Here is a 1,060,900-nt window from a genome sequence, read left to right on the forward strand (position 1 = left end):
GCTCCGCAGGGCCCCTTCCCGGCCAGGGCGCTGGGCTCTCCCTGACACCCCAGATTTACAGCTTTGATTTCCCAGGGTTTAAAAGACATAAAAGGCGCAGGCTTGGCCCCGCGCGCGCTGCCTCCCCGCTGCCCTGCCCATTAGCCTTATTTATGGCAGCACCCCAAAGCGGGCCCAGGGGGAGGAGGAGGAGGAGGTGGAGAAGAAGGAGGAGGAGGGCTGGGGGCTTCGCTAACCTCCAGCCCTAATGGGGAACACATGGCAGGACCCCGGCACAGGGAAGGGGGGGTCTCCCAGTCTCAGCTCAGGGTTGAGGGGTGCTCCACGCCCTGGGGCAGGGGGAGAGGGGTGGGGGCGGCCGGATCCCCCGGGGATGGCCGGGGGAGCGCAGCCCCGTGCCCCCCCGGGAGCAGGGAGTGGGGCCTCTCCTCGCCCCGCTGCGCTCCACCAGCTTATTCATCTTGTTAATCAAACCAGGGCCGGGAGAAAATGTGCTCCGGCCGGGCTGGCGGGGCTGCCAGGTCGGCTCCGCTCCCCCCTTCCCCCTCCTGGAGCCCGTCCAGCCCCTCGGCCTCGTGTCCGGCACCAGTGACTAATGGCCAAGTAAATGGGATAGATTGGGGGCCGTCACCGTAAATCACAGCGCCGCGCCGCAGGTGAGGTTTCCATCAGCCGGGAGGGACAGAGCCGGAGCCCCAACCCCCAAAGGGACCAAAACCCACCAGATCGAGTGCCGGGAGCCGGGGTCGAGTGCTGGCAGAGCGGCCGGTGGGCAACGCTCCTGCCGCACCTGCCCGCACTACGCTGGCGCCGTCCCACGCTCCATCCACTCACCTTTTAATAGACAAAAACCCTTCCCAGGCAATAATATTGGCAAATATTTACTGCCGGGTAATTCCCGGCCCTCCCTCCACTTCCCACCCCTCTCCAGAAACACTCGATGCCTTTTGCATTTATCACTACTGACCCACATTTTTTTTCCGGAGCCTTTCGTGAAGCCGCTGGCTCCCCCCACGCTGGCCAGGGCGTCCCCACGGTCCCCCCGTGGGCAGGGGACCTGTCACCCCGTGTCCCGACCCCGCAGAGCCCATCCCTCCTCTCAAGCACCCCCTCGCCATCAACCGCATTTTTTTTCTCCCCTCTAGAGATCAGTAAACTCGGTCGCGGGACTTTTTGTCCTTCCCAAAGCAAACAGAGGCGGGAAGGTGCGGCCGCCCGCTGCGAGGATGCTCTTGAGCGAAAGGGTTGTGTTGGGGGGTGGCAGGGAAGGGGTTAAGCGGGTTATAAATTACCCATGGATGTGGAAATGTGACTGAGAGGAATATAAAGAAAACTCTGACTGCTGGATTCTTTGCATTTCTAGCCTCTTTATTTTTCCCCCAGGTCACTTTAAAAGGATGCAGGCAGTCAGAGGCAGCTCCGCTGCGCCTCTCCTCCCGCTTTTTCTGGGTTTTGGGGGTTTTTTGTTGTTTGGTTTTTACACCCTAGCCCTTGAGCCAGATGCTGTCTCTGTCCAAGGACTTTATGGAGCGAGCTTTGGCTGGGAAATCGAGTAATTAGATTAATTCAGGGTAGATGTGCTGGGCCCGGCCCCGGTGACACACGACGGAGGGCTGGCAGGAAGGTGATGGCTGGTGGGAAGCCGGACCGAGGATGCTCAGCCCGGGTTTGGGGACGTCACCAGGGCCACCCCAGGGTCCTGGATCCGTCCGGGGGGAGTCACATCCCACCGGGCTCGTGGCTGGGGAGCTGGGCCCCGTGGCCAGATCCTGCACCGCAACAGGGCAAAGAGGCCCTGGGAACGGAGCCACGCCGGGGGGGGCAGCCGGACGGCGCCAGCCCCAGGGGACCACCGCGCTGACGCCGGCAGCCCGGTCCGGGGGTCAGAGGGGGCTGCCGGGCCGGATCCTGCCTCCCGGCCGCCTGCGGGAGCCCGGCCGGTGCCTGCGAGCGCGGCGGCTCGTGGGCAGGAGGGAGCAGCGCTTTAAAGGTCACTGTCAAAGGGCAGCGCTGACCACATCTGCCTGCTGACCACATCTGCCTGCTGACCGACGCGCTGACTCAGAGAGCGGGAGCGCGGCTCTGTCATCTCCGGCTGCTCCCCAGCGCTGCTGCTGCCCGGATCCTGACACCGCCCCGGCACCGCCCGGGTTCGGGGACCGTGGGCACGATGGGGCTCGCTCAGGGCTGGCTCTGTCCCCCCACCCTGTCCCCATCCCACAGCGTTGGGTCCAGATGCTGCCGCGGGTCGGGGAGGGCGAACGTCCCCGAGCCACCCGGGGTGACACCGTGGGCACGTCCCAGGTGACACCAGCAGGGCCTGACACTCCCCTCTCCTCCCGACGCCACTGTCCCCCCACCTGCCCCCTGACCCCCCAGCAAAGCCTCAAGCCACCTTCTGGTGATGCCTTTGTCGGAGCCGGCCACGTCCCCTCTGCTGTCACCCCCCCGGGAGCCCACCCATCCCTGCTTCCCGAAACAGCCGTGCTGAATCCCGCTGTATCGTTGGCTCCGGGTGGAAGCCGAGGGGCTTGGCCGGAGGAAGGAGAAGGCGGATGGGGAAGCGGTGCGGGCAGGCAGCCGGGCAGGCAGCGCAGGTGGGAGCTGGGGCGGCTGCTGGTCCCGACTCCGGCTCCAAGGGGGGGGATTTCTCCTTCCCCCCCCACCCCAGCACCCACGGCTGGCTCCCGCCCCAGGGTGGCTTCCCCGGGGGGGATCCGGGCGGTGGGTCGGGATCGCGGGCGGCCGCCAGCCCCCGGGGCGGCCGTGATTCACTCGGCCAGACTGCGGACGCTGGGGCTGAAGTTTCTCAGGCTGGGTGGCTCCCGGAGCCTGACATTTTTGGGAAATTTCAACAAAAACAGTTCAGAAGCTTCCAAAAAACAGGACGATGGGAAAAGGCATTGTTCTGTCTCCCTCCCGCGCTCTTTTTTTATTTTATTTTCTAATCCGTGCAGTCCCTTCGGCCGGTGCCCAACACCTCGGAGCCCCGCAGCGACTCCCACGCAGCGTCACCCCCCCGTCCCCGCATGGCTGCAGGGCTCAGCCCCCCCCGGTGCTATGGGGCAGGGGCTGGCTCATGGTGTCACCCCTTTGGGAGGGGCACCCTGGGCCATGCCGATGTTCCCTGCCACCCCCGGCTCTGTCCCCCCACGCTCCATCCCCTGCAGGGAGCGATTGATGTCCCTGTCCTCGCAGCCGAGGGGATGCAGGGTGCAGAGCTGGGACAGGGAGCAAAGGGACAGGGAAAGCCACCAGACAATGTCCCCATGGGCTGGAAATGGCCCCCCCCAGCTCTGAACCCCCAGAGTCATCTGCAAACCCCGGCCATGGCAGCAGTCCCCAGGCCTCGGGGCTCCCAGCCCCATCCCAACCTTAGGGTCAGGGCCACTGGGTCCTTCTGTGTCCCTTCTGCTGGGGAGGAACAGGACCCAGGCACCCCCCGGCGTGGGGTGCTCTCGCGGCACCCTGCTGCACCCCATCCGCACCCCAAGGCTCAGGCAGACCTAAAGGACACGCAGCTGGGGACAACCCATGCTCGGGGACGGTGGCCTTGCCACAGCCAGGACCTGCTGTCCCAGGGCTCTGCCACCCACCCCGGGGTCTGCAAGGCTCTCGGTGCCACCGAGTCCCAGGCGGGGGGACAGGAGGAGGCACCGGGATGGGGGTGTGATGCCCAAGCTGGTGGCTTTGCCACGGTGCCGGTGGCACAACCGGACATGCCACCACCACCCGGCTGCACGGGACCCCCGGGGACAAATGCAGCCCCAACCCGGCGGGGGCCTGAAGCCACTTGGGGAGTTTTTCCCACCTTTTTTGGGGGAAAAGCCAGAGATGATGGGCTCAGTAGAAAACATCGGGATTTAGGGGAAGATATTCCTGTTTTCACCCAAAAAAAAAGTAATAACGGGATCTTGGTCTCCTAAAGACCACTTTTGATGGGGGGGGACGACCCGCCCCGGCCGCGCGTGCAGCACCGGGAGCGGCCCCGCGGGCACGGGAGGGTCCGTGGAGGCCGCGCATGAGTCACCCGTGGGAAGGCGGCCCCGGGGCGGCTCTTACTCACCTACCGCGGGGCTGGGGGGGAGCGGGACACCGGCCCCGGGCCGGGGGGGGTGCAGCATCCCGCGGCACCACCGGGCGCTGCCGGGCGGGCATCGCCTACCGGGGGTGGGTACCGGGGCCGGTACCGGCGCGGGGCGGTGGGGCCCCGGGGCCGGTGCCTTTCTGCCCCCCCGGGGGCGGGCCCGGGCCGGGCGGGGCGGGGCCAGGGCGGCATTTAGGGCTTTGGTAACCGGGGGTTGCTCAGACTTGCTCGGGACTTCCCCGGACGTGCCGGTGCGCTCCGCCGCCCCGGGCACCGACGGGCACCGGAGCCGGCCATGCCGCCGTTGCCGTTGCTCCCCTCCCTGCTCCTGCTCTGCCTGCGCCTCCTTCGTGCCGAGCCGCTCGCCTGTGAGTACCGGGAGCACCGGGCGGCTCCCGCAAGGTGGGCGCGGGGGGCGATGCGGGGGGTCCCGTCGGGGCCGGGGCGGGCGCTGCGCGGAGCCCCCCAGGGCTCCCCCGTTCGTTGCGGGCCGGGCGGTGCCGGTCCGTGTGGCGTCCGTGTTCCCCCCGCCGGGATGCGGAGCGGCCCCGGGAGCGGCGGGGGCATCGCCGGGCGCACCTCGGGGCTGCGCGTCGTAGGGTAGCGGGGAGTCCCCTGCGGAGGGCAGCCGGGACCCCCCATCTCCCCCCGGCAGGCAGCCGGGACCCCCCCTCTCTCCCCGTCCCCGCAGCGCAGCCGGGACCCCCCCCCCTCTCCCCGCAGAGAACAATAGAGGAACCTTTTTCTGTTCCCCCATCCCCGGGAGCAGCAGGGACCCCCCCTCCTCCCCCGGGAGCAGCGAGGGACCCCTTTCCCCATGGAGAAGAGGGACCCCTCTCCCCGAGGAGAGTCCCCCCTTGTCGTCCGTGTCCCCCCCCGCCATGCAGACCCCCCTCCCGGAGAACAATGCGGCTCCATTCCCCACCCAGGACAATGGAAACCCCCGTCCTCCGTCCGGAGAACAATAGCGAACCCCTTCCCCACGCGACCCCCTCCCACCCTCGGGAGTGATGACCCCCTTTTCCCCCCCTCAGAGCCTCTGGGACCCCCCCTCCTCCTGCTGAGAACAACGGGGACCCCCCCTTCCCCCCGGAGAGCCGTGCCCCCCCCGTCCCAGAGAACAATGAATCCCCTTTCCCCACCCAGAACAATAGGGAGCTCCCTCCCCCACGGAGAACAATGAATCCCCCCCCCAAAAAATACCCCTGGGGGGCTCCGCAATGATGCCCATTTGGGGGTCCCACCCGGCGGTGGCAGGTCCGGGAGGTGCCACCTGTGGGCTGAGCTGTGGGCGGCCTCAGCCCCGCGGGGATCGGGGTCCCCCCTCGCCATGGGGGGGGGGGGGGGACACGGGAGGGCTCCCCACTCCCTGCAGAGCCCTAAATCCAAATTAGCCTCCGTCCCACCCGTCGCCTCGTTGTTTCCCCTCCGGCCCGAGCAAAGGGGAGGCGAGATCCCGTTCCCCACAGCAGGAAGTTTGGCTTCCTCCCTATGATGGGAATTTCTCAAGGCGATGGATGTTCGCTCCGACGCACAAACGGGTCCCGCCAAGAAAAGCCACCGCTCCCGCGTCCCCGGCACCGGCGATGCCGCGGGGTCCCGGCCACCCGGGTCGCATACCCCTTGACCCATATGTGTCGTTAATGGGGAGGTCTCAAAGAGCAATAATTAGGGCAGGAATTACAGCAGCAGTGGGAGGAAAAATGCTCCAAAAATCCCTTTAGGAGCCGTTAACGAGAGCCTCCGGAATCGAGGTGGGTTTCGGCATGGAGCGGTGCCCTTCCCGGGGGCCGGAGGGGTTAATCCCACTGGGGACAACGTGGGGCCGTGGCCGGACCCCTTTGGGGCTGACCCCGCACCTCTCGGCTCACCCCAGTATGGGCATGCCCGGTGCCGCTCGCAGCTGGTTCCACACCCCTGGGACCCCCATTTTCCGTCCCCCATCGGGGTCCGGCGCAGCCGTCCGGGGCGAGCGCTCGCCCCGCGGCCCCTCGACGTGCGGCGCTGGGGAAAGGCGAAGCCAAATCTCCTTTTAGAGAGCGAATGTTTCCCCTCGGTTCAGCTCGGTCGCGCTCGCTGGAATGCCTGGGCTTTTTATAAATCCCTCCTCGAGCTGAGGGATGGGCACCAGAAATGCCAGTTGGAGAGGAGAAGGGGAAAAAGATAGTGGAAAGGAGGGATAAAGCATTTTCGGGTGCCGTATCCGCCTGCAAACCTCGTTGCTTGAGCTTTAGAAGAGCTCTAAATATATATATATATATTTTTAAATTTATTTTTCTTGCAGAATTCAGGGCTGCCCAAATTTCCTTTTGTTCTTCAGGACAATTATTTATATTTTTCTTTAACCCCCTGCATGTCTTAATAAATCTTTTTTAACTGCGTGATTTCTGACACTTACCGGAGGGTTTTTTCTTTTCTTTCCCAACTCCTTAAAACACTGATATAAAAATAAAATGAAATCCAGCCCTTCGGAAGAAAAGCATAAACGTTCCCGACACCTTGGAAATGTGGTTTTACTTTATAGCATTACTTAGCACCTGATCAGCATTTTTTTTTTTTTAATAGGAAAGCCATAAAACCCCCGAGCAGGTATTTTTGTTGTGACTTACACATTCCAGAGGCTGCCTGCGCCTCTCCGGCCCTTTCCTCTCCGATCTGAAAACTTCACACTTTTCCCTTTTAAAACACATGTTCGGCGCGGTGTCCGCACAGAGCGGGGGGGGGAAAAATTGCAGGGGGAAAAAGAAAATATACATCTATCCCTCCAGAGGGTCCCGTTCGGAGGACGGGAAACGTGTCTGTTTTACGGCGCTCGTGTTGTTTCCGTGCTGTTTAGACGAAGACTTAGGAGAATTAGGGCCCGGAGCGCCGGGGCGGTGATCGGCGGAGCTGGAGCAGCGCCGGCGCGGCTGACGGAGGAGCGGGTGCTGGGGGGGTCGTCGGCAGAGCTGGGGATGCTTTTGGTTTTTTTGGAGGCCCCGCTGGAGGATGGGGCGAGTCGGGGGCTGAACCCCCCGGGGAAGGGTTTGCTTCGGGATGGACCCGTGCCATTGCCCGCGGATGCTCGGGGTACCCGGCACCAGGGTGTCCCGGGTGCTTTTACGCCCGGATGCTTTTACACCCACCTCAACAGCATCCCCTGCGCAACGGCAGGAACCGCTAATTAAGATCTCGCCAGGGTAACGAGGATTTTGGAGCATTAATTGGCGCCGGGGTGGGAGCCGGCGCGGCCGGCGGGCGCTGAAAGCCGATAGGGGCCGGGGAGGTCGGAGGGGAGAGGAGGTCGCGGCACTTTCCGGGAGGTAATTTGGGATATTAGCCTGGCGCGTGCGGATGGAGCCGATAAGGCTGATGGACACGGAGAAACCCCGGAGCGGGGTCGGGGGAGCCTTTTCTTTGAAGCCTCACGGCAGAGGGGTCTCAAAATAAAGCAGCGTGGGGGGGCTTTGCCATGCCGGAGGGGCTCCCCGGTGTGGACCACCCTCGGGGGGGCCCTGGGCCGGCTCCCTCGGGGTGTCCTGGCGCAGGGACCGCGTGCCGAGGTGCGAGCGATGGGTTTTGGCAGAGCCCGGCGGCACATGGTTGGGATTAGGCGGGTGGTCAGTGCCGGCCTCTGCCGGGAAGGGCTGCCCGGCCCTCGGCGGCGTGCTCCGGGGGGGCTGCCGGCCAGCGTCCTTGGAAAAGGGGGGCAAAAAAAAAAAATACCCCAAAAACTTTCCATAGTTGCTTTAGAAATCCTTTTGTCGTGCAAAATTCCCAAAGCCACAGCCCAGCCACAGCCCAGCCCCCGCCCAGCCCTGGAAAAACCACCGCGTCGCCCAGACCCCCCAGCCTCGCGCGGCAAAGCTCCCCAAAGGCTGTCGGCGCTTCCCGGCTTGAACCCCCCCGCCCCGCCGAGGAGCCCCCGAGCTCGCGGGGAGAGCGCGGCCGAGCCCGGCGCCTCGTGTGCTCCCGCCTCGGCTTCGGAGCAGGGCGAGCACTGCTGCAAGGGGCTGTGCTGTGACAATTATATATATATGTAAAAATATACTTAAAGATATATAAAATGTATTTATCTGTAAAAATAGATATAAAATAGATATAAAATATATTTAAATATATAAAATATATTTGAATATATATAAATAGATATAAAATGTATTTAAATATAAAAAATATCTTTAAATATATATAAAGTAGATATAAAATACATTTAAATATACATAAAATAGATATATATATAAATTGTTTTCCCCCCCTCATTTCTCCGGCTGCAGACCCCGCAGTGATTTCCCCCCAAGACCCCACCCTGCTGATCGGCTCCTCGCTGGTCGCCACGTGCACGGTCAGCCCGGACTTTCACCTGAAAGCCGAGGACCTGTACTGGACCCTGAACGGCCGGCGCCTGCCCGCCGCCTCCTACGCCGCCCTGGGCCCCACCACGCTCAGCGTGGCCCTCGCCCGCCTCAACGGCTCCAAGCAGCAGTCGGGGGACAACCTGGTGTGTCACAGCAGAGACGGCGGCATCTTGGCCGGCTCCTGCCTTTACGTTGGACGTACGTCGGCGGCGCCGGCGCGGTTGCACGTGCCGGGTTTCACCCGGCTCCGGCGCTGCTTTGCCGTTTCGGGGGGGGGGAAGCTGCGGGTCCCGACGGAGCCGTGGGAGGATTTGGGGATCCCCAGGGGATTAACACCCCGGTTCTTGCCAAAACGCGCTGTGGGCTTGCAACGCTTGCGCGCGGTCGCTTGCGGCGGCTCGTTTTTAGCTCCTCTCCACGCTTTGTGCCCCGACCCGCCGCCGCAGCCTCCGGCTCGCAGGAGCGCGCAGCAGAAAGGCCGTTTTGGCAAACCCTCGGTAAAATTACACTTGTCCGAATCAATAATCGTAAGATTTTATCTCGGGCTATTTTAAGGACGATGCTACGTCCTAGGAATACAGAGGCTTAACTGGGAACACAGCTTGGATTTGTTTTTCGGGTTGCTGTTGCTGAAAGAAAACAGCTCCGGAGGCGGGTGCGGGCAGGGGCCGGGTGCAGGCAGGAGCGGGCAGGAGCCTAAACCCCTCCAGCGAACGCGTTTGCAGCCACAGGGCCGGCGGTCGCCTTTTCATCCCCCTCTGCCTCTTTTTTTTTTTTTTTTTTTTTTTTTTTCCTCTCCTCTCCTCTCCTCTCCCAGTACCCCCAGAAAAACCAGTCAACATCACCTGCTGGTCCAAAAACATGAAGGACCTCACCTGCAAATGGGCGCCGGGGACAGAAGGGGAGACCTTCCTGCACACCAACTACACCCTCAAGTACAAGCTCAGGTGGGGCCACCCCCCCAGTCCCTATTATTCTTAAAAACAAAACCACCAGTGTGGGATTTGAAGGCTTACGGGGCGGCGGGGAACGGGGAGCCCGACGCCTCCTGGCCGGCCCCCGTTTGGGGATGCGATGAGTTTCCTCGGGTCTCAGCCGCCGCGAGCGCTGGCGGGCAGCCACGCTCCGTACGTGCCGGGGAGGAGGAGGGTGAGGAGAAACGGCGCGGCCCCGGTTGAGCTGGGAACCGCCGGATGAGCCGCGAGCGGCCGCCGCGGGGCCGGTAACCCAACACCTCGGCAGCGCGATGCCGGCGGTGCTGAGTGGCAGATAAATGAGCCGCGGTCCCCGCCGGGAGCCGCCATTTCCTCCGGGGATGGGCGAGCATCCTCGGCTCGACCGCGGCACCCGGCGGTGCCGGCACCGGCACTCAGCGCCCGCCCGCAGGTGGTACGGCCGAGACAACACGTGCCAGGAGTACCACACGGCCGGGCCCTACTCCTGCCACATCCCCAAGGACCTGGCCCTCTTCACGCCCTACGAGATCTGGGTGGAGGCGTCCAACCGGCTGGGGGTGGCCGTCTCTGACGTCGTCATGTTGGACATCCTCGACGTGGGTGAGCGACGGCATCGTGACGTCACCGCCGTGCGGTGACCTCACGGGGGGGGGCAGGCGGCGGGTTCACGCGGTGGGATGTCGGGGGGGCCGCAGGAAATGGGCGATATGTGAGCAGAATTGCTCCTAATCGAATTAGGCTGTTTTCTCCGAGTTTTGGGGTTGTGTTTTTTTTTTTCTTTTCCGCATCTGCGGCTCCTTAACCCCCGCGGCGCTGCCTGCGCCGGCCCCTGCCGTGTCCCCGCAGTCACCACCGACCCGCCGTCGGACGTGCACGTCAGCCGGGTGGGGGACCTGGAGGACCAGCTGAGCGTGCGCTGGAGCTCCCCGCCGGCGCTCAAGGATTTCCTCTTCCAAGCCAAGTACCAGATCCAGTACCGGGTGGAGGACAGCTCGGAGTGGAAGGTGGGTCGGCATCAGCCGCCGACGGCGGGCTACGGCGCGGGATGCACAAGCGTGCCGGCGCTGCCCGCCCCTCCCTCCCCAGGTGGTGGATGACGTGGGCAACCAGACCTCCTGCCGCCTGGCCGGCCTCCGCCCCGGCACCGTCTACTTCGTCCAGGTGCGCTGCAATCCCTTCGGCATCTACGGTTCCAAAAAAGCCGGCATCTGGAGCGACTGGAGCAACCCCACCGCCGCCTCCACCCCGCGCAGCGGTGAGCGCCGCCGGCACCGTTTGGCGGGCAGGGAGGGGATGCCGGCGGCGCTGTGCTCCCCCTCCCCTGCGCACGCGGGATGTGCCGGGGGGGCCCTTCCCCGCTCCGTGCCCGGCACCTGGATTTCTTGCAAAGGAGCCAATTCGGAGCTCGGCTTTCCCAGCAGGAAGCCAAAAAGCCGCTCGTTTTCCTCTCGCCCACCATTATTTACGGCACGGTGGCGACGGGGGGGTTGAGCCACGTCCCCCCACGGCGGCGCTGACCCCCTTGTCCCCGCAGAGCGAGCGGCGGGGGGCTGCGACCCCAAAGGGGGGGAGCAAAACACGACGCTGCGGCGGGAGCTGAAGCAGTTTTTCGGGTGGGTGAAGAAACACGCCTACGGCTGCTCCAACCTCGGCATCAAGCTCTACGACCAGTGGCGCGTGTGGCTGCAGAAATCGCACAAAACACGCAACCAGGTAGGTAAGGAGCCTTTCGCACTTCTTTTCCCCGGCCGGGTGGGGATGGGGGGGATGCGGGGTGACCCCCCACCCCTGGGATGCTGAGGGAGGGGACGTGGGGTGACACCAACCCCGGGGCACACGGCCGACGGCGACGCGGGGCTCTGCTCCTCTCCGCAGGTTCTTCCCAGCGATAAGTTGTAGCCCCCGGGGGACCGAGCGCCGGCAGGACGACACGGGGCGCCCGGCGCCCACCCGGGACCACCCGCGCCCACTCCGGCCCCGCCGGGGGGGAGCAGGAAGGCGCCCGGGGCGAAGTGCAGCCCCGCAGCCCCGGGGGACGGGCTGGGGTGAGGCGGGGGGGGCCAGGAGCCCCTCGCGTGCCGCTGGCCCTGTGGGACCGCGGCCCCCCGCTGCGCCGCTCACACCCCGCGGCAGCAAGGGGACCCCCCAGTCTCGCCTGGCCGGGGGGGGTGCGGAGGCTTTGCTCCTTAACCGCCAGCCGGAGCAGCCTCTGGGATGAAAGGGGCACCGGGGGCTTCCCCGGTGTCCCCCCACCCTCAGCGCAGCCCCCCCAGGAAGCGATTTTGGCTGTTTTTCTCCCCGGGGACCCACGTGCGAGCGCACGGGGGGGGGTCCATCCCCGGGGAGCCACGCGGGCTGGTTTGAGGCTGCTGGGGTTTGCCCAGTGCCTGCTCCAATTTTGATTCAAACCAGCCTTATTTTGGTTCCATTTCAGTCAATTAGGAACAGATTTAAGCTTAATGCCAATAAACCTCTGAAACCCCACCGGGGTCTGCGTCAGCGGAGCGGCAGCAGTGCGCGGGGACGGGGACGCAGCGGGCAGCCAAACGGGACCCGTGTCCCTCCTCGCCCTGTCCCAGGGGGGCACTGGGTGGGGGACAAGCCCGTTAGAGCACACGACTCAGGCCAGCTCCGTGGGGACAGGTTTATTGTGGGATGACCGTAGAAAGGGCACTTGTGGGGCACCGGAGCTGCTGTGGGGCTGGGGCCACAGCTGATCTCCGAGAGGTGGTTTTGGGGGGGCTGCTGCCCCCAGGGCTCCAGCAATGGGGGTCAAAGCAAGGCGGCCCCTCGGCACTGCGGGTTGTGGTTTTCCTTGGGGAAAGCCCCCGTGCGGCCAGCAGAGCTAGGGAGGGGAACCAGCCCCACGCCGGACCCCTCCACCGAGGGATGCTCAGGATTTGGGGGGATCCCACTGCTCCCAGGGGGGGTCCTCTACCCCTTCCAACCCATGCCCAAGAAAAGGGGTCGGGGGGAAGGTGCCCACCTCGCTGAGGTGGCGTGGTGGGGGCTAGGGGGACGAGTGGGGCCCCCGTTCCACTGGCCGGCCCCTTCAGCCATTCCCACGGGGACACCCATCACTCGACTTCTTCCGAATCGTACTTGAGGTCCTGGAGAATTTCGCTGATTGCCTCAATGGTTTTAATTAGCCTACGAGAGCGGATGGAAACTATAAATAAAGCCCATATGGAGCGTATTATCTGGGCCGCCTCGCCTTCCCCGCGCTGTTTATGAAACACTCAGCCCAGGGAGGCCGAGGGGACCGCGGCCGCGCGGCATCGCCAAACCCTCCCCGGGGCTGCGGCCGAGGGCGCTTTTGAAGGCACCATCTGGGCCCCCCCCGGGGCTGGAGGGGGGGAGAAACGCGGGGAAGGGGCTCCCGCCCCCCCGCCCAGTTCCCAGCCCGGACCGGGGGGATGCCGCCGTCCCCAAATGGGGGGAGAGGGGAGACGGCAGTGGGGCCACCACCTACTTGTGCTTGAGCTCCCGCACCTCCTGCTGATGGGCGTCCACCTCGGGCTGGTCCTGCGCCTGCTGCCGGGCCAGCTGGAGCTGCGCCGTCTGCGGTGGGGACACGGCGGGAGCTGAGACCCCCCCCCCAAAGCAGCCCCAACCCTGCCTCGGGCAGCGGCGGGACCCCCCCCCAGCCCGGCACTCACCAGCTGCAGCTTCTCCTGCTCCCGCTCCTGGAGGCGGGCGAGGTGCTGGGCCAGGTCGGGGCGGGCGAGCTCATCCCGCAGGCGCCCGGCGATGCGCAGCACCTCCCGGGAGATGCCGCTGAAGGCCAGCGTGATCTCGTGCACCAGCTGCCGGTAGCGCGGGAAGTCATAGTGGGGCGCGCTGCTCAGGTACGCCCGGTGGCCCCTGGGGACGGGTTTGGGGGGAGAAGCCACCGTCACCGCACATGGGGGGCACCAGGATGGTGACACCCTGCCATGCCGGTGCTCAGCCCACTGCAGGCAGCACCGGGATGTTTTCCTGCCCAGATTTGGCAGCGCTCGGTCCCCGTGACCAGGCAGCTTCACCCCTTGCAAGGGATGGGCTTGGCAGCTGCTTTTTTGGGGGAGTTTGGTTTTTTTTTTTCCTTTCACTCGCAAGCCTGCGTCCCGGGAAGTCCATCATCTCCTGTCGGATGCTAAAATAGGATACAGGTGTCCGGCGCGGACGTCCCCCTGCCAGCTGGAGCTCATCAGCCGCCCCAACGACTGCTGCTCTGCCCTGGCAGCCTCTTCCCATCAGGATGCAAAAAAAATCGGGATGGGGGATTCAGGCCTCGCTGGGGATCCCCCACCCTGGGAGATGCTGCGTGCCCCTGCCCGCCCCAGCTGGGTCCCGTCCCCATGGGTGCCCGTCCCCACGGTGCAGCGGCGGTGCCGGTACTCACTCCTCGAAGAGCCGGTACGCCTCGGCCCGCTCGCCCTGCAGCGCCTGGAGCCGCCGTAGCAGCGCCTTCACGGCCTCGCCCGTCTGCGGAGGGAAGGGCACGGTGGCGGTGTGGGATGACGGTGCCACCGGCACGGTGCCCGCCGCCACCCAGGGTGGGTCTGCTCCCGCTAACGGGCTCCGGGCAGAGCCGGCATTGCCCGGGGGTCTCACCCGGGTGCTGGGGCCTCGAGCCCCCTCGTCGGTGCCGGCCCTGGGGAACCCAGGCTGAGCCCAGCCACAGCGCTTGAGCTCAGTCCGGCACCGGGACCCCCCCCGCCACGCGTGCACGGACCGGCCCGGGACCCCTCCATTCCCCTGCCCACGCACCGGGACCCCCTCGGCCCCGTGCCCACAAAACAGACGGGCACCGGGACCCCCACCCGTGCACGGAACAGACCCGGGACCCCCCCACTTTTCTGCCCACGACCCGGGACCCCCCCGGCCCCGTGCACACAAAACAGACGGGCACCGGGACCGCCTCCCCCCCCCCCCCCCGCCCGTGCACGGACCGCACCGGCCGTTGCATCCCGCTGGCCACGCGTGCACGAACCGGACCGGCTCCAGGGCCCCCCCACTCCCCGGGACTCCCCAGCCACGCGTGCACGAAGCGGACCGGCTCCGTAGCCCCCCCTGCCCACGCCCCGGGGCCCCCTCCCCACCCCGGCCCCGCTCCCGGTGCCCCGGTCCCGCTCACCATGGCCCGGCCCCGGCCCCGGCCCCGGTCGCACGGCGCAGGCCCGGAGGCGGAGCGCGGCGGCGGAGCGCGGCGGCGGAGCGCGGTTCCTCCGCCACCTGCAGGCACCACCCGGCATCGCCTCCGCTCTCCTCCTCGCTCCCCACCAGCCCTACAGCACACCCACGCGAGTCTTTTATTGAAAAACACGCCAATTCGGGGCAAAAAAAAAACCAAGACAAAACGGGAGCGATTTGAGCGCTGTGATGCTTTATTGGCGGGGCGCGGGCAGGGCGCGGGCAGGGCGCAGGCAGGGCCGCCGCTGCCTGCTCTACTTGACCTTCTTCTTGGGGCGCAGGTTGTTGGTGTGCCCGCACTTCTTCTTGCGGCAGTTGACGGCGCGGGGGTGCAGGCGGGCGTAGCATCTAAAGGTGGGGGGAAAAAACGTCACCAAAGCCCCGTTTTCCCCGGGGAAGGGGATTCGGAGCAGGGTCCCCACCCCGCGGGGACGTACTTGCGGCAGATCATTTTGTCGCAGTTGTACTTCTGGGCGAGCTGGCGGAGGGAGGGCTCGATGATGCCGCCCCGCAGGCGCAGAACCAGGTGCAGGGTGGACTCTGAAATGAGAAAGAAGCGTCACGGTGGGGCCGGGCGCTGCTGGGGAGCAGCTGGCACCCCCCAAAACCAGCCCGGGATCCAGCTGGCGGCCCGGGGTACCCTTCTGGATGTTGTAGTCTGCGAGGGTGCGGCCGTCCTCCAGCTGCTTGCCCGCGAAGATCAGGCGCTGCTGGTCAGGGGGGATCCCTGCGAGAGAGAAAGCACGGCGGTGGAGGGCGGCAGGGGTGCGGGGGCGGGCGGCGGCCCCGCGGTTCCCCCGTCCCAGCGGTACCTTCCTTATCCTGGATCTTGGCCTTGACGTTCTCGATCGTATCGTTGGGCTCCACCTCCAAGGTGATGGTTTTGCCCGTCAGCGTCTTCACGAAGATCTGCATCTTGGCACCGTCTGCGGAGAGCGGCGGCCGCGTCAGCCCCGGCCCTCAGGACAGGCCCCGGTGTGTCCCCCCCGCCACACACACAGGGCCCCGCCGCCGCCATGCCCGCCCCCCGCTGGGACGCAGTCCCCCGACCCCCCGTTCCCGCTTCCAGGACCGAGCCCCCGACACCCCGCCCCGGGATTCCCGCCCCGGGATCCCCATCCCGATCCCGATCCCGGCCCCGGCCCCGGCCCCGCACCGCGCGCACCCGCCGCCTCGCTGCTGAGGAAAGGGGAGGCCGGAACCGGAAGCCGCCCGCCACTGCGTCACAACCGGCGCGTCATCGCCCCGCCCCTTTCTCCATCGAGTCGCAGTGCGCAGGCGCCAGCAGCTCCCAGCGCGCCACCGGTACCACGGGGCGGGCCCCGTCAGCGCCTCGCACGGCACCGGGACCGGGCCCAAACCGGCCCCACGGCACCGGGACCGGCCCCCAGGCCTCAAGACCGGGCCCCAAACCGGCCCCAAGCCCACAGCCCGGGCCTCCAGCCCCACACTCTCCCCCCAGCCCCCTCAGCCCACGAAGAGCCCAGGCCCGTCCCCCGGACACCGTGAGGAGCCAGGCAGGGAACAGGCCGACCGCGCGGCCACAGGAACCCCGTGCGAGGGGCTGAGGTGCGAGTGCAGGCGAGAAGCAGAGGGAAACCCGGCTCGGGCTCTTCCCACAGGCGGGAAACGCAGCAGCCGCGGGGAGGCAGCCGGCACGAGTCCGTTAGCAGCACGGGCAGACGCGCGGGAAAGCCGGAGCGCTGGTGGGCACGCCCGTGAGCCTCAGAGACAGCGTGCCTTAAGAAAAAACCACCCGTGCCCCAAACGGGCTCTTCTGCACCAAAGTCTACGTCCAAGGTGGGGTTTTGCCACTCTCCTGACCGCACAAATGAGAAAGGCACAAGAGGCATTTCAAACCCACGTTTTACTTATTTACCCCGAAGCAAGTCGCGGGGTTTACACTACGGTGGCAGTTTAGAGGCAGAAGGGCACCCTTCCTTCTTCACTCGGCTTCTCTCAGCCTTCGCTTCCCTCTTCCCGAAAAAAGCAACACACAAATATAAATACAAGGTAGAAAGTTCCGTGGGGGCGGGCGGCGGCGCAGGACCCGCACACCTAGTCCAGGTCGTTGGCCGTGTCTTCATCTGTGAGACTCTGTCCGTTCACGGCCGGTAAATCGTACTGGCCTTGGGATAAATCCTCAAAATCCTGACTTGTGGTGGGAGAGATGATGTCAGGGCTGGTGTCGCAGGACTCCGTGCTCTGCTCAGAGGTAGCGATGGTGGTTGTCGTGCTTTTCGGGACAGGGTCGAAGTCGTCATCGTCTTCTAGGATGGGAGATTCGTGGATGTCTGGAAGGGAAGACGCAAACGTTAGTTTCGCTGCTGCGGCCACACGAGACGAGGCGCTGTCAGCGCAACGCCAGAGATGCCCCAGCAGAAGAATTTCCTAATTTCTAATTCTAAATTTTGGCTGCTCATAACAGTAATCAATAAAAAAACGGCGCCACTTATATTAGCGGCCATTTGTGACTTCTTGCAACTGCATGTAATATAATCAAGAAGCTTTCCAGGCTTTTAGCGCAGCAGCCATGCGCCTGGACGTCTCATCAGCTTCTCCCGACTCCCGAGAGCCGCCTCACGCGTTCTTAGGGAAAGGGACTCTTCGCACGGGAAGAAAACCGACGGAATACCCACGCGTCGGAAGGAATCACTCACTGCTGAAAGCCTCCGGGTACTGCTTCGCCAGCTTTCCTTTCAGCGTCCTAAGGGAGGAGAGAGCGAGCCACGTTGACGGGGAAGCTGACAGATCCGCAGCTGAGCTGCCCGGCCGGCTCCCTCCGCTCTCCGGTGGTTACGGACAACGTAAACAAATCCCAGGGGGTTCCTGGGGGTCCGTCCCCGGCCCCCCGAGCGCTCCCGTCACCCCCTCTCAGCACATCAGGTGTTTCTTTGAGTCCCGCATTTCGTAACGATCCCAAGGGAGCGCGGACCATCCCGGCTGGAGCAGAATCACGGAATCCTAAAGCTCCGGCCTCGGTGGCTCCTCTCCCGCTGCCTTGGCCGCGCGTTTTCCCCTCTCCAATTATTTTTACTTCCAAAACCCCCCCAGGCTCCTACTCGTGTCCTGTTTTAACACCCCCACGGCCCACCTAGACCTTGACGAGCCACCCTGCGCTCTCCGCGCCGTCTCCCTCCCCGCTGGCAGCGACGTTCCCGTCCCCGTTCCCGTTGCCCACCGGATCCTCCGGAAGATGCTGTCCAGATCCTTCTTCATTTCCACCAGCGTCTTGGTGTGGTGGAGGAAACGCTCGTTCATCTGCTGCATGCGGACGCTGGAGAGGTTGTTGAAGTTGAGCAGCATCTCGTTGGTCTTCTCGAATCGATCCAACCTGCGCGGGGGAAGCAGACGGAGCTCGGCAAAGACCCCGGGAGGCTCCCGGTGCCGGTACCGGGCTCCCCGCAGGTCGGTTCCCCCGGGACTCACATGTTTTTCTGGGCCAGGATGATGGCGTTGACGTCCTCGGCGTTGACCATGCCCAGCACCCGCCCGCAGAACACTTGCGAGGCCGTGGGCTCCATCGCGGCCTGCGGGACCGCGAGGGGCGGCTCAGCCGGGGGGGCGGGAGCCTCCCGCTCCCCCAGGGCCGGTAACGGAGACCCTCTCCCCCCCGTCCCCGGTAACGGGGCCCCCTCCGCCCTGCCACGCTGCCGGTACCGGAGCTACCCCCCCGTTCCCGCCGCCGTGCCCGGTCCCAAGGCGGCCCCACACGCACCCGGCTCCGATGACTGTGTCCCCTGCCCGCCTCCCGGCCCCGGTAGCGTGCCCCCTCCCCGGTACCGGGCTCCCTCGGGGGGGATGCGGGCCTGGGCCCCTCCCGGTGACCCCGGGGCCTCCCGCCGGCAGCACCCGCGCACCTGGGGGAGCCCGTCCCGCCGCTTCACATGACGGGAGCGGGAGCGGCACCGGGGGCGGCACCGGCAGCCGCGCCTCGCTTCCGGGTGCGGGGGTCACGCTGAGCGCGACCCCGCGACGTCAGCGCGCCCTTGCGTCACGGCACCGAGCCGGAAGTAGTGGCGGCTGGTGGAGGGAGAGGGCCCGGAGCCCCCGGGCGTCACGGGGCCACCCCAGTACCAGTGCCAGTGGCGAGACCACCGCACCCCGGGCACACACGGGCCCTCGAGCCATGGCCCAGCGGCGGGCGCCCCCCGCTCCGGCTCCTCCCCGCCCCGCGGGGCGGGTGCTGCGCGGCCGCCCCTTTAAGGCAGCGCTTGAGCGCCCTCCGCCGCCTCGCTGACGAGCGTCCTCACCACCCAATGGCGTCAGCGCGGTGGGCGGTGCCGGGCCAATAGGAGCGGCGGGGCGGGGCCGGCGGCCGCGGGTTCGCGGGCCAGGTGGGAGCGGCGGGGGGCGCGCGGCGGCCGTTGCTAGGGGGAGTCCCGGCGCGTGACGGTTGACGTGGAGCCCCGCGGGCGGGGGGGGGGAGGCACATGGCGGCGGGGGGCGCGCGGGGCGGCCCCTTCCACTACCGGCACCGGCCCGGGGCCGCGTCTCTCCCCCGCGGGGCCCGTTCCCTCCCCGGGGCCGGCGGGGTCTCCCCTGCCGGAGCCGCGCATCCCCCCCCCGGAGGGCCCCGGCGCTGTCCAGGCTGGCGGCCGCGTCCCCCCGCCGTAAGCGCAGGCCCGACCCCCGTCCTCTCTCCCTTCTCCAGGTTGCTCCGCCGCGATGGCCTCCAGCGGGGAGGAACCGAGGAGCGGCTCCCCGGGCCGGGCAGGCACCGGCACCGAGCCGTCGTCGACGCTTGACGGCGCTCAGCTGGACATGGCGGAGGATTTCGAGGTCCTGGAAGAGGAGGAGGAGGAGGAGGACCTGAGCGAGCTGCCACCGCTGGAGGACGTGGGCAGGCCGCTGGCCCCACCGCGGGAGGACACCCAGCCCTCGGAGCAGGACCCCCAGGAGTGGCTCGATGTTTTGGGTGAGAGCCTGGGGAAGGAGGGCGCTCGGCTTGTGGGGCCACTCGGGCTTCCCCACGGCTCCACCAGTGCTCCCCGCGCCATGAAGGCCGGCTGGGACTCAGAGCGGGGCGGTGGGAGTGAGGATTTTCCTGCCCGGCCGTGGGCTGATGTGCCTCCTGCTTCTCCTTGCCCAGGGAGCGGCTTGCTCAAGAAGAAGACTCTGGTGCCAGGCCAGGGGGTGGACACCCGTCCCCGCAAGGGTCAGGACGTGACCGTCCGCCTGAAGGCCACGCTGGAGGACGGCAGCGTGGTGGAGGACAACCCTGCCCTCACTTTCACGCTGGGGGACTGCGACGTCTTGCAGGTCAGGGCTGGGAGGAAGCTTGTCCGGCTTCATCGCTGCCTTGCTTTTGCCCTGTGGGGCAGGACCTCGCCTCAGGGGGCGCAGGGAGGGTTTGGGGTCGGTGACGTCCCCGTTTGCGGGTCAGAAGCGGCCCCTCTGCCCTTGCTTGTGCTCCTTCCCCACGATGTTGTTCCCTGTAGGCTCTGGACCTGTGCGTGCAGCTCCTGGAAATGGGAGAGACGGCTTTGATCATGTCAGATGCAAAGTACTGCTACGGCGCTCAGGGCAGGTGAGTGGGGAGGGCGCGGGGTGGAGCAGGATGGCCCCAAACAGGGCTGTGAAAGCTGTCCCCTGCGCTCCCGGTGACAGCCCAACCAACAAGCCCAATGTCCGTGGGCAGGGAGACCTGGCTCGCTTGCCACGTGCAGGGGATGGCAATGTATCCTGCCTGGGGAGGGGACGATCTGCATCGTGCCCTGTCCCAGGGAGCTTCTGTGGCTCTGATTTCTGGGCCACGGTACTAAATCTATGTGGCCCAGTGGCTCGTGGAACTGGCAGAGGTGGCAACGGTGACATGGCTTTGTGCCCCTCTTTGCACAGGAGCCCTGATGTCCCACCCAACGCGGCCATCACCCTGGAGGTGGAGCTGCTGGCGGCTCGGGACGCGCCGGACCTGGAGCTGCTGAGCGGGAAGGAGAAGATAGAGCTGGCCAACCGCAAGCGGGAGCGTGGCAACTTCTTCTACCAGCAGGCAGATTACGTGCTGGCCATCAACTCGTACGATATCGCGCTCAAGGTCATAGGCTCCAGCTCGAAAGGTACCTGCTCCTGCCCCGGGCGAGGGTCGTCTGGGCTCCCTTCCCCCTGTAACCCGGCTCTGGGGTCTTTGCAGTCCACTTCAGCCCGGATGAGGAGGCTGAGCTGCTGGACGTGAAGGTGAAATGTCTCAACAACCTGGCAGCGTCTCAGCTTAAATTGGACCATTACGAGGCAGCCCTCAAGTCCTGTAACCTCGTCCTGGAGCATCAGCCGGGGAACATCAAGGCTCTCTTCCGAAAGGGCAAGGTGAGGCCGGGCGTGCGGCAGGCGTTGCCGTTTCTTCTCCACGGCGTGGCCAGGCCCAGCCACGGCAGACGGAGGGCAGGACCGAGGCACAGGCCCGAGTCCTCCTGCTCAATCTGTATCTCGCTTTCCAGGTCCTGGCTCAGCAGGGCGAATACAGAGAGGCCATCCCCATCTTAAAGGCGGCGTTGAAGCTGGAGCCTTCAAACAAGGTAGGCTGCTGCTGTGTGCTGCTGGTGATCCTGCTGAGCTGGGTGTCAGCAGGACGCCCTCCTCTTGTCCGTGTCCCTGCAAACCTCAGTGTCCCCCGTGGAAGGCTGAAGCCCCCTGTAGCTGTTCCCAGCTTCCTCCATGAAGAGAGGCTGGAAATAGCCCCCAGGGCGTAGGCAGCCATGGGGTGATGCACCCCATGGTGCAACGTCTGAGCTTGGCTGGGCTGGTGGGTCCCTTATCTCCGTGTTGCGAGACTCCCTTTTTGCCCTTTGGTCCTTGCGGTGGCAGGACTGGCTGCCAACCCATCCCTGCTTCAGCGATCCTGCGTGTACGGTCCTGGCTGCTCCGGCTTCCCCGGCTGGCTCCAGCGGCTCGTGCCACAGCTGCGGGAAATGGAGCAGAGCCGAGTCCCCGCGGACTCGCTCAGCAGCCCGAAGCGTGATTCACTGGGCGGCGGGAGCGGCCCCAGAAAGACCAGACCTCGGTCCAGCGCCCGGGCCAGGGCGAGCTCTGGGTCAGGAATTTCCTGTTGGTTAATGATCAGCTGCAGGGCCGGAGCCTCGGGAGAAATCAAAAGCCTGCGCTAGGAAATGGCCCCAGCAGCAGCGAGCTGGGGGAGAGGCAGGGGAGGTGCTGCCTGCGCAGAGTCCAGGCGGGGGGCTTGGTTCTACAGGTGGGCTTTAGTCCTCGACTGGGTCTGTCGTTTCATCCGCCTCTTTCCTGCGTGTTTCACCAGACCGTTGCGATTGATGTCGTGTTCCTGGTGCCTGAAGGTCACGGGGAGGATGGGGCACTGTGAAAGCAGGTGCTCGGTAGCCCCAGAGCTCGTGGTCTGAGATCACCCGCGGGGAGGGATGAGCAGGATCTCAAACCCTTCGCTTGCTGACAAGGTTAGGGTGGGCAGCCATGGCGGAGGTGCGTGAGCAGCACAAGCGACGCAGGCAGCACCGGGAGCAGCCCCCCCCGGGTGTCTCCAGCACGTCACTGCTGCTCGCCAGCCCATTCAGATGAAGGTTTTAATTGGAGAGGGGTGAAAAATCAAAATGCCTGGCAGTGACGTTACCAGTGAAACCACAAGTACAGCAAATTACTGGCCTCTCCGGCTGGCTGCCGGGACTCCTGGGGAAGTGGCGGTGCCACTCCAGACAGCAGCGTTAAACACGCGTCAGTGAGTCACGGGCTACAGCTACCGGTGGTGAAAACAGTCGAGAAATGCTCAGCTTCACCTGCTCCGGATGAGGAAACCTGGTTCTCTGGGGCTGTTGGCACCTTTCAGCTGTTACAGACCATCAGCCGCTGGGCTCCCTTCTCCTAACCCCTTGGAAACGCACGTTCTGGGAGCAGGGGGAGATGCCGACGTTTGTCCTACACCACCGCGCCAGCCCCGCTGAGCTCGGGGATGCCTGCAGGTGCTTTGCTGCTTTGCATCCTCCAGACGTCCAAAGATTCATGTTCAAGGCTGCGGTGCCAAGCGTGGCACGGTCTGGTGAAGTCCCGGCCGGTCTCTGGGTGAGCCGACGTGGGCTGGAGCCGGTGCGGGTGGCCGGTGGCGATGCCGGTGATTCGAGAAGGCGGCGGAGCCGCCCGGAGCGTGGCGTCCCCAGCAGAGGGCACAGCACGGCCGCGGCACCCTTCCTGCCACCGCGGGCTGGGGGAATGGCTGGCGGTGCCGGCCTTGGTTCGCCGGCACTTTTCGCTGCTTTTTGGGAGCCTGTGAGCGTCCGCGCAGGACGCAGAGCTTTCTCCCGCAGCTCTGCCTCCAGCCCCAGCCATCGCCGCCGCTCAGCACAGCCGGGCAGGTGCCGACACGCTCCCGGGTCTTGCTGCAATCCCGCTTCAGACCAGGCTGAGTTTAAGCCCGCTTTCCCAGCCTGCTTCCAGACAGAAAAGTGGGAGAGCTCAGGCACGTCTGTCCCCGAGGCAGAAACTTTTCCGTCTCGATTAAAGGATAAAATCCTTTTCCTGATGTCAGGCATCAGCCCTGGGCTCTGCTCCCTGCTGCCAAGCAGGGAACAGCTTGGGTGGCCAGAAAGGATAGAGGGGCACTCAGCCCCAGCCTGGGTGTCTGACGCCAGCCTGGTGCAGCCCCTCAGTGCAGGGGAGTGGGGCAGGGTCAGGCCATCAGCCCCCCCTGGCTGCTTCTGAGCTGTTCCATGAAGCTTTTGTACAGCCCCAGGGTGATCGGACCTGCTGGTGGTGGCACTGCGGTCCCCGTCCCCTGCCCTGCACCGCAGGGATGGTGCAGGGCCGATAACTGCAGCGCTGCGCTCTCCTCCCCAGACCATCCACGCTGAGCTCTCCAAGCTGGTGAAGAAGCATGCGGACCAGAAGAACGTGGAGACGGAGATGTACAGGAAGATGCTCGGGAATCCCACCGCCGCCGGGACCCCGGGGAAGTGCAAAGACAAGCTGCCCTGGGTAAGGGCTGGCGCTGACCTTCCCGGGGGGGTGGCAGAGCGGGTGGGGGTCACCCCTGGGGTGGGGAGCGCTGGGTTGGGCACAGGGGATGTGTTAGTGTCCCCCAGGTCCAGGGGGTCGATGCGGTCCTGCTCCCAGGCGCAGGGATGCTGATGTGACCCACGGGGTGGGCTGCGTCAGGGCAGCAAGCCTGCCGGGAGCTGGGGGCCCGTGCTGCGGCAGCCTTGCCAGGAAAACGCCAATAGCTGCGGCTGTGCTCCTGGCTCTGTCCGCTGGGACCTGGCGATGCCAGCTGGAGGGTCCGGACTTTGCTCCCAGCTGCTGTGCTCGGGAGCCCGCTGGCTGCACGGGTGGAAAGCGCGGTCAGCTGGGCAGAGCCGACGCAGCACTTGCCTTTTTGGGCTGCGTTATCTCGGATGCGTGTTGGGAGCTCGGTGCTGCCCCGCGGCCCCATGCCAGCGCAGGCAGGGCTGCGCGTCCGCGCTGCTGGCGGGGCTCGCAGCACACCGCACGCATCCCATCACCTCACTCGTCTCTCCTCCTTAGTCCATCCCCTGGAAGTGGCTCTTCGGTGCAACAGCCATCGCGCTCGGCGGCGTGGCCTTGTCCGTGGTCATTGCAGCGAGGAACTAAGAATGGTGGCGGGGCGGCCCCGCGGCACAGGACCTGCGCCGGGATGTGCCTGTCTTCCGCCAAGGGGCTTCCCTGGGGCTCCGCCGACCCCTCCCCATGGACTTGCTGTTGCAGAAATACGGATGCTTTCTCTGCTGGAGGTGCCGGATCCCCCTCCTGACATCCCCCCGTATCCCTCCCGGCGCAGGCGGGGCACAGATGTGGGGACAGAGCCGCGGGCAGAGCAGAGACCCCCGAGCAGCCTCCTGGGCGGCGGGGGCTCAGCCCCCAGCCCTGAGTGTGTCAGGGGGAGCGGGAGCTCCGCACACTGGTACGCTGTGACTGTCCCCAGCCCGGTGAGCCCCAGCGGGCGCCGTGGTCCTGCCGACATGGCGGGACAGGCAGGAGGAGGCACGTGGAAGGAAGCCGCGTGGGTACGAACGGGCACGGGGGTTTCTGCGGCTGGCCCAGCTGCGGGAAGGGAAGCGGTGCGGATGTGCCCGGGGGCATGTGCAGCGAGATTCCCAATGTCCTGGGGGGCTGCCAGCGGCTCAGCCCTCCCGCAGGCGCCCGCTCCCCTCCTCAGCACTTCCCCAGAGCGTGCAATGTCCAAAGGAAGCCAAAGAAACGCGGCGGGAGGGGAGCACCGGAGACCTCCTCTCCGGGCTGTCTCTTGTAGGTCCAAGCTCTCGGGGGTCCCTCTTTGCTCTGCAGCTCTCTCCATCCCGGGGCCATCCCCAGGGCCCGCCGCTGCCCCGGCCTCAGCTCTGCTCACGGGGGGGTTGTAGCACTGTCCTCCCACCCCAAACCGACTGTGAACTTCCCAAATAAATAAAGGACAATTCCTTCACGCTCGGGCCTCTTCATTGCCAGCGAGGGCCGGGGGCGAGGGGCGATGCTTTTCCCGGCTGTCCCCCCTCTTGCCACACGCCCGTGGCTGCAGCGGCGGCCGGGAGTGGCTGTTTAATTTGGGGGGCAAAGGGGGAATTTTGACGGACCGCGCACAGCTCTGCTGCAGCTGTGGCAGGAGGGAGCAACCTCCGCGGCAGGGGATGCTCCACGGCTGGGGTTGCTTGGCCCTGGAGAGCACCGGAGCTGCGCCCTGGGGTGCCCCAGGCCCTGCCGGGGGGGGGAGCCTGGGGCCTGCGAGCCCTGCCTGGGGCGGGGGGGAGGACTGGGCGTACGAACCCTGCCTGGGGGGGAACCCGCAGCCTGTAGGCCCTGCCGGGGGGGGCGCCCGGGCCCCCAGGCCGTGCCCGGGGGGTGATGCCCGGGGGCTGGGGGATGCCCGCCCGCCGCCCCCTCCTCCGGGCTCCTCCAGCGCTGGAGGGCTGCACCAAACCACCCTCCCCGCCATGCCCCGCGGCTCTCGTTTGCATATCCCCGCCTTCTTTTCCTATCACCCAATCCGGCTTGGCGGCCGGCGGGGTCTGGCCAATGGGAGCGCGCGCTGCCCACCTCCTCGCCCCAGCAACAGGCGCCCCGGGTGGGCGGGGCTGGTGGAGAGGCGGCCGGACGGCTCATGCATAATGCATAAGGGGGCGTGGCGGCAGCGGGAGGCCCCGGCGGCCCAGGCGCGGAGGGGGAGACGGTCCCAAGATGGCGGCGCTGCAGGCGGAGCGCGGGTACGGGCTGTCCTGCGGCCGCCTCGGCCGCGGCACCCGCGTCTCCGTCTTCCACGTCAAGCTCACGGAGAGCGCCCTGCGCGCCTTCGAGAGCTACCAGGCCTGTAAGGTAGGGGCGGCGGGCGTGGGGCGGCGGGCACGGCCCCGCGGCGGGCGGGCGGCCGCCACGAGGCCCTGGCCGGAGCCCCGCGGGCGGCACCGGCGGGGTTGGCACCGGCGTCGTTATAGGGGGGGAGGCCCCCTCACGGGATGGGGCGGGGGGGGCCCGGTCCTGCCGCTGCCGGGTGTGTGACGGGCGGACCCCGGCGGATGACCGGGGAAATGGGGGGGGGGGGGGGTGTCGCTCGGTGTGAGGCCGAGGCCCTCCCCGGTGAGAGGCTGAGGAGATGCGAGGGGCTCCTGGCCCCCCCTTCTGCGTGAGTGACCGGGAAAACCGGGGGCGGGAGGGCGATGCCACTGTCGGGTACCTGAGGGCGACCGGAGGGGTCTTGCTGTGCCCCCCGGTAACGCCCCAGGGGTTCCCCGGCCCCCCGCCCCCCCCGTTGGTGTTTGAGGGCCCCCTCGGTGGGTGACCGGGGAGGGATCATGATCCTTCGGTAAGTGCCTGAGGGGGACTGGGAGGTGTCGTTGTACCCCCCCGGTAACTGTTGGGGGGACCGCAATGTGCCCCCCCGCCCCCCGCTGGGTGACTGGTCTCGGTGCCCCCCCCCGGTAGGTGCCGGGGGAGGTGGGTGGGTTCTCCGTGTCCCTCCCGGTGGGTGACTGGAAGCCGCCGTCAGTCCCCGGTAAGTGGCTGGGGAGGCGGGGGGGCGAGGGACGCCGGTGCCCCCCCCCGGTGAGCGTGTGAGTGGGTGCGGCCCCCCCGGTGAACGTGATGTGGGTTCTCAGAGCCCGGGGGGGCCGGTCTCACCCCGGGGACGTGTCCCGGGGGCGTGGGGTGGGTCCACCCCCGGTGCTGGCATCCTGAATGGGGGGGGTCCCTTCCCCGCTGCCACCCTCCGCGGGGCACCCGGTTGTGTGTGTCCCCCCCATCCCCGGCCCGGTGCTCTGCTCCCCGGAGGGGGGTGGGTTCAGGCTGGGGCTGTATTTTGAAATTTCCAGATTGTCTTTTCCAAGATATTTCCTTGAAATGCATCCAGAGAGCTTATTAGTCACGTAAATAAAGAATGATGGCAAGACTCGGCGTCTGTCGTTAGGATGGACCGGAGAGGGATTAAAAGCTGTCCTTTTTATTGTAATTTTATTTTTTTTCTTTCTGCCTCTGATCCTGCGAAGAGCGTATCTGTCTCCTCACCTTGCCAGGGAGCTGGGGGAAGCTGGGAACCTAACCCGTTTGTCATTAGGAGCGTCCTGCCTGCCAGCTTCTGTAGGATAAACCATATGTTGTCACAACACTATTTTTAATTTAGGGTGTTGGTTACATCACATCACTGAATTGGGCAATCTCTGTATGAGGACGAAGGTAATGACTGTACCAGGGTTTATCAACTTATATTTTAATGAGTGTTTATCAGCATTATGAGAAGTCAGTAGCAGTAAGTGCCTTGGATAGACTGAGTTATTAGCTTTTTCTCTGAAAAAGAAAAAAAAAATCAGAAGAAATGCTTTCCTATATATTAGGAAAGCCTTTTCTTTTGGGGGAGGGAGAGTAGGAAGACTACAGGCAGCTGTGTTAAATATTTTGGGAAGCTATTCTGAGTCCGTGTCACCCATGAATAGTGGTGTTTATTTTCTAAATGAAGTCTGGTCTCTAGATTGTTTGGTGGCCAACGGCCACTAATGAACTTTGCTTCCTTCACCGCCACCCAAAAGAGAAATAGTCAAAGGCTACTGGTGATTAAATGGGCAGGAAAGGATAAGGGCAGAAGAGCTCACTTGTTTGTATAGTGAATAACGCAACAATTAGTGGGCTATTAAACACATATGCTCATTCTGCATTTGTTCTATAAACAGTTTCTCCAGCTTGTTGAACGTCTCTGCTTCCTCTGAAATGCTCGGCTATGGCGATGCCAAGAAGCGATTTTATAACACACCTTCGGAGCGTGTGTTTGTCCAGTCTAGGCTCTGATTTAATTTTGGTCCGCAGTAGGTAAATGGAAAAAATTTGCTAAGGCTTCTTCTGCTCGGTTTGGTTTTAAATGTGGTATAACTGACGACAGCGTTGTGTAATATGTATAATGGCCTGGAATCCAATACTGTTGTTTGTGTTACCTGAAGTCCAACATGTGTGCAGTCTGACCTGTTTTATGCACCGGGATAGCACGTCGATGCGATTTCTGCGACAAGTCTCTGTCTCTTTGCCAGAACAGGCAGGGTAATGTCTTCAGTTGCTTGCTTGAGTTTGTTCTTGGTCTAATAATAATGTATTGGGATTACATAATCCAAAAATGATCACCCAGCCGGGCGAGCTGCCATTTGTTTTTAGTGTCCCTTGTGCCAGAGCAGTTGCGTTCTTGGTGTGGAGCTGTACCATGTGTGCATCAGGCAGCAGGACTGTGGAGAAACGATATTTTGTCTTCTTGAGTCTCTCCCGCTTGGGCCTCTGCTAAATTGTCTGTGTCCTGGTGAAGAAAACGGCCGCGGGTCCACACATTGATGCCCAACTCCGTGCTTCAGCAAGCTGTTGCTGTATCATATACGGAGAACGTGGAGCTGCTGCCCAAGAGGTCCAGATCACAGGGCTGCTGGCTCCTTGCGGTCCTTAAAAGGATTTCATTCTCCAGTGGCAGGGGGGTACGCTCACCTAAAAGAAATACAAGTCTTAAAAGTAACACCGGCTGCATAGGGGACACTTTAAGATGTCGCCCGTCTGCTCCTTGTGAAACTTGCTGCCCCTGAAACTGCTTCCACAGAGTTGTGAAACCGTGAGCGCTGACTGCTGAGCTCCACAGCTGAGCGGTGGAAAATGTGTCCCAAGTCAATTTATCCACTGATGAAATGGAGCCGGTCTGGTGTGCTAGCCTAAAACAACTCTTGGTTCTCCAAGGAGTCTAATTCTATATCAGCTTGCAGTTTTCTGCGTTCCCCTTGGGTGTGTGTGCCGGCTCTCTTCAGGCCTTCCCACCCCCCCCAAAAAAGCAGGGCATGACTTTTCCCCATCTCTTCTGGTCTGCCTCCAGCTTTCTTGCTGCCCGTGTCGAGGTACAAGGGAACTCCTCATGCCCTTGCCTTATTTTCCTCTTCCATTCTTCTGGATGCTGTCTTTCACACTTGATGGTGGGATGTGGTATCTATCCTCGCCTAATGCACCTAGGTATGTCTCTGTCCATGGCATTCATCCCTTGCTTTTCACACCCATTTTTTTAGCAACATCGTGGGGGTTTCTGCACGATTTGAAATGCTGCATGGCAGACCCGAATGTCACTTGGCAGTAGGTAAATCTCCTCACGCTATTGTGGTGTAGGTGCCGATGGCACGTACACAGAGTTAGAGCTGTTCCTGGAACCCTTACCTGGGAATTTCCTGACTTTCACATATTCATATAAAAACTCTCTTTGTGGCTTGAGGAGCGGGACTAGTGAGTCTGAATGATGGATCGTCTTTTGATAACAAACGACGTGACTGCAGTTACACACCTTTCTCTATTATTTGTAGCTTTTGTGTTGACCTAACCCTAGCTGATGGAGGCCAGGCTCAACTCGGCTGCCAGCCCTAGTCCAGGCTTGCACGGTAGCCTCGAGATTTTCAGAGGATGTAAAGAGGATCGTGGCATCCCCGCTTCAGTCAGCGCGTGGTGCAGCAGCTGAAGAGTGTCTGCTCGCGTTGTACCTCTCTGCCCCTGCTGCACCGAGTATTTTGAACTGAAGCCACCGGTTGATTCACTGGTGAACTTTGGCAGATGCACAAATATTTATTGGGGGCTAAGCTGAGATAACCAAAGCACATTGCCCCTGTGCTCTACGAGCTGAACTGAATTTTGGAACTGTGGTCCGATAGACGTGGCTTCCCAAGTCATCTTCCCTGTGCTTTCCGTGCTCTTCTTAAACTGACGGTGACAGAAGTTATTTCTCAAAGGTTAGGGTTAAACCGACCCCTTGTAGTCACCGTGTATTGCAAGAACTTTTTCAGGCTTTGCTTTTAGAGCAGGTTGTTATAGATGCCTTCATCTTGCTGTGTTTAAAGCGCAAAATACAAAATGAAGGCTTCTGCTGTCATTACAGGGTCTTTAGGGTAATGCGTATTCATGCTGACTTGGGAACTGAAAGCTGCTTGCAGGTGTCAGGAGAAGAACAATCCGGCTTTCGAATCAAAACTCATTGAATTATCTTACAGCTTTTTGCATCATTCCTCCTTTCCCGTAACCTGTTTTTTCCTGTCCTATTAATTCACTGATGCTGTAGTCCGTCAAAATTGAAGCTATTACGACATCGGGAACATGAGTCGGTGACATGACTAAATGAATCAGAGGAGGCTGGCTGGAGAGGAAGCTCATTGTACACGTACATCTCCTCGCAATCAGCAAAAATGGGACAGGATATGCAGAACATACTGAACTGCTAAACTCCTGCTAAATGTTCTTAATGTTGACCTGAATGTGGCACCTCCCATTTGAAGGAAGGGGACAAAGAGACATTTAACATTGTGCATGAGGAATGTTTTGGCCTGTGGCAGTTTCCTTTCAATTATTTAGGGTAGCTTTTTCTCTCAACCATATACCATTTGGATCTGCTCAAATTATAGATTCATCTCTATAGTTTTCAAATTGCATGGGAAAGAATTGTCTGTAATTTACATCTAAAGTGACGTACAGTTGCTATGGGATTCGGTGGCAAATTATAAACCTATTATGCTTTTTTTTTTTATACTGGTGGTAGCAGACTAAAGAAGTAGGTCTAATTGGTGACGTGCCAAGGGAAAATAGAAAGTTTGTGACAGAATCCTTGTGACTGACGGTGCTTTTGCTTTTTTTTTCCCCCCCAAACGTGATCTGCTTTTTATCAGCAAATCATATGACACCATTAATTGGAGAAGTTGAATTTGGGCATTAATAAGTTTTTGCTCTCTAGCAATACTGGGGGAGGCAAGCTTGAAGATTAACCCTTAGATTATTTTTATGAGGCTGGGTTATTTTTTTTTAAGATACGTAAGTGGAGTGTTTTGGCACTCGTATCAGTGGCTCTAGCAGCTGGATCCTGGCGATTGTATTCATTACCCAGCAAGACTAAACCCTCGCTCCTTTTCAGCATATTCTGTAGTTGGTTTCTTATTCCACTTAAACAGCAGCAAAGGGAGAAAAGAAGGCTATTACAAATTTTTTTTACTTCTGTCTGAAGCGTATCCGATCAAACATGGTGTGCCCAGTCTCTTCAGAGCGGTCTGTCTCCCAGCGACCTCTTACCTGGCCAGCGTGTGCTGCAGCAGGTCCTGCCTCGAGTGGCTTCTGCGCTCGCCGTGAGCAGTCAGCTCGCAGAGCGTGGAGTCTACGGGTGATCCTCCAACAGCAGGTTTTTTTCTGAACCAGTCTGAAGTGCTCTGTCCTGTTTAGTTAGTTTTTGTCATAGTGCTGCTTGGCAGAGGGATGGTGACTGTTGAAATAGTTCACTTGCATAGTGCCGACTCTGTTGGGGTAGCAGAAGAGCCTTTATTACTGGCGAGGGAGGGGAAATTTTGTTTGAAAAAGCATTTGAGGTCTCCTTAGTAAATGAACATGTTATCTCCTAAACAATTTGCGCATTTCAAACAATTTAAACTCAGTTCTGCCTGTAAGTTGTAAGCATAAACTTGCAAAGTGTCTCCAAATCCCTGGTGTTTGTGCATGTTGAAAAATGGGAAGGGACAGACTGCATGCGTCACTCTTATACTAACTTGTGCCAGCTAATCCATGGGAGAAGAATACATTTTGGCTGACTTAGTGGTTTTGCTGCTAATGCACAGGAGAATGCATTTGAATGGATGGAGTGGCCGCACGGGTTTAGGTAGACTTTGAAGAGATACCATATGTCTGGGATCCTGTACTGAGTACCCTAATTTGTGAACATGGTCGTGTAATATACTGGTTTTATTTTGGTTTTGGGAAATGAGAAGTTGAAGAGGGAACAGTGGTCATCAGCTCAGCGTCCTAACGTCAGGAAGGTTGAGATCAAGTTACCTCTGAATAATTAAGGTTAATGCTGTTTCTGGAGAAACCATTATCTGGAGTGAACTTAATGCTAATGAAAAAAAAAAGCCTGATAACCTGAACTATGCTAATATTTTATACAGGGTGGATACAGAGGAGACGTTACCAAAACTAGGCTTCTACATTCAACGTGCCTTAGCTTGACCTAGATGCATTATCCAGGAAAGGAGCTTGGATTTGCTGATAAGAGGAGTTTTCTATAGTAGCTCATGTGTTGCTTAGAAACATCCCATGTACATAAGGCAACTTTTGCACACCATAGTAACCTAGTATTGCCTTTTGACTGGTTCTTTTTTTTGTTGTTTTTTTTTTCCCAAAGAATTTATGTAATAAAAAGCATGATAAACCCCTCAGCAGTTGGTTTGCAAAGTGATGGTGTGTATCACTGCTGCAGGGGGAAAGCAGACTTGCAAAATCCAATCCTTTTTGCATTGCTCCATTGAAAAGGCAGTCTAGAGAAAACACCCCTCCATGCACTTGGTCTCTCCTTTCTTTACATTGGACTAGTGCCTTTTTTAATTTAAAGAAACCAGCATTTGTTTAACTCGGAGGTCACTGCTTGTAAGCATGACTTGACTTAGCTGCCCACCTCCACCCACCTTGAGTCTTCCCTGGTCTGGTACAGTCTGATTGCTGTTAACCCTCTGTGCAGCAGGGCTTTTCTTGGCTTTTGTTATGCAGGAGAGAATACTTTAGCCCGAGGCGTTCATGGAAAACCAAGATGTTTTACTTTTCTTCAGAGTCTCTTCAGGCCAGCCACTACGACCAGTTACTCTTTCTTCTTACGTTCAGAACCTGCAACCACCCAGGGAGGCTCTGGGCACGGTCCTGGGGCATACCGCTCTGCAGGGAGGCAGGCCGTCGCGGGGAGAAGGCTGGATCCAGCGCCTTGAAGGACAGTCTGTGCCTAGCACTGCGAGCGAAGGCTTGAGTTGTGCTGCCAGCTTCGGCCCCCGTTCAGATCACACCGCTGGTAGACACGTTTAATGGTAGACGCAGACTTTCTGCTTTAGGTTCGTGTCCGCACGTGATGGGGTTTAGCAAGTGCTGTGAAACTTCCGAAAAATAGCTAGTTGCTTAAACCTTTGTAGTATTTAGATTTCATCAGTACAAACATCCTCTTGACTACTTGGCTCAAATATTTTGAGACCCGCATAGTTTAGCTGATAGGCCATCCTTTGATAAGAGCAGCCACCTGACACCTGTGGCAGTTTCGTTCATACAGGATCAGTGCTGCAGGGATAGCTTAAGCTAATTGTCATTATTTAGCAAGAGCAGACGTGTTACTTAAAAGCCTAGCAAAAAGCCCAGCAGGATGGAAGAAATGCTAGCTCAATCCATATCGCTGTGCCCAAAGGATCCATATTTTCTAAAACCAAAGTGGAAGACGCTAATTTAATCTTTCTTCTATATTCTTACCCACTGAGGGCCTGTTCTGTGATGGGCTGCAATCAATACATTATGTGCCAGTTGTGGTTATTTGAATCATATTTCCACATTTCAGTGTCTAGACTTTATGTTTGTGTGAGTTTTGTTGTACCTTTCCAGCTCCGGCGCTGATTTCAGTTGTTTTTGGCTCCTGGTTTCTATAAGAAAATCAAATGGGCTGTGTTTCTGTCTTTCCCAGTCCCCAAAAAGAAGGGAACAAGGCAATGGGCAGAACTTAGTTTTTTAAGCTCCTCTGCCACCATTTTTCTCTCTTCTGAGAGATCCGTGTGTGGATGAGCCGGGTTCTGCCATTTAGTGACTAGCAGATGAAAGCAAAGACAAACCACTGATGGCTGGAGATAAATCTCCCCTTAGTTCTCGCACTGAGAAAAATCTGCTGTGAAAAAAGGTATGATCTTGTTATAGGCAATCAAGGCTAGGAAAAGTGAATACGCATGCATTTTTAGAAATAAAAAAACTTGATAATCCACAAAGGAGGAATGTTTGAGAGTGAAGCAGCCTTTTAATTGACTGGATCTACTGTGCTTCATTTTTAGCCAGCGGCTTTCTTGCACTTGCAGATATTCAGGGCTATGGACGTGACTGTATTTACATTCAGCGAGCAGGAGGGTTGCTCTGAGTTGGGTAAGTCTTAGAGGTTCTCCGTGATGCCCAGAGAAGTTGAGAATGGCACGGACCTAGATTACATTAACCCTACTGTGACCAGAAGGGAGGACAGGCTTCAGTAACGTTAACAGGAACTGCCAGGGGAAGTACTGACTTGTGCAGAAAACTGTGTGTAAACCTGAGCCGAGTCTGTATTCATTTGATTCTGAAAACAAAACTCCTGGTATATAGGAAAGTGTATTATGGATAAATCGGTGAAAGGAAATAATGTTCCCAACTCATAATTAACTTGTAAAGCTTGCTGCCATGAGATTTAAAAGGCTTAAGTGCATCTGAATAGCAAGAAAAATTGGTCGTATGGTATGCAAAGAATAAAAGCTGCGGTTACAACGTCTCTATGGATCTCTGCCTGCGTATCGGCCCTTACGGCTCCCATTTCTCCCCTGGTTTGAGGTGATCCAGCTTGTTGCCAAAGCTGTGGCTTTACCACTTCCAGGGAGCTGAGCTCCACGCAAACTTCAGTGTAAATTCTTCCATTCCTTTCAGATCCAGGATTCAGTGGATGCTGTTCAGAGCCTGGGATGGGCGGAGTAGCAAGGAAGCAAATTTTTCCACCCTGCCTGAGCTTGGGCAAGCGGAAATTGTGCCTTGGAAGCCATATAAGGCAAGTCAGTCAGCTCTTGCTGGGCTCACCTTTCCACCGGGAGGCTGGAGAAGGGAGCAGCCCTTGCTCACAGGGAGAGCGTAAGGTCTGCTGGTCCTTTGAAGTTGTTCCCTGAGCGTCTGACACTTGCCGGAGGTGTGGTGTGGCAGGCCTGATTAGGTCGCACAACTCATTAACTCCCTGACTTGTGGGGCTTTAGCACGCTGTCCCAAAACGAAGGCGTAAACTCGTGATTCAGAATGAAACTGCTATAAAATGACTGGAGCTGGGAAGAAGTTGACGCAGGTCAGAGAGTGGAGCAGCCTTCTGCCACGGGGTTTCTTCATTTCCTTCAGCAGCGTCTGATGCGGGTGCTGCTGACGACAGACTGAGCCGAGCAGGACTTTGCTCTGAAACGATAGTTCCTATGTCATTAAAATAGATTTTTGAAAATACCGATGGCACCTGTTCACACTTCCAGGGGTGTTCAGCTGTCAGAGCCGGTGAAGCCCGAATCGTGACCTCTGCTGCTCGCAGAATTAAGAACAACTTCTGCTCCCATAAATAGTCTCTTAAGAAGCGCGTAGGAGCTCTGCTGACCAATTTCTTTTGAAAAGCGCTTTCAGTGACACCTGTGGCAGCGACCTTGCTCGCTGTTTCCCCTCTGCGTGCTTGCCAGGGCAGCCGTGTTTTGATGGGAGTGTGGTGGTCCTGCCCACAAGCTCTGCTTCCTTCTCTCCCAATAGATATCCAATAATAAAAAGAATCTTTAGTTATCTGTGTATTTACGTGCTTTTCATGCTCAGGATTTTTTGGTAGGGAGGTTGCTGGTACTTCTGTGTGCTTTTCCTGCTGTGAGATCTGAAATGCTTCCTGCCTTAGTGGGGTCCGTGTTCCCTAATGCCGTTGAAGAGGTGAGGACGGCTACCGCGCAGTTTCTGAAAGCTCCTGGGTCCTATGCACCTCAGAGATGGTCTGACACATATAATGGATGGCTACCAATCCTCGTCTTTATTCCAGAAATGAAGTGTGGTTTTCTAAAGCAGAACGATGCAGCCAAGCAAGTGTATTGTAATAAACCAGTTCTCCCAGCCTGGAGTCTAGGAGCAGACCCGTGCTGACGGAGAGTCCTGAAACACGCAGCTTTGCTAAGGAAGCGGCTTTTTGTTTAATCTTTAGAAATGTGGAAATGGGAAGGGGGAGGTAGTAATGGGTAAAGGATAAAGTAAAACATACTTAACCTTTATGAACATAAATGGGATATCTTAGATCTGTTTGAAATATGCACTTTAGTTGATGTGGAACGTAGTGGTGATTAAAACCAATTGCAAACATTTTTCCAGAGGCGTGATTCTGAAATTGCTTACGAATCGTTTAAGGACTTTGTTCTTAATGCATTAAAATGGTACAGTGGTGATTACTGCATTAAAATCTAGAACACTTTCTTTTTTGGTTTCTTAACACGAAGCGAAAAAAATAGATTTATTACCTAGAAGGTTTGATATTACACTGACAGGCATGTTTCCATGACCTTCCTACTGAATCTCTGCAGCCATTTGCACTGGAGATATATCTAATGTAGGTGCTGCCTGCATCTTGCTGCAAGTTTTAGCGCTCTCATACAATTAAGGCCATTTAACTCAATATAAAGGCCTTTTACTTGTCATTAAGACTAAATTTACGGACGCTGACAGCAGGAAGAAACACACTTTTATTCTAACCTCAGATGGGCTCAGTTAAGAAAGCAGAATGTTTCAGCTAACTAGAACTTGGGCAGATTGTTATATTTAGACCAAGAATTCTGGTCAGACAATTAAGTGCCAGCTCAGTGGCCATACCACTTCTTTTGCATGTATGAATTAGATTAACTGCCTCGACTCACTCTGTCAGGCGAGAGAGATTCTCTATCTTAATGTATGAAATCTCTTGGGGCTTTTGGGCTTGGACTCAGGGAGTCTTTTTGCAGCTCTGTGGTCAATCTCTATTTAGTCAGCAGAGGTGGTATGTTTTTACTGTTCTTATCTGAAAATTTTTCATGTTCATTTTTGGAATTTGTTGTAACCTGAACTTTCACAGGTGTCCTTGCGGGGAGCAAAGAAACATCTGACTTTTTTTTTTTGAGGTAGATTTTTGCCAGTTTAGAAGAGTATGTTCTTTCTTTTACTGTTTGTCGCTTTATTTTTGGAGCAGGTTTGTTACCAGCCAGCCTAGCAGTGCAAATAAAGACGTAGCTGAAACAGTACGGGTTCTGTGCTTCTTGCCGAAGGAAAGGGAGTACCTCGTTTAACTCGGTAGTGGCTTCTTCAGGCAGCTGCCTTCACTTTTCTGTCAGAGAAAGCAAGCACCCCTGGAAGATGGTGTTTGCGAGGAGGCTGTTGGCAGCGCTGTGTTAGCAGAGGGTATGTAACACGCAGAGGTTATAACATGGTAGAAAATCTAGTGGGGTTGTCTTGTTCAATACTTTCAGCTGGACTTTTTGTGGGCAGCATCCCTTGGTGATGGAAAAAACCCTGGTGTTTGTGATTACTTTATCACTAACTGCCCCATGAAGATAGTGAGGTGGTGGGAAATTTCAGTGATCTCGGTGGCATCCCTGTTGAATACTGAGTTTCTGTTGGGTTGTGTTCCCAGAGTCCCATTCAGTGTTGGAGCACCTCTGTTTGCCTGAAAGCCAAAAGAAGCTGTGTCGGAGCATCTTGCTTCAGCTCTTGAGGTTGATTTGGCTCGAGGGGTGTTGGTGGGATTTCTCTGGGTTTCCTTTAGGATCCAGGCTCTGCTGACTTTGGGTTATTGTAGCCTCTTCCAGCAGGGCTGGCTCGGACTCCGTGAGGAACGTCTGAAGATTGTCTTAAGTAGAACTTTGGCAGACTAGTAATTACGCTTCCCTTTAAGTGTCAATAGGATATAGTTGGGCACAAGGAGAAAACTGGTCCAGGCTTGTTTTCCTAGGCTCAGCAGTGTGTGTGTTAGGTGAGATTTGTTCTGGGATGGTTGAACGAGTTAGTCAATCTGATCTCTAAATTGCCTTTCTATATTTTTCTCTTGCAAGAAACGTAGTAGAGCTGTGTGGAAGATAAGGATCATACTGATGTTTCAGCAGCTCGTTTAAGCCATCTTATGAGCACATAGGCGAGTGAATCAGCCCTGGTGTCTTAATATGTCCTAAAATAAATTAGACTTTCGTAAGCAAATTCGGTGAGTTAGAATTGCTGTATTTTCATTAAAAGATTGCAGTGGAGAAAACACTCTTTAAAATTCAGCCCTAGGGTTTTGTTGTTCATTAACTGATAGTCCCTCCTGTTTACCTTGTGTGATAAGTACAACGTTAAGAATGGCTAACAGTGCTGATGCCGTCACAGCTGCCCTTCAGAGAGAATTGCTCGCTTTTTTTATGGCTTGGTTTACTGACAGGTGGGTTTTTTTGAACTAAAATAAATGCAAACAGCCAGAACGTACCTCTCTTAATCATGGAAACCAACTTTTTTTTTCTGTTCTTAGCAGCTTGGTAACGCTGTTCTCAGTACAAAGGTCGTTTAAAAATCTGACATGTCAGGCCAGCAACATACTGCTTCTTAATGAGGCTTAAAACCAGCATGTAGCTGCCAGGTGGAAATATATTCGACTCTGGAGCGGCAGAATAGAGGAGCAGGAGGAGACATGTGGCCAGCTTACTGGGATGGGGTCACTCTTCTGTCCTGCACCAACCCCCCTGTATCTCTAGGCAGCCCTCGGTACCCAAGTACTTGCAGTTCACTTGCGTAATGGGGTTTTAATTTTTCTCTCGTTATGCAAATGAGCACAGGTGTTTGACAGCACATTCTGAGAAGAAAAGCAACTAAAATATCTTCAAAAAAACACACACGTGCTGTTTTAAAAGGATTTCTTCCTGTATTTCAGAACCTGAGATTATCTCCTCCTTGGCTTCTCGTTGCCCCGTAGCCACCATTCAGCAAGGCGAGGAGGAGGTTCTGCGGCGCCTCTGTTACTTCATCGCCGTCTTGCTTAAACCCTCCCGTCCCTCCTCCCCAGGATGTCACTTGACATTGAACTAAAGCTCTTGAACCTTAAGTTCCTTGTTCTCTATGAAGCTTGGTAGTTTGAATGTCTGAGGGCTTTTGCGCTAATCCTGTTCCCCAGCACTTCAAGCTCCAGTACTGGAATTTCAGCACCTTCAGCCTCGCCTCAGTCTTTTCGGCTCTTTGACTGTTCTCCAGTTAAAACTAGGTCAGAAACCACTGTCAGCTTCTGATATTTCACTATTCCTGTTTTATAAGTTGTAACCCCGTGTTGCTCTGTGTTTAATCGCTTGCTTTAGTTTTAACATATTAAATGTCTCATCTTGCTCTGCACGAGGAGCCTGATACAGGAGAGCTGGTAAAACTGCTCGAAATAACATCTTGGCTATAAAAGCAACGTTACCTTGATTGGGTCTGAAAAGGTGAATTATTTGTTTGTTGCATATAATGCCTAAGATGCCAAACTGACAGATTTTTTTCCACAAGCTCTCTCTAACTGTACGTTGCTGGCAGTTTGTGTACAGCCAGTTTTCTAGCTGTAATTAACCAGCTTATCTTTCTGTCTGAGTGGCTTTTTAACCTGATGGGTGAAAGAAAAATAGCTTAAAAAAAAAACCCCAAATCAAGTAATTGGAAACCCACAGATTGGCGAGGAACACAGTAAAGCGTGTATGTTGGAAGTCATTTAAAATATTTATTTTTAACTGAGAGTTCTAGCTGACTGTACCCGTTCAGCGTTTTTATAAGACTATTATTGGAACTGTGCTTGAAGTCTGAGCCGGAGTACCTCAGTATTCAGTGAAATCCACCTGGTGTAATTTAAGAGTATCCTTACTCCTTTCTTTTAGACAGACTTTGAGCTAGCTAGCAATATTGGAATTCTTATGCATTCTTGCATGAGTGGTATTTAAATGAATTCTTACTTTTCAGAATAGCTTAAAGGTTGTGGTTTTTAAATGCTGCCTGAGCTGTCGTCTCTAAAAAGTTTTCCAGGATGGCAAGTTGTCTTATTAAGCTGTTCTTAATACACTCTGTTTTCTTCTTTCATGTATCTCCTGCTGCTCTGTGAACCTCGTCTAGGGTTTAAGCATCCCTGGGTTGGAAACCCTCGTTGTGGAGGTACCAGTGCAATCCAGCTCTTGCTTGCAGACCTGAATAGTCTCCAGTAAATAGTGCATGAAGTAGTGGTGTCTCCGTATACCACCTGGGAAGTATTAGCTGTGTTTCACAGCTGGAGGAGTTTCAACCCAGAGGTGAAGTACTTTTATATAAGGTCACAGAAGGAAAGCTTCTGACGGAGGGCAAATGGAACAAGTCTCGACTCTAAATCTGGTTCTCTAGTCACTTTACATCACTTCCACAGCATGGCCTTCAGCCTCGGGTGGAAGAGCCGGGGTGTTTTAATCAGTTATGGAAACTTTATTTATGATGGGGATGAGGGGGAGTTGTTTAAGATGTGCTATGGTGACACACTTCTCTGTATTAATTTGGGAAACATTTTCTTCTGATAGTTGAGGATTTTGTACAGTGCAAAAGCTAAACCCAAAATATTTGTAGTACGTATACTTGATGCAGCCAGTTATGGCAAAGCTTCCTTTTAACTATTTAACTTCTCTCAGTTCAAAGCGTGAGGGTGACCTTTTCATCCATGTCTTAGGTCTGGCCAACGCAGTGGGAACGTGTGTGCTTTACAGTCATTAGCGTTAGAGACCAGCCACATACAGAATTGTCTGTAAGCAGCTTTTGTAGGGTGGCAGTTCAGAAAAAAACCATTAACTCTTGCCTTGGGCTAAGAATGATGATTTTTATGGCTGTCTTGGAGGTTGCTTGGCTGGAAAACCTTTGTATTATATTTATGTAGCAATATGAGAACTAAAGGTGAGTTGCTTCAGTTACCTCTGCAGTGGTACAAGCCCTCTCCAACTTCAGTTGCTGACCCCCGTAGCAGTTCAGGAGAGGAATTTGGCAGGATAACGTGTGAAGTTTGAAGTAAGAGGAGCATTTAAACAGAATGTAACTGGTCAGAAGAGTGGGTGAGTATGCATGGTGGTGGTTGTGCTCTGAGCAGCAGAAACAGGGAAGTCTCATCCTGGGGAGCTGGGTCCCTTGCTGGCCCTCTCCGTGATCTGCATGTCTGGATGCATCCGTGCTGAATGGCCAGCTTGCTGCCGCTGCCCGGCCAGTGCGTATCAGCCGACTTCTGCTTCCCGTTCCCCAGCGAGGGGAAACAAATCGTGGTCTTCCCTATATTTAATAGCTAATTCTAAATCTTTTCAGTGAAGCTTCTTGAAATCATCATTTTTCAGTTGTATCCACATTTCAAATTTGCACCCATTGAGGGTAGGAAGGGTCAGGAATAGAAATGCTGGGTGGTTGCTGTGATCCTTTTTGGACAATCAGACCAAAAATGCCTCCATCTTCACATTTCACAGGCCTGATTTCATTGTCAAAACAGACCAAAAGCAGTATTGCTTGTATTGCTTCAGAAAGGCTAATCGGTGAAAAGTACCATTTCTAAGATAGACGATAGCGAGCCAAGTGATTTCCATGATTGAAATTGTTTTCCTCAGCATTTTCACAAGCTTTCTGGTTTTATTTGAGAGGTGGCCACATCTTCAGCATCTAGTAAACAGCAAACCTCCCTCTTCTTTCAGAGGAAGCACAGAAGCCTTCATTCAAGGTATCTTCTACTAGAGGAATGGCTTTTAAAATATTAATCTGAGAAAATCTAAAACCCCTTAATGATTCTTGGCTCATAAAACTGTTTAAGTAAAGCCTTTAGGGAAAACCAGAACTGCTGTTCACCTTTAGCAGAGTTGGGAATTTTTGGATGATTCAGTTTCCTTTTGCCAGTTTGTTTTTTTTCTTCAGTCCTTTCCCAATTTAACAAGATCATCTGATAGCTACAATAAAATTCTGCTGCAAAAACAAGCAGCGTTGCATGCAAGAGATGATTACCCAGGGAATTTTGAGCATGGATGTCTTAATGGGATTCTTGCCAGGCTAAGGTCTCTCTAAATTGTCTTGTAATGCAAATGTGTACAGATGCTGAAGCCATACTGCTGAACTTTTTTTAAGAGAAGATTTAATAATTATTACACTTATTAGTATTTCCAATGTATGGAGGCAGAACTGGAAATTTCTTTGTGGAAGAGTGTTTCTTGTTGAAAACGGTGTTTCAAAGCAAATCCACATGTTCAAAAAACAAATCTAAGAGGGTTTGCTTTCCTTTGCCTGCACTTTAGAAATACCAATATTTACCTTCCTTTTTTCTACCCTATCTTTAACTTACAGTATCTGCTAATAGATTTAGCCGTGCTGAAAGGTATGCAGTGCTGCTCTGTAAGAAAGGGATAGATTCAGGCCATATGAGCAGACTGAAATTCTGACTTTTTTTATTTAAAACATTTTTTTTCCTCCTGTATAAGCAAGTGACTACGGGGTTGCTATTTTTAAAAAGAGGTGGGCTTTGGGATGCGTTAATTTAACTTTTCCCCAAACTCCATGCAGTTGCTTGCAAGTAACAAAACAATTGAACTTATTTCTAGGTTTGTGCTTAAATTTTTTGTGATGAATTTGCCAGCACAGCATTGTCTTTGTATGAGTGCTTTGGGAAATGTTGTTTCAACTTGTTTTATGCTTTCCCGGTTTTACCTTCTATTGCTTTTAGTCTGAGTTACAGAAGAAAAATCCCTTCAGGAAAGATGGTAATAAAAATAACCATTTGTGCAGAATTCTGTTGATTTCTAGTGTGCTTGTGGAAAAGGGGAGGGGGTATTGAACCTCTGTCTTGGGGACTGGTGTGGGGAGAACAGGACGAGACCCGAGAGAAAAGTAAGGGCGTTTAAATGGACAATTTTGATTCAAGAATGTAGTAAAACTAAAATAGCTTTGAGGGCTGCTGGTTCTCAGTTTCAGTGAGGGTCTGGAACACCCTTTTGTAATGAGTAACGGATGCAGAAAACCCAATAACAAAAAAAAATGGAACTTCCTTTTCAGAGAGATGCAGTAATTGTATCAAAAATACTCAGGCTTTTACTTGGAGTGGAGGAGGCCTCCTGCGTTACTGCACTAAAAATGGGCATGATGTTTTGATAATTCTTTCATTATAGACATATTTTTAATTGATTACCAGACTGGTTTGAACAGTTGTACTAGACACTGAAAGCTGCACGGGGATGCAAAGGATCTGTTTTTTCCCCAGAAAGCCTTTCTTCCACAAGCCTTTGGAAATCGTGCGAGTTGGCTGTTGGTCTTCTGACAGTAAAACCTCACTAAGTAGCCCCGTCTTGTTATTAGTGAAACTGGTGGGAGTTTGTAATGATTAAACTGCAGATTATCGTCCCTTAAGCTCTTGTGGCAGTCTGGTGTCAGGCATAAAGAGTTGAGACTTCATGATTATTGCTTCTCTTGCTAGACTTAATGAGTAGGTCTCCCTTACCTCCCCAGAAAAGCAAAGATACAAAACACAAAATAAAAAAAAAGGAGTGCTGTACCATTGGGAAATGTGCCGTAGTCTCCGAACTTGGATTCCCAAATGAGGCTGACTTCTGCATCAGTGCTGAAGATACATAGCTGTGTCTGAGTTAATTGGGAGCTGGGGGCTCTTGATGCCACAAACCCACCTTTGACCTTTTCCTGTTTCTTACAATACACGTTCCCTTTGACCTCAGACTACAGGTCACCTCCCATTTTGGTGGGGATTTGCACGGCTTTCCAGCCGTGGCCTGGTGGAGAGCTGCAGCCGCTTGATCCCGATTACATCGAGCAGTGAAGTTGGGCCTCTTGGAAGCAGCAGCGATGGGATCCAGTGACCGACTGGCCATTCGAAAAGAAAGTGGTATTCAGAACAAAAGTGTGGTGGCTCTTAAAATGAACTAGACTGTGCCTACATCTGTCCCTAGATATTCTCCTCCTTCTTCCTTATTCTCCTCTTGCAGTGTCTCTCTCTGCAGTAACCTGTCCCCTAACAGGTGAGCCCTTCTCCGGAGACAGGTAGGTTTGACTCTTCAGCGTCCCAGGTCCGTTGTCTGCAAAAACAAAGCTTGCGTTTGCTTTGGAGACAGACCATTGCATCCTTGCTGCATCTCTTGCAGCCATTTCAGATCATGAATTTGTTTGTATTTGTTATAGAACACTTCTGTATCCATCTCGGTGTTCACGAAAAAGAGTTACTCGGTTACTGTATTTGCATTGCTGTAGAAATTTAGGAATAGGGATTGCAAGACGTCATTTGTTGGTTCCTGCCCTTGGGAAGGAATCGGTCCGTTCGGTATGCTGGCCTGTTTGCTGTATCCGGGTTCTCCTATGGCCAAACAAGGTTGCCTGCTCTACGGTGATCAGAGTAAACTTGATACCAAGTGACAATACTTTAATTATTTCTCTAAGGAATTGGGCCTCCTTTTAATTTTCTTCCTGAAAGGCATTGCCTAAATTGCATATATGTGTAGCTTTCCTTTCTAGTGGAAAACTACTGTACCTTGCGCTAGCCAAACATCTTGGCTTAATGATCGCGAGCGATGTGTGGTTTGTCCCAGGGTTTTTCAGTGTATGCGGCAAGTTGGAGCTTCCTTACCAAAGCTACCTTTCACAAGATTTGCAGTCTGGTGTTAAAGATGATCAAAGTATCAGATTTTGTGTCAGAGGCATCTGTTCTTTTGGAATCTAAAGGTTTATTTTTGCAAATTCAGGATCAGGAAAAACAGAGTTTGGTTCTGTACTAGGAGCAGACTCTTCTGAAGCACGTCTGGAAAGTTTTACTTGAAGTTACCAAGGTGAAACACAAAAATTTCACTGGGCTTGAGCATAAAACTTCAACTACCCTGTATGTAAAATGTCACTGGAGTGAGTTTTGTTGGAATTGTTTGCTCGTGCTGGGCAGGGTTACAAAGATGAGACCCACCAAGGAGCTTCACACTCGGGACTAATGAAGAAGAAAGATGGGTTGGAAAAGCTGGGTGACCGCTCTCATAGCGGCATAGTAAAAAATACTGGCAAAGCGCTGTGTGCTGCAGCCTGTCACTGCGGGGCTGGCAAGCGTCAGCCTCCACCCGCTGGCCTGAGTTTTGAGGGTGCAGGATGGCTGTTTGGGTAGCCAGTTTGGCTCCATATGTACTGTTTCTGACTCAGTCTCTCCCTTTCCCTAGTTCCTCTTTAAAGAAAGCTTTCTGGCATCTGCTCGTACACTGCCGTGCAGCGGGGAGGTGTACGCAGGGTTTTTGCCTTGCCTGTGCCTGGGGAAGCGGTGTTCACTTGTTTCGGTTTAAGGTTCCAAATGAATTCTGCAAAGAAGCATATCAACAAATACATTGCGTTTTATTCAGGAGGATCTTTTTAACCTGGATTAGACAAGATGAGAAGATCCGGGCATGCGTGAGAGAACAGGCTCTATGGCTAGCTCAGCTCCCGTGCCTGTGGGGTGACATCTTGATGACAGTGGAGTTTAATTGCTTTCTGGTTTGCTGATACAAGCTATTGTCCATTTAGGGACTGAGTTTCTGCTTTACGTTGCAGGCATAAAGCATTTCGATTAGGCTACACTTTTTTTTTAAGTTCATCATGTGTCTTACCCTGTAAAGGTAGTGGGTTTTCTGTATTTCAAATGGGACGGTGTCTTTGATGCTCAGATTGTGTAGTCATGTAAAATTTTGTATGCTTACGATGCTTCCTTAATAAGGAGCTGTGAATGTCGATATTCGGTAACTCAGGCACAGTTTCAGTAATGTCAAGGTTTTTTTGAGCTGACATTTTTAATAAAACTTGTTTTCTATCTTATAGGGGCACTCTTGGTTTTTGACCCTGGAAATTTAAACTACTGAGGAAGTGATGTTTGTGCTGTAATAGCCCACTTAAAATTATGCAATTATAAACAAGGAAGCCAGTATGTATTTTGCAGTTTAGCAATTAAAACTTTAAAATGTACAGCTTAGCATTTTGGCTGACATAAAAGCTCTTTATCATTTTATCACTGCTTGCACTGTGTTATGGCTAGAATTTGTAGGTGCTTTAATATTACAGTGATAATATGCACCCATTAATGCATTTAGGAAGATCATAGTTCATAATAAACACAGAATGTAGTTTAGAGTAATTGGTAAGTCTCCAGCTCCTAAACCTTCATCAAAAGCACCTTTTTAAAAATTATTTCTATTAAAAGCTCGAGTACTCACTTCTGCCCCAAACAAATATTTCTTTTAAATGTTGGGGAGAGGAAAATGGGGTAGAAGAGTGGGGAACTGGTCCCAGCAGGCAGATGTGGTTTTGTTCTTTGACAACACTTGGCTCATCAAAGTAATAAATGGGGTGATCTCAGAGAGGAGGAGCGAACGAACGTGTACATCGGTTAATTCGGGGACGGCAGCCCGAGGGGCGCCCGTCACACCCCGCGGTGCCGCGCTGCTCCTGCGCGGAGGCTGCTGGTGCACGGCGGGGTTTGCAGGTGCCGATCTCTGGAAGGATGCAGGGGGACCCGAGTCCTCCAGAAGCATCCCCATGGCTGCGTTTCCCACCTCGGCAGCTGACCGTTGTCTCATGGCTGCTGGCACCCTTCTTGAGTAGAAAGCTAAACTCTTGTTTCATTAGTTGTGGATTTACGTGGGATTTCCAAGACACTTTCCCTTAAAACACTTTCCCTATTTGAATAGCAAAACTAGTAGCTTGTCTCCAAGGCTTATGTAGTATAAAAAGGTCTGGAAGGCTTTGTAGTTTAGGTCAACAAAAATTATATAGGATCTATAATTTTCAAGGCTCAGCAGACTCGATCCCATCTGCAGTCTGTTAGTGTCCTCAACTTCAAATGAGATTGTTGGGAGGCCTTAAATTGCAGATGGAAATTGTGTTGCAGGGAGACGGTATTTTAATTCCATAAGTAATAGATGTGACATAAAAAAGAATATTCAGGAGGCTTTTTACTGCTGTGTTTCTGGTAGGAGGTAAATATAAGCCTTGAAAAAGTAGAATGTCTTGGGAGAAGTCTTTTGTCTCTACCTAATACGCAGTGGTTCTCTCTTGGGCCAGCTTTGGCTAATTGACTGCCAGTAAACTTCACACAGAGTCACTTGAAGTTGTTGTGGGTATATTCAAAGGTATTTATTTCCCCTGGGATTTATATATCTTGCTACTAATGAACTTTGGGACTCTGAGGTGTCTCTTGTGAGTCTGTCACAGCGAGACACTGGATATATTTGCTTTGGTTTTGGTCTCTGTTTTACTTTGCAAAGTCTGCCTGGTGTATTTAAAACGAAAATGTAAGTGGAAATCTAAATCAACATTAAGTTGGGTTCAGGTCTGCAGGACACCTTTTCTCAAGCATCCAGGTCAGCTCGAACTGAGTATCCTCCGGGATTGGAATCTGACCCTTTTTTTTTTTTTTCATCCTTTGCCCAGTTGTGCTGAGAAGCTGGAGGAAGTAGAGGTGGAAGTGTGCCTATATTTGGACCGTGCTGTGTGGGCAAAAGAAACATAAACTAGTCATAACCAAAGAATTAAAGAGGAACTTCGAGGAGTTTGGGGTGTTAGCCAGTCTGAAATTTATGAATTTTAGATGGTTTCTGTTTCCTCTCATTTTTGTAAGTGACTTCTGAGGCGCAGCGGCTTTACCTGGCTGGAACTGCACGTGACAGTTCAAAATATCCCGTGAATGCCAGCCTTGGGGTTAGCGTGATTTTATAGTTTCTCTGTGTATTTATTGGAATTCTTGCTACTAATTTTAAATGTTTGCAAGAAGCTTTAAATTCTGAAAATAATTCCCTTGTTCCAACATAAATAAGGGTAAGCTTTCATTTGCTCTGTTTGCTCGGCATTTGTGACTCTTAACATTCAAGAAAACAGACAAATACACCGATACTAAGTATAGGCAAATATTTTCCGTATAACACTGCCTCCAGTATAAATTCCAGTAAATGCATAACAGAACTTCTCGAAACAACGTATTCTTTAATTATCTGTATTTCCCTGAAGAGACGGGGAGGTTTCCAACTGGTTACTTGACCTGAGGATTTCAAATGTCCTTTCTGGTCCTGTGTAGGAATATCCAGCTTTTCCACTAAACGTTTCTAAAACCTCATGCCAGCTTTGATCATACCCGATAAAGTATTTTATTAGTTTTACATCCAGTTTTTGTCTGTCTTATTGACTCTTTCTTGGTCCTCCTACTCTTTACTCAAGCTTCCACATGCCAGATCTGGAGTATTTAAGCGTGAGGAACTGTTTGTGCATTGCCACCGCTTCTGTGAGCTTTCGGAGTATGCATTAAGGGTTACGAGCTCTCCTCTAGCCCGGGGAAGCTGGAGGATGAAGATGAGCATAATACCATGCTAATAAAAGACAAATGTTTTGTGGGAGCTTTGGGGATGAGTTTTTGGGTTTTTGGTTTAATCTCATGACTTCTGAAATAATCTTGCAGTATCTGGAGGCCGTCTGACAAAAAGCATTTGGGTCTGTGGGGTTTGATTCATGTTGGTGTCCCAGAGCAGAGCTTTAGTGTTTGAAAGCTTGCTGCTTTATTTCTCCACCGTGCCTGCAGAATACAGCAGGAGCTATGGAAGGCAGTGAACTGGGCACGGAAGCATGGAAATGCTCTTTCCAGATAGTAAATAAGTGAATTTTTACGGAGTAAAATTCTGGGTTGTCACCCAGCATAACTGGGGTCTGTTCAGGCTCCTTCGGAGAGTCTGTTTGCAAGTCGGGTAGGCACGGAGCTGGCTCCAGAGCTTCCAGCTCATGTACTTACTCTGCAGGCTCATTGCAGCAGCACCGGGGTTTGCGTGAGCAAGCTTCCCTGCCAGTGGAGTTCACTCTGCTGCTCAGCAAGTTTTATGCTTTCTGCTGAGTACTCCTGCTGCTATCTACATTTATAACAATAATTAACATTTGGGTAGATCGCAGCGAAGTACAGCCACGCATTTGCGGTTTGGATGTTCCTTTGGAAGTTATTCCTATAGAGCTTAGGGGCATTGGTGAGTTCGACTGCAGGAAGGACTCTCCAGTTTGTTAAAACAGTTCATTTTCTCTTACGGTAAGATGGGAGGAAGCTTGACGCATTTTCTTAAAGATCCATTGTAGGAACTAGCAAACAGTGAAGACGTGGTAATGATTTGCTAACCTTTCAGTTCTGCGTCAGGAAGCCTTTTGTTGAAACAATGGTGAGCAGGGAGCAGACATGTAATTCATGCGTCTTAGGTGTGTTTAAAGGGGCTTTGCTTGCTGTGGGTCTGTGCATAGTTTAGAAATCCGTTATTCTTGCGTGGCAGTCGCTTGTTCTCTGGTCCCACAGGTCCCAGCAATCATGCTTAGTCACTCTTGGACCTCTTCAACAGCGCTGTCACCGTTATGGATGAGTGTGTTAACTGCAGAGCTGAACATCTTGTACCTGGCAGCAGAAAATCTGTTGAACTGACAGGTGGCTGGTTTAAAATACTTGAACTGTGTTGTTTTCTTGCTTAGGTTTTTGTTGCTTAGATTTGATTATCCTAATCAGCTTCCAGTAGCTATTCCTAAATATATTGAGTCTCATGGAGGAATAAAGCTAGAATTTGATAGCTGGAGGATGCTTAGGCTGTGCAGGTGGCCCAGTTGCTCGGACAGATCTGTCTTGTTTTGCCTCTTAATTGAACACAAAGGTGAGGTTTCATCAGCATCCTTGATTTACCAAAGATTTACTGAACCCTGTAAGTTGGTGTACTCTGGAGAAGGCAGACTTGCACCCACAGCAGTGCCACGGTCCTGTCCTAGGGCTGAGGAGATGGCTTGTTTTTATTAGAAGGAAAGACAGAAGGAGGGAAAGACCTTGTTCCCTCTAAAGGTGGATGGGACGGCATTTCTAGGAAGCTGTAGCGAAGGAAGTTCACTGTCTTGGCATCACTAAGGAATAAGAATTAGATGGGATTTTGGAGACGGTAGCAAGAACTCTTTAAAATTGGGGTTTGTCCATACAAGAACGTTCAGGAAAATTAATCCAAATGAACTGAAGATATAAATTGAAATATGGTTTTAATTTGGTTTAGCTTAATTCATCTGTTTGCTTTTATTCTGAATGAAGGTGTCCATGCAGGAATTTAATTTCATCTAATAGAAGTACTTAAATTCATATCCTTAATTAGGTTAGGTGTGCGTGTGTTTTCTTCTTCCATGAGCGTTCTCAAACGACCCATAGCCAAGGGCATCAGCAGAAGGGAAGCGATGCCCGTGTAGGTAAGGGGTGGTGTGGCTGAGAAGCCACTTCTCTCCCTGAAAGGGGAACTCGGAGGGTGCGATGACCCTCCAATATCCAGCTCGTCCCTGCGGTCCCTTCTGTGGAGCGCGGCAAGGAGCTATAACACCGGTATTCCTACACGGCAGATCACAAAACCCAGCAGCCCCTGGGCACAGACAACTTGGGAGCGTAGAAATACGGGGTGTTTCAGGGGTTCAAGGAAATAAAGCTAAGGTTTGCCATTTAACTCGCATGAACACTCATTTTTAAGTTTGAGATCACACATTTAACTTCAAACCATTTTGTATGTAGATTAGGGAATTTATAAGTTCTGTAATTAAAGCTTGTCCTGATTTGTGTAACAGTACTCTTGTATTGTTACTGCCTCGTTATTCTACTTACGTGCTTCATACTACCTTTTTATTCCACTTAAGTAATTTTCCAGAATTAATTGCAGAACTTCACAAATCCGTAATTAGCTGTACAAGATCCCCATTGAGTTTTTTTTTAATCCAGATTTTTTTAATGTTTCAAATGCTTGTTTGCTCAAGTATGTTCATATGAATTTCTGGACACATTGCACAGTACATGCTGACACCGTGAACAAAAAGCTGGCCAGCCTGTCTATGAACAGTGTGCTGTGGTATGCAATGTCGTGGCACTCAAGGAATTCAGTGATCTGTATGAAGAGCAAGATGTTGTTTATTGTTTCTTTATAAAGGTTGTTTCGGGTCTATAAAACTCGCTATACAACACAGAGTGAGTGCTGTCAGCCTCAAGTATATTCTTGCTTTACTCACCGTCATAAATATCTCGTAACAATTTAGGGTGTGATGCAGATCTGTTAAATCGTATTGGATGGGCTCTTAAAAGGCTCTGAAGGCTGTCTTGGTATGAGCTTATTCATCTGTGCTAGAAGGATATTTTCTTGCTAGTGAAATTTTTTTTGTTAATGTCAGCGTATTGTGGCTTAGATTCTTCACTCCTGGGCTGAAAGCATTTGGAAAGGTTTTATGAGAGATGATAAACTTAATGGGCTTTCAAGCTATTAACTCTTTTGCTGCTAAATGTAAATGTTTCTGTAATCTGTGGAAGTCGATGTGATCTTTCTAATGCTGGGAGGTGCGAGAACAGTGATACAAAAAGGACGATACAAATGCACCGTTTTGACTTTGTCTCCTGAACTCTTCTTGGCATTTTTCCCATTGAAATGTGTCTCCTGTATATGTGGCAACGTGTTCGCTCCTAAAGGACATTTCAGCCTATTTGTAGATTATTCTGTCCCTTTGGAAGGCTTCACAATGGGATCCCACAGGCAGCCTGTTTTTCCACCCTGGGGAGCACAACTCCTGTGCTGCAGGAGGGTGTCTTGTAGTGTTTTGTTTGATGTAGGAAATAAAAACCGTTACAGCCACAATTCTCCTGACATTTAAGAAATAAAAACTTAGTGTGGCTTGGACTGCATATGTTATTTCTTTCCCTGTAGTTGAAGCCTCAGGTAAGAGTTTGAATTCCAAAGCCTTCGTGATCTTTGTAAAATCACAGCAAAGCGAAAAGTGCCATCACAGTGCAAAAAGGCTGAAACTCAGTGCTCAGTGGTGTTTCTGTTTTGAGCAGATTTAAGGGGTTTAGAGCTAGCAGGAGCATGACTTCTGGAAATGTAAGCAAATTAGCATGGTGGAAGAGGCCGATGGTTGAAATGAGCAACGTAACAACAGTATTTTGCAATGAAGTTGCAGTTTGCTTTTCCAATGAATTGCCAGCTTTCTATTGGAAAAAATTTGCTTAGCGTGTTCTCAGACCTAGAACTGTAATAAATTTTCCCCTCAAATATCCACTGTTTAACTCAAAACTTACGTAAGCACCAAAGATACACAGCTAAGCTAGTCTGTGCCTAAAATGTGGTTTAGGGGTCAGGAAGGAACTAAGCGTAGCCCATCTGGGTATCATCTCAGAGCTGTTCTTTTTCCGAAGTAAGGGTACCGCTGGTGACGTTACAGTTTTACCCCTTTTCTAGGCACAAATCACTGTTTCAGGATTTGTATTTTCTTGCTTGGAATTCTGTATACTTCCCTGAACATTTTTCCTTTTTTTTTTTAAAAAAAGAAGTTAAAAGTGTAGGTGAAAAATCAAGCTGAGTATTTTTTGGCAGTGAATGTTGGAGCTTTAAATTTCTCGAAGGTAATTTTTTTTTCCACTTGTTTTTGTAGGATGCTGTGACATCAAAACCAGTAATCCAGTTTCAAGGAAGCCAAGGGGTAAGTTTGTGTGGGTTGCCTTGGAAAGTTCTTTACTGGCTTATACAATTAATCTGAGTAAGGTATTTGTTCTGTACGTCTGTCCTATTCCAGTTCAAAGAATGATGCTCTGATTTCTGAAAGTGAGAGATGTGAAGTTCGGACGTGGTCCGGGAAAGAGTGTTTGCTCATTGATCGCATGGATTATCTCTCTATAAAAACTTTTCCCCCTCTTTATTTTCTAACCTTGCTAAATCCATAGCACCAGCACCACCAGTGTTGCTGGTGGTGAAATTTAATTTTATAAGGCCATGCTGTTGGCTAGAACAAGGAAACGGCAAGTTCACTGATGGCAGTACTGTGGTGGGTGCAGCAATCCATGGAAACCTCGCCTGTGTCCCGAGGAAACGCCGTGCCAAGCCTGGTAAGCTTGGTGCAAGACTTCATGGGTACCAGTTATTTACAGTAGCAGTGCTTGGAGGCTGCTGCGAATGTACTGAAGCTTTATTTAATATACATTGTCTAAACAACTGTGCAGTTTCTGTGAGTACCCAAGTTTTCTATATTTAGGAGTTTTATTTCCCCAACTTCTGTTCCGATGACTGAACTCTTCTGAGATATTTATAGACGCTTGAAACTGTCTGTCATTCCAGTTACTGACAACGTTGAGATTTAATTGCTAGTGTTTCTGGTAAAGTAATGCAACTCTTCAGTGAACTTTAAAAATTTCATTTATATACCTTTTAGGTACAAAAAGGTGTGTGTTTAACTTTGGTGCTCTGCATAAAGAAGGGGAATTTCATCTCTTTTTCTTAAGAATCTGAACTCAGCTGTAAATAACTTCTTAATTTTTTGTGGTGGCACAATAAAACTTTCAAAAAGGCTTGAATTAAGCAGGCATTAAAGCCTAGCACACTTCTCCTTGCCCATATTTTACCTTGTGATATTAGTCTCGCTAATAGTACATAGTAGTCTAACAAAACATAGCAGGAAAGACATGATTGTTATCGTAAGTTAAGAAGAAAAATACAAACCTTTTTGTCCTGGGAAATAAAGAAAGGAGCAATTTCCAGGTTTTTTGCTTTGTTTACAATTAAACTTCCCAGAAAGCTCAGCATAAAAGCTTAGATAAAAATCTGCAACTGAAGTTTGGCGAAATTAGGAGCGAGTGAGAAGGAAGAATTTAAGGGTGCATGATTTGTTGCTATTAGATGAGCAAACAGCTTTTTATGTAATAAAGAAGCTAAAAAGACTGCAGATGCTTTCCTTTCCCTTTGTAGAGCACCTTGTGAGGATCTACACCTAACTTTTCCTGTAAAGCTGCTTAAGTTCTAGGAATGCCTCTTCTCTTATTTAATCTTCCTCCTTGAAGGAAATGTAGCAAAATGAATCAGAACAGCTTAAAACGCTCCACTGCCCTCAGCCGCTGTGCTCTCCTTGTAGTGGGTTTCACGTGGATCTGATATGGACCGGGCATTTTCAGGTTAACCAAAAGAAAACCTACTTTAAATGATGCAGTTCCTTATAATAATTAAAAATATTTTCAAATGACTCAGTTCCTTATAAAAATTAAAAATAAATATTTAATGCATTTAATTGTATTTGAGCCCGTAACTTCCAGAGAAGAGGTTTTGGTGAAAGAGCGGCCAGTCGCCTGTGGTTACGGTCCGGGTTGAATGGAGAAGGAGCGAAGCGGCACAGTCGCGTCTGATGTTGCCATTTAAAGAGCGAAGGTTGAGCCCTGCAGAGTGAGCCGCGCCGGGGCGTTGCGGGTGGAAGGAGGATGTTGGCAGCACAGAGCTGACTTCTGCTTGCCTCGTTTTCAGCTGTTTAATTAATTGCACTGTCGAGTAAAGGCCAAAGGTAGAGCTTTGAAGAAAGCGAGATCCAGTTCAGTTGGGGCAGATAGAAAGAGCTCTTTGTCCTTTTATTATTATTTTTACTGGGTTCGACAAGAAGCTGGCAGCTGTGTAACCATCTGTTTTTAAGTGTAGTACTCATATATGTCACGATTGTGCCCTGCTTTAAGGAATTGACGGCAGGGCTTTAAATACTTTCTGGTGAGCCTCCTATCAATTGGACTGAAAAGATAATTTAACAAGTTCTCAAATTCAGATGATGACATTAAAACATACTTGTTTAGCTATTTATTTTTGGAATATGCTTTCTTCCCCTATACCTTAATTCCCCAATTTGTTGCTTCCTATTTTGCTTCCTAATAAATGTTGCTATGGAGAAGAAGATTTCCAATTAACTTTTGAGGGTGGTAGGTTTTGTATGTAGCACAAATGTCAGAATGTGATTTAAAGCAGTGATACAAGATTTTAATAGTGTGACTTTTCTGTGTAAATATCCCTCTCGCAAGAAGGAAAAACTTAAAAATATTTGATGATTGGGGGAAGCAGGACATAATATAAGAGTTTAAAACAAAATGCTGCTTCCTTATTTTAATTTAGTTCTCTAGAAGCCTCCTGACCTGTTGAATCTCATTATTTGTGGGGCTTTTAAATTACTGTGTCCATGTCTTTTTTACCTATTCCCAGTGTTAGTCTAATGAATACTCTCAGCTTCTAAAACACAGAAAACAACTTTCATGTTTAATACTCTAATTAAACAGAGAAGAGAATTGGCCAGGAATAAAACACAGGGTCAGCAAGGTGGCAGCTCTGTCGGCTGGTGCTGAAAGGAAGGTGTCGGTGCTTCTAGCCCAAAATAAAACAGCTATTTCAGTGACAGGGGACGAAACCTCCTGCACGGATCCTGGTCTGGATCGAATCTCACGGGAGTTTTTATAAACTGTAGACTGTAAATGATCTTTGCCTTGGGATGCATTTCTTTATAGCAATGCGAGTCTTGTTAATTACTTTTTCAGTGCAATAATCTGTGCCATAATCAGAATTTCGATAGTAGTAACTAGGTTGTAATTAGCAGAGCGTTACTACTAGCTTTGAGATGCTGAAGTGGGACTATCGGGGTATTCCTTAAGAGCAGCATCTGTTCATTACTTTTTCATCATGAACTGGATTTTCTTGGATAGTTTTGTAAGTTTATATGGAGTACGGAGCATTTTGCTTGTTTCAACGTGCATGTAAATGAGAACTTAAGAGCTTGAGTACCAGAGCATTACAAACGGTGGTGGTTGATGGAGTGCATAACTTTACAAGAAAGGCAGAAGATGCTTCTATTTCGGTAAAAGCATGTGCAGAATTAGAGATTAGGTTGGGTCAAATTTGCAGGTGCTTACTGGGGAGGGACCTGAGATGAGGGGAATAGGGAAAGAACTGAACTGGGGCGGGAGGGGAAACGTTCAGGTGCCAAATACATGTATGTTTATGCAGCTTTCTTAAATATGACTGGTAGGAACAAAATGTCTTAACTTTACGTGATTGGAAAATATGACGTTTTTCCCTGTTTCTTGGGATGAACTTGTGCTGGTATTAATAGAGAAAGGTGAAATTGCCATTCAGAATGAGCTGTACGCAGATGAGTATTACTTGAAAGAAAAAAAAAACAGAAGTAACATCTGTACTGAGCTATTTTTAAGTGTCTATGGTTACTGGTGTAATACTCGGCACCAAAATTAGGGCTCCCTCAAAGCAGTTACCATGCTGATTTGGTGGCTTGAGAAACCTTCTGTTTCAGCTAAAAATAATTCCTAGATAACGGCCAGTTTGCATATGCTACACTTTTCAGTACTGGAACGAGCAACATTAATGCTGAAGTGACTCTCTCGCTTCTGTCTCATTTTACGTCCTTTGAAGAAGCTGCAGAAACTCTACAAAAATGCCAAAGTCGGGGCTCTTAGAGCAGCCGTTTCTTACAATGGTAAATCGGGAGCTAGAGGCAAGTTATTTTAGTGTGTGAATACATGATTTGGTTACATCCTCCAGGTTTTATTTTACAAACCCATCACGTGCAGCACAACTCGCTCCCCCAACGAACAGCGCTAGAAGCTGAACAGACCCGTGGCGTTTACCTTCTTGCCCCGTTCCCAGCAAATTAACTGGCGGGTGAACGGTGCCAACTGTAAAATACCCACGATCTGCTGTTTACATAACTTTGACTTTGTGCATATTCTCAGCTTGCTTGTAAAGCAGAAGAGAATTTTATTCGTTCTGGATGGGTGGGGGCAGAGGGTGCCGGGGCAGATTAAGGGCTCAAGGCTGCGGCGCACATTTGGCAGGAGAGATAACAGGGCTCACCTGCTGCCGTCGGAGGGTCAGCGCTGCCCGGCAGTGCCCGGATCGCCACCAGATCTGCTCCGAGTATTTTTAGATCCGGATCCTGGGACTGCGCGGGGGATAACTTGTCCTTCTGTATCGCTCAAGTCTGGGTTTCTCGGCTTGCCGTTTCGACAGAAGGGAAGTCTGTTTTGAGGGCTGGCGGGAGGATCGCTGGTCTTTCCGGAGAGTAAATGGAAAACGCTGCGCTGGCTCAGCTCAGTGCCGGTCACGCAAGCGCTTCTTGCCGGTTCTGAGAACATCCCTGTGGTTTAGCAAAGTGGCACAGATGCACTGGGTTTCCAGGCTGCTGTAGACGTCTGAGGTCAAAGGGAAACCACCTAGAAACCCTCCTGTACCAGCAGTAATCTTTCATGGAGCAGAGTCATACGTGGATGCCACAAGTTGGTTTGCTAGGCGTATATATTTTGTGCATATATGTGGCAATCTGGGTAAATATAAATCTGTGTGGTAGAGTGTAGCCTAAAATAGGTTGAAGCTGATGTTCCTTCTGTCTCGTTTTCTGGAAGCCATCTTAATTATCAAATATTGATGTGATAGTAGAGCTCAGATGCTGAGATTTATGTTGGATCTTGAACGCAGAGGGGAAACGGTTTCCCTTTTGAAAAATGAATGGCTGGGGGGGAAAAACAATGCAGATCGCTGTAGAGTTGTCTGCGGAGTACACTTAATGCTTGATTAAATATTTAATTTAGCAGCAGCATCACACTCTACTGTGAGCCATGAAATCTCGTTATGGAATTATAATCTCTTAAAAAAGAATAAGCATGCTACCTAGTGACCTGGCTTGTACTATGTTTAGTGCTGGATCACTAATTCTAAAGAAACAAGTCTCAAGTGCTTTAAATTTAGTATAAACAGTGGTAGCAAGTCTGTTTTGCTCCTGAATCAATAGAATTGGGTCAGATTCCTCGAACAAATTATTGTGGGCTCTGCTTTGAAAGGCAGCAAGCTGCCAACTCAGATCTCTGTTCTGTTACCGACATAGCTGTCTTTTTAGCTGTTCTTTACATCTATCTACCTCTGTTACCTTATCTTTTCAGTGTATGTAGTTTTGCTAACTTGAACCCTTCTTGTAGCTTCTTGCTCTTCATAGTCTCCTATGCAGTAATCCTTATGCTTTACTTGTAGTGGGTTGCAGAATGGCTAAAAGCATAGTGACTGCCGAAAAATTGAATTTTGTGTTAGTGAGGGCTGCCCAAGTGACCAATATTTTTCTCCTTCCAAACAGCACATCGCAATTCCAAGGCCTGATCGACCCACGGAAGTGCGGACTTTCACATTTTATCTTTCAAATATTGGCAAGGACAGCCCCCAAGGGAGTTTTGACTGTATCCAGCAGTATGTATCTAGGTGAGTGGTACAGCAAAAGAAAACCTAACCTTTTTTTTATATCTATCTTATCTTCTGTAAAATCTTTTCCCTAACAAACGTGAAGAAAACTTAATACCTGTTCCTTCTTTTTAGAGTCTTTCCAATCTGCGTGTGTATACTTGGGTAAGGAGGCGCTCACAAAAGAATCTGTTTACCTCTCAGCTTCTTTCTGTCCCCTCCTATTGTTTAGATAATGCAACCTCAGTTATTCAGCAGGGACAGAGATGTGCCCGTTTGCAGTGTTGGGAGTATCTTTTCCGTTGCATTTCTTTTGCAGCAATGGCAACATCCATCTGGATTGCCTTGGAAGCATACAGGATAAAATCACCGTGTGTGCTACTGATGATTCCTACCAGAAGGCAAGGCAAAGCATGGCACAGGCAGAGGAGGAGACGCGCAGCCGGAGCGCGATAGTCATTAAACCTGGGGGGAGATACGTAGGTAAGCAGCAGCTTGATTTGGGGGTGTCTTCACTAGCTTCTGAAGTCAAATGCTGACGTTTGTTTTGCTTGCCCATGAAAGTCTTTAACAAGTATCTGGTAGTTCCTTATGGGTATCTGATTAATTAGGGTGCTACTCTCCTTGTATGGTGACTTCTTCATGGCTTCCATCTTCATCCTAGAACATGTGTGGTTGTGTTTGCGTGGCCTCTGAGGGTTGTCTGTGTGCAGTCACTCGCTCTCTGGCATTATTTCATATTTGTCATGTGATGATGCTGACAGCCTACTGCTGATCCGTCAGAAGTGTCTGTGCTCCTTGCGAAGTCAGCTAAAACGCACCACCGCTGTTGTCACACATCTGGTGTGTGCCTGCACTTGAGGCCACAACATGCACATCTAGGATGCAGATAGCAGAGCGTTTGTGTCAATAAACAAAGAGGCTAAAGCAGTGCTGCTGACTGCAGCCTTAAACAAACCATCTTATTGTGACAAAGAAAGGAGAATCTTAGGGGGGGAAATAAAACTGTGGCAAATATCAGTGGGGTCCAGAAGGAGCCGGCAGAGACCTCGCTTTGGGCTCAGGTCCCTGCTTAACCTCAGTCTGGTCACAAACTTAGGGCGCAAATATTAACCAGAAAGCAGAGTTGTGGGTTTGGGGGTTTTTTTGAGCCAGCTGTTTTTTCTGCAGCCCATGTGATCTGTAGCCAGTCTCTTCTCGGGGGATGTCTGGGATGAGAATGGTGAGTTGCAAAATGTAGAACTGACCCTGACTCATTGTTTTATCAGCCAAGCGCTCAAAGCTGAGAAATAAGATAGTAATCAGGAAGGAAATGCATTGATTTCCTGTAGACTAGAAGATTATTTTGTTTAGCTTGTATTTGAGAACATTACAGTAAGTGGATGAAGGTGTTAGGCTTATGGGGGAGAAGATTCTCAAGGCAAATTGCTTCCCGGAAAGATAGACCAAAACTTTTTTTATTTAAAAATACTCCTCCTAAAACGTTTACCGCTCTGAAATGGAGGTGCAACCATGCAAAAAGCAGTGGAGTGGAGCGCATGCTGCACGTACAAGATGTCAGTGTTTCAGACAGGAGGAAAGCACTGGTCCGAGAAGGAAGAGCCTGGGCAAGGGCAGTCCTCTTGTGGGATGTATTTGGTGTGCCAGCACCATCCGCTGATTCACTTGCAGGCTAGTCTGGAGGGAGAAGGCTGGCTCTCACATTTCCATGAGAATATGGAGCTCAGCACTTAAACGTCAGTGGAGTCATTCCAGACAGCTCAGATGTGGAAGAATTTATATGAAATGTTGAAACTGGAGATCTGCAGAACGATATAGATGTGAACTAACACTTGAACAAATACATATGTAAATAAATAGATGATATGTCTGTAGGGGGGGATATGTGTGCTTATATATACACTAAATATATATGTGTGTATACATATCTATGTATGCACATGTATAAATATTTTAAAAGACTTCATGTTCTGGCTTAACTTAGTTTTTTCTTTTCCTATCATTGCGCATTTTGGCTCCAGCCTTAAGTGGAAATGTCCCAGTGTGTTTTTGCTGTTCATGACCTGGCAAAAGTTAAGGGAGTTCTAAAAAGCTGACGAATCTTCTCTTGTCCCATTTCTGGAAATGAAGTCCAGTTGACCTCTGAATTTTGGGATGTTTAACATGTGAATTGTTGTTTTTCTCCCTCTCCTCTTAACTCAGCCCTGCCGATGATGGGTCGTACTTACTTGCATCAGCGTGGTGCATAATAAAAAGCCAGGAAATGGGGACTAAGTTATGCAATCTACATTTCAGTAAAATAAACACTGCAGACAATCACCAGTATCTTCAGATGACTCAGTTAAAAACATTGCTTCCTAGCAGTGGAGAATTGCCATGCTGAAATAAATCTCCAAATTCTTGCAGTAAATGCTGGATGTTGTTTGTCCTAGTGAAGGTCACTTTCTTGAACTGAAGTGATTATTGATTGCATCTCCATGTTTTAGACCTTGGAACCTACAAATTTTCTTTTTAGATTTCCTGGTTTCACCTTTGGTAGCAGGAACCTGGCTTTGTGACCCGTTTCAAAATAGTAAAATTATTTGATTTGCGCTTTAGTAAGTGATGTGGGACTTGTGTGAGAATTCTACTTAAAGCTGTTTTTCAATAGGAATGGGAAAATGAATTCTTGTATAATGCTGTCAGAAACCAAGAACCACATTTGGGACGGAGTTGAGGGAGCTGCCTCTGAGGGCTCGAGATGAACTTTTGAGACAGCTTTATGTTCTCACGTATACACAAATGTAGTTGGAGGGTGAAGCAGTCATTACTACAATGTAGAAGATTCTAATGTTATTCTATTAGAATAGACAGCACGCTGATGAATAGGCTAATGTATCGGTGTTAGACCCCATTCATGTGGCTGCGTTTGGCGGGGAGGAAGGGAGGTGGACCCAGCCCCATAAAGTTCCTATTGTTCTAAAAGCAGAAACATCTGCTGGAGGAGCGTTTTTGCTGAGATCAGCAGCAGGGAGCCGCTCGTTGACCAGTTCTGGTCTTTCCACTCCATATTTCTACTCTTCTACATAATAATGCAGAATTTTCTTCTCATAGGGAGGGAAAAAATGGTTAGATTAACCGTGGGGATACATGCACTTGGGATAAATGAAAAGCTGGCAAACAAAGAGAGCTTTATGTAAGCTTGTGGCCAATAATGCTCAGGTTTCCAGAGCTTGGTGTTGCTGTTTACTTGTTACAAGCTTGTCATGAATCGTAAAACTCACGGGATACTCGTTCCGGCTGCGTATCGGAACGGATGGGGTGTGCTGCTTGTGTTTGTCCTTCATTGTCATCTTCTGGCACTTGAGATGGTGTAATGAACTCCATATACGTGTTGACAGACCACTGGCGTTTGCAAGGTGACTGCTGCAGTTCACTATTCTCATCTCATTTTAGGCAAAAAGGTTCAGGTGCGTAAACCTGCACCAGGAGCTTCCGATGCTGTTCCCTCCAGGAAGCGCCCAACGCCAGTCAACCTTGCCAGTGCAATAAAGAGAGGCAATAGTGCGATTTCTCAGAGACCCTTCAAAGATAGGGTTGTGCACTTACTGGCACTAAAGCCTTATAAGAAACCTGAACTTATTCTCAGATTGCAGAAGGATGGACTTTCTCAGCAGGACAAGGATTTGCTGGACAACCTTCTGCAACAGGTTTGTACTCTGATGAAGGCAACAATTTAGGTAAAGGGAAACGTCTTCTCAGAACGGTAGTACCTTCTGTATTAGTCTGAACATAACCTGTTTATCTCAAAGCTGCAGCTGAATGTTTCTGTAAAGGCCGTGTCCGACAGAAGTTCGCAATTCGTATCACTATTCTGCTAGAGACAGCAGAAGCCTCTTGTGTATACGCCTTGGTTTAGGTGTATGCAACTAAGCTGTATGATTTCGGTTCACCAGATCGGCCACCTAAGAGGAGCATCTTTGGTTGGTCGTGGGGAGAATTATCTAACAGAGGATCTACGAGTTGTTTGATTTGTTATAACGTATAAATCTATTCTATATATTTTTATTAACGTGGACATAAAGGAACATGTTCTGTACTGATACATGTAATGTTTCCTATGTGCAGGAGAAAATGTGTCTCTCTCCACTAAGCTTTACATCTTCTTTGTATTGTTCAGACCCATGCCTTTCCTTGCTTAGAAGTGCAACTGGTTAGGTGTGAAGATCATGCAGCTTCTTGCAAAGCATATTATTTGCATGTCAAGTGTGAAAACTGTCTCCAAGCTGAATCAGTTCTTAACACTTTGAGTCATGTTGAAGGTGCCATTTTAGGAATTGCAGTAAATACCTTCACTGCTCTCACAGTGCAAAACACATCATGGATATTTATTTAAATGCTGCAGCTGCCCTCTTCTGTATTGGATTTTTTTTTCCCCACTCCTTTCCGTAGCTGAAAAGAATGAGACAGTGAGGAGTTAGTTTGCCCAAGGGCACAGGGCAGGTCATATTGAAAATGGAGTTATTGCTGGCACAACTTGCTCCTTCCTTAGATTTTAATCCTGTAGCCCTTAATTTTCCAGCAGTGCTAGAATTCTTTTGAGCACCCTTTTGAATGCTATAAATGGGTTTAATACTAGAAATACGGTTTCTGGTAATCACCTTTTATTGATGCTCTCACAAACCCCTAGCAGGCAAGTGGTGTGTTTGGCAGTGTCCACAGTGTCAGCCTGATTGGGCTAAATGCTGATTTGGCTGTAAATACATTGCTCGTAAACTTAATCTCCTTTCAGTGCTACCAGGGCTCCCATCCACAAGCAGACACGATAAGCTAAAAATTACAGGCTGCGTTAAAGCTACATGTCTAAATACGTCTAGGTGTGGGTTTCATTGTGCTCTTGCATCTCTTGTAGGACTCTGTGTTCCTGCTGGCCTTTTTGCCTCATTTTGCAAGGTTTCTATTTTTGGGAGGCCTGGGGTGGAGCTTGCGGAGTCCCACACCAGCAAAACAAGGAGGTAGCAGCTCTCAGCCTCTGTGCAGAGAAAATCTGAGTTGTTCTTCTGCCTGGGCTGCAAGCCTTGCCGAGCAGCATGTCTCCCGCTGTAGAAAGAGGCGGTAAACGGAGAGATTCTCGGAGAGTTTTTGAAAAAGAACCTGGCTTTGCTTTCGTCTCTTGGGCATGTTTATTGGGATATCTAAATGTAAAACACAGCTCAAATTCTTCTTGTATTTTGGCTCAGGATTTTGGAACGCTGACAGAACTGAAAGGAAAAACAAAGTGTTCATCATGTAAACTGATAACTGTGCTTTTTATTTTTTGCTTATCAGGAGAGCTTTGCTGTGTTAGTTCCACAGCTTTTTGCTTTTAAATTCATAGATTTTTAATATTAGGTCATAGCGTCCCTAAAGCAAAAGCAGAGGAATTAACAGCATCTTCAGTTAATTCAAGACCTTCCACTCCTTCACTTGCTTTTCTGAGGCTGTCTTACTGCTGCGTGGATAATAGAAGATCGTAAGCACAACCGTCTCCTGAATGGAGCAAGCAATGGGGAACACTAATCCTTAAACAGATGCACAATACCTCCACTGACTGAATAAAAGCATCTTCCAGTTTCAAGCATAATACAGTCGTCAAACGGAGTGGCTAAAGCAGTGGATTTGGAAGTGGTGCTGGCTTTGCCAGTTGATCAGCCTGGCTGTGGGCATAGCATTTGGCACCTCTGCCTCCATATCCCTTTTATAAAAACAAATTTAAGGCTTTGTTTTCTTTCTAAACTTGCAGTGCTCTACAGTCACCTAAGAAGGGTTCACTAGGACAGTACAGTATCTGTGAAAACTTAATTGGGGCTTTTTGGTTTGTCCTAACATTGTATTTTTCAGATGTGTAACCAGCAGCAAGAAGTTAAATTTTCAGTCAAGCTGTGGAAAGACTGATTAAAGTGGGAAAACTCTTAACAAGTTGTTTCCATTCTAATACAATTCTGCCGGTTCCAGCAGTGTTTCCTATCCGTGTAGGCACCATGCAGAGTTTTGTGGGGAAACTACACACGATAGAACTGGATAAAATGTCACAAAGCTGCTCATGCAAGTGTACTGAGCTAACTGCAGCACATGATTTAGGTGCAATGCTTTATTGTAAAACCCTGGGTTATAAGCTGGTAATCACAGGTTTTGTTGGTGCCCTGAAGTAGTCCTCGGAAAAGGTCTCCTCCATGAAACCCAGCAGATGATCCTAATGCACTGAACTGCACAGTGTAATCTGCAAGCTCCCTAATGCATTATATCTGCAAGGCATTCTCTTCGCTGCTTCTTGAGAAAGTAGCTTTGTCGCCTGTTTTGCTGGCTTGTCAGGGAGAAATTATCTTCTGGCAATTGTTAACTACGCTATCGTCGCAAGAGTTCCTGTAGCAGCTAATAAACTGCACCATTTTAGCTATCGGACAGGTGTGGTAAGTGAACTGCCTGTTCCCACCAGGGTTTATTTCCAGGTATTTCCATAAACTGATGTTGTACCGTTCCAGACTATCCAAGCTGAATAATCTGTTTAGATATCACTTGTTTCCCAGTACACTGGATATGCTTTGGAAACTCATAATAAACTATTGCAATGGCAAGGCAAAAGGAAAGGCACAATTTGATTAAATAATCTAAATAATTAAGAAATGAAGTATAAAGTCTCTACTTGTTCTCTGGCGCTGCTTGTTCTCTGACACTACTCACTGCTGCTAAGCCTGCTGAGATTTTGCCTACATATTAGATCTCTTGTGTTGGAACAAGTGAGGAAATTAAACCCTAACATTTTTTTGCAAATTACTTTTGTTTCAGGTGGCAAATTTGAGTGCCAAGGACAGCACTTTCACACTGAAAGATTGTGTATACAAAGAAGTGCAGAAGGACTGGCCTGGCTACTCTGAGGGAGATCAGCAGTTGCTGAAGAGGATACTTGTTCGGTAATTATTCCATCTTCTCTGTAATATCATCTGGAGCTTGAAAATACTGGGCCAGGTCAGTTGCTATAAATCAGGGTGACTGAAGTCAGTAGAATGATGGTAAGTTAGTGTTTGACTTATTTTAACATAAAGTAAATCTCTTTATTGTCCAGGCAGCTGTAGAAGTTGACTAAACTTGAATATCAAAGTGGAGGCACTCTTCAGATCGTCCTAGGTTGCCTTTAAATCATTATACTAAAAGCTACGGGAAAAACCTGGCTGGGGAGCAAAAGCTGTAACAGTTAAAAGTTAATGTTCGTTTAAAATCCTGGGAGATGAATGGATTAAGGCAAATGTGTCCAGCTCAACTCTCCATTGAAACTCTCCTTTCCTTTTTCCATATCTTCTTGTACATGGCTTCCTGTGCAGACTGCCGCGTTTGTTCCAGGCAGGGAGGGAGACGTTACCGAGCAGCCACGTCCCCTAGCTGCCTTGCTCGCCTGCTTCTGTGTTGTGTTCCTGTGGGTGTCCCTGTTCCTCTTGAGGTGTTTGCTTTGGAGACTTTGCCGCTTAATTTCTGTAGAGTTATTTGGATGTTTGTTTACTTGGGTGTTTTTCTTGCGTTGCAAATTGTGCTAGTATTGCAGTCGCCCTGCAAGGTTAAGATTTGACTGAAGTAAGGGACGCATGAAAAAGCACGAGGCAGTTCCGTAGAGATAAGTCCCCTAAAACACGTGCTGGTTGTCCTGCTGGCCGTACAGTGCGATCCCCGCTGTCCAAGGGATACCTGTCCTCACGTTCCTTCCTGAAAATAGCCCTTAACAGAGTTAGTTGAGACGATAGCTGTGTCTCGCTGGTTGCTAAAGATTTTTTTCCTCCACAGATATTTCTCCTTAGGTGAAGCCTCCAAGCTTGGAAGCTCTTGGCTGGCAGGCAGCAGGGAAAGAGAACGTATCTCCCAGGTTTCTAACGGAGAATTTTGCTCCGAGTGCTTATATTTCCCCCGCTGGGTTTTCAGTGTGTTTGTACTGACTTGGTACAGATTTTGTAATACCGATAGAGATTTTACTTGACTTGTTTTTGAGACTTATTTTAGTGCATTTTTGGTTAAGATTAAGTAGAGCATGCTCTGTTTGAACAGTTTCCATGATTTGAAAGCACAATTGGCTTGGAGATGAGAGTTTGTTAAACCAACAGAAACTTGCATTTAAAGTGCTTTGGCATGCTAAAGAAAAATCAAACTCATTTAAATGGCCTTGATGTTGAATTATAATTAAATGGAAAAATACAACTGCCATGCAATCTTTATGCTTTCAAAAAAGTTCATTTCTCCCTGTAGAAAGCGATGTTTACTGCTTCTTCTAGAATTGTGGCATTCAGTTATGCGAAGGTCTAAAAATAGGCCTTGGAAAGGATGTATTCAACTGTACAAACAAAGACCCGCTCAGCCAATGCAGGTAATGAGGCTACAAAATGGAAAAAACATGTAGGGTTGAAGACAGTAGAAAAACATTCACAAAAAGGGCACAGGCAACAGACGTAGGACTTTACGTAGCTGGCTGTGGTAGTCTGCGTGGTTGCCTAGATCCAGCCAATTGTTAAATGTCCTCTTGGTTTTCAGGTCCGGTTGCTACTCGATGGTTCATCGGCTGCAATAATTAGCACATCTGCAAATATTAAAACTATATCTAACAGTTCCCATGTTAGACTAACTCATTTTTCCTCATGTTGTTTGTGTTTTCCCTCCTTCTTTCGCCATTGTAGTCTAATGTTATTCTGCCGTTACAAGAGCTGCTGAATTGAAAGTAGTCTTTCACTTTTTTTAAATCCATAATTAACACGTTAGGAGATGTGACAAGGTTGCTCAGTCTAGTCAAACGGCATCCAAAAAGCCACTTTCACTGCGGTGTTTATGGAATATCACTGTTCCCCTTCCTGTTTTCACAGTCTGAGTACTTTTCTTGAGTTGATCTGTGGCTGTTGAGATTGTTCTAAATGAAATTAAACAAAGCAGCAACTGAAGCCAGAACGGCGAAACTGCAGACATCTAAATGCTGCTGCAATACGGCCGAAGGTTCAAGCTCAGGTTAAAAGAAAATCTTGTAAAGTCGTGGGCTCTATCTCTGAAATAATCTTCCCAGTGTTTGAAAAAGATGTGTGCGCTTTAAAGCTGATTATAGCCTCTTGTGGAAGAATTTAGACGTTGGTTATTTAGGCTGTACAGCTGGTGACAAAATGACTGCAGAGCTAGTTTATTAAAACCTTTAACCCTGAATTTTTTTTCAGCTTGACAGCTGCAACTTGATGCAACAGTAGTTTTTCCTGGTTGATTAATATACGGGCAATCTGGCTGGTGTCAGAAGAGTAGGGCAAAGCTGGCGCGCTATGAAACTTTACTGAGAGATCTGGAGCCCCTTGGGCAGCGGGGAGTGGAGATACCCAGCGTGAATGTGAATTAACGCACTTACGTGATTAGAATGACTTGCATTGTACTTTTTTGCTACAAGAGGTTTCTATTGTTTGTCGAATACCGCAGATAAAGACCAAAGTCGTGCTATTTGGCATGATGCAACTTAAAAGTATTATTATGAAGCCCTAAATGTAAATCCTAGTGGACCAATAACACCACCACAGTTCCTGTTACAATCCTGCTTTTCCTGGACCCAGAGGAGCTTGCTTCTGAAAGAGGACTGCTGTTCCTGTACAGTGTTGATTTAATGGTGCTAATGAGTGGGAGAGCTTACTCCTCAACATCTGACCTTGAGTTTCGGCCCCTTTTCAGTGTGCTTGCTTTCTGAATTTTCTCATGAAGTCAATTTTAACCGGGTGAGGCAAACTCAGCAGAAATTAGTTTAAATAATGTCTTGCTTATTGAGCTGTATTTCAGTCAGTAACAAGAACATCTATATCCTATACACTTCAAAGTTCAATGCCAGTTTTTACTAATCTGCATATGGATTATTTTTCTAAGGTTCTAATTCATTTGTTATAATACTTATGTCACCAGTTCAAGAGAAAAGAGGTAAAACTCTCGGAAAATAAGTTCCATCCTCGGTAGGGAATCCTCTCGCGTGTCTGATAGCTCAGCCTGCCTCCTCCCTCCCTCCCTGCCGCAACAGCGGCAGGGTCAGTCCAAGGTGTTACCTCCATTCATAGAGAATTACAAAAGTCATGGAAAGGCAAGAAAGAAATAAGCAATTACCATATGTTGTTGATTGATATTTTCCTGTAGTAGTTCCTTCTTCCTAGATTTTGTCCGAGATCGAGACTGTAAGTGCCTGGACGAGCTACTTTCCCGGCACCTTCAAGCAGGCAGAATTTGGGCCCGCAGAAAGGCTCTTTGCTCTGCGGGAAGGTTTGAAATACCATCTCCTGGCTTGTCAAGCACGGGATTTTGAACAGCCCTAAATTCTGTTTTTCAGGAAACTCTGTCAGCCACAGAACAGTAGCGGTTTTCAAGGAGAAGCGCCTTCCCTGAGTCCACCGAAAGACAACGTGAACTCCAGCTCTCCTCCCCAGGTAGGTGATCCCTCTCCGGGGGCGTCGGGTCTGGTCAGCCCGGAGCCAGCAACTGGCCCCATCTGCCTTGGGTGGGGTTGGTTGCTGGACGCAGGTCCAGGCTGAGCCGTTCAGCCTGTCTGCACACCGTAATCACCTGCTGCTGGAGGCTGTTCGGTCAATAGGTTGTTGGGGTTTTTCTTCTGTTTTATTAAGTTAGTCTAATTCTGTGTTTCCTCAGCATCTGTTTCTCCTCTGGATGCGGTTCAGTGATGGCCTATGGGGAGGATCTCTGACAGTGTGTCTTAGGCTTAGTTTTAAGGGCTAAATTTTTTTCACAGGGCCTGCATCCCTCTTGGAGTTCCTGGGAGAATGAGCTTGTGTTTTACTCATTACTAATAATTGACTGGAACGAAGCAGTAATAAGTAGCTCCCAAACACGGTTGAGTTATTAAAAACCTTGACCTTTTGCAACCTAATTGCCGTGACAGATCAGGGGCAGGTTGGTCTGCTCTTTGATTTGTTGAGATGCCAGTGCATGGAGCTGTGAAAAGCACGTTTTAGCTGTTTTTCCATGATGATGAACTGCGAAGGAGCTGCATTGGCTTGTGTGTTAAGCAGTCTGTCCCCGCTCCCCTTAGTATCTCTTAGCACAGGTGTTTCTTGCCACATTGTGAAATGCCGGCTTCCTTTCTCTGCTGCGGGTCAGCCCAGACAAGTTGAGTATTTATTCTCCTCCTGCCAATGGAATGTGTAATGCCTACTTGTCTGGACAGACGCACTGAGGATTAGTGGCAAAGAATATTAGCAGGTAAAGAAATTATGTGCTTTCTGGCAGTGAGAGGGAGGCAATTCTCAATTAAGAACAAGAACTGTGCAACTTGTTTGCCAGGTAGCTAATTCCAAATCCTCTCCTGCTCTGCTGTGGGCATGTTCCTGCCCAATAAAGAATGATCCCCTTCGTTCGAGTTAGCTTGGAAAGACACAGCGCTATTAAGAGGCTGGTCTTGTGTTTTTCTTAACCTGATTCTGAAAAAACGTCGGTTGAAAAATCATCTCCTTTCTGGCTGTACGTATTTTGAGAGACGCAAAGGTCTGTAGGGGATGTTTCTGGTCTCTTGAGATGACCCAGTTGAAACTTTGGGTGGTTGATGGGTTTGCATCTAGAAGAGGCTAGTGAAACAGGGGCAACCAAACATGGAATATAAACGTTTCCAGCAGTGCTTCTAACAAGGCTTGTGTCAGACAGCAAACCACAGACAGCTTTCATTTTCATAAGCAGTCATTTTTTTTATATTCTATAGCTGTAGTTTCTATTTAGAGAAGGGATGCCTGCTTAATGGTTGCAGTCGCAGCAGAGGACTGGGATTTGGTAGTCTGGAATGCAAAATATTTTGGGAAAGCTCAGTTGTGGAATGAAGGCAAAGAAAAAGATTGGTCTGGTAATTCTAAGGAAGCATGGCAGAGCAGGTATTGCATGCATATACCACCCCGTAACTAAAGAGGTGAAGCTGGTACTTGTCGGCTCTAGAGAAGGAATAGTAGAAGATGGCAGTTCTTAGACCTGTCGCCTGTTCTGAGACCTGTCGTCAAAGTGAATGGCCCCTCCTTTTGGCAGATGGACATTACTTGTGTGCGGCTGGGAAGGCAGTGATGTTGCGAAGCCGGTTCGACGTGCTGTCCTTGCCCCTTGAGCTCTGTGGCAGTATGAGCAGCTCCCCTTTGTAATTACCTTGACAGGTGGAAGGGATTCCTGCCACTGAGCAGTGTCCTTGAGACCCCTGGGGTTAGCAAAGAGGAATAATAACTGGGGGGAAAAGGAGCGAACTGGTGGCTCCCTGACAAAGCAGCCGTGCATCCAGCTGCACTTCTGTGATGGAACAAAATTTCCATTTGCAAACACATCGCAGTCCTGCCTGAGACATAAAGGAAACAATAAAATATCCAAAAGAAATAACCAGAACTATCGGTTGTTTTCCTCCGGGCGCTAAATAATCTGTCCTCAGAGTTTCTGCAGCCCTGTGCTGCCAGGCAGGCACACACCGCTGCACTGATGGCTGTCCAAGGTAATTTTGGCTGGCTCAGGCTGGACTGAGCCCGACCGCCGTAGTTCTGGCTCTGCGTTCAGCTCTTCTTTCTGCTGACCAATTCTGCGGATTGGTTCTTCCACGATGCAGCTTCCCCGGGCTAACCCGCAGTCCGTAGGCAACGGCTTACTGGGAGGTATGGGCACACAGAGCTGCTCCAAGCCTGTGACTGTCCAGGTGGGGCTGATGGGGACAGCTGGGAGCCACTTCTCTATCTACACTTATTTAAAAAGGGATACTCAGGTCATGTTGGCCTGTGTGATGTGGCTTTTAAAACTACTGCAATGTCCTCTTTTGCCTTAAATTCTGAGAAGTTAACAGTTGACGATTTCTCACCTCTTCCGGGAAATGCCTCTTTCTTGAAAAGAGGAAGGAGTGGTATTGCAAGGGTAGAGTTGTTGACCACAGAGTTGGTAAAATCAGTTGGGAATGAAATGCAGAACTTGTGAATCCCTCCCTGCTCCAGAGGTCTGAGCACATCTTTCCTTCGCAGAGACTTTGAGGTGCTCTAAATGTCATGCCACAACCAGAAGGACAGATGTTTTTATGGTTGTTTCTATTCTCTGCTGAGTGGCTGGGACAAGGGGCGGGTGAAGGACAGGGTTTTATTTATAAAGGGCTAGATTTGAAATAAGATGCAACGAGAGCAGGCTGGGTTGCATGGCCTGTGTATGAATAGTGCAGGAGATCAATAACTGCTGATGTGATGGTGGGTTTCTGTAAGCTCTCCCACCGAGCCACGGGCTCTAGAGCGGCTGTCGGGATTGTCAGGAAGTGGCTTGGGATGGATCAGCTTTTGGAGGACCTGGTGGTCCTGGAGCTTGTGTCCAGGACCAGCCCTGAGCTGGGACACTTGCTGGCAGCTCTCATTGATAGCAGAGCTCTTTTTCTGGGGATGCTCCCTTGTTCTCTGGTATTGCACCACCACCTAGTGGTAACAGCATCCAAAATTCTGGCCTCAGGACTTCAAGATTCTTTTTTTTTTCCTTTTTCCTCTCCAGAAACGATCCCAGCCTCTGGAGTTTATCGATCCCCTGGCCAACAAAAAGCCCAGGATCTCGCATTTGGCTCACAGAACTCAGCCCACTTTCAACGGGAAACTGAATTCCTCCAACGGGAAGGACGCCCCTGCCCCTGTCCTGCCGCCGGCTCTCCCGGAATCGGTGAGCTCCAGCTCCAGCCTCCCGGTGCTGGAGCTGCCGAGGCCTCACGATCCCCTTTCGGATGTCAGCAATGACCTGACTCACAACGGCAGAGACTGTGAGAACCCAGAGACGGCTGACAGACTGACTCATCCTTTGTCAACAGACTGTCCCCAAACGAGCAAGCACAATTGCAGCTCGTATGTAAAAACCAAGAAAAAATCCAAAAAGCACAAAGACAAGGAAAAGGAGAGAAAGGAGAAGAAAAATGAAGAGAAATGCAAAGAGGAGAAGCAGGACTGTGAAGTAATAAAAAATGCTGACTTAGTTAGTGTTCCCCAGGAACAGGTCACAGGTATGTACGGTCCGAGAGGTCCTGTAGGCTTGTGCTAAGATAATACTGGTATCGGCTGTCTATGATTTCTGCTCTAAATCTGTTTGAGGAAAGAGGTTGCGTGTCCACTTGCGGAGACTGTGTGGTTAACGAAATAATATCGCTGTCCCTACCTACAAATCAACAAATGCGCTTCCTCTCAAAAGAGGATATCAGGTTTTTCCTGTTTAACCTTTCATGCTGTTTGGAACTGCCTCAGACCGTGTCATGTTTCTCCTTGTTAAATTAAAAGCTGTATTAATATATGGGGATGAAAGGCAGACATCAAGATCTGTTGGAAAAAGCAGTGCTGCTTGATTACTTACAGCTCTTCTGCTTGTGTTTGGTATTGTGATGACTGTTGTATTGATTTTTAACTCGGTAATGAAAAGTTAGTCACAAAAGCTTTTAATATTGGATACAAAAGAAATGATAGGTAAGTCTTGTGATAAATGCTGTTAGAGCAGTATACAACCAGCTCTTTCAGGCTGAAAGAGCTTCCCTGTTGTATCCCACCATTACTCTAAATGTATTTTTTCAGGGACTAACACAACCGTGAATCTGTGACCCATTGAGATGCAATGAAAATGTTTTCCATCAAACCAGTATATTTCTAACTCTTAGAGCGGAGAATATATGTTGGCTGACCCAATCCGTTCCCTTGCCAGTGCCTGCAGCTTTCCTGTTTTCTGCTGTTTCATTAGGCTTTCTTACGACTCCCCGGAGTGGTGGGACTTCCCCTGCAGCCCCTAGGAATATTGCAGCCCCAATCAGTTGTTAAATTTCTTGCTGGATCCATCTTGTTTTCTTTTGCCCCATTACTACTTTCTGACACTAAGTTCCTCTTCATGCTTGGTGCATGAAAATCATCCAGTTTGGGCTCAAAAGGGACAGTAACTTGAAAAACTAATTTGTTGAATTCCTGGAAAGGGAGAGCTTCATAGGGCGTTCGGATTAATACGATATTAGCTCTCACCTTCCCCGCAGTCTTTGTAGCACCTACAAAATGCATTTTGATTGCTCACCGGTGATTTTTTTGATGACAGTCTGTAGTCCTGATCATGGTGTGGCACTGCAGAACCACGCTCTTCAGATACTTCTACTTTGATCTTAACTTTTGTTTCCATCCTAGTTTTTTCTGTGAATGTTGTTGTTCTTCCCCATGTACCTTCTGTCATGAATGGTGGTGGATAGATACACACACGTTCTCTCTCTAGATGTACGTTTTTGTCAGTGCTTCTTATAAATACCAAATACCCTGAATTCTTTCTTCATGAAGTTGCTGACCCTTTATCACCTTTTCTGCTGTGCTTTAAAAACAGCTTAATGACTGGCTCTTTGTTAATTAGTAGGAGTCGGGTTTTGTTCCTGCTGCACCGCTGATGTATGCGAGGTAACAAATCCGAGCTGGACTTGGGAGTAATCATAAACAGGATGTGGTCAGTGGCTGCTTGGATTTCGTACAGCCAGCTCGCATCTGAATTGGGATCTTTTCCTCTGTGCCTTACTTCATGCGGATAGCATGGGCCTAATCCTGCTTCTTTTGTCTGCAGCAAATGGCTGGCAGCCTTCCCTAAGCCCCCTTGGGCCAGGGGCGGCCCAAGAAGCAGAGTTTCTCCTGGGAGGTTTGTTCAAGAGGCGGTGGAGGGACCTTTGGGGTCCTTTCAGCAGACAGTAGGTGGCACTCATAGGCAAAATAAACCTTCTTTTCTCCCTTTCTCCTCCATGATCTTCCTTCCCCACGTTCTGCATCTCTCACGCTGGTGGTCAGGTAAGGAGGAAAGCAGAATTGTCTGCAAACGTCTGCAGCAGGAATCGAGACGGGGGTGTTCATAATGACACGAGTCTTCTGCCGTTCTTCCATTCTGCTTGGGAAAGCCTTTCTGTGGAAATCCAGAGAAAAACAGATTTTTAAAAAGATACAATTAGGTTAATGCTTTTACATGCCTGTGTTTACTACTTGAGCATTTCGTGCTCCCTACAGTGTGCCTGGGGTAATAACCATAAAGTAGTGTAGGTGAGCGTAGGGGTGGGGGAGGCCTAGGGCTCACGCGCGCCTTCCCTGAGCATCTGGGGAAATTGCGCAGTCAGGGTACTGCTTGCTCTGAGTAACAGACTTGGAAAGAAGAAATACATTTTTGCAAAGCGGTTGAATTAAATCCTTCGCAGCCTTCTCCATTTGCCTCTTGTTTTGGTGCTTTCTCATGGATGCATTTGACTTTCCGATTAGGGCTTTCAGGGTAATACACAGTTTGAGAAATACCCCTTTTCAAACCTGCTTTCTTCCTCCAAATTAGCAATGCAGTGTTCGGTTTAGGCTGAGGATGGGGTCTGTTTCGGGCCCAGAATCCCGGTCCTCCTGAGGTCTTGGGGCCCTTTGCTTAAATTCCTAAACATTCTTAGTTGAGCCATGCTCGATTCATGTTTCTTCAGCTTCACAGAGCGGAGAGCACTTTGTCTGCAGGGCAGTAGGGCTATGTGAGGAAAAAGCTGCATGCCTTATAAACCTCTTTGCGCCCTGTAGGAGTCCAGAGTATCGACAGTAGGAATCTATACAGTGTAAAATCGGGAGAAAAGATGTGCGCCTTGCTCAGTTCTCTCTTCTGCTCATCTGGACTCATCAGTTTGTTTTGCAGTGTAGCAGTGGTGATATCAGTGTTATCCCTCCCTGCAGACAGTGTTTATAAACCAATTAAATTAAGTTTTTTTGCTGCCCAGTGCATTGGCTAATGTTGATACTGTTTTGCTGACAGACAAATATTAGAGAAGCCTTGAGGTTTCACCCACCTTATTGTGGATCTTCTGTCTTCGCCAGTTCAAAGCAAAACAGAAATACTTTAGAATTCGATAAACTATATATTGCAAATAAGTTTATGAATTTGAAGTTTAATTGCATAGAGCTTTAAAGTTTAAGGATGTCTATAAACAAGTCTTTATTTTTTCAGGTTTAAATGGAACATGCAATAATTCTAGTGTACGAACATCAACTTCAGAAATGCCAGATTATTTATTGTAAGTACATTTATCAGTTGCTTCATCACTTTGGGATCGTGTTTCAAGCTAAAAATCACAATGTAGTGGGGATTTTTGTCATACTTTATTGTTACTCGATAAAACTTTGTAAGGTGGGTTTAAAAAAAAGAAAGAGTAAATCCAACTTTGCAGATAGTTCCTGAGACTAAACTTGGTGTCAGATCTGTTCTTTACCTCCTCGTGGAGTTCAAGGTTATCTTCCTATAAACCATTCTCAGAGTACTTCAAGAAACATCATACCTTGAAGGGGTTTGAGAGGATTAAACATCTCCATGTTACATTTGGAAACTTTGAGAGGAAATGATCTGCTTTAATGTTATGGAAGACAGGGCAAGAAAGGATTTTGAGAGGTTAGTTAATTCTTCCCCTGTTCAGAGCCAAAATCATCTACATAAACCAGTGAAATATTCTTCATGGCAAGGTTATAACCCGTGGGTTAGGATGTGAGTTGTTTCACCTCTTGACTTTTTAATCAGATCCCCTTGAGGTTAATTAAACAATATACTTGTCTGCTGAAGCACAAAAATCCCTGTGCATAAAGCCAAAAATTTGCATAAAACCAAACCTGTTACAAACAAAGCTCTATGATAGCGAAGAAGTGTAGCTGTGGGTGATGTTCCCTGTGCACGTCTCAGCCTGGATTGTTTAATGCCATCGGATCTGGCTTGGCTGTGCTGTGATCACTCGGAGGGAAGAGATGGAGGAGGAGGAGGCATCCACTCTTGGCACTGCAGGAGCAGTCCCTGGAGTTGACTGGAGGATATATAGGGTTCTTCTATGGTTACAAAACTGTGGTCTGCTGGGCTGTGTGAACGATACAAACAACCGCTTCGAGTTGACTTTTCTGGTACCATTCAGAAGAATGTGGATGGCGGGGGTTTTTTTCTTGCAACAGATGTGCTGATCCCTCCTATAGAGGGGTATTACAGGTCCTCGGTCTGTCTCCAAAGAAATAGTGTAAGGTTTATGAACTCCTGTAAGGTCTGTTGTCTCACCTTTTGGTACGATCTGACTGTTTTGGTGGTCAGCTCCTTAAATTATAAGAGCTGTCACTGCTGTTTTGATCATGGAGGCCTATGTTTCATACCGGTGAGGACAACTGCCCTTATCTCGTGGTAGCATATCCTGTGTAGATGCTTATTTGTACCAACCCCTAGCAAGGAGTCAGTTCTTGAAGGCTAGAGCGCGTTAGGTTAACAGAGTGAAAGTTTTTCCCTTAATTTGATACCTAAGTTAGCTTATACGTGTTCATGCACTGAGCTGGCACTGCTGCAGACAAGTAAGGTGGCAAATTAGAGTCCTCACCTACAAAGAGATGAGTTTTACCATCAGAGAGGACTGGCTGCTAGGCTTTCTGCAGAATGTCAGGTTTAATTGCTTTTTGTTGAGCTGAATAGCTTTCAAAGGGCCTCAAAGGCGCAAATGTTAAACATGAGCGCTTGTGTTCAATGCACATTGGGTGTCTTCAGAAGGTAGTGGAGATGTATTCCGTCTATTCAACGTGGTTCCTTGTGGTGCGCTTGACACAGTCGTACTGTGAGCATTTTGCAACGATAGCTGAATGCTTTTTGTGTTCCTTTAAAGACTCTTAACACTGGAAGCATCGTATTCCTGCTGTTCCAAGGTCTGGCACAGATGCAGAACTCCATGTTCTGCAGGACAGCAGGAGTTAGAAAAACTGTAGCAGTGCTATCTGAACGTCCTCCTACACCCTCAGCTGCTCCCAGGCTTTGCTGTACCTGCTTATTCCACCCTATCTGGCATAGATAGGAAATTTTGGGAGTAAACGCTGTCTTGTTTTACGCAGAGGTCAAGGCAGTAATCCTGACAGTTACCTCCAAATCGTGAGATTTGTTTTCAAATGCAGTCGCCTGGTAGACTTGTCATCCTGGTTTTAGCCTTGCAGTGTTCGTGCTGTTTGGAGAGAAGACTTACTAAACCGATTAACTAAACTATTGTCCCTCCAGAAAATACGCGGCCATTTCCTCTTCGGAGCAGCGTCAGAGTTACAAAAATGACTTCAATGCAGAATACAACGAGTACAGAGACTTGCACGCTCGGATAGAGAGGATAACTCGACGGTTTACACAGTTAGATGCCAAGCTGAAGCAACTTTTGCAGGGCTCTGAAGAATATAAGGTAGAAACAGAAACACATCTTCCCAAAAGCGGTTTCTGCAAGTGGCAATGCTACAGCTCGTTTTAGTTGCTCTGTATGTGGGGCTGTTTGGGATGGGTTGGTGTCTGAAACGTACTGCCCAGAGCCCCGAACTGGTGGATGCAGAACGTGCACACAGCTGACGGCTTTGTAGACTGTTCTTAAAACAGCTCTGTGTTCTTTCGGTTTCAAGCTGGAGCACACATCATGGTACTTGTTGACAAGGAAAGGCCTCAGTGAGACAATTGGCGTCTTCAGCCAAAAGCTGCTGGAAGCTATTAGTGTATCCCAGCCAGAAAACTCATATTCGCACATATGGTAGTGTATCGGGGCTCGAAGGGGAGTTAGAACGGGGTCATCTGTTTCTTTGGAATCTTTGATCTTAATAATGTAGCATTATTCGACTTGTCGAATAGTTGAAAGAGCTTTAACTATTCATTATCTTGAGAAAGTCAGTCTCATTGAATATAATAAACAGATTTTTACAGAGCACCTATTGTTTCCTCCCTCAAACATCCTTCCCCCCTCTGAGAAATTCAGTAATTCCTCACTGAATTATTTTTATATCTCGTGGAAAAATTAGTCCGAGCTGTGGAGGAAATGTCAATTATCCCTCCAACCCAAGTGCCTGTTACAGGTAGTTGTCATGGCTGGGGAATGGGGCCTGATCCTTCCAGTGCTTCTGGTGTCAGCACCAGTATAGTCAGCCAGTGAGGCTGGTTGTAGCCATCAGATCTCACGGGGGAAGTCGTGGAGGGAGTAGATTTTGGTCAGTATTTGGAGGAAGTGTGTACGTTGAGCCATCAGTAGATGCTTGCCTACTGCAGTAGGTTGCGGGACTGTTGGCTCTTCTGAAAATAATACGCTATCTTTTCCTTTTTAGACCATCCATGATCAAATTTTACAGGAATACCGGAAAATTAAAAAGGTAAGTAAAAATAGCTGGCCACAAAAAAGGCTTTTGGGTGGTGCCCCTAGTGACTGAAAGGGATGGGTACTTGCCAAGTGAAAAACCCAGTCTGAAGCTTCCTAGCAGATCTTTGTTCGGCTCGAGCTTGTCCAAAAAGTGGTCCCTTCCTGGATCAGAAAGGGTTTGCGGGGAGTCGAGACTGCTCCTGGATCCTGGGGAGCATTCAGCTGCGTTAGTGGCATGCTAGCACAAGAGCAAAATGTGTTAAATTAGTGCCTTTACCCCATCAAGTGAAAGAACAGTTTGCATTTCAGATGCGCGGCCTGAGTGGTAACAGGATCCTCCAGGTCGTGGTATACGGGGTGCGATTTGAGCGCAGCCTCTAGTGTGGATCTCTTGGGTACATAGTCCCCTGCGGGGCTCAGCGGGGCTTTTTGGAGCGTGGGGCACGCAGGATACTTCGCATCTCTGTATGTATACGTAAAGCAGCAGTTGTTGGCTGGAGGGATTTGTGATTTAGCTGGGTGAGGTAGAAATGCCGAGGCAGGCTGGGGCATCCATACGCCAGGGGTGGGGTTTGGTTTTTTAAAATCTACGAATATGGCCCTGAGCTTTGCTGTCCCTGAGGGATTTTTGAAGACATTCTCTGTGTGTTGCAAGTTCATCTTTGTTCTAAAGCTCCCAGACTTGCACAATTCAGTGCTAACGTGGGGCAAAGGGCAGGTGATGCTTGCTGGAAGCTAAGGTGTGTGGCCCAGCTGCTCTGAGTTAGGCTGAGCCTCGCTCAAGCTGCAGTCGTTTCCCTGTCATGAGGCTCCTGGAGCTGGGTACTGATGAAAAGGGATTTTGTTCTTTGCCTTGTTTGACCAGAGTGGGCCCATTTTAAATGGGTATCTGCTCCTCCAGCTAGAAGGGCTTCATTCCTTGGTCATATATTTATGCTCGAGGTCCGGTAGCCTCATCTGGGTTCAGCATAGGTGTCACCAAGTTCTGAGGAATTGCCTTCCGTCACTGCATTTTCATTTTTCTTTACAGACTAACCCCAATTACAGCCAAGAGAAGAACCGCTGCGAATACCTCCACAACAAACTGGCTCATATTAAAAAACTGATAGCAGAGTATGACCAACAGCAGTTTTAGCTGGCACTAATCTGGACTGGGTAGGGCAAAAAAAAGTCACCTGGACGTTACGTTCCCTTTTATACAACTAGATTCCTTTCAGAGACGAGCATTAATTCCTCGTGGTTGAAGAAGTTGGGGATTACTTACGATGCCGAATCTGTCATGTCCGCGTCTGAGCCGGGTCACAAGCCCAGCGCCCGGCACGGTCCTCTCGAGTTTTAGCCTCTCTGAATGTCGGAATGTAACAAATGAAAAAATCTGCTTATTTGAAGCCAGCGTTTGACACTTAAGGGAAAACTTGCCTAAAGTGAACGAAGCTCCCAAAGGTTAAGAATCAGTAGTTTTCATGGATTAAAGTTTGGCATGAAGTGTAATTACCCCTGGCCCAGGTCCACTGGGTTACAAATTGTCCTTCAAATGGTGAGGAACTGGAATGCTGCTAGGTTACCTCCTTCTCTGGCACCTGCGACTGTTCATATGCAAGCTGTCTGCTCTACATGGCACCGCGTTAAATACACCAAGTACCCAGAGCTCTCCTTGTTTGTTCCTGCTTTTGTCATCTCCGGTGTGTGCTCTCTTGAGGTGGTTGTGTCAGTAGGAGGGGATCAGCCCGGGGATCTGCACTGAGTGCCTTGCGCAGTGCAGAAGTGGATCCTTCATGTAAAAAAAGAAAAAGAAAAAAAAAAAACCAACAATTTTTTTTTATCCGCTTGTGCGTTTGGAAGCAGCGGGCGTAAACGTTTTGCAGTGGCCTCTCCAGCATGCGCGGTCCAGTCTGCCTGCATTAACCTTCACGTACTAATGCTGGGAAGTTTGAGACCTGTCTGTCTTTGACTTTTATAATTTTATACCAAGGCAGCCAATTTTATTAATTGCTAATGAGACTATGGTCTATTTTTGTATAAAAAAAAAAGCATCTTTTTCTAAAACTGTGCCTCCCTTTTCCTTTTAGGCCAAGCGTTTCAGAACCTTTCCTGTCTTATAACTGCAGTATTACTAAAGCTTATCGGATAGTTACCCAGAGAAGTTATTTTATTACCTGTACTGACCCATGAGAGAGGAGGGGGGGGGGAACGGGGGGTGCGATGCTTTCTTCTTCTGTTTTTTGTGTCTTTCCAAAGAAGCAGCAGCAGAAAATCATTCTCAGAACAGGCGCCCGAGCGTGAGAGAAGTAAGGTAGTGTTTTCCCATGCGGGTCACTTCCACTGTTTGCTTTATCTAGCCAGCTTCTCGGTGCAGGCTTTCTTCTTGATTATTTTTTTTTTTGGACTTGAAGGGAACATTTTTAGAGTATGGCCAGGGTGTGAGAAACACGCCAAAAAGCACAAAGGTGTCCTTTAACTCTGCTATTTCTTTTTCTCCCCTCTCCCCTTTTAATCCTGCCAGCCTGTGTGATTTGACTTCTTCCCGCTTCCGTTTATCTCAAAGTAAAGGATTACTTTCCTGTGGCGTCTCCTTCCCTTGGAGGTTGCACTGAAGAGTCTTTCACCCTTTGAAGGAGCGGAATGGCAGAGTTAAGGAGGGAAACAGTTCTTACACAAGGAGTATTTTTTTTTCCGCCTCCCCCAAAAAGTGGGTCCATCTGCTGTGTAAAAAAAAAAAAAAAAAAAAAAAGAAGAAAAAAAAAATTAATAATTCCATTCTGGCTAGATTGGTTTTGCTGCGTCGTCCGGCCAGGACCACCGCTTTGCTTTGTCACTTGCAATGTTCTGAGTTTCTCTCCCTGCCGCCTTGCATCCAGCGCTCACCAGGACTTTGCCATCCCGTTCTTCAAACGAAAGTCTACGGCTGAAGGGACGCGGCTGAGCTGCGCGTTACTGGCCCGGCGACCCTCCGGCCGTGGTCCACGGACTGCCACTGGACAGCCACCTTTTTCTGCTGGTCTGCAAAACCAAACCTGTTCAGAAGCGGAGCGGTGAAGGAGAGGGGGGGAAGAGATGTGATGTCCCAGGAGCGCGGTGGTCCATAGGGTGAGCACCCCAGAGACCCCCCTAGGGAAGTCCCGACGAGCATCTCGGGGCTTGGGGAACACTTTGGTCCCATCTCTTCCTCTCCGAATAAAGACGACTGGAGGTTAGGGAGCCGTTTCTCTTGCGGGCGTACCTGTTCGTGTAACGTTGCCTGCCTCCAGTGCTTCTGCTCGTCAGGGAAAGCTGGAAAATATGCGTGAGTTAAAGGCGAGGAGCTTTTGTCCAGAAAACTTTGTCCTCCTGCTCAGTGGGGTCTTGCACCGACTGGTGCAGGAGTTTCTTAAGCGGTGGCTGGTGGCGATGTCCGAGCTCAAGCCTCGCTTAGGTTAAGATTCCAACAAACCTCCCGTGGCTGTGAATTTGTGCACCGAGGCGGATTTCACCGGAGCCGCAGGGGTCTGGGAGGGGGCATTAGGCTGCGTGGAGGAACCGGGATGCCGTGCTTTCTCGGACCCGCTGTGAGATTTGTCGCCGCAAAACCCGGTGGGCGCCAGACCTGCGAGCGGCACCGCCAGCCGGCCGTTACGCAAATTTCGGTGTTCTCGGTGGCAAGGCTGAATTTCCCAGCGCCCACCCATCGCGTCCACCCGGCAGCGCGCCGAGCCGCGGGGCTTGGTGGGACTTCATCTCCGACTGCGGTGCGTGAGGAGCCCGAAACTCGGATGGCAGAAGAGGCAGCAGCTACAAACCCAGGATGAGTAAATTCTTCCATGGAAACACTTCTCCTTCTGATCCTTAATATTTTGAATGGGGTGGTTTTTGTTGCTTTGGGGGGGGGAGGGGGATAGAGATGGATCTCAATCTTTATACATCTGCTATAAGATATTTTTGCAAACAGAGTTGTATACAAAGATGTATTGTGTACATTTACATGTATATTCTGGAACTTCTAAAATTTGAATATAAAAACTGAAAATATTTAATGAATATCCAAACTGTGAGACCCAATTAGCATTCAACAACTTTCTGCTTCACTTTTCTTTTGGACTGTGTTAAAGAATTGTAGTCGAATCTGCCTTTTTTTTTTTCTTTAGAGATTATGAAGCTAGGCAAATTTTGTGCTTTTTGGGTTAATAGAAACCAGTCCTAGGTGATTAAGTATGATCTTAACTTATTGATACTGTGTTTTACTTTGTAATATTGTACTGTGGATAAAACTATATTGAGCCATGGAGTTGGAGTTTACAAAAGAGCTTTTCACTTTGCCAAAATGTTACAATTTAAAGGCAGCATAGTCTTCAGCTTTCCTAATCTTTTCTTAAGAGCTAGTGTCTTTTTTGTACACTAAAAAGCTGAATGCTGATTTTGCAACATATAATAAATTCACTGTATTGGAAAACAAGCAAACAATAAGGTTGTCTATTTCTTTTCAGTGCTTCTTACTGCAAGGAAACTCAAAAGGGAAAGGTGATAAATGGCTGGCGTGGAGTTTGAAAGCAGGAAGCTTAAAGGAACCAAGTCAGTTGAGTGAGTTTAAGTACTGGAGCAGTAGGTAAGAAACACGAGAAGGAAAAGCTGCTCGCTCTGGGCCGTCCATTTTCCAGCCGCTTGCTGCGTACGGGGAGAGCTCTCGCCCAGAAGTGCTGCCACGGAGCAGCCGTGCTCTTTGGGGAAGCCTTTCGCGTGCTCGGGTGGGATCGGCATCTCCGAGCGGCAGCAGGAGCTGGGGGTCTTCCCACTCCAGTGGCGTTAGCGCCCAGGTTTTTTGGGGGGAAAAGCTGCTTTGAAAGAGGCACCCATCGCTGGTGTCGGCGTGGAGGTTGAGAGGGGTCCTGCGAGCACAGGGCTCGGCAGGAGCAGCGGGAGGGCTTGGAGGTGCTGTGGGCGAGGGCCTCGCTGCTTCCCTGGGATCGACGATGCTGGAGCTTCCTAGGTTATGGTGGCCCTTTCTGCCCTGGTTGGGGGCTGCTGGGGAGGGTCCAGACCTGGTTCAGGTGCCTCCCGTCGGCTGCTCTGCATCTGGGGAAGGGGCTGCTGCGTTTCCCTCCCCGGGAGCTGAGCTGGGTTTGACGTCTGGGCTCGCTCGCGTGGGGGGTGAGTCACATCCGTCGGGAGCTGGAGCAGGGACGGCGATGCTGCCAGAGCAGCGAGGTGGGGATGAGCCCGGCATAGACGCTGCCGCTGTGCTGGCTGTCCACGCTGCTGGAGCTTCCCACCTCCACCCGCGGGTCTGAATCATCCGGCTAAAGCTCAGGATACAAATAGCATCTCGGTTGTGTCGAGACTTCGTCCCTTTTTTCTGCTGTCACGACGGCTGCTCTGGTCCTGGCTTCTGCAGCATCCCTGGGTCTGCTGCTCACTGCGGCTGCAGCAGGCAAAATAAAAGAGAGTATAAAAACCCTCCAGTAACTGCTCGGTACCATAATATGCTCTGAAGAGCTGCTGTTTTCCTTCAGTGGTTGCTGTGCTGCTGCTTTGGGATGCCCTCCTCTAAGAGGGATGGCATCCCAGGCTCACTGGTCTCGAGACCCGAGGAGCTGGCAGTAGGTCTCGCTTGATCCACCCGTGTACGTAACGAGCCCATGGTCAGCTCACTTGCTTTAGCGCAGGATTCTGGATTCTAGCTCCAAAATAGCAAAATACAGAGAAAGAGAAAATAATCCAGCAATCAAGTAACACCTTACAAATGCCTTGGCTTTTTTTTAAAGGTGGGGGGGAACAGGGAGGGCTCTGCTCGGTCCTGTCTAGGCAGCCTTGACCTTGGAGCTGACACAAGAGCAGGAGCACCTGCGCAGGGAGGCGATGCTCCCACGGCCGGCGAGGGTTTGCTCGCACGGGGCACTCGGTTGCGGAGCAAGAGCAGAGCCGCGTTGGGCGAGCTGATGCTCTCGCAAATCCCCGAATCATCACGTTTTTAGTTTCAAATGTCACCTCTGAGACAAGCTCACACCCCGGGCCCCCGTTACCGTCTTTAAGTCCTCGCTTATGTGAGCTTCACCCCTGGGGGCTGCCCCGGGGTGTTCATCTGATCAAAGGCTGGGTCCTGTCCCCTGGGACCTGCGTGGGGACGTGCACGGGGACGCTCCCGCAGGAAGGGTCCCTGTCCCCTCCCGTCCCAGCTTTCCTGGGGAATTCCTCTCAACCGCTGGCAGCTCTTGCTCTGGCCGGGGTCACGCACTGAGCTCATTAACTCAGAGCTGCCCCAGTGGAAATTTACTGGCTGAGTTTGCTGTGCCAGAGCCAGCCCGGCTCCTGCCGCTGCCTCCTTATCTGCGCCCGCCTGGGAGCCCGGCTGCCAGCCTCCCCCGGGACCGCGGCGTGGGGACAAGGAGCAGCATCTATTTCAGGCTGCGCCCGTGTGCCCCTCCCGCGCGCCGAAGCTGAGCCCGCTGTGCGGGTTCAGGAGGAGCCCTGGGCTCCGATAGTTCAGGTCACACCTGGGAAAAGTGTCATTTTGCACCGTATCGACACAAGCTGCCCTTAAATTAGGGTCACGCACGTGTGGGAAGGCAGAGATGACCCCGCAGCGTCCTGGCTGGCCCGGTCGGCTTTGAGGGACAGCAAAAGCACCGTGGGTTTTTCCTGTGCACCTTTTGCTCACGGCTCGTTTACAGGAGGAAACTCATTAGAATAATTTGTCCTTGACACGCTCCGATGGTGCTGGTCCCTCTTGCAGAGCGGCTGCTGCACCTCCACCGCCGAGCACGACCACCCCGAATCACCCCTTCCTCCGTCCCTTTCCGTGCGTGGGTCCGTCCTTGGGCACGCAGCACCCGGAGGGTGACGGCATAGGGACAGGGAGGAGAGGACGAGGAGCTGCGAGCAGCTGGCGCAGGCAAAGATAACGACGGGTCACAGCCTGGGGATTGTTTTACAGGAGGGGAAAAAACCCAAAACGTGAATGGAAGAAAACATGGCCAGGGAGCGCCAGGGCTGTTTGTGTCTGTAACACATAAATCTGGGGCTGCTTGGGTTGGCCTTGACGTGCTGGGGGGGCGAGGGGGGCTCCCGCCTGCATCCCCCCGCGGCCGAGCCCTTCCCAGCGCACGGAGCATCTCGGCTCGCGCAGAATCAGGCCCTGAACCTGCTTATAATGAACCACCGGGGAGTTCGTGCCGCCCCAGCTCCCGCAACGGGGGCTCCCCGGGGCTCGGTGGCCTGGATGCCCGTCCCCGGGGATGGGAGGGGGGTGTCTGCTGGAACAGGGGGGTGGGCACCATTGCTGGGGGAGCGGGGCCGGTCGCTATGGCTCCGCGGCTCGCCTGGCCCCCTGCCAGCCCCCCGGCAGCTGGGGAGCGAAGGCGCTGGGCGGCCGGCCCGGGCTCCCGGCCCATGAACGCGTTGGGCAAGCAGGAACAAGGGAGCCCCGCTCATGCGGTGCCGAGCGTGGGAGGAGTGGGAAGGGAGTGGGGGAAGGAACAATGGTGGGAGTTATGGGAGGGGGGCGAAGAAAAAAAAAAAAAAAAAAGGAAAGCAGTGGAAAAATACCAGTTCTGGGCCCCTGGCAGCGCTGCCCGGACCCTCCCCGCCCCAGGATTATTGTACAAAGAAATGTTATTTTTGTTTCAATAATTTGCTGAGGCACTGGCATTCCAGCGCGGGGCTCGTTTTGTCCTCCAGCCCGGCACCAAGGGACCATTGTTCCTCCGTGGCCAAGGGGCCGGACGCGGCCCCCCGGCACCGCCGTGCCCGCCGCCGCCTCTCCCCGCGGCCGCCCCGCTCCCGGCCGGCGGCAGGTGCCCCCGGGGCCGGCCCCGGTGGGTCCCGTCCCGCTCCGTGCCAGGAGCGCGGGTGGCGATGCCAGCGTCACCCCACGGAGCCAGGGCCCCGGGCGGGCGGTGGGTGGCGGCGGCGGGGAGCAGAGCTGTCCTCGCCACGTCTGCGGGGAGCGAGGGTGGGGAAGGGGCCGGGGCCCGCCCGGGCGTTGCTCCTGCTCCGGGGGCTCCTTTGAAGCGGGGCCTGCCCATTGAAAGGCAGCCGGGCCCCCGGGGGCCGTGGAGCGGGGTGCCAGCCGCGGCCCCTCGCTGCCGCGCTGCCCTTTCTCCGCGGCGGCCGGGAGCGGCCCCCGGGCACCCCCCGCGCTCCCATGGCCGACATGTGGGGTGCGGCCTCACACGGGGCCCGGCCGCCCCCCGGCATCGCCCCCGGCGGCTGCCCGGGGTGGGGGCTGCGGGGCAGGGGGTGCTGGGGGGGCGGCGGTGGAGGGGGCTGTGCCAGGGGATGTGGGGTGCACCGGGGGGGCTGCAGGGCACCACCGCCGTGGCCTTTGGGGTGCCCACGCTGGGGGCTGCAGGGTGCCAGGATGCCATGGTCTTTTGGGTGCCCATACTGGGGGCTGCAGGATGTGGGGTGCCGGTGCCAGGGGCTCTGGGGTGCCCCTGTGAGGGGCTGCAGGGTGCTGGTGCCATGACCTTTGGGGTGCCCGTGCCGGGAGCGGCAGGGTGCTGGTGCTGAGATGCCCGTGCCGGCAGCAGCAGGGTGCCAGGGGCTCTGGGGTGCCCATGCTGGGCGCAGCGGGGTGCCGGGGGCTCTGGGATGCCCATGTGAGGGGCTGCAGGGTGCCAGGGGCTCTGGGGTGCCCATGTGAGGGGCAGCGGGGTGCCGGGGGCTCTGGGGTGCCCATGTGAGGGGCGGCGGGGTGCCGGGGGCTCTGGGGTGCCCATGCTGGGCGCAGCGGGGTGCCGGGGGCTCTGGGGTGCCCATGTGAGGGGCTGCAGGGTGCCGGGGGCTCTGGGGTGCCCGTGCCGGGGGCAGCGGGGTGCCGGGGGCTCTGGGGTGCCCGTGCCGGGGGCAGCGGGGTGCTGGGGTGCCGGTGCCGGGGGCTGCAGGACACCGGGTGCCGGGATGCCGGTGCCGGGGCAGCACCGTGGGAGCGGCACCGTGGGACGGAGCCCGTGGGAAGGCGCAGGGCCCCGGCAGCGCAGGAAGCCGCCGGCCCGGGGCAGTCAATAGCCGGAAGGCGGCGGCGGGACCCCCGGCCCCGGCCCGGGCCCCGGCCCCGGCGCCACTTCCCCTTCCCGGGTCAGCGGCCGCTCCCCTCCGCCTTCGCCTTCGCCTCCCGCTCCCGCGGCCGCCGCCCCCCCCCGGTAAGAGCCGCCGGCGGAGCCCGGGGCCGCCCCGCACCTGCCGCGGGGCCGGGCCCGGGGGGGCCGGGGGGGCCCAAGGGGGGGTCCGGGGGCGCCGGTGCCGGCGGGGCACGTGCGGGGGGGGCGCGGGGGCCGGTTGGGGGGGGCGGGGCCGGCGGGGGGGGGCGGGTCCTGGGAGCCGATTAAGCGGCGGGAGCCGGGGCGGCCGCAGCCGCGATCGCATCATCCCCCGCGGGGCAGCACCGCCACCGCCACCGGCTCCGCCGCCTCCAGCGCGCCCGGCGCGGCCCGGCCCGGCCCGGTGAGTGCCCGCGGGGAGGGCGGGGGCGCCCCGGGAAGGGGTTTGGTCCTTCGGTCCCGGGGAGCGGGGGCGGCCCCGGGCCCGTGTCCCCCCGTGCCCCCGGACACGCCGGGGTGGCAAGGTCAGCCCTTGTCCCCGTGTCCCCTGGCACCCCAGGGTGCGGGGACAGCCCTTGTCCCCACGTCCCCTGTGGCACCCCAGGGTCCATGGGGGTGGTCATGGTCCAGTCCCACGTCCCCTGCACCCCCTGGCATCCCAGGGTGGGGGGACAGCCCCCATACCCACGTCCCCTGCAGCTTCTGCCACCCCAGGGTGCTGGGACACCCCCTGTCCCCACGTCCCCTGCACCTTCTGCCACCCCAGGGTGCTGGGACAGCCCCCGTCCCCTGCACCCTCTGTCACCCCAGGGTGCAGGGACACCCCCTGTCCCCATGTCCCCTGCATCCCAAGGAGTGGGGACAGCCCTGTCCCCATGTCCCCTGGGAGCATCCCTAGTCCCCCATGCCCTCCTGTGCCCCCTGCCACCCCCAGGGAGGGGACAGCCTCCTGCCTGCCCCGAGCAGGATGAGGACCCGGCACCCTCCCGGCTTGCTGGGGACTCAGTGAGGTCCTGGGGCCGGGGGGGTGGGGGTGGGGGGGGGTGGGGTCACCCCCCTGCTCCCCCCCTGTCCCAGGGGCAGCGGCCGGTGCCGGTGCGTGCATGGGAAGTGGCCGCGGTGGCAGCCCCAGTGCCGCCACCGCGCTGGGAGGCCGCGGGGCAGGGAGCCAACGGTCCCCACCGACGGCACAGCCTGGCAGGGAGCGGTGCCGGAGCCGCGTCCCGGCAGGGCGGGGGGCCCGGGGGGGCCCGGTGGGGGCCCGGCGTGCCAGGCCTGCGGGGCTGACACCCATTTCCTCCTATTCCAGCTCCGGGAACAATGGCAGAGACATTCCTTGTGGAGAGCCCCGACGTCACGTACAGCAAGGACTTCATCGAGGCCAAGTACACGTACAGCACCGTGCACGTCTGCAAGGAGAACGGCGTCACCAAGGTACGGGCAGGGCGGGCAGGGGGCTGGCAGGGGGCTCGGAGGTGGCTCTGCTGGTCCCCATGTGTCCCCCATCTCTGTCCCGCAGGTGCGGCCGTGCTCGACCCGCTTCACCTTCCGGACGGGGCGGCATGTCCCCCGCCTGGGGGTGATGCTGGTGGGCTGGGGGGGCAACAACGGCACGACGGTGACAGCGGCCGTGCTGGCCAACAAGCTGGGGCTGTCCTGGATGACCAAGACGGGGCGCAAGGTGGGTGTCCCCGGCGGGACCCCAGCAAGGTCCCAGGACCCGGGTGTTCCGCAGGGATGGGGACCTGGAGTCAGCTGCTCCCGTCTGCACCTGGGTCCTGCACCCCGATCTCCTCCCTGCCCCTGCGGAGGTGGTCTGCAGCGCCGGCCCCCCGGTTTGGGGGTGCTGGGGACCCCCCTGTGTTGGTGGCTCATCCTCGTGGTCTCCATCCCAGAAAGCCAACTACTACGGCTCCCTGCTCCAAGCCTCCACCGTCTGCCTGGGCACCGGCCCCGCCGGCGACGTCTACGTGCCTTTCCGCGACCTGCTGCCCATGGTGCACCCCAACGACATCGTCTTCGACGGTAGGTGGGGCGCGGGGGGGGACCCCGCGATGGGGTGGGGGACCCTGAGTGGTTGGTGACTCCCGGTCCCCCAGGCTGGGACATCTCCTCGCTGAACCTGGCGGAGGCCATGCGGCGGGCGGAGGTGCTGGACTGGCCGCTGCAGGAGCAGCTCTGGCCCCACCTGGAGAAGATGAAGCCCCGACCCTCCATCTACATCCCCGAGTTCATCGCCGCCAACCAGGAGGAGCGGGCGGACAACGTCCTCCGCGGGTCCATGGCTGAGCAGGTCCTGGTGGGGCGGTGGTGGGACACAGGTGACGGAGGGGATGCCACCGCGCTGATGTGTCCCTCTTGGTGGCATCCAGGTGGAGCAGATCCGCAGGGACATCCAGGACTTCAAGGAGACCAGCGGCGTGGACAAAGTCATCGTCCTCTGGACGGCCAACACGGAGCGCTTCTGTGACGTCGTGCCGGGGCTCAACGACACCGCCGCCAACCTGCTGCAGGCCATCGAGGTCAGGGGACAGGGGAGGGGGCCGGGGGGGGTGACAACACCGCCCTGCTAGTGCTGAGCCGCCCCGTGTCCCCGCAGCGAGGCCTGGAGGTGTCCCCGTCCACGCTCTTCGCCGTGGCCAGCATCCTGGAGGGCTGCGCCTACATCAACGGCTCCCCCCAGAACACCTTCGTGCCGGGGGCGGTGGAGCTGGCCGCCCAGTGCGACGTCTTCATCTGCGGCGACGATTTCAAGTCGGGTCAGACCAAACTCAAGTCGGTGCTGGTGGACTTCTTGGTGGGCGCCGGCCTCAAGGTACGTGGGGAGGGGGCAGGCCGGGGGGGGCCGGGGGGTGCCGGGGGGTGACCTGCCTGCACCCCCTGCCCAGACCAAGTCCATCGTGAGCTACAACCACCTGGGGAACAACGACGGGAAGAACCTCTCGGCCCCGCAGCAGTTTCGCTCCAAGGAGATCTCCAAGAGCAACGTGGTGGACGACACGGTCCAGGCCAACCCCGTCCTCTATGGCCCCCAGGACAAGCCCGACCACTGCGTGAGTTGGGGACCTGGGGGGGGGACACATGATGACGTTGGGGGGTGTCGGGGAGGTGACGGGACGTCGCTTCGCAGGTGGTGATCAAGTACGTGCCCTACGTGGGGGACAGCAAGCGCGCGCTGGACGAGTACACGTCGGAGATCATGATGGGCGGCACCAACACCATCGTCATCCACAACACGTGCGAGGTGCGTGGGGCCACCGGGGTGTCCCCGGGGGGGGCGTGTCCCTGGGGGGTGACTCACCCCCCGCCCCTCGGCGCCCGCAGGACTCGCTGCTGGCCAGCCCCATCATCCTGGACCTGGCCATCCTCACGGAGCTGTGCCAGCGCGTCACCTTCTGCACCGAGGCCGACCCCGAGTTCCAGGGCTTCCACAGCGTCCTCTCCATCGTCGCCTTCCTCTGCAAGGCCCCGCTGGTGCCCGAGGGCACCCCCGTCGTCAACGCCCTCTTCCGCCAGCGCAGCTGCATCGAGAACATCCTGAGGTACCCCGGGGTCCCCGTGCTCGGGGCTGCCAGGTCCCACCCACCCCGGTGCCCGTGGTGGCACCCAGGGCTTGCAGAGGTGTCCCGGTGCTCGATACCCAGGGTGCCAACCAGTGGGTCCCAGTGCCCATGGGTGCCCATGCATGAGGTGTCCAAATCCAGTAGGTCCTGGTGCCCGAGGCCTGGGGTGCCCAACATTGGTGGGTGCTGGTGCTCGGTGCTGGTGCCACCAGTGGGTCCCTGGGTCCAGCACCGGTAGGTCCCAGTGCCCAATGCTGATGCGTGCTGGTGCACGGTGCCCAAAGGTTGCTGGTCCCAGCGTCCACTGGGTTCACTGCTGGTGGGTCCTGGTGATGCCCAGCACCAGCAGGCCCTAGTGTGGATGGGTCCCCAGTTCCCAATGCAAGTGGGTCCCAATGCCCAGGGTGTCCAACACCCACAGACCCCGGGACCTAATGCCTGGGGTGCCCAATGCCCGGGGGTCCTACACCAGTGGGTCCCAGTGCCCAGTGCTTGGGGTTCCCAGTGCCAGGGGGTTTCGGTGCCTGATGCCCGTGAGTCCCAGCACCCGTGGGTCCCAATGCCAATGGGTCCCAGTGCCGAACGCCCAGGTCGCCCAACACCAACAGGTCCCAGTGCCCAACATGATGGGTCCCAATGCTCGTGGGTCCCAGCACCAGTGGGTCCCAGTGCCCAATGCCTGGGGCGCCCAGTGCTAGTGGGTCCCAATGCCAATGGGTCCCAGTGCCCAGCACCAGCGGGTCCCAGTGGCCAACGCCCAGGTCGCTCAACACCCGGTGTCCCCAACACTGCCGGCTCCTGGTGCGCGGGCTGCCCGGTGCCATCACGTCCCCCTTCCCCAGTACTGGGGTGCCCATCCCTGAGCCCCCCCTTTCCCCCCCCAGGGCCTGCCTGGGGCTGCCCCCCCAGAACCACATGCTGCTGGAGCACAAGATGCAGCGGCCGGTGCCCAGCCCGAAGCGTGCCTGCCCCGGGGGGGCCGCCTGCCCCCTCGCACCCAAGAAGGCGCCGGCAGCCACCCAGCTCAACGGGCACCCCTGCCCCGGCGCCCCTCGACCGGGACCCCCCCGCACCCCCCTCCACGTCGACGGGGCCGACTAACGGCGGGCGCCTGTTTGTATTTCAGATCAGCTTTTTAGGGGGGGTGGGGGGGTGGATTTGGGGTCTGGGGGTGGGAGGGGGAGGTGGTCCATGACCCGTCCCCCCCCCCGTCCCCCTCCCCAAGTGCTCGGTGCTGCCCGGCTCCGACGCCAACTTGAAACTGTGAAGCTTTGTACCCGCCAATAAACCCGGAGCACATCGTGTCCCCCCGTCTCGCCTGGTTCCTGGGGCCCCCCCGGCCCCCCCAGCCTGGGCGAAGCGAGAGCCGAACGCCGGCGCCTTCTGAAAAAAAATCAAATTACATTTATTGATGCGGGGGGGGGAGGGGGGGACGGGAGGGGGAGGGTTTTTTTTTTTTCATTGTTTTGGGTTTTTTTGTATTTTTTTTGTATTTTTTTTGTTGTTGGGGTTTTTTTTCGGGGGGTCCCCCCCGTTTTGTTTTGATAAGCAATGGGGGCTCTAAAGGCTCTGGGGACTAGAAATCGGGGGGGGTCCCTACACAGAACGACTACGCCTATGGCGGGCGCTACCCCTACGGGGGCCGGGCGCTGCCCCCCACCTCGGCGGGGGCATGAGGGGGCCCCCCCGGCACGGGGCTGTACAGGGGAGGGGCCGGGGTGCGCAGCGGCAGTTTTGGGGGGGGGGGGTGTTGAGGTCCTTTCTGTTATAAAAGAGGAAAAAAAATCAGGAAAAAAAAAAAACACACACAAAAAAAAAAATTCCTTCATATTAAAGTTTTACAAGTGGTCCCTGGGGGGGGTGGGGGGGGGCCCCGGTCTGGCGCTCGGGGGGGGCCGGGGATCACAGTGCTGGCTGAGCACGCAGACGGGGCTGGGGGGCCGGGGACCCCCCCCGGGGCCGGCTCGCTGCCGGGGGGGCTGCTCTCTGCACTGGGGCCTGCCCTATAGAGCGCTTGGGGGGGGTGGTCCATGGGGGGGGTATGGCTTGGCCCCCCCCCAAAGCACAGCCTGGGGTGCCCCCGGCTTGGAGGGGGGGGCTGCACCCACATCGGGGGGGCTGTGCTGGTGGTATGGCCCCCCCCCGGGGCTTTGGCAGGGCTGGGGGTTGGCTATGGGCTCCCCCCGCTTCGTGGGATGGGGGGGGTTGCCCAGCAGGGAGGGTACTGGGAGAACTGGGAGGGGGGGGTCACACCCTCCCAGACAGTGGTGGGGGGGCATTGCTCGTTAGCATTGCAGCTAATTGCAATTAAGTGCATGTGCCCCAGCCGGGCAGCATGCCATTGGAGGGGGGCACAGTGCTGTGAACCCCCCCAAAAATCCCCCTCCCATGCTTGGGGGTCTGGCACCACCCCAGGGGGACAAAACACCCCCCCGCCAGCCCCCCCCCCCCCGCCAGTGCCAGACCCCCAAGCCAGTGCCTGCCCCCACCCCAGGGGGGGTCTGCGGTGCAGGGGGGGGTCCCAGCGCTGGGGTGGTCCCTGCCCCGGGGCGTGGGGCGTGGGGGGGGGGTGGTGGGTGGGCAGTAAATAAGTCGCATGACTTATTTCTAATTATTATTTTTTTCCACTTTTTTTGTTTTGTTTTGTTTTGTTTAGTGTTTTGGGGGGGGCGGGGGTTGGTAATTATTATTAATTATTTTTTTCTCTGGTGGGTGTGGGCGTCTGGCTGTCGGCGGCCTCGGCGCTGGGCTCACACGCTCATTGTCATGCTGGGCGAGTACTAGAGAGAGCGGAGACACCAGAGGGTTAGCGGGGGGGGGGGGCCGGGGGGGGCACACAGACCGCTGCCCCCCCACACCGCCCACCTCACGCCTCCCGGCCGCTCGGCCAAGGCGAGCCCCCCGCTGCCACGGGGGGGGTCCGCCACGGGGACTTTGTTGTTGTCCCCCCCGGTCCCCGGCTGCCGCGCCCCCCCCGGGCCCCCCGCCCTCGTCGCCTGCCCCCCCGGGGGTCCCCGGGGGTCCCCGCCGGGTCCCTTACGCTGTCGCTTTGGAAGGGGTTTAAGAAATTGCTGCTCAGCTCGGCGTCGTCCCGCGGGGTGCCGGGGGGGTTGCTCAGGGCCCCCAGGTTACTGGGGGAGCTCTGGGGGGGTGGGGAGAAAAATGTTAGTGGGGAGGGGGGAAATGGTGCAGGGTCCCGGTACATGGGGGTTCCCAGTGAATGGAGGGGGCCCAATAAATGGGGTCCCAGTGTATGGGGGGGGGGGTGCCAGTGCATGGCGTCCCAGTGCATAGGGGAGCCCAATAAATGGGGTCCCAGTACATGGGGGGGGTCCCAGTGCATGAGAGGGCCCAGTGCATGGAGGGGGGGGGCCAATAAATGGAGTCCCAGTACGTGGGGGGGGGGTGTCCCAGTACATGATGCCCTGGTGCATGGGGTCCCAGCACCATGGGGTCTGCCCAGGCGGGGGGGTCCCAGTGCACAGGGGAGGGTCCCAGGGCACGGGGGGGTGTCCCAGGGCACGGGGGGGTCGCAGCACACGGGGTTTCAGGTCCCCACCCTCACCTTTGGCAGCCCGTCCATGTCCCCGGAGCCTGCAAGGACGACGGCAGCGCGTTAGCGACCCCCCCACTCCGCGTCCCCCCCCAGCCGCGGCGGGGGCTGCACGGAGCCCGGCCGCCCGCAGGTGGAGCTCACGGACCGCAGGATGCGGCCGCAGGGCTGGGGACCACCGCCAGGGCCCGGGGGTGCTGGGCGGGGGGACGACACCCCCGGCCGGGGCGGGGGTGGGGTGGGGGCACCCACCTAAGGATCCGTTCATGTGGTGCGGCTCCATGGTGCTCATGCCACCCATGGGCCCCTCGGGTCCGGGCCCCATCGGGAACTGGAAGGGAAGGGGGGGTGAGCGATGCGGGACCCCCGGCCCCGGCCCCCCCATCCCCGTCACTCACGTTCGGCCGGTTCCCCGCGGGCCCGATGGGGTTCATCATGGTGTACATGTTCTCACTGGAGTTGGTGGAGTCTGGGGGGACACACACACCCCGGGGGGGTGAGCATGGCACCCCAAATTCTGCTCCCCCCCCCCCCACGACGTCCCCCTCCCCTGCGCCTTGTCCCGTCCCGCTCCCTGCGGACACTCACCTCCGGGGCTGGGCAGGATGGGGGTGCCGGGGGGGCCAACGGCCCCGGGAGGGCCCTGGGGGGAGAGGAGGGAGGCGGGTTGGGGGGGGCCACAGTGGGTTTACCTGCAGCAAGGCCCCCCCCCCCCGAGCGCACCCCGATACTCACCACATAGTTCCCGGGGGACGAGGAGGAGTAGGCGATCTGGGGGGGACAAGAGGGGGGTCAGGATGGCGGGACATGGGGTCAGCACTGGGGGCACGCAGCCAGCCCCCCTCCCATGGCCCCAGCCCCCCCTCCCCAAGGTATTCACCCCCCTCCCCAACTTACGGAGTTGGCGTTGGGGTTCGGCCAGGGCCCGCGGCCGCCGGGGCCCCTGGAAGGCAACGGGGAGAGGTGAGGGGGGGTCCTGCTGGTCCCTGGGCCCCCCCCACCCTGTGCAGCCGCCCAGCTCCCCCTGCCCAGCTCCGGGGTGGGGGGACATGGTGGGGGGGTGCCTTACATGTTCATGGCGGGCATGCCAGGGCCGGCCAGCGAGCTGGGGGGGGGCCGCATCCCGCTGCCGTAGGTCTGCGGGGAGAGCAGGGGGTCAGCGGGGACCGGGATGCTCCGTCCCTGTCCCCAACCCCAACCCTGTCTCCATCCATGTCTCCCTGTCCCCAACTCCACTGCCATCCCTGCATCCCTGTCCCCAAATCCATCCCTATCCCCCTCTCCATCCATGTCTCCCTGTCCCCAACTCCACTGCCATCCCTGCATCCCTGTCCCCAAATCCATCCCTATCCCCCTCTCCATCCATGTCTCCCTGTCCCCAAGCCCACTGCCATCCCTGTATCCCTGTCCCCAAATCCATCCCTATCCCCAGCCCCATCTCCAGATCTCCCTGTCCCCAACCCCATCCTCCTCCCCATTCCCATCCCCATCCCTGTCTCCAGCCCCATCCCTATCCCAGTCCCTGTCCCCATCCCCACCTCCCTGTCACCATCCTGGTCCCCAACCCCATCCCCATTCATATCTCCGTGTCCCCAACCCCATCCCCATCCCCATCCCCATATCCCTGTCCCCATTCACATCCCCAACCCCACCCGTGTCCCCATCCCTGTATCCCTGTCCCCGTCCCCATCCCTGACCCCACCCCTGTATCCCAGTCCCCATCCCTGTCCCCATATTTCCCCATCCCCGGCCCCATCCCGGTCCCGGCCCCCGTGCCCCCTCACCTGGGGGGCCATGCCGGCCATGCCTCGCGGGGGGTTCATGCGCGGCATCGGCCCCCCCATGCCGGGATGCCCTGCGCAAAGTGAGGGGGGAGGCGTGAGACCCCGCAGCGCCCCCCCACCGACCTGGGGGGGGACACACATGGGGACGGGGACCCCCCAACTCACCCTGCGACCGTGCGGCTGGATCCATGGCGTTGGGCAGCAGCGGCTGGGAGCCGGGGACACCCACGGGAGGCTGCGGAGCCGGGGGGGGACAGCGGGTCAGGGTGCTGCAGGACCCCCACCCAGAGGGGTCTGCACCCACTCTGACGTGGGGGGGTCTGGGGGGGTCCCGTCCGCGACCACCTCACCTGGTTCGGCATCCGGAGCGGGGGCCGGGGGCCGCCGGGGTAGCGGGGGGACATGAAGGGCTGCAAGAGAGGGAGCGGGGGGGTTGAGCCGGGGTTGGGGGGGCTGCGGCATCACCCTGGGGGGGCCGGGGGGGGCCGGGGCACTCCTGCGGGCGCTGGGGGGGGCGGCCGGGGGCTGCCGGGCTGTGCCCAGCCTTACCTGGCTGTGCGGCCCCAGCATGGGGGCACCGGGGTTGTGGGGCGGAGGTTGGGCGTGGGGTGATGGCTGAGAGCCCGCAGGTCCCTTCAAGAGAAATAAAACACGGTTATGGGCGGGGGGGCCTGGCGAGGGGGGGGCAGCGGCCCCCGGGGGGGGCACCCCGGTGGGGGGTGTGGGGGGGACACGGGGCTGGCCCCAGCCCGGGGCGGTGCGGGGAGGGGGCAGCACCGGGCTCGGGGGGGGGGGGGGGGGACCCTGGCTCGTGTGACCCCCCCCGGCTGCACGCACACGCTAAGGTCATGCACACGCCTGCGCACAGCGTGGGGAGCACAACCGGGTTCCCCAGCACTGTGTGCGCGGGCCGTGGCATGCACACGGGCTGACACGCGTGTGCTCACACGTGTGTTTGCACACCTGCGCGCACACGAGCCTTCTGTGCACACACCTGCACCATGCGCACACACGCAGTGCTCAGATGCACGCGTGGAGCTCTGCAAGGACACGCGTGCACGCTCACATGCGCTCACGCACGTGCATGCTCACACACACACGCATGCACACATACATGTGCACATATGTATACTCACACATGCATGCTCACGCACAAGCAAGCCCACACGCATGCACGCACACACATGCATGCTATCTCACACATGCACACTCGCATGCATGCAATCTCACACACGCACACTCACACGCGTGCTCACACACACGCACATACATGCATGCTCACACAGGCACGCTCACGCGTGCGCGAGCACACGCAGCAGGATGACACCCCAGGACCAGGGACCCCCCCCAGCCCTGCCCGCCCCCCCGCAGGCAGCGTGGGGGGGGCACAGCCCCCCAGCACGGCGCAGGCAGGCTGGTACCTGAAAGAAGGCGGGGGGCATGGGCCCCCCCGGCATGCCCTCGCCGGGGGGCAGGTTCCCCATCACCGGGCTGGGAGCCGCCGCCGCGCTCTGCGGGGAAAGGAGAGCTCAGCACCGCGGGGGCCCCCCCGGCAGCGTCCCCCGCCTCCCCGGCAGCCCCCCGCCGCCACCCCGGCACCCCGCGGGGGAGCAGCAGGGCCGGCCCCGGCCTCCGCAGCTGCACCCCATCCCCGGTAGTCCGTGCCGCGGCACCGGGGGGCCCTGGGGCCGGCCGACCCTCGCGGCCTGGGGCCACCGGCGCGTCCCACCCGCGCCCCGCCGCGCTGTCCCCACGTGCCCCGCTGGCCCCCGGCACCCGGGCCAGCGCGGCGACGCCGAGCGAGCCCTGCGCGAGCGAGAGGGCAGCGCGGGGAGAACCCGGCACGCTCCCCGTCCCAGCCAAACTGGGGGGGCCGGGGGGCTGCGGCCGGCCCTGGGGGGACCCCGGGGGGGCTGGCTGGGCCGGGGGCGCGGGCAGGGGGCCCTGGCCCCACTCGCCTGCCGGCCCCGTCCGAGGGGAGCTGTTAAGGGAAGGAATGTGCCGGCTTTCCGGCTCGGCCCCTCCGCCACAACTGGTTTCAATTTGTAGGAGAGGAGGAGAAGGGGGGGGACCCCGCGCTGCCCCCTCCACCCGGGGGGCCCCGCGCCGCCCCACGGCCCCACGGCCCGCTGCCAGGAGAGGGGGGCCCGGCTGCACTTGGAGGGGGGCATCACCCACCGCTGGGTGACGGGGTCGGGGCACCCATGGGTGCTACCGGCGTGGAAAGGGGGATGGGGACGCTGGTTGGGGAGGGGGAGACCCCGGGGGCTCCCGTGGCGGGCACACGGGTGACGCCAGCACACGGGTCATGCCTGGGAGACGGGTGACGCCAGGCCCACGGGTGACAGTGGGTGCCCAGGGGCGCCCCGCCAGGGGTCCCTGCCCCACGCTGGGGCCCGGCGCCTGCTGGGGTCCGGGGGGTGGAGGGGGGGTCCCCGGCCCTCAGCCTCATTTACCAGCTGCAGGATGCGTCCCCAGCCCCAGGGATCATTTGCAAGACAATGGGAGTCTGTGCAGGCAGCCAAAACCAACAGCGCCTGGGGGGGGGACTGGGAGGGACTGGGGGGGCTGGGCGCAGGAGGTGTGGCCCCCCCCCATCCCAAAACCGCCCCCAGCGCCCTGCACCCCCCAGCATCCCTCCTTGTTAACCCCTTGGCCCCCATTGCAGTAGGGGACAGTGGCCCCCGGGCTGGGCCCTGGGGTTTTGGGGAGCCCCTGAGGGGTGGGGACGCCTCGGGGATGTTTGGGGTGATGGGGGTGGCACTGGGCTTGTGTCCCCAGCATGGCGCCCATCAGGGGCCACCACAGTCCCACCACGGTCCCACCATGGAGCTCATCAGGGAGCCATCACAGAGCCCATGGTGGTCCCACCACGGAGCCCACCGCGGTGCCCATCCTGAAGCCATCACAGAGCCGCCATGGAGCTCACCACGGTCCCACCATGGTCCCACCACAGCGCCCACCATGGTGCCCACCACAGAGCCACCATGGAGCTCACCACGGTCCCACCATGGTCCCACCACAGCGCCCACCATGGTGCCCACCACAGAGCCACCATGGTGCCCACCACAGAGCCACCATGGAGCTCACCACGGTCCCACCACAGCACCCACCATGGTGCCCACCACAGAGCCACCATGGAGCTCACCACAGTCCCACCACAGCGCCCACCATGGTGCCCACCACAGAGTCACCATGGAGCTCACCACGGTCCCACCACAGCGCCCACCATGGTGCCCACCACAGAGCCACCATGGAGCTCACCACGGTCCCACCACAGTGCCCATCATGGTGCCCATCACAGAGCCACCATGGAGCTCACCACGGTCCCACCATGGTCCCACCACAGCACCCACCATGGTGCCCAAGACAGAGCCACCATGGAGCTCACCACGGTCCCACCACGGTCCCACCTCAGCGCCCATCATGGTGCCCACCACAGAGCCACCATGGAACTCACCACAGTCCCACCACAGCACCCATCATGGTGCCCATCACAGAGCCACCATGGAGCTCACTACGGTCCCATGGAGCTCACCATGGTCCCACCATGGTCCCACCACAGCACCCACCATGGTGCCCAAGACAGAGCCACCATGGAGCTCACCACGGTCCCACCACAGCACCCACCATGGTGCCCATCACAGAGCCACCATGGAACTCACCACGGTCCCACCAGAGCACCCACCATGGTGCCCATCACAGAGCCACCATGGAGCTCACCACGGTCCCACCACAGCGCCCATCATGGTGCCCAACACAGAGCCACCATGGAGCTCACCACGGTCCCATGGAGCTCACCATGGTCCCACCATGGTCCCACCACAGCACCCACCATGGTGCCCATCACAGAGCCACCATGGAGCTCACCACGGTCCCACCACAGCGCCCATCATGGTGCCCACCACAGGGCCACCATGGAGCTCACCACGGTCCCACCACGGTCCCACCACGGTGCCCATCACAGAGCCACCATGGAGCTCACCACGGTCCCACCACGGTCCCACCACGCAGCCCGTCGTGGTGCTGATCACGGAGTCATCACGCAGCCACCATGGTGCCCACCCACCCTTGCCCACCCCAGCACGGCACGGTGGGGGGGTCCGTCCCCATCACCCGGGGGGGGTGAAGGGTGCGATGGCAGCAGCGTCACCCCATGGCCGTGGGGCCAATACAGCCCCCACAGAGCCACCAAAGGATGGCAGGGCGGCCTTTGCCTGGGGGGGCAGGCCCGGTCCCCTCTTGGGGACCCCCCACCCTCCTGCCCCACAGCAGACGGTGCTTGACCCCCCCAGCCCGGAGCGGGGCCAGTGCTGCCCCCCCCGCTCCAGCCCCACAAGGGGGTCGGTGCTGCCCCCCCCATGGCGGGGACTGAATTGGGCCCCCCCGGCCCCCCCCCGTCACTCAGTGATGCAAAGCAGAGTTGCCATGGCAACAGGTTGGGGAGTTTCGGCTCCTCCTGCAGGCTCAAGGTCAGGAGGGAGAAAAGGGGGGGGGACACGGCAGGGGGGGCGCAGGCTGGGGGCTCCCCACACCGCTGCACCCCGAGGGGAGACCCCAAACCCCGCTGCGGGGCCGGCTGCTGCCGCCGCTCCTCCCGCTGCCGCACGCAGTCGGACCCCGCCGGACCCCCGGTGCTGCGGGGTCACCGTCCCCACGACGCTCGCGGGGGGGGGCCCCGATGCGCCCCGGGGTGGCCGGCCCAGCGACACCCATGGGAGGGCGAGGGGCACCCGCTCCATGCCGGGGAGCCCCAGTTCACCCCCTGGGTACCGGTTCGGTCGACGGGCACCGGGATGGGGACGCGGCTGCGCCGGGCATCCCGTGGGGTGCAGTGTGGGGGCTGCGGGGGCTCCCCCCCAGCGGTCCCCAGCGCCCCGGCTCTGCCTGCCAGGCAGCACTGCCATGGCAACGCGGCCTGACCCGCGCCGCGTCCCCGGCGTCACCGCACCGGCAGCCTCATTAATTCCAGCATGGAAATCAGCTCTGCGCCGCGCCGGGGGCCGGGGGCGGCGAGGAGGGGGGGCCCTGCTGCAGCCCCGGCCCCGGCAGCCCCCGCGGTGCTGGCGCAGGCACACGCGTGCCCACGCGCACCCGCGGGGACCCGCTGTCCCCGCAGCGGTGAGGGGTGTCCCAAAGAGCAGTGTGGTCACCCCCCGCCCCCGCCAAGCTGGGTGCTGCTGTGGGGTGCTGAGCACCCAGCGAGGATGGGGGGGGCAGGGGGAGCGGCTCCGGCCCTGCTCCAGCGGGATGGGGAGAGGGTCGGGGGGCAACGCGTGCCCCGTGGCCTCCTGCATCCCACGGCAGCCTGAACGCCAGGGCACGTGTACCCCCAGCATCCCGCATCTCCCAGCACCCCGCGGCATCCTGCGTCCCCCAGCACCGCACACCCCCGAGCAGCCCCCGTTGCCCAGCACCACGTATCCCACAGCCCCCCGCACAGCACCCTGTGTCCCCCAGCACCCTGCACCCCACGGCCTCCCGCATCCCGTGGCATCCTGCGCGCGCCACAGCATCGCGCATCCCGCAGCACCCCGCGGCACCACGGACCCCGCAGCACCCCGCATCCCGCCCCCCTGGGCCCACGCGCCACACCCCAGCCCAGGGCACGGTGCCCTCCGCAGCCCCCCCAGCGGGTCCCCACCGCCCCAGGACCCGGCTCCCCTCCTGCCACCTCCCGTCCCCCCCGCCTGCCTGCAGCCCTGCCTGCGGCCCTGCCTGCGGCCCTGGCAGGAGCGGGCACACGCGGGCAGCCGGGCTGTTGACTCTGTGCCAATGATTAACTCGCCCAAGGCTGGCGCCGATAAGGAGCAGAGCTGCCGGTGGTGGCGGGGGGGTCCCACCGGTGATGGGGCGGGGGGTCCCACCGAGCCCCAGGACGGCCATGGCCCCCCCAGGGCACCGGGTAAGGTGGGGGGACCCCAACCCCGTCGGGGTGCCCCCCGGTTGGGAAGCGAGAGCCCGTTACTTCGCCCACGCCGCGGGATGGGGTCGGACCCCGGGGGTCCCTGTCGCCCCTGGGGTTGGCAGTGGGGGATGGGCACGCTGGGGTCCCTGGGGGGGCTGGGGGGGGCTGAGCCAGGCCCCCAGGGATTACCCCCCCCGCCGCACCACCCTGCAAAATAGGTCACCCACGCTGGCGAGGCCGGGGCTGGCAGAGCCGACGTTAACCCCCGGACCGCCGGCGTCCTCGGCACGGGGGTCTGGCCGGTGAGGGGGGGCAGCGTGGGGGGAGGGAGCGGGGCACAGGGCCCCCCCAGCCCCCCAGCCCCGCGGTACTCACGTAGTCGTGGAAGGCTTTGGCCTCGCTGGAGTGCTCACAGGTTTCCCGGCGGTCGGGAGCGGCACAGTACAGGTCCCAGAAGACGCTGGAGGGGGGGGACAGCGGGTCAGGACCCCCCCCGAGATGTGTCCTTGTCCCCCCACACTGCCCTCACCCGCCGTGCCCCGCGGCACGTCCCCCGCCGCTGGCTGAGCCCAGCCACACTCGTGTCACCGATGGCCGGCGCGGTGGGGGGGCCGGTGCTGTGTCCCCCCCCCTCCCCGGCATGGCGGGGGCCTCCCGGCTCCGGCGCTGCCGCCTGTTTTCCCTGGAAACGGTCGCTACGGCCGGAGCCCAAATTCCTGGGACTTTACATCAGGCTGCAGCATCCCGGGACGGGATGGGGGGGTCCCGCCGCCCGCACCCCCCGCCCTGGGGCCCGCGGTGGGTATGGGACGGCGGAGGGGCCGGTGGTGCGTGTCCCCCCCCCAGCGCTGTTTCCAGGTGCCCCCCCAAATTTGGGGTGTGGTGGCTGGGTGCCGGCAGCAGGAGGGTTAAGGGCCTGGCAGGCGCCGTGCCCCCCCTCCTAGCTGTCCCCCCCCCCATAAATCACCAACTAATCGTTTATTGGAAATGGCTAAATGCGGTGGTGCCACCGCGGCGCCCGGCACGGCCGCATCCTGTGCCCTGCTGAGCCCCCCCCTCCCCGGCACGGCCACGCCAGGGTGAGACCCCCCAGCATAACCCCCCCCAGCATCACCATCCCCCCCCCGGGGTGCTCTGCCGGGGCCCCCCCGGGTGCGGGGGGTCCGGCCCCGGGCTGGGACCCCCCCCTGCCCCACGCTTGGTGCCAAATTGGATCCATCTGGAGGGGCCGGGCGGGGGGGCCGGGGCGTAGCCGGGATGTCGGGGGGGGCCCCCCTGAAATCGCTGATGGGAAAAGCAGAGCGGCAGGTTTATGGGGTACGAGGTGATGTGGCGGTGGCGCAGGAGGGGGGGGCAGCCCCCGGCCCCCATCCCAGCCCCACCGCCGTGGGGAGGGGGGGTCCAGCCCCGCTCCCGGCCCCCCCCCGACTCACCACCACCAGGAGTGCAGGAAGCCGGGGGGCTCGCCCAGCGTGATGTTCTTCTCCCATCGGATCTGCGGAGAGGGGCACGGGGGAGGTCAGCCATCGCCTGCCCGGGCCCGACACCCCGGGGATGGGCTCAGGGAGCCGCGGGGGGTGCAGGGCCCCCCCCAAGCCTGCAAGATGGGGGGGCTGGGAGGTGCGGCCCCCCCCTTACCTCCGACAGGAAGGTCTGGGCCGATTTCTGGGCCCCCACGTGCAGCAGGTACTCGTAGACGTACAGCGCCAGCCTGCGGGGACGGGGACAGGGACGGGGTGTCAGGGCACCCCCACCAGGGACCCACCGCCCCCGGGGTGCCCCCGCTGCGGGGACAGCGTCACCGCCGGAGCGGGACGGTGACAGCCGCGTCCCACGGACCCCGAGTGACGCGGGGGACGGGCAGGATGGAGCCCCCGTTAAATAAGTGCAGAATTAAGGGGGGGATTCGATGTCACCTCCCTGCGAGGGACCCCCACGGGCATCACGGTGACACCGGGTCCCACTGGTGACACCGGGCGCCTCTCCACGGCAACCGGCCCTATCACCGGGGTGGCCGCCCCGGTTCCCGGCTGCCGTCGGTGGGATGAGGTGGGTGACACGTCCCACGCGGGATGTGGCCGAGGGGCGAGTGCCACCACGGGTGTCCCCTGGCTGGGGGACGCCGGGGAGCCGGCCCCACTGCTCCATCACCCCCCGGCAGCGGGCAACGGGACCCGCGGGGACCCCGCGGGGGTGGCCGGGCTCAGGGGCCGTGGCGGGGTGCAGCCCCCCGGCTCCGGCAGGTGCCCCGGGGCCGGATGAAGCCCCGGCCGGGGACAGCGGTGGCCCCGAGCACCGGGGCACGGCGGGGACGGGCCCAGCCGGGGATGCCGGGTCCCGCTGCCGGTGCCCCGGGGGACGGCAACGCCGGGGGGGGGGGCATCGCGGCTCCCGGTGGCCCCGGTGGCCGGCCGAGCCCCGACGGCTCCCGCTGCCCCGCGGCGGCTGCCGGTGCGCCCCGGCGGGGCGGGGCCGCGGGGGTCCGCCCGCCCCCCGATCCCCCCCTCCCGCTCCGTCCCCGCTCCCCCGGCGGCCGCCCCGGCAAACTTCCGCGCCCCCGGCCCGCGCCCGCCCCCGCCGCACTCACTTCTCGCGGGCCTGGCCGTCCGAGGGCACGCCGGAGCCCTTGCCCTTGGCGTACATGCTGGGGCGGCGGCGCGGCACCGGCTGTCAGCGGCCCCGGCCCCGGCCCCGGTCCCCCGCCGCCATCCCGGCCCCGGCCCCGGCCCCGGCGGCTCCGGCCGCGCGCCCGCGGGGGAGCTTGAAACCGCCGCGCCGGGCCGGGGGTCCCCGCGCCGCCGCCGCCTCCCCCCGCGCGGCTGTTCCAGCAACGCCGTCCCCCCCCCCGCCCGCGCCCGCCGCTCTTAAAAGGGCGATGGCAGCGCGGAGGAGGTGGTGGGGACGCGGGGGGCTGGAGAGGGGGGTGGTGGGAAGGGAGGGGCAGGGAGGCGGGCGCGGAGGTGGTGGACACGGGGGGTCGCGGGCGCGAGGGGGTGGGCACGGAGGGGCAGTGACACGAGGGGATGGACACGGGCACAGAGGGACACGGAGATGAGAGGGTGGGGACAGAGGCGAGGGGGTGGACACGGAGGGACACGGACACGGGGGGGTGGACACAGACACAGTGGTCACAGAGGGACACGGACGTGAGAGGGTGGACACGGAGGGACACGGACACGAGGGGTTGGACACATGCAAGAGGCTGGGCATATAGGGACTCGTACATGAGGGGGGACACGGACACGAGGGGGGGACACGAAGGGACATGGATGCGAGGGGTGGACGTGCACGGACACTAACACGAGGGGATGGACACAGACACGGTGGACACACGGACATGTATGTGAGACGGAGGGACTCGGACACCAGGGGGCGGACACGGATACGGTGGACACGGAGGGACACGGAGGCGAGGGGGTGGGCACGGAGGGACACGGACATGGGGGGGACTCGGACACGGGGGGATGGACACAAACGTGGTGGAGTCGGGGGACACAGGACACTGACATGAGTGGCAGACACGGACACACGGGGAGGACGCAGACACGGGGGGATGCGGACATGGGGAACACCGGGATGGGGACACCAACCCTGCCCGGGGACACGGACACACACCCACGCAGGAGCCCTCCCACCCCAGCCCTGGGGTCCCCCCGCAAGCAGGTCCCACCCCGAGCAGAGACCCCGCGGCTGCCGAGACCCCAGGGAGGGCCCGATCCTGCCCGCACGCCCTCCCCGGGCCGCCGCGTTAATTGCACCGAGACATCATTAAGAGCCTGACCCCCCCCCCGCTCCAACCCGCTTCACTGGGCACCGCCATTGTGCACGCGTGTGCGTGGCAGTGCACGCGTGTCCTTGCGTGTGCACACACGTGCCTGCGAGCGTATGTGGGGGTGCGTGTGTGAGCGCCCAGCACATGTGCACCTACATGCATGTGCAAGCGTGCAGCAGCGCGTGCATGCGCATGTCCGCCTGTGCCCACGCGTGTGCCCGGGGGCCGTTGGAGCCGCCCTCTCGGGTGCCGGTGCCAACACTCGAGGCCGTGGGGATGCTCAGCACCCAACTGGGCCCCCCCCAGCCCCGGGACCCCCCCCAGCCCCCCCCCAGGCCCCTCGGGCAGGGAGCAGCACCCGGGGTCAGACCCCTGCAGCACCCAGGGAAGGGCTGAGGGGTGCTGAGGCAGGGGGTGCTGCCCCCCTGCCCCCCCCGGGGCCGGCTACGCCCCGGCAGGGTGACATGGGACGGTGGGACCCGCCTGTTCCTCTTCCCAGGCAGGCAGAGAGGCGGCCGGAGCGCAGGCGAGTCGGGGTGCTGGGGCGGGGGGGGGGCCGGAAAACCACCCAGGGGACCCCTGGGTGCTGCCCTGCCTGGGGAGAGGGGGAGCGGGGTGGGTGCCAGACTGGGCTGCACTGGTTTGCACTGGGAGGAGGAAACCGGCACGCTCAGCGGGAATGAGGGTCCGCTCAGGCGGGTCTGGCTGACCCCCCGATTCCCACCCAGGCGCCCAGTGGGGTGAAGGGGCCATGGGGCACCCTGCGGCCCCCCTAATGCTGCTGCTGCTGCTGCCGCTGCGCCCCGCGGCCCCCTCGGCCCCCTGCTTCACCGTGCCGCCGGACGCCCCCGCCGAGCTGGATCTGACCAACAGCAGCCGTCAATGCGCCGAGCTGGACTGGGGCCCCTTCCAGCGGCAGAGCCGGCTGAGGCTGAGCCGTAACGGCATCGGCGCCCTGAGCCCCTCGTCCCGCGTCGGGCCGGGGCTGGAGGAGCTGGACCTGTCGTACAACCGGCTGCGGGAGCTGCCGGCCGCCTTCCTGAGCCGCGCGCAGGGGCTGCGGCACCTCCAGCTGCAGCACAACCGGCTGCAGGAGCTGCCCGCCGGTTTCTTCGCCAACGCCACGGCTCTGCAGAGGCTACGGCTGGAGGGCAACCCCCTGCCCGCCGTGCCCCCCACCGCCTTCCAGGCCAGCCTGCGCCTCCTGACCGTGCCGTGCCGCTGCGACGTGGTGGGCAGCGTCCTGGCACCCTGCGCCTGCTCCCGGCCCAACGGCACGGTGCTGCTGCAGTGCCACTGCCTCACGTCCCACCACGACCCCTTCAACGCCACCGATTTCCACGCCCGGGAATGCCGGGGCGGCGTGGGGCTGGTGGCCGGCTTGGCCGGGGCCGCCGGCGGGGTGGCCGTGCTGCTGGTGGTCGCCACTGTGGTTTGCTACCGGCGGAGGAAAGCGGCCGCCGCTGCTGCCGACGCGGGGTGGGGAAAGTGGGAGCCTGGCGCGGCCCACGGGCAGCCCCGCTACATCAGCCGGGCCGCTGAGATCGGCACCACCGATGCCGCCGCCGCGCCGGACTATGAAAACGTCTTCGTCAGCCCCTGCACCGCCCCGGCCGCCGCGCGGGGCTGGACGCCGGGATGGCAGGAGGAGCGGCACAGGTGAGGCTCCGGCGTGGGGACCTGCTGCTCGGGGCACGTCCCATCCCCTCCCCTGCTGTGCTGTACCGTGCCACGTCGTCCCATGCCATGCCGTGCTGTGCCGTGCTGTGCCATGCCATGCCAACCTATCCCGTGCCGTGCTGTGCCATGCCATGTCATTTCATCCCATCCTATCCCATCCTATCCCATCCCATCCCATGCCGTGCCATGCCGTGCCGCCCCATCCCATCCCGTGCTGTGCCATCCACACTGTACCATGCTGCCTGGTGCCATGCTGTCCAGTCCCACCCTACCCCACCCCACCTCACCCCATGCCACCCCATCCCGTGCCACCCCACGCAGTGCCACCCGTGCCACCCCGCGCTGTCCCATCCCTCCACCCCCAAGGCCCAGGCACTTGCCGGGGCTGAGCCCTTTCCCCCCCAGAGCCGCCCCGGGGCGTTCGCTCCCCCGTTGGGAACCAGCCACCCCCACCCCACCCCACCTCCCGGGCACGGCGCGGCGGGTGCCACCCCTCTGTCCCCCCCAGCCCCCAGGTCCCGGTGGACGAGGACTATTTTCTGGAGAGCGAGGCCGTGCCCGGGGAGCAGCCTATCTACGCCAACACGCAGAGCCACGAGGACAACGTCTACATCATCCCCAACCCGTGAGGGGCCGGGGGGGCCGGGGGGCTGTGGGGGTGAAGCTCTGGCTCCCACCCACGCTTCTCCCCGGGGCTTTCCCTGGTGGCCCCCCAGCCCAGAGGGGGCGGGGATGGGCGCTCCCCATGGACGGGGGCTCCGTGGGGCTCCCCACGGCTGGGAGAGGGACACGTGTGGTCCCCCCGCACGCATCCTGCCAGGGACGTGTTTCTCAGGGGGGGTATTTTTAACCCCCCCCCGGCCCCCTCCTTCGCCCCAGTTCCCACCGCGGGGCGAGGGCTGAGGGCTGGCGCTTCCTCCCGGGGCCGGTGGCCACCGACCGCGGGGACACCTCAGCACGGCATCTGCCGGCAGCCGGCACGCCGGAGCCTTCCCGGCAGGGGACACGCGTGGGGCCCCCCCGGGGCAGAGCGGGGGGCCGTGGGGTGACCGTGGCGCACGGTTCCTCTTCCCTTTTCGGCTGCCGATGAAGAGCGTCAGGGTGCACGTGCGCTCGGGGACGTGCCGCTGGTTGGGGACATCTGGGCACCGGGACCAACCCCGCTGTCGCCTGCACCCCCCCTTTTCCTGCTAAACCTGCCCGTTTGGGGAACAGCGCAAAAGCCCCTTTTTTTAATGCTCCTGGCAAGATCCCCGAGCCCGGCGCCGCCGGGTTGTGCACCCCGGGGGGACCGGCAGCCTGGGGACATGGGGACCCCACGGCTTGTCTGGATGTCCCCCCCGGCTCTCCGTGGGTCCCCTGAGCTCCGGCCCTTGTGACGCTCCACCGTGCCCCATTAAATGGTTTAATTATCCTAAATCACCTGTGCAGCTCGTGGTCTGCTGGGAGCCCCGGGCGGGACACGGGGTGCCTGCCCCAGGGCTGAGCCTCTGCCGGGTGACGTTCCCGGGCCGGATCCGTCCCTCTGGCAGCAGCGGGGTGGCACCGGCTGAGCAGAGCCGCGGTTCGTTATCCGGTAACGGCACTGACGGCCCCGGTGAGGGGTGTCGGTAGCACAGGGGCGGCTGTAAACATTAACCCGAAGGAGCTGCCTGGTGCTGGAGGCGAAAGTCCCTGGGGAAAGTCCCTGGAGCCCCTGGAGCCCCCAGAGCCCCTGTCCCCAGAGCAGGGGTCCCAAGGGACCAGCACCCTCAAGGACAGGTCCCCAGAGCCCCTGTCCCCAGAGCAGGGGTCCCAAGGGACCAGCACCCTCAAGGACAGGTCCCCAGAGCCCCTGTCCCCAGAGCAGGGGTCCCAAGGGACCAGCACCCTCAAGGACAGGTCCCCAGAGCCCCTGTCCCCAGAGCAGGGGTCCCAAGGGACCAGCACCCTCAAGGACAGGTCCCCAGAGCCCCTGTCCCCAGAGCGGGGGTCCCAAGGGACCAGCACCCTCAAGGACAGGTCCCCAGAGCCCATGTCCCCAGAGCAGGGGTCCCAAGGGACCAGCACCCTCAAGGACAGGTCCCCAGAGCCCATGTCACTTTGGGCTACGTCCCCAGAGTGGAGCTCGATGAAGCCCCAGTCCCTCAAGTCCACGTCCCCGGAGTGGAGGTCCCCATAGTTCGTGTCCTTCAAGTCCCAGCCCCCAAAGACTCCATCCCCAAAGTGCAGGTCCCCATATCCCACGTCCCTCGAACCCTGGTCCCCAAAGACCCTGTCCCCAGAGTGCAGGTCCCCATATCCCACGTCCCTCGAACCCTGGTCCCCAAAGACCCTGTCCCCAGAGTGCAGGTCCCCATATCCCACGTCCCTCGAACCCTGGTCCCCAAAGACCCTGTCCCCAGAGTGCAGGTCCCCATATCCCACGTCCCTCGAACCCTGGTCCCCAAAGACCCTGTCCCCAGAGTGCAGGTCCCCATATCCCACGTCCCTCAAGCCTCCACCGGGAGCTGCCGAGGGTCCGGGCAGCCCAGGACACCCCCGGGACGTGCTGGAAGAGGGGACAGAGCAGAGAGGAGCTGTGACAGCAGCCATCCCATCCAGCTGTGGCGAATCCCTCGGGGACACGGTGTGTACCACTGACCTCCACGGTGGCACAGCCCGCGGGAGCCGCGGTTTCCCCCGCCCCTCGGTGTCTGCGGGGTCCCATGGCCGGAGGTACCTGGAAATTGGGCAGCGTCCATGTCCCGGCTGGGCGTCCTGCCCAGTGGGTCAAGGCTGCGCCCAGCACCCATCTCAAGGACACAAACAACTCAAAGGTCCCTGGGAGCATCGCCCAGGCATTACTCACCTGCCACGGCAGCCGCTGGCGGGGCAGGGATGAGGCCGGCCCGGCCGCGGAAAGCCAGAAGGATTTACCAGCAAATCCATATGGAGCCAGCTCCCGGCCGGCCGCCTGCGGAGGGGGCCGAGCTGCGGGACCCCCCGGTTGAAGGTGACGCGCTGGGGGGCTTCGGTCCCTGCTCACCCCGCGCCGTCGGAGACCCCCACCTAATTGTGCGGGAGGAGCAGCCAGCACCCCTGTTCCCATCACTTTATTCATTTACATTATTACATTATTTCTGTTTTCTAGAAATATATAAAATACAAATACCCACCACGAAAACGTTCCCAAAAAGGTATTTTACTATAAAATACAATAAGTTAGCAATAAATAAGAGGGTTGTATAAATAAGTCTCTAAGCAGAGAATAGTTGATGCTCAGACTGGGGTGGGCTGTGGCCACCCGGGGACAGACCCACCCCGGCCCGTTTGGGCTCTCTCGGGTGGGAAGGATCCACCTGCCAAATAAAATATGGTTTTAAATAAGGGAAGAGAGGGGAGAATAAGTTATTGTGGCCTGTGGAGGGGGCTTCACAACCGGAGACCCCGGGGCTGAGCCGGACGGCGGAGCCGGGGCCGGTGCGGAGGCATTTCGCGCCACGGCGTCTGGTTTTTGGGGTGCCGAGCTGCCGGGAGGCGGGCAGGCTCTGCCCCATCCGCGCGGTGACGGGTCCCGGTCCGAGCCGGAGGCGATGCCGTCAGGCACAGTGGCACCTGGTGACCAGCATGTCCTCGAAGAGGGTGGAGACCAGCCTGCCCTCGCCGTCGTAGTGCATCAGCACCATGGGGTCGTAGCCGGCGGGGACGCAGCAGGGCGGCGGGGTGGCTTTGGAGAGGGAGTGCATGCGGGCTTTGATCTGGGCGTGCATGCTGGCCGGCTTGTAGTTGTGGGGACAAGAACCTTCGCAGAACTTCATGTAGTAGCTGTTGGGGGCGATGACCCAGTCCGACCAGCCGATGTCCTGGAAGGAGACCTTGAGCGACTTGAGGCAACACTTCCCGTCGCTCTTCCCGCACTCCTCCTCCAGCCCCCGGGCTCTCCTGGCCGCCCGTCCCGCGGTCTCATGGGTTTCCACCTCCAGCACCAAGGTCTCACCCCCCGAGGTGGCCAGCAAGGCTGAGACGTCGGCTGTGAAGGCCAGCTCCAGGCGCAGCGTGTCCGCGGGACCGGCAGCCCAGGGCTGGATGGCCGCTGTGAGGTCCAGGCTCGGGGCGTCGCGGTCCAGCTCTTGGCTGCGCAGGAGCCGGGGGGTCCCGGGAGCCCCCCCCAGCGTGTAGATGCTGACGTGGGGGGGCACCGAGGCGTTGAGCGGGGACATGCCGGGGGATGCCAGCGATTGCTTGAAGAGCTTCAGCTCCGCCTGCACCACCCGGAGCTGCCGGTGGAAAGCCTGGGTGCGGGAGAGGATGAGATGGTAGCGGTAGGGGCCATGGGGGTCCCGCTCTCCCCGGGGGTCCTGGTCTCCCCGGGGGACGTCCGGCCGGCGCAGCACTGCGGGGACAGGGAGGACAGCTGATGTAAGAGCCGGCAATCCATCCGCGAGCCAGGGCTCGTGACCAGCTCCTGTCGGGCAGCCAAAGCGCCGCCTCCGGGGAATCATCCAAATCCCAAGGGATGCCGAGGCCGGCGAGACCCGGCTCCATCCTCAACCCTGGATCACCTGGGACCCACCGTCCCCGGGGACCCCGGCCTGAGGGTCTCGCCGAGGGGCGGCAGCTGGTGCCGCAGCAGGTGCCCCAGGACCCGGCGGGGTGACCCCCCCACCCTGCGCCCCGGCTGTCCCCCCAGCCCAAGCAGCAGGAGCTGAATCACCCCAGATCCAGCTAAACCCCTAAATCACCCCAGATCCAGCTAAACCCCTAAATCACCCCAGATCCAGCTAAACCCCCAAGCGCAGGGAGCAGCCAGCGGGGGCTCGAGGGACGGCCCCTCCCCTCCGCTCGCCCCCAAGCTGGCTCAAGCCCTGCTCCGAGCACCCGCAGCCGCCACCGCGCTGGTCAGCGCTTTCATCCCAAATTTACTGGTTTTTGCATTTTTAAGCAAACCAGCTGGAAACGGTGGCTCCTCCCCCTGCCGGGGCAAGGGAAGCGGCTGGGGCGAGGATGACCGCGGCCACCGCGATTCATGCCCGGTCATGTCCCGACACACACCGAGGCAGCCGCGCTGACGTGCCCGAGCGGGGACGCGTTGAGGGACACACGCGTGTCCGGGGGGGACGAGGGTCGTGGGATGTGCGTGGAGCCACGGCCACTTACGCGTGGGGCTCAGGCGATGCAGGCGCCTGGTCCCGGGCACGGCTCCCTCCCCCTCCCGGCTCCGGTTCCCCGTCAGCTCGGCCACGTTCTGCTGGTACTGCCGCCGCGCCCTCCGGATGCTCTCCTGGTCCAGCCGGTGCCGGACCGCGGGGGGAGCGGGCATCCCCAGCCGCTCCAGGATCCCCTTTTTGATGGCTTCCAGCTGGAGCCCGTCCTCGTCCCACGCGTGGGGCCTCAGCTCCACGCCGGCGAGAAGCAGCAGGAGCTGGAGGCAGGTGAGGGCAGCCCCCACGTCCCGCAGCACCCTCGGCATCGCGCAGGCAGCCGGCGGTCCCGGGGGGGATTTATTCGCAAAACCTCTCGCGCAAAGGCTGGACGTGCAGCTCCCGGCGATGCTGCCCAGGGGATGAATGAAGTGGACCAGATCTGACTTTATAGGAGCCGAACTTTGCCCGCCCTCCGTCCCCCCTCCCCGTCCCAGCTGCCGGCGGGTGACGCCGGAGTAAACACCCAGCAGGAATCTCTCCTCTCCGCCTGGGATTTCATACGGGAGCTCTGATGGGGCTGGAGTTGGGCAATTTGCAAGCTGGTTTGCAGCTGTGGAGATGAAAACTATGTAATACTTTTTCCCCAACGCAAACATTTCCCTTCCACCCCCCGTTTTCCCCGTGCCAGCTCACGGCCCGGGGGATCCCCCTCACCTCCCCTGCCCCGCCGGCGAGCAGCAAGCGGCCGCGGGCAACGTCCGATGGCCTCGGAGGTGGCAGAGTGGGTGGCGGGGGGTGATGGAGAGGATGATGTGCAGGCAGGCGAGCGCTGCGGGCATCATGGCACGGCTTGTCCATCCCTGCATCCTCGGCTGCCTTCATCCTTCGCCTCGTGCGGGTCCCCGTTGGTAGATGGGTCCCCGCTATCGCCCAGGGCTGAGCCAGGCACGCTGCCCGCTCCCTAAAACCCCTCCAAAGCAGAAGCGGAGCAGGGAAGCGGCGGCTGGGCAGCTTGGCTCGTGCCGGCATATGGATGGAGGAGGGAGCGGATCAGCGTTGGACCTTGTCCCGCCAAACCGGCTGACGACACCGCAGCCCGGCTTGCAGCAGCGGCTCCTCCATGCAGCCGGTGGCAGGTGTGGCCGGGGGACGGCTCTGCCCCGGGTCCGGTCCCTCCTGAAGCAACCGCGGCCGGGGTTACGTTACCCCTGGGCAGCCCGAAGGCAGTCGGGATGGAGCCAGGCACGCCGGTGGCACGGGGCCAGCGGGGCCACATGCGGTGGGAAGCGCCGTGCCAGAGCGGGGCTGCTCGCACGCCGGGGAAGAGAAAACCCACGGTGGGAACAAGCCACCAAGGCCGGCACAGGACCACCCGTCTCTCGCCTTCTCCTAAGGGGTGTTTTGACCAAAAAACCATGAGCAGAGGGATGAGAAACCCCCGGTCGGACGAGGCAACGGGCAGGTCCCCCCCGGCGCCGGCTGGGGCAGGCGAGGCCGTTCCCAAATGTCCTGAGGTTGAGCCAAGCGCCTGGTCTTTAACTGCGCTTCCACCACGGGATGAACGTGCTCACAGTAATCCCGCGATTTACGGCTGTTTACCCTCCGTTCCTCCTCGGGAGCCGGCTCCGGCGTTACTCCTGCCTTTCTCACCCAGTTTCTCGAGGAATTGCCCGAGGCAAAACCGAGACCAAATGTTTCACCCTAAAACGTGGGAAAGGAGAAGTTTGTCAGCACGAGCAGCATCACGTGGAGGGGATCGCCCCGGCTCCGGCTCCTCTGCCCTGCTCTGGATCCATCCGTGCAAGGGATGGATGAAGAGGGGCAGGAGGAGCCCACCCGGAGACCTCGCACCCTTTCACGCTGCCTTTCTCCGCCCGGAGCCTCCAGCTGGGAAAGAAACCCCACGCGTCACTCAGAGGGAAACCTCCGGGCCGGGTTTATCTCGAGCGCTTCACCGTCCCGCTGCTGCCGTGGGTGGCACGTCACCCGTCCCTCCGGCAGCCGGGCAGGGGACGCGCTCGGATGAGCCCCCCCGCAGAACATCTCCCGCGGGGAGCTGGTCCGGGCGCTGGCTCCTGAGCTGGGGCTTTTGCTCCCGCTGGAGCTGTGGGATCCTTCAGGAATTCCCGAGAGCACTCGGATCCCCCCTCCTGGGGATTTTATCAGGTGGGGTGGTTGTAACCCTTCAGCCCCCCAATTCAAGGAAGAAGGCAGAGAAGCATCGCCCCAGGAGGACCACAAACCGCCGGGGAACACCCCAGGGCACAACCGCCACGCCACCCCGCTCCACCCCGAGCGTCTCCGGGTCCCCGGCAGGCGCCAGCCCGGCCGCCAGCATCTCCACCATCTGCAAGGTGCCAAACGCCCTTGTCTAAAGCCAAATCAGAGCCGCGCAGCGTGTCCAGATACAGGATGAGGCCCTGACCCACCAGCAATCACATTGCCCGGCCCTTGAGCAAGACCCGGCAAAACCCTAAATCCTGCAGTTCTGCTTTTGCAATGAATTTTCTAACCGTAGGCACGTTGCGTGGTACGAGCCCCATCCACGAGTGACGCACGGTGGCCCACGCTTGGAGAGCATCAAAGTCTGCCGAAGCCGGATGTTTTCCCCCAAAAGGCGCCAGCCGTGGAAGTCGGAGATTTACAGTCCAGCAACAGCCATAAAACTTGGGTTTTAAGAGCAGCGGTTGTGAATGCCGAGCGACCTGTTATGAAATGTCCCAGCGTGTCCTCACCAGCCTGCAAGATGCGATTGCACAGCCCCAGCCCCGTGCGTAAACAGCATCCCACGTTTCCTCCGGTCCTTGCTGGGCCGTTAGCGCATTATCTTTTGCATCAGAAGGTCAGATTTATGCAACGCCTCTTCCCAGCGGGATGCAGGTTCCTCTCCGGTTAATGCATCCCGCCCGCATCCCTCGGCAAGGTGCAACCGCGGCGCAGCCCTCACCTACCTGGCACGGATCTAGAGCCACGATTTATAGGAGCTCTTGGCCATGGGGTTGCAGGTGGCCGGGGACTCGTGGACCTCGGAGGGGCCGAGACAGGGGCTGAGGGCGAGGAGGAGCTGATGTCCTCATGCCGTGGCTCCTCCGCACGCAGCGAGCAGGAGAGAAACTGGGGATTTTGGTGATTAAAGCATCGCGTGGGGACCAGCAGCTGGAAAGGCTGCTAGAAAGTCTAGCGAAAGCTCAGAGTGTGCACTGCTGAGCCCGGAAAGATGTGAATCATCTTTTCACCTTCTCTCCCCCTCCAGACATGAGGTGGTCGGCAGGAGCACGGTGGGGGACACAGCAGATGCTCGCTGCCATCCCGAGCGTCTCCCAGAGCCACCCACAGCTCCCAGCTGAGCCAGCGCCAGGGAAAGAAGCCAGGTTGCAAATGCTGAGATTAAACACCAAAAGAAACGAGAAGGGAAACATGAACATTAGTCACTTCCCCATGAAACGCAAGCCGGCCGCAGCCTTGAACTTAAACCAACTCGAGCAGGGCTCAGAGCGGGACCGGAGAAGCTCCCGGCGCCGTGCAGGACTGCGGGAGAAGCCCCAAACCGGCCCCACACAACCGGGGCTTCGTAGCTCCTCGGATGCAATTGCCTCCCCAGCTTGATGCGGTCGTGCCCGAGGGGACGGCCCCGCTCCGCTCCCCCGCAGCTCCCCCAGTCAAGGTGAGGGGAGGCCGACGGGGGCGAGCGCGGGCGAGGGGGCTCCGGAGGGTTTCCATTCCCCGAAAAGCGCAAAACTTCCCCGCAGCCGCTCGCCCACGCGCGCTTGCAGAAACCCCGGTTATTTTTGTAGCGTTCGTTATCGCAAGCGGCACGAGGGGAAGTGCTGCCCTCCAGATCTTCGCTCTACCAGTTCCTTGCGGCTGTTGGGCAAGCGGCTCCCGAAAAGGTGCCGAGAGCCTCCGATGAAAGCCAGAGCCCCCCGGGAACGGGTGCGCAGCAGCCCCGGGATCGACAGAGCGAGGTTACAGCACCCCATCATCCAGAGCACCCCTCTGCAAGGCAAACTGGGTGCTCCCCATGACCTACGGGACCTCAGGCGCTCCCCGAAACCACTGGGGCTGAGCAAGTCGGACGCTGGAGGGGGGATATCTCTGCAGACTACCACAAGCCAGGCACATAACACTTTCCCATGGTGTATTTTTCAGGCAAGGGCTAAGAAGGGAAGAGCAGCACGGCTTCCCCAATCTGCTGCCACCACGTGAAGCTCCAAGCAGCCCTTAGGGCTTGGTCTCTAGGGAAGTTGGTGGTCGGAGGCAGCTTCAGCACTTCCAGGAGTAATTTGGGGTGAGAAAACCCTCGGTGGAGGGGAGGAACCCAGCCGGCCTCCGAGGTGCTCCATCGGTCCCGTCATGGAGAAGGTTTGTCCCATCCCGTCTCATTCCAGGTCTGGAAATGGGCACAGCGGGATGGGAGAGGAGGGCTCTCGCTCTGCTGCCAGCGTGGCATGTTTGGGAAGCCGCATCCCGTGTTTTGCCTGCGCTGTCATGATGAAGTGGAAGCTGTCTTGACCTTTAGACATTTCTAAATAAAAGATAAGCAGGATGGGTCAGGTGAGCAAAAAGCAGCTTTTGCCCCGTTGTGGCAGGAATCACATTTTTCTTCCTTTGCTGCAAGTTTACAGCATCTGCCAAAAATGAGACTTCTGCTCCACTTGGACAGAGATGTTTCTGCCTCGACTGCACCCGGGGTCAACGATTAACCTAAATTCCCAGCCGCCTCGGCCCAGGCAGAGCAGGAAATTACTCCAATCCAACTGCCGAAAATGGAAATCTCGCTTGAGAGATCCCCACTCGCTGCCCCGAACACCTTCCCTACAGCACTGCTTTCGGCACGAGGAAGTTCTCCGCTTGCAACGAGCATCTTTCCTGGTCCCTTTCGGGACTCACCCGACAGACGGGTTGACAGCAGGGTCTGTCCTCCGGCTAGGGTGCTTTACAGCTTGCAATGGTATTTCCCCTTCGGCAGACATAAATATGGCATAATGCCTTGAGAGCATCATCTGCACGGGCAGCAGGCAACAAGCTCAGTCCGGGCAGGATGGAAGCGATGGTTGTTGAGAAGCAGCTTTAAAAAGAAGCTTTTCCATGGTGTGAGCCTCTTTCTGCTCAAAGGCGGATGCATCTCGCCACGCCGACGTGCTGAAACAGCCCTCTGCCTCCGTTTTTAGTGTAGCTCCAGCAGGTACCCCCAGGCCGAGGCTTTCGGGAGCATCGTGATCCCTCGGGATGGCGGCGCTGAGCCCAGAAGCGAAGCACAAGGCAGCGGCAAAGCGAAAGCTGCAGCTCAAACCGGGGACCTGTCTTCATGCAGGCTCCAAGCCGCGCTCAGGAGGGACCCAGATGAACTCTAAATCTGTCCTCCAAAAAGCTTTCCAATCCAGAGCAGGGGGGGAAAATAGATGAATGAGATCAAATCCAACCTAGGCACATCCCAGAGCAGCATCTCTTTTACCAAGTAAAGCCTCAGGAGATGCTACAAGGGAAAGACAACCCAGAAAGCTCCTTAAAACCGTAGGATTTCAAAAATCTGGATGGTTTTTTAAGCGCAAGGCACAATTTTGGATGAGGCGTGAGAAGGAAAGCTGCTGAAGGATTAGGCGAGGTTGCTGTTAGCCTAACCTCCAAGAGAAATAAATTCCTTTATTTGTGAACCCGGGCATGGAGCGGGCTTCATGTGCCCGTCAAGAGGGAATTAGTCACCGGAGCGTGACGTGGGGAAGGGCTGTGTACACAGGGCACGGCTGCTCCCGCACCGGAGCATCCACCGCAGCGGGAAGCAGCCGGCGAGGAACAGCAAAAGAGACTTTCCCCCAGGCCTGAGCCGTGATGCTGGTTGGGAACCGGCCAAGAAAACCCCAACCTGTAGCAGAGGTAGGTGTTAACATCCATTTATACCTCCTGGAAGGCTGGAGCCAGACGATGAGGCACCTCCCAGCAGCAGGGAAAGAAAAGCGTGGTTGAAATGCCACGGCGAGGAGCTCCGCCGTGGGGAAATACTTGGCCAGAGCATCATCCCTGGCGCGGGATGCGCATACCGGGAATTCTCCGCTGCTCCGGGAGCCTGTCCATCCCCAGCCACCCAGCCCAGGGTGCAAGAGGCAGCAAACCCTGACCTGGGACCTGCCCGCACATGCCTCCACCGAAGGCAGCAAGGGCTGCTCCGAGCGGGCAGGAAATTCCAGCCATTCCCCTGCACCAGATCCGCAGCTGCGAGTTTCTGATTGAAGCTCTGGGGAGCCCTTCAGCAGCGGCTGTAAGAGAGGGTGGGCTCTCCAGCACCTTTGCTTGAGGTCAGCTTTGATTTGCAAGCCGGGAAAACGCGGAGGGCGAGCAGCCTGCCAGATGGACGCTGCCCAAAAATCCCACCTCATTTACGAAGGGTTTGGAGGGCTTGAGGAGTAGGGGAGGAAGAAGAGGGGGAACAGACCAGGCTGTTACTAGAAAGAATTCAGATTAAGATCTATGAGGAGCCAGTCCACCAAAGAGATCTCCCCAGCTCTCTGGATCTGCATCCAAGAAACCCAAGCGGGATGCTCTGCGATGAGCTTCCTCGCCGCCGACCAGCGAAACCTTCAATCTCTCCCTCCAGAGAGTTCCGGTTGCAAAAACGACCTCATTGACACAGGGCTTACCCAACAGCATGACATCACTCTGGAAACATCGCCTTGCAGGAAAAGCTTATCACCTTATAAAGCAAATTAAAATGAGAGTGATTTCATCAGGGGGTGGCTCACGGGAGAGCCTGTGGCCTCTCTGGGGAGCACACGTCCTGGCTCACCTTTGAGGAAGATCTCAAACCTCCCCGGTGCCCATCGCACGCTGGGTATCAGCGAGTGTCACAAAAGCAGAACACCACAGTGCTCCAAGAAAAGGCTGGAGAACTCAACGAGATCACCACGGCAGCTTGGGGCAGAAACATTCCCAGAGCTAGGACACGAAAAAGAAGACAGAAAAAGCAGAGATTCAAAAAGAACCATGAAGTTTTCCTTTCTGATCCCCCCCTCCAGTCACAAACCACCCTTAACTCTCCGGACCAGGGGCACGGCAAGTCCTCACAGCACAGCTTTTGGGCTGGGACCACTGCGTGACCTCCCCGAGCCCTCGGTACGCTGGGCTGGCTCTGGGCTTTACCAGCGTCTTAGCAAAACCGGGCCTCACGGTGATGAATATCCAACCTGCTCCGCGGAGCAGCTGGCGAGGGGTCAACGCTGAATCACAACATCCTCAGCGCAAGCTCCACACGTGTTGCAGGGACCCGATGCTGTTCCTTCACTGGTGACGCCTCGTTTCTCCCACCGCTGTAACACCAGAGGTGGTGAAAGGCAGGACCACAAGAAGCCCTCAGGACCAAGCTGAAGCTGTTGAAGCGTTGTACCTTCAGGCTGTCCCAGTCCAGGGCTCTGGGGTGAAGCTGTGCACGGTCCGGCTGTATGGCAGCACCATCTGGTGGCACCAGTCCTCCCCGCCACCCCAGTTTGCTCCCAGTCAGGACCAGTGGCAGCAGGAATAGGGTAGCAGCCTGAAAGCAGCCAACACAGGGCTTCTGCCTGTCCTCGGCCGAAGCCAGGTTGCATCACATCCCAACCGGAGCAGCCGCCGTGGCAGCCAGCCTCCGGCAGCACTCAACCGAGAGCGATGAAGCAGCCCGGCGAGGCAAGAAGATGCTCTTGGGGAAGACGGGGAGAGCTCCGGGGTTGCTCTCAAGGAAAGCAGCACGCAGTGGTGCTGAGTTCGGTGCACCCCAGCAGCTTCCAGACATGCTGCTCATCTTCCCACGATCCTCGAGGAAGCTCTTCCTCCAGAAGAGAAGCGTGGCAGAAGAAATCTGGCTAGAAAATGCCTTACAGCGGGTTCCCAAGTGGCTTAGGAAACCTGCGACGGATTTGCAGCCTGTGGATCAAAGCCAGCTTCAGAATCGCAGCAACTTCTGCTGCCAGGGGTCGCCTGCTGCATCCCACAAGGCGGGGATGAAATCCCCTTTGGTCAAGACTAAGTCTATGGAGAGGGGGAGAACTGCTGCTGCCGTTTAAACCCATGTGAGAACAGTAAAGGGTGCGTAAAGCAGAAATACTTCATTAACTGACAGATCTGGAAAAGACTGAAAGGATTTAGGGTCAACCGGGCAACGCAGACTTTGCATGACATGGCTACGAAACTCAAGCTAAAAAGGAAACCGAAGAAGTCAATCGGACGAGCTGTGATCGCCAGCTCCTCATGCATCTGACACTGGCACGCCCCAAAGTTTTACCAGACTTTACCACCTTTCCCCAGGAAAGCAACCATGTCTGGCCCCGCAGCACACTAACACCTCCAAAGAAGCTTTGGGAAGCTCTTTGAACCCTGCCAGAGCATGCGATTACCCTTCTGGTCTTCGGAAGAGATGGCTGCAGCCAGACCTGCTCGCAGGCGAGTCTCACACCCGTTCAGCGTTCTCTTTACCGACGTGCAGAAATACTCTTGACACTCGTGCTCCAGCCGCTGCGGATCCCAGAGGCACCAACAAGCGCAGGCTGGCCCGTAGAGATGGTACCTCATCTAAGAACAGAGAAGGAAGAGCTATTTTTCGTTTGTTTGAAGTAATGCCATGGGTGGGACAAAACCAGAGTTAGTCTTGTCCCGATTCCAGCTTGGGATGCACAGAGGCAACTCCAATCACTGGAGGACCGTGGCTCCAAACTCCACTCTCCAAGACCCAGGGAGAGCTTTTATCAAGCCTTTCCTCGTGAATAATGACAATTGAAAAAAAAAAAATCTGAGTAGAACTGGTGTTTTTGGTGTGAGAAACGTACAAGGGGAGTTACTAATCAGATCCTTTCACCACTGCCTCCTGGAATTACCCAGCTTGGAGTGAAATGGGTAACTCTCAAACCTTGCAAAGAAAAACGGTTATGTAGCTTTTTTTCCCCAAAGCTTTCAGGATTACAGGCTCTCGAGAACTAACCGTGCTGCTGCACGCTTCAGAGTCTTCATCGAACCAGGGGAAGGACACACTCCCCACTCCTCTGTACCCTAATACCAGTAATGCTGAACAATTTTTGCATAAATATTTCAGTGCAGCACTCTCTTTAGAAGGGTGTCTGTTGCTCCGTAAGGCTACGTGGTCTAAGCGAGGGCTGGAAAAATTTACCTCAAAGTACAAAGAAAGAACATAAAGATAAAGGAAACACACATACGTAACAGATGATGGCAAGATAAAACTTCCAAATACTCTTCCGAATAAAATGACACAAACATCCAAGACATGCAGCTGAGGTCTAAGAGAATGAGCCTAGAGAGCATCTGTTCCCATTCCGAAAAACAGCCACGTGGGACAGGGCAGGGGATCCATGCGGCCTCATCTCCAACAGCAGCAGGTGCTTAGGGAACGGCATAAAACCAAATACGCTGTTACCTGGTCAGCCTGTGATCGCTGATATGTAACCACCACCCCACAAAAGGCGTCTTTAAAAATGACTTCTTCCGACGACTGTGAAAGAACACCAGGAGTCAGAGTTAAACTCTTTATTTACTTTGAAACATCAGTTTAAATTTTCAGTTACAAAGTCCAGTCTAGCAATAGCAAGCTGAAAGTATGTTAACGGTTCTTTATTACACAGCCCTTTTGTGACACACTAGATTGTTTGGTTTTACAAGGCACTGCAAGAACACACTGAGAAAAACAGAAGCCCCAACAGATTTAGAATTGTAGCTCCAGGAGTCCTGATAAGCACGAGATCGGCAACACCTGAGATACCCAGACAGACAACTGTTTATGTCACCACAATGAACGAACGGAGGACCCGAGGGGCTGAGTGATGCTGTAACATGCATAACCGAGTCCGAACAAAACACGTCACCTTAAAGAAGAGACAGAATAACCCTCACAGATTTGGCTAACCTAACCAAGAGTGACAACGAAGTAGCAAATACTCTCTTTTTTCCTTTGTCAGGTCCAAGTGTGTGTCAGAAAACCTCGAGAACTCAATTCAGTGCAGTTTCTGAAGAGCATCCTTGGATAAAGGGGATACCGAACAAGTTCAGTTTCTCCCAGTGCCGAAAGCCCAGTCTTTCCACCCACCTTATGTGCAAATGGCTCATCTGTCCCCATCACCACCGCTCTGCTTTCCAAAAGTGAGCCCAGCACAGGACAAGGCACTCCCTGTTTAATCAAAGTAAACATTTGCGATTTAAGAAGCTGGTGCAATAGAAAACCTGAACGTGTATTTAAGTAGCACAGAGTTTTATTTAAGGGCAGTGTAAAGTTTCATTTCCTATATTTAATTCCTATCTATGGGGAGGCATTTTCTTCTCTACTTTGTCTTAAAATAGACTGAGCAGAAGCGGATCTCAGGTTTCAATTAATACGATGAAGAATTAACAATATCCTCAGCTTTGGAGGTTTGGCAGAATATCACTTTCATCACATAAGACACTAATCAGACATGAATACAAGTTTTTTAAGAAAAAGTGCACTTTATACTGCAAAACGTTAGGGTTTCTGGTGCAAAAATAACAAATCCATCTACGTCAAGATGTGTACTTATGGTATCGACTAGGGGTATTTTATCCAAGCCAACAGATACAGTTTGAAAGAAAGCCTTCGCAACTCTGAAATTTCTCTCATTAAAATATCAGCGGATAGCGTATTGAAGTAAGTAAAGGAGACAAGAGGAAGGAAGTTACTTTGTGAAAGTATGTACAAATTAATTGCTGACAATTTTATCATCTGCACTGCAGGATGAAATCTGAAAATCATAATTAAAAAAAAAAAAAACAAAACACACAAGTGTACTTTCTACATCTAAACGTACTGGTTTCCAGTCAGCTTTCAAACACTACCACTCACTCTTAAAGTAGCTTAGTGTCTGAGCATCAGCTGCGTGGTTAGAGAGTTAGAAACACACTATAAGTTAAAAAAGATGCACGAGTCACAACAAGTTAAACCATGAAATAACATGGTCAGACCATAATCGCTGCTTTAGGCTAGCGCTAGCTCTTGTGTTAGTGGGGAATTACCAATTCAACTCATTTACATGGTTTTCCCATTTTTGGTTTTAAGAAGTTCCTCCTACTGCAACTCCTTTTATACATTTCATAAGAAAGCCCGCATCGTTGACCGCGAGGTCAACGAATCACGCACTCAATCAAATGAAGATTATTTGAGTATTAGAAGAAACTTCAGCAGATTATAACTTTTTTAGCCTTTTCATTAACAAAAATAACAACACTGGGAGTCTGTGCTGTCCATTTGTGAGTCTGCAGGCCTGGAAGCTCTCGGGCTTTTATTCCAGGCACGGCACTGCGCGACAGTGGCCCGGAATAATCCCCTTTGCCAGCTGACTGAGGCACTAAAAGGTTCAATATTGCCTGCACAACCAGCAGAGCAGTGAGAGACACAGCAGAGTTTGAATGCTACATCTAAGCGTGACCATCTAGGTAAGTAAATACAAACGGTACAGTCTCCTACCTGACTTACCACGGTACGTGCAGTACAAACCCTACGGAGATAAAGACAAGTTGACATGTTAGATCAGAGCCCTGGTTCGATGAGTCTGTCTTCCTGCTGCGGGCAGCAGGCAGTACCCAACACATCAGGCTACGCTTCACAAGGCGATGCTGCATGCAAACGCCTTCTCGATTTCTGCAAGGAGTCAGCCAGGAAGCATTTATCTCAAATTTACTCTGGACACCTTGCCTTTGAATTTCCCTCCTCTTCAGGGTGAAAGCAGAGCAACCGGTTAGCTTTCATGAAGTCTTAAACTTTTGAACACCCTCAGGTCCCTCCTAGAAGGACTCTTGAAGCTCAGCAGTTCTTGGCTGCAGTCTCATGTCACAACCACACTCAACACCTCTAACCATCTTCATGACCTTTTCATCCTTTCCCACTACTGCCACGTTTAGGAGGAAGCAATCAGGTTGGGAAATACTCCAGATAAGCGTGAACTGCTCTATATGATCTTACAGATCTTGATATCCTTTCCAAAAGCTGCCAAAAAAATTACAAATAGCTTCTGTACAGTGGGTGTTTACCTTCAACCATATCATAAAATCATAGAATATCTCAAGTTGGAAGGGACCCATAAGGACCATCAAGTCCCCCACGAGTCTTTAAGGTAAAGAAACTTTCAAGCTCACAGTTTCTTTTTGCTGTGTTTTATAAAGTAGATTACCATGTTTAATTCAAAGGAAATATCTCCCAACATCAGTGCCACCAAATTATGAAGGAGTTCACGAGTATCTGGAGTTCCTCAAAATCCTCCGCAGCATTTAATAACTGAAACAATTAAATTGTCATCACCAAACTTCACCAACCCGCTAGCCAGTTCCTACTCCAAGCTGCTGGCAAGTAGATAAAATGACATCAGACCCGATACAGTGGAACCTCCCAAATTCTCTCTTCCACACAAAATATTCTCAGCCCCGTTTCTCCGTGAAGCGTATCCCCAGAGACAATTTTGCAGGCATAGGATTGTAAAACTTTACCAGCTTCTACATGTTACAAATTGCAGGCACAGTCATTAACACTAAACCTGAACTTCCTACACTTACTCACTAGCACGAAATTTTTTGTGGTTGGCAACAGGTCTCCCAGTCAGTGCAAATTAGCAAATTCTATTTATTGATGATCTGGAAGAGAAAGCAGATAGTAAGCATTACACAAAACATCAGCTTTTTGAAGCTCTGCATCAGTTTGACGTCGTATTTCCAAAGAAAATATGCACCTATAGGAAAGGCATTATGAATTAATGAATTTAACAAAAAACTTTCATAAAAACAAAAGTATTTAATTTAGGTCAGATTAAATAAAATTAGTTTAATGCCATTTTTAAAAGTTTCACTATACAAAATTTCTCTACCACCAAGACACCCTTTACAAATACAATCTCTGAGGACTAATTCTCAAAAACCCAAAAAGATTATAAAATAAATTATGTTTTCTAAGAAACTGGTCACATGGAAGCTTCACAAAAACAGATTACGAGGAAACGCACAGCTTGAAGTGACGCCCAAAGCGAAGTATTTCCAAAAATGAGATTTTTAACACTGACACGTAGAAGGTCAACCACTGCAGTCCTTAGACAAACAGCAGTCACAGAAATTGGCTCAAGATTTTCCCCTTGGACAGCAGAGAGCACCCAAGAAAGAATATCTATCGGTGTCGAACGGGACGTACTCCACAGAGCTAACTGGCGTGGAAAGCCGTTCTCCCCACGCAGCCACTGCTGTCTACCTTCCCTGCCCCTGAATTTGGAGCCACTCCTCCTCAGCCACATCCAGGGGGATCTCCAAGGCTGCCGGCTCGTACGCTCGAAGGAAGCATAAACGTTCGACAGACACGGACAGACAGGGCACATCTCGCTTGGAGACATTTAGCGCCAACAGAGCCTGACCAGCGACCCGCCTCCAAACCTTCCCCCGGCTCTCCGCGCACGGCCTCCACGGGCATCGCTGGTCCAACCAGCCCTTCCTGCGGCCGCTTCGATTCCACGGTCGTTTTTTTGTTACCGCCTCACTAAACTGTTGATCTTCCACTCCCGTTTTATTCACAACTACATTACACGTAAATTAAATAGCATTACTGAAAATTACTTAAATCAATTGCCGAACTTAGCAGAATACGTGAATCACTCTTTTAAAAGTTTAGCAGCTAAGATACACTGATGACAAAAACTTCTTACCAAATAAAGGAATAAACCTACAAGATAAGTAGCTCAACTATTTGCAAAAATGTGTCAAACCACGAATATTAAACAAAATATTAAATATAATAAATTACTAATCAGAAAGTCTGCCTGCCTGCTGACAATCTGACAAGTGCTACTTCGTATTTGAATGCAAAAGAGAACGTTTACTTCGAAGGCAAACTCTTTTGATCAGGAAAGCCTGTATAGCAAATACAGCGGTAATTTCCTTGATAAACCAGAGGTCTATCCAAAAATCTTCATACACAGGTCCCCTTAGCAAAGTTATTACAACTGCAGAAGTCTTCGTCCTCTCTCAAGGGTTACAAGGAGAAGTGGTATTTCCTCTGTCACTAGACTTCTACTGGAAAACAGCAAGTTAATGGCAGCTCTCACTGAGAGATACTATAGCAGAATCATTCATAATTAGAAAAATTAAAATAATGGTATTTTAAAATGGTTCAAAATGTTGGTTTTTATATATATATATATATTTGTAAAAGTATTAGAATCAAATCACAGACCTCTTCATTTAAATGGCCCCTCAATGAGACCTACCGCTCATCAATTACCAATTTTCTGTCTGTTCCCACCGTAACGTCATCTGTCTTTCGCTGGAGTCTTGTCATTTGGAAGCAAACCCACACGCACGACCAGCGTCAACCACTTCTAAAGTCCTGCTTAGAACCTGCATGTACACTTCCCCAAATTAATTACTGGGAGAGTTCACACAAGAAGCAGCACTTTGTACCCTCCCATTGGGAGGGGGACACTAATAAGCAGCCCGGAATACTCATTCTAAGCAGAATTCCTGGTTTTCAGATAATTGCCTCTGGATAACAGACAGTGGGAATAGGTTTAAGATTTTAGATTTGATTTGGCAGAATGTCTTCGAATCTGCATGTTTGCATATTTATGCCTATAATAAATCAAGGTGGCAACTTCAAATTTAAGTTAAACATTACTCTTTTAACCTTTAACAAGAATGAAAATTTATAACTAAGGAAGTTATAAATTACTCAACCTTCACCTTAAAATAACAGCTAGCACCAAGAGTCTAGGATAAAGATCTCCTGCGGAGAAAGTGGCCTTTAGCAAAGCTATTTAACCGCTAATGATTTGTTTTATACACATAAGAAACAATGTGTTTTGTACAGGAGGTATATGGTTGACTTGAGTGAGGAAGGTGGCATCGAGAGCATAATAAAAAAAGACATTTGGAAATATTTGGCGCAAGTTAGGCTCATACTGTGAACAAAAAAAAAAAAAAAAAAAAGAGCTATCTCCTGCTCCGCAACAAAAGGAACCCAAAACACATCCCTTCTATCTGCAGCTACCAGTTAACCAGCACATTACAGAGACCCTACAAATATTTGGATAATGTGGGGTGAGAAATCAGTGCCTATTTTTCCATTTCAGCAAAGCAATTTCGAAGACTCCTCGTCTCCACCAAGCGCTGTTTTACAACAGACAAACCCACACCATTCCAGGTCTTTGCAGTTATACTTTTACATTATAACCTATAATTCGGGCCAAAGAGGAAAAAACCAAAACAAAGCGAAAGCAAACCTTTCAACTTAAGAACTAGTCATTAGAAGACTGGGTTATCAATTCCCTGCACCTGAACGCCACGTCCAGATGCGGAACTTTCCATCTGCGCTGTATGAGACTGGTCAGTAGCTGTCACGTGGCTGACAGATAAGCTCTGGATAAAGCACAGCACGCACACTTCAGTCGCTTCAGAAATGAGTAGTTGCAGGTGTTTTAACGAAGAGATTTTGAATCCTTTGTTGCCTAGGCTGAAATGCACACATTTCACAAAAAACGTCAACTTCTAGAAGTGGAATTTTCCTTTTTGAAGTCTCCAATTCTGGGTCTGTACGTTTCAGACCGTATTCCCCAGTACTTCAGTAGCAGGGAAAATTTTGGAAGTGCAATACTAGGACAGCTTCTGCCCACTTTCAGTGTTCATGCTGACAATTGATTTTGTCTTCGGAATGCTCCAACACATCAAGCATTTCTTCTATTATAGCCTGTAGTGCCCGACCCAGCTGTTCTGCGGTATATGGTTTTCCCAGCGGAGGCACGTGAACAAAAGCTGACCTCCCGCGGCTCTGGTATAAGGAAGTGTAGTAAGTGAAGTCACAGAGGTACCTGAAACGTAAGAATAGAGCTTATTGAGCAACAAGTGACAAATACAGCGTGCAAACTGCAGGACAGGAGGAACTGTATATTCTTATCATTCAGCATTGCAGCAACCTCCTGCAATAAAGAGTGGAATACAGGCCAGGTATTGTGAGTCTGTGTGATTGCTTTAATCAGATCTAGGACAAAGAAACGTAAAGATCTCTCTTTTTCCCCTGATGATTGGGTGACCACTAAAAAATAGGTGGTATTGCCAGCCCCATGAGAAGTGAAAAGCGTATGAATTGTACGGGCCTCATGAGTTGAGCACGAAGGGAATGTACATTGCAGTATGAGCCTATTTTCCCCATCGATCACTGGCATCCCATACCTGCCGGCATCCTTAGATATAGTGACCGTGACATCCAGCCCCAGTGCTGAGACTCTCTTGCAAACCGTGTCCATGTCAATAATGGAATCGATGCATTCTGGGCCACCTTCTATGCAACACTGAGAGCCTGGGCAGAAACGGCAGTTGTCTAAGCCTTTATAACCTACATTATGGCCACACTTCTCCAGAGTTACAGTCGTAGCCATACCCGAAACACCTACATGAACCACCAACTATAAGAGAAAAGAAACAAGTTAGATCGACCAAAATACAAACGGTGGAGAATCAACAGCCCGCTATTCCCAGTTAAAGACTGATGGAGTTGTTACAGGAGTTCTTGCATGAATATCACAGTAACAAGTCATTTTATCAATGAACTCGTGAGTCCAGTACAGAACAATTCTTCTTGTTTCACCCTCTCCTGGCCTAAATTGTAATTTAATCAGGGTGAAAATGAACGTTGGCACATTCACAGCCCAGGTGGCACAGACTAACCGCGAGCTGTCTAGACAGCCCTTTGCAGTGGCCTCTTCACACCAACTGCTCCCATTAACTGGAGCTCTCTATTCTGAGCTATAAAATTCTACAAATTCAGGTGTTCTCACGACAACAGAGGAAAAGATCTAGTGAGGGACTACCCGTCTGAACGTACATTAAAAATGGGACTTCACATTATGTTCACTGCTGTAACCATGACAGATTTCAACCATTTGCCCTGTCTTTTCTCCTCCTCCCTTTACTCACTCACTTGTGGGCTGTGCTTTTTCCATAATGCAGGAATGAGCCTTTGCACTGTCTGGTATTCAACTGGGACTTCATAGACGTGCAGATCCACATCATCTCGCAGTCCTAGCTTCTCCAACTCCTAAGAACATAGGGAAATAAACAAAACCGAGATGGTCAGACACAAGCTCAGCAGAGGATATACTTCTGGAAAGTTTATTAGCAGAGTGGGTCTGCTGCGAGGGACTAACATCAGCTTACACTACAGGCTGTATGACCTTGTAAACAGCACTGCAAAAAAAAAAAAGACACCATAATGGGGAACAACAAAGGCATCTCCCCACCTGCGTTAACAGTCTTCACCCACAGGGCCGTTTGTTTTGCTCTGATGTGTGTATAACAAAGAAATCAACATTTAACTGACAATAGTTACCAGCAACACCCACACTCAAAAGAAAGGTTGGCTACATTACTTAGAGAGGTATATAGTCATATTCACTTCTTGAAAGAACTAGATATTACGTAGAGAAAGTAGAATTGGGAGGATTATAGTCATTGTCTAATCTGTGCTCTCTCAGGACTGCTGGCCTGGAGAGCAAATCCACATTTGTTTCCAGATAAAGAGCTCTCAGGGTTAGGTGACAGTACTACCAGGCGGTGATTCTGTGCCTGTGAGTCTCCACAAATATTAGCAAACACTCCTCATATGAGAAACTGAAGCAACGCTGGCACACCCTCCTCGACATATTTGTCTTACTTTTATTTTGGCAGAATCTGGAATACAATACAGCCTGTTTCCAAAATGTAAAACAGGTTTCCATCGCTAGCTTTACCTATACCTAATATATTGTACTTAATTTTGCAACATGAGCTGTTACCATTGTAGATTCAACTAACGCAGTAAATTATTTCTCCCTCTATAACGTTAACTAAAGCCATGCCTTGAAAACATCCCAAATATCCAGGCAATAAACTTAGCCAATTTCCTTTAAACCTTTTAAAACACAAAGTGTCAGTTAAACACCTTGCACAGACTTCTTTAAAGCCAGAGGGAAGAGGAAAGATCTTTTTTTTTCCCCAGTATACCTGACTGGAGAGCACACTGTTTCATCCCAACACTGTGAGTCCCCTCTACATACACCCCATGGTCCTGGACACCTCTCCCTCGCTCTTCTTTGGCCTCCGCTTCAACACACTCCAGTCTCGCCAGTAAGGCTTCAGTTCGAGGCTCATTTGGTACTTCAGACTTTACCAGTTTAGCCCAGAACAGGACTTCAGAAGTGAAACCTTTCAGGGCCCTCAAACTTTCAAGAACTCAAGGGAAGGATACACCCACACGGTCTGAAGCCTCTGAAAAACAAACCTAGGAGCCTTGTGCAAGTCTACACCGGGAGGCACTTTTCCAGCAGCTAAAGCGACTTCAGCCATCGTGTTTAATGAGTTCCAACAGCATCTAACTCAGATCAAGTTGCCCTCTGATGAAGACAATGTTTTTTGGCACTCTGAAAAACTTTACAGCTGCTTTTCAAGACTGGTAAGTGACTGTACATGCCATAAAGCTAACAGCTTTTGTCAGAGTCCTCCCACAGCTTTGTCTCCTCTGGAAAGAAGCTGCAAGTGCATCCTTCTCTCTGAAGACAGAAGGAGCCGTGCGCTCTTGCATCTCTACCGCCAGGCCTGTGTTTCAGTTAGAAGAACCAACTCCAGCTTTTCGCAAGTTAATAGACAGCAGAAGCTTGTTGTCTGGTGCTGCTCTTCTCCTCTGAGACATATGTCGGCTGAAAAATGCAAGCTTACTCGTGCCAAAACCTCGAAACGATTACTTGCGCTAACGTCAAAGGGGCTGCATGCACAGCAAGAAAATAACCTGCAACTCTCACATCCATGAACCGCTGTAGCTGTTCTCATGGATCTGAGGTAGAAACAGCAATGTCAGAAGCCACCAAACTATCAAAGGACATTTCAAAATATTCTTGAATGATTAAGTTATCTCTATTTCAGGTTCAGATTCGCTGATCAGAGCCAAGAGCTGCTCTTTCATGCAATTCTTAGGCTTTATTTTCCTGCGCACAGAGATTGTACTTGCAAACTTCAGGCTAAGGAGTGCAGATTAGCTATTTTCAACGAAGCTTACTCAATTTCAAATCTTGTATTTCCCTAGGTTTAAAATTCTTTCAAATTAAAGACAGTTGGAAGGAGGGGACAAGTTGAGGTTTCTGGACTCCCCCATCACAACCCTACCTCCTCTATATAAACATGAGCAGTACCTTAGTGTCCTTTTTTTCTGTAGTTATCAGCATGAGTCGTTTCTTTACTGAGAAAACAAAAACCTTTCACACTTGTACAGACAGACCACGGACAGTGTAACAAGATTGAAGATTACTAAAACACGCAGCAAAGGCAAGAGTAAGACTTTCATGGACCAGCAGATATGAGCAACAACAATGATAAATCACTTGCTCTGGCTCTGAGGGCAAGTCTGATATTAAAGGCTTGCTGTATTGATTAGTGTCTGGCACACACAGACATTCATTACCAGAGATGGATGCTAAGTGATGTTTCATCACATCTTCTTTACACAAATCTGCCTTCAAAACGTTAGCTGGTTTATGTGGTGCGTTAATAAAGTAAGTAGTTTACAAATGAAAGTATTCAAATACAAGTCAGTCTCTTTAGGAAGATCTCCAGCGCGTTAATTGGTAGGAATTCATCACCGCTTCTCTAAAGAGCGTGAAACAGCTCCTCAAGATGAATTTGATCGCGGAAAGTTTTACCGGCTGCGCGGAACAAGCATCTTCAGCGAGCAAGAAACCTCGGGCCTTATGAGCCACACCGTCTCAGTGACAGCTACCTTCTCTGAACGCAGGCGCATTAAACCTTAGCTTTACAAATTCACAACTTTCTTTTAACCAAACACAGCGTTTGCGCGCTTCCATTCAATAATAAAGATGTACGCAGGCCCCCAGACAACTTATTACCCACAGCCTTGTATACCTGACAAATATAGAAAAACGAACATGTTTGACCGATTCCCTGACCCCTCAACAATGGTCGTCTTTGTGAGCCTTTAATATCCTTATCAGGTCTGTCTAGACACCCTGACAGCAATTGTCCTTAGTAATGTCAAAACGCACTCTGACCTCTCTCCTCCTCCTCCTCCTCCTCCGGCTCAGCCAGAAGCACTTCAGGGGGATGAAGGCAGGAGCCCATTAGCTTCACAGTCCACGGGGCACACCTGTGTCTGCACCCAAGTCACACCGGGAAGGCCAGAAAACGCACGGAGCAGAAAGCCCGTTTCAGTAACTTCTTCTTGAAAGGAAGGTCCCTCCCAAGCAAAAATGGCAGCTGAAAAAAATCCTCAAATGAAATACTAAAACGATGAAAACACGGAACAGCAAATCCACATTAACACAGAATACTTTTACTGTAAGCCTTAAAAAAGAAAGCAGAAAGACGCTATTCTTCACTCTGAATTTAGAGGAAATCTCTCCCCCGTGCGTAAAAGCCTCCAAACATTTAATCTTCACATTATTAGAATGCTACTGCCACTATTTAAAGTACCCACGTGTAAAAATCGTTTAGCTTTCAAAAACAAACAGCTCTTCTAGAAATTCACTGCAGTCAGAGGGAAGACACCCCGTATCCGTGTTCTATGTGAGAGGCCAAATAAAACCAAAAAGAGGACTGGAAAGAAAAGCAGAGAATTTTGTCCTCGGGATGCAGGATAATAAAAGATGTAATAAACCAGAACTAGCTTAGCCCTAAAGCTAGGAAGGATTTACAAAGATTGTTTAATTGATTTTTCTTCTATTAAAATGCAGATCACACCGTCTGGGATTCAGAAACTCAGACACGCCTTTGTGTCCACTCAGCTCCATGAAGTCCCCTGTCTGAAACTTGCACAATGCCCAACTCGCATGTGCTCAAAGACATGCTGTTCCTTTTTGTCTGGGCCTCTCAGGGCTGAGACGGGCTAAGGAAAGGCAAATCCTCCCCGCTGCCTGGAAGTTTATGTTTTTAGTTACAACCTAGCGCGAGCTATTAAACAGGACTCGGAGGAAGATGGGCTCCAACGCGGCAGATCGCACACCAGCAACTCCAGTTTTATACTCTCAAAACACCCCCAAGCCCATAAAATGAATTTAAAATGCACGTGATTACTTCATCTATCAGCCGCACAGCTGAGCAGCCATCAGTGCCTCGAGCTGCCGGGCTGAAGGAATGACACGCCATTTCTCTTTATAGGAATTACACATTAGGTTTGTTTTTGTAAGCAACATCAGAACACCCACCACTCTTCCTGTCCTAGATGCACAATACCCTTTTGTCTGTCTCCTCTAGAATAAAAGTAGCTTGTTTACAATAACTGACACACACGAGTAAGAACAAACCAAATCAATTAGCCGCACTACTGTATTTCAGTAATGTGCAATTTTTTTCCACATACACAGCTTGCATTTTTCCCCAAACTTAAGCTGCGCAAACCCTAACTCAAATATATTCACGTCCAAAAGGCTCTCGGAGGCAAAGGTTTCGTCTTTTCATACCAGCCAACACATTAGACAGCTGGACATTAGTTGACTGTAATTGATTAGAGTTTGTGATTTAATTTAAAAGCATTCTAAAGAAGATATTAATCTCAGAGCTCTGAAGGGAAGAGAGATGTGTTGGGGAGAAAAATAGATTTAATTCCCTGGGCAACTGTACTAAAAGGTACCCTTGAATTCCCAGTAGCTTTGTCATAAACCACATCCAGAAGTGACAAACAAGGAAGAAGCGGGATAATGTGGCAGCCCTCCTAGCTAATGTTTTTACAGCAAGTAACCTTAATTTCTTCGTTTAGCCGGGCATCTAGCAAAAGTTTGATTTCTTCTTCTCGCCTCATTTGTGAATATATCAGTGTTACCCAGAGGAACACGTTCATGCAGATATGCAGCTACAAGTGGCACAAACTTGATTTGTTCGAGCGCGTACGATCTGCTCGAGCAACGATCCTCCACGAGCACTCCTGTCTCCAGCAAGGTCCAACTCCGTCAGTCAAGGACCACTTGCTGCTGCTTCTCGGCAGAGAGGAGGCTGGCTCCGGAGTAAACACTGCCTGATCCCCCCACGCCTCCCACTTCACCCGCCGCAGCCGAAAGCAGGCGGCCGCAAAAAGAACCGAGGGGAAAGGAGGCAGCGGCGGCTGCTTTGCTTTGGAGTCAGAGTCCTGACGTTGAGACCCACGTTGGACGAGTCTGCAGTACGCTTGACTCCACAAGACTACCAGGTGGAGGACTTGGCTTAAAGGTTAACCAACTTGCCCAGATTCAAGCTAGAACTGAGAGAAAAACACAAAAATTCTTCTGGGTTTGTTTATTTATTTTGAATTCTCTACAGCAGAGGAAGATTCCAGGCTCCCTGCCCCGTTTAACATCGTGCAAACCTATGGAGCCTATGAATTCCTTACTTGCCGCAGCTACATTAACTCAATCTCATTAAATTCTACTAGCTAAGGGATTGTTTTCTGAGAAGTGAATAAAACATTACCCAGCCGACCATCTGGAGCGAACTGGTCTCAGTTAATAAACGGGGAAGACAAGTTATAAAAGAGCTGCAAACTAAAATTTGTACGGGTATGTTATCAGCACGGCTCTGTTTTAACTTGCTAAGAACGAAGTTACGTGTTACCTGAACTGCAATCCAACTGGCGTTAACAGCGTGCTCTCCAAACGGACCAAACCCTGGAAGAGAAGTAAAAATCCACAGTGATGAAGTCATCCTTACAGGTTTCATTAAACTAAGTTGCAAAGCGGTCTGCACTCTCCTGGTTTATATATCCTGAAAGAAAACCCACTTCTTCTAATACCCAATCCTTATTTACTTTACATCCAAGTACTAAATAAAAGACCTTCACAGAAATGTCTGAACTATACACCTTTTACTGTGAAGGAAAACAATAGCTTGCCTCAAAAGAAACTCTTTTTTCCCAACAGACGCTGGGAAAGCATATTTTTTCCTTCCTGACCAGGTCAGAAAAGCTTGTTATTAACAGATAAGTTGACCGATGTCACAGAATGAGAATCATTATTGGATTTTCTATTCCTGATTGTTTTAGCCCACAGCAGATGCTTCCACAAATGCAGACAAGCCTGCCTTGAATATTTCTTCTCTGCTCAGGTCTTCACCAAGATCTCCGTTAGGATTAGTTATGCTTTACGAGGAAATAAACAAAACGCTGCTGACAACCCACCTACACCAAGCAGCAAAGGTTATGATAGCGTTATCAAAAATACTTACTCACCACGTCTAAATTTCCTAATGAATAACTTAGAGTTAACTAGTAATCCATAACATCTTTTCCTGAGCAAGCACACAAAGGTTAGGCAATTTATCTGGGTGCAATGTCAATATGCTTTAATTTAAAATGTCAGAGTTACCCTATGAGCCTAATGCAATTAGGAGACATAAATTCTGTCTAACTCGTGAAAGGATTTGAGAGGGACTACAAATATTATATGACACGTTAATGGAAACATTCTATTTGCTATCAACAGCAAGTCTGAGGTTATACTGCACAGGACGACGTAAGGAATTTGCACAGCATGGGCTCCTCCACGCTGATGGATCTCTTACAATCTAACCAATGTCGATTATCTCCCCAAAATAAATCTTCCGAAGGTTTCCACAAAATCAAAATGTAGGCGTGTTTTCCTGTGAGCAAACCTCCAATGTTACTAAGACAATCTACAACTGCAGCACGGGCGAACAAGTCAAATAATCGAATGCCTCTTCAGTTGTTTCTGCAAGTCAGGGATGTCCTACACGACTCTCTGGAAACAAACAGTCGCGACCTGTTAGGTTTCATTCCTAAAGAAATCAAAATAGTCTTACAAAAGAAATAAAATACACCTATTTCTTTAACAATTCAGCCACTGGAAGGCTGAAATTCTACAGGTGCCTGGGCAAACGTAGCCCTCTCAGTCTGAAGCCAAATGTGAACTGGCACAGATACAACTGGGCTATTGCTCCTCTGACTCATCTCCTATACAGATCCCTCGTGTTCTCTCTTTCGCAGAAGACAAGCAACTCTGTCGGCAACACCAAACTCCACCGAGCATGCCCAGGAGTTCCTCTGCACCCACAATAGGGCCCTCCAAGGCTCATTAGCAGTAAACCAGCTGCAGAGATCTTTACAGGATTATCTCCTTAAAGAGTTCTAAAAAAGAAATTGCACACAAATAATACTTATCCTCAGCGAGCACGTGCTCGTAACTGAACGGGAACACAACGCCATTGCTAGTTTTAAAAAGGAATTTAACGCGACATCGATGACAGGTTATCAAATACAGGTAGACCTGACAAGATAACCACTGCATTTTAGAAACAAACTTCCCTGAAAACAGGGAGAAAAGAGAGAGGAGAAGTACTGCAAGCAGCAGAGTATTTACTGACACAAGTTTTCTGTTTAGTCACGGCCAAGTGCGGCCGCTCAGCGATAGAAACGGGTTTGGGAAAGCCAGAATTTGCCACCTGCTTCTTCGCTCTCCACAACTGTTCTCTGCAAAGACACTCGCCTCCAATTAAAACCGCTCCAGCGCGTCGACGACAACGAACCCCTCGCCCCCGCGCTCGCTATTCAAACGGCCTCAACTTCAGCTGCTGGGGGGAGACCTGAATAGTTTCACCGAGTTCCCCATTTGTCACAGAACTGCCTTCCCCACAAATCAAGCCTTCGTCCTTTGTACCCCGGGGAAAGGAGCCTGACAAGCTCTCGCCTGCGACGCCGGGGCCTCTCATTCCCTCGCTTATTCTTCCCCAAGGCGCTTCTGCCGTGCTGCGTGGGTTATTTTGATAACAGCTTCGACACCTTGATGGCTCCGGATGGGGTGGTCAGCGAGCAAATGCCCCCCCCGCGCTCTGATTGCTTTTCCTGCCCCTTGGGAGATTCAGTCCCCTTCTTTCCCCAGCCAGCAAACCCTTGCGGAGGATCAGGGGTGGAAGAGGGGGATCCCAAAGCCCCCCTGCCCGGCCAAGTGTTAGGAAAGCTGCTGTAAAGCCCCTCACCAAAACATGTACCCCCCAGCTCCTGAAACCCCCCCCACAGCAGGCTCCCTGCCTCCCCGTTCCCCAAAGCCCCTCAGACCCTGTCCTCCACCCCCAGGGCTCCCGCTTATCACCCCACCCAGGGGACAGCCCCCCTCAAACAGCCCCCCAAGGTACAGCCCCCCCCATTCCCTCTTTAGTCACTCCCTGATGGGACAGCCCCCCTCCCCAGCTCCTGGCTATCTACACCCCCCCACTCACCTCAGGGAAAGGGCCCCCCATCTGCCCCCCCCAGCCCCCATTTACCCCCTCACTGCCCCCCTCTCAGGACAGCCCCCCCTTATCTCCCCTCCCCTCAGGATCCCCCCCAGGACAGCCCCCCTCAGAATCCCCCCCTCAGGATCCGATTCCCCCCCCCCAGGACAGCCCCCCTCGTCTGTCCCCCTCAGAATCGCCCCCCTCCCCAGGATCCCCCTCAGGACAGCCCCCCCTCAGGATCCCCCTCAGGACAGCCCCCCCTCATCTGCCCCCCCCCCCGCCCCCGGACAGCTCCCCCGGCCGCCCCCGCCGCCCCGTACCCGTCACCACCACCGCCCGCCGCGGCTTCTCCATCGCGGCTCCGTCCCGTCCCGTCCCGCCGCCGCCGCCCCGCACTGAGCGCGCGGCCCCGCCCCGCCACCGAGCGCGCTCCGCCCCGCCGCCTAGAGCGGCCCCCCCGCGACCACCGAGCGCGCTCCGCCCCGCCGCCTAGAGCGGCCCCCCCGCGACCACCGAGCGCGCTCCGCCCAGCCGCCTAGAGCGGCCCATGCGAGCCGCTTCCGCCGCCGGGGCGGAAGTCGCTCAGCGGGAGGGGCCGGGCGGCAGGGCTGCCTCGGGGCGACCCGGGAGGGGCTGGGCCCGGAGCCGCTTTACCGTTGAACGGCGCCCTCCGGGCCTGGCGGGAGGCTGTAAAGGGCTCCTGGCCGCCTCAGCGCGGGCCCCGGTGGGAGTTGGTTAAACCGTTACAAAACGCTCAGCCTGATCCACGCGCGGGGCTCTCCTCCCCCCGGGGAGGCTGCGGGGGGGCCTGGGGGGGAGCACAAACCGGGGCCTGGATCCGCGGGTACCGGGAGGGGCCGCAGAGGACGCCGGGAAGCCGGCGCGTGCGTCGCGGGGCACTGTGGGTGTGCCACCGCTTCCCGCCCCGCTCTTCAATTTGCGGCGCTGTCGTAAAGGCGCGGACCGGGCGCCGCGGCGCTGCTTTACGGCCGAGGCCGGGTTCCGCTCTCTGATTGGCTCCGCCGGGACCGCGCCGCGCTCTGATTGGCCCCGCGCGGGGCCGGGGGCGGTTTGAGCGGCAGCGCCCGGCGCGGCGGCGGCTCCGCGGCTCCGGCACGATGGTGAGTGGCGGCCGGGCCGGCCCGGGGGCTGCGGGGCCGGGACCTGGGGTTCCGGTCCCGTTGGGCGGCGGGGTCCCCGTCCCGGTCCCCGTCGGTGCCTGAGGCCTCTCTCCTCTCTTCCTCTCGCAGCTGCCCCTGTCCCTGCTGAAGACGGCGCAGAACCACCCCATGGTGAGTACCGGCAGCGCGACCCAGCCCCGATCCCGTAGCCCACCCCGGCCTCAGGCTCACCGGTGCCGTGGGGGTGACAGCGGGACAGGTCCCTGTACCGGGGCTGGGCCGGCGCCTCGTGACTCCCGTCTCTTGCAGCTGGTGGAGCTGAAAAACGGGGAGACGTACAACGGGCACCTGGTGAGCTGCGACAACTGGATGAACATCAACCTGCGGGAGGTCATCTGCACGTCCCGGGTAAGGCCGGAGCCCCCCGCCCCGGGCAGCCGGTCGGGGTCACCCACCCTCCGTGCCCCCGGGGAGCGTCCCCCACCACCGGCCCTGCGGCCGGGCCGGCTCTGCTGTAGCTCAGAGGCCATCGCTCCTTTGGGAGTGTGACTTCTGCCTGAAATGCAAATTTAATACAGTTATTGATAATAACCGTAATGAAGGAGCGCTCGCAGGCGCACGCTCGCGCGGGGTGGCTTTCTGCACCGCACAGAAACGCCGTGCGAGCGTTTCCCCCGCGAGAGGGTTCTCGGTGCGGGGCTGGGGGCCGCGGGACGGGGCGCGATAGCCCGTGCCGCGATGCCGAGCTGGGTTTCCCGAGAACGGAGCCTTCATCTGTCACGTGCTGTCCGAGAAGCGAGGTCTGCTTCAAACGCCGCGCTAACTTTTATTAACTTTCTTGTCTCTCACCCTCTAACTCTCCACATCAAAACGGAGGAGCCTGTTGTTTACTCGCGCCGGGGCTCTGCGCCGTCTGGTACTTTTGCCCTTGGCCAAAGGTGCTCCAGAAGATTGTGATCTGTGTTTTGGGCTTTGACCTCAGTCAGAAATGTCTGGTCTTGTCCCTGCCAGCCGCGCGCTGTGGGAAGCAGCAGCCGATGGATGTCGGCTGTCGCTGCTCTTTCCCTGCTCCGAAACATCAGAGCTCCGTGGGAGAGACTGGCAGAGATCCTCGTTCTTCCAAAAATCTCTCTGCAAACCCCCATACCTGTTGTCTCCACAACAGGAAACTTTTGAGCGATATTGCTGGGGCTCGGAGGCGCGTTTTCACGTCAGTTTGACAGAGTAAACACCTTGAGTGAGGTTTAAGAGGGACCTTGGGGGCAGAGCAGTGGGGCTTAGAACTTTGTGGGCGCACCTTGGCTTTTGGTGGGACAAACAGGGAGGAACTGCTGTCAAATTTAGCAGGAGGGGGACTAAGAGGAGGTAATGGACAGCAAAGCCTTATCTGTGCCCGCGACACGGGTGATATTGTCCTTCTCCTTGGGAAGTCGCTTCCTACGGCTCAGTGCTCTGCTGTGGAAGAGCAGTAGCTCAGGTTTTATTCCCTCTGGGTGATCTAGAGGGATGCTGTCGCACAGCAAAGCAGCCGGGCTCATCAGCCGTGCCTCCGCCCGCCTTAAAACACCAAAACGCCTCCAAAACCCGGGTGAAAGCAGAGCTAGAGCCGCTGCTGGGGTTGTACTGGTGGTACTGGTGGGGACTGGCCGCTAGATGGCACGGAGCGGCGGCGGACGGGCGGCCCCGGCCCGGGAGGCGGTTGTTTACTCCGGGGAGGCCGGAACGAGGAAGCCAGGGAGCCTGGCTCCGTCCCTTCCCGCATCCCGAGCCAAGGAGCAGCCAGGCGGATCCAAGGCAGGGTGGGGTTTGCTGGGTGTCTTTTGGAAGAGGACTGTTTCTGCCTTGTCTTGTGCGCGAAGGACTTGCCTGTACAGGCAGAGTTGCCCCAAATAACTCCTGGCGTGGGGGGGGAGAACCGAGTATTTTATCCCAGGAGAGGAGGAACGAGGCGTTCTTGTTTAACCCACTCTTCTGGGATGTTACGGACGTCTCGTCCACCCGCTGCCGCTTGAGAATCGCTGGGCTCGAGCGATTCCATCTGCAGCCAAACGCTGACGGAGCCGTGGCCGAGCCGGGGCTGCGGTGGCAGAGCGGGGCGAGGCGGGTCCCCGTCCCTCCTCCCAGTTACATCATGGGCAGCCGAGTTGTTGTTCAGCTTCGACGCTCGATTCCTATTCCCGCAGCCGCCCTCGGTACACGGGAGGTGAAGCCCTGATAGGTTGCGTCCTAGAAAAGCCCTAAAACTGCATTAAACACTAACGAACAAACTATAGAGACAGCTGCTCCGTCACTGGCCACCTGAGGACTTTCTTTTTTTATATATATATAATCTGTAAGCTCCTTATTTTCCACAGCTGCAGTTACCGTGCTCTGGTGGCACACACCCCGCAGCCAGCTGGCTCCGGCCCTGCCTCGCTGCTCCATCCACACCCCGGAGGAGGGAAGGAGTGAGGTGACTCCCAGCTGAGGCTGCTGGGGAAGCAACCCGGCCGTGCATACGCCTTTCTGCAGCTGCGTTTTTCTTCCCGAGTTCGTTATTTGTAGCCATTGTGTGTAACTTAACCACTCTTGCCTCTCTAGTCCCGCTTTCGATTCCCTTCTTATAGGAGAAGGGAAGGTGCTTGTTTCATCAGCCTCTTCTTCTTCATTTTCTGCGAGGGTTAGAGGCAGTTGTGGAACAAACTGAAACTACAGTTGTTCGTGGCTGAGTGCCCTCCCACCCCCCAGGTTGTAGGGCTACGTGTTTTGGAGGAAAAGAACCCACCCTTTTTTGCAGCTAGTTACAGATCATGCTTTCAGAAAAGATTGGCGGAGCTGTCTCACTCTCCAGAAGTGATGGAAATATTCAAATGCCCCAAAAGTGGTACAAAAGCACCAGGCTTTCTTTGTGGCCTAACGTGTTGTTCCCCAATAGGATGGAGACAAGTTCTGGAGAATGCCAGAGTGCTACATTCGTGGCAGCACGATTAAATACCTGCGTATCCCCGATGAAATAATTGACATGGTGAAAGAAGAGGTGGTGTCCAAGGGCAGAGGCCGTGGTGGGATGCAACAGCAGAAGCAACAGAAGGGCCGTGGTGTTGGAGGTGCTGGACGAGGTAATGATCCTGTTTGTTTTTCAGCTCGATAGGGGTGAGCGGGATCCCTGCCTTTAAATTTCACCTCTTGTGCAAGGAATGGCTCTTGCTGCTCAGCTTTCAACCCGGGAGTGCGTGTCTGGGAGAAGCTGGAGCCGCTCCTGTGCAAGATCTAGCCGAGCGAGCGTGTTGCCTCGCTTGTAAGGCAGCCTCTGCCAAAGAATAGAAAGGATTCGTGCCAGGGATGTGCCTCCCTCGTTACTGGGGTTGGGCAGGAGCTTAAGAGAGTCTGAACTTGACTGTTTCTACCCCTCCTGGCTAGCTCGGGAGCGTGGCCCTACAAAACTGGTGTCTGTTAGCTTAGCAAGTCCGGGAGGGAAACAAATGGCTATTCTGTTTGAAAATAGACTGGGCTGTGACCACGGCAGTGATAGAAAAACATCATCTTTTCTCCCATTATAATGGGGCTTTTGATCTCCTGACTTGTTCGTTTATTTATTCTTTTAAAAATATCTGAGGGTTTGTGTTCCTCCTGCTCGACATGAATAATTCATGTTTCTGATAAAAGGGGATGTTGCCACTTAGGAAGAAATAGGTCACCAAAACAACTCTTCCTTCCCTGTCCCACTTCGCGTGGTTAGGTGACCTCGGAGCACTTCAGCTTGGGGATATATTTGCTCTTTTCTCCCCAAGCTGTCCTGCTGGAAGCCCGAGAGCCGTTTCTCTCCTCTCCTGCTCACCCCTCCTGCCACGTATTTGCGATTCGCTTTGTGGTCACCCCGCTCGGCCCCAGGGTTGCTCTCAGTACAGGCTTAGCCTCCAGTAGGAGCTTAAAATCCTGAGTGCGCTCACTTGCTACCAGAAAATTGGATTTGGCCCGGGAAATCTTAGGTTTTAAAAGGAGCCCCGGGGACGGAGACACCAACGGGCGAAGTCTCTCTGCGGAGCACCCTTAACGAGCTGCCTGCTTTTTGACTATGCAAGGAGTCCTGGTAGGACGGCTGGGATCTACCCGGGGCCGTCACGCCATTCCGGGACGCGCGGCGTGCAGCATCTCCGACTCCCCGGGACTTCTGGAGGAAAATCCCCTGCGATTTCTGCTGCCCATGCTACCGCCTGCAAGCTCCGAGCATGCAAAAGTGACCTTTACAAATCTGAAGGCGCCTTTATTTTTCCTCCTTCCCTTTTCAGTGTCCAAAGCACTTGGCATAACAGCTTTTTTGGATATGGTTATTTGGACAAACATTTTAGCTGAAATATTTTCTCTGCTGTGGAAATATCCACCTTGTGGAGAGCAGAGCAGAGCTGAACTCTGTTTGAGGTGGAGTTCCCTGCTGTTTTGATGTGCAGCTTAAATTCGCTGATGGAATATTTTAAAGGGAAGCTTCGGCATTTGCTAATTAGCTAAAAGGTTTGGCTCTCATTACTGAGACATGAAGGGAGGAGAGAGAAGAGAAAAAAAAAAGGCAGGACAATTTTGTTGAGAGGCCAGCAGGCAGAAGTAAAGCTGTAATTGTGCTCGCAGTTGAAAGGATTATTGTTTCTGACACTGGTAATCCTTCGTCTTTTACTTCTCGGCTTGCCAAATTCAGAATTACGGCAGTCTTTGCTCAGCTTCGCTGGGAGCAGCCGGAGCCCTGCGAGCATCCCAAGGACTGCGGGGTTAGGAGCAATTTTCTTTTGCCTCTGGTTTAGGCACGTCTCCTTGGCGAAACAACCAGAGCAGAGGGCTCGAGAGAAGCTCTTCTGCCTGGTGCCCGGACCGGGCCTCTTTGGGTTCTGCCTTGTGCGCGCAGGCGGCTGGCAGGGTAGATCCACACTCCCTTTATCACTTGCACGCCAAGATAAAAATTACTGCCTGGAATTGCTTTCTGTTTGTTTGGGGTGAGTCTGAGCAGGGAGGGAAGGACGAGGGTGGGCTCAGCAGCTCCCACGACAAAGACGGTCGCAGCTCTCGGGTACGAGGATGCTCGTGTGTCTGCGGCCGGGTCTCATCGCGGCCTCCTGGTTCCTGCTGCCTTCTGGCAGCGTGCGGTGCCCAGTGCCCTCTCTGGAGCGGTGGATCGCTCTGCCCAGCAGCGAGGCGGTGACGGAGGGATGCGTTTTCTCTGTTTTGTGGCTGAGCAGTCTTCAAAACAAGTCACTGCTTTTGGTTTGCCCTTACAGCTTTCAGGGGACACAGTACAACCTGCTCATCCCACTGGATCTAAAATGTGGTACCTCTTCCTTGGTTCCGTTTTTCACAAGTTAATTTACGATGATAGCACAGCTAGCTAGAGGGCACGTTAACACACCGGGGAGGTACCGCTGAACTTGCTGGCGAGGGGGGATAAGTTTATGCACCTCGTAAACACAGGGTCTGGAATTGGCAAGGAGAAATCTAAAAGTCCCATTTCTGCAATGACTAGAAAATAGGCGTGTGTTTGGGTAAAACATAAATAACTGTAAAGCTCTGAGCGGCTGGGAGACCTTTCTGGCGTACACCGATGCTGTTACACCCGTGCTCTTTCCTTCTGCCCCGTAGGTGTGTTTGGTGGCCGTGGCCGAGGAATACCAGGCAGTGGAAGAGGCCAGCAGGAAAAAAAGCCAGGCAGACAATCAGCAAAGCAGTGAGAGGCTGTCTGCTCCCTGGCCGGGGACAGTGCTGCGATGCCGTTTGGTTTTTATCACCTCAGGATTGCCGTGTGTTCAAAAGCGTTACCTTTCTACTCTTCCGTCAGTTGATCAGTGCCCGAACCACGTAGATTGGAAGCCCCTCGCAATTTAATCTGGTAAAGTGGAGTTGTTCGCTCCTTGTAGTCAGCAAGTCATTGGAAATGTTTAAAAAATCATTCACGATTAAGGACCTAATTTCTGCCTTCTCCTGAGAGTGAAAGCACTATTTAATTTTTCAGGGTCACCAGGTTTAATTTAAAAGATTAACCATGTACAGTGGTATAAGAATGAAGGCAAACACTTTCTGGATTGTTTGGATTTTTTTTTTATACTTGAAACTTGGGCAACTTGTTGCATTTGTAACAGATGTGAGTGTTTTGGTTTAAAAACACTGAACTTGAGGATATTGTATCTTTACATGAGTAGTCTTAAGGGTTTGGGGTTTTTGAAAAACAACAAACTTTTAAGCTATTGCTTATCTTCTATTTCTGGCCGGTCAGTTCTGTCTCTCTCCTATGGCTTAAAGGAGAACTTGGCATGAGCATTGCATCGGCCTTCAAGGGTTGTTTCCAAGAGAGCTTTGTGATAAATGAGCGTTTCCCAATTAGCGTATTACTAATTTGACTTCAGATTAGAAGTTTCCTTTAAAGGAAAGGGTTTTCTGTGTTTTCTTGTGGAAGGCTGGTGTGCCCCTTACTCTTTATGTTTGTTTGTGTTTTGGTTTTTTTTTTTTTTCCTGAAAAGCAACCGAGCTCTTAAGTCGATTTATTTTTCCCCCACTTTGAAAATTCTCTCCCTTGTGCCTGTGACACAAAGTCCTGAAGTCTGACAATATTTCTCAAGCTTATTTCTCTGGTACCTAGTGATTAACTTCACTATAAGTACTTGTCATTTCCTTTTCTAGTCACCGATTATCTTTCCTTGGGGACATAGACCAGCGTGTGAGCGTGTCCCTCCTGCAGGTTAAGAAAGCTCCTGTGAATTCCCAGGTCGGGTTGCTCCAGTCTTCCATCCCACGGGGTGCAGGGTCCCATGAGCAACATGCACCCGCAAAATATCCTGGCTGATCTGAATTGAATGTCTGCATGGGGGCACGTGGGGAAGAAAGAGGCTCTGGCTGTGCCTCAACCCCCTGAATGGATGAAATAGCTCAATTTGAGGGGAAAAGCTGATATTGTGACTGATATTTTGGGTTTGTTTTGGTTTTTTTTACAACTGATTCCCATATTGAAGCCTACTCTCTGCCATCACCACTGTATTGAAAAAGAGTGAAGAACGTGCTTTTATATATACTTATTTTTTTAATGTTTATAGAACTTGTGCGCAGTGGTGAGTAGGAATAAATCGCCAACCTGTACAAAACGACTCCCTCTCTCTGTCTGCAACGGCGCTGAGCCCTGCCCGACCCCGCGCGCGCTCCCGCAGCCACCCGGCTTTGCCTAAACCCTTGCTCGAGCTCTGGTATAAGTAATAAATCCCCAAGCAGACGGGCTAAACCTTTGGTTTCTAACAGCAGCCACGTGTTCCCCACGGCCGCCTTTCCTCGGCGAGGCATTAACCGGCAGCGCCAGCACTCGATCCCCATCCTGGGCGAGCCGGCTCCTGCCACGGAGCCAATTCCAGGCAATGGGAACGGGGCACATGTGTCCTCCCTCCTGGAAACTCGGTCTCAACGTAAACACCCGAGTGGCATTTTAACAAAGCCCGGGCTGAGCCCTGTGTCAGACTTTCCCTTCCCAACCTGCTCCCTCCCTTTTGAGTCCCTCCAGCCACAGAAACTCCATGTGTTACAGCTGCCCTGGTGAAAAAGGAAACGACTGCAGCGCTGTCTGGATTTGAGGTCTGTTCTGGCCAGATAAATCTTCACCGCAACAATGGGACCTTTGGCTTCGGCTCAGGGTAGAGTCCTCCAAGTACGCCTTATCTCCTGGCGAAGCTCTGGGGTCAGGCGTTGGAGCTCGTTAAGTTCTGCTTTCGTTTAATTACAACCACGGGCTTTAGCAGCCATCCCTGCTTGCCTCCCCCTTTCCTTTTTCCACCTCTGTAGGAATATTTTTGTCCCGAGCCGCGGCGCAGCCCCTGCAAGGGCAATTGGCCCCACGCGGCAGCAGGTTGGGTGGAAGGTGGCTCCGTGCAAGAGCGGCATCGAGCCTGGGCATCGACGCGATGCTCACCTGTGGCTTCGGGCCTTTCTGCCCCAAAAACGGGTGTCTGGGGCTGTAGTGTGCTCCAGCCCTGCCCCATGGCAGCGCGGGGAGGGGTGCGGGGAGGCGAGCCACGGCTGAACAAAAAAAAAAAACAAAAAAAAACAAACCCAAAACAGGGAGGAGCGAGATAAAAGCAACAACCAGAGAGGAGGAAAAAGGTCTGAGCCTCGCTGCCGGCGTGGGTGGGTGTGCGCAGCCTGGCAGGGCGAACGCGTCTTGGCCGGAAAGACGGGCTGGGTCGGGGGGGGACGCAGCAAAGGCCACCGTGGAAACCCTCCAAACCCTCCCTGCTCCCTTCCCGTGACATTTTCGTGGCGACCGGGGCCCATGGCAGCTCCGGCAGCCGCGGGGCCGTGGCGCTGGCGCTGCGGCACGGCGCTGCTGGCCGCCCCGCGGTGACTCATAACTTCTGTGCCTCGCCGGGGAGGCAGCACAGGAATAGTTACACACCAGCCGCCTGCGACGCGGAGGGAGTGGCTGCCGAAATATTTCAGGGCTGCGCTAAGCAACTAAAAATACACGTCAAACCCTCCTCCTCCTTTTTCCTTTTTAAATGTGTTTTCTTTCTTTTTTTTTTTTTTTGTTTTTTTTTTTAATTCTTGGTTTTGGTTGTTGGAGGCCCCCGCGCCTGGGGGCAGCGCAGCCCCTCGGGGCTTCCTCGGGGACTGGCGCGGGTTTGGGGGCAGGCGCTGGCGGCCGGTGACTTCTTGTTTTCCCGGCTTGGTTCCTCTCTCCCTCCTTGCGGCGATGACTAAGAGGCGGCTTCCCCTGTGCGCCCGGTGCCCGCGGTGCAAATCCCGGGGCAGCAAACGCTCTCCTGCTTATTCCCTTTTTGGGGGGCGGCTCGCCGTGCCGGGAGGGCAGGGGGATGCGGGTGCATCCGCGGTAGCTCGTGGGCATCTCGGCGTCTTGCTTTGGGTCCAGCCCGTGTCCTCGGTCGGAGCCGTGGTGCGGCACCTTGTCTCGGCTCCTGGCCGGAGCGGGCTCAGGTACCGCCGGTGTAATGGAGCTGGTCGCACGCCGGGCATGGTCCTGTTGGGGCCGAGGAAATGGGGAGAGCAGGAGCCGCGCGGGCACCCGCCGCGCTCGGAGGTGCGAGGATGCTCTGGTGAACGTGGCCCCGCTCGAGGCCGAGGTCTGGCGGCAGCATGGGTTCATCCGAAATCCTCACCGCCTGCTCCGGGGTAAATATAGCCCGGCTGGCAGGTGGCAAGGCGCAGCGTGACTCAATGGGTGCTTGCGGGGCCGAGCCGGGCTCCGACGCCTCCGGGAATAGCAGCTTCGTCCACCAGCCCCAAGCCGAGGTGACGGTGGCACTGCCACCGGCTCTGTGGATGGGGACCGCCCCGCTCGTGCTCCCCACGGGTCTGCCCTCCCGGGAGGCGGAAGGGGCCACTGAATCATGACCCTCATTAAACGCTCATTAGGAAAATGAAGCTGCCGGCTTGCCGCAGGCATTGGGCTGCCACCGGCGAGACAACCTGCGGTGTCTCCGGTTTGGGGACAAGGGACAGGCGGGACGAGCACCAGTGGTGGCGGGGTGGGAGCATGCGGGGGGGGACAGCAGGACGGGCCCCGGGGTGCTGCAACCCTCGGGGAGGGACACCGGGGGGTGGCGGGGTTTTGCCGGTGGGTGCCGGCGGCTGGGCCCGGCCGGAGCGCGGCTCGTGGCTCGCATCCCTGGCCGCCGGCCAGCCGCTCTTCCAGGGAGGCCCCGGGGCCGGTTCGTTCCTCCCTGCAACTGATTAAAGCACCTACAGCCAAAGCTGGTTCTCATTTCGTCCCGCTGCAGCCCGGATTGCGATGGGGGGGGCGCGGGGGTGCAGGCAGGAGCACAGATGTGGGTGCCCACAGGGCGTACGCCGATGCCCGTGGGGTGCAGGCAGCCATGCCCACGGGTGCGTCCCCGGCCGGGGGATCCCCGTGCGGTGCCGCGGCACGGGGGGAGCCGCCCCCCCACCCCAGTCCCTGTCCCCCCACCCCGGTCCCTGTCCCTCGTCGGCCGGGTTTCGTCAGGACGGAAAGTCTGAACCTGCCGGTCCGGCCGCCGGCCGCACCCCTAATGACGGGTTTGCAGCGGAAACGCGGACGGCGGCTTCACCTGGGAGCTCCGCGCCGGCCCAGCCCGCCGAGCCCTGGGGACACCGGCACTGGCACCGGCACCGCCGCCCTCCCTGGGTCAGGACACCGGGGACGGCGGGGGCCACGGGCTAGCGGAGATGTGGGACCCCAGGCACGGGGCTCAGTCACGCTCTGGTTTATTTGACGTTTAATCAACTGGGTTTATTTGGGGTTTAATTAACTGCAGCTGCGGGGGGAGGGTAGGTCCCCGTCGGTCCCAGCCCCCTCGTGCCTCGGTTTCCCCAGTGCCGGCACCACGTGTCCCGGCCCCGGGGGCTGCCCCAGCCCTGTCCTGGTTGTCACCCGTGTCCCCTGCGGCCTCCCTGCAGCCAGGGCTGAGCCGTACCGTGCGCCGTGCTGTGCCCCACGCTGTGCCATGCTGTCCCCACGCCCGCTGCCGTGCCGTGCCGTGCCCCACGCTGTGCCATGCTGTCCCCACGCCCCGCGCCATGCCGTGCCGTGCCCCACGCTGTGCCATGCTGTCCCCATGCCCCGCGCCATGCCATGCCGTGCCAGTCGGCTGCGGTCGGGCAGGCGGGACGGGCACGCCGGGGCAGGGGCTCCTCGCTGCCCTTGCCCGTACCGGGAAGGCAGAGGGCATGGGGCTGGCGCAGCACCGGCACAGCCGTCACCTCCGGGCCCGGCACCGCTGGCGCAGGGTCCCACTCCCGGGGCCGACACTGCTTGATTTATCGCCCTCGTTAGCGCAGGCCCGGGACCATCTGGCTGCAATTAGGGGCGGCTCAGCGTCACCACAGCCCCCGGTGTCCGCACGGCCCCGCCATGCCGCGGGCGAGCGGTGCCGGGATCCCTCGGCCTGCGCCACGGGGGCCGCATCCTGCCGGCGCGGGGGTTATCGTCGGCCATCGGCGCTGCCTCCCCCCGCGCGGCGGCTCCACGCGGGGACGGGTGACGTCAGCCGCTGACGCCGTTCCACCCCCTCAGCCGCCCGCAGGCTTGGCCGGCCGTGACGTGCGCCGCCACCGCCGCCGCCGCCGCTTAACTCCTTCGCCGCTGCCGGTTGGCGGGGGGCCGGGCCCGGTTGACCCCCCGTGCCGCGGCGCTGGCCAGAGCAGGCCGGAGCCGGGATGGCGCGACCCCTCGGCGCACCGTGGTTGGCCGCCCGCCACGCGGCGGTGCTCCCTGGGCAAACCCCACCGTCCCCGGTGCCGCCGGGACACGCCGGCGGCAAACATCGGGGCTGCGGCGCCGGGGGGGGCCTCACGGGGACAAGCTGGGACAAGAGAGGTGCCGGGGGCACGCACGCCATGGCGGCCCCGTCCCCCCGGGGCAGGTCCCGGTGTGCCCCGGCACCGTCCAGCCCGGTGCAGCCACCGGCCCGGCCCGGTTCAACCCACACAGGTGACGGCCCGGCCGCCCCCGCACGGTCCCGCCGCGGCCCAGCGGCCCGGCCCGTTTATTTGTCTATCGTGCCCTTTCGCAGCCGGTGCCGGTGCCGGTGCCGGTGCCCGCTCCGCCCCGCCCCTCCCTTTGTGCCCATCAGCCCCGGCGGGGCGCGCGGCGCGGGGCCACACGTGACCGCCCCTCCCCCGCCCTGACGTCAGCCCAGGGGCCCTCGCGCTGTTGTCCCGTTTACCCGCCGGTCGCCCCGGCGACGGCGGGGCCAGGAGTGGGCGTGGCACCGCCTCCCGGGGAGGAGGCCCCGCCCCTATGCAAACGAGGGCGGGCGAGGACGTCATCTGCAGCCAATGGGAGCTCGGCGCGGTGAGGTCACCGCGGCGGCGCCGCGTATTTAAGGCGGCGCGGGGGCCGCGGCGGCGGCAGACGTGTGTGTGCGCGCGCGCAAGAGCGGGGCCGCGGCCGGTGGCACCGGCGCCTCCCCCGCCCTCCCCTCCCCCCCGGCGCAGCGCTCGCCCCGTTCCTTCCCACCCCCCCCGCCCCGGCCCCGTTCCCCCGCAGCCGGGCGGGGGAGGAGGATGGAAACACCCTTCTACCATGATGATGTGTTGAGCGGCCTCGGCAGCGGCTTCGCCCCGTCCTCCGGCAGCAGCGGGCTCCTCCTGCCCTTCCCCGGCGGCAGCATGATGAAGAAGGACGCGCTCGGGATGGCGTTACCGGAGCAGGTGGCGGCGGCGTTGAAAGCACCGGGTGCGGCGAGCGGTGAAGCGGCGGGGTTGCTGGGCTCGGCCGAGCTGGGTCTGCTGAAGCTGGCGTCCCCCGAGCTGGAGCGGCTCATCATCCAGTCCAACGGGCTGGTGACCACCACCCCGACCAGCGGGCAGTTCCTCTACCCCAAAGCGGCCGCCTCCGAGGAGCAGGAGTTCGCCGAGGGTTTCGTGAAAGCGCTGGAGGACTTGCACAAGCAGAACCAGCTGGGCGGCGGCGCGGCGGGGAGCGGCGGCGGAGGAGGGGGAGGAGGCGGCGGTGGAGGAGCGGGCGGCGGAGGCGCGGGCGAGCTGCCCGCCGCCGGCCTGGCCCCGGAGCCGCCGGTGTACGCCAACCTCAGCAGCTACCCGGCGGTGAGCTACGCCGCCGACCCCGGCCCCTTCGCGGCGCCGCCTCCGCGGCTCCCGCCGCCGCCGCCGCCGTTAAAGGACGAACCTCAGATCGTCCCGGAGGTGCCGAGCTTCGGGGAGAGCCCGCCGCTCTCCCCCATCGACATGGACACGCAGGAGCGTATCAAAGCGGAACGAAAGCGGCTGAGGAACCGCATCGCCGCCTCCAAGTGCCGCAAGAGGAAGCTGGAGCGGATCTCCCGCCTGGAGGAGAAGGTGAAGAGCCTCAAGAGCCAGAACACGGAGCTGGCCTCCACCGCCAGCCTGCTCCGCGAGCAGGTCGCCCAGCTCAAGCAGAAGGTCCTCAGCCACGTCAACAGCGGCTGCCAGCTCCTGCCCCAGCACCAGCACCAGGTGCCGGCTTACTGACCCACGGGAGACCGAGGGGGTCCACGCTTCTCCCCGGGCACGGACTGAGCGGGGCCCGGGCACGGACTGAGGGGGCCCCGCGGGACTCGAGGGTGTGAGGGGAGGGAGAGGACGGTGTTCCCGAGGAGGGGGGGGTGCTGCGGGGGCCGCCTTCCCGCCCCGCCGACGGACTGAGGGGGAGCCCGGGCCGCCCCCGCCGGGACTCGCGGGCCCCCGCACCCGAGACATTCCAGTCAGGCCCCAGTAAAACCCCGCGACACGGAGACCCGCCTCTCGCTGTCTGCTGCGCCGGGGGAGAGCGGGGGGGCCGGGCGGGGACGGACGACGGATGGGCCCGGCGGGGCCTGGCGCGGCGGCGCGGGCAGGAAGCGGCGCGGCCGGCTGCCATCTTGGGGCGGAGGGTGGGGGGGGAGCGGGGACGGGGGGGTGAGGGCCTCCGCGGGGGTCTGGGGGGGGTGATGGGGGTCGGAGGGGAGGGATGTGGGGTTACCCGCCGGGAGGGGGGGGTGCGAGGGGTGTTGGGGGGCTCTGTGGGTGCTGGAGGGTGTTGGGGGGGGGGGGATCTCGTCGGGCAATAAGTGGAGGGTTTGGATGTTGGGGGGGGCTCCCTTGGGCTGAGGGGGGTGTTCTGGGCTTACTGGGGGGGTCCCCGCGGGTGGGGAGGTGGGGGGGAGCCCGGCTGCATGCGGGGCTGCTGGTCCCGGCTGTGGCTCTGTCCTGGCCGTTGTCCTGCCAGACCCCTGGGGCGGCTGGTGCCTCCATTGGGGGGGTCCCCCACGGCGCTGGCACCCCGGGGTCACCCCCCAGCACCTGGCTGGGCCCCGCCAGGGCGGACAGCAAGGCTGGGCCTCCACGGCTCCTCCCCGGGCAGCTGGCCGCCTCTTCCTGGCACCACCATCGCTCCTCCTCCGCGTTCCCCCACCTGCGAGGCCTGGTCCCAGCTCCGTCCCGCGGAGCAGCGCCCCAGGGACGGGCCCTCTTTCCCGGGAGCGTTTGGGGACAGTGGCACCGATGGCGGGAAGGTCGGCCCGGCTGCCGTTGGGCTGCGCTGGCCTGTTCCAACGGCGGCGTGCCGAGCCGTGCCAGACGGTGCCAACACCGAGGATCGCCCCGCTCCCGGGGGCTGGCAGGGAGCCCGGCACGCTGGGGCCCTGCCGCGGGCGGCGGTGGGGGGAGCGCAGCCGCCCTGGGGACCCGGCGCGGTGCCGGGCCAGCTGCGGTTTGCCGGGAGGAAGCGCCCTTCCCCGCCGCGCGGAAGCGGCCCCGTCCGTCCTGGCGCGGCCGCGCTGCGCCCCGGATGTGCTGCTCCGGCAGCGAGACGGACGGGGCGTCCCCGGGTCCCCACAACTGCCACCAGCAGTGGGTCCAGTGTCACTGTGTCCCCACACCCCTGTGTGCCCAGATCCCTGTGTCCCCGTGTCTCCATGTCCCCAAGTCCCCACATCCCCATGTCCCCAAGTCCCCACATCCCCAAGTCCCCACATCCCCATGTCCCCAGATCCCTTTGTCCCCAAGTCCCCACATCCCCATGTCCCCAGATCCCTGTGTCCCCAAGTCCCCACATCCCCACATCCCCAGATCCCTTTGTCCCCAAGTCCCCACATCCCCACATCCCCAGATCCCTTTGTCCCCAAGTCCTCCCACCCCAGTGTCCTCCCCACCCGCACCCTTATCCTCCCCGGGGTGATGCAGGCAGTGGCGGCTCCCGGTACCGGGGGTGGTCCGAGGGGGCCTCAGGGGAAACTGAGGCACGGGGTGGGTAGGGGGGATCCTCGCGGGGTCCCGGGGATGCGGCGCGGCCCGGTGCCGGCAGGGGGCGCCGCGGGCGGGGTCGCCCCCGCCTCCCCCGGGGCGGGTAAAGGCGACGGCGGAGCCCGGGGCGGCGGCGGGGCCCAGGGCGGCACGGCCCGGGGAGGCGGCATGGCCCGGGGCTCGCTCCGCCTGCTGCTCTGCTGCGCCTCGGCCCTGCTCGCTGCAGGTACCGGGGGGGGGGGAGACCGGCGGATGGGGGGCGGCGGGAAGGGTCCGTGCGCCCCGGGGGTCCTGGGGGCACTTGGGGTCTGTGCACCCCGCAGCACCGGGGGGTGGGTCTGTGGCCTCCCCCCGCCCAGCCCTGGCAGCACCGGGAAAGGAGGGGTGGATCTGGGTGCTCCGGGCCACCGGGGGATACGGGGGGGGTGTCCGAGTGCTCCCCCGTGATCTGCACTGATGGGCTCAGTGTGCTCCGGGGCCACCGGCTGCTGGGGGGGGGCCCATGTGCCCCCCCCCCCGGGGCTGGGGAGCACCGGGGGGGCCCTTCCCACTGAGCCCAGCCCCGGGGGTTGCAGCAGGGCCGGATCCAGCCCTGCCCGGGGCAGCTGGGGACCCGTGGCACGGGGGTGGGCTGCACCCACTCCCCGGGGGTCCCAGCAAGCTGTTGGGGATGGTCCCCCCGGGGGCTTGCCGGGCTGGAGGCGAGCACCCTGCCCCTCCTGCAGCTGGCAGCACCGTGGGGCAGGATGCGGCCCCATGGTGCTGCCAAACCGGCTGGGCCGGCTGGCGCTCGCGGTGGCGTGGGTGCTCCGGCACCACCTTGGCACTCCAGGGCAAAGGGTCCTGGTACCCTGTGCCGCTGTGGCCCCCCCGTTTCCAGCCTGGGCCCCCAGCAGCCCCCCCTGCACCCCGGGGTGCCTCAGCTCACCCTCTCGGCACGGAAGCTGGCACCCAACGCTGGGTGCTTGGCCCTGGGCTCACCGCCATCCCAGCATAGGGTGGCAGCTGGGTGGGAATGGCCCGTCCTGGTGGGCCCAGTGGCTATGGGGACCCCAGCACCCAGCCACGCCGGCCCTCCTGGGTGCTGGCACTGGGTCCCGGCTCTGCTGTGGGGCATTTTGCTCCGGTGTCCCCCGTGGGGCTGGGCTGGACCTGCTCCTCCTCTTGTGCAAACAGGACTTTGGCGGGTAAGGGCACTGCCGGTGCTGCCTGGCAAACGCCACCGTGTCCCACGTGACCATGGCGGAGCCCCCATCACGGGCCGGCCCGGGGGTGTCCGGTGGGTGCCACCATGGCCGGGCTGGCACGTGTCCCTGTGCCGTGGCATATGCCTGCCACCACCGTGCTGCTCTGCTCGTCCCCGCAGCACTGTGCCCGTGCCGTGACGGCTTGGGAGGCGCTTCCCAACCCTGGATTTCCGGGATCCAATATTGGCTAAATCCTGGTTTTCTGGTCTTCTGTGCATGGTGAAACCACCTGGAAAATGAGCACCGCGAGGGCCCTGCCAGGGCCCTGCCGCGTCCTCGGTGACCAGCTCTCTCCTCCACACTTCAGGTGTCAGCAGCAGGTCTCCACACAGCTCAGGGACAACCGTGTCACTGTCTCCATCCAGCACACCCCCAGCCACCGGCGTGGGGACACCCAATGTGTCTCCATCCAGCTCCGACTTGGAGGTGGCCAAGTTTGTCTCCCTGTCCGCCCCTGCCACAGCATCGTCTCCATCCAGCAACGCAAGCACAGCAGCACCTACACGTCCCTCCGACCCAGCCACGGCAGCCTCTCTGCCCAGCACACGGGGCACAGTGGTGCCTACGACACCTTCATCCAACACAGCTGCAACGTCGGCTCCAGCAGCACCTACGTCTTCATCCGACCCAGCCACGGCATCACCTCCCTCCGGGATAACAGGCTCAGCAGCACGTACGACCTCTCTGACATCTCCATCCAACACGACCACGGCACCGTCTCCATCCAGGACAGCGGGCTCGGCAGCAGCGACATCTCCATCCAACAGGACCACGGCACCATCTCCATCCCACCCAGCCGTGCCCAGCTCCCCGGCCACGGGGCATCCATCCAGCTCGACAGCAGCACCAGCCCCATCCTCGCCCGGGCCCCCCAGGCCCACTCCTGTTCCCAGCTCTCCTGTGCCCACTGTGAGCCCAGGTCCCAGCAGCACCTTGACCGCCAGCTCCAGAACGACACCGGCCATCAGCACCGGCACCGCAGCCGGCAGCTTGGGTGAGGGCCAGGCTGGGGGGGAACTGTGCAGGCAGGGAGCCCCCAGACCTGCCCGCAGCCATGGGCATGGCAGCAGCCCCGGTTCCCCCCTAGACCCCCCACTCAGGGGCTGCACTTCCAGGATAGGGCAGGGGGGCTCCGGGGTGTGGGTCCCTGGGTGCACCCAGAGCCCCCCTGGGCTGCCCCATCCACCTCGGGGGGGGGTTGAGAGCTCCCCCTCTCTCCTCCAGCCTTTGTGTCGCGGGACCCCGGCCAGGGAGGGTGGGAGGGCCCTGGGCTGGTCCCTGGTGGGTGGAGGTGACATGGGAGCTGGGTGCTGGGTCTGTGAGGGGTGGGACGGCAGCGGGGGGGGAGCTGGAGCCAGTCTCGAGCCCCCTCTCACCAAGAGCCACCGTGGTGCTCGGAGGCTGGGCACGAGGCTCGGCAGTGCCGCGGGGGGTAACGGGGTGTCTGTCTCGCCCCCACAGCGCAGCCCCCCGCCAAACTCAACCCTGTCCTGGTCGTCATCATCTGCCTCTTCGTCTGCGTGCTGGTGGGGGGAGCAGCGGTGCTGCTGGTGCGGCTGTGCCAGCGCGGGACCCCCCGCTTCCACCACCTGGATGAGGTGCCCATGGTGCGTGGGGGGCCGGGGGGCCATGGGGGGCGGCGAGGCTGGGCTGCAGGCACTCACCCCGCTCTCTCTTCCCTAGAGCAAGGTGATGGAGGGGTCCCCCATCACCCACCACCCACCCAGGTGACCCCCCCGCTGTGGGCCCCCGGGCTGCCAACGCTGCTGAATAAAGAAGCTGCTGCCTCGGCTCTGGTTTCCCGTCTGCCGTGCGCTCTGCACCCCGCCTGGGGAAAACCCCCAGTCCTGGGGGAGGCCCCGGCCGCTTTTGGGGTCCCCCATACCGGGCTGGAGGCCCCGGGGTGGGCAGGGTGGGCGCGGGTGCGGTGGTGCGCAGGATGGAGGGGCCGTGCGGCCCTCCCGGCGGGGTGTGATGGGAGGGAGCGCGCGGCCAGGCACGCACGTCGCCTTCCTTCTGCTCCGCTGCACTCGGCCGGGGCCGCGGCACGCTGCGAGGACCGCGGCACACCGCGAGGACCGGGTGCCGGTAAGGGCCTGCGGACGAGGTGGGGGGCTGGCAGCAGCATGGACCCCCGTGCCGAGGCTCGGCATCCCCTGGGCTCGGGCTGAGGCTGCTCCCGGTACCGGCTGGGGCGTTGGGGGGCTCAGCCCCCGGGGACGGGGGGGCTCCGCGGGCGCAACGGGCTGAACCGCCCCCGGTGTGCCCCGGTTCCCCGGGGATGGTGGGCAACGGGTGCTCGTGGTTGATCATTAACGTTGAAGGGCTCGTGGCTTGGCGGGTGCTGCGGGCCGGGGGGCCATCCCCGTGGCCTCAGGCCCACCTCCCCCGGGGTGGCCCGTCCTCGTCCAGCCCTCGGGGGCACCGGGGAGAGGGGGGCTGTGCCGAGGGGGCCGGTGCGGGGCCCTGAAACCCGAGGCGGGGGCTGAGCCTGGGCAGCTGCCACGGCCGAGGTCCGGCGCCCATAAATCACGGGCAGGAGGAACCCCCGTGTCCCGGGCCGTGGGCGGCCGTCCGGGGGGGGTGGGTCCCGGAGCCCCCACCGGCCGCGACTCCCGGAGCTCCCCCCCGCAGGGACGGCGATGAGACGGAGCCGGACGGCGCTGCCTTTCCTCGGCGCGGAGGTGAGACCGGCACCGGTACCGGTACCGGTACCGGGGGGGGCGAGGTGGTGTCCCCGGCGGGGGGGTGTCCCCGGTACAAGCGTCCCAGCGCCGGGCCCCCGGGCAGCAATAACCGGGATGGCGACGCTCAGCGGGAGTTAATTATCCCCTTAATGGGCGGTTAATTATTATTCACCTCTGCGTAATTGCGCGCCGGCTCCGGGGGTTTTTCCGGCGGGGTCCCGGGGGAGAGGGGGGTCCCCACCGGTGGCGGCGGGGGGGGGGATGTCCCAGCGGCTCCGTGCGCTGCGGGCCGAGCCGCTCCCGGTGCACCGGCTGTGCCCTTGGCCCCGTGCCTCCCCCCCGGTGTCCCCGGCGTGCAGCGCCGCACCGTGCCCGGCAGGGGGCGCCCGCGCGCTACCGGCGCCCGGTAATGGGGGGGCTGCCCCGGGGGAGGGACCCCCGTACGGCGCGGGGGGACACACATAGGGACACCGTGCAGCGCCCCGGGAGCAGCGCCCTGCAGAGCTCCCCGGTACCGCTACCCGCGCCCCTCATGGCCGCCCCGTTTCCCCGCAGCGTTGCCGCGACGCCGCGGAAGCCGCCCCGTCGGGACCGGGACCGGGACCGGGAGCGGCGGTGGGCGCCGTTCGCCGGCGTTTCTCCGGGAGTCCGTTGCTGCCGCCGTTGGGCTGCCGGTTGGCGGAGGCGGCCCGCGGCCCCGAGCCCGAGGGCGCCCGGGTGGTCTTCACCATCGAGGAGAGCGGCCCCAGCAGCGGCGACGAGTCCGAGCCCCCCCGGTAAGAGCGGAACGGGGGCGGGGAGGTGTTTGCTCGCCCCGCTGGCACCGGGAGGGGGTTACCGGACAGGGCGCTGCCGGTTTCAGCACCGGCGGGCGGACAGCGGCCCCGGGGGGCGGCCCCGGGGCACCGGCCCCGGCACCGGCAGAGCACCCGGTGCCAGCGGCCTTTGCGGCACCGCTGAGCTCGGGGCAAACCCCTCGGTCACCGTCCCCGCTGCTCCGGCCCCGGGATGTCTGTCCCGACCACCGTCTCTCCCTGTCCCCCCCATCCCCACCACCCTGTCCCTGTCCCCGTCCCCTCTGTCCCCATCACCCCCCTCCCCATCACCCGTCACCCCATCCCCATCCCTGTCCCCATTCCCCTGTCCTCATCCTCCTCACCCCTTCCTTGTCCCCATCCCCTGTCCCAACCGGGTGCCACCGCAGGGCTGGCCTGGCCCTGCCCGGAGGTGACCCTGGTCCCTCCCGCTGGGGCTCGGCCCCGGCTGCGCTGCCGCAGGGTTATTTTTGGGCCATTCCCCCCCCCGTGCCTGTCCCAGCCCAGCTTGTGGGGACAGCGTGGGGCTGGCACGGCCGAGGGACCTGGCTCCGGTGTCACCCGCCATCCACACCCTGCACAGACACGTGTCCGGCGGGGACAGCCGCAGCCCAGGAGGGGACAGGGACTGGCTGTCCTGGGGACGGGGACTGGCTGTCCTGCGGCCGGTCCTGCCCAGCTCTGGCTGTCCCAGGGGCTGCTGGCTGCCAGGCAGCCCGGGGGGGCGGCTCTGCCCCTGTCCCAATGTCCCCTGGTGTCCCTCTGTCCCAGCATCCCTCTGCCCTGATGTCCCCATGATCGTGCTCGCAGGCTCTTGGAAGTGAGGGGGGACCCTCCACCAAGACCCCCCTCTGGTGGGTTTTGGGGTCCCTGCGGGCGCTGCTGGGTGGGTGCCATCTCCCATGGCTGGGCCAGCAGCTCCCCCACGGGTGCCACTGTCACCAGCCGGGCCTCATCCTGCTCCTCCCTGTCCCCTCTGGGCACGGCCCCACGCTGGGCAGCGAGGAGGGGCTGGGGGCACGATGTGAGCCCCGGGGTGGGTTTGGCTCTCGCAGGTCTCTTGGTGGCACCGTGGCACGGCCACACCGTGTGTCCGGGACGCTCCAGGTTTGGCTGTGTCCCTTGGTGGCACCATGGCATGTCCACACCATGTCTCCAGGATGTTCCAGGCTCAGCCATGTCCCTCGGTGGCACCGCGGCACGGCCACTCCGTATGTTGTGGCCGCTCGGGGCTCCGCGTGGCATTTTGCCGTGTGTCTGGGCAGAGCACCCCTGCCCTTGCGGGAACAGCTGCTGCCTCGGGGACAGCAGCGTGGCCGGTGGCATGGGGCCAGCGAGGGGCCACATGCCCGGGCAGCCGGGTGCACACCGGGCCGGCGCAGCCGGGAGGGACCCGCTCCATGTGCCGGCTGCCGGAGCCAGACAGTTGTTTAATTTCCCAGGCGCGGGCGGGAGGGGGATGGAAAGTTTCCCGGGGCCGGGGCTGGGACGGCTGCGCGCTTCCTACTCCGCATCGGCGGGCAGCGTGGCCTTGCCGTCACCGCCGCCACCGTGCCAGGGGTCCCTGAGCCCTGCCATGCTGCCCACCGCGCACTGCTCGCCGGGGGCTTCTCCGGCGGCGTCCCCTCCCAATTCCCCCCGCAATTCCCCCCGCAATTCCCCCGTCCTCTTCAGGAAGCTCCTGATGAACCAGAGCATCCGCCTGCAGCGGCGTTTCACCGTGGCGCATCCCCTCTGGTAAGGGGGGGACGCTGGCGGGTCCCCGGCGAGGGGCCGCGCTCGGCCCCGGGCGGGCGGGAGGAGGCACCGGGCTGCGCTGCCGGGACGGGGTCAACGTGGACCCCCCCAATGCTGTGGCACGTCCCCAGGGCTGTGGGCCCACGGGGACGTGGGGGACGAGCAGGGGACAGCGGGGGGTCACCACACAGCCGGGGGCTGAGCCGGGCAGGGGGGAGCTGCCGGCCGAGCATGGCTGAGCACGGACGCACTCATTGCAGCGATGGCCAGGCAGGGACCCAGCAGGTGCAAAGGGTGCCTGTCCCACGGCGGGGGGGCCGTGGCAGGGAGGGGAGAGGGGCTTTCCCCAGCACGGCAAGGCACCAAACCGCCCACCGTGGCACAGCCGGGCACCTCACTGCCCCCCCCCCCCACTGGAGCCATATAGGGGTTTGTTTTGGGGTGCCCCCCTTGCCCGCGCCCCGGGGTGCCGGTGGGTGCCGGCCCCACCTGCGTGGGCGCCGTGGGGATCAGCAGATCCCTCCTCAGCAGCAACAGCATCTATTTATAGCGGCCCCCGGCCCCCCCGCCATCCGGCACCGCTCGGCAGTTATTAATGCCGACAGCCCGTCACCGGAACGAGAGGGTTTAATTCGGCACCAGCCCCTCGGCGGGGGCTCGTGTCCCCCCTGCCCACCCCGGGGGCTCGGGGCTGTCCCCTGGGGTGGCAGCGGGGTCAGAGCTGGTGGCACGGGGCCGGGAACAGCCGCGGGCATCACCCGTGGGGCCGGCGGAGCCACAATGCGGCTTTGTGTCCCCGGTACCATTGGGGACACGAAGCAGAGGCAGGAAAACAAGGGGCTGCGGGGTGGCATGACGCGGTGCCTGGCCGGCGCTGCCGCTGCCGGGGACGGCCACGCCGCAGGGACCGGGGCGGCCGGCGGTGCTGCCGGAGCGGGGAGATGCTGCCGGGCAGCCGGTGCCCGTCCCGGAGGCACTCCTGCATCGGGTAGGTGCCGAGCTCCCAGCGGCGCGATGGGGACGGGGTGGCCCCAGTGGCACCCGTGCTTTTCCCAGTTCACCCAGTGCTCTGGGGTGGCTCGTCCCTGTCCCCGCGGCAGTGGCGGCTGCAGGAGGGGACAGGCGCCGGGTGGCCCTCGCCGCGTGCTGGCACGCAGCCTTTCCCATGACCCCGGGCCAGTGGAGCAGGAGCGGGGTGAGCCGGCCATGGCCATCACGGGGACACTGCAGGGTCACCGTCCCTGTCCCCATGTCCCCTGTCCCGCCATGGACCCACATGGCTGCCAGGTGGCTCTGGTTGTCCCCAGACCACCACCAGCATGTGCCCGAGGGCCAGGGCTTGGTTTCCCCGGTGGTTTCTGTCCTTCGGTGTCCCCTGGCTCCGAGCCATGGCCGGGACGTTGTCCCCCCCATGGGACACGGTGCCCCGAGCCGGGGCTGATGGGGGCTTTGGGGCTTTCGAGGACTTGGGGCAATCGGGGGCCCTGGTGCTGGAGACAGGGAGGGGATGGGACGGGCAGGAGCCGGCCCCTCCCAGTCTGGAGCCGGGGGCTTCAGGGCAGGGGGTCCTGTCCCACCTGAGTGGCATGGGACAACCCTCCTTCGCTAGCCGGTGTCCCCAGTCCCAGACCCCACTGTGCTGGCAGGGTGCTGAGGGGGTCCCCGTGCACTGAGTTGTGCCTGTTCTCAGCACCGGGGTGAAGGAGCCGGTGGGGCCAGGCTGGGCGATGGCCGGTGTCACCGCAGGGGCCACTGAGCCGGGGCGTGCTGGGCTGAGCAGGACCGTGGCACGGAGAGCCCAGCCAACCTTGTGGCATCCCCTGGGCTGTGCCCCCGCACCACTGAGGTCCCCGGGCCACCCGCCCCGTGCCAGCCTTGTCCCCTCTCCCCTTGCAGCTTCGACCTGGAGAATGGCCCCCCGAGCCGGGGCGCGCTGGACCCCCAGGCCAGCCCGGGCGCGGGGCTGGTCCTGCAAGGCACCTTCCCCCACAGCCAGCGCCGCGAGTCCTTCCTCTACCGCTCCGACAGCGACTACGACCTGTCCCCAAAAGCCATGTCCCGCAACTCCTCCATCGCCAGCGACCTGTGAGTGTCCCCCCCCCCCCGAGTCCCCTGGGACCCCCGGTCCCCTCCCTGAGGCTCACGCTCCCTTTGCTCCCGCAGGCATGGAGAAGACATGATCGTCACGCCCTTCGCCCAGGTAAGTGCTGTCCCCGCGCCCCGGCGAGGAGGGGACACGGCCCTGCACCCAGCGCCGGGGTGGGTGTCCCGGGGGGGTCCGCCCGGCCCCAGCCCCTTCTTGCCCCCAGGTCCTGGCCAGCCTCCGCACCGTCCGGAGCAACCTGACCCACCTCCAGGACCGCGCCGGCATCAAGTGAGTCCACAGCAGGACGGGGAGGGCGAGGGTCTCGCCCGGGTGGGGGGCTCTGACCCACGGCAAGGGGGGGCACTGCCGTGGGGGTCCCGCCGCTCAGCCCCCCGCGTTTCACAGGCGGGCGTCGAGCAGCAGCCTGCCCTCCGGGAGCAAGGCCAGCCTCGCCGGTGAGTGCCGGGGGGGAAAATGCGCTGGGATGCTTTCGGGGCGAGCTGGCTGTCCCTGTATCCCTGGGGATGGGTCCCGCTGGGCCCCGGGGGGTGCAGCAAGGTCCCCCCGGCCGGGGCAGAGCTGCAGCTTTGCCCTTTGGGATCCATGTCTGGTTTTCGGCAGCTCCTCCCGCCTGGCTGCCCTTCGCGCCGCGGCGGCGGTGGAAAGGCTCCCGTTGACGTCAAACCTTCCATTAATAAAACCCCGGCGGCAAGCGGGGCCCCGCGGGAGCCCGGCTGCCCCAGGGCTGGCTGTCACCCCGCGGGGACGGCGTGGCACGCTGCGTGCCGGGGCTGCCATGCGACGGGGACAGTGTGACGGGGCTGAGCCCCGCGGCCCGGGGATGCTCGACCCCGGCCCCAGCCGGTCCCCCACATCCCCCCGTGCCCCCGGCCACCCCGCTCGGGGGGGGACGTTCACCCCATGCTCGCCGCCGGGGCGAATGTGAGCAGCCGAGCCGGTGAGCCCCCGGGCTCGGTGCGGCACAGCCACCCGCCGGGGCTCGGGGTGCCGTGGCCGGGACCCTGCGTACGCCGCTGTGCCGGGTCGCCGCGCCGTCGGCAGGTCCCTTGCCAAGCCGGCGGGTGCCCCTGGCAGAGGATGCCCACCAGAAGCTCTCGCGGGAGACCCTGGAGGAGCTGGACTGGTGCCTGGACCAGCTGGAGACGCTGCAGACCAGGCACTCGGTCAGCGAGATGGCCTCCAACAAGGTAAGGGTCCCCGGCACGGAGCCCCCCCATCACCCTGGGGGGCACGGAGACCCCTGCACCGCAGAGCCCCCCGGGACGGGCGGGCAGGGGTCCTGCCCGCGCCCCGCACCGCTGAGCCCTGCCCGCTGCCCGCAGTTCAAAAGGATGCTGAACCGGGAGCTGACGCACCTCTCGGAGACCAGCCGCTCGGGGAACCAGGTCTCCGAGTACATCTCCAGCACCTTCCTGGGTGAGGACCCCCCGGGGACACCGCCCCAGGGTCACCGCTCTGCCGGCAGCAGGTGGCCCGCAGGGACCCAGGCACGAATCCTGTGGCACCTCGTGGCACCGGGTGCCCGCGGGGACGGTGCCAGCGGCTGGCTCCGCCTGCTTCTTGCAAAGAAATTAAATGGGGGGAGCAATGGGGGGGCTTTCCCAGGTGTCCCCGTGGGATTTGCTGCCTTGGGGGTGTCACAGCCTTTGCCCTGGCTGGGAGCGCTGGTGCCTACTGGTGCCCGCTGGTGCATACTGGTGCATACTGGTGCACTGGGGCCGTTGGGGCCGTCCTTGTGGCCCTGGGGGGGTGCCCAGGGCAGGGTCTGGGTCCCACGGCAGGCGGGTGGCCCTGTGCAGGGGGGTGAGGGAAAGCGCTGGGCATCCCCCATGCAGCCCCCCCCGTTGCCATGGCATTGCGGTGTCATCCGCGCCAGCTGACGTCATCGGGGGGGGGATCGGGCTCCCGCCCTGCTCACGGCCCCCCGTGCCGGCCCAGACAAGCAGCATGAGGTGGAGATCCCCTCGGCGCTGGCCAAGGACAAGGAGAAGGAGCGGAGGAAGCGCCCCATGTCCCAGATCAGCGGCGTCAGGAAGCTCACGCACGGCTCCAGCCTCGCCGCTGCCGGTATCCCCCGCTTCGGGGTGCGGACGGACCAGGAGGGGCTGCTGGCCAAGGTGGGCCCCAGCTGGGTGACCCGGCTGGCCGTGGGGTCCCTGGCACGGGCCCCGCATGGACCTCTGTCCCTCTGGTCCCCAGGAGCTGGAGGACACCAACAAATGGGGGCTCAACGTGTTTAAAGTCGCCGAGTACTCGGGCAACCGCCCGCTGACGGTCATCATGTACAGCATCTTCCAGGTGAGCATCCCAACGGGATGTCCCCGTCCCCATGCCCCGATGGGGACGAGCCACCTCCCGCCTCCCCGCAGGAGCGCGACCTGATGAAGACCTTCCGCATCCCCGTCAACACCTTCATCACCTACATGCTGACGCTGGAGGACCACTACCACGCCGACGTGGCCTACCACAACAACATCCATGCCGCCGACGTGGCTCAGTCCACCCATGTCCTCCTCTCCACACCCGCGCTGGAGGTAAGCCCTGGTGATGCAAGGCCACCGAGGCCACCAAGTGTGTCTGGTGGGACCATAACACATCTGCAATGCCTTTTTCCACCATTCCTAGGCTGTCTTCACGGACCTGGAGATCATGGCTGCCATCTTTGCCAGCGCCATCCATGATGTTGACCACCCCGGTGTCTCCAACCAGTTCCTCATCAACACCAGTGAGCCGGGGTGCAGGGATGGAGCTGGGGGGTGTGAGGGACCCCGGCATCCAGCAGCCACCCTGGGGTGACCGGTGCTGTCTCGCAGACTCGGAGCTGGCGCTGATGTACAATGACGCCTCGGTGCTGGAGAACCACCACCTGGCTGTGGGCTTTAAGCTTCTCCAGGAGGAGAACTGCGACATCTTCCAAAACCTGAGCAAGAAGCAGAGGCAGTCACTCCGCAAAATGGCCATCGACATGGTACAGGGGGGCCCAGACCACCCCAGGGTGGGGGGTCCGGGCTGGGGGGCTTTGTGGTGGGGTCAGGCTGAGCCCCGTTCTCGGCTTGCCCTGCCCAGGTGCTGGCCACGGACATGTCCAAGCACATGAATCTGCTGGCGGATTTGAAAACCATGGTGGAGACCAAGAAGGTGACCAGCCTGGGGGTGCTGCTGCTGGACAACTACTCCGACCGGATCCAGGTGGGCACGGGGATGCGGATGGGAAACCCTTCCTGGCATTGCAGGCGTTGGTCCTGGCTCCGGCCAGGGCTGCCGGGATGTCCTGTTTGGTGCCACCACCGCTCCCAACCCCAGCTGGCCATGGCCAAGGGGGTTGCTGGCACAGGGGTGGTGGCCCTGGGGGACAAAGGACTTTGGGTAAGCGACGCCGTGGCTGTGTCCGCAGGTCCTGCAGAACATGGTGCACTGCGCCGACCTCAGCAACCCCACCAAGCCGCTGGAGCTGTACCGGCAATGGACCGACCGCATCATGGTGGAGTTCTTCCGCCAAGGCGACCGGGAGCGGGAGAAGGGGATGGAGATCAGCCCCATGTGTGACAAGCACACCGCCTCCGTGGAGAAGTCCCAGGTGGGGCAGCGGCGTGGGGCCGGGGTGGGGGCCACAGGGCCGGGCTGGGGGCTGAGCTCTGCCTTCCCCCAGGTGGGCTTCATTGACTTCATCGCCCACCCACTGTGGGAGACGTGGGCCGACCTGGTGCACCCCGATGCCCAGGAGATCCTGGACACGCTGGAAGACAACCGGGAATGGTACCAGAGCATGATCCCGCGCAGCCCGTCCCCACCGCCCGAGGGACCCGGAGCGTCCCCCGCCACCACCGACAAGTTCCAGTTCGAGCTGACGCTGGAGGAGGAGGAGGAGGGTGAGTCGGACACGGAGCTGGAGGGGGCCGAGAGCCCCTTGGACGAGGACAACAGCGGCTCCAAGACGCCACCCACAGATGATTCGGAGCTGGCCGACACCGAGCACCTGTCACCCGGCCCCGGGGACCAGGACTCGCCTGGCACCCGCCCCAGGGACGTGGACAACCGGCGGGCGCTGGAGGGGACGCTGCCGAAGGACGGCGGTGGGCGCTCAGTGCCGGGGCCGGAGGGTAGCCAGGGGCTGTGCCTGGACACGGAGGGCAACGTCACATTCCTCCCCCTGGGCACGTAGCGGCACCGGCTGGTGGGTCCCCTCGCTGCCGCGGGGACGTGGGACTGGGCTGCCCCGGCGAGTGCTCCCTGCCCGTGGGCTGGCAGCAGGGAGCACCGGCAGCTCAGGGAGCGGGACGGCCGCCAGGACGCGGAGGGACCCAAAGCGCGTCCCGGCGTAGGAGCTGGGCAGGTCCTGATGGGCACGAGGATGCTGCTCGCCCTCTCCCGGCGACCGTCCCCTGCTCCCACCCGTGTACGGCTGCTGGGAGAGGTCCCTGTCCCCTTCAGACAGGGCTTGGGGACACGGTGCTCCTGCCCCGTCCCAGCCCTGGGGACATCACGCCCCACAGGGCTCCAGGAAGAGGTCCCCCACGGGGCCAGGCCGAGCCAAAAGCATTTCAGGGCCCCTCGCAGAACAGCAGCCCCACGGCGGGACGGTGAGGTGGGCGAAGGGTGCTGGCGTCCCCCAGCACGAGGGACCTCAGCGTGGCCAGGCACCGGGGCACGAGTCAGTGGTTTATTTATTTGGGGACAGGTTCACTTTTTCAAGCCTTTTGTAGCTCACTTTTTAATACAAGCCTCACCCAGGCGCACTCACACGCGTTCCTGTGGCAGAAAGCCGCGTTTCTGCTCTGTGATCAGCACTCGAAATGCTGCCTTTGTACTTTGCACTTCGGGCCCTGGCGGGTGCCATGAACCCCCCCCGTCTCCGTCGGGGCCAGGGCAGCCCCCGGGGTCCTTTCGGTTTCTTCCTTCACCTTCCAGAGATTAAACCTGGTTTGTTCCTCCCAAATGTGAGCCTTGTAAGCGCCTCTTTGCCGCGGCAGCCATGGTCATGCCGGCTGGGACAACGTCCCCAGGGACCGGCGTGGTTGGTGGCCCTTCCCCTGCCGGGCACCGGGGAGGGCCCTGCTCCGTGTTTGAACAAAAGCGAGCTCCTGCCTGGGAACGTCGATCCATCACTGGCAAACACAACTGGCTAAGGTAAATATTTAATCGCCGGCTTGGCGCAGCGCAGAGCCCGTTCCCCCCCTCTTCCGCATTGCTCCCAACAGTGATTTATATCTGCAAACACGTCCCCACCCGTGGCACTGCCCTGGCACGCGGGGCCCCGCCAGCTCTCACCCACTGCCCGCCCCGTGCTCCCCCATCGGCAGCGGGGCCATGGGAGCCAGATGCTCCCTTCCCAGCCCAGCCGGTTTCCAGGGCTTGGCCGGGAGTGCCGGGTGCCACACGGGCTGCCGGGTGGCTCTGTGCCACCCCCACCTCACGGGTGGGCGCTGGGCGTCCCCCCGTCTCTCCCAACGGAGAGGGGCTGGCAGGTTGACAGGGACCGGAGGAGGCTCCGTGCTCCCAGAGCTCCCTGAATGGCCTCATCCTGCACTGAGATCTGGCCCCAGGCTCTCCGCCGGGGCTGGGAGCGGGGCAGGAGCTGGTTGAAAAAGCCCTTTCACCCTTTGCTTGGCTGAGGGGCTGCAGCATCCATGCACCAAGGAGGGTGGTGGAGCCCATGCCCAGAGCAGCCCTTGCCTCCCGGTCGCCTTGACCGGCTGCCTGTGCATTCCCGCTGCCTCTGGGAGCTCCGGGACGTGCCCCTGCTGTGGGTGCTGCTGCCGGGCGGCTCCAGTGCCCACCCGGACGGTGCCCACCGAGAGAGCCCCAGAGAGCCAGGGGTGTCCGGCTCCATCCCCCCATGGGCTGTGCCATCCTCGGCGAGTCCCCGCGGTGACGAGGAGCTGCACCAGGACAGAGGCCCTCGAGCCCCCTGACCACGGGCGGGGCAGGGCCGGGCCGGCCCAGGAGGCTCCCGGGGCCTGCCGGGCTTCGGGCAGGGCAGAGGCAGGCCCGGGCCTGCGGGCAGGGGAGCGCCGCTACCCCGGGGCCTGCGGAGCCCCCGGCCGGGCCCCCGCCGCCCTCCCGCGGGGCCGCCATATGCTGCCTCCCCCTAATCCCCGCTGATTGCCTCAGGGCGAGGGAGGACGCAGGGGCCCGGGCAGGACATGGCCGCCCGCCTGCGCCCCCCGCCCCGGCTGGGCCGGGCACTGGGAGCACCGGGCCTCACCTCAGGGCCAGTGCCCCTGTCAGGGGATGGGGTCAGGCTCCGTGGCTGCAGGCCTGAGAGGGGCCGCGCTGGCCGTCGCGATAGGGGGTCATGTCGTGACAGGGGAGGCTGTGAGGGCTCGACCCCCCCGAGCGGGAATGGTCCGCCCCGCGCCCCCCGCCCGGGGAGGGGATGGTTCAGCCCCCGGCCCCCGGGGCGCCACCGGACCGCACCACTGCGCGCTGCGAGGGGGGGGGCGGCGCCCACCACGGCGCCGGCAGGGGGGTCTCCTCCCCCCTCCCCGCCCCGCCCGGCGTGGCACCCGCCGGTTGTCCATCACAGCCCGCTGTCGGCCAATCAGCTCCCCCCTCCCGGGGCCCGTCCGCTGACGTCAGCGCTCATTTACATGCCGCGCCCCGCCTCCTCCCCCCTCCCTTCCCCCGCGGCGACGTCATCCGGGCTCTGCAACCGCCGGGGCGGCGCGCGCCGCTGCTGCAGTTGCTGCAGGAGGAGGCGGCGGCGCGAGCGCGGGCTGGAGGTGAGCGCGCGCCCCCGCGCCCCCCCCCGCGCCCCCCGGGCACCCCCCGGCACCGGGGGCGGCGGCAGCGGCAGCACCGCGCGGGGGGCAGGGAGGGGCGGGCGGGCGCCGCGCGGGGAGGGGGTGCACGCCGCACGCGAGGATGGCGGCTGCAGCGGGGGGGGGAGATGCGGGGGGGGGGTCGCGCTCGCCGCTGCGGGGAGAGGGGGTTCTCTCGGTGCACCGGGGTGCGGCGGGGACCGGCCGGGTGCACCGGGCCTGCGGGGAGGGGCAGGGGCTGAGCCCCCTCCCTGCAGCACCCTGCACCCCCTCCCTGCAGCACCCTGCACTGCCCTCCCCCCCCCCGCAGCACCCTGCAGCACCCTGCGCACCCCCCCAGCAGCACCCTGCACTCCGCAGCGCCCGCTGCGCTGCATCCCCGCGCTCCGCCCTGCAGCACCCTGCACCTGCAGCAGGATGCACCGCCCTGCAGCCCCGGGGCGAGCACCCACCTTTGTGCACCCCTGCCCGGCATCACCCACCCAGCGCTGAGCACCCTCCCCCCAGCACCCCGTCGTGCTGCCGAAGCGGTGGCCGGGCTGGGCACGGTGTGCGGGGGCACCGCTGCAGGTGCCATTTTGCGGAGGAGATGCAGGAGAGGCTGCAGCACCCCTGGCTGCCAGCTGCACCCTGCCAGGGTCCCCGTGATGGCAAACGCCGGGCTCCGCGCCCCCCGCATTTGTGGGGGCACCTTCTCGGGGTCCCTGCATTGGGGGGGTGACAGGAGCCGGCCTGGCAAAGCCCTTTGGGGACGGTCCCGGGGCCGAGCCACCCCGCTGACGGCAGCACGCCTCGCCCTCGGCGATGCTCACCCATCGCGAATCAAAATATGACTTGACCGTGCCCGCGCCGGTGGGAAATGGCTCCGGATTGCGGCGCCGGTGCCAGCCGGGGCCCGGCATCGCATGAGTTTGCAACCGCCGCCGCGGCCGTTGCCGCGCCGTCCCCGTCACGGCCTCTCCTCCGCCTTGCAGATGGCGTCCGCTACCGACTCCCGCTATGGGCAGAAGGAATCCTCGGACCAGAACTTCGACTACATGTTCAAGATCCTGATCATCGGCAACAGCAGCGTGGGGAAAACCTCCTTCCTCTTCCGGTACGCCGACGACTCCTTCACGCCCGCCTTCGTCAGCACCGTCGGCATCGACTTCAAGGTCAAGACCATCTACCGGAACGACAAGCGCATCAAGCTGCAGATCTGGGTGAGACCCCGGGGTCCCTGCCGGTCCCCCCGCCGGCACGGGGGTGCGTGGCGTGGGGGGGATGGTTGGCGTGGGGCTGCTCCGGGGGCGACGCTGGGAGCGATGCCGCGGGCGCCCCGGCCCCGGCTGAGCTGCGTTGCTGGTGGGGAGGGCCGTGTCCCTGGGGACCCCGCTGTCCCCTGGGGCGCCCCGAGGGGTGGCTGGACCCCGCAAGCCACCGTTGTCCCCACGTCCCCGAGGGGTGACGTGCGGCTCTCCCCCCACCCCAGGACACGGCCGGCCAGGAGCGGTACCGCACCATCACCACCGCCTACTACCGCGGTGCCATGGGCTTCATCCTGATGTACGACATCACCAACGAGGAGTCCTTCAACGCCGTGCAGGACTGGTGAGCGCCCGGGCGGGGCTGCGGGGACACCCCCCTCCCCAGCCGTATCCCCCCCTTCACGGGCATCCCCCCGGCGCCGTGCTCTGCCCCCCGGCGTGATTTCCCTCCTTGCCTTCCCCGAAGGTCCACCCAGATCAAGACCTACTCCTGGGACAACGCCCAGGTCCTGCTGGTGGGGAACAAGTGTGACATGGAGGACGAGCGCGTCGTCTCCTCGGAGAAGGGCCGCCAGCTCGCCGAGCACCTGGGTGAGTGGGGGGGGCACCCCGGCGCAGCCACCTTCCCCCAGATAATTTAATTAGGGGCTTGATTCCCTCGCTGGAATTCTTCTGCTTCGATAGCAGCGGTGACTTGTCACCTAACAAAAAAAAAAGGTGTAATTAAGGCGTGAGCTCCGGGGTGCGATGCCGGTTACAGCCGAGAGGAGCTGGGTGGGGAAAATCGGGCGGGCGGGTGCAGGGGCCGGCTGCAGCCGGGGGGTCCGGGCGGGCGGCACGCGCCGCCCTTCGGTATTTAACGGAGGGAGGAGGAGCTGGAAGAGGTTTCTGATGTTGGGCGGCTGGATGCAGGGCTGCAGCGGGGTGGGGGTTTGCAGCCCTGATGTGCATGTCCCCCCCCCCAGGTTTTGAGTTTTTCGAGGCCAGCGCCAAGGACAACATCAACGTCAAGCAGACCTTCGAGCGGCTGGTGGACATCATCTGCGAGAAGATGTCGGAGTCGCTGGACACGGCCGACCCGGCGGTCACCGGCGCCAAGCAGGGCCCCCAGCTCACGGACCAGCAGGCCCCCCCGCACCAGGACTGCGCCTGCTAGGGCCAGCCCCCCCCGACATCCCCCAAAAATCGGTCAGTGCACCCCCCCCACCCCCCCCGAGCCCCTCTTCTTGGGGGTCCCGCGGGGGCTTTTGCTGCTGATACCTCTGGAAGGGCTGTGGCCCCTCTAGGAGCCCCCCCATTCAGTTAGGCTGTGCCCCCCCTCCCCTTAATTTATTTTTAAGCCTGGGCTGGTAGAACCCCCCCCCCGATTCTGCTTTTAATCGCTCCATGAGCCCCGCTCTCCGAGAAACGTTATTTTCTCTGTCTGCTCACCACCGCCAGCTCCCATCGCCCCCAGGTCTGTCCCTCCCCGGGAGCAGGGACCGGGCCCCCTGCCCAGGGTGGGGTGGGGGCTGCGATGGGACCCCAAAACCTCATGTCCTGCTTGGGACTCCCCGTGTCCCCCTCCCCAGCCCGGCGGGGGTCCCGCCTGCCCAAAGAGCTCCTGGGGGCTCTTCGCAGCTGGCTCTCCTCCCCCCCCGATGGATGGATATTTCCTAACTCTTGTTTATTTGTATAAATAGATGCTAATTTATGCTCCCGCCGTCTTCCTCCTTGTACATAAGAAAAATTCCGTGTAAATAGGCGTAGGAAGTGACGCTGTGCGCGTGACCTGCTGTGCTGTGGCCGTGTTGGTGCATTTCTTTTTCTTTTTTTTTTTTTTTGTCAGTGTGGTAACCTTGCTTGTGAATATCCCTTTTAAAAAATCTCTTATTTAAAGGTTTAAAAAAAAAATAATAATACATGAGCGAGGCCAGCCAAGCAAGCTGTAGCAAATTAGCCCCGGTTCGGGGACGGGGGCCTTTGCAGAGCCCCCCGGTTTTGGCTCGTGGAGGGGTGCGCGGGGCTCGGAGGAGCGTCGCTAATTTGCTGCAGGGCCTTCGGCTCCTCGTGTGTTCTGTACCGTGCTTCTGTGGAGACTGTGAATAAGTGGATGTTCCCGTAGCCATGACGGACCCGGAGGTCTTGCTGCCCTCTATTTATTTTTCTTGGAGCGCTGTGTCTTTATTTTACAGATTTTTTCCCCCTCCCTGATGACGACACCATCTTCCTCCCCTTCCCCTTTCCTATTTTTTGTGAAGTTTACTTATGGAAGAGTTACACTGTACTGTACAAATGTCAAAAGTGTCAAAAGAGTACAATTTCCTAAAAATCACTGTATTAAAGAAATGTTGTGAAGAAATAAATCAATGCTGATCACTGGTTCCTCGGGGTCATTGCAGGTGGAGAGGGGGCAGCGGTGGCGATAACCTCGGCCCTCCTCGGCCCCGCGCCCTCGAGCTCGTTGCCAGAGAGGAGCAGAAATGATCTGGTTTCTTAATTAGCATTCGCCAAATGGCTCCTGCTGCAGCTCGGCAGCTTGGCTTGCTGCGGTGGGAGGGCTGGTGTCCCCCCGAGGGCGTGTGGCACCAGGGACGAGGACAGAGCTGTGAGCAAGGCACAGCTTTAAGCTTTAGGGAAAAAAAAAAGCCATTTAGGCAATTTTCATCGATGCTGGAAATAAGTAGGTTCCCAGGTTATGGAGTGAGAGTCCAGCTTGTCCGGGGAGCTGCGGGGCTGGGACGAGAGGGGAGCTGAGGTTCAAATCCTGCAAAAACTTTGCCTTAAAAACCCCCAACCGCCTCCGTGGCGACTCTGCTGCTGTCAAACCCGGCGGCGAGCGGGCGGCAGCGATCACACCGCTATTTTTATAAAAACGGGGTGGCTGCAGCCCAGCCCAGCAGAGCCCACGCGCAGCGCCGGGGAGGTGGGTGCAAGGTGGAGTGAAAAGGAGCCGAGGCAGCGGGTGCGGGGGGAGCCGAGTGACTTCTCCCTTCAGCTGGAAGACAAAAAGCAGCAGGGAAAGGGCTGAGGAGCTGCGCTGAGCGCAGAGGGGCAGCATCCCTCCGCCCAGCCGCCGAAGCGGGAGCAAGGGACCAGAGGAGCAGAGGAGGGGGCTGGAGGGGAGCAAGGGGCCAGCCTTGCCCTGGAGAAGGGAAAAAAAACCCGGCTGCAGCAGAGGGGAGAGCGCTGGGGACCTTCCCCGGGGCGCTGAAGGCAAAGCGCAGCTGCAGCAGCCCTCCCCGCCCCGGCAGCGCGGGCTCTGTGGAAGAATACAAAAAGGAATCGCTTTACAGGCTAGCCTGTGACCCGAGATGCGTTAAAAATACCCAAACCCATCATTGCAATCAGTAGATGAGTTACTCGGCAAGATCCCCACAGGCTGCAGCGAGCTGCAGACAGCGGTGGCGGCGGTCTCCGGCCATCACGTTTGTTGGGTGGATTGAGCCGCGTCCGCTGCGATGCCCAGAAAACCGCTCGCGGCGGGCAGGAGCCTCCGAAAACGTCGCAGTGGCCGAGGGCAGCTCCCTCTCTACACCCCGACACCGCGCCGGTTCTCACGCGGCGAGTCGTGCTCGGCGCTCGGGGGGCTGCCAGGCTAGGAAAAGGGAGAGACGGCGCGTGTTCGGCGCGAGCCCGGCTGCCGCGGCGGCGAGGCGCGGCGGCGTGGCAGCGTGGTGCCGGCGCTCACCCTGTGCTTGAGGTAGGAGAGGTAGGTGTCCCAGCCCAGCGTGATCACGTTGATGTAAATCACCCGGTACTTGGGCGGGACGAAGAGGAAATTCATGAGCTGCGCCGCCGGCCAGACGCACCAGTCAGCCTGCCGAGAGCGACCAGCAGCCAGGCTCCCCGCCGGAGCCCGGTCCACGCCGGGGGCGGGAGGGGGAGCTCGGGGGGGGGGTGTTTTACCTTGTAAAACTCCCAAAATTTCTCCCTCAGCTCCTCCCAGCTCTCCTCTAGAGACTGGCCCTCCAGCGTGCCCATGCCTGCGGGGACAGACGGACGTCAGTGGGGGTGGCAGTGCCCACGAGGCTGCGCGCTGGGCAGCGTGGATGGGAATTGCCGTCTCAGCTGTGCCGGACACCGAAAAATGCCAAACCCAAACCCCAGCGTGGGAGGGAAGGGCAGCGCCGGCACCAGCCGGAGGGAGGGAGCCCAGGGAAACCCACATCCGCCCCACCACGCGCCGTAACACGTCACCGGCAGCGCGGGCCACGCTCAGTTCTCGGTGACGTTGACACGAGGCGGGTGCCGCCGCGTACCGAGGAAGTACCAGGCGCCCAGGGCGGGCGATGCCACCAGCTGGTCGATGAGGACTTTCTTCAGGACGGTTTTCAGCCCCCGCACGCCCCGCGCCGGGAAGGCAGCGTCCAGCCAGAGGTACCAGTAGTGCATCAGCGGGCCCATGCTGCAGCCGATGGCGAACATGCGTCCTGCAACACAACACCGCCCCGGCGACCGATGAATTATTTATGTGACACCCCCCGCTCCCCTGAGCCCCCCCCCCCGCCCCGAAAGCGGATCCGGCGCCGGGGAAGGCACAAAGGGAGCGTGGCTTCGCGTGGTGCCAGGGAACGCCACCCCAATTCCACCCCCCGTGATAACGAGCAGGGATCAAACGATGCGTGAGGCCGCCCTGCCTCACCCCCCCCACCCCGGCTCCTGTGTGTCCCCCCTCCCCGGGTTGTCACCTGTGCGGGCCACCTGGGGCTCGGTGTCCGGGTGCCGGCGGCGGTGCCAGGCCTGCTGCAGCGTGTCGCCGGTGGCCAGCAGCGCGCCGCAGCTCGCCGTGTTGGTCAGCAGCAGCAGGCGGCCGGTGAAGAGCGGCTTCCAACAGCGCAGGAGCCGCCGGCCCCGCGCCAGCATCCTGCGGGCAGAGACCCCCCCGGCCCCCTGCCATGGGGGTCAGTGGGACAGAGACCCCCATATCCAGCCCCCCCCGTTACCTTTGATGTAAGACCCCTCCCCATCACCCCGTGCCCCCCAGTCACCCCAGTTATCCATGCTGTGTTCCCCAGTTAGCATTGCTGTACCCTCCCAGTCTCCCCAGTTCCCCCTGTGCCCCTGTTACTCCTGCTGTGCCCCCCAGGCCCCCCTGCTGGACCCTCCCCCCATCACCCCAGTGCCCCCAGTGTCCCCCCAGTTATCCGTGCTGTGCTCCCCAGTCCCCCCAGTTAGCCCTGCTGCACCCTCCCAGTCACCCCAGTTCCCCCTGCTGCACCCTCCCAGTCACCCCAGTTCCCCCGTTACTCCTGCTGTGGCCCCCAGGCCCCCCTGCTGCACCCTCCCCCCATCACCCCAGTGCCCCCCAGTCACCCCAGTGTCCTCCCAGTCACCCCAGTGTCCCTCCAGTTATCCATGCTGTGCTCCCCAGTTCCCCCAGTTAGCCCTGCTGCACCCTCCCAGTCACCCCAGTTCCCCCGTTACTCCTGCTGTGGCCCCCAGGTCCCCCTGCTGGACCCTCCCCCATCACCCCAGTGCCCCCAGTGTCCTCCCAGTCACCCCAGTGTCCCTCCAGTTATCCATGCTGTGCTCCCCAGTCCCCCCAGTTAGCACTGCTGCACCCTCCCAGCCTCCCCAGTTCCCCCGTTACTCCTGCTGTGACCCCCAGGCCCCCCTGCTGGACCCTCCCCCCATCACCCCAGTGCCCCCAGTGTCCTCCCAGTCACCCCAGTGTCCCTCCAGTTATCCATGCTGTGCTCCCCAGTTCCCCCAGTTAGCACTGCTGTACCCTCCCAGCCTCCCCAGTTCCCCCGTTACTCCTACTGTGGCCCCCAGGCCCCCCTGCTGCACCCTCCCCCCATCACCCCAGTGCACCCCAGTGACCCCAGTGTCCTCCCAGTCACCCCGGTGTCCCTCCAGTTATCCATGCTGTGCTCCCCAGTTCCCCCAGTTAGCACTGCTGTACCCTCTCAGCCTCCCCAGTTCCCCCGTTACTCCTACTGTGGCCCCCAGGCCCTCCTGCTGGACCCTCCCCCGTCACCCCAGTGCACCCCAGTCACCCCAGTGTCCTCCCAGTCACCCCAGTGCCCCCCAGTCACCCCAGTGCCCCCCAGTCACCCCAGTGTCCCCCTAGTTATCCATGTTGTGCTCCCCAGTTCCCCCAGTTCGCACTGCTGTACCTTCCCAGTCACCCCAGTTCCCCGTTACTCCTGCTGTGCCCCCCAGGCAGGGCCCTCCCCCCGTCACCCCAGTGCCCCCCAGTCACCCCAGTGTCTCTCCAGTCACCCCAGTTCCCCCCAGTCACCCCCCCACACCCCCGTTACCCTTCCCGCACCCCCCAGCCCCTCCCGTTACCGCCGCTGGACGCCCTGCACTCCTCCAGTTATTCCCATCTACTCCCCTGTGCCTCCAGTTCCCCCTCCTGTGCCCCCAGTCCTCCCAGTCCCCCCCCGCCCCTTCCCCACATCAATTGCCCCCCCCGCACCCCCCCGCTCACCGCCGCGCGCTTCCGCCACCGGTACGCGGAAGAGAGAGCGCCTTCCGCTTCCGGTGTCCGCCATGACACCTACCGCGGTATAGGTGGCCGCCATGACACCTACCGCGGTATAGGTGGCCGCCATGATACCTACCGAGGTATAGGCGGCCGCCATGATAACTACCGAGGTATAGGCGGCCGCCATGATAACTACCGAGGTATAGGTGGCCGCCATGACACCTACCGAGGTATAGGCGGCCGCCATGACACCTACCGAGGTATAGGCGGCCGCCATGACACCTACCGAGGCAGCAGCGTTTCCGCGGGGCCGGGAGGAGGCCGGGCCCGGCGCCCCGGCGCCCAGCTCCCGCTCCGCCCCCCGCACCGCGGCGGGGCATGGCCGCCCCCTCCCCGCTCCTCCCCACACCACTCCGGAGCCTCTCGTTTTTCCACAAAACCATCCTTTTTATTCGCCGCTCGCTCGCGCGCTGCTCCCGCGCCGTCCCTCAGCGCCTGCAGCCACCCCGGGCCTTCGGGGCCCCCGAGCCCCCACAGGCTTCGGGCTTCTCCCCCTGCCAGAGAGCGGCCGGTAGAGCCCCGGTGGGGACGGGGACGTGTCCCCCAGCCCCCCCCCGGGCCCCCATCCCACCTGGTAGAGGCGGCAGATCAGCCCCAGCAGCGAGGCCTCCGCCTGCGCCTGCAGCTCGTCCGTGTGCTTCTGCGGGGGGGAGATGGGGCTGGTCAGGGGGTCCCCGCGGTGCCCCGGCCCTGCCCGGTGCCCCGGTTCCCCCCCCGCCGTCGTACCCCGTCGATGACGATCCAGGGCACGAATTGGTGCGGGGGGTCCAGCGCCTCCGTCAGCTGGGCGTTGCGGTGCATCAGGGCGACCCCCGTCTCCCCCTGCACGCAGGCGGCGATGCGGCCCCCGTCCAGCTGCGGGGCGTAGACCTGCAGGCACTGCAGGGCAGGGGGGGACACGGGGACGTCAGGGGGACGGGGGCGTCCCCACGGCGGGGCGCAGGGGACGGGGGGGGGGGACGTACGGCCTCCAGGTTCTTGGTGACGGAGCTGCCCGACTCCAGGCAGAAGATGACGGGGAAGTAGGTGCTGAAGTTCTTGGCCTCGTGCATCAGGCAGGCCTATGGGGACGGGGCAGGCGGTGAGGGGCCGCCGGACCCCCCCCACGCCGGCACCACGGGGACAGGGACTGTCACCGTCACCTCAATCATGTTGCCCAAACATTCCTCCGGGCCGTGCTGGCACTGGAAGTGCCACTTCCCGCTGACGTTCCTCTCCTGCGGGACCAACCGGTCTGAGCGGGGCCGGCGGTGCCAGGGCGAGCGCCCACGGCACCGGGTCAGGCCAGCTCCTACCTTGGCGTTGCCGTAGGGCACCAGGGTGATGTTCAGGGCCTCGGCCGGCAGCAGCAGCCAGGTGGTGAAGAGCTCCTGGACCAGGAACCCGCGGCACGCCGGGCACAGGCTCTCGTAGTACAGGCTCAGCTCCACGGGGGCGGCCGCCGGGCGTGAGAGGTTGGCGCAGCGGCTCTCTGCCTGCGTGCGGGAAGGTTTCGGGGTGCGCGGGGAGGGGTACGGCTGCAGCCCCCCCCCTCCATATTTGCAGGGTTGGGGCAAAGCTCCTGGGATGTGGGGCAGGAGGGGGACGAGGGCGTGCAGGGCTGGGAGGGAAGTGAAAGCAGCTGGGGGCCTCCTGCAGCCTCGGGATCCCGTGCGCTGCCAGCACGCAGCGCCGGGGCTTTCCACGGGAACTTCCCCAAAATATTTTGGGGGAAAACATATCCAGCGGGGCCAGGACGTGCCTGGGTGGGGGTACAGCCCAGCACCCACCGCCGGGTGGTGGCTGCAGCCCCGCGGGGCTCACTGGGCACTGCCGGACCCGCCGTGGCAGCAGTGTCACCGTCCGGGGATGTTCAAGGCGGAATAAGCTGAAAAGCTGTTTTATGCTGAAAAAGCAGAAGTGCCAGCAGCGCATGGGGAAGGGTTGGGGTTGGGGTCCGGCTGTAGCACAGCGCTGCCCTGGGGATGCCGGCGAGTGCCGTGGTGCCAGCGCGGCACGGGGAGTCTCAGCATCCCTGCGGCGTGCCAGCCTGTGCCGCAGGGATGCTCGGAGCCGGCACTTGCACCAGGTACCGCGAACGGGCGATGCCCCGACACCGTCCCGGCGCCCCCCAGCCCCGCTCGCTGGGCAGGCGCCCAGACCCCTGTGTGCCGTTTCGGTGGGACGCGTCCCCCGCGTGCCGGGCAGCCGTGCCCTGCGTCGGCTGCCAGCGCGGGCGGGCGGCCGGGGCAGCCCTGGCACCGGCGGCTCTGACCTGGCAGGCGACGGCGATCTCCCGCGAGCTGCACCAGAGGTGGGCTGGGTAGTCACAGCCGGGGAAGGCCACCCCGAGCCCCGGGGCCAGCAGGGCCACCAGCGCCAGGAGAGCCAGCGGCACCGCGGGGGCCATGGGGACGGTGGGGTGGCGTGTAGGCGAACCCGTCCCCGCGAGGACTTTTAAAGCACGGCTGCGCCCGCCTCCGCGCGCCCTTCCTGCCCGGCTCAACCGGCCTCCCCGTGTGACGCCGACGCTGCTGACTCACGCGGGGCCGCCCGGCTCCGGCCACCCCGTCCCCGCTGTCCCGCTGGGGGCCGCAGCCCCAAACTGGGGCCCCTCGCCCCAGCCCCGCCGGCGGCTGCCGCTTCCCCGCAGGTTGCGACAGGTCGGGGACAGAAACCCAACCCCGAGCAGCCCGCGCTCAGCGTCTCCCACACAGGCACGGGTGGCTCCGCGTCGGACCCCCACAGTGGTCGGGCGAGCCCCCGCGGAGCCCCCCTGGGCTGGGTGCAGGTGCTGAAGCACCCCCAGGCTGGCAGCTCCGGGTGCGGGCAGGGGGTGCTGCCCAGAACGTCCCCTGGGCTCATGTCGGGGAGGAACCTCGTACTTCCCCCCCTGGTTAGAGCTGCTGTTTCCGGCCACTTCTCGCCCCTTGGGGCTCGGCTGCCACCTCCTCGCCCGGCCGGCGAGCCCGGGGCTGGCCCCCGCACGCCCCAGCCCTGCGAGACCCCGGGGAGCAGAGCCCTGGCACAGCCCAGCGCCAGCCAGGCGATGGGTCACATCCTGCACCCAGCCCCGGAGATGGGGCACAGCCCCAATGCCCTCCCGCCTCCGCTCCCCCGGCGTAACACCCTCCCACAGAAATCCCCGCAGCCGTTTCATTAATTCTGTTTATTTCTTTCTTTTTTTTTTTTTTTTGTTTTTTTGTGGGTTTTTTTGAAGTACCGTACAAAAAATCCTTACAGTAACAAATACTGGGTTTACATTAGTAAACATCAACAGAAAGAGCATAGAGAACTACTGCTGGTAACAAACAGCTGAAGTGGCAAGTTATTCGTTATTGCATATACCTAGGAACTACAATCTCAGGAGCGCTCACGCAGCCGCCACGTCCTCTCCGAGCACAAAGCCGCCGGTGACATGAGAGCCCTCGGGGGGGCTGCAGGGGGGAGCACAGAGCATCCCGAGCTGGGACACGGAGGGACAAGACGCGAGCTGTGCCCCGGGGAGCAGGAAGGGCCACGTTGCACCCACGGGACGCGGGTACGTGGCTGGGTTGGGGGACACAGGGGGGGGTCACAAGCAGCAAAGCACAGCCCGGGGCCTCGAAACACATCGCTACTGGGTTCATCCGGCGGCGCGAACAGCACGAGCAAAAGCATCAAAGGACAAATCACAACTAGCTTATTCTGGGGGAGCTGCGCTGCGGGGAGCTCAGGGCTTGGCCTTCCAGCCCCGGGGGGAGACGAGGGAAAAGCTGCGTTTCAGGGAGCCAAGTCAAGCACCGTCAGGGAAAGGCAGCCCTGGGGAAGGACATTTTCCTCCTCGTTGCACACAGGACTTGCGAGCAGAGCCCCGTCGGGGACGGGCCACGGTGATGGGTGCCGGCAGGCAGGAACGGCCGTGCTGGCAGATGCAGAGGGGTGACCGTGATCCCCGTGCTCACACTGAGCTGCCCACGCTCCTGGGGAGGAAGAGGCTCTGGCTGGGCGGCAGGAAGGGACAGCACGGGGAGAACAGCAGAAATTCAGCCGAAAGGATAAAAAAACGCCATCAAGAGAAGCTGGAATTTCCCCGGCCGGCAGAGCCGAGGCGAGCACCAAGCAAAGTGTCGACAGGCAACGGCTTGAAGCTGAGGCTCTCCCAGGTGCTCGGCAGGCCCTGGCAAGAGCCGGGAGCAAAGCCCCCGGCAGGACTGGCCCTGAGCTCACGGTGGTGGGGGGACATGGCCCCTGTGGGGCGAGCGGCTGGAGGATCCCATGCGCCTGCAGCCTGCCCCGTGGCGCAGGGATGAGCGCAGGACCAGCACAGAGTCCCCAGGCTGAAAATGTGCCGCTGCGACCGGTGCGGGAGCCTGGCAGAAAGTTTTGGGGTGCTGGCACAGCCCCCCCCCGGCCACCCCACAGACCGTGGGAGGCCTCTGCAGAGAAGGCCAGGAGCACCGGGCCTCCCTGCCCCATTCCCACGTGCTCTCATCTCTCACGTGTCTGAGCCCGAACTATTCCCTTAATTATCCCTGACAGCTTTTCCCAAGTGATCCCCAAAGCCAAACGCAGCCTCTCCTGGGCTGTGCGCCCCGCAGCTCCCCCGACACATCGCCTGTCCCGTCTGTGGCACTTCGGCACCCGAGCGCACGCCCGAGCTGCGACGGGTCGGGGACAGCACTGCTGCCCCGCGTCCTCCGAGCGCCCAACACCGACAAACCAGAACCAAAACACACGGCCCCGGGCCCGGAGAGGGCTGCAGGGCAGGGAATGGGGTCTGTACAGTCGAGCACAGGAGAGCTGCCACAAGCAACGGGAATGGGACATTTGCTCCAGCAATCCCAGATCCAAAAGGATCTGGGGACCAGCCTGGAGCAAGGAGAGCAGCAGAGCTGACCGGGGGAGGAGGGACAGCGCAGTCCCTGACGCAGACGGCATTTTGGGGACAGAATGCAGGCAAAGCACGAGCACGCAGCACCCCGCAGATCCGGCACAGCCCAAGTCGCGACACAAAGCAGAAGCAGCAAAGCCTACGGCATCCACCAGCCCGTCCTGAGGACGCGGCCTCCAAAAGGGAAAGGAACCTCTCCAGCAAATCAAGAGGACAATTAATGCTTTCTTCAAGCCAGGCAGACAGGATAACCCAGTAAAGCAAATGCCACCATGGCCTCAACTTTTAAAGCTCTTCCAGGGCCACCTCCGTTGCCCTCGAGCCCTCAGCATTATCCAAAAAGACGCAACAAGCCCTGCCCGCGCCCGCCAGCCGCGATGGGCAGCACTACAGCAACCCCCAGCTCTTTCACCCCAAGTCCCCATACAGTACTCATGATTATAAGTGCTTTGCATACATAGTTTGACATCATGCATATACATTTCTATGTGCTAAGGCCCTGGGCCCAGCGGAGATACCCTCCTCCTGCAGCAGAGAGGTCCTTCATTTTGTGTAGGGCTCGTAGTGTGCGTCGGACTCCGGCCCCCTCCTGCTTCAGCTGGCAGGACCCGAGTCTGCAACAGCCTGGCCAGCTGCTGCCCAGCGCTTGCATATCGTAGTGGGAGTTCAGCGCACACCAGTACTAGGTAAGCAGCCGATTACGAAAAGAACCGTATTTACAGAGCTACAGTTAGCTTCAATGGGTTACGTCTGCAGAGAGTCACCGAAGACAGCTGGAAAGAACGAGCTGGGCGTCCCACAGTCTGCCGGGAAAAACATAGGTACCAACACGGATTTCACAGCTTAGTTGGCACAACTAAGGTGAGAGATTCATCGCTAACCGGATCCTCCCTCCCCAGACAGCAACACTCAAGAGGTGGTTATGACACTAGGGAACAAGACGGTGAGGTGGGGCACGGCACGGAGCGGAGACCTCAGCCGAGAAGCCCCACGGATGGTGGGGTTTCTCCTTTTTAAATGAGTCTCTGAACGGAAGAGCAGCACCCCTCGTACCAGCCACCACGGCAGCCTGCAAGATCACCGAGGGAAGTGAGAGTGGAGGATGCACATGCTCAACCGCTCAGCAGAGCCTCCTCCTCCGCCTCCTCCGGCATCCAGGCAGGGACCCCTCGCTCAGAGCAGTGCTTGCGGCTGCTCGGCGGGGGCGGTGACCGACGCCGTAGCGCACTGAGGAATTGGGAACCTAGCTCTACAGTGATGCGTAGCGGGGCAACCTGCCAGCAAGAAGGGGATCTGGCCTGCTTATCGGGGAAGGGGAGGGGGCTGTGCTCGCCCACGGCAATTCAATCACAACTGGATCCCACCTCCTAGAGACTGGGGCCCACTGGGAGTCAACAGCCCAGCCTTTTTGTCCCATCAGCCAAGATGGGTTTCAGCTACTGACCAAAAGGGACACCAGGAACGGTCACAGACATCTCAGAGGCTCTGGAGGGGCAGGAGCACAGAGACTCAACTATACAGGGTGCAAGAGTCCAGAGCCAGAAAGCAGCGCCCTGGGGAGAAGCTGAAGGCAGCTGTTGTGTGGTGCCCGGGCTGCTCATCTGGCTGGTGGCTGGGAAAGGACCGGGTGAGCCAGCGTGACATTCAGGGAGTCATTGTGCTGCACCAGGGACGTGTGCTTGTAGTGCAAGACCAGGTCCTTGAGGGAGGCGTAGAGGTTGTAGGGTTCAGCGAACCCGTAGCCGGTCGCCGTTTTGTAGATCACGCAGTGCTTGGTGTCACCGTCCACCCTGCCAGGGAGACAAGGGAGCACAGGTCAGCGGCGCGCTGGAGCCCCGCAGCGCGAGGGAGCCCCGCTGGGACAGGGACAGGGACAGGGACAGCAGAGCACAAGCGGGCGTCACCGAAGCAGCCCAAAGATACATCTGGCCCCGGCAGGAGGAGCCGGGGCAGACAGGAGACCGCGGGGAAGCCCAGCCTGCCAGCTGACGCCTCCGCCAGCCTCCAGCATCTGGCGAGAGAAGGGCAGAGCGATGCGGGAGCACAGCCCGCGCCAGCTCCATCCCGCCACGTCTGCTCGGGGGTACTCACACCACGGAGCAGGCGTAGCATCCCTTCTGGCTGCTCTCGCGGATCAGGAAGGTGCCGTCCCGCTTGCCGCACAGCATCTCTTCTGCCTGCAAGCGGTTGATCTTCCCCACGTACCACGTCCGCTCCTCGTGGTGGGGCAGCTCCTCCTCGTCATCCATCATGGAGTACTGGCTGCAGTCGAGCACAGGCAGGGTCAGACCCCCTCGGTTTGGGCATGTGGCCCCCACACCTCCCCTCCACTGCCAGCTGCCGTCACCCCTTCCAGCAGGGAAGGCGTCCTCAGCTCCCAGGCAGGGAGATGGGACTTGCCCGCGGCCCCAGGGCAGGCAGACCCAGCTGCGCAGCCTGCGCTCCCACGCGAGCCCGGACACTCACTCCTCCGTCTCGTTCTTGATGCCCAGCCACTCGTTGATTTTCTTCTGCCGGGCACCCTTCTGCGTCAGCCACCTGGGGAAGGAGAGGCAGAGCTCAGCGCAGGCAGCGTGCCCGGCCTGCGGCGCCCGGGCCAGACACCGCTCGCGCAGCCATCGCCAGAGGGCAGCAGCCGTCCCCTTTGAGGGACCGCCGTGCCCCGAGGCTGCACGCTGCAGGGCTCGCTCCTGCACCGAGCACCCGCAAGCCCGGTCCGACAAGCCCCGAAGCCCTCAAGGAGCCAGCTGGATCGCTCCCAGGCCGGGCCGGAGGGGCAGCAGGGCCCCGCGCCCAGCCCTCGGCGTGGGCAGGCACTACGTACACCAAATACTGATCCCGCAGTTTGCGCAGCTGCATGAGGTCTGGCTTGAGGCTGTTCATGCGCTTGTCGATCTCCCGGTTCTCCGAGGCTTGTTTCTTCAGGTCCTGCTCCAGCTTCATCTTGCTGTCGTGGATCTCCGTGATGCGAGACTTGAGCTTCTCCGAGTTCATGAGGATCCTGGGAGAAGGAGGGGGGTTTAGGCTGTGAGCCAGAGTGGGGGAGGCAGAGGAGGCAGCCTGCCAGCTCCAGCCCTCAGCACGCTGCTGGAGACACGGCTGCGCATGCCTCGGCCCTGCGCTGGGCCAGGATGATCCTTCCAGCCCCCAGAGCCCCTCCCCAGGCAGGGCAGCACCCCCCGTCCTCACCGTTGCACCTCCTTCTCGTTGCCCTCCCGGCGGAAGCGCTCGATGTACTCCTTGCTGCATTTCTCCTGCGTCTGACACTGCTCCTCAAAGATCTTGATCGTCTCGTTGAAGGCCTCGATTGCCGTCCTCTTCATCTGCAGCTCCTGAAAAGGGAGGGGAGAGCTGAGGAAGGGGGAGCATTTGCGCAGGTTTCTGCCCATTCGCATCCCCTCTTTCCCCCTCCCCAAAGCAGCACTGTCCTTGCTGCAGCCAAAATATCCCCCTCTTCAAAGCTCGGGGAGTCCCCTCCAGTCCAGGAGCAGACAAAGGGGGCAGCGGGTGCCCGAGCTCTGCTCTCTGTGCACCGCAGTGCGGCTGCCAGCGATCAGGGGAGGTCAGGGCAGCCCCGGGGGGAGGCAGCGCCCGCGTACCTGGGAAGTGCGCGTGTACTCCTCGTACAGCAGGTCGTACTCCCAGCTCTTGTCCTGGTACTGCTGGTGATAGACCTTCAGCTGCTCCCCGACGGCTTCCACACTGTCCTCTTTCACCACTTGGTCCTGCCATACGCACAGCCTCAGTCAGGATTTGCTCCTGCCCTACAGCAGCCCCCCATTACCCCCAGCAAGGCAGCTGGTCCCACAAAAGCCCCCAGCCCCCCATTACCCCACAAAGCACCCCGGTGTCCCAGCACCGGGGAAGGGGTCATCTACCAAAGGGCCAGGGATGGACGAGCAAATGCCCCTGGTTCAGGCTGTGCTGGCGTCCCTGTGGCACAGGCCTCACCTGCTGGTACTTGGAGATGGGGTAGAGCAGCCTGGTGTCCAGCTTGGCGTTGTACTGGGCAAGCGACTCGTGCCGGTAATGGGTGATGAGCTCCACCACCGAGCCGAAAGTCAGCGGCTCCGAGAAGCCATACTTCCCTTCCCGGTGAAAGATCTTGATCAGCTTGTTATTGCCTCCCTTCCTGCAGCGGGGAGGGAAGAGAGGGCACTTGTCACCACCCCAGCGCGCCACACCAGCCTGGCGTCTGGGCTCCAGGCAGCCGTAAGCACCGGGACGCGTGCCGACAGCTCCACCCCCGAGCAGCGGAGGCTCTCGGGGGACCCCAGTGCTCTACCTGAGCGTGAGCGTGTACTCCCCCTGGATCTTGCTGGAGGCATCGCGCACCAAGAAGGTACCATCTGGCGTATCCCGTAGCTTCTCGTTCACCTCCTCCCTGTGAGGAACACGATTGTCATGGCCCGTGAGGTGCAACCAGAGCTCCCCTAGATAACTCGAAGGACAGGGCATCCAGGACGTGAGCTGCCAGCCACCCCCTTACCGGGAAATGTCACCCCAGTACCACTCGGCATCCTGCAAGGGCACGCTGTTCCCGTTGGCCAGGCTGGCTGCACTGGGCTTCGGTTTAGGCGGTTTTGGAGGCAAGGCTGTAACAGAAGGAGGGTGAAAGCAGGATAAGCGCAAGTCCCGGCTCCCCACGGGTAATCCCTCGGAGCACTGAGTCCCCCTCCCTGCAGTGACCGCCCTGGGAAGCCCCGCTTGGCCGCCACGCTGCCAGGAGCTGCTCCAGGCACATCTACAGCAGCCGACGAGCACCTCGAGCCGGCCTCCGGGCACAGCTGGGCTACAGAAACGCCCTCGGCAACCCGCTCACGCGGGCAGAGGCTCCACACCCACGGAGCACAAACGCCAGCACCTCAGGCCCCAAGGAAGGGGCATCTCAGTACCTGGAGGCAACTGTTCCGGCTCCAACTCCTTCGTCTGCAGAAGTATCTCCAGAAACAGCACGGAGAAGTCAGGGCTCAGCTCTGGGCTGCAGGGAGAGAGGAGCCAAGATCAGCGGTTGTGGGGGAGAACTTGGCACTGCTCCCGTGCCCCCCGGGCAAAAGGGCAGCCGGGGTCGGCTGGTTCATCCCGGCGCGCAGCCCAGCTGCCAGATCCCAGGCTGAGACAGAAGCACGGGCTCTGCCCTGGCTTTGAGTCCCACCCCTGTGTGCTGCCAGCAGTTTAATCCCACGCGCAGCGAGGCCGGGGCTGCGGGCAGACCTGCTGTTACAGGCTGGACGCCTCACGCTGGCAGGCACAGCGGTTGACGCTTGGTACACGGCTGGAACCCGAGAGCCTCACGTACCTGGCGCCAGGCAGCCGCAGGAGAAGGGGGCCGAAGATCTCTCCCAGGGCCCGAGGGTGGAGGCTGTTGCTCTCAGCCTGCTGCGATACCTTCCCCAGATGCCGGAGCAGGAACTGCAGGGTAAGCGTGTTCTGGAGCGGGACCGCAGGTGACTCCAGGGCCAGCAGCAGCTGCTTCCGGCAATTCTCCGGCTGGGGGATCTCTGGAGAGAGAAGAAGACACGATGGAAGGGCTGGGACAGCCGACACCGCTCTCCACGCTCTGGCTGCGTCACAGCGTGGGAGCGCTGTCAGCAGCAGGGGCCGTGTGCCAGGCCCGTAGGGACAGGACTTATTTTAATACCCCCAAACGTGTCCGTCCTGCCCAGCCACCCGTTCCCAAGCGCGGCCAGGGGAAGCCCTTACCCTGCAGGACGCGAAGGACGTCTCCGTGCGCCGACACCGGCACCACGGGGGAGGGCAGGTCCTGCAGGTAGCCCCGCAGCGCCTCGCCCAGGGAGTGCACGTCGAAGGGCTCCAGGTCGCCCAGGGTCCAATCTGCCAGGGCACAGATTTCCCGTGGGTGGCAGGCACAGCACCGCGCACCCAGCGGCAGCTCCGGTGCTGCCAGCACCCGTCCCAGAGACCGTCGCACACCACCTGGCCAGCTAGGACGGGACACGGCAGCCCGGCACCACGAGGGAGCTCAGGCAGGATGCCTGGACGTGCCCCCTGCACTCCAGAAATAAGCTGGCTCTGGGAACGCAGGCAGGTCCCCCCTGGGAGGGGGCAGAGGTCATTTCGGGTGCCCACACCCTTTGCCCTGAGCCCTGCCACAGGAATCCTGGGCACGCACGACTCGTGCGACAATTTTGTTCCCTGCTGCTGGTAGAGACAAGCGCAGACTGACCAGCCACACACTGAACCCAACGGGGAAAATGTCTCCCTCGAGCCGTGTTGTCCCAGAAAAGCAAGTCGCAGGCTGTCAGGACGGCACATAAAGCCTGTCCCGAAAGCAGCATGGCCGGAGCTGACAGCACCGCGTAGTTGGGGTTTGCAAGGACGTCTGCGGAAGGGGACAAGCCAGCACGGTGCTGGATGAGGCCCAAGCCCAGCCGAGAGGCAGACAGCTCCGAAGGCTCCCCGGCAGGGACATCAGCCGCCGGCACAGCGGAGCCAAGGCTCCAGCCACCAAGCTGAGCTGAAAGATCCTCCCCTACTTATTAGTGGCGTGACAGAGCCAGAGGAGCCTCCGCCAGCCCATCAGCACAGCACCCCGAGAGCGGGGCACCCCGAAGTGACAATGGGAGAGAAGGGCAGGGGTTCACTTGTCGGCCTGCAAGTCTCCGAGCCGGCGCCACGTCCCTTTGCTCCAGCCACGGACGGTGGCAGGAATCCCTGCCTCTCGCGTCCCTTCCACGCGAGAGGGGGACGTGTCGGGATGGGGACGGCCCAGCCCCACAGGCAGTGTGCCGGGAGTCAGGAACTGCCGGGGACAGGCGAGCCTGGCCTGGATTGCATTACTGCTGGCGCTGTCACATCCCCTAATCTCCTCCATCTGAGCCGATTCGCCTCCTCACCACGCGGAGCTGGTTCTTACCGGTTCTCAGCGCTTGCCTCAGTTCGGAGCCAGATGTCCTGTACAACATCTCGCTGTCTAACCCTGCGGAAGCGGGGACGCTGCTGTTAGCTGCAAGCTGCGCAGCTCCCAGCGCACGCACCGTTTCGGTGCCAGCCTGGCAGCCGCGCGCCGGCCGGGCAACGGCTGCGGCACGGCTAACCAGGCCTGGATGGTGTCCAAGCCAACCTCCTGCAGATGCTGCTGCAGCCCCCTTGGCCCCCAGGACAGCCGGTTCAGTGGCCCCCTTTCTCCCCCACGGCACAGATCCGGGCTGGAAGCGCTTCCCAAACCCCAGCACCCATCCGGGGTGCGTAGGCATCCTGCGCGCAGACCCAGCACTCTCACCCCAGGCCTCGGCGCAGGACGGCGCAGCAGGGTCAAGCCCGGCTCTGGGGAACAGCGACTCAAGCCAGGGAGGAGCAGGAGGCCCCCCCTTCTGCAGGCAGCTGCGTCCTGCATGTCCCACGGAGCTCGGTCCAACGCAAACAGCTTTTAAAGACAGCTGCCTCCCCCTCTGCCCTCACTGGGGGGTTTCGGGGGGTATCAGCCCCTCGGTTCTCAGCATCCCCCCTTACCTTTCTTCTCAATAGCTTCCACCAGCTTCACCAGCAGCGGTGGCGCAATCTCGGGAGGGCTGAACTGCTCCTGCAAGTCCGGGAGAGGAGACCCTGGGGGAGAGGGAGGGAGAGAAGGGATCAGACCCAGCCCAGCCCCCAGCAGATGCTCTGCAGTGGAGCCGCATCGGGGCACAACCAATGCTGCTCCCAACGGCAGCGTTGCAGAGCGAGGAAAGCCGTGGCCCCTGCCACGAGGCCACAGCGCACGCGAACACCGCATGGAAGCCGCAGGGAACCTGTGAGCTGGCCCAGAAACCGGCACAGCACTTGTTGAGCCCAGCCTTGCTCCGAGCCCCCGACGGGGTGTGCATAGGGGGATCCCTACCGCTCCCTGCAGAGGCTAGGAGGCAGAGCGTATCTCCCTGGGGACCCCGGCACCCCGGGCAGGCACCGCAGGAGTTACCAGGGCTCCTGGAGCTCGGGCCGGGTTCGGTCCCTGCGCAGCACAGGGGCTGTGCAGGGCTGGTGGGGGAACGCGGCCAGGGAGCTCGCTCGTGGTGGTGAGCTGTGATTAATCCAGCGATTCAGACAGAACGCCATGTCAGCAAATTCCTGCCCTTGATTGCTCGTTTAACATGGAAACCAGCCCTCTGCCTCCCCCTCCCTGCGAGCCCACAGCCTCCGTGCAAGCTGTTACAGGGTGCGGACAGCCCGCGGCACGGGACCGGGGTCCCCCCTTCCCGGGGGATATACAGCCCCGCATCGGGTGGCATTTCACTGACACCTCCAGAAGTTCTTGAGGTCCCAGCTCCGGGCACCCCCCTTCCCTGTGCTGGAGGGGTGACGCATGCCGGGGCAGGAGCACACAGGCCTGGCTGGGCAGCTGCCAGCGGGAGGTTTGCCGAAGGATGAGCGGTGCCAGGCCCCGTCTCGCTTCCAGCTGAGCAGCAGCCGGTGCAGGAGGCTCCTCCGGGCCGGTCCGCAGCACCGGGCAGACCCTGGGGAGCCCACGGTCGGTGAGGACACCCAGCACGCTCCACTCTGGGGAGGCAGAGCCAAAAGGCTGCTCCCCATTGCAAAACACGGCTCTGTTGTCATGGATCTGACCCGAACTCGCCCGGTGTGGTCTCGCCACAAGGCGCAGCAAGCTGAAATTCCGCACCCAGCTGAGCCTCCTGCACCCACGGCCTCACGGGGAGACGAAGCAGCTCGTGTTGGTGCTTCGACTCAGCAACGACGGAGCAGGGGGGGCAGGCACCCAGCAGTTCTGCAAGGGCCTGTGCTGCTGGGGGGCAATCCCCCACCAGAGGGGCACGGGAAGGGGCCCAGCGCGGTGCTGGTTGGGGTGGGGAAACTGCAGGCAAGCTGCCAGGCTGGCAGCTCCGAGCCTGACCCTTGGGAAGGGCTGAAGGGAGAGTAAATACTGGCGCTGCCCACGTGGCCCTGCCGGGAATGTGCTGCTTCAGCAGGCAGCAGCTTGCCTTTTTTTATCAGGCAGCCTGTGCCCGAGCCAGCAGCGGCTCCCAAGCCTGCCGGGCCTCCGGGCTGGGCCGCCGCGAACAAGGCCGCTCACAGCACGGCCAGGGCAGCTGCGGAAATATTTCCGAGCTGCATTTTCCGCTCGCTTTCTCTGCGGAAGGCAAACACCAGCAGCTCATAAATTCACCGACGGAAAGCGCTGGGTCTCGCTGCTCTGCGGGGCCAGCCCTGCTCCCGGGCTGCGTGACAGCCGTGGCGCTGGCCCTGCTCCACGTGTGACACTGGGGGGCTAAGGGATCCCTGCCAGCCAGGGCAGGACCCGGGAAACAGGGCAGAAATGCCGCCAGCTGTGAGCTTCGTGGGGCAGCCAGGAGACATCTCTGCACCTCCCAGATTGCAGACCACGAAGAAATAACACGGGCTTGGCTTAAACACAGTTTCTCAGTTGCAAAAATGTGTCTCCCCACCAGCACCCCGGCCCGCTGCAGGCCCTGGGCGTTTGAATTGCCACCCTGCAGGCCCCGCTGTGCCCACGGTGGAGGCTGGCTGTGGGTATGCACCCGGAGGGGACAGGGACAGGGCTGGCACCCATCTCACGTGCCCTGGTACCCGACCCTCTCTCTGCTCCATCCCCGGGCAGGACGCAGACAGGCTGGCTTTTGGTTTCTTTCCCAACCGCGTCTTTTGTGTGTGTCAGGAGCTTTGGCACGTATCTTCTTCCACATCCCAAAGATCCCCACCCCTGTGCAGGGCAGCGGCTTTGACCACCCAGACACACCTCTACCAAGCCCTGCTTGAGAAGAAGAGGAGCAGAGAGCCCACGAAGGCATAAATACAGCCCCCGAGGGAGCGCAGGGCTGGATGCAGGCAAGGCCGACGCATCCACCGCAGAGCATGCCCCAGGCTCCCAAGAGGAGCTGCTTTCTTGGAAAGGCAGGTTGCGAGTGGGATGACTCAGGTCAGCGGCTCTCGCTGCCAACCCAAATGCACGGCCCGCCTGCATTCCCACCCTGCGGGAGACGTTTCCTGGGGCCGCCCCTCCGGCTCCGGGAGCAGGAGCACGGGAGGCAGCTGCGGGGAGCCGCGCACCCAGCCCCACCACCCTGGTTTCTGAGACAGGGGCTCCCCTCCATTCCTTAAGACCCCAGAGATGTTTCACACAGCTGGAAGCATCTGATGGGATAGCCGTGGGCAGAGAGGGACGGGGAGGACGCAGGGCTGCCAGCCAGGAGCGTGCTCCGATGCCCACCAGCTCCTGCTGCTGACCGTACTCCTCCCGCGTGCTCCAGCAGGTCTTCTGCAAGGCACGAGAAAGCAAAGTGTGGCTGTCACCCCTGTTTGCCGTCTCAGAGCGCCCAGGGCCTGCTGAGCCCCTGCCACAGGGCTTATGTGCCTGGGAGCACAAAAAAATAGGCACAGAGAAGGCAGCTGCCACAGCTCCACGGGCAGCGTTGAGGCACAGCGGCTCTCCCAGCTCCTGGACTGGGTCCGTGCCAAGCCCAGCGCCGGCTGGGAGGCAGCCGCAGGTGCAGGGCGGCCCATGCTCTGCCCGAGGGCGGCTGCCCAGCCCCAGCGAGAGCTCTGCGATCCGTGGGGAGGGACGGGTGCCAGGCAGACAAGCAATTAGCTCCAGTTCTCGGAAGTACTCTTTTAGACCCTGACTTTTCTCCTCTTGCCCAGAGACAAGCAATTGTGTGTCTCAGCGGGGCTGAGCGGCTCTTGGCAGGGAGCAATGCCCCGGGCGCTCCAGAGGCAGAGGCAGGGAGGTGGTTGGGAGAGGTCAGGACTTATTCCTAAAAGGAGGGAGCGGGGCAAAACCCTCAGCGGAGCAGGGAGAGGGACCAAGGACCACGGGGATCCTGGCTGGTCATGGGCCAGGGAAGGAGAAGGATCTTGCAGAGGTAAGAGCGGGACAAGGCTCACCCCACGAAGCTCTGCTAAGCAGATCGATAAGCTGGAGGAACAACGCGCTTTTCTCTTGGCCAGATGGAGCGTGAGCCCACAACTCCCAGGCAACTCAACTGTGCTGCTGCCGGCACGGCAATCCAGTGCTGCCAAGCCAAGGGCTTCACCGCTGTCCTGCAAAGCCACTCGCACACCCTCGTCCGCCGCACGCCAGGAGCGGCGGTGTCTCGGAGCAACACGGCAGGCAGCAGGGCTTACCTTGCTCCAGAGCCTCCTGCAGCCGGCAGCCGCTGGCCCCCGGCGTTGCGGGCAGCGGTCTCTGCACTCGGGGCCGGTGAGAAGGGACGGAGATCTTCACAGGTCCCACGTACTCCACATACGTGCCGGGAAAGTCGCCCTTCTGCTTGGTCCGCTCGTTGACGCCCAGGATCCACCCGATCTGATTGGGGGTCTGCTCATCCCCATCTTTGAAGCCCAAGGCTTGCAGGGCCCCCTTGCTCACCACCAGGATGTCCCCAGGCAGCAGATCAATGTCCTCCTCGCGCTCCTTGCGGTAGGGGTAGAGCGCGCGGTACTGGAACCCATCGGTGCTGCCCATTCTCTCTGCTGCGGGGAGAACGGCTCTGAACGGCGAGGCAGCACGGATCGGGCGGGAGAGGGGGGATCTCAGAGGCAGCTCTCCCCCATCAGCACTCTGAACGTCTCTGCGTGAACCAGCACCCCAGGAGCCTGGTCCGGGTGCCCCAGCGCACTTAGGTGCAGCCCCTTTTCCTTAGCTTGAAACCACGATTCAGCCAAATTATGGAGCAAAGGGAGAAGGAGACAAACATAATCCAGCACTGGTGAGCGGGCATGCAGCAAAGAAACAGGAAATCAGGGTCCGCTTCACCAAAAAAGCAGCAGGTTTCTTGGAGTCCAGGGGGCAAAAGCACGGCGCACCTCCAGCCCAGAACGGCGTGGCATGCTACGTCTCCCTTTCCAGTGCCTGCAAAGAGAAGAAGTTTTGTCACTGCACAGCCAGGCACCCTGCACCCTCCCGAGACGCCGACATTCAGACTAGGGGCTCATCTGAGCAGCTGAGAGAGGCAGGACTCGTTTCTCTCCTACCTACCAGCTGATGCTGAGCCCTGGATCCAACCAGGACATGCTAATACCAATTTACACTCCCAAAAGCAAGAGAGGAGCCAGCGGCTGCAGGCAGGAATGCCACCTCCTCTCTGCTACAGTCAGGCACCAGCTCTGCATCTTAAAGAGGTTCACTCCCGCTTCTTCAGCTTACCCTCCTCGCAGCACTTATGCAAACAAGAAGACAACAAGTGGGACAAAACAGCCTTTATGCAGGAACTTTTGCATACAGAAAAGGGTGACCCTGCAACCACCAGCTGGAGGCCCTGAATAGGAGCAAAACAAACAGATTTAACCTTTTCTTGTTAAATCGATTAAATTTCACAGTTCACCTTTACATCGCCCCATGCAATCCCCCCCAAAGTCATTTTCTGAAGGTAGCTGCCCACAAATGTAGGTTAACCAAGCTTTCAGTGAAAGGCTTTCGAGCTGCTTTTGCCATTCCCACAGAGCAGCACTTCAAAGCTTTGCTCTGAGCAAAGTAAATTTTTGAACTTTTCAAAAGCAGCAACAGCATCAAGTGCGGGCATGGGTTCTTTTTGCAGAGATGGAGGTGAGATGAGTTAAAATAATCTTCAGAAGCCTTCAAGTCTACTTAGGGCTGCTAACTGCCTTTCAGCTATTCAGCGAGAAATTGAAGAATATGCTGCCTGCCCTGCCCAGAAATCCACCAAGAAGAACAAACCTGGTTATAACATGTTGTTGAAGGGATGTATGAGCTGGGGCATTCCCACCAGCCGAGCACGTCCTCTTTTCCCATCCCCTCCCGGCTGCACGGGCCAGTTTTCCACCTCCCCCAGGCAAATCTCAGCGTTCCAGTTCCCGCAGCCACGGCATGCAACCAAGGACCAGACCTACAAGGCACCGGGGCAGCCAGAAACCAGCCTTCCCAGGGACACCCAGGCCCGCTGAAACGCTGCAGGTCCTATTAATGCTTGAGCTGTTTTGGCCCAGAAACCACCAAACCCAGCTCAAACTCTTGAGTCTCATCTGAAAACTATTAGTGAGCAGGAAAGCGCTTCTCAGGGCTGCGGGAGCCTCTGCAGAGGGAAGCGAGGAGGCAAAGGGAGCCAGGGCACCCTTCCCAGCGGGGTCAATGCACAACCAAGCACGGCACGAAGCCAAGGCTGCTCCGACCGCTGGTTGGACTCTGCGAGAGGCACTAACGTTGGTGATCTGCAGTATTTCAAAATAACCCTTTCGGGCCAGCAACACGTTACAGTTCGCATCAGCTACAAGTCCCCCTTTCCTCCTGCATGTGCTACCACCCCTGCACGCTACCAGAACGTTTGGGATCGGTGTGAGTCCCCCGTGAGGAGCCGGCTTCCCATCTCCGCAGCCAGGCTCTCCAGCCCAGCACCACGCTGCGGGCTCCTTCCCTTGACAAAGAAAAAAGGCACAAAGAAGCCGTGGCACATGAAACCTGTGCAGCAGCCAGGGCCCGCGCTAGTTGCCTGAGCTCGGGCAAGCGTCCCAGCTGGGCTGTCTTTGCCATGAATGAGCAGGCGCTGCCCTCGGGGAGGTAGGACACTTGCAGCCAGGCTCCGGCGGGCGGGGAACAGGACTGAGCCTGATCCGGGTCACTGGAGAGCTTCTCCAGAGCTCCAGGAGCAACACCAGGCCGCAGGACTCATGGAGAGAGCCCGAGGACGGGGGGTGTTTGTGGGAGAAGCAGCGCATCCCAGCACAGCCGCCGTGCAAGCTCCCACTGTGCTGGGACAGCAGCCGCAGGGAACTCGCAGCAGAGCCCGCATTTCCCCAATCCAAGCAGCCCCAGCCAGGAAAATATTACTTCATAATCCAGAATATAAAGAGAGATTTATGACCAGGCTCACTGCCTGCCCCTCGCCCCTCTGAACGCTGCCTGTCAGGGTCCGACGGAGCTGGGTCGGCAGTGCCGGGGGCACTGCCTGACTGCCGGGGCCCGGGCGGCCGCTGCCTGCCGGGAAAGGCGCCGGCAGCTCCCACTCCTCCCAGAGAGGACGGACCCCGTAACGCACCCCAAGGCAGCAGAGCCCAAGCCCAGCGGGGTTGATGCTCCCCCGCAAGCACCTCCCCAGCTTCCACCCGCAGATCCCAGCCCCGACTCCAGGTGCCTCAGACAAGCCGGTGCAGCCGAAGAGGCTGGAAGGACAAAATGCTCAGCCCTGGCAAACTTGTTCAGTAGCTTTTAAAAGGAGACCTGTGTGGAGGGGTGGGAAGAGGAGAGAGTCGCTCTGGAGCACCGAGTCTCTCCAAAGAGCAGGTCCCGCAGCTCCTGCTCCATCGACTCCTTCAGCCTCCTTCCTTGCAGTGGGAACACAGAGATGCAGCTCTGCTCCACCCTGCTCTCCACATCCCACCGGCACATGAAAAAATACAGATAACTTAGAGCAGCCTGGTCCTGGAGCAGCCTCACCTGCCTTCCCCGTGCTCAGCCCACGTGGGGATCGAGTGCCTGGGAACGCGGGTGAGGAGCCCCCCGGGAAACCCAAATCCGCATGGCTAATGCCGGCACCGTCCTCTCCAGGGAAAACACTTGTCCTCTGTCCTGCCACGGATCCAGCGAGCAGCTTTCCAGGCTGAGCTGCGTGTGCGGGACGGCAGCCGCCGGTCAGGAAAGCTCTGCACCCCACGGAGAGCAGCTGACCGCATCGGCGTGTCTTTGGGGAGAGGGAACGCGCACTTCCCAAAGCCCTGCAACAGCTCCTTGGAGGGAAGGCGAGTTGGGGAAGGCAGCGCCGGGAGCCCGGGACATGCACGAGCCTGTCGGCTGGAAGCACACCTCCGAGCCGGGGCTCTGCGTGCGCAGGAGAGGAGGAGCAGCTTGCCAAAAGATTTCAGCTGGGCCCGGCTCCAGGTTTACTCAGCTCTCGGAGAGGAACCTCGTGTGTCCGCGCTGGCGAGCACTTGCTTAGGCTGCTCTGAAAATCCCATGCATCAGACATCTAAATACCTTTGGTAAATCTATCTCAGCGCCCAGAAACAATCCCTCGATTCATTAACTGCTGTCAATACTTCCTTTGTTTAATACATCGGTTTGAAACAAAAAACACATTACAAGTCTTTTTGTGTGTGCCCAGCACATAAATAAAAGCATCTTAACGTTTTAAATGTGGTTCCTGTGCTTTTTAACCCAGTTCCAAATGCAGTTCAAAATGCAGCTTGACTCGAAGTGAGACTGAGCATTACTTTCCCTCCAGTGAGGCGAAAGGACGCATAAAAATACTTAAAAGAAAAATATGCTTACAACAATCTACATAGCTCAAATCCTTCCAAGTTACATTAGATCCTTAGTGAGCAAAAAAACACCAAATCAAGTTTTGAGCTGCAAAACGCGACATGTTAGTGGGTTACAAACAATGAAAACAAACCCTTCCTTCAATAAAAAGAGAAAATAGGACAATGCAACTAGGGACGGAAATAAAAATGGACACGGAACCGCCTGCCACATCGTGCTCTATCGTGTCAACTGCTGCTGCGTCGAGTCTTTCTGACCTACGCAGCCAGGGCAGCTCTGCTGGCCTTGGACCCTGCCAGAGTGGCAGAAGCCGGCGGTGCCAAGCACACCATGGGTCACGCTGCACCCACAAGCACCCGAACCACCGAGCAGCACCGGGGTGGAGCGGGCAAGAGTCTGGCAACCCCTGGTTCATAATTCGGGACAGACAGCACACAGCAATCCCCTGCACTCCCCGGCAGCTTCCCGGGCCAGCTCCCCCCTGGCCCGCCAAAGAGCCTGAATGAGGACTCGCAAGGCTTAAGCCACAAGCGAGGCCGTGGCGGAGGCGGCAATGCCACGACGAGCCGCGGGGGAAGGAGCGGGGCGAGCCCGCAGGGAGCTGGCGCGGGCGGGAAGCGCAGCTGGACACGCTCCACCAGCTGCCCCCGGGGAAGCGGCCAGAGGAGGGGGGAGAGCCAGAGCCGCACCGGGGGCTCGCACTCCCGGGCTGGCAACGGCCACGGCGCTGCCAAGCCAGCTGGTATTTCCCTCCAGACAGGGGAAAGCAGCATGGGAGCCGAGTTACGCTGTGAGCCGTGCCCAAGCCAGGCCTGCTGTCCTGAGAGCAACCACATCGCAGCAGAGGCGTGGGGCAGCTGGGGCCGTTTTCACCCCTTTTCTCACCAAGAAATGCCTCCCATGCAGCCGGCAACAGAGCCCAAGGAGTAGCAGCATCCTGCCCACGGCCACCAGCTGCCCTTTGCCGGGGATACAGAACATCTGCTGCTCAGACTTACATTTCATTAAGTATTTTGCTTTATTCTCTGAAGTCCAAGGAAACAAAGGAATATCTCAAACATTTCACTGAAAAAGTAAATGTTATGGTTAGCAGGGACCTGAGAAGCCTAATAAACCCCTGCCTTAGGACGACCGATACCTACCTCATTTTTGAGAGACAACTGGAGGTCTCAGCGACCTCCTCCTCAAAGGCTGGACAATCCAAGAGCGCCTCAGGCAATCTGCAGACCTACTCCAGGACTTCTCTTACTGTCCAGAGGTTTCTCCTGACATTGGACTTTCTTGCTTCAGCTGAAGCCCGTCCTGTCTCACCCACCTCAGGGGCTTTCTCCTCCTCATCGCAAGAGCCTTTTACTTGGCCAGAGACTTTCACACACTGGCACCGAGCGGAGAACGATCAAGCACCCTACACCAGCACCGTCCCTTTGCTCCAGGCTCCCTTTACACCAGCCCCCAAGCAGCAACAACACACTACTTCCATTTTAGGAGCATTCATGGGGCAGGGTTTAGGGTTTGTTTTTTTCGCGCACGCCCCCCCGTCCCCCGAAATAAACCCAGGAGCTGTATTTTGGCTACTTCCCTCAAAAATTACAGTTCTAAAAAAACTAAGTACATAAAAAAAAAAAATCCAACTGCTCTCGCTAACTCATCTGCTTAAAATCACATTCCCCGGGGGATTTGGAATTTATATGATGATTTATTAGCAGCTCTGCACAGCGCAGCAATCACATGAAGTAGCCTACAAGGTGAGCAGTAACCGTGTTAGCAGGCCAACATTATTCAGGTATTGGTTGAGAGAGGCAAGACCTTCCAACTTGAGAAATCCACTGTCCCTTCCTCTGTTTGCTTTTTATCTTCCATTACTCGGTTACTTTAGCTCCAAGCTGTGGCTCCAGATATTCCCAGAGGAATTAAAAGAGCCCTCGATATTATAAATACTCTTTTTCACTGTAAACACACCCCAGCACTCGGAGCGAAGCGCCGGCTCTCTGACACGGCTCCAAACTGGCTCCGCAAACCACTCTGCTCCTCGCCGCATTCCAGCTGAGTCGCGGTTTCTCTTCCAAGCCAGAGCTTTTGTCCAGCGAGACCCAACGCGGGCAGAAAGGATTTTCCTGTGTGCTTAAAACCTTGTTCTAGCGACTTAAAAACCGAGGGTTTGGGGCAGTGATCACCTTTAGGAGGACCGAAGCCTCGCCGTGAACCGCACGGGCAGATCAAAGCACGAACAGCCCACGTCAGAGAAGAGAGTCACCAAAGAAACCAAACCATCGCTTGGACTTTCCCACATCATGGAAGAGTCGATGACTAGAGCAGAGGCCAACCCAGCCTCGGGGACACACCAGCCCTTCGCATGTTAGGGAAGGGTGGGGGAATGGCCAGGAAAGCAGTGATTTAGGCTATATTTACTCAGCTGTCTCCATTCTCTGCTCTCACAGAGAAAGTCACAGGGCCAGTTCCCCAGTGGCTCTAAAAGCTGCTCGGGAAATAAAAGCCGCGCATTAATGGGGAGGAGAGGCGGCCATTCCTCTGCCACGCCGGGCAGGGGTGCCGAAAGGCGCAATGCTGGTGCCACTCCAGCCCTCTGCAGCTCTCGCAGACCTCATTTTGGACAGGTTTTCCCCCCAGCTTTTATTTCCCGTTGAACATGGACTCTCAGTTTGGGAGGTCTGTGACCACAGGAAGCTTCCTCTTCAAGGGGCTGAGAAATGTCCCCAGCGTTAGAAAAGACGCAGGGCACAGACCTCCCTGGTAAGAGGTGGGCTGGCCACCGTCCCAGAGCCAGGGTTTGGGGGCAACTGCGTCTAGAGCCAGCAAAGCCACAGCCACCCCGGGCCGGACGCCGGCACGTGCAGAGGGACAGGCGCATCCCTGGGCCATCCGGCCCCAGCGTGGGGTCTGCTGGGGCAGAACCACGGTGGGGCCAAGCCCTCAGCCCAGGCTGGAGCCGTGCAGCCCTAACAGGCTGCTTTTCCCCGGCTCTGCCACCCAAAGAGGATGCCCAGGACCCCTGGCAATGGGCGCCGCACCCTGCCAAGGGGGGGTCCCTGCACTGGCACCACTGCAGGGGGAATGGCACAGAAGTCCCCGTGCTGGCACTGCTGGGGACGGAGAAAGCCTGGGGGGATCGGGGGGCACAGCCCCTGCGCAGGGAGGGGACAGGGACAGCCCTGGCACCACGGCGGGGGACACACAGCCCTGGCACCGGGGACCTGCCCTGGCACCTCGGGGCGGGGGGACAGGGCCAGCTCGGGGGTGGCACGGCCCAGGGGGGTGACACTGCCCTGGCAGCGGGGCACCCTGCGCTGGCACCACCGGGAGGGTGACGGGGACAACCCCCGGTGCTGCCCCCGGGGAGGGGGCAGAGCCTCGGCCCGGGGGGCCCGGCGAGGCGCTCCCACCCAGGGCCCCCGGGCTGCCTCACGCTGAGGGGCCGCGCTCACCGCGGGTCCCGGCGCCGGCCCGCCCGCCAGGCCCTGGGTCTGGTTCCGATCGCGGCCCCCCTCTCCCCCGGTCCCGGCCCCCTCACCCCCGGCCCCGTCCCACCTCTCCGCCGGCCCCATCCGCCGCCGCTCGGCTCCAGCCCGCTCCTGCCTCCCAGCCCGGCGGCAGCCTGGGAAAGGGCCCGAGCGCCGCCGGAACGGCCCGAACCCACCCCGGAAAGACCCGACAGATGCCGGAGAGGAACGAACCTCCCCGAAGCCTCGGCGGCCCCGCCCCTTCCCCCGGCTGCCGGCCGCGATCGGGACCACGCCCCTCGCCCGAGCCGCCTCGCGAGGAGCCGAGGCCTCGCCGGCGCCAACCGCCTCTCGGCGCTGCGGGAGAGCGCGGCGGCGCCCCCTAGCGGCGGGTCGGGGCCGCGGATCGGGCACTGCACCGGGCACGGGGCGCAGCACCGGGACTGCACCGGGCACCGGGACTGCACCGGGACTGCACCGGGCACGGGGCGCAGCACCGGGACTGCACCGGGCACCGGGTCTGCACCGGGACTGCACCGGGCACGGGGCACTGCACCGAGCACAGGGCACAGCATCGGGACTGCACCGGGACTGCACCGGGCATGGGGCACAGCATGGGGCATGGGGCACAGCACCGGGACTGCACCGGGCACGGGGCACTGCACCGGGACTGCACCGGGCATGGAGCACAGCACCAGGCACGGGGCACTGCACCGGACATAGGGCACTGCACCGGGACTCCACCGGGCACGGGGCACTGCACCGGGCATGGGGCACCGCACTGGGCAGTGGGCATTGCACTGGGCATTGGGTGCTGTGGACATGGGGTACTGCATTGGGCACCAGGTGCTGCACCGGGCACTGCATGGGGCACTGGGCACTGCAGACACTGGGTGCTGCACTGGATACTGCATTGGGCACCGCGCACTGCACCGGGCACCCACAATCCAGGCCCGGGAGCCAGGCTCGGTGCCAGGCGCGCTGCTGGCGGGGCCACGTTCCCCCAGCCCTCCCGGGTGAGCAGAGCCCCGGGTGTCCCGGGGCAGCTCCAGCACCCACCAGCCCCTGTTTACCCCTCGCCATCACCCCGTGCAGCGGGTGCTCCCTGCCCAGCCCCGCTCCAGCGCCGGCGGTGCCGAATCCAGCCCCCCCGGCTGCAGACACCACGCCATGGGTCTTCGCAAAGAACAATTTTAATATGACATAAAACTTCCCAAAGGTAAGAACAGAGCCGGACACTGGGCAGGAAGACACGGTCCCCTTGGCTTTTAAGACATTTTCCATTTAAAAAATCCTTTTCCCGCTATATCCACGCTGCCGGGGTGCAGCCGAGCCCCCCTTCCCACGGCGCTGGTGGGCAGGGGGTGCCCGGTGTCTCCCCCAAACCCCGCTGCCTTCCTGAGACCTTAACACAGACAGCGGAAGAAGCAGCAAAGGAAACGCCGAGCAGCTCCGGCTGCTCGTTTTGGCGGCATAAACAGCGCCGGTTTAACGGGAGAAGCAGGATACGGAGCCTGGCACAAACCGCACGTGCACAAAATAATCCAACACACAGCCGAAAAATCCGCTGGCTGCTTCGGGGTAGGAGATGCACTCACCGGCGGTGGCACGGCAATGCCCGACGGCAGAGGGGTCGGCAAACTGGGGATGGTCCCCCCATCGCCGGCACGGTGCTCAAAGCACCAGGGTGGCAAACCGCGGCGGGGGGAAAAGCCGGTACATGCAGTATAAATGGAGATGGTTATATCACAGAGAAGTAGAACTGGGGGGGAAATGCTGGGTTGAGCCATAGGCTGTTGGATAAAAAGCGAGGAGGGGAAAGAGGGGGGTGAAATTTCCAAATAACAAATGAAGCAGCAGCACAGGCGCTCGCTGTTTGTTTTTTTTTAAAAAAAAAAAAAAGAAATATTGTCTTTTTGGATGTCCGTATGCACCGACCGACGAACACTGTGGGATGTGGAGGCAGAAGAAATGCAAACAGCAAAAACCAACCCTAAAAATCCCGTTTATATTCGTATCCGATTGCTGACCCCGCAGGGAGGTCTCTGCTTTTCCCACCTGGAAGGGCCGATGGAGCTGGGCTCCAAAAGGCTTCGAATAAAAAAATTAAAACTTTTACATCCACTATACACTTATATAATGAACCATATGCACATAAAACCACCCATACGCATCCCAGCTCAGACCGCCAGCATTTGGGGGATGTTGCTATGGGTTTGGGTTTTTTTTTATTTTAAATATTACAATTACCCCCATGGTTTCTTAGGAGATTTAGGGTATTTCCAGCTAAAACTGAAGTTAAAAAGTAGGGAAAAGCAAGTGAGTCTTTGCAAGGTTAGAAAACATCGTGTCATCCAGCTGGGAGCTGGGAGCCGCACGGAAAAGCCTGGGACCCCCCGGAGCTGGGTGGGACCCTGCGACGGTCCCGCACTGCCCGTTTAGCTTATAAAAGTAATAAATTAATTAATGAATATTTGCATCGAGTCCTCTCTATACACAAAGGTTGGGGCCCTGCCGGGGAAACGCCGCTGCCGGGAAAGCTCCCGCGTCTCTATAAAAATATGAGCATCTTTCGGGGAGTACAAAAAGCCTTCGGGGGAGGCGAAGCGCCGGGGCGCAGCCAGCCCGGCCAGCGCTGACGTCCAGACTGGCTCCGGGGATGTTTCTCTCATGGCTATGCCGCGCAGGACGGGTTTTTCGGGGAGGCGGTGGGATGCTGCGGGGAGCCTGAACCATCCGCGGGTGCCGGCGTGGGGCTCAGATGTGCTTGGCCCTGCTCCATGCGCTGCCCCGGGCTGCCGGGAGTTGAGCACCCGCTGGCTCCTGGCCCCGTGTCGGCAGCGCCGGCGGCAGCCGCGGCGGTTGCCGGTGGCCAGTTGCTCTCTCCCCGCAGTTCCGATGCTGCCGGGAGCCGCGGTCCCGATGCTCGCATCCATCCCGCCGCAGCGAGGAGATGCTGCCGTCCGGCTGCTCGGCGTTGCCGATGGGGTAGGAGCCCTGGCATTCCCACTCGGCTGCCGCCGGCTCCTGCTCATCGCTCTCGGAGCCCTGCACCGCGATCTGCGGGACCGGGCTGGGCTTCGGCTTCGGCTCTGTGCCAGCCGTGCCGCCGCACCACAGAGCTGCGCCCTGCCCGGCTTCGCTCTTGCCGCCGTCTTCGCTTGCCGGCACCGCCTCCGGCTCATCGAAACTCACTTCTTGAACCGCTTCTTGCTTCTTGAAGGAGTCCCGACGCTCGGAGAGGTTCAAGCGCCGCATGACCACCACCTCCTGGTCCCGGTCGTGCCTGTCCCCCAGCCGGGAGCTGGCGGGGTGATAAGCGTGCTCCCCGGGGTACGCCGGTGCTTCGCCCTCCCCGATGGCCTCCCCATCCATCGCCGGCATCTCCAGCCCCAGCTTGCGGCCGCCGCCGGTTTTTTTCTCCGCCAGGATGGTGACGATCTTCTCGGCCGACTGGACACGTTTGAGGAGGGGGGAGCGGGGGCAGTCGGCGCTGCGGGGTCGTGAGCTCTGTCGGACGATGGTGGGGGGGGAGAGGGTCTTGCCCTGGAAGGAATGAGGGGTTTTGGGGTACCCTGGGAGCGGGGATGGGGAGCGTTGGGGAGAAGGCGGGCGCTGGGCAGAGGAAGGGGTGCAGGCGAGAGGCGAGGGGGGGATGCTGCTGGTGGATTTGCGACGTCCCACTTTGTAGCGTTGCCCACCCAGTTTGGGTGCCAACCCGTGCAGGGAGCTGGGGCGCACGTGGCCGGCGGGTGACGTTGGGGTGCTGGAGGAGGGAGAGGTGCTCTGCGGGGACACAGCATCTGTCGTGCAAAGAGAAACAGGTCACCGCGAGGGATGGAGGGACACATGGCATCCCCGCCATGCCCGGAGCGGGTGGGGTTACCTGGGGGCAGGTCGGGAGCGGGGCTGCGGCAGGGCGTCGCGGGGCCCGGGGACAGGCTGTGCGTGGGGGACTCCGGGAGGCTCTCGCTGGAGGACAGCGAGTGATGGAGACCGGAGGAGAAGCTGCGGCTGGTGTGCAGGACCGACGACTGCTTGGAGATCTTCTTGAAAAGGGATTTTCTCCTGGAAGGGGGAGGACAAAGGTGGTGGGAAAAGGAAGAGCCTCAAAGCTGGTGGCCGCGAGTCTGCCAAGCTGGTGCTGGCAGGACCAGACCCTGCTGGACCCCCCGGTATGGCAGAGCCGGAGCATCCCCCCCAGCTCCAAGGACACCCCGGACAAACGCCGTTTTATCCCGCCCCGGTTCTGCCCACCTGTCCTGGCCGTCCCTTTTCCTGCTCTTCTTACTCCTCCGCGCCATCCTCGTCTTGGAGCTGTTTTTCCGAGCGGGGCCGATTTTAATGGAGGTGTTCTCAAGGGCAGTGGTCCGCAGGGCCACTTTATTCCCGCTCTGAGGGGTGGGAAAGGAATTGCTGCAGTCCAAGCACCGGATCCGAACCGGCTCCTGCCTCGGCTGTCGGCAGAGGCGATGCCGGGAGCTGCAGGACCGATGCAGCGGTGCCGGGAGCCAGCGGGGCGAGCAGCGTGGCGCCGGTCCCCTACCTTCAGCAGCAGCTCCACGACGTCCCGGTGAACTAAACCCAGCACCGATTCACCGTTCACATGTGTGATGAGATCGCCCGCTCTCAGCCCCGCTTCCTGCGCAGGGCTCCCCTCTTCCACGCTCTGCAATCGAAAGACCAAGATTTTATTCGGGTGCAAGCCTAAGTTTCCTCCTGGGGTTTTCCCATCGGGAAACGCGGTGCCCGGCACCGCCGGTCCCTCCCCACGCGGAGCCCAGGCTACACACCCAGACCATGTGGTGGACGGTATAGACGTCGCTGTCCCCCATGTAGACGCGGATGGCTCGCAGGGTGAAGCCGTACTTCTTGCCCGAGCTGTGGATGATGATGGGGGGCCGCAGGCTGGCGATGGCGAGGGATGAGTCTCGGCTTGGGGAGGAGTCGCGGGAAGAAGGGTTGGACGAGAGGGAGTGGGGGGAGATGGGGCTCATCAGGGCGCCGCTGCCGAAGTCGTCTGCAAGGGGGAGAAGCCGGCTCAGCCGGGGAAAACCACGTGGCAGCCGCCATCCGGCAGGATAAACCGCGCGGCACACGGACCTGGTGTGATGATGAGGGACAGGGCTGAGACGGAGGCGGATTTGGGGACGCGGCTGCCCGGCGAGGCTCTCTGCCTGTCCGGCACGTCCTTCTGGCTGTTCAGCCGACGGCTCCCGCCCGGCTCCAGGCCCCGGGGAGTTGAGTTTTTGGTGCCGGTGCTGTTGCTCCGGAGGCGGATGCGGTTCAGGCTGACGAGATCGGCTGTGCAGAGGGGAGGAGGAAGAGTTTGGGGATGTGGAGAAGCCACCCCACGCCATGCGGGACCCCGGCTGCCCCCGGAGCATCCCGAACCGGCGCCCGCAGCCTACACACCGGATAACGCCGACGGCTTCACTGCACCACTGGTCCCCGCGTCGGGGTCTCCCAGCACAAACTTGGGTCTCTCGGGCTTGGAGGACGCCACACAAGGGCTTTCGTCCTCGGAGGAGAAGGCAAACTTGGGCATGGTGTCCAGGCTGTAGGTGCTGGGCAGTGCGGCAGGGCTGCGGCTTCGCTCGTGCCGGGAGGTGTATGGCGTGGAGCTGCAGGACGTCCAGGAGCGGAGCCTGTGCGAGGAGAGCGGAAGGGCTCGGGAAAAGCAAAGATGGGAGAGGGGGGACGGCACCGAGCCGTTGCAGCACCCCAGGACACGTCCCACCGACACCTCTGCAAACCCTCGGCATCGGCACAAACCTCTTGGTGCCGGCACAAACCCTCGGCATCGGCCCAAACCCACATCAGCGCTGCATCCCCCGTCTCAGCACGCACCGGGGCTCTGTGCCCGCCAGCCGGCTCCTGTCCTCGTCTCCCGAGTGCCTGTCCCATCGCTCCTCTTTGTCCTCGCTGTGACTCCGATCGGAGGACGAGAGGCTGAGGTTGGAGTGAGCCGCCAGGAATTCGGAGCTGCTGTACACCTGAGAAGGAGATGAGCCGTCAGCAAGGAGCAGAAATTTGGGAATCCAGGTGCTCCGGCATCAGACGCTCGGCACAACCGTGCCAGCCGTGGTGCCCATCATTTTGAATGCCGGAGGAGGAACTGGAGCACCTTGCTGAAGCGATGGGAGCAGGAGGAGAACTGCCCGATCTCCACGGACGATTCCTCGTCGTTGGTTTCCTCATCCTCCGAATCCAAGTGGCGGTACCTCTCGGAGCGAGCTGGAAGCAAGAGCCAGAGCAGGCAGGGCTGTCACCCTGCCGGCAGCGCGCCGCGTCCTGCCTGCCCGCACGGCCCCGGCTGACAGAGCTGTGGCTGACAGCCCGGTTCCAAATCCCAGGGAAGTTTTGGGGTGAGAAAGTAAGGGTTTTGGTAAGGCTGAGCAGCCTGGAAACAGGATTACATCTGTTTCGCGACTTTGGTTGTAAAGCGACCGACTTCACCCAGGAGATTTCCATCTCCCGCGGGAGCATCCGGGATAACGGATTGGCAGAGGCAGGGGAAAAGGGGACGGATTTGGGCTCACTGTCGAAGTAGCTGGTGTCGTCCTCTGACTCCAGCTGGGGGATGAACTCGGCCTTCTGCCGCAGCAGCCCGTTCCAGTCCAGGTGGAGGAAGAAGGAATGGTGCTTCACCTCGTGCGCACCCCCTGCCAGGCAGAGAAACCCGCGTCAGGGGGACGGGGCAGGAGCCGGGATGCTCCCGCTTCCATCCCAAACGGCACGGTCTCTCCTCCATGCAGAGCAAACGGCTTAAAATAGGATGGGTCAGATCCCTGTGCTGCCGCCCCGGGGTGGACCCCGAGCAGGGGACCTCCTCCGAGCATCCTCGACGCGGCGGGACACGCTTTGGTTTCAGAAAATGGCTTGACATGAATTGGGGTGCCAGGTCACCCCCCGAGCGCGGCGCGGGGGCTGCCACACATACCGGTGCCCAGGCGCTCGAGGGGACACTGTCTCAGCAATCGCGTGATCAGGTCCTGGGCGTCCGCGGGAAGAGCCTCGTCCCCTTCCGGCCACATAATTTCATCTGCAAGGAAAAAGGAAAAGGAGTTTGGAGTGGCTGGAAGAGTTTGGACACGACGGGGGCTGTGACGATGCGAGGTCGCAGGAGAAGTCACTTCTGGGCAAGAGGCGAGTCCCCCAGGAGCCGCAGCAGATGAAAGCATCCTCCCAAACTGGGAAGTCAAAGCTTGAGGAGCCTCCTCGCCATTCAACCGAGCATGAAATGAAGGAACGAAGCTCTCCTCGTGCTAAGGACGAGCCATGGCTGCTGGGAAGAGCGAACCAAGGAGCAAAGCTGCCACCGACACTCACCGCTGATGACCTGCCCGAAGAGCTCCTCGGGGGTGTCTCCGAAGAAGGGGACGCAGCCCACCAGGAACTCGTAGAGGATGATGCCCATGGCCCACCAGTCGACGGGCTTCCCGTAGCCCTGGATGAGGATGACTTCTGGGGCGATGTACTCCGGAGTGCCACACACCTGCGTGGGAAGCAGCGGCTGACACCTCTGCAATGACCTTTGCAACAAGTCCCGAGGCTCTCCCCGTCCCCGGAGACAGCAGATCGGCCAAGCGGAGCAGGACCTCGTACCTGCTTGTCCATGAACTCCCGAGTGTCCTTCTCCATATGCCCTTCGTAGAGGTTCGTGGTCATGTTCATCAAGCCGATCTTCGACAGACCAAAGTCTGTCAGCTTTATGTGGCCCATGGAGGTGATGAGCAAACTGCAAGAGAAGAGAGATGCCCCGCAAGGATGTCGTTTGCTTCTGGGGAGACCTGGGCAGGACCAGCCGGACCCCAAGACTTCTGGTCCTGGTGCAACAGCGCAGAACCAGGTCTTTGGGCACCAAACCCATGACCTCATTTTGCCTTACCCTCTTGACTTGGATCAGTCCCTCTCCCATCCCCACCCAGACCCCATCCCGTCCTTGTTTAGACCTGACCCACGTCCTTACTTGTCGGGTTTGAGGTCCCGGTGGACGATGCCGTAGTTGTGGAGATACTCCAGCGCGAGAACGGTCTCGGCGAAGTACATCTTCGCCATGTCGACGGGCAGTGGGCCCATGTTCTTCAGCAACGTGGCACAATCCCCCCCTGCGGGGACACGGGTCCTCCTGAGCATGGGGGGCTCAGAGAAGGCAGGGAGGTCAGCGGGCAGGGCAGTTCCCAGCCAGACCCCCCGTCCCTCCTTGGAGCAGCGTTGATCCCTGGCCATGGGGCACAAACACTCTCCTCGGTGAGCATGGCCACCACCTTCATCAAGGTGAGACTCAGGATCACCAAAGCATCTCCTCATGCTTCCCTCCACTCCCTGGAGCAAAGCAGGGCAGGAGATGTCCGGATGATGTCCTCAGTGCTCAGACATTGCTATTGTCCCCATCCCTCCAGCCCCGAATCCCTTTCTCACCTTCCACGTACTCCATCACCATGCAGAGGTGTCGCTTCGTCTCGAAGGAGCAGAACATGCTGACCACGAAGGGGTTCTCTGCGAAGGTGAGGATGTCCCTTTCCACGAACACCTGCTGGATCTGGTTCCTCAGGATGAGGTTCTGCTTGTTGATTTTCTTCAAGGCGAAGCGCTGCCGCGTCTCCCTGTGCCTCACCAGGTACACGGCCCTAGGAGAGAGTGAAATGGCTGGACCTCAAAACATGTCCTCCAACCACCGGACCGACCACGCAGCACCACAGGGCTTGGACAGGGAGGACTTCGAAGACGTTTAGAGATGGAGACAAGCGTTGGGAACTTCCTAACTCACCCGTAGGCCCCGTTGCTGATCAGCTTGATGGTCTCAAAGTCCCCCTCGCAGGGCTTCCTCCGAGGAGCGGTGGCTGAAGGCTGGCTCTGAAGAAGGCACGGAAGGTTTTTAATGTTTCCCAGCGTGCCGGTGCTCTGAGTGCAGGCAGGAATTCACCGAGCACCACCACGTTTCACCTCCGAGTGCTGCCAGAGGACATCCCTCCCTGAGCCCTCTCCAGCCACAAACCCCAAACCAGAAGACCAAGGTGCTCTGCAGATGAAGCGCCCACTCTGAGCTCTGTCCACTCAAGAAGCCAATTGAGGGACTGTGAGAGATTACACCTGAATACAGGGGTCACCCTTGGGGACAACCTGAATTAACATCTCCCAGCCTAAGGTAGCAGAGGAGCTGCTGCAAGGAGCTTTGGTGTGGGGTGAGGGAGGACGAAGCTGGAAGCAGCAGGTGGGACACGCAGGTAGGACCACACTCACCTCACAGGCGTCATCATTCTCCGGTGTGATGGTGTTCCCGCTGTCGAAGTGATCCAGCTGGACCATTTCTGCAGAAGACAGGGATGGTTTTTACCTTCTTCATGCTCAGCCCCCACCAAAATACCCCCCCACCAACGGCTTTCCCTCCAAACTCGGAGATCCCGCAGGGATTTAGCCACACGCTTTGCTTGAGCTATTGTATGGAGAAATTCAGGTCATGGCGTTAAGAGGTTCAACACGAGGTAAAACATTTATATAATTCTCTTTCTTCCATAGTCATTCCCGTGTTCTTCAGGGATTATGGTTCCCCCCCCCAAGGCCGTGGCTTCCTATGGATTAAGTGTTCTTGAGCTTAATCTGCTTTGCTGAACCTGTTGGGAGCAATGAGGAGGGATGTGGGACTGGCCGGGAGACTTGGACACTGTCCTGGTCCTGCTGTGACCCACCCCACGACACCAGCTCAGCCCTGCCGGTCCCCCTGCCACCTCCCAGTGCTCGTTCACGCTTGCCAGTGGCCAAACTGGGAGTCCACATCCCGCTGCAGACCTCGGGGCCGCCAACCCAAGTGGTTCCCTACCCTCCAGCGGGTCCTTGACGAGCCCCAGTTGGCTGATGATGTATCGGGGAATATCGGTCTTTATTCCCTGGCCGACTTTGGCGTGTCCTTCTGCAGCTTCCAGGAGATGGTAGAACTCCTCCGGGTCAAACTCCTGGACGGGGAAAACCAAGAACAGTTGAGGAGTGAGACTTTGCAAAGTTAAGCCTTTCCTCTAAGCCTTGCAGGTGACATCTGTAATTGGGGATGGGCTCTGGATGCTTGCAGGAGAAAGCTAAATGCTCTGCTCCTGCTTCTACCATCGTTCCCGATGTAAAGGGTTAATGGAAAAAAATGGAGCCCCATGAGCTCCTTTTCCAGCTGCAGGAACCACGGCACAAAGGCGAGTGCTTTAGAAATTCAGCGCAACAGCTAAAAAAAAAAAACTGGAAAATGGATGAGAAAGCTTGCAAGAAGTTCCCATCTCCCTACTCCGCTAGGAAAAAACAGCTTCTCCCCTCCGAGAAATGGCTTTCGTGCGAGGAATGGTCTTAGCTCCTTGCTACAGCCTGGCCAGGACGGTGAGGAGCAGCGGTTCCCATGGTGGACCAGACAAGGGGGTGAGAAGATGTCTTGTCTTTCACGGTTCGCGCCCGCCCGGAGAGGAGGCTTTTCAGAGGCGCGGACCGTGAAAGACAAGACACATCAGGGGCTGCTATGTCTTACCAGGCACTCCAGCAGGCGAGCAGGACGGGAGATAATGATCAGCAGCTTCCTCACCAGTTGGTCGATGAACTTCACCTCCTCACTTTCCGAACGCTCCTGAGCCTGCCGGAGAGGAGACCGAAGCCAGGCATCTATCGGTGGCCTCAGCAGATGACATCAGGCAGGGAACTGCCCCATACTCACATCTCGGAGCATCTTCTCAAGTTTTTCCTGCAGCTCCATGAAGTAGCGGGAGGTGATGAGAGCTCCCTGGGACTTTGCCAGGCAGTCGCGGGCCAGCTCGATGATCTGGTGGTGGATGAAGCCCAGCACCCCGTCTGCCAGCGGCAGAGTGCTGCTTGGAGAGAAGTTTGTGATGGTGTCCTGCAGACGCTCTTCCATTTGGGCCGTGGCCTGCAAGGCAGAATGGATGGTGATGCCGGGAACATGTGCCCCCATACCATGCACTGGGTTTGGCCAGCCAGGATCTCTTGTTACCACCTCCCACAGCTCCAATATCTACGTGCACATCCTGGCCCCACCTGGGACCCGGCTTCCAGCAGGCTGGAAAAGCTCCACCAAACTCTCCAGAGACCTCTGCCTGCATGTATGATGGTGCAGACCCACAGGTCCCTGCCTCCCCGGTTCATGACCACGTCTCCAGTGCCCTCCAACACCCCCTGGTATATCTACCCATGCATTCTATATTCCAGCATGGAGAAGAAGTTCTGGAGAAGATGCTGTCAGGATGCCACGGAGGCACTAACGTGCTTGTCCTCCCCAGTCCCAGCAGTTACCTTGGGGAACCGCTCCTTGTAGACATGGTTCATCATCACAACCTCGTTATCAAACGTTCCACTCGTCCGTCCAGGGCTGCGGAGGGAGGAAACCAGTTGCGTTACAAGGTCCAAGTCATTTACATCTATGCAAATAGCTGCTACCCCTGGACAGCAATTTGTTCCCTGCTCCCAACTCCCGATCCCAAGCAGTTAAAGCTCATCCGAGCGGAGCCAGCACTTGGGGCAGCATCCCTCCCACCATGCATGGGTCTGGGGGTCCCTGGGACCTGGTCCAGGGAAGGTTAACCACCCGCAGATCCAGGTCTCCAAACGCAAGTCACTTGAAACTCCAGAGCTGGGAGGCTGGTGCATCAGTCACTTGGCTTTGAAGAGCGAGCTCATCCTTTCCTTGCTCTGAATCCCACAATTTTTCACCATCGTTGCCCTTTTTGCAGGTCACCAGCAAAAAAAAATAATCCCCAACCAAACCCTGTGGTGGATGCAGGGACCTTCATTAAAGAAGGCTTCTCTCTTACCCTCACCCAACATTGCCTCTCTCAGGCCCCTGCGTGGTGATCCCGTTATGCAAAGCAATTCGCAGGAGCAGCCAGCAGCTCATTAACCGCTGCATAATAAATGCGGTGACTAAAACCAGACCCAAGCCGCTCGCTGCCAGCCCCAGCCCAGCGCCAGCCCAGCCTTTGCTGTGCCGTGCTGACCGCAGAGCTGGCATCTCCTCGGTGAAAACCTCACCACCTACAAAACCCCGTCAGGTAATTAATCTGATTTTAATGAAATTTCAGCCGGCAACACGCAGCGCTATGGCTCTGCCTCCGGTGCAAAGAGGGTCGGGAGCTTTTTCAGTGGGAAAAGAGGATTTAACTGAAACACCCCCTGTAAAAAGCACAAGCCCCTGGTGCTGGACAAGCGGAAACGTGACCGGCTCCTTGCACGGGACACGGTCTTGGAGCAGCAGTGCGGTGCTCGGCAGGTCCGTAGGGTCAGCTCGCACGATGCTACGGCCACCGGCTTGATGCTTTCTCCAAATATTCCTGTCTCCAGCCCGCAAATGCCCGTCCACCTGCGCTCCTTGTTTTTTGCAGAGGCAAAGGCCGGCTGATGCTCAGCCCCAGCAAACACAGGTGATGTTTCCCAACCCAAGCCCAAAACCAGGATTTTTAACCTTTTAACGGCAGGTCAGGCCGGTGGCCTCCCAGCCGTGCCCTGCAAGGACGGCCACCGCTCGGACTTCTGCTCGGCGGTCCCCTTCTCTCCCCTGAAACCTTTGAGATAATTGAGCAAGAAGCTGCAAACCAACTAGTTTGGAACAAATCCCACTTTCTCCAGCTTCAGCCCCAGGAAACCTCACTCTCAGGTGTCGTCTGCTGCCAGGAGAGCAATGCCATATCCCGCAGCCGAGAAGATGCTGAGAACCAGACCCTAATGCCCAAAATCACGGAGCTTAGGATCATAGAATCATAGACTCATGGAATGGTTTGGGTTGGAAGGGACCTTTAAAGGTCACCTAGCCCAACGCCCCTGCAATAAGACATCTCCAACCAGATCAGGTTGCTCAGAGCCCCGTCCAACCTGACCTTGAATGTTCCCAGGGATGGGGCATCTACAGCCTCAAGCCATAGCTTCTCCACTCCCCTGCAGGGGGAAAACCCGTACGGGGGTCAACACCTTGGGATGGGCTTAGCAGGACCAGGACATCCCAGGAACGGCCCACGAGAAGGCAGAGGATGCGCTGGATGTTCCGGCACCCTGGGTACTCCCCACAGTGGGTGCCGTACCTGAGGCTCCGGGATCGTGGGCGCAGGCAGGGCGAGTGCCGCCCCTCCTCGTCCATGACGCTCTCCGTGCTGCGGAAATGCTTGGAAAGGAAATGCAGCTCGTCCGGGGTGGGCTGGTACGGCAGCTGGTGCAGGCGCTCCTGGGAGGACGAAGACGACTGGAAGGAAGGACAGACATGGGGGATCAGGAGATGGATCCGTGTTTCCCGGCAGCAGGGCGGAAACCAGCAAGCCCACGAGGAAAATATTCCTCGGAGCCACTTAGGAGGCTGGAAACACTGACGGGCAGCTGACGCTGTGCTCGGTAACGTGAAACACGGATGGCAAGGTCAGCCCGGGGAGGTCTGTGCTGCCCACTCCCACCCCAAACCTCCCACTCTCCCGCTCAATCCAGCTCTGCTGACCCCCCATCCCTTGTACCCGGCATCCTGGGCAGCTCCTGCCCGGCCATTCCCCTGCACGGTTGGGATGCGACTCGTGCACGCTCGACCCCTGACACGCAGGGACGCTGTAACGCCCAGGGATGCTGTAACGCAACGCCCGGGGATGCTGTAACGCCCAGGGATGCTGTAACGCAACGCCCGGGGATGCTGTAACGGCCAGGGATGCTGTAACGGCCAGGGATGCTGTAACGGCCAGGGATGCTGTAAGCCGTTAGCCGAGCTCTATGGCTTTCTTAAAAGCACTCTTGGAAAGCAGGATGCAGCTAACGCACACGGTCCTCTAGGAACCGAGGGGCTGCCCAGGAGCCAACGCCGCGGGGCTCGGGCGGCATTTCACCAAAAATCAAGCGTTTTGGGTTCTTCTCGCCTGCTGCCATGAGAAAGCCAATGTTACCGAGACAGTGGAGCTGGGGGTGTTGGTCCCATAGCCAGAGGAGGGTAACGAAGCCAGTGACCACCTTCTGCCATCAGCCCTGCGAGTGCAAACGTGCCGGTCACATATAGGAAAAAAACCAACATCTAAATGCAAATCAATAACGTCAGAGCAGTAAGGATGGGGAAGAGGACGCAGGTTTGGCTTGAGTAACAAAGCCCTGAAACCTCTTTTCAGAATGGACTGAAATTGGGTGAAGTAAGAGGGGTTTGCAGGGGAGGGGGGCTGTTCCGCAACCCCGGCATCCATGGGGACAGTGACAGCGAGCAGGGTCCCCGCGAAGGGACAGCGCTGGGGCTCGCTCGGGTGGCGAAACCATTTCAGATGGAAAAAAAAAAAACCCACGAGAATCTGAGTCTTAATTAGAGCAAAATTCAGCCTTCTGGGGCTTTCTATGAGAAATCGGGATTCCTAAAGACCGTCCTGAGACAAGAGGCGCCGCGGAGCAGAGCCGGTTATAAACAGGAAGGCAACCGCTCATACGTAGGCGAATGCTTCCTCTTGGAGGGGATTCTAATGGACGCGGCAACGTCCAGGTCAAGATGAGGACCTTCACCTCCCGCTGCCGTTTCCCGCGCGGGGCCAAGGACGGCAGGAGCTGGCAGGGTGCCGGATCCGGCACCGGCACCACCGCGTGCCCTCGCCGCCGGCAGGCTCGCAAACCCCCGGCCCCGCGGTTTGGCTTTTCACTCTGTTACAAGCGTGAAAATCATCCGTAAGCCTCCAGCTTTTTTCCATGTGATGATCGATGGGTTAAAATCAGCCATCCGCCCATGTGTGCAATTAATTAATTAGTTAAACAGGATTTTGGTGCCTGCATCTCGAGCAGCGCGCACTGGGAAGGGGATGCAGCAAGATCTGCCTCCGCGGGGACCCAGCCGAGCATCCGTCCCCGGGCATCTGCCGAGCATCCGTCGGGAGCGCTCAGAGTGGGTCTGAGCTGGGGCTGAGCTCATGGCCGGGGATGGTGCGATGGGAACAGGGATATTTCTGCTCCCGGAGCTGCAGGGAGCCCAGCCCCAGAGCAAAATCTCCCACCCAGGGATGCACACGAAGAAGGACCGTGCCGATGTGGAGGAGACACCTCCCCGGAACGCAGCCCCAGCCCGTGCCCCGTACTCGCCTGTCAGTCCGAGGAGCATGGCTGGGGTGGTGGGAGGCACCGGTCACGGCAGAGCAAACACCACCAGACCAAAAATCAAGGAGAAAAAAAGCAAAAAAAAATCAAAACAAATCACTTGAGATCAACAGAACAGTCCCAGCTGGTGAACTGTAATGATTAGTGAATATTGATGGTCTGGGGGGGGGCGGGAGCTCACCTGCGAGCGAAGGGGAAGTTGATGGAGGTGCTGGTGGAGAAGTTGCGTGGGCTGTCCAAGGGGCTGCTCCCGGCTGCGGGGAGAAAGGGGAAAAGTCACCCCGACACCCGCCCCGGTGCGATGCCCGGGGTGCCGCGGGCTGCTCCTTCAGGGGAAAAAGGGGGTAAATTGCTTCCCAGGCTGTTCCCTCCTGGAAAAGGTACCCGTGGCCAGGAGCCAGCCCACCGCTGCTAACAAGGTGCTGCAGAAGCAGAGGGGTTACCGTCCAAAATATTCGGGTAATTTTGGGAGATGCTCAACCCATCCCTTGGGACATCCCTTACCTGTCGGTACGGAGAGGGGGGAGAGAGGCCGCGAGAGGGTCGGGGAGGGGGTGCCCACCACTAAGCTCTTCCTATTGCTGCTTCGGCAACTAGGGAAGAAAAAAGAGGGAATTAATTTGGGGAAGCAAAGGACAGACAGGGCTGGACCGGTTCGGGCACGTACGGGTCCGCTTGTACGTGATGCCCTGTGGTAGGGGACACGGCTGCCGTCACCCATCGATTACGGAACTCCTGCTGCGGGGAAGATCCGTCCCCGGTTCAACACTGCCAGAGACGGGCCGACAGGGTTATTTTTAACGACGAACCGTCTCGTTGAGGTCCCACTTCTGGTTTTGGCTCGCTGGGGAGGGCAGAGGCAGGCGGCCCCTTGGGCAACGGGCCGAGGGCAGGAATAGAAAAAGGGATGTAAAAGGGGGAAGCGATGGAAATGCCAAGCGGCCACAACCCGACCCGCTCCATCGCGTGGAAAATGCCCCCAGTTCCTATAAACCTCCCTACGCCTGGTGGTCCCCATGTCACAGCTGGTCCCCGACCCCCCGAGACTTTGCGGTGTCGCTGGACACTTGCGATGCCCCGGCAGAGGTCCGGCTCGGCCGCGCTCCGGCAGGCAGCAGGAGAAAGCCACGTGCGCTGGCGGCAGGTGAAAAGCCGCACCACACGCGGGTCCACGCTGACGGCACCTCGACACCCCAAACACCCCAAAACTCCCAGTGCCGCACTCCAGCATCCCCCAGAGCTCCTCTGGAACAACCGCAAAGCCATGTCCGCAAGCGCCGGGTCCCCATATCACCGTCCCCATTCCCACCCGCCCAACTCACAAGATTTCAATCCTTCTTGCAGGAATTCCCTCTTTCCTTTCCTTTCGGCCCTTCTCCAAGCCCCGAGCCCCAGGCTGCCTTGCAAGCCTCGAAAAGCCCACCTACCCGCAGGGATGCTGCAGCCCCACTCCCGCCGCGTGCAGCCCATTTCAACCCCATTTAAAACACGATGGGCTCATTTAAGTTCTCTTTCACTCTGCAGAGAGGGGACTGCAGATATCCACAGCGCGGAGCAGAACCTGGTGCTTGCTGGCGTGCAAGCACGGGGATGACCTCCCCTTTCCTCTATCTGCGCTTCCTCGGGCTGCAAATTCTGCAAAAGCGACACTGAATTTCCTCGCCAGGCTGGGAACAGGAACCCACACAGGTGCCACTAATTAAAGGACGTCATTTAATATCATGCCGCGGCCAGATACACCCACAAAATCAAGAGCATGAACCCAGGGCGAAGGGATTCTCCCCGGATCCCAAAACCAGAAGCGAACGACAGATGCGGTACGCGGGGTGCAAAGGACAGCGTTTCGCAACACGCCGTCCCTCCAGACGGACGTACACGGCACCGATGCACGACCAACGCCGGCGACACGTGGTCAGAGCTCCGCATGCGTGGTCAGAGCTCCGCAGGTGACACCCAGCACCCCGTCACCTCCCGTTGGCATCTCCCCCCCCCAAGGGCTGCTCCTGCTCCCACCCTAAAACCGGGAGCCCCAACTCTTCTGCTCAAGACTGAAGATCTCGGCCAAGGTAGTGACTGAGGAGGCTGCTTGGGGTCCCCCCAAAACCCTCCTCTGTGAGGGGGCTGCACCCCCTGCACCCAGGATGAGGGGTCCCTGGGTGCCCTTCTGGGACACGCACCCCCCGACCGCCCTGAGCTCACTGGAGCTGCAGCGGCTTCGCAGGGCTCGGAGCCTCCTGCTCAGCGCCAGAGCTGAGCCATGATGCCAGAGGGGAGACAGAAACCTTCCCCCCCAAACCATTCACCCCTTCCCGCCCCTGCCGGGCCCCTCCGTCCGCTTTTCTTGCTTAAACACAGGCTTGAACACCAATTGCAGCACCTACAGCTGCAAACTCACAGCCCAGCACCCACCCCCGGAGCAAGAGCAAACCACAGCCTCTGGCCGCCGCCAGCTCCGCGTGCCGGATGGGAAACCGAGGCACTGCAAGCAAACCCGCTCCGCCGCCGAAGCGGCACAAGCAGAGGTTTATCAACCAGGAGGGCTGCAGAAAGCAGCCAGCTTTGGCGTTGCTTCACTATTGGGTCCTGCCGCGGGGACCGGGGTGCACGTGCGTCTGTGTCGTGCAGGGAGGGGACATCCCAGGGGACGAGGGGCTCGCTCCTGCTTGCTCGGTTTCATTTTGGAAGTGAAAACAAACCTTTAACGAAGCAAGTTCCAGTAATGGTGACACAGAGGGAGGCCGACGTTTCCTGTTTCCGCGCGCTCCACCCTCGGCTCTGCAACCATCTTGCGCCACTTTAACCCCCCTTCGCCTGATGCATCATCTACAGCTGGTTCCCATCCTTCACGGCACGGAAACCTCGGGCTAGAAACAAGCCTCGGGGTAGAGACGAGCTGCCGAGCCCCGAAGGCAGGAGCCAGAGCTGCTGCCCTCTCTGCCCCCATCACCTAATTGCACATTTGGTACCAAAAATGGAGTGGAAAATCGCCATCAGCATCTCCTGCGCTGCTCGGGCTGAGGCTGCCTCGGCGCTGCCGTTGCCATCCAGCACTTATTTCAAAGGATGCGGAAAGCGTGTGACTGCCGGTGTGACCCCGAAGCCTGGAGCAAAATAATGTGTCACCTGCCCCGAGGCTGCCTGCAAGAGGAACCAGCACCTCCCGCTGCCTGCCAGCACCCGCACCAGCGCCCAGCCTCGGCGCGGCACGGCCCGGATGTCCACAGGCAGGAGACAGAGCAAAATCCGGCAGATTCCCACAGGTTGCTTCCTCGGAGCTGTAGGAAAGGCAGGATCCGGCTGCGCAGCACAACACTGATATTTTTAACCCGCAAATGGCTCCGCCAGGATCCAGGCGAGCGGCGTTGGGTGGCAAGGAGTCCGCACCGTGCAATGCCGAGGGTCACGCTAAACACCCGGCCGTAAGCAGGGCCATCACCGGGAAATGCACGGAGGGACTGCAGCATCCCGCTCCTCTCCCGCAGGATCCGATCCCTAAAACTTCCCAGGACGGTAGAGCATCGTGTGTCAGCGGCCAGCCCGGCGCTGGGCACCGCCGGCGGGTGAATACCAGGCAGAAAGCCGGCGGTTTGGGGCCAAGTGGGTGCAGGGTGGTGGGAGCAGCGCGGCTGCGAGGGCAGGGTCAGCCCGATAAGGCAGCGGGCGCAGTCTCAAAGTACAAGCGGGCGGCCCCGCTCCCGGCTGCGTGAGTGAGAGCACGAGGCGGTGCTCCCGGCTCCCTTCTTCGCGTGGCTGCAGACAGCGTTTTTCCTCCATATCCCCCAAAACGGGCGCACGGCGAGATTTGGGGAAGTGCCTTGGATCACCACGTCCTGGAAAAATCGCTTTCCAGTGGGATAAGTTTGTGTTTAACATCAAAACCTGCCGAACCAAGCAGCTGCATCCCAAGTCTCTCCATGACATTTCTTGTCCGTGACTTCTGACGGCACTGAACTCGGCTGCCTCTGGGGATGGAGGCTGGGATGGGGGAGGCGGGGATGGGGGAGGCTGGGCACTGGGGTCTGGATGGTAAAATGCACCACGCTGCCTGGCACGGGCCACGCACAACCCCACCACATCTTCACAACCCCACCAGGCACCCAGCATCGCTCCACAGAGCCGTCCTGGCCCCTCTTCCCACCCCAGCCAAAAGCCTGGCGCTGCGGATGCTCTTATTAACCTGCTCTGGAGCACCGAGCAACACGCCGGGCACCTCCCAAGAACAAAATCCCCCATCCTCGCAGGGAATCGCGGGGTACCAAGTCGTGTCGAGACTTATTTATTTCTTTGCACTGCAAGAAAACAGCCTAAAGAAACTGCCTTGCTCCTTGGGACGCATCCCTGCACATCCCCGTGCCGCAGTTTCCCATTAGTGGGTAGGAAACGGTACCTGTTACGTCTGCTGGCACGTTTTCCTGCGCTGTGCGAGGTGTGAACAGCCACGGGCAGCATCCACGGAGGAGAAGAGCCCCGTCAGCCACCGAACCACCAGCCATCCTGCCCCGCGCCGGCCACCTCAGCATCCCCCCACGGGAAATTAGGATCTCTCAGACTTCTTAATCCCCCTAAATAACACCATATGCTTTCTGCCCGCTGTAAAATAGGCCAGACCGGTTCTCGCCGTGGATTCTAGGAATACCGATGAAAGGAGAGCAAATCCTCTGCCCTTCATGAGAATTACAGCCTCATCATGCTCAGCTGGAGACAGATGACTGCCTAGATCATCTCTCCAATTACACATCTCTCCCAGGGGCCCCCCGGCTCGGCCACCCCGGGTTGGAAAACCCCATCCCACGCCTTTTCTCATTTATTAAGGGTCCTGCTTGCCCGTCCTCGCGTGACGGCAGCTGTAATTCCCGCACCGTGGGCAAAGCAGGCACCTTCCCGGGGCTGGGATCGGCGCTGGATGGATTCTTTTGCTAAGCAACCGTGTCGCTTCGTGCCAGCCCACAGTAATATTAAAAGCCACTCACAATGGGAATATCTCCCCTCTGCCTCCGCACTGTCTTAAACACCTTTTTTATATAATGCCATGGAAGGGTTTTATGCCTGGGCTGGGTACAGCACCCCAAATCTGCTGGATGGAGGTGCCAGCCTCCACCGCCCACACCCGGGGGGCTCAGCAGTGCTCATTGCATCTCTCCCAGGGCCGGCAGTGCTGCCCGTCCCCCTCTTCGGGGACATGTCCCACCTACCTGCGCCAAGCCTGGCATTGCAGCTGGAGAGTTGGGGTAGCCCCCCCAGCACCCCCCGACACTGCCCCCCCGTAGTCCTGCCCATGGCTGGCTGCAAGGGACTGGCCCCTTCCCACCCCCCGAGCACCCTGGGGACCCTCACCCTGGCTCGGGACACGTCACCGCATGGGACACGGTGCGGTGCCCGCCTTGGCACAGGGGCTAACAGGGGTATTTCCCCCTTGGGCATGCAAGACACCCCCCCCTGCTGCAAAGAGCCCCAGCTCACACCCCCCCCAGGATTGGTGCACGGCACCCCAAAACGTGCATCCCCTAATGCCCTGGGACCCTAAGCTCTGCACCCCCCATGGCACTGGGCTCCCAACCAACGCATCCCCATGCCCGTGCACAACCCCCCCCCCCCAGGCAACCTCGGGGCTCTGAGGATGCACCCTCAGTGCATGGCAGCCCCAAAAAGATGCACCCACAGTGCACAGCCCCGCCCCCCCCAAGCACACACCCCAGGGTGCACTCCTGCTGCAAAGACACCCCAACCCATGCACCCCAGTGTGCACCTCCCCCGTGCACGACCCCCCACCCCCCACGCATCCCGGGGTGCCCCCCCGCTGCACAGCTGCCCCCAAACCAGCCACCCCGGTGCCCCCTCCGGTGCAAAACCCCCCCCAACCCATGCACGCCGGTGCCCCCCCCGGTGCAAAGACCCTCCAAAGCACGCACCCCGGTGCCCCCCCCGGTGCAAAGCCCCCCCCAAACAACGCACCCCAGTGCCCCCCCCGGTGCAAAGCCCCCCCCAAACCACGCACCCCGGTGTACAGCACCCCCCCACGCCCGCCGGGGTGCCCCCCCCGGTGCAGGGCCCCCGCCGCCCGGTACCTCTTGGAGCGCTGGAGCAGGACGCCGGCAGCCCGCTGGCCCCGGTAACCGGGCGGGGCGGCTCCCCAGCAGCTCGGGTCCGACATCGCGGGCGGCTCGGCCCCGCCGGGGCCCGGCACCATCCACCGGCACGGCCGAACGGCGCCGCCGGGGGCGCGCGGGGCCGGGACCGCGCCGGGGGCTGGGACCGGGGCCGGGCCGGGCTCCCGCCGCCGCCGCCTCCCGCCGCCGCCCGCCCCTTCCCGCCCGGCGGCGGCGGGGTTACCATGGAAACGGGCAGCGCCCCGAAACGGGGTCGGGGTTTCCATGGAGACGGAGGGAGCACCCCCAAAAGGAGCGGGGGGAGTGGGGGGTTACCACAGAAACGAGGCAGCGCCCCGATATGGGGCCGGGGTAGAGATGGGGCTGCGCCCCAAAATGGGGGCTTGGGGTTAGCATAGAGTTGGGGCAGCACCCCAAAATGGGGTCAGGGTTACCGCAGAAATGGGGCAGCACCCCAAAATGGGGGCTTGGGGTTACCATAGAGACGGGGCAGCACCCCAAAATGGGATCAGGGTTACCATGGAGATGGGGCAGCCCCCCAAAATGGAGCCAAGGTTACTATAGATATAGGGCATCACCCCAAAATTGGGGCTTCGGGTTACCATAAGGATGGGGCAGCACCCCAAAAGGGCTTTGGGTTGCCTTAGAGATGGGGCAGCAGCCCAAAATGAGGTCAGGGTTACTATAGAAATGGGACATCACCCCAAAACGGAGGCTTGGGGTTACCATAGAGATGAAGCAGCACCCCACAATGGGGTCAGGGTTACCATGGAGATGCAGCATCCACTGCTCGGCATTTGAGGGGCACAGATTTCCCCCCCAAGTCAACAGGGGTGGCCAAAAAGCCTGGGTCTCCCTCAGGGGGAGCGCTCCCCTAATGGCACCCTGTTGCCCACGGGACGCCGTGCTCAGAGGGCAACTGCCCGGCAGCACCCCGGCGAGCGCCCCACCGCCCCGCAACCTCCCTCCCGTGCCGGCTTTCACGTTTAATCGGGGAGATCCCGAGCAAAGATCCAGTGACATCCATCCTCCTTAGTGCCGGTGACAAACCCCGCGCGGTGGCACGCCAGGGCCGGCGGAGCCTCCTGAGCCGCGTGGCATGGCATCACCGGCAAGTGCCATGGCCAGAAATCCCGACGCCAGTGGGTTTGGGCAGGGTTTCAGCACGGTGAAAGGGCAGCACCGAGCCCGGCAGCACCGCGCTTCCCCTCGCCTCCTGCCCGGCAGCCATGAGACGCCAGCACGTGGAGGCACCTTCGGGCGCTGCCAGACTGCCCGTCCTCGGCCCTGCCCTCGACTCCATCCCAACCCCACGACAACCACCCCAAAAACGCCGTCCCCGAGGCCTCGTTGAGCAACGTGTGGCTGCACTTGTTTTCCCATGTGCCGTGGCCATTGGGGCGAGGGGTAGCCAGCCAGGGCTCACGGAGGGGGCACAGCAGGCAGGGACCCCCGTGTGCGGGCAGAGCGCAGGCAGCACCCTGGCTCCTGCCTGCCTGCCCGCAACGAATGGCTCTGCCGGCTGCTGAGCAGTGGCAGAGCTCCCCGCTGGTTCCCTCTCGCCCAGTGCCAGCCACTCTCCCCAGCAGATGGATGGAGGCACCCGGTGTCACCCGTGGGTGCCAGGCAGGCCACAGCTCTGCCCTGTGGCCACCACGGGGCACAGGGCATGGGCGTGACCGCCGGGTGCCAGCACACCCGCTGCACCTTGTCCCCAGGGCAGAGCACAGCCGGTACGCGCCACAGGGTCCGGCCACCCGCCTGCGTGACGGCAGCACCCGGCGGGGCACCGCAAGGGGCTTGTGGCATTTTGGGTGGGGCGCACCCATCCCCCAGAGCAGCCCCCCCTCCCCTTCCCCTACGGCGGAGCAGAAAAGGCGGTGAGGGAGGTTTCACAGGTGGGATGAAGGCACCATCCCCGCTCCCACCCCGCTCCCATCACGATGCCCTGCCCTGGTCCGATTTCAAGGCGATCCCCCTGCAAAAACAAGGATGCTCGGAGCTGAGCTCGAGCTACCGTGATGGCGTTCCCATCGGGGCTCCCCAAAACAGACTGGCCGGTAGCAGGGATGCAGCCCACTGGCACGGCCGGGCTGCTTTCGGGGTGCGCAGGGCTGGGGACAGACGATGGATGTTGCCCCACGTGTCCCGCAGAAGACAGCGCCGCTTTCGGGACCCCCTTGAGGCATCCCTGATGGGGGGAACGCATCTTGCTGCCCCCTTCTCCACCTCTGTCCCCCCTTCCCTGGAGCTGGTGGCCATGGTGCCTGGGGAAGGTTTTGGGGGGGGTCTTACCTCCAGGGGTGCAGGGTTAGTAAGGGGCTGCAGGGGCTGCAGGGGCTGCAGGGGCTCAGCACCGTCAGGCTCTGGCTGCTTGGAGACAAGCTGCAAGGCAAGACGTACCGGCGTGGCATCAGTGGGTGCCGGTGGGCACCCTGGTGGCACAGCCCCCCAGCCGGGCTGGGGGTCCGGAGGGGGCCAGGGGCCAAGAGCAGAGGGGGCAAGGCCTGGGGGAGTCACCAGGGCTGGGGGGGCCAGGCAGGGTGGGGAGGGGGGAGTGGAGCAGAGCTGGAGGGGGAGCACAGGGGACAGCAGGGACACTGCGGGGTCTAAGGTTGCCGAGGGGAAGACACTGGGTGGTCTGGTGCTGCTGGGGGGGGTCACTGGGGGGACCGGGGCTGTGGGTGTGGGAGGAAGGGCTGGGACCTGTGGCCCAGGGATCGGTGGGGATGGACCGGGATGGGGATGCGCTGAGATAGGGATGGATCGGGATGAGGATGCAGGTGGATGGGGAAGGACCGGGACGAGGATGCAGCGGGATGGAGATGCAGCAGGACGGGGAAGGACCGGGATGGGGATGGACCGGCTTGGGGATGCTGTGGGATGGGGATGGACCGGGACGAGGATGCAGCGGGATGGGGACGCAGCAGGACGGGGAAAGACCGGGATGGGGATGCAGCAGGAGGGGGATGCTCCGGGATGGGGATGCTCCGGGACGGGGATGCCACGGGGCGCCACCGCCCACCCCGGGGCGGGTACCGGCGTGCCCCGGTCCCGACTCACTCCAAGGTCAGCGAGGGGATCTTCAGCCTGCCCCGCCGCGACTTCATGCCGCCGCCGCCGCCCCGCTCCGCTCCCCGCGCCGCCGCCGCACCGGCTGCCCCCGCGCTGGGCGGCTCCCGCGGGCGGGCGGCGGCGGCGGCCCCGCCGGGGCTCCCTGCTCGGCCCGCCGGGCCCGGGCCCGCCCCTGCGGCACCGCTCGGCTCGGCACGGCTCGGCTCGGCTCGGCACGGCTCGGCTCGGCTCGGCTCGGCTCGGCTCGGCTCGGCTCGGCTCGGCACGGCTCGGCTCGGCTCGGCACGGCTCGGCTCGGCTCGGCAGCCCCCGGCGCACCCGACCCTGCCCGGCCCGGTCCAGCGGCAGCCCCGATCCGTATCCGCTCCCGGGATGTGCCGGGGCGCTGGCGGTGCTGACACTGCAGCCCAGCACAGCTCCAGTACAGGCCCAGTAGAGCCCCAATGCATCTCGAACACAGCCCCAGTATAGCCCCAGTGCCCCTCCAATGCATGCCTAACACAGTCCCAGTACGGCCCCAGTGTTCCTCCAGTGCATGCCTAACACAGCCCCAGTATGGCCCCAGCACAGCCCCAGCACCCCTCTGGTGCCCCCCCGGCACAGCCCCTATGTCCCCCAGCCCCGTGACCCCCTGACAGCCCCAGCCCAGCACCTGCATTACCTCTGCAACACCCCAAAACACCCCGGAACAGCCCCACTACACTCCGACACACCCCAACACACAACCCCAGCACAACTTTGCAACAGCGTCCTACCACACCCCAGCACACCCCAGTACACCCCAATACCACTTAGAACACCCCAGAACACCCCAATACATCCTAATACACCTGCAGCAGATCACAGCACACCCCAGTATATCCCAGTACACACCAGTACACCCCAATACCACTTAGAACACCCCAGAACACCCCAATACACCTGCAGCAGAGCACAGCACATCCCAGTACACCCCAGTACACCATAGCACATGCAGATAAGGTTCCTCCAGTATCGAAGAACACGGCGATGCCATCCCAGATTTGGGCACAAGTCCCGGCGCCATCCGCCGCCCGTCCCCACTGCCCCCGCGGTGCCGGTGCCGTGTCCCCGAGTGTGTCCCTCCCGGTGACACCCCGTCCCGCGCCCTGGGTGACCCAGCTTGGGGACTTGGGGACTTACGCTCTTCCTCGGCGCGGCAGGCTCAGCTCCTTCTGCAATGAGAAAAGTGAGAAGCAGGGTCAGAGCGTGGCCCCAGGCATTGCGGGGTGCCCACACGTGGGACCCCCACCTCCCACCAGCCACGGCCTCTGCCTGCAGCTGGCCCCTGCCACCAGGCTGTCACCGCAGGGTTGGTCCCCGCTCACCGGGGTGCCGCGGCTCTGCCGTGCCAGGTGAGGGTGACAAATCACCCGCCCGGGGTCAGCACAAGGGGACATCTCTTTCCAAGGTCCCCAGGGCTGGTGGCCCCGCGGCCAGGCCCCGGCAGCGAGAGCACGAGGGTGGCGGAGCGGGAGCAGCACCCAGCCGCCTGGCTGGAGTGTGGCCCGGGGGTGGTGGCCGCGCCCTGTCCCCCACCCCGTCCCCTCGACCCCAGGTGTGGGGAGCAGCCGGCAGCCCCTGCGCTGTTTATTTTTCCAGCCGCTGGGAATATTTCTTGCGAGAGCTGTTTGCTCGCAGGTGGTGCAACAGGGCAAAGGGCAGCTCTGCGGGCAGGAACCCTGGCCCACGCCATCCTCCCGGTGCGGTGGGCACCGGCCAGCTCCGGCACAGACCCAGTGCCCACCCGTGTGCCACCGGGCACGCCAGAGAGTGGCACAGATCCCACCGGCACGCTACGAGAGGCACGGTGTGAATGGGCCGGTGTGTGCCGTGGCACGCTGCCGGGTCCTGGCACACGTGGCGGGTGCACGTGCTGGGTAACGCCCTGTCATGGTCCTGATCCTGTGCCCACCGCTGGTGCCCGCCGGCCCCGTACCCCTAAGCAGCTTAGACACATTCCCCACGCGGGCAGGGAGCTCCCCGCAGGCAGGGGCTGCTGCCACCCATGTGGGGGTACGCAGCAGCACCCATGCACCCCACACCCCCCGGGGTGCCTGCACCCCATCCCCCTGCCCACGCCATGCAGCCCCTGCGGAAATCCCTGGGTTTGGGGCGCGCTGCAACGCAGTGATGCAGCAGCATCGCCATGGCAACGGGTGACATCATGCCTGGGCGCACAGGGACTCGGCAGCCCTGGGGCCCACGGGTGTGCGTCTGCCCCGGGGTGGCGTGGGTGCTGGGGGCGGGTGCCTGGGGTGGGTGTGGGGGTCCCAGTGCACCCAGCATCACTGGGTGACCCCAGGCCCGGGCTGGGGAAGGGGGTGCAGGGTCCCTGTGTGGAGGGACCCTCACCCAGCCCTGCTGTCGCCCAGCCTGGACCTTCACCCACACCCGGGGCCATGCCGCCGGCCACCGACCCCCGAGCGGAGGAAGAGGCAGAGAAGGGTCACGCCGGCGGTTTTACTTGCTCAGCCATGTGCAGATGAGACAGTGGGACAGAGGACAGACACCCCTGGCCCCCACGCTCACCCCCACCCCACGGCACAGCCTCCCCACCCGTCTATGGGTGCAAGGGTGCAGAGTGGTCTTGTGGCACCCAACACCCATCGCTGCCAGGGACTCTCCGGCCACGCTGCATCCCCGGGGAGAGCCAGAGCATCCCCCGAGGGCCCTGGGGACCCACGTGGGGCAGCACCACAGGGCCAGCACCCACAGGGTGCCTGATGCACCCATCCAGCACAGTGCATCTCCTATCAGCAGGTGCTGGTGGGAGCCAGGATTAACCATCAGCTGATCCCTGTGGGGACGGCATCGCTGCTCAGCGCTTTGGGATTAGCTCCCTGGCAGGAGCCCCTTCCCACCCCTCCTGCCATGGGGTGCGGGCACGCAGCCAGGGCCCCATGGCTCTGCTCTCCCAGGGACTGCCAGGAACAACACCCACAGCCAAGAGCCCCGAAGCCCACGGCCGTGGCTCTGTCCGCCCGCAGCCGTGGGGAAGCAGCTCCTGCGCAGGGCTCTTTCCCCGGCTGAGCGTGCTGCGGAGCGCAGCTGCCCCGCGGAGCTGCCAGCTTGGATGAAGGCAGCGCTGTGCCATCCTCCAACCGCCCAGACAGCTCGGGCCGGGCCCCCCGGTTACTGCGGCTCCGTTCTGCAGATGGGGATGGAAAATGCAGATGGACCTGGAAAATCAGGCTCAACGCTCAGCCCTGCGAGCCGGGGGGCCGGGGTCTCTGCGGGGAGCAGGTGCGGGATGGGCAGGGAGGGTGGGTGCCCCTCGGCCCGCCAGGAGCAGGAACACAGGGTGATGGAGGGGGCGGCTGCTCGGAGCGGGAAAATTGGCGCTGGCACAGCGGTTCAGCACAGGGCAGCAACGTGCGCTGGGCTGGAGGGACCATGGCAGCGCTCCCATGGGAGCCCCCAGCCCCTGCGCAGGTGGGTGCCCCCCCCAGCTCCCCGTGGCGTGGCTGGGGCTTGTACCCTGCCCTGCTCCCGGTGCTGGGTGCCTGGCTCCTGTCCCACCCGTCACACGCTGCTCACGCGCAGCCCCCACCTCTAGCACACAGCACCCACCTCTCGCGCACAGCACCCACCTCACAGGCACACATGCACCCAGAGCGCCCACCTCTCACACACACGCACCCAGAGCACCCAACTCCCACTCACAGCACCCGCTTCTTGCACACACACACCCAGAGCACCCACCTCTCACCCGCAGCACCCACCTCTTGCACACACAGCACCCATCTCGCGTGCACCCAGAGCACCCACCTCTCACCCACAGCACCCACCTCTTGCACACGCCCACCCAGAGCACCCAACTCCTACACGCAGCACCCACTTCTTGCACACGCACACACACCCAGAGCACCCACTTCTCACCCGCAGCACCCACCTCTTGCACACACAGCACCCATCTCATGTGCACCCAGAACACCCACCTCTCACCCAGAGCACCCACCCCACACCCCCGCAGCACCCACCCCACACCCCCTCACCCCCGCAGCACCCACCCCTTGCAGACCCGCACCCAGAGCACCCACCTCACCCCAGGCTCACCGGGGCTGGGCTCCCCCCGGCTCCCTCCCGCCCCCGCCCCGCCGGGCTCCGGGCCGCCGCCGGTGCCCCGCTCCCCGTGCCCGGTCCCCGGTGCTCACCTGGAGGCCCCGGCGCCGCAGGATGCTGGGCTCGTCCATCCCGCCGCGCCCGCCGCCTCCCGCTGCGCCCGCTCCGCCCGGTGCGCCCGGTCCGCCCCGCCGCCGCCGCCCGGTGCGCCCGGTCCGCCCCGCCGCCGCCGCCCGGTGCGCCCGGGGCGCCGCCCAGCGGCCCCGCCGCGTCACCGGACGCGCATCAGCACCGAGCCCGGGGCTGGCACGGCGCGGCGTGGCACGGCACGGCACAGTCCGAGGCTGGCACGATCTGCCTGGCTCGGTACAGCCCAGCACGGCAGGGTCTGGCACGGCACGGCACGGGGCTGGCACAGCCCTGGCACGGCACGGCACGGGCCTGGCACAGTCTGCTTGGCTCAGTACAGCCCAGCATGGCAGGGTCTGGCACAGCACGTCATGGGACTGGCATGGCACGGCACAGCATGGGGCTGGCACAGTCTGCTTGGCTCAGTACAGCCCAGCATGGTAGGATCTGGCATGGCATGGCACGGCACAGCACGGGGCTGGCACAGTCTGCCTGACTCAGTACAGCCCAGCATGGCAGGGTCTGGCACAGCACAGCATGGCACAGAGCTGGCACAGCCCTGGCACGGCACAGCACAGGGCTGGCACAATCTGCTTGGCTCAGTACAGCCCAGCACAGCAGGATCGGCACGGTATGGCATGGCATGGCACAGAGCTGGCACAGCATGGCCTGGCGGAGCACAGGGCTGGCACAGCAGAGCATGGCATAGCACGGGGCCAGCATGGGGCTGGCACAGTCTGCCTGGCTCAGTACAGCCCAGCATGGCAGGCCTGGGGCTGGCGCAGCAGGCACAGGGTGGGAACAGCCGCGCTGGCTCGGTGTGGTCCAGCCCAGGTCTGTCCCACAGCCGGCATGGCACAGCACGGTCCTTATGGCCTGGCACAGCCCAGCACTGCCCAGTACAGTCCCAGCATGGTATGGCACAGCCCAGTCTGGCACGGTCCAGCATGGCACATCCTGGCATGGTGCGGTACAGCGTGGCCTGGCCCAGTTTAGCGTGGCATGGCACAGCCCGGCCAGGTACAGCACGGTCCTGCTGTATGTTGTGGCATGGCAAAGCCCGGCACGGCTCAGTTTGGCAGGGCACGGCACAGCATGGTGTGTGCCCCTAGCTGGGAGGGCAGGAAGGGGCACACGGCGAGGCGGGAGGGCAGGAGGTGCCAGGGGACCCTCTGTGCCATGGCAGTGGGACAGAGGGATCCCGGCAGCGCCGTCTCGGCGCAGGGACGCTCCCGCCACCGCCACCCTCCAGCCCCAAGCAAAAGCCACACAAGGGGACACTTTCTGTGGGAACAAGGGGACTTTGTGCGCGGCCCTCGGTGCCACCCGGCTCCGCCGTCCCGGGGTCACCCGCCCCGTCACGCGGCTGCCGGCGTCCCAGTGCCATCGCGCTCTCCTGCCTCACTGGGGCTTTGTTCGTGCTGGGGATGGTCACAGGAGCCCGGTTTTGGGGACAGCCACGCTCACACGCGCCAGTTACCGGCAGGGGATCAAAACCACGCAGTGAAGTTTGCAAAAAAAAAAGCCAAAACCCCCCAAAACCCCAAGACATTTCTTTTGCTTACCTTGCGCTTCTCGCCGGGCCGGGGCACGTGGCACAACCGGGGCAGGGTTTGGCCGAGTCCCGGCAAGCGTGCGGCAGAAAAGGGGGATATTTTAGTTGCTTTCTCTTCTGCTTTCGGTAAAAGCAAGGCATGCAATCACACCTCGCACGCCGCCCCGCCTGGGAAGAGCCGCCTTTCGGCAAGCTTTCAGCAGCAGAGGAAATGCCGGGTGTGGGGAGCTGCGCCGAGCGCCGGGGCTGCCGCCGAGCCGGGGGGGGGCACCCACTGGGTGCTGGGGGACCGGGCAGCCGGGAAGGGCAGCGGAGCCCCGGATCCGGCGTGGGACTCCCCGGGTGGCTGATGCTGGGCTGGCTGCTGGCGGCGCTGGCGGCGCTGGCGCGGGGCGGTAAGTGCTCCTGCGGCGCCGGGAGATGAGAGATAACTTCAGAAAACTTTCAATGAACGATTCGGGGGCGATAAGGCCCGGGGAGCTGTTGCTGCGATGGAGACGCTCACCCAAAACCACAGGGACAGGGTAAAGCCGGGTGGATCCCCGCGGCGGCGGGCAGGAGCCGGGGCGAGCGGCACCGGCCAGCACCGCATCCCCGGGGCGGGGGGACAATGGTGTTTGGTGGGTGAGAATCACCAGCGCGGCTGCTCCGATCCCCGGGCGAGCAACACGGTGTTCGGGCAACGGCTACACCGCTGCTCCATCCCGGGCTTGCCGGACCCGCCAGGGTTTGGGGTGCGGGAGCCCCCAGCCGTTGCCCTCTCCCGCAGGCACCGCTGCGGCCCCCGGCTTCTCCTGCTGGAAGCCATGCGGCTTCCGCTCCTTCCACTGCTCCTGGCCGCCCCGCGGCCCCGCCGGCGGCACCTCCTACCTCCTGACGCTCTGGTGAGTCGGGCACAGCGGCCTGGCATGTGTCCTGACTGGGACACGTGGGGACACGTGGGGACACGTGCCCTCCGCACGCCAAGCCCACCCAGAGGGCAAGCGCTGCCCCGTCCACATCCGACCTTGCGCCCGCTCCCCCCGCCAGCTACGCGATGCCCAGGCCGTGCCAGTCCTTCGAGGCGGGCGCGAGGACGACGTACACCCTGAAGCATCACAACGTTTACGTCCTCACCAACGCCACGGCCTGGGTGGAGGCGCGCTGGGGGGGCCACGTCCACAGGACCCCCAACCTCACGCTGTACCTCAACGAGGCCGGTAAGCGCCCGCGGGGCCGGGCTGGGCGCCAGCACCGGCGCCGATAACGGTGAGACCATCTCGTCTTTACAGTCAAGCCAGATCCGCCCCTCGCCGGGATGCCTTTCACCAAGACCGGTGGCCGGCTGCGGCTGCGAGTGCCGTGGCCACCGTGCCACCGTGGGGGCCGGCCGCCGCAGCGGGAGGCTCGCTTCCGGAGGACGGGCGACCGCAGCTGGACACAGGTAAAAACGCCATTTGCCGGAGCCGGCGGTGACCGACGGGACGGTCAGCAGCATCGTGGCAGCCCAGGCAGCCTGGGGAGTGCGGGGCCTCGGTGCCACCACCGTCCCCCCCAAACCCCTCCACACCCCATCTGCTTCGCGGCGTTATCGGCTCTGTCCCGTCCTCCCGGCCACGGGATCCCGCTGCCGCGCGTAACAGGATCAGGCCGCGATTCGTGGGGATTACACAGGCAAAGCCCCAGATTAGACTAATGACGATGACGGATGAAATCCAGCCGCTCATCCCCAGCAAAACCCCCCGCAGCCGGGGACCCCCCACCCCTCTCGACTGCTGCCAGGAGGGTCCTGGGGCCAAAGCCGTGGTACCCCGGCCACGGGGACCCCCCTGGCCACCATGTCCCCTGCACCCCGTTTGGCTCTCCCAGCCCCTGGGATGTTCAGGGGACAGAGGGCAGCACCTGCTTTCGTGTCCCAGTAACATACTGGTTTTACTGGGTGGGTGCCTCCGTCCCCGGTTCTCTCCGCAGGTGATGTGCGAGACGGTGACGGACGAGGATGACTCAGGTCAGTTTAGCCTGCAGGGATGCGGGGGACGAGCATCTCCTGGGGATGCTCCCAGGTCCTGATGGGGGGGCTCTGCCCCATGCTCCCCGTCGGCTCCCCAGCACCCCGCGATGGCCAAAAGCTGAAGAAAAGGGGGGGTCACCCCCCCACCTGACCCTGCCACCCCGCTCTAGTGACCTGCGCCCTGGGGGGGGACGGCGCCTTCGAGGTCCAGCTCCGGCACAAGCCCCCCCACTGGAGCAGCTACTGGAGTGACTGGAGCAACTCCATCTTCGTTCCCGAGGGTGAGGAAGAAGAGAGGAAGGGGGGTGGGACCCCAACGGCTCCCGAAAATGCCGACAGCCCAGCCGGGCTCATTCCTCTTGCAGAAATCCTGGCGAGCCCGGCGCTGAGCTACCAGCTGGGAAAACTGGGGAGAGATGGGCAGCGGGTGCTGAGGCTGGGCTGGCAGGTACGGCGGCATCTCCCGGGGACCCTCCCGGGTGTCCCCCCGCCATTCCACCCTCTCCCTCCCCCAGCGAGCCCCCAAGGAACAAGGGAACGTCACCTACACGCTGCGCGCCCGCATGCCGGCGTGCCGCTGCGCCGAGCCGGCCGAGGAGGATGCCGTGGTGCTGGGGAGGGAGGCGACGGCGCACAACCTCACCCTCTCTGGGGCCGAGTACGAAATCCTGCTGACGGCGGCCAACGCTGCCGGGACAGGGCCGGCGCGGCAGCTCCGTGTGCCGGCAGAGCAGCGCGCAGGTACCCTGCCCCGCGGCAGCACCGAGCTCCCCGGCAGCCTCCAGGGAGTTATCTTCCCAGCCATCCCTCGCACCCCCCGTTTCATCCCAGGTCTCGGCTTCAAGGACGTCAGCGTGGCCGGCGGCACCGTGACGGCGCGGTGGGAAGCACCGAGCCCTGGCTTCGTCTACTGCTTCGAGCAGCAGCCACTGCCGGGACCCCCGAAACAGGGCGTTTGCATCCGACGGGATTTCCCTGCCAGGAGCGTCCATGTGGAGAAAGGCAAGGGAGCACCCTGAGCCCCCCGCCCGTCCCCCCCGCCTGGGGCCAGATCCTGGCTGGAGTTTAACCGGCATCCCCGGCTCCTGCCCCAGGAGCACTGGAAGCGCCAGCGTGTTACCGCCTCGCCGTGCACGGCTGGGCCCCGGCACGCGGCTGGTCCACCTTCTCCCTGCGGCACCACTACGCCAGCAACGGTGCGTATGGAAACACGCAGCGTCCGCGCCTGGTTTAACTGCAAAAAGAGGGGGTTCCCCAAATGCTCCCCCATTTTTTTTTGCACCCCCTCACCATCACGTGCAGCCTCGCTGGCCGTGCCCATCCGCATCAACGCCAGCGCCGAGGATGCCGCCGTCGTTCTCCAGTGGAGCCCGTCCCCCCGTGCCGCCTGTCCCGGGGCGCTGGCCAAGTACCTGATCTGTCACACGGCCGAGGGGGACAACGTGACCTGTGAGCGGGACCCCCCGGCCCCGGGGGGCAGGAGGAGGGTGCTGCCTGCAACCTGCCGGACTGCCGCCTGCTCGTTATCGTTTGCCCAGACGGCGAAGCGGATGCCGCGGCCTCGCACTACGTCCTCCGAAACCTTCGGCCTGGCACAGCCTACAGGGTGGGCGTTTGGGAGGTGACGGCGGAGAGCGAGGGGACCTGCAGCGCTTGGTGGCACTTCCAGACCAAGGCGCTGGGTAATGGCTGGAGACCCCGTCCCCTCCCCGGTCCCCGTGGGGTGCTCGCCCTCACCCCGAAACAGCTCCCGTGTCCCACGCGGGGTGCGGGGGACAGAAATGCCACCACCAGCCGTGCCCGTCCCCAGGTCCCCAGGGAGCAGCGTGGAAATCCAACCTGAGGTACCTGGGCATCTCGCTCGGTCTCCCCGCCATGGCTGCCGTCTACCAGCTGAGCAAAAAGAGGTGACGGCAGCACCCGCGCCCCTACCCTGCTCCGGCCACCCCCCGTCTCCCATCTCCCCCATCACCCACCCCCTCACCAACCACCCCCTCCCCAGGGCTCGCCGCCTCCTCTTCCCACCCCTGCCCAAGCCCGTGGGCAGCAAAGCCGTCCAGTTCTCCGCCGGAGAAATGAGCCAGGTGAGATGCAAAGTGCAGGAGGGGCCGGATCCTGCACCCCAGCCAGCACCCGTGCACGGTGCTGGCACGGAACGCTCCCACCCCGAACACACCCGACCCTTAGGGCCAGCCCCGGCCAGGCTTCGTCGAGCCCTCGGAGAAGTTCAGCCCGGCCGAGCTGCTGGTAACGGAGCCGAATCCCGGCAAGGAGATGACCGACGCCGGCACACGGCCCGGCACGCCGCAGCCTGGCCCCGCGGCCGAAGAGCCGGCGGTGGTGTGCCCGCCGGGCTGCGAGAGGGAGCTGCCGTTCGCCTACCAGAGGCAGGAGGTGCTGAGCCCGGCCAGATTGCCACTGCCTGGCAGCACCGGCTGCTCCGGCCACCCGGCGGAGGAGGAGGAGGAGGAGGAGGAGGAGGAGGAGGAGGAGGAGGAGGAGGAGGAGGGCAGGCAGGGGCTGCGCCAGCTGCTGGTCCCCATCGCCCTGCTCATCTCCAACAAACCCGTCATCATCAGGGACGAAGAAGGATGGGACCCATCACCGGAGAAGTCGGTGCCGTAGCCATCACCAGCTGGGGCAGCGGGGAAGGATGGCAGGAGGGGATCCCATGGGATGCTGAGCACCCACGGGGGATGCTGAGCACCCACGGGGGATGCTGGGCGCACCAGCACTTTCAGGGAGTTTTCTGGTTTCCAGGACATGGAAGGTGATGCCTCCAGACGCTGCGCTGCGTGGGGCCAGGGTTGGCCATGCGGGTCCCAGCCTCAGCCTTTCCCTGGCGATAAGGAGGGGAGGCGGCTGCGGGGCCGGCCGGGGCTGCGGGCGTTTCCTCGGCCGGATCGGGAGGAGAGGCAGAGCTGCATCCCGGCCGGCTGCCTCCTGCCACAGCCGGGGCCAGCGTCGCCCCGGCCCCTGCGGGGGGGGCACAAACAGCCCCAGCACCAAACACCGGCTACTTCCAAACATTAAAAAATATGCAAAAAAAAAAAAAAAGGGCAAAAATTTATGCGGGAATTATGAATATGCAAAATTAAAATTATGCAAAAGTAGAAATATTCAAAAATATGCAAAATTAAATGAAAAAAAAAAAAAAACACTAAGTGCCCGAAGCAGCAGGGCTGAGATGGCTTCCCTTGCCTGACCAGGCAGATTACAGCAAGGATTTGGAGTCGAGGGCAATCCACTGCGCTGCGGAGCACGCAGCAGGCAGCGGGGCCGGGGGGGACGCGGGGCAGGCAGGGTCCCCCCAACACCCCCATGTGTTGGGGCTCGGGCCTTATCTGGGGCAGAACTGGAGATGCTGCTGAAGATGAAGAGCAGTTTGCGGTTTCGTCTGCTCCGCGCGCGTCAGCGTTTACTTGCTGAGAGTGCAAAAAATAAAAAGGAAAAAAAAAAACCCCACTAAATGGGGTTAGTGGCACGGGGAAGTCCGGGGAAAGGCAGCGCCGCGGTGCCTCTGCCGCAGCTGCCGGCGGGCGGCTGGGCCTCCTCGCTGCCGCTTTTACCCCCGCTGGTGTTTTGCGAGGGTTTTCACCAAAATTACACTCGCAGCACCAGCACGCGTGGGCGGAAACCACGCTGATGCCGACCGGAGATAACGCACCGGGGAGCGCAGCCAGGGCGGCACATGGCTGCGTTTCAGCACGTTCCCCGCGCCGCCTCCGCCGGCCGTGGGTCGGTTGGGATTTACGGCTTTTCCCGGCGCTCCCGGGACGGGGATGCCTGCGGTGGCATCATTCCCACAGCTGGGGGTCCCGGCCGGCTGTGTGTGTGCAGGGCCCCCCACCTCATTCCCACCGGTGTCCGGCACCGCACGTCCAGGGCGTCTCAGCTACCGGCGGAGCCACGAGGTGGCACCAGCCCCGCGTCCCCACGGTGCTCCCCCACCTCCGGGCAGAGCGAATCCACCTTTCCCTCCCCGCCACGCATCACCCCCCGCGGCCCCCCGGCAGCCTCCGCCCTTGCTCTCCAGCACCCCAAATCCCTGGGGATCAGCTGGAGGCCAGGGATCCAGCATCCTCTCGGCTCCAGAAACCCAGCTGGAGAGATCAGATTTAGGGATTTTATTGGGATTTGGGCGATGCCGGGCTCGCCGTGGGAGCACACCAGGCCAGCCACGTGCGGAGGAAGCATTGGGTTACCAGCTCAGCGCGAGCGCGCACTCGGATTTCAGCCCCGGCCCCTGTTTACAGCCCGTTTTTGGGGCCGGAGCAGCCAAGGAAGTGGCACCCGGGGTCACGGCTCGGTACGGTTGGGCGGCAGCGGTAAACATATTGCCCGGCTCGGGGCCAGCGCCGCCACCGGTTAATCATTGCTGCTCACGGAACAAGTTCATGCCAGTACAGCCAGTCCCCACTGCTGCATTAAAAACACTCCAGGAAGAGGGGGGGACGGGGGACCTCCCCATCGCCCCCAGAGGGTGACCCATGCCACCCGCGGCGCCGCTCACGGCCCCCCCGACACCCCCGGGGACAGCCCCATGCATCCTGTCCCACACGTGTCCCGAGCTGGCCAGTGCTCTGCCAGGAACACGGCGCCGCGCAGAGCCCACGGGCAACGTGCCGGGGAAAACTAATTAAGCCGGCCTTGCCAATTAGTGCGAGCAAGCGGCTCAGGACTTTCTGACTAGTTTAAATTTCACAGGACTGTTTTCCAAATGAGTCTCCGGGAGCCGCTCTTAGCCTAGTGACCCACGGACGGCCGCCGGGCCAGCTTTTGCAGCCAGGACGTGACCTTCCCCGCTCCTCCACGCGGCTCCGACACCGCGCAGGACCCAGACGTGCTGCGGGGCATTGGTTACGCCTGGTGAGAGCCGCCGCCAGCCCCAGGAGCTCCTTCCAGGACAGCTCCGGGGTAAGCAGCAAAAACCCACTGCAACGGGGAAAAAATCTCAGCCCGGCAGGGGTGGATGGTGGGAGCGCGGCCGGACCGGCATCGATCCCAAGGGCACCCTGAGCCGTGGGGTCCCCCCGGCTTTGGGGTCTTCCCGGGCGAGCAGAGCGGAGCAGCCCCAGCCGCCCGCAGACACGTACCCCGACACCTTCACAAGCAGCTGATTTCAGACCCGCTGCCTTTTCTTTTTAAAGGACACCCGGTTATGTCCTGCAATGCCTTTTTATATTGCCTGATACGCTGACTATTTCTGGACGGCTGTTTACACCCGCCGGTGCCAGGGTGAAGGTGCCGTTTGCCGGGGCCAGTGCTGAGCATCCCTGCCCTAAAGGACTCCCGTGGTTTAACCCCCGCCGGCAACCGAGCCCCCCCAGCCGCTCGCTCGCTCCCCCCCGATGGGGGAGAGAATCAGAAGGGTAAAAGTGAGAAAACGCGTGGGTCGAGATAAAGACAGTTTAACAGGTAAAGCAAAAGCTGCGCCCGCAAGCAAAGCAAACCAAGGACTTCATCCCCTGCTTCCCCTCGGCGGGCGGGCGTGCAGCCATTCCAGGAGCAGGGCTCCACCACGCCTAACGGCGACTTGGGAGGACAAACGCCGTAAGGCCGAGCGTCCCTCTCTTCCTTCTTCTTCCCCCAGCTTTATACGCTGAGCGTGACGCCGTACGGTGTGGGACATCCCTTTGGGCAGTTGGGGTCAGCTGTCCCGGCCGTGTCCCCTCCCAGCTCCTTGTGTCCCCCCAGCCCGCTCGCTGGTGGGGTGAGAAGCAGAAAAGGCCTTGACTCTGTGTAAGCACTGCTCAGCAATAACTAAAATTATTGTAAAAACAATAAATTAATTATTATTTTTATAGAAATAATTTAAAATTATTTATTAACTAAATACCTCCTGTGTTATCAACACTGTTGCCAGCACAAATCCAAACCACAGCCCTGTACTTGCTACTATGAAGAAAATTAACTCTACCCCAGCCAACACCAGCACAAAGGGAAAAACCTCCCCCTGTTCCCTCCCTGTTCCCACAGGGTCCCAGGGACGTGTCCCCAAACGCAAACGGCACCGGGGACATCCACAGGTGGATTTACCCCGCGCCGCCTCCGCTTGCTCTTGCTAAGTGGAAAATTCAGCGCTGCACCCCGATAAAGCACGCGGCACAGCCGCCGGAGCTGCGGGAAGGTGCTCGGAGCCTGGGGGTTTGCTTTGGGCTCCCTGATTTTGGGGGATGCAAGCTCAGGCCGGCACCGGAGGAAAACCATAAAGCAGCCGCAGGGGTTTGCTCCGGCCCCAGGAACATCAGCTCTTGGGGGGTCTGAGCCCCCGGGGAAGGCGAGGTCCAGCCCTGCGGGTCCGGGCTGGGATTTTGCCCCAGATGGAGGAGTTTAACCGGTTTCCCAGCCTGGGGGAAACAGCCCCGCAGAGCAAAGCCGGGTTTTAGCACGGGCAGCGGAGAAGGTTGCAACCCTGCACCCCCTTCCCTCGTCCGCCCTTCTTGCAGCCCTTCCCTCGTCCATCCGTCCCTCTCGCAGCCCCTTCCCCGCACCCATTCTCCCCCGAGAGCGGCCGGTGCCAGCGAGGTGTTTGAGCCCAGCCCGACCACGAGCCCTGGCAGGGGAGGAGGATTATTTGCCGGGCAAAAAGCCACCGCTGCCACCACGTACACAATGCCACCCGCTGCCGGGGCATCAGGAGCTGCTTTGACTTAATCTCTAAGCAAACAAACCGATCCCTAGGCTGGTTTATTTATTTATTTATTTTTAATTCTTTAAGCAGAATTCAAGGGCTGCATCTCACCCAGGGGCGGGCAGCTCATCCCCCTCCCCGGCACTGCAAACGCCCGCGGCCGGGATGGCCGGCAGATCCTCCTCTCCCTTGCAGCTGGGGAATTCTTTGCTTTTCCTCCCTGAGCAAAGCTTTCGGGGTTCTTCCCCCCCAAGGATCCCCCCAAGCATCGCTGGCACAGGCACCCCGGCTGTGCCCGTGTGCTGGGAAGGGGCTGCAGGGACCGCAGCTGGACAGACGGCCGCAGCTGGACAGACGGCCGCCGGCCACAGCTGGACTCGGCTTGTTTTGAAAGTCACGGGTGTTTCAGCGCCCGGCGTTTCGCAACCGTAGGGGTGTCACAACAACAACAACAACTCCGGTCTTACTTCGCAAACGGCCCGCGGCCGCCCAGCACCCCCGGCTCTTTCCTGCTGGCGTCAGGCGGAGCTCGCCTGCTGCAACAGCTTCACCCTGGCGAGCGCTATTTCCAAACCCAGGAATGGAAAATGACTTGAAGCAACATCAAAATGGAATATTTAATGGTTTTTTCTCCACCCAGAGGGGCTCGGAGCTGCCTCATCCCGGTGCTCAGACCACTGCAAAATCCCACCGGGATGCTGCGTGCCCCAGCGCGTGAGCCGGGAGATGTGGTCAGAAACCATTTTCTCCTTCTGCCACGCAAGAAACACGCCGGCGATGGCAGGAAATATTTCCTTTCTGCAGTTTTAATGTTTTCGGATGGCTGCTCCGGGGGCAGCTCAGCCTCTGGCACGGCCGAAGCTTTCCAGGCTTTGGCAGCAGCCTGGCGTGGCAAAGTCATAGCTATTGAATTTTTTTTTCCAGCCAAAACCTTATAATAATAATAAAAGAAATCATAAAACAAGGGCGTTGTGAGCCGGGCGGCCGCCTCCCTGCACTTCCCCGGCTATCGAGTGATCTGGAAGGAAAGGACGCGGCGCCCTTATCAGCACACGCGTTCCCCTGCCCACTTGGCAGCGGAGCCGTCCAGAGGTTTGCGGCATAAACATATTTTGCTCGAGCAGGCGGCTGAGGTTGAACTGAGGATAGCTGGCTCGGCAGGAACCAGAGACCCGTTTCCCCCCACAAAAAAATCTCGTTTTTGCAGAAAACCCCCATCCGTGCATGCAGGGAAAGGGCTGATCCCACAGCAAGCAGCCAGCCGAGCTTTGCAGCAATAAATACAGGACCAAGAGCAAACCCCCCCACCCCGATCCGCTCTCCCGGTGTTTACCAGCTCTTTGCAAGCAGATTGACTCTCCCTCATTTTTTCACACACAAAACTGCCTGGGAAGCGGAGCAAACCAGCTCAGGACCCCCCGGGACCGTCCGGCAGAGCCGTGGCCGCCCTCCCCGCCGGCGCTGCCCGCCACGGCCACCTCCAACCGGCTGGGACCCCCCGGGCTATCGCTGCCTCCATCGCCTGCCGGGATACGGTGGCATTTCCGCAGCTGCTTAGCAAGAACATCCCTCTCCCTGCTCCGCATAAACCCTTGCATTTAAAAGTAATTGGGTGCAGGCTTGCTAATGAGGTTGGTAAATGGGGAGGGGGTTTAATTGCAAGCTCCTGGTGATGCGTGGGCATCCCTGCAAGCTGGCTCAGAGCCTTCCTCGCCTCCAAACTGGGCTTGGCTCAAGGGTTTTTTTCTGGAACCAGCTCAAAATTGCTGCTGGTTTGGGGGGAAAAGGGGAAGGAGAAAGGAGCACGACCCCGTTTCTGGAGACTTTGAGATTGGGGAGCAGATGGGGGGATTGGAGCTGTGGGGTTTGCCAGGGTTGCCCCATCGCAGGAGCTGCCCTGGGAGTGGGGCTGAGACGGCGGGGGACGGGGAGCAGCAGGGGTGACGGCCCCCCCCTCCTCGCCTCTCAGCTGGGGGCGGCTGCGTCCCCACCGGCACCCGGAGCCCCCCACCGGCGAGGGCGGCGGTGCCGCTCGCATCCTCCCTGGTGCCAAATGCCCCGCGCAAGTGAGATTTTAGCTGTGGGGAGATGTGGTGGTCAGGGCATGGGATGCCACCACGCCGCGTCCCCCGAGACATGGCAGGGGACGGGCACCCCGCGCCGGACGGGGGTTTCCACACGACTTGCGGAGCAGCGCCGGGGAGTGACGGCAAACGTGGCTGGGGTGGGGAGCAGCGCCGGGAGCAAAGTCCCATCGCACCACGTCCCTGGCACGGGGCACGGCCGTGTCACCCGCGGACCCCAGCCTGTCCTCGCGTGGCGTGGGAGCCGTGCCGCGTCCCCGGCCGGGCCAGCGCCATCCCCACGCGCCCTGTTTGTGTGCCAACACATCACGCGCTGCCGTCGGATGACTCGGGAGGGGGCATTTTTTTAGTGTTGTTGTTTTTTTGAACAAAGCCAAAATATTTGCGTCCTCACGGGGACAGCTCTGGGTTGCCGAGCCCGGGACAGCCGTGCCGGGGTCCCACTGGGAGAGGGGACACCCGCCTCGGTGGGGTTGGTCCCCGCTGGCGCCCGGTGCCGGCAGCTCCAGCCCCCCGCACGGTCCCCACTGTTTATACATAGACATGTTTGTGCGCGGCGCCCGGCTCCTTCCTCGCTCCCAAACAACTGGATAAAAGTCAAAAAGTCATAAAAATTTTCCATTGCCCGAGGGAGGGAGCGGTGACCACGCGAGGGGCCGGGCAGCCCCATGGCAAGGGACCCCAACCAAGGGGGTCGGCCCCAGAAGAACAAGGGGTTGGGTTTGATGCAGTGAATAAGACAGCGGTTTGCTCCCGGCAGCCCACGGCATCAGCCGTGGGGGCTTGTGGGGGTCTCGGTGAGCGCCGTGATGCCCGCGCGCACCGGCACGATGCTCCCTGGGGATGGGACACGTGGCACAGGCAACACGTCCATCCGGCTGCTCTGGACCCCGTTTCTCGGCACAAAGCGACCCCGGTTTCTCCGCAGTCTTCCCCTGCACCCGGAGGGGCTCGCTGCCTGCACCGGCTCGGCTGTCGCTCTGGGAAAAAGCTGCGATTCCTGTCGAGCCGGCGGGGAAAGCCCCGGCGCAGGGATGCGGGGACTTTGCCTGCGGTTTCCGTGGGTGGGAGCGGCTCCTGCAAACAGGCGGCTGAGTCAGCGGGCGGGGGATGGCCACGATGCCGCCCCGGCATGTCGGGGTGCACGGCTGCTTCCCGGCGCCCCGGCAGAGCTCTGCCACTGCCGCCTGAAGGGGGACCCCAAAGATGCTGCCAGGGCCGAGCTGTGCCGTTCGCAGCCCCGGTGCTTTTGCAGCACCAGAGGTTGGAGCAAAACCAAAGCAAGGCCCGGTGCTGCCGGGGACTGCGCGCGTGTCCCCGAGGGGCTCAGGGACCCGCTGGCACAGCATGGGTCCCGTAACCTGGGGATGAGCAGGTCCCCGTGCTCCTGAGCACCCATCAGCGCCCACTCGCTGCTCCCCGGGGTGCGAGCGGGGCGAGCCCAGCGTCCCACCGGCTCCAAAGATGCTGAAATTTGGGCAACACATCGACCCCGTCCCCAGCACAGGGACAGAGCGGGGCATCCCCATACGGGCAAAATCCAGATTTAACATCACCAGCTGCCCCCCCCCCCCCCGCGCAAACAGACCAGCCCCCCCGTGCCCCCATGGCAGGTTTTGGGGCGAGCTGCACCCCGCAGGGCTCAGCCCAGCTGGGATGGGGAAGGCGGCGCTTGTTTCGGGAGCTGGATGGGTGCCCGGGCTGGGAGGCAGCAGCCGCGCAGCTAATCCCCGGCCCTCGCAAGGCTGCGCCGGCACCGGCACATTCTGTCCCTGCCAGCTCCGGGATGGCCGCGAGCTTCGCGTGTCACCCTCCCCGCGGCACGGCTGCGCTGGCTCCCGCCGCTGACCCTCCGCCGAAGGACAACAGCCTCAAGCGAAGACCACGGCCACCGTGCTGGGAGCGAGCATCCTCTGGGGACGGGGAGAGCTGGGGGGAAGGAGCAGCCCCCCGACTTGCTGCAGAAAGGGGCTGCAGGGCTGTGAGCTGCAGGGGGGGGTCCCAGCACCCTGCAGGGCCCTGAGCTGCAGCGGGGGGTCCCGGCACCCTGCAGGGCTGTGAGCTGCAGGGGGGGGTCCCAGCACCCTGCAGGGCCCTGAGCTGCAGCGGGGGGTCCCGGCACCCCAGTGCCTGGGGCAGAGGGGTCCCACACATTTTTGGGACTGTAGGGCAAAAAGGAAATGAGAGAGGAGCTGGGGGGGCGGCATTTCCATGCCCTTCGCAAGGAGCAGATTTTGCCGGGTGGTCTGGGAAGCATTTTCCGACACGCGAGGCCAAGAGCTATAAATACTCCCGGCACTGTAATTGCGTAACGCACCTCCTGCCCGGCATCTGGTCTCTGTGCCGCGGCCGGCACATGGCACGGGGCTGTCCTGGCTCAGCAGACCCCCAGGGAGCCCCCGCGTGCCCCAAACCCTCCCATGCCAATAAACGGGAGAGCAGCCGGTGCTGCTCAACAAGGACTTTGGAGCCGGGGAAGATAAACAGCAGGAGGTTGGAGGGAGCACCGGTGGCACAGCCAGCCGTTGTGAAAGCGCTGCCGGGGGGGTCCGTGCCTCGCTCCGCTCCGGGGCAGCTCTGAATATCCCGACGGGGTATTTTTAGCCCCTCCAGGATTCAGGAGCACAGCCCTTTGCTGGCAAGAGACCCAGTCGGGCTGTGCTCCCCCTCCCTTGCTGCGCTACTGTCCGGCTTTACAAGAAAAATCTGGAGGCGTTTGCAAGAATTCCTGCTGGAAAGATCCCTCCCACGTGGGAAGCGGGAGCGGTGCCCACCGGCGTTGGGTTCCCCGGCCTGGCATCGCCCATCCCCGTGGCTGTCACCGTCTCGGCGTGACGTGCTTTCCCAGAAAGGCACGGCGGGACGGACGGGGTGCTCAGCGGCTCTCCTCCCCCTCCGGCCCTGGGAATAAACATCCCCTTGTGCGGCCGGGGCAGATGATCGGGGTCTGACCGGCAGCCCCCGGCCGTCTCTGCTGCTGGGCGTTTGCCGGCATAGAATGGCTCCCTTGTGCCGTGCCGCGGCGTGGCGGAGATTGGCTGCACGCAGGCCCCGGGGGGGCTGATCACAGGGTTTTTCCTTCGGAGGCATCTTTAACCAGGGGGGTTGCAGCGGTTTGTGCCCTTTGATGTCACCAAAATGCCCCAGCGCGGCTGAGCCGCGAGGCCACACAGCACCAGCCACCGCTACCGTGAGCGGCAGATCCGGGCACGCATCTCCCCAAACGAGGATGCAAACTGCGGGGCCGGTTAATCCTCTTCCAAGGAAGATTACTTGGTGCGGCCGGGGATGCCAAATAAGAGCCAGATTTGAATAAAGGTTGCACGAGCACCAGGCTCTCGCAGGCAAACGGGGATGAGTTCTCTCACCGGGCTGCGGCCGAGCGCCTGGCCCACTGCGGGAGCACGTGCTCCCACGCAGCCGCGGCGCCGAGCAGCTCAGCAAACAACAGGGAAAAAAAAAAGGGGGTGGGAGGGGGCGGAAATCGCATTCCAGTGGCAATATTTTTAAACAGCACGCTCTGTGGAAGACATAACCAAGCCCGCCCCGAGCCCTGCTTTGCCCGCGCCCAGATGTGCTGTGCTCAGCAGAGATGTGGGGCACAGAAATGCTGTTAAAAACCAAATCTCAACCCAAGGAAGCGGGTGAAGGAGACCCTCTGCTCTTCCTGCACGGCAGCAGCCATTCCCAGCCGGCACAGCCTGGGGACGATCCCAACCCTCCTCGGGAACGGCCGAGCCACCGCGGGAGTGTCCCGGCTCCTCTGTGCCAGTTGGACCTGCCGGGTCCCCGCCGGACTTTCGGGATGGAGGAGAGCGTGTCTGTCCTCCGGCAGCCCGGACACAAATAGGAAGCAAGTGTGGAAAAATACAACAGGATCGCTCGCAGCCCTGCTAAACCAGTGACGGGAAAAAGGCCAAACCTGCACGGAGGTGGAGGAGCCGGAGGCACGGCACGGAGCATCGCTGAGTGCTCGCCGTGGGAGCCCGACATCTGGGCAGGGGGGCTCCGAGCGCGGGGGACCAGTCCTGCTGGGGAGCAATGCTGGCCGAGTGACCCAGTTAATCCCAGTGCGGAGTGGGACTGGGTGCAGGGTGGGGCTGGGTGCCCGCAGGGTGATGAAGCGAGGGGAGGGAGCATTCCCGCTCCGACATCCCAACAGCCACGTGAGCGCACAGCTCCGGGCAATGGGAAGCGTGGGCAGAGCCGGTGAGCAGATCCAGCAGAAAGAGAGCAACAGAAAAATATCCAGGCGACATCTGGATTTAAAGAATTTATTTCAAACAAAAATTTCCCAAGAAAAAGTTGTACAAAAAGAGTAATCAGAGACAAGAGTGGTCGTTATAAAAGTGTTCACAGATACAAAAATCACCTGAACAATCCCCAGCGAGCAGAGCGCGGCCCCGGCACGGAGGCTAAGGCACGCTTGGCTTTGGTTGTGCGCGGGGAGGCGAGCAGCCCCGCGGGCGGGATTGTCTCAGCGAGGGAATGCAAAGGTCCCCAGCACCCAAACTCTGCCCAGGTCATGCCGGAGCGAGCGGGGTCACCCCCGGCACACATGCTCGCGCGGTCCTCGCTACAACACCCGGCTCACCGGTTCCCGCACTGGTGAGCGCATGTTGCTGCTGTCTCCTCACCGCACCGGGGCCACCGACCCCTCTATGGGTGCAGGACCAAGCCCGCCCTGAGCAGAACTCCTGGCCCTGAAGGACTCATTTCAACTCCACATCAGCATTTGTGGCTGCCACCAGCCTTGGACCGGGCTTCCTTCTCTTTTCTTTGGCTACCAGGGAGATGCTGGAGCCACAGCTCCAACACCCCCGTGGTGGTACCGCAGTTTGGGGTTGGTTTTCAGCCCCATCACGGGGGAGGCATCAGCACGTTGTGCAGGTTTGGTGCTGACACACAGGAACCAGCTCTCCTGTTCTTGGTAAAGGGCACCAAAATGCTCCGCAGATCATGAATTTGTCCCCCATGTCCTCTGCCCTGGTAGCAGCCCATGGAAGCCTTTACAGTTTCGATAGACTAGCTCAAGCCATTCCCCCTGCAGGCATCACCAGGCTCGTGGCAAAGATTATCAGCAGCAGAGGAGGTCTCTGCTTCATCTGGCCAGAAAAAGGCCTGTTACTTCCTCAGGGAACAGCAATCCTGGTGAGCTGCTGCAGGAGAAGGGCTGCACCTGCATCACCACGGGACTCAAACCCCAGCAAGATTAAAATACGCTCTAGTAATCCTAAGAAATACCTCCAAGCTCCTGTCTTCCATGACAGGAGTTGCCAGAGCACGGCCACTGCAGGCAAGGGGAGAGCAAACATCCCCCCTTTGAACCCCCAAATCCCGGGGCAGTTATTAACCCTCCGCGTCCTGCCCAACCACGCACGGAGCCGCTCCACACCGCGGAGTCTCACGTGTTCTCCTACCATGCACGAGTCCACCGCACCACGCTTGGTGTCGGTCCGTAGGACAGTCACGACAAGAGTAGTTGAGGGCAGTGAGCGGAGCCGGGGTCTCGGCGCTGCAGGAGCTCTGGTCTCACGGCCGCCGCGTCCCCGTTTCCAGACCGAAGCGCTGCAAGGGTGCAAGCTTTCATCCCAAGGGATCGCCATGCTGTCAACTGCATCCGATGCGCTTCTCTCAACAGGTCATGCAGCGCGGACGGATGTTGTCTGAAGGGGGGTTTGGATCAATCTGCAAAGCCGAGGTTAGAGTCAAAAACCTTGGCAGCGGGCACATCCCAGCCGTCTCCACCAGCCCTCCCAGCCCAGGGGGATTTGTTACCTCCGAATACAGCGGAGGTGGTCGGAAGCGAAACTCCTGGATGTAGGCGAAGAAGGGACCTTCCAGGATGCCGCCGAGTTCACTGCGGCACGGCGGAGCCAGGCTCTGCTCGGCCTCCGGGCTGGACACCACTGCCGAGTATTCAGGGGGAGCTGAAGAGAGAAGGGAACCATCAGGGAACAGGAAACACTCTCCATTAATGGGAGACGTGCAGGTAAGAAGGGCTTCAAATCCACTATTTCCCAAACCTTCCCAGTTCCCTGGGGAGGGAACGCAGGATCACAGCCAAAAAATTAAGTAAAAAAGCAAAAGCTGGTCCTGGAGCAAGAGACAAGATTGAGAACTTGCTCTGACCCTCGCTATCCACAGCGGGTTGACCAGGGGGGTTTGCAGCACCCAAAGAGATCCCAGGGAGAGACACTCACCCTCCGGCTGCTCCGGGATGGTGCTCAGCCAGTCCAGGTTGACGCTGTACTGGCTGCTGACGCTGGACGTGCGGCTCCCGAACGGATGCAGCGGGATGGTTCCGATGACAAGCGGCAGTTCAAGCAGCAGCTTGGATGTCCCAGGAATATCCACACAAACCTTCAGAGACAGGAGACAGCAGGGAAGCTGTTGGTGTTTTCCCAGTCTGGAGGTGCAGATATCTCCCAGAGCACTGGCTCGAGCTGGCCAAGAGGGAATTCTTGCAGCGGGATGCAAAGGGAGATGCAAACGCTCCTGCAGGAGCCCTTGTGCTGCGCACGAGGGGCAATGGGGCGACGGGGAGAGCAGCCACAGCTGCACAGGGGAAACCCGAGACCTTATACAAATCACCAGCCCCAAAATCTCTGCACCAGCCCAAAGCGGGCACAGTGAGCACGGCTCTGGTGAGAAGGGGAACGCTCAACACCGAGCTGAGCCGCCCGCAGTGCTCCCCGCGGGATCCCTCACCTTCAAGGAGTATTCCACCTGGATGATGCGGCACTGGAGGATGGACGGACCCACCGGCGGGATCTTCAGCGCCCGCCCGTGCCACACTTCCCGCTTCCCCGCTGCAATGGAGTCACCAACGATGCTGGTCACCACCGACTTCTTCTGCTTCTTGGTGCCCCGAGCGATGAAGGTCTGAGTCTGGATGATGGCCGCCTTGGGCACCACCGCTCGGCTCGTGCAGTTGTCGATCTCAGCGAAGATAGGGATGACCTCACCTACCAAAACAGACGCACGTGTTGGAGGAGGGGAGACGGAGCCTGGACCTGCCTCAAGGAATTCCTGCGTAGGCTCACCGAGGTTGGTCACTGCCGGCACAAGGTTTAACCTAGCAGGAGCCCACATCAGGTGCATGCACTCAAGCTCTTTGACTGATTTCGTGCCAGCAGTCAAGAGTCCAGCTCAGTGACCCCAAATCCCCTCCCGCTGGGGTCTACCCCAGGGCCCGCAGAGGTTCAAGGGCACCAGCACGTCGTCTCACCTGGGGTGTAGCCTTTTCGGTCAATCTTGGCAGTCACAGAAACCTGGCCACGATTGCAGTACCAGGCGCGAGCAAGTTTCTCCTTAGCACCTGCCTGGGGAGCCTGGAGAAAGGGAAATATTTAAGCTATTTAGTAAGAAAGGATGAAACTCAAAGCAAGCACCTCCCTGGCACCGAGAACCTGCCGGGGAGCATCAGCAACTTCTTAAGTATCTGATGCAAGATGCTGTCGCAATGCATTAAAGTTTCCAAAAACTAAGAGACACGGGTGACCTCTGCCCACTCCAGGTAACACTGGAGGGCACAAGTTGCAGGGGAGCAAATATTCCCCGAGGAAATCGGGCCTGCATTGTAATGCCGGAGGGGAGGCAGACACCTTCCCCGTGGGCTTCCCGGGGAAGTTCTGGATGCCGCTGCCCCGAGGCGGAGCGGTGGGAGCTCACCAGCAGCGCAGGCGTGTTGATGTCGATGGGTTCAATCACGGTGAACTCCTTCTTCACCTTCTTCACTGTCGACCAGGGTCTGTGCAGTTTGGCTTTCACCCAGTAGCGCACGCTGCCGTGCTTTCCCTCGAAGGAGGTAGCCAGGGTCCTGCGTATAAGCAATGAGCAATTTAGAAGGGTTTTGCTGAAAGAATCTCATTTTCGAGGTGCCCTGGGCCCCCGCAGGACGTGTGTCACAGACCAAGCGGCTCCCCTGCCCCTTTGCATTAAGGCAACAAAAAATATCAACTTACTCAGGGAGCTGGAAGGTGAAGGGGAACTCGTGCCTTCCGGCCTGCAGGACAGTGACTTCACCATTGTCTGTGGGCAAAACAGATTTAAGACGATTATCTCCCTCCTGCAGAACTTCCTCCCTGGGCAAATCGGTGGCAGAGATGTACAGTACACCGCAAAAGAGCAGCACGATGGCACAGGAATACTCCTGCAGCAGCAGTCACACAGCTGCAACACGAGAGCTGGGCATGTCCCGCAGGTGCCGGGCACTGTCTGCCTTCCACACGTCTCCAGGCACGCACGACCCAGGGGCACCTCCCCGGGTGGGCTCTGCTTCACCCTGCAGCCACCCTGCACTGCGGCTCGGGAGCGAGAGCCCAGAGATGCCCTCTGGGAGGGTGGCCAGCCCATTCCCGGGGGCAGCCAAGCCCCCCGTATTCCCCAGGGTTTGCACCCCCATCCTGCCTGCATTGCACAGAGCGGCTGGCGTTGGAAAGGACCTCGGGGATCATCCAATCCAAGCCCCCTGCTCAAAGCAAGCTCCTGAACCTCCGCAGGAGTTTTCCAGTGCTGCTTCCCTGCCAGGGAGCACCCACAGCAAAGGGGGAGTCTTGTGTGGGGGCAGTCCCTAACCGGGGTGCCCTGCAGAGCAGCAGGGTCTGGCTGTGCACCCCAGGACCCCAGGGTGCACTCAGCATTTGAGGTGTCTGGAGGGGACCTATGCACCAGAGTGCCCAGCCCATAACGCTTTGCCATGCACCCAGATTTCAGCTGGTTGGGGTGTCGTGCACCCAGCAGCCAGGGTGTCCCAGGCACCCAGATTTCAGTGGGTTGGGGTGTCTGGAGCACCCAGCAGCCAGGGTGCCCCAGGCACCCAGATTTCAGCTGGCTGGGGTGTCTGGAGCACCCAGCAGCCGGGGTGCCCCAGGCACCCAGATTTCAGCTGGCTGGGGTGTCTGGAGCACCCAGCAGCTGGGGTGTCCCAGGCTGCCCCATGCACCCATTATTTCAGCCCCTGGGTCTCCGGTGCACCCACACCCCCGCTCTCGGAGCCGACGGGCGCATCGGAGCACCCCGGGGGTGCCACCCCCGTGGATGCCGCCCCGGGGGGTGCCGTACCTGGGGGTGCCAGCAGCGTGTCGCGGTGGTTAAGAAACTCCACCTGGTCGCTGTAGCTCTGCGTGTAGGCGGTGCTGGAGCCGGCGCTGCGGGATTCGGTCCAGTGAACGCGGGCAGCGCCCATCGCCCGCAGCCTCAGGGCTCCGAGCCGCGCCGCCGCCGCCAGCTCCAGCACCACGCGGCCCGACACCGCCTGCCCGGGGCTGAAGGCGGCCGGGGAGTCCCGCTCCGCACCCTCCAGCACGATCAAGAAGCGTTTGAGGCGATCGAAGATCATGGCGAGAGCCCGGCCCGTGGCGCAGCCCGGCCCCGCCGCCGCCCGCCCGCGCTTTAAGCGCCCGGCGCGCCCGGGGGCGGCCCCGGCGGGGCGGGACGGGACGGGACGGGGCGGCCCCGCCGGGCCCTGCAAAACAAGGCAGCGAGCATGTGCGGGCCGCCCTCCCGATTTCCCGGCTCTGTGGGCTGCGTGGGCCTCCCAGGGGGGCGTGGGGGGGATGTTGGCCCGTGGGGGTGCGTGTCCCATCCCGGCGTGGCTTCCCAGCTCCTCTGGCTGCCCCACGGACATCCCGTCTGGACCGCCACAGCCCACGGGAACGTGTCTGGGAGCAGGACGGTTCACGGGGCTGAGCACTGCCAGCCCTGCCGTGGATAACCCCGTCTGCTGTGGTGTTGCTCAGTGCCCCCCCAAAACCCCCTCCAGCTCCCGTCTTGCGGTCCCATCCCATCTACGTCCTTGACTCGGCACCGGCCAGAATCCGTGTTCCCGGGGTCACAGCCAGCGGCTGTGCCGGGGGGATTTCTCCCTTGGAGCAGCAGCCCCTTTCGTTCCAGTTCCTGCAGGCGAGAGCCGAGGGCTGCGCCGCACACGGATCCACGTCCTTCCTTTCCCAAGAGCCGTTCCCAGGGGTCGGAACAGGCTGCAACTGGATCTGGGCTCTTCGCACGGCATGGCCGGGCCAACTGGTGACGAAGGGAAAACTGGTCTGGGACATCGCTTCACTTATTTCTAAGAAATCAAGAACTGGCTCCCGTTCAGCTTGTGCAATTACAGAGTGAGCAATACATCTTCCCTGCGCTTTTTAACCAGGCGAGCGCTGGTTTTCTACCAGCTCGTACTGGAGTTTGTGTGGTGCCGCTCCAAAACCCAGCGACAAATTACACCTGCGTGGGCAGGCACGGCGTGGGGACTCGCTCTGGCAGCAGCATCTGCTGCTGCCGGTGCTCAGCTGGGGCAAAAGCATGAAAACTGGGAACCGGTGATTCTCAGTGCGGGCATCACCATCAGCAGCACCCCGCGATGTTGTAAAAGGGAGGAGAAAGGGGTCTACGCCCCCCCAAAAGGGTTAATGGAGCTTTAGAAACTTCCATTTTAATCATGATTGTCACATTTGCAGAGCACCAGCGCTCTCCACCCCGGGCACGGGCTGGGGATAAGACAAAACAGGCATTAAAAATGTTAGTCAGCATTTGGCCGCCAAAGTTTTGCGGATTTTCGAGTTGCTCCCAGCCATTCTGGGCAGGACCTGCTGTGCTGAACTGAGTTGATCTCAGCCACCGAAAATGAGCTGGGCTGAAGCCTTGCAAAGCTTTAGCTGTCTCCAAAGGCTAACTGGAATTGTCTGTCTCCCTCCCCAAGGGAAGGGGACCGTGTTTTATTTTATGTGCACGACCATTTGCTGCCACAAGCAACCATGAATCATAGCAAATGCTGTAAAGGGAGCCCGACAGCAACGCGAGAGGGAAAGAAGGAAGGAAGGCATGTCGCAGCATGAGCTAACGGGTGACGCCGGCTCTGGGAAGGTGCCTGGTGTCCCCGCTGCGATGCACGGTGACATTAGAGGTGGTGGGGCTCTCGAGAGGGGCTGGCGCCTCGGCCGGGCCGAGGCAGCTCCATCCTGTGCTTGGCATCTTCCTCCTCCTGCCTGTCAGCACACACCCCTCAGCCTGTGATTCAGCCTTCGCCCACGGGATGAGAATCTCTGCAAACCTCCCTCCCGCGTCAGCTGCGCGAGATGTCCACAGCAACCCCTCGTTGGGTGGAAAGCCCCTCTCTGACCTCTTTGGGACCCCAGGGCCGGGAGAGGATCTCTGCTCCCTCCCGGGATCTCCAGGTGCAGGAGCTGTGGGACCACAGCCAAGGGCTTTCCATTCAAGAATGCTCCTGGGTGCCCAAACCCAACTAAAACCCAGGCCAGGCTGGGTGCAGGAAAGATCTCCAACTCTTCAGCCCCACCTAGAGTCTGGCCAGGCTTAATCCGGTCCCAACAGGAGCTGACAGCCAGCCCAGCTCAGAAGGGGCTTCTCCTTCCCTGACCCACTGCTGGGACCTGGTGGCTTCTCCCCACTGACCCTGGAGTCACACAAGGGTCCCTGGAAAGCCAGAGAGAGGGAGATGCAGCTGGTAAAAAGGCAAGTCAGCAGCTCTACCCTGACCCAATACGGGGACAAGACGGGGCAATGCGGAGCCTTGCACAAGCGCATGCTCCCGGCTTTAGGAATAAGCTCCGTCCCTGCCGGATTTGTGAGTATTGCGTATGTACGAGGATTAAGGTGCTGACCGAGGGCCACCCCACAATGGAACAGGAGCCCTGACGTGCTCTTAGCCCACATGCCATAACTCTCCTGGACGTCTCCATGAAAATAAAATGGCTTCTAGATGTTTGCCTCTCACCAGAGCAGGACCTACACCTCTGGGAATCGGACGGATCCTCGGACGGAAAAGATCACTGCACAAAAAGCATTTATGTTTCCTAGGGCTCTCTCACATCACCTCATGCAGCGGAGTCCAGGGCCTTCCTTGCCTTACCTTTGCCCATTAAAGCCCTATGTTTTCCTCTCTTCCTGCTCCCTATCTAAGATGATTACACAGTACACAGTTAATGGCCCTGCCATGCAGTCTGAACATCCTTCTTCCACCCTTTTTCTTGTCTCACAGCGCAGCACCCCGGTACCAGCGCTCACCACCCTGCCAGGAAACTGCAGATAAACTCACAGCTCAGGGGAGAGCAGAAGGGAGGGCTCTTATCTCTGCCTAGCTTCCCTCCTCTGCACTGCCTTGTTACCATGACAAAACCTGCATTTTTTAAACACCATGCAGACACAGTTGATCTCATCGAGAAGCAACAAGAAGGGAGCAGTCACAGACACCTCTGGATGATGGCACGTTTTCAGCAGCCTCTCGCTAGCTGACAACAGGAAGGTCCTCACGCTGCCCTTGGGGACAGTGGGACAGAGCAGGACCCAGCGGGATCCGAAGGAAGAGATATTGGCTGCAGAACAGCACTTCTCTGCAGCCCACAGCCTTCGCTCCCTTAAAACACTCCTGCGATCACGCGCCCGTGTCCCTCTCACAAAGCAGAAAAGGAATCCGCCTGTGGACAGAGACAATAAAATCCCAGCCCACAGAAGTTCTGGCAGGGCTCTCTGCTCCCCGAGGAGCCCAGTTCAACTCTCCCCGTGCGGTTAGGCGAGGGCCAGAAACCACCAGCTCCAAGCTACAGGAGCGCAGGGTGCTGGCAAGGCCGAGCAGCTCATGCAATTCCTCCAGCCCCTGGCCAAGCACCTTCTCCAGATGGCTCCAGGGGCTTCTATCGTACACAATCCCAGCAGCAAAATCCAAACATGCTCGCAGCAGCTTGTGGCTTCCCTCCAGATATTCACTGCAGGGATAATGGGGAATAAAACTCACCCCGTAACCTTATGGCTAATGCGGCCACCATCCAAACACTGGAGTGACCAAGTGCTCAGGACCTTCTCTGCTGGAGTTCAGGGCGAGGGCTTCTCCCATGTCCTTAATTGTAATCGGGACTCTTAGCAGAGTTGTGGCTGCAAAGGGGCCATCCTTAGGCACAGCACGGAAGAACCACTGCCAAAAGACAGAAACTCCAGAGTAATGCAGGTGTTTGGAGCAGATGGCAAGATACAGTCATCCAGAAATAGAATATGACCTCCAGTGCAGTCCAGAGACAAGACCACCTCCAGGAAGGCAGCTCATGTCCTCGTTCCATCACTCCAGTTTCCTCCTGCAACCTCTACATTTGCCAGCTAGGGCTGGCACGACTTTCTGGGTTGCACTTGGCCACTGACACAATTAAATGCCCTCAGCATGAGTGAAGTCCTACGGCCATCTCCGGGGCTGGGCAGCACATAGCACTGGGTCACAGGCAATAACAAGGCCATCAGAAGCAGGGAAAGAGTGAGAAAAAGCCACAAAGCCACGACTGAAACGCTGTCGTTGGGGGGGAGGATAAAAGACATGCACTTTCATAAGAAAAGACAGAGTTAATGAGCGGATGGACAGCTGAGATGTCCCATATCCCTCAGCTCTGGATCATTTCATCCCAACCACACAAAGAATTCAAGTGGCTTGTACTCATGCAGTAGATCTAAGCAACGTGCCAGCTGGGCATGCAGTCCCAGCATCGGGAAACTGAAAACAAATATTTACTGAACTACTAAGTGCTCTTTCCACACTTGCGAACAGACACTTCTATTTGCACTTCCCTGTGCAAACAGAACAAAAGCCACAACCCTTTCGTGCTCACGGGCCCCGAGTTTGCAGGCAGCCTCCTAGAAACCAGCAGCAGAGACACCCTCGGCAAAGAGGGACAACCTTGCTTGGGTTGGTAAGCACCTCCAGGGCAGAGGTCCCCCCGGAGGGGATGCCTGCAGCCCAAGGGGGTCCCAACCCAACGCCCTGGAGCAGAGAACCACCCCCATGCGCCAGCCTTACCGGGGATGAGCTGGCAGCGGCGGTACAGGAAGGTCTGGTAGGCTGTGTAGTCACGGTAGATGGTGTTGAGCCCCATGCTGCGGCTCTCCAGCCAATGCACGGTGGCGCGCCCGCGAGCGTACACCTCCAGTGCCCGTAGCCGCAGCGCGCTGCGTAGCTCCAGCTGCACCCGGCCATGCAGCAGCTCCCCGCTGCCGTAGGCGCCCCACGCTCGCCCATCCTCCAGCTCCACCGCCAAGCTCCGCACACGCCCCGGGGGCTGCATCGCTGCTGGCCCTGCTTATCCCGCAGCTCCAGGAGGCTGGTCCCCGCCTGGGCTGAGGCGAGCGGGGCAGGCAGCTGTGCAGCCTCCAGGGAAGGGAGGAAAGAGCAAAGGCTACACCAAGATCCCCTAATTTATCCCAACCCTGCAGGCCTAATTAGACCAAGACCCTGTTTTGCAGTGATGCTTTAGCGTTGACCTCATGTGCGTGGGGCTGATGCCGTGCCGAGGATGGGGCTGCGGAGACAAGTGACGCGTTTTTAAACCGATCGAGAAATAACGTGACTTCATCTTATCTCTGAGTCACAGACACTGTCGACGTGCAACTGGTACGTGCTGGTGGCTCCGTCGGCAGGGAGGGGTGTCAACCACCAACCGTGCTGGCAGATTTCACGTAGCTGAGGGAATCAAAGAAAGGCTCTTTGGCCTTCCTGGTTCAGGCATTCCTGGGGCATTGCTGGAAGGGGTGGGAGAGGAGTTTAGAAAGCAAAGACCCCTGCCCCAAAAGCCAGTTTTTCTTTCTGTGTCTGAAGTTGCATCAAAATCCACATGAAAAAGAAAGTGAATAACCACAGAATCCTCCCCAGCCACCTGGTTCCACCAAAAGGGTGACGTTCACCATTTATCCCCAGTGAACCGTGGCCGTTCCTGTGGTAGCACAGGTGGCAATGTCACCTCAGGGTCACATCAAAGTAACGGGGCAGACTGGTAGCAGATCCAAGCCCCTGTTACTACACCAAATGATGCAATCTAGGTGTTTGAATCGATGTGTTTGCAACGTACCAGCATAAGATACTGATGTGAGGTGCCTGCGTGCATTTGCAAGACTTGAGTATGTGGCTTCTTTGAAGTATGTGTGGCGCAAAAGACTGTCCCTTTCCCTAGGGATGTAGAGTCAAATCCCACGAGGAAAGCACAGGGGGCCCAGCCACTGCTCACACACAGACTGCAGCAATTGGAAATGGTTTAGTAACCCGTGCTCAAATGCTTTGGTGCTGGCTCACGGCACATGTGAATCAAGCCCATCTGCATCAAAAGGCTGAGAAGAGCTCGTGAAGTGGCAGCTGTGACAAGGCAGCAGCTGACCCTGCTCACTCGGCCTCCCAAGGGAGGGGGCTGACCGGCCCACACTGATCCCTCTTTAAAATACCTATATCCAAACAGAGTTAGTGCAAGCTCAGCATTCAGCAAACCCACATGAGTTATCAACTCAACAAAAATAGACGGCTCACCTCTAGGAAAACAGATCACTCATCATAAGCTGGGGAGTGCTATCTCTCTGCCCTACTGTTCACTGACCTGTGGTTTCAGGCCTTGAATCCAAAATCCAAACACAAAATAAGGAGTATTCCAGCCCACACACAGTCCTGACAGTGCCTCTCACTTTGCTTCTGATCTCTTGCCCTTTCTCTGAGCCTCCCCCTACCCCACCTGCCCCAGCACCTGCCTAGAGGCACTCAGCGGGTCTTGCAATCCAGAGGGGTGTCACCCACGCCTTTGAGCTAATCTCCCAGAGTTTATTCTTGCTGTCACACCACCTTCTTGTGTCCTCATTCAATCTGAGAAATAAATGTTCCCTGTAATAACAGACAGACGGGCCAAGAGCAGGGCACCGGGATGGCTAACAGGTAACACAACGTGTAGGCAGTCCACAGTGCAGCAAGTTCTGGGCGGTCACCAAAGAAGGGAGAACATCATGGTGCAAAGAGCACCTTCCTCTGGGGACAGTATCCTTTCAGGGTCCCCAGGGGGACGCAGCTCACTTGGGAGTTTGCCTTTTGGATTTCTGCTGGGCCTCTGGACTTGGGTGTGAACTCATCCTTCTGCTCAGTCCTGAAGAGGTCCTGCGCCCTCCAGGGTAGCCCCAGGTGTGAGTATTTGATCTGAGGAGAGAAAATAGCTTTCAGCACATGGGGACGGGGCTGGGGAAGAGGCAGGTGGTAACGTGGCACCTGGTAGCCCCTACATCTGAGCCCCCTGTTGCTGCCTGAAGGGTCCCCACCCCGGGCAGCTGCAGTCTGCGCCTGCCTGCATCCTCTCTCTCTGGCAGATGCACAGCCTTCTCTGCTGGTGATGCAAAGAGACGTTTACCCTGGCTGGATGCCTCTAGCCATGCCAATTTTCCTCTGATCCTCTGTGGGGGACCAGAATCACCTTCCCCCTCCCTCCACCGTTCTTCGGCTTAGGGACTTGATTGCCTGTCCTTCCTCTCCCTTCAAAGATTTTTCTCAGCGATGACTCCGCTCCCCACAGAGCATTTACTTGGGACTGGAGGCAGACAGGCTTGATGCATGGCTGTCCCACCTCAACTGGCTCAAGAGCACACACCAAATCTGATGATGTTAATGGGGAGGCTACAGCTTCGCTTGGTATAATCCTGCTTCCCCAAGCCGCCCCGTGGAAAATCCAAGCCTATTAAGGCTGTACCTGCTGCAGCACGTCTTCGGAGAGTCGTTGTTTCTCCTGTCTGTGTGGGACCAGCATGGCCTGCATGGTTGTGACAGAACTTTCATCTGCTGACAGATGGAATTGAAATAAAAAGTAAATTCAAGCCAGTATATTAGGAGGCAACATCAGAAAAGCTTTGCAGTTTGACTTGCAGTCACAGATCTGTGTGCATTTCCATTACGAGAGGAAAAGACAGGCTTTGCCATCAGCCCCTTGCTGAAAACCTTTGCCCAGACAGAAAACAGTTTTCACGGTGAGGAGGTAAATGAAGAAATTCACATGGCAGTTACAGGAATATCACTCCGTATGCTAGTTATGGAGCTGCTCCATAGTTTGGGGCCAAGGAAAAGATCAATTCAACTGTAATCTGTTCCACATTTAGTAAAACAAATGGCTTAAAAACAGATACATGGCATGAGGGGACCTCTCTCTTAGCTGTGGAGTACTGGCCATCAGAAACAGGAGGCAACGTCAGAGGAGGATTTTCTTAATGCCTTCCATGATCAGCTCTAACCGCATCTCTTCCCGAGGTTGCATAAGCACAGCTTTTGGTTGAAATCCTCTCCTTCCTCCCAAATACAAATGCAAAACAACTTCTAAAAAAAAACGTAGCAAGGGAGAAAGATCAAGCCACTGGTTCATGTCCCAGAAATCATTCACGTCACCTGCACATGCAAAACATTGCTGTATGACGGCCATGAATGCCTATGGCTGGCACAGGCATCGAAGTGGCTGGTAAGCGAGATGTCGCTTGGGGAGGTGAAAGAGCCTGAGATTAGCAGTCGCTGTGAGAACCAGCAGCAGCAGGCATGGGGCTGAGCATGGCTGTCCTGCCTGGTTTTGGGGTGACAGTCTCATTTTATTAAAGACACTGATGCTGCACCAGTGCCTTCCTGCCGTCTCCAACCCGAGATGCCTGGGCTGCCTCTTTTCCCAGAGCACCAGGCATTGCTGTCCCTTGCACAGAGCTAGGAGAACCTCAGCAAGCTTCATCTGGCACCACGACAGTCTGAGCAACGTGGTCTTACTGTGGTAGTTGAAGGGGATGTGGCTCTCACGGTGGCTCTTGCTGTCTGCCGTCACCCTCTGGCTCTGGCGGGGCGGCCGGTAGTCTGACTGCTGCGTTGTGCTGAAGAAACGGGAGCCTGAACAGTCATCTCCCAAGTGGACATTGCTTCGATGCTTCTGCAGTAGCAAGTCAGGCTTCGGTGCGAGGCTCCACCTGTCAGTCTGGAAAACACAAGAGCTGCTTTAACAGAAACAGGCTGTAGCTGGAAAGGCACCCTATTGCACATTACACCCTGCAGAGCCCAGAGTGGGGAGAGGAGAAGGGACAACAACATCGGCTTTATGCGCCAGAGTAGCGTACATAAAAAAAGAGAGGGTCTTCACCAGAGAAACACCCGCACAGCAAAGCTGGGAACAGACCTCTGGGTAGGAGAGCTGTGTAGTAGTAGTTCTTGCCAACGCTTGATTTCTCTCAGGGTCTTCATCGCCTCTGGGGAGGGATGAGGCATATTTGTTTGGATGGGCAGTAGTTACAGGCTCTGGCAAAAGCAAGAGTGAAGAATGTCGGAGCACTCCAGTCTTTGAACAATTTCTAGCTACAGCAGCTTCTCCTCATGCAATAAAGCACAGGAATGAATACAGCTATTTAACCTGCCAGGGAAGTGGAGTGAGGATGAAACTGAGCCTCAAAGTGATGACACTGATGCTGAGTACATAAAAACTAGAAAACATTAAAAGTACAAAATTATATACATATTATATGAATGCATTATATCTTTAGCTATATCATTAAAACCAAGTGGTAAAACCTACTGTTCAGCTTGTTATAAACCTCAGTAGTGGTCTGTACATGTTGCCTCTGTGTCACAGACTTACTCTACCTAGATTGTGCACTGGGAAGAGCTCTGACGTCGAGGTGGAGAATCTGGTGCAACCATCCCCCAGCTGCAGGTTCGTGCGGTGGATCTGGGAGGCAGCACATTCCTTGTCGTAGACTCTGCAAGATACCAGATATGAGCTGCTTCACTAGCAATGCTCACCAGAAAGAGCAGTTCCTGGGGATGCCCATCGGGATCTCCTGCGGATACCTGTGTGTCCTCTTGTCTGGGGCACTGTAGGCATGTTTCTGCTCACTTACAGATCCGCTGCTTCTGGGATCCCCGAATTTAATAGGAGACATGTGCTGAAGGGAAGCCGAGAGAACCACAGAACAGCCACTTAAAGCATAATCCCTTTGTTTCCCCTCTCTGTCTTTCCATCCACCTGGTTTTCACTTGCACGGATCCCACCCCTTTCAGGACAGAATTCAACGTGGGAACGTGCTGCCCTTTAGCTGTGTCTTGGTCCTCCCCAGAATCATGCTGTTACCTTTTCACTTGGCTTTGCAGGTGGACTCCATTCACCCTTAAACTGTGCTTGATAAGAAGTGTTGTAATAGGACTGTCCATCCCCTTTAATAGTGGGAACACATCCTGCCAAACAGCCAGAAGGGGAAATGAACACGGTTGTTTCTAAAAATGCTCTATTTACCCTTGTAAGGAAATATTAACGATAATGAAGCTGCAATCTCGAGGCAGCTGTTCTTTTAGCATTTTAGTACTCCTGAATCTATTTCGTACAGTGAAATGGCAAAGGAATTAATGCCAGATCGCAATAAGGTGAGCTGCAACACTGCAGAACGTAGATGCGGTGCATCAGAAGCGATGCAGCTCTGGTGCGAAAACTGCAGCATCTGAGGATACAGCAAGCGAAGAAGACAGCTGGAAAGGCCGCGCAGCAAAAGCTTGGCTGGTGAGTGGCTCTAGTTAGTGTAATTAACCTGTTTTATGAGCATCAGATTGGTCTACTCAGCTATAAAAAGAGAAAGCAAAATATCCAGATAGTTCTAACAGCTTTAATTGCTCGCAGCATGACTCTGAGCCAAGACACCGAACCCCCCGTGCCCAGGAAGCCTGCGCAGCACCGAGGACTGTGGGGAAGGTCTGTTGGGGACAGACTGGACTGTAAAACAGCTCACCCCTGTGCGAGTGCCATGGCCTGGCAGCGGGCTGGATCTCACGTGCTGGGTACGAGAAGGTGTAGACCGACGGAGGGAGCTTTATTTTCTCTCTGTCTCCACAAGGAATATTATCCTTCCTTTTCTCGGCCGTGGGCAGGGGGGGTCTCTGGAGAGGGCTGTGGGGACAGGGGAAGCTCTCCCTCGTCGCTGAGGCGAGGACGCGGACGCGGGGGTCAGCGTGCATGCGGACGTGCGACGCCGGGGGAGCGACCGGGGCCACCGGCTGCAGGGGCCTCTCTGGAAACGCCAGGCGAGTTTCCGAGCAGGTTTCCCCGCCATCACCCCCCGCCGGGCTCAGCACCAGCCCGCTGCGGGCCGACGGGGCCGGCGCCGGCCTGTAAACCCCCCAGAAAGGGGGGAACTGGGTGTGAGAAAATGGCTGACAGGCGGTTCCCGCCGCCCAGCGCTCAGCCCCCAGCTGAACGTGGGACGCCTTCAGGAAGGGAAGGCCCGTGAGGGGGGCTGGGATCGCCGGCACCGCGCTGGCCGCCATCGCCGAGGAGGCAGGCGGCCGCGGCCGGGCTTCGGCAGCCACCGGGCTGCGTCGCCATGGCGACGGCTCCGCCACCTTCCCGGCGAGCCCCGCGCCAGCTCCAGGCGGGCCGCAAGGCGAGCCCCGCCCCGTGGCGCCACACCCCGGAAGCGTTGCTATGGCGGCGGGAGCGCTCAGCGGCCTGGTCGCCGTGCTGGAGACCTACCGCGGCCGCGACCGGGTGGTGAGTGGCGGGAGCGGCCCGGCGGGGCCCTGTCCTGCCGGTACGGCCGGGCTCTCACCGGGCTGTGCCTCCGCAGGTCCGTGCTTTCTGCTATGGCTGTCAGCTGGCGGGCGGAGCGCTGTCCGGGCCGCAGGCCCAACCGTCCGGGCTGCCCGGGAGCCTCCTGGCCGTGTCGGCCCAGCTGAGCGCCTGCCGCACGGCCCTGCGCCTCTTCGACGACTTCGCCATGCTCAGCTACAGCTGTGGCTATGGGCTGGGCCCCAAGGTGAGCGCGGGGCACGGGGTGCACCCACAGCCTCCCCGGCCATGCCGCAGGGGCCAAGGCGTGTCCCCCATGCTCCCCGCAGGACGAGGACCGCCTGGTGCGGGGGCTGTCGGTGCTCTGCAACCTGGCCAACCAGCTCTACTACCCCTGCGAGCACGTCGCGTGGGCAGCTGACGCCGGCATCATCCGCGTCGGCTCTCAGAAGTGGTGGACTCTGAGCACAGCGCTCTGGGCCTTCTCCCTGCTCCTGGGCATCCTGCGGTAAGGCTGGGGAGCCGCAGTCTGCGGTGGGAAGGAGACAGACAAGGAATGAACCGTGTTCCCTGTAATCAGGCTAAAATGAAGGACCCTCTCAGCTGCAGAAGGGTGCTCTTCCTCACAGGTGCAGTTAATGCTAGAGAAAAAACCTTCCCCTTTGCTGTAGGAGAAATAACTCTGCCGTCTTGTTTTCAGATCCCTGAGAATCTTGTTCCAGTTAAGAAGAAAGCTGAGGCAGCACAACTGGTATGATTTCCCTCCTTGGCTATGCAGCTAATTTAACCCAAATATATCTGTTCTCATAATCACTAATTATTATTACATTATGGGCTATCACTAACGTTACTTTTGCTTTCACCAGTACATCTTCGCCTCCGAGTCGAAAGAAAATGAAAGCCCAAGTGAAAGCTGAAGTTTTGAGCATCCTCATGGACACGGCAGATCTCTCCAACGCAATCCATTGGCTGCCTCCGGGATTTCTTTGGGCTGGACGCTTTCCTCCATGGTTAGTAGGTCTCCTGGGGACCATATCTTCCCTGATTGGTATCTACCAAGCATCTAGAGGAGGAAGTTCTGAAGCTGTATAAACTATAATTAAGCTTCAGGAGCCCAATTTTTACATGGTAAAAACGCCTTTAGTGAGGCAGGGCGTATTTTAACTTTTCTGGGTGTCAATGATTGTAATTCCACGCATCCTGTAATTGGGACTGTGGTCAAGATGTCTATTACAGAGAGGATTGTTTGCGGTTAACAATTTTTATCACTCTTCATCAGAGAAATCTTTCAGGTGAATCCTCTGAAAGGTCAAGAAATCTCCTAGGATTGATAAAATAGAGGGGAAAAAAGTCACTTCCATCCTTCATAGGATATGTCCCAAAAGACAGATGCAACCCTCCAGTCTTTGCTGTCACTTAAAAGAGCACAAAGTCAGCGTTAGGGGGAGAAACGGCCAGGGTTCTGTCAGACAAAACTGCTAAGGGATGGATCCTGCGAGTTCGAGCTCCAGGCTCAGCGCTCGGTGCCCCCTCTGAACCAGGGAGGCGACCGATATCGTGGAAGTTTCCCCGTCAGATGTTTTGGTGTTTGAGCCCAGAGCAGATGCCACAGGCGGCCGAGGGAGGTTGTTGGGTTATTTTGTTTGTGACGGTTGCGTTTCTTTCGAAAGAAATAACAACTGTAAGCAGTGCCTTGCGAAGCTTTCTTCTAGTCTGTATTACTCATTTAAGGAGAAATACTGGAAGTTGAGACTTCCCAGTTAAACCAGAAGCAGCGCTGAGCCGCCAGCTGTGCCTTTACGAAATGCCACCGGGTGGAGCTCTTCCACCAGGCTCTGGCAGCAGCCAACGGACTGTTTTTTTTAAAAAAAAAAAGGCTGCAAATTTATTAATCACCTTTCAAAGGACCAATGAAGCCCATGCCAAGATGAGTTTTACAGTTATATTTGTAGGCGGTGCCAATAATAAACGAGACGAATGCTTCAAAGGTGGCCTTGAGTGATCATTCCTTCTGATAACTGGGCAAATGTTCTTTATCTGGTTCTAGAAAGCTCCAAACAGTGCCTAGGCGACAGAAAACATTTGTGCTGCGTTGCCTGCAGCTCCCCATCTGTTACCAGAAATAATTCAGAGCACCTGACTGTCATTGAAATGCATCTTTTGAAAACAGTTCTGCTCAGTCCGTGCGGTCCTCGTGCTCTCTGCAACGCGGTACGGCACAGACCGCGTTCCCAGGAGGTTTGACCTCTTTTTTTTATTGTTTTTGGCACGGACATGGGACACTATCTCCTCCCTGTGTTCAAAGAGCAGAGCGAGGTCTTGATACTCTTTATCCTTTGCCCTGTCCTTGCTGTTTATCTGGACCTTCACCCCGCGAAGTGCCAGGTCTGCCACAGAGGACACCTCCCTGACTCTGCTTGGACTTTGGTGTCAGATTTACAGGTTTTGGTACAATTTGGAGTGCGGGCAAATGTTATCGGGAAGAGACTCTCATTTTTTCTCTAGTCACGCTGCAGGTCTTGTGTCCGAACAGGCAGAGCACCCGGGTCCTGCTGCGTAGGGACAGTTGTTGCTACTGCCCAGGCTGTCACCAGCTGCGGTGGCTCCTGCTGCGGTTTAGTGGTTTTTAATAAGAAATCAGATTCTATCTCTTTATATTCTTAACCTCGTTAAACCATTCCTTCAGAACGCGCTCTCCTGCTTAGCACGGGACAAGGTGTAGCTATAGCGATTTAAAAAACCCCAAATATGCACACCTCCAATGCCAAATTAGTAAAACTCTAAACCACGCTTTTAATTTTAACGTAGAGAAAGGACGCTGTAAGCTGGTCTAAGTGCATTTGCTTTGTCCACTTCCTCCTCGAGCCATTTTAAGAGCAGGACAAACTGAAACGTGCAAAGATAAAGTGAAATCTGGTAATTTGCAATTACTGAAATTCTATCTTCTGTGGAGTGGTTTTGGTCCTCAATGTCACATGGGGTTTAAGCACCTGTGGCGGCTGCTGCCGACTGTCCAGGGCAGCACTCCCTCTTTTTTAACACCAGACCTTGCGCGGGCAGACCCCATCCTCCCAAAACCTGCACTTTTTTTTCTTCTCTTTTTCTGCTGCGGCCGTCAGCCCAGCTCAGCTCCTGCTTTGCCCCGTGCAGGAAAACATTTGCTGAGCAGGGATGCTTCGTTCCGGCCGTGACCCCGGCCGTGAGCAGGGGAGCTGCCGATTCCAGCTCAGAACCCTGCCCCCGGCTCCGAGGGCCCCTTGTTGGCGGGCAGCCGGGCTTTGTGAGCGCCAGGGCGGCCGCACCGTCCCCCGCGCGGCTGCTGACTGCTGCCTAAGCCTCGCTGCGGGAGGGAGCGGTGCTCCTGCCCCGGGAGAGCGGCTCCCGGTCGGGGGGAGCGGCGCTGCGAGGCGGGGGGGACGCACGGACACGCCGCGGCCGGGCAGGACGGGGTTAAGGGGCGGCACATGCGCACGCCCGGCCCCGGCTCCCATTCACAAAGAGCGAGCGCAGGGCGCGCTGCGGCCGCTGATTGGCTGTTCCGCCGCGCCGGTCGGGGGAGGGGGCGGGGCCGGCGGCGGGGAGGCCACGCGGCGGCGGCGGGGCGCGGCGGCAGAGCGGGCGGCGAGCGGTGAGTGCGGCGGCCCCGCAGCGAGGTGCGGGAGCGCGGGGCGGGGTGGGCAGCACCGGGAGCGCGCATCGCCCGCCCCGGTACTACGCGGGGCCCGGCGGGGCCGTGCCCTGCACCGGCGTTTGGTCCGGACCGCCCGGTGCCCCGCTTCGGTCTGCGCTGGGCGAGCCCCGCCGCTGCGGAACGCACCCTCCAGGCTCCCCTTACCGGCCGGGCACCGTGCTCCCGCCGCAGCCCTCCGGGGCGGCCCCAGCTGCACCCCCGCCGGTCCCCGGCCCCGGTGACCGCGCTGCCGGGCTTTCCGTGCTGACTCTCCGGTTTTCCCTTGCAGAGCAGCCTCACCACCATGTCCGTCAGCAGCCACGAGAACCGGAAATCCCGCTCGAGCTCCGGCTCCATGAACATCCACCTCTTCCACAAACCGGGCCACGCCGACAGCCTCCTCACCCACCTCAACCTGCTCCGCAAGCGGCACCTCTTCACCGACGTGGTGCTGCGGGCGGGGAACCAGGCCTTCCACTGCCACCGGGCCGTCCTGGCCTCCTGCAGCCGCTACTTCGACGCTATGTTCAGCGGGGGCCTGAAGGAGAGCAGAGACGCCGAAGTCAACTTCCACGACTCCCTGCACCCCGAGGTGCTGGAGCTGCTGCTGGACTACGCCTACTCGGCCCGGGTGCTGATTAACGAGGAGAACGCGGAGTCCCTGCTGGAGGCTGGGGACATGTTGCAGTTTCAGGATATTCGGGATGCTTCGGCTGACTTTCTGGAGAAGAATCTCTACCCTGGGAATTGCTTGAACATGCTGCTGCTGTCCGATGCCCACTGCTGCGAGCGGCTGCTGGAGCTGTCCTGGAGGATGGCGTTGGCCAACTTCACCTCGCTCTGCAAGACCGAAGACTTCCTCCGACTGCCCAAAGACAAGCTGCTGGAGCTGGTGGAGAGCGAAGAGCTGGAGGTAGAGGATGAGACGCTGGTCTACGAAGCTGTTATAGGTTGGATCCGGTACGATTTGCCCCGACGGCATGAAGTTCTGCCAGAGCTGCTGCGCTCCGTCCGCCTGGCCCTTCTGCCTGAGTCCTACCTGCGGAAGCAAGTGGCCTGCGAGAAGCTGGTGACCAGCCACAAGCTGGGGGAGGAGATCGTGGCCGACGCCGTACGATGCAAAATGAAGATTCTGCAAAACGACGGCCTTGTGACAGGGTGCTGTGCCCGACCCCGCAAGGTCAGCCAGGCCCTGCTGCTGCTCGGTGGCCAGACCTTCATGTGTGACAAGATTTACATGCTGGATCATAAAACCAGCGAGATCATTCCTCGTGCCGACATCCCAAGCCCTCGTAAAGAGTGCAGTGCCTGCGCTATTGGGTGCAAAGTGTACATCACTGGCGGCAAAGGCTCCGAGAACGGCGCTTCCAAAGACGTCTGGGTTTACGATACCCTCCACGACGAGTGGGCAAAAGCTGCTCCCATGCTAGTGGCGCGGTTTGGCCACGGCTCCGCTGAGCTGGACCACTGTCTGTACGTGGTGGGAGGTCACACAGCAGTGAGCGGTGCCTTCCCGGCCTCTCCCTCCGTCTCTCTCAAGCAAGTCGAACACTACGACCCGCAGCTGGACAAATGGTCCTTGGTGGCCCCTCTGCGAGAAGGCGTAAGCAACGCCGCCGTGGTGGGAGCCAAAATGAAGCTGTTTGTTTTCGGTGGCACCAGCGCCAACCAGGAGAAGCTACCCAAGGTGCAGTGCTTCGACCCCTGCCAGAACCGCTGGACGGTGCCCGCCAGCTGCCCCCAGCCCTGGCGGTACACGGCCGCCGCTGTGGTGGGCAGCCACATCATTGTCATCGGCGGGGACACAGAGTTCTCCGCCAGCTCCGCTTACCGCTTCCACAGTGACACCTACCAGTGGTCCAAATTTGGGGACGTCACCGCTAAGCGCATCAGCTGCCGCGCTGTTACGTCGGGTAACAGACTGTACGTGGTGGGGGGCTACTGCGGGGCTCAGCGCTGCAAAACGCTGGACTGTTACGACCCCTCATCCGACACCTGGAGCAGCGTCACGACAGTGCCTTATTCCCTCATCCCCACCGCCTTCGTCAGCACCTGGAAGTACCTGTCTGCCTGAGTCACGGTGTGGCGAAGAACCTGGAAGGTAAATAGTTGCGGATCAACCCAGAGCTCCTCTATGTAACTTTGCGCTGTGCAAGGGTTAAACCCCGAGGGGCCAATGCACGTGGATCTGGACTGGCGTTGTCTGAGAGAACAGCCTTGTGGGAGCATCAGCTCCAGAAACGTGCTTCCAGGCTGGCAGTTTGGGATCTAAAACCCTGCAGGAGAGAGAACATCTCTTTAGGTGTTGAAGTGCTGCGGGGAGAAGATTAGTATAAATAACAAGACACTTAACCTGGCATCCTAGCCCTTCCACTGAGTCTTGCCTATGCAAAGATTTTGGGGAATGCTCTCTGCGAGGAGGATTGGGTGTCGTCCCTGGTACAAAAAGCTCCTCGAGTCGATCATTATGTTAACCGGCAGCCTGTCTGCAGGAGCTGGGATAGACCGCGTGGTGCCATGGGGGCCTGGCTGCTGCTTTTAGCACAGCCTCCTCCTCCTCCTGGTGCCACGGTTAATCTGCTAGTGGCACCCAAATGTCTTGTGGGACGTGAGGGCTGTGAGCTGGTGCCAGAACAAGATTATAGCTGGGATTTAGTCCCAGAATGGTTGGTAATTGCATTTGTAAGACAAGCCCTGTCTACATATAAACACAGGGTTTCTCCGCTTCTGATTATTCTCTGGTGTCCCTTTCGTGCCATTGCTTTCCTGCTACATGGTGATTAACTTTTTAAAAATTTGCAACTGGAATTAAACCTTTCTAAAGGCATTTGGCAGAAAGGATGCCAGTGAATCACAGATCCTTGCAGGTTTTTTTTCTTTTCCCCTTGCAAGAGATGTACTACCCAAATGAACTTGTAAAAAAATATCCTGCTATACCTATAGAAAATTCCTGGATGTAGAGGGAAATAAGCAGCCGTCACTCCACGATAGCAGCGTTTGAGGTTTTGAGGCCTGGGGAGTGTTCTTGGCTTTGCTGCACACTGGTCTCACAATACTTTCTCTGCACTACAGGCTTCACACCTGATTTTGCCAGTGTCTCACTTCACCGAGGATCCAGACAGAAGACATGGGCAGTGGGAGCGCCTCCTCCTACCTAGCAAGCCTGTGAACTGTCCTGCATGCCAGCCCTTGCGAGGATCTCATTAGCGTCAGCAGGACGCAGGGCAACACAGCTTTGGCTTTGAACTGCTTCTGTAAATCCCTGTCCTTCAGGCCAGGGCGGGGACAAGCACAGAGGGACCTCCTTGGACTGGCAGCTTGTGCTGTCCTTTGAGATGGCAAAAGGTTTCCAAGTTTTCTCCTAACTCGTGTGATCTCAGAGCAGGAACCAGAGGAATATTTTTTACTTCTTTCATTTAATATTTCGCTTTAAGTGATATTTACTAGAAAGGACAAAAGAAGCTCCTAAGTAACTGGCAGCAGGCTCTGGACTGCGCTGCTGTCTGCTGTGACTTGGAACGCAGGCAGCACCAGAGGCAGTTGCCTGAAATGTCTTAACACGTGACAGTACTTTGCCCATGGGCTGGTTCTGTACATTTTTTTTTTTTTATACAGCAGTTGTGTGTGTTTATTACTCAGCCTGGAGCTGCTTCAATAAATCTGAATAAAATCCACTGTGTCCCTTGCCTGTTCTGTATGCTTAAGCTGTAAGTTTTCCCAGCCCACGCTTGAGATCATGTTTAGCAAAATAGCGAAGAGCATTCGCTGCTTGAAAGTCCAAACCTTCATCAGCTGGAGAGGGCTCAGATCTTCCCGTATCTTTGTAATGCAGGACTTCTTAGGAAAGCTCAGGTTCTGTACTGCCTTCCAGCTTTGAAGGCCATGTAAATCTGTTTAAAGCTCCAAAGATTAAGATACTCTCTGCCCTTACGTGGTCATCCTCTGCAGCGCTGGGTTTCTTCACTGCCAAAAGGAATGGAGGAAAGCACTTCTCCCCCCGAGGGCTGTGTGCTCCGGGCCCTGCTGCAGGTGACGGCGGGGGCAGTGGTTGGGAAGGAAAAGCTCTGTTAAGGGTGGGAGGCACGAGACAGGAATCAGCATGGTCAGAGGAAACAGGCACCAAAGGTGCAACCAACTGTCTCACCACAGAAGCATGGTTTGGGTGTGATCCATTATTCAATTTCAGAGTTAAATAAATCAATGTCACAACCCTTCCTAGCTGCTAGTATAGGCAAGAACTGGCAAGACTGGAAGGAAGAAAGCTGCCCTGCTGCTGGTGGCTGAAGCAGATAAACTGACTTCATTTCCATCCTGTTTTCTGATGCCGCTGCTATTTTCAGCCCCCAGGCTGGGCCTTTTTTCATTTATCCTTGCTGTGCTGCCCCTCCATCACTTGCCGAGCCCAAGGGGAGGCTTGTGCACCAGGCTGCAGGGAGACGAGCCCACAGCCTGCCCTGCAAATCCAGCCTGGAGCACCACAGGCAGCAGCATGGAATCATAGAATCATTTAGGCTGGAAAAGACCTTTAAACTCATCAAGTCCAAGCATCCAGCAGCAGGAGCGTGGGGCAGCTCCCAGCTTGGCCGTGCCTCGCTCAGGTGAGTGCAGGCAGGCAAGCGAGCTTGCAGCCCGGGGGAAAGTCACAGCACAGGACACGGCTGGGACTAGGAGCCAGCAGGAAGCATCTCCATCCCTGTTAGCGAGCAGGGAGCTGCTTCACCTTTATTATATCTACATCTATTCCCGGGGGTCAGACAAAGTCCGACTTTGCTCAGCAAGTCGGGGGAGCAGAGGTTTCATTCACAGCCATTTGAGCAGCAGCTGTTTTATTTACGCTGCCAAGCAATGAACGTTGGCTCCCAGCCATATCCGGCTTTTGCACCAGGGACAAAGTTGCTTCTAGCAACACGGGTCTCTGTCTGCCTCCTGCTCCTGGCGCTGGGATGTTATCTGAGCCTCGCTCACGGCATTTTCAGCTAGAGGAGCGAGTGGCCCTGCTGCTGAAGCCTTTGCAAGCGTCTGGGAATTGTTTCCTCATTTCAAACTATACTTAGAGCTAACTACCTCTTAGGGAAAACCGGCACTTCAAGCACACCTGGGCTTGGCTGCTCCGCAGTGGCTCCACGCTGCTGGCAACAAAGCAAGCCAGAGCTGCATTTCATTGCCTTCATCCTCCTTCATCTGGCAGAAAGCCCTGCGCTGTCCCTCCAGCTCCACCTCCTCCTGGCAGCAACCAGCTCCCAGCACAGCGGGGAGCACCCCTGGGGAAAACTAGACACCTTTTTCTCTTGCATGCTTGCCATCGTCCCAGCAGACCTGTTTTCCCAGTTTGACATTTCCATGCATTGATCCAATCACTACTTCAGTGCCGGGGCCAGAAGATTTAGGCTGACTGGGCAGCAAGTGAATTTGGTTTAGTGGTTAATTTGGTGACTGGGACAGAAATCCTCCTGAATTAATAAAATTCATTTAGAATCTCAACATAGCTCAAACCTAGGCCTCTCCTCCTAGCCCAGAACCCCGCTTCATGGCTGCACCCCTCCAGCTGCAGGAGCTAGACCCCAGCCCACAACCACATCTGGAAGAGGCAACACATATGGGCATCACTAGGCTCAAAGCCAAAACAATCTAAATGCGACATCGCTCTCCCATGGGATGTTCCTCTTCTCACACAAAGCCTACAGCCACCATAGCCAAAGAAACACAGCATCAGACTGACCCACCTGCCTCCTGGCCACAAGATATACAGCCAGCTTTGATTTTAAGTGAAATACACTGCTTTTTGTGTTCATAGCTGCATTCTGCTCAGCAGCCCCTGCTGCCAGAGTGCCAAGGCAGCACACAGCCTTTCTCCCTTCTCCACTGTAGGTGGCCGGTACTGTTGACTGCAGAAAAATCAGCACAGCAGTAACTGAGAAACTCCCTTTTTTCTGGCTAAGATCGGATATGGATCATTCAGGTGTTCTGCAGTACATCCACCACACATCTAGCAAGGAACTGGAGTACATGCTGCTGTTACAATGACAATCCGTGGCAGCCCAGGAAAAACAAAGCACTAACTACACACAGTGTGGTTTTGTCCATGACTTCAAATGTTCTAGAAGGGAAAAAGGCCATTACACATCTACCTGTCTGAAATAGCCTGAGAACTTGCATTTCACACGCGGTCATCTGGGACAACTTCAGGTCTAGCAACACGCTGTGCCCCATACAGTGAAATGGCACCAGCTGCTGCTCTGACATGGGAAAGGCACGTCTACATTGTGCTGCTCAACGGGGATTCTTCATGCCCCTGTGTACATGGAGTCCTGTAACAAAGTGACCCCTGCTGTGTTTGAGCCTCCTGTGCGTGCGACACTGTCCCAGAGCCAGGGACCACGCGTCTCATGCTCCAACACTGCCAGCTCTAAGAGGGTTTGGCTTTTATCCGCTGCCAGATCCCATGGGCCCAGAAGAAGCAAACAATGTCGGCACCACACAAGGACAGGCCCCGCATCCCTTGTCTGTTGAGCCTTGGGCTGGCCCCATCGCTGGGATGAGAAATTAAACCGGATTTGAGTCACAGGGGTGAGGAAAGGGAAAGGCAGAAAACAGCACATTCCCACTGTCGGAGCACACTACGGAGCCAATATCCTTTGTGCGTGTTTGTCCTCAAGCATCTGGCTTGCCAATGAATCTCAGATGCATGTATGGGAACCATCAGCTGTGTCTCACCCACATGAAAGAGGAAGGTTTAGCATAAAGCTGGTCATTGCCTATGGCCTCAGAATGATTCATCCAAATAGAAAGAATGTGGTTTGGGTTTCGGGTTAATTAGCTACAGATTTTAAAGGGAGACAAGGCAGGGCGGAGCTCCTGGAATACTCGTATGAGCAAGTTAACAGCTCTGAAGGCACCGCCATCCATCCTGAAATCACACCCTCTCCTGAAATCACACCCTCCTTGTGAAAAACGGAGAAGGTGTCTCATAGACGAGTGACAGCGTTATCAATGATACTGTCAGTCAAGGTGTTTGCAATCACCAAAGGAATGTCTACCCTGCTGTTGCGGCAAGAACTGAAACATAACACAGAAACACCCACACTCGTTTGAACACCGATGGCTGCAGCAGCACCAAACTTCTAACAGATGCAAATTCTGCCCGAGATTTAAACTTGCCCCTGCGGAGCTCCAGGCTGCTGCAGCTGGGCAGTTCCCAGTGGGAATCAGTGCTGCAGGGATCCCTTTTGGCCACGTTATCCCTGGATCTCTCTGATCCAGGCTCTTCTGTCTTTCTAGAAACAATTCCTACTGGTCTGATACGTGATTATGGCTGCAGGAAAGTACAGTGCAATTAGAAAATAAAAATTAAACCCACTGCTCTGGAAGCAGCTCCTCGTAACTTCTGTCCTAGACTGTCCCTCTCAGCTGTCCCTCGTGAAATCACTTTGATTCCGTTTCTTGCTGCTGAACAATATTTAGAAATGGACATGAAGTTACTCCCCTTGCTCTAGCGACACAGACGCGAGCTGTGAAAGCGTACAGAGGCAGTGACCTCCAGCGGCCACTGCGGCTCAGCTCCCTGGAAGCTGAACAGAGCAGAAGCAGATGTAAGGAATATTCTCTTAAAGGAAGTGCAAATTTATACACACACGCACTTTAAGACTTCATTCGCTAACACATCAGCCTGTAACTTCCCATAAAGATCAAGTCATATTTTAAACACTGGTGTGTCTAGAAGTTTTTGATTATTTACATACGTTGGAAAAGTAGAAAAACTTGTGTTTTTCCAATTGAGTTCCAGTTTGTGCCACAACCCAGATGTCAACTGCACTTCAGAGACTGAAAAACGCAGACTGTATTCTACTGATGCCTGTACACAAAGAACCTGGGTCCTCCAAAGATGCTTTGATATACACAAAGACTTATTGCTGCACAAAGTGATTCCCAGACTGCACCACTGGCACTGTCACATCCACAACTGGCTGAGGGTTTTCCTCAACGCTGGCTACAGTGCAGGACTTTGATGATAAAAATCATACCTCTTCCTTTGAGAGCACCGATCCAAGTCCCAGTTCTCCCACTCTCTCCCCAGTTTTGCGTCTGTTCTGATCTCCAGAAATTATATGAGGTTACAGCGTTTGGGCTAGCTTGCCAGTATGCCACAAGTGGGGATTTTACCAGGAAACGCAACTTGCTGACTCTGGAGCTGGGAAGCACTGCACCAGCCAGAGGCTATGGGATGGTGTTGGGAGCGAGGGCTGCCAAATTGGCACAAGCACCAGGGAGAAAGTTTCTATTTTTGTTATACTTGTTCCAAATGGGAACCGATACTGTCTGGGACGGAGCCAGGCATGTCTCAGACTGGCACCATGCAAAGTACCTACATGCTAATATAAGCAACTTCAAGTTCACTCTCTCACTCGTATGCTGAGTTCAGGCATTTTGAGACCAGCTGATTTTTTCCTAGGGTGCTCACCTCACTGGCGAGGTCTGCAGCTATTAGTATCCTCCACTTAATGCCTCCTATGCTCCGTCCTCTCCTTTGGAAAACCATCGGAGTTCTGTTCATATGGCACATTATTTCTGTCCAGGGTAGAAAATGAGAAGCATGTGAGAAGCAGCTGCTGCTTTGATCTTTGGTTCAAATAGAAAATAATAAATAATTTTTTTTAAAAAAAAAAAATATATATATAAAGGCAGTCAGTTTTTAAATGCTTTTTTTTTATTGCTAGAAGTTGGTTTCAGTCCTATTGCAGCTCTGAAATCCTTCAGTGGAGAAACATTGCAATCATTGTAAAAATCATCATTTGGTGTGCTAAGATCAAGTTTACAATTAATCAAGAGTGCACAATTCAACAGAATATTAACATTTAACCATCAACTTTACAAATAAAATAAGGACTACAAAGATGTTGCTACTGCAGTATCAACAGTAAAGGAATTATTTACAATGTTTACACCCTAACAAAAAACAAAACCAAACACTTCCCCAACAAAATGGTCAATTTAACCATGGACCATGACTATTTATTCAATCTTTACAGTGCAAGGTGGGCCTAGAAACCAGACCTAAGACTAAAGAGCATCAAGAGAGTTCACAGCTCTGAGTGAGATGCACGCAGTTATGCCAACAGGATCTACTTTCATGAGAGATTTCCTTCCAGGTACAAACAGAAATGGAATTTGAAATAAACTTTTCTAAAGTGCTCCAATTTCTTTCAGTACAAAAATATAAAAAACTGATTTATAAACATGGCACAAATGGTATGAACCAGAGCTCACACAAATGGTATTTGATGAATAACATGCTGATGGTAAATGATAAAGAGCTGCCAGTGGTTACAAAGATGTTGGGTCTGGCCTCGAAAGAGAGAGCAGGGGAAAAGGCTTTTCTTTTACCTATTTAGCATGAAGGTCAGGCAAGGATAGCACATGCGTAACCTGGCGCCAAGAAGATCTTTTTCTTCTAAATGCAAGAACTGCTGGGGAAGACAGCAAAAGGCTCCAAATTCCCTTGCACAGGGGCACAACACACAGGGACTCCACTGAGCAGCACCGGGGAGCCTCAGCTCCTATTCTGCAGAGTTGAAAGTAGCAGTGAAACGAAATATGTATTTTTAACCCCTTCCTAGTTTAAGTTTCAACTTCCATTGTAAATGCAAATGACAAACACCAAGTTCCATGTATACAGGATCATCTGACTATTACTCAGAAAGACAAAACTGTCTGCAAATTATTTAGAATTACTCCTACCTTTGCAGGAATGCTATTACCTTGATGAGCAAGCATCTCTAGAAATACCAATTCTTCTGCCTCACATTGGGAAATGATTAGCGATCTCAATTTGTGGGACATGCCACAACTACAATCCACAGATAGCACAGGTAAAACCTGGGAAAGCATTTACAACACACACAGGGCAGATGTGCTCGGTACTAGGGAACATGGAGGGATCTTCAGTCTGAAATACAAAATGACCGTAGTCCAAATGGGAAGGGGAAGAGGAAGCATCCTTTACACCAGAGTTAAAACTGAAAATCAGAACCATAGAAACAGCCTCTACATTGCAACAGCACAATATTAAAGGACAAACATGACAATAATTTTAAGGCTGTGACACAAAGCAAAGAAGGCGGCAGTTCAAAGCTTGTGCTGCAATTTCCTCCACACCCCCAGCTCAGAAAGAAGCCAAAAGGCACCTGGGAGGCACAGAGTTTTGAACTGCCTAATCATCAGATATCACTTAAAAGGAAACTTTTATCTGAAGTAATAAAAAAGTCAAATGGAAAGGGTATTACTCAGAATCAATAGCAGGTTACTTAGCCCAGGACACAGCAGTATTTTGCAATCTCATTTGCCTAGAAGCATTATTTTTCTAGGAACAAGATTTGAGTAAAGACTCCAAAACTAGTTCACTCAACTGGAGTGATAACAATTTCACAGATAGTTTTGCAGAAGTGACGAGATGACGCGTTATTAATTTAAAGAAAATCTTTCACTTGCTTCCCTCAGCCTTCTACAAATAATGTTACCATACTCTGGTATGGTAAACTCTGCACAGCATTTGCTAATTCTAAAACCTTCTCCCCACTGGGTATGGTACTGAACAGGAAGCCACGTGAATACCTAGTATGGCACTTAAGTGATTTTGACCCAAGTGAAAGAAGATGCAGTCTCTCTTCAAGGTGAAAACAATTTTCATAAAGCTAGCTGCAGCTAGCCATGTGTATTGAGGACAGATAATGACTTTTAAGATAATTTCTCAGTTACAGATTGAAGACCCATATTCCAAGGAGCTTCTGGGGTGTTGAACCAACAGCCTAGCCTGTAATGGTCCTCTGTCCATTTGCTAACAGCCAGAACTTATTCGAAGCACTGCTGGCAACGGGTACTAAACCAGTTATGTTTAAGTTAAAACATTAAATAAAAGAGACCTCACTGCAGACTTTATTTTCCAGATGTCACTGTTCTATATCTGAGTTCATTCATTGCACAGAAGAAGAAGAAAGCCAAATAAACCCCTTCAGTCCATAAAATACTCTCTCCCATACTTTAGGAGACCAAATAAATGTTTCCAAAAATTGTTTTCAAATACCCAAACAGAGACATCCCTCTTTGGTTGAGGTGGTTTATTCCACTGATGCAACTTCACTTTAGGCTAAAACTCCTAAAAACCTGGTAATTTAAGGCAATGGGGGCATAGAGTTTTCACTAGGAGTGCCCCAAACCACAGCACGAAAGAGAGAACGTACTGTGCATTTTTGCTGCTTCACTGCATGTTTACAGGAGAAATTACATAGGTATCAGAGATGACTGGAGTCTCCACATCAGCCGACTGAAAAATCAGTCCTATAGAGCTGCTGGATCTCACGTGCTGGCTTGATCAGAAGTTAGGTTAATTTTAAGATGAATTCCCCTCCATTCCAACCTAGCTTTTAGGAATACAAAAAATGAACATAGGCTAGAACTATGTTCTAACCGTCATCAACATCATATCACAACAATGCAAAAATCACTATGTTCCCCATATCGTTTCCTGCAAATCTAGCCACTGATAATCTGTGTAAATTCTGCAATGCCGATGATTTACCAAGCAGTCCTTTGGTATTAGTGAAGTGTGTCTAATTTCATAGTGATAATTTGTTGGGGGGTGGGGGAGTATCACCAGCCTGGTAAAAAGCCAGATGGTTTGGAGTTTCCTCTCACTGAACTCGGTGCCACTGCTTCAGGTTTATACCAGTATCACTTAGCAAAGAAAAAGACCCTTAAATCCAAGAAGTGTTACAGCAAGGAGTGCTTGCTCCCTAAGACCAATTCAGTATTTTGTAGCTTATCTTTCCCCTCTCACACTGACCAGTAAATTTGTCTGAAGACAATAACCCAAATCATCACCACTTGAAAATAAACTCTGTATTTTCTACTGAAAATTTATAATGTTTCTTGCACTGTAACTACTGAAATAATTTTAAAACTTTCAAGCAAAGTGAAGTTACGGCTTTAAAGAACATTACTAATATCACATGGGGCCTAACCACTGAGACAGCATCAATGATTTGAAGAGACTGACAAATTGCCATTCAATGCCATTGCCATGCGACTGGATGGAAAACTGACCAGGCATTCCATCCATCAGTGCTAAAAATCACTTTAAACCAGGGTTAAAGATATGAAAAAAACTATTACCAACCATGTTCTGAAAGGTATCAACCCAAGTTTTTAAGCTCCGAGATACTGATTTCTTTAATTCTGTAATAATACCCTCTAAACAATCTCTCCTGTGCACAATATATCTGACCGGTCACATTCAACATATATTGGAATACACATCCTTAGGTGATGTGTGTAATGAAGAACTGAGATACAGAGTGAAGTAATAGAATACAACGAAATGACTGTGCAAATTACTACAAAGGGAAATAATGCCTTTTGAGCAGAACACAATGTCATCACCATTCCATGATTAAGTACTGACCCATTTAACAAGAGGTATCAAAGCTGGTTTAGCTGTAAGCAGCTAAACCAACACAGGTTTAGCCAAGAGGTTTTTTGTTTTGTTGTGGGTTTTTTTTGTTTTTGGTTTTTTTTTTTTTTTTTTTTTAAATTTTAAAACCAAACAGTTCTTATTCCCTTCATTCCTAACACAGTGCTGCAGAGAAGTCTCTGCAGTAACAGCAGCTTTGATATCTTCTGGTACTTGGAGTAATGTCCCAACAAGTTAACAGACAAACAAGAGATGCAGAAAACTTAGGACTAGACAAGACAATAAATTACTGCATTCTAATGCTCCTTATACATGCCTTCAACAAAGAACAAAATCCAAGTCGCTAAGTTCATTCTGAACCAATTCATGAGTTTTGCTTGGGAACCTGTACCGCTCTCACTAACGTGGAGAGCTACCCAATGTCTCCAAGGAGAGAGGTATCCCAGTGCAAGCTGATGGCCAATGAAATGTGCGTTTAGTCCAACTCTTCATTACCGTTGTGTATTCTCACACGTCCAACCCTTGTCTTCCACAAGCAGGTGGAGCTCCTGACCCTTGAAGACTCTGTTGAGAAGCTTCCTTCTCTCTTCCACTGTACCTGGCCACTGAGCATGCGCTCCACTGAATTCACTAAAGAAACAGAGATGCTAGTCTGGCTCCTCTGAGCGGGTATCACAATGTCTGTCATGCCTGGCTGTAAGGAGACTGCCTTGCTAGTCAACTAGTTATCAACACACCATTAGCATAATCCATTACACCGACCTGTGAAAACGGATTTAAAAATTCGCAGCCATTTTGGGGCCCACTACTAAAATTTTTTACATAAAAATCTGGGCGGTTCAACATCAACTACAACAACTTACAAGGTGGTGCCCACAAAGAGCGTACATTCTCCGAAAAGAGCACATTACAATAAATGGCAGCATTTTAATATGCTCTGAATTTATATACCCATGCCATGTGCCAATACATTTCCATGTTTGGAGAATTTAAAAGCAAAATGTTACTACTGTGCCCTCATTCTGAGCTGCTGGCAGAGAAGCCAACAAAGTAGAACAGTAATCCTGGTCTGGTCCTTGCTAGCAGTAACAGGGCAGGGATGAAAAGACACCCATGTCAGACCTCTGTCACGTTGAACACTGGGGCCTGAGTTCTTGAAACAGTATGTCAGAAGATTAATCTTTAAATGGAAACAATTAGAAGAAAATTACATCTTCTTTGCTGGTATCATCTTGTACATTTAACAGACTCGGCTGAGAGGTCACCAGGGTCTGAACGTGGACATTATTGGGCTTGAATAGGTTCGCTGAGGCAGATGAAAGTGCTTCTGGCTGAGCATCTGTAGGGCCATACAATTCTATAGAAAAATATGGAAGACAACAGATTCATGACACTGCACAGAGAGCCCGATGCATTTCCATGGACATGCAAGTTGGTCAGGATGTACCTGGCTGGAATGCAGTGGTCTGGCTGCTTGGGAGGACGGGACTTGCTGATCGTCTGCCCCTCAGGACACCCTCCTCTCGTCCAACAAGCCTGGGGGGAAGCAGCTGCTTCTGATCAACAGATGCTAAAGAAAATATTTCACAAATTAGTATTTGCCACTAGCAGTACTTCACAAATTTCACTATTTCATGCTGGAGCCCACTGTACTGACACCTTTACATATCCAGGGAGGCTGCTATACCACAAAGAGCTGGTGCTTCTGTTGCAAGTTACTTATATTTTCTCTTCAGCTGTTTAGACCATGAATACTTTCTCTCTCCTCTTCCTTGAGCACTTCTAATTCAGTTACTAGCAGCCCCTGACAACCACAGATTTAAAACCTAGTATTACAAAGCACAGCAGAGAAAAAAAAAAAATCTTTGTCCCTAGCATTCAAATAGCAATGGCTATTTGCGCTACTTTTAACACACAGAACTGTGATGAACTTTTGTCTCTGCTCTCCATCTGTCTCACAGCTGCTCAGCAGCAGCGTACATTGATTCTGGTGTTATGGCCTGCCAGTTTCTTGATTTCAACAATAAAAGCAATTCATGAAATGGTTACTCTGGATCCAAAGAGCTCCTCTCAGTGCGCATTCCTTACACATCACAAAAACCAAATTCAATACACAGTATTTTGCCTCTGGTACAGAAAGTCTTGTTCCATTTTATTCTAAGATCTACATATGGGGATAACAAGCATGCATCCCACTAATGCTCATGAGAGAATAGACCAATATATTTGTGTTTTATACCTTTCATATAAATTCCAGAAAAACACCATTAAGTACATTTCCACTGCACAGATGTAAGAGCTATTAAAAAAATAAAGTTGAGGAGATGTGGTATTAGAGCTTTATTTTCCCATTTACCAGCATTTCGTATTCAGGGTAAGAGGATATTAGGCTTCATTTACGTGCAAAAACATAAGCAAGTTTGTAATTGTACTAAACTTTAGGCACGACAGAGACAGATGTTTCTACAATGTGCAAAAGACCTTCCCCCTCCCCTCCCTGACAGCTTTGGCCCTGAGTCCGCTATAGTCGTGTAGCCCAAGGGACGGGTAAGCTTGCCAAGTCTGAATCCTATACAAAGTTAAAAGGATAATTTTGTAACTTAAAATTATAGGCCATTCTCCTAAGCTGGCAGTAAGGCTATTTTAAGCGGTAAAGTGGCTTTTACTGCATCTGTCATTGGCAAAGATCACTACTTTAGTACCTAGCAGTTAGCAGCAGAAATTACACCGTGAGAGGGTGACTGTATTTTTACTTGCTTCTATTTCTGACAAAATTAGCCCCTTTCAACTCTCCAACACACTCAGCATCTCAATCCTGGCCTGGAAATCTTTATTTAATGACTGATTGGTGCTAAGAAAGGCATTGCATTCAATGTCATTACAACTCTGGACAGATAGTGAGAAAAGGTTAAGCCAGCCTCAAAACATTTCATTCATGCAGAACAAGCAAAACATTTGCTATTTTCCTTTAACACTACGGTTAGGCAAGAAGATTTTACATCCAGGTTTACAAACTCTCACCATTGTTCTGTACTGTTGGATTACAGAACTCCATTTTCAACATTATCCCTTTGGGCTATATTTCCAATTGAAATAGTATACACATGTAACTCCTAACTTAAGGATTTTAAGAGCCTACTAACTGCAGTAAGCACATTAACAATTTGTAGCACATTGATTTCTGGGTTCCACACGGACAACCAGAGATTTAAACTACAGTGTTCTGTTTCCCTGTGATGCTGGCAGAGATCAGAAATGCATTTAAATACGCTTACCTGAACTGTCTGTCCTATGAGATGCTTTGTTCTTCCCACTTTTCTCTTTGCTTCCTTTTGTAAAAGTGGCCAGCTTAGTAGGAATCTGCTGCTGGACTGCAGCTGGTTTCTGTATCTGATTAGTTGCACTCAGGAGATGTATCGGCACTTCGTTCTTCAATGCAAGAACCGGACGGTTCTCCAGGCTGGTACTGTCCCTGCGAACCAAGTCTGGCCGTTCCAGGTAATCCATCCCGGAGACGCTCACTCTCACAGAGTTTTTCAAGATGGGCAGAGATGGTTCCACCCCTTCTCCATTGAAGCTAACGGAATGACTTAGCATCTGGTTCTACATGAGGAAAAAGGCATTCTAAGTCCAACGGGTATTTTCACCCTCTCAGATACAATGAGGAGAGACCACCCTCAGCCCTGAGAACATAAAGCACTTTCTAGTGAAAAATACAACAGGACAGATGAAGCCTAAAGCATGCCAGCAAACAGAAGGAAGAGAAAGATTATAAGTCCTTGAACACTGAAAAGAACCTCAGCAGCTCCAGACTGCTTAATATTGCACCTAGCAAAGGAATGCAAGAGCAGACTGTGCTAGGTGATGATAGGATGGAGAGAAAGCAGGACTTTCAGACAGTTACAAATCAGCCAATTTAATCAGACCCCAAAATTCACATTTTGAAACATAAGAAATATTTTTAGAAATCAACTCTACAAAATGCTACCAACGTAGCACACCTTCTGCAATCACCTGCCCGCAATAGGGCAGTTCCTGTATTAAAAAAAAATCCTCAGTCAGCCATGTTCAAAAATCACTTATTCTCCATTTCTATCTTTTTAAAAAATATTCTCATTACCAAATGTCTGGGTGGAATTTCGCAGACACTGGGGAACTGCCAAGCTCTGATCTCTCCGACAGTAGCCATCACCAGCTATTTCAGATGATGGTTCAAGGAGCCCGGTAAAAAGCGAACATGGGTTAGTGCTGCAAAAAGGGCAACCTTCATTCAGAGGCAAGCAGGTTAACAGAAATAAAACTCCAAGAAAACAAATTCCTCACCTGTCCCATTTCTGGGGAGAACGTGCCTGACACTGTGTTCTGCTTCTTCAGCCTCTTTAGCTGATCTAGACGCTCCTTCTCTTTCTCGACAGCTCTCTGAGCTTCCCGCAGCCTCTCTAGGTCATGCTGATAGGCCTCTCGCTGCCTCTCGAGTTCTTCCCTCTCCTGATTCAACTTCTCCTTCAGCTGCCGAGTCCCCTCTTCACGCTCCTGCAGCCGGGCTTCTGTGCTTTCAAATTCCCTCTGCTGCCGACTCCTCTCCCGTTCCAGGCGTTGCTGCTCCAGCTTCAGCTGGCTCTGAAGTTTCTGTACATTCATCAGTTCTTCTCTCTGTTTTTCAAAGTTCCGCTGTTTCTCCTGCTCTAGCAGCAGATTGCCTCGTGTAGACTGCAGCCGGTATTGCTTCTCCCGGTCTACCATGGTGGCTCGTTGCATCTCAATGTAGCTGTCCTGCTGAGATATGACTGCCTGGACGGGAAATAAGAAGTTCAGCATAAGGCACATGGCTTCAAAAAACATGTGCAGCTAAACAAAAGACAACAGCATCTACCAGATTAGATCACAAAGACTTTTGTCTTCAAGAGCAGATCTAACTCCCAGCTTGTACAGCCCATCATGACTGACATGATACTAAAGATGGCTAAGCAAATAAGTTATGATTACGTATGTCAAAATTAACATTTCTTGCACTTAGAATTAGTACTCTGAGTCAATCAGTCAGAATATTGCTGATTACAAGGGTACAGTAAAAAAACCTAATACATACACACACGTGTATATCAACAATAATTTTAAGAAGAAAGGAGCAGGGAGAGTAGACGGAGCTCAAAGAAGCTAAAGAACTGCATTTAAGTGAGCAGGAAAAAGGAAACAATTACTTAAGAGAACAGATCTAACACTTCCTTCAAAATACCAGACACAGTGTTTGTATCCTTGAGTCTCAGGTCCTAAATTCTGCACTTCACTCTAGCTTTAGGGGATATTTTCAAGGTAACTCCTCTCCACGCCTGCATAAATTTTATTACATTTAATGCCTAACAAACCTCTTGGATAGGTTTACCTGAAGACTGAAGAGCAACTGTAACAGCGTTTGTATCCTTTGGACAAGCTGAAGAGGAGGGGAGGCAGGGGGAGGAAAAAAGACATTAGACACTTGAACAGAGCATTATTGATGCATTAGACTTTTTCTTTTTTAAAACAGTGAACACAATCAACGGTATCTGTACAAGAACACACTCAATGGAAGCCTGGCTACCAGAGTACTCTAACACAGTAACAGCCAATAGAGCAATATGCAAGCACGAATTTCAGTGTATTAGTCCTTGCAATGATGTAAATCAAAGCCTAGCAAATCTCACTGGGATTCCAGGGAGCAATTTTCATCATCAGTTTTCTTCACATGAGCTATTTAATGATCACTTCCTCCCATGCTCCAGCACGGAATCACTACTCCGGTACAGCACTCACGGGAGATTCAGAGGCAAGTTTTGTCAGTGAGCTGAGAACATGCAATCCCTCCAAAGATGCGGGTAATGTAGTTAGCCGGCTCTTTGAAACGCGTGTCTACATACCTAGAACCCATCTTTGTTTTCTAACGGGACTTTTATCTCTGCATTCAGAATGAGTTGGAGTCATAAGGTACAGGCTGTTAATGTGCTTGTGGTTCCACAGACATCAAAAATACTCAGTTTTTTTGCGTTTTTTTTGTGTGGTTGGTTGGTTGATTTTGCATGCTATTATTGTAATATGGCTCTTTGCCATTAGATTTCCTAATAGCAGAAGTAACATACCTGAGACTCTATGGTGGGCTGAAAACCACTGCTGTCATCCAGCCTTGTCACATCACTCTGTAAAAAAGACAAAACCAACATCTGTGCTAGAGACACTTGTTGGGCATTGCTAGTGCTGCCAGAACAGGTTGGAAGGGTTCATCTCATTAGGGAACAGCATTTACTGCTGGAGCAGAGATTGCTCCCATACACTGAAGGACACACATCAAAAATACTTAAATCAGAGGCCAGGCCAAAACAGATGCACGGTAATTAAAGCTAGCGTTAATGGTACAGCACCAAATGAACAAATACAAAACCATGTATTTGATCATGCCTCTCAAGTTAATGCTAAGCTATCAACTCACCCCACAAAACATCCTTAACAGAGTCTAGTAATTCGACAGACAGAACTCTGTTACAGTCTAGCCCTACCAGCTATTACGACTTTTAACTTTGCGCGATTTGTTCTGCACCACTATTATGAGGAGGAACATGAGGAAATGTGTTTAAATCATGCATAAGCCCAACATACGGTTTGAGATCCTTCTTCTGCATCAGAAGGGAGGTCATGGAGTTGCACATCTGAACTTACTGCAGGGCCTCTCCAGTCCCACTGTCTCTGGTCACCACCACCGTTCTTCCTAAAACTACCACCTGAAAGAAGAGTGGAGCATGAGTAGCTCACTCCAGCACAGGGCCTGTGAAAACTCACTGCATAACAGAGCAAGCAGAAAAAAATTGTGACTTTGAAGTTAGAACCAATATGCAACTGCATGGCTTGTCCATGCTGATTCAAAGTGGAAGAGCAGACAACAGTGACAAGTAGGACTGCTCATAAAAGTATAAAAACTTGAGGAGAGTGGGTTAAGATAAATAGGGAGAGTAAGTTCAAATTACATTATACTATTTTAAGTGAAGTGACCACAATGTATGCATGAAAATGATCGTCTGTAGCTACCAGAATTGCAACTCATAACATGGAATACTTGTTAGTAGGAAAATTCTGTTCAAAGCAGCACCACTGTAAGCATGGAAGGAGGTACAGGGAGATGGAAACCATACTGTATAAAGTACCTATAGCATGACAGACATATAGAGCCTTTCTGAGACAACAGAAAAAATTCTAGAGATTAACAACCAGTGAAATAAACACCACTTTATTTTTCAATAAATGCATGAAGCAAAAATGGAGATAAAATAGTATCTAGTATTTCCACTTATTTCATTAGTTAACTGATAAAGCATCTGTGCCCAAAGGACAATTTATACTACCTAAGGATTCAGCAACCATTTGGTGACTGTGCAATACAAAAGAAAGTGGCAAAAAGTTTGTATGATTCAATAATAAAAGCAGGCAGCTGAATTCAAATTTCCTAGGTTTTCAGGTCAAGCTTATTTTTTTTTCAACAAAATTAAAATTCTGTGTGGAATTGTGGTAATTAAAAAGTATGGGTTAAGGTAATGCCCTTAGCATAACACCAACTGAGAGCTCTACTCTGCTCTCTAGTGTTGGTATCAGAAGCAAAAGATACAACATGATAATACCACATGCTAGAAATTTGCTCTTATCCTCCTCTTAGAGCCTGGTGAAGCTTCCTTGTATCAGAACCTTACTTAATTCATTGTTCTTATCTCATTATCTGTCCAGAGAAAGACAGTAAAGAGTTAAGAAGCTCAGAAGAATGCTGAACGGTCCCCTTCTTACTTTTATTTGAAACTGAGGGACTACTGTCATATCCTCCAAAGGTCTCTGCTCTCCTGGGGAGTCCCGACCCAGAGCCATCTTCAGGCTGACAGGATCCATTGCCTAAGTGAGTGAAGATAAGGTTCTGGAGATTTTCAGCTAGGAAAGAGGAGAACATGTCACGTAAACAGCCACGTTTATGCAGCGAGACAAGTGCGTCATGCTAACAAGTTTAAAAAAAAGAAGTCACCATCAAGTACATTAAAAGATCGGGCAGTTTGAGAGGTTTCCTGCAGTACAGATGAATATTCCTTTGTGACTAGCTCTTTAGGACAGGCTCTTCGTATTGCACATATAAAGATGATCTCTTCCTTGATTGCAAGTTAGATTATCAAGCCTTGAGTGGTTTTCTTTGTCTGTTTGGTGTTTTTTTTTTCCCAAAATAAAAATTATGTTTATGCTTATTTTCTTTCTAAATATACTGTCTAGGCTATTTTAATCTATAATCCTCACATAATATTATATTTCAGGATTGGTGTATTATTAGAGCACGTAGTTACCCATCTGAATAGACTCATCCTAATACTCCACTGGTTGAACGTTAAAAATAAAAGAAATCCAAGCTGTGGAGATGGTTCCTCTACCTAAAACCACAGGAGCACTTTACCTATCTTGCAGATTGGTTCTGAGAATAAGGAAGTCTGAACAGTGTTACATAAAAGCATTATGTTATTACAGGATGATTTTCAGCATCTGTACTTAGATCCTATGTGCTTATCCCCACACATTCCCACATTGCATTTACCTTCTGTCACCGCAGACTTCAAAATAGCCTCTCCTTGCAGATTTTCTGAGATATCCCCCCGAAGAAGTAGCCTAGATCGGGATCCTTGGGAATGGTCTTCAAACCCATTCATTTCAGACATTTCTAGATAAATCTGCTGCTTCTCAGTTAGACTTTGCATGATCAGGTCATCTTTCATGTTCAAACGCTCTAAAGGAAGAAACAAACTCAGTTCTGCCTTCCTAGTCACTGTCAGAGTACAATGTTCAGTTTGGAAGATTATTATTCATTTTATGGTCAAAGCATCAAATGCAGAGACATAATAAACAGTTAAGGGGAAAACTCATGGAGCATACAAAGCTTCTTAGACTTATTTAACTTAACTATTTCTATATAATCTTTCAATACCTTGAAAGACTTATGAAGGAGAAACTTCATCACATCATGTGATAATAAGACAGTAAAAAATCACAAATGGTGCTGAGAAGCAGTTCGTGGAATATATAACTAAGTCATTACCCTGAAAATCTTTTAACTTAGCAGCTCTTGCTTCAGCCAGCCTCCTCTCTGCTTCAGGTTCATTAAATGTCCCTCCTTCTTCATCAGGACAGCTGTACAAAGGGGGAAACAGATATATGTTTGATTTGCACGTTAGATAACTTAAAACCATCTCGGGATTTTGCCTAGGATGTGGTTTATCTTGTGTGTCAATCTTCCTCCCTTAGCCAAAGCATTTGACATCAGTGAACCAAATTTTTTTTTTATTTTTAAAAAAAGCAGAATAAAGTCTTTGGCTCGTTTTTATTGCATCTTTATAAGTGGCTTCTACCCAATGAACATAAACAGAATTGCATGCTTCAAAGAAAGTTTAGGGATAGTCAAATGTATTTTTATAATAAATTTACACCTATGAGTCCTGCGAAGAGAAGACTGATGAGCAAGAAATCAAGCCCTCTGGCTCTCACTCATAATTTACCTTTCTACAGCTCTGCGGATATGTGCCATCCAGGAATTCCTCTCCTCTTTCGAGCTTGTGTGAATTTCATACATTTCTGGTCCTTTTAAGGAAGCACTAATTAAGAACATTGCCTTTTCCTCATTAGCTACCTCTCTTACAATCAACTTTTGCAATGAGATAACTGGTGGTTTAGAATCCTGTAAAACAAAATATAATTTATTGCACTACATCATACACGTTCTTTAGGGTTTGTGCTTCCTAGCTCCCCGTCTTGCTACTTATACAGGGCCACCATGAGCCACAACATCACAACACTATAACTTTATTGCTATGGCCTCTTCACATGACGCTTCTGACATTGTCATTTTTCAATCAGAAATTTTTGACCATAGATCAAAACATGGAATGAAGAATGTACATTTCAAAAACAAGAGGTCTTGGTACCTGATTGAATATTAAAGCATGTATCAATTTAAACACCTGAGGATTCCCACTGGGTCCCAGAAGTCAAAAACAGGCTCAAAAATTTTGCTCAAAAAGAGGCAAAACCAGAATTTGAAAAAGAAAACAAAAACCTTAATGACACATGTGAAATGAAAGAAGGGAACAAAAGGAAGCGTTAGAAGTTCTAAGTTGGCAAGTTAGCTACAAAAGAAATAAAAACATAACACAGAGGTGTTACACCGTGCCATCAGACCCTGTGAATAATAAAACAAGGTGACAGATAGTATATTGTATAACTAAGGATTAACTGGATTAGCTTTCAGTCTTTGCAATGAAAACAAATTTACAGGAGGGATATTAGTTAGTAAAAACCTATCTATGCTTCACACAGCACAGGTCCAATATATGCAGCCTAGAAATATCCTCCCGAGAAGAAAACAGCTCTTTAACTGCTGAATCTTCACAGCATAATCCAGAGTGACGGTAAGAAAACTGAACTGTGAAACAGACATCAGGAACACTCGCTTTTGCCAACTTCTCTGAGCAGCTGTACTGCAATTCAAGCCACAAACAGAGGTCACAGGATAAACAGAATCACTGAGCAGATCCATTTGCTCCTCTCACTTGCTTGATTTATCTATGGAGAAGTGATACCTGAATTTCAAATGAACTGTATACATACAAGGATGCAAAAAATTAATCAGTCTATAACTGTAGAGTATGTTATTGGAGGGAAAAAAAACCCACCACGTAGCAGAGATCAGCTTTTGGGGACTGTCATAAGCAACTATATGATATGTGCTCACAGAAAAGAAAAGTTACTAGGGGACATACAAACCAGGGCATTACCTTGCAGTGGAACAGCTATACTGACTAAGAACATGTATGCATGCTCTTATTTCTTAGGAACAATGCTTTAGCCTCCATGTAAGCTACTCACGCTTGTCTCAATATGGAAAACTGCCACAACAGTCGAGACACCATACATTAACAGCATGTTTTTCCCTCTCTATGAACTTGCTCTTCTGCTCATAGCTCAGATGCGTTTTGGAAAACGGGGCAGAATCAGTCTATCAGAGCCAATGTCATAACCTAAAATACTGTTCAAAGATTCACCTAATGCTGTTCAAGAGGAAACAACTCCCAGCCATGCTGATTCGTGAAAGTATCCCCATTCTGTGCATTAGAAGATGGTTTAATTTGAAAAGCAGTTGCTTTTACAACCCTGAGGTCACCAAAATAGCTTTTGCCATTAGAATTCAGCTCTAATGTTAATGTCTTGAAAAAGATACATCCAAGAAAACAATTACATAAAATAGCCTCTCTGTTACTGGTTCTATTACAGCCATAACTGAACTAGATCAGGACAAAATGTACACAATTAACCGCTCTGAGGATACCTGTGGAAATGCCCTAGAAAAGCAAGCGAACCCACTGAGTGTTCAAGAGTGCTGCAGTAATTACATTTGCATTTAGTGCTTATTACATTTACTTCAGGAAAGTTCTCTGTCCCCAGTAAATCTTAGGCTACTATGACCATGGTTACCACGTCCCTAACCAAATGGAAGATTCTTTCCCTTCACATTAATAAACAGAAGCAGACCTTACCTGCAAGTGCCTTTCAAAGCACAGTTCTAGCACGTTTAACATATATGACTTGCATAAAATAGCAGCCTAACAAAGTTCAGTGAAAGGGAAAGTCACAGCACAAGAAAAGGAGAAGCAGCGAACCTCAGAACACACTCAGGGCATCAGAAAACCACAGGAGATGTGGCAGCTACAACCGGCTGATGCAAGGGAACACTATTTTGCACTAAGAGACAGTGGGAGGGATTCCATAAGTACCAGAACTGCTTCAGAAAAAGTGATTCTACAATCAGAACAGGCTAGTTCATTAACTTAATTTTCCTTCTGAACCTACATAACGAGTATCTAACACCTCTAACTGTATTTCTTCTGTAGTTACTGTCACTTTCATAAATACTCTAAGTGAATGTATTAAATAAGGAGAACAATACCTACCACTGACGCAAATGTGTATTTTTGGTCCTTTTCTTGTAAGAGCAACAGTACATCAGTTAACAGGACTGCCAGAATATCTACAGTCACAACAGAGAAAAAAAAAAGAAAAAAAAGAAAGCAGATTTTAAAGCAGAAAGACTAGTCCAGACTCAAAAATCATTTGATTTAAATTTCCTGTGGGTCAGGGAATAGCACATCAACATTCGCAATATTGGGGCTGCTACTGCCTTCCACTTGGGTTGTCCACAGACAGCTTGCAGTTGTGCAGAACCAGCACAATACAAATAGAACTGTTTTAAAGCTTGAAAACACCTACACAGGCATCCTACACATCGACTCAAACACTCACGAGGGAACGTGTCTCCCTCAACAGCAGATTCTTCTGGAACTGCAGACGTTCACAGTACCACCTACTCTTGGCTGCATTTTATGTGCCGTTGAAGCTTCTCCTCGAACACTTGAGCAATGAAGCTGTTAAAATATTCACTGGTGGACACTGTTTTGATTTTCTGGCAAAACAGACGTTATGCAGAATGAAAGTGTCAAGGGGTTGATACGACACAATTTTTCAAAGTGCAAACCAGAGCTCGCACAAGATAATGCCTTTCCACAGGAGACTAAGTCAGTATGACTCAAAGCTTTGTCATCTATCTAAAGACCTCCCTCTTGAATTGGAAAGCAGATCAGACAGATAATAAGCAAACAGCATAAGGAACTTATCACGCACCATTATAGAGATGCTTATTGGACAAGCCAAGAATAGAACAAGTGCTATTTCCTCCAATATCCTATTAAACAAGCAGGTTATTGTCATCTTATTTTATACTCAATCGATCAGTAATAAACAGTTACTGAAAGGGAAAAAAAAAAAAAAAAATCTTGTTTCCTAGTTGTACTTTTCTCCCTTCCTGGTCCTTTACCTTTGAGTCGCCCTGATGCAGCTTTCCAGTACAGCATCCCATCCAGTAGAAGCCGCCTCTGTCCCATGTCATCCTTCCGGAAGAAAAGCCCATTCTTGCATTTCCCAGATGATTTTAGCTCCATTTTATGCATAATCTCTTTAAGGCGCTGCCCCTTCTCACACTCATTTACCATGGCATCTACATGAGTGATTGTGTCCTTAATTAAACTAAGGGCCTGGGTCAACTCTTCATAATCTCTAGTTCCAGCTAGGAGAAAAGATAGCAGCCAGTCACATTTTCAACTCTGGAATGCAAGATATGAGCCACCCAAACATATTTTAACATGAAGGTTCTATACTGAACATCTAACAGTATTTCCTAAGAGCTTAAGTTTAAAAATAAAATAAAATATCCTAAAGCTCTAAATCTCTAATGAACTGACAGGCTTAACTACTATGGTTTTGTAGCTGCAGACTTGAAACTGAACACTGCTCTTGACCCTCTGATGAGGTGATACTGATCTGGATCTGCATCTCGAACAGCATCTTCAGCTAACAAAGAAGTGAGAAAGCAGGTATAAGGCAGTACCAGCCTATCCCTCCTTGTCTGAGGAAAGAACATGGAAAACATGGGAGAAAAAGGATCAGCAGACAACTGTGAGGCTTCCAGGGAAGATTAAACAACCCACCTTCCGTATTCTGAATAATGCGTTCCACCAAGACTGGATATTTGGTAATGCGCTGTGTAACTAGAAGGATACACTCCTGAACACCAAGTCTCCTCACAATGGAACAGTTGCTGATTTTCTAGAAAACAAGACAGACTCATCACATCCATTGCACATATTTTGCTCTTCTAACTCCCTCGCCTCTCCATTCACACGTTTTCTGTCTCAAAACATTTTTGTACAATTAGGCATAGCGCCACAAAATTAGCTGCACTCTTTTACTAAAGCAAAACTCCTGATAACATTAAAAAAATTACTTTTATTACTGGAAAATATTTTAGGTATTATTTTCAACTACTGTTAACTAAATCTGGAGCCAAGCAGAGAAAGTTCCAAATCTGAACTGTTTGACTGCCTATTTGCTAACTGATTGCCTTTTATAATAGGATCAGTCCTTAAATACATAAAAAAGTACTATATTTTTAAAACCAGACCCAACCACCTAACAGCCCAAAACTAAGTGTTTATTTTACCACTGTATGTTCACCAGTAGGCTGAGCTACAGAAACAGATTTCTGTTTAGAAAGAGAAGACTGCAAAGTGTCAGAATCCCACTAGTTAGTTTGACTGCAGGTACAGAACAATCCTGACAGCAGAATACAGTACCAAGATCCTTCTTTACGAGGACTGAGGCTCCATATTTTTAAACTCTGGTCACTTATTTAGTTCCTTGAAAGTAAAGGGTTCTCACTTTTAAAGACACCTAGTTAAGAAGAGCTATATGTATAGAGCTATGTTGGAAGGTTCACACAGTATCACTTACTGATGACTGGAAAATGAGAATACTTAGGACTGTGCAACGCCATCTGAGATTCAAGTTACGGGCTTCCACTTTGGCCGTCATTTCAGCCCTTCCTATTAATTGCACATTACAGCATACAGCAGATAAACAAACCACCCTGGAGCCAATCTTCTGGTTTTGGAAAGATGACGTAGTGGGCAAAACTTGACTAAGAGTGCCTGCTTTTCCTATAGTAGTTCATCAACAGCATTTATCACTGATTTAATTTATTATCAAGCCAATTTACAAAGATGGCCATACAGCAGGGCAGTCAGTGATAGAGCCATGAACGGAACAAATATTCTATTCCCCAATCCTAGGTGCTCTCAAGAGCCTGCCTCAAATTTAACACTTGCTAATTGTGGCTTTGTGTCCAAACCGCTCAAAAGGTCTAAAATACAAGAAGCTAACAACCCATCAAATAACGAGAATATGCCTCTAACCCTGCTCATTCAAATTTAAGAGATCTTCAAGTACAAAATAAAACCTAAAGCAGTCAAGTATATTTTGCACAGTCAGAATGGAAGACTTCTGGTTGTTGTTTACCTTTATTAAGTTTTGGAACTTCTTATTGCTTTGGAGCAGGTCTTTATAGTGACTGACAGCTTCATTGTGTCCACAACAGAACACACCGTATTTTTCTTTCATTCTCTCCCCATTTTCACCCGAAAACTGATTGGAAATATAAGAATGAAAGACATGAATCATTAAGAGTAAACCTACCTCCACTGCAAGACCCAGGTTTAACATGGTTTTATGGTAACTGATTTCTGAGACATTTCTTCAAGATTTCAATTTCTTCTGTACCAGAAATGAGAGATTTATGCAGTGTGGCATCTGAGAGCTTGGAATACCACAAGATAACCAAATATTAAATGATGTTTGTCATTATGAGAATTTTAAAAAGGATTTCTGGGCCTCTGTACTTAAAAAGACTGAGGACTGTAAAAGGTGAAGGGCAAAAAATGGTCACAATACATGAAAGAAATTGTTGCATCCACTCCATACCAGAATGGGTGTTAAAGCTGTAATGAGTTCAAAGGATCTTTACTGCATTTTTCAAAGGTCAGAACCAAGAAGCTCGGCATCAAATGCAGGAGAGCCATGTTTGGGGTGGACACCAGGAATATGCTGCTTTACTTTACAGATGAAAAATAGAACCAAACCATTTGCAGTCGCATATCCCACAACATGCATATGCACATACCCAAAGAACATTTAATGAACATTTCATATTATTTGTGACCAGATATATTCCTGGGAGTCGTGCTCACACATTGCGCTGGGAAGATAATCTTAAACCCAGTATTAAATCAATCTTTACATAACGTCACTTTAACCTTACAGTTAGCTTTTTAGAAATTTAGTAGTGTCAACAACATCGGTAGAATTTAATTCACACCTGTTTTACCAAGAGGTCTCCAATGTTCTGGATTATATAATTTCGGTCACTGCCTTCTTCCAAGGATTCCTTTCGTCGCTCCTTTAATTGGAGCAGAAATTGCCCATGCATCTCCAGCAGCTCATCCACACAGGGGAAGAGCTTGTTGATGACTGCATTTGGGAACTGCAGTTCCTCTCTCATGGCTTTGGAGTATACCTTCAGCATTATTTTCAGTGTCCTAACATGGTGCATTTCAGTCTGCATTAGTTCTGGGCAAGGGGAAACAAAAAAATCAAAAGTCATTTATACACTGTGCAGTGACCAGTGAGATGTAAAAGAGCAGGCTCCGAAAGCCACCATCTTTTGCATCACCTTCTTCTTCACCACAATCTTTGCATCACTGATGTGAAGCTCCTGAATTTGCCCTGTTTAATCTCCCAACGAAATAGTGACTGACCCTGCTTATTTAACGACATCTGCCAGTTGCAGTTGAGCTATTCCCTAATTGTATAGCTGGGCTTTGCTGCATACACAGGCATAGTGAAAACTATAGGTTGCTTAAAATCATTAATAGGAGGACTTATGCACACTAGGACAGACAACAGGCTTGAAAATCTTCACTCAATTTTAGTTTTCATGCACAAGTCAAAATGGGAGCCAATAAAAATGGTTTCTGCTTTGTTTCAAAACAGCGGCACTATGAAATAGAAAAAGTTGTAAGAATAACAAATAGTCTTACCATAAATGACATCTTGCCTTTTTATAACGTCTTTCTTTTGCCTTTTTGCGTAAGACTGTTCCACTGCAACACTCCAAGACTCTGCCTCAAACTCATGAGCATCTGTTTCTATTTCACTTCGGAGGGATACAGAATATGCATCTAGACCAAAAGCACATTCAATTTCAATTATTATTAAATTGTTTCCCACCATATCCCTCATTACCATCATTAACAACAACAAGAGTAAAAACATCTCAGTGCTGCTTTAAGACCACGTAAGAAATTGCATAAAATTCCTGAAAAGCTCAGAAATTCCATACCTTCCAGAAAAATGGAGTCTGCTGTTGAAGGTGCAAGCGAGACAACATCATCTGAAGTCTGCTTAAATTTTATAAAGCCTGAATCCCCTTCATCCATGTCTCCTGAAATTAGTCTAAATGGCCAAAGAAATTAGACCAAGGGACCAAAACAGAACATTAACATTTTTTTAAGTTGCTTGACCAAAAAAAAAAAAATCCAACTACTTTAACAAGCACCTTTCCTAAACTATAGTGCAATTAACTTAAAATAAATACATAAAAAGCTATCGTTGCACTCCAACTTTAAACAGTCAAATCAATTTAGCAACTCCATCACTGAAATATTACAGTTTTAATTAGAGCAGCATGAGCAAGTATGTAACTTCTGGTATGACATTTTAAAAGACAGCACCTGGTGACAAGCCACAGCCAGTTCAGAGTTACAAAGGGCACTTTCACTGAGAAGGGAGTGTAACTGTGGCACATAAAAAGTAAACAACTACTTAAAACAGCAAATAGTTTTGAATTCATCTACTATTTTAATCAAGGTATCCTGCTATTTAAAACACTGCTGTGTGCTACACTAGTCAGAACTAGCACAACCTAGAATAACTGAACTCAGAAGAGGTTACTGAATTTCCACAAGTCTGAAGACAAACACACCCATGAAAACCATAATCTAGGCAGAGATACTCAAATACTGCCCTATTTTATATGATATCTTTTATGACACAGTACAGAGGGACTAAAGACAAGGTGATTTAAACAAAAAAAAAAAGCTTACTGTTCAGGGAAATGAATTTCAGCATTAAAAGCTCAATAAATCTCTTTTGAGGTTGAAAGCCAATGTGAGTTCTTGCTTTAGTTCTGTAACTGTTTTTCTTTTCACATTGGGGTGGGGGGGGAGCAGAAGCTAGTAAATTAGAAGAGAAGCAGTTACTTACCCAAATTTATTAACAGCTCCAGCAGAATTCAATGAAGACTGAGAATTTCCTCTTTGGGCGATAGTCATGCCGAGATTCCGTGATAGTACTGGGGTGCCATCCGGTCCCAGGAGAAGACTTCGGGGCTGCTCCTTCAAAGAGGCGGCTAGAGAGGCAAAAATCGAATTGGTACTCAGAAAATGAGGCGTACACTGCAGATCGCCTGCTCTCAAACCTCTCTCTGAATGCGGACGGAGAACAGACAGGATCTTGGATGTCAAGAGCTCATTGTCCAAAAAAACATTCTCATTCCATTTTCTTGAAAAGGAACCACAAAAAGACAGCTCAGGATGAGCTGGAATTGTATTGCTTCTGCCGCTGCTTTTTGAATTTGTATTCCCCATGCTCACTACCGGCTGCCCTCAGACTTGGCACAGTAAAGTGGCCCCAGAGATGCACTGTTTTTATACTACCTGTGATCCTTCTAGAAATGTAAAGCTGCCACTTAACTTACTGTATTGGCTAAATCAGCAGGTCTGAAGTGCAGGAAATTGGTCCCTACTGTGCCCATTTAGTGTGGAAATTGCAAAGTATCTTCTCCTTTAGTAAAACACCAGAACCTACACACAATTATTCACACTCTACCGTATAAGGGCACAGAACATTTCATGGCAAACAAGAAAAATCTGAGATCACATAAAAACCACAAGTTCTTTGCAATGCTTATTGCTACACAGTGATTTATATCTGCATGCACACACACTGAACGTAATAGATACCAGAGCTAAATTTAATTTTAATACTGCAGCTTTTTAATGCTTTTAAAATCTAGACAGACTGTGAACTGGAAAGATATTTAAAACTTTAATCACTATTACACAATACATGGAAGCCTGTAATAGACTTATAAAAAATGGATACAATTATTTAGCACTAATGTCTGTAATGAATGATAAGGAACAGGAGACAAAATACGTCCTTTTAAAAAAGGAACTTCAGGGAAGTCAAAAATGAGGAATCAGCCAGACAATCTTTAAAACTTATCACTGACAAGGTCTGCAGCCGCCCTTTTTTCAAAGTGCTTTTAAGGACATGGGAGTGGAAGAGATCTCATGGATCCTTGAACCCAGGACTCTGCCATTGCAAGGAAGCTTTGTCTTGCACCCAGACCAAACTCCTTTTCCAGTACTGCGTCTGGGAGGCTGCTTCAGGACCATGCTGTTGTAGTAGTTCAAGAGGGCCTCCGTTCCCAGCCAAGGTTTATGCGTTGCCAATTTACAACTTTTTTTGTAAAAACAGTGGTGTCTACCCATGCCCAAAAGTTCCCCTTTTTTAGTCTGCACTCCTCGGTATACCTCAACTAACAATCATCTCTCCCTCCACTTCTGCCTTGTTCAACCAAACATAGCTAAATCAAGATATTCATGTTTCTTCTCAAAAAACAGGTTTTTCCACATTTCTTGATATCCCATACTCTACATCTGCTTGTCTCTCATTTCATCTTCCTTGAAACAGTTGACTAGAATTGTATGAGGGCTGCAGGGGAGGTTTCATCAATGACATTTATTATGCCAATGAAATTATACCACGGCATCTTTTCCTGCTGGAAATACCTTTCCCGATACCTCTTTGGGTTTGAAATCTCCTGGCTACACACACAGCACAGTCTCAGTCTACAACAAACGGTAAACTCTTCCATCATCTCCAAGTGATGAGCTCCAAGCCTATTGTCCTGAAAGAGGAGACTAAGGAGATATTAGCAAGATTTGTAAAGGCGGATTTCTTAAACAAAGGCTTAATAATAAATGCCCTCCTGTTTCCATTTGGGGAAGTATTGAAATCATCAGCCACCAAGATCTCTTTCTATGCTCCACAAGCCAAGAACATAAAGTTCTGTTTCACAATGGTAGGCCAAATCTAAAAATCTCCAGAGGCAAAACATGAGGAGAGGGATGGGGGACACAACCAACATGGTTTGTACCTTTCTTGAAATGTATTTCTCTTTTATCATAGAATCATTTAGGTTGGAATAGACCTTTAAGATCATCAAGTCCAACCGTTTACCTAGCACTGCAAGTCCACCACTAAACCATGTCCCTAAGCACCATGTCTACATGTCTTTTAAATACCTCCAGGAATGGCGACTCAACTGCTTCCCTGGGCAGCCTGTTCCAATGCTTGACAAGCCTTTTGGTGAAGAAATTTTTCCTAATATCCAATCTAAACATCCTCTGGCACAACTTGAGGCCATTTCCTCTCGTCCTATGTCAACACAATACCTTTGGCTTTTTTTGCTGGGCACTGCAGTCTGCAGTGTTCTACTGTGGGTAAAGACATACAATGCCCATGCTATTAGCTGTTCTCTTAACTTCCAGCTTCTGCTTTTGACTATGGAAAATAAGTACTGGCTGCCTAGCAGAGTCTGCACCAACAAAAAGCCATTTTCTGAGTTCAATTAGCACTGTCTGCACACTGCTGAGAGTCCGTATCGATCACTGTTAACCTATCACACCAGACCAGACTGTATACCACAGAGCTGTTTCAACGAGAAGCCCTACAGCCAACTTTTCCTATTTTCATTATTCCTTATTGTTTCCTATTTTAGCCTCTGCACTTTCCCCTAATGCACAAAACCATTCTTGGTAATGCAAACAGCCACTTTTCTTGTAACAATTATTCCCTTTGCATTACCTCTTGGTAAGAATCGTTTCATAAAGAAGTACACCTTGCAATGCAAGTCAAACGATACCTAACAAAAACATATGAAACACACATAGTAATACTCGGACATTCATGTCAATTGTGTTTCTTACAGCCATCAAAGTAACCAAACGGAACAACTGCAAGGCAGAAAATAACTCTGCTCTAGTCACGGTCAATCATCTGACAGCCAAGAAGCCTGTTCTCTTAATGCAGACCTCATAAGATCTGCAAATTAAAATGCCATTTAAATCATATACCTGCGGCTGCAATGGTCTTTTCCAGTACCAAAAGCTATTTCAAAGCCTATGCTGCAACAGAGCTATTCTTTCTTCTTGTTTTTTTTTTCTCCCAGATCCCTTTTCCCACTTTGTTTCAACAAAGATTTATGTTCAGACCGTTAGCGCTAGCTTGTCTTAGAGATTTCTAGCAACCACTAGCTGCAGGCAAGTTTTAAATAGACAATTATGAAAATCTGATGTAAAACAAAGTTCACAGTTCTAGTCTTTTCAGAGGCCAGAGAATAGGCAATCAATGAAAAACTAACTTATTGATCCCTTTTCACCATGATATTTTGAGGTTACACAGCAAGAAGGTATAAAGAAAAATAAAAAGATAAAAAGATAAAAACACACAGGAGATTGCTAGGAGCCTCTAAGCCATTCCCAATAGAAAAAAAAATGAAGCCATCTTATTAAAAGAGACCTTTTCTATACTTCAATAACACGTTGTGTATAGCCTTTAAAACATATTAAAGAAAAAAATACAATCGAACAGATAAGCCTTGAGCACAGAAATCATTCTTTAGTACAAACCTGGGGAAATGCACTGGGGTGAACTTTGTGGAGATCCAGAAGGTCTGTGCTGCAAATCTTTCTGCTATAGGAAAAAATACAATATTCTTACACATACAGACCAAACTTTCAGTCCAAAACGAATCACATTTTTCCTATCATATAGCACTAACTGTAAGTGAAGTTGTATACTGAAAGTATAAAAGATCTGACACAGTAACAGTTTTGATTTTTTCACATTCCAGAAGAATGGCATATAGACATTAACACTTTGTATAAAAATCCCATCAAGTACAAACCAAACTGAAATAGAACCAAAAATGAAGTTACAGCTGAATTAACGCTATGATCATAAATCATTTACTAAATGAAAGCAAACCCTTTATGTAGACAGTCTTCACCTACACTTTGCTGCTGTTTAGTTTACAGCAATACTAACTAAACTAACCCAGCCAGTTTCAACCAAAATTCAGACTGCCCATTGAAAATTACATCTTTGGTAATCTGTACAACTTTCTCATTCTTACAACACTAGGATATTACAATTCATTGAGATACAATTTATCTAAGATGCAAAGAAATTAAAAAAGTAATACAGTCTGTAACAAATGGCTTTTTGGGAGTCTCGCTTCACTTTGAGGATCTCATTTCTGACTTCATTCCCCATATCATTTTGTGCTCTTTGCTCTCTTCAGGAGTGGTTTGTAAGGGCTGATTCAACCATGAAAGTTTGGGAGATGGTAAAGAGTGGAAACGAAAGCATCAGAGCAAGTGAATTTTTAGGTTTAAAAGGAAAATGCACAATGCCTCGAGAAGTTTAAAAGTATGTATCAAAAACCCCACAAGAACATTTCTGCGTTCAAGAGAGTTACATTCTAAATCACCAACGGCTGAAAACACTTCCTCTAACCTCTAAGTGCCCAGGTTTGAGCTGTTCTGCTTTCTTTTCCCCCTCATAGTACCCCCCAATCTGCTATGAGTCCTGGAAATCATCAACACTTGCAGGTTAAAACAAACTGAAACTCTCTCAAGTATAATCAGTTATAAGGAGGAGGAAATGATTTTCAAAACCAATACCAGAATAAAACAACAGATAGACAGCTATCTGAAACCAACCTGTGACCTTACATGCAATCACAGGCACCACGGTGACACAGATAAAAAATAAACAGCTTAGCAAGGTATAAAGTTCATCACAGTTCAAAAATGAAATCACTTATTCTGCATTGCCCAGCTTATAAATAATACACAACTCCTATAACCAAATCCTCCTCCGCCCCTCACACTCTTCCATCAGCTTTGAGATGGCACAACCTATTAAAATACAGTGGCATAAAATTCAGAGGTACCACATAATTCAATTATGTTCCCAAAAAAAGTGATGGGTTTGAGCATTCTTATAAGAGTTAGTCACAGTTCTGACAGACACAAGCAATGGTAAGTAATTTTCAGTACAGGAATAAAACGTTTCATTTTATTTTCCCTACATACATTGTTATAAATTACTATAATGACAAGTTAATAACTATTCAATGTCTTGAAGATGTAGGGCAAGATTCTGTACTGACGTAAATTAAAACACTCGCGCTAAATTAAACTTACTGTGTCAAGGACTGTTATTATAGAAGAACAACAACTTTTAAAACCCACCTTGGGTCTGATGCTGCTGCATTCAGCCAGTAAACTCTTGCAGTTCTTATGGACATTCACTGCACAATCTGAAACACACACACACACAAAAGTCTTATTCTTGTCATTCCCATCTAGGGAAAGGAAGAGTGACACATAAAAGATGTTAATTTTGGAAGAGATGCAGAGTAAGCTCAGGTGTTTCAGCGAGCATCCTTGTTGTGCATGTTCTGTTCTTGATTTTACACCAAATACTCAAGCTTTTTCAGTAAGACTCAGAATCATTGATAATGCAATTCACACATGCAAGCACAAAGAGACACTATTGAATGCACTAACAGTATTCTGCCTAATCTCCACTCAACCAGAGCACTGCTTTCCTCATACTTGCAAAGGTTATTTCCATGTCTCACAATTCAAAATTGATACCATTCAAGAAGGCAGCAATTTATTTGGCTCTATAGGAATAGGTGCCTTTCTGCATAGAGTATTAGTAGGAGCTGAAGTAAGTACAGTAAAGTTCAAAATGCACCACAGAATCATCAGAGTATTACCACCAACAGAGCATTACCACTTTTCTAGCTTCACAGAGGAACTGTTTCCAGATAAAGGAACTAAAGCAGCCCTCTCTCACCCAAAAGGCATAAAACCGTTAATAGTATACTAAAATCCAATCTCTTTTTTTCCTTATAATAACTACTGCTTGAGAAAACAGGATGACAATTGGTAGTGTCAAATATTTTCTGCAGTCTTTCTGCCCATCTACAAAATAAGATCCTTCATCAAAAGCAGAAGCAGGACAGCAGCAACTCAGACAGTAAAGGAAACCAGGATTTGTTTCTTCCCATATATTTCAGGCATGCCTGTTAAAAGAGAAATAAAAGGGAAGAAGAACACCATATCTGCTAGAGAAAATCCTGTTTATGTTTAAAGCACAGAGGAAAAACTATTTAAGGTCTCTTCATCCAAACAGAACTATCGCTCACGCCTGGCGCCAAGACTGGTGATCTGCTTTAAGGCTCCTGGCTAACATAGAGAAATGCTCACTTTTAAGTGTTTTCCATAATTACAGTAATACTCTGAGAACAGGAGCAAAATGCTTACTTGGCCTTAAACAAATAAATTAATAAAGATATAAAAACAAGACTGAGAGAAAGACTGAGGGCACAGACCCAAAAGATGCTTACGTTACGCAGCTTCCACAGGTGTGAGAAATAAGAGCAGAATAGTAAGAGTAGAAGGGCACTTTGAGTGCCTGCCACACAAAAAATTTCCACAAAAACAATCACCTCCCATAACTTCTCTCTTATTTGTGATATTTCTACCAATACCGTACCCCATGCAACAAAACAAAAGGCACTATATCCAATTTCAAATGTCCGTGCCTCTGCAAACGTATGATAAAAATGTATCAAAATTATTCACTTGCTAAAACTATGTAAAGGATAACAAATATATTAGCTATTTTAGCATTGATAAGGCCTCCACCTATCACCAGAAAATGGAGAGCTTGTTAAAAGACGTTCCACAACAACAAACAACTAGTTGCCAATGGAAACCCCTTTCCTCCCAAGACAAAGGAGCAAAGTGTAGGACAAAAATCACCACACAAAAGGAAAGAGAAAAAAAAATTCTCCATGACGTCAGGCTGGGTTGGATTCGAGTCTAGCTTACAGACAGGTTCCCTTCAGGGCAGAACTGGCACACCGATGGAGGGAAGTGCTCATACAGCCATTGCCCTGCCACGCGGCCCCGCGACATCGCCCCTGCTCTTGAAATCCACTTCATTCATCTAGAATTGTGTAATATAGTCATCTATAAACATTTTATCAAACTTTAACTAGACATTCATATTACCTGACATTTACATATCTTCAGTGATTACATTCGGTAATTTTTTTCCTATTAATGATTAGTAGGATCAATTCTACTTCAAAAGCTTGGGTACCTTGTTAAGCTGTAAAAGGGATATCAACTTAAAAAGAGATTTCAATTTTAAAACCATGCACTCGCTCTGTTAAAGATAACAGCTTGTATCACTCTTGGTAGATATTTATCACTTAATCAGTTGATACATCTAATAGTGCTGTGTGTTATTTCCTATGCTGCTGAAACACTCTTGACACAACAGGAGAGAATATACTAGAAAACAGGAAAAGTCTCAGAAAACTGCGGGTGAATCCAAGGACTTGATCCTCTAAGAGACTATTGGAAATGCAATTAACTTAACAATTTCCAAGTGGCATTATTTTTGCCCACATAATAGAAGAGAATTTTGAAAACTGACAGAAGAATCAGACTATTTTATAAGCAACCTTAATTTTATAAAATATGCTCCAGCTTTCTCTATTCAACACACTTTTGCACACAGTGCTGAACACTCCAATTAAGGATGAGAACAAGCATTCAAATACTAGTGAATTTGATTTCCTTTTTCTGCATGTAAGATCTCTTTGCATTCTTTATTCTTCTGGACAGCCTCTCTGAACTGCAGGGGTCAAGAAAACAGCAAAGAGAAGAACGAGGGACAGAGGACAGTGAAGATGTGACAGGAACCTGCACAAACTGAGACTGATATTTAAGAGCAGAGATGAATATGAAGGGTCATTATAGGTGTATAGAAATAATAGATATCTAACCTTAGAAAACACAGATGGTAGAGTTTTTTCCTCTTTATCATAAGTGGGAAAAAAAACCCAACCCACACAGAGACCAGACAAAGAAAAGGAGCATTGATAAATTCAAAATTCACAAAGAAAAGTATTTTTGCATGTACCATCAGTAACTGGTAGCATTCAGTTTTATTCAGATCAATAATTTGGGAAGGTACAAAAATGAAATGGATAGTTATGTCGGCAAGCTCTTCTCAAACTGGAGAGGCACAGAAGGTATTCCCGAGACAGACAGAACTAAAAACTCAGAGGACTGCCACCCAGGCTCTTCCCTCCCTTTCCCCTGTCTTCTCCTCCCTCAATCACTCACTGGAACTGCAGGAAGGTGAATTTGGCAGGGGAAACCAGATCCTCCAAAGGATTTTATTTCTACACAGACTATGCAGAAGGGCTGTAGCTCTGACTAGTGTTGAGAACACCAGTTAAACTGCCTACACACCTAGAAGGCACAAGGATTTGGGTTCCCTCGACTGAATGGGGACAGGATCACCACTGCTAGAGCTAAAGATGCAACAGCAATCGACACCACACATAGCACAGGGAACGAAGCAAACCCACCATGGTTGTTTCTGGGCTTAAATCAATGGTTTTGGAATTAAGACTGAGAATTTCGTGAGCATCACGTTATCCCACATCTGCTTACTACGGGGACTGTCACTGCCTCTGAAGCATTTTGCATGGGCTAGGGCCAGCGATGGCCTATTGCTCATTGATAGACTGAAACAGGGGCCTCATCGAGCAAAGAAATATTTAAGACCAAGAGGCTCATAAACATCATAAAAGATCCTAGTCACAATTGAGGATAATAAAATTAATATCTGGTATAATAAAAAGCCTTCCCTTATTAATGAGATGCTTTCCGAAAAGCTCACAGAAACCAATTTACAACTTAAGAGCATTTTATTGGACAACACGTTACAATGCCCAAAAGCACAACCCTGATTCACAGTCTGCAAGAGGGCAATGAACCTAGCTGAAAAAGGGCAGGCGAATACATTTTCTCCCCCAGCTGTAATACCTTCCAGTGGATCAGACACTGGCAATGTCCTATAAATGACTTCCAGAATTGGATTCCAGGACAAACCTATGACTCACCAGATATTATGAGTATTATGACCCTGACCTTTGGTCTGGAACGGTACTGCCCAATAAAATAACTCTTGAAAGGTCATTTGCAAACAACTACAACTAACAGTCAGATATGCTGTGATTAATCAAAAATCGAACTCCTGACTTTTTTCCTCACGCACATGGCTTTTTGGCATTTTTTAAATGGCAGATTAAAAAAAAACAAAAACAAAAACAAAACCAGAACACAACACAATTTTAAAACAGCTAAGTTCACACAGGGACACCTTATAACAGTGATTCTAATGATACAAGGAGTTCAAGCACTATTTTAATGCTGAGGATATATCCACCATTTATTAAATCCAACCAGCAGAAGAGAGCTGGACAAAAGCTGTGGACAAAATAGTTTTCTCGTGAAATTAATAGTTCTTCTGTTTTCAAATGTCCGATGCTTCAGGGATCAAGGAGAATCTCTTCCCTCTTTCCTCACCCTTACCATGCAAGGTAATTCCTCTTGAACTGACAATCAAAACTTTTAGTTCTGAACAACTTGCATGTGAATGATTAATATAGAATATAAAATCTGAATTTATACATAAAGATACACAACACGATGACTGCAAAACAGTTCAAACAACTACAGCATTCCAGAAAAAGCAGAGTGACTTTGTGATAAATCTCCTCAGGAAAGAGGAAGAGTTTCACTGGAACATGAAGAAGTTTCTGTATTTGGTAAATCCAGGTCAGGTATCTTCAGGAACTCCGAACAGATTTAACTTTGTCCTAGTGGCTTTGGTGACCGGTGTTTACTTGTTTTGCTAACTCGCCTAATTGCGTAGAGGCAGAAACCAAAAACTGGAAGGATGCAGGGTGATGAGATACTTCACGTTCTGAACTAGCGACAGTCCACGCGAGAGAGCAAGAGCACTAAATTATCAAGTTTCAGCTTCCCTGTTAAAGCACTCCTCTTTGTCTCCAAAACCAATCTATAATTACTTTCTCACTGTATCTGGTTTTATTGTCAAAATACCAGATAGACGGATTGGGGGGGGTGGCGTTGTGTCATTCCCAACACTGCAAGTTCTGGCGGGCTTGGGGTTTTCTTTAAACACAGAAACCCAAGCCAGAACAAATGAACAACTGATGTTTCTTTTTTTAAACAATGCAAAGTAAAATTAGCATATTATCCTAAAAGAAATATGAGTACCAATTCAATTCTCGCACGCTGAACCCTTCCCCCATTCTACGGGAACACTACAGGACTGAAGCAGCAACTATGACAATCATAAAAGGTATTTAAAATATTTCCTAGGTAAACATTAGGTGGAACTACAACACACAATGTCTGATGGCTCCTGTTTGAGAGCCATACTTCATGGGTTTATTTTTTTTACCATACCAAAGAGAAACTAATTATTACCTTATAACTTTATAAATTAAAAAAAAAAGTGCCAAATAAAAAAGCCACCTACAAAACTCTCTCTTAAGATGGGAGAAAGAAGGAACTGCGAAGCAGCCATTTCTTCTCTTGGTTTTACATAGAAGACACACAGATACTACAGTAACAAAACCACAGCACAAAATGTTCGAACAGTATTCAGAAATTTTGCTTATTTATTAGAGCAGCAAAACCAAATACAGTACCAGAAACATTCAGAAAGCTATTTCTGTTTGAATCACTCCCTGCTTCCCCCGCACCTCCTCCAAAATCCATCACCGCTCCTACCAGGGTTTTCTTTCCAGCACATACAAGCTAAGCCTACAATCTGATACTATCTCCCGCTCCTCTCCCTAATACGCCAGGGCTGTGGAATATTTAAAATGGGTCAGTCATCACAATTGTGAGTAAGGAAAAGTTTTCACCATTTTTTTTCCTAACACATTTAAGGTCTTTCTATGTACATCCCGGACTTTCCTCACTGCTTTTCCCCCAGCACTAGTACTACGTGTGCAAGCAACCGAGAAGACAAGACGCAGGATTTCATTATCACAAGCATAAGGATGCTCAGACTCAAGCTGTGGCACAAAGTGAACCAGTTTCACGTCAGGCTACACCAGCTCACCTCCCTAACGCACACAGTAATATTTTATCTCCCTCTTTACCCCCTAAAAGACAAAGACTGGATCTTCGCAAGCTACGACCTGTCCCCCAGGTTACGCCTGGAGCTGCTAACGTTGGGACGGCTATAAACCCTGCCGGATTTGTCACGAAAGGGAAGATAAACCCGCTGCCACGGCCAAACTCCGGCTCTCCTCCGCGCCGCCGGCGGAGGCCGGCGTTGTGTAACTGCCCGCTGCGGGACGTTGCTAGGCGGCAGCGGCCGGCGGGCAGGCTCCCCCCACAGCTCCCCGCTGAAAATCCCCTCACCGCGGGCACTGCGAAGCGCCGGGAGCGGCGCTGCCCCGCCACAGGGAGCGGGGGCGGCCGGTCACCGGGCCGCGGCCTCCCATTGCCCTGGGGAGGGGGGGCTCCCGGTACCGGGAGGGCTCGCTAAGGCCGGGAGGAGGTGGCACCGCGGGGAGCCGGGGGCCGAGGCTCGGGGCGCCGGCGGGCGCGCTGACACCCCGGTCTCTTACCGGACTCCCCGGGGAGCCGCCGGTTGCACTCTCGGTCCCGGGAGCCGCCGCCACAGCAACAGGAAACGCCCCCGTGTCCCGGAAGCAAAAAGGCGACGAGGGTGCGCGCCTGCGCGCCACGGACGGGTCGAGGGGAGGGTCCCGTGCCCCTCAGGGAGGGCACGGCCACCCGCAGCCCCCCCTTCCCCCTCAGGGAGGGCACGGCCACCGCCGGCCCGCGCTTCCCCCTCAGGGAGGGCACGGCCACCCGCAGCCCCCCCTTCCCCCTCAGGGAGGGCACGGCCACCGCCGGCCCGCGCTTCCCCCTCAGGGAGGGCACGGCCGCCCCCGGCCCGCGCTTCCCCCTCAGGGAGGGCACGGCCACCGCCGGCCCGCCCTTCCCCCTCAGGGAGGGCACGGCCGCCCCCGGCCCGCGCGTTCCCCTCAGGGAGGGCACGGCCGCCCCCGGCCCGCGCTTTCTCCTCAGCTCGAGGCGGTCGGAGTCAAGAGCCACCAGGCCTCTCCCTGCCGAGGGTCCCAGGCCGCCCGCCCCGAGCCCCAGAACCGCTGCGGCCTCCCCCCTGCCCCAGCCGGCAGATGTAAACATCCCGCACCACGGGGGCCTGCCTTCCATCAGCGCCTGGCTGCGGCGGGAACAAAGACCAAACAGGCCCTTAACGGATGGGATGTAGCATCCCGAGTGACAGCTTTAACGTGGTAGTTCATCTGTTTGCGCGGCGCCCGGGACTTACTCTAAATACGTAATTCGTTATTAGAAGCCTGGTGGGATTTGCCATTCAAAATGCACTGAAGTGTTTACGGCCGCTCCTGCCAAGGGGAGGTTGGGGTGCCCAGCGCTGGCTTCCTTATCCACCTTGCGACTGCGTGTGCCTACCCGCGCCTTCACCAATGACCCCTGTGCAAACAAACGGCTAAAGCAAAGGGGAATTACCTTCACTATCAGCAGATTCAGGCACTGACTTGTATAACTAAATTGCTTGCTGGAAAAAACACCTTTTCCCTGGCACCAATAAGGTTTGACCTAGTATAACACCGGGCCGCTGAAGTAGTTTGTACCGGGAGGAAAAATTAGAAGATCTCATGACCTAACCTTACTTCCTGATCTATGATTCACTCTGAGGATATACAATACTGACCTCTTTGCAAGTTTGTCATATTTTAAATCACGCACATCCAAGTTGCCTGTTGAGCTTGAAAATGCAACATACACGATTACAAAACAAACTTCCTTCTCAAAAATCCGCCCTACAGCTTTCCCATGCTGCTTTGAAAGAACCTGCTACCGTTTGGGCTGGAAATGTGCTGAAATCCTAGACTACCATGAGACCAATATTGCCTCTCGTTTCCACACTGCGACCTGTTTAATCGATTTTATTTTTTCTCTTCATCTTATAGTTGCAAGCTTTTCAGAAATGTTCCCTTTTGTGCTGCTTCTGTACAGGACTAAGTACAATAAGGTCCCAGTCGTTTATTGGGGCCTCTCAGCACTACAGAGAAATAATCATTAAATAAAGCGGCTTGGGGGTAAACAGCTGGCTGTCACTTGGTGACAGATTAATCCTTAGACACTTCAAACTTTGTGCTTCGCTATAATATAAAAGTAAAACATTGCAGATTGCCCAACTACAGCTGTCATGGAGAGAATGTGCTGTGCTTGTGTGGCTGGCCTCAGGGCATCTCCTCAAAATCAGTGCAAAATCTGGCACAGCAAACAGCTGAAAGACTCTGTAGCTTAGAGCTAAGGTTTGGATTGCAAAGAAAAGAATAGCACCGACTTTCTAATCCTGTGTAATTCTATAATAACAAAAGATTTCTTATTGAGTGAGTTGCAGGTAGATGACTGTCATGCAGCCTTATGCATTTGTCAGGCCAAGTGTACAAGATCCTGAGGTTTCATCAGGGAATGCAAGGAGCAGCACCTTGGACATGTTCCAGATGAAGGCAATACTGCCCAGATACGAAAAGAAAGTGAAAAGCAGAAAAGGAGAAGCACTGGGAATAGTATATTCTTCAGCTTCCTTTTCTAAAACCTCTAGAGTTCGGTAGAGCCAGCTCTGTATCAGCAGACTCATAGCTCAGTCAGTGTTTCCTCCGAAACCAGCGCTGCAGACCGCTTTCACATTTGCTTTAGAGCCTGCTTCATTGGTTTATAACCACATTAACCCAGAGCCTATCGCAGTCGCTCTGGTTTTGCCTGTTTTATTTGGACTCCTGTCAGTAATCATTTATTCCAAGTGGGACTCCCAGACCATTTATCACTGTCATCATGTTACAGCAGCCAAACCTCCTTTTTTCCCCAAAATAGAAGCTTTTTGGCGGCTGTGTGTCTCTCCAGAAATGCAAAGTTTCAGGTTGCCTGCTGCTTTTCAGATTTCTCAGGACCCTGTGTGGGCTATGAGCAGAAATTTCAGGATAGAAAATCAAGTAATTCCTCCTTATTATAAGCCAAAACTATCCTTCCCGTAGTAGGTTATTGGTGCTGCACTGGGAATCCTAAAAGCCAAAGCTTTTTGGCACAAGTGCCAAGTGAGAGGTGAATTTCACACATCGAATTTCAAGTCCAAACCAAGAGCCATTCTGGCCTCTCTTCCTTAAGATAAGAAAGCATGGGTGGAGGATGTTTGCCTGACAAGCTGCAGAGACCTATGTCCTCCATTTACCCGCAGAACCGTTGTGAGAAAGGAAACGGCTCTCCAAACCTCTTTCACAATGGGTCTTAAATAAGTCCTGGAGACTAGTTGTTACAGCAATTTGTTATAAATCAGCCTGTATACCGAAGCAGCCAGCAAGGGTCAGGCTAGGAGACAGGTGGACAATCTGATGTCCAGCACAGTCTGTGTTATTCAGGAATATTCATTAAACAGAGCACCTTCTCTTGAAGAAGAGGAATTTGTCTAAGCCTACTGAATGCTTTGGCTGCAGCTATAGGTTTCCTTTTGAAGAGGACGGTTGATCTGACCTCCCTACAGGGGCTAGGGCTCTAGTTTTCCCATAAAATAATAGAGATGTAACTCTCAACTAGAGAAGATGTAGAAGATCCACCTCTACCCCAGTGCTCAAGCTCAAGTCGCTAGGAGGGAAGCAATCCTCCTGCCATCCATATCCCACGGCATATCCTTCGCTCGCCTCCATGGCACAGCCTGCTTGGAGAGCTCTCCTCCTGTCAGGGCTTTCCTGGGACTCATCTAACTCTTGTTGCATAAACTCTGGAAGCATGTTTATAAGAGAGGATTAATTTAGGCACAGAACCTTCTCCACCCTTGACAGCAAAGACACAAAAGGAGCTTTCTCCATTTCCAGGTGAACAATAAACTTAGAGACTCACAGCTCAAAGTTTATGTAACAGCGAAGTTTGAGTTGGCCACTGTTGTCGAGATCCCAGTGACTGCAAACATTCCTCTTTGTTTTTCATCCCTGCCAGACTCCTAACATCACATCTGTGAGACTCTGGAACTGGAGCTGCAGAAACTCTCCTGCATCTGTACTCTTGACACACACCGCAGCCTCCTTCCCTGGGAGACCTTGTACCGCATGGTGTCAGGACAGATGGGAGGAATCGGGTGGGAGAGGGAAACAAGTTACCATGTACAGGGCCACCCGGGCTGCCTACCTTCTTCACAGCTCACGTGCATGTTTCTAGCAGAATGATGATGTCTTGTTCTGAATTAAAAGCAGAATTCCTCCTGCTGTTACTTTCTCTGATAAGAAGAGCTCTCACTCCTCTATTTCATCACAGTCTTGGTGGCCACTGGACTTTTTGTGTCCACAGGACAGTGTAAAGACCTCAGGCTTCCTAATCATTTCCCCATCCTTCCTCCCCCGGACTTCGGCTCATCCCTTTCTTTAACCACCATCTTTTCTTGTCTTTTCTCTCGATCAGCCTGTTTTGTTTTCTACCACGTGGTGGTGCTGCAGTTAAAAATACCATGGCAATACCATAAACAACCGCCCCTGACCACGAGATGGACCGAGAGCTGGCCGAGGGCCAAAGCGTATAGGTGGTGAAGTGTGAGTTCATTATGAGAAAACAAGAGGAGCAGCCAAATATCCTCAGATTCTTGCAGCAACTGCAGCTCAGACTGAGCCCTGACAGAGCAGCTCGCATTTCTGAAAAGTAGGCAAGCCAGTCTGGCTACACGGTGGCCCTGAAGCTTGCTTTTCGAGAGCCCCATCAGTGACTTGTCAAAAGACCATGCGCTGCTCCTCGCTGCAATAACGGGAGCCAGTGATATCAACTATCAACTCTGCCGCCCAGAAGCGGCTTGCAAAGGTTTCAGCCCAGCATAATCCAAATATAGGCACTCTCAGGCTAACAGCTGTCACACAGCAAGTCCCAATCCAGATCTGACCACAGACAGTACGTTAATTTTAATGAACCCCTCAGAACCCTGCCCAATTGTTCAGCCTCAGTTCAAGCCACCGCAAAGGGAACACACAAAACCAAGCTCTGCTGCCCTGCCGCCCATGTTAGCCTGGGCAGTGTATCCCTGAGCAGCCCAGAAAGCTAAAGGAGATGTCACAGAGTCCTCAACACATACCAGTTCCTCAGCCACCTTGGAGTTTTTCTCCTGAATGTTAGCAAGACTCAAGAACACAGATTCCTCATGGAAGGGCTGAGAAACAGGGTAAAAGTTACTAGAACTCATGTCCAATCCCCGCACATTTATGATGGACGACAACATGCTGAGCCATACTCCCATTTCGACAGCAACTCCAACCGCTTGCACTCCAGATCACAGATCTCCAAAGCAGTTGTCCAGAGAAGAATCACTCACACCGGCAATGACCTCAGAGTTCCCAGGACCATACAGAGCATGGCTCCAAGCTCTTGGTGCACTGGGGATCAAGAACTGAATCCTTTCGGGTTCAGATATTCTTTGTAGAGCAGCATGCAGGACTGCAAACAGAGCCTCTGCTAGGAGGTTCCTCAGGAACACAGGAATGACAAGGCATAACTCTGCCTCCTCTCGTAATATTTGGGTTTCCTCTAAATATTCACAAAGCACTTGCTCTTATTCAGCTCCCTGCTTCCTACTTTTTGCTGTGACACCTGCAAAACGTTCACTAACAGCCAGGCCTGTGGTCCTTCTTAATTTCCCTCCACCTGCCCTGAAGGGAAAATACGCTTCTCACAGCGCATGTCCAAGGGCAGCAATTTGTTTATGCCCCAGGAAGGTTTTACTGACCTTCAGAGCCTCTGAGAGACCCTTACTGGAGAGCGAGCATTGCTTGAGGATGCAGGGTAAAGAAAGAGAGCAATTCTTTCATTTCCAGAAGATTTTCTCTGCCCACAGACAATCCCTTGGGAATTAAAATGTTCTTCAGTGCCCTGAGTACCTGCCCCAAAGAGGAGGGACAGGGATTGTCAGCAGCCAAAGCCATGCAGCAATGCCACAGTGAAAGCAGTGGGGGACAGAGTCCCATGCACACCAGCAAAGGAGCAGCTGCCGTTCCTGTGCACTACTTGCATCTGAAAAGCAACAATCTCACCCGTGCAGGTTCTGGGAGGCACCATTTGACTGTTGTGTCGGTTAACAACGTTTTGCATGCTCTAGAAATCCCTGTGCCCATGCATAGGGCAGATACTGAGATGAGACATCATTGCATCTGCAAAAAACAGCCTAAAAGATCCAGCTTCACTCAGGCAGCAGCGATCATAGAGTCATAGAATGGTTTGGGTTGGAAGGGACCTTTAAAGGTCATCTAGTCCAACCTCCCTGCTGTGGTCAGGGACAACTAGATCAGGTTGCTCAGAGCCCCGTCCAACCGGACCTTGAGTGTTTCCAGGGATGGGGCATCTACCACCTCTCTGGGCAACCTGGTCCAGTGTTTCACCACCGTCATTGTAAAAAATTTCTTCCTTGTATCTAGTCTAAATCTACCCTCTTTTAGTTTAACACCATTCCCCCTTGTCCTGTCGCAACAGGCCCTGCTAAAAAGTTTGTCGCTATCTTTTTTATAAGCCCCCTTTAAGTACTGAAGGGCTGCAATAAGGTCTCCCTGAAGCCTTCTTTTCTCCAGGCTCAATAACCCCAACTTTCTCAGCCTTTCTTCATAGGAGAGGCGTTCCACCCCCTGATCATTTTCGTGGCCTTCCTCTGGACCCGCTCCAATATTTTGGATATTTGTTTGGGCAAAGCAGAGCTTTGTGGAAAAAAAATTACTAAAAGAAAAGTTGACCTAGAATCCTCCTTGGGGGAAAGGGGCAGGAAATGGTCAAGCGGCCAAAGAAAACGAGGATAAACTATTGCCAGGCAGGATTTAGAGATCATGTAGACTATCTGGAGAAACAACCAAGCCAGGCCAAGCAGGGTAGTGGGGTACAGTCAAGCCAGGCAGAAAAGTGAAGCAATCCATGAGGCTGATTTAAGCAGAGGAATGGCCGGCCTGGGCCGGAGGGGAGGCTGGGGCAGCAGGTTACAGCCAGGCTGGGTCAGAGCCAGACAGCGACAGCCATACTCACTCAGGCACTGCAGACCACTTTTATTCACAAGAGGTTTGGCACACAGTGAGCAGCTGGTGCAACTGGAGAAAACCCCTGGCACAAGCTGGTGCCCATTGATCTCTTTCCACCTCTCTTTTGGCTCCTTGGTCTCTTTCTCCTTCTCTCTCTCTTTTGGCTGCTCTTTGTTCTTACCCTGGAAGCAGAGAAAAACACAGCTCCGTGTCAGGCCTTGCACTGCCCATACATTCCTTTCCCCCCTGGTAAAAACGAGCATGCAGAAAGCTGCTGTGCAGCAAGTACAGTGGGCACCTTTGTGTCCGAACCTTTGGGATGTAGTGCTCTTCCCAAATGCCTTCCTCAGGCTCGGGCCAGTCCCTCTAGGCTAGGGTCATGCGTGATGAAGGGCAGGACACAGCACTGCAGCACGTGCCTGTGCCTCTGCAGGCTCTCCTTGCTGCAGTGGTGATCCAGGCAGTCACCCAGCCAAAGCACTCTCTCCTGGTCTGCACAACTCATGCTAAGGCAGCGTGAGAGCAGCCAGGACATGCCCTGGAGCAAGGTGGGCTGAAAGTCAGGGATCGCTCTGTCCAGGGCATTACGTTAGGGGTCACAGTGCATCTGCTGACCAATATAGAGGCCTCAGCCATCCAAAAGCAATCCAAATAACTGGTCCCTGGGGTGAGATCCCCTTTTCCACTTGAAGAATTCAACAATTCCTTCCACAAATTCAGCATCTCTCCCTCACCTTATCCTTCTGCCAGGATCCGGTGACTCGGCTCCGCAGGGAACTCAGACGTCGCATCACCTTCGTGCCTTTCTCTGTTTTATCGCTCTTTCCACTGTCCTCATTTCTGAAACAAGACCAAAACCATCTTAACTAAGGGGAAGTTAACAGCACAGTTCAGGGAGATCACCAATGAAGTTCTTCTGAAGCATTACTTTAGGACCCCATCTCTGAGCTTTCCATCTCCTGGAGGACCTGCTTTGGCATCAGTCGTATCATTTATTAATGAGACACTTGCAACTAAGGAGCTGAACTGTCAGATTATTTGTGCGAGTTCTGGCTGTCTCTGTGTCTTTGTCCAGTGCCATGCACAACGAGGCCCCGATCCTGGCTGAACCACGGCAGATACCAATGTTCTGCATACAGTATTAGCAGGGCAGTAGAGCTTAGATGGAGGGGGACTCGAAATCAGCCTGCTCTGGGAACACAAAGTATGTGGGTTACCGTCTGTCTCACTTACTCATTAGACAGGAACTCAAACCAAGTGAGGTTCTGCTGGGAAGAATCGCTGCCTTCTTGCACACAAGCTCTCTGCTTCGCCCTGTGCGGGGAGAAGACATCAGACACATAGCAAAAAATACAAGAGCAGAACTTCTGGGTCAGCAGAAAGGCTCATCTTTGGAGATGGGGCAGGAAGATGTTTAGAGTTACAGAAGAGGCACTGAAATGCTACTTTCCTTGCAATTCTAACCTAGTTTCACTGGAAGAATACAATGATTCTGGTACCCTGGGGATTTGCCCCTCAGAGGACCAAGTGTCATTTGCCAGGTGGGTCCTAAGGCAGACCCATGATCTCCCCACCCACATCCCTCTCCCAGACACACTTACCCGTGATATTGTTTCAGCTCCTGAAGTACCTGCTGAACAATTAGCCTACCAGGGATGGGGCAAAAGAAAAGCGAGAGATTAGAAAATGTCCTTGCAAAGACATTCTGCACCCCACAAAGCATCAGGAGCTGGTTTACGACCAACTCAGCTGTGCCCCAGCTGGATCTCCTTTGCTATTGCAGCTCCAGTAGCTCAGATATACTCAAGAATCTCAGCCATCTCAAAACAGCCAGGGCTGACAATACCTACACGTGGTCTGGGGACACATGGTCTTTCTCCAGCATCTCCAGAGCAGGGGGTTCAACACCTGGAACACAAAACACTCTCAGCAGGGATCCTGGTTTGCCTTTGCAGAACACCATGTTGCGAGCTATGCGATTGGACCCCGGTAATCTTGCTGGCCTCCCGCTTTAATGGGGAGGGAGAAGTGCCGGGAGCAGTTAGATAGGAAAAGGCTGCACTGCATTTCTGTGAGGGAGGGAAAGGCTACATCACTTTTCTGTGTTACCCCTCCCTTCTCCATTCTGTATTACACTAACTTCTGAGGATCCTGCTTGCAGCTAGAGGGTAGGAGCTGATTCCACCCCAGAGACCCTCCCCATGACAGCCAGCTTCCCCTCCACTTCCCAGGCTGTGCTCTTAACAAGTCTCTGCATTTTGCTCCAGGGCAGTCCTGACAGGTGGGAGAGGTTAATGGGTTCCAGCAGCACAGAGAAGGCCAAAATTAAGTTTACAGAAGCTAGGGTACCTCTGTTTTTCAGTGCAGAAACCAGAACCTGACAGTCTTGTCCCAAAGCCTGCTCCCCTGCCAGCTGTGCACGGTGGGTGAGTTAAGGGCACTGCTGTCAGAGGGGCCTGCACGCAGACCATGTTTGCCCCATTCTCTCTTTGGGGTACAGGAGAAAGGGCACATTTAAACCCGGGCAGATGAAGCGGTGCCTTTTGTTCCTAGGATACCATCTTTGCCTTGCGTGAGAAGGGAGTGACCAGTGCACCAGCCACAGAGACGTTATATGGCAATGTGTCACTGGGGACAGGCATGTCTGCGCTTAGACTGCACCGTTAGCCAGGATCAGACTCAAGTCAGCTTGACTTTTTATTTCAGGAGCTCCTGGGACTATGTAGAAGGGAAGGGCGGAGGATGTCTAGGCTTGCAGAGGCTACATCTCCAGTTTTTAATCTTCTTTTAATCACAAACACCCTGAACTCATTTAATGCCAGTCTATACCAACCTTCCACGGCTGGAAGAGAAGCGTCAAAACTGCAAGGTATCTGAGGGGAGGCAACCGTCTCGCAGGCTGCTGGGACAGACTTCAACGTCAGTCTCTTCCCGTTGCTACCACGTTCCTGGAGAAGTAAAAAGTCACAGACATCTTTGGTCGTTTGTGCACCACGGGAGCCGCCATCGGGGCACAGCATGGCTGGCAAGGTGCAAGGCAGGGAATCTCGACTTAAGTGCCAGTGATCATCCCTGCCTTCCCACAGCCTCCTACCCCGCGTGCCCACCCAAGGGCAGACTTCCCTTGCTGTGTGGTTTGGTACCTGTGGTATATCAGAGCACAGCATTAGATCAGGAGCCAAGATATCATTGGGAACAGGCTGACTGCTCACCCCTTCCTCTCGTGTTCTGTCAGGGATGACAGGATACCATAAGGCCCAGCTGTTTGTTGGCTTCAGGTGTTGGCTCCAGGGAGGCTGAAGCAAGTGACACTTGGCTGAAACCTTCTTAGGCACTTCTCACTTTTATAGGACATGTAGCACTGTGATACAATTGTCCTTTTAATATTAATTGAATCCAAAGAACTTCCCCAGAGGAAAGCAGTGTGAAAGCGGGGGGGTGTGTCACACTGCGGTCTGTATTCAACTACCTAGCAGAGGATGATATTCTTAGAGGTGCACAGTGACAGGGCAAGAGGCAACAGGCACAGGCTGCAGCAAGGGAAATTCCAACTAGATATATGGGAGAAGAGGGCTGTGCATCAGCCAGCTCCCAGGGCCTTTATCCTGCAAGAAGGGATCCTGCAGGATCCCTTATACCGCAGTTCGTCCCAGAGCAGAGAAAGCCCAACCTTGCTGAGATTCCTGCAGACCTCCTGGCATACCTGGTTCAACGCTGGCATCGAAGGAGTCCAGCGTGCAGCTGACACCTGCGTGTGTTGCCTTCTGCACCCCCAGCTTGCCCTGCTGCCAATGTGCACGCAGCCCTCGCACACTCACCCCCTTCTCCAAGCCAGGGCTGACCGTGAGGTTTGGGCACAATGGCTCTATCTCCACTTTGATCACCATGCCACCCCCAGCGCTGCTCCACGTTTCCAGTTCCCCTTTGGGCAGCTGAAGGGACACACGAGGCTGTGGGCAGGACTGGCTCCGCTTCTCCACATCCTCCTGCTCTGGGTCGCTGCCCATCTCTGTGGCATCCAGGCTGAACCTAATTCAAGGAAGAGGATCAAGCCAGTTTAGCAGGCCCGTCTCATTGTGCCAGGCATGGCGCAGTCCCTGCGATGTCCGAGCCTTGGGTGGACAGTCCTAAAGAGCTCATGCAACTGGAACAAGGAGGGTCACCGCAGCAGGCACATGCAAAAGGAAATACCAGGAAGCGTCAGCCTGGACACCGAGTCCTGAGCCTGTTAAAAACAGCTTCTCTGGCTGCCATCAGCGAGTCCGCGAGCTCCTTGGTCACCCGGGGCGTTTAGTGCCGGACGGCTCTCGCTGATCTCTTAGCAACCCCTGAGACTGAGCAGCCACCCAGACAGCAGCCTGGCTCGCCTGCGTGAGAGCTGCCCTGTTAGCTGCATTGCCAGGAAAGTCCCTCTGGGCATTTAGAAATGGCAGATGTTGTCGTTTAGCTAATCATCACTGTGGCATCATGTCGCAAATCCCGCTCCTACTGGGGCCCAGCTTCAAGGAAGGAAAAAGAAATCCTTTTCTGGGAAATGAGGGGTGCACCAGCTACCCCAGTGCCCCATGGTTTCCTGAACACCAAGAGCCGTTGCAGTGCCAGCAACATAGGAGCAAAATGATGGATAGGGCTCAGTGGAAAATCTTACTCTCTGCACGGGTTCTGTCTGCAGATCACTGTCACTTCATTCCTGCTGCCAGAGACAGGCTTCAGGAAGCATTTGCTTAGGGGACAGCGGGGTGTATTCCCCTTCCCTGGCCCCACGCTCACACACGCTTAATCACCCAGCGAGGGGACCGAACAAGTCCCTGACACTGAGAGCCGCCCTGTGCCGCCGTTGCTCATGTGCCTGTTACACAGCATAAACTGTGAATGATCCACAGCACATGGAACAACAACAGGTCTGAGAACCAAAGTCTGCGTTTGATAAAAAACTGCCAAGATTTCAGGCTGAGATAATTTTAGGGTACCGAATAAGGAGGAGAGATAAAAATAGTTCTTGCTGGCTTACACCTAACTCCCTGTCAGCCAGGGGATCAATACATTTGTCAGCAGAGAAGGCATGCGTGTAGGAACCTGGAGCCCCAGGCATTCATGTGGCAGGAGCTCAGCACGGCAGTAATGCCAGGCCTGGAAACTGCTCCCCGCCAGAGCTCAGCATCGTGCTGCAAAATACACTCTCCTCTGCAGCCACGTGGGGGACAAAGGGCTGGAGGACACTGCAGCGATCGCAGGCGCAGGCCCCTCCAAGCCAGCTCACAGACAAGAAGAAAAAGGATTTGACAGAGCTCTCTTAATCCCTCTGGGATGGGCAAAGTTCCCTTTGAGCCAGAGGATGGAGGCCATCAGGGCAGCTGATGCCGTTCAGGGTTCCCTCCAGACAGAAACGAGCTCTGCCCAGATAAGAGATCCTCTTCCTGGCCCCAAGACCAGGAAAAGAGGGTCTTCCTACTGCCAAGGAGACGTTAAAGCTTCTTGCTGCCCTAGCATCTGTTCCTCCACATCCCGCCCAATATGAGCAGTACGCGTCCAGCTGCTTTGGCAGATGCTGACAAGGGAGGGAGACCACCCAGCAGCAGCTAGAGCTCAGGGCAGAGTGATCGCTCCGTTGTGCTGTGTGTATCAAATCCTGCTCACAGTCCTGCTTTACCTGCGCTTGCAGTCCACGGGTGATAAAGGGCTCTCCCAGCTGTGCCTCCGAGAGGTAGACATAGATCTCACCAGCGTGGGGAAGGACTCCTCGGCCTCCTGCAGGTCCAGCTCTTTGTCTGCCTCTGCAGGACACTCAGAAGAGCTGGTACCATCTTCCGGCACTGCTGCACAGGAGCAAATGCGTCCTTTGTTCAGAAAGTGGCAGTCAGCCTCGCCGTAACGTACCGAGCAGGAAACGGGATTGGAAAAAGCAACATCCACAGACATTTTGCTCAGAACCCCTGGTCTCTCTTCCAGTAAGCGAATGGCAGACACAGCCTGGGTTGCTTGTTCTGGCTGCGCTGCCGTCTCTGGCGCTGCTTTGGCAATTGGCGGGCTCAGGAGTCCCAGATCTCTGTAATACTCCGTGCCATGGAGAGCAGAGTCTGAGAGGAGATCCTCCATGCTGCTGTGCAAGTCCGCTGCTGGGACATCCAGCTCTGTGGAAGATGAGTCCTCCTGCAAAGGCAGCGACAGCTTAGCCTGAGCGCACAAATCCCGTCTGAGAGCCTTGCACACATCCTGCGAAGGGGACCCCTCCCGTGCAGAGCTGGAGCTGCTTTTCTTTCCTTTCTCGTGGCAAACAGCCCACCTGCAGCTGGGCTTCTCAAACCAGGCTTCCCAGTAGTAGCACTCTCCTACTGCACCTCGCAGCCAGACCTGCCCCAGCAGCTCGGCGTCCTCCAGTCCCTGAGATCTCTCTCTGCCTCATTCCCCCTCGGCCAGTACAAAGCACAGAGGTATGATTTCCCAGCAGCAGAAGCAATATAACCTTGTATTCTTTGATAGGCTGGATCGGTACCCCTTTCCCCTGTCCTTATTCCACCACAGCCCCGCTGAATACGGTGCTGACCACCCAGTTTGCTGACCCTGGCTCCTGCCTCGCACGGTGGTAGAGGAAGGAAAGAGGACACTTGCCTTTTCTTCAGCCATGCTGGTGCAGAAGGTGTCATCCTCAGCAGTCAGGGATGGGAGGAAGCTTTTGGGGTTGCGATACTCCAAAGCAGGGGTGCTGTGGTCAGTGAATTCCCGTAAGCATGGCTTGCAGTCGGACCCTGCAAGACAGAGGAGGTCACAGCACGTGAGCAGAGGGCCAGGAGGGATGTACAATCAGCCGCGCACGGAGAGGTGACATTAAGCAGCACTGAAATGCTCCACGTGGCCCTCTGCTCCCTCGCCCCTTGAAGGCAGGCACTGACAGGCAATCTCGGGACCTGGGCAGCCTTGATCCTGTGGGAACCCGGTGTAGGGGTCCCCCAACAGCAGAAACTTCATCCCTCGAGCCACGGCATGAGCAAGGGCAGAGACGAGGCTTGCACCATCCCAGCCGGACACTCGTAGGATGTCCTGTGCTGCAGAGGCTGTTTCCATAGTCAAACAGAAGAGAGTTAAGCACATTTTGATGGCTGTTATTGACATTATGGACCTTCAAAGCAGAAATCTATGGATAAAGATACTGACAGTGATTTTATTTTCATCCATAAGGAATAAAGGGTGCCACTGGGAGGCCAAATTGGAGGCACATTAGTGACTCCAGACAACACTGACTATGCAGAGCAATAGCAGGAGCGCATAATTCTCCTGGTGCCGGCTCACTCACATGGATTTTCTCCACACAGGTGTGCGAAGTGCGTGTGAACCTGAGTGTGTGTACACCATCAGATAACTCACTGAGAAACAAAAACAAGGTCTGGACGTGCTTCATGGTACAATAGATCGTCCAGCTGACTGAAGCACATTCCTATGTAACAAGACACACTGTAAACGTTAGCCACGATCTCTAAACGATCGCATGACTCATGGAGGCCTTTTATTCCTTCGAGATACATACAGCTGAGGGGAATGGAAAAAAGCCAGGCTGTTGGCCGAAGCACAGTGGTGGATCTCTGAAGATGCAGAGAACAATAGCAAGAGGTTGTAAGCGGCCATATCTATCCAATGGGAAAAAATGGCAAGAAACTGCTAGAAACCCATCATACTCCAGGAAAGCCAAGTATAAAAAAATTAATATGAGGAAGATATTGTTAAAAAACACACTTTTGGAAACCTTGCATCCTGCTGTGGATTTTAATGCTACGCAATGCAGCCAGAAATTGGGTGGTGCCAACTAGAAAAAGGCAGCAAACGTGAGGGAGAGTTTGGAGGTTTGTTCCTTGGATCCTGCTGCACACTGCAGGTGCCAGGTTTTCTGTTTTAAGGAGTGTTTGGTGTGTTTAAATGTGTGCAGTAATTTCAAGCGAGGGTCTATAAATAATATAGAAAGAAAACACTCTGTGAAGGCACTATTTTGATGAAGGGTTTTCTAACTATAAGAGCAGGGAAAAATTGAAACAGGCTTTCTAGCAAGGCTGTAGAACTTACTTCACAAGACATTTTTAATTAATAGACAAATTCCTGGCCAGGATGTCCTTGAGCCGCATCTATAACACTCTATCTGTAAAAGTGGCAGAGGTGTAGTGGACTGTTGAACATCACCTTTGGCTTTCCCCAGATGCACCTGGATTGCCTCTATTCAGCTTGCAACCAAAAATCAGCATTTTGAAGTGAATACATTGAACCAGTGCAGGTTTTGGCAAGAGCTTGTAGGAAACTGAGCAGCCAAAGATGTCAGCGGGCAGTAAAAGCCACTGACCCCCAAAACAGGCTGGGATGAGGCTAAGGTAGAATGGACCCAAGGGAAACAACCAAGCGGTGGGGAGGGTCCAGGGGGACGAGGACAAATGGTGCTTCCCCTGATACAAGTCCAAGGAAGGAAGGAAAAGGAGATTCCCTGCCCTTGCCATCCCTTGCAGCAGCAAACCACCCAGAGAAAGCAGCAAAGCCCTGAGGCGGCGGAGATGCAGCTGCAGGAGCTGGCAAGTGCTGTGGCCTGACAGAGGCCAGAGCCCTGGCCCGCAGGTTTAGCTAAAACAAAGAGTTTTTTCCTCCCAGGCAGGGTCTGGCCGTCCTGCCAAGGCTAGGCTGGGCCTGCGCCGGGCTCCAGGCTGCAGCCCTGAAGCGGATCCCTGGAACAGAGTCAGCTCCTCAGAGGCCTGGAGAATATTCCCTGTGCTCTGCCTGCGCCGTGCAGGCTTCAGGATTTGGCCAAGACATAGGCTGCAGTCAACAGACCCCTCCAGGCCCACCAAACAACTTATATCCTCCTTGGAGACTTCAGACACTCCCGTTCAACACGCGATAAATCAGTTTTGCAGCCAGCCTCCGGTGGACCGGGCGCAGCAGCACGCGGCGCGCACGGGGCTACCGCGATGGGGAGACCATTTTAGGCAATGTGCGAGCACCAGACGCGACAATTCAGGGCTCCCCGCATCTAACGCCTCGGTTGGTTGATGCTGGGCTGGCACGATGTATAGAGCTGAGCTGTGCGGACGCTTGGGCAAGGGCGACTGCTGGAGGGGCTCACGGGGGAAAAATGCTTTCGGGCATCAGGTCCTGGCATGATGAGCAAGGAAGGACCAGCGTGGAGCGCGCACGGGAGGGAGGCAGGTCTGAGGGGCTGTGAACATCCCTGTATCCGCCGTCGAGCTGGTCACCCGTATATCAGCACGTACGGCAAACTCTGGAGCCTCTTGAGTCTCCTGGGCTCTGTGCTCGAGCCTGTTTGGAAGGACCCGTACTCGGTCTCGCTGCAGCGTGGGGGTGAGGGGACGGGACTTCTCCCCAGGCACTGGCGTTCACCATTACTCAGCTGAAGCTGGAGATGGAATGACAAAATGACACTTTCAAGAACATACGCTGTTTGCTTTAGGGGAACATTAAGCAGATTAGGTATTGCAGTTGCTTAATTCGCCTCTGGCTGGGAACCATAAAAGGTTATTGCTGCGGGGAGCAGCCTCTCCAGAGGAATTCCCGGGGCAGAGCTGGGGAGGAAGCGTCGCTGCCTGGGCCGGGCAGGTCCCTGCCCACGAGCGGGGCTCTGCTGCACTTCGCCAGAGCTTCCCGGCAGGCGAAACGTGATGACTCTGGGCTCCTGCGTGGGGAGGAAGGAAGCAGTGACAGCGTCCACTGCACGTGACAGTCTGGGACAGTCTCGGGGGTTTTGATGCCGTGGGGGCAGTGGGATCAGCCAGCTGAGCTGGTTTGTCTCAAGGAAGAAAACTCCATGCTGCTGTAACGCGTGCAAGGCCACTGGGAGCCCAACGAAGATTTAAATACTTCCATTTCAGACCTAAGTCGAAACCTCCCTCCTGCGACTGCCTCTGCTGATTTCCCCCGGACGGGCTGGTCACTGGAGACGCACCAAGCGCCGCAGCGGGAGAAGCACCAGAGCAGCCAGCGCTGGAACGAGCCCTGCCAGCAGCGGCCCGTCCTCACCTGCCTGCGCCGCTGCTGGGCGCAGGATGCTGCAGGTCCCCGAGCGACCCTGGAGCCAGGCCGGCGCTGGCAGGGGAAACGTCAGAGGAAACACGGGCGCGAGCTCTCGCCACGCAGGTCACGTCCTCCAAGCATCAAACGCTCTCTGCATTTCCACTGGGGAAAGGCCACACCAAATGCGGCGCAACAAAGGCACTGGTCAGTTCTGCTGCATGAAACAATCCCAGGAGGAAGGAAAGACCAGAGCGTCTGGGCACTTCCCAGCAATCAGGGTAGAGACGGTTGGGAAATGACAGAGAGCATCACGGACAAGAAACAGAAATTATTCCGTCTCCTCCTGGCTCCTGCCCTGCTGGCCCCGCACCAGCTGCCCGTTACGTACCACCCTGCGGGATGCCCAGAGCTATAGGGTAAGAAAGACCTCTGTAAAGCAAACGCTGAACTCGCTGTGCCAAAATTGGATGAAGTGCAGCCCTTCGCCTGGTCTGGGCCCCTCACCAGCGGCCCTGGCAGCGGTGGGGATTGGCTCCTGCGGCCCGGGCTGGAGGAGGGGAGAAGATAAGCTGTCCCACACTGTAACATACTGTACAGCGAGCTGCTCTCTTATCGCTGCGTTTGGGGCCTGGGTTTTGGGCGTGCAGGGCCAGGGGAGCGGGGAGCCGGCTCAGTCCTCAGCTCGCTCTCAGCTGAAGGCTCTCGGCGGGGCTGAGGGGGATCTGCAGCCCCTCTGGTCCTCTCCAAGTCGCGAGAGAGAGCCACGGTGCAGCTTCCTCCAGTGACTCTGCGGGCACGGAGGGAAGGTCCCACGCGGACCGGCGAGTGCCACGGTGCAGAAAGCCGGCGCCAGGAGAGGAGCTGAGCAAGACCCCGATGTTTTGTGCCCACAGCACAAGCCCCAGCAGGTTAAACTGCTCTGCGAGCACATGCTGGGGGGAGAGGGCTCTACCGAGACACCCTCCAAAGCAGTCAGTGCTTACAAGCACTGCGAGGCTGATTTATTTATTACAGAAATTAGCCCGCCTGAGCCTTCCCAGTGAGTCCGTAACTGCCCCAGCAGGCACAGCACTGGTAAGGCTGGAGTGGGGTGTCCTAGCCAGGGCTCGAGGGAGCTACTCAGGGCTCACCACAGATCAGAGCCTGCATGACCCTGCCTCCCGCTCTAAATTAACCTGCCTCTGACCATTCCGTTTGGACCTTGGTCTCCTGCACATCCACATCAGAAGAGAACTGGGGCAGGGGAGCAGAATAATGAGGGAGAAAGAGTATCAAGAGCTCTAATGCCACAGATAAAGGTACCCGAAAGCCTTAAGGCAGTGTTTGCAGGCAAGGACAGCAATGTCCAGCTCCTCCAGGACTGCAAACGTCCCACTTCCCAGGGCTCTTTCTTCCCTCTTTCCAAGTCACGGCACTGCATGCGGGAATAAGGCCAGTTCACACAATTGCTGGCATTTCCCGTCCCTGCTGTCGGACAGGGAAGCCCAGCCGGTGCCACACAAACTGCCACGGCTCAGGCTGTGCTCCGCACACGGGGGCTCTGCTCCTCAGCCCTCTCTGAAAGACCGGAGGAGTCTTTTCCCCAGCATCTGCTCAAACACCAAACTCTCGACATAAGGCTCAGCCCTCTCCAGGCAGCCACGCAGAGGCAGCTGTCTGCAAACACCGGGACCTCCAGCTCACTGGCAGCAACGAAACAAATTTATTACAAAACCAGAAGGCTGATATTTAACCCATTACCCAGCTCCTAAAAGCATTAGCGTGCCTTGAAAAGAAGATGAAACGGAAGGAAAAGCGTTAACCAACGCTTACGCAGTGTGCCCTGCAGAGAGGAGCGGGGTGCACCCAGCACCAAGCTCTGCCCGGGACCCCAGCGCTCTTTGCTACCTGCTCGCCCGGGACGGGCTCTCCCGTCCGCCCTGCAGCAGCCCAGCTCCCGACACTCGGCTCAGACCGCTCTCCCCGTGCACAGGCCATTACCTCGCTTAAAGGACCATCTCTTCTTCCAGCGCTTCGAGAACGATGGCCAGGAGTGGTTGAGCAGCGAGTCTGACATTTGGGAGCCCCCCGAGCCCCGTGCAAGGTATAACCCCAAGCAGGAGCCGAGAGCGCAGAGCACGGCAGAGCTCAGCGCGGTCTAAGGCAGCACTGCAGGCTGCAGCCCAGGGGCTGCCAAGGGGGGAGTGGAGAAGCCAAGTGTTTTGTCAGAAGTATCAGCTGATGGAAGCTGTAGCCAGAGAGTAATTCCTGGTCTCTGGCGTTCCCACCTGTGTGATGGGTCAGTGACTTCCTACAGCGGGGCCCCAGGAATTAGTGGCCCAAGAGCACACACAGCCCCTGAAGGCTGCTCGAGGCTTGCAGATAGAAACAGAAAACAAGCTGTTAACACACCATAACCCCCTTCCCCTCTCTGCCAAAACCTCCCTGCTCCATTCATGACTATCAGCTGTCAGCCTGATAAACCATCACCTTCAAGGCAGTTCTGCAGGGGCAGAACCTTCACCTGGGTAAGAGTCACCTTCACCTTCAACATAGGGTAAGAGTTAAGACCACAGGCTTGATATTCGCACCTTTGGCATCGTTTTTAAGTCCTGTGGCGGAGCCTCTGCAAGGGAACGCGCGAGACCCTGTCCGTCCGCAACATCAGCATCATCTTGCAGCTCGCAGCAAGTCCCCATCCCCTGGCAAGGACCTTTCTCCAAGACCTTCTCAGCTCTCCCACGCAGGGAGGCAGGTGGGAGCTCTCTCAGCTATCTCCAAACTGCCCCAAGAGACCAAACTCCCCACCGGAGGTCCCCAAGCCCACTACTCCCAATTGGCACCAACCCCACAGCCCAGACTGGCTCCAAACTTTGCTCCCAACCCCTTGATTAAGCTGAAGAAGCCGAGTTTTACCCCTGTGCGGCTGCCGGGCTCCTGGGCCAGACCAAACCTTCTCCCCACTGATCAGCTCACACTTGTGGCCTCGCCGGGCAGAGCCCAGCCAGTTTGGGATCGGCCACAGGCACCTCCACAGCACGGAGCCCACACTGGGCTGGTGTTAAGCAAAGGCAGGTGGCGAAGAGCGTTTTCCTCGCCTGGCCACAAACCCCAAAGTGTCATCTGCCCAGCACAGCCCTCCCCACATCCCCTCTGCTTCGATCTCCCCAATAACGCGGGTGCCCAGCCCTGGTCTGGGCAGTTTGGAGGAGGATTTGGGGGACCCAGGCGCAGACCCCTCTTGTGCCCAGCCCAAACCCAGCTATGGGCAGTGCCAAGGTGCCCTCACAAACCTGCAGCTGTGGCACAGCAGCAGCAGGAGCCAAGAGCAGCACCCGTAGGGTGTTCGGCCACCCCAGCACTGCCCCAAAGGCAGCCATGGGGACACACTGCGGGTTAACCCCGACCCTGTCTCCTCCTCCTCACTCGCAGCAGAGTGAAGCTCCTTTAGGCTGAGACTCCCCAGCCCACGTTTTGCCTTCAAATGCGTGCAGGGAGGAGGCTGAACGAAACCCAGCACTTGGACTTTCAGCTTCAAGACAAGCTGCCTCCTCACAGGGCCTTGAGGAAGATGAGTGACAACCCCGTTGTCGTGGGATGGAGCTCGTGCAGAGAGCGACTTACCCTGAGGGCTGGAGGCATCTCTCCGGTGAGTTCCCTGTGCACGACTGCACCTGACGGCCCCGGCTTCTTCTCCTGGAGCAAAGCGAGAAGCAGAGACTCATCGGGGAAGCAGCAGCCGTGCGGCTGGTTTGCTCACAGGGGCCTCTGGCTCAGCCATCTCACCGCTTCCCCTTTCCGATGGCACAAACAAACCCGCCTCTCCCATGCTGCAGTTCCTTTGACGGCGGCCCCGGCGCTGCCCCGACACTCGCTCCCACCCCGTGGGGGTCGGGGCTCAGGGAGGGTCCAGCAGAGTCGCCCAGGGGGTCGCGGACCCCGAAGCACCCGGTGCAGGGGCCCGGAGAGCTGCTGAACCAGCGATGGTTGCGAGGACAGCGATTGCCGCAAACTGCTTCCTGTTCCGTTCAGAGAAAAACCGCTTTGTGTGTGCTTGAGAGCCTGGCACACACGGGCTGCGCCCGCGGGCTCGTCGCACCATCCCTCGTTAGCCTCCTGCCAGGGGCAGCGCGGCCTCGCACAGGAATCCTGTTAATGCGTCCTTCGTCTTTGCTGTCGCGAGTTGACCTCGGGCAGCAGCAGAGACCCCGAAGCCCGGCAGGTCTCAGTCTGACCCGGGATGAAGTGACAGCAAGGCACAGAAAGGCCAGTGCTGGCCTGGTCATCCGTGCAGGTTCAGCTCCCAAAGCGCGTGGGGTGAGGGACGAGGCAGCGGTCCCCCTGCCCTCGCCGTGCGCGGTCCGGCCGGCAAAGCCCCCGGCACGGCCATCCGCTCCTTCCCCACAAGCCCTGTGGGCGGATGGGCGCACGCTCCTCGTCCCGCTGCCCCGAGCACACGCCAGCCCCAGCCAAGCACTAATCAGAACAAGATCCGCTCACACTCCAATTACTCAGAGACCGCAGCTTGGCAGCACTTGGAACAGCAATTCCCCCGTGCTCCAGGAAACCACAAGAGCAAAGAAGAATTAAGGCTTAATTTCTCTGAAGTCCACAAGAGCTCGATTAGCATCAGAGATCAGGGCTGCTCCTAAACACCAGGCAGCTGCCCCGGCTGAGGGGATGGTGAGCTGTCCTCAGCTCAAATGAGGACGAAATCTTCTCCTCCTGCCCCATGTCGGACACGGTTTGGGGGTTACCAAGGGGAGCTGTGGAGGCAGCCTGGAAAAGCGATGCGGGATAACGGCACGAGGGCCGGCCGAGCCTCGGCAGCCTCGGCAGCCCAGCAGGCAGCAAACCTCCCGTGACAGCAACTTCAAGTTTTGTGGTTTTGCTTAATTTTGCATTTTGGGATCCCCAGAGAACAAGCCTGTGCCAGAAGAAGCAACTCCAAAACATCTTAAAATCCCCGTTTGTTTCTCATCACTCTCACGGTAAGAGAACTCCAGATGGACACAGAAAAGGGCTGAAGTCCAGCTGAGCTCCGTGCTCTGCCCGACACAGGCGTGTGGCGGCGGGCAGAGCAGGGCCGGCCCCGGCTGCCTTGTCCAGTCCCACCTTCAGGGGCACTAGGTGGCATCAGCACCGCAGGCTTTCTGTGCAGCCAGCGCATCATCTCCCTCCCAGCCCAGAAACAGCCACTGGAACTGTCAGGGACAGGGGCGAGGAGCCCCGTGAGGATTCACCTCGGCCCCGCCGGAAAAGCAGCACTTTTTGCAAAAAGAAAAATCACGCTACTCGCTTTTATAGCAATTCATTGCACGAGTGTCAAACGATCCCCCTGGCTCCTCCCGAGCGGCAGGTCGGGCAGAGCAGTGCAGAGCTCCACACGGGTCCAGAGCAGCCCCAAACCGCCCAGGAGCCTGTTCAGGTGGGGCAGGGAAAGAGCATCCCCAGGGCCCAGGCGTGAAGAGCCGGGGCTACAGCGCAGGCTGTCGGCCGGGGAGCTGGGCAAATCACGCTGCGGCTGGACAGAGCTGTGGGGAAGGAAATATTAAGCCAAAACTATTAATTCCACCAGCTGCATTGCTGCACCATCCTGCCCGGCCATCAGCCCCTGCGAGGAGCCTGCATCGGCAGCAGCTCCTGCAGACGCGGACGGTGGCAATCCCAAGGCTACGAGGAACAACGCAGCACTGAACAATTTTGCTGAATGGAAGAAAAGCAGGGTACCTTAACTGAGCGGCTAAGTACAGCGAGAAGAAAAATAGCAACAGTAAGTCCCCCACCTCGTTGGCGCAGCTGATCAGGAAGGAAATCTCGCCCCTGGTGCAACAAAACAAGATGTAAGTTAGAAAGACGTTACACTTCCAGAGCGGCCTGCTGCAGAACAGACGGTGAGAGGGTTGCTGGTGCAACCCGGTTACAGCTGCTCAGCCGCAGGACGGGGATGGAGCAGATCCTCTGACTTCTATTTTTTAAAACTGCCCGTGCAGGAGCTTGTCCCCCTACGGGGAGGGAAGCCTGGGTCCTGCATGTGGAAATAACAGAATTACATTACAGAGCAGCAGCTCTCGCCGTTTCAGGCAGAAGGAGTCCCTTTACCAGTGTTTACCCGATGGCATCAGGCTGCCGAGAACCCCACGGTGAGGACACGGCCCAGCACGGATCGCCCAAGCCGTCAGGCAGAGGAGGTCAACTGGCTTCAGACCACAAGCCTGTAATTGGCAGATCTGTTTTTTTTTTTTTTTCTTAACACCATTCATTTTGCAACTGAAAGTATTGCTTATTCCAAGATACGAATTTAGTGCTTTCTCTGTGGTAAAGCAGCATTCAGTGCTGCACAGACAGCAGACACAAAATGAGCAGAGTTATTCTTGGATAATTTATTCAGAATTGTAATATAAACAGTTAATTGTTCAATATTCTGACACACAGCAAGATTTCTTTTTTCTTAATATTCAAAGATATTTTCTGTACATGTCACTGCTTGGCTCTTATATATGAAAACACTGAAAAAATAAATCAAGGGGGAACGTTTTTCTTTTTTTTTCTTCCTTTTTAAGAAAAAAAATCATGGCACATTTGATCCTTTATTTCAAACAAGAGGTATCTGCAATACTATTTGTATTCTGGAACCTTAGATATGCAGAAAGGTGGGAGCAGCAAGATCAAAGAGAAAAAAAAGTATTTCACAGAACATCACTTAACATGTAACTGAAACTGTCTTTAGTTTAACTGCCAGCAGGAAGCATTCGCGTTTGGCTGTGTTTGATAAAGCCGGTGCCCAGAAGCCCCATCCGTGCAGGTCCTCAAACACAAACCACCGCTTTGGTACTCCACAAATAAAATCATTGCCCAAACTGAAGCAAAAGGAAACGCTTTTCCTTTTTAAATAACGTTCCATCTTTTCAGATTTAGAAGTGCTCTTTCTAAAATTCTCCATCAGCCAGTTTTCGTGGGACGCTTACGGGAGAAGTGTTCGGAAACGAAGACGGTGGAAGCGTTGCTCAATGCTGCTGGGAGACTCTGGATTAGCAGAAGAGCTTTGGTATCGAGTCCAGCTCAGATCTCTCAGGTAATTAGTCCTGAGCTCAAGATTTACTGGCGACGCTGGGACTTAGCAGGGGCTGGGACTCGGCTAAGCGAGGGCGTCTGTGCCCACATTTGAGCCCGCGGATGGTTCCTCTTCAGCTGCCAGAGCCATCCCAGGGCCCCCCCGCCGGCCGGACCCTGCTCCCCCGGGACCTTCTGGACCGAGGAAAAGGAACTGCGCAGGACCATCAGCTGGAACGCTGGACTCGCAACAAAACGACTACCAGAAACATAATTTCTTGCTGATTGCAAATCTGTTGGCAAAATAACAACAACGCTGTAGGAGTTAATACTAACTTTATTATACAATATTTAAAAAGTCATGTCTCTACCTGCCCCCTTATAGCTTGCATTGTGCTGCAGTTAATTTGCTGAAACTGCAAGAATAAGTGCTTACTTTCCAGAAGGACAAGCAATTTCATTTTAAAAAGAAATACACATTTAATGACAGCAGATTGGCTAAAAATGGTAGCTTTAGAATTGCTTTTGAACAGTCAGGTTCCCCCAAAAGTCAACTGCACGACTGGCTTCACTCTTGCGATGCTCGTAACAAGGCAAGCCGAACAGAGCAGGTTGAACGCGTCAATGCTCTTACACCAACAGTCACGTACAGAATCCAAGCAGAGTTAACACAGAGCCAAGCAGAAGGTAATAAAAAGGCCAAATTCAATTAAGTTCACACAAATACCAAACTAATCTTACTTTGCATTTCATGTATTTCTGAACTCGCTATTTCTTGATTCCAATCCATTCAACAGCTCCTTTGCCTGGACCACGCGCGCAGGACACCACGAGGGGCACCGGCCGTGTCGCAGAGGAGAAGGGGTTCCTGCCGCGGCCGTTCCTGCGAGTCTCCCCAGGGCGGCGGGCAGCTTCGAGGGCGGCTGGGACCCAGCCAGAGGATCAGGGGGTTCATCTGCAGTTTCTTGCTCACTCCAGGCTCTGAACCGATCTCACATGGATCACGGGAGCACCTAGCACAGCCTTGAGAGTAAGGTTTTTATGGCACAAAGATGTTTTACTTTCTGACTTGAAAAACAAGGTTCCAGCCTTGGTATCAGGAATCACTGCTTGCAGTGGAGAGCCCGGGGTACCTCAGGGTCCACCTTCCTATCACAGCGATGTTAAGAGGAACTCGATTGCCTCTCTCCCTCCCCTAAAACGGAGGCTCAAGAATAACCGACGCAGCACCCTTCTTGCTCCTGTCTTTTCCTATTTGCCTTCATCGTAGTTAGGTCAATAACACAGTAAGCGACTTCGAGATTTTTCCAAAGAGATACCAACTTTATATGCACACACTAAAATTAAGCAAAGTGTTCCATCGCTGTAATACAAATTGAGGAGGAAAGAGATCTACTACCCATAAATTAAGAGTACCCTTTAGCAATGTAAAAGCAGCCTCTTCATACCAGCACAGCTGCTTTATGATCAACAGAAAATACCCTCGATGCAGTGTGGTCTGGTTCCTATCGCCCTTCCCAACCCAGTGCTGGCACAGAGTTTTATTAGCTCTTCTATTTTACAACACAATGGAGTTTTTACAAGCAGCCCAGACAGACACGTTTCTAACCTAGCAGCCAAGCTTTGCAATGCTGCACTGTACTGCAAGAGAAGTCCCAGATTTGCAAGAGGCGTTCAGGAAGTGGCAATTGCATTTAACGTGCAAACGTTGCCGAGAAACCTCGCCAGTCTCACGCTTCAGACATCTGCTCAGTGAAAACACAGCAGAGCACAGAAAGCTGTTTCTTACTCCTCCTCCCTCACCAGCTTGAGAGAGAGTGAAGTTCTGGCTCCTTGTGGTGCCCTCCCCGGCCCCAGACCGCACACGGGAGGCTACAGCTGCTCCTGGAGCGGTGGAAGAGTCTGTCCTCTGCCCTGCGCTGCAGGCGGGCATCCTCCGCCCACGAAGGGCAGGATCCAACCCTCCAACAAACGCCACCTCAAGAGAAGAGCGAGCTTCCCACCTGCCGGTCGTGGCTGCCCTCCTCCAGCCTCCCTCCCTGCCTTCCTGCGCCATCGCTTGGCTCTGCCTTAGCGCTTGTGCTGCCGCTGCCGCTGCGGTGCTCTCAGCCCACGGGGACCTGGCCGGAGCCATCGGCAGCAGCTCCCCGGAGGGCACAGCACCCCTGCGCAGCACCCCCTCCGGGCAGGAGTCCTTCGCAACACCCCGCCCGGAGAAGGTTCCGTCTAGCACGTGCGATCTCAACGCGGACGCAAGCCCCGCTGTCTCTGAACAGCACCAGCGAGATCCCAGTGAGGGATTTCGGCGTCCCCCGGCGAGGATCTTCCAACAGAGACCAAAGCGTCAGCTGCGGGCTGAGATAAAAGGATTTTCCAGAAGTGAGAGCTGGGCTTTACCAACGATGTTCATTTATTCTTCCTAGTTCTATGGCTAAGTGAGTGTAATCTTGAACAGCCACGAGTGGCAACCGCTAGTGTTAGTTTTTTGTTTTTAAAAAGGGGAAAAATGGTACCCCCACCGCTAGTACCATTCCTCACCCTTGGCACAACGAAGAAGGGATGACTGGAATAATCTTTACGCACAGCATTGGATATAAACAACTGCTCCGCGTGGTGCAGAGTGAGGATGACGACATGGGCCACGCGAATGGGCTGCCTGTCCACAAGCAAAACACGTAATTCCCTTGTTCAGTGATCGGTGTTGCAAATCGCGTGTACCAGAGGGCCAACCAATATCAACCCAATACAAGGTTCCAATGTTCGTTTATATAAAAGATCTTCTTATTCCCACCGTTATGATCGCTGCAATTTAAAACGTTATCAAAGAAGGACGTGCTGGGAAAGGTTTACTTCAGGAGGTCACATCCTACCGGCAGGACTCCGGATCACCTGCGCGCAGCGAGAAGGGCCGTGACCGAGACGCCCCAAATCCAACTCCACAAGGGCCGGTCTCAGTCCCTGCTCCACGCTGGCAGACACGGCTCCGGAGGAAGCGGTCTACTCCTTTCAGGTCGTTAGTTCACTAACGTCCAGACGTTTAAATGGCTCTTCTGTTTATTTTTTTTAATCGCCACAGAGCTAAGAGGATGATACCAGAGTGTCAGATCCGAATCCGTAAACCGGTTCCTTTGGTCACTACTGCTCAGACTAGCGATAAAGAGTGACGAGCCGTTCTCCTACCCATTCCCTTCGCTGAATGGTCCCTAGTATCGGAATCAGCTGATATTGATTTTCCCTGATCCACAATAGGTCCAGACCAGAATATTTAAACAGGTTTAGAGGTGCGCAGTATTAAAAATATCCTTAAGAAACACTGAGGTAGACTGCACCAGAACAGGACAAAAATAATCCCACCACATCCACCTGCCAAGATTTTACGGATACAAATTTACATGTTCTGTGTGTTTAAGAAAACAAATTGTTGTTTTTTTTTTTACAGTGTTTTATATATTAAAATAAATAAAAAAATTCTAATAAGAAAAACTTCTCTTCCTTAGAAAAGTGTGAGAATATGTCTTCTTTCCTGCAGTGTAGTATAGAGCTGCTGAACAGTTACTGCTTCGTAAAGCAGAAGAAATGTAAACGAGGCCTTTTGAAATCGAAGGTTCTTACCCATGTCTGGACTATTTGCCATCTAACTTTGCGAGCAACCCGCACCTCCACCTTTGTCCGAACCAACGAGAGTCAACCAGCGCAAAGGGCCGACGACTCGTGGTGGTGCGGAGTCCCTCGTCCTCCCCGTCGCCGCTCCGACAGCGTGGCTGAGCGGAGCGGGCTCGGAGAGGCGCCTCCCTGCGAACTCCGGCTCCTTTCGCTCGGTTACAGGGAGAAATCAGCAGCACCGCCCGGGCTGGAATAAAAAGCCACGCACCAGCTCGGCGTCCCCACTCTCACCGAGTCAGGAGAACCTCGTCTTCTCCTGGCAGAGAGCACAAACTGGCTCTTGGACTTCTCCAGGAGGACCGAGCACCTCCCTCCCCTTTTAAAGCCACCTCCTGTATGACAAGGGCCTGCAGCACCGACCATCTTCACTTCTTGCTTTAGCACTTCTCCCTGCCAGCACACTCCCTCATCACTACGAGACACGTTTCGTTTCACAATTATTTTCTAACATCTTACGCTAATCAGCTCTGTCTTTTATGCAAACAGCAGCGAAACAAAGCACAGTCCAGAAGACGAAAGCTGACATCCCGAAGAGCTGAAAGCAGTGGCTACGGCCACGTCCTGGAAGCGTGCAGGACGCAGCGCGGGTATCTCAGGAAAACGTCGAGGGCCCGCGGGCAGCACGAGGCCAGACGCCCGAGCAGCAGCAGACAGGCAGCAGGCAGCTAACCAGAGTCACATTCGGCTTCTGCCTCGCGGGCAGAGCCGAGAGCCTTGCGCTCTCCCCCCTTTAGATTGGCTTCAGCGTCTCTTTTTTCGGCTGGAGTTCCTGCTCGTCCCCTCTTGCCGGCTGCTGCTGCGGCACAGCGCACAGAGGGCAAAGCAAGGGAAGCGGGGGCAAAGGAGCAGCAGGACTGGGGACCGGGATGGTCTGGTGTCCTCCACCCCCAACAACCAAGTGAAGACCCGACTCCTTTATCTCAGGGCTTCGACCGGAGCCAGCTGACTGCACTGTATAGATCATGAAACGGTGTTATAAAGCCTTGTCAAGTATAAACTCAATCTATGCTTCATAGCTTCTGAAAGGGTAATCGGCTAAAATTAGTTCATTCTGAAATCTTTGGACCACTTTAAGACCAAACAATCCCCCAAATTCTCCCCTTCCCGAAAGGATCATAAAGAGTCAATAATTTATATGAAGTTACAATTTAAACGAAAGACATTTTTAAATATGTTACAACAAACAATATATATACTCAATGCTGTAAGGACAGAAAACTCCGTATCTCAGGTCAGGGGACTCCTACTTCGTTTGGTCTTGAAAGTACCCACAAATCTCAGATTTCTGCTCCTTTGGCTCCCAGCACATTTTCCTCATTTGTTGATGAGAGAAAACCTACTCCCAAGAGTCCTTAGTATAAAAATAATCTGTTTAGGATTCAGTCACTCCAGGGAAATGGGAAAAAAGATAAGTACACACTTCCGAGAAGTGGAAAGCTTCTGTGAGAACATACAAAACCTATGTACAAAAAGAAGAAGTGTATATTTTGCTATACATATACACCCCACATATATATACTGCACACACGCACACACACGCACGCACCCCAGGGATTTAACCCATTTAAAAAGTATGAAAGCAGCAGCTATTGGTCAATCTGAGGATCTGGCGCGTCCGACTGATGTGTTGAATCCTTCAGCTGTAGTGAAGAGTATGCCTGAAAGCCTGGAATTCTACTGGAAATGCTTTTGTCCTGCAGAAGTTTTGTTCCGCACCGTTACGCTGCAGCTCAGATACCAGCAAATTTCACGTCTTCTGTTGGCAAACGTGGATGCTCCTCCTTCGGTTTAACTTACACGGTCGCTTCCTGTTTTGAAACCATGGTTACAGAAGGGACAGCAGCCATGGAAACCTCTCCATTTATGTTCACAGATAAGTCCACTGACAACCAGTCAACTTGGCAAAAAAAAAAAAGTATTAATCATAAGATGATTAAAAATCTGAAGTTTCTAGACGTGTGTCATACACTGTGGCAGCAATAACAAGAGTCCTGAGATTTGTGGAGGGGAAAAAAGCAGACACAACCCGTGGGCCAAGCCGGAAGCGTTAGGAAGGACTTGACCTGGGCATGGAGAGAATCCGCCCGTTTTTCTTGCCACCGTTCATGTGAGTGTAAGGTATGTGCTCTTCATAGTTGCCCTTCAGGGCCATGGAGGGTCCGTTGTCCCGCCCCAGGACTTTGTCCCTCTGCGAGTACGAGGAGGGATCGAGGGGAATGCTCTCCATGTTCTCAAAGTCCATCTCGTACTCCTCTGTTTCCAGAGGCTTGTTCTCCTCGCTGTAGAAGAACGAGACCTCGTGGAAGCTGGGGTGCAAGTCCTCCTTCAGCATCTCGATGATCTCGATGAAGGTGGGCCGCATTTTAGGGTTGTACTGCCAACACATCTGCATCAGGCTGTGCCTAGATCAGGACAAACAAGAGTCAGGGGTAGGAAGAAACAATTTCACGTAGGCAGGGCTGGCACCGGTACCCATGTCCGACCACCCACCACACACGCTACTCCTCTGACACCCCAAACGGTTTGTTCTCTTTCCAGTCTCCATATTTGCCTGCAGATCCTGACACTCCTTCTTCTCTATTTCTGTCTAGATCAAAAATTCCTTCCAATTCCTTCAATTGTTCTTAACTTGGCTTCCAAAGGAAACAGGGCTGCAGTTCACATGCTCTGTGTACGCGCGCACACGCTTATAGCCAGGTCACAATTTTTTAATTCATTCAATTTTAATTTTAACTCAGCCTGAAAGATAAACAAAGCTCCTAAAACTTCAAGGAAAATAGGAGGCTGTGCAGAGGACGGAGGTCCTGTAAACATCCCACCCAAAAGAAAGGCTGCGGCAAGAGGTCACATGTTATCAGACACCGTGGAGAAAGAACTGACAAGTACAAATAAAGTTTCAAACTGGAGTTTGTAACTGGCCACGAGAGACAAATCTCCAGGACAGCAGGCTTTTTTCATAAGCATACTCACAAAACATGTTTATTTTTTGACTCTGGAAGTGCTGTTTCGGCCAGAAGCAGGCTGGGGTAAGAGGTTACCAGGTTGCCCCTCACCGCTGTACACTGCTTCAGCAGTGGCTCCTTACACCCTTCTGTCAAAACGCCCTGGCTCAGGTTGAACACTTAGTAACGGGGTTTTTTTAATTACTCTGAGAAGCAGCTTAGGGAGCATCTGGGTACGCAGCTGTGCTGGCAGACCTGGGGACGCAGCAACCTCCAGACAGTAAATGTCACGAGCAGCTGCAGAGAACAACCCTTAACCCCGGCGCAGGAGAACGTCTGGCTTCAGCCTGTAATCTCTGCAGGGTGTTTTCCACTGTCTTCACACAGTGCTCTCTCTTCTCCCTAGCCCTGCAGGCAGCCTAGCCTTGTACTTTAAGTGGGGCAATGAGTCTGCAGCAGAAACGAAAAAGGCCTCGGACACGATAAACAGCTCTTGGTTCAGCACAGCATTCTCCTGCCTCTCCCTCCTCATTAGCCATAAAAATTGGATTTCTGAAAATCAGCGGTAAAAAGTTGTCGTAATTCTCAAGACGATTTACGTAGTATAGAGAGATGAATTACAGAAAACCTTGGCAGACCTGGGATTAACAAGCTGCTCTCCAGGCTCCGTAGCCACGTGGATGCAGACCGTGGCCAGGCTTTGCCACGTGACATAAGCCAACTGCCATCCACTAGTCTGGAGTGGAGGAAAAACATTTTGTTTGGGCAACTGATACAGCGCTTATTTGTATTTTAAGCTTTTTCTGTGCTTTGTACTTCCTCTCTTGAACCTGTACTCACGACGTAAGGTCCAGGTTGGTTTAATTCCCCTTCTAGTGAAACAGGCTGGCTCAGGTCTTTAATTCCTGGATCGCTAAGGATGCACTGGTTGAGTTTCTGTGAGATACGGCTAACGTCTGTGTTGTTCCTCCCCAACAGAGAAGGGGTTAAGAGGTGCCACTTGTCGGGCCACCTTTGTTGGCCACACTTTAGCTAAAGAGTGCAGCTTGGTCGATCGTCCCCTGCTTTACTACTCACAGCCTCTCCGGGCAGTTGTCCGGCTGATCCAGGTATCCTCCATCCATTACAAACTTTAGCACCTGTTCGTTGGAGAGTCCCTGGTACGGCTGCTCTGCTAAACTGCTTATTTCCCAGAGGACAACACCAAATGACCTAAGAAAGAGAGAAGACTCCTGGTGAGAATACAACATCCTGAAGATCTACAAGTGATAGTCTTCTTTTGGAGAACGCATACTTTACAAGAACATGACTATATTTTAAAGAAGAGGCTTTCAAAACAATGTTTTTGTTTTGTCTGTGCTCTGAGGAAGTCATCAACGCACAATTTAAACCATGTGTGTTAAAATAGTGAGCTCTTGAGCTAGAATCCATCTGGGATTGCCGAGTACAACTTACCACACATCGGAATAAGCAGTGAAAACACCATCCTTTAATGATTCGGGTGCCATCCACCGCACAGGCAGCAGTCCTTTGCCTCCTTTACGGTAATAATCCGTCTCATAGATATCTCTGGTCATGCCAAAGTCTGAGAAAAGCAATTGGGATGTGTTAAATGTCTCTCCTTCCCTGCTACTTCTACTGTGCAACATCTCCAGATGAGTGTTTCCTTCCTTTGACGCCAGGCTATTTTCATACACCCAGTAAGCCTCCCGTGGCCCAATTTGCAGTCACTAGTCACCTTGTGATTAACCTTCAAAACATTTGCCTTTTCCCTGCATTTTTTCTACAGAGCTGCGATAGAGACTCCAGAGTTAAAATTTTTAGTGACAGCTTCTATTCTAAACATTATTTTTATTCATCCCCTTTAAGTGAAAGAGAGCTGTCTTTGCCCTGAAATCCCACTGCCTTGGCTTAAGTCCAGAGAGGTCTGAAAAACCACCATGCTGTGGAGTTTTGGTTTATTTTTAAATGTTGTATTTACTTATTTCTAAAAGGGTTTGGGTTAAAAACTGGTTCTTGTGGAAGCGAAATGACTTTTAGAAGGCACCTGACCTAGTGATAGGTTTATCAACACTTGGTTTGTTGTACCCAACACCTTCTTTGTCGTAATTCTCATGAAAGCAAAGAACAGTGAGATAACCCTAGGCAGCTTAGGCTGGAAAGGCAATGAACTTTTTGGATAGAGGTTTGAGAATAGAGAAGGTGAGAAGAGCTGCTCTGGCTCTAAGGGAGATTATTTTCTTACGAAAGTCCACACAATTGTTTCGTAGGGAAGCAAAAGAGGAAAGTTTGCTGCATTTCCAAAGGGAGCCAGTGAAAATCACCCGTGTTTGCCACATTGGTCTCGGGCTTCATGTATTTGCCTTTACAACAAATATGACCCACAAAATTATCTTCCGATCACATACTACGTACCTCCAATTTTTACAGTGAAGTCTTCTGCAACCATGCAGTTACGAGCTGCAAGATCTCTGTGAACGAATTTTTTGGCATTCAGATAGGCCATGCCATCAGCGATCTCTGCAGCCATCTGGATCATTTCTCTCAGCGTTGGTGGCGGACGACCAGGGTTATTCTACAATAAATGAAGAAGTATTAAAAACCAAATCAAGTTAGTCTGTTGCACACCAGACTCCCTCTCTCCTGTCTTTACCTCGGCATCAGGTCTCAAAGAGCGAAGGTAACTTTTCAAATCTCCATGTGCCATTAACTCCATGACCACCAGAGTAGGCTGCCCTTTTGAGACCACCCCGAGGAGGCGAACCTGGAAAATAAGTGAGAAATTCCCTCAAGGCTGTGTCCAAACACGCTGGGCAGAGCCCAGCTATGAAAAGCGGGGGATATAGCAAAGCCAACAGGCCGAGAACAAGAGCTCAGAACAGCACCACAAAGCCCTGTCACGACGAGAAGTTTTGAAAGATGCATTTTATAAAATATGGCACGGAAAGATCCCAGCTCTTTTTGATCAACCGCCTCTGCACAAGGGCTGCTTTTGTAAGCTGCCCGTCAAGCTCTGAAAGAACTATTAGTTATGTGATGGGACTTGCTAATCACCCGAGGCACCCAGCGATGCTTACCACATGATGGCAGCTGAACCCTTTCATCACAGAAGCTTCATTTAAGAACTCGATGCGCTCGCGGAGGCTGGCCGATTCATTAACGGTTTTCACAGCTACACGAGTCTCCGGCTCTCCCTTCACTATGTCCTTGGCGATTCCTTCGTACACCATGCCGAAGGAGCCCTGTCCCAGCTCTCGGAGGAGGGTGATCTTGTCTCGTGGAACCTCCCATTCGTCGGGAACATAGACTGTTGAGCAGAGGGAAACGTTTCTGAATTGAGCAAGTATCTTTTGAAAGACATTTCTGTAGCAGCCTGGTGTAACACTGCCACAGGATACAAGGGTATAAATAAAAAAAAAAAAAAGACTAGAAAAACTCCATAGACACAATGCCAATCCCACACTGCTGCACTGCCTGAATGACCGTGGAAGAAATAAGGCACTGACGAAAGCCCTTATTGCTCTCACCATCACTGGCGCTGAGATATTCAGGGTTAGAGGATGCGTAGAGTGGTCCAGTTGGTCCTTCGGTTTGTCTGGAAAAGAGACACAAATTCTTCAGCACATTTGCAGCCTTTGACACGTTAGAACTGAAGGCAGTTCGATTAATTCCCAAAGCATGCAGCAAATATAAACTGTTCTGATTTTCAAAGGCACAAAATATTTCTAAACTAAATTAACGTTGCAATCGTTATCTACATTAGAAAATAAACACAGAGTTACTTCCAACAAATAAACAAAATCTTTGGATGTAAGTTTTGCTTGTTCTGGTGGAAACAACATAAAATTGCACTCACCTCTTTTTCACAAGCACGTAAGCAGCTCCAATAATTCCAGCAATTATGATGGCAAAAATAATCGGAACAATTATAACAGCAATATTAGGCTGAGCATTCACTAAGAGAGAAAGAGAGAGTTGGAGGTATTATACAGGTCCAAAATCCAAGTCTTTTCCTCAATAAAATCTCCCCCTTGAAAAATTGGAACAAATAATGAAACTAGAGGCTATTTCAGATACAGAACGTGGGGCTGGTCAGAATAAGAACTCAAACTGCTGTTCAACAGCTACCTACACAAAGAAAAGTCACGCATTTCTAACTTCCATTTCTTGAAAGTAGATGTATTGGTAAGTATTTTATGACCCCCTACAGTTCTCTGTGCACTGCTTGCTAAACCCCCATCTTCCAAAATTAACCTGGGTTTCTATCAGGAATTATATGTTGGGAAAAAAAAAAAGAACTCACAATAATCAGCCACATAAAAATAGGTAGGTTCTGTCCATGAGCCATTTCCAGCCAGTGATGTAGCTCGTATACGGACACTGTAGTTTCCAGGCTGCAGCCCTCGGAGTTTACAGCCCTGCTCGCTGGCAAAATGCTTACGGGAAACGCAGTAGTGTGCTTCCTGCGGGAGGAGGGAAGAGGAAGGCTGCGTTACGCTACCTCTGCAACAACCCGGAGCTCTGTAACAGCGTACTAGGATTTCTACCTCACCTCCTTCCCTGGCAAACGTACACAAATAGGGCTTTCACATGCTCAGGTCTTTTCCAATATCGTGGTTTGTCCTGGATTTGCATTTTACAGTTTAGCGGTTCAGATTACAGAGAGCATATGCCATTTGCTGTCCTGGACCGCAGCCCTGAAACCTGACCGGGCTGGCAGGCCCTCCTGCCCACAGGGCACTGGCATTCTGCACGGGCAGCAGGGCTGCCCACGAGCTCTCTGGCTGCCCAACGCTTTCTTCACTTCTCTAACCAACTGAAATTTAGATGTATGTTTTCTGTCCTTCTGTGAAATAAAATTCCTAAAAAAACTCCATGCAGAAAGTTGGCAAATTAGATATGCTTATTTGGCAACCAGGGGCCACAGAGGCAGAGTTGTATTTCTCAGTGTCGCCACAGACAGGCTTCCAGAGGATACAAATTCGCTGGTAAGGTTTTACGTCACATTGGTTCATGCACGAGGAAACGAGACAGGACAGAACACCGTATGCACGAGGACTATTAAAGACCAAACTGTCCTGGACTCCCACGTGGAGCTACTGCTCCAAACGTGCTGTGTTAAGGGACAAGCAGAAATTCTCACCTCTGTCTCCCCAAGACGTCCGTAATTCACTTCATACAGCACAATAAGACCATTTGGCTCCTTTGGTTCCTGCCACTTCAAATGCACGGTATTTTTTTCAACCACTTCATGGGTAACTGGACCGACGATGTCATCAGCTTTAGCTAGAACCAAGGTCGTGATTAATTATAGTTTTATTTCATGTCTTCTGCAAAATTCAAAACTGCCACTACTACTTCTATCATCCTTTCTTATCAGGACGTAAGGAGAGCACCAGTCCTACACGATGTTTCTGCATTGCAGCTGGCTCCCATAGGACAAGCAGTATTTTGGAAACAGCCATCAACGCAAAGCAAAGCTCAGGAAGATAATTACCTTCTGGCATGGTCCTGGCACTGACATAAGCTGCAACGCTGCATCGGGATTCCTGAGCATCGTGGTTACAAGCGTGGAGCTCAATGCGATACCCGGTAAAATGCCGCAGGCCTGAGATAACCAAAGACTCCTTAGACTTAACTTTTTCAAAAGGTTTCTGCTCCTCTGCATTCTCAGATGCTGCTGCAGAATTGTTTGGAGAGGATGCGATGGTGGGTATCACCACAGTGGCATTTGCCACAGAGCCAAGGTCTCTTCGTTTTCTTGATGGCCTATTAAATAATAGAGGTTACAATGTTACTTGTTATATTCAATGTAAACACATTCATCTGAAAAGGAAGAGTTAAAAATGGGATGGCTCTGAAAACTCAAATTGAAGCCTCATATTTGCAATGCAACAAAGAAATTCAGGACTTTTTTTTGTTTTTAAAACAAGCAGCCTGTCTCACCCCCTGTAATGCACATAGCTTTTCAAAATTACGTATCCCCGAGTCTTTCCCTGCACAACTTCATACGGGGGGGGGTGTGGAAAATCCAAGTCTAAAGTATTTGCTTGAGCATTCAAGTTCTTCTAGATCCTCTTAGCCGAGTACAACTTTACTAGGTTGCCTCACGGATGCCTTGTAGAGTGTTGCAATGCTTCGGAGTTCGTCTCCTACACATTCTAGCAAATGAGGTCGTATCACAGCCCCCAACTCTGATGACCTTAGACGTTCCACATATTCCAAGTGTCATAAACTTGCAGTTATAAAGCGTAAGACCAGTTTCACAGCTCATTGGAATACATCTGCCACTCTGAACCCTAAGGCTGAATCTATATCAATAGATAGATAATTTTAACCTTTTCCTGAGAGACCAAATCTATTACGTTCTTCTCAACAGACACATTTAAAACTCACAGATTCAGATTACGTATTAGTTGAGCGGTTTTGTTAACCAAATATTGCCTCTCAAATTATTGCACTCCAGTCTGAAAAACAATTTTTTGCAGTTGTAAAAACAGAACCAGCATTGTGATCCTGTCAACTCCCCTGTTTGCAAGCGAGCGCTACTAGCCAACCTTAACGTCAGATTTTGTCAGTAAATAAACAGAATAAATTCAACGAATTAAGAACCATTCACAAATTTCATTTTCTTGGAAAAAAAAAAGGAACAAATACCAAAACAAAACTCCTCGTTCTAACGCTTTATGTCCTGCCACACATTTGCCATGAGGAATTCCAGGTTGGGAACTAACCAACATGGTGAATCAGTAATAGTATTTAGTTACACAAGAGGAATTAATGCCATTTGAAAACTGGACCGTGTATTCTAAGGGGATGATGATCTTTTTTTGTGTGTGCATGTGTGTACAGCTATTAAAGGGTACAAAGAGTGACCTGAACTGAACCCACACTGGAGGCATCTCCAGTCTCTAAAAATGAACAAGCTGTTGAAGCAAATCTTTGCTGCCGAACTGAACTTTCCACTGCCACCCTCTGACTACCAGGCAAATAATTGGCCAACCACAGCCACAACAGGGGATGGTGCAGATCGTGCATTCCCTGGTGTTATTTCTCCTCCAACAGCAAATGCAACCAGCTGGAAAGCAGATTTTAAGATTTCCTCAAACTAAACATCGGGCGGTACACAACAACGTAAGCATATTCATCCACCCGATGAAAAAATGGGATACCAAACCGCAGGTTCCGCAGAGCAGATTCCAGTTTTTAGTTTTCTCTTTCTCTAATTACTAATTAACTCATTTTGGAGCTGCTGTTATCTCAGCTTGTGCATTGTTCTGAACAGTGTCCCCTAACAATGGGGCAGAGTTCAGAGACCCAGGTCTGGGTCATGCCACCTCCCTCCTTTGGAAGGATTCTTTACGGTCAACCAGACCCTTGTTTGGACTTAAAAGCAAAGCTATGCGCCACTGTTTACAAAGTGTGGATTCAGCTTTTCCTCATGTTTAAGAGAATTTTGTTTTTCACAAGTAAAACAGTAATTTGACCACTGATGCAACAGAGTAAAATGCAAGAATAATTTCTCCCTCAAGTAACAGAAAGCCAGAAAAACTTTTGAAGCTCTAAACCCCGATCTTCACATATTTATCATCCTAGATTTGCAGCAATTTTATTGCCAAATTCTCTGTATTTTCAAACATCTGCTGTCTTCCCACAGGTTGATCCAGTGCAATTTTCATTATGGCCGTTTCAGTAGCTCCAAGGACCTTCCCTGTGAAATACTGAGATTCAGGCTCCTTCTCCTCCTCCTGTCAGAGACCATCAGCGCGTGCGAAGGCTCTCAGTTGCAAGGATGGCAGTGACAACTCATCACACGCAACATGGCCTGTGATGGGGGATTTTAAAAATGCCTCAGCTAGCTTAAGCCAAGTTTTTCCACACACCTAAAACTAGCAGAGGAACAGCTGGCCTGTCTTCCCCCTTGTGCTGGCAAAAGCATTTATGTATTTGTCTGTACAATTAATTGGATTGGACTGGGAAACCAAGGAAAAAAAAGCTACTTTTAATGTGAGTCATTTCCCAGATCTTGTTCACTCTGTGACCCACTAATATTTGTAATGGCACAAGTGTGTGTGACAGAAGAGAGGACAGAGACAGAGACAAGAGAGACTGCTTTTTCTGCAGTAGTGATGGTGGAGGGTATGCATGAAATTACACCCTGAATAGCAGCCATTTAGCTCCCCTCTGCCTCTCAGGACTTTTATTACTTTTGAAATCTTTCCATGCTTTCCACAGGATCATGGAGTGGTTGAGGTTGGAAGGCACCTCTGGAGATTGTCTAACCCGACCCCTCTGCTCAAAGCAGGGGCAGGTAGAGCAGGTTGCTCAGGACCACGTCTGGTCAGGTTCTGAATACCTCCAAGGATGGAGACTCCACAACCTCCCTGGGCAACCTGTTCCAGCGTGCAACCACCCGTTTGCTCCAATCTGGGCAAAACCTGTTTCAATATCAGAGCAAGTAACACAGGAAAGAAGAAACAAAGCATCAGCTTCTGATGGCCACTTTGTTCAGCTGCAAAGGGAGGTTACAAAGCACGTGGTGTAAAGAGACCTGTTTGCTCTGACTGGGAAGGCGGGTATGGCAAGAAGCATTTAGAAACTTCTCGCTTGCCTTGCCAGTGCCAGAGCAAATTAACCCACAAGACTTGTGATAGTATCTCCTAAAGTAATCAACCATGCACACGGGGAAGGAACAGCTTCTATGATTTTCCAGCAAATGAGGTGAGATCAGACCTGGACCAAGGCAGAGCATGGCCGATCTGCGGCAGAGCCTCGTACGGACTGGATACTGCACAGGGATCAGGTAGCTGGGAACAGGACAGGAGGAAAAAAAGGGTACACGGAACGCAAGGAGACCAGACGTGGGGGGAGTGACTTCTCAACTGCTCTGTCTTCTGCACCCCGGCCATCTCATATTCCCTCATATTACCATCGGTGAGATTCCTCCCCGTGAACGGCAGAAGGCTTCTAATCGCAAGGGGAGTCCTCACAGTGCCTGGAGAGAGGTCAATAAACCACCAGGAGCCACACAAAAAGCACCTGACGTAAAACACGTTTCACGTTCAGTTGCCAGGCTCTAGACAGGCTGCCCCGCGAGCAGGCAGTAGCCACAGTATTCACAGGAAAACTAATTCTAATTTACGTTGCCACATAAGCCTGTCAGAAAAGACAAGCAGGATGCATGTCAGCAGGAAGGTATCTTTACTGCTGACTTATAACAGCAAAAAGGGCTTGTATTCAAAGGATTAGTTAGCCCAGGGGAAGTGGAGATTTCTTCCTTAGCAGGCTGACAAGGTGGCACATCCTGGTGATTGGTTTCTTCCTAAAATACATACCCCAGAAACTGGCCTGAGAAGCGTCCTGGGCTGGCTGCACAATAAAATTGAAAAAAGAAAAAAAAAAAAAAGAAAAAAAAGAAAAAAAAGGAAAAAAAAAAGAAATCAGATTGTCAGAATTGTCTGCCTACATCAAAAGGAGTTTGGCTTTTGTACGCGGCTTGGTTCTCCTCTGCTTTTGAATACGTTGTGTCCTGGCATGATTTTGCACACTGAAACTTGTCCTTCCGATCAGCACTAACAGCAAAGAAATAGCAAAAGAAATAGCACAAGCTTCCATGTGACAACCGCAGGCTCGCAGCGAAGAGACGCTGTCTAGTAATGCACTCAAATAATAAAAAATGTTCAGTGCAGTAACGTAGCTTTTGTCAGGCAGCTGCAAATAAATGTTAGCTAAGCGCAGTAAGCTGAGAATAAATTTGGAGCACAAGATACACGACAGTGAAGAGGGTAAATCATTACAGACTCTAACCTGATTCCCAGCGCTTCCTCTGTAAGTTGCATATGAAGTGTGAAGACATTCAACACCACTTAATGTGACACTGTGTGTGCCATTCAAAACAGGACATTCACCACCCACAGCCGTCGCATTCCTCATGGTATTGGAGGTATTTCCCAGACTAAGTGCAAGGAAGACCGCAAATACCACCCTAAAGGACAAGGCTGTGGCATGGTAAACTTCCCTTTTTCTTTTCCTTTCTTTTCAAGTGGATGAAAAACTAGACCACAAAATTTCAGAACAGAAAAAAATAGCTATTTTTGGCATCACACAAGTTTAAATGAGCTGCAGGCATTTAGCTATTTGTTAAGGATTCTCACTTCGTTCTCAAGCCGAGGAGAATTCAGAGACAGGAAATAAGAGCAGGATCTTCCAAATCCGTAATAACACCAGTTAGGTGCTCGGCCCTCGCCAGTCTCCGACACACATATTGAGCTGGACTAGACAGTCTCATGGAAGCCCACAGAAATTGGAAATATGGCCATGTCCAGCCCAAGACTTTTGTTTAGTAATCATTACATTTCCCTACCCCAGACCACCTGGGCAATATTGTTTGATATTAGTACCTGGGGACAAAAACCTCATTGTGAAGATAGTTCTCAAATGTCTTGCGGAAAGCAGACTCTTCCAGCTCCTTTTGTATTTGAGAGTCTGTTTTAGGACAGGAACAACATTCTCCACTGACATCCTCATTTTCACTTTGATTATACTTCTGAGGGTCTTCGGATTCAAAAGGAGGAGACCACGTCCTTGAGGGCAGTTTTAATCCTGTGGACAAAACAATTTTAGTATCACTCATGCTTGACATGGCAGAAGCAGATGTTTGAACCTACAAAGATCCAAAACTAGCGTACACAAGATTCACAGCACATTTGGGCATCCTGAGCTCTCACACCCAGGGCCGGGCAGCTTTCCCTCTCTTAGACAAAACTCTGCTATTTTTGAAATGGAGCTTAGTCAAACAGAGTTATACCCCAGTTCATCTCAGTTTAGGTAACACAGAGCAGCAGGTAAGATTCTTGGAGTCCTCAGTGAAACTCTGTATCCTGAAAAAATTCCAAAACAGGCACAGGATGCCTTCAAAAATTAACTCAGCCACTGATCTCCAGAAGCACAGATATTTTCCCTTACTATCTCCATAGCTGTTATTACACTTGTTACTCAGTTTAAAAGGAACAAGTGCAGAAGGGAGATCCCTAAAGGAAAAAAAACATCTGATTCCTGTATAAAAAAATGTTTTTGGAGAGCTTTTGCACATAACTTGGCAGTAGCACCTAATGTAACTGAACAGTGGGAGCACACAGCTGCATCTCAGCCTGTTTCTTGAACAACAGTCTTGAAAACGGCAAAATTAGGCATCCAGACCACCTCCAAAATGTGTGAAAAATCTCCAGACGATTCTGAGAAAGCTTGAAAGGCACAGAGAGAGAACCACACACTCACCTTTTAAGCAGTAATCAAGTTCATAAAGCTCGCTATCTTCTGCCTGCTGCTGCCAGAACACCAGGTAGTGTGTGATGTTTCCGTTGGGCTCCGAGGGTGGCTTCCACTTCAGAATGATTTGGGATGAAGAGTTGGAAACAGATATTGGATCTAGTGGGACTGACGGAACTGCGTGGGTTGGAAAAGAGACAGAGGTCACTTCCGCTGCTCTGCGAGAGCTTGACAGAACAGGGGACAAACACAGGCAAGTTTCCATTTCCACGGAAGGAAACGCTCGCCATAGGAGGTCCACCGACAACAACCCTGCAGCAGGAAACACCAGTGTGCACACAAGCTCTTACACGTGGCCACGCAAGCCTGACGGAAGAAGCGCTCGTTGGCACCATCTCCCCGTGCAGGGAAGCATACATTCTTCCATTGGTTTGGCAACCTTCCTACCAAAGTAGAGCAGCAACGGCAGTGGGAAGTTTCATGGATATGGGACTATCATGACGACCAGGCAGAAGACTATTCAGGCCTATTTTTCTTTTTCACTTGCAAGGCAACGTTAATTTAATGATACTGACCAGTAGCATTGGTCTGGACATAGATGATTTCACTCTTTGCACCGTATGTTCTTCGTTCATCTGAGAAGGTGACCAGAGTTTTAACAAATACGGCATACTGTGTCCATGGCTTCAAGCCCCTCAGAAGCCAGCCTGGCTGGGCCTGGGCTTTGGGCTCATTTGACCGTGGAGGTGGGTCAACATCCACAACTGTCCAGCTGTTTGACCCACAAGCGTCTTGGCCATCAAACTCCGTCACATTTTGGTATGGACTTTAGGGGGAAAAAAAAAAAGCCTCAAATTAACAGAATCCTAATTCAAGCTTTTAAAAACAACATTTCTAAAGACATCACTGAAAGTTATAATCCTTTACCCTTTGGAGAAAGTATAACTATCTCATTGTTTCTAGTCTGAAAAGGAAGCATAGGGGAGCCTTGCAGCCCAGTCTCCTAGCAGCATCACAGACCAGGTACTGTTCCACTGATGATCCCAACAACTAAATCCAGGCTAATTATTTTCAGCTTTATGAAAATCAGCTTGGTAACCTTGATTCTAAAAGGATGTTTCCCACCTCAAAGGGAATAAAAACCTCAACGTCCCATGGAGATAGTGGGGAGATGATACATTCCATGGTTAGAGTATGTATGTCTAGGATAGTTGGAACAACTAATGTTTTGCTCTTAAATGAGGAATTTTGATTGTACACAACTCAGGTTAAGTCAGGGATCTTAAGGAACGCTTTTATATAAGGGTAACATTGGAAACTTAAGTGTAGGAGCCAGACAATCACAGAGGCCAAATAGCTATGCCTACAGCAGGTTTAATATCTACTCTTCGATGCCAACTGCCTTTTGTGGAAGCCCAGCACGGCTATTATTTTGTAACCTAACCGTGGATCACTTACGCTTCTTTGTAAAAAAGCATAAATCCCAGGAGATCACGGAAATCAGGAGGCCAGTATGGCTCCCACTTCAACAGGATCTTGTCATGAGATGTTCTAATGGAAGAAAATTTCAGCAATTCATTTTCACCTGTAGTAAAAGAGACGCGACAAAAATTTTGTTAATACTAAAAAAATAACAGTTTATATTTTTAATTATCTTGGATGTTTATTTTCTCCACAGATAAATACGAGAACGTTGGCATTGAGGAGAGCTGCTCATTAAAACGTTATCTTACTTCGACGCTATTCCTGCCTTAAGCCAGGGGTTGGAATAGGTGACCTCCTAAGGTTCCTGCCAGCTTAAATTTTTCTATGATTTTATGAAAATGACCCTGTAGAAAAGCTGAACTAAATTCTAGTAAGTGGGAAATCTAAAGGCAACGTATTTTAAAATTCATGATGATCTACGTAGCTGAACCCAATAATATGGTTTGCACAGCCTTTTTGTAGCCTCTGCCTTCAAAGCGCGTGAATTCCCAGCCTTGCCCGGGAGTAGCATGGTCCGTTCGCAGACAGGAGGGAAGGACAACAAACAGTTGCAGGAGGGTGGAGTTCTGAGGCTCAAGGGACGCGTTAGGATATGGTATGTCCAAGCAGCCCAAGAAGGACAAACTGTGTAGCTCTGATTGGATTTGCCATTCCTGCAGTAGCTGCACAAGGGAGAAAGAACATTCACTTCACTGGCATCACGTCCAGAACAAACAAGGGCTTTTTTTTTTCTTCTTCTTCTTTTTTTTCTGGTAAACAGGATGCTGCCAATGTGAAAACTAGACTTGAAATGTAAAAACAAACAAAAAGCCAAACACAGTGGCAACCTGTGGTTTGAAGTGGGGGGTGGCACAGAGAACAGCTCAGCAGAGTGGAGTTAAAGCTGGCAAAGAGAAATGCAACCACCTCCTCCAGCTGCCTTTAAACACAACGACCCGCCAGCCCGGGAGCTGCACACAACCACATGACAGAGCCGGATTTGAACCCCAAATCCAGTTTCATCCCCAAATGTGGGAAGAGCTTGTTAGTGTCTCACGGGAGGAGATGACCTTTACAGGCAGCTAATTCCTTGTACCTCCTTCACTCTGCCCAGGCTAGAGCTGCGATATCCCTGAGGGTGCAGCTCTATGTAGGTTTTTGCACTGGTACTGCCAGTTTTTAGGCAGGCAATCATTACATTCCCCTCTCCCCACTGTGCTGGCATGGCTGCATGTGTTGATATGTGGCAAACCAGATCAGGAAACTGATTCAGCTGAAAGATCTTAACTTTTAAAGTCTGTTCACAAATAGCTACAGCAGTATAACAATGCGGGCAGAATCAGGGAAGGGGCTGTTTAAGCAGTGCTGTCACCAAATGCCGAGAAACAGCCACAGGATGATCTACGCTGCATTGCAAGCTGTGAGAAAAGCAAGGAACAGAAATGCAAGGAACTGAAATAGTAGTTTAATTAACGCTGGGGTTTTTGGTGGCAATACCTGCTTAAGCATCTCATGTGCCAACCTGTGCACGCTCCTGTTCCTGTGAGCATGTAAAACTTTGTGGGGCTAGGCAATAAATCAGAGCAGAGAGATGACACAAGTTAAGAACAACAAAGCTTGCTATTTTTTACCCCAGATTACTTCTACTATCTGGTTCACCACGCAGCCCTGTAAGTGTTTTACTGGCACAAACAGGGAAAGGGGATTGTGTGGGGCATAGAATGGGAAAAAACAGCAGGGTTGGGGGTGCAGAAGGGATGTGCTTATGGCAGTACTGCTGCCAAAATAAGGGTCTGCAAAACTACATCTTCAGTAGCAGGACTTCGGAGCATAAAGCACCATTATGTGTTTGCTCCTTAGTCGTGCTGACACAGGCATCGTCTTATCGTTGTTCTTGAAGAAAGCTATTAGCTTAAAAACCTCTGAGAAGCATAACACAAAATTGTTGCAAAAATGTCTCTGACTGTTGTCATAGCAACTCCCTCACACGGCTCTAGAGATGGGTGGAAATCCTGTTTCTCTACTGTGTTTACTCTGTGTGCATACTGTCGCCTCATGACATGGGAAAAGAAGATTATGACTATTAATCAGATACTCAGCAGTAACACAAAGTCCCAGTCGGGACTGAGGTTATGTTGTGCTAAACTCTTCAAAAAGACACAATACACTCAACCCTGAAAAACTCACAGCTGAGCACACAAAGAACAAACTTCTGAAGAGCAAAGTTGGCAAGGTAGGCTCCCGGCCAGATGCAGAACCCGTAAGTACTTTTACTCATGGCGTATTGACAGTGTCACTGCAGTGCACAAGCAAGTGGCAGTCACATGTCTGGTGCTTTACCAAAAGGACAAGGACAGTCCCTGGAAAAACATCATAGGCTAGGCTGAGAGAAATAAGAGTATGAGGTTAGCAAGGCAGAGGGAAAGGAAAATGATGCAAGCCTTGCTGCATTCTGAGACTTACATGAGGCTTGATCACCGTTCGTCTTCAGGGCTATGTCGTTCCTTTCCTGACGCCCCTTAGTCCCAGAGATCTCCTCCATCTTGTGGATTTCTGACAAACACAGTTTGGGATTATAATGGAAGAAGAGTTTGCCTCGTGCAATAGTGAGGTTGTGTTTACTCCAGTCCCAGAGCTGGCGAAGATTCTGGTTGTCCAAGGCATAAAATGAATAATTCCTGAAAGCAGAGAATGAAAATGTGGATTGGGAGGGGATCCACTGAAAACTCTTTCTTCCTCATACAGTAATCCAAACACCAAAGAAAAATGAATGCAACCTATCTTCCTCGGTAGGCCACAAGCCATGGGCAGAGGAACATTTAGAAATAACTTAGGGATTCTTTACCAATACAAATGACCCTGATAGCACTGGCACTCCTTACACTTCAAAGCCGTAAAACAAAGTATCTTTTGAAAGAACTCACCCAGCTTCTAGTGTTTCTCCTCTAATCAGATGTAGTTTACGAAAAAAAGAAAGAGAAACCAAGGCATAAGACCGGCGAATTTTTAGGTAACCTGAGATTTCTTCTATCAAGCCAAGATTCGCTTCTAGCTCAGCTGCTATGTTATCTAAGAAGAGGAAAACATTGGGTTTAGTTTTCTGGTATCACAGAGAAGAACACTAATATCGGAGCCAAACATATTAAATAGAACTGCTTTACATTAATTCATAAGACCTTACAAAAATCAGTTAGCAAAAACCCCCAAATTAACATCGCAAGAGCCTTTGCTTTGCGGTTATTTTTCTGACTCACTCTAAGATTCAGAGTGTCAAAGCAAAAGAGAAATGCCCCAGCTCATGGACGGTGTCATATTCACTGATCTGATGTCCAGTGCTCCCTGCCCCCTTACTCGTGCAGAACTTACTTCCTCCACGGATATTTATAACTAAGCTTCCATTAACAACTGTGCAGCCACGGAGCTCCTGTGCCGATGTCACCGAATCGATCGTCTTCTCTTTCCCATAGTCGCAAACCTTTGGACAGGGCCCTGCGCAGGGCGTGCAGTGCAAGCTGAAAAACAAGAGTCGGGAACGTAGACGTGATGCTTTTGCAGAACGTCATCTGGGGCGTCCGCAGCAATTCTCAAAAGCAGAGTAATCAATTCAAAGCGACAGTGTCCTGACAATACGTCATGGGGTTCACTTGCAGCGCGCAGCACATGGCTCTCAGGAACTCCAAGTAACTGCTGATAACTCTTTAAATTGTCATTTTCACATTTCAAATGCTAATCGCTCTGTCCCTTCCTACAGAACAGAAACGAGAATGAAGTGATTCTGACTATTTTGGATAGCCCATCCACCACAATGCTGCTCAGTGCTATACATACCAGGGGTTTCACGATCACGAAACCCAGACCCAGTCTCCATACCAAGATCATTAACCAAAAACGTAACTGATGAGCGGAGAGCTGGCCGTTCATCTGGGAATCCTCTGATTAAGGACTGTACATAAAGTTGCTTTAAAAAAAGGCGAGCAAGCATGTGCTTTGTGCTCTGGGGAAACACTTGTTAAATGGCAGCAAGATGATTGCTTACCCTGGTCGTAACACCACAAGAATGTGTTCCCAACTAGTTCAGAGAAATAAATGCTCTAGGAAAAGCACGGAGTAGTTTTGTGAGGTCCTACTGACAGCAGCCTGGAACACGCATAGGAGAGAGGCGACGGCTGCTGTTACACAAGCAGCATATCTACTTTGAGGGCTGCTAGTTCATTCTTTTGAAAAGCAAAACAGGAAACGGAATAGAAAGTCCTGTTAGAATGAATTCCCTGAAATTGTTATGGCAGGAGCAAATACACGCGAGCACAAAGCTACCAATATTCATATGAAATCTGACGCATCACAATATATAATGTTATCGTGGGACAAACAACAAAGTTTTCAGTGATAAACAGCTCATGAATTATTTAATTCCTTTCTTGAAAAAGCCTGGGGATAGACAGAACGGCAGTTCCCTGCTTCAATTCATGCTACACTTGTTTGTTACATTGTCCATTTATGTCTGGCACAGCTTGAACCTGCTCAATGAAAGTAATTACAGGGATGAGGGACAGATACTCTGAGAACGATCCACTCAAAGTACGCTATGCTCTTTTCATTAGACATGACTTCTCCCTATTCTGCTTAATAGCACGGCTTTCTAGTCTGAGGTCTGCTTTGGAGGGTAAGGGAAGCAGGGCTTCTAAAGCCCCTCCACTGCCCATCTCCCTCATCCCACTTGATTACAGAAAGACCCTTCCAACTTGAGGATGCTCCTCTTCCTTGTCCTCTCTCTCAATCTCCCTTCTCCACTTTTTCCAAACTTGAGAGGAAACAAGGGAAGCCAAGGGAAGAATAAACTACTGGCACATGGTACGTAGACCTGCCTGCTTCTAATGGCTTGAACTAGCGAGGTATTAGTTTGCAAATCATATTAAAGTAGGCCCGTACTTGTCACAGAAACTCCGATGCCGGAGACTTTTCTTGGTCTTGACACAGAACACAAACCCGCTGTCCAAGCGAGAGAAAAGCAGAGTACAAAAACTAGCACGGCTTCTTTACCTGCAGACACTTGTACTTACTTGCTGGAGTTCATGATGTACCCTGACGGGCATTCATGAACGCACTCGTTATTGTGGATAACGTGACACCCCGACTCCCTGGCATTTTTGCACTTGTTGTGCAGCTCCTGGCAGAAGCTGAAGGTCACACAACGCCACCCTTCAAAGCGATAGTAACCGGGGGGGCAGGTGTCCACGCATTTGCCCTCAAGGTAGAAGTTGCGGCAAGCCACGCATTTTTCAGGGTTGTTCGGCTCCGTGCAGTCCCCAAGACATTCGCTGTGACAGCACTGACCATCAGAGGTGCAGCCTTGGGACTTGCAGGCAGGTGGACAAACTGTGAAGAGAAAAGATAGAAGGCAACTGAGTATCACAGGACAACCCGATGATGTACGGCTGGGGAAGGCTTGCAAGCAACGGCACTTCATCCCCTTGGCTTGGCGCCTTTATTTTCCAAGAGGCATCCATGAAGCGCAGACGTCTGCCTCATCTCCACTTTTCAGTGTAAATTACAAAATTCAATAACATTTTTTGTGTTATCGTTCACCCTCACAATTCATTGATGCTCATCTTCAAAAAGAGAAAACCGAGTTTTCCTCTTCTCTCAGTCCAGTACCACGAAGCTCCCGGAGCACTTTGGTGACTCCAACATCATTTCTGAAGCCCAGAAGTGATGAGACTCTACAGCGAGAGTTTCCCAGCCTGGGACAGCCAGTATCAGCCAGAAGATTCTAGTTTCTTAGTTTAAGAAACTAAGTTTCCCACAGTAATGCTGCAAATAATGCATGTCGAACAATACTTTTACGTAACCCTTCAGCTTTATCAGGATTAGCTTCCCATCTATCAGCCCGTCACCGGTTTCCCCGGAGGAAGCCCTGGCACCCCACACAAGCTCTTCAGTGACTCTCCCAGTGAGACCAAGAAGAAGGGCACCCACGAATGTTACTGCTTGAGGTTTTTATGGTTTACTTTCTAATTACTCATTACTTAGCGCCTCACAATACTTTTAATGAGTGGTTTGGGCTTCGAAATAGAACCCAAGCGGCAGCATAGCTCAGAGCAAACTCCATGACTAACGCTGAGCAAGGAGCTGGAGGGGAGGCTGAGCAAACCCAGACAAGCTTTGAAGGGAAGGACAGTCCTGCCCCGCCGCCGCTCGGCACCTTCGCACTCAGTCGTAGCGACTCAAACAAGGCTGAAGCAATTAAACCCAACCGCTTAATCCAGAACACGCCACAGAACTTCAAGTCAGAAAAGACGTAATAAAGCTGAAATCACCACTACAGGAGCAAGCGCCAAAGCCAAGTGCAGCTTTGACACAGCCATTTAAACAGCAGGAGGAAGAACTTCAGACGAGGGACGGGGGACACAGGCCGGGATTTATCCGCATGGCGACACACAGCCTTTGGGCTACAGCTGTGAATTGCCAAGACGCAGATCCAGACACCGCCGCCTTCTCACCGAACAGGAGAGTTTTGTCTGAGGGCACATCTGAACGGTTTCTGATGTCCTGCCCAAGCGCCCTCGGAGAAGGAAGACAGAGACAAGTCCTCCTGGGACCTGTGCTGGCCGGACCAAGAAACTTCGCACGGAATTAACACCATCTGCCTCAAAATTTCCCAAGCTCCTGTTGAAGCAGGAGGGGCTTTATTTGGGGAGGTCCCAGACACACCGATGTTCAGGGGCTAAAATGTTATTTTTAATTTCTGGCTAACACGTGTGAGCAGACCACTAGCGGAACGCGGCGTAGTGTTGTTCAACTAAAGGAGCAGCATGCAGGATCCATAGTACAGCGTGCTACCGATGTTTTGGTGACCAAATCCGCAGCTGCGGTTAGGGAGAAAATCCCCCTCCGCCACGCTCCGCCCCACGTTAAAGGATTGCAGAATTAAGTGCGTTAAAGCGGTTAATGACATTCTTGGAATAAGCAGCAGTAGCTGCAGTAGAGGCGATAGTCAAGATGAGCAACCTCTGGTTTGTTCCAGCCTGATAAATCCTTTGAAAAAATATGAAATGGATAAGGTTGAAATTCTATCACAAGGTCAATTTAATCTCAAATATCTTACTGCTTCCATGTCAGTCATTCACTGCAGGTGTTTCCTCTGCGCATCCCTCAAGATTCATCCATTAACAAGAAACACTGGAGTGTATTTCAAATTCATTTTCTTTTATGCCAACCAACTTTTTGCCCTTTTCTAGCAATAGGTCTTACCTTGCGAACCTGTCACAAATAGTAACCGATCGAAATGCAACAGCCAAATAGAAGCCACTTGCAGATGATACCTTGTATTAGACTAAATACAAAATGAGAAGCTTGTTTTAAAGGGATGGTTATACATTCTTTACCAGCCCACAGATGGAGCACAGTCTAGCAACAGATGTCACGGCTGCAGTTTATTAGAAATATTGCCAACAGAAAAACACAAGACAGAAAATTCCAGAATTTAGTCCAAAACACCATCAAACTCAGTAATTCCAGTCTAAAATATCAAGGTTTATGGGGGAAAAACGTCTGGGCTATTTCTCACGCACCTCCCCGTGTTCCTAAGCGAGCACTGACACACCGATGTCTCGCAAGGACTTCCACGCTCGCCGCAGCGCACGCCTCCCCGAAGCGGGGTGAGCATCCCGCTGGGAAGCGGACTGCTTCGGCGAGCGCGCGCAGGAACGATTTGTGCAAGCTGGCGGGTGAGTGCTGGCAGCGCAAGTCACAGCGTTCATCATCGGCGCTTCCTGCACAAGGGTGTTTTCCCGGGTCTGTTTCATGCTTCAGCACTACAAAGTTTAGAATATTCAAAAGGCAACATTTGGTTCTCAAGGAGCCAGTGGAGCAGACAGGTAATTTGGAGAAGCTGGCCCTCATGTATACACCCAGTGACACATGACACCCATTTAACATCATGCCACAAAGTATTTTTTTTTAATTTGTTATGGAAACTAATCTTCAAAGTCCTATGCTTATTTACACACTTTGAACTCAGCTGCAAATATTCACAGAGCTGAAACAGTTTAAACTCTCAACTCTGAAGGTTTTTAGAAGCTACAATTAAACTATTTTTAAACTGATCTTAACGCTTCTCTTCTTCCTGTTCCACGAGCTTTTGATGTCTGAAAGACAGCTTGAAGAAAGCCAAGCAACCAAGGCAACATCTTTTTTTCCATTAAGCACTCAAGACCCGAAATTGTCAATCACTATTTTGTGCAAATCCTCATTACACAAGATCCCGAATAAATGTCGTCTTGACATTATCGAAGTACGCATGCTAGAAAGCACCTGAAAGTGACGTAGAAACCTCTCCAGCATATCTTCACTACCGCTTCTTGTAACTACTACTAGAGCATCCAGGCTACGTGACTCCGGATGGGTCAGACAGGTTTTTTGTTTGGTTTTTTTATTGCCACGTTACGCTTTCACTGCAGGACAACACTAAATAGGTTTGTGCTAACCAAGTGCACCTCATTACCCCTTCGTCATCGAGGTTTGCGGACTCCAGCAATTGTCACTGCCCCACGTAGATTCCCCTCTTTGCAATGAGATCGCAGTTTTGGGAGCTGTGGCATGGTCCGGTACAAACCGTGGAGGTACAGGGTATGCTTAGACATAGCATCTGCGCAGCCCCAGCCTCTGGTTAATGCTGCCGGACTTTTGGAGAACGCCTCCCTCTCAGCACAGGGAAGAAAGTCAACTCTCTTCATTCCTCACAGAAGAGGAGAAAGTCGAAAGGGAACTTCTTAAATCCTAATTAGAGACAAGGGAACAGCTATTTTGAGGTAGGGGCAGAAGCCACCACACCGTACCGTAAAAGCTGCTGCAGGAAAAAGAGCTTCAGCACCAGCACCAGAGCAAAGCTGTTCATCACAGCCACAAAACCTCTTCATCAGATCTTTAAGAACGGGACTTTTAAAACCCCTGTCCCAAAGATGACAAACAGCGTAACGCTTAACTAATCTGCCCTGGATGGGGGAGAAACGGAGCTGACACAGAGGTTCAAACCTGTTGTTCCAGGGGTGAATAAATATTTAACTAGCTAGCTAGAGTGGCTCCAAAGACTTAGGAAACAATGCATTTTACAAACCTTTCTGATTATAGATTCAAACTGACATTTCTTCATGCTGCTGAGGCCCAGCTGGGGGGGACGAAAGGCAGCAGAGTCAGCGCAAAGGAATTTCTACCTCTGTGGATCGCTCCCATCATTTCAACACATCTCTGTGCTTCAGGTGGAAACAAAACACACTGATACTGTAAACATATTCCCGAGCCAACACAGGTAACCAGGAGATCCATATGTAACAGGCAAGTCAATTAAGCATTAAGCTGTTCAGATAATAAACAGTTCGTCTGAATACTGAAGTATGATTAAAAACATCTGTGTTAGGTTTTGTTTCTTGCTTTCTGCTAGCAAAACAATAGCAGTGAACTGTTAAAAAAAGAGAAAAAAAAAGATAAAAATCACTCAGGGTAAGTTTTGCTGTTCCTTTGGGATCCATCCTGGGTGAGCTGAACTGAGTATTCAAACGGATGGTGGTTTGGTATGATAAGAAGCACACAGTTCATTAAGAAGAAATTCTAAACCACATGTATGAACGTCAAGACGCTGCATATATACTGCACGGGGACAGATGTTCCCACATGGTTTTGGGACCGATTTGTCATGAATTGACATGATCTTTCTACCGTGCAATAACAAGCCCTGTCCGTGTGAACGTGGGTCAGCAGAGGCAGCCCTGGCCACCACGGGTCCTCTCGGCCGGCCGGGGCCATCAGCCGTGTCCCATGCTAGCTGCTCCTTTTGACCACCGGACGAGCCAGCGGCAAGGAGCAAGCTAGCCTTGCACCGCCTGGTCCGTTTTCATGAATTACACAAGCTGTATTTTGATTACAGACAAGGCAATTAGGAGGCTCCAGATCCCACGAAGTCCAGGACAGAAAACAACTGCGGCAGGAGAACCGCCCTCAACCTCAGCCAATGCATTTGCTGCCTGCGCAGGGAGGCATCCAACCGCTCCGCTATCTGCACAAGGCAAACACGCCTTAACCCCTTGCCAGCCACCCAAAACGGGGCTCCCCAAACAAGCCCTCGCCTCCCTCCGCTTGCACGGGAGTCCACGCCACGCTCTGCCCACGATGCTGCAAAACTCACTAGGCTAATGCAATTTAACCAGTTATTGCAGGGTTCTTCTCACGGCGAGCGTTTAACTCACGTATTTATAACCAGGAGAGAAACGTAGGAGGAAGCCAGTACGAACCCGGCATCAACACAGCTTAAAATGGCTTGTTTTGGCCGCGCTATGTGTCGCTCAGTGCCAGAGCTTAGGTTAGTGTAATGTTATATGACACGCACATGCGTATAATTCAAAGCCAGAGTCCCACAGAAACAGTATCGGAGAGCTCTGCATTTCCCTGTGTTTTTTTCTCTTACTGTAAATGGCTGCAATATCTGTCATATAAATTTATCCAAGAATAGTCTCGCGCACACACACACATAATCATACTTGAGTTACAGTTGCAGTGGGAACTGTAATTTAATTTCCTAACTGTACAGTCATGATAACGACCTCCGTAGAAATGGGTTCTTGTGGTTCTAAACAAAAACAAAACCAACAAGGAAAAAAAAAAGGAAACCCAAGGACTGATCGCCCACGGCAGTAACTCCTCCGAGTGTGTGTTGCAAGCATGTGATCTTAATTTAGCACTACAGAGTTTGTGCTTGTTTCCTGAACTTCTGCAAGTGCTGAGAAGCATCGCTTCCACTGAAATCCGTATGAATCTCACCTCCTTATAAAATCGTGTATTAAGTCATGTTACATAGCATTTTGTACTTCATCACTTTTCCTCAAGATTAACTCATTCTCTTCCTGTCACAAAGACCCCAAATTCAGTAAGTCATTAAGTAGTTTGTTGCAGAGTTCTAGAACATAATTTTCATCTGTAAAACAATTTTTTTTTTTAACTCATGATCATCTATTTTCTTGTGAGCATTTATTTGATCTGAACACGTCAAGATGACACCTAATCCAAGTGCACTAGTGTACCATAAGGTTGAAAAGAGCTATTAAAAATTAAATAAAACTGTGTCCAGTGGAGACCAGGTATAATCTAAAACTCCATAGCAGAGTGATTTGACAGAGAGCTGCTGCAAGAAAAACAGCGTGCTGCCAACCCCTCTGCACTGTGGCTTATGTCCTTCAATTATTTCTTCATGTCACCGACACCAGAGAGGCAGAAACCTAAACCCTAAACCCCAGCAGGGCAAACTGCTCCCGGGGCATTGCGATGGCAGCAGCGTGCCTGGGAGGAACATGGTTATAGAGGTCCACTGGACTGTAAAGGGCACAAGGACTTTTGATCGCCTCGGTGACGAAGAGCAGTACCTCTCCCAGATCCCCCCGAACCTACAAAGTAACTGGAGAAACTTGAACAGAACGGGAAATAAGAGTTTACCATGCCGCTACAAAAAGACTTCCAGCAATGCCCAACACTGGCTGCAGTTATCAAGCGGAATTCAGGAAATACCACACTAGGTTCAAGCAAACTTTATGTCACTTATTTATGGTGCCCAACTGCTCTAACAACATTTATCCCTCCCTCTTCCCCAACGCCAAAGACGCCCGAGGAACAACCCTCCCAAAACACATCGACTCAAACGCTGTTATCCACACACAGGATTTCAGTTCTTAGCACCAACTCGGGAAGAGCAAGTGCCAAATAAATTCAAGGATTTATAATCAGCACTAAAATTAAAGTGTTATTTATAAAATAAGATATTACAATACATAATGCCACGACCCCAGTGAACCGTGAGTTGGGAACGTTAGGAGGTCCGTATTTACACAGATAAAATTAACTGCAGGTGCCTCCCTTCCCACAGACAGTGACTTCCAAAAACAACACACTGTTACTAAAACGTAAAGGAAACTCTTCCCATTGACATTTCTCAGGACAACGTTACAACTCTTATCTCATCTATCTGTAAGGATAACCCTTTCACAAGTTACGTGCTCATTTGGAGCTACGGGGAATGTCTCAAATATTCCAAAATGGGACCGGTGCCATTTGCAAACCCCGCGTATTCGGCTGCTTCCTGCAAGGCATCCTTCCAGCCCCGGACAGCCGCCACAGCTAAAACCGACGGAGATGCTGGTACTGTTGCGTGGACCTGTCAGGATCAGCAAATGTGAGTTTAGACAAGATAAACGGGTTTGGAGCTGCGTGCCACCTTGTCCAGTCGCGATAATGGAGGACATGGAGGTCTGTGAAAGAAGTTGTTGAATGGAGATAGGGAAAAAGGTTGAGCTCTCTTGTTGATAAAGAGCGGATAAAGGGCGATCTCTCTAGAAATGCAGCCTCTTCCGTGCCAACCTTCTACTGTTTAGACTGTGGAGTAATCTGTTATCTTCAGTGCTACAACTACTGGTGGATTTTTTCTCTGGAAATAGACAAATTTACTCATATGTGAATTATGCCAAGGAATACAGAAAACTTATTAAGAGGAACTCATACATATATGCATACATATGTATACACACACACACTTTTATTTATATAATATATAAAACTCTATTTATAGGTAAGTCATCTTAATACGATGAAGCCTGGAGGAAGTCGTCAACTGCAATGGATCCACAATGCCTTTGGTCACTCGCTCTTTAACTTCTTAAAAATTTGTAACCTTTGCAAATGAGCTTCTCCAGCTACCACACCAAGGACAGAAGGCAGTACCCGTGCCCGGCGTACAAAGCCCCGCGCAACTTCAGATCCAGTGGCTCGGCTCCGTGGCTGGAGTTAGTAAGACAGTCCAACTATCATCTCTTGTTTTCGGGCATAGGATCTTCTTGGGCTGCAAACCTCAGCTACGAAAGTCCCTCACCTTTTCCCAATAAACCTTCAGGACAGGCGCTCGTTTCACAGATCTTCTAGACCTTTCTGTTTATCTCCCTTGAAGGTTTTCACTCCTGCTCTCCTTTGTCACCCCACCTACTTACACGGAGAAGTGGATGCCTCCCACTCGGATATTTTGCCCTAATATTGCCCAGATAGAATGAAGATCAAAGAAACATTTTTCTTTCATGCATTTTAAGCATTGCACGTGGTGTTTACACCATGGCAGCAAGCCCCTTATGAACTGAAGTTACAGAGCAAAGCATCCTTCTCTCATGAGAGCTAGGGCACAAAGCTGAAAAAAAATTAAAAATAAAAAATTAAAACTCAAGACTAGGTCTGTTTTCATTTTCTGAGTACCTTTCAATCAAGCTGATTCCCCCTGCAGGTAAAAGTAACTTGCAGAAATCTGGCTAAACTGTTGGCAATCAAGCTCAAAATACAAAACATGGAGTTTGATTTGAAAACACAGCAGCACTGTTAAAGGTGGAACAAGTGTCACAAAGTGCACACAGGGATAGCGACGAGAAGTTGTAAATACTTTACCTAGTGTCTATAACTGCTGTTGTGCCATTCTCTGGCAAGCAGATCAAGCCTGCTCCTTGTACTTTGTGTTCAAAATTACACGGCAGCTTAGCGCAGCGTAAGGGATGGGAAATAACCACCAACCTCTCCTTGCTTGTTTTTCTTGAATATGCAAGCCCCAAAAATGACACTACGTCTTCAGGTAAAACCTGGAGTCCCCAGCCAGTTATCACTAAATATAACGCCCCCCTGCAAATCAATGCGAACTCCAGGCTTTGCTACTGTCAGTCCCTTTGATGGCTTATAGTTGGAGAAGATTAAGAAGCCACCACAGCCACTCCTGTCCCTCTGGTACCTGGGGATTGGGAGGCCAGACGTTTCCAAGTTTCAGTCCTTCTGACAGTCATTTGCTAAAGAGCCACTAAGTGAAATCTGTCTCCCTATAAAAAGCGGCAGAAATGTCCAGTGTACCTAACCTCGGGTGAACGTGGAGGTTTGTAAGTAGTAGATAATTTCAAAGTAGTTTGGACATCAGCCACCTCATATTGTACTTGATTCTGTACATCAGAACAAAGGACTTGTAATTTAGACCAAGACCAGAATCTTTAATTTGGGGAATTTTTCTGTAAAGCTTTGCTCATTGTTTTACTCACAGCTGTGAGGGTGCTTTTTTGTTGTTATGGTTTGTTAAATTTCAATCCTTATTACAACCTAAGGATTTGTTTTTATCATTCAACGGTTGACACGCCACCTGGGAGCCTCATGAAAGCTTCATGTTAATATTTAACTACATATTACTCTTTCCAACGTACAGCATCTTGCAAACATCCCTGTTCACTTTAACCTACTCCTGCCAAACCTGCTCACTCACACTGCAATCCCAGAAGACCCAAGAGAATCACAGCGAAGTGGTCCAAGCAGCCACGGATGTCCTAAAAATAGGTGTAACTGCGTGTAAAGTCTCTAGCCGTACTGTATTTGAATACAGATGTCCACTCTTGGAAACAGCAGGATGTGAATCACCTCCCTCTAAAGCACAGTGCGGGGGCAAGCTTCTCTCCGGGCCAGTTTATCCCTTAGTGATCGGCAGCAGGGACTGACCAGAACAAGAAGTCAGCTTAGTGCTGAATGAGAGAAGATGCTGCTTCAGGGCAAGCCATAAAAGAGAAGTACGGAAGTCTGTACCTGCCCTACTGAGAAACAGAGACAAATGGAGATATGCCAAAGTGCTTCAAGGTACAGCGATGGCCTAAGAAGAGGGTCTCATCTAATTTTTCCAAACACAAGCTATTACTTTTACCTACCAACCCTGTCCTGAAAACGAGGAGTGATATGATCAAAGCATGAGGCGAAACGTATAACCTTTGCTTTCTGCAAAGATAAGAGAGGGATAAGATTGCTTTTCTCAAGGCCACAGAGAAGGATGTTGTAGTAAACAAGGCATAAAAGAATGAAAGCTAAGTTGACACATTCAGCTATGTGGGGATAAGGAAGATTGCATTTTAGATATGTTATGAGAAAAGATGTGTAAAACGTAACCTGGACACGCAAAGTAAGAGCAAATCTACACCAAAAGCATGTACAGTTTACAGCAAATAGGAAAGCGGAGCTGTCCATAACTGAGAAAGGTAATGAAATGGGCGGAAGTGTAAGATTAACCACAAGGAGATTAAGCTGATAACTAATGATCTACACAGAAATGTCAGACAGAGGTTAAGATTTTAATCTGGACAGATTTCACGGCATAGTCATGCATCGTAAACATAGATACTGAAGCTGAATTTGTGTTTGTGGATGAAGATACTGAAAAGAAGCCAGAGAGACAGAAGGAACATAACTTATTCCAGATCCCCCCTTCCCACTTCACCTCCCAGAGAGCCAGAGAGGATGAGGAGAGCGAAAGGTAAAGTATCACCTGAAGAGCAGTTGTGCAAAGAAATATTTAGAGGATGAATTTCCCCGTGAAGCAAAGATACCTAGCTCTACCAACCAGATTTTTTTTTTTTCCCCTTAAGTTACCAGGGTGCATAAGCTGTTTTAGTGCATAGCCATTTAGCACGCTGCCCAAATCCATGCTAGACATGGAGCGGCTGCGGTGGGAATCTGATCACAATGCCAGCCTCTGTCCCACTGCAGCCACTCCAAGGGTAAAGGGTTTCGCTCCGTGCCAAGAAAGGCTGACTCCCGGAGACAGCAGCAGAGGGAAGGCAACGCTGGGTCTCCAGCAGCCTCTCTAAGCAGGCAGCGCCCTTGGAAGAAGTGCTGCTGGTCAGCTGCCTGCTCCCCAACATAACCCGAGGCTGGCGGCAGGCAACCTGGCAGGAATCAAGAACAGAGCAGTTATACCCCATGCGAGCAGCCAACGCACGAAAGGATTCACCAAAGGGCTAACGCATACATTCTTCTGTTGCCAGATTTATTTCCCACATAGATGCCTCCAAAACTAAATATTGTAAAGCATGTCTTCCAGTAATTTACTAGGTGTCATGGTTTTCCCTGAACCTACAATTTTTTTTTCAAAATCATATTTGAACTGCGGAAAGGAGAAATGTACGCAGTATCTCATTACTAGGCATACGAGTATCAAATGCGTAGATTATATGCACCCATATAATATTCTCTCAACTGCTCTAGTCATTTTGGCCTCATCAGCTCATGCCCACTAATTTATATACCCTAAAGCAGTAAGTATGCTCCCCACAGTTTATTTCTAGGTATAAGAATTTACTTGGCAGTACTGAAATAGATACTGTTTGCTTGCAGTCCCAGAGCCAAGCAGTTGAGACCTCTCTATGAAATGTAGTTTTATTTACTACTTGCCCTTGTCATCTTCAGCATACCAGCAAGGTCCATTTTCAAGTAATTCAATGTATAATAATATGTGGCCCCACACAAACTATCCAACTCAGCTCTATCCAGACATCTATCTGCTTAATGGCTTCTCATTACAAACATACTGATCCCTGTAGTTTTGATCTATACAATGTGTGCTGTGCCACATCACTCCACTTCTCTAATCAAAGTGCCAAATGAGAAATGATAAAAATGACCAAAAGCCACACAAATACAACCCTAAGAAAAAACAAACGGCTACAGATTAGTACAAAAACCATTAACTCCATTGCACAAGCCACCCTTAGCGGCTATTAATCTACGTCTCCTTGTAAATTATGCAAGAGAAAGCTGTAACCTGAAGGAATTTAATCCCAAACCAGTTGTGCCACCCCAACAAGGAGAGGTCAACAATGAGGGAACTGAATCTTCTAAAGTTACATTAAACTCAGGGGAGAGCTTGGATTCTCAGTCTTTCTTCCACAATAGTTAATGGCTCCAACTGTCCATTGTCAGAATTGTGAAAATTCTGTCTTATTTCACGCCTCTGCCGTGGTAAGCTCTTAAAATAAAATTGTCACTGAAGTGACTGTTCAATAATAAGGAAGTACAGCAGTAGCAAAAGTCTCATTATCCGCCCGTTAAATTACGCTCGGCCATCGAGAGAAACAGGATCTGCTTACACAACACAAACGGTGCAGGCGTGCGCCACGACTGCTAAAAAGCTTCAGCTTCGTGGATGTTTATCAGCATGGGAGTCAAGATACGGTCTAATCACCAGTTACCATCAGCATTGTCCATTTTGGAGCAATTAAGACTATTCAGAGCTGGTCTAATTGATACCATAGCGCGAGCCACGACACCTGCCGATCCTTAAATGGGGTAGCTACTGCGGGGGGGGGAAAACAAGTATGGAAATAATTTTAAAATGGATAGAGTCCTATGAAGAAAAATTACACAAACTAGCATTATCTAGACAGAAAAAAAGATGGGACTCTCCTCTACAAGAAACCTGAACCGTATCAGTTTCTCCAGGGACAAAGAGTCTTTTTCTTAAGCAAACTACAGAGCTTTCAAACCTCAGCACGGAGCTGCTGTTATTGAAAGCAATCCTCAACTGGAAGGGAGCCGAAGAAGTTTTCGAGATGCCGCCCAGTCCATCCACCTGTCCAAGGCCAGATCAAATACTTTACCTAAGACATTTCTGACAGTTGTTTGTCTAAACCCATCTTAAATTCTGCCCCGAGGCCCTTCCTGCATTGAACATCTGAAGTTTATTGAAGTCTAGCTCGTCAGCAGGTCGCTCTGAGCAGCCCACGTTACAGACAGCCACCGAGGCACAGAGAGGGGCACAGAACCACCCAAGGGGCCAACGGCAGCACCGAGAAGAGGTCGGTGGTATCAAAGTCCACATCCAGCGCATGATCCTCTGCAAAATGCTTAGTACGAAGTGAAACACTTAACAGTTTATTCCTGAGTCCTGCACAGTCTCCTTCAGCATCAAAGCAAGGCTCATATTTGAAACCGTGCCACTTCAAATTAGGCTTCGGGTGGCTGGATGTATTACCGCAACGGATAGTCACTGGCAAATCTGAGCACCGAGAGACCTAAAGCGTGTTTGAAAAACACAATCTGGAGTTCTTCTTGTTATCACAGATTAGAGCATGTGGAAAAACAACACACTCTTCCCCGGCGCTGATCAACAAGAACCGTCATGCAGCAACTCCTCCTTTCGCCAACACAAGGACGTTTTTCTTATCACACCCACCAAATTCACGCACTGTACAGGCTCAAAGTGAACATTTTATATTCCCCAGAACAAAAACTGACGCTTGATGCAGATACCTAGTTCTAATAGACTTGTAGACTAGTTCTGGGGACTAGAAATTTGGTATCTAAGCACTGAAAGAGCAGCCAAACACTATACAAATTATTGAAGCAGCCCTGGAGATAAGGTTATTGGAGTGTGGAAGAGAAGCCTAAAGAAAAGGTAATCTATACATCACGTTTCTTTTGCTAATTTAATAATTGTAGAAACCTGCCGATGAGGTGAGAAGTTGTTTTGGATAAAGCACCGCTTTCCACATAACTGCTTTTTTATTAAGTCTCCAGGTAAGACTGCCACGGTGCGTTACGCTCTCCCGTCTGCCAGAAACGCAGAGCGTGCAGCGATTCCCCGAGCCTAAAACCCACAGAATTGAATGAACAGAGAAACAGTTTACTGGGCTTTAAAGGCTTCCCTCCAAATACAGTTTTAAAACAAAAGCCTTATTCCTTTAAGCCGTGTTAAGGCTCCACTGGGCGAGACACTCAGACAGTCAGACATCACACTGAGGAGCTCCATTTCCTCTCTGGCTTTTGGGAGCTTTTGAGGGGTACTTACAAGGGAACTCTTGGACTCACCCATCCCGAACTGAAGCTGTGTAAACACATCCAGTGCGATCAGCCTCACTTCAGAAAGATGACATTCAGAAAAGACTGGAGACCAGGAAAAACAAGTCCTATTTGTTTTATTAAATCATTGCTGCTATGTTTTCACTACCCATAGAATACAATCAGTTTGTCTTTGCAGAAAAGACAAGAAAAATACTTGTCTGATACTCAAATTTTAATGAATATTGCTCATGAAGTACTAAAATCCTTGCAGTGTCGTAATGCAACATGGATGCCTAATGAGGTTTAAAATGGTAACAGAAAAATGCTTAGTTATCCCGTGATGTCTGCTGACTTGCACGTGTCTTATTCCCAGGAAACCCAATACCCTGGTAGAGCTTCCTGCGTCATTCCTAAGATTTTCTGATCGTGCCTTTAACAGTGCAGCAGGGTTCAAGCCCACCTTCAACTGCAAACATTCTTTACGTACTTTCTCAATCATAAAAAGTTGCCAGTATGACGGATTTAGCGTGATGTCTGAAGTTTCTGTGTGTGAGATTTCCAGATGCTCAGTTCAGTGCAATAGCTGGAACTTGATTTTTTTTGCCGCAGGTCGCTTAGTAAAATCTCAGTTCCTATTTTCAGATATTTCAGAACAAGCTACTCGGAAGCTAGCAGCATCTCACTCACATTACCGAAAGCAAAGCTCAGCAGCTCTCCCACAGACACCAAACAATCCTGCCCTCGAACACACAGTATCGGACTTGGCCCTCTTCACATCAACAGGGGAAAAATCAGCCAGCGTATGGGCGACGCCATTTCGTGCCAGGCAAACTGCCTTGCAGTTCTGCCACACAGGAACGTTGCACCTCAGCACTTAACTCTTTCCTCTAGGCAGGAAAGGCCCGTCTGTTCCCGCGTCTCTGAAACGCTGCGTAGAGCCCAGCCTCTCCCTCACCGTACGCGTGGCTCCTCCGCGGTGACGGCTGCCCCTGCCCACAGGTATTAAAGCCTTACATTGCAATAATGCTGTTAATATAATTAAACCCCCACAGCCACAAAACCAGAGAAGATATCAAAAATTGAGTTGGAAATTATGGCTACGCAACCCCAAGCCATGCCTGTTCCCTTGCCCTATAAACCTTCTCTGGCTTACAATCCTACAGTCCAGCAGGCTTTATTTTGATTGACAAATTGCGACCAACCTCCTCCCTCCCTGCCCCAGACAACTTACCTTTTAAAAACAACTAAATGAGGAATTGTGCTTAGGGGTCAGGCTAAAGCGAACTGAGAGGAGCACGAAGAACCAGAAAGCCAGCAACCTCAGACGTTACCGCTGCTCAGTCTGCAGATATTCTCCCTGATCTCTGACACGCTTGCTGCCTCAGTTGCCTTAACTCTGTGCATTGACTTAAAAAACACCAGTCCTTCCCTGTAACTCGAGCTCAGGCTCTGCTCACCGTGTCAGGGCCCTGAAATTCCAGCGTGGCCACGTACCAGCAGCAGCAGCAATTCTGTAGGAGTCCCAAGTGACCAGCAATAAGACGTCTACATCTCCAGAAGCCTTCAAATTGCACAGAAAACAAAAGATTGCAGTAGTTCTACAAAGAGATTAATGAAATTCCCCTTCCCCAACTAAAAAGACAAATTTTACAATCTTCACCAGACCAATCTTCCTAAACATCTGTCACCCTCATTATGCTTGCAAATGAACAAGGGTCATAATACTTAACAGCTTAAGTGTCCGGCACCTGCCAGTGCTTCAGCAACTGCAGTGGGGGAGCTGATGTCTGCAAAAGCTGGAACTGCCCCATTTACAATAGAGCAATAGAGCAATAGAGCGGTATTTCTTGACATCCTTGGAAAAGGGCACCTCTAACCTGATACACAAGATCAAAATCACATTTATTTTTCTGGAGCGTGCTGAAGTGATGACAGCGAAACCACATACACACCAAGTTCTTTAAAAATATGTAGAAGAAAATTAATCCCAGCATTCTGCTGAACGCTATTCTAACCAGACTGTCTTTCCAACTCTTTTGTGGGATTTCCTTCAAAACACCTTCTTCCTCAGAGCCTACAACCTCTCAAGGTGCTTGAGAGGCGGCCTCTGGTCAGGTAATAAGAAAGTGCATTCTCAAGTTAAAGAACTCCTTGTTTCTACAGAGCATCCTCTTGCCCTGCCCGTGTCCATCCCCTCGATAGCAATTCTGGTCCTATTTTGAAGGAGGGAGAAGGAAATTCCACGTTAGAAAACTCTTTGGACATGAACAAGTGCCAAGCACCCTGCCCTGTCTTTTCAGTTCATTTAAATACAGATTCACAAGGAAGCCAGACCCAAATGAAAACATTATACTCACTCAGCCAACATTTCAGCGCTACGCAGAGCCAAAGTTAATTCTCTGTTTGTTTTAAATGTCACAAGCCAAAATAAAGCAACACTGACCACTCTCAAACCATATCAGCCCAGCCAGCAAGGTGCCCCCCCAGTACCCTCATCTAAAAAAAATCTAGATGAAGATGATGAACGCACACAGTTGTAATCTACAATATTTCAGTGATCAAGACGCAGCGCGCTGGTTTGTACGCTTACGCGACGCCAGCCGCAAACTTTGGATCAAAGCAGCCACTGAAATAACTACGGGCAGGTACCAAGCAGCTCACCCGCTGCCAGACAGTCCCAGCCAGTGCCCCCACAACTTCCCGCTACCCAACTTTTTTTTTTTCAGCTAACCAACAGCCCTAATTAAGAAGCATAAACATCCCAGCAAGTCCATTCACATCCCTCCAATAGGAACTTGCACACAATTATAGGATATAATTGGGAAGCATGATCATTGAACTTTTAACCAGCTATTGTTACAAACGGAGAGAAGCGTTAGTGTTGCTTCCTCCAGGACACAGTTGGCTTATTCACCAGCTCTGTAATTAATCAAAAGGTCCCGAAATCCTCAACCTTTCAGCTAGAAACAATCTTTGCACCGGGCACACCTGGGTTTTTTTGACCTTTTTTGTGTTTTGTGTGTGTTTTTTTAAACACAAAATTTATTTACAGAGGCAATCCCTGTCAAATACAATTCCTGATAGAGAAAGATGTTTCAGAGAGCTTTGCCAAGTGACATATTGCAGTTGGTCTTCTTACACACTCTGAATATACTTCTTTGTATGGACTCAACAGTTCATGATCCTTTCAAAGCCTTTTACAAGAAGGATTTCATAGAATCATAGAATCATTCAGGTTGGAAAAGACCTCTAAGATCATCGAGTCCAACCGTCAACCCAACACCACCATGCCCACTACACCATGTCCCTAAGCGCCACATCTACACGTCTTCAAGTACTTCCAGGGATGGTGACTCCACCACTTCCCTGGGCAGCCTGTTCCAAGGCCTGACCACTCTTTCAGTAAAGAAATTTCTCCTAATCCAATCTAAACCTCCCTTGGCGCAACTTGAGGCCATTTCCTCTCGTTCCAGTTCCTTCATCACAAAATGGAAGATTGCTATACCCTTGCACACACCTTTAATTTATTTTGCCCTGTCTGCCTAAATCTGGGAAGAAGCATCAGAATTGCATTTGATTTAGAATACTTTTACAATTAATTAAATTTTTTAAGATTTAAATTACAGAATCATTGTTCTGCCTTTATTAAGGGGGGTGAAGGGAAGAAAACATACAGGATATATAAACTGGCCAGCTCCTTACCTTCACTTACGGCACCAAAGCAACCCCAACATTCAGCAGGATTCGCTCGGAATGAAACAAGTCTCCTCCTCCCCAAGCAAACGCATCACACCAGGTGAACCACTTGCAGCTCTCCCATTCATGCATTACCAACACAGCTTAACTCTGTTGCTCAGGATTTTTTTTTTTTTTTTTTTTTACATTCTGTGACTTCCTGCTTCTACATCCATGCCCGGACAACAGGATTTTCCAACAAAGGTGTCTGCCAGGTGTAGTCGGTCTTCTGTATTTTGTCTAACAAGGGGCAGTGCAGGTTCCCTTGTTGAAGCAAACAAGGTAACCTGGAACTGTTCTTGAAGTGGGAAAATAAGTATTCTACCTGAAGTAGCCTTGGAAATCACAAGCAGTCGACGTCACCACTGAAGATTAAACAGAGATCTTAAAACATCTTCCAGTAATGTTAGTGCTGAACCACTGCATGCGAAGTGTGAAACTCCTCTCGGCCTCCTCAATGGCCCAGATGCTGACTTAAGTAACAAGTGTTTCGGGGAAGGGGCTAAGGATGAAAGAATTAAAATGGCAACTCAGACCAAACAAAATGAAAACTTTTCCAATTTTCACCGCATCAGCAGCAAAATACCTCATCCTCCTTTTTAACTGATCAAAAACCTTTGCCTCGACAAGACCTCTGTACAGAAATTGAGGTATCTTAACTTCGGGGAAAATTCTCTATATTTACTGCTTATTAACTGTTGGATGAGCTAGGAATTAGTTCTTGTTCAAACGCTCTAAAGATGGAATGGATCAGACAGTGGCTTCTGTTTAAAGTGCTGGTTGGCAACTGGGTCGGGGGAAGAAAATCTTCAGCCCCCCTGCATTCAAGTAAAGGTGCAGTAGTGAAGAAGCCGAAGAAACATAAATGTGGTAAGACCATGGGAGCTGCATGAGTGGGGATTTCTCAGCAAGTGGAAACTCTAAGTATTGAAATCCTACAGTCTTGTGTCACCCCAGGTCGGTGGAGAAAGCCTAACTAGATGCTTCTTCACCGCCCCAAGTTTTGCTTGGTGTTTTTAAAGTAAGTAGTATACTCAAATATTTTCTATGGAGTGATTGTTTCCACCCCTTTTCCCCCAATTCTGGGCTGCATCACACCACCAAGCACCATAAATCTCTTAACTACTCTTAATAAGCTAAAGTGAATTAGTTTAGGATGTCTAGCCGTTTGCAAGCATCACAATAGCCCCAACCACAAGCACTACATGCACTCAATAAAGCTGCCGCTTGGCAAGGTTCAGAACAGACGCCCCAGTGAGATTATCGGGTGTCAACTTCCATCTGGCATTTGTCAAAGCTGGGGAAAAAAAAAAGGCAGTTCTTATCAGATCTCCAAATAAAAGGAGCACTTCCACTTCATGTGGTAGCAACTGGAAAAATTTCTTTTGTGTTTGAAGCTTTAAAAATATCTTGCCCTTGAGGCTGGCTAAGTCTGTTCAGTGCTTCGAGACCCCTTTCCCATACAAAGGTAATAAAGCTAAGCTTATGGTTACAGAAATTCCCAGCACATAAAAATTACAGGAAGCTGTTGCTAAGTAATATTTCTACCTAAGTAAACATCACAAAACGTTTCCCACGCACACCTCTGAACTTTGTTATTCAAACCTGCCTTGAAGATGTTCATAGTTGCAGAATTTCTTCTGGCACCGGTCTCTTCAAAAGCACTCGGTGCTATTTCACAGCAGCTGAAAGACATTTCAGTCTGAGCAATTTTTTTCTGAGTGCTTTGTGGTGTTGCTTGTACTAGGAAACAAAGCAAGCGACTACAGCTACTCTTCAGTTCCTTACCTGTCCCCTACCTGTCCCAGAATTTTCCCTGGATAAGTCACAGGAAAATTAAAGAGAGATTCTGTTGTACCCCTAGTGTCCAGACTGCTTCCCCAACATCACAAAAAAATCCGGACAAACATTATTATTTTCCTACGGTACCTTTCTTTAGCAGCTCCTTCGCATGGCAATTACTTCAGACTGTCAGCCCTTCTACCAGCTCTGTTTTACCGTCCTCTTCAATTGGCCCAATGGTTTCATATACTTTCCACTTTCTTTTCAAGAGGTTAATATTTTGCAACAAATTCTAATTCTCTCACTAACTGAGAGACACAACTTTTGTTTTTATCGCATAAAGCAAGATAATAGACTGAAGAAAGAGTCTATCTACAAACCTGAAATGGCCCACATTCTTAGTAACTCAAACTTCCTGGTAGCGTGAAGTCCCAAGATCAAGAAGATAACAGGCTCCTACAAAGGTTTCATTCAGGATGAATAGAGAACTTGAATTTCATCATATCATCTAAGGAACGAAGCCCGTATTTCAGATAGTCATCCTTATATTCCAGAAACACGGCCCTTCACCAAGGGACTGTCCGATATTGCAGAACATTTTCCTGTTCATTTTTATTTTGCCATTCCACTTTTCCTTCCTATCGCCTTACTCCACCTCCAGATGACCCAATATGCAAGTAAGAGGCTGAACCCGCCTTTATAATTAGACTGTCAAAACATCAGACTGCTTCAAATTATGTATGGACAGAGAAGACTGACTGCAAAGAGAATTGGCAGGAAATCCTCTTTCAGAGGGAATTGTTCCTTCCGCAAGTGGAGTGACAGACATATAGCATTTTTATTACATAAAAAAAAATGTGGAAAAAAATGCAGAATATGAAAATCATGTTTGGCAGATCTAGACTGAGGTCTAGGACGTGGCATTTCCAGCATTTTTGTTGTCTGCATTCTTCAGCAAAGATGCTCTCTGTATGAACATGCTGCACCGAACCAAGAACTATGTTTTTACAGCAATAAAAGTAAGTACGTATGTAAAAAAAACCCTTGTAAAAACATGGGCTGAAAAGGTACAAAACCTCCAGAACAGGAACAGCAGTTGGCTGCCATAAACAGCACAAGGCTAGACCCAAATTCCAAACAGACTACATTATTTCCCTCCCTTCCTACCCAAAATATAACATGAGTTGGCCTTAATTGAACCGACTTGCTTTTCACAGCAATACGAGTAATTTCGAAAAAAGAAAAGAAAACTTTCGGGAAACACATCCTGACCAATCTCAGTCTATGGTATATCCACCTACACATCTTTGCACTCAGACACAGATTCCTCAATATTGAAACTGTTTTTTCAAACCATGCAGCTGCCCACAAATCATTTCAGTTCCTCCCAAGCAGTTTCATCCACAACCTTAGCTCTAACGTCTGTAAGAAAATCCTTTACTTTGTTGTCTTGAACATGTTATCACCAACTGAAAAAATTTCTGGGCTGGAGTTATAGCTGCAAGGATGATTCAGAGACTTGGGTGTGTGCCTCAGAGATAATTATACGCTATAACTGAAAGTTAGTTTTGGAGTTAACTGGGATATCTGTGCTGATTAAAATAAATAAATACCAAAGACGCATGATCAATATGAGATGTGGCAGGGATAACGTGAAGGAAGCAGGCACAGGAAGGTCAGGGACTGGTGTGGAAGAGATGGGGGACAGACCCCACTCCAACCCCAGCCGTTACCATCTCCCTTCCCACCCACACGAGACCTTTCTGTGACATCTTCCAGCCTTCCCACACGTGCTCTCTCCAACTTCTTGCCCATCTCCTAATTTTCTCCGGCAAGACTCAAAGCTTAGCAGGCTGGAAAAGCTTGCCAGTAGGGACTTGTCTCTGTCAATTGACACGCGGTCTGTAACATCAAAACAATCAATATTTACATATTCTTTAAGGATTTTTTCCGGCAGACAAAACAGCAAACAGAATATCCTGACCCACAGTCCCAGGGCAGCAGTGCTATCCAGCAGCGCTATCAGTTTAGACAGCAACAACTTCCCACCCAGAGATGCAAACCAAACAACAGCAAACAGGAGATTCCACACCAAGTTTTATGGAACAAACTAGGGGTACAAATAACCCGCGTTAAAACAAACAACACACAAAACCACACTTCCCCCAAGAAAGTTATACTGAAATGGCTACATTTCATTCCAGCATTGGCTAAAAGACAAAGAGCAAAAATAAAAGAGGGGAATGCTCTTAAAACCAGAGAGATGGGAGACTTCAGCACAGCATTAGCTGCTGAAGGTTTCCAGATAAGCTGGAAAAATGCAGAGGGAAAGATTTCATGACATTAATACCCTCAGTACTGGGAGTTGCTATGAGGCTCTTCAGGCTAAGGAAAGCCAAAGTACAATTCACACAAGCTTATAATAATCTTGACAAAACAATTACACACGCTAAGGATACGTTACGGCTGGCACGAGAACAGAGAACACAGCGATTCCACCAACAGGTTCACTAAATAAATGTCACTTAATCTCTACCATAGTCACTAGCGTGTGTTGGAAGTCTAAATACTCAAAAAAGTCTAAAAAGTCTAAAAGACTACTCAAGCTGCTAAAATAACTTCAGAAGCATACAGGCAGGTGTCACAAGGCACAATGTAATACAGATATCAGCTTGTTGAGGACACCAGCTACCAATAAATAAAAGTACAAATCTTAGCATTCAAAACAAAGATAAGCGTGGCTTGTTAAGTGGTTTTCAAAACGCATACCAGTTACAGCCAAAATATGGAGGAGAGCACTTCTCTAAATCTTCTACGAAGAGAACAGAAAACCAGATGAGAGCATCTGTATATAATCACTATTGAAATCATTTTCAAATTTCAATTTCAAAGTCAAAGGGATTTACTAGCTTGGCTTCCTTAAGCAACTAAGCTAAGAGAGTGCATGACGCTGTACGGGCATCCTCCAACAAATTTAGCTGAATTTGTACGAGAGGCTCAGGAGCTGAGATTTCTGCCCCTATGGTAAAATATTACATTCCTGCAGGTTTCATGGAAATAGGCAGTCGTATAAAGGAGAGACACCATACATTCCAGTCTGCTGCAGCACAGCCCCAGAAAATTCACAGAAATGAGGGACATTATGAATGGTCTAGCCACAGAAGAAGTTTCGGTTAGATCTTTAATCTTACGAAATAGCAGAAAACATAAAACACGGATGCGTAAGAAAGCGGGTTTCAGTGCTGACAACAACTGAATATGAAAGAGTTTCTAAACTAAAATGCTTTATAACCTTATTTTTCATTTTAAAAAAGGAACACACATACACGCTTGCATCTTCTTGCTCATACCCTGTTATTCTGGCGACAAAAAATAACCACTTTCTTTAAAAGGAAGCTAGACGATTTTGGGGTGAGGAGTAGCAGAGGGGAAACCACATTAATTTCATTAGTTTATGCATACTGGTAGGAATTCCTTCTCAAATTTGGCACTTAGCACTCAGAGTTGCCCTTTAAAGCTTGGCAAGAAATTCTCTCCAGCCCGCAAGTTTCCTTATTTCGTCTTAGGACACACTGCTTCATTTGGATGCACTACCTCCAGAAAGACAGACAACTCTAAATGTGTCGGTTTTACCTCAATTCACTTGCTCCCCGTCGTCAGATTTAACACAAATCAAAGTAAATAATAATTAAAACTAAACTTAAGGTCAGTTCCAAGTCTGGAAAAACCAAATCTGTATGAAATTAAAAGCAACCCTAATACAGTTTAAGAACTGGAGTTCGGGGGTTGCAACAGCAGCTAACTTTCTGAACATACCTTCCCCCCGAACCAAAACCCCAGGCTCAAAGCCCAGTTATTTTGCCCTCCCCAGGACTCCTGCTCCGGGCAACCCCCGTCCAGGTCCTCTCTCCTCCTTCTTCTTTTCTCTTCAGGTCTGACTTGGCTTCCAGCTTCTTACTCTGTGCAAACGTTGCTCACTCATCCACATATCTTACATCTTTTTATGGCAGGAAGGTTTCAATAAAAATGTAATTGCACCTTTCTAGAGTCGGGCTTATTCCATGAAGACTTTTCCGCGCCGTTCCATTTCCGCCTGCTGCAGCCTTGCAGTCAATCTGGACTTTTAACCCCCCACCCAAGCCCAACAGAGATACTAATACCACTATTATACAAGATACCAGTTGCACTCACAGTCTGTTAAACTTGTGAGCTCTGGGTAGTCCCTAACTTTCCAGAGAAACCAAACAGAACTTTTTTGGATACATTATTCACATAGGTGAAAGAACTGCTAAAACAGCCCCATCCCAAAGGTTCTCTCTTTACCTGTGTAAAGCAAATTTTGAGCCTCGCTTTTAGGAACCTGTGCTTAAAGGTAGCAACTAATAGGTACCTATTAGCTCTCCAATAGATCTGACAGGTTAAAAATTGACAGCAAAACCACAGCTGACATACATCACTCCGCAGACTCACCTCTCTGACAGCGATCGTGGGTCCAGCAGCGTTCAATGAAAATGCCATTTATCACAGTAGGCGGACAGTTGCTCTTCCCTTTCACAGTTCCCGGACACACATCTCCACACTCTTCTTTGTCATCCTTGTTGGCCACGATGTAATTATCTTCTACAGAATCCAAAATCCTTGACCAGTCGATGGTGGACAAGTAACATAATTCGTTGTTCTTCTCAATCCGCACAGCGCCGCGAGTAATGTTCATCAGGTTATAGAGGCCGATCTCTTTCAGGTGAACCATCTCAAAAATGACTAGTGCGTAGTTAAAAAACAGGTGAGTTCCTCGAATCACAGTGAGGTTAGGGAAAAGTCCCTTTAAACTCTCCAGGCCGTACACACGAAAAAGAAGCAAGTAGTCTGTAATCATAGTCAGTTTAGGAAAGCTGAGCTCGCGGAAATCTTCAGGCTTGGTTTTAAACATCAGCAATATTTGCAAGTGGCCCTCAATCACAGTGCAGTTCTCAAGCATGTTCAGCCGGGTCAGATTGTTGCGGATGTCCATGCTTCTGCAAACTGGAAGGCAAAGAACGATGTTATTTATTCATTTAAGACAAGGTAACTGGTTTAGTTTTCTAAATACACAGTTTTGTCCAACCGCACCATAATAGCTACGCTCAGAAGTCACGACTAGGTCCTCTTCAGTAAAGCACGCTTTAAGTGTTAAGAAATATACTGTGGGGAACATTCCCTGGTATACGATTACAAAATAAGACTGAAAGAGTATTTCATAATTTTTTCTGCCATCTTGAGTTTCTGGATATTCCCTCTATCACGACTGCAGTTGTAACACCAGTCCTTAGACGTCATTTAGCATTTACAAAAGTAAGAGATGTCTATGCAACTGAGTCTGTTTTCTTTAGATAGTTGCCAGCGCCACACCTACCTCATCTCAGATTGTGCAATTAATGCCACTGGATTAGAGGGAGTAATTTAGAATGGTTGCAGGGAGGGGAAGATAGGAAAAGAATAATGGCTAGGAAATGGTAGTGCTTCGGAAGAGAGCAGAAAAACCTGGAAATACACACATGTAAGATAGAGCCCACACTCTTGCCCAGACCTTGCTGACAGGAGTCATTTACTACACTAGTAATTTTTTGCCCTAAGCATTCTTTTCAGGTTAGGTGTTTGGGCTTTTTTGTTTTTATTTTCTCAAGGTTGCAAATTCCCCTGCCTTGACTATCTGGATAGTTTATTTAGTAGAACCAGTAACCCAAAGAACTGGCAAAGCAAACAATTACATGAAGCGTAAATTAGAAGGTAAACAGAATAATATGAATCCAGGCACCAGCAAAAGGAAAAGACAGGAAGCAAAAAGATTGAATAGGGAAATATTTTTTTAACTCTAAGCACAGGTAAGAAATCAAGAAGGAAATTTAGAGCACCACGCCTGTATAGCACAACAAAAGTCCCAGTGATAACCCTTTTAAAACCAAACTTCACAGAAATATACAGCCAGACCTTAATGTTCAAGGGAGAAGCTTGTGGAAAGGCAAGCCTGCCTGGCAATACAATGGTGTAAAAAAACCAACCGTTTCCCTGTCCTGCCCAGGTGGATTCTTTTTTTTTTTTTTTTTTTTGGTAAGACTGCGTCCTCTTTAAGGATTCTCTCTTTTGAATACAGCTGAGACACCCCTGCCCCCCCACCTTAAGAATTAAAAGCACAGCATCTTTACTCTTTTGTCACTGTAAAGTTCACCAACTATAAAATTACCATGTCACAGCTTCAAGAAATCACCCAGCAATAATCAGGCCTTACAAAATTGATGTAGAGACAGATGTTTAATAGTTACAATTATCTGACTCCTCACGATTTTACAGACTGCTGCTGTGTGGGTTAAAAATAAATTCCATGCAAACGACTTAATGATTATTCAAAAATTTGCTCCACCGCAATAGAAAAAATAAATCTGGCAACACTAATATAGGATTTGGAGCAATGTTATTGCCCAATGGGATTTTTTGGCACTATATCCAAGTTGTTTCATAAATTGCTTTCTGGAAGAAAAAGCTAATTCACACAGTGCCTCAAAGATCAAGGATGTACTTCTCAAAAGTGGGAAAGGAAATCTGATGACCAACTAGCAGCAACCTCGTTGCCCCATGAAAAACTGCAGCCAAACTGGAAGCAAGCCAGAAAGCTGACTTGCTGCACATCCCAATCGTGGGCTAAAAGAACTGGGAGAGCAACAGATTCAGTTTAAGTACTCTAAATATTTACTTTAAATAATTAAGATGGGTATTTCCAAGGAAGCAAGTGTGTGACAAGGCAGGCCAGTGGTTTCTTCGTGAAAAGAGAAACAACAGAAGGACAAACAAAACTCAAACACTGAAATTCAAAGTACAAGTCACCAGTGCAGCTAAAATTATCTGATAAATTCAAAATCCAACGTCTTTGTTCTTGCTTACTGCTTGCTGAGCACACAGGCAAAATACAGCACGCTGAGGTGGTACCCACAACCATACTGCATCACAGTATAAAGTACTACCTAGAGCCATTTCAATGTATACAGCTGACCTTAAGCAAAAAGGAAAGGTCAAAAAATACAGCTCAACTCTACAGATAAAGAATTACTTTCATGAGTAAAAGTTCTAGGCTTTTATTGTGGCTCAAGGCCACAAAATGCATCTATACACTCAGAATAATTACCCGCATCTTTCATCATTTCAACTAGAATTAGGTAAGTCACTAGAAATTGGCCACAAGCTGGCCCCCAGACAACCCCTTAATCCACACAGCTATCCCTGCTCCGAGAGCACGGCTAAGAGGAGACAGGTGAAGCTTGGGACTAAACAGCAAAGCATTTTGAAGTGCTAAATAATCATCTAAATCTCCCAGAGCTGGACGTACACATCCACAATCCATCAGTTGTTTGCATTTTGGAAATATTTTTGTATTTTTCACCAGCTCTCATACAGAATGCATTATTTGTAATTAGTGCTGCCAGCACAGACCAGACAGGAGATTCCACACATCCTGGCAAACCAGGATGTGACCCGAGTTATTCAAACCCTGCTGCTTTCAAAGCTGAGCAACAGCAATGTAATAAACCGGCACATTGTCTGCTGTGCTTAAGGGCTTCCAATACTGGGAGCTTCTGCACAAGTCCTGTTGACGGAGGCAATGTCAGACGCTGATGTGAGTCTGGTATAGAAACTTAGGAGGACTTTAAAACAAATTAGAGGTTTGTTTCTGAAATAAACAATTGAATAAAAGGCTAATATAATTGTAAATCCACAAAGATTAAAAGCGTTTATACAGATTTTTCCACATTTAGAGAAAATCACGCTCAAGAACTATTTCTCATGTTCTGCTTCTGTTTAGTTTTTAAGTGATAAATACCACCACGGTACCCGAGCTCCTTTTTTTTTACCACCTCAAGGATCAAGGAGAATAATAAGGAATTAAGAATATCCAAAACAAAACATGCTTTTTTGTTGGAGGGTTCTCGATCTTTTCAAGCTTTTGAATTCTCTTCAGCAGTTTGTATCTTCTGTTCATGCAGCAGCTGCTTCAGTCAGCCCATAAATTTATTGTTACCAAGACAACAAGAAGCAGTTTTAAGCAAAGTAATAAGCGTTTTTTCACAGCTTCTCTCGATAGTATTTCTTCTGCAGGGACAGGGGGATTAATCAACAATTCAGTACGAAGGCTAGGCAGGTTTGCTTCCAGAAGAAGGAGAGCCAAGTTGAGCAGTCAATTATAAGACAGACAACCTGGTTTCAAAAAACATATAAATTAGCTTTCAGGGAAATAAAAATCTCAAATTGATTCTCCAGTAGTAGGCACAAAGCTATTCCCGTTCAAACTACTGGCAAAATCTCTACTAAATGTAAATTCCTAGGTTTCAGCAGAAACAGGCTCCATGTCCACCAGCAGAGCGTTACACTGCCAGAGAGGAAACGCTCCTCCATCTCTAGTTACCAAGCTATTCAAAGTAACTTAAAAAAAATAAAATCATTATAGACATGTTTCATCAGACCCCCAAGAAAAAAGTTGCAAGGCATGCTTTTTAAAAACAAACAAAAAAATCCCCAGATGCCAAAGCCTCTTGAACAAACTAGTTTGGTAACAACCTTAAAGTACTGAATGAAGAAACTAGATCTGATGTCAGAGGTTAGTTTTCAAGATAGAGTCTAACAGGGGAATAGCTGGAACTTAAGCCTTGTTTAGAGTAAACTATGTGGATACCAAACCTTAATGATTCACTGCTTCAGAGCTCTGGCTCTTTAACAATCAAGACCAGGATAATGTAGCATTGCACAGAAAGATCACAAACCATTTAAGATAATTATTAGTTAATTCCCCATTTTTATAGTGTTTGCTGCCTACTTGAATAAACAAATTATTTAAGAAAAATTACACTCACTTTGGCCAAGTCAAAAGCTTTGCGATGCTATATAAGGCTGACTTTTAGAAGTGGTATTAAGAACTCGGAAAAGGGCTTTCGGATGTTTCTTGGGATAACTGCTGAGATAGGAAAATGTCCTGTTAAGTGACAGGTTAGTAGAAGGGACTGTAAGAGAGCTTCTAGCCTACTGTAGCAATAGTATAATAAACAAAAATATCCAATTGTGAAATATTAATTTTTAAACTTCAATTTTCCACCTCAGCCATTTAGATCTGAGCAATGAAGAAAACTGAGATATGGACTCAAAAGGGAGCCCGCTATAAACCTCCAGCCCCCTCAGGTAACATCTCAGATGCCTGTTATCCTTCAATACTCAAGACAGCGCTGCTGAACTGAGGGCAAACCTCTCACAGAGGTCGCTTTCTTTAATGCCAAAAGCATATATAGCCTCACAGGCTGGCCTATAAAGCCTGGTTTGCTATATCATTACGCTCTCCTCATTCAGTTCAAAACATAAACAGAAAACACGACTCATACTGCTATGCTTCCCATGCAAACATAAAAGGCAGTGAAGCGATAGCATCCCAGGACCAGGGGAGATCACTCAGGGTAACGGGCAGAAGTCAATGCTAACAGAGCTTAAGATCCTCATGACTTCAAAGGGAGCAGGAACAGGTTTTACACGTTGCCAGTATCAACACAATTTATATTCCGCAAGACAGTCACCCCAAAATTGACCTCCAGAAAGCTTATGGGTTTTACAGACTATTCAGAGAGACGGTTAGTGTGCTACCTCTCTTCAAAATAGCAAGAGGACTCACTGGGGTAGCTGATAGACGCAGTTGCTGCCTAGTTTTGATGCAGCCCCGCCCTGCCGCACTTACTCTACTTCATACTCTCAGGACCAAAATTTCATTGCAGACCGAGTCTCCCAACACCAAAAAATTAACATAGGGTTCAGGTGGAACAAGGGACCAGTTTCTTAATGAGTTTACGAGCACAAAAAAATCTGTATGAGCCAGAAATAATAATTAAGCAGCAAATTATTTTAAAAGGCTATTACTACAGAAACACCAAGTGAAATTCGTCCCACCTGATGATTTAGGTAAAGAGATCTCAGCTAGATTTCTAACTCCCACTGTCAGCCGTAGCCAATGGAGTACACGTGCAGCGCCCAAATTTAGGTGAAGAGTTTAGAAGGGGAGGAAGCGTACTCTAAACTCTAGTGACTGTATTAATTAGTTTTCTATTAATCACAAAAGAAGCCCAAAGTAAGTTGGTAGATGCCTAGAACTAGGTGAGGTAAATCCCATCCTAAATACCACAGCTAATGAATTGACGTGCATGAGTCACGTGTGAGATTTATTTCAAGAAGTTGCATTATGTTTACACAGCGACAAAACAAACACACAAACCTGTTTTTCTTCACAAAACAAGATATATGTATCTTCATTTTATGCGCAGGTCAGGTCTCCTTTCCTTAACCCTTGCTTCTACTCCTCTCAGTAACTTCTGAACTCACCAACTAACTTCAGCCACATGTCAAAGAGGAAGAGAGTTCTCATTCCTAAAAGACTCATGAAAATTGGGGATGGCTTAAGGAGGAGAAATTCAGCATCTCTATCCAAAGGATACTTTAAGCGTGAACTCAAACCACCCACCCAGCTTGCCTACCTACACACACACTATGTGCTGCTTTCCCCCAGCCTCTTACCTGACGTCTAAAAGAAGTAAAGGGAAGAGAAAGATACGGGGCACCAGCAAAACTACGTACGGTTGGGCTCAGAGATGGGGGGAATATTGTCACTGGAGAGCGGCGTTATCACGGGGCATGTTTGTACAGAATGCAGGACACAGATCTCCAAGAAAGCAGGCTTCATTAGCTCCGTTGCTCAGGGAACAACTTGTTTGCTTATGCAACTATTGTACGTGCATTTACCCTTCGAGCCACGCTGATGCAGGCCTTCGCGTTAGCGTGTTGTTTTCCATCCGCACTGTAGTGCTGTGTGATCTAATCATTCTCAGAAAATGGAGTCAAACATCAAAGTAGCTGAAAACCTTTTGAATTAGGGACCTTATCGTCCAAATTGTATGCAAAATACTTTACAACGTATTTGCGCTGCATGAATGATATAAAAATATTCCACCCCAGACTCTGCTTTGACATCTTGTGCATTGCTCCTGTTTCTCCATCCATGACTTGTAGAGCCTATTTTCCTACCATGCAGCAATACAGCAAAGATTCGGGAGTTAAGATCATAAACACACTTGCAACCCAAAAAGCAAATATGATTTAAATAGGAAGCTTCGGTGTAGTAGTAATAATAACGTTTTCAAATTAGGAACTGCTGGACTAAATGTGTATACATATTTATTATTAGTGCTGTATGTCAACTACCTTTTCCATTTCTCTATTGGTAACGGGCAGGTTTGTACATGCTTGCCAGCTGGAACTTACCCTCCCAAGTTAAAACCATGCCACTGGTGTCTTTTAAGGCTTCTAACGTAAAAACATGTATGAAAAAGAAACTGGGGTATTTCTGAAATACATAACTTGTCCGAATGCTGGAAGAAAGAGGCTGTCTTAAGGTACATCCTGCTTTATTCCCTGAATACCACACACATCTCAAAAACGCCCATCGTTGCATTGTCTGCACTTGAACCAGATATCTTGCCATTGCCTTTTCCAATGGGAAAGCTAACAGGTAGACTATAGCGTTGTCCATGGGACAGACAATTTACATATCCAGTTAGCTCTCTTTAAATAAATACTTCCCTTTTATTAAAAAACATCAGTAAACATAATCCAAAATTAAAACCTCTAACTAGAAGAATTTCCTAGGCAAGTCTGTTTAACGTAACCCATCAAAACAGCTCGTGAGGCGTAAACTCGCGTCAGCCGTGGATTTAACAAGTTTGCCACCTCCGACACAACACCTTGATACCTCTATCTCGTATTTTACAAGACCCTGTTTAAACACCGGTCCCTACCTCCAAGCTTCATCCCCCTTTAACACCCGTGGATGTAGAAGACTACCTAAAAGTATTCCTGTGGTCAAAGACAAAACCTCCCCACTCTGCGGCTATGCCAGACGGAGAGCCGCCTGACAGGAGAGCCGCTTCGAAGCCAGCCGAGGGGAGCGGTGCCGGGGCGCTGCAGCCACCGCTTTCCCAGCAGCGGGGCCGGGGCGGGGGCCGTGCCCTTCCTCGCACCGAGCCCCGGCGGAGCGGCCCCCTCCCCGGCACCGTTACACCCTCGCCCCGGCCTCAAAGCCCGGTGGAGGGAGAGACCCGGAGGATCAGGACGCGGCGGTGAGCACATCCCCAGGCGAACCGGGGGAGCACAGACCTTCCCGGTACCGTCCCAGCTCCAATCTGGGCCGCCGCCGAGCCCTCCCTCACGTCCCGCTCTGCCCCGCCGCGGTTTGGGGCGGAAAACGCCGAACCCAGGGATGAAGGTGACCCGAGCCGCTCCACACCGGAGGGCTGCGGGCCCCGCTCCCCCGCACCGCAGGCCCCGGCCGAGCCGCCACAGGCGCGGCCTGGCGCGGCGGCCGGCCCCCCCCGCCCCGAGCAGGTACAAAGGGTAAGCGCGGCGGGGCCGGGCCGCCCCGCGCCGCCCGCCTCGCCCCCTCACGGCGCGGGGCCGCGGCCCGCCGCCGCCCGGGCCCCGCCGCGCCACCTGCGCCAGCGCCCCGCCGCCCGCCTAGGCCGCGCCCCCGGCCCCTACTCACTCTCCCCGCGGCTCCGGCCGCACCAGGCCGCCAGCACCACGGCCACGGCCAGCGCCGCCGCCGCCGCCACCGCTCTCGGTCCCATGCCCGCGTCGTTGGAGCCGCCGCAGCTCGGCGCGTCCCGGCGGGGGCGAATCAGAGGCCGTGGGGCGGGCGCGGGGGCCGGGCCCGGCTTCGCATCGTCGGTAAGAGACCCGGAGAGGTGCCGCGGCCCCCTTTATAGCGCCCGGCCGCCGGCCCAGGAAGCGGGGCGCCCGGCCCCTCCCTGCCCCGCGGTGTCGGCCCCGGCGGCCCCTTCCAGCGCAGGCCGGGCTGGCGGCTGCCTCCCTGGCCAGTAAACAAGGGGCTGCCCCCGTCAGCTGGGAGCGGAGCGGGGCGGCGGCAAGAGGCGGCGCGGAGCCGGGCAGGGGACGGGACGGGCCGGGGGAGGGGAGGGGCGGCGGCATCCACCTGCCGGGGGCGGCCCGCTGAGGCGGCCCCGGGCCCCGGCGTAGGGAAGCGGCCGGGGGAGGCCGGGACGATTCCTGCGAGCTTTGGCCTGCTGTAAAACCCGCTGGAGGGAGAGCTGCCCGAGGGAGCTCTTTCGGCCTCGGTGGCTTTGAGCCAGTAAAACGGATACGCTGAGGCGCGCTGCGGGGCGGCTTGCTGTCCCCATGGCCTAAAGCCCAGCCTGAGCGCGGGGCTGCTGCCCGAACTGTGGCCGCTTCACTCCCGCTCCGTAGAGCACCTGGAGGGATGAAGTGCGCCAGAGAATCGCTAAAGGGAGCTTGGGAGTAGGGACCAAGCTACTGAACGGTACCGTTTTCGGTACCGAAGAGCCATTTCAAATTTCTGGTTATCTTTTTCCAGTGAGATTCAGCATTTGGTGCCTTTTCCTCCTTTTTTAATCATCTCTGCGTTGTAGTCGTGCTAAGCCACGACAGTACGTTTCCTGGCAACTTCCAGTAATTTTATCTGGCACTTGCTTTCACCCATTTCTGCAAGATACTGAGTTATAAACTGCTGAATAAAGCTTTTTTAATTCAAAAATACTCAGTAAATAGACGTTCTTCCTTCAAATCTTTCCCCCACCATCTTCAGCTTACAACAGATCTCACTTTTGTATTACATTTCTTGCTCAATGGGCCACTGGGCAGGCCAGTGGTTACCAGCAGGTCACTTAGCATTGGCTCCTTTTTCTAGACACTGAATTGCATTAAGGGAGTTTGCACTATTTTAAATACTTTGTGTTACTTTTCCATTTAAAGAATTGCCGCAGTTGTCACAGGGATATTACATAGCTGTGAATGGGAGGAGGACTGGTCTATGAAATCACGTCTATTTTGGTATGGTTCACTCCTCGACATTCTTTGAGGTTTCCTAGTTGGATGGGGTAAGGTCGATGGCCTGATTCTACTAAATCACCTGAGCGTAAGCAGTATTGGCTGTGATGGTACCTGCGTAACAATAACTGCATCTTAGCATTTGCAAGCTATTTAAATGCTTAGGTGAAAGGCCCTGCTTAAGTGGGGATGCTTTCTCTGTGATTATTATAGCACGAGAAGATGTCTCTCCGCACAGCACATTAGCTGTTGATTCAGCCTGTTGGTGCGTCGGAACTGCCATCATGGGAACAGGTTTTCCCCCACATTTCTGTTCTTGCTGCCATTTTCTCACATGTACGCTACTACTTACAACTCACGAGTGCAGAAGAGACTCAGAACCTAACTCATTTCTCTTCAGAGTATTTCAGGAAGTAAGGGCAGTTAAGGAATGGAAATAAACAACAAAACTATGTGTTCTCTGCTTGCAAATTAACTTTTATGCTTTATGACTACAGATTTTGCATAAAACAGATAGAGCCAACATCATCTAGACAGCTTGGGCTATGTGGAATTTATAGTGTGACTGTAATAGCAGCCTACTTTTGCTTACTCACTTATGTTCTTACTGCCTTTCATGTAATAATGATATCAGCTTACAGATTGGCGCAGGAGGATTAAAGGCTACAGATTTACTATCTTTCCCTAAAATACTATTTTTAGTTTCTAATTACTGATTAAGAACATCAGGGTGCAATCTTTCCAGCATCTTTCCCATACACTCACTGCTACATATTTATCATGCTACAGTACACTAGGTTTGCAATCAGATAAACCAACAGGAGCAATGTGGGCGCTAAGAAACTAAGCCAGCACCTGCTTACTCATTTTTTTTTCTAATAGCTGCACTGCAGGCTCTTCTCTAATTTCTGATTCAAGAAACTACTAAAATCACTAGTCTGATATATTAAATATGACTCCTTTCTTCGACAACATTCACATTTCTTTCTCACCTCCACAAGTGTTTCATGGTTTAGTTAAAGTAAGTTATCACTAAGCAGTGATAAGTGTCTGCTATGAACTGTGACACTTCCAAACTTCTGGGGTTCATTTCTGAATCCTCCTAAGAAAATTAATAGAGAGTCTTGAAATAGAACGTATCTACCTATTTGACCCCACAAATACTTTTTTTTTTGTTTTGGTCACCTCCTTACTTAAATGAATCTCTTAAGTATCAACTGCCAGGGAAGGCAAGGAAAATGGGTATGGAACTTTGAAATAATATTCTCTTTTCTGACCTTTAATGTTTTTTCTCTTTGATGCAGAAAATTATTATTACATACCTGAACAGCGTACACTTGCAGCTGGTAGAGGATATTCTTCGTATGTAGGACAAAATTTATAAAAATGTACATAAATTATCAGCCAGGTTACTGCATTTGGAAGGCAGTGATCTTTTGCTTTTTAAACTATTTAGAAAATTAGTGTGACAAAATTTTTATTGTACTTTCAGAGCTGGAACCCAAATGGTGGTCCCCCACTGTTATGTTTTCATGAAAACACACTTCAGTTTTTGTCATCTTTGGCATTTCAGCTGCAGTAATACACAGCAAAAGTGCTATATACTATACAGTATAAAAGCAGTACATCACAAGATAATGCAGTAAATTTACAGGCCCCATTAAAAGTCTTGTTCCTGTTGAAATCCCAAAAAAGAGCTGTCCCATGGATTCATCTTTGCTCTACAGTCACTTCATAGCTGCCAAGGATCACAGAACAGACTAAAAGGGTACAAAAAAGCCAGAGAAATAGCAATTTAAAGCTGTATGTCTACTGCCTCCTTATAAGAAGTGCACAATGTTTGTAGGGTCAGACAGGCCCTCCAAACAACGGCCTTCACCGTTTGGGAAAAAAAAAGAAAAAAATGCAGGCCCTTATCCCTCACTCATTAATGTAAATCTACAGAAACATAAAGGTGAAAATAGTCTAAGGCTATGGGCACATTGTTATCATGCCCAAAGCTATTTCAGATTATGTTCCTTTTACATGGCACATCTGGCATGGCTTCAAGTCCTGAAGAAGGACTTTGACATATATTGTCACCAAAAAAAAAAAATTTGGGGCCCAAACCTTGCACTTGTTTTTTGCTTTTGCATTCTATGTGCACTGGTCTATTGTGCACTGTGTAGCCCACACGGGCTGAAAAATATCTCTGGAACTGTCCCCCAAGTTTCCTTTTTTGTGAGACGGGAAACATGGAGTCATGCTGCTCTGCCCTACAAATGCCTTCATTTGAAACCAACCTAAGTGTGCCAACTTCCTAATCAGATCCCAGCTCCTCCAGATCAATGCTGCTAGGAACTGAAGTCCTTGGAAGCCACATCCCTAGAGGAGGAACCACCTTTGCACAAGCGAGTATGGCAGATGACTGTTAATCAGCTTGACGTTACTCCCTCCCTTCTGAAAGGTCTGAAACTGCCAGCTTTACCACCATTTTCATTTAGCTCTCCCCTGCTCAAGTTAACAAAGCTAAGACAGACTGAGCTGTTTAGACACCAAGAATACAGTTCTTCAAAGTCTTATCTCCAGGGCCTGCTGTCTGCAGCAGGGCCGTACACTGAACTCTACAGCGTTTGCACGCTGCCCTTGGAGCGCAGTCACATCCCTGCACTGACACAACTGCTTGGCTTCCCGATCACCGAGATACCGCGCTTGCTGCAAGCTTCATGTCTTGAAAATGAAATACATCTTCTTCTCATGAGATATACATTGGCACTAAACACACATGCAGAGGTCCGTGTTTGGGTGGGTTTTGGGTTGTTTGTTTTTAGCCATACAAAAGTAAAGTTCCCTGCTAATGAATCACTCCAGGAATATTCAAGAAACACAAAGCTTTGCGCCCAAAAGGAGCTTTAGAGAAGTTGACTCACCAAGACGGCATGTCGGTAGTAATTCTGTTTTAAGAACAAAACAGCTGAAAACCAGTTTAGTGAGCCAAAGCCACACAGCAAGCCAGAAGGCCGAACTGAGGGTCAGAATTCTCACATTCTGCTTCATCCACCGTTCAGTATGGCCTTTTCATAACAACAGGTTCCAACTGCCTGGGTCAATAGTTACCCCGTTGCTCAGGTTGCTCTATTTTTATTGATTTGTCAAACATACTTTCCTGCTCACAAGTTTCTCACCATGCAGTACGCACATTATTCAGCCTCCTGTCCTTTGAAGATGCAGAAGAGTTGCTGTTGAAGCCAACAATAGCTAAGTCTCTGCATCATTGGCAGGATGTTGCTGTAAAGGTTACAGAATTGACTTCTCGGTGACTAGACCTAAAGCCGAGAGTATGGGAGAGCTGACCTTGGAAAATTTATCTCATCCTGTTTGGAGTCACACAGAACCATTTGCCAAATCTTTTAATATAAAATATTTCACGTCATGAATTGACAAAGTTCCTTTCTTACCCTTCCTTCCGTCCACACCAAATCCGATAAGTGACTGCTCTCTTCTCGGCGGGAGAAAGCTCAGAGGATGAAGATCCGGTCACTTTACGTGCTAAGGACACAAGTCCCAGTTTTTGTACTGTTGAAACAGGAAACACTGTCAGATCCTTCTGGAGAATTCTATTGTTACATTAGCAAATACAACCTTCGCCGAAGGTGAAAATGGCAGAGGGCATCTCTCTGCCACATGCAGTTCAAAGAAACTGGAGATGAAGGATGCAAAGGAAATCACGGCTCTCCATGGCCTACTGCAGCGCTGCCTCGTTTTATCTTTTTTTGTCCAGTTTCTGGTTTTGTTCGGTTTGATTTTTGGATGTCACAGAGGCAGATGCAATATTGGACTTATTTCCATTCCTTGTCAGAACATTTTTGTTCTAATTCGGCACCAAACTTTCCAACTCAGAAGAACCTAGATTTTTCTGGATTGCTACAAGAACCACACGACAGTCAGCGTTCCCAACCTGTGTCTAGCGTGCGGGGCCCCGCTGCGACACATCCAGACAGATCTATGTCTGGCCTTCAGTCCTCTCCAGCCCTCTCATCCACCATTCTTTCCTACAGCTTCTCACAGTACACGTTCTCTATCAGCAGCCACGTGCGAGTTAGCAGCTGCAGCAGCGTCACTCTCTAATACATAGTATGGGCATGCCGCGCTCCAGGCGACCAACTGGCTACACCAGTTCTCATCTACAGCTCACCACCCCTACCCCCCTCTTTCCTTGTCTCTTTTTTATTCCTTTACACTAATGCACGTTTTTGCTGATCCAGAGTCAAATTTGAAGGGACTGCCCTCTAGGCAGCATAGGGGAGTTCAGCAAACCGTAACTGTATGCTCCACGCTGCTTTATCTCACGTTTTGCATTTTGGACAACGCAGAACTTCTAGTTCCCGTTTTGATAACCACTTTGTTCTGTAGCTAGGAGACACGCCCTTTCTTTTTAAATGTTACAAATCAGGCATATCTAATCCATTATTCACTAGCTGCTGCTGCTTCCCACTTCCATCTCCTATTAGGAGGTAGCGCTCGTGCCAGACATGTCACGGCAGTGTCATGTGACAGGTGGTATTGATTTAGCTAAGTCGGGTTTTAACGTCACTCTCGTTCAGTGGGGACGCACGGGGAGTGCACACCAAGCCTCAGCAATGTGGCAGATCAGGACAAGAGCTACCCGCCAGCCCTGCACTGGGCTGTAGGACTCTGGAACAGCATCAGCACTCTGCTGTAGGCCAAGAAATTTGATTATTATTTGCTGCTCCTGTCTGCTGTATTATCATGGTTAGAATATTTTTCATACTTGTAACTATTAATCATGAGACTTTGATTCTCGCGTTTCGTTTCAGGTTTACAGCAGAGACAATGAGAATGCAGGTGACTTGCCCGGTATCACAAGGTGAACAGTCAGGAGCAGAACCCTGGTCTGTCCACCCCATCGTTTTCACCCTTTTACAAGATCCCCCCTTTTGGCAGAAGAGCTGCCAGTTTGGGAAAGCTGCTCACAGCCTATAAAGTCTGATACACAGGGGCTTTGTAAAGTAAAGCCCAGGGAACATATGCCCAAGACAAGCTGAGATTACTAGCCACAGGAGCCACTGTATACAGTGTTCTACTCCTGCCATTCATGCATCCTTACCGACAGCCCAGCTACTGTAAAAATCCTTCCAAAACATAAATCTAGCTGTGACTGAGGACACCGCTTAAACATTAAGTATTATAAGGAATCTCTGTCACCAAGAATGTTTGCCAGAAAAGCTTAGACTGACCCATAGTTGCTGTTGCTGCCAGGCTCGGAAACAGTGCATTTACCAGCCTGACATGACCCAAGTCTCCAAAAGATTTTATTTTTTTTCCTCACTTGCTATCTGAAAGCAGGTAGTCTGCCAAGAAGCCAACCAAGGCCCAGCCCTATGCCTGATAAACATCTCTCCATCTGGATTTCCCAAGCTTTTGGGAAAGTTAAGCAATTCTCACTTCACAATGTTTGCAACTCTCACAGAAAGCTATTTCTATATAAAACATTATTCTGTAGAGAAGCACATCAGAGCCCCATGCTATGAAATGGAGCTGAGGGGTGAAGTAGCAGATTGTACAACCACCACCACCCATACATTAGTCAAAAATAAAAACTGTCACTTCATCTGTGAAATGTCACAAAGCCGTGAGTGATTGTTTATTCCAAATACTACTGGCACCGATCTTCAAAGCGTTTTTGAATGATGGTAATTATTAAATGAACTCAAGAAAAGCAAAGACTGCAACTGCCGATTGACAAAACAGCCGTTGTGTGCCGGGAGACTGCTGGCCACTGAGGCTATTAACCCATTTGGTTTGCCAGGGCAGAAGGTAACATTCTTCCACCGGGTCAGAGGTAACCAGCAGCTCAGTGCAGCGCTGGAAGCACTATGCTCAACGGTCATGCGAGATAGCACAAAAGGTGTTAGTAGTTACAGGATTCAATCTCAGTTCTGCCAGCTCATCCTTCAAAATAACAAACACCTAAGAAATGTCAGCGGTCGAAAGTTAAATACCGTGTGTTTCTGAACTGATTTCCTAGCAGGCTTCTTTGTGAAGGAATTGCTGTTGACTTGGAGGGGTGAATATTTTCTTGGGGGCAAGCTATCACTAGTTCCCTTTCAGGTCTTTCCAACTGAACTTCTAATTTATAAGTGCCAACACATGGCAGACAGCAAAGTTCAGCTTTAAACTTGTTTGCAATGATGCACCAAGTCTTTTGCAAGCTGGGGAAAAAAAATTTATTTCGAGTAATAAAGGGGAAAATGTTATAGACGGTGAAGCATTAACAAAAAACATTCCAGCACTACATTCAACCTCTGCTCTAAGAGAAGAGCTCAGCACTGAAATGCCTGCAGGGAAAGTAGTAAACAATTAGAATTAAAAAATAGTTTGGTGACACAGCATTCACTAATGAAGCACAGTGAAATGTCAAACATTACAGTTGAAGAAAAACTACTGGGAAAAGTAGAAATGTTCATAAATGGATTGCTACAACTATAAATTTCTATAAAGTTCAAGGTAAGTAGCAAGTTTGCTTGAACAGAATGAGCGTATCACATAGATGAGTAGCTAGAAGAAAAAACTGTACTTCATAGTATAATCACTCATTTGATAATCCGTAAGTGAATGGCATACTAAACTGCAATATTTCACATCCTCTTAAATGAATAAAAATACTTTATGTAAATAAAATGTTAACTGTCTTCATTAACAGAGCCGTTTTTGTAAAGAACAAAGAACAATTCTGAAACAGAGCCTGCTACCCTGGGATGCGTTCAAAGAAGCAGTCGGACTTTCGTAAGAACTCAGTTGTTGTGACAAAAACAGCTCTTCCCCCCACCTTCCTCTCGCCCAGGGCTGCTGTGGAGATCACCAGAGAGGCCCGAGACACCCCACCTAGTGGTTCAAAACAGCAATAGAAATGGCAAAAGAACACCGGGGGGTCATCTGTGCTCCCCACTTCCTCAACGTGAAACTGCACACCCCCAAACACCACCACTTCCCAGAGTCAGACTCCAGAAACGACAGCACAGATGCAGAATGGTTTGCTTTTAGCTTATCACAAGCACTTAAAAATGGCCCTTACATTGTCACAACAAACCTTGCTTTACTGCAGGCTCTAAATTTTTCTAGCAGTAGCAGCATTCTAAAAATATTCATTCTAGTTTATTTCGTCTCTGCTTTATTGTAGTGACCTCTTCAGAATACAGGTTTGACACGAACACTCTTGTCCAGAATAACTTGTCTCAAAAGGTAAAGGCTGACTTTTTTTTTTTATTATTATCATTTCTGTCTTGAAGACACCAGCTTCCTCTGCCCTCATTTTGCAGTGAAAAAATGTTTATACAGGTGAGGTCTCTACCCTACGGAGAGTACTGTGTGTACAATTCTACGGTGCCAGGGTCACAGTGTTTTCTTGATGCAACAGCATCAACATAACAATGAGTAAGTGAGAACATTTGCGCATACAAAAAGGGAAGCAAACATTGCAAGAGCAGGCAACTTCAGCCCTTCTATAGTAAGTCTAAACTGAAGAAGATTGCAAAGTCCGAAGTGTTAAATACCCTGGGGAAAAGGTGAGCCTGAGAACAGTTTTACCTGTTGATACTCTCTGAATCTGAGCCAGGCAAGCAGCTCAATGGCAGCATTCTCCTCCTACACTCTACAGCTGTGTACGTACATAACTTTGTAATTAAATATCCTGCTGGCAGCAAGGTCCTACTTCAGTACAGTAAAGCTGTAAAGACAGGAAAAATTGTAAGACTTAACTGTTACTTATATTCATATTGAGAAAAGTCTTTTAGGAGTTGTAACATTTGCCACAGCCATGTTAAAAACAGGACTGTATCTATCCGCTAAGGACCTTGTTAGCAGCTCAGCGTAAATTGCTATCTTTATCCCAGTTCTCCCCTCAATAGCCAACAATATTCACTAAATAAAAAAAAGTAACCAAGTATCCAAGTGTAGAAAGCCTTCCCCATGAAACCCTTCACTGAATCCAGTGCTTGCACAAGAAAGAGATGCAAGGGTAGGCCTTGGACAGCCTCTTTAAGGACACGATAGGCGGCAAAGTAATTGACTGCTGACAGTTATACCAGCTGAGCTTTCCAACTGCACTTCTGGCAGTTTTGGGGGAAAAAAAAATCATTTTAGTTTGGGGAAAATTCTGATAAAGAGAATCATGCTGATGAATATAAAACAAACTACAATTAACATTATCCATAACAGCCAGTTGACTGATTTCTTTGCGTGCTGTTCAAGGCGGTCAGATTCATCCTTGAGCTTCTCAAAGTTCTGGTCTGCCATCCTGAGGGAATGCGATAGTGTCTGGGGAGCAAAGAGGACAAACGGTTTCAAACTCAGATTTGAAAGTTCTGATCACTATTTCTCCAACAGAGAAAAGGTTCAATTGCACTATAGCAGACAGGTACTGCCTCCAAGTCTCCCCACTCTAATCTCACCTGAAATCAAGTTATAGGTATAGTATTTAACATATTAGCACTTTAACCTTCTGGGTGGCAAAATTAAGAGTTTATCACTTTAACATGCGCTACCTGGTTATCTTGTTTTATCACATTCTGCGCAGCCAGAGTGTTGTTTTTGAGACTGCGAGCCAAACTTAGCATTTCTTCAGCTAACTTCTCCTGCATATCCTGATGGTGCTGTAACACAGCATCCAGCTCGACTGCTGACTGCTTCTCATCAGATGCAAGGCCTCTGCAAGAGCGTAAGGGAAAAAAAAATTGGCATTTGGACTTCCCTGTGGGTTGATCTCCCAAGGTCTCCCCAGACTCTGCAATTCTGACAAGACAGTTAAATCAGCTGAAGTCATTACATTTAGGTTTCTACCAGCAGGCACTTCACCCAAATGGAAGTACATCTGTGATTTAAAGAGCACTGGGAAAGCAGTTCCCAAAATACTGAGCATCAGAATGAGAAATTTTGACTTACTTCCGCTTTCTTATGTTTAACTCCTCAGAATCTGGAAAAAGAGTTAAATTTGTGTTTTAGCATGTTTTAAATTCCCATGCAATCATAGGCTGTAGAAACAAATTTTCTGTAAGGGATTTTCAGATGTCCAAATCCTACTTGGTCCTCTACCCCAGGGAATATGGATTTCAAATGCCTACCTGCTTTCCACAGGGAAAAGACAACACATAACATCAAACGTATGGCGGAGAGAAAAAACAGATGATTCATATCCCTGAGGGCACCGTTTAAGCCTGTGTGTCTTGGTGTTCCCTTTCAGGACACGTTAAATTGGCCTAGCTCCAGGCACTGTAACAGTAGCTATGGAAACCACAAATTAATTCCCTACATGAATAACATGGCTGTATATTTAAGAGGAATAGAACAACGCCTACTCTAAGTGCCTAAAATCACATGATTTGCTCAGAGCAGAAGAGAACAGTAGCAATAATAAAAGTAAATTGTCCTTGCTAATTCCATAATTAGAATGTCAGTTTCTGTATGAATTCTAGAAAAATAGGTTCTTGCAAGTCCCTGCTACCATACTGATAACAACACTTGGCTTTCATCTGATAGGGTTTTTGGTTTTGTTTTTTAAATTTGCTATCTTGAAGAGAAGTGAGCCACTAAATTAAAAGTACACTGTGGCAAATCTCTAAAACCTGACCTTCCTCCTTCTCTCCCTGTAACACTCGGATTAACTAAAGTTAGAGAAAACAACAGGTTAAACTTACCATCGATAGCCAAGGGATCCTGGGAGGCAGAAAGAGAAACAAAACAGAAGATTACAAAGGGCCAGTGATAAAAGACAGTCCTCCAGGCCTAGCATAGTGCCCGTGCCCAGTATTTAAACTATCCAAATCAGAAAAAGGTGACTCCCCACCCAGCCTGGGACACATCTGAGGCACAGCCACCAAAGGCAGCTGAATACAACAAGAAAATCTATAAACGAGCAGGAAAGAAACAGCAGCACCAAAACATACTGTACCAAGCAGCTCACTCCTCATCTTGCCTGTGCAACGAGCCTTTGTTTGCAGATGAACTGTTTTAGTAGCTGGGGTTCTCTCTTTGGTTGTTGTAGGGGTACGTCCAGGGGCCAAGAACTGATTTGCCAGAGCCTTTTCAGTTGATGAAGACTGTGAGCAGGAAGAAGCAATGAAAAGTCATGAATATCACATTCTGCAGTGTGAGGCCACCTGGGTGTGTGACCAACAAGGCTGCAGGGAGCACTTCCACAGCTGCTTCCCACAGAACAGGGAAGTCGGTCTGAACAACAGCACAGTACCCACACTAATTGCGGTACAGCTTATTGGCATTTCGTAGCTCTCCAGATGCACGTGGTACCATCCAGAAGAGGTGTTAGGCCTAAAGGAGAGTGCCTGCCCCTGTATCCCACATCAAAGTGAGAAGGATGTAGGCAAGATGTACTTTGCTTTTGAAAAGGAGGAAAGAAGTTTCAGATTTCATACAATACCCCCTTTTAACAAAATACGAAAATCCAATACATTTATTCATGTTTTTACAAGGACTGCCTGATAAGATTTTAACAAGTGTTATTTTGAGACATAAGATAAACGGAAATACAGGAACCAGGCAATAAGGTAAAAAAAACCAGAGAACACTTAAGTCTTCACAAGCTGAACTAGTAGATCTTACCAATTTTTCAGCTTCTAAAAGTCCCTTTAGGAAGTCCACTTTGCGAGAGTATTCATTCAGCAGTTCTGGGGCTGGCTTGCTATGGGAATTGAAAAATAATAATACGAAAACCAGAAGTTATCAGTATTTTCCAGTATTCAGGAATATAAATAAAATAAAATAAAATAAAAAAACCAACACATGGTTCTTCAAAGAAGCATCTTCTAAGAGAAGTAGCCTCAGGCTAGGCACATGCTTGCCACCCCCTGCAAACGCCCTTTACCAAGGCACGGAGAGCCTGGGGCACAGCAGGCCGGAGGGGCACGGGCACTGCCCCGGGCCAAGGCTGCCGTGCAGGGAACGTGTCCGAGCGCCGCTCGCAGGGCTGTGTCGCAGCTGCTCGGCAGGCAGAGTTTCTCCCTCACCGACAGGTATCTCCAGGGGGAAGCGCACGCACTACTGTGTGTTTGTGGGCTACGCCTGTCTTACAGGCAAGAGACTAACAAGCCACAGACAGCCGCCCGCCCCAGGCTTTCAGGGACGGCTCACCTGGACTGCTGCTTCAGCTCTCGGAGCATGTCTTCAAGAGCGGCCACGTACTGAGGAGAAAAAAGCCTTTAAGCGACAGCATGAAGGAGAAATATTCAGTCTGGCAGAGGCTGCCGCACGGCTGGGAGCGAGGTAAGGCTTAACGCTCCATAGTACTCGCTGCCTCAGTTTATTTCGAGGAGCCGAACCGCGCTGCTGCGGGGACAGAGGGGCAGGAGGCTCCCGCGCCGCGCACTTTTCCCGGTCGGTCTCCCCCCGCGAAGCCGGTCCCCAGAAGGCCGGGCCGCGCCTCACCTTCTCCAGCCGCCACTCCTCGGGGTCCCGCCGCTCCGCCGCCAGCGCCTCGCACCGGCTCAGGAGCCGCATCAGGTTCAGCTGCAGCCGTGTCGGCGCCATGGCGGACGGTCGGCAGCGGAAGCTACCTCAGGGCCACTTCCGGGCGGCGGGCGCCATGTTGGGGCGGGGCGCAGGGAAGGGCGGGAGGCGCGGGGCGGCCTGTACAGTCCAGCGCTCTGAGGGCCGTTTTGCTTAAAAAAAAACACCCAAAAAACCCAAAACAAAAAACCCCACACACGTCCACAGAGGTGGCTGCTGCTCGGGGCCACTGTGGCAGTGCTGTGGTGGCATCACCACAGCCCCAGCGGCAGTGACTGAGACTGCCTGAGCTGTGCTCTTCCTTCACTTCAACATGGAGCTGGGCCGGCAGACCAGGGATTTCAGACCAGTTCTGTGAAGGGCTGGTGCACAGCCTGCTGCTTCAAAACGTTTTATATACGACCGCACCTCACCCTCGGAGGTTTCACCTCACAGATGTGAAGCGCAGGGAGGATGAGGTAGCTCCGCACAGCACAAGCATCCAGCGCTACGGCTCCGTGCTGGGTTGTACGTTTGCTCCAAGAGCACCAAAATGCTCCGAAATGACACCCCGGGCTTGCCATTAGTGCTTCCCAATGCTTTATATGAAGTACTGACAAAGATACGCGATTCCGATTAAAGGCTTCCTTTGGAAGAAATTGTTCATTAGAGAAGACAGACATTGATAAACTAACACATGTATTTTTAAAAAGTGCAATGTATTAATAAACATTTTTATATATTTTGGTCTCAGTTAAGGCTATTACAACATTAACAGTTCTGTAAACCACACAGAAAGTTGTCATAAAAACATAACAAAATTAAGGCAACACACATTGACCCAAACTCACTGTTGGTCCCATTAGAGTCCATTATAAGGCAAATGGAAAAAGGCATGGCAGCAGAGTCAGGGGACTTTTTTTTTCCTGTACACTCAACCCATGTATTTTACCCAATATAAGTTTTACTTTCTTTGCAGGGTTTTAATTTAAGGAGAAGAATATTTGTTTTAAACAACCTTGCTTAACCCTTACAGTACTGTACATTTCCAGGCTGCCTCCCAGCAGCCACTTAAAAGAACATGAACAAGTTCACAGCCTTCAAAGGGTTAAAGCCAAAGCTGCAGTCAACTTCAAAAAAGTCCGGACAGCTTAAGTATTTCACTACTCTGTACAGGGAATGTGAGAGTAAGGGTCCGAAAACCTCCGTTTTACTTTCGCTGTGGGTTCGTATTCATCCAAAAGTTCCTGAGCGTGGGCCATTGCAGACCCTTGTGCAATGTATACAGAGTGGATTTTATCAGTTCGCCTTGCTGGCTGCTCCCTTCGTCTCACCGTTATTTGAGACTCTTCGTTAGCCGAAATCCTGCCCTGGGATTCTGTACATTTGAAAATCCCAGGAGGAAGTTTTATATTTGCTGTTGGCATCACTGGAGTTCGACGGGGCACTTTAATCTTGGACAGTGTTAAAGATGATCTGTGTCTTGAAGCCAGGGATGCAGAGGAAGGATTTGAAGAGGTTTGCAAAAGAGAAGGCACTTTGCAAATGTCTTTGGCAGGCATACTGGAGCTCCGAGCATGGCAGCGTAATCCAATAATTGCTTTAAAGAAACAAGAAACTTAGATACTGAAAGCATGCATAAAAACATAACTTGATACAAGCAACAGTGACCAGGTAACATCTGGTCACCTGGCTGTATGGAGTGAAAGATGTAGAATAAAAAAAAACACACACTACCTTAATACTGACCTTCGGTATCCATCCGTCCTGTTCTATCTTCAAGCAGGCTCTCTGTGCTTGCTGAGGTCTCAGAGTCTACATTTTCCTCATCAGAGCCTCGCTGGTCAAGCTCAGGTAACCGGTAAGTTATATCTTCCCTACACCAAAACAGAGATTGTAGCACTCTAGAAAGACAGTGTCTCTGATACAAGCAACTTTATGCAGCTTGCATTCAGAGGTAAACCTTCCTACATGTAATCATTAAATATTAATTCTCATGGTATTTTCTCTCAGCTAGTCCTCTGCATTTTCCTTTTCACCTTCATAAAGGCCTACAGAACATAATTAACCAGATTATTTTGGACGAAAAGTATACTGCTTTACTATCTGTATTACCTCCAACTGCAAAGGGCATGACCTACAGAGAAAAGGTGTTTTCAAAGCTATGACTTACTTTTCTTCTTTTATTGACTGTATGCGATCAATGAGAATCTCCTTTTCCCGGTTATCAGCTTCAGAAACTTCCTCTTCTTCATGCAGCGAGTCCAGTTCTGAGTTGCCACTGTCATTTCCTTTGACCTGTGAGCTTTTACTCTGCAAGACAAATTTATGTGTAACACTTCTCAGTCATAAGAAGCTACACAAGTCTTGACTGCCTACTAGTTGCAAGGTGTAAGACAAATGAGTAGGCCAAATGAAGGGCTGACAGAACTGATGAAGAGCTGTTAGTTATCCATACAAATGTTTCAAAAGGTAATAGAAATTTTTCTATTCACCTGATTTCTGGGGTTTTGTTACCTTTTTTGAAGCCTAATAATTTGATTTGCCAGCCTCAGCTTAGTTTTAGTACTCACTTGTAAGTAATATTATTACATCCAATACAAGTTACATTCAGAATGTCTATAAAATACCAGAGTTATGACAGAACAGGTCAGCAGCACTGCATGCAGTCTGGGGAGATAGTTGCACCAATACATGCAGTCTTGATTGTTCAAAAGAGTATTTAAAACCAAGTTACAATACATGTAGTAAGTATTTTAGTCATGCAATAGTACCGTAAGAAAAAAAACATGCACTCTTAACACAGGCAGTGTACATACCAGCATCCCCTCATAAGGGGAAGAAAACCCAAGTTTTACAGGCCAGAGCTAGAGAGAGATGAAGACCAAATTCACTATCTGCAGCTTCTGATCAGACAGAGTTTGGTTTATTTTAATCAGTACAACAAAAACAAAAGAAAAAGTGTATTTGCCCTAATAGAACACAGCATATTTTTGTCCACCATCCATCTCTGGAGTGAAGGAACTCCTTTGCCACGTAAAAGACCCAGCAATCTTAGTTCTACTGATTGAATTATATGGGAATAGATTTTGACCACTACAAGAGCAGATCCCCACCCCTGCGCCCTTCATTTATCAGACTCCAGTGCAGCTATATATTTAGCTCCTACCTACAGCTTTGGGCAAGTCCAAATCCCTTTTCTTCTTATCTTGCAATTGATCTTTGACTTACCAAATGGGATGGACAGGATAAATTAGCAGCACATCCCTTCCCAAGAAATTGGTGGGATGCTTTCTGCTGGATGGTGTGGTTCTGTGGTTTATTTCAACACTTACCGTATTCTGCCGAAGCAATGAGAGTCGTCGAAAAGCAATGCTCTCAGCTGCTTCCAGCTGATTTATTTCATCCATTTTTATCTTGTACTTCCTTATCTGTTCCTTTATGAGCATCTCTACACACCTGGACAAAAGGGCAAGAGTTTATTGAGCAGCCTCATACTATAAAAGCTCTGGGGACAACCATGGTGGGATGAGATGCCTCTCCTGGCTTGGGGATGTCTGACACACACATGTGGATGGCATGCAATCAAAGTCTCCCAATGCATGCCTTACAAGGGGTAGCACTCCATGGTACAGGGTGAAGAGTCCAACACGGCAAGCAAAACAGGACAGACTGTTAAAGGTAATGGCACATGTTCTTCCTGGGATAACCTGAGCCTCTCACGCTGACTGAACACAACAATGGTAAGCAAACAGACATTACCATGGCTGCTAACTGCTTCTGCTTCTTCTACCTGTCTTCCCTGTGCTGGCACAGATTGGTAGATACAGAATGAGCCTGCAACCGCCCTTTTCCACCTCTATGGCCCTTCGGGTGAGTAAGAAGTTACAAAAAGTTGTCATTTTTCGAACTCTGTTTTCATTGGAGGCAGATGCAAGGCCAGCCATGCAGTGAAGGATGGCGAGGGGCATTCAGAGAGCCAGAGCTGCTGGAGGGTGAGGAGAACAAAGAGGATCAAGGACAGAACCTTCTCCAATTCAAGGAACAACACAGAAGAAATTATCAGGGGTTTCCAAGTATACAGGAGACAGTTCAATTCTATATCCTACTGTTTATTATGGCTTGTATCTCAGCAAAATATGTATGATTAGTGTACAATCCCCCCAAAAGATTATCTTGATGTAAAATACAAACCTGGTACTTAAGACTTGTAAGTCATCCTACTTTATGCTTTTTAAACTTCAGACAGGTGGAAGGAGTCAGAGAAGGCTGTATAAATTGGCAGCACTAGCAGAGCCAGAATTTAGCAACTCTTACCCCTCAGTTTCTCAGCTTGATATAAATAAAGTTGTAACAAATGCAGATAGTAGTACTGGCTTTCATATTTCAATATTTTCATATTTCAAAGTATTTCTTTGCAGCAGACTTAAAACTTACATGGTTGTTTTTGAAACATCCTTCATGCTGGTTAAAGGGTCAGAGGTATCAGGACAACGCAAGAGGCATGGAGCAAAAACAATGGCCAAGGCATTGGGTGACATACGGTTGACATCTTCTATTAAAGCCACTCTGAAATTCAATGTTGAGGGGAAAAAAAAAACACTTTTTTTTAAGCGAACCTTGCTAGAATACAAGCAATCTGATCAAACGTTGTCAGAGTTCCCAAATAACATGTAAGGAAGCCTCTAGGGTACTAAATACGTACAGCAGTTCAAAGAATTGTTTTAAAAATATTTCACACCTACTAAGTAGACAAAATTTCATGCATTAAAAAAAGGAACAGGAAGCCACCCATGTTAAGCTAGTTTGGTAGTCTCTGAAGTATGTCTGGTGAGCCAGTGCCTCCTCTTTAATAATCCCTTTTCCCTGTCTTCAGAGGGCCACTCAGAAAATTCTCAAGTTCCTTGGATAAGAGCAGCCCCTTTACCAGTACCATTTATCCTTGCTCCCAAGACTAGCACATGTGCAAGCATTTATAATCCTTATGCAGTCCCTACCAAGTACACTAACGTCCTCAGCTCACTATGTACCCATCCATATAAATCCTGGTGTTCAGACGACTCACCTAATCTTTCAGATCTACCTTTTCTTCAAAGTTGTTCTTACCTGATTTGATACAAATACACCAGATGTAAGCAAGCATCTGTTTTTAAGCACAACTATCAACTTCAATTCTTTCATTTCTAAAGCAGCAGCACAATCCCTACACTGACACTCAAGGGTTTTAAGTTTTTAGAAAGCTTCCAAGAGGGACTCAAAAAAGTCACATGGAGTTTCTCTCCAATCGAAGTAATTAAACTCATTACTTGACCAGATGGAAGATGAGTCGCTCCAAGGTATTATGATTTGCTTGTGGAAGCTGTTCAAGGACACTGTAAATGGCACAGAGTTGCTCCTGTTTTTCTGGTAGTTCTGCACAAGGGGAGAAAGCACAAGATCGTAATTGCTGTGCAATGCTAGTGGAAAGATGCCAAACACTTTCTGACATTGTCTCAAACTGTCTGCAACAGATAGAAATAAAATTCTTAGAAGCCACACTGTCATTTCATTTACCAATTGTTATAACTGGATGTTCAAGTACTCCTCATGGCACTGTAATTTTCCTACTTTTTCAGATGCTGCTGTGGTTAGCAACCATCAAGTGATGCCTCAAGATCTCCAACAATATTTAGGGTGCCTTACTCCCACCGAAGTTAAATGAATTTATAGACTTGAGATATCTGGCTAGCTAGATCTGGTCCAGAACATCAAGGAGAAGAAAAAAAACTGTACGAAGGGAAAGCTGCATAGTGACATTATGCTACAAAAAAACAGGAATCCTAAAGCAAGGTCAAGTAAGCTAGAGGAGAAATTCCCTGAAAAGTGTTTATATAAAATGTCTAAAATCATTGCTGGAAGGAAGCTGTTTAGCCAACACGGGCATCTTAGAGGTTCTTTTCCCAAGGACACTAAGTTAAAGAAAAACCATTGCTTTAAACATTTCTAAAACCTACCTACAGCTCGGAGAAAATCATTGTACTGCGCAGATGTCATTAGTGGATCTGGTAATTCCCGTAGCCATTGCTTAAGGATCCCCGTAATAGTGTGAATAGGGTAATTCTCCAGTTTCACTGAGTTTGGATCTGAAAATAAGTGTTTTATTTAGAGCAGTTCATTCCTTTGATGTACACAATGAGACCCCAACGAAGTAAGATTAGAAACACTCAAATCTCCCATTCACAGAATCCAAGTGGCAATTCAAAAGAAATAAAAAGAGAGAGTCTGCTGATAGTCACTTATACGTACTAAGCAGCTTTTTCCAGCCAACAAAAATAATACAGCCTTCATGGCCACCAAAGAGCTGTTTTTAAAATACTAAAAAATGGCAGATACTTTCAGATAGAAGAGAATTGCAGGGAAAACTGATATCATGCAAGGCAGTCAAGAGGGTGGACAACATTGCCTGACCTGCTTGCAGCAACTGTTTCAGCTCCTTCATACGATTTGCTGATCCTGATTTCCTGTAAATGCCTTCTGTGTAGAGGCCGTGCATCTCCACGTACTCTAGCAACTTCTCCATGACAATGGGGACTGAATTTCCCTCACCGGTCAGGGAACTCACACATACTCCAAAATGACGTGGTTCTGCGTCTTGTTCATTCTGGAATTGATACAGGTCAAGCAATGTCAATACCTGTTCCCAAGCTAGAAAATTCCATTGTTTCAAGCTACAATTAGCTTATGCTTCCAGAAACAAAAGCTGAGTGTTTTATTCTAGCTTGCTACAAGCCTTTAATCTAAGGCAGATTTCCTGAGCTGCAGCAATAAAGAAACTTTATGGTACACATTGAAAGGATTTCTTTAACAGTTTGACCAACACAGCACACATACTCTAAAGGAAGAGTTCCCAAATTAGCTCGAGTATCACCTTTTAGAAGAATGTTCTGTTTCTGCAGCTGCAGGGCCTGCCCGACTATATGCAGACAGAGAAGGGAACTGTTTAAGCAATTTTTATTCAGTGCCTGGACATCCACTGTTCATTTGCTGAGAAAAAAAGGCAGCATTTTGCATGCATCACTTATGGTATTGCATCCCAGATCTACAGTTCTTACCTTTTTTCCACAGGAGGTACAGCTGCTCTGGATTTTGGACATGCATTTCTTGTGACAAGTCAACTTGCAAACTAGAGAAAGGAGCAATTGTTACAAGCATTCCAAACCGCATTAAAATGCTAAGTATCTTGTCTTATTCACTTACTATATAACCTGCACGTACTGTTCACTGAGTCCCATCTGTACCAGCCAAAGTTACAAGTGATCTGCACATTTAAGTGGCAAGAATGAGGGGTTTTTACTTACCACTGCAGAGACAGGCCTTTTCCATGGGCCAGATGTAGGATGAGCAGTGTTCACACGATTGCCGTATGCTCACTTGGTAGTTTGTGAACACGTGGCCATTGTGTTCTTCAATCTGGTGGGAGACAGGAAGAAACTAATGGACTTTTTTTTTCCTTTTAAAATTATTATTTTATTTTAATAAAACTATCTACCCTATCTTAGATTTTTCCATTTTTATTTTACAATTACAGCTGATGGCTTTGACCTTGAAACCAAATTTATCTATCTTAAAGCAGCTGGATTTGCTGGGTCATTTCATAATTGACTGGCCGCCTTGGTTAAAGTTCATCAGTGCAATACATTAGCTACAGTTTGTTATTTATATTTACTAATTGTCTTCCTTTAAACAGTCCCATTATTGAGAAAGCCATTATATTCTAAAAGATGCTACAGATAAGCAGGAAAATGCTAGAGTACCACCTATCCCTGCATAAGCAAGAACTTTAATTTATGGAAAACAGTTTTATATTGTGTCACATCTTCATAAAAGAGGTAAGTGATTTAGCATGCAAATAAAATAGAATTTCAGTACAAAATCAAGCTCTTTCAAGAGTGTTTTTCTCTGTGTTCTGTGAGTGCAGCTAAGGACTTGGATTATTGCAAAAAGAAAAGTATTTACCGCACGATCTTGTTTTCGTTTCTTCTTCTGGGCTTTGGTTTGCTGCAGTGGAGTACAGAACCGGCATTAGTCTTTGAAATTCAGACATTCCATTCCCTTTTTTTTCCTATTCAGTTTCCCAGACTCTACTTCACCTCCAGACATTTAGAAGCTATACTGCAGCTTCACCTTGTTATGAGGGTTGTCTGAGCTCACACTGTCAACTTCCTTTTAGGAAGTTGATTTTAATCAACTGAGCTCACTGCATGATGACAAAGCAATTCCATCTCTAAAACCTTCAGAGAACTAAGTTTTCACTAAAGAAAATGCGCAAACTTCTTAAGATGCTGAAAATATTAAGAGCACGTTAAATAACGAACAGTTCCAAAAAGGCGTAGCAGCATTCAGAATTTGTTATACGCATGATTCGTGTATGCAAAGTGTTTCCCAAATAACAGAGAATGCTATGGAAGAGCTTTCTGAGGTAACACAGGTTCCTTATCCGACGAGAATAACGTTGTTTAATCATCCCATAAGCAAGTAGAAGAGTAAGTTTTATACCTTAGGCTGCTCAGACTCCTCTTTTTTTGTATATCCTCTGATGAACTCATCCAAAAGGGATTGGAAGAGATTCAAAACCAGCTTCACTTCTTTCTCTTCCCTTTTTTTGGCCAGATTTGTAACTAGAAGCTGGTAATTTTCCACGAGATCTTTGTAGCCAACATGGATTTGCCCATTCTAGAGAAGGAACAAATATTGTTCAGAAGACCGTTGATACTGTCTTTTGGATACAGTTGAGACAGTTTCATATTTTTATGTGTTTAAGTTCAGAGGTGAGAAAGCACGCTCATGATTAAAGTAAAAGATAACAGCCCATGGCAGAAACAAGTTAGCACACTTCCCTACTACACTGTAGAAGGGCACTTGGCTGAGGCAGGGCAGTGTCGGAAGAATACTGGAAAAGCTGTTGGCACCTCTCTGGTGTTTAAACACAGCAACATGAAGAGGCTAAAGACAGCAAAATCCATCCATTTCTAAAAATAAGTTACAGCTGAGTGAATGAGAAAAGGGAAGCAAAACAGCCTGCTTAAGATTACAGCAGAACTGTAAAATGTTCTTTTTCAAGTCTAACATTCAGCTTTGAATTCTATGCTAAGAATTGCTGAATTGCTTTGTTAAAGAGCTGTAGGTCAAGCATTAAACTGCACACGACTCATTCATTACCTACCAACTTTTCACTTTATTGAGACTTACTACTTACAGGAGCAGAGTACATGGTCTTGATGTTTCCTCTAAACTTCTCTGTGGCTTCAAAAAACAAACATTCAACACCAGACTTCTGGGAGCGTAAGTCATTGATCTAGAAGGCAAATACATCTGCATCAAATTTCATTAAAACAAAAACAAGTGTTAAATTTCAGTCACTGGGCTTAGTCAATTATTGGACCATTCCAATTATTTAAAACAAGATTTCTTAATGCACTGTGATGATACAAAAATACGAGTCCGGTAGTTAGGCTCTAGAGAACTCTATTTCCTTACAACTCAGGCTTTTTTTTTTTTTTTTAAATACAACTTTTGCTGCCCACTTGTTTGTAAACAAATGAAGAACTAACATGAATGCCACCAGGATTTAATGTAATGTAATGCATTCAGAGACTTAAAGGAAGGTGTAGGAAGGGCCTTAATACAGACCTAATTCGGTCAAGCTATCAAATCAATTCCCCTTTGCTTTAAATCATAACATAAACTCACATCTAGAAAAGTAGTCTTTAAAATTCCACACAAACTGTGAACATAGACCTGAATTTTACCATAGCTGAGTGCCTTTTACCTTGTTTAGGAGGAACTCATCAAGATGTTTCAGTTCATTGGCATTTGCAATCTCACGGACCATAGAAGCTCGCCAATTCTGAGACACGCTTGAGATCTTGCTGATCTTAATAGTACGGTTCTTCTTTGTCTTACTGCTCTCTTTCACATGGCGCTCCCCTGCTTGGAAGCGACTTGGCTGTCCAGAAGAAGCTGGGAAAGAAATTAATTTGTATATTAAAGCAGGATGATTGAACTCTGCAGTATTTATCTCCATGCAAAACATCACAGAAAAGATGGATATTAGCAAGCTGGGGATTAAGTCACAGAAACCCACCTTCTGAAACCTTCTGGGTTCCTCCTGTTTCTGGAAAGAGGACACAAGATACAAGGGAGAGGCCATCTCCTTCATCAATCACATCAGGACTCTCCTTCAGAATTTTCTTGTCTGGCTTTTTCCCCAAAAGTCTACGCAAAGGACTTTTAAAAGCAGACCTGAACATAAAAGCAGACACAAGTTTGTCACATTAGTAATGGAAGCTGGCTCTACTACAAGAAAATGCTCTTTTAACAGTGCAACTAACACCCATAACAGGATTAACCTCTATTGTGCATATTTCCTCTAAGGTCCAACCTGCAGAAAAACTGAGCAGCAGAAAAAAGGGAAGACAATCTGAAAGCACATGTGGACATTCTGGTATTTACTAAATTAGAGCACTACCTTCAACATACACAGAGACAGCACGTCACATATCCAAGACACCATTTCTGGCTCAGGAAGTCCCTGAGTTGCAGAATGCCAGAAGCTGGAGGAGCAGGCCAGGGCAACAGCATCACATGCTTGCTGGGTTCTTAAGCTTTTCTCTTGGTGTCTTATTTCTCAGTCTGGATGACAGTACACTACATGGATCTTTGATCTGAGCCTGTATGATGGTTCTTCACTTAAAAAGAACCAGTTCAAAGACAAGTGTTATGCAAGAAGCAGAGAATGTGCTCCTCAACAGGGTCAGATATCATGCTTACATCAATATGAAGATCTAGTCAACGAGCAACACAGCCACTCATGTAGCTGATGTCAACACATCTCTCTCCACAATCACAGTCTCAAGATGCCCACTTCAAGTATCAGTGGAAAATATCCTTTTGTTTCATTTTCTTAAAGGCAGGCCAGTCACACACAGAATACATACTTGGCATCTATTTGCTGACTTGCTGACTGCATGGAAACGGCTGCATCCGAGGTAGGTAAGAGGTCACTGGGCTTCTTTTGCACAGGGTATTTCTTGTTGCCTTTTTCTTCTTCCATCGTATCTGGTGATTGCTACAGTAGAGAGAAGGAGTCAAAAAATGACATATTGAGTGAAATAGATTCTTTAAATGGTTTTAAAAACTAGAATGGTGAAAAAAAAGTTCGCTTCATCAAGACAACACACTTTACACAATAGATATTAGCTTACTAATATAAGAACCAAGTATATTTAATGCTTTGATCACGGGTCCATTTATTAAAAATTAATTTTTCAAACTCTTGTATAATATTTGCTAATGAAATTTTTTACATGGATATCAAGCCAAAAAAATCCATCTGAAAGAAACACAGGCATACGGAACACACTATAGCCAATTATTTTCAAATATTTAATATTTATAAATAAGAATAATTAAGCATAAATATGCACAATAGCATCAGTACCTGATTCACGGCAACAGACTGGGCAAGTGTTGAGAGATCACTTAATGAAGATGAATTCCCCTTCTTTCTGTAATGTTACAAGATTAGTTTCAGATTATATATTTTATAGAAGTCTGTAGCCTCTTAATATTTACCACCTTGTAAATAACACACATATCAATGTTAGATCTGAGAGAGAATCCTGATCAACTCTTGCAACTCACTTTTAAACTCAAAATGTACTGGAGAAGTAAAAAAAAAGGGTATGTCAGATTTCCTGCCATATCAGAGGGATGATGCTTGCAAACCGCAGGTCACTAAAACCTTGTTTTTAATGGACAAGACATATGAAAATAAACTCCAGGCACTGCTTTACCTAAAGCCCCGACTCTCCAATTTTAATTTAACAAGGCAGGCTTTGTATCTTTTGTTAGCTTCTGAAAACATTCTACCCATACAGATTCAACTGCAGGACTGGGAGCCAAGAAAAAGCAGCAGTTGGTTCATAGCTCTATTTTTCTCCCGTAACATGTCCAGATATACAGGCTATAAGGAGTTCTCCATCTATTTTTAAATATTACAGATATCTGTTTTCTGAAAAAGTCAAATTAGGAAGCTGTCCTTACTCTAGCTGATCCTGAGGAGACTTATCCGCACGTGTTCTTTCATCCAAAGACTGACTCAGCATATCATTCTGACCGGCATCAGACTGTCTCTTTCCTTTCCACTTCTCTCTCTTGTACTTTAGTTTCCCTGGGTCATCCACGTATCTCTGGATTGGGGAAGAAGAGGGACTATCCAGATCTTTGGTTGCCTTTTGAACAAGATGTTTGTTTTTATCTGCCCAGCATTCAGCTGGAGATTGAAAGCTCCCAGTAGTCGATAGCGTATTATGAAGATTCAGTGCAAGATTTGTTGGCCTTTCAGGGCAGTTAAAGCTTTGGCTGCCTTTTATCTGGTTATTTTGGTTCCCTTGTGTTGTCATTTTATCAACTGCCTTATCATCTACTTTTTCCCCTTCTGACACAGGTGGCTGCTCAGGAATCGAACTGCTTTCTTTTATCTCGCTTGACGGTGGTGTGTCTGAAGGAGCTTTTTCTTCACCTGGACTTTTCTCTCCCTCGCTGCTTCCTTGAAGGACAGTATCTTGTGCTGTGGATTTCTTTGACACTGGAACAGTTTCCAGGGCCTCTTCTGAAGAGGTTTGTTCCTCATGGCACAGTAAAGATGATCCTTCGAAGGAAAGCAGGACGTGTTTATTCTGTAACTCATTATGTTCCAGCCCCCTCTGCCGGCGAGATTCACGTTTCTCCCGGCTGTTTGTTACTTTCTCAGAGCCCTCTGTCACATTCTTCTGGGGTAATGTGGCTTTTTCAGATGAGCTCAGGTTTTCAGCTTGCTCATTTGGAATTTGATCTCTGTCCCTAACAGCTTGATCCAGCTCTGACTTGTGTTTCACAGGCAACTGATCTGTTGCTGGTTCACTGTGCTCGTCCTTGCTCATATCACTCTCTCTGTCTTGATCTTCCTGCATTTCTCTCTGCTTTTCTTCAGCTTTCTGCTTTTCTGTAGCCATTTTCTGAAATCTGTTAAGAATTTGTAAGATGAAACCACAAATATTTAATGCACAGTGGTCAAGAAAAGTACCCAACTTTTAAAATGCAGCCTAAATAGCAATACAAAGTACAAACACACTTACAGTCCCAGTATGACTGCACGGACGTCTGCTTATTAGGACTGGCATGCATCAGTGCAGCTCAGTTGAATAATGCTCAAGTACGAAGTGCTTAACCAGTTTCCACACACCACTAGCCATTTGATACTGACTGCAGTATCACATGGTAATAACTATCTTTAAGTTGTTTACTAAGTCAATGTATCACACAGAAACTGAGCTTGGCAAGTGAAGCCAAGTTAGCTAAGTAGTTAAAATGCATGTTTTCAAATCATGTTGCTCCTCTTCCTTTACCTCTTACGCTGTAGATGGCCTCTGACCAGGGCTTGCAGGAGACAAATTCTCCTCTTCTGCTGAAGGTAGCATTTTCGCTCCCTGTATCTTCGCCATGCTGACTGAATATAGATGGCAGCATTATTCCTCTGCAGTGCCATCCTAACACAACGGGAACGCCAGCAAGCCTAAGAAGGGAGATTTCTAAATTAAGGGAAGGGTACTTGAGGGTGGGGAGTATTATTTGAGGGGGTTGGTTTGTTTGTTAGGAAAAGAAGATTGGCAGTTCTCGAAGATACCTGTAAAACAATGGCTGCCTGCCTTGTTCTGAGAAAGCGTCTCCTTTCTAAAACCATCCTGAGCCAGCTCTGAAGGAGAATGATCTTCCTGATCACTTCTTTGTGTAGTGTATCCTGTAGTATCTGCCGTTCAGCCTCTTTCATAAAAATCTGCTCAGTTAAAGAAAAGTTCATCAAGAAACAGTTAATAAGCACCTTTCGGCCCCCACCGGAGGCATCTCCACAAGCTAAAAAATTAGGATGGTAATACTTATTACTGAACCACGCCTTATCAGCTGACAGCAATTAGCACGCCCAAAAGTAAAAGTCCTTTTGTTTTATGAAATCCCAGTGTTTAGATTCTAAAACATACAATTGTACTTACAGCCTTCAAATCATAGAACCCTTCTAAAATGAAAATATTGACTTGTTTGACAAATGCCAATAGCAACAATTTCCCAAAGTAATATCCATACAATACAGAGTTGTATTGTATTGCAAGAAGACAGGTTAGCATCAAAAACAATGAGGCAACTACTAACATCTGTATCAACATTTACAAGAGTTAAAATAGCTAATTAAATACAAAATGGAGAAAAGAGCAACACCTGTAGATGAACTGCACTAAATTTTGCAGTGTACATCAGTATTTCTTATTGGCTTATGGGAAGTTTCACAGACCTTGGTCATCCCTATTTGATAGTAGTTTTCATCCAGTTTTAGTTTATTCAGATAAACACAAATGTCTTCCTTAGAGGCTTTAGCATTTTTGGGCAGTAACACCTGAAACTGGTCTATGAATTCCTGTGAAAAGCAGAGATAGCAAGAGATCAAAGTTAGAAGGCAATTCACTAATTTAGAGTTTTAACTAGATTTCTAAAATTAAGCTAAGATATCTGAGCTATAGGGGTTTGAAAGTACTTATTTCTCACTCTGAGTTGAGCTATTTTTTCCTACTCTGTAAAATGCAGGCTTCATTCAGCCTCCAACTAACAGTAAATATCACCTATAGGTGATCTATAAAGCTACATGCGCAGAGTATTTTATAGAAAACTAATTCACATACGGAGACAGTAACGTGCAGCACTGATTGCTTATACAGCACTCGGAATGCTTTCCTTCATGCAACAAGTAGAACAACTTACTGGTGGATGACTCGCACAATAGTTTAGACTACAACTTGTTACCATGCAGGCTCTGTCAAAACTACAATGAATTTTTACAGTTCATCCCAAGTGGTCATAAGCTTCATATGAAGAGACACACAAAAGACACTGAGGCAATGCACTTTTTTCCAAAAAGAACGGATATTTCTGAAAGTGTAATCCAATTCCAGTTTCTCACGTACCTGGAATGTGTATTTGGCACTGTAGCCAGATCTTCTGATTCGCACAGTTTCTAGCATGCCAGTGTATCTTAACTGTTGAAGCACCAAGCTTTCATCAAAAAGCATCTCTTTCTGAAACAGATCAGCAGTCAACAGCTAGTAAATGCCTGAAGAGTCCTATTTCTGTCCAGTAGAAAAAGCACATTCTGTTTTCACACCCTAGTTACCTTCCTCCTTGTACAGAATGACAGTGAACAAGTCGAAAGAGATATATTACATGGCTAGAAGACTTAAGATCCTCAGCAGTCAGATCAATTCAGCTCTTAAGGCAATCTTACCTTCCCAGCATTGGAGCGGATGCAACGGATGAAGAATGGCTCAGCTTTACCCAGTGTCTCCAGTAACTTATTAAGTGAAGTCTGAAATGAAATATTCAGAAACATTTTCTTCTTCAGATATCAGCATTTTGAGTTGCATTTGACAGCAGTACAGCTTCTTAGAAATAAGGTTGTTTCAGATCTGATGGCTATATAAAATCCTATTTCATCCAATATAGAGATTCTCCCATACTGCACAGCAAATCCCTGTATTTGTTTTTACCTTTCCTCAAGATAATGAAAAGTGGGCTTTGCATATGCTGTTATAACAGCACTAGATCTGCATACAAGGATGAAGCAGATTGTACAGAGAACTAACACAGTTCATAGCATAAGGGTAGTCTCTAAATGTAGTCTATCTTTAATCAAGTAATAAATGCTACTTCAAACAAATCCCAAGAATAAACACCATTTTGTTTTTTCAAGCAAGATCAGCCTAGATCAGACCGGGAAGGTCTGCTCCCATGAGGTCAGGGTGCACCCAGAGGTGTGTACCACCACATCAGGCACCTACCTGGAACTGTGCACTTATGCTAGGAGGTTTCTTCTTTTTGTGTAAGTGCAAGAGGGATTTTGTAGTTCGATCATACAGAGTCATGCTTACTATGAGCTTCAGAGATTTGGAATCCAGCAAGTTCTAGAAGGAAGTTTTCATAATCAACAAAGTGCAAGTCTCTTAACTGAAGGGGAAATATTTCTGTCTGCATCAAAATGAGCAAAAACCAAACCAACTACCTAGAGCTCCACATTCAGTGCCATGTTACACTTCATGACTATTTCTATTTTGGACCAAAGCATCTTCGTAAGAGTGAAACTTTTGCATTGCCCCCTCCCAAGAGTGTAAGGTAAACAAGGTGAATTACATGATCACTACATTTGCCTTCCATGACTTGATTAGAAATGACTTTATGTATTTATGGCATCTCTAGCCTAATTAAACAGATGCCAATTCACAATTTTTTACTGTTCAGCTCTTCTTACAAAGGTGAACATTTAACTATCCTTTAGATTGTCAAAAAGGAAGTTTTAGAGGATAAATGATACAACTTCCCTACACTATGAAATAGTATTTTCTGAAGTGAGTTCTGTCAACCAAAATGAATGTTCACAGTATAAAAATACAAAAACCAAGAGAAACCTAAATTTACTGAATAACTTTACCTTGGGAATGATCTGCTTTTGTTTGATACCTCTACTTTTCCTGTTAAAATAAAGATCATTTAAGAAAAAAATACACATGATTTTTGGTTATTTCAGCAAGCCATAAGTTGGTGCAATTTATGAGGCAAGATGAAGGATAGAAGAAAATTAGCACAACAGCATCAGGGTGTGTTCATGCACGTCTCTTACAAGTGATGAATGCAAGAAATGCAAACTGCTTCGCAACAAGAATTTTTTTTTTTTTTAAAATAAATTCTGTAGGTATTGGAAGCTTTCAAAAGTGAAACATTGCTCTAAAGTTAAAGCTATTAAGAACTGCACTCTTGCATAGACTATTTTTGTGCACGTTATTCTATTTAGCTAACTGTACAGTCATGTAACTCTCGTCACAATACTAAGGCACTATCAAATCAAAATACTTGATTGAGAAGTTATTGCTGCTTGCACCAGAACCCCTGTGAAAGCACTTAACTGCTCACAGAAGGACGACACATGCCCCAGCATTCCACTTATGAATTCTGATATGTCTGAGATCATCCCCAGAACCTCCTGGGGCACTACACAAACCTCAGGCATAGTCTCATCCACACAGAGACAGTGAACTAAAAGCAGAAGCTGTCAGAAACAAGAGTGTAGCTCACATCCTCCTAATTCTAAGCATGTTAACTCCGTGATGTAAGGCATGTTCCAACTCCATACCACCCAGTTTACATTTATTTATTATACAACGGACCAGATTGATTTTCTTACACATGCATAGGTGTGCACATGTAAAGAGTCTTAACCCAGGAATATACATAGCATTGGCATCCTGAAGTTCAGGAAACCATTAGTTATAACTTGTGAGAGATTTCATCGTTGAACGTTTTGCAACAACAAGCTTGTACTACATACTTGGGTTTTAAAGCAAGTTTACATGAAAAATAGGTTTAGCTTTCAGCTAATACAATGAAGCAGCAAAGCATTCTCTATAGCCTTTATAGTTTTTAGAAGGAATTATTTTGTTCTTAATTGTCTTATTTAGTTTTTTTTGCAGAAGACAAACTTAGGACAAGTTTATTTTCAATGGACTAAAATAACTGCTTGGTTATTGTTGCACTTTCAAAGCGATACCTAGAGCACCAGAACTCACATGAAGTGGGAGCGGTGTTGAAGTCGACTGAGTGACCGAAGCAGCTTACAGGGATCATCACCCTGCCATGGAAGTCCTTTTATACTTGCGATGATTTGTTCATGCATGTCTCTAAAATGATTCACAGCAAAACAAAGATGGCAAACAAAGATACGCAGCCATGAGAGAGGGGAAAAAAGGAGTTAAAAAACAAAAGATCCCATCACCAAGTGTGCTCCAAATAGTAGCAGGTCAATCCCAGACTACTTTTTCCTCAGCATGAATGATTCTCATGTCAGGTCAGCATTTTCTACTCTGTTAGTGCCCTAAAATTTAATTACCAGGGTCTTATACTAAACTTACTCTCTAATTCTATCTTTTCATGTAAATTCAGAAAACAGAGGGAAATTTAGCAAAATGTACTTAATGTGTAAGGAACCTTTTTGTTAAGCTAAGTAGCCTTTTCAGATAGATGTAAGCTTCTTTATAATCAAGCAGTAAATATTTTTATATATAGATTTGACTACTAACATGAGGCTGCTTAAGCAGACTTACATCAGAAAAGTAAGGTAAAAACTAGCTATTACAGGAATACTTGATTAAATTTTGTTTTTCATTTCCATTTCAAACTTATTCACACGTTTAGCTTTTCAAAGTAAGCCTGGGATGGTCCCTAATTCGTGGCAGATTCCATTATTTTAAGCATGCATCGTGCTTGTGAAGTGTTGTGTCTTGGCATGGAACTTACCTTCTTTACTCTCCAGAGAGGCACAAACCAAAAATAACAGAAGCGTAAGAATCACTTCTGACTGTTAGATGCTATCGCCATTCTGAGCTGCTCACTGAGGTAGCAATATTATTACAGACAGTTGCTTGCTTCCCTTGGTACCTCTGAACATTTTTGAGTATCAAGATTTTGTTTTAAGATATCACAAGGAAACAGATGTGTTACGTTATGACCAATCCTCTCACCCGGATTGTATCTTTAGTTCTTAGTTGCCACAAGTGACAGAGACTGTCCAGGATGAAGTAATTATGAAGCAGCATGAAGTCACTACTCTATGTGTACTTCACGGCTTCACTTTTACAGAGAGCATGCTCAGAAGGTCAGTCTGTCCAGGAATGTGCCTCCCTGGCCTTTAAGTGCAGGCCTATTTCTACTTACTTCTTGTTTTCATAAAAAGAAATGATGTCTTCAAAAGCATTTATATCGAAATCCTCAGAACAATCAAATGAGAAATCAAGCATTGAGCAGCTGCAAAAGGAACATGTATAAGACCTAAATACTCCATAAAGGCAAATATGCCTATACAGAGCAACGTGGGGAGGCAGTTCTGTAGGACTTGCCCTGCCTCTTAATCATGTCATAAGGCTGCAAAAAACATGAGTGCTCCTACAAATCCTTCAGTGACACAGACTGGCTGCAGAGGAGCAACAATGCTAAAAGCAATATCTACAAAATACAGACAGAGAACTCAAAAACCTGGTGGTAAATGGAACTGAGGCTATGTCACCAACATTTGGTAGTACTGGCTCTTACATAAAATGAGCTAGAGTATTGTTTTGATAGTATTAAAAAGGCCAAACAAAAGACAGAAGAAGAATAAGACTTGCTATCCTTGTGGAAAGATCTAGTTGACATTTAATATATGAAAATGTGACTCAGCAATTCAGGTCTTTTCCCTGATACGGGTTAAGTATGTGTTTCTCACCGATAAACTTTTTCTACTGGTGTATTTGATCTCTGGAGTTCTCCAAGGGGAACTCTGGGTCCTTGACGTACCACTCCTGTTATGAAATAATCAAGAAGTTGAAACTTCAGGGAGGTCTGAGAAAATCAAAACCAGTGATAAGATGAGCATGCATACTAGAACTAGTAATACCTTCCCCAACTTTTACAAATAGGGCTTCAAATTTGGCACAGCCTGCTGGAAATGGTGCACTTATTGGAGGAGGAAGTCCGAATGAGCTCAGATAAAACCGTGACAGTGGTGTGTTAAGCCATTTTCAGCCATTTTTACAAGTCAGTTTTGTCCTTAGTACCAAATCAAGATCACATCTGGATGATGAGGTTTTGCCCTCAACTGGTTCTGTCAGCAAGCACTAACCAATTGTATAGTATTTGAAAGCGTTTCCAGAGCATTTTTTCATACCGTACCTGCAGTCTTCTGAGCTCTCTGGCGTCCAGCTTCTGCAAAGACAGCCATTGCTCGAATAGCTGCCCGCAGAACTGCCCAACGGAACACAGCTACAGGGTCCATTCCTATCAGCTCCCGAACATAAGCACTGTCACTGCTTCGTAGTAAAGCAACAATATCTGGTCTCATGTAATCCATATTTTTCTCTCTGAAATCCTGCAAAACAGGAACATCGAACGACAAGCTCTCAGGAAAGCTGTGTTTTGACTCAAGAGTAATTCATTATTCTAAATATTTCTCACTATAGTGAGCGTTATCCTCAAGTCTAGACCACCAGCAAAAAACAAAACAAAACAAAAAAGCTAAAGTACATCTTGAGGACACATCTGACCCAGCCCACTCCCAGCAAATAATTTTCTACACACTGACAAAAATTATCAGAAAGGTAAGGAATTTTTTTTTGTGGCCATCAGATCTATCACCTACTTTTATCTGGTATTTAACTTTGCCAGCAAAGTGTTGAATAATAAAAGCAGGCTCCATCACTGGGGTTCCAACAAAAAACTTGTTCTCCTCATGCTGCTGTTTGAATTTTGCAAGTAGAGTCTGGTTGGTGGCATGTGGAAAACTAGGAATACAAAACAAAGAGGTCAGCTGTTTTTCTCCAAATATAGATACATTTATTGAGGTGCAAGGTGACAGACTGAAGAATGCCTATTGATCCTTGCGGAAAGTATTTTATTGTCCAAGATCTCTACATTTTAATTGAGACTTACACACCTGCTTTGAATATTAGAGGTGAGCTTAATTTCTGGACCAAAACCAAACAGCTCCACACATGGCAGAAAATTCTGAGGTTTCAAGTGTATGTCACTGCTTCCTCCCACTTCACCAGTCAAGTTTACTTAGCACCACATTAACTATTTACACATTTGCCACTTAATGTTCCAAACACATGTTCCATACATGCATTTTACTTTCATTGTAATTCCATGGTAAAACACAAAAGTGAAAGTTTCTAAGTCTGCTTAAGCTAAAGTTAAATTTTAGCATCAATTTATATCACCACCATATTGGAGTCATTAGAAACAAACTAAAGCGTAGATCATAGTCATAAGATGACCCTTTGCTTCCCACAACATTCCTCTCCTTTTTAAAGTGCTGTATTTCTATTCCCTTCCACAGTCCTTCCCTCCTCCCTGCCACACATTTTTTTTCAGAAGATGTTTGTTGCTTACTTGCTTTCTTCATCCAGAAGATAGAAGAGGCCAGTGGGCTTCTTGCTGATTAAGTGAATGCAGGCCACATTATCAGTATAGTCAATATTGTGCCAAGTGATCCCTTCACTCTTATATTCCTCCTGTGTAGCTCAAGAAAATTCCCTCATCAGTACAGTGCCCTGACCTTTAACATCCTGCGGTCTAAGTGCTTAAAAGACATCCTTGAACAGCCATGGTAAGTTGAGTTTGTTAGTTCAGGCAGCAGAAACAAAAATAAGGAAAATATTTATAAGTAAGAACAGAACAGCAGGCATATTGGGTCAGATCAAAGGTCCACCTAGGCAAGTCACTCAACAGCGGATGCTTGGGGTAAAACTATTTAAAAACCAAAACAGTGAAAAGAATGTTTTGCTGTGCTTTCCCAGCAATCAGTCGTCTACGAACTTGGAGTTAAACATTACATCTACATCATTACATTAAAAACTAGGTAGACATATATTGGAGGAATTCAAGTCTATTTTTCTCTTCCATAGTTCTTGTATTATGAGAAATGATAAATATTAATATTAAGCTCCAGAATTTCCAAATTGCACTGTCAGACGAAATAACAGAAGCTTCAAAAGAGGCAGTTAAGCCCTACACAATATGAGCGCCAGAACTTCCCTAAGGAAGCAATGTATATTGCTTAGGTTCAGAAAATTTGGAGCGCTCTGACAAGAGAATACAAAGCTCTTCTGCTGAAGTGACAATGCATCAAATGCTTGACAGGACAAGCTTCCCATTAAGATATGGAACCAAAATACCAGCTCTTTTTAATGCATAAATGCCCACAGAAAAAGCTTACGATAAGGTACTAATGTAAAAAAAGATATCTCACAGAAAATTAACTAAATAAGTTTCACGTTTAAGAAAAGACAAAGAGCGCCTGTCTTTGCTCTATATGATGATGATAAGAAATGGATTATTTTTAAGTAGGTAGAATTCAGTCTGCCTGACGATAGACTGCTCAGTGTGCATGCCACATTACAGAACTGAAATGCCATTTTCCACAGACAAAAAAGCCTTTCTTTAAAAAGACGTAGAGATCCCCCCTGAGGGCCCTCACACTGCAAGAGATACAGGAAATGGGTCATTCAAGGATTAAGCTTATTTGGAAAAATGGCATTAGGAAAAAGAAAACAATGTAACTATTTACTCTAGTTAGCCTGGATAGCCACTTCTGTCGTAAGTTACAAAACAGGGACATCAACATTATGTTTATGTATGAAGTTTGTATGTTTGGTAATTTTCTTCTCTTTAAAATGCTTGTTTAAAGTTATCTACATGTTGTTGACAAAATACCACATACTACAGAATGACTTCTTTCTTTCAGAAGTGACCTGTGAATAACGTTTTAGCACAAACCAGAAAAAAATCCAAGTCTAGAGCAACCCCCCCCAAACCTCAGTCTAGAAACCGGATCTGTTAGCTCTTGCAGCACTCAAAGCACTCTGTAAGAAGATACCATCTGCGAACAAGTAAATCAACATATGCCAGTAATATCAGGATTTCAGAACTACTGCCAATAACAACATACAGTTGCGTCCCCTAAATGCAGTCAGGTGGAAAAAGCAACAAAGACTGATTATTAAATATTTAGAAACTGATAAAAATCAGAGAAACTGTTTCCCAATCATTAAAAAAAACAAACAAAAAACCCCTGAAACAAACACCTCACCTACCACTAAAAAAAAAAAAACCCAAAACAAACTTGAAACAAACACCTCCCCTACAGATTTTTCAATCTCAAAGTTTACAGTTTCACCTGACTTCTGTCTGGAGTTGCCTGAATGTCTTTTTAGCTTCTTACAGTCAAGCAGAAACTTAATGCTAGCCCTCTGAAGAAAGGCCCTACTATCATTAGTTTACATAGAGTACTAAATACAGCAAAGCTGCAACCTTCAAACAATACCACAATAAGCAATAATAAAACAAGAAATTAAAAAAATAAGACTTTTGAAAATATATTCAAGCAATTGTAAAAATTATGCCATGAAATTCTGCAGAATAGTGGCCAAGTTGCATAATATATGAGCACTTGACAAAAACAAGCTTTTGTTTCAGCAGCTCTCGTTTCTTACCTGTTCCAATTTGAAAATATGCTGATTGAAATAATACTGAAGCTGCTCATTTGCATAATTTATACAGAACTGTTCAAAACTGTTGGTTTCAAAGTCTTCAAATCCAAAAATATCAAGTACACCAATGGACAAACACTAAAAGGAGATGCGGAAATCTAGTTAAGCAATCTGTCATACAGTAACTTAACCCACAACAGCTAATCATTACAAGAAGCTCTGTAGTGTATGCTAATAGATTTTGAATATTTAACAGTTATGTCTACTGTGAAAACAGAGACGATTAAATATTACCAAGAAATTTACCATGGACTTCAGAAGAATCAAAATTTATCCCAAATATCTGAACATGTCATCTATAGCATTCTCTGTTAGCTCTAAATACACAGCTGTCTACAAAGACTTGTTTTTTTGAGAAACTTACTGTAACAGATTCCTCCATGTCCTTCTTATTAAGGAGTGCATGATTAATTCGCAGAACAATCCAATCAAACAGAGCACTGTATAAGGACTTTGCCATTGAATCACGAGCTGTTATTGCCTGCAGATGAAACAATGTTCAGAACTTTGTTTAAAAAAAGCATTTCTATTTCAGACTAGTGTCACTCAAAGGTTACAATCCTGTCAGAGACAAATAAAAACAAAATTTTTCTTTAATGCTAACTTCTAACTTTCCAAACATCCCTCACTAAATGTGAAAGTGTACCATATTAGCTTTTTTAATCCTAAAAAGCAAGTTTCTGTTATTTAAAATCCTCTACTAGTGTTCTTTTACTTACCTCATTGAGACTATATGGCAAAATAAGCTTATCGTTAGCAGTCACAGTTTTTCTTTTTGTTAGCACTTCTACTAGAATTTCTCGTTTAACCTTCAAAACAAGCAAGAACAAGAGTTACTGTCACCCTCAAACTCCCCAGTGAGTAATCTGATAGCAACAGTGGATAGCAAAATTTCCTCAGAGAAGCCCAAGCTTTCTGACAACAGCTACATTTATCATTCATCAACAGCTTTACAAATTCTTCAACTTCTTTAAATTATTCTCAGCTTAGATTAAGTCAGATGTTTCCCTATGGTGGCATACAACACATCTACACTAAATTTATTCCTGCTCAGCTCTATGATTACTAAGTAAACAAATTTTATTTCCATGCTATGGGCTATATTCCATCCCTAACCCCAATAATTTCACTAATTTCACCCATTTCCCCTCCCACAAGATAAATGTTATGGAAGCACCATAAACCAGATCTAGATACAGCAAACTGGGCAGTAAGATATTCAAGTAAAATGCTGGGATAGAGCATGACAAAAAGGTGTATCAAACATTAGAGCTAAAGAGAAATACTCTACTTTCAAAAGCTGGGAAAGAATGTCCAACACTTCAGGAGGTCCTACTTCCAAACCTTCGTCACGACCTGTAGCTTTCTTCTTGTACGTAACGTTGCCCAAATAAAGAATGGCTGAAAGTACTGAAAAAATCCTAAGGAAGAAAAATTGAATTTTATAAGAATTTTTCTTATGAGGTCATTATAACAGGTTAGCAGACTTAATTCTACTCCAGGAATTTGTCCATAAGCCCTCAAATACTCAGCTCTCCTTGCTTCCTTCGGACTAAGCGTGATCCCAACACATATACAGTTTATTGCAATTCATGAACATTAACTAGCTGTCAGTAACAAAAGCTTAAAGGATTCTACTTACTGGTTTTTTGTTGCTGAAAGGAAGCCAACCATCTCCATGGCTTGTTTTAATCTTTCAAAGTCATGTCGGAGATCTTCCCCATCTTCAATTTTCAAGTTATACTGTGAAGAGATATCCATAATTAAAGGCAAAGAACGAAGTCCAAACATCACAAGAAAAGAAGTATAATCTGTTCTGCTTTCTTTCATCTTTAACACAGCAGACAGACAACACTTACCAATGTATTTGTAAACCCCTGTCACAGATTACCTGATTGAGGTAGAAATAATCTTCAGGTTGCTTGAGGTGAAATTCTTTACGCTCTTCCTCATTGACTCCAAGTAGCAAATAATAAAAAACATGGTAGTTCCTACAAAGTCGATACATTTCTCTTTCATGAAAATGTAATGATTTTTCTTCTATTCTATATACTTTAAATGCTCTTAATTCTTGCATTGATTAGGATTGCGTTAGTAAACTGTACTCATCTCTTACCTTTCATCTTTTTCTTGAGAAACCAGACGAGATTTTTCAAGCAGGTATTTTTCAACAACAGCCCTGAAGAGCCATAAAAAATGAGAAAAGGCATGAGGGCAAAAGAAAAGACGTCACAAAACATCAGACAGCAACTGCCAAGAGAGTTCAAATAATTAAATCTGCACTAGAATATACAAGAGAATAGCTTAGTCACTATCTCAAATCTAAAACAAAAAATTCAGTATGCACTATATTGTAATTGGAACAAAGAGAAATACCCAAGAAACACCTATCTTTAGTGCTTGGTTTTAATAGACATAACTGGTAAAAGGCAGACGAAGCCAGAAAAGCGCTGATGAAAAACTGTAAGAAGGACAAGATATGCAGAGTGCTAGCAATCTGTTATCTACTCTGAGATTAACAGTTATCTGACAAGGAACGCAAAGACTACAAGACCCCAAAAATATACTGGATAACTGTCTGATTCTCAATCTATCAAATTTGATGGATTTTTATAACAGTATACACGCCAGCCTAAAATGGAAGCTAGACAGACAGAAAACCCCTTACAGTTTGACAAAGTAATCTCCTAAATAATAACCTAAACTCCTTAACATGGAATATAATGAATGAGGCCAAAGTTTGAGCAGCTTTTTCTCATGCTGAAGACAAAACAAATGTATTCAAATTGTACCAATCTCCTGAGCTAGTGTGACTTCATCTGAAAAGGTGCCAATTTTGTTCAGAATAACACTCAAAGCAAATGCGGTACAGAGTTCCCAGTCATGTATATTATCGCCATTTTGTAAACTGCAAACATGAAAAAGATCCAAACACACTGGAGCACAGAAGTCAGCGATAGCTAGTGACACTCCATAGTGCAGCAGCTTCAGCTTCATGCAGAATTCCATACCAATATTATGTATTATGGCATTGCACCTAAACTAGCACAGGTACATCTTGACAACGTGTGACATACTGCTGCGAATTTTGCAGATACAAGCGTTAAAAATTTAAGATGCATTTTACAAAGCAAGATCTGAAAGAAACGATTTTATGGCATGATGTTAGACAAGTAACTACACAAGTTATTTGCACATAAATTACAAATATCACAGAAAATTCTTGGACAAAATTCTTCACTTGAAGTGAAAGTGCCCACTACTAAAGAACAGCAAAGCATAATCTTTGATTAATATTGAGGGATTACAGTAATGTGACATTATAGCATTTACTACAGGGTGAAAAATATAAATAGAATTCTAAGACTCAGCTGTGACTATCACACATTAAAAAATAAATGTAGGTGTAGAGTATTTAATGTTTGACCTTCAGATAGAAGCATACAACTTCAATTAAGTTGAGTAAAATCATAATTTTATAGTCGTCTTTATAACTGGTGTTTAAAATGTTTCTTTAAAATGGCTTCTTCAAATCTATTTCACTTCTCTCCAACTCCTCTTAAAAATTCAGATCTTCTGTTTTTAAGTGCAAAATGGAGAGGACAATGGGTGTTATGAAGAAAAAGCCGTTATTTAGCATGAAGGTAAAGATGCAGCAGCAGTCAAATTCTTAACCTGATATGGTTGTACAGCAAGGTAAGAATATTATGCATCACCAATTATTCCACAGAGCTCAGTCAGAGAGTCTTGAAAACCGCACAGCGGCAAGCTATTCCCACATGAGAAGGGTCTCAGTAAGGCAGCATTTCATATACAACAGAGTCTTCATCAATTCCTAAAAGCACAGGTATCAACCCTAGAACCACCTCATACTGTACTTACCCTCGGACAATACCATTCTCTAAATAGTTGACCTGAATAAACTTTCCAAAACGACTGGAGTTATTGTTATGTGCTGTTTTTGCATTTCCAAATGCCTGTAATAAAGCAAAATCAGTTAATTTTCAATTAGACGAAATATACCAACACATAGCTTTTCAAGCTCTTCTGTTCATTGTTCAGCCTCTGTTAGCTTGCAGTATAAACTTGAAATACTATGGAAATGGCAGCATACAGATACCAAAAAGGCAGCTTAGGAAACTTCCACTGTTCCTCACAGATCTATATACATTTATTATTTGCCCCATGCAATAATATTTGAGGGACTGAGGGAGGGGAATAATATATTTAAATATTTCTAAGGGTACAGGAAAGGTAATCACAGCTAGAGAACGTAAATCAGCCTCAATCACTAACAATTATGACCTTAGAGAGGATATGCAGTAGGAAGAAGACAGCACAATTACCATGGAATTGTCTCTCCCATACAAAAGCCACAAACTACATCCTATTCCCTAATGTATTGCTCCCACTCAAAAATTTCACAATAAACACAATTTTTCTTTAAGTGAGAACAGAACATTGAGATCTCATTTATACAGTAAGCCCATGAATTTTCAAAGTTGTGTATTCAAAAAAACAGGAAAAAGACAAACAGAAAAACTTTGGTTTACAGAACCACATCATACTTACTGGCCAGCTAACTCCACTATGCAACACCGAAAAATGTAGTTTCATTACAAGGTGTTAGGGAAGGGGAAAAAAGAGGTATGGCACAAATCCTAACTGTGCATCTTTAATACTTCTGCCTGTATCATGAGCCCTCTGATAGTTGCTAGTACACACATAACACAAAATATCTTCTGCATGAGCCACACTTAAGAACCATAAAGATAAATTATTACATCCAAAAGTCCAGTAGAATTAATTACTAGGAATGTCCTTAATTTTATCAACTCTTAACTATGCATTCTTAGGTTAAGAGAAACTTCTAACATGCAGGAGGCAATCCAACATACAATCCTGTGTAAAATGCAATTCTTTGGAAAAATACACTGCTCGGTGTTGACTATCACCAGCAGTTCCTGTCACAGATATTTCCTCTTAAAGCTCCAAGCAATTAAGACCTCCATTAGGAAATCCGCCTCCCCTAATATAGCACATACATGGAATGATTTCACAAAAATGCCACCCTCTTCCTCCACACACACACACACATCTGGAGAATGATGGACATGTGAATACTGTACACAACACAGAACTAAACTGTTTATACATAAAACTGACCAGTTATGGTGTATATCCTAGGGGAGTACTGCTTTCATGACAGCCATACTGTCCGTATATTGAAACTCTTCTCCTCTTTTTTTTGTTTTTGTGTTTGGTTTTTTTTTTTTTCAACCTACCTTATGGGTTACAGCTGTGCTGCAGTGTGATACCTGGATCACTATTTCCAAAATAGGTTCTCAAAGCTCTCTTACAAGTAGATTTCTACTGCCAGCTGCCTAGCATTCAGGGAATCCAAGAAACTTCTTAAAAACTGGGAGAATGTCCGTAATTCTTCAGACCTAAGCTAAAGGAGCTCTTCCTGTGCAGGGTGAAAACCCGAAGGGTGATTCTGCTGTAACTTCAGAAAAGTCAATGGGTTTCTAAAGAGAGAGGATTTGTGTCCAGCAGTGCTTATAGATGACTGAGGCTGAGTTCAGCCTTCTAATTTCTAGAGGCCATGCTACATGTGTTATAATGCGAAAAGCATCCCCACTCAGATTTTTCAAAGCAAGCATTAACCAGAGTCGTCAGTATCTTCAATATCTTTTTGTAGCTACTATCCAAAACGTTATAGCCCAAATTTTTTTTTTTTTAGAGCCCAATTTGCATACACATGCATATTAATATATGCATAAAATCCAGGTCAACTCCTTACAGTTACCAAACAACACCAAACCAAAAGTGGAAGTCCAGTAACATCAGCACAGCAAATTGTCTGCTTCGTAAATCAAAAAACCTACTCCTCTCCCACCAACAGTGGCTCAACTGTGGCTCTCTGAAGAACACCATTCAACTTCTCATTTAGTGTATTAAGAAATCTGTTGTAGTGAACTTTGCCAGGCTGCAGAATAGTCAACTTGCAAATTGATTCTGGAAAAACTTCTTTTTAGAAGGTTTTCTAACTTAAGCCACCAGTTAACTATCAGTTTACTAGATACATTCAAGAAACCAAAACAGTATAGCTAAATTTGCCACATTATTTTTCAATAATAAATATTTTGGCATTATAGAGTTAAGAAATCCCTTAACCCAGGCTTCCTGAAAAACTTTTCTTAGTGATTACTCATGTAAGCAATGAATACAGTTTAAAACTAAAGGCTCTTATGAGCTCATGTGTCTGGTATTTAGTCAAAGCATACAGCAAATTCTTAAAAGCTGATCTAATATTATCAGTTTTTAGGAAAGTTTTCATGTACTGAATGGTTTTCTCATAAGAGCCTTTAACATCGACAACTTTTTCAAGAACACTCCAAGTCGCTTAACATTTTGGGTGGGGAATTTTTTTTTGTAACATTTAAATCGCTGCTACCATATTCTTCAATATACTTTGACGAGTTAACTATATAAGAAGTGACATTCCTGCCTAAAATCAGAAAGGTGCAAAAATTTGAAATGTTAAATATTTTGGTATTTAGCATTTCGATACCTTTAACCTACTGTAGCTTTATCCTGCAAAAAAAGGATTATAGATAAGAATTAAGCTCCCATATTACCTAGCCATTGCTCTGCCTGGAAAGCATCTTTCACATATAATTCTAGCCAGGTACTCTACACTATATAGCTCAAATTCAACTGAAATATCTCCCTGGTTTGCCTTTACAGAAAGCCACCTACACCTTTACAAAATAAATTCAGAAGATGTGAGGGGACAAAAGGCAATTTCAGCTAAAGAGAAATAATCATTTATATAACCAAACCCATTTACTGTTTTCCCTTGTGAGTCCATGAGGATACAGATAAAACCAAAAAACTAAACCTAAATCTCTCCAATGCAGAACACTAGCTATACAAAAAGAGGGTGAGTCAAAACCAGCAGGCCAAGGCCAGCAGGAATCAGAGTTGGGATAGCCTATTCCGGGAGTCAGGAAGTCATCCAACCCATCCTCTTACCTTGGAATGCAAGAGCCACAAACTGGAGCCTGCTACTCAAAACTCCTACAACAGCGACAGCTTTAAAAGTATTCGGAAAAATGCCAAATTCTCCTTTTATTGCTGTAAAAAGAAAATCCCAAACCACGCACACGCTCCTATCATCTACCTCAGGAACACAACTAAAAAAATCTCACTTAATTCTTTCATAAGAATTGCCAAAATCTGAAAAAGTTATCAGAGTTTCTATGTAAACCACTCTAATGCATGGCAAAACCACCACTGCACAGACCAATCTTTTAATGTGCCAAATGACATCAAAGACTCAAATTACACACCCTGGAAGAGGAAATGACTGCTTCAGAGTTTAATCCAGTTTAGTAGTGGTCTTCACAAACACGCTGCAAAATATCCACTCATTAATATGGAAGTTGCAGTATTCAGGGTAATTTTTGCAACTCTGCATGCTGTATGATGTCCTGGGGAAGTCTAAGCAATCCACATGATAAGACTGTATAAAGGACAAGGTGATTTTTCCCCAAGAGACATGTGCAGCAGGGAGAAGTATGCAACAACACATTTCTACCAGAAAAAACCTAGTAACATCCAACCAAATGGAAAAAGGAAGTTCCATTCCTCCTCTGATTATGATTCTTAAAACAAACACATGCAGATAATAGCCTCAAAACAACTACTTTGCTTAAATAGAACAGACTACACCCACTAAATATATATGCAGACTTTTATGGCAAATACAAATGAAAACCAGAGTTGAAGCACCACTCAGCTTAAGTCCATCTTATACCAAAACCACAAGCACAATAGGACTGTAATAAAGAGAACAGAGCTGACAGCAAATTGCTTTACTGTTTTCCATAGAATGGTAAAGCATAAAAGTTTACTTTTATGAAATTTAACAAGCTTTTTAATACACTGAGTTCTAGAAAAGCTCATGCCCCCACCCACCTGATTGTGCTGTCAATATTAATTAATTAATATTTACAACTGCCTTCTTTAGAAGACCACTTAATGAATGCTTTCTGTCGGACTTCCCATTTTATTTGGGCCTTAATTCTTTTCCAAGAATGGTTCAGTCACATTAAGAAATCTTCACAAACATATCCAAATGGAAATAAGCAATGCTTTTCAAAATAATACACGAAAAAGCTATGACAACCCCAGTATTTCCATCTGTCCCGCTGCTACTCAGCTTCCATTTCAGAAGGAAATGAACCTTCAGCACACTAAGAAAATAACTTCCGTAATAAACCCAAGATACTGAGGGTTACAATCTAACAACAGACAGCAAGCCAACGGGAGCCTTGCTGCCAGAAGCGGAAGCTCCAATTCCCCCTTACTATGTCCCTCGTCACATGCTCCCATCCCCTTGCTCAATTTTCTGTCACTTTATTAAATTAATTGGCTTGAAGAATCTGACAAGTTAACTTTAGGTTTCCAAAATATGTGCAGCATCTTAGATTGCACACTGTGCATTTTATATGAGAAACATGCATTTTAAGACTTTTTCCCTGATGAAAGGAAAATACAAATTTCTTGGAAACTTCTTAAGTACGTATGGAAAGGTTTAATTATCTTGTTTGAGACTCTATAAAATAAACAAAGGTTTAATTCACTATTCCCAATTGGACCCAAATAATAGTTCCCAAATGTAAATTTCTTCTTAGAACTTCAACCATAAGTAAACTGAACTTAACAGTCAATACAAGAAGGCAAAACTCCAAGTCAGGGAACTATACTTTAATCACTAAATTTAGAAGAGGATGAAAAAGTCAGGAGTATCTTAGAACAGAGCCTATCTTTATCTTCCTACCAGTTTTAAAGAAACTGCTCTTCACTATAGATGATCTATGTTAGCCTGGAGAAACAATTACAAAAAAATAAAATCTGAGAGCAATTCCTACACAGCTAAGGCAACGGCATGTCTCATGAACTGTTAAAAACCAGCACAAAACACAGCTTTAGGCTGTGCTGAAGCATCACTGTCCCATGGAAGCAGCCAACCTTTCAGAGTCTTTTTCTCTAGAAAGCTGCAAGCAGTGCCAAACGTAACCAGAAGTAGTGCAAGTTACCTCTGCTTATTAGATCCCAACAAGGAATATTACGAATAGCTCAGACTCTGGTGCCGAGATTGAGCAAGAAGCATCTGAGGATCAGACACTAGCCCATGACCAGCTTTCCTTTCACTAGCGCATGTGACAGCAATTGTCCTAGTACCACATTTAATTTTTAACTACCCTGTCTCAGTACCATGTATTTCATTTCTCAGATGTTTGAGAAGGCAGCATCAAGCAACACTTAAGGTTAAATCTCCTTTCACAGTACAGCTGTAACTCCACTCTTCGAAGTCTAGAAATTGTGAACAAGGAGCTAAAATATTAACAACAGTTTATCTTCAAATTACTTCACATTTGAACAGAGATTAGTTAGCCAACACAGGAAGAGGATTCGGTAAGAAATATGTTTCCAAGTTCACTAACTATGTGATGATAAAATTATAAATCCATCTCCATAACACACTAACAGCACTCACCTCTCTGCGCTAGAAATGTTTGATTTAAGTCCTTGAACTTTTACAAAAGGTCAACCTATAAACAGACACATTTTACTTAGGTGTCAGGAAAATAAGAGGTCACTAAAAAGGGGAAGTTCTGAGCCAAAATGCAACCAACTTCTACATCATAGAAGTCAGGGAAATATTCTTCAGTCAAGAGTACATTTTCATCTTTCATGAGGACTCAAAATAAAACTTCAAAATTAAACAGAACGTTCTCAAATAGTTTAAGCACACTACAAAACTGTTCATTCAAAAATCCCCTGAAACATCCACTTAAGAAAAACTCCCTTTTACCACTTCAGTTCCCTTAAGTAAAAACCCAAATGAGTCACCACAGTTGGATTTAGAAGTGACCAACTCTAACAGAAGAGTTTGTCGTCAGTTAACTTCCACAAAGCAAAGTAAGCTTTCCATGCATTCCTCTCCGAGACCAAGATTTGACTTGTTTTTTTAAAAATTACGCTTAGTGCCTGGAATCGCACAAGAGCATCCATATTGGGAAACATGGAATCATCACTGTCCACTGAATCCGCTCTGCAGTATCCAAAGTAGGATAGTTGGATTTTACTTCTTTATGTTCTAAACCTACCATAGCATCACTTTTTGATGTGCATTGAAGTTATGTGAACAGAGAAGTATATTTCCACTACCTTAAATAGGGTTGTGTCAAAATCACAGGTACCCCAGCGATTTATTTCAGCCTGGGCAAATTCAGCCTCTGCAAGTTTCAAAAAGGTTTCCTTCTCCATAATTTCAAGTCAATGAATAATACTTTTAATACAAAAAGCGTATATTCAATTCTGAAAGATATTTTAGGATTAGATGTTCCTACGTTTTTTATATTTACTTGTCATAAACCCCTTTATCCTTTGCAATATTTGGGAGGACAAGTTCACACTAAATCAATGTGCAACTGACAAATACCCTCAAAGTAGAGCGAGAAGTTTCTCTGAGAATTTCAGAAAAGAGCCTCACATTTTAGACAATATGTACTCCAACAGTCATGTTAGAATCCATTTGACAAGTTTGCAAGCTAAGCTTTCAATTGGTCATCATATTTCTAGCTAGCAAGACTATCTTCTCATGAAATGCCTTACTAAATGCTCAGTGGAAGTCTGAAGAAGTTGCAATCTTACTGTAGAAAATCACAGATGTCTCTTCATGAACATTCCCAGACATACACAACATTTACCTGTGACTCCAGCAAAGTTATTCATTTTAACTTTGTATCTAGGGATATGTGCATTTCTCATTCAACGGACAAACCGCAACACAAGATTTTACATCTCTACAGCTGGTTTGACACAGCTGTATCACATCTGGTAGACTAGGGTCTGAAACAGTTAATTTTATCAAAGGCAGAAAGATCAGCTGATCAAACAGTGCTTTCCACAGTGACCCCTTCCTGTTTTCTGTTTAGAACTGCAAACTCGAACTCCAGCAACCAACAAACCTCAAACAATTTTACTTCTTCTTTCAAGCAGCAGAAAGCAAGGCAAAAAAGAACTTGCATATATTCCTCATTCTTTACAGAAAAGCTTCCAAATCACATTTATAAATGTAACACATTTTAAAGTTTAACTTCATTGCTTTTTCACATTTTATTTAAAGGCTTAAAAAAAGCTTAAATTTTTTTAAATGGAAGTGTTGTTACATTTGAGAATATTTAAACCTGAAAATTACAATGGCCGCATTCAATCCCCTTGCTGTTGAAGATTTTATTACAGGCGACCATTACATCCATCCAAGCTTTAAGGGTTTCTCCTTTCAGATGAAAGGTAAAAGGGAGACGCTGAAGTCTAAAAGATCAGTTTAAGTTTGTCCTGCATTACCTAATGCAAGGCAAGCTGTACCCCCTCCTTCTCACGTGTTTAGTTTTGCTTTCTGTTGGAAATGCTGTAGTAATTAAAAGCCAAAACCGACTCACACTTTCTCCCCAACTAACAATGTTGCTCTCTTCAAAACAAACAATTGTAGAAAGGAAATAACTCCCTCAAAAATGCATTCATAAAAATGCTGCGGGACATGCTTACGTACAAAGGCACAATTACATTAAGCAGTTACTGTTTCAGTGGAACAATCTTCTTATGAAAACACTTATTTACGATTTGATTCTAATGTCATCAAAACTTTAAGATCAAAAACACAGGTAACCTCTGTCCCAGAATATTAGTGTTTAGTGGTGAAAAGTTAAGTCAAATATAAATTAAAAGCAACAGGAAGTCAACTGAACGGAAGGATGAATTAAGGAAAATCAATTAGAAGCAGTCAAGCCACACAGCCAAACACCAATGCAGCCCAGTGATATTTAAAGCCTAAATCAAGTAGGTGACTCTCAAAAGTAGTATTCAACAGCAGTTATTTGAAGTTTCCAAGAAACAATTTTCACAGAAGGCAATTTTAGCATAAATTTACCTCCAGAACTGGTCCAGCTCCTAGAATAGTTCTCTCCACACCACTTGCGTACCCTTTCTGGCTCAGTGCCGTGAGGCAGTGAATTAAGAAGTTTGTGCTTTGAGTTTTCCCAGACCCACTTTCACCTGATATAACTATGCACTGATTAACATGTTTCTTAAGCATTGTGTGATAAGCCACATCAGCGATGGCAAAAATATGAGGCTCCAACTTCCCAAGCTGATGATTCTCATACATCTTGACATATTTAGGATTATAAATGGGCAGGAACTTGAAGGGGTTAATTGCAATCAGAATACTTCCTGCATAAGTATAAATTTTGTGTTTTAGAAAGCGGCATTTGAGATTCTCTAGGAGTGTTGTCTCCGTTAAGTTGGGGAGATTGCACAAGTCATCGAAGTCCTCCTGATGCCACGGAAGAAAACCCCTTTCAACCAATCGCCGAGCATCTGTCTCCTTGGAAAGCAATTGCATCTGGACATATTTGATGGTCCCATCACTGTTCCTTTCTTGCAAAAGAAAGTAGTACCCATCTTTTTGCGGATGCTCATCCTGAGCACGACGAGGCCAAAGTAAAACCCTATGAACAGGAGAATCATTTATATCAAGTACCCATTCTTCACCACCCGATTCTTTCACTTCCACGAGCACATAATGTTTCGAGACATCCAAGTTTAAGATATTAATCACATCCTTGATGACATCTGAAGACGTACTGTCCTTGGTTGCTGTCACTTTGCAGCAGGGGGCGCTTTCTGTTGAGAGTTGGGGGTAAATATGAAGATTATAGGATGCCTTTGCCTGGCAAACTGCACTGTCAGCATCTTTTAAACTCATTCTGTCCCCAAATGGGCTTCAGTCTTCCACCCCTGCTTAATATGCAGTGCCCATCGTCTAAAAAAAAAAAAAAAAAGAAAAAAGTCAGGTGTTAAAAAATGTGTACAAGAGGTATTAGGGCAAGGTATTATTTTCTGGAGGATGAGAATCAAGTTATTAAATAGTCAAACTATTAATTAAAGAACAAATGCACTATTCGTGCACATCAGTGATATTATTTCAAACAGTCTGCTTAGGCTATCCCATGGAATGGATAGCTGCCACAATACCTACCCTCTTGTCACTTTTCCTTCTATTCCCATGCCATCCCTTCCTCCATGTTATGTCAGCATCAAGCATTCATACAGCCACAAAGCAAACTGAACTGGAATAAATGTCCAAATTAAAACTTCCTTGTTTCCCCAGGTTAGTTTTAACCCAGGTAATTTCCTTGACCTGGTTCACTGTATGGCTACACAAACATTTATTCATCCTCCCACATAAACCCTCCCTTAAAGCTGCACAAGCAGCTTGAGGTAGAAACAGGGTTTGATCCCTTCTTAAATTGGCAGTGACAGTTAGAGCAGCCATGAACTATGGCGGAAGGAGCAGTGCATAGCTGCAAGGAGGAAGACTGTTCTGACACCGAGATCCACACTTTTTTTTTTGTTTCACCCGACTGACCTCTTTTCATGAAAGGTACAAGACAAGTACAGTATTTACCCCCACTCAACTTTAAGGAAACAGTGTCTATAGCTGACCAGTGCAAATACTGCTGTCAGCTTCTTCTAACCCTGCACACCATAGTGATTTCTTGAACATGCATAATTTACCCAGACAAGAGACTGCTAATTTCACTTCAGTGAACCACATCCTTGTTACAGAAAGGTTTGAACGTGCTTTTTATCTTCCATTTTAGGCAACAAAGTAAAATTAGTCTTATTGCAACTACTTTTCAGTTCAGCTAACAAGATCCCAAATAACCCACTTCATTCACAAGCCTTTGTATCTATCACATCAACACCTTCCTCACTGGGTTTCAGGAACCTTATGAGTCTCCAAAAAATTATTCATTCTGATTGCTTTTTCCTCCTTTCATCCCTGATGTAGGCCAGCAATCTAACTTCAACCTAACATCAGCCTCACAGAAGTCAACCTCCTCCTTACTGCCAAGTCTAAAAGCCTCTAGACTTAGTAACATTCTGTGCCTTCGCTGGTGATTTTTCTCTCAACTGCAATTCAGTACACTCGGATCACCAGGACTAGGTTTGCTTACATTGCCTTAGTTCAACAGTTTATTAGCTTATCAATGGGTAGTAAAAGGAGAAGGATAATGAAGTACCCCCTTTGTTTTAGCAGTCTGTAAAACTTCATACCCAGAATATCAGTTCGGTTTTTGTTTCAAGAACAAAGTGTTCTCATTATGCACTTACATGCTGAAATATATATATATAAAAAAGCAGAGAAATGCCAATGAAGTTGCTTTTTGCCACTAAACAACTGCACAGGAACTTGCATAAGGCCACAGAAAGCAATCATTTCAAATTAAAATCAGTAGGGTTGGAAGCATTTAGCTGCCACTTCCACTGCAAGTAATGAATCACTTCACAGAAACATACGACATAGTTCTTCCTCATGAACTGCCTCAGAGTAGAGAACTGTGTTTTAAGGGAACTCTGAATAGTGAGCTTACAGAAGACATTGTTATGCAAGCTGGATCATTTTTAGCGGCTACTCATCAAAAGGAAGGCTGAGAAAGCCACAGACAGCAAGACAAACCACAGCACATCTCTGGTCAAGCTGTATGATCCCTCCGAGAATGTTTTTTTCCCCCCCTTCAAATTTAATTCTTCATTCATTCAAAAGAGCTTATTGCAAGAACTTGGTCATATAGAAGGATGGGCCAGCGAGCTCAAAGTTCCCTCTCCATTTCCTGTAATTATCACCAACCAGTAGCTAATAAGTCTGAAGTACCTTTGAAGTAATTATGCAAGTGTAAAGCATTCTTAATCTATAGAAGCTCAAACACCTTAACATATAGGACAGTAGACTGCTGGAAGTAGAATCTGGAGCACAGACAGAAAAAAGGAACAACAGTGACCATTTTGCTCTCAAGTTAGCCAGCCCAGTTCAAGGGAGACAGTTTTGTGCAGACTTCCTTTTTTTTTTTCTCCATCAATTAGTTTCAGACACAGTCTGGTATGATAGAGGAAGTCCCCTCAGTAAGCATTTTCACCAAAACAGCACCCTAAGAAATGTGGCACCAACTTTTTGGCCACACAGAAGAGCTGAACCTAAGTGCTGACCTCTGACTTTACTGATATACATTTCCTAACTTCATCTCATGTCAGCTACCAAGATATGTCTGGTACATTGCTCAAGACTCCCATATCACACTTTCCAAAGAGGAAACCGGAACACAAATGGCCTCTTCTCTACTGGTGAAAAACCCAGGCTAATTACAGTAAGCAGCAATTCGATAGCTAGTAGTGTCTGCTCAGGTGTGTGACTGAAAAACTAGAAAGAGAAAGATCTCTCATCCTGAAGACGACAGATTTCTGACAAAGTAACATGCAGACATCAACCTTAATGTATTTATGCTACATACAGACTTCTAAATTATGCAGTCATCATACAACTTGATGGAAGTTCAAGCAGGCATCCATCACTCCACAGGAATGATTTGGAAGATAATCTACAGTAGAAAGAACTTGCTGAAACATGATTTCAATGTACAGTCACATCAGCAGTAAACAGAAAGACAGTCAGCGTAACGCTGCCCCATTTTAACCAGATATGAAATCCAGACAGTACTTGCTTGCGTACAATAGCATTGAGCTTTAAGATTGCTCTTTCACTCAACAACTTAAAACAGATACGCTATTTTGAATCATTTAATACTGATTATGAGGCTTTAAGAAGAAAAAAGTTTAAATTCTAAAAGTCACTTGAGGAAGAGTAGCACCCAATTATTGTTAATTCCGTTTAACCCATTCTGCTTTTGTTACCTACAGCTTATTTACCTGAAAATGCACTACATGAGTCCCAGAAGAAATAACATGATGCTTAAATTCTTCTATCCGAGAATCAGAATGAGAATATCTAGTCATTACAAACAGAGGTTTGAGGAAAACCTGCTGGTCTCCAACTACTTGTGATTTTCTTAGACAGGGTATCAAATTTCTTTGATGATAATACTGCTCTAAAAGAGACAGACTTTGGTATAACTCTGACTTCATACTAAACAATATTTCAAGCAACAAATTAGAACATAAAAGCAAAAGAATATACACTAAACAAATTATAAGCTGGTTACCTAATGAGTCCCAATATTCAACTAAGGACAGGGTATCATCAAGTAACTGGAGGATTAGATTCTAGTGAGGTTGGATTCCTGGCATCAAAGTAAACATTTTCACGACAGTTCTAAAAGAAAGAAAAGAGTTACTGATAAGGAATGTATCATAGAAAGATTGAGAAGGCAGTAAGTAATCAAAAAGCTACTAGATCAGCTATATAGTTCAGCAGTGTAAGAGCACGAAAACAAATGCTAAACAATTTCAGCTCAGTTTATAGATATATAACTTCAAATTTATCCAAAAAACAATACCAGAGGGACGGAGGAGGAGCTATCCTGAAATAGGCTTGAAAACTACAGCAGGTAATCATTTAAACATGGTATTCTGATATTACACCACAAGCATGACAGTGAATGCAATTCCCAGATACACATCAAATGAGTATTTAGTTAGGTAGCCATATTACCCTTGTACTCAGAAGGTACATGACCAATACTGCATCTAGAATATATCCAAAAGTCAATTAAGAAGCTGAGATAAGAACAGCAACAACAACAACAAAAAATCTGTTAGAAAATACCCCCTTACAGCAAAACACTCTAGAAGCTTTGTCTATGAGAAACACATGGAGGAGACTGATATCAGTTTAAGTCCTTGCCTGGGGAACTAGAGTTTGGTAACAATCACCAGTCTGGAGGACAAAGCTATAATACAAGCCAGTGGCTGGAATTCAAAGCTAGACAAACTCAGGCTAACATAAGAAATGAATGTCACCAGAAGGCCGCCCTACACGACAAAAACTTAACCGACGCTAACAATGAGGCCTGATTGCTAAAATTCTTTTTAGAAAATCAGCCAGTCCCCAGCTACAGATGTGCCTCTTAATTAGACAAGTTAATTAGGTACCACCCTCTCATTTATGTCAAGAGTGGTCTGAACACATGATTACAACGATTCCTTCTAATTTTATGATCTCTAATTATTTAGAAAATTTTTAAGCAATTGAAATATTTATTCAATGTAATTTGGCCCATCAAGGAAGCACAAGCCTGAATTCAGGTGCAGAGAATACTGGAAGAAAAAGGAGAAATACAAGAGTCCAAGGTAATAATGACACCATACTGGTCAGCATGCAAAACAGCAAACTCAGGAAAACAGCAGCCTAACCACGACTGTTGAGTTCTTTCTGTAGATGGAAATTCTGCAAAGTTACCTCAATTTCTTTCAATACCCCTTCTTATAAGAAGCCCCTTTCCAATGCATGAGAAAAAACAAAGCTGTGTGTTACAGAATTTAATAAGTGGGAGACAAAAGCTGGCACTAGGTGCACATCAACTAATTTTAGACCTCACATTCAGACTCCTTCCTGTTTTCCTTAAAATGTTTTACTTTTCACAAGCCTTTTGTAGCACAAGTATATATTTTCACAGCATTTAAAATTTACTAAGGACAGTCATCAGCGTTTACAAAACACAGCAAAGCATTATTTTTCACCATAGTCCTGTTTTACAGATGCAAACGCAGAGCTAGGCAAGCTGGGCAAGACAAAAAAGTCAAAAAAGTTAGACATGCAAAAGCTTTTGATTCTAACCTTTTATTCAAAACATTAGACTGTATTAATTCTGTGGGCACGAGTGGGGCAACAGCTGCATGGGATTAGTGTGTTGAAGGATATAGTGATATACGATTTGCACCCTTGAGACAGTGGTTTCATTGTACCAGTATAACATACACAATTTAATGGTACTTATTTCAAGTGAGATTGAAAGGAAGTAAATCTGAAATAGTGCTAGACAAATTTAAATATAAGGTACCAGTTACAGGCTGCCTTTACTCAACTGTCCTTGAAAGATAATTCCAACAGGTCTAGAAAAATGGAAGCAAGTCTAACCAATCCAAAAATCTCTTTTCAGGATTTTGTTACTTCCCCCTACCCCATCCTTTGCAAGTTCTACAAATAGTAGAACTTGTTAATAACATAATGAGCTTATAAGGCAACAGTCTAATGCCATATTTATTTTTATATTACCTATCAACTAGTACTTTCATTTGCTTATAAAAAAAATAAAAACCCACTGGGCTTACCAAACAATAATCTAAGCGAACATGGGGCTGTACTATTTAGTCCACTACTGGAGGATTGATTATACTTGCCACTTAAATCACTGAATAGAGCAACATTTCAGGTAACTACTTCAGTACTTTGTAGAAGAAATGCAGTAGGCTACATAATTTATCATCAATCTGTAATTTTACTTTTTGCTCAATGTTAATAGAAAAAGAAAACCAAGAATCCTAATTCTATATGGTAATTTTGATGGTATTTTCTAAGTGTTTTCAAGTCTCCATTAAGCCAATTAAATTTTTAATATGCATTAAAGCCAACATTGTCTACTTAATAATGTAGTAAAATTCTAGAAGAGAACTTCGCCCCAATCAGCGTAGGGTATCTGTTTAGTTTAAATAAGGCCATAATTTGAAGCCACATATTTAGTCAATGAATCATAGGGAAGCTAAAAAGGGAAAGCTACCATTACAGCAAAATTGTTGAGGAAGAACTTTAAAATATTCCAGTTCTTCACGTTTTTATGTACTGCATTTCCAGTGCTGCATTCCTCAAACTGAAAGATTCAAGCTTCTCCCATTGTTCATCAAGTAATTTTCAACACAAAAGTAGAAACATATCACGAGTACTTGACCTCTAATATTCTTGAAATACCAGAATCGCCAATGACCATCCCCAAAAGAGACTGCTCTGTCTGATCAAATTGAAAACATTTAGCAATTTCAAAAACATTCAGCTATTACATATCCTTGCTTTGGAAATCAAGGAATTACCAGCAAAATAGGCTACAGAGACACCCTAAAGTTTCCACAATTAACTGTGCATTACAGGAAAGGCAAAGGCCTCAACCCTTGTCTTACCTCGTATCATAAGGACATACAGTTGCTGTTAGTTGAGCACAAATAATTTTAATTTTTTTCCGGTATTCCAGACATTTGTAGATTACCTGAAAATTGCTTACCATTCTAGCAACACTTCAATATTTTTCTTGGTCTTAAAAAATTTTGCGGGACTAAACAACTTTAGATCCTTGGTTTTCTATAACTAAAAGCTCTTGGCTTTTTCTACTCCAAAAGGAGTACTTCTGAATGGAGCATGCAAATTCACAACACATTTGTTACTACTCTTTGTAATCAACCCTGCCAGAGAAGTTACTGCCACAGACTGCCTAACAAAGGAGAAGCTGGACTGCAATGCAAGTAATGTAATGTAATACAGGAAAAAGTCAAAGAAATTACCTTTGTTACAGGCAGTTCCTTCTCAGTTACCTTCTCTTTACTCTCTGTGGCCCTTGAGACCCTGCTCCTAATCTATGCCCTCAAACCACCTAAGATGCAGACCTCTACTACCTCTTAATGACTCAGATGCAGAATTTAACCTCAAGACAAGGATAGCCTATCAGGCTTCCAGTGACATTAAAGATCTATAATATGTTATTACCTTACAAAAAGTGTGATGTCAGAGTTACAGATGTATGCTTGCGTATGATTCAGAGGAAATGAAAATGTGGCTTTGTTGAGAAAACAAGGAATGAAGGCAAAACAACCGAGAGTGTTAGAGGCAAAGAATGTAAGCCAAAAGAACCTCGGAGACTATTCTACCACCTTTTGCAGTTTTCTTAATTTTATCCTTAATAGCATTACAGTTGTCAACAAAGGAAGCAAAAATTTCACTGGTGTAATGCTGCATTTACACTGATAAGAAATTTTCTTACAAAACTTTAGGTTGAATTTTTTTTTTTCTTCTAATTCACACAAAAGGAGTTCATCAGCAGAACTTACACATATAAAAATTTCTTTAAAAACACTTTTATTGTTAAACATTGTCAGTCTTTAAAGGAAGAGCAGTTTTTCTAGAATCTGCACCGAGTTTCATTTGGTAATCAGATACAAACAACACAATAAAGCCTAGATAAAAGCAACTTTGCAAGCCACATTTAAGTCATTTGATACATGAAGAAAACATGATATACTAGAGATAAAACCTCTGAATTTTCATTTTCTGAAATAAAGACACCCTTAGTCCTTTCAGAAGGCAGATCATCTATTAAAATAGCCGTCTATTGAAAAAATAAATCCTTATCAACATCTCAGGTTTTACTTCTCCTTAATATTAGAATAAGAAGGTCTTGTTTCTTAGAAATGTGATCAATAAATACCTTCAGCCTTCAAATTTACAAAAAATTACTGAACCACAAACTTTTTGTTGAATCATAATTTTTCATTCTTTTCCTTGACCGTTGCAATAGCTAATACTGTTGCATCTTTTAGGAATTTTTCCTTTTTAAATGCCCAAGATACACGAATCATGGTATTTGACCATCTAGCTAAGGAAAAGCCATATTTAGCCTAACTAATATTGAACTATGTGCATATGAGTCAAACAGTTATTCATATACAGGATTATTCAAGAGGTCTAATGTTTGAATCATCATTTGTCAGAAAACTCAGTCTGTACAAAGCATTACTTTCTAGGTGAACCTCATTTAAATTTTTCATCAGCTGCATTTACTCTTCCTAAATTATTCAGTTCTATAAGCATTTTAGGTTCCACAGAAAAACACAAACCTGTGAGTCTTCCCACTCTGATTAGACTATCTATTTGCACAGACAGCTGCCCTGTCACTGCAGAAACTACAACATTCAACTACTGAAGAAGCTTTTTGTTGAGAAAAACATTCAACCAGGGTGAAAAAAAAAACCAAACCCCAAACAACCCAAATCGTACAGTTCTACAAAAACAGTTCCGTCACATTACTGCAGTAACTCCTGAGTTTTATGCTAATAAGTAAACACTAATGATTAAGGAAATGGCCTTAGATGCATCACCGTGAAAAGCACAGACAATGTTACTGGACTTTAAAGGTAGAGCAGGTAGAGAATCTCATTGTTAGTTCAAAGACAAAAATAATCAAGATTAACTCCTTTCTAAAAAGGGCCACAATGAATCTTGAAGCTAATAAGAACATACATATGCGTTAGAAGTTCCCCATATTGCTTCCCCTACATTAAATGGATTTGTTCCTGACAAGATTCCGAGTTAAAGACACCTAAGACTTACTAAAACTTGATGGGTGTGACACCATTATACTAAACCGGAAAGCAGAGTTACCTCACACTGTTACTTTAGGGCAAGTACTTCAGCCATGTATTCCAGCTAACAGACCTGAAATCAGAGAGCTGCTAATTACCCATGACAAACTCTTATTTGCAAACAGCTAGGCAGACAAACCGATACCAATCCACCTCTGGAAGCAACGTGGGAGGATGCTGATGACATCTTTGAAAGGCTAATTGCATTTGCCAGAAGCCTGAGATCATCTCCAGCCTTTTGCTACTCTGCCATCCATGTCCAGAAGGCGAAATCAAAGAATACTGAACTCATTTGCATCCAAAGCACTTCTCACTTTTCACAAACAGGACTTGCAAATAAAGCTGGGTAAGAATTTTGCCAAAATACTTATGGAGTAATAGAAAACAAGGCTAAAAATTATATTGGGAAGTCATCTTACATTAGGATCACACATCCCTATATCAACTATATGGTGACAATAGTCGTGAATCAGGACAGTACTCTGCTACTTTTGGTCTACAAACACGTAACAAAAAGATGTTCCCGGTTTGCAAAAGTTTTACCTTCCAGAGATTGCAAAACCAAACTTACCAAAAAGACACAGCACTACCAAGATACAAACAGCTAGAGGCATGTATCAATTAGGCAATGATGGTCACCATGATAAAGCACAACCTCAACGCAGTAGCAGCACCGATATTGTCGAAGAAACAAAAGAATCCAGAGAGCTTTAACGAATTTTTTGAACGATGCTGAGATATTTGTACGAAAGTTTACAGGCTGTTCATACCGAGAGTTAGAGACATCATGTGAAAAAGCAGAACGCTGCGGGGTTGTAAGATCAGCAGAAGATGGAAGTTAACATCGTGCCCTGATCAACGGCAAGCTCTTCCCCCTGCACATCGTCTGAGAGACGGGAGGTGCAGACGGGCGCTGAAGCATGTTCCTTCCCTTAGGGCATGTCCAGCTCTTTGGGCACATCAGATGCAAAACGAGTCAGCAGCAACGCATCTGCCGTCCCGTTACAAGCCCACGCAGCCGCCCAGGAGCCAGGCACACCGCAGCTTCAGCCTGCGCCTCATCCCGGCCCCGAGCAGCGCCCCGCTCCCGCGCCCACCGCCCCGAGGAACGGCTCCCGGCCCCCAGGCTCCTGAGGGAAGCGGCGGAGCCCCACGCCCCCCCACCCCCCGAACTCCCCCGCCCGCCCCACAGCGGCCCCGGGGCTGGGTGGGCAGCGCCGTCCCGGCTCGGTGTGAGACCCGGTCACTCTGAGGCGCCACAGAGCTCGGTCGCCCATAGCGGAGGAAGGGGAGGAAAGGAAGGAAGGAAGGAGAGCGAGCGCCCATCGAGGACGCAGGCCGCGCTTCGCCGCCGTTTACCTCAGCCGGTGGGTGAAGCGCTGGCGACCAGCACCGCCGCCCGCCACAGGCCCCGCCGAGGCGCCGCTCGCCACTTCCGGGTAGGGGGAGGCAGGGCGGCGCCCATTCAGCGCCGCGCGCGCACTGCGCATGCGCCCCACCCGGCGGCGGAGCCGTGCGACGCGCCGGGGCGGGAAGCGCGAAGCGTCGCCCGGGGTTGTGGCGGCCAGTGCTGGGCTCGGCCCGGCCGCCTCGCCCCCGCCTGCGGCTCCCAACGCAGTTCGGGAACGGGTGCTCGTCAGGAGCCAGGTGCTTTCTGAGGCAGGGCCCTGCGGCGAGAAGCGGGAGTGGGTGGATTCCTGTCAAAACCAAAGAACCTCAGAGCCGTCCTCGGCTGGGAGCGTTGCCTCCTGGCGCTGTGAGGGCTCCTGCTGCGGAGGTGGCGGTGTTGCTGGTGCTCACCGCCCGCCTCCAGCGATTTGTTAGAGCATTGGGGCAGCGCAGGAGACCCCTAGCGCGGTGTTCTTGAGGTTCACCAGCTGAAGCCGCAGTGAGCGGCCACCTCCCACCAAAGGCCCGCGGAAAGAAGAGCGTTTGGGGTCAGTCGTGGTGTAGGCGTTGTCGGGCCCTCATTTCTTGCTTTACCCTGGTGCTGAGGGGAGCGTAGCCGTCCTCTGCAGGCGCAGCTCGGGTGGGGGGCATCCCCCCCCGAGCCCGGCCCTTGCGGAGGGCCCTCCTGCTCGTGCGGTGTCTGCCCCGAGCGGGCCGGCGGTGACCGCTTGATTTATCCCTCCGTGCCGCCAGGGGGCGCGCGGACTCCTCTTCCCCTGGAGCGCGGGGGCGGTGCTGCGCCTGCGCGGCGGTTCGAACGGGATGGCGGCTGGGGCGGCGGGAGGGTGAGAGCTGGTAGCGTCTCGCCGCCCGTCTCCTTACTCGTCGCTCGCTGCCGTTGTCATCTCCTGCTCTGTCTTTGCAGGATGTCCGCGCTGGCGAGCGACTCCAGTATTGCGGGCGGAGAAGTGTCTAAGAATAAGCGGAAAGGTAACCGTGGGCAGCCCGCTCCGACTGAGGCGCGGCGGGTCGCTGAGGCGGGAAGCGCGGCGGCGGGCCCGGCTGAGCTCTCTTTGCTCCTTCTTCAGGAGGAAGAATCGTGAAGTCTCGCTACCTGCAGTATGATAAGAAAGACGCCAAGAAGGTACTTGGACGCCTCGCTGCCGGGCTCAAGGGTCGCTCAGCAAAGGATAAGAGATGGTGTGAGGGGCGGCTGTGGAAACGGGGCCTAAGCAAAAAATGACTCTGCTGGGGTTATGAGGGAGTCGTGGGATATTCCTAGATGCAGACTGGGCTGGGAACTTGGGACTGTACTCAGGTGAGTACAAAGCACCAAGATGCCCTGGAATTGTAGCTGGCTGTTGTCAGCATTCAGGTCGGAGGTAGGATATATTGCTGATCACAGTTATTGCTTATGTTTAGAATTTTCTGTTTCTCGATTGTCAGGATACTTCAGCAAATTCTCTTTCAACGTCTACTGCTAAACCGTCTTCTGCAACTGAACCAAAATTAGTTCTTCCTCAGAAATGTAAAACTTCTGCTGGTAGGTTTTACCAGAATTTAAAAGCTCTTCTTTTGTGAATTTGTATTTCCAACCTGTGCAACTCTTAACAACTCTAAAATGTTGTTAAGAGATGATGTTTTGTATTACTTATATCACTGCCAGTTATTATCTGTATACAAAGGTGGGATGTGGGATTGAGAAGTGTAAACTGAAGTGCATTAAACTCTTGTCTGGACATTCTGATAGAGAACTAAATCTGGAATTGAGTAACTGGGTTGTCTGAAATGAGCATATCTCTTGCCTTCTGCACAAGGCTTTGAACTACTCTTTTACTATGCCCTCACCATTGCCCTGCTTTTTTTATTTAATCTTTTTAATAAACCCAGTATAAGTGACTGAAAATCCCTGTCTGCAAAACAGCCCATTTTTATTTCTTTTGCAAGAATTGCAGAAGAATATTCTGGTAAGACCTTAACTTGACTTGAAAATCCTGAGGAAATAACATTATTCCCTTTCACATCTGAGTGTTGTTGTTGAACTGTGAAATGTTTGAGAGGATAACATTCTGAACTACCTTATCTCTAGGTAAGTAAGTGAGTATACAAATGGTGTATATAAAGTAAATGTGTAAAAGTGTGTAAGGTTGCCCCATATTAGTGGAAGCATATATAATTGTGAACTTGTGCAGAACCTGTTCTAATTCTTCTAGTTTGATAACAGCTTCTTTCTACAGGTGTTGTCCCTCGCTCATTAAATCAGAGTAGTTTTGAGAAAGGTGACTTGCAGTCCACTTTATTAGACGAAGATAAAGTTAGTCGACCGGACCTTGATCTTTCAGCTATTAATGGTAAGCTTCCACTCATACTCAGTTTCTTGGTTTATTATTTTTAATGTATGTGTTGTAACTTGGTGATAAGTAACCCTTGTATTCTGCTATATTTACAAAAGGATTTTGTTAAATAAGATGAATGTTATTTCAAGTGTCTTTAAGCAGAGATATTGAGACCTTCAGGGTTTAAATTAACCTCTCGATTTTCAGTATCTTTTGAGTGCTCTGTTCTTTTTGTTTAAGATCAAATATTAAAGAACAAAGTACTCTCAAGTCTTTGTTCCTGTAACGGATGGGTGTTAGATTATCAGCCCTTCTGAAAATTGTATCACACCTGTCTGTAACTGTCACTTAAAGCTAAATGCTCATGTGATCCACATCTTCTCAAGAGTATCATCAGAGACAGAAATAGAGCACAAGTCTTCTTTATTGGTACACATAATAATTTTGAAATGGCTTTTGAAGAACCTGATGGTATGTTGACCCACCCTATATACCTTGGTAGAAGAGAGCAATAACTTTTCAGTTGTGATACAGATAAAACCGTCCGCAAAAAGTCTTCTGGTTCAAACTCTGCCCACAAAAAGACTCATGGTTCAACCTCTGCTTGCAAAGGAGATACAGGGACACGTCAAAAAACCAAAAAAGCGGTGAGTCTCACTGCTTTCATTTGTTAAGCGTATTTATTTTGAAATGTGTGAAATAAAGATTTTCTGTTTATCTTTAATCCTGATAACAACTTTGAGGTCCTGGGATGATCTAAAGCCTTCTGGCAAAAGTCAGAGGATAAGTCTGTTCTACTGCTAGTGATGTTTGTTTTGTTTATTGGATGTCTCAACACTGACCGAAGCTTTGCTTCCGTTTCTCATGGTAAAGAATCTGCTCCAATTGTAGCATCTCCTCAAGTCGATTTTTTTTGTCTTCCTGTCCATAGTTTTTAATTGTATCACATTATCTTTAAATATTTTCTGACATTTTTGCTCAGAAAATTAATACTGATGCAATCTGATTTGAAGTGCCTTATTTAGGAATCTCATTCATCGTAGCACTGAAACTTCAAGTTCTCCGCTGCTGAAAATGTTATAAAAAGTGGTGGAACAAAGAGGTAGATTTAATTAACATGCATTGTTTGAAAACCCAAACTTTTTTGATTCAGCCGACTGTTATTAATGATGATTCCAGGCACAAATTGGACTTTCAGTAATTTGAATATTGAAAAACAATACCAAAATTGATCTAGTATATTCTTTTCTTTTCTGAAGGGAAATGATTCTGATGCTATGATGGAAGAGCTGGAATCTCAGACACTACTTTTAACTTATCTAAGAATAAAGGTGAGAGTCAGTCAAGTATTTGGTGTTTCAGATAGAAGAACTTGATATTGAGGAATTGTTTAATTTCTTGTCTATGCTTTCTGATCCATGAGTTAGATTTTTGTGACTTTATATGTTTATAGTTGTAAAACTATGACTTGCTTTGAGAACTCTCTTAGAGTGAATTCAGTGCCAGTTTATTAAGCTGGTGCTGGTTCCTCATGAAGTAGGGGTATGCAGAAGTTTTGGGAAAACCGTGAGTGAGAGTGTTTGGAGTTCAGGGTTGTAGCAGTGGCTTTGTTCTTTGTTCACTCAGTGCTGTATATGTATTTTTCCTCTGCAAAAAATATTAGCAGGGGTGGGGGAAAAAGATGGAGGGGGGCTTTAACTATAATGTACTGTGCTTATTGCATGAGGTCTCTGATACGTTAATTGAAGCTCTTTGACCTGGTCTGAGGCTTCCATTTGTTTATTCAGAATATGTTAATTACTTAGATGTAGCATTACTTTAGTTGTGAATATTTTTTTGATGTAATAGGCAGGAAAAAATCTTGCCGAGCTAGAGAAAAAAGCAGAAAAAAACTTGTTAATGTTGTGTGAAGAAAAGGAGAGACAACAGGAGAAGCTCTGCGAGTTGAAGCGTGAAATTCTACTCAAAGAGAGGGAGCAGAAACTTGATGATGCGTTAGACAAACAGGTAGGTTTTATTACAGTTTATGCTTCTCTTATATTTAAGCAAGCTCACTTACGAAGTAGTCTTTCATACCGAGAAGACTTCTGTGCTTCTGTGGCCTGCTGGGGTACAATTTTATGCATCTTAAGCAAAAGAAGCATCTACTTCCTGTTGTGGCATGTAGTACTCTCTATAACCTGAGCAAATGCCTTTGTCGTTTTTTTGTTGTCCCTTGTGGATAGGCAGGAGGAGAAGTTAGAGCTATTAGGCAAGGGACAGCAATAGCACACTGATTGCCAGAGCAGTTTATGGTTGATGCACAGGAGATGCACGTATCTTAAACCACGTGAACATCCTGCAGTTACGCCATTACAGTGATGGCTAGAGCTGAGATGCTTAATCTTTGATGAGAAGTGAACATCTTCTCTTCTTTATTTGTCTTACTTTCATGTGTTAGCAATAGTTCTGGCCTGGTTGTAAGAAGGCAAGTTTCTAATGAATAACTAATTTTTGAATAATTAGTTTTCAAAACTGAACCTATGTTTGCTTTTAACAAATATGCATTGCAAAAATTAAAAAATACTTTTGTCTTTTGGAGAATATACTGTCAACTACAGTCAAAGTATCAAATATAAAACACATTGCCTGCTATGTTGCTAATACCTCTGAGCTACAGTAACAAGGAAGCTGGTATTGACCAAGGCATTTTGAGGTGATAGAGGAAAACCTATTAAACAGCATGATAGGAGTATCCTACCACAAACTTCTTGAATTCCTCAAGAAGTCAACGAGCATTTCAGAGTGGTACTTGGATTTTTTTTTTATAAATTATTTTTCTGTATAAAGCCAGGTCTGTACTAACAAAATGGCTGTTTTTGAAGAAGTGTTCGTTCATCATGTGTCTTTTTCAGATGGAAGTACTTTCTCCCCTTGTTCCTGTTTGTGAACAGTTTAAAGAGCAGTATAAAAGCTTTGCAGTTTCCCTGGATGCCACTAGACATGAATTACCCATAAAGAATATTCACATAGAAGGAGATATGCTAACATACCTTGGTATGAAAATTCAATTAATCAAATTTACTTTCAGAAATAGTGGTTTTTTTGGTATGCTAAAATTCTTACATTGTTATTGCTAGATCTATCGGTGGCCACTGGAGGAATTTTGTGTGCTCTTAGAGCTTGTATGGACACTGGGCATAGTGTGACACACAGTCACATGTTTTGCTATGAATAATTCTGGTCTTTGCTTAACCACTAAACTGCACTTGAACAAGTTTTTTATCTTGCAGCAGGAAAAAAATTAACTTTCTAAACTAGGGTAGTCTTCATATACACTTCATTTAGCAAGTTTCTGTATCTTTTAACTGTATTCATGGCATTCCTCCTCCTTCCTTGTTCCTAATGGGTAAGCAAGTTGTAGAAATTCTGTGATCTCTTCTTGTTTCTGTGTTTGAGGAATAAAGTCACTTGGGTAGACTTGCTCATGTTTCCTGTATAACTAAAACTTAAATACATTATGTGATGTCTTGAATCAGAATGCTTGTTTAATAAATTAGTATTTGTGTTTTGTATTGAAGTCTGGACAAAAGATTACATTGTTAAACTGCTGGTCTGCAAGAAACGAGATTCTTAAATCATTTACAGTAATCTTACTTACACTTTAAAACAAATGGAAAAGGTATGTTGAAGAACTTGGAATTCTTGTAAGAAGGCTTGAAAGGAAATAAATACGTATTTGTGGTTTGTGAATGCTAAAGGAAAGAACTGGATAAATTTCATGTTGGAGGTACATGCCAATAGCAACATATGTAACTGGCCAGGGAATTTTGGATGTTTAAAACTTGTTTTTTCTCTTGCATTTGTCTTGTGAAAATATTGGACATCCTCTAAATGAGAGCTTGATTAAGCAGTTTTAATAGCCTGTTGCCAGTGTTAGTCTTCATAGCTAAAAGTAATTTGGCTTTCACAGTTTTCTCATGGTGTGTTTGTGAAAGCTGAACAAACGGTAGTTCTTCATCATCTAGTTCACCTGTCTCTGTGGTTACTCCAGCTATTAAGTAATCTTGTATTAACTGATGCCACTGCATGCATTTTTGAATAATATTTTAACATCTCCTATCATAGATGAACTTCGAAAGCAGTTAACTATCACACAGGAGCTTCTGGCAGAAGTTATGCCAAGCTACTCAGAAGAAAGTGCAAAAGCATTTAGTGTTCTGAAAGAGCTTAAAGAAGTGTCTCAGAAACTGGATAAAGAGCTTCAAAGGTATTTACAACAATCAGGTGAAAAGACTTGTTGACTAAATATTCAGAGGAAAATCCACAGATCTCGCCAGAATGTATATTGGAGGAGGATTAGTTGAGGCGATAGTAGCACTAAGTTTAATTCTGCTTGTAGCAGATATCTGTATTTCTGTCCCTACCTTACCTACAGTCAGAGTAAATATGGGGGGTTTTGATGTGTATTCTAAGTGAACTACTTTAGTGTGCCATTCGCTGAATTTCAGTGAGCAAGAATAGCCCTGGTAAAGTGCAAATATGTAGGAGAGTGGAGAACTCCAGGAGGCAGAAAAGTGAACTGGAAGCATTATGTCTTAAATAATAACCGCAGAAATATATCATCCTTTAGGAGGTACAAGGAGCACAAAAAAGGTTTTTTCCTCAAGTATTGTCTCAACAAATACAAGGTATCACTGAGAGCATGAGGAAGAGATAAAACACGATAAATTTTATTTTCTCCCTTCATTTCCCCAGAAGAGATTACAGCTAAAATCTTCAAAGATTGATAGACCATAAAGCCATGCATCTCCCCCTCCTGCAAACTGCCCCTCCTCTCCTCCAAATTCTAGCCTTTGGGAAGGAAGTTCACATTATACATTTTTTTCTTCTGGTGGCTGCATGGTAGGAGAATGATGCGAATGTCCAGGCGCGTAGCCTTTGGGGTTAAGCAGAAGTTGTTATCCTCCAGAGTAACTGATTTAGCTTGCTTAATTTATTCCAGGAGCTTCACACAAGTGCAGAAACTGTCGTTTGAAGTTAGTAAAGAAGTTTCTCTGCATAACCAAGGAATATGTGAAGAGAATCATGGACTAGATGTTGTGAAACACTGGTACTTCAACTAAGTTTGTGTATTGTTTTACTAACGGGTGGGTCCTAAATCAATGCCAGCAGACTTGTTATCTTTTTACTTCTTGTATGAACATATAACTTGTCCAAACTTTCAGTTATACCAGAATATGAAACCAGCAGCATGTATGCTTACTAATATAAGAAATGGAGTTTTCTTCTGCATGCTGTCCCATGAGGAGACATCTTTTTTTTTTTAACATGGATTTCTGTGACACCTTTCTATCACTTTCTGCCTTGACAATACTGAAAGGTAAATAACAAGTAATGTTATTCTTAGCAAATATGACCTATGTGTTCTTAAACTTTTTGGTTTATTTTCTTGGAACTAATTTGCATCTCTTTCCAAAGTGGTATTCCTTAGAGAGCAACATATCAGAATATAGATGTGGAATTGTGTATGTAGTACAATGATTTGTTGATCTCACCAGGAGGATCTGTAGGAATGTACAGCATGATCATTGGTCACTCAGTGAACAACTTCTGGAGGAACTCTTAATTGTCCCTTATTTCTGGATTTGCTGAGAGGAAGAACTACATGGGTAGCAAATAATGAGGCTGATGCTTGGAAGGAGCCTGGTCACTTGTAACAAGTGAAAAGTTTTGGTAACTTGTTGCCTAATTGTCTTGGAAACAAATTATTAAAATCATAAATGCTTTTGTATTAATCTGACACATTCTCTTTAAGGACTTTATTTATTCTTTTTAATAATAAAGACTATTTTCCATTGCTATATCAATAACCTTCATGTTTGAATACCTTCACCAATCTACAGAAGCTTTTGTTTCCATCTGGGCTTACATGGGGCTAATACTACACAATAGTATAGGACTTATAGGCACTAACCAGCCCCAATGGCAAGCCATGACCTACTGGCACCCAAAGTGCTGAGGCCAGAAGAGTGTGAATGTGGAGAGAAACCTCAAACCTAACTACTGAGTAAGTGCCTGAGAAAGTGTGTGCTCTGTTGTGAACATACATGCCAGATGTGGCAGGTTTTTTCAACGTACTTTCCATTTTTGTACATGGAATGCATTTCTCTCTGAAAGACATGCAGTATCCTGTGGTTTTTTTACCTGTGGAACCTCTTTCTGTGATGGTTTTTCAAAAGCCTTGCTTTGTATTGTCTGCTTAGTGTTATGTTTCTGGCTTAAGCTGTGTCTATAGAGCTTTTTGGCCTGCTCAAAAAATACTTGGAGCATTCTCCTTGCACTCCTTGAAGTGTTGTTCAGACTTTCTTCATGGTATTATTAAGGGTCTGACTAGATTCTTGTCTCCTTTTATGAAAAACTAGGAGTAAATTAAGCTGTCGTAACTGGATCAGTAAGATGTGCAGTGCACTGGATGAGAAGTCAATATATAACAAACTATTAAGACTGTCCTTGTATATAATATCAGTGTCATTTTTTTTTTGCAGCAACTTATCCATGAGCCAGTAGGAGAGCAATGAGTTGTTTTAATATATTCATCTGTTATTTACCTGTTATTTCTTCTTCCTCAAACATGCTAATTGAACTGCACCTAGTAGTTCACCTGTGTGTGCTGCCATTCAGTCCGTGAGTCATAGGAGCTACACACAGCAGGATCGTGCTCTGGGCCAGGAACAGGAGCTGCACCTACGAAGTTGGCCACTGGATGGGGAACTTTGCTAAGCAGTCAAGTCATAGGTTAGCTGCAAATTAGTCTGTTGATTTTTGGTGGATGGAGAACTCGATAGAAAGGCTCCTATATGATGAAACAGCTGGTCAAACAACTGTTTTTCCTAGCTTTGGATAATTGCTAGGATGTGTGTCCTCATGCCTCTAACCTGCTTATCGTAAGCGTGTCATTCTGAGACTCAGAAAGTTAAGAGGGGCCTTCTTAAATAGGGGAGGGGGGATGAAATGAAAATCAAGTTTATAGTGTCGATAATTCTGTCTGCATGAACACAAGTCAGAATGTCTTTCCTGGGATTTCTTGATGGTAGATCTCATTGCTGGTCTAAAAAAAATTTTTTTCAAGAAATACTTTTAAATTAAACCCATCCTCTTCAGTCAAGTGACTTTCTACCATTGAGATACTATTGTGTGTATATATAAATACCCCAATGTTACTTAAGCAACAGACAGCAATACAAATGTTCACTATAAAGTGAAGTTGAACGCTCTTCCTTCTCTTCCCTGAAGAAGGATGGCGGAAAAAGGTTCTGCTTGCTGTGATCACGGTTAAAGGCTCTAAATCTTTTGGGGCAGTAGTTCATCCTTGCTGCTGCAGGCGGCAGTCATTATCTATACAGCAAGCCTAAGGCAAAGTGGGAGTCCTGGAGCTAAAGGCCAACTGCATGTACAAAACAATAAAGAGCTTCGGGATGTGCAGTCATTGTTTCAGAAGAATCAGAGGCATTGATTTGAGCATTCTGGACATTCTTTTCCTTAAATTGAACACTTGTGTAATTCTTTGTACAAACGGTAGAACAAGTGCTAGATAAAGCAGCTCAGCCTCTCCAGGAAAGGGTTTTAAACTACTTTGAACTGAGACTTTTCCATCTTGATTCTCCTGAATATTCTTTCTAAGTGGTTCTGTTTTGGCTCTTTGCAGAAGTGTTTTAGGCTCCTCCACTTTGAAGTAGCCACAGACATTAGATGCTGTCATATTTAACACTGTACAAACAACAACAAAGAACTGCATAATCACTGGAGCAGGAGCTAAACAGATGTGACACCACTTATTTTGTATTTTCCACTTATTTTCTGACAGTGTCATATGCTCTGAATCTGCTTGGAGTCCTAAACAACTTTAAGGGCTCTTTTTATTCAGGTTATCAATCTTTTCTTGGTTTTTGTTTTGTTTTTAACCTAGAATTAATAGTGTTCTCCCTTCTGTAACTTGAATCAATGTAGATTTATGTTCTATCTGAACTTGTGCGGTACTTATTACCTATGTATTCATCTTTTAGGTCAGAAGTTCTTATTGACCAATTCTTAACATCCATGTGTTCATGTGTTCTAAGGTATTTTTTTCTCTTCCAAAAACTGAAAGCAGTTGTGAAACGAGCCAGTTAGGTCTGAGAGCCTGGGTGGGAAGGGGGGAGCACAAATGTAAGTACTCATCCCCTGCAAAATTCTCTTAATTGTCTAAAAAGCAATTGGCAAAGATAATTTTAAGCTAGGTTTGCACTGCACAGATTGCCCTGCCTGGATTCTGGTATTTCTTGGGGAGCTCTGGCCACAGTCTCTTCAGTTACACTGGTGTTGCCTGACTGTTTGACCACCAGCTCAGGAGGGCTGAGTCAAAGCATTTTTTGCTGTAATTCCTGTGCTCTCTGCAATAGGGTCACTGGGGTCAACGTAAGGGAGCATCCCTCTTTGCCTGTGGTGCACCATAGTGGAGCTGCAGCCCAGGAGATAATCGAGGCCCGTTTGTCTCTTCACCACCACCCCCCAACCCTGTAATTCTTTGTTCACACTAGCTTCAAATGGAGCTGATTCTTTGCTCATCAACAGCAAGTAAGCAGCTCAAGACCCCAGCAGATGTTTCTGCATTTTAGGCTAATGAGAACTTATTGGATTACTGCAGTCTTCCCTGCCTCGGAGTAAATACCACTTTGTTGGAGATCCGGAAACTCATACTGAATATGATAAACAAACTGCTGGCTGGACTGTGATTGCCAGGACATGAAAAGAGTTCCACAGCGGCAGAGGATCTAACAGCTCTGAAATGCACCACTGAGCCACACCAATTAAGAGCATTTCCAGTGATTATGTGAGCATTCCTGTTCAACACACAGAAATGATTTTAGGTTGTTTCTTCCGCTGCATTTGTGTGTGGTCTGTAAAGCAAGCACAAGGATGGAGGACGAGGTTTGCAGGGTAGTCTCAAATGCCTCTGATCAGTTTCTTTAAAAATATTTCTGTGATAATGTATATGCAAGACCTATTGAGTTTCCTGCTATTTCAAGGTCTTAAATTTAATATGTTAGGGAAGCAAACGCAACTTGCCTCTTAAGACATAACTAATCTTTTGTTTATGTAGATAACGTGTGTTTGGAGATGGCCTGTAGGATATCAAAACTTAATTCCTTGTTTTAATATCTACTGCATGTGGGGGTGGGAAGTTAAACAGCTGATTGAACAGTAGTTTTCAGGACTACTACCCAAAAAGATACTCTGTCTGTGGCACTTAATCCTTTCAGCACTCAGGCTCTGTTGTGTATTTCTTCAGAACTTTTTAGACAGTATTTCAGTAAGTGAAATGGTAAAAAAGTAACTATAGGAGTGCAGCACTGATCGCCAGCTAAACCAGGATGAAACTTAACTAGCTTGACTACAGAGCAATGCTAGTATACTTATAAACTTCAGCATATTATGGACAGGGTAAGTATAGTATCTGTTTAGGCAGTACCCAAAGATGCTGAGAGCCCTTAACCATTTCTTGCTACCTTTCTTGTCTTGAGAAATTTGTCTTCACCTAACTGAACAAAATTGAATTTCTCGAATTAATATGATTTGTATGATAAAAGGACATCTCTACCCATTCCTAGTTATAAAGGTGTCCAGCTGAATTTTGTGTAACTCTTAAGTGTGGAGACTTCACAACCTCTCTAGATCCCATATTTATGTATAAAACTTCCACCAAACACATGCACAAACTTCTGTTACATCACTCGTAGGTAGAGGCTGAGTAGAAAACTGGGAAGTAATTTCTTACTAAATGTCTTCATGACAGCCACTTCTGATTAAGCACAGTGCTCTATTCCTGCTCTAAATTAGCATCTGCCCATATTAATGATTTCTTAGTACTATTTCAGTCATTTTGTCAGGATTTAAAATGTTACGCTACTCCAAGATCAGCCTCTCCTGTTCTGTAAATGATTAATAGGCATTTTTGGCAGAACTATTTAATAATTATATTCTTGATTATTCTGTTGTTATATGCTACTCAGATTATATTCTTATTTTGAATGTGCTCTTTAATTAACCTTGCCTTGTAATTTTGTTCTAGAGATGCTTGTATTCCCAGGAGGCAGGATCAGTTTTGTTTCTACCACTCTGTATCTGGACTGATGTTGTAGTTTCTGTAAAAAGACATTATCCTCATTGCTGGTAAGCTTGCAGCAGTATGGCAAAGCCAATAGGACACTTGTTTTGCAGCTATCAGTTTCTACATTAGATATCTATGTTTGGCTGTCACAGAAGGGAAGCTGTCACAGAAACACAAAGGGAGAACAAAACTGGGAGTTAAAGAAATGGGTGTGGGTTTTTTTACTATGAATATAATGCTGTAAAAATTAACTAAGACCTTATTCTTGTCTGGTGGTATGTAATGACTGACACCAATGCTTTTCCATTGGGAAGGGGGGGGACAAAAGATTCTGGTTTCCCTAAAGCTGATGACTTGTCTGTTGTTTATTTTTTTTTCCACCCATCTTCTACTGTAATGTAGTGCATACAGGACTTTAATGCAGAACTCAATAGCCTTGTTTTTACTGCAGCATCTTTTCTTATGTGCACAATTTACACATGTATTTTCAAAATCTTTACGTAAGTGAGTATTACCTCCTGTGTCTTTAGGTCTGGTCAACTCTGTGACAAGTTATCATGATAATACTCAGGCTGAGGCAGTTAACAAGGGGTAATTATTAAGGGTGTGATCCTATCACTTGATTCTTGTGAGTAGTCTTATTGATTTGAATTTTGTAATTGGGGGGCAAAGCAAAAGGAGGCATAGCTGAGAGTAGCAGTACTCAAGAATTAGTATTATTTAGAGCTTAGTATTAACTCTGGTTTTTGTTTGACAAATACCTGTCTGATAATTTTAGCATTGCACGTAGCTTATTTACTGGGTAGATGGGACATGGCGGGGGGTGGGAGATCTTTGTTCTGCAGAGTAATGATGAGCAGAATGTACAAGCAGTCAGGATATAAATTAGATCTAGTTAGAGCCAGTATAGATGTATTCACACCTTCTTCTCTAAACTGCAGTCCCTCCCTCACCTTTCTGACACACTAGTATAGCCTTACCAATCCCCTGCACACTTTCAACCTGGACAACTGCCTGAGATTCCTAAAATTTCATGAGGAGCAGAATTACGTTTTTTGTAAACGAAATAAAAATCTGAACTATGCACAGTGCAAGCGGGTGGGTGAATATGGCCCATAGATTTGACTGATGAATAGTTTTTATACATAAGCAGTTCTTACAGAACTTCCTTTAAACTCCTAACTATTACCAGATGTCGGTTGCAGGCGGCTGCTGGAATTCCAACACCTGTTGCATCACACTGAATAGGATTCATTTTGGCAGGCACAGAAAATTCCATTTCAGTAACTAAATAGTTTGAAATGATATCTAAAGCCTTCTTTTTTTTTTTCAGACCAAGCTGATTCTAGCCTTATTTACAGGATTGCACATACTTTCATAATTAGAAGATGGTTTGCAGTCTTTAGAGACTGTAATTGCCTGATATTTCTTGTAGTCAGTAAATATCGAATAGAAAATCTTCAATTTGGAAGAAGTCTCTCCTTTAGAAAAAGTTAACAATAATTTAAAAGGGCTATATTCTACATAATCATAATTTCTAGCTGTGATTTCTAAAATGTAGAAATACACAGTTTTGTGTTCAAAAATATTATAGCATTATGCTGAAGATGATGGAGCTCCATTTTGGAAGTGTACTCCGCTGCATTCAGCAATTCATTGCTGAATCATGTTGCTGCTTCAAAGTGCATAGCCAGAGCTTTTTCAAAGATAAAATGTGGATGGATGTTTAGTGGCACTTTGTGGTTTTTTTGGTACGTACCCCATAGATCTCAGGCATGAGTCTGTAAGGAACCATTTGTGGGCCTGCTCCATGAAGAGGTATGGGTGATTAAGTGCAGAGATAATTATTTTTTTGAAAGCATGATGCTGTTTCACCCAAACATACCTGATCTCTGCAGGACTATTATCAAAGTCATTGTTTTGATTGGTGAGGTATTGTACATCAGTTATAGGCTGCTATACCATGAGAACACAGAGGTGCTTCATTTTCATTTTGCCTCCTTATTGTCTTTAATCAAAGGATTCCAAGATGCTATTAAGTGTTACCCTTAGGAAGGAGACTAACATTATTATTGCTACTTTGCAGACAGGAAATATTGAGGCATAGAGGGTTCTGTGGATGTATCTGAGAATATGATGAAGCTGAAAAAGAATTTGGAATTACCAGATTTGGCTTTATCTTTGCATGTTTCGGTTTGTCTCAATTAAAAAAAAAAAAAACCAAAAACAAACCCAAAACATTCCCACTTTAATGTACTTTCTAGTAAGTTGCTTCTCATAAAGCCTAGCTGGTTTGCTTGGGAAATGATCTCTGTGGTTGTAGAGTTTGAATAAACTGAAGGAGAATGCAGCAGTAAGGAAGGATCCACTCTTTTAAATTTGGACAATCCAGCTATTTCCATTTCTAGCTAAGTTTCAAAGGCTAAGTTGTGTTATAAAACAGAGTTATTTTATTAAGAGTATCATAAACTGAAGTGCGACCTAGGTTTGACAGAGTTGGTGCAAGTAAATGTTGATCTCAACTGTGCCATAGTTGCATTTAGTATGGAGAAAGATAAAACTAATGTTTTAGCAAAACATTTGTAGAAAAATACAGCTCTTAAAAAATCTGAATGGCAGGCATTGTATTTAATTCCATGTAAAACCAGTGTAATGTCAATTGAACTGACATCGCCCCAAAGAATACTAGTGCAAGGTTTGTGGAGAGTGTTAATGTCTTAAACTAATTAACATAATCTAACAAAATCCGTTACCATTTCTTACAGGTACTGCCTCACTTATATCCTTGAACATCATAGCCAGTACAAGCTAGTACATAGCTAATACAACTCTTAGTACAAGAAGAATAGTACCATTCGAGTACAATTATACATTTCTGAGGAATGGGAGATCAGAGGAAGAACCCTGTACACTTTAAAGATGGAGAGAAAAGATGTGTTAGAGGGCCTCTTTTTTACTTCATGCTTTCTTGCATGTGTCTTCAATTTTGGACAAACAAAAGAGTCCCTTGGTAGCTCTTGTAGCGTTGTTTTCTCATGTGAAGATACATGAGCAATGAAGTGAGCAAGAGAGGAGCAGTTGTGCTTAAATGGCGCAGCAGCAAGCAAAATGGATTCAGCTTACATAATAAAAGCTGAAAGCTGCTCCAAGATGTTCTGCAACTCCTCCCACAGATGAGCTATAGCTAGAAAAATCCCATTAAAAATAAATAAAAGTAACCTTTCCCAAGGTGGTGAACAATCTTTAAAAACTTCTTGTTCGGTAATGAGAGCATAATTCTGATGTTCTTACTGTATTGAATAAAACTCTTTCAATTCTTCACGCTGATCTTGACAATTAGGGCAAGTGTTAAAACCAGATCTGTAGACAAACATTAGTCAAGGACTGTTGACATAATAAGAGTGGCTTAAATAGGTGATTTTTTTAAAACCTTCTAAACTTGCTTGGCTATGATTTTAACTGTTGTGTCCAATCCTAAAAACTGTAATGAACCTTGCAAAATACATAGTCCTTTTGATTTCAGGCTGTTTAAGTTGTCTGGTATAAAGAATTTTTAGGTGAGCATACTTTTTAAAACTATAGCCTAGCTTTTCTTTTTTAATTTGACAAAATCTGTTCCCTCTTCTTCTAGACTTGTTAGGCCTCTCCACAAAAATAAGACAATGCTGTTTTAAGATAGGTTTAAGTAGGAAAATCTAGCCACATCTAGCAGTGTAATCTATTACGGAAGATAATCTGAATTTATCAAAAAGCTACTGAGTTAATATTTTGGGGTTTTTTTGGGTTTTGGTTGTTTTTTTTTTTTTAAGAGAAGTCATATTAAAATTAGTGTAAGTTTCAAAGAGGATAAAAGTTTAGGCACCATGTTGTTGCTCTCCTGGCTATGGACTGATCAGCCTCTGAAGTCCTGTGCTGAAGTAGTCAGGGAAACCTCACTCCTTTTGATGACTTTGTGTTTTTAGGGAATGGACTGACTTGCAGAAAATGTATTAGCTAGTAATGATACTGCTAAGATATATGGTGATGGAAATAATTCTAAGAGGGAGAAAAATAATTTTAAAAGTTCAGCAGCTTTAACAACTTGATTTGCTGTTTTTCCTGTCAGAAGAAAAGGGCCTTTGGTAAACTATCGAGTTGACTTTTGGATACGAATTTTTGCTAAATAAAATGCTGGGCTCCACGTCAGTGATTCTTGAAGAAATGGAACTGAGGTTCAAATAACGGAGCTAACCTAGGAAAAAAAAAATAGTGTTTTATAATTTTTTTTTCTGTTTTCCTACTAGTTTACCTTAAGCCAGGTGTGTAGTGTTGGGGGAAAAAATATGATTCAAACTACCTACGTTGAGGGTTTTCATTTATTCCTGGAGGGAGAGTTCAACTCTGTTGAAGCACATCTGGGATCCTGGCTTTCCTGGGTCATCTCCAGCGAGGATCGGAGAAATCATTCCTTGGTACCTATATGCAGCATTTAATCCATCACTGTGAGACATGGCATTTATTCTGTCACCTTGAATCCCTGCTGTTGCGTTGGATATGCTTTTCCCTGATTTGCCTAAGCTCTACTCTTACACTGCACCCTCTTCTTCAGGCTGGTGTAGTGAGAGCTCCCCCTCCTGTCTCAAGCCCCTGTAATCACGGGCTAGGACAGAGGGATGGAGAAGGATAGATTAGGGCCTAGGGATGGAGGAGGATAGAGTAGCATCGGTCCTGGCACTGGATTTTGAGTTGGAAAGCGGTTCTTTGGCAGCACTCAGTGGAGTGCCTCGGAGTAGAAAGGCTCGGTGAATGGGACCAGACCGTGCAGGGGGTGCTGTGCTCTGGTCCAAGCTGACAGGACCTTTAGGAACCTAAGCTTTTGCAGCTCTTGCATCTGCGTGAGGCACGCCGGCACCTTCAGGGACTCGAGGAGGAAGGCAGGGAGCTCAGGCAGGTGGTCTCCCGGGGCTGGTTGGGCTCGGCAGAAGAGGAGCCGATGCCACAGCAGCCCTCAGAAGAGGGCTGCAGAGAGGATGGTGAAGGTGAGGAGCGGTGGCTGGAGCCGGGAGCCCGCCGGGGCTTGGCGCCGGGCGGGCAGCGCACCTGGGACCGGGCGGGGGCAGGCTGCGGCCCGGGGCCGAGAGGCGGAGGTGCGGGGCCCGGCCCCCTCCCCCGGTACATGCTGTCAGGAGCAGGCGGGGAGCCGCAGACAAAGAGCCGGGGCCGGAGCCGAGCGGGCACCGGGGCCAGGAGGGGGCGGCCCGGGGGCGGGGACGCGGCGGGGGCGGCGGCCAGAGGCACCGGGGAGCCGAGCCCGGGAGCGGAGCGGCGGGGAAGCTGGGGCTGCGCTCGCCGGGAACAAAAGGCTCCTCCTGCCCGCGGAGAGCGCCGTGGCCTGGGGCTCCGGAGCACCATGCCCCGCAAGGAGCCCGGCTGCGCCTGGGGGGTCCTCCTGACCCTCTGCAGCCTGAGCGCAGCCCAGCCCCGGGAGAGGCAGTAAGTACCGGAGGAGGTCGCGCACCCCGCGGCGGGCGGGGACCCTCGCCGGCCCGCGGGCAGCCTCCCCGTAAAGGGTGGCGGGAGGGGGACACGAACCCCTCTGCTCTGCCAGGGGGTCCGGGGGTGGCTGCACCAGCCACTTAACAAAGCCTGCGAAAGTCCCCTCGAGGGGCTGGGGTCGGGGAGGCGAGCTGCGGCGGTTCCTGAGCCGAGCAGCACGTTTGTACTCGCCGGTGCAAAAGTGCATAGCACAGGGAAAGGAGAAACAAACAAAAAAAAGCCTCCTTAGAAATACCTGCCTCTAGCTCCTCCGGCGAGCGGCTGCAAAGCTTTTATCTGCAAACAATTATTTAAGGAATCCGGGGTGTTGCGCAGGGGCTGCTCTTGTGCTTGAGATGGTTGAAGGTAATGTTGGTTGCTCCCGAAGAGCATGTGAAACATTCTTGTGGGGAAAATCATCCGGGGAGAAACATCTCACTGCGGGGAAAGTTCTCTGGCTTTTAGAAATTGAATCCACAGCTCGTTCCAGTGTGTTTAGGTTAACTTTGATTAAGGTCTGCTTTGTTCTTTAGCCTTCGCTTATTATAGCGCATCAACATCGTGAATAGCTGCATTAACTGAGTGCCATGGAGAACTTATTTTCACTTGCTTACTAGAAAATATTTCATGTCCTGCCAAGTTTTCGTGTAACCTGACAGAGCTGTTAGTCAAATGTGCTTAAAGGATCGGTCCAGTCACTGTCAAGTTAACTGTTTAATTGCCAAGTTAAATGTTTAATATTAAAATGCCACTTATTGAGTGATTTAAATAGCCGTATCAACAGACTGATACTTCAGAAAGGGTTGCAGCAGTTTAGAACAATGTGAATACATGTGCTTCACATATGGCACTGTAGGGCTCTGCTTATGTGACACTTCGAATCTAATCATTTCATACTGGATACAGATGGTACTCTTTCTCCCTCTGCAACTAGATCAGCTATGTCTTTCTTACCAAGAATTTGCAGTCTAAGTAGTAACTTTTTATTGTAATTTATTATTGTTCTGATGAATTTTCAAACCTGGCAACCATAAGGTTTTGAATCTGCAAGTACCCCATGCAATTTAACTCAAATGCCACAGAGATCTGAACTTCCTTTGGGGGTAATGGGATCTCCATGGCAATGAGGCCTGCTGAGAGAGAAACATGGGGTTGGAATTTGATAAAAGATGACTTGGGGGCTGTAAAACACCATCATACTCATCCCAAAGTGATAATTAATCATGAACTAAAGCAACCTGGCTCATGGAACTGTAGAAAGGCATGGGTTGAGAAATTTGGCTTAAAGAGTCATGTGAGGAATTGCCTCATTTAAAAAAATCCTTTTGGGTAGAAAAACCCCCAGAAAGGTGTGTCATGAAGAGAATATAAATGTGTCGCTTACAGCCCAACGCATCAAAGAGCTCAGAGTCTGTAATGCTTTTAGTTGACAAGTTCATGGCATGGTGCCATTCAGTACAGAGGAATGGTACAGATTCCATTCAGAAACACAAGGGTTGTAGTATATATGGGAGGTCGTTTAGGGTGGTTTTAAAACTGTGTGTGTGCCTGCTAAAATAATTCCTTTTTCCCGGGGTTTTTAAACTTGCAGGATATAATTGTTTGAGCAAAAAAGTGGTAGCAGTACTGAGAATTTGAGCCCAATCTTGTAACTGCAGTTTCTGGACTGCTTCTATATAAATTGGAAGTTTAGACACGTTACATGTATGCGAGTCTGACGTTTAGAAAGTGCTGAGTATCAGCACTGAGAGTCACTTCTTTTTTTTGTATATCAAGTTGAACTATGAAAATGGAGCCATGAAAAATAATTGAGGCAAAAATGTTAGAAGTATCTAAATTGTTTCAAACCAAAGCATTATCTACAAAACTCTCCTGGAGGTTCAGGTATCTCCTTATTCTTTCATGAACTTCAGCCTTCTTATGATTAGCTAATTGTATATTTAGTTTGTTTATATATAATATATAAATAAATTTATATACAATATGTATGCAATAAACATCAATATTAGTGTCTTTATTTAAATACTAAGGATTTGTAAGTCACATAGGCTCTGTTCACTTCTATGTACATTCTGTGTTCTTTTTATGCATATTAGATATAGGCCTAGACTGCTGGTGGTCACAAGTGTGACCCTACAGGGGCAAATATGTTGCAGAGTAGTCTGTTCTTTTCCTTTCGTTATACATAAAGTGGCTTACAAATAAAGATCACACTCTTGTTGCTGTTCTTGACAGTCCACTTCCAATTTTGCTCCTCAGGGGCTATTTGATTGCAGCACCTTCTGTTTTCCGATCTGGTGTTGAGGAAGCTATAAGTGTAACCATCTTTAACTCTATCAAGGAGACAACAGTCCAGATTCAGTTAGTAGTTAAAGGAGAAACTGTGTCACGAGGCCACGGAACAGTTCTGGGTAAGTTCCTGTAATTCTGAACTTGAGAACTAGTTTATAAGTTGAGGTGCTGTGGGAGCACATCAATATCTCTTAGCGAATTGTTTTAGGTGATAACGGAACTGGAACCAAACTAATATTTAATTCATTGACTACTGCTAAACGTTCTCAGTTGATTGTGCTAATGTGGTTTTGATGTATGTGATCTCAAACATCCAAAGCCAATAATTTTGGAACACCAAGACATACAGAGACCCTGGATAATTTACATTCAAGAGTTTTATAGTGAGTGTCTTTCCTTTTGAAACCTGAATATTTGACACTGGGGAGCTGTATAAGGAATAAGATAAGTTGACTCTAAAGAAAAATATAAAGTCTAGAACAACTTCATCATTTTCTACCCTTATTTTAAAATGAGTGCTGGAAATGCAATCTCCCCATCTTCAGGACTGAGTATTGCTGAGAGGGGTGGTAAAATTTGCGGTTGGGTAAGTCTTTAAAAACGAAGACAGATACCTCTCTGTCCTGTGTGTAAAGACAAAAAGTGTTTTGATTATGTCCAACTTAATACTGAATGAATTTACATTAGTGAAAATGAAGTCCAGTAGCGCTGTTCTACCACTGCTAGTAGCAGTATAAGCTGTGATGTAGACAAGGCTCAGGCAATCAGGCTCTTTAACCATCATGTTTTAACCCTTCTGTGTATAAAAACTGGAGGTTATATAAAAGCCATTTCCTTTCTTGGAACAGATTGTCTCTGGTTTTATCCTCCCCTTGTCATCTTTGAAATTGGCTGACAATTGGCTAAGTAATTCAAAGGGAATGATGCTTACACATGTGGACAACATACGCTAAAGAGAAATCTTAGGTATGGCTGTATCCAGCAATCAAAATAGATTCTATGAGTGGTTTTTTTTGAGAATTATTCAAGTCCCAAAAGAGGCCAGGTCCTTTTTACAGCAAAATACTTCTGTAAGCATAGGATGCCCTGTGCTGAAATCTCAGCCTTGGTGGTACTCTCTAACCATAGAGCACTTTGCAGTTTACCTTGGGCAAAAATTGTAAATAAACCTGGACCAAGTTTATTTTGGAGAACTCTACTGGGTCTGACTTGCTTACCCTGCAGATTGTTTTACACAATGCAGGAAAATTACTTCAGGCGAAATCATAATGAAGGGGTATTGCAGTTAGCAGCTCTATGACATGGGGTCTCCTTTCACTCAACTGCAAATGGCTAAAACGTTAGTACCTTAGCTTGAGAAGAATAACTCTCTCTCTCTCTCTCTCATTTTAGATAAAGGAACAATTAAACTTAAGGTGAGTGTCAACTATTTTAAGATGTTTTTGGTGAAAACATGAGGGACTTGCCTTCAACCACATCAGGCATTGCTCTGAGCCGTTGAAGCACAAATACAGGTCACATTCCAGTGTACAGACTAAGGAGGAAACAACCTTCGCAAGAGGAAGAGTGGAGAGTGAAAAGAACAAAGCTTAATCCATCACAGCTCATCTGTCAGGCCCTTACACCACTGAAGGAAATCAGTGGTGGAATCTGTGGCTCATTGCTCAACATAAAGTTCTCTGTTGTGATTATTTTATAAGAATGACAGTACATATTGCTATGTAAGTGACATGGAGCATTGGACAGACCACAGAAATCCATAAAAACTGCAGATTATTGAACATTGTGTGTCTGCTAGTTATTCTGGTATTACTATGTTATTTAAAAAACATAGGCCTTCACCAGTTTTTTCTACATTTTAGCCTTTATATTAGTAATATTTTTGCCATCAGCATAGTCCATAAAATGAAGCTTACCCATACTAAAGAGATGGAGGGAACGAAAACCACTTTTTATTTCCAAAGAGGATTTGTAGTGGAGTGAAATGATGATGAATTTAAATGCAATTCTGGCAGAGGGTTCCAGTAGCCATTAAAAAGAAATTACGTATGCTTACCTTAGTAAATCACACTTTTTAAATATTTGAATCACTAGGATACTGGAGATCTGGGGTGCAGTGAAAGGCAGTCATTCTTACAGCAGAAAGACATCCTGTGAAAGATCTCCCCTGCTTTGCACCTTGTGTCAGTTATCCTTCCTCATGCCAAGGAGTGAGCTAAATGCTACCAGTTCAGAGTTGGCGGTACATTGAAAGAAGTAATTTAGTTTATGCTGTATGTAGGACTAAGTGATACCATACAGAGAAAAATGAAGCCATTCTCATGGTTTCTGTGAGAGAATCTGGCTGTGCTTCCATGCTAGTACAGGACCTTTATCTCCATCCCTCTTCCTAGATCTTTGAAAAATGGTGTGTAAATTCAAAGCAATATGAGTTTTCAGTCGTCTTGATTAAGCACCGTCAAAACATTTGGAACTGGAAGAGGTGTATTATGTATTATGTTTGGTAATTTGCAGTGAAAGATTATTACTTCAAATGTAGGCAAAATGGAGCTGGACTGAAGAACAAGTCTTAAAAGTGTTGGATCTCTTAACTTAGTCAGGGCTTGCTTTGGAGATGTCATCTCTGATGGGAGGTAAAGGGGGTGGGTGGAACAAATCATATAAATATTAAATTGTGATGTGCTTCTGGAATAGCAGTAGCTAGTACCATGAGCTGTAGGCTCTGGATAGTATGCTAGATTAATCACTGTAGCATATGACCCTGGGGAAAAAAAACGCCATACTACATCGCTAGCTCGTGACTGAAGCTGGTCATGTCTAAATGAGTCTTTTCTATGCAGTGCCATAAGAAAAATGGTCTGTTTTCTTTGCAGTGGATCCAGGTATTTGGGAACAGTTCTGTTGTGTTACTGTAGCACAGCGTAGACCCCTTCACTGCACCTATTGCATCATCTACATTATCATTGGCCTATAAGTAAATTAAAGCCTTTGATTTACAGAAGTCTAACTAGCTTGGTGATGGTCTGTCATGACTGATTGGATTTCCTCTGCCTTGGTGGCATACCCCAGAGTTTTCTTTGCCTTCTCTGTAATTACTATATGGCTGATGTTGATATTGCTCTGTCCTGCGGGTAGTTAAACTGTGTCTGGGAATTAGGTTCTAGAAAGGATTTAATACTTCCCCACCCTTTACTGTGCCAGTATACAAATACGTAAGTATCTATTCCATTTGTTTCAAGAAGGTATAATGTAGACCTGTGTTATAGGAAACATCAGCAGTTATACCAAATGCTATAGATGTCTTTATCCAAAGACTGTAACTCACTGTTGAATAAAATCTGCAGTGTCATTGCTGATTTTGGTTTCATTTATTTTATTTTTTTTCACTCTCAGATTATGACCTATTATCATACTATTTCAGTATTATCAGATTTTTTTACTTTGTAATTTTTAATCTAACATAATTTTAAAAGTCTTTTATTTCTCTGAGCAACTGGTTGAAAATGTGCAAGCACGCATGTTTCGTTTTGGGGTTTTTTGTGTTTGTTTGTTTTTTTTTCTCTATCGGTAGAGCCCTGTCTTCCGTAGCATGATCGATTTCTCCATGTAACACACCTTCTTTAGTGGAAGCTGCACGTGTAGATCAAATATCACTTTGCTTGAATGATAAAGAAAGGGTAGAAGAGAATTTCCTGCCGTGTTTTTAGCATGACTTTGCCTCCTTTGAAGTTCATATATTGTAAAAGATCTAGTATGTTCTTCATTTTCTTTTTATTACTAACACACAGTTACACTGAAATGCAGCAGGTGGCTGCTCTTTGCTCACTTCAGTGTCAATTATATTCCCCAGAAAGCTCAAAGGCTTTTCTGTGTCTTCCTCACCTCATGGTCTGTTTTATAGGTGCCTTCAGGACTTCGTGGACAAGCACATCTAAAAGTTTGGGGCAACCGGCATCTAACAGAGGAAGGCTACATTTTTCATAACTATACCACAGTAACCATTGATAGCAAAGGATCATCAGTGTTCATCCAGACTGATAAACCTGTCTATAAACCCAAGCAGAAAGGTAGAGTGACCTTGGAGAACTTGCCAGATGCTAGGGCTGCTTTCAAGCAAAACGTTTTTTCAAGGGTAGATTCTAGGATGAGATATTCTGTTCAGTGTCAGCTGTGATGACTAATAAATTTCCTCTTTTTCTTTTTTAGTGTTGATAAACCTCTTTATGGTGACTTCTGACTTGAGACCAGTCAATGACAGGGTAAAGAAAATTGTTTTCTTTCACACTGTAAAATATGATGGAATACTTGGCAACCTGTATTTTATTCTAATGTACATTTATGCAGAAATGCAATTGGATATCTTAATCTATTTAGGTATATCTTGTGATTGCTTGTTGTTATTTATAATTTATAATTCGGTCGCATTACTGTTGAAGGAGAATACACACATTGGTAGTGCTAGCAAATACAATGTAACTACACCAAAGCAGTTAGGAGAATTTTTCAGAGACTTGCACTCTATTTAGGTAATGCACAAAGTATTACTTTTCCAGTTAGATGTGTGAATGAATGTATGTTTCTTAGGCTACTCTTACCGAAGAAGAGATGTTTAAACTTTGTCACTATGTGCATCATACCTTGCTTATGTTGACTCAGCAGTTCATCAAAGCAGCAGAAAACTTGCTTTGTTTCATAAAGGCTTTTATTCTTTTTTTTTTTCCTTTCAGATTGAAGCTTATGTGGTGGTGAGTATCTGTCTGCCAATCATCTAGCATGTATCCTGTAGAGGCAAAAGATTCTTGTGTGACTTGTTCCTCTTAAGGCTACGTCTGTACCTTTTCAAGTCCATTATGGCCATTTCCAACTGTAACCTATGCCATTATCTCTATCCCTGTGTCTTTAACTGATCTTTATGTCTTGCTTTTTTGTTATCACCAACAATATACTTGTTTTCTACTTCAGTTTCAGAAATCCATTCCCATTTTTCAGCCTGAGAAGAATTGGCTAGTTTCACTGGGGTTTATAAATGTAACAGTCCCACTCAATTTCTCCCTTCTTTTCAATGCAGACACTCTCCTATCCTTCATCTGGCTGGGCTGATATAGCAGGGCCAATCTCATCTCTGCACCCAAACATTATGATAGTGGACAATAGAAATTCATGGCAAGGAAAGGGTGCTCCTGTCTTCTTCCTTATGAGGTGAATGAGAGGTTCCTTCTGTGTCTAGTCTTTTTTTTTTTTTTTTTTAAACCATGTGTTTTCTTTAGCTGTCAGCAAGCAGAAGAATTCACCCTCTTCTCTTGTTTGCATTCAGTCACAGATTTAATGCTGACAAAAACAGCAGGATTAATTTCATCTGACTTTGTCATCTAAAAATTGTCTTGCTAGTTGTACAGCTCCCTCTGTGAATAGAAAGAAAGCGTCTTCAGAGGCCAGTTCATTCCATCCAAAATAGGTGTCTTAAGATAGGTGGAAGATCTGCCGCTTGACAGTGCTTACTTGTGTGCATTGGCTGTAGAAGCAGTGTCCTTAAATGAGTACTGAATTTTAGAAAGCAAGTACTGCCTGGTAAAGTATCTTCAGAAAATTTTCAATAGATGTTAGTTACATTTGAGCTGTTAGTGAAGTGTATGTATTGCAAAATGAAGTTCTTTGTTGCAAACTGAGTTAAATGTATTAGTGATATTCATTTTCACTGTGATGTTTCTCATTTCTAAACCACTATGCAGGATCCTCGGGGGTCTCGTATGATAGAGTGGAGCAATTTGAAGCCATTTTGTTGTGGTAAGTTTTGGATTATTTTTTTCTCAGTGTATGTTATTTGCCTTTGCTTCTGCTTATACTGAGTTGTGTTCAATAAGCCTTGAAAAGGGCTGATGAGTTACACAGAGTTCACGGTATGTTGTTTTCTTTTTCAGGTATTGTAAATATGAGTTTTCCTTTGTCTGATCAGCCAGTGTTTGGTGAATGGCTCATCTTTGCTGAAATGCAGGGGCACACATACAACAAATCCTTTGAAGTTCAGAAATATGGTGAGTTATATCCAAATCAACTTTGAGTATAACCCAAGCGCATTTGGAAGAACAAAATATTATGAAATGGTTTTACTGGAGATGAAACACGTAAGAAATAATGCATTTAAAATGTTATGAGGAAAAATTCTTTAGAGACTATGTACTTCAGGGACATAGACACTTACAACTTAACCAAGCCTTTTGTTCATGTCCTCCACACTTCGTGAAGTAAAGGACCTGAAACGGAGTGTCATATTGCACGATATGTTCGTGTAACAGAGATTCAATTTTACTTTGAAAAACTCTTTAAGATGCTTTCAGTCTATCAGTGCTTTCCTTCCTTTCCCAGAGCCCTCCTTGGAATTCTGAATTCTTTTTTTGCAACCCCTCTTTTCTCAAAGTCCCTCTGTTTGATGAAAGATGGGCATCGTTACACCCAGCACACCATCTATGGCATCTGACCTAATCACACGAGCATTTATAGAAACTGACAACTGCTAGTATCTCAGCTCTATTCCTGACATATTGTGGAGGAGTCAGTAGCAAGTTCTCCTCTTTACCATGTATCTAAGAGAAAAACCTTGGGCTCAAATCCTGGAACACAGATCCCTCTGAAAAGAAGAAAAATCTAAGGCTGTGTTGCTAAGGTCATCTTGCCAAGATGGTCTTGGTTTGCTACTTTTGTTGATTCATTCTCTGCTGAGTGCTGTTCTGCCTAATGTTAGCTACACTGCCCTCATCTGACCATAAGCAGTGATCTTGTCAGAGCTGTGTATGCTTTTGCTGTAATCTGGACAATAAGATCTCCTTGAAAAGATTCTGTTGTATTTCTTTTCATTGTAGTATTACCAAAATTTGAGTTGCTGATTGACCCCCCTCGCTACATTCGTGATCTTTCACTGTGCGAAAAAGGAACTGTCCATGCCAGGTAGGAACATGTCCCAAATAAAGTTTCATTACTATAGATTGTAGTACAGTCATTGGAGCTTGGATCTCATCTGCTGCGGATTTTTCAGATAATTTCCGGTCATCATCAGCAGCTTTCCTATGTAAGAGCCTTCATAAAACATGTTAATAATAACAAGCTGGAAAACCTTCTGTGATTTTTTTTTTTTTCTGTTTTCTAGATGTGCAGGTCACATGGTACTAGCCTTGATATAATCAGGAAAGCAGAAAACAGCTGGAAGTTATTCATTATCTTCTTTCCATTTCAGATATACATTTGGAAAACCAGTGACAGGAAAGTTAATCGTCAATATGACTATAAATGGCGTAGGGTACTACAGGCATGAAGTGGGACACCCTGTCCTCAAGACCACGCAGGTGAGGGAGACCATTGAGTCAGCTGCAATAAAATGCCTGTTCTGTACCCTTTGAAGTTAATACCACAGCTCTATTTTATATTACTGATGGGGGATCAGAAAATAAATGAATAAATGCGATAATTGGGTCCAGCATAATAAAAATATGACATATTTTTACATGGTATGTTTATGATTTGGGGGGAATGAGAATTTGTTGGCATAGTATTGATCTGGTTTTAGCTCATATGGGGCTGACGGAGAACATGAGAATGAGGGACTGTGACAGAGCTAGTCCAGACTATGGATAAGGAAGGAAAATGAAACTTGCTTTCTTTCCTCCTTCCTTCACGCACTCCCCAATTAATTCCCTCCACTCCCCATCCTCTAAAAATACTGCTGCAAGCTCCTATCAAGTGCCTATGCTTTAGATTTGGCTTCTAGACATTTTTTGAATGTGAATGCAAACTTATGTTTCTGTTCCCCAACACACTTCATAGATTGATGGCTCTGCTGTTTTCGATGTGTGTGTAAAAGACATGATGCCAGCTGATGTTCCGGAACATTTTCGAGGCACGGTCAATATCTGGGCCACAGTGATCAGCTCTGATGGGAGCAAGCAGGTTACATTTGATGACTCAACACCTGTTCAGAAACAGCTGATTGATATCAAGTACTCCAAGGATACCAGAAAACAGTTCAAACCTGGACTGCCTTACAAAGGAAAGGTAAGATTAAAACTAGAGACACTGACATGTGGCTGATATAAGGTTATACTGACTTGATCCCAGGATGTTACACCATGTTCTGGTGTGTTTTTCCCACCTGCTGTTTCTGTCATTGACTGGAATTTCCAATAATGTAAACCCCATTGTTCTATAAATGGAACACTTTGTAGGTAGAAGTCACTTACCCTGATGGAAGTCCAGCTGACAGAGTCACTATCCGAATTAAAGCTGAACTCACACCAAAGGACAATGTTTATACAAGTGAACTGGTATCAAGAAATGGCCTGGTGGAGTTTGAAATCCCTTCCATCCCTACAGCTGCCCAATATGTCTGGCTGGAGGTGGGTGAAAGCTCTTTATAGGATTAGCAGGCTTTAATGTAACTAATCTTGTCAAACCTGCACTTTATAATCAGTGCTACAAACAGGAAATCAGTGCCTTTTAGCTTCAACTTCTTGATTTAAATGCAGCTTTGCTTTGTTTCTTGCTGCCAATAGAACTGATGTTGATAACCATCATAAAAAGATGCTTCTCCAAATACAGCTTAACATAGTAGTAAGGGTCCAATATTTGGAGAGTACTGTTGCTATTAAAGATGACAATAGATGAACAGCTGGAAAGTATAAAATGGGAGATGGGGGTACAGGGTAAGAAGACAGTACAAATCAGGCTTTCTATGCATGCATAACATTCAGATCTAACTTCTGTTAAGACCAAAGTGACAGCGATTGATGGGAAACCGTCTGGGGATCAATATCTGCCAAACTACTTGTCCATCAGTAGCTGGTACTCACCTAGCAAGTGTCACATCCAGCTCCAGGCACCAGATAAACCTTTCCAGGTACGTTGGCTTCATATTCCATCATGGCAACGACTACATTTCTTGGCTTAAAGTACCTTGTTCTAATTAAATATTTCTAGCCATTTCTATTTCTGGGATCCTGGGACTATTTATTGTTTCCACTACAAAGGTTGAAGTAGCTGCACTTCAGCCACCAAATAATGGCTGCACACAGTTCTAAGCAAAGTGGCTTTGACGCTTTGTGCAGCATCTCATTCTCCTTTGCGTTGTGGGGACAAGGGCGAGAGGGTGGATATAGGCACTGACAACATTTCAGTTTTTCATATTTGAATGTATGTTCTGTGCACCTCCAGTAACATTCACATATGAATTGTTTGCTGAAAATGACATGCTTTAGTCCAGGTCAACAAATGCTGAAAGATGGGAAGTGAAGTTAATGGAAGTAACTTAATATTAAAGATCCAAATTAGGGCTATGTAGTCTCACTAAAACTTCCAGTTTAAGTTTCATCTGGATCTGTTTAGTCTTCAGTTATCAAACTATGAACATAGTTATCTTGTTTTCTTTTGTAGTTTTTGTTGGAGTATCTCTAAAAATGTGGTCCTTCCACATAAAAGTTGTCCTTTCTCCTAAAGGAAAGATGTGATTTAACCATGATTTCTGTTGCATATTGTTTTACTGAGAGTTGTTTTAGGGCTTGTTCTCTACCCAAGAAGATGCTCTGAGGGTCTGCATATTGCTTTGTGAAAAAAAAAAAAAAAATGTGGATTTGGCACTATACACACTTAGATTTCTATTTATCAGCAGATCCGTCAGGTTGGTTTCAGACTCTTTGTATCCAAACAACAGCATTTTTTTTTTATCATTGCATTTCATGGTAGTTTAATGGCTAATTAATCTTTTACAAGTTTCCTGAGGTATATGGAAAGGGGATTATACACTGCTAATCTGAACACATTGTTCTTATTATAACCTGATTAGAACTAATTCTTCTGTGGGAAAGCTAGGAGTTGGATGACCAGCTGATGTGGGAACTGTTTCCCTGCTTTGCCAGCTCTTACTGGGTGTTCCAATTAGCTACATTCATTTTTTAATTAATTGTTTCATCATTTGCACTGGGGAATTCTTAATACTTCAAATATTTAATGTCACGAGGCACTTCTTGGACTCTGTGGCATTCTCACTGTATTTAACCGTTAGCAGCTCCTTGTATTCAAGTCTTTGCCATTTTGGTTTGTACCATATGTACATTCTGGAAAGATAACACTGTTAGTGCTGAAGAAAGAGGTTTTTCAAAAGATTTCATTGGGATTTAACATTGCTATTCAGCCTTAACAGTCTCAGTTGGGCATTGCTATGCTTTAAATGGCAGGAGGATCAGGAGTGGAAGTTGCTGAAGAAATCCTACTTAATACAAGTGTTACCTGTTCCTCATATCCCAAAAGCAAGAAGTTTGTGTTCCTAGGAAAGTCGGCTGCTTCACAGAAGCGTATTACTCAGCCAGACATGACCCAGTCCTAATCCCATGACTGAACACTGATGTCTGCTCTGTTGGGATTGGCAGTATTTGGGGGATTTTGTCTCCAGGGGATTCAGTACTTAGCAAGTACCTCTGGGTATAGGACTTCAGTGCACAAAAAGTCCAGGAAGTCGGTGTGCTGCTCGGAAGCCTATTGCAGGCATCAGATGAGTTTACCCAGAAAAAAGCAGCTCTCTTCTCATTTATTTGTGTGTTTGACAGCTCCTTGAGTGCCAGACTTGCAAATTAATGTCAAGACTTGTGTAATTTGAAAGCATTTTCCCTCAGATCTATTCCCAGTAATTTCATGCCACATTGGTTATGTTTGCATTAGTATTTGCCATATGAAAGTAATCACCATGTATAATCTCAATTAAACTGCAAAGACTATCAAACGCACATCTCTTCCCACCCCCAACCCATCTCTTTTTTTGGGGCTGGACTACTGAAGGGGTGTCTAAAATTCAACCAATTCTGACAGCTGCTCTGTGCCAAAAGGCTTAACTTTCAAGATTCCAGAGATTCCTTTATTGTTTTCATTAATGCATACAACCCCCCAGCCCATTCTCCCATTAGATTTGCAGGGATTGAAGAGCTGAACACAGGCCCCTTTTTATTGTGAGGAAAGTCCATGAAAACAGTGCTAATGTAACATACTTTTCAGTGCACACGTTTCTTAGGAGAGGGGTCACATTTCTTGTGGACTGAAACCCAAATAGATTTCTGTGCTTTATAAATAAAAAGCATGCATTGTAACAGACCAGATCTTTTGCTTTTATATCTCTGGGTGCAGGTAGGAGAGGAGGCTTGGATTGCAGTGAAGTCCACATGTCCTTGCAACTTCACTCTACATTATGAAGTGGCATCGCGAGGCAACATTGTCCTTTCAGGACTGCAGCCCAGTAACATCACCCAGCAGAGGAGCAAAAGAGCCACCTTTCCCTTTGAGAAGAACGTTGATATCACACGCTTCCCCGGAACAGGTAGCTAGCATCAGAAATGCAAACTCGCCCCTATTTTGAGGGAAAAACAACCTTTCTGCAAACCTAAGTATCCTCTTTTTTGAATTTGCTGCTTCTTAAAGGGCATAGAATAATTTTGTGCAAGAAAAATAGTGATATCCATTGCACGCATAATCATATAGAAAAAAGATAAATTTCTCCAAGAGGGATAACTCTTGGAGAATTTTCTCTAGTCTTTCTCAAGTCTTTCTCTGTTAAGAAAACTCTATTCTTTCTTAATATGTTTGGCTTGGGATCAGCTGAGTGGTATGATGGGGCTAGGGCAATTTACTAAGCTGGTTGAGCTTAAATTTGGAAGAGAACATTAGATGGATTGATAGCATGGATCACGCTAAAGGAGAAGATCACGCAGTTAGCATGGGGAAGGGAAATGAAATGCGGACTCCTAGTTTGTACAAGGAATAACAGAAAGGTACAAATCTGGTGAATTCAGGGAACAGGGGGATAAAGAATGGTATGCTTGGGAAGATGCATACGACAACTGCCAAAGGAAAAGTCTGTCTATCCTAGTAACATTTCTGCAATAGCAGCCAGTTTCAGATAGTTAGGGGACAAGTAAAAGAAATTTCCCTAGATGTACCCACCCATCTTCTGGTAATCAATGGTTTAAGAATTTGTAATAACTCTCTGCACTGAAGGTTGGTTCTCAGCTGCTGTATGTACAGGTTGCCCAGAGACATTGTGGTTGCTCCATCACTGGAATTGTTCAGGGTCAGGTTGGATGGGGCTTTGAGCAACCTGATCTAGAGAAAGATGTTGAAACTAGGGGGATTGGAAGTAGATGATCCTTAGAGGTCCCTTCCAACCCAAACCATTCTATGATTCTAACTGCTGCTAGTGAAACGATGCTCTATAAACTGCATATTCCTTTTTCAAACCCATTTATACTTTTTCTCTCAGCAGCGTTCTGCAGCAATAGATACCCTCTTTTGTTTATTTTAAATGGCTTGATAACTTAGTTGTATATTTCCTTGATTTTATGTCAGGAAAAACACTGGGTAGTCATTCTCTATCCACCTTCTCCATACTGCTCATTATGTTATGGGTGCTAATTGCCTATCAGCTTACAAAAGGAGAAGAAAAAGGAAGGGAAAAGATTCTGAGTTCAAGAAGAACGTGTGCAACAGGAACAAGGGAAGGATGCAAGTCCAGGGTGGAGAGTTCTGTGCCTTGCCGCATTTGGATGGGGCAGGAAGAGAGTGATTTTGATAAATAATGCTGTCGTTTTTACAATTTATTTTTTAGCACCTACCAGTATCCCTGCAGCAGAGGTTGAAGTCTGCATGACATTCCTCCCGTTCCCAGTAGTTCACAACATGGCTCCCTTGGGCCGTCTCCTGGTGTATTACGTCAGGGAGAATGGAGAAGGGGTTACGGACAGCCTGCAGTTCACTGTGAAGTCCTCCTTTGAAAATCAGGTATTGGCAATGTAGCTAGTGGAGAGGAGGGGGTGGCGTCTTGTTACTCTTTGTAGTTTTGTCTGCTGATTATGAGTCAAGATAATGGGATTTAATGTTACATTCCTAGGTTGCAGTGGCTCTCTCAGCAAATGAGACCAGACCTGGTGATGTTGTGAACATCAAGGTCAGAGCTGCAAAATCAAGCTGCGTCTGCATTGCCACTGTGGATAAGAGTGTCTACTTGCTGAAGACAGGTTTTCAGCTGACAACCAGTCAGGTACAAGGAAGCTTAAGGCACTGATGTCTCTTTCTTAATACTGCTGTCTGCACTTTACCTTTAATAAGTAGCCTTTATACCTAAGCACAGCAGTCTCTTCCCTTTCCCTGCAGGTTTTTCAAGAGCTTGCAGAATATGATGTATCTGATGCTTTTGGAGCTCCAAAGGAAGAAGGGCACTTCTGGTGGCCAGGCATGTCCTCACGTAGACGCCGTAGATCTTCTGTCTTTCCCTGGCATTGGGACATCACCAAGGATGCTCGCTTCGCGTTTACAGTAGGAAGAATCAGCCTCACTTCTCTATGGAGTGTCTTTTTTACTTTCATGTTTGCAGGATAATTTTCAGCTCCATAGGCCATTGTTTTTTTTTCACGTCAGAGCTGTTTCTCCAGGGAGTAGGCTGAAAAGTAATTTCCGAGAACAGAGTACTCTGTTCCAGCAAAGATATTGGAGAAACGTGCTTTGATTTTGGCCAATCTTGATGAGAGGGCCAGATATCCTCTTGGGTGAAGGAATTCATGCTGATGCTCTGGAGAATCAGACAGGGGACCAGAAGGTTCCTCCAGGCATGGGTGAGCGTGCAGATCTCTTCTGCAGTTACTTTTACAGGGAAAGATGGTGGAACATGAGACTTTTCCTTTGGGAAAGGGATTTCCCTTTTAGCCTATCCTTTGGAAATCCTTTAAAGTTCTTTCCTGCGCCAGTTCTGCCAGCTTCTGTGGCCATCTGTGTGAAAGATCGGTAATATTTTCTTTGTATCCTTCATCAGGTTACCCTGATCCTCTGTCTCTTTGTTCTTTGTCCTTTCTGCAATTTAGCTAAATTGTTCTATTGTGTTGTCTTAAACCCCATAGGCTTCTACATATTCTCCCAATGCCTCAATCTCTTAATCATAAACTCTAAATCCTCATTACTATCCAGTGCTGCAGGAGTCACTGCTTCTTCTCTCCCTGTGATCTGTTGGGGGTTTTTGTTCTGATGCTTTTTTTTCTTACTGAGAGGCGTAAACTCTCAGGAAAAGATACATATGTTAATAGCTGGTAAGTGTGCGTTGCTGTATACCTGATTTGTAATAATTGGATGTGTATATAAAGAGAACAAAGCTCATACTCCCTTTGGTGTCTGAGAACTGCTGTCTCTTATGAATAAGTGCATTTAGGGGACAGAGCTGGCAGACAGCTTTCTTATGAATTCTGTATTTTTACTGTGAAGCTGTGTGGACAGTTTCCATTTTGCTTGGCATTCCTGGTAGTGCAGAATTGGTGATGTCTGATGTGAGAGCTGCCTGCTAACTGCAGCAGAACACACTGGAAACTTTTAGAAAGGGTAAAAAGCTGTAATGTAATATTCTAGGGGAAAAATATGTGTAATAATTTTTCACCTGTAGCTGCCTGACAGTTACACATGCCCAGTGATGTTAGATATTGGTTTAAATGCATTTTCCAAGCAAACAAGAGCTTTCTCGTAAAACCTCTGCACATAAAGTGCCTACATATTTTCACATTAAGTCATTTTTATATGAATTTTTAAAAAATCCTCAAGTTTCAATTGAAATTTACCTCATAAATGTTGGAATGGGGTTGGGGGATTCTATTCAGAAAAGTTTTTATTGGTACATGTTTAATTCTTCTTTTTTTTTTTCTTGCTGGTTTTTGTTTTGTGGTTTTCATTTTTATTGTCTAGGAAACTGGCTTGGTTGTCATGACTGATATAGTCAGCTTAAACCACAGACAGAATGGAGGCATGTACACGGATGAAGCTGTCCCAGCTTTTCAGCCGCATACTGGGACGTTGGTGGCTACAATGCATTCTAAAATAGCACCAAGGTAACATTTTTGTTGTAATGCATATTGTCTATGATACTCTTAGCTATCTTTTTTCTGTATTCTCAGCTGTTTCCCACCTCCAGGCCCCCAGGAAATTGCTTGGTTTAGACAAGGTGGTGGTAGGGAAATTCTCTTCCGTTGTCTTGATAGACCTAACAAAAATTATAACTAACACTACTTCATTAAATTTAAATTAATTCTAGAAAAATGCAAAGTAATATTCTTCAAAAGGATCATTTGAAACTCTTTGCATATCTCAGTTTTCTATCAATTAGTTGCTTCTTCTCAATATTTGCAAGCTAGCCCTTGTTTTGCAGAGTTGCTCATTGCTCATTATTTTGACCATTCAGCTGGTGGTCAAAATAAATAAAATGAGGGACTGCAGGAAGAAGAAGTTGTGAAGTACTATGACTAATGCTGCAAACTGAGGGTGTGCCTTCCTTTTGTATTCTGAACCACCTGGTGGCCTCTCTTAGCAGAGTAAGGTTTGGATGTTAGTTAAGAAAAAGAATGAAGCATCACAGGTGTAGAAAAATGGAACAAATTATGAAAATATTAGATATCAAGACAATTCCAAGGAAGAAACAGAGGGGAATATAAAGTAGTGATTGTAGTAACTGCTATTAGTAAGGCCATATCATGATATCATGGGAAGTCACATGCTCTGTGTGCTCCCCTTGATTTAATTTGGTGAAAGATTTTCATAAAATTTCATAGAACTTTTATTTTTTTAGATTATATAATCTTAAAAGCTAGTATAAATAATCTTATTTATACTATATTTATACATACTATTTTTTTTAGGTTCTTATTTATATCTTGATGTGTGTGTGCACAATGGGATCATTTGGAAAAACTATGTAATTTGTGTTCTAAATGATACACCTATTCACTTTTATATGGTTCTATGCTAGCTAGAGTTTTGGTTGATCATGTGAGATGCATTCAGGTGATAACACTGATTTATCAGTTACTGTTAAAAGCATCTTATTAAAAGAATTCATTGCCAAGGACTTATTTCTTGTTCTAGCAGAGCAGAGAAGAGAAAAAGAACCTTCTTTCCCGAAACATGGATTTGGCACTGCCTCAATGTCAGGTACTGACAGGGAATTCCCTTAATTATATCCAGAGGGTTGTATCCTCTTCAGCTGCAAAAAACAAAGCTATTTAAAACCTCCTGGAGTTACACTGGCATTCTCTGATATATTGTTGTTGTTGTTGCTTTTCTTCAATAATCTTTCTCTGTAGCATTTCATCTGGTCTTGAAATATATTCACTTACTTCAAGTTGAACCTGTCAGTTGTTACTACATTGCAACCCATGTGTAATTCACCATGGCGTCACAAGCAGAGGAGTATCTTCAGGGAAAAAAAAGAGCAATGGTTTGATTCAATGCATTTCTAGGTTTTACTTGCTTATGGAAAGGGTGTATCAATAAGTTGTTGAAGAGCGAGTGAGGATATAGGTTTGAAGTGATTAGCTACTCTGAGGAACTACCTGTTGCATAAACTTGCCTCACAATAAATGCAGGTCAGACTGCTCTTGCAATAAAAAGGCACTGTAAGATATAAAGTGGTGATGCACTTCTAGGTCTATGCTAAAATCTTTATATGAACCAAAATTCTATGTACCATTTAAGAGAGCAAAGGGTAATGGAAAATCTCGCTAGACTTCACAGTCAAGAGGCAAGACCCAGGCCCTCAGAAGTGCCAGTTTCCCTTTACAGTGGGGGATGAGTTGGGTCTGGATTTGTGTTTGGACCCTAGGGTAATCCAGAAATGTCAACATCAGCGAGTGCTAGTGTTTTTCTTACTTTCCACCTCTATTCTAGCATTAATTGCTGTGTATCTTTAGTGGGAAAATGATGGCAGGGTAATATGTGTGAGGAGATGGAGGCAGAATAGCTGCTTCTGTAAATGCTGGTATAGCCTAACCATGCACTGGTGAGTATTCTATATTGATCGCTTTTTAAATTGCACAGAGCCCTTCTTTCTCTAACATCTGATGCAAGAGAATCTCCCCCAAAGCTTAATTTACTGCCCAATAAATCATGGTTTCCACCTGGTACAACTGGAACTCAAAAAATGAATAAACAGATAACTAGTATCTCCCAGAAACAGCACATCTAGGATAATTTGAAGCAATTATTAAAAGGCTTCTCCAGGTTTGCAAGTAAACTTCATTCTCAATAAATGATTATAAATTAAATTTGACAGAAACTTGCAGCAAGTGTATTCAAATCTGTTCAATTGAGCATGAAATATGCTTTGTAGAAATACACAAAGAATTCCAGAAGTGCCCGTTTGGGCCTCAGCAAGCTGGGGCAGTTAATTATAAGTGGGAGAGTGTGGAATAAAAAGTTGCAGATTGCATTTTCTCCACTTCATTTCATTAGAAACAACTGAGTTGAGCATTCCTTGATTTCCACTCTCTTGAACAGGAAGAATTTTTTTTTTCTTCTACCATTTATAATTATAATATACAATCCTCAAAAAAAGAAACAAAAGCCTAATGTCAACTTCCCAAACCAATTCTAAAAATTCCTAGAGCCTGGCCGGAGGGTTTAATGGCTGGAAATGTGTGTGTACTTTGGCCCCCCGCCCAGAAGAGTAAGTGCCCTCATGTGTGAAAATAATGTTAATGCTGGTTATGGGCTGAAATCCCAGTGGAAAGAACATCAGCTGCAACAAATTGTCCAGTTAAACAGACTGGAATACTGCCAGTTCTGGAGCTAGGACACCCTTCTGCTTACTCTTCAGGGCTGAAGTTTATTGCAGGTACCTAACTCCAGTTAGGATGAAGACCTAAATTAAGAAACTAGCGTGCTTAAAAGAAGTGCATTTCCCAGGCTCTCCACTCTGTAGTTTTTGCTGGGGAACCACATTCATTGGCCAGAGTGCTTGGAGACTGACTGAACCTAACATGCCTATTCAAAGGCATAGTGATCAATAGTTTTTTATCAAACTATTTGGTTTAATCCTTTTCATACTGTAATATAAATACACAGATCAGTACATGATACGTGTGTCCTGGTTTCGGCTGGGATAGAGTTAATTTTCTTCCTAGTAGCTGGTATAGTGCTCATTGAAAATTACAAACAGTTGATTTAAACGTTGAAAGTAAAGATACATCTTTGGTGCCTAAAATATGAATAACCTTCAGTTGAAAATTAGTGAAAGCACAATTCTTCAGTTTGTCCTGGCTATGAATCGGGAGGTATTGCAGCATTGAAAGACAGTGTGCTATGCTGTTGACTTGCAGAGCTTATTCTGAAGATCTTGCTTTCTCATTTTCCATGCCAACTAAGATGCATGTTGCTCTCAAAAGATTACAGAGCTAGCAGCATGTGTATCAAGCTCTGGGGAATAAATAAGAACTTGAGAGAAAACAACCTTAGGGTGTACTCATAACTGCACCAATCATCCTGCCAGTTGAGCCATGAAATAGCTTTTGTTCTTCCTTTAGAGGAAATGTTTTCTGTTCCAGGCAAGGCCAAAGCTTCTTTGCAGGAGGGAAATAGCAAAGTCTGCAGAACAAAATTGAATTTCTATTATTATGAAGCATGGAAGAGGATACCAGGTTTATGATATCCTGTTGTGGTATGCACAGTAAAGCTAAATACTCAGAATAGAAATTTGATTTTTAATAATTAGTTTCAATCCTCATTGGAAGAAAATGGTGCTTTTGGAAATTTTCTGAGTCAGGCATTCCAAAAACCAACCAACCAAAATGTTTCTGAATCAAAATACGCTCCCCTGGACAAGCAGTTGCTGAACTTGGTTCCTGGAAAATTTCTCATTTGCCTTTATGTTCAAGCAGAGTCTGCAATGTGGCAATGTATACAAGGACAATGGGTTCCAACAAAAATTACTTTTATTTCACTAGCTGTTAAATAAATTATTGCTGAACTGTTTTTATCCAGGACCTCAGCCTAGGATTCTTTCTTTTCTTTTCTTTTTTTTTTTTTTTGGCTTAGTGCAGACATTTGCCTTTAAGAAAAATGACTCTCTATAATGAGGCCGCAAATGCCTCATTTCCAGTAAGAATTTGTATGTTAGACTGTGTTTTGCAGAAGCAACTACTTGCTGTTCCGCTTCTTATAAATGTGCATAGGTCTCAAAAAACCTGATAGAAAACATCGGGCTTTTTATAAGCTGTTGTTCAAAGCAGTCACTGATGCTATGTTGTAAGTTTGGATCTGGAGGGCATTCCCCAAAATGTTTGGCTCTGTGTGCTTTAGCTTCATTCAAAAGCATTTCATTATTCTGATCAACCCATGTTATTCCCTGTTCTCTTTGGTAGTAATATATCGGGAGAAGCACAGCTGCACGTGGAAGTGCCAGACTCCATCACTACATGGATAACTGAAGCTGTGGGTCTGTCTGAAGAGAAGGGCTTGGGCATTGCCAGTCAAACAGAACTGAAGACATTTAAACCTTTCTTCATTGATTTCACCTTGCCATACCATGTCATCCGGGGAGAGCAGACCAAAATCCCATTGACTGTCTACAATTACTTAGCTGTCTGTGTAGAGGTAACAGCCCTCTGTATCCCCATTGCTAAGTCACTAAATTATGTTTTATCATCAAAATTTCCTAAGTGATCTACAAGTTACGGTAGATAAGGCATAGGGATAATGTAGTGATAAGCTCAGCATAAATGCTTTGAACAAGATAAAAATACTGCTTTTCAATATGAATAGATCTCATTGCTTTATTTACTTTTAGCTTGAAACAACTGTAGTAGTCTGAAGTGTCTTGCAACACTTCAGAAATACAAATATTGAAAAATGCAGGGAAGACAATTAGAAGCTTATGCTGAACCACAGAGAAGAATTTCCTTTACTTTCAGCAGCTTTCTGATTATAGTTTATTTTGAAAGAACTTTTTTTTTCAAGAAATTCTGTCTCCCTAGATGTTTTCTTCTCAAACTCCTTATCTGTCTAGCTCCAGCAGTATCATTCTGAGCTACTTGTAGAATTGCTGAGCTGAAGGTAATGCTGTCAGTCAAATATATTGCTAGACGGTTTGAAGAATGAACAATCCGTGCATACTATGATTTTATTAAGCATTTTGTGATTTTCAGATTTTTCATATATATCAGTTGGTTTTGCAGCTGAAATTTGCAATAAATGGCATTCAAAAATTTTCACAGGTCCATGTGAAGATTTCTGTTCCAAAAGGCATAAAGTTTGTTGGGCATCCTGGGAAACACCATCTGACAAGAAAGAAGTGCGTTGCCCCTGGGGAAGCTAAACCCACCTCTATCGTTTTGTCCTTCAATGAGCTTGGACTGAGCAACATCACTGGTAGTATAGAAATAAAAATAGCTTGCTGCTTTAAGGAGTTTTACAAGTGTTTCTTTTTATTCCTGTTTCAGAAGAAAATTCTTATTTCCCTAGTATCCCAAAGTGGAATCATTCATTCCACTTTTTGCCAATTTAGCTTTTCAACCTCATTTGTTTCTTAGAAACAGATTCTATAGCTGTAATGCACTGAAGAATCTGTATGAGCAAACTTCAGGAGATTCCCTAGACATCAACAGTTTTCCTGTTGTGTGATATGTGATCATGTAAGATTTGGACCTGTTACATCTCCCTGAAGAGGTCGGTGGAAATTTTTAAATGAGTAAATAACAACGAATTCTGTATGTCTTTCAAGCCAATAATCACAGTAAAAATTGTGCAACACTGGAAACTAGGAAGGAGTTTCTGTGTTGCCCCGTGACTGTCCAAATATTGTCCAGTTTTAGATGTGACCGTTCAAAACGGAATAAAGGTAATACAAGAGAGCTATAATTACAAAGCACTTGATGTATTGTTCATCAACTGTATCTAATTAGTTTAGATCTTCACTTGAACTCCTAAAGATCTTCCTGTCTCAAAATCCCTGCTTCTTTTCCCTTCTGTTTCTCAGCAAAAGCTTTTGCTTATGGTGGAACTAATTGCTGTCAGGATGGGATGCAGACCTTAAAGAATGGCAAGCACTCAGACGACAATTATATGGACAAAAGGACTCCAGTGGGAGTGGATTATGTTCGCAGTAGTGTTATTATTGAGGTAAGAAAATATGAATTTGTAATAATTCAGAAAAAAAAATTATAAATGCTTGGGCAAATCATTAAAGTTTTTAGGTAGTTAATCAAATGTGAATAGGTTTATAAGAATCTTCAAGTTGATTCATGGTATGTTTACATGATTGGAAATAATCAATTTTAGTGGTACGTGTACAGAAAGAGCCCATTTGATTCTGAGTTCATGCTGGTGAATCTTCAATACTGTTCAGAAGAAAAAGGGATAGAAATTTTATCGGATAAGCTTGCTCTGTTGATCTGAGAAATATGCTGTGATGTGAGATTCACTGGTAGTGGTTAGCATATCTCTAGCTAATAGAATACAGTGTAATAACTTTTCTGTAAAGAATATAAAACACTGTACAGCAGCAGAATATTATTTCTGTATTTTGTAAGTAAAACTGAATACCTGTTACTGCTAATCCAAGCACTGTATTTTTATATATGGATTTCTGTCTTTATATAGCCAGAGGGACTGTCCAGAGAATACACCTATAGTGTGTTCTTCTGCCCAAATGGTAAGTTTATGATTCAAATGAGATATTAAGTTTGTTTGATTTAGTTATAAATAGAAACATGTGGCTTCATCTCATGGAAAAAAAAAATAATAAAAAAAAAATCTTTGTTTCCATTTCTCTATGATTGATGAGTTATGGTGTGTAAGAGGAACTTTTGAATAAAGAGTCTTTCTTACCTGGCTGGCTAATTATGAATTTGCTCTAACTGCCCAAGTGATTTCTGGAAATGGCAATTAAATTCCTTTACTTTATGAAACAGTTTAAGTATTCAGCACTGTGGACAGTAACTATGACTGTACTATATTTTCAGCTGGTGTTTTAAAATTCAGTTCTGGAATCAGTATGTCCTTTCTGCCTGAGATTTGGATAGCTCAAAGTTGGCTCCAGTAGCTAAACAGAGATGCTTTTGACCACTAGATTAAGACTGAAAAATCACTTACAGACTTCATAAGAAATGCAGCTGAGCAGTTTCAACTGAAGGATCTTCTATATTGGAAAGGGGTATAAATAAAAGATGGGAAGAATCATCCACATATACTTTTATAGTTTGTTTAAGAGAAGCTGGAAGAAAGAACATGTACTTAGGAAAGGTCTGTTTGTTTAAATTTTAGAAGTTAGCTATGGGTTATTTTTGAAGTATGTGAGCTAAGCTCTAATTCTTACAACATTCCATTATTTTTCTGACTAGAGAAAATACATATTTCTACACCTAACAAATATGAGTACCAATACATGCAGAAACCTGCCCAGATGACACACTTTGACATTGCTGTGAAAGCACACAATGATGCTCACCTGGCTTTGTCCTCTGGTCCACATGACATGGCAGAGATGACTGAGATTGTTATTGGTGGACATCAAAACACTAAAACATGGATTTCCATAAGCAAAATGGGTGAGCCGGTGGCCAGCAGGGACACAGCTGGTATCCTCTCCTGGGATGAATTCCGCAGCTTCTGGATCAGCTGGAAAAATGGAATTATCCAGGTAGTGAATTTATCTATGTAATGGTCTGGAAGTCTCTTGCTTTCTTAAATAGAGTTTGAGCACATGTACGGCAGATTTTCATTAGGCTTGTTGTAGAAGGCGAAAGCTTTGTTCCTGTTGTTTTTTCTATATTAATTCTTGATCAGGCTGTTTTAATTAGAATATATCTGCTTGCCACATTATGTTCTCAGGACCTGAGTCTTTGATGTTTTTAGTGCTAAGTGTGCTGAAAGCCTTGGAGGTCAAGCTGTGGAATTCTCATTAAACTTCCTTGGCTTGTTCTGTGGGTGGGAAAGAGAAAGGTACTGGTCCATCTACAATGTTCTCTGATGCACACGTAAGTTACTGGTTCTAAGGACACATGGCAGACTGACTTCGTATGTGTGGGTTCTTGGAACTGCCTGTTTTTTTTGTTCCTTTCAGGTTGGCCATGGTACTCGGATGCTAAATGAGTCTATTATTGTGGAGTGGACAGTCCCCAAACAGCTTGAGGTGAAGTACATTGGCTTTTCCACAGGCTGGGGGTCAATGGGAGAGTTTAAAATTTGGAGAAAAGAAGAGACTGATGAAAATCACAATGAAGCATTTACTCTTGGAGTTCCCCACAACATAATTCCAGGATCAGAAAGAGCTACGGCTTCAATAATAGGTATCGATTATGAGGAGGTATCACTAGGTACCAGTTGTCAAATATGAAGAGATACTCCAGCTGTTACTTGCTTCTGACCAGTGTTTGAGTAACACAGACCAGACAAGATAGTCACAGGCAGTTACAAAGATATATGCTGCTTAATTCTGGGACAAATAATTACAATTTTTTTTGTCACTTGTTTGAACCCTGTTTGAGTTGACAGTGACTTAAAGTTGATACCACCCAAGGGCTTAGCAGAGGCACTGTCTGTTAGAATTCATAGTATTCATTTCATAATCATCATAATCACAAATTATGCTGTGTTCTAAACTAGTAGTCTAAATTGGGGAGTCATGGATAATCAAACCCTAAAATGTGATATTTCTATATTCCAGCAAGAACTTGAAGGGCTAAGACTTAACATTTGAAGGGCTTCCAACTTATGATACAGTTTGTTTAAGCTGACTGTGTGGCTAGTAGAAATTAGTATAGTCAGGTGGGTTTTAATCATAGGACATCAAAAGGAAGTAAAGCTTAATTCCTTGATACTGAACATATCGCCTCTTTTTCTAACAGGAGATGTGATGGGTCCTACATTGAACAACTTGGACAATCTTCTGCGATTACCATTTGGATGTGGGGAGCAGAACATGATCCATTTTGCTCCTAATGTTTTTGTCCTGAAGTATCTCCAGAAAACCAAACAACTCAGTCATGAGGTGGAGAGTGAAGCTACTGATTACCTTGTTCAAGGTAACTCATTACAGTTACAATTTATGGAAGGAGAAAAGGCTTGAAAGTTAGAAGAGAATTTTACTAGTTTCACATTGTACTTTCTAATCAAGAGTATCCCAAGTGATGAGGATTCTTCATTTCTCGTAGGATAATCTCACAGGTTAACAGATTTTGGTGGAAAGATGTTTTCCCTTGATATGTAGCCTGTGTTTCCCTTCAGTAACTCCTTGTTTACATGCTTATTGGTTTATATTTTTTTATCCTTTTTTTTCTCTTTAGGCAGCTTATTTCTATGTTTAAACACTTCAGAAAGTCAAGGAAAATTAAATTTAGTAAAAATCTGTATATTTCGGTTTTTTGCCTTGTTCATAAATTCTCTTTCCAGTCCATTAGTCACTACATTGCTCTTCTCTGAACTTTCTCTTTTTTAACAGTATTTTCTTAGTAACAGTATACCCAAAATCAAAAGTTAGTATCCAAAGTATTTAACCTAGAGCCATATAACGAAGGCTTTTATCTGTCCTTTCAATGTCCTGTCCTATCTCACTACACAGCTCAAAGCAATCTATCTTTTTATGCACTGTTTTTCTCAGCGTTTGTTTGGGAAGAGCCACATGCAAAATAGTTTATAACTAAATACAATTCTCAGGACAAGTAAGAATTCAGAGATCATTAAAAACAAGAATGACCCAAAGGGACAAAGCTGTCTTGTGTATGAGTCAGACAATAGTCATGTCATGAAATCAGAGGTGACAGGATTAGGTGGTTCTCCTCTGAAAATATAAATATAAAACGTAACATGTAATATATTTCTTGTATTCAGCAGCAAAAGCCTACTGCTGCTTCCTTTGCCTGGCTACAGTCACTTCACTTGTAATTTTTTTGTGCAGCAAGGCAGAGGGAATTTTTAATAGTCCGGGTCAGTGTTTCCTTTGCAATATCATTTGCTTTTGTTTCTCTTTATGAATCTGCAAACCTTCCAGGTTTTTGGCTCCAAACCCTGCCTGCTAATTAACCCTCACAGAAGAAATCCTCAAGAGTTTTAAGCTTTTCTGTGTTTATTGGAGCCCTGCCAAGTATAAGGTTTAGATGGGAAAGTCTGTTTGCTCACTTTTGTGACTTACCAAGCCAGAAAACTTTTTTCATCGCTTAGTCATAGAAAGTGCTGATACCCAACAATTCCCATGTATTCCCTAATCTTTAGAAGTGGCCTGAGCTAAACTGGTCGGTAATTTTTCTACTTTCCCACAATGCAGTTCTACAAAAGCAGGTGAACAGGTGAAAACTAGAAAGGTGAACCCCTCCAGTGAGACCAAGCATCCAGAGGAGTGTTTAGAAAACAGAAGATTTCAGAAGAGCAAGACAGACATAAAGTCTGTACCACTATCAACCTAGCAAGCAAAGAAGAATAAATGTAAGAGCAATGAAGCATAAGTCAACTCAAAATGAACACTTGAATAAAAGAACAGAGAAAGTTATAAGACTGATATAAAAATAAGAGTACTTAATTTTTCCATCTAACACACTGGAAATGAACGCTTAGGAACAATTTAAGGAGGAAGTGCTCAGTAGTGAATTGTATCTGAGGCCTATGTAGAAGAAAAGCAATCTAATTTAATGTAACATCTATTGTTTGGAAGGAAAAAAAAATACTGTACTTATGCTTTCTGCCATGTACTTGTATATATCCCACAACCCCCAGACAAAGATATTTTTACTACAAGAGCATCATTAATCTCTAGGGCTTTGTTCTTCCCGTTTTTCAAACCATTCTATCTGCATTCCCTATAAGCATCGGAAGGCTATAGAGCAACAGGAAAAAGTCTAGGAGTTATGGGCAGCCCTTACTCAGGGATTGTGGAGCTGCCTGTATCTGGAGAGGTCAACAAAGAAAATTCGCCTCCAGAAATGAAAAAGTAATCCATTCACATAAAAATGTCATGCAGTGTGGAATAAAATGTCTATTCATGTATCAGAGAATTAAGCAGGCACTAAATGTCTTTGACATGGTCTTCTTGCAGGTTTGACATATCTCCATATCAGAAACCCGTTCTGAAGGATTTGATCCCAATGGGCATTTGAAAGCTTTATCAAAGTGTGTATTCTTTATTCCTCAATATAGAGGCTTAGAGTGCGTTATTTGGATGGGCAGTTCACGGTTATAAGACAACCAGGTTTGAGAAGCAAATTCTTTTCCTAATGGGAAGAGCATTTTGACCATCTTTATTTTCAGTCTCAAGAGACATTCCAGTAGAGAGTTCATATCTTCAGCATTCAACTTGTTAACAATTGTTGTCTAAAACAAGCCTTATAAGACAGCCCTAGTAGCTAGGAAGTGTTCATATACATTAAAGTCACAGCTGTTATTGTAATGTTACATTAAGTTGTCCCAGGCAACAACTTTGGAGAAAAGTCTGAATCCAGTTGTATCATTAAAGGAAAAAAATTTTCATCTGCCTGATGCTTTCAGTAAAATGGAAGGAGAATGGCTGTATGCTTAAGTAAAAATCTTTCTTTTAATACTTCATTTTTCAGAGGGGTATCAAATTTTTGACATTTCTACTGGCCAAAATGCAGGAGTTGTAGTCTTACAGATGTTAGCCTGAATGGATTTCTGAATAAGCTACAGCGTACGTACACAGAGCTGGCTCTATCACTCACAGCAAAATAAGAGGTTGCCTCGGGCAGCAGAATCCCTTACACTAGTGCCAGATGGTCTGAGTCTTCATTCACTTTACATACTTGTTTTTCTCTGTGTGAGGATTTTGGACTCCCCCAATTCTTTTGTGACTTCCAGGCTACCAGCGCCAGCTGACCTACAAGAGACAAGATGGTTCATACAGTGCTTTTGGCGAGAGGGATTCCTCGGGGAGTATGTGGTGAGTTGCTATTTAAAACAGAGTTAGAAAATTCAGTGTTTGCTAAATGGGAAAAATACACAACTGGTAAGGAAAGAAGAGTAATTTTCCAGCTTCTATCATGGTATCGCACACAGTGGAGAATAGAAACAACACGCAATGACTATAGACTTACTGTTTCAATGCTGCTGAGTGTTCATAGTACACTAGTAGGTGTATTATAGTTGTTTCAAGTGTGTCCAGGCTTTAGGCACAGAAGCTATGGTTAAAGATCACATTTGGTCTACTGGAATTGGAGTAGCAATGTATGGGGCATTTAAGCACCTAATTCCACTAGGGAATGGAGCTTCACCTGAAGCACGTACAGAGAAACTTGCTGTCTCTAAAAGTGGCAGAAGCTTCTACCAGGGTAAAAAAAAAAAAACAAACACCAAAACCAAGCCAAAAAAACCCAGAGGAGTTTTTCCTCCCAAGTGCTTTATTTTATATCCACTCATGGGGATATAAATGGAATGGTATGGATTTATGCCCTGAGAATTGAAGTGCAGGACCTTTCAGAGTCGAACAATATGAGAACCAGAAATTATGAAACTGAGAAATCAGCTCATCTCACTAATGTCCCCCTTAGGACACCATGGCCTCTAAGGTTGTATGGTACATCACATTAGCGCATTAGTTGACTATAGTGTCTCAGATGTAGTAGATTCATGTCTTCATTCATTTGCTTGTGCTGTCATTTGGCTTCTCCATCTGCTCTGTATTTTGCTTTAAACTGAATTTTCTTCATGAACTCATCTGAGGGAAAGTACCACTTCTTTGATGCTGCTGCCTTGCTGTTTTTCGAAGATAGTAAACTTTTATCTCAGATCTGGCATCTCCCAGTCCCTAGATGTAAAATATGGTGACACAGAATTACTTAACACTTGAAAAATCCCCTGCCAGGCAGCATGCTTTCTACCCTCCCATTCCGCAGAGGCTTGTAAAATGAATGATTCAATCTCCCAAAGCTGGCCAGAGTTCGCACTTGTTCATGTCAGAGGTTTAGAATTCCAAAAACACTTCTGTTGCTTTCTTAAGTCTTAATTCTGTATAAAGTCTAACACAGCCTCGGACTTTAGCAATGGGTCTGGATTTCTTTATTTTTTTAGTTAAGACAGTAACAAAATTGGAAAATTTACTCTTGTCTTTTCTTTACAAATAATTCTGTATTTATAAGGATATTGATTCTTAATTTAAAAGCTTTAATAATTTGGGTAGCAGATGAGCACCTGTAAAAGGGAACTGAATTTCAGAGTGTGTCATAACTAAGACAAACATATCTTCCAGTTATACTTTTCAATTTAATTTAATTCAGTTTAATTGACTCTTAATCCTGCTTTTACCCAGAAGATTGGACAGTGTTCAGCTGCTTTTATGTACCACTGATTTTTTTTTAACAATATTTAGTGTTTCCCCAACAAGATTTTTAAAATTTGTTCTTTCTAAGAATGTTGTTTTCCCTTTACTGATACATTATTCTGAATTTGTTTTCTCAGTAAAGATGATAAATTCGTATTTACAGGCTAACAGCTTTTGTCCTCAAGTCCTTTGCACAGTCTCGTGGGTTTATCTTCATTGACCCGAAAGAACTAACAGCTGCCAAAGACTGGATCATCCAGCATCAGAAAGAAGATGGTTCTTTTCCTGCTATGGGCAGGATACTAAATAAGGACATTCAGGTAAAAACTATACAGACTCAAAATCATGCAATAGGTGCATTTTTAAAGTTGTTATCAGACCATGAAGTGATGCAGTTTCCTTATGCCTAATATGAATATCGCACTTGAAAGGCTAGAATAGCATAGGAAGAACCAGGAGAATTTCAGTAAAAAAAAGTCTATCAGAATGTATCTGTGTGCTGTCCCATGAGCATGGAAAGCAAGATGTCAAGTCTTGCAAAACACTTCAGAATCATGTCTTGGAGTATGAAGTTATGTGCATTGAGCGTGTTCTGAGGCTATTGCTAGGGAAGGAAGCTACAGTGTTGGGTTGGGTTCCTAAATTTCGTACTCCTTATGTGCAAAGGAAAAGAAGTTCTCTGACGCCACAGCTTCTCTTATAGTTATAACATATTCTTTGTCTTGCTTCAAGATTCTTTTTATCCAATGTCCTTTTCCCTAGTTCTCATCCAGTGGTTTGTGTTTGTTGCCCTCCAGGGTGGAATCCATGGTAAGATCTCCCTGACAGCTTATGTGGTTGCATCTCTTCTGGAAACAGGTGTAACTTCTGAGGTAAGAAAAACTTAGTTAAAATAGCTCTTGCATTCTACATATTCTAAAAATTCTCTCTATTTTTTTTTTTTTTAAACTTGATTTTACTGCTGTTCACTTTCAAAGGTTCTGTGCTCACTAGAATGATAGCATCCAGGTAACAGGGTCTGTTTGAAAGCCTTTGAGATTATTCTAAAGTGAGGAATCTATTCTGATGTTATTCAAGATGATCTCCCATCCTTCAACCATCAGCTCAAGGTTTATTCTACCAGAGTAAAACTCTTCCCTGCAAGCCCATCCCTGAAACTCTCCCAGAAATGGCTGCAAAAAATGTTTTCTGCCTTGTAATTTCAAGGGGTGATTGCAGCCTATGCAGATACAGGTAGCGTGCCTATATCTACTCAAAAAAACTTTAGCTAGTAGCTTAGTGCTAACAGCAGTTTAACTAAGGCCGCATAGGCTTCGGGGATCCAGAAAACTTTTGCGGTGTGCCTTTGCTACAGTGGCCAAAATGCTACTGCTATTAGATTACAGTATCTTTGGAGAGCTGCACTCCTGTAATGTGCTGGATTGAGGACTCTGGAGAAAAATGTTTCTCTTCTTTGTAATGAGACATAACAGGAACACTACAGAAAAAAGAATAGCGACATAGGAATGTGCAATTATGCTGCATAATTTTTGAAGTAGAAAAAAAAGTCACTTCCAGTACAACTGGCGTTTTAGAGATTCCTTCTTAAAACTCATGGTAAAAACAGTGCTCTCCTCCTCTGTTGCGTTTTTGCCTGCATGCAATTTCACTAGAATTGAGATGCTCAGATAACATCATGGTTAAACATTCCCACTAACTATGACTGGGAAAATGTCCACTTGCAGATGTGCTGAGCAAGTCATGAATACAGTTCTTTATTTGCTCTTCAACAGCCAAGGGAAAGAGTGGTGCTGGGCGAGTAGGTCTGTACAGGTAGAACTGGAAGATTAAAACAAGAGGTGTAGTGGATCTCGACTCAGACAAAAGGATTGCCCATTCAGGCAAAACCCAGTGAGTTTATGGAGACTTTGAAACAGCCAGTGCAAACAGCAGTATCTATTCAGAAACTCTCTGATAATCTCAGCACTTCTGATGGCATGCCTGTAGAGCTTGAAGAGTGAGACCATGCTGCCGCTGCAAGCAGATACTCCCTAGCCCCCGGTTCTTGTTGGAGTGGAAGGCCTTCAACCATATTAAAAATTTTAAAAAATAAATTATCAAATCCTCCAGTGCTCACAGAGTAACTTTCTGCCTCCCTCTCAGCAATGTCCCCTCTGTGAGAAGCGATGTGATGATCTCTCTGGGCTGCTGTGTGTCAAGACAGCCTTAGCATTTTTATTTGCTGGAAGTGCAGTTTATGTGGATCTAATGGTTTTCCTAGAGGAGATTTGCAAGTGTTACTAATGATCTTAGCTAGGAAATGAGGAAGGGGAAGGTTAGTGCCACAGGGAAATCAAAGGAAACCAAATTACATCAAGTCCAATTAAATTGTTTCTATAAATTATCAGAGCCACGTTCCTACATGGTGAGGTCATTGAGGGAGTTAATAAAACATGTTTGTTGGCTGCAGGGACCCCTGGGAACCTTGGCCTTTATTATCCTCTGGCGTCTGTTAGACGCTCCAGAGTGTCAGGAACACAATCAAACATACAGTAGAGAGCTCGCTTCTGCTCTGTTCATCTGCTGCCTTGCAGGGGCATGAAAGTTCTTCAGCTTTAGGGGGGAATAAATGTGTCTCCGTGTTAGTCTAGATCATTCTTGCTATGCTATTTGCTCCTTTTTTTGAATTTGTGATGTATGGCTTTTCTTAGGGAAAGGAAAGTGTTAGTGTCAGTCTGCAGAGAGCAAAATGAATCTTTCCTAGTTTGTTTTTTTTTTAATGGACACAAAGTAATGAGAAATACAGTGATTCTAACTTCTGAGATATAGGGGCTGGTAATATGTCTGGGCTCTTTCCCCTAAATATAGGAAGAAAGAACAGCTGTTGAGAAAGCAAAACACTTCTTAGAGTCCAACCTGTATTCAGCAGAAGACCCCTACACTACTGCCTTGATTGCATATGCCCTGACGCTGCTACACAGTCCCTCTGCTGCTGTGACGCTGCGGAAAATGAACAGCATGGCTATTACACAAGGTACGGTGCTCCTGGGTCCAATCCGGCAGGTCCCTGAACTGGCAATCCTCTTATAGGAACAAGCAAATAGCCCTTGCTACTTGAATGGTATATTTGAGTTACTGGAGAGAATAGAGCCTGTGAGATGAGGTCTTCCTCATGGCACAATTTGACTTTGTAAGGCAAGAGTTTTCCTGACTCTCTGTAGAGAGGGCTGAGTACCTTAGTTCCAGGCACGCAGCTGATGCTGAAGGAAGGCAAATGTACCAGAGGCTCTGTAGTGCCTTTCCTGTCAATATGACAGAGTTTGCCTTGTAACACATTCCCTGATGGTGTATTTTAATCCAAAATCCAAGAATTACCTAATTTGTCACGTTGAGCCATCTTTGTAATTGCAAAGGGAGCCTCTTGCCCAAGGGATGCTTGTCTAAAAGGCGGGACAGTGCAGTTCAGGGCATGAATCTGTTCTTTGAGTCAATGCAAAAGTAGAACTTGATTCTTCCCATTTACAGAGGCTTAGCTGCAGTCCTGCTGTAATAACATACATATTCCACTGTCCTATTTTTCTAGATGGGTTTACACACTGGAGCTTGACAGGAACTCTTGTTACTGATGAAGATACCTTCATGGGATTTAATGATGGTCTCTCTCAATCAGGTACTTACACTGCAAAGACAGAGATAAGGGAATGGGCTGCAACAGCAGGCCACAGACTGCATGTATTCTAGTGAATTGTTTATATAATACAAGGTATTCTGAAAATGGCAGTCAGTCAGGGCAGGGTCCAGGGGACATGAGAGCTCATAAAAGGCAGGTAACGTTATGCTGAAAGAGCTGGTTAAGAGCAAATGAGAGACAGAGCTAGATGTAGTCAAGACAGGACTATCTTTTCAGCCCCAGCTGTCTCACCATTTTTCACTCGAGTTTTATAAAGACAGTGAGTGATACAGAAGAGAGAGCCATCAGGGAGGAATCATTTGAAATGGAAATCTGAGAGAAGTCAAATACATTTAACTTTAGAGCTGTTTAGCTTTGTATTTTCAAATGGACTTAGGGATTGTATACCCAGCTTTTATTGGCAGTCACTGGCATTTCAGCTGACTTCCTAGACTTTAACTATCAAAGCCGCAACAGCAGTGAATGATGCTATAATTTTCAAGTCACTTAAAGCCATTGACTCTTCTAATATGATGTAGGTGCACCGATGTTCAGGAAGAATCTAACTGGGTATTGTATGAAAATCTCTAGGACAGGAATACAGTATGGGCAGCAGCAAAGTAGAACTGGAGTGGGAGAGAAATTACTGATGAGATACAATCAAGTAGAAAGAAGGTTATCTATTGTGTGAAGGAAAGAGCTTATGTTGGAAGCAGAGATATCTTTGGAAGGTGATGCATTGTGGGTGCAGACATCTTTTAACTTCATTTTTCTCTTCCTGTGTTTACTTCTACAGTCTCTTAACTTTTTTATTTTTCAGTTAATGGATATTCATAGAACTATCTCTAGACCTGCCCGGAATCTCACTTCTAGATGGTACTTTGATATTTTTTATTAAATTTTTTTCCCCCCTTCTCTTTCAGTTGTTTCTGCAGAAGTGGAAATGACATCTTATGCCCTTTTGACGTACACGCTCCTAGGAGATGTGGCCTCTGCGCTCCCAGTAGTAAAATGGCTTTCACAGCAGAGGAACGCACTTGGAGGATTCTCATCTACTCAGGTGGGCTACCTCCGAAAGAAGAAGTAGCTTCAATGCATGCATAATCAATTGTAGAAATCAATTGATTCAGGAATGGTCAATGCAGAGTTTCTGTCTAAAGTCTAGACAGAAAACTGTCTGTGCCCCAGTAAGAAGCAAAACCTTCCAATGCTCTTTACTGCTTCCTCTCGGACTGATAATTTGAAAGGAACCTAGACTTGACCTTACAGATGCCTTTGACAGCAAAAGTCAGAACAAAACCTGATATTTCTTTTGCTATCTGAATTAATAAGGAAGATTCTTCTACCAGAAGCTGATGACTGTACAGCGCAGTGCTTATTTATAAGTTTACTATGTTCCTGTATTCTTCACTATTCTGATCTCTCCTGCTTCTGATCCCTAGGACACATGTGTAGCCCTGCAGGCTCTGGCTGAATATGCTATCCTTTCTTATGTTGGAGGAGTCAACCTTACCATTTCCTTGGCTTCTACTAATCTAGACTACCAGGAGACATTTGAGCTTAACAAGATAAATAAAAAAGTCCTCCAGACTGCAGTGGTAGGTGGTTTTGTGTTTATGTAGCCAAATTTTTAAAGCAATCCATGTGAGCCTGGTTCTGAATGACAACTCAGATAAGTTCAGTAATGGTAAAAGCACAAGTTAAATACTGTGAGATCTTGGGGTTTTATGGCTGGGTTCTGATGTGAAGGAGGCAGCACTCAAAGTTAAAGGCATTTTTCACCATAAGTAATGCCTGATGCTTATGTTATGCTGCTGCTTGTTTCTACCACTGTTAAATGCAGGTGGCTGAAAAGAGTAAGCCATACTCACTTCACTTCTGCACTCTCCTTTATAACGGGAAAGATCTTTTGTACAGAATAAAGCTAAAATTGATATTCATTTCCATTCTGAGTGCCATGTCTTGTCTGTGTCTTAACTGTGGACTCTCCCCAGATCCCCAGTATTCCAACGGGGCTGTTTGTGAGTGCCAAAGGTGAAGGCTGCTGTCTGATGCAGGTAAAGTTGCCATGGGGCTGGAGAAGTTATGTGAGCAGGTGATCTCTAAACTCACAGTCTATTTGCTACTTTTTTAATCCGGTTTGCTGTGAGGAAGGAGTTACACTTTGAATTTTTCTTAAAGTAATTATATAACGTGGTGTTGCTTTAATTCATAGAAGTAAATGTGATTGTACTTGGTTGAATCTGCTCTGGTATAGCTTTACCTATATAAAACTGTGTTGCAAAGCCTCTATTGCCTCTGTGCCTGCCATTATCTCTCTCTGAAGAGATCCGGTGTTTATGCTGGTCTTTGGGGAACATTTGTAGATGTTATGGAACATTGGGGTCTAATAAACTGCCCTGATTTGTTTTGTTTCGTTTCCCCCCCTCCCTTCTGCTGCAGATTGATGTCACTTACAATGTACCTGATCCTATTGCCAAACCAGCTTTCCAGCTGCTGGTTAACCTGAAGGAGCCAAAGTCAGAGCAGCATCTTCAAGCTCCAAATCTCCTGCGGTCTGTCTCTCCAGATGAGAATCGCTCTGAAGCCTTGCACAGAGAGAGGGCACCGGTGGATGATGATGACCCAGCTTCAGACCAGGACCATCAGGAATACAAAGTCATACTGGAGACGTGCACTAGGTAGGAAATGTCAGTCTGCATCATGTCCTGCTTGTTTCTCAGAGACCATCTAGTTTGCTGATCAGCACATCTATACTGATACGTTCATTCATACAGGAAAAATACCAAATTCTTTCTTGCTGCACTGTCCGTATCTCAAACAGTGTAAGATAGAACACCTCACATGCAGAATGCAGAATTTCAACCATAATTGTGGGTTGTAGTACAGAGTTATTGCATGGACATTCATGACCATTGTCTGCTGGCAATAATAATTTTAGTGCTAAGTATATATTGAAGGTAGAGAAACAATAACAAAATTTACAAAGAGGGCAACACCTTGGGTTTTTATTATTAGGTTTCATTATTGCCTCTCCAAAACCTGAAGAAGACAAATTGAATGTCATTTCCTTGTATCAGGTGGAAAAGAAAAAGTTCTGAATTATTTTCTAGGTCTTCAGTAACAGGCTTTCCTTAAAAGCCTAAAAGAGCTAGGTAATTTCAACTGGTTAACTCATATCTTAAACATGTTGATAGTTTTATAAATATTATTGATTTGACTTTAATGTTTGAGTTGCTTATTCTTCACTTTTGGATACCAAAAACCTAACAGCAGATGCTTGTTGCCATGGTATGAATTTGGAACATACGGTAAAGGACACAATATATGCAGATATTTGTTAATAAGCTCCCTAAAGCTCATTGCTTACCTCCTTATTCTGCATAAAGAAATTTAAAATAATTTTTAAAAATGGCATGATACTAAAGCTCCAGAAGTTTCATTCCTAGCTCAAAGCACTTTGCAAAGACATTAGCAGTTCCATCTCATTTTACAGATTGGGAAACTTAAGATATTAAGAGAAAACAGCTTGCCTGTAGACAAACAGCAGCAAGAATAGTTTCTGACCTGTATTCAATCCACTTACACGTTTTGCTTAAGCACGTCAGTACTGTTGCAGTTATCAGGAGTTGCTGATCTCGTTATAAAATGTTTTGATTTTTAAGGAGGTGTTGGAAAGTTGGCCCAAAAGAGGGAAAGCCGCAACCAAAGTAAATAAGGAGGGCTTACAGCATCCTACTGTGTAACAGAAGAAAAACCATTCCCAAGAATTTCATAGCTATTCTGCGTATCTGTGACCAGGAGCATGGCAGGTGGTGGGGCTACAGCTTCACTGAACTGAAACAGCAGAAGTCAAGTGAACAGCTCAGATGTAATTCATGGAAATGGAAAACTTTCGCTCCCCTATCAGTTTGTGTCTCCTTCCTTCCTGCAGAGGCAAAGCCATTCAGTGACTCCAGGCAATTATGAGATCTTATCTCTGTCAGCACACTTGCCCCGTGCTCACGTGGCCATGTTGCTGGCAGATGCATTGCCTCTGGTTGCCACAAGCCTGTGAAATCCTGGGCCAGGCATTTTTCAGCCTAGTTGAATTCTTCCTCCCTCTAGTAACAACAGCCAGTGACGAGCAACTCAAACTCATCATCCGAAAGTTTGCTGGGATCGGTCTGGCTGTATATAACACAATACCACTTTCTCAACCTCTTCTCCTCTGCCCAGGCACTGCAGCTTGTGTTGGGGAGGTAAGCTTTTAAAGTCTTGTCAGTCCCTCGAAGATGCCTGTGACTAAGGAGGCTGCCCTGCATCAACACAACCTTTCTGTTGTTATTTCTGAAACTTCTGCCCTGGGAATTGCTGGAGCAAAGACAGAAACTTGAGAGGAAGTCTCGTCCAAGGAGATTGATTGCTTGGAAAGAAAACAAAAGCAAATGAAATCTTCCCTTTCCTCCCCTTCTTCCCATAATGATGCTCTTTTAACTCCTTCATCATCTTATTTAGGCAATGCGAATAGAGGAGTGCATCTAAGGATGACGATATATTTTGAGCTGGGGGTGTTCTTCAGAGTGTAATTGTTTTAAGTGTTGCCGTGCTCAGTGAAGTCCTTGGGGCACTTTCGAGGAGTTACGGAGAAAACAGTATGGGAAATAGAGGGCTATGATACAAAACAGAGAATGGGAAAAATGCAGGTAAAGGGATACTGCAGGATTTTTTAGGGAGCATGATACATGGACTTAAATCGGGATTAACAAGGCTTAATATCTCTGGGAGACTGTCAGCCCTGAGCTGTCTGACACAGAGCCAACTGGATCTGTCCACAGACCACCTCACGCTACTGTGGGCGTATGAGCTTCGGTGCGGCATTACATCCAGGCTGGCTCTGTGCAGAGCTTTAGCAGACTCGCACACCCGCCCTAGCTGTCGAGGTAGCCTTGCAGGAGCCAGTTCAGATCTGGCAAATTTGGTCCTGGAAGCTGCATACTGAGTTTTCTCAGTGCTGGGCATGAGCTAATAAGCCCTCTTGGGTCCAAGCTCATTGTCTTTGTGGTGCAACTAAACAGCAAACAGGTAAGCTGCCAAGGAGGGATAGTTTAGAGCTGACTGTATGTGAATGCAGAGAAAAGAGAGCCTTGTTCTGGAATTAGCAGGAGCTTCTTTGTTACAATGTCAACTCTTCTGCCATGCTGCAAGAAATTGAAATCTTTTGCAATGGCCCAAATAAACTTTCTCTCCACCCCTCCTTGTGTTTTTTTTATGCACACTTCAGCAGTAACGACTCTGAATTTCAGTGGTTTTTTTGCAGTCACCATTCATATTATAGAGGACGATATAGGCAGTGAATTCTTTGACACTAGTAACTAGAGAGCGAGGTTGCTGACTCATTAGCAAAGACGCTTTTCTCAATGTCAATTAGATGCTGGAGGGAAATCGCCATTTATGAAACCCCAGCGTTGAATGACTCTGCCTGGTATTGGGAAGTAACATTCCTGTTACACCACAATCCATTTACAGCCCTCTACTTAGGAGAGAACAGAAGTTTCTTCTACTCCAAGGGGTTATTCCCTTTTACCAAGTGCATTTTCTCAGTGATTAATTGAAAACTGAGGCAAGCAGCCCCACAGGAGACTACATCCTTCCTTCTGCTTTTCTGCCTCCATTTGCCTGGACATCTCCTACATGTCTGCCCTCTGTGGATTGTGCTTAATTTTTGTTGAGTAAAAGGAGAAAAGAGGATTTTGTAAAGCCAAGTAGGCTGTGGCTTTCAACAAGTCCTTCAAAGAAGAGTAGATCCTCTTAATTATTTTTCCTCTGACGTTTGTTTCAGTTGTTCTCCATCCTGAGTTGTCCATGTACCATTTGTTATCTTGGATCCTGTGTTTGTTTTCATTCTTTCTCTCTTTTTGTTCTCATGGGAAGATGGCTGCACTCTGGATCTTCTAACATGGCTGTCTTGGAAGTGCCATTGTTCTCAGGGTTTCGTGCAGATATTGAGAGCCTAGAGCAGGTAAGATGCTGTAATGAGAGTCCAAGGCATGATCTTGGGCCAGGACCTGGCTCTCTAATTGGCAGGGATTCCCGTTGGGGAGCAATAGGAAGCAAATGCCATTGGATGTTAGAGCACTGTCCAAAAAGACGCAATTAAAATTGGGGGGCAGGAGATTTCGCTTGTCAAAAAATATTTATCTGAAATGAGTACACAGATGTTCTGAACAAGATGAACAAATTTACCGAACATGGCCAAATGAAGGTTTATTGCTGAGCACAGTGCACAGTAATTAAACGAGACCCATTTGGAAATGCTGAAGTGAAAATGTGCTCTAACAGGAGCTGTTTATGGCTTCTTAGTGGGCTGTGTTATCTCCAACATCTGGATTCCATTTCTTTGGAGGCTCTGTGTCTTGGAATTTTTTGCCTCTTTTTTTTTTTTCCCCCCCCTCTCCTTCTGGGAGAACATCATGTTTATTGCAAGCCAAACTGAGGTGGACAGAATGTGCCTCTTACCCAGCCAGCCCTCTAGGGGAGATGAACTGTAATCTTTAGCTTTGCTTTATATTTTATGGAAGCATTACGGTGTATTCAATCGTGGTTTTTATGCTGCAAATAGAGTTTTTAAGGACTATGTAACTAAAGAGGTGTAAAATCCTTGCATCCTTGAGAACTGGTAAAGAGCTAAAAAGTATTTTGCTTCCAAAAGATCTTTTCTGTTAATAACTTTATCATCATTATACTGAGGGGGGGAGAGATTTGGGGAAGGAATTTTAAAGTAGAATTGTAGTGAAGACCAGGCAGTTTAATTTGACATCCTAATTCAAGGAAAAGTGCACATTGCTTTGTCGTCTCTAGGATTTCACTTGATTTGGCTAATTTATAATATAAACAGCATTGCATTTTCTTGGCGAAAATGAGACCAATGTGTTCCTCTTCAGGGGCTTACAATCCATGTCAAAATCTGCTGTCAGGTAGTCTCCTGGGCTGTCATTGAAGCCAGAGAAGCTTGTGTATTAGTCCCTGAGAAGAGAATTGCATCCTTTCAGTATTAGGGAGCTGTCCTGGAATACTTTTGTAGAGATGTGTGTTGATGAGCTATGAAATTATTCCTGTAAAGAGAAATATCAAAGTTATTTTATATCTGTTCACTAGCTGCATGTTGAGAATTCTGTTTTCAAATGCATGCATGTAAAATGTATTAATTTTTATTTGCCTGTTGACCTTTGAGTGTGATATTCTCTCTCACATGCAACAAATGGTGCAACAAACTGAATATGGCTATTCAGATGAGGCAAGACCACTGGTAGGAGGTCTCCAGTATCCCTGTGGTAAGAGAAAGGAGGAAAATTAGGTGAGGGGGCCTGTAGTGGGTTTGGTTACTATTTTATGTCCTCCTGCTGAAGGTGCTAGAGTGACAGTTGTTTGTACTGCTTTCAAGTAAGTTCTCTTTCACAGCAGTTTACGTAAATAATGGCAGAAAAAATATGGATGGAAAACTGGCGTAGGACCAGAGAACTCAAAATGGGACAGGAGAAGAACAACAGGATACCTTTATGGTGTTAAACCCATGGAACGTTTCATTAGCAGAGGAAAAGGAGGAGTAAAGGGAGGGAAAGAGTTGAAACAAAGAGTGCAAAGGGATTTTCGTTACAGAAGAAGAGAAAATTTGTTAAAGTAACAAATCCCTGTACTCCTTATTTTTCCTGAAACAAGCTAAGAAGAAATTACAGAAATGGGAGCTCCCATTGTCCAGGCTGTACTCAGTGAATATCTCCTTTACCGGTTTCAGCAGAGGACAGAGTTTCTAGGCTGAGAGTCCTGAGAAGGTCCCATAAGCCCATGTGTTAGAAGGGACTGCATAGGTTCTGTCACTTCAGTCCCTGAACTTTTTTTCCTTTTTGCCAAGGCAGCTGTGCTCTGGTATGAGGATTGTTTACATGGCTGGGCCAGAGAGGTATCCCAGATAAAAACTTGCAAACCAAACATGCTTATTTTGTATTTAGTTACTACTAAAAGGCTGCTACATGCAGCAATCTGCTCCTGTGCTGTGCTGATGGTTTTACACTAAGCTGTGTTCAGGGCATATTGTACATTTTCTAAGTAGAGGAAACACTGAAGACAATTGTGAATATATGATTAACTTTAGGATATACACTCTGCAAGGAAACTCTGATTCTGGTTCCCCGATGAACTAGCTGTATAATGTTCCAAAACACTTTTGTTTGCAGTACCTCTTATTCTCTCTTGCCTTCTAGTGTGTTGCCATAATCCCCGTGCTCTGTGACTCCAGCCTGCCTCCGGTGTTTGGTTTCTCGTGGCTTCAGAGATTTCTTCTGTCACATTCAGTGCCATCTTGCTGGTGCCTCAGCACTGCTAGTTTCTTGACCAGGTGCTGGTCAGCACTCCTAAATCAGAAACAAACACTGGGCATGTGGAAACTAGAGCAGAGAAATAGGGAAACTTACCCACACTGCTTGTGTTGGATAGATGCATCAATGTCTGGGAAGCATCATGTGTCAGCTTCGTACCCTTCCTCCGTTCTGTCACGTGGACTGGGTGGAAGCAGTCAGAGGGTAAAAGCAAGCTGTCCTGCTACTGCACAAGAGTTATTTTCTCAATGCTGAATGAGCTCTCCAGCACATTAGGCTTTCTCTAGCACTAAGCAGAGGTGGTTGTGCTTTCCCTTATGGCATCTTCCCACCTGTCTGAATCTCATGTTCCTGCCTCTGTGGGTAGAGAAGCAACAGAGTCCCAGTGTAGCCCCATCTGTTAGGGTCTCTGGGCATAGAATAGCAGGTGATTTGTTTTCCTTTCTCCCCCTATCTTAATGGGAAAAGGAGCTGATTCTCTTTCTTAACTGAGAAGGCTGAGCTCCTGCAGCACAGAGCTGATCCGAGCTAAGTCCTTGCAAATCTGAGAAGGATGTCAGGTACTTCGTGCAGTGCATACTTCTTCAGTGCTTGTCAGATACAAAAGAGCTAGTTCAAAACCCACCGTTTTGAAAAGCCTTTGGGCAAAAGACTATGTAATTGGTGCCTCGATTTGGCGAGAAGATTCTGTGCTTGAGATTCAGTACTGGGCAGTCCATTTCCATAACCCGAACAGAATTACTTCCTTTGGGCAGTAGGAGATTTTGCTAAATTGGAAAGGATATTGCTTCTTCAAGGGGGATTGTTCCTCTTGAAGACCTGAATTCCATCTTTCTTATTGCAGAAACTCTTTGCATCTGTAAAAGTGAAATGTAGGGAAAAGCTCAAGCATATATAAAAGTAGGCAGTGAGATGCAGATAAAACCCCTGTGATTTATTCATGGCTATCACATGTGTATCCAAATCATGCTGACAAAAATGAAGTACCACTGAAGTCCTGGTACTAGTTTTGTCTTGTATTTTGCACGCCACCTTCAGCAGAGCCCTGTCATTCCCACCGCTGCATTTTCTTGTTACCCCAGCCATTTCCCTCTCCTACCGGTGAGGAGGGGCAGGGCTGTAAATCACATTTCCTTGTTTGTTGTTTGCCTCACAAGGGCGCAGTGTGCACGGGGCGGACCCATGTGCAGCTCCGGGGCAGTGATGGTTAATGAATGCTCTGTTGCACGTTGGGGGCAGCCCCCCTGGCTGTGCAGCCACAAATCCTTCTAATAATGCTGGGTGTCGACAAGGTCAGGAGGTCACCACAGGCTGGTATATATCAAGCTTCACCAGAAAAATGCAACTTTAGCTGAGCTGAGCATTTCCCGGTGGCGCCAGCCTCTCCAAGCCCTCATAAAAGGACTGTCTGCAGCCATCTACTGCTGAGTAATAACAGCCACCATCAGGCCCCTAAAATTATAAGGACAAATTAAATTGGCCCTTTCCATATTGTGTGGGACTTAAACACATGTTCCTTTGCTTGTTACAGTAATAGCAGGAAGCTGTGTGCAGGGTTTTACAACTAGAAGCACTATGCTGAAGAAATTCACAGTTAAAGCTGTTGGTAGCAGGTCTGGGCAAATTTCAGTAGAAATGCTTTTTGCTCCATGTCATTCTTTCTAATGCATGATAATAATGCTTTGTTCTCCTTTCCTCAGAGTTTTCATTCTAAGATTTCAAAATAACAGGAACATTTAAAAAAAAAAAAAGAGCCAAGGAAATATTATCCCTATGTCACAAAAGGGATTGTCTGTCAGAGAGGTTAAAGTAATAGGACAGTTCAGAGAATAGAATTAAAGTATCTGCTCTGGCCCTTACTCTGCTCCCCAAACTGGGATTAAAACGCAAGAAGCCTTTTCCACAGACCATCATCCTCCCCAGCTTCTGGATTAAATATTTTTCACACGATAGATGTGTTCTGAATACAATTTATCAAAACAGTAATGACTGATCGACTGATCAAGTACATACAACATGACAGTCGTCATACTATTGAGATGTTAGTATTCCAAATACGGAAAATCAATGGAGTAACTCTCTTGGAAATTTTTAAAACAAAACTTCATGGAATTATATCAGGTGATAGCATTTTTATTTGGTGGTGATTCAATAGCTTCTGTACCAGGGAGATGGTTACTAGATTCTCTGAGGTGGTGCAGTAATTCTGTAAATGAGGGCTCTTGCCCTTTCCTCTGAAGACCGTTACCATGATGTACATGCAGACGGTCAGCACGAGGAGATGAGCTAGAGCATTTTTACAAATGGCTGGGGTAGATGAGGGGCAGTAGCACCCCAGATATGGGAAGTACTCTTAGATTGTGTTCTAATACTCCTTAGATATGCGGATTGTCCCAATAAATAAAAAGCGTAAGACGAGGTAGTCTGTGGGCCTGACTGGTACGATGCAAATTGCAAATCCCTGGGCCCAGGGGGAGAGAAGACGAGTAGCAGAGGCCTGGCCTGACCCCATTCGTCAAAAGGAAGGATGCCTAGGGCTCTTTCAAATGGCTGCTCCTTTCAAATGTAAGGATTAATTTTCCTGGCAGAAGAATGTTTTGGATTTTTCAGCTGGTGGGAGAAGGGGACCTTTAGTACCCAGTGAGATCTGGCAGCATAATTCCCTGGTGGTCTGAGGGAGTGTAAATAAGAGACTTTATCGAGTGTTTTGGGGTCTCTGAGGTCTTGCTTGAGCCTTGGTACTGAAAACCATCTGGGAGTTATTCAATTAGATTATGGATGATATGTCAGGCATAGTCTGAGAGAGATAAATGCACCAGGGTCCAGGGAGAACCCTCAGCATTTTGCACCTTGCAAGCATTCCTCATCAGGTCGCAGAAAAGAACACAGATGGCTTTTTCCTCAGTTGTATGACAGCAACTGCAATCCTCTTTGCATTTCCCCTCTCTTACTGAAATACCCTTTTCCAGCAGAAGAAATCCCTGGGTTTTAGTGTCTGATCAGTTTTCTAAGCAGTCTAAAATCTTTCTCATTCTCTAATTTCAACCTGTTTTCTATAAAATGAGATGAAACTAAACCTGTTGATTTTTTTTCCCAGTTACTGATGAACAAGCAAATTGGATTAAAAAGATATGAAGTGGATGGAAGAAAAGTCCTTTTTTATTTTGATGAGGTAATGACTTTGTTTCTTGTAATTATGTTGCTTTTCAATGAAAGGCAAATGACCAGTGGATAGGTAGTGTCTTGATGTTGATGGTCCCTCACAGATGAGGATTACTGTGCAGCTTTAACTGGCCAGTTGCTTGAGCCTCTTTTGAAGCAGGTAGGTATTGTGGTTTTGGTTGGAAACCAAAGCGTAATAGAGGCAGGTGATTAGCTTCAGCCCATATAGAATTTCTGCACAGATATCACTTAGTTTTTGCCTCAAAATAATCTCACCTCCAGGTACAACCAGCATTGCTAAACGGACGGAGTAAAAATGCAGTCTAATTTAGATCTCACAGCACATACTTGAGAGTGGAAGATGAGATCTCTCTTGGCTTGGTCATCAGCAGTAAGTTGTTAGCTAGTTGCGTTAGAAAGCTGGCTGATGACAGGAGAGGTGCTAGGTAAACTATAGAGAATACAGCTTGTGTTTCAGGTTTGACTTTCTGACATTGTTGTATGGCAAGTATGTGCTTTAAAGGCCAGCAAAGTATCACCTATTTTAATTCATCCTGTTTGGCTTTTATTCATTATCTTTGTCTCTATACCTAGTATTGGAGGTGTCCAGCACAGCATTACATTAGGGACACACGCTACATTTATTTGTCTCTCTCTTCACTTAAAGTGCAGTTTTTGTTACAATGAGTCTTTTATATAATTTCATACAGATTCCTAGCCAGTGCATGACCTGTGTAAAGTTTCAAGCTTTCAGAGAACATATAGTTGGGAAAACAGCTCCCGTTCCTATCAAAGTGTATGATTACTATGAGCCAGGTATGTGCCTGTTTTCCTTTGATTTTTGCCAGCATTAGAGCTCTAGGCATAAGGCTCAGTTGTGATTTCTCATTCTTGCTGGCCTGCAGCTTTTGAAGCAACTCGTTTCTACAACGTGAGTGAAAACAGTCCCTTGGCTCGGGAGCTCTGTGATGGGCCAACATGCAATGAGGTGGAAAGCTCAGCTAGCCAATGGGTTGGTAAGTTGCACCAAAGCCAAGCAGATTTCTTGGAAAATGGAGCCCACAGACATACTTTCCAGGAGCTCAGAACTCAAAATTATATTTAGAAAAATGCTCTATTTCACTATCTGTTTTAGTGGAAGTTTTACAGTGGAATAGCAGTATTAAACTTATGACAGCCAAACAGACCAATGTAGTGTGCTCTTCAGTCACCAAAGTGACTATTATTTGCTTCAGAGGCAAGATATTATGTATAATTCTGGAAGAACCTGCACAAGGTGAGATGTGTTAATAAACATAAAGGTAAAAACTCTTTAAAATGCAATTTGGTTTTCTTTCTCTAAAATATCTTGCAATAGAGTTCTACAATTAACTGTAGGAAGATTGAACAATTTCATGCATCAGTGAAAGGAATAATTTTCCCCAGAAACTATACATTCCTTTCTGTCCTCTATGTCATACAAAATAGTTGCTTTGTCCTATATCTGGAATCTGCTGCGATGTGGTTCTTTCAGAAAGACAGCTTTATTCCCAGAGCTTTTTATTCTACCAAGTTTGTAAATTCCTATGAGAAGTCTTAGGGAATTCAACATGAAAACTTACATCAGAGAAATAGAAGAAAATTGCCACTCCATCTTCCCCATGCTATGCAAAAATATTGCTTTGGATATTTTTATTTACTTTTCAGGCTTTGTTCACTCTGGACCATGCAATAACATCTTTGGCTGCTTGGAGGATGAGTATTTTGAGCAGTGCATGTGTTCGCGAGACTGTGGCTATGATGGGGAGCCTGTGTGTGGATCAGATGGACAGATTTACCCGAACCATTGCCAGATGGAAGTAGCATCATGCAGGAATAATACCAGGATAGAACAGATGCCCATGTCTCAATGTTCTGCCTGTAGGTTTCACTCAGTTCCCTTTTCTGTTACGATCTAGCTGCACAACAAGACAAATCCTTGTCTAAGCAAGTGATAATGACATATGTGTGGTAGGGAAAAGAGGAGAATCCTAGATAAAACTGACATCCGTGAAATGTAACATTCTTTGGAGATTCTGCATGGACTTTCAAGATGTGCAGTGTAGTAGCTCAGTGAACTGAGTATGCCACCTGTGGAATTGCAAACATTTTCTAGAGATTTATTAACAAATTTTATGACCAATGTTTTTTTTTTTTATTATTTACAGCCAAGAATTTGCCAGAAGAAAGGGAGACACACTCCCACACAGTTGAGCAACCCAGTGTTCAACAAACTCCAGCAGGTAATATCATGCCTTTGCATTTATCCAAGGCCTTTTTCTTTAGCAGGGTTAAAGCTTATCCTACCACTGTATAAAAGTATATATGGCTCTTAAGCACATTTAAGTAAAGAACCTGAATTTCTTCATCTTTTAGAAAAGACAGAAAATTCAGAAATCAGAAAAAATGAAGAGGTCAAGGAAACTTAGGATGATAACTATTCAACAACAGACTAGCTCTTCTAGTCCTTTTCCTTTCAGGAAATCTTGCATGATACCTGCTCTATTCAGTGCACATGCAAGATTTAGGTAATTGTTCATAGGAGCAGGCAATGGCCCTCCTATTTTCTCAGCCTTGGTATGTTTGAACAACACACACTCTGTGATCTTTTCTTCAATATTAAGCTGGAAAGATCACATTTAAAACCAGGCTGATGTAATGTGTTTCAACAAACAACTGAACAGGGCATGACAACAGATCAAACCATTGCAATAACTAGAATCGAGGTGGATTAACTTTGTCTCTAGCAGTTCTGTGCAAAAATTGAGCTGGCAGTTTTGATTCTCTCAGAGCTGCTGTTTAGAATAAAGGGCCTTAGTGAGCAAAAATGTTAAGGTCAGTAGATGGAGTAGCCAGGAATTTGGCTGCTCATTTTATTTGGTGCTTATATTCATACACTTTTTTCCAAGACTCATGTCGAACTTGCTCATGGCTCACAATAAATCTCACCAAGAAGCAGTGGAGGGTCAATAGAATAGTTTGTTTCATGCTGTTTCTAGTAAATAAACTGGACTAGATTTTTCCTGGCTGCTTTCCACTTATTAATTTTCCCCTGGCCTCTAACTCTCCTAACAAATCGGTAAAACAAGTTAATTCTTCAAGAGAAGACACTGTGCCTTCTCATGTCCTTCTTGTGCACCAGAGTTCCGACGAACATGTCTCCAACATGAGAGACACCATCTTGTTCTTTGCCCTTCCTCTGCTCTACAGAAGTTGATGGACACTTTTCTTATTAAGGTGTAAAAGCTTGGTGAATATTCTATTATGACTATTTCTATAGGTCATTCAATCTTACGGTGTTTAATGTCTCTCCTGTTTTCTGTCCCTTTGTTTCTGGACTTAGTGTGAATATATATAAGATTGCTGTCTGTTAGAATAACAGAGATGAATGCTTGTTGCTTTTTATTCTGTGCAAATGCTACGTACTCAGCATGGAAACTCTGTTTGCAATCTGAACCCTTTAAAGCAGCATTCCCAAACTGCTCTGTAGGGCACTGCTCGTATGCGAGGCCATACTAAGTGTTTTGCTGCTGGTCTACAAAATGAGACTGCAATTACATTATTTTCAAATAAAAATTTGATCGTAAAAATATGGTTACCTGAGAAAAAAATTGTGGAACTTGACAGTAGTCCACAATCCAAAAATTTTCAGAACAGTGTTTCTGAAATAATCTGCATTAAAGTATCTGTCTAAGGAAAATAACTCTCTGATTTCTGTTCTAAACAGACAAAAGCAGTGTTGGCTCAGTAGGCTATCAATAAGAGCAAAAGTGGAATTTCTGAATTTTTTTTTTTGTGTGTGTGGCATTTTTATACAGATGTTAGATTAACAAACCCGTATGCCATAAGGATATGTTTGTCAAAGCACAAGCATTTAGAGCTGGCTTTGTTCTAGGATCTGTGAGCGTTCAAGGTGAGAGTCTCCTGGAAGGCAGATACTCTTCTGAACTGAGCTGTCTGAGCAGCCACGGCAAAGTGAGCATTCAAAAATAAAACTGACAAAGTCCTGCATCAGGAAAAGCGCCCAGCATGTGACTTTCATTAATCCTCTGGGCTCCTCTCAGGTCAACCACACGGTACATGAATCAAAGTTTAACAAATGAATGAATCCCTCCTTATACACGGGTTTCATTTGGACTCACTGGTTTGTTAGCATTGAAGCATGTGATTGGTTTAAGTCGGCTCAGGTGCTCTGGGTTTCTAGTGAAAGTTTTGATGAGCCATGTCTAAATCTGCGATTTCCTAAAAGGATGCAAAACTCCAGGAGCCAAATCAAGCTTAGGGCAGGTTGGTGAAACTGCCTCAGTGTGTTAATCTTCAGGAAATACCATTTTCTTGGAGAACCTCGTGGTGTTTATATTGTCTGAAATCCTTCTGTATTTGCCATATGACTTGTGCAGGCTCAGCTTGGTTTGATTGATGCTTTCATTGTTAGCTCTTGCCTATGTTACCCCAGCAATGGAAACAATGAGAGCCAGCTTCCGTCCAGCAAACAGTGGGGAACTTCATAATGTGTTCGGGCTCACTCTGGCAAACACAGACTTGCAGCGTAGTTCCATATACACCAGTGAGTTTGCTAGAGCTTTTGAGTTATGCTATTCAAGGTAAGCAATTGTATATAGATGGTCCTGAAAAATCAGGATGCAGTGCTTCTTGCAGCACCTAGCTATTGTCAAAGCATTTAAAAATGCCTTTCAAAAGTCTGCAGCAGTTGCAGCAAGTGAGGCAGAACGACTGAGGTTAGATCTCAAAACTGTAACCTTTTTTTATACAGATGGGTAGATCCTCTTTGCATCTTTAGAAATATTCCCTTGATTGAGAGGGAAGTGTGCAGGGTGACAGGACTCAACAGAAACAACTCATGTCTGAATCCCCTTCCTCAGCTGTTCTTTCTCACAGGTGAATTACTAAGACTCAGAGGGATGGAGCAGGTTTTTGATGAGTATCATGGACCCACCTCTGCCTCTAAGCATTGAAGCTCTGCTAGTATGCTTTCACAGCCTGTTCCAGTCATGTTTGTTTGGACTGAAAGCTCCTGGAGCAGGATTTTGGTTGCTGGCTGGAGTATCAGTATCTCGAGTGCCTCTCTGTCTGTGGCTTTCCTGACATCATTGTCACACTAGGCTACAAAAATATGGGTGGATTTCAGAGCCTCAGGGATCCTCAGTAGCTCTGATACCATCTCTCTGATGAAGTGGTGCTTTGATTGCTTCCGTAGATCATTAACGCTCTTCTGAAATTGCCTAAATCTTCTCTGCCGAAATTGCTAAATGTATAGCCACTGATGTTGGAAGACAATACGTTGATACCACAGTAATGCTGTGATTCAACATGTATTTGATGAAAAAGCAATATCCAAGTGTGTGCTCAGTGGTATCAGTGCTGCTGTGGTGTTGCACTCTGCGCTGCTCTGCCCACCCAGCTTCGTGCCGTCTGACCCCCCCAGCCTTCTCCCCACAGCCGGAGCCATGTTATTTGTACAGTTCTGCTCTAGCAGTTAGAAGGGCCAGTAGCTGGAAGAAAATTCTAGGTGGAATTATGATACTTTATGTGGTGGTGGTGGTGTTATTTTTTAAAAAATTAAATGCCATCACCCATCACTAGCTCCTAACAGGAACATCAGAGTGAACTCTGCTTCCAGGTGGAGTCATCTCACAGCACTCCCGGGCAGGCGCATTATTCACAGGACCGCTGTTCTTTTAGGATGGATTGAACTGGCAGTAGGCCATTTTTCCTTTCACCCCATCGGTGTTCAGCAAACATTGGCTTAGGCACAAACATTTGGAGGTGGGGGAGTGGTTTGTGTGCAACAGGAAATGTCGGCCTTTCGTCTTTGCTTTGACTCCAGTGCTGCATTCCTGGGAAGAGTGAGGTCTGTGATGTTAATTCTGTCCCTGGTGGACAGCAATCATCCATTCATAGAACGAGCTCATGATCTGGCAGGTTCTCGCATGGAGAAGGCCAAGAAGAAGTGAACACAGAGACTGACTCTGCTTTCAGGCAAGCGTTCCCTTGCCTAGGGCTGAGCCTGTTGCTGGGAGGATGTGGGAGGCAACAGAAAAGAGCCTTCAGATATTTTATTTCTAGACAACAAACATTTTCAAAGACCTTGACGAGTGTTCTCCTTAAATAAAGCCAACTTTGCGGGGGGTGGGGAGGAGGGGGACTTTTCCTCCTTACAACAACTGTGTTTCAGTGATTGCTTTGGTTTGGATTAGAGCAGTGTATATGGAGAGCAAACAGGGAAGATGGACAGCTGAGCTGGCTCGAGGAACAGTTTAGAAAAAGGGGACCTACTGATATTCCTGGAAGCTTTATCTTGCCGTCTTACCCTCTGGACAGTGAGCAATCACCCACCACAGAGCGGCACAGCCTGTTTTGAGTGGGATATGTACTTGTGAGTGACCTGCCAATCTCTTAGTATAGACTGGAGTGAATGCAAGGAGGATAAATATCTGTTTCTGCCTGTGATGTGTCTGTTCCTATCTTAAATGATGGAAGTTTCTCAGTGATATGTGACTGTGCTGAAGCAGATGTATCTCAGCTACTGCTGGTTCAGGCTGAGGGAGAAGTGAATGGCTTTGATGTAATCTCCTGGCCTGTTGTGCCAAAATCTTCATTCCGGTTGGGCTGAAAAGAAATCTAGCTGCTTAAACTGATCTTTTTCGTGACATGCACCAGGTAAACTGCTCTAACGCAGTCTGCCCTTTAGCTTTGTAACTGACTTGTATAAAATGGTGCTTAAAAGAATGCACACATTTCACATCTTTGTATGGATTGGTCTCTCCTTAACTGAGGTACTTGGCTTGGACCTAGTCAAAGGAGAGAGAAGCATTTTCAGGGTGCAGAGTAACTCATCTGTGACATCTGGTGTTCTCAAAGATACCTCTTACTCTTATCTTACTGTATAGAGGTCTTGGCGTGAACTGGTTCCTAACTTAAGCACCTCAGTCAATGCCTAAAATTAGATACTTTAAAATGAAACTTTGAGATTTTTTCAAGTTACATGGCCCTTCCCCACCCCTGATTTCTTTCATTGTTTTCCAGTGCCCGAGTCTCAGACTGGGAAATTGAAAATTCTGATTTACAGCAGCTTTTCTCGTTGCATGTGAACCTAAGCATGCATATGCAGGTCCATTGACACATGTAGCCTGCGTTACTCATGTAAGGCACTCATTTGGCCCCTGATTTGCCTTCCTGTGTAACATTCCTTTCCTTTTATGTCATTGCCCTTCTCTGTGATGCAATATCTGATGCTGAAATGCAGTTTCTTCAGCTAAAGCACAAGCTGAGACTCTGTATGGTTTCCTTTCCAGCAGAGGAAGGCCCTCCACTACAGACAGATCTGTCATACTACTCCTATGAATATGACCCAGACCCCTATGCGTCGGAAGCTGACGTTTTTGAGATTGTGGCAGAACTGACAACAGCAAGCACGTTAAAAGAAGTGGACAAGATTCAGGAAGTAGCGACCACAGTAGAATGGTGAGCCGGAGAGCGGGGGATCATAAATCTGGTTTGAGAGTCAACATACAATGTCCTAATTCATGTGTTACGTCAAATGTATTCAATTCCTCAAAAGGGGCATTCTTACAGCTGACTTGCTAACCTCTTTAGCAAGGAATCACCAGGAACACGATCTTGCTAGGGCAGCATATAAAAGTCTTTGTGACCTGCATGTCTCCATTCCTAGCAGAATAAAAAGTGGCCTTTTAAGCTTTTCTCTGCCCAGCCCCAGTGATGTTTCACAAAGATATGTAATGGGAAAGTGACTTTTTTTCATTATGTTCTCTTTTCAACAGAAGTATATAATTTAAATAAAGAGAAGAGGCTCAGAATCAACTCCTGTATGAGTTTGTTCCTACAGACGACCTGCTGCAGAACAGAAACCGAATGATGACTACTTCCTGATGCACTCAGAACTGTAGGCTTTGCTGCCCCTTGGGGGAGGATCTGGACCGCTAAGGGGGACACTCAGCGTTATTTTTCTGTCAATTTTCCTGCCTTTTGGATCCTCTTTGGATTACTTCCAAGGATGGGAGACCAATATACTGTGCCATTTAGGTGAGAAAAATAGGGGCTGGAATTCAAACCTCTAGACATTTCAAAGTGTTTTCTTTACTATCAGGATACTGCAAATGCCATTTCCTAGCTACATTAGAAGCTAAGTCCAGGCCTTGTGCTTAGCTGAACTGCTGTTTGAGGAAAGATGGCTGAGAAGTCTTCTCTCAAATTATAATAATAAAAATCAGTGTGTTTTGCTAATTATGACATAGCAAGAGGCTAATCACCTTCCCCAGCCCGTAAGTCGATTGCACCCACAACAATGTCGCACAAGAGAAAAACTTCCCTAGTGGCTTCATGTTCTGGAAAGTTATTGGGAGGTACATTTTACAAGAGACAACTGAAATCCTGTGTCAGGGCTGGAGGGCTTGACTGTCCACCATGTGGCTTCAGGTGGGGAGTTTGCCAGCCGTAGCAGTGACAAGGATTAGGTGCGCAAGCCCTCTTCACGTTGCACTATGTGCTGATACGGGCTGCTCGCAGTCTTCTCAGCCCCTTTCCTCCCTGTAACCCTGGCATGAAAATAAAGCTGACCCAAGGCGCAGTCCTTTTAAATGCTTGCCTGACTTCACCAATCACTTTTATTCTGCTCCCACTAGGATCCCCATACAATGGTTGTTCTGGGTATGGTAATCTACGGATAGGCCCTGGGTCTGCTGGCCAGTACAATCACTGGTGTCACAGAGGCTGGACTCCCTTAGACTGACCTGCCCCAAGCAATGTGGTAAAACTAAAAACAAAAGCTTTGTGTTTCCAAAAGCACAGGAGCCAAGATTTTTTGGTTTCTCTTCCTGCCTGGAGCAGCATTGTTCTCTTTGGAGGAGTTACATGCAATTGCCTGTTGCAAAATAGTGTTAATATTTTATCTTCCCACTTCTATTGTTACCAGGACCCAGAGTGGGGTGGAAACTCCTTTTGAGGGTGTTTATTGGTGAATGGAAACAGGAAAAAGCCCAGCTCCATTCATTTTTAGGGCTTGTTTACACAGGAACCATGACAAGAATATATCCCAGTATAGACATTCCATTCCAGAATAAAGGCAATTTTATTCCAGAAAAATGTCCACATGGGGACAAAACAGGAGGTATCCCAGAAATTGGGCATATGTAGTTTCCAGTCCTTTTTGTCTGGGGCCAGATATTTGCAGAATATAGTTGATAACGATGAAGGTCTGGGTCTTGAAGTTCCCAGAAATTTCAGAACTGTTTTGTTGGCAAGTTTCCAAGCCTTCCTTCATGGCTGCTCTGAGCTCTTCTCACAGGATCTTGACGTGGCTGCTGCCCATATGTACCCACTGCTTCTCAGCAGAGGTTTTTGCCACGTCTCTTCAGTGTGCATGAACAGACCATGTCCTCACTGTGTCCGCACAGCACAGCAGAAGCACTGGCGGCTGCATTCCTGTCTGGCAGGTAAATAAATGCTTTTAAACTAAATTCCATCTCCTGTAAGCAACTGGCCTGGCAGACACTGGCTATTGTGTACACACACAGGACTGAGTCAATATTTATCCCCTGGGTAAATAACAGACCTAGTGTGAGCTGCAACAAGAGTTGTTTGTTTGTTGTTTTTTTTTCTTTTCTAAATATCAAAGCTGCACAATACAAACCCTGCTGTTTGCTGGTTCCAGCCTCAGCTGTTTAATGCTTTGAGTCTGGAAGAATGAGACGTTTAGTCACCCTGATAATGTCTCTGTGACTAGCTTCCCACAGAAGATAGGACCTGTTCTGGATTCTTCAGCCTCCTATCCCCTGTTCCTTTCTGGCTTTAGTTTCCTTGTCTCATCCATCGTATACTTTTAGATAGATATTTGAAGTCATTTTATATTGTTTGATCCTCTCATAGATCCTTGGGCAGTCAGAGAGCATCACCACTGGGGACAAGGAGATGAAGGTAGGGTGTTTCAACCAAGTATTAAGCCTGACTTTCTTCACTTTCCTCAGGCTCTGGTACATGTAATGTACTAATTCAAGATGCAGACATCTCCCCATTGCTGCCAGCTAAATAATTCCTCCTGGTGGTACCAGCCCATCAATCGTGGCCTTGTTCTGTGGGGTCTCTGTGTGCCAGTGCACTCACCTGTTTGAGGCAGAGGAGCCTTGCTTCTGTTTTACAACGAGAAGAAAAGCCAGAGAGACCTGGACCCTCAGAAGGCAAAGGCAGAGCAGCCTTAGCGCCCTTAAACAGAGACAGTTAGAACAGGACAGTGTGTGTGAGATAAGTGCCAGGGTTTCTGGGTCCTGGAGCCTGACTTCACCTTGAGTGCTTCAGAGCTTTGGCACTTTCAGGGAAATCACTAGACCATCTGCTCTTGGCAGCCTCCGCCTCACCCCAGTCTTGCCACACCAAACTAGCTCCTTTCTAGTTAAAAAAAAAAAGTCATTTTATTTAAGGGATTGAATGAAGGAACCTGCAATTACACAGTTGTTGTTGCTTTTTCTCCCCTATTACAGGAGTAAAGGAGCAGGTCTCTACCCTCTTCTCCACCCCAGCTGATGGTCCCTCTTTCCATAGCTTTCCCCTGTCCCAGATTTGTTGTTCATGTTTCTTGTAATCATCATTAATTCTTGTCTAGGAAAAAAAATTTCCTGGACTATTTTTCCTCCGTTCTTCAAAGTCCTACTTGGAGTACAGAAACTCTTTAGGACTAGGTCCATGAGAACCACTGGACACAGCATAGCCTTATCAGACTCAATGTTATTCAAAAGCTTTGGCCCAGTTCTGACTCTGAAGCTTATCAGTCACACTCCTGTCCCTGAGAACACGAGGACATCTCAGCATCTCAGAAAACTCAGCCTCCAGCTTTGTGAAGACCAGCCAATCATAGTTTGGAGAGAAGGGATTGATTTTTTTTCACCAAGGAAGAGACCAACTGGGTGGTGGAAAGCCAGCAAGGCCAGCAGACCTGCTGCTGCTTTGGGCTTCAAATTGTTTCTGGCTTAGAGACATTTGCCTCCCTCTGTCAGAAAGATGCTTCTCCTTTCCTTTTTCTGATGGTCCCTCATTGCAAAAGGAGAAAAGTGCCAGTGGGTTTGTAAGACACAGACATTCCTACTTACATCAAGTTACATTACTGAATAGCTGCAGCAGTGCTAGTTATCAGTGATTTTTGCTTGCGATCCTTTCAATGAAATTAATATTTATATATTTGTAACTGTACATTATGCAGAGTAATCATTACCATGGTATTTATTTTAAAGCAATAGTTCCCTTGTTCTTTCTTGTCCAAGTGTTTTGGTCTCGCCTCTTTCCCTTCTTCTTAATCAGCCTCAGTAGAAAACAAATACCAGAAGAATGCTTGAAGAACATCATTGAAACAACAGCACTTGCTTTGCTGATGTTGACTATTGACATTTAATGCACAATAACCTGGTTATTATTGTGAATAGATCATCTATTTAGAAAACCTCAGCTCAGTTTGGGTTTTGGGGTTGGGTTTTGGTTTTTTTTTTTTAGTACTTGCTATTTTTGACTGAGTGGCAATAGCCCTGGCTACACCAGGTCTATGTTCAGTAGCTGGCACATCCTCTGCACGTGCAGTACTGCACCTCTGGGAGGTAGGCTCTAGTTTTTCACCTGCATTTCGCCCCTGCACATACACATACACGCAAACAGTTCTATGACCATTTTTGTTCTGTTCACACAAATCTTAGCAAGTCTGAGTCCAGAAAAGCGTTTGTTTTAGATTCTGATAAATATTTTATTAAAAACTGACTTTAAGACAATCTTGTCTGCCTCTTCTTATTCACACTGTAGGCTGTAAGTTCATTTGATCATAGGTTATGGTGAGGACAGACGTCTTGTCTGTACCAGTAAAACTAAAGAATTCAGGAATGTTAAGGAGGTTTACCACTCATTTTCTACCTTGCTGCTTACTGGGATATGCCCTAGTTGTGTCTGAGAGATGAGCTGGCTGCATTTTGTCAAATTTGCAACAGGTTCCAATAAGCAACAAGCTTGGTCACCTGTTTCATAAGAGACAGCTCTTGATTGTGTGTGACATTACGCAAAAGAAGTGCGGAGTTCTAGAGCGAGGGTTTTATCAATTCCTTCTTTTTAATATTTCCCTTCAAGAGACATAATAGTTTTTTTTAAAAATCCATTAATACAGTCTTTGCCCCAAAGAAATTACGGATGCCTAGGGTCATTTGCAAAAATAGGGATTAATGAATGGGATTTTTACACTTGTTACCAACAATGCGCTGACATTACTATGGTGTTGCTTACTAATCAAGCCGAGAATGTGTTTGCTAGAAAAGCCAGTGCTCTACATTCTTGTGGCAGAATATTTTAGTACTGGAGAGTACCTTTCACATAGGTACCTCCTAGTACTTTTGAAATGTTTAGAAATTTGGTTTTGCAAGTGCCTGTTCTTTTTCAGTTTTAGGTGAAGGGAATATGTGTTCAAGGACAGCAAGCAAGTCAGTAGCAGAAAAAGAAATAGGACACAAATAGCAATCAGTCTGCAAGACGCATTAGGAAAACCAGACCTAGGTATTGGCAAGAGCATCCCCGGCAATATGTGACCAGGTGAAAAGTTGCATGCAGTGTCCCAGTAACAGATCTATACATGTTCAGCACTCCACATCTTGTCTGGGCTCCACACTCCCAAGGAATCCTGTGGTCCAGGTTTATTCGGTTTTAGCTATGCAGACAGGAGAAAGGACTTGTCTCCTGGGAAATACCGCTCGCTGCTCTGGATGAAACTTGTGGGATCCCAGTGTTGTCTTCATCTCATCCCCAATGTATGTTGTGAGTACCTTGGGAGCAGGGAGCTGGGATGGAGGCTTACGCCAGTGAATCTTTGGAACTTTTTTGAGGGAGTGTTTCCTTGGAGGTTTTTAGGGATGTGGTGTTTTGTTTTCTGTGACTGAAGAATCTCCTTCTCACCTTATCCCGGAAGTCTTCAGAAACGTAGTAGTAGACAAAGGGATCAGCGCAGCTGTTAAAGGTGCTGATGGCCAGGCTCACCATGTAGCTGATATACAGGTTGCCATGCAGCTTGGAATTATAGCTGGAGTAATGAACAAGGAGGAGAACGTTGCTGGGTGTGTAGAAGGCCACAAGCGTGAACAGCACAAGAGCTGTGAGCTTCATAGAGTAGGAGTACCGCTTCCCGCTGTCCAGGAGAGCTCGCAATACTGAGCAGTAGCTGAACAGCATCACCACCAGAGGAGCGAGGAAAGCACAGGCGATCAGGCAGATGAAGTAGTAGAAGTAATACCTGTCATCCTCGTGCCTGGGGAGAACATCGTGGCAGAGAGTGACGTCTGCTCCGTACAGGGGATACGACTGCTGCTGCAGAGTCAGGGGCAGGGTGAGCACGGCAGCACAGAGCCAGATGGCAGTGCAGGTGCAGGCAGCAAAGGCAGGGGTGCGGAAAGAACGTGAAAAGAAAGGATGCACCACAGCCAGATACCGGTCGACGCTGATGCATGTGAGCAGCAGCACTGAGCAGTACATGTTCCCATAGAAGAAAGCTGTGGTGAGCCGGCACAGGCCTTCCCCAAAGGGCCAGTTGTTCCCCAGGAAATAGTAGAAAATCTTGAAGGGCAGCACCAAGATGAGCAGCAGGTCTGCTGCAGCCAAATTCATCAGAAAGACAGTGGAGGTCAGCTTCTCAGCCCTGGTAGCCAGGACCCCCAGGGCCAGCCCGTTTGAAGGCAGCCCCACCAGGAAGACGAGGGTGTAGAGGCAGGGGATGAGCCGCACCGTGACCACGCTGTCCAGCTGAGCGCGTGTGGCCTCGTGGATCAACAGGTACGTGACGTTGTTTATGGTTGCCTTTTCCCCGGGGATGGCTCGGGGACACGGCATGATCTCTGGTGTCGTTACCTGCTCGTTGGTGCTGTTCTGAGAGTAATCTGTCAGATAAACAACACAGTCTGTTACTTGCTGTTCAGGCAGTTACCCTTGTACTTTGCAGAGCAGGCTACGTGTGTAACACCCCAAACGCTAAGGTTTGCACTTTATGTTGGGGTCCCTAGAAGTGGGAGTATTCTGTAAAATACTGTTGAGCGATGGGCAGCAAAAGCTGGCTAACAGAATTAGGTGTGCAAGAGTAACCATCAGCAACCTTACTGAAAATGTACACGATTCCTCTGTTGTGTGGTTTCCCACAGCTCACAAATGATTGCAATGTTCTACGACTATCAGCAGGCCTGGGAAACCAGAGAGCAGTTCCTCTGCCCAGCTTTCAAAAGAATCCTGAGATCTGGGGCCATTCCAGGGTAAAGTCATGGCTGTGGGAGTCTTAACTTTTAGCTGAAGATTTTGGTTTCAAGCGCGCTCTGTTATATTTTTCCTCTAATTTTTCTTTCTCTTTCTAGTTTCTTCCACCTCAGTTTCTTTCTCTTCCATATCACCTCCTATCACCTCCTGCTTCAACTAGAGTATGCACAAAGCTCAATTAGAGCGTGCTCCCATGTGATAGCTTTAAAAAAAATGAGTTTTCAGGGATCTTATAAAGGTACCAAGTAATTAGTACTTTAGGAAGCAGCACTTTTTCACCCAAAGATACACACTCACCATCGTAGTCTGGAGAAGCCAGGCAGAGTCCCCAAAAGGCACAGCACAGCATAAGCCTGTGCGACAGCCGTCCGCTCCCGAGGGTCTCCATTCTGGTGCAGGATCCAACAGGGCACTGCTGTGCTCAGAGCTGTGTGGGAAAGGCAGTATTAGTGACTCTGCTTACGCGTTTCCTTCTGTTAGTCCTTAACTCACGGAAGCACCAGGCTTATCCCGTGAAGGATGAGGCGTATGGGGGACTGTCACGACATGCACGAGTACGCATTGCCCGAGCAGAGACTTGGCTCCAGTGTCAGATGCAGGACTGGGAGGGGCATACGTATCCAGATCCACAGTATATTGGGGCCGTACTTCATCGTCAGCACTAGACTATGGCTCGAGTGACTCATTTGGGCCTCCTTCCTGCTCCAGAATATTCCTGGAAATAACAAATGTGTCAGATATGATGCAGTCTGAATTTGGTTTAGATGTAAACTGGACTCCTGACCTCCTACGTCAAGCATCCTTCCACCCAAGAGAGACCCAAGGGGCTCTGTGTGAGATTCGAGGTCTTTCCCCACACCCTGATTCAAAAGGCTTTCTGGTAGTGCAAACTGAGAAGGTACCATCCCCTCACAGAAACATAAATGAAGTGCAGGAGAGCTGCAGATCCAGAGAAACCTTCCCAGCTCCCAGGGATTACACACGGCTCTTGCAGCCTCATCTTGTGCCAGCTAAGGGTTTTTAGTGTCTGCCTTGCAGCCCCCAGATCAGGCTGGGCCTTTCAGAGTTCTCTTGTTTCTTTATTTCTGCTCCAGCTCCCTGGCTGCACAGGGGACAAAGCTCCTACACCTTCCTTCTTGATCTCATTGCAGAGGTCGATTAAAAGTCCTGTGGGTCGGAGCTATTTGCATTTGAAAGAATCGGCACTAGCAGCAGCCTGGAGTGCCATAACATATGAACGATAAGTGGCAAGGTCCCTCGGCTTGACGGAGACACTGTGCTTCCGCTGATAAGCTACCAGGAACAGGGAGAGCAGCTCCATCCAGCAGGAAAGGGGCCTGACAAGGGTGCACAGGAAGCCTCTGCTGTTGGGTAGATAATGGTGAATTTCAGTCACTCTTGCCCAAGAAGAGCTGTGTTTTTCCAGAGATGTGCAGTCTCCACCCAGTAAACCCCCCAAGAGGCTTGAGCACTCTGTGTTAGCTAACAGCTTGGAGCAGCGGCGTGCTGCTGCCACAGACCTGCTGGCTGTATGGAGACGACAACTCGCATAATGTTGGAAAAGGGGCTGGCAAATGTTACCTGAACCTTTAAGATCCTTTGCTGCTTCTCTAGCTCCTTGAGAGTGTAAGTCCCGTCCATGCTCTGCCGTGGACAGCACTGCTGGGAAAGTCCCAAATCCTCTCCCGTCGCCTGAGCCCCGGCATGACCACTTCCCAGTGGTCATCAAGTGGGTAGGCCAGTGGGGCAGGAGGTCATAGCTTGAGGGGTTGCTGGTTTTTAGGCTTTTGCTCTCCAGTCCGCTGCCTGGCTCTGCAAGGAAGTAAAGACAGAAGCTGGAGTCCGGGCAGTAGGAACTGTAAATTTGGTTTGGCAACCTGCGGAGTAGTTCATTTCTTTCTCCTCAGCTTATGAATGGCCTCTTCTGTGAAGGTTGCAAATCTGAGCCTGGCTGCTGTTTGATGAGATTCTTCTATTCCAAGGAGAAAATGATCCTATTTCCTTTGCTTTCCCCATATTCCCACATCCTTGTGCCGAGCGTGTCGAGAGGTGGAGTTCCACTGGCAGGGACAGGGAAGATGCAATGTTAGATGTTTTGCTTTTGTGATTCTCTCAGGGTTTATGAACCATTACAGAATGACTCATGTGGCCACATATTTTCCATGCCTCAGCCAGGATCCTTTCCATGCTCTGTATGCAAAAAATTAGACATAATCAGGTTCAGATAGTGTGCAAATCGCAGCCCTGCTTCCTATGGCCAGGTCTCTGGAGTGGAGCAGAGAGAGGTTACTCATTGCTGTATCCTTCATTTTTCAGATGCTCTGTGATCTTTAGTGACTGCTTTAGATGCAGAACAGCTTGCTTGAAAATTCTAATGCCAGAAGTTTGTCACGGCTTGTTAACTTCTCTTTAAGTCGTGTGATCCCTGCCCTGTGGGGTAACAATTTGCTTTTAAAGTAATTCATTGTGCAATAGATCATCTCCTGGGAGAAGGCGCTCTTTTATTCCATGGCTCTGAACCCAAAAGATGTAATGCTGGAAAAGAGGCTAGGGATTTTAAAGCTCGGAGGGAGGGTACAAACACCACCTGGCCTGTCCCATACATCTTTAAGGCTTGGAAGAGCAAGCTTTTGTAGGCAAATAATGGGCCTTGCTATTTCTGCTCTGTTCCAGCAGCTCGAGAGTCCTTCGGCTGCAAGTCAGCAGGTGTGAAGACCGAAACGTTAGTGCAGCTAATACCTGCCCCAGGCTGAGCTCGCATTTGCGATGCAGACAGGAGAGGCAGCTGACGGTGGAGGCAGCAGCTCTGCCTTAGCGCCAGCAGCATGAAGCATTTCCACCAGTGTCAGCACAACCTCACATTTTCCATGAATGCAATGCCGGCCCTGCCTTTCCCAGCCGCTGGGTGTGCAAGCATCTGAGCCTTCTCAGAACCACAAGGCACAGCAAACTTCCACTGACTATTGAAATAGAAATGATGGTCCTTAGAACCAGGATCCCCCCACCCCAGATTTGTCTTTGCAGGCTCTTTGTGCCCCGGGCACTCTTCCTGACTTTGCCATCACGCCAGCTCCCCTTCCTCTCACTTCGTCAGGTCTCTTACCATCACCCTGAGACTCTACTGCTCCAGAGAATCTCCCTGCCTCTCTTCTTTTCTGCTTGTTCCACAGTTCTCCTGTTCCACTGGGATCCCACCCAGTCTTTTCCCTTGGTTATGCCACACCTTTTGTGCTCACATTCTCCTTACCACTTGTAAGCCTTATGCTGGTGTAATACTTTTGGGGAGACAGATTTTTTCTTTTGCTTGTTTGCAGTTTTCACTTCAGAGTGTAGGAAGTCCACATGAAGCCATTTTTCAGAAATATTTGAAGTTCGTTAGCATCACTGTAACTCACTAGATCATAGAATCATAGAATCATACAGGTTGGAAAAGACCTCTAAGATCATCGTGTCCAACCGTCAACCCAACACCACCATGCCCACTACACCATGTCCCTAAGCGCCTCATCTACAGGTCTTTTAAATACCTCCAGGGATGGTGACTCCACCACTTCCCTGGGCAGCCTGTTCCAAGGCCTGACCACTCTTTCAGTAAAGAAATTTTTCCTAATGTTCAATCTAAACTTCCCTTGGCGGGAGGGAATGTTGTATGTTCTGGAATAGCTTCTTTTGGTCCTTTCTCAGCAAGATAATGACACTGGGGCATGGGCTACCTTGTCTGATACAGAAAACATCATCCCTTATCAGCACTGGGTCTCAGATAAGTCTTTTTGGATTCGTCCTTTAGCACAGGTATGGTTTAGAAGTGCTAGTCTTTAATTTAGTCTTTAAGTTTCATTTTGATGGGTGGAACAGAGAGTGTACCTCTGGTTTCATTAAGGTTGAGTTACTTAGTTCTAATGCAGAGGAACGGCTAAAGCATGAAGAAAAGCCCATGTTTACACACATACTTCTAGACTACCTCTCACTGGTTCGCAGCCTCGTCTTTCTCTCTGTGCATCACTGTGATACGGAAACCTGTGGAAAAAAAAACAGTCCTGAAATATTAAATACTGAATTCAGGTCCTCCCTTTAGCAATTCTTAATTTAATTTAGAAAACCATTAATTCTTATTCCGTCCTGCAAACCTGAAAGATATTTTTAAGCTGTCTTCCTTTGTCGTTGCCAAAGCTGTCCACTTGCTGAGATCTCCAACTGCTCTTGGGTGATGTCAGATCTGGCTGTCCCTCCCCTTGAGCACAGGGAATGTCCTCTTCGTGAGAAGTCCAAGATCTCCGCGAGAAGACTTGTGTAAAGTGGACTGTGTCCTCTGAGACGCCACTACCATCATTTTAATCAAATTATTCCATGCAATTTATGCATCAGAGGATTGTTATTAGGAGAACAACAGTTTGTTTCCCTGTGAGCAAGTAATATGCTGCACAGAAAGCAGAGTTGCCTTTTGTTATGGCAACGGAAGTGTTGAGAATGATGTAAAGGAAACTCCTATCAGATCTGGGTCACATCACTACAGTTTAATTTGCAAAATCTACACATTCATTTGTTGTGCAGAGCTCACAGGGAACACAGTTAAACATGTTATTACCCAGGAATTTGGGGAGGTTGAGGGAAAGGCGGGTGGAGGGTTATTTTCATGGTTGCAGTTGTATTGTCTTAACCTGTAGCAGATGTGCTTATAGATTTCGGAACTGGAACCAGTGACTTTTCTTGAACGTCTTTTGTATTTAGCGTGCGAGTACTTGGGGGCCAGGCCTGGACCATATTTTTACGCCACACCTCTCATGGCAAAGGTGCTGCTAGAAATAAACCAATCTGCAAAAAGATATGCTTTGCTGGCACTACACCATGTTTTCTTTTGAAACCTGTCTCTGCATGGAGCAACTGTGCCACCCCATGGACTCCCGTGCTCTCGTCCAGCCGTGGGCCTTCGCTCCAAGAGAGGTCCTGGCAGCAGGGAGCCACAGGCGCTACCTTCCTGCGTGGGATCTCCTATTGCACGCGACTCGCAGGGAACTTGCTTCCCTTTTATGTTAGCTAGTGCGCTAACTTCTCAGTGTGGGTAAGGTTAAAGATTTGCTGCCTGCTGGCCCACTGGAAGTGAGTCGGCAAACGTCTAAATCATTACATCCTGCAGCCTGTCTTGCAACTGCTTGAAGAGAAGTTCATCCAACTTTTCAATTGCATTCTTTTACTATGTAAAATTCAGTTTCAGAAAGTTTAAATTAATTTAAAATAAATTTAAAACAGTGAGAGCTGCAGACTTTTAAAATCAATATTTTATTTTTACTTGAATGTGCAAATAAATATAAAAAAAACTACATTCAAAGAGCTGGCAAAGCAATTACAAGCCCAAAAGCAAAGATCCTTCAAAAAAATGGAAGAACAAACTCTTGAATCAAGGTCGTGCTAGCAGATACACAGCGGTCGAGCTTAAACTCTCAGACATTAGCAAGCCACTCTCAAACCTGCACTGCCTGCTTATTCCATTCACATCATTTGCTACTATCATTTTTGAGACAATAGCACTGTAAAGGGCGAAAGTCTTACTTAATCTGTTCAGATTATAAATTAAGGTTTAAAAAATAAGGATGCTTAAAAATACCTGAAGTACACTTAAAAACGGGGAGACGGAATAGGACGGTGCACAGGTGCGTTACCCTCCTACACCCTGGTACACTTGGAATCAAATGCATTTTAAGCCACAAGTTGCAACCTATTTTCTAGTAAACATTTTTCTGTATCATAAAACCATAAAATTTGGCACAGTTGTCATCTCCACTGGAAGACAGCAGAGAGGTGAACAGGACTGAGGTGTATTTTGTTGAGCTGTCTGGAAGCAAAAGGGGGATGCTGTGCTTTGCACTGGCCTTGTCCCCCCGCTCCTCCACCCAGCCCTCACATAGCTACGTGGTCAGTGTCTTTTATCACTTACTGCAACAAGAGCAGGGGAAGAACCTTCAGCTCATTTCAGTAACCAAAATTTAACAGACCCAGACAACGAGAACATGAGTTCTTGATGAAAAGTCCTCTGCTGGCAGTGGTTGTGCAAGTGGCCACGAATGCCAGAGACTGGCCTCCCTCCTTCCCTCCTACAGATTATTTTGCAAAAAAGACAAAGAGTCAGTACAGTTTTCTATTAAACGTACCCCAAAGGCCAATTTTTCTACTGTCAAGTGAGACAATTGCAAAACCAAATGTTGTACAGTGGAAATAACCCAGGACAAATCCTACAGGCTGCTACTTAGGTCTGGCAGAAATTATAAGCTAAAAATCAAAGCCACAAAAAATACCGGGGTGGGGGGTTTATTCCCCCAAAAGCCAGGAAAAAGTTGGAAGCAGAGCTGAAAGGAGGCTGGACCTGCCTCAAGACATTATGTTTGTAATACACTCCACGGACAGTGTGCTTGCCCTTGGCCCCTGAAAAACAAAAGCGAAGTCACAGTGGGGTTGCAGGACAGACACAACTACATTTTCTTGATTTTTCAATAGATTAAGTCAGACAATTGACGTAGTGTTCTGCATGGTTCGGGGTAGGGTTTTTGTTACGTTTCATTGCGAAAAAGCTTGGACAGAAGTACAGATGGTTCAGTGGAAAAGCTTGTCCACGATGGTTGTGGCTGGATCTAACACTGCCCATTACAGGTTTCCATGTGTCACTGCAAATACAGCATCTGTGCTGACCCAGCAGAAACAGCAAAGTATCTGGGACAAACCTCAGATCCTGTGCAAACACTGTGCTGCAAGAGCTCCATCTACTGATGTTATTTAAGTGGTACAACCCAGCAGAACCACGGAGTCCGGGCATGCACAAGGAAAGCGAAGCGCCTGAGAACGCAGTCTCCAGAGGCTGCCAATCAACATGCAAAATACAAAAAAAGAAAAAAAAAAATAATAGGCCAGACCTCGCAATGGATATTACTCCCCAGGCACACGCTCCAAGCAGCTCCAGATCTGAGAAGGCAGAGTCTGCAGCAGGTCGTAAGTTCACAAAGCAACAACGTGGGATCCGGCGCACATCTGCAGCGGGGCGGCTGATGGGCCTAGGCTGTCTTGCGCCGCAAAATGCTCTCTTGCCTAGCACTGCAGCTCAGAGAGTTTCTTCCCCTTAGTTCATGCTCCAAAATACTTAGTTGATGAGTGAGAGTTAGAGCATTTAGTACGCTGTTCGCCCTTCTCTCCGTTTTGGCATTTTTCTCACCAGAGCACCAGTAACAAATACTGCGTTCATTGCCTTATTAGTACACATAGATAATGAAGCAGCCCGTAGCGGGGCTAGCAATCTGTGCCAGGTGCTCTCAGCCCCGCTGGCACTCGGAGGTTACATTGAAGAGTTCTGCAGGCTCCAAGACGGCATAAATTCAGGAAGATAGGGAACATTAAACCCTTCAAAGTGGAAGCAGCTGCCAGCATCTGCTCAAACACCAGCCCAGCTCCATCCCTCCAACAGAGCCACTAGTGGTAGTTCGCCCAGAGCCTGACCCCCTCACTCAGCCTTCCAGTATTGGCTGGGCAGCAGTGGCCTAAAGCTAGCAAACTACTAAAATTGTGTGGCAATGCCAAGAGCCCTCTTCCCACAAAGCTCTGGAAGTCTCTTCATGATGGCTGGAGGATTACACTGCAAGGAGACAAGTCTATGCCATATGGAAAATACATCATAATCCAAAGTAAAATGCTGTTTGGATAAATATCATTAATACATACATTGCATTCCCACCACTATTCTCAGAGTAAATGTGTTTCACCAGCAACGCTCCTACTTGTCTTGGTCCCAGGAACAAGTCTCTGCTCACGGTGAAGCTGGACGGCGACTGTACTGAACTCTGTATCTGTTCACTGGGACCCCATGGACATTCACCGTCTCGCAAGTTGTTTTACAGGGCACCATCTCCTCATCTTCATCTCCCATTAGCCAGTCTTGAACTACATCAACTGCCTCCATCGTCACGTTCTCTTCTAGCCACCTATTGTGCCACTCTTCAAACTGCTGGTGATGCTTCAGCAGCACCATTGGCTGTACCTGAAAGCAGGACAGTAAAGATCACTGAGAGGTTTCTGGGCGAGAAGCCAAAACCTTCGCCTCTTTGTGTGTCTGAGATGTGCATGCTTTACTACACAACACAAACAGTAAAACAGGAAACCGCATACCTGCATCTAAAGATCTCAATTTCTTAATGTTTGCCACTCCCCCTTAAAATTTGCACGGTAAAGTAAAGGCTGCTAAACTAAAGTACAGAGCATTTACCAGCTCTCCTCCATGTTTCATCCAACACAGAGCAGTAACTTCTGGGTGTAGTTTGCAGGAATTCAGCCACAAGACTTCTTATTGGTACCTGTCTTTTGGCTCACATCCTCAACCTCTGCTACTGCCTGAGCTGCAGAGAGAGTAATAGGAGATGCACCTGCTTGGCTCGGCAGAGAGCTCCCCGCCTGTACATGTAGTCCTCCGAGTTCATGATGAACATCATCTTGTGGGTGTTGAGCTTGAACCGGCAGTCCACGTTGCAGGCACTTTCCACCCCAATCAGCCTCTTCCAGGAGCTCTTCACTTCGCTGCGCAGAGCTCTCACTTGCTTACATTGCCACTTGCGAAACCTTTTTAGGTTCCTAGAACAAAACAAGGATTACGAAGCATGTGTCACACTTGATTATCCATTCTCCTAAGCTAGCAGAGCTGGCAGCACAAGTATGAAATCTGTATTTCCACATTTAGTTTTCAGACTTTCTCCAGGATCTTCCTCCATACACTCTGACAAATATTTAGTGAAATGGGAACAAATTAGACCTCAAATTCCTCCCAGAAGGGACTGCTTAGACAGTCCCACTCCTTTCTAAACACAGTTTCATGAACAAACCTCAATGCAGTGGTCATAAATCTTTTCTTCAGCGTTATGCAGTGCACTGGACTACAGCAGGCCCTTTGGACCTCAAAGATGAGTGTGTTTCCCTAGAGTTACTTGTACAGGACATCACTAAAATCACTGCCACATATGCAGAGAGGAAGCAGTACCAGCTGCTGCAGGTGTGACTCAGGAGAGGGAGCGCGCTCACCTTTGCAGAAAGACCGGTTTCAATAAGAAGCCATCATTCTGGTTGTTTGGAGCTCCTTCCACCCCAACGTACTGCTCCATGTAGTTAGCCAGGTGCTACACAAGAGAGACCAATTTCAAGTCAGATTTCGGCCTCATCAAAACAAACACCACTGCAAAGAACTAGTTTATTTCCAAGCTGCTTTTTATGAAGCTGCTGGTATCTCACTCAACCCCAAGCTGATTTATGTTGAAACTCTTTTGCTAACATACTCATTTCTATCAATGACCACAGCTCCACCTCCCAGGTAAACTTCTCCTGGCAAAGTCTCACAGTTTGGAACAAGAAAGCGGGAAAGCATTCTTAGACATCTGCTTTGTCTGTGGTACAGCAGACTCCATGGTCACTATGATATTACCTGGACCTCCACAGGATCTTCCGTCTGGGTTTCTTCCGTATCCAGGAGCTCAATGGTCATGATCACCTGTCCTTTCCGCTGAAGAAACATTACCTGTAATAAAGTTACAGGCACAAGATATTGGCCACATGGGTTCACAATAAAATGCTGTATATTCACAAGGCGTCATTTGGATAACAAATATGAGCTAGGAGAGAAGTAAGCAGCAGGGCTTTTCAGTGAGCCAGTATGCCACTTTACTGCCTATGCTCTGTTTTTGGTACCTTCTCTTCATATTGCGCTCTCTCACCATTGTGGCCTTGGGGCTTCCAAACCCACTTCTCCCAGGTAAGGCGCCACAGTCACTTTACGAAGTTCCCTGGCAGCAGGTTCTTACCTTGAAACAGTTCTCATCCGCCATGCACCGTTCAGCCTTCCACTGATAGCTGGTCTCCTTTGCTGCCCGGACACACCTAGAGGACAAGTTACCTCCAGCAGCACCTCGCTTCCTTTCGTTCAAGTAGAGCTCAACCACCTTCAAGCAGATGTCATCGCTCACTAGATGGTGAAGCTTCCATTAAAAAAGGGGGAATTCAGTCAGCAAGTCTGGGCCAAGAGTTAACTCTAGTGCGTTATGAAAGGAGCACAAAACTCAGCACAGCATCACACCTCAGAAGCAGCAAAGTGTTAACTCCAGAGACTTCACACATTTCACTCTTTTTCATTACTATTCAATAAAATGAACAGAGAAGAGTGAGGGGCTGATGTGCCTTAACTGTAACAAAACTACAATTAGAAGACAGATTTGAGTAAAAAGGACTGGACCTTTTTTTTTTTTTTTTGCCTTAGATGTATTCTGGGAATGGCAGAATTCTGAAAAGACTAGAACTCAAAAAATGTTGGAAAAGGCCAGGAAGAAGTAAATCCCCTAAGGTGGTCCCTGCACTGAAGCTGAATTATCTCACTGAACTTCTGTTAGAGTCTTTCCCCTACATATATAACTTTTCTATGAATTTGCTTTAAGTTTAGTGAGTCCTTGATTACAGGATACTGTGAGAAACCCATCTGTCGATAGAAGGGAGATGCGCGGCGCCCCAAACACACAGCACAGCCATCAAATTAGTTACCTGGCGGACAATATTCTGCACCAGTTTGTCCATAGTAAAGCCAATATAGGCATGGATAGTGAACATCTCCCTCAGAGTGTCCTCATACTGCGTTGGGTCAATATTCCCATCCAGCAGACTCCTCACCATGTCCAGGAACGCGGGGTAGTACTCCTCCAGTTCCACCTCACCTGGGTAAGGGAAAAGTGCAGTCACTTAATGCGTGTAAGAGGCAGAGTGAAGTCAAGAGATACAAGGAACAGCATTACTCAAGAACCGTGACATTCAATATCAAGAACGTGCTTACAGACAGACAGTTCTCTGTAAGGAGTGCGACAGACTAAGTTTTATCTCATGCACTTCCATGACTTCCTTGTGCAGTTAACTATTCTGCTGTGGAGCCATTTACATTTTAAATCAAAGTAATAGATTAATACAATGAGACACCTGAGAACATCTGACAGCAGTGGGCTTGTATGAAGTCTCTATGAACTACGCATGAGAGCCCTCAGAAGACAAATTACAAACTAGCTATCCTGTTAAATCAGCTGTATCCACAAATCACAAATATCGTGGAGGTTTGCACCTCCTTACAGACTTGCCTGCTGGTCTCAGTTACTCAGATATATACAACGGAGCACTAGCAACCAGAGCATTAAGAATGGACTATGTCCCGGATTATTCTTACTTGGTTGCTTCAGTCTTAGTTCCATGGCTGGATCATTGGTTTTTTCTTTTCTTCCCTCACAAAGGAGTTTCTCTCTCTCTTTTTCAGTCCGATATTCTAGAAGCTGCTTCTGGGCTTGACGATAAATCTTCAAGAGCCTTGAGCACAGAGTCTGGTGAAGGCGGAGGAAGAAATACCAATTATTATTGACAAAGAATAGACTGTAAACATCATCCAGAGTGTTGTGGGGCTCAGCAGCTGTAACATCACAGAAGGTTGCTTTTGCCTCCAAAGGACTGCTCGGAGGCCCAGGCACATGTTTTTTTCGTAGCTCAGGAGTATCCAGGTTCTGCCCCTGATGGTTTTCTCTGTCCTCATCTGTTGATTCTTCAGAAATACTGTGCTCAGGGGGCTGAGAGAAAAACAGCTCAGGTATGAAGTGATGTACTATCTGCCGGATGGTTGCTTGATCCTCCTTTTGGATAGTAGGCTGCCTTTTTACATAATAGCTGATAAGAGATGCTGCATCTTCCAAAATCTGCTTATCTTCATAGATGAAGATAAGATGAGGCTCGTTTGTGGATGAACTTCTCCCCTCTGAATGCTGCTCTTGATGCTGTAATCAAGAGACAAATAGATAAAGATTCTTCCAATCCATGCTCAAGAGCCATTCCTGCCAGAAGAAATAAGCCAGTATTAACGCTATGCTTGGGACAGTCATTTTTGACTGAGAACTCTTCAGAGCCCTACCACTTCAACAAGGTCCCAGGTGCCACGTAAACATCTAGATAATACTATAAATGAAGGACATACAGGATGGATTATTTACTAGCGTACGCACCTCATCATAGACGCTCTCAATTTCATTCAGCAAGCTCTTGGAGCGCAAAGCTTTGGTGTCATTTTGTTTGAAGTTGACGGCCTGGTGGTCAAGGGACTTCAAGTAGGCTTTCTCATACTGCTCCCGCCAAATTTTGTTGAAGCCCTGCTGGGCCTCCCGCCATTCCTCCTCTTTTGCTTTCAATCTGCATAAATGTATAACCTACTTCAGTTCAAAAAGACAACCACAGAAATACACACAAAGCATTTTTAACGTAGCCAACTGTGATGCACCACAAACTTTTCAGTATTCCTGGAAGTAATAAATAAATTTAAAAAAGCACCACCACTGAAGATGAGTTATCCTTTGAAAAAACATTTACAGAAAACAGTCGTTTAAAAATTCTGTATCAGTTTCTTAAAGAACCCAGGTGAACACAGGAGAATGGGAATTACCTCTTAAGAACAACAGGAACTGCAGTAACTGGGTTTTTCTTAAGACTTTCAATGATCTCTGGTGCTTTATCACCATAGATGCGATAGATGGCCCTGCGCTGGATCACTTCTGATGTTCCTCCCAAGCAATCATCCAGTCGAAATTTCTCCTGATCCTCTTGAGTCAGGCGTGACAGTTTTTTCTGCACACTCTCCAGCACACGTATTGTGGCTAAATTAGTCTCCAAGACAACATCCAACTGTTAAGAGTTCACAAAAGACACAGTGTAAGAACAGGCGTAGCAGGAAAATGGAGACCAGCGGCGCCCGGTTTGTGGCATGCATTCCAGCCCCACTGGGTGGAGCTAAGAAGCATCAGCAAGGTTTCTTACTGGAAAATATACCTCCGCCAGTTCTCCCAAAGGTAACGTGCTTTTTAGAACTGGACTCATGCCTAGAAAGAACTATTAGACTCCAAGCAAGTGGAAAACACCAAACTCTAGCTCAAACCAACCAACACTAACAGAACTTTCAGTAATTGGCCACCAATTAATTCAGCCAAAATCCTCATAGCTAAAAGTTTTGCTTTCTGAGGAGGCAGACAGGCAGAAAGGAAGCTCAGTAGCAGAGGTACCTCAAACCGCTCGTCTTCACAGCGGTGCAACTGCTCCTCATAAGGAGTCTTCTTGGAGCTGACAAAAGTGGAGTCTTCAGACCAGGATGGAAATGAAACCCAGGTATCATTTAGCACCTGCAACAGTGCAAAGACATGACATTGAACACAGCCTTGTGGGCCCAGAGCTGTTCTCATGGGGTCTGATACTTTTCTGTTTTATTTTTGCACAGTCCTGCCCTGAGTTTCTATTGGAAGTTTCAGACCTAGTTCACAAGTCACTGACTCAGAAGATTAGAGGTCTGTGTGGAACTGTGCCAGGGCTCTGCTCAGAATGCTCGAAAGCACCTTCACCATCATCTCACAAACCACACAGATCACTCTGCAGTAATTAGCAACTGTAAGTAAAGGAGACAAAGCTGCCAACAACAGCGAGAGGTGGGAGCACCTACGCTGCTGACGTCTGTTCTCAGTGAGAACAGTGCCTAAGACACTGGCTCACAGTGCTCTTTCAGGAGAAAAACTGTTTCTAAAGGCCATATTGGTCCACTGCTAGAAAATTAATTAAAGCTATTTAATATTCTTTTCTGTCTATAGGAATAAATATGTGTATGCACATAGTCTCAAAAGACATTAAAGTGAAAGACGTGATTTGAGATGGGTTTAGATATAATTAGTAAAATGCATGTGGATACTCTTATTTCAATAAATGGGATGAATAACTGATGTGAGATTAAAGCTGGCTAATCAGCATTAAAGAGAGGAATCCACATGCAGAAGCTGTAGCACTAACTACCCCACTTCAAGTTACGTAAGTGCAATGTGTGTTCAGGGGTTGAACAGGTTGATCCCAAAGTACCTCCTTGCAAATGGCTGTTCTTCCACTGCACTTTGGCTGCTGATAGGTTTTTGGGAGAGCCCGGTAACTTGATCCTATGCGTTTGCAGGAAGCATAATCAATTTCCCGACTCATTCCATCCCCAGATCGGTCACTCAGTGGAGAAGCAAATGAAAGCTCTTTCACACCAAGAAAGGACTTGAACTGTGCAAAGAGTTCTGGGAATTTCCTTCAAAAACACAAGTAAGCGCCTTTTGTTATTTCACTCTGACAGTTTTAGCGTGGCTAATGCGTGTCATAAAAGCGAGGGAGAAAATCTAAACAAACCTAGCATTGCAGTGAGAAATCTTTCACCCACGTTTTACCTCTGTGATCATTCTCTCTGAATTACTTTAGCTTTTTTTTGACTTAAGGCAGGAAAAGAATTTCCCTTCACAACTTCACGAATACTCCCCTTAACTGACTGAGTCGTCACTGATCCTTGCCATCTGACTCTCCCTCTTCTTTGGAAGACAAACAGCACGAGAGGCTCACATCAGAGCTAGAACTATTTATCCTTCTCACAGCTCTGTTCTGAGATTTCATGTTTATACCTGTATTGTATTTTGAGAGATTAGAACAGGGACTGTGAACAGAGACCACCCTCCAGAATTGGTGAGATTCTCTGTCCCCAGTGATTTAGTATAACATCAGGTAGTCTGCTGCTTGTGAGGCTTTCAACTGGATGCACAGACAGAGGAAAATACCCTCCCCAAAATGCTCTTTCAGAGCTGTGTAGGTATGTTAAAAGATTCAGATTTTATGACTCCTCTTTTTGGATTAGCCTTCAATTTCTTGCACGCTACCTAGGAGATATTTCTGAAGTTAAATCCAAATCTTCCATAACAAAGTTCACAATGTCTACTAAAAAGTAACAGAGTAAGACCTAAAAAGTACGACACAGCAGAGAAGGTAGTCAGTAACTTACCCTAAAAACGGTGTAACTAGCTGGAGCAACTCCGAGCCAGAGACCAACTCCTGGTTGAAGAGAGCAATGCAACGGAGAAAATTTTCATAGACTTCCTGGCTCTTCAGCACCCTACGCACCTAAAGCACAGTTTGAAGAGAAATGATCAGATTACTTGAACGCCACTTTTATTTAGTTTATATTCTAAGTAGTCTGAACCATGGGTACAGTGACAAACCTCTGTCTACATTGCATCATAAAAGGAGAATATGCACAAAAAATGCCCAGTTTCAAAGAATAATCTAGTAACTACAGGTGTTACCATGAGGAAACATCACTGAAAAACAGAGAAAAACACGTCTGAAGAGACAAGCATTCAGGAAAAGGTTAATTGTCAGTTTCTATCATCTTCCAAACCCACCTATTTTCTCTTTTCTTGTTCTGTCTTTCTCTACCACTTGAAAAGTCAGGCAATTGCTAAGTGCTGACACATAGACTGTATAGAAAACCAACCAATTAATAACCGCATAAATGGTTGAAAATAAGTCCACAGAATGTGGACTCAGACCAAATACTGACCTTGTCAAAGAAGGAAAACTCTTGCAGTGTGCCATATTTTCCCACTGTCGCTACTGACAGATCTTTGGTACCTCGCAGTTTCATTTTCTTCTGTTAAAAGAACAAACAGTTATCCTTAAAATGTTGTGACTCAAATGCTATCAAATTCCACTTTGCTGACATGTAACAGCTCTCTGCAAAGGCTGAAACTCAGTATTTCCCAAATAGTGATCTAGCGTTGCTGCGTCAAGTCCTCCACAGCAATCTCTCTCAAATGACTCCCAGCTAAGAAGGAGAAACAACAAAAAAGGATGACTTGAGAAAGAATTCCAAAAAATGATTTCTTTGTAGAAGCAATAAATTGTCCCTTTCCAGGGCCAATACTTAGTACAGAAGATCTTGATATTTAGTATTCAATATGTTACCACACACATTTAAGCATACTTTAAAAACTCTGGTTTTCTCCAGTAATTATTTTAAAAACAACTCTGAAATTTTGTTTCTCGTATCTAACAACTACATACCTCAAAGACGCTACTCATTACAACTTTATCTAAGCAATTATCTAAACACAACAAGTAATATCAGGTTATTCTAAGTTTTTACTTGCTAAAAGATACCTTTGCTGGGCCAGAAACAGGACGCAACAGCAGTGGTCTGGATCGCTTTTTGCTGTGTTCCAGATTCTTCTCATGCTCAGTTTTTTGGACACTGTTCACTTCACATGGTCCATTTCCTGTGAACTGAAGTAAATAAATAATGATTTCAATGTTCTCTTCTCAGTCGGTGCAAATAAAGAACGCTATAAATCTGAACAGCACAGAGAACATGTAATTAAGTCACTCGCTCTGCAAAATTCCGAACAATGAAGAGGAGCAAAGTTCATCTACTGGCTGTACATTCTCCCATAATGTTTTGCATTCCTAAAGCTTCTTTATGTATTCTACATACAAACAGAAAGTATTCAATATTCTGCCTTGTTCTAAGCATACACGTACCAAAGACCTTTTAGCCTCCGGGAGGAACTGTCCAAACTCAGAAAGCAGATCCTCCTGTCCCCTGAACAGATTTGCTACTTCAGTAAACACTTCTTCCTCTGACATGCCCCGAAAGGGTCGGCCTTTAGTGTTCAGCTGTTCTTTCTGAAAAGATATGCACAGATGTTAGAGTCCAAAACATACCTCACTATGCAAGAAAACGCATCAACTCAGCCAAAAACCTTATGCTACACAAACTTGAAATAACTATCAGATAGCCCAAGGTTCTTACAGTCCATCCTTTCACACAGAATATCACTAAATCAACCAAAGGTTAGTAAAGACAGATCTAGATACAACCCCTTTACACCTCAGAGCCTGGAAAGTTCTACAGTTTTCACACTTTTGTCATTTAATGTGAATATCTATGAGGTTGGACAAAGGCTAGTGCTTGGGAACTGCATAAGCCTGTCCAACAGGCAGACATTTCATTTGACCACTACTCCTCAAACAGGTCCATGCAAACCCACAATCGCTTATATGGAAGACGTTTTACCTGGTAAGTATGAAGAATTTCTAAAAAGGATCTGTAAATTTCTGGATGGTCAAGAAAGCGTGTTTTGATCTTATTCACGTAACTGATAGCATTATTGAACTCTACAGAATCAGACTCCAAAGGAATTTGGGATTTATCTTCTTTGTATGGAAGCTGTTGCCTAAACTCCTCGGAGCAGTCACTGTGATTGTGCGAATTCTCCTGGGAGTAATGCAACAACAGCCCGCTGCCAGGGAGAGCGCTGGGAACAGGCTCTGAGGGCACCTAGTGGCATAAGACACATAAGACAGTGACTTGTACAGAAACATAGGTGCAAGGTCAACAACAGTCTAGCATCAGGATTTTCAAGCTGTTTAGCTAAAAAGGATTATCACATGAAGAAAGAAAAAAGATTTAATTAGCCGATAAATTTCCCTACCTAGTTTATTAACACCATCAGTTAAAAAAATCCCCTAAGTTGTATCCGGCTTATGAACCATCCGACTCATTACTGCTTTTGACTGTCACTGTGTTATCCACTACACTTGAGAGGGTGTACCAAACAACATGCACCGCAGTTTCTGTTACCACTGCTTTATTTCAGAGGAACTGTCAGTTTTAAGAAACATATTAAAATGCATTGCATGGCAATACCTGACGTATTTTTTGCCTATCGCCTAAACACATTTCCCAGTTTCTCAGTGGAAGACTGGATATGCGATTCTTCTGGGATCTCTTTTTGAAATTTATCATTACACACACCACATGTAGAGAATCTATGTAAATATATCAAATATTTACATTTAGCTTAAAGATGCTAAATTTCTAAGCAACAGAGAGATCTAAGGAAACTGAGATCTGAAAAATATTTACTGCTACTAATTGGAGTTAAACCACAAGTTTATCAGTAGAACTCAGGTAATAGCTCTGTTTCAGCCTCCACAACCACACAGCAACAACAAAAAAGCAGCAGAGGCCAATACTTATCCACCTGTATCACAGCAGATGTCTTTCATTGCAGGATGTTAGCAATTGCATGGCAATACCTGACATGTATTGTTTGCCTATCGCCTAAACACATTTCCCAGTTTCTCAGTGGAAGACTGGAAATGTGGTTCTTCCGGGATCTCTTTTTGAAATTTGTCACTACACACACCACATGTCGAGAATCTATATAAATATGTCAAGCCAATTACAATTTCAGTTTTCAAATCTGACTGAAGTATCTGAAGTTGAAGTGGCACTTCATGCAGGAATATCATTCTTGTGTAAGGTAAACTAACAACTGGTTTGAGAATAAATATTGAAATTTTTATTATACCCATTATCATAAACGTTGAAAACCATGTAAAAACTTTAGCAACATGCAATACACGTATATCTACATAGCCTAAACTATGCAAAAGATGGGTATAGCAACACGTGTAACAGAATTTATTTAGAGAATATGAGCTCTATAACCTACCTGACTATTCAAAGGTGACTGTATACTTAACTTCCCGTTCTTTGGAATTTCTATCCTATAGCCCAGAGGAAGGAAAGCATTGAATCCTACAATGAGGTCAGGATGCTCATGGAAAAGCTGTGAAACACGTCGGATTACTCCAGGTGTGTCAATGCTAAAATTGAGAAGAGTTTGTTACTTGTGTCCAAATCAGAAATACAAGTTAAGCCTAGCAAATTACAGAGGTATGTGAAGCATCTGGCTTCTCAGAGATGCAATTTTTTAATAAGCAAGTTTGGGAACCTCAGACCTAGAAGTTAGCGCAAGCAGAGGGAATGATCACCAGCCTCACACGGCAGTGTTACCCACAGAGAGGAGATACAAGCGTGCAGGTTACCCAAAACAGGCAAGACAGCCATCACCTCTAGGGCTGACAGGTCACAGAGGGGCTCTGCACTCAAGCTTCTTCACTTATTTTCCAGACGTGCGTTTCAGAGCGGGAAGTAAAAATAGATTTGCCTTTTCCTGTGGATTTAATCTCTGGAAAATGATGGGATGGACAGAGACACTCCACCTCCAATGTCTAGTGACTGCACTACTGGGGGACAGGCCAGCAGGGTGGCCTGTGTGTCTGCGGAGCTGGAAAGACCATGCGAAGGCAGAGAGACCCCCGCAAAGGCTGAGGAGCTCCCCGGAGCAGCCCTGGGGCGCAGGGCCTGGGCCTTACCTCTGGCTCTTGAACTCTTTCATGATCTCCAGGAAGCCGTTGTAGGTGGCGGGGTCGCTGCCAAAGCGAATCTTCACCTGGTCCAGGTAGGAAAGCGCATCCTCCACCTGCAGGGCGAGGACGCGGGTGAGGCCCAGAAAGGGAGAACGGGCCCTGGGGCACCCCATGGTCCCAGGATGGGGGCAGGGGCACCCCCCGGCACTGAGGGAGGTGGGAAGAGGCCCCGGGGGGAGCCCCACAGCGCCGGGGAAGGGGGAGCAGCCCGGGGAGGGGCACACAGTACCAGATGAGGAGGCTCTGAGGAAGACAGGCCCCGGTGGGGCACCACCGTACTGGGGAAGGTGGGCCTCACGGTGCTGGGGGAAGATGGCAGGGCACGGAGGGGGGCACGGTACCGGGGAGAGGAGAACAGGTCCCCGGGGAGCATGACCGCGGTACCGGAGGAGAACAGCCAGGCTGGGGAGGGGGGGAACAGGCCTGGGGGGGGGCCTCACGGTACCGGGGGAGGAGGGCACAAGCCCCAGGGGACCCCACGGTACCGAGGGAGGAGGGCGGGGGTGCCCCACGCACCGGGGGGAGAAGGCCCCGGGACACCCTACGGTACCGGCGGGGGGGACAGGCGCCGGGGGCGGGTTCGGCGCCGCGGACGGGGCGGGGCAGGTCACGGCGGGGCGGGCAGGGCCGTCCCGGGGGGTCGAGGGTGGCGGGGAGCGGCCCTTGGCGGGCAGGGGGTGGAGGGGAAGGGGGAAATCACGGCGGTCCCGGCGGGCGCGGCCGCCGGGGCGGTCGCCGCACTCACGTGCACCGGCAGCTTCTCCTGCGCCGCGGCTCGGCCGCCGCCGCCCCAGCGCGGGGCGCTGCCCCCCCGGCCGCCGCCGCCCCCCGCCGCCATGTTGCGAGTCGGGCAGGAGCGCGCCCCCCGTCAGCGCGTGCGGAACGCCTGCGTCAGCGCGCACGGCGCCGCCGGCCCGCCCGCCCGCGCGCCACGGCCCGGCCCGGCCCGGAGCGGAACCTTCGCGGCCGCCGTCGACGCCGCCCGGGAGCGCGCGCTGCTTCCGGCCGTTCAACCGTCCGTGGCGGGAGCCGCGCCTCAGGCGGCTGCTCGACGGCTGCGGGAGGAGGAGCGGCGCGGCCCCGGCCCCGGTGAGCGGCCTGAAGGAGGGGGCTGAAGGAGGGAGGGGATCATCGGGGGTCCGGCGCCGGCGAGTGAGCGCGCTCCGGGCTGGGGGGCCCGGGGGTGGCGGTTGGCAGCGGGCTGGTGGTGCCGGGCCTGGAGCCGAGCCCCTAAGGGGTCAGCGGCGGCCCAAGTCCCCGGTGCCTCTGTGCCGGGAACCGGTGGCCCTCGCGGGAAGGGGAGAGCCGAGGTGGAGCGCGGGAAGGCCGCAGCGCCGAGGGCCCATCGGCGGCTTCTCCTGAGCTCCGGCTGGGCTGCCATCAGTGGTCGGCACCGAGCTCCAACGCCTGGTCTGGTGTAGTTGGATAAAATGTGAGTTTAGGGTTGGTTTTTTGTTTGTCTTTGTTTTTCTTATTTATCTTACTGGTTATTACTATGGTAGTATTGTGCCAAGATATCAATAGACTAAACAACCCCAGTGAAGGAGTTTTCAGTGATGTTTAATATCGTAATTCTGAGACACTATGGCAAAAGGGTAGAAAGAGAAAACCACAAGCTCAATTCTGGGTGTTTATGCTGGTTTATCCTATTCATCTTTGCTTTTTACACCACTGAAAAGATTTGAGAGAGCTTGCTGGTATGAATCAGGCTCCTGGAAGAATTTCCTTGGTTGTGCTGTTGCTTGCTTGAATTTTTCCTGTCTTTCTTTCTGGATTTTACCGAACACGTTGCTACCATGTTCTGGAGTGGGTTATACCGAGGACGGGTGGTCTTAGGACAGTGAAGCTTTTCACAAATTACATAACCAACTTGTGTTATTGCAACAAATCTATCTGTAGTTGGTACAATTCTGTTAGCAGTTGTCTATACACACGTACAGCCAGCAAGGCACCTGCGGAAACCAAGCTTAGAATAAAGCATTTACTGGATTGGACTTAAAATATGCCACTTCCTTCAAATGGTCCCTCGTCACCAGACGATTTGAACTCAGTAAAACTGGGTCACATGAAGAGCAAGGAGGAGGGGGAAAAAATAAGCCATGCTGCTTGTTTCTCCTTAGAGCATTATAGATGATTTGCTTAATAGAAACTTACAGAAACCTTTCTTGCTTTGCCCTTAAACTTGCTGCTGATATTTGAACCCTGAATATTTTCTCTACTATGTGCTGGAATACTCCAACTGCAGTCTTGCAATTGCAGCTTCCAGTCACAATGCTAATACGCTACCTCTGGATTCGGTATTCTAGCCTCTGTTCTGATACTTACACACACTGTTGCTGTGTGGCATGTTTCCCTTCTTGCAACATGAAGGATGCTACAAGCCTGTTTAATACAGGAAGGAGTACAGACTCTCGAGGTTGCTGGCATTTCACAATTACTCACCACCTGCAACATCCCAGACTGTAATGGACTGATCCAGCGATCCAGTGTACAAGTACTTATCATCTTTTGAGAAGCAAGCACAGCAAATGCCTTTCAGGAGAGATGTAGGCTGAAAATGGATGGTTAGGGTTAGATTGTTACGCTGGTAAATACAGGTTGAGGTGAAGATGCATTCAAGTACGCAGTGGTTATTCAATGCTTAAGAATAAAGGTAATAAATAAAGATTTTTACAAGAGCGATCCTGGAAGGACGGTGGGAGGTATCACAAAATAAAGCCCCTAGCTTTTGAAGCACTCTATAGCTGTGCAGGGAAGAGAGCCTAGTACGGCTGTACAAAAGCCCGTTATTCCACCTATGGAAAGCAGTAGCTCAGATGCGTGCGTGGTGTCTTGTCAGGTGAAAGAGTAACAGCATTGATCGAGCCTGCTCCATCACTGTTTTTTTCCCTGCTGGATTCTCTTGAGCTCGCCCAATTTTTACCCCTTCTGTTGCTATTGTTAACTTGTGAAGTCTCATTCTTTTCACTGATTTGTGTCATCTAGCTTACACCGGCTAAATAAGCAATAATAAGCTGTAAATAAATAACTCCTATGACTTATGTTTAGTGTCAGAGTGGTATTAACAGCACTCATTCACTTAGACAGCATTGACATCTTGATAGTGTATCTAGATGTAAGGATGCTTTAAAATCAGATCTAGCTGCTGAGAATAGCTTGCTGCCTGTCTGAACAGCTACGTACAGGATTTGGGTATTCTCCTGGAGAGCTGGGAATCCTGTCAGTTGGATCTTCCCTGACAGCTCAGGGCGGTAATCGACTATTGACAGTCTTACCACTGTAGTACCTTATAATAGCACATCTCGTGTTCCTGCTGACAGAACTCCAAGTCCCAGAGGCACTGCAGGGAATCTTCAGATCCACTGAGTGCACACTGCTCTCCGTGGCTGCTTTCCAAACAGGAGATCTGGCTTCTGTGACCTTCCAAAGGAAACATTTGGGCCCGAGGGCAGTCATAAAGGAATAAGTCCTGCTAGTCACGCCGTAGAGGACTCTGTAATCTGCAAGGACAGACGCTCTGGAAATCAGAGAGCCAGGGATCTGAGTTTTAGAGGTGTAGGCGGGCCTGTTGATCACTGGGCATGGATCTGCAGGGATAATATCTAGCACAAGGACTAAATCATTGTATGTTATGGCAAGCTGCTTTTCCTGCTTGTTGATTGCCATGTCGTTGACTGGTTTCTGTGACTCTGGGGTGGGATGCACACTACGTCCTGCCTGGAGTTCAGTAGAAAGACAAGGACTGTTCCAGATATAAGCCCTGTGAAAGGAACTGGTTTTGCTCAGCTATTTCCAGGCATCTCACTCGGGCAGAGGTGTCCAGTGTGTCACACGCTTCACCTGTGAAACAGAAGGAAATCAGCAGGACTGTTCTTACTCCAACTGCATGTGAATGTCTTCCCTCAGATGAGGCTCATGATTGGCTTCTTTATTTGTGAAATAATTTGCATATTATTCATATTTCCAATTTTCCCATGTCATAATAATAAGCTATTCTAGGAAAAAACTTTGGAGAGGAGATTAAAAAGCTCTCCAAGCCTGAAACAAATTTTCCTAAATCTCATGCTTAGAAAAAGCAGAAAGGAGCAGACTGTGCTTGTCATGTGCTCAGAAAGCTAGCCCTACCTTTGCTGCTTCTGTGAGTTGTTTTGTTTCTATCCTACCCCATATGCAGTATTTCTGAGATGCAGTTCACCTTCTGTGGTGTCCCAGATGACAACTTTATGTGTGTCCTCAGGCTGGGTAAAATAGACATAGTTCCCCCCATGGGACAGTGCAGCGCAGCCTGTGTTTCGGACAGGTGCCAAGGTTTTCTGCTGATGATTGTAAATGAGGTTCCACACTCCTAGAGATGGTGCACTGTGGGAGACAGAAACCAGAGTGCAGTTGCACAGGGCTAAGAGTGTTACTGGTGCTCCCATGCCATCCAGTATGTCAGGCAGCAACCCCTAGTCTGATAAACTCCACACCTGGGAAAAGCTGGGGTGGGGAGAAATCATCAGTGCCTGAGCTGCTTTTTCCTTAGTCCTGTTTAAGCAGTAAAACAATTCACCTTAACTAACTTGTACAGAAACATAAGTAAAGTCAAAGGATAACATCCTAATACTAGAAGGCAAAACATTGCCTTTGTACTCTAAAACAAATGTTTGAAGCACCTGGAGCCATTCAGCCCCCTTACTTCCTTTGCTCTGAAAGATGCCTAATTAGATCCTGCACATTTTGGACTGTGCTGGCTGTTTACCTCTTTCTTTGGCAAGAGGTGGTCCTCCAGATGTTGTGTATTCATTCCATCTGGCTCCTGCTCACAAGGCAGCTTTTAGGAGTTCAAAATTAAAACATTTCAGAAATGAAATAGTATTTCAGGCCTCAGGCGTACACTGGCTTGAGGCTGGCCCTCTGAATTGATAAAGTGCTCTCCATTCAGTGTCAAAAATAAAAGGAGAACAGAAAGGCTTGAGGCAATAAAGAGAAGGGTCAATGGTCATCTTCTTTTTAGAAGTGTGGCAGTATTGGAAACATGTTCAGAACTGCAAATCCAACCCCCAGACAGGTTGCTGGGGATGAAGACGACCCCTTTACTAGATCAGGGGCGCATTCTGTAAGCTGGATTTGTAAGAGGTGCTTCTGATTGGGAAGGTGCCCAGCCTTCCTTCCTCCCTACCTGGACAGATGCAGCCTGAGAACCAGTAACAATAATGCTGTTGCCAGCAGAGATAACAGCCGTATGAACCACTCCTTCATGTTCCAAATCTGCCACTAGGAGCATGTGGAATCCCTTTGGGTCTGCCAGGTGCACTTGCACGTACTCCTCAAAGCCTAAAACAATAAAATGTTAGTTACTGATTTGTTGGGCTGAGGAAGTCTCTAATCCCCTTCAACTCCATGTCCTTATGCATACCATTTAATTCCTATACTTCTTTAAAGGTAAGTCCAAAGGGTAGCTTAGAAACCCTAAAAAATAATCATGCCAGCTTAAGTCCTTTTCACTACTTACATCTCACTTTTTCCCTTCAGAAAGGGCTCCTGGTACACAGGCAATGTTCTGACTCTTCACAAAGAGAATTTCACCCAATCTTTGTTACCCCCTTAGGCACAATAGTTTAATAAGGCCAGGCTAATGGGAAATTCCACATGCTGGCCCCTTTTAAAGGACACTTGACATGTGGGAGAGCAGCTATTACCAAACTTTCCTAAGGAATAGGTGCTATTGAACCTGCAGCAAGAATGGACTCATCTTCTGATGCCACCACAAAGCAAACCCTTCCAGGAAGCTTCTCTAGCAAACTGTTTCCATCAGAATAGATCTGCACGAAAATAAGGCAAGAGTAAGCCCTGAAGCTAGGATAGCTGAGCTGCCTCTTTCATGAAGGAGAAATGATAGATTGGCAGTGAAATTTAATTTGGCCGCATGGTACTGGGCAGAGCTATAAGGTGCAGAAGGATAGAAAGTGTTATGCTTGTCCATTTGGGAACTAGGATATGGAAGTCTGTGGAGGATGCTCTATTCAGAATGGAGAAGGAGAGCCCGTTGGTTACCAGATCTGTTGTCTGGCTCAGTAAACCTCTGGATATTATAAGAAAATACGAGCAATATTATAAGAAAGTTGAACAGATAGATGTGTACCATGGATAGAGATCCTGTGCTAAATCCCACTATCATCTTCCCCTGCTTCTGGATCAGAACACTGGATGTTGGTGTTTCTTCCTGTAGTCCTGATAGCTGACATTTGGATCTCAGCTCACTGGTGTTGCTGTTCCACAGACTCAGTGTTCCTCCTTCAGACACGGTCATAATCACCAGCCTTGGGCTGAATACTGCAGAACACATCCATGCATCTGATGCCTCTCCAGAAATCTGGAAGATGCGTTCTGATGTCTCCAGGTGCCAAGCATTGACCTAGTAAAGAGGTGGCAAAAGAAATAGGAGTAGCGAGGACTGAGGTAGCTTTTCTATCTACAACCTTTGTGATTGTGGCTGTAACTTCTAAAGTTCTTGTTCTTTCAGCACGCTTTAAGTTAAAGACTGGCCATACCTTTGTATCTGAGGAAGAATATAGAATCATGTGCCCCTTATCAACATGAAGGTGATGTGAGGGCTGTTCTTTGATGTGCGTATCCTGGATAATAAACGCTGCTCTGGCAGAAATCGAATTCCAGATGCGCAGACTGTGATCCATGGCAGCTGAAACAGCACAGGTTCCTTTCCACACACTTTCGCACACGTCACCTCAGCTATAAAATAAGACGACGATTCACAGAATGAGGGATTTTCAGTGCTTTCAGCAATTGGGAGAATGCTGGCAGCTGGGAAGTGTCTGTGTGTCTACAGCTCAAGGATCCCCAAGCTGTCAGAGCTCTCTTCAGACATGAAAAGAGCTTTCCAACCATAAAAAGTGAAGAAGGCTCATCAGAGTGCCCAGGAAGGGCGATCAGCCTCTCAAAAGGCTGATCCATATTCCAGACAAGCATTGAGCTGTCCTGGGAACCTGCCACTGGCAGCCGGTAATCAGAACTAAGTGCCATCACTGTGACACCTGCCATGAGATACAAAGAGGAAAGGCTGTTCTTGATACCACAGACAGAAGAGAGACATTTTGAGATTGTTAATATGCTGTGTTTCCCCAGCTGGACCCCCCCCATATACTGTCTGAACCCCGTAGTCTGTGCCAAGAGCAAGATTAGGTTGCCTCAGACATATCTAGGTCAGTGTGTGCTTTTGTTGTCCTGACGACAAAATGACCCACTTTATCCTCATTTGTTGAAGCAATTGCGAATGGGACTGGTGCGTGACTGAGCACGAAGGCAAATGGACCTTTATCCTGCCTTTGTGTAAGCTCACAGGCAAAACTGTATTTCTACAGAAATAGATGTTTTCCCCTTCTTGCTCTGTTTATTTATTATGTTTCTTGGATCTCATGCATAACAGATGGATGATTAGAGATATTCTTGGGCTGTATCTGTCCCCAGGACTAATCCTACCTTTGAGGAATCCGGTGAGTGTTGTGTGTAGGAGCCCACCAGGTAGCTGGAGAAATCCACACAGTGGAATGAGAACAGGATAGGGACAGACACTGCACCAGCTTAGATGCTGCTGGCACAGCTTCCCGATTACCTCCGGGTAAGAAGGCATGAAGAAAAGAAGCCTGGCCAACACTTCTGCGTATATTTTACTCACTCCTAAGAGGGCAAAGACAAAAAAACATTTTAGAACATGACTGTGGTGGGCCTGTGAGAGCTACCATAGTTGTATTTTATGTTGTGATGTACAGTATGTAATGAACTGAGCTGGCCTTACCTGGCCAGGCACTTGAATGATATAAGGAAGGCTACAGTGTAAAACATGGGCAGATGTAATGGTGCAGCAGAATTTTTCCCCTGAGGGAGGAGTGGGTATTCTGAGGAGAAGACAGAGGAGCAGGACTGTGTACCCTCTCCTCTAGTTAGCTTTAAAGCTGCAAGGGAATCCATATAGCTAACAGGTGCTTCTGCTAGGCATGGGGCAACAGGCGCTTTGGTTGTGGTAAACTGCTATAATCAAATAGACAAAATGTCTGTTGGCAAAGAAGAAACCTCAGCTTCCCACACAGAGATCCTACCAGAATGAGGCATTTATGAGTCTTTTGATGGATCCCAGAACAGAGAACTTTGTCACTGGTTGTAATTCCTCAAAAAAGTACTTTTACTTGGAAAAGAAGATCCAGTTCTTTCCTCTGGTAAACATTTGTGTCACACTCTGTCACTCTGACATAGCTGTTACCTTCAGGGCTGTGTATACTGCTGACTGCTGGCTTCAAAAGGAGAAGTGTGTCCTGCACACGGCGTAGTTTTGGACAGCTGATGCATTCAGTGCAGATGGCAAAGTCATCAACACCACTCTGTATTGCAGAGGCAATTATTTTACAGCTGATCCAGTTCATATTCCCTGCAGAAAGATTAGAGCAGAGAACATCAGCCCTGAGAATGCACAGTTATTCTGAAAAAACTGAGATTAAAAAAAATGCTTAATGCTTTTTTGGGGAAGGAGGGGATAGAAGGTTTAACAGCCACTAGCTGTGGAACTAGGACTCATTTGCTGAGGAAATGGAGGGCTCCCATTGTCAGAGTTCCTTCTTTAGCCTTTTAAATGCTCTATGTATTTTTTTTTCTATTTTTTAGGTTTTTTAATATATTTTGTTCTCAGTCTTTGGAGGATCTAGATCATTTCTTTCAGCTACTAAAGGGCCATGGTGATAATTCTAGGATAACAGTTCATGAAAGTTAGCTTATTTCTCTTTTTCAAACTTCCTTCTCACAGTGGTTATTGATGCTGTGCAGAAAGTTGTGATTCTTACCTGTGGCTGTAGGCATGAAGCATGCCTCTGCAGAGCACCGTGTACCACCCCTTGCCCAGTCATTACCCAGCACATCCCATTTCAGCTCCTCAATTTGTCCAGCATTAAGTAAATGAAATGGCAATTCACTCAACTTCCTCAGATTTGCAACAGCATCAGAGAACCAGAGTGGCTGAGGGGCTGCCTAGGAGTAACCGGAACAGTGGATTTGAGACATGGCTTGTGGATTAATCTGTTTGCTTTCACAACTTCAGTGCTATATGCTATCTCATGGTATGCCAGACAGCACTTCCAGGACTTTCATTGTTTTCCTGTTAGTAGGAGATGTTTTTCATGATTCTAAATTTCTCTTGCTACGGTGTAAGGCAGGCTGCCTTTCTGCAGATGTGAATAATAAATTAATTCCTTCCTTGTTGCAGTAGCCTTTTACATATATGAAAACTACATGACAAAGTTTGTAAAATGACTTTAGATCTCCTTGGTTGGAAATACCTGTTCAAAAAAAAAATCTTTGTCATTGTTGAAAGCACTGAATAGTGTTATTTACTATTATTTCCATTGTCTTCTGATTTCAGACCCTGTCCAGCAGTCTGGAGACACAGAGCCCTGGTCCAGAGTTTACAGGTATGGAAATGCCTGCTGATATTCCTCACCTTCCTGTCGGCGTTAAAGGTCCTGCTAAAGTGTGGCAACGTAAGAGGTTTCTTCATTCCCAAGCTCCAAGTTCCCTTAAAGAAATCTGCCAGGAGAAAATGCCTCTTGATTTGGTCTTGTTTTGATAGGTAACGATTCTGCACCATTTCAACAAATTGCCTGGGAAGTGAAGAAGTAATAGATGTACTGGAACAGGGAGCTAGAGCTGTTGTTTTTTTTTCTAGAGTCTCAGCACTGACAGAGTTTAAGAATGGAGAGGAGTCTAGGGAGGGTGCCCAAAAGCCCAGGATGGGAACATCCCATACTCAGAGATTTGGCTTCTCATTCTCTGCCCTCTAAGGGGGCAAAGCAAAGAAGGGTGAAGCCATCTGCCTTCCGTTCTGCCAGGCACTCTCTCATGTCACTGCGTAACCGTGCCCAGTGGAGAGGAGGAAGGCGCAGGATAGTTCTACGTGAAGGAAGGTGGCAGTGGTGAATCTTTGAGAGGACTTCATCGTCAAGGGACAAAATGTCCTTCAGCTCCATGTCTGACAGCCCATTTCTGCAAGTGAAGTGTGATATATGAAAGGAAATTATTTATGCTCCTTACTGTTTACACTGATATCCGTAGTGGGAGGGTGAGTGGTTTTTCTGGCAGTTCAAAAGTACTAGTCACTAAAAATCTCATTAGCTCACATGCACACATGGCAGCCTCAGCTGAGAGCTTAGACCCTGGATAGGCCATGGAGATCAATTTCCTTTTCTAGGTAATCCCAGAACATCTCCCTTTAAGACAATAGTTTAGGTAGGCTGCCAGGTATGAGAGGAATGTTATGCTTGCTAAATACATGTATGAACACATTCATAGGCTCAAAGAACTGAGAGCTATGACTGGTTTGGGCTGTATTTAGACAGATTCCCTATGAACAGCAGGAAATATGGGCTGTTCCATCAGAGATACAGCAGTACTCACCGTGAGGAAGCAATATAGCCAAGGACATGAGCCGCAAGACCTGTGCTGTGTGACTTTTCCAGTCTCTTGCACAGATGGTGCATGGCGTCCTGGGCTGTGCTAGCAATCACTAGTTCAGAAGGTGAAGTGTAAGATGCCATCTTCTGGCCTCATGGAAGGCCAGCTTGAAGAGCAGGGCTTGCCCGCCACTAGGGAAGCTCTGATGGAAATAGGCCCGTTGAGTTGGGCTTAGCTGTCGCCTGTCTAACGCTAAGAGCATCTCTAGCATCTCCTCATGTTCCTCACTGGATAAGAGTCCTACTTCAAAGTTCACTTCAGCCTCAGGCACAGTGTGTTGGAGAGCTTTCAGAGTATCAGGCTCTGCTGTGGAAATGGAAATGATGGTGTGGACCTTTGGAGGGCAATCTATAGGGAGCCAGTGGAATCTGTGAGCACCATCACCAGGAAGTAATCTCTCCACGGAGTCAAGGAACAACACCAGTGTCTGTGTGCCTCAATGGGAGACAGTGAGGAGGAGTTTACTGAGGAACAAGTCTAAATCACTGCAAGCTTGTTTGGTCTGGGTTGGAGGAGGTGGCAAATCAAATGCTAAACACACTTGGAGACAAATGTCCCTCAGCAGGCTGTGAATGGCAGAACTGAGCTGGGATGTCCCCAGCAAACAAATCACAACTACACTGTCTTGCCCTAAAACAGCTTGCACCTGCTCAGATAGCTTTTACATCACAGCTGTTTTTCCACAGCCTGGTGGCCCATAAAGGATGAGGGCTGTGTGGGTTTTATCATTGTTCTGCTTAATACAGTGAAAAATGTTATCCAATAAATTGTTTCCCACAGAAAAATCTGCAGTTCTTCAGGCACAGAGCTGTGTGGTGGCCCAGCCTCTGCAGAAGTCGCCTTGGCTCCTCGCTGATCTGTCCTCGGCATCGAAGATTCTCTAAAACCTGGTGATGAGTGACAGCAGTGAACTGCTCACAAAGTTCTTTCAGGTATTTGTTATTCTCCTTGCGCTGAGGGTTCCCAGAGTCTTTACTGTATGCCAGTGTGTGTACTTTGAGGGGTTTGGGATAATGGCTTGTAATTTTTGCTTTAAGTGTGCTGAGCAGCTGTTTTGCTTCACTGTCCTCTTTCAGCTCACAGTTTGTCCTTTGCCCAGTTTGTCTGTTGGAATCCTCAACCTCTCTGAGGAATATGAAAGCCCCTGAGTTGCTCTCCTGGGTATTGAGGAGACCCTATTCAATCTCCCATTCAATCACTACAAACAAACAAAAAAAAAAAGGGGGGAGATATGAGCATTCAGTTTCAGAACAGAACACAGGAAAAGCCATCCATCAACATGAATGTGACATCACTTGGTCCTTTTGTATTTCACGTGATGCTAGCAGGTCAGCATTCCCCATGTCCTCCGAGCTAGGCATACTCCTGGACGTGGTCAGGGAGATTGGGGGAAGAAGGAGAAACATTTGTATCTGGGGTTTATTGTTTGCTAGTCAGCACCAACCTCCCTCCTCAGGATTTGGGATATGGCAGGTAGTTAGCAAGTCTCTTCCTTCCCTGCATCTTTCCTGTTGTATACAATCTGATGTTGTCTTGAAACAAACAGCTGTCCTCCCTGACAGCTCTGGTTAGAAGGACATTACAGCCCTCCCAGAACACTCCTGATTTGTGGCAGCAGTGCCCCTGCTCCGGGCCGAGCAGCCCACACCTCTCAGCCTTCTGGGCTGCCACGCGCAGCGCTGAGGCCAGGCGATGCCAGGCCTGCCCGTCAGCCGGCTGCAGCACATAGCAGGTGGGCAGCGCGTTCTCATCCCGCCAGTAACGCTGTGTCAGGAGCTGGGCAGAGTCTCCTGACAGCTGCAGAGTTAGGGACTCAAATTCCTTCTCCGCGATGAGCGGAGGCACAGTCTGGTGTGCACAGTGGTCCCTCAGGAGTCCCTGCAACAGGCAAACAAGGTCCGGCACTCAGGCACTGCTACTGCAGTGACAGCTGGGATGTGGACTGGCTGCTTGCCTTAGCACCTAGGATTGCCAGGGAGGGCTGCTCAGAAAACTTGCTGGTAACCACAGCGCCCTTGTGACTTCCGTGTTGGATGGGGACAGCCAAGCAGAGTCCCAGCCTGCCCCACGGTCAGGGAGAAGTGGCTTTACAGCAGCTGCTCCTCAGGCCTTTACAGTGTGTCTGGGGCGGGGGGAGAGTGATGGAGGTGAGGCAGTGGAAGCACAGAGCAGTATGGGTTTGGGGACTTTGGCCAACGGTACTGTAAGATTGGCTTTGGCGTGGAGAAGAACTAAGGGAACAGAACTGAGCCTGGGGACTTTTGATCTGGCTGGGCCGGGGAAGAAGGAGATCCTGAAAAGAGTCAGCATCCAGTATCCATGCAGTCTGGAAACAACCAGAATGAGCTCAAAGTGCAAACCCACTGTGTAATCGTTGAGCAGTGCCCTTCTGGTGTGTGTAAAGGGGAGAAGGAGTAGTCGAACCTTTGTGGCTGGCTCTACTGAGATTTCTAGGTACAGGCTGAGAACCAGTCTGAGGAAGACACTGCCTGAGTGCCATCTGTATATGCGATATGGCGCTGCTAAGAGGTGTGAGCTGCAGGGCGCTCAGAGATGGTGAGTTCATGGGTGCAGTAATGCTGTGGTGAGGCTCTCGTGGTCTCTGCCTCTCTGTTGCTGCCTCTGGTGGAAGTGGCTCAGGGGAAATCAGGCACAACTTGCACAAATACTTAATTGGTTATTTATGTACTTGTGGCTTCAGTTGTGCTCCCTGGGACTGCATATTTATTCTCTTTGTTCGGCAAAACTTTCTTTCTCCCTTTCTAAAACCAAAACAACCTGAGGAAGCAACCTGGCGCTTCTGCAGATGTCTCAGCCTCCTCTCCCTTTCTGGTGCGGGTTTCTGTTCAGAGCTGTCACCAAAGCGCTTCAAGGAAGGTGAGATGGGCTGCTGCTGTGTGGAGCTTTCAGTGGTTAGAAGGTGTGATCGGAGGGATTTGAGTAGGGCAGAAGCATGGAACAGGTATCAGCTTGCAGTGTGACATCCCGCTCTGTCCGTGGTGTTTGCTATGGCATTTTCATTTCTGGTTCTTTGCATGGGGAATTTGTATTTATTCCTTAGTTACTGAGAAAACCTCCTCAATATTAAGGTATTGGGCAGGAAGCAAGCTCAGAGCAAGAGCTTCTTACCTTATGTGTACCTCCGTCTACCTCTTCTATCTGCTAGTTAATACACACAACCCCTGTTACCTTCTGCTCTGAAGAGACGCTGTGTTCAGGGCTCTTTTGCTTGTGCCTGTTCAGGCTCCTTTTGTCTTTTAGGGACTACTGGCAGTTACTGACATCTCAGCCCCATTAGCTAGCTGATTTGTGAAGCTGCTCAGGCAGGCTAACTACTTTTGAAAACCACCTTACTTGTCCAGTAGACCTGAGTGTGTGTGGCCTGCCCTGTATGTCTCCCGTTAGCCATAGGGATTGAGTATGCACTGCAGTGCTAGCACTTACAATGAGGGTGGGAGCAGCTGACAGTTTCTGACAGGCTTCAGTTTCCTCCAGAGAGTTGTGTGTTTCTGTGATCAGGGTCTACAAGCTCAGAAATACCCCATCTCAAGTCAATTACCTGCACAAAGATTATTTTTTTTAAGAGTCTTAGACTAGTCAATACTATCATAAAAACAGTGACATAGGAAAATTAAGTCATTCTATCATGTTTAATTTTGAGATCAGTCTGAACACTAGTGGTATGCAACTTTAATTACGGGAACTCTGCAAGAGATGCTGAGATATTCAAAATCTCTCAGTAGGGATTTCTCCTGTGAAAGATTTAGGGATTTGGACCATGGATGACCAAGTAAGCGACTTAGCCTTTCAGGACAAGGAACCTCAAGACTGTAGGTTATTTGCTGCAACATTTCAAGCCTATCTTCTATCATAGAATATACGGATCTGCCACATTTCAATAGCCCCTTTTATGCTAGAAGTTCTGTGCGCGTTAGTATAATTAGGACTAGTTCAACTATCCCTGAAGTATATCCAGTGGAATTTATACATGGAACTTTTTTTCCAATTGAATATAGAAAGGATGATGTAAACTCTCATGTCCAGGTGCTTGAAGATGATTAGCCACCTAACTCTGCACTGAAATCCATACAACTCAAGCATGCAAATATACTTTATCCAGAAGTTCTAGGAAATTGGTACAGCAGTATTTGACTCCTAGGAGGCTTCTAAGGAGATGAAAAAAACTATGAGCATTTTGGGTTTTTTTCCCTCCATCCCCCGTATTTTGATGGCCTTTGGACAGGATAGACAGGAGAGAAGTGATTTACCTCAAACATTAGGCCGTGCTTCTGACAGAAGGCCTGTGCTTCTTGGTGTGCTTTCTCCAGGAGGGTCTTTCTCTCTGTAGCCATGTCTGCATGGAATGATTTGTGCAGCACAGCAGAAGTTAGGAATTTGGAGCTGAGTTTTTACTTTGTCTATGTGTCATGTTAGACCTTTCAGCGAAAATGCAGTTTGTGTTGCTATCATCTAATGTGTGTTGAGTTTCATATAGATGACATTGTGGTTAAGTCTTGTAAAACCGTGGTTTCCAGGTGTCTGCAGGCTTGTGCCCACGTTACTACATTACCATTGTGAGTGCATTTTCAAGGTTCTATACTGGCTTGTCACACTGTGTTTGTATTTGCTAATATGAAAACTCTGGATCTGGAAATTTTGGATTGCATAGTTATAGAATACAATACAGCAGCATTGATCCAGAAAAATGTATTTCTTTCTTACACCTTACTGCGGCAAATCCTTCATCCTATTTTACGACCACTCGGCCACACTGTTGGCCATTCAGCAGTGATAAATAGCCACAACAAAAGGCAATTCTACCCACAGGGAATCTTTTCATACTGAGTCAAGTCTGTGAAATTTTTATGGCCGCTTCCCCTGCTGTGCTTTTTACAAGAGAGATTACCACTTTCTAGAAAAATCTTTGTGACACCTTTTAAGTGACATATTCACTGAATTAAATCAAACAACAAACTAGGTAAATTTAAGATAAATTAAGAAGACAAAGCAAGTAGGAGAAAAGGTAAGCACATATATGCATACGAACGCAAGCATGAGTGCTCACTCCCAGTGCCAACATGCACGCACCCTCTTCTGTTCACTGATACACAGGTCTTATATTCATGGATACTTTTCACACCTGCAAAATTAAAAGACATGGGGAATATAAAGGACATTTTTCTCATTGCATATGTTTTATCATATGAGATTATAATTTCTTCAGAACTGGAATATTATCTTCCTGAAATCAATGTAAACATTCATGGCACTACATAATCATGTGATAAAGTAGTACAAGAGGGAATGCTAAAATTAGGGCGGGGAACGGCTGTATCTGCAGCTTTCCTTGGGACTGTTCTAAGTGAAAAGTGATCGCTAATGAAGTCTGTGCCAGTGTCAGATGAGGAAAGGGCTCCCTTGGGTTAGGAATTATCATGTCTCCACTGCTGTCCAACAGGGAGCAAGCACTCTCAGCGTAATACCCCTGGAATAATTCATTAGCTCTCACCAAGGTTGCAGTAGTTACGGGAAATCCTTGTATCGCTTTACACTCCAGCTCATGTGAATTCGAAACTTTACAGTGAGAGAGTGGGTTTAATTTATAATCCTATCTTTTGGTGAAAATCCAATTACGTCGCATCCTTCATCCCAAAACCGTTCCTGAAAATACATGAGGTCTACCACAACTTGGACGGGTGTTGTAGGTAAAACCTTAACACTAGCTGTGTCCTTATATGCCCACTAATTTCAGATTGTATGCAGTTCTCATACATTCCTTCCAGAAACTGCAGCTGTAACCGTTTCTGTAAATGCTGACCCATTTGCTTAGGCTGGAAGCACCTCACTGTCCAAACAGCATATTCATCACGTTATCTCCTACTGGAGATGCTCCAGTATTTTCTTTCTTCGGAAGGCACTCTGAGTTGAGAGCCCATCTAAGCCTATGTTTTCTTATTTAAAAATGGAGACAGAGTGAACGATTTTCAGAAGAAGGGGAAACTGAGTTTTGTAATTCCTGAAAATCTGAGTCATTGCTACCCACTGCCAGTTACCACTTTAGGAGCTCAGTCTGGCAACTGTGTCCCAGTAGGCAGAGGAAGTGGGAAATATTTGGATATTGTCCAAGAAGAGAAGTTCTTCACAAATATTGCTGTTACAGTGGTGGATGGGAATCAAATGTGTGTTGCCCAGCGTTTCAAGAAAGCCTGCAAACTTCGCTGACTTGTGTGCAGACAGGCATTGCGCTGCACTGAGCTATTATTGCACAGTAGTGCCTAGGCTGAATTTGGCTTCACTGCAAATGCCATTAGTTCCTGAACTAATGCAGAATTCTGCCATCTCTGACATGCTCTAAGTGCAAATTGACAGAATAAAGCTGTATTATAAAATGCAACAGATCATAGGCATCTTCACTTTCAAATGAAGCTGCAAGCTTACAGCTTCTCTGCTAACCACAGTAGTCTCACCGCACTGTAACTCTTTGCAGACTCTAGCAGAGAGAGTGCCTGATGCATTCAGAGCTTCAAGACTTTTCAGCTTATTTACCTGAAAAAAACTGAGCTGATGAAGATTCGGGCCAGGCTGGAGGGCTGGAAAGAAAGAGGAACCATCTTCCCACAGAGAAGATCCCGGCGTGTATCTGGGCTGAAGCTCATGCTGCTATCTGCACTCCCTGAGTTCTCCTCAGCAGAGACTGCTCGTTAGAGAGGAGATGACTAATGGCAATGAACACCAGCCAGTGGTGCCTCTCTCCAGAAAGCTGGCTTGCTCCTTCTTTTAAGGAAAGCCTGGGAAAATTTCAGCTACTTTGACAGGGACAGTAGGAGATGGTTGACTGTCTGCACTGAGATTCACTGAAACTTCACTGCATCCTGGAGCGATCTATCTGTATTTGAAGAGGACAGATATCTCTATAGCAACCGGTGTTTGTCACTTGGGCAGAATCCCCAGGGTCTCTTTCTAAGGCACTAAATGTGCTCCCTATCAGGTGCTGTACACCTGAGGTCTCTTTGTTAGCTCCTCTTGACTATTTTAGAAATACTCATCTGTGTATTTTAGCATCAGGTAAGCCTACCGGTACTAGTATCATTTATGGTTCAGGCGCTCTCAGCCATTTAAAGTAGGTTTCTTAATACCCAGGGAGTATGCCTGTGCCCTATCACTATTTGCCTTCTGTCAAGCTGTGCAAGCGTGAATTTACTAAAAGGCGTTTAAACTGTGCACAGTAAATATTTACTACTTTATGGCTGTGTTTGGACTGGGCTACCAACCCCAAAAGAGCAGCACATCGGAAAAGGTAGGAAGAAAAATTGAATAATTTACAAGCTCAAAGGCAGGAAACTGCAGCTGTCAACAGAGGACAAGTGGAAAAATAACATCTTTGTCCAAATGCCCTTGGAATGCACAGGGAGAGAAGGTAAACGGTGCAACCATCTCAGCAGAGGCCCTAACATGAGGCCCGCCTCATGTTCAAAGATCATGCTTTTTAATGTCTTTCTTCCATGCTGGTCTATTTTCCAGTATTCACAGCACATTGCTGTTTCAGTTTGTTTCAATATGTGTTTCTGTATTTGTTCAGGATAGGTTTTCCCATAAGAAATGCTCCTTTCTCCATGTCCTGTGGAAACAGAGATGGTGCTATACCAGCCAAGCAGATTCACTTGCTCGGAACCACTTTCTGTTTCCCCATTTTCTCACAGGAGACCATAATCTATTATTTCTGTGGCTTTTTGCCTTTTCCAGGAAACTGAACTGAGCATGTCAAAGAAAACCAGTATCAGCCAGAGCAGCTGCTGTGGTTTTTCCGTTTCTCTCATGAAATGAGATTTAAGAGGCTGGTGTCTATCCGTGTCTGTACTTCCCCTGTATCCCTCTGGCATACAGAGGAATAATTAAAGGAAAATTAATAATCTGTATTTATGGGTTCCTTTTGCAGACAATACTTGATTAATCTCCACAGTCATCTAGCCAAATAAGAGATTAACCGACATCCTAATCTATCATAAATCAAACAGGCAGGGAGACGAAGCGTCTTACCTTAAGAGACAAATGTTACAGAGAACCTACATTAGGGTTTAGCCTATATTAGTCTAAATCTAATTTAAGCCAACATTAGGACTCTGAAGTCATGGATTTTCAGACTGTTCTTCAAGGCACTGCAATCTGTGACGTGCTGTATGCATCTCATACTGCATACGCCTGTCATTATTACTGATTACACCAATTCTTGTCACTAACAAATTAAAGAAGATTAGCTCACTCACTGATTCAAGCAGTTGGTTGCAGTGGGACCAGAAGTCCCCAACTAGCAAATCTTTTTTTGGAAAGTCAAGATCTGCCAGCTCGATTGAGAAGCGTCAGGATAATTAGAAAAGCAGAAGCTTGCTTTCTGCAGGAATGCAGCGGGTGTGTTATGGTTTCTGGTGAGCTTTCTGTAATTTGCAGATCAAAACCAAACAAAATCAACCAACCACATCTTTTCCAGGGACATTCTGGATTTCCTCAGGCTATAAAAATGTTCAAGCCTCTAAACATATCAGACCTGTTTTCCTGCATTCCACATCTATAGCCTACCTGTAGCCTAAAGCTAAGATGAAATCACCATCTCACACTGATTCTTCCTAAAACGTTACATTCGCAAGCTCTCGAAAAAATTTCCTCCCCAGATTCTCTTTTGGAACTTAGAGGAAACAGATAAGAGTCATGATAGAGAATATTATAAGTGGTACTTTTTCCAGGGGTAATGTGTGAAAGATGCAAATGCACAAGTGTAAAAGAGAGACCAGACTCAAAGATATTCATGAACGTTGATCTTAGCACTATCAACATCTCCTTTTTGTCAGAAATGTCATCACAGAGCTGAAGTGAGTAGCAACTGTGAGTCACGATGGCAGCGTGGGCTCTAGTATGATAGGGAACTTGTTTTCTTGCTGTCTGTCTGTTCCGTGAGCCATCGTCCCCCAACAGCTTGCTCACAGACTGCTGCCTTTACAGACCACATGGGAGCAGGATTAAATTCTTAGCTGGGAGGTAATTTTGTGGGTGTTTACCAAGTAAGAACCACACTGTTGGTGTCTGATGAAATCCAAACCCCTTTAATTGGCCTTTCCTTACTGTGGATGGGCACACGGGACAAGCCAGATCTCCTTGGGGCCAGTAGTAAGAGCATCCTAAAGAGGCAAATATCAACCCTCTGTGTGCAGAGTGACTGTCTCAGCTTTGGAATCAACAGCATATTTTCTCTGTGCTAGTTGTTCGTCTTGTCAGTGTCCTGTCTTCCTAGTAGAGATGGAAGAAGCTCATACTAAATCCAAACTATCTTTGTGAGCTTTCTAGAAAATCTTTTATGGATGTATATTCTGATTTCTCATTATTTTGGTGAAGAACTAAAATATGTTGAGAGACAAATCCTTGCTGCAGCAAAAAGCTGGGTATCTAAGGTTGTAGGAAGTGCCATGCTATATCAGCCTTACCTTCCATATAATCCTCGATCCTGTGTCTTACAGTAGCCAGTTAGGTCCTTTAAAGAATAGCACAAGAACTGTAAAGCACACAATTACAGCTGAGGGCCCAGATAAAGAAGTGCTACTGTGAAATGCATAAAGCTGTAATTTTTAATGCTTCTATGTGTCCTACGTGCTATTTAGACTGACACTGTCAGCACTGATCTAGTGCTTTACACCTTTAAAGCACCATACAGCCATGAAATAGACTGCAGGAAGAAGAATCAGGCATTTGGCAGCTAATCACCTGGCAAGTGTTAAAAGCAACAACTTCTCTATTGCTCAGGAGATGGCCAAGGAAACATCCATCTTTATCTTCTGGGTCTTTCCGCTTAGCTGGATTATATAATTTGGTTACTCTGTGGACAAAATGTGGAAGAATGTACATGCTGTCATTAATAATAAAAGGAAAAGGGGAAAACAAGAACACTGGTTGCTCTGGCTTGGGGCTCTATTGTATTGGCTTTGTCCTTTCGCACATAAGCTCTTCAGTATAGAAATTCTTTCCTTTGGCCTCCCATTTTTTTTTACTTCAGTTCATTTACTGTGAAGAATTATTAATGTTTTCTGTAAAATTATCCTATGGGTTGTTTTTTTTTTTCCCACAAACGTGGTAAGGGCTGTAGAGCTTTCCCTATCTGTGAAGCTGATCTGCAACGATGAAAAAGCTGTAGACACTGGGTTTGGCTCACTCTATGTAACAGAAAAGGGAAACCTGTCAATCAACAAGAAATGCTGAGAGCAGCAACTGAAACACTTTGCTTTTTCCATCAGGCAACCCGGGGGCCTCTTTGAGGATTAAACTTATTGCTAAATTTAGCTACATCTCACTAGAGTTAGCATCAGGAGTTATCAGATCAGAACATCTTTGGAGGGATGACGTCTGTCCCGTGGAAGTCTAAGCGCTGGCATGCTTCTCCCCTACCCTGTGCTGCAGTGGGTTTGGAGCCGGGAACGTTCTGCACAGCCAGCACAGCATGGGACTCTTGAGACATCGTAGGATTTTTCAAAGCACTTGAAATACCTACTGTCATCAGCCTGCTCTTGTTTATTTTTCCATCCAGGACCTGAGCAAAATTTGAAATCCAAAAATGGATTTCACAGGAGAGGTTAAACCACATGAAACGAAAAAAACACAAACCAGTGCTTTTTTCTGGAGCTTTTTTTTAATATGCATAAGGCTTGGTTGGGTCACACAGAGACTTTAAATCCCACACTCCAATGCAACTTACATTCTCAACTGCTCTGATAAATTAAGGAGTATTAACAAACATTTTAAAAGAGTTAGATCTGTGGGAAGACAAGTGAAACCCTTCAGAAAATAAATAGCCCTTTGCAGGTCCTCGTTCAGTGAGCCAGGTAGATCAACTGCGTCGCGTTTTCCTCATCACTCCCATCTCTGTGCCGTGCAAGCAAGTTACTCTATCTCTCTAGGAAATGCCCAGCTACCATTTTCATTCTGGTTGGAGCAGAGTCTTAAGGAAGAAGAGTATGTATAGGTAAATTACGGCTTCCCAGAAGTGTAGAAGCAGCCCTGTAGAACCCTGTTAAATGGTTAAAATATGCTGCTTTTTGAAAGATCCATCTTTGCTTCTTGAGATGAAGGATGCCTGTCTGGAATTGTACCAAAGACTACCAGCGCTGAGCCATGGAAATACAAGAAAGGTTCCGTATCTCTCACTATGAAAGGCTTCACTAAATGAAACTTGTGACTCGTCTTTATGGCAGTTGTCTTCTCAATACTAATCCCATTCCAGATAAGGTACTCTGGAGGTGTATAGAGCTTTAATTTTAACATCTCCTGGAACATTTCTCCTATCTGTTCTTGGTTAGCAGCTACAATTTGACTCAGTCCAAAAGACTTTGAAGAGCAAGGACTCTGGCACTTATATGAAACTTGCATGAAAGTGGCACTTACCTGGCACTTACATGAAACTCCATATAAATATGCTAGAATTGTGTGTGTGTGGTTGTATGTGCATATGTATATTTATCTGTCCCAGATGAATGTCCTCCTTCCTCTTACAGTGAGAAAAGGGAAGACACAGTCAACTGATATAAACACCAAAGGAAGTCAGTTTCCTTATTTCCTTCCCTGAAATCTCAGAAAGTCTGGTTGGACGACAACATTACAAATACAACAAAAGCAACGGACCTTTTACCATGTTATTTCCATTTATAACATACTCAGGCATACTTGTAGGACATATCAAAGTTTGATCTCTCTCTTCAGTTAGAATCATTTTGTCATCGGCCCAAGGGGACTTTAAGTACGTCAAGGAGCGTGTGGCTTCTGAGACTGGCGGGAGTAAAAGAAACACGCGTATTTCCTCAAGTGCCAGCGGACAATCAGAGTCACTTCACAATTTTTATTTGTTGACGGCTTTTATAAATCAAAATTCCCCTTGAATCAGACATCTCATAAAACATTTATAGTCTTGTGCATGCTAGTGATACATCAGGTTTCAGAAGACCAGTATCTGTAAAACCAGACAGTTGAGTTGTCAGGTAGAATTCCTGTTTTCTACTGAACGGGAGGGAAACTCACAAAATTAAGGCACTGTCAAGGCCCAAGCCCACAAATCATTTGACCTTTTATACTGGCTTTCATCTGGTTGTATACAAGAAATCTCGTTACAATTTTTTTTTTTAACCGTCATTTTCAATTTTGAACAGGGACACAAAAGAAAATAAAAACGCTTTTCTTAAATCCTCCTATTTATATTCCCAGTTGCAAGATGACAGCAGCAAACCTTATTGCTGGGATGGCAACATGCTGCTTAACGGAAAGCCCAGTGCTACATCCCCATGCACGCCATCTTCACCAGTGATCCTAGCCCTTGGTGATTAGAAAAACCTCAGAACGAGTTCTGGTCTTTTGGGTGCAATGCTTCAGATGACACTTTTAAGAACAAAATCGGTTATAAGAACAGCTTAAAACTAGTCTAAAAGCCAGCATTCACTAAGCAGAACATAAACAAACTGACAGGCTCCTCCCTGAGCCATGCAAAGCATTTCATATTCTTCTTCACTCATTGGGCACAAGCTGCTTTCACAGACCAGTAGTTTGGCTGAAAGGGACCTACAAAGAATAATCGATAACTTCAGCTGGTGTGCTTTGATCAGTCCTTTAAAGTAGTTTTAATCGGCTGGTGTGAATTCCACTTCTTCAGCCTTTATATCTTAATTTAAGAATATAGGAAATGTTCCTTCCTGCATCCAGTGAGAGTGTTCAAGCTGTCCTTTAGCACACCAAAATCACTGCTTCAAGCACAAACCAGCATGCAGCTGTGGGCTTGGGACCATACTTAGAAGTATCCAATTCTTTATATAAAGATACAACATTTTAAAAAAGCCAGTTTCAGGTCCATGAATTAGGTGCCCCGGCAATTATAAATAAATAGTAATAAATACTTATTTACACTCACGCAGCCTTCCAGTATCCCACAGGATTACAAACAAACCAGAACCATGCTTCTTCCCTGGTTAAATATGATCAGATTTGAGGTGGAACACACGATTATTAACAACGTGCAGCAATGCTACACAACAGTTTAGAATAACAACAGTACCAATACATAGCACTCGGAGCATTTCACAGCTTCAAAGCTCTTGCAAACACAGACTTAGTTAAGAAAGTGACAATGTTCTATCCATTAAGAATCAGAGGGAACTTAGGTGAGAGAAACAGAGTTTGGCCATGACACCAGAGTTGATGTCCTTATTGCATATAAAATGTCACATTAATTGGAGATATGGCAGATGTGGGAGCTAGGAGAAATTAGATCAGGCTCATATAAGACCATTTAATTTCCTTGAGTATGAAATCCAATTTCCACATTGATTGTGTCTAAACAGTTTTTTGTTTTGGTAGACATCAAAAATGTCAATGAAAACTCAAAGGAACTTATGAGTTGCAGGAGCACAAGCCATTACCTTGATTCATAAATAAACAGAGTGAAAGATTTTACATCAATTGAAAATGCTGCATCATAATTGCTGACAGCTTAGGAACTGGCACCCACTTATCATCCTGGCACAAATCTACAAATCCCTGAAAATATGAGCAGAATAGAGAGACAGAGACCAAGAAGCAAGCAGCAGCACAGAGAGCACAAATGAAATTCAGGGACCCGCCTGGCAGTGTCCTGGCTTCCACCTCTCCTCTGGAGTCAGAGAGAAGGACTGGAGGATAAAGGAGGTCACAGGTGGCTTTGAGACTCAGCTCTGGAAGAATTTTCTTGGCCTATTTACTGTGTGGTTGCTTTTTCATTCAGCTTTTTTTGCTTTCCGTTTCCTTGTGCCTTCATTTAGCTCCTCTTTCGACTTTGCAGGAGGAGGCGGAGGATGGGAAACCTCATGGGAGGCCCCATGCTGATGATGATGATGATGATGACTAGCGTGTCCACTGGAAACAGAGCCAAAGAAAACTGGGCAGATGAAGCTTTCCACTGGAGCAAAAGGTGAGGCGTGAGAGTGAGTTGCCGTCATGAAAACCTGCCATGAAACAGTGAATACTTAAAGATCTCATACATCAGCTATGAAATACTAACTAGTAAGGAGCATTCCACTTACCCGAGATAAAAGTCCCTACTGCTACATGACTCAAGACTGTATCACAAGGATCTTCTACCATACTGCCTATATGATGGAGAATTTAGCCTGTGATTTCCTGAGCAGATCTTTCCTGGTATCTACAGCCAATGCCTTCAATAGTGGCTTAGGAAGGTGAACACCCCCAGTTTAAGTCTGTACCTTTTCTCTGGTTCTGTACATTTGTTGGCAGCAAACCTGCTGTAAACTTACCTTGCAAACTATCATGAACATGGTGAAAAAGAAGATGAGGTTGGCTTCAGAGACAGGGAGCCAGCGAGTTTGTTGCAGAGTGAAGAGGATTGTGCCATACAGACTAGCCTTTGTAGGGCTAGAAGAGAAATAAAGAAGTTTTCTAGGAGGGTTTGCATTGTTTACGTCCAGCCCTGAATGGTTCTTTAAATTCCATTTTTGGTCTGACAGAGAATTTACAGGCTACCTACTTACAAGGACATATGAAGAATTTCATTTTTTTCTGGCTTCCAGACCCCACGCAGTAGTTGCTCAAAGTTAGACATCAAGGCAATACCAGAACCTGTGAAACAGTAGAAGTAAACAGCTAGAACTGCCACACCAGAAGAGAGCTCTGCTGTCTTTTCTAGATCCCCAAGGGATAAGGATAACCTAAGGGGAACAAAAGGTTCATTACATTCTTCCCAAATTTAAAAGAAGTTAACCTAAAACAACAGAGCAGGGCAAACACTTTCTAGACTTTCTATAAAGTGTTTCCTGATGCAGGCATTTGCCCCTGTTCCATTTACTGATGCTCAAATGCTTGCTCCAAACAAAAGCTAAAGGAAAACTGACTGGGCTGTTTCAACACTGATAGAACCCCCCTGAAAAGATACAGGCAAGGCCAGAGACCGTAGAACACAGGAGAAAGAATAAAGAATTCCCGTATTTGATAGTGACTCCAATTCTTCATGCCTCCATTAAAGTTAGATGATGACTCAGCTGACAACCATTCTGCAAGTATGAATAAATACCTGTGTTCTAGGGAACCTGATGGATTGAAGCCAGCTGACCACATCCACTAACCAGCCTGCTGACCAGCACTGAGTGACGTGGTCACCTTACGCTTCACTCACAGATTCTCCCGTCCCTCCCCACAGGGCTGGGTGCCTTCCTGTTGCATTAAGAGTATCTCATGTTTCACCTTTGACCCATCCAGTAGCCATCATAATGAACCACCCGTGGTGGTAACGGTGATGAGCATGGTGGACCCCCGCTGCAATTTTGCGAACTCTGACCACCTCCTTCATTGCCACAAAGATGAGCTTCATAGGCAGAAAGCTAACGCACTTGTAGAAGAGGTTCATGGGACAGAAGAATATCAAATACCTGGAACAAAACTGCAAAGAGTTGAAGGACCCATTTGTTTGTCCCGATCTGGGACGTACAGAGAGGATTAAGAGTACTGTGGTGTTAGCCTGAATTATGTCAGGGAGTAGGAAATGCTGGTTCTGTCATGCAAAAGCACATGCAACCCATACGCACCGAGGAAATGAAACTTGGAGTAACTGTGGTTAATTTGTGCACATTTCACTAACACGATGAAGAAAACACCCCCAAATCTTCACTGTGTGCCACTCCTCTACTATATGTGGTATCAGTGCAGTGCATGCTGCTTTTGCGGTTTGGGCACAGTTCAGCTGCGGCAGCTATGAATAGAAATGCCCGGCGACTGGACTGGACCCAACCCATATACTCAAAGCATTAGACAACTGGTCAGAGAAACTGGAAACTAGATACAGGAATACAAAAGACTCAAAGACTACCTCACCCCACCTCTTCTTTTCCCAGTTAATCCAAGCAAGATAATACACGTGTGTCACACAAACAGAATACCTCCCTTCACACCGGATGGTTTTGTACACAGCCAGCGGCGTCTCATGCTTAATAAATTAGGTGAAGTGCAGAAGACTCACCAGACTGCTGTGGCCAGGATGACACTGGAGTTATTACTGAAGTAATCAATAGGTGATTCTCCAAGTAACAGATCAGCAAGTATGTAACTTCCAAAGCAGTGGAGCATAGCACAAAGCCAGGAGGCAAAAGGGCTCTTACGAGACATCTCCACAGCTCCTGTGAAGCAAATTCTAAATGAGAAGACGGATTCAGCAAATAAGCAGAAACTTCAAGACCCTCTAAGAAAGAGGCTTGCAGTGCATGTTCTCCAACAAAATAAGTCAAAGAAAAGTGCTTGTAAAACAAAGTACAAAAATGTGTATTCTACGAAGCCTGAACAAGTACCAGACATTGTCAAGAAATGATATGTGTGATCATCGCTTGCAGGCCCCCCGTAAGGTTTCAAATGAACTGAGTCAGTAGAAGTTTATGAATTGGCTAAGAGTTTATCTCCTGTATTTGCTGCTACTTACTACAATCAGAAAGAACAATTTTTCCCTTGAAATCAATGTCTTTTTACAGTCTAAAAATAAAATGCATACTAGTACCATTCTCTCCATTGCTTCAACCTAGGTGCCCTCTAGAATGCATGAACAATCTGTTCAGGTCTTTCATTCATAAGATAACCTGTAAAAATAGAACAGTAATTCTTAATCTTTATTTGAAAGAAGAGGATTTGAGGATTCTTCCCTGCTCCTGTACTAGTTTGGAAATGCCTTTTGAAAATACAACTAGATATTAAAACAGTGTTAGTATTTGGTAATACATTATGGTCTCCGCCCACAACCTTCTATTGCCTTTTTTTTATTCCTCTAGCCATTTTCATCCCCCTCTGTACTTCTTCAAGGAAGTCTCTCAAGAACATCAATTCTGTAAGATTGTTTCTTCACCTTAAACTGCTCCAGCGTCCTTTGTGCAGCGTTTCAGATACCAGACTGTTCAGTAAGCCAGTAACAGGCAGTCAAAAGAGAGAATGCTAAAATGTTACGTCAACGTTACTAACAGTGGCCTACCTTAAATAGCAGTAAGTGAATCAGCATATGCTAAAACTATGACTGCTCATACTCTTCCATCCTCAAAGGCATTTGAACCAGCTGAAAACACAGTGGAAGCGAGACAGCTGCAACAGCCATGATACAAAGCTGATTCTATAGGAACCTGAAGTTTAGCTTGAGGCTTAAATTTAGTAACACTTGTTTTTCTTTGGCTCCATGAAGCCATGCTGTCTCCAAGGAGGAAACAGGACATTACTGTCCTGACACTGATCTTCAGCACAGGAGCTGTGGGATGAAGCAGTGTAGGAATCTAGTGAAAAGTACACCCCAGCCTTATCCAGTCCAAGTGGATTACTGGGCTTACATATTTTTAAAAGCTATTTTCATAAGGGTTGCATGTTAACTGTTCCATTCAGGACTTCATGCTGGAAGACAGCTGTAAGTGATCGGGCCTCGAAAACCGAGCACTTCTGTTTACATGGAGTTTAAATAGAACAGTATGTAGGTTGTACAGGACAGAGATCTCAAACTGGAGGATTTAACAATCATACCGAAGTGTGGGGTTTTTTTTCTCCTCAGTCATTGGGCAGTTACCCTGAAAGCGTTCAAAACAGAGCATGAAGAGTGCACACACTATCAAAAACACATAGAATAGAAGGCATTCGGAAAAGACCAAGGCACAGTCAGACTGCAACAGTGCAGAAAGTGAAGGCTAAGATGCAGATCTATCGATCTTTAGAAGATAAGCCCCGGAGAACAAAGCAAGCAAGGTCAGTTAGGGTGCCTGAGAACAGATTTCGGCGTGGTCTGGAAGGTGGGAAAAAACCAAGGTTTTACTTACAGCCTTTTTGATATAAATAGGAGGAGAGTGTTGCCACAAAAATAGAAAAGCCAAGCAACTGGACAGAAATGTAACACTAAGTCCTGGGAGAGCAGCAAAGAAGTGACTGAACTTAAATACTTCAATGTGGTTGGAATCCAATCTTAAATAAAATGCAAGATTAATTTTCACAATCAGAGTGATCAGTTCTTGGTTTTTTTCTGCTTTATATTTAGACAGACGTGTCAGAACCTCTGAACAAAGCGATGCAGCAAGGCTCGGAGCCCTGAATCCTCTCGCACACGCGGCACCGCGGCTGCTTACAGCGGCGGCCGAGAGGTCCGGACCAGGCAGGCAGGGTTACCTGTTCCTGCACCGAAAGTGTCACGGTTATGCCTCAGAAAACACGACACCAGCGTTGCTGCGCTTCCCAGCACGCCCCGTGTCGTTCACCGCCCTCAAAACGCGGTCTGAGGCCCGCCCCCGGCCCTGACTGACGGGGCTGCTTCCCAGGCGGCCGCCGGCTCCCCCGCCTCGCCCAGGCGCAGGGCGGGCCGGGCCGGGCGGCCAGGGGCGCGGGGCCGCACTCACCTGGCTCGTACTTGAGGTAGAGGACGGAGACGATGAAGTAGGCCGTGTCGAAGAGCGGGAAGACGGGCAGGGCGGCGAAGGCGGCCGCCAGCTCCCCGAGCTGCAGGGCCCCCGCCAGCTCCATGGCGCCGCGGCAGCGGGCAGCGCCGGCCGCCCTCCCTCCGCCCTCCCTCCGCCGCTCGCCGCGGCCCGCCCCCGGACCCGCCTCCGGAGGGACGTCCCGGGGCGCGGCCTCGCGTCTAACGGGGCTGTGGCGGCGGCGGGGGGCGTGACCGGCGCCGCCTGGGCCTGCGGGGCGGTTCCCTCTCCCGTCGCCGCGGCGCGACGGTGTGCGGACGCGGAGCCCCCGCCCCGGTGCCGCCGCCGCCGCCGCCGCCGCCGCCCCCGGGGAGCGCAGGCGCCGCACCGCTCCGAGCAGCGCCCGCCCTTTCCGCTTCCGCCGCCGTCAGCCGCCGCCATGATCGGGGACCTGCTGCTCTGCGGGTAGCGGGGACGGGGCCCGGGGTGCCGGGGGCGGCCCGGCTCGGCTCGGCCCGGCCCGGCCGCGCCTGACGCGCTCTCTCTGTCTCTCCCTCAGGACGCTGCTGATGAACGCCGGCGCCGTGCTCAACTTCAGGCTGTGAGCGGGCGGGGAGGGCGGGCGGGAGGGAGGGGGCGCTGGGGGGGCTCGCCCTGCCTGATGCGGACCCCCCTCGCTGTCCCGCAGGAGGAAGAGAGACACGGAGGGCTTCGGCGAGGAGTCGAGGGAACCCACCACCGGTAACGGAGGGGAGCCGGGAGCCGTGGAGCGCCCGTGCCCCTGGACTGCCTCTCTGCTCAGGGTTGTCTGCATATATACAGGAACGGGCGTTTTCTGGAGGAAATTATTGGCTAAGCATTTTCAAGGCGCCAAAGTACAAGTTTAACCCTGTTTTGTTTGGATGTGAATTACTCTGTGGCTGGAATAACTGGTTTCCTAAATTGCAACCTAAAATTTTCCTCCGTGATGTTTACATACGGGCATGACAAACCTAACTGTTGATCCCAAATTGGTGATTTGAGAAGAAACAGAAAAACGCACATTTCTTTCAGCGTTTTTGAATGTAGGTGCCTGTGCTTACAACCCGATTCCCGTTTTAGTGTGTGTGCACCTGCATTGCTCCTTTGTATCTCTGCTTGCTGGTTAAAAGTGGCAGGAAGGCTGGAAACTACAACGGAGGGCTGTCCTTTCCTTTTGAATAGTGTGACCCCTTTTTACCATTTATTGTTTATTTTCCCACGTGCCCTTAGTAGGGTTGCACTGAACATAGTATGGATCATTTGCCTGAAACGTCAACTTTCCGGTTTTTGTTCTCTGACCTTTTGGGGTTTTTTCTGTGTCAGAGTTGCTTATGTTTTTCAGGCAGTGTTGAAAATGTGACTTGTCAGTGTATTAGGTATTTTGTACGTCAAAGGTTTCTTCTCTTGATTTTTAGGTGATAATATCAGAGAGTTTTTGCTGAGTCTCAGATATTTTCGAATCTTCATTGCCTTGTGGAATGTCTTCATGATGTTCTGCATGATTGTGTAAGTAACGCTGTGCAGCATCTTGTCATTTGTTTATAGGAAGTCGTGTATGTTGGGATTTTTCTTGCACATATATTTCTTTTCGGATCTCTTTCTCTCCTACTCTATTGTTCCATAATTCCTTTTCATTTCACTTGTTTATTTCAATCTTCAAAGAGACGTTGGTTGACCTCACAGTTCTTTGCTAATGTGGGCACCTGTAGTGCATGAAAACCTTCTCTGCCAGCATGTGAGTCATTTAGCCTTAGATAGTGTTCCTTGTTGTGGGTTGCTTAGATAAAACATCATTTGGGTCAGTATTTCAGTTTAACTTTTGGGATGTTTTTCATTTTAGGAGGGGAAAAAAAACACCAAGTAGTAGAATGGAATCAGCCTTGAGAATAGTCTCTGGAAACAGGTTTTAGTTCTGATAGGCAGACTAGCAGGCTGCTTTCCTTCACTTAACGTAGCTATATGGTCTGATGTATGGGGGAGCAAAACCGATGGCCAGATGTGCACTGGTGGTGTGAGCTGGAAAGGCATTGGCATGACTGTTAACAGTTGTACCCGGTTCTCATCTATTTTTTTTCTGTTGCGTCCACTAGGTTATTTGGATCTTGAAAGTCATCCACAAAGATGTCTGTTTACTTGGAAGAGACTTTTGGCTGGAAACATAACTTTTCTATAACGTAAAAGATTATAATGCTTTCAAAATACAGCCCTGGGATTGTGGCCTGTTCTTCGGTACCAGCTCCTAACACGTGCAAGGGACAGGACACGTTCATCCTCTTCAGCCAGTCCTGTAATAATATGATGCATGCTGGTTTGCGTGCTGCCGCGGGGATTGAGCCTTTAGGGCCCTGAACCAAAATCTTCAAAGTAAAATTATTTCAACTTTACTGAAATAAAACAAACTTCAAATTGTTTTGCTAGGCTTAGAGTGCAGTGCCTAGTACGCAGGGTAGAATTGCAGCATGACTGAAGACCACAGTCTTAAAACTTTGCGTTGTTAGTCGCTCCCAGCTCCTGATGTGTCTGCTAATGTTGCCATCGCCTAGGCTACTTGGAAGTCGCACTTCTTGAATCTCATTTTTATAAAGTTGAGCAAAATATTGGTGGAACTTCTCACTATTCCATTTAGTTTTGTTGGAGAAATAGAAAAGGACGATTAAAAAAATGTATTCTCACCTTCTCGCTATTTTTCCAACAAAACGCTTTTTAAATTAAAATTTCAAAGATAAGATTTTTTTTTCTAAGCAATATGTAAGGGATTTTGAATAGGAAAAATAGCAAAAATAATTCTATAAGTCAATCCTAAGGAATAGTTTTGGAATAATCTTGGATTTGGTTGAATAAAGTTCTTCTATTTAAGGGCAAAATATATATTTGGTGCTGTGTTCATTCTGTTACAGGAGAAATCAATTCAGTATTGGTGTGTTCTGAGAAATTTTAACTAGTCTTGTAATTGTGTCTGGCTGCTTCTCTTATTTTTATTTATGTTAAGTTAGCCTCTGACCAGCAACTTTTCCCCAGCATCACCAAGATAATTTAAGAGCGTGTGCACTGCTGGGTATCTTTTAAATCAAACTGTAAACTAATAGCGGAGCTTCCTTGGCTTCAGTTTCTTTAGCTGACTGTTGAGAAGGGGAGAGAGGCCTCATTTAAATGATTCTGAGGCTCAGGTTTTAGTGAACACCTTGAATTTGATCTGGATGCAGTCGGGTAGTCAGGCACAAGTGTTGGGCACTTGCAGCAATTTACTCGAGTCGCCCTCTTTTGCTTTACCTAAAGTTTTTATGCTTTTTTGGGGGAAAGATAGTTTGAGGGAAGATGCCTTGCTGAAATGAACACAGAAAAAGGATTCTTCAAGTGTGGTTTGTCATGGCATCCAAACGAAATCCAGTGCTTTATATAGTTCTTGGAAAACATTTTCTCCCTAATCTTCATTAAACCAAGTCTTCTCCTGAAATGTAAAGTGGAGGGGTGGGGGAGGCCCCTGGGCTCGGCACCGCAGCGCTCGGGCTCGGTTTCGGACTTGGGGATTTAATTCTTCGTCGGAAAAGTGGTTGATCCTGTGCAGAACTGACACTCTACTTTCTGAGCAACGCTTTGAATATGGTGAATACAAGAAATCGAAAATGATTGAGCTCTACTGGTAACGGAATACGGATGATTTTATCGCTCTAAATAGATTATGTGGCTTAATAGCGTGCTGTCACCTCAAGATTTCAGTTGTCCAAAAGAATGAAAGTTGTCATTCAGCTCCTAAGCAGGTGCTTTAAAAATCACTAGTTAGTTTTGCGCTGCTCTTAACTGCTTTGGAAAGTTTAAACGCGGGGCTGATCGCTTACCCGCCGTGGTGCAGGATGCCTCTCGCTGGAAGGCTTTGTTGTGCAGCTGCTCTTGTACCCAGTCCGTTCTGGTATTACAAACCTGACCTGCTGTTCCATTGTGGTTTCTTCCGAATCAAGGAGAGGAGAGAAGTGAGAAGGTAAATTCGTCTTTGTGAAGAACGACCTGTTCAGTTTCTCTCTGGTCAGCTCTTCCCAGGTAACAGCTGGAGGTTTGGCATCTTTACCTCGCCCATTGTTCGGAAATTTCATGGAAACATGAAGTTCTGCCGCTTGCCAAAAACGTTCGGTCATCGTATTTTTTAACGTGTTGGGCTTTTCTCAACTGAAGGACCGTATTACCTCCTGCGGGCCTGAAATGAGGCACGCAGGGCGGCGCTAGGTCTGTAGCACCCCAGCAGCGATGGTTTATGGCCGCTGTTCAGTCATTAAACCCTCTCCCCCCACGAGGCCCGCTCCCAAGCACGGCCGGGGCCGCCTCCCGCCCAGCGTGGCCCGCGGAAGCGCTGACGGCCGGGGGGCCGGCGCCCGGCGGGGAGGCAGGGCCCGCTCCGCTCCCCTCCGGGCCGGGCCCCGCCGCGGGCGGGCGCCCACCGCCGCCGCGCGCGTCGGCCCGGCCGCCCCCGCCTCCGCGCAGGCGCGCGCCGCTCTCGCCCACTGCGCAGGCGCGCCCCCCGCAAAGCCTACTGCGCAGGCGCCCTCCGTGCCCGCCGGTGCGTGCGGCGGGGCGTCAGGGGCGCGCCGTGCGTTACGGCGTCGGGCGTGTCCCAGGGTGCCCTGCGCGGGGCTGGCTCCTGCCCACAGTTGAGTTTGGCCCCGAGCGGAGCAGTCGGGCCCGGCCCGGTCGCGCCGTCGCGGTCCCCCCCGCGCCCCGCTCCGAGCGCCGCCGCCCCCGCCTCGCGGGGAGCGAACATGCGACTCCGGCTCCCCGAAGAGGCCGCCGCCGGCGAGTGAGGAGCCGCCGCCCCGGCCCGGCCTGGCCCCGCCGCCCGCCCGCCCCGGCCGCAGCCGCCCCGCTTCGCCCAGGCAATGACAGCGGCTCCGGCCCCCTCCCCGCAGCAGATCAGGGACCGGCTGCTGCAGGCCATCGACCCGCAGAGCAACGTGAGTACGGCCCGCCGGGCCCCGCGGCTCCCGTGCCGGCAGCGCGGGGACGCCGGCCGCGGGCCGCCGCCGCCGCGGCCCCCCGCAGCCGCCCGCCCGCCCGGGGCTGCCGCCCGCCGTCCCCCGCTGCTCTCCGAGGGGGCGCCGGGGCCGCGCCGTCCGCCGCCGCCTCGCCTCCCGCCGGGACCGCGGCTGCGGCCGGGCTCCTCCCCGGGCACCGGAAGCCTCCGCTGCGGGCGGTAGCGGGGAGCTGCCCCGCGCCCTGCCCGCCCGGGGTCCTGCTGCCGGCGGCGCCTAGCCGCCCGCTCCCCCGAGCCGGGACCGCGGGGCCGCCCCGGCGGCGGCACCGGGGGCCTCTCCCCTCCTCCCCGGGGGCCGCGTCCGCCCCCCGCCGCAACGCCTCCCGCCGCCGCACGGCACCCCCCGGGGCCCGGCCGGCGCTGCCCGGCCATGCGGCGTGCGGCCCGGCGGCCTCCCGACGCCAGGCCGCGGCTCGGGCGCGGCCTGCAGGGGGCTCTGGGCCGGGCTCCGCCGCGGCTCGCCGGGACCTTCCGGGGCGCCCACCTGTTCCTCGGCCCCTGCGGCCGCCTCCAGCCGGGATCGCGGGGCCGTGGGGTGCCCCGGGCTCTCCGGGGACGCCGGGAGGGCTTCGACGGTGGCTTCGGGGCTCTGGAGCCGCTCCAGCAGCGAGCAGCCTCGGTCTTCGCTTTTATCCTTTCCTGCAGCGCGCTAATGAGCTTATCTGCTGCTTCTGGGATGTAGCGTGAGCGCAGAAGTCGGCGTATATTTTACCTGTAAGTGGCCTTAACGTTTAAGTGGTGGTTATCCAAAGCATCATTTACTCCTTTTAAGGGTTTTTTTGGCACGTTAAGGTAGTGCTCCGCTTAGGTGTTTATTACTGTGAGAGGACTGCAGAGCCTGCAGTCTGTCAGATTTTTGAATCTTAGATCGCACAGTCACCGCAGCAGGACGCAAAGGTGGGTTTGTCTTGGCCATCTGCAGTTTGTGGGGGCAGCTATGGGTGCGTCAGGCTGAACGCACGCGTGTGTGTTATTGCAGGAGGCTGGGTATGTGAAATGGTATTTTGGTTCTATTAAAGTCGTACCTGCTTCTGTCTGAACAAGTGGTTTTTTGTAATAGACCTGTGCTGAACTCTTAAAGTAGCTAATAAAGTTATTGCCATTTGGAAACATTCTGGAGCGGCCTGCATGTGGCATGAAAACTGAAGAAAAATCACCCTGACCTTGTAGCTTCTTTAGTAATCCCCTGTGATGTGCATTTGTCACGAGCTGCAATATTACACGTTCGAGTAACAGTAATGAATTATAATGGTAATTGTGGGCTTTTAAATGTCAAAGTTGTTTGAGTTTGCAGTACTTTAACATGGATCTTGCTGAAATGTCAGTTAGTACACTTCATTAATTTTGTTTGCTCTGAGTTCTCTTTTTGTGGGTGCAAATTTTTCACTTTATGTTAGACCGAGTGTCAACCCAGTTTAACAAAATTCAACAGATCTATGGTTTCTTTTAACTTCAAAACTGTCAGCAGCAATGGTTACCCTAATTCTGGCGTTACTTTCCAAAACACTGTAGCTGTGCAGAATTAAGCAGCCAGGAAATATATTTTGTGATGGATACTTTTCCCTTTCTCCATACGTTAATGTTACATTATGCTGCGAACGTGCTTGCAGTTTGGTTGTGATGAGGGGAACCAGAAATAACCAGGCAGCTGCCTGCAAGGGGAAGTTAGAGCATCAGCCAGGAGCTCTGCTGAGCTTCCAACAGGTCAGTAGCCCCATAAGCTGAGGAGTAATGTATGTTAAATTATAATTCTACATACTTGATACTTATCCAGGGCAATAATTGGTGGCAGAAAAATCAGCCCATTGTTTAGAAATGCCTGTAGGCAGGGGGCTGTCTTCCATTTTAACCTTTTCTTTGAAGGAGAGCAGAGGTGGTGTCGTTGAGATTCATCGTGCAGGCTTAGATCTCAGACTTTTTTCTCCAAAGCATGTAGAATATGTGGTAAACAATCGATAAAACGACCTGCCATGCCACTTTCACGAAAGGAAGAAAAACTTAAATTTTGAACATGCTGAAAAGCAGATTCTGAATTTAATCGCACTTGGGCACCAGCATAAAAGTGTAAGAAACTGTTCTGATGTTTTCCTGCAGGAAGAAGTCAATGCAGCTACGAGCTGCTGCGCTTGGGGGTACTCACGGAAAACTCTGGCTATGTTCTTCTGGCTTTCAGAATCTTCTCCTGAAAGAAGTGGTTGCATTCAAACTTACAGTATTCATTATTGTGATTGACTTCCTTTTTACCAAGGAAAGTCGAGCTTTGAGGCCTGGATTTCATTCAGGCTTTTCAGTATAGTTGTCGGTGTGTGTTTGTGCCTGCTTCTGGAGAGGGGAGAGGGTGAAAACTGCACTAATATTGTCAGGTGTGCAAAAAACAGTCCAGTTTTGTGAGGTTGAGGAGGAGGATGTGGTTCTTCATAGTGCTTTACTGTGGGGCGCTGTAAATTTAAGCTTCGCTGATACGTTCTCTAATACAAGCTGTTTCTCCATTGTGGATATTCATTCTAGTGTAGCTGTAAAGGTCTTTGTGGTATATACAGATCTTGGGTAACTCTGAGGTCCTGCCTTAAATTAAAAAAAAATGAGAGATAAGTTTCCCTACCTGTGTTGAGTTGAACTGATCAAAATAATCTTTTCCCCAGGCTTTCAGAACCTGCTTGCTTTGAGAAATCATCTTCTGTGTTCATCTTTGTTTTAACTGCTACATAAAGCCATGCTGACTCAGGAGCAATGTTTTAATTGTACGCATGCATGTAGCACTTGAGATCTCTTCTAGTAATTGCTGCAGAATATATTTATAACTTAGTTTCACACACTTAGTTCGGAACTTAGACGGGTAACCTCTATTTCAAAGGAGACCTATAAGAAATAAGCTATTTAAAAAAAATTACATCATCTTGGAAGCCACCCGGGATGTCTGGTATTATGTCTTCACTTATTCAGCCTTTTCCCCTCGAAAAAACATATGGGCAAACTACTTCTGCTACACGACTTAAACACTAAGTATCAACATCAATTTCCTTCCAAAGCTTGCGCGTTAGCGAGAACGTACCAAGACTCACGTTGGAATTGGTGGTATCGCCCATCGTTGTGGAGGGATGGGATACGACTTTCTTGCAGGAAAAAAAAGAAAAGAGAAAAAAAGAAAAAAAAAAGAGAAAAAAAAAAAGAAAAAAAAGAGACAGTAACTGGAGAAGAGTGTCCGAAACCGTATTGTAGCAGTTGTGTGAGGTCTTACAGGGGAGGTATTCCTTGGTTCTGGTAGAAGCAATGCTTTTCCCTTCGGGCTCAGTGTGCGGAGAAACCACCTCTTCCCCCAAGCAGAACACCTTCGCCTTGTTAAGTCGTGCTCCGTACTCTTCAGGGAATTTATTACCTGATGTCAGGAATAATGAGATCTGTTAGTTTTAGCTCTGTGGGAAAGCCTGTCGTTTCCAACTGGCTGTTAGAATTGTGCTTGCAATTAAATGGTTCCTCATTCTGAATATGTAGCAATCTTTTCCTGATTTTAAATATTAGACAATAATTTAATTATTTGCCGTTAAGATCTCTCTGTGATGCAAACCTAGCTTTGGTTTGAGTAACAAGCCATTATATGCTCACTGTGTGGTTGGAGTTGATTGTAAATCAGGCTGCCATTCATGCAGTATCTCAGTTGGCCTTGCTGCTCAGACCTTCGGGAGAGGTCCATGGTCTGAATTATTAATAATAAATCGGTCTGTGTGTTATAATATGTTAAGTAGTGCATTGGCCTGGGGTGATCTTCCAGTTGATGCACAAGTTGCATAGTTAAAGATGCTTCCATGGCTGTTTTCTGTATCGATTGCTTTACCGAAGTCCTAGAAACAAAAGCCTCTATCATCATTTCTAGAATTGAGTTTAAAAAGCGGGGGAGAAGGTGCCAGACACTGCTGTAATAATATAAATGTAGAGAGTGGGGGAAGACAGTGGTTCACTTTGGGAGGGTCTTGGTCGTTTCTTTGGATGCAGGGAAGTGTTACGTGTGGGCGAAAGTAGACTAGGCATGGCTTTTGCTTTAGCTTTATCCTTTTCTGTGAGGCCTTAATAAGCTTATCAGTTTTGAGGAAGCTGCAGTGTGCAAAGAGGCTGGAACCTGTTGTACTTCTCACCGTTTTTGTTTATTTCCTTATTGTAGCTCGTCTTGTTTCAAGTGGTATTGCGTTTTGTGCATCAAGGCAGCGGATTGTGTTTTAGGTGTGTGGCGAAACATGCGGGTGGTTGTGGCATTTCCTAATGTGTAGGGTCTGAAGTGTCGTTATCGTGTCGGTCCTGGGTTCCAGATAAAGATTTGGGCCTGTTGCAGTAAGTCGCATTGTATTCAGTTTCTTCATAGTTTTAAATAACCTTAAATGAGGATAACTGCTTTTTTTGATGCTCTGTGTTGTAAACAGCTGGATACACTTGAATTCACCTGTTTGAGGGTGGTGTGTAGTTAGTTTCTTGGCCTTGCTTTGCAGCTTTCCTGTCCACCTCTTTCCAAAAAAGCTTTTTTTGCTTGATGGAAGTACATCCCAACAGTGCCTGTGATGCTTACATAGATACTGAGTTTAACTAGTCCAAGTTAGCACTTGTCTGGATAGTCCTGGACAACTTGGTTTTGGTGGTAACACAGCCTATTACTTTTTGAGAGGTTTTTTGGGGGGAGGTTCAAAACTTTTCGCTTGCACAGTACCGCTTGCAGTAGTGAGACCATTACAAAGTTGAGGCTGCTAAGGCAAAATCTGAGCAAACAAAAGTAGCAGGGAGTTTGGGCTGAGGGGTCAAAGCAAGAGGAATGCCAAATTGCCTTTCTATTGTTAATTCCTTGAACCTCCACAGGTTGCAGTGACGATGGCAGTAGTCATTTGCTCTTAAGCTGTAATTGGAGTGTTTGTTTCGGCAGCAGTGACAATTTAAATAACACCCACTTCTTATTCCTGCTATGTACACCCATTTTATGTGTGCCGGTGCAACTATTTGCAGGATCATGGGGTGAACTGAACTGGGGAATTGATCAGGGTTTAAAAAAGAAAAGATAATATATCTTTTTTCCCAGGTAGTTTTTGATGTAACGCAATTACCTGATAAAACTTCTAGTGCATCACTAATAGTACTGGCGCAGGTATGGCAGCAGAATTGCATATTGAAGTGTTTAAATAAGTATGGAAGCTGAAAAATTGAGTGCAGTTTGCTTCCTCGTGCTTCCCTGCTGCCTTAGCAGGCTGGCCTGGGACCTCGTAGGAAAGAGGTATGTGTTACCTGTGAAAGTTAACCACACCTGTCCGTGTTTTTTGAGATGAGAGTGGGTGCCTTATAGTCAGGTTTCGTTTGTGGAGTCTTTATTGTCACTGTTGCTTGTGTGCGGTTCAACGATGTCTGGAATTGTACCCTGTGCTTGTTGCGATGCAGTAATGCAGGGGCTCGGTACGTGTTCTGGGAGAAATGCTGGGCAACTTCTTCACGGATATCCAGGAGGATGCTCCTGAGTCGTGAGCTTTGCAACTCAAGAGTAAACCACCTTACGCTAAAGGCTGTGTGGCCAGTGCTCCAAATAATCAAAAATTGACTTGGCTTAAACGCCCACGCTTACACCAGCTGAAGCTGCCCGTGGAGCCGCACCCGGCGGGAGAGCTGCTGGGATCCCCATCCGCTTCCCCACCTCCAGCTGCACGTTCCTGTTCCCTCCCTGGCGCTGAGCCTGAACTCGCCTGGCCAAACCCTACCTGGAGGGAGGCTCGTCCGGGGCCTCTTTCCCTGCCCTGGTCCTGGGCTCGGGGAGGTGGCAGTTCTGGCACAAGGCGGTAGTTGGGGGAGCGTGTGTGGCAAGGAGAGGTGACGGTGGGGTAGTGGCAGCCCAAGCGGTACAAGCTCAAGCTGTTGCGGAGCAGCACCCTCCAGCCAGACACCCTCGGTTTGTCAGGGGATCGGGCTTTTCAAATCCAAATGATAAAACTTTGCAGCAAGTAGCTGTCTGCACACGCTATAGCATGGCCCCTTGGTGAGAAATGAACACTTCGATTGCTCAGAGGCTGGAGGGAGGAAGCTCTGGGAGGGAAATAACTAATCTAACACATTTTTCTTGATGTAGCCATGAAGCAGTTTGCTGAATGGAAGAACCAACTTTTTGTAGGTGGAATAAACATCAGGAATAATCTCTTGACAGTCACCATGAACCACAGCGTGGAAAAGCCGGCTGATGTGCAAGATGTGTGTCCTTCCAGGAGAGAGGTGCTAAAACAAACTTCCCAAACAGCAAAGAACCTGAGGCTGCAGTTTCCCAAGTTGCTCTGACTCGGGGCAGCTGTGTTCTTGCGGCCGCTGCTGCACCTGGGACCCTGCGTTAAGCCATTTTGGTGCACGCTGGCAAAACTAACCCAAGAAAGCAGGGAGCTGAGGCAGCTGAGCGCAGGGTCCCGGGAGGGCTGGAGCTGGTGTGGGGTGGGCATGGGGTGCAGCTGGATCGGCTCCTGCTGCCGAGGCACTGCAGCCTGACACTGCCATGGGTGGGAGGGAAAATATTTGCTGTCAAAAGCTCCCAACTGGGGAGAGACCCAATCTGTCTCTTAGAAAATATGAAGACCTTCAGCTCAGCCCGTGTTTCAGAAGTCTGGACCTAAGATAGAAACTCTAATTTGTCATTTGTTAGGGTTTTGTACAATTAGTTGAGGGTCAGCCCAGTTTAGGAGTGCGTAAGGTGTGGGTTGTTGCATCTCTTCAGGGTTTTTGGTATGGCCATATGACACAACAGTGCTGTCATCCTGGCAACTTTGGCTCCTGATCAAAGTAATTTCAGAGCAGCTGAAGCTTTTTGTCCCGGTATCCTGTGAGGAGAGAGCCTTTTCCAATTTCTTCAAGGAGCTGCTGCAGTTGACAAGTGGAGTTTTCTTTTTTCAGGAAGCACAAACGTTTCAGGATAGGGAAAGAAGGAATTGATTCTGCCTACTGGGGAAATTTGATGTTAATTAAGAAGCACTTCTTTTGAGGCATAGTTACTCCAATATGTTAGATTTGGAGTTTAAATTAATGTCAGTATAGTTTTTATAAATAAAAAAAACCCATGTCTGTTTTGGCTGATAACGCTTTACTGCTATCTCGTCTCACCCATTTTGTGCTTGGTGATAACTTCCAATAAACTTTCTTCGGTCTGTGTAACATATGGTATGATGTGGCCCCACTTACGCACTTGGTCTTTAAAGAAATATTTAAGGTAAAGGTAGGTACATCACATTCAGTTTAACATAAATGTAGGTTTGTTTATTCAATATCCTAACAGCTAAATTATTCTTTCTGCAGGTAATTCATGCTTTCAGTGTTTGGAACAATATTTAAGTGCTAGCAAATTGCTTTAATTCGAGGTGCAATCTACCAAACTTAACAGCGTGTCAGTGTTTTCTGGGGCATGGCTTTCATGGGGCAGCGGTGCATGCTTAAGTGTGATTGTTAGTATCAAAGTACACAATTTTCAGCATGTCCAAACAGTCGGTGGTAGAAATTTCTATTGAGGAATCACTGGAAGTAAAACATAATTAGTTCTGTTTTACTGAACAAAGTGGTTTTCTAACAGAGCAGTTGTGGGGGAGAGGAATCCTACGTCCGAGACTGACTGTAGTATTCAGCAACATACTCCACTGGGTGTATTTTGAAACTTTGTGCTGTAAAGATGACTCTGCAGAGGTGGAAGTCTTGTCTGAGAGTGACAGCCAGCGCTTTTCTGGAGCTGCTTTCTCACATACTGTTCTCACGCAGAATCAGCTTGCAGAGTATCATGCTTATACTGCAGGTCTAAATGGATTTATTTTTTTAAGGAGTGTAGAACTTCTGAAGGTAGAGGAGCATGGCTTTTTCCCAAGGTGGTGATGCACATTCGTAATTTCTCTTCAGCGAACAAACTTCCGGCCCATCTACAACCAGCTCTGAGTTTCTGTGACTGGAGCTGTCACTGAAGCGGAGCTCTTTGAGCTGGGTAGCATGGTCAGGATGTAACACTCGTGCTGTGTAAATTAATTCATGGGAAGGAACATGGAATTTTTATGTTTGTATGTAAGTTATCATTCTGAAAGTGCCAGAAAAATGTATTCCTCAATATTATAGTTTATCCTTGGAGAAACTACAGCTGATTCTCGAATAGAGTTGAGCACAGTGAGATGGAAGAGAAGAAGATGCAAGAGGTGAAGTTTCAAATGTATTTGCAAAGGTGGACTGCCTGCAGCTGGTGTGCTTATGGGGTAAGCGCACTAGTTAAGAATCCGACTGCATCATGAAAACTTGGTCTCCGTTGTCAGAGAGTGTAAGAGTTTCGGTCTATCAAATTATGAGCTATTGGGTTTTGACTTTATGTAGTATTTTCTTCACTGGACTCTTTAAGACAGGCTGCCAAGGGGCTTAAGCGTCAGTGGGGTTTTCTTAAGCGGAAATCATGAAGTTCTTTGCTACTAGGTTAGAAATAACTAGTGCCAGGTTGCGGCTTCCTGAGTGTCTGCGTTTAAATATAAATAAAATGCTGATGGGGTACTGGGTTCTTTTGTCCTGCCATGATCACACTGGGATTGGCTCTGGAGTAGAGCTGGCCTTAAAGTAAAGTAACCCTCCAACTTGTAAGCTCTGAGATGAAAGGTGGTGTGCTTACAGTCCTCGGGGGGAAGGTTTTTTCCCCAGCCAAAGGTAGAAAACTCATTTTGTTTCTAAGTAGCTGCTAATGATTGTGCCACTGAATGGAATGGCCGAGCATTCTTGACTGATTATCAGGGGGTCATCGCTTTCCGACAGGTTATATTCTCCTGAGGACCTGCACAGTCTTAAGAGAATGGAGGTATTTGGATATGGGTGACTGGCAGCAGCATTTTATCTAGAATTTGGTGAGCAATAATTCTAGGAGATGGGTAAATGGATTTCAATTTTTTTTTGCATATCCATAAAACCTTTCTATGGTATGTGCTGACAGAAATCATGTATTAGTAACTGCTCTTGAAAGGATACAGTGGCTTCTCTCCAAAGTGGGTATTTAAAACTTTCCCAATTTGTAAGACTATTTTTCTCAGGTTTTGTGAACAAATATGCCATGCTTAAATTCTCATGAGCAGTCGTGCAAGCATATTGTGCTTCAATGTGATGAATTAATAAATTCCACAATGCAATGTATTCAACAGGCTCTTAGCTTAGCCTCCTTTATCATTTAAGGAATCGGCTGAGAAGCTTCCCTGGCATTTTGAAAAAGGTTGGCCTGCTGCTTTTAAAAGTACACCAATACGGTGATAGATGGTTTTATTTTTTAAGAAAAGAGTGAAAAGTCTATATTGTGCTGACATTAATAGGGCTTTTCTGTATTACATTCAGATATAAACTGCTCCGTGTTAACAGCTCTGGGTAGATATTCCATGTGGTGGGCAACATAATATTTAAGAACTGCAGAAAGCCCTTGACCCTTTGAAGCCATTCTCATCAAGTCCTTAAATGCGTGTTGCATAATTTTAAATCTCCACTAGTTCTCCAGAGTGCATTAAGATTAAGCAGGTGATTGCAGAACGATTCTGTCCGGGCGATGCCTTTAAGGGTCGTTCTCATAATCTAGTTCGGTGTCTGACTTTGCTCCTACGGCAGCGCAGGTAGGTAACCGCAGCGAGGGCAGGGGAAGCGGAGGGCTGCGTGCTGGGAGCGTCCGGCTCTGCCGGCACCCGCCCGTTGTGCGTTAGCTCTCAGCGTTGGCTTTTCGCTTCCCTGAATAACCGCAGTCGAAGTACAGACTTCTGGCTGAATGAGGGGGTCTCTCCTTACCGTAGAAAGCACCAAGATCATGATAAACCGAAAGGGGCACATTTTAAGGCTGAATTTTCTGTATATTCTGTATTATTCTGCCTGAATAATCAACAAACTCTGTTTCTCTCTTGTTGAAGCAGGACCGGTTGTTCCTGTGACTTTGATTGCACAGCAGCCTCATTTTATGGCTCTCTAAATTTTTAAGCAATAATTTTTGACTTCAGTTCATGGCTTATAACAAATAGTAACTACCAAGATTGATGTGGTTAAAGTTTCTGTACAGGTGGAGGAGGAGGAGAAATGGTTATCATGTACACAACGAAACTGTATTGTGGTTAAATACCTTAGGACCAGCGTAGTGATTGGGCTTTTGGGGCTTGTGTGTTAGTGATGCGTTCTGTGGGCATTATTTATTGTGCTGAAATAATCTGTAGCGATTGCTGCAGCTGGGGGGGGACATGTTGCATTATTTCGTACTCTCTGGTTGTGCAGCTCAACGCTTGACAAGTCTCGTTCCGTAAGACGTGCCACGTTGTTCCACTGAATGTTAAACGTGTTTGTCGCTGGCCGTGTGATCAGTAGTATTTATACCAGAAGGCAGTGGATGTATAGGGCTGGGTCAAACCTAAGAGTTTCCATGGTTATTCTTGTTTTACTATGCTTTGTTTTGACAGGACCGTGCTGTTTTGGAAACGTGCTCAGGTGTTGGGATGTAGGGGGGTAAGCATGAGGTGGTTGAAATGGTGATATGGAGTGACTACAGAGCCTGAGTGGTGGTGGGACTCAGGACAGCCTTGGGCATTTCTTCTGGGGTCACGTTGTCTCTGCACTGCACTGGGATAGCGAGCCTGCCCTGTGTGGTAGGGCAGCAGGGGCAGAGGGGCAGCGAGTCTGGAAGTGTTGAACTTTGTAAGCCCTTTATAATACAAACTGCTTGGTATGATTACCTCTTTGAGAGGACAGAATTTAAAATTACTGTTTTGAGTCTGGTTTGGACTAGATGGAAATGGGCGTTTCAGTGTGTTTCTACTACTTGCTGTTCAGTATCTGTTCCCCAGGTGCGAATCATAGGGGTGCACGGCTGGAAGCGACTTCATGAAGCTACGTGGTCCATCACCTTCACTGAAGTAGCATCACCTATATAAAACAACTCCTTCCAGACTTGTCTAATCTGTTCTTAAACCTCTGTAGTGGCTATGGAAACTACTTGAGAGCTTGTTTGAGTGCATTGGTAGCTCTCTGGTTATTCCTAATATGTGATCAGTATTTGTCTTGCTGCAAATTAGGCCAGTGAGCATGAAAACAGTTGATCGCCATTTTCTTTATTATGACTAATAATGCATAGGAAGGCTTATTTCAAGCTTTGTGTGTCTCCTCCCTATTTTTTTCAATACTGTGTGAACCGAGTACTTAAACTTTTTCTTATTAACCATGTTTTCAAAACCTCTTATCACTGCTCTCCTCTTTGTATACGTTCTTCTTGAACTGTGGTGCCTTGAGATGAACATGTAATTCCAGCTGAATTTGATTCCTATACCGTTCCTTATCAGTATGGTGTTGAGTGAAAAATAAGACTAAAATTATCTTGCTTGCAGTATGCCGTGGTAGGTACCATTGAGGCTGCGTTCTGCCCTGCTGTGACAATGACTGCCTGGCTTTGCGGTCCTCCGTACTCACTCCTCTTCTTACTCTGTTCCCTTGTCTTGAATTTGTGCCACACGTCTTTCCAGTTTAATAGTATTTCATGTAACTAACCTTCACTTTAACTGCTGCGCTTTTTAAATCAGGCTAATAAATTTGTTCCCCAAAAAGGTTTTGCCCAACTTCATGGTCTGGTGGGTTTTTTTGGGGGGTGGAAAAAGAAGCGTGGGGAGTCATGTTGCAGTGAGTCTTCTATGTTTCTTACACAACTGAGGGGTAGGCACTGCAGGTAAAATTCTTATGATACTATGCAAAATGTTTAGTGAATGTTGAAGTTGACAGCCAATTATTCCTCTCTGTAGTAACAACAATGTCTTCCGATTATTGGCTAATAAATATGAATGGAGAAAAGTGTTATACTGTTGACTGTTTTCTGTTTGCCTTCTTGTAGAGCAGGAGGACTTCCCTCGATGTGTCACTGCTCTTCTGTGAACTGGTTATGTTCTGGGTGTGCGTCTGGTCTCCATAATCTGTGTTTTACTACCTCTTATATCTTGCCTTCTAAATGCCTCCACCGATGGATACTCCTTTCATTGGGTGGTTTCCCCTGCCTTGCCAAAGTGTGGGGTGTTTTCCTGCTGTGTCAAGGGCCTCTGCCAGGGTTAGACGTCTCCTTCGGAGTGGACCATGTAGAGAAGAGCTGGAGTGTTGATGGCACTTACCAACGGCTGTGGATTCGTGTCTCGAGCCTGTTTGTAACTGCCGGGGCGAACTGTGTTTTCTGCAGGCAAACTCCTCTTAATCAAACGCCTCTTAATCTTTTGGCTGTTCTAGTCTCTCTACGCCTTACTTATGTGCGTACCTACTGCCAAAAGGTAACAGAGGGCTAAACCGTTGTCTCGCTCAAGTGAAATATTTCAAGTCTGCTGATTTCTTCGCAGTGCGGTATTTTGTTGGAATCTGACCTTACTCTTGTTTGATGATCCTGGCTTTGTAAAGTATATATAGGGATGGTATCTGGATGATGTTACTCTACCATTAAATAAAGCCTAAGTACAAATAAAATATATGCAAATTGTTTTGACTCTTTAAATCAGACCTGGAAATTTTAAATCCAGAGGTAAGGATAAGTGCTTGCTGTGCCTAGCCACTTTTTTGACTGTTCTTGTAGTCAAGGAGCATTTCTTCTACCTGTGGTTTTGCAGCACAAACTTCTGATCAAAGCATGGACTCCAAACGAATTTCTCTGTCGTAGAAGATAACTCTCAGTGGATGACTTTCAACCCAAATCATTGATTCCTTCATGTTTAAAGATCTGCTTTACTAAATACTATTAGAAAACTCGCCTCCACCTTTAAGAATATCTTTTGTGTACTGGTGAATATTTGAATGCCGCTTAGCAAACTGACTTTCAAACATTTTCAATAATTATGAACAAAGTAGTGCATGGTCATCTCTTTGGTATGTCATTTCTGTGAATAGTATCTCGTGTACCCTATCTTTAGGCAACATCATGTCACACTGGGGGTAGGGGAAACTGTTAATAGATCAGTTGCAAGGGAACTGAACTAAATACCAGCAGGTTGTAACCTGAATTCTAACTTTGTGTGTTTGGTCTGTATCTTTGAAAAAATGAGATTATAGTTTACTGTTCTTGATATGTATTGTTAGTGTCTGGTATCTAATGCATCCTATATGAAGTGCTAAATAAACACTATCTATTGTATTTCCATTGCAGCATTTAAATAAAGCCTACTAAGAATAGCAGCTTTTCTCTTCTTACTTCTTATTCCATGTTTCAGATTATTATGCAATGAAGTAGCTTTTATACAAATGCAGTGCTGGGGGCAAGATCTGATACCGATCAGAGTCCAGGGTAGGAATCGGAGCTCAGGTGCAGGTAATCACTGCACTGCTTTGGAGAAAATAAATGCGAGCGGAGGACATTGCTCGTGGTGCTCTTGCTCTACCTCCTTCTGAATCAGTTCTGCCTTCCTGGCAATTTCAGCAATATTGACCTTGACCCCGGGATGTTCTTGAACGTTATCCTGTGCTACCTAAGGATATACATGACCCGTAGATATATGACAGTTTTTATAACTACCCAATAAAATGCTGCTGTCCCTAGGAGCAGGAGGAAGACAATAAAAATAGTACAAATGCTCCTGTGAACTTCTGGATAGACGGTACTGCATTTCTTATGTTAACTGCCAACAGAAAACACCAACTTGGCAATAGAGACCTGGATTTATATCTGTAGGAAATACAGAAAGATCTGTTTAGCCTTCCACGGTGGGTCCACTTCTCTGCTTGCTTTTGTAAAATTGCTTTGATACTACGGGTGGGAAAATGTTACAAAAGTACTTTCTTTGAAACTAGCAAAATATTGAGCATTTATAGCATATTCTGAGGAACTAAGTTGAAGGATGATGACAAATACATTCTCTCAAAGCCAGCGTCTTCTGATGTATCTGTATAGTCTGTTTCAGAATGCTTATAGTGGAGTCAGATTGATTATTATTATAACCTGTGATTTCAGGAGGATAATAGTGTTACACTTTGTTTTTAGAAAAGTTTCAGTGATTAGGGACTCTAGACATACTAGGCCAAGTTTAAATACCCTTTAGAAACTTTGAAAGGGACTAATGTGACCCATATGGATGATGATGATACTGTGTCAAAAGATGCCTTTTAGTGCTGTTATGTGAACTTTATGCAAGTGATTAAAAAGAGCCTTTTTAGCCAGAATCCAGTAGGATAGGAATCTGCATTAGCAGTTTCACTGCAATTTTTTTGTAATTGTGCACCTAGCTCTCAGGTTTTTGTATTACAAGGAAATACCTAGTCCTTCTCCTACTGCAGGCCTGTGTAACCAAGTGTCCCTGCAACACCATCCCTGCTAACTCAGATCTGGTTTGCCATCTCTCATGGTCTAGTCATGCATGCACAGATCTTTAGAAACATTCCTGTCAAACATAAAAAAAAAAAAAATTGCTTTATTCAAATGGCTGCGATTGAATGTTTCTGTAACATTTGTTCTTAAGCAGCAGTGGAGTGAGACGCAGGCTGTCCTGTGTGTCGAGGCAGTCCCGAGGAGGAAGGAAACGTGTTACACTGGTGCTCGTTTTGTGTTTTCTATCTGGACTGGTCTGTAGATGAAGGAAGAGAATCAAAGCATAACATTTGAGTGTCCTAGTCGTGTCCTAGTCCAACATAAAACGCGTCCCAGCAGGTTGGTAGTCCTAGCCCTTCCGCACCCCCAGCACGTGGAAACGGTGATACCAGCTCTCGTGTGGATGCGGAGTTTGCTGCTGGTTTCAAATCTGCCTGGGAAAGAGGCAGTAGAATTGGAGGTGGCGGGGAACAGCTGTACATTAAACTTCCCAAACCCGATCACGCTTTTTATGCTTTTAAACTGCTGTGTAGCACTTACCCTGAAGTTAGTTACTGAATTGTTCTTGATTTATAAAAGCTAAAATAGGATTAAGATGGCAGTTAAAAAAAGGAAATTAAGTGCTTGATCTTTTCCAGAGAGTTCAGAAACCCATGCTTTTGTCTGAGGCTGTAGTAAAAACATTTAGCGCTTAACTTGGAAGAGATCTCAGATACCAGTAGTAAGCTCCAGAGTATGGCTGAGTGACTTAAGGAGACTTGCATGGAATAAATAAGATTTGTTTTCTGTGACTGTCATTAGGGTTGGCTGGAAAGGATTATCGTAGATGACTCAAAGCAGATGTTCTCCAGTAAACTTCCGAGTGAATTAGTCTGTGTGCCAGTCAATCTTCACAACATGGGAATAGCATGGGATAATTTGAAATGCCGTATAAATTATTCTCAGCCTCCTAAATGCGAGGTCCTGGGGTTGCTTTATGGAAGTTCTTGTTTTGGGGTGGTAGTCGTGGGTTGCAGTGTGAGTAGACAAAGGCAAATAGAAACTAAAACGATGTGCAAGTTCCTGAGACACTGACTTATGCAATTGTACTCTTAAGCAGTGTCTGAAGAGAGCAAGGTTGCCAGACTCCCTTGTCCCACTCTGCTTTATGTTACTTTGCCTGTCTGCTGTGTAGCCAATAAGCATTTTTAATAGCAGCTTGCGTTAATAAATTATCATTTCTGGTGCTGCTCAAAGTAGGATGATATCCCGGTAGGTTTTGTAAATTCAGTGTCATGTCAGTTATGTGACAATATATTAATTTTATTAAGCCAGTAATAGACGGTTTAAGGTAAAGATACTAGTGTGCAATATTGATGTGCTGCTGTTCTTGAAATAGGTGTCTTCACATTGAATAGATGATACCTGAGGCGTTTTGGGGAGGTCGTCTTGTTTTTGTCATAGTGTTTAACTAAACCACAAAAATTTCATTTCTACGTTATTTTGAAATGAGTGAATATGATTTTTATTATAAGCTTCTCTTTATGGCAGTTTAGGTGAAGCATTCCAAGAAAACTACACAAAACTACTGGGGAAGGGTGGAGAAGTTGTTGAACCTGCCTGAACTTTTTTTTTTTTAAAGAACCACGCTTCCCTGCAGGTCAAAAAGAAGGGAAAATGAGAGGAGCTTCTTGCAGTTGATCTCGAGTGTGAGCCTTCGTGCTCCTTGCAGCAATTGCTTCAGTGCGGCAGCATGTTTTCTATTGCTTACAAATGTGTGAAGAATCTGAAATGGGTGTTTTGTGTTTTACCAGAAGTTGAGCGATCAGCACAGAGTCGGCGGTGTAAGGCTGCTTTTGCTGTCTTAATTGGCACCATGTGTCCCTCAAAGGAGGGAATGAAGTAACAGTCTATCAGTCCTGGTGTAGACCTGGTCTCCGGTAGGTGATTTAGCATTCGGGGGCATCCATACATGCGCATTTGGGTATATTGAAACAAAGGCAAAGCTGTTACTGGAAATTCCCTGAACAATTTCATCTTTCTGTAGGTGTGTATATACATGAGCATATCACTTTCTCCATCTTGACCTTTTGATAGACTAATGATCCTTTTTTGCCATCAGTTTGTCGTTTAGGTAATGAATATTTGGGGATTACCAGTAACTGCAAAAATAAATGTACCAATTATTGGTGTGTGCAATACAAAGAGCCTTTTTGCGCCCTGGTAATTCATAGTCTAAAATATGTGTTGAGAAGGAGAGTATCATGTTTTGCAAGTCTAAAAATGTTTGTCTGGAAACTCCCAGAATTGAGCATTAGCTATTCTAAGTGCTCTGGTTCTAGAAACTGGAAAAAAACTCTGGCGTTATGTATTATTTAAACTGTGGTGCTAAATCATCTTTCCTAGGCACTGAGGGCAGTGCAAGGATCAAAACATGGAAGGAAGTCAGTGCACTGAAGCGAAATAGTAAGAACTAAAATACATCAAAATACGTGCTATTGCCGCTTTAAAGCTTAAGCGGAGTTTTACCAGACCTGACCGGATGGTAGGGCTTTAAATATCTGCAGAGGCATTGCAGTTCAGTGAAGAAAAGACCATGAAAAATTAATTCATCTTTGGTCTGAAGTTGGTTTTACAACCTGTAAGAGTTAGAATCATTCAAAGTCTATATAGACTTTAAAAATAAGTTTGATAGAAGTAAATCTAAAAATCAGGCAAAGTGTTTAATTGCTGACAGCTTTATCCAAGTATCTCCGAAACTAAGCAATCCTGCTGTGATGGAAGAAACATTGTCTGTGCACAAGATTTTCTGAAAGGAAGAGACTTCAGCTTCTGATTCTCCTGTTGTATCTTAATAGAAGGGTAGAATTGGCTTGGAAAAGCGAATTCTTACAAACTTGCAGCCTTTTTAAAAGGAAGAATATTGCAGCGGAGTGTGTGGCTGGGAGGGTATGTTCCTGGTAAGACTTTAAGATAACGTGGGATCCCTGCAGAGATTCTTGCTGCGAGATTTTTCTCAGATGCAGTTCACGTCCAGTTGAGTCACAAATTCATTAAGCAATAAATGAGACTGTGATTCAAGTTTTCCTTTGCTTATCTCTTAAATCTGTCTGCAAAGGTGAATTAGAACTTCCAGGTTTTGGTGCTCTTAACATCAGGCAATGGAAATACAGATCTGTCTGTAGTCTGGGGTTTCTCATAGAAATTATTAAAATCACTCTTGTGCTTAACACCTACAGATTGTGGCACCTGCTTTTGTGTGGAGCTTACCCGTGCATACAGAAATGTTGCAGTGAAGCCCATCAGAAAATCTGATACATGCCTTGTTAATGTAACGTGAATTTCTGCAGTTACTCCTCACCATCTTACATACCAGGAAATACAATTCTAGAATGATTGTGGCGTTTTTAAGGTGACTGTTGAGGAGCCGTGGCTGTATCACACGCCTGGTCCGTCTGGTGCTGGGCGATGGTCTGAGGACACCTACTGGGCACAGCGTCACTTCATCTCCGCTTTCAGACTTGGAGGAGTTTGTACCTGGGTTTTTAGACTCTTGGTGTGTAGCTACAGGAAGCATCGATATTTTGAACAAAATTGTAGAGCGGTGACTTGTGTAAACCTAAAGCAGTGCCTACAGGAATAAATGCAAGATTTCTGATTTGACTTGTGGCTCTCCTTCTTCCACTTGGCATCTACGTTTCCAGTTAGGCTGTAGGACAATTAACTGATACCTTGGCTAGGGGTCTCAGAACTTTTCTAGTAAGCCACGCTGGTTTTATTGCTAATGTTTCCTTTAGTTTTACATAAAAGTATGTTTATTACAGCTCCTGCAGTTTCCAACTAGGTCAGTAAAGTGTCCTTGTCCCTGTTCTTTGAACAATCAGCTCCCTAAAGCCAGACAGTGTGATAGTAATTTTGTGATTAATGCGATTAATGCTTCCAGCAATTATAAAGTGGAAGGTCTTAAATTACATTTGATAACTAAGACTTGTACGTGAAACATGAAGTGACTTTGTCTTCCTTGTTGCAGATCCATAACATGGTGGCAGTGCTGGAAGTGATCTCCAGCCTGGAGAAATATCCCATTACCAAAGAGGCACTTGAGGTATGTCACCCTCTAAACATTACTTGATTTTTGTGTGTATAAAAGGACTTTCTCTGCCTATCTGATTTCCATAAGAGCTTTTCTTGAAACAACAGATTGATTGCAAAGGATTCACAATTAAGATATTCTTTTGTCCCTCTCATGCTGCTTCTGACATCTCGATGCATACACAGTGATTCTTTCTGGATTCAGATCAGTATTCTATGCAGCATAGTTCCTGTTTGTGCAGGGCACTAAATTAATCATTACTTGCTACTGATTAATTCTGTTGCATTCAGCAACATCACTCTGCTTGCCGGAGTACTGGTCACCTTTTTAGATGTTTGGTGACCAAGCACCAAAGAATCTGAAATAGGAATATAGTTACTCTGTGTCTATGAAATTAATCTTAAATTCAGTTAAGCGTGTTTCAATGCCTGATCTAGTTGGTGAGATCAGGTGTATTAAAAACTGAAGTATCAGGTGGGATAGCAGCTGCAGCCTCACTGGCCACACTTAGAAACAGAGCCCAAGAAAGTTTTTGTGGCTAAATTATAAAACTTTTTCCAATCTTTATATTGAAATTGCTGGTATTACTTGCTTTTGACTATTGCTTAACTATAACTCCTGCTGTATTTCAACATATGTATCACGACATGTTGCGTATTTCTCTCACACTCCAGTCTGTTTTCCTTTGAAGTGCTTTTCTTAAGTAATCTGACTTGTGGAACAATTCTTTGTTTTCAAATGTGCTTTGGGAACAATCAAACACTTCACTTAGTTCTGCTTATGAAACCAGTTGGGGACACCCTAGGAATGCTTGTTTAAATCGATCTTTCATACCTTTTCAAGATACTGGGGAATGAAGGGAGAGGAGAGATGGAGGCAGAAGGTAGGACATAAGTTGCACCCTGGCTAGTCAGGTTTGTGAAATGGAGATTTTTATTGTCAACATATTACCATAATAGGCAAAGATTCTGGAATTTTTTTCTCTTGCCTCTTTCTGCAGATCTTATACTTCCATTGTGATAAACACGCATCTCTTCTGCCTTGGGTGCTGCATTTCCCCTCGAATCTGAGCTTGCACCTTTATCCTCAAGATTCTTGCTGATTAAAGAATTACTCTCTGATGTTTTTCACAGCTAATGGCTCTGGTGCTTTAGCCAGGGAATAAAGACAGGGTGACTTGAAACCTACAGTAGGTTTCATGTTGCGTGGCAGAGCACTGGACCAACTGGACTAATTCTTTCCAAAGAGATTAATTCAACACTTAAATCTTTAGTGGTTTTTAACTAGGTGGTACTTAGGGTAAGCGTTACAAAGCAGAAATTTACCTTAAGAATTTTGTTTAGAATGATACCTGTTTGTAAAACAACTTTTCTTTCTTTATAGGAAACGAGACTTGGGAGGCTTATCAATGAGGTGAGGAAGAAGACATCCAATGAGGAACTTGCCAAACGTGCCAAGAAATTGTTGCGGAATTGGCAAAAGTTGATAGAACCTGTAACCCAGAATGAAGCAGTGCCAAGAGGGTTGCCGAATCCACCTGGATCAGCAAATGGTGGTGCTCACAACTGCAAACCAGATGCGCAACTTCCTGCTGTGGCTGGATCAAAGCCAATCAGCGAATTGAAAAGCAGGAACGATATACAGAAGCTAAATTCTCCAAAAACAGAGAAATTGGGAAATCGGAAAAGGAAAGGTGAACACAGGGATGGGCATCAGGGCCCTCCTCCCCCAAAAGTCTCCAAAGCTAGTCATGAAGTATTACAAAACTCTTCACCCCCTCCAACAAATGGAATTGGAGGTAGTCCTGAAAATTTTCCTAGTCCTGTAGATGTAAATCTACATGCAGGGCCTGAAAGCAGCAGGACAGAACTCAGTGAAAATGATAAACACAATAAGATCCCAGTAAATGCTGTAAAACCTCACACCAGTTCTCCAGGACTTGTAAAACCTTCAAGCACTTCCTCGTTATTAAAGACTGCAGTGCTTCAGCAGCATGATAAATCGGAAGAAACCACAGGACCGCACCAACCTAAGAGTCCTCGCTGTTCCTCGTTTAGCCCTAGAAATGTTAGGCATGATACTTTTGCTCGGCAGCATACTACGTACTCACCAAAGGATTCAATGCCTAGTCCATCTCAAAGGTCTCAGTTCTTAGACACTGCACAGGTGCCATCACCGCCACCGTCTTTGATGCAACCATCAACACCTCCAATGCCAGCAAAAAGACTGGAGTTCTCTCAGCAATCAGTAACTGAGGTATCTCAGCACTGGCAGGAGCAGCAGGTACCTTCTGAAAGCCAGCACAGGCACACAGCAGGGACACTTCAACAGCACACATCTCCCAGCTGCAAAACCAGCTCTCACCCTGGGGAATCTCTCACGCCACACATGGGCTTTTCACAGGACACTTCAAAAATGGACAGTGATGATGCTGCTTCAGGTTCCGATAGCAAAAAGAAGAAAAGGTACCGACCCAGAGACTATACAGTCAACCTGGATGGGCACGTGACAGAAGGGGGTGTGAAACCTGTGAGATTAAAAGAGAGAAAACTCACTTTTGATCCCATGACAGGACAGATAAAACCTTTAACACAGAAAGATCCTTTGCAGGTAGAAATCCCTGCACTTACTGAACAGCACAGGACAGAAACAGAAAAGCAGGAACAAAAACCCAACCTGCAAAGCCCTTTTGAACAAACGAACTGGAAAGAATTGTCCAGAAATGAAATCATTCAGTCATATTTAAACAGACAGAGTAGCTTGCTGTCTTCATCAGGAGTACAGACTCCAGGAGCTCACTACTTCATGTCTGAATATTTAAAGCAGGAGGAAAGCACTAGAAAAGAGGCTAGAAAGACTCATGTTCTAGCTCCTAACAGCAAACCTACAGACTTGCCTGGGGTCACAAGAGAGGTCACAAGTGATGACCTCAACAGAATACGTGAACATAACTGGCCAGGCGTGAACGGTTGTTATGACACACAGGGTAACTGGTATGATTGGACACAGTGCATATCTTTAGATCCACATGGGGATGATGGTAGATTGAACATCCTGCCTTACGTCTGCCTAGACTGAGCACAGTTTTGCTAAAAATGCTTTTACATCTGCAGTTAGCAAAAATGGCAGACACTATGCCACTTAAAGACGGAGAAAGCCTCCTGTCCTGGACAAACAGGCCCAACGAGCAGAGGGTGTGAGGGAGCTGGTTCTTTACAGCTCTTTCCTTTAAATTCTCCTTTTGTGAAATGCTGCTACCAGTTTACTAACAATTGCAAAGGAAGGCATACGAAGGTTGATAAGTCGAGTTCAAAACTCTATAGCGAGCCAGCTATAAAAAAGTGTTAGTCCCCAAGAAGTGAAGAGGATTTCCAGCACTTTCTGAATGCCGGAATCTTATTACAGGCAGGTACAGAGAAAATTGTGGAAGTTACCGTAACAAAATATGCATCTATTTATTTGACTTGATTTGGGTTTTTATTTGGCAGTGAGATATTCGAGAGACAATGTGCAAAAACTGTAGTTTTATTTGTATCACATCTCTGAACATGATTGCGTTTTTTAAAGTCATGTGGTACGGAGATTGGGTTTTAAACAGCAGGTGTTGCACTGCAGGCTGGGAGACCAGCTTCAGCTCAACATTCCATAGGCATCCACATATTTTAGTCTGGTTTCAGTTTAAATCCAGTCTCTGAGAAATGCTGCAAAAACTAGATGTTTAACGATATTTTTGATCCCACCACCACCAGCCAAATATTTTTCCTCCTTTTCCCTTCCTGCAAACTTCTAGGAAAAAAAAAAAAGAAAAATCATCTTTTCTAGAATCTAAATGTAATGAGGGTGCTACAAGTTTGTAACTGTACTGTGAGAGGGAAAAAGGAAGCCTGTTTGTATGCTGGAAATATACTTGTTACCATTCCTTTAGATATTGTTTGCCTTATGGATATCCATCATAAACGCAATTTGCAAAAACAAAGAGCCTTAGTGAATGTACAGTAACTAGACTTCTGTGTTCTTGGGATGCAGAAGGGAGCAACTTTGCTATTTGGTCCTTTAAGTGGACACATTGTGATATAAATGTGGAAATAAAAAAAATTTGCACAAAACAGTTTGTGAATTATTTATACTTAACTCATTTTTTTTAAAAGTTTGCTCAATTCAGACCAGCTAAGTGATCATCGACACTGAGAATCCGTCGGAGCAGTGTGGTGAAGCTGAATCCCATCCGACACTGTCAAAAGCAGCTGGCTGTTAGGGATATACAAGATGTCTTCCAAGTACGTTGGTGGTATTCAGTCGCACAGGTTGGATGATTTTTTTAACCCTGGCTGCATCCAGGGTCTGGAGACTGATAACCCAATTGCTGTTAATGTACCTCAACGTCTGAAAAGATCACAGTTCATCTTTTTTTCTCAGTAACTTTGTAATATATTATTCCTAATTGTTAAAATGCTTTCTAAAGCAGCCTCGTTCAGTATAGAAAGCTGAGAATTTCTATTAACTGTAATTGCTTTAACATTTGGGACTAGTTGTTTTCTGCAGTCCCCAGTGCTGGGCTTCTGCCCCGGGGAAAAGGGGAGGGGACACTATACCAAAAAATATTTCCAGGTTTAGTGATGTTAACTCTGTTAACCCGTTTGTGCTGGATCTCGCTTCTATGGAGAAGAGCCTTGGCAAGAGCTCTCCTGCCTTTGAGAGCAGAGTCAAGCTCTTACATGATTTTAAAAGGGTGTTCCTCGCCGCCCATACATTAAGTTGGTTCATTCCCTGGAATACAACTGATAAGGTTTGGTTTATTTTTAAGTCATTCTTGTTCAAACCTACTGCTTTTGTGATCTGACTGGTATTGAAATGTGTGGGTGTCTCGGAAGTCTTACCTGATGTCTGTTTGCTTCCATTTCTGAAATCTGAGGTCTGAGAGTGAAACCAGAGACAGTGTTTACCAAAAATGTTTCCAAGTATATTTTCAGTTTACTTCCATTTTGTCCTCCTGCAGTTGATGAGGTCAAGCAGTGTGTTTTAGAGTTGGGGAAAGCTACTATCTTGCAGTTCAGAAAGGTAGATTTGATGGTAGAGGGCTAAAAACCTGGTCATTTTGGAAAATGCTTGGGTTTTGTTTTTGTAAAAAACATTGTGCATCTTCTCTCCCCCCGCCCCTTCTCCCTCTTTCCCGGAATGGTCTTATTTAGGAACAGGGTCCGTGCTCTTTTGAGGCCTTTGAATGTAGGGCAAATTTCAGGAAATGATGAAGTACACTTTATAAAACCCATCTTGGTCTCCACTGCTTACATTTCTGATGCAACCGACGGCCCTTGTGGACCACACTCGGTGGGGTGATGCCCTGAGTTCATCACTGCTTTCAGATTACATCCAGCTCTCGGCAGCAAACTGACGGTGCTGGTGCTCGCTCTGCCTGAGGGAGCGTCAGGTACTGGAGCCAGCCCTTTCCCTAGTGCTACCAAATCGCTAGAGAAATTCACTCACGATGCAAGCTTTAAATCTTGTCCATACCGAGTTTGTTTCTGCTGTAAGGGTCAACTCACTTGGATGTCATCCAGGGTGAGACGAGGCTTGACAATCTTTATTTCAGCATGCAAGTATAACCAGTTCTGTGAGCTCCGACAAATGTGAATAAGTTTATAAGGTGATATTTTTTTTTTTGTCAATTTTGTAAACAAGTTCAAATGAAGTTTACCGTGTCCGTATCTGCTGTGTACTCTCATTTTTGCATGACTTCAGTTTCTCTACTACTGGTTTCTCCTAACTGCCTTACAAAATTTATTCCTCTAATCCTAAAATCTGAAATTAATATACTACCATCTCTTTCTTGTCAATGGATGACATGAAATGGCTCATCTGCAAATCTTTCGGGAATCGCCATTACCTAAAGTGCATGTTTTTGTAGGTACATTAATGATGTAGAAATGTCTTTTTGACAGACTGCATGGATGAAGTAGGCTCTAGAACCCCCTCCTGCTTGACAGGTACTCGCCCATCTTTTCATACAGCCAGCATCACGTATTCCTCGAGTTAGTTTTAAAGGTCGGCAACAATTGTCTCGCTGCCTTCGAGTACGTGACCTTTGCTCAGTCACCACCGCTCTGCAGTGGCTGCGCTGCCCCCAAGGCCTGCCCTCCCCCTAGGAGCACGTTCGTGCTGTAAAACCAGATCAGAAAAGCGATTTTTGTGCATTGCGTGTACGCCACGCGCTCTCCTGCCTTACTTCAACCTCGGAGCCTCGGCTAAAGCACCCTAAGCCAGCAGTGCTGAGGGGGCTCCTGCCTCGGGAAGGAGGGGGCTTGAGACCAAGCGGCTTGAGACCAGGCCCTGCGCTTTAGTCTAGACTTCTGCGCTGGAGGCGGGAGCGCTCCCGGCCGCGCTGGGCCGAGCGCCTTCCCCGGCTGCCGTAGCCTGCGCGCGCCCGGAGGCTCCCGGTCCTCCCGAGCAGCGGCAGGAAAGCGCGGCCGGGGCTCGGCGGTGCGTGGGGGGAGCCCCGAGGGGGCGCGGGGCCGGGAGCGCTGCGGGCCCGGAGGAACGGTGAGTGCGGGGCGGGCGGGCGGCAGCGGCCCCTCAGCAGCGGCTTCCCGCCAGCGGAGAGGGAACGGCCGCGGCGGAAGTGACGCGCGCGAGCGGCCCGACGGCTCCTGCCGGCACCCGTACCGCTGAGGCGGCGCCGGGCCCACGCGCCGGCCCCGCCCCGGGAAGCGACGCGTTGGCGGCGGTGACGTCTCACCGGCGGCCGGGCGGCGCAGGGAGCCATGGCGGCCCCGCTGGCGGCGGCGGGCGGCGGCGGGGCGGCGGCAGCGGCGGGGCGGGGGGGGCGCGGGCCGGCGCTGCGGGAGGGGGCGCGGGTGTCGGCGCTGTGCCTGGCCTGGTACGGGCTGAGCGCCGGCGGGAACGTGGTGAACAAGCTGCTGCTCGGCGGCTTCCCGCGGCCCGTCACCGTCTCGCTCTTCCACATCCTGGGGCTGTGCGGGCTCCTGCCGCCGCTGCTGCGCGCCTGGCGGGTGCCGCCCGCCGGCCCGGCCCAGCTGCCGCCCCGCGCCTACCCCCGCTACATCCTGCCGCTCGCCTTCGGCAAGTACTTCGCCTCCGTCTCCGCGCACGTCTCGCTCTGGAGGGTCCCGGTCTCCTACGCGCACACAGGTGAGGCCCGGTGTAGGGAGGGGGTGCCCGGGGGGGTGTCCTGAAGCCCGGTGTGTGCTCGTACGGGTGCCCGGGAGGTGTCCTGAAGCCCGGTGTGTGCTCGTACGGGTGCCCGGTGCGATGTCCTGGGGCCCAGCATTGGCTGGTACTGGTACCCAGTGTTTACTTGCACTGGGGCCCAGTGGGGTGACCTGAAGCCCAGGGTGTGCTCGTGTGGGTGCCCAGTGCGGTGTCGTGGTCCCCAGCATGTGCTTGTACCGGTGCCTGGTGCAGCGACCCGCAGCCCAGTGTGTGCCCCTGTGGCTGCCCCGCGCGGTGTCCCGCAGCACCGGAACCAGCCCGTGTTCGTACGCGTAGCCAGCATGGTGACAGGGAGGGATGACCCAGCGTGGGCTGAGGTTATGGCTTTGGTGGGACCTGACGTGAGCCCCTCCTCCATCCCCAGTGCTCACCCTCTGCTGATGGTGGTTAACGGAGTTGGCCCAAGGTTTGCATTCCCACCGACATTTTCTTTCCATTCTCAGTAAAAGCGACGATGCCAATATGGGTGGTTCTTCTTTCGCGGATCATAATGAAGGAAAAGCAGACGACGAAGGTGCGGACAGGTTTGCTGAGGTTTCTTTTCCTGGTGGTGTTTGTGGCGTGCTCTGCTGGCTGGGGTCAGGAAAGCTCAGGCTTTGGTTAGCTGGGTGAATTTTGTGATTGAAATTAGATTGGGCAGATTTTACAAGTTCCTTTTCCTGTTACTGTGAATGTAAAGAAAACACGTCTAAACATTGAGCAAGGTGATGCTCTCTGATACACTGGAGTTGTTACAGTGTGTATTGTAGTCACTTAATTTCCTCAAACTACAATAGTATAAAAGTTGATTCCTGGTTCTGTTGCTTTATTCTTCTTTGTCCTTTGCTCCCCAGATCAGCGGTATGTATAAACTCAGTTGAAATGAGACTTCTTAGGAGATGTAAGCTATTCCTCTTTATTCCTCTTTCAGGTGTACTTGTCTCTGATCCCCATAATAACCGGTGTCCTGTTGGCCACCGTCACAGAACTTTCCTTTGACATGTGGGGACTCATCAGTGCGCTTGCTGCTACTCTGTGTTTTTCACTTCAGAACATCTTCTCAAAGAAGGTAATAGTTTTGCTGTTCAAAGCATTGGTCAGTAGCATCATCCTTTAGCAGGATAGTGTGTATTTTCCAGTACTTTTTTTTTTTTTTTTGTAAGTTGACTTTATAGTCAGAGAAGCCCAAAGCAGTGGTTGGCTATTTTGCACGCCTGTTCTCTACAGCTCTTCCTACCTGTCGAAGTTATTACACTGAAAATTGGGCAGAACTCAGAGTTTATCCTGAGCCTTTTCTTTACTACTTGGCATGGATTTTTTTTTTCTGCTGACAGTTCGATAATGTGTAAATTTAACCGTTCATTTGAAAGCTTTTAATGTATCTTGCTGTATCAAATCCTTTCTCTGTAGTGAATGAGTCCGTGTCAACACTACGCACTCCTTGAAATCTTAGAAACAAAGTTAAAATGTATGTCTTGAATCTATTTAGTTACAAAATGATTTCTGGTTTGTAGAGCATTTTAAATGTATTACTATCTTGTTAAAACTAAGAGTCACCACTCAAGAAACCATTGTTTTTCAAATGGACATCTGTTTTTCTTGGTCGTCCTTGTAGGAAATTCATACTAGAACAGTATTTACTTATGTTTGTAATTTATCTGTCATCTAAAGTTGTTACTGTTGCACAGCTCCTGAATCTCTGCCAATAACGCGGGCAGTAGCTGAAGAAAGGCTGTTTAATGACGTTTTTTGTCAGGTGTTAAGAGATTCCCGAATACATCATCTTCGGTTGTTGAACATACTCGGGTGCCATGCTGTGTTCTTCATGATCCCAACGTGGGTTTTGGTAGATCTTTCTTCCTTCTTAGTAGAGAATGACTTGGTAAGTATTGTATTTGGGAAACTGTTTGCTATTAAGAAAAAAAGAGGAAAAAAACCCAACAAACAAATGACACCACCCATACCAAAAAAGTGCACTTAAGTGTTTCAGTGTAGTTCCTCATCAGCATGGAAGGAACTGTTGTGAAATACTGAAAATTGTTTCACAAAACAATATAAAAAACCAAGCATAGTGTTTATTGTGAGAATTCATGTGGGGGTTAGGAGAGGTAGCTTATGTGACAGTGTAGATCTCGGGAATTAGTAGCTGGAGACAGGAACAAACGCACCCAGAACACGTGTTACAAGTATGTAGAGAAATGTTTTCTCAGAGTTGGTAGTTGCATAATATAACACACTTGGGTGTCTCTTTAGAGTTAAACTGCAGATGTTCTTCCTATCAAGGCAGGTGAGAAGTGACTCAGGATGTATTTGTCTCTTATCTGAAACCTGAGAGCTTTTTTTTTTTTTTCCTTGTAATGTTTGTCTTTATAACAGAGCACAATGTCTCATTGGTCCTGGACCTTGATGCTGCTTATAATCAGTGGATTCTGTAATTTTGCCCAGAATGTCATTGCCTTCAGTATTCTTAACCTGATCAGCCCACTAAGTTACTCTGTCGCAAATGCCACCAAAAGAATCATGGTCATCACGGTGTCCCTTATAATGCTTCGCAATCCAGTTACGAGCACCAATGTCCTTGGAATGATGACGGCTATCTTAGGGGTCTTCTTATATAACAAGGTAAGGGGCTTATTTGTTTGTTCATTTATTCAGGAAACTCACTTGAAACAGTCCAGTAGCTTTGAATGATTTTCTGTACAAGTTAACAGCTAGCAGAACAAAAATGTGGAATGTGTGGCATAAAACCTCCTTGCGGAGGAGGTACGTGTATCACCTAAGTGAAGTACTCGAGTGCTGGGGTCAGGCCAGCTGTTAGGTCCCTAACAAACTTGAATTTTGATCTTAGTAACGCACTCAAATCTCTTGAGCAAAAGAGCAGCTCACTGATTTGGCATATGAGAGGAATGAGTTTTTATTAGGAGTCACTGATATTTTAAGACTCTAACAGGCCTAGATAGTAGTGTAATTGTAAAACTGTATGCTTTTTTCCTAGATATATGAATATGTTAGGTGATATCTAAGAAAAACGTTCTTTCTTTCTTTCCTAGACAAAATATGATGCAAACCAAGAAGCAAAGAAGCAGCTACTTCCAGTTACAACTGGAGACCTTGTGAATTTGGACCGGCATCGAAACACTCCTGAAAAGTCTCAGAACGGACTTACGGCATTTGCACAACATGGAGACTATCAGTATGGTCGAACCAATATCTTAACAGACCACTTCCAGTATAATAGGCAAAACTATCCAACTACCTACAACTTAAATCGTTTTGATATATAGAATCCTGGCAAACAGGTACAGACTGTGATATCAAAGTGTCCCCAACATTATCAGAAACTTTTAGTACATCCTTGAATGTAAAGCCATTTTATTGTACAGTTTTTGCAGAAGGGAAGATGCATGTGTAGTGAAAGCGGTACAGACCTTCAACTTCTGCTAAGCAGACTTTTAAACGTGAAACAGCTAGATCTGACACTGGAACTAAATGCACAGTGTAGCTCTTGTACAGAGATTCTGGTGAAATGCACGTACAAAACTTCAGAGTAAAATACCTGCTGTCACTGCTCCTTTTCAGAGTCTGTCAACTAATATTCTTTTGGCAGCTAAATTCTGGCCAGTATTTTGTTTCCACGCTGGTAACGTCCCCTTTCATTTGTTCTCTGATATGTTTTAATGATACTTAGGTGAAACTTTCAGAAAGAAACTTTCAGAAAGAAGTGAAACTAAGGTGCGCTTCTGGTTATCAGGATTTGTCTGTTTGAGGAGGATTGACTTGCAGTTGCGGATAGGTAGACCTGAATTCATCTCGAGCAACTACGAGACTTCACGTGGGTATTAATTACTTTTGTGCCTATGCCTTCAGTTTTTGATGATGAACCAGAAGTGTTTCTGAAAGAGTAGACAGTAGAAAGATTAAGCTCTTCAAGAAGTGTACGTCAGGCATAGAGAAACAGAATTCTCTAAAATCACTGTTGTCCCAGTCACTGTAGATAACAAACAAACAGAGCTTAAGATCATAATTCTTTTCTGAATAATGTAGTCCTGTAACTTCAAACATTGCTCTTCCTTGGCAATACAGAAAACACCATCACAAATAAAGTGTTTGGAATAATATGATTTTTTTTTACTTGCTTCACACCTGTTCTTATAAAACTCTTGTTGCTTTAGAAATTGAAAGGTTTAAGGTGTTTTCTTCTAAGTTTTATGCATAAATTATGCTCTCTTATATGATTCATATATTATGAATACATTAATTTGAATAATCATAATTCTTAATTGTTTCTTAAGTCTATCTTTTTAGCCCCTAATTGTTTTTTTTTAAGTTTCTTAATTGCTGCTCTTGGAGTTGCTGTGTGCATTTATCCTGATTTCCACTTTCTGCTGAAAGAAGTTAAATTTTGTATCCTGCTCTGTTCCTGCAACTCCCCTAGCTCAAATAGTAAATGGTTAAGAAAAAATTATTTGAATCAGCAGTAAATAGATAATTTATGCTTAAGAAGAACTGATTCAGTTAGTATAAATCAACGTACTTAATTGTAGACAAGTTGATTGTTGTGCGTCAGATACTGCATTTGTGCATGAAAGGAATGAAACCAGTTGAACTTGGGTTTCACTGAATCAGATTGTTCTTGTTACTACTTTAGCAAAAGAAGATTTTAGGGGCCTTCTTCCCTTAACAGAAAAGCTGTTGTACAGTGAGATTTTTGATAGCATAAGTATTATGTTTTTACTAGAGAGGTATTAGATACCAGTGACAAAATTTAGGGTGTGGTACACACTCCCTCCACTTATTTATTGCTTTAAAAATGACCATTTCTGTGATGTGAGATGATGATTTGGCTCCTTTCTGGATAATAAAGAATTTATTTTTAAGTGCAAAGTCAACCTGATCTTATTCTTTTGGCTGACTGTGGAGGTAGTTATGTAGACTGCCTTCCCCATACAGTCCAAAAGAGGAAATGGTCCTTCTGAAACTTCAGAGATGGGTTAAATATGCTGCTAATATTTGTGAGCAGAACTTCCTTGACTTGACTGGAGTTGAATCTAGTTGAATGCTAGCTTAGAACTTGGGCTTTTAGTTTAGAAAATCTAAATGAGTTATTCCCTAACCCAGGTTAACAAGAACGAGATAATGAGGAAAAGCATTCTTTCAGATGAAATTTCTTTTGCCTGTTCCAGTATTAATTTATGTATAATTATTTCTTTTTAATATGGGAAAGTGCAAAATGTTTCTAAGGCTCACTTCCCAACATTTAAGTGCTTTTACATCCATGTAAAAAGGATTGTGTGGACTCTGGATTTGGATTAGGTTCTGGCTCTGCAAAAGGCTGATTTGAGGTTGAGATATTTAGGCTGAGATTTTTAAGAGGGGCTGAAGTTCTCCAACCTCTTTTAAAGGGAGCTAGCTGTAAACTGTTAGACTCTTGCAAACGCTTAATTGTGTTCTTTGTGCCTCAGTTTCCCATTTGAAAGATGGAGATGATTCTTTCCTGCTTCACAGTGGGGTGAAATACCAGAAAAAAGTAGCAGTGGGGGCCCCAGGAATGTACAGGCGTACCATGAGTTCATCTGTATATCTTCTGGTATGTCTACTGCTGTACCATCTTGATACAACTCGAACTGTTACTTGGAATAAAGCTGCGCATACTTTATTCACAGATCAGAGGCTTTATTAAATATATTTAGATGGTTTCCTTTTAAAGAACATAACCAGATCTTTTTTGCAACTGTTTTCAGAGAAAGCTTGCACTGCACACTTACTGTGGCAGGTCTGTAGCTCGGCTTTTTCTGTCAAGAGTACGGTAGCAGGTGAGGGCTTTCTGTTGAAAATACCTTGTCCCAAATTGCGGTCTGGGCTCGTGGTCTCGCTGTGTCTCTGAAACAAAACTACTGTACTTGCAGAGCAAAAAGGGACTGACCCAAAACGAGGATGTCATCCATTTAGGGCCCGGAGAGTGAATCTCTTCCCTGGAGACTGCCTGACAGTGTTCCTGCTCTTGTAGTTCAGGTCTGTGGTCAACAGGGATAATTTTGTATGGTAGAACATATAATTAAAACGGTTAAGTGAATCGGTTACAAGAGGTGGTTTTGCTGAGTACCTGAATCCGAGTCCTTAAGCAATATTGCCCACGTTCAGGTAAAGGAAGTTTCTGATACTGTTGTAATATATATTTTAATCGTGGACGGCTGCGAGATTTTGTTTGGCAAGGTGAAACATTTGTTTTAACATGGTTTGTAAATTAATGACATATTTAACTATGTACATAGGTCTGTAGAAAAGTATGGAAACACTGGAATAAAAAGGGCATATCTAGACAATTGTGTATAATGACCCTATTATTAAATCAAAGTGAAGGGGATTGGTTTGGGCTTTTTCCTTACAGGAAGCTTTGGGAGTGCCATACATCAGTAGTAACGGCCACTTGTGAGAAATGAGATTAATGTTTTGTTGTGTGGATGTGATACCTCACTGGATGGTTACGCAGACTGAAACTACGACGATTTGGATGCCATAACTAGTGTTAGGACACTAGTTGCTGGTATCCTTAGAAATGTTTTGATTTCCATTGTGCATTTCTAACATACATGTAAATACGTCACAAAATTGGGAAATTCTTCCTAAAACAGTCCTGGATAATTCTAGAAATACCAGTGTGAAAGAAACCAATCTCTCCCCACTACACGTGGGTTTTCTGTTGATAGCTCTGTAGATTATTTGGTGCTCTTTGAAGATCTCTTGAAAATATTTCCCTTGCAGATTCAATTTTAGTACCCAGTAGTGATTAGAGCATCTTTATCATCTGGTAAAATGCTTGTGTTTTTTAAATACCTGAATGCTAAATAAAATTGAGGCAATACTTAGGCTTTGTAGGTGTACAGTGATTTGTAAAAATAGTGTTGGTAATTTGGGGTCAACTCAGGACGATTCCTGAAGCTCAAGACCTTTTCTTTCTAATGTGTGTTCAAACCCACATTTTTCTGATGTAGCATTTTGCAGCAGAAGAAACTTCTGCCGTGTAGCTATTTGTGAAAAAGGTGCAATATAAATAAAGGGGAAGATTTGTTTTTCTAAGGCTTCCATTTCTGAACCATGTTGTAAGCTGTTAAAAATAATTCTGGAATGTCTTTGTGGTGATGGTACGGGCTGGTAACAGATTTGTTACTCCTGAGATCACAGGTATATGATACAATCGCATTATGTAGATATGCAAGTGCAAATACGCAGGTGGCAGTCACCACCCATCTTTTTTTTGTTTTTTTTTTTTTTTACGGTGGTACTCTATAAATTGATGTGAATATGGGTGGTTTTATCAAAAAAACCCCGCACTCCTTACTGAATGAAATCTGGTACTTAAGCAAATGAACACTTTTGTACTGTTTCCCTGTTCTTACCTCAACTCTGTCGGTCTGTGAAGTTCCGGATGTCACTCAGCCGGGTTGCCTGCGGTGCGCGCCTCCAGCCTGTCGATACTGCTGCTGAAGCTGGGATCCCTTGCGGGATGACGGGAAGAAAGCACACTGGTGACTTCCAGGTACTGGGACTCTTTCCTGTCTCAAATCAGTCAGGTGTTCGGATGGTTGTTGGCGGACACCTCTGTCAGATAACTGTACCTTTTGGGGCACTTTGTGGATAAACCATTGCTGCATCCTGAGGAACGCGGCAGCCTGGACGGTGACTGCGTGGGCTCCACCGTGCAAAGCGGTAACGTTTGTGTTGGGATGGAAGGCGGCAGCAGGAATTTTGAAAAGTTTCTTATTTTTAAGTATGAGCTAAGATTTGAACTTAATCTGGTCTTCTGGGATCTGTGTTAATTTCCAGGACTGCAGAGTGATGTAGAATCATGAGAGTCTGTATTTGATTTTTTTTTTTTGGTGTTCATTTGTTATTTGGATACATGGAAACATCCATCTTTCTGAGTTTTTATATTCTGTAGATAATACAGTGGGGTCTTCATGGTATGTCTTGTTAAGAATAAAAAGTTCTGCCTTTTTGTGAGGATGTCTGCGAGTGTTATCTGTGTGATTGGAAATCCTATAAAGTGTAATTTAATGCCTGAAACTTAAGATGGTGATTACAGCTCCAGATGAGCGTTAGGATACTCAGGTTTGCTTTTGGCCTCTTACGGTTCCCAGATGGTCACTTCTGCTTGTAGACTCAATTTTCCTAAAATTTTAAGACACCAAAATTATTTGGGCCCCGCTTTGAGTTTTGATGTCTAGTTCTCATATAAATGGTCTTCAAGTGTGGGGGGATTTTGTGGGGTTTTTTGAATCGCGTGAGTGGAGTTGAGCAATTTCTGCCATGCCTTGTACCTCCTGAGTAGGGTGCGAGGCTGATCAGATCAGTACCTTGCTTCTGAAGGAATGTTTTCCTGAGTCCAACAGGTATGTAAATGTGCTGTATTTTTAATTCCATTTTTAAAGATAATGGAGAATCAGGTGCAAAAGGGGAGTTAAAGTCAGAACCAGAAGCGATTTGAAGATTTTAGTTTTAACTGCATAAAGAAATTAAGTCATTTAAGGAAAGCAACAGTGCTTAAGTATTACTTAAAATGTCCCTGCATAGCATCTGTGCTTTCTTTCCTTAACAATCGTATTTGAAGTTCAATTCGCTCTGTACTGAGCGTCCTACACATCCATGTTCCTTTTCACACCATGCCAGCGGTCTACATAGCTTAAGTGCCGCTGCAATGGGTTGTCCCCTAAGATGAAACAGATGTTAAATGAGTTAAATGACATGCTTTCTTTTAATGCTCTCTGTTAATTTCTGGCAACTGAATTGCAGCCTGGACGTGGTGTTTTAAGAGTAGAGGAACCGTGTGCTTCTCGAATCGGAGTGATCGGCAGCTCTGCAGGTACTCGGGGCGCCGAGCGGGAGAGGACGAGGTCTCGCACGCTGCAGCCCAGAAGCAGCTTCTCCTTCAGGCAACGTGTGCTGCGCCAGCGGCGCTGGGGAAGGGCAAGCTATGGGCCCCGATGGCTCCTGCAACACTGGCAGAGCGGCCTGAGGCCCTGCCCCGCGGGCCCCTACACGGCCTGGCCCGGGGCCTACCCCCGGGCTCGGGGCTGGCCCCTGCCCCCCGCAGGCCCTTGCTGCACTCGGGCCCGCTCCCCGCCGGTCCCGGGCCCTGCTCCCCGCCGGGCCCCGCCGGGCCCCGGCCCCCGTCTCCCCTCGGGGCGCCTCGTCCCGCCCGCTGCGCGTGACGGGGCGGGGGGGGGAAAGGCCGCACGTGCCTTGCGCCGCGCGCCGTCTCCATAGCGACGGGGCCGTAAAGCGCGGCTGCGCGTGCCGCCTGGCGTTTTGCGGCACTTCCGGCCGGTGCGGCCTAGCGGCGGCGGCGCCCCGTTGTCCCGCAGCCATGGAGATGCCGCTGCCGCCCGACGGTGAGCGCGGCCCGGGCGGGGGCGGAAAGGGAGGGGAGGGCGCGGGGGGGATCGGGGCGGCGGCGGCGGGGCCGGCGGGGGCTGACGGCGCTGCCTCCCCACAGACCAGGAGCTGCGGAATGTCATCGACAAGCTGGCGCAGTTCGTGGCGCGGAACGGGCCCGAGTTCGAGAAGATGACGATGGAGAAGCAGAAGGAGAACCCCAAATTCTCCTTCCTCTTCGGAGGCGACTTCTACGGCTACTACAAGTACAAGCTGGCCCTGGAGCAGCAGCAGCGTGAGTGGGGCCCGCGGCTTGTGCAGGGCCGGCGGCTCGGGGCCGGCACAGGGCCGCGGCGGGCCCTGCTCCCCTCCCCCGCGGCCGCTGGTTCCCGGCCCCGGCTGGCGGAGCCACTTTTCTCCCTCCTGGCCTCGCTCTGACCCGCCAGGACTGGTTTGCAGCCTCCTCCAGGCCTCTAAGCTCCAGGTAGTTGGCCGAGCCCCGCCCGCGGCTCTTCACGCCCCCCCGTCCGTGGGTTTGGAGGTAGGCTGGGCTGCGCCGCGGGTCCCAGCAGTGCGGTGAGACCTGGAGGGCCCTCAAGAACAGGGTGGTCCAGCGCAGCAGCTCCGGGGGCTGGTCTGGTGTGGGAGTCATTCCTCTCGAAGTGCACAAGGAGTTGCTGACGTTCCTCTTTTGCACCATCCGCCCCTGACTGCACGGTTTTCATTTTGTGTTAAGCAATTATGTAAAGAGTGAGGGTCTGTTTTGGAACCAGCACGGTTTTCACGTGTGGGCTGGTGGTAGCAGATCTCTTTGAGGCTTACTTTAAAAGTTTACTTTGTCTGATAGTGTTGTGCAAGCAAAGTCAAGATATCGAGGCTACCGCACAGATCCAGCCACTGCCACAACCGTCTCTCCCACCGGCTGCACCTATCCCAGCTCCTCAGGGCACTCCTTCCGTGGAGGAACTTATCCAGCAGAGTCAGTGGAACCTGCAGCAGCAGGAGCAGCATCTCCTTGCTATGAGACAGGTTGGTTTAAGATAAGCGCTCAGCTGGTTTATCCTAGACTGCCAATGGCTGTAAAAATTAGGAGTGAAGGGCAAGAGAAAGGTTTCCTTCTGACTGGTGGCGGCGGCATCGCGTGTTGGTGAGGAGAGGGAGTATTTGCTTGTTTTTGTTCTGCGGCAGCTGCCGCCATCTCCTTAGAAGGGATGTATCTGATGTACTAGCAAGATTGATCTTTGATTAAAACAGTTTATTTGCTGTATGAAAAACCTTGTTGGTTTGCAGCGTGGAATAAGTTGTGACTGCTTTAATCTTTGTTTAATGCTGCAGGTTGCTGGGAACTGCAAGACATTCCAGCCTGTAGTATTCTAAGGTGGATTCTGATTAGGGGTGGAAGGGGACTGCGTACTTTGAACTAGTTGGTTTTTGCAGGTGACGTTTTGCTGTTAAAGCTACTGGGAACCAGACTGAAGAGTTCCTAGAGGAAGGCAGTATGCCTAGATTATGTACTATACATTTGGGAGCTTCCTGCAATTATTTTTTTTTCACAGTGGAGAGATTTTAGAAGTGGAAATGAACTGGACTTTTCCTGAAGAATGAGAAGAGCCTTTTTCTCAAAAAAAAAAAACTGAAACATTTATATGTGGTCACATTGCTTGTAAAAGGTCTTGGTCTTTGAGATAGCTACTTATGGTTAAGAAGACAGGGATACAGCAGCCTAGTTCTTCAAAAGAACATTGGATGTGATGTAATTCTTTTTGTATTTTTTTTTTTTCTTCTTTTTTTACAGGAACAAGTCACATCAGCAGTAGCCCTTGCAATTGAGCAACAAATGCAGAAAGTTTTGGAGGAAACCCAGTTAGATATGAACGAATTTGACAACTTGTTGCAGCCAATAATTGACACTTGTACGAAAGATGCAATCTCAGTAAGTGACCTAAATCTGAACAGTTATTTGGTGGTGTTGTGGATTAAGTATAATTTGAATTTTGAGATTGTATAGTAAACAGCAGCTTTATTGTTGTGTTGTGTAGTAGGTGAGATGATAGCTGCCACTTGAAAGCTTCCCGTCTCGCAGTTATTTCAGAGTTCTAGGAAGTCCATATGATGTGAACACATTAGACTAACTTAAAATATTTTAAATTTGCTTTTCTAAGGCTGGCAAGAACTGGATGTTTAGTAACGCAAAATCTCCTGCACACTGTGAGCTGATGGCTGGGCACCTGCGAAATCGTATAACGGCAGAAGGAGCTCACTTTGAGCTTCGGTTACATCTAATCTACTTAATCAATGATGTATTGCATCACTGGTAAGAATTAAATTGTGGGTTTCAGTTTGGTGTTTTGATTAATTTAGTGAAGTCTCTCTCCGCTAGATACGTTGTTAGTTGGACTGATCACTTTTTACTTTTAATGTGTTCATTATTTTTAGCAGCTGTCTTAAGATGTCCATAGCTGGCACAAGCCAGCTATTATTAAAGGTATGCTTTAATCAAATTCAGCTTTTACCATTTTTGTATTTTTTCTCCAGATAAGACTTTACAGTAAAAATGTAAAGGAGGGAACTCGATTTTGTGAATCCACTACTTTTAGTATAGCAGAAGTTGGGATGAATTGAATATTACGATGCTCTTAGTGTTATGGTGAAAGGCCGTAACTCTTCTCTTCCCATTCCTTTTTTGAAGCCAGCGGAAGCAAGCACGAGATCTTCTGGCTGCTTTACAGAAGGTGGTTGTGCCTATTTATTGTACCAGTTTTCTAGCAGTGGAGGAGGATAAGCAACAGAAAATTGCCAGAGTGAGTATCTGGTTTTGGTTTAACAGTATGCTTTGCTTTGTTAGGTTAGTGCTAGGCAAATTCACAAGTAACGAGGATGAAGGAGGACCACTGAGATTTTTCTAGTCTAATTGTCTTCATAAAGTCTATCACAGAATGTGCTTTAGTTCGTGTTTAAACTAGAACTTTAAAAGTACCTAGGCTTTATTTAAAAGTTACCGTATTGATGAATGCATCTGAATCTTTGGTGGTTCAAAGACAAGTGACGAAATCCTAAGTCTTTTGGCAAAGCTAGAGACATAAAAGTGCTGTGCCTCAATTTTTGTTTTATTGTTCATCATTTCTAAAAACGTTTCACTCTTGAATTTATGCAGCTTCTTCAACTATGGGAGAAAAATGGGTACTTTGATGAGTCAATTATTCAGCAGTTACAGAGCCCGGCTCTTGGACTTGGCCAGTACCAGGTTAGCCACAAAAGAAAAGTAACAGTTTTCTTATTTATGTAAATATTTTGAAAACAAATTTAGGAAATGTTTTCCTTTTTTGAAAGGTAAATATTAATTCCCCCTGCCTCCCCCTTGAAGTTGTTTACAAAGGGTTACGAAAATAATGTAAAACACAACCTGGTTATTTCAAACATTCAATAATCCGGCTGCTGATGCGATCCTGGAAAGTCTATTTGCATTTGTAACTACTACAGTCATGTACATATTTGACAGTGTGTTCTCTTCTTATGGAAATGAATGTTTGTTAAAAAGGAAACTAAAGCAACCATAGCTTTAAATGGTATACACTAGGCATAAAAATTGTTGTGGCAGCAGGAAATATTCATTTTTAGCATTAATAATGAATGCTGTTGATTTTAGCTGTATTTGAAAGTTAGGCATTAATAAAGACAGTGGATTCTAGCCTGCAGAGAATATTTTGGAAGTCTTCACAGAGCTTCATAGTGTGGCTAGGTTCTTCTGCCAACAGGTTATCCTGCGTTCTCATGCATGTCTTGGGAGGGGGTGGAGAGCGGTATAGGAGATTCTAATGAAGAGAGAGGATAACCGTTTTAGGTACGGCATTAACTTGTTCTTCGTAATTTATCTCACTTTATCAGGCAAATTTGATCACTGAATATGCAACGGTAGTACAGCCTGTACAAGTAGCCTTCCAACAGCAGATACAGAACCTGAAAACTCAACACGAAGAGTTTGTAAACAGTTTAACACAGCAGCAGCAGCAACAAATACAAATACCACCGCTAGAGAACGAGGTGAAATCAACACCCCCACCTCAAGCCCCCACAGCAGCACCAGCCTCGGCTCCACCATCTGTTCCAGTTACACAAGCAGGTACTAACCTGTTCTGGGACCTGTGCGGAAACCGGAGGGTGGCAACATTGTGAGATTTTTTTTTTTTTTTTTGCTCCTTTTTTAGCAGTGAGCTGCTGTACTGTGCTGGTTTGGTTCAGGCAAAAGCCTGAAACTGTTTGGAGGCTTGCAGCTGGTGCAGTCGGATGCTTGACTATAAAGAGACGAATGTTAAATGGATCAGAAATCCTCTCTCCCAGTAATAGATTTCTGCAGAATGTTTACGCATCCAAGAAAATTCAGATGGAGCCTGTTGTAGGTGTGCTGGTGTTTCATTAACCTCATGTGACCTGGATGCTTATATAGTCTCCAATTTGTTTCAGATGATGGTAAATCTCAGCTGCCTCTAGCTGGTTCTACAGAGTATGACACAACGGGGTCTGGAGTGCAGGATCCTGCCTCTGGTGGACCACGTGGCCCTGGATCTCATGATCAGATTCCTCCAAATAAACCACCCTGGTTTGACCAACCTCACCCTGTCGCACCGTGGGGTCAACAACAGGTAAGAAACATAGTTCTGAAACAGATGTAGAGGGAGGCGGAGGTTCAGAATGACCGTCTTGGTTGTGGAAGTGTGGTGAAAAGCTATGAAAGTTATAAATCCAGATTCAAATGCCAAGCTTTCTTGTTCTGAGCCCAGTTAAAGGCAAAGTATAAATTGTATTTCAGTTTGTCAATCGTCATACTTTCCCACACTCAAGCAGAACAAAAAGTACTGTCTTGAGTACAGAGCTGTTTGGGTCAGTAACAGTTTGGTCTTCTCCTGCCTTTTCTCTGAGGCTAGAGTTGTTCAGACCTTGTATTCGGAAAGCTCTTTCACTTGTGCATGTTGCCTACAGGCTATATTTACTTTAAAAAGGTAGATTCTTTTTTTTTGTAGCCTAATGACCAGGCTTCTTTTCTTCACCACTAGGGACCACCTCATTGTCCTCCGTGGAATAACAACCATGAAGGAATGTGGAACGAACAGAGAGATCAAGGCTGGAACAATCAGCGGGAGACACCTTGGAACAACCAGCCCGATCCTTCTTGGAACAACCAGTTTGAAGCACCGTGGAACAACCAGCATGAACAACCTCCATGGGGTGGGGGTCAAAGGGAACCTCCATTTCGAATGCAGCGGCCACCTCACTTCAGAGGCCCATTTCCTCCACATCAGCAACATCCCCAATTCAACCAGCCCCCGCATCCGCATAATTTCAACCGCTTTCCACCTCGCTTCATGCAGGATGATTTTCCACCTCGCCATCCCTTTGAAAGGCCTCCTTATCCTCATCGTTTTGATTACCCCCAGGGGGATTTTCCTCAAGGTAAAGTGTGTACCAGGCCAGGTTTTCTTATGTTGCGATGCTGATTGCCATTACAAAATTATTTAGTGCTGCGGGGTGACAGCTTATTCTTGGTGGACTGTTGTGGTTTTCCTGAGAAATGTTGAGTTTGGGGGTTTGGGAAGCTACTGCTAACAACTCAGTAGGAAACACATGCAGAGTTGGATGCTTCCTTGCTTTTTGAGTCTTCCTTCCCTAACGGATGCAGATAACCAGAAACTGTAATCCAGACTCAAGTCAGCATCTCTACAGGCACCCCTTTTGTGACTATTTCACTTTAAAAATAGTAAGCTCAAAGGTGAGAAGCAGCATTTGCTTGTAAATTCGATCTCCTGCACATCAGGCCATAGATGAGGGCTCTTCAGTTGTGCCCTCATCTCACAGATGGAGGAAGTTAGAGGAAGCCAGGCTGGAAGCATTTGTTCTTGTGCATACATTCATCCATGCCCTTCTTTTTTATTTTTACTGACAAGCTGTCTAATTATCTGCCTTAACATTGCGTGGCTTGGTAGTGTCTGGTGAAATAATCCTTACCTCCAGTTCTCCCTTCTCATTCAGTTTGCTCGCGTGCTAGAACGCAGGGATGTCCCCGAGTGCAGTCAGTGCACTGCTTGCTTGGCCCTTGTGGCTCAGATTTGGCTGTGGGCTCCCTCGTGAAGTCTGGTATAGTTCTGCCCCGATGTAGTTTCTATTTCACATGCAGAAGTTATGATTATTCTGGAATGATCCTTGTCAATGTAAAGTCTAAAGATCACTGCGATTCCGTATGACAAGCCACTTGAAAGAGCAATTATCTTGCTATGTAGGAGTTGCTATTTAAAGCTTAAAAGATTCTCAATCCCCCAAGTCCAAAAAACACTGAAAACCAATGAATTAGTGCTTATTAGGATTGTGATTAACTTCTTCAGAGGAGATTGTTCCTTTTTTTTTCTTTTTTCGTTTTCTTTGGGTTTGTTGTTTCGTTTTTTAAGAGTTCTGGTAGAGAGTAGGGAGAACAGATTTTCTTGTGCTGGGGGAATTAAGGTTTAAGCTCAGAGAAGATGCTCTGTTTTGGATTGTAGTGGTGATCCAAAACATCTGTTGTTTCATGAAAAGTTGTTGGAGGAGGGGATCTGCTAAAACAGATGGCTAAAATTAGGAAAGCAGTGAAGCAATGGAACGTAGACTGTGTTCAAGTTCTGATGAAGATGAGTCAAATAGTACTGGCTGAAGATTGGGCAGTGGCTGTAGTGGCTTTTCCTGGAAAAACTGTTGGTCCTGCTGCAGAAGATGTTGACTTTCAGTCTTGCATTTTTCTCTATATAGTGCAATGAGTTCAGCAGGGTATCCTGGCGTTCATGGCAAATGGTTCGTCCATCAGTGATGGGATGTATGTCATTCACTTCTGTATTTTAACAGGATATTATCTCTACCTCTTCTCGAAACGCCTCTTTAAACAAAGTATTTTCTTGTCACCTACTCATGTGAGTTAATTCCTGCCATATTTATTTTTTTATATGTGATGATTTGGCATAGAGACAGAACTAATTACAGGTCCATGCTAAGCCACGATTTTGTATTTAGGCTTCAGAAATAGATCTCATCAGTAGCTGCCCTGCTGCATTTGAAACCTTTTGTTCTTGAGTGTATTTTTCTTGTGGTACTTTTTGACCACAGTATGTCCCAAAGTAAGCTGTGGCTTAGGGTTAAAGTGTCCTGTTGTCTTGAGAGCGGTTGCTATGGCCAGGGAGGGAGATGCACTGCAAAATATTCATGAATGTGGACCTGTAGCCAGCCTCTAGTTCTTCAGTTCTGTTGCTTTTCTTGATCTGCAGGGTTCTGTGCCGAGATGGTTTTTTAGGATAAACAAACTAATTGAAGTACATCTCTCTGATTGCTTTCCTCTCTCTATAGCTAAATAAAATGTTTTAACCCTCCCACTCTGCAGAAATTGGACCTCCTCATCATCACCCTGGTCACAGATTGCCTCATCCTGGAATCAGCGAGCATCCTCCCTGGGGAGGGCCACAGCACCCTGATTTTGGGCCTCCCCCGCATGGATTTAACGGGCAGCCTCCTCACATGCGGCGACAAGGGCCCCCTCACATGAACCATGATGATCCTAGCCTGGTGCCAAATGTTCCGTACTTTGATCTTCCTGCTGGACTGATGGCTCCACTTGTAAAAGTAAGTGCTTGCAATGGCCCTGATGAGTGGGATTAAAAGATGAAAATCCTGTGGTCAATATTGGGGACAGTTTAACGTGGACATCTGTAATTTCAAATCTTTCCATCCAGCAACTGTCAACCAAAGTTGTAGGGTATACGTGGGCAGGAGTGGGGGGAGAAGGTAGGGAAAACGGTAAAATTTTCAAGTGTTGTGTCCCCGTGAAAGCCATTTGAGCTCGTACATGTGGAAGAATAATTTATTCTTGAAAATCTTACCCCCATTTTTAGAAAATAGAAATCCCCAGCAATTTTCAAATGGCCAGAGGGGCCTTGCAGTTCTGATGTGGCCACTGTGTACTAGTTTTTGGTATTCAGAGTTCTGTCTTACAAAGATGTTTTGCAACACTAATGTTACATGTACAAACAAAGAATGATAGAGAACAGGAAACGTATCTGTGTCGGCATCTTCGAGGATATATACATTTATGCATTCTGTGTTTGAGATGAACAACTAGGTCTCTTCCATCTCTAACTTTGTGTTGCTCTCGGCATACACCAGCTTTTGCCAGGCTTCCATCCAGCCACTGCTGTCACAAAGATAGATGAGATCTGCATTTTATCTACCTGGCGGTCCAGTTAATGCTGCAACCTGTGTAGTGCTGGCTTTTCTCATAGAACTCAAAATGGTAGCGATAGCACGAGGAAGCTTTGGGTCATCTGCACAATCCTTATTTCTGGACCATTTTTTATCCAATAGTGAAATGCGAGGTCCCTACAGAGTTAAATCTATATTTATCTCTTCAGGTAGCCACCCCATGACACATGACACGAATGTAATTTGTTTTGTTTCCGGCAGCTTGAAGATCATGAGTATAAACCTTTAGATCCTAAAGATATACGTCTTCCACCCCCAATGCCCCCCAGTGAGAGACTACTGGCTGCGGTTGAGGCATTTTATAGTCCACCATCTCATGACAGGCCTAGAAACAGGTAAGAGTAGGTATAGCTAACAATATGGTAAGGAAAATGCCCTAAGAAGCTGTCTCAAACCACGAAGTGCCTCTCTTCCTTCGCCTGTGTCTTGGTTCTTCTAATGCTGAAATGAGTGCTCTTGTTGTGTTTTAAACTGCGCACGCTGTTTGATCTTACACTGAGATTTCTGAGACCTTTTTGCCCAGGCCCTTTGTTCCCTACAAAATCTAGTGGAAATCCTGAACGTCTCCGTGATCAAAGTAGAATTTTACAGATGTCGGTTCTATGTGTGGTTGATTTATTGCAGTGAAGGCTGGGAGCAGAATGGCCTGTACGAATTCTTCAGAGCTAAAATGAGAGCGAGGCGGAGGAAAGGTCAGGAGAAGAGAAATAGGTGAGAGACCCTGTCTGCTGCCTTCTGATGCATGCTGTTCGTTTGGAAGGTGCTAGGAATACCTTGGGCTAAACGCAGAGGGAAGGTCTGTTCAGCAGCATGCTGATGGAATAACTGAGTTTCAACTCGCTGGAATTTCTGTCCAATCTGCAGAAAATAGTTTTTGCCACACTCAAGATTGTCTGCAGAAATACAGTGCTTGTGTGTAATTCGAATTTGGTCAAATTCAAGTATATTTGCATTTGTCGTGCTTCTCCAGGAGTTTCACTGGGGTTTCTCTGCTTTTATCTGTGCAGTGGGCCTTCTCGGTCTCGCAGTCGGTCTAAAAGCCGAGGTCGCTCGTCCTCCCGGTCCAATTCGCGATCTTCAAAATCCTCTGGCTCCTACTCGAGGTCGCGATCTCGCTCTTGCTCTCGATCACGATCCTATTCACGCTCTCAGTCCAGGTAGAGTGCAATGGGCGGAACCTTGGGAACTGGGGGGGTGGCAAAAAACCAACCCTCGGGGCTGAATGGGGAACCCTGGATGTTGCTCTGGGACCTTGTGCGTCTGATCTCCTGTGCTCTCCTTCCCAGAAGCCGGAGCAGGTCCCGCTCTTCTCACAGCCGCTCGCGATCGCGGTCACGATCGAGATCGAAATCGTACTCCCCAGGAAGGCGGCGCCGGTCCCGATCTCGCAGCCCCACTCCTCCGTAAGCTTTTGTTTTATTTCTCTTTTTACCTGGGTGGTTTGGCAAAGTACCAACAAGGGCGCTTTTCTCATAAGCTGGGTATATTAAGCATTTCAACAAATAGTAGAAAAGAAGATGGCAAGCAGATTTAGAAACGATGTATATGCTGTATGTGCTTATAGAGAGAATATTACTCCATTGTGGTGGCTTCATAATAACAAAACACTGCACCTATGAAGGCCTCGTATGCCTTCCTAGGAAGCAGGAGGAGTCCTCCGAGTACTCTGTGTTAGGAAGACGGTAGTGTTTGATTTCCCTTGTGCTGAGAAGCAGGTAGGTTGTTTCTGGCGCCTTTATAACTCCACAATCTATAGCTTTATAAAAGAATAACTTAGTAGAGTGAATGGGATTATATTGGCTGTTAACGTTTAACAGAATATAAATGACCTTGCTTTGTGTCAGAACAGGATCTCTTATTCTTAATTTGTTCTTTTTATTCTCTTAGTTCTTCTGCTGGTTTGGGCTCCAGTTCTGGGCCTCCTATACCAGAATCAAGACTTGGAGAAGAAAATAAAGGCCATCAAATGCTGGTGAAAATGGGTAAGATGCTGTTCTGGAATCTTACGCGAGCCAGGAAACAAAATCAGGCACCCAACTCTTGGACACAATTTTTTAATGCATGTTCATGAGTAATTATCCCTTGGTATTCCAAGGGCAGCGTAAGGATGTTCAGAGATGTAAGTATATAGAACGTGGAGCAGTGGCGGTAGCTGCCTTTCTGGGAAGGATATGGAAGACAGGGACTGACTTTGGCATCAAATAGAACCTGCCTCCCCGAGGTGTTTCATCTCCCTGTGGTTACATCAGCAGGGTTGACTGGGCAGACTGGTCTCGCGCTCTTTCCCCTTGCCCTCTTAAAGGTTTTTAGGGATAGTGCTGATGTTTGTCAGCTCCCAGATCTCTGCATATTAATGCTTTTGAAATAAATGGGACAGTTCCTATATTGTTTCAGGCGGTCTGTTACAATCCTGCCGTATCAAATTGACGCTTTCTTTGGTCAGTGTTTCTGTTTGTCGTCTTCAGAATTCTAGCAATAAAAAAATACTTGCAGGATTGCAGTGTTGTGTCCTTTCTGCAGGATGGAGTGGATCTGGTGGATTGGGAGCCAAGGAACAAGGAATTCAGGATCCAATTAAAGGAGGGGATATCCGAGACAAATGGGATCAATATAAAGGAGTGGGAGTTGCATTAGATGACCCTTACGAAAACTACCGAAGAAATAAAAGTTACTCGTTTATCGCACGCATGAAGGCCAGAGATGAATGTAAGTGAATGTTTCTAAGCAATTTAAGAAACTCTGCAGACTTGATAGTGATTTTGTCCTATTTACTGTAGTCTGTAAACCCAAATCAGAAGACTAATAACTCTTAATTCTTTCTAATATAATGGATACAATAGAACAGGTAAGTAGACATATATTCTGAATAACCCAGCGTCTTTTCCTTTTTAGGAGTTGTGTATTCTAATTTCTGAAACATTAATTAATTAGCCTGTTCTGGTTAAGCCGCTTCCTGGCTGCAATACCAAGAGCCTGCATCTTTGCCTGTCACCCTTCAAAAACTAGGCGCAATCACACAGGTAGCGGAGGGAGCCGGAGCAGGAAGGTCCTTGTGGTTGGAATGACGTTAGACCACGCTCACTGCGTGGCCCTGCCCAACTCCGAGTTTCCTACAATTAGTGCTGTGTTCTGCCAAAGCCAGAACTGGTAATGAGTTCAGAAAAAGTGGAGGTGCTCCTTAAGAGATGAAGACAATTACCCAAATGATGGGTTTTTGCAGAGAGTCTGTATTACCTAAAACAACTGCACTTGCCGATGGCTAAAAGGAAAAAAACTGGCATGCTAAATGGAAAGTCACTTCTGCCTCTGGCTGCAGTAGCTCTGTGTGATAAAATGGGTTCAAATAAAGCCCAGAGGGAAAAACTCCTTATTAATAGAGCCCTCGTTCCATGAAGCATTTCAGACAGCTTAGGTAACTGCAGAATGTGTAAGAACTCTTTTCCCTATTGTTTCAGTGAAGCGTGAAACGCAAGACCCTCCACCACCCGAATAAGACTCTCTGAAGAAAGATGTCTTGCATCTTCTACAAAACATTAAACTTGTATAAATCCGGATTAAAGTCTGGAGGAAGTGACAAAAGAATTACTTTTAAAACTATGGTGAAAAATGGAAAGCTATGACATGTACTTCAACGCTTGTCGTTTAGTGTTTAAAAAAGGCCAGTCGTAACTATGACATGTCTAGCAAGTTTAAGAATTTCCATTTATTTTGCAAAATTTTTTAATTAGTTACCCATTTTCTACTCGAGTTAAGCCCCAGTCAAGCTATCCCTGGTGCAGGATTGTGATTCATTCATTCCTGTGGAATACAGACGTTATCTGATACGGTTATGTGTTCTCTAGTTCCATAATGTATGTTTATTTCTCTCAAAAGGTTAATTCTATTTGAAGTGGAGGGGTGCTGCCTTGGGATCAAGTCAGACTGATGCTGAGCAGTGTATCCTAATGTCTAAATGGGGAATGAAGCCTCTAGTTCCAGTGCAGGTGACCTATGCGCACTGTGCGAGCTTGTTAGAACCTACCATACAACTTAACGCCCCTACACACCAGCTGCTGCAGTCACAACTCTGGTCAGAACACGAGGGTTAACTGTTCTAGCTTTCAAGCGCTCTAAGGGATGTTCGATGCTTTGTAATGGAAGACATTCTTTAAGCTTTTTATATTTTTGTATATACCCTTTAATAAAAGCTAATTAGTTGAATAGAAGAGAATCGGTTTTCTCTGCTCTGCAAGTTTCTAACAATGAAACGTCCTTGGAAACTTTAATCTAAATGAGAAAAGAAACCTTTTGTAACTGTTTCCAGAGACCACCAGCTGAAGATGTTAGGCCCTCGCACTGCACTTCCACTCCAGAGGTCTGCGTGGTGGTAACCTCTTCCAGAGTCGTTTGTTTGTATAGCAGAAACCCTCTTAAAACCATTCGGTCAATATGGTGAAATATCAGTTTGTTCTAGATCTACTGTAGTTGTGGAACTGTAACTGTCTGTGAATCAGCATACAACACCTGTATGTTATCAACTTGTGAATTTTATTGTTTTGCCTTCCAATAAACACTTTTTTTTTTAATAAAAATAAAATGGTGGCTCGTATTTCGGAGTAAATGGATTCCAGCACGTTGGCTATAAGCCTTCCTTCTATTGAATTTATCTTAACTTTGCGTGTGTTTGGTTTGGTAGTAATCCAACAGGCAAATTATATATTTATATATAATTATGTTTAAATATGGCACTAAAGCCAGGAGACGGTATTTTTCTACTGTGATCGTATTCCTCGGGTGCTGTGGTAGTACGGACTTCCACTTCTACCATGATGACAGATGTGATCGCAGATCACACGATCTACATGATGAACACGCACGCTGTGGTGACTTACCGCGCTCCCTTTGGAGAGAAGCGTTTTCTTGGTTTCCTTTTGCCGAACACTGACATAGTCTGGCTGAAGGTTCCTGCCTATCCCTATATCATGTACATAAGTAAAAAATTAAGATATAGGAAAATAAATTATGTATAATAAGATACATAGCGGTTAGTACACATCCTTCCAGTACATAGTTGTAACTTCTTATCTGTCCGATGTGGAAGGGTTTCTGGTTCCAGCTTGAGATCTGTAAATGTTACTTAAAATTCAGAGTCAAAGCAGTTTTTCCTCCTGTGCTTTCCGAATTTCTTCACGTGCTTGCTCAATTGTTAGAGGTGGGGATTTATGATTCTTGATGTACTGCAAAAAAAAGTTAATACACAAATTTCTTTATTATGTAGATAAATACTTTCTAGTATTTAATAAATCTTCATGTCAAGATACCTGGACTTTTCTATAGTAGCAACGGAAACTGATACTTCTGTTGCAGCGTTCGGAAAATCCTTGCTCGTTTGAGGACAGCTAAATCCTACAGCAGAAAGCTTATTCTTCCAAAACTACGGCCTCCAGTAAGACTAGTCTTTTTTTATTGTATAAACTCCTGACTTCTTATTAATATGGGCACAAGCATTATAGTAGTATTCTTCTATGAAGTAATTCATTCAATGATAATATGAACTTTATCTGATTAATGAATAATACGCAAAGAAAAGTGTTTGGAAAGAAATACACGCTTACTCTACCCAGGCTGCTGTCTAGTCTATTGTAAATACCTCTTTAGCCTCTTCCAGGGTATGGTAGTGGAACTTCTCATTCTCTAACGACTCCACCAGGGAGACGTGAAGGTGGTGAATGTTCTTTACAAACTGCTGAGTCAACACCAACTGCTGTTTCAACATGGCGTTTAAAACAAGAACTGACGGGCTGTATGCTGTCAAGGCTGCAAGGAAGGGAGAGTATATATTTTAGTGATACATTACAGTCAGACAGTAAGGGCTAAAAAACCCAAGCGGGGATTCGATGCATAAAATACAGTAAAACAGAATAGAAACATGTTTTTCAGTACCTTCTACTGCATCCGTGCTGATGACGTGACTGGCAATAGATACTGGATCAATGTAGCTATTTCCTACAGGTGGGTCAAGTGCTGCAGAGGCGTTTGCTGTGTATAGGATGAAATTAGAATTACTAGGTCTGGAGGGTGGAAAGGTTTCGCGCTACAACTCGGTTCATCTTCAGCAGTCCCTTGGGACACCAGCTTCGGCAGAACCGCTGTAGAGCCCAACAGGGAATTCTGTCAGCCAAAAAAATGCTAAAATCGTTCTATGACCGCCACAGTTTCTTCACTCATGTTCACCTCACATGCCATTGTGGAAGGTATCTTTTCTAACCCTAGACAGTAAAAATAAAGCCTTTTGTACTTGAGGGAAGTACCGTTTTCAAGCACACCCGAGTTTCTATTTTCTCCTCCTTGAGTGTGGCAAGAAGCGGCTCTTGCCACTTTTTCCTTTAAGTAAAGATAGGTAGGAAAGGAGCTACCGCCCGGAAACAGCTAAAGGTCACATCTGTCTTTTGTAAATGGGGCCATAGTGCTTTCCCAAGAAATAAATACAATGCAAAAAAGAACTCTACGATGGGTGACCGCTTTAGTAACAATACAGTAGTATTGTTTGCAATAGTAAAGATACAATAAAAATGTTGAATTCCATTTGAGAATATTATTCGGGCTACTGCAAGCTCTGTCGCTAACGCTAGCTCATCCATCCAGAGTTCCTGCTGTTTTTTTTTTTTTTAAAGCAAAAAATAGTTCCAAGTTCTTATTCTGTTGTCTAATCCCAATCTTTTCTACAGATAGCAGATTAAAGTGTTGGGCTTTAGAAAGTTTTTAATTTAATGTCTGCTAGGGAAAGCTAGTACTGAAACTAAGAACTCTACCAAGGCTGACTAGGCTAGCATATAAAATATAAAAAGGTAAAGATTGCCTGAATAGGGCAATATCTCGTGAACTTACTCTTTGACCAGCAATAGGTGAATGGAGGATCCGCTGTCTGAACCGCCGTTTCTTTGACAGTTACTCTGCGTATGCGGTCATGCCGCTCTCTGGTAAATAAAGGTGACGATGCTGAAGACAGGTGTTTCCCAGAATACGTGCAGCTCTCAGAATGTTCCTCTGACATTTTCGATTCCCCATCTGTTGTAGACAGAGACCTTTCAAAGTCTTCAGAATATTCTGAATTAACAGTTCCCTCATCATGATCGAAATAATCCTGTTTGTGTCTAGGGAAATCTGCAGAAACTCCGCTTAAATGCTCAGAGATTTCAGCTTCAGTCACAGTTTTTTCAATATCCCCTTCAGAAGCATCATTCACACCAGTTGCTGCACTTATTTTAAGAGACACTTGGTCCTTTTCTACCAGGAATGTATCTTTTTTTGGATTTCTGTTTGATTCTTGAGTAATTTGAATGTCTGTCCCCTGTAAAACAAAACGGCTGTATGTTGGGAGAATCAACAACATATAACCCAGAATATGCCTCCATTGTTCATCTGTTCTGCTGCATATCACTGAGGGTTAGCTACTCCTTTATTAGGAAATTAAAATGTTGCTCTTCTGTGTCACCTTGCAACCTGTGCAATGCTGTTACATTTAGTAAGGAAATGCAGACACTAAAAAAAGAATTCGGTCAGGTTTCAGTAGACTGTAAAATCCTGATCTAACCCATTCAGCTAGTGAGACATGCGCACCTCAGATAGCCTGCGAGTAGAATAGAAGTATTTATTTTAGAATATCCACCCTCCACCAAACAAAGGCAGAATGGAAATATGTGCTAGTAGGGAATTTCTACTTACTTTCTGCTTTAATTCTCCTGTCTCACTGGTGACGTTTGGTGCCAAATCATCAAGGCTCAGGATATTCAGTCTGAAGTCTGCAACCAAATGACAAATCATCATGAGAATCTGCATGAAAATTACAGTACGCTTTCCCTTAAGTGAGAAAAGTGGGGAAAAATAAATCAGTACTGCATTCCTACCTTAAAGTGTAATACTAAAAAGTAACAGCAATCACTCTAAACCTTTAACTTAGCAGCAGCTCTTTCTAAAGTTTCCTCCTTTGCTGTCGGTGGATCTGCTAGTCCAAGTTCAAGAGATTCTTGATCCCTCTCATTTACACTTGTTCTCACTCAAACCCATTAGTACCATTGTCCCACTGATACATGAAAACTATTCTAAATGTTGTAATTGTTTTGACGTCATAATTAACTGTCAGCCAGGGAAGCATCATTAAACTGAACCCATTAAATCAAAAGCCAAGAAAAATATAAATATATTACACTAGAAAAAAGAAATAGATCAACATAATTCCTCTGATAAAGCCTTGGTTTATGTAAAATCACACTACTGAATCCTTTCAAAGTGAGTATTTGCCCATGTTTATTAGTAAATTTAACAGTAGATTATTAGTACAATTCATGCCAAGTCTACTGAGACAATATTTTAGAACACTTACCATTTGAGCTGCTGCTAATGGAATCTTCTGCATCTGCTGCTTTTGAAAACAATTCATCTAATGATTTTATTTCACTTCTGTCACTTTCAAGTGATATCTGGCTTTGCTTCGTGTTGCCTGTTCTAGGCAGAGTAATCTTTACAGTATTGTCTTTCATGGAAGAAGACAGCGATTGAGATCTCGTATTATGTTGTACTGACAGGTTTCTGCCGGCTGGTGAAGGTGTTGGTGAATTAACTTTACCAAAAACATTTTTCTCCGAGTCTTCGCTATGAAAAGAAGATGTTTTAGATACCTCTGTCAGTGAAATTTCCTTATGAGACGGAGGAGGCATTCCTGATGAAACTGGAGTCTTACTCTTTTGAAGAACATGAAAAAGAGATTTATGTGTTACTTCATTTATTATGTGTAGATCACTAAAAAGGAAAACAAATTACAATGGGTAAAACCCAGTAATTTTAAAATGTGAACAAATGCAAAATTAAAATTTAGTTTCTGGTGTTATCTAAATAAAATGTGACCTACCAATTTAAAACAATTTCATAAAAGTGTAAATAAAAACACATAATCCAGCAAAGTCGGTATTTACCTTTCCACCCCGTTTAGAATCACTTGCAACAACACTCTGATTCTCATTTCCACTGCAAAACTCCAAAGAGCTTTCCACCAATTGTCTCATCTCCTCTTCATCGCTATCTAAATCAAGCTGCTGTTTAACCATAACATTCTTTTTAGGGCTTTGGATGCTTTCCTCTTCCTTAGAACAGGCATTACTGAGGGTCATATTTCCACTGGCGGTAGCATAATTCTTCAGATATTTCTTGCCCCTTGCACTGTGTTCATGACTGGAAGCAGATGAGAAGGACTCTTCATCCAAAGGCTTCTGGCCCAAGTCAGTCTTTTGCAATTCCATCTGCTTTTTTCGATTCATGATTTTGCTCTCTAGTTGTGCCACTTTCCTCAGAGCTGAGCTTGACCGTGTGTGGGAAGCGCTACCCGGAATGCTCTTTACTACATGTCTGCTCACCGTCTGCACAGCGCTTCCCGATGTCTGGCACCATTGGCTTCCACGTACGTTTTCGTTGCGCACCTTTAGGAATCTGCTCTGGCAGAACGGAGCTCTTCCAGTTTTCTCCAACTCTGTGTCAACCGCAGAGAGGTCACTACAGGAGCGAGGAAGGACGCTGCGCCCGGCTGTGATGGTTCTCCTGCGGGGAGCATCGCTGTGTCCCTGCCGAGAAGAGGATGCAAAGTGAGGAGCCCTCAGAGGCGGAGGCAGGCGGCCCGGTTCAGCTCCCAGCTCCCGGGACTGGGCAGACGCTCCCGCTCCCCGCGGCCCTGCTCCCGGCCCAGCCTGTGCCGAGCCACCTCCTCCCACCCTCCGGTGCGGGCCCTCCCCACAGGCGGCTGAAACACCGGCCCGGGGCCCGCCGCTGCCCAGGTACAGACCGAGCGCGGCCGGCGACGAGGCAGGGCGGCGGCCGGGACGAGAGCTGGCGCCTCACCTGCCCTCCGCCCGCCGGCGCCCTCTGCGCCCGAGCGATCGCAGCCATCCGGGACGGAGCGCCCTGAGGCGGCGGCGGCTCCCCCGGGCCGGGGCCAGACCGGTCGGCGCAGCGCCGTATCCCGGAGACAGTGACTCCCCAACATCCCGCTCCCTCATTGGCTCCGCGCAGAGACCCCTCGCCAATCCCAAGAAGGCATACTGCCGCCGGCCCGGCGGAGCGCCGACTACAAGCCCCAGCATGCATCCCGCCGCGTGGCAGCCCGCTCCTCCCTCGGGTGCGCTAAGCCAATCCGATCCCGTATCATACATAATAAGTTGGGAAAGCGCAGCCAATCAGAGCCCGCCGTGGAAAGGGCGCGAGGCTGAGGGCCGGTGTCGGTCGGAGGCGCGAGGGCGCGAGTCCGTTGCCGTGTGAGGGTGATGGCGGCCGCCACCGGGCCGAGAAGGCGCGGTGGGAGAGCCCCGGCCGTCGTCGCGCTGAGGCTGGCCGTGCTCCTCGGGGCCGCGCTGGGCTCCACCCGGGCCACGGTGTTTTTCCAGGAGCGGTTTCTGGACGGAGGTTGGGCGAGGGCAGGGGGGGAAAAGCGGGGGGTAACGGCTGTCTGTGTGAGCTGGTGGGGAGGGAACCCCCTCACCCTACCGTGCTTATTGACCCCGCGCTCGTGTTGGCGCTGGCCTCGCGGGACAGCCAACTGGCAGAAGAGGTGGATGAATTCTGAGTGCAAGGCAGACCTTGGGAAGTTTAAACTCCCTGCAGGGAAGTTTTACGGAGATCCAGTGCAAGATGAAGGTTTCATTAAAAATACACTATGGGAACCATCTCGAGAGTCGGGGATTTGCCTTTATAGATGTGCCATCCATGGCAATAAAAGTATTTTTTCTTCGCAAGTGGAGAAAAACGTAACTTTGCGTACTCTACTAATGTCTTTACAGGTCTACAAACTAGTGAAAATTGTAAATTTTATGCTATCTCCTCACAATTTAAACCATTTAGTAACAAAGGGAAGACTCTGGTCATTCAGTATACTGTGAAGCATGAGCAGAAGATAGATTGTGGTGCGGGATATGTTAAGATTTTTTCCTCAAACTTGGATCAGAAGAACCTAGGTGGAGATTCACATTATTACATCATGTTTGGGGAGTTTATAGTTATTTCTTCATTACTAAAATAGTGTCACTGCTGTTGTGCAGTTCTTCAAAGGTGGTTGTGGAAATGGTAGAAAAAACATTTAAAAAAAAAAAAAAGGCTCTTGTGACTGTAAGGAGTTAGCTCTTCCATGCTTGAGAGATCTCTAAATATGTATTAACAAAATACATATTTATGCAAACATTCTGAGCTGATTCGAAGGACATAACTGAAAATTATTAGAGTAAGCTTAGAAGAAAAGTGGTTGTTCAGCAGGATTGATTTTTTTTTAAGACTTTTAACTGAAACAACAAACTGTAGGCCGTTATCTGCCCGTATATACTTGTACGTAGTTTCCAGTGACTTAGTGAAATTTGTCATTATGTATCTAATATAATGATATAGTTATTCAGCTTGTGTCATAGATAATTTTAATTTTGCCTGGATTTTTGTTTTCTGGGTTAGTTTTCTGGGTTTAGTTCTGTAACACAACTAATCCCCAAAATACACAAAATCTAATTCTAAGGTAGATTTAGAGACTTAGAGTAGAAGCCACGTCATCCATTAAAAATTGAATGGAATATATCAAAATACGTGGAATGGGAGAGATGTCTAGCAGTATTAGAAGGAAAGGGTAAACAATCTGTATTTTTCTGCAAAGAAGTTAAGGATACAAAGCATATACTCTCTTTGTAGGGACAGATATTTGTGGATCTGAGACAAAGAAAGTCAATGTTATTTTAAATTAGAAGAATAAACCCCATCCAATCAAGAAACTGATCAGATGCAAAGTAAATACACATTTCAAAGATACACAAACTTTAAAATAAACAAGTTACAGGGATATTAGGAGGAAAAAAAAACCCAAAACAAACAAAAAAAAACCCACCCCAAACAACTATTCCAAACATGTAACACCTTTGAGTTCTACTTTTCATCATATCTTTAGTCATGTTAATTTTGGGACTTCAGATATTTCTTAGTTGTCTGCAATTAATGTCTTAATATGTCTGCAATTCAATGATGCATTCATAATACCTGATACTGATACAGGATGAAACAAGGTTGCAAGGGTACTGTATGTTATTAAGAAATGTATGTCATTGTGCTTCTTAATTGTAACTTTAATTCCACATTGCCTAGTGAGAGAGCGCTTTCTTGTGATATAAATGTAAGATCCTGGCTGTATTTTCAATATTTTTGCTTTAGCCTATGTAGTAAGCCTTTTTATGTGCCTTTGCTTGTAGCTATTTTGGGATATAAGTAACTTGTATTTGATATTAACTAAAATCATTACTTTATCTGATAATATTTTCAATCTTGTAACACTTCCTCTTGCCAGTCAGATATAGATGGTTTTCTTGCAACCATTCAGTTTTGTTCAGAGACCCAGACGGGAGGACTGGAAAATATATGCGAAAAATTCCATTAATTTTATTTCCCCCCTCTAGGAGACTTTAGGAATTTTTTTTTCTTACTACTGCTTATGAAAAATCCATTAGAAATTAGTATTATAATTCTGGTGCGAGGCAGTTCCTAAGAGCTATATTTAAGGTTCTTAGAAAATTCTACTTGCTTTCTTTAAAACCCAGGTTGACAGGTATACACATCTATATACTTTGATTATAAGGCCAGATCAGACTTATGAAGTAAAAATTGATAACAAAATGGTTGCATCTGGCAACTTAGAAGATGGTTTAGATTTTTTGCTACCGAGGAAAATTAATGATCCAACAGTGAGGAAACCCACTGACTGGGATGATCAAATCCAAACTGATGATCCAAATAACATCAAACCTGAGGTAATTTGCTCTCCTTATTCTGCATTACTGGATTATTTCATTTCTACTGAATACACGTTTGTAGTTGAACTCTGCACTACTTTGCTTTCTTAATCTTCCTGTGTCTCTTTAAAGGGTTGGAATGAACCTGAATACATCATGGACATGCTGAGAAACCTGAAGATTGGGATGATGCTGCGAATGGAGAATGGCATTATCCTATGGTCAAGAATCCTTTATACAGAGTATAAATAATTTCGTAATCCTAGCTATGGATAACACTTTAAGCAACTTTTCTTTGTTTGACTGTATTGAGAACATTTGGTTTATCCTAGGGGGAATGGAAACCAAGGCAGATTGATAATTATAGAGGGGTTTGGCCTCATCCACAGATTGACAATCCACATTACTCGCCAGACCTCAGTATCTACAGCTGTGAAAATATTAGCATCATTGGACTAGAGATCTGGCAGGTGAGATGCCTTTACTGGAAAATAAAGAACTTTTCTCTCACTGAATATATAGCAACCTGTTTACCCTTTGCATATAAACATTATCTGTTCTTTTGGGATCTTAAGGTCTTTAACTTGCTCTTATTTAAATATGTGTACAAAATTGAAAAATCTGTAAGACACACTGATCTTCTGTTGTAGTTATTGTTTGGATGATAATTATCTACAGGTAAGTGAGAGGCCTAAACTAGTTTGTCTAAGTGTTGTAAAGTATGACTTACTTCACCTGACTTGAGATGTGTAACTGAGGCTTCAAGCAGCTCAGTTGCTCCCGACTTACCCAAAGATTAACGAGGAGAAAACTGCCCTCTGGGTTGCCTCTGAGATCTTCCTCTATCTCAGGTTTCTTGGCTAGCCAGTGATGAGACTTAAAACTTCTTAAAAAAGCAGTGAAGTGCCTAAAGTTAAAACAAGTTCTTTAGATTCTTGAAAACGGTTGTCCAAAATGAGAGAATTCTTCATCAAATTCTGCAAAAATCTATGGGGTTCTTAACATGATTACTCTATATTGAATATATGATAAAAACATATTGTTAAAAAAAAAAAGAGATTAAAACTCTTAAGAAAACAAGGAGGCATCCTTGGTTTTTTCCTATTCCTTCAAAGGTGAGAGCTGGCACAATTTTTGACAACTTCTTGATAACAGATGATGAGGTTTATGCAGAAGACTTTGGAGATGAAACATGGGGAGAAACGAAGGTAACGTGAAATTCTTGTGTCTCTTTTGGTTCGTTATTACCACATTTTAAAAATCCCCTGTCTAATCTGATCAAGAACCTATTGGTGCATAAAAATGAAATCTTAATGTTAGGGTCCTGAAAAGGAAATGAATATAAAGCAGACTGAGGAAGAGCAGGAGAGAGAAAGGGTTACAGAAGAAAAATACTTTGAGCAACGATTTAAGAAAAAGCTAGAGAGAAAAAAAGAATCTGGAAAGGACAGAGCAGTGAGGGACACTATTGAGAAAGAAGAGCTTTAATTGTTATTTGAAAGAAGTTCACTTTTTTTTACTTAAATCTCTCTATAGAGATTTTATAGTTTGTTAACAGCTTGTTGGAAACTGCAGCGATACAGTTGTATTAAAACAGGATTTTTTAAAAAATCAACATTAAATTTTGTGACCAGTTTCAGTTATTTTAATAAAAATACCATAACATAGTTAAATTCTCTATAGAAAGGTTATTTTTTTTATTAACTGTATCTTGACACTGCTAAAATGTATTAAAAACGCCTGTAATAAAGCATTAGGTTTTGGAACTGTTTTACACTTTCATGGTTTAATATTAAATGTAAAATTCATGCTCATTTTTGTTGAGGAAATATCGTAATAAGCTTTTTATGATATTTCATTAAAGGGTTCGGCATGTCAAATGTGTGAAGCATGTTTCACAACATACTTTAAACTAAGGAGGAGATAAGCTTTGCTAAGCTTCTGTAGTAATTGTGCACCTGTCAGAGTTTCACGGATTACTGCAGCTGTGTAGCTGCACCGTGGCTGCTCTTGGCTGTTCTGCCATGGCTTATCTGCTGGTGGAACCTTCTAGTGCTCTGTCTCAGTGTGGGACCTGCGTGACAGTAGTCTGTCCATCCACAAATCTGTCCTTAGAAGTCCAAATGTATTCAGACAATTTTTTCCCTTTCAAAAATCTGAAATGAATATATACAGTGTCTGGAAGCTGTCTTAAAATAATTTTAAAACTTTTTTTCCTAATAGGGTGGTGGGGGAATTTGAAACAGTGAACGATGTGCCTATTTTTCTGTCTGACCTGTCTTGTAACTCAGCCTTGTAACTTGTTCAGTCACTTCCTTCATCCCTTCTCAGGTCCTTCTGCTCTTCTGCACATCCTTCCCCCCCCCCCCAAGAACTAATGCTATAAATTTAGCAAAAACTGAAGCCAGACTTCAGAGCCAATGGTTCTGCATTTACCTCTAGGCTACGCCGACACTGGCTGAGAAGAGTTTTGTGTGGTAAGGAGATAGGGAGCGGGAGGATCTGCGGAAGCCCGACTTCAGCCAGGCCAGTTTCTAGCCTGTGGGGTGACTGAGGTCAAATTCTTCTGCTTCTGCTTGGTCAGAGTGCTGTCTCCTGTAAAACAATTCCAATGACGCTGTGGGGTGAAGAATTTTGAAAGCTCTTGAAATACACTGTAAAGACAGTCGCCCTTTACCTTTTTTCCTAAACAAATTCCTGTTGTTTAGCTTTTGTATGTCCACAATGATCTAGCTTCGTTCAGGCTGCTGTTCGGTATTTATACATTGCAGTCAAGATTTGTTAACTTTGTTGTATTTGATACTGAATATTTGATCATAAACCAGAGGAAGCTTAATTTGGTGAGGTCTGTTTTGACAAGGTTTAGTGTAATGAAGTAAAACAACTAGGTTTCTCCAGGAGAAAGTTGGATGCAGGTCATCCAGCTAAAAGGTCGATCAGTGCCTTGACTCAGTTACCTGGAAGATATTCCACAGGGCAGCTGCAGTCTTCCCTAGACCTACTTTGTCCATAACGTAGGTAGGTCACCGCCAGCCTCGCCTCAGGCAGAGCCATGCCTGGGAGCAAGGAGACTGCGGGAAGCAGGAGCTGAGCTGCGGCGGGACGGGAGCAGCCCCAGCTCGTCGGGGTGGGGAACGGCTGCCGGGCACAGATAAGCCGCGGCCGCTTTGTTCCCCGCTCAAACGCGTCTCCCGAGCTGCCCGACGAACTCCCGGGGGGCGGCGGCCCAGCAGGCTCCGGCCCCCGCCCGCCGAGGCCCGGCCCAGCGGGGCCGCGCGGTGCCAGGCGCGGCCGGGCGGCCTCCCGCCGCCGCTCGCCCCGCCCCGGCCGCTGCCCGAATCAGTGGGAGGAAGATGGCGGCGCTCATCCCCCTCAGCCAGCAGGTAACCGGCCCGGCCCGGCCCGCTGGCCGTCGGACCCAGCCGGGGGCGGGCAGCTGGGGGCGGCTGAGGGGAGACGCGGCCCTCTGGCCCCGGCGGTTGAGCGCCGATCGGGGAAGGGGGAGCGGGCCCTCCCCGTGCGGGTCCCCCTCCCGCAGGCGGGTGCATCCGGGGCCGGGTCGGCGCTGGGGCATAGGCCCTGCCTCTCCCCGCGGCCGGGGGGTGGCTCGGCCCGCGGGGGGAGAGGGTCGGTGCGCGGCAGGGAGCGGGGCGAGGGGGGCGAGCAGCCCCCGGCTGTCCCCCGCCGTCGGGCCGGGGCTGAGCCCCCCGGGGGCAGGCGCCGGCGCCCTCCCCTCACGGAGGCCCCGGAGCTGCCCCCCGGGGAAGGGGCAGGGCAGCACCGAGGCTCTCTGAATGCTTTCCCTCCCCGGGCTGCAGCTCGCGGGTTTGAGCTGCGGGGATTAACGCGGTCCGGCGGTCTGAGGTCCAGGGCCGGGCTGCAGGAGGGATGGGGCTCGCTCGCTGCTCGGGACTCTGACCTGGGTCACGTCTCCCTGTTTTCCTGTTTGTAACACGGGGTTAATGCCGCCTTTAGCTGTTGGGGTGTCATGACTGTGCTTAATATTTGGGAGGTGCATGAGCAGCGTAGCCATAGGCGCGGGTACACCAGCAAGGGACTCGGTGCGTAGGAATGAAAAGGAGGTTTTCACCCATCGGCAGGAGAAGGCGGCTTCTGCTGGGGAGTGGAAGACCCTGAACCGTGGAGCTTGTCTCACACAAGGAGGGTAGCATGCCTCTGGGAGAGGCTGTGTTTTGAGCTCTGGTTTAAGGTTTGGGATCCTTGGGTAGATTTTTGTTGTTATTGTTGTTACAAGTTTTTCGATTAATTTCTCACCCAAATAATTTAAACCTGAACAGTGTGATCACTGTTTATTCTTTCCCCTACTCCTGTGAAGATAGTTTTCTTATTTCCTTTAAAACAAAGGAAAAGCAACACCACCCCACCACCCCCCAATGCCTTGAAATTAAAACTGTTTTCTACACTGGCTGGGCCAGTCGGGAATTCAGAACAACTGCTATTGATAGTTCAAATTATTTAAATATATCAATTTCCTTTTAACAGCGGACTTTGATTTGTGATACTCTGAAAATTTACCTTTCAATGGAGTTATGGGATGCTTGGGTAATTAATATGTGATTTGCTGTGCATCTTATTAAGAGAGCGCACTGCTTTTTAGCTTCTGAATAGCAGTAGGAGTCCTGATTAACATCTGTTTAATTAAATGAACATGTTCAGAAACATCTGAAAACATCTATGCTTATACACAGTTACCAAAAGTTTTCAAGTGAAGGAATGCGGTGCAAAATACATATGTAAAATAAACTCTGGACTTGAAAGAGTTTGTTGTTGTGGAACTTCTATAGTACGTTGGTAAAAATGTATCAAATATTTATTATACTAGAAATCCTGCTTCTTTGTTGTTTAAATTCTAATTGATATTGGACCGACTGGCATCAATGGTATTTTGTTTTGTATAACATAATATATTATCTTGAGGGGAAAAGGGCCACGTTCTGTGAACGTATCAGTTATTTTGACATATCATTTTCAAACTAATTCATTGGAAGCATTCTAGTTTTAAAACTTTTTTTTCTATATTGAACTATCAAGAGTAATCTAGCTGTATTCAGGGCAGTAAAACAGAATTTCCCTGGAAATTAATAAACTTCCTCTTTTAATAGCCTCAATTTCATGATTACTACAGAGATATGTGCTAGTTACAATAAATGCCAGAAATGGTATTAAAAGGAACAGGAGAGATTACATGTGCTGTAATGTTGAAGCATGTTCATCAGAAAGATATAAAATAAGAATATTGATATCAACATATTAGGAGCTATAAACAATATGGGTAATTCAAGCATGTGAAAGTGTTTAATCATATTTGCTCTCAAATGAATTTTATTATGGTTCTATTGTTCTATGAAGTTAGGTTTTTATGATGTTATGAAAGAGAATTTAGATGTCTAACAGTATGCAACTATTTAACAGGTTTCAGCTGTCTTTGTTTCAACTGGCTATGCATAAAAACAGTTGAAGAGCAAGCATGTAAAATCAGTTCTTGGAGTTAAACAACAACTGAAACTGGATTTGATAACTTTATTTTCTTGAATATTTGATCATCTTATCAGTGGTCTTTCCACTGTGCCAGGCATGTTCAACCTACAGCCTCTGGAGGTTATGGAGAGTTATGTTAGAGGTATTGGGACAGCGCAGATCATTTTGTAGCTCAATCTTCTGAGACAACTCAGGATACTTGGCAAGTAAGGGCGAAGGTGATCTTTCTGGGATAGCAGCAACCTTCGTTTGGCTCTCATCTTTGTGGGACACCTTGTTTTTTCCCCCTTCACAGTACCTATTTTCATCCATCATATGATGTGACAAGAGGAGCTGAAAGAAAATTGTGAAACAAGAGGACACCAAGGAAAATAATTCACCTGATCCAGAGTTCTTTGTGGCCCTGAGATGACCTCAGGAAAGAGGGCTGCTAGGAACTGGCTTTATTAATTGTTCTAGTGGCAGCAGCTTACTCTTGCCTTTTTCCCACACCTGTGTAAAGGGACATGGAGACCTATCTATGTGTGTGCACTGTGTACCACAAATGCAGTGCATCAGATCTGCTGTGAGAGTGCAAGTTCAAGACTTGAACTTCAGATCTGTACAGGAAATCAACTTGGAGATCAAACAGCAAGGCACCAGGGTCATGAAGCATCTGTTTGGGAGACAGTGTAAAGTGTTGGTCATAGATGACATTTTGGGGAATATGGAGTAGGCATAGAAACCAGAGGGTTGTTGAATTGTAAGTCAAACTGAACTGCTGTATAACAGGTTATATCCTTTGACCACTCATCAACTGCAAACTCTTCAAGATGTTTTTCTCTGATTGCCAGCATTGACACTGTCTTGTGTAGGTTCTTCATCAGCAGGTGTCATCAAATTACAAAATCATCTTGAATGATAGTGATGTAGTCACATGTGGTGACGGGTAGATAGGCAGCTATGCTATTTTTATCACTTGAGCCCATTTTGTCTCGTCTGCTTCATCACAGAGGTGCAGCCGTTTAGGTAAATCGGTCAGAGAGGCTTAATCTTTGTACAATTCTGCAAGTCGAGTCGAGTGATGAAGTGCTTTCCAGCAGCACTTGGATGAATATATTGCTGTAGAAGAAACTTCACAGCATTTAAGCACATCACCCTGGATTCCTGCCACCTCTGTCAGGTAAGTCAGCTGTATGTCATGGCTGACAATATCAAATGAGGTTGACAAGAATGTCTGGTGATGGGATGAGATCATCCAATACCGCTGCTGGAGCGGTTTGCTCTGTATCTTGGTATGAATCCAGTCCCTGCATGCTCTAGGATACTTGCCAAATTAGTTAGAGGAGCTTGTAGTTGGTCTTTGGCTAGCTTTTCTGAGCCTTCTGATAAACGAGAGGTATATACTTGGATGATAGTTGGCTAAAACATACTAGATTTTGTTCAGAGTTGGGCAATTTCCTACTTCCACCTTTTCTCTGAATGATGTGTTTCCTACTTTGGACAGGAACACAGTGCTTATCTATGGTGATGGTTTACAGGCCAGTGAAAAGATGAGTCAGATTTATGAGTTATGGTCGCAACTTTCTTCTGAACTCCTGGCCAACTTCTGGAAGAGCAAGAGCTTCTAGAGTGTACTGGTGGAGAATGCAGTGGCTTATTTTGTTGATGGATATAAGTGAAGTACATTTAAGATGTTTGGGAAGCTCTTCTGAAAATGCATGATCTTTCTAGCTAAGTAGAACAATTGATCTTGAAAGAGCTCAGTGTTCACTTGCTTTTGATTAATAGGGTTTAGTTATTTTGGATATCTCCTTACATTAAGATTTGGCATGTTTATCGTAAACTTACAGGAAGATTCTCTTTGTGTAAAATAAAATTTCATGCTCTTCGTTGGTCTTTTCTTTCATCGTATTTCTGTCTCCCTTCCCCCCAGTGTAGGCAGAACATCCGGAAATCCATGTGGATGACAAGGAAGAAGGTAGCATTTGGGAGGTGACATACCAGTGATCAGAGTTAGTGCAAAATAATCATTCGTCAAATGTCTGACTTGAGTCCTGTAGGTGGAAGGTGGTTGTCCCAAGCAGGCTTTGGGATGTTTCGACATCTCTGCGTCTCAGTCATTAAACTGTGTTTATTGGGTTGTTTTGTTGCTTGTTTTTTAAGGCCTTTGACTGCTTTAAGAGGTGACGTGTTTGAGACTGGATTGTAATGATTTCGCTCTTGGCATTGAGGCTGGAGAACGGTGTGGAGGTATCAGCTGCAAGTGGCTAGGACTTGTGTGGCAATTGTAGGAGACAAGTGAGAAGATGAGTATTGGGGCTTCTGCCTTTTTTGGCATTTCAGTTCCCATTTGCTTGGAATGTCAGCAAGAGGGAAGAGCAGTCTGCTTGGTTAGTATTCCGAAAAGGCAGGGCCTACCTTTGTGTCTCCTGCTTTTGTGTAATGCAGTGATAACACCAAGTTGAAATCCTCAAACACCACTGTCAGGGAATTGTGACATTTGTTAATTAACTATTCATTCTATTTTTTTCTTTTACTCTGTTTCAGTTTGAGATCCTAGTCCTGAAAACACATAAACACAGGCATATTTTCATACCAGGGCTCTGTGTCTGTGTGTGTGTATATAATGGTCTGCTGAAAATGTTCCATAAATATATATACAATGCAGGAGGTGGTCAAGTCAGCATTATGTTGAAAACTCTGCCTTTGATGTCAGTAGTTCTCAAACCGTGTTCTGAAATACTTTGGTAAATAGTTCAAAGCTGTTCTACAAAACCTCATTACCATATAATGTTGTTAATTAAAAGTGTGAGTATAAGTATGAATGCTGGTGAATAAGAAGTTTTAAGAGGTGACAGTAGTCTGTTGGCTGCCAGTTTTGGGGGATCTCTCTTATCCACACTTAGATTTCAAGTATCCAGTTTGGAACACAGCAAGTTAACATACCGTTTTATGGTTTTGGTAGAAGTAATACACTAAGTGCTATACACTTTTTCTTCTGTCAATCCCTAAAGGTGGGCTATCTGTGATTGTAGTTCATTCGTTGTTTTCTTAACATCTCTCTTGTTTTTCAGTTTTCCGCTGGGAATCCATTATACGAAACTTATTACAAACAGGTAGGTTCTTAAAAAAAAAATTAAAAATAAAGTGCAGTTTCCTCTTCCGCAAGATTTCCCTCTCTTTCCTTTCCCCATTGCAGAGCTAAACTTCTGTAATTCTCTCTGCTGAGTGGTAATGCATGCTTGTATAACTTCTTTTGACCTAGAGACAAGAGGCGTTTCATTTCTTATCTCTGCTTTCATGACAGACATGCTTCAATTGAATGTGAATTTTTATCTTTCAGGTAGATCCGACATATACGGGGAGAGTTGGGGCAAGTGAAGCTGCGCTGTTTCTTAAAAAATCCGGTCTCTCTGATATTATTCTTGGAAAAGTAAGTTGAAGGAATTAATGCAGAAATTACACTTGCTTAAGTGCAGCTAACATTGAGCAGAAGGGGTTTGCAAAAAGGAATTTGGGGGAATGCAAATCAGATCCTTTGAACATTAGGTTAACCACAGATTGGTAATAGCGCCAAGGTATTGTTCTGAGTTTCATAAGAATCTAAAAGGGAAAATTGTCTTTCGTGTAACATTTTTGTTGTTAACTTGAGAATTAAATAACATTGTATGTTATAACTTGAAAGCTCCAATGAACAGTTCAAAAAAGCATACAATATGAACTGTTGAGCTGAGTTAAGTTTTATTTTAAAATCACAATGGCTTTTATTTTGTATCTCAACAGATATGGGATTTGGCTGACCCGGAGGGTAAAGGATACTTGGATAAACAGGTAAATGAAATGTGCCTGTGGAGCTCTTACGTTACCTTCCACAGATTAGCCTTGTTTCAAGAAAACCCTGATATCCATAGTAGTTATCCTTAGCTTTTTTTTAAGTTTTCCTTTACAACGTGAGGTTTTTTCCCTAGCACTGCTCACATCCAAGTATATTACTCAGTGAGGCTTCTGGAGAAGTTTGGATCTAATTTTCGGTCCCTCTTTTGTTTTGTAAATAATCAGTGTGTGTGATATATAGATACATAGTCATTGAGTTTTTCACAAATACAAACTATGATTTTAAGATTTATTTTAGAAGTCTTTCCTGCATGAAAAAATATAACTAGCATTTCTAAAAATGGCTTAGAATATAAAACACCAACTTACTTGTAGATACGGAGAAATTTTTTTTTAAACGTTATTAATTTTTAAGAAAAATTAATTGACACTTATTTAATTATGGGAGAGGCCTTCTTAAAAACTAGCTTTGAAGTTTTCTGCTCTTTGTTCCATGTTATTGCAAAGTTTTTCCTGAATCATCTTTAAAAGCAGTGGGATAGTTGTCACTATGCAGTTAACTGAATGGGTCTAGATGTCTGTTTTTTCCATACTTTTCTCAGTTGTATATGTACAGTGTTAGTAAAAATCATAAATGAGTTATTGGAGACTGATTTAGACTGGTTGCTTCTTTTAATAGAAAACACTATTGTTTGTAGGGTTTCTATGTCGCGTTGCGCCTTGTAGCCTGTGCACAGAATGGCCATGATGTTAACCTGAGCAGTCTGAACTTGACTGTGCCACCTCCTAAATTTGTAAGTAATATATACCTAAATGTATGTATGTATCGTATGTGAACTAACGCTTCAGTTGGAACGCTGCAATAATCTTCTGTTTCATAAATGTCATGGTTCTGAGACTTCAGACTGCTGTCAAACTGTTCCTTAAGACAACTGCAGTCATAGCTGCCATAGTCCCGTCTGCCTGAGCAATATGTGCCAGCCCCATCCTCGACTGCAAAACTGATGCATGTATAACTGCGGTCAGCTTGTTCAGGAAGCTGATGTGGCTAAACTCTAAAGTTATAAAAAAAGAAAAGGAAAAAAAAAAGATTATTTTTGGGCTAGGTCAACAGGAGTGTAGTAAAGGGCACGACTGCAGCTTTGCCTGTAGTAGCTGCTGTGGAACCTTCTTTAGCTTGTCTTAGTTCTGTGTTTGGGTACCTAATGCACCGAAGGTCCTTACTGAAGTACTGTAATAGTATAAACCAGTATGACTTGTTTTTTCATTTGGGTCCATGTGCAGCCTTTTTTCTATTTTTCAGTGTAGTTAAGCTTCATGTCTATAACCATCTCTTAAAGCAATTAGTAAGGATTAGAGACGGAAGTGTGTGTGTGTATTTTTTAATATATATATAAATAAAAGATTCTTTAATTTTAGCATGACACTAGCAGTCCTTTGCTGATCACACCACCTTCAACAGAGACTCACTGGGCTGTTAGGGTAAGTGTAAAAGACAACACATTCCATCCATTCTTTAAAAGTAAATATTTTCCTTGTCTGTAATTTTCCCAGTAAGAGAAATTTTGCATCAAATATATTTCCCATTTCAAAAGTCCTCCCTTTCTGATGACAGACTTGTGCACAATAAAGAATATTGAGCTGTAGTTTTATATTTGAAATAAGTAATAAATAAATAATAAATTAAACAAGCCTTTGACAACCCCTGGTGTGATGTTTTTAAGACACAATGAATTTTAATCTTCTGCCTGGATTTCTTCCAGAATCCTAATAGTAGGCACTTTAGTGTTTGTATAAAGGAACCCCACTGAGAACAGCAAAGCATTTCACCAAATCCATCCTGAAGTATTAATTTAAAGCTTGAGTTCATATGTTCTAATTAGTATTCAGTGATACACACAATATATATCATTTGAAAAAAGTAACTTTTGATACATACATAGGAATATTTGTATTTAGTTAATTTTCAAATGCAAACATTTTCCAAAAGGTAGAAATTTAATAAAATAACTTCTAATGCTGGTTTTTTTTTGTTTGTTTTTTTTTTTTTTGTACTTGCATGTTGTACTTTAAGGTGGGAAGCAAATGATTTGGGAAGAATAGTTTTTAGTTCTACAGAGTTTGTCAAAGTTTGTTTAAAATCTGGTCAGCAGTGTTTTAATCAGAATGCCCTGTCCTTTTAGAACACTACAGAAACACATCTCGTATGCTGCATGTTAAAATCTCTTAGCTATCATAACCTTAGCTTTGAAATTAAGCTCCTAAATCTAGCTCCATGGGGTTTACATTTAAATACAGCATGGTGGCACCTGCAAGAAAGCTTGGAAATTTAGAATGAATACATTACTGACCAGTCTTAATTTCTTGCAAGATCTCATTTTCAACACTCACACAGGCACACTTTTTTACTTATTCAGGCTATTTCTTACCAACTAGGTGGAAGAAAAAGCAAAGTTTGATGGTATTTTTGAAAGCCTTTTGCCAGTAAATGGTTTACTTTCAGGAGACAAAGTAAAACCAGTACTGATGAATTCAAAGCTACCTCTTGATATCCTAGGAAGGGTAAGTACGCTGTTTAGATTTAGCTATTCTCTATTTAGCTTCTCGTAGTTGCAGTGTTAAATATTTAAATGTAACTTATCAACATAGATAAAATTTTGGCTGAGATTTTACATCAAGTGCATGCTATATAGCAAGAACATTAAGTAGGCTCTGAAGTCCTGCACTTAGAATAAGAATGGTAGTAGTAATTTGGGCCCTAGAGTAGATTGGCTTCGTTACGTCTGTATTTATTTTAAGAGCTGGAAATTTTGATTTTGGTTGTTTAAAAACGAGAAAAAGCTCTCTTAAGCCATAATAGCTTTTATAACATTATATTCCACTGTTTTGTCATTTTTCCAAATACAAGTTATTAGACATACCATTAAATCTATCCACTGTTTGTACAAGAGAACACTTTAAAACATCCTACTTTATTGTAGCTGTCAAATTGTCAAGTATTTTTTCATGTATATTTATAAATACTTCTGAGATCTGAGTTTAGTGCATCCACTGCATATTTGCAAGAGAAGCAAACCTTAAAGTATTTTTCTGCTTCCATTTAAAATATGTATTCTTTAATGTTTTGCATATTGATATGACTGAGAGTGAATACATTCTATTTAAAAGCTGTATCTGCGTTATATACTTTCATCTCTTCAGGAAGAACTGCCTCTATATTATCTACAAAAATCTAAGTATGACTTGTTTTAACTCTCTACTTGAATATTGTGACATACTCGGTCTTGAAAGGCTTTATATTTTATCTTGTTACTGTTATGATAGAAATGCAGGAAGCTTTGTGGACAAGATAGGGGACTGAGGAAATGGGCAAAGGAGATAAATCAACTAGCTTGAATTTGTACAGGGGTCCAGTGATAAAGCAGATATAAAGCAGTAATAAAGTAGAGTTCAGACGATTGAGCCTCAGTATTAGCATTCTGTCCACTCTACTGTACCGTCTCCAAGTTATATTGATGATTAAACAGTGTTAGCTGATGGCTGAGTATTAGAGTACACAAAGTTTTTTATCCTTCTAAATCTCCTGCAAGTTTCATTGACTGTACTTGACCTAATAATGAACTAAAGTTAATAGATCCTTAAATTCTTTCCTGTAGAAGATTCTGGGGGGTGGACATATTTTTTTGACTAAAAATGAAAACTAGAAATTTAGGAATAATGCAATTTAGAAATGTATTGACTTTTCTAAAATATTTTAACTTTCTTCTAAGACAAATTTGGACAATCTGCTAGCCCACAGCCTCTGGACAATTCTGAAAGCCGCCTCTGGATGCTTTTAGTCAGCTTGATGACTCCTTAATTGCAACATAGAAAGATGACAAACTTGCCTGTGTTGCATCCAGAATTTGTTAGAGCCAGTGTTGATTCATGTTGCCAGAAAACTCTAATCCAGTCTGTTTCATGAGAGACTGTTTTGCTAGGTCTAACATAACTAATGCGATCTTCACAAAAATCTATTAGGAGTCTTTAGAGAGCATGCTTAATATGATGATGATTAACATCAAAAGCACAAAATGTAACTTGTTCTCTAAATCATTGTTTTTATCATAATTGTTGTAGGTCTGGGATCTCAGTGATATTGATAAAGATGGTCACCTGGACAAGGATGAATTTGCTGTGGTAGGTTGCTTTTAAATTCTCAATTCACAGTGTGTCTGCTAGAGCAAATCATGCAGTTTTTTCTCAAGAGCTTTGCAGCTTTCTCTGCTAGAGTTGACTGTTCTGATCTAAATTGTTCACATGGAGCTATTAAATGATCTTTCTCAAATCCATCTACTGAGTCTTGCTTGTGTCATCAAGATTAAACTTTTTGGAATTACATTCAAAATTATCTGCTCTGGTTTACATCTCTTATCTTACTGTCTTTGTTTTACTAATATGTAAATGACTGATACTGGAAAATCTTGTTGCTTTTTCTTCTAATTGTTAACGTTATCTGACCTTTTTGCCTTTGCAGGCAATGCATTTGGTTTATAGAGCTCTTGAGAAAGAGCCAGTTCCTTCACTGTTACCCCCTTCTCTCATACCACCTTCTAAAAGAAAGAAGACACCTGTCTTTCCTGGTGCAGTTCCTGTTCTCCCTGCAAGTCCTCCACCAAAAGATAGCCTCCGTTCTACCCCATCTCATGGTAGTGTCAACAGTCTGAACAGCACAGGGAGTTTGTCTCCCAAGCACAGCCTCAAACAAGCACAGGTACAAATCTTTGGGTTTTCTCCCCCTTCCTTCCTTCCTTCCTTCTCCCCCTTCCTTCCTTCCCTTTTTTTTCTTTGTATCGGTAAACTGCAGGGAAAAAATAAAACTGCTTTTTGATTTCTGCATCACGTGAGCACTTTTCTGAAAACGTGTTTGTTGGTGGGTGATTTGGATGGAGGGAATGAAATTAGAATGGTAAGACTTGGAAGAACGGAAGAAGAGCAGGTGAATTTTAGTCAGAGTGACCATGAGGTAGGAAATCTTACGGGGAATTTTCACTTTCCCTAGAAAGTGAAACCATAGAAAGGTTTTATTCATATATCTGCTTTAGTACTAAAGAAATCATTAATCTACCTTCTAAAGCTCCTGTCTTATTAGCCTGAGGACTTAGTATGCCTAGTTGGGTCTGTATTTCCAAAGAGTGAAAGTTTTTCAACTGATGAATAGCTGTTTATCAGTATTTATAATTCAGATTAAAAGTATTAAGCTAAAACATTCATGAGAAAAGGGGAAATACCTATTTACCAATCAGATTTGATTGTGCAAGACGTTCAGCACATCCGACTGAATAATGTCGTGTATACTCAGTGTGTTGATAAAGACTGTTTATCTTCTTTTGAAATATAAAACTTTGTTTTACAGCCATCTGTGAATTGGGTAGTACCAACATCTGAAAAAGTGCGATATGATGAAATTTTCTTAAAAACAGACACCGACATGGATGGGTTTGTGAGTGGCCAAGAAGTAAAGGACATTTTTATGCATTCAGGTCTGTCTCAGAATCTCCTAGCACATATATGGTAAGAATTCCCTAGTAGCTGTATTTTTGTAATTTGCTGATCTGGGAAGTCTGATTATCCAGCCAGAATTGTGATCGTAACCCTAAAAAAACCAAAAAACAAAAAAAACACCCAACAAAAAAACCCAACCTCTTTTACTTGTCCTGTTGCCATACTACAATATGTAAGCTATATGGAAAAACAAGGGAGAAATAAATACTCACTTTGCTTTTCTGGGAGGGGAGTATAGGTCAGTCTGTGAATTGTGATTGTTCTTTGAAGCTCTAGCGCTCTAAATATTTTCTCAGAGTAATGCTGTTCTATTCAGTTAAATATGTCTAATAAAATACTGCTCTGTTTATGGAACTCTTTCACTAGAGTAAGCAAGCTCTGATGAGACTGAATCAAAAGAAAATTACATGTATATGTGTATTTCAGGCTTCTTGGTAGAGGAGAAATAAGCTTTTCTTGTTTATAAGTATAATCTATTTTTTACCAGGGCTTTGGCAGACACAAGACAGATGGGGAAGCTAAGCAAAGATCAGTTTGCACTAGCAATGTATCTCATTCAACAGAAGGTCAGTAAAGGGATTGATCCTCCACAAGTGTTGTCCCCAGATATGATCCCTCCCACAGAGAGGAACACTCCCATACAGGTAAGTCGTTGATTATTTGTAGATAATACTGAGCTTATGTGCTTTGAAAGTAATGGGCTTTGAGTATTACTTTTGTAACTTTTTTTTTGGTAATATTATGGTAAAGAATTGCCAATTTTTTTTTATCTCCTCTTACAAAATTCTTTAACATCTGAAAATATAGATTTTTAACAACACAAGACAGTAAGTAAAGAAGAATGCAGTAGCATATTCCATAAATGAAGGAATAATAATGCTGAGAAAAGCCTAGCATGAAAAATACTCCTTTGTCATAGAGAAGGCTTTTTTTTTTTTAAACTTCAGGGAATTGTTAAAAGCTGGCTTAATAGCCTGTCCTCGACTCTGATCAGTACCAGATTCCTCCCATGAAAATGTAAAATTTTTTTAATGGCTAAATGAAGAGTGATGACTTCCTAGTTTCTCGGAATTGGTGGTTGATTCATCCCTTGTAGCATGACAGTCCGTAGTCCTATATCCATCACTGTTAATACCGTTTTACTGGAGCATCTAATCTTTACTGAACCCTGCTTTGTTCCTTTCCTCAGTAGCGTGTTAGTGTATTTCTGAAACTTAAATTAATAAATACTTCTGTCATATCAATACATTCATCTTTTCTATAAATTATATAGTAGTTTCCTTTACTTTTTTTACTTTCCCTAACCAGAAGGCTTTTGAGCCCCTAAATATATTTTACTTGTTGCTGTTGCTCTGGTCCTTTTAAGGTTTTTCCTATATCCTTTTTCTATAGACTCTGTCAGGTTACTTGACCCCTGTAGGAACTGAGATCTCAGCACTAACAGAAATGCGTCGTGTGAGTAATTGTGACGTCCAAAAGAATGCAAATTTATTTACGTACGCTACTTGTAACTTTTTAAAAGTTTTTATTTCTACACCTTCTCCTGTCTCTTTGCTCTTGTGTTCTGTGACACTTGCTCTTGGCATGATGATAATGTTACAGTAGTGTGAAGTTACCAGTATTGGCTGTTGACCCGGTGATATTGCTTCCTTCAACAATTTGAGATGCATTGGCCTGTCGAAGTTCTTTGGCAGGCAACTCAGGCAACGTTAAAGTTACTCATGTACTAGTTCTCTGAAGCTGTGGGCAATAAATATACATTGGTGCGAGAGCTTTAAGCTTCCCATCATTTTCAGTTCATTGGATCTTTTTTTCATCTACTGTGGTTTTAGCTGAATATAACATGAAATAAACTGTGTGTTACTGTGAACATAGCAGATCAGTTTTCAGTTCATGTGCAACAATGAGCTGTGTAATCCTAAACAATGCAGCACCTTATTTTAACTTATTCCATAATCAAATTGGGTAACACCTTATTATGATCCTGAACAGCATACAGTACAGGTCTCTCAGCAAATCTGTATCTAGTCTGAAAATATAAAAGTGATTTTAGAAGCTTTTGATTTGCTAGGTTAAAGAATTAGTCTGGATTGTTGTTGTTATTTATGATTACTTAATGGCATATTAACACAAGAAATACTCATCCAAAAATGAGAACTTAATTAACTTATTTAAACTGGATATTCACCTACTGTTTCTACAAAAAATGTCACATTGTACTATGCTATCTGTTTGTGGTTTGTTGGTTGGGTTGTTGGGGGTTTTTTATATTGAATAAAGCCAGACTTTTTGTGGTTATCACAGCAATCTCGAACTAAGCAAAGTAAGCAAACTATACTTCTTTTTAAAATGCTATTTAAAAATGGTAGGTCTCCTGATTTGTCATACTAGCAGTGAGTACAGTGTTGCAGTTTTTGCTCAGTTGCAGTGATTTTTTTCAAAGATCTAGCAATCCTTTTTATAATAATGACAAATTTTGTACAAATGCTGAGATCCTTTCTTAAGAACTTCTAATGACAATTTTCTTGCCTAAAAAGCAAGGGATACCCTCTGCATCTGCCTTGATCTACACGTGAATGGCTGTAGAAATGACCTGCACTGCAGGAAGTCGGTTATAATTGCAGAAATTGGCATTAATTTGTGGTAGGGCTCAAGAACACTGAAATTACAATCTGATTTCATTAAGTTCCCTGGAAGCTTTGCTATTGACTGTAGCAGAGCTGGGTTTTTAGTTGTTGAATTTCAATTCTACTGTTGCCTGCAGTTTATTTGTTGACATTGTGCATGTGCTTTAAATAATGTGTATTTTGACTATCCCATCTGTTAAATGGGCATAGAGAAAATTCTGTCTTGCAGGGAGAATTGTGTGCATGCTCAGTGGTTGTTGCATAATAATTTGATGTCTCCCATAGAATTTTACAAATGCATATAATAAGGATTGTGTCCCACCTTTGTCCTCAGCCTTTGTAAAGAAAGATCTTCTATTGTGACTTGGCATTTTAATAGACTATTTCATTCTTAACAGGATAGTTCAAGTTCCGTTGGATCAGGAGAATTTACAGGGGTGAAGGAACTGGATGATATTAGTCAAGAAATTGCACAGCTGCAGAGGTAATTGTTGTGGACTATCAACAAAATCTTGGAGTAGGAGAACCAATGAAGTATATAGTACTGATGTGGCCATTACTTTTGTTTTCTTTTTTTATTTATCATTATTTGTCACTGAAGCTGGTGGCAAATCTCCCACTGATACCCTACGGTTAGCCAATTATGTAAAGCCAGCCTGGATTCTACCAGGTGACTTCAACAGATTGATTATGGAACAGAGTATTTTTCAAAGAATAATTGGTATGTGTACACCTTTACTCCTTTAAAGAATATATCAGAATATGGGTTGGCATTTTTGGCTGCGTGGTGTTTCCAGAATAATATTTAACTGATTTTTGCATGCCCACATGTATGTTGTATTATTTAACTAATCATGAATACATGTGCTTGTTTATCTTACAGAGAAAAATATTCGCTAGAGCAGGATATTAGGGAAAAGGAAGAATCAATCAGACAGAAAACCAATGAAGTTCAGGTAAAAACTCTGTTTATCGTTATTAGTTTTCATTTTAATCTAAAATAATATACGAGGAATTAAGCATTCTTTCTTTTATCTTTCCTTATGTTGCTTCTGGGCAAGTATTACATGTGCTCTGTGTCACAGTCTCTTTCCATCTTGTGGGCACTGATTTGTTTCCTAATGCCTCATACAAGTTCCTGCAGAAACAAAACGTATGCATGCAGGGAATAGCCTATGTGACACCGAAAATCTTTTGGAGTTTGCTAGCCTGTTTGTCTGTAGTTGATAATTCCTATAAGACAACAGCTAAATGTAAGTTATAAACTGTGGAATTTTCCTCAGGAGCTGCAAAATGATTTAGATAGGGAGACAAGTAACTTGCAAGAGCTAGAGGCTCAGAAACAAGATGCCCAAGACCGCCTGGATGAAATGGATCAGCAGAAAGCCAAACTGAAAGATATGCTGAATGATGTAAGGCAGAAATGCCAGGAAGAAACACAGGTGGTGAGTGTACGTTAATTCTGGACACGCTCAAGAGTATTGTGTCTTTTGTTGAAGAAAATTCTATTTATTTAGTGAATAAGCTTGCTTTGTTTATTCATTTTTACCATAAATAACAATTTCCACACAAATACAGAGGTCCAAGAAAGGATTTTGCTAACATAAATAACTTTCGTAATGGTCATAAATGGGGGGTTGAACCAGGTGATCTCCAGGGCTTCCTTTCTGCATAAACTGTTACTGTTCTGTGAATATATGAAACATTTATTCAACCCAATAGGGTAGTTGAGAAGCATTATTCCTGACCCATGAGACAGTCCATGGGCAGTGGCGCATATTTTGATCACTGTGAATCTCGTCAGTACCCTGAGTTAAAAGTGGGTTTTCAGGGGGATACAATTGCCAATGTAGCTAGCATGTTATCTTAATGTAGAAATTTAGTGTAAAAGGTCATGTAAGAAAGTGTATAAGGAGAGTCATACGCAACTGTGTAATTTTAACTCTTATCAGAATTAAAAATCAACTTTATAATACTTGATAAATCTTTGAATGGAAAAGGAGCCAAGTTCTGAAAACTACAACGTAACCATCTAAGAAACACCTTTTCATTATCTTTATAATTAGTGTGGTATTTCTGTTATTTAGAATATTAATATTTCTTGGTTTTATTGAATGTCCTATGTGCTTTTATCAAGGATTTTGTATAACATAATAAGAAGCATGCAGTTCTTCATATTAAGTTCTTGTTATCTTCCTTAGCAGTTGGTAGGTTGCTTTACAACTTTCTATTATTTATTATAAATTCATTATTTATTAAGTTACATTTATTTCAAATTTCACTCTGATTTTTGTAACATTTTGTTTCAGATTTCATCACTAAAAATGCAGATTCAATCTCAGGAATCAGATTTAAAATTACAGGAAGATGACCTTAATAGAGCAAAAGCAGAGCTGAATCGCCTCCAGCAAGAAGAGACTCAGCTAGAGCAGAGTATCCAGGCTGGAAAAGTGCAGCTTGAAACAATAATCAAATCTTTAAAATCAACACAGGAAGAAATAAACCAGGTATTCACTGTAGTTTATACAACTTCTTTTTTGCTTCTTGAAAGGCTAAGAGTTGAACATCACCTAGAAAGATTATTTTTCAGAAGGAAAAAAAAATACTGGTTCATGAAATAAGCCTTTTTGACTGGTGCTTAGTAGGTTAATTCCCAGTTTGAGTCAGGAAAAGTTCAACTCTGGTGGGGGGAAAATGCAACTGGCTGGCAACGATGTTGCGAGAATGCGAGAATGACTGTTATTGAATGTGTAACATACTAAAGCATTTTTCACTGCTTAGGCAAGAAGTAAACTTTCTCAACTTCAAGAGAGTCATCAAGAAGTCAATAAGAGTATAGAAGAATATAATGAAGCTCTCAATGGGGTTCACGGTGGTAGTCTGACGAATTTAGCAGACATAAGTGAAGGCCTTGGGCAGACGGAAAGAAGCAATTATGGAGCTATGGTAAAAAAAAAATTACTGCTGTTTAGTGTATTTTACAATAATCAGGTTTGTGACTTGCACCTAATCTGAAATAGTTAAGATGTTTGTTTAGTTGACTTTTGATATGTTAGCAAATACCATGATCCCTGCAAGGTAGCAATCTCCAGTGCAAGGCAGGGCAAAGATTTTAATGCTGGTGGAAAAACTGATTTTTAAGCTTTGGGTTAGATCTTGTGCTAGGATTTTGTGCCTCTGTAACTGTAACAGTATGGATATGTAAGCAAACTGTAATTATGGAAACAAAAAGAAAAGATTAACACTTGATTTGTATTTACTATGGATTTAGTAAATTTAAAATATATCGTGTATAGTGTACTAATAAATGTTCAGCAGGCATGCTACCTGTATGCCCTGCTTTACACTTTCTCTGTAAAAACAAAATGCTCAAAAGAAGAGAAGTGTAGATTAAGAACAACAATACGTTGAGAGGCGTGGTCTGAAAACACTTTAGTACTTATTTTCTGTGCTTGCATGGCTTGCATAAACACTGTGTTTAATTTCCAGTGCAAACTTCCAGATGTTTCTCTTATTTGCAAAACCTAAGAATCACTTACGAAGAAAACTCCAGTATACATTCATAGTAAATTTTTTAAACCATTATGTCCCTTTCCTGTTTCTTAATTCTTCCTTCCTCTTCCTCCTCTCCCCACCTCCCTCCCTCTTGTTCTGAGAAGTATTAATTAAGACTTCTTCATTTGCATCTTGTAAAGGGATGACAGAAATCCCGAATCTTTCTGGTGTTGGAGGTGGTGTAGGTGGGTAGTTGTTATCAGATATTTTTTACGTTACGAGTCAAATGGCTTTGATTGTCAATGGAGCTCTGTTGTACAGAGCACATATGGCTACTGTGGCAAGGACTGGTTTCATCAAAGAGACACAAAACGGACAAAAGACAGGGTTATGAGATGCAAACCAACGCGATGAAGATGTTTCGTAACTTTAGTTTGCTACTTGTTCACACTGGATTTTTTTGTAACTTGGCAAAGCTATAGGTCAGCCTCCGCTTATGAACCTCTCTACCATCAAAAAGTTGGGGTGCCACTCTTCCTGCTGTGTAATGCTTTGTAATATGAAATCAGCACTTGGAGCTTTAAGCTCAAGAATGAGTTCACAAGAAGCAATCTTGAGCATGACTACTCAGTAGTAATTTCTTGTAATGTAGTCCACAAATGATTTGTGGATCCTTTTCTTTTAAATAACTGTCTTACTTGAAGCTAAGCTGTAAAATAACTGGGAGAGAAGAATTTTTTGATAGTGCGTTGGTTGGGGTTTTTGTTTGGTTTTGTTATTTAAGTATTTGAGAACTGAATATATTTATATGAGAAACAGTTTAACCTTTTATTGTTATCTGTGTATACTTTTGATGTTCTGTGTAGCCTCAGGCTACATATTTCTTTCTACTGTGTAATACTTCTGCTTAGAAGCCACTTAGTCAGAAAGTTCTTTAGGAAGTCATTTTTAAGATCATTAAACAGGAACCAAGACACCATGGAATTTCTGTGAAATGGCTAACTGAGCATTTTAATCATGATAAGTTGCTGTAATGTTTCTCCTCTTAATTTTTAGGATGATCCATTTAAGAATAAAGCCTTGATGTTTACCAATAACACACAAGAATTGCATACAGATCCATTCCAGTCAGAAGATCCTTTCAAATCTGATCCATTTAAGGGAGCAGACCCTTTCAAAGGCAGTAAGTGACCAATGGCTTACCGAGACCTTGAAGACCAATTGTTGAGTAAATGATATTTTCACAAACTTTTATCATCTTGCTAAATAGTGGATAAAACAAATGATTTTTCTATTTTGTGTAGGTGACCCATTCCAGCATGATCCTTTTGCAGAGCAACCACCTGCTCCAGCAGGTAATAGCCCTTTTGATGACAGGACAGATGTGATATAAACAATTTGTAGTCAAACACAAAGATTTCCAAGGTTTCCCTGGCTTCAGATTTTTGGTTTGCATGTGGGAACTTAGAAACCTGGCAGAGTGTGCATTCAGGATCAATATGTTAATAACATGCGTGTAACTCTTCACTAAGTCCATAACCTTAATATAATCATGTACTTGTTCAACTCAGTAAATACCCTGTTTAGAGAGGTATCTGAAAGTTTATCAGATTTACCAAATCATTGTCTGTTTTTATAAGAAAAATTACATCAGAAAGTATGAGGTCAAATATAGAATGGTTCATTATGGACACACTAGGTGCTACATTCTATTTACCTAATACTCCTTCTAGATCCATTTGGAGGTGATCCGTTTAAGGAAAGTGACCCATTTCGTAGTTCTGCCCCTGAGGATTTCTTCAAGAAACAGGTGAAGAGTGACCCATTTACCTCAGATCCATTCACAAAACCCCCCACTTTACCCTCAAAGGTCAGTAATTTCTAAATCTACACGTAATAGATTTCTTTACTATTGACAAGCTTATTGTTTGCAAGCTGAAAGGAACCAAATATCACTAAATACTTTTCTCCTAACTGATGAAATATGATTAATTTTTGTCTTAAAATTAAGTATGGATTGTTAAGGCAATCAGCAGTTTGTTCTTTCCAGTTCCATGGTAATGATGTATATTCACCATGAAGATGCAGTTAGGTGGATTTTTTTTTCTCTGTTGAGAATTTCAACCCACCAGCACCCACTCATTCACACCATTACCTCCCTTCCATCGATGTTTCTATTTGTGCAGTCACATAGTGAATCGGATTGAGGAACTGATCTGGCTAAAGGATTACTGAGCCACCAACAGACAACAGAGCCAACACAGTGGAAGGACTGCACAGAACATGTTTGTCAAATGTATAGTCACAGTTCTTAAGCTGTCCTTACGTGTATGTGTGTGGTTGTTTTGGGGGAGGGTATGGATTTTTTGTTGTTTTTTAATTAATCCTTTCTCTCATCTTTATGGCATTCATTGACAGTTGCCACCCGAGTGTTAGAACCAGTATTCCAGTATCAGTCAGTGGGAGGTTAGTTTGTCTTGCAATATAGGTTTGTACTTAGATAACAGCAGACTTTTCAAACTGAAGAGCAACTGTAAACACCATCTCTTTAAAAAGAAGCGATATACAGACTCTCTGAATTGATAATAATGTAAATGCCTGACCTGAAATTCAGTCTTTGTTGCTTAAAGACTGAACACTTCTGGGTGTAATTTCTTATTTTGCCGTGGTAACTAATATTGCTCGTATTTCAGTGTGATGCACTTTTCACTTGAATGTGTTTCATTTGTAGGTACTTGGTGTTTTGTTCAATGCCATATCAATATCCAATATCTATCAATAGCCAAATGCACTAATAATGCAAATTTCATATAATCAGTCGATTTTATCCTACTATATGTCCACTGAACAGACTGATCTGAAATTGGAAATAGTTTGTCTTAAAGCAAGAGATTTTGATATGCATAAAAAGACAAGTGCACAGTACGCAGAACAATAATTATGTATATCTGTTCTTATTTAGCCTGACCCTTTTGAAAGCAGTGATCCTTTCACATCTTCCAGTATCTCTTCAAAAGGTCCAGGTAAGAAGGTAAAAATTTTCTCATGAAGATGAATAAGGAAGTGTCTCTTTATGAAAGAAGAATCAAATGCAAAAGTTGAGAATAAAGAAAGTGTCTTGTGAACTGTTAGCAAATATCATTGCGGTCCTATTACGGATTATGAAGATTAAGTCTTCATGTACTCTATATACTTCACCTTTCCCCCCCGCCCCCGGTCCTCCAGACAAGTGGTAGAAAACCTATTGTTTCATGGAACTCTCTTTTAACATCTCATACCAAGTCAAAAGTTTTGTACTTCATTGGTGCTAAGCATTCTTTATAACTCTTACGTATTATTTTAAATAACTTTTTTTTCTCCTGTATGTGTTTCAGATCCATTTGGAACACTGGATCCATTTGGAAGTGGTACTTTCAGTAGTGGTGAGGGATTTGCAGACTTCAGTCACATGTCAAAGGTAAAGGTTACAAGGAAAGCAACTGTCCTTTAAAAATTTATGTACAGATACTTTTTTTTAAGGGTGTGATATGATTGTAACTTTTCAGCTGACAATCCACTTCTGTTAATTTTTTTCCAATCAACCTCACCTTAGCAAAGCATTTTCCGTCTCAGGTATGGCAAAGTCTTACCAAGACTGGTAGATTCAGCAGGGATAAATCAACTTTTCATAAACATTTTCAAATACCAGAGGAGCAAATGAAATAACTTCTAGTTTTTACTTGTAAGAAAAGGTAGTTGTTGCAGATATTAATATATTCCAGTGTCCAACCTTCCTCTAAGTCCTGAAGTCTGCTTCTTGGATACTTCATCTCTCATTGTATCCTGACTTGTTCTTAAACTTCTCCAACAGTACAGGGAACCAGAGGAAGGTGGAAAACATGGTGTGCTGGCATTTCATAGCTCTTAACAGAATTGCTGTTTCCTTGGTTTCTTGGTATAAACTGAGTATATCGGGTATTTCAAATAGAACTAGGTCCGTACCTCCTCGTCTGGATCAGTCACAGTCTGCTGTTAGCTTTCTGAGATGGAGTTTGGAATTGATATCAGTGGCCCAACTTTTTACACTTAGTTCTACAATAACGCTTGAACATTGTAGAGTAAATGTTAACTAGAAAATAGATTATCGTATCACTTTGACTAATTAATCTTCTTGGTTTTTTTTTCTAACTTTTCATAGTGTTTTTGGTGAGGGTTTCAGCTCTCCACTAGGTGGCAGCAGTCTTTACAAATGTTGATGTGTTTCGTTTGAGTTAGAAGTTTTAGCAAAGGTCTGACTGCGAGCTTTTAGCTTTGCCTACATTCTTCATTTCAGGATGATAAATTTCCCTGTGTGGCGTAATTTTTTTGTGCCTTTTTTAGTCAATAGGAGAGCCCTTCACAAGACCCAGCTGAATATAGGAAACAAAATATGGTTTTGGAATTTTCCCTGAGCTTTTATAAAAAAGACAAATAGCTGTGCGTAACTTAAGAAAAGCTTGCAAAAAAGCTATCCATTCTGCAATCTACCATGTTTTTCCAGTTTCTGTCACGGTTCTGTTTATCAGAGAGAAGGCCAGACTGTAGTATGACCGTTCATTGCCAAATAGTAAAAAGTAGAGTTTTACTTCCTTTTATTTTTCTCGTCAGCTTTTTGCTAGGACTAAAAGTTCTAGAAGTACTTAAATGATTAAGAGCATAAGTACTTTTGAATGTTAATGAAATCCTAGCACCTCTGTCAGTGGGCATTAGCCTCTTACACCACTGACATAATTCTGTAAATCTGTCCTCATTTTTTGAAGTTAATGCTTTTACTTGAGTTAACTTGTAGCTTTCATGAAACAACAGATATTCAACAATGTGCTTACATTCTTTTTCTTTTCTTTTTTCTCATGTAGTCAGTAGCTTCAGACCCCTTCGCCTCCTCTTTTGGAGGCATGGGATTCTCAGATGACCCTTTCAAAAGCAAATCAGACACACCAGCGTTACCACCGAAGAAAAATGTCCCTCCACGACCCAAGCCACCCAGTGGTAAGGTGGTTTTCTTTTTTTAATAGCCAGTTCCCCCAATTTCCTGTATATTATTGGACACAAGGACAAGTTGACAGTCTTCTATCTCATTACCTTATATTTCAACCATGGAGGAGGGTATGAGATTATCAGTAAATTGGCAGAAATTGTCAGTAAACCAGACTGGAACTCTTCAGACCGGAAAACAGATCATTAGCGAGTGGTAATGACAGATCTGTAAAATCACTTGTGGCAGGGAAAAACGGGGAAAAAAAAACTTCTGTCTTTTCCAAGTAGGCAACAAATGAGATTAGTAAATGGCATCTTCAAAGTAAACAAAGAGGTTTGTTTTTATACAATACTCTAAATTTAGGAATTTTTTTTTTTGCCAGAGAATACGGTGAATGCAAAAAGGTTTAAATGGGCTTAAAAAAACCCTGGATAATTCTTAGAAGAAAAATCCAATGGGCAACAGGGTCTACCAAAAGCCAAAGTACTCTCTCTGGCTCCTGTGTTGCTGAATGTCTGCAAGGTAGTCTGAAGCATGGCTCTATCTTTACCTTGTTTTGATGTTCGTCCTGAGGCATCTGCCACTAGATACTAACAAGAATAGGATACAGGGCTAGATAGACCTGTCCTGATCTGTCCAGGTATGATCATTCTTGGATTCACGCATTGCTGCATTAATTAAATATAGAACACTTTCTGAATATATGGCTTGTTCCTGCTTTTAAGTCCATTATGTATGGAAATTAATCTTAGAAATGTATGAATCTCCTGAATTGAAAATAAGATCTCTTTTAATGGAAATTCAACTTATACTTGTTTGCCCTCCCTAGAGTCAATTTTCAAAATATTCAGATACCAGTGAAACTGTTTTAAGAACTGAAGCCACTTAGAGCTGTTAGTTTCAAGTCTCCTTTTAACAACAGTGATGTAAGTCAGTTAATACAAGCAGTGAACATTTAGTTGGCTCAAAAAAAAAAAAAAGCTGGATTCTGCTTATGAATAGGCACATAATTTTGCACCAAACATGTGGGTCAACGTCTAGTATTCTCATGTATCCATTGACAGTGTTAGGAAGCATAATACAAAGAAAACAGATCCATTATTGATGTCTCCCTGTCTAAATATGTGGATTGTCTACCTTTCTGCTGTTGCATTTTGGAGCAAAGCATGCACCCTGCACCCATCCTGTTTATCACAGGTATTGTTGATCTGGCTGGTTTTGCAAACCAGTTATGCTAGAACTAGCTCCTTGGATAACGTGAAAAGCGCTTTCTATTACCGGGGTATCCTGAAGATGCCATTAACTATCCTATAGATTGATCCAGGGTTTGGAAAATGTTATTTAATACAGTAGACTTACAAGCAGGCCATTGCAGCAGCATTAGTTTGTTCCTATTCTTATGTAGTAGTAGTTTGTTCCTATTACTATGATTTTATTGCTCAAGAGATGGGCATGCACACTAAAACCATGAAATCAAACGGTGAGGTTCTGTGTAGATGAGTATTGATGAAAATTTGTCAGGAAATGCTCTAGGATTGTGGAAAGGTTCTTGAAGTCTGTTCCGTACTTGCTTTGTGTAAATATTTTCTACTATTGAGGTACTAGAGAGCCTTTGACAAATATCGACTGATAGGACACAAATGAATAAAAGCAGAAATATAAAAGCTGAAGGTAATCTTATTTGCCATTGTGAAAGATGTTACTTTTCTTTCTTTATTTGGTTTTCAAGGAAAGTATGTAAGTGGTCATCTTTTTCTTTTTAAGAAATGTCTCCATAAAATAATTTAGTGTTTAAAGGGCCTATATAAAGTTGAATGAGTCAAACAAATACTAAATATACCTATATTATCTCTTTCATGTGGTTTTTTTCTATTTCTTGTTCGAAACATTATTATTCCTAGCAAATAGTGTAATAGTAGCAGCAAAGATGAGAAATACATGCCATAGGATTGACTCACCTATATGGGTTTTTTTTTGGGTTTATGTCTCTTCATTCCCTCTTTTGTACATATTGAGGAATTTTGGAGAACATGTAGCTTTAATAATTTGTTTTGAATTTAAACGTGTGCACTCAGCCTTTAATCAGTCTTTTAAAAAATTTGTTTAAATGTGCACCTTCCCCTCTTCTTGGGAGACACAATATTTGTAAGGTTCCGCTGCTCTACCAAAAGCAAATGTTGTTATGATAAAATAGACTAAGGAGGAAACAAAGCAGGGTTTTTTTTAAAGCAAATGAGCCTCATGTGCTTATGCAGTTATACTCCTCCCTTCCTTCCACAACTAAGGCAATCTTCAGTGGTTACTTAAAGCATGAGAAATTATATAGTAATACACTGTGATGCTAGCAAGAGATACAGGCGTATAAGTGTGTGTTAGAAATGGGAACGCTGCTCAGAAAACAAACAACAGACAAGAAACTTCCGTTGTTTCTTACTTTTCTCATTGGTCTATTTAATTAAAAAACAAGTAGGTGATAAAGATCTTGCTGAAGGATGAATAAATGCTAGTTATTACCAGACAAATCTGCAGTTTGCCTTTCTGTTCCCAGTTTGTACTTTTTTTAGTAAAACTGTTCTTTCTGTTGGGGGGGATTTTTAATATGGAAAAGCACTTACATGGTTTGCTTGCATTTTGTTATGCAGGTGCAATGAAGATCTAATATAAAACTTTACTTGTCTTCAACACTCTACAGTCAAGTAGAAAATACTATTAAATATTTTTGCAGAGCATTGAAAGCTCTCTGATTTTCCAAGTAGTTGTTGATAGGGGAAACTAGCAAAATCTGCCAGGGATTGTTCCTGATTCAGTGCTTTTCTATATGCAAAGTTTTTTAGGAGTTATGTGACATGCAAGCATTTTCTGATCAATCCATTGAGGTATTGCAGGGTGTCCTGGACGATCAAGGTGTGGCTAAAGTGTGCCACAGTTCCCCTCTTGCCCACGTGTCTATGTTTTGTCCGGATGAATGAGGAGTTGTGCATCAGGTCTCGTTTCTTCACGAAGACAAAGGCAGAGCAAACCTTTGGAACTGAACACAGGGCCAGGGAAACACTTCAGACGTAGCCTGTTTACCATTTAGTGAAGGTCAGATCAAAAGGCTTCAGATGTACCTGGAAAAACCTGTAAAAGGAATATGTAGTTCAAATTTGCTGCTGTCATATAAAGGCCCTGGAGACAGTCTTCATACCATGCTTAAGGGAATGTTTCTGCTACTGCCAGCTTTGTCAGTAGCAGGATGGGAGTGGGTAATCATTGTCTGGCCTTAGAAATCCTGACCTGTTTGCTGGCTGCTTGTAAAATGAAGATTGGTTGGTTGGTTTGGTTCGTTTGTTTGGTTTTAGTTTGTGTTTGTTTTTTTTCAAAGCTTGGACATTGAGAAGCAGCTGTGATCTGTTGACTATTAGATATTTCAGTTCACAGCTGTCTGTGAACTGTTATTATCTGGCAAGGATAGGCAAACGCTTACTGTGTGGCATGGATTAGACACTCTTGAGATCCATATCTTTCCCTTCTCAAAAACTAAGGTTAAGAGACAGAATGATAATCATGAGATTATTTCCTTAAAGTTGCATCTTAAGCTGAATCTTAGGCTTATGCTTGTTCTGTTCTTCATAAATCATTTTCCTTTTTTCTCACTCCTTTTTGAACCAAAGTCTTTCAAGATCTTTTAGATGTTACAAAGTCTTAAACTGATCCTTGCTTGGTCCAAGAGAAATTTTGTATGTTTGTTTTTCTGATTAAATGCTCTATTGTGTTTTTTCAAGCTAACTATTTAAAGGTAGAGTGCAGAATCTTTAAAAAGAATTGGAGGAAGGCTAATAAATCAGTGAATAAAAATAGAGAATGACAAGGAGAAGGTGTTTCAGAAGCAGCAAGCCTGGATACCAATGTACATCAAAGCTCCAACATATCTGTTACATGCAAAGATTTGAAAAATCAGTATCTCTGTCTCTTACCTGGTTTAAGATTCTCTTTTTAGGTTGAGGAAGATCAGCTAAGAAGCTCTTTAGCTCTTCTGACTAGACTGTTCTAATAAAAATCCCCAAGGGAGTATGTGCATGTTCTTTCTCTTCAGGAATGTCTTCATAGTCCATGAAGTTCCTAATGGACATTAGGTTTCGTACAGCTCCCCTGAGACTTGACTGAAGTAATTTGATATTCACCAAGTGGTACTGGAGAACTTGAAGTTTTCTTCAGAGAGAAGTTGAAGGTTTTCTATATTTATTGATGCTGTATCTTGAATAATGCTCAAAAAGCACCAAAAAATTATCCAGATATAAACAGGCCTGTACTTTGCATAATGGGCTATGATAAATGGAAAACAAGACAATATTAATTACTTATATTAACAAAAATAATAGTAGTGTATATTGACATACTTAAGCAAAGGTGCCCTGAGACAGGGATCTAAATTCCAGTGCAAATTATTTTCTCAAGCTGTCCTAAAACATAGCTAAGTTTTGTAGATTTGTAAGTACATTTTATTTTCTGTCATAGAGGATTACCTGTAGTGTTTAGCACTACTGAACTTCTGGTCGCTTTATATTTCTTACACTAGTTCTTGGGTTTTATAGGACTTTTGTGTAATTAAGAATAAAAAAGTCTGTAAGAGCTGATACACTGAAACCTGTCAGTTAAAATGTTTTTTGTACGTTCTCACAGATTAACAATTATGTTTTCTGCCATGAGCTGCAGATTGAAATCAGACCGAGTTCACCGCTAACTAGTTTCTAGGTAAAAGTTGTTGATTACAAAAAGAGAGAAACAGATTTTTTTTTTTTCTTTTTTTCTTTTTTTTTAAAGTACAGGAAGTTGCTGTGTGGGTGTCAGTGATTGGGTTATAAGTAAAATTCAATGCTCTAGTGCTTTGATCGTGGGACCTACTGCTTTTGCCCCACCCTTACCACTTCCTTTAAATGCAGCACCATGCATTCCACATTGCGGTTATAACAGTACTGTTAACCAGTGATATTAGTGGAAGAACCTTCACCACTAACCAGTGTGTAACCTTCAACCTCTTCTAAATTTTTATTGCTTGCTTATAGTGGTTTTGACCTTTTTAACCTTGAAAGAATATAAAAGTCCTAAAAACGCAGGAAGAAAACATACTTTCCAATTTCGGTGTGCTTTCTTCTTGCAATGATTATTTAATAAAATCAATTATTTTTATCATGCTAGGTTTTTTTAGCCTGTGTAAATGTTATAATTTATATTAAATATGTTGTATATTAGTCGTTAATATACAGGTGGGTGGGTATTGTATTAATAGTGAATGTCTTCAGTGCTAATGTACTTTTAAAAATTCAGGGTTTTTTTGGGATGCCAGTACATAAATAGCAGAAAAATGTCATGTAATTTGGAATTCAAAGGACTACATGTTGAATTCATCCCGTGTGTTAAGAAAGAAATTAGTGGATTTATTTAGCTGCTATTTGAAATACAGGTATTAAAATAAATTATATTGGGAAATTATTATTCCAGACTGCACACAGTGAGTTTGTCAAAGAACTTTGGCTTTGTTTTTCATCCATTTATTGTTTGTAGCTCTGATGTATGATGGCAACTGAATTTATAAACTGGCATTTCAGAGGTTAGTGGTTAACACCTCTGTCTTTGAGTTAGGACTTCAATTCCATTCTCACATTGTTTTTATGACTGGTAGTGGTTTTGAAATGTCAAAATATTGGAAAAAGTCTTGAAAAGACAGAATAGGGGACTAACCAGCCTGCGCTTGAGTTAGGAAATATGATTCTAATCCCTCAGAGGTGCCTGGCTTGTGTGGAGCCCCAGAAGACCTCAGTGCGAGCACAAAGGTTTGCACAGTATTTAATATGAGTGTCTAGAAATTATTACTAAATAATAGTAATGACGTTATTGATAATAAATTTAACCAGCCAAGGTGTTAGGGTTTTACCAAATCACAAATTGCAAAACTGCTAGATATATTGTACTGTCCCACCAATGAAGTCAGAAAAGGCCCCTACCAACTTAAGCAAAATCTGACTGATCAAGTCCTACTTTTTTCATCTTGCCAGTTGGCAGATAAAGAGAAATGATATCTGAACCGGTTGATAGCTTAAAAAGAATGAAAAGGCGTCAGGGCTTTGAGATCTATCAAAGATGTATTAAGATCTTCAGGATCTTAGTATTTTATTGCACTAATCTGAAAACTCTTTTAGCTGTGATGCATGTTGTAAACCATCATCTGCAGAAATAATAATTCCCTGGTTTTGGGTGAGGATCCTTTGCCCTTTCTTCACGAGTGTGGTTGCGGGAGAAAATTCTTGTCAGCCCCAAAGAAGCTGGAAATGCAAGAAGAATTAACAGCCAACTGACAGAGCAGCTTTCTATTCTATTCATGTGGTGCACGGACCTTGGAAGGTAAATTTAAGATAGATTTGCCCACTAAAGTGCTCATAATTTAAGAATGTACACTGAAAGAAAATAGTGAGTGGATACCCAGGTGGGGTATGCACACATACTCCAGGCTTACCTGGACCAGGATTGTCTAACTAGGAGTTTTTGAGCTAGATTCACTCTGTGGGATGTCTTTTGCACCCGTTGAACCATTTTAGATGTCTCTTACTACTACTGTGCGTAGTCAGATGCTTAATGCTGTCAGCCACCACTGTGCTTGCACGAATCAGAAGGGCAGTGCAAGCAGCTCACGGAAAGGCGATGTTTGTACAGCCCTGTTCTGCTGCTGTCTTCCTTTGTATTTGGTGCTTCCTCCTCCTTTATGTCAATGATAAATATAGTTCTTTTTCGTATGTGTCACTTCTCTAAATTTAAGGCATTTTATGGTTTGACTGTTTTTATCATTTTAGACTTATTTTTCATCTGTAAAGCAGTACAAGAGCACTGTCAGTTCACATTGACCTCATATTGATAGTTTTCAGTGAGGAAAAAAGAGCATAGATCTTTGCTACTTTTTGAGTTGGACATACAAATGTTTTTTAGAAGTGTGTGTTTGCCTGTGCTTGGTCTTCAATGTCTCGATTAGATGAAAATTAAGATTTCACATTTTGTTCAACATCTTGCTTAAAAAAACATGCAAACCAAAGCCTGAATGTTTTGTTGTGTGCATTTACAGATTTCCTTTCTTGAAAGAAAATGATGTCTTATGAATATGTAGTGTTTAAACACATCACGTTTTTGTGGCCATTCTTTTGACCTGCACCATCTACAATGTCCCCAGGATACGAATTTGCGTAGAAATTTGCTCTGTGTATTTAGTGAGATAATTTTAAGAAGAAAGAAGCCATGTGAGGTATAATAGATGTAATCAGGAGTTGTGAACAAAAGAGAGAATTATATTAAGCAATCAGAAAACAATGTAAAATAATTCCCTTGCATTTATTTGCATGGGCTTATTCAAGTTGTGGGGATCAATCATTTGGTCTGGAGGAGAGTATAGAGTTCTGTTCTTTATTCGTTGCTTGATCTCAGGAGCGCTATGTTTATTTCTGAGTGGTACCACACACCTGTTTCCGTAGAGCTTCTTGAGCACCCAGGGTTATTCACAAGTAGCACAGTGCCTGTTTACCTTTATTTTTTTCCTCATCTGCAGCCAAGAGTGAAAAATTCAGCCTCAAAGTTTGTGACTGACAGGAAAACTTTTTTTATTTTTCATGCCTTCTAGAAGACCTGACAGTTGCATTAGAAAACAGGCATCCCTTGTTGTGTAGGATAAATGACTCATGGGTGGAGCACCTGCCCAGCCACAAACTAAAAATTCCATTCACGCTTTGATTCTGTTGTTTATGCTGATCTCTCACAGTAAAGATAGTTCAGTACCGATTGTTGAAAGAGGTTGTTCAGAATCTGTTTCAGAACAGATTGTTAGGCTGAATGTATAACGATTTCTCCAACCTCACCTTTCAAGTAGTTTGTAGTTTTCAGAATACTTCTCTTAAGCTAAGGTTTTCAGCGTTACAGGCTAGCTCAAGGTGCGAATTTTGCAAATATTAAGCAAAAACAGTTTCAAGGATTTTTTGCATAGGAAAAATTCTTCTGTTACTAAAAATATATATTGTGATTTTGTGCAAAGAGCTTTATCGCCAAACAGTTAAGTTTGAAATACAGTGCAGAAATAGCCCGTGTTGAGGACAAATACTTTTGAGTATTCTGTAGAAAATTGGTTTTAATTTAACTAACCTTCAAGCACATTTTGAAAACCAGTAATAGTTTTTCTATACGTTCCTAAAGTTCACAGTTTATGAAAGTTTTATTCTGCATCAGTGGAAGAGCTGGATAATTTAACAGCGTGGTGAAAAACATGCTGAATAAGTTAGGAATGATACATAAATTTGGTAAAGTGCCAAGAGAAGGATGTGCTGGGAGGCACCTTATGTACTGCGCAGTCTCCGAAGTTTTCTAGAGTAACACTTCCTCTGGCATATAAAAGACGTGAGAGGTAGGAACCCTGGTATTTGGTATTATATGTTCAAATATAATTGCAGATATGGACTTAACTCACACTATCACTACTTACCCTATATAGCACAACTCTGACTTCTTAAAGCATATTTTTCACTTTAGAAAATTTCCTGGAAAGGACTACTTGTTAGTGAAAGTTTAAAGTCGTGTCATCTCAACTGTGCCCTGTTGGCCTGTGAGCATGCATAATCCAGTCTTCAAACACATGACAACATGCTGCTTCTCATAATTCAGTAAGATACTCTTCTAAGCAGAACGTTAGGGTCATTGTTGAAACATAGAATATAAACAAAACTATGAATGTTTCACTTCGTTGTTTCATTGTCAATATCTTGTAATTCAGTAAGACAAATTCTGTAATTGCATCCTACCAGTGAGATTATGTTTGCCTTGAACTATAGATCTCAACCCTGAAGTTTGCTGTGGGGTATGAAATTAGATAAACCCTTCGTATGGGTGGAGTTCAACTAGAAGTTAACAGCATTTGCTGTGGTAAACCATTTTGTTCATCATCTCTTTTTGCTGAAGTGAGTCCTCGGTGTGGTTTGGGTGCACCACTTGGGTAACTGCTGAAACTGCTGTGGTTTCAGAATAGGACCTGTTTTGCTTTTTTCTGAACTTTTTTCCCCTGAAACTATTAGCAGAAAAATCAAATAAGTAAGGGTTACAACTGTTTGCCTGCACTTTCGTACTGCCATACCTCAAAAACGGTGAGCAGTATCATGTAAAAATGTAACATTTTCCAGTGACTATAAGATTAATGCAATCTCAGCTACTACTAAGAGTGTATTTTGCAATATTACAATTTTACCGATGTCCTTCAGTTCAGTTGGTGACTTTTTAATGTGGTTTGGGTATTTTTGCTTTACATTACAGAATGTGTACCCACATTCTTGACATACTAAACATGGGAATACAAAAATCTTTGTGTAATTAAGTATACACTTACTGCACTGGGAGATTCACACTTGGTGTAAGCCAGCAAGGATGTCAGAAAGATAATTCTGGTGTCGTTATTACTAATTTGTGGCTAATAAATGAGTAAATTTGAACATCTAACTGAACCAAACAAACTTCTGCCAGGCCTCAAAACCATGTTTCCTGAGTGTGGCAGGATAAAACAAACTATAAGCAATGTACAAAGTGTAGTGAAAGAGGGCTCGTTGAAGACTCTGTTGTGAGCGCCAGGATTGGTGTATTCAGCATGGGCACTGCCCTTAAAATTTGCTTTGCAAAAAATAAACCTGCTTTTATAAGGGTTTCCCTCTTTCACCTTTTCTTCAAAATAACAAAATTATAGCCCTCTTCTATTCTTTAACATGCAAAAAACTGAAGAAAATGGCACTCAGGATGTAAACCGAAAATTTTCAATATTATCAGCAGTAACTCTAGTATTCATGGTGATATTTCCTCTACAGCAAAGTTATTCTTTGTGATCTGTTGTGAGGATGAAGCATGAGAAACCCCGATGCTCTTTGTATACGTTCTGAAACCACTAGGGTCTTCGTGCAAAAACATTAAACAGGCCACGTACAAAAAACATGTTTGCTGAGCAAATACGTTGCAAACCCTGCATTTGTATTAACAGTCACCAATTCCACAAAGTGGTTTTGGCAACAGAAGATTGAACCTAAGAAAAGGGCAGCTAAAAATGGGTCATTTTTGCCTCTATCAATCAAAATTGGTTTGGGGCGATATAGGGTGAAGGATAGTAGGGGGAATTTGCTTGCTAGTAACTGGCAACAGAGGAAGGAGAAAAAATGTAGAGGGCTCTTGTTTTGCCTGGACCTTAAATTAGAAATGCAGATACTTTAATTCTCTTTGTAATTTAAAATAAGTTAAAATAATTTGCTCTTTTACCTGGAGAATTACATACAAAATGCTGAGTTACTCATCTCTTACCAGGTTTGCTTAGTTCCCTAACACTGCGTAGCTGTGGCTGCAGGTGAGCTCTCCTAAAGGCCACGGTGATGAGCGGGATGTAAACGCAGCAGCCCATTTCAGAGAACAAAACGTGGCCTCTGTTGATAGAAAGGCAGTTTGAAACTGTGGTGAAGGAGGGTCCATGCTTGTGGGGGAAGCAAATGCTGCTGGTATTTCCTGTGTATTTTGTCACTTCCTTCCATGAAGGACAAATCACTGGTCTGATCTGCCTGTCTCTGGGAGTCCCACGTGGTTGCTAGTATGGGTATCCGTATATCCTTGCCACATCTGTTAACCAGGATGGAGCACGTACTTAGCCATGAAAAATAGTACTGGAGTGAAATTTCAGAGATCTCGTTTATCCTCCAGCTTCAAGGCAGCTAAACCAGTGTGATTTCTAGAAACTGTTTCTCAAACCTCATGGACTCCATGGATGATGGAGTGCAGCAAGTTCCCTAGGCAGTCTTGAGTATTCTTAAGTTTTAAAAATATTACAGATTGTCTAGTGTAAATCTCTCTTGGTAAAATCTAAATCCATTAGCCTTTTTCTTGATGGAAGATTTGCCTACAGAACTATGATCTCCTTGAATACTCTTAAGACTAACCAAATCCAGTTATATCTCCTACTGCACGTGTCTTGTTTTCTACACCTCTTTCTGTCTGCTTGTTCAGCTGTGGACTTTCTTGCTTCACATTTTCCCTGAGGCACGGTGCCTGCAAGTGGTCGCTGTATTGCATCTGAGGCCCAAGTCTGGTGTTGGCACTAATGAGATAAGAGTCTGCATGATTCCTTCAGCTCCCCTGTAAATCTGTGCCTGGCTGAGTTTGAGGACTATAAGCCCCTGCACCCTGTGCCCCTAGCACGGTGTGGAGCCCGCTGATGGTATGTCTGGCAAGCTGAGCGCAGGGAAGATGGACTTTTGGCTGGCCCCTGGGATAGGAGAGGCTGTGATTTAATGGCAGGTGAAGACAGGCTGCTGGATAGGTTGTTTATTTAGTACAAGTTTGCTGATCTTTATTTCTCTTCTTTGACAAATGAGGATTTCAACAGATTTGGGCAAATACTGTTTAATGTATGCAGTTTATGCATACATGAGCTCCTACCAAAGTACCTTCTTAAAAGCTATCAGGCTATGTCTTAGACATGCCAAGTACGTATGCTGAAATTTGGAGTTTTGACTCCATTTGTCTGTGCTTTCCTGGTGTGTGTATCCTGATGTGAATAAATTATAAGATTCCTATTATAGTTCAAAGAATTGGACATTTCAAAAAAGATAGCTTTATTAATGCAAACAATCTATGTAATTCAGGTTATTATGCAGGAAGTTGTAAATATTTGTTTCTTTTAAAAGTGTTTCTGGATTTTCCTTTATCATTTGTCAAGTACATGTTACAATCAGGATTGTTCATCCAAGGAGTATTTTCCCTGGAGGCTAGATTGTGTGCCTGTCAGGAGCAGTCTTTTTTTTTTTTTAAGAGAAAAAAAAAATTACATTTATCTGTTTAGTTATTTGACCTAACAAAATAGTACTTTTTGCAAGTGGAATTAAAAATTAACCATTGAGGTTCTAATTGTAACAGATAAAATATACAACCATTATTTATGAGCATACACAGTAGTTCCTGTGATTTCATTTGTTATTGGGGTGGAATATAAGAACAAGCAGTCACCTACAAAAGGTGGATTGCACAGCAAGCACCCCAGAACAAGGTGATTTCTTAATCAGTCTCTTTTCCCTTGTACGTGTGGTGGTAGAAGGATAAACCAGCTCCAGGAAAAAAAAACAGAATGCATGCATTCTGTAAAGTCACAGACAAGTTGCTATTTAATTCTGTTTAGCATGATTAATTATTTATCTTTAGTGATATATATTTTTAAGTATTTGTCTTTTATATAATACCAAACTTAAACTTGAAATGTCTCTGATCCTGGCAAATGAACTGAAGTCATACTGTCAAATTCTTCTGACCAAATGTCTTTATATTGGGTTTTATCATTTAAAATCTTGATAATATTAATGTTGCAGTATGTGTAAGTAAGATAATTAATCCATTTAAATAAAACAACTGTTTGAGATTATTTGCATTGAGAAATGAGTACCATTATATTTGGTTAAATTTTAAACCACCCCAGGAAGAATGGATGATGCTAAAGTGTATCAGCAGAGTTTCCTATTTAGGGGGTTTGCATTGTCCATGGTAAGTAACTTCTCTTTTTCTCCTTTTGTTTTTTTTTTTTCCTAAACTTTCCAGGTAAAAGTACTCCTGTAAGCCACCTTGGGTCTTCAGATTTTCCCAAGCCCCATGATCCATTCCAGCCATTTGGGGCTGACAGCAGTGACCCGTTTCAAAGTAAAAAGGGGTTTGGGGACCCATTTAGTGGAAAAGATCCATTTGCTCCCTCCTCTTCAAGTAAAACTTCTAAAGACTCTTCCTTGGGGTTTGCAGACTTCAGCTCTGTAAGTTAAGTTCATTGTCTCTGAGCAAACCACTTTCTGCTCTGCTTGCAGCAATCTATTGGGTTTTTGTTTTAACTGCAAACCTACTGTTCACTGGCTTCTGTCTCTCAGTACCTTCATGCTGTCCTCATTGTTTTTGTATTAATATTTCTGTAATAAAAAGGCATTATTTCAATAAAAAACAAGTTTCATACTAAATTTTAAAGGGTTTTACTTGCATTTAAATTATTTTAGTACAGTGTGCCTTTGCTCACAAATTCTTTGTAGCAGAATCTCTGTATTGTTTTTGTTGCATGGAGGCTATTTTGTAAACTGATTTTTGGGAGCCAATGATGTAAAGATTCAAAAACAATTGTTGAAAACATTTATATAGCAATTTCACGATATCCTGAGAAGCAAATCCTTAAAGGGAAAGATTCCGTAAAGTATTTGTAATTGTTTGTGAAAAAAGTTCTGACAATCCTGTCACAATGTTTGCTGTGTACGATGGAATGTGGTCATAAAGATACATATACGAGACAGAGATGGAAAATTTAGCTGTTGGATTTTGTTCCAATTACTGATACTGTAGAAAAGCCCTTGTTAGACAAAGAAAACAAAATTGTTTTGTAGAACCAATATAGAAACATCCATACTGCACTCAAAAGACAGTATCGGAAGGTTTGGAAGCAAAGCCAAGTACCCATTCATTAAAAAATATCAGGGTTTCTAAAAGCCTGGCTTTGTTTTTAGTGCTGGCAGGTACGTTATTGAATTGGAAATCATTGTAAATGTAGTAGTAATGTGGTTCTTACTGCTTCCATGAGTAGATAGAAATCTGTTCCATCCACAGCCTCAGGCTTCTTCCTCCTTTCATGTGTTTTTGTTCTGTCACGTTGCCATGCAGTAAAATTGCAAACTTAATCTGTTACTGAACTCTGATGGACACAGTTCAGTATTCAACAAGTGGAGATCTTTAAGCTGGATCTTTCAGGTTGCTTATTTTTAATGGTTTTTTCCCCTAGTTATTAGTTAATAGTAAATGTGTATCACTTTCCTATTTGATATTGTTAGTTGAGGTCATCTGTGCATACTTTTAGCTGGCCTCAGTGCTTTAATTTATCTATGATACTGAAGACGTCAAAGTTCAAGATATTATGTATGCTTTACAACAGTTAGTACTAGCCTGTTGAATTTGCACAGTTAAATTCTGTGATTGTATACAAAATGGTGACATTCTTAATAAAAATAAGACGCAAAACTTGCTTTATCTGAAATTTATTGAACAACATCTAATTTCTTCCTTCAATGAAAGACAAATAATGGAATGGAATGACTGTTACCCAGCTATTGTCGTCTTTCTTTACAGACTGCATTTCTTAAGTTAAAAGCGTGGCTTACATTGAGTGATTGTATCAAATGATTAACCGAAATCTCTGATCCCCATCCCAGTGGGTGCTCTAGTGTTAAATTTGCTGTGCCATCAGGTTTTCAGGAGATGAGATTAACTTTAGAAGATAAGGAAAAAGTAGGAAAAATGAGATCTTGAGCAGTAGCCACTTATAATTACTGTTAAGTGGCACTTCATCAAATGAAATTAATTTTTAATCGATTTTGTGAATTGCTTTCTACTGCTGTAAGAAAAAAAAGAAGTGTTAACTGAATTTGACGGAAAAGAGAGAGACTTGATCCCTGTTCTTTTCAGTTTGTTGGGGTTTTTTTTGCCTGCCTATAACGCAGTTATGTTGCTACACTTGATAATTCCTAATCCTTCTGTATGAAGTCTTAAGGGTACTAGTTACCTTGTAATCAGCAAGAATATTGTGCTTGTTTTTGCCTAATGTTTGGGAAACTTTGTTCATAATGGTAATTAAAAGCAATTTTACTTACAGAAGGGTTTTTGACACACAGAGTCCATGGAATCTGAGAACAGAATCATAGAATCGTGTAGGTTTGAATAATTGAATAACCTGATTTTTAATTGGAATTTTTTACTGTTGCAAAGAAGTAACATGAGGACCTTCACTAGGTTTTAGTAGCACTCTAGAAAATGTGGCGCTTTTTCTGAGATACTGGTAAATTCATGCACTCAGAATTTTAAGTATATTCTCATTGCATTCTTAACTTTTCCACTGGCATTAAATATGACTCTTTGGAACACAACGGAGTCTTTTGGTAGCTCATATTTCAGGTGTTTCTAGGTTCCAGCTTCAGTTTTCAGAACAACAAGAAAAGCAATCTTTTTTGCCAACAGAAAGCATTTAAATTTCCAAGAAACAGAGCACTTAGAACTAAACTAAAATTTTTCTCTTAATATAAGCTGGTAATTTAGTAAACACAAATCAGTGTAGTTTTTTTTGTATTTGATTAGTTTGGCTGCAGTCTGCTGTTTTTCTCATTTATGCCTTGGGTCTAGCTGTACTTCTGAAAAAAAAAAAGATATTTTTAATGAAATGACAGATATGTGATACATATTTATAGACTTCTTGAAACCTGGACATATGCAAAGAAATTGTTATTGTATTAAATGACTTGTAATTCAGTTACATTACCTTTTTATAGGCAATTTGTGCAAGAGTCAATGGCATTAATGAACTGTTATGTATTTCACTATCTAATGGTCAGTTATGCTCCTGAAAATTTTACTTTATGCTAACCATTTGTAATAAGGCACATCCAGATTTGCTTCCAATGAATCACTTGCCTATTCCTTTTTTTTTTTTTTTTTTACTCAGCACTTTTAACCACAAAAATATAACTTGTGTACCATAAACAAGTCATAATTGGGACTCATATAAGCTTTGGAAGACTAAGATGTAAGCTATATAAGTAAAACTGTTTTCTCAACAATTAAAACAAAAAAAAAAGACACCCCAGAGGGTTTGACCAAAGCTTATAGTATTTCTGAAAATAGTAGCTGTTATTCTCCATCCCAGCTATATGATCTTTTTGAATTCTTCGAATGAGTGGAGAAGTCCTACTTCCATTTGAGTCCATCTTTACTGTATCTTGGAAAAAAAAAAATCTATTTAAAATCTTAGTGAGCTTTTAAATCTTACCTGTCAGCTGATGTTATTTAAGTGAGTAATGATAGTAAGTTTTCTTCACTTTATAAGTAAAATATCATAAAATGTGTGGCCCTTTTATTGTATTTCAATAACACTGAATGCAAAGGTTCTCATCTAAAATTTGATAGCAATGAAAACAGAGGTATTTGAAGAAAAGTAATTTTTAAATAGTCCTCTTTTTTTGCATCAAATCATCTGAAAAATCATATTGAGAGAAAAAAAATGAAGAATTGTGAGCATCCAGAAGCACACAGATAAAGCATAATTTAACTAAATTATGAGTAAATGAGAATTGGACTGGGTTGAAAGAAATTCGAATAGACGCATTTATTTAAAAAATATGAATTATAGATACAATGCAGAGTGGAAAAGGCAAGGGTGGAGGCCATCACATAGTATATAGGCAGCTAGGCATAGGTCTAGCACTTAAAGTTGCATTTAATACTCAGTTCAATATTTCAAACTTGTCTGGGAAGGTGTAGCAGTATCAGCTAGTGCAGTGGCATATTTTGCTGTGTTCAGAGTTACTATGTTGTGGACCACAGGGCAATTTTTGCAGTATACATTCAGCTGAAATTGAAACTATAAATTCCATGTAGTTTTCTCTTCCAAAAAAACCCCAAATTATGTTTTCCTGAACATTCAAAAAAAGATAGTACAAAGCAAATTTTAGAAGTGGGATATAATGCAAACGTTTGCATGCAGCTGTGCGAACACTTCTGTTAACATCATCCTCTTCAGCAAATGCTAAAATTAAACCGTAACGGATTATATTTTAGTTCTAAATTGTTATGATTTGAATAAAATATTTTAATATTTTGTGCAAAAATTTCAAACAAGCAAACTTTTGCATTCGTCAGTGGTAAATACTGGAATATAATTTTGCAGTAGTTTTGCTGCAGTGGACTTAAGTGTGTTTTGGGAAGCTCAAACAGGCTTAGAAGCTTAGAATGCTATAATGTGTTATATTTCCTTAGTGTTTTCTGCAGAAGTAAATTGGATTCTCTTACATTATTTCTTACCGGAAAAACTCTGCATGTATTTTACGAACAGTAACAGAAGCACTTTTTTGTAACTTTTGATTTGGTGATGAAACTTCCCACAAATCAGAAGTCTCCAGAGTCGTTATTAAAACCCCTCACCCTTAGCAGGAAATACTACAATAAAACTCCCTGCAATGGAGTTGCACAAGAGTAAATAACTCTTGTTTTTACCAGCTATTTACTATTCTTAAAAATGGATGTAGGTTGCTATGCTCCCAAACCACTAACTTGCTTTTTTTGTGTTTGTGGAGTTTTTGTTTGGCTCCAGTCCCCTGGCCATTTTCATACACAACTGAGACATGGATGCAGGGACGTGCAGCCCAGATGAGTTAGTTTCCTGGTGGGAGGAGGAAGAAATTAAGGAAATAAATTAAAGGATGAAGTGAGGAAATCAGTGAGTGAATTTTTATCTTAATCCAGAAGAACTACCCTAAGACAGCTTGGTTTACTTGATTCGTATATTTAATAAGTCTGATTCATTGTATTTTTCACATCATTTCTTCTAGCTTTTTTGTAAATTTATTAATTTATTTTCCATTTTCATTTTTTAGTTTGGAAATGAAGAACAGCAGCTGGCATGGGCAAAGCGTGAGAGTGAAAAAGCGGAGCAAGAAAGACTAGCGCGATTGCGGAGACAAGAACAAGAAGACCTTGAGTTGGCTATTGCACTCAGTAAGGCTGATATGCCAAACTCTTAAATAGAGGTTCTTTGGCTCCACCCTGCCCAAGTGAAACCTTTAAACATGGCTTTTATAAAAATACTAAATTCTTGGTTTATGTTGTGAAAATAATTTTAGTCACCTTCAACTCTAAACAAGACTGGCTGGTTACGTCAAACTGGGCTCTGTGTGGCTTTTCAAGTGCATAATATGCAGGAAACACTGTATAAGCTGTATTATATGTTCTAGGTAAAATTTACTGCTTGTAAGAAATTTAACGTATGATCCTAAGATACTGAAAGCAAAGTTTCTTTATCTGGAAGACAATGTTGCATATAGTAAACTGCAACTTGTGAATCTGGCTTTTTACTACCTGAATTCCATTGGTTTTTTGAGGCTGCAGTATGAATTTCAAACAAAATGTCATAAAAAGATAATATTTATAGAATTAGCTTTCACTTGTTACATTTATTTAATAATTCATGGTAGGCTAATCAGTATGTCATCTTCGTCATCTATGTTAAAGTCTTCAGCATAAATTAATTATTAGATGGTCCCTTTTTATCCAGGAGATGTGGCTTTTACAAAAGAATCTGGCAATTTAGATGTGATGAATACAAACATAGTGAATTGTGTAAAATATTATGAATTTGAAGCCTCTATGAACGAGTAGTTCTTCTAATTTAAACATTTGTTTGCATTGAATTTTAATAATTGTATGTGATGTTGTAAAAGAGGGAGTTAATTCAGTTGTAATAATTCGGCAATTAAATCATTAGGCGAAATCTTGCTTTATCTCATAAGCAAATATGATTGCAGGATTGTGATACAAGTTTGAGTGCTGCTTTCATGTAAAATCAAGCAATAGAAAACTTACTAAGCTTGGGCAGTGTTCATCCCTACAACTCATTTTACCCTCTTCTGCTCCAACCGCCAGAACACGGACAGTATTATTTGTGTTACCCAATTGACTGTGTGAGACAGTCTTTACCTCTATTTCTTGAATTCCACCTATCTTACATTATGGGGTTACAGATCAAACATAATTTAGCTGAAATAAGGCCAAGTTGAAACAGATTTTATTTGCCAAATACACGTTCATGCGTAAGTTATAGAAGTACTGGTAGACTGGATTGGCTTTAAAATACGGCTTGCAGTAGTAAGTCGAAGTAGGAACAGATTTTATGTACACCTGTAGAACTCAGTACTTCCACCTGGTAAGGATAACACAAAATGTGTTTTACATGTCATATATAAAATAAGTCCTTATGATAAGTCTGTGAATTATTTACTTACTAAAAATGCCTTTTCTGATTACAGGAATTCTAAAACTTCAGTTGTCTTTGCCTTGGACTTTTATGTCTAAATAGAGTAGGCATCTAGCACAAAATTCTAAAAATGTCTATATATAATGTATATCTGCTTTCCTATCCTTGGTTCTGTCGGAATATAAAGCTTAATAGTCTGTGTTTTCACTGATGCAGCGCTTATCTTACAACATTTTCTCTATTTTTTTGAAAATGTGGTATTCCTTTGTCATCTTTAATGCATTTATATTTTTTATGTCCTTCCTTACTTTTATTTTTTGTAATACAAAGATAGTGCCTGTTCACTGAATCTTTCCTCATTCTGTTGTAATTGCCTTATTCTGGATGCTTTCCTTACACAGCAATCAGAACCAGATTGGATCATTTTAATCTTCTTGGTAGTTTTCAGCTCTGAAATGCAGCTAAGATGTGGCATTTGTTGTCTCAGGCTTTTGTGAGTAGGTATATGGGTGAGTGCGTGTCTGTGTACGTACACACACGCACACACACACATCCATCCATTTACATATGCAGCAATGCATATGACAAAACTGAAACCCCATATCTCAAAACGCAGTTTTAGGAGTCACAATTCCCTGGTTGCTGTGTCTCCCATGCTAATGGTACTACAAATAATGTGAATCTTTAATTGACCTCAGAAGGGGAGAAGATCCATTCTAGTATCAAAAAAAACCATATAATGGTCTTTAATACGGTCTTTTAGTGACGCCTTTGGAATGCAGTAGAAGATATTTCTAATTTTACAGAACCTGATTTGAAATCCCTTCCCATTGTGGTAATTTTTCTCTAAAATACGTTAGATTAGATGATCAAACATACTAAAATGTCAACAAATTCTCTTTTCTCTTGGTGTACAGGACTTGAAGTCTCTGAGAGCAAACTTGGGTCTGTCTATAGCTAACATGAGATAAAACTTTTGCTATGAAAGAGCAATTTTCAAAATTGAATGGCTGCAGGATTCTCAGTGAAGTTAAACAAATTGTATCCGTGTGTAAGATTCTCCTTTTCATTTTCCTCATTTGGGCCTGAGTCTTTGTGGTGTCTCTTCTGCTACAATAAAACCACATTCATATGTAGTGCCGTTTTAGAAAGGAAAACCACTTTTGGACTATTATTTGGATGATGTCACTCCAGTGGGATGGGGTGGATGAGCTAAATAGCTTGATTCATTTTCTGAGTTATGTACCACAACAAGACTTTCTGCTACTTTGTCAGTGCTCTAAAATACTGTAATTTATAATGCTTCTAAAGCAATGAGTCGGTGTTTTCAAGATGTTCAGCAGGAAGCCAGAAATGTGAATTAATCTAGCATTCCATATAGTGTTAGAACTAATTGCTAATTTTCCTATTTCCTTATTGACTCATTCTTCGTATTTGCCTGGACAGTAACAGAAGATCAAGCAAATGAACACGGACAGAACATGTCCCCTATGCACAGGTATTACATTTAGAAACCTTAGGTTTACTGAAACACTCTTGATTCAAAAGTTTAGACACTGCAGTAGAAGAAAACTTAGCTGTGATTTCTCCCCATTGTATTTAATCGTTTTCCTTATGAAAAGGAAGATTACCCACATTCTTCCCTTATGCTTGTAATTCAGTGTTTTGTATAATACCTGCACTACTTCTAAGACAGAACTTTTATCGCAAGACATTGATGATCTTCTTCCTCCAGAACAGTGAAATTTAAAGCACAAATAGGCCTATTGCTATTTGGGCAGAGAAAATATGTACAATGCAAGATATATAAAATGTGAGTATACACAATGCATATACAGTGTACATTATGAGATCCATATTATTTGTGTCTGTGTGTGTGTATATATATATATAGTGTATTGTATAATGTAATAACAGTGTGTGTATATACTATATATGTCCACATACTATGTCTAGTATATAGTTACTTGTGCTGTACATAAAATGTATATATACAATGGATATGTAGAATATGCATATATATTCTATATATTAAAGCTTGTGTGTATGTATGTATTCTCTAAACAGAGATGGATACAGAAATGGAATTTTTATGGAAATGCAGATTAGATCGTGGCTCTTAGAATTTCAAAGTTCTGGTGAAAGAAAAAAAAGGAGAAATGACTACTTCTAATAAATTTGTTTCAAGATTACTTTCATTGGCATGAAGAACTGTGTTCAGTAGCTGAGCCAAGTGTAAGAGAGAAACCTGGCAGAAAGTAGGTATCATCTGCACTGGATGTGATTTCACATTCTTTTGAGTTTTGAAAGTGTCTTTTTGAAACGTAGGCCAAATTTCTGATCTTCTTGCATGTGATGGTCATGTCATCTGTTCTTTTTTCTCTAGGCTGAGGCAATGATTTTTCTCCTACATTTGCTTGTAGTTTCACTTCTCTCTTTCTTTTTTTCCCTTTTTTAAAAATTATTTTTAAGGAGCTATTCCCATACACACATACACCCCAAACACTCGCATGCTAAGGTGGAAAACATGTTTTTCTTGCTTCATTCCAGTTATATAGGTTGCACATAATTGTCATCTGGATTTCAGCTCTGTTTTTCCTCCATTTCCACCTAAGCTTTTACTTCAGGAGGAATGACTATCCATTGCATTCTTGGCTTTGAGGAAAGAATGGAGGTGATTCTACTTTCTACTCGGATAAATTATTAGACTCTGTGGTACATTGAGCAATCACAAAGAGTTTAGTAGGCTTTTATAGTGGCACATGTGTGTTTTATACAGAGTATCGTCACTGCTGGAATGACTCATGGAAAAACATGAATTGCACACAGCACCGAGGCACAACAGTTAAAACAGGAAAGACGGACAATTATTCACGTTGAACCTACGCATGCAAACTTTGCATGTAGGACACAGGTATTGAATTACCCACATTATCCTTTACAGACCAGTATGTTCACATTTGCCTCGAGTGGTTTCCCTAAGTTATATTCAAATAGTCTTGCTGTAAAACATACCAGTCATACAGCAATAAAAACATACGCTTATAAAAGTAGTACTTCTACAATAATGCTGTATGAAATATTTTTATATTGGCAAATTTTTCCTTATGAAATCTCTGCCCTGTGAGGATCATCAGTCCTTACTGTATTTTGTTTCATGTAATGTGCTCTCAAAGTGTAGGAAATTCCAAGCTGTGTCTGACTGTGTAACCTTTTTTTTTTTTAATTCCTGTCTGTGAAATCTGTTGTCAGAAATTTTTGTAGAAATTATTTTGTCATCTTATGCTCAAAGATAATGCACTTTTCTTGGATTCTTCTTATAATCCTTTTGGGGTTACTATTTCTTCTTTAGTGTTTCTCCATTGAGAAGAGTATTTATTCTGTAGAACCAAGGCCCAAGGAATTTTGGTCCAAGTAGAATTGTTGCTTTCCCTCGTATGAGAGTTTGATTTCTCCCCTCTTCTGTGTTTTATTCCTCCCTCTCAGGAATTTCATTTATGTTTAATCCTCATTTAGAGTTGGAACTCTGTTAAAGTGAATTGATCTGTGCTAATAATGATCTAGTTCAAATATCTTCCTACACCGGTGGAACAGCTAAGTTTTTGTTGTGTGTGAACCATTGCATCTCTCAGTAGGCTTCACAACAAACATCTTTTCTTAGAAAGGAATTTTGCTTGGAGTACGGTGGAATCATAGAAGATTTATTTTTAGAGTAAATATGTTAATTATTATTCATTGACACACCTGTTTTATCAGTTGATATACTGCTCTTTTTACTTGAAAGTTTTATAAATAAAGGCTAATTTGTTATAAAATGGAATTTTCATTTTTCCAACTTCTGCCTTCCCCTTTAAGTAACTTTAAAAGGAAAACTCCTAGTTACTATGGTTCCTTCTGCTGTTACAATTATAGAGTGCTCTTTTGGTGTCCCTTTTAATATGACGTTCTTTAGTCTGACCTAAAAAAGGTGGAATCACAAAGTGGAAACTGCAATGTTGACCTAAATTTGACTAATATCTCCAAATATGTACATTATTGTAGTTATATTTATCTTTCAAATATCATAAATTGAAAGGTATTTTAATTTTAACCCATCTCGTGTTTATTGTTTAATATAATAAGAGAAATGTTATTGTTTAATATAATAAATGAAAAGTTACTTTTTGGAGTGCTGAGACTTCGGCAATCTTTCTTTACTTCTTTTTGTCCACGATTTCACAAGCTTTTGTGTCAAATTTGTGAATCTTGCTTTGAACAACTGCTTGATTCTCTGCCTTGAGATCTTTTTTCTTTTGGCGGCTGCCCTCCACGCACTGTTTTTTCCTTCTGTCCTTCCCCTTCTTCCTTGTCCTGGCCACATTTGCTCTGTACAGACCAGTCAGAAAATCCAATGCCGCACCCTTCCCAAAACAATTTGTGTGCCGCAATGCTAAACATCCAGGCAATTTATATTGGGAGGGGTTAGAGAGATCACCAGAGACAAACCCTTTCTGCTTGCTGGAAAAACACACCTCATTATCCTACTATTTGACATTATTCACTTTGACTCATTATTTTCTCATCTGTTTGTTTTATTTACTCTGCTTCTGCACACATTGGCATGGTTAACAGCACATTGCCAAGGCAGGTTTCTCTTGAAATTGCTCTCCAGCAATATTTTTAGTACGTTGACATTTTGAAGCCAGGATTTGACTATAGTGTGTCACAGACAGGCACAACTTTCTACCCAAGTTGTCTCGTGTAATGCTCCTCTCCGCTTACGAAAACGTGGGCCGCAGCTCCGTGTTTTGCTCCTGCTTGAGTTTTTGGAGTCTGACATATACAACATACTCATCCTAACACCCAAATACTTGCCTAACCTGCATTGTCTATGCCTAATCGAAAGGATTCCCTGTACCAGGCATTGAGTAGGGGCCAAGAGGCTCTTCACTGGGAAGGGAAGAAAAGCGTAGGCATCCTCTTCAAGAAGAAGTATTTGCCAGTGGAAATTCGAACATGAAGGAACTCTAAGCTATGAGCCCAGCTGTTAAACCTCAAAAACAAATGTAGCATTTGTTGACTGTACCTAAATACGACCCAGGATCAGCTTGCGTTGTGAAAGTCTGAGCTGCCACTGAAATTGCAGTTATATTTTTCTTAGGGAGGCACTATTGGGAGAAAATTGTTGAATCTCCCATCTGCCGTACATGACTATCACTTTAGTCACTGAATATCTTTTACCTCCTGTCTGGTTAGCGTTTTTTTAATGTGATGACCACAATTAAAACTTTTTATTGGTGTTGATACAGCATCTATTACAAATGCTGTAGCCTTCCCTGTTGATGAATTCTCATAACGCTCTTTGCCAGCTGCAAACATAATATATTTCTGCTGTTTAACTTCCCATAGATGTTGTCCTCAGTCACAGCTTTTCAGAAGGAAACTGTACAGAAGAACAGAAGAACAAAGCCTGTGCTCTCTCTGCCCATCCCTTGCACCCGCAGGAAGGCCACCCAGGCATCCTCTATCCCTTATTTTGCAAGTGCTTGCGATATAAAATCATTAATATATCAAAAACCACTTATGCTGTCATCATGCACAGGCTGTAAAAAAAGTGGTTGTTGGGATTTGAGGATTTTTTGGTGTGTGTTTTGTTTTCTGTTTGAGCCTCAGGCTCAGTAGCTTCTTGCCTAATATATTAAAAGTCACAGGGGTTGTCCAATGTGATATTCCAGATGTTTCCTGATGACATAATGATAGGTCAGAACTCCAGGAATGCTCTGAGCTGTAAGAAGTGCAAGAAACCAAATAAAAGTGATTTAAAGGGATACTGTATCTAATTATAAACTGTAAGTTCATCTGCAATTTCTGTGTTGCTGAATTTATGCTTACTACAAAGGACAGAATACTTTTGATTTGCTAAAAGGAATTATAATTGAAGCAGGTGAATAAGCAGGTAACTAATGCTAACTATGGTTACAGAGTAAGTGAAAACTTTGTTGCTCCTGCTTTCCTTGTGCTTGGAAAGGTTTTGTTGAAGTTAATACATCTTCATTACATAAAGCAGTGCATATGACTCATTTTTTGTGTCTACATAAAATATTATAAGATCAAATAATTGTGGCTGAAAAGTCAGACCTCAAAAGATTAAATCAAACACATTTTCTGCCTGACAAGTTTAGGATCAATCCCTGCCTCCTCTGTGCACTTCAAGTTTAGCTTACTGTTCCGTGGCAGAGGCTATTCCCAATCTCAGCCTAAGCGATGGGGAATTGGTTGTTTGGGATCAAATAGTACGGAGCTTTAAGGAGTCTCTGGGAATCAGTAAGTTGAGCCAGTTACCTCCAGAGCCTGTGAACTGTGTATGGCTCCGTACTTTAGGTTACTGGTGTTCGGCTTGTAAATCTATTCCTTCTTCCTCCAAATCTATGGGAAGCACGTTTCGGAATGGATGCGTGCCTAAGCCTGGGTCTTCCGTCATGGCAGAGGGGTTGCTGCAGTCCCAGCCGGTTTCAGGAACTCTAACCACTCTGCTCTTGGCACGCAGGATGAGTCCTGGGCAGGTGGGACCTGTTACAGACCCAGCTGGGAGCGGCTGCTTCAAGGACACGCAGGAATTCTAAGGTTTGTAGATGCCACCAAGTACGTTTCGGATGTTACCGAGGGGGGTGGCTTTCTCCCTATTAAATTACGTGGGGTTTGGATTGAATTTTCCTCTATGTTTCTTCCCAACACTGCTAGTTACCATAGCAATGGCTACATGGCTTGTTGTAGTTGTTTTATTTAAATATAGCAAAAGAAATTGCTAGAGCTTGGGATTCTGGCTTCGAGAATTCAATTTAAGAAAAGCCTAACAGCTACTCTGTGTTATAGGTGCACAAAATAGCTTTAGAAACCACAGAGCTTCTACCACAGAAAACCACAGAACCGCACAATCCTATAATTTGAAGAATGGACAAACTTTTTTTGGCACTGCTTGTGGATGGAGGACCAAAGTTTAGAGCGAGTCAATGTTTTCAGGCAGTTTGTAAACGGCTGCGAGTAACCAAGGACTCGCACAGGCTGAAATCCCCCATCCCTGCACGAGGTGAGCTATGGCCAAAATTAAAGCTTAAACTCCCCCAGCCGTGATCATCTGCAAAACTGCAAATCTACAATGAACTTCCAGAAAAGCCGGAGGGTTGCTAGTCCAGCCTTGTACTTTCGGGTTTAAAAAATTGATTTGAAAGCGCCCTGCCCGCTTGCTCGCAGGGTGCTGGTGGTGCTGGGCTGCTTTGCAGGGTGCTGCATCTCCCTGGAGAGCTGGAAGGCAGCCGAGCAATTGCAACAGCCCCTCGGGGCGGCAGGACGCGGTTCTGTTCTTGGTGCTGTTTCAGCAGCAACAGACTCTGTGTTACGGTGTTTTCTGAAGATGAGTTCCCATGTAGTACAGATTTAACTGACTCTTCTGAAGTCAGCAGGTGAGAGAAAAACCGTTTTCAGCGTAGCGAAACACAGCGCTCTGAAACCCCGAGTGGAATTAACTGACTTTAAACAGTAACTCCTCTGGATGGTGTCTCGAGTTCAGAAATATTTGCTAAAACTTTCACTAGGAACATTGTGCAGGATTTGCTAGTTTCTGTGCTTAACGTGCTCTATCTAATCTGGCAATCTATCTTGCAAGTATAGTGAGCCCATCGCTGTGGTATCTTATAAGAATATGTGTGAAAATCTTGTTTACAACGGACTCTACGTTTCCTCCTATCAGGTTTAACTACAACTTTTTTTTTCCTTTCCCTAGCGTGTCAAAATCAAACCCAGGATAGCTGCAGATGGAAGGGGCCGATCTTCGCTGCATGCTCCCTGGGAGGCATCTGGGATTCTGGGTGTTTTGTGTTAATTAGAACAAAATTACTTAAAAGATGACGCCCTGATGGTCTACTATTAGAAGACGTTGCAGAGTGTTAGTGATCTCCTGCTGGCCGGGGGAGGCTTGGTAGATAGGTGGAATCACATCTTTGGATGTTCTAATTTAAGGCAATTGAAAAAAAAAAAAGAAAGAGAGAGTTGACAATTACTCATAATACAATGTGAGAAGGATGAGATCAGCATCTCTCTGTTTCTGCTACAAGATTATCTTGAGATTCAAGAACCTGCAGTTTCCTGTAAAGACCACACAGAAATTATCATATATGCCCTCCCTTAAGCAATTAAAATAGAGTTGGTTATGAGCTTTTATTAGTGTTTTGTGCCCCCCATCTCTCCCCACTTTCAGAGGCCTGTATTTATATAGTTTTATATGGGTTTTTTATATTTATATCTAAGAGGATGGCTTTGCCCTATTTTCAGTTGAGTCGCAACAAATCTAAAAGCTGAGAGGACACAACCTGCTCATTTTTACATCGTGAACAGCACACAGCAGAGCATGCCTCCACCGTTCATCATGATTTGAGCGTTGTTTGGTAACACGGTATCGTGCAGATAAGAAGTGTCTTATCTGAAGACCTTCTAGTGAGCAGGAGCAGAGGTAGCAGAGGTTATGATCCTTGCAGCTAGACTATTCACTGGAGCAAAGGGAAGCTTGGACGTTCCCATGCAGAGGTACCAGAGGAGGGAGGAGGAGCACCCATGCCATTGCGGTGGGTGCTACAGAGGAGCCACACAAGTGGGTTTTTTGAGGGTTGGTGACTGCAGTAACATTTATCTCTACGCAGGCGCTGTGCAGCGTTCGTGCTTTGTGCCGGGTCACTGGCTATAGCTGGCTTTCACCCTCGTAATTTGGGAGGACACAAAAGTGGCCGGACGAAAGGGCCACCTAGCCCAGCACCCTGCTGGTCAAGAGAGGTCAAGAGACATGGCTCGGGACGAGCGGAGCCAGATAAGCATGTCATGATGCTTCCAAGCTCTCCCCCACTGCTGGAGAGCTCTGTCTGGGGACCCTCCTGAGCCCCTGTGCACTGAGGGGTGGCCGTGCCCCCTGCAGCGAGGTGTCAAACCGCTGCATCTTTTTTAATTACGTGACGAAAGAGGGAATAGTTTAAGATTGCACTGTATCACTGAAACCTGGGAATGACTAAAAACATTTCCGGTTCTTCAGAAAGAGCAAGGGAAAGCCAGGTGACTATGGAAAGGTAAGGGTAAGACTTAATTTCAAAAATTGTGTTCTTAAGGTTATAAACACCAAAGGACATGCTGAAATATGAAAATCTTCGGCTATGGGGAAAGAGAAGGAAATACCTAGAACTGTTGCAACAATGAATGTGCTAATTTTAGAACATCTTTAAGTCATCCTCACTTTCTGGAATTAGATTGTGCAATTTTTTTCTAGCAAATAGATGAGTTTTGTTTTTAATGAAGAAATGTTAAATCTCCCTTCTATTTCACTTTGAAAGAGCTATAAAAGTGAAATGTGGAACTCATTCTTCCATGTCAATGATTAGAAGCCCAAAATACATCTGTTCCACATGAACAACTGCAGACTTTGCTTTCACAGAAGAATAGCTATATTTGTAGTTACTTTAAATGTATTCCTGTTGATTTCATTCTTGTGTATTCTAACTTGTAAAGTCAGAAAAATGTCACAATCTTGATTAAGATCAAGTTCCAAGTATCCAGATGTTAAGGAAGAATGCTCCAATATTAAGCTGAATCTGCATACTTAATTGACAGTGAGTTTGTTTTACAAGTATCAAGGCTCACCACCAAACCGTAGCTGTAAAAACAGAGGATCCTCATTAGAGTTTCAGAGTAATTGCATAGAGACACTATTTGGACTTGTGATCTCATTTACAGCTGTGGAAGAGCTTTTGGGGGGGCTCCATTCGACTTGTTGCAGCTCTTCACTGCTATAGCTACTGCAGTATCCAGTTTATTTCAAATTAGTTTGCAGAATCTAGATTCCTGGTTAGCTTATTTTCCTTCAAAATACTAGGTATCTTTCTTAACTCCTGAAAACCAGGTGGGATTCAAAATTATTAAGTGAATTTAAGTTTTTGGGAATGAGTTGTGAAGGTATTTTAACCTGTGTTGTGAATTTATGTTTAAATTCCACTACTGTTCTATTGGAATTCTGCACTGAGCTCTTGAGAGCAAGGATAATTTATGTACAAGAATGCCTTAAAATAAGCCTCCGTAATTACAAAAATGCAGTGTTTAAATTTATAGTAAAAACCCACACACTGCTGGCAAAACTATAACTGCATCTGGAAAACATTAAGGATGCTATTAAAATAGTCTAGCATAAACTAGAAATGAGACTGAAATTACAGTGTTGCTTACTTAACCATTTTTAGGAAGTATATTTTGAACGTGATCTACTTTCCTATTTGATTTTTTTGATAAAACACCATATTGTATCTTGTTTACCACTGAGAATGAATTACGTACTCTGTTATCTGTTTTAGAAGAACCCATTTTTCTAAATCCAGTTCAGATTTTTTAAGCGTCGTCTTACAGTCGTTGATAATTTAAAACATAACCAGGTGATTGTTGGTCCAGCCATCAGGGGAAAAAGTAACAGGGAGATCTCAAAGGAGAGTAAAAATCACAGCAATTAAAAACTTATTTTATTAAAAAGATGAAATGTTTTCAAACATTGAAAAATTACGTTTTTATAAAAACAGAAATAGGCAAAATACCCATTTGTCTTCTATTTACATATACAATATTTCTCATTGTATAAAATTATTTACAATATATAAAAAAATTACAGTAAAATAGGTTATTTTCTTACAAGACATCAAGCCCTGTACTTCTAGTGTAGATCATGGCAAACAAGAATATTATTGCACCTGTGAAACAAACAGTCTAACAATAGGAGTGTTCTCTTAGCCATGCCTTCAACTGAGATCTAAAATAACATCGTTAGCTACAGTAACATTCATTTAATCTCTTCTAGGGTCAACTTCAGGCAGTTTCCATACAAACATTGTCTTGTAAAGCTTAGGACTGGGCAGTTAGAATCAGAAAAAAACATATTTACAGCTTCTTCTATACAATCTGTATGGAGTCTTACGGAGTTTACCCTTCACAGAAGCTGCATAAATAACCCTTATTCTCCTGCACGGGACGGGCAGGTTCACTGATACAGTCGCATCAAATTCTCTGCAGGAGATGACTGGCTAAGTCTCCTTGTGTCAAATCCTCCTCCGCTTCCATCGCTAGAGCGTCGGTGCCTCCCTACGTAGTACCAGCTACAAGTTTTTAACGCTTCTGCACCTGAGCAGTGAAGTAACGTCCGCTGTGGCAGGTCAGAGTCTCCAGGGCTACATGTGCCGTTTCATGTGCAAAGCCAGGTGGTCTGACCTGGAGAAGGCCCTGTCGCAGAGGTGGCACTGGAAGGGCCGGTGGCCGGTGTGCTTGCGATAGTGACGGGTGAGTTCGTCGGAGCGAGCAAACTTCCAGCCGCAGCCTTCCCAGTTGCAGTGGTAGGGCTTTTCACCTGTTGGAGAAATCAGAGAGAGCGTGACTCAGCGCGGCACTCCCACGTACGGGCAGCATCACATGCCAGGCAGCCTTCCGAGTTTATCTCGGCGTATCCTTTTATTTCCTACCAAGCCCTTCCACAGTAAGATCCAAGTGCTTTTAAGCCAAACGAGACTGCTCTAGCAACTCCTTTACTACCCTGCAGTGAAAATCTTTTGAGAAAGGGCGTCGGAAGCCCTTAGCAAAGCTCTGACCTACATATGCATAGGAAAACACTTAGACATTATAGATCTGATCACCTGTCATAGCTCAACCGTGAACACTCCTGGAGTTTAAGAGACTACAGGGTTAAAGCTCAGGCTGCAAACTGTTTTATACAGGTGGCTATCGCAACCGGCAAGCAGCTTATCTCCGGATGAAGGCAACCAGCCGTATTTACCTGTGTGCGTCCTGAGGTGGGCCTTCAGGTGCGAACTCTTGGTGTAGGTCTTCCCGCAACCCGCGTAGGTGCACGTGTGAGTGGCCGTCCTCTTCCGTGGCCAAGACCGACGTCCTCTTTTTGGTTTGGAGTCCAGCAGCTCCAGAGGAGAGGACGGAGGGGTGAGCATGCCTCTGGGAGCGGAGGGTTGTAAGGGCAGGCTGTCCTCGAAGAGGCCAAACTGGGAGGTGTTCTGGTACTGGAGATGGGTCTGCGGGTGGTGGAAGCCGGAGGCTGGGTGGTAGCTTTGCTGGAAGGACATGGACGAGGGGCACATCATCTGCGTGTGGCAGTCATTCACCATGAGATCGTCGGGGCTCAGCGGGGGCGTCTCCGCCCCGGGGATTTGGGGGGAGCTGGCCACCCGGGGCTGCTCGTAGGCCATCATGCAGGTTGCGTTGCCCTCCTGCTTGATCTTCGGGCAAGCCTGGGGCACCAGACCCAGGACCGGTCCATAATTGTCCATGTCGGGCTCGGGCTTAATGTTCTCAACGAACTGCGGGCCCCCAAAGCTGGGTGTCACGAAGAACCGCCCGTGGATGTTGCCAGGAGGGCAGTAGTTGGAGTCCATCTCGGAGCGGATCATCTCCGGCACGATGCCGGCGTTGTAGGGCGGGGGGCTGCCCTGCTCCAGGGCACTGTAGCATCCCGGGGACGGGTTTGTCTGGTAAAAGCCGCCGCTCTCCCCTTGGGCAGGGGGATAGTCCCCACCGGCTGCGCCCTGGCCGTAGCCATCGCTGCCCATGGAAAGGATAAAATCCAGCACGTTGTTGAGATCTTCATCCTCTTTGCGCGGGGAGAGGCCGCCCCAGGTGCCGGCGGGGGTCTTGGCCTCCTGGTCGCACTTCCACCTCTGGGGGAGAAAGAAAAGGAGAAGGTTAGGGGTGGCGTTTGAGGGGGTGTGTGGGGGGAATTCAGGGAGAAGCGGGGCCGCGGCGCCGCCGGGCGATGAGCCGCGGCGGCGGGCGGGGGGGCCAGACTCACTTCGTGGAGGGTTTTCTCGCGGCAGGGGCTGGCGAAGGTGGCGAAGGAGGGCAGGATGGTGTCGCTCAGCGCCATGGTGCGGCCGGGCGGGACGGCGGACGGCGCGGCGCGGCGAGCCGCCCTCCCCACCTTATAACGCGGGCGCGGGCGCCCTCAAGCCAATTGCAGGGAGCGGAGGAAACGCGTCCCGGACGGGGCGGGCGGGAGGCAGCGGCTCGGGCGCAGCCTAAATTTAGCCCCGGTATAAAAGGACGCGGCGGCGGCGGTCCCAGCCCGAGCGGGGCGGAGCGGAGCGGGGCCGGGCCCGGCGCGGCCGGCGGGCCCCCTCGCCGCCTTCCCCTCAGCGCGGGGCTCGCCGCCGGGCCGAGGGGCGGCCCTGGAGCGGCGACCCCCGCCTCGGGCCCTGGCTGCGGCCGCTGAGGGGAAGCTGAAGGGTCCCTGCTCTGGTGACGCCAAGGGACCCTCGTGAGCTGAGGGGACACTGAGGGTCTCTGCCTCCTCTGGGGACGCTGAGGGGAAACTGAAGGGTCGCCGCCCCAGGGACGCCAAGGGACCCTCGTGAGCTGAGGGGACGTTGAGGGCTCTCTGCCTCCCCTGGGGATGCTGAGGGATGAGGGGCCACGGAGGGGGTCCCAGCCCCGGGGACGCTGAGGGACCCTCCCTGACATGAGGGGACACTGTGAGGGACCTGCTGTGGGATGGGGGATGCTGAGGAAGACACCACGAATGAGGGTTTTGATCCCCCCACCCCTCACAGCCTGGATTTGTCCCTGGGGCACGTGGTGGGACCGTGCCCAGAAAATGAGGGTGGGAGCAGGAGGTGTAACGAGCACAGCAAGGGAGGCAGGTGCCCGGCTCCGCGTGGGTAAACGCACTGGTGAGCTGCTGATGGAGGGCTCCAGCTCTGGTCACCCTCAGGTCTCGTGGACCCATCTCAGTACTGACGGCAAGGTGGTTAATGCCACTCTTGTATGGACTCCCTGCAAGGAAAATGCTGGAGACTTGCGTTTAATGGAAGTCCAGGTTTCTAGCAGAGTTTCCATTTGCTGCACAAAGATTGCCAAAATCAACGTTTCCCTATGACATTATGAGAGAAATAATGCAAGCAGCTTCTGTGATCTCCTCCCGTCGTAGCCAATTTATGGTCCTGGGCTGAATTTTTCAGAAGGGAAGACTGTTCTCCTCCCTTACCTTGGCCTCTAGCTCAGATGCCCAGTCTGAAGGAGCTATTCTCCAATAATTTTTGATAACGTGCCCCAGACTCCTGTTTTTGAGGTTCACGGCTGCTTGGCAGTCATCCAACAGTGAAAGAGCAAAAGTGGCAATTCTTAAAGGAGGAAAAACGATGATCTATCACAGGACAGACTGATTCTTTGAGAGCCTGTTCAGGGAAAGAGCTATGCTTTCCCCTTGCCTCCTCCATATTTCCTTTGCAATAACTTCTAAAAGGATTTCTAAGTGAGCTGGAGATCAGAAGAGAGTAGGAGAACAACTCTCACTTTTATGCGCTGTGTGCCCCATGAGGGGAAAGAGTGATGGCCCTTGATGGGCTCTGGTTCTCAGAAGCATTTTGAGCATGTTCGCTAGAGCCCATCCCAGGCTTGTGGCTGGACGCAGCCATCTCAGGAAAGCACGGTTGCTAGGGTGAGTAAATGATCTTTTCAATAGCTACCCATGTTTTAAAATAATGAATATCTCTTGTTTAACTTTCTATACTTTTTATTCTAAAAGTTCACAGGATGGCCAGGAGGAGCAGCCAAACTTCTGTGACTGGAGCAGAATCAATACACTGAATGCATGGTAACGAAGTACACAAAGATGTATGACTCATAGCTATGTAATGTCACACTTGTGTAATCTTTCAATGTAAACTCTTTTCCTCTAATAAAATGTTAGTAAGTGTACAATACGTATGTATGGTGCTGTGAGTCAGCCAAGAAAATATACTCTGATGAATTCAGAATGAATGTGAATGTTCCCTTGATAACACACCCCGAATGTCTGTGTCAGTTTATGTGCTTGTGATTTCAGCAACAGCTATAACAAAATATTTTGTTTCTAGGATATACAACTGTACGTGTACATTTCACTGAGAAGCTCCAGTCGGATGCTGTCTTCCAGTAGGTACTGGAAGGACATTTGTTTATAGCGCTGCACTGACTCTGTCACCTAACTGTGTTTTTTCTTTGCATAAAGGAAACGTTTAGTGGGTAGTGAGGATGAAAGCCAAGTGCACAAAATCATAAATTCACTGCCTTTAGTTTCTTTTTCTTTTCAAGTAAAGTGGCGAAGCTAAAAAACTATAGCTATACTAAACCTGGTGAGACGAATGTGAGAATTTATTTACATTGTGAGTCACTAGTTCTGCACAAACTGCGTACAGCTTTGCCATGACCTTCCACTTGGTCCATGATCGTTGTGCTGACATTTTCTGGCTTTTTGCTGTATGGAACGCTCATTTTAAATATCTAAACCCAAGACCCTGGCACTGATCTCACTTATGGCAGCATAGATCAGGAGTGATGCCACTGGTGTATAAATGTGAAGAATGTGAGATTAGAAAGTATTTGTTAATCCGCTGTGGGTAGAGGAGAACTAAATGATGTGTGATTTGTCTTCCAGCCAAAGTAAACACAGGCTCAACCATTTTTGTATGGCAAAGTTGATTTTTGTAGGTGTTGCTGCTGATCTCTGTTGTTGCTTTTACACCAAGAGAAACTTTTTAAAGGACTGCAATCAAGATTCCACATGTTAATGGAAGAATCAAAACTGGGGCTGTGTGATGAACTGCACCCTTGGTGAAACACTGCAGCTGGGTGGGTTGGTGAGAATGCCCACGTCACCTGGCTGCTAGAGCACTCTGAGTCATTACAGAACTCAAACAAACAAACAAAAAGCTCCTTTCTCATGGGATTGTTCTCAGAAAGTCCTGACTGCACTTAGAGCAAACGTAATAATAGCAGGGTAAACGAGCTGAGAATGAGACCTCTTAGCACCACTGTTGAAAATCACAATACTAGGAACACTGTGACCAACCACTTCATATTTAAATGAGAGAAGCATTATCATAGGATTTCCCTGTCTGCATCTCAAAATGCCCTAGATCTGTTGACTATACAATTTTTTTTGCTAATTTAAACTGCAGATTCTGAGGTAGTACTTTTTAGAATCTGCTCTCAAAGAAGTTGATGAAATGATGTAAACAACCACATAAAATGAAATATACAGGTATTTTTTGGAAAGCCATTTCTTGATTTGAGGAGAGTGATTTAATTCTGTAGGCCCTTTATTTGATTAAAGTAGCACCATGAATTAATTTGATAAAAGAGCCTTTTTGACCAGATCTTTCATGACTGGAGTTGGTTCCCATTCAGGGACTTGAAGACAAGGGTGAACTATCTCTTTGATAAGCTGAAGTTGAAGGGGCTCATTAAGTTTTTAGCAAAACATATTTTCCTTTAATATTTGTTGTGGTTCTCCTCTGAACTATGTGCGTATTTGCAACATCTTTCTTGAGCTTTGAGCACTGGAAATGTGGAGCAGCAGGCAAATACGAGTCACCCCTCTTTAGCCAAGGACTGCACTCGTGCTCTTTCGGTCGTGGCATTGCACGGAAGCTCGCCCAGGAGTAACTGTCTCGCAAAGCCCTCCTCGCCCCCAGCTCTTTCATGGCATCTCAGCTTCCCAGTCAAGGGCACCGCCACCATGTACACACGGTCTGCACTCAGTGCTGGGTCGAGGCTTTTCGACTAGATTTTATTTATGGCAATGGTGAAAGCAGAACACGTGGGGCGTGGGGGGGAGACTGGAAGGTGGGACAGAGCCCTGGGAGGCCTGCTGGGAGTGCTGGTGCAGGGTTGGGAAGCGTCATGAGATGCTTGGAACAACTGGGAGGAATCCAGCTTATTTAGGGCTGCACAGATGGAAGCTAGAGACTGCAAAAAGGTACCACAAAAAGAGGCATCTGACATTTGCCATCTCCGGCAGAGCAATTTTGCTGCCCCAGATTTTTACCTGTTGGCCTAGGTAGGAACCTATTTTTGTCTCTGCCAAAAAGCAGAGCTGCTTGCATTTTTCCTTCCTAGGAGTATGGCCTTAAGCTTGTCTGTATGGCACTGCGTGGCGTTTGTTTCTGCCTGGATAGTGAAGCAGTTATATTAATTCTTTAACAATGGCATGTTCTTCAAATTATGTTGAACTTCCTTGATCTTTGTCATCTAGGACTTTATCAGTAACAGTTTCTGTTTTCTTCCAGGTCATTGTTAACAACATTGAATGGTAAGCGATGATAAAAACAGATCAAGAACTAATAAACCTGCCTGATTAAAATTTAAATTAGATTTCAAGACGTATTAGCTTGTGTTTGGACCAATTCGCGTGTGCTCACCATATTGATTTGTCATGTTCTTGTTTCTTATTGTGAAAATCATACTGTTACATCAGCACTGCTGCCCTATTTAAAACACTGTTAAAAGCCATTGTCGTTACCTAAACCATCTTTATTTATAATTCTTTTTCTGTATCAAGTCCTTCCAGTCTTTTGCCCAGGTTTATATAACGCTGACAGGCGTCATATATATCTGGGTCATTCTGTTTACCCTCTTGAAATATTGACATAATATTAACATTCTTCAAGTCACCGGGGGCTTCCCCACTGTTCTGAAGTTGATGATTGATAATAAACATTAACCATCTGGATATGTCCTTAGTTGGTTCTTTTGAAACACTCACTTATAAGTTACCCGGTCCTGGCAACTTAATATTGTTTGAGATGAGTAGCAGTTGTTTTAACATCCTCCTTAGTTACTGGAATGGAAAGTATTTCAACATCATTATTGTCTGATCTGAATACAGCATCTGGCTTTTTCCCAAAGAGAGAACAGAAATATTTTTTAGCACTTCCACTTTTTCAGCATGATTATTGACAGTTCTATCATTTCCATTCATTGTGATGGCAATCTTAATCCGTTTTGGTGAAAGCCTTATTAACTTAGTTCACAAAGATTAGCGAAAGTCAAGCGCTGATACGTTCATGCTTTACCTAGGCAGACTTCCATCGATGCAAAGGAAAAATAAGCTTAAATTCCATTTCAATAAATAAGTCAAATTATATAAAGAAAACTTTTCTCAGAAATATGCAAGAAAATACTGTTTCTGTCATTAAAGTACATTCAGTAAATCATGCAAAAAAATCAGCTGTTTAATGAATTTAATCAAGGTAATTATGTATTGTTACTTGAATTTGCTGTGTGAAGAATGATAGCGTTCAGCTGCAAATGACTTTTTATCATTTTTGATTTGGGGACTGTTCAAACCTAAACAATTTATGCCAGTTTTTTTAATTATCAGCTTTGATTAGGTATGTAGTTGTGTTTCTGCCAGCTTTTACTGATGTGTGTGTTGAATGCACATATGTTGTATTGCAGATGTTCCTTTCAGCTGTCAATTAAAAACACATTTGAGAGATCTTTTATTTTTTTACAGAACTGTGAAATGATACCACAGTTTCAAAAACTCTGCAAGCGTGTTTAATCATGTCAGTGAAACCGCTTAAAATATCAGTCACTGATTATGACTAGCAGTTTTCAGTTGTTGCCAAATACTTTTTATTACAGAATCAAATATGGGCAATAAGGGTGCGGAATAATAGGAGCATAGGTCAGAAAATACCTATGTGGTTTCATTCAGAAAAATTACTGTTGCTATTAACAAACATGTAATAGCCTCCACAAAGTCGGAAGCCCAGTAAGATGAAACTCACTTAATTCTGGAATACGGTGGGTGTTACACCGTGAGATTTCATACCAGTCACGTCTTTCCTGGTCTGCATTTTAGGAGAGAACTGACATAATTGGTTGGAGATGACAGAAGAAGAAGTAAAATGATGTCGTATCTCTTATGTCCACTTGGGACAATTAGTAATGTTGTAAGACATGCGAAGTTAACTGGTTTTAGAAGTGAGAACTGTGTTTGGGGTTTAATTAATGCAGGGAAAAATCTGTTTGAGGGAACTTCAGAGAACTAATCAGATGCACTTTTCTCTCTTTTTAATTTGTGAGGTCTGTTGCAGTCTGAGTCAGCACGGCAGATGCAGATGGCCGCCTTAGCAGATTTTTTTGTCACTTTGAAGTTCACAGGTTTTAGCTGGGGGAGGGAGAGAGAAGACTGGACAAAGCTTAAAACCAGCCACAAGCAGAGAATTACTTGGAAGTGAGGAAGGCTTTGGGGTTTTTTCCCTCATTGACATGCAGAACATCTTTATAGGTTATGGTTTTATCTGATAAGTGGAGGTTTATTCACGAAATGTACAAAGTAGGAGTTCATATAGGGTGTAGGTTGGAAAGCCTTGTTTAACATGATGAGCATGTGGGGTTTAGTTCTCATTTATAAAATACCTTCTTTGTACTGCACCTGTACTATTTATTAGTCATATGTCCTGCAGTTGAGTAATGGGAAATACTGGAGCAAGCATTTCGTTAACTGACACTGTTAATTGGTATTGCTCGCTGCCTGGAATTACTTTCCCTGTTTGAATACATGGAAGTATGAATCAGAGCTTAGTGAGTTAGCCAGTGAGAGGAATACAGGCATCTTTGCATGAGAGGCTGTATGTATAGAGCAGCTGATCTCATTTGTCTTCCTGGACTGTGAAGTCCTTTTCAGACTTAGATCACTGAAGTATTCAGAATGGTATATATTTTTTTCCATGATCACAATTAGTTATATCATTATGATCAAGCTTTGAAACTTCAGTGGGATATTTTGGGACAGACTTTTTTCCAGACGCTTATGTGCATTGTTTTTTCTCTTGAGCTATTAATGCCTACCTTTTAGGATATTTATATATTTAAATTCCTGGATACGTCTGAGCTTAGAAATAGCACTTTGTGTCTTGTAGAAAATGCTTTCTATTCAGAAACAAAACTTCAGCTTATTTTTTCATGCACCTGAAAATTTACTCCAAGTTGTTCAGCTGATATGCCTTACTGCTGACAATAAGCTCTAGGGTGGAATTAAGTGCCAGTCGTCAGGGTTGATAGTGATCAAAATTATTAATATTTGGTGCTATAGTATATACAGCAATCATAGTTTGAGAGAATAATGCTGTTGAAATCCCTTGAACGGTTACAGCTATTCTTGAGCAATAAAATGCTTTTCAAGGGACAGCCTAATACAATGCAACTTTGTAGAATGAGTTGTGAAATTTTCTTTTCATTTGCCACATAAAGTGCCAAATAAATGTTTGCAATAAAAATACAAGCCTGGGAAGAATGTGTTTTGCCAATTACAGCATAATGTGGCCTACAAAGAAGTGTTCAGAATGGAGTTCAGTGTGGATGTTAGTGTCAGGTTACAGCAGGGAAAAGGGTGCCTTAATTTGCCAAATAACCAGTGTGTTTTTAATCCCGCATTTGCAAGGAAAATCATTGCCTTTGGAAGACAAGAGATGGGTCTAATTCTATGCAAAATGAATTCAGCGAGGAGAAGCAGGCAGTCATCTGCTTGGTGAGAAACCAGGGCATGGGGACTGCAAAACACTGATTGATGGTGGCCAATCCCTTCAGCTGGTGGTTGCCACATTTAGCTCCTCCAGTTGGCCAACGCTGGGCGAGGGGGGGCACAGGGTGGGATTAAAGCCTCTGCAGCAGAAGTGGTACAAGCCACACTGGGCCCGGTGGTAACAATTTAGGGGGCCCTCTCTGCTGTTGCTCAAGAGCTTGCATGATTCACCCTGTTCCCTTTTTTTAAGTTTCATATCACAGAAAACCGAGTTACTTTTCAACATAACTTTTACTTCAGCCTAAAGTTAGATACTGAAACACTGTGCCCGTAGCTACCGCTTAGCTCAGCCTGACGACGCTCTTGAAATAAGGCCTAGGATCCTGCTTGCTGAAAACATGCGAAATAAGAGCTATCTTGTGCTCGCCTTCTTCGCCGACTCTTTTCTGTCGTCTTCTGCTTAAAAACCACCTGCTCCGACGAGATGGCAAAGCGTCTCATTCACATTAAATCAGCGCGAAGCAGCCAGCCAAGAGGCAGCGGCGTGTATGAGCGAGAGGGGATCCTTTGCAGCCTTTATATACCAGAGTTATTTTTAACCACAGCCTCCATGCTTATTACAGTGTTTCCTCTCTCAGACACTCAGGAAGCCCACTTGGCTCTGTTTCCTGCTAACATGCGGCCCTGGCTCACAAAATCTCTGAGAACAACAGGCCTGAGACTGCTCGGCTCCATTAAAAAAACTGGCAACTTTTCAAGCCCTGACAGAAAACCTTTGAAAGCTCTGGATTTCCTCCAGCTAACGTATGAGGCTCCTACATCGGTGACAAATTAGACTGAAACAGCACAAAATGCTCCTATGTAAATAGCCTTTTTCTGCGTTCACCCTTTTAATAGTTCAAACATTATTTATAGTTATTTCTGTGGATGGAAAAATATTTTTATATTTTTCCAAAGATGGGTTCTAGTGAAATGTTTTCCTTGTTTGTTTGGGTTTTTTTTTTTTTTTCTTTTTCCTTCGAGATTTTTGTGACCGTTTTCTTAGGCTCCAGGAGCAACCTTTCCTTCCTGGAAACCAGGACAAAATGGCTGTTGTGAGTTCTTCAGTAAAAGGCCTGTGTCCAGCGCTGAGCACAAGTCTCTAAGCGCTGCCATTCCTCAACTATTAAATAATAGTTCTAACAGGCACAACTGACTTCTGATTTCCTGAGAGACAACAGAAGAGGTCAGTTGCACTTTATCGGTGCCTTTACCCATGCGTTTTACAGGTAACGTTAGTCCTTTGTATTTTATTTTTTCTTGCGGACCTTTCACTGCAATTCCAGAGGGACTCCTGCTTCCAAAAATGCTTTCAAGTATCAGAATAGATGTGACCTTCGATGCTGAGAATCCCATTTTCTCCTGAGTTGACATTTTACAATATTCTAAGAAATCTTACCATGAAGCGACTTCTCTTGTCTGTCAGTAATAATGACTTGGAATCATAGATGATAACTCCAGAATATGACTTACGTGATTTTCTGATTTTCTAGGAGTATTTCCAGCAGTCTCATCTTTGTCTGGGGCAGCATTGCCTTCAGGGTTATTTATTGCCCCGGGCATGAACCAGAATCGTCTGTAACACCCACCTGGCCTCTCTAGCCCAGTATTGTCTCAGACACTGGAGGGACGAGCATGCTCGCGGGGAGCAGGTTCGCTGGAGCGGGAGGATTTCCCTGACCTGCCCATTTTTTTGCTGGCTGGGCACTGAGGTGTGTTTATTCTCCCCCCTGATTTTAATCATCCACAGCTTGAGCACGTAGGCTAAGGAATTGTAAGGCTCTGTTTGTACTTAAAGGAGAGAGTGATGGAGAATTCATCCCTCCCTGGGATGATACGACCAGTTCTTAGGCAGCTAAAGACAATTGCATTTAATACTATTCTAGCTCTATAGATTTGTGGAATTCCCTCCTGTTTTCTTTTTCCTTCTCAAAGAAAGTCCTTCAGTCTCTTCAGTCGCGCCCTGAACCACTAGGTTATGCCTTATAGAAAGAAAAAAAAAAATTATTCTGGTTTTTAGGTTGACCATCTCTATTGTTTTTGTATGACAGCAACGTTTTTGCCCTCTGCCTTTCCCTTGGAGCTTGGCTATTCTGTGAGAGCATCCCCAATGGCAAAAGTCATCTATATCATGAGGAAGAGAGTAAAATTAATGTCTGTTGTATTGGTATCAATAACACTGCTTAAGCAGCTGTGGTTTGCTACACCCGTTACAATGAAATACTGAACTGAGAGCTGGGTGTATCAAGCACGATCTTGAATGAGTAACTACCACCATCTCTCAGATGACCCTTGTTCTGATTGAAATCATTTTACTCCCAAATTTATCTACATTTCACACAGATGCGGTTAACTTTTGCAGTTGAAAATTACTCTTATGAGAAAAGAAAAATGTAAACAGTTTCTCGATGTGAAAGAGCTGAATCCCATGTTTTGTAGCTTTTAGGAACTCATTCTGCTGTTCATTCGTTGCTTGCTTGGGGCTTTTATCTCATATCATGCCCAACAACGGGGCTTTGGCTGTGCCGGGGCACCCTCCTTTGAATTCATCTTGGCAAGCAAGTCTTTTAAATTCAGCATATCATTTTGACAAGTGATCCTTATTTTGCAAATGTACGTTTTGTAGTTACAATCATAGCTCGTAGCATTTGCCCGTGTAGTTTATGGAACAAGTGGCATGCAATAGCAGATTCACGTTTATTTTCAGGCAGGAAACCAAGAGTGCAAAAATGCATCATGAACTGAAGGGTCAGGGTGAAGCCCTTTTAAAAAAGAATCAAGGTGGTTGGGTTGCGTTTATCACGCGCAGTCAAGCGGTCTAAAAGTGACTTGTTTTGATGCTATTTGGAGCTCACTGTAATGAAAAACTGACTTTGTGCAGATTGACTTTCTGCGTCACAACCCGTCTTGGGATAGTAATACCAACAAGGACAATTAGTTTAACTGTCGTTCACAATTGCTGTTTGTTTGTACTCAGTGGTTTATGGTAGAAACTGGAGGACAACCTTCCATTCGAGCTCTTGCCAGTGGCCTCAGTAATTGCCCACTAGTCACTGAAGGACAGACTCACCAAGACTTTCAAAGCTAACTTACCCTCCTTCAAATATAACTGAAATTTATAGCTAGCAGCTTCTAAAATAACTCACATCACTACCACCTCCAAAAACATCTATGGGACCATGTGGCCTTGTGGTTATGGCTCTGGGGTTGTGGTGATGAAGTCAGAGATTCAAATCCAGTTGTAGGGAGATAAAAAGCTTCAAAGAAAGTGAAACTGTTTTTGCCTTGATTATGTGGAAATAATAACACCTCATTTTGCTTACACCTGAAAAACAAAATTCATAGCTAAAAATAAGGTATGGTGCAGAATACCATGTCACGTCAGGAGGTGCACTGTGGATAAAAGCATGTGGCTGTATGAAGAGAGCTCATTCGAACTGACATGTCAGAGGGGTTTGCTTCCCTTGGTACGTAATATCAAGGTGCAGGGTGATAAAAGTCAAGGTCTGAAGTCTCCACAGGCAACACAGTCAGAGGCTAACGAGGTCCACTGTATTTGTCAGTGTACCTTTTGGCTGACCGACTGTGGGCTTGGGGTTTGAGATAGGAAAGGATTTTGTTTCCTCGCTTGCTTAGAGCCGTCCAGAGGTTCCTCTAAGCTCTTAGGTATTTGCAGTGCATGGAGGGAGTTGCATAAGAACCCCATGGATGCTATGCTGGAAATTGTTACATTATTGTACAAAAATTAGTAAATGTAAATAGAATAATAGCTATATAATTGTACATTATACGGGCTCAGGGTGGACAAGGTGCTTCCTGCTGTTAGGAAGCTGCTTTCCTGGACTGCAGTGTCTGTGTCTTGTCTCACATTTTGGGGTCCTTCTGCTATGGGGTCCTATAGGTTTTAATGAGTTGTCAGACAAAGCAGACCTGCTTCAGGTGCAGGACTTAAGAGGCTGCCACTGTGGGCTGGCCAATGTCTCAGGGCTAAAATAATCTCCTGTAGAGAGGTACGTGTATGTTTACGCGCAGACACACATGCACACGATATGTATTCAAGTGCCTCAGGCCAAAGAGGAATCTAAACCTGGGCTAAATGTAATTAAATTGCTGAGTTATTTGGCACAAGAAAGCACACAGGTCTTTTCAGCTGGAAAGCTCTGACTTTCCCCTCGTATGCAGAATTATCATGAAGCCGTTGCTATCCTGCTGAGTTATTCCTATAGCCAGTTCCTATGTTTCCGGGGGCCTTGCTGAGAAATCCTTGAGGGAATCTCCTTCAAAAACTGGACCAGCTCCAACACTGGCTTTAGAGGGGATCTTCCCACCCCCCCAAAAGAAAACCCAAACCCCCAGCCTTGTGATGTTAACTTCCAGGTTTTGTATCTCTCACTGACGCTGGACTAAATTCCCACTGTTTACACATGGTACGAGAGGATTCTTAACGTAAACTGAGAGCAGAAGTCAGGTTAAAATCTCACTTCTTTGTACATAGGATGTAAATGTGAAGGCATATTTCAGGGCATAAATGTCTACAGACTCTCTGCTGCAGATCATAACCAGAAGAGTCCATGGAGCTATTAATCCCAAGAATAGCTATTATTGGGTTATGATGACATCTATAAGCCCCAAGTGAGCTTGTCATGTTTTTCTGATTTATTTAGTAGCATTTCAATGGGAAAACATAGAGATGATAATGAGCATCAATGGTACATATTGTCTCAGGGAAAATCCAAACCTGATTCATCAGTGACAAGCTTGGCAGATTATTTCTTGAGCTGCATCAAGATTTAGTCTACAGTAGAGACAAGCACTGAAGCATTTACAGAAAGAGAACTGATGTTTCCGTTGTTGGAATCCAGTGGATATCAAAGATGTCTTTGAATTTCTACAATTAGAAGGAGCCAAATAAAAACCAAATAATTTTCCAAGCAGATGGCCTTAGCCCTCAATACCAAAATTATCAAACTCCCTAAGTAGTGGTTTTGAGATAGATGTTAATGGATCTTTGAGCAAGAAGCATTAGTGATCTGGACTACAGCAACATTTTAATTAAAAAGTTGTACAATAACAGACTCAAAATGTAAACTTCAAAACATTTAAAGCCTAAATTACCGTGGGTTAAGAACTGGCATTGAGTATGTAATTTTTAACATTCCAGACTGCCTTCATTATAGTTCAAGAAGCCACAGAAATACACCGTTACGAGCCAGGAATAGTTCTTCCTTTTATTTGGAAAGAGAATTACAGAGGGAGCTATTGGGAACTGAAGTTTAGTTCCTAAAGCAGGAGCAGGCTACAATATTTTTATACACAACTGCAACCACAGACTTGCACTCATTCAAACATGCCGGACTAAATGGTGCCGGCTGTATAAATACTCAACACTAAGTTAAAACACAGGTTCTTTTTTATTTCAGCTTTGAAGGTTTATCATGCTATTTCTACTTTTGCAATATCATTTAAAGTCTAGATGCCTTATATATACATATATAAAAAAAAAAGAGTGCCAGTAACTTAAACCTACAAATTAAGACCATGGTTCTTCAGAAGGTTTGGAGAAAGGCTGATTCCGTTCTGGTCATTGTTGATGGACACAATGCTTGCTTTCATTTGTGAACATGCGCTTAAAATTACAAAGTAAATCCTTCTGGTTTTACTTTTTTTTTTTCCAGCCAGTTACTCCTCAACTGCATCATAATGCTCGTATAATCTTTTTTTCAGAAATTGGACTCGCATAACTCGTTGGTATGCAAAATATTTAAGGCCCCAGCCTGCTCTGAATTACACCCAGGCAAACCGTTGAAACTTAAAAGGGAATTTAAAATATGCATGAGTAAGGAAAACAAATGGAGCCCTCAATTTGCAAAGCGCTTTGAGATCTTTAGAAGATCGTTGTACATTTTGTTACCTGTGCCCTCAAGACAGGGAGGGGAGAGGACCTGGTACTTAAACTAAGATTGTCGAAAACTAGGATTTATCAGAGCTTTTGATAAATCGAAAAGGGTAGGAGCAGCTACTGTTCACACTAATGTTCTAAATTCACTATAATTAATTAAAAAGCTCTAATGGAAAAATATCCTAAATCTCACGGCTTGTGAGAAATCAACTGTCGTTTTGTTTTGCCAAGAGCAGTAAATAAACCCTACATGAAGAGACATGAAAGGACTTTCTAGAAGTGGTTGGCTGCAATAATTCCACTCGGGAAGCTGACGAAGGGCGGCAGAGACTGGCTGCCCTCACGTTTGCCATCTCTTTTCCCCGTGTTGTTATAAAAGAGGGGGAATTGATTTTGCTTTGTAACGTTCGTTGACTTGGACACATGGAGCTGTGCTTCTGAAGCCTTAATTCTGGGAGAGAACACTTTTTACGTACTTTATAAACTGTTTTGACTATTTTCAGATTGACTATTGAACCACAGTGGAAGTGTATGGATTCAAGATATTTCTGGTGATTGTGTAACTGGAAAAAACTGTCCTGATTTTAAAGTATTTTTGGCATACAAGTGAAAGTAAATAAGCAATTTTAGAGGCTCACTGGAAAGTAATTGCTCCTGCAGGACGCTAGCTGTGCCAGGAACTCTGGCAGATGCACTGAGCCCTCACTATTAAGCTTCAAATGAAAGCATTTTTTTAATGCAAAAGATCAAAACCGAGGATGTATAATCTAAAATGTAAGGAATTTGGAAAGAACGGATGCCTGCGAAGGGAAATGTCTAAACATATGAACCGCATTAGGAGGAATACAATGGAAAAAAAGCCTGGCAAGCTCCAGAGACACCTGGGCTTGCCACGGTGGGAAGCACGAGCTGCGGTGGCAGTGACACGGCCGTAACGCTGGCAGTGAGGGTGTCGAGAGCCCAGAGCCTGGTCTGGGGATGGAGCTGCCTTCGTCCATGGCTCTGCTGGTGACACACAAACCTCTGGGTTATCAGGGGTGATCTTGGGCTGATCAGCCCTGCAAGAGCTTGGACCAGCTGAACTGCTGATGACGATGACATGAGAAAGAGCAAGAGCAAGAGAAGCACCTTGTTTCGGGTGACATTGAACCACCGGGATGGCAACCTTTAGATAGGAACAGTCTGTCCCTCCACTTCCATCCAGTGATTCATCGGTGACTATGAAAGAGTCATAAAAGCACCACTGTCAGCTCATGTGTCATTAAAGGAAGTGTTCTGCTTTTTTCCTAAACAAGAAGTTAACGAAGTGTTATTTTTCACTGCCTTCATGCTGTAAGCTGGCATTTCAAAGGCTGAAGCTTCTGTCCTTTGTTGTTGCTTTACTTGCTCATCTTGAAGCTGTAATTGAATCCACCCAGGCTGTTTTGCAGGCCTCCGAACTGTTGAGCAGTTTTCTCTCTGCAACTCGTCTATATAAAGCCCTGCTACTAGCTCCAGCAGCTTAACAGTTGATCAGTAAACCTCAAGGGGCTGTGGACAGCCACATGCTCTGTAGTAAAGGATACAAGTGGCTTTGAAACTGAAGCCACCTGCAGAAAAACTTCGAGAGATGTGTTTGGCCAACCCCTTCCCTCCCCCCAAGTTTTGTTTTTCTTTTCTTATTTTCTTTCAACAAACATTTGCTTGAGCTGCCCTTTTCCTGGGTTCCCAGCCTGGGGGCTATGGCACAGCAATGATTTTTCGTGGGGTAGATTTATCCCGGATCTTTGTAGATGCTCCTTTGGCAATTCAGCCCAAACGGCCACGTCCAAAGAAGCTTAAGCCTTCCTGAGATGCTCAGAAAACTTCGATACAGGATGACAGATGAAATAAAGCATTTTTAATGCTTCAGGATGTATGGCTTTGGCCTTAGGATTTGTATCTGGGTTCAATCAACATAGTATCAAAGTATTAAATCAACCCTGTGAGCATTAGCTCTCCATTTACTCTAACGGGACGTTCAATTCCCTTCTTCCGAGACACACCAAGACAGGAGAGAGGAAAGCCTCCAGAGAGAGAAAAGCTTCCAGGTCACAACACAATGCCATCCAACCAGTGAAACAGAGATACGTGCACATCTCGGGTCCCATTTCCCTGAAAGTTAAGCCGTGAAACTCAGCTCCAGCTCGGTCGGCGCTCGCTGCACACCTGCTCCCTCGCAGCCGCCGAATAAATGAAAGTTGTTTCCCTCCTTGCGAGCAGCGAGTGAAAAAGCTGCCTGTGCTGGCCTCAGGTTGGGATGGGTTTTTTCACTCAGTGCTTTCTGCTTTTCTATAAAATACTGTCATGGACAGTAAGTATGCGGTGCTGCAATTGTTAATATTAGCAAAGGTCCAGTTTCCTGACTGATAGAGATTTATAACATAATAACTCAACTTTTATTGGTACTTCATGTTTAGAGCAAGCATAGTTAAGTCACTGCGTTCTGATTAAATTATATATTTTTATGTATATATAACATGTATAAAACATCTATATATAACCTATATTTACAGGCACGCACACATGCGTGTGCACCCCCCACGTATATATAAATCCAAGGATTTTATCTGAGAGGTGCATTGGAGGAAGGCTACAATAGAAGGGCTCTTGACTCTATAGAGAGAGATGTCTGTACAAAAAGAAGCTATTTAGCCATAGTGCAGGTTTTTGGAATTAAATGTTTCAATATTTTTTTGGGGGAAAACACCCCACAAACACAAAACCCCTTGTTGTATGTATAAATACGTATCATGTATGTATAAATACAAAAGAAACCATCACTAGCTTAGCAACAAATGGCACAAAACACACATGCCCCAGTTAAACCTCCCAAGAAAGCCCGTCCAAGGCTCCAGCCTTAAAAAGGTGGGAGAACAAAGCACAAGGCAATCGCTCGCAGGGTTACCCCACCGCTACAAATCTCACAAGCTGTCCTATCGTGAGTTCATCTGGTTGTTTTTGTTTGATTGGGGTTTTTTGCTTGTAAGCCAACCCCATCCCTCCTATGATGCTGTTAGATCAGCTGTGATGTGGGGAGGGTTGCTATGAGATGTGATGCTGACACTGTGCCTTTTCCATCTTGCCACTGCCCGTGCCTTTGGCCGTGTGGCAGCACTTCTCAAGTAAATGAGCTTGTGGCAGCAGAGGAACAGCTCAATTTTTCATCCCAGATGCTTCTGCAAAGGGATGATGCTGCAGAACGTGGCCGCACTTCTTCAAGGAGTTACTGGCACCGGGGTGGCAATGGGGTGTTGGTGGCAGGAGGAAAACAGGCAGCTTTGGGGGTGTAACGAGTTGTTTCAGGGACACGGTGCAGGCTAAGCGCTGCCTTGTGTATTGACTTTTCACTTGGCTGTTTGGCTTTGGTTTTGCCAAAAGCACAGCTGAGTTTTCAACTCCTCCACAATTTCATATCAACTGAACAAGTCGTTAGAAACCACCGAAACTCAAACCTCTAAGAAAGTAATGGTCCCGCGAACTGTGAGCTGCTGTACAGCACCTGATGCAAGGGCTGAGCTGACACAGCATAAATCAGAGTGACTATTAGCAACGCTCCTTTTTTCCTTTGGAGCTGATTTGGAGGGTGCTGCTGTGGCCGGGCGAGACGCTGCTGGAGAAGGACATGACAGCCTCTGTCCCCTCAGTGCCTGGGTGCCAGGCAGCGAGACCCTGGTGTTGTCACCTCCTCCTGTTGGTTTTCCGAGAGCTGAGAGCTCAAATAGGCTTTCCTGCAGAAAAGCAATTCTTCAAACTTCTTGTCATCTTTGAAACTGCGGTCTGAGCACAAACAAAACTCATTGCATCTCACCAATGGCATTGCCTGTCTCCTTGAGCTCTCAGCCTTTGCTATCGCTGACACTTCTGTGCAAGGTGGGTATTGTACAGATGCTGGCCCTACGAAAGAGATTAAAATCCAGCTAGATTTAAAAGTGGGGGATAAGTGAGCTCTTCAGGGCAAGGACTGCCCTTTCTCTTCGGCGCGTGTTCACTTTGTGGTGCAGGGGAGGCTTTCCTGTGCTCGGGACTTCTCGATTCCGCAGCACAAGCAGTGCCAATAAAATAATATGAATCAGGGCAGGTCAATACTAGGGTCGTTTAAGTAGTGGGTGATGTAATATTGCCTTATCACAATAGCATATCTCTGAGATTTGCAGTGCTCCGAGCAGACGTGACGGGCTCGCTGCAGGAAACGACGGGTGAAATTCTCTGGCCCTGCTGGTGTCGGTCAGATGGGGAATCACAGTGCTCTCCCCGGGCTTCAAAACCTCTCTCCCTCCCTCCAAATTACTCTTGGCTTCTCCACTTGTGCAGCTGGTAAGGACGTGCTATGAGGCAACCCCTATAGGCACTTTGGATTTTGAAACGTGCTGCTCAGTGAAGCAAGTTAGCTGTTGTCATCCCCCCCAAAAAAACCTCCAGGAATAATATCTTAGAGCCAAAGCGAAGTCTGCCAAGGAACGAATGCCCTTGGGTGGAGATTACTGATATTGTATTTGTTATATTAGGCAGGAGAGGTCAGCCCATTCTTTAAAATAAGTTACAGTAAACAAGCTGGGTAGCTGAGCCCTTCAAATGTTTCATTACTGATGAGTTTTAACGTTAAGAGCTTCTATCGTACGAATCTTGATCAAGGGAAAGATAAATGTGCTGTTTTTTAGCATTTCACTACAAACATGGTGTTTGTGCCAACTGACACAATGATTAAATACGATCCTCTCTTCTCAGAAATGAGGAGAACTGTAACCGCACCGAGCTCTCCGCCGCTGATAGGAGATAAAAAGAGTCAAATCGTGTGTGGTTTCCTTCAGACCAAACTTGTGGCATAGCGTTTCGTGAATGATGTTGTCCAAAGTCAAAATAATCTGTTTTGCCCAAAGGTATTTTTACAGAAGACTGTAAGAGTGTATTTTTCTACAGAATAATAGAAAAGTTTCATTTATCCTTTGCACCGTGCTCAGCGTTGGCTCTTTGTTAGTGCAAATAGAGGTTCAATGTCCCAGTATGGGAATGGGAATTAACAGGCACTTTCATTAATAATTTCCTTCATTCTAACGATGGCTAAAAAGGCAATCCAGCTTTAAAGCAAGCTGGATTTGTGTTTGGTTGGTTTTTTTTTTTTGTATAAAAATTAATATTCAGGACATTCTCCCACCACTGTTCCCCAGCCCCTCTCCCTGCTCCTGGGTGCTTTTGGCTCGCTGCTCTTGCTGAGCGGTGCCACCGAGAGCCCCAGACACGGGCTCAGCTCAGCCTCATGCAGCCCCATCGCTGACCCCTGCTGAAGCCACGGTGCTGGTTAACACAGAAAATGAAAAGCAGCTGTTTGTTTCTTTTCAAGAGTATCAGAAAAACAAGAAGATGGTCTCCTCCCCATGTGGACCAAAGGCTTCTTCAGCTTTTTCACTTTCAGCCACACTGATAGCAATAATTCAGTGCCTTTCTCTAAGGAGCTTTTCCAATTTATTTCATTGATGCTCTGCAGGCCCATGGGAATTAGCTACAACTGTCCTTCCCCTGTTGTAGACCAAGATAAAAGCAGTGTCGGAGCCACCCAAAAAAAAAAAAAGGTGAAGAATCGCAGCCCCAGATATCTCGCCATCCTGAGGGTGCTACAAACTTTGTGCTTTGCAGCCTCTCAAAGCCCTGCAGAAGGTTTGGTTTGCTAAATCTAAGTAGGATGCCTCACCCTTCTTGCGAGCAAAGTGCAGCCAGCCGTACTCGCGCTTCCTTCGTAGAAAGCACTGACACCGCACTGGTAACTCCAGTTAACGGCAACCACTTTTGCCAGGCTCCACCAAAACGTCAGCCTTTGCTCGGCACGGCTCAGTCGCGCCCCATTCCCCAAGCTCCAGCAGGCTTATCCCAAGTCCTCTAAGCTCTGCTTTACAGGACACAGACTCCGTGCAGTGTCCTGCTGTGCAAATAACCTCTTCTGCAGTACCTGGGCAGCCTTGGAGAGCAGCGCTCACACCGCCAGGAATAAGATCTTGGAGGAAATTTGTTGTGACCGACACCTGCTAATTCCTTCTGTGCCCTGAGATGGCCCCGTATCCGCAATATGGTCTTGAAACCTTTCCTCTGCATACGGAGCTTTTTTAATGGCTCTGAACTGAAGGCTGTGGCTGATGGGATCCAGCATGGGGCATTAAATGTTGGACCATAAAAAGGCATGCTGAGAGCGTCCCTTCAGAAATGCACTATGGATGCAGGAAAAGCAGCTGCAACATTTATATTCTCTCTCACTCTGTGGGTATGGGGAGAGGAGATGGTCAGAAGCCAGGAGACGTGAGGCCAGCATCCCCCAGGCAAGCACAAAGCCAACAGCTTCTAACCCATATGGCAAAGGATAGGGGAACCAATGTCCTGGAGGGGGAAAGGGGAAAATACCTGGTACTCCGTCCAAAAAAGAGGCGGTATTTCCAGCAATGGGCTGTGTACGTGGATGGAGGACAGGAACAGAACATTTTTGGTACGAGCTGCCCAAGAAGGCAGGATGGGACATACCATGTGCTGTCATGCCTTCCCACGCTGCTGGCTTCCCCCGTGCCCTTGCATGACTGCCACTCTCACCCGGGATTCGTGCAGGAAACGTGGGTGAGAAGTTCTCCGAGAGCAGATGTAATCCTGCTGTGGGCTGCCCACGGAGGCACCCGGGCACCAGCCTCCCTCCGCGCAGCATGTTGACTCAGCGCATGGTGCCCCGCTCTCAGCCGGGGACGTCCCATGGCACCTGCAGGAAATTTAAACTGAGTGTGGAGGTGTGCGGCTTGTTGCGAGGGCAGGAGCTTTGATGAGCTCAGCAGGGGAAAAAACCTCTAGGAAGGATTACTCTGAAGTTTTGGAGGTGAGGGACCGCTATGGTCCTTCATAGCATCACCTTTAGTATAATGCACTGCACAGAGTCCACTCCATGCCTATGGACATGAGCTGCTGCAGCAGCAGCTCTGGGACTGCAGCTTTTGGAGGAGATACCCCCATCTTCATACACAGACCTCTGAGCTTTCCCCTGCATCAATTCTTCCAGCAGCAAATACATGCACACAAACACACGCACACTCTGCTGGAAGCAAACACTTCTTTTCTAACTTGACTTTGCTTAACTTTAACTTCCAGCCATTGCAGCTGCTGTTTCTTTCCTCTGCTGAATTCGTGTTCCTACCCCAGTAAAAAAAAAAAAGTCTTGTGTTTGCTACAAAAAAATTTCACTTCATTAATCGAAACCCCTCTGGCTATACTGTCACAAAATACTGCTTGGAAAAAAGAAAGCTGCTTCAACACTGCTGCCTCGGGGAGCTCTGTTACTCAAATAGTGAAGTCGGAAGACCAAAATGTTCCCTCCTTTCCCGCCACCTCCACCAACATGTTGCAAGAGTGAGCAAGAGGGGGGAAAAAAAAGCTCTTACAATGCCCCATCTATGCACTGTGTCAGTCCCTCAGAAATAACTCCTGTTGTCATCAGCCCCTGATATTTTTGGTATTTGACACAATACACAGAGATAAGTTTGGGGACATAATTCTGCACAGCAATCCAGGGCCGTTCGAGCGCTGCAGCTCCCTGGCTCTCGCAGCACAGCTCTGGCTTTGCCCGGAGACGTCAGGACGCTTTGGGACAGCGCTGCCCGGGCAGGCGCAGCACGGCCGGCCTCGGTGAGGGATGCTGCTTTGTGCCGAATGAAGCTGGTGTGACCAAGCAAGTGCTGAAACGAGCCTGCAAACTGCTAAGTTTTTATTTTTTTGTGTTATAGAATAAAAAGGAAAACAAGATCCTGACTTTCCTCATGGTAGAAGTCAGTTTTGTAACAAAATGATCCCTTTCCCCATCTCTACCAAAGAATTTGCTATATAGAAATAACATTGATTTCTGAAGTCAAGGGATGTTTAAGAAAAATTGTAGTAAGAGCGGAAGTTAGAAAATCTGACTTTGGGAACTCGATGAAAGCAGCCATGGATTAGTGCAGTAAAGGTTGTGTAGCGCTGTTTATTGTGAAGGATTAAAATGAACCCCCAGTTATTAGAATTTCTCATTACGCACTATTTAGGACAAATTTTGGGCTATCATCATGCTGGCGTTTTGTTGTCGTTTTTCCTTCTCGGTAGTTACAGTTACTTTGGATCAAAACAGTGACGGCAGCTATGGAAAAAACCACTCCAGCTTTATCAAATGGTCCGAATGAGGTTTGCTATAATCAGCGAGTGGTGTAATTCTGTACAGAATATTAATTGCAATATTGGCTCCCTTCCAGCTCAGCTCTTTACAGCTCCATTTAAATGCTATTTGCTCTGATCTAATACTAGTTATAGATGTTACTGGACTTTTTTGCCATTAACTGTATGAGGCAGAAGGGCTGTTCCTTTCAACACATAGATCATTCAGCGCATGGAACGCTTCTTATTTCAGAGCCCAAATATAACATTTTATCATCTAGTGAATCTGAAATTTGCTTGGATAGAGCTCAATCCTGCACCATAGAAGTCTGCGAGTATTTAATGAAAGCTAAACAAGGCCTGCATTGATATGATTTATGGATTCGTTGTTTATTTGCAAAAGACTTCTTTACAAGACTTATATCACCATGTTAATTACTTTAAATATGTCCATCTGCACTCAAATAATAAAAATATATGTATGAACTGTAACGAAATACCACCCCGAACCGTGCAGGGCAAGAAAAATCATTCATGCTGCAACTATAGCAACTACTAAAATAGCAAAGCACGCTGATTTCTGACATGAACCTGTTCCTAATGTCCAAAAGACACTGTGTGCTGCGAGCTTTATATACCAGCTCCCAAAATATCCGAGTCCTGATAGGATGAGAAAATACTGTCATGTTCTTGCACCAGGCCAATTACAAAGCTGTAGTTCCTGTGCTGGTAAAGATGTTTCCTGTTGATAACACAAAGGACAACATAGCACTTAGCTGCTAATGTTATCTGGGACCCTTGTGACCTCTCGGAAACTTTAACAATCGTAGAGTTCACAACACGTAGAAGCGCTCTGTCTTGTGCTTTTGTTTTAATAAATAAGCAAGAAAGAAAATAAACACTCGTTCTGCAGCCATGCGCTCGCTATTGGTCAGGGAGTAATTAGAGGTGGCTGGAACGTAGATGAGAGCTCAGCTCTATTAGCACAGGGTTCCTACCTCTGGCGTGGGGCAGTGCTTGACTGATAAGTCCTTTTCTAAACAAATACAGTGAAAAGGTGGAATTTTACACTGTAATATTTTCTTTTGTTAATTTTAAACATATTCCTTTTCAACTTTATAGACTGGTTTGTTACGTTTGAAGATGAAAAAGCAGATTTCATTTGTTTATAACGTTGGCATTTCTAAACAAACCTCATTCATATCCTTTCCCCCAAGCTTTTTCTCCAACTTTTTATACTGAAGTCTCTTCAAACTCTTCCTGTCTGTGTAGCTTTGTCCCATCTCCTTGGCTAGACCAGCAGTCACCAGTACACAGCCTGGAACGCAGCACTCCAGCAGCTTTAAGGAAGAACTTCTTGAAAATATAAAACTGCAGCTGGATTTGGGTATTAGATTACCCCTGAGCTGTCTATTTCTAATGCACAGTTGAGATCTACCCGACACTCAACTGGTATTTGCCACCCCCCACACAAAGCCCTTATAGCAAAACCTCCTAAATCTTGATACGACAAGAAACCCAGTACCTCTGCTCTCTCCTAGACTTTATGGGATTCTCGAATCCCTCATTCCCTGCTGGTGCAGGAGCATACTTACACTTACCAGAACATGGGTAGGAACCAGCAGCTTCTACAAGCTCTTTCACTAAGGCTTAAAGTGGACAAACCCAGAGTGAGATTTGTTCTTTCTCTGATTTGGAGCATAGGCTCAACACCTGGTTTCCCAACAGTGCAATCCAGAGTCTGCCAGTACGGAATCACTCTGCAGAGCCTTACTTGCGATCCAACAGGTACAGCAATGACTTGTAACCCAGTGGCTTGAAGATTCATAAATAACAGACTTGTGGATTTAGCCTAGTCTGCCTGAGTTCCCTAGATATTCTTCTATCCTTCAAAATCCATGGTGCAACAAGCATGCTGCTTCAGATGGTCTAAGAAAGTCTCACATCAGGTATAGGATTCTTTTATGAAGGACATTCTTAAAGCCTTGTAATTGAATATTTGGGCTTCAGTTCTGTGCTAAGGGTGAGTCCTTTCAATGCTGCTTAAAACACCCCATCTGCTCTTCACCTCTACCTGCCCAACTGGAAGAGCAGAGATAAAACTAGTCAGCGTTTTTCCTTGCTCAGTTGTTATTCCTGCTGGAAAGAGGCAGAACTTCTTGCGATAGTTTCCTTTGAGCAGTGCTTATTCACAGCAAGTCACAGTGGGAGAGGGTGGGAGGCAGAGTTCATTCATTTTTGTAGCATAACATAGAGCAGATTGTGTTTGGATTTCACTAGATATTTGTTGTTTTATGTTTCTTTGCTTTATATTGGAGAAGGGCCTGCAACAAAACTTTGATCCAAGGTACAAATCCACAGCCAAGTTTTGAACTAAGCCTACAAAACTTTCTCCAGAACGGGCCGTAGCCCAGCACGCTGACTTTGGGAGCGTCTTGTTCTTCACGTTGCTGATCATTTGATTCAGGCCTGTTTCTGCTTATTTATTTGACCATCAGCCTGCAAATGAACTTGGAGGCTCCAGGTTCTAGCCCATAATTTTTTGAGAATAACCCAGAGTAATTCCACTTACAGCACAACGAAGTTGCATCAGTGCAATGCTGCAACTGCCAGGGCAGTCAACAAGACCAGAATGAGCACAAAGACGTGCTGGCAGCTTGAAGGGGGAACGAGAAGAGGAAGGAGAGAGATGTCATAAGGTTAAGCTGGGCATAATTTCTGATATTAAAATTATCCAAATCCTCTGCTTCAACCAGACTGCCAACAACCACAGAGCAGCAGAACAGCTGAAGTGGGAAAAGTGGCTTTAATCTTCCCATGCAATGCCATTGATTTTGCAGGGCTATTGATGATCTCAATTTCAGATGGCTGTTTGCACCAAGTTCCTGGGAACTTAGCCCAGAACGCGTCCTAATAAAACAAGAATCCTTCATTTTCAGGAGAACAAACAGAAACGAGTTTAGCTACAACTCCCATCTTTAAAAACACATTATGTTTTTCTGTTTAGGAACTGGTGCGCACAGAACAGAGCCGGACACGCTGCTGCCCAGAGCAATGGTCACGTCGTAAAGAGCCCACAGCCAGAGCTGGCCACGATCCGCACACGGACCCTGCGCTGCCAAAGCCAGAGATCAAAGATACAGCCCAGTTCACCAGCCCGGGAAGGGAGGAAATACAGAAGGACCCAAAGTCTTTAACTAATGCGCTAATAACAAAGTGAAGTAACTACAAAAGGGAACCTCCTGCATCTGACTACAGCGAGAGATGTGACTAACTGTGCTTTCATAAACGCTGAGTCAAGACAACGTGCCGTAACTACAAGAGAAACAAGTTTTATCTGTGCGTAGGGAGGGCATGACTTGTAGAACACCCCGGATTGCACAAAATTCAGTGGAAAAAAAGGTTTACGATTGTTCATGATTTCAGTACAACTTCTCCTGTAGCATAAATGATATTGTTGTAAAATTAATTACCATAGCAATTAAGATTGTTCATATCATCCCTTAACTTTGCTCTCTCATGCTATTTTCCGCAAGGCCATCAACCCTCATGGTGCCAGGGCTGCTGAAATTACAAACAGCAGTGGGTGTCAACCACAGAGGGGAAAAAAAAAAAGCGCTGAACTAATTGCAACACACTGCATTTGGCACAAGATAAAGATAGAGGTGCCAAGGTCTAGCCCATTTCTTGTCACAGAATATAAAGTCAGAAATAAACAGGTGCAATCTCTTAACCCGAGACAAACCCACTATGGATGAAGTCTTACTGTCTCTCTTCACGTGTAAGAACGTTTTGTAGACAAAACCAGCTCAGATTAGAGTCAGGAAGCAAATACAAGCAGTACAAACAGTATCCAGACGTAAAATGATGGCAATAAGGAAGGAAGAAAGAGTAGAAACATGTAAAAAAAAAAAAAAAAACAGTGAAAGAATTTCCCCAGCTGGAAGACAGAGGTGGAATGAAGCTTTTCTAACACACCCGTTTTATTTGACTGGGAGGTAGGTTCTGGCTTCTTTTATCGAGAGAAAACCAGTTTTCTCTAGAGATAATCAAGTGGGGAAAAAAAGGAAAAAAGATACCCTCTCTCATATGTTGTATCAAACAGGAGCTTTCAGACCACCAGCCGAGTCTTCATTTTGCGACCCAGCAACGTCCACCACCACCGGTGTACAATCCGAGTGGCTGCTTCTGTAGCGCTGCAGAGCGGCTCATCCATTCCCTTCGCACTGATGCCCTCTACTCTGCTTCGCAGCATTACCATTATCGGTACATGAGAGTAACAGAAAGAAATAAGAATGTTACGAGAAAACCGTCAAACTAAATTGAGAAGTTACTGAACTCCAAAAATCATACTGCATAAGCCTAAAAAAAAAAAATTATAGTTTTTGCGTTTTTCAATGAACCCAGAGGAACTAAAAATAATACCTTCCAAATCAAAAGACACATTTTGTACATACTGTTTGAGTGTACGACTCTTTCTTATAATTAATGGGAAGCATGCAGCATGCTCAGAATGCCATCTACTGGCAGACCTGGCCCTGGCGGGGGAGGGAAAAAACCCACCGACGAAGTAGTTTGTTGCAATCTTTCATTCTAAGCAAGCCAAGATACCAGACACACGTACACTCCACGACAGGAGGTAAAGCTACCTATTTACTCCAACGGGGGAGTGCTGCTGACGCACCTTGAGGAACAGCTATCTAATCGGTTAGCAATTAAATAATGCGTAGATGACGTTATAGTTTTGCATGCCTGGGGAGGGGGAGAGGGGGGAATACTTCCCGCTGTTAAAACATTCTGAGCCAGCAGTCCGTGTTAAGCATAGAGGCGGGGAACCACACTTAAGCTTGCAGAGAAAAAACCAGCCTGCTTCCCAGCTTATTACGAAAACAAGACTGCGGAGAACATTTAAACACTGCTGGCTTAGCATTAGGAACAGAGATGTGTTCTCAGAGCCACCTAAGAAGTTTAGTCTTTTAATGTTCCAAATTCCAGGTAACACAGCTATGAAACCATGTCGAGCTGAAAACACAGATGAGATACTGCTTATTTGAATTATGCAAATTGTCTTTATAAAATACTTTATATTAGGCACTTACCTGTAACATAGTGGCAGACCATCAAATTTACATTTTTCCACATCAGGCAGAGAACAGAAGCCACCAAGAGAAGAAAGATTTAGCAGTTGCTGCAAGAACAAAACTTACCAAAAAAAACCCCGTTACTCGGCGAACCAGAGCTAGTGCTAGAATAACATCACGGCTCTCTGTTTCTGCCTTTATGCCTGTGCAAGCACACAGGGACCCCACATTTTGACAATGAATGGATGAAGAGGTGGGGTTTTTTTCTTTCTGAAATAGAGGACGCTAATGAGCACTGATTTTATGGTGCATGGGCAAATTTTGCAGAGAACAATAGAGAAGCAAAGATTTTGTCAGTAGTTGGTAAACAAATCAGGAATATGAATACTTTCAGCTTTTATGAAATTCAGTTCCACTTATCCAGGCCTCATATTAGAACAATTGAGGGTGCTCTAAGATTAGAGGCTACAAATTGCTGTAGATCAAACTGAAAAAAGAGCAAGTGAAGTGCAACTGGTTCAAAGGGGACTTTTTGCCCTTTATTACTTCCTGGACAAGCATGGCTGATGCCCCATCATCAAAACAGAATCAAATTGCAACAAAATATGAGAAAACACTGTTCTGGTCCGCAAGATACAACCTTCAACATGAAAACAAATGAAGCTATTAAGAGTCACATTTCACAGGCAAATAATTAAAGCAAACACTTTGAAGAACAGTCATCAGAAAGTGATTTGTCAACCAGTTACAGTTTTAATATAAAAACGTTTAGTCCAGTCATGAGCTTAATTGTTCAAATGAAAATGAGTGGTGGAACCAAAATCTTGAACAAGATGATTCAATTTGTTTCAACACCAAGCTTGTTGGGTGACAAATACAGTAACCTTACTCCAGAATATACATGTCCACACCCATCGGGGCCTAACCGGCTGTCCGGTTATTGCCTAGGTACCTCCAGGTGTCAGTCCTTTCCGAGGCAGATCTCCCTGTAACGTTACAGCAGCTGCATCTCAGGGGAATTTAGCTGATTTTTTGCAATTAGTATACACTGTATACACAGGTATATCTACATATATAGCCTACAAGGATTTAGGGGGACAATGAGTGAAACATCTTCTCAATCTTGTGGGAGAGGCAAGGACTGTCAACAGAGTGGTGTGGAGAACCTTGCGCACAGTGTATTACATCACGTTTGCAGACATATATTTAGATTTTGATGGTTTAACTTTAGCACCTGTCAGGAGTACTAAATTCAAACCAAAAGAGCCTAAAAATTGTTTAAAGAAAATACTGATAACCATCAAAATTTTTCTGAAAAAAATCAAAATAACTATGTACACCCATGCCAATCTTAGCTTCTCAGAAAATAATGAAACAGCATGTAAAAAAAAATAATACCTTTAAGTATAACATTCTGAACTGTTATCCATTCTGCCAAGAAGTTATAATAATAGTTGTACAAATGGAAAAGACTAAGAAAGAAAGCATCCCCCCTAGGGCAAATAAAGTTAAACAATTCTAGCAAACTATAGCAAAAAAGGGAAATATTTGCCCTAAATTAACACAAAGGCAAGCTGGAAGAAAGATGGCAACTGTATTTTTATCCGCCTCTTCATAAACAACAATCAATTTTCAGGAAAAGGTTGGAGTATATTACTATTATCTGGAAAAATAATAATAAAAAAACCAATCTTCCTACCAAATTTCATCACCTCCAAAATTGTTTTGGTCTTTTTTTTAATAATTAATCTAAGGTCTTATGCCTACATATTAGTTTTGAACTTGTTTTCCGAATAGAAATTTAAAAAAGGCAAATACTAATCAATTGGCATAGGGTTTCCATGCCCTAGGGGTGTCACAGGGTTGAAACTCTTCAGTCTGCATTTCAACTAAGTTGAACTAGCAATCATCATGCTTCCACAGAGATGCTCCCATAGACATTTACTTCTGTGATCTCTTGTTCTCAGTTAACTCAGTCTTTAAAAAACCCATATTTTTGTTTCCAAACCCTTCACTTGAAGTTGTTGTGTCAGATTAATTGGTTTGAAACCATGCAAAAAGAGCTAATAGTATTTTTGGACTTCAGATAGTTAACTCGTATTCCGTAAATTTTTATAAGTTAACAGAGCTTTGAATGAGTTAAGGCACCCATATGCCCAGAAAAAAATAAATACCTTGGGCTAAATACAACTAAGTGTTCAGCAGTCATTTAATTGCACAATTGACTCCCTAATTTGTAGCATAATGCTGCCAATGTCTTTAGAGATCCTAAAATACGAATACTAGAAACTTTGCGAATGTAACGGACAAGGCATTGACAAGACATTCTCAAGGTTCATTTCATTCTGTATTCCTGGCTCCTCAAGGTAACTGCTACTCCTAATGTAATTAGCATTTAGCAGCAAGATCAGCATATTCTAAGAATGAAATAAATATTCACACAATCAATACTAATGGTTCAAATGCTCAAACACATTATTGAAAACAGTAATTTTCCAATCTTTCTCCTGCCAATCCAAGATTGCAGAAACAAGACCCTTGGCAACAACATTCACAGCTCTCAGTACCACAGAAGCTTCTGCAAACAAATTCTATGCCTGAAGTTTGTCGTCTGTGGTGCTTGCGAGGTGTTTACTGTGTTCGAAGCTGGTAGTCTGTAAAGGGGAAAAAAACCCCAAAAAACAGTTTTAGTAAATTGTCTCACTAAAAGTAGTAAAGCAGATCAGCAACTTGGGATGAAGTAATATAAAATAAAACCAGATCCTTGCTTAGAATGGCCATAATAATGAGCTCTAAAGCGATTAAAGTAACTGCAGGTAGTCATGCTTCCATGCCAGAAAAAGTTAGATTAGAAAAACAACAAAAAAACAAAAAAACAAAAAAAACCCCACCACTTTTACTTGCTAACAATCTAGTATCTTTTAGTAGACAGTGTCTTATACATCTTAAAGCAGGCAGAATGATACGTGTGAGCAATTTCTTTTTAAATTTACACTCCAAAAAACTCACCGAATCCCAGCTTAATTACAAAATACTTGAATAGCATTACTGAACTATCCCATTGGGTCTTTCACTAAGACACCAAAAAAGGTGACTGGAAAAAGCAGCATACCTTAATCTAACATGTTCCTAAACTGTATAGTTTAATACTCAAGAATACAAGCAAATTGGTTTTGTGTGTTTCAATTTGTAGGTGTATGCTGGAGACAGAAAATATGCAAGCTGGAGACGTCTACAGTCTATTGCCTTCCATTTACCTCCATTCTGGGTAATATAACGAACCCACGGGAGAGCCTGATAGCCACTCTTCTCAATTATCTTTAAGTAGCGAACCTGGAAAGAAAGATATGTTAAGAAATCAAGTCTCCCATGTCAGCCAAGCAGCATTTAGCAAAAAAGAAAAATTGGGTTTTTTTGGTCAAAGATATATTTTATGGATAACATTGAACAGGAATCATCAAGATGAGAAAAACTTGTGTGTTAAGAGCCTAGCACGTCAACTTATCAGTATTTCCATTTTCAACTACTAACCTGGATTCCTGAAGTGGTGAAATATGGAATCTCAAACTTTACACTAATGGGAGGTTTTCCTTCCTTATCTTCAGCTTCAACACTTGGAAGTCCAAAGTGAGCTCTCATCAGGTATTCTTTTCCACCCTACCCAAAAGGGACAGATTATTTTTTTCATGAAACAAAAAAAAACTTGCAATGATACAAGTGGTTTTCTTTATGTCAAATTGCTGAACTCCACTATTAATTTCAGCTCTTCATTAGGGCTTAAAAGTGAGCACTTGTTTTTATTTTAAAAATACTTTTTTTTTTTTTTAAGATGCAGATCAAATTAGGACCAGCCTGTGGCATAATTCATTTTCTTCCAGTCTCATACTCAAAAGACAAGGGTGCCACTGACCATTCTGATTAAATGGTGACAGACAGCTGTACTACCGCACCACTAGCATTTGAAAGAGCTCATGCTCATAGAACCACCCAAGAAGTACAGTCCGACAAACTAAAACAGCTGCTGCTAAATGTAGGCCAAGGGATTACACCATCCACAGACATCACTCAAAAATCTGCTCTCTAACCTCGTTCTGAAAAATTATGCCAGCTGAACAAATGTAAACAAGAGTATCTTAAACATCTATTAGCAAGTCCCAATCCTTCATCCAAGGGAAAAGAGGAAGAGGCCAGTACTACTTGTCTGATACTATTAGAATTTGCTTTAGGCAGAGTCTGAACATTCATAAAATATTAACGCTAAATAATTAAATAATTATTACTATTAGGTGATAAGACTAAAAATAACACTTACTGGAAAAGATTTAATGGACCAGACAATTTCACTGTTCTCTGGAACCCATTTGACACTTCCAACAGTGGTTTTAAACTTTGGCGAGTCCGCATCGTTTGGAACTGGAATGTGAATCTCCACATTGTTGGCAGTTGATCTACGCTTAAATTGACTTTTTGCCTGAAGAAGAAAAAAAATCAGAAAAGCAGGCCTCTAAATGTTTCCATTATGCAAGTGAGTTCAGAGAGCTGCAAGACACACAATTACCCTCCGCCCCAATCTACATACTGAGAAACAGAACTGTAACAGAGAGATCGCAACTTACAAATGAAGTTTTCAAAAAGATGCAAGTCCCACAGAAACACTAAATACTTGTACAAAAACGCACATACTGCTGGTCAAGCTTTGAAAACAAATGAAAGAGAAGACTAAAATTAGCCATAATTATTTTAGAACTTCTGACCTTGATCATGTACTCGATGCGGCTGTGGGAATGTTTTTCAATCACAGACTCAATCCAGATCAGTGGTTTTACCTAAGGGGGAAAAATACTTAACAGCTGCAGGTTTTACTTTGACACGGTCATGAAAATGTTGCTTCCCCTAAAGCTACACTCAACACGTGAACCCCACAGAAAACAGAAAGTCTGTGGTGTTCGAAATGACCAGTTGTATTTTTATTTAAAAAAAAAAAAATTTACATAAATGAGCAAGCATTGATATACCAACGACCAAGTGTTACAAAAATTATAGGCTTAAAGCGGTATGTCTCAGATTAATCCCTAATAACCAACACTTGCATTGCAAAATATTTGATAATTTAACACATCAGGGACTGAACTATGACAAGCCCTAAAAATAAGTCTAATTCAAACTACTGCCCTTAAAATAAAAAATCAATACTAAACTTTTCATTTGTTGTCTCCTGTGGCATATTATAGACCTTCTCTGTACTGAATTTTTCCTTTTCTGAAAGGAAAACTATCCTTATCACTGTGGCTAGCATACTTCAATAAAATTAAATGACTGTTGTTGTCAAGCACAATGAATTGCTACATTGACATTTCATCACGTAGTTAGCTTAAAAAAAAGTCACCACAGCAATGGTATTTCAGAAACAGTTTCAATAGCAGTTGAAAATATAGAGACTTATTGCCAAGTTACTTGCAAACTCATTCTTACTTCCTCCAAAAAGACCCAGCACAAAGTTTTGCTATTAACAGCTGACTTAAAAACTACTATGCTGCCCATGCTTTAAGAAAAAAATAAAATAAAGAGAAAGCCATTAGCAATTTTACCTACAATCTAAAACATTCTCAAATAATAAAATCTTATAGACTAGATGCATATATCTAGACTTACGTGGGTATTAAGACGATATGACATGAGTTCAAACTCTCCATCAGGCGGAATGAAAGAAATCGTCCTGTCGTTTTCAAAGCGAGAGAGACGAACACACTGGTGAAACTTTACATCTTCCAGTTCTACTGATTTACTTTTGCCACCTAGCAGAAAATACACATTTCAAGGCGCTACACAAATTACGTCCGACATCTCATTGCAGCCAATTATGCAGCAAAGTAGTTGTCTGCTGATATTTTAGCCAATACTTTCTTTAGCTTGCTCTAGGTTTTTAGGACTACAGAAGTCCCAGTGAGAAAAGAGATGAGGAAGTCTAGATGGTTACCACGTATTACCACGGTGTTCCATCTTTGCTTGGTATTGTCACACAAGACCTAATGTGGTTTTCTACACTGACAAAGGGAGTATTTCTATCATCTTAGAACAAATCCTTTCAGCTGAACCTCAAGCATCCCAAAACCTAAGACTTCAGATAACATCTTTCATGATTACCGAGAAATCACCCAAATACTCACGGCCTGTATTATCAAAGAGAACTTTGTCATTTAAACCAAGGCGCAGCTCTGGCATTCCCGAGAGAAAGACTCGCATTTTAATGGATCCAACTATCTCACTCCGTAATACGTTTCCATTGGCACTGACCTAAACAAAAAAGAAAAGAAAGGTAAGATTGCTCTGATGTGATATGTCACGACATCAAACAATATTCCTACCCCATGCCCATGTCCCAACTTTTCTTGGATGTCTTTCTCCTGATAAATTAATCTAGGAGAATAGAATTAGGTCAGAGAGGTGATGGGCACAGACAAAGGAGGAAAGGGATCATAGAATCATTTATGTTGGAAGAGACCTTCAAGATCACCAAGTCCAACCATAAACCTAACACTGCCAAGGCCACCACTAAATCATGTCCCTAAGTACCATGTCTACACGTCTTTTAAATAGAATCTCCAGGGATGGTGACTCAACCACTTCGCTGGGCAGCCTGTTCCAGCGCTTGACAACCCCTTCAGTGAAGAACATATCAGAAATTAGCAATACCTCCAAGTAAAGCACTACTTGTCAACTGGATGTCCTTATGGGTACTCGGTCTTAATAACTGACATTGTTTTGAGCATCACAGTACACTAGCCACAGTCAGTCTGACTTTTTATTGTACCCTTGCAGGCTTTCAGACAATAAGCCCTTTTCAACACTTCCTATTACAATTCTCATTAAAAGTTAAAATAAAAGGTACCCACCAAAAGGTTAACAGACTCTATAACGTCCAGGAACACTTCATTTTTCCTGTATTTTATCCCTTCTGATCTCCATGAAACAGCATTCGTAACGGTGGCAGGTGGACGTGGAGCTCCAGTTTCAAGTTTGTGACCTTCCTGAGTGATGTACCTTTATAGCCACATAATTGGCATGAAAAAATGAAAATTAATTTTTTTGATAACTAGACCAAGCCAAAACATTTATTTGCATATGGAAGAATGCTCAAAACTTTCCAAGGAGTTTGTCACTGAAAGTGATGCAAAATGATACTTACTCTTGTAAAATTTTACTATCAGTGGTTTGTGGATAACCAAAATCCATAAGCTCATCTAACAACTCATAAATAATAACAAAATTATCCCTAATGCTCTCTTCTTCCAACTCCTTGAAATATTCAGAAAAAACCTGAAACAAAGTGACAGGAGGGAGGGGAAGAAGGAGGACATTAACTGAGGAAGTACAGCACATTCAGAACGTATTCTTGCATCCAAAATAGTAATTTTTAACCCCCCTCCCAATTCACAAACAGCATTCTGTTCAGAAGATTAGCCTCGAGAAACTCATCTCTATTAAAAAAGAGAGCTACAGAATCCTAGAAACAACTCTGAGCATTATGAAAAATATTTATTCCGGGGAAAATATTTTTCATGCCAGGTACAGACGAACCAAACGTAGCATCTATAGGATATGCCACTACTCATGCATCAAGTTCACAATTCTCCTTCTGTCCTCAGGTCTTGCAACTACTTACAGCATTGTGTCACATCCTTTGCCTACTCAGCTACAAAATATCAATTCCATTATTAGTGGTTGGGAAGATAGTTGTACAAAATAATCAAATATAAAGTAAAAATGCTGTTACCATAAAGTTCTTAAAAATCCGAAAGCTCTATGCTTTCTTCTATTTAGATCAGATTTAGATTGAACTGAAAAGAAGACGGAGGTTACTTTTGAAATTCCATACTCACCTGAACTACTTTATATAAAAATGAAAACACCAGTGATACACAAGCATTTTTCTTAGAAGTTGCAACAACTGATAAAGGATGTTCAGGAACATGCATTCAAAGTCATCATTCAAAAAACATGTTTACTAAGTGCATTTTCAAAAGCCTCTAGGCAATTAGAGTTGGCCAAAAACCCTAAGAGTTAATTAATTAACAGTACCTCTGGTCTAACGAGATATAAACATAAACATTCAGGAAATAATTTATTAGAATAAAATTAATATAAACACTTTTCTGCACCCTCTGCTGCTGGTGCACGTTACACTATGTAAAGCGTAAAACGACTTTATTTAATAGAGCCTCCTTATGTCACTTCACCCATTCTCTAGTTTTGCGTTTAGACACAAACAATGAAAATAATATAGCAGCACTTGGCGTATCAGCATATGCGAGCTATATGCAGTATAAAGGATACGATACAGGTTGTTATGTTTAATCCACATAAAACGAACTCCTCCATGCGCTAGAATAGGAGAAAGCGTCCCCTCTTCTTCCTTTTCCATAAGGATTGGCATAAAATGCTCCACCTCTGACATGTCCACATCTCCACGGTAATTCCGACAGATGAGAACCTATAAAGAGAGGAAGAAAATCCTTATTTTTTCTCTTTCACGAGATGATGTTACTATGCAAGACCAACATACGAGATATTTGGAAGGTCTCTTTAAGTAACTTTAACCAAGCTTCACTCTGGCCTCCGTGCATAAGTGCAAATCACAATGCCAAAATACTCTGCTGACTGGAACGCAAATCCTAATCTTTCATTGCAAAGTCATGTATTAATACTTTCCAGAGTTATTCTTCACCTATTGCTGCACACGCCCTAATAATGCTTTTAAGATGGGAAAACATGCAACTCCTCTGAGACAAACTACCTCCAATTACGGCAGAGATTAATTACCCCAGGTGGGATGCCTGTCTGCTACCAGCAACCTCCTCCCTCAGCATCTCTGATTGCGAAGAGGAGATACAGGCCACGACTCCCCTGTCACAGCTCGGACCTGCGGTGCCCGGTAAAACTGGGGCTGGCAGCAAGGAGGGGTCGGGAAGGGGAAAGCGGCTGCCGCAGACCCCAGCAAGGCCGGGGGACCCGCACCGTGCCGGGGCCCCTCACCGACCGGAGCGTGCCCGACCCCCTCAGCAGCCCGGGGCGAGGGAGGCCCCTCGGCTCCGGCCCCGCAGAGTCCCCCGCGGCCCGGGCCTTACCTTCCCCTTCAGGTCCAGCACGTAGACGGCGCTGGCCGACATCGCCCCGCCGCCGCCTCCCGCCCGGGCCGCCGTGTCGCCCGGCCGCAGACACACCGACTTCCGCTTCCCGCACCGGCACTTCCGGCAGGAAGTGACGAAACGAGATCCGGCCGCCGCGGGGAGGGATACGCGCAGGCCTCCGCCGCGGCAGCGGAAGAACATATTGACTCCGCGAGAGTTAAATAGTTCCGGTGCGGGCTGCCCCGGGATCTTCTTCCCCGCTGGGAAACGGTCCCACAGCCCCGAAACAGCACCAGGAGCGGGTCTGGGCGCTAACGGCGCCGGGACGAGGGGCCGCAGCCCGCAGGGGAGGGTTGGCCAGGCTGAGGTGGGAGCCCGGGGCAGACACTGAGCACGCAGGGCCTGACCAGCGACAGCAGAGGGACGATATTCGGGTTTAAGAACAATATTCAGGTTTAAGAGGCATGTTAGGATTTTAAACATCAAGACACACGTCATCTCTCAAAGGGAGTAAGAATTGTAAAGGCAAGGCACTTCAAAAACTCCACGCACAAACAACAGTTTCATCAGTGCACTGCCCCTGATGTTATAGGTAAGTCAGCACCAAAAAAAGGATGAAAGCAGCATTTTAATAAGAAGTTATACCAAGTTCCAAGTTATAGCAGACCCCCCCACCTCTGAAAGAACTCTAGATAGAAAGAAATTACACAATTCCTGTAATTTACAAGAGAAGCTTAGGCTACGTGAGACTGTCACTCTTCACTTCCAAGAAGGAGAACTGTTAGTATCAAAGGAACATTTTCCAGCAATTGATTTTGGCCTTAATCCTGCTTTAAGCACTAAAAAAACCCAGCCCTCTGCACCCATATAAATTGGAGCTCATCAGCCAAGAAAAGACTTTGTTGAATATTTGGTTTTAAAAAACAAAACAATGAAATAAGACAGTACAAAGTCATAAACGTTCAGAAGATATATTAAACATTCAATATGGAGAATACACAGATTTACATGGCAACCCTGTTCAATACAAAGGAAACACAATTCCTGATCCAAAGCCTTGAAAAGCAGTCCATTCACTTAGTCCAGCTGACTTTAGGAATGTCGTAATGCTCCGTCAGAGTATCCAAGTGCCTGTTGAAATCCTAGGGGAGAGAAGGAGAAAGAAAATGTTTAATATTCGGTGCGGACACCACCACCGTTCAACCACAAGACCCTCTGCCTCCCCGCTTCTGTGTTTCACAAAGGAGAAGCAGTTCTTCCAGCCCAACAAGCCTGCGTGCTGATAAGTACACGCCGGCCCGAATAAATCGGGATAATTTAGCTTACCTCCACTCTCTGCTTATGGGTTTTCGACGCTTTCTTCAGGATCCTCTCCATTTGCTGGAGAAAGACACAAGAGAGGCCGGTTACCTCCAGCTCTCGTAGCCCCTCAGGGGCCGCACCCGAGAGGGGCGACTGGGGTTTTTAAATCCTCCCCTGAGCCCCCAGAGGGGGTCCGGCCCAGGCAGGGCAGCCCTACCCGCTTCTCCTGCATCTTCTCGTAGGCCACCTGCGCCGGGGTCCGCTTGTCCAGGCCGCGCTTCTTCTCCTCCTCCTGCTTCTTGCTGCTCACGATCTGCTCCAGGATCTGGGCCTTGTCCTTCTCCTTCTTCTTCTTCCTGCGGGCAGAGGGCGGTCAGCGCCCAGACCCGGCTGCCCTCCCCGGTCCTCCCCCCGGTTCCCCCGCCTCACCGCTTGCCGGGCCCCAGGGCCGCGCCGCTGCCCTTCAGCCGCAGCGGCCCGCGCTGCACCGCCTCGTAGTCCGCCATGTCTCTTCCGCCGCGGCGCCCGCCGCACTGCGGCGCCCCCTGGCGGCAGCGAGGGTTCCGCAGCGCGCGGCGCCGTTGCCGCGGCAACGGTGCGTCCTGTGAGGGAAAACCGCTACAAGCCAAAGCTGCCCGGAGAGGGAAGTCCAGAGATCCGGGCTGCGCCAGAAAAAAACAGCCCCAGCCGTCCCCACACACCTTGTTCCATGCCGAACAGGACAATTCTGAATAATTTTTGCTTATTTGAAGGCGCGCCGATGAGTGAGGCCGGCGCTCCTTCGCTGAGGAGAATAGATTTTCCACTGGACAGAGGGGCCCACCCAGCCGGACGGTAGGAATGACCGAGAAATGAAAATTTTACAGCCTGCCCATGATGAATAAATAAGGCAGCCTGCCACATGCTGTGATTGTGCAGTCAGTTCTCCTCCTAGCCTTGTTTTTCATATTTCATACAGCCTGTAACATCACATTTCTATATACTCACACGGATTTTCAGTGTAAAGGCCATATATTTATCACTATATATGTATCACGTCACGCTGATAATCGTTAACTAGTGGTAACGTGTATTAGCAGATAATGCAGAATAAAGGGAGTGAGTGAACTTTATAGATACTACCTCCAGTACAAACTACATTAGCGTTAGTGTATAGTGTGTATTATATGGATGAGGGGTTACCATCACTCTTACTAACTTCCAGCATTTGGCGTTAATTCTTAAAGAAAAAAAAACATTACTAACACTTTTCAGGTAATTTACCATATCTGAAGGAATGAAAAAATATGATCCATTAAGTCTACCTGCTCCCTCAAAGACACAAATAAGCAGCTATTAGTTGTTTGGCTAAATACTGTAACACGAGTCTTTGTTGTGCACACAGGAGACAGGTGCTGGGTAAGAGCCTTAAGTAGCCAGACTAAAGATTTGATGAAATGCTCCTATTATGATACTTTGCAGCCTGTGGAATAGGGAAGCTGGTTACCTGATCCTCTGCTATACCTGAACCTCATTGTTGCAGCTTTTAATAACTGAATATCCAGGCCGCCTATAAAGGTGCCTTTGAGGAAAGAATGATAGGACAAGAATCAGCATTGAGAGCTAGAAATGGGCAACAAGCAAACCATTTTCACTCCAGAGCAGCTGGATGCGTATCAGGTATAAAATAAACTACATGGCATTTTGGATGGAACATTGAATAATAGTGAGGGCTTTTTTTTAAACAATATCTCTTTTAAAAATTACTAAGTAGGAATACTAAATTACAGCAAAGATTTTAGTAACATAGTTGCTTGTTACGTCAGGAAAAAGGGTTATAAAATACTCCAATTATATGCCAAAAAGAAAGAGCACTAATGCTTGGCCATACATATTACAATATAACTCCATTTAAGTCATTGTACTGGAAAAGTTCGGGCCAATGCATTCTAAAAACTGTCATTACATGTTATATGTTTTCTTATTTCATAGGACTGCACATTCTTTACAAGGAAAGAAATTCTGAGGTGAGTCTCGTGTGTGCATTTTGTGTGTAAAGTACAGAGATTGCTATAAAGACAGGTTACAGAGAGGGTGAGGTATTTTTAAAAAGAATTTAAAAATGGATTTACACAAATTTAAAGTGATACTTTTGGACAATCTGAACATTTTTGTTGCTTTTTTATGTACAAAACCTATGTTATCGATCTTAAACTGAGCCAGAATTCCAAATTTTGTATTAAGGTATCAGTCTTTCTACCAGAAATAAATGTAACAAGTTATATTTTAGTGCATACTTTGCCAGTGACATCCATGTTCCCTTCACTTTGATTTTATGATAAATGCTTCAAAGTATACTGTTATTCTTTGGGACACTTTGCCTGTTTTATGGAAACCTTAATGGTTGTGTCAAATTTTATTCACCTTTTTTTCATGTCTTCATGTAAATGATTATCCTGATACTCTAAGGTACATTTTTCCCAAAGCCTTCACACACCTCATTGAATACTCCATTTAATCGCTGGCCAAATGATCTGATAAAGACAGGTTCAGTGTTCTGTTCATGGGGGGGTTGAGAGCCTTTGCTGGAAACCTCAACTTGTTCTCCTCTCGTAAAAAATACGTACCCAGATAGTAATGTACATAATGTTGAAGTTGCACTTGCCTTTCCTAACCATTAGGCATATTAACAGAAAGGCAAGTGTTCGGTTTCTGCATCTCTCAAGATGTTATCACACATTTTTTGCTAATTTCTCTGAAGGGCAGAGCACAAGTAACAATTCTGTACAAAGCATGTCCCTCTTTAGAACCTTGATATCTGTGTATGAATTCTATACAGAATAAAATAGGAATGGTTCTGTAATGATTGAAATCTAAATCTGTCTGCCTTTCCATGTAGTAAACAGAGGCCAGAATCATAACTGTGTCATGAATAAGACATTTATTATTGATAAGGATCCCTTTTAAAATTCTGTCCTATTGTTTTGTTGGTAACAGCTGTAAATGGGATACTTACTCTAGCACAAGAACTGAAGCAAATAGCACGCTGAAAAAGTGGTGAAGACATTGAAATTATTATGCATATTTTCTGTCTCTTCAACCTGAGTTCTATGGAAAAACAGGAAGATGCTTGGGGTGGATAAAAACCTGGCAGAGTTGGTCCCAGATCTCTTTTCCTGCCCATCGCTTTAGGCATTCAGGGTTTTATTCTGACGTTTAAACTGAATCTCTCATGGTCCAGTTGAAGCCCATTGTTTTTGGTCACATTCATTGTGGATGTGGAAAACATCCCTTTTGCCTTGCAACAAGTTTTTGTGTGTTTGGAAACTGATTAGGTGGACCTTCAGGTTGAAGGTCTTGTGCCTTGTTATCATAAACACATAAATCATAACTACATGACATGCCTGAATACCATTGCTGGCAACATAGAAGTAAATCTGAAACTTTGTAAAAATCTGTTTTCAGATTCACAGTATCTGTGGTCTGGCTGCCTGACTTGTGTAAGCATTTTCACCCAATTGTTCTGTAAGCGTGAAGGCTTTGTGTTTTTCACCAGTTACACTATGTTGTTCTTTCTAATACTGTCTCTTCCACCAACAACTACAGAGCATACTAGATGTTATTTAGTGATTGATATCATCCATCTGGTAAAGGATGCAAAGTGTGAATAATGATATGGAAAAGGCAAACACATTGCTCTCGGAGGTCTAAATAACTTGTTCCCTAAACAAGCCTTTCTTTCTATTTCAGACTGTTTTACAGATACCGAGATCTAGCCCCACAGCTAGTTCCACTCAACTACACAGATAAACCAGACGTGACACTTCCCTATGAACTCATTGGCAGCATGCCAGAGCTGAAGGTACAGAGCAAGGAACACAACTGGAATCGAGTGACACATTTCAGTTTGTTCTACCCTTTTTTAATAATTAATCCAGTACTAATTGCTGGGAGGCTGAAATACAAATAAATTTTGGCTATTGAAGTCAAAACTCTTTCTGGAAGCTTCTAGTGACTCCCTGAAAATACCCTGAAATTGTGCAAAGGCTTCAGCTGTGTCTACCTCTGATATAATGTTAGACAAGAACATAATTGCAGAAAGGGGAGTATTTGCCAAAAAGGGGTTACAACAAAAATAATCTCGCCCCAACTGAGTCTTATCTGCACTGAAATAAATGCTAGTAAAGATGACCTTCCCTTGCTCCTGTGCTCTGTTTTCCAGGACAATCCATTCCGCCAGCGGATAGCAGAGGTTTTCTCAGAGGATGGAGACGGCAATATGACTTTAGATGATTTCTTGGACATGTTTTCAGTGCTGAGTGAAATGGCTCCCAGAGACTTGAAAGCTTATTATGCTTTTAAAATTTATGGTGAGTGAGACATGCATAAAAAGTAAACTTTGGGAAAATCCTGCAGCTTCATGTAGGGATGCAAAATATTCATTTTGCCACCATAATGATTTCCAGTTAGGTATGTTTTTAATACAGCCTTTCTTTTCATTGCATTTGAATGCCTGTTCTCTCTCCTAGAAACTTCTGGTTGTCTTTATCCTTTTGTCTCTACTCTTCTCTTATTTATTTAGGATTAGGATTTACTACATAATTTACAACCTGAAATTATCTGCAATTTTCAAGAGCTGATAAACATTTAAGAAATACTTCTGTCTGAGGGGCTGCTTGGAAAAGTGCAGCACAAGGGATTTGGCTGGCCATAAATCTGTAGGGTGGTTTTGGTAGGGGGAGGCGGGAGGCAGGGAAGCACACTTCTAGCATTTTTCTCCAAGGACAAAGATTTTTTTTTTTAACTACCATTTTCAGTTACTTTCTTCATGATCAGCTAAAGCCAAACAATATATCAAACAAACAAACCAACATATTTTTGTGATTTAAACGATACGTGATTCAGCAAAGTGTTAAAGTGAACTCTCACCAAAACTGAACAGCCCATTCTCTTCAACTTCATACTATTTCTTGCATTTAGTTCAGTAGTACCGATTTGCTAGAATGATTTATTTATGGCTAGACTATGTTTAGCCATTAAACTATTTACAGTTGTTACCCTTATGTAAGATAAGGAGAAATGATTCCAGGATTTTTATTTTGTTATTGAATTTTTATACAAGCAAATACGGATAACTGCAAGACTTTTTCTGATTTGAAAGTTCTACTTACATAAATACATTATGGCCTGGGAACCAAATCCTTCCTATTAGGTCTTGGCAGTCAACCATGTAAAATGCTGACTTTTGTCACTTTGAATTTATTTTGTTTCCTTTGACAGATTTTAACAATGATGATTACATATGCAAATCAGATCTAGAGAAAACTGTTAACAAATTAACCCGAAATGAACTTACCTCAGAAGAAGTTAGCCTTGTATGTGAAAAGGTGATTTACGAAGCTGATGCGGACAATGATGGCAAGCTTTCTTTGGAAGATTTTCAGCATATGATAATACGAGCTCCAGATTTCCTCAGGTAGTATTTGCTTTTAATTTCTAACACAAAACTGCTCTTAGTGTTTTTGTAAGAAGTCTCTGAAGCGTGTGTTTTACGTCTCCTCAGCCATTACAGATCATCACTCTTCCCTGACAGTTTCTAGAGGTGCCCACCGCAAAGACTGGGAAAACAGATGCTTGAAAAAGTGTGGAGGCTTCTTGACTTGCTTTTTGAACCTCCGATGTACTTTTTACATGACAAAAAGTCCTCATAACTTAAAAAGTTAATACTAGCACTTAAGCTCCATCGATAAGTGTATGAAATTAGCTCACTCAATGCGTAACAGTCTTGATATGGTTTGTGATGCATATCTTACACAAAGCAGCACTCAAATCTTGCATTTATGTAATATACCTATTCTTTGCAAGTGCTTCACAAAATAAAGTTTCCAATTTATTGTACAGTCCTAGGATTAATTGTAGTGAATCCCTTTGCATAGAGTGATACACAAGTGATCATTACTTCCTTTTTTTAATAGCACATTTCACATTCGAATCTGAATCTAGTGAAACATGTAGATGGAAGTGCTTCTTGAACTTTCAACAACTATTACTTCACCTGAGATTACCGCCCATGAGAGAACCAAACGAGAGGACCAAAGAGGACAATTTCTGGTAACTGAACCAGCCAGAGAACTCTCTTGTTCACCTCTTTAGAAGGAACCATTCATTAAGCTCTTCATCAAGATTTCCCTGTAATTTAACAAAATGTCTATCCCTCCCCACAGCTAGAGCAAATCTGGCCTAGACAGTGAGATGGGAAATACTTTTTTAAAGTTCAGACACCACCAGGTAGTAAAGGAACTTGTATCAAATTATAGCTTCTAAAAAAATTCTTAAGAAAATGCCTTTATCCAGTAAAACCCCCTCAAAAATAGTTTCAAAAACATTATGGTTAATCAAAATTGCATAAGCAACTCCTCTGATTAGCTTTAACAGTCTTAACAAATGGTCCAGTGAATCAATTTGCTAAAGTATTCTCCTAGTGTGTCACAGAAGCCCATTGCAGGTTCTGAGAAGAATATAGAGAAGAGCTCTCCATTTCAGAATTTATAACAAAAAGTCAACATACTTTAAAGGACAAAAGAGCCTACCCCGGGGTTCCTGTCCCTCTTTTCTATTTTTAGAAATACCCTATTTTCCACACAAGAATCTATATGCACGAATGATGAACAAGACTGACAAACTAAGTTTGTAAAATTCTCTTTTCATAAGAAGTTTATTTATGCAGTGCTCAGGGTCCTGTACAACAGAGTAAAAACATACATACTGTAATAAACAACAGTTTTGTTTTTTATACAAACATGAAAATCAAGGAGAAGTGTTTAAGAAAGCAGCTGTAATGTGGGAAGGGTGGCAGCCAAAAGTGGTCATTCTAAAAACACAATTTACAGTTATTTTTAAAAATACTGGGATGCATTAAGTTCCCTTCAAAACAAAGTCCTAAGTCCCAACTCACTCTCAACGTAGAGCATATGACTCCTGCAGAAAGGCTAGAGACCAGCCCGCTAAACTCGTATTACCTACAGAAACAAAAACTCCAATGATCAGTGAAAGAGATGGGTCAAAGAATAAGGCAGCCTGAAATAATCAGACTGCACATTACCATTAATGTTCAATTGAACAGATCTTTATTTAATCTATAAATGAAGACAGAAGTTAGTCGTCATTCTTTCCCAACCCCTATGAACTTCTAGTACAAATGGAGACCATCCTCTATGCAGCTGTTTGTCCATTTCCTCTCCAGCATAAACCCCAGCCATTTTAAGTCCAAGAGAACAAGAAATCACGGTAGCTTTTGAGCATGATGATCAGCCAAAGACACCGCCACCACAACAATAAAACCCTTAACAATTGTCAGTGAGATGATTAGCATCTCACATGAAAGGAAAGACCAAATAATTTTCCAGCAGCAGTAAAGAGACTTACAATAATCCATAGGATTTATAAATCTGAGGCTGAAAGTCTGACGCTGGCATAAGGCTCTGATGTCAAGGAACATTAGATGTGCCTATCAGCATAGGACCTAGACAACGTAAGTGTTAAAATGGCGAAGTGTTAAAACAGCAGTTCCACCATTTATTGACAGATGAGCTACTGACAGGTCTTACACCTGAAAGGGTGAAGACTACCTGAAATATTGCAACCAGCCTCAAAAATAAGGTCAACCACAGAATTCTATGATACTCATTAAAGTAAGGGAATTTGAGAACATGCTCAAAAATGGGTTTGTTTCTCTACAAGCCAAGTGTTAATAGATTACCTGAAATTTTAGTGGCATTTAGACACTGAGAATGTGTAGCAAGCACATTGTTAGTTTTTTGTATCTATTTAAATTCCTCAGTTTTACAAATTTTGTATCCCATTTCAGATTTTTTCCTCCTTAAAGAAAGCTTAGATATAAATACATTACTGTATGTATTTACGCAGTACCTCTTTTGATCATTGTGTTTTCCATAACATTCATACTTAAAAAACAGAGTTATTTAATTACGTGATGGAAACATCAACTACATATTGTACTTATCCAAGATTTGATGTCCGTATTTAGTGACACATAGCCAAGCATACATGCAACTGCAGTGTCTTGAACCTTTTTCTGTCTTACATCTGCATTTTAGGTTTCATATTGCTCACACTGATTTAATTTCTGTGTAGAGTCTCTATACCCTAGAAGTACAGTGATAACTGTAGTCACAGTAAGTGTATGAAACTTCCTGAGATCAGGCAATAATGTAGTTGTTCATCGAGCAAAACCAATCATTTTGTAAAAGGAAATCATGCTATAAATTAGGTACATAAACATGTGCAATAACCAGCGTAAGTTTAAACAAGAAGCATTCACGTACAAAGAGTTAGCTTTGAATGCAAAGAGTAACTTAAGATTTAGAAAATGGGGAGTGAAAAACACAATTCCATCCTTCAAGTTTTAATCACTTGTAAATTAATGTTTTTCCTTCTCATCTCAAGATGAGTTTTCAATTTAGATACTGTCAATGGGCAATACCCAGTATCGTAGTGGACAGCCCGTGATATCAAGTTAGACTAACCACTTATTTTTCCAGTCACTTTGAAAAATAAGTCTGGCTGCAACATCTGGCTATATTAAAGTAGAAGGATGGATGTGAGACAATCCACATTTACTACTAAGCCAGAAACAAATCATTAAACAGATCTGTTTTGTGTAGGAAAACAACATTCAGACCTTAATCACCTCCCCAATTCTGCCTCAATAATTTCTTGAAGCATATACAAAGTCTTTCTCTAAAAGCATCCTTATCTCAAGACAAAAGCATTGCTTGTCCCATCTATAGCTCTGTATTAACTACACGTTGAAGCATATACTGACTAGAAGCACATACTGACTAGAAGGCTCTTCAGTAGCTTAACATGATTTCATCCTACAAATACTTCCACGTGTAATCTGCTATGGTGCGTGTTCACCAAGTCCTCACGCTAAGAAGCCACAAGTAAACAAAAAAAAACCATTGTAAGGTTCTGGTTAGAGGAAAGCTTTATCTATGATTTTAATCATGAACAGAGCTCATTGTAATCTGCTAGCTATTAAAAAAAGGTTGGTAGCATATAAAATGCATTTTTATAAACCAGTAACTTATACAGTAAAATTTCATTTTTCCATTTTAGAAAAACAGGCAATATTCCTGTTGAGCCCAATTGTATGCTGCAGATTTATAAAGTTTAATTATGAATCTGATAGATCTTTAACTACAGTAACAGTTATGAGTGCGACTGTGAGGCCAGAATATAATACCACAAACTGGAAGAAAACAAAACTGGTGAGTAAATTCATTAACTTTAAAATCAGCTTTAATTTTACCCTTAAGTGCAGTTGTCAATGTAAACAAAGCATGTTAACAATTCCAGTGAGTTGCAGGACACAGCTGATATGTTCATTTGAATTAAATATACCATAATTCCAATCACTTGACAGCAGATTTTGAAGTAGATGACTCTTACTGGCTCCTTTTGTCAGTCTAATTAAGAGTCAGGCTTACAGCCTCTGAACTGAGAGCAATTAGCTACCTAGGAGCTTTACTTGGCTGTTACATTTGATACATCGGAATGTAATAGACTGTGTTTATAGGAATAAATACATAGAATATTTCCACTGAGGACTAAACATCATTTGCATTGATGCACGCTATTAACAGGTTTGTTGCTGCTTGAAATCTGGAATGATCAATACACAGCAGCAAGGCAAATCTCAGTTTAAAAAAGTCTGTTTTCAGAAAGTGTTCATATGTGCAACATTTATTTGCATACGTGAGCAAGTGTGCATGAGAACACACAACTGGAAGCAGTGCAATACATTTTCTTGTCACAATTTATAACTAGCTACTACATCATGACAGATCTGGAGTCATTCTCAACTGGAGAAGAAAAAGCCGCCCATTTTAATGTTACAGATTTAGAGTAAGTGTCCCTGCCCGAACCAGGGTCTGTTTCTCTAAAAACAGATGACAGATCATTGGCATGGGACTTGTTGTAGCTATCATCTCCTGTTAAACGTGTCTAAACGTCTGGAGTACTTAATTAAGCACAGTCAAGTCTAACATGGATGAAGTAATTCCTGATGGTAAGGATCCATTATATTTACAGCACACTTTGGTTTTTTAAAAAAATAGAGATTCCTTTGAGGAGGATTTTTTTTTTAAACTTCAATTGTACTTGCGGATTGTCTAGAATAACACAAGTGAATAAGTAACAGGCAGATAAAGGATTTTCTCTGTAGTAGCACAGAGGTGGAGATGCAGAAAGCTTCTTTCTACCTTCTGAAAAGGTATAAGCCTGTACTGCTTACTAAGTGCATTTACTTGACGTTTTGATGCGATTGTTCTACATGCATCTATAGACATGGATATGCACATGTATCATGTACACATACCTGTACTTCATTAATATTGGCATTTCAGTTTCTTATTTTGATCATAACTTAATCTAATTTGGATACATTACAGATATGAACAAAAAGATTGAAGCCTGTCAGCAAAGGTGCTGTATCACAGGTCACATTTGATCTGTACTCCCTCTGCTAGACAATACACATGCCCAGTGGCAATCTGACAAAAATAAACTTGTTTCGTCTCCAAAATTGAAGAGTCAGACAATTACTAAAATAAACAATTTCTTATTCAGATGGTCACAAAGTGACAAGGTATGTTGAAAATGCTAAGTCCACAGACAGAGGAAATCTCACTCGGAACAGGCACAGTCCAGTTCAGTTGAGCAGATGCTCAGATTAAGGCCGTGTCCCTCACAGAAGAACACATCGGAAAAAGCTGCTTTTCTTTTGCTGGTCTGGTGTGATTTTGACTCCCTGGTTGCTGCCTTGCGGGCTATTGCCTTCCTGAAGACGCAAAGAATATTAAGTTACTTATTTATACTCAACAGCTTCTAGCATCGTTGTAAGATTTAGCATCCATACTCCATCTATTCATTTTGCTGAACCAAGCCTGCCGCATACAAAACGCATTATTAAAATCAACAGGAGTCTTCACTCATTTACCTGAGCCTTACAACAGCCACTACATGAAGTCAGAGAGCTGCATCTGCTACTTTTGGCTTCGACTAACATGCCCTGCGCCTATTCTTCGTCTTTCTATAAACTCAAAGACAGCTGAGATTAAAAAAAAAAACTACAGGGCATGTTTGGCTCTTGCTGAAACACTTAGGAATTGTCAGCAAGACCCAAAATATCACAGCTCTATCAGCACACGTCTGGTCACACGGAGGTGGAATGCCCAGTAAAAGTAGAGGGAATCTTTGTTAGCTTCATTTCATATGGACAAAATATGCGTTTATTTGTTGTACAAAAGATAACCCCATCATTTCTCAGGATGCTTTCACAACAGTTATCAAAAAACTAGTTATTTACCTATTTTTAAACATACCAGTTTGAAGAGTACCCTGAAGTATGAAGTGGGCCTCCTTATATGTCTAATTTATATGATTCTGTTTTCCAGACTGCAAGAGCAAGAAATATCATTAAACTGCTCTACCACTCACTTGACTTTCAATAAAACAAATAAAAGATAATTATATTTAGAAAACCTCAACCATTGCAGCTAATTCCTGAAATGCAGAGACAATTGTTTATAAGCTAAGGTCAGAATGTAGCTTGACAAAACTAAAAATAAATTTCCATAACCTTCAGTGCATCCCCCATGAAAGAGACCACAAAATATTTTTTATACAATGTGAAACAGTACTTGCTATTTGACTTTTGGTTGGTTTTTTTTCCTATGTAAATACAGCGTGGACCAAGTAAAGGTTACTCACCAACTTCTTGTCCATTTTTGCTTTGATATCTCTTGCAAGAGTGAAAAATGCCTGTGACAAGTAAAACAAGTTAAGTGTTATACGGTAAATAAAATACATTCTAGCATTTTTGTTTAGCAATAAGCTGCCTTCCCAAGTTTCTACATCTACTGAACTCCTGAAGAGCATCAAGTTTTCAGGTTCCCCCCCCCCCCAGGTTTTAATGCTCCTTTTCTAACTCCACTACCTCCCTTCTGAGCCTGAAAACCACAACGACCCACACCGCCCATGGCGGGGCACATCCAGGCTTATAGTGGGAAAATGTCAGCCTTTATCGATCACGTTATTGAATGCGAACACGTAAGCAGAGTTCTTCCATGTGCTGCTCTAACGCAGTTTGCTGTAACACCCTTGTGTTACGCTCTAAGCACCAAGTTCAATTTAAATAAATTAGCATAACAACGCCTTCATGGAATGCACGGATATGTACTTAATAACCCATCTGCAGCATCTAGCAACTGAGTCTTGCATCCAGCTGGGATGGGCAAGTGATCTTATTGTTTGTTTGCACAAATAAGACAATAAATACAGGAGAAAGGTTACAGTACTTACATTCTCTATGTTTATATTTGCTTTTGCACTGGTCTCCATAAATTTAATTCCAAAACTTGCAGCAAGCTGAACAAAAGCAGGTTTCATGTTAGTTGGATAATTGCGGAACAGCTCTAAATATAACAAACTGCGCAGGATCTGCCCCTCCTGGCGCGATTCATAGCAACCTGGGGATTTACTCAAGCAGAACAATTTGCAGAAATCAGGAACTAAATCTCATTCCTATTTAGCATCTACTCTTACTGGGCTTTGTTCTGCTCTGTGACACACTGCACACATTTTAATCTGCTCCTTTGTCTTTTAATTTTTTTTCTTGCATGGATATCTTGTCAGTCTTGTAACACCTGCAGTGCGCAGAAGCACCTTCTCTACCTTGGCTAAGTAACATCTGACACCAGAAAAGACAATTCTGTCTACCTCGTCTCAGTGGCTTTCAGCCAAAAAGAGACATTTCCTAAATGTCCAACCCTAGCATGCTGCTTCTTCCTTTTTCTAAGAAAAAATCCAGCTCGTTGCTTTGCACCTAACGCATCTTGACCAGATAATCGACAAGAATTTTTAACACAGATTCATCTTTTTATCAGAGTAGGGAAACGTATTGCAACTGCAGCTTGGGAAATGTTCAATAGTTCCGCTTAGAAACACCACCGAGGTTCCAAAGAAGCTTACAGACAGTAACAAATGCAATTTTTATACTCTGAAAAGCCTAAGTTGAAATACATCAGAGCTACGGCACTTACCTTCTCCCCTTGCTCTCTAGAAACTTGTCTTTTGTCGTTTGCATCACATTTGTTCCCCAGGATCATTTTTTCAACATCTGGAGAGGCGTGCTGAGATAGAAACAGACCAAAGAAAGGACTTTGGTTTGGGTGTTTTCAGACAAATATTGTCAAAAAGATGAGGCGCACAGCAAGTACTCAACACAGAGATGCTGGTGCCAAGCATCATCCCCCCCAGATTTACGGGCTCCCCCAAACCCCTCATCCCAGCAGCCCGCTGCAGGCACCGACAGCCCTGCGCGAGTTCTGCACAACGCCAGCTCTCGGAGCACATTGTCTTTTGAGTCCCCTCCTCGCCAGAGGGACTACAGTCCCCACAGCTGGCTCTCGTGTGCAAGCATAAGGAATTACTGTTAACCAAGACATTCCAGAAGTTATTACTGATTTTCACTCAATTTATTTTCCAAGTACCCTTCAGCACATGAATTCAAAAGAAACTTAACAATTCTGAAGCATTTAGGTTTCAACTACTTTTGGAGGAAGACAGAGCATCTTTAACATTCAGTAAGTAAATAGCTACATTACCTCTTCAATATTCCTGACCCAGTTCCGAATATTTTCAAAAGATTTTTCGTTGGTGATGTCATAGACTAACATAATGCCCTAAAGGTTAAGAAGGAAATAGATTGTTTCAGCTAGCATCAGTTTACACAAGAGTTAAAGACTTCTCCATAGCAGAAAGGAGCTACTTAACAAAGGCTGTTTTTATAAAAGCTGGTTCACCGTTCTACGTAACATTTAATCGCAGTTTGTGCCTTGCCAGATAAGGTGTGCGGGACACGTATTGATCGAGTGAGTCATGGAGGAAAGCTGCCTCGAGGAGCTCCCGCCTTGCCCCAGCACAGCTCCAGCACCGCTTGGAACAGGAGCACGACTGTAAACCTTTCGCAAGGCAGAGTTTACATGTCAGAAGACGGGCAGTCGCGCGTGTTCCACGTTAAACCCAGCCGATTCGACTGTGACAGCTGACCCGCCTGGTTTAGGTTTAGCACGACCCGTGTCGCTCCTACCATTGCTCCCCTGTAGTAGGCGGTTGTGATGGTTCGAAATCGCTCCTGCCCGGCCGTGTCCCTGGAAGAGACAGAACACGGGGGCTCCAGCAAAACACCTACGCCACCGCGCTCAAGTCAAAGCCACCAAAAGTTTTAATTAAATATTGTTGAACCAGTCTTTAGATGCACTAAAACTATCTTTTAGTTTCCAAGATATTGTTAACTGCTGAAGAGCACAACTGGAGTAAAAACGTAACGGTAACATCACCCCCCCACACCACACAGACACCCGGTTATCAGACATCGACGTGGGTTAGAAGAAAACTCTTACCATATCTGTAGTTTAATTCTCTTGCCGTCTAGCTCTATAGTTCTAATTTTAAAATCAATACCTGAAAAGAGAAGCAACTAAATTACTCTTTCTGCCGAAGACCAAATTAACACTCTTCCCTCTAACTCCACTGCTCGGTTTTGGCTTTCTCGGGAGGAGCGCTGGCAGAGCATCCTCCCCCTCGCTGACGAGAGAGCCGGCGAGCTCACAAACGCCGCTCACGCTCGGCAGCGAAGCCCGGAGCGATCCGCGCCTCCGCCTGCCGGGCCGCGGCGAGCAAATCCGCAACCGCCTTTGAAAAGCGAGGCCGGGGCCGAGCCGAGGCTGCAGCGCCGGGCTGTCCGCCCGCCGCTCGCCCGGCACCGAGCCCCGGCAGCCGCCGGGCCCCCCCGCGATGGCAGCGAACCTGCCCCCTCCGCCCCGCGGCCCGAGCCAGGAGGCCCGTCCGCCGCAACCAAACTCCTCCGGGCGGAACGAGCCGCTCCCAGGCGCAGAGCCGGACCCGCCGCCCGCCGCCGGCAGCGCCAGGCGGGACCACCGGCCGGCGGGGCCCGGGCCGCGCCGGTCACCTCGGCTGGGCTCGGAGCGGCCCCCGCCCGGGCCTCCCTCCCTCACCGATGGTGGAGATGAAGGTGGCGTTGAAGGCGTCCTCGGAGAAGCGGAAGAGCGCGCACGTCTTCCCCACGCCCGAGTCGCCGATGAGCAGCAGCTTGAAGAGATAGTCGTACGTCTTCGCCATGTTCGCGGGCACCGCCCCTCCGCCCGCGCCCGCCTCCCGCGCCGCCTCACGGGCCGCCCCAGCCGCCCATCACTGCCCGCCGCGCGCTTATTGGCTGAGCCCAGGGCGCGTCACTGCAGACTCCGACAGGAAGAGCACGGAGCCGGGGCCCCATTGGCGGGCGGCCTCCGCCCGGTGTGTAAGCTGCGGCGCGATTGGCAGCTCGCCCCGCTGCGCGTGCCCGGTCGAGCGTCACTTCCTACTGCGGGCGGAAGGCGCGTGCGGCGATGCAACCGCGAGGCGAGGCCAGGCGGTTAAATAGCGACGTCACGTCTTTAACTGTCTGCTGGTTCGTGACGTCACCCGGACAGAAGCGGTGCACAAAGACCAGGAGGAGACCTCGGTACTGTGAGAAAGTGTTTAATATGAAACGTCAGTAACGGGCGCACCGCGAGGGCGACACTACTGCTCGGGTACTGCTGCTACCAGGGTTACGTAAAAACGACTAATGGACCGCGAGAAGCTGCAGCCGCGCTGCCCACACCCCGCGGAAATGAAAAAGAAGGGGGTTTGCGTGGCCCCGGGCGCAGCTCCTGCTCTCGCACGCGCTGCAGGAGCGCCGGCAGCCGCCGCGTCCCGGAGGAGCGCGCTGGAGGGGCTCGGGGCCGCGCTGCCGGCGTCAGGGGTGTGACTGCCTTCAGGTTACGCCCAAAGCCTTACGTATGTCTGCGCTGTTCATAACTTAAGTGTTTTTCCCAGGATACAGAGAGAAAGAGAGGAACGATACGGTAAATGCAGATGCAGGGGTCAGTTTCTGTTGGCCGCTGAGCTCTTCGCGCTCTCATATACAGTTCAGTTCGTTTAGCGTCTGGTCCAGTGTCTGATGCAACCCCAAGTTCTCTTCTTTTGCTTGAGCAAGTTTTTCTAGCAAGAAAGAAGAAAAAACCAAGACTTAAAACCCACAGTATTTTACTGCTTTTTGTCTTCAAGTAACAAACATGATTACTTACCTTCACATCCAAGACAACACTATAACTGCATCCATAAAACGGGGCCAATTTTTTTTGGTAATTGCTCTCATGTAGTGAGGTTTTTGAACGCTTTTTATGTGGAATGTGACAGACTTGTATTTTAATTTAACGTGATTTATAGGACGTGTCCTTCAGAGTTTTCATTGTCCTGAGAATTTTTAACCGAACGGATGGAGCACCACAGGTACATAGCGAGCGCACTGACGGCTTTTCGCTGCCACACACGTCCTTGGGAACACTAAAATCCCGGTGTTTGCCAGCCTGTCGGGTCCTGCCCCGGCTGACGGGGACACCTCTGCTGACTGCATCTCCCTGTCCCTGGTGTGAGGAGCTGAACGTATTTTCGGTGTCATTACCAGTGTATTTTAGGTGAATAAAAAGGAAATAAGCCCCAAAAGCTGAAAGATAGAGGTATCTTGTTTTTATTGAGCTCAGTCCTTACAGAGGAGATTGAAGGCTCGCTTGTGGAAGTTGCACAGAAGGGACAGGTATGGCAGGCAAGAAAAGCTTAAGAAACGCAGCGAGTCAGAGCGGCCCCCGTGCCCCCCGCGGGTGCAGATCACAAAGAGGTCATGTCATTGAGAGCATGGTCCAGCTCCTCGCTGATCGCTTTGTACTTCAGCTTCTGCGCGTACAGCTCATCTGTCGGTCACGAGGGCAGGAGGCACGTTTCAGCAAGAAATGCAGAAAAACAGTCCAGAGGGAGAGGCGCACAGTAGAGACACGAAGACAGACAGAAGGCAGCGGCCAAAGCAGTTGAGGAAAACAAAAGAAGAGAAGAGATGCATAACTGAGTATCGGTATGAAAGCAAAAGATCCACACAGCTGCCAGGTCAGAACCTTCATCTACGTTTCCTTTTTTTTTTTTTTAATCTCTCAAAATTATTTTTCAGTAATCAGATTAAGTAGTTGTGATCTTGTTATTAACAGAAAGAGCCCTCGCGTCCATGTATCTGTGAGTTGGCCAAAATCAGGTTATCGTTACCGACATTTTGAAACAGAACCTCTTTCGGGAAAACTTCTCGGGCCAGGAGGTACCACGCGGGACAGACATGTCCATCGCGCCCATCTACCAGTACGCCTGATGAGCACTTCTGTCCTTTCCCAATAAAATCCAATACCCACTCCTAGAATTTTGTTTTCTGATTTGAAATTGAACACTTTAAAATGAAACTTGAGTAATTTCATACCTTCCAGGTCATCAATAGACTTTTCCAGTTTGGCAACTGTTCTCTCTGCAAATTCAGCACGAGTTTCAGCCTAAAAAAAATTAAATAGAGTAATTGGATGCTGTTAAAAAATGATGCCAAAATACAGTCTGGGGATGGACAAACTTACTTCTTTAAGCTTGTCAGAGAGAATCTTGATTTCTTCTTCGTATTTATCTTCTTTTTCCGAGTACTGTGAAAACAATAAACACTCTTTAAGGGAGGTTGTAGCAACAATAATAAATGTTTATGAAACCGTGACCTGTTTATAACCACTTTTCCTTTTACAACAGCTGCAAACACCCTTTCCATACTTCTCTTCAGCAAGACATTTCAGACTGGTTCATAAACCATCATTTTAGGACTGGGGATGTCCAAGTTCCTTCATGCGTCATCTTACACCTCAACAGGCTTACTTTCTCGTGCAGCACAGAACAGCTGAATGTGCAAGAGGACAGGAAGCCTTCCATACGAATTTAGACTAGCCAGAAACAACTGTTTAATGAAATCAAGAGTTTTAACAATTTTCATTACTGAGGGCAAAAACCACAAGAGCAAGCTCAGAAAATCAAGAGCAGTCAGCAGCATACTGGTGTGGGAAACGGAGATTTAGGTCCTGGTTTGATAATTGTCAGATTACCGACTTGGGTTTGGGCAGAACTGATTCAGCGTTATCAACAGTCTCTGTTAAAGCAGGCAGTCAGCCAAACCCTTTCACTTTCTTTGTATTTCTGTATTATTTCTATGGATTTTAATTACAAGTTTTGACTTCGCCCCTATCCCTTAGTTTACGGAAAGAACCAACCTTTTCCGATTGAGCTTCCAAAGACTTCAGGTTGTTAGTGACATTCTTTAACTCCTCTTCAAGGTCACTACATTTACTATAGGGAAAAAGAAAAAGTATATATTACTACTGTCCCTGTTATGACTTAATTTAATTTTCAAGAGGGATGAAATAATTATTAAGTCTGAAAGGAGAAAATTGGATATATAGGGTAGAAAAAAGCTTTTCTACATATACTACATGCCTGCCTACCAGTAGTAGATTTTTCTAATGAAATACAGCTTTGAGCTTTACTGTACTGTAAACTGCTTCTGTGTAGCTGAAGTTACTCACACTTCAGACACCTCTGCACGCTCTTCAGCTCTTTCCAGTTCACCCTCCAAAATCACCAGTTTACGGGCAACCTGTAAAGAGAATATAGCTGTATCAAGCTAGTCTGTAATTTCTTACACCTTTCTCTCAAAGCACTACGCTCGTGCTTTCCTTCTGAATGATGGAATTAGGTTAAAACATACATGCACAGACATGACAGACTTTTTCCCGAAATAAATTAGATTTTGCAGTGTTCTTAGCATTCAATAAGGTGCTGCTAAAGTCACTATTAAAATTACTCCTTTTTGGGAACGTTCCAAAGTTGGACCATCACACAGTGAAGAGCGTACAAAGAATGACTAAACTGAAGAGTAACGAAGTTGTTCACAGTTCTCCTGTATGTTTAATCATTTCCTTATCCCTTTTACCTCTTCGTATTTGCGGTCAGCTTCTTCAGCAATGTGCTTAGCCTCCTTCAGTTGCATTTCCTGAATTTCCATTTTCTCTTCATCTTTCATTGCTCTGTTCTCAATCACCTTCATTCCTCTGCAGAAGTCAAAGCAAGTGTGTTTAATGTAGAAGCATTTTAGCACTTTTATCTCAAAGGTCCTAAAGTGGAATTTGTAACCAAAAAGTGGCCCATTATGACCATACTGTCATGTTCGTCAAGGTTAACAGAATTACTCATTCAAGCTTATAAAAAAGTTCTGAGTCTCTGACCTGCAATTCACATTAACACATGCAGATACTAAATTATACAGGAACATTTTATTCATATCTATTCATTTTTTTACAAAAAAAGGAAAGAAAAAAGAGGAAACATACCTCTCACTCTCATCCGCTGCTTTCTCAGCCTCCTCCAGTTTCTGCAAGGCTGTGGCCAGCCGCTCTTGGGCACGATCCAACTCCTCTTCCACGAGCTGGATACGTCTGTTCAGAGCTGCCACCTCACCTTCAGCCTGTATGAAGTACAACCACCCAAAACGGAGGTTACGTACGAGCCACTTGCTGGCTGACAAATGTTCTCAACTAACCAGTTTTCCTTAAAACTGCAAAAGCTTCTCCTTGGTATAGGAGAGGAACCTTTCCATCTCTGCTTTTGGTTTGTTTCAACTATGGCATCTCAGGAATTTCAAGGTATGGAGTATGTGCTTCTCCTTTCTTTTTTAATGGTACTTATCATTCCTGCCATACAAAAAAGGATTAGACACTGATTGCCAACTATTTTCAGATCACTTTGGATCCACCCACAGGATTCAAAAGTTAAAACCCAAACTTTTTGCGTAATGGCTTGTTCCAGAAACTTCACAGTTGATTTTTATGTTCTTGGTTTCATCACAGATTGCAGCAATATCCTATCTAGCACACTGCTGAAGTTAAAGCCATCTCATTATCCGTTATGGGCTCCTTTGCCTGAAAATGCTATGTAATCTTTATGCGGTCAGCTGGGCAGATACAGTTGGCCTCAGTATGGGAGAGTCAGTCGTCTTTGTAACATAAATAGGGCAAAATTAGGTATGTTCTTAAGTTTCCTTTTCCATTGCTTCCTGTGGTACTTAAGGAATTCAGCAGAAAGCATTTCTTAATATTATCTGTTTATATATGATAGGATAAACTGCACAGTAATTGGAAACACTATTAATGTTTAAAAAAATGACTAGGTAACAAATGGAGAGGTTGTTGGGAGGAATGCTTGCATACAGACAATAAGAACAAATCGGTGTCCATACATACATTGTGTTTATTAAGATATGGCTCCTTTAATTGCTTGTTATTTGAAGGAAAATAAACCCCTACTTTAATAACTGCCAGGTTTGCGCACTTAGTTGTCCCCAAATCTGAGCATGATAGCTATGTATAAGATTAGCTTTTTTTTTTTTTAAAAAAAACCACTTTTATGGGCGATAGATCCTAGAAGGGCAATTGTTTTATGCTTTATGTTAAACACTTTGAAAAAATACTTGTTTTGTTGCAGCTTCTCAAATTTGGTTACTGACCGCTCCTCCTAAGCTGGAGGAAGTGGTTTCCATTCATAGCTGTACCATCTTGGAAAGGATTTCAGTGCCTGATCCAAATGGAAGCTGACCCAGGATTCCTCTAGTCAAAAATTACCCAGCATTTCATTTGTTTTCTACCCACTGCCATGTGTTTAACTTCCTCGATTTACACACAAGGCATCGATCATGTAGAAAACTGGCATCTGTTATGTGGCAGTCTGCAACGCCTTCCACTAGACGGGACACTTTAAAGTCAAGTTTTAATTAAGCAAGATTCCAAAGCTATGGAGACAGGGCCACTGGGAAGCTGGAGTTAGTCTGGCTCCACCTCTCCCAGAAGCAGCCCGCAGTCCTTATACGGTAAAACTAACTCGCTGACATGTGATAAAATAGCAGGAAGATGCCGGGAAGGCTGATCACACACAAATCTAAGTGAAACCAGCTGTCCAGCCCCGGGAGAGCCGCACACTAGTGGAGAGTTCTCATTTCTCTGTGAAAACCAGGAGGGAAAGTTATTTTCCAGCAGTTCGGACATTTCCCAGCTGTGCTGGAGCCAGCGGTGCGGCGCCGAGAGGCGGGAACTCCCGCTCGTTGTCATGCAGCGCTTTTTCCTAATTAAACAGCCATTTTCTACTAAACTCGCAACCGTTTCCCGATGCCGATCGGTGCTCGCAACGCCTTTTCCGAAGGGAACGGCCCCAAAGCGCGATAAGCAGCGGGCGCCGGGGAGGAGCCGCCGCCGCCGTGCCCGGCGCCCCGGAGGACGGTGCGGGCGAGGCGCTGCGACAGCGCCAGCGCCAGCGGTTTCCGCAGGGAGTTCGCGGAGCGGAGCAGCGAGGGGGACAGCTGAGGAATGAAGGCAGCCGGCGGCCGAGCCGTCCTCCCGGAGCAGGGGAGAGCCAGGCGCGCCCCAGCGAGAGAGAGCCAGAGACAGGAAGGAAGGAGCAGGGCAGCCCGGGAGAGAGCGACCGAGAGAGGCGAGCAGGCAGCCCGGGCGGTCTCACTTTCTCCCGCAGGTCCCGTTCCAGGTCCAGCTCCCGCTGGAGGACCTGGGCGCGATCCTCCGCCTCATCCGCCTGTTGCTGCAGGCACTGGATCTTCCTCTTCACCGCTTCCAGGGAGCTCGGCGCGGCCATGGGCGCGGCGCTGGCGGCGGGCAGGGCGCGGAGGTGCTGCACGTGGCGGCGCGCGGCCCCGCGCCTTTCAATGGGCCGATGACGTCACGCGGCTGGAGGTGGAGGTGGGGGTGGTGACGTAGCAGAGAGGAGTCGGCGCAAGCAGCGCCGGGACAGTCGCGTCCCGGGGCCGCCCCGCCCGTTTCCCCCCCACCATCCCACGGGGGTCCCCGCTGCAGCTCCGGGCCGAGGGCGCCCGCCCAGCCCGGGCCCGCTCCGCGCTGCCCCGGGCGCCGCATCGCTCGGTGATGCAAAACCGGCTCCAGGACCCCTGGGCTCCTCGGGCCACCCCGGCCATCCTGAGGACCCCGAAGGTGGGGTTCAATAAACTGCTGCCTGGTCCGGCGATCCAGTTTGGTAGTGGCGAGTTTGGGCCCACGCAGACGAGAGAGAAGCTAAAACTGACAGCAAAACGAGTGAGGCGTGTGGCTGGGGAGCTGGGGCTGGTTTTTAAGCCTGCTATGTGGCTGAAGCCAAACTGCATCCTTACGCCACAGCAGATCCCTCCTTCTGTCCTAGCTTCCCTGAAAGATCACCATTTCGTTTACTTCGATTACAGGAGATTTCACCTTTCCTAAAGAATTCACACCCACAAACACTTCCCCCTGTTTCGGAAACCCCTGACGGGTCATGGATTCCCCTTTGGGTACGTGTTAAGCCCTGCGTGGCTCTGGCTCCCGGGCAGCAGCGTGTTCCGGCCACTTGGCGCGGAACAACCAGCCCGAGTTCATTTCGGCAGAGCAGACAGGAGACTTATGTACCTGAAACACAGCACTTTCCTATCCCCCCATCAAAGTACTGCAAGACAAAAATTCTCAGCAATTCTTATCATCGGCATACTACATATGTACTGCAAAACATAAAGAGCATAGTTACAGGCAAATATTAACTGTAGGTACATACATCAGTGGCCTTCTTTTCAGCCTGCTCTAGTTTTTCCTGGGCATCTTTGAGAGCCTCCGAGTACTTATCCAGCTCATCTTCAGTTCCTTTCAACTTTTTCTGCAGAGCTACCAGCTCATCCTCTACCTTTCAAGAGAGAAAAAAAAAAGTAAGCATTCTGACGTATTACCAGTTACAGTTTAATATTGTTAAAACCTCTCTTTACTATTAGTTTCAACCTAACATAACATACAAAGAGTCACAAAAGACCAGATCAAAGTTCTGCTGGGGCAAGTAGTCCGAGAACAACCAGAAGCAGTTGCCAGAGGAAGATAATTAAAAACGGATCATCCTTCGAACAACATTCCCTGCCACTGCACACACAGGATCTGGTTTAATCCATAACTTGGTATAAGCCCTTTTCCACCTCATTTCTATTTTGGACTCCACAACACCCTGCAGCAGTTAATTCTACAGCATAATTATCAATGTTTTAAAATTACATCCTTGTGTTTGTTCTGACACTATTACCTGATGATTTATTAGGAAATTATTCAATTCCTGTACAGCTAGAAAAAACGAGCAGTTGTTCCCTAATCATTTTTTGCCAAACGCGATACTTGGGAAGCAGGAGGGAACAGGTCTGGCCCACGACAGACCCTGCTGTAAGCGGGAGGTGGGACTCGATGACCTCCGGAGGTCCCTTCCAACCTGAATTATTCTCTGACTAATTGTGGGCCAACAGGTACACTCCATCCTACCATGAGGTTCAGGCTCTCTCCTCCATACCATATAAATCCATATTGTACACTGGAATGGTACTATTTATAACCTGCTGGGAGACTGTTTAATGACAAACTGTCTCATGCTCCCTGAAGAATTTGCATTATCAGGAGGCTTGCTGCTGATAAGGGAGCGCCTGCAAACCCATCTGCTCCATCATTTCATTTGCAATACAAAACAGTTCAGTCTGTAGAGAAACTGATTTAACCACTTAGCTCCGCCTTCACATAAATTTAGTCTATCAAAATAGTTCACGTAAAATAGTTTGTGTTTCAGTGCGCTGACTTTCTTCATTCTAGCTTCAAAGACAGCTTTAACAACATTTTTGGTAGCGTGCTATTCTTGAACATTGTTATGTTGCTACACTTTTACTCACTCAGAATAACCAGATAGTGTGAGAGAACTGAATACGCTTGCTTGGATGCTTTAATAAAGGGACAGTAAGCAGGATGAAGGAGGTGATGCTTACTTTGTGCATGACATTAAAATCAGTACTTGAGTACTGTGCCCACATTAAAAAAATAAAGCTGAAAAATTTGAGACAATTCAGAAAAGAGGAGTAAGATCAAAGATTTATTTTTCTCTTTTAGCTTTTTATTGTGAATTACCCTCATATGGATACTTGAAAATTCCCACAAGTGTGTAATTTATCACTCCGTGGGAAATCACCTTTGATAACTAAATGTACAGGAAGGCTAAGCATTCAATCACCATTAGCTGCTCTGAGTAACAATCTGCTGTGGCTGTTACTGCGTGCAGAAAAATTAGCTGGGGAAACCGTGGCCCAACAGAACAGCGTCTGATCAACCTCTGAAGCTAGGAAAGAAATAGGGACTACGTACATGAGGCGATGTGTAGAGCTTGTAGAAGCTTACTGTAATGACACAGAAGAGACAAGTAGTTTTCCTTATGTTAGGGGTGGAGGGGGAGGACAGCAGCAGCTGACCTTTTTGGAAACTTTTTTTCCTGTTGCTTTAGCTAAATGGATGACCAGTTGAAAGTTTAGTTATATCACCCAGGATCTCAAACTGAACTTGAACATAAGAAATATTTGGCCAAATGAACGCTAATAACGTATTACAGCAGTCTGGAAGATGCAGTAGAAGCAGCTGCATTTAGAGGATGTAAAAGGAAAAGACATGGTAATTTTACAAGAAGTGCTATAAGGAACTTGAATGTAGTCAACTTACATTTCAAGATTGTTTTGAAAATAGTATAGCTCAGAGGTAGATATCCAGAATAAAGAACATTGAAAAGCAAAAGAATATGAAAATGTTACCAGTATAATTCAGTTAAAGGAAGAGCTTTCAAATTAAGATATTTCTGATTATTCTTAACAAAAAAAAAATATATTATCTACTGTCGAGTCACAGCTGGCACCTCTAAGGGGCACTCTGTATACCAAGGACTAGTCAAGCGAACTTTATTAATCCACTTCAAGGAGAGGGTCAATTAATGTTTAGACACAGCTGACTCTTCAGGAGGTATTAACACTAGTCCTACAGGTGTTAAAGGTATACAGCTTTGATTTTAAGTATGTGAGGCCTTTTCCATGGAATCACAAGAAAATTAAGGCAATTATGTAAGATTCAAGAAAACTTAGACAAAGTACTCTTAATAATCTGTGGATAGTGCTAATTTTGCAAAGACTCAGACGGCTGAAAAGAGAAGTTAATACCTAGCCCTGGCTGTATGAGCGTAACATCGCGAAAAGGCAAAAGACTTAAAAAGAAGATTAACAGAAAACCCGACTTCAAATTATTTTGCTTTCTGAATCAGAAAGTTGCAACATAGTATTTTGTTACACTTATTTCCACAGCGCAAACACACAATCAGTGATTTCATTTCTACTTACCTGTTTGCATTTGTCCTCAGCTGCCTTCTTATCCGTTTCAGCCTGCTCTGCTCTGTCAATGGCATTCTCCTTGTCTAACTTCAACATCTGCATCTTTTTCTTGATAGCTTCCATTTTTGCTAAAGAATAGGTTGTATCTGTCGCACAACTGAAATAATTCCGAAGAGTAAAGTTTTAGATTTTTAACAGCTTGGGCAGAGAAAGAAGTTGTACCCAGCCAAGACAGAGGGAAAATGAGCTCACGTGGTTGCAGAGAGCTTTAAACCCAGAGACCCCTGGACAAAACCCAGATCTACTGGCTTCTTCTCTGGTCTTTCATACACAGCCTTTCTAAGGAATGAGCTGGAACAGACTCACTAGAGGAATCTTCACCACTCCATCATCTCCTTATTTGGGTTCTGTTTTCTTCAAGAGAAAACCGTTTCCATTTTTAAGCTTCTGACAGAAGCAAAAGTGTTGACATATGAACACATGCTTGAAAGAAAGCTTATTAGCACCCCTCCGTGTTTGCAGAGCAATTAAACAGCCCAATAGATGTACGGGGATGGCCTGGCTTCTTGTAATAATGGCATAAGACTAATGAAGGAAAGGGAAGGATCTTTTTGGATTACTCCAAAATAAATCCATGTATAAAATAAAATAAAAAAAATATACACTTAAGAGGTAGTTAAATCTATGTTATAAAAAGATGCAGGATATGTCATGAGACAGCAGTTTTTTTTGCTGTGAAAATAAGCACTGGTGTTAAGGAACTAGCTATAATCTGTAATAATGTAATACATAATGGAGGTCAGATTTAGATCCTAAATTCAGGCTCAAAAGCATTCAGTGAGTTTGAGTGCCTGTCTTTGAAATTTCACTCACTAAATACTTAGGGAACTGAACACCTGAAGTTGCAGTCTGATGAGCACTGTAAATTATTTCTTCTGCTGTATGAAACAGTCACCTTCTCTCTGTCAGGCAAGGCAAGAGTAGGCTCTGGGAAGAACATCAGGAGCAGCTCCACTGAGGACACCAACAAGAGCATCCAGCAATGCCGGGATGAGCCCTATTTCCTTTCCCAGCCCTATTAAACACATCCCCATGCCCCAGCTGCCCTTTCCCATCTCTCCATATGTCTAGCTTAGCTTCACACCTACTTTGTCCTGACTGCAGCAAGGGCTTATTTATTCTACCTCCTAGAGGAGACTGAAAGCACTTGTTGACTTTGCTATTCAGGGAGGCCTGCACGCCCTCATATTCCCCCGCTTCTTCCCCAAATTCAGGTCCCATTAACCACCCCATGATCCTTGCCCCCCTGATTCTGCCCCTGCTCTACTCTCCACAGCCCCGTGCTCCCTCCCAGGCCACATACAGCCCAAACTCTCTGCACACCCTCACAAACCCTGTCAGGCCTTCCCTCAGAAGTGCTCACAGAATCCCCAGCCATGAGGGGTACCAGAAGACTCAGCACAAGACCCTGGAACAACCCCATCCTCTGGGGTGAGCTGGTATGGCACTGAAAGGCCTTCAGGAGAGACTTCTGAGGAAAAATTGCCCCTTATTTATTGAAGCTCAATGGCAGAATGGACACGAAGACAATACCAGCACAATGCCCATGAGGAGGGCCAGAGCCCCACAAACCATCCCCAAAGCACCACCAGGCCAGTCAGAGCACTCGCTAGGCTGCTCAGGCTGCCTTTTGTGAGAGATTTACTGCTGTTTCGATTCAAAATAAAAGCAATGCTCACACTGCCACTAAACCCAAGACCTCAACCCCCACCAGCTGCCTGATAAAGAGGGCTCCAGCCCCCCCACCCCAAGATGGCTGCCAGGAAGCGCCCCGAGGGGCTGTGCTCTGGCGGCGCCAAGATGGCGGCGCGCCCGAGGACTACACCTTCCAGAGGGCTGTGCGTGCTTGTCCCGCCGGCGCTCTCCCTGCCGGCCCCTCCTCAGCCCCGGGCCGGGCACGCCCAGCACCTCCTGGACCTCCAGCCCTCATTAACTGCAATTAAATAACGCCAGGTTCATCCGCTTGGCGTGTCCCCCCCCCCCCCCATATAAAGCAATGCTATAATTTTTAACAGCTGTAAGTTGAGTGTTCGCTGGGAAACCGGTGCTGGCTTTTTCTGACTCGGCGTGCACGTGCACTCCTTGGCACGCCTCACAGAAGTAAATATGGTTTTTCCCCAGAAATTGGAACGTTTCCCTCCCCTTCTCTGGCCCACAGGTACTGCTGCAACAAGGTGGCCTCACGGGCAATTTTTGTCCGATCTGATGGGTCTGAACCGTGAAAGATAAAACCACACGCGTTCTGAGCCTGGGAACAGGTTTAAAGAGTCGAGGTGAGGCACTAAATTAACAGTGCTGCTGAACCCGCGGAAATGGCATTAAAAACTAATAAACCATATTGATTACCATTACAGCTTGCATTTCGCCTTGCCCTCCTCCAACATGAGTTTGCTGGCTCAGCCCTGGCCGAGGGCCGCGGGTTGCTGCAGGGATTTGGGCTGACGGTGAAACCCCGCGTGTCGGTTCAGAGTCAGTGCTGGTGATCACAGATCAGCAAGGAAGTGCCCGAGGAGACACACGGGCTCCTGGCAGCCACCGCCATGCTGCAGCCGCCTCTTCGGCCAGCCGGTGCGGCGCAGCCGTGATGATCTCCACTAGCTTTCTTCAGGGTAATGCACACCTTTAATAACTTTCTTCTGGTGGCTGCCAGCCGGTGGTCCAGCTCACACGCTGCTCCCGTGAGTTCACACCAGTTGGCTGGGTTTTACGGCTCCTTTGGAGCTTCCTTCCCTTGATCATGCCATCCCTGGCATCCTGCCTTCAGATCGGACCTCGCATGGGTGTACCTGCCACCCCACCACGAGGATTGGATGTGCCGCAGGCCCTGTTTGTAGCTCTTTTTCAGAAGGAGCAGGTTTTGGGGTGCAGCTTTGGCGACACACAAGGTGGAGAAGGAGACGGAGGGGGGGAAAGACCGCATTAGCCCTGTTTGACCTGGCACGTGGGAACTTGTGCGATGGAGGCAGATGCAAGACCGTGCATGCCTCTCCCCGGGACTACAGCTGCATGTAGCCTTAGGCGTGCCTTTTGAGCTGTTTCTATGGCTGTTCTCGCAGCCTCTTCATAATTTCTGATTATTGAGATGAGCAGAGGTGGCTTTCCAGGCAGCTCACCAGCCCCTCTCCTGCCACAGGCTTCGGCAGGCTCAGAACTGGGGCTGGAGAAGTGAACGCTGAACAAGACTCTTTTGCCTTTGTAGTTCTACTGCAGGAAGATAATTTTTCTAATCAACTCCGTAGCGTGACTCAGAGCCACATTTAGAAAGGAACATCAAGGAATGTGCCACCCTGTGCAGCCCTTCAACCAGGTACATTCCCTTCTTCTCCTCCCTGCTTCACAAACTGGAGAGAAGTAACTGAAAAATTCACTCTGGTCTCTCAGTAATGATAATCCTGTCACTCCCACTGCCTCTGGCTTTCGTTAGCTTGGAAAAAAATGAGCAACCAAGAAAGAAAGAAGAGCCCTCCAAACCATTTCTTTTTTTTCAGGCAGGTGGGAAGGTGCTATAAGGTGTTCCTTTGTTTTTCCTTTTCTTTCAGAGGGATTGTTTGGGCCTAGCAAGGCTTGGCAAGGTTGGGTGTGTAAATATGAGAGGATACCAAAAGGAAATGAAGTTGGATTGTTTGAGAGTGTGCTCATTTCTTTGGCAGCACACTGCATGGGAAGCATGTCGCAGCAGGCATTTTAACAGACTCCAGGGGGGATCGGACCTGCAGCCTGAAGTCTGGCATGTCTCAAAGTTTTCTATACTCTCAATCTCTACTCCTTTTTGATTGCCCAGAAGTTAGCTGGGACCCACACCATGTCCCATTTCACTGTCTGGGAAAAGCAGACACTTTATATCTCCATTTTCTCCCCCAGCTCCTGCTCCGTTCTAAACTCCTGGTCATAAAAGATCACCTTCCTCTCTTTCACATTGAGCAAGCTCCAACCCCTCCTCATATATGAAGCTGCATGTGTCAAGGCTAGAAACGTTTCAAAGCAGAAGAAAGAAGCTGTTGACAATCCCTTTACCAAATTTCCTTTGGTTTCTTAAAGTATCTCCTAATAGTTCACTCTCGAAAGTTTCTGTTCTAGAGACTATGCAATATGGTGTATCATTAGCAGCGCACTGTAGCAAAGGTGGCACTAGAATATCAAACTTGTCTCTTCCTGGTGTTTCCTTTTAAATGGCAAAATCTGTAAACCCTCACATCTCACTGAATTTCTTTTCTTTGTGGGTTCTCCCTGCAGGGCTGTCTCCTAGCGTGAAGGGTATGGCAGAGCAGTAACAATCTGTAACACCCTCTTTCTGATACTTTCTCGTTAAGTATCCATTACTCACCACGGATGCAGACAAGGTACTGGACTAGGTGTGACCAAAATGGTAGATCTACTCTTCCTGTGCCTCGATCCAAGGGGAATTTACCTCTTTTAAATAATCCAGGTTATCTGCATCTCCCAGCAGGGTCCTGAACACCTGAGATGCTGAATTTGACACTGTTTTGAATAGGATGGCAGAATTCACTCAGCATGTTTCAGCACCTGAAACGTGCAGCTGCTTGGGAAGCCTGTCTCACTGCCAATATCTGGTACACCAGAAGAAAGCAAATCCCATCCTATATGCACGTTAATATTCCTGCCTAATACAGAATGGAGCGGAGGGGATGCCAGAAGAGGAGGAATCAGCAGCCTCTATCCCAAGACTTTGGCTACCCTTCCTTTCTCTGGGCTGGCTGTATTGCCTTCACCGGTGAGACCCATTCTGCCGCAGAGAAGGATTTGCCTTCAGACCAAAAGATAATAATCCGTATGGACCATCCCCTTTTCGGTTACTTTGCTATTAAAGCCCATTTCTGGGCCACAGTGAAAGCTTTAAGCTTGTCCTTGCCATTAGATGGCAATGTAGATCCACAAATCCTCTTTCTTCCTTGAGTCCCTGGAAAACCATCTTGGTGCTGGTGGAATGGCTGGTACAGCCTCAAATCTTCTGTTTCCGCCTACCTCACCTGTTAAGACTGAGGCATCCTGAATTTGTTTCGCCTGCAAACAAATGGAGCTGGCTGCCTGGGATGCCAGCTCCTCTGGATTCCTCAGTGGCATGAGCGCTCTCTCTCTCTCTCCCCCCCTCCCTCCATCTAGGGCCCTCTTTTGTGCACAGAGGTTTATTTTTTCGCTCTTCCAGCAATTAATTCATTTGTCTCTTGTTTTGCTGTTTCCACAAGACATTTTGCTGTCTTGCTTTTTTCTCAGCTTACTGCCAAACCTGGTAGGCGAGTGAGTCATGGGCTGCTGCAGGCCAAACCCTGGAGGATACAGACTTCTTCCTAGGGTCATGAATCTCCCATCTGGGAAGTTATAAAGAACAGCAGTGAGAAATAACTACCACCGCAAAATGCTTTCCCCCATATCCATTTTTCAGCTTTTCCATTGTCTGCACTTGACTGGTTCATTTAACATGTGCGTTACTGGGTTTTTTTCCTTCACATTTCCCTTTCCACCAGAAAATGTCACCAACTCACATCCAATTTTTGCTCAGAAAACTTGCAGGTTCATTTATGTTCCAAAACCAGGCAAGTTTGCTCCTTCAAAGCTGAATATACATAGCTTTTTTTCTAGACCCTGGTTTAAGTTTAATCCCATGCCAAACAGAGTCCACCAGCTCCCAGTAATGCAATATTGATGCTGGGCAGCTAGCCAAGGAAGTTGTAGGATCCTTTGGAGTCCGATTCCGATACTGCAGCAGGATCTGTCTGGCTTGGTAACTTCAGCTGCATTAGTGGCAGAAATCTTCATATGTACCAAAAAGAATGAAAGGAGGATCTACCCCCCTTTTTGAGACATCTTTTTTAAAAAAAAATCTGTCATGCTGCCAGAGCAGATGGAGAGGTCCTGACTGTTGTCTGGAACAGGGCAGGATGACAGGGACATTTTCCCCTGTGTCAGGCAAGGATGGGAGATTGTGGCTGGGAATTCAGTGGAACAGAGAGGCCATTTGGCCTGGGAGCACAGGACCCTATAGCTTGACAGGCAGATGACAGGAGTCAGTGCAGAGACTGTCACTTTCCCTCATCACTCACACCTCCCGTATATTTTAACATAAGCACCTTCCAGCTTTTCTGGATTTTAAATGGTCGAAACAATGAGGATTTTGCCCTAATCCCCAGGAGAAGTGCTCCTCCGTCACAGAAAGGCGCTCTCTATTCTTGGTGCGCAAGAAGTTAGTAGTATTCCTAAGCACTCTTGCAGATGTGAGCAGTATGCTGTAGATAAGTTATACCGGGAGAAAGCGTTATCGCTTGGGCTTACATATTTTGTGCTTATCCATTAGACTCTAAAAAGCTGTTGCATTTAATTACCCATTTTTCAAAGCATTTATTAATCATTTATTAGCTCTTTGTTCATTTGCTGTAGATGTAACTTGACATATAAAGTGAGCCCAGTCATTTTATAAGCAAGCACATCTCAGGAGCAGGAAAGCACTGGGTGATAGAAAAGGCCTTACTCATCTTACTTATCTGTAAAGCACTTGGCACATGGTAGTACAGCTCTAGCGGGGGCCTCTGGGTACTTCAGGAATATAAATACTAGCGCCTTAAGCTGCCCCATCACCCGAGATATCTGGGACACTGAATGAATTAGGTGGCAGGCTGCATACTGGACTGGAGATTTTTAACCTTAAGTTATCTCTGTCAAGCCTCATGATTCATCGTGCATGGCCACTCACTCCCTGTGCTCACTTTCCCAGCCCTGTGCTCCCCAGCACCCAGTGGGTCTCGGGCTGCAGCCTTCCCTCTGCACTGTCAGTTAACAGAGCAGGAAGACAATCACGGGGTAGAGAATGTGCCCACCAGCAGAATGGTGTACTCAGGGGAGTCTAACAGAAAGCCCCTCTCTGGTACCCAGTGCTGTAGAGTTGCAGGAATAGCATGGTCAATCTGACAAGGGCAGTCATCTCTCACGCTTCATCCCTTGCTGTCTATCTGCTCCCAAACACAAACTCACCCCAAAAAAACATCAGAGGAAAATCCTTAGTGTTCAGCATTACTGACCACAAATCCTGGGATCAGAGAGCTTCAGGAAACAGCAAAGTGTCTTCCTTACCTGAAAGGCCAGCACTGTGAGAGTGGTTTCCCCAAAGACTTACAGGCTCTGCCAGGGGAAGCAGGGTCAAATTTTCCCCAGATGTTGCAATTTCCCTATGATTGCTACCAGGAAATAGAGCAACTTCTCTGTTGTCCTCTGTAAGGAAAGCAGCACAGCAAGCAGCAAAACACAGCCATTGCCAAAAAAAAAAAAAAAAAGCAAAAAAAAAAAGCAAAAAAAAAAAAGCAAAAAAAAAAAAGCAAAAAGGCAGCCTAAGAAATGAGTGTCTCTATTCTGGCATTGTAAGAAGACATTATAAGGCCCAGGATCACCTCAACCAGCTTGAGGCATCTTAATGAAGCACCTAATTTAGGCAGGTGTTTCTCTTTTGCTCTAGTCAATGGAGTAAGGAAGCTTTGAGAACAGGAGAAGAGGAGACAACATTTTATAAATGCTGTTGCTTTATTTCTTCCCCCACCTGGGTTTTAAATTGCTTTTCGGGCTTTCTTAATGAATGTTTCTCTGAATGTTTGCATGTCTTCTGTTTGCCCTCAATATGGGGAAAAGCTTAAGTCAATAAGTTTTTATTTGATTTGTAAATAATGCCAGAGTGACACATTATCACAGATTCTCAGAACTCTGACTCCATGTCCTGTCCTCTAGATATGACATGCCAGCGACATCACCCAAGTAGGCTGCAAGGTGCAGGGTAGGGGACGGAGATTAAAATAACTCTGAGGAAAGACCATCTAGAACTTTGTCCAGTACCTTTGTTTAGTCCACAAACCATCAGGAGCTGGTGAAATAATTGCTTTGGACAGATAATAAAACATCCTCCAGCAAAACTAAGGTACTTAATATACTGCCCAAGTCAATTTCCCTTATTTCTGCTGTCCTCTTGGTTTTAATAATGGTTTAATGAAAAATTCAAAATTAATTGGAACTGGCATTAGACATTCACGTGTTCCAGTGAGGGTTTCACTGCTTCAATATTTCATAAGCTGACTTCACTGCTATGCTTCTCCTTATCCTGGCTTTCATAGGCTAGAATATAATCTCTTTTCATAAAATGAAGGGTCCCAATATGGGCGGATGGGGGTACATGAGAAAAGTTTGCCACCACATCATACGCAAAGAAATAAAAATAATAGCTGTGTGTTTTCTTTCTGCCACCATCCCCCCTTTCTATGTAATGATACACATCTGAGCCTTGACTGGAAAGAGCTGTCCTAAAAATAAACAGGAGCTGTCTGAAAGGTGTCTGAGGGAGGTATTTGGCAGCTGCCAGGCTGTCACGTATGCTAGAAGGATGGAGCTGATGGACTTGCTGACACCAGACGGGCTCTGCTGAAATAAGAATGCCTTATGCTTCCCTTGGCACTCACTGGGCAAATTCTGTTGGCCGGAGCCATCAGACCTCAGCGTGTCTGGGGCCTGATCCAGTTCTGGCTGCCGTCAATGAGAGTCTGCCCTTGGATGGCAGTGGGAATTGGATCAGACCCTTGCTTTACCCCTGAGTCTGGCTTTACACCAGGGATGAATTTTGGCTCCCCAAGTGAATGTCACCCCAATAGAGACGGATACACCAGGCCCCAGGCTTGAAAGTTTCTGTAGGTCTCTGAAAATGAGACCTCTCACTGAGATGCCTAGGTATGCGGACCACAGCCTAACCGTTGACATTTTTTGTTCTAACAGCTTTGCACCACTCTGTGCCTCAGTTTCTCCTTCTCTAATAGGGGTGGTGGGGTCCTGTCTTCAAGAAGATTATTGACATATCTGTAGATCCAGGCATTTTTAAATGCTTCCAGACCATGACTGTGCTAAAAGCTGTTCCTATTTCCCACAAGGTGCTTAATGGACACGTGTTACACCATGCAGCAGTCATGAGATCAGCAAACAGAAACACGAAGGCATGACATGACTCATCTCAAGCCTTTGCAGCAACTCAGTGTCACAGTGAGGACCCAAGAATCACAGTCCCCACCAAAACAATCATACCTTTACAGTGACCGAATCTGGAAAGAAAATCTTGCTAGCAGAAGCTTCAGTTCTTCTCAAGTGCACAGGGAAATCTCCATTGCCTGTAGTGTAACTGAAGATACTTGCTGCTGTTCTTGGCCAAGACATAATGTGCTGGGGAGGGAAAAAGAAGGGAGGTGTGAAGAGAGGGTGGAAACCTCCTTGTTTCTCAGTGGGAGAGTGGACACCTCTCTTGTTCTCAATGGGAGCTGACTGCTGCCATATCTGAAAATCTGACAGTTTGTTTTGTTATCTAATGGGCAAGAGCAGCCTCTTTTTAGTGAAGAGCAGACTCCGAAGTCAACTATCTTGCGGTACTTTGGTCTGAAAATACTGGTCTGTGTTGGCAAGAATGGACAGGGGAATTAATTCCCGTAATATGGGCTGCAGGAAATTACCTACAAGATAAGAGGGCTTGATCTTTTTGAGGAAAAAAAAAATTACTTCCTTATCTTGATGATGTTTGCTCTGAAGTATCATCTTGTGACTGCCAGTCTGCCTTGCAGGATCATTCAATTACAGCCAGCTCCCGTGGCTGGCATCGCTTCCTTCCTTTCAGAGGTATCGTATTTACCAAAGTATTGCTTGTTTGTCCTGGTATTCTGAGGCCTCTGTTGTCGCCTATTTGCGTGGTGTGCCTGCAGCCCCGTGATGCTGTCCCTGCTCACGTGCTAAAGGAGGATACGACCAGCCCTTCAATTAGGCAGGGATCTGAAAGGAAGAGGAAATCAAGGTTATGATCCAGTAAGGGGCACGTGTGAGTCAGTATTAGATATCTGATGGTATGACGAGCAATGAATGAGTCCTACCGCTTTTGGAGGGTCCCAGCTTGTTTGCCTACAGTAACTATTCCTATCTCCTAGGGGGAAACTGCACTGCACTAATGAGGGGTGTTCACACCAGCCAGGCTCTGACTCTCCTTTAGGGTGCTCTGGCTCTCCCCCATGAGGAATTTTTCACTATGCAGAGTACTTTTCTTCATTAAAATGGCCATGTTAAATAGCGGTGAGGTTCCTCAATGCCTACTTTGTTGAACTGATCTACTCCACAGCTGGCAGCTTTTTAGCAGGTTACTAAACCCATTCATTTCTCACATGCACCCACGTTTCTAATGGCTATGGAGATCCAGCTTTAAAGTCCTCTGAGAGCCATTGGAATGAAGAGCACTTTGTGAAGACATTGTAATTATTATGGGATTTAGGGGTGTGTGGAAATGATTCGTGGAGATGTTTCCCAGCCAGCAGGCTCTTGGAGCCAGGTGAGCTCTTCCCTGGAATGTGAAGCATGCAGCACAGCAACTGGGAGGAACAGGTTTGGCAAGACATTTTAAGTTGTTCACGGCAGACAGCCTCTTCAGAGCCACATCCCTGCTTTACCGACCTCCCAGCTGGATGTTCCTCTCTGCCACACTGGCCCTGGTGAGCTGGAAAAGATGGACACGCTGCGAAGGAGCCTTTCTCGCTGGAAGAGGTACCACATTAAGGTGCACCTGGCTGACGAGGACCTGATGATGCCCCTGACAGTCAAGCCCAGAGACACAGTGATGGACCTACGGGCTCACTTAGTACGGGAGGGCGTCACTTCCTGGAAGAAGACATTTTATTACAACTCCAGGCAGCTCGAGGAGCACGAGACTCTCAAAGAAGCCAACATCCAGAATGGCTCTGTCCTGCTTCTTGTTAGCAATAAAAGGTAGGCAAGGAGCTTGTCTGCAGCAGGGGCGGTGCAAAGGAAGGGGAATGGTCTGACATTTTCCTATTGGGGTTCGCAGAAAGCAGATCAGGAATTCAAACTCTGCAATCTCCAACAGGCAGATTGAGATTCAAGGCTCTTCAGCTCCAGACGTGCTGTGGTGTGAAATAAGGGGGTAAGAGGAGGAGGAAATCTCGTTGATGCTGTCTGTCCTGTCTCTGATCAGGTCTCACTTTCCTGACTACGTAGCCAAGCATAGGGAGAGAGACAAGATGTGCAAAAGGGCAAGGGAGATTGTGCGATGTGGGGGAGTGCTCTGGGAGCTTCTCACTTGTCCTCATTCTTTCTTGTTGTGTCTGGCTCTCGCCATTTCTTTTTAGTAGATACTTTCTGCAAGTATTTGGGGGTGGTGCAGTCCTGCTTTGACAGGGAAGAGCCGTGAACCGCCAGTTTACAGCAAAGCACAATGAGTGCTGGACAGAGACGGCAAGAGGCTGCAGCTTCCCAAAATGTGGCCAGATTGCGGCAGAAAGTACAGTGAGACTAGAGACTTCCAGGATAGCCAGTGCAAAGGAGATCAGTCAGGGCAAGTATTATGTTCCAGTGGGAATGAAAGCTGAGGTAATGGATCTGAGACCCACTGGCCCACAGGATAGTTTAGATTCCGTGGGGTGAATTTATGCTCAGCTGCGCTGTCTTTCCTAATGCCTGGCTTGTTGCTGCCAGCATGATTAATTCTGTGAAGCATTTTGGGGATACCGGGTAGAAGAGGTGAAGAATAGAGCGCGGGTATACCGTGTCTAATTCAGCTTTCTGAATCCTGAGCCCTCTGAGTTACGTGTCTATGCTGATCAGAGTTTCCTCTGCAGAAGAACCTGCACTAAAGACTTCAGTTCCTGATTATATGCCACATACTGGAATGGTCCTATTTTCCAGTCCAGAGGCAGCTTGAAATCTCACACAAAGAAGATTTAATAAAGCATTTCCTTTCAGAGCTCAGCCAGACACAAGAGATTTCACATCGCTCAGCTAACTGCAAACCCCACGTCACCCACGGCCCCTTTCTCCAACATCTCATTTCAGCTCTCTGATTAACTTGGCTCAGCTCCTCCTCTTCACCTTGTTTTTAATGGCAGGAGCATTTCTATTTGTTGTTTTTTCCAGTGTTTATTTTCCTAAATTGTACAGCCTGAATTTTCAAGAGTAAAAAAGGATTTTGAGGGACTCAGTGGATGAAGTGCACATACTGATGCTCTTTTGACAGATGCCTGATTTCCATAACATGCTATGCACCTTCCCACATGCTGCAAAAGCAGGGCGTAACTGCAGCAATGCAAATCACCAGGAGATCCTGTCCTGTGTGCTGAGTTCAAGGTACCCACTTGAAGTCACTAGCCATTTTTGAAAATTTAGAGCCTTCTGCTGAAAGCTCCAGCTCAGTTTTTGTGAGTACCTGAAAAAGGGAGTGGGATTTCTAATATTTTTCTCCTTAGATTTCATCAAAACCTTCCTGGCTCCTGAACAAGCACCTTTGTCCAATCTCTTATTCCTTTTCCCAGGGCTGCATTGTCGGGAGTGGACAGTCTTTCCCTGTAGTCACATCTCTCCTTGAGTTCTTGGACATGAAGGATTTTTGGGTTGTGACAACCTCAGCCAGTCCCAAAGTATTTTGTGTGGCAGGAGTGATAAATGCCCAGGTACTGGGGATACATTTCTCTAAAGGCTCATGGGGGTGACTGAGCTATCATTGTAGCATCGTCCCCCTAGATATTTCTGAGACATGCTTTTGTGTGGCTTGGCAGTCATCACCCTGCTTGGTACATAGTCCTGGGCTGAGTGCAGCCTCTGTGACTCAGCACCTTGCCAGATCCCCAGCATGCAGAGGACTGTTTTTAGTGGGCTCTCTCTCTCCCTTAAACTGGGAATTAGGAAATACAGAGTAGGAGAAGGCAGGCACTGCATTGCAATTGAGATTACAGCACCATTTTAAGCCTCAAGATTATTTGGCCAGATCTTTAGGTATTATGAATCCATGTTGCTCCAATAGCATCTGAGGAGATAATGCTGGTCTGTATCAGCTGGGTAACAGTGTGCAACCTTGGGGAATACGAGGAGAGTAGCCAATGCAGTGTTGGGACTGCCTAGGAGCCACAGGAACAGAGAGGAATAGAGAACGTGGTGCTGGGTTTGGCCAGCAGCCCTGAGGATTTAAGAGTTGGTTTCAGTACTTCACTGACTCAGTGAAGTATGGACCCTCTCCATCAAAGGTCAGCATCTGCTTCTTAAGTTCTCCCTGAAAATCCTGGTATCTTCTACTTACTCTTTTGTACTGAGATGCCAGCCAAGCAGAGCTATATTAATTCCAAAAGAGGAGTTGCTCTGATTGCCAAGGTCTGCAGCTCAGTGTCGTGCCTATAAATATTAATGGTCACTCTGTATGCTATGTGTTCCTACCAGGGGCTCACGGGACAGTTTACTTTGAACCAGAGAAAACATGAAAATGACCCTATTTTTCATCCCCCCCCCCTTTAATGCCTTTGTAGATAATTGGCATTTAGCAAAGGCCAAGTCAGCATTTCCACTTCTTGCTCGTGTTTTCTGGGGTTTATAACTTAGTCATAAAAATTTACTTAAGGCTGCAGCTTGGCAGGAAAGGGATCAGCATAGCAGCTAATGCTGAAAATTTATTTGGATCTTAGTGTTCAAAAGTTCGAGCAAGCCATTTTGGAGTTCAGTCAACATGACCTCTTGCCCTGGGAGAACACATGGACAGCCCAGAACTGGGAATATCACATCTACTGAGGATGTAATTCCCCCTTGTGCAGAGCTTGTTAATCACATTACTGCTGCAGTGATTGAGATTGCAATCCTGTTGCAGCAGAAGCTGAGCAAAAAACACACTAAAAAACAGTTTCTGCCCTAGAGAGCTACATATTACAATAACATGGTTTGCAAGTGGGTAAAACAAGCAAAACAAGACTTGAAATGTGAATGAACAAGCAGAGAGAGAAACCCCTCAGCTCAGTGGCCTTGGGCCAGCCTGCGGTGTTCAAGCCATCGGTGCCCAATGCAAAGGAGACCACCAGCAAGTCTCGACATGAAAAGAGCAGCCATCCAGCAGAGATGCAGCAGCATCTACAGCGGCATGCAGCAGGCTGTCCCAAATGCCCGAAGCGTGATCAGTCCTGGCACTGTGGACCACGCCACGGCAGAACTTGTTTGACTCGCTCTGGAGGCGGTGCAGGGCCCCAGAGCCAGGTAGCTGCTCAGCTGGTCTGGTGGTGATGTGGGAGTTCCTGAAACTGGCACGACTCTTCCCGAATTTTGTCTGCTGCAGTGAGCCGCCCAGATGCTCTTTGCCGGCTGCGTGCTGTGGAGCACCAACCACAAAGGCCTCCCATGGTGTAGTCAGCAGCAGTGCTGGACAGTGGGTGTATGGCATTAGCTGCTCCTTGTTGATAATTTGTTGGCTGCGTTTTGATGCCAGATGTTAGGTGGAGGGATATTGTCTTGAACTGGTGAATCCACCACTTAACCCATGAGCTATTTCAAATAGAGGATGGAAATGGGTGATCCAGGGCGATTCCTAGATGGGCTGTGTGCCTGCCGCTGACTGTTCGTAGGGGTGTACAGCTCTAGCTGGCTCTGGACACGGTATAAGCACAAGCACATTGACAGAGCCTTCACACTTGGTTTCAGGCTCCTTTCTTGTGCTGTCACCTCTAGCAGTCAGTCAGACAAGTGCGGTACTAATAAATTAACCAGTACCATGACTGCTCTCTGTTACAATGTTGGAGTATTGCACTGCAGTTTTGGCCCAGTCCAAATGTGTTTCAGGAGCTAGCATGGGCCAGGGACTGTTCCTTCTGGGCTGTCTGGATGTGACTGCGCAGATTTGGAGGGCAAGAACTTAATATAAAAACACCGGCCATTCTGTGCCAGCTGTCCTCTCAATGCAGAAGTCCCAGGCACATTTAATTTGCTGGCACAGACTCAGCCACAGCACATGGGATCCCCTCAGTCTTTTAGAAGCTGAGGTTCACTGAGGCCAAGCAGCTATTGTCATCATATATGGCTTGCCTGGAGAATGGAGTTCAATAAGTCATTGGTGAATAGGTTAAATAAAGTAGGTGCCGGCACTGAGTTTAGCAGAAGTCTATTATCTTGGTGTTGATTTTCTGGCCTGGAGCCACCTGAAAACATCTATCTCGGGGCATTAGCAGTTACTATAACAACTCATCTAGGAACAACTCCTGACAGCTCGAAGAGCAGACCAAGGTCCCACGTGACGTATAAGCCACTGTGAGGTCAAGATAAGCATGTCCAGGATTCTCCCTCTTCTGCAATCCAGCCTCAGTGTCCCTGGTGAGTGCCAGCGCTTATACAAGCTTTAATATGCTTGGGACCCTGCTTTATCATTCAGAGGCTGTTCAGCCTAGTTTTCCAAAGATCCATCCACTCAAGGAGCTACCTCCTGGCAGAATAACAAAACCATCCATCTTTGGGGAACCCGGCTAATTCCCTTATCGGCATTCAGTTTACAGTCTCTGATTTTTGGCCTTATAAATGAGAACTATGACTGAGCCTTGGCATGAAAACTATGACTGAGCCACTTGTGTAAGGTCCAGTTTATCTGATGCTAAGAAACTACTGCCTACATTTGACTCCCGTGATGACATAAGGATTGATGTTTGACATAGACACTCAGCAGTGGCTCACTCCAGGCTTATATTACTCCAGTATCCTGTCACCCCTTCTCAGTCTCACTAGAATTGCCTGAGAAGCAATCACCAAAGCACAGCAGATGATGTGAAAACAGAGAAAACAGAAAAATAATGGGATCTACACAGTTTGACCCTGCATAGAAAGCTGACATTACAGCCCAGACATGAATTAAGTCCCTTACACTGGGTTTCAGTGTGATTTTGTGATGCCTGCTCCTTGCACTAACCTTCCAGCTCCTGCGGTTGCTCAGCAATTACTCCTCAGCATGGAGGGGAGACTTCTCGCTCCCATCCAACTCCTACAGACTTGCCCTGTTAAGCTTAAGCCTAACAGCAGGCTCCAAGGCATCTCACAATAGGATAACGATCCTTTAAATAGCACTGGGAGTCTCTCTTCTCAGGGAGAACTAATTAAGTTCTTCAGCACATGCTTAGACATATGTTGATCTGGTATGGCCTTAACAGGCCTGCTTCCATCTACTGGATAAATAACACTGGCTTAAAAAATACCCTCCTAGAGATGCGTTACTTAGGCAACAACCAGATGGGGGACTGACTTCATCTCTGTGGCTGAAGGTAGTATTTATGTGTATTACTCATGGGCCAAGCTCTCTGCTGGTGTAAACTCCTTGAAATCAGTTAAGTGATTTTTAAGTTCCGAAAGCACCGGTGCTGTCTCCTCTGCTGACCTCTTGCAGCGTACAGACCAGAAAATGACACCTGTATTTAGCTCAGTTACTTTCTGTTCAGCCCAAGAAGCTCATTTAACACAAGCAGAGGGTTGCATCAGTGGAGAACATGGTCCACAGGATCTGAATTCCTCTCCTGTGCAGTTGCATGGGATTGCAGTAGATGAAACTGAGCTGATGTGTCCCGTGGGCGGTCTGTCTTGGCTCTAGGCAAAGAATTAATGAATGAAAAGTATATTCTAAAAAGGTTCTTTTCTAGTGTGGTATGGAACAGCTTCCTGGACTTCTCTGTAGTTGTGCTGATTTATACCAGGTGAGGATTTTGCCCAGTTGGGATAAATACCCTCTCCTGTGTCCTGGTGTTTTATGGGGCAGATGTGCTACAGGGTGGGCTCACAGCAAATCCTTGGCTATTACAATCCCCTGAAATTTCAAGTAAGGAAGCAAGTGCTAGAATATGAATCCTGTTCTGGGTTTTGCAGAAAACCCAATCAGCGATGGGTATCAGCCTAAGTAGACTTGTAGTGTCCTTTGCTAGGACCCAACAAAAAAACCCCACCCCATAAACTTTGAACTTCTGTAAGTCCTGATGAAATGTTTGCAGCACAGGCTCAGTTTCTTGTCTGCATAATTGCAAAAAGCAATTCACAGGAGTCAAAAGACTCAGCCCTGCACTTACTGGCTCGGCTGGGTGGGGTGGCTGCCTGGTAGAGCTGCTGCCTACAGGCCATAAGTATCTTGGTTGCAGTCCAAGGCATGATAATGAGCTCTCTAAGCAAATACTAGCCTGAAGAGGTACCCTTAGAAACTTGTGAGAGCTTCAGCCTCTGTCCTGGAGACCCCAAGGGGTAGCCCTAGATGATTTCTAAGGGCCTTCAGAAGAGTAACTAAGAAAGTAATCCTACTTTTGCTAAACTTAAGTCTTCTATGCAGGGTCTGTACCCCTGTCAGTAAATGTTTATGGAACCATAACCCCAGAAAAACACTGTTTAGTGCTAATGCGTGCGAGTGAACGTGTTTAGATCAATTCAAGCTCTGTCTTACTGTAAACATCCTCAAAGTGCTCCTAAAGCTACAGGTTGCCCTGTTCTGAGATGAAAAATGGATTTCCAGGAGCATGCACTAAAGAGGGAGAGCCTTGCCTACAGGAAAAAGGCTTCCAGACGGTTGCAGGTTATCTGGAGGGTGAGGGCATCTTTTGCGGAAGGATAAACAGGTCTGCAAGTGGCTTATCCTCAGCTGTATAGTGTGACTGAAAAAACAAAGCAGTCAGAGGATCAGGTTTATATTCTCCCCACGCCAGGGTCCGTGCCTCCTTGGTCAAATGCCATTTTTGACTGCATGTCTACAGCGCTCCAAATATTTGCCTCTTTCTTATTCAGATAATGCCAAAGAGCACAGCCAAAGCCATGAGAGACGGGGAGTGTGACAAGGGCTGAAGGGAATCAGATGGAAGAGAGCTTGGCCGTGGAACGGCAGCCCGGCCACCGACGTCTGGTAAGTCCCTCTCTGCACGCCAGCTCAAGTACTGTTCAGAAAGCAGCTCCGAGTGTTTTCAGCACCGTACCCATGAATAATTAACCCAAACAAAACAACAAATAACGTTTCCTCATCAGCGTGCCATGTGGTCTCAGCTGCCAAAGGAGAAGCGTGGGTAAGACTGACTCAGCTCCTGAGGGCAGTGAATCAGAGTGAAATGCCCATGAAAGGGCGACTTCTGCCTGGATGATGAAGCAAGAAGGAGCTGAGGTGGACTTTGCTTAGGGCCTTAGATGTGGACGGTGGACATCTGAGACTCCTTCCGACTCTTTCACAGGATTCCTCAGTAAGTTGCTGATCTTGGCCTTTGTTTTCCTATGTGTAAGTCTGAGACAATTTATTCTTTCCTTTCTCCTGCTCTTTGTCAATCCAGCTGCAGGTGACTCAGGTTAAGGTCTGTCTGGGCTCCTGAGCAGTTCCTATACAGTGGGGCCCTGATTTCTAGATTGAAGGCTCTGTACAGCAAATAAGCAGTAAGCACTCTATAGACAGTCCTGGAGCTTGACAACCTTTATATATCCAAAGGACAGAGACTGGTTGGTCACTGTTACAGCCACTACCTCACCTGACGTTAGGGACCCATTGTTACACCAAAACTGCCTTATTTTTGAGCCAGGGTTTATAAAGCAATGAGCCTCCTTGTGTTGTTCTTCCACCTGTGTGCCAGTCCCCCCACTCCAAAAGCTTCTGAACCAGCTGACCTGATTCAACCCAGTTTGATGGAAAGAGAGAGGTCTCACAGACGCAAGATTCCTGCAAAATTTTTTTGTGAAAAACAGCAGCTGGATAGAAGAGAGACATTTAAGTTAATATCCTACTGAAGGAAAGGTAATTACACCTCTTGCTCCCTATCTATTTTGAGATGCAGCAGGCAGGTGACCAGCTGGCATTTAGATACCGGCTGGTCAATCAGTATTCGCCTAGCTTCAAACCAGCTACTGCACTTGCTGCCCCTTGCCTGCAAAGCAAGAAGCTGTTGGAAGAGCTGAGGACTTTGCTGGGGAGCTCTGGAGGGGATAAGGGTGCCCTGGGAATATTACAGTGAGCTGGGAGCACCAAGAAAGGAAGAAATAAAAAGCAGTTGTAATACACAAATCAGAAGGAGAACGGGTTTCACCAGTTCCCCTGCTCACACAACAACTTGATTTTTAGGTTCAAACTTATTTTCAGGACAAAATGGATGTTTCTTTAACCACTACAGCACTTTCCCCAGAAAACTTCAATGACTGGCAATTGCCTTACCAGACTCCCCAAATCTGCATTTTCTGTTTTTCAACTGAAAAACATGCCTTTCTGGACTTTTTTCGTAATAAGAAAATATTTGATTCTTTTTTCCAACAAAAGCATTTGAAGAAATGCCATGGAAAATGGAGTTTCTAATTTTCCAGTTGTTTTTTTTTTTTTCCTAGGAACAGAAATATTTCCCTAAGTACCTCCTTGGACTTTGCACAAGAAGAGATTCCCAGACAGACAAAGACATGAACATAGCCACAGCTGAAGATCTTTCAGTCCAAGCAACTGAGATGGACAAAGAGTGGGATGGGACTAAGCATGGGAAGCAGGAATGTGACTTTTCCAAGGTCAACCAACAAGCTAGGCGCACAGTGGAGAGTGTGCTGGCACTGTTCGGTCAGCATTTCTGCCTCTTGACCATGCGGCGCCTCTGCGCGTCTGTCTGTCCTGAAATAATGAGTTTCTTGGAGCAGAGCCAGTACTTTCCTGAGTGCTTGGAAAGTGCCTTGTGCAGCCCTAGGTGCAGTCATAAATAATAATTTAAATGATAATAATAATAATATTAAAGTGGAGGTGTGCCACTGAAGATGGGACACACAGAGTCCTAAATTGATGTCCCTCTTCTAGTAAAAGGTACAGTTTGCCTCACAAAGCCTGGGAGAACAGTATTTAGTTCTCTGGACCTGATAATCAGAGTCTTTTGCTCTGCAAAAGGCAAACTGATCTGAGCTGAATTAGGTCCGGTATCTACTCTAACACCTCATGCCTGTAGCTGGCAGCTCTGGTCAGCTCTGGAAGGCTTTTTGCAGCTCAGGGGGATATCTGGAAAGAGAAAATTAACTGTGGTGGTGTGGCGAGCTGCCTGGACTAATGTTTTTTTCAGAGATAGGCTTTGATTGACACTTCAAATCTGCCTGACAATCTCTTATTCTAAGTGCAGTTGCTGCCTTTCTTCAGAGCAGGAAGAGCTGGTTTGGTTGCTGTCCTTCAAATGATGGATCTTATCACATGGGAAAAAGAAGAAAAAAAAAAGGCAAACCACCTGGAAACAGCCACAGCTATAGCATAAAAAGAGGTAAAACGAACTGGATCTATTTGAGGTATTTCTGTTTTTCCCCTCTATGCCGTAATCCAATGCAAGATATACGAGAAAAGAAGCTATGCTCTGAGGAACAAGAGCTGACTGTTTTCTTTCTTTCTTTGACTGTTCATTATGTTGTTGTTTTTCTTCAAGAGATTTTTAATGCTTTGCAGATAGGACTGTGCCACCCTCCAGTGATGAGAGGACTAGAAGTCAGTGGGACAACCCTTCTACTCACTTGTTCTACACTGCCTCTTCTACTGCCTGTCCTCGCCACACTGCCTCTTAGTCCTCAGTTTCAGGCATCCTTGATGCTTGCTAAATACTGGGATCACACCATTCAGCTGCTCACACAAGAGGTGACAGCCACTTTTTACAATGTAATTTAGACATCTGGGGTTTACCTGAGTCTGGCCAAGAAGAAGGTCGGGTCTCCAAACGGGCGGAGGCATGCTTCGAATCCTCTTCTGGACACCAACTTAGGTGGCAAAATAGGTCTCTTGTTTGAGATGTCCTGTCTCTCCTTGCCCGTCTAAGTCCATCAAAAAACAGCCAGGCTCTTTAGACTGCAGAGTATAGGGTTGTTGTTGTATATCCAAGTACCAGGAAAGATGCTAATAGTAAGAACTGCTCTGAAATGGATGTTTCCCTTGTTCTCTGTGAACACAGGTGTGGACAAGACCAAGGACCAAAGCTGAAAGGTGTGCAAGCTCCCGTCTGCGTGCCAGCCTGTGCGTATTGCAAGATGGAGACGTTTGCAACTTCGCATGCTGCACCATGGATGGGATTTCGTCTTGTCAGGAGTGTTTATCTTTGGGATCCTGCTATTGATGGGGCATCACAGACAGGATTACCAAAAGCACTGCTGTTTGCTGCTGCATTCACCTCCACCTTCGAGCTGCAGCCAGGCCTTCCCAGCTAGCTCCTTCTCCTGAGCTTCATGAGCAGAAGACAAGCCCAGGCAAGCCATCTCCGCCAGCTGCTGTGCTTCAGCAAGGCAGCTCAGGCTGAGGCACGTTTCAGCAGCTCTTCTGTGTTTCTCCTGTACCCAAGTTGTGGATGCATCAAGTGGTTCAGTTTACAGGGCCATCAGCCTGGCAGCTTTCCTCAGCACTAAATTTACTTTTTAAAGTTACATCAGTGTTGTACCCAGAGGGAATGGAGGAACAGATGCAGCCTGTGAAGTCTGGCTTTAATTCACCTGCCTCATTTAATTTCCTGCCCTGCCTTCTAATCAATGAGTCTGCACTAGCGGCCCTGGGAATACAGAGGTTTTTCATATACAGGAGAATTCAACGCAGTGGCTGTGCTGGCTGAGCTCTCAGGGTCTCAAGCAGGCTGTGTCACATCTCCTTTGAGGCTGCTTCGTTATGGATTTCCTTCCCCCAGAAGCAGTTGCGCACACTCTCCAATCCATGGCAGCTGCACCACATTTCCTTGCAGGGGCCTGTTGGCACAGGGCAGCTGTGCCATGTTAGCCTCTCTTAGTCAGGCTGGCTGTGCGGCATTCCCTCCTGGAATTCCCTCCTGGAAAACCAGGTGTTCCTGGTTTTCAGCCACATGGCTTTCTTTTCAGGGCCACATGCTGCTTTCAGGGGCTCTGTCCCCATGGTGGCTCTGCCGTGCTACCTCAGACAGGCTGCTGAGGCCAAATGTGCCTCGTTACCTCTGAGGGGCTCCCAGCAACATCGCGGGACCAGTGGTGCTTCACAGGGGCCGTGCCGATGCTCCCTCGCAGGGCTGTCAGGCCATTGTGCCATACTGGCCCTGTGGTGTGTCACTTCCCAGGTGTCCCTTCACCAAGGACAGTAGCACCGTGTCACCTCAAAGGTGCTTTCAGGACTATATTGCCTCAAACACTCAGGGCTATCAGGAAGCTCCGATGAATGGCACTTTTACTTTCGTTAAGCACTCCCCCACTGCCCTGGGTTTTTTTGAGCTCATATTAATTCCAGGCAGTGCTGCCCAGTTGCTTAATCAGCCGGTGTCAAAACCCTGGAAGGCTGTCTTTGGCTGGTAGCACTTATTTTGTGATGTTGCTGCTTTACCTCACGTATTATAATCTGTATCAGATTGCTCTTTGCCTGCTAAAATGGACAATTAGGATCCAGTTGTAATGCAAGTTGCACGGTGGAGTAAAAACCGTGGGGAATAAAATCACAAATAAGTATTTATGTCAGCCTTTGTTATCGCGTGATGGGTCCCGCTCAGTTACTGCTCGCTGTGAAGCATCAGACAGAAGAGAACCTGGTGTGCCTTTGTGTTTTATAGGCACGAGCTGTTGAGCTGCTCTGGGTAAGACTGCCTTTAGGCACTCATGGGCCCTGATAATGCGTATGTGTGCAAAACTAACAGACAGATTGCCGCCTACACTGGAAATTTGATGATTGCCTTGTTTTTTCAAGGCTCTGTTTTATATACTGCAGGCCAAACCCATGGGTAATTTCCAGTGTCTCTGCACAGGGCTGAGATGACGTGGTGAGAGAAGCGTAGAGATGCTGAAATTTCAATCTGCCACATAATGTGCTCCTAATACTGATAGCCTTGTAAGTGGCTATGTTGTCATTGGTGTCGTTGCTCTTGCAATTGTTATCTTCCCATGTTTGGTGCTAAATGTTGTAAATTAAGAGAAATATTTGAATTTGTAAAGGAATCTAAAGTTACTGTGGAATTAAACACACAGGAGTCCTGCACATGCAAATGGAAGAGGTATGTCTTCATTTAAAATGGCAAGCCATATCAATGTAAAGCGATATGCTGCTGATGTAGCTGCTTTTACTGCATATCAGCTTTGAATTTCTCCAGGCCCTGGGTAACAAAGAATCAAGCTGCATGTTTTCATAGCAAAACTCATCTTTGATAACTGAGGTGGAATATCCAGGCTTATAAAGCATTATGGCTGGCAGTCAGGAGGCAACTGTTTTAAGGGTTAGCTGAGCCTATACAGTACCTGTAAGATCCAGAGTGAGCAATGCCTGTTCATGTGCCACTGAAATGGTGGCTTCTAGAGGTCAGCAAGGAACAAGAGTGAGCGGTTGTGAAGCCAGATGGATGAGCTGAGTTCAAAGTCCTCCTAGAAGCTATGGCAACATGGTTTGTGTATCTACTCAGAAAAGCCTTTGCAACTACCATAAATGACTCTAAATGGCCTTATTTTCCTGCTAGCAATGAAATAAGCAGCTTCAATGAGGAGGAGTAAATCCATTTGATTGCAGATGTTGCCGGGAATAACGCTCTTATTAGTAATAACCCAATCTATCGCAGCGTGGCCACCAAAACAGACAGCCTTATCTGCCAGAGAATCACTGTATTGCTTCTAACGTTTCCAATTACAACTGAACAAGGGGAGTCAGAAGGGCCTCAAGGGAAGAAGCTCTGTAGGAAGCAAAAGGTAACATGGAGAACTTGGGTTATAAACAACATGTGTGACAAATGAAATATTGACAAATGAAATATATCAGGGCCAATATATCTTTTGAAGAAGACTTCTGCCAGGCAAGGCTGAGCTCTTTCTGTTCCTGACTTTCTTCTAAGCCAATGCGTGGTATTGGTATGTTAAGTCATGAGATGGTGGCGGTGTTGGCTTGTTAGCTCATCTTCTGAAGGAAAGAGGGACTTCTATACCTTGGGTGTGCAAAGCAGCAGCTGTCAAGCTCAGGGCTCCAGTCCAGGATTTAGATGAAAATTCTCCATTGAAATTGATGGCAAAGAACCTGATCACTCCGGCAGTGGTGTTCTCACATGGCAACGCCCTGGGAAATTCTCACTCAGAATAGATCAGATTCTGCTCTCATTTACGCAATTATAAATCCAGTGTAGCTCCATTTGAAACAACTGTTTTCATCCAATGCAAATGAGATCAAGATCTGGCCCACGCTGTTTTTGTACACAATGGAAACTGACTGAATTATGGAAAACAGGAAACAAATCTAATGTAAATCTAAATGGAAATATGCTCTCTGTTACATCAGAATAAATTGGAAGCAAGTCTGTTGATTCTAATGGAATTCACCTGGATTTACACCAGACTGTGGCTCAGCATTTATCAGTTGCCTGCACAGTAGCGTCGAAACGCAAACCATTGCTACCTCATCTGAATAGCTTTGAACAATTTCTTCCTTCTCCTTTACATTTAAGCAATTGCCTCTGCATCCTGATAGCTGATTACCCTTTTCAAACAAATAAACCCCTGCAAACAGACATCAACAAATGAGCCCTGCTCTCGCTAGCATTTTCAGAATCTAAATGACGAGTCTGAAGTACTGAGCTTGCTTTTGGAGTCACTTAAACTTGCTTCTGTTCCTCTGTGTTCACAATGCAGAGCAGTAGGATTGAGCTCACGAGAGGACAGACCTTTGCAACAACTATTCTGATTTCCCCAAAGTAAGCCAAATTCATTGCCTTCCCACCAGCAGCGGTCAGGGCCAGCTATTTCCTAGGATGCACAGGAGACCTTTCAGTAGATAAGCAAAATATCGTCATACTTCCATTCTTGCTGTGTTCAGTCAGATGGTCAGAATGGAGCCATAACCCTCCCTAATGGATCTAATAGGAAATCGTGTCATGCTCTGTTCCCGCAGGCAAGTTACTGCTCCTCTCTGTGCCACTGTGCAGCTGGCCGTGGGAGCCTGTTGCTCATGGGGCACTCTTCATGGGGAAACTGAGAGGACTAATTAATGTCTGAGCAGCAAACTAAACAAAACCCTGGGTGAAAGTCACTGGAAAAGTGCAATATCTGAGTAAAAGCACAACCACATCAGCCCTTCACCTGAATCTCAGTTACCCCAGCTTCTTACATAATTTAGTTTTTAATCTGTGTTCATGTTTTGCTTTGGATAATTAGTAAAATGTATCTTAATTAAAACAAGAGAAGGAGAAGACGACACAGAAACAAACGAAAGCCCTAAGTCAATGGGATTCAGGGAGGGGCAAAGCAATTATTCAAATACAAGTCTTGTTGGTAACCAGGTAAATATGCTAATAACAGTTATGGAGAATGTTTCAAAGGTAAAGAGTTTTCTGAAAGTTGGATAACTGTTTGCCTGGACACCCGTCTTTCAAGGGACTGGCTAGAGCCTGATGTCTGAATACCACACAGCCTGGTCTGCAGTCAGTTTCCTGGTGAGAAGAGCTAGGGGAGCGGTGTGGTCAGCAACCCTTGTTTCTATTTCTCTGCCACTGATTTTCTGTGGGATCCTCAGGACATTAATTGGGCAAGATTTTCACAAGTGGCTCCTGTCTGTGGTTGCTTTAATGTGTAGATGTTAACCCGAGACACGCACACTCACCCTTTGCTGGATCGTTAGCAACAAAGCACACATGGATCTCAACCAGCATCACACCAGGACCTCAGCCAGTCACTACCTTTCAGAGTCTTTATGTTCCCATCTGTAAGTTGTTACGATAAATACTTTCCTGATTTTATAAAGCTATGAAAGTCTCTCTAATGAAACAGAGGCTTTCGAAGACCTGTGATTATTATGGCTTACTCTTCCGTAGGCTTATTCCTGCAGGTCAGCTGTGCTTAATTTGTGAGAGCTTTCTCATTGCTGGCACTGCAATGAGACCCTATGTGGCATGCAATGTCTTGCTATCTTGTTTCTGTTCTTTACAGCATCACCTGGAATAAATGCCTGCAGCCAGGATGCACCTGACAGTTGTGGTGTTGATACACAAACAAAAGCTCCAGCTTACTCATTGCTCACAGCCTCTATAAGTCTGTTTGCCATGTACCACAGGCTTATTTAATCCATGTCGGCGAAGTTGGCATGTGCGAACTGGAAGCAAACAGAAGCAGAAATGAGGAGCAACTGGGTCCCAGCCCAATCCCAGCTCTCTGCAAGAATGCACCATATGCAGTCATGGGCAGCACTGGACTGCAAAGTACATGTAATCCTAGGGAACCAGCTAAAGTCAATTTGCCAGTCTCCTTGGAGAGTCTCAGCAGCATCACTGCTCTTTACTCACTGCCTGTAAATGATCCTAGTGCACATGAGTACAAAGCCTATATTGAGGTGGGTGTAATAGGACCACCAAATACAGAGTCAAGAGAGAATCACAATTGCAGAGACATTTTCTGCTCCAGCAATACAAGAAGATGGGGAGCAGCTATTTGCTTTTATAGGAATAAAACTCTTTAGGCAAGGACCTTAAAAGTGGGAATAATTGTAATGTACTGTTCACACTGTGCAGTGGGGAATCAGGCCCAAGCTTGTAGCTACAATCTTTAGCTATAAATGCTGTGGACTGGACTGTGCTGTGCAGAGCTTTACTGAGTGACTAGTCACATTGATTTCAGAATAGCTTTCCCCAGGGTACGGCACTGCTTTATGCAGTATGGATGTGAGACCCTACACTTGATTCTGATCTTATATTCTGAAAAATAGAGTGATTTTTGGTGTATATATGCCTGACTTACTTGAATATGCATGTAACCTGGCTTCAAGAGCTGATACAACCTTGATAAGATTCTTACTAAGTTATTTTTTCTAATTAAACCCTATCTATGTTGGGATGTTGGGCAGAATCCTAACCAATTCAGTATATGGAGACTCTTGTGAACATAGAGCTTCGTCTTATGTCAGAAATCAGGTTTGGCCATGATGGCAATAGAAGAGGTTAGCCTATAAACCCAAAGCAAATTTGCAAACTCCATCTGTTTAAAAAGAAATGCATTAATAGATTCTATGACTGATCTCCTGAAATGTCATTTGAATAGTTTTGACTGTGCATTTGTTTTATTCCTGGGAAATTTCAGACTACAAAAAGACTTTTATTTTCCTTCTTCATTTGCCAAGAATCTCTTTGAAACTTGTTTGTAATATAGACTGAGACTTGGACCAGACCTTTAGCTCACATAAACAGATGTACCTCTATTGACTTCTGTAAAGAGATGCTGATATACATGAGCGGAGGATTAAGGACAAGAAAATGGAAGCAAGAAGCTGCTAGGTATGAAGCTTTTTGACCAGGAAAGTAGTTACTCCAGAAAATGTGTTATTTCCTAAAAAATTGATTCTTCCAAAATGGCAATCTTACCTATTTGGGATATGAATGTCTAGAACACGTCTTACTGACCCAGTCCCGTCCTTCAATCAATCCCTTTTTATGCTGATAGTTTGAGGACTTTCCCACTGTCTGCTCTGCCTCCCAGGGCATGTGCAGGTACTGCTGGATGGTTTGAATTACAATATTTAATTGTGAAGAAAGTCACAATAAGTTTTTTAGATATAAAACCTTTGGCAATAGCTCCTGATTGTGAATTGGAGAATGTGGTGGTATGGGAGAGAGTATGGATTATTTTAGGTGATTTTAGTGCTTCTAAAAGTAAGTGCTTGAAAGCCATATGCTGAGAATGCAACAGATAATGTACAGGGATCGATGTGTATAGAGATGCTTGGGTGAAGAGGGAGAGACAGGGACATGAGCTAGATGCGGGATAGAGCTCTGAGTAAGGAGAGTCACCCATAGACTAATGAGACACTAACATTAGGAATAAAAGGAGAAAAAAGAAAGAATAAGTAACTGGAGCCTTGGTCTAGCCCTAAGCACTGAAGTCCATTCTTACTGTGGAGCATCCTTCCAGATGGCTGCAGTGTGGTAGAGAGGCCTGGATGCCTCAGTACCAAGTGCTCAGACAGATGTTCAGAAGGGAGTCCGGACATGACCTTATGAGGTGAGAGTGTATGACAATGAAGAGGGTAAAAAAACCAATTCAGGGTTTAAGCCAGGGCTAGTTTAAGCTCTGGGTACATTAGGCTAGACCTGCCCAGTTCTGGTTTCTTACACTTCCTCTTAAGCTTTTAGTACAGCAAAAGGATGCTGGAAGAAGAGTCTCCTACTGCTAAGTCTCCACCATCACTGGGGAGGTGGCTTTTTTGTAGTTTAATAGTAAGTTGTCAGTTTTCAAGCCTGTCAGTGCAGTGTCTTTCTCCCACAGCAAGTAGCTCATTTCAGCAAGGAGTTATTCCTGGTATATATGAAAGAGAAAAGAGCCTCCTTTTTTCTTTAAAGGAGAGAAGAAATAGTCTTCCTGACAGAATCCCAGTGATGGCATTGGGCTATCAAATGCTGGGAGAACTCCCTAAAAACACTCATTACGCCAAAAGCAGCAAAAGCTACCCTGAAAGATGACATAAGAAGGGTGCCCTTGGTGAGACGTAGGGCAGTCCATCAGGAGTGTGTATCAGTGACCAAGTGCAGGTGCTTGGGGAAGGAACACAAGACCAGGGGATGCTAGGAAGTGTCTATTCTTTCCTATTCCAGCTTCTGGAGGCTCATGCTCTGCCCAGCAGAGCATGCTCTGCCTCTTCTCTTTCCTGTCGCCGTTGACTGAATTTCGTTTTTATTTTCTTTCACTTTGAACACGGGGAAAGGAGGGGAAGCAGGTCTACAAAGCAATTTCCAATGAGCTTCCCTATCTGTCTGTCTGCTCTGTACAAATAGTTGTTTTCTTAGGGATAAAGGCTGAAGATAATTCCTTTAAGTGGCAATTAAGCTCCAGGTGGCTGCAGAAAGCTGCAGCTTTCTCCAGCTCCTGCAGAGACACAGCTTGAGCCACAGGTTTCCCTACTTCCCTAAAGATTTTTTCCCTGTCTTTGTTTTGCGTCTGGTGGTGATTACTGTCCCACTCTTCCAGGGTAGCCCAAAGTGATTGGAGCAGCGGGGAAAATGACAAACCGAGGATGCTCCATATATTGGCTGTGCCCTCTTTCTGAAATGCACTAATTTCATAGAGCAGGGAATAGTTCCTCTCAATCCTGATTTGAACTCCTTGTGCTTTGTCTGCAACACCTTTGTTTTCCAAGCACTGAGCCCAGTTCGATCTCCTTGTACCCCTGCTGTGCTGGCAGATGTTGGAAAGAGTCTTTTGATCATGTTGGACGGAATACTGTGGGCTGATGGAGCAATATTTACACTCCAAGACTCAAAGCAAGTCTCATCAGCAGACGTGTGTGATCAGTTTGGCTCATTAGTTAATGAGGTTAATGAGGACACCTGTATGAGCCATCTGATATGAAAGGGGACATGTCTAGCCATAGTGATTGCTCAAGATGACACAGCAAATTGCTGGCAGAGCTGGGAGCCAGCAGAGCACAGCAGGGCAGGGCTTTATCTTCAGGCCTTCTCCAGGTCTGAAGTCATCCCATCCACCCTTTGGAGCAAGTGGATGGACATAGCTGTGAACTTGAGGAGACGGCTCAAATTCACTCTGGCGTTGGGCTTGTGCAATGGGGAGATACAAGATGTCAGCATGCAGTCTGGGTTGGAAATGTTCTCCACTATCAGTGAGGCTCATGAACCTTAAGAGAGCTTCAAAGCCTACCCACACCTCCATTCGCAAAGAAACGTGAGCCCCTAACTCAGAGGATTTCCCTTTCCCAGACAGGTTTATTATCAGTGGCATCAAATAGTGGGATGTTACCATTTCTGCTGGGTTCTAATGATTTATCACTCCTGAATTATACACCATTGGTGACAGTAATTTTCTCTGATTCGGACAGGTGGATGGAATAACATCTCTCTCCGTTTGGTGTGCTAACAGAATCAGAATTAATATTTTGCCTGGCTTATCTTAGCTAGACATTAGCTATTATTTCACCTACTCTGTTTCTCTTCCCCCTCCCTGCCACAACTAAAATAATTTGATTTTGAGCTATACTTGAAGCAGAACTCACCTCAAATCAGATTTCAAATTCCTTGATTGGAGTCCGATCTCAATGCTATCAATCTCCACCACGTCCGAGTACAGTCATGTAACAGGATGGATCAAGCAGGGAGAACATATTTTGTGGGTCACTGCAGACACCTGCACACGAACACACACACACGTTTGACTTCGTGTGCATGCAAACCAGCATGGGGCAGAATGAGAAACTGCTTCCCATCAGCCAGCACGGCACATGCTCCTGTGCCCCAGTCCATGGCCTTAGGGCCATGCAATCCCTCATGGAGATCATGGTTACGTCCCTGCAAGCTTATGTGAGTGCACACACAGAGGAGCATTCCTGGGCGCTCCTGCTGCATGGCTCTGAGTGTGTCTGTGCATACCTTGCTGTGCGTGTGTGTATGCTGTGAGGCAAGTGGGTGAAAGCAAGAAGGATTTGATTACTCACAACGTGCTTTTCCTCTGCCCTTTCTTTTTCTACTTTGTTCCCACTTGTGCTGAATTACAGTCACCACCACTGGTCTTTGCCTCCCAGTGTGGGATGCTGTGTTGTGTTAGATTCTATACCTATTGCATTGTTTGTTTTCTTTTTTTCCCTTTCCCCTCCCTGCTCATGGTTGTTTGTTTTCTCTTCATGTGTGGCATCAAAAGGCCGTTTGAACAGCAACTATCCAATCCAAATGAAAGGGGATGTTGCTTTTGGAAGATCCAACAGAAGCCTGAACAGAACTGATACTAAATTATGAATTAGCTGGAGATTTTTCTCACCTCTTTTCTTTCACTTTACTTTTTCTTGCTTTTTTTTGCTCCCTGTCTATTTTCCCAACCCTAATTAAAACGTGCTGGGCACAAAACTGTAATGAAGGGCTGGACTCATTATTTTTCTTTATCGCAAAACCCAAGCGGAACAGAACTCTAAATGGGCTCTGGTTGAGTCCCATCTCCCTCCATAAAGAGTGTAATAAATATCAGCCACATTGATTTTCCTTCCCCATGAACCCTTTGCTATTTGTTCTGGTCTAAGTGCACTGTGTTTTCCTCTGAGGTTTCTTTTGCTCTAACTGTTCCATTATCTGTTGTTGTTGTTAATCTGTGTTGAGTGTGTAATTGAGATCCTAAGAGGGAGGTTAAGAGAAACCCCCTCGGGAAGACATCTGACCTACATGAAGAAAGAGAAAAAATAAAATAAACAACCCAAGCCATTGAGGCCAACTGCTTCGTTTACCTGGTGGAGCCATTTCCTTTATCAAGGGCTCTCATACACCCCAGGCTTAGCTCTCTTTCTGTAATTAGTTCTATGTATGTGTTTTTAACCTCTACTTGATTTTTGCATTGATTTCTTTGCCTTGGGGGGACATTTGCCCGTTGATTCCTTAGGCCTGATTTTCCCATTACCTGCAGTTGTGTGCTGAACTGGTGTTACAGTCAGGGACATTGCAGGCAGAGGTAGGATGTGGCCCCTTTTCTCTTCCCATTTGCATGCTGCGATTTAATCTGGCCCAAGTGTTACCGTTCATGTTGGGGGGTGATGTAGAAGATGTCCCAAAGCACAGATGACAGCTACTGAATTCCCCTTGGGTTTCCCAGGGAATGAGGCATAGGCATGGCTGAAAGCCTCCCGAGAGACTGTCTGGGAAAGGTGTGTTCACCCAACCTCAGACACTGCTCACGCACTTTCTATCCACTGCCGGCCACCTGATCCGGGCAGTCAATGTCCTGAGCACTTGAACTTCCCGTCTCCCTTGTTCGGTTGCTGCCGCAGGGACATATTGCAAATACATGGAATCCATTATTGCCTGCTCACTGTACCAGTTCCCGAATCTCAGCAGATAAAGAGTTCTTAGTGTTTTCTTACAGTCTCTTTGTAGTTTATTAGAGGCCTAGGAGGCATGAGGGGGAAATGAGAATATGACTCAGAAATCCCTGTTCTGAGTCACGTGCTTCCTTTGCAATCTCATTTGTAACCAGACTATTAAAAGTAAATTATCTGAAGCATAAGGGCTGGGGGGAGGAAAGTAACATTTCCCTCTGGTGTCTCCAGATGCAAGCAGCTTACTTCAGACAGTTTAATCTGCCCCTTCCTGCCCACACGGGGATTTTTGCTGATACTATGGGAGGATTGTTGGCACTGACAGTTGTGGACACGGCTGGCTTGATTTTCCCTCCAGACCTGATGAAAAAGTGCCCCTCTTGGCTGCAGCATGGGGATGTCTTCATGCTCTTGATATGAAGCTGGGAAGGGGAGAGGAAGGTGCCCATGTGATGCCAGCTCTGCTCTCCCTGAAGAATCCATCGATGGAGAGGCCGTGAACGGACAGCTCTACTTGCTGTCATGTTTCCATCACGCTTGTTTCCAGGGATGCCTAATAAACTGAAGCAAATTGGGATGAGGGATTATCAGGCGTTAAATGGTGCTACCGAGCCAAGCCTCCCGCTCTGTTCATTATGACGAATTTCTATTTTCTCCCAGGGACTGACTGCAATCCAAACCGAGGCAGGGTGAGGAGGTGGCTGCTGGCGTGTCTGTGCCTGTGTCGAGGCTCCTCCAGGTCCTGGCTTGTCTCTCGGTGAAGGTCAGGTCCTGTTTCTGTTGAAGCAATTTCATATCCCTCAGTAAGGGCTGGATCAAGCCTTTAAGGAATTAGACTCTGCTTCAGTTCATACAAGTGAGCTCAACCTCTCAAAAATTCCCTTTTGATCCCTCCTATTCTGTTCAGGAATTGCTCTGAGTGTATCTTTCCATGGAAAGTGGACGTATCCATGTAAAAAACCTTGCTGCTGAAGATTTTATAGAAGTAATATTGACCTTCCCATAGATGCTGAAGAGAATAGAAAGTCCTGCTTCTCTGTAAAACTAAACTAAAATTGTATTTGACGAGTTCTATAAAATGCTTATAGATTTTTATTTTTTCCTACTTTGGCCAAAACATCTTTTTTCCCCACAAAGGCCAGAGGCAGAATATTTACAGAGAAGGGGGAAACGCTTTTTTGAAAAATATTTGTGCTGGCAAATTGTTGCAAATTTGTAAGCTCCCAGATGCATCTAAATAAATAATAGCAGAACTTTGGCTGCATTTGCAAAAAAATACATTGGATTTATGGGCTTGTTTCAGGTATAATCGGGATCTAAGTTAGGCTTACTAAGTATTTACAAGCTTTATATAGCTTACAATGGAAGCAATACCTGTGCAGTCTTGTGGGAAGTAAATCCAGGTCGCACCCACTCCAAAACCAGGTCAAACCCTATTTTTGTTGGCAAGCCTCTGGCTGCTGCAGTTGTGCCCTGCTGTGGCCACAAGTTCACGGATCCTCCCAGAGATATTGCAGATTTTCAGGTGGCAACATCAGTTCCTTCCTTGGGTAAAAAGGTGAGTCTCTGCACACTGGGAGAAAACAGATGGTTCAGGGTTAGGTTTTGGCCTGGAGGGATACTAGTTCCCCAAGGGGATACTAGCTTAACAAACTTCACATGGTGCTGGGCTGGACGAGGCTGAGCTGGGCAGAGAAAGATCCATCCTGTTTTTGAGCTGGTGCCCCGGAGAGATCCCATGGCACCTTGTGCTTACTTTTAAACGGTGCAGGAAAACGCCAATTCTTCCTAAGAGCAGCTCAAATCTTCCGTTCTTGCTGCTCATTGTCTCCCGTGGCTCACATCCTGACATGGGCTCATCGCTTATCAGCATCGCTTGCCCTAAACCCTGCAAACCATCGATCAAGCCTCTTCCCTCCCTAGAGTAGAAGCGTCTCCAGCAATCAGAGAATGTCTTAAAACAAGAACTGGATCTTTATTTGTTTTGTGGCTCTCAACTTCATGTTTTCTAGGTTTTCTGCCATGGAGAGAGTATAGAAACGTTCCTCTCATTTTTAAAGAAAGCTGAGATACTCTGTGTACAGGAGACTGAGCACTGCAAAAGGTTTCCAAAGAATTTAAAGAGCTACCACCTAATCCACTGTGGCCACAAGCAACCTGTTGTCTGAGGTAGCCTAAACCAACTGATTATTACAATGTACTTAAATATCCATTAATTAAAAATGTATGAACTCTTTCTATGTGTAAGCTTCATAAAGTACATGATCCCTGCTTTCCTCTGAAACCTCTTTCTTTCTTCCCACCAAGTCTTTTATTTCCCTATCAGCTCTCTAAGTCTTCTTTCTCTGTCTCTTCTCAGCCCCTGATGGCTTTGCTCAGTTCATCCTCTGTCATTTGTGTCTGGATCTAGAAACATTTCTCAGGACGTTTGACTCATCCATCATTCAGATAATCAGGAGGAAAAAACCCCAGTTTCCAAGCTATGAACATCCATAAAAAGCACCAAGGAAAAAAAAACTCACCTTGAACCTCCCTTCCTGCTCTTCTTTTCATTTCATTTGAGAATCTGACTTGACAGTCTTTGCTCTGGCAAAAGTCCCACTGAAGTTATTAAGGGCAAGAGCTTGTCAGGATTAAGAGGAAGGATTTGAAATATCTGTGAGTGATAGCAATATCCCCAGTTCTATTAGGCCGGATAAGTATTTGCAAAGGACATTAACCCTGGTGCCTTGAGCCAGCTGCTGACTGCCCTGGGAGGAAAAGAGATGATGTTTCCAATGGGGACACCGCTCCATAGCTGCCTGTAATAAGGTTTTGCATCCCTGGCCTTGCAGAGCTGAACTCAGACCACTTCCTCTTAAAGTATCCGTTTGACCATCAGAAACAGGGCGCTGTTAGAAATGAATGGGAAGCAAGGAGCCTAAATAGGAATTACGACTTAAAACTTACGTTGGCGCTGCGTCTGGGCATGCTGGTGTCCATCGGAGACGATGACACAGTGGGTGCAGCCCAATCAGATGGTTCCTGACTGCACTGTTGCTCTGAGGGCTGGACTGGGAAAGGCCACCTAAACTGCACTGCAATCAGTGTTTGGGAACTGGAGCTAGCAGAAGAGACGGCTGTAAACTGGAGTAACGTTTGCTATCTTCCAGCAACTTAGCATCCCTTTTCTACTGATGTGAACTTCTACGCTTCTCTGCTCCCATTTCTCAGGGAGTGACTTATCACAGATCAAACATTCACTTTGCCCATTTGAAGGGCAAATATGACTCCGAGGGCAAAGGGAGAAAGGTGAGTGGATCAGGAAAGGAGAAATCAGGATGGAGTCAGTTAAAAAAGCTTTTCTAACACCTTTTTATGCTTTCTTGAGCCTGCAATACTGGACAGATTCAGGGATCATGTATATTCCCAGCAGGCAGCAACCCGTGCTTTATGCAGTAAATTGGAGTGCCGCTCCTGCTCATGCCGCCTTCTCTGCTGTAATTCCTGCCCTGACACACATGGCGTCTACATGTGCACGTGATTCGCTATCCTTCTTGTCAGGGGGAGATCACATTAATGCGGATGTTAAAACCAAATAAACACTGAAACAAATTTAAAACAAAAATAGCATTTCAGAGGCTGTGTTCCATTCCCACCACCCACCACCATTTATAACTAATTGGGGCTTTGTTATATTCTCTCACCCAGTGACAGATAAATACTAAACTCCACTGGTTAACAATAATCACCCTAATTATGCCAAGATGACATTTACAATACAGGCAATTGCTAATCCATTACCTCACTCTGCTGAATACTAGAACACTCAAATTAAAAGTTATTCACCCACAAAGAACAATGTTTTAGTAGCTGACACAGCTTAGTAAAGGAATTTATTAAGGTAATTTGCAGTTTTCCCATAAATAAAACATTCTAGAGTTCCCCCGTCCTCCCCCCCCCAAAATAATCTTTTGTGATAAATCTCTTTTTTTTCCTCTCTTGTAGCATGGTTAATTGAAACTGTCAGACAAAGTTACGCGCTTAAATTTGCTTACCTGAAAGACAACAGAGAGCTTTTCTTCCATCCCTTCAGGTTCTTTTTGGAGAATTGGGGTGATACTTAGTGGTTTGTGATGTGTAGGAGGTCTCTGTGGTAAAACCTTCGCCAACGTGGGGTTTCGATGAAAGCTAATGAAGGCCCTGAATGCATCAGGGAGTCGTGACCGGCGCTGAGATGTGCAGTGTGTAGTGGTCGACGTTCCACTGTGATAAACCAGATGGGATTGGCAGGACTTTTTGGCCCTCACCAAAGAGATGCTGAGGAAGAAGCAAAAGGGTTGTGAGTCTCCTTAAGCATGGGCTTCAACTCAAGCATAGGGGTAAATACTGAGGCCTCTGCTTATGTGATGTCCCAAACCCAAGCCGAACAAGAACCCAAACGGGGCTGCCTGTGTATCCCAGACTGTGGAGAGCAGCAGCGGCATGGGGAGAAGGGAGGCACCTGGAGGTTTATTCCAGTACTTGGAGGCCTTTTTCTTTCAGCAATCTCTTCCTGACTCTTCTCCCAGCATTAAAACACTCACAAAAGGGGAAAATACCCCTCAGGAAGGGAGGAAGTCCCATTGACAAATATTAATGGAGGGAAGAAAGGATTAAAAAGACACAAAAAAATCAGAGCTGGATTTCATTGCACCCCCTGAGCAGCCCCTTGCACCTGGTGCTGGCAAAGCCTCTGCCAGCAGCGGATCCAGCTAAAGGATGGAGCAGGAAGGGTTTTTTTGGGGTTTGGTTTTTACTGTTATCACAGCAGCTATGGCCAAAGCTATTTGCAATAAAGCAGCAAGTCGCAGCAAGCCAAGAGTCCCTGCTAGCACATCCCAGCTACGTGCTGGCCACCTGCAGCAGCAAAGCCAGCATCCCTCCGGATGCCAGCATCAGCCGAGCCGCACAGCGGGCCCCAGCCCTACATGGAGCGAGCTGCTTGCGGGGGCAGACGGGTGTTCAGGGCAGCATCTGCCAGACTGATCACTGCCTGCTCAGGAGATGGCTGGAGGACTTGGAGCAGAGATGCCATACATCTGTGTCTCCTGCACAGACCCTCTCTTTCTGCCCAGGCATTTCATCCCAGTGTAAAAAAAGATGTGAGCCGTTTCTCTGGGATGTTAAAACCTTGGCAGCTGGGCTGGAGCAGTAGCTCAGGGTGGAGAGCAGATGTCCAGAGACCTGGTCAAACAGCCCCATGAACGTGCAGCTGAGCTCTCCAGGACAGACACCCTGGGTCTCTCCTGTCTCAGACGTGTTAGATTTACTCTGTTTATGCAGGTTGTCATTGTGGCAAACGAACTGTGACTCCGCATTGTTCTGCCCCATCCGTGCATGCCACGGTGTATGTGACCATCTTTACGATCAGCATTTGGGGTACGAGAGCGAGCCTGCTTTATTCTGCGCTACTCCGTGGTGATTCTGCCCCTGGCTGAAGTAAGGGAACATGCTGGAAAGGAAAAGCCCTGGCACTCTGCTTTTTGGACCAAAAGTGCTTGCAGCATTTGGGAACAGCACTGAAATGGCACGTACACAGCCATGCACCCCACATGCTTTGCATACAGCCGCTCTGGTTCGGTTCCTCCCTGCATGACGCTCTCTCAAGGGTAGCGTGGATGCTTCTGTCCGATGGAGACAGATCGCAGGAACGCAGCTCTCATAAACAAAGATCTGCAAGCCTTGTAATCACCACTACTCCTTCTCCCCCAGCTCAATTAAGAGACAATGTTTTCCTGCTCACCCACTCTGCTTTTATTTGCTCCATCTCATGCTTCTGCGGAGTTTTTCCTGCCCTTCCTTCTGCGGCTGAATGCTAATGGACCGGGCTCCACTCCAGCCCCGAGCTCCTGGCCCTGGGCAGACACCCAGGGAAGGAACGAGACAACTTCCAGAACTGCTCCTGGGAAAATGGGAGCTTTTTTCAAGAAAAGGCCTCACTGCAAAGGAAATCTGAGTGAGGAAAAGGTGTGCCATAAAGATAAATCTGTAAAATGCACACTGAGCCTCATGTGGGGGTACTTCTATTTGGAGATAAAGTGGTGTTAATTTGAACGAACTTTATTCCTTCCCAAGGAGGGTAAACGAAGCCTGATTAAAGCCACTTGAATTCTGAATAAGAGAGAATGCCCGGGGAGTTAATGGCCAGTAACAGGCAGCAAACAAAGCTGGGTAATGCTCGTCACAGCAGGGTTCAAACTTCAGCACATAACTTCTTATGATCTGAAAGCTATATTTCATCTCAACATATAAACTGACAACCCCAATTTGTACAGACATATGAAGACAGTAATATATGCCACTCTTTACTTGTTCCTGTTCAAGGCCACACGGCCGTCAGTACATAAGTGTGGGGGTAATAACAGATCAGAGGAGAATAATTTCTAACCATGGCTTGGAGGGACGCAGTGACACCACCGCCTCAGCTCCACTGATTCACCCAGGTCTGGACCACATCATCCTTCAACTATCAAAATCACATCTTAAGTAAATGCAGAAGCTCGCTGAGCTCACTCACACCAGTTGTAACTACAGTTCCAATTCTCACTGTAATTTCTCACCTATTTTCCTCCTTTTTTTCTAACCTGTTGCCATAAATCCAGTTTTTCATTCCTCCCTCTGCCCCCTATCAAATTCCAGTAACTCTGGCTCAGACTCTTCTGATGGAAGGCTCAGCCAGCATTTCGGTGGCCTTTCAGCTCTGCCTCCCATCTCCCTGGCTATGCAAGATCCCCAGTTTAGACCATCAGATCTGATTCCAGAGTCACAAATGCTTCAGCATTGGAGCTGAAGGTACGACTCTTCCCTAGGTGAACCGGAGCAGAGGGAGGCAATGTGTCTGCTGGGTTATGGCATTTGTCCCATGGTCCAGCATCTGTGTATAAGGGAAGGAGAAGGCACTGACAGCCTGGAATACTACCTTATTTTCTCTCATTGCAAATCTGAATTTTGGTGAGAAGCAGCACTGCCATTCTTGTGTGTTTCACCCCCACTTAGCCTCTGACATTAGCAATGCAGAAAATTCACAGTCCCACCAAAACAGGGAAACTGTAATTGCATCTCCACTGACAGATGCTGGTTGTTGAACTGTGAGGAGCAACAGGGGATTTCCTGCTCTCTGTTCTTAAAGGCACAGAAAGATGGAGCTCCCTTGTTCCTCACCGACCACAATTATTTTCTGTCTTTTCCATTTTGAGCTGCATATTTATTCTCTGACAGTCTTCCACTTTTATCAGACAGTGCCTGGTTCTTATACTGAGGGTGCACGGAAGTGATGGAAAAGAAAGAAAGAAAGAATGAAAGAGGGACGTAGAGAGGGAGGGAGGGAGGAAGGAGTAACATTAAAATCAACAGTTTCTCTTCCTCTCATTTTAGGTCAGAAAAAGTCTTCCCAACTTTAGGAAAGGCATATTGAAAAAAATCAGTAAAGTCATGAACATGCAGTTATTACTTAGCAGACAAATTACATTTCTTCCGAAATGTTCCAAAATGCATTCATTTTCAGAGTACATTACTTTCATAATACTGTGTGGAACATTAAATGAGAATTTCCCTGACTTGGCTACAGAGCACATTTTTATATTTCATAGTCTGACACAGAGCCCAGGGTAACTAATGAAAATCTTTTCGAAAAGTGACAATCTTGTCTAGCAGCCTCGCCTGTTGAAGAGATTGCAACATAAAACAGATGAGTGCCCTGCTTGACAGCTAATTGTGTCGGGCTTAATTACAACAAGCAGAATTTAATCGGCTGTGCAGTGCAGTTTTTTAGGATGGGGGAACCATCTGGAATGTACCTTGCTCCTAGGCTGATGGAGGGGCGGGCATCGCTGGATTTCAAAGACAGGGGAGCAACTGTGCGCGGATTTAAATGCAGAAGTAGTTCCTTCCTTAGTGTATTTCATTTGAGCTGTTTGACGAATTTCAGAGATATTTATGCAAACCCGCACGCTGTTGCCTTGTGAAGACAAGGTTTTGGAAACCTTCCCAGGCTCAATTTGATGAGCCTCGTTCCCCTCCGTGGCCCTGTGCTGTGGCCAGACCTCGACACAGAGCTGTCAAGTTTCACATATTGAGTCACTCTCTCGGTCCCTTGCCTCGCAAGCTCCACCGCGACGCCTACCTCTACCCCTGCCCCTGCGATCCTCTGGCCGGCTCTATCAGGCGTGGGCAGTCCCGGCATGGGACAGAGCTCTGTGGTAGCCAAGGGAAAGTGCTGCAAAACCGCATTTCTCGGGGACAGCTTGGCATCATTGGCCTGTCCTGCCTCACAGCCTGGCACGAGGGTCCTGCACGCCAGATACCAGGAGCTGGAGAGCTCTGCTTGTATTGGCATGAAAATATGTGAAAGGGAAGGGCCCTACGACAGGGAACTCCATGCTGTCAGCAGGAGGGGAGGGACAGGAGGGAAGAATCAGCCCTTTGAATTGTCCCCCTTTGAGGCTGAACATCAACATCCAGGGAATACAGGCTGGGGAATACTCCAGCGCTGACCCTGGCAAGGCTGACACCGTCTCCTGCTGAACCCTGGTGGAAACAGGCTATTGATAACAGACCAACTCCCTGAACTGCAGGCTAAACCAGTCTTTCATTTTCTCCCCCTGAATAGATTTAATACACAGCTATTAAAATAGTCCTTTGTCATGTCAGAACAAGGAAGAATGAAACATGCATTTCAAAGCCTTTGAAACAACAACAACAACAAAAGGCTCTTCCTAGCGCAGGAATCTTTGGTACCGCATGCCTGGCAATAGCTGTGTGCCCGCAGACTGGTCCCTGCAGGCAGGAACAGGGCTGCTCCCGTCCCGGGGAGCCTGGCAGCCAGAGCAGCGCTGCCCGGGAGTGAGGAGCAAGCAGGGCCTGGCTCCAGACTGCCCTCACTCATGCACAAAGCTATCAATGCCGGTGCAATGGGGATTTGGCTACAACTGCCTCAGCCCGTGGTGTGCCTGCATTGCTCAGGCAAAGAATTAATCACTGCAAGCTTTCAGGACAAAGGCAGTCACAAAAGACACCTTTGAGCTCCCTGTGTCTGCAGCGTGCAGATAGTTTCCTCACTTCAGAGGTGTTTTATCCAGCAGTCTTTGCTGCTGGGTAAGCAGCAGTACCTGCAAGAGTTCTGAGCCCTCAGTGTCTATCCACTGCTGTTTTCATCCACCAAGAGTCAGCTGAGCAAGGCCTCTCCGGAGGGACCCCCAGCAAGGAACTCTCAGGATCTAACATCCCGCAGCACAGTCCTCACGTCCTCTCCCAGGCCTGCATGTTTAATCCACTGCCGTCCTCGCTTCTCCGTGGCTTGGCATCGCCTGCTGGGCCCTTCCCTTTGCAGCTGCTTGTGCAGGGCTGGTTGCTATTCCTGGCCACAGGGCTCTAATCTGCTTCTGGACTTCAGCTGCTTGTTTTGCCTTGGCTCCGCTGTAAAGTTCCTTCACCTCCTGCAGAGTTTTTCTTGGTGTAATTGACTTGAGGCATCTTCCTCCTTTTTTCTGTTCGCCTGTCCATTTTACCCAGTCTTCTACAGTTTGATCTCAGAGAGGCTGCTGTGAGCTCCCTGCTGGGCTGACTTGCTCCCACACTTCCCATCTCCTCCGGTGCTGATGGAGTCACGGACGATCGCAGTGTGGCATCAGAGCAGCGTTCATGCCTCCCCTTCCCTGACGCCGCACTTTGGCCTGGCAGTGTGGTCAGGGTATGGCCTCTCTGCACTGCGCAGAAGGGAGACTCAGTGGCATCTTGCATAGCGTGCGATTTTTGGGAGCTGTAGGACAGCCCAGGTGAGTCCCCTTCATTTTCAGTGCTAAATCCACTGAAAGCCAAGCAGGCAGATGAATAGTGATGTACTAGGACAGACACATCTCCATGGAAGCAGTGAAGCTTCTTTGAAGGGTGGATGCGAGCCATGGGATGGAGAGAGAACAGCACATGCAGCCCCATTCAGGGTGAGGGCTGAGCCCAGCAACCTCATTCTGGTGGTCTGAGTGACCAACAAAAGCAAAGCCCAGGGCTTCGGGCTCAGCAGGGGCTCATCCACAGACTCATGGCAGATCCAGGTGGGCTTCAGGCTGGTTTTTATGCCTGGGGTACTTGAGAGAGTCCTTAGGAAGGCAGAGGGAGGACGCCGCTGAGCCTGGGAAGATACACAGTGGCTCCAAGCTCCCGTCGTTGTCTCACACCCACCCCAGGAAGTCTGCACCGCTCTCCCAGAGGCTGCTCTGGGTTTACTTGGAAGAAAACTGGGAGCAGAACTTAGCCCAGTCTCTATGTTCCTCGGCCTTACACTGGATGCACGGAAGCAGAGCCGCTGTGCAGCCATCGCTTCCCTCTCAAATGCTGCTCTGGGTCTGCTGAAGCGACTCCCAGCTCTGCCCGATGCACGGTACAGGGAACTGAAGCATGTGGTGGGGTGTTTGTGTGCACTGACAGCCTTTACAGCCTGTCTGTGAACAGGCAGCACAACCCACTGGTTACAGCAGGCCGGCAGCACCTGCAACACTTGGGTTCATTCCCAGACTTCTCATATGACCTTGGGCAGATCGTTTGACCTTGTGTTTTTTTTGCCCCATTGTTCAAATGAGAGGAATGAGACCATCTGTAGGAAAAAGCTCTGAGATCTCTAGAGAAGCAGCTCCTGCATCCCACGTTCGTTGCAAAACCTTCCTTCTGTTTCTTCCCCTCTCTCCTCTGTAATTTTCAAGCCAATAATCATCAGCCATCCACCAACGAGCTCCCCCCCCGGCAATTAGTATCTATTATGCCCATTTTACAACTGCAAAAACCAAGAGGCAAGGTCAGCCACTGGTAGATTAGAAGCCAGAGGCAGGGAGAGTATGAGAACAGCCCATTTTCCACACCAGCATCCCTGCTTTGACCGCTAGACCTTGCTACACTCAGAAAACATATCAGGGAAAGCCAGATGACAAGCATTGTCCACAGTGCTAATCTTCAGAGGACCATATTAGTGCAATTTGATGTCAAGATGCCTTATCTATCATGAAGCAAAGAGTAAGATTAAAGACTGGAGTTACAAGTGCCTTTTTGTTTGCACTAACTGGCTGAGTGTCTGTCTGGAAAACAGAGGCTTTCAATCTAAATTGCTGTCACGTTTGCCATACAGGAGTAGATTGGTCTCAGCACCCTTATTAAAAATACTACTAGCATTCTACAGCAGCTGCTTGAAACTCTGCAGCTCTCAGTAACGAGGTTGCAAAGTAGATGCTGAACACCAGATACTGATCACTGCTATCCCGGTGTAAATCTGAAGCAGCTTCCCCGAGGCCAGTGGAATAACTCCCGGATTTACACCAGAACCCTACGCTGGGGACCTGCTTGTGTTCCCCACCCTCTGCACCAACTCAGCTGCAGCTTGTCCTCTGCTCTCCCAGACTGGCAGAGCCACTGTGGACCTGGGTACAGCTGCACAGATTTGCACTGGATCACACTGCTTTCAGTTTGTCACACTAAAACTGATATACGCACCAGTGTAAAGGACAGTCAGAATACAGATCTTTCAACTGCATCTTGGTGAGGTATTACTCCAGAGCATCCCTGAAACGACTGGGGAGAAGAAAGAAGGAAGGTGGAAAAGAAAAAGGAAAAAAAGAAAGAGGATAGAGTAGGAGAAATGCAAAAAAGAAAGGCAAGGAGGAGCACGGGGCAGAGTGTTATCAAAGGCTTTCGTTGTGTGCTTAATGATGCTTTAATCCCATAATGACATGGAGGCGCACAAACATGAATATGGAAGGCAGGTACAGCCAGGATCAAACACGCTTGGATTTTTTGTGTTTTCACCTGAAATGCATCCAAAACGCACTGTCAAATAGTGTTTGCTACACTCGTCTCTTGCTGCTGCTACTCTGCCTGGCAGCTACACTGACACTGCTCCAGCAACAGGGTGAGGGAGGGAAAAGGGACTGCAAACTTCCTTGGGGAAGAGGATAATAACCATAACATAGATCAGTACCCTCCTGAGACCGCCCGGCTTCGCTACTAACAACAACAGCCCCGCAGATGGCAGTGGCAAGTTAAAATCCAGCCAGCTCAGCTCTCTGCCTCCGATGGAAGCCTACATGTCTCAGGAGATACAGTTCCTCGAATATTGACAAAACCAAGAACTTTTACCTAGCCCACACCGGTTATCTTCTTGCTTCAAAGGAAATATTTCCTTTCCATTTTTTCTTCTTCCCCGGGCTTGCTTTAGAGATGAGCTGAGGCCATTAACAGAGCTGTAGTGCTGGGAGGTGCAGGGTGGCAATGGAAGAGGCGGACATAGGGCTGTGACAAGTGGAAACTTAGAGACATGAAGGCAATACTGGGGGACCAGGGAGGAGCAAAGCGAGGTAGTGAGAGGAGCAGATGGAGGAAGATGCAGCTTAGCAGGGCAAGGAGAACATACCTTCTCCTTGGCACTCCTGCAAGCTCTGGGGTAAACCCCAGGCTCCCTGTGGCCCTGGGAGCAGTGTGGATGAGAGGCTACTGCTTAATACCATGTATTTATTTGCATGGTGCCACGAGAGCACAGGGGACTTTATAAGAGCAGGAAAATGGAGCCCTTGCCTTTGAGCACTTTGCAACTCAGCAAGGAGAGAGAAGATTAATATGAGCTGGTGCTTTGGAGGGCAGCAGGGCGACAAAGTGCAGGAGGGGGACTTATATCATCAAGCATGGAAACAGGAGGTGAGCACAGGGAACTTAGGGGGGGCAGGAACTACATATCCTGACTTTAAGCAGCTGGATGTTGCATTGCAGTATCCTTTCTCACCTGCTCTTCGCTCAAATTTCCAGTAGGAAAAAAAAAAATTCCTGGGACTAACTCCTGCAAGTTCAGTGGGAAGGGCAGAAATCTGCATTCTTTTCCCTTTAATTGAAGCTCAGAGCTCACCAAGACACTAAAGAGTGGATTATCTTCTCCAGAGCTCTTAGTTCACAGGGCAAGAAATGAGACTCTCCGGCACTATGGATTTCCTTGCCCTGTACCCTCCAGGACACATGGTGACACCAAGTAACTCAAGAGCTGAGTGCAGAGATCCCTGCCCTAAGTTTAAACTTTGCAGCGTGGATGTGTATCTTGATGGAGCTATGCCGCTGCACAGACTCAGGGCAGCTTCAGGTTCCCCCCAGTGCTTATGCCAGACCCCACAATGCAGAAGAGGCAACTCCTCTGATTTGTTCTGAAGCTGCCACCAGGGATACAACACCCAGAAATGCCCTACTTCACCTGTAGCCAAGGGCATATTTGATTTCTGGCTGTTTGCAAGAGCAGCATGGACATTCAGAGCCCGATCCCTACCCTATCCTTCTGTGCCTTGTGTGTGTGGTCAGTTTTTCCACACTGGGTGTTACAACTCCTTCTGGGGCTCCTTGGACAAGAATAACCCACTGGCTTCCTCACAAAGCCAATTAAGCAGGAGAGGTAAACTCCTGCCTAACTTTAATCAGGTGAATTGTCTTGATGTCATGGGCTCCCTGTGAAGGGGAGGTGGCCTCCAAGTGGGCATATCTGGAGTCCTCCTGTTCCCACCTACCGTATCAGGATACTTCCTCTTGGCCATTTCCTCACCGAGCGGCTCTTTGACCTTTGGGTGTGCTCCACATACACCACACCCCAGGTTTAAATGAGGTAAAGGATTAAGTATGTAAAGTGTCAGCTGACTCCAGGCAGCCAGAGCTGGGAAGGGAGCAAGGAGATATTAACATTAATCCATCACCTGTTGCTTTATTGTCAAAATTGAGCAAAATTGCTCCAGCGAGTCTGCTGCTATGGGAGATCCAATGAAGTAATTGGAATCAGGGAAATCCTGACCACTGGTGGTAGCCTGAGCACTCTCTGCTCCCAGCCTTGATGCAGTAGGTGAAGATGGCTCCTCTGAAAGGCCCTTTTACTCCCTTGGTCTTCCGCCCCCTACTTTTTTGTCATCTATTCCTCTCTCATCCTCTCCCTCTTGCCGATGAACAATGGATCTGTCGTCTTCATGTTTCCAGGGTAACGAAAAGAAGTTTCCCTCCAGCCCAGAGGTAGAGCAAACCCATTCTGCTGGAAAATTCAAAGCGAGGATTAAAATTTATAAACCAGCACACGACCTAGTGCAGCGTCTCCAGTTCCTGCCAATTCATCCAAATCGCCGCGTATAAGCAGCAAAGCTGGGGCCACCTGCACGGGATTATTCAGTGGATCCCTTATGGCAGCAGAGAGCCAGCGCTCGCCTGCAGTGGACAGAGAGAGTTTTGTTTGTGGAGGCTACTAGCCGCCAGTGGGTCCCATGGCTTCCTCTAAGTCAGTCTGTGCTCCTTTGACTAATGACTTTGGTAAATCCAGACATGGCCTGGAGGACAGGTAAGAGAGCAGCTTTATTTTTAATGATGACTCTGGATCTCCCAGTTGACCTGCTTGATCCTGTTCTGTCTAATCCGGCAGCACTAAAGAGGAGGGGCAGCAAGCAAGAATAAGCAGAACAACTTATGCCCAAGTAAGAGTTTACGTATTCTTTAAGCAGGATGTGGTCTGGGTTGATCGGTTCCCCAAGAACCCCGTACAACAAAGCCGATGATCTCCTGAGGCACCAACTGGAGATATGACGGTCACGAGCAAACGGCTTCACAAGACTTAAAGGGTAACAATTTATGCACTTAATATTTCAGGCCATCAAACATATTTCTTCCTGAATGAAACCTCTGGGAATTAATCACCTGAGTTCCTCTCTGGAACTGATTCCAAGGCATCCCAGCCTTTAAGCACCTAAATTTCTCAGGTGCTTTTGTTATGCCTCTCACCAAACCATGCTCCCTGTCTGTGAAGGGTTTACATCCCAGTGATAAGACAAGAGCCAATAGTTTGATGCCAACAGATGGAAGCAATAAGCAAGTACAGTGACTGTAACAGAAATAATAAACAACCACACGTAGAACATTTTCTTCTACGCTAGCCAAGAAAAGTCCATTAATTCTCATCTGGAAATCCCTGTAACATTTGCAGCGAGGATCTGCCATGGCTGTGCATGCTGCTGCCCCGCAGCACACATTTGCCTTGGTAATGTGGGCCATCACCCAGTGAATTCTGCTGTTTTCTCCTACCAGCTCATTTCCACGTTGCCCAGGGAAGCAGAATATGCTGATCAGTAAGAGCTGAGCCAGATATGGGTGAGGGCTGGGTAGGATGGGAGGGAAGGAGATTTGCACCTTGCAGAGGGGTCTTTCTTACCCTGTGGACTGGGCTGGTGAAACACAGGGGTGAGATATTGTATTTATAACACCAGGAGTTACGCATGAGGTGATCCCAAAGCATAATTACTAATAAATGTTTAATTAATAGTTTATGAATGTGTTGATAAGTTCATTAAAATGATGCATGAGCACATGAATATTCCAGAGCAGGCAGGAGTCAGGGAAGTTACTGCTGGAAAGTGTGTTAACAAGGTGATTACACGGTTTACATGTGGAGTCTGCAAGTGCTCCACTCACTTCTATTAGATGAACAGTTTACGGACCGCTAGGACTGAATGATCTCATTGCAACCTTCTCTTTGCAAATCTCTCGCTTTTCCTCTTTAATATAAACAAATGGATAATGTTTTCCAGTTAACAATAATATCCAGCAGTGTGGACCAAAGCAAATGAGTTAATTGCTTTAAGAAGCTTTAACTGCATTTCCATCCATTGGAATTATTGCTTCTGGGAAAACAAACATTAAAAAACTCCAGCAACAATAAGCAAGATACCAAAAGAGTCGACTCCAGCAACTGCTGGTGTGGAGCAGAGATATAAATAAAACGAAGAACTGAGTGATTTTGTCTGCCTGGGCTCTTCCGCTCTTTTTTAGCTCCAGAGAACTAAAGTTGATGAGCTCTGTGAGCAGTTGCCCATTGCACCCCAACTCTAGAAAAGACCTTGGGCCACAGCCCTTGCTAACTGCTAGCACTTGCCTTTCCTTCCTCCCCTTTCTTTTTTCATCTCAGTATAGGCAGGCAGGCTAAGATGGAGGCAGAGTTCTGGACAAATTCAAACGCTGCCTGATTTTGAAGCCTAGAGGAAGCATGTTTTGGTTTTTGGCATTGTTGCACAAGCTGTTTTTTGGCTGGGAGATTGAACAGGAAAGCCAGGGTAGCAGAGGAAGAGCTGCTCTATCTAATCTCATCTTCTTGAGCTAATAATCTCTCTAGCTGTTCATGCTTTTAGATGTGTTTTATATTCTAACTAATCTATTTTACCAGTGCCTCATCCATTCTGGATCCCTCCTCATCTGTTCTAATGATTTATAATCCATATTGGATTCTGAGAACAAGTTTTAAAAGGCTCTTGTGAGGAGACTAAGCCTTGCTGTAAGTTTCCGACTGTGTGAGTTAGGTGACTAGATATGAGTCAAAAACATTGCAGCTACTCTGAAAATGCTTGGGAAATTTCACTTTTTGTCTACTGTACCCTGAGACCGAGACCATTTCAGCTAGATTTAGGCAACTTTTCATCCATATGTAACCTGGTAGCTTTGCCTGGAGTAGCAGCAGGGGTACAGCATCATCATCAGTATAGGAGAGATGAAATACTGTATTTGCGGCATTTACAAAGACAAGACTATAGTTGTGACCTTTTGGTCCTTCCACAGTACAAATAGAAGAGGGAAGCACAAATATGGCTATCTTTGCAGGTGCCAAAAAATATCAAGCTACTTAAGAGGTATTTCCAAACTTCCCATGAGTGGAAACAAACAACTGCCAGTCCTCTTCTCATCATGTGCTGCTGGGTGTTTTACTCAGGGCTACCAAAAATCACTGTGGACAATAATAAAAAAACGCAGCTTGTGACCAAGACAGCTCCAATTATTTAACAACCAAACCTTGAATAATTCCACTCCCATTACCCAGGACAGAGAGTCGGTGATGTTCTGCTCACATGAGCACCCAGAGATACCCGAACATGGTGTGAGGTCTCCCCCCATCCATGAGCCAGGCCCGCACCATCTGCTCAGTGCCAGACTCACCTCCCACACAGCAAGGCAGGAGCACCCGCATGCTGAGCATCCTCGTGGGACTCCACAGCTTTCAGCAGGGCTAGGAGCACAGCTTACAGATCCCAAACCACAGCTAGTCTCCCTTAATGTACCTGTCTTTGTACCTCCTCATCCAAAGCTCGCTGTGATCACAATCTCCCAGCACCTGAGTTAATGGCCCTGCCCAGTAAAAAACATGCTCCCACATCACCAACACACCCATCAGCATAATTCTCACTTTTACTATGCGACACCTTTCAGGTGCTTTGAATGTGAAAAACATCTAAGCACTAAGTATCTCGTCTTAACGTGGTACATCTCGTCCTGCAAAGCATGCTTTGGCTCATATTTTGTGCAGACGGGGAAAAAATGTCAGTCTCATTGTTAAATAAATAAAACCAGTGACTTACTTGGGAAAAACCTCTAATGAGGTCATGGGGGGTGAAATGCCACCACTGCAAATGGTGACCTTTTCTCAGCTCCAAAACAACATTTGCTACATATAGACAGTTACCACTGGTTGTTTATAAAGTGATTGAGGATTTTTGCTTACAGAGAGATCCTAGTTTCTGACTTTTGCTACTGCTCACAACCTCATTCCAACAGTGACTTGCAGATAATGACTTGCAGCCTTGCAAGGGGTTTCACTGACTGCTTGTGAGAAAGAAAAAGTCTCTTCTGAAGCCAGAAAACAGGACAGGAGGTTGGAAACATTTAATTTGCTAACAGCAGTCAGCGAGTAAGAAGGGTTTACAGCTGGTAAACAAGCAATAAAAAGCCCATGGCCAAACCTGCTTTGCCCCAAGAAAAGGGAATGGGGGCAGTATGCAAAATACTGCTGAGGAGCTGCTCCAGAGAGCGAGGACCAAACAACGCGATGCCTCTGAGCAGACCACACCAGGCCCAGCCCCAGCACATGTCCAGCCCCCGCCCCGGGCACTGCAGCCACAGATTGTGGCCTTCTAGCTCTGAGAGATGGGCAGAGACATTGGCCTTGCTGGCATCTCAGTGCCAGCACTAATAATCACCAAGACCAAACAAACTTAGCTTGATAGGTCTGAACAGCACAGCCTGAGAACAGCTTCTTCTAACAGCTACTGCTCCTAAACTTGTATTCCTTCCCTAGGGACTGATCCTTCCTCTCACTTGGCTTTCCCAGTCCAGAGCATCAGCTCCATGGGTCACTCCATGTGGGTGACTACGTTGGTTTCACACCCATCCCCTTGTGCACACACATCCCTGCCCCCCAATCATCTCAGCATCCCTTTGCCTCTCACCTCGGTCACATTGTAAATGAGAAGGTTAACCCACCAGCTGTCAGTGAAACAGTGACATCTTGCTCCTTGACATTCAGGGGACTGAAAAGCTCCTTGTAGGGTCAAGCACAGTGGCTTTTAAATAATGCATTGTGGTTTTTATTGTGTTGGCATTTAATTGCTGGCTGAGAGAAAAAAAGCAACTGGGGTCCCAGTGCTCTTTGTTCTTTATAACAGGGCCATTGGAAGCCGTTGTGCAAACACAACACTTGCACAGTTGCCTGTCCCACCACTCACACACTCCTTCTCCACACACCACACATACCTCAGTAGCCCATCACACCTCCCGCACGTGTTCTGGCTCCCCATGCATGGTCACGGACATGCTTCCACCCTCACTTACGCATCCTATCACTCTCCACACCCCCAAAACTTCCGCACCTCGCACCAACACACCCGCTCACTCAGACCTCATGTTGCTGGGCTGGGTGGATGCATGGATAACTACACCACGCCCTAGCAATGTACCTGTACCCATATCCCTCCTGGCACACTCGCTGCAAAATAGCAGGAACCCAATGGCTGCGATTACTTGGGTGTCTCTCACTGACCTGGAGATGGGGAGGAAGAAGTGGGTTTATGCACCAAATCCGGGCTATGACATAGGTCCTTTCAGAGGAGCAGCCCAAGAGCTGCCTCCAGAGCCTGCTGTGATTCAGATCTCCCCTCCAACCCCATGGGCCATCCCATGTTCCCTACTAGAGCAAGAGATGTGATGGGGAGTTGTGCTCTGGGCCCTTCTCCATCACTGCTCTGTGAAAGAGAAGAGAGGGGCAGCAGCCAGAATGCACCTTGCTGACTCTTAGCTGAACATTTTGGAGGACCTGGTTTGAATTTTCAGGCTTGTGATAAGTTGCCAAGAGCTGTCACTTCTACTTGTATCAGTCATCTTGAGCCGTGTGTTAGCAGATGGTGTCATACCTCTGCCTGGGATCACTGAGCAGAGATGGGGAAAGGAGCTGGAAACACATGTGACCTTCTGCCAGCACCTCTCCCACTGCTGTTGGTCACTGCAGAGCATTTTATTACTGAAGTCACCCTCTGATGCCTTGTTTTAAAGCTGCTGGCAAGTGAAGTTCAGTTGGGATGCAGTCAGCATTCACCACGCTGGTCTGGGGCCAGCACGTCTGCTCCCTTCCTGAGGTCCAGCACACCTGGGGATGCTGTGTCAGGGCTGTGGCCTTCAGTGGCCCAGTTTCCCAGTGCTTTCTGAAGTCCAGAGTCAAATGCCTTTGACATTACTGCAAAATGTGTTTGTGTAGGGTTTGCGCTCTTTGAGAGCAGGTGGATTTTCCCAAGGTTGCATGGTGACGTGGCGACAGCAGGGGAGAACCCAGGCATTCTGCTTCCTGCTCTGCTCTGTCCATCAGCAGCTCTCACCTCACCAGCTGCGACTGAACCACAGATGCCTCAGCTCCCTGTGCTTGCACTTGTGGATGTTATCTCTAAACGTGCCAACGGCAGGCCACCTCTTACCCCCAGCCCCTGCCTCCCCCAGAAGAGAAACATTTTAATCTAGAGGTTGCTTTGGTCTACTCTAATGAAAAGCTAATAAAACACTCCCCTTCTTTCTGTCCCCAGGACCCTTTCTGAATATTGAAAACTACCCAAGTCCTAGCACTTAGGAGTGATCAAAGATCTTTCCACCATACATCATCTCTCCCTGATCCTGCAGGGCACCAGACAAAGAGCTAGAGAAGAGAAGGGGAAAAGCGGTGAGATGCTCAGGACTGCAGCACTCACCATGAGGTCTAGAGGTCCCCGGACTCGGGCTGGTATCAGTCAGTCATGGTTTTTGCCCATTGGGGATATGACCATCCACTCTATTTATTCCTTGCATCTACCAGCCCAGGAAGAGAAAGCTTGCCCCCTGCCAACTAAAACCCCTTCCATCCCTGAGATCACTCTCTCAGATTTTTCAGCCCTGTTTGCCCAGACCCAATCCTGTACTGCAGTGTGGCATCAACCGAAGGACTAAACAGCATGGCTCAGGGGAGCAGGGAGAAAAGCAAACTGCTAAAGAACGAGGGGAGAAAACGGGGAGATAATTTTTCATTGTCCTGACACAACCGGACTGAAAGCACTGCGTGCAGATGCGAGCGAGCTGGGGACATCTGTAATGCAGACAGCCGAACTGCCTCGCAGTGCTGCACCAGTCTCCCTTTACAACAGAGAGAAATGCAAGCGATCCTGTGCAACGTGCTTGATGTGCCTCTGGAATTAGAGTGTGCGGCAATAAATGGAGGCTGATTTTTGAGGAAACTGCTGGTCTGCAACACACACCTTGCCTGCAATATCACCCTTAGTGTGCTTGCTAGGGCTTTGTCATATACAACGGGTAACCATGCAAAAATCAGTGGATCTGCTCCAGATTTACACCATGACAGGAAGAGAATTTTGGCCCAGATCATTTGTGTGTGGGTTTTCTTTTTTTTTTTCCCAAAAGCAATTAATTAGCCTTGGTTTACAGCAACTTGCCTTCCAGAAAAATCAGGCCTCACTGCGATAGCAGCCCTAATTGCCGTGTCAGATATTTCATAGCCCCATTCATTCCCCAGCACCATCAGCTATTGTTATAAATTAATAAAGCCTGGACACATCCCGTATTTAAGAATGAAAGCACAGAGAGAGGGAGTGTGACGGAGCCTTAAAGAGACAGGAGATCTGAGGGCTCCTGACAAGACCCTGAGACTCTGATCTCCTTGCCTGTTTTCCAAAAACAACAACAAAATGTGGGTCTGGAGGTATTTCTAAATGCAGCTGCCTAAAAACACATCCATTCAGAATTACAGGGTATTTTTAGACTGTAAAAGAGAGTAGATATAAATATGTCTTCATTCCTGCTGCAATCCAATTGGTTTAATCAGTTACATCACTGATAGGTTTGATCCATGCTATACAAACATAGCTTTTATTACAGAGTGAGCACGCAAAGCATCTATGTCTGTGTGTGTCTGGAGAGAGAGATACATATGTTTTTATATATTTGTACATAATATATATTTTTATATAAAGGCATAGACACACGTACCCCTCCCTCTTCTATTTAAAAAAGTGCTGCCTGAATAATTTTCACAAATAAGACAAACCCCATATTTTGCTGGCAAAACGATTACGGCTGTCAGATCTGATGGACGCAGTGTTTGCAATGAATTATTCATGGAGGCTAATTATAAGCTGGCAGATTTCTGGTGTTGTGGCACAAATGGGCTGAAGATCCCGGTTATCTGTAACTGATCTGCTCCTCCCAAGTTCCTGAGGCACCAGAGCAGAGGGACAAACGGGTACCATTTACTGTTGCACAAACTGATTCACTCCACGTGAAATGAGTTAGATGGGGACTCAGCCCTGCTCCTAGGAAGTTCTGCATAGTACAGCATGACCCTGAAAGTGACCCCCAAAGCCACAAAGGTCGTGTTCTCCAAACTGCCATCCCAGTCTCTAAAGATTTGATAAGGGTAATTGTTACGTGAAACAGCTACATGGGGTCTGCCCACTGCTCTGCAAGTCTACTACCATATACCCAGCAGTAGGAAACAGCAGATGTCTAAGGAAAAAGCATAAAATTGGAGATAGCAGTTCAAAGCCACAGCCTGGGCTCTCTCTTCTAATCAGCAATCCTTCCTGCATCTCTCGTGCCTTTCCTTTTTATGATTCCCGTAGCAAGAAATAATGCGACTCCTCCCTTCCCCTCTGCTGACTACAACAGAGCCCCTGCGGCTGGTGATAAAGAGTCTCTAATAGACAGCAGTGAAGACTGGATTTTTCAGACCGGCAGCAGATGAGCTTGGAGGGTACAAGGGGCCCTGACCCAGCCCTCATTAATCCAGTGCTATTTGGAAAGGTTCTGAGGCACATGCCGAGCCTCTGCCAAAGGCGCGAACTGTGCTGAATCACCGTCCTGATGGGTAAAGGTGAGGAAGAGGAGGGCTACAGGGAAGGACAATGCAGCGACCAGTTGCACTGGCCTGACGGGGAAGCAGAGGCACTGCACCAGTCCAGACTAAGCAGTGTGGCTGGACTGGATGTGGGAGACGCAGTGTTACCTGCTATCAGTTTTCCAGGCAACATTTCAGGTGTCCCTCCCTCCTGCCCCTCCTCAGCACTTTACTGAAAGCCTGCTCTGAGAGTTTGTAGCTCTGGTTTAAAGCTACCTGCTTTCTTTGAGGCTTTGGGGAATTTCCAGGACTTTTATTCACCCATCAGTCACTGGCTGAAGAATAAAGTATTACAGGCATAACCAAAGGTCAAAAGAGGTTCCCTGTTCAAAGTCTTCTCCTCCGCAGGAGTTAAATATGGCATCAAACTCCACCACCAAGCATGATGCCACTCCGAGGCTCCATTTCCATGGCTGGAGCTCACCTCCGAGCAAACCAGAGGCCAAAATTCCCAGGCTTTGACTGGAGGGTTTCAGATAAACTGCCAGGCTCTGCCCCATACCAGGAAACCTGGGCTAAGTACAGCAAATAGTGAAGATAGGAAGATTACAAAATCCATGACCACAAATTCTGTGTCTGAGAGAAACATTCGAGGCAAATTTCTTTACACTTCTCCAACCTATTAATCTTCTACCCAATAATATAAGACTTAATGCTGTTAGCACTGGACACCTAAAGGGGGAAGTTCAAGGCTTATTGGTTCAAATAGCCCAAGTAGTTTTGAACTTCAGTGGATATTTCATTACAGCCCAACAGAGCCAGTTACTAATGGTAAAAAACAGGACACACCTAAAAGAAAATTAAACCCCTGTGTGAGCCCCTGCCTAACCCTGGCTCCCCTGATAGCCCCAATTCCCATTGAAATCAACCTGCCCTGGGCGATTATCAGCATCTGAAATATAGCTTTGATTTCTCACGCACACTTATGCCGGCTGTGTGTACAACTACCAGACTGGTGCGATCTCCAAATCCTGAGTGTGCTGAGAACACCCGAGGCAGAGCAGATAATCTCATCACACATCCATCCATGTCCCAGCTGCCCTCAAAATAAAAGGGCAGGTTATGAGCAAGAGAATGAACGTCCCTAATAACGCCAGGCCTGGTAAACAACATTATGCCCATATTTGCTCTGAAACCATTCTTATTCTTCCAAGCAGAAAGGTAACAGGAATTGTGCAGCAATAACACATCATCAACTGTTGGGAGCTTTCAAAGTTTGTCTCTTCTCTGAATGCATGCTATAAAAATTACCCCCCCGAGTCTTTTCTTCCTCTTTCCTTTTCCTCTTGACATACAGTAGACATAAAGTCTCTCCCTGCAAGGAAATTTCTTCTTCTGTGAGTTCCAAGCTCAGTGACATTCTTCATGGTGCCCCAGAGCACAGGGCCTCTGTGTGCGTCTGTCTCTTTGGTGTGAACTTAAAGATCAAGAGTCATTCATTTACAAAAATAGTGAGGACACATTTTCTCCTTCTTGCCTGAGTCTCTTCCTAAGTCTAAAGAAAGGGGGAGCTTCTTGGATTAAGAGGGAAGAAGCAAGCGGCATGCACAGAGCATAGTATGCACATAAAGATAATTGCAATGCAGAGAAGACAGACACGGCTGATGATGTGCATAAATCCCCCTTGTCTATAAGCTGCCTTCCCCACTCTACGTTTCCTCTGCAGTTTTAATGTTTTGTTTCAACCTTTGGATTGTATTAAAATATTAATGCTAACGTTTTATTATAATTTTATATTCCATGTTTAATATTTTAATACAATCAAAAGCCCAAATGAAATCTTTCAACATTATCGGGTGAAATGATTATGCACAATTGAAACAAAACATTCCACCAGAGCCAGGAAGATGTTTTCCTGGAATTTTCTTTCCCTGGGTATTTACCAAATGTCATTCTTTTGTTCTGACGGAAGGATAGCCCCCCTCCTTTCACAATATTAGGAACTCAGTTGAAGTGTGCTTTCAAGTGCCTCAAATTCAACCGAACAGCCCTAATGGGGCTCAAGATTTACCTTCTTGCTAGGAGATATGATGTACTTCTGAGGCCTGAAAGGAATGGGGATGTCCCAGTAAGGTACTAAGTGAAGACATGAGACACAAGGAGGCCCAGCCCCGCTGCCTCCTGCCACGTGCCATCCCAGCACATCATCCCGTGGTGCTGAATGCGCTATTCTGCCTCCCCAAAGGGCCACGGTGACACAGTAAATACCGCCACGCTGCTCTGCTATGACAGTGAAGGTGACCAGGGGAGCCCCTGTGTAAATGTAGACCACAGCTACTGTGTGCTGATATCCCTACAGTCCTAAAACTTTCAAGATCCGCGCTGGGTGCCACGTGCCTGTGATACCCCCTGTTTTATGGCATGAAAAAGGTGCTAACACTTCCAAACAATTTTTCAATTTAAGGCAGATTAAGAGCAAAATTCTAGTGGGACTAATAGTGTCTAATCTTCTTTACATTTCTCCTCTTGCTTTATGAAGAACAGTTCACTGCAATGGCGTATTTCACACTCCAATGCTGATATTTCAATTTCCTGCTTAAGTTACAATAAAAACTGCCCACACTGCTGATGTTCCCATGAAGTATAATTTATGTTGATTGACATTCTTTAATTCCCTTTGGATGCAGCTAATGATTAAGAGATGCCAGGAAATTTAAAAGCACATCCTACCTGTGCACTCCTCTAAGCTCCTTTGGAAGGCTTTGAAAAGCTTCCGATTTCAAGCACAAAACACTGCTACTGATCTTTAAGCACCCTCCTCGTCTTCCCTCTCTTCCTCCCCTACTTCTTCCCCACCCCACAAGAGACAGAATGAAATTACTGAGCTCAATCAAAGCCTAGGGAATTGAGTTCACGGCAGCAGAGCAACGCTGGGAGGACACTCGCCTTCCTGCAGCTCAAGGCAGGGCAGCTGGCTGCAGGACACCCTGCCTGCGCTCCCAAACAGGTCTTTAGGACAACCGACAGTTTGATGAAGCTGAAAAGCCCATGACTGGGGTTTGTATTGATATGGGGACTGCTGGGACAGATTTCAAGACCCTGGTGGGCAACTGCATCCTCGTGTAAATCAGGCCCTATTGGACAACAGAGCAACACAAGTTAGACGTCAGCAGAAGGGAGCAGAAACACCGAGCCTCAGGCATCAGCAGTTCTGTGAAGATATGCCCTGGAGTCGTCCCACATGCACCCAATTCTGGCAGGCGTCTTCAGCTACTGGGGAAAACTGCTGCAGAGGAAATGCTACAGAATCAGGCATCTGGGTGTGACATCAGGCTGCAAACCTACTCCAAAAGCAGTTCCTGCACTGACACTCTCAAGCCAACTTTGCCGGTATCCTTATGTTAATCAGACGTGAGAAAACATGCCCTTCTTCCCCTGCCTGCACCCATACACACCTTCCCCAGCATGCACAGACCAGCACCCCATCTGCCCCTCACACACCTCTGCCCCTGCCATGAAGAAACAATTTATGTTGGGTCCTTTTGCCAAGATAGTCCATGTTTTCCTTGTATTTAGCAAAGCAGCTGTCTTCCTGTCTTCTGTGGACAAGAACTGTGTCTCCGTGAGGAGGATTTGCCTGTATGGCAAGGATTTACTCTTATTCCAAACTAAATTCAGCTCCACAGGCTGCTAATCCAGCATATCTACAGCAGAATAGTCCATCCAGCACAACCATGTGAGGGGATTTCCCTGCGTGGACAAAATCTCATAGGCAGTTCGCAGGCTCGTAAGTGAAGAGGAAAAGGCAATTGGTCCCTGGAACCCTCCAAATTTCAGCAGATTTCCCCAGGAGCAACAGGGCTGCTGAAACTCAGAGGGTTAAATAGCAACCCCAAGCAAGGGAAGACTGAATATCATTTCAAAATGCTGAGAAATCTTCTCATCAAAATAATGTCAGAGCCTGTCACGGCAGAGGGAAAACAAATGCACGATACATGATGGTTCTGCCTGAAATGTAAAACGCTGTTTAGTTAAAACAAAACTCTTTCAAAACACTCGAATGGGAAAGGGGAGGGGGGGGAAGAGGTAAAGGCAGAAAGCACTCCACTCTCTAAACTTAAAAGGTATTTAAATGGAGAAACCTGTTGAGGCATGCACAGCTCTGTCTCCGTTTCCAGCATGCGCTGCGCAACACCCACAGCGCAGCGAGTGGTAATTACTGTCAGTCAAGGAGATGGGAGCCCCTTCGCCCAGAGCTTGCCAGCCTCCAGCTCGCTTTGAAGCGCCCCCTTTCTCGGTTGTAGCAGCCACGGGACGATGGGAGTGGAGGGGAGAAGCCTTTTTTAAGCAGGCAGAAGAAGAAAGTAAGAAGAAATGCTGCTGATTGGGACAGTGATGAACGGTTGCCAATGAGGTGCTGGATCCCTGCAAGTGCAGTTCCTGCCCCAAGATATTTCGCTCTTTTCCATGGGCCTTGTTTCCCATGCCAGGAAGCAAAATGCTTTTTACAGGGATGCACTGACATTGCTGCAGAAAGTCAGGGTTTGCAACGTGGATTTCAGCATGCCGATGCACTGCTGTACCCTTGACACAACAGTGCTCCGGCCATGCTTCCTACTCCCCAGAAAACCTTTTGTAGACCTGGCTCTGAAGCCCAAGAGAATTTGACAGAAGGGATGCAGGCATCGGAACTGCAGTCAGTAGAAAGGGTGCTACAAGCTTTGGGGCTTTGGTGTCAGCTCCTCCAGCTTGTTGCTGTGAAGAACAGGACTCTTGCATATGCCTCTTACTCCATCCATACATAGTCAAATCAATGCAATCTTCCTCTTCCTTGCCCATCTGTGAAATAGATCCTTTTAACACGTGATAGTTAATAACTGCCAAAAAGGACACCAACTCAGAAGACAATGACAGAAACCACAGCTAAGGAAAGAAAAAAGAACCATTTAAAATTGTGGAAGATCAGCATACTTGCAGAAAGAGACTTTCATGGACATGTCTTTAATCTTTCCCACTTCCAGCCCCTAATAGCAGAACCTGATTCGAAGACTTGGTGATTGATTTCCAACCCAGACGCAAAGTGACAGGCTCATTTTCGAGTATTGCACAGCTATAATTCCGTGTTTTATTTGTTATTATTTTAACCTGCTGATGGAGTGGGGCTATATTCAAGGTAGCGGGTAACAACTCTGGCTTGAGGCATTATTTAGAGTTAGGTGTTTAAAGCGAGAGCCTCGTGCCTCTTGATATTTATGAAGAAGATGTGCCTGTAGCTGCAGTGCTTGTATCTTATTTGTTTGTTGTTCAAACAAAGGATCAGGAAATTGGATGTTGTTTCTAGCGAGTGATACCATCTCAACAGTTAAGGGCAGGCCACTGGTCTTTACATGTTTCTCCAGCAGAGCAATGAGGAGAGTTGTCTCCAATTCAAGGTGAATGAGTCACCTTGGAAAGTGCTTTGTCTCTATAAACAGGGAAAGGCCCCGCTCCATAAACCCATGGAACAGAACAAACTTTCACATCCTCAAGGTTGTGGGGCCCAACTCCGCTGCCTATCAATTGAAGCTTGTCTTCTGATTTGTGGGAAGTTTTCCCCATTTCTTGCCTTAATTTCCCCTCTTTTAATTTAAGATCAAATTAAGAAATCTTGCCTTGACCACAATGGAGAACAGTGCACAGCATTTTTCTCACTCAGAATAAGGTTCTTGGAAGAAAAACCTTCCAGCCAGATTCAGTGAGAGTCCTTATCCCACTGGAGACCAGTATGAAAAATCCTGCTGTGGCTGACAGGGCTTTTGGGGGATTAGGGCATGTTTATGTAGCCAGAGCAAAGCGTCACGCTGGGTCCCCCCTTTTCTAGGCCAGAGAAGTGCCTTAGCCCCAATCTGGCAGCTCTGAAGGTATGCCTGAGTGATTTTAAACCTCAGCTAACTCACCTTGCCTTGCAGCATGGCTGCACAAAGGAGATGGTGCACAACTTGCTGCACTCTGTGAACTTGCCTGCCAGCTCCTAAATCACTCTGGCAGCTTGGAAAAGTTCATTCAGCCTGAGAAGCTGAGCCTGCTGCAGCAGCAGAAGCCCAGGAAGAGACTATTTGCTCAAGCTATGAAGTTTAACCTTGGCCGTGCTTCTGTGCAGCAGAGAGCAGCAGCATTTGTACTCACAACAGAAAACGAGCTTTAAGTGGTGATTTCTGGATGCTGCTCAGATACCCCTGAGATAGACTCAAAACAGAGCTTCTTCACACAGCCTGACAGTTTATGCCGAGATGTTGAATGTCTGCACGAAGTCTTCGGCATTGTTATTCCAGTTTCTCATTAATTGTGTAGAAGACCAAACGCTGTCTGCTCACAAAAAGCCACGAGCTCTGTAGGGCTTTGCAGTGAGAACCAACAGATTTCAACCCAGTGGATTAAGCAAAAGCGATTTGAAGCTGATCCAGTGTTATCTGTTTCTTAAAGATCTCTCATTTTCTAGGCTTTCTCACTAAGCCCTGGTCAGCAAGTGCCTGCCATGCCAGGAGCCCGCACTGAATGCAATACGAAAGACCCTGAGCCCCGTCTCCGTGCCAGCTGGTGACTCAATGGATGTGCAAAGCACAGGACCACAGCCCCGGTCATGTGCTGGGCACCCGGAGCGCTGGTGTGACTCACAGCACACACAGTGAGAGACATGCAACTACTCTGCAACCTGCCAGTTTGCCAATCCAAGAATGAAAGGGGACGAGTTAAATATATATCCCACCCAAGCTGCTACCAGTTCTATTTTGCCAGGGTGTTATTCATAAAAACAATCTCTGGTGCCAGCTCTGGTTCCCAGCCATGGCTGCAAACTAATGAAATTGCCTTTTATACGGAGCGTGCAAACCTCCTTCTCTGACTGCAGGAGTGGGCCAGACTCCTCACTGTCATCCTTCTGGGGGTGGTGGTAGCCAAGTCCTTATGGACTTGACAGCAAATGGGATGCTGAATGAGGGCAGAGCTAAAATTGCTGGAGCAGGTCTGAATCTTTTCCAAAGAGGAGACTGCAACAATGAGGTTCTTGAGGGAGCCAGCATCTCCCTCGATGCCCTGCAGCCATTCAGCTGGCCTGGAGAGATGGAAGAACAGGGGAGAAGCAGGGAATTAGCTAAGTGTTTAGAAGAGGAGTTCTTAGAAAAAAGGACAGCCATCCTTGGAGAACAATAATGCCTGCCACTGCTCAAAGGCATTCAGATCTGTTTTATTCTCAGTGGGTTTTCTCCAACTCTCAGCCCCACTGCCTTCTCAGCAGCACCACCGGGTGCATTAAGCAACACGTCTTATGTCAACATGAGTGTTAACAAGTGAGTGAGTGCAGGGTGAAGCTTTACTACCCCCTGTGATATCCCTTCGTATTAACATGTACAGGGAAGTAGAGAGTGCTCCAGAAGGCATGGGGAATCAGATTAATAAACCCAATAGTTCACAGCAGTAACTCCCTAAATCCGGTGACCTCCCTCCCTGCTAGCAGTAGGCAGAGATTTAACAGAGAAGAGAGGAGAGGGCGGCTGGGCCACCTGGGGCTGGTGCTCTCCTGGTGCATTACTGATGCGCCCGGTAACATGCTCTTGAATAGGAGAGGGTTATTAGAAAAGTGGCTTTTCCACACCCTAAACTCCATTCACATGGCTCTGAGAGCCACAAGCAGCATCCTACAGGCATCTGTCCTAAATCCTACACGAGCGATCTGAACATCAACTCCAGCATCACAAAGATTTCTGCCTTCCCTCCCACCCTCACCTCCCTCCAGTTTGGAGACAAAGACTCCTTGGAGGTTTGCAGATCTAAACATGCAGTGCTTGGAAGAAATAAAAGCCAAGTGCTATTATCTGAAGGGTGGAGAGGAAGACCAACAATAAGGAATACAGATCAGTCTGGTGTCACACTGTGCGTGTGTATACACATGTGTATGTATAGCCACACACACACACACAGAGGGAGTCTGCAACACAGCTCAGATGTACAGAAATGAAACAAGCAGTCGTTTATATTAGGGTTTCCATAGAGACCAAGTTTTGAAAGAATTAAGGTGGAACGATTATGTATGTTCTGAAGGGCTTGAGATAAAAATAACCTTGCTAAGCATTGCATGGACTAATTAGACGATGATCCTTGACTTCAAGCTCTCCTTGGCGATACAGTCAACCTGGGCTTCTGGGCTTGCCCACATGTTACCAGTCCCTGCTAATGTGCAATGGAGAATGAAGCACCTGAAACAACACCAGTGATCCAGAGTCCTGATGTTCATTTCCCTGGAAGGCTGTTATGCTCTTCAAAGGATTGTCACCCACTACCACTCTGCTAGCTCAAGCAGAAGCCCTTCTGCTGTCAGACCTGCTGTCACCAACATCCAGGCGAAACACTCTGGGTCACAACAGTGGACTTTTGCTGTGGTTTTGCAAAAGTAAGAAAAAAATAGAAAGGTAAGGAGGAGCCCAGTGATGAGCACTGGTGGATTTCTACTAGCCATGGCAAGGAAAGACTGCCCCAGAGGTAACAAAATTCACCGAAACCAGCCCAAAGAACATCTCCCTGACTGCAGCACATGCTTTTCAGCCTCAGACAAGGCTGGCTGGCCTCCCATGATTTTCAGGAGCTCCAGGGGGTACCAGGGAATGTCACACACAGGGCAGGGAGAGGGACAGGGGGACATGGTTAGTTTGCTCCTTACAAGTGTCTATGAGATATGCCCTGACATTGATCTGGCACTGCTTTCATACCCAGCTACAAACAAGAAAATAAAATACAACAAAAGGGAAGACCTAAGCCAAAGAAAGAATGGGAGGATCTCTGATAGCATCTCCCACCCTTTGTTATGATAGAACAATTTCTCAGTCTTGGCCAAACCTTTAATCCCTTAGAGACTGGGTGGTTTTCTTCCTACTTGTTGTAAAAAAGTGCAGTTTGGGTGTCAGGTCAGCAAAAACTGCTCATGCCCTTGGGTCAAAATGGCGGTATGGGAAAATTCCTCTTTTGAAGAAGCCAGAATAAAACCTTCTCAATGCTTCACTTTGGGAAAAAAGTTTGCAATACCCCTGCAATAACAGGGTAAATGCATCCAAGAAAGCAACAGAAAATTTTGCTTTGGTGTGGAACAAATACAACTTTTTGTGGCCAATTACTTCTACTTCTATTTTGGCAAGGCATAATGGAAAAAACTTTGTTTCAGGTGGCCTCCCCCAAATACATCATTCTCCAGTTTCCTCCAGCTAAAGCCATGAAACAAATTAGAAATTTCTCACTCAGCTGTAGTCCTTAGCCAGAAGAACAATTTCCGTGCTGCCCTCAGCCCAGCTGTCTCACAGTCTGGCTATCTAACAAGCCACAGTGACTCCCAATATATTTTTCCTAAAGCAAATTCCTAATGATGGTTATGAAAACCTCCTCATGGTTTCCCAGCTGATACAAAAGTAACATACAGTAACAGGCCACGATTCACACACGAACATTTCTAAAAGCAGGCTCTGATTTTTGGGGCTGTGTGTGGGTCCCTTACAAATGACCCCAGGTGGGCTTCAGGGACTAGGAACACAATACCTTCACCACCAGATCTTCAACACGCTCACCAAGCAAGTGCTGACACCTTCTGTGTCACCAGTTCTGCCTCATTTACTTTTTAATGGCTCTCACCCAAAGACTGAAGGGAAAAAAAAAAAATCCCCTTTTCTCTTCTGCTTCTGAAGCCTGGCAGACAGTGGCAAGTGATAGTGAAGATGAAGGGCTCCAGATCCACTGTAGTTTAAGAAAGGGGGAAAACAAATAAAGAACAGTTTTGATTCACAAGACTGCTCCTCCAGGAGCTCTTCAAGCAGGATGGAGATTTCTGCCTCTGCAACCCACCGTAAGAGCTCATGAAGTGAATTATTAGAGCAACATTTCCCCCCTTGCACAGAATAATTCCCTGCAACCTCACCTCTCTGTCTGAAAGACTGCAGCATCTCCTTCATAAGTGTCTTTAACATGGAGGCCAGCTACTGTTCTTGACAATGGTAAAGTAGGTCTGGTGTAGCACCATCGATTTCCGAGTGTGACTCGTGCTTTCCTTGGGTGCAAATGATAAGAGACTCAAGCATTTACTTCTGCTTCCCACGGTACCCCCTACAAAAGATCAATCCTGCCTGAGTAAAACAGAGAGCTGAAAGGGCTTGAATTTAATTCAGGCAGACAGCATGCTCCTCTCTGCAAGCAGTGCCAGGGCTCTGGCATCTGCAAAGGTTCCATGTGACGCAGTAAACCTGAGTCAGGCCCACAAAGACACGATCAATGAGGGCAGGAATTGGGAGGCAGGACACGTCTGGCAGACAACGCGGGCCTAGAGTGTCCTGTGTTGCTCTCCTGTCAGCACAAGGTGAAGGGGATGTGGTTTAACATGAGCAGCAACAATACAACATTCCTCCTTCCAAAACAGCAAGTTCCCAACTCATCACCTGTTCTCAATACAGCCAACGAATTGCCAAGTAGATTTATTTTTAGCCTAGTCTCCTATCAAACCAAGTTTAGGTGATCAGTGTGTGTGCACACTCACATGTGTGCATCTATATCCTTTCCCTTTTTCTTTATGCCCCTGTAATTAATTTTGAACTCACTGGCCAATCCAAGTCTAATCTGACAGAGGCAGAGGTCTCAGAGAGGCTAAACCCCAAGAGATACAGCACAAATACTTATTTGATCAGGGTTGGCAGACATTGTAATGAAGAGAAAATCTGAAGCGTCAGCTCAACCCTTACTACACACTAGAGACGCTACCCCAGAAGGGACTGAGCCAGAGAGAGCCTTGCAAGCAGGCTTTCCCTGAGCCGTATGCGGACAAGATACTTCAAGCTCTGCTTTGGATTTCCCTCCCGAGTTGCCTCTCCCCCAACACCCTGCTGTCTCCAGAGCTGCCTTCAGCTCCATCAGAGCTGCCAGGGTAAACTGCTCATCAGGTGAGTTGATTACGGCCCCACGGGTCTCAAAAAGGCATCTTTAACCTTGGGAGAACTACAGCATGTGCCAGCGTCTCTTTCAAAGATCCAGTGACACCTAACATGAATGTGCTCATTTACTGACGTACCTGAATTTGGCTTGACTTGTACCAACACATGAGCCTTAGGTCATAAGTCTGCACCAGAATTAGGACTGAGTTTCCAGCTGCTCTCTCCTAAATCCAGGCCTCAGCTTCACCTTATCATCATCTTTTCACCCCCCTACAGTGCCTCCGATCTGTAGGCAGAGGTGGCCTCCCCGAGCCAGGCACTGCACAAACACAATCATCGCAGGCTGCCTCAACTTGCTCACCATCGGCTCCGACAACAACTTCAGCAGGAACTTGTTTGACCCTCCCCACTGTGCCAGGACTTGGCCTTTTCTCAGCAATTATCTCCTGTAAGGGGAAAAGCAGCTCGGTGTTCAGCTGTCAATACATGTGAAGGAAGCTTGACCCGCCCTCTTCCTTCCCACTCCAGGAAGATTAGCACCAGCTGCTGCAGGTGTTGCCAGGGCTCCTGGGGAAAGAGTACAACAAAAATCCTCTGTTGAAGGTCACCAGCCACAAAGTACCACGCGAAGGAGCGGGCAGAGCACACCAAAGATTAATGGCACTTCAAGGTTTAGATCTGTCTGTGCTGGGAGGGTCTGTGGAGAGAGGCAATAAAGGCTAATACGATTTTACATATCAATGAATAATTTCAGGGAACAAAATGCCCCGAACAAGCCTGTATGTGGCCATGCTCCTGTCCTGAGGAGCAGGGGCGGGTATTCCCCACTGATTTGCAAAGAGTGTAATTAAAGAACAGAAATCACGTGTTTCACAGGCTGAGCCTGTGGGTTTTTCCAGTCCTTCGCTCAGGCAATAATGCCAATGTCAAGAGCACGACTGGGGCAGCGTGGCCCCTGGGTGCAGTGCAGGGCTGGGTGGCCCAGGCTCTCACCCTTGCTCTGACACTGAAGGCTGCGTGGCCTTGGAGAATTTATGCCTCCTCTCAGTAGCCCTTTTAAAACAAGGATACTGACACTGCCTTCCTTTGTAAAATGCCCTCAGAGCTAGTGAAGAGGACTACTGCATCACAGAGAATTATTGGTCCATCTAATTCCTTCCCCTGCCCTCCCCAAGGTAATATCTGAGCACCTTCTAGACCTGCACAAAGTGACGTGACTCATGTCTGTCATATGCGACTCCTCTATGATCCCCAAAGGGAAAATTAGATACGTGGTGGCGTGTTTTGTTTTGGCAGGGTTGTTTCATGTCTGGGCTCCGTTTCTGGATGAAGGGCTCCCTGTGTGTGTTGCTTTTTTTAGCCAGCTACAGTGCTCTGTGTCTACATGAGAGAAGTGAGGGTGATAAGCTGCTTGGAAACCAGGCAACAGGCAGCCATTTCACAGTTTGGGGTCATTCAGACCTGACATTTAGAGGCAAAATATGCTTGGAAGAGGCAGTTTCACAGACCCCAGTAGCACCAGGCTAGGGAAGGCTGCGTTAGCACTGGGCCTTGGTCCACTGAAATCCTCCTGGACTCTTTATTTCCACCTTATGTCTTAACTCCTGTCGCCCTCCTGAGATTCAGGAGAGAGAGGGAAGAAATAGGCATTAAAAGCTCTCCCTTCCTCTACTCCCACTCCCAACTGAGGCACTGACCTCCCTCCCTCGTGGATGGGCACATGCCTATGCCACCAGCCGCACAGTTCCCCCAACCACCCAAAGGGAAGTGCTCCTGGCAGTGCTGCCCTGTGGTCCTCTGCTAGGTGAGGGCAGATAGGACAAGCCAGGTAACCACCTCCTGCTGAAGGCTTCATCTTTAATGCACTGGGCTTGAGAACACATGCGATTCCTCCTGGTCACGCAGCAGGAGCATTGCTGAGCATCAGGAACTTTGATCTCTTTAAGCCTCCAAGACAGAAGGTGGGCATGGTCCTCTCCCCTCATCGCCACACACAGCTGTTTTCCTCCAGAACCAGCTGTGTAAGGAAGCTCAGATGTGGATTCACAAGCTACAGCTGGTGTCTAGAGCACGGTCAGCCCAGTGCCTCCTGTGCTTTCTGTTAGCAGAGGTGCCCGAGAGAAGGGGAACACAGGATTTTTTCTCAAAAAATGTTTGGGACTTTGTTTTTCCAAAGAAATATTTTTTTTTCCTTTTCTTTTTCAAAAGCACTTTTGCAAGTGCATGAAAGGAAGTTTTTCATTTCAGGAACATTTGATTTTAAGATCTTTCTGAAAGCCCCAAACAAAAGTTGAGTGCTCTGAACACAACTTTTCAATACTTTGAAATGAGAATTCCCCCCAACCTTCATTCTCCCTGTCATAAAAGATCTATTTCATGGCCCATTTGGAAAATACCACTTTTTTGCTTTTTCCTTCAGATTCAGAACAAATCCCACATTTCTACAACCTCAGTATTCCCTCTCCTCAGTGTGGGCTGTGCCGAGACCTCCTTGTTTTCCTGCGAGGCACCTACTTGGCCAGCATCAAGCGTGGATGGAGCCTGCAGTGCAACAGTTAATGTGGTAATACTCCAAGGATTTTGTTTAGAGTTTTATAGCATTACATACCAGCCTTATTGGATTTAAATGGCTTAAATTAACTGGGTTATTTAATGGATCGTCCAGATTAGGGAGGAATCTGCAAAGGCTGTTACTTCAAAAAGAGCAGCTGCACTGGAAGAAAAGATCTCCAAGTAACATTAATATCCTGGAGGCTCACAAGTCCTGACAGGCCACTCCTGTCCTTTATTGACATTCTCTCATACGCATTTAGCCAGGTTTGTGTTTAGTTTAATAATCTCCTGAAAGTTTAATTGTTGCTTTATTCATCCATGACCTTTCCTTCTCATCTGGAGACATATTATTGCTAATCTACAAATTTCAAGAACCAGATTTATTTGCAAAACCAATTATTCTGCTATGCAAATCTCCTCTCTTCCTGCAGCCTGCTTGAACAGGGCTTTTTTACAGCTGCCATAAGATATAGACACTATTCAAATATTTAAATGTAAAATTTATCTATATTTCTTTTCAAGCATGCCCAGATTCTATGTGGTGCAAAGTTAATTAAAATCTTTAGAATCAAAAGCAGGTTTCCTGACCTTGATCCAGACCTGACAGACTTTAACCTCCGAAGTCCTCACTTAATCACAGGGGAACTGGAACTACCAGCAAAGTGGAAATCATTTCACTATCGGTAAACTTCTAAAGGAGAAACACGTCCTCTCCGTTACTGTCAGACATGACAACACCAGTTCAGTCCCAGAGACAGAGACACAGGTTTCCTGAGCTGTCTGCAGATGCCTGACCTGAAGGAGGTGCAGAAAAATGCCCCGAAAGAGAGTCTTTGCTACAGACCTGTCCCCCAAAACATTCTCGATGGCACTTTCCCCATGTGTCCCCAGAGTGATGCCTCCCCTCAGCCTCAGGATTTATAATCCTGCTGGCACAGGGTGGGAGACAGAACACTTAATTTGAATGTTGGGCTGCTCCAAGCCTCTGAGGTCCAGAGACTCAAGCCTTCTTCCCAAATAATCACAGTACCCAAATAATCACAACTGACCACAGTACTCAACACTAACTTTAGCTGTTCCCTGCCTCAATTTCCCCACCTCTGGCAATGGCAGGAACACTACCTGTTTGTGTTAACTTAGGTTTCCAAGTGGTGATGTGCCACCTACTATAATCCTCCTGCCCAAAAGCACAGCCAGTGTCCTATGACTACGGAGCATCATTACCACAATTACAGGCAACCAAGAAATCAACGTTTTATACTAAGCCTCATGTCAGTGAACAGCATTATCAGGGAAGCTTGCACAATTAAACCATAATTCAGTGGATAGATATTAAGTACTTTACAGATGAGCAAATTAAGAAAGCATTAGCCATAGGATTCGAGGGAGAGGCAACATGGATGCCAGCCAGAGAACAGAGATGTTCTGCTCGTGCTCCCAGCACTTACCCTGGCACTGTGCCTGCTCGCCCAGCAGCCCTCTGGCTCCTCTGCAGCCCACCTCGTGGCTACAGGAGGGTTCTGGACCCTGCCCCGGGTCTGGGCTCCGCCAGCACTGGGGGCCCCAGGGCAGCTCAGCCGTCACCAAGTGGCTGCAGAGAAGCCAGGATCCACTGATCCTTTTCTGGATAATTTTGAAGATGTGGAGAAGGAAGCAGAAACTAAGCGGGTAGACTCTGAGTCAGAGGCGCTGTAGATAATGCAGGATTACGTTTGCTAAGAAAGAGAGTCTTTATTCTTGCCCCAACATGTGAAATGTTTGCGGTCCTAAGCCTGGGAAAAAACAACCAAAGCTGCACGAGCTACAGATGGATCCCATGGGGACAGAAAAGTATCCTAGACTGCCAGGAGATGCCATGGTTCACTCAGCTACATACCCACTCGGACCTGACTGAGAAACAACCACTCCTGATTATTTTGCTTCAAGTTGATAAGACAGAAGTAGTTCCATATCCTGCCAATAAACTACCACCATCAGATTGATGGACAGGGAACGACTCCAGTAGTCCTTCATTGAAATGGAATTACTTGTGCACATGAAAAAAAAGACTGGAAGTATGTGTTGTTGGAACAGCCATCTCTTGTTCCGTGTACTGAAGCAGGGGAACGAAGGAGTTTGTTTCCTTGAGATGTAATGGAGTGAGAGCTCTGCTTTAGGCATGCAACCGCAGATAAGTCTTACGCACTTGTGTCTGGAGCAGTCCCTTTTTCCCTGGATACCTGCAGAGCTCAGAGATGGGAACTGGTCATCTCCTGGCAGCCAAAGCCAGTGAAGTCAAGCACGCCACTGGCTTCAGTAAGCTCTGGCTCAAGCTTTATATATTTCAGATATGAGTGGCTTTAAGCTGTTTTCCACAGCCTGCAGATTGTTTCTCTTGCTCAAATAATTTAGCTTTAACCTGAGGCTGTGGGCTCAATCCCTTCTGTCAAAACCCAGTGTGTAGCTTTGCATGCAGCTCCTGAGGGTATGGGGGAACGCAGCATGAATCTCTCTGACTCCTTCAAAGTCTAGCAGAGCTGCTTTATGTTTGTAGAAATTGACATAAATAAAAATAAATCTGACAGGCTTTAGTCTATGTTTCCCCTGTACATCCTTTTCTGTGCTGGATTTACCTGAGTTGGTTTATATCTAACAGCTTCAATAGAGATATGGTTACAGTGAGACAGACCCCAATAAATATTAGCAGAGAAGGGTTCACTCTCACAAATACATCCAAGTAAAGCAACCTGTAACATGCAGCCTATAGGCATGGGTGAAAGTAGTGACCCATCAAAAATCCTGGGCTGGGTCTCCTACCTGGCCCCCAGCCCGTTTCTGTGGCTGCGCTGCCAGGGTGCACACATGATCTAGTTGGGGTACTTCAATCCACACGCACAGCAAACCAGGCTGCTTTAATTACCACTACAAATGTAAGTTACAATGCAAATTGCTTTGTTTTCACTGCTATTTTAACTTGAGTTAAGAACTACTTTTTGTTCTTCTTAGTACAGGCAAACAAGACTCATAAAACACCATAATAGTGTCCAATTACACTTGGAGCTGGAAACCTTAAAGGTTCCAGTGAGAAAAGAGACCACGTTCCCCTGCTGCTGCACGTACTGTGTCGTGGGCATAAATGAAATGTGAATTACACCACTTTTACCAGCGTAAATGATTACAGAGGAGCCGCAATCCAAGGTGAAGCTGAGCTTTTAGTAGGTTTATTTTAAGCTCAGACACCATTAAATATGACAGAAACATGAAAGAAACTTCCCCTCAGTGACATCTGGATGAAAATGTGACTGATTTTCTGGTGCCCTGCAGCTGGACTCTGGCACCTGTACCGGCCTGGCCACAGGTACTCAGTGCTGGGATAAATGTCTCCACGAAGGGCATGACAGTGTTTGCAATAACGGGCCACTGTCAGTTTGCTGGAGTTGTTTGATATTTTTAGCTTTTCATCACAAACTGACTCTCATCTTGCCTTGCAAAGCTGCTAGTGAGGCAGAACTCCACTGAAACCCAACTTCTAATCTAAGTGCACGTCTAATCCATTAACACCGAACCCAGTGAAAAGCAGTGGGTAGCATCACTCTGGTCTAAAGCATATTCAGCCAAGCTCAAGGCAGTAAGAGAACTCGGCTGTGGTTTCACTCGATGAAACCCTCAGTGGCAATTTCGGCTGATTGCGTCACCGCTGTCCTCTTCATTCCTATCCTTGTGCTATCTGGCACGGCCCCTGCACTGTGCTGACACAACCAGGTATGTGGACAGGCTGAGAAACAGACTGGGAAAGTGGATCAGCTTAAAAGAAAAGTGAACTTTTTTTTGCTGGGTTGATGTTCAGCCAGCTCAGTTCCACAATCCACTTTACATACAGTCACGTCAGCACAGTGCACAATGTGTGCCCTTGGGGATGAGATGGATCGATAAGAAGCAGGGACACCCTACATCTGTTCCTGTCATCAGGGACTTTGTTGCATGATGCCACATGCTCCAGACCTGTCTTTCCAAAATACGTGTCAGCCTCGTTGCTTCCCAAAGCTGCAACAAGCAACAGCAGCCTTTTAACTGACATCAGCACTCAGCTCCTCTGCCAAAACCTTGGGACACAAGATCCTTTGTCTCCAGATTACACTCATCTTTTCCACTTCTCTTTCAAATAAGATGAATCTTATAATTTGTCACATAAGTGGTGGTTTCCAAACATCATTTACCCAATGGAGACTGGGAGGGAGATGCTATTCTTCAGGTCAATTTGTGAGTCATTTGGCTTGCCAGTCAACCAAGTTTCACTCACTTGGAGACAATATATCAGAGCTATAAACCTTAACCTGGAAACATAACTCACCAAATTTAGTGAGTAGCCTGTCATCACCGAGAACAATGATCCTTAACCCCTTATATAGCTCTGGGGAATCATTATCTGCAGTTGTTAATTTAAGCTTGTTTTAAGTAATAAAAAAAGTATTTCTTTCTGCTAAAAACATGTCACTAGTTCTACTACCGCTTCCTTATTTAGTTTTATACTAAGAATTATTATTTCTATTGATTTCTCATCAAATTGATGTACAAATAAATACCATATGTACTAGCCAATTAACATAGTTACTGGCCAGCTTTCCAGGTATTTTCACTAGCCAGACAAGGGCTGCAGAAGCCTCTGAAAACAATGAGGCAGAGTTTAATCCACCCCTGTTGAGCTGTGCACGTATGAACTGTCATCCCGGCCACTGCAGAGGGTATCAGACAGGGAATGCCAGGCCGCATGGGATATAGGTATGACTCTGGGATGGAGTGTGGCCCTCACCTCATCTGTAGTCATCTTCCTCCTTTTAGCACAGTCTCTCAAGCTTCATCCTTCAAATGCACTCTGTTTTGCACCAATCTACATACATTTACGTACAAAATAAAAACTACGAGATGCAATGGTGCAGGGCTTAGCAGGTTTCAACTCCTATTCAGGCATCCATTTCTCACTGAAATGCAGTGAAGGTTGGGGGCAGGTCCTCACACTAAGTAATATCAGCCAGGAAGGGGCCCCAAAAGTGCGACTCAACTCACAGATAACAGTAATATTCCTTTGCAGCTGTGGGCTCCAATAGGATGAGAACAGTCAGGCTGAAGGCAGGACATCAGTCACTAATATTTAGAGGGGAAAAAGAAAAGTCTCAGAAAACAACAAAAGCAAGCTGACCAGGTTGGGAATATAATCATCCACTAACTTCTAAGGCTAGCACAATGACCACAAAACCCTCAAGCAATCCATCTGTCAGCTGGGAAGATGTAATTCAGGCAGTGAATGGAGTCACACTAGTGGACAGCTCTATGGGAACCAATTTACTTGAAGAAGGAAGAGAGTTTAAGCAGTCAGGGTTCAAAAGGCACGTAACTCATGTCAGAGGAGAGCAAAACTGATTGTACACTCATCACAGGTGAACAAAAGATCAGGGAAGACAAAACAATTACAAGCAGATAATGAAATGGATAGTCAGTAGCACAGACAGAGTCTCTAAAGGCGCAAATCCAAGCTAAACATGTTTGTAACAGCAAGGAGTGCAGGAGGAAGGAGAACCAGGGGCTGCTAAGAGGGCAGCAGGACCGGCTTCCATCTCCCCACGTGCTGGAGTCCTCAGTCCACTCTGAAAGAGGCCCAGATCTAACATTCCCCTGAAGATGGTGTGGTTTGGGAGCCGGTGCCTCTCCAACACCTCCACAAAAATGTGGAGGAAACGAACCCATTTCCAATTCCTCGGTTCAAAATCACCAGCAGTTTTAGGATGGCTGCTCCTGCCCTTCCTGCTCTGCTGGAGACCTGACACTTGCTTTGCGGGGATATGAACTATTGTTCATCAAAACATCAGCTCTGAAGAAATAATTGCCCCAAGGAGCCCTGAGACACAGTCATGCGGAGAGGTGGATTAGAGGAATCAGTCTCATTTTCCACTGGAACAGCTGGGAATGTGCACGCACTGTGGGCGACTGTCTCAGCTGAGACAGGTTACGAGCAGCTGATGGAAAGGAATGTCTCAAACTGCTCCATCGGCTGCGACTGCCCCACTACTCTGTGTGCTGAGACACAGATATCCAGGAGGATGTTTGCTCTGCTCTTCCAGCACTTTGTGGAGCAGGGAAAAGAGAGAGGTGGCTTTTCCATCCTCCCTTTTACCAGTGGGGCTGATGATGCCAAATATTCTCCACACAAGGAGGGTGGTCTCTGACCCCACATGGTACTTGGGATCCCGGAGCCAGAGGCTGCAGGGGCTGTGCAAAGCCCCGAGTGGCCCAGGCAGAGCAGGAGGGCATCAACTGCACACTCTCACATGAAGCGCGAGACTCTGCAGCTCTTTGCAGGGTTGCGGAGAACCGGGAACTAACTCCCCCACTGCTGCTTTGCTGTGCCCCATCACAAGCGGGAGGACGTCAGCGGCAGCTCGAAGGGCCTCTGGGATGGGGGCCTGTGTGAGCAGAGCACTTGCGGAGAGCAGGAGATAATTATCTCCTTGGAAGCAACCGGGCTGGTTTCTTAGAGAACAATGCTTATCTTTCCATCTTGCCTGATGATCCCTTATCATTACCCAATCCTCCTGGGCTTTGCAGACATTAGCTAAACTTGTGATAAGAGATTAAGAGAAAAGCCAAGACACATTCCCAGCCATTAATGGCAATTCCTCCAAAGCTTGGGTGTGTGACGCAGAGACCCGAAAATGCCTTACAGGCCTTGCTGTGTTTGAAAGATGCAGGCAGAAACCTGATTATTCCTGACTGACCTGCTGGGTACTTAGTCATGGTCATTCAAGTTGTTTTAAGACGAGAAAAATATTATCATTAGGAGAAGCTGTGCTGGAGTGGTATAGCAATGATAGCTAGTGCTTTGATAATGCCTGTAGAGAGGTAAGCGTGCCAGAGGGTAAAGCAGCATTCTGGTAACATTTCTTGCATGCAAAGCAGAGCCATCTCTAACAGGAAGGTCAGACTCTTACTATAGGTTGGGATAAACCACACTGAGACTGGTACGTTTTTAACTGCTACTCCTCAATAAAATAGCTGCAGTTAAGCGCATGCATCACTGAAAACAGAAAGGAAATGTAAAGCTGCCCTGAGTGTGAATGCTTTGAGAAGGGGAAGGAAAGAGGGGGATTCCTGGTTTAATCTGGAGAGGGAGTGAGAAAAGGGGCAGAGAAGGAAAGTCAAACACAACTTGTGTCTCTTGTGGGGAGGCAGAGGCACGGAACAAGCTTGAGTTGTGTTTATGTACAAAAGGTTTGGAGCTATTGTTTTAGGCTGTGGGATTTCTCCCCTGCTCTAAAAGCCAGACCTTTCTACATCCACGTAAAGAAAATTGCCTTAAGGATTCTTGACTTCAGCACCAGTTTTCCTCCCAACAAGAGCAGTCTACGGTATCTCCTACTGTGGTCAAGAAGCTAGAGCACTGAGCAGCAAAACATAGAACTCCCCAGCCCGGAGGTCATCTGACTCATTTAGCGGAGGATGATGACCAAGTTTCATGGCATCGTTGCCTGTCTTGGGAACCACCTTTGGGAAACTGCTCTACATCCAGACTTGTTGCTTTACATCAGCGTAAATACAGGATCCTAACAACAGCAGTTTCCAATACTTTCAGTGCCATGCCCTCTTTTCTGCACAAACAGCATGTTCCATTAGCCCAAATTACTTTTGTTTTCAAACTAAGATATACCAAAGAAGAATGAACAAAAATAACGTCTCTTGCCCAGGACAACACAATGTATGTGTTTTCTAGTTCAACTTTCTGCAATGGCAACAGTTTTTGAAGATAAAAATATCCCAGAAATGGTCTATGGTGCACAGAGCAACATTCGATACAAGGACCACAAACCAGATGCCTTTGCTGCAGAATCTGAGGGCACTAGGGAGAGCACCTTTCTGAGACACATCCCGCTCCACTGACTGCAAAAATAGCAAAGAAAACCTCTCTCCTAGAACACATTTCATTCTGCATTAAACGTTATGGTTTCTGAGAGCTGCTCCCGTGCAAAACCAACACTGTTACTTATGAAACAATGCATCAAACCCACAGATGGGAATTGGCTCTCCTGGCAGCACAGCCAAAAAAAAAAAAACAACTTTCTCTTTTTTTCCCTCCTGTAACAAATGGCCTCTTTCCCCAGTCATCTGCGTAACATTTAAAGATTAATGTCTTATGTGGCACGACACAGAGTCGTTTGCTTCCTTTTAAGAAAGCTTAAAGCTCTTTAGAGACCAGGTTCTACTTTCAGAGTTATCTGTCTACAGAGCAAACACTTCAGATGTTCAGCCAGTTTCTTTAAAGAACAGGTTAGCTAAATGAAGGGTTACCCAGTGTGATCTTAATGGACTTTCCTTAGTTTCTGATTGGCTTTCATCTATTTTATTGTCCATTCTTTAAATTTGCAAATGACTTGGACTGTGAACAGAGCCTTGGATTGAAAGACAATTTGCAGACAAGGAAGGCTGTGCTGTTTAATGGACAAGGAATTGGCCTGGGACTCAGGAAGCCTGATGCGCATCGTAGCTCTGCCACTTCCCAGTCTACTGCCTGTCACTTCTCTAGCTGTCTTGCATCTATAAAATGAGAGTAAAGATGTATTTCCCAGGAACCCCACATACCAGATTGCTCTGGATAAGTAGCATCAACCTTTTGCCCTAACCAACTCCAGGTATTCACTTGCTCTCTGGTCTCCCAAACACTATTCACCCCCCACTACAGGACATCTGTACTCTGGGGGTTTGTATCTCTCACCTTTGTTGACAAGGAAAGCACGAACAACTAGTTTAGGTTAAAATTCTTAACTTTCAGCTCACTTCTGATTACCTTCAGTACCTGCCGTTCTTTGGTCTCCCTTGTCTTCCTGAGATGATGTGCAGCTGCCAATAATGTTGGTAAAACACCTGTCGGAGTCCTAGAGAGAAGTTACTTCTGGGAAATATTAAGTATTATTCTGATTATTCTATCAGAATGACAGGATGGGCAGAATGACAAAGCCAAGTGGCAGACCACACACTGCCTGTTACAGTCACTCTGTGGAGACCTGTGGTGAAGCAGAGCAAATGTACCAGGAAATTCCTCAGAGACTTTTAGATGTTAAACAAGAAAGAAAAATAACGGAGGAGGCTGCCAGACTCTGGTTGGTTTTAAATGGAACAGTCTGATTGCTTCAAACCCTTTTTCTGGTTGGAGCTGGTATTTTCCCTTCCACAGGATGTTTTGAAATTTATACCTTTGTTTTGAAAGAGACCACAGCTCTTCCCCTTGGGATTCCCCACAGAGCAGAGGCTTCTGCTGGAGACTAAGGCCTTCTGCCAGCCCTGTGTGAGCCGGGGAGCTCTCCTGAGCAAGGGAAGCTGGCAGGGGACATTTTCCAATCCTTTCAAGACCTTTGTAGGCTGCCAGAGTGAAGCAGAGGGGCCTTAGTGTAATGGAAACCCTGTCCCCAGAGAGGAAATGTGAACAGAATCTTGCCCTGTCTTGAGGCCCTGGACTTTTGGGAGGAAAAGGTGACTTACTGTGTTTGTACAGTTGCAGTTACAGAAATGGCTTAGCAAAAGAATAAAACAAAAGCAAAGGCACTTCCCCTCACAGATCCCTCTTTGTCTTGTGAGTCTTGTTTGCTGACACAGACAAGTTTTGCTGATGTTAGCACTATGAAATGGCTGCAGCTCCTGGAGGGGGAGAAGAGGTCTGGTCTGCGCTTTATGGGGACAGGGACACGCTGAGGGTGAGCCCAGAAGAGCCTCTGGCCCACACAGCAGACCGGAACCTGCCTGGTTTGATTCTTACTTGCCCAGCATTGTGTCTCAATCTAATTTGGCTGATTTCAGAGGGATCTCTCCTGATTAACATCAACAGAGCATAACAGCCTGGCCCTTCTCCTACCACAGCTTTGACACGACAGCAGAGGCAGGATCAGGCCCTGAACAAGAGCAGAATGAGGCCTTCTGAGGCTCTGCCTAGATGAAGGCTGTAGGATTTGGCCTTTTCGTTAGCACTTGGGCCAGTGGTGTAGCTGTTTTTCCCCCCCCCCCCACTGCCTCTTTCCAGCTAGGAGAATAACACTTTGGCGAGTCAATGATAAAATGGTTTAATGTAATAAACATGAATCTGTCAGACTCAAGTGCCCTAAAATATTCCAGGCTGCAAATGCAGGACCAACAGCGAGCTTGTTGATACAGCCTCAAGCCAGAACTAATCAGACATAGACACCATTTGCTTTCAATAGAAATTATATTCAAGAGGGCTGCTTCCTGCTTGCAGGGAAAGATGGGAGGCGAAACTGACTGATGTGGCACACTGAAAGCAAAGAGTTCTCTCCCGTCAGGCTAAACATCACAGGGTTTCAATGTCTTGCAGGGAAAGAGGCTCACCATTTGACTAGAGATCCTGCTGACTCAGCTTGCAGCTGAAGATCTTCCCAGGAAGCAAAAACATACAAATAAATAAAATAGACCTTTTTGTGTGCAGGGTAACTGGGAACGAAAGCAGAATCAGCAGCCAACAGGCCGGGGCTGTAAAACTGCACATGTTAGTGCTGCATCAGGACAAGAAAACATCCTTTACCTCCTTGATCTGGCACAGAGATAACATTAATTAGCCTTTCAAGTGGCCCTTTGATGCCTAGGAAAGCCAATGTCACTCGGTTCTGGAGTCTCTGCAGACAGACTCAGAAAAGAACAGGCAGGAATTCAGTGCAGATTCTTTCCAAACTCTGTTACGCTGGGTGTAAATCCAGCCCAGCTCTGCTGACAGAAGAGGAGTTGTGATTTACATCAGTGAAAATGAGAGCAAAATTCATTGCAATTAGCCCTCTGAGATAATTTGATCTGATCATTAGGGATGGGTAGTTAGAAGCCCTTGAGCCTGTAGCCACGCGTACACACACAAAGAACCATCCCTGAGTTAAGCAGAAGTCTGTGTAACTTCAGCTCACCATTTTCACAACATCATTATTTTCCAGTTCTACTTTGCTGGGCTCCTTACAGGACCACCCCTCTTGCCCCCTCAAGCAACACACACATTATGGCACTTTTCCTTTGAGAACTGCAGGTCCCAGGAGTATTAAACCCCAAGATCTGTTCCTACAAAATCAGCAGCTCTGCTTTGCAAACTCAAGGACTTCAGAAAACTTGGAGTGGATCCAGGTTCAAGGAACTTAACATAGATGTGACAAGGGCTCCCTGGTGCTACAGTAATAAATAATAATTAATAATAATTAATCACTTAATGACGAGGTTCCCTGATCAGTCATGATCACAATTTCATGGCTGATATCACCATGCTTTGAGACAGATATGGCAGGCTTGACCTTTCCTCCTAACCAGCTTTATGCTGTTATAATTTTGTTAAGCCAAACCCTCGGCTTGTGTAAATCAACACAGCTAGAGTGACTTCTGATTTATGCCAGTACAGGAAGGGAATCACATCCTCTACATATTTTACCGGCCTAACAACCTAACACATAGCAAGGCAGGGAGTCAAATACAGAGTAGGACTCTCTTTTCTTTAAACTGCTGTCTCTCCCCTGCAGAGAGGAAAATAAAATCAGCTTTCAGGCTTCTAGGTATGATTGCTTCAGGGTCAGGAAGGGGAAATTCATTCTGCCTCCCCTCCCATGCAGTTGGTATTCTCCTCCTTCAACATATCACATGGCAGCTGAATTAGTACTGTGCTGCCTAATTACATTTGATCACCTCTGAAACATCAGATTTCAGCCAGTAGAAGAGGGACTGCGTATTTGTAGCTGCAGCCCAAATCCTACCCGACCTTCTAGGGAAAAAGAATAGGAGAGAAACACTCCTCCCACCCCCAGAAGATCTTTTAATATTCGTTTCTTCCTCCTCCTGTGGCTCTTTTCACTTTTCCAGAGGCTGCAGAACACTGCCTCCCTGATTGAAGCAAACTCCCTCTTAAGGCTTTCTCTCTTTAACAGACTCGAGATGTTCTGGCCCAGTGCTCTGCTGTGGGGGCACCCTCCCTGCTCCTGATGTTCTTATTATCCTCATTGTCATTGGCTTGAGTCATTTTGTACCCCTTTTGTTATGCTCCCTAGAACGGTCTGTGATAAAGACACTTCCAGCATTGTTATTACTTTTGCAAAGTTCTTTTTATTTCTTCTACAGCCAAACAATAATCTAAGGAGCCATGCTGGAGGTAATGTATTAGAAAGTGCCTGCTTTATTATCAGCACAATATGGGCCTGTAATCTGATAATGATAAAAATCTGCCCCTTATCATTTAATAGGAGCGAAGGAGCACATTTGTTTGTTAATAATTTTATAATTGGTGCTATCTGCTGAGACCCATCAAAGGAACCGTGCGCAACAACTGCTTTCAGTACAAGCCATCTCCCTGATAAAATGGCATTTAAATGTTCCTGTTATTGTTTGCAGTGCAAGGGTGCCTTCAGGGCGCACAGCCCACCTATAGCACCTGCAGCTCGGTGCTAACCCCCATATTTGCATGCTCCCCCAGCTCCCGGCCTACACACGGACCCCTGTGCTGTTACCAGGGGAGCTGGTGGCTTTTGCAATCCCTTCTGTTCTGGTTTAACTAGACATCCCAATATTTTGACAACACAAGGATGTGTCTCTTCACACTTGTGTCTCCATGCGGCTCCCAGCCCGACTCACCTGAGGCCTCTCCTCTCTCACTCCGCCATCTGCTTGTGAGCAGAGAGAAAGCAGAGACAGCTGGATCTGCACAGGGTGTGAAGGGAAGCACACGCCAAAGGGTTTGTTTCCCCCAGCAATGAAAACACTAAGGATGTGTCTACACTGACAGTCAAATAGGAGCCAAGTCTGTTCTTAAATCCAGACCTACGCTGTTCGCACCGGAGCTTAGCCCCATCGCTGGGCTCTGTGGAGGTAAGATGCAGCTGAGTTCATCACCTCTGTGCCAATGCAAATGGAGTGGATTAGCCCTGAGCTGCTACAGCCCAATCCACCAAGTGCTGGCCTACGCAGCACAGCACTTTGGCTGCGGCTATAAATATAGCAAAGCAAAACAAATAGGCCACACATTGGTCTTTCGCCTGAGGGTAAATAGCATGGTTTGGCTAGTTGCCATATAGCTGAACTCTTCCTCTTTCTCCCCAAAAGCCCTCATCACTGCGGCAGCTGGAGTGCCTATTGGGATGAGCCCCTATACCCTGCCCACGTGTCATCTGGGACAGTCGGTATTCAGATTAGCCAAAACTATGCCCGGGAGTGAGCTAGCAATGAAATACTCTGGGCAAGCAAAGACACTGGGCACCCTGCACTGGCCACAGCCAGGCCACTCACCAAGTCCCCAAGTCTCTGGAGCCATCTCAGCTGCATGGTGAACACTGCCCTATTAACATGCTCCAGCAGCAAGCCACATGGTGGCTAACCTGCTGCAAATATCCCTAACGCAAACAAGTTCTAACAAGGTGTTGCTCTTGTAGCACTGTTTGCATTAAGGCACAGAGAACAGGCATTTTAACAATTACACATTTGTTTAAATATCAGCTAACATAACAGTAACCAGAGCCTAATGAGAGCTACTCCCGTCTCGAGCGAGGTCAGGTCCTTCCTCCAGGTCTTGCACCCAGTGCAGCACACCTCTGCGAACCATCTCTTGCCCTGATGGAAGCAATAGGAATGGGCAATAAAGCAAAAACCAGGAAAAGAACAAGCATAATAAGAGAATGCTGAGGCTGACGCATTCACTTGACTCCAGACATAAGTGTTGAAGAAAAACAAACTCATCAAATAAGATATAAATCCTGCACAGCCATGCAACTGTAGCACCTGAATAGCAGCTCAGTTCTGCAGCAGAGCTTGCTCTGCTTACAGGTCGGAAATGATGGCAGTGAGAGATGTGTTTTGGAGCATCGTACTGCAGTTTAAGACATTACCATTTCACCTGAAGTCTAGTTGCAAGTCCTGCTCACACCACTGTTTCACTGACATTTATGAACCCAGAAGTTGTCACTGTGACCAAATGACTATGCAGCACTTCAAAAAACCATCATCCTCCCACGCTATGACTTCTCTCTACCAAGGAGAAAAACTGAGGCAAGCAGAAATCAGGGCTAATCCTTTTAAAAGGGGTTACCAACAGCAGGCACCTGGATTTCTGCAAGGTCCCTTCTTGAAACAACCCCCCTTCACCTCCCAAAGGAGGAATGGCACAAGGCAGCTGCAGAGCTGGGGGCAAGATGCATGAATCTTTGACAACGTGCTCTTTTTCAGACCTATTTTAGGGCAAGATCTGATGCTGTGCTGTGGAAGATTCATAGGAATTTTCTGGTGCTTTCCAAGAATTCCTGGGTCTAGAAGGATTTCCCAGCCGGGAATCTTCCCAGCACCTTCTCTGAATTTTCTAGTGTTTTATAGGAATTTCTTGATCAAGAAAGGTTCCATGCCCAGGATTTCCTGGACAGCTCTGGAACCTCACAGTTCAGCAGCCTGTGATTAAAATGATTTGGACAGAAGCTGAGAGAAAAAGTTATCACAGTCTCCCCCACTGCTGGCACCTTCCCAACACTCTGGTGTGTTTATGCATCACCCAGGAATTAAAAAAAATTAACAAAACTGATTAAATTTAAATTTGACCTTATCACATCTGGATGGGTCTATTAAGGCATCAATCAAAGGGAGAACAGAAAAAAAATTTGATCTGTAATAACCCTTAACAACAGCTCTGTATCTACCACCTGTGCTTGCATGGATGGCAGCATGAAGGGAAAGGAGGAAAAAAAAAAAACTCACAAGCTTCATCTGCCAGATGCCGAGTGGCTGCCAGTGTCTGGAGGGGATGTCAGGCCGCCTCGTGCTGCCCTCAGTTGGGGCTGGCTTGGGACCTGCCACACAGTTCATGTTTCCAGGCCAGGTCTGCCCCAGGCGCAGAATCCCCGACCCTGCTCTGCTCCTTGGGAGCACGTGTGAGGCCTTCCTGCAGTACGAGGGTGCAACTCCTTCCTTGGAGTTCTCTGCCCTGTCCCCACCACCCGTAGGTGAAATAGGGAGGGAAACTCTGGTCCATCTGTGCTAGAAAGCCCCAAGCAAGTCTTGTTGCAGAGAAACCACAGCCCAGGAACCATTTGGGCCCATAGGGCTGTTCATCTCCCTCCTCCACCTTTATATCCCTCAGCCCTGTCAGGGGACTCAGACTTTTTTTTTTATATCCCAGAATAAGCACTGGTTTGACATGAGCAATGATGATCATTTGATATAGCAAGGGTGAGAGAATTAAAACCCAGAGCTCTATGATTTCATTCGGCTCTTGCAAGATCTGGCTGTCTAGGTTTATTTATGTGAGTTTTAAGTGTTTTATGCAAATTCTAGTGCTTGTGAAAGACCCTGGATTCCCCAGCACGAAGAGGAAAGTACTGTGTTTATTGACAGGGCTGTCACAAGCAGCAGAGGGTCTTAGCCCAAGCTCTGGAGCGATTCCTGAGGATTCAACAGGGCTGTTTAAGGTGCTGTTGTTTTGACATAGATTTCCACCCCCATCAACGCACTGGGGCTACACATAGAGACCAAATGAGGGCCCTGGAACTTGCTTGTATTTAGCCAAAACAGCTGAAAAACTTATTGCTCCCACCTGCAGGGTATGGAAGCTCTTTGCCAGGAACCCTCAAAGCTGGCAGGGCACACAACATGATGCCCTGCATGGGAGTCACAGAGCTGTGCCTGCACCAGAGGTTTCCACTGGCTTTACTGTATCAATCAAAAGCCTCATTGAAATTAAAACTAAGGCCCAGATTTTGTAATTTCATCTGCTTTCTCAGTGATGTGGCAAAAATGGGAGATAACACAATGATACCTGGAAAGGAGCAGAGATACTGTGCACAAGGCAACGGCCTTTGGAGCAGTGGGGGTCTTTTCAGCCTGTGTCGATAATGCACTGGGCTCCCCCAAGGGCACAGACCAAACTGAGCTGGATTCCCTCACCTTCAAACCATTGTACTTGGCTTTGGTGTCTGAAGTGACAGCCCCTACTCCTGTCCTTAGCTCCCTTAGCATTGCAGAGAGCTTGGTCATGTATTAGCAGCCTTCTTGCACCTGCGTGGCCCTGAACACACCCACAGTGCCCTGCCATGCCTGTTGGCCAGAACAAAGCACCTGCAGGGGACAGGCAGCCTCTTGCCAGGGACATCTCCCCTTTCCGAATGCAGACCCAGTAGCGGGGAATTCCTTAACAATTCGATAGGGACTTGCAATGAATCAGTCATTCTGCACCTCCGGGAGTGGAGCCCAAATGTGCAGAAATGCCCCCACCCCCAGTGCTGGACTCGAAAGCTGGGCCCTGCCCACCACACCTCCCTATAAATGTCCAAGACAAATGGAGAAGCAGAAATAACCCACAAGCTCCAAGCACAACCTAATCAATTACTCCCAACTGTTTCTTTCCTTTAAAAATAGACACAATATTTCCTTTCCTCCCTACTTCCCAGGGCAGTTCAGAAGATTAATTAATATTGGATACATGTTTGGGTCTGACACACTTTATAAACAGTTAGTATTAATCAGATTGGAATTGATCAGTTCTGGCTTAGCACAGCCCTTGTCAGCTACTCTCACATCTCAGCACTGATTGCCGATGCTGTGATACATGACTGCCCAGTCTGACCATCAGTCTACCACTGCCTCTTAGACCACTATAGCATTTCCCTACCCCTCCACACCATGGGGTATGCACAAACCCATGGGAAGTGCACCCCTGAGATCGTCCAACCGAAGCAGAAAAAAGGGAGGGCAGACGATTTACATGAAATATCCCATGTGAGGCAGCAGTGAATGTCTGTGTCACCAGCCTTGTGTCCGTGCCTGGCATTCAGCCCTGTCCTCCATGCCAATCTTTGTCCAGCTTTGCCTTCTCACTAATGTCTGCTTCCCATCTCTATCACAGTCTGCAGCCTGCCCTTTGCCTTTCTGTTTCTGCACTATGCTTAAACCCTGGAATCAAGAAACAGGAATACTGGGTGGATCACAAATAAATTTGGAGATTGCAGTCAAGCACTGGCCAGACCAGACCCCTCTCTCAGCTGAGAGGAGTGTTGTCCTGTTGCTCACCTCCTGCTCTTTGCTGTTTGACACACAGTGTCAATCAGCCTTCAACTCAGATGTCAATAAAAGCTGCTTTTCTGACTGCAAGGTCTGTGCTAAGCATGGTTTTTGGGATTGGAGAAGCTGTTCACCAGGACCTGCGTGTCTTGTTTACCCCTTGGATGATGTAACACAACAGGCTTCTCTGAAAGGCAGCTCTACAACTGTTTCGCATTTTGAGGGTACACTGAAGAATCCCCCATCTGGGATGCGGGAACATGATGATCTCCCTTGCCGCACGTGTGAGCAGTGAGCACTCCGACGAGCAGCTCATTTGCCATCACATGAAGCAGTTCACAACAGTGCTCTGAATCACGGTTCCCTCTGCAATCAAGGGGGACCAGGATCAGACCCTCTGAGGGCAAATGAACTTGCCCTTACGTTAGTGTTCAGTGCGGAAGGACACTCACCGACTGCTTTCCACCAACGCTGCACGGATCTCGATGGGATGCCTTACTTGCAGAGGACTGATGCCATTTTGTCGTGTGTGCTGTCAGGGATCAGGTAAAAAAGTCTTTGCTTGGCAGTTCTGTTGTGCAGTTCATCTTGCAACAAGCTAGTAATAGGAAAAAGTAAAGCCGTGTGAGGTGCCAGATTGGTGAGGTAGGAATTGGGACCTATTTACCCCACTTCCCCCTGCAATAAGACAGAACAAGCTGACTTTCCCCAGCTATAGACCGACCAAGGCATGTCCTATATCCTGCCTGCAGAGCCAAGTGATGCTGGCTCAGCATTAGCCTGGCCATCCTCCAAGATTGGATTTCCAATTAATAGCGTCAACTCATCACGGAGAAGAGGCAGCTCAGGTCTTAGCTGAAGGTCAAGGAACTTCAGGCAGCACGGGACAGATTTACACACCACCTAAGTTCCCAAATCACCTGCGGCACACAAGAGAGAGGCCAGGCCCAATGCATGAGCCTCTTGTCCAGCAAGGGTGATGGGAGGCTTTAGATGAGCTCAAGGTGGCTGATCCTAAAGCCAGCAGCACTGCAGAAATTGGGAGAGGGAGAAAGAGGAGGAGAGCTTTTCCCCCACACTGGCAGCCACTGGGATGGAACGGCATTTTCACCCTCAGCCAACAAAAGCACACACCACTTGAACTGTAGGTGAAAAGAGCCTTAGTAGCATTTGGATAAGCTTAAGGAGACCCAGCTCACACCAACCTTCTCTCCCTCCATGCTGAAGGGTTAAGACCACCCAGATGTCCTCAAGTGGTTCCCCATATGGGATGGGGTCCTTGGAAACAGGGGCACAGCACAAAACAGCACCTTATAGACACTGTTTACATTTTGAAGCATTTCCCATTCTCCTGCTTGGGCAAAGGTTCAAGATTTGAGGTTGGACAGGAGAAGGGGGAGGAGAAGGTATTTTATTTATAACTGCACATTCATTTGATTCAGAGCTGTTTCTGAAAGATTTGCCTGAAACAATATGAAGGGAAGGGGTGGGGCAGCGGGGGAGAGAAATCATGCACTACAGTTCAATCCAAGCAGCACTGCAGAGGGTTGGGAAATGGCTGGCACTCTCCACCCAGCCCCTTCCGAACCCTTGGAGTAAGGAGTCTCTGTTCTGGACAGATGGGATCCCTTAAATACCAGTTTCATTCCAGTGATGGAGAAGGGTTAAATTCCCAATGAAAGGACCAGAAATCCATCTACTGAGACTCACCGGACCACCTCCTCTTCTCCCCGAGGGTGCTGCAGCTTGGCAGGACAGTAAAATCACCTTATCAGTATTTTCCCGTCATATAAATTCACACATAAAAAAAATCAATTAACTACCAGTGTTGTTGATTATAAATCAACTATTTACATAATTAATTACTATATCTTTAATAAATGGTATGCAGGAGAGGAAGCTGGCAAAATATAGCCATTCTTTTGGCATCATCAATTATTTGGAAGGGAAGGCAATTACACTAAATCTTTCTTCCACCTAGCTCTCTTGTCAAGGGAAATCTCTCCCCCTCCTTCATCCGATTCAGAGCCTGGAACTGGGCCTCCAACATCACATTACTAAATTGCTTAAGCAGCATTTTAAATAACAAAAAGGGATATCATTTAATTTTTTTTGAAACATGAAAATCAATAAGCTGTCCTTCAGCTTCCCTGAGTGATTGGCCAGTGATGTCTCTCTCAGAGCTAATTTAATTTTCAGCCTTATTCGGAGCAAGCAAGGCTTTAAAAAATAATCAGGCTGATCTTATGGGTCCATCTGGGACTTCACTGAGGAATTCCTTTCATTGAATTAGATATCCTGTCCTTTTTGAAAGGAGATGCATTCCTGTCATTATTTGGAGACAGACCCTCATCAATAATCCTTGCTGATATTTATGGCTGCACTATGGGTTACAGTTCCTTGCATGTACATGTACAGTGACATGGAAACCAGCTACTGGATGGGGAGTCCATTGACTTGGACTACATGGGTGAGGATCTCTCCAAGGGTGGATGTCCAAAAAGTGTCAACAGATGGTTTCTGCCTGGAAACTCCTGACCCCCAGGTGCATGGGAGGGGATGCAATGCTGAGCACCTTTTATCAAGGGCAAGGGTCCAGCCTAGGAGCCTGGTTGAGTAAGGGTCTTGCAAGCAAGGAAGGTTGGCCCTGGGTGGGGCAGAAAGAGTGGCAGCTGGGAGGTAGGACTGCATCCTGCTCCATTGAAGGCTCTGTAGGTGATTTCCAGACTGGAAAGATGCCTTCTCCTTAATGTAGCTGTGTAGCTGAAGTCACTAACTGCTGCCCATCTGCAAAGAGATTCAGCTACATGACTCTGCCAATAGAGGGGACTGCCTGAGTGCTCCCTAATGCCAGAAAGCTCACATTACCTTGCCCAGCATGTCAGCAAAGGCACTGAGCTGTGAGCTGGGGCAGCAGAGGTATGGACGGACAGACACCCTGACCAGCTTCCTTTGCTTTTGAGGGCAGTCCTGCCACAGCCAATAGCCTCTTCCCTATAAAACTGGTCTAGGTTGTCTTTCCTCTATAGACTGCTCTCACGGTTTCTGAGCTGGTAATTGCATCTCCCCGCTGTGTCTGTAAAGCACCTAGCACAGCTCTAAATGCCACTGTATTATCAAAGATTAATCCTCCCTCATGAAAAACCCAATGAAGAAAGGAAAAACACAAAAATCCTCCACTCTCCACAGCCACTAAACTTTAAGAGCAAAACAGGAATTCAGAGCAAGTGTCCCTCCGGCCAAGCAGCCTATCTCCAAGAGTGGCCAGCAGAGGATGCTTAGGGAAAGAATAACAAACAAGTACAGCATGAATTTATACCTTCCCAGCTCCCAGCAATCAGTGAAATGAAGGCTTTCTGAGCCAGCCCTTGCATCTGGACCTCCCTTTCCAATAGTTAGATTCCAGGAATTTTTCTGATGCCGGACTAGCACCTGCGTGCCCTTCCTTCTGTTTGAGGAGGACTGTCTCTCCCTAGCCCTGGGGACTGATGCAAGGGGTCCAGATGTGACAGTAATGGGTGCTACAACAGTTATCAGAGCAGGGTAGGCAGGAAACAGGTCATTTCTTTACAACAGCTTACAAGATACAGTGGGAAATGATCACTCATTAGAGGTTTCACAGGAAAATGAAACAGAAGTATAAATCTGCTCTGGAAATCTTGATGTCAGCTACAACATTAGGTCATACAGCACAGAGGGAGATCCCTATTCAATTCACTGAGATTATAGACTCATTCATCAGAATCCTACTAGTTTCATCTCATAACAGTCACCCACTCCAGAGCATAAAAGATGCTGTAGCCATTAACTGGATGACTAGCACTGCCCCATTTTACAGATAAACCGGGATAGAAGAGGAAGTTATGGTGACTCCCCAAGGGCAGATGCTGAGAACAGAAAAGTGGTGGCCCACTTCCTAGTTGCTTTATCCACATGAGAGATTTTTCCCTCAATACACATGTCTGTGTGTTTTCAAAAGAGAGTGTGTTTACACGGAGCCCAGTCATAACAGAGCAAATTTGAACATCCACTGAACCACCATAAACAACACTCGGTTTGAAACATTTTCTCCATCTTTCAAGATTATTGCAGCATCTGTTGATCACATTAAGCTGTAAGTGTGCTGTCTCCATGGAGACTGCAGAGTCTCCCTGGGTTTCCAGTTACTGTATGTGGTTTCAACTGAAAGCAGAGTCACCCAATGAGTCAATCTCTATTCTGTGTAATGAAAGGAAAGGATGTCAGTGGGCTGATTGTTAGATATGTTGGATAATGAAGCTAGATTTATCATTACGCTTTCTTAAAGAGACACTGGTATGGAAGTGGCATCTCAAATGGGGATTTGTGTAAGGTTTTGTTAAAAGACAGTCCTTAAAAGCAGTAGGCATTCTTCTTCCTTGAAGAGATCTGCATTCCTCCATAGGGAAACTCTCCCCATGAATTTGCACAATAACCATGAAATAACCAGGAACAGCCACAGATAAAAGCCACTCTTCAAGGGGAAAAAGACTACAGTTAAAACCTCTTGCTTTTAAGCAGCTTGGGGGCCCCCTGCAAGAAAGGTAAGGAAAATATTTTTTGCAATGGATCAGAGCTGAATTCAAGAACATTCAGCCAGCATGCAAGGTGACAACAGTAATGAGGAAACTCAGTTAATTTGGCTTGTAGACTTCATTCTGTCAAATGATTGGAAGCCCTGGAATTCTGTCTTTTAACTATGCATTTGCTTTTAATTCTTGTAAAGGGAAAAAACCATCATAACATCTGAATTCAAATCCTACAGGAGGCAAAATAAACACCAAAGCGAGTAATGACAAGAAATGAACCACCTCTTATTGCAGATGCATTGTAATTGAAAACAAAAATCTCTTTTTCCTGTTCTCCCAAGCTAAGAAGGCAACAGAAGCTGACCAGTCTTCACATCCTTTACACAGAGAGACTTGTTTCAAGAGGCTTTTCTGCAGGGACAGGGTAATCTGAACTGATGAAAGAGGAATATTGTGTGCAGGATCCTGGTTCCTCCCTGTAATCATGTTTCCAGCCAGCTCATCATCATTTTTCCCTCTTTTCCTCCATTCTGTACAGACATTTCTCTGCACGCTCCACCTGCAGCCCCTGCATGAATTGGACAATTCTCCTCTTGGGAGTCACCTCTGCCCAAGCAGCAGCATAGCTGAGAAACCCATGCTCCAAGAGCCCTCCCACTCCTTCCACATGACTGCTGCAGCACTGTCATGCTTGGTGGTGTTGCACAGAGAAGTTGCAGAGGGCAGGAGTTGCAGAGGGCAGGAGCATTGGCTGTTTAGAAGCAACAACAAGGGCACCTGCTCACTCACAATACCGCCTTGGAAAAATTCAGCTCTGTACTCTAATGCTTGTGGAGAAAACAAGCAAGCTCTGTATCCTCATCTGAAGCCACACTATTCTCATTTCCATCCCCCCATATGGTTGCAGCAGACCACCTGGCTTGATCTTCCCCTTTCCAGAGTCTGTGCTACTCCTCACTCCTCCCATTTTCAAGACAGGGAAACTGAGGCACGCAGGTGCTGTGTAACCTTGATTGGTGCAAACAGATGTGACACTAGTCTGCATCTTTTATTCTCATTTACAACAGAGCACAGCAGCTGTGCAATTCATCAGGCTGAGACACCCTGCCCTTGAACTGGTGTGAATGACTGACAAGGACTGACTGGAACCACACTCTCAGCCATACCAGTATTCCATGCTTTCCCCCTTATTTACACCCATCTCTTTCCAGAACAATACCACAGCAAAACACTCAACTTGCCCAAGGATGAGGGGCTCTTTAAGGGGCACTGAGCTTTGCTGTGGTTACAGGCTCTGCACAGGCAGACCTAACCCCTGAGATGATTGTGTGTGGCATCCCAAAAGGAGGGGAGGGAACACAAATAAACAAACTCTCTGCTCTAAATGGAAGAGCTGCTGGATTTAATGTGACAGGGCCTGGGATGCTTCATTTGACACAGACTGGCAGCAGTCTGGTGATTGGCAAGCGCTCGGAATAATGGCTCTCTGGACTGTCATAACATCGCAAGATCATCTGCAGAACAGCCCCGCCAGCCTCGAGCAAAGTGTGGGATCTGCTGGGTTGTGGTTAAAAATGAAATAAGGTCAGTGGTTCAGGACTCTCCATTGTCAGGACCTGGAAGGAGGCAACCCACAGGGTCCAAATCACACATACCTGGCTGAGCTCTCGAACGCTTTCTGGGTATTTGTATCTCTGGAAAGAGCAGCTCGCAGGCCATTCAGAACTTTTTGCTTCTTGTGTTCATCCATGAACAGAAAACCTTGAAGAAGGCAAGAAGGAGAAAAATTTAACTGAACTGCCCTCAGTAGTATGCTGCAGAGAACTGACTCCTTTTGCCCTTTCAGCCTGCAGCCCTGTATTTGCAGCCCTGCAATGCAGCATCACTTTTACTCCAGGACTGGGTACCACCAGCTGAGCTAATCTCCAACCTGGTGCCTGGCTGCACAGGAGGGTCCTGGAGAAAGGTGGAGGCTACAATACTGCACACAGGGCCAGATCAAGGCTTCTCAATGCTGGAGGAAGGATTTGACCTCATTTTTAGGACAGGAGCAAGAGAAAGGAGCCAAGGGAGTTCCCAAACATGGGCTTGCTTGGGCAATACCACCACTGGCAAAAGCCTCAAACCACCATCAGCTGTGTGTTTCCTTTCCACAAAAGAGGAGAGCAGGAGCATGGCAAAGACAAATCTTCCCCCAAATCCCACTATAGCATCCCTATTCAAACCCAGTGACACCCCAATGATCTTGTAAGACTTGGAGGCAGGCCAGCGACCTTCTCTGGGAATAGCAGATTTGCCTTCTTCTAAAGCACTCCAGCTATTTGGAGCCCTCTGATAGTGAAGTTGCTATAAAAAAATGCCACCCTTACAGAGTTATGCAGTATAGTGCAATCCTGAAGCTGTTATGGCTAGGCTGCTAGACTTCAAATAGGGTGCAAACACACATTCAGATAGCTGTGTCCATTGCTGAAGCTAACATGCAGCTAACACTCTTCACTGCCTGTGTGCAAAACACCATGCCTTCCCCCCCTTAATTACATCGCATTCGCTGAGCTCAGTTCAGGGTGGGGAGGATGACGTTGGCACTGTTTTGAACCTGGGTACAGCCTCTGCTCTGGTCCCAGAGCTGCAGCTCCGCTGGGGCGTTACCTTCTCCCTTGCTCTTGGCTGTCACAGCAGAGCAGCTGTTTGGGTGGGAAAGCACTTGTGTCTGAGCAGTGCTGCGGTTCAGTTGTTGCCCAAGCTGTATTTATGGTTTTCAAGGCTCTAAGCTGGCAGTGCCTGTCTGAACAGGCTGGTTTAGAAAGCTGTGTCTGGTTCCAGAAACACATTCAGTTTGCAGTGGTGGAAGAGGATATTTCAAAACAAGCCAGGCACTGGCTTCTTTCTAGGTTAATCCATGCGGCTCCTGCCTTGTGTGTTTTGGAATATTAACAATCCCCGCAGCAGCAATGCAGTGCAGTGGCTGCGAATCCTTCCTGCTAACCACTCTCTAACAAGAAAGAAAATAATCAGCTCCTTTTGCGTTTTGGTAACCTATGGCTACACCAGCCCTGCACCTTGCTGAAATTAAAAGGAAAAAAAAAAATGCACTGAGAGCCAACATATCCAGAAGATGACCCGATGGGCTATGTTCTTTCTCTCCAAGATGCCATCATTTCCTCTGACCAAAGTTTTCCAAGTCAATGGGTGTTAAGGGTACTAGCAAAAACATTGGCTCCACTTACTTAAAGATAAAAAAATTTTTTTTAAAGGGCAGCTGGTGAAACCTACAACCCCAGTTGCTAAAATCAGCATCATCTGTTATTTCCCATACCGTCGCAAAATGTTCCATTTTATCTGAGCTAAAAACAGCTTTTCTCTGCTGGAAACATGCAAATACCATTCCTTCATAAAGAAGCCACCAGATGGGAACTTAATAACTCTAGACTCTAATTCGCATTGCCTGGAGTTGCAAAAAAACACCAAACTTTGAAAATTCTTGTTTATACCCTGCTTATTCAACGGTTTAAATATGTTTCCATGCACAGGCATCTGGCCCACAGCCAAGCTGTGTTAATACTAAGGCTATTTCTCCGTGCAGGCCACAAGCTGAAATGACTGGTGCTGGTTTTGGCTCTCCTTGGTTCTATCTGCAAAAGGGAGATTTACATGGCATAATTGCTCTGAAGGTAAGCCAGTGGGAGTACATGAGCTCTGTGAAAGCTGCCCTTTTTCTCTGTGCTTGTTATTTTACTCACTGTTCACTTTTTTAATATAAAGTCTGTTCCCCCCACATCAAAATATCTGTGAAGTGAAGCAGACATTTTTCTACTCTTGCAAAAGTATGTGGGAGAGAAAATTTTACTAGAGTTTTATGGATGCCTAAATGGCTCTGCTGTAGGAGGAAAAGAAAAAGAGCACAGGAAGGAGATGGACAGCAAAACACAAAGCAAGAGTGATATCCCTCTGTGCTCTAAAACTTAGGCAGGGGAATACATAACCCAGAAACAGCAAAAGAAATAAATTCTTCATGGATCCATTTATACCCAGAACAAGTGTTTGCAGTGCAGGGAATAAAAGCAGGCACTGACAGGGCAGCTTTCACATGTTAACTCTAACCATCCTCCAGCATGCTTACAGAGCATTTTGGTGCAGGCTGGGCCTGGCTTTGTGTGCAAACAGCTTTCAACAGCTTCCTGTGAAGCCTGACTTAACTTCCTCCCTGGTGCTTCCTCCCTTCCTTCCTCCCCACTGAAGCCTCATCTTTGCCCCACTGCATCCTTTGGGCAGGGACAATCTCTTACATGCCCACACATGATTCAATGCAGACCCCTACGGAGATGCACGATGGATTTCGGCTGCTATGAACATAGATCAGCATGTTCAACCCAGGCAAGGAGAAGCTTCCTCCTGCCAGGACTCATCTGCCTTCGCAGAGCATGCGCTAACGTCCATGCTGCTGCTGGCAGCTATACTACACTGGCAAGGCCATGTCAGGATCTCAGCCTGCCACTGCCATCTCCTGTTTAGGTATCTGCCATCTCCTATTTCCCAGGGGTACTGATTTGGATCTCCAGGAGCAAATTTAATCATTATAATTTGTAAGAGTAGCTTTTGCTAGGTGAAAGTGAGCAAAGATGTGGGATGTTTGAGATTCACCTTACAGGTATAATATCTACATGTAGTTGAAACACCCATTTCTCCTACTCCCTGCCTCTGCAGGGCTCCATCACAGCTAGAAGGGCTAAACATGTTCTTGTTCGCACATTCACCTCTGCTTATCACATTGTTTACACTGACAACTAGAACAACCCCCAGTTGTCACCTATTCAGCTCATTGCATCAGGGTGACCCCAGAGTACACACTAACAGCATCAAGTCCATTGTCTTTGCATTTTTGCATTATGTGTCTGTGATCAGATCAAATTCCTGTAATGGACAGGATCAGTTTAACATGCACAGGAACCTCCTGGATTCAGTTAACACCCAGGTTATAGCCTCTGTTTTAAGTATGAATTATAGTCTTCATCTAAAAAGCTCTCATTGTATGGGTGTATCTGTGACTGAGTATATTAATATGAAAGGCTGTTGTTGAAGACTGCTCACTAGTGAGGGCTGGTAAAATACAGAAGAGCCTTCTTCCACTTCATATCCAGATCCAGCTCAGTTTGGTAATAATCAAGAGGTGAAACAAAACTGTGATCTCACCCTATTTCCTAACGGGAAGCCGGCCACACAGCAGAGTTGCCACCATTGCTACTTGCTGTCTACACAGAAAGACCAGCTGGGCAGGGCAGTGAGCTCCCCTCCTGCCCAGAAAAGCAGGGGACTCTGTGGGCAATGCAACATGCCAACACAGGTACTGGCATTGGTACTACATTTAATGGCCTGTTGTGCCATTAAACAGGGATGCCAAACTTTTCAGGAGCACAGGGACAAAAGGTCAGTGGGTGAAACGGAGCCCTTGCTATAGCTGGAAGCATCTGCACAGGAGAAAATGGTTTCTGCAATTGCAAATACTGGACTGAAAGCTATCTGAGGACTCAGAGTGCATGGCTCCTCTTTCCACTCCTGCTGCACTAACATTATTGTACTGTTGTATTCCCACATGGGAACCCTCCAATCTCTACAGATATTTTATACTCTTGAAAGATAAGCACAGAGGAGGGAGCACATAAATCCAGATCCTCAATCCATAAGCAAAGCAGGAATGAAGACAAATCCAGCTATTAAAAGGAGGCTCATCGTCCCTCTGACACTGAACTGGAAACTCAAGAGGCATAAGAGAAAACCACAACTTTTGATGGAAAATATGTGCCTTGACCACCCACACACCTCAAGCAGATAATGAGAAGTTAAGACCCATTCTCTGGAGATTAATCCAGAAAGAGAGGCCTGAGACTTCACCTAGGCAGTAAATGATAATTAAAACCTGCTAAATCTACCATCAGCTTTTTCTCTCTGGGTGTACAGAGACGAAAGAAGGGGGAAGCAGGGAGGGAGGGAGGCTTTTCATACTTGCATCTAACCTGTTTTCCAGATGAGTTTTTCAATGATCAGATTCAATCTACTGTAAAAACTTCCCAGGGAGAGAAACCCTCAGCGCATGAACCAAAAATGTAATGATCTGGGAAATGTATTTCTCTTTAGGGGGAAGAAAACTGGTTTCACCTTTGTGCTCCCACTTTTATTGTTCACAAACTATGCAGATTTCTTTGCTACAAAGGGGAGAGGCACGGTGACAGAGCCATGACTGAGCCAGCTAAAGGCACGAGGAGCAGGTCCTTGTCAAACAAACTGCTCCTTGGAGGGGCTGCCAAACCGCATCAGATCCAATGTCTGTCTGCTCATTCTCCTCCTCACATTAAGTACCACCCTGGACTCTACCACCCTCTACTCTACCTGGCTTAAATGTGTGGTTTAATAAACCTGCAGCAAAATTTATCATCATTAGCTAACATATTTTTACATATTTTTGCCATCTGTAGCAGTGTCCACCCCTTTGGTGACTCTTGTTAAGTGCCTGGCCTCAGTGGCTTCCTGTGGCAATGAGTTTCACAGTAATTACGTAGTATGTTAAGAAGCACTTTTTTTATCAGTTAATGCAGTTCTGGCTATATCTGTGCTTCCAACTTTTGCTAAAAGGTCTGGTCCCTAATCGATGCTGCTGTGCCACCGAGAATCCCCTTGTGACCATGCCAACCCCTGGAAGTCTCTGCTTCCATTAGCAGAGCACTTCACTGGGGCTAGCAGGGCTCAGCTACCAGCACAGAAGGAAATGTTGCCACCGTAGGTCCATTCACACTTGGAGGTCCATGTCTGTGCAAAGCCCCAGAGAATGAGATCTTCCACTGGGTAACTGCTGTAGCTGCAATGACTCGCAGGTCTGAGGTCCCGATTTCACAGAAGCACTAAAAGCAATACCTGTTCATACTCCATGCCCTGGACCTCAGGTCTCTGCTATGCCAAAACAGAGTATGAAATGCTACCAGCTCAAAACAGGAGGATTTTACATGCACATAAGCAGCCATGCAAGTTGGAGAGTAACAGAGAAGGAGGCCTGATAGTCTAGCCAGTCCCCAGGATAAGTGTTGGTGCCCAAAAGCAAACTACATGACCATGTTTTCAGTTTTAAAGATCACTCAAAAAATGACTCCTTCAGAACTTTACAACTAGATAGTAGCAAACACCATTATAATCATGGATACAACATGATTTAGCATGAGAAAAATGTATCAGACTAGCTGAGATCGCCACCTGAACCAGGCAGAACAGGCAGCTAAGGAGAACTGTCACACTCATTGCATCAAATGTTTTCTGTAGAACAGCATAGGGCAACAGGGAGAAACCTTCAGTATCCACCCTGAACCCTTGAAAATGCCCAGGGCATAGGCAGGTAGGGAGGTGAGGGGTTTCTACATTATTCCCAGTAAAACCTTAATCTGATTCTGTGCCTGCTGACACACAGTCCCTATTGCTCTTTGATTACCTGGTCCCAAAGGCTTGTGTTCAAGTTAGCCTCATCTCACACAGCAGTCGACATGAGAGAAAGAGGACTGCGGGCTGCAGCCCAACCCAGGACTACATAAACACAACCAGGATTTAAGGATATCCTGCCATCCTGAGAGGGCAGCATGCTGAGAACTGGGGCTTCAGAGCTGAATCCCACTTAGCCTCAGTCCTCTCCCCAGGACAGAGCTGACCCACTTCATAAATGGTGCTCTCTTCCTTCAGCATCCAAATGCCACTGTATCATTTAGCACTACCCATGGGCTAATTTTCTCCCTCAGGGATGGTAGATTAGATCCCACAATTTCTCTCTCCCCCTGAGTTTTCAAAAGGTCTTTCAAGTGTAATAAACCCAGGTATTTATATATCAATCTGTGTTACCTGAGGCACATATTATAGAGGCCTGGGTCATAGCAACATCATTATAGTGAGTTTTAAAGAGAGCAATGGGAATAGATAGACAAATAATTCTCTCTCTGTGGTGCCCTTTCTATTTGTATGCTGAAGTTTAGAGCAGCTCTCTGTCTTGGACACACCTTCAGAAATACAGTATTTCACACCAGAGCTGAAAACATCAAGGTAAGCAGCAACCGGTCCTCTAGAGCTAAACAAACAGCCTTTTTCCCTTTAAATTACAGGCACTTACACATCACCTTGGCTCCTGTCTTCTGCTGCTTCCTCCCACTTCTTAATCCCTTGAAGCTGTTGCACACCTGCAGTCACTGCTTTTCAGAGCATTTGTGCTGCATTTTTACACTGCCAGGGACATTACAATGTGAGAAAGAGGTCATGGCTTGGCTGCCTTGGGGAGCAGCATCAGCCCCTCTCTGCCTCATATTCTGCATGGCACCGTGGCAGCTCAGCTTCAAGCAGTTTGTTCAGTCACAGATCCTAAGGCAGATTCTTCTATTTAAGCACTTGCTTAGTATTTTGTCGGACTGGAGGCTTAAACTGAGCCAAAAAAGACCTCCAAATGCCTGCAGAACTCCTTGGTACAACACTTCTCTGATATCAGTTTACCCAGTTCCTAAAGAATGTAGTACACACTTCTGACTGAAGAAAAAAACCAAATCGCGTAAAAGGACTTTGGAAGGGTCGTAAGCTCCCTTACTAGCCAACACAAGCAGGTCAGATCACTCACTTCAGTAATTGCATTTTATTGCTGTATTCACAGGCCAAACAAAAATCAGGTTCCTCTGGCACTAGGTGATGCACAAAAATGCCGCAAAAGGTTTATGATAGCTAGAGGATATGAAGAGGCATACAAACATCTAGGGTCATCCAGCACACACCACTGGCCAGGTGGCCTGACACCTAGTCCAGGGCTCTGGCCACACTTTCCCATGTCTACCACAGACCACCTGTGGACTGAGCCGCTTTCACCCCGAAATTCCTGTGCACCATAGGTTTCATTCTGGTTTATAAAGACATTTTAATGCATTGACTTGCCTCTGAGGAAGAAAGTGCCTGGCGTTTGTTTAAGTGTCTTTATTAGACCTGAAACAAATACTGCATCATTTAACTTTGAGGCTTTTGTTGCTGGTATCAGTCGTGTTCTGCAAATCACAGACTCAAGACTGCATCTAACCCTTAATAAGCAAGCAAACTGCTATTCGTCCACCTCCCTGCCTTCCCCCAGCTGCTGTTATCTCTGTGTGAGACTGGGAATTGGAGGAAAGAATGACCCAGTGATTGTCTAAATCAGCCCAGCTCTAATTTACTGGAATATGGTTTGAGCAGCTAATGTAACACCTACTGTGAGCAAGATGGAGCTATCTCCAGGACTTCTGTAGGCTAGGAACATTCACTTAAACGGCATTGTCTGGCTGCACTCACTGGAGGGCCTGCTGTACCACAGAGAGCAGTTAACCCTTGGAGTGGGAAATTAGGTCAAAAGAACCAAGCTTTCAACTGCAATTGGAAAAGTTAACTTTCCACAGAAAATTGGGTGTCCTGTTTGCCTCTGTCACTTTCTCAACTCCTCATGTAGCAAATAGCTTGAGCAATTACAGTGCTCAGGTAAACAGACACTAGCAAAGGCATCCTCAGGATGCTCTCGGTCTGGCAGGAGCTTTTCCCAGCTTCCCCAGCCCTCACCGAAACAGTTACATGTCATGTTTCCCATGGCTGGATTAAGCAACTGGTCTCTCCCTAGATAGAAAGGATGTTTTTTTTTTTTCTTCTTTAAAATACTGGACTGAGTCACACAGAAGTCAGTGCCTTCCCTGGCCCTGGTACAAAAGCTGAACTCCCCAGAAAATTACCTTCATCTCCGACCTTCAGCTCTTCATGATGAGGTGAGAGGAATAATTTCCCCTTTGCCTATTGTCTGTAAGCATTTTGAGGCAGACACTGGTTCTTGGCCTGAGCACGTAAAGCACCCAGGACCCCACGACAGCAGTACCTGAGGGGGCAGGAAGATGCTCATCATATAAACAGCTTCAGTTTCAACAGCAAGGTCATTCCAAGCTGTTATTAAGTCAACACTCATAGAGGATTCTGCAAGTGTGAGAGAGAAATCCTGTTTTAACAGGTTTTGGTAGAAAATGTATTTAATTTAACCTTCTTTTCAAATGGAAGGATAGGTTTTCAAGAAGCAGCGCTTTTCGATCAGATGCTATGGCATTTTACATAAGAGTACATCTGTATCAATCTAATTATCCCCATTTTACAGATGGAGAAACCAAGGCACAGAAGAGTGGAGTGGTGGATCAGATGGAACCGGCTGTGGATCCATCTGGTTCCTGAGCACCCAAACCACAAGCATCAGTCAATTGAGTTCCCTCCCTGAGGCACAGGACCAACAGTTCAGCAGCTAATAAGGGTGTTACCCCAGAGCAGCCCTGGAGCAGCCCTTCTCCCAAGGACCCCCAACACATTCGCTTCAGCAGTAGTTTTGTCAAAAGATGACTTTGTCATCTTCCCATGCAGCAAATTTCCACTGAGGCTGGTTTCAGCCACAGGTAACATTCATTTTCATTGACAAAAGGCAAAGTGGCAACACAAGGAATGCAATGCTTTCAGCCTGAACTTTCATCGTTGTGGAATTACTGGAGTTTAATTGCTCACAGAGCCAGAGTTCCAGATTAAGCTGTGTGTAATCCCTTTACCTTGCAATTCACTGGGTTGTGTGCAGGTAGCATGTAACCTTCTGGTTTAAAACCTGCCTTCTAGCAAGCACAAGCACAATTCCCATTAGCCTCTGCATTTCAGGAGCAGATGAGCTCCCCTAACCTGAAAAGCCGAATCAGTAGAGAGCACCCTTGTGCTGCTCCACTTCCCAGGCTGGGAGATGCCTCCAGTCCCTTTATAACTCACAGAGCCTTTGCGTAGAGGAGGCCACTTCCAGGAGCTGACTCATTCGCCTCCCACAGAGGAGCCCACAAGCACATGGGGCTCAGCTACAGTCACAGCTGCAAGGGAACACATCTCCATGTTATCGCACAGTCAGGCAGCGCAAAGACTGGGCACAGGCTGAGAAAAGCAGTCTGGGTGCAGATAATATCCTGCTTATGGCTCCTCCATCTTTCTACAAATCTGCTTTCCCAGAGCAATGATACACTGAACCACTGAAATTAGTGGAGGATCCCCTGGCCAGCCTTAGATGAAGGCCTCTCTGTACTCCTCTTGCAGTACAGCTGGGAACTGCTCACCTGGCCAGGGACAAGGCATCTTGCTTCATTCTGGGCATGCCTTTTCCCACAGCAAGACAATCCCTTCATAACACTGGCCTGGGGGCAGACTGCAACAGTTTTAAAAGCCACTTCCAAAGGAACAACATTAATGAGTGTAGCACCATCTCTGGAAACAAGAGAGAAAGCAAGAAAGACTTAAGTACAGGAGACAGATGTGAGGTCAGCTTAAAAAGAGGCTGAGTGACTTCAGAGGAAAAGCCTGTATCTGGCAGAGGTGCCTGGGTGACACTGCCCGTCTATGCCCATCACTGCCCCCGTATGTTCTGCTGCTCAGACCAACCATCTAGCAGATATGACAGCACACATACCAGCAGCTGAACCTCCTCCTACTTCTGCAAAGCCAACACGACACCCCAAGGGACTACCAAACCCAACTGATGGGCTGAGCAACCCAGGGAGCCTTTTCAGATGTTCTCCCACTCCCCTGGGTACCATCTCTCCCCTTTCGCGGATCACCTGCAGTAGGCAATCACCTTCACAGCCCATCAGCTGGTGTCCTCCCCAGGCACCTGTAGCACAGTAAGCTCAAGGATAATAGCTGGAAGGGGTTAAAACATCCCCCCCACCTTGTCTTGACTACAGCTAAAATCCAATTTTTAGTTACTATATTACTTTAAAAAACAAAAACCACACAAAACCCCCCAACAGGCTTTATCCTAATTCTCCCAGGAAATAATGACTTTCTGTTATTAAATAATGTAAAATGATTGAGGTGAGTCATAAAGCATTTGTATTAACACTAATGGATCCATGATTAATTTTTTCTTTATTTTATTATTATAAAACTTGTCTGTATCTTTCCCCCCCCTTCCTCTGTCCTCCCCATCACATTTTGTTCTCACGGGAGGTAATCAAGACTTCACTTGAATTTCTCATTACTTGAAAGGCTCCGCATCACAATATGATAATGGGACAGTTTCATAATTACAATTAAAAAAAAATCAGAGCAAGAGAAAACTGGAGAGGTTTTCAGATGCTTTTGTCTTTCAGTCACCCAGAAATTAAAGAATTGCTTTAAAAACATATTTGAAAAACAGGAGAGGGCAGTTTTGACTTACTGTTATGCAAAAACCATTGTGCCTGAGCTTCATTTTGGAAAGTCCATCCTCCCTCTTTACTTCCTTAGATCACTTCTTCCCTCATGTTTTTTCCTTTTCTTTTTTTTTTCCTTTTGAGAAAGTACTGGGCAACATTAACTTCCAGAAAGATGCAAAACTAGACTGTAACTCTTGCATTTTACCACTAATTTCCTTAAAGGCAAATTACCCACTTTGTGCCTCAGTTTCCCATTTGCAGTGGAAAACACTACGGGAGCTAAGGCTATTTTGCTATTTTTACCCAGAGGAGATCTACAGGCTTATACAGCATACTTTAAACCCTGCCCTTAGGAGCAGGATGCAGGTGGCAGAGATGAGCAGAATTAACCCTGTTCTCTGCTAACAAGCTTTGAGATCCCACAGGATATAAGGCTGGATTAGATCTCACAAGTAATAATGATTATTCTTATTATTCCTCCTAGAATTGGCCTAAGACATCATCAGCTAGAGATATGTCAAAGTGGCAAGACATTATGCTTTATGTGGGACTCTGAAAAAGCTGGAATTTGTTTGAAAATAAAGAGTCTTTTGCTGGGCAGAAAAAACTCATTTTCTTCTGGAAGCGTTGCCCTCTAAGGCCTCAAGTGTATTTCCTGCACAGCATGAGCTAGTCATCCTGATTCCCGGGGTCCCTTCTCAAACTGGCTTATGACTCCCTTATGTGACCAGAGGCACCCTGCAGTACTGTGCCTCCGTTTACCTACTGCTTCCTCCACAAAGCCCTTCACTGCCCTCAGGGTGAAGCTGCACAGCAAGACTCTCACCAGTGCATACAATGCTCAGAAAGGCTGGAAGGAGGCAATCCCCCCCGCCTCCAAACAACCTGCTGCTCCATCACAGCACAGCCTGCACTGGCCACAGCAGGGACAGGGATCACTGAGGGCCCCTCTTCCCTGCTTCCTCCTCAGAAGGCCAAGCAGCTCCTCCCTGGCCACAGGGAGAGACTCTGGCTCTGCAGGGGGGACTGCCCACTAGCCCTGACACTGCTCAGGGAACACAGCCCTGAGGCCCAGCCAAGCCCGCAGCAGCCTCACCTCTGTGACTGGCAGAGGAGCACAGGCAGGGAAAAAGGAGGCTGTAAGAGCCTTTGCCCACTTTCAGCTGGCAAAATCAGAGAACTCAGACTAAGCCCCTTACCTCCCCGAAATCAACCGAGCACCTGCCAGCAACCAACGCGCCAGCACCACTATGAGGAGCTGCCTGCCCAGCCGGCATTTATAGCCACGCCATGAGGTAGCGCTGGGTGGGATTGGTTGGGGTGAATAGGCGGCAGCAGCTGATTGGCCAGTGGGGGAGCTGCCCCTGCCCCCCCCGGCAGCCGCCATTTTGCCCTCGGGGCGGCTGTGGTTGCGCGGGGCGTGGTCGTTTGTTTGCGCTCCAGCTCTGAGGTGGCTGTGTTGCTGCCCCACCTCTTCCCTGGGGTGTTGCATGGGTTCAGGTGCTTCGGTTTCGTGCTTGGTGTCAGACGGGTGCCCGGCATCTCTCTTCCTTGCCCTGCATGCAGCTGTAAAAGGCAGCCTGGTTGCTCAGGCTATAGCCCTTGGAGGCAGGACCGGCTCCCTGAGTGTCGGCACAGCTCCCGGGGCCCTGGCCTCTGGCAGGGCCTGATTAGACGCTGCTGTAAAGCAAATAATGCCAAAATGCAAATAATGGCAGCAGCAAATTCTTGATTAAATATGAACAAGCGCAGAGAATTGCTTATGTCACTCACCCCACTCCTCTCTGTCCTCCATCTGTCTGCTTCCCTCCTCTTTCACCATCTCTTCCCCCAGCCATCTGCTTAGTTCGCTCCCTCCTCTTCCCTCCTTGTCCCCGCACTCCCTTCCCTTTGCAGCTGTTTCATGTTGAGTGGGTCCCAGTTAGCTGCTCCTCTCCCTGCTTGCAGGCTGCGCCAAGCCCAGCATTGTGCATTGGTGGTTCGAGCTCCCTGGTGTTGGTTTGGGCGATCAGTGGGGTGTTATGGCAGGGCAGGAAAGCTGAAGACGCAGGGTTCCTGCTCCTCTGCGTGTCCCGGGAGCGTCTCCCTGGCATCCTGCTCTGTGGAGCTGCTGGTGGGGAGTGAAGTGGAAGAGGGCTTTCAAACCAGGTTAGCAACACCAGTTGCCCTGCTTATGCAAGGAGATATTTCATAATTTTGAGGAGCAGCCACTTTGAAGTGGGTCCTAGGGCAAGAAATTTTCATAGCACTTCCCTGTTAACCCGTGGGACACCTGGTCTCAGAATCCCATTTGGACCAAGGGCAAAGCAAAACTAAAACAATTAATGTTCAGCCATACATGCAGGTAGTTAAAATATTCAGTGGTCAGAATGGAAAAGATCAGACCCACCCCCTCACGAGCCTGTTGGTTGTCTTGCAACATCATTTACACCGGTGTAATATTTGCGCAGACTGCTGCTGAATCAGAATAGTGGCCCTTTAGCTCACCTTGCAGGGTTTTATTTGCTTTTCACTGCACAAGGCAAAGGCAGTGGAAAAAATGGGCATTAAAATCTATGGAAAGGATTGCTCCAGCACGTCACCTACATCTTCCCGGAGGGTGGGAAGGATGCCTGCTGCCTGGCTGGGTTACCACCAGTGCTCCTGCTGCAGGGGATTTGCTTGCTACTATGGAAGCCAACAAAACTGGCTGCTGCTGGAGTCAGAGATTGGGTTTGATCCAGACTGGCAAATCCAGGGTTCCTATAAAAGAGCTGAATAAGGGCCCTGTTTCTGACAAGGAGGAAATAAAATTATTGGATTGTTGGCTTTGATAAATCCTTTCCCTGACACATTCCTCAGACTTTGTTTCAGCAAAGGATAATGGTATAGAGAGAGAGACAGTGTCCTTTTTTTCTGGTGATTTAAATACAGTGGAACAACGACATGATAACAACATAAAGCTGTTAGAAGAATAACCTGACTGCGCACCTTCTTTCTAGAGTCTCCTGGGTGGAATCAGTTTAGATTGATGCATGATAAAGGAACGAACCTGTTGCCTGAATGGGGTGCAGTAGGCAGAGCTGTTATCAGACCTGTTAAACAAATAAAGCTATGAAGTGCAGACATATTGTCTGAAGCACGCGCAGCTTTCCAGGCAGCCGAGATCGTCTTAAGGAACCCTTGATAAAGGAACAAGCCTGTTCAAGTTAATGGATATCCTCGGGTGATGCTTGGAGAGGATGCGTGAAGCGAATGGGGATCTTTGCTGCGGCTGCTGATGCACATCCCTCCCCTGCACAAACACGCTTTTGTTCACGGAGCGCTGCTCCGTGAACAGAGAGAACAGAGAGCAAGGGGAGCTTGCTCCGTGAACAGAGAGCAAGGGGAAGAAGAAGGGGACATTACTGCACACACAGGGCAGTAGGTGGTGATGGATGAGCCAAGCTAAAGGGAGTAGCCCCAGCCCTGCTTAGTGGTGGTAGCAAAGGAGCATTTGGGTTGCAGGTATGTTGAACCCACAGCTGGGCCTTTGGACAAGGACTGCTGTTCTGAAAGAGCTCACAGAGCAAGGAGGAATACAGAGCGGTCATGGCTCAGGGCTGCTTTGCCCAGTGTCCCACCTTCAGTGACCAAGTTGCTTGGAGAAGGGAAAAGAGGAGTGATACAGGATTTGTCCAGGATTTGTCCCCAGCACATGTCCGCCAGGTGAGCATCTTCCAAGAACCTCTTCAGTCAGAGGCTATCCAGACCGTCCCACTGAACGGCTCCATCCTTAGCCCATACTGTAGTATCCACAAAGTGGGGCCCTAACACTGAGATCTTCCATCTGGTAACAAGAATCAGATGCCAAAGTCACCTTTCAAACCAGCTTCACGCCTCCTTCATGTCACGAGCGTCTTTGGACTTTGTCCTGATTTGCCCTAGCTTGAGTGAGAAAAAAGCCGGGCTCCCTTCAACTGGGTTTCTAGCAACAACAAGAGAACAGTAATTTCACTGCGATGTTTTTCCTAAGGAAAAAAAAAACCCGCAATTTGTTTGTCTGCCTGTGACAGGGAGAATTTTTCATGTTACTGTCAGCCCTGGAGTTCATTCACCTATTGGAAAGATGTCCAGCTTCGAAGGATGTTTAATCTTATTTGAAAAGAGATAATTAGGAAAACACACAAACACATGTGCCACATGCTCACAATCTCATTAGAGGCTGCTTTCTCCTTCAGCTGAGGAAAAGGTTTTATTTTGATGGTGGGGGTGAATGTGTTTTTGTGCTTGGTTAAGGTGTGTGTGCGCATATGTGTGTATCCATGTGCATATGTAGATGCATATTTGTTTTTCTGAAGGGGAGAGGTTTTTAACTTGTTGAAACCTGTGAAATTGCTCATCCTGGTTCCACTTTTGGAAGCAGATTTTGATGAGATCTCTCCCGTCACTGCACAGAGAGCATCTAATCACACCGTACAAAGACAGCCACAACTGACAATGCGTCTCCCTCTTCCAGCAGAAAGGAAGAGGGGGACAAAATGAATAATTCAAATGATAATTAGCAGTGTAATTATTCCTGGTTTTAGAGTAACCTACAGGACAGAACATCAACGTATGAATCACTGGCAAAGTATAAACAGAAATAATTTGGGAGATGCTGTCCTGATGCTTTAGGAAGGGACTTGTCAGAGACTTTCTCTTCTGTTCTCATATTGGCATCAGGAGTCCTCTCCAGCTGCTCCCTGTAAGGTCAAAACTGGCATCAGTCATCTGGAGCTCAACTAAGAGAGAAGGGGATCTTCAAAAGCAGTGACAGCAGTGAGGGCACGCGGGGAGGACGGAGGTTGGTAGAGCTCTCGGAGCAGGGAGCAGAGATGAGGCCTGTCAGCTGAACACCCATAACATCAGGCAGTGGTTCGGGCTCGATTCAGGCCAAGGAACAGTCTCTCGCTAAGTGTCCACGCAGCCTGGTGTAGCAGATGCCAGTTGCAGGTCTGGCTTTGGTGCACTCCAGTCCTGCAGATAGCGATGCCCAGAGCTCAGATCTCCTGCATGCACCAGGGGTTGAGATCTGCAGGTGCTGAACCATGGAGAAGGAAGGGGTGGGGGTTATCCCTGCATTTTAGGCTGAATTAGGAGGGAAGAAGGTAAAAACTCAGGGAGAAGGTAAAAACTCAGTCTCAAGGTGTCCACACTGTGCTTGGGAAGAGCCAAGCCCTCTGTACGGGACAGAGTTGTCACATGCCTGATGTTGCTCTAATCCTTTCTGATAGGGAATATGCAATAAGTCTGGACTTCAGCTACAACTCAGACCTCTGCTTAACCAACAGCCCTAACATGTTATCTTCCAAACTTGAAATCACTTTTGCCTTTTTAAAACCTGGCGCATCTCTCTTTAACAGGAAACATGAAACCTCCGTGGCTGGAGCAGCTCCCGTCCAAGGCTAGACGCTGAGGCAGCAGCAGCAGCCTGTAAAAGCGAACAGCGGGATGCCTCTTGGCACTGTAACACAAGAAGAAGAGAAGAAAGATGTCTTTAATTTGCCTGGTAATGATCAATATAGAATCAAATCCGACCTTGAATTTTAATGGCTCTGTACTAATAGAAAGCCACTTGTAGAGGGATGGAGGAGGATCAGAATAGCCTGGGGGAGGGTGGGCTGGGTGGTCCAACGCACAGGCTCAGCACCCTGTGTGGCCACCCCCTGCTGCCATGGATGTGCTTTTCTGGGGCTGGCAGAAGAAAAATCGCTCTGGGGTGGCAGTGGCTGGGGATGGGCCATTGTGGGCGCAGGAGGCAGCATGACCCAAGGCTTCCTGGGTTGCCCCAAGCGCTGTTTCATCCAGCAGTTTCAAAGCACTGTTTTAAAAGCAAAGGCATTTACAGACAGGAAAACTGAGTCAAGAAGCAGATAAGTCCTTGGCCCAGGGTCACGTGGCAGCACCCAGAGCAGAAGCAGGTCTCCCAGGCCCCTGTGGCACCCTTGCCATGATACTGGGGCCTCTTCATTGCTCCCTGTTTTTGACATGTATCAGATGCTGTACAGACAAGATGATTCAACTCCTGACCCAAGGCACTGACAGCATTTGCAGTTGGCAGAGACTCCTTAAAAAGAGAAAAAAAAAGAATGCATGTATACATTTATATATATAAATAAATAGAGATGAGATTGACCAGTTGAAATTATACAGCAACTGTTAATATTGGCATCTTTATTTGCTGCATCAATTGTATTTGGTTTAATCTTGTTCCCACAACGCTGAAAACATTTGACTCATCATCTGTTTTTTTTGTTGGTGTAGAATCATTTTGACAGTTATCCTGTTGGCTATTAATAAGTATCTGCACTTTCTATAATCAATCATAAAACAAATCCAATTGCCTTTTCGCTTTTTATTTGACCTTAATCCTAACAAATCTCCCACTGTTCTATTGAATTTACTCATGAGCCAGCAGAGGAAGAAAGAAAAAGAGAGGGTATCCATTGATACCTGTCCATCTGTCTAAGGCAAAGATAGTCTAGAGGAGCTGAGATGGAAACCAGGAAAGTACTCATTTGTAGTCTGACACTGTCTGTTGAACCACCCCAGCCAGATCTCTTTGCCTTTCGTGTCTTGCTTCCCCTCCCAGAGGACAGAGTAAAACTGCAGGGAGCTGAGCACCACATTTTTCTCTCCCCTCAACCAAGGATTCATCGGACGAGCTGCCTTCTGTCGGCCACACAGGAAAAGGGATTTATCTTGCTTCTCTGGGAGCTATGGGAAGGACGTCTCCTTAGTGGTCTCATCTGGACTTCTAATGTTCACCGTCTGCAGGTTTCCCCCTTCCTTTGCCCCTCACATTCAGGGGGAGCAGAGTGGTACGGCTGGGGTGTGAGAGATCTGGTTCTTGTAATACAGCTGAAACGAAGTGGAGGGAGCTGGAGGGCAAAGCATGCTCCATCCGGCGCATTCCCCACCACGTGGCCATTCTTGCTTGTGTGACGTCTGTGTTTTCTTCCCTCTCTCCCCTCCCAGATTTCTGCCTGCAAAAACAATCCACTGAGCATTTCAAAACTGCCAGTGAGATGAGGCTTGCCTCTCGGCACAAATCCTGTGTCACCTGGTGGGGAGGAAGGATGCAACAGCACTCTTCTGCTCTTAAATCAGGCCTGGATCTGGTGCTTACCACCACCCCAGGAGGCACGAAGGTGCTTTATGAGCAGTTCTGGTACGGTTTCTACTTTGCAAATGTTTCCCTTCCTCCATCCCTAACAGAACAGGATTCAAAGTTTAGATGTAAAAATAAATAAATAAAATCCTGCAGTTAAAGGAGAGGGGGGAAAAAAAAGGATAAAAGCAGGAGAAGCAACTTTGTCCTTTGGTGCCAGCAGCGCCAGGCTCCTGCGGTTGGAACCCCAATGAGAACCAAAGTATCTTCATCATTATCTAGCTGCAAATGGCAGCTGCTTTGCCAGCCACTGCTCAGGCAGGACAGTCTCTTTTACAAGAGCAGGAAGGGAACAGTGGGGCAGGGAATTAAAATACGGGCTACAAATTGGAAATGGCAGGGGGTGGAGGGGGATTCAGCTTAGTCGGCGAACGCCCAGCGTGCTCCCTATTTGTGCTATGCCAATGACTTTGCTCTCAAGCAGCTTGCAGGAGAGAAAGAGAGAGAAATATATATATATATATATCTTGCAGCTTGCCTTGGCCTGGGAAATTCCTGCAGAAGCCAATGGCAGGAGAGACTGCAGTGCCATAGGTCAGACAGTGATGCAACACCTCATCTGCAGCCATGAATTACCTGCTCTTGTGCAGGTTGCTCTGTCTAGAGAGTAATCTTATGGATGAGGAGCTGGCTGGGGGGAGGGGTAGATGCAGCGGTGGCTGTGTCCCCTTATGGTATTGCAAACCCCATATGAGGTTGAGCTCAGGCTGAAGACAGGATTTGACCTGTCAAAGCTCATCCCCGGCCTTATCTCACACTCAGGAGAACCGGAACTTAAATTTACACTCCTGTGTGACCTTGATACCTCTGCATCTCAGTTTTCCTGTCTTTAAAATGGGAATCAGCGCCCAGCACTCAGAGCACCAACAGGATGAAGATGCGGAGAGGTGCACAGTGCTCAGACAGGCTCTCCCTGGAGCTGTGGCCCCTCTGCATCTGGATGTCCCTTTCCAGCAGGACTCTGTCCTTGTCTCTGCTTCTGTGGCCCCATATCAGCCCAAACCGCCTGCACTTGGCATGCACTGCCGGAAGAGAAGCACGCAAAGGAGAAGGAAAATAGTACCTGAGAGGTGCCTCCCTAGTACAGCAAGGCCTGAGAGCCACCAGAAATAGAAACACGGGGCCATGAATTAAACACGCTGCAATCTCTCATCTGTCTCCAGCAGGGAGTTCAGCTCAGGGCAGATCGCTTCTCCGTTTGAGTGGATGCAGGGGTGCTTCCCTGGGAAGGCAGAGCGTGGATCAGCAAGTGCCCTACCCCACTGGTTTGAACAGAAGCACTTCCTGCAAGTGTCCCCTTCCCATGCCAACCTCACCTTCCTGGCACTGCTGGGCTCTTTGGGACAATGCTGACCAGTCCTGGGCATTTCCCAGCTCCTCGATACCCTGAAGCATGCCCCAAAGAGATCTGCTGCCCAAGGACCAGAGCCACTGGTTTGCTCTACATGTCCCAACTGGGAGACCACCGTGCCTGACCATGCAGAAGCAGGTGTGCTGAAAGGGGGACTGGGGAGGCACAGAATGCTTGCGGCTCAGCTGGGCACAGTCCCCAAGGCTTCAGCAAGGGGAGGCTGTCCCTGGGGAACGCCCTGCATGTCCAAACCGATGTGTAATAATGTGACGGGCGGCTCCTTACTGAGGCTGTTGCATATGAAAATAGCCAGGACTTCAGTCTACAGGTTTCTCCTATGGCAGGGGACAGTATCGCCCTGTTATTTATGGTGCTCCCAGCCTCGGAGGGGAGCACAGGGCTGTTCTTAACATCTTCAACTGACATTTGTTGCGATTATTGCTCCTGTGGACACCACTCTGCTGGCCTCTGTGCCTGGGCACGATACACGGGCAGCGGCTCATCCCGCCAGCAAATACTCCAGTTCCTGGAGGCACAGCAGTGGTGAGCCGTGGTCCTGCCAACTGCTGCTTGGGTGGGAGGGTGGCTCAGGCAGGAGGAAGGGCTCAGCCCTGGGGCCAGGCCACCCAGCTCCGCTCCTCCTGCCAGGCTCCCTCCCTCTCAGCAGTTGTCTCGATTCCCTTTGGTGGCACTGAGGAAGGACCAGCCTTTCCCAGAGGCAGGCAGACGTCGGGGGAACATCACTTGGGCAGCAGATGATTAGCTTTGCTGACAGCTGCCTCAAGTGGATGTGACGGATGGTGCCTCAGTCTGCCCGAGTGCTGGAGTCTATCGGGTGTCTCCGAAGTCCACCAGACAGCAGATCTCACGAAGGATTAGCCCCGCGCATGCCTGCAGCCCCGGGGCTTGAGACAACTCCAGGAGTGACAGGGAAAATGAAGGAAGTAATTTAGAGCCTAACAAGGGGAAATCCACAAAGCCCTGGCTCAGCCTGAAAGCTGGTTGCTTGAGAAGGGGCTTGATTTTCATCTGGCTTTGCAGATGCTCTGAGCAAGTTTTCCTAACTCACAAAGGGAAACGCATGGGAATTCGGCATTGGGATGGCTTCTCCCTCCCATCTCTAGCATCGCTTCATTAACTGATCTTGCAGAAGATGCACAGCATTTTCAGTTCACAGATAAAACACATTTGCTACATGGCTCACACATGCGCATGCCAGATGGCATGTGGGGACACAGTCAGTCGTGTAGATTGGCTACACGTAATTAGGCTACAAATGCAGCTTGCACACAGACCAGCTGCAATGAGCTTATATATTGCTGTTAGTCTGCTCAGCCCTGCACACACTGGAGCACTTACCTTGGTCCTCGGGGATGACCATGCTCCCGTTCCCTGCTCCTCTTCTCCTTTTGCTGCCTACAGGCAGCATGTGTCCCCCTCTACATGTACCCAGGCCACCTACGATGCTTATGGACATGACTGCCATGTCCATCACACGCAACTACGTGCAAAGTGTGAGCACGGACACTGGTATAATACCGATCCCACATACGCAGTGATGCTTTTACGTGGATCAAACAGCCACAGGGTCTCTGGTCTGGAAATCGCAGCACATACATCTTGGGGAGGGGACAGTACTTGGGTAACCAAGAATAGGAAGCCCAAGGACAGGAGTACCACATACTGCTCTCCGTAGGGATATCTGGGGAAAGGGATCCTATAAACAACCAGTCCAGACAAAGCAGGGGTTTGGGGACCCCCAAATTCTCTGCTCCTCTCTGCCTGTTCCTCTCCCTCACTTGAAAAGGCCTTGCCTGTCCCTGCAGAAGCCCTGTCTGCTCCCTCTCCCTCCTTTTCATCGGCTTAATTGGCCGCTGCCTTACTGGGCGAAATCTCACCCTGGCTGTCAGCCCCGCGCCGCGCTTAGCAGGCTCCAAAAGCTGCTGGGAAGGCGCTGACACGGGGAAGGGTTTTTAACCTGTCACAGAGGCATCTAGGGAAAGGAGCAGGACTCGGCTGCCTCTAATTGCTCTTTGCGCAGAGGTGCCTTGTTTATTTGATTAATTTGGAGCCATCAAATGCCAGAGCTTAACAAACAGCTGCTGAGAGGGGGGATTTTTTCCTTCCAGAAGGGTGGGGTATGCAAAGCCCCTTCTTTCCTCTAAACAGTCTCATCTCTTGGTCTTTATAGGCATTAACGCTTGTGGTGCCTTAGTGGGCACTGTATTGAATTGTGTCTGTAATGTTTTTTCCCCCCAAAGTCACCCAGAAGGTTAGTGTCAGAGCAGGATGCAAAATGCTTGTTCAGACCCAGGAGTTAAATCCTCAAGGCTGTGCTATTTGACCAAAGGAAACGCCTATTTCCATTGATAAATGAACAGATATTTACAAAGTAACACATATTCCCTCTTCCCCAAGGCTGCAAAACCCAGACCCAAATTGACCTCCTTGTTAGCAAGCAAAATCCCCTCCACTCCCGATCTCTAAACGTCATGCACGGGCCCTAGGAAACACGCAGCAACCACCGCAGCCTGGAAGGGGGAGAAGGACTCCTTGCTCTGAAGGGGGAGAAGGACTCCTTACATAAAACTGTAAATCAGAGCAGAGTGTATTTCCTCTGTCTGGATTTCACAGCTCTCTGTATGTTAATTTGGCGGGTTACACTCTCTGCATGCATCGTGCCGGGAGCCCCTTTCAGCAAGGTTCAGGATTAGGCTTTTTAGAGCAAAATAAAATAAAATAATACCAAAAGCCTTGTTCCAGCTTGCCTGTTCACAATCAAATTTTCCCTGAGCATGGGCAGCAGCCTTATGAGCCATTTCTGTTTGATAGCTCGGGTTTTACTCACGTAGATAATGAGTTTGGCAGGAGGTTAATAAGTGTCAACTGAAAGATAATTTAAGAGTTGTAAAGATAAATTTGTTGTGTGCTCTTTTTCTGTGTGTGTGGCTAATATCTCAGTGCCCACACACGATCACACATATGCAGTGCGCAGGCTGGTTTCTAAGTCCATAATCTATATGGTTTTCTTTATTCCTTGAGGTATTGTAAATATCTAAAAGTCCCAGCGAAAATCCTGCTGCATGGAAATTCCCATCTGCCCTTTTTTTTCCCTTTCTTGCACAAAGCAATTAGATTAACACAAGGGGGGAAAGAGAAGAAAAAGGAAAAGAAAAGGCATAAAGCTTTAGAAAAGTGGCTTTTCCTCCCCAACACAATGCTCAAGCTGAGAATTTCCTTGCGGGCTCGACAGAGATGTGGCCCTTATGCAGAGTTTTGAGATAGAAAGGGGGTCTTTGAAAAGGCTCGTCTGGGTTTAGGCAGCTGTTTTTTCTTCTTTTTTTTTTTTTTTTAACTTTAAAATGGATTTTTCCTTAAAAGTACCCTGAGTGTTGCCCCAGTGTAGCCAAACTAATGCATGCTTCCAGTGTAGATGGTGCTTGGCTGGAGCTTGTGCAAACCAGGCCTCAGGACACTTGTGCCCAGGGACAACAGGAGTCAAAATCCCCCGTGGGGACGTGGCCCAGGGTCCCTCCTGCCCCAATCCCCACAGAGCGGTACGAAGGTCTGGCGTGTCCCTTCTAACCCAGCTCAGGCTACTTGGAAGTGATTTTCCCTGCTAACTGATGCTTTCTGCCTCTCTGAAAGCTCTAGTAGAGCTTGAGCCTCCATGTTTTAAACATCAGGATGAATGCAATACTTAGCAAAAGATATCACGCTCCCTGGTGCACCTCAGACAGATACAAAACACCCAGGACAAAATAAGCCATCAGTGCTCAAGGGAACTTCACCTGCCCACGCCATCGCCGGGGCGAAGGGCCCTTCCCGGCTCAGCAGGCATTTTGGCTGCGCCCCACGAGCAGCTAATCAGCACCAAAACGCTACGCTGGACCTTGCCTTCCTCCTCTGCTCCGCTCCATCCCACCCTCTTCCTAATCCCTTCAAAGCAGAACAGTTTAAGAAGGATTCGGTGGTGGATGCTATGCGGCGGGGGCGAGAGAGAGGACAGCAGGGCTTTGTCACAAGTATCAATGCGATACTGTTCCATAAAACACACACACACACACACACACCCCCCCCCCGAAGTTAAAGATTATTTACATTTTAGGTACGGGTAACAACTATATTCTATTTGATTAGGTGAGGCTTGAATTAAGTACCAAATTTATCTCTTTACATTGTCAAACTTAATAGTAGTTTAAAGATAAACCTCATTGAAACTCTGCCTTCCCTGCTGGGCTAATTAACACCCATTTAGACTCTTAAACCTTTGATGGGTGTTTCTGTTCCGGTGCTTTCGTAATGGGGGAAGCTGCTTTAATAAATCAGAGAAAAATCTTGGCCGAGCAGCACGAACCAAAAGGCTCTCTGACCAGGTGTGATGGGTTTCCAATGCGGCAAGGGAGATAAAAGCACTTTCTTGATTAAATACTGCCACCAGGTTGAACTCTGAGTTTTCAGGGGCTGGTATTGCTATTACTGCTAATGTGTGCTGAGGGTTTTACTTTGAGGTTGGTCCTGTAAAATGGGCCAGATCAATGGAGAAACTCAGCCAGAGTGTGCTGAACTCGATGGGTGGCTGCCTGTGCATTTGGTGGCTTTAGATTTGAGTAAATGGACGTAGTCCACAGAAGATCGTGAGGACTTCAAACTCTCCTCGATGGGGAGATATTCTGGTAAAGCAGTGCCTAAATAAGGGAAAGTGGGGATTTAACATGCTGAGGCAAAGAAGTCCTGAGTGAGCTGTGACTGCTGGAGTCGTACTGGGCACTGCAATAGGATCAAGCCCAATTTTGCCCTACCAGAATCGGAACTGGTGGATCCAACTGGGGATTACAGCCATGAGCTTCTCTGACACCCCTTGGATGCTGCTCATGGTCTGTATTTGGCTTTTGAGGAAATGCCCAGTTACTCTTTTGAGTGTCTCAGTCTGGATTCCTTTTGAGACAGGAAAGAAACCTGCTCCTGGCTCCTCCAGCCACATGTGAGCTTAACCCTGTGCAACTCCTGGTGCCCAAACCCCTCCTCAAGCCGCAAGTGTCTGAGAGCATCAGTGGGGGCATTTGCCCTGGGCTGCAGTCACAATCATTGCAAACTGGAGACAGAGGCAGAGAAAGAGGGCGGGGAGCTGTCTAAACCCCAAATACCCCAAAACACTTTGGCAGCTCCTGCTGCAGCACCAAAGTTGTGGGGAGCTGAAGCCCCATTCTGCTGCCCCAGGGTCCCGGCTGGCTCCTCGCTGTTGCCCAGGGAGAGCAGCTCCCGGAGCCCCAGTCTGCTTTAAGGAGCGAGAGGAGGGCAAGGAGAGATGGTGCCACATTTAATTAGCTCTCAGCAAAAGCAGATTATTCTTAACATTAAACTAATCTTCAAAAAGGGAACCCTTTAAATGAAAAGAGAAAGTGCAAGGCTAGGAAACCATTAATTGATTCCTTATTCATTAACCTTTGCAAACCACTCAAAAGAGCTGGAAAACTACTTCCTTTGGAGCAAGGGCTTATGCAGGGGCTTGAAGGAGCCTCTCATAACCTACAATGCACAGGGCAAGAGAAAGGATGGTCCCAAACCGCTCCTTGTTTCGCTGATCAGAGGGCAATTCCTCACACCGAGTCCCTGCTGTAAACACCACTGATCTTGAACACGCTTATCTGAAACCACCCTGGAGCCACGACAGCTTCTCTGATATTTAATCTGTAAACCTCACGCCCATCACTGAGCCTAGCAGCTCAACTCTCATGATAGTTATTTTTCCTTTTTCAGTCCAGAGTTTCTGGAGTCAAGGGATTTGTTTAAAAAAAGTCCTTGCTAGATGACATTGTGAAAAGCAGTATGCAAAGGGCTTTTGGGTTTAAAAAAACCCAACCACCCAGAGCAAAATGAGGCTGACAACAGTATGCTAAAATCCAGAGATAAAATCTCCAGTTTAGTCACTAAAATGAATCAAATGGGGAAGGGAGATGAGCTGCCCGGGGAGCACCAGCGCTGCAGGCACTGGGGCTGGGAGCACCTTTTTGTGGTCACCCAGAGAGTCAGCAGGAAGACGGAGCAGTTCCCGTCCACCCGCTGTCCCCGAGCATCGGCATGCATGGTGTAGGTCTCTGTCCTGGTCCCCTGCCCGGCCACCTCGCAGCTCCCAGCCCCTCGTGCCCCTGAAGGCAAAGGTCTGGCGTTGGCTTATTTTGCTTTGCGAAGGCTTTTCCCCAGGGAGCTCTGCATGCCCACTGTGCCCACCTTCCTTGGGAAGGCAGATGAACAACGGCAGTTTCCATAGCCACTGGGGAAGAGAAGAAAGAAAAAGCCTGCCCAGTCAGTGGCTGCCAAGCCGCCTTTTGTTTGTGCCTAGCAGCACTTGGATTTTCCCTGATCTGAAATGACACTTTTCTCCCTTTCTGAGGTCTTGTTTTCTGGGTATTTGATTCTTGTGCCAGGGCTTGGACAGAAACCAGTGGCTAAAAGATTCCTCCTATAAACCCTGGAATTAACAACCCTGTTTCCCTGACCTCATCGGCACGGCGGGGCAAAAACCTAGAAGCATTTTGTCTCTTCACACAGTTTAGATGGAAGGGAACCAAACCCTTCATGGGAATGCCTCCCTCGGAGGGAACATTTGGATGTTCCCATGTGGGGTAACTATGGACTCACCTGATATGCCATGAACGCAGTGCTTTGGGGACGTGTCAGACCAGCGAAAGGCTGCATCAACTGAATTGCTCCTATTTGCAGGAGGTGCTGGGTTTGCTGCAGAAGGACTGGAGGAACCTGTGTCCCCCAGAGCCCCGGACTGTGCTGTCCCATGGGCTGAGCATACACATCTCTGTAGCTGGAAGCATTACAAGATTTGTGCACTCCATGAACGTGCGACACGCAGTGCACACTTGTCAGCATATCTGTATTGCATTGGTCTCTCAGCATGGGGATGAATTACAGCCTCAGCATGTGTTCAGCAAAAAATTCGTCTTTCCCAAATATCCCCCCCAGCAGGGATCAGGTGCTTGGAAAGTCACAGGTCCCGATCTTAAACAAAATCGCCACAAACCACCTTCCCCTCCTGCACATCCCCCATGTAACGCAAGGGCCATTTTTCCATCGCTGCTCAGCATCCTCCCTCTGCTCCTGGGCTCTGTTCTCGCTCCCCTGATTCCTCCTGCTTCGCTCAGCGTTTGAAGCCGGGTGCTCTTTAAAGCAGTCTCTAATGATACTCCATTGATCTCAATTATCCAGAGACAACTCTCAGTTATCCTGAGGCCGATTAAGCAGGTTGCAGATTAATCATAGCCTGCTAAGTGCCCCCTTCATCCCCCTCACTGGTTCCTTACATCTTGATCTTGTTCTTTCAAAGAAAACACACAAGACATCGTGTGCTCTCGTTTCCCGTAACGCAAGTCATAATGGTGTCTTTGCTGTATCGGGCTTCTTCAACCTGATTATTAACCTGGACACGTAAGACTTAGCTGGTATTTTTGTTGCTCTTTCTTATTTCCATCACTGAGAGCTATGCACCCAGGAAAGCAGGGAAAAAAAAAAAGAAGCCTCCAAAGAAATACTTTTCTCCAAATTCAGCAAATTTTTCTCTGTTGAAATGGAAACCCCTCGTCAAAAAGCCCCAGGGAACGTTTCACTTGTGTTTCAATGTTCAGATCTGGCTCATCCCAAACTTGCACGGTTGGTGGTGCCCAGGAGAAAACCTCAGTATTTGACTAAAGACCTGAGATGCTTTGGGATGTTTCGGTAGGGAGAAGCTTGGAAGGAAGCTAGGAAGGACACCTGGAAAACACAAAGTGCAAGGATTTCCTCTCCATGCTGGGCAGTCCCCAGCTTAGAGGCAGCTCAGATCAACCCCAGGCTGTGTGCGGGCAGGCCAGGCTGAGGGCACAGCCCTGGCCATAAACCCGCACCCCAGGGGACACACATGTCCCATCAGTGCCAGACAGGGCTGCTCGGGGACGAGCACAGGGCTGGGTGGCCTCTGCATCTCCATCCCACCACCCTCTACTGCCAACTTGCAGTGCTCCCAGGGCATGGCTGCACAAGGGGACTGCATTCCCCTCTTCCTCTCAATTATTTTGGCTTTCTCCTAGAGTTTACAGCTTTGCAAGATGCTTCTATCACAAGGAAGAATGGGCGGAAGGAGGAGGGTTATGACACGTCTGGGAATTAGGAATATTGGAGCAAAATACACTGAAAGAAAGGAGGAAAAAATTTACCAGTAGCACCCTGCCCTTCAAAAACTTGCTGTTTTTCTAATTTTTTTTTCCTCCTTAAGCTCTTGGCTCCAGTTTACCCAAAAGGAAGAAGGAAAAAAAAAAAGGCGAAAGCAGCAAGAGCAGCGAGCCCTGCACCGCTGCCCTGCTCGTGCTGGCTGGCTACGAGAGGCAGCCCGGGTGAGGCGGTGCTAATGTCCCTGCGCTTTCCAGATTAAGCACAAGTGCTTTGTGCAGATAAATTGAAAACCCTCAGCCCTGGAATACAGACTCATGTAGTGGCGCTGTCAGGCTAGAGAGGGAGAGAGGGAGCAGCTGCCTATGGAAAAAGAGATAAAAAGCCGAGAGAGAGACTGGTGCATCTTTACGTCTTGAGCTGTAAGCTGGAGATGGCTTTCAGATGGGAAAACGCAGAACTTCGAAACATATGTATTTATTTATATATTATACACCCACACATACAGCTCCACGAATACTAAATACAATTACATAGGCATGCACACAAATATATATACACACATACACAAGTGCTAGGAATATCCTACAACCTCAGATGCCGTGCCTCCCTGCGGCACGTGTCCGAGTGCCGGCCCAAGCAGCACAGCGCTGAGATCAGACCATACGGACGCTGGAGCTACAGCACGACCGCGGCCACGGCTGCTCCTGCAAACTCGGTGGCAGCAGCAAAAAGCAGAGGAGGAGACGGGGCTCAGGGCAGGCTGGCGGCAGCGCCTGGGATGAGCCCCATGGCAACAAGGCATGCGTGGGGGCGAGCACGCTCCAGTACTCCCGGCTGGTCCCGCTGCCTGCAGTGGGGACACCCTGCTCCTCCACTGACTGCCATTTAATTAATTATCCTTTTCAGTTAACTCCTTCCCTCCTTCCTTGTATGGCAAGTGGCAGTCCCCACGTCCTCTTTAGCATCCCTTGGCAGAGAGCGGCGGCGAGGGTGGTGGGGATGAGGACAACAGGACCAGCTTCTGGGGGACAGTCACATCTGCTGGATGGGTTGGCAGGAAGGGAAGGAGGAGGACCTCTGGCTCTGTTTCTGCTTTGAGAGTTGAATCACGACAGGGAAAGGCTAACAGCAGAAGTGAAATTATTTTCCATCTTCCCCAAGCCTGGCTCACTCTCTCACACACACCCACAATCTAGCCCGTGATCTTGAAGTGAAACTGGCTTCTATCATTACTTGTTCAATCTAGTCAATCAAAATTTCAATTAATGTCAGGGAATTATCACTCCATTCAGCCCAGAGAGAGTGTTGTTTGTTTTTTTTTTGTCTAAAAAAAACCCCGACATTGCTGTCACATCGCTGGTTCAAGCACTGGGCAGCCTCTGCCAGCACCCCTCTATCAGCTGAGCAGCGATGCTGGGGGCTTCCCGGCCTCCCCAGCGCCGCGGGTTAAACCCACTGCTGCTTTTTATAGACAGAAAGCACTGACCCTGCTGATAATTCCCCCCCCCCACCAATTTCCCTGCGTGGGATTTCTCTGTGCTTGCCCAGGACGAAGGGCAGCAGCTCGTGCTGTGACAGTGAGGGAGGGGAGGGTGAGCGCAGGAGGGAAGGATGGAGGGAGAGGGGGGTTAGAAGAGGAATCCATTTGTAATTACTGAAATAAACACAAGTCGGGGAGAAATGCAAATGCCTCATGTTGTGAATTACTTGACAGAAGAAGTGACAGCTTTTTATTAGGGTGATAACAGCGAGGAGTTTTAAAATAGAATAATCGGTGCAACAAAAGCAATTTTCATTCTGAATTTTCATTTTAAATGGATGATCTCATTTTAATCAAGCAAGTCATCACAAAATGCTTTTAATTACCAAAAGTCAAGAGCTATATTGTAATTTTAATGTCTTCTTTCAGGCTGATGATTAGATTTATAGAAAATGTGTGTGTGGGGGGGGGTTGTTGCCCCATTCCTGCTTTCTGTCATTTCCCCCTCAAGATCTGAATTTACCATTCAAAAAAAACCCTAAAAGGCTTTTTGGAAAGTGTACTCACCTTGCCAACAAATACAGAACGGGCTTGGAGCAGAAGATATTTGTTAAAATCTGGGTTTGTTTATTTTCTTCCCCTATCTCCTTCTGTGTTATTTGAAGCAGCTGAGCTGCTAACACGAAGTTTGACTTTTTGTGCTTTTAAAGGCATTCTGGGATGTTGCCGTAAGCCGAGAGATTGGACCACTTCCCGCAGACTCAGGGAAGGATCCGCATCCACCATCTACCATCATGCCAGTGAAAAGGCTAATTTCAGGCTCAATTCCAAGCACAAAACCCACCTCTTTAGAAGAAAAATGGCTGAGGCTGTGCGCTTTGTGATTAGAGCCGAGACGACACAGCCAGGTCCTCCGTGGCTCTGCGAGGGACTCCTCCAACACCTGCTTGAGATTCAAGAGTCATTATACCATGCAAAATGGGTGCAAATCAGGAAGGGGAGAAGCTGACCTTTTTTTTTTTTTCCTGGTGCAACCTGCTAAGGTACCTTCTTCCTCATGTTTAAATATGGAGGGTTCAAGCTTGAAGATGGTTCATTTGAATGAGCATGGCTGCAAAAAGTAGAAGCGGTCCTGGCCAGCCCTCGGGGGATGCCCCCGAGGTGGCCGTGCTCAGCGGGTCTCGCTCAGTGCATGGGTGTCCTTGCTGTTCTTGGGGAGTTCAGCTGAGATCTCCTGAACCTACTGGAGAAATCCCGTGCTCTGTTTAAATAACCCTGAGCTGGCCTGCAGCAACGTCCAAGCAGTGGGAACAGCTCCAGAGCCGCGAGTGAGAGGAGGGTGCAGCATTGTGGCCGACGCGTCCTACCCAGCTCCAGCTTCCCTGCCCTGGCCAAAGCGAGGAGAAGGAGGGAGAGCCCAAGCTGCAGCTGGGGTATATGTGGCCACGGGATGTTGCTTTTCAGCGTGCAGCGAGAAGGAAACTCAGCAGCTTTCAGCTGTCAGGACCTCATGTCCCCCCTCAGCAAGAGCAAAGGGTGTTTTTACTGAATTCATGCTTTTTAACCTTCCCCCATCAGGTCCTACCCTAACGTCAGAGGGAAACGGTGTTGGCTCCTGTAGGAGGAACCATTCACTCACTCCAAGATCCCACCGGAGATGATGATCTCGGTTCAGAAGACAGACAGCTTGAACTTCACAAACAGCCCAGGGTCTGGAGAGCATCCCCAGCTCTGCCACCGACTTCCCGCATCTCCCCTTCAAGTCCTTTCAAACTCCGAGTATACTGCACCAGCCCCGAAATAAGGAAAACTACTCAGAACACTTAATTTTTTTTAAAAATCTGTAAGGCTTGGAGGCACTGGCTTTCGAAAGTCAGTGTAACAAGGCTCCCTCACATCCTTTGGCTTTATGTGTCTTTTCCTCCCGTGCTGCACACTTTGCTCCTTCCATGCTGCTGTCCAGACCCAGTGTGGTGAGAGGGGATGAAAGCCATTTGCAAATATGTTGTCAGAAGAAAAATCTGCTTTGCACCCCCCATTTAAGAAGCAATTGCTGTTGCTGTGCATTGTTTGCCTCTAGGGATTAAAAACGCTTGAAAGCCCAAACCAGAAAGGAGATGTCGCATTTCTCAATTCTCCATGAAGGCGTGAACAAAGGCACAATACGGAGCCAGTGCTGACACGCACAAAACAGCTCATTATATGGGAGAAAAACCAGCACCTTTCACCTCCGACAAGCTGGAAAAGAAAAATCCTCACCAGATAACCTGACCGAAAGCCTCACAGGAGAGGTGTGAGCGTGCTGGAGTGCTGGGAGCTAATTGGGAGAGCCTCCACCATCTCAGAGCAGCAGCAGGCGAGAAAACCCATCCTTTTGCAGTTGAATGAATAAAATATGCCAGCAGAAGACTCCTTCCCCATCCTCCTTAATTCCTGCGGCCCTAAACTGAGCCGAAGCCGTGCCCTCCCTTGGCATCGTTCTACACGGCTGAGAAGACTTGCTTTTAGCAGAGCTGTCAGGCTCCTGCCCGCGCCATCCCTTCGGAAATTTGGGACAAGGGCCTTGATTAGGTTGGTTTGAAGGCGTATCATATCGTGTTGATGCTAACGCCACGGGGGCTTGGAAGGGATGAACTTCAGGGCTGTTTTAATCAATCCTGCCCAGGATCCACCAGCACCAACCGCGCATGTTGTCGAGGGCTTCCTTGGCCAACAGGTTGCTTTGGTACCTCATCGCCAAACCCCACAAATTAAAGTTACCTGTGTTTTTAAACAGGTCCTTTGCCATATTTGAATGGCTGGTTTATTTTCCCAGGCTGGACTGGCCCAGAAGAGATCCCCTTCCCCTCGCCCTGCCACCGCCTGCATTTTTTGACTGAGAGCTAAGACAATCTTGATGTCTTTATTTTTTTAAGAATTTAATAAAGGTCCTCAAATATTCAAACAACGCTAGCATCAGACACGGAAATTAGCTGAGCCTTCAGAGGCCAGCTTTCTCCCTTCATTAATATCAATAACAACCGTGGAGCTTAATTGAGCCACTTTGGAAGCTGCCTTTGGACAAACACACGGCAGCAAGAGAAAGCCGGGCTTGCCGTCATGCCCGCCTCCCCTGCTGTGCCTCCTCCTGCAAGCTCGTACCCAAAATCTGGCAGCTGCAGATCGGCAGGAGGCTTGTACCTGGGGAAGATGGGGAAAGCTTCCCAGCTCGTGCGATGCAGAAAGCCGGGTGAGATATGAGCGAAGTGGCTCCTTTGCAAATATTTGAGTCATTTCCACCATGAGAACCAGATTTGCTCGTCCTGGGGAGGAACACTGGAGGAGGAGCAGGGTGGGAGGTGGGTGCTGCTGCCCAGAGCAGTGCGTAGCCCTGCATGTACCACTGTGTCTTACTTACCTGGAGCTGTTCCAGCTCCGCTACTCACCGCTTTCCCCATTTCATGCCTGGAATTTAAAAGATCTGTGTATTTATCTGCTGCTCAGCTCAAACTACGAACTGGGCTGTGCTCTCCACGGTCTCTCTGGGAACAGGCAAGATGCTACATGGCTTTTTGATTGAAGCAATCTTTCTGTCAAGGTGTTTTTTTTCTTTGCACAGGGAAAAAAATGCAGATTTTTCTTTATGTCTTCTTTTTCCTTTCTTATTTTTGCCAAAGAGCATCAACTTGAGGTGAAATATTTCCCAGTGCTGACAAAAGCTTTGATATTGTAATGCCAAATCCATCAAGCCAAAGCTTTTAACTCTGCATTGTTCTTTTTTTAAAATATTGGATTTGTGACGTTTGTCCTCCTTCCTCTTGCCCACGATTGATCCGCCTGTCCTATTTATCTCCTCCATCTCACCGGGCCGTGGCCTCAAGCCCACTGGAGACTTTGCATCGATCGCCTGGGATTTTAGATGAAGCTGGCCAGTTATTTTCCCTTCCCCTCTTCACCCCTGTTACCTGTTGTTTATCCTCTAAGCAGGGCTGGGTGAGGCTTTTTTTTCTGAATTCAATTGACCAGAAAATGCACATCCCAGCTTTGTGAACTGGGGTCAAGTTTGGTTAAAAAAATAATTTCAATATTTGAAAAGTTCTTTCATGAGTCAAAATTCTTCCTCAGCATTTCCAAAACCAAATGTTTCAAATGTGAGGACATGAAAAGTTTCATCTAGAAATTAGTTGCATCCAGTTGTGAAGTGGCACCAAAAGGTGATGGAAATTCTTACTTCTCCACACATGGAGAACAAACCATTTTGTTTTTCTCCAACTCACCAAAAAATAAATCTCAGGTCAGTTTTAAATGATGTTTCCCTCCACACCGATGCAACCTACGCATCGGTTAGGGAACGTCGGCATCTATTTTGTGGTCCGACTCTGATCTGAAGGCTCAGCCTGTCCCTCCAGACCTGCCACCACCATCGCTCTCCCCAGGCATTAGTCTAAACCTCTCCCAGCACTGACTCTTTGGTGTTTCTAAATTAACTACTTATTTTCACTACTTTTCCCTTCAGTCAACAGAAAAAGACCATCTTCTCTGGAAAGCAATTGCAAACACCGAAGCTAAACTTGCTGTGACAGATTAAAACAGGCTCCGTTTGGAGAAAGAAGGAAAAACACCGCCGCGAAGATGGTCGCCGCAGCGTTAGGCTCGAAGCAAATCCCATAAACCAGGCAGGACGTCAGCTCTGTAACTCCAAATGGGTGCCGGGGTTACTGGGAGACTGGCAACATCGTGGATGTAAAGAGTTAGTGTAGAGGATTAACTTTAATGAGGGCTTTTAGCACTGAAGGTATTGAAAACACAGTGAGAAAGAAACCGAAAAGGTTTCAGGGTCCTTTCCCCCATTCACACAGACACGGCATCTCTCATTGAGGCGTTGGCACCCGTCAGCTATTGAGGGTCATTTTGAGATGAAGAATTACATGCTGAAATGTTGTTTTCCAGCCTTGAGTCCCAGAACGTGCTTTGATGCTGCTACAGGGCAGATTTCCCCTTATGAGAGCATTTTGTCTTCTCCCACCGGTACCAGATAGCGCAGCCGGAGCCATTCGAGCACTTTAACTCACAAGTTTTTGCCCTCCAACCCGCCTCCAGGATTTAATAAAAACCCCGACCCCCCCAAAACAAACAGGAAAAAACCCATTCGGTTATTTAAAATGGGGAGAAACAGCAATAAAGTTCCCCCAAACCAGCAATTATGGATTACACAGGCTATAGCGAGGAGCAGCTCCAAACTCCAAGATCACTGAACAAATCTGGTCCTTACAAAATGCTGCAAAACCTTCCCTTGAAAATGCTTTGAAGACAGGAAGCAAAGTAGTTGCAACACTGACCGAGGAACCTGTGATATAAGTCTCCCTTAGCTCCTTTCTGCCTACTTTAAGACTTAATTAGTATTAAAAGCCCTAGGAAGTCTGAAGATGATTTATGGAAACATAGCAGTAGATATGGCCTAAGGAAAAAAGGAGGTAAGGCTGGACTACAGAGCCTGTCCAGGTGACTAAATCTACATTTTTACTGCTTCGCTGCTCAAGGGAAAATCTAGGCGCAAATTTGGGTTTTTTTCCCCCCTTTCCTGCCCAAAATGTCAAGGTATTGCAGAGCTTTTCAGGCCTGGAATTGGGACAAAGAAAAAAGGTCAAAGCCCTCAAAACAATTCGGAGAAATGTTGGCCAAGATGTTTCATTTTTACTCCGACAGGTTTTTTTTATTAACTTGCACAGTCATTTATAGCAAAAATTGATCTGCTAAAAGACACCGAGAAGCCGTTAGCCCAACACGGGAATGGCCTTACAGGTGTTGTGGTGAGAAATGTTGTCTCCCCAGCTGTGAAGGGCCTTCTGTGATCTCTGCCTTTGCTAGCATTAATTAACTCAGAATTTCTTAGTAATTAACAAAGAATAATAATTAATACTAAGAATTTTCTTAGTAATTAACTCAGAATTTCTAGAAAGTCTTAGTAATATAAAGTCACTGAATTCCAAACCTTTCCAGATAAATAGATGCACGTGGGGGGTGCTTTCTGTTAATTTGCCTAAAGTAAAAGTTGGCGACACGGATGACTATTTACAGAAACAAGAAAATAAATAAAAATATTCCCCTCTGGTCCCTGCTTGGCTGGAACATGCCCGTTCCCTTCCCGTCTCCAAAGCCACCCCGGGCTCAGCGCATCCCCAAGGTCGAGGCAGCTCCTCATCACTCAGGGCTGGACTGTGCCCCGTCCCTGTGGGCAGAATGCAGCCCTGGGCAGAGCCATCCCTCACTCACAGCTCTGCAGCCAACGTCCCTGATTTTGCCTTCAGAGATCACTTCTAAAATATACCTCTGGGGTTTGCATTATAATTTTTGTTTGACCTTTAAAGAAAAGCTCTAATCGACAACCAATTTCTGTCTCATTTTGTGACAGCTTGCTTTGTCCTGTCAATCACAGGTAGGTTGTTAAGGAGAAAATCAGGTGGGCAGCCTCCCCCTACAAGAGTCTTGATAAAGAAGAGCCTATAATGACACCAGGAATTCCTCTAATCGCTCTTTTCCAGCTGCTGAAAATGCCACAAAGGGTTTTCATCAAGATGAAACTTTCCTAAGGATCTGTAGACAATATCTCATCGGGAGTCAGGAGAAAACCCATGGAAAGCTGCTGCTTTGGCATGGTGCTTCCCAACACACTGTTAGTGATCGATTCTGCCCGAGTCCCCTAAACCACAGCGGGATAGGCCCCGTGAATGGGATGGATGCAGCAACAGGAGATGATCGAACGTGGAGGCTTCTGCCTCAGGGAAATGGTTCAAAAGGTGGGAAAAGAGGAAAGAGGTGGAGAGGCACATGTGGGAGAGCACAGAGCTTTGAGGAATCAAGCTGGGATGCTTTGAGAGGCGGGAGAGAGGCAAAATCCCATTTTGATCCCCATTTTGGCTTGCAGAGCCACAGTCCTTGCTCAGGCATCTCTCCCAGTCCAAGAGTGCTGGCGCATCGCTCGTTTGGACAACACAGCGCTGCCACGGAGCCTCCACCTGTCCCGTGGAAAAGAAGTCCCATCCATGGAAGGGATGGGCATACACCGATTGCCCCTCTGCCAGGGACTGGCTCAGCTCCAGACAGACACCGAGGCACTAATAACACGTCACCCCTCTGCTTTCGAGTCCCTTTTCACTCCAAAGTGAAGCTGTTCAATGTGCTTCGTGCCAAAGATGAAGTGAACTTTGCTCCCTAACTCCACTCCCAAACAGCTGCTCCGCACTCGCTCCGGCAGCCGTATTTCACAATTAGTACCAACTCTATGGTTGGCTCTAATTAGCTTCTTGTCACCTCCAGAAAGAACAAGTGTGGGAGCCACAGGGCCCTGTGTCCAGGCAGGTTGATGAGCAGAGGCTACTGGAGAAGCAGCCTCATCGGCTGCCGCAGCTGACTGCACTGTCACCATCCTACAAAACTCCTCGCTGCTCCGGGGTTTAAGCTCTGCTCTGGGCAGGGATTGCTCTTCGAAAGCAAGTGTTACCCTCCAGTGCATGAATGCGGCTCCCATTTGTGCCGATGGAAGAGGGTGAGACAAGCCTGAATGCCAACGGCACGCAGCAATTGCAACAGCTCCTGCTACAACGCCTTGAGCAAAATCGGGAGGGCTGCGGGCTCGAGGTGGTCCACGAGAGGCCGGGGAGCTCCCGTCCTGCTCAGTGCTGAGGGGTTTCCCCACGGCAGGGCAGGCAGGTTTTCTTTGGGCAATAGCAGCTCCATGTCTCCTCCCGACAAGTGTAGACTGGTGTTTCCCTTGGAGTCACTCAGCGAAAATTAACCACCATGGAAACAGCATTGGTTTTGATCTGGTAAAGCCTTGGAAAGACTGAAACAGGCACCTAATTAGCTGGAGATTACAGGTATTAAGCAGGTATTAAGCAGGTATTAGATCCTGCTGAACGGGGGCTGAGTCCTGCCTCTGTGCTGGGCCACCCTGGTCCCCGTGTCCTTCCGTCACTGACTGCCACCGGGTGATGCAGGAGAGCTGCCCAGGGCTCAGCAGCCAGCAGGCTTCATTGCTTACAACATTGTACAGACAGCTGAAGGCACGAGGTCTGCTTCACCCAAAACTTGGGCAACCGACGGCAAAGGCATTTGTCACTCTTCCCCCTCCGAAACCAGGAAGCTTAAACAATATGCATCATTTATGCACCTCGAGAAGCAGAGAAAATCAGAATTGAAAACAGACTGGTGCCTCTGTCTGCATGTGTCTGCATGAAATATTCAGCACAAACTCCGAGTCATGCTGTGTGTCAGGGCTCGGGAGCGCTGCATCTCCTCGCTCTGCAATCAGAAACCATGACAGCTCACAAAAAAAAAAAAAACAGCTGTGTGATGCAACAGATACCATTTCAGGTCAACTGCTAGGATGAAGAGGTGTTTTGAAGCCTCTTCAATATTTAAACCAAGAATGAGACACATCGAGACCCAATCGCTAATGGCTTCTTGCCTTGCGCTGCCACAGTAACACCAGGAAATTGGATGACTTGCTGGGATCGCTGGAGATAGTCAGGAAGGGTGAGGGAAGAAGTGCTGTCTCTTGTAATTGCTGGATGTCCAAGTCTGCTCTGCCTGGGATTGCAGCCAGGCATGAAACAAGGAGGAAGATGTAGGCTCACTCCTGAGAAACCCAGGCAGCAAACGAGCCCTACCTGGATGGAGCAGATCCTGCTTTAGGAAGTGCTTGCAAAGTCTTGTCTCTCTGGATAACGGTGAGCAAGATCTAGTTTTCAAACACAGAGATGACAAGCCACATCCTCAACGCCTCCCTGGCTGCTTACGAAAGCTTTGAGGCTTCCCCTCAGTGCCTCGCTGGGGATCTGCTATTGGCACGAAGCCATCACGAGCAGCTTTGCAAAGTCTCCTCCTGCAACGCCGCAGACTGGGGTGCTTCCGCTTGGCAGTGCTTAGCTTGGGCATCCTTTGAGGACAGCAGTTGTGGATGAAATGTCAAGCATCCCCCCAGATTTTTCCATTATTGGGAGGATGATTCAGCTGCTAACTCACCCCAGGAAAAAACAGACTATTGCCTTCTTATTTCTAGTTTCCAGCAGCAGACAACACTAAGATGCATAGAAAAATCACCAACCCACAGGACTCCTGTTGAATTCCAATGAGCTGAATAGGGATCAGACATCTGCCCTCCAGTGCTGGTGTAGCCTCCACTACCTACAGATTGCAAAATAGCTGGGAGTGGTGAGCTAGTGCAACGCACCGCCGGCACAAACCATCACCGCCAGCACAAACCATCCTCACCGCCGGCACGTGGTGCTGGGGAGCCCCTGCTACGACCATGGTTGCAACCTCTCGGCAGCCGTCGAGCATCCCCTGCCTGCGAGCTGCCTCCACCTCGCCAGTGCTCCCAGTCCAAGCTAAAGAAGGGCCAGATCTCCTCCAGTGCAAGGAAGAGGAGGTGGTTTCCCGAAGGCAACTGAGATTGGCTTTTGGGTTGACATTTATGGCCATGTCCTTTTAATCCCCTCCCTGGGACTCTGAGCACGGTTTTTATTGCCCTTGTCTCCTGTCTGCTTTTGGAGTCCTTCAGAGTGGACAGGAGCAGTAAAAATAAAATCACCTGTCAGGTTTCCCAGTTATTACAAACAAAATGTCCTTTACAAAAACGTAACAAGTAAAACCTTCATATTGTGTGTGCTTATTCACATAAAATATTTAGAAAGCTCCTAATGTTTTTATGGCAGTAATTAATCTTGTGTCGTGTTGGAGGAGAACAGAATATAAAAAATCACTCTGGCATCAGGCAGGAGCTTGGGCTTCCCAAGGCAAACCTGCGGCACGCCCACGCTCCCAAAGGGACCCACACGTATGCTTTCTGGGGTCCCCATTCAGCCAGGACAGCCTGATGGGGATGCTGGGGGGCTGAACGGTGTATCTGTGTCACACTGCCGCTGCTTCATGGATGCTTATGCCATTTCCAGCAGCTTCTTGGCTGTGTGTGCATTAAGCAAGGGGCAACACTGTGATTTACACCAGCTCGGCTCCCCGGGACTGTGCCTCACCCGCCCATGCTGTTGGTACAGCTCAGCTGGGACTGGGGCTCCATGTGTGTCTCCCTCTGGGGAAAGCTGGCCCCACAAGATACAGGCTCTTTTTAATGTCTAAAATCATGGGGATTTTGAGGAAAAGCTTCCTGCATGTTCACTGCAATCATCTGGAGGACTCTGACTAGCACAGGAGTCTGAACACACATAAATTGTCACTGATCAGAGACTTCTGGCCCAGCTTACCTTGCCAATAACTTATTTGAAGGGAATATTCCCAGAAATATAACGCTTTAAAATCAGGTGCAGCCCTTGCTATCTACAGCTTCTCACCAAAGACAAAATTTTGGCCAAGATGCAAGAGATAATGGCTTTCTGCAGCTCCCTGTGCCACAAACGGAGAATAACCAGGCATGGGGGGGAAAAACCAGACGGCTGCTGGCCAAAGCACCGCTTGCTGCGGGAAGACAGCTCAGCCTTAGCCGAAATGGGTGCAGATCCAACATTTCTGGTAACTTGAATTATTTTATCATAAAAGCGTGGGAGAACCTGGCCCATCACACCAGGGCTGGGCACAGAGGAGTTTGCAATCGAAGCCCAAAATGAGAGATAGGTTGGCCTCAGCGGAGTAAAGCATTTAACCAGCATAACAAAGAAGAATGTATTTGACATTTTAATCTTGATCCCTACACTTCTAAATTGCCCTTTGGAAGAGGAAGATAATGTGTGAAGTACAGGGCTGCTCCTGGGGACCCACCAGCTCATGAAATGCCGACATCCTGATGAAGCCGAATGCCACAGACCTCATACAGCTCAGGGATTTTAGACCACCCAATGGAGATACTGGGATGATGGAAGTCCTGGCCCAGGGATGGAGCTGAGCAGAGGTAACTGGGCATCTTGGTTTTCCTCCTTGGGGGAACAGGGTGTTTATCCAGGCTGGGAATTAAGATTCGACAAGGTCCATCTCTGGCACTCGCTCCCAAACCCCGCTTGGCTGGTGGGGCACTGTGGAAGGGGAGGGTGGTCCTGTAAATGGCACGTTGGTGAGGTGTCCTGCCAAGCACTGCTTTATGAGTTTGTATATACCACAAGCACGATGTGGATTTATAGCCTGGTTATTATTCAAAGCCATCTGAGCTTTAACCTTCCTCCTGCATGGAACAAGAAGGGTTCAGGTAACGGCGCACACATCCCAAACGTGAAGCTGTTATGCGCATCCAGAGGCGCAGATGGACAGCAAGAAAAATAGAAAGGCTGAAGCAAGAAGAGGTGATGCATAACATGGCCCAGCACACGGCCAGGCTGGGACTGCAGGGGAAGGGACAGGTTTCTGCATGGGTTGCATAAAGCTTGTGAGTGGGGTTCAGCTGGACCCCCAAATCCACCAGTTTCCTTCTGCAGCCACCTCCTCAGCTCCCATGTATTTCTGGACAAGCTTTTTTTTTTTTTTTTAATTTAGTTGACTTTCAAAGTAGCCGAACTGCCAAAGCTGCCCATTTTGCCTGCAGATGCTCTGCATTGGCTGCCTGTAAACCCCTTTAAATAGCCACAGCTAAATCACAGCTCTGTCAGGCGATGCTCTATTTAACAGAAGCTGCTCATCTCGCGCAGCAGCCGCGGCCCAGGAATCTCCTCCCGAGTCCATTTTCTCAGTGAGTGGCAGCAATAAATAAAATCCAGCCAGTTGGTCCTTGAAATGCTACCACGGCCTCTCGCTTGATTACTTCTGCCCAGGATTTTGCCAACTGTGCTGCAACCTCCTGCAGATGCTGCCTCCCTCTGCCTGCCGCCTCCCTGGGCTGGATCGGGGAAGAGGCAGCGATGGGATCACGCATGGAGTGGGATCCAAGTGCAGGTGCAGGGCAGCAAAGGGGCCCAGAGGCGGCATTTCCAGAAGGACGTGCCCCCCTCAAAGCCTCTTGCCCTTGAGCTGTGCAGCGAGAGCAAGGTCTGGCCCGGGAAAGCTCCTGGGTTGCTTCTTGCAGGAGTGAGGAATGCTCCCCCTGCCTTGGCCAGGCTCCAGGGTAGTTAATTGCATTCCGCCTGCCCAACATTAATTAATTTGGTGTCGTGCAGAGACCGGTGCGCTGGGTGCATCCGGGAAAAAAAGCCAAAATCCACCACCTCCCACACCCAATAAAAAGGAGAGGGGGAGGGAGCCGGGCTGGCAGTTGGCTCTGAGGCTCAGCAGCCTGGACACAGGGTCCCACTTCCAGTGGGAAGCATCTTGTCAGGATTCGGCCATCTCCTTGCAATGCTGGACCCAGCTCGGTTAGCTCTGACACCGATTTGCTTTCACCTATGAGTGAACAGATCCAGGTCACACACAGAGGTCACCTCCCGTTTGCTCCCTGCATCTGTGCCCAGGGCAGAGGATGCCAGTGTCAGCCAGGAAAAGTGCTTCAAAGACCAACAGATGGACAGAGAGGGTTGGGTACCGACTGGCCACCTTGGCAGTGCCAGCCTGGGCTCGCAAGAGGGTCCATGGGATTCAGTGTGGCTGCAGGACTTGTACGGATCTGGGGATGCCTTGGGCTTTGTGAGCACGAAGGGTGGTTGTGCTGTGTAAGGAGTTCCTCTCTATCGACTCGTGCAATCACTGGGTGGGAAGGTGGGCATTGCTACACTCCATCCTGCGCCCCCCAAATAAAAGTACGTGCACATCAGGGCTGGGGAGGTAAGAGAGGTCTCCTGTGGATCTCTGGAGGCTCACAGGCAGGGGGGTCAAAACTGCAGGTGGAAAACAAGCCCCAGGTACGTGTTTCTAGCAAGGCGCTCTCAAGGCAATCGAAGCTGCACCAGCAAAGTCCAGGATAATCCCGACCCCCTGCAAAGACCCTTGCTGCAGTGGCACGTTCGCCCCTGGCTAAGGGCTTCTGCAAGCAATGCTTGCGGAAGGAGCTGCCAAGGGAAACTCATCCCATCCAGGCAGCAAAGCTGCAAGGGATGAGGCATCCATAGGGAGTGGGCCCCGAGCACGCGCCTCCCCTGCAAGGTTGTTTTTGGAAGGCAGAGCTGTGGTAGGAGAGAGCCCCCACTCACACAAAGAGCAGATGCCGGTTATTTTAAACCCTACTGTTAACTCATTAAAGCAGCTGTCTGCCATCCCCCGAAGACAGACAAATTAGGATTCAACTCAACCAAGAGCACAACCCACAAAAAAATATATGTGACCGCATGAAACGCTAACAAGCCTGCTCCCACCACGCTGAGCCTGGGAGCCGCTGGACCGGGGGGCTCAGGGAAAGAGGTGGAAGGAGGCAAAGCAGGAGATTTGTTTCTCATTGTCAAGTTAGAGCACGGTCCAGCTGTTTCCCCAAACAATGATTTTTCACTGAAAAAAACAGTGATTTTTCAGATTCACAGCTGGGATCTCAATCACTGGAGAAGTGGCAATGCAGACACCCGGGTGTCCTTTCCCCTTGGCCCTGAGAGTTAATTCCCTGACCTGCAATTCCCTCCCTGATCGGGATGACCAGAGAGGAGGGAAGACCCTTAACCACACGCAGGATGCGCAACTGGACCCAGCACCCATGGCCACGGTGCGTGGCTGTGCCAGAGATTTGCACAGCAGAGATGCAGCGCATCAGACACGCCGTGTGTCCAACGTGCAGCGCGCACCCCGTCCCCGCACGATGATGGGATGCTGGAGCACATGGGCGGAGCCTTCAGGGTCACACAGCAGCATTCCAGCACCTGAAGAGCCCTTGAGTCCCTTTGCAAACCTTGGCGTAAGCACCCCATTCCCTGTAAGGGTCTCAGCCTTGATGCCCCCTCTGCAAACGAGGGGAGCAGCACTGGGAAATTTAGCACAGCAAAACTGGCATCGCTCAGATGCTCACGCGAGTCAAACGATCATTCCCTCAATAGCCAGAGGTAGCAGCACTGACACAGCATCTTCCTGTCACTGGAAGCGCGTCTAGTTCAGACTCAGTTAATAGTTAAAAGATCCAGGTGATTATTTCTGACCTCCTGCAAGTGACAGACCGCTTCGGAGCGATTTGTAATCTAACAGAGACATTAACCTTTTAAAGCATCTCCTCGTCTCCCTGGGGCTGTCGAGGGACACCCTATTGTGCAGGGGAACAAAGAGCCCTGGTTATTACTCAGGAGTGAATGGCAGGGATGAGCTTTACATAAAAGAGATCAATAAAAATATATCAACAGCCCACATAGGGCATTGGTAAGAGGTGGAAGGAAGAGGGCTGGGAGGAGATGCAGCGCCGACCGGCCAGGTCACGGCATCGCAGCAGTTATCCAGGAGTAGATGAAAAGACACTGATTAGGCTTTTAATCTCTCCGCTCCACGCATGGGTCCTCAGGGCCGAATACGCACTTTGCTTCACTGCTGGCAGGGGCCGCCTGCCCCAGAGGCTGCCCTGTCCCCGCCGCGCTTCTCCAGCCCTGTCCCTTCCCCATGACCCAGCTGGGGGACCGAGGGCTCCCACAACAGCTCTGGCGGCACGTGGACCACAGCTGCACCCCCACACAGCTCTCCTTCCAGCTCAAGAGATCAGAACTGTGCGGCTCACACGTGCAACGAGTTTGGTGGGTCTCAGTTTTGCTCCCGTGCACACAGGTATCCCACAAACCCAGCGCTGATGGGCTTAACAAAAAGAAGTGAAAGAACAGAGGGAAGAAAGCCTGAATTTCTGCAGGGATCTTCCCAACACACAGGGACTGACACTCTCTGAATCGGTGAGACAGCCCCGTGAGCAGGGAGCCTCGGGGAAAGGCTGTTCTATTTCTGGCCGAGACTTTCCCATCAGGGAAGCGTGTAGCACCAAATGCAACACATCAAGCCTGGAAAGCAGATGGTCCGTGGAGGTGAGTCCCGCTGTGGTTGTAGAGCGGGTCTGACACCCTGGGAGAAATCCCACAGACAGGCGAGGTCCCCAGACTCTTCCCTGACAAAGCTTATGGCTGGGGAGACAAGACAACCTGTTCAAGAAAGCCCAGATACACCCTAGCAAAGGCGTGGAGCACCCAGGATTAGGATAGTGCAGCAGCGAGCGGTGGGTGCCTTTGCCTGTACGAAATAACGCATATTTACTGGATGCATTCAGGGAGCATTAACAGTCTGTTGCTATCACCAGTCCTCCTGCCAGCCCTGATTTCTCTTTCACTACACAGAACATTGAAACAACACCTTGAAGAGGCTCGGAGCCGACCTCACCTGCCTCGGTACACATGGGAGAGGAGGATCTGGCCCTTTCCACCAGCAGCCGAGCTCCGAGTCCCGCCTGCTATCGGAGAGCAGTTCTGGAGCAGGCGAATCAACGCATGAGGCACAGCAGCTCGTCTGCACTGATTTCGCCGAGTGGGGTTATTATCTAAATCAGATTAGAGATGCGAAAAAGCCAGAGCGGCAGGTACAGCAAATGGAGGAGGCCACCAGACCGGAGCAGGAACATGATAACAGCAGGGACTCAAATGCAGGGAGGAACGTTTCTTCAAATCTCTTTGTAAAGCATCCTCCTCCAGCTGCGGCTGGATGTTGTTTTCGAAAGGGACTCTCTTCCCTGCCAGCTCCGTTGAGCTCTCCTGCAGAGCAGGAGCAGGGCTCGGAAGCAGATTTCCAATGCTGCAGGCAAATCCCTTCCTTTGGGATCCACCATCGCATGTTGGTGGTGGAGCATCCAGCAGCCTTCCCTGCTCCACAGCTGGCTCCCACGGGAGCCTGGCAAGAGCCCACCCCACACCTCTCACCCCAGGGCTCTGTGCCGGCATGGCACAAACTGTGAGCAATTGGAAATCGTTCCAGCCTCATCTCTTTGACTTGGAGGGGAAATGATAATCTAAGCAGCAGGTTTTCCACAGATGGGGTCCACGATACAAGCTTTGCCCTAGCCAGGATCAAGTGAGAAACCAGGGATGGAGCTAGGTCTGCTCCGATTTCTGCTCCGACCCGGCGGGAGCAGAGGAAGCTCAGCTCTCCAAGATGTTCGCTCCAAAGGTTTCGTACTGGCTGCATCAAACGCCAGCAGCAGCAAAACCAGGGTTGTTTTATTACTGGGCTTTGCTGAGTAAGTGGCATTTTGCTTTCCAGGGAGGGTGCAGAAAATGACACCGTGGGAAAGAGCCTCCTCTGAAATTTGACCCGAGAACAGCACAAATGTGGCATCTGCCTTTGGCCCTCGACCATCAGAGCAGCTCGAGGGAACAAGTCTGGTTCCCAGAACCTCTCACCATTGCAATATTTGTTTCCTTCTGCAGCAGACCAAAACCAAAACCTTTTAAAAACCCGTGTGACACAGAATCAAGTTAGAACATCTATTTTGGGCTCAGCCCCTCAGGCTTTTCGCTGAGGGCTCTTTTTCCCCTCATGCCTCCTGGTCAGAGCATTAAAAAAGAGCCACCAAAACACAGAAACCTTCACTTTGCAAACACCATCAAAACCAAAACATTTTCACAAAACAGACACTTTGACTCCAGGGAAAAAACCCACATTTGACAAAGCTCCCCAGTTGGTGAAAAGGTCCCAACCAGCTGCAGAAGAGGGGAACAACAATTTGTGACAGCTTTACAAGGTGAACATCACTTTCTCTCCCATTTGTAGAACACAGAAGCAAAGATCCCAATTTTCTTCCGTAAATTCCCTATCAGAGCAGTCCTTAAGTAAACCAGCCTGCAAAACTCCTGATTAACGAGCAGATTGCACCCTCCTCGCTAGCACTACAGGCCACTCACAGCAATAATACCACCAAAATCAGCACAGCCCTGTGAGGGAACCTGATTTTTGTACAAGCTGTAACAATCCTTTTGAGTAACATTAATTTTATTCAAATACCTAGGAAACGCTGGAGGTAACGGCTGAAGTCTTGGTTCCTGCCTGACCCTTAGGGCAGGAAAATATTCAGTTAACATCTTAGACATCCAGCCAGATCATGTGTTGCTGGGGCTCCTATTCCTCATTTTATATACTGAAAAATACTAAGTATAATTCAAAATAAGAAATATATTTTAAAATATGGCATGCCAGGGCTTCTTTACTGACAGATACTTCGTGTACTTTGATTTGCTTTTCCTTGCAAGCTTTCTCTCAACTATTATTTTTTTCCCAGTGGTGCCATTCTAATTTTCAAACTCAAGCAAAGAAATGGCTCATTCCTCACCTCTGGTCAGGAGCCATCCCAGGAGGGTTTCTTCAACTTCTCATCAAACATCCACTCAACCAGTGCCTGCAAACTTCTCCCAGTCCTGTGGAAGTTGTAGCCACTGAGCAGATGTTATTAATCAACATCAACAACTCAGGTGCACCATAACGAAGCAACTTTGCTTCATTGGAGACCTTTCCCCCCCTCTCTCCCCCAGTGTATAGGAGGATCTCCCAAGGTATGAACTTGCAGAAGGATGGGGAAAATAAAATAATTGTGGATGTTTCCCTCCAGATGTGAAGTTTGGTTTGTGGCGATGACCAAGTGGCAGCATGGCTGCCTTGGGATGGGGCCGCGTGCTTGTTACTGAGCTCCTCAGTGTCCTGACCAGCACCCAAGGCAGGCCATTGGCGTCTCTCTGATGCCCTCTCTCTTCAAGGGAATGACATCAGCCTTTTGGGTCTTTTCTGAGTCCTTTTCCCCTTTCCTTTTTCCTCATCACCCTGAAAATTTTAAGAGAAGCTGCCATTTCCAAATTGTCGCGTGGTGGGTCTCCCCATGGTGGCACGCATCATACTGAAATGTGATGTGACTGGAGCCATAAAGTGCTTTTTTGTAGCTGTCACTGTGGATAAGAGCACACAGAAGAAGGATTTATGTATATTTTCTGTCCTCTTTCACCCCACTACCCCCTCCAAGCTGTAACTGCTCGAACCAGAGCTTTGACTTAATTACACCCTGCCGAGCAAAGAGTCTGGTTTAGGAATCAAGCACGAAGGGACGTGTTTTGGGACTCTGCCAGCATTAAGAGAGGAAAGGGGATAACCTGACTTCACAGGAGGAAGAGAGGGTGAAGCAGTGGCCGTCAGTTCTCCTTTGGGCACATTGCAGTGGTGGAGAGCTGTCGAGGCCCATGAGGCTTTTCAGAGAATCCCCCTAATAATGGGTGTTTGGCTTCTGGTTAAATGTTCAAAGCCCTCTGTGTTCTTCCTGTTACTGGGAGGTGCTTTGCTTTCCCCTGCTTGGATAGACCCGGCCCTGGGGCCTGGCCTGAGCTTCAGCATCTCCCACAGACGCTGGGGTGCCGAGTGGGGACATCACACCAGGGAATCTTCAGCCTTCAGCTCGGAGGAGCACGTATGGTGGATTGTGAACCACCATAACTGACCTTCAGGGTTTGCTCCAGCCCCATCCCTGAATGAATACTGTATAAACATTAAGAAGCATATATGCATAAAATAAGCATATATGCATAAAATATATGAACGTATATAATATACTTGGGGAACAAATACAACACCAGCTACAACTTCCCATCTGGCAGTTTAGGTCACTCAACTCTTCATCATCATAATGGGATGAGACCTTTGCTGCATCTCTATCAGCAGCACAGCACATCAGTGGGCACAGACGGGGCTCGGGGTGCGTGGCTGAGACATTCGATGCCTTGCAGGAAAGGGTGGAAACCTCACAGCCACTGTGAAACCAAGATGGGGAAACTGAGGCACACAATTAACTTTGCCCAAAACCCCAGAAGGATTAATTGCCAAAGCTGAGCTTTCAGCCTCAAAACGCAGTTGGCTTCCTGTGCTCACATGGTGGTGCTGCCCCTTCTCTTGTCTCCTTCTCCACATGAATCTGCCCGTCAAGTTTATGGTCTCTGGTGTAACACTGCTGGGGAAGATCCTGCCTGCACAGCAGGTGGGAATAATCTGACAAATCATTTCCAGACCAGAGCAAGCTGCTCCCCAGCAGGGATGTCAACAGGGAGAGGTTAATCCTCCCAGGCCCAGTGCTATACGATCTGGTGACACCAAGTTTCACGGGCTACATCCAACGCATGTCCATCCATACCAAGCGTTGGCATGGCATCCGGCAGGCTGTGAGCTGGCAAGAGACCCCGCGCTGCCCTCCTTGCTCTCTGATTAACCCTGAGGGACTCCTTGCAAGGCATCTTGCCGCTTTGTGCTTCCATTTCCCCATCTGCCATACAACTTGCCACTGTAGAGCAAAGAGAGATGTAAAACAGAGGCCATTAAATATTTTTATTTATTTCTCTGCTGCTGACATCTAGTTACCTCTGATTAAATCCAACCAAGATCCTAACCGGACCAATTCAGGCTTCCAGAGGAAGCAAGCTCTGGTTAAAGGTGATCCTTGAAATAGCTCACAAGCAAAGGATCCGAAGAGGTGTGGTGTAATCCAATCCAATCCAATCCAATCTGTCAAAGTCGTCTTCTACTTGCATAGATTTAATAGAGTTCAAAGCCAGAAGGGCCCATTATAATCTTCTAAAGCTGCGTTTCTGCACAGAGGGTAGAGGGAGGGAGGGAAAGTGGCTGAGAGTCCTCCAAGCTGGAAGGGTTGCGTGAGAGCAAGCAGAGATGAAAGATAAAGGCAGCGTGGATGGCGATTTGTGGGATTTGGAAATGGTAAGGAGAGGGGGAGATCTGGCCGAGCCCTGACCTCTGCATTGGGTCCTACCACACATCAGCCCATTTAACCCCAACAACCGGTCCCAGTTGTCAGTACAAACTGGGACCAAACACCATGGTGGCTGGCCCACAGCCAGCGCCGCAGCCATATGGCAGCATCTCCAAACCAGCCCCACCAGCCAACACACACACTCCAGGCGTCGCGTGCGCAGCAAGGCAACCTTCAACCTCTTTTCTCCTATAAATATAAAGAGGGCTTACATTTTCTTCCACCCAAATTTTACTTCTTTTTTCCCCTCCTTCTCTTTTGCAAAGGATGAACCCGAAGATGTCACCTCGCGTCCCACGCTGAGCCCGGAGCCTGCGGTACGCTCAGTGCCATTTGCAGGTTTGGCTTATGTCTGCTCTGATGAAGCTGAACAAAAACAAGCTCAGGAGGATTTTAATTTTCCAAGCTTTAGATGAAAAGGATTCATTTAAAGCTTTTAAAAGATTTAGCCCACTTCGCAGTTCCTTCCAGAGATCGGTGTTGTGCTCTTTAAATAGGAGACAAGTTTTCAAGCTCCTGCCATCATTTATTAAATTAGCCTCAGACTTGCAAATACAGCTCCCTCTTATTGAATCTTGTAATATTTATTTGCCAAGTTGTGATATTTGAAACTGTGCACGTTACACATATTGGGGAAAGAGGGAGGTGATGGGGAAGGCGTGACGGGATGGAGGAAGGAAACCACTTCTACTGTAAATTGTGTAAATACATTTGCACATCCCAAGAGGGGTAGGGAAAAGGTATTGTAATTAAAATGACTGCCAGGGTATTTTAAACAAGGGAGAATAAATAGACTTTTCTCTGCATGGCATGGGCTCCTTTAACTCGGAAACTTCGTGACAGAAAATGATTAAAAATATCTTATGGCGTGTCTGAAATCTGCAAGCTTTGATGAGAAAAATGTTCTTGGGAATGAAAGGAGATCAAGTGAAGGAGGAACAGTCTCCTACACAGTGTTTTATAGGCCCAATTCATGACTGCAGATGTCGCAGAAAATAGTAATAAAAAAGCTTTTTTTTCTCTTCTTTTTTTTTCCCTACCTAACAGAACAGGAGAAAAATACCCACAGGGGCTCCTGTAGTGAGAAGATCCCTTTATTCCGGCTCTTGGAGCAGCGGCGTTTAATACTGGCGAGAGGATGTTCCTGGAAACCATGGCAATGGCTGAGAAGCTGCCCAGCTCTCGCCTAGAGATGTCACTCCCGAGTCGGAGAGGGCGCAGGGCTGGCCCTGGTACCCCGCGTCCCGCTCGGGGCTGCCTTGGCAGGCCCAGGGCCATCCTGTCCCCGGGTGAGAGCCGGAGCTGCGTCCTGCCTGCTGAAGTAAAGCTCTTTTCTCGCTGCCAGGTTCAGCCCTGGAGAGCTGTTTTGCCCTTAGCGCAGCCCCGAGCTGCTCCTGGCAGAAGCGGCAGCAGCTCCGTCAAGGGCTCGTTGGAGAAGGGCCGGTCGCTGGAAGCGAAGGGGCTGGCAGCTTTTCCCCGCACCCAGCCAGCTTCTCATCAGAGTGGCTGAGCTTTAGCAACGCTGCCAAGTCCAAACCTGGCCTACGTCGCTCACCTCTCCCCAAAATCACCCTCGAAACCCTTGGGCGGGCAGGGGGATGCTGCCTTCAGCCCCATGCTCCCCCTTGCTGCAGGGCAAGGTGGTGGCCGGGCCACTGGGGTCACCACGGAGGGGACTCACTCCTGCCTCCCCCGGCAGGAGCCGGGCAGTGTCGGCTGCGACCCCACTGCACCCCAGGCTCTGCTCCAGCTTGCTGCCAGCGCCTCTTCTTTCCTCCCAGTTGTCTGAGAGTGGGAGCCCTCCCTCCTTCCCCTGCGCCACGCAGATGGGGGGCAAGGAGGAGTACGGCCAAGCACAGCCGCCTGCATCCCCCCCCAAACACAAGATGATGGAATTGGGGCCCATGGCAGGGAGATTTGGGGTTTGCTGCAGTTTGGATGTTTGCATGGGGGATTTTGCAAAGCACGTTGTGCAAGGGGCTCCCTCGGACAGTACAACTGCTCCCACAAGGGCAACCGAGCTTTGGAGGGTTAAAGCAATGACTGGGGGGAGGCAGCAGCATGCTGCTCAGCGAGGGAGACAGCTGGGATGGAAGGATCTGACGTGCCTGGGACTTCAGGGACCATTCCAGGAGCCGGAGCCGTGCCATGAGAGCTGTGTTAATCAGGCACTGCTGCCCATGTCTCACTCCACTGGCCATTGCTCGTCTGGACAGGCTGGAAATGTTCCAAACACACTTTCCTTCTTTTTGTTTCAGTTTTGCAAAATTTACTACGAAAGAGCTTTCCCTTAAAAAGTAGATCAATTAAAAAAAAAAAACAAAAAAAGAGCGCGCGAGAAAAAGAAAGAGATTGAAAAACTCCCTTGATCGGAAACCCTGCTACACAAATACTCACCCTGAGCTGGCAACATCGTCACAGCTTTGGTGCTACATAACATTCCCTGTAACCTCGGCCCTGCCCGGAGCTGGGATAACACCTCGCCAATGGGTTTTGTGAAGACCTTAAAACTGGGAGTGCCCGATTTGCAAAATGAGCTATTTCAGATCATTTTGATCAGGCTTTTTTTCTTTTTTTAATGATTCTAATTTTTCTGCTTCTCAGAGCCCTGGACCCCGTAACCACGGAAACTCAGCTTCACAGGCAGAGGGAATTGAAAAATACAGGAGCAGCACCACCAAATACAGAATCTAATCATCTCCCCTAACTGTGACATTAAAAGAGCCATGTGATGATGCATAGCTGAAAGGAGGATTTTATTAGTGTTCGCTTCATAAAACATTCTCCTTCTTATTAGGGTGTCTTAAATTGGGGCCCCACGATGCAAAGTGCTGCACAAGTTACAGCCCCCATCTGAGAAGGTTCATGACCGCAGCGAGACACGGCAAACGCAGAGGAAAGACAGGGAGGTTGTGTCAAGGCACACTGGGGAGAAGCATCCTTGCAAATCCCCAATGTGCTCTCTTCCTGCCCAAGACAGGAGAGCAAGGTGGAAAAAAGGAAAAATCAGGGGAAAAAATTGCACCAGAGAAGGTAGTTCTTGTGCAAATGCTGAATAAAGAGACTGTGCCTCAGTTTCCACATTTGCATTTATTATCTAAAATGCAGCAAAGAGCAGCTGTCTCTTGCTGGGAGGTGTAAGCCATTGCAAGCCTCTTCCAGAGGGGCCCAGACCTGCACCGACAAGTGACCCCATCGCTGCTGGCTGATGGCAGCTGAGAAATTAAAATGGGCAACCTCTGGTCTTCCTGACTTCTGGGACAGTTGCCCATTGCTCCTCAGCTTCAAAAACCTCAGGACAAACCTCCCTCCTTGCCAGCATGGCTGTTAACCCATGTTTTTCTCCAGCAAGTTAACCTGCCCCCTGCCCCACCATCATCCTCGTGTCCCCATCATCTGCTGATGGGTCAAAGACGGTGCCTTGGCTGGGCTATTGGCAGACTCACTGGAGCATGCAGCATTCACAAACTATTGCAAACAGAGAGGTTCTGTCAAAGCCTCCGCCCCCAGGGAAATCGAATCCTGCCTCTCAATTTAATTATGATGAGAGGGCAATCTAACTCTCGAGGAAAAGCCACACAGCTCATTTTGGTACCTGCCCTCTGCACGCACACGCTGCCCTTCCGCCCGGCTCTCGGTCTGGCCAAGGGCAAAGCAGGAGGGACCCAGGGGAAGAGGAGGCAGGAGAGGAAAGCGGGAGCGTGCAGGGAGCGCGCGTGAGGTTGTGCGGCTGGAGGGATCGGAGGGGTGGCAAGCTCCCGAGGCCGAGTGCAGGTGCTGTCCCCTGCCCCCCTCCGCCGGGCACATGCCGGAGCATCGCTCTAACGAAGACAGCCTTGGCACTGGCGCCGGCCAAGTTTTCTCGCAGGCCAGTGGATCCTGTTTCTTATCCAATTCCTACACATGCTCCTCCTGGACCTGGCTCAGCTCTGCTAACAGCCCCAGAGCTGGAAAGCAGAAGAGAAAGCAAAGATAAAGGGACAGAAAGCAGCAGGGGGGGAAGGTGCGGGAGTGCTCTCCGGCAGGACAGAGCCTGGGAGAGGGTGGCTGCAGTGGGCTGCCGTGAGTGGCAGGACTGGGCAGGAGGAAGGAAGGAGGTGACTTCATCTCATTCCAGAGAGCTGACAGCCAGCAGAGGATAAAAGCCTGGGAATCCCTCGGCTCCAGCGAGGAGACCTCTCAGCTGCCAAGAGCAGAGAGCGAGATGGGAAGCCGGGGTTTGAATTGCAAGCTCAGCCTCCTGCCCTTGGTCTTTCCCACGCCAGCAAAAAAAAATAATCAAAGGAGCGGCACAAGTGACAGGCGGGACGCCTGGGAAGGGAGCTGGCTGCCGACAGCGATGCCTGCCCCACTGCCTCCCTTCTCGCTGGCTGCCAGGAGGCTGCGGGGCACTGGGGAGGAGGGTGGAGGAACATCTGCGGCTGCCGAACTGCACCATCCATCACGCGTGGCTGCTGCCGGCGACAGCGTCGGGGCCCACCTCTGAGCGCCTGGTGCAGGCAGCGGCTGCAGAGCCTCCCGCGCTCTGCCTTTTCTCCCCTCTAGCTTCCCCAGGGCACGGTCCTTGCTTCAGTCCTGGGGGAATCCCCTTCTGCTTGGGGGGTCAGGCCTGCAGAGCCACCCCAGCCTGCCCGCACATCCCCTCGCTCTTCGGTACATTCGAACGAGGTAGCTAACGGGCGGTACGCACCCTGCTAGCCCAGTGTGGGAGAGGACGGCTGTCACCCAGCACGGCTGGTGGCATTTAGCACTGCGGGAGATGCACGGGGAGCCTGGCTCCAACCTGCTTTTGAGCAGCTTCCCCAGTCGGTGCCAAATCGCAGCTCGCCGGCTGCACGACCCCTCTCCGGGCTGTTGCAATCCCCACCAAAGATGCCGCGTTATCTCACAGGAGGGTTTTACCACACCATGTTTAAACTCCTAAAAGAAACTTCACTTTTTTCTCCTCCATCTCTCTTTTTTTTTTAGCTGCTACTCCAAACCTGAGGCCCAACCTCCAACTACTATTTTGAAAAAAAACCATAATCAAAGTAATTACCACCTCCACTTCAAACATTACATTATCAAGCTAACCAGCTACCCATTGAAGACAATTAATCTGCACATAGGCACCAAAAGAAACTGTCAGCAATTAGAAGTGGAAGCACACCTTTGTAGTTAATTGGGAATATTGCACCTCTGTTACATATTTAATTAGTTGATGGAGTGTGTCCCTTCTCAGACATTTTTCTTTTTAAATTATACCTGAAATTAATTTTTTTCCCCCCACAAACTTCTTTTCCTATGCAAAAAAATAAAGGAAATAAATAAAGTGTGAGTAATCGGAAACCTGATTCTGGCTTTTCCTTAGGTTGCAGCTTATACTGTGTACACAGAAGTTTATAGACCTCCAAGAGATAAGGAGGAAAAGTTCTTTCTTTTCTTTCAAAGCTTCTCCTTTTTTTTTGTTCTTAATCTGATTTTAAGACCTTGCCTCTGCATTTCCACACTTCGCGCATAAATCTCATTTTCTTCCCGTTTCCCTTGGGATTATCGGGTGATCGAATGGTAGGGCCCAGAAGCTGAGTGGAGCCGGCCACATGCTGCGATACATTCATTTCAACACTTATTTCACAAAGGTTCTAAATTTTATCTTTGCATAATGATGCTGCTTTGCATATCCGTAGCCACTTTTGTCCGATGATCTCAGTACGTTCTGCCGACTGTTAATTAATTCTCAAAACACCCTGGCAAAGTCAATAGGAATGCTTTATTGGGGTAGCTTTTATCTAATTTGTAGGAGGGAAGGGTAAACTGAGGCAGGAGGAGACTGATGAGGCATTTACAGGCATGAGACAGCACGACAAAGCCATATTATAGAAACCTTCTCTTTGCAAACCCTGTAGACAGAGACATATCACAGTCAACATGTCACTTGGTCCAACAACTGCACATCCCTGGTTACCAAATATCCAAGATTTAGCCTCAGCATGGTGTTAAACGGGATGTGCCCCAACCTACGAAGCTGTGCTCAGCGACTCAGGTACCCAAAGCTCCTCCAGACCACATTCCCCTGTGGTTTCGTGCCAACACATCTCAGCACAGCCTGGATCTCAAACACTCTGGAAGATGCACACACAGAGTGTTTCGTTGCTTGGGGGGATCTTTGCTTTTGTCATCCTTGGCACCGCTTTCCAAACACTCAAATGAAAATATTTTTATACCCAGAAGGGCCTATTTTTCATCACCTCAGAGCAGCATAGACCAAGAATAACTTTGCTGAAAGCTAACAAATAGACAGGCTGGCTCAAGGCAAGAACCAGCCTGGCAATATACGCCTGCTTGCCATGAAGAGAAAAACATCGCAGGGCCCGTCTTTAACCCCGGCCATGACGAGCATCACTCCCGCACCATTGAAATCGCAGCATGGGTGGCGCACATGGTCCTACCTGCCAACTCCAGCTAGCCTTGCTCCAGCTCCAAAAGAAGACACTCTGCCAAAATCCCATCACTTCAAGCAGAAAGATCCAGCCTGGAGGAATTCAACGTGCCTGGAGGACTGCTGGAACAAACCACAACAACGAACCTGCAGAGAACTGAGCTGGCAAAGCCAAGAACACCAAGGCAGCTGCTGTCCTTCAGAAAATCTTTCCTACGTTATCAAACGTCATTGACTTGTTTGGAGTATCGTTGCAAGAAGCGGCCCCCCTGGCTGCAAATCAGCTGCTTCATTTTGTTATTTGCTGGAGCAAAACCATCTAAGTTACACTCAGGTTTGGAGATGGGAGGAAACATCTCCAGCCGTTGAGCTGGTGGAAAACAATTCACTTTTCAAGTTGCCTGAGGACAACTGCACACTTTAAAGGGCAAGAATTTGCATGGGTAAGTCTGTATTGCTCTCCATCCTTGGGCAGGAGGCATTTCAGCAGCTCAGGAGGACCCTGTTGGGGTTATGTCTGTGTTTGCCTCTTCTCCCATCTGTGGGTGGTAGGTACAGCTCATCAAACACTCCGTCTTCTGGGGATGCAAGCAAATGAGACAGATCACAGAAACTACCAGTATCATTAGGTCATTGCAATTTCAAGCCGGCAGCAGCACAAGCTATTCAGTGTAGCGGTGATATAATTTAGTGCTGCCGGCCGAAATTCAAACTGCGTTGAAGTCAAAGGGAATGTATCCACCAGGCTTTGGATCAGCCTGCAAAGCACATGGAGCGCGTGGGCGCTTTCTCTTTTTGCCAGGGACAATCCAAGCAAAACTCAACCTCCTCCTTCCTTCAGCTGAAAGAAAGCATCAACAGAAGACTGAGATTTTGGCCTGAAAAGGAGCCAAGTGCTGCTGAAAGCTGGCCCATGGTCCTTGCACTGAGGATAATGAGAATTACTGAAGTGCCTTTGAAAAGTGCCTTGAGATTGTGCCATTTTATGTCCTTCTATAACACAGGGATGTAGGAACAGCCAGACTCGGAGCAGGGCAAGTCTCCCACGTTGACCACGAGGTTGCAGTCTCATCCTCCCCCCTGGCTAGGCATCTTGGGCCATTGCAATGCAGCACCAGGCTTTTTCCCTTGCCCTGAGCCTCTTCGGCAGATGCAGGCAGTCAGGCTGCTCTGGGAGCTGTGCTGGGTACCCAGGGCTAGGGAGCAGGAGAGATGCAGCAATGGGAGGGAGAGGGGGGTCCCTATCTCATGAAAACCATCCTCAAAAGGACCCCCACAATGTATCGCATCCCCAACTGGACCCTGACACACTAGCCCCGATGAATGAATCGCAAGCACCCCCTTTCCTCCCAACACACCTCTCTTGTATGCAGCAGAAAGTGGATATTTGAGACATCCCTTGGTCAGTCCATCTCCAATAGCCCATGGTATCAGCTGTTGCAGGCAAAGATGCAAAACCCCACATATTAAATCAAACCCCTTTTTGGAAGTTATAATATAATCTGCTCTAAGGAAAATTTCCATCTTGTCCTCTCCTTTAGAATTTAGTGTGTGCCCTAAAGCAGGAGGACTTAATCTCAATTCCAACTCTCATAGATGCTTTTAAATCCTTGCTTTGTAGCTCTGGCCCCTCTAGTAACTTCCTTGATAAAGGGAAATCTCCTTGCTGGAGAACTGCGCAAAACAGCTTGCCTGAAAAGCAGCCATGTGTTCGTGTGCTTGACCTGCTTTTCTCACAACCTGAAGAGACCCCCACGAGTAGCAAACCCAGCACGTGGTGACAGTCCCCACAGCAGCGTGCCGGGTACATGCCAGCAGCTGCCTCGGCACAGTCCAGCTGTGGAGAGATGGTGGGGCGAGAGCCCACTGTGCCAAGGGGGTGCAGGGGGAGGGAAAAAAAAAAGCAAGCTTTTCATATTCTGCTACCAATTTTGTTTTTCTTGCAGGCTGGATCCTCTTCCCAGCCCCCCCACGGCAGGCAGCTCGACCCCGCCGTGTGCTGTTTTCAGGCAAACAGCTGGGGAACGTGTGCAGCCGGGTAGGTTTTATGTACCAGTGTATTTGGGGGGTTGCCAGCCACTGACTGCATCCTTGTTTCTCCCCTCTTCGAAGGAGAGGTTTTCCATGGCACAGAAGCGAGAGCAAGGAGACCAGATGCTCAGGGACATCCCGAAAGGCTCCGGGGCCAGGTTTCACTTGTTGCTTCAGGCACCTGTCATACAGGGTAGGCGTTTCTGGATGCAGGGTGCTGAGGGCTGTTGCCTGGGGGTGCTGAGCACTTTTGAAACTCAGAAAAGTGCGAGGCCCATGCAGCCTGGGGAAATGAAGGCAGGGACCAGAGCAGATCCCCCTGTCCACATTCATCAGTGAACGCTGCAGGAGGTGAGGGTGGTAAAAGTTGTTACCTGGATGTGAATAAACAGGGGCTGGGAATGCAAAGGCATCCTCTACCTCAGAGCACAGTCTGAGTGCAAGGCCCTGGACCAGGATCCCCATGGGAATGAAATAGGACCAAGATCTTAGGTACCGTAGGATGGAGCGTGGTTTCTGAAAGAGGACCACAGGGGCTGTGTTTGATGCCTCGGTCCCTTCTGTCCAGCATCAAACAGCAGCACGTTTGGGTCCTGCAGCCTGAGTAAAGAATTCCCTTTTTTATATATGAGCACAGCCATGTCCTGCCTTACACGCCAGCGCTGGTACAGCCGCAGGGCAGAGTATTAATTCTCTCTTAAGCTGGTGTGACGTTCTCATTATAGCAACCCACTGTCAGCTCCTCCGGGTTGTGCGGCGCTTGCCCTCACTGCTGCAGAGCGGATGGAGCCAGGTGACTCCTTGTCCCATCACGGGGAGCCGAGAACTGCCCATGACAATTTTCAACCCCCTCCTGCCTCTCGCGACGTAGTCACACGCAGAGAGTTGGCAAGAGACAGGTGGAGAGACATGACCCTGCTTACGGGGGTCTACCAAGTGGGCAGAGGAATGGAGACCACCAAAAGCCCAAAGGGTTTGTTACTCTGGATGTGTCCAGGATTGCTTTGCTGCATGACAGTGTTTGCAGTGTGCGCATACCTTCACAGCGACGGCACGTACTGTGGTCTGCTGAGCCCAGGAGCTTCTCTGTACTCTGAAATACCACAGTGATAGGACCTCTTCACCACGCCACGGGGACCAGAGAGTGAGGAAGGGCCCACTGCATTTGCAGAGCTCTGCGTTGGGAATAGGCCAGCTTGGCCCCATCTGGAAGGGATTATCAGAAGAGCTGTTTGTCAGCTGCTTCCCAACAGAGGAAGGGCTGCGATTTTACACCATGAGCCTCCCCCAGAATAATAACCAGACAAGCGAGGAGATTTATTACACACAAACCTCACAGGATTACAAATGCCCCATGGAAGGAGACCTGCCTGAGAGAGTGTTTTTTAACTGGCACGCAAGAACAGAGCAGCCTCCCCAAAATTACCTTGGAGCATGGAAAATGGAGCAGATCCCTGGCTGGATTAAACAATGGCATCAGCAAATGCCTAGTTTGAGAAAGGAGGGGGAAAGAAGAGATGAGAGCTTTGACTTGAGGACCACCCAGGAGATGAAAGATGCTTACTTGAACTGCTGCTGAGCCCTGCAGCTTCGGCTGGTGCCTACATCAAATTCAGAGACTGTGATGATCCCCCAGACTGATCTAGTTGCAAATGACTTCAGTGGGATTTGAGATCCCAGGGAGTGGGATCTGGTCTCATTCCTCCCTTCAACAAGGATGAGCTTGCATGTGAGAAATTGTCCCTAGAGATGACTGTACAGTATTTTCATGGATTTTTGTATGTCTTGTTTACCTGTTCCCAAATTGCAGAAGTCATTTGTATTTCTTTGTTGCAAAGTTTTCCACAAAAGCTTTGCTAAAAAATCAAAATTGTGTTTGAAACAGATATCGAGCATGTTTTGTTTCCTGACAACCACACGTAGAGTTTCAATTTGTATATGCTTCTCGGTGAATATGTCATACTGTGATTGCTCACACATTAACTGACACAGCAGAGCTGGATGAGAAATGTTTTTTCTATTCCACAAGAATTTCAGAGACTAGTAAAAACACCAATGGGTTTGAAAGAGACCTTGGTGTTTTGTAATGTGTAAGACAAAAAGGTTTACTATTTAATTAGCCAAAATGTTAGACCAAAAATGATGCTTTAGATTTTGAAACAAGTCAGTATGGAAACTTCTAACTATTTTCTTCTCCCAGATTAAAAGGATTTCAAATTGGGAAAATGAAAAGGAAGACTTTGGGAAAACAAAAGGAAGGCTTTGTCTCGTGAATAGTCTCATTTAAACAAAATGGGACATTTGCTGCCAGAGCCCAAGCCAGAAGCTGCGAACCCAATCCAGCCACTCTCAGAGGCAGCATCACCCTGACAAACGCTCTTGTCTCGAGAGCATCAGCTCACGTTTCCTCTAGAAAAACAAAGATAACGACTAACTTCCACACACTGTGTGCAGATAGAGTAAACTTATGCTGCTTATTATCCTACATGCAGGGACATAACTCTCCCCTTGATCTTCATTAAAGAGAGAAGGGAAATTCCAACATTTCAGAGGCTTTGTTATTATCTTGAGTACTACAGCAGCAACTAGAGAAAGCATCTAGCAAGTCAAGATAGAGGATGGGTTTCAGAGACAGGGCACAGCAGCTCAGACATGCATTGGGTCTGTGAAGCTGAGCTGGAGAATTCCCAGTAGTGAACTTTTCATCTGCCCATCAGCATTCCTGCAGTGGGGAATTGCAGAATCAGAAGAAACAACAGAAAAGGAAAAGGGGAGAAAAAAAAAAAAATCAAAACCCACACTCATTTTTGTGGTATAAACACAAGATTTGCCTCAAACACGGATCTGTGAACAGCTATTTTCACAGGAGGGCTACAGGAGTCAAATTTGCTCCTGCAGTCGCCAGCTGCACCAGGGCCCCGTGGTGCTCCGTGGTGGAGCGGGCAGCGTGCCTGATCCCCTGCCCTTGCTGCACCGTGCTGCCTGCACACACATGGAGGGACACACATACCCCCCCTCATGCCTATTTATGCACCAACACCCCCGCTCCTTGAATTTTACATCTATCAGGCCCTACTCATCTGGGCACTACTCTTATCCCCCTCTTAGATCTGCCTGAGCCTCAGAGCACACATTTTTGACATGCTTTGTGCTGTCCCTGATGCACATGTGCGTGGCCACGCACCCGTCTGCTCCCTATTGCACTCTCCCTGCCATCGCTCGCACACACATACGCGTCTATGGTTCACAAGCACATTCGTGCTCTCTGCTACAGTGCTTTCCCCTTGCGTTCGTCAACACAGAAACCTTTCTGCTCCTTGCACTCATCTGTCTGATCTCACTTTCCGCACACACATCACCAGTGGGCAGCCACATGCATGAGCAAACCCCAGATGCTCACAGCACCTCTCTCCCCTCCTCTCTGCATCCAGCGGGGTGGCTTACGCAGCAGCCACGGGAACCAGGGATGCTGATGGCTGCTGGTGGGCAGGCAGGTGCGGAGAGGGAGAGAAAGGAGAGGAAAATACGTATTTTTGAAGCAAAGTTTAGCTGCAGGATTAACTGGATGATGAATGATGGCAGGTGCACGCTTAACCGCATCCCGCTAGCAGAGCCCTCTTGCCTCTCTGCCCACTGCAGTGCCAATGTAGTGGCTCCATCGCAATGAATGCTGTTTCAAGGTTACTTAAGCAATAAATTATGTTATATGCTTAACATCCTCAGAAATAACACCCACCCGTGACTTGCTCATCCTCCCCATTTATTTTCCCTTTGCAGACGCATGGCTGGAAAACTGCTCCAGCTCTCTCCTCGTTACAGGGAAGGAGGGGCCATTTCCATTCAACAAGCTGCAGAAACAGCTACAGCTCGATAACAAAAATAACAGGGGCCATATCCTCAACCAGCACAACCTCTTTTTGCTCTGATAAAGTTTTGGGAGCTGTGCTGATTTCCACCAGCCATGGATTTACTTTCTGCAACATGTCATGCAAATCATCAGAAAAAAATCTGTAGTGGGTTCAGGCATGAGGTGAAAACCACAAGGGTCAGTGGCAGAGCTGCTAAAGGAGAATCGTTGCAGAGTAATGTCCCCATGTGCACTGCAAACTGCAGATGAAAAGGAAAAGAAACTTGGAGGGCCTGATTCTCCTTCCAGTTTTAACTGTGCATCAAGGGGACTGATCCCAGAGGAATCAGTTGCCCCTTTTCCCCAGTGATTCCAGGTATAAGCAGCACCTTGGTTAGATTCACCTAAAAGGGCAATACATCTGCTCCTCCATCCCGCCTGGCACTGAGCATGCCCTGGGGAGAGCAGCACGGAGGGCTGGTCCGTCCGTCTTTCCTCACGATGCCGTCTGGCTCCGTCAGTGGCATTGCCCGACATGCTCTGCCATCAGACCTTTGTGTGCCAGGTGCCCTTGTAGGCAGCTGCATGCAGGATTAAGAGCAACATGTTCAAACCATGTACAATTATGTGCAACTGTTTCTCCGCTGCAAATAGATGGAGTAGCAATGGAGCAGCAGTTACGGTCTCGCATTAGTAATTTCCAAAGGACAGTTGTGTGGCCACTGTTCATTACAGCCAGGGCAAATGAAGATGAATGAAAGTGAGTTTGGATGCTCCGTATGCCTCTGTTTATTTACTGGATTACGGGAAACATCACAAGGGAAAATTTCCAAGGGGCAAACAGTTACAATTTCTACCTGAATCCCAGAAAATAATGCATTTAGCTGCAGATGCAAAAATCAAGTCACCTGAGATTCAAGTTTTACTTAGTCCTACCTCTCCATCGCTTTGCTGCAGTGGCTCTCAGAGCTCTTATCAACCATAATCTCCAGCAGCCTCACATGGGAGATGAACAGTGGCATCCCCAGACTGCAGAGAAACCACAAACAAATAAAGCCATGATGAAAAAATTAACCTGAGAAGACCATTAGGAGCGGTCTCAGAGGAATGGAGTACCACCAGGTCCCAGCAACTTCACCTGGTACGGGGGGAGGAGGGCAGAACATGGAGCTACTAAGGAATAAACCTTCTGCATCTCAAATAAAACTCCAGAAGACTAGGGACAAAACAAACTCCATGGACATACCTGCAAATTTGGCCTGAATTTCAAGGTCATGTAGTAAATTAGCAAAAACAGGACCCAGGTGTCCTGAGCATGATCCCTTTCTACCCGAATCAGCATGGCCTCACATAACCATTTGTGCAATTGGCTTATTTCAGAGTGACTTATAGATGCCACTGTAAGCAGATCCAGTCAATATATTTATTTTCCTTTTGATATACAGCTACGATAGGAAGCCATGCATGAAGTTTATTAAACCTGGCTAATTTTCTATCAGTTCTGCAAAATATCGATTCTATGCATTCAGTTATCTGGCTCAGCCTCAACCTGAAAAGAGAATCATTTAAAAACAACAAAAAAAGCATCCAATTCCTCTGAAACAAAGCTAATCTGAGACTACAAAGTGTCGCTGTTCTCATGGGCAGAGCCCTTTGATCGATTGAGCCAAAGACAACTGTGTTATTTAGGAGCCATTTGCAGGCTGGCAAATTAAACAAGTTTGTTTTTTTTTTTCTAGAGGGCGGGTGGGGGGAAGAAGTAACAGCTTTACAGTAGCAGTAAAACATCCAAATGATTTTTTTTTTCCTCTGACAGAGCCAGATTCTGCAGGTTATAGGGGCAGGAAAACAGCAGAGAAGGATCTGCCATTCTCCATCTCCCCAGGACCACCGCAGGGGCTGAATCCCTTTGCCAATATTTTGATGTCTCCCTGGTGAGTCAAGAGCACAGCTGGCCTCTATAGGGGTACAGAGCAGGATCCTGACACAGTGAAAGCATGGAGGAGGTACCCCAGTGGTACATTAGCAGGGTCCAAGCCTCGTGGGAGGGTGAGCATCTCTGTAGGACACTAGCTTGCACTGCTCCTGAGCACCCTGGGCAGACAACGCTTGAAATGACGAGGTTTTGCAGGTGTCTGGTTCTTGAGAGCACAACTGCAAGTCCTGTCTCAAGCTTAACCCCTGACTCTCTGCTTTTCCCAGAGCATTTGCATAGTAAAACCAGAGGCAGGGAGTTTTCCATCTTTAAATCTTAAAGCTTAACTGATATTCTGCACAGGCCAACCATTATTGTGTCCATATTGTGATGGAAACCAGCAATAGATGTAAAGATGCTATCTAAAACAATATGGCGGTATGTTTTACCACATGAATCTCAGGGTGCCTACACTTGGATTAGCACGTCAGGCCAACTTTCAGCAACTTCCTTTGGTTTAAACTTAACCTGCTGCTTCTCCTGTGCCGCAGGCTGCTTGAGACCAGCTGCGAAGCATCATTGTACAAGATAGAACATATGCACAAGTAAACAAATTAAGGCTATCTCCAAAACAACAGGCCCCTGGCTTCCTGGAAGAGCTGCAAAGAGAAACTTAATCAACAGCAGCGGGCGAAACGGTAAAGGGGAGGAGATGGACCTCTGCTAATGAAGGCGATGCTTTCAGATTGCAAATGCTTGCTCGCAGCACGCGAGGAGGCAACGGCAGGGTCAGCGCCGGTGACACAAGCAGCACACGGAGCCGGCAATCATGCTGGCTCCAAGGAAACTGGTTTTCACAGCACAGAGCAGCCAGTTTAAGCACAGGCGGAAAGAAAAACAAGGGTCAGCCTTGCCCCTGCCTGTTACAGGGGTCAGAGCTCAGCTGTCGAGGCCGGATTAGGGCCAGTATCACAGCCTCTCCGGGCCTCCCTGGCTCCCTCCCCAGGGGCTCATTAACGGTCTGAAGTTGCAGCAGTTAAATCAGTTGAATACCAGGGCAGTTAAATCTCTGCACACCTCTGCGCAGATGCTTTGGCATCAGTTTAAGCCTGCCTGCCACTGGCTTCACCTTGTGTCTTTAAATGAAGGAGTGCTGATGTGGGAAAAGAAAAGAGCGGAAACCTTTCCCTGTGCTTCCCAACTGCAGGCAGGTCCCTCTCCAGCTTCACCCCGGAGCTGAGGATTCTTCTCTGCTAAAAACTTCTGCCTTGACCCTACAGGCCCAACCGGAGTGCAGTTGCTTACAGTGTACCCTCTTGGGAGCTCATGACCAGCAAAATTAAACTGCAACAAATTTTATTGCAAAGTGCGATAATTTAGCATTGAAGAAAATCCATATTTTTCAAAAAACACATGCATGCACCTGGCTGTTTGCCCCTCTCTAACCTTACGTTTTTATGACTAGCTAAATCTCCCTGGTTTTCCTTTTACCCTGAAAGAGGAAGACAGTCAATGTATGTTCTCTTAGCAAACCTGGAAACCCTCTGAGATACCCCAGGGTCTCTCGGGCCAGTTCTTGCAGCTTGCCTCCTTGCTCTGCGCGCCAGACTCGCCTCCCTTTGCCAAAGCAAGTTGCTGGAGAGACAACTGGGAGCCCCAGCTCCTCCTTACCTCAGGCCCCAGTCTCAGAGCAGAGTCTGGCACTGAAGTCCAAGACAAATCCCCTGGTGTGATAACAAGCAGTCAGGGCATCTGAAAGCACGAGCTTTCCTGCCCACGATTTATTTGGGGTTACATATGCCATCACTGGGTCAGAGCTACTTTGCCTCAAGAGGATGCAACATCTGCTTACAGCTGTAAAAACAAAATTAGGACAGTCTGACTTGCGATGGGTCAGTGTATTCGCATGCTCACAGCCCCGTGCAGGATGCAAACATCCTACAGGCAACCCAGCTAGGGGAGAGCGCTCTCACCCATCATGCACATGGCTAGACCTGGGCAAGCCTGAATTTGAAGGAGGGGCTGTTCAAATTTAAATCAGGTAAAAATACAACTCGCACCTAGTCAAAGGCTGAAAGGTATGAGCTGCTTCATTATGGTGTGTACCCTTGCTCATGAACCCAGGTTAAATGGAGAGGGGAGTTTTCTCTGACAGATGGATGCCCACAGACAGAGCTACCACAGATTATCATCACACTCCAGGTCAAACAGATGTTTTCTTCCAGGTACAGATGTGCCAATGGAAGAGATCACTGCCCCAAGATGCTATTTGCTCCCTCCCTGCCAGATGTTCTTAGGCCTACAGTCCTGACAGCTAACAGAGAAAAGTATTTAAAATAAGTGGCTGATTTAAGACAAGTGTCTCCTTAATCCTAAGCAGTTAGAGGTTGTTTTATGCCCTAGACTACAAAGGTTTGTATAGCTAGTTCATTATATTTTTAAAGCTGCCTTAATGTAACAGTAGAGGATCTGCTATTCATCTTGCGCAAGGCAGGAGAAAAGCTAGACTCACACTTAAGTTGGAAGAAATAAGAAATATGTAATAACCTAGATCTTATTACTGCACAACCTAAAATCCCCTAGAAGCACATGAGAAGAAATCAGTGTCTTCACTACCATAAAACTGGTGGAAGTTCATTGCTGTTTCCTCTTTGCAATTTCTCTCTCTAGCTGGAAGGGCCTGTATCTGGGACTGAAACGTGGAGAAGTCTGGCTCTGCACAAAGGATCAGCACCTCCATTTGTAAAAAAGCAGCACGGCTCTAATCCTCTCGTTCTCCCCTGTAACCAGGAAAGCTGCAATTCTTTATTTCTGAGCCACTTTTCTCTGTCGACACACGCACAGGCACTCCAGGCCCAGCAAATATGGAATCAAAAGCCACAGAGAAGCCCATTCAGCTGAGCGCCTGCGTTGGTCTGGATGGGTTCCTAATTCACCATGTCAGCAGAGGACACCAACACCAATGACCAGCACTGTCAGGGAATAAATCAGGGAAATTATTCCTCAATGACTGTGTCTGGGTAGCAATATCTGTGCAGATCCCTGAGCATCGCGCTGCTGAGCACAGCCAGAACCCCTTCCCTCTCTTAACGCCCTCTTTCCTTTTACCCTAGCACTATCTCATTTATAACCTCCTCATTTAAAATCCCAACCCTTTTCTGAAGTAGCAAGTTCTCCAAGCCAACAAGGGATCTCTTTAGGCCAATCTCAACAGGAGGGGAAATCCCAGCCCATTTTGCAGGAAGCCCACAATACCTACAGCATTTCTGCTGGCTCCTGGAGTCTGAATGAGCTATGTCTCATTGCTTTTCCAACCCATGCCGGTTTTCCAAGTCCTCTTCCCAGATAAACCAGCATCAAGGTTGAGCAAGGCAACTCGAGCCGTACAGACCTGCATGGCACTTGCAAAAGGGGCTCTGCATCACTCAACAATTAAGTCCTGACATAGGGATGCGCTGGCTGCAGTCTGGCGTGTGGTTCCAAACGTGGTGAGAAGCTCCATCCATAGCTTCTCCAGCAGCCTGGAAACCCCATACTGCTCTGGTGGGATCGCTGCAGGAGGCTGTCAGTGCCCTACGGTGTAGCTGTCATGAAAAAAGGGGTCTCTGAAGGGCTGTGCTGGCACTAATCACACCTGAGCAGTGTAAGATGGCAGGATCCCCTCCATGACTACTGGGAAAAGAGCTGCACATGTAGAGACTTGTCTTTGCAAGTCGGATCTGGCACATCGCCGTGGCAAGCTGAGATGCAGGTCTGATTTTGGCTCCTGCTGCAGAACCCCATCTCGCTCCCTGAATCCAGTAATTTTTAAATCTGGGCTTTTGCTCGGGTCTCATCACTCATCAGCGGTGGATTGTGGGAGCTAAACTCCTTGTTGTAAAGCAGCGATTCCATTTTCCTCCGGTCTTAAGCAGCTTCAATCCATCTTATTGCATTACAGAGCCTGCACTGATTGTTCTGCTGTAGTGAGTAATAACAACTTGTACTTTGCAGATTACCCCAGGGAACCATGCTGCTGGCTCTGCCAAACCACCAGCTCCGCAGGGCGGGCACACATCTGCCCACCACCCCCAGAGAGAGGGATGGGGCCACAGGAACGAACACACAGAGAAATTGGGGTGGGGAGATGTGGAAGAGCGAAGGGAGCTGGCCTGTGGCTGGTAGCCATGGGGAGATTGGGGTGCCCAGTCCTGCAAAGGGGTGAACATCCAGGTGAACGTCATGGGATGGGGGACAGGGAGAGGGTATTGGGGAGGGAAAGTGATGAAAAAATGGGACAAAAGAGAATGGGAAGATCAGAAGCAGCTGGAAGAGCATGTGCTTGTGCCGTCATGGTGTAATGTCGTGTGGAGAGCAGGATGGAAAGCTGCTGTGACTGGGCTTCACTGGCACGGCATGGAGGAAGGGCAAAACATGTTTTCAGCCATGAGACGGGAGCAGAAGCAGTTTTTGCCCAAATCTCCTCCTTTTTTGCACACCCAAATTCCCCAGGGCAATCCAAGGGGACGGAAACAGCCTCCTGTGAAACAACCCCCTCAGAGCTGCAGTGGCTCGCTGCAAGGCCCTGTCAGGGCTGCCACTGCGATGGACCACAGGAAAAAAGAAATAAAGATGGGAGATAAATGGACATGAGGGAGAGAAGATGGGGAAACGTGGGGGAGGTGTGGGGGGAAGGTGTGAAGGGAGGTGCCCTGTGAGGCAGCAGCCCTTGTGGAAGGCCAGAGAAGCTTCCAGAAGACAACAGCCGGCCTGGGCTGCCTCAGGCGCCTGCCAAGAGCCTCCCCCTTGGGGCCAAGGCACCTCAGCCCCCTGTCCCTGCTGCCACTGGCATGTGGCACCCACTCCTGTCCTCTTTCTGTATGGCCACCATGTTCCTGTGCCCCCAGTGGGCCGCCAACAGCCATGCCAACAGCACTGGGCCGGGTCCCCTACCTCTTGCTGCGTGCCTGGGACTGCCCCGCGCTGAGGGCGAGATGGTGGGCGGCCCCGCTCTCGGCCATGCCACACAGCTTCCTTGGCCCCCAGCCCCGCTGGGCCGAGGCCCTTCCTGCTCAGCGAGGTGGACACACACTCACCACCAACTCACCAGGCTTTGAGGATGTGGCACCTGGTAATGGGGAGATCAAGGGAGCCTTGATCATGGTGGCCTTCATCATGGAGGTGAACACGAGGCTTTGGAGGAAGATCTGCCAGGCTGAGCAAGGGACCGTTATCCTCCTGGATGAGTACTGCTTCTGGAATAACATTGTGTGGAGCTTCAGCCACCATGCCTGCAGGTGCCTCACCCACGATCTAGACCTCCTTTTACTATGGTCTGATTCTGCCAGTCTGCAAGGTCACCAGCATCCTGGTCACTGTGATAACAGGCATCCAGCTTCTTGCAAGATACATGAAGAGTTACCAAAGCCAGAGGAAGAGCAAACAGCAGAGCAAGGAATGGTGGCGAGGGTCTCCCCCCAGCACGGTTTGGGGGGCTGCCGACTACCCTGAGTGTGCCATCTGGCTGCAGGCGTATGAACCCGGTGAAGCACTCAAGTTGCTGTCCTGCTCCCATGCCTACCACAGCGAGTGCATCGACCTATGGCGCTGTGCTCAGCCCAGGAGCAAGACCTGCCTGCTCTGCCTGCACAGTGTGACCACAGTAGTGTTGATCTCCCTTGGTGCACACAACAGCAAGCAGGAGTAACCCAGAAAGGCTCGCCCAAACTCCCTCCTGGAAAATCAAGACCCTTCCCATACACACTCCCACCAGCTCTGTCTTCCACTCTCCCTACAAATTCAAGCTCCAGCCAATGCCTCTCAAGAAGCACGAGCACAGCACAGGATTAAAAAAACCATACGGAAATCTGGAAGGACAAATGGAATACTGAAGACATATCCTTGGCTCTGCCCAGTTTGGGCAGCTGATCACGTACAGGTCTGCTTCACACTAGACGATTTGTGAGGGCCACAGCCACAGAACAGAAGCAGCGGCTAGCTCTTGCCAAGCCCCTGGACAGCTCGTCCTGAAGGTTCCTCCTCTTACTCTATTTCTTAAGCTCTCTCTCCCAAAAGCCTCCAGGCAGGCTTATTCCAACAAAGGGGCCAATTACCACAGTTACTACCTAATTTTTACCACAAAACCTAGGTTGAAGAAACAAGCACAATTCTCTACATTCTTTTTTTGCATGCAGATAGTTAAAAAGAACAAAAAACCTGCTAAATTGAGATGTTTTTGCTTTATGTCCAAGGTTTGCAGGGCATTTTGCCAAAACTAGAAAAGACGAGGTATTATTTCCAGCACCAATATCTAATAAAGAAGATGTCTCCCTCCGATGCAAAGAAAAAAGCTGGAACTGGAATCCATTTCCAGACATGGGTACTAAGTTGCAATGGCCCAGATTCGCTCAACAGCCTTTTTTAATTGTGGGCATTAGCAGATTATAGGTACTTTTGTAGCAGGTCCATAAATCACTGCTTTATAATCCTCTGTATGCATTAGGGCCCAGATTATCATGCTTGTACATGGTAATAACAGAGGAGAGATTGCCTGGACTCCTGGGAAATCCAGGAGAGGCACCTGGTAGAGCACAGGAGCACGCAGTGCCGGGACATGTGTAGGGGACAGTGCACACAGCAGGGCGTGCAGAGCTCCCATAAACCTGCTCTCCATCCCTCTCCCATAGTGGTAAAGAGCAAGGCACAAAACCTCTCCACACACACGACTCCATTTCTCATTTACCCAGCCTGCATTTTGGGTGGTGACTCCGACTGTTTCAGCTATCTATTCTGAAAAGACATGGGTCATCCTTTCCTTTCATCCTAGATGAAAGGAGGTGGTTACATGCACCAGTTTCTAAATCAGCTCCTAAGCAAAAAAAAAAAAAATCATTAACAAAAGGGTGCAGGTCTGCCTTCCAGCTGGCTTGCTGCAGAGCTGGGGACTTGCTCAGTCAGCAGGAGCGAGGTAAGCGTGTCCCATATATCTTTTTTTTAAGAGCAACTGGGAGCACTGGAAGCACAAAGGTTTTCACTGGAAGGTCACTAGATGGCCCCAGATCTTCCTTCACAGCAAATCACTAGTATTTCAGCTCCGGGAGCCTAGTCCTCACTAATCCTACAGCATGACCCCAAAGGAGCAGCTTGCCCTGATAAGAAGGGCACCGAGCTAGAACCAGGGATACCTGCCAAGATGTCTTGAGCGTTTAACCCCCCATTGGCTTATTCTGCTCCTGGCCTTTGGCTGTTGAGGGCAGGGAAAGGCTGTGGTGTGTCTGTGCAACGCCACTGCCTGTGGACCAGAGACACTGACTAATACAAATAAAGGACAAGAAGTTTGATTATGTACAAACTGACATCATCCCACTGCCAGGCTGCTCTTTTCATGCTGCAAAAACCTCAGAGGGGAAAAAGCCATCTGGACTTATTCCCTAAGTTAAATCAGTGCTGGATCTGGAGCCTGTAATGCATGTTTTGTTGGAGTTGTAATGATGTCCACATAAGTCAGTCTCCTCTGCACCTCTGTTACAGTTTAAGCTGTTTGGGCAGAACCAGGGTTAGACTTTGCTAGCAGTTATGTGGGTCTAAGTCAGCATTAAATTCCTCTGGATCAAGCAGACACTTCTGTGGAATACAAGCAAAAGGAGGAGCTGGTTTTCTATCCCAGCTCCTGCACTAAGTGATAGCCCAAAGAAGAAGTATAAAGGAACACAGGGACTTTGGGAGTGGTGGGGTAAGTGATCAGTTAATAGAGGTAAATGGTCTTTTCCTTTCTTCTAGCTTGGATCTTTGTTCAAGTGATAAAATGTGACCTGTTCCCCATAATTGCTCTGCTGGTGCACACGACTGCTGTCTCCCACGTGTGGCTTGTTGACATTTAAATAAATTGCAATTATTCTGACAAAGTAGATTGCAGGGACTCCGGAGAAAATAAGTCAAGAATACATCCAGGAGCATCTGCAATGTATTTAACAGATGAATATAACGGGTAGGGCAGGATGAGGACAGTATGGTGCTGGCTCTAATGAATGCAGCATGGGGCTGGAGACAGCCTGGCACAGCCCCACACCATGGCAGGATGCTTGGCTTAACCTCAGCCAGCGGGAGCCAACGCCTCCAAGAGCACTGACGATGGAGGAGGCAGACAGCAGTGATGCAAATGGAAAGCATGGAGGGAACCAGAGTGGACAGGGCACCACTTTGGCTCTTTGACTAAAGACCATCTTGGCCAAAGCCCTTCTTCAGCCCTCTTCTCCTTCCTTCTGCAAAAGCATTCAGGGATTTCAAAGGAGGCTAAGGACTAGGATTTCCTATCTCATACTGCCTGTGGGTGGGATGTGGGTATCCTGCTCCCCACCCAGACTTCAGCTTTTCCTCTTTCCTCACTCCCCAGAGCCTTTTCTGTACCCCATTCCTCTCCTCCTTGCCCTCCAACCTCTCTTGAAGGGGATTTGTCCTTTTGCCCACGTCTCTCTGGGTTACTGCTAAGAGTTACTGAGATCCAAGTTAGAGACTGCAAACACCTGATTTCTCCTTTTATCCAAGGGTTTGGGTGAGCAAGCCAGGAGCAGCCATCCTGGCTTGCTCACTCCTGCCTTGCCGATTCTAGGATATAAGATGTGGTGCTGGAGCAGCCAGGAGATAACAGCACACAGAATACAAAGGGGATTGTTCCTTGGTCCCACATCTGTCACAGCTCACATAGACATATGGCTCCTTGTCCAGCCCCAAAGACAGACCTACCCCTTATGCAAGCAGCAGATCTCTGGCAGTACATAAAGCTTTGATCTGGAGACAGAAGTAGAGTGTTGAGTGCAAGTAAAGAACACTAGGATGATGGATGCCATCACGAGAAGCATAAGACCAAGCCAGAAATGCACTCTCAAAAAGGTCTCCCAGTGTACTTCCATTTTCTTCTTTATCTCTCATTCTACTAGAAAGCATTTGGCTTCTCCCCCCTTCCCAAACCTTTTCCTTGTTTTTTTTTTTTTTTTTTTTTTAAAATGCATCAAAATGTCTCCCTGCAAGTGTAAAACTCTTTAGATGAGGGGAAAATAAAATCAATTTGAAATCACAGCTGCTGGGAGTCTCTGGCGCACACACACACTGTCTGCTGACATTTTCTGTAGCTCTTTTCCCAGTGAAATCTGTCTCAAGAAGAGCCCAAGGGGGCTAGTAACAAATCAGTTGCCTAGTACACGAGTGATTTTTTAACTACAGGTCCAGCACAACTGCACTGGAAACCACGGGGCTGCTCTCAAATGGATCGTTAAACAGAAAAGGGCTGTTTGTTAAAAGGTACAAGTTTTTAGGGATTTGTGGTTCCTAACTGACCTGGGTTCACTGCATATTCAGACCCAGTTCGTTCTGGCAACCAGGAGAGCTATTGCATCCCCATCAGGCTGATGTTCCTCTGGGCACTGAGCAGTTGCCATATGAGTTGGGTATTGCCTGAAAGATGGGAGCTTCTGCTGTCAGTCTGGGAGGGAGGGACAACATTTGTGCCTTATGCTTTCCCCTTCTTTTTCAGCTTTTTCACCATAACCATAATTTTTAAATCAGTTTTTATAGCTAGAAGCTGAAGTCTTTCTTCAGCCATTTGATTTCCAGCAGCTGAAGTTTTAAAGTAAATAAGGTGAAAAGCCCCAATACAAAATGGTAGCTCTCCCAAGCTCATCCACCACCCACTCTCACTGTGGTAGGACAGGAGTCCAACAAACTCAGCCCCAGCAAGAGCCCAAGTTTATCAGCCTCTTCAGCAAATCTAGCTGCTCACTCAGGGACCTTGAAGGTGGATCTGCCCTCTCAGAAGTTTGGGTGATGGCAGAGTGAGGCCACACACGCAAACAGAGACTTCCAAATTCTGCTAGCTGCCATTTTGACTGACAGTTACTGATTGACTTATTTGAAATGACAGAAACCCTTTTGACCCTAAGCAATTTATTTGGCTTGGTATTGGTTCAAAGATCACAATTTTAAGGAAAAAGTGCGTGTTCACCAGACCAATCCAAGATGCCACATGCCCCCCCAGCAGCAGACAGAGGCTAATGGCTTGTTTCCACTCTGCCATGTTTTCCAGGAATTGCTTTGGCCACCAGCATGAAGCATTCCAATCTGCAATGGGCACGTAACTGATGGGGAGGCTCATTTATCCTGCCTGCACATCATTAGCAGAATGAAGTCAGCATCCTATTGGTACCCAGAGGGAGATGAAACTAGAAGCTATGTGCGTGGAACAGACCAAAAAGGAATAGGGGAGAAGTTTAAGCAGGTTGGCAGTAATGTTACATGACCCAGCCTTGGGAAACAGTCACTGGGTGATGTCACAGATCCGTAGAGATGATGTAAGGGTGTTGCTTAGCAGCTGGAGACACAAAAGAGAGAAGTTCTATCCTGGAACCTCGAAGCCTACAGAAAACCTGCAGAAGCCTCTAGGGCAGAAACAGGTTTTGATCTCCATCCTGTTGTGGCTCCAAGTCATGCCATAGTGATAAAACCTGGGTGGGATAGTGCCTCTGTGACTGTCTCTTACACTTTTCCTTTGGGACCAGCCTGGAAATCTGTATTCCGAGCTACCCAGCTGCATTCAGCATGAATCTTCAGCTCCAACTTCTTCACTTTGTGGTCGCCACTGCCTTCTACAACACTGCTTTTGCGGAAGTCTTTGGTTATGTGGCTTACAATGACAGCTCCAAGTGCGTTGCTTATAAAGCCCTGCCTGCATGCTTTGGGCCACGACTCCCGGCAGAAGGGCTGACAGGGTATTTAATGAGGGTGATACCACCAAATGCTTGCCATGCAATAGAGAATCCTCCAGCACTAAGAAATGCCTCCGAGATATATATTGCACTCATACAGGGGTATGACTGCTCTTTTGTCAAGAAGGTCCTTCACGCCCAGCAGGCTGGATACCAAACCGCTGTTGTGTACAATGTGGATTCAGAGCAACTGATTACCATGATGGCTGATGACAAAGAAATCCAGCAGCCGATTAAAATACCATCACTCTTTACTGGACAGTCGGTCTCTCTCCACTTGCAAAGGACCTTGCAATGCGAGAAGAGGGCATACATCAGACTTCTACCACCCAAATACTATTTGAGTCCTTGTCAAGACAACGCTAAAATGCTGCAGGAAACTTTCACCATGCAAGATTTCAGGGACATATTCTACGTCATTATTGCCACTATCTCAGTTATGGTTGGCTTAAGCTGGTACAAGAGGGCTTGCAAGATAAAGCTGCACACATACCAGCAGGGAGACAAATACGAGACCTGTGTGATCTGCATGGCAGAGTACAAGGAAGGGGATTGCCTGAAGATCCTGTCCTGTTCCCATGCTTACCATAGTGCCTGCATTGACACCTGGTTCAACACCCAGCCTGGGAAGAAGACATGTCCCTTCTGCAAGCAGGGGGTGAACACCTGTGGGCAGGCTGGTGAAGATGTGAACGAGGAGGAACAGGACCATGAAGACAATGCATTGAGAGAAGGGCATGAAGATGAATATGTTGAAGAAGAGAAAGATAATGCAAGCACAGTGGAAGGGGAAGGGTTTGATGCACTGGAGAAAAGCACCATTTGAGCTGTGACAAGTTATCATTAAACCAAGGAAAATCTCCCCTGTGCTTTCCTTCAGCTCTTGCTCCAGGCTAGCTTTTATTGGGAAGCAATTAACACTGCAGTTTTGGCTCCCCTCCCCTGGTCCCCACAATGAAAGAAAGGCATGAAATCTCAGCTGGAAATATCAAAAACTCCTTGAGCCAGAGCAACAGGGGAGAAGCAAAAAGGAGGAGGGAAGCAGGGATTTAAGAACATTTAGTATGGGAGCTGGTTTACATCTGCTAGGATGCTTCCTCAATTCCCTTCCAAAATACATGTGCATGGACACACAGGCACATACATAAACATACTGAATCTTGCTTTTCAGTGTTACCCAAGGGGAGTGCCCAGAAAGGGTGAGAACTGTCCCCTGTGCGTTGCAGCCAGCAGGAACCATTTCCTAGCCTGACAAGTAGAGAGGAGAAAAAAAAATAGGGGGTACTAAAGCATAAAGATGAGGCAACTCCCCTCTCATCAGCAGTAAAAACAGAGCCCACAAGCCCCCAGCACCTCCTCGTCACCCACCGCACTGACATGCACTGTCCCCACACGTTGGGTGGCTCAGTACAGTCCACTGCAGAGGACAGCATGGCCTTCACTGGCAGAAAAACGGCGCTGCAGATATTAAGGGCACTTTAAACACTATCTCTTCAGACAGGAGGTGATGCCAGCAGGAGGTAGAGGTCTTTACAGCAGGATTCGCTTTGTGGACCTGGGTAGATGGAAAAGAGCGAATGAAACGCTTCTGAGCATGGTGTAATTGGCTGCTTTTGCCTGCTGGCTGGCAATCTCACATGCTCACAGAGGCTGACGTGACAGGTACATGTAACCTGCTACCTAGGTTGTTCCAGGTCATTATCCAAATGTGCCTAAGCACCTTAAGGGGAGCTGGATTTATGTACTAACATGATGCAAACAGATCGTCATCTCCTCTCTAGATACGCCAGGTATAGTCTTATTATTTGGGCAGCCTCCAAATACATTTCCAATTCTGCTTAAAGCGAGAGCACGAGTAGAAATCAGTGCTAGCTCCCCAGGCTGGTACGGGTGGCTCTAACACCCACTGTGGATGGGGCAGCCAGCCAAGTCCCAAACTGCATCTGTGGATACAGAGCTGGAAACACTCACAAAACTGCTATTAGCATTTGATCCCACGTAAAAGAAAGGCATAAAACCTCTGTAGTAAATGCCAAAAATTAAGGAAGTGAACAGCTCTAACATTCTGTGACCAAGACGTCAAACCTGCACAGCTGTACAAAGGCTAAACTCCCAAATCAAAGGCTCTCCTAGAAATATAAAACATCCTATTTCTTATGGGCAGTATCCAAGAAGTGGGCTGTCATCAGATCACTCTATTAGGACCATGCAACAAGATGACACAAAACGGCCAGCAAATAAGACTAATGCTGTGGAGTATTTTCCTTTTGAATGATTACATTAAGACTCAAAAGGCCAGGAGTTTAGAAAATATTGTCTGAAATCATCATGCTCCAGAACTGAGAAGCATGATCTCTGCAACACAGAAGCCTTGGTGACTTTTGAAATACAGCACCTAGATTACTTGAGTATCTTTAAGATATCCATATCTTAGAAAGGGCTAGGAAAAGATACATGAATACATGTGATGGCCATTGACAAGTTGGACCTGAATTGATCACTTCTGCTCCAGGGAAACCCAGACAGCTTCAGGTGGGAGGAAGGGAGAAAACTGCAGTTTCCAAATTTTTTTTTGGTAGTGGAGAAGTTTCAAACCTGGAATGAAACATGACAGCATTTCCAAGGACTTGATGGAAACAAGTCTTTCTGCAAGTCCTCAGATGGAGCTGTTTCATTTCATTTATGGAACAAATGGAGAAAAATGATTTTTAAGTCAGCTCACAAAAAAACTACCCTCCTCTGCGGGGTGTGCACCCTCCTGAGAGCCATAAATCACTTCCATTGCAGAACAAGGCCCCTTGGGGTGCCTGAGAAGGCAAAGGCAGTTGTCTCCATCTGAGGAAGGAGACAGGTCCTTTGGATGGTGATTAGCGGCAGGAAGTTCATTTAGGTGCCTTTAATTGCCTTCTGGAGGCAACTCTTCTGTCAGCAACTTGGAAGAAGACAGGACTGGCTTAGCTAAGCTGCACAAATGTCTTCTTCATCCACTGCTGAGCATCTGGAGCTGACCTGAAAGCTCCCCTGGGTCCATAGCCCCCACTGAGATAGGCAACCCCAGGTCCTCAAAGGGAAGGAATAAAAGGAACGATGTCGGCAGCACACTCTCACTGCCCTCATTCTCCCTCAACCAAGGTCTGAAAAAGCACAGATGCTGCAAACGTGCAGGGAGCAGGTTGAAGAGCCAGTATTTTCAGCAAGCTGGTGGTATGGTGGGCCAAAACCAGGCTGCTGTCTCCCACAGCAAGTGTCTCGCATCCTACTGATGATGGAGAAATGATTGAACAAGACCCCGAGATGATTCTGGGTAATCACACAAAAAGCCAAGGTGTCATCCAGCTGCAGAGTGCTGGGCTCAAGAGGAGAGTCCTGGGGGAATTCTCTGGGCTGTTATGCATGAGGTGAGATGAGCTGATCATAGTGCCCTTAAGATCTATGAATTTCTTTCCATCTTCAAAAGCAGCACATGCTCTAGATGGGCTGAACTTCTACTGAAATGGGTCAGTAGAAGAATAGATCGTTCTTACAACACAACACTGCCTTGCCTTAATTTAAAAAGGCGAGAAAAAAGGAACAGAATCTGGGTAAGAGAGAAGCTCTTCACTCCATTTAATGTTATCAAAGCCTATTGCACTGAAAAATCTGAAATGTGCGCCACAGCGAACCTGACCTCCAGCCCTACAGCTGTCAGATGCACTGCCCTCCACCAGCATTAATGGCACTCCTTACATAGCGAGGTTAGCTTATTGCCAGGGTGGGACATGCAGCCCTCGTAGCCTAAATGAGGATTATTAACTTCTGGAGGTAGCGCTATCCCAGCGTTTAAAATAAACTACAACAGACAATACACAAGAGAAAAGGAGGGTGAGGGGTCTGGGTCCTGCCGGGGCAGAGCTCTTGACTGTGCAGGCAGTGATGGAGCTTTATATCCTACAGCAGCTCGGGGACATGGCTGTCCCAGTTCAACAGTGCTGTGGTTTGGTTGTGAACCAGGAGAGAAGTTAAGGGAAGCGCAGGTGGATGAGGTCTGGAAAAGGCCATGCTGGGAGGTGGTACGGGCAAATCTTACAGGAGGATTCATGGCTTCTGCAGAGATGCTGTAATGGCAGTGAATTTAATTGTCACCAAACCACACAGAGGAGGCAAAAGATGAGAAGACAGTAGCTGCTGGGAAAGAAGCCCTGATTTCTCTATGTCCCAGAGCTCAGGCAGAAGGGAAACGGTATCTGCAGAGTTTCAAACTCATGCCAGAAAAAGGATAACTAGAAATATTTTAGACAAACACTGTGCAGAAAAAGATTACTGGGGCTGAGGGGGAAGGCAAATGCAGTCTCATGGGTCCAGCCAGGAACAGCTTGGAGGGGCAGCCAAAGCCCTAATGAACCCATCAGAAAGCCCTAATGAGGGAAGAGCCAAGGATGATCCAACATGGGCATTTTTGATCAGAGCACCAGTGCTGGCTGGAAGCACCAGTACAACCCATGTGGGGTGAACCTCCACTGATATCTCCACCTTGGGGGAGCACCCAAACATTGTGCTTAAATGAGCTGCCAGGAGCCCTCCTGCTTTTAGCATGCTCCTACCCCATAAACCAAGCTCCACTACACATACTCTATTAAGCAATAACCAGGTTCCAGCACAGCCTCAAAGAATGACTTGCAGATCTCATTTATCAGGGGGTTCTTTGCAGTTTCTTGCACATTTTATTGCAGGCTTTTTCCGCACAAACATGGTTCAGTATATTGCTGGGAGAGTCACCGGACTGTGTCCCAGAGGGAAGCAGCTGATGACCCAGCACTAGGAACTATTGACTTCATCAGAACGTCAATGCTGAAGATCACCGGGAGCAATTAGGGTGGCTGATTACCCCATATGCAGCCTACGGGCAACTGTCCAGTGGAGACATTTTCCCCATGCAAAGAGCCAGCACTAAGCCTTGACAACAACATTTAAAGCACTACTTTGAGGGTTTAAGTGAGATTTAAGTGATCTCTAGGTCCTGCACAGGCCAAAGGTAGGCATTTCAACCTTGAAGACTCAAGTTTAATACCTACTGTAATTAAAAGGAGAGCACCAGCTTCCCTGCGGCACAACTCGATTGACAGCAATAGCGTTACAGGAGCAGAGAGCCTTACCTTTGATCTCCAAAAATCCATGTGGGATGGAGATGAAGGACAGAACATGCCTGCCCACAGGGCCAGGAGTCTCTGCTACCCAAAGGCTGCAATATGCATGGAAACCTTCCTTCCTTGGGCCATGCTGTCTACCTCCCACGCCATTGTATCACAGGAGTTTTCTTGCAAGGTAGGCATTACTCAGGCCATGATTCCTTTTCACGAGAAGTTCCTTCCTTATAGACCCCCATGCCCACCAGCACTTCGAGCCTGGCGTGCTGGCTGCCCATCCCCCTGGCAGCAGGGATGGGGGCTGGCTCTGGCAGCTGTGCTCCATCTCGCTCCCGGGGCTCGTGCAGGAGCAGTGGGCTTCAGGCGCTTTAGGCACAAGCAGCTTCACTACCTAACTCCCTGTTCTTCCCAAAACATCTTGAGCCCATGGGGACATACAGTTGGCCCTTAAGAGCTCTTAGGACCTACCTGTTCTTCCTTCATCCAGTCTATTTCTCAGCTTCCTCCTTTTCCAGGTCAGGTTTTCCCACGCCAGGTTCTGATGCCCAGTTTTCTCTCCCACCAACCCATCTCCTTATCCCCTTCTGCCTCTTGTCCACACCCCGTGATGCTCTCCTTTCTCTCCTGCTCATGGAAAGCTTCATGTATGCCTTAACAAATCAGGTTACCCCGAGGTGTCTTTGCACACAGGAAGCCTGGTACAGCTAAGCCAGGCATCCAGCTCTCTGGGGTAATCTGCGGAGTACGGCTGGTTATTAGTCACTACAGTAGAACAATCAACAGAGTTTCTGTAATGCAGTAAGATGGATTGAAGCTACTTAAGAATACAAGGAAATGGGATCAGTGCTTTGAAAAAAAAGTAGCTTGACTCACCAAATCCACTGCTAGTATAGCAGCTCTGAGCTCACGCACAGCCTCTGGTTGCACACACTACTGCTGCAGCACGGATGCTTACAGTTGGCAATGCTGGGCCTGAACAGCCAGCGGTCAAGCCCATACCAGGAACACTAACACCTTACTCTGACGGAAATACATGACAGTCCCCTGCTGAGGTAGCAAGCAGCAAGATACAGCTCTGCTGTGTTGCTGCTATTCCTTTTTGTTATCAGAAGAGATCACACCTTTGCTCCGTGTTTGCTTTTGCACTAGAACAATTCTGCTCTTTGGTACTTTTCCCTTTCAAACATACTTGGAAAATAAAGATCCAGCTCTTCCCATTGCATCTGCACCAAGACCTGAGCAGACTGCAAAGTCTCAGAGGCTTCAAGCTACCTACTCTCTCGCTTAATCACAAAGATTGATTCCACACCTCACTTAAAGAGATGAGGCGTGATCAGGTACAAGACTCCTTCCCTGACCCAAAAACATTCTTTCCTCACAAATCTCTCCCCTCTCTTGAAATCAGCAGAGATGCTACTGCAGAAATTTAAGAAATGATGTATCAACAGGATAAAAACTCTCCCCAGTGCCAGATCCCACTAGCCACAGTAGCACTGGGAAGGAGAGAACATATGTGTCGCTGGCCTGGCATTGTAGGTGTTGGGAAACATCCTCCATAGAGGCATCTCCCACCTGAAGAGCCAAGACCAGTATGTGACAGTGATCCTAAAGAAAAAAAAATTAAAATGTTGTCTTCTGCTGACTCAGGCAAGTGTCTTTCTCTCCCAGGAATCAGGGGGTGTGAATGGCTCTGTAGAGAAGGCTGAGAGTCTGGAAGAAGGAACTGAGAAACAGCCAGAGAGAAGGAAGCAGGCCTTGAAAAGGCTTTGTAGAGGAGAAGCAGCAACATTACTTCTTGGAAGCCTATTCTGTGCTTTCACTGCCCATGCCCCATCTGCAGGAGAGCTACCCTGCCCTCCCACGCCCAGAGAGGGCAGCTAGCCCCACTGCCAGCACCGAGTTTGCCCAATACAAGGAGGGAAGAAGAGGACCAGGAACTTGAGAAAATGTGTCTGATGCAGCTTATTTCTGTATGAATGAAACACAAGAGTCTCCTAAGAGAGAAAGCAGGGGAATGTGGATAAGAAATCACCACTTTATAGGTAGGGAACAGAGATGCTTGGATAATGGGGGCACATCCAAGACTCCCTATTTACCCATTCCACAAAGCGTCTCCTTACTACTCCTGTTTATTGACTAAGTGTAAACTACTATAGTAGTCTAAGGGTTGAGATCTGAGCCAATTTTTTTCTCCTGACCTTTATGCCCCTCTGCCACAAGGCTGGGGGAAAGAGGGAAAAAGCCTGACCTGGCCCTAACTGCCCTAATTAACTGGAGTCCTGACTGGTTTTGATAAGTAGCTCTGGCCTCACTCATCAGCACAGCATTTACCAGGTAAGCAGAGGAGCGGTGCATCAATCCGGACTACCTGAGCAGCGCAGAGCTGGTCTAACATTGCTGATCTAGCAGGAACAGCATCTTTTATACACTTCTTCATGTGATGAAACCTCATTATCTTTTCGATTCTTCCCTCTGACACTTTAAGACCTTCTAAGGAAAATCATCCACCCTCTGCAGATGGACAGCAAAAATTATCTTTAAGGGCTTAACCTCATTAAACTTCAAGTTTGGGGCTGTGGGAAGCCCTGGGTTCCCGTGATTACTCTCAGCCCATCTATGTTACAGGACAGGGTGTGCAGCTCCTGTGCATCTCTGTGAGGAGATGCACCACAGGCCAGCACAGAGCTAAATTGAAGGTCAGTAGGTAGAAATCACACAGGGAGACTGGAGGCAGGCTAACACAAAGTTTAAGATGGACATGTTGATTAAGAGGAGAAAGGGGGAAGAAAACACACACAGAGCAGCATCCATCTCTAGCACCAAGAGCCTCACCAGAGCCCTGCAGTCCAAAGGGAGAGACTCCAAGCATTTTACCGATCAGGCTTGAAAACCCTTTCCCCTGTTAGCTTGGTTTTGCTTTCCTTCAAGCATGTGATGGAGAGAGAAAATGAATGCAAAAAAAGAAATACTGTTGATTTAATTGGCCATATTCATCACTGGAGCAAGAAAAGTAACCCTAGCAATAGCACTGGCTGAGTGATATGCATTTAATTAGTGTATGAGATGCATTTGCTTTGGTCAATGAAATATACACAAGCCAGAGCTTATATAGGTCAGGTCTTAACCTAACCTTTCCAGGAAAGCTCTGGTCTAAATAGCACTGCCCAATGCTGCTGTGACAGCTGGGCACTCCCCTGCCACTCCAGCACCACCACAGCCTTGCTGCTCACCACTGCTTTGGCTTTCCCTGTGTGGAACCCAACACTGAGCTATGTCTTGCTTTGCCCTGTTTTCTTGATCCATTTACCTCCTGGCATCTTTATACTGCTTTTCCCAGGCTTGAACTAACTGCCTTCCCCCATGGTGACAGTGCAACCAGTGTCATCCAGCAGCCCTGCCAGGGGCTGAGCATCCTCAGATCCCAGTGAAATCAGTAATTTTCCCCTGGCAAATTCACTGCCTGGTGATGAGCAGGGTGCCAGGACACGGGACCTAGAGACTGACAGAGACAGATCTGCCCCAATATTTCTTTAGCTGTAGAAGGTAAGAAAACCAAGCTGTTCATTCAGCCTTGACTCCTCTGGTCAGAGGTTTACAACCAAACTGTTTTACTGAACCGCCCCAAAGTCCTTCCCAGCGTGGCCCGAAAGATTTAGGGCAGTGGTCCTGGGAGCACTTGGGGTTGAGCCAGTAGTGCAAGGCAGAACCAGACAGACTTGATGGGGTCCGGTGTCTGCACCCACAGTCGAGATTCCCACTGCAGGAGTAAGAGCTCCATGAAACAAATTACATCTAATTAGAGCAGGTGCGTGGTGCCCAAGGAGCATCATCATGCAAATATTTATTCAAGTCTTTAAAAAGGCTTTTGTGAGACACAAAGCAAACAGTGTTTCTGTAGCCACGGATGGTCGTTCCAGCCAGGCGGGACCGCAGCACTGCAAAGCCATCTGTCAGCACCCGGGCTCACCCTCCGACACAAGCCATACATTTTCCATGTCTCTTTGGGGCAGGATTTGTGAGGCTTTGATGACGGCATGTTCCTTTGCCACGTGAGGTCAAGCCAACCATTTCCTCCTTCCCAAGACCTCGGATTTACCCCAGGCATAACTCCCTCAACTTCACCAGATAGATATTGGCACTGTGACCTCTCTTTTTTTTTTTAAAGCCCCTTGCTCCAGCAGCATGAGGAGACACCTGGCAGAACCGTTCCGCCTGGAAATCCATCCTCAGATTGTTTTATCTCTATTAGCCCTCGCAAGCAGATGACAGGGGAGCATGAACATAGACAGTGTGGGATGAGACATTCACCCAGCTGCTAGTTCAAAAGCATGTCATCATTTATAACACTCCCAGCTATTCCAACTCTCCCTACTTGTTCTCAGTTAAAAGAAAGAAAAGCAAGCCATTTCTAGTTCTGTATGTTTAGCGTTCAGGGAGACGCTGTTTATTTTGGTGCCTTTGCTTTTGAGGTAGCACAGCTTCCCCAGCTCCACGGGGCATTTCTATTCCAGAGCAGCGCTGCCAAGTTGTGCTGTAACCCCTCAACATCCCGCTGGTGTGACAGTGACAGTGCAGGAGCAGCCAGCCAAGGAGAGATGGGGAGAAGGGGACCGCTTTAAGTACCAGCTTGGTCCTGCCTGCACCTTGCACGTCCCGTCTGGTAGCCGTTTAGCCCTGCCACGCTCGACGTGTGGGGCCCTGTCATTGACAAGTGAGCCACCGCTTCCCTGCGCTGGGAAAGAGTTCAAAAACAATATTGAATCAATCTGCTAAAAAGGCTTTTATCTCCATTGGGCACCGCACTGAAATGGGCTGCCATGGTCTTGAGAAAACCCCCCATGTCCGAGCCTCGGCCAGCCCAGGGACACTGCACCACCCGGGAGCCACAGCACTAGTGGAGGGGAACCTGCTCTGCCGAATGCCTCCATCAATGTCACAGCCTGCAGGTGACACCCAGCCTAAGCCTCCCTCAGTGCCTTGGTCCCCCCAGAATCAGCACCACCCCCAGGCATGAGCCAGACCCACCCCACGCTCACTCCCAGCATCTGCGGTGGGAAGTAAGAGTCTGGCCCAAAGCAGGTCAGTGAAGAAATGAAAGCAGTGCCTGCACATCTCCCATCCAGCTCTGGGCCCCTGCAGTGATTCTGGTGGGTCCGTACCTCCTGGGAAACCTGGCCAGGACTCCTGGCTTTTCTGCAGTCCCCACCAGCAGATGTAGGATGCTGAAAGGAGCATCTTACATTAGGCATTGCCACCCCAAAGCACCTCTTTTGCTCTGAAAAAGGGCAGCAGCAGCAGGGGGGAGTTAAGATGAGTCCCTTTGAGTTGCAAGCCTCTCTGTAAATAACTTGGGCGCATTTCCAGCCCATCACTAAGGCGACACAGAACCGACTTATCCCCAGAGACTGCAAATGGTCTGATCCAAATTCCACTGAAGTCCACGGCAAGGCTCATTACCTCCATCTGGCATTAGCTCTGGCTCTTTGCTCACAATAGCTCTGGGCAAAAACTCCCTCTCCAAGGAGCCCCGATGCAATTAACTGGGAAGTATTGCTCCCATCTCAAAGCTGGGGAAAATCCCCAGACCCTTCCCCACCTAACATGGGCACATCAGCACCGACCGAGCCGTTCAGGCTGGGTCCAATAGAGGGCAACAATATCACACAAACCACTTCATTAAACTAATTGCAAACAGCCAAGGTGAGAATCCCTGCCCACACTCCTCCAGGGCTGAATTTACCCCTTCCCTCCTTCCCCATTTCACTGGGAGGTGAGCAGATGCACAGGCAGCCCGAGACTTCAGAGATGGTGGCACGGTCAGGATGGATGGCTCCAAAGCATTTGAGCTTTGGGTGCCTCTCAGGCAGCTGTGCTGATTTTCCCCTTGATGTGGGACCCTGCAAAGCTACTGAACCACCCATCCTCTCCCAGGTCCCACCAGGCCACAGCCACAGTACCCACTCAGAGCTCTGCCTCTCCCTCCCCACTTGCAGCTTATTACAGCTATAACAAGATGCACTCCATGTAGAACCACAACCTTTTTGCATAAAGACACCTTATACACTAGCGAACATTTGTTTAATTAACACTCTTGCTTGCCAGCGGTCTGCCCACAACCCCCATCGCTGCGCAGGGAGAGAGACTTTCCCTGCTGCAACCCGGTTCTGACCCCTCCAAGCAGGGGAGTCCTTAGGAGCAAAGCCAGGGATGCACCATCCCCTTCACCCTGGGGAATCACCCTGCGCTGTACTCGCTGCAGCCTCCCCAGCACCGCTCTGTATCCAGGCACATCAGACTAATGAGTCTGTGCAATCGTATGGCTCAAGGGGAGCGTATCCCAGGCTTGCAAGCAAGGAGTGCCCATGGGATGTCAGCAGCAGGCATCAACGTAAAACAGCTTGGTTAGCACGGCTGCATGCTAGCGAGGTCTGGTTTGCAACAGGGCTGGCAAAACAGGGACCTTTTGGGGGGAAAGCAGTACAAGAAGTAGAGCTCTGAGTTGTCTCTCATCAGCTGAGCTGCAGGAATCACCAGTGCACTTGTATGGTGAAATGAGTTAGTGTAAACGACTGTCACGGGAGGTTAAGCTAATATTTCACTCTGCATCCGCAGCAGGCAGGGAGCTTGCAGGCAGCCAGGCAATGTAACTCCCCATCCTGGGCTAACGTGACTGCATGCATCCATGATTTAAGCTCTTATTACAAGAGGGGGGAAGTAGAGCTGTAGACAGCTTCTAGGAGGTGGGATTTCACCCTCGCTCCCACCTGGGAGTCCATGGAGGATTCCCACTGACATCAGCAAAGTCAAGGTTTTACCCTTTCCCATCTGCAAGGCTAGCTCATCCCTCCTCACGTTTGGTTACAGCATGGATGGCAACCAAGTCTGTCAGCATGTTACACACCGCATGTCTCCTGTCATCGAAAACAAACTGTGCCCAAGGAATTAGGTGGAAGTAGCAGAGATGAAGAAGCTGGGATTTCACTTGGGTTGGCAGTGGAGCCTCAGTCCCAGCATCCCCCATGGGTTTCATTCAAGTAAGCTCAGACAGGCTGCTCACGTCAGAGCGGGGATGAGAGCCTGAATCGCCTAAATCCCAGGCTCCTGTATCCCAAGCCATCCGCCCTCCCTGCAGCACACGGGCCTCCCCCGGCCCATCAGCTCCCTGCCGAAACCTACTCACCAGCTTTGAACCTCCCTGTGAGGGGCCTCCAGAGAGGCTCCATTGCCAGCACCAAGCAAGCCCCATTCAATCCATGAGCCAGCACAGAGGCAGAACTCAACTCCTCGGGACAGAGAAGGCTGGACCCAAGTCACAGTGTTGAGCTCAGGGACTAAGTTACCTCCAGTTTTGGGGGACTGGGAGGAAAGGTTCCATTCAACCCTGAAACCAGCAGCTGAGACAAGCTGGGAGCTGCAGTTTGACCAAAGGAATTCTTCCCACCAGCAGCTGCCGAGCCCTGTTCAAAGCCCTCAAGCCGAAGGCTTGGCCAAGAGCCTGGAGGACAAGCTCATCTCTCACTGGATATGTATTTGTTTTCATCTGGATTTACATGATGAGATCAAAGCAGCTCACTGAGGATTTACTGAGGGCAGAGCTCTGGGGCATTTTGCTGCCTAGTTTTGCCCCCATCTCCATTTCACCCCGGGGGGGTTTCCTCGCTGTTTGAAGGATGAGCTGGGCTGATTTGCTGTAGCCCACTGCAACCTGTGTGCACCCAGTGCTCAGTGCCACTCGCCTCCTGGCACTAAATATGCCTCCAGACAGCAGCCTCTGGCAGAATATGCCAAAACAAGCTCCCAGTGCTTGTTTTTTGCTGGTTACATGCTAAGGCCATTCACATCTCCACACAGGGGATGGACAGCCTGAAGCCAGGAACAACTGCAAACCCACCTTATGGGACACAACCTGAGCACTTGTATGCAGACACTCAAGTCCTCCTTTCAGGCTGGAAAAATTACCAACTTTGCTTTTACAGAAGCGAGGATGTTGTTGCACCTTCGGCAGTGCTGGCACAGACCTGTCATGTAGCAGGGCAGCAAATGGCTGCTTCAGAGCTTTTCTCCAACCCTCATATCTCACGTGGCCACATTCCCCCATACAGTAAAAGCAAAATGCTCTCACAGAGAGACATACTGCGCAGGGCGCTGGCACACGCTGCTGGGCCAGCCCAAGTGACTGAGCCCCCCTCTGCAGCAACACTGCAGGAAGGTAAAAGCTGACCCTCCACTTAAGTACGTAATACAGGAGGCAACATTGCAGGGAAGCACATGGACTCCAAAGCCACATTCTCCAAAGCTGATCCCTACATGGCAGCACTTGAAGCCATGATTCACCCCGCAGCGCTTGGTGCTCCATCACCAACGGTGGGTGACACCTTCCCATAACGTCTGAGGTTACACCGGGTCCACCGGAGCAACCACCTCGGCACCGAAATTATTAGGGCTGAAATTTGGGGGAGGCGGTTTAAAGAACAGATGGTCGTGCTTTAGTATCGCAACACACTGCCAGTTAATTAATGCTAGCTGTAATTAAACTTTACACAAATTAGCTGTCAGCTATGCTAAAGGGAATCATTTCTCTCAAATGCCACCTTGAATTGCTGAGTTGTGAGACTTTTCTACAACGTAATTAAGAGCAGGAGGCTGGCATGGAAGGGGGTGGGTGGCAGGGGAGGGAATAACCAGGAGATGAAAGCTGCAGGCTGGGAAGCAGCTGGAGATCCCCACCCTGCACAAGCAGCTCCTCTTCTTTGGTCTGGGGGACCCCAGGGGGTCTGCTTGGCTTTTATCCCCTCCAGCATACAAAGGAGGTTCCTCCCCATAAGTCAAAGTTTTAGTTTGAAGCTGAATATTTGGCTCTTGGAAGGAGAAAGGTTTGAGCTCAAGAGGCCTGAGCAGAGGAGGTAGGACATTGGCAGGACAAGGAGAAAGCTGGGTCAGGAGTTGTTGTAATGAAGCCCTTCTATTCAGGGAAAAAAGCAGAAGAGGTCTTTGCAGAGAGGGGGCTGGTTTTGACGAGTCTTCTGCTTAGAAGAAGTCTGTCAAAACAGCCATGTTGACATTTTCCAACAAGTTGCATTTTATTCTGAGTGATGATTTGGAATTTTAGCTCATTCCTTGCTTTCAGTGCTCGTTGAGCTATGAGATGACTGATGCAAAAGCACCACGACCAAAAGCAGGTGAGCACTCACTTGGGCTGGGGGTAACTGGAAATATTAAGGCCAATTTATCCCAAATTAGCACAAGCTTTGGCTGGAAATCAAATTGGAGAGACAGACCACAAGCATCTTAACATCAGATATATTGATGGGAACTGGTAGAGGTTTTCAAACATGCCCCTGTTTGCACACAAACACACAGGACACGTTATGGGGTACCTGAGCGCCTTTTCTAGAAGAAGGTCCAGGGTCCGGACAGGCAGGAGATGAGGCTGGAAACAGGACAACAGAAGGCCCACAGAAGAATCAGGGCTGGAAAGGAACACATCTCTACCACAGCCCATCCTGGGCTTAAATAGCACTCCTGGGTGAGTGGGTGGGGGTCCAAGTGAGGCTGCTCAGGGCAATTAAAGCCAATTAGTGCAATCAGGATCCATGAAGTCAAATCACAGCCTTAAGGAAGAGCCCAGTAACCCCAGTTAGACTTAATGACTTCAGTCCTAGGGGTTATTTCCGCACTTTCCAGTCCTGTGAGCCACCTGCAACCCAGTCCAGGTGCTGTGGATGGTGCATCGCCTCCCCAGTCCCATGTGGGATCGGGGCGATGGGCCCTAAAGTCAGCTCAGGGGCTGTGCATGTCCCCTGGGGATCTGTCTCAGGCAGCCCGAGGCGTTACTGATGCTCGTGTCTCATGCAGTCATGGGTAATTGATATGCCCAGATGTTTTCCACTCCATGACACAGAGGAAAGCAGAAATCTCCGTGGTTCCTGCCAGACTGACATGTGGAAAATTCCTTCCTGATCCCAAATCTGCTAATCAGATCAAGCACTTCAGGGAGACTTGGCGGGTGAGTGTGTCTCAGGAAGGAGAGCCTACACCCCCATCGCCGCGCTTGCTGCCCATCCAGGGTCCCACCTCCCACCCCACCGCAATTCGGAGCACCTGGGAGCACAGCTGGCCAGATGTGCGCCTGAGAAATCATTTCTCCTCGACTCCTGCAGACAACTGGCTGAGGCTTAGGATAAGTTATAGTCATGGCCTTGCCACAGAGCTCCGAGTGTTACCAACATCTTGAGGGCAGAGCAGGACGGCCTTCTCTCTGAGGGCAGGAGCGGGGGGGATTTATGAATTAAGGTCAGGAAGGGCCACCATGACTCTCTCCCCTGCTCCTCCCAAATGCATACGCTGCAGCTATTTTTCTCCTCCAGCAGCTGAATTAAAGCCTCCGGTTTGTAGCAATACCAAATCTCATTTTGGAGGCTCTGAGCAACAGTAAATCCCTGGTCCCTTGCTCTCCGTCAGCCCTCGCTGCCCTGCAGTGTGTCCTCCTCCAAGGTTGCCTTCAGCTTCCAGCAATTAGGGCTTCTCCGGCATTTTGCTTGACAGGCTGTAGGCTCCGTTTCCAGCCCGATACACACAGAGGAGTTTAATTCCTCTGCACCAGCGCTCTCCAACCTCTCCTCGGGGACCCTGAGCCTCCCACCCCAGCACTCACCTCCCACCACCATCAAAGCCCCTGTACCCTTTTGGTCCAGCCAGCAGGGCAAGCAGGGCTGGCCTCAGCGGCCGGACAGATTAGCTCGACCATATTCCCCCGCACACTGTACAGACTCAAGAGCACTTCTCAGCTTTTCTTTCCTTTTCTTTTTTTTTTAAAGCTCAATCAAGGATCACATCAACTTCTCTTTTTCCCGCAGCTCTGTGCTGGGAGCTCATGATGAGGGAGTTATACACCCATGACCCCTAAATCCTTTTCTGAGTCACTGCCGCTGCAAGCTCTGCTCTCCCATCCTGGAGGCAAACAATCCGGCTCCTTTGTTCTCACCTAAGCTACAGCGGCCTCGTACAAAGTACCAAAGTCATTGGTATTTTACACTTCGGGAGTGCTTTTTTTTTTTCCCTTCCCAAAGCAGTACAAAACAGTTATAGTACGGCAGTACCCGCAGTCCCCAGCACAGACCAGAGGGGATCAAGCTGCGTATTGCTAAGGTCTGTGTATTGCTAAGGGAGGGATGAAAAGGCTGAAGATGGGCATTATTGTGAGCCCGGGCCAAAATATTTGTTCTTCCTGGGTTTCCAAGCTCACTCAGCCTGGTGGCAAGAGGGACCCCAATCCAAAGAGCAGGAACGTCCCCAAGTCTTTTCTCAGCCAAAAGGGACTTTTGTTATTGAACAATTGTATTTGAAAGCTTTTATACGAGGCTTCTCTGCCTTCAAGTCCTTACTCCAGGGAAGCCCCGATCCTTGGCTCTGTGTGGCAGTTTGCCCAGCCTCTGGCTGCCTTGTCCCCAGTCCAGGAGTGATTCAGCCCATTGCAAACCTCATGGGAACCATTTAGTGGCCTCCCCTTTGCTTCTGCAACGAGGCTGGGACGTGCAGAGTTTGCCTGCAGCATTGTGTTTGGCTGTGGAGCTCCCCTGGGCTCAGAGAACGGCTGCACCGATCCTGTCCCACCGTCAGGGCTGGAGGAAGGGGACAGGGCTGCCGAGCGCAGCAATGGCCAAGGTCCGGCACACAGACCAGGCTCTGCACCTCACCCTGCTGCCAACAGCACCCGCAGGAGCTCCATGATGGCTCGGAGAGTCACCCAAGCTCATCTCAAGCTGGACCCAGGATGGACGCCCGCTTCTCGCTCCTCTAAGCAAAAAAGATGGGATTCATTTTTAGAAAGAAATCAGAGCACGCTCGAGAAGCGGTGAATGGGAGAGCACTGTGCATGTGAGGCATCTGATTTTGCTCCTTTTTTCCCCTGCCAAAGGCTGCCTGCCTGAAAGTCACCCAGAAACAGCCCCCAAATGCCTGCCTGAGCAGAGGGAGGCAGAGAGCTCTGTCCCAGTGTTACTGCACCGAGAGCTGCAGGAGGTATCGGCTGCCTTCCCCCACCTCCTCCAGTTCAATTAAGGAACAACATGTTTTCCTCCTTGCCGCCATCCTTTTATCTCCACCTCCCTCCTGTGCTGCTGTTCTGTCTCTCCCATCGCGTGACAGCAGCATCGTGGTACCCAGCTCCCACGGACCCAGGGAGCACAGCTTCGTCTCGCAGCCTGCAGGGTCCCGCGCTGCGGGAGCGGGAGGCTGCAGTGACACACGCAGCTGTGCATGTGTGCATGGGTGTGCATGTGGGTGTGCGTGTGGGTCTGCACATGTGTGCGTGCCTGGGTGTGCACGTGCTTGCATGTGCATGCATGTGTGTGCATGCATGTCTGCATGTACGTCTGCATGCACGTTATCCCCACCTCTGCAGCAGCACTGGCACTGGGGAGTCACTTTGCTGGCTGCCTCCACTGGGATGGTTTAAGGTAAGAAAAGGTGGGTTTGGTAGCAGGAAAGGAGTGGGTGTTTGATCCAGGATATGCTGTATCCAGCTGCTGAGCTGTGCCTGCCTGGCCACCCTTGCAAAACACCCGGCAGCACCCCGCTTGCAGGATGCTCCTCTGTTTTCCGGCTTGTGCTCTAATGCGGATGCTCGGCTGGGGAGAGACGAAACACAGCCCTGGGGAAAGGTCTGAGCGGGGTTAACGAGCGGGCTGGTGTGAGTGGGGTGTGGGGAGGAAGGTCTGTGGGCCCAGCGGGTGTTGGTTAGGGGTGGGTGTGCATTTCCTTCTCCTGCTGTGCTGAATCACCATTTACATCTCACTTGCCGGAGATTTGAGGGCTCGGCTGCCCGGCTGCGGCGCGCGCCCACTTTCCGATGGTAAAGGGAGCTTTCCTGGAGGAAAGCCCAAACAAAACCCACGCGCAGATCTCCCACGCCCAGGTACAAGGTGTCAGCTGTCACGGAGCATCGCAAGATGCAGGGATACGGCCCCAGACAATTTGTAGACATCACAAATAAAGTTGACAGCATTGACAGGGAACAACTCGAGGACATTGCCTGCAGGGAGACCCCACCGGAGCTACAGGCATTGGCTGCTCCGAAGTTGTTCAATAAATTCCTGGATTTAAGGCCAGGAGAGATCGTTCAATCATCCTGGCTGACCTCGCCCATTGCAGTTCCCCCCTTGCGCTGGGAATCGCGGCGATGAGGATTATTAGAGCCGTTTCAGAGCAGTATCCGGCGGTGCCGCAGATGGGAACCCACCGCTCTGCCACCCACCCACCCGAAACGCATCTCCCCACCTGAGTCAGCTCCTGTCTCACACGTCCCTCACTCGTTCTCCCCGAAGGCAACGCCGTGTTGTGATCTCAGCAGGGAGCTCTTCGCATCGCTCACTGTCAGGGTTTTCCTCCTCGTAGTCCCTTCGCTGCGTGCCAGCCCCAGCTTCGGGGACAAGTCTGGCTCCGTGTAGGTGCAGGGAGGTCCCACCCCTCCGAATTGCCCGTTTGGGAGGCAAGGTCTAACCCAAGCGCATCACCCTAAACTTCACTACGGTGAGTGAAAGATGGGCGTCCTAGGGGAGACTTGACTCCCTACACTGGATCACAGCGGGCAGGTTTCTGCCCCGCTGCCTCTTGTGCCACACAACCAAGAGCAAAGGGACAGATCCTGGGGCAGGCACGGGGCTGGTCCTGCGGGCAGAAGCTCTGCCAGCCCGCTCCGTGGGCTCACCCCCACGGACGCCAGCTTAGGAGGATCAGGCCCACGTCACTGCTTGAAGGGATTGATGGATTTGTCTTTAGGGTGAATATAACTGGGGGTAGCTGAACAACCTTTCCAAAGCGAACGGGACATTGAGGCCCTGAGCAGCTGCGTGGTACAACGGGCAATCCTGCCCGGGCACAGGACCCGTCCTCATTCCAGCTCCGCCATGGTGATCCTCGAGGAATTTAGCAAAAAGAAAAGAGCTGCTTTGAATTTGTAGCGAGAGGATGGAAAAGCAGAGCTGGGCTATTCGGGAACAAGAATAAAAAGAGAATAAGCCCTTATAAAGTCTCAGGCCTGGGTGGCTATTGCCCTGAGCCCGGGTTTTGCTGTCCCAAAACGCTCCTCTGCATTTCCCGGCACGCGGTGCGGGACGCACGGACAGAGGGCTGTCCATCTGCGAGGTCTCACACCATCCAGCGCTGAGGATGGAGACGCCGCTCCTAATCCCAGCCCTGCCGCTGACATGGTGCGGGACCGGCTCTCGGCTTCCCCATCCTTAAATCAGGGACAATAAATCCTTTCTCCAAGCTGTATTATTCATGCGTTAACTTTACTGATGAGCAATACGGGACATCAGGCAGGATGAGGACCCTGGTAAATGAAGCAACACAGAACTGGAGCTCAAGGCAAGTAGAAATCTGCCCATCTGTAGCTCTGGAGTTCAAGAAACATCTCCTTAAACCGAGCTGCAATTTCATGAGTCTCTGCTCTGCACTATTTGCTTTTGCTTTATATTGTGCTTGGAGGGCTCTGGATGACAAGGACACTGTTATTATTATATAGTCCTGCATGTGTGTGCCTGCACACTGGCTCAGGTGTCTATCGGTCGGAATAAATTACAGAGCGACGGCGAAAGGAAATGTTGCGTTTCATTAAAGCCCTGCTTTTCATTTGCACTGGGAATTTCTCCGGTTAGAAGTCAAACTGCACACCCGCCACTTGCTAATTGCACTTTTTGGAATCAAAGGCTTTAGCCAAAGGGATAAATATATAAAATTGTCGGGAAGGAAACATTTTCTTCTTGAATTCCAAGTGAAAACTGAACTAATACAGATTTTTTTGATAATAAAAGCAGCAGAAGCAGATATCTGATCTCTGTGGCTAAAGGCAGTTTGAAACAGAAGTAAAAGATTTGCTTATCAGGCCAGGAGGATTGTTCTAAGTGACTGAAATTACATTAGGAAAATCATGTCCCTGTTTTCTTCTATAATTGCCTCTTGTTGTTTCAGCCTCTTTTCCAGGTAACTCAGTCACTGGGATATTTGTTCAATCGCCACTTTTTTCCCTCCTCCTTAGATCATCTTGCCAAAGGGGCCAGCAAAGAGCATCGATGAGACAAACCATGGCATTCGGGCACCCCGACTGCAGGATCCCCCCGTGCCCCAACCACCCACCCCTTTTCTTTTCCTTTATTTCCCTTTTTATTCTTCTTTTCCTAGCCAAATCGTGGCCATTCCTCACTCCTCGGGCCCTGGGACAGGGAGATGGAGGACGGAGTCACGCGTTGTTAACCCTCACTTTTCTGCGGCTGCCGGTGATTTATTACGAGCAACGAGGCATGAGGACAGCGAGGCGAGGACCAGGGAGCATCTTCGCTCCATCCCAGCTCAGGGCTGGTTAATAAGCCATTTTAAAGGGAAAGGGCGGGTAGTACTTATTGGGTGAAAAAGTAGAGGACGTGGGGTTTTATTTATTTCATGCCTTGGTTCTTAAGGAGGAAAAATGTCTCCATTTCAGATGGGGCAGCTTGAAAGCACAACGTCTGCCACACGCCGGGATTCAGCCTTGAGCGGAGAGGCCAGGTCCTGCTCTTGGCTGCAGTTTCAGACACTTGGGTGGATTACGGGGTGAGAGCTTCCTCTGCCGCTGCGTAACCCCATGCAAAGGCAAACCCCATGCATATGCCCCTGTATTTATGCATTTTCACCAGGTGTCTGGCTCAGTTTTCATCATCTGGTTTCCTTTTTGCCCTAAGAATCAAGTCAGTTTACTGATTTAAAAAAAAAAAAGAAGGAAAAAAAATAAAGAAGGAAAAAAAAAAAGGATGTGATTTCTAAATAAATAAATAACAAGAATAAAAAACCCTACTGGAAATTGCAGGTTTTTGCAAAAACGACTGTGAAATTTATGGAACGACAGCTAAATTGAATGACATTAGGAAGAAAAGTGTCTGTCTATTTGTGTGAAGAGTTTTCAGAGTTATCATAATTAATTATAAGAAACATTTCGCAATGCACATTAAAGCTCAGGCTTCGAGGCTTAGCCTGGTTCCTAACGCTCCAGCTTGGGATGAGGGGCTGAGCTGCCGGAGCCATCCTCACCGGCAAGACCGGAGCAGTGCTGTAATGTGGAGCAGAATGTGACCTGAGCACTTAAACTAAACCAGAAATGCAGAAAAAGCCTCATATTGCTTAAAAACGTATTAGGCAGGGTTTGTTTAAAGAAACCAAACCTGGTTTGTGCATCCCGCCAGCTCCGTGGGCCGTGATCCTCCTCGCAGCAGGATCTGACCCAGGTGTGCAGGTGGAAATGCATCATCCAGGAGGGAAATAAAACCAGGGCTGGGTCAGAAATGCCTCGCACAGATTTGGGGGATTCCAGGAGTTAACAGCAGGCTCGGCTTTGCCTCGCTCGCCCCTCCCCACAGGTCGGGGGGATGGATGGGCACTAACGACTGCAGAGCCACTTGTTAAGATTTAATTAGGGACGGGTGGCTGCGGATCCGGTCCCACCTGCGGCTCTTGGCTCTGCACAAATGTTACCTCCCAACGTGTAGCAGCCCATAGAAGAGCCTCTGACTCTCCCTCTCAGCTGCCCAGACTGGAAACGGGTTGGGGAAGGATGTCAGGGGGGCCCGGGAGAGATGTACAGGCAGGAAAATTGGGGAAAACAGGGTGATGGGGATGTCTGAGGATTCACGCAAGGAAAGAGGCTCCTCTGAGCTGAATGATCCCGACCCAGAATAAGGTTCAAATCTCCTTCCCTCTGTGGTTTCGGTGCTAAGGCAGGAGGTTCGCAGAGCCCCTCGAGCATCTCCGGCTTCGTGGCTCTCGATGGCCGAGGGCAGCAGCAGCTGCGCAGGTGAATACAGACGCTGCCAAATCTGCCGCGAGGGCTGAAGCGGGCAGAGGAAAGGCAGAGAAAAATCCCCTCTGGGGATTGCTTGCCCTCCTGGGCAAGAAAATGTCAGGCTCGGTGTCTCGCCTGCGGGGTGGTGCCAAGAAACGGTCCCTCTTGCATCTCTGGACAGAGGTAGGAATTTGAGGTAAATCATCCCGATTTGAGCACAGCCCGTCCGCCAACGCAGCGGGCAGCCGGCTCCCTGCTGGCCTCTCCGCAAGGGCTTATTGCATTCACCTTTAAACCCTCCCCAGGTTTTTAACATATATTACTTGAGGGCTTTTGTTTCCTGAAGTGAAGGTTAAAACAACCCATAAAAACACTCAGGCTGGGTTTCCTCACTCTGGCGCAGGGACCCAGCTCCCCAGCACCCTCCCAGGACCAGCCCTGTCAGCACTAATTATCCTTTGCCCGTCCCGCCGCAGGTGCCTGGCTCTCATCGGCAGCTTGTGTTCCCGTCGAGCTTTTCCAGCCAAAAAGATGAAGGGGAATAAACCCAATGAGAGTCCGTGCACCCGCCCAGGCACAAGCCTCTGGCTCTAACTGATGCATGAGGGTCTCCTCCAGCAGCGCTCGCCCCGGTCCTACAAGGATAGCTGTTTTAGGTCCCAGATGTAGCAGGGCTGATCCTGCCACATCGCAGGGATGCAGCGGTGTTCTCAGAGCGAGCCGGGAGCTCAGCACGCTGCCGCTCCTCGCTGCCTTCTGGCATCCCCAAAGTCTCCTTGAATATTTGGCCCAGTGACAGCAGGAGATGGTTGGTCAGGCTTATCCCGGCACTAACTGGAGACATTTTTTATTATTACAGCCCCATGCTGACCACCAGCCCCTGCCCCGGGTTGCAATTACCCACCGGGTGCAACTGAGACAGATGCAGGGACATCATCACAGCTTGCAAAAAAAGGGGCACAGGGGACCCTCTGGTCACCCACAGCACCCAGTCACCCCTTGGGAGACAGAGCCCCCGGGCACGGCATCCCTCCGCCAGCAGCGTCCTGCGGCCGTGGCCCTGCTCCAGATGGACTCTCGTCCCACTGCTGGTTTGCTGCTGCCGGCAGGCCTTGGCCCCCTGTGCCAGGAGGTAAATCATTACAAGTTTTTGTGCTTTCAGCAAAAATAAGAAAGGAAAGGAAGCTGGAAAAATAAAAAAAAAATCCTCCTGCCCCCCAGCAAGGTAATAAACTGCTGTGGAGCCATGACTGCCGCTGGCTGCTGCACCGGGAGGGATGCAAAGGGCACCCAGCACCGGCTATTGATGCACTGCAACACTGAGAGCAGGGTGAGACCCCCCTGGGTGGGACGTGAGACCGCCCCGGTGCCACCCCACCACCAGCAAACACGGCGCCAGAAAAGCTGGAAGTATCCTGGGTTTTAGTGCAACAGCCAACAAGAAGGTTGACGTGCCCCCCGTTTTCCCTCAACTTTGGTAGCGTGGAGTCATTTCATTTCCACAGCACTAAGTGATTCGGGTTTGGCTTCTGATAAAATAAAAATTTTAATTTAATATGCATAACAGGCTTGATATTATAATCCAGAGCTCGTCCAAACAACATGCTTTAACCATTCGGGGAAAACAATTGTGCAGAATCCATAGGGAAATCCTAAAATTCCAGCAACGTGCTCCAATAGTGACCACTGACAAAAATACTCAGAAGGTGTATTGCAATTTTTAGCCCCTTCTGTGAAAGCCAGGGGACAGAAGGACAAACTGGGGACAGACAGACAAGGGGCAGGATGGCCCAAGGCATTTTTTTGGCATGTTTTACCATTTCCAGTGTTTCCCTGCGCTGCAGTGGTGAAGCGAGTGGCTTGACGGCATCAGCGGTGCCGGTAAAAGGAGCAGAGTTATTCCTCCTACAGCCCGATGCTGGATCAAGTCCCAGGTTCGCAGATCCAAGGAGTTTGGATTAAAAAAAGCTTGTTTTGGTGCAGGATTTGGTTTTAAGCAAGGTTATAAATTCAGCTGCCAGCCAGGGGTGCCCAGCTGGGACCCACGGGACCGGCAGAAAAAAGAAAAGGCAAGAAATACAGAGTTAGGTTCCTCCCCAGACCAGGAACTACCTCAATATTTCAGACACCCCCCCCAAGTTATGCCAACGCAACACCACTGAAAATTTTTACTTAATCTGCTACCATGATTGAGCCAGATGGATAAAATTAAACCTACTGGGGAAGAGCCACACGTGCTTTTCTTCATTTGCAACCAATATATCAACTCAGCCTTCCCGCATGGATTATGAAACACAAATCTTCATGCTTTCAGAGCCCAGAAATAAAGAAATTATGGCATAGAATTAATATAAATATTGGGGAAAATCATGTTTTCTGTCATATAAAGAAGAAATCTTTATACATCCATCACAGCACTGCTGATCGCCGGTTGAAAGAAAAAAAAGAAATCATTAGAAAGGACCCAGGAATCATGAGACTGATGCAAAATCATTACATTTTTAAAATGGAGATTAAATCGCACCCTTTGATACATGTCCCACACTCCCACGCCGCATGTCAGAGCGGCGGCAACAGGGTCCATGGGGATTATTGGTGGGTAAATGCAAGGCTTGTGCTGATATCTGAAAAGCTGTGGTTCTGCACTGTCACTTCAAATGCTGGGTTAAATATATTTTTGTGTGTGTGTATATATATATATATACATGTATATGAAATCTCCCAGGCTTTCCCCACTGTCCCATCCTTGCGGGGTCTGGGGAGGTTAATAGAGCCATCCCTGCCTCCCCCTTCCAGGCAACAAATCCATTATGTAAATGGAGCTGCCTTTGACTCATCAGCCTGTACCTTTTATGCATTTTGGCAGAGGAACATCATTGACTCATATCATAAATCAAATATTTCTCCCCGCGAAGCTCCAGCCAGGCTTTGAACACTTCCATTAGGGTTCGGGGACACCCTGTCCCGGCCGACCGGGCTCGGACCCAAATCCTCCCTTCCCAATTGCGTTAGCAGAGGGGAAAGAGGTGGGGGCTCAAGTCAGCCCTGGGGATGGGTGAGTTGGGGACAGGGCTGTCCCTCTTTCAAAGTGACCTCTGCTGCGGCGGCGTTGGGAGCAGGCAATGTGCAACAGGGGGGGCTGCAGGTGGGGGGAGCCCAGAGCCCCCCCAGCTTTCTGCATGGGCACCTGGGGGGCAGAGCCCAAGCTCTGTTTTGTCACCCAACTCGTTTTGTCACCCGCTGCCTCATTTTCCTCCTTTCTAAAAGGTCTCTGCTGCTGTTAATATTGATAATTGATTTTTGAGGTGCTCAGATGAAAAATAAAAATTAAAAAACAGCCAAGTGCAGGAAATCACTGCAGGAGCAAAGTCAGGAGGACTCTGAAACCCAGCCGGCCCCTCTCAGCCCACCTCGCCTTTCTGTCTGCAGCGATAGCCTCATCCATCACCATGACTCCACAAGAGCCTTCTCCAGCCGTCACGCCTCCTCCCGGGAGGCACTGATGTGCCTCTTGGGCTTAAACCTGCAGCTGGCAGGGAGGTTTTCTTACAGACTGCTTTTGGGGGGGGTTAATTCTTCCTGGAAGACTGCACCCAGATGGTTTCTCAGGTCCAAAATGACCAAAAAGCAGAGTTGGGAAGAAAAACCCCAGCGTGCATGGGGCACCAGGCAGGGAGCAAACACCCCTGCTATGCCAGAGTGGGACTGGGGGCTTTCCTGACCCAGCACCCTTGCTTGGAGGGTCACCCCCATTTGGAGGATCACCCCCGTTTGGAGGACCACCATCACCCGCGTTTGCAGCAGCAGACTCCAGATGTTTGCTCTTCTCCCCTTGCCCGCTGAAGATGGGGTGGCCGCGTCCATCGCATCGCTGTAGGCAGAACTGAGCACGCACATCCCTCCTTAAGCACTGAAGCCAATGGCTGCCTCTGCCAGGACCAAAGCAACCACCATTAGAGGTTCCTTCAGAAAAATTCCAGCCCAAGGCTCTAAAAGCAAGTTAGGGACAGGGAAAAAAATGCAAATGAATTTAATAAGAGCTTAATTGGATTCTCCACAGCAGAGAAAGCTGCTGCTTCCCAGCAAATGCCCCCTGCAGCAGCCGATGAGTCAGCCCACTCCCCCAGTCACCCCAGTGCTGGGGGGTCCAGGTCTCTCCTTGCATGACCACAGCTCAGGGAACGTCCTTGCGTCCCCACCAAGCCTGGCCCAGCCAAAATCCATGGGGCGATGGACAGATGGGTGCTGCAATAGATGCAACTTGTGAGCACCAAGCCAGGCAGCCCGGGGGATGCCAAAGGAGCAAGAAAGCAACCAAAAATGACGGGCAATAAAATCCAGAGCTGAAACTGTCCCCTGCACCCCTCTGGCCACAGGCTCAGGCACAAGAAGGGTCCATGTTTGTCTTTGAATATTTCACGCAGCTCCAAGCAGTAGCTGCTAATTGCAACCAGGGTCTGAAGCTGCCCCCATGGCAGATGTGACCCCTCGGATGGGCAGGGAGTCCCCACAGGTAGGGACATGGCAGCGGCTGAGCCCCACTGATGTGTCCTTGCAGATGGGATTTCCTGTCACCCGTGGGGCTGATGGTGCAACCAGCCCTCATACCTGTGGCTCCCGGTCTCCCCTGGACATCACCAGCCCCCTCCATCACAGCCCCATGGCTTAGCCATGTCTCCGATCAACCTCTCCCAACCAGGATGGCTTTGCTGCCTCGTGCTCTCCCCGATTGACCCACACCGGCTACAAATAAAAAATCTATGGAGCAAAGCTGCATTAAATCAATGAGCCAATGTGCCTGCTGCTAAGATAAGCACAGCTACCAGGGTCTCTCGCTCCGTCATTAGTGCTGTAGGATTCTCAGAGCCAGAAAACCCAGGGAGACTCATTAGGAGAAGCGGCACTTCTGGCTGGATTTACTGAGAGTCTCTCTCCAGCCTCCGCACGCCCCTTTTTCACTGCAGGAAGCCCTGCCCTTGCTCTGATCTGGTATGCAGCATGCGGAGCCCATAAGGCTTTCAAAAATAACATGCTATTAAAATAGTTTTAATCAGAATTCCTCCAGCCAAGACACAGCAGCCAGAGATCCTGCTGTCTTTGGCAGAAAGGAGCTCGGAGAAATTAAGCGATGATGGGAGGAAGTGATTTCAAAAAGCCTAACTGTATCTCGCTCCATCAAGGTGGACCTGGAGTTTTTCATGAGGTTTGGACCCAGGAGGAGAAACCCAGCCCGGTTGTGAGAACAAAATTAGATTAAGACATGAAGATCCAACTGCAGTTCCTGTCTCTGCTAAAGGTTTTCTCTATGATCTTGGGCAAGTCACGTAATTTCTCTGTGCCTCAAGTTCCCCAGCAATCAAATAAACTTTTGCTTCTCTCTTCTTCTGCCCTGCCTCCCTCTTTGGAGTCAAGGCTGTCTCAGGGTGTTTGCAGAGAAGCATTGTGATCTCAGCCTCAGCATTATGGTGAAAACCAGGAGGAGAAATCACCTCTGCGCACGGGCAGTACGGTGCGCAAGGAGCTGGCAGGAGCCCTTCAGAAATGAATCCTGGAGGCAGCATTTTAAGGAGCAATCCTTAGGTTTGGTGATTTTGGTTCCTTTTTGGCACCTGGGGAACTCAGCAGGACCAGGAGCCGTCTCGGGGATCGGTGCCCGAGAGCAGCAGGTGCTTCAAAAGCCCCATTTCAGCCAATATGTGGCAACAGCTTCACACACAATGAGACAACGGGCTCGACTTTTTGGAGTCTCCCCCTGTATAAAGGTACTTTCGGCAAGATCAGCCTCCAACCATTGACTTTGGGATGAATCCTGGACCAAAGCGTGGCCACTGGTGGTCTCTCACTGGAGAGCAAGGGTCTGCCTCAGTTTCTTGTCTGAAATCCAGTTTTGCTTATTATGATCTGCATATTTACCCATTTTGAGAAAAATCAGCCCTGTGACATCGCCGGGAGGCCACCCCCCATCACTGCCCAAAACATTAGGACAGCCCTAACTCAGCCTTCTACCAGCAATGCCACAGGGATTTATCCGCTGGCCGATGGAGACTCCCAGTGCCGGTTCGGATTCGCGGTGCATTTGACTTGGGTGTGAGAAGCTGCAAGCCCCATCTGGGTTTTTGCAGCTTTGGCGATTTTTTAAAATTTTGTTTTTTAAAGTCTCACCTGTTGTGTGTGGATTCTCCAGGGTCTCGTAGGGTCGTTGCCGTAAAACAGTGCTCAGCCGTGGGACATGAACAGCTGGGGCAGTGGGAGAAATGGCCTGTCCAGAGGGGCTGGTGCAAGTCCTTGACAGCAGCACTGAAGATTTTCATGCTCCTCAGGCTCCCCTGACCCTGCAGGAACACCAAAATGAGCATAAACTGAGATCAGAGCCACCGACAGACACCCCACGGTGAAGCACAGCCAGGCTCCCTGGCCCCCAGGGAATGGGGCATTTCAAGAGCATTTCTTAAATTAAATCTGGAAAGTTAATTTTTTAAACTACCCTCTGGCTGAGGGGAGTTAATTTGCCAGAGCAGGCTGAGATCTTGTTTTATTAGGGCAGGTATTAACCTTCTGCCCATGAGAACCAAAACCACCGGGCACAGAGCAACCCATCCATGGTGGCCACGGGCAGATGGAAGGAGGAGGAGGAGGAGGACAGTGAAGGGTCCCCAAAAGCTGTTGAAAACCCTGGAGAAGTATTTGGGAGCAAGACCTGGAGCACACGGCAGCCCGAGCACAAGAGCGTTCACTTCAAAAATAAAACGGATGGTTTATAGCCAAGAGAAACAGGCAAACAATGAATGGATGCATTGGGAAAAACCAACAACAGCTAGACGTTCAGGATTGCTTGAATAACCTTAAAATACGCTTTGTTTTTTTTAATTTTAATTCATAAATTGCTATGAATTGGTTTTTTTCTCCATTCCCAGCAGTCTTGAGGCATGTGACAGCTCTGCCTATTCCCATCCCAAATGGGGAGTGGGCTTCCCCACTATATCCTCCTTGCTTTGCAGGAAAATATGGAATTCAGCCTCACTTTCCACCCACTGCAAAAAAACCTTCCTCGCGCACACCTCCAGGCTGCCATGGCCCAGTCCTCCCAGTTTAGCAGCCCCAAGCCCCAGTGCCAACCACTAGTGCAATGCTTTGCTGGATGGACATCGTCTCCAGGAGGTTCCTGCCCATTGCTGCATGGAACCGTACTGTCACGGCCCCAGATTTAATTAAAATAAAATATCCCACGCCAACAGGAGCCTCGTTGTCTTTCAGGATTGTCTCAATAATTATAAAATAAATTGCATTTCTATTGCGCCTTTCATCCTTGGATCTCAAAGTGTTTTACAAGCATTAATTAATTTAGCTTTCAAATAGCCTTTCCCTCTGATGCCATATAAAAATTTAATAAACAGGTAGTGGGAGAGGCAGGGACCTGCTCTGGGGCACGTGGCAGGTCAGCACCAGCCTTGGAGGGAAAACCCCCAAACACCAGAGCTTTCAAGGCATGAGGGTGTCAAAAAAGAGCTAAAAAAAGCCGTGAAATAGAGATCTGACCATCAGCACATCCTTTGGGACCCCAGAGCCCCCCACGGCTGCGTGCCGGCCTGGGGAATCACTGCCGGGGAAGGGGGAAACCCAGGTGGGGAGCGTCAGGAGCTGTTAAGGCACATGACATATTGAGGCAATTAAAACACATTTAGGGAAATCTCCAAATAGGGCTTTTTCTTTTTTTTTTTTTCCTCCCCTCTTTTTTTTTTAGCTTTAAAGAATAACACTGACTGTCTCAAGCTGTGGTAATGTATTCAGGCAACACAACTGAGTCAGAGCTAATTGAATTTAAGAGCAGGTATTACATCTGTGCCTTCGGAGTGAGTACATCCTGAAAATCACTTCAGTGATGAAGTGTTTTACCCAACTACTACTTAATCTTTTTACATAGAAAGCAGAATTAACCCCGCTGCGCAGCCTTCATTAAGGAAACCAAATGAAGTTACCTGGTGAGGTTCAAATGTGCTGCAAGTGGTAAAACTTCAGCTGAAGTTTCTTAAATCCAAAGGGACTTTTTTTTTTTTTTGTTAAATCCTGCAAAGTGGTTTAAACCAGGTCAGTTATCTGGGTCCTGTTCGTCTTTTCTTCGTTAAATCCGAGAGGAAATAAGTACACCTGGCCCTGTGTATAAATACATATATGACTAGAGAAATAGGTCAGCTTCCCGCACCCCTCTCCCCGGCACTATCCGTTCCTGCCCTCTTTTCCCCATTCCCATCCCGTTTTCTCTTTCCCTCCAGACCGTCTCCCTCTCTCTAGGAGAGAGGATAAAATAAATGAAGGAGAAAACGTGCCCTGAAGAAAACTCCAAAAATAATCCATGTCCCCCCGCAGCGGCACTGAGCATCGCCCAGAGCCCCCCGGCTCTCCCTCGGCAGCTAAATAAGTCCCAGGGCAGGTCAGCAGCCCTGAAGCAACAAGACATTAACTCTTCATGGATGGAGTAAAAGCCCATAGCTTCCTTATATATATTTATTTATTTTTAGAGAGAGAGAGTTATAGAATGGTTTGGGTTGGAAGGGACCTTAAAAATCATTAGTTCCTACCGCCAATATATATACATTTCATTTTATATATATATGAGTATATACATGTCTATATATATATACACTTACACAGGTGTATTTACTTTATATTATATTACTTTATATACTTGGTATATTGCTTTTTATATTTTTTACATATATGTATTTCACCTATATTATACATATTACTTTATATAGTTGGTCTCTTACTTTATACCAAGTAAAAGCCCAAAGCATTTAGCTGAGCACAATAGCTCGATGCACCCCACCATCACTCCCATCCTCAGGGAGGTGATAGACCCTCCTCCTCTGGGCTGGAACAGAGCAGGGAAAACACCCTGAAGAACCATTTGCAAAACTATTCCAGCAAATCAACATTTTTGGCTGGCTGTATTTATCCGTCGGCTCCCAAGGCAGCCACAAGGGAGCTGGGAAAGCTGTGGGGATCCCCTCAACGCTTCATGAATTTCAAGCGCAGACAATTGATTTACATCACCAGAAATCTGCACAGGGAGGAAGGAAAAAAAAAAAAAAAGCGCTCTTCACCATTCATTAATTTTCTCTAAAATTCATTCATCCAATTAGGCAGCTGAAATGGTGCGTTGTAATTTAGATACCCTGTGACACACCATGACTATTGATGGGTCCCGATTCAAAGGGAAGAGGAACAGAATAAATCCCAGGCTACAGGCTCTTCAAAACCTAATTTCCTTCTAGTTATGAACCAGGAAATCATCCGGAGAAATCAGGAGAGATTCAGACAAATTTAGGCTGGGCATTGGGAAACGGAGCAGGTTCTTCGCTGGCTGTGAGCAAGAGTGTGAGCCTCAGCTCTCAGCTGTAAATTTGGGGGAATTTTTCTTTACAAAATACCTCAGCATTTATCATTGATGAATCTGAAAGAGGGGCACCCACCTTTGTGTGTCCACCCAGGAGAGCATCTCCTACAGCATCACCAGCTTTCTTAATTGGAGTGTCATTTTCAACCTCAGCACCTTTATTAGCAGGGAGAGGCACCAGGCAGGACAACTGCCAGAGTCAGTACATCAGGCTTGTGCTGCAGAGCACAGGTTTTAACAGCAATAAACAAGGTGATTTCACGTTGCCTCTTTGCCGTTAAGAGTCACTGCAATTTGCTGACCGCGATGGAAGTGGACATTATCAAGGTAATAAAGCAGCGACGTGGGGATGTTACCTGCCAGGTCTTCCCGCTCCACAGGGCTCGACCCATTTGCAGAGGAGGAAAGCAAAGCACAGGGCATTTTCAAGTTTTTCAAGGTATTTTTCAAGTTGAATAAAGTTGCAATCCTAGAAAAAAATCTCACCGAGGTACTAAAACACGTTGAAATCGGGTTTTCCCCAGTTTCCCTTCCTGACCTCACTGGGAGCAGGGGCACTCCATCCACTTGTCTGCAAGACGCATTTAAGTGGCCCCATTTAACACAGCTGAAGAGGGAAATTTGGGGCCAGACTAAGTAATTTGGAGGCTCCGACAAGTCAATCACAGGCTGTGGAAGAGAACCGAGGACTTCATGTTCCCCTAACGACCGTGAAACCCCGCTGCTGTGCTCAGGGTCCTGCCCTACCCCAGGGCCACGGTAACACACAGCATAAATAATACAGCAATAAATATTCAAGTCAGCTGGCTTCATCCTTTAAGTGAATATGGAGATATATATAGATACGTATTTAGAGAGAGTTATAGGCAACTCATCATCGTAACATGTGAGCACTTACTGAGTTTTCCAGGATTTAGGGTGAGATCCAGAGATGCACTTTAGGTGCTGTAACTTAGGCAACGTGATGCCTAAAATAAATGATGGGATGCTCAAGGACACGGCTTGCAGGTGCGGTCGATGCCGAGACCTCCAAGAGGAAAGTTTCTTTCCTGGCTGCGTCGCAGGACTTTCCTGATGTCCCACAGGGCAGCACCAGGGTTTAAATCCAGATGTCCTCAGCTTCAGCCCAATGCCTGGCTCCGAAACCCACACGGTGCAAAAGAAGGTGATAGCAACCCATGATCTGGAGAGCCTCGGAGGTTTTCGCCCACCATCACGCTTCCCTCTGGATGCATTTCTTCCCTGACCCCCATGATCCCTCCTTGTAAGGAGGAGAACCACCTAAAATCTCTGCCTGGGGAGGTGTTGGGAGGAGCAGGCGACTGAAACCTTCACAAGCTGGTCCGTGCGCGAAGGGACAGCTCGTGCTGCTCCGCTGCAGGGAGAAGCACCTGCCTTTTTGGATTTTTTCCTCCAAAAAATTAAGCTCCAGAAACACAGAGTTAAAATTTGGAGGTAAACAGGAAACTCCTGGTGCCAGGTCCCTGTCAGCACTGGGGGGGCGGGGGAAAAGTCCCCTTTCCCCAAAAGGCTCCCAGAAAAAAAAAAAGGAAGAAGTAAATAAATTTCACTGAGCCTTTTGAAAACGCTGTAATTGCCTTTGTGGTCTAATTGCTCCTGGTTTTACAGCCTCATTTCTTGTCATAAAATTAGTCCCACTTTTTATGCTTTTTCCTTTGCTACTGGTCTGTGATTATTATTTTTTAATTGCTTTGGTATGTTGATCTCTCCCACATCTCCCCGGGGAAAGAGGCCAGGGACCTAATTCTGCATCTGTCGCCTGCGCGGAGGATGCCGCGGCTGCTGAAAGGAGACCGCCGCTCAACTTTTTGGGTGAATATTAACATTCATCTCCCCAAAGTTGTCTTCAATACCCAAGAGCAGGGATGGGCACAGGGACCGTGCATCCGAGCAGAGCTCAGCCGTGAGGAGAGGAAACAGTTATTAGAAACACAGCAATTTCTTGCAGGACTTTCTGGGGAAAGAAGAGATCTAGATACAAACCACAACCATCAGGAATGTAATAAGAGCATAGGAGGAAACAAACCCACCTGAAAAAGATAAAAGCTGCATCATCTGTAACCCTTTTAATAATCATCTTATTCCAAACAGCACCAACTTCTCGCCAGCTCTCCAGAACAGCATCTATATTTGTTTTCTTTTTGATATACAGCTGCAATAGGAAGCCATGCGTGAAGTTTATTAAGCCTGGGTAATTTTCTATCAGTTCTGCATGCTATTGATTTCATCTATACTGTTATCTTGCTCTGCCTGAACCTGAAAAGTCATTTAAAAACAACAAAAAAAGCATATAATTCTTCAAAAATGCAACTATTATGGGATGTAGGACGTTGCCATTTTGGATGCATTAACAACATGCTGAAAATGAGTGTGTCGGAGATACAAATCTTATTAAGGAGACTTTGATGATACCGAGACTAAAACGGAGGGAGCAGTTTGAGCTGAACCAAAACACAGAGCTGAATCTGAACTTAAGTCTGCAATTTTCTTTCTCAGGGGTGGAAGGAAAATTGGATTTGCTTTGGCTTTCAGCCAGCCTTGCTTCATCCTGAACCAGCTCTCCACTGTCCAACCTCTCCCACGTCCTTGGAGTTACTCCCAGTTTATGGCATAAGCAAGAGTGAGCTCAGAGCGAGCGGCTCTACCCACCGCGCTGGCGATGCTCAGAGCTGGCGCGGGTCCATCTCGGGCTTGCAAGTCTTGCACAGTGTCAGAAATGCAGATCCTCAATGCAGAAAAACACACCTTGAAGCCTTCTCCAGGCCACAAAGGGTTTGCAAAGATCTTCAGCCCGACCCAGGGCTTCCCATGTGCTCCTCCATGAAGTGAGAGCACCCTGGGGCCACGGGATGGAGGGGACCACATCCTATGTGCATCCCAGTCCCATGCCCAAGAGCAGCCATCCCAAGCGAGAAAAGCTTTTTTCCACAGCTGGATCATCAGACTCGTGTTTTGGGCTCCACAAATCAAAAAGACAACGGTGACAGAGCAAGTTAGACACGGGTCTCAGCCAAATCCAAACCTTCCCAGAGCTGTGGGATGCCAGGATTTGGGTCAGGCCCATCTGTACTCAATTCATTGGCTCTCTCAACTAACTGGCACAAACCACCCTGAAATGACATTTAAAACATATTAATTAAGAAATCAAAATGTAGTCATTTAATTTAGCCTGTTCTCCAAGCACAGCTCCTTGTCAATCGTGGGGATTGGCACAACCTGCCTGTCTCCAAGCTCAGCTCTCCAGCCCTGCAGGTCTCCCTGCCCTGCCATAGCCAGAAATGTCCTTTTTTTTCCCCAATTGTCCATGGTTTTTGGTCATCTTCAGTTAGACCAGTGTCATCCAGGGACATCAACCACCCCAGACCCACAACACAAGGTGAATTTGTCCTGGCTGGACCTAAAAAAAAGCAAAGTACAGCTGAAGGCTGCAAGATGAGTTGTGGGAATGAGAGTGCTTTGTGGGACATCATCCAATTCCTGCTGGACAAAATCCATCATCCCCTGCCTCTGCGCCAAGAGACACCAAAGATAGCCAGGAGCTTCAGAGACCCCCAAAACTTTGTCCTACCAACTTGAGGTGGAGCTCCTTAGTGAGGACAGGGAGGGGAAACCCCAAAAGAGATTGGTAGAGCTTAGGAGCATCAGTAAAAAATGATGAGAAGCAGCAGGACTGCTCTCCGCGGCTGCAGCCCATAACCTTGTGCTTGTCCCAGGCGTTCTTCAAACTTCCCTGGAGAACATCTCTGGAGCACAATATTGCACCTCGCGGGCAGGTGAGGGGAGAGATGTGGGACAAGCTCAGGCTCAAATCTCCTCTGCAATTCAGCTCATCGCCAGCACCTGTGGGCATTTTGGGATGGGGTTAGATGTCTTTATCACCTCCCAGCTCCTGGTCTCCTAGAGATATCAGGGGAATTGCTTGTGCTGGTTCTTTTGTACAGTGTATTGGGGGAAGAGACAGGCAAACCTCATCCGTAATGCTCCATCATCATCAGCCAGCTACTTCCCAAAGAGTGGAGAAGCAGCCCCATGGCTGTGACATTTGCGATGCATTAAGTTTAAACATTTTCAATAAAGAAAAACAATCCATTCAGACTTGCTTTATGATTCATAGTAATTGCAAATAGAAGCAGTTAATATAATTGTCCAGCTGAGACCGGCAGGCTGGGAACATGTAGCAGTGAGATGTACAATCAGGGAAGGTTGGGAGGGAATTTAAGTGCAGGTTAAGCAAATGCATTACTTTAATAACACACAGAGACAGCCCTTGTAGTTATAAAGAGGATAAAATAAATATTGTACCAGAAATCTACAGAATGGGAGGTTTTATCACCAAGAATTGCCCGCTTGCTATTTACTTTCAATTTAGATTTTACAAAAGCTGCACTTGCCATGTTTTTTATGTATGGAAGAGAATGACTTGAATTGACAAATGACCTTATTTCTCCATAAGTTTTACAAGGGAGCCTCAGTTTCTCAAAGAAAAATGATCACCTCCCAGCAGTCGTCCTGAAGAGAGAAAGATGCCTTTTTTCCTTGTTTTTTTTTTTAAAAAAGGAGGACTATAATTCAAAGAGGAGATGGTGCTTCTGCTCCTCTCTCCCTTGGAGGTGGGCCAACCTCTTTGACTTCTCTAAACCGCAGAGGGAAGGGACCTGCTTCTCTGCAGTGGTTTTGTGCCTGAATTTCGACCCTTTCCTTACTCCATCTCGGACGTGACTGTGGTGGTAGGTAATGGCCTGGGAGGAAAGTCCAGCTTTGGGGCACAGCTCTGATGTTGTGCATGACCCTACTTTGGGTGTCCCAATCCTGAAAATTAGGGTTTTCCCCCTTTTAAATAATTAACTTGAGCTGGTTCAGTGTGAAGCATGTAAAGAGGAGGGGGGTAAAGAAGCAGCTATTGAAAGACATCATCATCATCATTTATCTGGCTTAACCAAACTCTGGCTCTCCAGAGAAGAACTATAGTGCTTTATTTATTAAAAGATATTTCTGAGGGCAACACATTAAATTAAAGTATCTTGTTCACAGCCTCCCGACTTAACGACACATAAACAGCTAAACAAAACAGAACATCGGCTCATTACAACCATTTATAAAATATTAAGGGTCTTAAAAATTAATTATTCACAGGCACCTTCCGTTTGTTTATGGGAGAGAATGAGAATGCACAGGCTCGAGCGGGCTACCTGCAATACAGAAAGAGAAATATTGTTGTAAAACTCGCTCTGCGTGTTAGCTGGTGTCCCCCGTTATTTTGGGGGGACGATGGGTTAATGCGATGGGTTAATTCTGGGGTGGCAGTGTCTGGAGGTTGGCACCTCCTCAGAGGACTGCATCCTCATCCAGGTGAAGGGCTAGGAAAGGGTAAGGATAAGAAATGCAAAAAAATATCAATACCCACCCCCCCAAAAGAAAAAACCCCAAACCCGAAGGAATAGCGGCTCTTGCAGGGCACCCCAGGACTCTCCATTACGCTGCCTGGTTGCAGATGCAGTAAACAAGGCTGTATCCAGAGGGCTTCATACCAGGGGAAGGAGACAGGGAATGTAATTTTAAAGTCGCAGAATTTAGCATAAGGAGGTAATGGGATTGCAGTGGCTTTCCAGTAAATGTCATTGCTGTAATTAGGAGAACAATTATTGTCAACCGGCAGAATCGTCCCCTATCTGTCATTTCAGCAGGAGCAGCCAGAGCCACAATTAACACCCGCGCAGGTGGGTCGCCCAGTTCAAACCCTGCTAAATGGGATGGACGAGGGCAGAGCAGCGTGCAGCACCTGCCACAGGGGCCGGGGTTTTTGGGTCCGTTCCTACCGATCCCACCCCTGATTCACAGCAGCCGTGCACAAAGCAGTGTCGCACCTCTCATCTCGACAGAGCTATTTATTACAGCATCTGCCTGATGCTCTGGCCTTGTACAGGAAAGTCTTTAAGCAAATGCTTAACTTGGAAAAAAATAATGTGCTGAACTGATTTACAAATTTGAGACCTTGGAGGCCAAACCTGCTTCCACCTACAGCAGCAGGAAGCTGGAGGAGCTCCAGGGAGGAGGAGGAGGATGCCCCAGCGATGAAGCCAGCCCAGGAACGTGTACGTTCTCTCCAGCTTCCCCCCCGAGTACTTATTTTCTTGTTGCGAGGGTTGCTAAAAGAGCAGCTGACAGCACGTCTGAAGTATGAGGCATTGGCGAGTAAAAAGAAGTTCCCGCGATGCCCGAGAAAGGAGGAGGCTGCAGTTATAACCTGCTCTTAATGGCACCCAAGTCCCCCGAGACGGCTTGTCTCCAGCTCGAGCCCTGCGTTTCCCAGCACACGGCCCCGGGCTCCCAAATCCCCCTCTCCTGCTCCACAACCTGACTGTGCAAGCGCTGCTGCTGTTGAGCTGCAACGCAAACCGGGGCTCGATGGAGCACAACCCTTCCCCGACTCTGTGGAGGTGTCACCGCCAGCGAAGCCAAAATAAAAAAAGCAAGCAGCAGCGTGCATCTGAATTTCTCAGCCTGGGTAGAGAAGAGGCTCCTGCTCAAAAGGAAAGGGGGATGCAGCGGTGGGCAGGAACAGGGGGGCAATTACATCCACTGAAAGCATTCACAGCATCTTTGCAGCTTGCTATGATTAACCGTGGCCAGAGTGCTATTAGCAGCCTGGTATGATGATTAACAAGCTCTCCTAATAGCTGTTTTTAAACCTGCTTTAAAAAAAGCCGGAGCAGAGCTGGAAGGGGGTGAGGAGACCGGGTGGTATCTCCAAGGAAACCAGAGACAAAATGGGCTTTGGCACATCGCAGAACCAGGCGGGTAATCAAAGATTACAACCAGTTTTAATTTAAGGTTAATTATTGTTTACTCTCTGGAGGCCATCCCATTGGAAAGCAGCAGTCAGTCTGACCTTCAGCAGCTCGTGGCGGGGCCCTCTGGTCCATCCTCCCCGGAAAGGCTTGCCGGCATCTCCTGGTGGGAGCGGGGATGAAGGGAGAGAAACAGGAGCTACGAGAGGGAGGAATTGATGGAGGAGGATGGCGAAGGGAAACGGAGATGGAGGCATCCGACGCCGAGATGAATCCCGCCCCAGCTGCACGTTGAAAAGCTTCATTCAGTTTTACTTAATTGGTTGCCCCCACTGCAGACATGGTTAATTAATATTGGACTCCCATCGATTTCCCATTCGGTGGAATCACACTGGCATTTTCGCACAAAAGCAGGCCCATTTTTATCAATGAAAATGCTGTGTGCGGAGGCATCTTCCCCCGATGAAACCATCTACACCCATGGAGGAGAGACGGAAGCTTTAACACGGTCAAGTCAAAGATGCTCGCCCCGGGATGGGGCATCCTGCCCGGGACAGGGCCAGCTGGGTGCAAGGATTCGGGGAGCTCCTCTTACCAAGGGCCACGACTGGTCAGGCACCAACACAGCCCCCAGCTCCTCTCGCTATCCCCCGGCGGGTGGATAAGGTCAGATCCTTCCCCCAGACCAGCCACGATGTCTATAGATAGAGGTGGGCAGGGACCAGGCTCAGCGCCCCGTGCTCACACGTCCCCGTCCCTTTTTCTCCTCAGCAGCCAAAGATGCCCACAAGTCCAACGCAACCTGTTGAACCTCAACTTTGCAAAATACCCCTCCTGCTCTAATACTCCCTGGCTCTTCTCCAGGCTGGATCCACCCTGCTTTTAACAAAGCAGAATGCAAAGATGTAGGACATTTCTCAAAGTCTATCCTGGAAGACACTTTTTTCCCCCAAAAACCCGTCTTGCCGCTGCCCTGACAGTGCTGCTGAGGAATGGCAGCTGAGATTAAGGATGGTGACAACTCCCCTAAGCTCTCCTCTCTTTGCTCGGAGACAGACATATTTAATTATGATAGAAAGGTGATCCTGGTGCGCGCTGCAAATACTTAAGGTGATTTGAAGCGTGAAGCTGCATACGGTTTGTGAGATTTGAGTTCCCGATCTGTTTGGGCTTGTTTAGACAGTTTCTGCTGTTTATTCGCTCTGTGTTTTTATATGCTTTCTAGCACTTGGGGACTTCAGAAAGACAAGTCTGAAAAAATCATTGCGGAAAGGTTTCAATAACTTCATTCCCCATCCGATGCTTGGGATGAAAGCCGTTAGCAGCGATGGAAGCATGAGGTTGGGTGAGGAAGGGCTGAGTACCAGAGGAGGCATCACTTCTCTCCAGGAGCATTTTCAGTCCCTCTCTTTGGGATTCCTCTCTCTCTTGATCATCACTTTGCTGATCACTTTGCTTTGGCTTCGTAGGGGTTTGCGAAGGTCTTTGTAACCGGGTGACTGCATGGACAGAGGGGAGGAGGGAGAGGGCTTCCCCATGATGCTGATCCCTCGGGGTGAAACCTGTCTGTTGTCCTCTCCATGGTACTAAATTTGGGGTAGAGCAAAAAGGACACTCACAGTCCTCCTGGTGAAACACACCTGACGCAAAGAAACTTGGGGTGCAGTAAACCTCCCCTTCTCCTGCACTCCTGAGACTACTTGAAGACCCAAGAAAACTTGGAAGTCAACATGGACCTTGGTCAACTTGCTGTCCCCCAGCCCAACTGGTTCACACATGGATCCTGGAGATCGAGGGCTGGTCTGGGATCTCCGCGAGCTACCAGTGAGACGTGGAGACCCAGCAGAAAGCAGCTCTTGGAAGTCAATATGGGCCTTGGTTGATCTGCTGTCCTCCAACCCAACCGGTTCACACGTGGATCCCGGAGATCGAGGGCTGGTTTGGGATCTCCCTGAGCTAGCAGCCAACGTCACATCCATTTGCTTTTGATCCTGGCAGGAAAGGATGATAGATTTCAGACCTGAATATGGACAGGTTTAAATCCTGCCTGGTTGGAAACACTGCAGGTATTTGGAGAAAATAAAATGAATGGCTTTCCAGTGTTAATATTTACCTGGGAGATCAAATGATTAAACTATAATGTCCTGAGAACTTTTCTTTTTAAGTTGCCTGCAAAGGTGTTTATCAGACTTCCCTTCTGCAGCATCGCTATTCCGCAGTCACCCCGGTGCCCCCCCACCCCAAGGAGACCTGTCCAGCGCTACCAAAGAGGCTGGCAGCAGAGCAAGAACTTCAAACCAAGGTGACACATCCCAAAGCACTGTCCCAACACTGCCCCGTTTGCCCCAAAAGTGACATCTTGGCTCCTTTGCTGTCAGAGGATGCTCTGGAGCAGCCTGTCTCGCCCCAAGGGAGGTACCTGGTTTGGGTAAATCACCCTCCCGCCATCAGAACAGAGATGGGGTGAATCCAGGTGGCCTTGTGGAGGCCTTTCCCTAAAAGCTGCCCAAAATCTGCAGAATCCTTCAGCCACAAAGTATCCCCCTTCCAGGCTGATGGATGCTCTGGCTCCTGTGCTCACTTTGTCGCCGCGCCGCCTTTGTTTCCAAAGATGCACTCAATTAAATGCAAGCTTTCTGTATTCACTTCACCAAACCAGGTTTTAAGGTACTCAGATATACATAATTAAATCTTACAGATCCTCCAGCATTTCTGCAGATGCATTTCCCATAGGAGATGTGCTGCGGTTCCCTACAGTATCATTTTGATGGACACCCATTGTTTTTCATCCCCATTAAATATTACGAGCATCTCTTAGGATTTCTTTCATAGGGATTGCTGTGATTCCCAAAAGAGTAACTTAGATTAGTTTAATCTCTCTTGCTCCAGCTTCCAATGCAGTCCTGGAGCCTCGTACCATCGGGTTTTGCTGGGAGCTCTGATCCTGGCTGCGTGTGGTGAGACAACAGCAGCCACAGTCTGGCTTTGGCTGAGCTGGGGGCTTTGACCCAACTGGTGAGTATTAATGAAGGTGAAAAGGCAGATATTTCCCTTGCTGGAAAATAAATCCCAATTTTCACGCAACCAAGAAGTCGCCATGTATATAAACACTGGATTTGGGCCAGACCCTCAGCAAGGCGCAGCAAACATCCAAAAACCATGGCATATAACTGTCACATGCTGCATGATGTCCCCAGGCGTGTCCCTGTCCTGAGCAACTCCTTGTGTGCAGGGTTGAAGGATTCTGCAGGTGTGCACACACCTCTGCACGCTCCTGGGGTGCATCGTTCATGTGGACAGTCAAGGAGAGCCTGAAACCCTCAAAAAGGGCTCAGAGATGGAGCACCGTACCCTGCTGCTACAGCTGCAGCGGGGACATGGACAGGAATGGCTCAGTCGGTGTACGTGGCCATTTCACACCTTTCTTGGGCTTGTTTTTCCCCTCCCAAGCTATTGAGGCAAGGAGCACACCATAAACCATAGTGGCTCCGTGGGCAAGACTGTTACCACCTCTGCGCTGAGGAAGGTGCAAAACATGGAGGGAAAATTTATCTATTTTGGTAAATATACTCAAAACAGTACCTGCTTGAGATATGGCCTGGGAAGACGGACACATGGATGCACCCGGGACGCCGCAGTTATTTGCACCTCTGGTGCAGAGGGTGCCACCAGGCAGCACCAGCTCCTAATCAGGTCCCAAGAAAAAAAAACAGGTTAGGGGGAACAAGGCGAGAAGGATGCTTTGGGTTTCGTGGCGTGAGGGATTTGTTTGTTTTGGGTTTTAGGCAGCAATTTTGCATCCCTGGTTGCCATGGCAGCGCAGAGTGGACTGCACACTGCATCCCTCAGAGCCAGCAGAGCTGAGCACCACGTTGAGCTGGTCCAGCGATGGCCGGGCACAGCTGGAGCCCAAGCAGGGTGTCAAAGGCAGCTCAAAACCTGCAGCGAGCCTCAGAGCAGAGCAAGGAGCAAGCCTGGGACCCTGGCACAGGGCTCGGACCCTGCCTGCAAACAGGGACACACCGTCCCCTGCCCAGGAGCTCCTTGGCCACCTCCTTCTGCAGGACCCGGCTGCCTCGTGTGTGCTGCCCCACCACCCTGCAAATGCCCTTCCAGCTCTGCAGCCAGACATGGCACTTCTAAACCCAATTAATGGCAGCAGGTATAGAAAAATCAGAGCCTTCCCCTTCCCACCCAGGGCTGACACATGCTGGGGAGGTGACCCTGGCATCGCTTCCTCCTCAATCTCATCTTTTCAGCAGCATTAAGGGGCCGTTCCCGTTGCTGCCCATGCAAAGGGCCACGGCAGCGAGGGAAGCGGGAGCCCAGACCTTACACCTTTAGCACATTTCCCGGCGGCTGTTTCCCCCATAGTCGCTCCCAGCGTCTCCGTTCCCATCTCAAATCCATGCTGTCCCTCTCCCCATTACCTTGAGTGCTTCTCGTTATTGTCCTGCTTGTCTCCTCTTCACAGTGTAATTTTATTTTGTAAAAGCAATGCTGGGCCGTGTTTACTTTGTTTTACTTTTGTGGTGCTTTTTATTCTAAATTCTCTTCATCTGAGCAGCACTTTATCAGCGAGGGGAAGCCGAAGGAAGCTATCTTTCATCCTTATCGAGATTCCTCTCCTTTCATTATCTCCAGTGCTTCTACAGAGCATCAAAAGGGCATCTTTGTTCTTGCAATCTAATGTAATTTTGAATATAGCAATTCATGCCTTTTGAGAAAATTATGTACGCAAACACACATCCATTACCACCCATCACTTTGCCCCTGCAACGCTTCCCTGGGAGCCCCACGGCTGTTTTGAGGCTGCCTGGTGTTAAGGGGTGCGAGGTGGAGGAAAAGGACATTTTTAGGGCTGTGTGGGCTGAAGACAAAGGATGGGGATGAGCCAGTGTAGGGCTTGAGCATCTCTGGTCCTGATGCCGTCCCGTGGGTGTGAGGATGGCCCCGGGGGCTGGCGGGGCAGTGGGACCAGTCAGGAGCTGGCAGTGGGCAGTGTTTTCATCTGCTGATGTGCTTATGCTCGGCTGGAAGCGCTGCTCCATGCCAGATGCTAGCGAGATGGTCCAGATGTTTCCTCCTGGCTCCATCTGTGCCGGAGCCATCTGCAGTCATCGATCTCACTGCGCCTCCCACGCGAGGAGTGGTGCGAGGTCCGGGGCCGTTAGCAGTGACAGACGATGCTGCTGTTGATGGGGAGCCCGGCTGGGCACAGCAGAGGCCCTCACAGCTCTTCCATTGCAAGATGTGACATGGATGGGGTGAATGGCTAAGAGGAGATGGGAAAAGCAAAGTCATGGAGAACTGCTGCCTGGGAGCGTTTCCTGGGTGAATGGACCCTCTGGAGAGATTTGAGGGGGATCTGGCTTGAAATCCTCCTTGCTGGGATGGCCAAAAGTCCCATCTCTCATGGTCCTGCTCTCCCCTACTCCCATCCAAGAAGAAAACCCAAATTTTGCTCAGCCATCAAGCTCTGAGAGCCAACACAGGGTTCTCACCACACCTCAAAACCCTACATGACTTCCTAAATGCATTCACGAAAACCCGTTCTCTGGTTCCCCCAGCCCAGACCTCACCTCCAGCTCCTTTTCTCACCCCCACGCGCAGCCGAGCAGATACCCGGAGGCCTGGATATGGCCACACCGCAGCCCAGGGTAGCACAAGTGCTCATCTCCCACCTCCGCACCCCTCCAGCCGCTCTGTCCCCATCACCACTCCAGCCTGACCCCTCTCCCCAGCTCATCCACATTTCAAAGATAACCAGGTGTGAAGGTGGAAAAGCTTTTTAAAGCTCCTGGAATTAAGGAACATGAGGGGGCCTCGATAGGTTTTGGAATAAATTGCCCATGAAAGTGCTGGGGAAACCTATCTAGGGAAAAAAAGAGAGAAAGAGGGTGAGGCAATGATATATCTAGAAAGGAGAGCAGAGGAGAGATTGGGAAGCGACTGGCTGATTGTTCCATAAGCACCTCTTAAAAGCAAACACAATAGACATGAGCAGTTTTTAAAATGACAGACAATACAATGGGAGATAATATATTTAAAACCCATATCAGTTGTTAACAGACCATAAAAACGCCGGTACATTAATCTGTGCTGTCTGTCATAGACTCATGAAGCAGCTGTGTTATTTTATAGTTTCATTCCTGCGGGCTTCTCTGACACTTCCACAAATACATCTCAATTTATTTGGATAAGAACAAATAGAAATATTGAATTCTTCTTCCACTGCTTCTGCTGCTTTTTTATTTTTTTCCCCCACCCCCAACGACTCACGGAAGGCACTCGGTACAGCTTTGCCAGCGTATTTTTATCTGCCAAAAATGATTGTTTTACGAGAAATGCACCATGCAGATGTACATTTTGGACTTTCTGAGCTCCTTTTGCGCCTTTGCAGCTGGGCTCCCGCAGCACCTCTGGGTGCCAATCCCAGCCGGGGTGGTGGGGAGTGGGCAACTTGCTTGCTCAGGGCAGCTCTCCCCATCCTGCATTGCTTTGGGACTCTCAGCCAGACAGTTCTTAAATGCCGAAGCAGGATGTGATTGCTGCCTTAATAAATGTCCATCTTTCACCTTTGCTTGCAGAGCCCTGTCCCCATCTCCACCTTCCTCCTCCTTCCCTGCAAGGTGGGACCAGCCCGTCCCTAAACACATCCAAAATCCCATTGCCTTCGCTCCCTATTTGCTTTTATTTCTAAAGAGGAAGGAGGAGGAGAAATAATGTGCTCCTTTGCTCCCAAGGAACATAAAGCATGGATGAGGTGTTTGCTCAAAGCCATAGTTTTGTTTTCCCTCTAAATTTGCTGTCAACTTTTTTAAGCATCAATTTTGTGATCATAAATACACAGACACACGACACTGTCGATGGCAGGGATGGCGGCTGCTTCCCATGTGCAGGATGGGTCCCGTGCAGCTCTTTTCCAGGGACTCAGGACCCATCATACCCCCATCCTATTAACCCCATGAGCAGTGCTGCTCCCAGGGGCTCTGCAGACCTGTGGGCACCCCACAAACACGCCAGAGATGCTCTCACCCCCTTCCCCACTCTCCGGCACGGCCCGGGAGCAAGGGGAGCTCTGGTCTCTGCACCGCTACAAGCAAATGTTTAACATGAATTATTCTGGGTGACAACACACTGTAGCTTCAAAGCCCAGATATAGGCTTTGGTGTGGGCCCTTCAAAGAAGAGGCATTTCTGCTTCGGGTCCCGTGGGATGCTGGTGGGGAATTGCTTAAGAAGCTGCGAAGTGCTCGGTGCGTGGCTCTAGTGAGAGTGTAAGGAGAGCAGGAGCCTGCCCCGAGAAAAGCAGGCAGGGGTCTGGGAAGGGCTTGTGATGAGGGAGCCAGAGCGGCTCTTTTGAATGCTGAGCCAGGAGCTTCGATCGCCCTTAAGATGTGAGTTGAGGTCTGGTGCCACCTGCAAGGGGAGCATCGTCGTGCCTGCTCCCCGCTCGGGGAGCTGGGCCATTCCTCTGGTGTGCAGCTGATGGCTGCCGCAGCGTGTACCCCAAAACACAGTCCCGACGGCACTGGTGGCGTGCAGTGCTCCCGGGCAATTTGTGAGCCGCTTCCAGCATCAGCAAAAGGAAGACAGACCCCTCTGCATTGGCAGAGAGGGAAAAGCACACATCTGACAGCTACCGCGGGTGAGCTGGTACCCGGGAATTCTTCATCGTCCCATTGGATTTTCCCTCCATTAGGAAATGAGGGTGAGGAAAAAACCCACCTTTATTATCATCACCATCATCATCATCATCATCATCATCATCATCATCATCATCATCATTTCTTCTGCAGCTACTTATCCGAAGCAGAGCTGGACTCTGACCATTTCTACGTACCCTGCCCCAAAGGAGGAGGCACATACCTTGGAAACGATTGCCATTCAGCCTGCCACGCCAACACAATTGCTTCCCTTCCAACAGAAAAGTATACAAATAAACGTCTGTCATCCACACGTAACCTTTTGGTTTGTCAGCTGAAATACTGCTGCTGTCCCCAGTATATTTTATGTCCCAGCCCAACCCCGTCCCTGCTATCTCCAGCTCTCGGGGCTGTCACTCAGCTGCAATTTCCCACTCCGGATCTGCGAGAAGGAGAAGCTGCGAATCCTCTGGCCCTGTCAGGGTATCATTAACCTTTGCTTTGGATTTAAATGGTCCCTTCTTGTCAGTTCAGAGCTGTGCAGTCATTTACTCCCAGCCACCTTGCTCACAGCCTCCTTCCATCTGCCAGGTCTCGGGCAGCGCTTCGCTCGGTCTCAACACAACCAGGAGCTCGCACGTGCCCACGCACACATGCACCCAGCAGACGCACGTGTCTCTGCCCCACCGCTGTCCTCGCCATCTCCAAGGAGGATGCCCATGGCAGAACCGGCACATGCACCCAGGAAACCCATCCCTGCCACAGAACCGGATCGAAACTGGGCAACCTGATCTAGTTGAAGACGTCCCTGCTCCGTTGCAGGGAAGCTGGACTAGATGACCTTTAAAGGTGCCTTCCAACCCAAACTGCTCTATGATTCTATGATTCTATATCCACCAGCATCGCAGCAAACCTCATGCCAGCAATCTCAATCGTGCTGCCACTCTCAAAAGGATGGGAGCTCCTCCAGCTTGCTCTACACACACGTGGCTCTCATGGCTGTTGGCAGCACGAGGGATGCTCAGGCCACCTCCTCCACCCAAACTCACCTTGCCCTCCCCTGTAGCACGTAGAAATTAGACACTCAATGCAACCCCAGGTGCCCCTTTTCCCCCTTGCTTTTATCTTAATTTGTGCTCCTTACCAGGCTCCAGAGGACAAGAAAAGCTGTGGAAACAACAACTTTCCACATCTCCAATTTGCTGTGCTTCCCCCAGCAGCCCCAGTTTCTCCTCTCTCTGGCCATGCAACTCTTTTAATTAGAGAGGCGGCAGCGCCGGGGAGAGGCATTGACCGGGAGGGCGGCTCAATGCTGATATCGGCTGCCTCTCCCCATAAATCACTCCCCGGCATTGGTTTGTGTTTCCCAAAGGGGGGTGGCAGGGCTGGGGATCGCCATCCCGACGCTGCGGATGCTTCGGGGCTGATAGCTTTTGCTCCAGTAACTCATTGGAGTTTTCTCCCCCTCCGCATCCGAGGAGCTGCGGGAGCACCGTGAGCACGGCCAGCCCTTTTCCTGGGAATTTAGGAGCAAAAAAGTGGTAATTTTTAGGGTGTGTGTAGGTGTGAGACACGAGCCCCAGGTGCATTTACAGCAGCAGCTCCTTCCTCAATCAAACCCTGGGAGATCTCTTTGGTTCATGGTCTCTGCTCCACTCCCCATGGTCATGTTGCTGTGGGCTGCCTGGATCAAGCATATAAAAAATAATAAAAAATCAAAAATAAGTGACTTTTCCAAAAGCAAAAGGGGAATCTGCTTCTCTGACGCTTTGCACATGAGGTGCAGGCAGAAAAATACACCCGCGCCCCCAGCCGCAGCCGCTCTGCACCTCGCTCAGCACCCAGCAAAGCAAAAGAGCAAAAATTACAAATTTCAGGAGCATTTGGCCCCTGCGGTGCCCGGGTCCATGTGTTTGCACGGAGCGGGTGGGGATATGCATCACATCCTCCTCTGTCAGCAGCCCGGAGGTTTTTCAGCGGCTTTCTCTGCTTTTGCTTTTTGCAAAGTTTTTCTCTCTGCGTTTCCTGACTTGGAAACAGAGAGAGCTGGAGTGATGTGGTGGGGCCGGAGCGGGGCTCGATAGCGATGGATAAATTACAGCCCGAGAGTCACTCTGTCAGGCTCCCAGAGAGAGTTAACCCTCCTGTTAAAAAAATAATAAAAGAAAAGAAATAAAAACTAGAAAAGAAGAACGCAGCCGAGATCAGATAGTGGGTAAGCAGAATGTATCGAATCTCGCTCCGGAGGGCTGAGAGCAATGAGATCTTCACGGACGATTGAAGAGACGTGGCCAGGCTGGCCCAAATCGCCTTTGCCACAGTCAGGAGAAGCCGACCACATTTTGGGGCAGAAATTGGCCGTTTGGTGATCGAGCTGCAGAGCTCTGCGCCGCCGAGGCGCTGCTCTCCGCTGAGACCCAGCCGCTGCGTGAATGTTAAATGATCATCAAATATACAAATATAATGAGGAGCGGGAGAAGGGCGGGGGGAAGCGAAGCCATCAAATCTGGGACGGGAGCCAGGCGCTTCGCATCGGCCCCGCGCTGCTCCCGGGAGGCAGCGGCAGCTCCCCGAGCTCTCACGACGAGCACAGATACTCAGGGTTTGCTTTTGAGCAAGGAAACAAGATTTTCTTCTTTATTTCTTTTTTTTTCACCCAGCGAGGGAATTTTCTTCTCCCATGTCTCTCATCCCAGTGCAGAGCCAAATATTTACCATGAATTAATGGGAAATGGAGGTTTTGCAAAGGTTTGGGAGGCAGGCAGAGGGGAAAGGGGCAGTGCTGGCCAAGGATTTCAATAATATCAGATATTTCCGTCATTTTGAAATGGTTCCTGTCTTTTATGCCGCTTTGCACATGAATTTGTTCTCAACTGAAGTTGGAGGAACAGAGGAGGTTTTCTTTCTAAGCACCAGAAAGGAAGTTTTGATCATTTCAGAACAGTTTTGTCCATCAAAACCAAATGTGCAATTCAGGAAACATGCGGAAACCAGGTCTGTCCAGCAGAAAATTTGAGTTTTAACATGAAAAAACACTTCTGCAAATGAAAAAATAGCTGCAGGTCCCTTCCACAGTGATGCCAGGAGCACCCGCTCCCTCCGGGCGCTCGCGGCAGATGCGGGTGGACCCGACCCTCTGCCCTGGACAGGGCACAGAACGGTGGGATGGGGATGCAGAAGCCTTCGGCCCCATTTTGGCCCCACATTGGCCCTGGTCAGGGGCTGGCGATGCCGCTGCGCAATGTGCTCCAGCCCGCCCGCCTGCGCAGGACACTGTCTCCCCATGGTGCCATCCAGACAGATCGTTAGAAGAAAACAATTACTATGCAAATCTTAATGAATCAAGGCCGCAACCCACAACTGGGAACATAAATATCAAAGTGCGCGCTTCGATTGAAGGCAGAAGAAGATGTAATTAATTCTACCACGAACCGCCGCCCCGCTCCAACCAAGAGCTGGCTGAGACTCACCGCAGGTATGGATGTGGCCAGGCTGCGCCATGCCCTGGGCTGGAATCGGGGTGCCGGACCCCATCCCGTTCGGGCAGTGCCCGCCCCTAGGACCCAGCTCCATGTATCTGAATCTTGGCTCTCAGCTCAGAATTAAAAGGTTATTTGAGACTTTGCCAATTGCTTTTGATCTGGTGATGAAAGAGGATGATAAATCTTAAGAGACTCAAATTAATAGAGAGGAAATTGATTTTGTAACGTGTGGACTTGTTTTATTAGACTCCTGCAGGCTGGGTGAGATTGGGAAGGCAGCAGTGTTCGGCGGCCGAGCTGGATAACGGCACCCGCACGTCTCTGCTGGCCCCGTTCACGCCGGCAGCATCACATCCCACGCAGGCGCAATCCCCCACCTACCCATCTTTACATAGGTATGGGCAAAATAAACTCATCGCCTGGTCCTGCCCCCGCAGCACCCCTTGCCCGTGGGCTGACGGGGTGGCGGTGGGGACCATGCAGGTGCCCAAACTCTTCCCCATCGCTGCCTCCTTCCTTGCCATGCCACAAGAAACATTTGCTTATTTAAAAGCTGCAGATCCTGCTGCTTCTCTCCCCTCCCCAAATTACTCCCCAAACCTGGAGCGTGACCTTCCAGCTGCAAAGATCTGAACTGCTGGAGTGACAGCTTTGCAAATAATGGAGTTAGCAGCCGAAGGACCGGGCGCCCGCATCTGTTTATTAATTATAATGATTTGGTATCGTTCATTAAGATCTGGAATTTATTAATCAGGCAGAGGTGGAGTGCCATGCGGCATTAGGGTTCAATTTTGTTCTGTGAGATGGCAGAGGAGCCCAGGAATTAGGAATGACTCTGTGCATTGGGCAGGAAAGAGATGTACGTATCAAGCTAACAACGTGAGAGAGAAGCAAAATTGAGATACATGGCGCATGCCCGCTCCGCTCCAGAGGAGTAAATGGACGTACATATTATTATTGCAATATAATTTGAGCAAAGTATTTTCCTAGGATCTAGAGCATTTGCTATAGTTAATTGAGATCCCGAAGTTCAGTGCCTTTCATTATAGCAAAGCTCTGGAGCGGAATACTCTCGGCTAATGATCAGAGCAAGATGGAAAGGGCATTTACTGGAGCTGCATAATGCGGCTCGGAGGTGGGAGAGTGTCAACAAACACGCTCCGACTCCCATGCCGGGGCTGCTCCGCGGCACAGCATGGAGCAAGCTGGAAAACCTTCCTGGGGTGCAAAAGAAAGCCGGAGCTTGGCTCAGTGGAGTCAAGGGCTTGCAGGGTGAAGCTTTGCACGCTGGCGTGTCTGAACCCATGGAGCCGGTGAGCACCGCAGCCTTGCAAGCGGGGTTTTGCTCTCTGGGTCTGTGTTGCACACACAAGCTCTGCATGAGGATGCCGTCTCCCCGTAAGCCTCCTCCTGGGGAGGAGCAGGACCGTCCCCCCAGCCCCATGCAGCCTCGGGGGACTGCAGGACTTTCCCCTCCTTCTCCCCCCGCCGCCCTTTGCAGCTCAGAACCACGCCGTCTTCTGAGTAACAGCTTCTCTCTGCCTTTCTCCATCCCAAACTAATCTAAACTAACAACGGGAGCAGTTATCCTAATAACCTCCACCCTGCTGGAAAAATAATTACTGCAAGTCCAGAAGCAAATGTTGAAAAAGTAATAACGGAGCTCGGTAACGGCCTGAACTGGCGGGATGGGAGCCCGGTGAGCGTGCCGGCGGCAGCTCAGGTTCAGCCCGTGCCACCGTCCCCTGCCTAAAGCCCACCAGGGGCAAGCTGGGTGTCTGATACATCTTTGCATCAAGGAGGAAAACCCGCTGTGGACCCCGCTGGGGTGACAGCCAGGTCCTGCACCTTGCACCTTTTTTACACTGATTCCCATATTTATGCCTGTGCAACCCAGGAGCATCCGTCATGGCATGAGCCGACCCCGGGGATCTGCAAAGCACAAACCAGAGGCTCAGCTTGCACCGTCGGAGCAACGCTGCCTGCCACAATCCCTCCACCCCTCACCTCTTCCAAACACAAAGGTGATATTTTATCACCGATCAGGCTGCGAAGCCACCAAATACCAGGGGCTTGGGGTGTCCTCCCCTACCCCCCCAAATAAAAGGCTCCCCTGGGAAATGTGAGCCCTCAATCATTTTGATGTGCACACCTCAGCGCCTGTCACCCGTCCCACTCCACCTGTGCACAGCAGGCTTCGCTTTTCATTAGAAATAAAAATAACCCTTGTCAGAAGGTGGTTTTTTTTCCTGCAGTTGAACGCGCAGACGGCAGATGACTGTCGGCTGAGCCGGGGCCCCCTGGCAAGGCTGGAAGCCGGAGAATTTCTCTGGAGTTTTTCTAGGTTTAGCGAGGCGGAAAATAGACAAGGAGAACACAAAAGCAAAGGCCGTCACTCAGGCTAACTTTATCTCAAATTAATCCTGCCAAAACGTGGCAGTGAGGGAAGGGCTGGGGGGGGAAGGGAAAAATAAAATCAAATGTAATACGGAGAAAGTTCTAATAAAAAGGTGATTTCTCCCGTGGCCAGCCTGTCCGGTGGCTGCGTTTCAGGGTGCAGGTATTCGATCTCTGCTGCAGCTCCCGGGGTGCGGGATTTCTCCCTCCTGCCGAGGAGGGTGCCCGGGAAGGGGCCCCGGTGCTGCCCGGCACATCACGGCACCCGCCGGTGAGGGATGCACCAGCACTGGCAAATTCAAAGCTTTAACTGGCAAGAAAGCAATTTCAGCTTCTTTTTAGAATTGAAAGTTGGGCGGGGAGGAGGGACAACCCCAAAAATATGGGGGCTGTGCAAAGCTGGATGGTGCTGGGGGACGAGGGGGTGATAGCACCCACCGCCGCGGGAGGGGAAGGGGGATGAGAAAGACCCCGCGGGCGCGCAGAGTTGGGGCACACGGAGGAACCGGCCCTGTTGCTTCTCCCCCGTGCACCGTAGCCGCTCTTTGGAAATTAAATTTAAAAGCTGCACAAGAGAAACCGCCCCCCGAGTGCCTCGGCACTGCGTTCCCCACCCGCGCCCGGGGATCGCCGGGTCCTCTCCTCCTTTTACCATTGCTCTGCTTTCCACCAATGCTTTTATTTTATTTATTTCCCCTCTCAGCTGCTTGCAAGCACCTTCGCCCGGTTGCTATAGCACCTGCTGTGCCAGAAATGCCCTCTTTGTCCACAAATCTGCCTGATTTCAGCCCAAAAGAGGCCGGGCGGCTGCAGCCTCTGCCCATCCCGTAGGCAGGGGCCACCTGAACACCGGCTTCGGGGTGCAGCTTTGTAGCTCCGGTGTCATCACCCCTCTCTTCCTGGTCCCTATTTCTAGCTGAATAGGTTCTCACTGGAAACAAAAAACCTCCTTATTGCTGGAAAAGAAAACCTACACATCTGCCAGGGGTTAAGCAAGATGTTATTTTAAGCTCCATCTATTTTAAGACGCTGCTGGTCCTGGGGGAAGTGAAGCGGAGTAAGTATGTTTACACGAGGAGCTGGGGAGATCTGTGGCATTAAGCCTTGTCACGCAGAAAACACCTTGTTTCCAGCCGCTTCTCCTCTCTCCTGTTATTTTTAACCCTGATATCCCACACCCAGTCCTTTATCAGTGTGGGCCGAGAGCTCTTCCTGCTACATCCCCATGAGCAAACTGGGACCAGTGCGAGAGGCAGCGCTGGGCGAGAGCTGCGGGGCAGCCGGTGCAGAGCAAGGGAGGGCTCAGCCCCGAGCTGCAGCTCTCTCTGCTGGTGTGAATGACTACGTAGGTGCCAGGGAAGAATTCAGTCCTGATTGGGGCTAGGAGGGAAGCAAGCTTAAAATGCAGTGTTTATTGTTAGTTAACACCAGGGAAGGAGGCTACTGCAAAAAAAAAAAAAAACCCAAACCTTTCCAGATCTTATTTCCTTCTTTCTTCGCTCAGTTTTCCCCTGGAGGAATGACATTTCCTTTGTGAGGGTCACTCTCCAGCCCCCCAAACCCTGCGCTCCAGCAGTTCTGTGCCTGCCCCTTTCCTCCCATTTACTGGTCCTGAGATTTACACCAGGACATTAAGACTATCCCAGGGGTGGGTGGGTGATGCAGGGTGCGAGGGGCAGCACCCGCGTCTCCCCTCCGCTGCGGCACACCTGGTGAGACGAGGGTGCAGAGGGGTGCGGGGGCACATCTGGCAGACGTGGGTCTGCTCAGCCCTACCACATCTGGACAGGCGTCTGACAGAGCTCAGCAGGCAGGGAGCAGGCAGGGACTCTGCAGCATTAACCCCCCAGGTATTGCCAGGCAAAGCTCAGCTGGGAAAAAAATAAGCAAATCCCAGGGCACGCGGCAGGGAGGGCTCTGGTCCGGCTCCCCAGTCCCGGTCTGGCTGGGTGATCCCGGAGATGAGCCAGGGTGTGCACCCATCTCCTTGAGCACCCTACACATTTGGCAGTGGGTATTACAGCACCCTCGTTAAATGCTAAAAAGCCGCCCAGGTAATAGGGACAACTGGCCAACACGCCTTCGGAGTTGCTCCAAAAGTGTCTGGCACGTCTGTAGGAAAATCAGCCAAGCCATTTGGCAAGCAGCCAGGTGGCAACCCGAAGCTGGAAAGGGGCTTAAAACTTGAAAGATTTACAGCCGTCCGCCCTCTGAAATCCTTTTACATGATTAGAGTGATGACCGTGGGCCATGTGTCAGGGTGAAGCAGGACTGCTTGTACCCAGCATGGAGCGCATGCAGCCGCGATGCACCGCAGCCCCATTTGGGAGAGAGGAAAAAATAGAGTGAAACCTCTATAGGTGCCTATAGGCTCATATATGCCAGCAAAACCATCATATACACCTATGACAGCATATCTGTGTATTGGTGTGACTGGTACCCGAATGGATGCCATGACACAGGCAGCACATCCCCGCGTCGGTGGGTACGTAGGTGCTGCGCGTGTTGCTGCGGTGCGTAGCTGTGTGGCGTCGCGTGTGCGAGCCCGTGTTGCGCACAGGGTGCCTGAGGATCGGGGCTGGCGTGTCCTGGCGAGCCCGTGGAGGTGCTTCCTCCGGGGTTATCTGCAGGTCACTTCCCAGCGCTTGCAGAGAAGAAAGACATTTTTTTCCTGCCCAGTGACCAGGCTGAACTTCCCAAGCTGTTCGAGTGCCTGTGAGTAAAAACTTCAGCTCATTAATTAAGCCCAGAAAATTAGAAACTGGCCTAAATATAGCTGCCCAATGAGATGGCAAAACGAAAGGAAAACATCCTTCCAAACCACCTCGCTCGCCCGCCCACCCGCGCTGGCAGGAGAATAAAAGCCAGAAATTCCCATTTAAACTCCACTTCCCCCGTGCGTGCGTGAAGCTCCGGGGACCCGCGTGGGGGAAGAAATTCAATTAGAAAAAGAGATGTTTGCAAAGAGGTTGGTCCAGTCTCCCATCCTGCAGGTTGGTCCCTGGGATGCAGGAGCTTCCTGCAGGACGGGGAAACCTTCGCTTTGCTGCACGGTGTGAATGTGCGGTGCTTGCTGCCAGGGTGCCTGCAGGCAGCAGCCGGGTCTCGGGGGGCCGCTCTGGCTGAGATGGAGCCAAATCTCCTGCAGTTTCCTACCACCCTCTCATTTGGGAGAGGAAAACAGGAAAAGGGATGGAGGAAGAAGGAAGGAAGGAAGGAAGGAAGGAAGGAATATAAATTTTTCTTTTCCTCCTCGAGGGCAGGCGGAGCATTAAGACCTCATTTGTTCAGCGCAGAGATCACCAGAGTCCCATATGGCACATTTCAGCCAGCCTTAGAAGGCTGTTTCCTATTTTATAATCTGGATAATTTAACCCAGTCCAAACAAAAGCTCCTCTCCCCGCCCCAAGCACAGCAATTCCCCACCACACTCGCACACTCCAGCGGGGCACAGACCTGCAAAGAGCCATCCTGGGGGACAGATCCAGATTTTTTTACCCATAGGATCACGCTGGAGGGGTCATTCCCCTGTTAGGTCCTACAGGACATACGCACGTGCACACACACACACATGTATTTCAGGCATCATTTAGCATTTCCTTCTGATCAACTTTTCCATAAAAAGGCACCGGCTTCATGAGGGAGCTTTGCTGGACCAGGGGCACTGGAGATGGTGACGGTGAAGCATCACTGCTCATGCCCATAGACAGTCTCAGCCAGCTGCCACCTCTTGGGAGGTGACGCTACTGTGGCCTCAGTGCCTGAGCCTGGCATTGCGCACGAGCTTTTCCTCCTGATGCCTCTCGCCACGACTCCTGAGCTCGCTCCGGTCCCTGCAGTGGTGATATTAGCCTGCGGTCACTCCCTGGTGTCAGTGGAAAGGGCTCTGGCCCCGGGAGGGCAGCAGACGCATCGCCATCCCGCTGCCATTTGCCCGTGGCAGGGCTGACGCCGGGGCTGACGCCGGCTCAGCGGGTGCGGCACCCAGCGATGGGTGCCCACAGGCACAGCTGTGAGCAGAGAGCCGAAATGGCAGGACCTCTCCCACCGCGCTCGCACCTGCAAACCGCAGGCTTTGCTCTCTGCAGACAGCAACGCTGCGGACCAGCGGACACCCGAGATGGCAAAGCTGGCAAAGCAGCCAGGATGAAGGGCTACAGGCGGGCACCCGGCATGACGGCATCTCCCTCCTCCCGGGATACAGGCTGCTATGGTAATGAGGGCTGTATAAGTACCAGGCATCAATCGGGCATAATTCCCTGGCCGAGGAAAGCAGGGCGGTGGGTTAACAACAGCCCTCGGGGCCGGATCCTCAGCTGCACCAGTGAGGAGAGCAGAGAGGGATTCCCTCTCCTCCCTGCACGCTCCTCCGGCTCGGCAGCCCCGGCCTGTGTCTTGCCGCACCGCGATGTTCTGCCATGGCCCATTGGAGTTTATGAGCCCATTTGTCTCTTCCGCCTTCCCCCCCTTTTAGCTTCTAGGGCCCATGAGGACAAAACCGAAAGCGGAGATGGGCTGAGTGACACCCATAAATACAGCCCCGCTGGCACGGGGGGTCTGAGCGCCGGGGCCGGAGTGAATCGGCTTCAGGTGACAGCAATGCTTGAGCGTCTCAATTAGCAGCGGCTCCCAAAGAAGGTGAAATGACTAATGACTAATCTCGCCGCGCTATTCCAACCAGTTTTGTTCTCATTTCATTCAGACAAAAAGCCTCTGCTGCCTGCTCCGGCTGGGGAGGAGCGATTATAATAACGGCAATAGCAGTAACGCGGGCAGCTCCCATTCATGCTGTGCTGCCCAAAACGGGGGTTTGTTGGCGGCTCCACGGGGTGACCCCGAGCGCAGGGGAGGTGGGCTGGGGGCCACCGGCGCTGAGCAGGACTTTGGGGTGCAGTGGGGAAAGGTGGATGCAGGGCTGATTGGGGCTCAGCCCTGGCTGCAGGGATCCTTCTGCGTTGGGCTGGAGGAGGTGCGTATGGCATGGGAGCAAACCCAAGGGAAGCAAGAAAGCGAGGATAAAGCCTGGTTTAGTAGCTGGAGGTGGAAGAAGAAGAGGGTGTAACTAACGGATGGAAACCCAGCCCAGAGGCAGGAGAAGACACCCCAAGGCACGCCCTGCAACATGCTCTCTGCATCCATGCCAAGCGATGTGCAATTGCTTTGCCTTCAAGAAAGTCTTGTGCCTGGCTAACAGCGATGGTGCCCAGGGTGGGGGCACACCGGGGGCTGTGGCCAGCCCAGCCGTGACGTACCAGCTCCTCGTAGCCCCTGCGCCATCACCCACCCGCCCTTTCCACTGCAAAAGGGAAAATCCGTTTGCAGCAAGGAGGGGAAATTCCTGCCATTGCTTCCCCCTTCGTCCCTCGTTGCTCCCGCAGCGTCCGGGCGGTATTTGGGAAGTCGTCCTGGGAGGGCACCCATTGGGGCGTGGTTTCACGTCAGCTTTGGCTCGTGGTGGGGAAAGCCAAACCCCAGTGCAGGTGTGAGTTTGGACCTTACATACAGAGTGGGTTACGTTCGCGGCGAGGCTGTTCACAGCATCCCACGCAGCTTTTCCTTATTTAGCCTGTTCCATATTTATCCCACGGGCTCCTCTCCCCGCACCAAACCCCATCTCAATTTAGGTACCACGGAGCAGAGGGTGAACTCCAGCCCCACCGAGCAGCTGAGCTGGAAACGTCCCTCCTGGAAACGAAACCAGAGGGAAATCAGCTGATGGCTTTTTTCCCCAACAGATTGCTTTCTGCGTGTAACAAGTTGCAATCAGCACCAGGCACAAGGATGCTGCTGCCTTGATCCACAGCACCCGCATTTGCACCGAGCCAGGCTGGAGCACAAAGAGCTGTTTTTAGGCTTGGAAGCTAAAAAGATTCATCAAGATTTTATAGCTTTTGCTCTGCAGTTACGAAACTGTGACCACAAGCCAAATACCTCTGTCCTTTACCTTCCTGCCACACCAATGACTTTGGTGCAATAAAGAGCAAAATTCAGCCTGCCATTTTTCACTGCAAAGACAGAATTCAGCCCGTAATGTTCTTGATAAAGCAAAGTACCAATGACACAGCTGAAAAACATCAGCGGAGCAAAGAGCAGTGAAAACTTCCCTGGGCTTCCATATGGCATTGCTCCATCTTGGACCGCGTTATTATTCTATTTCATCCAGCTTTAGCTGCTTTCTGTGTTATCTGACGCCGGGAAAATGTTGATGTGGAGGACTCTGGTACAGACACTTGGTTTTTCTCTCCCGCCAGTGTGTGCCGCATTGGTATTCTCCCCAGTACTGCGACGTTTTCAAAATGTTTTGTTAAGTTAATTTGTATCCGCAGCCGCTTGTGAATTTTTCAGATTATTTGATCTGTAACTGAACTAACATGAAGAGTAACTATTGTTCTGCAGGAGCAGACGGTGCCAAAGCGTGTCTTACGTGTTTGACGCGTGCCCGTCTTCTAACCCCAAACGAGGTCCCCAGGCACCAGCAATGCTGCTGGAAACCAGTCTGGAGATGGCATCCCCGCACTGCTCCAGCCCAAGCTGCCGCCCCGCAGCCCCCAGGCACCGTCACACCCCCAAAAAACCTCGCTGGAAGGCATTTGCCTCCATTGCGAATTGCCCCAGATCACAAATTGTGCCTCAAACGTCCTCCTGCAGCCCAGGGAGCTTTTTCATGTGTCTCATGGACACAGGTTTTTTGGGGAGCCTCTGAGCAGGGTCAGCTTTGCTCGAGCCTCGGCGGGGGGCTGAGCCTCGCAGCGCATCCCCCGGCTCCGTTTGCTTAACATAGGAGAGGGTTTTTGTTTTAATTTATCAACCTTGGCAGCCCTGTTGTGTTTGGGCAGCGCAGGGGCTGAGGCTGGGGCCGGGGCCGGCGTGCAGCCTTGCACAGGCTGGATTCCCATGAGCTCCCCCCATCACTGTGATTATAGAGGAATTTATGCCTCACTGGTTTTCTCTGGAAAAAAAAACATGTTAAGGACTTGGGAGCAAGGAGAAAGCACAAGCCTGGAGCAAAACCTCCTGCCGGCAGCGGTGAGCTTGGTTTTACCCCTTCCCGCTGCTCCATCACAGCATCCCTGTCCCGGCACTGCTGCTGCGCAGGAGCCAGGTTCTGGTGGGATGGCAGCAATGGAGAACCACACTTCAAGTTAGCTCAGGAGATGAGTTTCTGCCTCAGGAAGAGCCTGGGATGAGTATTTTGGAGTGATTTCTCAGCCGCTGAGACTTTCCCCAGGAGGGCGTAAGGCAAGTTCTGGAAATCAGGGGGTTGGTCGTTCCCCGTGGCTGACCTGCCAAAATCCTCCGATGACCAGTGAAACCGTTGATCTGCTCTGGTTGGAAGAAAATGGAAATTAAACAGAAAATCTGATGAAATTGCAGACTCGGTTATCCCCTAACATGTCTACCCAAGGTACGAACGCATTCGGCATCTGCCAGAAGTGATAGCGGCGACTACCGCCCTCGGCTCAGGGTCGCGGCACAGGCTCCTTTCCCAGCGGATGGGGTTTATGGATCGGCACCTGCCCTTTCGACAAGCCGGCATTGATCGCGCGCCACGCTTGTTCTTTAACTTGTTGTTTCCAGCTTTAATTTAAGAACTGAATTCAAATGCCATCAAGGGGGAGATCAATAGCTTTTTTCACAACCCACCAGTGACCATGTCTGGGCACAGCGGCTACAGCTGCTGGAGCAGACTTGCTTTCCACCCTGGCTTTTAGATGAATTAAAAACTAGTGGAAACAAAAATGGGTTGGAAAAGAAGTTGGGAGCAAAGTTGGCTCCAGCACAAACCCCAAGGTCAAGCTCAAACCTTTGATTCCCTTAGGTGATGCCTTTGGATGTTTGGGTTTACAGCAGAAAGGATGCTCCAGTCTTTAGAAAGTCTTGCTACACTTCAGAGGACCCACAAAACCTGTCTGCGTGGTCCAGATCACATCGTCTTGGTACAACATGATGGCAAGATGGCATTAAGATGTGACTATTTCACGCCGCAGGAGTACCGCAGAAGCTTCTCCGCACCAACTACCGCTAGGCTGTGAGATGTCGTATGCTTTAACAGCTCGACTGATTAAAAAAAAAAATCAAGCAGGCTTAGGGGGAACATCTCCGCAGGCTCCACATGCACCTGAAAACTCACCCATTAGTCATGAGGTCACCCAGCAATTGCGCATCCTTGCAGTCATTCACAGCTTTATGGCAAGTCATGAGATATTTGGTATTTTCCTTCAAGCAAACAAAAGCAGATGATTAAGGAAGAGGCGCAGCTTGCTCGCTTTCAGGAGGAAGACAGCTTGCAAAACGCAACTCTCAGAGCTTCAATAAAACTCCAGAAAGCAAATAAACAGCCTGGCTGAGAGGAGAATGCTCCCAGTTTCCTGAATTTTAAGCCAAATTTGGGATTTGGGGCGGGGGGAAGCTGGGGATTACCTCCCACAAAACTGGCACCAGTGAAAATGTCATGAGAGCATGGATGCTGAAATGCAAAGAGAAATGCGTGTTGCAGCCCCAGCCGGACTTTCCAGGATGTATATACACCAGAAACTTCTAAAACTTCGAGTGGAAAACCGTTTCCAAATGGAAAGACAAAAAGAAAGCAGCTGAGTTTCACCCTTCTCCTAATTTATAGGGGTTTTTGTTATTATTTTCATTTCCAAAGCCATTTTAGCCTAAGGCAACATGTTTATACAAAATGCTTCACTCTCAAAAAAAAAAAAAAAAGAACTATTTGCAGATGGAAAAATATTCTGTCAGAAATTTCCTGGCCACCTCTCCATTTCATGCCAACGCTTCGCATGCTTTGAAGGGCTATAAATGACTGTACAGCAGCAAATTTGGGCACTGAGATTTTAAACCGTGGTATAGCAGCCCTCTACGCACAGGATTTAAACCCCCCTCCACTTATTTTACACTTTCCTTCACAACTATCTCTCAGCTATAAAATATACATGGATGCATCGATTGCTCTAGTGGTCAAATCTCTCTCCCTTCAAAAATATAGCCTATCCAGAAATGTAAACATCCTAATTAAAAATATGTTGGAGAGTTGAATTGCAAATGAATCAATTCCTTCCTAAAAAAATAATAAAAAAAAAATATCCAGTCAAGCAAGACCAGAATGGGATGGTTAATAATTGATATTTACATTTCTCCCATGTCTGATCAAAGGATTTGATTGCATGACAAATGAGAACATTACTGTAAAGCCTTATACATCCATTAAGGACATAGATGCAGCAGATAGGACGCGGGAGCCGTGGTGGTGGGGTGGTTGCCATCAGGCTCCGCGGCCGTGCGGAGAGGAGTTGGGCTGATGGTGAAAGCAGATACTTTCTGGAAGAAAATCAGCGATCGACCCCCGTTTTATAGGAGATGCCGCAGGAAAGGATGGGAAGAGGTGTCCAGGGCAGAGCCTGGACTCTTCCAGGAGATGGGAAGGTGGGGTCGGACCCGCAGCAGCATGGTGGGCACCTTGTAGCTGGTCCTATGGGTCCCTATGGGCTCCTATGGACCTCTGTGGGGTCCTATGGGTGCCTATGGGCTCCTATGGACTCCTACGGGTCTCTGAGTCCCCATGGGCTGCTATGGATCTCTATGGATCTCTATGGGTCTCTATGGACTCCTATGGATCCCTATGGGACCCTGTGGGCTGCTATGGACCCCTATGGGTCCCTATGGGCTGCTATGGAATGCTATGCATCTGTATGGGCTCCTATGGACCCCTACAGGTCTATATGGACCCCTATGGACCCCTAAGGGTCTTGATGGACCCCTATCGGTCTTTATGGGCTCTTATGGACCCCTATGGACTCCTAGAGACCCCTATGGATCTCTGTGGTCTCCTATAATTGGCAATTGCCCTTTCTCACAAAGGAAAAGTACTTTTAAAATCAATTTTAGGTTCCCCATCCCATTCCAAGCACCTCCTGGCGGCAGAAGGGACGCGTGCCCTCCCGGCTCGTGTGGCACCTCTGCCCGCAGCTCTGACAGTGGCACTGAGAGCTGAGGGTGTTTTCCTGCTGTATCTGGGAAAATGGAGCAGGTTTAATGCCCACAATTTGTTTCCAAGGCCGTAGCAACGGCAACCTCTCGGCTGAACAACAGGCGGTTCTCGTCACGCAGAAAAATGAGCAAAATCCCATTTCGATGCTCGCGCCCCGAGGCTGCGCGGCAGAGCGGCTCCTCTCGGCCCCCGGAAGAGAAATAATAACGTTTTTCTGCCGGATTTCCCCAGAACAGTTAAAACTCATCGTTCGGCTGACATTTGGTCAGTCTTAGGAGGCGCACGAGGGGATCAAGGAAAGTTCACGGAGCAGCAGATGGGGGAGCGGGTGTTGGCCCTCCGAGAGAGAGTGCCCAGCTGCTTCGCCAGAGAGTTGGATTTGGGCCCCGGCACAGCGAGCTTCAGAAAAGGAAAATGATTAAAAAATTCTCTTCTTTTTTCTTTTTTTTTCTTTTTCCCTTTTTCCTTTTTCTTTTTTTTTCCCCCTTTTTTTTTTGCCCGTTTGAAAGGTGCTTCTGTCTTTGAGCATTTCCCCAGCATCACTCCTCCGGCTTCGGAAGCCAAGCCCTCCCACGATCGATGTTCTGCCACTTCGCTGAACCGCCGGCCAGCGGCCCTGCTGTCATGTTGCCCCTTTTTTCGCAAATGTTTGCCATTTTTTGCAATTTTTTTGCTAATTTTTGCGTTTGATCACCTGAGGCTGGGGGCATCGCAGGCTCCGAGGAGCACCGGGGGGTTTAGAAATGGAAAGAGCCACGGTGGTGGGGCCAGACGGTCCCCAGCGGGGAGCTGTGGTGGGTGGGAAATAGTGAAGGGGAAGTATGGGAAAGACATTGAATACGGGAAATATATTAAATATAGGGAATATATTGAATATGAGGAATAGATTACGTATGGGGAATGTATTAAATACGGCAAATATATTGAATATGGGGAATATATTGAATATGAGGAATAGATTAAATATGGGAAGTATATTGAATATGAGCAATATATTAAATATGGGGAATATATTCAATAGGAGGAATATATTAATTATGGGGAATATATCAAATATGGGGAATATACTGAAGGTGTGAAATATCAAATGTGATGAGTAGATTACATGTGAGGATGTATTCCAATATAGGAAATATATCGAATATAGGTAATATATTGAATATTGGCAATACATTAAATATGGCAAATATATCAAATATGAGAAGTCAATTGAATACAATATACTCACTATGCGGAATATGTTGAATATGAGAAATTCACTGAATAAGGGAGCCAGAGTGAATGTTGTTAATATCGGTAAGGCGCTGCGTGGAAAATAGATCGTGTATCGGTAATATATTAAGGGAAATACGTTAAATATCAGAAATATCTTGATGATGGCAAATAAACTGAATATTGCAAATATGCCAAAATGGGAAATATACTGAAACAGCTGCAGCAGGGCGCGGGGCAGGGGGCGGGAGGGGCCACCCGGGGCCACCCAGCCCCGCTGCGCTGCGCTGCGCGGCCCCGGCCCCCCGCGTCCCTCGCGGCCCCGCGCCCACGTGCGCGGCGCCCACGAGGGGCCTTTAAGGCGCGGCCACGCCCCGGCGGCGCGCGCCTCGCCTCCGCGGTGACGTCAGCCGCCCCCCTCACCGCCCCCCCCCCAGGAGCCGGAGCGGGGAGGGACCCGCCCCGCGGTGACGTCAGGCGGCGGCGGCTCGGGGAATGACATCACCTGTGCGAGTGGCCGGCGGCGGGCGGGAGCTCGCGCCGCAGTGTCCCCGCGCCGCGGCCCCAGCGCAGCCGCCGGGTGGAGGCGGGAGGGCGGAGGAGGAGGCGGAGGCGGAGGAGGAGGAGGAGGGCGGCCGCGGCCCTTCCGCGCCCCTCCGCCGGCCAGCATGGGAGCGGGCGGCCGCGCCGCCAGGTACGGCGGGGGGCGCGCTATAGCGGGGGGCGGTGGGTGGGGGCGCGGTGTAGCGGGCGGGGGGGGGGCCGTCGCAGCGGTGCCGCTTTGTCGGGCGCGGGTGGGGTGCGCTGAGCGCGCGTTGTAGCGGGGGGGCGCAGGTGTGTCGCAGGGAAGGGGGCGCGGGGGAGTGAGGAGGGCGCGGGCGGGTTTCGCTGAGGGGCCGCGTTGTAGCGGGGGTTCGGGGGCGGGGGCGTCGGCGGGTTGCAGCGGGAGGGGGGGCGGGCAGGTGGGCTGCGCTGGGGAGGGGTGGCGGCGGGGTGCGCGCTGTAGCGAGGGCGGGAGCGCGGGAGAGGGGTGCAGGTGGCCCGCGTTGGGGGCAAGGGGTGGCGTTATAGCGGGGAGTGCTTGGGAGGGGTGTGGGCAAGCTGCGTTGGGGTCGTGTTGCGGGGGGCGTCGCGTTGTAGCGGGGGGATGCATAGGGGGTCGCCGGGGTGTGCAGGTGGGTGGTACCGGAGAGCCGGGGCCGCGCTATAGCGGGGGGTGCAGGGAGGGGGCGCGCTGGATTACCGGCACTTGCAGCGGGGGGATGCGAGGGAAAACCGGGGTGGGGGCACCGGTACCGGGTGGGGGTACCGGGAGGGGGGGCCCGGGGCGCATCCCGTCCCACGGCCCGGTGCCAGTCCCCGAGGTGAGCCCTGCTCTGTCCCACGGCCCGGTACCGGGGATGTGCTCCGTGCCCCGGTACCCGGGCGGTGCTCCGTGCTCCGTCCCACGCCCCGGTACCGGTTCACCCTCTCCGTGCCCCACCGCCTTTAGGAGAAGGCAGTCCCGTTTCCCTGCCGTGCTCTCCGCTGCCCCTGCCCCGCCCCTGCGCGTTCACCCCCGGCCACCTCTTCCCCACTGCAGCCCCACGGGGCGACTGGGTGCTCGGTGCTGACCCGCGGAATGGGATTTGGGGTGTTCTGGTGTCACCCCCCGTGCGAAGGGCTGCGCTTCCACTGTGGGACCATCCGTGCTAGTGGGGGGCGGCCAGGGGCCCGTATCCCCTCTCGGTGGGATCGGTGGCTTCTCCACCTCCCGGCATCCATGTGTGCTGGGGATGCTCCGGTGGCAAAGCCGGTGTCGCTCCCGGAGCAGCGTCGCCAGGATGCGGGTGCCGGAGGAGACGTCGGAGCGTTCCCCGCGGTGCTGGCAGGGTGATGCCGCAGCCTGGGGACGCGGATGTGTCCCCCTGGGGTGCTGCCCTCACCCCACCCCAAACACCAGTGGCACCACAGGTGCCTTGTCCTCTCCGCCAGCTCCGGAGCCCGTCGGGAAGTGGGTTTCACCCCACTCCCCCCGGCTGTGCAGTGGCCCTGTGATGGTGACAGCAGTGAGGAAGCGACCTGGGTCACCCCAAAACTACCCAAGCCCAGAGGGGGGTGTCCCCTGCCCTGCGCTGGGGTAGCTGCAGCAAACCTGCTTCTTCTGCAAGGTGCAACTGGCTCCGGGGACCAAGGGACACCCCTGGGGTCGGCAGCAGGCGGCCGTTTTCCATCTGCCCTCAGCGATTTCAGCCAAAATCCCGAGCCCTGGGGCCATCCTGCGGCGGGTGAGAGCTGCCCCTGGAGCCCCGGTGTTCCCGAGCCAAAACTTGTCACATGGAGGGTCAAAAAAACCCCCCAAAATAAAAGTAATGATTAATAGTGTTTGTGTTTCACTGGGAGGATCCTGTTCCACTCCTTCCTGGGGAAGCAAATGGTGTAGATGTGGGACAAGGGGCAAAAAAAAAAATGCTGTGAAGAGGTGACACCCGTGGGAGGGTGTTGGGTTCTGCGGGGACGGGTGGTGCCTCCCGGTGGGTGCTGCACTCTCCTGGGGTGGGGGACATCTCCGCTCTTTGGGCATTTGCCCTCTCTGAGTCCCCGGGAAGCTTCGCTTTTGCAAAAGTGCTCGTTGCAATTGGGAAGAAAAAGCAGTTTTGGTTGGGGGGAGTTTTCCAGCCCTTCCTCCGAGCTGGGAGACCCCGCGGGGGTGAGGGGGTGCACGCCTGGAGCATCCCCCCATTCCCTCCCCGGACAAACCCCCTGCTAAATTCGCAGGGGATGTTCCCTGTAGGCACTCGCACTTCTGCTCCTGCCCGCAGCTCCCGGGCTGTCAGCGCTGCCTCGCAGCTCCGCTTGGGCAGGGACCTGTGTTCTGAGCAGCGAAAAATTATGGATTTATATTTTTTTTTTTTTCCCCATAAAGCGTGTTTAGGGGATTGTGTACCTGTGCTGGGCTGGGGGAGCCTGCGGCGCGACCTGAAGGGGGTCCCGCTGCGGGGGACGAGGCTGCTCGTCCCCCGGGGCTGTGAGAGCTGCTGATGGGGGAAAATAAAGTTGCATCTGGGTCCTGAGCGCGAAGCCGGTTGGGTTCGGCAGGGCAGGGTGCCGATGCGGGGACCCTCCTGCCCTCCCTGGGGGGAAGGTACCCCTCCTCCTGCCAGCCTGACAGTGGGAAAGCTGTTAATTGTTCCCTGCCAGATTGACTTATAAATTAACGACTTTGCTGGCACTCTCCTCCTCCTTCCTGTGCGTGGTAAGGGCCCATATTTCAAATGAGAAAAAGTCGTAAATACTTTGAGTAATACGAGAGGCGCTTCCAGCTGAAGCCGTGCCACCGAGTCATGCGGGGGGGAGAGGGGTCCCCTGCAGCAGAGCCCTTCGTGCGCTTGGCTGTGGGGCGGTGGAGGTGATGGGGGGCAGGAGGTCCTCGAGTCCTCTTGTTGTCTTCTGGCATCGGCCTCGCTGGCAGGATGGGGTCAGGTCCTTCGTGTCCCCTGGGTCTCTGTCCCCCTGGTCCCTGGTGCTCTCCGGGTTTTATAAATGTGAGTTTGAAAAATGCAGCATCTTCCTGGGGTGTCTCGGCCTGAGGGGAGCAGGTTTGCTCTGCCTTTTGTCTGGATGTTAAAGAATAACCGGTGTGATGCGTTGCCTAAGGAGAAGAGGAAAAATGTGCCTCTGCTTTTTCTCCAGGAGGGTGGATTCTTGTTAGAGCCTTAATTCTGCTGCTGCTTTGCGGGGGGGAAAGTGGGAATGAGGGTGAAGAGTCACCTGAGGTCCACCCAGGTGGGATGTCCGAGGAGATGACGTGGCCACACGCTGGGGAAACTGAGGCTGGAGAGGGGCGTGGTGTTTGTGGTTCTTCATAGCATAGGAACAACTCCTGCCTGCTGTGCTTGCCCAGAGGGCATGGGCCATATTTAGAGACCTCAAAGCTGTCTTGGAGGTGGGAGACGGTCCCACCTGATGCTGCTTTGAGGTCTCTAAGTACAGCCCAGCGGCTTGAGCTGCATGGAGCGGGGTGAAGGTCCCATCCAGCTGCTCGCCTTGAGAATGACTCAAGGTAGTAGACGCATGTTGAACTGTTTATCTGCTTTTCCACGTGGCGTATGAGGTTGTGTGGGTGGCGAGTCATCCTGATGGATGTGAGATGTTGCCTGTGGCACCGCGTATGGATTTTATTTGAACCCTCTCTGTTCCCAACTAAAACAGTTTTTCTTTTGCATTGCAGAGATAACAAAATTGCGAGTATAGGATACCGAGATAAAGTGAAGCCAGATCTAACCCGAGTCAGTGTGGGCAGTGCGAGCGTATGGTAAGGAGAGAGGTTATTCAGTTGCATTAAAAAGATGCTGCTAAGTAGTTTAATCCACAGTTGCTGAACTTTGAGTTTTAAATTCTTCTTATATGAATTGGTAAGAACATGCATATTATTCATGACTCTCTCCCCAAAAAAGGAAAATCTGCAAATGACTTCAGTGAAATATCATTGCTTCAACAGCGTGAAAAACAATTTCTACTTCAAATAATCCCTTTCCTCGGCCTAGCTCCCTCCATCCATGAAGCTCTTTGCTTCCTGCTGCCAGCGCAGCGGTCAGTGGGAGCGGGGTCAGGAGCCCTGGGCTTTGCTCCGGGCTGGTGACTCCAGGGAGAATCCCCAGAACTTTTATTTTTTGATATTTGCAAAATGAAGAAAATAGCCAGGCTGGGTGGGCTGCGAAGCTCCTGGCTATGACAGTATTATTTTTTAAAAATTGTCGATTTTAGCCTCGTGAGCCCTGAAGTAGTAAAGCTCAGGCCAGCTTCCTTTCTGCAAAGTTTATTACACAATAAGCTGGAACAATCTGAGGGCTCTGTTTGTTAGACTCTTATTTTTTTTTTGCTCTTGTCCTCTCTTTCTGATTGTTTGCTTTATAACTTGACTGATTTTTGTTTTTTTCTTTGACATCAGCCTAGCAAACTGGAAATTGTCTTTTTTTCTTATTTCCCCCCCCCCCCCCTCCCCCGGGCCCCCATCATTCAACTTGTAAACCCTCCAGACTTCTGGGTCTGATCTGATGTAATTCTCTTGGACTTTTTTTTTCCTAGCTTGGGTATCATTGTCTTAGCTTAGTAATTTATCGAGCTTGGCGTTCCCATTGCAATAGCTGCCTGTGCTGTGGGATTATTTGCTGCTCGTCTGAACAAGCCCTTGCAGAGCCGCGTGTCCTGCGTGCAGAGCCCTTCGCAGATGGCCGCGTCTCAGTGCAGCCCCAGCATCATCCAAAAAAGTAATTTTCAGCCCGTGTTGCCCTCTTGACATAGCTTGATGAGGAGCTGGTTGGGAGGCGTGAGTTTCTTCAAACTCTTTTTTTTTTCAATCCGTGAAGCCTCTTCGCTCCCGTCCTCCCACCGGCTCCCGAGGGCAGGCGTGGCTGGCACGTGGCTCCCATGCATGCGTGCGAGCAGCACGCGCTGGGCGCAGCCGCCAAGGGGGGCGCGGCGGGGCTGCAGAGGAAGGGGATGGGTACGTGTGTCCCACGGGGATGTCCAGGCGTGAGGAGGGAGCACGTGCGGGTGCGAGGAGAGCGGCATGGGCTGTATGCACACCTGAGCTTTTTAAAGGAGGTGCAGATCTTTGAAGGCGTGTAGGGATGCTCTGCTCCCTGTGGAGACAAAGAGGTGGTGATGAGAGTGACAGTATCCCAGCTCTTGGGGATGGGGACACTGCGGGACCCAACGCTGGGATTTCTCCCTACTCCTGGGACTCGCTGGCCCCATCAGGGACTTCTGTCCCCTACCCCAGAAAAGCGAGGCTTTGCCATATCCCAATCCAGCCAGCCTGCTGCGGCCCTGGGCTACTTGGGACTCACCTGGGCTTGTGCATTTTGGGTTTGGAAAGCTTTGGAGATGGCCTTTGCACAGCTCTGGGCGTAGCATAGCGGGCTTTCAGAGCCGTGCTGCATGGACATGGGAGCCCAGAGAGAGACATGATTTTTAGCATTGTCCTCTTCCATACATTAGTATAGCTCAGGCCATTGCAGTTTGAGTGTTGTCATACAAATAAGATCTGTAATAACGTCTGTGCTCTATTTCCCTGGCAACGTTTGCACAATTAAGAGCTGCTCTAGATTAGAAAGCAGATCTTAGTTTGTCTAAACAGGTTTAAAAACCTATCAAATTAAACTGGGCCAGGCGACTCATACAATGTGCACACCTAAATTGGTTTAACATTTGCATAAATCAGATTAAATTGGGGCTGTGGGATGGTTTAGGTTAGGAAGCCTGTGGCTGTTTCTGCCCAGCTCCTGGAGGTCTCCACTCCTGCCTTGGTGTTGGGGCTGTTTTTGCAAAGCAGCAGCTGAATCACTTGTTTGCAGCCTCCTTTCGTAGGTGATTGCTCTATACGTGCTGGTTTACATCAGACCAGAGGGTTGCATTTGGCTGTGACCTCGCAAGCCACCGGGATGTCCCCACCTTCGCGGGGACGTCCTAACGGAGGAGGAAACCCGAAGGTCGAGTGGCTTTTAGTGGTGCGGTTCGGGAGGTGGGAGGGAGGGCAGCAGCACATGGGTGGCGTGGCTGCAGGCAGCAGATTCGGATCACGGCTGGTTCGGCTGCGGCCACGATTTGCAATGCGTGGCAGGTCCTGCGGGTGGTTTGCAAGGAGGGTCTCTCTCTCCAGGGGGATTTTTAAGCCCCTTGGGGTTTGAGTAGCGAAGCATTCGCGTGCGAGAATGTATGCGGGGAGCACAACCTGGGGGGTCCTGCCTCTCCCGCTGCCCTCTCTCCGCTTCAGTCTTGGGGCGTGGAGGTGGGAATGTACCCGATGTCCCGCTTCTGAGGTTTGAGTTTCTTCCAGTTAGCCAGTTTAAGAGCACAACAGGTAAGCTGGTCTGCTCAGATTTTAGGAATGATTCGCTCTCTTCGGCGCTTGCTGCCGTGTTCCTGGGAGGTGGTGGATTTACATGCCTGATTGAGGGATGCGTTGAGATACACCAGATCCTAACTTCAGAAACGCCCGAACTTTATAAAATGCTGCTTTCAGGTTTTTTTTCCCCCTTTCACTTTTGTTTGCGGGCAGCAAACACATGATGCGATGCAGAGTTACACGGGGTAACCACGTGCTCTGGGCACAGAAGGCACAAGGCTGGAGGCAAAGTGCTCTCGATCTCTCTTGCTTGCAACTGCTGAGCCGGGATGGCAAATAGCGGGAAGGCGAGGGAGGACGTGGTGTGCTGCTATCTGCGTGGCTTCTCCAAATGCAATAATCCCATCTCAGGAAAATAGCAGCCTCGTCTGAAATTCAGCGTGTTGTCTCTTTGTGGAGATTGAGTCGTATCTCACCATCTCTCACTCTGAGCTTTTACTTAATTGTTTTCTTCTTTGTGGCCCCCGTGTATCCACACCAGTGTTGCTGGTAATTCCACAGATGATATAAATCTGAAAGGTTCTTTTCTTATAAGTCTTGATGATGCTTCCCTCCATTTTGCTTTTGTGAAGACAGCAGAGATGGACAGACTACGTGCTTGCTGTGCTGCAAATGCACCTGTGTGTGCATGCATGCAAAATCTGCAGAATTGGGGATTTATTTTTTTAGACTCATCTTCAGCTCTGGTATCATCAAGTGTTGGCTCTGGTTCCCGTGAAATGTAGATGGGTGCTGCTTCTGGCTTGCACCGATCAAGCCTTCCCTCCTGCTGCTTCTTTCCTTTGTTGACTGCGCGGTGCTGTCGCTCGCTGCCAGCGGCTTTGACTCTTTCCCTCCGTCAGCTGCAAAGGGGAGTCGGAAGCTGAGCAGCAGTTTCCAGTCGCCACGTGGAGTTCCCGTGTCACCCCCGACCGGCGCGGCTCAGGATGTGCGGGAAGCAAAGGTGCCGGGCAGAGCCGCGTCCCGCTGGCAGCTCCCAGGTGGGGGCCAAACCGTCCTTCCCTCCCAGCAGGAGGGGACGTGCCCGGGGCGGGGGGCGGCCCTGAGTGGGCAGGGATGGTGAGGGGGAGGATTTGGCATCAAAACTGATGAAAGGCGGTTCTCGGGATGCTGTGCTTTCCACCAACAAGTTGTTGTCCCCTGGGATCGCTCCTGTCCCCTCCAGGCAGCTGGCTGGTGCACCTGACCCCCCCGGGCAACCCGGGGGAAGGGGAAGACGGGGGCTGAGCACCGCAGCCCAGCACCCATACCTGCAGGCAGGCACCCGATGGGCCACCTGGGAACGGGCAGGGTGGTGGCGGTGCTGTCTCCTGGCCAGGCATGACCTGGTTGAGCTGAACACCCCGCAAAGGGCAGGGGATGCTCCGGAAACCCGGGCAGGAGCGATGCAGAGGGCTGGGCATTGTGGCGGCTGGTGCACGGGGTTTGCCCAGTGCAAACCAGTTCATGAATTAACTGGTATTTCTGGCATGGGGTCACTGGCGGCGGCACGGACCTCGGCCCTGTGGCATTTTGCACTGGACCGAAACCTCCAGATCGGCTCCTTCCCTCTGAGTCGCCATTTTATTTTTCTTAAACGTTTATGTATAACTGTACACTAACCTATAAAAATTAGTTTAGGATGGCTGCCAAGAAAATCTCTGCAGTGCCTTGTGGGTAACTCCCTGCGAATTACCATAAAAGCTGTAGTGCCGAGGCTGCTGTGGCAGTTGTGAGGATGCCAGTCATAATGCTCTGTATTTAAAATTCGGATGAATGTGTAATGCATTCGCGTCTGGATTGCAGCAGCTTGTAGCATTTCTGGTGTCCCTGCCCTGCGTGCCGCTGCACCCGCTCTTGCTTTTTAATGTCTTCTTGCGCTCTTCCAGCATTTTGCCTGATTGCAGAATGCAACAGATAGCAAAACATGGACTTAGCCGTGCTCGGAGGGAGAGTGATTTCTGATAGCTTCCTCCCAGGAGGGACGAACCTCCTGCTTCCATTGAGCCAGCAGCAATATTTCACTTCAGGGAAAAGCCGCTCTGTAACCCTTCCCCTCGGCATCCTGCACGAACGATGTCATGCTTCCGAGGGCACTCTATTTGTGGGTGTGCTGAACTCCGGGACCCGAACTCACTCGAGTAAATGAAACACGGGTTGTCCCGATGCTTGGCGGAGCCTGTGCAAGGGGGTATCTCGCTGCCGCGCTGGGGAAGGCTGCGGCTCTCTTGCAAGCAAGCCGGTTAGCTTTGCAGCTTCGCTGTGTGCGCTTGGAAATACAAAGTGCCTCTCTTTATCTGTCACCGCTGGTTTTCCTCCGGAGCGGCGAGCCAAGGTGACTGCAGGTCTCCGGAGCGGAGCCTCGGTCGAGGAGCTGCATGGCTCGGTGCGGGTGCTTGGCAGAAAGTGTTGCTGATCTTCTGCTGGGCATGATGGATCATTTCATTTAAATTTTCCTGAAATATAATATTCATCACGGTGTCAGTGTCCCACCTTCATTATAGCATACTGATAAACATCTCTAATCGGAGAGCGATCTCTCCGCCCTGCCAGAAGCCGCCTGGGGATAATGAATACATTTTCGGAGCTGGGAGAGGGTGTCTCAGGGATGTGTTCCTGCTCTCCCACCCTGTCTGTGTGCAGAGAATCGCTTGCCTGGCTGATTAATAAAGCAAGAAGCAAATCTGTTTTTCCCAGGTATATTGGTGGTATTTGTATGTGGCTGTTTCTGTTCAGGGCTCTAAGATGGTGGCGATTCGGATGTAACCTGGTGTCCCTGTTAGTACCTGACAGTGTTTTCTTGCCCAGGGATTTCTGAAGGGACCCTCAAACGCCGCCCCTGTCCTGCCTGCTCCCTGCCTGTGGCTGGGGGTTAGGGCAGCACCCCAATGCGGCTTAACCCCCACCGCACTGGGCAGCCGGGCTGCCTCTTCCACCCCGCGAGGGGTGAATCCCTGCTGCTGTCCCGGTTGACAGCAGCACAACCCAGACTGTCTCTGGTTTCGGCAGGAGGGGATGCAGCTTTACGCTGCCTCTCGCGGGGTGCCGGGGCGGTGATGGCCCCGTATGCGGCAAAGCACGTGCCGCGCCGCGTACGGTTCAGATGAGCCGTTTCACCTTCTCCCTGCGGTGTCCAGAGCAAGCACGGGAGCAGGCAGGACCCAGCACAAGTCCTGGGAGAGGTTCAACCATTGACAGGCTCAGCGCGATGCCGGGGAGGGCAGGTTGATTTGGGGAGCTCGGGGGCCGAGCAGCACGGCTCACCCCCTCCTCGCTCCCCCAGCAGGAGCCGCAGCACAGCCATGATGGCCTCTGCGTCCCCGCGTTGCCGGCAGCTGGGGAGCATCCATCAAAGTGCTGCTCACCTCGTTCTTAATTGGTTTATACCGCTGAGGAAGCGCTGCTGTTTCACGGAGAGCTCTGACCGTGGGAACTCGGCATCTGCCCTCCCCATCCGGCACGGCCGGGTGGATCGGTGTGTCCCGGCTCGGCTGCCAGCCTCGGCCACCCGCTCCAAAGCGAACATGACCTCTGCTACGGCCGGCATGGATTTTTTTCATCTGTGCAGCAGTGGGAGATGGTGGCTGCTGGTCCCGTGTGCCGTTGGCACTGTCCCGCTTCAGCAGGGAGAGTTGTTGGCTAATCGTCCTCTGAGCCCTTTTTGGGAGAGACCCCAGAGGTTTTGGGGAGCCGGCTCCTGATCATCTCTGGGGTTTTGACCTTCGGCATCAGAATCGAAGCGTTGCGAGTCCCCAGAAGCCTTGTACAGACTTGACCTTTTGGGCTGCTCTTCTGGAAAGGGCTTTCCTCTCCCTCCGCCTCCGCCTGTGCCTGCGCTTCCTCCTCTGCATTTGACCCAGAACAAGCTGAATTTTCCTCTGGTTTGGGATTTGCTGTCACCTCTGTTCCTCTCCAGCATCCAGGCCCTGAAACTCGCAGCCTGTTTCTCTCTTCTTGCAAAATTTATCGGGAGGAGGAAAGTCCCCCTGAATTCGGAGTTGCTGGACGCTGCCCGACTGCCGTGCGAGCCTGGGCCTTGCTTTGAGACCCGCGCAGAGCCCCGAGGAGGGTAGGCGAGCCAGTTCCCTGCTGACTCCTTCCTGGAAGGACTTGTTGTGCCACGCTGATAAGAAGATTTCTTTTTTCCAGGAGCCCAAAGCACAACTTGGCACCCTCAACGGCTGCGGGTGGCGATGAACCCAAGCAGAGCTGGGTGCAGGGCAGGAGGTGGCGGCGAGGTCCAAGGACGAGCCACCGTCGCTGCGTGTCCTTCCGACGTTATCCCGCATCCTCGGGGAAGGACAAGGAGGAAGCTCGGGCTGCCGGCAGCACCTCAATTTTAGTAGCCTGCCCTGCAGAAGCCTGTCTGGCACTGCGGGGTGGGAGCACTGGTGAGGTTTCTGGCCCCCGGGGCTGCTCACAGACTGCATGTCCTAAAGGCTTTGCTGCTGGTCTCCGTAAGGGGATCCCGGGGAGGCCGTCTGGGTTTTGAGAGCGACCACGGATCTCTCAGCATCTGCTCCCGAGCTGCAGGCAGCAGGACTACAGCTTCGATGCTTTATCCATCCATCTCTTCCTCTACAAAGCAGCTTGAAAATCCCTGGGCTGAGCAGCTGCCCCAGCGGTGTGGAGGGCACGGGCGTCCCTTTGCTTCTCCTCCCGTCGGAGGTGGCACGGGGGACAGCACCCATCTGGCAGCCCCAAGATGTGGTCACCTAAAAATAGGTGTAAGGCTGCTTTGAAGAGAGGAAAAGTAGGGAGGAGGGGAGGAGCTAAAAGTGTTTCTTAGAAGTGAGAGGGGAAGGGGCATAAAATATTAAATGGCCCTTGCAGCTAAGGCTTCTCATCCCGGCTGCCTTGGGGAGCGTGCTGAGCGGGTTGTGGGGGCTCGGATGGGTGCCATGGGCCTTCGGCACGTGCCTGGCCTGGCAAGGGGCTGGATTTTGGGCTGGGTGAGGAGTAGCAGGGAGGGCATGAAGAGAGGAGACAGTTTTCACGCCTGGAGGTGTGTTTGCAGCTGGCAGCGGTCTTCCCGCACAGAGCTGCGCAGGAGGACTGACCTGGGACATCGTCCCCAAAGTCCTACCTTGTCCTGTGCTTTAGTTACTGGACTGTCCCCCCCATCGAGGATGAGTGACGCAGTTTGGGTCTCAGCTCTGCGTCTAGGGGAGCTGGGGGACAGGACTGGCGAAGCGGGGGGGCACAGGCAGGTCATGTCTGTGCTGTCTTTGGGTGCCTCCTTGAAGGGGTGAGCTTGCCGCGTGCTTGATGCTGCCGGAGTAGCCCGTGCCGAGCGCATGCTGATGGGATGGGAAGCCAGGGGAGAAGCGCTTCAGCTCTTGCCCAGAGCCTTTCTGCAAAACACTTTGCAGCGGGGCAGAAGGCCGTCCCCGGAGGGATCTCTGTCCTGGAGCCGTCATCCCCAGCACTGGCCTGGCTGGTTCAGCCCGTGGAGCACATAGGCTTGTATTTCGCTCTTAAAAACCACCCAGAGCCGAGCCAGGCTGTAATTAGGCTGCATTGTCTCGTAACTGGATCTCCCAGCCCGATGCTTTGTTCTTGACTTACCCTCGACTTTTTCCGATGTCTTTGAGGGAGTCGTATTCCTTCTCCGTGCCTCAATTTTTCATCCTCCGTCCTGACTCCTGCAGGACAGATGCTCTCAAGGCAGGGGCTGTCTGGCAGCATCTCAGGTGGTGCTTGCCCTGGAGAGCCTTGCTCTCCTCCAAGCCCTCTAAACCTTCTCATGAGGAGTGTTTACAGGTGACTTGGTTGCAGGTTCTTGTAGGAAATACCAGAGGAGCTTGTGATGCTGCCCTCTTGTTGGGCCCCCAGAAAGCTCTGTAGCATACTTTAATCTTCAAAATAAAATTAAAGCAAGACTTTCAACTTGGATTTTTCTTTGGAAGTTGTTTTATTTTAAAACCACTTTTTTCTGATTAGTTTTTTAGGAGGGGAAAAAAACCCATATCCTGAAATCTTGCCTATGTAAATAATTGCTGGACTTGGGCTTTTTTAAGTCACAAGATGGCTGTACTGCTTTCTTAGTGCCCTCCATCAAGGCAGCACGGAAAGCAGAGTCCTGTCTGTCCGTCCCTTTCTGTCTGTATGTGCATCTCTTAGCTCCTTTTGCAGTTGCAGCCTCTGGGTGCGGATAGCGGGAGTAGGAGAGCGCGGGACAGGGGTGCCCTCTGGCACGCTTGCACTTGCAGTTGGCTGATGCCGTGAGCACGCGCTTGCTTGCCGTCGAGTCTCTCAAAGTGTGTTTTGGCACAACTGGGCAAGAGCCGGGAAAACCCACATCGCTGCCAAGCAGCCCTGTTCTGGAGAAGGTTTGGGGCTCTTGGGAAGGCTTTGGAGCAGGCAGGATGGGATGAGCCGGGGGTGGACGGAGCGGGCGGCAGCAGACGGGTGTGTGGGGGACACCGCCGGGAAGGAGGCGGTGGAAGGGACGCCGGGTGCAGGAACAGCTTGTGCGGCTCGGCGGCGGAGGGGGTACGCAGTCCCGCTGCTCAGCTCGGTGCCAGCTGCCCCCTCTCCGGCTGTGCCGCTCTTCCTGGCGGGGCTCCGTGCCACGGCCACCCACTCCCAGGAGGACGCGTTGAGGCTTTGGCAGAGCCCTGTGCCGTGAGAGTGGGAGCTCCCCACTGCCACGGGAGAGTCCAGGCTCCCTCTGTCCCCTACAGATGCTCATGGCATGTCTCCCATGGATGCTGCAGCACCAGGCACAGGGCAGGCGGCCGCTGCTCAGCCAAGGTTGACCAAGGACGTGTCTCCCTGTTCTCTGCTCCTGGGCTCTGGCTACTCACCACTGCCTGGATCAGGCGCTCCTGGCAGTGCTTCTCTTGCTTTCTGTTTTTCCATGTGCCCCAGAGGCAAACCGCAGCAGCATCCCTGCTCCGTATCTTCTTGGTCCCTTGCTGCTGCTGGGAGCAGGAACCATCCGGGGAGCGTGGCAGGCTGGCGTGGGAAGCAGCCTTTGCTCTCCCACCTGGTACCTGACACGCTCTGGGATGGGGGTTTGGCATTTTGGGACAGGACTGTGAAATCCCAGCGTGGCTCCTTGTTGCTGCATCGCGTCGCTGTGCTTCGGGCATTGCACAGAGCCTGAGACTTTGACCAACAGTGTGACATCCCCATAATGTCCTGCGTGCGGGCTAGCGGGAGGGATGGGAGACGCTGCAGCTGACCTTGGCTGTTGACCCCCTGCGGGTGCCTGTGAGCAGAGATGCCTTTCAGGCCAGCATCAGCCTTGCAACATAAGGGAAAGCTCCAGACCTGAGATAAGGCTGCGGCTGACGCACAGAAACCTGCAGCAGCTCATCTTTTCCCCAGCCTCCTGCAATTAAACACACAACTGGAGTGGGGTCTGCAGCAAAGCTGCTGGCGGTGAGCTTGGTGGCTCCGGCCCTGGAGATGGACGGACACCAACCGTCTTTGTTTTCAGGCACTTTCATAACTTGCATAGCTGGGCCTCGCGCCGCGGGGTGTCCTGTTCTGCCTCGCCTCCAGCATCGGCCGGTCTGTAACTGTATGTTCCCAGAAGTAAATTCACCCATGAGGGGAGGTCTCAGGTTCCCTCCTGGCTGGAGGGGTGCCCGGGAGCTGCAGCTCTGGCTCCCTGCCCCGCGGCGTGACCCGGCGGGGAACGCAGCCCTGTCTCTGTCCATGGCCTCCGCGACCGGTTCCTGCTGTGCTGACGCAGCTTTTGGATCCCTCTGGTTTGGAGGCAGGGTGCCCTGAGTACTGCTTGCGGGATAACACAGCAGAAACCTGGACATCCCTGCTCTGAGACCCGGCTCAGGGGAGGTAGAGGTCGTGGCAAAGCGCCGTTGCATGCTTCACCGGCATGTGCCAGAGCTTTCCCTGCTCCTGGTGGGATACAAACGGGCTCTGCAGTGCCTCTGGCGCTGCTGCTGTGTCCTACCCAAATGGCAGATGCCCCAAGTGGCCGTAGGAAAAACCTTTTGGCTTTATTCATTGTTGCTTTTACTGTTTGCAGTAAAACGGAGCGGCATCCCGGAGGCTATGAGGCACCCGAGAACCGGTCTGTCTCCGCCGGGGCAGAGGGAGCTGCTTGGGGCATTGCTGGCAGGCTCTGAGCAAGCCTTGTCCCACAACCAAACCCTTAGGGGTGCAAACTCCTGCCCTTCTCTGGGGAGGGATTTGCAGCGGATTTTCTGCCCTGTTGTGAGGCAACCTGCAGCACTGCCCCTTCTCGGCTGTTGGAGCAGATCTGCTGTCACGCATGTCGATTGTATGTGCTTTTTGGATGCAAGGGCTTGGCTAAGCATCGTGGCTGGGGTTTTTTGCCTCGGGTGAGTGCAGGAGCAGAACGAGCCCTGTGTTCCTCCGGGGTGGTCAGAGAGAGCTGGGGAAGCTCAGGGAAGTGTGATGGTTCCAGCTGGCCCCTGAGTCGAGGGGAGGGCGGTGGAGGGGCTTGGGGCCAAGGAGAGCAAAAGGGGCTTGTTTCCAAGCACGAGTGGGTGCTCGAGCTCTAGCACTAGTCGTTAACAGCCCTCTGCGCTCTGCTGAGAGCTTGTGGGACTGGGAGCACTGGGCTTGCAGCTGGGGGAAGTGTGGGCCGATGGCCCCCTTGTCCCCAGTGGTGACGGTGGCCCTATCTGCTCCATCCCCTTCCCTTCAAGCTGAGCAGGGGTAGCTTTTGGAGAGCTTCTCCCGACTGTTCCAGCTCTGTGCCCTCAGCTGCCACCAAGTGACACAGTGACATTTCACATCTCGAACGTCTGAGCAATTTCATAAAGAAAAAGCCAGCAGAAATGAAATGCTTTGGCTTTTTGTGTCTGACAAATTGGATTTGTTAACCTGAAGCTTCATCTGTCAGCTGGCAGGGCCCCTCTGCGGCCGGCGGCTGATGGGACAGGGTGGGAAGGGGAGGGAAAGTGCGGCTGGGACGCGGGGAGGAGGAGGAGGGAGTGGTGTTGTGCAGCAGTGTGTAGCATTTGCTGTGTTTTCAGCAGCGCATTTCTGGAGGTCTCTTTGGAAGAGAGACCTGGGTCTTTGCATGAGGCGTGGGACAGCTGAGCTACCTGTGCTGCAACCCAGCCCGGTCCAGGTGGCAATTGCTGTTTCTCTCTCCCAAGCCAGGAAATCAGTGTCTTTACCTGCCTCCATCAATCAGGTGATGCTACCGTACGCTGATTTACCCCCCCATGCTACAGTGGCAAAGCAAGATCAATGCAAAAGACTCTGCCACACAAACCGCAGCCCACGCCCGGGCGTGTTTGGACAGGGCAGCTCCGCCTTCGTGGCCGTGCGTAGCTGCCAGGCTCGGCGTGCATGGCCCTGGGCACGAGCCCATTGTGTTTGTACAGAGCACGGGCCTCGTTCGCCGAGGGGGAGGCAGGCACCGGCCTGTGCCGCTGCCCGGCATGACTCGACGTGCGGCAGTCAGTTGCACAGGACCTGCTTTTAAATAGTATCACGTTATTTATGGTGCATGTGTATGGCAGGTAGAAGACGCACCCCCGGGTCTCTTCTGCCGTCCCCGGGGAGCGGGAGGAAGCGTGTGTGCAGGGGGAGGTCATTTCCTCTGCTTTCGGGCTCTGTTGGAGAGCTCTGTTCAGCAGTTTAACCCCGCTCTGGGGATGGGCACGAGGAGTCCTGGGTCCCTGGAGAATTGCAAAGTTGCTTCCCTCCCCTTTTCCTTTTTTCTAAATTAAGAAAAAAGAAAACAAACAAAAAAGGTTCTCCATGAAGCAGGCGGGTGAGTGCACGTGGGGAGAGCCAGCTCCCTGCCGAAGTGTCACAGGCAGCAGCCGCCGCTGCCTGGGACTTGGGGACCCTGCGCCAGCCCGGCAGCACTGGCAGCGCTGGAGCTGGCTGCTCTCGCTCTCTGTCCCTGTGTCCCCGCGGCCGTGGCACGTTGCTGCTGCAGCTCCATCCCTCTGTGCCGTCTTTCCCGGCCTTGCCTCTCCCTGGCAGTGGTTTTGTCGTAAGTCCTCGGTAGATCCATTACTGCCCACGTGGTCCTCGTGGCAGCTTGCAGCCCGCGTTGGGGTTTTGCAGGTCTCGCTTGGCTGCTCAGCAGGCTCCAGTGCGGGATGGCTGCAGGCTCTGGAAGACTCTCCAGTGCTGCTCATATGGAAAACACTCTCGGTAACCACAAAGAATGGAGACAGTGCTTAAAAAAAAACCAAAAAACCCCACAAAAAAAGATCATCTGTAGGGGCCTACAGGATGGGGATATTGAAGCTGCCTCGCATAATTTCTGCTGGGGTTGTGTGACTTGAGAAACTCCTTCCCCTGAACCCCAGGGATGTCTTTGCGAAGCAGAGCTGTGGAGGAGACGTCCCGTCCGGCGGGTGTCATTGGCCTGGATGCTCCCTCCCGCCCGCGCAGCCCCGCCGGGAGATCACCCCCAACACACCCGGCTGACAGCCCTGATGGCGTTTCTTCGGGTGGGCTGATTAACCCTGGTTTTTTTGGTCGCACAAGTCCTTGTGCATCAGCTCCTGCTTTGGGTGTTTCCTGTGCTCCCAGAGCAATCCCGTGGGAGGGCGAAACACGAATCCTGAATCCCCCTGCACGAGCAACTGCGGCCGCTGGGACAGGAGAGGAGCTCCGGCTCCAATGGGGATGTGGGTGCCTGAGCTGGCCCTAGCTCGCTGCGGACCTCAGAGGACTCCAGGAGGAGGATGTGGCAAACACATTGCTTAGGTGTTGGAAGGGTGTTGGAGGAGTCAGCAAGGTGCTGCAGCACCACGAGCCTGTGCCTGGTATCTCCCGTGACTGTGCTTTTGCAGAAAAACTGTTAGAGAGAGAAGCACCTTCCAAGGTTATTTGGTTCCTGCTGTGCACGTTGCAGGTTTTTTTGTCCTAACATCACCCAGAAGATCCTCACTGCTCCACGCATCAGGGATGTGTGGCAAAGTCCAAGGCCAGGGGCTTTATTTGAGACTGAGGTGCCCAAACCCTCCCTGGGCTTCACGCAGACCAAAGCTCAGGCACGGTGGGCAATGAGTCCAGCGGGGTCACCAGGAACGTGCCTGCCAGAAGAAACCCAATGGGGTAGAAAATCCCTTTATTTAGTTTTCCTGTGTCTGAAGTGCGAGTGGGAGACTTGGAACCAGTTTTTTCCCCGATGTGGAGAAAGGGGCTGAAACCTTCTGCCCAGGCACCGGTGCCACGGATGCGTGTGGCACGTCCTTCCAGCTCCGTCGCCTCAATTTGAGGATTTGATGCATACTGCTCTTTAAAAATAAATAGGTCGTTATTTTGGGCCAGGGAGGCAAACAATTCAACAGGCCAGTGATTTCTTCAATCATCCTGCATGCTGCACAGGGGAAAAATTAATAAAGTACCTGCCATCCCCCGAAGCTATTTGTTAAAGCCAACGATAATGATGGGCAAAATTGAGTTCCTGCTTATGACGGGTTCACTCACACTCCTGCGCTCCTGCTCACTTTCCAAGGCATCGCTATTCCTGACAGTGACGTGGCTGGAAAGGAGATACTGATCTGTGATCCGGGTCTGAGCTTTTCCAGCATTGGGAAGAGCAGCATGGGGCTCTCCAACCTCTCTGGCAACTCACTTGTGCTCTGAGAATTGGGTCCTTTTAGGTGTTTTGAAATATCCAATCTTGATTATCCATGGAGTTACTGTGCTGTGGTTATTGCTCATTTCTTGGTGAGTTTGGGCCTTTAGAGGCTTTTCAGGGTTTTGCAGAAACTGCTGCATGTGATGGTGGCTGTTGGAGGAAGGATGGTTGGGAGCAGGCTCTGTTCCCTGCTTTACTGCAGACCAAGAGAACATCATTTTTCCAGTTCGCTCTTGAACTTTCTCATCTGTAAAATGGGCACACGCGGTGCCATCCTTCATCAGGAGCCCAGGACTCAACTCGTGAATCCATGAGGTTTTCACGTGATAACCATGAACTTGAGAAGACCAAGCTTTCCTTGGGCTACTGATAACTTGCTCAAAGAAGCAGCCAATATTACTTGGCTCCTTAGGGCTGTTGGCTGCTCTGTGTTTGCCCTCCAAAGGTTAACCAAAAAACATTTGGCTTCTGACATAAAACACATCATGGGAGCATCCAGCATCTCTTGATTGCAGAGTTAATGGTGTAGGAAGGCTGAAGGAGCATCCTCACCTCCAGGTCTTGTTGCTGCAGAGCAAACCCCTGTGGGAACCCGGTGTTGTATCTCCCCTCCCCAGCCCCTGCATTCAGTGGCATCCAAAATACTCCTCCTGCAGCCTTGCAGCAGGGACCTCCCACAGTTCGTTGCAGTTTTGGGGGGCTGCCATCCAGTTGCTGCCGTTGGGTCTCCCCAAAACGTTCCTCTTGGCCAACTTATTTCAGGAATATTTCATGCCAAAGGTGATAGCGGTGCAGGATCTCGCGTCAAGAGAGATGGAGGGTTTCTCCAGCTGGGAAACGGGGCTGTTTGTTTACTAGTTTAGTGCTCTGTGTGTCTTGCATTGCATTAGTGGAATATTAACTATGTAAACAGCAGGTTAAACGGCCATGCGTGTAAGAGCCAACCCCAAATATGCTGGTGTGGAGACCAGAGGAAAAGCTGAGCAGGTGAACACTCGTATCCCGCAGCTCGAGTGGACAGAGGCCTCTTGAGAGGTGACTTGAGAAGAAAAACCTTTCTCCTCCCTGGTTTGGGTAATGCCCCATCCTTAACCCTGTACACAGGAGCCCTTTTGGCATCAGGGAGGCTGAAGGCAGTGTTTGCCACTCCATGTTTTGGTTTTTTATTCATCATGATGAATATTCTCCTCCCCCACAAAATACCCCCCTTCGGGCTGCTTTCATGTTCAAAGCAAGAGGAACGTGGCTCCTCCTGCTAATGAATCTTTGCTGGTTGCCCCGGCTCGTGGGTGGGTGTGAAGAACAGATCTGGATTTAGCTCACTGCTGGCGAGGCTTTGGGAAAAAGGGAGGGAAAGTCCCTTTTGGGTTTACTGTTGCCATAAGAGATGCAGGCTCCATGGCTGGCGTTAATTGGGGAACGTGGCTGAAAGGTGGTATGAAGTGGCCCTTGAGCTGAAGGTGTGCTCCACAGCGGTGGATGAAGCTCCCAACCCGGATGGCTCACAGGTCCCGTTGCGGCACCAATGAACATTTAAACCAGGAGTTGGTCTGCGGTCAGAGCATTTAAATTAAATAGAGTGCAAGTTGTATTTTTAAGCTGCTGGTGTTGAGTTCCTGGGAGCCCATGGATGGAGAGGACCGGTGGTCAGCAGCATGTCACCATGACGAGGCGGTGGCTGCCCCTTTCCAGCTGGGATCGTTTTGGGGTTCTGGGTTCCCCTGTACCTGTCTCTGTGCATTCTGCACCCTCTTTGCAAGCAGAGCAATACATGGTCTTTTTAGAGAAAAAACATTAGTCTGCAGCAATGGCAAATGAACTAAAATTTCACTGCTCTTGGAGGAGCAGAGAGATGATCTGGTTCATGCTGGATGCAAGCAATGGGTTGAATCCTGAGTCCTGTCTTTAGGCTCTAGATGGATGTCCGTTTTCGCCTCAGGGTGGTGGATCTAAGGCTGGACTATCCCAAGGGACCCTCTCTTGGGGGCTGGGAGGAGCCGATCTCCCCTCCAAAGCGTGGGTGGGTTGGGGCTCCAAGCTGCTCCCACCCCAGCGCATGGGGACCTCGCCGTGAGCGCATTTGATAACGCCGTGTGGCAGCCACTGCGAGTGGCTCGGGCCTTCTCTGGCACAGAAAGGACAAATTAAATAAACATGCTTGATTGCTTAAACATTTGTTTTTTAAATTAGCAGCAGCTTTTTTATATTAAAGTATGTGGATATGCTGCTGGGGAACACTTTAGCAAGTTGTTTTTTTCTTCCTGGTGCTACTTTTCCAGAGTGATTCCTGATTTAAAAACCAAATGCAAAATGCAGGCCAAGTTTGAGGTTTAATCCAGTAAAAGATGTCGATGGGAAGAAACTGCGCTGCTTGGAGCCGTGGGGCCCTGTTGGGATGCGTGATGAGCAGGCCTTGAAGGCAGCGGCGTTGGCAAACCGTGCCTTGCAAGTGCTGGAGAAAAGGGTCTATGAACGTCCACAGCTTCTCGGGAAAAGTTTTAGTGGTCCATGAATTGTCAAAATGTTGAAATCTCCTGCAAGGAGGTGTTTGGAGATGCTGTATATGAGATCGTCGTCGTCTGTGCGCTCACAGGGACGTGGATCTGCAGCCCTCGTGCCGTGGTCTCGGTGAGCGGGGCTTGGGGACCAGCTGGGCTTGGGCTTGGCATCGCATGGTGGGTGACCCTGCGCCGAGCTCTTCCCCGGCTGTGCCTCTGGGTTTGTTTTTACTCTTTGGTCTCTGTCTCGTTTAGATGGCAAAGAGACAGCCCAGCTTGTTCGGCGTTACAGGATGAGAGGGTTCTAGATGCTGCTCTAATAGTAACCAAGATTGCTAAATAGCATCTCTGGGAAGGCAAAATGCAGCCAGAGACACGCTCATGCTTCAGATTGACCTTGCTTGAAGCGTGTGGGGGGGTTGCTGTTTCTGTAGGCTTGCTATCGATTTCCTAGAATAGCATCTGTCCAAAAAATAACACCAATAACCGAGCAAGGATCCCTGTGTGCGTACCTGTGGGAGTACCGTCCCCGCTGGGGCTTTCTGGGTGTGGTGGCATTGCAGATTAAACTGTGCTCCTGCAATTTTAGAAAAAAATAAAAAGAGTTCCCACAACCCCGCTGCTTTTTGTGTCATCCCCTCAGGTTGTAGCAAAGCTCCCGGCAGCTGGCTCGGGGACCAGCCTGGCTTGGGGAAGCCCACAGGAGGACCCTGGGCTGGCGCTGCTCCTTTTCACTTTGCATGGACTCCAGGCCACATCCTTAATTTTTTAATTAATGGATGCATCCCGCATGAGCACAGCTCGAGCTTGGCTGCGAGGGTCCACGTGCAGCCGCAGCATCGGGGCCTCTCCGCGACCCAAGCGGGGAAGGGGATGGGGGAGCAGATGCTGCTCCGTACCGTGGCTCTGCACCCTTCCTAAAGGCGACCAGCAGTAGTGTTGTTGTTGTTGTCATCTTATTTTTATGTATTAAAGGTTTAATAAATGGAATTAAATAATGTGAAACTTAAGGTAATTAAATGTGGAAGCAGAAGGAAAAAAATTGTAAAGCATCCTCTCCAGGAAACTAATAGGCTCCATGCCTCCTTATCTTAATGATTTTCATAATTTAGCTGAATGCAGAGATAATGGATCTGATGAACCTTTCTGGAGCTAACTTTAGATTTAATGGGCCTCTTGCTGGGGAGCGGGGTGGGGGCAGGTGCAATCAATGCGCTTAAGGAGGAAGATAAGAGCAAGAGAGACTGAAATAAACAGCCAGACGGGTTTTCCGAAGACTTAAAAGTTGCTGCGTGTCCATGCTGAGTGCTCCCTTCTTCCCACCTGGAATTAACCTCGGAAATCATTTTCAGAGGCACGTGATTTCCTCCAGCTTGGCCGCACCGGTGCTGCCAGCAGGTTTTGTCTTTCTGCAGAACCTCTGACCCTCCCTGGGACAAGGGAGCAGCAAAGCTGGGATCATCTGCGTTAATCTGGTCTCATTGAGGCGGGATCAGTGAAACCACCTCGCAGATTCACTGTATTATGGAGCAGATTGAGGGACTTAGAGAGCAAATTTAATAAATATCATTTTGATATTACTTGGTGGGGGAAAAAAAAACATATCCGCTGAGCGGCTGATGTTGAAGCACCCTGTGAAGGGTGGTTAATATGGTCATGATGTGTTTGGAGAGCTGGGGGAGAGGGGATGGGAAAAACGCTGAATATTGATGTGGGGTGGGGTGCAGGAGGAAAGGACATCCCTCGGGACTGGTGTGGGCCCAGAGCTGGGTCACAGCGGCACGTGCAAAAGCAAGCAGGGGTGGGTGTGCTTGGGGAAGGGAGGGAATGTGGATGTTTGCTAAGGGATGGAGGTAACACGGCGCAGGACCTGCACCTTCGGTTCCTTTCTGGTGCAGCCATGAGTCTCCTCCTGCCTCCTCGGCTCTATCGGCAGTTTGCATGGCCGGGGCGCACAGGGCGCTCCAGCTGATTTAGGAGCAGGGCTGGGTGGAGATGCTGAAGCTAACCCCGGACCCAAAGCAGCTTTGCTGTGCTGGCGCAGTGACGGCTGCCCACGATGCAGAGCCAAACTGACCCCCGTGCACCTGGGACCAAGCTGGCACCCCTGCATGGGTGCTCCGGACAGTGTAGCGAGCAGCTTCAGAAGTGGTGGCGAAGCTGGGGTTGTTTTTGCAGCTGGCTATTTGAAATTAGCAGCTACCACATTGGTTTATGTCTGCTTTGTGCCGGGGAGGTGGCATGGTGTGGTGCCATGTCTAGGGAGGCTCTGGGGGCTCCTGGGACAGCCCGAGGTGTGGGGGTTTGGGGGGTCCCTGTAGTTCCTGGTGGAGTCTTTGAGCTGTTCTCTAACACGTCTGAAGTTTCTTTGGGAGCTTTCCAGTGGAAAAAGCAGAGCTGCTCTAACAGGCCAAGGGCATGAATGGGGGGACGTGAGGCGGGTGCAGGCACCTGGGGTGCCCAAGTGTGATCTGGGGAGCTGAGCTGGGAGCAGGTGCTGTGCCCACGCTGAGATCCACGCTGCGTGCCACGTCCCACTTGCAGATGGGGTCTTCTGCCGGGCCGCAAGCGGAGCTGTGCAGCCGAGCAAAATCCTGTCCACGGGGCCTGGGGAAAGCTCCAGCTACAGGGGACGAAGGGAAAGCGATTGCAGTGCGAAACCCCTAAACACTTTCTTCCAGGGCTGGTCATGGTGAGCAAGGTTTTGGCTGTGCCAGGGTGTGGGGACGGGTGCTGCTGCCCACCACCTCTCCTGGGAAGCATGCCTGGATTGTGCACTTTCCTGAAACACTCCGGCGAAGGCAGCACTCCCGTCCCGCGCCCGCGGTGAGAACCCGCAGCGGAAGGTGCAGCGCTCGAAGCCAACAGGCAGCTGAAGGGGCTGGTTCATCTTTGTCCCCGGCAGGACCCCCTGCCTGCTGGAAAAACACTTGGGTTAGGAGAAATGTGTGACCTCTTGCTAACCCCCTTCCCCTCTCACTCTGCAAGATGTTAAAAAGAAGGAGGGGGAAAAAAAAAGAAAAAAAGAAAAAAAAAACCCCACGCTGTGGCCAATCCAAGGAGGGCAAGAGACGGGGACCATATCATTAAAATGCTAAAAATGAGCGTGCTGAAAACAGACACAATTGGGTATTTAAAGCTCTGAATGAAAAGAGTGTGTGTTAGCTGGCTTGTGGAGAGCTGGTCTCCCAGAGCCCCTGGAAAATATGTGGTCAAGCCCGCACCATTAACTTTTTGTTTCTGGTTTGTAAAGTAGCTGTGAAATCCCCGGGGGGGGGCACGGACCCCGCGTCCCTGCCAGGCCAGGGAGGACGCCCGCGCTCTGCCGGAGGGCAGCTTTGCCAGGCGCTTGATGCACGTCGGGTAGCGGCTTGTGCACACCCTGAGCCGTTTGCTGTCCTGCGGTGGTCTTTATCCCAAAATGCGACGCTCAGCACAGGGACTCGCGTGTCACCGGGGACCCCTCTGCCACCTCTGTTGTAGACTGGATGGGATCTGCACCAGCCAGTCCCTCCTGCACTGAAGCGTGGGGTGCATGGATGGAGAGACGAAGCGGGAGGCACGACCCAGAGTGGGAGCTGCTTCAGCCCTGCCCCAAACCGGCCACAGATTTACTCCTGGGTGAATCACCGCTAAGTCACTTCAGGGCTGTTGCATCATTTGTTTGCAGCTTCTTAAAACCTGGGCAGCTTGGGCTGCTGGAGTCTACCAGCTCAGGTGCCCGGGGCTGTACCAAGAGATGTACCAACGGTTTACAGTGCCTCCTTTACGTGGAAATGTGGATCTTTGCAGCCGCACTTGAGCGTGGGTTTGCCGCATCCCAGCTCGTCCCTGGGTGGAGGTTGTGGCCAGTGGTTAGCTGCAGGTTGATGCTGGCCGCAGCGTGCCATGCAGGAGGGCAAAGGTGTGCACGGGGTTATTTCTGTGCACGTATGCGGGTTTCCCTCGTGTGCACATGCAGAGGGATCCGCGTGGGTGCAAAATGCCCCTAAAATGTCTCCTAGGGCAAGTATTAACTGCCAGGCTGGGCTTAGCTCCAGCAGGTAGGAACAGATGAATCAGACACTTAATGGTAAAATCAAACGTCTCAAAGTATTAAAAACAACCCAGCTCCTCTGGGCTCCTCTCTGCCGTCCGGGGAGCCCCAGTGAGAAGGAGCAAGAAGGGATTTTAAACCAAACTGGGATTTTTCGGGGCCCCCCCACCCCACCATATCTCTTGGCTGCCAGCCTCTCCAAAGGGGAAGTTTTACCCCGCCTCCCGCAGTCTCGGATGTCAGGTTGGCAAGAAAAATCCCATCTGTTTTCAATCTGGATCCTCACTTCCATCCACCCAGCATTTCTCCTCCCCGAGCTCCCCCGCTCCCAGCCCCCAGAGCTGGCGTGCACGCCAGGCAGGCCTCAGTGACGCTTTTTTTTTTTGCCTTTTTTTTGCCTTTTTTTTTTTCCTTCTAAAAATGTATGTGGCCTCCTTTGCCCCCTGCGTCCCCCCCTTCTCCCAGGCACATGCTCCTGCACAGCTCTCTCCGTGCTGGGGCCTGCCAAGAGCTTCTCTGCGCTCAGCCCCGCTACGGTCGCTGGCTTGGAGAATTCCCAAATGACCAGGGATTTTCAACCCCAAGCTTTCAAAAAAAAGAAAAAAAAAAAAAGCAAAATATCCCTCTGTGTGGAAAAAAAAATAGGCAAAATTGAGATGGGAGGGGAGAGAAGGAATTTTGTTGTTGTGATTTTTTTGTTTGGGGGTTTTGTTCGGTTCCAGCTTCTTGGTATGATTTGGAAAAGAGCAAGTACAGAGTGTTTTGTTCCTGCCCAGAGATAACAGCTACTCTGAAATCCTATATAGAGTCAATGCAAAGACGTATATGTAGCAATCGTGATATCCTAATCTCTCTCTGAAGAAACCCTTTTGTTGCACACCCCCTCTCGCCTTTCTCTTCACTGTCCTCTCTTGCTGCGTTATGTCTTATTTAAACTATAAAATCCTCAGGCTAGGAATTACCTTCTCTCTTTACAGATGGCTGCAAGAGCTTTGCACGTCTGTGGAGCTCCATGAAAAATAAATGAAGAAGGTTGTGGCTTTTGTTGTTGGGTTTGCTTTTTCTTTTTTTTTTTTTTTTTTCCAAGTGTGTGGAGGTGAGGGTTTATCTAATCGTAGAGCCAGACCCAAGGTAGCAAGGACCTGATGAGTGGTGTTGGGCTTTGCATTGCCAAAAATCTCAAGGCAGAGGTTATCCCGCTGCATCCCTTCTCTTTCGTCTTTCTGCGCCGGGCTGGCGTGGGACCACTCAAAGCTGCCCGTGTCCAGGATTTTGCGCTCTGGCTGGGGTTTGGGGGACTTAGAGGGAGCCCCAGCTCCAGCTCGGATGGGATCTGCTGAGGGAAGAGCCCGGGTGCTGTTGGCGGAGGGGACGGCGTGTGTGCGCCGGCTGCGGTGCCTCAGTTTCCCCTTCGGGCACGCGCTGCGAGCGGCTGTCCTGTGGGGGTGAGTTCACGGCAGCGTGGCTGGGGGTGCTGGGGGGAGCAGCAGTGCTCCCCCGGCATGGGAGGGCGAGGGCGGCTTTTGCTTTTTATTTTGGGGAGTACCATGAGAGCTGTGGGGACAGGGCTGTGTGTGAGGGGACTCCAGGGGAGCGGTATGGCGGGACGGACCCCAAAGGGCCAGGCAGGACCCCAAGGCCAGGCAAGGGGGCACCCCAGAGCCTCAGCTCCAGAAGTACCGGGGCAGGAATCCGGGGCCGGGCTGTGAGGGACCCCGCGGCCGGGCGCCCTGAGGGGGCGCAGGCGAGGCCTGGCGGGCCGCGGCGCTCCCCCGACCCGGGCCTCCCGCCCCCCCTCGGGCTCGCTGCCCCCCTGAGCCTCCCCCCGCCCCGCTCCCCCGATCGGGTTCGGCCCCGCGGCCCCGCGGCGCGGCCCCGCCCCGGCTCCGCCTCCCTCCGCCCGGGCCGCGGCGGGCTCCTCGGCGGGGTCGCGGCGCCCCTGGGCCCGTAGGCGCCGCGGGCAGCCGTACCGAGGGCGGCGCGGGTGGGACGGCCGGTCCCCTCCCGGTAAGTGCCTGCCCCTGCCCCGCGCCCCGACGAGCCCCCCCGTCCCCGGGGGCGCCGAGGGGCTCCCCCCGCCCCAGACCCCCCCGGAGCCCCTGCGGCACCGAAACGAGACTCGAGACAGTCGCTTTGATTTAAAAATAGGTTTTTTTTTCCTCGTTTTTAAGAAGGGGGAACAGACCCGCCGCGGTAGCACCTTCTTCCGGGGAGCATCTAGCGCGGCCGGTTCCATCCAGCGTCGTGCGTGGGACGGGCCCGCGGCTTGAGGGAGCAGCGAGGAGGAACCGGGGCCGCGGGGGTCGGGGGCTGCCGGGGGGGCTGCCTGCCGCCGTGTTGGCTCCGGCTGATGGATAAGCGTTAAAATACCCGTTAAAACTCCCCAGCTCTCCTTGGCCGGGCTTTATCTGCGAGCTGTGGAGCGATGGGTAGCGTTGCTCAGATGAGGGGGAGCGCGGGCTGGGGCGGCCGCGTTTCAAGTTGGGAAGGGGACACCCCCCCGCCTTCTCCCCCTTTTTCTACAGCCAACGGCTCACGGGAGCGTTTTCGTTGCAAAACAAGAGACAAGGTGTAAAAACCGCGTCCAGCCCCCCCCCCCATTCATGCCCTGCGTTACGAAGGGTCGGCTCTCCAGCTCACCCTTTTCTCTAAATTACTCCTTTTACTACATGTTTTTTTTCTATACTGGAAATGCCTTTTATTTTTTAATGATTAAAAGGCAGCCCAGGTCTGCGGCAGTCGCCTGCACGATGCTCTCCGCAGCTCGGGGCAGGACGCAGGCTTTGAGCGTTTGAGTAACGTACAAAATTTATTCACTGTAAACATTGCACAACTTCTGTGCTCTGTTCCCAGGATTAAAATACAACTCGCTTTCTCGGTTTTGTATGACTTGCTTGCTAGCCATTATACTACTGCTCAAGCTTGAGATGGAGATTTGTCCAAAATATGTAATTTTAGAAACATAGGAGGGGAAAAAAAATGCTCCATTTTGTTACAGGAACTGTGTAGCTGGAACTTTCCCGAGAAATGGCCATATTTTATCCCTTTATGATTTCTCACTCTGGCAAAGGCAAAATACTTCTATGTTGCAGGTAACTTTTACGTCAAGGCTCTAACTTTGAATTCACAGCAGCTGGTCTGACTCGAGGCAGTTAAAGGAACACTTGAAATTAAATTTAAATTTATATTGTTCATTGGCGGAGAACTCCCCTGCAGTTAAGGAAAAAAATGTAAAGATTAAGCTGATCATTACTATATATGAAAAGCAGTTTCAAACATTAACATTATGGTTCCTCTCTTAAAAACAAAAAGGGGGGATTCTCTAGCCTGTGCTTTGTATAGCTGCATCTCGCTATCCTTTCACTTCACTTTTCATGAAAACATAACTTAGCGGAGGAGAAATCACAAATTCAAGCGCACTGGGATCGCCACACACAGAACAGAGGAACATCTGCTGAAAAGACACTTTCTGAGAATAACAAACCACCTGCACTGAGAATTTTTTCTTCTCTCGTAACTAGCTCGGTGTTCGTCGAGTGCACGTCTGTAATCCACTGCTGGTCTGTTTCTGGCTGCAAAGGTGCTTGTCAGCCCTGGTATTTTACAAGGCTAATATTTATTTACAGACTTACACTGTTGGTTGGGGTTTGTGGTTTTTTTCACCAAAATGGAAGAAGTGAAAAATGTGCATTTGAGCTAATCGAGCTGTTTTAACAATTTCTTCATGATTTGCGTTTTCTCTAACGTAACAAGCGTCTGGAGTTGATTGGTGCCTTTCAAGCCATCCTCTCACTTCTTGCGGAGGAGCGTGTTGGGATGTGGGCTCGACGACAGTAAGTCAGGCTGGCTCAGACAGCAGCTCTGGCTAAATGAGGTGGTCCCGCACCAGGGACTGAGCTGCACTGGAGGAGGGGTCTACACAGAGGACGGCGGCAGCTCCAGGGTTGTGCTTCCCTTTTCCGCTTTTCATTCCTGGAGTAAAAACCATAACGCTTGCCATCCTTTCATGAACCTTCAAGACCTGCCAAGTAGAAGGGAAGGTGTCTTTTATCATCTTGGGAACGTGTCATTGATCCCTAGTGCAGAAGGAGGTACATCACCTCCAGGAGAAGTGTGGACGCTTGTTCCAAATCTTTTTGCCAGTCAGAATGGAAACGGGGGAGTCGGGGAGCGTCGGGGCTCCTGCCCAGTGGTCCGGCAGCTCTGCAACTTCCTCCTGCAGCCAAAAGGCAAAGCAGTGATTTTTCAAAGGCATTGAAACCAGAGAAGGACCAATTATGCTTTTGACTTGGAAGAGATGCGTATCTTTTTTTGGGAGGTGGAGGTACCAGAATAAACCGTCTGAAGGTTCCATCTGCAGACAGAGAGTGAATTTAGTATTAGGTACTAAATTCCTGCAAAGGTGACAGTTGCAGCAGGTATATGAGGAAATCTCTCATTACCCTGCAGAGCTGGAAAAGCAGGATATGGTGTTTTATTATGTTTCTTAACCTTGATCACAGCAAGTTTCAAACACCCTCTTTACCCTCGCTGTTGAATCTGGCCTGTGGGTACAGATTCTTGTACGGCGAAGCTGCAAATCTCTAGATTTAATCTCTAAGGAGCGTGCCAGAAAAACAGCCTTGGGGAAGTGGCAATCTGCTGGCTTCCTTGTCTGTAAAACGGGAATAGCGATGCGTAACTCCTTTCTGTAAAGTGTTTTAGCGCTGAAGTGCCATGGGTTGAATTGTTTGGCCAAAAAGAGCAGAGGCAGAAGCAGTAGCGAGGCTTGCCCAGGCTCCCGCGGCAGGTCGGCAGTGAGGCCAGGAATAGACCCGGTATCTCTGATTTCTGCTCGAGCGTCCCTGTCTGCTGCGTGTGGGCGCAGGCCAAAAAAGAGCAGCAGTGCCGATGTCATCCGGCTACGTGTAAAGGAGAAAATTGAGGTTGCACGATACTGTCCTTGGTGCCTTTTCAGGGGCTGCCCCATGGTGCCAGGTGTTGGAGTGACAAGTTGTCTGACACTGGTCCGTGAAGAGCTGGATTGAAGCCACTTACTCATTTCATGCTGGCTTCTGTGCGGCCCTCATGTAGTAACGACTTTGTAGATGCTGCTCACCTGGGCTGAATTTTTAACCAGTCATCTGGAGATGAAAGGCGCTCGATCCCATTACCACTCCCCCCAAGCCATCCTCTGCCCTCTGTTTGAAGAGATTTTGAACCCCAGGTATATTTTATTCCCATGCAAGGCTTTGCTGTTGGACTCAGCAGAGATTGCAGCGCGTCCTGTGGCACCAGGGAAGTGTAATCTTGTTACATTTGAATTTATTTCATGCTGTGTTTGCGGGTGTGAAAAATGAACTGGTAAAATTAGGGACTGTGGAAGGTGTGAGACACTGTGTGTGTTCAAATGCTGACGGTGGGAAAACATCTGTTAGAAGCTCTCTTTGAAAGAGTAGCTGCCCTTCCAGAACTATTTTGTAGGAGTAATAACTGTTGCGGTAGGTGAAACCTTCTGAATCGGGAGGCAGCTGCGAGCTGTGAACGTGCACGGGCTGATGCAGCGATGGAGATCTATCGAGCTGAACCCTGCAACACCTTTATTTTTCGTATGCATCTTATGTCATTTCCGAAGTGACTGCCACCTTAATTTTGCATGAGCTCATGTGTGCTTGGGTGACTTCGGATTTTTAAAGAAGCTGTTCTGCCTTCCTTTCTATTTACGGATAACTCTTTTATGGATTTGTACGGGTGTGTTTCAGTTTCTCTGTGTACTGATTAGTGCTCTCATTAGCACTTAGTAAGTGCATTGCAAAAATTCTTTATTAAAATCTGTGCGGAGGTAGGTTTTATTCATGGGAGGAAGCCACACGGTGCTCGGTTTCAGCATCAGCTCCCAAGTCGCAGGATGACTTACCTGCTAATTTTGACTTGCTATCTATTTACGATAAGGCAGGAAGCAGCGCATTGCAGCTAAGGGAATTGAGGCTAGCCCCCTGTTTATGGTAATTCTTAAATAGTTCATTTGGGCGTAATGCCTCCTTTTACAGTTGATTCTCTATTACAAACAGATTTTCTGATAATGGCACCTGTGCCATTCAGATGGGATCATTATTATAATAGCAGCAAGTATTGTTACGGAACTGGTGTGTGGAATTTATGTAGGATCGTTATAATGACAGAAGTAGTACTATAAATAAAATGATGCTGTAACAGCAGCACTAAACCTGGGTGTAATAGGGAAAATGACAGTTCAAATTTCCTCCAAGCCTCAAACCTTGCGAGGATTCGTCACGTACGGTCCCTGCCTGCGGAGGAGGTGGGAGCATGGGTGGCTGGGGAGGGCTGTCCCCGCGGTGCAGCGATGCTCAGGGTGTGGGAGGGAGGAGAGATGCTCTTCCTGTACAAATCAGGGAAACCATTAGCTGGAGCCATTTCAAAAGCCGGCCGGGGAGTCTGTTGCAAATAATTACTTTTAGAAATGGGGCGTTGCTCTCATTTGGCAGGGCGCTGGGTTTTGCTCTTGGGCTGGCTCCGTTAACACAGTTTTTTTGGGGATGGATTTCAGGCGGGGCTTTTGCATGCACAGCCTGTCCCTCCTGCGCAGTGTTGGGACGGTCTGTGCCTGCCAGCACGTTGCTTCTCCTGCTTCTCTGCGGGAAATGTGGGAAAGCTTGAAATTGCATTTGTGAAATAAGGATGGGGGTTGAGACTGTAAACTGTCCAGCAGGACTTGACAGAGGAGACTGATGCAAGTAGCATGCCCTAGTACCGGAAGCAATAGTACCAAACTCCCACAAACAGAAGAAAAAGGGAAGAACGGGTAAAAAATCAGTGCATTTGAAGAATTACTGAGGATGTGGAGTGGAGATTATCCCCCCCTCCACTTTTCTTTCTATGAACAAATCCCTGGAGATGGGTGTGTTGTCCTAAAGGCCGGTCTTGCAGTCAGGTTTAGCAAATACAGATAATCCAGATGGCTAATCTGGAGCGTGGTTTGGCTAGCAAAATCCTTCTGGCAGGCGGTGAGGAGGATGCCGGGAAGAGGTTTGCAACAGTCATATTTAAACAAAGTCACTGCTAATGCTGCTTCAGCCGTCGTGTGGACAGAGCACAGATGTCTTGCTTGGGTTTTGATTTTATTTTTTTTTTAAATAAAATCCCTTTTATTTCCCATCAGTGACCCCTGTTTTAAATCCATGATCCAAGAGGAGGCATTGTAACCCCTTGGCGGGCTCAGATGCTGTTTGTTTTGTCACCATGTCCCCGGTGAGGGATGTGGCCCCTCTCTGGCATGCTGGTGCCCAGGGTGTGCAGCAGCAGAAGGATGCTCGGCTGCACAGGCGGGTTATCGCGCTTTGAACTCACTTTTTGCCCAGGGGTCCCGCCGGGGTAGGGGTGATGGGGCGACTGCTTTTTGATGCTTGGCGCTGCCTTTGTCAGTGGACATCTGGTGCCAGGATTGCTGCTGTCGGGGCTGGGGGTGGGCTGCAAGGCCAGGGAATTTGATGGATTAGCGCGGTTGGAGGGCTGGGGGAGGGGACGGGTAGGATTTCAGCTCTTGCTGCAGGTAGAGAGAGAATTTGGGGATTAGGGGCACTTTTCTGCAAGCTGCAGGGGGGGGAGGATTTGGAGGGGGGGAAGGGTTGGGAAGAAAATAGTCTTTCCAGTTTTCCCAAAGAAATGACATTTGTTTGCTCTTGTGAGGCAGCACAAGGGAAATGTGTGTGCATCCAGAGCGGGGGATGAAAAAAATCCACAGCAAATCTGGTGCCGGTCTGTCCCCCCAGCTTTGTAACCCTTGGGAATCCCGGTTGCTTGCTCCTGGCCTCGGGGTCACTTGGTTCATTCCCTGCTGCTTCCTATGGATTCAATAACCTCCTTCTCTCCCCAGAGATCAGCCTAAATTAAAACTCTATCCTTTACTTAAGGAAGCAAGTGGCAGTCTCTCCCCATGCTCTGTTACAGGATCTGGGTAGGTTGTATGTGCCCGTCCATCCGTCTTTCCCCGTGGTCACCAGATGGGCTGCGCTGGCAATCAGCAGCTTCTGAGCCGCTGGAACAGGAGGAGGGGGATATGGGATATCTTCTGCCCCTGATCTCCTTGGGTGAAGGAGTAGGGAAGAAAATCCTGATTTTTAAAAGCCTCCTCCGAAGGCAGATATTTCAGTACGGTCCGGCCTGGAAAGGGGAAAATTGCTGTTTCTCTTGGGGTAGGACCAGACTCCTAGGGATATTGCTGGGATGCATCACACGGTTCTTTCCCGGAGCTCTCTGTGTCAGGTGTGTCTGTGCGTGGGTGGAAATACCCTGTCCCTTGTCTGCCTGCAAGAACAGGAGGGTTTGCATAGCAGTGAGGGCCATCGGGAACTGGCCAAAATGGGGACCTCGAGGAATAGCCACAGTGAAATCCAATCTCCGACCAATGCTGTGTTTGAGGATCAAATCCACGTGTAAAAACTGCCTGGAAGATTTAAAGTCTGCTGGCTTTGCATCCTGGAAACGCTGCTTTGGGGAGGTCGGCTCTCTAGGAGGCACGTTTGGGCCTTTGATTCATGTTTTGGGGCTACATGTGCACACGTGTGTGCCATAAACATCGGTTTTGTTCAGGGCTGGATTTGTTTTGTGCGGGGAGGGATGTAAAGCCGCCCCGCACGCAGTTCCTTTCGCGTGCCAGACGTGAGCCATGTGCAGCAGAGATACAGCCCCAGCCAGGCAGGGAGCTCTGTACTTGTGTTGTAAAATAAGCCCTTGTGGGTTATTTTTTTCTCCCTTTCCAGCAGAAATTGAGAAAATTGGTGGTGGGCAGGAGCAGGAAATTCAAGTGGAGGAAACTTTGGGACTGAGATGAGGGAGGTACTACAAAACATGAGAGAGACCTGAGGGGTGTTGGAGGGTTTGGACTGGGGGATCTTTTGTCTTCCCTTGTGTTGCTGTAGCCATAATGTCAAGGCTATTGAACTGCCTTTTGAATTATGATTTCTTCTCTGTGTTGAACAAAGTGGTGGCTAAGGGCCATGGCAATGCAGCACGTCTTGTGTCTGCAAGGTTTCTGAAGTTGGAAAGCCTTAAAAAGGCTTCCTTCTGGTCTGAAAAAGGAAAATGAAAAGTAAGGGATAAAGTTACAACTACCATCCTGAAAATGCGTTTATTTGACCTTTAGGACCAAAAGGCAGAAGAATATGGGGGAGGGGGAGAGGAGGGAAGAACTCGCTGTAAAAACGCGTGCAGGGAAGCAAACAGCTCTGTTGTTCTGTGAAATGGGAGCTGCTCGAATTCAAAGGATTATTTCACTAACCAAGACCTGGTGTTTTTGCTGGGGCTGAAGGCTGCAGCTCCAAGCATGAAGGCAGGAGGAGACCTTGCAGAAGTTCAGGCTGCTCTGGGCTTCCCAGGTGAGTTAACTCCTGCTGGAGATGGGCACCAGTAGCCAGGAAGGCTCCGGTCTCCCAGCCCCTGTATTGCAGTATTTTATGGGTCCTGTTCTCCTCGGAGTGCTCTCATGCCATCCGTGCCTTGTACCTAGTGCATTGAGTACACATTGAGGAGTGAAAACTTGCTTATTTGCTGCCGTTTCTCCAGCGTTAACGGATTTGGTGTCTTGGATGCTGCAGGACGCTATAGGCAAGTGCTCCTCAGCAGTCCCTGCCCCACCGGACTGATGCCGTCCTGCTTCAGGTCCTCTGCCAAGCAGTGGTGGCTTGGAGCTAGGAAGAAACTTCACCCAGACAGGTAATTCCTCTGAAGCGTCTGCTTTTGGGTGCTGCCGGCGATGGTGTGCTGGACTAGATGAATCACCATTGCCTCCAGCCTGACATGTTTGATGGTTACAGCGCTGCCTTCCTGGAGGGGAAGAAATTGTAGTCCATTACCATGAGAGTCCATTTCTCTTACCGAAGGTGGAGCGTTACACAAAGCTACTTGCTGAGTGCGCGTGGTTCCTTGCAGCAAGCCTCGCTCATGTGCCATGAAACACTCGCTTGACAGTGCGTTCCAGAGCAATATCCTGAAATGAATGATGGGCCCGCGCTGTGCTTTATGCAGTGCCCTGAGAGGTGGGAAAGTGTAAATCGCACCATCCAAATGATTTAGCCCCAGGTATAGTTGTGATTCAAAATTAATTTCTATCCCGGCTTCTCCCTTGCGCCAGCGCTGGAGTAACTACTTGCTATAAACCAGTAGAAAATTGCAACAGCCTGTGTGCCAGGGAGGTTGTACGGGGCTGGGCTGGGAGGATGTGTGGCTGTACCCTCCTCTGTCCCCTGCGCCTGTGGTCTCGATGTGCAAGTGCAGCGATGCAGGGTGTAGATTTGATACTGGTCCCTCTCTGTCTCTGGGTGATTCGTCCAAATCTGTGTCTGTCCCTAAGCGGGCAGCCGTGTGGCACACAGTTTCCATTAGACTTAATAGGGAAGATGAGTGACATGTTAAAAGTGGCTTTAGGTTTTATGCAAAGCCAATGTTGTTTAAGCCAGCTGGTAGATTTTGGGTTTTTCAGCAAGTTTCACTGGACAAAAATTTCCTTTGGAAAGCGTCTCAGGTCTGGTGTGAAATTCTGATGGAGACCAAGGTGATGGGAGTTGTGGGTGGCTCGTTGCCCCTTTGGGGAGTTGATTGTCTTCCCTCCTGCTTTGCGGGAAGAATGGCAAAATCATGAGAAAGATCCGGTTTTCTTTGTGGTGAGGAATGAACATCAATATTAAAACATTTGGGGATTTTTTTTAAAGATCAGTTTGCTTCTTGGCTGGTACCCTGGTTTAGATCTCCTGGAATAGCTTTGGAAATGCAAGTCTAGGCAAATACATAGAAAAGATGAAGCGCGGATTCCACTCTGCCATTGTCCTCGCAATTTGCAGAGCTCTTCTAGTGCTTCACTGCTCTGCTGGCGCTGCCTGGTGTCCAGGAGTCGGTTGGTTCTCAAACTATAAAGGTCAGAGGTACTGGAGGATGGATGAACCCCAAGGAATCGATTGCTGTTTGAGGCTTCAGCTATCCTCCTAAAGCAGACATGGCATGGGTGCTTTCTTCTCAGGGAATTCTTAAATCTACCTGTATTAATTTCACTGTTTTGAATTCTAGAATTAAAACATGCCTGTAAATTCTAGAGGAAAATATGCATTTGCTGTTCTTTGCCTGTTACGAAGCGTGGTTTTGTGGATAGCCAAAGAAAATTCTTGGTTCGAAGTGTTTCAGTAATGTGTTAAAGTTTATGGAGCATTTAACAAACTTTTTTAGTGTGCAATAGTTTATAGTGCCAGCAAACAGCCAAGTGTCACATCAAAGTTGTAGTCTTTTCTCGCTTAATGGCACAATAGTTAATGCTTGTTCGGTTTATCTTGGGTGACTTTTCAGTGCATAGCTCAGCATGGCTTTTTCTTTTTTCCCCCAAAAAAATCAAAAAGAGAGGCTATAAATACTGCTTTAGGGCCCACAATTCAAGCAGAGTGGTTGGATTTATTTTTATCTTTACAGGGAAAAAAAAAAACCAAATAATCACAGTGACTTCGGTGGTGTTCTCCCTGTGCAGTTCCCTGCTGGGCTGGGAGAGCAGGGCAATGAAATGAAATCTGCTCTTAGTGAAGGCAAGGAGTGTTTTGCCATCACCTCTTACAAATTTGTAATGATTTTTCTTTTAACGCAGGAGCTAGGCTGTGTCTTAGACAGGGATGGTCTCTGCAGCTGAGATTAGCAGATACAGTGGAGCCAGGGTCCACTGACACCAGCATCAGTGAGGCTGCGAGTTTGGTGCCTGTTGCCCAGATTTTGGGATTTGCTTCGTCTCTGGACTGGAAGAGGATGAGCTTCAGGAACCCTGCAAGGGCTTTCCTCTGCCCCAGTGCTTGGGATTGCAGTCCCGTAGGAGAGGAAAGGGGAAGGAATAAAAAAGAGTTAAGCCTCCAAAAGCAGCTGCTTCCATCAGGAATGTCCTAGAGCCTAGGGTTGTCATTTCTACTAAATTTGAACTAAATAGGTGTAAAAACTCGATAACAATGTTGGGATAATGCATTATAAACTGTCTTATTTACTGTATTGTAGATTTAATTATGATAATGCATATACATATAATTATGTCTGCACACAAGATCTATTCAGTAGTAAAGAGTTTATGTAACGTTATAAATAATGAAACCTGAGCTGTATCGAGGGTTCCCTGTAGCATCCTTTACCGTATCCCAGCCGAAAGTGGGAAGTCTCCTCTTCTGTGTGAATTACACATGGTTGGGATTATTGAGCTTCAGCCATTTCTAAGGGGTTGGGTTATATGGCACAGGGTGTGATTTTCATCACACCACCTGCATTTCAGTCTTAGTTTGCTTTGGAAATTTCCTGTAGAGTGGAAGACAGCATAAAATGTCTTATTAATGTTGATGTGATCTGTCATCGTCAGTAACCAGTGAATTGCTATATGAGAGAGGCATGTAAACAAATTTGAAACCAAAATAATCTGACTGTGTATTATTAAAAAACAAGCCAATATGCAGCAATATAATATGAGGAAATTCCATTTCGAGTTTCTAACAATAAACATTTCGCACGTTCCTCCCATGATTTATATAATTGCTGAATCGCTTTGATGGCTTGATGGAATTATAGCTCTGCATTACATGATGGATAATCAATCAAAATAAACTGTGTTTACCCCTTTGCTGCAGCATGTGTATGAAACAGATACATTAAAGTGTGAATTGTTCTTTAACGCTGGTATTCGTACTGAGTTTCGGGTGTGATTTCAGGATCTGATACCTGCGTGAACCTGACCTCACCTTGTAGGCTTCAAAATCGTGCTGGCTTAAGCAGGGGCTGTAGTAACTTGCTCTTTCTGTGGTGCATGTAGGAACATTTCTGCCTAAATATGCAGTGGGCTTGTTTGTTTAAATATCATAGAAAATAAAACCGCAGCAAGGAGGCAAAAGGTGCCAACACCCAAGCTCTTTGTAAGGGCTAGGTAAGGCTTGTAGGTTGAAATTCTGCCTTTCTAGGCAAGCTTGGAGTTGGTCGCGTCTGATATTTAATTGACTGTTCCTCGCCTCATTTGCTGCACAAGTTATTTGAGTTTTAGTCTATGGCTTTAGAAGAATTTCTTACCCTATTTACCAAATGTGCTGTTGTGAAATGTGGAAACCCTTTTTCTGAGAGGTTGCTGGAGTAAAAATTAAAACCAGTCTTTGTAGTGAGCGATAGCTGGGCTAATGTATAAGCGTGTTACGTCATCTGGTTAAGATTTGTATTTAAATAGATGACTTTTGCGGGAAATGATCCCATTTCCTATAACATAGAGCACAGTCGTGTCCTTCAGTGGGCCTTTTGCTGTTGCCTACCCCCATTTTTAGTCCGTTTACCTAATGGCAGGGCTTTCTCAGGGAGGTTATGAAGCGCAGTGTTTGTTTAAATGGCTTCCGTGGTATTGCAGACCCAGGGCTGCGTGTACGCAGCGTCCCTTCGGCCTCTCTCATCCATGTGCAAAACCTGCCAGATTCCGATGAAAGGGAGATAAAATGGACGGACTCGGGCAGGGCTGCAGGTTCAGCACCTCGTTGCTCACCAGGCTCTTATTCCTTGCTGCAGCATCTCCATCTCCGGCTGGGGTTTATTTTTGGGTCCTTCTCCTGCAAGAAGGCATCTCTCCCCATCGCTTCTCCCCAGAGAATCCCTTCTCCTCTCCCTCCTCGCCTCGCTATAAGGGGATCACAGCTGCTGAGTAAATGTTAAGATAATAGTGTTATTACAGAGTAATTATACTGCAAGTTATTGAATTAAAAGTGATGAGACTGCCTGTAATGCTGAATGGGGAGAGGAGGGAGAGGCTGGGTGGGAGACCGCAGAGCTGGGAAGGTGGAGAATAGAGAAAACCTAATAAATTTCCTCTTGTCGAGAGCCCCTTACTGCCGGGACTGGGACTGAGAATGAATGAAAGGGAAGCTAAAAGAGCTAATAAATAAACCATTTCCCTGAGAATAGAGGGTATAATTAGAAATCGTGGCCCTGTGGTTTTGCGTCTGCCCTGGGGTGGAATGTGCTCAGCGCTGTACTGTGGCGATAAAACAGGGAGACAATGCAGAAATGATGTCGCACAGTTGTTAACTTTTGAAGAAGGAGATGCGCTGTTCCTCTCTTTTTCTAGAAAAATAAAAATAATAATAAATAATTTAAGCTTTATGTTGCAAAACTTCAATAACTGGCTATACCCTGGAGCCTCTCCATCAGTTACTCTGGCTGATCTTGCATTTTTCTTTCTGTGTATTTTCCTGGGTGGTTTTCAATGTGGACCTTAGAAGACTTTACTCTTTTTTTTTTTTCTTCCCCAAGAGGGCCAGATAAGACTGTTTCTTTTTTTTCTTTTTCTCCTGTCTCAGGCTGAGATTTACCTACAAATTTAACATCTCTCATTCCCCTTCTGCTATGGCATTGGTGTCGCTGTGCTTTTCAGCATGGTTTGCTAATTGATGGTACGCTAGCTTTTATTTTGTCCTTACTAGCTCAGCCTGTCTCTGCCCTGGAAGATCCCACCATCTCAGATGTGGTGTATTGGACACAGGACCTCCCAGCTTGCAAGTGCAAACAGCTAAAACTTGACCCGAAAGGAGGATAACGGTGTGTTAAACTGATGTTTGCACTTGAGCCTCAATCTCTCCCTTATGCCACATGAGCTTGGACAAGCTGCTGCCTTCGCTGGTCCTTCCGTTCTGCACCTTTGGGATGGGGATAACGAGTGCGATGGCAGATGCACAGAATGTCATGGAGCTCTGCAGTAAATGCAGCAGTAGGCGTGTGCCAGGGATGCATAGGGGGAAAGCCACAGAAGCATCGGTAGCCTTGCAGTCGCAGGGAACAGAAGACAAAGGGGATGCGTACCGTGCTCTCTTTGGGTCTGGACAGTCTTTAATAGCCACAGGGGTTTCATAGTTTAAAAAAAAAATTGCTGTCTCCTTCCTCTCCCGACAGAAGATGTATCGCTGTCTGTCTGTGGCCGGTTCCTCTGCGGCCGTCTGCGAGGGGGTCAGGAGTCGGTACCCTGCCCGCACCGTCGGGCGAGAGGCAGCCCCAGCCCTGAGCGCTGGAGCCGACGCGTCTGCAGAGCCGCGGGCTGGCGGGAGGGGTGGCTGTGCCAGGGCCTGGGGAGCTGCTCCTTTTGTTTGTAATAATCAGTGGATCTATAAAGAGAGGAGACAATAACTAGTAATGAAAGTCTGGGGGCGGAGAGTGCATTTTGCAGCTGTTCAACCTCAGAGTGTCTTGGGTGGCTTTGGATGCAAAGGAGGATGATGCACTCATATCTAAATAGGAAGGGTCTCCCCACATGGGTGTTTGTGACGCTTAAGTAATTATTTCTGAGAAGCACTTTGGTAGGTGCTAGAGAAATGTGGAGTGTTTACCTTACTTTACAATCTAAAAAGCCCTAATAAAATACACAACAGGAGTATTAACAATGAAACTATTTTGAGGATTATTAAGCTATTATAAAAGAATGGAAGGAAATCTGCTTGGCATTATGTTATATGCCGCTAGATATTTAAATTAATGCCTTCCCTATAGCAGCTCCTTCAGAAATCTCAAGGCACTTAAAAATCTTCAGTGAATTAGATACTTGATATTGTTAAATACCTCTTCAGCGTTCTCTATTCATGTAGCATGGGGGGAAACTGAGGCAGAATGATTTGGCCAGTGCATTCACCATGGAAAGGGTAAAGTGGGGATCTGATTCATGTGGGTTTCCATGACCCTTTGGCATGATGAATGATGGAAAATGTTCTTGTCCAGCAGCGCTTCCCACTTCCCGGGGATGCCAGACCATATTTCTTTTCTCTTCCCCACCTCGTCCTGCCAATGTAGAGCAGAGCCACGTTGTGGGCATCAAGAAAATTCTTACGGTTTTGCCATTTGCCTAATTGATGCCGTTGCAGTATTTCCAGCCCTGCCCATGCCCATCTCAGGGAAGCCCATAAACCCTGATATAATGTTATTTACTTGTAAAAGGCAATTTGTAAAGATCTGTCTGGGGGCTGCTGTCACCATATCCATGGGACTTATTTCCCGTTTATTTACATGATTTGTGCTCATGTATATGCGGTTCTTCTTTCCCATCATAATCTAAAACTTGATTGTCCCTTGGACTTTTCTGTCACTTGCAGTGTCAGCTGCGCGGGTCCCAGGGCTGCCTCTCTCACGCAGGTTGATTTTTTTTTTTTTTCTTTTTCTGAGGATGGAGAGCAAGATCTGTAGGCATTACATGAACCTTGGTCTTAAAATTTGCTTCAGGAGCAGAGAGAAAGGCGTGGAGCTTCTGGTGCAGTGATGCTGGGAGTGAGCTTCCCTGAAAACAGACCTTTTTCTTTCTTGCTTTCCTTGGTCTGGCTTCTGGGTGATTTCCCCCAGCCTCTTTTATTTTCCACAGAGTCCCAAACCCTGGACTTGACAAACCTTCTTTTTCCTTCCGCTTTTCAGACTTAGTTTTCTCTTGAAGTGGAGAAACGTAGCCAGGCAAAGGATGGAAGATAGCACCTCTAGGGCAACCTGGGTCTTTCAAATCAGATAGCAGATGCTTTTTTCCTGCAATCACCCCTGCCCAGAGCTGTCTGTGCTGCATAGTAGCTAGAATTATGGGCCGCTTGCTTCCTGCAGGGGGAGGATGGTGCTATGGACTGAGCATTGCTTGGAACAGGGGCATGTGTGCTACGGCAGCTCTTTTCCAAACGGTCTTGAACTGTCTCTGGCTGGGTCGGGTGAGGCTGCAGCTGCCAGGCTGCTGTCAGTGGGGCAAAGCCGATAACATGGAGCAGAGCCCCCCTGCACCACAAAGGTTGTGTGTAAAAGTCTTGGCTTTAGATTTAGGTTAATAAATGAAGGATTTCCTGGCTTTGATGGTGCACAAATTGTTTGGTTCAGGAGTGGATGACTGGTTTGAAGGGGTGTTTTCTCCCTGGTCTTTGCAATCTGCTTGTGATGGGATTTGGGGACTCTTCTTGCTTTACCTGTCCTTATGAGCACCTAGTGTAGTAAGTCAATACCTGGAAATACTCATTTAAAAATAAGGTTATGGCATCCAGCAAAGGGCTCTGATGCCTTAAATGTCTTCAACTGGCAAAGTTTGGTGTATGCTCAGGATTTCTACTTTCACTCATAATGATCCCACCCAAAAGAAAGGCTCAGCTCTTCTCCATGCTGAGTATCCTTGGTGGAAGACAACCTCTGCCTTGAAGGGAAACAGCCACTGCAGATCTGTGACCGAGCTGGGAATAGCTTCTGGATCTTCAGCATCAATGTACAATCCCTCGCCTGTGCAGTCCTTCTTGAGCAAACCTTGAAATAGATCCCAGCACAGCCATGGTCCTGGGCAGACATCTGAAGCGGTTGTTGTGGTAGCTGCTGACCCAGGGATGCTTTCTTCAAGAAACAGTTCAGAAAAGGGCCCTGAACTGGTGGAGTCATTTGGTACATGGAGGAACACGCTGTAGATATTCTGAAAAAAACCAAAATCAAATAGAAGAACTGGTAGTGGAGCTCTTTGAAAATTGTTCAAAGGGACCCTGTCAATGCGAAACTCCTATTTATGTTTTTTCTTCCTGCTCCTTTCTTTTGTTGATACAATCTTGGAAGTGGGAGGATTTACAAAAATGCATGTGTTTTTAAGTTGCTTCTTCAGACACCTTTTTTCCTTTGTAAATCATAGAATCATAGAATCATACAGGTTGGAAAAGACCTCTAAGATCATCGTGTCCAACCGTCAACCCAACACACCATGCCCACTACACCATGTCCCTAAGGGCCTCATCTACACGTCTTTTAAATACCTCCAGGGATGGTGACTCCACCACTTCCCTGGGCAGCCTGTTCCAAGGCCTGACCACGCTTTCAGTAAAGAAATTTCTCCTAATGTTCAATCTAAACCTCCCTTGGCGCAACTTGAGGCCATTTCCTCTTGTCCTATCGCTAGTTACTTGGCAGAAGAGACCAACACCCACCTCGCTACAACCTCCTTTCAGGTAGTTGTAGAGCGTGATGAGGTCTTCCCTCAGCCTCCTCTTCTCCAGGCTAAACAACCCCAGTTCCCTCAGCCGCTCCTCATAAGGCTTGTGCTCCAGGCCCTTCACCAGCTTTGTTGCCCTCCTCTGGACACGCTCCAGCACCTCCATGTCCTTCTTGTAGTGAGGGGCCCAAAACTGAACACAGTATTCGAGGTGCGGCCTCACCAGTGCCCAGTACAGGGGCACGATCACCTCCCTACTCCTGCTGGCCACACTATTTCTGATACAGGCCAGGATGCCGTTGGCCTTCTTGGCCACCTGAGCACACTGCCGGCTCATGTTCAGCCGGCTGTCAATCAGCACACCCAGGTCCTTTTCCTCTGGGCAGCTTTCCAGCCACTCTTCCCCAAGCCTGTAGCGTTGCCTGGGGTTGTTGTGGCCCAAGTGCAGGACCCGGCACTTGGCCTTGTTGAACCTCATACATGGCCTCGGCCCATCGATCCAGCCTGTCCAGGTCCCTCTGCAGAGCCTTCCTACCCTCGAGCAGATCAACACTCCCACCCAACTTGGTGTCATCTGCAAACTTACTGAGGGAGCACTCGATCCCCTCGTCCAGATCATTGATAAAGATATTGAACAAGACCGGCCCCAGTACTGAGCCCTGGGGAACACCGCTCATGACCGGCCGCCAACTGGATTTAACTCCGTTGACCACAACTCTCTGGGCTCGGCCGTCCAGCCAGTTTTTTACCCAGTGAAGAGTGTACCTGTCTAGACCGTGAGCCGCCAACTTCTCCAGGAGAATGCCGTGGCAGACAGTGTCAAAGGCTTTACTGAAGTCCGAGTAGACCACATCCACTGCCTTTCCCTCGTCCACTAGGCGGGTCACCTGGTCATAGAAGGAGATCAGGTTGGTCAAGCAGGACCTGCCTTCCATGAACCCGTGCTGGCTGGGCCTGATCCCCTGGTTGTCCCGGACATGGCTCGTGAGCACCCTCAAAACCAACCGCTCCATGATCTTCCCCGGCACCGAGGTCAGGCTGACCGGTCTGTAGTTCCCCGGATCCTCCCTCCGGCCCTTCTTGTAGATGGGAGTCACATTGGCGAGCCTCCAGTCGTCCGGGACCTCCCCAGTTAACCAGGACTGCTGGTAAATGATGGAGAGTGGCTGGGCAAGCTCCTCCGCCAGCTCCCTCAGTACCCTCGGGTGGATCCCATCCGGCCCCATAGACTTGTGAATGTCCAGGTGGCGTAGCAGGTCATTAACTTCATCCTCTTGAATTATGGGGGGTTTATCCTGCTCGTCGTCCTTGTCTTCCAGCTCAGGGGGCTGAGTACCCTGAGGATAACCACTCTGACTACTAAAGACTGAGGCAAAGAAGGCGTTGAGTACCTCAGCCTTTTCCTCGTCCTTGGTGGCAACGTTCCCCCCCGCATCCAATAGAGGATGGAGATTCTCCTTGGCTCTCCTTTTGTCATTAACATACTTATAAAAGCATTTTTTGTTGTCTCTCACGACAGTGGCCAGGTTGAGTTCTAGCTGGGCTTTTGCCTTTCTAATTTCCTCTCTGCACGACCTAACGCGATTCCTGTACTCTTCCTGAGTTGCCTGCCCCTTCTTCCACAAGTGATAAACTCTCCTTTTTTTCCTGAGTCCCCGCCAGAGCTCCCCGTTCAGCCAGGCTGGTCGCCTTCCCCGCCCGTTCCTCTTGCGGCACATGGGGACAGCCCGCTCCTGCGCCTTTAAGACTTCCTTCTTGAAGAACGTCCAGCCTTCCTGGACCCCTTTGCCCTTCAGGACTGTCTCCCAAGGGACCCTCTCGACCAGTGTCCTGAGCAGGCCAAAGTCCGCCCGCCAGAAGTCCATGGTAGCGGTTTTGCTGGCCCCCCTCTTTACTTCACCAAGTATCGAGAATTCTACCATTTCATGGTCGCTAAGCCCAAGCCGGCCTCCGACCACCACATCTCCCACCAGCCCTTCTCTGTTCGTGAACAGCAGGTCAAGCGAGGCATCTGCCCTGGTGGGCTCGCTTACCAGCTGTGTCAGGAAGTTATCCTCCACACACTCCAGGAACCTCCTCGACTGTTTCCTCTCTGCCGTGTGGTATTTCCAGCAGACATCCGGAAAGTTGAAGTCCCCCACGAGAACAAGGGCTAGCGACTGGGAGACTTCTGCCAGCCTCTGGTAGAATATTTCGTCTGCCTCCTCGTCCTGGCTAGGTGGTCTATAACAGACTCCCAGCAGGATATCTGCCTTGTTGGCCTTCCCCCTCATCCTTACCCACAAGCATTTGACCTCGTCATCACTACCATTGAGCTCTAGACAGTCGAAGCACTCCCTAACATACAGGGCTACTCCACCGCCTCTCCTTCCTTGCCTGTCCCTTCTGAAGAGCTTATAGCCATCCATTGCAGCACTCCAATCGTGAGACTCATCTCACCATGTTTCCGTGATGGCGACTAAGTCATAGCTACCCCGCTGCACAATGGCTTCCAGCTCCTCCTGTTTGCCGCCCATGCTGCGTGCATTGGTATAGATGCACTTGAGCTGGGCTGCCGATTTCTCCCCCGACATTGGCGTGCGGTCCCTAGGCTCTTCTCTAGAGAGCCTGGTTTTATCCCGTTCCCCCTTCGAACCTAGTTTAAAGCCCTCTCGATGAGCCCGGCCAACTCACACGCGAGAATCCTTTTCCCCCTGCGAGACAGCTGAACTCCATCTGTCGCCAGCAGGCCCGGTGCCGTGTAAACCTCCCCGTGGTCAAAGAAGCCAAAATTCTGCCGATGGCACCAGCCCCTAAGCCACGTGTTGATCCGATGAGTTTTCCTGTTCCCTTCAGTATTCCTCCCCGCCACTGAAGGGATCGAGGAAAACCCTACCTGTGCTCCCGATCCTCCCACCAGTCACCCCAGTGCCCTGAAGTCCCTTTTGATCGCTTCGGGACTTCTCTCTGCAACCTCCTCACTGCCAGCCTGTATAACCAGTAGCGGGCAGTGATCGGAGGCCTGCACGAGACTAGGGAGCTTCCTAGTAACGTCCTTCACCCGGGCCCCAGGGAGGCAGCAGACTTCCCTGTGGGATGGGTCCGGCCGACAAATTGGGCCCTCCGTCCCCCTCAGAAGGGAATCACCTATGACAATTACCCTCCTTTTTTTCTTGGCGGAGGCAGTCGTAATTTGTGGGGCTGGCTGCCTCGCCTCGGGCAACCCCCTGGATGGGCCTTCATCTTCGTCCTCATTCGTCTGGCCCTCAAGTTCCAGAGCCCCGTATCTGTTGTGTAGGGGCAGCTGGGAAGGTTGAGGTGAGGAAGGCCGGCCGGGGGTTCGCCTGGCACCCCGAGCAGGGACCTGTGTCCATTCCCCTCCATCGCCTGGGTCTCCTCCTTCTGCCTGGTGGCAAGAGGGCCAGGGTTCTTCCTCTTCTTGCGGAGCCTCCGTGTGCTGCCCTTGCCTCAGGGACGGCAGGGTGCGGCTCCACCAATCTATCTCCCTCTCGCACTCCCTGATGCTCCTTAGCCGCTCCACTTCCTCTTTCAGCTCTGCCACCAGGCTGAGCAGATCATCCACCTGGTCGCAGCGCACACAGGCGTCATCTCTGCTGCCCCCCTGTACAAGGGACAGCCTCAGGCACTCCCTGCAGCCGGAGGCCTGGACAGATGTGTGTTTGCGTAGGGGCTCCGTCTGGGTCGCCACGTTTCTCCTGGCCATGGCTTTCGGCCGAGTGGAAACCATGGCCAGGTCCTCTTCTGGGAGGGCAACGACCACGAGCTGAGCTGGCCTCTGGAGCCTGGAGGGGGGCTGCGCCCTGCTCGCACGCCCTGCCGGCGCGAACTGCCGCGCCACGCTCTTCTGACGCGCCACGCCCTGTTTGCCCGCCCTGTTCGCCGCGCCCCGGGTCGCTCGCGCTCCCTGGGGGCTGCTCCTGTACCTGAGGGGGTTTGGCCGCCGTCCCTCCTGTCCCCGCCCGCGCTGAGTCAGAGCCGCCGCTCGTCAGGAGCTCGCTCCCCGGCTCGGGGGAGGGGGCTGGGGCACCCCCTCGCTCCCTGCGCTTTTGCCTTCGCGGTTTTTGCCGCGGTTTCGCCGCTTCAGGATATTGTGTAAGAGGCTGAAATATTGTGTAAAAGGCTGAAATGAAAAACACAGAAAACAAACACGGAAAAGTCCTCGCCAGACCCCTCCTCTAATCACTTCAGAACCTGAAAATCACATTTCTTGTTGGATGTGTCGTAAATGTATTTGCTTTGCTTTGCGGATGCACCAAGGGTAGACCTGTAAAACCCATTGCTCGGAACCACCTTTAAGCCAAATTAGTGACTCTCTTAAAGGTCTGGTCTGCCAGAGCAGGGGTGCTCAGCACCGCCAGGGCTCTCAAGGGAGGCGCCTCCAGACTCATCAGCCTGAGGGTCCTGCCTCTAGGAGCTTCGGTCCTTCTTCTGGTGGACCCATCCAGTCTCTGGTTGGGAAGGATTACTTTGGTGTATTCAAGGACATCTAAAATAACCCTGAAGTTGAAGGAGGAGGAGCATCCGTCAGCCTCCCCTGTGCTGGAGGAACTTTCAAACCTCCCCTCCCCGTGATGGACCCCATCAGGGCATCTCCAAGGATGGTGATGAGGACTGCTCTAGCGGAGAGAGGGCTGCTGGCACTTCAGGCAATAAAAGTGAGCTTTCAGAAGGTTTTCTGCCACTGGTTTCAGCAGCAGCAGCACTAGGCTGGCATGAGTGATGTACAGACCTGGCACACAAAACCAAGGGGAACTGAGGAAGCTGCGTATTTACTGAAGTTAGCACCGAAGGCTCTGTGGATGCTGCTTTTTTCTCCTTCATGTGCCTTACTGGTTACTTGGAGGCTGTGCACGGGCTGAGCAATCTCAGGAGAAGGTTTTATCAGAGCAGACTTACATTTTCATACGAATTAACAAGTGAAGGCAGAACTTGTGGGGTCCCTTGGCTTTTCACTCACCGCCTAGCGCATGGGAACTCTATGTGTACTTTGGCTTCTGGGCGATGCTTTTAACAAGCTGTCCTTGTTTTGGCTGTGTGGTGCTTGGTTGCTGACTGGGGTTAAACCACGACACAAGCTCATGCTAAAACCGTGACAGCCCTAAGTTTGCGAGGAGCAGGTTTCTTAAATCAAAGTAAGTGTTTTTATTGGGGATTGGTTTGGCTGAACCGTTTGCAAAGGTGCATGTGAACAGGGCAGAGGGGATGGCAGAGCTTTCCTCCCTGGCCAGGGCCGCGTGGCTTCGTGCTGGCAGGGTAGTCTGTGCAGCACGCGCAGGCAGAGAGCAAGAGCAGGCGATGAAGGGCATAATTACAGGGAAGGATGTGGAAACCAGTGTGCTGAAAGGCAAAATGATTCGCCCAAGGATATGGAGTGATGGAACTGGGGTTGGAGCTCAGCAGCTCCGTTTCGTGTGCTGTAGCGCTGTGTCCAGGCTGGTGCTTCTGCCGGGAAGTGGTTTTGGGGTAGATTGCCAATACCTTTACCTTGATTTTTCTGGCTGTCGAAAAACCATAAAGGCCTGGAGGACTCGAGTTCAGATGACTGGTCTGAATGTCTCTCCCTGGAAGCTATGGAAAGCAGTACTTGCAGTCCTGTTTGAACTTGTTAGTTGACAAGTTAAAAGATTGTTTTGACCCTTCAGGATATTTAAAAAAAAAAATGTCTTTCACCTCCCTTCTCCCAGTTTTATGAGAGGGTCGAGCCAAGAGCTTTGTATTCGGCAGTAGGAGTGTAATTACAGCAAGTCCGGGCGAGCAGTTCTCCCCCAGGGCTGTTTCGTAGTTGGTTTTTACTTCTCTTTTTTTTTTTCCTCCCCCCTCCCCATGTTATTGCTCTTACTCCTCCACCTCTCCACACACGTGCAATGCCGCAGCAGCTGCGGGACCCCACTCCCTCCCCCAGAGCCCTGGTGGGAGCGGTCCGGTTTTGCTGGGGGATGTGGCCCTTGCACGCAGGAAGCAGATGGAGCAAATTGGGGCTGGAAAGGAGCAGCAGCCAGCGGGGTCTGCCGCCAACTGACCCCGAGCCATCGCAGAGGAACGGCTGGACGGGACCCAGCGCAGCTGCTCTGGCCGGGGGAGCTGGGCCCAGCCTTCAGCCCGCGTGTCTGTACAGACTTGAGCAGGGCAGGACCAGCGGGCAGATGGAGCGCTGCCCGCCCGGGAAGCGGCTCCGCGCTCCCCCTGCCCGTGGGGCGGCTCGGTGGGGTGGGTATGCTGGGTGCGTGCCACCAGCGGGGCTTTGCGAGCTCTCGCTTTGCTCGTTTGTGCTGTGTTTAATGAGCAGAGAGGGTTTCTTTTTGCATCTCGCCTCTTGGAAAGCGCCTAACTCCTGCGGAGGCTGTGCTGCCTCGGCGTCTGTCGGCCTGCGCATCCTTGGTGTCTCGGGCTCTCCCCTGGGAGCACGAGGGCAGGGGAGGCCCAGGGAGCAGTGGGTCTCATGGTGTGTCTCCGTCTTCCTGCTCTGAGCAGGCGTGGGTCTGGTTATACACAGCTGCTGGGCACCGTGCACCCCGCTGCAATGCTGCTTGCTTTTTTGGGGGTGGAAAGAAGAACTGACCGTTTTCGTGGGTGGGAGCACGTGCAATCAGCTGTCTCCTTTGCCACTCCTGCCAGCGGGATCTGAGAGGGCTGGGGAAACTGGGGCGTGGATGCATGGCTCTGCCTCTTCCCTGCTGCCTGACCTTGGTCATGCTCAGCTGCGTATAAGATGTGAAATCATTATTCCGTGGAGAAAGTGGAGCGTGGCATGCACCCTGCCGTTCAGCTGTGGCACCCTGGCCCCCGAAGTGCCCTGTGGGTGCTGGTTCCTACCCATGTGGCCACCTCTGGCACATGTCTGTACAGCACTTCCCTGGGGTGCACAGGCACTTTGTGGGTGCGCATCCGCTGTCTGAAGAGGTTTTCTTTGGGGGTGACTGCCATTAACCCACTTAAGCATGTTTTCAACCAAAATGAGCATGTGAGCAGGAGCATGGAGAGAGTTGGCGGTGCTTCTGCCTCCCAGGTCTGTCCTGGGCTTTATGAATGTGAATTGCGCTTTGTGATGCTCCATTACAGAGCAGGGTATTATCCCCATGTTTAAAGATGGTGAGGGGTGAGCGTGTGAGTCCCCGTGGTGCAGACGTGGGGCTGGGTAGCTGAGGGCTGCTTGGCAGGGGGGTCAGGCTTGGGCTGGAGCAACACCATGGCTGCAAACAGAGGAAAATGTTTTGCTTTGCTTCTCCAGCGGAGCTTGACAGGGCTGAAACGGGTGGCTGAGAGTGCCTTGCTGTGCTCGCTGCCTTTTGCCCACTTTATTTAATCGCCAGCCCAACCAAGCCCTCTCCAGCCAAATATTAAAGCTGCTTGGGTGTCGTTGCCAGCCAGGTGCACACAGCGATGTGTGGGGAGGTTGGAGGCGTGTGTGGGTGTGCAGAGCTGTGAGTGTGTTTGTGGAGCTGGCATTCCTCCCGTTCCCCAGCCACATCTCGCCCCAGGTTTCTTTCACCTCGAGAGCTGTGCTTTGAGCCCCCAGCTTTGGCTGGTGGTGGTGGCTGGAGGGGCAGCAAGCTGTGCCTGAGACCCGCAGCGTCGGCACCTCCTCCTGCACCTGGGAAACTCCCTGCTTGGAAAAGGTCCTAAATGCTCTGCTCCTCCTGGGGCCGGACCGCAGCCACGGCTTGATTATTTGTTGTCCAGGGAAAAGAGACGGTGTCTTTGGGGTCTGGTATTCCCCTGTGCAGATGCGCCTTTGCATCTCATCTGGAAGGCTGGATTTATCCTGGAATAAACTGGATGCAACCCCAGATTGGTTCTGCTGGAAGAGCAATGATCATCAAAGTCCCTTTAATTCTCAGTTAGTCTGTCTGCCCAAAGCTTTAAAATTGGTTAGATAAACCGCATTAAAAGTTAAATCTGAATTAACCTTTCCTTGCATAGGTGACCCCTTGGAGCCCTGACTGCAGCAAAGCAGGGCTGGGTGCAGAGCACAGGGTTCCTGTTGGGGCAGTCCCTTTCTGGGGCCAAAGTGGGTGCTTTTGGGTGCATTCCCCGCACAGGACACCCATCACAGCAGGGCTGCTCCTCTTTCCGTGGCTCAGCCCGGCTGTGAGCTGACCCTTGGCACAGGGCTGCCGTGGTGAGGTATTTTTAGAGAAGATAAGAGCGATGGCAGGAGAGAGGGCTCCATTCCAGGGAGCTCCAATTCTTTAATTATGTTTTTGGTCTAGAAAATTATATGGTTCCTAGAGCGTAAATAGAGAACGTATGGAAGGTAATTGCACCTCTGGGTGCAGATTAGCTGGTAGCAGGGAGAGGCTGTGCGGAGGCCCGGATCAGAGGGAAGAGCTGGGCAGAGGGAGAGGGAGAAACCGGCTCCTCAGGGCTGCCTGGCATTGCCCTGCTGTGGGGCGGCTGCACCCTGCCTTGCCCCGGGCTCCTTGTGCCCCCGTCCTCTCTGCAGTGCTTACGGGGGACCCCGCAGCAAGTGCCTGGAGGGGTCCCCAGCCCCATAAAGGTGAGGACCAGTCCCGTCAGCCGCCCCACTGCCGTTAGTCCCTGCATGTTGGGAGGCAGTTTCCTTCAAACCTGCCCCAGGGGTACCTCGTCGGGGCCTCCTTGGGCACAAAGGCCAGTCCAGTTTTACTGGAGATGATGGAAATCTGCCCCCCGCCTCTGGCCGGTGTGTGCCCCGACCTGCATTTGGCTCCATAGGGAGGAAAGAAATTAAAACGTGTTTTCATGCTTGTGCCTTCCACCTTTCTCAAGAGTGGGGTACATGCGAGGAGAAAGCCTCGATTTTCTCTGTATTTTCTTTTTCTTCAGAGCAGCCCTGATTTCAGATGTGTAATCCAGAAGTATGTGGGTGTGGGGTATGGGGCTCGGTGTGCATCCTTCGCTGCTGCGTGCTGCCAAAAATGATGCTCTCATTCTGCAGCAGAAATGGCAAAAGCAGGAGCTTTTTCTTTTAAGTGCCTTTTTTTGTATGGATAAGCTTAATTTTTGGTGCGTCCTTTTCTTTTAAAGAAAGCGTTAAATTAAAAAACACCCAAAGCTCTGCGTTGGCGGCAGTGATTTTCTGCGTGGTTCCCTCTCCCTTCCCTCCTTCCATGAAGCGTGAGCGATTTGGACAGAGGATCCTGCAAACAAAGAGAAGGGTGTGAGCTCGGGCTGCCGCCGCGCGCGCCCAGGAGGACGGCGAAGGGCAGCGCTTTGAATCTGCCGGGTGCTGCTAAGCATGACTGGTCTTGCAGAGCTGACTACCTGCAGCAACAAGAGCCGAAATCTTCATTAGGTGCAGAAACGTGAGCAGGGACCTGAGGTAACCCTGTCCCCGCATTTGCACGGTTCCCTGCTAATAGAGACAAGGAGGTTTCTCCAGGTGGGACCTCGTTGTCCAGCACCTCCCTCCCAGTCCCTGGAGCCCTGATGTTCTTGGGATCTAGAGCCTGTGTTTGGGGCGAGTTCAGCAAACTCTTTGCCTGAGAGGAAAATCAAAGGTCTTGATGATGGGAGGAAGCCTGGCTGCTGGTGCTGAGAGATAGGAAAGGGACTCTGGAGAAAACAACTGGGATTGGATAAGGAAATTTGGGCTTCAGTCTCAAATCTGTCTCCAGCTGCACTTTGTGAAGCAGTTTTGCAGAGCTTTCCCCCAGCCTCCCTCCTCTGGTTTAACCCTCCACCTGGCCAAGTGATGGAGATGTGGGATTTTTCCCCCCCCTTCTTCCTCATGGTTCCCAGTATAAATACATGGAGCAAAGCCGCCAGCTCTGTTTATTGAACACAAATAGAAGATAAAATAGTGGAAAACTAATTTTTTCATGCTCATTGGTGGGAAAGATTAAAATTATGCAAATCCTCGGCAGTGAGCTTGGTGCAGAGATAAGGGGATGTTCAAGTCGGCTGGCTGCCTGCTAATTCACTCATTGAAAAAGAAATGAGCAGGAAAGCTGTGATCAGCGTCACCGGCCCCTCATGGCGCTCACGGGGCTGGGATTTCTTTGCTGTGCTGGGAGGAAGCTGAACAAAGGAAAGCTTTTTTTGGAGGTGTGCAGGATCCGTGCCGAGATGCTCCCCCCGAAATCACGTCTGCCGAGTGCCGGCTGCGATTGCTGCCTGATGAGCTCTGGGATGCAGCACCTAGACCTTGTCCAGGGTGTTTCTGCCGACCTCCAGCCAGTTTGCAATGACCTGAAAACCCCTGAACATGGTGGGTTTTCCTTCCACTAGCATGATGATTCTGGGGGTGAATCAGGTGAAATCTGCCACCTTGATCCCTCCATTGGATGCCATGAGCAGAGCAAGGCTGGGAGTTGAGTGGGAGACCACTGAAGACAAGCGATGCTGGTGCTTGGTGGTTTCTGCTGCACCGGTGTCGCTCTTGGGGGGCTGCAAGAGGCAAAGTGGGGTTCAGCAGGAGGTTCACTAATCCAATATGAAGGGTTGTGTGAGGCAGGGGAGGGGCAGGTGCGTGCTGTGTGCTGACTCTGGACTTTATCCCATGATCCCAGCGCTGCCATCGATGAAACATTGCCCATCTCTCTCCCACGGAGACTCCCGCTTTGTAGTGGAAAGCAAGCCTTGAAATTCCCCGTATGGGCACATTAATTAATTTTTGCAAAGCAGCAGTGTGGGGGTTTTCCCGGGATGAAAGGACTCTGTGTGTGTGTCCATGCAGGATCAGGGTATGTGCAGATGTGTTTGCGGTCAGGAAAAAGCGAATGTGAAGCAGCATCCCATCGCCCCCCTGACTCCGGGTCTCTGACTCAGCCCTGCACTTCGGCTGACGGAAAGATTTAACTCCTTTAGACCAAACCGAGCCTGTAGTGCCGGAGAGCATTAGCTGGCCACCTCTCTCCTCCCAGAGAGATTAGGGTGAACAGTGGGTCTTTTGCTCGTTGTGCTGCACGCTTTGCCCAGCACAGTCTCCTCGGCTGTCCGGCCTGTGCATTTATTTCTTGAAATCTCTCAAGATGATGCCGGTGCGCGATGCCCGGCACAGGGGAGACTGGTACCCCCTGGAAACAGAAACCCTGCAAAGCAGCTCAAACTGCCGACCGTGCAAAGGCACCCATAAAATGATGACGGCTGCTCATCGTGCTGGGAGAGGGACCCGGTGCCAGCGTGTGTTTTTGGAAGGGTTTGTCTGACTTCCTGTCAAATCAATATTTATTCACAAATCTATTTGTTTGCTTTTGTCACTGAAAACTCTTGTGGGTTTTGGTTTTTTTTGTGTGTGGTGTTTTGTTCCCCTTGTGTATTTTTGGCTGTGCAGTGCTGGCGAGAGGGGCTGCTACAGCTTTTGCTGGCTCCAGTCGTTCCAGCTGCTTCTCCAAACCCATGGTTTTGAGCGTCTTTTGTAAGGAGGGACTCGGCTGGCAGCTCTCCTCCAGCTGGGCACGTCTTTCTCCCTGCTCCCCCCGCACACCCTTGGGCCGGGGAGGTGACAATGCTGCTGGGATTGGAAGGGCTTGACCTTAGCGAATGTGGACGGTATTTTTCCATGACTGCATTATGGATCACAGTGGATGAGGGGTGTGGAAGGGATCAGCTGCCCCCCCCCCAAAATGCAGTGACAGTATCGGTGCTGGCTCTGGACCTGTGCGTTTGGTTTCACTTCATCTCCATAGCCGTAGCCAAAGCCATTGCTGGTTTATGGGCACAATGGGAATATGGGGTCCTGGGGGGTGCAGGAGATCTCCTGCATCCGTGCGAGCCCACCGGTTGCAGGAGCTGCCTGGATCGCAGCGTGGCGTGCCGCAACCCCTGAGCCGTCCCTCCCGGTGTGCCTGCCCTGGCAGCCTGCCTGGGACCGGGGGAGAGCGTGCGAGCGTTTCCCTCCAGGCCTGCGATCGTACTCAAGTTTCACCATCACCACTAACCTTCCCGTTCATTTATTTTTCCATTTTACTGTGAGTGAAACAAATAATGGCTTGAGCTTCACCCTCCCTCCAGCCGCTCTCCCCCGCCTCTCTGCCTCCATCCCCTGACTCATTCCCGACCGCCTGAGCCCATCCTACTGGTGTTTGTTTTCCTCCCTACCCGTGCTCTCACTTTCTCACTGGTTTATTTGCACTACCGTAGTGCTTAGCGTACAGATGGGGACCATGGATGTAGCACCTCTCTTTTGCTTCCAGCTGGCGCGGGTCCAGCTGTTTGCAGAGCTCTTTACGCCTGCTAAAAGCTGCGTCTGATGGAGATGGTGCCGTGACGGAGGCACAGCCTCGGGCTGGGGGCTGGAGCTGCAGGTGAAATAAAAAAAGGGTTTTTTTAGCAGCCGGACGAGGACCTACAGTGCTCCAGAGCACCTTGGGCATGGGGAGAGCATTGCCTCCTCCTGGGGTTGTCTGCAGAGCCCTGTGGCTGGAATATTATTTATCTCCCCCTAGCCAAATCACGCAAAGCTAAATTGAGCTGTGGCAGGCAAAAGTGTGAAGCGTATTATTAGGAACAGGGAGCTCTTGTTCCACAGCTGCTGCTGCTGCTGCCGTTGGTAATTAATGTTTGAGGAATTGCAGATCTTCATTAGGAGAACAATTAGATTAACGAGAGAACCCGAGCTGAGGCTGTAGTGGGAAAGGGTTGGGGAAGGCTTTAAAAACAAAATAAAATCCCACCCTGGCACCCTGCCTTGCTGCTCCAGAGACGTGCTGATGCTCTTGGAGGTGCGCCGGGAGGAGACCAGTCCTTTCTGCGCGAGCAGTGACAGACGTTAACGAACTCATGAGGGGGGGCGCGCGTGCGGGGGGATCATTATGGAGAGGAAAGAAGCAATCTACGATCGTCATAAATATTTAAGGCAGCCCAGGACCCATCGTTCGGCCACGGCACCAGGTTATTAGCAGAGAGAGGATTGGGTGAAGGCTGCTCAGGGCTTAGCAAGGTCCTGGGCTTGCATCGTTAAAAGCTTTAATTGGTGTCCTTGTTGCTGGAGACACTGACCCCTCCAAGGCAAGAGCCACCCTGGCCACAGGGTATCACCTTCAGGGTCTGGGCCAATGAATGGGCCTGAAGTTGAGAAATTTAAGATGCTGCTTAACACTTTTTTCAGCCAGAGGATTTGGGGGTTCCCCCCAACCCTTATTTTCTTCCCCATGGGCTAGCCCCATGCTGGGGCTGTCCATGCACCTGCAGTGGGTTTGCCCTCGCAACTGTGTGGTTGGTGTAAGGTGCTGCACAACTGGCTGATGAGCTGGATGCAGCAGGAATTTGCTCAGGATAAATGAACCGTTTAGAGGTTGTAAAATCATAGAAAGTAACGACAGAAGGGAGGTTGGAAGGTCAATTAGTCCCTCTCGCTGGCCCAAGGCAGCATCGCACATTTGGAAGTCGTTTGAGGCAGATGCATGCCTGGCCTTCCTAAAAACCTGCAGTGATGGTGTTCCCATCCCTGGACTGTGCTCCCGTCTCCCTGCGCTGCCTGGCTGCAGCCCCGCTGCCGGCTCAGCCCCACACAGCCTCTCCCGCAGGGCACCGGCAATGTCCTTCCCTTGGGAAATGCTTCACGTCGCCCTTCCGGACTGGCCACACCGCTTCTGGTGAAAGGGAGAAGATGGGGGATTCTCATCTCTTGTTTTAGGAAATTTGAGCACAAGAAACTCTGTTTTCCGTCAAGGTGGAAACCCTGAGTGGTGCAGACAGGTCTGAGCTGGGATGGGGGAGGCTGTGGGTCGGCTCAAAACAAAGAGTGTTGGGGCTTGGGGGGTTATAAAACCCAGGCGTGTTGCAGAGGGGGCTCAGCTCTATTTCGCCCATCTCTGCTCTCCTCCTTGCAGGGAGGAAGCAGAAAGTTTTGCCTTTCAGGGGATGGCAGATTTCTCCCTTCAGTAGTTGATGGGGACAGAAAAAGTTGCATTTCCCGGTGACTCCAGATGGTGCAGCGAGAATAAAAGCATTTTCTGCAATATGGTGGCTTCTGCACGTCCAAAGGAGAGATTTGTTGTTGGACCCGTTCCTGTTTGGCGCAGTGCCTCCAAAGATGAACAAGTCATTACCGAGCATTCTCTGGCTGGGCGGGCAGAGGGGTCGTAGGCTCTGGAAAGCTTCCTGCAGCCGCACTCATCGAGAGTGAAAGAATCTGTTTTTATGAGGCAGTGCTCTTCCTGCCCTGCTGAAAATGGAGGACAAAAAGCATCCTTCTCCCTGGCCAGGCTTAGCCCGTCGCATGCTGATGGTCTTCACCTGCCGAGTAAATATTATTGCATGTTTAATTCATTGCCCACTTCTCATGGGGGGTGTGCGTGCGTGTGCATATGTGCTGTTCAGCATTACAAAAACATTGTTGTGAATACTCAGCCAGCCTACTCAGAAAAATCTCTTTGCCTGAGCTTTGTGATGATTGATTGGTAACAAAGACACCTAGATGATCTCACCAGCTTGTCAAAAAAACCCTTATGTTGGTTTAAAGTGAAATACAAAATGACGTGCCTACCAGGTGGAGTCTTTTTGAATCCTGGGTAATGGATACGTTCTCCCAGGGTCCTCTTGCGAGCTCCTTTCTTACAGCCTGCTGTAGGAGGGATATTACCAATCTCTGAATGCTTATAAATGTTTTAAGCCGCCTCTGATGCATCCCTGGTGTGGACAGGCTGTGTATGGGTTGCTTTATCTTAACCAATGAAATACAGCTACCTCTGGGGTGGGATGTCTGTTAGCCCGGCAGGACCGAGCTGCTACAGCTGCTCAGAGCAGAAAGGAAGGAAAAATCATATTTAATAGAAGTAATCCAGCAGGGCGAGATCAGGCTGTCAGGCAGGAGCTGGAGTATTGTGAGGATGATGTTACTCCCCATTTCTGCTTGTTTAGTGGCCTCTTAATTTTGCATCTCGTGGAAGATGAAAATTGCAGCAAAGCCCTGCCTGGCCGAGCTGCTCAGCTCAGAAGTGTTCCTGGCTTGCACCACTCGGGTGCTGTTGCACGCTGGTGTGTTTTGTGGGGCTTCATTCAGTGCATTAAGGTAACTCCTGGGGGCACCCACTACAGCTGGGGATCTCTGTAAGGATGTGAGGCTTCCCTAGGCAGACAGGCCAGAATTACATCAGAGGGAAAGCAAGCATGAGTGTGGATGCAGCTTCCTAGCCCTGTTGCTGACCTTGAGCAGTGCAGCCCAAGACTCTGTCCAGTCTGCTCTGGTGTCTGCTGGTCTGCAGGGCTCCACCAGCCCAAGCAGTGACCTAGCATCCTCCCAGCTTAGCTCTTAAATTCAGATGAGATCATGGCAGCGGGTGATGGATGGATTTTTTTCTTTCTCTCCTTCTTTCTTAATCTCCCCTGGCTGGTGGGTCTGAGACACAGGACTCCTGCCAGAGCAAGGGAAGGGATTTGCTCATCTTCTGTCTTGCAAGCTCAAAACCAAATCCTCTTTATGGAGTTTAACCCCTGTGTTGGCTGGCAGGGCTGGAGGGTCTGGCAAGGAAATGGTGGGGGGGGAGAGATACTGAAGGAAAAGGCAGGTTGAACTAGAGAGAGGGGAGGACTGGGAACGACATCCCTGTGCCCTCGGTGCCGCAGGGATGTACTCTGCCTTTGTGTTGGTCTTGATTGCGGCATGCTTGATCCTGGGGTGGAAAAAACACGTATGGAGGCGTTGATGGGAGCCACGTTGCCCTGTGTGCTAGCCGGCATGGGTCCTTGTGGCAGGGTGGAGCATCCCCAGTGTGCAGAGGTTGGGTGAATGTCCTCCCGTGCAGGGCTCCCGAGCAGGCTGCCACAAAACCCAGGGAAGACAGCACTTACTAATAACCTTGATTAGCTTTACTTGCTGATCACTAATCAGCAAGATGCAAGCCGTGGTGGTGAAGCCAGCTCTGCGGTATGGACCAAGAAAGACAAGCCTCCCTATCCTTCTTACTGCGGCTCAGGATCCCCGTCCTCGCTTGCTGGGGGATTTGCTGGTACGGTTGTGCTGTGCGGAGCGCAGAGCAGCCAGGCCCACCCTCCTGTTTCCACCACTGCTTCTAACCCTTCCTAATTGAAGGACGACCATACCTTTTTCATGGGGTATGAGGAAGCAAAACAGATCATCAGCTGCGCTGTTGCCACAATGATTTTCATTTACCACCAAATAGTAATTAGGCTAAACTTTGCTTGTTTGCTTCACTACTTTTATTTCCTCTCATTTGTTTTTTGCTGATAAGCAGAGTGTGTGCAGGCGGCTCCATCCTCACGCAGGGACCGCAGCACTCCTGTGTCATCTCCCAGCCTGGTTACACAGAGATTTGCAGACAAGAGTGGCCATATAGCGTGCAGGCCATAGAAGGAAATGTATTTCTTGCCTTTTTTGTTTTCCAAGGCTTTCGGCTTGCCTATATGTGGGCTTGAGCTGTTCCAGCCTCTGGGGTTTAATTGCCTCTTCGTGAATGAGAAAACAAGGGCAGTCCCTCTGCATCTCTTGGCCATGGGAGACCCTAAAAATGATAAGCAGGGGATTAAATTTTCCTCTGTCTCAGTGTAAATCCAGACCAGCTCCACGTTAGTCAACAGGAGCCTCTCTGGGTTCAGTGGGGTGTGAGGGAGCAGGATCCTTGCCTGATCTGTAGTGGTTAATTGAAATTCTCCAGGCTGTTGTGTTTGGAGTGAATTTTGTTGTTTGGTTTTGGCCTGGGGTGTGCGTGCATGCAGTTTCAGGGGTTTTTAGGGGTATTTCTATCGTAGCTCATAGTATTGGGGACTGTGTCTAGCTGGGAAAAAAAAAAGGAGTGATGCAAAGTGTGGACAAAGCTTGGGGATGTTAGCGCTTCCCTCCCTGGGGTGATGCTGGTGGCAGAGGGGTGCCTGCACCGGGTGGTGAGCTCCCGTGGGAGCACCAGGAGGGTCCCGCAGCCACCCTCCCGCAGGGCCCATCGAGCTGCCCAGGTGCTCGGCATCGGGTTCGATGGAGCCCCAGCGCAGATGAAGATAACAAATGGAGGCAATCGATCAGGAATTGCCTGTAATGAGAAGGTCGTTCTTGCGAGAGGGCTGGTGACATCCTGCACTGATCCAGCACTCTGAGCTGGAACTGATAAAGTACCCCCATGTTCCTAATTAACTTTATTTCTTTAATTTTTTTTCCTTTTGATTTTTCATTTCTTTTCTGTCTTCTGCTTGGGCTTAAAGACTGGTGAAAGATGCTTTGCTTGGACACAAACTCATAGCAGCAATCGGTGGGCAGGTTGCATCCCTTGGCCGCAGTCCTGCCCCGGAGTGGTGGACCTCTGCGGGGCAGTGACTGGCCTCCCATGCTCCTGGCACGGCTGTTGGGGCTGGGAACCCACTGGTTATCCTCAGGGGAGGGTTTGCACAAGACTGTTTGGTAACAGCCATCTATTTTGTGAGAAAGCAGCTTAAGTTGCCTTCAGAGGGTAGCAGGAAACTTTGTAGGAGCTGGAGAATTCCAGACAGGTTTCTATCAGCAGCTGAGCTGCCGTCAGCGAGGAGCAGCATTGTCAGCCCCAGGAACGGGATTTGACCCCTCTGCTTGCGCAGGGTTTTTGGGGTGAAGGAGGGGACCGTCACTCCTTCCTGCTGCTAATGGCAAAGGGAGTCCCCGTGCAGACCTGGCAGAGGGAGCGAGCGGTTTGGAGGGTGGAGAAGGTTGCAAGATGCGGCAGCATCCACGTTGCTATGTGAAGGGAACAGTAAGCCAAAGCTGGAGGGATTAGCCTGCTCAGAAGGCCGGATGCCATTTGGATAGGCTCTTCCCAGTACAGGTCATCTTCATGCCATGCTGCAAGTCAGAGAAGCACTGATTCCTCATTGTTCAGTGTTCTTCTCATATATTCTTAGTTTGACACACACAGTTGTGAGACCAGGAAGTCTTTCCTCCCCAGGAAGGTGGAGCAGTGATCTGAACCTTCATTTGATCTGGGGTGAAAAAATGCTTTTTCTTAGCTTGGACTCCAGACACAAGAAAAGCTGTTGCAGTTTTGCTGGTGGTGGGCTGTTTGGTTGGGCTCTTTTTTGAATTTTTTTTCTTTTTTTCTTTTTTCCTCTGCTTTGTTTGAGTGGTGCTTGATATCTCTGATTTGGAAAAGCTCCAGTGATGATTATGGCCACTTTGCCCAGGTTGGAGAAGGGATGGCTGTGATGGGGAGACATGTTAGCTCCTGCCAGCACAAGAATTTCAGAGTGAGGACTTGCGTAAAGGGACACAGACCTGCAGGTTGCAAGCAACCGATGTGACTATAAATGATGTCAAGTCCCTTGTGAGGGATGAACTTCAGCCTGGTGCATTTGCTGTAGGTCAGAAGTGGGCATATATCCCTTTTCTTCAGACTTACTCAGGAATCCCTACCTGCTGAAAACATTTGGGCCAAAGAAAAAAAAGATTTTGGTATTTTTTTAAATCATATGTCATCTTAGTTGGCAGTATGCCTAGCGTCCCAAAGGCCAAAGCAATGTGGTGCTGGGTGTGTGCTCCTTTGCTAACCTGCATTTCCCCACCAGTCTTGAGCATGTTGCAATAACGCGGTGTCACCCATCTGCCCGGCTCCCAGGCCTGGGGTGCGGGTGCTTTGGGAGGGGGATGTTGGTGATTTTCTCTTTAGCATTATTTTCTCGCAGAAGATCGTGTTTATTCCCCTTGCGGAGGCTGGCTGGTGCACTGTGCTGAGGATTCTGTGAGATGAGGCTGACGGACGATTATTTACCCAGCGCTGTCGGCGTGCGCGTGGCAAGCGCGGAGACGAGATGCAGTCTGTGCCCCAAGGAACTCCCAGTCTGTCAGGCAGCTAAGCTGGGGCTAATGATGAATGACTTCCCAAATAAATAAATAAAGCTCGAAGGCCTGAAAAAAGAAACGCAACGTATTACCCTGAGCCACAAGGAAATGTAGTTGTCGATGATCGCTGATGCTGTCAGGCGCTCAGCGGAGATCTGCGCTGGTTTGTTGGTAAATGCTGAAGGATGGTGTGTGTTTGCATGTGAGCGAGGGGAAAGGGGATGGGGCAGAGGGGAACGTGGTCCTGGCTCAGATTCTTCCCTGCCTCGTGCTTTTGTGCATCCCAGAGGAGAGCCCAGCTCTTGTCCTGCGTGCACAGAGGCAGAGGAGAAGCCACGTCTTCAGCCCAGCTCCGTGCTGGGCCCAGGAGGATGCTCCTGGGATTTCTGGTCACTCCAGCGTTACCTCCCTCTCCGCTGGCAATGCCGTGGTGCTGCCATCGGCACAGGCTTTTTGCTCTGCCTTCACTGCAGCAGGCGTGGTCCTTCGGGGTCCTCCCTGGGCTGCGGCTGCAGCACCCCACAGCGTGAGTGGGCTTACCAGGGGTGCAGCCCAGCCAGGGGAGTTGTGCTTCCTCCTCTTCCTCCTCCTCCTCCTCCTTGTCCCCTTGCTGCGGGTTGCCTCTGGCAGCGGCGATGTCCCCTCTGCCCCTGTCCGTGCTGCGCTGCACCTGCTGAACGCTTCCCGGCCGCCGCAGATACATCACTGCTTGTCAGAGCTGTCACTGCGGGGAACGTGGTGAGGAGAAATTAATTTCTCCTGACGATTGGTGCCCAACTCGGAGCTTTCCTGTCTCATTTCTCCTGCAGCGACCACAGCTTAACCCTCGCCGTGCCATCGTGCCCCCGGGCAGGGAGTAGCATCTCTTGCAACACCCGCACTGCTGCACCCCAAGATGCCCCATGTCCTATTGCCTGGGGACAGTGCTGGGCACTTTGTACACATGGAGGATGAGAAATGCTGCAGGAAGAAAGAAAAAGAGAGTGTGTGTGTGTATGCGTGCAAACACAGCGAGAGGCAGTATGACTTCATGCTCAGAGCGCTCTTAGTGTGCAGTTTCTTCTGGTTTCCCACATTGTAAAAAGGGGTAATACTGTCATATTAAAGCACTTGGAGATCTGGGGATGAAAAGCAGCGTATAGGACTGAGACAGTCCTGATCAAAGCTCTTTTTTCTCTATCTGTTTGTTTCCCCATGGAAGATAATACTCTGCCTCTTTCTTGTAAATATTTTTTTTAAGATCTAAGTAACTCCCTGATAGATAAACAGTCATGCTTAGCTCTGAAGGATCTCTACTGGCTGCTCTCATTGTGTTTGCCAAGACCATGGCCTGCATTTTGAAGTGGGTTGGGGAGTGGTGTTCAAGCATAGAGGAGGAACTGCATCCGGCGGCTTCGGAGGGGAACGGACTGACTTGGAAATAACTCTGACATCTCAGTTTTCGGGCAGGATCATGCATCTTTTGAGATCGGTCCTTTCTGCACAGCCGTTGGAGCTGGGCACCTAAAGCCACCAGTTAGTCTTGAGGTGAGCTTTGCTGGTGGACGGGGATTGTATTTGTTTTATTAAGGTGTATTGAAGCGCTGTGGGGAAGGTGGGTGCTGTGGGAGACGGGAGCACGGCAGTCCCATGTGCCCCAGTAGAAACTGGTCCTCTGAGGAGCGACAGGCTCCCACATATCGGGGGTGTCTTTGCTGAGATGAAGTGGCCCAGAAGGCAAAGTCATTCTGGGGGCTTTGCTGGCTTGATGAGCGTGATTCAGCAGGCGCAGGGAGGTCTGCAGAGCGTTAGGAGCCTCCCTGTTGTGGGGGAAGGATGTACACGGTTCTGGCACTGGGTCTCGCTGGGACTTTTAGCATTTTGCTTTTGTGGCTGGCAGGTTTGTTTTGTTTTTTCTCTCCCCTGAGCTAACCCTGTGAGCTGTTGCGTGCAGATCCGGCTCTCTGGGTGAGCTTCCTCGGGGGCTCTCCTGCCTAACCAAGATTTGAGGTCGAGTGGCTGCTTTTCAAGCAGAGGCATCAGCAGCATCTCCCTCTCTGGCCCGACACTGGCTTTCAAGTGCCTGATTGGGAGCTACGATGGCTGCGGTCTCTCCCCTGCTATTAAATAGGGATTAGCTGGTCAGCATGTTAGTGTGTGGGGAGGGGGAAATGAGTGTCAGAAACACATCCTTTGAAGCTCATGTCTTCATGCTCTGTTTCCCCAGGAAAAAAAAGGGTAATATTTGCCAGCAAAACAACCTGAATGTGGAGACATGGGCCACACAGGCTTCCAGGGACAGACAGCATTGCATGTTGGCATCTCCTTGGTCCCCAGCACCCACGGGGAAGGTCCCACGCTGGGGTCCTGGGCCAGATCCCCGCGGGCAGCTGCCCACATTGCACGAGCCACCAGCGCTGGCGTCCCTGTCCCAGCGCTGGTGGGGTTGGGTTTGCTGAGGGCAGGGTGTTAGATAGGAGCAAGATAGAAATGTGGGGCGGCGAATTTAAATTTCATCTCTCCCCTCCCAGGGGAGGTGACAAATGAGCTAGTGGTTGTGCTAAAAGCTTTTCTTTCTTTCTTTAAAGAGGTTGCTGGGAGGAAATGAAGTGACCTACTGACCTTTGTTAATACGCAGCACAAACTAAGCGGGTGCTGCTGGAAGGAAAAAGAGACCTCAGTGCAGCCCTCTGCCTGCAAGGTGTTTGCTTCGATTGATATGTCTAATGGGAGTAATTCTCCCTCAGCAGCTACAGAAAATGAAGATGTTTAATCATCTGCTAGATCTGTGTGGAACTTTTTGCAGAGAATTTCTTGAAAATCACCCTTCTTTTTGCGTGGAGGTGAAACAGAAGAGAAGCCTAAATGCATTTTTGTGAAATATTTTCAAGTTGTTATATTCTAATGAATCTGAAATGAAGGCATGATCCCTCCTTCCTGGATTTTTTTAAAATGTGGAGAAAACGTTTCAATCACCAGCTCCATGGGGGCTAAGCAAAAGTAACAAATGGCAAAATACCTGCATAGCTCTGACCCATCCTGATGTCTGTAACTGTGCAGACACTTGTTTTTAGCAGCATTTCCCACAGGCTCCTTCTTTAAGCAGCAGGGACCAAGCTAGCCAAACTGGTCTGTAGATAAAGCTCCCTCCTCCTATATCCCCTCGGATACCCAGAGTAGCTTAAGGGAGTTAGATGTCCAGCACCCTCTGAAATGGGAGCTATTGGGAGGAAAATCTTCAAAAGCATCTTAGCGGCTTAGGTTAAGTCCCTTTGACTCTCAGTGGAACTTAAGCTCTTAAGAAATGTAGGTGCTTTTGAGCATTTTACCCTTTGTGCCTAGCACCCTTGGGTCCCTGAAGATCCCTAGGTCAGTACTGGCTGGAGGAGGCCCAACGGGAGGCTGCTTCTTGCAAACGCTTCTCAGTTGTATTATTTTTAATCACAGTCTTCAAGACCCTGTGCTCAGCACTTACAAGATGCACACACATGTACATATGTAGAGCTAGAGATCACGCAGTGCACAAGAATGAATGCCTTGCAGGAGCTCTTTTACTGTAAGAATTAATCTTATTCCTGAAGTGTGACCGTATCTAGCACAAATCTGACCCCGTTGGGGGCCATGGCTTCACTTAATTGCATTCTTCAGCGAGGATTGAGGTCTATTAGGTGGTTTGCTTGTGTTGCAGGAGATCCTGTGCCAGAGAATTTAGTGAGGGTGTACAGGTCTATGGAGCAGCGCAGAAAAACTGCCATTATGTTTACTTGTATGGTGTCAGGAGCTTGGCTGGGTGCTGAGCAGAGAGGCAGGAGGAGTGATGCAAACGTGCTTCAAAGAGCATAGACAAGGTAAGCTGTGCCCATGCAGAGGAGGGGAGAGGATGAGTGATGAAACCCTTGTGATTTGAGCATTCATCAAAGCAATTCCCACTTGAATTTAGCACTGCTGGGAAGGCAGGAGAGCCTTGTTGCATGGTAGCTGGGTTTCCAAATGTTGCGTGTTCTGCGTTGTAGGCAGGAATGGTGCAGTGGGTAAGAGTCTGTTTCCACCCTCCCTATTGCCAGGGTGCTACCAAGAAAGCAGAGCAAACTCCTGTCCCAGTCTCTCCTTGATATCCGCAGGGGAACCAGGTGGGTGCACATCTTACTGTCCTGAAAATCCCGTGTCCAGGGGGAGACAGCCAGTGACGCACCTGCTCTGAAGGATGAGTTGCTGGATTGAAGTTGACATGTCCTAATGTCTCTGCCAGCACTTTCTGTCTCCGTCAAGGGCTTGGGAAGCACATTAGCACCGGAGCGGAAGTGTCACCCTCTGGCATCTCCCTCTCTAATCTTGGAACTGTTGCTGTATCCCCTTTACCAGACATCCTCTATTGGAGCCCATTATATGCCATGAAAAGCCAAGCTAGATATGGGAGAGCGGAGCTGCCAGGCTCCTCTCTTCGGAGGAGGCAGAACATTTCCCTTGCCTGCCTGCATTCAGCTCCGTCCTTGGGGGGACTTTGGGGGCACACTGCAAGGGGCCGTGCAGCCTCTTGGCTGCTCTGAGCTGTGGAAGGTTGCTGGTGCCGCATTTGGAGAGCCGACAGGGCTCAAGGAGATGTTTGGTGGCATTTACTGGGACTGCGGGGGGCAGATACCGCTCTGATAAAGTAAAACGAGAGTTTCTGGAATGCTGCCTGAGCTAGCCATTGTTTTTAATATAGAGAACTAAAATGGTTGGAGGATGCTTGCTCTCTCCGACTCCTGTCCTCTCCCCCTCCAGCCTCGCTGGTGGGAACTAGGAGCTGCATGACTGAAGCCGGGAGAAGGGAGAGCCGGCGAACAGCAGCTCGCTTCCATTTGTTGTGCTGGCATTGATACCACATCCCCAGTTTAATTAACAGTTACCGTCACAGCTATTCATAATGTTCCCGGTCTCTGCTCGCCTCTGACAACAACAAAAGAACCCCCAACGCGTTGTTCTACACCCTGGAACCCTGCGAACCCCCCCATTAAGTGTGTTTCTCTAAGTGTGTCTAGAACAAACATTTGAAGAGATTACCAGTGGTATAATCCAGATTTTTTTTCACTTTTTTTGTGAGAGTATCGGTATTTATGCTCGATTTTCACAAGCCAGCACTGAAGCACAGTGGATCTAGACTAGCACAGAGCACACAGCAGAGGCTTTGTAATCCTCAAAGTGCAAGTCCAAAGCTTCTCTCTGAAAAGTTGCTCTTTAGGGCTGAGTACATATGGGGACTTCTTGTTTATCCTGGCTTTTCTTTTAATTCCGTACCGTTCTGTCTTGGAGAGTTAATGGGACAGAAAAAGATTAAAATGCTCCTTCACACTGCCTGTCCCGATGGTCTCATACCCTGATGGGTATCAGAAAGCTTAAGCAACCTCACTATCCCCTTAGTCCTTTAAAAGCCTTTGATCGCTGTACAGTATCTCCTACCTGGCTTTTCTCCAAAAGGTGATAAACTCCGGTTTTGATTTTTAATTGGGGTAACTGATAGCAGGAAGGAATCTGTACAGATCTAAGAGTATCCTTCACACAACTCTGGCCTATTATTCTGGTGATCAGAGCCTGTCTGGTGGAGGAACCTCTTAGCCGCCGACCCTACGAGGGGGTTGTGGCTGCAGTTTTCACTGTCTCTTTCCTCTAATTTCAGCCCTTCTGGGGCAAAGCTCGCCTCTCTGAAGGAAGCGTTTACTGGTATTGACACATAAGACTGGGGTAGTTGCTAAGAATACAGCTCCCTTAATGCCATTCCAGCTTTGCAAAGGGATGAGGATAAAGCTGTAAGCAGGCAGCTCCATTTGGAGCCAGGAGTTGTCTCCATGGAAATGTGCCGGCAGGGCAAGGGGAGCAGGCTGGTGCTGAGCTTGCTCTGCCCTGTTGCAGCTGTGCTAATATGCTGGTGCTGTCCTGCAGCCACATTCTGCCACGTCCAGGGCAGGAGCGGTCAGGAGAAAATCTCTCCTGCGTCCTTTGGAATTGTGTTTGCTTGCTGTGCCTTTTGGTCCGTCAGGATCAACTATGGTACCCCCTTGCTTCAGGCTTTTTCTCTTCCAATTTTGTGTTAGCTCAGTAACATGGTTCCTCCATGTGTTGCAGGTGGGGAAACTGAGGTACCAAGCAAGGTAGGACTCTCAGACATGCAAAATAGCTGCTGTAATCCCAGCCCGAGAGGCTCGCCAGCATGCATTTGCCTTGCAAGAGGGGCTCTGGGACACCCGCGCTGTTTCCAGGGCTGAGGTTCAGGCTTGCTGTGTTGGGATGAGTGCTGCACTGCACAGACCCTGCCTGGGCAGGAAAGAAATCCCTCCTCCAACAGCACGTATCCTCCGCAAACAAAAGGTAACACAGGGGAGGCATCTCCTGCTTCATCTTCCCTCTTGTGGGGGATTTTTTTTCTTCCTGGATTTTTCATGTGTGAGGTTTCAGTTTTTCTTCCCCCCGTCCTGCACTTCTGTGGAAAAATCACCCTTTAAGAGGGTCCCTGGGCCCTGTCAGGTCCAATCCCTTCACACCTCATTGCTCGTGTGCTGCTTGGCCAGCGCTGCCTTTCTCCCGTGTTGGGGAGGTGAGAGAAGCTGACGGGTGTTAAACTTTAAACACGGGCTCTGCACAGTTGGTGCCTCCTGATTACACTTCTCTTTCCTGCGCCATTCCCTCCCTTTGTGCGAGTGCGTGCACGGAAATTCGCCATTACCTGCCGAGGCAGGGAGGCTGGAGGGGGCTGGCCTCATGCACCACCAGTCTGCTTGGCGATGGAGCTGGCCGAGTCCTTGGTGGCATCAAGGCGAGGGGCTGCCTGGCCTCCCCGCAGGGACTGTGCACAGCAGTCTCTTCCTTGGGACCCCGCTGCCTCTCCGGGCTCTGTGCGCCTGCCCCTCCCTCTGCGATGTCGGCTGCCCTCCTTCCTCTCTCTGAGTGCTCTCCCCTTTGCATTTGTGCATCCACAGGTGCTGACAACGCTGGGGGGACGCTGTGAGTCCTGCTGACCCAGAGCCTTCCCAGCTGGGGCTGAAGGCCGTTGCAGAGGATGAGGATCCTTCCCAGCCCTGGGATGTCTTCGCTGGTCTGCCTCGTGAACCTCCTCTCCGTGCTGCTGATAGGCTGCATAGCTGAAAGTAAGTGACTCTGCTGTCCCCCTGCCCCTTTTTCACCCATGCCTCACCTCCCCTGGAGAAGGACAGCAGGAGCAGGCTTTAGGGCTTAGAGCCAGCAAACATATCCCCACCTTTTTAGCGTTAAGGAAGTGCTCGGTACCTGATCAAGTGTTTTAATTTTCCAGCATCTTTAGCCTTCCACCAGTGCCTTCCTGTTGTATAGGGCAGCTAGGTCCTCGCAGCCTGCTTTGAATCTCTGGTTGCCCCTAAGACTGCCAAAGAGCTGGAGAGAAGGGGAGGGAACTGCCTGACAGCTCTTGCTGGAGCCTTCCTCCCCCTTCTCCCGGCCCCATCTCCGCCCAGCTCGCTCATATTGTCCTCTCCTGCTCTTGCCTTTCAGGCATCTGTCAGACACTGGCGACCGTTGTCACGTTACTCGCTGGGGCTGGATTCACAACAGCATCCGAAGAAAGAGTATTATGTTTCTCCTTCCCCTGAGTGAACCAGTTCCAGTTTAACACAGTTTTTATCTTTGCTGCCTTTCAATTCTTGCTTTAAAACATGAAAAGGAGAAGGAAAAAAAAAGTGAAAATCTTCAGCGACTTGAATGTAATGTTCCTTCGACATGAAGGCTGATCACTCGGGATCAGTGGGGAATAGACTCTTCCAAGCTGATTGAATTATGACTTTTTTTTTTCCTCCCCAGCAAAGTTGCCTGAAGCTAGTGAGAGGGCTGCTCTGTTCAGCGTAACCCTTGACAGCTTTTAACGTAATCGCTTCGTTATCGGGGTTTATTAAGATGACGCGGTCACCAAGGATTGAATGGATCCTCAACCTTTTGTTGCTGGGACCTTTTTTTTTTGAACAGTGCTTTCTCTCTTCTCTGCAGTAGGCAAGTGGGGATATATTTGCCCTTGCCTCACTCCTAAGTTTTGTTCTTAGCCCTTCCTTGCAGGGAGAAATGTACATGTGCAGAAAGATAATGTTTCCTTTGGTTCTTTCTTCATTTAATAAACCTGGGAAGTGAGCTGAGCTCCAGGAGGTTCACTATAGGGACACTTTTTTGGTGTGTAGCTGTGGGTCAGTCTGTACCAGAGACGGTGCTGGTGGTGTTTGTAAAGACATCCCCAAGCTTCAGTTTGAGCTGCCTATCTTGAGTAGCAGGAGCAGTGCGGTGTTTGGCAGCAAGGAGCCTGGCACGAGGTTTTTGCCCAAGGATTTGTCCAGGGTCCTACTTGGATGTTGCAGCTGATGCTCTTGTAGGTTCTTTATGAGCACCTAGGGTAGATGGTTAAAGCTAGCTGCTGTGCTCTGCCGTGGTTCAGGGTAGCCTTGTTGGCTTGTGAAGGTGGGCACTGGTGGTGGGTAGGCTGCTACCTGCGTTGGCTCCTGCAAAAGCAGGAGAATGCAAGCAGAGAGCTCCATTCCTGGCTCAGGAGAGGAGGGGGCACTTAGGGTGGAAAATCCAGTGTCAGGGCTCCAGGGTCCCATTCCTGCCACTGGTTGGCTGTAACACTCGTGGCCAAACCACTTTGTCCTCTTCTTTTCAAAGGAGGCAATGCAGCTTTGCAGGTGCAGATGGAGAGTTCGTGTGTGTGCAAGTGCCTCTCTGTATGAGTAGAGCCCCGATTCATCTATTGTGATGTCTGATGCCTGTAAAAACTAGGGTCCTTTTTTCTTTTAAGTGTACACCAAGCCCTGTGTGCTCACTGCTGGGAGTGGGCAGCATCAGGGCTTCTGGAAATCGTGGTTGTGTGACTTCAATTTTTCTGTGATTTTGGGAAGAAACCTGGGAAGAAACAAGCATCTTTTCTGTCCCTGTCTTCTGTGGGGTGAGATTTGCTCCGAGGTTCCAGCAGCGCTGGGAGATCCCCCATGCTGTCTGACTGCTACGAAGCACTTTGGTGGAAATGTGCCCCTGGGAAGGCTGATGCTGATCAGACGCAGAAGGCACTAGTTGCGTGGCCCAAGCCCTGCTGAAATCTGTCACTGCTCAGCAGATACCTTGCTGCTAGCAGCCAAGTTTCTCTCTCCTGTAGTTCTGCAGTGTCCTTGGATCCTGAACTGTGAGGTTTTGTGCTTTTTTTCCTGTTGCTGCTCAGAGATGCACATATGGGGACTTTGCAGGTTGCAGGACTCGGTGTCCGAGGCAGGGCTGCTCTTACCTGCTTCACGTGCAGATGAAGTTGGGCCAGGCATTGTCTCTTCTACTAAGCTGTAGAAGCATGTCAGCATCTCCCTGACCTGTTTGCCCTTGGGGATGCTCCCCCTTACGTGCCAGTTGTTCGAATTGCACTGCGGCTGTTGCTGTCTGCCTGGTGATGATGAGTTGATAGCTCCAGATTTTGGAGAGGTTGCTGAATTCTGCCTGGAGAGGCCTGGCCTGTGCCAGGCCAGTCAGTAGCATCCGAGCTGGTCTGCAGTGCTCCCCACTGAGGCAGGCAAACAGCAAACAGCTTTGTCTGTCACAACTGCAGAGACTGTGTGAGGAGCTGTCACTCTGTTCTGACAATGTCCTCGCCCATCAGGTGGCCCTGGGCTCTGTCACACTGCCTCTCGTGTAATCCCTTGGCCGGCTTCCATTTGGCTGGCGCTTGCCACCGTGTTGACCCGATTTCCTGCCCTAATTCACCAGAGGGGCTGCCAAGGCCTTGCAGCCCCCAGGGCGAGCAATGCCAGGCAGTGCCGGGGGGGGGGCCCTGCTGCAGTGGGAAGCCCACATCACAGGTGGGAGACCCCTGGGACGCTGGCTTTTGGAGGGCACCATCTTCCCAGCTTTGCAGGGGAATGGCTCCCCTTGCAGCAAAGCGTGGGGCTGAAAGCTTGAACTTGCCTCCTCTTCCAGTGCAGCACTGGAGGGGCTGCGGCCTCTGCAATCAAAGGACCATTAAAATACTTTACGTGTTTCCTAGGCTAATTGATCTCAGTCAGTGATTTCAATCTTTCTATAGCAGGAGCATTCTATTTAAAGGAAACTGCTATTTAAATTAAAAAACCAAAGCACCACACTGCTTTCTGTCTGCTGTTCTTCCTTGTGAAGCTGAAGAGGATAATAACTGAAAGGTATGAAGCAGACCTGTTTCTTCTCTTTTTCTTCGGTTGCGTGTGGACACTTTGTTTCTTCTGTATGGTCAAGGGCAACCACAGAACTGGAAATTGCTAACTCCATGATTATTTTCAATGGCCTCTCATTAAATGGAACATATTGTCATTTTGTTAAGGATTGAGCTGGTTGTATGAGTAACATTAATCGGCATTATTGCTGTGAGTTGGGGGGGCAGATGTGCTGCACAGCCAAAGAGGCAGGTCTCATGCCCCTTAGAGCTGACTGAAAACCAGACAGCCCAGACAGACAGATGAGGTCTGGATATGGGTCTGGGGAGGGGAATAGTTTCCCGAATTGCTGACGTACCTGGGCACAGAACGAAGCCTTGCTGTCTCCCGGTCATGCCCCCAGCCCGAGTCATAAAATCTCTGCCGTGAGCACCTTAAAACATCTCATTTTGTGCATACGCAAAATCAGTCTCATCTCGCGGGCTGTAGCTGGACAGGATGTTTTCCTGCCTGCGCTGTGCAGAGTGCAGCTGCATTTGCCTGGGGCTTAGGGCAGCGGTCAGGTACTCCCGCCCTCCTGTGCTACCCGAAGGAACAATGTGCCCGCTTTAAGTGCTCCTCAGTTGCAGATCAAAAGCCACTTACTGTATAGAAATGTGGTAATTTGTATAACTGAAATCAGCATGCTCGCTGTTTTCAAGTGGATTTTTCCCATTGATTAAACCTTTGCATTTACAGTAGTGCTTTGCTAATTGGTACTTTGCATACACAGAAGGTTGGTGTGTGGCGCTCTCCACCCCGGCAAAGATTTAATAGCTGACGCAGTAGCGAACCTTACTTACTACTTAGGTTTCCTTCCTTTTATAAATCATGTTAGAGAACGCTTACTAGCACACTCTGAAGTATTACCATAAATAATTAAATCTAAATTGCAATTGACAAAATAGAAGAATAAAGCCCCTTTTATGATGCATTACCCTGGCTTTCTTCCCTTTTAATTGCCCTTACTCCATTGTTTATTTGCAGAACACAGTAATTCATGCTGGGCGCGTGTGCGCGGGGGGCTCTTGCGCTCCATGAGCTGCAGTGCATCCGTGGAGGCTGGCATCAGAGGGCAGCAAGGGTTGCATCACGCGTGCGGGGCTTGCGTAGAGGATGGAGAACATGCGCGATGGGTTGGAAGAGGCACTCGTGTAGGTCCGTGTTCAGGCTGACAAAGCGGTGCTGCGTTTTGGGAGCCAGTGCAATGAAAAAAGGCATGTGGAACGTGTGTGCCATGAGATGTAGGAGCTGGTGACTGGCTGCGTGACTCCTCTCGCTGAGATCCAGATCACAGCGACTTACAGGTGTATCTGACTGGTCCCTCCTGTGCTCTTATCCACAGAGGATTAGCCTCTGCAGCAGAGCTGACAGCTTTTAGCTCTGGAGTTTCTAGCTTTGATCTGTTGTTGGCCAAGACAGCAGTTGTCAGGTAAGATGGTAGTAAAAATCAAGGAGGCTCCATCTTAGGACTTGATAGACATGTTAAGACGACATCAGTGGGAAGTGAATCTTTCTCCGGTGTAGGAGAAAGCTGCTCCATTTATAAGTGTTTGAGACTGATTCGTGACAATGCAACAGCGCTATCCCAAGAGAAGGAAGATGTTGAAATGTGGTGAGGCTGCATTGCCTCACAAGCAATTCAGGTACATGACAGTGTACCTGCTGGGAGATGAGGAGCCGGGGGGATGCTGCAGAAAGGCTTTTTCCCCTTGGTGGGTGTGGGCTGGAGGGGTAGCAGAAGTTGAGGTGGGGACGCATAGGAGGTTGTGTGGTTGGTTGGTAGGTGGTGGAGTTTCTACTTGGTGTTGCACATTGTTCCTTCTGTGAGTAGAGTCTAATGGTGTGCAAGAGGAGGCAGCATCTGAATTGCATCCTCCCAGAAGGCAGAGATCCCTCCTTACCTCCCCCGGATCCACTTGCTGCTTTGTTCCCCATGTACCAGTTGCCTTTGTAGGCAAGGAGACACCTTGCTGTCCTTGTTTCTGAATAGCCTTTTCCTTTGTCGCCTTCTCTGTCTGCCAGCTGTGATCCAGCCTGTGGTTGCTGAGGGTTCTGGACTAGTTGTTATCCCACTCAAGGACACCAAATTAAGATTCTGTGTCACCTTGTTTAAGTGCCTGATTAACTTAAAACTTGCCTGCCTGGATCGAGTGATGTATCTTTTTTTTTTTCTTTTCTGTTTTTTTTTTTCTTTTTAGGTAACTCAAATTGGAATGTTTGTGTCTTCTATAGGACCAGGAGAGGAAATAAATCATCTTTTGAAAGAGCTTCCTTGGGTGCAGGGGGGGCTGTCACCTCCCAGGTCTCAGCTGTGCCCCACACTGCGAATGCTTGTTAGATTAATCTCTGCTGAGGAGCACCTGGGGACAGCAGCAGCCACGGGTGTTTGGGACCCAGTCATGGGTGTCTCCTGGTAAAGGATCTTTTCCCAACCAGAGGTTCTTGCTGCTCAGCTTCATTAGATGGCTAAGTTAGAGGAAAATCTGTTTGTTGTGTAAACAAGAGGCTTGTGTGAAAATGTCATCTACTTAGTATTTGTGATAGAGAAAATGTATGTCTTCACCATACCTGGATGCCAAAACTAGGGCTTTTACTCTATGTCAGGCTTTACCAGGAAGCCAATACTTACTTCTTTGTGACTTTCCCCTTTGGGCGTGCTTTTCACCCAGACAGTTCTTGCACATGCTGCCAGGAAGGACAGGATCTTTCCTGTATCTCACCAAGACCCTGGATCGCATCAGCTTTTCATCTGTCTGGCAAGGTCTGTGTGATTGTGTCTTTTCAAGACCAACTACGTTCGAATCTCCTGGGTCACTAAAGGGAATCTGCAAGGGTATTCCCACCCTTTTTGTGGCCTGGCAAGCCCAATGTTATTCTTAGAAGGCAAAGCAGAGTGTTTTTCAAGGACGCCCGACCAGAGGAATGTCGTTCTTCAGTGTGCGTGGGATGGAATCTGGGCTCGACTTGGCCTGTGAGACACAATCTCTGAAGAACAGTTTTATTTACTCTGTGCCACTCTTCCCCTCCAGTCAAGAATGTTCTCTTGCAACATAATTGGTCCCAGTTCCCACCTTAGGAAGCTGTGATGTTCCCTGCACTGCAGCTGCCTTTAATTTTTTGGGATTGTTAAAGTTTATAAAAACAGTCACGTTTTATGCCATCTGCTGCATGTGGTGGAGCTAACCATCACACGGGCTGCGGGCTGGGTACTGGATCAGGAGTCAGGAGCATCCTCGCTCTGTGAGTGCACCTTCTCAACCTTCCTTCCCGCCTTTTGCTTGTCTAGATTTGCTTTTTTGAGCAAGGACTTCTCTTGCCATGTTTTTGTCTGGTGTAATTATACTCAGTCGTGGTTTGGGGTTCTCATACTGCAAACGCTAAATAGTCATGTTACGGTTTGGCAGAGGAGCCACCTATTCCGTCCAAGGGCACAGCAGATAACAGCATGACTATGGAAGAGATCACAGCTAACCTAGACCTGAAGGTTGCCAGGAGAGAGCATTATAAATATATTTTGGACGTCTACTGCTAAGATTTTGAAAGGGGATATTGCAATGAATGATTTGAACAGTTGACACCCCTTTCCTTATAAGATCTGCTAATTGTGGTTAATTCCAGCATGGATTGATCCGTTTTCACAGTATTATTGCATAGAGAATTTCTAGCATGTTCCGTCTTGCTTGTTGCAGACACGAAACATTGCTGTTTCATATAAGCTTGGTTAAAACCAATGCCACTAGTTTCATCTGTAATGCACAGAGTAATTTCTGTTTCCTTTTGAGGCCAAGACGAAGAGCAAAGCTTTAAAAAAGAAAAAAATAAATAGAAGGAGCTGCAACTGGTTTAGCAAAGTTTCTCCAGGTCCTCCAAACCTTTAATTGACTCAGGAGCATAAAATTGAGAAGGGGAGAGAGTGAGAGAGTGTGCGGAGTGGAGCAAGCAATTTTAATAATTTATTGTCCTTTGAAGTTGCAAGAGAAATTTCAGTGCCTTGGGGAGTAATTTCTCCCCATTCTGAAAGGGTTTCTCCTTATTTTAAACTCATTCAGAAGATGATAGTTTTGCATTTTCTGCATAATTAATAAGCATAACTCCCCCCCACTCTCACACAACCTCTAAAGAGTGGTGGGATGATGAAAGTTTGTGGTTTTTTTAATTAATAAAGTCAAATTAATTTGGCTATGTCCTCTTCCTCCCTCACCTCCGTTAGAATTCGAGGATTTATTCACAAATTAGTCTGAGCATGCTGTTAAGAGTGCCAACACTTACAAATCTGTAGCCTGGACTTTGATTTGTTTGAATGAATTTCTAAAAGATGGTGTAGGGTTTTTTTCAGTTCAGCTATTAAAGATCACCTTGAGACTGGCTCTCATGAGATCATCCAGTGAGCCAGGAAGATCCTTCCGCTCTCGTTTTTCTTTGTCTGTCTGCATGGGTAGGATCTGTTTGGTTTTGAGGGCTTTCTGTGTGTGTTTTTTTTCCTTTATGAATGCCATGATACTCCCCTTTCCTTATAAGATCTGCTAATTGTGGTTAATTCCAGCAGCTGCCACTTGAGGAGCTGCCTTCACCTGAAAGGGGAAGGCATCTTCTGCCCTGGTGCCTGGAGGGGCTGCGTTACAGCCTTCTGATAAGAAGCCATCCCTGGCATCTCTTGGCAGGTGTCAAACATGAACAGAAACCTGTCCTACTGAAAAAAAAAGCTCACCTTCCTCAATTACTGTCTTTGATAGAAGAATTTAAGGGGTCCTTGCTGCTGCTTTTCCATGTTTCCATTTCTCTCTCGCTCAAGTGTTGCACTGTTTTTCTGGCTCACTGAATCTCTAGTTATCCCAAAGCTGAATTTGTTAGGTTCCCACTGCTGTCAGTTCTCAGCACTGTTGTTGGATTCTCCCTTTCTTTCCTTCTTTTGTGTTGATGTGCCCTCTACAAATCTGAATGATGAGTATTGTGGTTCAGAGACAGAAATTGTAATGACTCGTGTGGTAGGAGTCAAAGTTCATGATTGTTAAAGGTTGTGTTCGTCATGGCTTTATTAGGGTTTGGTTTCTTGTTTTCAAGATCTCCCATCTTGAGCTCCCTCGACATCCCAGTCTCAATACTGATAAGCAGTACAAGCTCACAATATACTGTTAAGACCCAGGGTAAGGTGTTTCAGGCTTGTATACCCAGAATCGCCTTTTGTTCCATGGAAGACTTGGGCTGAAGTCTTTTACCAGAGGTCAGATAAGAATGATGTAATAAGCTTTTGAAAGTAACCAAAATTCTGTGCTCTAGGAATTGTACCTTACCCTTTTCCTGTAGACCAGGAGACTTCCTCTCTTGCCTGAAAGAAAGAAGCATTCAACAGCTAGTAAGTGGAAGTAATATAGCTTTTATTTACAGGAGTAAAAGAGCAGAGTTCATTCAGACTATTTTATTTATCTAGTGAGCCTTTCATCCCCAAATGCATGTATTAGCTAGCAAATCTTGATTGGGATCATTCATCTACCATAGTGCTGCAGCCTCTTCTGAGCTGGCGATGCAGGACAGGGGACCTAGCTATGTGTTTACAGTTTGCAAAGGTCTTTGTCATATCACTAAACCAAGGATCAGAACTGATCTCCCTGGTCACATCCTTGGGGCTTCTAGCACTGCGCTTTCTCTGAAAGACCATGAGATGCAGAAGCTTGTAGCAGTTTGTTTTCCCCATTGCCGCTGGCTCTGCTGTCACTTTTCAGTGGCTCAGGACCTCTGCTGGGCTATATTAAGATGGAATGGCTCCCTGGGAGCTGGGATCCTTGCTTCTTAAGCTTTTTCATCTTTCAGGCTTGTACCATAAGAGGTGGTTTTTCATGTTCTGGTATCCCCCATAGACTCTGATTCTTTAGTGACTCAAACAGAGCAGCGGAAGTTGAGTGAAGAGCCAAGTCCTTTCTAGCTGTGTCTTTTCTAGGTAGGGGTAAATCAAGCTTCTCTGGGATGCCAATATTGATGACACAGCTGGAGGAGAAGCTGTCCTAGCAACATGGCAAGGGGAGGGAGAGCTCCCTGCCTTAAGTCTCTGATTGCAAACAATCTGGGATTGCTGTCATGACATTGATGGACAAGGGTTCCTCATTAAGTTGCCAGGATAGCTCCTTGAGTTTCTTGCTCTTGCTCTGCTCTGGGTTATTATGCCTTGTTATAGGACTTGTGGACAAATACGGAATGAGATGTTGTTACAGTTGATTGAAAGCACTTGCGTACCCCCAGGGTCCTGGCTGGCCGCATTGCTGAGGCTGCATGTGCTCCTGTGCTTGCTGGCCCTTCAGCAGCTGATCCCAGGGCTGCCATCTTACAGGACAGCATTGCTTGTCTGCTTCAGCTCTTGCTCATCACAAGGAGCAACTTTCTTCCTGGCATTGTGTTGTAGTGCCAGAAGGTGAATGAGAATCCTGGCCAGAGGTCCATCTGCATTACTACCTACTTGCTCCCTTGCTCCTCGGTTTGATTTCTACCAGGGAGGGAGGGTGGAACCGCCCTGTGCTGGGTGCGGGCAGTAAGCAGAGAGAGAAGCGGTTAGTACACCTGAAGCGGTCTCCATCTGAATTGGTAAGAGAAGGGAGGTGCGGAAACCGAGGCACGGGAAGAGGATAATTGCGGAGTGGGGCCACAGAATGCATTGAAAAGCAAACTCAGTCTTGTATCTTCTAGATCACATTCCCTCATGCACATACTCCATATGCTGCTAAATGCTGCCTCTTTTCCATCCTTTCTTGCCTTATGTGCAGAGTCCCGTTCTGATGCTGGGCACCAGCTGACTGCCACGTTTGCTGTCCTTTACTGCCAAAACACAGATCTTTTCACCCCCAATGTTAATCCCCTATTTCTCATTCATTAAACTGAAGCCCGCATGGTGCTCTGGGCTTCCACCATGCCACAGCTCTGACTGGATGGGTAGTTTCTGGTGTGTGCACACTACATGGCGTGAGGCACCAGACAGCAGTTTTCCTCTGTTAGGGAGGGAGAGAGGGAAGAAGGTCCAGAATACCATCCCACTGCCTGTAGAACAGGGACAGCTCTCTATCCTGTTCTGTCGAGCAGTTTGCATCCTGCATATGTATATCATTACAATGTGCCCTATACATTTGCATAAATCACAGTTGGAAAAATGTTTTCCTTGGCTGTATCAGGGTGCCAGTCACTGGGGCTGGGACTGATCTGTGGCAGTGACAAATACCCTTTGTGCTATGGAGAGAGGTGAGTCCTTCCCATACATACACATGTACGATGGTAGCCTGGAGAATTCCTGCCAAAACTGGATGACTTCATACTACCTGCTGTTCCCATGTCATAAGGCACAGTCCCATCCCTGAAAACTAGCAGTTTAAATAGACCAAAAGGAAGGATTATGCTTCCCCTCCAGCAGGCAGGATAACATGGTTTTTCTCATCTTGGGTGTCAGAACTAGGAATAGATCTTTGGTAGCCTCAGTCTCATCCTGCTTCCACTGCTGCAGGCTCGTACCTCCTCTTCCAAAGGGTCTGTATCTGAGTGCATTGCAAATAGGAGCCTGAAGGCTGTATGGATGTGCCAGATCCCCAAAATTACAAGCCTCATGGCAAGAACAACTTGGCATGGTGCTGGCTATGAAGGGTCTGCTGCCTCATCCTGACTGAGGGGAAAGGTGGGAGCTGGCAGCACAGGCAGGTGTGAGAAAGGAGCAGGCATTGGGGTTGTTGGACAGCCAGAGTAGTAAAAGTGTATGAAATGAGCTCTTGATTTTTGTCACCCATTTTCTGCTTGTGTTAAATCCTGTGCTGGGTTGCAGCCTTCACTGCTGTCCTTCCTTCTCTGGGGCCTTGCAAGGAAGCAGAGGGGATAATCTTTCCAACGGGGGAAAAGCCTGCATTCACTTGTGTAGAGCCCAGCTTTTCTGAGTCAGATAAGGGCTCTGGTGGATCAGCAGCAGGGGAGTAGCAAGGTAGAAGTATTTAACTTCTAAAAAAAACGTCCTCGATCTTTTTTTACCCTCCTTTCCCCAACCTTGCCAGTCCCATCTCCCTGAAGGGAGCCAAGAGCTGCTGTCAGTAAGAGGAAGTCTCTGTCTGAAGCCTATAATTATCCTGTCTGCCTTCCCAGAAAAGGCCAGTTGGGGAGCGAGCGTGCTTCTCTTTCATGGACCAGCCTGCGTTCTACTGCCTCCCCAATTACTGCTTAATGGACTTTTTATGATGATAAGACGACTGGGTTGGGGAGAAGTTATTGACGGGGAAATGGAGTATAATTCACTCCCTGTTTGTTTGTTCTGTCAGAAAACCCTCATTTTAATTTTATTTGTGAGGCATTGAGAAACAGCCCTCAGAAAAAAAGTGCAAAATCTGTCAGTAAAACCCGGGATTTCAAGGGGACCAGACTCTCTGCAGGACCTCTCGAAGGGGTGTTTTCAGTCTTGTTGAGTGTCTCCATAGAGACCCTCCCCACAGCCTGCATCAGCCCTGCTCCCAGTTTGCAGCTCTCACTCCTCTTATGAAGAAAAATGTAAATTATGGAGCCATCTTTCTTGCCTCTACCCCTCTTGCGAGCTCCCCCGCTCCCTAATGCCGCTGCTTTGAAATACGTACCCATTCCAAACATCACTTTCTTGCTCCCCACTCTCCATCTGTCTCAAATTTGGCTGCTCTCTCCTGTTTTCATCTGCTCCATGGTTTGTCTCCTCTATCTAATCTTCAGTTCCTTGCTCTGGCTCTGAACACCTCCCTCCTCTCCATCTTGCACCAGTTCTCTTGCATTTTCCCTGTTGATCTCTTGTCTCCTTATCCCCACTGATTTTCCCCATCCTTTCTAGCCTCTGCTCCCCTCTCCCCATTCATTGGTGTGACAAAGCTGTCCTCTGCTCCTCTGGCTGTGCCTCCCAGGCTGTCCCCAGCTGCGCAGCACTCCCATCCCGATCCCTCAAATGCAGGGCATGCATCTGCTGCATGCAAGCAGACCGCAGCAGCACACGTGTGTAAAACACGTTTCCTAAACCAGCAAACAAACTCTCAGTGCATGGCCAGACTCAGATCTCACGTTCCTGGAGAGGTTTTTAGGAGGGGAGATGAAAGCATTACCGCCCAGGGCTGTAGTTGGGCGAGTACCTCCTGCTCCTTCTCCGATTGTGAGCCTGTCAGCAGTTGTGGAAAACGGAGATGGAGTTTCACTAAATCAGCAGAAAGTTTCAGCCCAAAAACCAAAGGGAAGGGGGAGGAGGAAGAGGAGGAGAAGAGGGGGTTTAACCCTTTGCATGCCAGTGAGAACGCCATTGGATTCTTTCCTAATTGCTCTTGAAGTTAGTGAGGGGTGAGAAATAATGAAGAGAGATGTCCCCGTGCAGCCTAACATGACCTGGTTGTTGGGAGACTGCAAAGCTTTTGTCTGGCTTTTGTTTTTTAACTTCTTCTCCCACCAAGAAGTACATGTGGAAGAAGGTCTCCGAGTTCTGCCTCTAGTGATTTTTTTGAGGTTTTGTTTGTATTACAGTATTTGGAGGCTGTAGTTGTGTGCAATACCACATAGGGTGTTGAGCGCTGAACAGATCTGTTCTGAGACCATCCTTTGCTCCAAATTGCTTGTAGTGTCTAGACCAAGGCAGGCAGGCAGGTGTGAGAAACGAGGATTGTCACCTCCGTGCTACGTGTGGCAGACTGAGGTGCGGGGAAGGGTGAGTGCCCAAGGTCAGCCGAATTTGCGTCAGAGCCAGAGATCTGCATCCCGATAATGGGAATCATCTGGAGCCTGGAAGAGCATGTCGGGGTGTGCTAACGCTAACAGCAAAATAGCATTGACCATGAATGGCTTAATGGTCTCATCTTTTACCTTTGTTCTTGAAAGGTGGAGGTGCATATATGTGTGGGTATATATATGCACAAAAAAGGGTGAATTTCGATCTGTTCAGTATTTTTGAGCTAGGATAAAGGTTGTCATTGGCTAACGTGCCCTGAATCTCTCTTGTAGTGTGAGCATGCTCCCACAGTGGGCAGCTCCGCAGGGCAATGTTGGGCTCAGCACCACAGGGCCGTTTGTTGAAGGTCGCCTGGGAATGGTGAGCGGAAGGACGGCTGCCATATGCATTTAGGAAGGCTATAATAAGCTGGCCAAATGGCAAGAAAATGGCCTGCGTGCTGTGCTCTTGCTTTTGCTTTAGTTTCTGTGGTGGGTCTCAGGTACAGCAGAGAGCACCCTCCATTCCCCAGGGTGGGGATAATTAGTGTTTATTCACCAGCGAAGGAGGAGCTGAAACCCAGCGCTTTGTGTGCCAGCGCCATGGGTCAGCGGGACCGGCACGTGGGCTCCACCAGCGTGCTGACAGTGGGGACCGGGGGCACCAAAAATGGAAGCAAAACCTTTTAAAATACGCATTTTGTAGCTGGCTTTCTTTTGTCTCCATGGATTGCTGCCGCTGTGGGCGAGGGGCCCTTTCAGCCAGGCTCACGCTGCTCTCTGTGCTGGGGCCGGATGAAAGAATAAGTGGTTTGTCTTTATTTGTGGTCCATTGTTGAGGTATTTTCCTGCAGGTGGCGGGAGGGGGCTGCAGAAGGGGGGGATGTTAAGCACAGAGGTGAATTTTGCCATCTAAAATGAGCACCAAGTCCCCGCTGTGGGGATGGAGATGAGGGGAGAGAGCTTGGGAGGTCAGGAGGAAGCAGAGATGTGGTGGCGCCTGTCTACAGCCCCCTCAGGGAGAGCCTGCGGCCTGAGGGGATGGTTTACATGCACACTGCCCATTTCCTACCCAAAGCTGGGGCAAATAATACAGTAATGTGGTCAGGGACTATCCTCGGGACTTTTCCTTGCTGACTGTGGGGCTGAGGGGCCGTGAGTTGGGTCTTTGCTGAGGCAGGGAGACCGGCCTGTTACTATGGCGGTGGCGCCTTCAGGCGTCCCCTGTGGGGAGCAGGTGGAAGAGGACATGGCGGACACCTTGTCCCTTTCCCTGTGGGAGCAGCTTTCTGCCTTGGACCTGCCCCAAAGCTGGCGGGCTGTAGCTCAGGAGGGAGGAGCAATTTAGGTGACAGTTGGGTCTTCCAGCCATTTTGGCAGCAAAGTGTGTGGGGTCTTCTCTTCCCCCATGGCAGAGAGATGGAGGGCTGCGTGCCACCGGCCAGTCCTGCATGTAACGGGACTGAGGGTTTTACCTCAGGAGCTCCATGGTGTGGGGCAGGGTCTGGCCATGCGTGTGTGCTCGTGCAGCCCAGGCTGGAGGGGCAGGGGGTTGTCTTCAGTCTGCTCTTGTTAGCCAACCCCATACATTTCCCAAATTGTCCTGTATTCCTGAGGCAGCACCAGGGTGTTTTGGCTGAGGGCGGCTGGGAGGATGTCAGGGTATCGATCTGGCAGGCTGGCACGAAATGCTTTGAGAATCAATTTTGTCTCAGAAAGGCCCAGGGAAGTCGATATT

The 1,060,900-nt window shown here is 48.7% G+C and overlaps 49 protein-coding genes and 3 long non-coding RNA genes across 124 annotated transcripts; 26 read left to right on the forward strand and 26 right to left on the reverse strand.

The window, feature by feature from the left end:
- Positions 1–4,382: 4,382 nt before the first annotated feature.
- On the forward strand, positions 4,383–12,039 carry CRLF1 (cytokine receptor like factor 1). The gene is made up of 8 exons (XM_075175092.1): positions 4,383–4,455; positions 8,299–8,622; positions 9,242–9,371; positions 9,811–9,980; positions 10,227–10,384; positions 10,467–10,635; positions 10,915–11,093; positions 11,815–12,039. The coding sequence occupies exons 1-8, from the start codon at positions 4,383–4,385 to the stop codon at positions 12,037–12,039; spliced, it is 1,428 nt and encodes a 475-aa protein (XP_075031193.1).
- On the reverse strand, positions 12,011–14,547 carry REX1BD (required for excision 1-B domain containing). Its single transcript, XM_075175683.1, has 5 exons — positions 14,500–14,547; positions 13,765–13,847; positions 13,040–13,244; positions 12,853–12,941; positions 12,011–12,530 (listed from the first exon to the last, which is right to left on the reverse strand). Exons 1-5 carry the CDS (start codon positions 14,500–14,502, stop codon positions 12,458–12,460), a joined length of 453 nt encoding a protein of 150 aa, XP_075031784.1. The 5' UTR covers positions 14,503–14,547; the 3' UTR covers positions 12,011–12,457.
- A 180-nt stretch (positions 14,548–14,727) lies between these two features.
- On the reverse strand, positions 14,728–15,834 carry UBA52 (ubiquitin A-52 residue ribosomal protein fusion product 1). Of its 2 annotated transcripts, none has more exons than XM_075175686.1 (5): positions 15,721–15,834; positions 15,368–15,481; positions 15,196–15,282; positions 14,993–15,095; positions 14,728–14,903 (listed from the first exon to the last, which is right to left on the reverse strand). In XM_075175686.1, exons 2-5 carry the CDS (start codon positions 15,468–15,470, stop codon positions 14,810–14,812), a joined length of 387 nt encoding a protein of 128 aa, XP_075031787.1. In that variant the 5' UTR covers positions 15,471–15,481; positions 15,721–15,834; the 3' UTR covers positions 14,728–14,809. The 2 variants fall into 2 exon arrangements, with proteins under 2 accessions (XP_075031787.1, XP_075031786.1); XM_075175685.1 differs by having other exon boundaries at positions 15,712–15,807.
- A 569-nt stretch (positions 15,835–16,403) lies between these two features.
- Positions 16,404–18,819, reverse strand: KXD1 (KxDL motif containing 1). 3 transcript variants are annotated; one of them, XM_075175676.1, is made up of 5 exons: positions 18,416–18,819; positions 17,985–18,085; positions 17,737–17,889; positions 17,216–17,262; positions 16,404–16,849 (listed from the first exon to the last, which is right to left on the reverse strand). In XM_075175676.1, exons 2-5 carry the CDS (start codon positions 18,077–18,079, stop codon positions 16,614–16,616), a joined length of 531 nt encoding a protein of 176 aa, XP_075031777.1. In that variant the 5' UTR covers positions 18,080–18,085; positions 18,416–18,819; the 3' UTR covers positions 16,404–16,613. The 3 variants fall into 3 exon arrangements, with proteins under 3 accessions (XP_075031777.1, XP_075031776.1, XP_075031778.1); XM_075175675.1 differs by having other exon boundaries at positions 17,650–17,889; positions 18,416–18,769; XM_075175677.1 differs by lacking the exon at positions 18,416–18,819 and adding an exon at positions 18,274–18,363.
- Positions 17,942–24,951, forward strand: FKBP8 (FKBP prolyl isomerase 8). Of its 2 annotated transcripts, none has more exons than XM_075175643.1 (9): positions 17,942–17,963; positions 19,210–19,473; positions 19,648–19,817; positions 19,997–20,085; positions 20,397–20,614; positions 20,689–20,861; positions 20,993–21,070; positions 23,352–23,489; positions 24,036–24,951. In XM_075175643.1, the coding sequence occupies exons 2-9, from the start codon at positions 19,224–19,226 to the stop codon at positions 24,120–24,122; spliced, it is 1,203 nt and encodes a 400-aa protein (XP_075031744.1). In that variant the 5' UTR covers positions 17,942–17,963; positions 19,210–19,223; the 3' UTR covers positions 24,123–24,951. The 2 variants fall into 2 exon arrangements, with proteins under 2 accessions (XP_075031744.1, XP_075031742.1); XM_075175641.1 differs by lacking the exon at positions 17,942–17,963 and adding an exon at positions 18,790–18,892.
- Positions 24,952–25,580: 629 nt separating this feature from the next.
- On the forward strand, positions 25,581–82,112 carry ELL (elongation factor for RNA polymerase II). Of its 3 annotated transcripts, XR_012677573.1 has the most exons (13): positions 25,581–25,835; positions 51,960–52,007; positions 57,459–57,580; positions 57,879–58,042; positions 60,995–61,248; positions 64,364–64,488; positions 67,890–67,986; positions 71,054–71,549; positions 74,513–74,579; positions 76,568–76,739; positions 77,641–77,685; positions 78,703–79,354; positions 80,176–82,112. XR_012677573.1 is itself a non-coding variant. In XM_075175617.1 (12 exons), the coding sequence occupies exons 1-12, from the start codon at positions 25,701–25,703 to the stop codon at positions 78,805–78,807; spliced, it is 1,830 nt and encodes a 609-aa protein (XP_075031718.1). In that variant the 5' UTR covers positions 25,581–25,700; the 3' UTR covers positions 78,808–82,112. The 3 variants fall into 3 exon arrangements, 2 of the variants coding, with proteins under 2 accessions (XP_075031718.1, XP_075031719.1); XM_075175617.1 differs by having other exon boundaries at positions 78,703–82,112; XM_075175618.1 differs by lacking the exon at positions 25,581–25,835 and adding an exon at positions 52,101–52,410 and having other exon boundaries at positions 51,979–52,007; positions 78,703–82,112.
- A 4,894-nt stretch (positions 82,113–87,006) lies between these two features.
- ISYNA1 (inositol-3-phosphate synthase 1) lies at positions 87,007–91,550 on the forward strand. The gene is given in 12 exon segments (XM_075175640.1): positions 87,007–87,086; positions 87,993–88,117; positions 88,203–88,364; positions 88,579–88,708; positions 88,783–88,976; positions 89,056–89,205; positions 89,283–89,498; positions 89,572–89,736; positions 89,814–89,927; positions 90,008–90,225; positions 91,131–91,305; positions 91,307–91,550. Coding segments are annotated over 11 exon segments (1,773 nt in total). The 5' UTR covers positions 87,007–87,086; positions 87,993–88,003; the 3' UTR covers positions 91,442–91,550.
- Positions 91,551–92,847: 1,297 nt separating this feature from the next.
- Positions 92,848–104,230, reverse strand: SSBP4 (single stranded DNA binding protein 4). Of its 2 annotated transcripts, XM_075175644.1 has the most exons (18): positions 104,079–104,201; positions 103,130–103,202; positions 102,925–102,986; positions 101,867–101,951; positions 97,005–97,094; positions 96,133–96,216; positions 95,934–95,993; positions 95,749–95,818; positions 95,584–95,654; positions 94,869–94,936; positions 94,697–94,742; positions 94,535–94,570; positions 94,388–94,442; positions 94,198–94,268; positions 94,052–94,130; positions 93,812–93,840; positions 93,287–93,388; positions 92,848–93,026 (listed from the first exon to the last, which is right to left on the reverse strand). In XM_075175644.1, exons 1-18 carry the CDS (start codon positions 104,132–104,134, stop codon positions 92,997–92,999), a joined length of 1,167 nt encoding a protein of 388 aa, XP_075031745.1. In that variant the 5' UTR covers positions 104,135–104,201; the 3' UTR covers positions 92,848–92,996. The 2 variants fall into 2 exon arrangements, with proteins under 2 accessions (XP_075031745.1, XP_075031746.1); XM_075175645.1 differs by lacking the exon at positions 96,133–96,216 and having other exon boundaries at positions 104,079–104,230.
- A 1,541-nt stretch (positions 104,231–105,771) lies between these two features.
- LRRC25 (leucine rich repeat containing 25) lies at positions 105,772–108,380 on the forward strand. The gene is made up of 3 exons (XM_075175241.1): positions 105,772–105,789; positions 105,992–106,922; positions 107,452–108,380. Exons 2-3 carry the CDS (start codon positions 106,015–106,017, stop codon positions 107,570–107,572), a joined length of 1,029 nt encoding a protein of 342 aa, XP_075031342.1. The 5' UTR covers positions 105,772–105,789; positions 105,992–106,014; the 3' UTR covers positions 107,573–108,380.
- Positions 108,381–110,260: 1,880 nt separating this feature from the next.
- On the reverse strand, positions 110,261–127,371 carry GDF15 (growth differentiation factor 15). 3 transcript variants are annotated; one of them, XM_075175239.1, is made up of 6 exons: positions 119,227–120,496; positions 118,830–118,978; positions 114,562–116,573; positions 112,763–113,935; positions 112,062–112,658; positions 110,261–111,297 (listed from the first exon to the last, which is right to left on the reverse strand). In XM_075175239.1, exons 5-6 carry the CDS (start codon positions 112,372–112,374, stop codon positions 110,504–110,506), a joined length of 1,107 nt encoding a protein of 368 aa, XP_075031340.1. In that variant the 5' UTR covers positions 112,375–112,658; positions 112,763–113,935; positions 114,562–116,573; positions 118,830–118,978; positions 119,227–120,496; the 3' UTR covers positions 110,261–110,503. The 3 variants fall into 3 exon arrangements, 2 of the variants coding, with proteins under 2 accessions (XP_075031340.1, XP_075031341.1); XM_075175240.1 differs by lacking the exons at positions 112,062–112,658; positions 112,763–113,935; positions 114,562–116,573; positions 118,830–118,978 and adding an exon at positions 127,282–127,371 and having other exon boundaries at positions 120,412–120,586; XR_012677526.1 differs by lacking the exons at positions 110,261–111,297; positions 112,062–112,658; positions 112,763–113,935; positions 114,562–116,573 and adding an exon at positions 117,278–118,736.
- Positions 121,538–138,120, reverse strand: PGPEP1 (pyroglutamyl-peptidase I). Of its 4 annotated transcripts, none has more exons than XM_075175246.1 (5): positions 138,060–138,120; positions 134,621–134,673; positions 128,976–129,092; positions 128,228–128,460; positions 121,538–127,866 (listed from the first exon to the last, which is right to left on the reverse strand). In XM_075175246.1, the coding sequence occupies exons 4-5, from the start codon at positions 128,431–128,433 to the stop codon at positions 127,674–127,676; spliced, it is 399 nt and encodes a 132-aa protein (XP_075031347.1). In that variant the 5' UTR covers positions 128,434–128,460; positions 128,976–129,092; positions 134,621–134,673; positions 138,060–138,120; the 3' UTR covers positions 121,538–127,673. The 4 variants fall into 4 exon arrangements, with proteins under 4 accessions (XP_075031347.1, XP_075031344.1, XP_075031346.1 ...); XM_075175243.1 differs by lacking the exon at positions 138,060–138,120 and adding an exon at positions 137,554–137,621; XM_075175245.1 differs by lacking the exon at positions 138,060–138,120 and adding an exon at positions 136,385–136,957.
- Positions 138,121–138,189: 69 nt separating this feature from the next.
- LSM4 (LSM4 homolog, U6 small nuclear RNA and mRNA degradation associated) lies at positions 138,190–145,448 on the forward strand. 3 transcript variants are annotated; one of them, XR_012677528.1, is made up of 6 exons: positions 138,190–138,354; positions 138,484–138,525; positions 138,664–138,762; positions 141,269–141,452; positions 143,956–144,202; positions 144,991–145,448. XR_012677528.1 is itself a non-coding variant. In XM_075175247.1 (5 exons), exons 1-5 carry the CDS (start codon positions 138,352–138,354, stop codon positions 144,042–144,044), a joined length of 417 nt encoding a protein of 138 aa, XP_075031348.1. In that variant the 5' UTR covers positions 138,190–138,351; the 3' UTR covers positions 144,045–145,448. The 3 variants fall into 3 exon arrangements, 2 of the variants coding, with proteins under 2 accessions (XP_075031348.1, XP_075031349.1); XM_075175247.1 differs by having other exon boundaries at positions 143,956–145,448; XM_075175248.1 differs by lacking the exons at positions 138,190–138,354; positions 138,484–138,525; positions 138,664–138,762 and adding an exon at positions 139,319–140,148 and having other exon boundaries at positions 143,956–145,448.
- Positions 145,449–150,191: 4,743 nt separating this feature from the next.
- Positions 150,192–151,562, forward strand: JUND (JunD proto-oncogene, AP-1 transcription factor subunit). The gene has a single exon (XM_075175242.1). It carries the CDS (start codon positions 150,352–150,354, stop codon positions 151,297–151,299), a length of 948 nt encoding a protein of 315 aa, XP_075031343.1. The 5' UTR covers positions 150,192–150,351; the 3' UTR covers positions 151,300–151,562.
- A 1,627-nt stretch (positions 151,563–153,189) lies between these two features.
- CIST1 (colon, intestine and stomach enriched 1) lies at positions 153,190–156,090 on the forward strand. The gene is made up of 4 exons (XM_075175401.1): positions 153,190–153,277; positions 154,606–155,292; positions 155,760–155,905; positions 155,982–156,090. Exons 1-4 carry the CDS (start codon positions 153,220–153,222, stop codon positions 156,027–156,029), a joined length of 939 nt encoding a protein of 312 aa, XP_075031502.1. The 5' UTR covers positions 153,190–153,219; the 3' UTR covers positions 156,030–156,090.
- Positions 156,091–159,238: 3,148 nt separating this feature from the next.
- PDE4C (phosphodiesterase 4C) lies at positions 159,239–166,572 on the forward strand. Its single transcript, XM_075175405.1, has 15 exons — positions 159,239–159,537; positions 161,434–161,622; positions 161,701–161,737; positions 161,847–161,911; positions 162,029–162,078; positions 162,719–162,831; positions 162,967–163,060; positions 163,583–163,761; positions 163,844–163,942; positions 164,014–164,178; positions 164,270–164,369; positions 164,458–164,612; positions 164,711–164,833; positions 165,039–165,221; positions 165,294–166,572. Exons 1-15 carry the CDS (start codon positions 159,260–159,262, stop codon positions 165,804–165,806), a joined length of 2,343 nt encoding a protein of 780 aa, XP_075031506.1. The 5' UTR covers positions 159,239–159,259; the 3' UTR covers positions 165,807–166,572.
- A 1,711-nt stretch (positions 166,573–168,283) lies between these two features.
- Positions 168,284–172,010, forward strand: RAB3A (RAB3A, member RAS oncogene family). Its single transcript, XM_075175403.1, has 5 exons — positions 168,284–168,366; positions 169,380–169,607; positions 169,877–169,995; positions 170,119–170,243; positions 170,618–172,010. The coding sequence occupies exons 2-5, from the start codon at positions 169,380–169,382 to the stop codon at positions 170,806–170,808; spliced, it is 663 nt and encodes a 220-aa protein (XP_075031504.1). The 5' UTR covers positions 168,284–168,366; the 3' UTR covers positions 170,809–172,010.
- On the reverse strand, positions 171,790–176,091 carry MPV17L2 (MPV17 mitochondrial inner membrane protein like 2). Its single transcript, XM_075175404.1, has 6 exons — positions 176,071–176,091; positions 174,323–174,524; positions 173,894–174,064; positions 173,541–173,617; positions 173,323–173,451; positions 171,790–173,229 (listed from the first exon to the last, which is right to left on the reverse strand). Exons 2-6 carry the CDS (start codon positions 174,495–174,497, stop codon positions 173,164–173,166), a joined length of 618 nt encoding a protein of 205 aa, XP_075031505.1. The 5' UTR covers positions 174,498–174,524; positions 176,071–176,091; the 3' UTR covers positions 171,790–173,163.
- A 402-nt stretch (positions 176,092–176,493) lies between these two features.
- Positions 176,494–178,606, reverse strand: IFI30 (IFI30 lysosomal thiol reductase). The gene is made up of 7 exons (XM_075175402.1): positions 178,382–178,606; positions 177,423–177,602; positions 177,270–177,344; positions 177,093–177,188; positions 176,854–177,006; positions 176,699–176,767; positions 176,494–176,621 (listed from the first exon to the last, which is right to left on the reverse strand). Exons 1-7 carry the CDS (start codon positions 178,514–178,516, stop codon positions 176,556–176,558), a joined length of 774 nt encoding a protein of 257 aa, XP_075031503.1. The 5' UTR covers positions 178,517–178,606; the 3' UTR covers positions 176,494–176,555.
- A 704-nt stretch (positions 178,607–179,310) lies between these two features.
- Positions 179,311–199,843, reverse strand: PIK3R2 (phosphoinositide-3-kinase regulatory subunit 2). Of its 2 annotated transcripts, XM_075175398.1 has the most exons (16): positions 199,710–199,843; positions 192,077–192,803; positions 188,453–188,545; positions 187,857–187,919; positions 186,683–186,814; positions 186,279–186,480; positions 185,875–185,960; positions 185,469–185,574; positions 185,265–185,363; positions 184,931–185,111; positions 184,579–184,704; positions 184,169–184,311; positions 183,804–183,980; positions 183,446–183,517; positions 183,071–183,241; positions 179,311–182,769 (listed from the first exon to the last, which is right to left on the reverse strand). In XM_075175398.1, exons 2-16 carry the CDS (start codon positions 192,414–192,416, stop codon positions 182,577–182,579), a joined length of 2,184 nt encoding a protein of 727 aa, XP_075031499.1. In that variant the 5' UTR covers positions 192,417–192,803; positions 199,710–199,843; the 3' UTR covers positions 179,311–182,576. The 2 variants fall into 2 exon arrangements, with proteins under 2 accessions (XP_075031499.1, XP_075031501.1); XM_075175400.1 differs by lacking the exons at positions 187,857–187,919; positions 199,710–199,843 and having other exon boundaries at positions 192,077–192,678.
- Positions 199,844–200,775: 932 nt separating this feature from the next.
- Positions 200,776–223,232, reverse strand: MAST3 (microtubule associated serine/threonine kinase 3). Of its 4 annotated transcripts, none has more exons than XM_075175574.1 (27): positions 223,099–223,232; positions 215,201–215,289; positions 214,878–214,950; positions 214,682–214,702; positions 213,520–213,598; positions 212,683–212,840; positions 210,905–210,980; positions 210,312–210,521; positions 210,129–210,230; positions 209,445–209,577; positions 208,868–208,935; positions 208,395–208,480; positions 208,046–208,254; positions 207,594–207,732; positions 207,230–207,362; positions 206,954–207,119; positions 206,565–206,666; positions 206,164–206,286; positions 205,749–205,858; positions 205,472–205,617; positions 205,037–205,269; positions 204,725–204,925; positions 204,415–204,641; positions 204,168–204,290; positions 203,879–204,015; positions 203,508–203,689; positions 200,777–203,424 (listed from the first exon to the last, which is right to left on the reverse strand). In XM_075175574.1, the coding sequence occupies exons 1-27, from the start codon at positions 223,215–223,217 to the stop codon at positions 202,379–202,381; spliced, it is 4,491 nt and encodes a 1,496-aa protein (XP_075031675.1). In that variant the 5' UTR covers positions 223,218–223,232; the 3' UTR covers positions 200,777–202,378. The 4 variants fall into 4 exon arrangements, with proteins under 4 accessions (XP_075031676.1, XP_075031675.1, XP_075031674.1 ...); XM_075175573.1 differs by lacking the exon at positions 223,099–223,232 and adding an exon at positions 220,762–220,883; XM_075175575.1 differs by lacking the exon at positions 214,682–214,702 and having other exon boundaries at positions 200,776–203,424.
- Positions 223,233–229,558: 6,326 nt separating this feature from the next.
- IL12RB1 (interleukin 12 receptor subunit beta 1) lies at positions 229,559–235,065 on the forward strand. Its single transcript, XM_075175693.1, has 14 exons — positions 229,559–230,044; positions 230,389–230,529; positions 230,675–230,844; positions 230,917–231,068; positions 231,596–231,632; positions 231,806–231,916; positions 232,001–232,083; positions 232,151–232,637; positions 232,730–232,831; positions 232,938–233,084; positions 233,174–233,317; positions 233,446–233,542; positions 233,638–233,719; positions 233,823–235,065. Exons 1-14 carry the CDS (start codon positions 229,785–229,787, stop codon positions 234,258–234,260), a joined length of 2,451 nt encoding a protein of 816 aa, XP_075031794.1. The 5' UTR covers positions 229,559–229,784; the 3' UTR covers positions 234,261–235,065.
- A 9,548-nt stretch (positions 235,066–244,613) lies between these two features.
- Positions 244,614–260,507, reverse strand: ARRDC2 (arrestin domain containing 2). 3 transcript variants are annotated; one of them, XR_012677574.1, is made up of 9 exons: positions 259,887–260,507; positions 259,238–259,341; positions 258,958–259,052; positions 258,751–258,866; positions 258,290–258,408; positions 257,890–258,091; positions 256,841–256,926; positions 254,152–256,296; positions 251,028–253,284 (listed from the first exon to the last, which is right to left on the reverse strand). XR_012677574.1 is itself a non-coding variant. In XM_075175631.1 (8 exons), the coding sequence occupies exons 1-8, from the start codon at positions 254,414–254,416 to the stop codon at positions 245,988–245,990; spliced, it is 1,206 nt and encodes a 401-aa protein (XP_075031732.1). In that variant the 5' UTR covers positions 254,417–254,668; the 3' UTR covers positions 244,614–245,987. The 3 variants fall into 3 exon arrangements, 2 of the variants coding, with proteins under 2 accessions (XP_075031732.1, XP_075031731.1); XM_075175631.1 differs by lacking the exons at positions 251,028–253,284; positions 256,841–256,926; positions 257,890–258,091; ... (3 more) ...; positions 259,238–259,341; positions 259,887–260,507 and adding exons at positions 244,614–246,041; positions 246,132–246,283; positions 246,557–246,716; ... (2 more) ...; positions 248,028–248,175; positions 248,321–248,387 and having other exon boundaries at positions 254,152–254,668; XM_075175630.1 differs by lacking the exons at positions 251,028–253,284; positions 254,152–256,296; positions 256,841–256,926; ... (4 more) ...; positions 259,238–259,341; positions 259,887–260,507 and adding exons at positions 244,614–246,041; positions 246,132–246,283; positions 246,557–246,716; ... (3 more) ...; positions 248,321–248,387; positions 249,420–249,719.
- Positions 260,508–260,572: 65 nt separating this feature from the next.
- On the forward strand, positions 260,573–264,825 carry PEX11G (peroxisomal biogenesis factor 11 gamma). Of its 3 annotated transcripts, none has more exons than XM_075175704.1 (6): positions 260,573–260,644; positions 260,721–260,909; positions 260,992–261,170; positions 261,363–261,413; positions 261,529–261,672; positions 264,622–264,825. In XM_075175704.1, coding segments are annotated over exons 1-6 (630 nt in total). In that variant the 5' UTR covers positions 260,573–260,578; the 3' UTR covers positions 264,623–264,825. The 3 variants fall into 3 exon arrangements, with proteins under 3 accessions (XP_075031805.1, XP_075031804.1, XP_075031803.1); XM_075175703.1 differs by lacking the exon at positions 264,622–264,825 and adding an exon at positions 262,394–263,220; XM_075175702.1 differs by lacking the exon at positions 264,622–264,825 and having other exon boundaries at positions 261,529–263,217.
- Positions 264,637–268,006, forward strand: LOC142093973 (ectoderm-neural cortex protein 1-like). Its single transcript, XM_075175701.1, has 2 exons — positions 264,637–266,433; positions 267,405–268,006. The coding sequence occupies exon 1, from the start codon at positions 264,637–264,639 to the stop codon at positions 266,404–266,406; it is 1,770 nt and encodes a 589-aa protein (XP_075031802.1). The 3' UTR covers positions 266,407–266,433; positions 267,405–268,006.
- Positions 266,428–326,381, reverse strand: ARHGEF18 (Rho/Rac guanine nucleotide exchange factor 18). Of its 6 annotated transcripts, XM_075175695.1 has the most exons (33): positions 326,021–326,381; positions 319,028–319,164; positions 318,069–318,568; positions 316,237–316,447; positions 315,252–315,366; positions 314,269–314,326; positions 314,020–314,064; positions 313,652–313,732; positions 313,153–313,258; positions 312,426–312,600; positions 299,664–299,731; positions 298,035–298,098; positions 294,541–294,685; positions 293,618–293,730; positions 293,316–293,456; positions 292,595–292,845; positions 291,739–291,864; positions 290,373–290,490; positions 289,703–289,951; positions 288,783–288,859; positions 286,335–286,513; positions 285,878–285,969; positions 285,380–285,568; positions 284,596–284,733; positions 283,423–283,544; positions 282,909–282,965; positions 282,179–282,226; positions 281,119–281,586; positions 280,071–280,398; positions 278,243–278,365; positions 278,007–278,152; positions 268,264–268,396; positions 266,428–266,608 (listed from the first exon to the last, which is right to left on the reverse strand). In XM_075175695.1, exons 2-32 carry the CDS (start codon positions 319,040–319,042, stop codon positions 268,268–268,270), a joined length of 4,677 nt encoding a protein of 1,558 aa, XP_075031796.1. In that variant the 5' UTR covers positions 319,043–319,164; positions 326,021–326,381; the 3' UTR covers positions 266,428–266,608; positions 268,264–268,267. The 6 variants fall into 6 exon arrangements, with proteins under 6 accessions (XP_075031796.1, XP_075031799.1, XP_075031801.1 ...); XM_075175697.1 differs by lacking the exons at positions 266,428–266,608; positions 268,264–268,396 and adding an exon at positions 270,621–272,897 and having other exon boundaries at positions 326,021–326,380; XM_075175696.1 differs by lacking the exons at positions 266,428–266,608; positions 268,264–268,396 and having other exon boundaries at positions 273,015–278,152; positions 326,021–326,379.
- Positions 326,382–334,242: 7,861 nt separating this feature from the next.
- Positions 334,243–390,394, reverse strand: INSR (insulin receptor). Of its 3 annotated transcripts, none has more exons than XM_075175132.1 (21): positions 390,306–390,394; positions 377,425–377,976; positions 353,847–354,162; positions 352,153–352,298; positions 351,711–351,855; positions 351,250–351,464; positions 348,781–348,907; positions 347,898–348,148; positions 347,332–347,499; positions 346,455–346,656; positions 341,552–341,823; positions 341,198–341,340; positions 340,358–340,517; positions 339,911–340,010; positions 339,582–339,649; positions 339,132–339,361; positions 338,708–338,818; positions 338,470–338,629; positions 337,510–337,639; positions 337,132–337,266; positions 334,243–335,514 (listed from the first exon to the last, which is right to left on the reverse strand). In XM_075175132.1, the coding sequence occupies exons 2-21, from the start codon at positions 377,963–377,965 to the stop codon at positions 335,160–335,162; spliced, it is 3,975 nt and encodes a 1,324-aa protein (XP_075031233.1). In that variant the 5' UTR covers positions 377,966–377,976; positions 390,306–390,394; the 3' UTR covers positions 334,243–335,159. The 3 variants fall into 3 exon arrangements, with proteins under 3 accessions (XP_075031233.1, XP_075031231.1, XP_075031232.1); XM_075175130.1 differs by lacking the exon at positions 390,306–390,394 and adding an exon at positions 385,547–385,880; XM_075175131.1 differs by lacking the exon at positions 390,306–390,394 and adding an exon at positions 379,870–379,939.
- Positions 390,395–393,081: 2,687 nt separating this feature from the next.
- On the reverse strand, positions 393,082–398,442 carry USE1 (unconventional SNARE in the ER 1). The gene is made up of 8 exons (XM_075175159.1): positions 398,305–398,442; positions 398,011–398,060; positions 397,483–397,561; positions 396,810–396,962; positions 396,561–396,579; positions 395,809–395,839; positions 395,412–395,574; positions 393,082–395,184 (listed from the first exon to the last, which is right to left on the reverse strand). The coding sequence occupies exons 1-8, from the start codon at positions 398,404–398,406 to the stop codon at positions 395,002–395,004; spliced, it is 780 nt and encodes a 259-aa protein (XP_075031260.1). The 5' UTR covers positions 398,407–398,442; the 3' UTR covers positions 393,082–395,001.
- Positions 398,443–399,064: 622 nt separating this feature from the next.
- MYO9B (myosin IXB) lies at positions 399,065–444,283 on the reverse strand. Of its 6 annotated transcripts, none has more exons than XM_075175124.1 (42): positions 444,198–444,261; positions 437,699–437,808; positions 433,567–434,460; positions 425,442–425,536; positions 423,676–423,738; positions 423,451–423,550; positions 423,202–423,302; positions 422,851–422,980; positions 422,279–422,368; positions 421,924–422,040; positions 421,503–421,637; positions 419,401–419,522; positions 418,649–418,790; positions 418,183–418,378; positions 417,737–417,812; positions 417,190–417,279; positions 416,046–416,156; positions 414,914–414,953; positions 414,267–414,389; positions 413,714–413,794; positions 413,397–413,507; positions 412,730–412,852; positions 412,070–412,219; positions 411,792–411,958; positions 410,449–411,408; positions 409,844–409,910; positions 409,341–409,471; positions 408,488–408,645; positions 408,173–408,363; positions 407,600–407,698; positions 406,900–407,076; positions 406,360–406,401; positions 405,702–405,813; positions 405,456–405,526; positions 404,812–405,004; positions 404,358–404,486; positions 403,671–403,776; positions 402,802–402,933; positions 401,700–401,823; positions 400,538–400,677; positions 400,114–400,241; positions 399,065–399,964 (listed from the first exon to the last, which is right to left on the reverse strand). In XM_075175124.1, the coding sequence occupies exons 3-42, from the start codon at positions 434,401–434,403 to the stop codon at positions 399,528–399,530; spliced, it is 6,597 nt and encodes a 2,198-aa protein (XP_075031225.1). In that variant the 5' UTR covers positions 434,404–434,460; positions 437,699–437,808; positions 444,198–444,261; the 3' UTR covers positions 399,065–399,527. The 6 variants fall into 6 exon arrangements, with proteins under 6 accessions (XP_075031225.1, XP_075031227.1, XP_075031224.1 ...); XM_075175126.1 differs by lacking the exon at positions 444,198–444,261 and adding an exon at positions 443,609–443,767; XM_075175123.1 differs by lacking the exon at positions 437,699–437,808 and having other exon boundaries at positions 444,198–444,283.
- A 52-nt stretch (positions 444,284–444,335) lies between these two features.
- HAUS8 (HAUS augmin like complex subunit 8) lies at positions 444,336–452,408 on the forward strand. Of its 5 annotated transcripts, none has more exons than XM_075175153.1 (11): positions 444,336–444,485; positions 445,153–445,217; positions 445,316–445,371; positions 445,674–445,770; positions 446,465–446,578; positions 447,098–447,210; positions 447,823–447,894; positions 448,412–448,570; positions 449,458–449,599; positions 450,671–450,812; positions 451,548–452,408. In XM_075175153.1, the coding sequence occupies exons 2-11, from the start codon at positions 445,154–445,156 to the stop codon at positions 451,666–451,668; spliced, it is 1,080 nt and encodes a 359-aa protein (XP_075031254.1). In that variant the 5' UTR covers positions 444,336–444,485; position 445,153; the 3' UTR covers positions 451,669–452,408. The 5 variants fall into 5 exon arrangements, 4 of the variants coding, with proteins under 4 accessions (XP_075031254.1, XP_075031255.1, XP_075031253.1 ...); XM_075175154.1 differs by lacking the exon at positions 444,336–444,485 and adding an exon at positions 444,757–444,775; XR_012677501.1 differs by lacking the exon at positions 444,336–444,485 and having other exon boundaries at positions 445,031–445,217; positions 451,548–451,925; positions 452,024–452,408.
- A 9,256-nt stretch (positions 452,409–461,664) lies between these two features.
- Positions 461,665–518,055, forward strand: CPAMD8 (C3 and PZP like alpha-2-macroglobulin domain containing 8). Its single transcript, XM_075175093.1, has 44 exons — positions 461,665–462,164; positions 464,466–464,617; positions 465,044–465,084; positions 465,851–465,913; positions 468,400–468,565; positions 468,705–468,757; positions 469,226–469,243; positions 470,228–470,282; positions 470,417–470,530; positions 471,356–471,440; positions 471,727–471,835; positions 472,314–472,541; positions 472,712–472,882; positions 473,254–473,382; positions 475,656–475,845; positions 477,130–477,302; positions 477,412–477,561; positions 477,675–477,836; positions 479,244–479,386; positions 480,417–480,482; positions 483,689–483,920; positions 484,541–484,694; positions 485,302–485,444; positions 485,925–485,976; positions 486,665–486,963; positions 487,387–487,612; positions 488,171–488,347; positions 491,127–491,208; positions 492,749–492,905; positions 493,383–493,457; positions 495,433–495,598; positions 496,148–496,234; positions 497,158–497,294; positions 497,677–497,832; positions 498,229–498,291; positions 498,677–498,915; positions 502,148–502,235; positions 507,686–507,760; positions 508,461–508,566; positions 508,656–508,766; positions 509,437–509,649; positions 509,937–510,011; positions 515,085–515,253; positions 515,571–518,055. Coding segments are annotated over exons 1-44 (6,051 nt in total). The 3' UTR covers positions 515,572–518,055.
- Positions 518,056–518,197: 142 nt separating this feature from the next.
- F2RL3 (F2R like thrombin or trypsin receptor 3) lies at positions 518,198–522,775 on the reverse strand. The gene is made up of 2 exons (XM_075175151.1): positions 522,358–522,775; positions 518,198–521,693 (listed from the first exon to the last, which is right to left on the reverse strand). Exons 1-2 carry the CDS (start codon positions 522,446–522,448, stop codon positions 520,618–520,620), a joined length of 1,167 nt encoding a protein of 388 aa, XP_075031252.1. The 5' UTR covers positions 522,449–522,775; the 3' UTR covers positions 518,198–520,617.
- Positions 522,776–527,318: 4,543 nt separating this feature from the next.
- Positions 527,319–542,056, reverse strand: SIN3B (SIN3 transcription regulator family member B). Of its 2 annotated transcripts, XR_012677496.1 has the most exons (20): positions 541,949–542,041; positions 541,150–541,256; positions 540,444–540,597; positions 539,000–539,263; positions 538,465–538,608; positions 538,087–538,209; positions 537,488–537,577; positions 536,930–537,048; positions 535,984–536,191; positions 535,146–535,262; positions 534,533–534,771; positions 534,099–534,282; positions 533,279–533,873; positions 532,612–532,781; positions 531,882–532,055; positions 531,506–531,598; positions 531,109–531,203; positions 530,460–530,664; positions 529,762–530,077; positions 527,319–528,907 (listed from the first exon to the last, which is right to left on the reverse strand). XR_012677496.1 is itself a non-coding variant. In XM_075175133.1 (19 exons), the coding sequence occupies exons 1-19, from the start codon at positions 542,039–542,041 to the stop codon at positions 529,847–529,849; spliced, it is 3,405 nt and encodes a 1,134-aa protein (XP_075031234.1). In that variant the 5' UTR covers positions 542,042–542,056; the 3' UTR covers positions 527,319–529,846. The 2 variants fall into 2 exon arrangements, 1 of the variants encoding a protein (XP_075031234.1); XM_075175133.1 differs by having other exon boundaries at positions 527,319–530,077; positions 541,949–542,056.
- Positions 542,057–543,551: 1,495 nt separating this feature from the next.
- On the reverse strand, positions 543,552–554,263 carry NWD1 (NACHT and WD repeat domain containing 1). The gene is given in 21 exon segments (XM_075175094.1): positions 543,552–543,754; positions 544,490–544,674; positions 544,677–544,898; positions 544,901–544,972; positions 544,975–545,043; positions 545,399–545,672; positions 546,365–546,519; positions 546,917–547,007; positions 547,328–547,600; positions 547,737–547,931; positions 548,089–548,237; positions 548,683–548,929; positions 549,372–549,625; positions 550,035–550,218; positions 550,688–550,981; positions 551,016–551,229; positions 551,641–551,776; positions 551,779–552,464; positions 552,466–552,895; positions 553,281–553,601; positions 554,122–554,263. Coding segments are annotated over 21 exon segments (4,710 nt in total). The 3' UTR covers positions 543,552–543,637.
- A 9,291-nt stretch (positions 554,264–563,554) lies between these two features.
- TMEM38A (transmembrane protein 38A) lies at positions 563,555–570,325 on the reverse strand. Of its 3 annotated transcripts, none has more exons than XR_012677502.1 (7): positions 570,108–570,325; positions 567,722–567,878; positions 566,950–567,134; positions 566,241–566,328; positions 566,007–566,124; positions 565,338–565,697; positions 563,555–563,680 (listed from the first exon to the last, which is right to left on the reverse strand). XR_012677502.1 is itself a non-coding variant. In XM_075175158.1 (7 exons), the coding sequence occupies exons 3-7, from the start codon at positions 567,865–567,867 to the stop codon at positions 565,470–565,472; spliced, it is 765 nt and encodes a 254-aa protein (XP_075031259.1). In that variant the 5' UTR covers positions 567,868–567,878; positions 568,250–568,328; positions 570,108–570,284; the 3' UTR covers positions 563,555–565,469. The 3 variants fall into 3 exon arrangements, 2 of the variants coding, with proteins under 2 accessions (XP_075031259.1, XP_075031258.1); XM_075175158.1 differs by adding an exon at positions 568,250–568,328 and having other exon boundaries at positions 563,555–565,697; positions 570,108–570,284; XM_075175157.1 differs by having other exon boundaries at positions 563,555–565,697.
- A 97-nt stretch (positions 570,326–570,422) lies between these two features.
- Positions 570,423–573,014, forward strand: SMIM7 (small integral membrane protein 7). Its single transcript, XM_075175160.1, has 5 exons — positions 570,423–570,590; positions 570,685–570,726; positions 570,814–570,866; positions 571,562–571,652; positions 572,237–573,014. Exons 1-5 carry the CDS (start codon positions 570,565–570,567, stop codon positions 572,250–572,252), a joined length of 228 nt encoding a protein of 75 aa, XP_075031261.1. The 5' UTR covers positions 570,423–570,564; the 3' UTR covers positions 572,253–573,014.
- On the reverse strand, positions 571,122–575,805 carry LOC142093732 (uncharacterized). The gene is made up of 2 exons (XR_012677503.1): positions 575,651–575,805; positions 571,122–574,335 (listed from the first exon to the last, which is right to left on the reverse strand). It is a non-coding gene; the product is annotated as an uncharacterized LOC142093732 (long non-coding RNA).
- Positions 574,808–597,334, forward strand: MED26 (mediator complex subunit 26). 6 transcript variants are annotated; one of them, XM_075175141.1, is made up of 4 exons: positions 582,315–582,373; positions 585,594–585,639; positions 593,463–593,537; positions 594,909–597,334. In XM_075175141.1, exons 1-4 carry the CDS (start codon positions 582,327–582,329, stop codon positions 596,601–596,603), a joined length of 1,863 nt encoding a protein of 620 aa, XP_075031242.1. In that variant the 5' UTR covers positions 582,315–582,326; the 3' UTR covers positions 596,604–597,334. The 6 variants fall into 6 exon arrangements, with proteins under 6 accessions (XP_075031244.1, XP_075031247.1, XP_075031246.1 ...); XM_075175143.1 differs by lacking the exons at positions 582,315–582,373; positions 585,594–585,639 and adding an exon at positions 574,808–575,086; XM_075175146.1 differs by lacking the exons at positions 582,315–582,373; positions 585,594–585,639 and adding an exon at positions 575,828–575,880.
- A 2,934-nt stretch (positions 597,335–600,268) lies between these two features.
- Positions 600,269–608,732, forward strand: SLC35E1 (solute carrier family 35 member E1). Of its 6 annotated transcripts, none has more exons than XR_012677500.1 (8): positions 600,269–600,671; positions 601,196–601,266; positions 601,663–601,800; positions 602,488–602,613; positions 603,108–603,353; positions 603,782–604,563; positions 606,473–606,743; positions 608,152–608,732. XR_012677500.1 is itself a non-coding variant. In XM_075175148.1 (7 exons), exons 1-6 carry the CDS (start codon positions 600,284–600,286, stop codon positions 604,013–604,015), a joined length of 1,203 nt encoding a protein of 400 aa, XP_075031249.1. In that variant the 5' UTR covers positions 600,269–600,283; the 3' UTR covers positions 604,016–604,030; positions 606,473–608,732. The 6 variants fall into 6 exon arrangements, 3 of the variants coding, with proteins under 3 accessions (XP_075031249.1, XP_075031250.1, XP_075031251.1); XR_012677499.1 differs by having other exon boundaries at positions 603,782–604,030; positions 604,483–604,563; positions 606,473–608,732; XR_012677498.1 differs by having other exon boundaries at positions 606,473–608,732.
- Positions 608,158–622,786, forward strand: CHERP (calcium homeostasis endoplasmic reticulum protein). 3 transcript variants are annotated; one of them, XM_075175135.1, is made up of 19 exons: positions 608,158–608,268; positions 609,522–609,591; positions 610,225–610,398; positions 610,951–611,132; positions 611,899–612,036; positions 612,266–612,417; positions 612,793–612,904; positions 613,258–613,347; positions 613,989–614,223; positions 614,565–614,743; positions 615,155–615,551; positions 617,497–617,735; positions 618,573–618,706; positions 618,996–619,082; positions 619,379–619,528; positions 619,658–619,774; positions 620,259–620,353; positions 620,892–621,077; positions 621,827–622,786. In XM_075175135.1, the coding sequence occupies exons 1-19, from the start codon at positions 608,158–608,160 to the stop codon at positions 621,862–621,864; spliced, it is 2,886 nt and encodes a 961-aa protein (XP_075031236.1). In that variant the 3' UTR covers positions 621,865–622,786. The 3 variants fall into 3 exon arrangements, with proteins under 3 accessions (XP_075031236.1, XP_075031237.1, XP_075031238.1); XM_075175136.1 differs by lacking the exons at positions 608,158–608,268; positions 609,522–609,591 and adding an exon at positions 609,999–610,120; XM_075175137.1 differs by lacking the exons at positions 608,158–608,268; positions 609,522–609,591 and adding an exon at positions 609,999–610,120 and having other exon boundaries at positions 622,245–622,786.
- Positions 622,787–622,877: 91 nt separating this feature from the next.
- On the reverse strand, positions 622,878–628,388 carry C28H19orf44 (chromosome 28 C19orf44 homolog). Of its 4 annotated transcripts, none has more exons than XR_012677497.1 (8): positions 628,239–628,388; positions 627,323–627,964; positions 626,734–627,091; positions 626,076–626,152; positions 625,239–625,701; positions 624,294–624,499; positions 624,001–624,167; positions 622,878–623,587 (listed from the first exon to the last, which is right to left on the reverse strand). XR_012677497.1 is itself a non-coding variant. In XM_075175140.1 (8 exons), the coding sequence occupies exons 1-8, from the start codon at positions 628,284–628,286 to the stop codon at positions 623,501–623,503; spliced, it is 1,938 nt and encodes a 645-aa protein (XP_075031241.1). In that variant the 5' UTR covers positions 628,287–628,371; the 3' UTR covers positions 622,878–623,500. The 4 variants fall into 4 exon arrangements, 3 of the variants coding, with proteins under 3 accessions (XP_075031241.1, XP_075031239.1, XP_075031240.1); XM_075175140.1 differs by having other exon boundaries at positions 624,294–624,389; positions 628,239–628,371; XM_075175138.1 differs by having other exon boundaries at positions 623,498–623,587; positions 623,966–624,167; positions 624,294–624,389.
- A 200-nt stretch (positions 628,389–628,588) lies between these two features.
- On the forward strand, positions 628,589–632,777 carry CALR3 (calreticulin 3). Its single transcript, XM_075175095.1, is given in 10 exon segments — positions 628,589–629,030; positions 629,174–629,388; positions 629,432–629,456; positions 630,063–630,157; positions 630,959–631,168; positions 631,283–631,310; positions 631,313–631,392; positions 631,483–631,620; positions 632,266–632,358; positions 632,471–632,777. Coding segments are annotated over 10 exon segments (1,422 nt in total). The 5' UTR covers positions 628,589–628,660; the 3' UTR covers positions 632,639–632,777.
- A 1,631-nt stretch (positions 632,778–634,408) lies between these two features.
- EPS15L1 (epidermal growth factor receptor pathway substrate 15 like 1) lies at positions 634,409–875,094 on the forward strand. 11 transcript variants are annotated; one of them, XR_012677563.1, is made up of 25 exons: positions 634,437–634,533; positions 639,706–639,747; positions 639,975–640,064; positions 640,415–640,462; positions 641,164–641,259; positions 641,885–641,947; positions 642,902–643,027; positions 644,585–644,644; positions 644,982–645,218; positions 645,861–646,018; positions 646,497–646,653; positions 649,035–649,120; positions 649,520–649,592; positions 649,920–650,087; positions 650,946–651,143; positions 651,418–651,582; positions 653,188–653,314; positions 653,436–653,486; positions 653,865–654,001; positions 655,094–655,154; positions 655,506–655,588; positions 657,006–657,138; positions 669,743–669,948; positions 674,590–679,819; positions 875,083–875,094. XR_012677563.1 is itself a non-coding variant. In XM_075175494.1 (24 exons), exons 1-24 carry the CDS (start codon positions 634,504–634,506, stop codon positions 674,734–674,736), a joined length of 2,736 nt encoding a protein of 911 aa, XP_075031595.1. In that variant the 5' UTR covers positions 634,409–634,503; the 3' UTR covers positions 674,737–680,136. The 11 variants fall into 11 exon arrangements, 9 of the variants coding, with proteins under 9 accessions (XP_075031595.1, XP_075031599.1, XP_075031597.1 ...); XR_012677564.1 differs by lacking the exon at positions 875,083–875,094 and having other exon boundaries at positions 674,590–677,778; positions 678,033–680,136; XM_075175494.1 differs by lacking the exon at positions 875,083–875,094 and having other exon boundaries at positions 634,409–634,533; positions 649,920–650,081; positions 674,590–680,136.
- On the reverse strand, positions 686,467–688,929 carry KLF2 (KLF transcription factor 2). The gene is made up of 3 exons (XM_075175070.1): positions 688,810–688,929; positions 687,787–688,678; positions 686,467–687,363 (listed from the first exon to the last, which is right to left on the reverse strand). Exons 1-3 carry the CDS (start codon positions 688,882–688,884, stop codon positions 687,188–687,190), a joined length of 1,143 nt encoding a protein of 380 aa, XP_075031171.1. The 5' UTR covers positions 688,885–688,929; the 3' UTR covers positions 686,467–687,187.
- LOC142093787 (uncharacterized) lies at positions 689,204–704,431 on the forward strand. The gene is made up of 8 exons (XR_012677530.1): positions 689,204–690,453; positions 690,541–690,609; positions 690,872–690,933; positions 693,065–693,087; positions 696,229–696,315; positions 696,948–697,170; positions 697,842–698,060; positions 702,751–704,431. It is a non-coding gene; the product is annotated as an uncharacterized LOC142093787 (long non-coding RNA).
- Positions 716,012–724,755, reverse strand: AP1M1 (adaptor related protein complex 1 subunit mu 1). Its single transcript, XM_075175271.1, has 12 exons — positions 724,620–724,755; positions 723,829–723,985; positions 723,375–723,442; positions 722,681–722,811; positions 722,388–722,535; positions 721,662–721,788; positions 721,147–721,289; positions 720,249–720,320; positions 719,807–719,965; positions 719,026–719,151; positions 718,752–718,827; positions 716,012–718,148 (listed from the first exon to the last, which is right to left on the reverse strand). Exons 1-12 carry the CDS (start codon positions 724,659–724,661, stop codon positions 718,126–718,128), a joined length of 1,272 nt encoding a protein of 423 aa, XP_075031372.1. The 5' UTR covers positions 724,662–724,755; the 3' UTR covers positions 716,012–718,125.
- Positions 725,134–732,014, forward strand: CIB3 (calcium and integrin binding family member 3). Its single transcript, XM_075175281.1, has 7 exons — positions 725,134–725,214; positions 726,677–726,758; positions 727,896–727,930; positions 729,654–729,765; positions 730,126–730,273; positions 731,184–731,379; positions 731,879–732,014. The coding sequence occupies exons 4-7, from the start codon at positions 729,751–729,753 to the stop codon at positions 731,898–731,900; spliced, it is 381 nt and encodes a 126-aa protein (XP_075031382.1). The 5' UTR covers positions 725,134–725,214; positions 726,677–726,758; positions 727,896–727,930; positions 729,654–729,750; the 3' UTR covers positions 731,901–732,014.
- On the reverse strand, positions 725,578–726,743 carry FAM32A (family with sequence similarity 32 member A). The gene is made up of 4 exons (XM_075175282.1): positions 726,354–726,743; positions 726,142–726,280; positions 725,949–726,002; positions 725,578–725,764 (listed from the first exon to the last, which is right to left on the reverse strand). Exons 1-4 carry the CDS (start codon positions 726,428–726,430, stop codon positions 725,696–725,698), a joined length of 339 nt encoding a protein of 112 aa, XP_075031383.1. The 5' UTR covers positions 726,431–726,743; the 3' UTR covers positions 725,578–725,695.
- Positions 732,587–741,175, reverse strand: RAB8A (RAB8A, member RAS oncogene family). 2 transcript variants are annotated; one of them, XM_075175279.1, is made up of 8 exons: positions 741,008–741,175; positions 740,393–740,453; positions 740,080–740,140; positions 739,595–739,672; positions 739,031–739,120; positions 738,291–738,356; positions 737,700–737,750; positions 732,587–736,767 (listed from the first exon to the last, which is right to left on the reverse strand). In XM_075175279.1, the coding sequence occupies exons 1-8, from the start codon at positions 741,129–741,131 to the stop codon at positions 736,675–736,677; spliced, it is 624 nt and encodes a 207-aa protein (XP_075031380.1). In that variant the 5' UTR covers positions 741,132–741,175; the 3' UTR covers positions 732,587–736,674. The 2 variants fall into 2 exon arrangements, with proteins under 2 accessions (XP_075031380.1, XP_075031381.1); XM_075175280.1 differs by lacking the exon at positions 738,291–738,356.
- On the forward strand, positions 741,266–743,610 carry LOC142093786 (uncharacterized). The gene is made up of 2 exons (XR_012677529.1): positions 741,266–741,513; positions 742,764–743,610. It is a non-coding gene; the product is annotated as an uncharacterized LOC142093786 (long non-coding RNA).
- TPM4 (tropomyosin 4) lies at positions 741,515–751,885 on the reverse strand. 6 transcript variants are annotated; one of them, XM_075175275.1, is made up of 10 exons: positions 751,381–751,885; positions 751,134–751,285; positions 748,521–748,642; positions 745,271–745,404; positions 744,874–744,991; positions 744,467–744,537; positions 744,155–744,230; positions 743,480–743,542; positions 743,332–743,401; positions 742,548–742,783 (listed from the first exon to the last, which is right to left on the reverse strand). In XM_075175275.1, the coding sequence occupies exons 2-10, from the start codon at positions 751,249–751,251 to the stop codon at positions 742,701–742,703; spliced, it is 855 nt and encodes a 284-aa protein (XP_075031376.1). In that variant the 5' UTR covers positions 751,252–751,285; positions 751,381–751,885; the 3' UTR covers positions 742,548–742,700. The 6 variants fall into 6 exon arrangements, with proteins under 6 accessions (XP_075031373.1, XP_075031377.1, XP_075031376.1 ...); XM_075175272.1 differs by lacking the exon at positions 742,548–742,783 and adding an exon at positions 741,515–742,034 and having other exon boundaries at positions 748,521–748,646; positions 751,138–751,861; XM_075175274.1 differs by having other exon boundaries at positions 751,134–751,884.
- On the forward strand, positions 761,705–761,968 carry TINCR (TINCR ubiquitin domain containing). The gene has a single exon (XM_075175120.1). It carries the CDS (start codon positions 761,705–761,707, stop codon positions 761,966–761,968), a length of 264 nt encoding a protein of 87 aa, XP_075031221.1.
- A 39,606-nt stretch (positions 875,095–914,700) lies between the features above and the next one.
- ZNRF4 (zinc and ring finger 4) lies at positions 914,701–915,693 on the forward strand. The gene has a single exon (XM_075175175.1). It carries the CDS (start codon positions 914,701–914,703, stop codon positions 915,691–915,693), a length of 993 nt encoding a protein of 330 aa, XP_075031276.1.
- Positions 915,694–1,060,900: the final 145,207 nt, after the last annotated feature.

Source organism: Calonectris borealis, chromosome 28 (assembly GCF_964195595.1).
Source record: "Calonectris borealis chromosome 28, bCalBor7.hap1.2, whole genome shotgun sequence".
In the NCBI taxonomy this organism is placed as follows: Eukaryota; Metazoa; Chordata; class Aves; order Procellariiformes; family Procellariidae; genus Calonectris; species Calonectris borealis.

Bases quoted from the DNA above. Each gene is read 5' to 3' on its own strand.
- SLC35E1 (XM_075175148.1), top strand. From the start codon at position 600,284: ATGGCGGCCCCGCTGGCGGCGGCGGGCGGCGGCGGGGCGGCGGCAGCG. The intron at 600,672-601,195 runs GTGAGGCCCGGT...TTCCATTCTCAG, and splicing joins GGTCTCCTACGCGCACACAG to TAAAAGCGACGATGCCAATA. The intron at 602,614-603,107 runs GTAAGTATTGTA...TCTTTATAACAG, and splicing joins TCTTAGTAGAGAATGACTTG to AGCACAATGTCTCATTGGTC.
- REX1BD (XM_075175683.1), bottom strand. The intron at 12,942-13,039 runs GTGAGTGCCGGG...TCCCCACCGCAG, and splicing joins AGCAGGAGAAGCTGCAGCTG to ACGGCGCAGCTCCAGCTGGC. The intron at 12,531-12,852 runs GTAGGTGGTGGC...CCGCTCTCGTAG, and splicing joins GTGCGGGAGCTCAAGCACAA to GCTAATTAAAACCATTGAGG.
- USE1 (XM_075175159.1), bottom strand. From the start codon at position 398,406: ATGGCGCCGACACGGCTGCAGCTGAACCTGATGCGGCTCCTGAGCCGG. The intron at 397,562-398,010 runs GTGAGCCGTCCC...CAATTCCCATAG, and splicing joins GAGCTGAAGCAGCAGTCCAG to CAAGCCAGCCCCAGAACTGC. The intron at 395,185-395,411 runs GTAGCGCATGTT...TTTGCTCCCCAG, and splicing joins TGATAAAACAAGATAACCAG to ACACTATCGCATTCCCTCAG.
- MYO9B (XM_075175123.1), bottom strand. From the start codon at position 434,403: ATGAGTTTAAAAGATGCTGACAGTGCAGTTTGCCAGGCAAAGGCATCC. The intron at 423,303-423,450 runs GTAATCTGTGAC...ATCTCTTCACAG, and splicing joins ATTATTTCTACCTCAATCAG to TATAACTTGAAAATTGAAGA. The intron at 402,934-403,670 runs GTAATGAGTTTA...ATTGAATTTCAG, and splicing joins CTCATCTTCCATCTGGTCAA to AGTGGCTTTAATAGAAGATG.
- MAST3 (XM_075175573.1), bottom strand. From the start codon at position 220,883: ATGGTGCCGGGCCCCGGCGGGGCCGAGCCGCCCGCGATGTCGGACCCG. The intron at 207,120-207,229 runs GTACGAGGTCCT...CTTCCCACGCAG, and splicing joins GGGAGTTCATGGACAAGCAG to GTGTGTGGCACTCCGGAGTA. The intron at 205,859-206,163 runs GTGAGCCCAAAT...TCTTGCTTCCAG, and splicing joins CGACACCAGCTACTTCGACA to CTCGCTCCGAGAGGTACCGC.
- ELL (XM_075175617.1), top strand. From the start codon at position 25,701: ATGGCGGCGCTGCAGGCGGAGCGCGGGTACGGGCTGTCCTGCGGCCGC. The intron at 52,008-57,458 runs GTAAGTTTGTGT...CCTTCCAAACAG, and splicing joins AGTTTCAAGGAAGCCAAGGG to CACATCGCAATTCCAAGGCC. The intron at 58,043-60,994 runs GTAAGCAGCAGC...ATCTCATTTTAG, and splicing joins ACCTGGGGGGAGATACGTAG to GCAAAAAGGTTCAGGTGCGT.
- JUND (XM_075175242.1), top strand. From the start codon at position 150,352: ATGGAAACACCCTTCTACCATGATGATGTGTTGAGCGGCCTCGGCAGC.
- PDE4C (XM_075175405.1), top strand. From the start codon at position 159,260: ATGGAAAGTTTCCCGGGGCCGGGGCTGGGACGGCTGCGCGCTTCCTAC. The intron at 163,943-164,013 runs GTGAGCATCCCA...GCCTCCCCGCAG, and splicing joins TCATGTACAGCATCTTCCAG to GAGCGCGACCTGATGAAGAC. The intron at 165,222-165,293 runs GTGGGGCAGCGG...GCCTTCCCCCAG, and splicing joins CCTCCGTGGAGAAGTCCCAG to GTGGGCTTCATTGACTTCAT.
- UBA52 (XM_075175686.1), bottom strand. From the start codon at position 15,470: ATGCAGATCTTCGTGAAGACGCTGACGGGCAAAACCATCACCTTGGAG. The intron at 15,283-15,367 runs GTACCGCTGGGA...TCTCTCTCGCAG, and splicing joins CAAGATCCAGGATAAGGAAG to GGATCCCCCCTGACCAGCAG. The intron at 15,096-15,195 runs GTACCCCGGGCC...TTCTCATTTCAG, and splicing joins AGACTACAACATCCAGAAGG to AGTCCACCCTGCACCTGGTT.
- EPS15L1 (XM_075175493.1), top strand. From the start codon at position 634,504: ATGGCGGCGCTCATCCCCCTCAGCCAGCAG. The intron at 643,028-644,584 runs GTAAGTACGCTG...TAATTGTTGTAG, and splicing joins CTCTTGATATCCTAGGAAGG to GTCTGGGATCTCAGTGATAT. The intron at 651,583-653,187 runs GTAAAAAAAAAA...CTTAATTTTTAG, and splicing joins GAAGCAATTATGGAGCTATG to GATGATCCATTTAAGAATAA.
- RAB3A (XM_075175403.1), top strand. From the start codon at position 169,380: ATGGCGTCCGCTACCGACTCCCGCTATGGGCAGAAGGAATCCTCGGAC. The intron at 169,608-169,876 runs GTGAGACCCCGG...CCCCCACCCCAG, and splicing joins GCATCAAGCTGCAGATCTGG to GACACGGCCGGCCAGGAGCG. The intron at 169,996-170,118 runs GTGAGCGCCCGG...CCTTCCCCGAAG, and splicing joins TTCAACGCCGTGCAGGACTG to GTCCACCCAGATCAAGACCT.
- CHERP (XM_075175135.1), top strand. From the start codon at position 608,158: ATGTCACTCAGCCGGGTTGCCTGCGGTGCGCGCCTCCAGCCTGTCGAT. The intron at 614,224-614,564 runs GTACTAACCTGT...AATTTGTTTCAG, and splicing joins TGTTCCAGTTACACAAGCAG to ATGATGGTAAATCTCAGCTG. The intron at 619,529-619,657 runs GTAGAGTGCAAT...TCTCCTTCCCAG, and splicing joins TATTCACGCTCTCAGTCCAG to AAGCCGGAGCAGGTCCCGCT.
- CRLF1 (XM_075175092.1), top strand. From the start codon at position 4,383: ATGCCGCCGTTGCCGTTGCTCCCCTCCCTGCTCCTGCTCTGCCTGCGC. The intron at 8,623-9,241 runs GTACGTCGGCGG...CTCCTCTCCCAG, and splicing joins CTCCTGCCTTTACGTTGGAC to TACCCCCAGAAAAACCAGTC. The intron at 10,385-10,466 runs GTGGGTCGGCAT...CTCCCTCCCCAG, and splicing joins AGGACAGCTCGGAGTGGAAG to GTGGTGGATGACGTGGGCAA.
- LRRC25 (XM_075175241.1), top strand. From the start codon at position 106,015: ATGGGGCACCCTGCGGCCCCCCTAATGCTGCTGCTGCTGCTGCCGCTG. The intron at 106,923-107,451 runs GTGAGGCTCCGG...TGTCCCCCCCAG, and splicing joins TGGCAGGAGGAGCGGCACAG to CCCCCAGGTCCCGGTGGACG.
- LOC142093973 (XM_075175701.1), top strand. From the start codon at position 264,637: ATGTCCGTCAGCAGCCACGAGAACCGGAAATCCCGCTCGAGCTCCGGC.
- IFI30 (XM_075175402.1), bottom strand. From the start codon at position 178,516: ATGGCCCCCGCGGTGCCGCTGGCTCTCCTGGCGCTGGTGGCCCTGCTG. The intron at 177,603-178,381 runs GTCAGAGCCGCC...TCCCGCACGCAG, and splicing joins AGATCGCCGTCGCCTGCCAG to GCAGAGAGCCGCTGCGCCAA. The intron at 177,007-177,092 runs GTACGTCCCCCC...CCTGCCCTGCAG, and splicing joins TCACCAAGAACCTGGAGGCC to TGCCTGCAGGTCTACGCCCC.
- FAM32A (XM_075175282.1), bottom strand. From the start codon at position 726,430: ATGGCGGACTACGAGGCGGTGCAGCGCGGGCCGCTGCGGCTGAAGGGC. The intron at 726,281-726,353 runs GTGAGGCGGGGG...CTCTGCCCGCAG, and splicing joins GCCCTGGGGCCCGGCAAGCG to GAAGAAGAAGAAGGAGAAGG. The intron at 726,003-726,141 runs GTAGGGCTGCCC...GTCTTTCTCCAG, and splicing joins AGAAGATGCAGGAGAAGCGG to CAAATGGAGAGGATCCTGAA.
- CIB3 (XM_075175281.1), top strand. The intron at 730,274-731,183 runs GTGAGTGAGACA...TTCCTTTGACAG, and splicing joins TTATGCTTTTAAAATTTATG to ATTTTAACAATGATGATTAC. The intron at 731,380-731,878 runs GTAGTATTTGCT...TTTTTTTAATAG, and splicing joins CGAGCTCCAGATTTCCTCAG to CACATTTCACATTCGAATCT.
- AP1M1 (XM_075175271.1), bottom strand. From the start codon at position 724,661: ATGTCGGCCAGCGCCGTCTACGTGCTGGACCTGAAGGGGAAG. The intron at 722,812-723,374 runs GTGAGTATGGAA...ACTTTGTTTCAG, and splicing joins TTTTATATAAAGTAGTTCAG to GTTTTTTCTGAATATTTCAA. The intron at 718,828-719,025 runs GTTAGTAGTTGA...CTTTCTTTCCAG, and splicing joins TCACCACTTCAGGAATCCAG to GTTCGCTACTTAAAGATAAT.
- GDF15 (XM_075175239.1), bottom strand. From the start codon at position 112,374: ATGCCGAGGGTGCTGCGGGACGTGGGGGCTGCCCTCACCTGCCTCCAG. The intron at 111,298-112,061 runs GTAAGTGGCCGT...CTGTCCCCGCAG, and splicing joins GCATCGCCTGAGCCCCACGC to TGCTGCGCCGGCCGGACGTC.
- PGPEP1 (XM_075175243.1), bottom strand. From the start codon at position 137,587: ATGGAGAAGCCGCGGCGGGCGGTGGTGGTGACGG. The intron at 129,093-134,620 runs GTAACACGTAAC...CTATGTTCTTAG, and splicing joins CCAGTTGGATTGCAGTTCAG to GAGTTGGAGAAGCTAGGACT. The intron at 127,867-128,227 runs GTATGGGATGCC...CTTACGTTTCAG, and splicing joins ATATCTAAGGATGCCGGCAG to GTACCTCTGTGACTTCACTT.
- PEX11G (XM_075175702.1), top strand. From the start codon at position 260,579: ATGGCGGCGGGAGCGCTCAGCGGCCTGGTCGCCGTGCTGGAGACCTAC. The intron at 260,645-260,720 runs GTGAGTGGCGGG...GTGCCTCCGCAG, and splicing joins ACCGCGGCCGCGACCGGGTG to GTCCGTGCTTTCTGCTATGG. The intron at 261,414-261,528 runs GTATGATTTCCC...TGCTTTCACCAG, and splicing joins AAGCTGAGGCAGCACAACTG to TACATCTTCGCCTCCGAGTC.
- PIK3R2 (XM_075175398.1), bottom strand. From the start codon at position 192,416: ATGGGCAGCACCGATGGGTTCCAGTACCGCGCGCTCTACCCCTACCGC. The intron at 183,981-184,168 runs GTGAGGACGGGG...TCCTTCTCCCAG, and splicing joins AACGAGAAGGAGGTGCAACG to GATCCTCATGAACTCGGAGA. The intron at 182,770-183,070 runs GTGAGTACCCCC...TCTCCCTGGCAG, and splicing joins TGCTACGCCTGCTCCGTGGT to GGTGGACGGTGACACCAAGC.
- KXD1 (XM_075175675.1), bottom strand. From the start codon at position 18,079: ATGGAGCCCACGGCCTCGCAAGTGTTCTGCGGGCGGGTGCTGGGCATG. The intron at 17,263-17,649 runs GTGGGCCGTGGG...CTCCTCCCTTAG, and splicing joins GGTGGCTCGTCAAGGTCTAG to GACGCTGAAAGGAAAGCTGG. The intron at 16,850-17,215 runs GTGAGTGATTCC...CTTCCCTTCCAG, and splicing joins GTACCCGGAGGCTTTCAGCA to ACATCCACGAATCTCCCATC.
- TPM4 (XM_075175272.1), bottom strand. From the start codon at position 751,251: ATGGAAGCTATCAAGAAAAAGATGCAGATGTTGAAGTTAGACAAGGAG. The intron at 748,647-751,137 runs GTAAGTAGAAAT...CTCTCTTGAAAG, and splicing joins CTGAGGACAAATGCAAACAG to GTAGAGGATGAGCTGGTAGC. The intron at 744,231-744,466 runs GTGAGTAACTTC...TTTTCCCTATAG, and splicing joins CGTGCAGAGGTGTCTGAAGT to TAAATGTAGTGACCTTGAAG.
- CIST1 (XM_075175401.1), top strand. From the start codon at position 153,220: ATGGCCCGGGGCTCGCTCCGCCTGCTGCTCTGCTGCGCCTCGGCCCTG. The intron at 153,278-154,605 runs GTACCGGGGGGG...TCCACACTTCAG, and splicing joins CTCGGCCCTGCTCGCTGCAG to GTGTCAGCAGCAGGTCTCCA. The intron at 155,293-155,759 runs GTGAGGGCCAGG...TCGCCCCCACAG, and splicing joins CACCGCAGCCGGCAGCTTGG to CGCAGCCCCCCGCCAAACTC.
- TMEM38A (XM_075175157.1), bottom strand. From the start codon at position 570,231: ATGGAGCTGGCGGGGGCCCTGCAGCTCGGGGAGCTGGCGGCCGCCTTC. The intron at 567,879-570,107 runs GTGAGTGCGGCC...TTTGCTTCACAG, and splicing joins CTACCTCAAGTACGAGCCAG to GAGCTGTGGAGATGTCTCGT. The intron at 567,135-567,721 runs GTGAGTCTTCTG...GTTTTGTTCCAG, and splicing joins ATCCTGGCCACAGCAGTCTG to GTATTTGATATTCTTCTGTC.
- KLF2 (XM_075175070.1), bottom strand. From the start codon at position 688,884: ATGGCGCTGAGCGACACCATCCTGCCCTCCTTCGCCACCTTCGCCAGC. The intron at 688,679-688,809 runs GTGAGTCTGGCC...TTTCTCCCCCAG, and splicing joins GCGAGAAAACCCTCCACGAA to AGGTGGAAGTGCGACCAGGA. The intron at 687,364-687,786 runs GTAAATACGGCT...TTTCTCCAACAG, and splicing joins CCACCTCAGGACGCACACAG to GTGAAAAGCCCTACCACTGC.
- C28H19orf44 (XM_075175140.1), bottom strand. From the start codon at position 628,286: ATGGCTGCGATCGCTCGGGCGCAGAGGGCGCCGGCGGGCGGAGGGCAG. The intron at 627,092-627,322 runs GTAAATACCGAC...GTTCTTCAAAAG, and splicing joins ATTCTAAACGGGGTGGAAAG to AGTAAGACTCCAGTTTCATC. The intron at 624,390-625,238 runs GTAAGTTCACGA...TCCTATACACAG, and splicing joins CACCTATTGCTGGTCAAAGA to CAAACGCCTCTGCAGCACTT.
- INSR (XM_075175130.1), bottom strand. From the start codon at position 385,631: ATGGGACCGAGAGCGGTGGCGGCGGCGGCGGCGCTGGCCGTGGCCGTG. The intron at 377,977-385,546 runs GTGAGTAGGGGC...TTTGCCTTCCAG, and splicing joins CGGCCGGAGCCGCGGGGAGA to TTTGCAGAAGCATGGACATC. The intron at 339,650-339,910 runs GTGAGTGCAATT...TCTCTTTTCCAG, and splicing joins TACGTGCTTGTGAAAAAGAG to ACAAACCGAAGGACCAACTG.
- FKBP8 (XM_075175643.1), top strand. From the start codon at position 19,224: ATGGCCTCCAGCGGGGAGGAACCGAGGAGCGGCTCCCCGGGCCGGGCA. The intron at 19,474-19,647 runs GTGAGAGCCTGG...CTCCTTGCCCAG, and splicing joins GGAGTGGCTCGATGTTTTGG to GGAGCGGCTTGCTCAAGAAG. The intron at 21,071-23,351 runs GTAGGCTGCTGC...TCTCCTCCCCAG, and splicing joins AGCTGGAGCCTTCAAACAAG to ACCATCCACGCTGAGCTCTC.
- ARRDC2 (XM_075175630.1), bottom strand. From the start codon at position 249,696: ATGATCTTCGATCGCCTCAAACGCTTCTTGATCGTGCTGGAGGGTGCG. The intron at 247,322-247,584 runs GTGAGACGACGT...CTGTTTTGGTAG, and splicing joins CCGAAAAGGCTACACCCCAG to GTGAGGTCATCCCTATCTTC. The intron at 246,717-247,064 runs GTGAGGGATCCC...CTGTCTCTGAAG, and splicing joins AGGTGGAATACTCCTTGAAG to GTTTGTGTGGATATTCCTGG.
- RAB8A (XM_075175279.1), bottom strand. From the start codon at position 741,131: ATGGCGAAGACGTACGACTATCTCTTCAAGCTGCTGCTCATCGGCGAC. The intron at 740,141-740,392 runs GTAAGAGTTTTC...TGTCTCTTCCAG, and splicing joins AGAATTAAACTACAGATATG to GGACACGGCCGGGCAGGAGC. The intron at 736,768-737,699 runs GTGAGTAACCTT...TTGCGTCTTCAG, and splicing joins CAAAAATGGACAAGAAGTTG to GAAGGCAATAGCCCGCAAGG.
- SSBP4 (XM_075175644.1), bottom strand. From the start codon at position 104,134: ATGTACGCCAAGGGCAAGGGCTCCGGCGTGCCCTCGGACGGCCAGGCC. The intron at 103,203-104,078 runs GTGAGTGCGGCG...CCGTCCCCGCAG, and splicing joins GACGGCCAGGCCCGCGAGAA to GCTGGCGCTGTACGTCTACG. The intron at 94,269-94,387 runs GTGAGTGTCCGC...GTGTCCCCCCAG, and splicing joins CATCCTGCCCAGCCCCGGAG to ACTCCACCAACTCCAGTGAG.
- SIN3B (XM_075175133.1), bottom strand. From the start codon at position 542,041: ATGGCGGCGGGGGGCGGCGGCGGCCGGGGGGGCAGCGCCCCGCGCTGG. The intron at 541,257-541,948 runs GTGAGTGCGGCG...CTCGCCCTGCAG, and splicing joins AGGAGAAGCTGCCGGTGCAC to GTGGAGGATGCGCTTTCCTA. The intron at 537,578-538,086 runs GTATCTTTTAGC...TTCTTTTAACAG, and splicing joins CTGTTTCTGGCCCAGCAAAG to AAGAAAATGAAACTGCGAGG.
- TINCR (XM_075175120.1), top strand. From the start codon at position 761,705: ATGGACACGCTGCGAAGGAGCCTTTCTCGCTGGAAGAGGTACCACATT.
- MPV17L2 (XM_075175404.1), bottom strand. From the start codon at position 174,497: ATGCTGGCGCGGGGCCGGCGGCTCCTGCGCTGTTGGAAGCCGCTCTTC. The intron at 174,065-174,322 runs GTGACAACCCGG...GTTGTGTTGCAG, and splicing joins GCCCCAGGTGGCCCGCACAG to GACGCATGTTCGCCATCGGC. The intron at 173,618-173,893 runs GTACGCGGCGGC...CTGTCCCCGCAG, and splicing joins GGGCGCCTGGTACTTCCTCG to GCATGGGCACGCTGGAGGGC.
- CPAMD8 (XM_075175093.1), top strand. From the start codon at position 461,665: ATGCCACAGCAGCCCTCAGAAGAGGGCTGCAGAGAGGATGGTGAAGGT. The intron at 473,383-475,655 runs GTACGTTGGCTT...CTCTGGGTGCAG, and splicing joins CACCAGATAAACCTTTCCAG to GTAGGAGAGGAGGCTTGGAT. The intron at 509,650-509,936 runs GTAGGTTTCACT...TATTATTTACAG, and splicing joins CATGTCTCAATGTTCTGCCT to CCAAGAATTTGCCAGAAGAA.
- ZNRF4 (XM_075175175.1), top strand. From the start codon at position 914,701: ATGAATCTTCAGCTCCAACTTCTTCACTTTGTGGTCGCCACTGCCTTC.
- F2RL3 (XM_075175151.1), bottom strand. From the start codon at position 522,448: ATGGAGACCCTCGGGAGCGGACGGCTGTCGCACAGGCTTATGCTGTGC. The intron at 521,694-522,357 runs GTGAGTGTGTAT...TTTATCTGACAG, and splicing joins GGCTTCTCCAGACTACGATG to ATTACTCTCAGAACAGCACC.
- IL12RB1 (XM_075175693.1), top strand. From the start codon at position 229,785: ATGCAATCACACCTCGCACGCCGCCCCGCCTGGGAAGAGCCGCCTTTC. The intron at 233,085-233,173 runs GTGAGCGGGACC...TCGTTTGCCCAG, and splicing joins CGAGGGGGACAACGTGACCT to ACGGCGAAGCGGATGCCGCG. The intron at 233,543-233,637 runs GTGACGGCAGCA...CCCCCTCCCCAG, and splicing joins TACCAGCTGAGCAAAAAGAG to GGCTCGCCGCCTCCTCTTCC.
- LSM4 (XM_075175247.1), top strand. The intron at 138,526-138,663 runs GTGAGTACCGGC...CGTCTCTTGCAG, and splicing joins CGGCGCAGAACCACCCCATG to CTGGTGGAGCTGAAAAACGG. The intron at 138,763-141,268 runs GTAAGGCCGGAG...GTTCCCCAATAG, and splicing joins AGGTCATCTGCACGTCCCGG to GATGGAGACAAGTTCTGGAG.
- ARHGEF18 (XM_075175695.1), bottom strand. The intron at 282,227-282,908 runs GTATGTTACTTC...CCTCCTCTTCAG, and splicing joins AGCCCACCATAGAGTCTCAG to CTTGTCCAAAGGATACAAAC. The intron at 268,397-278,006 runs GTAATTTTCTTC...CACCCTTAACAG, and splicing joins ATGATACCAGCAAAGAAGAT to AGCTTTTCCTTCCCAACCAC.
- MED26 (XM_075175141.1), top strand. From the start codon at position 582,327: ATGATGTGGCCCCACTTACGCACTTGGTCTTTAAAGAAATATTTAAG. The intron at 582,374-585,593 runs GTAAAGGTAGGT...TTGTTTTGACAG, and splicing joins TCTTTAAAGAAATATTTAAG to GACCGTGCTGTTTTGGAAAC. The intron at 593,538-594,908 runs GTATGTCACCCT...CTTTCTTTATAG, and splicing joins TTACCAAAGAGGCACTTGAG to GAAACGAGACTTGGGAGGCT.
- HAUS8 (XM_075175153.1), top strand. From the start codon at position 445,154: ATGTCCGCGCTGGCGAGCGACTCCAGTATTGCGGGCGGAGAAGTGTCT. The intron at 448,571-449,457 runs GTAGGTTTTATT...TGTCTTTTTCAG, and splicing joins ATGATGCGTTAGACAAACAG to ATGGAAGTACTTTCTCCCCT. The intron at 449,600-450,670 runs GTATGAAAATTC...CTCCTATCATAG, and splicing joins AGATATGCTAACATACCTTG to ATGAACTTCGAAAGCAGTTA.
- SMIM7 (XM_075175160.1), top strand. From the start codon at position 570,565: ATGATCGGGGACCTGCTGCTCTGCGG. The intron at 570,591-570,684 runs GTAGCGGGGACG...TCTCTCCCTCAG, and splicing joins GGGGACCTGCTGCTCTGCGG to GACGCTGCTGATGAACGCCG. The intron at 570,867-571,561 runs GTAACGGAGGGG...CTTGATTTTTAG, and splicing joins GTCGAGGGAACCCACCACCG to GTGATAATATCAGAGAGTTT.